This window comes from Ranitomeya imitator, chromosome 4, assembly GCF_032444005.1.
Source record: "Ranitomeya imitator isolate aRanImi1 chromosome 4, aRanImi1.pri, whole genome shotgun sequence".
NCBI lineage: Eukaryota > Metazoa > Chordata > Amphibia > Anura > Dendrobatidae > Ranitomeya > Ranitomeya imitator.
The window spans coordinates 415843552-416996984 of NC_091285.1; the positions used below are offsets into that span (position 1 = coordinate 415843552).

The 1153433-nt window shown below is 45.7% G+C and overlaps 1 protein-coding gene across 1 annotated transcript; it reads right to left on the minus strand.

Moving 5' to 3' along the window:
• Positions 1-10752: 10752 nt before the first annotated feature.
• Positions 10753-12728, minus strand: LOC138674158 (uncharacterized). Its single transcript, XM_069762074.1, has 3 exons — positions 12382-12728; positions 11829-11985; positions 10753-11737 (listed from the first exon to the last, which is right to left on the minus strand). Exons 1-3 carry the CDS (start codon positions 12560-12562, stop codon positions 10753-10755), a joined length of 1323 nt encoding a protein of 440 aa, XP_069618175.1. The 5' UTR covers positions 12563-12728.
• Positions 12729-1153433: the final 1140705 nt, after the last annotated feature.

Here is a 1153433-nt window from a genome sequence, read left to right on the forward strand (position 1 = left end):
TATTCACGTGAGTTCCGCTGTATTTTTGAGAGCCAACGACACAAAACTGAGAGCCTGCAACCCTCAACCGTCAATTTTAGCAAGGCTGGTTATGAAGAATAGAAGGGTCCCTAAGCTGTTTTTTTCAATTATTTAAATAAATAATTTAAAAAACGGTATGGGATCTCCCCATTTTTGACAACAACCCAAGGTAAAATTGCTATTCTCAGGCTGGTAAGGATATTGCCCTCCCCCAGCCTAAAAATAACAGCCTGCAGCAGCCCCAGAAAAGGCTCATATACGGGATCAGTCAGTTCTGGGGCTTTACCCGACTCTTCCCACTTGACATCAAGCCCACGGCTTAGTAAGGAGAGGCGTCTATAAGACGTCTATCTATTACTAAAACACAAAGCTGAAAAAAATCCTTTAATTGAAAGAATGACACAGAATCCTTTATGGTATGTGCACACGTAGAATGGACCTCTGTGGATTTTTCCGCAGCGGATTTTAGAAATCCGCAAGTAAAAGGCACTGCATTTTACCTGCGGATTTACCATGGTTTTTATGCGGATTTTGTGCGGATTTCCCTGCAGTTTTATACCTGCGGATTCCTATTGTGGAGCAGGTGTAAACCGCAGCGGAATCCGCACAAAGAATTGACATGCTGCAGAATGTAAACCACATTTTTTTCCGCAGCATGGGCACAGCGTTTTCTGTTTTCCATAGGTTAACATTGTACTGTAAACTCAAGGGAAACTGCTGCGGACCCACAGCTGCAGATCCGCTGCGGATCCGGAACAAAATCCGCAACGTGGGCACATAGCCTTAATGAATCTAAATTAAGCCATACTCTTGTCAACAGCCATTCCACTGAAGCCATGGTCTCCTGTAATAAAACAAAAATAAAAAACTTCATGCGGTAATCTAAATCACGTCACTGCTAGTCACTGAGCTCTGCTACATCTAAATGGCAGGCTGCATTGTTGCATGATGCAACTATACAGTTTGCCATTCAGAAGAGACGCTGAACAGTGTGCGCTACCGCTGCTCAGCGTCTTTCAGTGAACTCATTTTACTACACTGATATCACCGCTAGCATGAGAAAGTTCACACACTCACAGTGCCGTCATAAAGGTCCTGGGAGTTCACAGCCAATGAACTGAGTTCAACTCACTGACGACAGCACAAGCTCATTTTCTGTGGGGATTGGGCTGATTTCAGTGAGCTGAATTGATTATGAACTCCCATCAGCTGCAGCCTTCTCTTGTTGTTAACGGTTGAATACATCTCTTGACATTGTCCCCTGCTAGCGCTGATCGCAGCGTGAGTAGGGGACAATGATGTGAGCTGTCTTCTTCAACACCGTTTGCAGGGGAACAGTGCGAACAGTACCGCTGATTCACAGACACAGATATGCAGGGATGTAATCTGTGTGTTATCAGTGTTCAGGATGTATTGCAGCCCGTGCTGACCTGAGGAATCATACTGCCAGGCCAGTTTTACCATATAGTGAACATGTAAGATAAAAAAACCCAATAAACAATTGTTGAATTTCACTTTTTTATACATCACTTGGATTTTTTTTTCCATTTTCCAGTGCACTATATGGTAAAAGGAATGGTGCAATTCAAAAGTGCAATTCATTCCACACAAAACAAGCCCTCCTACAGCTACACTGATGAAAATATAAAAAATTATGTATTTTCGAAGAAGGGGGGGGGGATAGAGGGTGAAAAGGGAAAAACAGAAAATGGCCAACGCGTGGTAATTAATACTTCAGAATGTCTTTATAACCTACCATTTATTTCAAAAACAATTTGTTACCTTGCACATAAAAATTTTTGGGATCGTGTCACACAAAAAACAAATGCTAGAATTCTATCAGTCAATTGTATTAGTGATGAGTGAAGAAACTCGGATAAGGTGGTATCAGAGCATGCTCAGGTGCTGAGTAACTCCATCTTGCTCAAAAATATGTTTGAGACAAGTCCCTGCTCCTGCATGTCTCGAAGAGCCGTGGGCCATACAGCTGCAGGGAATCATACATATTTTTCAAGCACGCCAAAATCACTTGGTTAGCACCCCAGCATGCTCTGAAAACACCTTATCTGAGCATGTTCACTCATCACTAACTTTTATCTATCTATCTATCTATCTATCTATCTATCTATCTATCTATCTATCTATCTTACTGTACCATAATTTTACACAGTGACAAAGAAGTTTTTACGCCTTCACAAGTCTGAAGAAAAAAAGCATTTATTTATACCTCGAAACCTGCTTTGTTATTGTTCAATTTTTTCCTGGAATCAATATTTCTGTTAGAGAATATTCTGCTTTGCAAAGTTACCACTCGGGGTCACACACTCGAATTGCACAACAGGTATTGTTGACAATTGAAAGGCTTTGACATGAAAAATATGATTTTTTTTATATGTACAAGGTTATGAGAGTTGAGCAAATCTTCTGAAAATCACCCAATTCATGGGTGTAATTTGATTAGCATCGAATACATTTAAAGCACACTGGAGTAGGAATGGGTTAAAAGAAGAAAAAGCAGCTAGAGTGAGGAAAAAAGTATTTAGTCAGCCACCAATTGTGTATGTTATCCCACTTAAAAAGATGAGAGAGGCCAGTAATTGACATCATAGATAGACCACAACTATGAGAGTCAAAATGAGAAAACAAATCCAGAAAATCACCTTGTCTGATTTGGCAAGATTTATTTTGTAAATTATGGTGGAAAATAAGTATTTGCTCATTAACGAAAGTTCAACTCAATATTTTGTTATATATCCTTTGTTTGCAATGATAGAGGTCAAATGTTTTCTGTAAGTCTTCATAAGGTTGGCACCCACTGTTGGTGGTATGTTGGCCCATTCCTCCATGCAGATCTCCTCTATAGCAGTGGTGTTTTGGGCCTGTCGCTGGGCAACACGAACTTTCAACAACCTCCAAAGGTTTCCTAAGGGGTTGAGATCTGGAGACCACTCCAGGACCTTGATATGCTTCTTATGAAGCCACTCCTTCGTTGCCCTGGCAATATGCTTGGGATCATTGTCATGCTTGAAAGACGCATCCATGTTTCATCTTCATTGCCCTTGCTGATGGAAGGAGGTTTGCACTCAAAATCTCACGACACAAGGCCCCATTCATTCTTTCATGTACACGGATCAGTCCTCCAGGTCCCATTGCAGAGAAACAGCCTCAAAGCATGATGTTGCAGCCCCATGCTTCACAGTAAGTATGGTGTTCTTTGGATGCAATTCAGCATTCTGTCTCCTCCAAACATGACAAATTTTGTTTCTACCAAACAGTTCTACTTTGGTTTCATCAGACCATATTACATTCTCCCAATACTCTTCTGGATAATCCAAAGCCTCTCTAGCATATGTACTGGCTTAAGCAGGGGGACATGTTTGGCACTGCAAGATATGAGTTCCTGGTGGCATAGTGTGTCACTGATGGTAGCCTTTGTTATGGTGGTCTTAGCTTTATGCAAGTCATTCTCTAGGTCCCCCGTGTAATTCTGGGATTTTTGTTCACTGTTCTTGTGATCATTTTGACCCCATGGGTGAGATCTTCCGTGGAGCACCAGATCAAGGGAGATTATCAGTGGTCTTGTATGTCTTCCATTTTCTTTTTATTGCTCCCACAGTTGATTTCATCACACCAAGTTGCTTTTTGCTTGCCTATTGCAGATTCAGTCTTCCCAGCCTGGTGCAGGGCTACAATTTTGTTTCTGGTGTGCTTCGACAGCTCTTTGGTCTTCACCATAGTTTAGTTTGAAGTGTGACTGTTTGAGGTTGTGGACAGGTGTCTTTTATACTGATAACAAGTTCAAACAAATGCCATTACTACAAGCAGTGAGTGAAGGACAGAGGAGACTCTTAAAGAAAAAGTTACAGGTCAGTGAGCGCCAGAAATGGTGCATATTTTTAGGTGACCATATACTTATATTCCACCATAATTTGCAAAATAAATCTTGCCAAATCAGACAAGGTGATTTTTGTGCATTTGTTTTCTCATTTTGTCTCTCATACTTGTGGTCTACCTATGATGTCAATTACAGGCCTCTCTCATCTTTTTAAGTGGGAGAACATGCACAATTGGTGGCTGACTAAATACTTTTTTTCCACCCTGTATATAGTCATCTCTCTTCAGCTATATCTACTATATTCTTTCATTTCCTTCTCACCAGGTCTTTTGTTACTATGCACCATACCTAGTTATGTTAAATGAGATGTATGGAATACATGTGCGTTGTACCACACGTTTTTAAAGAAAATCTAGTGAAGCCAAAGGGAAATAGAAGAGCTGATCAGAGAACAAGTGGCAGTGGGACAGTTATTAGACAGGATGAGAAGATATGACAAAGATTTTTCCCAATCCTTTATAATCCAGTCAAATGATTACCTGACGTATTCATCCTACGCAAATTGCTAAAACAAATTAGATTCTGGTTAATCCAAATTGTTTGTAAAATTCTAGACAAATTTGATTCACTTTGGAGAGATTTAGTTATCTCTACTGGTTAGTGGTTAACTTAAGTTAAAAAACCTTTAACTAAGTTCCAGTTTGCAATCTTCATTGCATCATTGTTAGGGCTGGCGGAACGCACCGAGTAAATAGAGAGATGTTATTTGATTCCTTCGCAGCCCGAGGTCCACCGTGCAGGAGTGAACCTGATGCTGGCAAGTGGCGACCCTATATGGCGGTAGAATCAAACAATGTTACTTCACAGAGTCGCCTAAAAAAAGCACTGTGTCCTGATAACCTCACAGGAGTACACAGCGACAGCCGAGCAGATAGCAGTTGGTGGTTACGCAAACACACAATCTCCTCACCGGAGGTGCCGGTATTATTTCAGCCGGGTCCCTGAACACATACAAACGTAAACACACTGGCGCAAAGCACATAACTTAGATTTGATACTAGCGCATGGCCGTGCGGCCATGCAAACCTTTTACAGCTGCAGCAAGTACAGGACCTTCTTAGAAGGACCAATGAGAAGCTGCCACAGAGCCTGAGGAACTTCAGGACCTTCCTGGAGAACCAATGGGTTTTGCTGCAGTATCTAAGCATGTGACCCTCGATCTCCAATGAGAGATCTTACCCTGGGCATGCTCAGAAGGGAAAAAGCAGGACTTAGTCCCAAAAGCATCTGCTCACCGCTGCCCAGCTCTGGCTTCAATGGCAGAAGCTGGAAAAGCAGCAGTAACTCTTTGCACAGAGTCAGACTGAGCGAGACGCTGGGACCGAAGTCTCCACTGAGCAGGCTCCACTGCGGCAGGAGAAGAATGGGAGACCGCAGCGGAGATGACCCGAGATTCCCCCTGTGCAGAGGTGGAAACTCGACCCCTAACAATCATTCATTCAATTTTAGACCACCTAATATGCACGAACAGTCTGATCCAAGTTTCAAATTTTTCTTTAGTGGAACCTCCTCTCACTGTAAGGCCTCTTTCACATGTCAGTGTCTCCAGTACATGTGGTGAAAGTTTTTACACGTATCCGAGACACTGACACATGTAGACCCATTCAAATGAATGGGTCTGTGCACATATCTGTGTTTTTCCACTGACCGTGTGTCTAAATCAGGGGTCCCCCAACAAGGATTTCCTTAGTCTTGCCCAAGTAATAATTGCATCACCTGTGCAATGCAAAGGAAATCCTGAAAACATGACCTGTTGGTGGGCCTTGAGGACTGGAGTTGGGGACCCCTGGTCTAAATGACCCAAACATTGACATGTCCGTTTTTTACCATCAGCACAGGTGGCAAAACATCCCCCACATGTGCACACGGAGAACACAAATTGAGGTCATCCGTGTGACACGCATTGGCACCGGGGAAGAAGCGCTGCAGTTAGCGCTGTTCCTCGGCGGCAGGTGCTGAAGGCGACTCTCATCATTCTCCCCTGCTCTGCCGCTGCTGAATGAATGAAAAAGATGGCATGGCTTCCCCCTATTTTCTTGAACAAACCAGGCAAAACTCACAGCTGGGGTCTGCAACCCTCAGCTGTCAGCTTCAGCAAAGTTGGTTATCAAAAAAAGAGGCGTCTCCACGCTCTATTCTTGATAACCAACGTTGCTGAAGCTGACAGCTGAGGGTTGCAGTCTCCAGCTGTGAGTTTTGCCTAGTTGGTTCAAGAAAATAGGGGGAACCCATGCCGGGTTTTTCATTCATTTACTTTGTTATATTGCAGGTGGTAGCTAAGGAATACTCAGATCATCCGCTCCTGCTGTCACTATTAGGCCGGCGTCACACTCGGCGTAAGACATTACGGAACGTATTATACGTCCGTAATACGCGCGTAATACGCCAAAATGTCTCCGTAATCTCTTTCCGTAGTTCTTGCGTAGCCTAGGTGTGGTCGCGTATTTTGCGCATGTACTGGTCCGTGTGTAATCCGTATGTGATCCGTATTGCGTTTTTGACACGCACCATCACAAAATGGACATTTAACGGTTTTCAGGCCTGCAAATCATTTAAACCATCATTAACAACCCTATTTAAGCGACAACAGGTGTACCCCTCCCATCTGCCCTATATGTTCTCTAGCATATTTTGGCTGTGTTACTTTGACCTTACAAACATGTCTGACCATGTGTATTTAAGCACAACTCAGCAGGTGTTGCTTCACTGGGTGTTGTCTCGTCGCTTTGGCCAGCCATATCCGGTGAATGTAGATCCGCGAAGGAGGAGACGAAGATTGTGGGTGCATCCTCTATTGACCCAACGCCAGAGTAAAGGACATTTCCAGAGACTATATTCAGCTTTGAGGGCCCATCCAGACAAATTTTACCTGTATACTCGCATGTCCATCAGGACTTTTGACATGTTGATGGAGATGTTACGTCCTGGGCTCACCTATCAGGACACCTGGATGAGAAAATCCATCTCTGCTGAGGAGCGTCTGCTCCTAACCTTACGGTATGTCTTTTGACCTTTTATATTTTTTGTTGTTTGCAAATGTGTTTTGTCCTAATATGTTTCAGGTACTTTACTTAGGCATGAAGCCACAAGCACCGTTCTAAAAATGTGGGTCATATTAGAGTATCGTAATAATGTGAAATGACCCTTTTTGCTTAGTCAATAATGACTGAAGAAAAAACAAGGACAGATGCAGTCACTGAATCCACTAAAAAAATACTTTATTACAAAATAATTATAAAATTACATACAACAAACCAAAAACAATGGTGCAGAAGGGACCAGCAGATGACAAAATACATGCCACAAGCAACATAAAAAACACAGTCACCCAAGGTACGGTGACCCCAACAAAGGTCCAGAACCACCCAGCCAATGAAACAGAGCACACAGCCTCATGCTGGCCACCTCCTAAGCATAAAGTTTACAACAATGCTGCCTAGAGAGGGCTGAATATCAGCATAAGTAATACATAAGAGTATAGTGAGAGGTATGTGGACACAGTGGTCCGCTGTACATATTACCTGCTGTGGCGGGTCCGGACCAGCGTGGGGGACACCGAGACACCCCGACGCGCGTTTCGGTGGATGTACCTTCCTCAGGGGGCGCAAGATGTCATGAGGGCAAGGACCGGTCATTTATAGTGGACCGCAGAGCACAGCGCGCCATGCAGCGTACCCTCCCTCCGCCCCCAGCATCCAGCCAGCACAACCGGAAGTGCGCGGGGCCCCGCGTCAGCCGGAAGTGCATGGCTATAGGCCGGGACGGCAGAAGGAAAGCCGCGCATGCGCGCGTGCATAGAAAGAGAATACGGCGGCCATAGATGGAATGGGCAGCGAAGAGGGCAGGGATATGAAGCGACCAAACGGCCGCAGAAGTAAATAAAACAAAACAAAACGGACACACCGCAGGTCAGGAGGGATCCCAGGTACAAGGTAAAACATTGACTATAACCAAAACGATCTATATCATAATGACCCAATGACCAGCAAATATTAGGAAACCCATACCAGAACCAAAGATGGAGTACATATAATCTGCCAATGGCACTACCCGCAGTAAACCCAGGACAAATAGTAATAAATAAGCACAATATTAGGCATAAGTAAAACACCTGGTGGTGGCAAATAGCACAATGGTCGCCGCGGCAGAAACAAAGACATATATACAGTACAAAATATAAGTGCATATCATATAGGCATACAAGTTGGTAGAGTCCAAAAAGTACATGTTTCTATAGTCTCATGTCCGCTTGTAAAGCCACGCTTCATTCTTCAAACTGCCAGTATAATATAGGCCACCAGTATCCATGACAGCAACGTATAGAGCTACGGATCCTAAATAACAAAGAATAAAAGAGTTAAAAACAAAATACGAAAAAATGATGCGGAGCGGCAGAAAAACACAGCAGTGTGGTGACTACAGATAGGGGGCAAAACTGATATTCTCGTTCAAGCCCAATGGGCACACTGTATTTAATAACCAGATCCAGCGTGTCTCCAGTTGGCCAAGGCGCTTAAATAAATTCCCTCCGCGGATATTGACATTCAAAATGTCAATACCGCGGACCCTAAAGAGCGAACTATTCCCTTGATGTTTAGTCAGGAAATGCCTAGGAATGGTCTTCAGTAAGGTTGTATCATTCTGGGCACCAGCAGCCTCAATCCCCAGGACGTGCTCCCGAATCCTCACCTTCAGCTGCCTGGTGGTCATCCCGACATAGATCAACCCACACGGGCAGGTAGCGTAATAAATTACGTACCTGGACGTGCAGGTGATGCGTTTCCTGATATTATATTCTTTTGACCCATTAGAGCTCAAAAATGTATCGCATCTATCCATATTCGGGCACGCGACACACCGGCCGCAAGGCACAGAACCCCCCGGAGCCGGTATATTGTCCAAGAATGTTCTAGGGCCCTGCCCATCATAGTGGCTTTTAGTTAGCAGGTCTCTCAGGTTTCTCGCTCGCCTAAAGGTGAGGAGAGGTCTCTTAGGAAGGAATTTTGCAATGGTGGAATCAGTTTGCAAAATAGGCCAGGCCTTGGTCAATGCCGATCTTACTTTATCAGCCTGGAGGTTATACGTAGTGATAAACCGAAGTTGATCACCGCCATTAGTTCTATCTTCCCCCTGAGGTTTATATAGTAGACGATTACGCGTAGAATATTTGGCCCTGTGATAGGCTTTTTTAATAATCCGTCTACTGTAACCGCGTTCACTAAATCGGTTGGTCAGTTCCATAGCACGCTTCTCAAAGTCGGAGTCTGTCGAGCAGATCCTCCGTAAACGCAGGAACTGGCCAACCGGTATCGAAGACACCATATGTCTGGGGTGACACGATGATGCGTGCAACACCATATTGGTCGATGTGACCTTCCGAAAGATGTCAGTATAAATATCCCCAGACGCATCCTTAGCAACCACTACATCCAGGAAACTAATACTAGACTTATCCCAGACACACGTGAGTCTGATGTTCAGGTCATTACTGCTGAGGCACTCGATGACTGAGAAAATTAAATAGACACTTGTGCTTATTCCTGTTTTCATATTCCTCATGTTTTGTTTGTGCTTTTTGTTCTTGTTTTGCAGCTTCCTGTCCACAGGCTTGTCCTATGCGGGTCTACACCTGGAGTTTCTCATTGGGCGTTCGACAATTTCAGTCATTGTTAGGACAACCTGTTCCCAAATATGGCTGCAACTTAATGAAGTTGTGATGCCTGAGCCAAAAATGGAGGATTGGCTCAAAATCGCCACTGGTTTCAAAAATAATTGTGAATTTCCCTAACTGCATTGGAGCTGTGGATGGGAAACATATCAGGGTGCGTAAGCCGCCGAACTCTGGTTCCCAATTCTACAATTATAAGCAGTTTTTCTCTGTAGTTCTGTTAGCAGTTGCTGACAGCAACTACAGGTTTATAATTGTAGACATTGGGGCCTATGGGCGAACTGGAGACTCTAGGGTCTTCAATTCGTCCATAATGGGTCGGCGACTACGTGACAACCAGTTGAACCTCCCACCACCACAACAACTCCCAGGCTCCAATGCGGAAGCAGTGCCTTTTGTTTTGGTTGGAGATGAGGCCTTCCAACTGACGAGGCACGTCATGAGGCCTTACCCCAGGCGCAACCTTGACCACCGGCGGAGGGTCTTTAATTTGAGACTTTCCAGGGCACGGAGACTGGTTGAGTGCGCCTTTGGTATTCTTGTAGCCAAATGGCGGGTTCTTCAGTCTGCCATTCAGCTGAGTGAGGCTTCAATCAATGAAGTGATCAAAGCCTGTGTAATTCTACATAATTTTACCAGAATACATGATTGTTCGTCTACAAATTTGGAAGATCACGTCATGACCAATCATAGTAAGCCTACCCCATATGTCCCTCCTCCGCGACGTCCCCTTTCTGGCCTAAAAGTTCGTGATGTGTTCACCAATTATTTTTTGAGTCCTCAGGGTGCCACTCCCTGGCAAGACTATGCAATTTTGCATGTGTAATGTTTTTTTTTTTTTGCGACATTTTTGCATTACCAAATTTGACAATATGTCTCCTGATTTTAATTTGTTCACATATGTTTATGATCATATCATGTGTGTGTGAGTTAATAAGAATGAACAGAGTGCATCCATAGTTTGTTTCTTACTAACGGCAAATTTACTTTTGAAACTTGTTTGTAGATTTAGTTATTTTTTAGCATAACAAATCTGGACAAATTAAGTGCCCCTTTTTTTTTTTAGGAAATAAAACAAACACAAAAATAAACATTACAGCTTGCTTTTTCAGCACAATCAAAACCTAATTTTGGGAAACAAAAAAAAAACCAAATGTAGCCAAACAAATTACAAGTCCTGGTAGGTAGGAAGTGGAGAAGTGGATTGGTCTGGGTCTGCATCAGGTGGCCTTTGTAGGCCCAATTGTCCAGCAGCCTGTGTGGATGTTATAGTGGCCTGAGGGAAATTCTGCCTGCTCTGATGCTGGCCACTTTGATGAGTGGGGCCAGGATTTGGGAGATAACCCAGATGTTGCTGCCCATATGTGCGGGAATCATACCCCAAACCAAAATGACCATATTGTCCAAACCCAGGTTGGGTCCAGCCTCCAGCACTGGGTGTGGACAAGTGGCCATGTTGGGATGGGTGCTGATATCCTGCAATATGGTGCTGAGGTTGCCATTGTTGGTTATTTGTGGGTTGGGGTGGAGGTGTTGGCTGACGTGGAGGGGGTGCTTCAGATCCTTGTTGCGCATGCAGGCCTTGTAATCTCTGAGGCCGCAGAATATTTTCAGGTGACATCTGCCACTGTTCAATCATCTGCATCAGATTGTATGGGTTATTTGGGGGGGTGCATGCGTCAATAAGGATCTGAAAACACCCTCTCAAACGCAGCCTCAACTCCCGCTCTATGGAGCGTAAATACTGTGCAAGGCTCCGTGTGAATCCCTCCTCCCCATCATCCTCTCGAACCCGGGCCAAATAGTTCATGACCCCAGCATCCACGTTTCTCCTGCTTTGGAGAAGCTCTCTCCTGCGTCGTGCACGCTGTGGTCTGACTGCAGCCTGTTGGGATCGGTCAAGGGCAACAGTTGGGCTGCTGCTATTTCCAGGGTCATCCTGGCTAGGTGCTGGTGCTGCTGCTGAAGATGAGAACTGTGGGGCCTCTGTGTTTTCTTCTGCTGCAGCTGGAGCTGGGTGGCCCGATGAGGAACATCCTGGAGGTATTGAGGGAGCAGCAGATGGACCAGCCACCTCTTCACCGTCTCCAACTGGGTCAATGACCTGTTCTGAGTCAGACCCTGTCTCCCTGTCAGTGAGGTTAGACTGAGTTCTGCAAAAGATAAATTTTGACATTTAATATGTTTTTTGGAATCATCTCTCCCCATTAAAAAATTAACCCAGTTTGAGATTTTGTAACTTACGGCCTGAGGTCCATGCTGGGGTTGAGAAACGTTAGGCGGTCAAAATAAATATATTTCTTCTTTTTTGGAGGTGCCCCTGCTCCACTTTTCTCCCGCTGCTGCCTCTCCCTCCTGTATTGGTCACGTATACTCCGCCACCTTGTTGTAACATCATCCACTGAAACAACAAAAATACACACATTGCTTAGACCATTATATGCAGAGTGCTCACACAAGGTGTAATGGAGGACACAGATTTACGGGTAGCATAGAATGAGGCATTTGTGGCTCACATTAAGCAAGAAAATTAACTAAAAAAAAAAAATTATGAAGCAAGGCCACAAGGACAGCTACCCTCTATCCCAGAAAACACAATTACTGGAAAACAATGTTAGTAAGGGCACACCTGGTCAAAACCTTCATGAAATACATTTATCATGTCCAGCACCATGTCTATACTGCTGGGATTTCTAATACTTTCAGGATGAATTAATAAATTAAGGTTTAGCAATTCAAAGTAGTAAGGGCCTGCTGTTTATCAAGAATATTACATTGCAAACATGGGTGTACTTACTTATTTGTCGCTGGGCCGCACGTGGCTGCTGGTCATACTGTGGGAAGAGGGACCCACACACGCTCCTCCATGCTGCTTGTTTGACTGCCCTGTTGGCGTAGTTGGGGTCTCTTTGGTCCCATATTTCTGGCCTCTCCTGTATCAAAATGATCAGCATGTCTACATTAATTATGCGGGCCATGCTGAATCTCTCACTCCGTGGAGGCGTGCAGCAGACTTCCGGGTTCACTGTCTGGCTTTTTCAGCTAATTTGCATGTCTCACCGGCCTGATTCAGGGCTTTGGCCAGTTCAGGACATCTGCCAGTGAGTAGCGTATTTCTCGCAAGACACACGCATGGTCCGTATGCATTCCGTATTATACGCTCTCCCATAGACTTGCATTGGCGCATTTTTTGCGCAATACGCTGACAAACGCTGCATGCTGCGATTTTGTACGGCCGTAGAACGACGTATATTACGGATCCGTAATATACGGCTGATAGGACGAGACCCATTGAGAATCATTGTGCCGTATTTTTTGCGAGTTTTACGGACGTAGTTTCTGCGCTCTTACGTCCGTAAAACTCGCAAGTGTGACGCCGGCCTTAATGGCAGCATGTGTCAGATGATGGGAGTAAGAGTCCCAAAAGCCCCCACCTGATGTTATCGTTCTGACTTTAATATAACTCATCAGTCTCCTCAGCTCGCGCCGATCGCCGGCAGAGCATGCGAGAATGATGAGAGCCGTCTTCAGCAGATGCTGCTGGGGTTCAGCTCTTACTGTAGCGCTTCTTCCCCTGTGGCCATCTGTGTCATATTGATGTGGCACACTGTTATCACACGCGTGTCGCAAGTATTACACACACAGACACGGATATCTCCGGTACCGTTTTTTTCTGGTACCGGAAATATCAGACGTGTGAAACCGGCCTAATATAGGATGCAAGTGCAGTCTATTTGTATCCAGGTTACTGTTGTCTTCACTTTCTTTCCTGTATCATCACACGTCTAATTTTGCAAATATTCACTCTATGTGCTTTCCTTGTCTGCAGCTTCTTTTATTTGTTCTTGAAAGCAGGTGTAACGGTCGGAGGCAGAGTAAGGGTTAACATAGGGATTTAATCTAACAGCGTACTCCACACAGGGAGCGGGTAAATGGAAGATAGGGCAGTAAAACTTTATATGATTAACTTAGGGACAACAGGTGTATAATAAGGCAGGGGAGAGTTCAAAAGTATTAAACTTATTGATCTGGAGTTGATGAGGAGCAGTCTCTGAGATGATAGCGGTGGCATTCCGGCCTGAACGCTTGAAGAATCCGGTGTCGTCCTGGTATAGAAAGGGCCTTGGATTCCAGTGTCGTTGCTGGAAACATATCCATCTGTAGTCTCTGGTAAGCTTCCGCAGGCCACTCTGGCTTGGGCCTACTTTGCCCTGACCATGCAGCGCAGGAAGGCTCGCACTCAGTCCCTGCACACTACAGCTTCCCGCCCACACTGAACTCGTTCCCGCCGACTGTCTCTCTTTTATGTCCTCCATGCCCCCTGGTCTCAAGTTCAAAGGTCTGTCAAACTCCCCCCCCCCCTGCAACTCGGGTGACAGCACCGGTGAATCCGGACTCGTCCCGTACAAGGCACACCGAGGCTGTCTCTCCTCCTTACATTCTCCTGACACAAAATATCTGGATATCTGCGTACAACTACTTCCCTACTGCTAGAGGGGGTTACTGAGAGAGCTGTCAAAATTTGGAGTAATTCTGACAAATTTGTAACATATTTTTGCAAATGCACTTAACAATATAAAGGACTTACAAACTCCTCGCAGTGGCAAAAATTTAGTAAAATATTTAATGAATATTATTTAGAAAATTGCCTAACTTTAAATTTAGGAAGTAAAAATTCTGTGCTAAGGCATACATTCCCTTTAAACTTATTCAACATCTACAATACTTCACCTTGTACATCCAATTAGATGCTATGTTGTAAACAGATATATACCATATATGTCATACATTTACATCTGAACCATATATAGTACTGTGCAAAAGATTTAGGCTGGTTTCACACTTGCCTTTTAAAACGCAGCGTTTTAAACGTAAACCCATTTGGTGCAAAACGCGTTTAAATGCGTTTAAACGCAGCGTTTTTTAAGCATTTAAACGCGTTTTTCCTGCGTTTGCATTTTTGAAACGCATGATGAGAAGTGTGTGACAGCTGCCAATCATCAAAATCAACTAGAAAACCCACTATAAACATAAATACTTAGGGTCAGGGTTAGGGTTATGATCCCTAGTAACCCTAGGGATCCTAACCCTAACCCTAACCCAAACTCTAACCCTAACCCTAACCTTAGGGATCCTAACCCTAACACAAACCCTAACCCTAACCCTAGGGATCCTAACCCTAACCCTAACACAAACCCTAACCCTAACCCTAACCCTAGAGATCCTAACCCTAACACAAACTCTAACCCTAACCCTAACACAAACCCTAACCCTAACCCTAGGGATCCTAACCCTAACACAAACCCTAACCCTAACCCTAGGGATCCTAACCCTAACCCTAACCCTAACACAAACCCTAACCCTAACCCTAGGGATCCTAACCCTAACCCTAACCCTAACACAAACCCTAACCCTAACACAAACTCTAACCCTAACCCAAACTCTAACCCAAACTGTAAAACAAACTCTAACCCAAACTCTAACCCAAACTCTAACCCAAACTCTAGCACAAACCCTAACACAAACCCTAACTCAAACTCTAACCGTAACCCTAACCCTAACCCTAGGGATCCTAACCCTAACACAAACCCTAACCCTAACCCTAGGGATCCTAACCCTAACCCTAACACAAACCCTAACCCTAACCCTAGGGATCCTAACCCTAACCCTAACACAAACTCTAACCCTAACACAAACCCTAACCCTAACCCTAGAGATCCTAACCCTAACCCTAAACCTAACCCTAGGGATCCTAACCCTAAAACAAACCCTAACCCTAACCCTAGGAATCCTAACCCTAACCCTAACACAAACCCTAACCCTAACCCTAACCCTAGGGATCCTAACCCTAACCCTAACTCTAACCCTAACCCTAACACAGACCCTAACCCTAACCCTAGGGATCCTAACCCTAACACCAACCCTGACCCTAACCCTAACCCTAGGGGTCTTAACCCTAACCCTAACACAAACCCTAACCCTAACCCTAACCCTAGGGATCCTAACCCTAACCCTAACACAAACCCTAACCCTAACACAAACTCTAACCCTAATCCTAACTCTAACCCAAACTGTAAAACAAACTCTAACCCAAACTCTAACCCAAACTCTAGCACAAACCCTAACACAAACCCTAACTCAAACTCTAACCGTAACCCTAACCCTAACCCTAGGGATCCTAACCCTAACACCAACCCTGACCCTAACCTTAACCCTAGGGGTCTTAACCCTAACCCTAACACAAACCCTAACCCTAACCCTAACCCTAGGGATCCTAACCCTAACCCTAACACAAACCCTAACCCTAACACAAACTCTAACCCTAACCCTAACTCTAACCCAAACTGTAAAACAAACTCTAACCCAAACTCTAACACAAACTCTAGCACAAACCCTAACACAAACCCTAACCCTAACACAAACCCTAACCCTAACCCTAGGGATCCTAACCCTAACCCTAACCCTAATACAAACTCTAACCCTAACACAAACCCTAACCCTAGGGATCCTAACCCTAACCCTAACACAAACTCTAACCCTAATCCTAACCCTAAACCTAACACAAACCCTAACCCTAACCCTAACCTTAGGGATCCTAACCCTAATCCTAACACAAACCCTAACCCTAACCCTAAAACACAAACTCTAACCCTAGGGATCCTAACCCTAACACAAACCCTAACTCTAACCGTAACCCTAACCCTAACCCTAAGGGATCCTAACCCTAAGGGTTAGGGTTAGGATCCCTAGGGTTAGCGTTAGGGCTAGGGTTAGGGTTAGGGCTAGGGTTAGGGTTACAGTTTGCGTTAGGGTTTGTGTTAGAGTTTGTGTTAGAGTTTGTGTTACAGTTTGTGTTACAGTTTGTGTTAGAGTTTGTGTTTTAGGGTTAGGGTTAGGGTTTGTGTTAGGGTTAGGGTTAGGATCCCTAGTGATAGGGTTAGGTCAAGGGTTAGGGTTACAGTTTGGGTTAGGGTTTGTGTTAGAGTTTGTGTTAGAGTTTGTGTTAGAGTTTGTGTTACAGTATGTGTTACAGTTTGTATTTTAGGGTTAGGGTTAGGATCCCTAGGGTTAGGGCTGGGGTTAGGGTTAGGGTTAGGGCTAGGGCTAGGGTTAGGGTTTGTGTTAGGGTTAGGGTTAGGATCCCTAGGGTTAGGGTTAGGGTTTGTGTTAGAGTTTGTGTTAGAGTTTGTGTTAGAGTTTGTGTTAGAGTTTGTGTTAGAGTTTGTGTTACAGTTTGTGTTACAGTTTGTGTTTTAGGGTTAGGGTTGGGGGATGGCTTATAAGTGTGTATTCTTGTGTTTTTCTAAAAAAATGCATGCAAACGCATGTGCTTAAAAACGCATGCAATTACATAGACATCAATGGGTTTTTTTACCGCGAAAAAACGCCACTAAACGCCGCTAAAATTACTACATGTTGCATTTCTGCAACAAAACGCATGCATAGAAAAAATGCATGCGTTGCAAAAATGCGTCAAAACGCATGCAAAAAACACATGCGTTTTTAATGTTAAGTATAGGGGAAAAAAACACACGCTTTTTTTGCGTTTTTTACCGCAAAAACGCAAAAAAAAAAAACGCCAATGTGAAACCACCCTTAGTGCAGGTGTGGTAAAACTGATGTAAAAATGATTCAAAAATTAGAAATGTGCGGTATATTTTTATTAATTGACAAAATGCAAAGTTAATGAATAAAATAGAAAACTAACTCGAATCAATATTTGGTGGGACTTTTCTTTTGCCTTCAGACAGCATCAATTCTTCTAGGACTAGGTACACTTGTATAAAGTTTTGCAGGATTCTAGTTTGGTATTTGAGTAATACATCACACCGAGCAGGTGATAATGATCAACATTTTCATATGCAGGTTAAAACACATATCCTAATACAGGTACAGCGTGGCTGCAAAACCCCGGGGAATGAAGGTAAAGTAGGTCAATGACCTATCTTTACCTTCATTCGCAGTGAGGCGCCCCCTGCTGGATGTCCTCATATGAACTCGAGCCTGGGAGCTTTCTAGGAAAGTTCCCACGCTCGAGGAAAAACCAGCAGAGGGCGCCTCACATCGAATGAAGGTAAATATAGGTCATTGACCTACTTTACCTTCATTCCCCGGGGTTTTGCAGCCACGAGCACCGCTGCATTAGCAGAGCTCCTGGCTGTAAAATATTTTAACCCCTTCAGATGGATTTACATCGTTTGACGTTACAGATCTTCGGAAGGTATGTATATTGTTGGTTTATTATTTTTTCTTTGTTACAGAGCGAGGGTCTTCAGGTGGATTGAGAGTACAATAAAATATTACAACAACCTTTGTGTTTATTTCATTAAAATACTTTTTAATAATGTGTTTGTGTTTTTTTAACCCTTTACTACTATTAGATTAATAATGGATAGGTGTCATAATTGACGCCTCTCCATTATTAATCTGGCTTAATGTCACCTTACAATAGCAAGGTGACATTAACCCTTCATTACCCCATATCCCACCACTACACGGGAATGGGAAGAGAGTGGCCAAGTGCCAGAATAGGCGCATCTTCCAGATGTGCCTTTTCTGGGGTGGCTGGGGGCAGGTGTTTTTAGCCAGGGGGAAGTTAATAACCATGGACCCTCTCCAGGCAATTAATATCTGCCCTCAGTCACTGGCTTTACTACTCTGGCGGAGAAAATTGCGCAGGAGCCCACGCCAATTTTTTCCGCCATTTAACCCTTTAATTTAATAGCAAGAACGGCCAAATTTTGCACATACACACTACTAACATTAGTAGTGTGGAATATGCAAAAAAAAAGGGGATATGAGATGGTTTACTGTATGTAAACCATGTCTCATATCATGTCGGGTTTAGGAAGAAGATAGCAAAAGCCGGCAATTGAATTACCGGCTTTAAAGCCATCTCACGCTGGATGAAATATTAATATGTATACATATATGTGTCTACTGACATATATATATATATATATATATATATATATATATATATATATATATATATATATATATAGACAGAATATATGTTTGTTTTTTTAACACATGGATCCATTGTAAATCCGTATGTTGGTTTTGCAAGCCTACGAGAAAAACACGCAGTACGGATGCCATACGGATTACATACGGAGGATGCCATGCGCAAAATACGCTGCACACCCTGCCTACGGAGGAGCTACGGACCACTATTTTGGGGACTTTTATGCATATTACGGCCGTAATATATGGACCGTATTGTCTTACGCCGAGTGTGACGCCGGCCTAAGTAAGGTGCACAAGTGCCACAACAAAAAGAGGAGAAGGTGTAGGTGTTCACACTGGCCAAGCATAAATAAAAGGGCCAGTATATATAAATATATATATATATATATATATATATCAGATATATATCAGCGTCAGTGCTCTGCCAAAAACAAGATCAGTGAATAATGTAACTAATAATACAAGCATACAGGATACCTTTAGGGGTTAATGTCCGTGTGCACACGTGCCCCGACGCGCATTTCGGTGAGATTTCCTTCATCAGATTTCCTTTTTGGGAATTTTTCTCATTATATATTGTAAATATTGTAAATTCCTATGTATATGGAGCACCCTCAGACACAGGGCCACGAGTTCTCGGTACCGGGCCTCTCTGGTTCGGTTCTGAGGCTGTCACGGTGGCTAGACCTGGTCCACGACCCTGCTAAGGGGCATCCAATAAAGGTAGTGCAGTCTGTCAGGGGTTCGTGACGCCACCTGTGGTGTTCGGTCAGGCTGACCGACGCTGCTGTAGGGTCCGCTGGGGTGATGGAATGGCAGCTGGATGGTATACCTTCCCACAGGTGAAGTATGTCCCCAGGGCTTCCCAGTAAGGTGGATGGTAATGGTGTAGGGTGCAGTCAATAACGAGGACACAGGGTTGCAGTCTCTTTACTGAAGACTTCAGGACCCTCAATCCAGAGCACGCTTAACAGGGCTATCTGAGACCGGCCGGTCCGATGGGCACATCCAGAGTTTCCTTCGCAGATGGAAATCCTTGCCTACCACTAGTGCCTGTGTGTTGTAGTCCTACCCTGCTGAGCATTCGGAATAGTCCTCACAACTGCTGTTCTCGTTCGTTCTCTACAGCTCTCTCTCTCTTTGGTTCCAGATGTTACTAGTTTCTCGTCCCCCAGGAGTGTTATGGCTAGGACGCACCCGTATAACGGGAAGGCTCGGAGCTCTTCCAGGACCCTAGAGATGCCCCTCTCCACGCGTTGCCCCCTATGTCTTCGTAGGTGTAGTAAGGTAGACAGCCAACCTATAATTAATTGTCCTGCGGGGTTCGAAGTAAGGCCTAGAGTTAGTTACTCCCGCGGTGTTCCGGCCACCGGCTACGTGCCTCAGTAGGATGTTGCCTCGGTCCCACGGCACAACTCCTACTGGTACTCCTTTGTGCTTGATCTCATTTACACTGTTCCACAATATCCTTCCCTTCGTGTCTCTCTCTATACCGCCGCGGGGTGTGCAGGCGCGGTTCCGTTACGTTCTGCTCTGTTCGCTAGGCACCTGCCAGGTTCCCACGCCTGACAGGGACCCCCCCTGTGTCTTCTCCCTGCAACACCCCCTGCCACGGGATGTTGCCTGAATCCAACCCAGTCAGCTTCTGACTTACTTCCTCCCCAACCCCTAGTTTTACCAGTGTGAGGAGTGGCCCAATAAATAAAGCCTTTTTCTCCCCTTAGTGGCCGGAGTGTGAAGTGTAATGTGTTCTGGTGATACGTGGTCAGGAGAACTCCTTTAGTGCCATCAGACGTACCATCACTCCCCTTAGTGGCAGAGCGTCATACTGCAACGACCAGGTCTCTGGGGCGCTGCATATACTATCTATGTTTGTGCACTGACATACTGTTTTTTCTTCCTCTTTCCTCCAGAGCAACTATGTGACCAAGGCCTGGGAGTGCGTCAAAACGTTAAAGTCACGTTTATTGTATAAACTTCTTCTTTGTCTGCCACTTGCACTTGTGTTGAGCAATAAATAAAGAAAATTTGCATTGAAACTTTCAGAAATTTCTCTACTTGATGATCAATGAGTTTGACACTCCCTTCCACTGGCATGAGCCATGTTCATAGCAAGTGAGCATTTCAGCTACACACAGGCGATCTGATCATCGCCTGTGTGTAGCAGAGGCGATCAGACAACTGCAGCTTCTAGTCTGCCATTGATACTATTGAAGCATGCAAAAAGTAAAAAAAATGTTTAAAAATATAAAAAAAAAAAAATATATATAAAACTTCAAATCCCCCCCATTTAAAGTAAAACAATAAAAAAAACAACCATGCACATATTTGGTATCGCCACGTTCAGAATCACCAGATCTTATCAACGCTAAACAATAATTAAATCGCTAAACGGCGCAACAAGAAAAAAAAATTCAAAACGGACGATCAAAAGATCGTATCTACACTAAAATAGTATCAATAAAAACGTTATCTTGACTTGCAAAAAATAAACCCTCAATCAGCCCCAGATCACGAAAAATGGAGACACTAGAGGTCTTGGAAAAAGGCAGAAGTTTTTTTTACCACCTAAATAAAAAACAACCTAGACAAGTTTGGTGTCTATGAACTCGTAATGACCTGGGAAATCATAGTGGCAGGTCAGTTTTAGCAATTAGTGAACGTGGTTAAAATTAAAAAAAAAAAAAAAAACAACAACTGTGAAATTGCACTTTTTTTGCAATTTCACCGCACTTGGAATATTTTTCCCGTTTTCCAGTAAATGATATGTTAAAACCAATGGTGTGCTTCAAAAGTACAACTTGTCCTGCAAAAAACAAACCCTCACATGGCCATATTGACTAAAAAAAAAAAGTTATGGCTCTGGGAAGAAGAGGAGCAAAGAAACAAAAACACAAAAACTGAAATACTTCTGGTCGTTAAGGGGTTAAAGAGAACAGAAATGTTCACATACCACATAACACTGTATGTCTGGGAAATGGAAGCTTACAAAATGTTTAAAAACGTTTTATTAGTTTTTGAGATCACAATTATTTATTCTACACTGCCGAGTAGTGTATGGCTGAGAAAGGTAGCCCAGGAAAATGTTTCAACGATTTTTGGGTGTGTTAGATTACACAAAATAAAGCCTCAAAGCACTTAATACTTGATGGATAAAAATATATTAAATTTTTTCAGTCGTCACAAAAGAAACCCCTGCAGCTACTGTATATATGACTACTCCCTTGTCTACAGACTGGATTCTGCCAGTCTCCCTGTTTCTGCGACTCTCTCTACTTCCCTAGGCGAAATGCTGATTGTATGTGCTGCAAATGATTAACCCTTAGAAGGGGTGTTAAGGTACCGTCACACTAAGCGACGCTGCAGCGATACCGACAACGATCCGGATCGCTGCAGCGTCGCTGTTTGGTCGCTGGAGAGCTGTCACACAGACAGCTCTCCAGCGACCAACGATGCCGGTAACCAGGGTAAAAATCGGGTTACTAAGCGCAGGGCCGCGCTTAGTAACCCGATGTTTACCCTGGTTACCATCGTTAAAGTAAAAAAAACAACCACTACATACTTACCTACCGCTGTCTGTCCCCGGCGCTGTGCTTCTCTGCTCTGGCTGTGAGCGCCGGTCAGCCGGAAAGCAGAGCGGTGACGTCACCGCTCTGCTTTCCGGCCGTTGTGCTTACAGCCAGTACAGGAGGAGTGCAGAGAAGCAGAGCGCCGGGGACAGACAGCGGTAGGTAAGTATGTAGTGGTTGTTTTTTTTACTTTAACGATGGTAACCAGGGTAAACATCGGGTTACTAAGCGCGGCCCTGCACATAGTAACCCGATGTTTACCCTGGTTACCAGCGAAGACATCGCTGAATCGGCGTCACACACGCCGATTCAGCGATGTCAGCGGGAGATCCAGTGACGAAACAAAGTTCTGGACTTTCTTCCCCGACCAGCGACATCACAGCAGGGGTCTGATCGCTGCTGCCTGTCACACTGGATGATATCGCTAGCCAGGACGCTGCAACGTCACAGATCGCTAGCGATATCGTCTAGTGTGACGGTACCTTAAGTATGATGACTTAGCTCCAGCACCAGTATCAACACGACAGACCTCTAATTCATTATACTGTGCACACAGGCCTCGACAACCACTCTCTCCCTCCAATACGAATTGTCACAGAGCAGTGCAATACCGTCAGTATGCCAAGCTGGGGGGTGCCTGTACTTTTATAATCCCTGCTGATGTCAGACGGACAGCCAATCACAGTAATGCCACAACCAAGATGGAAACAAAATTACAGTGACTCACAGCCAATCCCCGCATGCTTATTGGCTGCATTACAAGTGCCAAAGATGCGGAGCAGGGATTTGAGTTTTACATCTAGCACTGCCCGTCATCTACAGTTAGGGCCAGAAATATTTGGACAGTGACACAATTTTCGCGAGTTGGGCTCTGCATGCCACCACATTGGATTTGAAATGAAACCTCTACAACAGAATTCAAGTGCAGATTGTAACGTTTAATTTGAAGGGTTGAACAAAAATATCTGATAGAAAATGTAGGAATTGTACACATTTCTTTACAAACACTCCACATTTTAGGAGGTCAAAAGTAATTGGACAAATAAACATAACCCAAACAAAATATTTTTATTTTCAATATTTTGTTGCAAATCCTTTGGAGGCAATCACTGCCTTAAGTCTGGAACCCATGGACATCACCAAACGCTGGGTTTCCTCCTTCTTAATGCTTTGCCAGGCCTTTACAGCCGCAGCCTTCAGGTCTTGCTTGTTTGTGGGTCTTTCCGTCTTAAGTCTGGATTTAAGCAAGTGAAATGCATGCTCAATTGGGTTTAGATCTGGAGATTGACTTGGCCATTGCAGAATGTTCCACTTTTTGGCACTCATGAACTCCTGAGTAGCTTTGGATGTATGCTTGGGGTCATTGTCCATCTGTACTATGATGTGCCGTCCAATCAACTTTGCAGCATTTGGCTGAATCTGGGCTGATAGTATATCCCGGTACACTTCAGAATTCATCCGGCTACTCTTGTCTGCTCTTATGTCATCAATAAACACAAGTGACCCAGTGCCATTGAAAGCCATGCATGCCCATGCCATCACGTTGCCTCCACCATGTTTTACAGAGGATGTGGTGTGCCTTGGATCATGTGCCGTTCCCTTTCTTCTCCAAACTTTTTTCTTCCCATCATTTTGGTACAGGTTGATCTTTGTCTCATCTGTCCATAGAATACTTTTCCAGAACTGAGCTGGCTTCTTGAGGTGTTTTTCTGCAAATTTAACTCTGGCCTGTCTATTTTTGGTATTGAATGGTTTGCATCTAGATGTGAACCCTTTGTATTTACTGTCATGGAGTCTTCTCTTTACTGTTGACTTAGAGACAGATACACCTACTTCACTGAGAGTGTTCTGGACTTCAGTTGATGTTGTGAACGGGTTCTTCTTCACCAAATTAAGTATGCGGCGATCATCCAGCACTGTTGTCATCCGTGGACGCCCAGGCCTTTTTGAGTTCCCAAGCTCACCAGTCAATTCCTTTTTTCTCAGAATGTACCCAACTGTTGATTTTGCTACTCCAAGCATGTCTGCTATCTCTCTGATGGATTTTTTCTTTTTTTTTCAGCCTCAGGATGTTCTGCTTCACCTCAATTGAGAGTTCCTTTGACCGCATGTTGTCTGCTCACAGCAACAGCTTCCAAATGCAAAACCACACACCTGGAATTCACCCCTGACCTTTTAACTACTTCATTGATTACAGGTTAACGAGGGAGACGCCTTCAGAGTTAATTGCAGCCCTTAGAGTCCATTGTCCAATTACTTTTGGTCCCTTGAAAAAGAGGACGCTATGCATTACAGAGCTATGATTCCTAAACCCTTTCTCCGATTTGGATGTGGAAACTATCATATTGCAGCTGGTAGCGTGCACTTTCAGCCCATATTATATATATAATTGTATTTCTGAACATGTTTTTGTAAACAGCTAAAATAACAAAACTTGTGTCACTGTCAGTGGCGTAACTACCGCGGTCGCAGCGGTCGCCAGTGCGACCGGGCCCGGCAGGCCAGGGGCCCGGGCCCGGCAGGCAGGCTCGGACTGGCAGTGCCTCCCCCCGCTCCAGGGCCCCCCCCCCCGCCGCCGCCGCTGCCGCTGCCGCTGCCTTGAATACTCACCCTGCTCCAGCGATGGTCTCGGCGTCTGCACTGCAGCTCGTTCCTGCTTGAGCGGTCACGTGACACCGCTCATTAAGATCATGAATATGCGCATATTCATGATCTTAATGAACGGTGTCACATGACCGCTCAAGCAGGAAGAAGGTGCTGCGCCGGCGCCGCCGCCTGGAGTCGGGACAGAGCGCGAGGGATGTCGGCACGGCCGTGCAGTGGGAAGACAGGTGAGTATGAGGGACGGGGGGACGGGGGATGAAGGAGGACATAAGCCGGCGCGCCGAGCAGGAGCGGAGAGATAAGCCTGCATACAGGGGGGAATATAAGCCATGCAGGGGGGAATATAAGCCATGCAAGGGGGATATGAGCCATGCAGGGGGGAATATAAGCCATGCAGGGGGGGATATGAGCCATGCAGGGGGGAATATGAGCCATGCAGGGGGGAATATGAGCCATGCAGGGGGGAATACGAGCCATGCAGGGGGGAATATGAGCCATGCAGGGGGGAATATGAGCCATGCAGGGGGGAATATGAGCCATGCAGGGGGGAATATAAGCCATGCAGGGGGGAATATAAGCCATGCATACAGGGGGGGGAATATGAGCCATGCATACAGGGGGGAATATAAGCCATGCATACAGGGGCGGAATATGAGCCATGCATACAGGGGGGGAATATGAGCCATGCATACATGGGGAGATATGAGTCATGCATGCAGGAGGGGTAATATGAGCTATGTATATGGGATAGGAGGGAGATGAGCCATGCATACAGGAGGGGGGTCATTATACAGTATTGAGCATCATGTGTGGCCGTTATACAGTATGGAGCATCATTTGTAGTCATTATACAGTATTGAGCATTATGTGGGATCATTATACAGTATGGAGAACTGTGTGGCCGTTATACACTATGGAGCACTATGTGTGGGTGGTCATTATACAGTATGGAGCACTGTCTGGCCATTATACAGTATGGAGCAATGTGTGGCCATTATACACTATGGAGCATCATGTGTGGCCATTATACAGTATGCAGCATCATGTGTGGCCATTATACAGTATGCAGCATCATGTGTGGTGGCCGTTATACAGTATTGAGCATCATGTTTGGCCATTATTCTATGGGGGTTACATTGAGTTGTATGGCAGGGCTGCAGGGGGGGGGCCCCATTTGGAAGTTCGCACCGGGGCCCCTAACTTTGTAGTTACGCCACTGGTCACTGTCCAAATATTTCTGGCCCTAACTGTATAACTTTAGGCCATTTAGAGATCATTTCATCTTCAACTTGCTTAACTGTTCACAATAACAGTAATTTTGACCAGAGGTGCCAAACTTTTACATGCATCTTTACTGCATATCTCTATCTACCCTACTACTCCATAATAATACTTGCTTTTTAATCATTCATTTAGACTGTGGAAAGACTTAAGGAGATGAAAAGAACAGCTTCAGTACTCTTTGGGTTTCCTGCTGTCTGAACAAGCTGTGTGTGCCTTGAAGTCCCCTTGCCATTACGTCATTTGTACAGGGACATAGACATTTTTAATGGGATTATCTCACAAGTACATTTTATTTAAAGGGAACCTGTCACCTCAAGTTGGCGGGATATTTAAATGAGTTTTTCTGGTCCGATGAGCGTTTCCTCTTCATTTCTCCACTCTGTCCGTCCCTGTTTTCCGCAATATTTTAGTTAATTAGAGTATGTGTACGCCATAGTTGGTGCGTGCGCAATGCAATCTTCGGTGGCGCACGCGCAGTATGCTTTGCCCTACTGCGGGCAAAGCCAAAAAGCATCACTGCGCGTGCGCCGCCAAAGATTGCATTGTGCATGCGCCAACTATGGCGTTCATGTACTCTAATTCACTAACATATTGCGTACAACAGGGACGGAGTGGAGAAGTGAAAAGGAAACGCCGCCCATCGGACCGGTAAAAACTCATTTAAATATGCCGCCAATTTGAGGTGACAGGTTCCCTTTAATAGATCTTGTAATAATGAAAAGATCCACAATTGAATCTGTTAAAAAATGTTCCATAGCTGAGATAATCATTTTATAAGTATGCTCATGATATGTACTATCATTTGCTGTGCCCGAACATGTAAAGCTGCTCCAGTTCATGCTCTGCACATATCGCAGCTCCTGTCCAGGGAAAGGAGCATAAATCACTAATGATAAGAAGGAGGATACAGACAATACAGCAGGGGCTCACAACTGTTGAATTGTGTGAGGTAATACATTTCTATACCCTGGCCTCCTTATGCAGTTGCTGAAGCAACGAAACCCATGTAGCAATGATATAGTTGACTGCCGTAAATATGCCACTGGGTGAGCGCAATAACGTATGTTTCTAATACATTGAATAAGGGGCCATTTACTGTGGGATTAGTGTAATAGTCAATATATTGACATCTGTGAGGCCTTGCTTATATAGGCTGCTATTTATTTTTGGAACTAGTGCAATAATCCATGTATTGTATCTCAGAGCTGCTGTGTTACAAGTGGTTATTTACGTTGGCAATAGTGCAATAGTCAACTCAGTGACATTTGTGAGGCATTGTTTACATAAATTGCCATTTACTTATTCTGGAACCAGTGCAATAATCTATGCATTGATGTAACCAATCTCTGTACCCTATGACAATTACTCGCTGCTTACATGGTTATAGTAATACCCTTTTTATTCCATATATATTAACCATTTTTGTTCCAATATATGGATTTTTAAAAGGATACTCCTGTGTTTTCTTGATTCCTGTAGTGGTAGGGCAATTTTAAGTCAATTTTTGCTCACTGTAATATGTATTTTGGTGTCATTGAAATTGGCATTTTTCTGTATTACCTTTTGGCCTCTGATATTTCTGTATAGATTATACATTTACATACCTGTATGTTTTACCACAGGAGTGAATGTTTCTGCAGGGTCACCATTCCTGTGAGCTCATCATAAATTAAGTCAGTATCAAATAAGCTCAGTGGCTGCTAGAGCTCCTATGCAACTGATATGATTTATGATGAGCTCATAAGGCTAGAGACACTGCTGAAACACTAGCTCCTGTGATATAACAAACAGTAAAATGTGTTAACTGAGAAAGTAGCAACTGTGAGTCCCTGCTGTTTTGTTTGTATACTCGCTTATCATAAGTGATTTATGCTCCCCTTCTGACTTGGAGCATAGTTTTGAGCCAACCATGAACTAGAGCAACTCGGCATGTTTGTACACAGCATTTACACAGAATATAGCATGGGCACATTTATGAGATTATCTCAACATAGGGGAAAAAGATTTAACCCCTTCATGACCTTGGAATTTTCGTTATTTCTGTGTTCGTTTTTCACTCCCCTCCTTCCCAGAGCCATAACTTTTTTATTTTTCCATCAATATGGCCATTAGAGGGCTTATTTTTTGCGGGACGAGTTGTACTTTTGAACGACATCATTGGTTTTAGCATGTCGTGTACTAGAAAACTGGAAAAAAATTCCAAGTGCGTTGAAATTGCAAAAAAAGTGCAATCCCACACTTGTTTTTTGTTTGGCTTTTTTGCTAGGTTCAATAAATGCTAAAACTAACCTGCCATTATGATTTTCCAGGTCATTGTGAGTTCATAGACACCTAACATGACTAGGTTATTTTTTTATCTAAGTGGCGAAAACAAATTCAAAACTTTGCTAAAAAAAAAAATTGCGCCATTGTCTGATACCCGTAGCGTCTCAATTTTTCATGATCTGGGGTTGGTTGAGGGCTTATTTTTTGCATGCTGAGCTGCCATTTTTAATGATACCATTTCGGTATTACATTTTAATGCAATGTCGCGGCGACCAAAAAACTTAATTCTGGCGTTTTGAATTTTTTTCTCGCCACACGGTTTAGCGATCCGGTTAATCCTTTTTTTACTGATAGATTGGGCGATTTTGAATGCGGCGATACCAAATATGTGTAGGTTTGATTTTTTTTTTATTGATTTATTTTGAATGGGGCGAAAGGGGGGGTGATTTAAACTTTTATATTTTTTTAATTTTTTTCACTTTTTTTACTTTTTTTTTACTTTTGCCATGCTTCAATAGCCTCCATGGGAGGCTAGAAGCTGGCACCACTCAATCGCCTCTGCTACATAGCAGCGATCATCAGATCGCTGCTATGCAGCAGAAATGCAGGTGTGCTATGAGCGCCGACCACAGGGTGGCGCTCACAGCAGGCCGGGATCAGTAACAATAGAGGTCTCAAGGACCTCTATGGTTATTATACAGAAGCAACGCTGACCCCCGATCATGTGCTGCCCGGCTGGAAAGCGTCAGCGTTTGACAGCGGCATTTAACTATCGTGATTTCACCCGCCGCTATTGCGGGCACATGTCAGCTGTTCAAAACAGCTGACATGTCCCGGCTTTGATGCGGGCTCACCGCCGGAGCCCTGCATCAAAGCGGGGGATCTGACCTCGGACGTACTATCCCGTCCGAGGTCAGAAAGTGGTTAACCCCTTTCTAACCTCGGACGGGATAGTACGTCCGAGGTCAGAAGTTTTGAACAGCTGACATGTGCCCGTAATAGGCGCGGGCAGAATCGTGATTTTCCCGCGCCTATTTACTAGTTAAATGCCGCTGTCAAATGCAGACAGCGGCATTTAACTACCGCATCCGGCCGGGCGGCCGGAAATGACGTCATCTCCGACCCCCGCCACATGATCGGAGGGCGGCGATGCTTCAGAATGGTAACCATAGAGGTCCTTGAGACCTCTATGGTTACAGATCCCCGGCAGCTGTGAGCCCCACCCTGTGGTCGGCGCTCACAGCACACCTGATTTTCTGCTACATAGCAGCGAACAGCAGATCGCTGCTATGTAGCAGAGCCGATCGTGCTGTGCCAGCTTCTAGCCTCCCATGGAGGCTATTGAAGCATGGCAAAAGTAAAAAAAAAAAAGTGAAAAAAAAGTGAAAAAAATAAAAAAAATATAAAAGTTTAAATCACCCCCCTTTCGCCCCAATCAAAATAAATCAATAAAAAAAAATCAAATCTACACATATTTGGTATCGCCGCGTTCAGAATCGCCCGATCTATCAATTAAAAAAAAAAGCATTAACCTGATCGCTAAACGGCATAGCGAGAAAATTATTCGAAATGCCAGAATTACGGTTTTTTTGTCACCCCGACATTGCATTAAAATGCAATAACGGGCGATCAACAGAACGTATCTGCACCATAATGCTATCATTAAAAATGTCATCTGGGCACGCAAAAAATAAGCCCTCAACCGACCCCAGATCATGAAAAATGGAGACGCTATGAGTATCGGAAAATGGCGCAATTTTTTTTTTTTAGCAAAGTTTGGAATTTTTTTTCACCACTTAGGTAAAAAATAACCTAGTCATGTTAGGTCTCTATGAACTCGTACTGACCTCGAGAATCATAATGTCAGGTCAGTTTTAGCATTTAGTGAACCTAGCAAAAAAGCCAAACAAAAAACAAGTGTGGGATTGCACTTTTTTTGCAATTTCACCGCACTTGGAATTTTTTCCCCATTTTCTGGTACACGACATGCTAAAACCAATGATTTCGTTCAAAAGTACAACTCGTCCCGCAAAAAATTAGCCCTCACATGGCCAAATTGACGGAAAAATAAAAAAGTTATGGCTCTGGGAAGGAGGGGAGTGAAAAACGAACACGGAAAAACGAAAAATCCCAAGGTCATGAAGAGGTTAATGCATCCACTTGTGGAAATAATTTTTTATTTCAAGATCTATTGACTAAAATGGACTTTGTGGGAAAATCAGTATAATTGTTTTGCACAAGTTGGTACTACCAATGAAAAAGTAAAATAGCAACCGTTTCTAATCGGCTTTAATCAGCTTTTAAGCCAAATTCTTTTGACTTCTTTTAGTTAAATGAAATAAATGTCTCATGACCCTGAGATCATTGTAAGGCCGGCGTCACACACAGCGTAAAACAATACGGTCCGTATATTACGGCCGTAATACGCTGAAAAGTCCCGAAAAAAGTGGTCCGTAGCTCCTCCGTAGGCAGGGTGTGTCAGCGTTTTTTGCGCATGGCATCCTCCGTATGTAATCCGTATGGCATCCGTACTGCGTGGTTTTCTCGCAGGCTAGCAAAACCAACATACCGCTATAGAAGTGATCCATGTGTCCCAAAAAGAAAAGAAAATATATATATACTGTCTATATATATATATATATATATATATATATGTGTCAGTAGACACATATATTAGAGAGAATAGCCGGTAATTCAGTGCGGTGTACAGTAAAATCACACTGACAGCTTACAGTAGAATAGGTAGAATAAATGTGTACACATAGAATACAGGTCCTTCTCAAAAAATTAGCATATAGTGTTAAATTTCATTATTTACCATAATGTAATGATTACAATTAAACTTTCATATATTATAGATTCATTATCCTCCAACTGAAATTTGTCACGTCTTTTATTGTTTTAATACTGATGATTTTGGCATACAGCTCCTGATAACCCAAAAAACCTGTCTCAATAAATTAGCATATCAAGAAAAGGTTCTCTAAACGACCTATTACCCTAATCTTCTGAATCAACTAATTAACTCTAAACACATGCAAAAGATACCTGAGGCTTTTATAAACTCCCTGCCTGGTTCATTACTCAAAACCCCCATCATGGGTAAGACTTGCGACCTGACAGATGTCAAGAAGGCCATCATTGACACCCTCAAGCAAGAGGGTAAGACCCAGAAAGAAATTTCTCAACAAATAGGCTGTTCCCAGAGTGCTGTATCAAGGCACCTCAATGGTAAGTCTGTTGGAAGGAAACAATGTGGCAGAAAACGCTGTACAACGAGAAGAGGAGACCGGACCCTGAGGAAGATTGTGGAGAAGGACCGATTCCAGACCTTGGGGAACCTGAGGAAGCAGTGGACTGAGTCTGGTGTGGAAACATCCAGAGCCACCGTGCACAGGCGTGTGCAGGAAATGGGCTACAGGTGCCGAAATGGGCTACAGAGAAGCAGCACTGGACTGTTGCTAAGTGGTCCCAAGTACTTTTTTCTGATGAAAGCAAATTTTGCATGTCATTCGGAAATCAAGGTGCCAGAGTCTGGAGGAAGACTGGGGAGAAGGAAATGCCAAAATGCCTGAAGTCCAGTGTCAAGTACCCACAGTCAGTGATGGTGTGGGGTGCCATGTCAGCTGCTGGTGTTGGTCCACTGTGTTTCATCAAGGGCAGGGTCAATGCAGCTAGCTATCAGGAGATTTTGGAGCACTTCATGCTTCCATCGGCTGAAATGCTTTATGGAGATGAAGATTTCATTTTTCAGCACGACCTGGCACCTGCTCACAGTGCCAAAACCACTGGTAAATGGTTTACTGACCATGGTATTACTGTGCTCAATTGGCCTGCCAACTCTCCTGACCTGAACCCCATAGAGAATCTGTGGGATATTGTGAAGAGAAAGTTGAGAGACGCAAGACCCAACACTCTGGATGAGCTTAAGGCCGCTATTGAAGCATCCTGGGCCTCCATAACATCTCAGCAGTGTCACAGGCTGATTGCCTCCATGCCACGCCGCATTGAAGCAGTCATTTCTGCCAAAGGATTCCCGACCAAGTATTGAGTGCATAACTGAACATTATTATTTGATGGTTTTTTTGTTTATTATTAAAAAACACTTTTATTTGATTGGATGGGTGAAATATGCTAATTTATTGAGACAGGTTTTTTGGGTTATCAGGAGTTGTATGCCAAAATCATCAGTATTAAAACAATAAAAGACGTGACAAATTTCAGTTGGTGGATAATGAATCTATAATATATGAAAGTTTAATTGTAATCATTACATTATGGTAAATAATGAAATTTAACACTATATGCTAATTTTTTGAGAAGGACCTGTAGGTATATATATATATATATGTCAGTGAGACACATATATGTATATATATTAATATTTATTCCAGCGCTATACAGCTTGAAAGCCGGTAATTCAATTACCGGCTTTTTCCTTCTCCTTCCTAAAACCCGACATGATTTGAGACATGGTTTACATACAGTAAACCATGTCTTCTCTCCATTTTTTTTGCAGATTCCACACTACTAATGTCAGTAGTGTGTATCTGCAAAATTTGGCCGTTCTAGCTCTTAAAATAAAGGGTTAAATGGCGGAAAAAATTGGCGTGGGCTCCCGCGCAATTTTCTCCGCCAGAGTAGTAAAGCCAGTGACTGAGGGCAGATATTAATAGCCTGGAGAGGGTCCACGGTTATTGGCCCCCCCCTGGCTAAAAATATCTGCCCCCAGCCACCCCAGAAAAGGCACATCTGGAAGATGCGCCTATTCTGGCACTTGGCCACTCTCTTCCCATTCCCGTGTAGCGGTGGGATATGGGGTAATGAAGGGTTAATGCCACCTTGCTATTGTAAGGTGACATTAAGCCTAATTAATAATGGAGAGGCGTCAATTATGACACCTATCCATTATTAATCCAATACTAGTAAAGGGTTAAATAAAACACAAACACATTTTTTTAAATTATTTTAATGAAATAAAAACAATGGTTGTTGCAGTATTTTATTCAACGCCCAATCCAGTCACTGAAGACCCTCGTTCTGTGAGTAAAAAAACATAATAAACCAACAATATACTTACCCTCCGCAGATCTGTAACGTCCAACGATGTAAATCCTTCTGAAGGGGTTAAAACATTTTGCAGCAAGGAGCTTTGCTAATGCAGGCTGCTCCTCACTGCAAAACCCCAGGGAATGAGGCTAAAAATAGATCAATGATCTATATTTAGCTTCATTTGCGGTGAGGCGCCCTCTGCTGGATGTTTATAGATCGTGGGAACTTGCCTAGAAAGCCTGGGAGCTTTCTAGGTAATTTCCCACGATCTATGAACAGCCAGCAGAGGGCGCCTCACCGCAAATGAAGCTAAATATAGCTCATTGATCTATATTTAGACTCATTCCCCGGGGTTTTGCAGCGAGGAGCAGCCTGCATTAGCAAAGCTCCTTGCTGCAAAATGTTTTAACCCCTTCAGAAGGATTTACATCGTTGGACGTTACAGATCTGCGGAGGGTAAGTATATTGTTGGTTTATTATGTTTTTTTACTCACAGAACGAGGGTCTTCAGTGACTGGATTGGGCGTTGAATAAAATACTGCAACAACCATTGTTTTTATTTCATTAAAATAATTTTAAAAAATGTGTTTGTGTTTTATTTAACCCTTTACTAGTATTGGATTAATAATGGATAGGTGTCATAATTGACGCCTCTCCATTATTAATTAGGCTTAATGTCACCTTACAATAGCAAGGTGGCATTAACCCTTCATTACCCCATATCCCACCGCTACACGGGAATGGGAAGAGAGTGGCCAAGTGCCAGAATAGGCGCATCTTCCAGATGTGCCTTTTCTGGGGTGGCTGGGGGCAGATATTTTTAGCCAGGGGGGGGCCAATAACCGTGGACCCTCTCCAGGCTATTAATATCTGCCCTCAGTCACTGGCTTTACTACTCTGGCGGAGAAAATTGCGCGGGAGCCCACGCCAATTTTTTCCGCCATTTAACCCTTTATTTTAAGAGCTAGAACGGCCAAATTTTGCAGATACACACTACTGACATTAGTAGTGTGGAATCTGCAAAAAAAATGGAGAGAAGACATGGTTTACTGTATGTAAACCATGTCTCAAATCATGTCGGGTTTTAGGAAGGAGAAGGAAAAAGCCGGTAATTGAATTACCGGCTTTCAAGCTGTATAGCGCTGGAATAAATATTAATATATATACATATATGTGTCTCACTGACATATATATATATATATATACCTATTCTATGTGTACACATTTATTCTACCTATTCTACTGTAAGCTGTCAGTGTGATTTTACTGTACACCGCACTGAATTACCGGCTTTTCTCTCTAACAGCGCTGCGTATTTCTCGCAAGTCACACTGCTTGTCCGTGTGTAATCCGTATTTTTCACGCTTCCATAGACTTTCATTGGCGTATTTCTTGCGCAGTACGGTGACAAACGCAGCATGCTGCGATTTTGTACGGCCGTAGAAAGCCGTATAATACTGATCAGTAAAATACGGCAAATAGGAGCAGGGGCATAGAGAATAATTGTGCCGTATTTTTTGCGAGTTTTACGGACGTAGATTCTGCGCTCTTACGTCCGTAAAACTCGCATGTGTGACGGCGGCCTAAATGTTAATATAAATAACCTTTAGCCATTTGAGAATTGCTTAGAGGTGTACAGGTACCGCATATATAATTTTATTAAGAATGCTAAACATGTTAATAAATGTACATTGCAATTAGCATTTTACTGAGTCTTTACTATTGATTTTAGATTTCTCTCAATGGTATGACAGGCAGAGTAGATGGAGGAATGGATTTGACATATATAAACAAGAGTAAAGACTGATAATACTCAAGAGAAGCTGTAATGGGATGGCATAGATAATATATGTCCCAAATAATAAAGTGAGTTTAAAAAGTCAATGACAAACATCAATTAAAAATGAAGAAATAATATTGCGAAACACATGGAATATATTAGAGCCAGCTGTGGTAATGCCAAATCATCATGTTGGACATAATCTCTGCACTCTCTGTTTAATGTAAATGCCACCTTTATTCCGCTAATGGCACTCGGGGGCTGGCAGTGAGGAATTTAACTTTCCTTTAGCTGCTCTGTTCTATTTCCTGAATTGCTCCCACTTCCACAGTAGCATGAATCTATACACATCCATGTGCTATTTGCGTCGGTAATTTTATTTTATAAGTTGTTCTACTCTTGCTCATAAAGGGAACAATTTACTTAATAGAGGTATAAAGGAATTACATATAATGTGAATGGGTTTATAAAGTATGGATGTGTTCTATTGCAGCAATAGTGCAAATGAAGTCACACACTCAAGTCATATTTGAATCTCCTAGCGACTCGTGTTGAGCATTCCGATACTGCAAGTATCGGGAATCGGCCGATATTTGCTGTATCGGAATTCCGATACCGAGTTCCGATATTTTTGTGATATCGGAAATTGGTATCGGAGTGTGCGGTGCGTATGGTTCCAAGGGTCTGGAGGAGAGGAAATTCTTTCAGGCCCTGGGATCCATATTAATGTAAAAAATAAAGAATAAAAATAAAAAATATGGCTATACTCACCCCTCCGAAGAACCCTGGCTGTCACCGCTGCGAGCGTCCGCCTCCATTCCTGAGAATGTAGTGAGTGAAGGACCTTCGATGACGTCGCAGTCAGGTGAGCGGTCACGTGAGCGCAACGTCATTGAAGGTCCTTCACTCTCTGCCATTCTCAGGAACGGAGGTGGACGCTTGCAGCGGCGACAGCTAGGGTCCTTCGGAGGGGTGAGTATAGCCATATTTTTTATTTTTATTCTTTATTTTTTACATTAATATGGATCCCAGGGCCTGAAGGAGAGTTTCCTCTCCTTCAGACCCTGGGAACCATCGAGGATACATTCCGATATTTGTGTCCCATTGACTTGTATTGGTATCGGAACTCGGTATCGGCGAGATCCGATATTTTACCGGTATCGGCCGATACCATCCGATACCTATACTTGCAAATATTGGAAGGTATCGCTCAACACTAGTGTTGAGCATTCCGATACCGCAAGTATCGGGTATCGGCCGATACTTGCGGTATCGGAATTCCGATACCGAGATCCGATACTTTTGTGGTATTGGGTATCGGTATCGGATACATAGAGATGTGTAAAATAAAGAATTAAAATAAAAAATATTGATATATTTACCTCTCAGGCGGCCCCTGGACTCAGCGCGGGTAACCGGCAGGCTTCGTTGTTCAAAATCAGCGCTTTTAGGACCTGAGAATCACGTCCCGGCTTCTGATTGGTCGCAGGCCGCCCATGTGACCGCCACGCGACCAATCACAAGCCGCGACGTCACCGCAAGCTATTAACGCGCTCATTTTTAAAAATGAGCGCGTTAATGACTTTCAAAGACGTAGCGGCTTGTGATTGGTCGCGTGGCCGCGACCAATCACAAGCCGCAACGTCACCGCAAGCTATTAGCACGCTCATTTTTAAAAATGAGCGTGTTAATGACTTTCAAAGACGTAGCGGCTTGTGATTGGTCGCGGCCACGCGACCAATCACAAGCCGCGACGTCACCGCAAGCTATTAACGCGCTCATTTTTAAAAATGAGCGCGTTAATGACTTTCAAAGACGTAGCGGCTTGTGATTGGTCGCGGCCACGCGACCAATCACAAGCCGCGACGTCACCGCAAGCTATTAACGCGCTCATTTTTAAAAATGAGCGCGTTAATGGCTTTCAAAGACGTGGCGGCTTGTGATTGGTCGCGGCCACGCGACCAATCACAAGCCGCTACGTCTTTGAAAGTCATTACCTCGCTCATTTTTAAAAAATGAGCGCGTTAAGGACCTGCGAATGACGTCACGGCTTGTGATTGGTCGCGTGGCGGTCACATGGGCGGCCCGCGACCAATCAGAAGCCGGGACGTGATTCTCAGGTCCTAAAAGCGCTGATTTTGAACAAAGAAGCCTGCCGGTTACCCGCGCTGAGTTCAGGGGCCGCCGGAGAGGTAAATATATCAATATTTTTTATTTTAATTCTTTATTTTACACATCCCTATGGATCCCAGGGCCTGAAGGAGAGTTTCCTCTCCTTCAGACCCTGGGAACCATGAGAATACCTTCCGATACTTGATGTCCCATTGACTTGTATTGGTATCGGTTATCGGTATCGGCGATATCCGATATTTTTCGGGTATCGGCCGATACTATCCGATACCGATACTTTCAAGTATCGGACGGTATCGCTCAACACTACTCAACACTACTAATGACATTTCAGGCTTTGTCATAATTTATTGCAATAGTTGATATTGCATTCACTTTATGTTTGAAACAATTGTAGGATAGCCATTAGATTTGTATATACCTAAGGACAGCCATACACATTAGACAGCTGATAGTTAAACGCTTGTCCATGTTTACAACCATGCATTGCCGCTACATAAACCTGTGCTTTCATTTCCATAACATGCATTAAAAAAATCCAGCAGCTTAGACTTCCCTTACTGCAGATATCGCAGAATTCTCTAGTACACAATATGCAGGGTCGTACTGGCCCTTCGGAGAACCGGAGGATTCTCCGGTGGACCCAGGCACTGACACCTGCTGGCATTCTGGCAGCAGCTGCCTAAGGTCCTCACTGCTCTAGGGGCACCCTGCCAGTGGGAAAGGGCCCCTGAGTCAAGGGGGCCTGCCCTGTGCCAGTGGAGCATCAGCGGGTGACAAGACATCCATGCCTGTCCCCGCTGCTAAAGAGAAATGAATATTCATTCTTCGTCATGCCCCATGGGTGTGGAGAGGAGTGAATACCATTTCCTTTAATAGCGGGCATCGTTAGCCGCCGGCTGCAGCTAACACTGCCATCATGTAAAGCCCCATCACCACCGTACCACTTTTTCTCACTCACACACAAAGCACCACACCACATACACATGCATGCAGACAGACACACAGCACCACTCACCTCTCGAAGCATATCCAGGCATCCTGCTTCCTGCCCAGCACTTCCTGTCTGAGACAGTGCAGCTGGATGACATCATCATTCAGCGAGCAGCTGTTCCAGACAGAAAGCTGCCGGCGAGGAAGAGGCTGCTGGGATGTGCTGCGAGAGGTGAGTGGTGCTGTATGTCTGTTTGCGTGCGTGTGTGTGCGTGTATGTATGTGGTGCGGTGGTGTATGTGTGTGTATGTGGTGTGGTGCTTTGTGTGTGTGTGAGTGAGAGTGAGTGGTGCGGTGCTGTATGTGTGTATTGGAGATGTGTGTATTGGAGATTGGCAAAGATGGGGTGGTGGGGAAGGATGATGGGGGTGGTGGAGAAGGATGCAATGATGGAGGTGGTAAAATGGGCAATGATGGGGTGATGGGGAAGAAGGCAATAATGGTTGTGGTGGAAAGAGCAATGATGGTGATGGGGAGGCAATGATGGAGGTGGTGAAATGGGCAATGCTGGAGTGGTGGGGGAGAAAGCAATTATGGTTGTGGTGTAAAGGACAATGATGGTAGTGGTGGAAAAGACAATGATGGTGGTGGAATGGGCAATGATGGGGGTTGTCGGGAAGAAGGCAATGATGGAGGTGGTGGAAAGGGAAATAATAGGGGTGGTGGAGAGAAGGCAATGATCTGGGTGGAGGGGGAGAACAATGATGGAGGTGGAGAGGGGCTGCATTATACCCTATGAGGAGGGCTGCATTATACTTTATGAGGGGGCTGCATTATATTCTGTGGGGGGACTGCATTATTCTCTCAGGGGACTACATTATATTATTGGGGCTACATCATACTATATGAGGGGGCTACAGTATACTCTATGGGGGGCTACATCATACTCTGTGGTGGGGCTACATTATTCTCTCAGGGTACTACATTAAATTCTGGGGGCTACATCATACTATATGAGGTGGGGCAGCCTTATGCCCTATGAGGAAGCTACAGTATGCTCTATGGGGGGCTGCATTATGCTATATGAGGGGGCTGCATTATATTTTGTGGGGTGCTGCATTATATTCTATGAGGTGGGCTGCATTATATTCTATGAGAGGGGGCTGCATTATATTCTATGAGAGGGTGCCGCATTATATTCTTTGAGAGGGATACATTATGTTCTATGAGGAAAGCTACATTATATTCTATGAGAGGGCTACATTATATTTTATGAGGGGCTACCACAACCCCTGCTACATAATTAAGATGTGTACTACCATATATTATATCCTGATATTAGTGTGTTTTACCACACAATTGGTGGTCTTGTATTTATTTCTATGTAGCTACATAGTAGGCCCCAAGAATGATTTTCTCTGGTGGGACCAAGGTGCTCCAGTCCGACACTGACGATATGCATCATATCATTATCTGATTACACTAAAATTGTCTGAATTTGGCTTAGCTGTATTCTGTCAAATGCTCATAAAGGAAACTTTTTAGCACATATGGACACCATCAAGTAGGGAGTCCACCTCTGTGAGCCAAATTGGAAAACTAACCTGTACATCAGCTTCCTTTTTTGGGGGATTTAAAATAATTACCCCCACAAACTAGGTATACTGTAATCAATAGATCATTGAATAAAAATAAGTTGGACAATTGGATGCGCAAAAATATGTTCCTGAGATGAGATAATCTTATAAATGTGCCCCTGCTGTGTACTGTGTAATGGCTGTCTCTGACCATGCAGGAACATGATCTCACTTGTCTGTACAAGTCCCCTCTATAATTTGTAAAGCGCTGCGGAATATGTTGGCGCTATATAAATAAAAAATTATTATTATTATTATCTCATCACACCACATCTCCTGGGGAGGGGAGGACACAAAAGAGAGTATACAGAAATCACAACACGGGATTTTGGCTGCTGGTTTCTATAAGGAAAAACATTTCCCTGCCTTTTTAAGAACACGTTTTACCTCAAAGAAAAAATCAGCTGCAATTCCCTGCTGTAACGGCATAATCTGAACCATTAAGAGGATTATGCATGCATGGCTTGACATGATATAACCCTCCTACTAAAAGGTTAAGCCTGGCTGGAAAAGTTCTCCCACCAAGCTTTCCTGGTATTTCTAGGGTAAAGGATTGGTTTTTCGGTTTGGTTTCAGAGGACAGAAATGGATTGGCCTCATGGACCAGGTGACTTTGATGTTCAACAAGTCTCCATCTCCAGACGTGATCATCTTTCATCTTGGAGGAAATGACATCGGAAAACTTGGAACTGTCGATTTATTATTTCTGATTAAGCTAATTTTTTACAGTTAAGAAATATGTTTCCCAATGTTATTTTAATATTTTCTGAAATAGTGCCAAGATTGCTTTGGTTGGAATCCAGGGACTTAAAATTTTGTGAAAATTTTGTGTCAAAGATTAAATAGCCCCTTGTGCAAGTTTATGCCATCTATTGGCTGTTTTTCTTTGAGGCACATTGACTTGGAAGGTGGAGTGCCAGGCCTTTTCAGAATGATTGAGTGCATCTTTTGGAGATAGGCACTGACATTTTCACTCTCAACTTACAAGCAATGGTGGAATTGGCCCTTGGTTGGGTGGGACCACTCTTGCCTTCTGTTGGTTAGGCAAGGTGGCAGCTAGGTAAGTCATTCAGGGATCTGAATGGACGTCAGGTTTTTTAAATGGTAAACGGGCTTGAGCTTTGGCTAAGCTGCAGTTTAGTTATTTTTTTAAAAGGTTTGCATGCGAATTTTTAATAAAGGTCTGTTACATATTAATTGAATTATTCTTATTCTCAATTCTATACTGAGCATATTGTTTCTTGCTGACATTACAAAAGCTATTTCTGTGTAGCTCAGTGTATAAGTCAACACCATATATAATGGGAACACGTGGTCTGTGGGACATATAAATAACGTCTCTTAGGAGGGTGAGGGGGCCTTTTCACGTGGGGGTTGTCACCTCCTGCCTTCACCATCATTTTCCATGGACATCAGACAAGTCACACAAGGAAGGAACAGCTGGTAGCCATGATGACTTCAGACTTCACACAAACAGACGGCTTTTACCATTCAGAACTTTGGGAAATATGAGTAACAAGCGCTGATATTTAAAAATAGACAATTTGTTCGTAACTATTTCATCTACTTTTATGTTTGCAATGCGGTTTTTCTGTGGACAATTCAATAAACCACTACATTTTTTATGAAAATATCATGACGTTTTTTCTTTAAGAGTAAAGTCCTAATTAAATAAATGTGCGAAATAAGCATATTTAACAAGGTCATCGCCAAAAAATATTCCAACCAAAGTCAAAGTATTCTGTCTATTGCTTCATTATTCCATGTCTGGTAAGCTGAAGGTCATTTACAGGTATTGGCTGTGCAATGCCATGGCATAACCAGTACCATTAGGAGGGTTATGCATGGCCTTGCAAGGCCATAAGATAACCCTCCTACTAAAGGGTTAGCCAAGCTTTCCCAGTATTTCTAAGATAAAGGATTGGTTAGGGGTCTTAGCCTGTGGCACCTCGCTGGGTGAAGTTTATTTCTTCCCCCAATGATGCCTGTTGATAGGGTATACTGTTTGTAAATAGAAAAGGGCTGGGGGGGATAAGAAGGGGCAGTGCTGCCAGAAGGAAGTGTTGTCCCATTGTGACGCCCAGGAGACCGGGATACCCAGCACCGGACCAATGGAGTCTGTCTCTTGAGGGGGATGTCACGGGTGGCTTGACCCGGTGCTGTGGCCTCAGGCAATGCACAGTGTAAGGGGTATCGTGAGGGGACAGGCACTTACTTGATCAGCAGCAGGTTCTCCCAGCGGTGACGATCCCGATCCTGGATAGATGGCTATTGTCCAAATGAAAGACTGAGGCACTGAAACGTTTAACCAGTTTACTTTAACATAAAAGGATTTACAACCAGTCCTGTCACCGGAGTCTGTATGGGAACTCTGAGTTACTTTGACCCTGCCGGGGTCTTCGCCTCTTATTGTGCGCAATTTCTGTGTGGCCCTGCTGCTGTATGTGAACTGGCTGCCGGCCCAATCTGTCCCCTCCGGGTCCTGGTTCGACGGGCAACCCGAGTCCTTTTATCGGTTTACCCCCTCTGGGAGTACCGCTGAACTCTGTGTCTGTTGCTGCGTCCGGCCCTAGTGAAGCTGATATCACCTCACGTTTTTCCGGTTGCTGTATTATATATAATGAATACAGCCACGGATCCGGTATCCGTCTTTGCGCCTGTTCTGGGTAGTGATTAATGCTACCCGGTTCTCACAATGTCCTTTTTCTCTATCCCTCTTCTCCTCAGGCCGGTGATTTAGGCCTGGTAACAGTCACAGGGCTGTTAGAGATTCAACTGTATGACCTCTCACTTTCAGCTCCTTGGCCCAACTGCCATTTCTTCTCTCAGACCAGAATGGATCAAGGGGAGTCTCTGGAGCTCCCCCTTCTGGCCGGAGGTGGTAGTGCAGTCTTGCTATTTTAGTATTTGTATTTACTGTCAGTAACTATTTTTGTGGCAAATACCCCTAGGGGTGCCACATTCCCCCTTAGTTAAGAACAGTACTCCGGGACTGTGGGACAATAACATTTTGAAATAACAATTAATATGTACAGAGTCTTAAAAATGAAAAGTTACAAAAACCACTCAAGGAAACAAAAATAGAGTTCTGTAAAAAGTCACTTCAAATAGCGTCCATTAATACAGTTCTATCCTTGAAGGTACTCAATATAAAGTCTAAAGAAAGTTCAAAAAGAGCAAAAAGCAAAGTTCAAAAAGCAGTCTTTCCGGAGCTTTGATTTAGTGCCTCCGGGCTGATAACAAGTTCAAGAATATGCAAGAAGCTCATACAGACAAGTCTCTGTAGGTACTGGGCTTAAACGTTGCAGACTGATAACAATGACTATACTACATTTTCTGTTTAACTATATATGGCATAACATATATACAATTCACATTATGAGCTTTATAGTTGGTAATCTGCATACCTGGCCGGTAATTGACCCTGGGTACTACGCTGTGATCTACGTAATAGCGGTGTCTCTTCATGTGGTGTACTACTGTCTACTGCGGATGTAGTATCTGCCCGCTCTGCTAAAGATAATTCCACGACTATGGAGTTGGCAAGTCCACCGTGAATGGGATTACTCTGACCTGGAATCTGTTCTTCCTGGCCTGGAACCTCCTGTAGTACGGGGTCAGCCTCTTCCTGTCTTGGGACTTCTGGTATTGGGTTCGGTGTTGGGTAAAAGGCTACCATGGGAACCACTACTGCACCATGGTATGTTAGTAGGGTTTTGGGAAAGTCTCCTATACAGGTGTGATACATTTCCTCTTCTTTTTCCTTTACTGGTTGAACCTGTATGGGTTGAATAACTTCTGATTCCGGCTGGACAACTTCTGGCTCTTTCAATGCTTCCGGACACAATTTAAGATTGTCTCTTGACACTAATACAGATGTTAAGCCTCCGTTTTTGCTAATGAGACACATTTTAGGATTATCCATTCTTGTTGGTAAAACTGTGTAGGGTACGGCTTCCCACTGATTGTCTAGTTTATTGGTTCGACGGTTTCTCTTGAGCACTTGATCACCCGGTCTTAATGGGGTCGCTAGAGCATTCTGGTTGAAAGTTCGCTCTTGTCTTTCTCTAGTTTGCTGAAGGCTTCTTTCCACAATCTCTTGCACTTGGCGATACTGCTTTTGCCGTATGATATCCCAATTGGAGTCTTGAACTTCTGCGTCTGGTTTCAGAATTCCCATTTCTAGATCGATTGGTAATTGGCCGGGTCTTGCACGCATAAGGTAAGCTGGGGTGCAGTTGGTGGAGCTCACCGGGACATGATTATACAGATCCACCAAGTCAGGCAATTTCTCTGGCCATTGATTCCTTTCTGTCTCAGGTAAAGTCTTTAGTAGGTCTATTACAATATGGTTCATCTTCTCGCATAAGCCGTTTGTTTGTGGATGATAGGCCGTCGTCCGGATCTTTTTGCAACCATACATATTACAGAATTCTCTGAAGATCTCTGATTCAAAGGCTGTACCTTGGTCGGTGAGAACCTGTTCCGGATATCCATGGGGTCTACAAAAGTACGTTTGGAACGCTTTGGCTGCTGTTTTTGCTGTCAGATCTTTTACGGGTACTACTACCAAGAGGCGTAAATAATGGTCCACGATGGTCAAGGCATAGACATAGCCGGACCGGCTTGGTATTAACTTCACGTGGTCTATGGCTACAAGTTCAAGTGGTTGTTTGGTGATTATGGGCTGCAGTGGTGCTCTTTGGTTCTTTTGATCGTTTCTTCTGAGGTTGCACGGGCCACAATTTCTGCACCACTGTTCGATTGATTTTCTCATCCCGACCCAATAAAATCTTTCTCTTAGAAGTACTTCTAACTTTTTCCAACCGAAGTGACCAGCACCATTATGGTAAGCTTCGAGGACCATCTTCACATCTTGTTTAGGCACGATAATCTGCCAAACCAATTCATGTGTTTTCGGATTGGTGTACCTTCTACAGAGCTTCCCTTGATACAGGAACATTTTGCCTCTCTCTTTCCAGAGTTGATGCGTCTCTTCTGGGGCATCCTCATCGGGATATGCACTTTGCTCAGTTAACAGTTCCTTCACCAACTTCACAGCCGGATTGCTGTCTTGAGTGTCAGCACATCTATGGTGTGCTAACGGATTAAAATTCACCTCTTGTTGTTTCTGATAGGTACTTGACTGATGATGTTTTGCCTTGGGATGATGGAAGGCTGGTAGTTCAATTTCTTCAAGCTCCCCCGTTTCTTCTTCTACATCTCTCAAGTGTGGCATCCGGGATAGGGCATCAGCATTTCCATTCTTGAGACCTGCTCGATACTTGATCTTGAAGTTGTAATTAGATAACCGGGCTATCCATCGCTGTTCTAACGCACCTAATTTGGCTGTGTCCAGGTGGGTCAACGGATTGTTGTCAGTATAGACAATAAATTCTGCAGCGGCCAGATAGTGTTTGAAACGTTCAGTGACAGCCCAAACTACTGCCAGTAGTTCCAATTTGAAGGAGCTATAATTTTCTGGATTTCTTTCAGTAGGCCGGAGCTTTCTACTTGCAAAGGCGATGACTTTCTCCCGACCTTCTTGCTTTTGTGACAGCACCGCTCCTAATCCCACATTACTGGCATCGGTGTAGAGGATGAAAGGTTGATGGTAATCTGGGTATGCCAGAACCTCTTCTCCGGTTAGTGCCTTCTTTAGTTGTTCAAAGGAGTCTTCCCTTTCGTCGTTCCACTGGAAAGGAGGGTTTCGGTTTGAAGGTTTCTTCGTCTGCCCTACCAAGGCGTCTTGCAATGGTGCTGCCAACTTGGTAAATCCTTTTATAAATCTGCGATAGTAACCCACCAATCCCAGGAATTGCCTCACTTCTTTTGCGCTGGTAGGTCTCGGCCAATCCCTTATGGCGGTTATTTTCTCGGGATCCGGTGCTACTCCCTCCGAACTCACGATGTGTCCCAGGTACTGTACCTTTGGCTTGAGAAGGTGACATTTGGATGGCTTGATTTTCATGCCATACCTGGATAAGGCTTCGAACACTTCTGCCAAGTCTTTTAAGTGTTGTTCGTAAGTCTTTGAGTAGACGATCACATCATCTAGGTACAGGAGGACGGTCTCGAAGTTCTTGTGTCCGAGGCAGCATTCCATCAGCCGCTGGAAGGTACCGGATGCATTGCAGAGTCCGAACGGCATGCGATTAAATTCACTTAGACCCATTGGTGTGGTGAATGCCGTCTTTTCCTTATCTCTCTCAGCCACAGGGACTTGCCAATACCCCCTTGTTAAGTCTAAGGTGGAAAAATAATTAGCAGATTTCCAAGCAGTCAAGGACTCTTCTATCCTAGGCAAGGGGTAGGCGACATGGGTGATGTTATTAATCTGCCGGTAGTCTACGCACATTCTCATGGTTCCGTCTTTTTTTTTGACAATCACTAGAGGGGCCGCCCAGGGGCTACAGCTGTCTCCTATTACCCTGGCCTGTTTCATCTCCCTCAGCATATCTTTTGCACATTGATAGTGAGCGGGCGGTATGGGTCTATATCTTTCTTTTATTGGGGGATGGTCACCGGTGGGGATTGTGTGTTCTACCCCTTCTATCCGTCCGAAGTCCAATGGGTGTTTACTGAAGACTTGTTCATATTCCATCACTAGCCTATACACCCCTTGTTTTTGATGGGTAGGTGTTGAATTTATGCCCACGTGTAGCTGTTGGCACCAATCCTCCATTTCTCCATCTGAGCCATTGCCTTCCACCTGACAGGTTGGTTCTAAGGGCTCAATGGTTGTGATGGCATTGTTGTCAACAGTATATAGCTTTGCCATTGTAGCATACCTTGGCAAAGTGACCTCTTCCTCTCCACAGTTCAAAAGTCGTACCGGCACTCGACCCCGGTGTACCTCGACTATCCCTCGTGCTGTGAGTATAGTGGGCCTGCTGTCGGTGTACACTGGTTCTATTAAGGCTTGATAATCTCGTCCCTTAGTACCAATGGCTGCTCTACACCATACCAGCATTTCTGTTTTTGGTGGGATTACAATAGACGTTGGATCACTTACCCTCACACTGCCGATTTCTCCACCTGCAACTTCTACCTGTTGCCTTAACATCAATACTTTTATTTCCCTCCGGAGAACTCTCTGCTGGCAGGATTGGGCAGTTTCAGCAATTTGCTGTAAGACAGAAATGACTTCGGAAAAGCAGTTCTCTAACACATTCATTCCTATCAATACAGTTGGTTCACAGTTCCGCCGGTCAACATCAACAACAATTATACCCTGTTTCTTCAATTCTACTTTACCAATCTTTATGGTCATCTCCCTGAATCCTAGTTTCGGTACCAACTTACCATTACTGGCCCATATATCTAGTTCAACATCAGAGGGCCCTTTATCAATATCTGCATCAGCCCAGTACCTCTTATAAAGGATATACGGTATAGATGAAATCTGGGAACCTGTGTCCAGCCAAGCGTTGAGAGGAATTCCGTCCAGCACGATAGGGATAATGGGTCGTCCTCCGATGTACCCGTCGTGCCAGGGTGTTGGGCCTTGAAAGTTCATTCCTGTGAAGCGGCCCGCATTCCCAGGGGATTCCCATTTAAATCACAATCTCGTGCAAAGTGGCCTGGCTGCTGGCAACGGCGGCAAATGGGCTGTCCATCCGGTTGGTAGCGGTCGCGGGGTCGTGCTCTCCATGTCGGGTATCTCCGGGGTCTCATCCATGGAACATCTTCTCTACGGTTTGCCAACTCCATCTTGGGTCCTCTCATCTCCTGCATGGTTTTAGCCATTGAAGCAACAACATCAGTTAAAGAGTCAAGCTTTTGTTGAAGAGCCTCATTAGTACTGGGCCCCAGGGGCTTAGCAATGGCCCCGGACATAGCTGATGTCACTGGTACTCCATGTTGTTGAGGAGCCTCTGCCATGAGTTGCGCAGGCTCCTGATCCCGAGGTGCTTCTGCCAGCTGGAGACGTATAACTCTCTCCTTTAATTGGGCAAATGTCAATTCAGGGTTCTTAAAAACAAGCATGCTCACATGCCCCCGGTGAGAAGGGGTGTAGAGTCCCTCAATAAATTGATCTCTTAGCAGTTTATCCGCTCCGGTGTTAAAAATGGGTTCAGCCAGTGTAAGTAATTTAAGGGCTTCCTGCAGGTTTAAGGCAAAGTCTCTCACGCACTCATTAACTTTTTGTTTGCAATTAAAGAATCGTACTTTAGCTTTGCTGCTGGCAGTGGTTTCAAATGTAGCTTTTAATCCAGCAAATATGCGTTCAACAGTGCCTTTTAGATCAGCTGCCCATGCTGTGACTTCTCGCTTAGCATGGCCACTTAACTGCATCATCAGGAGACTAACAGGCTGGACTTCACCCACAGGGAACATGTCAAAATGGGCCAGCATCTTTTCTCTGAAATCGTCAAGGGTATTAGGCTCACCTTCATACATTGGAAGCCATGGACCACCCGGGGTATATGGCATCAGCACCAGCATGATGGGCGCCACTCCTTGCACCGCTGCGCTACCGGACTCTCTATCGACACTCTGTCTTTCAGCTGCATTAGCGTCGCCGGGTGCTGCGGCGTCTCCATGCTGCGACATACTGTGCCCCCTTAGTTAATCCGGACCCTTCCGGTCCTCCGCTTCCATCGGGATAGTGTAGATTCGTTCCGCTGTGCAGCAGGATCGATTTTCCCCTTGCTCTGACGTCAGAGCGCTCAGCTTGGTGCCGCCCACAATGACACGCCCCCTGCTGCTCCCACCCGCCGCGCGCTCTGTAATGGCGGATTCTGAAGTTTTTCAGTTAGACTGGGGCTCAGGTGATGGCGTAGCTCAATTAACAGTCTCGTGCCTAACGGTTATGAGGTGATTACCTCAGGGGATGGCGGCAATTTTTACTCCATTATAACCAATGGGGAAAAGTCACTTTCAATAGTTTTCAATGGGAAATGGAATTTTCTTTAATAAAGTCAATTTTCAAGATTTTTCATCCAAGTTTTCACAATTTTGGACTCCAATCATGGCACACAATACCCGGTATACGGGCTGGCTGAATCCTGTTCGTGACGCCAATTGTGACGCCCAGTAGACCGGGATACCCAGCACCGGACCAATGGAGTCTGTCTCTTGAGGGGGATGTCACGGGTGGCTTGACCCGGTGCTGTGGCCTCAGACAATGCACAGTGTAAGGGGTATCGTGAGGGGACAGGCACTTACTTGATCAGCAGCAGGTTCTCCCAGCGGTGACGATCCCGATCCTGGATAGATGGCTATTGTCCAAATGAAAGACTGAGGCACTGAAACGTTTAACCAGTTTACTTTAACATAAAAGGATTTACAACCAGTCCTGTCACCGGAGTCTGTATGGGAACTCTGAGTTACTTTGACCCTGCCGGGGTCTTCGCCTCTTATTGTGCGCAATTTCTGTGTGGCCCTGCTGCTGTATGTGAACTGGCTGCCGGCCCAATCTGTCCCCTCCGGGTCCTGGTTCGACGGGCAACCCGAGTCCTTTTATCGGTTTACCCCCTCTGGGAGTACCGCTGAATTCTGTGTCTGTTGCTGCGTCCGGCCCTAGTGAAGCTGATATCACCTCACGTTTTTCTGGTTGCTGTATTATATATAATGAATACAGCCACGGATCCGGTATCCGTCTTTGCGCCTGTTCTGGGTAGTGATTAATGCTACCCGGTTCTCACAATGTCATAGTAACATACATAGTAACATAGTTAGTAAGGCCGAAAAAAGACATTTGTCCATCCAGTTCAGCCTATATTTTCCATCATAATAAATTCCCAGATCTACGTCCTTCTACAGAACCTAATTGTATGATACAATATTGTTCTGCTCCAGGAAGACATCCAGGCCTCTCTTGAACCCCTCGACTGAGTTCGCCATCACCACCTCCTCAGGCAAGCAATTCCAGATTCTCACTACCCTAACAGTAAAGAATCCTCTTCTATGTTGGTGGAAAAACCTTCTCTCCTCCAGACGCAAAGAATGCCCCCTTGTGCCCGTCACCTTCCTTGGTATAAACAGATCCTCAGCGAGATATTTGTATTGTCCCCTTATATACTTATACATGGTTATTAGATCGCCCCTCAGTCGTCTTTTTTCTAGACTAAATAATCCTAATTTCGCTAATCTATCTGGGTATTGTAGTTCTCCCATCCCCTTTATTAATTTTGTTGCCCTCCTTTGTACTCTCTCTAGTTCCATTATATCCTTCCTGAGCACCGGTGCCCAAAACTGGACACAGTACTCCATGTGCGGTCTAACTAGGGATTTGTACAGAGGCAGTATAATGCTCTCATCATGTGTATCCAGACCTCTTTTAATGCACCCCATGATCCTGTTTGCCTTGGCAGCTGCTGCCTGGCACTGGCTGCTCCAGGTAAGTTTATCATTAACTAGGATCCCCAAGTCCTTCTCCCTGTCAGATTTACCCAGTGGTTTCCCATTCAGTGTGTAATGGTGACATTGATTCCTTCTTCCCATGTGTATAACCTTACATTTATCATTGTTAAACCTCATCTGCCACCTTTCAGCCCAAGTTTCCAACTTATCCAGATCCATCTGTAGCAGAATACTATCTTCTCTTGTATTAACTGCTTTACATAGTTTTGTATCATCTGCAAATATCGATATTTTACTGTGTAAACCTTCTACCAGATCATTAATGAATATGTTGAAGAGAACAGGTCCCAATACTGACCCCTGCGGTACCCCACTGGTCACAGTGACCCAGTTAGAGACTATACCATTTATAACCACCCTCTGCTTTCTATCACTAAGCCAGTTACTAACCCATTTACACACAATTTCCCCCAGACCAAGCATTCTCATTTTGTGTACCAACCTCTTGTGCAGCACGGTATCAAACGCTTTGGAAAAATCGAGATATACCACGTCCAATGACTCACCGTGGTCCAGCCTATAGCTTACCTCTTCATAAAAACTGATTAGATTGGTTTGACAGGAGCGATTTCTCATAAACCCATGCTGATATGGAGTTAAACAGTTATTCTCATTGAGATAATCCAGAATAACATCCCTCAGAAACCCTTCAAATATTTTACCAACAATAGAGGTTAGACTTACTGGCCTATAATTTCCAGGTTCACTTTTAGAGCCCTTTTTGAATATTGGCACCACATTTGCTATGCGCCAATCCTGCGGAACAGACCCTGTCGCTATAGAGTCCCTAAAAATAAGAAATAATGGTTTATCTATTACATTACTTAGTTCTCTTAGTACTCGTGGGTGTATGCCATCCGGACCCGGAGATTTATCTATTTTAATCTTATTTAGCCGGTTTCGCACCTCTTCTTGGGTTAGATTGGTGACCCTTAATATAGGGTTTTCATTGTTTCTTGGGATTTCACCTAGCATTTCATTTTCCACCGTGAATACCGTGGAGAAGAAGGTGTTTAATATGTTAGCTTTTTCCTCGTCATCTACAACCATTCTTTCCTCACTATTTTTTAAGGGGCCTACATTTTCAGTTTTTATTCTTTTACTATTGATATAGTTGAAGAACAGTTTGGGATTAGTTTTACTCTCCTTAGCAATGTGCTTCTCTGTTTCCTTTTTGGCAGCTTTAATTAGTTTTTTAGATAAAGTGTTTTTCTCCCTATAGTTTTTTAGAGCTTCAATGGTGCCATCCTGCTTTAGTAGTGCAAATGCTTTCTTTTTACTGTTAATTGCCTGTCTTACTTCTTTGTTTAGCCACATTGGGTTTTTCCTATTTCTAGTCCTTTTATTCCCACAAGGTATAAACCGCTTACACTGCCAATTTAGGATGTTCTTAAACATTTCCCATTTATTATCTGTATTCTTATTTCTGAGGATATTGTCCCAGTCTACCAGATTAAGGGCATCTCTAAGCTGGTCAAACTTTGCCTTCCTAAAGTTCAGTGTTTTTGTGACTCCCTGACAAGTCCCCCTAGTGAAAGACAGGTGAAACTGTACAATATTGTGGTTGCTATTTCCTAGATGCCCGACCACCTGCAGATTTGTTATTCTGTCAGGTCTATTAGATAGTATTAGGTCTAAAAGTGCTGCTCCTCTGGTTGGATTCTGCACCAATTGTGAAAGATAATTTTTCTTGGTTATTAGCAGAAACCTGTTGCCTTTATGGGTTTCACAGGTTTCTGTTTCCCAGTTAATATCCGGGTAGTTAAAGTCCCCCATTACAGGTTTGTAACAGACCCCAATGAGAATTTTGTTACCATTTTTCCCTCCATGAATTTCGACCCATATGGACTCGACATCCTCATTTCCTTCGCTAATATCCTCCCTTAAAGTGGACTTTAGACAAGACTTTACATAGAGACAAACCCCTCCTCCTCTCCGATTTTTACGATCCTTTCTAAACAGACTGTAACCCTGTAAGTTAACTGCCCAGTCATAGCTTTCATCTAACCATGTCTCGGTTATTCCCACTATGTCAAAGTTACCTGTAGATATTTCTGCTTCTAGTTCTTCCATCTTGTTTGTCAGGCTTCTGGCGTTTGCAAGCATGCAGTTTAGAGGATTTTGTTTTGTTCCAATCTCCTCGCTGTGGATTGTTTTAGAAATGTTCTTACCGCCCTTCTGAGTATGTTTTCCTGGATCTTCTTTGTTCAAGTCTAATGTTTTTCTTCCTGTCCCCTCTTCTTCTAGTTTAACGCCCTCCTGATGAGTGTAGCGAGTCTTCTGGCGAATGTGTGTTTCCCAGGTTTGTTGAGGTGTAGTCCGTCTCTGGCGAGGAGTCCATCGTACAAGTAATTCACACCGTGGTCCAGGAATCCGAATCCTTGTTGACTGCACCATCGTCTTAGCCAGTTGTTTGCTTTTTCTCTATCCCTCTTCTCCTCAGGCCGGTGATTTAGGCCTGGTAACAGTCACAGGGCTGTTAGAGATTCAACTGTATGACCTCTCACTTTGAGCTCCTTGGCCCAACTGCCATTTCTTCTCTCAGACCAGAATGGATCAAGGGGAGTCTCTGGAGCTCCCCCTTCTGGCCGGAGGTGGTAGTGCAGTCTTGCTATTTTAGTATTTGTATTTACTGTCAGTAACTATTTTTGTGGCAAATACCCCTAGGGGTGCCACACCTCCCTCCATCTCCTTAATTTTGCTTCATCACGGGCCTGGGGTAAGTCATTCAGGGAACGGATGTCAGGTTTTTTGAAATGGTAAACGGGCTTGAGCTTTGGCTAAGCTGTGGTTTGGTTGTAAGTTTTAAAAGGTTTGTATGTGAATTTTTAATAAAGGCCATGGCCAAATAATATTCCAACCAAAGTCAGTGTTTCCTGTCTATTGCTTTAATAATCCATGTGTGGTAAGCTGAAGGTTATTTACAAGTATTGGCTTTGTAAAGCCAATTCTGTATACTCGCTTTTGCTTCCTCCCCTGCCCAGGAGCTGTGGTATGATCAGACCATGTTCCTGTACGGTCAGACACAGCCATTACACAGTACAGAGCAGGGGCACATTTATAAGATTATCTCAGGACAGGAAACATTTTTTTAAACCAAGCCACTTGTGAAACTGATTTTTCTTCCAAGATCTATTCATTAACATTTCCTTTGTTTGCAGGACAATCACTTTAAACCATCTTTGTATTACATATATGGATGACCATTCATCTGAATGGCTGCAATGTAAGTCTACGTTCACATTAGCGTTTTGCGTGTTTGCGTCGGGCGACGCAGCGGCGACGCGTGCGTCATGCGCCCCTATATTTAACATGGGGGACGCATGGACATGCGTTGTGCTGCGTTGTGCGACGCATGCGTTTTTTTTGCCGTAAGCGTCGGGCGCAGAAAACGCAACAAGTTGCATTTTTCTTGCATCCAAATTTCTGCAAAACAGGACGCATGTGTCGCAAAACGCAGCATTTTTGCGTGCGTTTTGGTGCATTTTTATTTGCATTGTGCGTTGCGTCGCCGACGCAGTGGCGCACAACGCAAATGTGAACGTAGCCTTATACTACCTTTTGAGATGCCTGGCTGGCCACATCTTCCCCAGCAAATTCAACTGTTTGCTGGAACAGGACCCAGGAAAAGGAGATCGTCTTAATACTCCAGAGATCATGTTTTTAATGTTTGTGGCAGGCTTTAAGCAACAGTGAAATGTGTGCCAATATTTAGATGTTACCATTTGTACTTTTAGAAAATCACTCTGTCTTCATTTCTTTGTAAGGGAACTAAGCAATGCATTATTTTTCCAATGTGTTCGTTACTAATAGCTACTGGACATAAAAGTTTCGTATCCAGAAAACATATGGAAAGGAAGTGTCCTTGCCTCTCTTACTTTCACTACTATGAAAGTAGTATGGATGCACCTGGTGTCAATATGATTCTATGGATTTATCTACAATAGATTCTGCAAAGATAAGTATAAAGTTTAATTTCACAGCATATAGATAAAGTACTACTTACTGGGAGCTAGGTAAATTACAATTTGCACTTCAAGTTATAAATATCCTGTTAAATTAGTGGTTTGACTGGCAATGAACATTTTATTAATCCCATAAAATTACTAATAAGGAGAATTATCCAACAGAATGAGCCTATTATCGAGTACTGCAGGGAGCACATATATTTCTAAGCTATTGCTTCTCTAGCGATGACTGCCAATTTCTTGCATCACCTTTTAATACAGTAAAGAACAGTCATACCCTTATTCACAAGCTCCTCGTACCACTGCATATTGGGAAAGCATTAAAGTGAGTTCACTAAGCCGTGTAATGCCTTGTCTAGCATTTTAATGGCTGATCGGTAACTTCAAATCAGCAAGTATAAAAATCTGGAATCATTTGCAGAATTACTGTATCACGGAACTCAATTTCAGCTATTGAATATTTTTTATTTGGTGATATAATTAAATCGGAAAAAAAACCTGTTTCAAATGGCATTATTGTAATAATTTACGGGGTAAATCTCAGAATAAATAGATGTTTTGGGCAGGAAACATACAGAAAACGCAGGGTGGTAGGAGAAGGACATGGAGGGTGAGATGAAGGAGTAGGAGAATGAAGACTGTGAAGCCAAGGACCATTTGACGCGTTATCACAGTTTTGTGCCAAGTATAGATGAAGAACATATAACCCAGATTTTCACATAAACGTGCAGCATAATTGTAAATTCCTGAAAAATCATATGTAGTTTTGCAGCTCAGTTTTCAAACTCATGGCATATTAGCACCCCAAAAGATTCAGCATCTGTACCAAGCATATATTTTTTGTCTAATCTGAGAACTGTTTCTCTATATGAGGATCCCCTGATGTTCAGGTGATTGCTGTCCACAGGAATCACATGTTATCTTATGGTCAGCAACAATGAGGTTGAATTGATTTGAATTAAACACGTTTTGGCGTATAGCCTTAGTCACTAAAACTAATAGTATACCTTGACTAAGGCTAAACACATAAACTTATTGGTTTTTGTAGATCCTATGTGAATTGATGTTTCTTCTACATGGATTTTTTAATTTTCTCCTAATAAACAGAAGATTTTACACATGTGAGTAACCATCGCTGGAGACTTCCTTCTTCGTTTACTGCTGTTTGCAGCTGTGAAGTGGGCGGCTCCGTGAATTGCTTCCTCCAAGATACAGGTATTAATTGGCTGGAGAGCTACCTCCCTTTTCCCTTGTCCCTTGTTTTCCAGGTTTTCATCAAGAACGTACAGTGCAGGAGATTTTTTTTTCAGCTACATAGTTTTTTTTATATTTAGCGCCCTACATTCCATGTACTATGTCTACTGTAGCATATGTTTTTGTAATGCCCTATATTTTGTGCCTCCAGTAAATACTTCCATCCCTGTTTCAGCATTGTCTTGCTCCTTCAGGGTCTAGGATGATCAGAAGAATATGACTTTGATTGGTTGTTAAAGGGAAAATGTTACCAGGTTTGGACGATAAGAGTTACGGCCACCGCCATTCAGGATTTATCTACAGAATTGTAAAATGCTGTACATAAGCTCCAGATCCGACCTCCAAGAGAAGAAAAATATACTCACCTGCAGGGCTGTTCGGTCCGATGGGTGATGCTGGTCTTGGTCTGGCACCTCCCATCTTCTTGTGATGCCACCCTCCTGCTTGCTTCACAGGCTCCCCAGCATCACGCTCCTGCGCAGAAGTACTTATCTGCTCTGTTGAGGGCAGAGCAAATTCTGCAGTGCATAGGCACTGGGCCTCTCTGAAATATCCCAGTGCCTGTGCACTGCGGTACTTTGTTCTGTCCTCAACAGGGCAGATAAGTATGCCTCCGCAGGAGCTTGATGCTGGGGAGCCTGTGAAGCAAGCAGGAGAGCAGCATCACAAGAAGATGGGAGGTGCCAAACCAAGACCAGCGACACCCATCGGACCAGATCGCCTTGCAGGTGAGTATAATAAATGTTATTTTTCTTCACTTACAGGTCGGATTGGGGGCTTATATTCAGCATTATACAATGCTATAGACTGCTATAGTCCTTAAAGGCGGTGGCCGTAACTCAATCTTGCCTTGCGCAGGAGTGTACTACGGAGGACATAGAATGAACTTCAATCCAATATTGCGGACAGCATGCAGCCAGCGGGTAAGGAAAGGGTGAATCAAACACCCGAAAACTCCACCCACATGACCGAAAACCGGTCCCGCCAAATTCAGGTGACAGGTTCCCTTTAACCTTCTCAGATAAGACACTATTTGGCTCTTTCCTTCAACAGTTTTCATAAAAAACAATCTCGGAATCACTGGTATATGATAAAGTGTTCCAAAGTTGTTACCACTTAAAGTGACACTGGTCAGAATTGTAAAATATGGCTTGGTCAGGTCAAAACAGGTTCGGGGGTGAAGGAGTTAAGAATGAATTGAGCCAAAAATGACATTCCATTCAGAGGACTCTTCAAAGCCCAAGCTCTGAAGATCAGTGGGGGTCCCATATTCTGGATAAGAAATAACTTCCAAACTTGTTCAACCTTTTGAATGCCATCATAGTCAAAATCATGATGATAGGCAATTTGTGTTTAAAACTTTTTTCTTAACGTAAAATAAATTCACTACATTTGAAAATAGATACACTTCTGAAAAACAGATGAAAATCTGATCCAACCCCTAATGAAAAAATATTTTTTTTTGCAAACAAGAAAAAACTGCTGAATGAATGAGGACATCACTGTATAGTATATACACAGTGGCATAGTACATGCACATGTGTTGGGGATATTTTAAATATTAATACTAGCGATGAGCGAATCAATTCAATAAGAATAAATTCATGGCAAATTTAAAATAAAATCACAATTAGAAGGCTCATGTGATCTCATGCTTGACCTTGTGGGCTTCCCCATTATGTCTTTCAGCAATTATATCACATTGCATAGTGCTGCCATGAAGGAGAGACTATCAAACACTGTATAAAAGTTGAGGCAGGAAATGCAGCTTCCATTTTAGGGTGATTCTGGATACAAAAAGGACATTACAGCTCGCAGGTCAGTAACAGAGACAGGTGAGAAAGTGCTAAAACATTTGATAAATACACCACACAGTAATGTGTTGTAGAGCTGTAGCACTGAAGAATATGAGTGTAGTAGTTTGAGTACACAGAGATGCAATTGAGAGGTGGGGAGAAAGATAGAGGTGCTAGCAGCAGTTAGAGACTCCGTGTGATTAATCTGTCAGGCTACGTTCACATTTGCGTTGCGTCGGGCGCAACCGTGGCGACGCATGTGCCATGCGCCCCTATATTTAACATGGGGGTGCATGGACATGCGTTTTGTTGCGTTTTGTGACGCATGCTTTTTTGGGGCGCAAGCGTCAGGGCGCAGAGGACACTGCTTGTTGCATTTTTTTTGCGCTATAAAAATGAATGCATGCATCACAAAACGCAGCGTTTTGCTGCGTTTTGCATGCTTTTTTGCGTGCATTGTGCGTTGCGTCGCCGACGCAGCACACAACAACGCAAATGTGAACGTAGCCTTATATGGTGTAGCTGACATCTGGCTGTCTGCATTTAAATTAAAATTGCACTTTTTTTCTTCATTCTTTATACACTAGAGCCACAAGCTAGTGCAGTATTTCTTAACCCTTATCCGGCTGAATAGGTACAATTGTAACTATTCCGTTTTAAAATTGCAATAACTTTTTTTTGAAAAGACGTAGAGGGCTGAAATTTCGTGACATCTCTACATTTTTGGTCCAGAATATATTGGCCAAATTTCAATAAAATATCTACACCCGGTTCCGAGATAAGGGGTCGAGATCTTTTTGCATCCATAACAAGCTGCATAGGTACAAATGTACCTCATATATTTTGAATGAAGATAATGCAAGGGAAAAAGCATAAATTTTTTTTTAATGATAATGCTATTTAACTATTATAAACTGTTAGGGACTGGCGGAACGCACCATGTATAGATGGTAAGAAACTAGGTGCGTTCGCAGTCCGAGGTCCACCGTGCAGGTAAAAGACCCTGCAGCTAGCAAGACGGACAATATGGCGGTACACTAAAGGATACACGCGTGGGTTAAACCTCACCCAGCGTGAAGAAAGCGATCCTGTTAATCCACAGGACCGCAGTACCGCACTAGTGCGCGAGCAAGTGGTCAGCGGACTTAACCCCAGAAGGGATTGGAGCCCGATTAGACCCTTGCTGGCGTAACACCGCAACTGGGTGTGTAGAGAACCTTAAGGAATATAAGTGCACAAGAGTGCGAGCGATGCCGCACTAACGGACGCCACTAACCACCCAGACTCGGGTATGGAAAGCGCAAGACAGGCGCACGGCGCCGTACTGGCAGGCACAGCTACAGGACGCTGAGATGTGTTTTTAGTGCTGTAGGCTAAGTCGGGCGCTAGGTAGCAGCCATACACCTTCCGCGAACAGACATTCAATAGGGAAGGGGATTCCAAGGACGACTTGCACTCACAACATACACACATCAACAATTGTTTGACAATACTAGCGCATGGCCGTGCGGTCATGCGCAGTTTATATAACAGCAGCACAGGAAGTGGCCACAGCACTTTTGCCCTTCTAGGACCTGCCAAGAGGACCAATGGAATGTGCTGCAGAGCCTGAGCACATGACCCTCGATCTCCAACGGGAGACCTTACGCTGGGCATGCTCAGTACATGCAGACAAGGACTTAGTCCCAGAGAAGTCCGCTCGCTGCTGACCAGCACTGACTTTAATGGCAGAGACTGGAGAAGCAGCACTAACTCTCAGAACAGAGTGAGAATGAGCAAGACGCTGGGACCGACGTCCTTGCTGAGCAGGCTCCACTGCGGCTGGACAAGAATGGGAGACCACAGCGGAAGTGGTTCGAGATTCCCCCTGTGCAGAAGCGGGAACTCGACCCCTAACATTACCCCCCCTCCTAGGGCCCCCCCCTCCTTGGGCCTCGCTACGTTCGAAGGCAGCAATGAGCTGCGGAGCCCGAATGTGCTCCACAGGCTCCCAGGTTCTATCCTCTGGACCATGACCCTTCCAATCCACCAAATAAAATTTTTTGCCACGTACCACCTTGCTTCCCACAATAGCATTCACCTCAAACTCATCCGTGGATGAACCCGATGTCCCAGCAGATAACTCAGAAAACCGAGACAAACGAACGGGCTTTAAGAGGGAAACGTGAAAGGTATCGGTGATACCAAGGCGTGGAGGAATGGCCAAACGGTAAACCACAGGGTTGACCTGTTCCAGAACTTTAAACGGGCCAATGTAGCGAGGAGCAAACTTAGTGGACTCAACTCGCAGCCTGATGTTACGGGCGGAGAGCCACACTAAGTCGCCGGGAGCAAAGACCGGAGCGGGACGCCGGTGTGTATCAGCCGAAACCCTCATTCTCTCCTTGGAGGCCCGAATGGCATCCTGTGTGCGGTCCCAGATGTCCCGAGCCTCCACCGCCCAGTCTGCCACCCTAGAATCGGTGGATGACACGGGCATGGGCACAGGAACACGCGGATGCTGGCCGTAATTAAGGAGAAAAGGAGTTTGGCCAGTGGAATCGGCTACGGCGTTGTTCAAGGCAAATTCCGCCCAAGGTAGCAAAGATGCCCAGTCATCCTGCCTAGCGGAGACGAAATGTCGCAAATACGTCACCAGAGTCTGGTTGGTTCTCTCCACCAACCCATTCGTCTCGGGATGATATGCAGAGGAGAGGTTTAACTCTATGCTGAGCAAACGGCAGAGCTCTCTCCAAAACCGAGACGCGAACTGGGGACCCCGATCGCTGACAATCTTATCAGGCATACCATGCAATCGAAAAACATGCTTCATGAATAACACCGCCAAGGCCCGTGCTGAGGGTAACCGAGGAAGCGGTACCAAATGTACCATCTTAGAGAAATGGTCGGTGACTACCCAAATAATGGAGCAGCCACGCGACTTGGGTAAGCCCACCACAAAGTCCATTCCGACCATCTCCCAGGGCCTGTCTGCCACCGGTAGAGGGTAAAGCAACCCAGCAGGCCGTTGCCGAGGAGACCGATTCTGGGCGCAAGAAACGCACGCCTGAATATAGTCCTTGACATCTCGGACCATATGCGGCCACCAATATGTTCTCGCCAAAAGCTCAGATGTCCTCTTGGTCCCAAAATGCCCACCCACTCTGGAGGAGTGAGCCCAAGAGAGAACCTCCGGTTGCAAGTTAGCTGGCACGAAAGTCTTGCCCGGGGGCACAGACTCCAGCGAAACCGGAGCTACAGTTCTCAAGCTCTCAGGCGGGACAATAAGCCGAGGCTCCTCCTCCTCCTCCTCAGATGACACTACGGAGCGGGAGAGAGCGTCGGCACGAACGTTCTTCTCCCCGGAGAGAAAATGGAGGGTAAAATGGAACCGGGAGAAAAACAGGGACCATCTAGCCTGGCGAGAATTTAGCCGCTGGGCCGTCTGTATATACACCAAGTTCTTGTGATCAGTGAAGACTTGGAAAGGAAAGCGAGCTCCCTCCAAGAGGTGTCTCCACTCTGAAAAAGCCAACTTCATGGCTAGCAACTCCCTGTCCCCGATGGAATAATTCCTCTCCGCTGGTGTGAAAGTTTTGGAGAAGAAGAAGCAAGGATGCTTCCGACCTTGAGCATCCTTTTGGAAAAGGACTGCTCCAGCACCAACGGATGAGGCATCCACCTCCAAGATGAATGGTTTATCTACATCGGGGCGATGTAGGATGGGAGCGCTAGCGAAGTGTGACTTAATCGAGAGAAAAGCCTTGGAGACCTCCTCTGACCACAACTTGGGATTTGCTCCCTTCTTGGTGAGGGCGACCAATGGAGCTACCAAAGTTGAGAAGTGTGGAATGAACTGGCGATAGTAATTAATGAACCCCATAAAGCGCTGCACCGCTTTAAGAGAATGGGGTTCCTGCCAGTCCATTACTGCCTGTAGCTTGGCAGGATCCATAGCCAAACCCTGGGCAGAAATGATATAACCAAGGAAAGGCAAGGACTCCTGCTCAAACACACACTTCTCCAACTTAGCGTAGAGGGAGTTTGCCCGTAAGAGGTCGAAGACTTTGCGAACATCTCTCCGATGGGAGTCTATATCTGGAGAGTAGATGAGAATGTCATCCAGATAGACTACGACCGAGGTGGTGAGCATATCCCGAAAGATGTCGTTCACAAAGTCTTGGAAAACGGCTGGGGCATTACAGAGCCCAAAGGGCATCACTAGATATTCATAGTGCCCATCCCTGGTGTTAAAAGCCGTCTTCCATTCATCCCCCTCACGGATGCGAATCAGGTTGTAAGCACCCCGCAGATTTAACTTTGTAAATACCTTTGCTCCCCGTAGCCTATCAAAGAGCTCAGATATCAGGGGTAATGGGTACTTGTTCTTAACGGTAATGGCGTTAAGACCCCTGTAGTCTATGCATGGACGTAAGTCTCCAGTCTTCTTCTGTACGAAGAAGAACCCAGCCCCTGCCGGTGACACTGACTTCCTAATGAATCCTCTTGCCAGATTCTCCTGAATATACTGGGACATTGCCTCCGTCTCCGGGAGAGATAACGGGTAGACTCGACCCCGGGGAGGCTCAGCACCAGGCAAGAGGTCAATAGGACAGTCATAGGGACGGTGAGGCGGAAGAGTCTCCGCAGCTCTTTTGGAGAACACGTCTGCATGGGACCAATAGTGCTTGGGGAGAGAGGAAAGATCTGCGGGTACCTGTGTAGTAGCAACCTGAACGCACTCCCTCTGACATCTACCCTCACAGGATTTACTCCATCCCAAAATTCTCCCAGAGGACCACTCAATATGAGGAGAATGGTAGCGAAGCCATGGCATCCCCAACAGGACCTCATCAATTCCCTCAGGAATGACTAATAGGGAGATTATCTCCTGATGTGATGGAGACACAGACAGCGTGAAAGGAATGGTTTGGTGGGTAATCTGTGAAGGTAGTGTTGACCCATTTACCACTCGAACGGTCACTGGCTGGGCGAGCATCACCAAGGGTATTGCGTGACGCTGGGCAAAGGCGGAAGACATAAAGTTACCCTCTGCCCCAGAATCCAAGCAAAGCTCGACCGTAAGAGTGGATGGGCCTATGGTAATTGTCCCCTTGAAGGACAACTTTGAGGCAAACGTCGCCGTGTCTAGTGTACCTCCTCCAACTGCCACTAGACGCTGACGTTTCCCCGACCGCTGAGGACTCTTGGAGACAAGACGTCCTGACTGCTGGCAAACATGACGGACCTTATGTGCACGAGCGGACTGAGACTTAGATCCCGCTCGTGTCACCTCCAAGGTCTCATGTGACTCAGATGCCTGGACTGGGAATTCCAAAGGTTTGGCGAAGTTAGGAGCCAGCCGAAACCTCTGCCTACACTGGGCTCGTTCCAACCTCCGCTCGTTAAAAAGGAGGTCTATACGAGTAGAAATAGATATTAACTCCTCCAGTGTGGCAGGAATCTCCCTATTGGCCAGAGCGTCCTTAACATGGTCAGCCAGGCCCCTCCAGAATATGGGGATAAGGGCTTTGTCCGACCACTCCAGCTCGGAAGCTAAAGTACGGAATCGGACAGAAAAATGGCTGACCAAGGACTCACCCTGAGTTAATGCCAGTAGTTGGAGCGCTGTATCATGGGTGAGTTGAGGTCCTAGAAAGACCTTTTTCAGCGTGCCCAGAAACAACGGAGCACTCTGCACCACATGATCATCACGCTCCCACAGCGGCGTAGCCCACTCCAACGCCCTGTCCGACAACAGCGAGACAATAAATCCCACCTTAGCCCGCTCTGTAGGAAAACGTGCAGCCAGGAGCTCGAGGTGGATAGAGCACTGACTCACGAATCCCCTACAAGTTTTGCAATCTCCAGAAAATTTTTCTGGCAACGGGAGGCGGGATAATGTCGGAACAGGGGTGGCAGTGGACAAGGTTGCTGCCGCCACGCCAGCAGCCTTTACAGCAACTGCGGTAACATCCACAGCTGAGGTTGAGTTCTCGAGAACCTTCAACCTACCCTCCAACTGCTGGATATACCGCAAAGATTGCTGAATGTCCGCCATACTAGCCAGACCTTGGCGCTAGTATTCTGTTAGGGACTGGCGGAACGCACCATGTATAGATGGTAAGAAACTAGGTGCGTTCGCAGTCCGAGGTCCACCGTGCAGGTAAAAGACCCTGCAGCTAGCAAGACGGACAATATGGCGGTACACTAAAGGATACACGCATGGGTTAAACCTCACCCAGCGTGAAGAAAGCGATCCTGTTAATCCACAGGACCGCAGTACCGCACTAGTGCGCGAGCAAGTGGTCAGCGGACTTAACCCCAGAAGGGATTGGAGCCCGATTAGACCCTTGCTGGCGTAACACCGCAACTGGGTGTGTAGAGAACCTTAAGGAATATAAGTGCACAAGAGTGCGAGCGATGCCGCACTAACGGACGCCACTAACCACCCAGACTCGGGTATGGAAAGCGCAAGACAGGCGCACGGCGCCGTACTGGCAGGCACAGCTACAGGACGCTGAGATGTGTTTTTAGTGCTGTAGGCTAAGTCGGGCGCTAGGTAGCAGCCATACACCTTCCGCGAACAGACATTCAATAGGGAAGGGGATTCCAAGGACGACTTGCACTCACAACATACACACATCAACAATTGTTTGACAATACTAGCGCATGGCCGTGCGGTCATGCGCAGTTTATATAACAGCAGCACAGGAAGTGGCCACAGCACTTTTGCCCTTCTAGGACCTGCCAAGAGGACCAATGGAATGTGCTGCAGAGCCTGAGCACATGACCCTCGATCTCCAACGGGAGACCTTACGCTGGGCATGCTCAGTACATGCAGACAAGGACTTAGTCCCAGAGAAGTCCGCTCGCTGCTGACCAGCACTGACTTTAATGGCAGAGACTGGAGAAGCAGCACTAACTCTCAGAACAGAGTGAGAATGAGCAAGACGCTGGGACCGACGTCCTTGCTGAGCAGGCTCCACTGCGGCTGGACAAGAATGGGAGACCGCAGCGGAAGTGGTTCGAGATTCCCCCTGTGCAGAAGCGGGAACTCGACCCCTAACATAAACAAGTAAAAAACTGTTCATTTACATTATAAAAGAAAATGTAAGAAACCTTTTTTTATTGATTTTCTTTGCAAGTAATGCATGTTGGCTTTGCTACAGAGTGTTCATCGCAAATGGGTTTCACACAAACCACACAAGACTTTCTAGTCTTGCGTTGTTTTCGCCTCAGGTCTCTGCAGACATAGCAACTACCAACAACAGGGGAGGGTCCACGACTACCATGAGGTATTTTGGGGCCAGCTGCTGGCTGCGATGCTACCACAATGCATCGTCCAAGCACCATTTCTACTGCACCTCGAAGAAAATGGTTTCTCATTATCATTTTGTTTGTACTACGATCTTCAATTGCAATCATACACAGCTGATTTGCGAGATCTTTCAGGAACTTTCTTCGTTGATCCTTTGCCCTGAAGCTTGGATTGTGTTCTCTGTAGATGATGTAGGATGCTAACCCACTGACATCAATCATATTGTAGAAAAATGCCAAAGTCCAACGTGATGTTCGTCGTTTCACAGTGTACTCTCCCAACATTTTATCCATAACATCAACGCCACCTTTTGTTATGTTGTAGTATTTTATTATCTCTGGCTTGGCTGCTAGTGTCTCTTCAACTTCTCCCGTCATGTGCATAGATGATAGAAGCACGACTGATTTGTTCTTCTTTGGTACATATGAACAGACTGTTGCATCATGATTGTAGGCAAAATTTGTCGAGTATACAGGCCTTTCTTTGGCAGGCTGCATGTTGTTAGGTAGGAACTTTTTGTTTTTTCTCACTGTACCAACTAGTGTCATGTTCCAGGAGTTCAATACCTTAGCTAGTTCCATGGTTGTAAAGAAGTTATCGGTGGTGACATTTCTTCCAGAGCCTTTATACGAGCTCACTAGGTCCAATACTGTTCGTTCTCCAATGTTTACTTGTCGAGGACCATCAGTTGGTTTCCCAGTGTAGAGCTGACCTTGTAAAGGGTAGGCATTTGATGAGTCACAAGCCCAGAAAATCTTTATGCCATATTTAGCTGGTTTTGAAGGTATATACTGGGTAAATTTAGTATGACCTCTAAATGGAAATAATTGCTCGTCGACGGTGATACAATGATATGGCTTGTAGGCTCTCTCCAGATTACTGTTCAGCATTGTCCAGATGTCCCGTATTGGTGCAGCTTTATCTGTTTGCACACGTTCTGCACGTGTATTTTCGTTGTCAAACCTGATAAATCTGAGTATCATCTTGAAGCGGTCACGAGACATGGCTGCACGTATAAGAGGCAGAGCAGCAACATTCCACATTTCCTCCAGATTCTCTTTGTTGGCTCTGTGCACACCAGCAGCAATCAGTATGCCCAAAAATGCATGAAGTTCAGTTTCAGTAAATTGCTTGAATGTTTTTTGTGGTGGCCGTTTGGAAGAATCAGGAAAACGTTGTACCAGTTCGTTGTTGTAAGCATCACAAACTCTCTTGGCCTTTCGATTCGTTTCCCGTAATATGATGTCACACATGTCGGGAGTCATGATGGACTTGAATAGCTCTTTTGCTGTATATAGGTTGCTGATTGCTGCAGGGCCACCTCTTTGTCGTAGGACATTACGAGATTTTGTTTGTGCATTTGGCAGTGGATTACTGCACCATTGAGTTTCATCCTTAGCAGTCCAAATGTCGCCTGCACTTTGAGGCACAGAATCATCCTCAACACTTTCGTCTGATTCGTATTCATTTTCATGCTCTATGACCATTTCTTGTTCAATGTCTGAATCTTCTTCAGTAACATCCACTTGTGGTACATAGTTTTCATCATCAGATGGAACATATGGTTCATCCTCATGCTCAGAATCAGATTCTTCTAGCATTCGCATTATTTCGTCAGACGTAAATCTGTAAATATGAAAAAATGTAAAATAAATAATTTTCCGAAATACTACATTATTGGCTTTTCACAAAATTATACTAACCTGCAAACACGTTTTCTTGGATTATGGCGGAAACTAGATCCAGCATTACTATCACTCATGATGACTTGCTAGATGAATTTTGGCTTCGTATTTTGTGCTGAATATAAATAAAACATCGTAAAACAATATGTAGATACTAATTATTATCCATTTTTCGTATAAAAATTATACCTATAGTGATAAGTTTCATACAAAATATATGTAAGCCAAGTCCAGGCTGAAAGACAATTTGACTGTTCTGTCCCCACATAATGAGAATAAAGGTATAACTGGCTGTTAGATGCTGTGAGACTTTCCTACCTTCGTTTCCAAGAAATTGAAGACTTCACAAGCCTAGAAATGTGTGCTCACAGCAATGAGATGAACAGCAAAATGGCTAATGAGAGGAGGGAGGCAGGAAGACAAGTAGAAGCCACTCCCAGTTTGAATTAACTTAATTGACAGCAACATAAGTGACCAGTAACAACACTGAACAATAGATATCAGCATAACATTTGTAGCTGAATGAACTTTAGTTTCTGAAACCAAGTAAAGTCTTCCCACAGTGGAGGTATATGTGAAGGTACAATTGTACCTATGCAGCCTGTTAAGGTTGTAAAATTATGCAGCCTGACAAGGGTTAAAGAAAAAAACATCTGAAATCAATGTAAGAGCTGGTGTGCTTGCTTGTAGCAACTAGTGTACTTAGTTTTTGCATTTCTTGTGCAATCCTTATTGTTAAAAGTGAATAATTGTGTTTTTTAAAAACTAAAGAGATTTCCCCAAAATCCAGATGTGCATAGCGCAAGCAATTATTTTTTGGGACTTCTGTGTTCTTAGTAAAATTTTACATACATACACAACACACCAATAATAGCGATCTGTTAAAGGTGATAGCTTTTGGACATGTACTTTCCTAACATTTCTTTTTACATCATTTTTTGGAAATTTAAAAAAGATAAACAAAAACATTTTTGTAAGAAATATGTATGTCAATATTTAAATGAGAAAAAGCAAACAAAAAAGGGAATGGTGCCTCATTGTGTATTATATGGTAGGTAGCCTCTGATACTGCAGTTAGGATCCAGATTCCGTTTGACCATCGGATAAGTTATGAAAAAAAAATTGGATCAGCAAACTGAATTGAAAAAAAATTCTTATTTATTTCATTCTTTTAAAAAAATTTGTCCAGACAGATGACAAAATCATGTAGCATTCTTATGCATTTCTGGCCATAGCCCTTAGTTGTAGAAACTCATCAACTAAGGGCTACGGCCAGAAACATGTAAGAATGCTACATGATTTTATCATCTGTCTGGACTAATTTTTTTAAAAGAATGAAATAAAGAAGATTCTTTTTATTGAAATTCAGTTTGCTGATCCAATTTTTTTCCTAACTTATGTCCATATTTATAATAATATATATGTCCAATTTGACAACCATACATGCCACACCTATTCTGCAGTTGGCTGCCGCATTTTACTTTCTGTACGTGTACAGCGTAAGTTAGTGTCTTTTTCTTCAAGGTTTGGGGGCAGGAAAATGTATGTTAATAGAAAAAGTGTCAATGGCAATGCATGAAGTAATATAAAAGAAAAATACAAACCACACCCCAGCTAAGAATCTCAGGGCTGCTGGCAGTAGCAGAAACATTACGAACACCACTGGCACCAGAAGTTTATGCAGTGGTACTATGAAACATAGGTCGCAATTAGCCTCCTTCGCCTCCAGCACGCATATCAGCATGGGAAAAGAGGAGGGCATTATTGAAGTATATGACACATCATTCATCTCTGTCCCAGCGGAATGATGTTAACTGAGAGCTGTATGATGTAAATGCTTGGAGAAATCATAGTGGCAACTCAGGAGTTAGGCTACCACAGTGGTGCTGCCTTCCTCTCGGGTAGTGCCATGCCTGGAGACAAGTGGGATCCCTTTGGCAGGTAAGCTGTACACACAACACGTTCTAACTCCAAGCCAGAAGGGGAGCTCAAAACCCTGTTTTAGGGAAACTTCCCTGAATTCCATCCTGGTCTGGAGGAGGAGTTAGTCAGTCTGAGACAGGAGACGGGAAATGAGCTCAGAGGATTTATTAGGAGCTTAAGGAGGCTGCGATTGTTCCTCCTGGGAGCCAGAGCACAGAAACCGGGCACCGGGAGCCCTAGATTGTGGATAACTGCAAGGTCCACAGTAGAACCGGAGGGCATAGGACTGTATGTAATTTGCCCACACAACACCTGAGGCACAGCAGCAGTTAGAGCCTGGAGTCACCATGTCAGAGACCCCAAGAGAACAGCTCAAGTTGCCTACCGTGCAGATACTGACCCAGGACAGGAGAGAGAAAGGGGTACCTTGATAGCAAGCTACAGGTTGCAAGGGACCAGAAAACCAGCGCATAGTGAAAGGCTCCCGACCTGACCTGCCAAGGGGATTTCTACTTGTTTTCAGTCTGCCTTGACTCCTTCTGCACCTGTTGCCATTACCCTGGACTGAGGCTGACTACTACTTCAGTAAACCAGGTAAAGACTGCAATCCTGTGTTCTTCATTATTTACCAGCAACCCACCATCCTTGCCATACACCTTGGGAGCCCGGGGTTCACTGCTTCACCTGTGGGAAGTGCCACCATCTTGCTGCAACAGCATCACCCCAGAGGACCCGTTTAAGCAGCATTGGTCCGCTTTGACCAAGAACCACAAGTAGCATCACAAATAGACTTTCCTCCAAAATACCCCTTACAGACCTTTCCCCTTTAATTGAGTGCCCAGGGCCACGGACCAGGTCGCAGCCGAGTACCCCAGGCCCTGGCGGGCTGCTCACATACATCAGTAGGCACAAAATATTCTTCTGCTAGTGATGAGCAAATACATTCGACACTATTCGTTGCTCGCATGAATAGGATGGTATTTCGGCTATTCGCTACTCGGCTAGTAATTAGGTATTCACCTTGGTACATTTCAGTGACCTGCCCAGCATGTTTGATGCATTATTTGCAGCCAATGAACATGCTGAACTGGCTTGCCAATCACAGTAATGCTGGCTCCATCTTTGGTGTGGCAATCCTGTGATTGGCTGGTCTTCCAGCATCATAGAGACTATTTAAAGGCTGCTGGCGCCATATTTCTCACATTGCAGCCTGAAACAGCATAGCAAGAGCGTAGTTTCAGCATAGGGAGAGTGGATGGATCATAGGGAGAGTGGAAGGAGGTTATAGTGAGTGTTATTTATTCCAAATAGCTATTTTAAGAGCTAAAGATTGTGAAGAGATTTCTTGTTTGATAGGTGGGGATTTAAGTAGGGAGAGACTTAATAAGAGGGAGGGTGAAAGGCAGGCACTTGGGTATTCTCATCAATGCTAATACATGCTGCAACTATCTGTTAATTTCCACTTAAAATACCTAATATTTTTTAAGCAGTTGTGCGATTGGCGCAATCTGGGTACAGATAATTTAGCACGGGCAATAATCTTCATTGCTTCACATTTGGAATGTGTCAGAAAGGCAATTGAAAAAAAATCATAATTTTTTATTGGTTTAAAAAATAGCGTATCTCTATCGAGCAGTTGTGGGACTAGCGCAATTTGGATACAGATAATATTCTGTAACAATTTAGCAGGGGCAATAATCTTCATTACTCCGGATTTCGGGTATGTCAGCAAGCCTATTGAAAAAAAATCATAATTTCTTATTGGTTTAGAAAATAGCATATCTTTATCTAGCAGTTGTGCAATAGGCATAATCTGGGTAAAGATAATCTTATGTAACAATTTACCAGGGGCAATAATCTTCATTACTCTGCATTTGGGGAGTGTCAGCAAGACGATCTCCAAAAAAAAAGCCACACATTGCTAGATACAGTGAATTTGTACATAAGACCTTTGTAAGGGTACTTGTGAAAAATAAAGCCAGTATTTTCTTTCATAAGCAAAATGCATTCAAGATGAGAAAGTGTGATGTTAAGGGATGCAGATGTGGTGGTGCCCGCCGAGGCCGTGTGACAGATCCGAAGATAACTGTATCTCGTTCTAGGTTCCTGTCAAAATTTGGTCAGCATGCTACATGACTAACAAACTCAGACAAGTGCGAGGATGTTGTGGGTTGGATAACAGACAAAGGCTCCAGAGTGTTGACAATCAGCACCACAAAGTCTGCAACACAGTCCACTCTCAGTGGCTGGGCCTCTGAATCCTCAACGTGGTTCTTCTTCCTCCCACCATCAAGAGTCCCAGGAGACATATGACCCCTAATGCTGGCCACTCTGAGGAACTGTTTACTTTCCCTTGTAGTGGCCTCTCAATGTGAACCATTAAAGATGGTCATGAGGAGGTGGAGTGCAGTGATGCCCAAACATTTGAGCACCCATGGTCAGAAGAAAAGCACATTGGGGAAAGTCAATTGATGTCTGACGAGGTGGAGGATAATCATGAGGCACAGTTGCCATCAGGTCAGCCTCAAATTGCAGCTCAGAAGGAGGATAAGATTGAGGAATTGGAAGATGACATAGCTGATGATGAGGCCACTGATCCAACCTGGCACGGTGGCATGCCTAGCAAGCACAGCAGTGCAGAAATGAATGGATCCGTAGCAAGAAAACAGTCAAGAGGAGGAATTGGATTGCCAAGAGGTAGAACTCGGTCAACTGTTCCACAAAGTTTCCCATTCAGGTGGATAACAGGTCAAGGATGCATTGTTTCTCTGTATGGCATTTTTTTCTGAAAGTCCTTTAGATAAAGCAACTGTAATTTGCAGCTTATATCAAACACAGCTAAGCAAAGGAAAGAACACTGCCAACCTGAGCACCACAAGCATGCAAAAGCACATGGTAGCCAAACACCCCAGTAGGTGGGCAGAACACCTGGGAACCAAATCTATGTCTGAGGGTCAAACCACTGTCCCTTCCCCTGTGTTACAGCCTTCCCAATCTGCTGATTATGAAGCAAGCGCTGATGCCTCCTGCCGACAACTAGCAGTCGCACACACAAAACAGTCAGAAACCACATCCACTTCCTTGTCTCAGCAGAGCATTCATTTATCCCTGCCCCAGAAATTTACTAGAAGACATAAATGTCCAGCCACCCAGCCACAGGTCCAAACGCTAAACACCCACATTGCCAAATTGCTAGCCCTGGAAATGTTGCAATTTTGACTTTTGGAAACTGGGTTTTTTCATAACCTCTTAGCGGTGGCAGCCCCACAGTACTCGATTCCCAGCCAACACTGTTTTCACGGTTTTCCATTTCACAATATCAGCCGTACTTTGGCCCACGCACTCACATGGAAAGTCCACCTAACCACAGACACATGGACAAGTTCTTGTGCACAGGGTCAATACATTTTCCTGACGGCACACTGGGTTAACCTGGTGGAGTCCGAGAGTAAGAGGCTAGAACATCACACATCTTACCCACACCAAGAATAGCAGGCCCAATTTCCATCAGGGTTTCAGTCTCCTCGCATTCCAGTTTCTGTCTCTTCTCCTCCTCCTCCTCATCCCAGCTGGGAAATCTGCAGCACTGCCTTGGCGAAGTGCACCACCCTCTACTGAAGCTCATCTGTTTAGGTGATAAAGATCACAATGCAGCTGAGCTGTTGAAAAGGATAAATGAACAGACCAATCAGTGGCTCTCCCCGCTGAACCTCCACCCTGGTCTTGTTGTGTGTCGGTATTGGGCGTAACTTAGTGGTGGTTTTTGAAAACATACACTGACTTGAATGACCTACTTGCCAAGGTACGCCGTGTCAGCTTACATTTCCAAAAGTCATCTCAGGCTTTTGCCGGTCTAGCTTCACAGAAGCAGCGCTTTAATTTGCCTCATCACTGACTGATTTGTGACCAGCCCACACCCTGGAATTTGACCTTCCATATGTAGCCATATAAAGCAAATATGACACAGACACATGTTCATAATTATTCGCCACATATTAACCCATTTCATGTGTCCTCCGGATTACCAGACCTATCATCAAATGTCATACAAAAGCAAAACGAAAAAAAGATGATCAAAAGGTCAGATTTCAGAAAGATCCATACAAATTTTATTAACAAAGTATTAAAATTACATAACACCTAATTGGGGAAGAAGGTGAAATAGAGTGACATATTAACGTAGTGTAATACATGGTAAGCGATGCCATCGCCTGGAACAACAGCTTACTTAGGTGATATAAACATAGGGTAATGCCCTTAATAAACCGCTACCAGCTGCAGCTCATATGTCATAATTGGCCATTTGCCACAAAAATATCATCCAGTCACTACTAGCTGGTGCAGGGACAAGCACCATGCCCCTATATATATCTCTCCATACATTAAGTGGCACCATCACAGAATCCTCTAAATGGGATAAAGACCATGCCCAACAGGAACCATGTAATCAGGTCACCAATATTTACCTATCGGTGGCAGAGATACAGGGGCATAGCTGGAGTCAAGGCGAGCACGTCCGCCCCGACGCTCGTTTCGGACCTTTCCTTTTTTAAGGGGCCTGACGAGCCTGCACCTAGCCCATCTTAAATAATGCTGCATAAGCGCTCACAGTGACTCGTGTCACCGGAAGTTGCGCTCCCGCCCCGGAAGTGACGCGTCATGTTGCCGAGGCAGCCGCAACAACAACCAGTGCCGGCGTCACAGGGAGAAGTCACGAGACTAAACCCCCTTGTAAAGACGCCGACCACGGGCAGCCGCAGCGGTGACAAGGCGGCGGGCGCATACAGGGTAGGGATGACAACTTCATCACTATACACAATCAATGCCCAATAGGAATAGAAAAACAATAAACATACAAAAAGAAACACAATATGCAATATATCAGAAAGGAGCTATGGGGAGACAGCTTAGTATGGCATACATGGAATATAAATATGGAATATAAAAATACCCAAGCAGAATTGCGTATATATATACAGATCTGCAAAAATACCATATGCACCACCAATAAACTAATGCAGTACGCATATTTATCTGGCATATAGCAATAGGAGATGCACAATAGTCAAGTTCAAGCACTGTATACATTACATCATACAAGATGATTTAATATAATTAACAATAGTCGGTATATATAACAGAACATATAGAACCGGTGGGCATCAGATGTTATTTGTTCCTCCGTTGTTTCAAAGACCCTCAACGGCAGATCTCCAATTATATAGATATTCAACCAGTCTGCCCATCCATATAGTCATCACCATCTCCACGTATACTTATAGCTAAAACTGAAAAATAAAATAGTTAAAAATGTACTCACAGAGTGAATTATGTCAGTCATCTATAATACAGAGTGATAACTTAGAGGAATGGGGTGAAACTAATATTTTCATTAAGTCCAGATGGATGGACTGTGCCAAGTGTCCATATCCATCTGGACTCTAACTGTGCCAATCTCCTAAATGTCCCTCCACCCCGAATATTCACGTCAAGCGTATCGATTCCTCTTAAGGTACTGTCACACTAGACGATATCGCTAGCGATCCGTGACGTTGCAGCGTCCTCGCTAGCGATATCGTCCAGTGTGACAGGCAGCAGCGATCAGGCCCCTGCTGGGAGATCTCTGGTCGGGGACGAAAGTCCAGAACTTTATTTCATCGCTGGACATCGTAGACATCGTAGACATCGGCGTGTGTGACACCGATTCAGCGATGTCTTCACTGGTAACCAGGGTAAACATCGGGTAACTAAGCGCAGGGCCGCGCTTAGTAACCCGATGTTTACCCTGGTTACCAGCGTAAAAAAACAAACAGTACATACTTACATTCAGCTGTCTGTCCCTTGCCGTCTGGTTCCTGCACTGAGTGCTGGCCGTAAAGTGAAAGCAGAGCACAGCCACAGCGGTGAGTCACCGCTGTGTGACTCACCGCTGTGCTGTGCTTTCACTTTCACTTTACGGCCAGCACTCAGTGCAGGAACCAGACGGCAAGGGACAGACAGCTGAATGTAAGTATGTACTGTTTGTTTTTTTACGCTGGTAACCAGGGTAAACATCGGGTTACTAAGCGCGGCCCTGCGCTTAGTTACCCGATGTTTACCCTGGTTACCGGGGACCTCGGGATCGTTGGTCGCTGGAGAGCGGTCTGTGTGACAGCTCTCCAGCGACCAAACAGCGACGCTGCAGCGATCCGGATCGTTGTCGGTATCGCTGCAGCGTCGCTAAGTGTGACGGTACCTTTACCCTAAGCTGCCTACTATCACAACCATGGAATCTGCTAAAGTGTCGGGGAACAGTTTTCAACATCCTCTGCCATAGCTGCTGCCTCAATCCCCAACATGTGCTCACGCACACATACCTTAAGCTGTCTAGTAGTCATGCCCACGTAAATCATATTACATGGGCAGACAGCATAATATATTATGTTCCTGCTCATACTCGTAATACTTTTCTTGATGTTAAATTCCTTGCACCAGCTAGTAGAGACTGGATGATATTTTTGTCGCAAATGGCCAATTATGGCATATGAGTTGCGGCTGGTAGCGGTTTATTAAGGGGATTACCCTATGTTTATATCACCTAAGTAAGCTGTTGTTCCAGGCGATGGCGTCGCTTACCATGTATTACACCACGTGAATATGTCGCTCTATTTCACCTTCTTCCCCAATTTGGTGTTATGTAATTTTAATACTTTGTTAATAAAACTTGTATGAATCTTTTTGAAATCTGACCTTTTGATCATCTTTTTTTCGTTTTGGTTTTGTCCTTTCTTATGTAGGCAAGGCTTAGTGAGCAGCAGAGGACAGTCTCTGAAATCCAGCTTCTCAATGCCCGTCAGAGTAACACTTGGCTCCCACACATAACAAATGTCAACTGGGTGTGATCGCCGAGCTACAGTGGGGAAAAAGTATTTAGTCAGCCACCAATTGTTCAAGTTCTCCCACTTAAAAAGATGAGAGGCCTGTAATTGATAGCTTAGGTAGAATCACCTTGTCTAATGTGGCAAGATTTATTTTGCATACACTGTATTCCGATTCCAATTTACTGATATTGATCATACAGCTCACACAACTCCTGTATTATATTCACCTTACAGCGGCTTCATCTGCTATGACAGTAGTTCCATTGGCATCCAGTGGCAAAAATGAACTGTGAATCTTAAAAAACGCAGATTTCACAGCACATGGTGAAAATTAAAAGCGAGGGCCGCATAATGACATGGTGGTGGTCATGGTGGTGGTCGTGGGCAAAGCTCAAGCTTCAAATGGGCATGTTTGAAATGGGATCGGGAATATGCATTCCACTATATTGCCAACTATCTGGCATGAGGGAGTGACCTCCCAAATGTAGGAGTGAGAGCTCTACCAAATGTATGATGGAGGGCCACCTGAGAGCCCTTACCAAACTCTGGTTTCATGGCACCTGCTGGCACTCTGCAAATTGTAAGCGAGGGCCACATAATGACATGGCAGTGGACATGGTGGTGGTGGTGGTGGCGGGCAAAGCCCAAAATTCAAATGGGCATGTTTGAAATGGCACTGTAAAGGGATAGGGAATATGTATTCCACCATCTTGCTAACTATTTGGCATGAGGGAGGGATATCCCAAATGTAGGAGTGAGAGCCTTCACAAATGTTAAAGGAAAAACTAAAGCCAAAATGCTCAGTGTGAACATCTGCTAAAGGGGAGGTATCTTCTTTTTTTTTTTAGATTTAGCATTGCATGCACATAATTATGAAGGAAAAAATGTTTTAGCTCTTTTTGGTAGCTATTTTTAAAAATCTGTAAAAGCGGCACATTATTCCTAGATACCATATGCGAGTCAGAAAGGCATGCAGGCATCTTCTCCATGCTGTTTCCATTTAGTTTTAGCTCTTTCCCATCAATTTCAGCCTTTTCACATGCCCCCAGAACTGTTTGTTTGGTCCAGCAGAAAAATATTCGGTTTTCCCATTGACTTGCATTGGATTCGTTATTTTATTACAAATACACAGATTTTAGAAATTATTTGTGCCGATTTTCCAGAATTCGAATATTTCACTATTCGATCATCACTAGCCAGGGCCGGACTGGCCATTGGGCATTTCTGGCAAACGCCAGAGGGGCCGGTGGCAGTCGTGGGATGCTCGCCAGCGCCGACTCCCCCCCAGCGCCTACTCACCCCCCACCAGCGCTGCCGCATTCAACTATACCGGTGTCTATGACGCCGGTACAGTTAAATTCAATGATGGAGGAGAGAGCATCTGCTGTCGCTCCCTCTCCCATCATTCTCTGCTCTGCCTCTGGCACTGCGGGTACACGATGACATCATATCATCGTGCACCTGCTGTGCGTCAGGCGGGCAGACTGCGGCTGCTGAGACCGGAACCGGGAGCAGCGTGGGCACGAGAAGAGGTGAGGAGTTTTTGTTTTTTTTAAATATATCAATGAGTACTAACTGGATTGTGGGGCTATTGGGGGGGCTGTATTACATTCTATGGGGGCTGTGCTGTATTACATTCTATGGGGGCTTTGCTGTATTACATTCTATGGGGGCTGTGCTGCATTACATTCTATGGTGGCTGTGCTGTATTACATTCTATGGGGGCTGTGCTGTATTACATTCTATGGGGGCTTTGCTGTATTACATTCTATGGGGGCTGTGCTGCATTACATTCTATGGGGCTGTGCTGTATTACATTCTATGGGGGCTGTGCTGTATTACATTCTATGGGGCTGTGCTGTATTACATTCTATGGGGGCTGTGCTGTATTACATTCTATGGGGGCTGTGCTGTATTACATTCTATGGGGGCTGTGCTGCATTACATTCTATGGGGGCTGTGCTGTATTACATTCTATGGTGGCTGTGCTGTATTACATTCTATGGGGGCTGTGCTGTATTACATTCTATGGTGGCTGTGCTGTATTACATTCTATGGGGGCTACGCTGCATTACATTCTATGGGGCTGTGCTGTATTACATTCTATGGGGGCTGTGTTGCATTGCATTCTATGAGGGCTGGCTGTATTATATTCTATGGGGGCTGTGCTGTATAACATTATATGGGGGCTGTGCTGTATTACATTCTATGGGGGCTGTGCTTTATTACATTCTATGGGGGGATTTATTACATTCTATGGGGAGAGCTGTATTACATTCTATGGGGAAGTGCTGTATTACATTCTGTAGCGGTGCTGTATTACATTCTATGGGGGGGCTGTATTACATTCTATGGGGGGCTGTATTACATTCTTTGGGGGCTACATTTATTTTCTATGGGGACTGTATTATTGCTGTATTATTTTCTATGGGAAGGTGGGCTGTATTACATTCTATGGGGGTCTGTATTGCATTCTATGGGGTGCTGTATAATATTCTGTGGAGGGGCTACATTGTATTCTATGGGGGCTGCATTATGCTCCATGAGGGGGCAACCATATATTATATATGCAGGGGCTGCATTATACTATATGAGGGGGCTGCATTATATTCTCTGGGGGTTACATTATACTCAGGGGACTACAATATATTCTGTGGTGTGGCAGCATTATACTCTGGGGTGGCATCATTATACCATAATTGGCATTATACTGTATCAAGGACTATGGGGATACATTATACTATATGAAGAACTATGGGATGGATTATACTATGGGAAGTGAATTGTACTACATGGATGACAATGGCGGGGCATTATAGTATATGGAGCACTAAGAGGAATGTATTATACTATTTGGAGGACTGAGGAGTGTATTTTAATATATGGAGGACTATGAGGAGTGTATTATACTATATAGAGGACTAGGGGGAGTGTATTATACTTTATGGAGGACTGAGGAGTGTATTATTCTATATGGAGGACTGAGGAGTGTATTATACTATATGGAGGACTGAGGAGTGTATTATACTATATGGAGGACTGAGGTGCACATTATAATATATGGAGGACTATGGGGTGTATTATACTAAACAAGCAAAATGCTGCCTATTCATCGAGTGATTGGATTGTTTATGTGGGAACAGAAATCCTTGTTCTCAGCAGCACATCGCTGGTGTAAACTGTAGTTGTGCTGCTGATAACATGATACTGTATGGGGACAGATTGATCTAATTGTGATTGTTCTGTTCCCTTCATTCTTTCTTAGTTGGTGTAAAGAGGCCGGGAAACAAGCGAATGACTTCAGTATTGTCGATCACACTTGTTTAGTGGCCTGAGATCAGCGCATGTAAATACAACAGAAATGCTTTGCAGGGAGACCAGGCAAGGATTATAACAGTTGTAGTTAGCACCCGGCGCCTGGGAAAATCGTTAACTCTACTGCTTTTCCCAGCTGTCAGAGCATTTAATTTTGGAATGTGTAATGATTTTCAGGGTTGATGTCAGCTGCGTGTTACCGCTCTTCAGAGTCACCGTGTCTCGTGCTGCGCAGAAGAACCAAAAGTGGCTGTATGCAACGATTACAGAGCATCAGAATGAGGTTCCAGAGCCTTTGGACATCTCAATCCCTTTATTATCTACGAGATCCAGTTAGGTAGGTAAAGTAGCGGCTTTTCTTGGTACTGCACATAAAAGCAATAAATAGGACTGAGCTGTAAGGCTGTAAGGCTGTGTGCACACGTTGCGGTTTTTCGCGATTTTTCCCAATAAAAACGCTATAAAACCGCAAAAAAAAACAGCACACAATAAGCATCCCATCATTTAGAATGAATTCCGCATGTTTTGTGCACATGATGCGTTTTATTCCCGCAAAAAAACACATCGCGGTAAAAACCGCAGCATGTGCATTAATTTTGCGTTTTTTTTCCGGATTTTTCACTACAAAATGCATTGGGAAGTGTCCGGAAAAAACCGCGGCAAAAACGCGTCAAAACCGCGGCAAAAACGCATGCGGTTTTCTTGCGGATTTCTTGCAGAAAATGTCCGTTTTTTCTCAGGAATTTTCTGCGAGAAATCCTGAACGTGTGCACATAGCCTAATGCTGAATACAGCTGTGATTATATGTTATATAGTCGTGTTACACTCCCCTCACTTCTTGTAACCTACAAGTGTACAAAAATATTATACAGTTACCATGTGACAAGCGGGCCTGTGAAACTTCAAATGCCAGGGCTGAATTTTAGTCCAAGTCCGGCCCTGTCAGTAGCTTCTGCATTTTTTTTTTGTCTTATCCAGTTCATGTCACATCAAGAGTTATAAAACTTCTTAATATAAGGTGAAATATATTAAATAAAGTGAGCAAATACATTCTAGTTGACCTCAGCAGCTTCAGCAAAGTGGCGGGTGCTGGTCACCATTATTTGAACCTTAATGTGACATCAAATGGTTAAAAAAAATTAAAAACAATTGTTACACACCTTAGCCTTCATTTCTAAACGAATTACCCAGGAAAAAAAATATGTGACTGTGCATATTAAAATTTTGCCTGATGCTCTCATCAGGCAACTTTCTGGTTTTATAACTTTTGTCACACATAGGAAAACCATGAGAGGGAACTAGCTGAGTTGTATATAGAGGTTCAAAGTCTGGGGTGGTATTCCCCATAGCGTATCATTACAATTTGTTACACAATTAAGCAGCAGATGTGGTGTTGCTACTTTACCATGTACCCAATTGTATTGGTTTGCCCTTGAGGGATTCCACCCTGGACCTTGACTCTCTAAATATACCTTAATTCTCCCTGATGGTTTTCTTATGCCTGATGAAGAGTATAAAATCCAAAACGTTGCTATCTTTTACCATATACTAAGTAATCATATTTAACTTGATGTAGTGTGAACTGGTTTAGCAAAAGAAACAATACAATTAAAGTACACAAGCATACTTTGTGCCTACTGGTGTGCAGTTCCATCTAGCATTTACATAACAGATGTTCAAGAGAGCAAAGTTGTCTGATCCAATGGAATGGGCACCCTGTTTATTCTCTTTAAAGACTGACTGTTGTATCGTCTATCTAGTTTGTTTGAAACTATCTTTGACAACTACACTGTTAGGATGCAGTCAGACAGCCATATAACGCGGACGACGATCGCTTCGCAATGCTCCCACCAGCTGTTGGCTCTCCTAACCCGAGCGTGACAGCATGTATTTCTATGTCCTTGTCACGCTCAGGTCAGGAGAGCCGAAAGCCAGTCGGAGCACTGCGATATGATCTGATGTAGTCGGACTGTGCGCCTGATTTGATTCGGTGATCTGAATGGGTTACTTGATAAGAAATGACTATAAGTTATAAATTCTAAATAAAAAAGTCTAAAAGTCTGTCTCTGCACTGAGATATTAAATGGGCTGTTGGTTAACATTCATTTCTACAGTGAGGTCACATTGACATCACCGAGGCAGTGTGTATTATGTCTTAAAGAACGTATGTCTTGGATACAGTCCTAAGAAACCTCAGAATGTTACAAATGTATTTTTAGGACAATTAAAGACTTTTCAGTTTGTGACTTGTGACAAACCAAATTAGAGAACCTGGCGAATTTTAGTTTCAAAAGATTCCATCATCCCTAATAATTAATACACATTCGCATTAATACTGTTGTAGAAATGAAGGCCCACATATGTTTTAAATAAACATGTATTTATATATATAAATAAAAATGTAAATGTCCTCTTGTTCAAAATCTTAAATCTCCGAAAGTTCTTCATTGATTGCTTTGAAATTTTGACACAACGTTGCATTAGAATACGAGCATGTTTTTACATACCTGTGATATAGATGGCACACCTGTGACAGGTAATAACATGCTTTTTTGAACAGCACCCTCTGTTGGAAGTTAACATAAACAGTTATATAGTGATTACTATAATACTGCTCCTATGTATAACAATGTAAATATTTTAATACTGCCCATATAGGAATATTTTAACTCCATTAAATCGATGAAAACCATTTGTAAGTAAGTGAATAAAGGCAGCGACATGGCCGTTTTTGGCATGCAACCAGAAAGAAGTGATAGGAATGCGGTCATACATATAGATGAAATTGCACAGTATCAGGCTGGAAGATACATAAGCAGCAATGAAGCTGTATGGCACATTCTTTCATTTCCCATACATGCAAATCTGCAAAGCTGCAAATGTGCAATAAATATCTCTGAATCATTCGGCTACAACCTTAACTGCTTTCTTCATGTTATGTCAAAATGACGCGTTTGCGAAAACACTGCTGTATTTGGTAGTGCCTACGCATTACACATGGGATGCAAATAGAAAATCATTTGAACTACGCAAATGAGGAGAGCCAGTCGAAGGACAACCTGGCATATTAGAAAAAACTACGATAGGCAGACTGTGCACCATGCATTCCAATCAAGATAAATGTTTTTTCTTCACAAGCTGTTGGTAAATGTGCCCAGGCCCAATGACTTTATAGCAATTGAGAATTGCAAACATCATTACATATGCCACTTTCCACAGTGCATGTCAAGCTCTGAATTCATTGGAGAATGACCAACACTTGGATATATGCATTAATTTGAAAAACATCCAAATCAAATTCGTGCATTGTTTGCAATCATATTGACTGCCTTCTCTCCTTCATCTCCAACAGAGTTAAGGGAGAAATAGAAATCGTACATGGCTAAAGATATTTTCCTTTGAATACGGAAGAAAAATTCAAATATGAACACGGATTTCCCAGCAGAAATCTACAATGAAGTGCTGATAATGATTGATTATGCCTTGAAATCACAAAGTTCTCAGTCAATTGGGAATACCATCACCGAATCTATCCGTTGCTGCTTTGTTCGATGTAGAATTGTGTTGTGAACAAAATTACAACACGAGTGATCCTTTGTGGTATGTGAAATCAAATATTCCTAAGCTAACGCTTAAGCAAAAAGCCATTTACGATCAAATAATTCAAAATATCAATAATGGGGTTAGAGAAATATCATTAGACGCACCAGTAGGGACTGGTAAAACATTTTTAACTAGATTGATTCTGGCAGCAATTTGATCCCAAAATGACATAGCCTTAGCTCTTGCGTCATCCAGAATAGCTGCTCATTGCTACCAGGTGGAAGACCCTGCAGTGCCAGATGTGTCCCCCTGCTTAAGCCAGTACATGTCCGGGCCTGTCTGAAGTTTGCTAGAGAGCATTTGGATTATCCAGAAGAGTATTGGGAGAATGTCATATGGTCTGATGAAGCCAAAGTAGAACTGTTTGGTAGAAACAAAACTCATCGTGTTTGGAGGAGACAGAATGCTGAGATGCATCCAAAGAACACCATACCTACTGTGAAGCAAGGGGGTGGCAACATCATGCTTTGGGGCTGTTTCTTTGCAAAGAGACCAGGACATATATATATATATATGTATATATATATATATATATATATATATATAGTGTAGGGGTTGTACTCGCTCAGGTGCAGCGGGTGACACCCAAAAGGCACATTCCATTAAAAGTTCACAGGTTTATTACTCCATAAACCACATAGCAACAGGAACAACAGGTAAACAGTCTTACGTCTGACAGTTGAATCCTCAATGTCCATAGTAGAGCTCCGCTCTCTCAGGTCTGTGGGTGCACAGACTGTGCTATGTCCAGCACGCAGGTTCTCCAGCCTACATATGGTCTCTGTGTGCTGTTCAGGACGTCTGTCCCCACTTGGAACTGTCCAACACACAGGACACTCTGCAGTGTCCAACCAGGACACATGGAAGTCTGTCCACACTTGCAGACTCCCAAAAAACACTCTCACCATGTGCAACACACCTCCATTATGTAGCCTGAAACCACACCCATTGGTGAGGTAACGTCACATGATTAGATATGTGGTTATGACATCACCACAGGTCCTGAAACAAACATAGATAGGCATGGTTATGCCCCTTACCCAGGGATGAGGTATATGGGTAGCCCGACCCTCCCATCTCTCATAGCTAACCGTAACTCGGAACCAAACTTACTAAACAATTCCTTATTGCTTTACGTGTATTAAAGAAAACACTCCGGGTTACATCACAGTGACAAGCCTTCTCTGTGATACATACCTCCCGTCGACTATACAACCTTTAGCCACGCTACAATAGCTATAGCCATATATATACATACATCTGATTTATTTTATGCTGCATAAACTGGGTCATGTACAGTTAATTATTTACATTTAATATGGCTTCAACTCAGAGTCACTAAACACGCCGGACTTCTCACTTTGTCCTGTTATCATTGGTTACCGTACGCTAAACAATTCATCAATGCCCATGGAACACAACAAGCACCAACAGTCTGTTCCACTGGCAGATACTTCTCTGCCATTATGAAAGCCCACTTCCCGGGTGTTACCTTTCTGGAGCACCTGCTCCACACGCTGACTTCCCTTCAGTCCACTCTCCTCGGGAGCATCCTTACGAGGATCACTGTCCTTGCGACCAGGGCACTTCCGACAGTCTATACCATACGAAGGTCAGTAGCTCCCCAACGCAGTGCCTTCACAGACTCTTCACATGTGGCCTCTCCTTACGCTATTCAGGACCATCCAACACACAGGCCAACAGGTCCCAAAGCCTCACTATGTGATATTCAGGAAGTTAGCACTCCCAACACATAGGCTTCCAGGACATACAAGACAGACCATTCAGGCCCAAACACTCTCCACTACAGAGACCATGTGACCACACCATGGTCACATTATGTACCGGTAACCACACTCATAGGTGGGAGGTGTGTGTGGTTAGCAAGTCCCCCCAGCTCTTCAGCTAACCCAGCAAGCCTCCCTTTTAACTATACAAATACTTGTGGGACTACAGGTCCCAGAACAACAATACTACAGGCTTACAGCGCAGACTCCCTCTGTGACACATACCAGCCATTTACAATCATGCCGGACACTGTTTCATTATTACCATTACACATATGCCTCCATGCGTATCCTGAGGAGCACATACAGCGCCTCCTAGCTGCAGCATGGATCACTGCATCACATCATATATATATATATATATATATATATATATATATACACACATGTAAAGCGCCATGGAATAAATGGCGCCATAACAAAAAATAATAATAATATATATACAGTTAGGGCCAGAAATATTTGGACAGTGACACAATTTTCGTGAGTTGGGCTCTGCATGCCACCACATTGGATTTGAAATGAAACCTCTACAACAGAATTCAAGTGCAGATTGTAACGTTTAATTTGAAGGGTTGAACAAAAATATCTGATAGAAAATGTAGGAATTGTACACATTTCTTTACAAACACTTCACATTTTAGGAGGTCAAAAGTAATTGGACAAATAAACATAACCCAAACAAAATATTTTTATTTTCAATATTTTGTTGCAAATCCTTTGGAGGCAATCACTGCCTTAAGTCTGGAACCCATGGACATCACCAAACGCTGGGTTTCCTCCTTCTTAATGCTTTGCCAGGCCTTTACAGCCGCAGCCTTCAGGTCTTGCTTGTTTGTGGGTCTTTCCGTCTTAAGTCTGGATTTGAGCAAGTGAAATGCATGCTCAATTGGGTTTAGATCTGGAGATTGACTTGGCCATTGCAGAATGTTCCACTTTTTGGCACTCATGAACTCCTGGGTAGCTTTGGCTGTATGCTTGGGGTCATTGTCCATCTGTACTATGAAGCGCCGTCCAATCAACTTTGCAGCATTTGGCTGAATCTGGGCTGAAAGTATATCCCGGTACACTTCAGAATTCATCCGGCTACTCTTGTCTGCTCTTATGTCATCAATAAACACAAGTGACCCAGTGCCATTGAAAGCCATGCATGCCCATGCCATCACGTTGCCTCCACCATGTTTTACAGAGGATGTGGTGTGCCTTGGATCATGTGCCGTTCCCTTTCTTCTCCAAACTTTTTTCTTCCCATCATTCTGGTACAGGTTGATCTTTGTCTCATCTGTCCATAGAATACTTTTCCAGAACTGAGCTGGCTTCTTGAGGTGTTTTTCTGCAAATTTAACTCTGGCCTGTCTATTTTTGGTATTGACGAATGGTTTGCATCTAGATGTGAACCCTTTGTATTTACTGTCATGGAGTCTTCTCTTTACTGTTGACTTAGAGACAGATACACCTACTTCACTGAGAGTGTTCTGGACTTCAGTTGATGTTGTGAACGGGTTCTTCTTCACCAAATTAAGTATGCGGCGATCATCCACCACTGTTGTCATCCGTGGACGCCCAGGCCTTTTTGAGTTCCCAAGCTCACCAGTCAATTCCCTTTTTCTCAGAATGTACCCAACTGTTGATTTTGCTACTCCAAGCATGTCTGCTATCTCTCTGATGGATTTTTTCTTTTTTTTCAGCCTCAGGATGTTCTGCTTCACCTCAATTGAGAGTTCCTTTGACCGCATGTTGTCTGCTCACAGCAACAGCTTCCAAATGCAAAACCACACACCTGGAATCCACCCCTGACCTTTTAACTACTTCATTGATTACAGGTTAACGAGGGAGACGCCTTCAGAGTTAATTGCAGCCCTTAGAGTCCATTGTCCAATTACTTTTGGTCCCTTGAAAAAGAGGACGCTATGCATTACAGAGCTATGATTCCTAAACCCTTTCTCCGATTTGGATGTGGAAACTATCATATTGCAGCTGGGAGTGTGCACTTTCAGCCCATATTATATATATAATTGTATTTCTGAACATGTTTTTGTAAACAGCTAAAATAACAAAACTTGTGTCACTGTCCAAATGTTTCTGGCCCTAACTGTATATATATATACAGTATATACACACACACACTAAAATACACACCCTCTATATATACTTTGACCTGGTGGATTTACTACGGTGAATGGAGACATAGTCTTGGTTGTCATCTAATTTTTTCTGCATGGAGTAAGGACTCTTACAGTTGCCCGTTGATCTCTGTGCTTTCTATTCTGGCCAGCACACACATATGTCAAATAGTCAGCTGGACACAATCACTTGCCACGGCAGTAAGCAATAGTTTAATGTAAAATTGCTCAGATCAGTTAGATGCTAATATTTAGAGGATAAGTTGTAAATTTCCTTGATGAAAAAAGTGTCATACAATACTTTTACTCTCAAGCTATTCCAACAAAAAATAAATTTTGAGCCATATCTCACACTTTATATTCCCTAAAAAAGCCCACTGGGCCCTGTTTCAGTGTAAAAGCAATATTTATCAAAACAGGCGCTTGTCTTTAACTTCATAAGCTATTTTTATAAAAATTGTTCAAAGGAAGAAAAGTGGTTCTTAATACCTTCCACCCTGTTCTGGTTACACACCAACCGTGAGTGATGTGCCTGCCTTAAAGACAAACAATCGGTATTGCAATTTCTCTCTGGTTTACAGCACAAGAAAATCAAAATCATGTACTTGGAGAAAAGGTATTTTATAGTCTTCCTGTTTTCATATAGTTTTATGAAAAAACTCTATCTCAAGGGCACAATAGATTTTGCAACATCTGCAATGGCTGTTCAGATTAAATTAAATGCCTCTTTGTTTAACCCCAAGGGAAGATAAAACATCTCTTTTAGTCTTCCTATGTTATAATTGATCTGCAGCATTAAGCTAAGCTTTATTTGAGGTTTTTTTTCATAATTGAATGATCAATGGTGATGCCCTAATTGAGAGATGATCTCAAATTTCCAACTACAATTATGACTGTTAAAAAATAATATATAGAAATTTTTTGAGGTCCATGAAATGTATTCTTTATTAGCATCAATACCCCAAAAGCTGTAGCTTCATCTAAAAAACAACCATGACTAGTGTTGAGCGATACCTTCCGATATCGGAAAGTATCGGTATCGGATAGGATCGGCTGATATTCAAAAATTATCGGATATCGCCGATACCGATACCCGATCCCAATGCAAGTCAATGGGACCAAAATATCGGAATTAAAATAAACCCTTTCTTGCCTTGTAGGTTCATTCTACATGAAGGAAAACAACTAAGAACAATGCCGGATGTATTTGGGGAGGTGGCGGAGACATTAAAGTCATAGAGGTTTATCCCAATCAAATAGAATAGCATGTTTTTTGTTTTTTTTTAAGACGTTCGGCGTGACAAAGATATTGACTATGTAAATTTTTTTTTTTATTTTGTCAGATATTGATGTTTCACTATTCCACGCCCTTCCCCTTCTTTTTTTTCTTTTTTTTTTTTCTTTTCCCACACTTTCATCTTCATCATCATCAGCATTTTTGACATCAACTTCTTCTTCACCTTATTCATCTTCTTCTTCATCCTTTACCTTTTTTTTTTTTTTTTGATTACATTCTTCATATTCATTTTATTCAACTATTATTATTCTTCCTATTCTACATATTCTTTTTAATCCACTGTTATTATTCTTCCTATTCTACTTCTTCATCATATTCTCATTTGTGACAGGCATTCCCGTAGTTGTTATCTATAAAAGTTGGAAGATTACACCTTCCGTTCTGCCAGTCACAAAAGTTACATTTGTCCGCGTTCAGTTTGGCCTGCAGCATCAGGCTTTATCCAGGGGTACCACGAGGAGGAACGGACTCACCCCCATACACTGCTTAGTCTTCTTCTGCATATAATTTAGATAATATCTTTTGCTCTGATATTAAGTCTTATGCTTAATGTTCTTCTGCTGTTTGTTCTGCAGCCTCTTGTTCTTCTGCTTCTCGGTCTTCCATGTCGTCGTCTCCAGGGTCGTCGTCTCCAGTGTCGTCATCTCCGCCGTCGTCGTCTCAGCCGTCGTCGTCTCCGCCGTCGTCGTCTCCGCCGTCGTCGTCGTCGTCATCGGGGTGGTCTTCTGGGTCGTCGTCGTCGTCATCGGGGTGGTCTTCCGGGTCGTCGACTTTAGGGTCTTCAACTTGGAAATGTAGCAGAAGGTACAAGAAGGCTGAGAAAATGCCAAGAACCAGCTGATGGAACTGGAACTCGGATGGCTACCCGAAGGTTCAAGAGCCTATGGAACTACCGAGGACCAGCTGACGCTACTGGAACCCGGTTACTAAGCAGGAGGTACCCGTGCTAAAAAGCACTACCAAGGACCGCCTGACGTTGGCGGAACTCGGATACCCAGAAGGAGGCACCTAAGCCAAAGGCTCTGCCCGGAACCAGCTGATGGTACTGGAACCAGGATGGGGAGCAGAAGGTACAAGAGCAAAAGACACTGCCGAGAACCAGCTGACGGTACTGGAACCCGGATGGGTAGCCGAAGGTCCAAGAGCCAATGGAACTACCGAGGACCAGCTGACGTTACTGGAACCCGGTTACTAAGCAGGAGGTACCCGTGCCCGAAAGCACTACCAAGGACCACCTGACGTTGGTGGAACTTGGATACCCAGAAGGAGGCACCTAAGCCAAAGGCTCTGCCCGGAACCAGCTGACGGTACTGGAACCAGGATGGGGAGCAGAAGGTACAAGAGCAAAAGACACTGCCGGGAACCAGCTGACGGTGCTGGAACCAGGTGGTGGACCCGAAGGCCCACAGGAGAGGAGAGAACAGCTAGGCCGCGAGGCAGCCGCAGTTACCGAACCCCAACAGTCCTACAGGGGGAGCTGGGCCTACTGGCACTACAGAACCAGCCTTGACTACCAGTTCACGCAGCCCACATAGGAAGCTCCTAAACTGGAGGCACCCTGGAGTTGGCTAACCCGACCGCACCACGACGGGGCAAGCATAGGCGTCTCAGTGAGCTTGACACAACCCGGAAACAGCTGACGGTGCTGAAACCAGGCTTGGCACGAGGGAGTACCTGTGTCAAGAACACTGCCGAGAACCAGCTGGCGGTGCTTGAACCCAGATGCGTTGCCCCAGTGTGCAAGAGCCAATGGCACGACCGAGGACCAGCTGGCGGTGCTGGAACCCGGTTACTAAGCTGTAGGTGCCCGCGCTTAAAAGCACTACCAAGGACCGCCTGACGTTGGCAGAACTCGGATACCCAGGAGGAGGCACCTAAGCCAAAGGCTCGGCCTGGAACCAGCTGACGGTGCTGGAACCAGGTGGTGGACCCGAAGGCCCACAGGAGAGGAGAGAACAGCTAGGCCGCGAGGCAGCCGCAGTTACCGAACCCCAACAGTCCTACAGGGGGAGCTGGGCCTACTGGCACTACAGAACCAGCCTTGACTACCAGTTCACGCAGCCCACATAGGAAGCTCCTAAACTGGAGGCACCCTGGAGTTGGCTAACCCGACCGCACCACGACGGGGCAAGCATAGGCGTCTCAGTGAGCTTGACACAACCCGGAAACAGCTGACGGTGCTGAAACCAGGCTTGGCACGAGGGAGTACCTGTGTCAAGAACACTGCCGAGAACCAGCTGGCGGTGCTGGAACCCAGATGCGTTGCCCCAGTGTGCAAGAGCCAATGGCACGACCGAGGACCAGCTGGCGGTGCTGGAACCCGGTTACTAAGCTGTAGGTGCCCGCGCTTAAAAGCACTACCAAGGACCGCCTGACGTTGGCGGAACTCGGATACCCAGGAGGAGGCACCTAAGCCAAAGGCTCGGCCTGGAACCAGCTGACGGTGCTGGAACCAGGTGGTGGACCCGAAGGCCCACAGGAGAGGAGAGAACAGCTAGGCCGCGAGGCAGCCGCAGTTACCGAACCCCAACAGTCCTACAGGGGGAGCTGGGCCTACTGGCACTACAGAACCAGCCTCTACCAGTTCACGCAGCCCACATAGGAAGCTCCTAAACTGGAGGCACCCTGGAGTTGGCTAACCCGACCGCACCACGACGGGGCAAGCATAGGCGTCTCAGTGAGCTTGACACAACCCGGAAACAGCTGACGGTGTTGAAACCAGGCTTGGCACGAGGGAGTACCTGTGTCAAGAACACTGCCGAGAACCAGCTGGCGGTGCTGGAACCCAGATGCGTTGCCTATTAAAGATTGTCTTCCTAGAGCCCCAACTAGCGGTGCTGGAGCAAAGGGTAAGCAGGGGGAGCAGAGTGTAGGCCGAAGCCTGCACTGGAGGCAGCTTTGTGTCAGCGTTGCGTTTGCAGGACACTTTGCCGGCTACACAGTGTGGGAACAGCTGGCGTTGCTGAACCCCACTAACACAATGGCGGGTGTTTTTCTCTGTGCAGCTAGCACTTGCGGGCAAAAACTAGCGATGTTAGAGCCCGTGGTGAAGCAGGAGGAGGAGGAGAGGAGCAGAGTGTAGGCCGAAGCCTAGTTGAACCAATTTCAAAGGAAACCTTTAACCCCCCCTCAGGTGTTACAAAGTACAAGAGACACACCTTGTGCAGTATTAATGCTGCACAAGTGAAAGGTTGCTCTATTATTTTGTCTACTTGCACACGCTGAATGAAAGACGTACACAATTTAGCCCATTCTACAGTCAAACTGTAGTGGATGCGTGACTTGGCTTTTTAAGGAGACGCAGCACAGGTGTCCCAAATAACGCCTTGGTGCTTGGCGCAGCTTCCTGAGCGTTGTTATTTGCTGTACAGGAGTCTGCACTCTTGTGTTATCCCTTGGCAATGCCCTGTTAGAGCTGCCCGTCTTATGACCTCATTTCATGTTGGCCGGTGCGGTTAACGATGGCCATAAATCCCAGACCCACAGTGCCTTTTCATAAAGTCACACTGCGGTGCTGGGATTCGTGGCCTTGAGCAGTAAATATTTTGGCTGCTCACACACGTCCTTACACCTGCTTCAGACTGGGCGGCCTCTGCTGATCCCTTCTCGCATGCCGCGGCCATGAGGCTGCATAGTCTGAAGAAGGCGGAAGGAGATGAGTTAAGACAGACGAAGATATGCACTGCTCGTGCCCATCAATCACACCCTCGCAGTCAAAATAAGTAAGACAACGAGGAGCATTGTTTCAGGCAGGGCGGACGCACAGGCGCAACAAGCCAACCAATGATGTCAGAAGACGGGAAGCGCTACCAAGGGGGGTGCTGCGTATCATTAGAAAGGAAAGTCACACCTCAGGGACAGTGGAATGGTCTCAATGAGACACATTTTGTACGTGTTGAGTTCCACGTGGGCAAGGAGAAAAAGTCAGCCACCTTGTACAAATGCAGCAGTACTGCTGTACAAGGTGGCTGTTATACATAGAAACACCTGGGGGGGTGGGGCCAGGTTCCCTTTAATTTCAGTTCATGTGCCTGCGTGGCGTTTGCAGGTCACGTTGCCGGCTACACAGCAGGGGAACAGCTGGCGGTGCTGAACCCCACTAACACATTGGCTGGTGTTTTTCTCTGTGCAGCTAGCACTTCCGGGCAGAAACTGGAGGTATTTGAACCCAGGGTCAGCAGGAGGAGGAGAGGAGCAGAGTGTAGGCCGAAGCCTGCACTGGTGGCAGCTTTTGGTCAGTTGTGCCAGCGTGGCTTGTGCTGGACACGATGCCGGCTACACAGCGGGGGAACAGCTGGCGGTGCTGAACCCCACTGACACAATGGTGGGTGTTTTTCTCTGTGCAGCTAGCATGTCCGGGCAGAAACTGGCGGTGTTTGAGCCCAGGGTCAGCAGGAGGAGGAGAGGAGCAGAGTGTAGGCCGAAGCATGCACTGGTGGCAGCTTTTGGTCGGTTGTGCCAGCGTGGCTTGTCCTGGACACGATGCCGGCTACACAGCAGGGGAACAGCTGGCGGTGCTGAACCCCACTAACACATTGGCTGGTGTTTTTCTCTGTGCAGCTAGCACTTCCAGGCTACAACTGGCGGTGTTATAGCCCAGGGTCAGCAGGAGGAGGAGAGGAGCAGAGTGTAGGCCGAAGCCTGCACTGGTGGCAGCTTTTGGTCAGTTGTGCCAGCGTGGCTTGTGCTGGACACGATGCCGGCTACACAGCGGGGGAACAGCTGGCGGTGCTGAACCCCACTGACACAATGGTGGGTGTTTTTCTCTGTGCAGCTAGCATGTCCGGGCAGAAACTGGCGGTGTTTGAGCCCAGGGTCAGCAGGAGTAGGAGAGGAGCAGAGTGTAGGCCGAAGCCTGCACTGGTGGCAGCTTTTGGTCGGTTGTGCCAGCGTGGCTTGTGCTGGACACGATGCCGGCTACACAGCGGGGGAACAGCTGGCGGTGCTGAACCCCACTAACACATTGGCTGGTGTTTTTCTCTGTGCAGCTAGCACTTCCAGGCTACAACTGGCGGTGTTATAGCCCAGGGTCAGCAGGAGGAGGAGAGGAGCAGAGTGTAGGCCGAAGCCTAGTTGAACCAATTTCAAAGGTAACCTTTAACCCCCCCTCAGGTGTTGCAAGGTACAAGAGCCACACCTTGAACAGCATTAATGATGCACAAGTCAAAGGTTGCTCTCTTAATTTTGCTCCTTGCACACGCTGAATAAAACACGTACACTATTTAGCCCATTATACTGTCAAACAGTAGTGGAGGCGTGACTTGTCTTTTTAAGGAGACGCAGCAAAGGTGTACAAATTTACACCTAGGTGCTGGGCGCAGATTCCTGAGCGTTGTTATTTGCTGTACAGGAGTCTGCGCTATTGTGATCCCTTGGTCATGCGCTGTGAGCGCTTCCTGTCTTCTGACCTCATTTCATGTCGGCCGTTGCGGTTAGCGATGGACATGAATCCCAGACCCACAGTGTGTTTTCAAAAAATCACACTGCGTGGCTGGGATTCGTGGCCTTGTGCAGTAAATATGTTTGACACTCACACATGTCCTTACACCTGCTTCAGACTGGGCGGCCTCATCTGATCCCTTATCGCCTGCCGCGGCCGTGAGGACACCCAGTCTGAAGAAGGCGGAAGGAGATGAGTGAACACAGGCAAACATATGCACTGCACATGCCCATCAATCACACCCTCGCTGTCCAAAAAAGTAAGACACCGAGGGGCGTTGTTTCGAGCAGGGCAGACGCACAGGCGCAGCCAGCTAACCAATGATGTCAAAAGACGGGCAGCGCTAACAAGGGTGGTGCTGCGTATCATTAGAAAGGAAAGTCACACCTCAGGGACAGTGGAATGGTCTCAATGAGACACATTTTGTACGTGTTGAGTTCCACGTGGGCAAGGAGAAAAAGTCAGCCACCTTGTACAAATGCAGCAGTACTGCTGTACAAGGTGGCTGTTATACATAGAAACACCTGGGGGTGGGAGGCAGGCTCCATTCAATTTCAGTTCATGTGCCTGCGTGGCGTTTGCAGGTCAAGTTGCAAGCTACACAGCAGGGGAACAGCTGGCGTTGCTGAACCCCACTGACACATTGACTGGTGTTTTTCTCTGTGCAGCTCGCATGTCCGGGCAAAAACTGGCGGTGTTAGAGCCCAGGGTCAGCAGGAGGAGGAGAGGAGCAATGTGTAGGCCGAAGCCTGCACTGGTGGCAGCTTTTGGTCGGTTGTGCCAGCGTGGCTTGTGCTGGACACGATGCAAGCTACACAGCAGGGGAACAGCTGGCGTTGCTGAACCCCACTGACACATTGACTGGTGTTTTTCTCTGTGCAGATCGCATGTCCGGGCAAAAACTGGCGGTGTTAGAGCCCAGGGTCAGCAGGAGGAGTAGAGGAGCAGAGTGTAAGCCGAAGCCTAGTTGAACCAATTTCAAAGGTTACCTTTAACCCCCCCTCAGGTGTTGCAAGGTACAAGAGCCACACCTTGTGCAGCATTAATGCTGCACAAGTAAAAGGTTGCTCTATTTAGTTTGCTCCTTGCACACGCTGAATAAAACACGTACACTATTTAGCCCATTATACTGTCAAACAGTTGTGGAGGCGTGACTTGTCTTTTTAAGGAGACGCAGCACAGGTGTCAAAATTTGCACCTAGGTACTGGGCGCAGATTCCTGAGCGTTGTTATTTGCTGTACAGGAGTCTGCGCTATTGTGATCCATTGGCCATGCGCTGTGAGCGCTTCCTGTCTTCTGACCTCATTTCATGTCGGCCGTTGCGGTTAGCGATGGACATGAATCCCAGACCCACAGTGTGTTTTCAAAAAATCACACTGCGTGGCTGGGATTCGTGGCCTTGTGCAGTAAATATGTTTGACACTCACACATGTCCTTACACCTGCTTCAGACTGGGCGGCCTCAGCTGATCCCTTATCGCCTACCACGGCCAGGAGGCCGCACAGTCTGAAGAAGGCGGAAGGAGATGAGTTAAGACAGGCGAACATATGCACTGCTCGTGCCCATAAACCACACCCTCGCTGACAAAATAAATATGACAACGAGGGGCGTTGTTTCTAGCAGGGCGGATGCACAGGCGCAGCCAGCTAACCATGATGACAAAAGACGGGAAACGCTACCAAGGGGGGTGCTGCATATCATTAGAAAGGAAAGTCACACCTCAGGGACAGTGGAATGGTCTCAATGAGACACATTTTGTATGTGTTGAGTTCCACGTGGGCAAGGAGAAAAAGTCAGCCACCTTGTACAAATGCAGCAGTACTGCTGTACTAGGTGCCTGTTATACATAGAAACACCTGGGGGGGGTGGGGCCAGGTTCCCTTTAATTTCAGTTCATGTGCCTGCGTGGCGTTTGCAGGTCACGTTGCCGGCTACACAGCAGGGGAACAGCTGGCGTTGCTGAACCCCACTAACACATTGGCTGGTGTTTTTCTCTGTGCAGCTAGCACTTCCGGGCAAAAACTAGCGGTGTTTGAGCCCAGGGTCAGCAGGAGGAGGAGAGGAGCAGAGTGTAGGCCGAAGCCTGCACTGGTGGCAGCTTTTGTTCTGTTGTGCCAGCGTGGCTTGTGCTGGACCTGTTGCCGACTACACAGCAGGGGAACAGCTGGCGGTGCTGAACCCCACTGACACATCACCTAGTGTTTTTTCTGTGTAGACAACACTTCCAGGTGGCAACTGACAGTGTTGAAACCCAGGGAATCAAAGAGGAGCAGAGTGTAGGCCGAAGCCTGCAGTGGAGCAAGTTGAAAGGGAACCTTTAACCCCCCCCCCAGGCATTTGTTGCTGAAAGAGCCATCTTGTACAGCAGTAATACTGCACATGGAAAATGGTGGCTCCGAAAATTATGCTCCTTGCAAACGCTGAAGTACACACTCATATAATGTGTGCCCTCACACCGTCAAACCATCCCGGAAGTGGGACTTTCCTTTGTAATGTGACACAGCACAGCCGTCATTCCAACCCCCTTGGTGCCGGGCGCCACCTCCTCAACGTTGTTTGGTTCTGTCACGGAGCCCGCGCTGTAATGTTATCCCTTGGCCATGCACAGTTAGCGGTGCCCTTCTTCTCCATGTAGGTGTCAGGCTGGCAGTGCCTGTGCGTCCAAGCTGCCCGAGATCCAACCTTGCAGTGTCATCTAATGTAGTCCCACTGCGGGCCAGGGATCCATGTGCATGCGCAGTGCATATCATCGCCTCTCACTCACCTCCTTCCTGCTTCTTCAGACTGTGCGGCGTCACGGCCGTGGCATGCTATTAGGGATCAGCTGACGCCGCCTAGTCTGAAGAAGCGTGAAGAAGGGGAGTGAGAGGCTAGTATATGCACTGCGCATGGCCATGGATACCAGGCCCACTGTGGGATCACATTAGACGACACTGCGAGGTGTGATTTCGGGCAGCGTGGACGCACAGGCGCAGCCAGGACGACAACAAATGATGTCAGAGGACGGGCAGCGCAAACTGTGCATGGCCAAGGGATAACATAACAGCGCAGGGTCCATGACGGAATCAAACAACGCTAAGGAGGCAGCGCACGGTGCCAAGGGGGTAGCAATGACGGCTGTGCTGCGTCACATTACAAAGGAAAGTCCCACCTCCGGGACGGTTGGACGGTGTGAGGGGACACATTACATGAGTGTGTAGTTCAGCGTTTGCAAGGAGCATAATTTCAAGAGCGACCTTTCCCTTGTGCAGTATTAGTGCTGCACATGGTGGCTCTTTCAGTAACAAACGCCTGGGGGGGGGGGGACAGGTCCCCTTACATTTTAGTTGTGCCAGCGTGGCGGTCGCATGACACGTTGCCGGATACACAGCTGGGGATCAGCTGACGTTACTGAACCCCAATAACAGAGGAGCGACTGTTGACAGTGCACACAGCACTTCCAGGCACCAACTGGCGGTGTTAGAGCCCAGGGACAGCAGGAGGAGCAGATTGGAGGTATTGCCGCACACACAGCTGGGGATCAGCTGACGTTACTGAACCCCAATAACAGAGGAGCGACTGTTGACTGTGCACACAGCACTTCCAGGCACCAACTGGCGGTGTTAGAGCCCAGGGACAGCAGGAGGAGCAGATTGGAGGTATTGCCGCACACACAGCTGGGGATCAGCTGACGTTACTGAACCCCAATAACAGAGGAGCGACTGTTGACTGTGCACACAGCACTTCCAGGCACCAACTGGTGGTGTTAGAGCCCAGGGACAGCAGGAGGAGCAGATTGGAGGTATTGCCGCACACACAGCTGGGGATCAGCTGACGTTACTGAACCCCAATAACAGAGGAGCGACTGTTGACTGTGCACACAGCACTTCCAGGCACCAACTGGCGGTGTTAGAGCCCAGGGACAGCAGGAGGAGCAGAGGAACAGAGTGTAGGCCGAAGCCTGATTGGAGCAAGTTGAAAGGGAACCTTTAACCCCCCCCCCAAGACGTTTGTAGCTGAAAGAGCCATCTTGTGCAGCACTAACGATGCAAAAGGAAAAGGTGGTTCTTTTAATTATGCTCCTTGCAAACACCGAAGTAAACACTAAAAATGTGTCCCCTTATACCGTTAAACCGTCCCGGAGGCGCAAATTTCCTTCGTAATGGGACACAGCACAGCTGTCATTCCTATCCCCTTGGTGCCGTGCGCTGCCTCCTCAGCGTTGTTTTAAGCTGTCACGGAGCCTGCGCTGTTCTGTTAGCCCTTGGCCATGCCCAATTAGCGCTGCCTGTCTTCTGACATAATTTGGTGTCAGGCTGTCACTGCCTGTGCGTCCACACTGCTCCAGATCCCACCTCGCAGTCTCGTCCAACGTAATCCCACTGCGGGCCTTGGAACCATGGACATGCACAGTGCATATCCTCGACTTTCACTCCCCTCCTTCCCTCTTCTTCAGACTGTGCGGTGTCACGGCCGTGGCATGCTATTAGGGATCAGCTGACGGCGCACAGTCTAAAGAAGGCGGAGGGAAATGAGCGAGAGCCCGAGGGGAAGATATGCACTGCGCATGCCCATGGATCCCAGGCCCGCAGTGTGACTCAATCAGAAGACACTGCGAGGCGTGATCTCGGGCAGCGCGGCCGCACAGGCGCAGCCAGCCTGACACCAAATTATGTCAGAAGACAGGCAGCGCAAATAGGGCATGCCCAAGGGATAACAGAACAGCACAGGCTCCGTGACAGCTTAAAACAACGCTGAGGAGGCAGCGCATGGCACCAAGGGGGTAGGAATGACGGCTGTGCTGCGTCACATTGCGAAGGAAAGTCCCAGCTCCGGGACAGTATAACGGTATCAGTGAACACATTTTATAAGTGTTAAGTTCTGCGTGTGCAAGGAGCTAAAAAAAAAGAGCTACCTTTTCCTTGTGCAGCATTACTGCTGCACAAGATGGCTCTTTCAGTAACAAACGACGGGGGGGGGGGACAGGTTCCCTTACATTTAGGTTGTTGTGCCAGCGTGGCGGTCGCAGGACACATTGCCGGCTACACAGCTGGGGATCAGCTGACGTTACTGAAACCCAATAACACTGGGTCGTATGTTTTTACTGTGCAGCCTGCACTTCTGAGCCACAACTGGCGGTGTTGGAGCCCAGGAATAGCAGTTCAGGTGGTAGAAAGATGAACACAGCAGGAGACCTGGATGACACCCAATTACTTAATCAGGCAGAGGAGTGGCAAATTCCTGCGAGATCCAGGCCTGGTTCATTTTCAGGAAAGTAAGCCGGTCAACGTTATCGGAGGATAGTCGCATGCGACGGTCTGTTAGTACACCACCTGCGGCACTAAAGACACGTTCCGATAAGACACTAGCCGCAGGGCAAGCCAGCACCTCCAATGCATACTGGCTTAGCTCTGGCCATGTATCCAGCTTAGAGACCCAAAACTTGAACGGGGAAGAGCCGTCTGGGAGTACAGTAAGAGGGCAAGCCATGCAGTCTGTCACCATCTGACGGAACCGTTGCCTCCTGCTGACTGGAGCCGCCGGTGATGGTGTAGACATTTGGGGCGGGCACACAAAAGTGTGCCAGAGTTGTGCCATACTGGGCTTGCCTTGGGCAGAGGCACTGCTTCTGCTCCCTCTTTGGGCAGAGCCTCCCCCACTGCCTCGACGCACTGAGCTGCTTTGTAAAGCACTAGCAGCACTCCTCTCAGTTGGACAGGAGAAGATGATGGAATTCACCAGTGTGTCGTGGTACTCCCGCAATTTACGCTCCCGGGTCAACGCATGGATGAGGTTTTGGACGTTGTCCCGGTAGCGAGGATTGAGGAGGGTGAACACCCAATAATCAGGCATGTTGAGAATGTGGTCGATGCGGCGGTCGTTTCTCAGGCACTGCAGCATGAAATCCACCATGTGCTGCAGAGTGCCAACTGGCCCAGAAACGTTGTCCCCTGCTTGAGACATGATCTCTGCCCGCTCGTCATCACCCCACCCTCGCTGTACACACTGACCACTGGACAATTGTGTCGCTCCCTCCTCTGGACGGAGGTCTTCCTCCTCCATTGACTCCTCCTCATCCTCCTCACAAATTGGCCCCTGCGTACCCCTTTGTGAGGAACCACGTGGCGCTGACTCTCCAGAAGCTGATGGAAAAGGTGACTCCTCATCCTGCGACTTCTTTGCGCCTGATGCAGCTGGTACTCCATAACTGCTTGCTGCTGCTCACACAACCGCTCCAACATATGTAACGTGGAATTCCACCGGGTAGGTAGGTCACATATGATGCGGTGTTCCGGAAGGCGGAATCGGAGCTGCAGAGCAGCAATGCGGGATCTGGCCAAGCTGGAACGCCGCAAGTGAGCACACTCTAGGCGGACCTTGTGCAGCAGTGCATCAAGATCCGGATAGTCCCTCAGAAAACTCTGCACAACCAAATTGAGCACATGTGCCAGACATGGGATGTGAGTGAGGTTGCCAAGGGCCAAAGCTGCCACCAGATTTCGGCCATTGTCACACACTACCATGCCTGGCTGGAGATTCGCTGGCAGTAACCACACATCGCTCTCCTGCTTGATGGCATTCCAGAGCTCCTGCGCTGTGTGGCTTCGATGCCCCAATGAAACTAGTTTCAAGACGGCCTGCTGACGTTTGGCCACGGCTGTGCTCATGTCGGTCATAGGTAAACGTTCACGGGTCCATGTGGAGGTGGACTGTGACGGATCCTGCAGAGAGGAATCTGAGGAACTGGTGTAAGAGGAGGAGTCGATGCGTACAGATTGGATTCCTGCAATCCTTGGAGTGGGCAGGACACGTCCTGCGCCACTCGCACGATCTGTACCTGGCTCAACAACATTAACCCAATGGGCAGTGAGGGAAACATATCGCCCCTGTCCATGCTGACTGGTCCACACATCGGTGGTGAGGTGGACCTTGCTACTGACGGCGTTCAGTAGCGCATGTTTTATGTTTGCCTCAACATGCCTGTGCAGGGCAGGGACAGCCTGCCTGCTGAAGTAAAAGCGGCTGGGCACCTTGTACTGTGGGACTGCCAATGCCATCAAGTCACGGAAGCTGTCAGTCTCCACCAGCCTGAACAAGAGCATTTCCAGGGACAACAGTTTGGCAATGCCTGCATTCAGAGCCTGTGCTCTGGGGTGGTTGGCCGAGAATGCCCGCCTTTTCTCCCATGCCTGTACTACCGATGGCTGTAGAGTAGACTGGGAGTGTGAGGATGACTGGGAAGGTGGTGCTGTGGGTGGAATTACACTAGGTCTCTGGACAACAGTGGAGGAAGAGGCAACACGAGATGAAGAGGTGGTAGCTGCCGCTGTTGGTTGGCCTACGTCTTCACTGTGTTTCTGTAACTCCACCGCGTGCCTGGTCCGCACATGTTTCCACATATTTGTGGTATTGAGGTTGCTGACACTTTTACCTCTTTTTACTTTCTGATGACACAGCTTGCATTTGACAAAACAAATGTCATCTGCAACTGTGTCAAAAAAGGACCAGGCACTGCAAGTCTTGGGAGCGCCCTTTTTGGCTTTGGAAAGAGACAGGCTCCTAACGGGTGCCAAAGTGGAGGCTACAGGCTCCGCAGTCTTCCCCCTCCCTCTCCCTCTTTGGCCCGTAAGGGGAAGCTCTTCCTCAGAGCTGCTCCCACCACCTTCCTGTTCCTCACGCCACGATGGGTCAAGGACCTCATCATCTCCACTACCCTATGCCACCAACTGCTCCTCCTGGGTAGTCTCGGCAGCACAGTACGCATCAGAAAGCGGCACCTGAGTTTCATCATCAGATGCGTACTGCGCTGTGGTCACCGGAGGCACTGGCCCACCTGCCTCTTCAGAGTCAGAGAGAAAAAACTGTTGGGCATCACTGCACACTGCCTCTTCTTCCATTTCTCCAATTCTGCTTGGCTGGCCCCCTGTTTCCAAGCCAAGAGATTCAGAGAACAGAAGTAGAGACGGCTCCTGTCCTGGGCTCTCTGACTGCCTGGCCAATTTGGCAGGTGGTGAAGAGACAGATGGCTGCTCTCCAGTGCTCTGTGCCTGAGAGGATGTGGCACTAACTGAAGTCGATGCCGAGGCGTTAGCTGCCATCCACCCGACAACGGCTTCAATTTGGTCTTCACGCAGCAGCGGTGCACGGCGCTCTCCGACAAAGCTGCGCATGAAGGACTGTTCCCTGCTGAAACTGAGTGACGACGAGTCACCGGCGCCCGCAGCAGGCACAGAATCACCACGTCCTCTCCCTGCTCCTCTCCCTGCTCCGCGCCCACGCCCACGTGCCTTACTCCCTGCCCTCTTCATCTTGGTTGACAGATAAAGATAAGCAGAAAAGTACTAAGGCCTTAGCGTGCTTATTCCTGAAATGCTCCTCCTAACAGGTGTAAGAAACACTAATGTTGTAAAGTGTGGACTAAACTTTATTATTTTTCAAATGTGGCCTACACAAGTGTTAAGTTGTGTTTGGTGAACTTTACTTTTTTTTTTGTGCAGATCGGGCTACAGAGCTAGTTTAAATCACACGGAGACCGTGCAGACAGCCGTAAACGGCGCTGCAAGGCCAAAAAACCCTCCTCTAGGTTATCCTATGTAGTGTTTTTTCACTATTTAGCTGGAGACGGGTGGAAAGACATTAATAGGAATTTTATTTTTTAAATTTTAAACAGGCTGCACTATTTGAAAAAAAGGAAATTGTTTTTCAAGGTATGAGGCAGTAACGCACCCTGAGCTGAATCCAACCGGCTATAGCTGCACACAGACTACAGGGCGAGCTGCGCTCACACAGAGACCGTGCAGACAGCCGTAAACGGCGCTGCAAGGCCAAAAAACCATCCTCTAGGTTATCCTATGTAGTGTTTTTCCACTATTTAGCTGGAGACGGGTGGAAAGACACTAATAGGAATTTTTTTTTAAAATTTTAAACAGGCTGCACTATTTGAAAAAAAGGAAATTGTTTTTCAAGGTATGAGGCAGTAACGCACCCTGAGCTGAATCCAACCGGCTATAGCTGCACACAGACTACAGGGCGAGCTGCGCTCACACAGAGACCGTGCAGACAGCCGTAAACGGCGCTGCAAGGCCCAATAAACCCCCTCTAGGTTATCCTATGTAGTGTTTTTCCACTATTTAGCTGGAGACGGGTGGAAAAACACTAATAGGGAATTTTTTTTTTAATTTTTAAACAGGCTGCACTATTTGAAAAAAAGGAAAATTTTTCTCAAGGTATGAGCCAGTAACGAACCCTGAGCTGAATCCAACCGGCTATGGCTGCACACAGACTACAGGGCGAGCTGGGCTCACACGGAGACCGTGCAGACAGCCGTAAACGGCGCTGCAAGGCCCAAAAACCCCCCTCTAGGTTATCCTATGTAGTGTTTTTCCACAATTTAGCTGGAGACGGGTGGAAAAACACTAATAGGGAATTTTTTTTAAAATTTTTAAACAGGCTGCACTATTTGAAAGAAAGGAAAATTTTTCTCAAGGTATGAGCCAGTAACGAACCCTGAGCTGAATCCAACCGGCTATGGCTGCACACAGACTACAGGGCGAGCTGGGCTCACACGGAGACCGTGCAGACAGCCGTAAACGGCGCTGCAAGGCCCAAAAACCCCCCTCTAGGTTATCCTATGTAGGCCAGATCCCGCATTGCTGCTCTGCAGCGCCGATTCCGCCTTCCGGAACACCGCATCATATGTGACCTACCTACCCGGTGGAATTCCACGTTACATATGTTGGAGCGGTTGTGTGAGCAGCAGCAAGCAGTTATGGAGTACCAGCTGCATCAGGCGCAAAGAAGTCGCAGTCAGCGCCGATCAGACTTCACAACCACAGAGTGGGCCACTATGAAGGACGTCTGCCAGGTTTTGCGTCCTTTTGATTATTCCACGCGGATGGCAAGTGCAGATGATGCACTAGTCAGCATGACTGTCCCCCTTATCTGCCTGCTTCAGCAAACTTTGCAAGGGTTAAGGGATGATGTTGTGGAAGAGGTGGAGGATGAGGAGTCACCTTTTCCATCAGCTTCTGGAGAGTCAGCGCCACGTGGTTCCTCACAAAGGGGTACGCAGGGGCCAATTTGTGAGGAGGATGAGGAGGAGTCAATGGAGGAGGAAGAGCTCCGTCCAGAGGAGGGAGCGACACAATTGTCCAGTGGTCAGTGTGTACAGCGAGGGTGGGGTGATGACGAGCGGGCAGAGATCATGTCTCAAGCAGGGGACAGCGTTTCTGGGCCAGTTGGCACTCTGCAGCACATGGTGGATTTCATGCTGCAGTGCCTGAGAAACGACCGCCGCATCGACCACATTCTCAACATGCCTGATTATTGGGTGTTCACCCTCCTCAATCCTCGCTACCGGGACAACGTCCAAAACCTCATCCCTGCGTTGACCCGGGAGCGTAAATTGCGGGAGTACCACGACACACTGGTGAATTCCATCATCTTCTCCTGTCCAACTGAGAGGAGTGCTGCTAGTGCTTTACAAAGCAGCTCAGTGCGTCGAGGCAGTGGGGGAGGCTCTGCCCAAAGAGGGAGCAGAAGCAGTGCCTCTGCCCATGGCAAGCCCAGTATGGCACAACTCTGGCACACTTTTGTGTGCCCGCCCCAAATGTCTACACCATCACCGGCGGCTCCAGTCAGCAGGAGGCAACGGTTCCGTCAGATGGTGACAGACTACATGGCTTGCCCTCTTACTGTACTCCCAGACGGCTCTTCCCCGTTCAAGTTTTGGGTCTCTAAGCTGGATATATGGCCAGAGCTAAGCCAGTATGCATTGGAGGTGCTGGCTTGCCCTGCGGCTAGTGTCTTATCGGAACGTGTCTTTAGTGCCGCAGGTGGTGTACTAACAGACCGTCGCATGCGACTATCCTCCGATAACGTTGACCGGCTTACTTTCCTGAAAATGAACCAGGCCTGGATCTCGCAGGAATTAGCCACTCCTCTGCCTGATTAAGTAATTGGGTGTCATCCAGGTCTCCTGCTGTGTTCATCTTTCTACCACCTGAACTGCTATTCCTGGGCTCCAACACCGCCAGTTGCGGCTCAGAAGTGCAGGCTGCACAGTAAAAACATACGACCCAGTGTTATTGGGTTTCAGTAACGTCAGCTGATCCCCAGCTGTGTAGCCGGCAATGTGTCCTGCGACCGCCACGCTGGCACAACAACCTAAATGTAAGGGAACCTGTCCCCCCCTCCCCCCGTCGTTTGTTACTGAAAGAGCCATCTTGTGCAGCAGTAATGCTGCACAAGGAAAAGGTAGCTCTTTTTTTTTAGCTCCTTGCACACGCAGAACTTAACACTTATAAAATGTGTTCACTGATGCCGTTATACTGTCCCGGAGCTGGGACTTTCCTTCGCAATGTGATGCAGCACAGCCGTCATTCCTACCCCCTTGGTGCCATGCGCTGCCTCCTCAGCGTTGTTTTAAGCTGTCACGGAGCCTGCGCTGTTCTGTTATCCCTTGGGCATGCCCTATTTGCACTGCCTGTCTTCTGACATAATTTGGTGTCAGGCTGGCTGCGCCTGTGCGGCGGCGCTGCCCGAGATCCCGCCTCGCAGTGTCTTCTGATTGAGTCACACTGCGGGCCTGGGATCCATGGGCATGCGCAGTGCATATCTTCCCCTCGGGCTCTCGCTCATTTCCCTCCGCCTTCTTTAGACTGTGCGCCGTCAGCTGATCCCTAATAGCATGCCACGGCCGTGACACCGCACAGTCTGAAGAAGAGGGAAGGAGGGGAGTGAGAGTCGAGGATATGCACTGTGCATGTCCATGGTTCCAAGGCCCGCAGTGGGATTACGTTGGACGAGACTGCGAGGTGGGATCTGGAGCAGTGTGGACGCACAGGCAGTGACAGCCTGACACCAAATTATGTCAGAAGACAGGCAGCGCTAATTGGGCATGGCCAAGGGCTAACAGAACAGCGCAGGCTCCGTGACAGCTTAAAACAACGCTGAGGAGGCAGCGCACGGCACCAAGGGGATAGGAATGACAGCTGTGCTGTGTCCCATTACGAAGGAAATTCGCACCTCCGGGACGGTTTAACGGTATAAGGGGACACATTTTTAGTGTTTACTTCGGTGTTTGCAAGGAGCATAATTAAAAGAACCACCTTTTCCTTTTGCATCGTTAGTGCTGCACAAGATGGCTCTTTCAGCTACAAACGTCTTGGGGGGGGGGGTTAAAGGTTCCCTTTCAACTTGCTCCAATCAGGCTTCGGCCTACACTCTGTTCCTCTGCTCCTCCTGCTGTCCCTGGGCTCTAACACCGCCAGTTGGTGCCTGGAAGTGCTGTGTGCACAGTCAACGGTCGCTCCTCTGTTATTGGGGTTCAGTAACGTCAGCTGATCCCCAGCTGTGTGTGCGGCAATACCTCCAATCTGCTCCTCCTGCTGTCCCTGGGCTCTAACACCGCCAGTTGGTGCCTGGAAGTGCTGTGTGCACAGTCAACAGTCGCTCCTCTGTTATTGGGGTTCAGTAACGTCAGCTGATCCCCAGCTGTGTGTGCGGCAATACCTCCAATCTGCTCCTCCTGCTGTCCCTGGGCTCTAACACCGCCAGTTGGTGCCTGGAAGTGCTGTGTGCACAGTCAACAGTCGCTCCTCTGTTATTGGGGTTCAGTAACGTCAGCTGATCCCCAGCTGTGTGTGCGGCAATACCTCCAATCTGCTCCTCCTGCTGTCCCTGGGCTCTAACACCGCCAGTTGGTGCCTGGAAGTGCTGTGTGCACAGTCAACAGTCGCTCCTCTGTTATTGGGGTTCAGTAACGTCAGCTGATCCCCAGCTGTGTATCCGGCAACGTGTCATGCGACCGCCACGCTGGCACAACTAAAATGTAAGGGGACCTGTCCCCCCCCCCTAGGCGTTTGTTACTGAAAGAGCCACCATGTGCAGCACTAATACTGCACAAGGGAAAGGTCGCTCTTGAAATTATGCTCCTTGCAAACGCTGAACTACACACTCATGTAATGTGTCCCCTCACACCGTCCAACCGTCCCGGAGGTGGGACTTTCCTTTGTAATGTGACGCAGCACAGCCGTCATTGCTACCCCCTTGGCACCGTGCGCTGCCTCCTTAGCGTTGTTTGATTCCGTCATGGACCCTGCGCTGTTATGTTATCCCTTGGCCATGCACAGTTTGCGCTGCCCGTCCTCTGACATCATTTGTTGTCGTCCTGGCTGCGCCTGTGCGTCCACGCTGCCCGAAATCACACCTCGCAGTGTCGTCTAATGTGATCCCACAGTGGGCCTGGTATCCATGGCCATGCGCAGTGCATATACTAGCCTCTCACTCCCCTTCTTCACGCTTCTTCAGACTAGGCGGCGTCAGCTGATCCCTAATAGCATGCCACGGCCGTGACGCCGCACAGTCTGAAGAAGCAGGAAGGAGGTGAGTGAGAGGCGATGATATGCACTGCGCATGCCCATGGATCCCTGGCCCGCAATGGGACTACATTAGATGACACTGCAAGGTTGGATCTCGGGCAGCTTGGACGCACAGGCACTGCCAGCCTGACACCTACATGATGTCAGAAGACGGGCACCGTGACAGAACCAAACAACGTTGAGGAGGTGGCGCCCGGCACCAAGGGGGTTGGAATGACGGCTGTGCTGTGTCACATTACAAAGGAAAGTCCCACTTCCGGGATGGTTTGACGGTGTGAGGGGACACATTATATGAGTGTGTACTTCAGCGTTTGCAAGGAGCATAATTTTCGGAGCCACCATTTTCCATGTGCAGTATTACTGCTGTACAAGATGGCTCTTTCAGCAGCAAATGCCTGGAGGGGGGGGTTAAAGGTTCCCTTTCAACTTGCTCCACTGCAGGCTTCGGCCTACACTCTGCTCCTCTTTGATTCCCTGGGTTTCAACACTGTCAGTTGCCACCTGGAAGTGTTGTCTACACAGAAAAAACACTAGGTGATGTGTCAGTGGGGTTCAGCACCGCCAGCTGTTCCCCTGCTGTGTAGTCGGCAACGTGTCCAGCACAAGCCACGCTGGCACAACAGAACAAAAGCTGCCACCAGTGCAGGCTTCGGCCTACACTCTGCTCCTCTCCTCCTCCTGCTGACCCTGGGCTCAAACACCGCTAGTTTTTGCCCGGAAGTGCTAGCTGCACAGAGAAAAACACCAGCCAATGTGTTAGTGGGGTTCAGCAACGCCAGCTGTTCCCCTGCTGTGTAGCCGGCAACGTGACCTGCAAACGCCACGCAGGCACATGAACTGAAATTAAAGGGAACCTGGCCCCACCCCCCCCAGGTGTTTCTATGTATAACAGCCACCTAGTACAGCAGTACTGCTGCATTTGTACAAGGTGGCTGACTTTTTCTCCTTGCCCACGTGGAACTCAACACGTACAAAATGTGTCTCATTGAGACCATTCCACTGTCCCTGAGGTGTGACTTTCCTTTCTAATGATACGCAGCACCCCCCTTGGTAGCGTTTCCCGTCTTTTGTCATCATGGTTAGCTGGCTGCGCCTGTGCATCCGCCCTGCTAGAAACAACGCCCCTCATTGTCATATTTATTTTGTCAGCGAGGGTGTGGTTTATGGGCACGAGCAGTGCATATGTTTGCCTGTGTTCACTCATCTCCTTCCGCCTTCTTCAGACTGGGTGTCCTCATGGCCGCGGCAGGCGATAAGGGATCAGATGAGGCCGCCCAGTCTGAAGCAGGTGTAAGGACATGTGTGAGTGTCAAACATATTTACTGCACAAGGCCACGAATCCCAGCCACGCAGTGTGATTTTTTGAAAACACACTGTGGGTCTGTGATTCATGTCCATCGCTAACCGCAACGGCCGACATGAAATGAGGTCAGAAGACAGGAAGCGCTCACAGCGCATGGCCAAGGGATCACAATAGCGCAGACTCCTGTACAGCAAATAACAACGCTCAGGAATCTGCGCCCAGTACCTAGGTGCAAATTTTGACACCTGTGCTGCGTCTCCTTAAAAAGACAAGTCACGCCTCCACAACTGTTTGACAGTATAATGGGCTAAATAGTGTACGTGTTTTATTCAGCGTGTGCAAGGAGCAAACTAAATAGAGCAACCTTTTACTTGTGCAGCATTAATGCTGCACAAGGTGTGGCTCTTGTACCTTGCAACACCTGAGGGGGGTTAAAGGTAACCTTTGAAATTGGTTCAACTAGGCTTCGGCCTACACTCTGCTCCTCTCCTGCTGACCCTGGGCTCAAACACCGCTAGTTTTTGCCCGGAACTGCTAGCTGCACAGAGAAAAACACCAGTCAATGTGTTAGTGGGGTTCAGCACCGCCAGCTGTTCCCCTGCTGTGTAGGTGGCATCGTGTCCAGCACAAGCCACGCTGGCACAACCGACCAAAAGCTGCCACCAGTGCAGGCTTCGGCCTACACTCTGCTCCTCTCCTCCTCCTGCTGACCCTGGGCTCAAACACCGCTAGTTTTTGCCCGGAACTGCTAGCTGCACAGAGAAAAACACCAGTCAATGTGTTAGTGGGGTTCAGCACCGCCAGCTGTTCCCCTGCTGTGTAGTCGGCATCCTGTCCAGCACAAGCCACGCTGGCACAACCGACCAAAAGCTGCCACCAGTGCAGGCTTCGGCCTACACTCTGCTCCTCTCCTCCTCCTGCTGACCCTGGGCTCAAACACCGCCAGTTTCTGCCCGGACATGCTAGCTGCACAGAGAAAAACACCCACCATTGTGTCAGTGGGGTTCAGCACCGCCAGCTGTTCCCCCGCTGTGTAGCCGGCATCGTGTCCAGCACAAGCCACGCTGGCACAACTGACCAAAAGCTGCCACCAGTGCAGGCTTCGGCCTACACTCTGCTCCTCTCCTCCTCCTGCTGACCCTGGGCTATAACACCGCCAGTTGTAGCCTGGAAGTGCTAGCTGCACAGAGAAAAACACCAGCCAATGTGTTAGTGGGGTTCAGCACCGCCAGCTGTTCCCCTGCTGTGTAGCCGGCATCGTGTCCAGCACAAGCCACGCTGGCACAACCGACCAAAAGCTGCCACCAGTGCAGGCTTCGGCCTACACTCTGCTCCTCTCCTCCTCCTGCTGACCCTGGGCTCAAACACCTCCAGTTTCTGCCCGGAAGTGCTAGCTGCACAGAGAAAAACACCAGCCAATGTGTTAGTGGGGTTCAGCACCACCAGCTGTTCCCCTGCTGTGTAGCCGGCAACGTGTCCTGCAAACGCCACGCAGGCACAAGAACTGAAATTGAAGGGAGCCTGCCCCCCACCCCCAGGTGTTTCTATGTATAACAGCCACCTTGTACAGCAGTACTGCTGCATTTGTACAAGGTGGCTGACTTTTTCTCCTTGCCCACGTGGAACTCAACACGTACAAAATGTGTCTCATTAGAGACCATTCCACTGTCCCTGAGGTGTGACTTTCCTTTCTAATGACACGCAGCACCCCCATTGTTAGCGCTGCCCGTCTTTTGACATCATTGGTTGGCTGGCTGTGCCTGTGCGTCCGCCCTGCCCGACACAACGCCCCTCGTTGTCTCATATATTTTGACTGCGAGTGTGTGATTGATGGGCACGAGCAGTGCATATGTTCCCCTGTCTTCACTCCCCTCCTTCCGCCTTCTTCTGACTGTGCGGCCTCATGGCCGCGGCATGCGATAAGGGATCAGCTGAGGCCGCCCAGTCTGAAGCAGGTGTAAGGACATGTGTGAGCGGCGAACATATTTACTGCACAAGGCCACGAATCCCAGCACCGCAGTGTGACTTTAGGAAAAGGCACTGTGGGTCTGGGATTTATGGCCATCGTTAACCGCACCGGCCAACATGAAATGAGGTCATGAGATGGCCTGCACTAACAGGGTATTGCCAAGGGATAACACAAGAGCGCAGTTTCCTGTACTGCAAATAACAACGGTAAGGAATCTGCGCCCAGCACCTAGGTGTAAATTTGTACACCTGTGCTGCGTCTCCTTAAAAAGACAAGTCACGCCTCCACTACTGTTTGACAGTATAATGGGCTAAATAGTGTACGTGTTTTATTCAGCGTGTGCAAGGAGCAAAATTAAGAGAGCAACCTTTGACTTGTGCATCATTAATGCTGTTCAAGGTGTGGCTCTTGTACCTTGCAACACCTGAGGGGGGGTTAAAGGTTACCTTTGAAATTGGTTCAACTAGGCTTCGGCCTACACTCTGCTCCTCTCCTCCTCCTGCTGACCCTGGGCTATAACACCGCCAGTTGTAGCCTGGAAGTGCTAGCTGCACAGAGAAAAACACCAGCCAATGTGTTAGTGGGGTTCAGCACCGCCAGCTGTTCCCCTGCTGTGTAGCCGGCATCGTGTCCAGCACAAGCCACGCTGGCACAACCGACCAAAAGCTGCCACCAGTGCAGGCTTCGGCCTACACTCTGCTCCTCTCCTCCTCCTGCTGACCCTGGGCTTAAACACCGCCAGTTTCGGCCCGGACATGCTAGCTGCACAGAGAAAAACACCCACCATTGTGTCAGTGGGGTTCAGCACCGCCAGCTGTTCCCCCGCTGTGTAGCCGGCATCGTGTCCAGCACAAGCCACGCTGGCACAACTGACCAAAAGCTGCCACCAGTGCAGGCTTCGGCCTACACTCTGCTCCTCTCCTCCTCCTGCTGACCCTGGGCTATAACACCGCCAGTTGTAGCCTGGAAGTGCTAGCTGCACAGAGAAAAACACCAGCCAATGTGTTAGTGGGGTTCAGCACCGCCAGCTGTTCCCCTGCTGTGTAGCCGGCATCGTGTCCAGCACAAGCCACGCTGGCACAACCGACCAAAAGCTGCCACCAGTGCAGGCTTCGGCCTACACTCTGCTCCTCTCCTCCTCCTGCTGACCCTGGGCTCAAACACCTCCAGTTTCTGCCCGGAAGTGCTAGCTGCACAGAGAAAAACACCAGCCAATGTGTTAGTGGGGTTCAGCACCGCCAGCTGTTCCCCTGCTGTGTAGCCGGCAACGTGACCTGCAAACGCCACGCAGGCACATGAACTGAAATTAAAGGGAACCTGGCCCCACCCCCCCAGGTGTTTCTATGTATAACAGCCACCTTGTACAGCAGTACTGCTGCATTTGTACAAGGTGGCTGACTTTTTCTCCTTGCCCACGTGGAACTCAACACGTACAAAATGTGTCTCATTGAGACCATTCCACTGTCCCTGAGGTGTGACTTTCCTTTCTAATGATACGCAGCACCCCCCTTGGTAGCGCTTCCCGTCTTCTGACATCATTGGTTGGCTTGTTGCGCCTGTGCGTCCGCCCTGCCTGAAACAATGCTCCTCGTTGTCTTACTTATTTTGACTGCGAGGGTGTGATTGATGGGCACGAGCAGTGCATATCTTCACCTGTCTTAACTCATCTCCTTCCGCCTTCTTCAGACTGTGCAGCCTCATGGCCGCGGCATGCGAGAAGGGATCAGCAGAGGCCGCCCAGTCTGAAGCAGGTGTAAGGACGTGTGTGAGCGGCCAAAATATTTACTGCTCAAGGCCACGAATCCCAGCACCGCAGTGTGACTTTATGAAAAGGCACTGTGGGTCTGGGATTTATGGCCATCGTTAACCGCACCGGCCAACATGAAATGAGGTCATAAGACGGGCAGCTCTAACAGGGCATTGCCAAGGGATAACACAAGAGTGCAGACTCCTGTACAGCAAATAACAACGCTCAGGAAGCTGCGCCAAGCACCAAGGCGTTATTTGGGACACCTGTGCTGCGTCTCCTTAAAAAGCCAAGTCACGCATCCACTACAGTTTGACTGTAGAATGGGCTAAATTGTGTACGTCTTTCATTCAGCGTGTGCAAGTAGACAAATTAATAGAGCAACCTTTCACTTGTGCAGCATTAATACTGCACAAGGTGTGTCTCTTGTACTTTGTAACACCTGAGGGGGGGGTTAAAGGTTTCCTTTGAAATTGGTTCAAATAGGCTTCGGCCTACACTCTGCTCCTCTCCTCCTCCTCCTGCTTCACCACGGGCTCTAACATCGCTAGTTTTTGCCCGCAAGTGCTAGCTGCACAGAGAAAAACACCCGCCATTGTGTTAGTGGGGTTCAGCAACGCCAGCTGTTCCCACACTGTGTAGCCGGCAAAGTGTCCTGCAAACGCAACGCTGACACAAAGCTGCCTCCAGTGCAGGCTTCGGCCTACACTCTGCTCCCCCTGCTTACCCTTTGCTCCAGCACCGCTAGTTGGGGCTCTAGGAAGACAATCTTTAATAGGCAACGCATCTGGGTTCCAGCACCGCCAGCTGGTTCTCGGCAGTGTTTTTGTCACGGGTACTCCCTCGTGCCAAGCCTGGTTTCAGCACCATCAGCTGTTTCCGGGTTGTGTCAAGCTCACTGAGACGCCTATGCTTGCCCCGTCGTGGTGCGGTCGGGTTAGCCAACTCCAGGGTGCCTCCAGTTTAGGAGCTTCCTATGTGGGCTGCGTGAACTGGTAGTCAAGGCTGGTTCTGTAGTGCCAGTAGGCCCAGCTCCCCCTGTAGGACTGTTGGGGTTCGGTAACTGCGGCTGCCTCGCGGCCTAGCTGTTCTCTCCTCTCCTGTGGGCCTTCGGGTCCACCACCTGGTTCCAGCACCGTCAGCTGGTTCCAGGCCGAGCCTTTGGCTTAGGTGCCTCCTCCTGGGTATCCGACTTCCGCCAACGTCAGGCGGTCCTTGGTAGTGCTTTTCAGTGCGGGCACCTACAGCTTAGTAACCGGGTTCCAGCACCGCCAGCTGGTCCTCGGTCGTGCCATTGGCTCTTGCACACTGGGGCAACGCATCTGGGTTCCAGCACCGCCAGCTGGTTCTCGGCAGTGTTCTTGACACAGGTACTCCCTCGTGCCAAGCCTGGTTTCAGCACCGTCAGCTGTTTCCGGGTTGTGTCAAGCTCACTGAGACGCCTATGCTTGCCCCGTCGTGGTGCGGTCGGGTTAGCCAACTCCAGGGTGCCTCCAGTTTAGGAGCTTCCTATGTGGGCTGCGTGAACTGGTAGTCAAGGCTGGTTCTGTAGTGCCAGTAGGCCCAGCTCCCCCTGTAGGACTGTTGGGGTTCGGTAACTGCGGCTGCCTCGCGGCCTAGCTGTTCTCTCCTCTCCTGTGGGCCTTCGGGTCCACCACCTGGTTCCAGCACCGTCAGCTGGTTCCAGGCCGAGCCTTTGGCTTAGGTGCCTCCTCCTGGGTATCCGAGTTCCGCCAACGTCAGGCGGTCCTTGGTAGTGCTTTTAAGCGCGGGCACCTACAGCTTAGTAACCGGGTTCCAGCACCGCCAGCTGGTCCTCGGTCGTGCCATTGGCTCTTGCACACTGGGGCAACGCATCTGGGTTCCAGCACCGCCAGCTGGTTCTCGGCAGTGTTCTTGACACAGGTACTCCCTCGTGCCAAGCCTGGTTTCAGCACCGTCAGCTGTTTCCGGGTTGTGTCAAGCTCACTGAGACGCCTATGCTTGCCCCGTCCTGGTGCGGTCGGGTTAGCCAACTCCAGGGTGCCTCCAGTTTAGGAGCTTCCTATGTGGGCTGCGTGAACTGGTAGTCAAGGCTGGTTCTGTAGTGCCAGTAGGCCCAGCTCCCCCTGTAGGACTGTTGGGGTTCGGTAACTGCGGCTGCCTCGCGGCCTAGCTGTTCTCTCCTCTCCTGTGGGCCTTCGGGTCCACCACCTGGTTCCAGCACCGTCAGCTGGTTCCGGGCCGAGCCTTTGGCTTAGGTGCCTCCTCCTGGGTATCTGAGTTCCGCCAAAGTCAGGCGGTCCTTGGTAGTGCTTTTAAGCGCGGGCACCTACAGCTTAGTAACCGGGTTCCAGCACCGCCAGCTGGTCCTCGGTCGTGCCATTGGCTCTTGCACACTGGGGCAACGCATCTGGGTTCCAGCACCGCCAGCTGGTTCTCGGCAGTGTTCTTGACACAGGTACTCCCTCGTGCCAAGCCTGGTTTCAGCACCATCAGCTGTTTCCGGGTTGTGTCAAGCTCACTGAGACGCCTATGCTTGCCCCGTCGTGGTGCGGTCGGGTTAGCCAACTCCAGGGTGCCTCCAGTTTAGGAGCTTCCTATGTGGGCTGCGTGAACTGGTAGTCAAGGCTGGTTCTGTAGTGCCAGTAGGCCCAGCTCCCCCTGTAGGACTGTTGGGGTTCGGTAACTGCGGCTGCCTCGCGGCCTAGCTGCTCTCTCCTCTCCTGTGGGCCTTCGGGTCCACCACCTGGTTCCAGCACCGTCAGCTGGTCCCAGGCCGAGCCTTTGGCTTAGGTGCCTCCTCCTGGGTATCTGAGTTCCGCCAAAGTCAGGCGGTCCTTGGTAGTGCTTTTAAGCGCGGGCACCTACAGCTTAGTAACCGGGTTCCAGCACCGCCAGCTGGTCCTCGGTCGTGCCATTGGCTCTTGCACACTGGGGCAACGCATCTGGGTTCCAGCACCGCCAGCTGGTTCTCGGCAGTGTTCTTGACACAGGTACTCCCTCGTGCCAAGCCTGGTTTCAGCACCGTCAGCTGTTTCCGGGTTGTGTCAAGCTCACTGAGACGCCTATGCTTGCCCCGTCGTGGTGCGGTCGGGTTAGCCAACTCCAGGGTGCCTCCAGTTTAGGAGCTTCCTATGTGGGCTGCGTGAACTGGTAGTCAAGGCTGGTTCTGTAGTGCCAGTAGGCCCAGCTCCCCCTGTAGGACTGTTGGGGTTCGGTAACTGCGGCTGCCTCGCGGCCTAGCTGCTCTCTCCTCTCCTGTGGGCCTTCGGGTCCACCACCTGGTTCCAGTACCGTCAGCTGGTTCTCGGCAGTGTCTTTTGCTCTTGTACCTTCTGCTCCCCATCCTGGTTCCAGTACCGTCAGCTGGTTCCGGGCAGAGCCTTTGGCTTAGGTGCCTCCTTCTGGGTATCCAAGTTCCACCAACGTCAGGTGGTCCTTGGTAGTGCTTTCGGGCACGGGTACCTCCTGCTTAGTAACCGGGTTCCAGTAACGTCAGCTGGTCCTCGGTAGTTCCATTGGCTCTTGGACCTTCGGCTACCCATCCGGGTTCCAGTACCGTCAGCTGGTTCTCGGCAGTGTCTTTTGCTCTTGTACCTTCTGCTCCCCATCCTGGTTCCAGTACCGTCAGCTGGTTCCGGGCAGAGCCTTTGGCTTAGGTGCCTCCTTCTGGGTATCCGAGTTCCGCCAACGTCAGGCGGTCCTTGGTAGTGCTTTTTAGCACGGGTACCTCCTGCTTAGTAACCGGGTTCCAGTAACGTCAGCTGGTCCTCGGTAGTTCCATAGGCTCTTGAACCTTCGGGTAGCCATCCGAGTTCCAGTTCCATCAGCTGGTTCTTGGCATTTTCTCAGCCTTCTTGTACCTTCTGCTACATTTCCAAGTTGAAGACCCTAAAGTCGACGACCCGGAAGACCACCCCGATGACGACGACGACGACCCGGAAGACCACCCCGATGACGACGACGACGACGGCGGAGATGACGACGGCGGAGACGACGACGGCTGAGACGACGACGGCGGAGATGACGACACTGGAGACGACGACCCTGGAGACGACGACATGGAAGACTGAGAAGCAGAAGAACAAGAGGCTGCAGAACAAAGAGCAGAAGAACATTAAGCATAAGACTTAATATCAGAGCAAAAGATATTATCTAAATTATATGCAGAAGAAGACTAAGCAGTGAATGGGGGTGAGTCCGTTCCTCCTCGTGGTGCCCCTGGATAAAGCCTGATGCTGCAGGCCAAACTGAACGCGGACAAATGTAACTTTTGTGACTGGCAGAACGGAAGGTGTAATCTTCCAACTTTTATAGATAACAACTACGGGAATGCCTGTCACAAATGAGAATATGATGAAGAAGTAGAATAGGAAGAATAATAACAGTGGAATAAAAAGAATATGTAGAATAGGAAGAATAATAATAGTTGAATAAAATGAATATGAAGAATGTAATCAAAAAAAAAAAAAAAAAGGTAAAGGATGAAGAAGAAGATGAATAAGGTGAAGAAGTTGATGCCAAAGATGCTGATGATGATGAAGATGAAAGTGTGGGAAAAGAAAAAAAAAAAAAGAAAAAAAAGAAGGGGAAGGGCGTGGAATAGTGAAACATCAATATCTGACAAAATAAAAAAAAAAATTTACATAGTCAATATCTTTGTCACTCCGAACGTCTTAAAAAAAAACAAAAAACATGCTATTCTATTTGATTGGGATAAACCTCTATGACTTTAATGTCTCCGCCACCTCCCCAAATACATCCGGCATTATTCTTAGTTGTTTTCCTTCATGTAGAATGAACCTACAAGGCAAGAAAGGGTTTATTTTAATTCCGATATTTTGGTCCCATTGACTTGCATTGGGATCGGGTATCGGTATCGGCGATATCCGATATTTTTTGAATATCGGCCGATCCTATCCGATACCGATACTTTCCGATATCGGAAGGTATCGCTCAACACTAACCATGACCCTATTTAATTAGAAGTTTTAATATGAAACCATACCTTTTATCACAATGTCTGGTCTACAGTGGGTACGGAAAGTATTCATACCCCTTTAAATTTTTCACTCTTTTTTCATTGCAGCCATTTAGTAAAATTAAAAAAGTTCATTTCTTTCTCATTAATGTGTATAAGGGGGTGGTGCTGTTATGGACAGTAGGAACACCCTGCCACTTTAAGAGACAGCACCCCCTTTGGTGTGATGGAATGTTCTGCTCCTCCCTGCAATAGACTGTGTAAAATGAACTGCCCTGGGCTAAGAGGGGGTTGAGCCTTGGGGGAGGGGTGTGAGCTGAAGTTGCTACAGAGAACGTCTGTGCTTGTAGTTGAGGAAGAGTACCCACAGCCTGGGACGGAAAGGACTCGTGAAATTGGACATATTCTTCAGGTGTAGCAAAGGTGGCTGTCCTGTGCTAGTTTGAGAAGCCACTAGGATACCTAGGAAAGGGATTTACAGTTTCCAGGAGCACCTCCAGGACCCAGAAGTAATGAGAAGACCACATTTCAAGGATCTGGCAGAGAGCCATACGCACCAGCGTACTAGTCTGTTGGGGGCCCCCTGAGACTGGATCTGAGTCTCCAACATCACCGTGAGTTTGTTCCTGTTTCTGTTCATGTTAGGACCTAGTGTAGACTTCAATAGACAGAACACGGCAGCCGTGTGGCCTGCTTAGTAGAGGCCAGGTAGACTATATGCAGAGTAGCATCATTATTTGTTTATTGTGTGCATTTGCTTGTGTGACGTATATTGAGTCTGTCATAGTTGGGGCACCGTGCTATTTGATGACCCAGCTAAAGAATAAAACTCTTGTAAATTATCTTTTGCCATTGCATATCCCTGTTTGCACCTTCCTCATCCACTTCATTCCTTGCCTTCGAATAAATTTACCCTTTCTTGTTTGCAACTCATCTTGTGTATGGTAGTCTCCCTGCACCGGAGTGGCTACCCTGCCATCGCTTCAAATGTAAACTCTGCACCCCATATTGACTGGAAAAAAAGAAATGTAGTATTTTTTTTAATTTATTGAAACAGAAAATCTGAAATATCACGTGGTCATAAGTATTCAGACCCTTTGCTCAGTATTGAGTAGAAGCACCCTTTTGAGCTAGTACAGCCATGAGTCTTCTTGGGAATGATGCAACAAGTTTTTCACATCTGGATTTGGGGATTTCTGCCATTATTCCTTGCAGATCCTCTCCACTTCCGTCAGGTTGGATGGTGAACGTTGTTGGACAGCCATTTTCAGGTCTCTCCAGAGATGCTCAATTGGGTTTAGGTCAGGGCTCTGGCTGGGCCAGTCAAGAATGGTCACAGAGTTGTTCTGAATTTACTCCTTTGTCATTTTGGCTGTGTGCTTAGGGTCATTGTCTAGAGAAATGGAGAAATTGCACAAGAAATTTTGAAGTCCATTTTCTCCTGTTACCATTGTGAAAATAAAAGAAATTGGGACTAAATGTACATTTTTGTGGGAAAAATTAGATTTTTTATTTATTTTCACTGCTCTAAGTTATATTATTCTGTGAAGAAATTATGGCACTCACCTCACATCTAGATAAGATTCTTGAGGTGTCTAGTTTAAAAAAAGTCAGTCAGTTATGGGGAGTTTCCACTGCTTGGGCACATTAAGGGCTCTCCAAGCGCAATATGAGAATATTCCCCCACATATGAGACATCATTGCACTCATGAGAAATTGCAAAACAAATATTTAGGGTCTGTTTTCACCTGTAGCTAGAGATGAGTGAACCTTTCAAGGTTCGGTTCAGCAAAAGTCCCAATATTCGCCAAATGTGATCGCAGAACAGTTCGTCGAGCATACTTGAACCCCATTTCAATGGGAGGCAAAACAAAACACAGACAACACCTTTAGGGGTGCCAAAAAGCTACCAAAACAGCTAAAATTAGGGGCAGACACCCATAAAGGTTTCATCAATAGACCCCGAGTACAAACAGTATAATTGCGCAGCATAGATGAACGGAACAGGGCCTAGGACCAGCATTTGTAACTTAAAAAAAACATTGATAAGTAACAGGTGCATAAGTAACAGGTATAAGCCTGATGCTTGGAGAGGCCTGACAAATTTAAACAACATACCTGAAGGAGACCCAGCTTGGAGTCAAAACATTTCCAAAAATTAGGGGCAGACACCGGGAAAAGTGGTATCAATTCACCCACTGTCAAAATTTTAGAATGGCAAAGCAGGAGTCAGCCATGGGCCATGCATAGGGCATTAGGGTCTGGGACAGCATTTAGAGCTTTGAATTTAAGTTTAAATTAAGATGAGGTGGGTGTGGGACCAGTGTAACTCTGCTGTGATGGGAGCCGTGATACCCCATGCAACAGCTCAAACTGTTTTTCTGTTCAGCCACACTCAGGTGGCACAAATATAAGTAGATTAGTATTGTTAGAAACATTTAATAATAGTAGCACAGGTAGTTGACTGAAAGGAAGTGCAGGCCTGCTGGCCTGAGAGCCCTACTGCTACAGGCAACACACATGAAGGAGATCCAACTTGAAGTCCAAATATTTCCAAAAAATAGGGGCAGACATCACTAAAGTGGCATTGACTTCTCCAGAGTAGAAATAGTATAATCGGGGCTCTAATACCCCTTTCACTACTTGGAGTCCCAATATTTAAAAAAATCGCTTGTAAATTCACCAGCAGTAGCACACCACAAAGATGGCACAGACTGCAATAACGCAAAATCAGTACATGACATTAAAAAGTACACCATCACCTAGTATGCCCAGTCTGTGACTGGGGTGCAAAAGTCATTGGAGATACTTGACTTGTTCATCTTGATGTCCCACTTTCAGGGCACAGCAGCATGCGCTTGTGTGGCACCCCAGGAGTTCACTTGCCACAGTGGCATTGCCTCACTCCCAGGGGGTGATGTCATGCCTGGAAGCAAGGAGGGGTCCCTTTACCAGGTAACACCAGCATTGAACACTTTTTCCTTACTCCAGACCAGAAGGGGGAGCTTCTCTGGTTTCAGGGGAGCTTACTTATATGTTCTGGCCTGGAGGCGGAGTTATGGAGTCTGAGAGAATGAGAGGTGAGGAGAGAAGTCGAGGAGAACCTGGGGAGTGGAGCTGTAACCAAGCTCACCCCAGAGCTGAGCACTAGAAACTGGACAGCAGAGTCCGTGGTTGCGAGGGTACTGAAGTCCCGGCAGCAAAATCCAGAGGGCAGGAGACTGCAGGTCTCCTGGCCCATCTAATACCCAGCAGCACAGCAGCATCCCAAAGCCCAGAGTCACCACAAAAGAGCGACACCTGTAATAGGCTCAAGCGACCTGCCATGCTGGTACTGTATTATTTTAACTGCCAGAGAGTGAGAGACACTTGAGCAGAGCTTAAAGAAGCAAGGACATAACAGGACAGCGCAGTAGGAAGACCTGCAAACCCACTTGGCTAGGTGGATCCTAAATTACTTCCAGGCTGCCCGGATCTCCATTACCATCTGTTACCCATGCCCCGGATTGCACCTTCAGCCATCAAGAAAAGGTAAAGAAAGCTACAGCCATTGTGTCCTCCAGTTATTTCTTGCACCCTCAGTCCTGCACTCCAATGTTCACGATTCCTTACAATAGTACCAGTAGCCCTGGGGCCCCGCTCCACCTGTGAGGAGCAGAACCATTCCAGCTGCGCCAACATCGGCCCCAGCGGTCCCCTTATGCAGCGTTGGCCATCCATGGCCAAACACCACATGTGGCGTCACATTAAGTCCCATATAAACTTTCCCTCATTATTTTATTGTGTGCGTAAGGCCACAGACCGGGTCACTGCTGCCGTGACAACCCCTGAAGAACTGCCCAACTTGGACTGAGAACCCAATGGCCCTAGCAGGCATTGCATTTTGGCATCATGAACAGGATGTCGTAGCCCAGTACCACCTTGTCCTGTGTGCCATAAATTTATTGAACTGTGTAGTAATCGTCATTATCACGCCGCGCGGTGGGCGACAAGCAGAAGAGGTGCATTGTCATGGGTGGAACCCAAAAGAGGGCACGAAGAGAGGCCCTGCCCTGCTCTTGGATGTTAGCCGGCGGGAAGCAGGAGGCCCGGACTTGGACACCTTCAGGAGCTCAATCCTCCCCGCCTGTGGAACAGCCGCTTACTACGGTAACGATACCCAGAGCCTGGCTGAGGTTCACAAGGAGGGCGGAAAATGTCCGTCCCGGGTGGAGATCCAGTGGCGGCCGCAGCCACTATGATGCCACTATCAATGCTGTACATACCGGGTGCGGCCTGGTTACCACAGTACTCAGGAAAGTCGCACACCCTGAGAAATTTCAAAGAGTGACTATGTAGATTGTTTGTAGTGTACCCCCTGTCTGAGAGTCAAAAAGTCAGCATTGTTAATTAGTTCACCCCAGAGGGAGGTGAAGTCCTGGCTGGATGCAGATGAAAGAACTGTCAAACAAATCTTGGCCAGACGCAAGGACACCTGTGACACCTGCACTGCAGCAGAGATAAAAATGAGATTCTTTCGGTGTAAACAAAGGGTGCAGGACAGTATACGGGACTATGCCCTTAATCTCCAGGAGGCATTGTGGGCCATAAAGCAGGTTGACCCCGACAGCATGCAAGATGAGGATAGATTGCTGAAAGTTTATTGAGGGACTCCTTTTCAACACCCACAGGACATAGCTGCGCATCTTGGACTTACAAAACCCTGACCTGGACTTTGCGCACTTTAAAGATAGGGCCATCTGAGTGCTGCTGGAACCAAATTCTAGGGGCACGGCGCCACCTAGGCACCCAGCAATTACATACCAACAGGAGGCGGCATCCTTTTCCCAGACCCTCGTTGAGGCCGATGTGCAGACCCTAGATAATAACTCCTCTGCATACCTACGTCTCCAGGTCCAGGAGCTGACCAAAAGTGTGGCTGCACTAGCCAAAACTGTGCTGTCCATGCAAGTGTCCCCGAAGGAGAAGATCAAGCTGGCCTCCAACCCAGATGATGTCTCATCGAGACAGCAGAAGAGAATCCCAAGTCAGAGCGAGAGACAGCGATCGCTACAACAAGGATGGACAGTCCAACTGTCGCTGCTGCAACACGGAGAGGCACATTGCAAGATTCTGCTATTTAAATGAGTAGCCCCTGGGGCAGAGTGCTGACCGCCAGGAGTAAGATGACCAGGCCCGCAAAGCTGGCAAGACAAGTACAATATGTGGGAGGACAGCCGGTCCTGCCCATTGTGATTGATGCTATCCTGATGGATGCTTTATTGGACTCCGGCTCCCAGGTGACAACTATGCCATATATTCTTTACAAACAGTACTTGGCTGACTCTGATATTACCCACAGCACAGATGATGATCTGACAATAGTCGCCAGCAGTGGTCAGCCTTTGCTACAAGTGGGGTATAAAGAGGTGGCCATTAAAGTGGGGCGAGTAGATTTGAAAGCCCAAGGACTGATAATCATACATATTGATCGGCGAGAATGTAACCCAATGATGACCCTAGGTACCAATGTGATAGAAAATTGTCTTGGCGAGGTTATTGTTTTATTGCAACAGGTAGCCGAGACCGCCAGTTCCAGTCAGCAGTGTGTCCTGCAAAAAGAGATCAAAGCCCTGATGAAAAAGCAACAGGTAGAGCTGTCTAGTGGAGAAGTCGGCAGTGTTAGAGTGAGTGATTCAAACCCCACTGCAATACCCGTAAGAATGAAATGTTAATCTGGTGTCGAGCAGCAATAGGCTTCAGGGGTCAAGATTACCAGGTCCTGGTAGAACCCATTTTCTCTAATAGTAGGCACACACCATCCTGACAGCCAGAGGGATAGTCGATGTCCGTAATGGGAGGGTACCAAAATGCATCCTGAATTGTGGGGAAAAAGAGGTCCATTTATCCTGATACACCACCTTTGCTAAGCTGTTCACTGTCAGTAAAAATGCAATACAGGCAGTAGAACCCTTGGTCCCCTCCGACCAGGCGGAGGAGAATGGCTCTGCAAAACAGCTGGAGGATTGGTGCCAGAAGCTGGACATAGGCAATAACTCCACCCCTTTGCACCAAAAGCATGGAGCTTACCGTTTGGTCCAAGAATGTGAGCATGTCTTTATCAAACACCCTCTAGTCTTTGAGCAGGTAAAAGGGGTCCAACACCATATCCCCTCCGGCGATTATCTGCCCATTAAAGAGAGGTACCGGCCTTTACCTCCAGCTCACTATCAATATGCCAAGGGTATGTTACGGGACATGAAGGAAGCTGGGGTGATCAGAGAAAGTTGTAGCCCCTGGGCAGCTCCGTTAGTCCTCGTTAGAAAGAGAGATGGTACAATGAGGATGTGTGTTGACCACAGGCAGAGTAACCGCATTACACATAAGGACGCCTACCCGTTACCCAGAATTGCACTGAAATCGGCTAACTATTTCTCCACCTTAGATCTCACAAGTGGGTTTTGGCAAGTCCCCGTGGCAGGGGTGGATAGAGAGAAGACAGTGTTTACAACACCAATGGGCCTCTGCGAGTTCAACTGCATGCCATTTGGGCTCTGCAATGCACCGGGAATGTTACAACTGTTAATGGAATGCTGCCTAGGACATAAAAACTTAGAAACCGATCTGTTGTACCTAGATGACATCATTGTCTTCTCCAAAACCTATGAAGACCACATGAAGCACCTGGCCAAGGTGTTCGAAGCCCTGTCCAACTTTGGCCTGAAGGTGAAGCCATCCAAGTGCCACCTGGTGAAGCCCAAGGTGCAGTACCTAGGTCACATGGTCAGTGTTGATAGTGTGGCACCGGACCCTGACAAAGTCACAGTTGTCCGAAACTGGCAATCACCCAATATCATTCATGAAGTACGGCAGTTCCTCGGGTTGGTAGGCTACTACCGGAGATTCATCAAGGGTTTCGCCAAGATAGCCGCACCCCTGAAAGACCTTCTAGTGGGCCAAACCAAGAAGGCTAAGAACAAGAGTCCTCCATTCGAATGGAACAACAGGATAGAAGAATCCTTCACTAGGTTGAAATTGGCTCTCATGGGAGATGAAGTCCTGGACTATCCTGACTATGACCAACCATTTATATTTTACACTGATTCCAGCAACATGGGATTGGGAGCTGTGCTGACACAAGTGCAGAAAGGCATAGAGAGAGTGATTGCCTTTGCCAGCAGGAAGCTTCATCCCACTGAAAGGAAACCTGACAACTATAGTTCCTTCAAGTTGGAGCTTCTCGCCATAGTCTGGGTCGTGACCGAGCGATTCATACACTACCTGGCTTCAGTGAAGTTTACCGACTTCACGGACAATAATCCGCTGACTCACTTGGAAACAGCAAAGCTAGGTGCATTGGAACAGCAATGGATGGTCTGTCTGTCCAACTATGAGTTTACCATTAAGTCCCGAGCGGGGCATAAGACTGCTAATGCTGATGCGCTGTCCAGGATGCCCAATTTATCAGACGGGGGGAGAAGATCTGGAAGAGCTAGAAGAAATCGAGTTACCAGCCTTCCACTGCCACAAGGAAGCCCAGTGCTCCTATTGCATGAGGGAAAAGCGCTATGTTGTGCAAGAGGCCACATTTAACCCACTACCCCACCATGGATGGGCAGAGACACAGGATAGCGACCCGGCAGTCTGTCTAGTAAAGTAGTTGCTGACACAAGCTGACTCACACCCTGGCTCAGATGCTCTACAGGAAATGCAACAGTTGTGTAAGGAGAAGGGCAAGCTGTTCATCTATGAGGGTAAGCTGTGTCAAAGGAACATCAACTCACGCACACACGAACAAGTGGCAAGTGGTAGTCCCGAAGCGAGATGCGCCAATGGTCTTAGAGGCGTACCATGATGGAGCAGGACACTTTGGGTGGAAAAGCTCAAGGTCCTTCTTCGTGAGAGATACCTGTGCTATGTAGAATCACCCGCAGCATAGCCAATAGAGAGCGCACTACACCAGTGGTAGCAAGAACAGTGAATCCAGTTAGGTCACTACCAGTACCAGTGCTACGTAGGTCTGCCCGTAGTACCTTAGGTCAGACCCCCATAAGGTTCCGCATGCAAGTAGGTTGTGTAAATAAGAAGTGTAAATATGTAGCATCAAGCATATGAGACCACAGAGACTCTGCAAGATCTTTTGGAGCAATACAATTTTACCTGATTTATTGGACGATTAGGTCTCTGGACTCATTGTGATCAGGACAATTCTTGTATATAGTTACCAACTTGGCTCAGGAATGAACAATGGACAATGACGAATGGACTAATCGTCGCAAGGACTATTGTTGAGCTTTGGTTTTTATAATTTTTATTCTTGAAATCTTGTGAGGTAGTTATGATTGTTCACTTGTTAATTTGTTTCTGTCTCCTCAGTTCGGGAGTACTGAATTTCACTAGGGGGAAGATTGGTTGCCACAGTTGCCACAGTGGCATTGCGTCCATCACAGGAGGTGATGTCAAGCCTGGAAACAAGGAGGAGTCCCCTTACCAGGTAACACCAGCACCCAGCACTTTTTCCTTACTCCGAACCAGAAAGAGGAGCTCTAACACCTGGTTTCAGGGGAGCATACCTATAAGTTCTGGCCTGGAGGTGGAGTTAGGGAGTCTGAGAGAGTGAGAGGAGAGGAGAGAAGTCGAGGAGAACCTGGGGAGTGGAGCTGTAACCAATCTCATCCCAGAACAGAGCGCTAGAAACAAGACACCGGAGTCCATGGTTGCTCGGTTACTGAAGTTCCAGCAGCTAAATCCAGAGTGCAGGAGACTGCAGGTCTCCTGGCCCATCTACTATCCAGCGGTAGAGTAGCATCCCAGAGCCACCACGAAGGAGCGACACCTGTAATAGGCTCAAGTGGCCTGCCATGCAAGTACTGTTTTATTTTAACTGCCAGAAAGTGAAATGAACTTGAGCAGTGCTTAAAGCAGCCTGGACCTAACAGGACAGCACAGTAGGAAGACCTCCAAACCCACTTGGCTAGGTGGATCCTAAATTGCTTCCAAGCTGCCCAGATTTCCATTACTATCTGTTACCCGTGCCCCGGACTGCACCTTCAGCCATCGAGTAAAGGTAAAGAAAGCTACAGCCCTCGTGTCCTCCAGTCATTTCTCGCACCCTCAGTCCTGCACTCCAACGTCCACGATCCCTTACAACTAGGGTTGAGCGAAACGGGTTGGCCAGATTCAGAAGTCGCCGACTTTTCACAAAGTCGGGTTTCATGAAACCCGACCCGACCCCTGTGTGTGGTCGGCCATGAGGTCGGCGATCTTCTGAACTGGAATCGGAATTCCGATACCGATTCCCGATATGTTTAAGATATCGGGAATCGGTATCGGAATTCAGATTTAAGTGTAAAATAAAGAATAAAAATAAAAAATATTGCTATACTCACCCTCGGACGCGCCCTGGTTGTAACCGGGAGCCTTCCTTCCTAAGAATGAGCGCCTGAAGGACCTTTCGATGACGTCGCGGCTTGTGATTGGTCGCGTGAGCGGTCACATGGGCGTCACGCGACCAATCACAAGCCGCGACGTCATCGAAAGGTCCTTCAAGCGCTGATTCTTAGGAAGGAAGGCTGCGGGTTAGAACCAGGGCGTGTCCGAGGGTGAGTATATACCTATTAGGAATATACTCACCCTCGGACGCGCCCTGGTTCTAACCCGTAGCCTTCCTTCCTAAGAATCAGCGCTTGAAGGACCTTTCGATGACGTCGCGGCTTGTGATTGGTCGCGTGACGCCCATGTGACCGCTCACGCGACCAATCACAAGCCGCGACGTCATCGAAAGGTCCTTCAGGCGCTCATTCTTAGGAAGGAAGGCTCCCGGTTACAACCAGGGCGCGTCCGAGGGTGAGTATAGCAATATTTTTTATTTTTATTCTTTATTTTACACATTAATATGGATCGCAGGGCCTGAAGGAGAGTTTCCTCTCCTTCAGACCCTGGGAACCATTAGAAACCCAATGCACTGCATTGGGTTTCGTGTTTCGGCCGACCCCGACCCCGACTTTTCTATAGGATCGGCCGATTTCACTCGACCCGACTTTTGAAAAAGTCGGGTTTCGTGAAACCCGACCCGATCCTATAAAAACAAAAGTCGTTCAACCCTACTTACAACAGTACCAGTGGCCCTGGGGCCCTGCTCCACCTATGGGGAGCAGAACCATTCTAGCTGCGTTACCATCGGCCCCAGTGGTGCCCTTAAGCAGCATCAGCCATCCATTGTCAAACACCACAGGTGGCGTCACGTTAAGTCCCCTATAAACTTTCCCTCATTTTATTGCATGCCCAGGGCCACAGAACACGTCACTGCTGCCGTGATAACTACCTGAAGAACTGCCCGACACAGACTGAGTACCCCACGGCCCTAGCGGGTGTCGCACTTGTCTATCAGGACACCACCAGCAGTGTTGAAGATACGTTCTAAGAGAACGCTGGCTGCTCGGCATGACAAAACCCTCAAGTCGTAACAGTCAGGCTCAGGCCACGCTTCCATTTTTGAAGACCAAAATGCCAAAGGATCCAACCCCCCCATTGGCATTAATATTGAGCATGAGGTACTCCTGCACCATTCTCTACAGTCGTTCACAACCTGTCAGACTTGTACTCTTTTCTGCTGGTGCATGGGATGGTCTAAAAAATGTGTGAAACAGCTCACAGAAATTGCTTATGCCACTTATACTGCTGTTGCTATTTTTTTATGTTGACGACACAATATTCCCAGGGTTGGAATTCTATAACTGCGATGAACACTGTTTACCTCACTGCTGACTTGGAGAAAACCACTCTTAAGATTGTCTGCTAGTATGTTTCGATACTCTAGCATTTAACCCCTTCATGACCCAGCCTATTTTGACCTTAAAGACCTTGCCATTTTTTGCAATTCTGACCAGTGTCCCTTTATGAGGTAATAACTCAGGAACGCTTCAACAGATCCTAGCGATTCTGAGATTGTTTTCTCGTGACATATTGGGCTTCATGTTAGTGGTAAATTTAGGTCAATAAATTCTGTGTTTATTTGTGATAAAAACGGAAATTTGGCAAAAATTTTGATAATTTTGTAATTTTCACATTTTGAATTTTTATTCTGTTAAACCAGAGAGTTATGTGACACAAAATAGCTAATAAATAACATTTCCCACATGTCTAATTTACAACAGTACAATTTTGGAAACAAAATTTTTTTTTGCTAGGAAGTTATAAGGGTTAAAATTTGACCAGCGATTTCTCATTTTTACAACGAAATTTACAAAACCATTTTTTTTAGGGACCACCTCACATTTGAAGTCAGTTTGAGGGGTCTATATGGCTGAAAATACCCAAAACTGACACCATTCTAAAAACTGCACCCCTCAAGGTGCGCAAAACCACATTCCAGAAGTTTATTAACCCTTCAGGTGCTTCACAGCAGCAGAAGCAACATGGAAGGAAAAAATGAACATTTAACTTTTTAGTCACAAAAATGATCTTTCAGCAACAATTTTTTTATTTTCCCAATGGTAAAAGGAGAAACTGAACCACGAAAGTTGTTGTCCAATTTGTCCTGAGTACGCTGATACCTCATATGTGGGGGTAAACCACTGTTTGGGCACACGGCAGGGCTTGGAAGGGAAGGAGCGCCATTTGACTTTTTGAATGAAAAATTGGCTGCACTCTTTAGCGGACACCATGTCACATTTGGAGAGCCCCCGTGTGCCTAAAAAATTGGAGCTCCCCCACAAATGACCCCATTTTGGAAACTAGACACCCCAAGGAACTTATCTAGATGCATAGTGAGCACTTTAAACCCCCGGGTGCTTCACAAATTGATCCGTAAAAATGAAAAAGTACTTTTTTTTCACACAAAATTCTTTTAGCCTCAATTTTTTCATTTTCACATGGGCAACAGGATAAAATGGATCATAAAATTTGTTGGGCAATTTCTCTTGAGTACACCGATACCTCACATGTGGGGGTAAACCACTGCTTGGGCACATGGTAAGGCTCGGGAGGGAAGGCGCGCCTTTTGACTTTTTGAATGGAAAATTAGCTCCAATTGTTAGCGGACACCATGTCACGTTTGGAGAGCCCCTGTGTGCCTATGCATTGGAGCTCCCCACAAGTGACCCCATTTTGGAAACTAGACCCCCCAAGAAACTTATCTAGATACATACTGAGTACTTTAAACCCCCAGGTTCTTCACAGAAGTTTATAACGCAGAGCCATGAAAATAAAAAATAATTTTTCTTTCCTCAAAAATGATTTTTTAGCCTGGAATTTCCTATTTTGCCAACGGTAATAGGAGAAATTGGACCACAAATTTTGTTGTCCAGTTTGTTCTGAGTACGCAGATACCCCATATGTGGGGGTAGACCACTGTTTGGGCGCACGGCAGGGCTCAGAAGGGAAGGCACGCCATTTGGCTTTTTAAATGGAAAATTAGTTCCAAACATTAGCGGACACCATGTCGCGTTTGGAGAGCCCCTGCGTGCCTAAACATTGGAGATCCCCCACAAATGACCCCATTTTGGAAACTAGACCCCCAAAGGAACTAATCTAGACGTGTGGTGAGCACTTTGAACCCTCAAGTGCTTCACAGAAGTTTATAACGCAGAGCCATGAAAATAAAAAAAAAATTCTTTTCTCAAAAATGATTTTTTAGCCCGCAATTTTTTATTTTCCCAAGGGTAAAAGGAGAAATTTGACCCCAAAAGTTGTTGTCCAGTTTCTCCTGAGTACGCTGATACCCCATATGTGGGGGTAAACCACTGTTTGGGCACATGCTGGGGCTCGGAAGTGAAGTAGTGATGTTTTGAAATGCAGACTGTTAGGTCTCGAGTTCCCGCTTCTGCACAGGGGGAATCTCGAGCCATCTCCGCTGCGGTCCCCCATTCCTATCCAGCCGCAGTGGAGCCTGCTCAGCAGGGACGTCGGTCCCAGCGTTTTGCTCGGTCTCACTCTGTTCAGAGAGTTACTGCTGCTTCTTCAGCTCCTGCCATTAAAGTCAGTGCTGGTCAGCAGCGAGTGGACTTCTCTGGGACTAAGTCCTTGTCTGTGCACACTGAGCATGCCCAGGGCAAGATCTCCCGTTGGAGATCGAGGGTCATGTGCTCAGACTCTGCAGCGCATTCTATTGGTCCTCTTGGCAGGTCTTGGAAGGGCAAAGTTTCTGTGGCCACTTCCTGTCTTGCAACTATATAAACTGCGCATGACCGCACGGCCATGCGCTAGTGTACAATTTAATACGTGTGTTTGTTGTGAGTGCAAGTCGTTCATTAAATACCCCTACCCTATTGTATGACTGTTCGCGTATGGTGTATGGCTGCTATCTAGCGCCCGACTAATCACTCAACGTGTCACACATGTATCAGCGTCTATTGCTGTGACCGCCAGTGCGGTGCCACGCGCCAGTGTGCGCTTCCTGACCCACGTCTGGGTGCTTAGTGGTACCTGCCAGCACGGCACAGTTCGCACTTCGGTGCTATAATTATATATTTCCTTACACACCCAGTAGCGGTGTAGTGCCAGCAAGGGTCTAATTGGACTACAATCCCTGTTGGGGTTAAGTTCGCTGACCACTTGCTCGCGCTCTATGTGCGGTACCGCGGTCCTGTGACGCAACAGGATCGCTTTCTTCACGCTGGGTGAGGTTTAACCCATGCATGTATACTTTTGGATACCGCCATATAGTCTGTCAATTCCTAGCAGCAGGTTTCACCTGCACGGTGGACCCCGGACTGCGAACGCATCTATATCATCTCTCTTGGTGCGTTCCGCCAGTCCTAACATTACACTAGCGCCAGGGTCTGGCTAGTGATGACAGACAAACAGCAATCTCTGCGGTATATCCAGCAGCTGGAGGGTAGGTTGGCGGCTCTCGAGAGCGCGACTTCAGCTGTGGATGTTACTGCAGTAGCTGTACATGCTGCCAGCGTGGCTGCAGCTACTATGTCCATTGCCACCCCTGTTCCGACATTATCTCGCCTCCCGCTGCCAGAAAAATTTTCTGGTGATAGCAAGTTTTGTAGGGGATTTGTGAGTCAGTGCTCTATTCACCTCGAGCTCCTGGCTGCACGTTTTCCCACAGAGCGGGCTAAGGTGGGATTTATAGTGTCTCTCTTGTCGGACAGGGCGTTGGAATGGGCTACGCCGCTGTGGGAGCGTGGCGATCATGTGGTGCAGAGTGCTCCGCTGTTTCTGAGCGCTCTGAAACAGGTCTTTTTAGGACCTCAAGTCACCCATGATACTGCGCTCCAATTGCTGGCATTAACTCAGGGTGAGTCCTTGGTCAGTCATTTTGCCGTCCAATTCCGCACCTTAGCTTCTGAGCTGGATTGGTCGGATAAAGCTATTATCCCCATATTTTGGAGGGGCTTGGCTGACCACGTAAAGGACGCTCTGGCCACTAGGGAGATTCCTGCCACACTGGAGGAGTTAATAACTGTCTCCACTCGAATTGACCTCCGTTTTAACGAGCGGAGGTTAGAGCGAGCCCAGTGTAGGCAGAGGTTTCGGCTGGCTCCTACTTTCGCCAAACCTCTGGAATCTCCGGTCCTGGTTCCTGAGCCACATGAGGCCAGGGAAGTGTCACAAGCAGGATCTAAGTCCCGGACCGCTTGTGCACTCAGGGTCTGTCATATTTGCCGGCAGTCAGGACATCTAGCCACCAGATGTCCTCAGCGGTCGAGGAAAAGTCAGCGTCTAGTGGTAGTAGGTGGAGGTACACTAGACACGGCGACGTTTGCCTCTAAGTTGTCCTTTAAGGGGACAATTACTATTGGCTCATTCTCCCACTCGGTAGAGCTCTGCGTGGATTCTGGGGCGGAGGGCAATTTTATGTCTTCTGCCTTCGCCCAACGTCACGCAATACCCCTGGTAATGCTTGCTCAACCAGTAACGGTGCGAGTGGTGAATGGGTCGACATTGCCCTCACAGATAACACACCAGACCATCCCTTTTACTCTGTCCATGTCGCCATCTCATCAGGAGATAATTTCTCTGCTCGTCATTCCGGAAGGAATTGATGAGGTCCTGTTGGGAATACCTTGGCTACGGTACCACTCTCCTCATATCGAGTGGTCCTCAGGCAGAATTCTGGGTTGGGGTGAATCTTGTGGGGGTAGGTGTCAGAGGGAGTGCGTTCAGGTTGCTACTACTGAGGTACCCGCAGATCTATCCTCTCTCCCCAAGCAGTATTGGTCTTATGCAGACGTGTTCTCCAAAAAGGCGGCGGAGGTCCTTCCGCCTCATCGCCCCTATGACTGTCCTATTGATCTCTTGCCTGGTGCTGAGCCTCCCCGGGGTCGAGTTTATCCGCTATCTCTCCCAGAGACGGAGGCAATGTCACAGTACATCCAGGAAAATCTGGCAAGAGGATTCATTAGGAAGTCAGTGTCACCTGCTGGGGCAGGGTTCTTCTTCGTGCAGAAGAAGAATGGGGAATTGCGCCCATGCATAGACTACAGGGGTCTTAACGCCATCACCGTTAAGAATAAGTATCCTTTGCCCTTGATATCTGAGTTATTCGATAGACTTCGGGGAGCAAGGGTATTTACTAAATTAGATCTGCGAGGTGCTTACAACCTGATTCGTATCCGTGAGGGGGACGAATGGAAGACGGCCTTTAACACCAGGGATGGGCACTATGAATATCTGGTGATGCCCTTCGGGCTCTGTAATGCCCCAGCCGTTTTCCAAGACTTTGTGAATGATATCTTCCGGGATATGCTTTCCACCTCGGTCGTAGTCTATCTGGATGATATTCTCATCTACTCTCCAGATATTGACTCCCACCGGAGAGATGTTTGCAAAGTCTTCGACCTCCTATGTGCAAACTCCCTCTATGCCAAGTTGGAGAAGTGTATGTTTGAGCAGGAGTCTTTACCTTTCCTGGGCTACATCATCTCGGCCCAGGGATTGGCTATGGATCCTGCCAAACTACAGGCAGTGATGGACTGGCAGGAACCCCATTCTCTGAAAGCGGTGCAGCGCTTTATGGGGTTCATAAATTACTATCGTCAGTTCATCCCCCACTTCTCAACCCTGGTAGCTCCCTTGGTATCCCTCACCAAGAAGGGAGCGAATCCTAAATTGTGGTCCGAAGAGGTCTCCAAGGCCTTCACTTCTATTAAGTCCCACTTTGCTAGCGCTCCCATCTTACATCGTCCCGATGTGGATAAGCCATTCCTAATGGAGGTGGATGCCTCATCCGTTGGTGCAGGAGCAGTCCTCTATCAAAAGGATGCTCAAGGTCGGAAGCACCCATGCTTCTTCTTCTCAAAGACCTTCTCACCAGCGGAGAGAAATTACTCCATCGGGGATAGGGAGCTGCTGGCAATGAAGTTGGCCTTTTCGGAATGGAGACATCTCTTGGAGGGTGCTCAGTTCCCATTCCAAGTCTTCACGGACCACAAGAATTTGGTCTATTTACAGACAGCCCAGCGGCTGAATTCTCGTCAGGCCAGATGGTCCTTGTTTTTCTCCCGGTTCCACTTCACTCTACATTATCTCGCCGGGGAGAAGAACATTCGTGCTGACGCTCTCTCTCGCTCCCTGGTGTCAACTGTGGAGGAGGAGGACGAGCCTCGGCTCATTGTCCCTTCAGAGAGTCTGAGAACCGTAGCTCCGGTTTCGCTTGAGTCTGTGCCACCGGGCAAGACTTTTGTTCCCATCAATTTGCGTCCGGAGGTTCTCTCGTGGGCTCATTCGTCCAGAGTGGGTGGACACTTTGGGGCAAAGAGGACATCTGAGTTGTTGGCGAGAATGTATTGGTGGCCACATATGGTTCGTGACGTAAGAGACTACGTTCGGGCATGTGTCTCTTGTGCCAAAAATAAGTCTCTCCGTCAACGGCCAGCTGGCTTGTTATACCCTCTGCCGGTGGCAGACAGGCCCTGGGAGATGGTCGGGATGGACTTTGTGGTGGGTTTGCCCAAGTCACGTGGCTGTACTGTCATTTGGGTTATCACCGACCATTTTTCTAAAATGGTGCATTTGGTGCCGCTTCCTCGGCTACCTTCTGCACGGGCCTTGGCAGCATTGTTTGTTAAACACATCTTCCGTCTTCACGGTATGCCAGACAAAATTGTCAGTGACCGGGGTCCCCAGTTTGCGTCTCGGTTCTGGAGAGAGCTTTGTCGCCTTCTCAGTATCGAGTTGAATCTCTCTTCGGCATATCATCCCGAGACGAATGGGTTGGTGGAGAGAGCCAACCAGACCTTGGTCACATATCTGCGACATTTTGTCTCTGCTAAGCAAGATAACTGGGCATCTTTGCTACCGTGGGCGGAGTTTGCTCTTAACAATGCTGTAGCTGACTCCACTGGACAGACTCCATTCCTCCTTAACTATGGTCAGCATCCGCGGGTACCTCTGCCCATGCCCGTGTCTTCCGCCGATTCCAGAGTGGCAGACTGGGCTGTGGAGGCACGGGACATTTGGGATCGCACTCAGGATGCCATTCGGGCTTCCAAGGAGAGAATGAGGTCCTCCGCCGATGTTCATCGGCGCCCCGCTCCGACCTTTGCTCCTGGCGACTTGGTGTGGCTCTCCGCCCGTAACATCAGGCTGCGAGTTGAGTCCACTAAGTTTGCTCCTCGCTACTTGGGTCCCTTCAAGGTTCTCGAACAGGTTAATCCTGTGGTCTACCGCCTGGCTCTTCCTCCACGCTTGGGTATCACCGACACCTTTCATGTGTCCCTCTTGAAACCCGTATACATGTCCCGGTTTTCCGAGTCATCTGCCGGGACATCGGGTTCGTCTACAGACGATTACGAGGTGAACGCTATTTTGGGGTGTAAGGTGGTACGCGGCAAAAAGTTCTATCTGGTGGATTGGAAGGGTTATGGTCCAGAGAACAGGTCATGGGAGCCTGCTGAAAACATTCGGGCCCCACAGCTCATTGCTGCCTTCGAGCGTAGCGAGGCCCAAGGAGGGGGGGGCCCTAGGAGGGGGGGTAATGTTAGGTCTCGAGTTCCCGCTTCTGCACAGGGGGAATCTCGAGCCGTCTCCGCTGTGGTCCCCCATTCCTATCCAGCCGCAGTGGAGCCTGCTCAGCAGGGACGTCGGTCCCAGCGTCTTGCTCGGTCTCACTCTGTTCAGAGAGTTACTGCTGCTTCTTCAGCTCCTGCCATTAAAGTCAGTGCTGGTCAGCAGCGAGTGGACTTCTCTGGGACTAAGTCCTTGTCTGCGCACACTGAGCATGCCCAGGGCAAGATCTCCCGTTGGAGATCGAGGGTCATGTGCTCAGACTCTGCAGCGCATTCTATTGGTCCTCTTGGCAGGTCTTGGAAGGGCAAAGTTTCTGTGGCCACTTCCTGTCTTGCAACTATATAAACTGCGCATGACCGCACGGCCATGCACTAGTGTACAATTTAATACGTGTGTTTGTTGTGAGTGCAAGTCGTTCATTAAATACCCCTACCCTATTGTATGACTGTTCGCGTATGGTGTATGGCTGCTATCTAGCGCCCGACTAATCACTCAACGTGTCACACACGTATCAGCGTCTATTGCTGTGACCGCCAGTGCGATGCCACGCGCCAGTGGGCGCTTCCTGACCCACGTCTGGGTGCTTAGTGGTACCTGCCAGCACGGCACAGTTCGCACTTCGGTGCTATAATTATATATTTCCTTACACACCCAGTAGCGGTGTAGTGCCAGCAAGGGTCTAATCGGACTACAATCCCTGTTGGGGTTAAGTTCGCTGACCACTTGCTCGCGCTCTATGTGCGGTACCGCGGTCCTGTGACGCAACAGGATCGCTTTCTTCACGCTGGGTGAGGTTTAACCCACGCGTGTATACTTTTGGATACCGCCATATAGTCTGTCAATTCCTAGCAGCAGGTTTCACCTGCACGGTGGACCCCGGACTGCGAACGCATCTATATCATCTCTCTTGGTGCGTTCCGCCAGTCCTAACATTGACTTTGATGGAATGCTCTGCGGGCGTCACGTTGCGTTTGCAGAGCCCCTGATGTGGCTGAACAGTAGAAACCCCCCACAAGTGACCCCATTTTGGAAACTAGACCCCGAAAGGAACTTATCTAGATGTGAGGTGAGCACTTTGAACCCCCAAGTGCTTCACAGAAGTTTATAACACAGAGCAGTGAAAATAATAAATAAGTTTTCTTTCCTCAAAAATAATTTTTTAGCCCAGAATTTTTTAATTTTCCCAAGGGTAACAGGACAAATTTGACCCCAATATTTGTTGTCCAGTTTCTTCTGAGTACGATGATACCCCATATGTGGGGGTAAACTACTGTTTGGGCACATGCCGGGGCTCGGAAGTGAAGTAGTGACGTTTTGAAATGCAGACTTTGATGGAATGCTCTACGGGCGTCACGTTGCGTTTCCAGAGTCCCTGATGTGGCTAAACAGTAGAAACCCCCCACAAGTGACCCTATTTTGGTAACTAGACCCCGAAAGGAACTTATCTAGATATGTAGTGGTGAGCACTTTCAACCCCCAAGTGCTTCACAGAAGTTTATAACGCAGAGCCGTGAAAATAATACGTTTTCTTTCCTCATAAATAATATTTTAGCCCAGAATTTTTTATTTTCCCAAGGGTTACAGGAGAAATTGGACCCCAAAAGTTTTTGTCCAGTTTCTCCTGAGTACGCTGATACCCCATGTGTGGGGGTAAACCACTGTTTGGGCACACGTCGGGGCTCAGAAGGGAAGTAGTGACTTTTGAAATGCAGACTTTTATGGAATGGTCTGCGGACATCACGTTGCGTTTGCAGAGCCCCTGGTGTGCCTAAACAGTAGAAACCCCCACAAGTCACCCCATTTTGTAAACTAGACCCCCCAAGGAACTTATCTAGAAATGTGGTGAGCACTTTGAACACCCAAATGCTTCACAGACGTTTACATCGCAGAGCCGTGAAAATAAAAAAATAATTTTTCTTTCCTCAAAAATGATGTTTTAGCAAGCAATTTTTTATTTTCTCAAGGGTAACAGAAGAAATTGGACCCCAGTAATTGTTGCGCAGTTTGTCCTGAGTATGCTGGTACCCCATATGTGGGGGTAAACCACTGTTTGGGCGCACGTCGGGGCTCGGAAGTGAGGGAGCACCATTTGACTTTTTGAATACAAGATTGGCTGGAATCAATGGTGGCGCCATGTTGCGTTTGGAGACCCCTGATGTGCCTAAACAGTGGAAACCCCTCAATTCTACCTCCAACACTAACCTCAACACACCCCTAACCCTAATCCCAACTGTAGCCATAACCCTAACCACAACCCTAACCCCAACACACCCCTAACCCTAACCACAACCCTAATTCCAACCCTAACCCTAAGGGTATGTGCCCACGTTGCGGATTCGTGTGAGATTTTTCAGCACCATTTTTGAAAAATCCGCGGGTAAAAGGCACTGCGTTTTACCTGCGGATTTACCGCGGATTGCCAGTGTTTTTTGTGCGGATTTCACCTGCGGATTCCTATTGAGGATCAGGTGTAAAACGCTGCGGAATCCGCACAAAGAATTGACATGCTGCAGAAAATACAACGCAGCGTTTCCGCGTGGTATTTTCCGCACCATGGGCACAGCGGATTTGGTTTTCCATATGTTTACTTGGTACTGTAAACCTGATGGAACACTGCTGCGGATCCGCAGCGGCCAATCCGCTGCGGATCCGCAGCCAAATCCGCACCGTGTGCACATGGCCTAATTCTAACGGTATGTGCACACGCTGTGGAAAACGCTGCAGATCCGCAGCAGTTTCCCATGAGTTTACAGTTCAATGTAAACCTATGGGAAACAAATATCGCTGTACACATGCTGCAGAAAAACTGCACGGAAACGCAGCGGTTTACATTCCGCAGCATGTCACTTCTTTCTGCGGATTCCGCAGCGGCTTTACAACTGCTCCAATAGAAAATCGCAGTTGTAAAACCGCAGTGAAATGCGCAGAAAAACAGCGGTAAATCCGCGATAAATCCACAGCGGTTTAGTACTGCAGATTTATGAAATCCGCTGTGGAAAAATCCGCAGAGGACCAGAATACGTGTGCACATTCCTAACCCTACCCCTACCCCTAACCCTAGCCCTAATCCTAGCCATAACCCTAACCCTAACCCTAGTTCTAACTCCAACCTTAAGGTACCGTCACACATTAGTGTTTCTAGCCATGGCCGATGATATTGCAGCATCGGCCATGGCTGGATTGTAATATTTCACCAGTTTTTTAGGTGAAATATTACAAATCGCTCTGATTGGCAGTTGTACTTTCAACAGCCAATCAGAGCGATCGTAGCCACGGGGGGGTGAAGCCACCCCCCCTGGGCTCAAGTACAACTCCTCCTGTCCCTGCACGCCGGGTGAAATTACAGTTAACCCTTTCACCCGGCCTGCAGGAACGCGATTCCGCCATGACGCATATGCTGCGTCATGGGTCGGAATGGCACCGACTTTCATGACGCAGCGTATGCGTCAAAGGTCGGGAAGGGGTTAAAGGGCTAGCAGGAAATTGGAGCACAATAGGGTCTTATCTGGATATAGAGAGATAAATTCCAATCAAATTTACTCACCAGATCCAGCCCTTACAAAGGCTTATAGACACTTAAGCTGCTGCAGATTCACTGGTCTCCTCGTGACCACACTAAAGATAAAAAAATGGGATTTAAAGATGGATTCTTCTCTGCATCACTCATAAACTTAGAAGTCCAATTCAGTAATCCAATGAAAAAGTGGCTTTATTTCAACGTGTTTCGGAGCACCACAGCTCCTTCATCATGATAACACATGAAATATACCTTACCACGTGGATCCTGATGAAGGAGCCGTGGTGCTCCGAAACACATTGAAATAAAGCCACTTTGGATTACTGAATTGGACTTCTAGGTTTATGAGCGGCGCGGAGAAGAATCTACCACTATATCCCATTTTTTTTATCTTTGATACTCTAGCATGCACATGTTCCTTTCCTGGAGGCGAAGCATCTGGCAAAGATTTACACTTGTACTGTGAATCTAAACAAGTGGCAACCCAGTAGTCAGCACTATTTGTAACCTGAACAACACAGGCATCATGTTGCAGATAGCGCAGCAAAAAGGCGCTCATGTGTCCGGCACTTCCATGAGGTACAACTCCATGGTGTGTTGGTAGCGGGGAAACACTCAAGCTTGTACTTTGCACTTAGATGACTGGAATAGTGATGCTGATGAAGGTATTGTCAGTTTTAACTATCTTAGTAGCAATTTCTAACCTATGCAGAAGACTGCAGATGTCCGTCATCTGCACCCACTCCACAAGCATGATTTGCACCATGTCCGTACTGCGCTGGCCCAGGCTAAGCAAAAGGCCATATTGCACGGAGCTCATTGCTGGGACTACAGTCTCTGCAACATGTGCAGAGCGGAATTCCATTGTGTCGGCACATCACATATCAAACGGTTAACTGATAGGCCGAAAGACCTCTGTAGCGATGCAATTCGATTACCTGCAGGGCGCGAATGATGTAAGTTAGCACACAGTCACCGTGTTTTCTGTAACAGTGCATCCAGGCTGGGATAGTGGTGGAGAAATTGCTGTACCTCCAGGTTGAGGATGTAAGCTATGCAAGGCACGTGTGTGAGGTTGCTACGGTGTTGGGCAGCCAACAGGTTTGCACATTATCACACATGGCCTTCCCTGGCATCAGGTTCAGTGAAGACAGCCATTACTAAAACTCGGCCTGGATAGCTGTTCACAATTCTTGAGCTGTGTGACTGCGATCGCCAAGGCATATTAATTTAAACACTGCTTGATTGCAGGGAGCTATGGCTGCACAGTACAGAGGTGGGGGGATACACTCTGCACTGTTGGAATGCATGTTTCATTAAGGAAAAGGTTTAGGGCGTAAATAGCAGCCCTACAGGAGGTGGAGGAGGTAGAAGCAGTGGTGGAAGTGTTAGATACAGAGGTTTTGATACAGATGTTTGTCCTGCAAGCCTTGGGGATTCCAACACTTGTGGAGCAGCCCCTTGCCCTCCTTTCTGCAAAGCCACCAGAGTCACCTAGTGCACAGTCAGCAAGATGTAACGCCTCTCGCCATATTTGCTCTTTTAGCTGTCAGTGGTGAAATGCACCTTGGCAGACATAGGTTTTATGAAGGAATGAGTGATGTTGTCTGTGACATGCTAGTGTAGCGCAGGCACAGCTTTCTTAGAGAGTTAATGGCAACTGGACAACTGATACTGGGAGACTGCGGCAGCTATCAGCTTTCAAAAACCATCTGTATCCACCAGACCAAAAGGCAGCATTTCTGTTGTCAAGAGAATGGAGATGGTAGAGTTCAAGCTCAGCTTTAGAACGTGCAGGAAGAAACATTTTTTTACGTGACCTTAACTGTGGGACCAAGGGCTGGCTGCTGTGCTGAGTGAGAGTGGAGTAGATTGAAGAGGACAAACTGCTGGACTGTGACTGAGGTGCAGATGAAGATGTAATGGTGAATTGAGAAAGATGTGGTGTGCTCGGTGAAGCAAATACAGATGGCATCTCCACTTCTGTAACCACTGACTGGCTCTCACTGGCTCTCACTCACCCCAACTGCAAGGAGGTGGAGGTTCTGTGGATGGAAACCTGTGTGAGAACATTTGCCATGGTGACAGAAGGAAGAAGCAGCAAATGCTGTTGATGAAACAGTCGGTGATTTGTGTGGCCCACTAGTCCACATTTTAGTGCAGTGAGATTCTCAGAATAACACATATTGAAGGCACATGTACCAGTTCATGTATATATTAGTAAAATTATTGCAATTTTTGCCTCTACCGAGTCGTTTTTTGCAAATTTGGCAGATAACATGAGTTGGGTCATGCTCTGTGGTCTCAAAAAAAGGTCAGGCTAGGCAACTCTTTTGCCCCTGAGAACTGCAGACCCTCGACAAGTGGTGATCACAACCAGAGATGTGGCTGAGGATGTAATACTTGTCATGGTTGCATCACACCATGTCTGTGCAGCAAACCTCAACATAATCTACTCACCTTCCTACTCCTCCACCTCCTCTGTTGAACTACTCAGATGCATTCTTCTGGGTTCACACAAAATTGGATCTACAAACTCATTGTCATTCTCCATGCTCTCCCACTTCTCATCCTTTGAGTCACCCTCCTCCTCTTCCTGCCCTGGAGCACAGTACAGTCAGCGTGCATCTCAGGTATCTGATTCTCCTCAGGATCCCCTCCACCCCCAGGGAATTAACGTCTGGTGATGAAGGTCTGGATTCTGCTTGGACCCTACTTCTTCCGGCCCCAGATCCAGCTGTAAAAATGTTGGGCAGATGCTTTTCTGCTCTTGATTCTGTGAATCTTTGGAGCAGACCTCTGATGCTGATGGAATAGAATGTGTGAATAGCTCTGCAGATTCGCCCATCTGTCGTACCCCACAGTCGGTTGGATGGTTTTAGAGTTGTGTCTCGGGGTAAGAAGGGTCATTAGGGTGCCACCTCTGAAGATTGTACTGTGTGATGTTAAGGAGGAGAAAGAGGAGAAGAGGCCACTTAATGCGACGCTTACCATCCCCTGGAGCACATGCTCTTTCTGACCCTTATCTGCAAGTCATACCACTGTGCTGCTGCCAAAGAAAGAGAGTTGGGTAGCTCGTCCAGGAACCTGTTGGCAGTTGTCTTTGGATAGGACGAGACGTTGTTTGTTTAGTAGAGCTTTAAGTAACATTACCACCAATTCCACGTACACCTTGAACACCATGCCTATTCCTGTATTTACTGTAAGAGCAGTGAGACTATGGAACTCTCTGCCATATGACGTTGTAATGAGTGATTCATTACTTAAATTTAAGAGGGGACTGGATACCTTTCTGGAAAAGTATAATGTTACAGGGTATATACACTAGATTCCTTGATAGGGCGTTGATCCAAGGAACTAGTCTGATTGCCGTATGTGCAGTCGGGAAGGAATTTTTTTCCCCAATGTGGAGCTTACTCTTTGCCACATGGTTTTTTTTTGCCTTTCTCTGGATCAACATGTTAGGGCATGTTAGGTTAGGCTATGGGTTGAACTAGATGGACTTATAGTCTTCCTTCAACCTTAATAACTATGTAACTATGTATTCCGCCTTTCACCACGACCTCGCTTTTCAGGGCTTCCACTAGAAATTTCGGGGCCCCATACTGGCAAAATTTTCGGGGCCCCCTTGAGACTCCGCCCAGGCTCCACCCCAGCCCCGCCTCTATGCTCCACCCCTCGAACTGTCCACAGTCCCACCGCTCTCTCTTGGAAAAACTCCACTTCTCACCTATCACACATTGACAGTTCCCATCACCAGATAACACATATAGCCGGCAGCTTTTGTTTTGGCCAAAAGATTTTTTTAAGCCGCCACCATAACACGGTAAACACTTTTGGCCGGGCCTTACTCTACTGTAACCTATTAAATATTTGTTAAAATATGCAATACAATTTAGGTATATTTTTATTTATTTTTCAATTTTTAAAATGACCAATAATATCACATACAAGGAACAAATACCGCTACACCATGACCAGATGACATATTACCACCACAGTGATCGAATAATATCACATACAAAGAACAAATACCGCAACACCATGTCCAGACCGCATATTACCACCACAGTGATCGAATAATATCACATACAAGGAACAAATACCCCAACACCATGTCCAGACCACATATTACCACCACATAGTGACTGAATACTACAATTCTGATCAGTAATTTAAAAAAAAGCACCATACTATCACCATAAGTGCCATTATACACAGGAAATCTGTACTTAGTATGCAGTGTCTGTGTACAGATAATACAGTGATCACTAGTGAAATTATACACAGGAGCTCTGTATACAGTGTATAGTGTCAGTGCATAGGTAACACACTGACTCACCAGTGACGTCTCTAGGTGAAGTCCTTCATCTTTCATCCAGCCCAGACCGCCATCACTTCATCCAGCCAGGACTCGTCTCTGCAGGAAATAACACAGTTATCTCGAGCTCTGCTTGTAGAATACATTACTTTATTTTTCCCAACTTCTACATTACACCACATGAAGAAAAAGAGGCAACATAGTGTCACTCTACACAGTAACAGGACCACCCCCCCCCATTTAAAACCGTGTCTTTAAAAAATAAAATAAATACATCACTGCAGTAATAATATCCCTAAATTAGCCCCTGGCGTCAGCCATATGTTCTCCCATCCTGCCCTCATGAGTATCCATTCTGTCCCATATGATCTCCCCATCCTGCCCCATATGATCGCCCCATGTGATCTCTCCATCCTGCCCCATCTGTCTCCAACGTATCCATCCTGCCCCATGATCCTGCACGATCTGTCTCCAATTCTGCCCCCAGTGTCTCCAATCATGCCCCATGTCTCCATTCTGCCCCCTATGTCTCCAACCATGCCCCCATGTCTGAAATCCTGCCACTTGTCTCCAATCATGCCCCATGTCTCCATTCTGCCCCCTATGTCTCCAACCATGCCCCCATGTCCAGCATTCTGCCCCCGGGTCTCACAATATGCCCCTGTGTCCAGCATTCTGCCCCCACTCTGTCCAGCATTCTGCCCCACTGTGTCCAGCATTCTGCCCCCACTGTGTCCAGCATTCTGCCCCCACTGTGTCCAGCATTCTGCCCCCACTGTGTCCAGCTTTCTGCCCTCCCTGTGTCCAGCATTCTGCCCCCACTGTGTCCAGCATTCTGTCCCCACTGTGTCCAGCTTTCTGCCCCCACTGTGTCCAGCTTTCTGCCCACACTGTGTCCAGCTTTCTGCCCCCACTGTGTCCAGCTTTCTGCCCCCACTGTGTCCAACATTCTGCCCCCACTGTGTCCAACATTCTGCCCCCACTGTGTCCAGCATTCTGCCCTCCCTGTGTCCAGCTTTCTGCCCCCACTGTGTCCAGAATTCTGCCCCCACTGTGTCCAGCATTCTGCCCCCACTGTGTCCAGCTTTCTGCCCCCACTGTGTCCAGCATTCTGCCCTCCCTGTGTCCAGCTTTCTGCCCCCACTGTGTCCAGCATTCTGCCCCCACTGTGTCCAGCATTCTTCCCCCACTGTGTCCAGCATTCTACCCCACTGTATCCAAAATTCTGCCCCAACTGTGTCCAGCTTTCTGCCCCCACTGTGTCCAACACTCTGCCCCCACTGTGTCCAGCTTTACTGCCCCCACTCTGTCCAGCATTCTGCCCCCACTCTGTCCAGCATTCTACCCCCACTGTGTCCAGCATTCTGCCCCCACTGTGTCCAGCATTCTGCCCCCACTGTGTCCAGCTTTCTGCCTCCACTGTGTCCAGCTTTCTGCCCCCACTGTGTCCAGCTTTCTGCCCCCACTGTGTCCAGCTTTCTGCCCCCACTGTGTCCAGCTGTCTGCCCCCACTGTGTCAAGCTTTCTGCCCCCACTGTGTCCAGCATTCTGCCCCAAATGTGCCCAGCATTCTGCCCCACTGTGTCCAGCTTTCTGCCCCCACTGTGTCCAGCTTTTTGCCCCCACTATGTCCAGCATTCTGCCCCACTCTGTCCAGCATTCTGCCCCCACTCTGTCCAGCATTCTGCCCCCACTGTGTCCAGCTTTCTGCCCCTGTGTCCAGCTTTCTGCCCCCCTGTGTCCAGCTTTCTGCCCCCACTGTGTCCAGCTTTCTGCCCCCACTGTGTCCAGCTTTCTGCCTCCACTGTGTCCAGCTTTCTGCCCCCACTGTGTCCAGCTTTCTGCCCCCACTCTGTCCAGGATTCTGCCCCACTGTGTCCAGCTTTCTGCCCCCACTGTGTCCAGCTTTCTGCTACCACTGTGTCCAGCTTTTTGCCCCCACTCTGTCCAGCATTCTGCCCCCACTCTGTCCATCATTCTGCCCCCACTCTGTCCAGCATTCTGCCCCCACTGTGTCCAGCTTTCTGCCCCCCTGTGTCCAGCTTTCTGCCCCCCTGTGTCCAGCTTTCTGCCCCCACTGAGTCCAGCTTTCTGCCCCCACTGTGTCCAGCTTTCTGCCCCCACTGTGTCCAGCTTTCTGCCCCCACTGTGTCCAGCATTCTGCCCTCCCTGTGTCCAGCTTTCTGCCCCCACTGTGTCCTGCATTCTGCCCCCACTGTGTCCAGCTTTCTGCCCCAGTGTCCAGCTTTCTGCCCCCACTGTGTCCAGCTTTCTGCCCCCGTGTCCAGCTTTCTGCCCCCCTGTGTCCAGCTTTCTGCCCCCCCTGTGTCCAACATTCTGCCCCCACTGTGCCAGCTTTCTGCCCCCACTGTGTCCAGCATTCTGCCCTCCCTGTGTCCAGCATTCTGCCCCCACTGTGTTCAGCATTCTGCCCCCACTGTGTCCAGCTTTACTGCCCCCACTCTGTCCAGCATTCTGCCCCCACTCTGTCCAGCATTCTACCCCCACTGTGTCCAGCATTCTGCCCCCACTGTGTCCAGCATTCTGCCCCCACTGTGTCCAGCTTTCTGCCTCCACTGTGTCCAGCTTTCTGCCCCCACTGTGTCCAGCTTTCTGCCCCCACTGTGTCCAGCTTTCTGCCCCCACTGTGTCCAGCTGTCTGCCCCCACTGTGTCAAGCTTTCTGCCCCCACTGTGTCCAGCATTCTGCCCCCACTGTGTCCAGCATTCTGCCCCAAATGTGCCCAGCATTCTGCCCCACTGTGTCCAACTTTCTGCCCCCACTGTGTCCAGCTTTTTGCCCCCACTATGTCCAGCATTCTGCCCCACTCTGTCCAGCATTCTGCCCCCACTCTGTCCAGCATTCTGCCCCCACTGTGTCCAGCTTTCTGCCCCTGTGTCCAGCTTTCTGCCCCCCCTGTGTCCAGCTTTCTGCCCCCACTGTGTCCAGCTTTCTGCCCCCACTGTGTCCAGCTTTCTGCCTCCACTGTGTCCAGCTTTCTGCCCCCACTGTGTCCAGCTTTCTGCCCCCACTCTGTCCAGGATTCTGCCCCACTGTGTCCAGCTTTCTGCCCCCACTGTGTCCAGCTTTCTGCTACCACTGTGTCCAGCTTTTTGCCCCCACTCTGTCCAGCATTCTGCCCCCACTCTGTCCATCATTCTGCCCCCACTCTGTCCAGCATTCTGCCCCCACTGTGTCCAGCTTTCTGCCCCCCTGTGTCCAGCTTTCTGCCCCCCTGTGTCCAGCTTTCTGCCCCCACTGAGTCCAGCTTTCTGCCCCCACTGTGTCCAGCTTTCTGCCCCCACTGTGTCCAGCTTTCTGCCCCCACTGTGTCCAGCATTCTGCCCTCCCTGTGTCCAGCTTTCTGCCCCCACTGTGTCCTGCATTCTGCCCCCACTGTGTCCAGCTTTCTGCCCCAGTGTCCAGCTTTCTGCCCCCACTGTGTCCAGCTTTCTGCCCCCGTGTCCAGCTTTCTGCCCCCCTGTGTCCAGCTTTCTGCCCCCCCTGTGTCCAACATTCTGCCCCCACTGTGCCAGCTTTCTGCCCCCACTGTGTCCAGCATTCTGCCCTCCCTGTGTCCAGCATTCTGCCCCCACTGTGTTCAGCATTCTGCCCCCACTGTGTCCAGCTTTCTGCCCCCATTGTGTCCAGCTTTCTGCCCCCACTGTGTCCAGCATTCTGCCCCCACTGTGTCCAGCATTCTGCCCCCACTGTGTCCAGCTTTCTGCCCCCCTGTGTCCAGCTTTCTGCCCCCCTGTGTCCAGCTTTCTGCCCCCACTGTGTTTAGCTTTCTGCCCCCACTGTGTCCAGCATTCTGCCCCCACTGTGTCCAGCTTTCTGCCCCCCTGTGTCCAGCTTTCTGCTCCCGTGTCCAGCTTTCTGCCCCCCCTGTGTCCAGCATTCTGCCCTCCCTGTGTCCAGCATTCTGCCCCCACTGTGTCCAGCATTCTGCCCCCACTGTGTCCAGCTTTCTGCCCCCACTGTGTCCAGCTTTCTGCCCCCCTGTGTCCAGCTTTCTGCCCCCGTGTCCAGCTTTCTGCCCCCCCCTGTGTCCAACATTCCGCCCCCACTGTGTCCAGCTTTCTGCCCCCACTGTGTCCAGCATTCTGCCCTCCCTGTGTCCAGCATTCTGCCCCCACTGTGTCCAGCATTCTGCCCCCACTGTGTCCAGCTTTCTGCCCCCACTGTGTCCATCTTTCTGCCCCCACTGTGTCCAGCTTTCTGCCCCCACTGTGTCCAGCTTTCTGCCCCCACTGTGTCCAGCTTTCTGCCCCCACTGTGTCCAGCATTCTGCCCCCACTGCGTCCAGCATTCTGCCCCCACTGTGTCCAGCTTTCTGCCCCCCTGTGTCCAGCTTTCTGCCCCCCTGTGTCCAGCTTTCTGCCCCCACTGTGTCCAGCTTTCTGCCCCCACTGTGTCCAGCTTTCTGCCCCCCTGTGTCCAGCTTTCTGCCCCCTTGTGTCCAGCTTTCTGCCCCCACTGTGTCCAGCTTTCTGCCCCCACTGTGTCCAGCTTTCTGCCACCACTGTGTCCAGCATTTGGCCCCTGTCACTGTGTCCAGCATTCTGCCCCCACTGTGTCCAGCTTTCTGCCCCCACTGCGTCCAGCATTCTGCCCCCACTGTGTCCATCTTTCTGTCCCCGTGTCCAGCTTTCTGTCCCCCTGTGTCCAGCTTTCTGCCCCCACTGTGTCCAGCTTTCTGCCGCCACTGCATCCAGCATTCTGCCCCCACTGCGTCCAGCATTCTGCCCCCACTGCGTCCAGCTTTCTGCCCCCCTCTGTCCAGCTTTCTGCCCCCCTGTGTCCAGCTTTCTGCCCCCACTGTGTCCAGCTTTCTGCCCCCACTGTGTCCAACAGGACTGGAGTGACAGTTCTCCGTGACTAAGAGCACAGAGCTGCACAACTGCCAGAAAAGGGGGAGGAGGAGATACCTGAGTTACCGCCAGCAGATGCAGCCACCCGAAGCCTCTTCTCACTGGATGTGCAGTCTCCTCACTCCTCCTGCTCTCTGCCTCAGCCCGCCCGACAACAACACACGCCACACGTGACTCCTCCAGAATGAGGAAGTGCTCAGTGTGTAACGTGACGTCGGGACCATGATGCACCAGGGCCCGCAAATTAAAGGTATAGTGCCCATTTCTCTCTGCCGGATACATTAACAACGCTGTAGGTGTAACTTTAAATCACCACAGTGTTGTTATGTATCTGGTCTGCGGCAGCTTTAAACAAAATATCCCAGGGGCCCGATGAGCATTAGCAAAGAGAGGGGGGCCCGCCCAGACTGGGCTGCCAGCGTGTGCGGGCCCCCCTTTTTGCTTCAGCTCATCGGGCCCCATACTGTAGTGATGGCTGTAATGCCCTGATGGCGGCCCTGTCGCTTTTATGCACACATGTTGGATGTATCCTTTCCCACATTTAAGCAGCTGTTTCACAACCCTAGCCCCAGACCTGTCAGTCACATTTCACAAAATTAACAATCAGTATTTATTTTCTGAGATAATGTGTCTGGACCACACTAATAGTAGGATACATTCAAATTCAAAAAGGTGGGCTGGTGTCTGGATCACACTATTAGCAGAAACAATTTGCATTCAGAAATGTGGCATTGTGTCTGATCCAGGCTATTAGCAGAAAAGATTTAGATGCAGAAATGTTCCTGGTGTATGGTCCACACTATTACGGCAAATTATTTAGATTCTGAAATGTCGCCTGCTCTTCGGCCCACATTATTAGTAAAAAAGCATTTACAGTAGATTCTGAAATGTGGCCTGCTCTATGGCCCACATTATTAGCAGAAACATTAAGATTTTGAAATGTGGCCTGGTGTATGGCCCACATTATTAGCACAAACGATTTAGAATCTGAAATGTGGCCTGGTGTATGGCCCACAATATTAGCAGAATCAATTTACATTTAGAAATGTGTCGTGGTGTCTGACCACACTATTTTCCCAAATTATTAAGATTCTGAAATGTGGCCTGGTGTATGACCCACACTATTAACTGAAAGGATTTAGATTTGGAATTGTGGCATGGTGTCTGACCCACAATATTAGCACAAACAATTTAGAATCTGATATGTGGCCTGGTGTCTGGCCAACACTATTAACAGAAAGGATTTAGATTTGGAAATATGGACTCCTTGCTGGACCACACTATCAGCACAAATGACTTAGAATCTGAAATATGGCCTGGTGTATGGCTCACACTATTAGCAGAAAGTATTTAGATTCGGAAATGTGGCCTGGTGTCTGACCCACACTTTTGGCACAAACTATTTAGGTTCTGAATTGTGGCCTAGTTTCTGGCTCACACTATAGGCACAAACAATTTAGATTATGAAATGAGGCCTTTAGTATGGCCCACACTACTAGCAGAAAGGATTTAGATTTGGAAAAGTGGCCTGGTGTATGACCCACACTATTAACAGAAAAGATTCAGATTTGGAAATGTGGCCTCATGTATGGTCCGCACTGTTAGCAGAAAGGAGTTCGATTCTGAAATGTGGACTCATGGCTGGACCCCAATATTAGCACAAATGATTTAGATTCTGAAATGAGGCCTGGTGTAGGGCCCACGCTATTGGCACAAACTACTTAGATTCTGAAATGTGTCCTGGTGTCTGTCTCACACTATTTGCACAAACAATTTCGATTCTGGAATGAGGCCTGGTGTATAGCCCATGCTAATGGCACAAATGTTTTAGATACTGGAAGGTTGAGTAGTCTGAACTATCTGACTACTTGCAACAACAGTAGGAGCAGCCTCTCTGCATTGTTACACTGACAAAATGGTACAAAAACATGTCTGCTTTTTATATGGAGAGGCACATGTGATTTTGGCAGCTAATGACAGAAGCTCTTGTGTCTGGATGCTGTGGCTGGTTTCAGCGCCCTGACTGGTTGCATGAATCCCAACACATTAAGTTAATTAAAAAAATACAATCCCCACAAACTCCCCTCATCAAACATGTCCTCCCTGGTCATCATTCAGCACCAATAACGTAGCCAAAGTCCTATCAAAAGCATTAGTGGAAACGCAAACATTTACCGAAATGTGGCCAAATTTTGCGGAAAATGCTTGGGAATCAGAATATGGATCTGAATCTGCAACATTCATGCTGAATTTGAGATTGGTGAGCGTTTTCTGAACAAGTTAGCTTATTTCTTCCCTTGACTCAAACTGATCCTCATGGGACTATGTAGTTAAAGATGTTTGGGGGCATTTAGCATGCTGACAAGATCAGAAGAGAAAGCATCTTTTATCCTTGTATTGGTGCCTTGTCCTACTTGACCCTGAATTATGCCCTATCTGCCTTACGTGCCTTGGAATTATCAGGAAAGGAAGAAATGTGTGGAGCGCCCCCAGACGCAGGGCCGTGGGTTACTCGATACCGGTCCTCTCTGTCTTGGTTCTGAGGCTGTCACGGTGGCTGGACCCGGTCCGTGATCCTGCTAAGGGGCGTTTAATGAAAGGTGATGAAAGTCGGCCAAGGTTTCGTGACACCACCTGTGGTATTCGGTCAGGGTGACCAACGCTGCTTGGGCTCACTGGGGTGGTGTTATGGCAGCTAGATGGTATACCTTCCCACAGGTGAAGTATATCCCCAGGGCTTCCCAGTGGTGTAGGTGGTGATGATGTGAGGCACAGGTAATAACGAGGACACAGGGTTGCAGTCTCTTTACCTTTTACTGAAGGCTTCGGGATCCGCAATCCAGAGCACTGCTAACAGAGCTGGCTGAGACCGGCCGGTCCGAAGGCACATCCAGAGTTCCCTTTGTAGGTGGAAATCAGTGCCTACCACTAGCGCCTGTGTGTTGTAGTCCTTCCCTGCTGAGCATTCGGGATATTCCTCACAACTTTTGAGTTCGTTCTTTCTCTCTCTCTCTCTCTGTCCCCCAAGTTTATCTGGATAGGATGCACCCATTTGACGGGAAGGCTCGGAGCTATTCTGGGACCCTAGAGACGCCCCTCTCCACGCTTGCCCCCTATGTCTTCTTAGGTGATGTATGGTAGACAGCCAACCTATAATCAACTGTCCTGCCGCTGTTTGAAGTAATACTTGGAGTCAGTTACTTCCTCGGTGTTCCGGCCACCGGCTACGCGCCTCAGTAGGATGTTGCCGTTCTCGGGGCACGACTCCTACTGGCTCTCCTTTGTGCTTTGATCTCATTTCTTACTTCTCCACAATATCCTTCTCTTCGTGTCCTTTCCTAGGATGCCACCGCAAGGTAGTGCAGGCGTGGCTCCGTCACTTTCTACTCTTTCCGCTAGGTACCTGCCAGGAACCCACCCCTGACAGGTCCTCCCTGGAGCTCTCCCAGGCTGCGTTCTGCCCTAACTTCCTATCCGACCCCCAGTTTTACCAGTGTGAGGAGTGGCCTAATGCATAGTGCCTTTTGCTCCCCCTGATGGCCGGAGTGTGAAGTGTAATGTGTGACTGTGATACCTGGTCAGGTGAACTCCTTTAGTGCAATCGGACATAACATCACTCCCCTTAGTGGCAGAGCGACAGTACTGCAACGACCAGGACTCTGGTGCGCTACATGTGGACAAGGTATGAGGAAAAATTTAGAATAATTGCATGGTCTATGAAATAGCATGAAGCAGTATAGTATATGCCTGAGTAACCAAAAACATAGGTTTATGCTAATATAGGCGCACTGCTACTTAAAATCATAGGAGCACCCTGTTTTCTGGAAAATAAAAGGATGCATCTTTGCTTCGCTCTTATAAGGCCACGTGCCTGCTTTAAGTATTTGGTGAGTTTTTTTACCTCAGTATTTCTAAGCCAAATCAGGAGTGGAACGACCAGAGGAAAATATAATAAAAATATGTGCACCACTACTGCACGTATCACCCACTCCTTTGGCTTACAAATACTCAACCTGTGCTCGTGGCCTAACAGTGTAAATAGGTACAAACTAGTTGAGAGGAACAGGTTACTTATAAAACAAAAATCTTGGTAGCTCTTGCTTTGTACTGTCTAATAACAATGGAGTGTTGACTAAAATCAGAGATTTCTTCCTGGTGATGCTGATGTTGGTCACTCAATGAATGGAGCACTGTTATTGGTGCAAAACAAATTTAATATAAGAAAGGAACATGTACTATAAAATCTAATCTTGATATTTTCCAAAGGAGAATCCATTAATCCATTAATCCAAGGGTCATGTCTAATCATCAAAGCTAGAGGCCCATTTATTATAGCAAATGATTATAGGCAATCTGGCACCCTTGTCAAGGTCCAGGAGATATATTAAACAAAAAATAGTTTTCTCCATTCACTGCCGCCCTAGCACTAGGATTTATATAAAGTAATAAAGGTTTGTATATTATTAGGCATGCAAACATTAAATGCGGTTGGAATCTAGGTGTAGATTTCATCACCACAGCCTTTGAAAGTCATAATAAAAGGATTTTCTTACTGAAAAACTTTAGATGGATTGATTTATTTTTTGCTATTTTTATGAGAGGATAATTTACACTGCACACCTGCTTGCTCATACGTATATTTAGTACTTGCACCAATAAAACACAGCACATGACCTTGCAAGAAGCACAAGTGTATAATTTATTGCTTGATATGGCAGTTTTGCATATAGAACAGGTATTCAGTTAGTTACTGAGACTAGCATAGATTTTATGCACAATAAACAGAAAATTGGATGACTACACCAAGTTCACCTCTTTACTATAATAAGCCAAAAAGTATGTATGTATTATTTCATGAGAAATTGATAAAAACAGCACATTTCACTGTTTTATTCACTATATTTCCTATCAACTCTGTGCACAAAATTTCTATCTAATGGGTATTGTTACAGAACCCCCAGCACAAAGAATATGTTATGCTATATATATATTTTGTATAATAGGTTCCATGTGAAATGCATCAGTCCACAGGCTGCATCCCTGGGCAGAGGGGAAAATATATTCTCCTTCTGACCTCCCTCACCTTTGTAATTCCCACAGTAAATTCCAGCAGGCTCTGGCCCCCTGCGGCTATTGTAATGTATGTCTGGCCTGTTTTTTCTATTGGCCTGCCCTGTGTATCTGTGTTATATATTCTGTGTGTTGTAAATAAAGTGTGGTCTTTTAGACTGGAAATTCGTGGAGTAGCAGTCAGCTTTTATATGCTCTCACGTAATCAAGGAATTCCAGCCAGCGTCCTTCATTCAAAATCCAGCAAAAGCAGAGTGGACCTCCTGAAACACGGGGTGGTACTGAAAGAGGTACCCCAGCTTGGTAGACCCCGTTACAGGTATTTCATGACATAATTTTCAATAGAAATGTGTATCAATAGTAGCTAAGAATGGAGCTAGAAAATGGCATTGTCTCTCATCTTTATGCAGAACTATGTCCAATCCACGACAGAATAATAAAGATGACCAGAGTTAGAAACTTGTTGTGATGTGGAACACTTGATAGTTGGCACAGAGATACAATAAGAATTGATCTTTTTTGGTTAATATCCAAAGATTGTTATTGGGTACACCAATCTCAATAAAACCACATGTTCCAGGGCCACAAAGTCCTCTCTACAACCTCAAACACTAAACATGATCACTTGTCTTATTCTACTACAGTAAATTACTCCTAAGTTAAATGAACTGACCCAATAAAGAGCCATTCTGTTTCTTTTTCCTTCCACGTAGAGGACTTTTATGTTCAAGTTTCTTTAACTTTCTTACTACCATATTACACTACAGCAAGACCAGGAAGCGTATACCTACATTTTGCTGTACTAATATTTTCATCCTTAAGTGCTTACAAGAATGATATCAAGGCCCATAAGCTATGACAATTTACTGTAGTTCCCATCAGAACCAACTAAACAGCTTATACATTGCAGATGTGTATATGATTTTGAAGGGTATTCCTTTGAGTACATAGTTGTCTCAGTGTATTCTATGTCTAAAATCATTAATCTTTGCAGATACACTATTTTTTTAAATGCACCATTTCTGACTTCTCATTTTACCACACACCAGATTCCTGCTCTATTTTTACAATTTGCTGCTATTGGACATGTCCTCCAGCAGTTCTTTACACTCATATTGATAATGCTCAATTCCTCTGGCCTTTTCTCCTATACAATGCCTGTATCTTCCTGTCTTCACCACAAAGGAGGAACTTGTACAGAGAGAACACTGTGGAATCAATTTGAGACTGGTATAGTGCACACCAGTTTTAATGAGGTGCTGTCACGAATCGTGACTCACGATCCATTTTTGGATTTGTGGCAGCTCTGTTTCCACTATGTTTTAAATGTAGCTTTTTACCTTTCAGGACCAGTAGGGGTTTATGTCAATTTCCCTTGCTGGCAATCTGTTGCAACTGCAGAGTTGCTTGGTCAGCTGATGTTGGTGGTGACTACTTCCACCATCCTTTAAATGGTCACCTGATTCATCAGCTGACTGTTGGTAATAGAGTTATTCTATGGAGACTGGCCCTGCAGTTGCAGCTTTCTGATGTCATGGTCTTTGGTTTCTTCATGGCATAATGTGATTGTTTATTGAGCGGGCATTCTCGGAGGCAGACATGCTGCTTTGATATTCCCTTCTCTAGCCCCCAGACCTATTTGGGTGTGTGGCCGATTTACTATGTGTTATCTGTAGTGCAATAAGTAGTCCTGCTTCTCTATTATGCGCTGCATCTTGGTTTTCTATTGGTAGTCCATCATATCACTAGTGGATTTGGTATTATGCTGCACGGTACTATTGATATACCTCTTTAGATATATACTTATTGTACTTTCAAGCTACCACAATGTCATTGCATATATGGGCTGTTTTTATATATTACATCCACACTTTGGCCATGCTGTCTATATAGGCACCTTATTGCAGGTTATGTTTCCATTGTACCTCTGTGTCATGTGCAGGCTCTAGCCTTATCAGGGGTTGTTTTGTATAGGGCATAAATATGTTCCCTTTTTAAATGTTTTCAATGTGTGTGTTTTGCCTTGTGTTTGTACATTTCTACATAAATAAAGCTGTGTCTAATTTTTGCTATATCCGAATTTGTGGTGATCACCTTTTCTATGACCTATTCTGTTTCTCTGTGTTCTATTATTACTTTCTGATGTCAGCTACTTCTGGAGTTTGGAGTCCTGTTTCTGTGTCATCTGTGGCGTGGAGCTTGGCAGCAGAGTCTGGAAGCTATGTGTGGTGTTTGTCACTTTCCCCTGTGTTGTTCCATCTGAAGTGATGAGGCTAGTGCCCTTGCCAGCCAGTGCACTAGCCAGGGCACTGTTAGGTCACAGCGAGGGACGAGGTTCCTGATGGCGGTGGTGTCCATCCCTCTTTTCCTATCGGTAGGGCCTTCCTCTACCCTTTACTATCCCATTATGTGTTTGTTGTGCTGTCCACTGACCGACTCCCCATTTGGTGCTGTATTTCTTGACAGGTGCTCACTAGTGATGAGCGAGTATGCTCGCTACTTGGGTTTCTCTGAGCATGCTCAGGTGGTCTCCGAGTACACAGTTGCATGAGTTGCAGCTGCTAGACAGCTTGAATACATGAGGGGGTTGCTTAACAAACAGGCAATCCCCACAGGTATTCAAGCTGTCTAGCAGCCGTAAATCATACAGCTGCATCGACATAAACTAAATCTCCGAGCACGCCAAAATAGTCAGAGACCACCCGAGCATGCTCGGAGAAACCCAAGTAACAAGCATTCTCGCTCATCACTAGTGCTCACTAGTAGAGATAAGTGAACCTTTCAAAGTTTGGTTTGATTTGCCGAACATTTAGACATTCGCCGAACAGTTCAATGAACGTACCAGAACTCAATTAAAATCAATGGGAGGATAAAACCAAACCTATACACAACACTTAAGTGGAGACAAAAAGCTTACCAAACAGCTAAAATTAGGGCCGGACACCAGGAAAAGTGTCATCAATTGACTCACAGTAGAAAATTGCACATGGAACAGCAGCAGTCAACCATGGGCCATGCATGAGGTATCAGGGTCAGGACCAGCATTTACAGGTTAGAACTGAAGTTTAAATGAGGAACTGGTGGTTAAGGGAGAGGTGTAAGCCTTCTTTGCTGGAAGCCCTGATACCTCAAGCAACAGCTCCATTTTTCTTATCCCAGCCACATTCAGATGGCACAAACATCAGTTTCATACAGTACTATTGGTAGAAAAATGTAAGGAAAGTAAAAGAGGTAGTTGACTGAAAGTAAGTGCAGGCCTGCCTGTCTGGAAACCCTAATTACATAGTCAACCCTCCAGATGGAGACCCAACTAGGAGTCTCCACGTTTCAAAAACTTATTGCACACACCACTAAAATGGCATCAATTTCCACAGTATATAACAGTAGAAACAGTAAAATAGGCCTCTGACACACCTTCCACAACAGGCAACCCATCAGATGGAGACCCAACTTCAAGCCTCCATATTTCAAAACATTGTTTTTAACATCGGCAGCAATAGCAAAAGGAGGCACAGAAGCCACGACAAAGGTGGCACCGACTGCAATAATGTTAGATCAAAGCATGACATTAAAAACTCCACCATCGCCTAGTCAGCCCAGTCTGCAACTAAGGTGCAAAAGTCATTGGAGATCCTAACCCTAAAAATATGGGCATCATGTTGAAGATAGTGAAACAAAAAGGTACTTGTTAGGCACCGGGATTCTCTGGTAGCACAGGGTGGATCCCAAGCCTTGCCTGCACCTGCAGTCTCCCATCCGGCTTCGGCCGCTATGGGTGCTGCTGAGCAAAGACTTCAGTTACAGCATCTTGCTCAGGATTTTACGCTGTCTGTCTAGTTACTACTCTTTCATTAGTGGTCGGTCATCAGCTGCTCTGGTGATGTGACAGCTCCGGATTGGCTCACGAGCAAGGTCCTGTCCGACTGGACATGAGCTGAAACATATAAAATGGTCTCAGAGGTCCACGCGGATGCGCTAGTGTCATTATGCCTATGTGTCTGTATGGGACTCTGCACCAGTGTGATCTCTGCATGCATTAGCTCAGGGTTGGCTGTAAGCCGCTATAATTCCAGCATCTCCGGAGAGGAGCTAGTGTGTGTGTGAATTCAGGGCTGGCATTTAAGCCATTAGAATTCCGGCTTCTCTGGAGAGGAGGTGTTGAGTGCATGTGCTCTCCAAGAAATCACTAAGTATCCTCTATCCCGCCAGAGGGCTACGTCTCCCTGTGAGGTTAACAGGGGTCGCATCTAGCGCCATATCTCCTTTGTGGCAGTTAGCTGCACCGTTCTGTGCAGAGGCTGCTTTGTTACTGTGTGCAAGGGACACAGCTCTAGAGCAGAGCATCTGTTCCGCTACTGTGTTCACCTCTCTGAGCAGTTATCAGAGTACGGTAATTAGCACACAGTTCTCATGGAGTGATGATTAACTCCATGTGTTCTTTGAGTTCCCTTGCATGGTACTGCCATTACCTTAGCTGCAGGTTAACATCTCTGCATGGTGGACCCCGGGTTGCGATCACACTATAGTAGTTATTTTTATTTAGTGCCATCCGTTAACCCTAACATCGCTTATGTGTCAGGCGCTTCCATGAGGTCCAAGTCCATGGTGTGTTGGTGGTGGGGTATCATTCAAGATTGCTTCCTCCATCCTCTCCCATGGACAACAGAGAGGGGATCATTATCATCTTAATCTCCTGACTGTTGCGTGTCCATCACCTGTTCCTCCTCGACCTCCTCCATTTGTTTCTTGGCTCCTTCACTAACAGTTTGTCTGGTATCATAAGACCCCCTCGATCACTGTAAACCACCTATCATGGCACCCACCTGTGCAGCGACAGTCCAGAAATTGGAGATATTGTTATCTCTTCTGCATCCTCCTCTGCTTCCACCTCTTCCTCTGTGATCAACACCTCCTCATACAGACTATTCAAAGTGTACTCTAGCATGTATATGACCAGAATAGTGATGCTAATGATAGCATTGTCAGTGCTAAACAACTTAGTAGCCATTTCAAAACTGTGCAGAAGGGTGCAGAGGTACTTCATCTGTGCCCACTTTGCAAGTGTGATTTGCACCATGTCCGTACTGTTTGGCCAAGTCTAGGAAAAAGGACATACTGCACCAGGGCAAATCAAATGGTCAACTAGCAGGCTGAAAGACCCAGTTGCTGACCCAAAACATTTACCTATATCACCCTTTCCCATGTCCATGTCAGAGTGGGATCCTGGAGCAGGGCTGTCCCAAAAGTCCTCCAGGGCGCTTTCAGCTCTGGAATTATGCGGGTTTCCTTGATCTCTCCTGTCATCACCTCTAGGGTAAGCCTGTTGTGTTCACACTCTTTTGCTATCTGGGTGACCCCTACGGCAGGAATCCCTGTCTCAGGATCTTCAGGCTCCACGCCCAGAAAAATATTTACCTTGGGAGGGTTAATTTTATTCTCCGACAGGGACCAGAACAGGAGCAAGCCTCTAACCAGAACAGCCCCATAAGGAAGGGTCACCACTCCCACCTCATGTTTAACCTCTACACATGGCGTAAAAATATGTAGCCTCCACTGTCGGATACTGCAGAGTTCACCATGAATGCATATGTAATTAACCTTTCTCCCAGTGGGTCTAACCCCGAGACGAATGACCCAAGCACAAGTGTCACTATGCTCCCTGAGTTCAGGAGAGCCTCGGCCTAGCGCATTTGGCACAGGTGGGTTCACCTACTGGGATGAAGGCATCTACAGTGAAGACGACCTGGGCATACATTGATACATGGTGAGTAAACCCGCCGTCCATGGGTTCAGCCATCAGATGGCAGTTGATAGTCACATGTCCTGGCCCTTGGCACCACCAACACCTAATAGTTGTGGCACTGCTAGTCCACGAGACCGGTTTAGGGGAAACTGGTCTCCTGCCACCCTCACTCTGGGGTGCCCCTCAATATGGGCTCGGACCTGACTGACGCCAGCAGAGGGTCATGTTTTTTTCCAGTCTCCTGGGCTATCCAGGGTCTGCATGATAACTATACTGAGGCAGAGTCTCATATGAAGTCCTGAGTGGCCATATACCGCTCAATCAGGCTGGATCCACTTGCCCCATACAACACTGTATAGTTGCTTGCAGAGTTCTCAAAAGCCGGTCAACTACTACCCTCTCTACTATCTGGGAAGGAGTCAAGATCTCAGGCTGGATCCATTTTTTTCACTAGCTGCAGCAAGTCATATGCTTGAGACATGGCGGATTGGACCTCCACAAAGGATCACTGAAACACTCGTTGTGCCTGTACATATGTGTTCACCCCCAGTAGGGCAAAGATCTCACCTTTCAGTTTCCTATAGTTCTAAGCATTCACCCAACTGAGGTCAAAGTAGGCTTTCTGAGCATCTCCCATTAGGAATGGGGACACCACTTTAGCCCAGTGGGAATTAGGCAGGCTCTCCAGCTCTGCTCAGTGTTCGAAAACAGCGAGGAAGTCTTCCATGTCATCCTCCAGACTCCAGTTCCTCAACATTGACCGGACTTTGTCCCGATCCTCAGAACGAATCAGGGCTGGTGGTGGGGGTGTCTCTCGCAGTACTGCAATCTGTTGCAGAATCAGGTCATTAGTCTTCTGCTGCTTTTGGTACAGCAGCTGCTGCTGATTGTTCTGATGTTGCTGCTCCTGCTGTTGCCATTGAAGCTGCTGGTCTTGCTGTTGCCACTGAAACTGCAGCTGCTGCTGAGTAACTTCCAACTGATTAATTATTTCCTCCATCTTGTTGGAAGGCTTAAGATGTAGCATTGCAGGTTTGATAACCGACATGCAACTTGCTTTGGGGTATGTGTTATGGACCTGGTGGTTAGGAGCACCTGGAACGACCTGATAGTTAAACAAACACAGAACAAGCTCTGGGAAGTGGGAGCTCTGCTGACCGCAACCCCTAATCCTATCACACACACTAGAAATAGCCGTGGAGCGTACCTAACTCGGCCTAGACGCCTCTTCACAGCCTAAGAGCTAACTAGCCCTAGAGATAGAAAATAAAGCCTACCTTGCCTCAGAGAAATTCCCAAAAAGGAAAAGGCAGCCCCCCACATAGATTGACTGTGAGTTAAGATGAAAGTCACAAACACAGGAATGAAACAAGTTTCAGCAAAGGGAGGCCAGACTAACTAAACAGACTGAGGATAGGAAAGGTATCTTTGCGGTCAGCACAAAAAACTACAAAAGACCACGCAGAGTGTGCAAAAAGTCCTCCGCACCGACTCACGGTGCGGAGGTGCCACTCTGCATCCCAGAGCTTCCAGCTAGCAAGGCAAAATCATGATAGCAAGCTGGACAAGAAAACAAAGAACAAATAATAAACTAGCAGGGACTTAGCTTCTGCTGGAGTAGACAGGTCACCCGAAAGATCCAAGAGCGAACTGAACCAGTACAAGAACATTGACAGCTGGCATGGAGTAACGATCTGAGTGGTGTTAAATAGAGCAGCCAGCCAAAGAATAAACTACGTCACCTGTGGAAGGAACCTCAGAAGCAGCAGCTCCACTCACAGCCACCAGAGGGAGTCCATGGACAGAACTCGCCGAAGTACCATTCATGACCACAGGAGGGAGTTCGATAACAGAATTCAAAACAGGTATGCCTCAGTTTACACTGCCCACATTCTCTACCATATGCAGGCAGTAGTGTTCACTCAGTGTGGCAGATAGGCAGGGACCTAAGAAAGTTCAACATAAAATGTCTTTATTCCAGAAAACTCACAAAAACAGGTAAGCAATATCCTCCAATTTGATGCCGGGTACTCAAAACAGTCTTGGGGTCATCAGATGACTTCAGGATACAATTGGCACCCACGATTATGATTAAGAGTTTTTCTAATCCTCTTTTAACCACTTAGATGTTTCTGTTGTGATTGAAAGCGGTATTTCAAAGGTTAATCATCTCCAATCGGTTCCAAAACCGTTCGGGGCAGATCCTGGAAGGTGTCAGCAATCATGCACACGTCACCCGTGGGAATTTCGGCTGCAGGGAGTTGCTATTTATTCCTGAAGGTTATTTAAAACAGTGGTGAGGAATAAGGCCTCTTAGCGGGTGCCGTTTTAATGGGTATTGGCTGTCATTAAGGGGTCAATTAAATAATACTTGGACTTAGGAAAAACAATTGACAAAAACAGATGGGTTTCACATCCTGCTGTTTTCTTTACTAAAAATGCTGCAAAAACTGATAACAGCATTTCTGACGCATTTTTTTCACTTAGCAATTGTTTTATATGTGTGATAAAAATACTGAAAACATGCTGCAAAAAAGCTGAAGAATTGAATTCCAAATAATTGAAAATGTTTTCCTTGAAGTTTTCTATACGTTCAGGTGTGGACTTTGTAGTCAAATTTCTCATTAAATCAATTACCATTATGTATGAGTGGACTATTTGCCAGAAAAATAACTGTCCAGAGAAATAGCTGTCGGGAGAAATAACTGTCAGCCAAATGAACTTCTGACTTGACAGTTATTTCAAGTGTTTGTCCACCTTTGTAGCAATTCTAAAGTGTAACCACATTCTAACTAGATTCCGACTAGCCCAGGAGGCTCGGTAATAAAAAACAATCCACAGTCCATTTACACTGGAAACTAGGACACCACCATAGATGTACAAAACCACTTTCACAAAGACTGTATATACAAATGGAATAACGAAACAAAGTAGAGTAATAATATATTTATCTACATTCTTTCTACCATAGGAAATCTTACACAAAATGGAGTCTCACAAGAGTATAAAGGAAAAAACAATTATGAAACACCTCTAATTAAAAGACATGTTTTAAGCTGCCTTAAGGAACATTTTTGTCTAAGTTTTTGGGTAAAAAAGATACATTTGAAAAAGCTCACATCTTTATGTGGGGTGAGAACATATACACAATAAGACGTATATAGAACAAAATAAATTTTATTATACAGAAAAAAAGGACAATACACCAAGATAAAAATAGCCACTGGTGTCTGGAAAAAGGCATGCCGCCGAAACGCGCGTAGGGGAAGTGGCACCATTATCTGGGTATTGGTAAGGTATCTTTGTCATTATTATGTAGTATCCTTGATATTTATTGGCAGTATGTGGCGGTCTTATCATCATTAGTCTCCTTATACTGTGATCTTGTTTCTAATATATAGATGTAGCTATGGTGAAAAAAAGTTTTTGTTATATGTATTATTTCAGACTGTCTTGTTTGGAAATATGGGTATTTTTACCTAATATAACATAGTTACTTTCTGCCATTTACTCATTTGTGTAATTTTGTATTTTTGCCCCCTACCCAATGTGGTGCCACTCAGATCTAGCCTGATTTTTTCCAGACACCAGTGGCTATTTTTATTTTGGTGTATTGTCCTTTTTTCTGTATAATAACATTTATTTTGTTCTATATGCGTCTTATTGTGTATATGTTCTCATGCTTATTGACGTAGAACTACTAATTTTGTCCTATTTTTGAACCCCTCTATTTCTGTCTAATTTTTTATAGATTATTGATTTTTGTGCATTTAGTGAGGTTTCTCTTTTGTTATTATCTTTATGTGGGATGTTTAATGGCAGTTTTCTGTGCTTTTTGTTTTCTGTTTCAATAAATATGCTTTAGTACCAGTGGTATTTGTATTACAATACACATGATTCAAAGATCATGTCATTCCAAGATTTCTCAAAACTCTATATGATAAAACCACAAAAGAATTTGTCACATTAAAATATGGGAAGAAAAGGTGAGAAAGAAAAATGTTGTCACAAAGTAGCAGAAAAACGACATACCTAGGTCATCGACAAAAAAATGCCACAATTAAACAAAAGGCAAGTAAAATGAAAACAAATAACAATGTAGTAGTTTTACGACTGATGTCAATCATTTAGTTAGCGAAAATTTAGTCAGATGAGACAAAATGCAGTGGAGCAAACTATAAAATAGATTAGCACATTTTTTGGCGCACCTTTAGATTCTCTTTCCTTTATTATGCCACCTCTTATTATAGAAAATGGGACATATCAGTAATAAATTCACTGACATGATAAAACCATGTTCCCTTTTCTGCACATTTTTACAAATTGTAAAATGTGATACAAATATGTTCTTTACGTAATATTTTATTAATACATGTGTTAAAATGATTTCTGCCACAATTTCACCAGAAATGTGGCACAGCTACAATACTAAATCTGCCATGCTGTATGACCTGTACTTCAGAATTTCCTAATGGCTTGCAGCTAACATACGCCTGCTGTGTTTTAAAGAAAATGGGGACCTGATGGGATGCGGTGATTCCTGCTCATCTAATTCATGACGAGGCCCAGCTTTTACTATCCTACAAATCTTAGTCCAGCATGGACTGAAGTAAGATTTGTGTCAAGGTGCATAAAAAATCTCATGCCACTGCGTGCCTCGCCTGATTCATTGAAAGGTATGTCCCTCTTAATGAATCAAGAGCGTTTGCTTCAACATGCACTATCATCAATACCAAAGAGAAAATCGACAGTCTTAATGCATTGGGTGCCTTTGTCATGTAAGGCTATGTGCACATGCTGCGGATTTTGCTGTGGATCCGCAGCGGATTTGACGCTGCAGATCTGCAGCAGTTTTCCATGAGTTTACAGTACCATGGAAACCTATGGAAAACAAAATCCGCAGTGCACATGCTGTTGAAAAAAACGCGTGGAAACGCATCAGTTTATATTCTGCAGCATGTCAATTCTTTGTGCGGATTCCGCAGTGGTTTACGCCTGCTCCTCAATAGGAATCCGCAGGTGTAAAACCGCAGGTGGAATCTGCACAAAAAATGTGGTAAATCCTCGGTAATTCCGCGGTAAATCCGCAGTGCAGTTTACTTGCGGATTTACCAAAATCAGTGCGGAAAGATCAGCACACCATTCCGTAGAGTGTGCACATACCCTAAACGTGTGTTAGGACTGGCGGAACGCACCAAATAATAATATTATAAAATATGAGGTGCGTTCGCAGTCCGGGGTTCACCGTGCAGAGATGGCACCTGCTTCTGAGTAATAGCGGATGGACGCTTTTTCAAACATGGGTTAGACCTCACCCAGTGTGAATGGAAGCGAACTCTGTTGCTTCACAGAGTCGCCGTAATTACGCTGCACCCTGTTAGCAGTCACAGGGTGCAGCTGAAAGACACTAGTGGGATCTCTATGAATCACCCCCACTAAACTGGTGATTGGACTCGCTCTGACTCTCGGTGGCTTTTGAGCCTGTGCCTGAGGACGCCCTCCAAGCGCTCCAAGTCCAAGCGGGAATTCCCATCTACTCTGACCGGCTGTCAGGAAAGCGCACTGATTGCGCACGGTGCAGTAAAGACAGGCACTGCAAATAGATACTGAATAGTGTGCTTAGAGTGCAGGTAGCACTGTTGGGCACTAGTGTTATGACCTGGTGGTCAGGACAATAATGGACCTGGTGGTTAAGAGCACACGGAATGACCTGATAGTTACTGATAATAAGGATGAGCTCTGGGACGTGGGAACTCTGCTGACCGCAATCCCTAAACCTATCAAACACACTAGAAATAGCCGTGGATTGCGCCTAACACTCCCTATGCAACTCGGCACAGCCTAAGAAACTAGCTAGCCCTGAAGATAGAAAAATAAAGCCTACCTTGCCTCAGAGAAATTCCCCAAAGGAAAAAGCAGCCCCCCACATATAATGACTGTGAGTAAAGATGAAAATACAAACACAGAGATGAAATAGATTTAGCAAAGTGAGGCCCGACTTACTGAACAGACCGAGGATAGAAAAGGTTACTTTGCGGTCAGCACAAAAACCTACAAAAAGACCACGCAGAGGGCGCAAAAAGACCCTCCGCACCGACTCACAGTGCGGAGGCGCTCCCTCTGCGTCCCAGAGCTTCCAGCAAGCAAGACAACAAATAAATAGCAAGCTGGACAGAAAAATAGCAAACCAAAGAAATACAAGCTGGAACTTAGCTTCTGATGGGAAGACAGGTCACAAGAACGATCCAGGAGTGAACAGACCAATACACAACATTGACAGGTGGCATGGAGCAAAGATCTAAGTGGAGTTAAATAGAGCAGCAGCTAACGAATTAACCTCGTCACCTGTGAAACTCAGAAACACCCACCAGAGGAAGTCCATGGACAGAACCAGCCGAAGAACCATTCATGACCACAGGAGGGAGCCCGACAACAGAATACACAACAGTACCCCCCCCCCCCTTGAGGAGGGGTCACCGAACCCTCACCAGAGCCCCCAGGCCGACCAGGATGAGCCAAATGAAAGGCACGAACCAGATCGGCAGCATGAACATCAGAGGCAAAAACCCAGGAATTATCTTCCTGACCATAACCCTTCCACTTGACCAGGTACTGGAGTTTCCGTCTCGAAACACGAGAATCCAAAATCTTCTCCATCACATACTCCAACTCCCCCTCAACTAACACCGGGGCAGGAGGATCAACGGATGGAACCACAGGCGCCACGTATCTCCGCAATAACGACCTATGGAACACATTATGGATGGCAAAAGAAGCAGGAAGGGCCAAACGAAATGACACAGGATTGATAACCTCAGAAATCTTATACGGACCAATGAAACGAGGCTTAAACTTAGGAGAGGAAACCTTCATAGGAACATAACGAGACGACAACCAAACCAAATCCCCAACACGAAGTCGGAGACCCACACAGCGCCGGCGGTTAGCGAAACGTTGAGCCTTCTCCTGGGACAATGTCAAATTGTCCACCACATGAGTCCAAATCTGCTGCAACCTATCCACCACAGTATCTACACCAGGACAGTCCGAAGACTCAACCTGCCCTGAAGAGAAACGAGGATAGAAACCAGAATTGCAGAAAAACGGTGAAACCAAAGTAGCCGAGCTGGCCCGATTATTAAGGGCGAACTCAGCCAACGGCAAAAAGGACACCCAATCATCCTGATCAGCAGAAACAAAGCATCTCAGATATGTTTCCAAAGTTTGATTAGTTTGTTCGGTTTGGCCATTTGTCTGAGGATGGAAAGCTGAGGAAAAAGACAAATCAATGCCCATCCTAGCACAAAAGGATCGCCAAAACCTTGAAACAAACTGGGAACCTCTGTCAGAAACGATGTTCTCCGGGATACCATGTAAACGAACCACATGCTGGAAAAATAATGGCACCAAATCAGAGGAGGAAGGCAATTTAGACAAAGGTACCAAATGGACCATCTTAGAAAAGCGATCACAAACCACCCAAATGACCGACATCTTTTGAGAGACGGGGAGATCCTAAATAAAATCCATAGAAATATGCGTCCAGGGCCTCTTCGGGACCGGCAAGGGCAAAAGCAACCCACTGGCACGAGAACAGCAGGGCTTAGCCTGAGCACAAGTCCCACAGGACTGCACAAAAGAACACACATCCTGCGACAAAGACGGCCACCAGAAGGATCTAGCCACCAAATCTCTGGTACCAAAGATTCCAGGATGGCCAGCCAACACTGAACAATGAATCTCAGAGATAACTCTACTAGTCCATCTATCAGGGACAAACAGTTTCTCCACTGGACAACGGTCAGGTCTATCAGCCTGAAATTTTTGCAGCACCCGCCGCAAATCAGGGGAGATGGCAGACAAAATTACCCCCTCTTTGAGAATACCCGCCGGCTCAGGAACACCCGGAGAGTCAGGCACAAAACTCCTTGACAGGGCATCAGCCTTCACATTCTTAGAGCCCGGAAGGTACGAAACCACAAAATCAAAACGGGAGAAAAATAATGACCATCGAGCCTGTCTCGGATTCAACCGTTTGGCAGACTCAAGATAAGTCAAATTCTTGTGATCTGTCAAGACCACCACGCGATGCTTGGCTCCTTCCAGCCAATGACGCCACTCCTCGAATGCCCACTTCATGGCCAACAATTCACGATTACCAACATCATAGTTACGCTCAGCAGGCGAAAACTTTCTAGAAAAGAAAGCACATGGCTTCATCACCGAGCCCTCAGAACTTCTTTGCGACAAAACAGCCCCTGCTCCAATCTCAGAAGCATCAACCTCAACCTGAAACGGAAGCGAAACATCTGGCTGGCACAACACAGGGGCAGAAGAAAAACGACGCTTCAACTCCTGAAAAGCCTCTACAGCCGCAGAAGACCAATTGACCACATCAGCACCCTTCTTGGTCAAATCAGTCAACGGTTTAGCAACAGTAGAAAAATTAGCGATGAAGCGCCAATAAAAATTAGCAAAGCCCAGGAACTTTTGCAGGCTCTTCACAGATGTCGGCTGAGTCCAATCGTAAATGGCCTGGACTTTAACAGGGTCCATCTCGATAGTAGAAGGGGAAAAAATGAACCCCAAAAATGAGACACTTTGACCCCTTCACAAACAAGGAATTCGCACGAAGGACCTGGAACACCATTCTGACCTGCTGCACATGAGACTCCCAATCATCCGAAAAGACCAAAATATCATCCAAATACACAATCAGGAATTTATCCAGGTACTCTCGGAAGATGTCATGCATAAAGGACTGAAATACTGATGGAGCATTGGAAAGCCCGAATGGCATAACCAGGTACTCAAAATGGCCCTCGGGCGTATTAAATGCTGTTTTCCATTCATCGCCTCGTTTAATACGCACAAGATTATACGCCCCTCGAAGATCTATCTTGGTGAACCAACTAGCCCCTTTAATACGAGCAAACAAATCAGACAGCAACGACAAAGGATACTGAAATTTGACTGTAATTTTATTAAGAAGGCGGTAATCAATACAAGGTCTCAAAGAACCATCCTTCTTGGCCACAAAAAAAGAACCCTGCTCCTAACGGTGATGACGACGGGCGAATATGGCCTTTCTCCAAGGATTCCTTTATATAACTCCGCATAGCGGCGTGTTCTGGCACAGATAAATTGAACAATCGGCCCTTAGGAAACTTACTACCAGGAATCAAGTTAATTGCACAATCGCAATCCCTGTGAGGAGGTAGGGCACTGGCTTTGGGCTCATCAAATACATCCCGATAATCCGACAAAAACTCTGGAACTTCAGAAGGAGTGGAAGACGAAATAGACAAAAATGGAACATCACCATGTACCCCCTGGCAACCCGAGCTGGACACAGACATAGATTTCCAGTCCAATACTGGATTATGAACCTGTAGCCATGGCAACCCCAAAACGACCACAACATGCAGATTATGCAACACCAGAAAGCGGATATCCTCCTGATGTGCAGGAGCCATGCACATGGTCAATTGGGTCCAATACTGAGGCTTATTCTTGGCCAAAGGTGTAGCATCAATTCCTCTCAATGGAATAGGATACTGCAAGGGCTCCAAGAAAAAACCACAGCGCCTAGCATACTCCAAGTCCATCAAATTCAGGGCAGCGCCTGAATCCACAAATGCCATAAACAGAATAGGATGACAAAGAGCAAATCAGAGTAACAGAAAATAGAAATTTAGACTGTACCGTACCAATGGTGGCAGACCTAGCGAACCGCTTAGTGCGCTTAGGACAATCGGAGATAGCATGAGTGGAATCACCACAGTAAAAACATAGCCCATTCCGACGTCTGTGTTCTTGCCATTCAGCTCTGGTCAAAGTCCTATCACATTGCATAGGCTCAGGCCCATGCTCAGATAGTACCGCCAAATGGTGCACAGCTTTACGCTCACGCAAGCGTCGATCGATCTGAATGGCCAAGGACATAGACTCATTCAGACCAGCAGGCATGGGAAACCCCACCATGACATCCTTAAGGGCTTCAGAGAGACCCTTTCTGAAGATTGATGCCAGGGCACATTCATTCCACTGAGTGAGCACAGACCACTTTCTAAACTTCTGACAATATATCTCCGCTTCATCCTGACCCTGACACAGAGCCAGCAAGATTTTCTCTGCCTGATCCACTGAATAAGGTTCGTCATAAAGCAATCCAAGCGCCAGGAAAAACGCATCAACATCACGCAATGCCGGATCTCCTGGCGCAAGGGAAAATGCCCAGTCTTGAGGGTCACCACGTAACAAAGAAATAATGATCTTTACTTGTTGAACAGGGTCACCTGAGGAGCGAGGTTTCAAGGCAAGAAACAATTTACAATTATTTTTGAAATTCAAGAACTTAGATCTATCACCAAAAAACAAATCAGGAATTGGAATAATAGGCTCTGATATCGGATTCTGAACCACAAAATCTTGAATGTTTTGTATCCTTGTAGTGAGATTATCCATCCAAGAGGACAGACCTTGAATGTCCATGTTTACACCAGTGTCCTGAACCACTCAGAGGTAAAGGGGAAAATAGAGACACAGAGATGAAATAGATTTAGCAAAGTGAGGCCCGACTTACTGAACAGACCGAGGATAGGAAAGGTTACTTTGCGGTCAGCACAAAAACCTACAAAAAGACCACGTAGAGGGCGCAAAAATACCCTCCGCACCGACTCACGGTGCGGAGGCGCTCCCTCTGCGTCCCAGAGCTTCCAGCAAGCAAGACAACAAATAAATAGCAAGCTGGACAGAAAAATAGCAAACCAAAGAAATACAAGCTGGAACTTAGCTCCTGATGGGAAGACAGGTCACAAGAACGATCCAGGAGTAAACAGACCAATACTGGAACATTGACAGGTGGCATGGAGCAAAGATCTAAGGGGAGTTAAATAGAGCAGCAGCTAACGAATTAACCTCGTCACTAGAGTTGAGCGACCTTGACCTTTTTAGAGTCGAGCCGGGTTTTGCGAAACCCGACTATGTCCAAAGTCGGGTCGAGTGAAATCGGCCGATTATGACGTAAAGTCGGGATCGACCGAAACACGAAACCCAATGCAAGTCAATGGGGCAGCATAGTCGGCAGTGAGTGGGGGCCAGGAAAACACCTAGAGTGCCCATTTTAATGTCAAAACCATCCATTCTTCTTAATGAAGCTTGTCAAGCGTAATTTACCTTAAAATAATTGGAAGGCATTTGAAATTGGGGGTCATTTGGCTAAAGTTGTGGGGGGTAGGGCTGGTTCAAGTAATTAGTGGGCCCAGTAAATCTGGACCACGTCACGGCAGTGGAGCAGGGAGAGGTAAGTATTTCAACTTTGCAAGTGCTGTGATCCTGAGCAAGCAGGGGGGGCCCACTCGTTGGCATTGGCACTGGCACAGGGCCCCTCAAAGTACAGCGGTGTGTTTGCACGGCGGGGGCGCCTCCCACCGGCAGCAACACTTTTGCGTACTATGAGAGGCCCTGTGCCAGTGACGTCGCCAACTAGTATTCCTCCCCCCACCTGATGAAGGAACCTGCACTTTCATCTGCACCTTCCTCTTTGTCCCCGTGTAAGGTGGTATGGTATGCGGGAAGAGCAACCTGACTTTCAGCAGGGTCACAATGTTGTTGTGTAGCGTGCACGGGGAATGTTGCGTTATGGGTCAATGTACCAGCAGACTCATCTATCACTGGCTGGGCAATGGGCACGATGAAGTGGAAACACAGATATAGGCCCAAAGAATAAAGTGGGCTAAATGCAGTTCAAAATTGGTAACACAGGAATAACCAGGGGGCATTGCAGTGGAGGACAACTGGAATGAGAGGCTGACACAGAGAGTAGGGCCAAATCAGTAAGTAGTCGAAATGCAGTTCAAAATTGGCAACCGTAGTAAACAGGCGGCACAGCTTTGTTCAGTGGAGGAGAACAGCAAGGAGTGGCAGACACCGATAGTAGGCCCCAACCCAACTAGTAGGCCAAATGCAGTCTAACATTAACAACTACTTAACGAGAGGCTGAAAATGGAATTTCAGGACAGGAAACCAGGAGAACAGCAAGGAGTGGCAGACACCGATAGTAGGCCCCAAACCAACTAGTACGCCAAATGCAGTTGTTCCATTTAACCACAATTTAATGAGAGCCTGAAGATAGAAGCTCAGGAAAGGCAACCTGGGGAACACCTTGGAGTGTAACACACCATCTCTCTCCACCCGATACCCATTTTGTAGGCCTAATGCAGTGTAGTTTTCTACAACTACTAAACGAGAGTCGGAAGATCGAAGCAATGGCGAGGAAACCTGGAGAACACCTTGGAGTGTAACACACCATCTCTCTCCACCCCATTCCCCATTTTTTAGGCCTAATGCAGCCTACTTTCCGACACCTACTAAACGAGAGCATGAAGATCGAAGCTCAGGAAAGGCAACCTGGGGAACACCTTGGAGTGTAACAACAACCTCTCTCTACACCACGGAAGGGCTGATTCTTATGAAGGAAGGCTGTTGTAAATAAGCATTGCGCGTCCGAGGGTGATTATATTCTTATTCGGTATCTACTCACCCTCGGACGCGCCATGCTTCTTGATTTGTAATTAATGTTTATTTGCAATGTGCTTTTGACTTACTCAATTATTTTTTTAATTATTGATTTTATTAAATTAATAGTTTAACATCTTATTGGAAATAATTTAAAGGAGACGCGACAGGACAACACTCGGTGGATGCCATATCTGTGTTAACAACTCCAAAAAACTTTCAGTTAACTTCTTGCAGGAGAAAGAAATTGTAGCTGTTGGACCTTTGTAGTACAGTTCCAGATATTTGTTGTGTGTTTGTTTTGATTGTTAAAATGTCTGCATTTGAGATCTCAACACGATCTTATTTTTTATAATCAAATTAATTTTTTAAATATTTTATTAGGTTGGTTCAAGGGGTACACGGGCCGCAGTAGACAGGTCAGTGGAGGCCTAGTGGAAGGAGGGACCGCAGACAGGCATCGAAGGCCTAAAATAATCACACATGGCTGTAGGCAATTTTAAATTGGTTCCAGGGGTACACGGGCAGCAGTGGTGTGGTCAGTGGAGGCCTAGTGGAAGGAGTGACCACAGACAGGCATCGAAGGCCTAAAATATTAACACATGGCTGTAGGCAATTTTAAATTGGTTCCAGGGGTACTTGGGCAGCAGTGCCCTGGTCAGTGTAGTAGTAGTTGAAAGAATGGACCGCAGACAGGCATCGAAGGCCTAAAATAAAAAAATTGGGCTGGCTGTAGGCAATTTTAAATTGGTTCCAGGGTTACACGGGCAGCAGTGGTGTGGTCAGTGGAGGCCTAGTGGAAGGAGTGACCGCAGACAGGCATCGAAGGCCTAAAATAATCACACATGGCTGTAGGCAATTTTAAATTGGTTCCAGGGGTACACGGGCAGCAGTGGTGTGGTCAGTGGAGGCCTAGTGGAAGGAGTGACCACAGACAGGCATCGAAGGCCTAAAATATTAACACATGGCTGTAGGCAATTTTAAATTGGTTCCAGGGGTACTTGGGCAGCAGTGCCCTGGTCAGTGTAGTAGTAGTTGAAAGAATGGACCGCAGACAGGCATCGAAGGCCTAAAATAAAAAAATTGGGCTGGCTGTAGGCAATTTTAAATTGGTTCCAGGGGTACACGGGCAGCAGTGGTGTGGTCAGTGGAGGCCTAGTGGAAGGAGTGACCGCAGACAGGCATCGAAGGCCTAAAATAATAACACATGGCTGTAGGCAATTTTAAATTGGTTCCAGGGTTACACGGGCAGCAGTGGTGTGGTCAGTGGAGGCCTAGTGGAAGGAGTGACCGCAGACAGGCATCGAAGGCCTAAAATAATCACACATGGCTGTAGGCAATTTTAAATTGGTTCCAGGGGTACACGGGCAGCAGTGGTGTGGTCAGTGGAGGCCTAGTGGAAGGAGTGACCACAGACAGGCATCGAAGGCCTAAAATATTAACACATGGCTGTAGGCAATTTTAAATTGGTTCCAGGGGTACTTGGGCAGCAGTGCCCTGGTCAGTGTAGTAGTAGTTGAAAGAATGGACCGCAGACAGGCATCGAAGGCCTAAAATAAAAAAATTGGGCTGGCTGTAGGCAATTTTAAATTGGTTCCAGGGGTACACGGGCAGCAGTGGTGTGGTCAGTGGAGGCCTAGTGGAAGGAGTGACCGCAGACAGGCATCGAAGGCCTAAAATATTAACACATGGCTGTAGGCAATTTTAAATTGGTTCCAGGGTTACACGGGCAGCAGTGGTGTGGTCAGTGGAGGCCTAGTGGAAGGAGTGACCGCAGACAGGCATCGAAGGCCTAAAATAATCACACATGGCTGTAGGCAATTTTAAATTGGTTCCAGGGGTACACGGGCAGCAGTGGTGTGGTCAGTGGAGGCCTAGTGGAAGGAGTGACCGCAGACAGGCATCGAAGGCCTAAAATAATAACACATGGCTGTAGGCAATTTTAAATTGGTTCCAGGGTTACACGGGCAGCAGTGGTGTGGTCAGTGGAGGCCTAGTGGAAGGAGTGACCGCAGACAGGCATCGAAGGCCTAAAATAATCACACATGGCTGTAGGCAATTTTAAATTGGTTCCAGGGGTACACGGGCAGCAGTGGTGTGGTCAGTGGAGGCCTAGTGGAAGGAGTGACCACAGACAGGCATCGAAGGCCTAAAATATTAACACATGGCTGTAGGCAATTTTAAATTGGTTCCAGGGGTACTTGGGCAGCAGTGCCCTGGTCAGTGTAGTAGTAGTTGAAAGAATGGACCGCAGACAGGCATCGAAGGCCTAAAATAAAAAAATTGGGCTGGCTGTAGGCAATTTTAAATTGGTTCCAGGGGTACACGGGCAGCAGTGGTGTGGTCAGTGGAGGCCTAGTGGAAGGAGTGACCGCAGACAGGCATCGAAGGCCTAAAATAATAACACATGGCTGTAGGCAATTTTAAATTGGTTCCAGGGTTACACGGGCAGCAGTGGTGTGGTCAGTGGAGGCCTAGTGGAAGGAGTGACCGCAGACAGGCATCGAAGGCCTAAAATAATCACACATGGCTGTAGGCAATTTTAAATTGGTTCCAGGGGTACACGGGCAGCAGTGGTGTGGTCAGTGGAGGCCTAGTGGAAGGAGTGACCACAGACAGGCATCGAAGGCCTAAAATATTAACACATGGCTGTAGGCAATTTTAAATTGGTTCCAGGGGTACTTGGGCAGCAGTGCCCTGGTCAGTGTAGTAGTAGTTGAAAGAATGGACCGCAGACAGGCATCGAAGGCCTAAAATAAAAAAATTGGGCTGGCTGTAGGCAATTTTAAATTGGTTCCAGGGGTACACGGGCAGCAGTGGTGTGGTCAGTGGAGGCCTAGTGGAAGGAGTGACCACAGACAGGCATCGAAGGCCTAAAATATTAACACATGGCTGTAGGCAATTTTAAATTGGTTCCAGGGGTACATGGGCAGCAGTGGTCTGGTCAGTGGAAGTCTAGTGGAAGGAGTGACCGCAGACAGGCTTCCAAGGCCTAACATAACAAAATTGGGCTGGCTGTAGGCACTTTAAATTGGTTCCAGGGGTACATGGGCAGCAGTGTATGGTCAGTGGAAGTCTAGTGGAAGGAGTGACGGCAGACAGTCTTCGAAGGCCTAACATAACAAAATTGGGCTGGCTGTAGGCACTTTAAATTGGTTCCAGGGGTACATGGGCAGCAGTGTATGGTCAGTGGAAGTCTAGTGGAAGGAGTGACCGCAGACAGGCTTCGAAGGCCTAACATAACAAAAATGTCAAAACAATGGTATTGTCAGTGCCAGGCATTGAAGGATGTCAGCGCCTAGACTACACATTGGTGAAGCTGTGAGAGATAATTTTGCTAGTGGTAGAGCACTGTTTGAGCTGGGGGGGGGGGAACTGGCTTGTGGCCGGCGGTACAGGCACAGGGCCCCTCATATTACAACGGTGAGTCTGACGTTGGGTGCGCACCACCACCGCCAGAGACACTTTATTGTACTATGAGGGACCCAGTGGCAGTGCCGTCGACCAAAAGCGGCCACACCCACCTCTTCAGACAAACAGTACTCTCACGGGTGCTGGCGCCAAGTGGCGATACCACGGCCCCGTGTGGGGACTTTGGCCATTTAGGGAGGTGTTAACATGTCGGATGCTGGACGATCAGGTGCTGCAAATTACGAGATTGGAAAAGTCGTTCAGAATAGTCCACAGGCAAGACCTTTACATAGGAAAGCTAGGTGTCAGCCGGGCAAGGTGGGGCAAAAGATTTCGAAATCCAGTTGTGGTTCATTTTAATGAAGGTTAGATCATCTACATTTTGGGTAGCCAGACGAGTCCTTTTTTCTGTTAGTATTGAACCTGCAGCACTGAATACTCTTTCTGATAGGACACTAGCTGCCGGGCAAGCAAGCTCCTGCAATGCATGTTCTGCCAATTCTGGCCAGGTGTCTAATTTTGATGCCCAGTAATCAAATGGGAATGACAGTTGAGGGAGAACGTCGATAAGGGATGAAAAATAGTTAGTAACCATACTGGACAAATGTTGTCTCCTGTCACTTTGAATTGATGCTGCAGTACCTGTCCTGTCTGCGGTCATAGCAAAATCACTCCACAACCTGGTCAGAAAACCCCTCTGGCCAACGCCACTTCTGATTTCTGCCCCTCTAACACCTCTGGTCTGCTGGCCCCTGCAGCTCGTGTTAGAACGATCACGGGCGCTGTGTGCAGGGAATGCCAGAAGCAAACGGTCAATAAGAGTTGATTGTTTGGTTGCTAATATTAGTTCCAAGTTCTCATGTGGCATAATATTTTGCAATTTGCCTTTATAGCGAGGATCAAGGAGGCAGGCCAACCAGTAATCGTCATCGTTCATCATTTTTGTAATGCGTGTGTCCCTTTTGAGGATACGCAAGGCATAATCCGCCATGTGGGCCAAAGTTCCCATTGTCAAATCTGCGGTTGTGCTTGGTTGAAGGGCAGTTGCAGGCAAATCTACGTCACTTGTGTCCCTCAAAAAACCAGAACCCGGCCTTGCCACGCCACCAATTTCCCGTGCCCCCGGGAAAGCTTCCTCATTAAAAATATACTCATCCCCATCATCCTCCTCATCCTCCACCTCCTCTTCGCCCGGTACCTCGTCATGTACACTGCCCTGACCAGACAATTGCTGACTGTCATCAAGGCTTTCCTCTTCCTCTGGTGCAGACGCCTGATCCTTTATGTGCGTCAAACTTTGCATCAGCAGACGCATTAGGGGGATGCTCATGCTTATTATGGCGTTGTCTGCACTAACCAGCCGTGTGCATTCCTCAAAACACTGAAGGACTTGACACATGTCTTGAATCTTCGACCACTGCACACCTGACAACTCCATGTCTGCCATCCTACTGCCTGCCCGTGTATGTGTATCCTCCCACAAAAACATAACAGCCCGCCTCTGTTCGCACAGTCTCTGAAGCATGTGCAGTGTTGAGTTCCACCTTGTTGCAACGTCTATGATTAGGCGATGCTGGGGAAGGTTCAAAGAACGCTGATAGGTCTGCATACGGCTGGAGTGTACAGGCGAACGGCGGATATGTGCGCAAAGTCCACGCACTTTGAGGAGCAGGTCGGATAACCCCGGATAACTTTTCAGGAAGCACTGCACCACCAGGTTTAAGGTGTGAGCCAGGCAAGGAATGTGTTTCAGTTGGGAAAGGGAGATGGCAGCCATGAAATTCCTTCCGTTATCACTCACTACCTTGCCTGCCTCAAGATCTACAGTGCCCAGCCACGACTGCGTTTCTTGCTGCAAGAACTCGGACAGAACTTCCGCGGTGTGTCTATTGTCGCCCAAACACTTCATAGCCAATACAGCCTGCTGACGTATGCCAGTAGCTGCCCCATAATGGGAGACCTGGTGTGCAACAGTGGCAGGTGCGGATGGAGTGTTTGTGCGACTGCGGTCTGTGGACGAGCTCTTGCTTCTGCAGGAGGACGAGGAGGAGGAGGAGGAGGAGGGGGTGCGAACGGCTACAGACAACTGTTTACTAGACCGTGGGCTAGGCAGAACTGTCCCAAACTTGCTGTCCCCTGTGGACCCTGAATCCACCACATTTACCCAGTGTGCCGTGATGGACACGTAACGTCCCTGGCCATGCCTACTGGTCCATGCATCTGTTGTCAGGTGCACCTTTGTGCTCACAGATTGCCTGAGTGCATGGACGATGCGCTCTTTAACATGCTGGTGGAGGGCTGGGATGGCTTTTCTGGAAAAAAAGTGTCGACTGGGTAGCTCGTAGCGTGGTACAGCGTAGTCCATCAGGTCTTTGAAAGCTTCGCTTTCAACTAACCGGTAGGGCATCATCTCTAACGAGATTAGTCTAGCTATGTGGGCGTTCAAACCCTGTGTACGCGGATGCGAGGCTAAGTACTTCCTTTTTCTAACCATAGTCTCATGTAGGGTGAGCTGGACTGGAGAGATGGAGATCGTGGAACTAGCGGGGGTGCCGGTGGACATGGCAGACTGAGAGACGGTGGGAGATGGTATTGTTGCCGCCGGTGCCCTAGATGCAGTGTTTCCTACTACGAAACTGGTGATTCCCTGACCCTGACTGCTTTGGCCTGGCAAAGATACCTGCACAGATACAGCAGGTGGTGCGCTAAATGGTGGTCCTACACTGCCGGAAGGGATGTTGCGTTGATGACTAGCTTCATTGGCCGAGGGTGCAACAACCTTAAGGGACGTTTGGTAGTTAGTCCAAGCTTTCAAATGCATGGTGGTTAAATGTCTATGCATGCAACTAGTATTGAGACTTTTCAGATTCTGACCTCTGCTTAAGGAAGTAGAACATTTTTGACAGATGACTTTGCGCTGATCAATTGGATGTTGTTTAAAAAAATGCCAGACTGCACTCTTTCTAGCATCGGATACCTTTTCAGGCATTGCAGACTGAGCTTTAACCGGATGGCCACGCTGTCCTCCACCAGGTTTTGGCTTTGCCACGCGTTTTGGGCAAGATACGGGCCCGGCAGATGGAACCTGTGGCGATGTTGATGCCTGCTGCGGCCCCTCCTCCTCCTCTGCTTCAGAACTGCTGCCGCCTGCACCCTGTTCCCCCAATGGCTGCCAATCGGGGTCAAGAACTGGGTCATCTAATAACTCTTCTTGTACCTCCTGCGCAACTTCGTCTGTGTCACCGTGTCGTTCGGTGGTATAGCGTTCGTGATGGGGCAACATAGTCTCATCAGGGTCTGATTCTTGATCAGCACCCTGCGAGGGCAATGTTGTGGTCTGAGTCAAAGGACCAGCATAGTAGTCTGGCTGTGGCTGTGCGTCAGTGCACTCCATGTCAGATTCAATTTGTAATGGGCATGGACTGTTAACTGCTTCACTTTCTAAGCCAGGGACGGTATGTGTAAAGAGCTCCATGGAGTAACCCGTTGTGTCGCCTGCTGCATTCTTCTCTGTTGTTGTTTTTGCTGAAGAGGACAAGGAAGTGACTTGTCCCTGACCGTGAACATCCACTAACGACGCGCTGCTTTTACTTTTACCAGTTTCACGAGAGGAGGCAAAAGAGCTAGAGGCTGAGTCAGCAAGATAAGCCAAAACTTGCTCTTGCTGCTCCGGCTTTAAAAGCGGTTTTCCTAATCCCAGAAAAGGGAGCGTTCGAGGCCTTGTGTAGCCGGACGACGAACCTGGCTCCACAGCTCCAGACTTAGGTGCAATATTTTTTTCCCCACGACCACCTGATGCTCCACCACTACCACTACCCTCATTACCAGCTGACAATGAACGCCCCCGGCCACGACCTCTTCCACTAGACTTCCTCATTGTTTTAAAAACGTAACCAAACTAACGTTATTTGTTGCAGTCACACAACTTACACGGTGAGCTATAACTTCAGTATGATTTAGCTACCCCTTTACAGGTTGGTGAGACCACCGCGAAAATCAGGCACAATGTTACACACTCTTTTTTTGGTGGCTGCAAATTAGAGAGATGCCCCACACGCAGGACTGTCACTGAAGCACAAATGTTAATATTAATGTCACACTATTATTTGTTTTTTATTTTTATTTTTTTCAGGAACACTTTAGAAACCCCCCCAAAAAAAAAAATTGATTTTTGCAGGGAGAATTTAGAAAACAAATGTAACAAACTATATGCTTTCTATGGGCCACTGAGTGAGAGATGACGCACACAGGAATCAGGAGTGGCACACAAGCCCAGAGGCCAATATTTTTCTACCAATGATTGATGGAGTTATTTTCTCTGGTAGATTTTGGAACCCAAATCAAGGAAAAAAAATATAGGCTTTCTATGGACCACAATTGGAGAGAGAGAGAGAGAGAGAGAGAGAGAGAGAGATGGCACACCCAGGAGTCAAGACTGGCACACAAGCAGAAAGGCCAATATTAATCTCCCACTGTTTTTTTTTTTTTTTTTTTTTTTTCAGGGAGACTTTAGAAAAAAAAATAATAAAAAAAATATGATTTTATCAGGAAGAATTTAGAAACCAAATAAAACCAAAAATAGGCGTTCTATGGCCCACTGACTAAGAGAGAGAGAGAGAGATGGAACGCTTAGTACTGGCACACAAGCCCAAAGGGCAATATTAATCTCCCTTTTTTTTCCAGGGAGAATTTCTAAAACCCCCCCCAAAAAAAAAATAGGCTTTCTATGGCCCACTATTTGTGAGAGAGATGGGACGCTCAGGACTGGCACAGATGGCACACTCAGGACTGGCACAGAAGCCCAGAGGCCAATATTAATCTCCCTTTTTTTCTGGGAGAATTTATAAAACCAAAAAAATATTTAAATAGGCTTTCTATGGCCCACTATTTGTGAGAGAGATGGCACGCTCAGGACTGGCACAGATGGCACGCTCACAACTGGCACACAAGCCCAGAGGCCAATATTAATCTCCCTTTTTTCAGGCAAAATTTATAAAACCAAAAAAAAAATTAAATAGGCTTTCTATGGCCCACTATTTGTGAGAGAGATGGCACGCTCAGGACTGGCACAGATGGCACGCTCACAACTGGCACACAAGCCCAGAGGCCAATATTAATCTCCCTTTTTTCAGGGAAAATTTATAAAACCAAAAAAAAAATTAAATAGGCTTTCTATGGCCCACTATTTGTGAGAGAGATGGGACGCTCAGGACTGGCACAGATGGCACGCTCAGGACTGGCACAGAAGCCCAGAGGCCAATATTAATCTCCCTTTTTTTCTGGGAGAATTTATAAAACCAAAAAAATATTTAAATAGGCTTTCTATGGCCCACTATTTGTGAGAGAGATGGCACGCTCAGGACTGGCACAGATGGCACGCTCACAACTGGCACACAAGCCCAGAGGCCAATATTAATCTCCCTTTTTTCAGGGAAAATTTATAAAACCAAAAAAAAATTTAAATAGGCTTTCTATGGCCCACTATTTGTGAGAGAGATGGCACGCTCAGGACTGGCACAGATGGCACGCTCACAACTGGCACACAAGCCCAGAGGCCAATATTAATCTCCCTTTTTTCAGGGAAAATTTATAAAACCAAAAAAAAAATAAAATAGGCTTTCTATGGCCCACTATTTGTGAGAGAGATGGGACGCTCAGGACTGGCACAGATGGCACGCTCAGGACTGGCACAGAAGCCCAGAGGCCAATATTAATCTCCCTTTTTTTCTGGGAGAATTTATAAAACCAAAAAAATATTTAAATAGGCTTTCTATGGCCCACTATTTGTGAGAGAGATGGCACGCTCAGGACTGGCACAGATGGCACGCTCACAACTGGCACACAAGCCCAGAGGCCAATATTAATCTCCCTTTTTTCAGGGAAAATTTATAAAACCAAAAAAAAATTTAAATAGGCTTTCTATGGCCCACTATTTGTGAAAGAGATGGCACGCTCAGGACTGGCACAGATGGCACGCTCACAACTGGCACACAAGCCCAGAGGCCAATATTAATCTCCCTTTTTTCAGGGAAAATTTATAAAACCAAAAAAAAAATTAAATAGGCTTTCTATGGCCCACTATTTGTGAGAGAGATGGCACGCTCAGGACTGGCACAGATGGCACGCTCACAACTGGCACACAAGCCCAGAGGCCAATATTAATCTCCCTTTTTTCAGGGAAAATTTATAAAACCAAAAAAAAATTTAAATAGGCTTTCTATGGCCCACTATTTGTGAGAGAGATGGCACGCTCAGGACTGGCACAGATGGCACGCTCACAACTGGCACACAAGCCCAGAGGCCAATATTAATCTCCCTTTTTTCAGGGAAAATTTATAAAACCAAAAAAAAAATTAAATAGGCTTTCTATGGCCCACTATTTGTGAGAGAGATGGGACGCTCAGGACTGGCACAGATGGCACGCTCAGGACTGGCACAGAAGCCCAGAGGCCAATATTAATCTCCCTTTTTTTCTGGGAGAATTTATAAAACCAAAAAAATATTTAAATAGGCTTTCTATGGCCCACTATTTGTGAGAGAGATGGCACGCTCAGGACTGGCACAGATGGCACGCTCACAACTGGCACACAAGCCCAGAGGCCAATATTAATCTCCCTTTTTTCAGGGAAAATTTATAAAACCAAAAAAAAAATTAAATAGGCTTTCTATGGCCCACTATTTGTGAGAGAGATGGCACGCTCAGGACTGGCACAGATGGCACGCTCACAACTGGCACACAAGCCCAGAGGCCAATATTAATCTCCCTTTTTTCAGGGAAAATTTATAAAACCAAAAAAAAAATTAAATAGGCTTTCTATGGCCCACTATTTGTGAGAGAGATGGGACGCTCAGGACTGGCACAGATGGCACGCTCAGGACTGGCACAGAAGCCCAGAGGCCAATATTAATCTCCCTTTTTTTCAGGGAGAATTTATAAAACCCAAAAAAAAATAAAATAGGCTTTCTATGGCCCACTATTTGTGAGAGAGATGGCACACTCAGGACTGGCACACAAGCCCAAAGGCCAATATTAATCTCCCACTGTATTTTTATCAGGGAGAATTTATACACCCCACAAAAAAAAATACAGAAAAATGAAAAGGCTTTCTATGGCCCACTATGTGAGAGAGATGGCACACACAGGGATGGCACTCTAGCAGAAATGCCAAATTGCCAATCTTAATCTCCCACCAAAAAAAAAAAAAAAAAAAAAACAGGGAATGTCCTACAATTACTATCTCCCTGCCTGCAGTAATCTCAGCCAGGTATGGCAGGCAGCTACTATCTCCCTGCCTGCAGTAATCTCAGCCAGGTATGGCAGGCAGCAATAAGGAGTGGACTGATGCACAAATGAAATAAAAAGTGTGGACAAACAAAAAAGATAGCTGTGCAGAAAGGAAGGAACAAGAGGATTTGTGCTTTGAAAAAAGCAGTTGGTTTGCACAGCGGCGTACACACAGCAATGCAGCTATCAGGGAGCCTTCTAGGGCAGCCCAATGAGCTACAGCGCTGAGGGGAAAAAAAAAAAAAAAAAACTTCCACTGTCCCTGCACACCGAGGGTGGTGTTGGACAGTGCAAATCGCTGCAGCACAAGCGGTTTTGTGGTTAATGGACCCTGCCTAACGCTATCCCTGCTTCTGACAAAGCGGCAGCAACCTCTCCCTAAGCTCAGATCAGCAGCAGTAAGATGGCGGTCGGCGGGAACGCCTCTTTATAGCCCCTGTGACGTTGCACACAGCAAGCCAATCACTGCAATGCCCTTCTCTAAGATGGTGGGGACCAGGACCTATGTCATCACGCTGCCCACACTCTGCGTTTACCTTCATTGGCTGAGAAATGGCGCTTTTCGCGTCATTGAAACGCGACTTTGGCGCGAAAGTCGCGTACCGCATGGCCGACCCCGCACAGGGGTCGGATCGGGTTTCATGAAACCCCGACTTAGCCAAAAGTCGGCGACTTTTGAAAATGTTCGACCCGTTTCGCTCAACCCTACTCGTCACCTGTGAAACTCAGAAACACCCACCAGAGGAAGTCCATGGACAGAACCAGCCGAAGTACCATTCATGACCAGAGGAGGGAGCCCGACAACAGAATTCACAACACACTAGGTAGCTTCCACCATTCGCGAGCAGTCATCAACACAAGGAATGGGAATGATTAAGGAGCTTTCATCCATCGACAGACATTCATCTACACACACATATCAAGTCTATACTAGTGCATGGCCGTACAGTCATGCGAACCTTTTATAGCTGTAGCACTCAAGGCCCTTCCCAGTGGTCCAATAGGAGCTGCTATAGGACCTGAGCGTGTGACTCCTGACCTCCAATGGGACGTCGTCCTGTGGGCATGCCCAGTATGGGAAAAGCAGGACTTAGTCCCTGAAATGCCTACTCACTGCTGATCAGTACTGGCTACAAAGGCAGAGCCTGAAAAGGCAGCAGTAACCAAGCACACAGTATTAGCTTGAGCCAGATGCTGAGACCGACATCTCTGCTGAGCAGGCTCCACTGTGGCTGGAGGAGAATGGGAGACCGCAGCGGACATGGTTCGAGATTCCCCCTGTGCAGCGGTGGGAACTCGACTCCTAAGAACGTGGATCATATTTTGGCAAAAGGGGAATTTTTAAAGGTTTTTTTTACCAAAAGTCAATGTATACCCTCGCTTAGCATAATGTTTAGGAATAAGAAGAAACAATTATGGTTAAATAGGAAAGTATTAAACGATAAGGCAGAAATAAAAGGCTAGGGGTTCAGAAAAAGCATTCCAGGCATAAAAAGACCACATTTGGAAATGTAAAAATGAAATCAAGCAAGTATGACCAACAACATTAAAATATACTCTCAACAATTCATAAATATATAAATGCAAAAAGAAACAATTGGCTTATAAAAGGTGAACAAAGAAAAAAATTGTACAGGACGAAAAGGCTGAAATATTGAACACATACGTTTCATTTGTCCAGCTATACATGGAGGTAGACACAGGAACACTTTCACTTGAAGAACTTCCTTTGGCTTATTATAGGAAGCCTAAAACCAAGATGTTGTAAAACAAACACAGACCTCTGGGCAAAAAGCAGCAAAACAAAACAAATCAAAATGGTAGCCCAAATCACAGTCCTTCTGAGAGCAGGGTTCCTCCCTCTCACCGCTAACAGAACACACGCGGTTCAAGTTGGTTCCAGCACAACCGTTTCTCTGGAGTGTTTCCTCTCCAGACACTGAACGACTACTTCCTCTAGAGGCCAGCTATTTAAGCCCCAGACCACACCCTGGGGTGGAGATAAGATGGACATCCTCCCATCCGCTCTATGGATGTCCACATAAAACTCAGCCCATTATGCAAATTGCCTGTTACCACCTCACCGCAATTAGTGTGGTGGAGGAAAATCTCTGACTTTTATATCGCTGATGCAATTGAGTGCAGTGAAACATATCTGCTCTCCAGCACTTTATCAGTGACTTTGTCACACCAGTTAAAGAATGAATAATGAGTCACTCATCAAATGTTGAAAAAAATGTCTATTGTCCATTAGATCCAAACAGGAACTAACAGGAGAGTAGTGGGGTGTGTGTCATGGATGATGACAGTTTTGTGTCTAATGGTGCTTTCTTGGGCCCCTTGCTGTCCTGTGATCACCTGCTTCTGAAGCTTCAGGACAACGTTAGTGTGTGATACAGTATCATTTCAGCCGCATTACCAACATTCAGATTTACACTTACCTCCACTTACCCAAAATGTTGGTGAGACACAACTTGTCTTTCATGAATCCTAGCTGGTTGTCAGTCAATATATTGTTCTCTGTTACATACTTTTACAGGTCATCCGTGTACATTAAACCATTTTGTAAGCCACTGATGTCCAAAAAGGTACCTCAAAGATGATCTTATTTTGCATAGATACAAGTGCACTCAATACAAAGAATCGGCACATAATTTATTCTTTGCAAAGACCTTATGAAGAACAAGGGGACATTTAAACATCCAAATAGACACATATGCGTGAATTGGGCCTTATGCAGATATATTACATTGGGCTATTTCTCTGAAAGCTTTCTAGCCTTATTGGCATGTACTGTTTAAGAATCGTCTGCTAATGTAGAGCATTTTCAAAACCACAACCAATTGAGTCTTAAACGGGTTGATGGGGCAAAATTACATTTTTTACCAGTGGCTTGGTAAATTCAAAAATAACAAATGAAGCTATTGCCACATACTGGTACTTAACAGGATCCAGTACAGGCTGCCCCCATGATCTGCATTTATACCGACAGGAGATAGTCTCCCATGACACATTGCTCAGGACACCTGATGACGTCAGCCAATTACAGGTCATAGTAGTCCTGCTACCACTTTGAACAGAGGTGACTTCCTGCCAGTATGAACGCACGCCACATGCTGGCACTCAATGGTTCCCGGTAAATGCCAGCAGCTAAGTATAGCTTAGTTTGTTTATTAATCTACCAAAGCATTGGAAAGATTTACATTCTGTCCAAACAATCCCTTTAAGCATGTTGGATTAAAAGTTTAAACTAGTAAAAAGAATGATTTTCATATTATAAAATAAAACTATGTTCATCTTATTTTATCGCTTGGGGAGTTATGACAAAACTTTCACTGCACATTGTAAATTCATAGCATATACTTCTAAATATAAAGTGAGCACACAGTAAACAAATGCAAGAATGCTGATGATAAAACAGTAAAATCCTGTGAGAATAAATTGTTCAGATTGAAGGTTGAGATCTAGTATACTGTGTGATTTAATAATCAAAGAGAATATGCTTGTAACTCAGCAGTGCCGTATAATTATTCTGTTAATTCTATTCTGCTGTATCTAACAAGCTGTACTTGCTTTCAAAATCCGCAAATACCTTTAGTTTTTAAAGGGCTACTGCCTTAAAATATAATTTATTTCAACATAAATGGCATTTTTTAAAATATGCAAATCCTCATTATTCTGTTAATTCTATTCTGGTTTTTCCGACAAGCAGCACATGCTTTTAAAATCAACAACCAGCTTTATGGTTTTAAATGGCTTCTGCCCTAAAGTATAATTTGTTTTTAAATATATAGCATTCAGAACATACGTATCTTCCTACAACTCTCTGATATGGGAAACTCGGCATGTGATCTTTGCCCCTTCCATTTAGGCAGTAGATGCATGCTGCTCACGCTAATGGCAGCATAAATCGGACCCCTAGCTGCGTTATTGCCATAGTTATATTTAATCTGAAACTCTGGTGTTATAGGGAAGACATACTGTGAAAGTATTAGTATTAGTACTAGGCCAGTTCCTTGTGGCCTCTGCTCTCCACTGTTTTCTAGACTGACAGGTCTCTCCTTAGAAGTATGTGTGCATAGGGAGAGATCTCTCAGCTAGGTTCACATTGCGTTCAGCGTCTCCGTTAAACGGACTACGTTACACCATGGCATAACGCGGTGTAACGTAGTCCGTTAATGCTACCATTGAATGCAATGTCGGAAGCATCGCTAGCGCACGCCCACAATGGGCATGCGCTAGCGATGTGCCATCATTGAGTGACGGACCCGAGACGCGGGCTGCAGCATTTCCGGGTCCGTCACTGCTAGCGCAGATGGAGCTAGCAGATGCTCCATCTTCACTAGCGCTGTGCCAAAATCGGCACTTGTGTTAGCACAGTCGGTTTAACGTATGCGTTGAACGGACTGCACTAACGCAATGTGAACCTAGCCTAAGAAGCTAGGCCAGGGACTGAGCTTCAAACAGTTATCTGAGACACATAGTTGCTTTTACAAAATAAGATTTCTCTGAAACATTGGAGCCTTTCAGAGTAGAATGTTTACGATTGCAATAATACAGGCAGTGTCTGATTCATGTTGCCAGTTGTGAATGTACTGTCTGCATCACTCACTTGAGCATATAACACCACCCAGTGCTATCCAATGTTTTGTCAGATTGCACTCAGACCAGTTTTATACTATGGGGCAGTGCAGATCAGTGATTTTTTCTCATGTCGATTCGATGTCGATGCTGATAGTACATCCGATAATCAGATCACTCACACTCATACAAGTCTTTGGGTACGTTGGAAACATCAGACTGTCATCCGAGTGCATTCTTATATCCATGATTAGAAACAATGGTGAAGATGGAGAAATTAACCCCTTCACTAGTACTGCTCATGTCCTATCTCCCCCTTTGATATGGGCTCCGGCGCTGAGCCCACATCAAAGTCAACGACATGTCAGCTGTTTTGTACAGCTGACATGTGCGCGCAATAGCGGCAGGTGGAATCGCGATCCACCTGCCGCTATTAACTAGTTAAATACCTGCATTTAACTACCGCTTCCGGCCATCGGGTCGGAAATCCGCTCATCGCCAACCCCCGTCACATGATCGGAGGTCAACGATGCGTCCGCATGACAACCTGAGGTCTCCTTGAGACCTCTATGGTTGTTCATGCCGGCTTGCTGTGAGCGCCATCCTGTGGTCGGCGCTCATAGCAAGCCTGTAATTCAGCTACATAGGAGCGATCTGATGATCGCTGCTATGTAGTTGAGCCGATCAGGATATGCCAGCTTCTAGCCTCCCATGGAGACTATTATTGAAGCATGGCAAAAGTTTAAAAAAATGTTTTAAAAAATATGAAAAAAATAAAAAAATATAAAAGTTTAAATCACCCCCCTTTCGCCCCATTCAAAATAAAGCAATAAAAAAAATCAAACATACACATATTTGGTATCACTGCGTTCAGAATCACCCAATCTATCAATAAAAAAAGAATTAACCTGATCGCTAAACGGCGTAGCGAGAAAAAAACTCAAAACGCCAGAATTACATTTTTTTGGTCGCCACAATATTGCATTAAAATGTAATAACGGGCGATCGACAGAGCGTATCTGCGCAAAAGAGGTATCATTAAAAACATCAGCTTGGCACGCGAAAAATAGGCCCTCACCTGACCCGAGATCCCGAATAATGGAAACTCTTCGGGTATCGGAAAATAGCGCAATAGCAAAAAAGCCAAAGAAAAAACTATTGTGGGATTGCACTTTTTTTTTGCAATTTCACCACACTTGGAATTTTTTTCCTGTTTTCTAGTACAAGACATGTTAAAACCAATGGCATTGTTCAAAAGTACAACTCATCCCGCGAAAAAATAAGCCCTCACATGGCCATATTGACAGAAAAATAAAAAAGTTATGGCTCTGGGAAGGAGGGGAGCGAAAAATGAAAACGCAAAAACATCTTGAAGGGGTTAATTTCATCATCTTCACCACACCTGTTATGCACTTTTCCATGCAAAAGAATCGCAGCACAGTAAGATGATGCTTGACAGAAACTGTTTCAGAGTTTGAGCTAAGTATCATTAGCATAATCGACCAGATTCTCTCGCATGAGAGCGCTGACGGCCGTGTGACCCCAGCCTTTGTCTTAAACTTTTTTCAGCAGCTTGCATTTTGCTCTCAGACTGAAATATTTAGGATGGCCTGGTTTAGGAAACTTAGTTTTTGTTTGAAACTTTCTCCTCTTGTAGATCATCTTCCGAACAGTAAAATAATAAAGTTTAGTTTGGCAACTTTATAATGTCAATTTCCTGACTCATAAGCATGTACGTAAAACCTTTTTCTACGTACATGGCACAAGTCAGTAGGGGGTGTATGGAGCAATCTGAAATGCTGAGCTTGCCCTATACCTGGCGCTTAAAGGCTGCATGAAACAGCCAGGACCTGCCTCTATCAGCTGTGGGTCAAGCGGTGTTCTGCCCACCACTGTCAAACTAAGGTACCATCATTAACAGCGCATTAGCATGGAGCACATCATATTATGCACCCCTCTGCAGTCCCTTGAAGCAATCATAGGGTGCTGTTGGGTTGCTGTGACAGCCAGGGGTCTGTTGAAGATGTCCATCAAGGAGCTCCACTGAAACCTAGCCTTTGGCCAGACTTCAAAGGAGATTGTGATTTTTACTATATACAGCAAAGTGGTATTGCAGTATATAGAACAAGATATCAGATGATCAAACAATCAGGTCCCCAATGAGGATTAGTAAATACAGTAAATATTTTTTAAAAAGTTAGAAAATTTGAAAAAAAAAAAACAACAGTTAAAATCACCACCTTTCTCCCCATTAAAAATCAAGATAATATCAAAAAATAATAATAGAGAATTTAGTATGTCCGAGTCCAGAAAATTCGGATCTATCAAAATATAACAATAAATATCTCTATCAGTAAACACCACAAAAAGAAGAAAATTCTAAATGGCAAAATTACGCTTTTTTTCGGTCACTGCAAATGCCAAAAAAAATTCTGTAAGAAATCATTAAAATGTCATATCTTTCACAAAATAGTAGTAGCAAAAATGTTGTCTCAGTCTGCAAAAAAATAAAGCTGTCACACAGCTCTATCTTCCGAAAAAGAAAAATGTTACCGCTCTCGTAAAATGGCGACACAATCATACTGATGATGAGAATCATATTGCCAAGTCAGTTTTACAACACAATGTATGGAATGCAAACAATTCCCACAAATCAATGTCAGAATTGTGTTTTTTTTTCATAATTTCGCTATACTTCGAATTTTTACCCCGTTTTCCAGTGTAATATTTGGTCAAATGAATGTTGTCATTCTAAAGTACAACCTGTGCAATGAAAACCAGCCCTCATGTGAACAGAAAAATAAAAAGATTATGGTTTTTGGAAGAAGGGGATGAAAAAATTGAAAATGAAAAAATAGAAATTGGCAGGAGTGTGAAAAGGGTTTAATGACATCACATTTAAATGTACAAATTGTAGGAATGATTGGACGAAAGGAAAAATGAAGAGTAAATTGAAAAAAGGAAGAAAAGCGGGACAGGTATAGGGAAATGTGAGATTGAGATTTTATATTATTTTTTTCTAGCCCCTTTCAGTCTTTCAGAATTCATCAAAATGGCAGTTAGCTGGCCGCCTCTTTGCTGAACTTGTGCAAATCAAATTTCTAAAAATTTGGATTTATTAGAATCTGAATTTTGGGAGTAATTTGCAGTGAATTAGAATTGCTTACAAACGATTCACCCAAGTAGTAGAGAATATCTATTACTCGTCAACCTTAATCTGACAGGTGCGGCACCCCCTATCGAATGGTATCAAATGATCTAGCCCCTCCCCTCCGCAGCGTGTAACCCATCCCCTGTTATACTATGTTGTGTTATTAGTGTATCAATTAAAATTGATAGGTGCATTATCAAATCATTTAATTTTGATAAATTCATTGTTTTGATAATGTTGCTATCATTTAAATAGCATGATGGATAGTCTAGAACTCAAGTCCAACCGATATACAGAACGCTTTTCGCAAGTGTGCTTCCGTGTGATTTGCTGCCTCCAGAGAGTGTGACCCAGAGACCAGTGGCCTATATTGTTAACACGGATACATCTAGTCAGATCGGACAGCATTGGATATTATTAGTGCTCTGCAATGATAAAAAGGACATATTTTTCAACAGTCTCAGCCTCAAGCCAGATAATATTTTATTTCCCCGTGATTTTGTGACATTCTTGAATAGGAACTGTGCGTTGTATTCCTATCAAAATAGACAGTTGCAAGATACATATAGCCTTTTGTGCGGACATTTCTGTGTTTTTTTTCTGTATCATTTTGCCCTGGGCCTGACCTATAACAAGATATTCAGCTTTTTTAATGACTTAACACAGAATTATCAATTTACCGTAAATATCATTCGAAACACTTGTAAAATAACAGTGATACCATATTTTATTAAATTCAACACTGCTGTATGCTGTTGTCACAAAAGAGAATAGTAAAACCAAAAACACTCAGTTTGAAAAAATGTTGCAGTAATCCGCAAGTGCTAGTAAAAGATGTAAAAAACAGGGTATTTGGTTGATACGTTTTTTGCAAAAAATGTATACTAAGCTGCTCTACCAATCTTCACGGTATACCCTTATCAGAGCAGTCCTAACTAATGTATGCAATCCCTATCTGATGTATTTAAAAACCTGATCATCTGTATATAACCTGTGTGAACAGGGTTCAGAGAGGAAAAATCCATGTGTGCATACAGGGTAGAACAGCTTTTGTGCAGATAGCCCAAGAGGAGTGGTGGAACTCCCCAGTCTTGTAGACACAAGAGAACAATTATGGAAACAGGAACACATGGGCTACTTGCACAGTGAACAAGTCTGTATGATCATGTTCACACACCACCAAGAAACCTGAAGACACAAAAGAGAATAGTAAAACCAAAAACACTCAGTTTGAAAAAATGTTGCAGTAATCCGCAAGTGCTAGTAAAAGATGTAAAAAACAGGGTATTTGGTTGATACGTTTTTTGCAAAAAATGTATACTAAGCTGCTCTACCAATCTTCACGGTATACCCTTATCAGAGCAGTCCTAACTAATGTATGCAATCCCTATCTGATGTATTTAAAAACCTGATCATCTGTATATAACCTGTGTGAACAGGGTTCAGAGAGGAAAAATCCATGTGTGCATACAGGGTAGAACAGCTATTGTGCAGATAGCCCAAGAGGAGTGGTGGAACTCCCCAGTCTTGTAGATACAAGAGAACAATTATGGAAACAGGAACACATGGGCTACTTGCACAGTGAACAAGTCTGTATGATCATGTTCACACATCACCAAGAAACCTGAAGACACAAAAGAGAATAGTAAAACCAAAAACACTCAGTTTGAAAAAATGTTGCAGTAATCCGCAAGTGCTAGTAAAAGATGTAAAAAACAGGGTATTTGGTTGATACGTTTTTTGCAAAAAATGTATACTAAGCTGCTCTACCAATCTTCACGGTATACGGTAGAGCAGCTTAGTATACATTTTTTGCAAAAAACGTATCAACCAAATACCCTGTTTTTTACATCTTTTACTAGCACTTGCGGATTACTGCAACATTTTTTCAAACTGAGTGTTTTTGGTTTTACTATTCTCTTTTGTGTCTTCAGGTTTCTTGGTGGTGTGTGAACATGATCATACAGACTTGTTCACTGTGCAAGTAGCCCATGTGTTCCTGTTTCCATAATTGTTCTCTTGTGTCTACAAGACTGGGGAGTTCCACCACTCCTCTTGGGCTATCTGCACAATAGCTGTTCTACCCTGTATGCACACATGGATTTTTCCTCTCTGAACCCTGTTCACACAGGTTATATACAGATGATCAGGTTTTTAAATACATCAGATAGGGATTGCATACATTAGTTAGGACTGCTCTGATAAGGGTATACCGTGAAGATTGGTAGAGCAGCTTAGTATACATTTTTTGCAAAAAACGTATCAACCAAATACCCTGTTTTTTACATCTTTTACTAGCACTTGCGGATTACTGCAACATTTTTTCAAACTGAGTGTTTTTGGTTTTACTATTCTCTTTTGTGTCTTCAGGTTTCTTGGTGGTGTGTGAACATGATCATACAGACTTGTTCACTGTGCAAGTAGCCCATGTGTTCCTGTTTCCATGTATGCTGTTGTGTATCATGCTGTAATCCGGCCGAAATGTGCTGTGTCTGATACATACTATTTTTGGAAAAAAATCTTTAAAACTCATACAATGTCTGTCATTTTTCATAATATTGAGAATTACACTATCATGTAATATTGGGAATTACACTATCACATAATATTGAACATTATACCACCATATAATATTGGGGAAAAACCATTTGATAATGTTTGATAGAAGGCGTGGCACCTGTGAGATTAACCCTCCATCAGGAACAATATCTTCACTAACGAGTTCAGGTACAATGCGCCTGTCAAGCACAGGCTAGAAAAATGCCTATACTCTCTACTTTTCTCAATTTCAATGATCTAAAAGTAATCAGAGACCTTCATAGGGATATAATAAAGAGAGTACACATAATCAGGTACAAAAAAACCCCCATTTACTTACCCTAAAAGTTATAACTCTAAAAGTACACACATTTCACAACTCCCGCCAAATAGCCCCCAGTTTTCAATTGATAACTATTGTTAAAAAGTAAATATAGGGGGAAAAGCTTAATTTTAAGGTACCTACAATGGTATCAGACACATATTGATTCAGAATTAGATGTTAAAGGTTCACCAGAAAAAAAACACATTTGCAGAGCAAAGAGCAAGAATTGCACATCAGTTTTGCATGTGTCAGGCAGATTGCATTATGACATTTGTGACATTCATAATCAGAAAGCCTTCTGTGTCCACTTTCCATGGTGCAGGTGGTGCATTTCCTTCTTTTGGGAGGTGGTAGAGGTGGTGGATTTTCACTATCATCTCTGGGGAAAATCTTTTGAGCTGAACTTGAAGGCTAAAAGGGATACCAATAGTTTTCATATTTCTGTGTAGCTCTCCAAGCTCTAGTTCATGGGCCAATTTTTTCAGATAGGCTCTTCTACAGAGTAGTTCAAACTGTTTTTCAAGGTAAATCACTTGTGAATTTATACCACCCAAATTCAATATAGTGAAAAATATGACCATTGGCCGGCGCCTGGAGTTCCTGCTGACGCTGAAAGTTGAGCACATCTGATCAGCTGTATCCACACCCCCTTTGGTTGCATTATAAAATGTAATTATTTCCATTTTTTTGCCCTTCAGACCCAGGATTGATGGCATCATCATCATGAAGCGTTGAGACAAGAAATACATTTTTCTTTTTGCGCAGAACATAGGATACCAAAACCTTTACATTATTGAATGCAAATATTCTGCTGTACTGTTTTCTCCCTTTCACATTTACAAACTTATTATTTACATATAATATGTTTCTATATCTTCTTCGTCCTCATCACTCTCACCATTTTGCTCTGTTTCATAATCAATTTCACATACTTCCACCTCATCATGAGAATCAATCTCACATTCTTCTCCTAACTCCTCATGCAGTGTGGGGTCATCATCATCGAACAACATCTTCCCTTCATCAACATGATGGCGTTTTGACAAATCAAACATTCTCCTTTCTATTTCAGCAGATAATCTGAAGCAAGATAGAGAATACAGTATGTGTTAGGGAACAATGTGCCTAAGCAGCGCCTCCACAGCCTGCCCCAGAGCACAAGCATATGATTAACTCAAAACTGAAAAAAAAGATTAAACAACAACCACAAGACGGATTTCATCTTCCAAAGTATTATTGTAATCAGTATGACGGCACCAACCTGATAGTGTATGTAGGTTACTATGCACAATCCTGCTGACAGGTTCCCTTTAACTTGTCTGGCTGTTGGTGTGGTCTGGATAGTGTATCAGGTAATAAGTGGTTCAGTTACTAAACTGAAAATGATCCTAAGGCTGGAGCAGAGGCGTAGCTAGAGCTTTTGCCGCCCGGGGCTGTTCCCGAGCTTGGCGCCCCCCCCCCCATCAGCAGGAATAAGACCTCAGATGGAGAAGTTAAATTGTTTCGCCGGTGAATGTTACCATCACATGATCGGGACTGCAAAAAAAAAAACAAGTTCTGCTTACCTGACCGCGCTCCTGCTCTTTCCACGCAGCTGAAACGTGCACTCGCCGGCGACTGACAATGATGTCAGACGCCGGCGACATGCACACTGGGACTGACGTCAGCTGCCAGCCTCAGATTGGCTGGCGGCTGTTAACTATTGACGTGCGGGCGCGGGCCCGCATGTCAATAGCGTTAAACAGCTGCAGCGCCGGCCGCGGCCCGGTGACCCACCCCCAGGGCTGGCTCCAGGTTTTTGAGGGCCCCGGGCAAAAGAGTCTCAGTGGGTTCCCCCTTTAACACATACCACGATTCATGATGCCCAGATACGGCAGAGAAATCTAGGTATAGTCCAATGCCAGATTTCACTTCTAACATGAGTGATAACTATTGCAAATTCTACAGTGTATATATACAGGATAGGAGGAGCGGTACTGTGCGGTGTGTATATACAGGATAGGAGGAGAGGTACTGTGCAGTGTATATATACAGGGGAGTGATGGTACTGTGCAGTGTATATATACAGGATAGGAGGAGAGGTACTGTGCAGTGTATAGATACAGGGGAGTGATGGTACTGTGCAGTGTATATATACAGGGGAGAGGTACTGTGTGGTGTATATATACAGGGGAGAGGTGCTGTGCAGTGTATATATACAGGGGAGAGGTACTGTGCAGTGTATATATACAGGGGAGAGGTACTGTGTGGTGCATATATACAGGGGAGAGGTACTGTGCAGTGTATATATACAGGGGAGAGGTACTGTGCAGTGTATATATACAGGGGAGAGGTACTGTGTGGTGTATATATACAGGGGAGAGGTACTGTGTGGTGTATATATACAGGGGAGAGGTACTGTGCAGTGTATATATACAGGGGAGAGGTACTGTGCAGTGTATATATACAGGGCAGTGGTACTGTGCAGGGTATATATACAGGGCACTGGTCCTGTGCAGTGTATATATACAGGGCAGTGGTCCTGTGCAGTGTATATATACAGGGCAGTGGTCCTGTGCAGTGTATATATACAGGGCAGTGGTACAGTGCAGTGTATATATACAGGGCAGTGGTACTGTGCAGTGTATATATACAGGGGCAGTGGTACTGTGCAATGTATATATACAGGGGAGTGGTCCTGTGCAGTGTATATATACAGGGCAGTGGTACAGTGCAGTGTATATATACAGGGCAGTGGTCCTGTGCAGTGTATATATACAGGGGCAGTGGTACTGTGCAGGGTATATATACAGGGCAGTGGTACTGTGCAGTGTATATATACAGGGCAGTGGTCCTGTGCAGTGTATATATACAGGGAGTGGTACAGTGCAGTGTATATATACAGGGCAGTGGTCCTGTGCAGTGTATATATACAGGGCAGTGGTCCTGTGCAGTGTATATATACAGGGCAGTGGTACAGTGAAGTGTATATATACAGGGCAGTGGTACAGTGCAGTGTATATATTCAGGGCAGTGGTCCTGTGCAGTGTATATATACAGGGCAGTGGTACTGTGCAGTGTATATATACAGGGCAGTGGTACTGTGCAGTGTATATATACAGGGCAGTGGTACTGTGCAGTGTATATATACAGGGCGGTGGTACTGTGCAGTGTACATATACAGGGCAGTGGTACAGTGCAGTGTATATATTCAGGGCAGTGGTCCTGTGCAGTGTATATATACAGGGCAGTGGTACTGTGCAGTGTATATATACAGGGCAGTGGTACTGTGCAGTGTATATATACAGGGCAGTGGTACTGTGCAGTGTATATATACAGGGCGGTGGTACTGTGCAGTGTACATATACAGGGCAGTGGTACTGTGCAGTGTATATATACAGGGCAGTGGTACTGTGCAGTGTATATATACAGGGCAGTGGTACTGTGCAGTGTACATATACAGGGCAGTGGTACTGTGCAGTGTATATATACAGGGCAGTGGTACTGTGCAGTGTATATATACAGGGCAGTGGTACAGTGCAGTGTATATATACAGGGCAGTGGTACAGTGCAGTGTATATATTCAGGGCAGTGGTCCTGTGCAGTGTATATATACAGGGCAGTGGTACTGTGCAGTGTATATATACAGGGCAGTGGTACTGTGCAGTGTATATATACAGGGCAGTGGTACTGTGCAGTGTATATATACAGGGCGGTGGTACTGTGCAGTGTACATATACAGGGCAGTGGTACAGTGCAGTGTATATATTCAGGGCAGTGGTCCTGTGCAGTGTATATATACAGGGCATTGGTACTGTGCAGTATATATATACAGGGCAGTGGTACTGTGCAGTGTATATATACAGGGCAGTGGTACTGTGCAGTGTATATATACAGGGCGGTGGTACTGTGCAGTGTACATATACAGGGCAGTGGTACTGTGCAGTGTATATATACAGGGCAGTGGTACTGTGCAGTGTATATATACAGGGCAGTGGTACTGTGCAGTGTACATATACAGGGCAGTGGTACTGTGCAGTGTATATATACAGGGCAGTGGTACTGTGCAGTGTATATATATACAGGATAGGAGGAGTGGTACTGTGCAGTGTATATATACAGGAGGAGTGGTACTGTGCAGTGTATATATACAGGAGGAGTGGTACTGTGCAGTGTATATATACAGGGCAGTGGTCCTGTGCAGTGTATATATACAGGGCAGTGGTCCTGTGCAGTGCATATATACAGGGCAGTGGTCCTGTGCAGTGTATATATACAGGGCAGTGGTACTGTGCAGTGTATATATACAGGGCAGTGGTACTGTGCAGTGTATATATACAGGGCAGTGGTACTGTGCAGTGTATATATACAGGGCAGTGGTCCTGTGCAGTGTATATGTACAGGGCAGTGGTACTGTGCAGTGTATATATACAGGGCAGTGGTACTGTGCATTGTATATATACAGGAGGAGTGGTACTGTGCATTGTATATATACAGGAGGAGCGGTACTGTGCAGTGTATATATACAGGATAGGAGGAGTGGTACTGTGCAGTGTATATATACAGGAGGAGTGGTACTGTGCATTGTATATATACAGGAGGAGCGGTACTGTGCAGTGTATATATATACAGGATAGGAGGAGTGGTACTGTGCATTGTATATATACAGGAGGAGTGGTACTGTGCAGTGTATATATACAGGAGGAGCGGTACTGTGCAGTGTATATATACAGGAGGAGTGGTACTGTGCAGTGTATATATACAGGGCAGTGGTACTGTGCAGTGTATATATACAGGGCAGTGGTCCTGTGCAGTGTATATATACAGGGCAGTGGTCCTGTGCAGTGTATATATACAGGGCAGTGGTACTGTGCAGTGTATATATATACAGGATAGGAGGAGTGGTACTGTGCAGTGTATATATACAGGAGGAGTGGTACTGTGCAGTGTATATATACAGGAGGAGGGGTACTTCCTACGACACTGGGCTGGAGTCATACTACCATAGAATACGGCAGAGTGCTATGCGAGAAAAAAATTTGCATAGCACTCTGCCCAGTGTTAATCTATGGGGCGGCTCACATCAGTGTTTTTTTCTCAGGCATATTCAACGTGCATGTAAAATTGCAGCTGACTGTGATTGGCAACAAGACTCAGCTGAGACTCGCCAATGCAAGGCTATGGGTGCAAGAAGAAAAAGTGCTGTCTGATTTTTACACACCAATGCCCTTTGAAAAGCTGGAAATTCATCTGTATATAGTAAAATCACAGCTTGACAGGTTAAAATAGAATAGATAGAATAGATATATACACATAGAACAAATAGATAATTAAATGTCAGTGGCACACACATATATATATATATATATATATATATATATATATATATATATATATATATATATATATTACATAGATAAATAGAAGGAAAGGCGGCAATTCAGCAGCCACGTACTATAAAATCACAGCAGGACCCGACAGCATAGAATAGATAGATTACATATAGTATATACACATAGAATAGATAGCTATACAAATGTCAGTAACATATACAATTAGAACAGTGTGTGTGCAGCTTACTGTACATGTATTTAATTAATAAAAGATTATTTTTGTGAAAAAATGTCACGGGCTCCTGCATAAGTTTCTTAATCAGCAGAGGGAAAGCTGACAGCTGGGGGCTGATATTTATAGCCTGGGAAATGGGTAATACTTATGAAGCTTCCCAGGCTATTAATATCAGTTCACAACTGTATAATTAACCCATTAATGGCTATTAAAATGGGGGACCCCCAAAAAATGACATAGGGTCTCACTACAATTTATACCCAGCAAAGGCTATGCAGACTGCCGTAGGCTGATATGCATAGCCTAGGATATCACATTTGTATTGTCAGGTGACATCAAACCCAGAGGTTAGTAATGGAGCCGCTGAACAAGAGCAAACTATAAAGTGTTGTGTTGAGAACTTTCTCACAAAGAACGAGACTCCATACGATTTGATGGGCATTGTCGGACATTTCACTATTGGATTACTGTAGGAACTTCCTGTATTCTTTTTTAATTAATAAATGGGTAAATGAGGGCGTTTGGGGGAGTCTTTATTCAAATAAAGTACCGTATTTTTTGGACTATAAGACGCACCGGACCATAAGACGCACCCCAAATTTGGGGTGAAAATTGCAGAACAAAAAGATTTTTTATAAGATGGGGGTCCGTCGTATTGTCTGAATTTACAGTATCTTACTTGAGGGCTGGCGATGACAGAGCAGGGTCAAAGGAGGCATCGTGTCGGCAGAGATGGGGTGATGCGGTATGGCATGCACCTGAGTAGGGTCCCTTCCTGCTTAGGTGGGCGACACCACAGCCTGGTATCCATGGGGGGGTTGCAGCAGTGGTGTGGCGACGACAGAGCTGCGGGGATGATGAGCGGTATGGCTTGAGAAGGGTCCCTTCCACAGGTGAGGTGACGCACAGGCCCGGTATCCAATGTGAGCAGCAGAGCCGGGTTAATCACCAGTTTCTCGGTGGCGGCAGCCATCTTCTTGAGGCTGCGCGTGCGCAGATGGAGTGCTCTGCTTCCCGGGGCTTCAGGAAAATGGCCGTGGGAGGCCGCCCATGCGCAGATGGAGATCGTGGTGGCCATTTTCCTGAAGCCGATATTTAAATCTGTGAATTCGGCTTCAGGAAAATGGCCACCGCGATCTCCATCTGCACACACGCGGCCTCCTGTGGCCATCTTTGTTGTGGAGTCTGCAGCGGCATGCACAAGCTAAGTTCTGAGTTTTGTTATTTTGTAGTTTGTGCATACACCTTTTGGTATCGTGTTCCCCTCACTCTTATATTGTTTATTCCTGTTTTTTGCTTTGCGGTGCTGTTTACACTGTTCACCCCCTGGGGTGGGGGTTGGGGGTTTAGTACAGGGTTTAACAGGAAACAGGGACAGGTCGGTGACTTGGGCCTCCCTACCTTCAAGGGTACCCCCAAGTTAAGGAAAGACAGGGCTTCCCCTAGCCTGAGGGGTAGTTCCGGGACCCAGATTCCTCATCTCCTGTTTTCCTATTTCTGCCACGTGACATTATAACCAACCGTTCCTTTTTTTTTTCTGGTGAGCCATGGCCCAGATGCAGGCCTTTGCCCAATTGCTACAGATTCTCACCGACAAGTGTAAGGTGCTGCATGGTGAGGTGGTGCAGCAGCTGCAGCAATTGTTGGGGTTTTGGGCCTCGGCTCAGATACAGGCTCAACCTGAACCCAAGATATCTCTCAGACAGGTTCTCTGGAGGGAGAGACACACTTTTGGTTTTTAAGGAGGCCTGCAAGTTGTACTTCAGGCTCCACCCTCGTTCCTCAGGGAGTGAGGAACAATGGGTGGGTATCATCGTTTCCCTTCTTAAGGGTGATCCCCAATCCTGGGCCTTCTCCCTGCCGACCAGTTCACCATCCCTACGGTCGGTGGATGAGTTTTTTACGGCTCTGGCTCTGGTGTATGGTGATCCAGATCGCATCTCCCTGGCGGAATCCCGACTCCGTAAGATCAAGCAAGGGGGTCGGCCGGCTGAGGAGTACTGTTCAGAGTTCAGGAGGTGGGCCACAGACACACAGTGGAATGACCCTGCCCATAGGAGCCATTTTGAGGCTTGGAGCTGCAGCGGTCGGCTAGCATCTTCTTTGGAGTTTGGAGGGTGTTGGTGTTTCTCTCTGGGTGTACTCAAGCTAAGTGTTCCCTTGCTTTGTGCATCATAATAGGGATTGACTAGAGCTGATCCTGTCCTTCACGGTGCATGGCTTATCGCCAGGGTCAGGCAGGGATTAGGTGTCCTGCTTGGCGATAGATGCAGAACCTATACAGGGATGATGGAACAGACAGGATGATGTTAGATCTGTCTAGGGGTCTCCACTCCTCCCTTCCTTAGTGTTTGGTTCCCTTTACCTTATCCCTTTGTGTTGCACTTAGCCTTTCCTACACTGTGGATGACAACAACAGATACAAGAAGCAATGGAACCCGAAAGAGGGAGTAATGTGAGTTGGAGTGTAAACCCAACAATCCTGGAGCCTGTATGGATCACATGGACTGACTTTAAGCTATTTGTTGAGGTTTCTGCAGATGTGGAGGGGTTCATTAAGGACATTGAGCAGCAGTGTTCCATGATGGAGGTGCCCCATTCTGACTTGATGCGTATGTTAGTGGGACTCCTGAATGGAAGCATGGTGGAGGCTTACTGAACCATTGATTCACAGGGAAATTATAAGATTGTAACATGGACTATCCTGGATTACTTTGCTATCACCCCAGACTCATATAGGACCCAGTTCTGAGACCTCCCATGCATCATGGTGGGATCATTTAGGATGTATGCCCATAAGATGTCCCAGGCATGTCAGAGATGGCTGGAAGCGAGAAACGCCTTTACTGTGTGTTATACAGGCGTTCCTTATAGAACAATTTCTTGCCAAGTGCAAATCATAAATATGGGAACTGGTCCAGGAGCGCACACTGTGCACCTTGATAAGAGCTGCAGCCCTGGCTAATAAGGCCCTTATTATCCAACCAAAATGGAGGAGTCTTCTGGGCAATAAAACACAGTCTGTTCCCACACCCCGGACCCGTCTGGTTATATTTGCCCCTCCACCCAGCCTCACAATCGCAGGCTCCAGCATTTCCGACCATGACTTGGGGGAATTACAGAGAGAAGATGTTATGGTTGAAGGGCAACCTCGGCACCAGCAATACAGTTATGCCTCAAGGGCTTGGAGGGAGCCCCATGCACCTCCACCTCATCGGGTGCATCTTGTGCACTCCATCCAGACTTGTGGAAGAGTTATCACCACCCTTACCGAAGTGAACCATCATTTCCTGCACCATAGATATCCCTTCTGGAGAGTACAACCTCCAGCCTTTGTCCCCAACCTACCCAGAGCAAAAGCAGCACCGCCTGCAGAATGTTTTAATCGTGGTGGTGTTTAGAGACATGAGGGAATTCCTGACAATTGTGACCCCAGTGTAGTTTGACCTGAGGTGGTACTTGCAAATATATAGAGCAAGCTTCTGTGCATTTGGATTATAATTATGGGGAAAAACTGTGCTGGATTGAAGTTATAGGAGGACTTCCCACAGATATCCTCCTTAGAAATGACATTGGTGAGTTACTGTGTGATTAACCAAAAAACCAGGGCATAATGTAGTAAGCTCAACCAAAAACAATATAGAAACCCAGAGTGAGATTGGACTCTACAGCTGAATAAAATGCTATAATTTTTTATTAGAACAAAGTTTTTTTCTTTAGAAAGCCATAATAAACGGCAATGATAGATAAATATATAGAAAGACACAATTAAAGGGTGACGGATGAATATCCTAGTACAACGTACAAAAACACAGTATTGCAAAAATGATCACAAAATAGCCACTGTAGTAGTATTGGTAAACCACAAAGAAATCATAGCATTATCAAATCACAATTCCTGTATGGTAGGTGTGGTAAACCTACAAAGAGGATATATATAAGCAAAGAAGGCTCAAATCATCACATCAAATCAATTTACTAAATAAAATCACATTAAAATGCAAAGTGCTAGCATATAATAGTAGGTAACATAGCCCCAATGTATAAACATTTGCTAATGCTAAAGGTAAGTGCCTTAGTGAAAGTATACAGAGGATCATAAATACTCAAATAAAATAGTAGAGCTTATACAGGAGGCATGTGAAAAAAATCCTATAGCACTATAGGTAGTGAAGCTAGGAAAAGATGAAACCCACCTCTGAAAAAAGAGAAGATGAGACATTTTGAACCGACCTGCACCTGGACGTGGAAAGGAGAACCCATGGGGTTTACTGTGCCAGTTTGTGGGAGCCATCACCCGACTACAGCCCATTCAAGCACCACGACATCCGGACTTCACCAGGGAGCAATCACCACAACCCCATCAGAGTTGGCAAGCAATCAGTCCCCTGCTACTACATTGGGAGAGTCTTGGGATAGAGAGGAGTTGAGAAGTGAAACCAAGGGTGACACTACTTTGGCAACCCTCAGGTAAGAAACGGAGCATTTGGGAGATTATGGGGTTAGCTTCACCTAGAAAAGGTATAGCATTATTGTGTAACAAAGGTCAGTGACAAGGGCATCCCTGACGGGGTGACCAGGCAACTCATTGTCCCTCAGAAGTACAGGGCACAGCCACTCCAACTGGCCCATGACATCCACTTGGTTCGGCATCAAGGAAGGAAAAGAACTAAAATCAGACTCTCCCAAAGTTTTTACGGTCCAAGCATCTCGCAGTCGGTAGATCCCTGGAACAAGTTGGTCTCAATTATTGTATACACAAAAGAACAATATTTTCTCTGTAATAAGACCAAGGATTTCTGCTTTCTCCTCAAAGCTGAGGTGGACTACTATCACCAGCCACCAAGTGGTTAACACCTTTGCCCTCAAGGATGGTTTGCATGTTAATTGCAAGGCCAATTTTTACCATTCTGACCACTGTCCCTTTATGCAATTTTTCATGGATCCTGGTGGTTCTTACATTGTTTTCTCATGACATATTGAACTTCATGATAGTGGTAACTAGAGTTGAGCGACCTTGACCTTTTTAGAGTCGAGCCGGGTTTCGCGAAACCCGACTATCTCAAAAGTCGGGTCGAGTGAAATCGGACGATTATGACGTAAAGTCGGGATCGACTGAAACACGAAACCCAATGCAAGTCAATGGGGCAGCATAGTCGGCAGTGAGTGGGGGCCAGGAAAACACCTAGAGTGCCCATTTTAATGTCAAAACCATCCATTCTTCTTAATGAAGCTTGTCAAGCGTAATTTACCTTATAATAATTGGAAGGCATTTGAAATTGGGGGTCATTTGGCTAAAGTTGTGTGGGGTAGGGCTGGTTCAAGTAATTAGTGGGCCCAGGAAATCTGGACCACGTCACGGCAGTGGAGCAGGGAGAGGTAAGTATTTCAACTTTGCAAGTGCTGTGATCCTGAGCAAGCAGGGGGGGCCCACTTGTTGGCATTGGCACTGGCACAGGGCCCCTCAAAGTACAGTGGTGTGTTTGCACGGCGGGGGCGCCTCCCACCGGCAGCAACACTTTTGCGTACTATGAGAGGCCCTGTGCCAGTGACGTCGCCAACTAGTATTCCTCCCCCCACCTGATGAAGGAACCTGCACTTTCATCTGCACCTTCCTCTTTGTCCCCGTGTAAGGTGGTATGGTATGCGGGAAGAGCAACCTGACTTTCAGCAGGGTCACAATGTTGTTGTGTAGCATGCACGGGGAATGTTGCGTTATGGGTCAATGTACCAGCAGACTCATCTATCACTGGCTGGGCAATGGGCACGATGAAGTGGAAACACAGATATAGGCCCAAAGAATAAAGTGGGCTAAATGCAGTTCAAAATTGGTAACACAGGACTAATCAGGGGGCATTGCAGTGGAGGACAACTGGAATGAGAGGCTGACACAGAGAGTAGGGCCAAATTAGTAAGTAGTCGAAATGCAGTTCAAAATTGGCAACCGTAGTAAACAGGCGGCACAGCTTTGTTCAGTGGAGGAGAACAGCAAGGAGTGGCAGACACCGATAGTAGGCCCCAACCCAACTAGTAGGCCAAATGCAGTCTAACATTAACAACTACTTAACGAGAGCCTGAAAATGGAATTTCAGGACAGGAAACCAGGAGAACAGCAAGGAGTGGCAGACACCGATAGTAGGCCCCAAACCAACTAGTACGCCAAATGCAGTTGTTCCATTTAACCACAATTTAATGAGAGCCTGAAGATAGAAGCTCAGGAAAGGCAACCTGGGGAACACCTTGGAGTGTAACACACCATCTCTCTCCACCCCATACCCATTTTGTAGGCCTAATGCAGTGTACTTTTCTACAACTACTAAACGAGAGTCGGAAGACCAAAGCAATGGCAAGGAAACCTGGGGAACACCTTGGAGTGTAACACACCATCTCTCTCCACCCCATACCCAATTTGTAGGCCTAATGCAGTGTAGTTTCCAAGAACTACTAAACGAGAGCCGGAAGATCGAAGCTCAGGAAAGGCAACCTGGGGAACACCTTGGAGTGTAACACACCCTCTCTCTACACCCCATACCCAATTTGAAGGCCTAATGCAGCGTAGTTTCCAACAACTACTAAACGAGAGCCGGAAGATCGAAGCTCAGGAAAGGCAACCTGGGGAACACCTTGGAGTGTAACACACCCTCTCTCTACACCCCATACCCAATTTGAAGGCCTAATGCAGCGTAGTTTCCAACAACTACTAAACGAGAGCCGGAAGATCGAAGCTCAGGAAAGGCAACCTGGGGAACACCTTGGAGTGTAACACACCCTCTCTCTACACCCCATACCCAATTTGAAGGCCTAATGCAGTGTAGTTTCCAAGAACTACTAAACGAGAGCCGGAAGATCGAAGCTCAGGAAAGGCAACCTGGGGAACACCTTGGAGTGGAACACACCATCTCTCTACACCCCATACCCAATTTGAAAGCCTAATGCAGCGTAGTTTCCAACAACTACTAAACGAGAGCCAGAAGATCGAAGCTCAGGAAAGGCAACCTGGGGAACACCTTGGAGTGTAACACAACGTCTCTCTACACCACGGAAGGGCTGATTCTTAGGAAGGAAGGCTGTTGGAAATAAGCATTGCGCGTCCGAGGGTGATTATATTCTTATTAGGTATATACTCACCCTCGGACGCGCCCTGCTTCTTTATTTGGAATGAATGTTTATTTGCAATGTGGTGTTGACTTTCTCTATTATTTTCGTAATTAATGATTTTATTATTTTCATTGTTTTGCATCTTCTCGGCAATAATATAAAGAAGACGCGACAGGACAACACTCGGTGGATGCCATATCTGTGTTTTCAATTTAAAAAACCTTTCAGTTAACTACTTGCAGGAGAAAGTAATTGTAGCTGGTGGCCATTTTTAGTACTGTACCAGATTTTAGTTGTGTGTTTGTTTTTAATGTTAAAATGTCTGCATTTGATATCTCTCCAGTATTTTCTTTTTTATAAGCAAAATACTTATTTTTATATTTTCTGATGTTGGTTCCAGGGGTACACGGGCAGCAGTGGTGTGGTCAGTGGAGGCCTAGTGGAAGGAGTGACCACAGACAGGCATCGAAGGCCTAAAATAATAACACATGGCTGTAGGCAATTTTAAATTGGTTCCAGGGGTACACGGGCAGCAGTGCCCTGGTCAGTGTAGTAGTAGTTGAAAGAATGGACCGCAGACAGGCATCGAAGGCCTAAAATAAAGAAATTGGGCTGGCTGTAGGCAATTTTAAATTGGTTCCAGGGGTACACGGGCAGCAGTGGTGTGGTCAGTGGAGGCCTAGTGGAAGGAGTGACCGCAGACAGGCATCGAAGGCCTAAAATAATAACACATGGCTGTAGGCAATTTTAAATTGGTTCCAGGGGTACACGGGCAGCAGTGCCCTGGTCAGTGTAGTAGTAGTTGAAAGAATGGACTGCAGACAGGCATCGAAGGCCTAAAATAAAAAAATTGGGCTGGCTGTAGGCAATTTTAAATTGGTTCCAGGGGTACACGGGCAGCAGTGGTGTGGTCAGTGGAGGCCTAGTGGAAGGAGTGACCGCAGACAGGCATCGAAGGCCTAAAATAATAACACATGGCTGTAGGCAATTTTAAATTGGTTCCAGGGGTACACGGGCAGCAGTGCCCTGGTCAGTGTAGTAGTAGTTGAAAGAATGGACCGCAGACAGGCATCGAAGGCCTAAAATAAAAAAATTGGGCTGGCTGTAGGCAATTTTAAATTGGTTCCAGGGGTACACGGGCAGCAGTGGTGTGGTCAGTGGAGGCCTAGTGGAAGGAGTGACCACAGACAGGCATCGAAGGCCTAAAATAATAACACATGGCTGTAGGCAATTTTAAATTGGTTCCAGGGGTACACGAGCAGCAGTGCCCTGGTCAGTGTAGTAGTAGTTGAAAGAATGGACCGCAGACAGGCATCTAAGGCCTAAAATAAAAAAATTGGGCTGGCTGTAGGCAATTTTAAATTGGTTCCAGGGGTACACGGGCAGCAGTGGTGTGGTCAGTGGAGGCCTAGTGGAAGGAGTGACCGCAGACAGGCATCGAAGGCCTAAAATAATAACACATGGCTGTAGGCAATTTTAAATTGGTTCCAGGGGTACACGGGCAGCAGTGCCCTGGTCAGTGTAGTAGTAGTTGAAAGAATGGACTGCAGACAGGCATCGAAGGCCTAAAATAAAAAAATTGGGCTGGCTGTAGGCAATTTTAAATTGGTTCCAGGGGTACACGGGCAGCAGTGGTGTGGTCAGTGGAGGCCTAGTGGAAGGAGTGACCGCAGACAGGCATCGAAGGCCTAAAATAATAACACATGGCTGTAGGCAATTTTAAATTGGTTCCAGGGGTACACGGGCAGCAGTGCCCTGGTCAGTGTAGTAGTAGTTGAAAGAATGGACCGCAGACAGGCATCGAAGGCCTAAAATAAAAAAATTGGGCTGGCTGTAGGCAATTTTAAATTGGTTCCAGGGGTACACGGGCAGCAGTGGTGTGGTCAGTGGAGGCCTAGTGGAAGGAGTGACCACAGACAGGCATCGAAGGCCTAAAATAATAACACATGGCTGTAGGCAATTTTAAATTGGTTCCAGGGGTACACGGGCAGCAGTGCCCTGGTCAGTGTAGTAGTAGTTGAAAGAATGGACCGCAGACAGGCATCGAAGGCCTAAAATAAAAAAATTGGGCTGGCTGTAGGCAATTTTAAATTGGTTCCAGGGGTACACGGGCAGCAGTGGTGTGGTCAGTGGAGGCCTAGTGGAAGGAGTGACCGCAGACAGGCATCGAAGGCCTAAAATAATAACACATGGCTGTAGGCAATTTTAAATTGGTTCCAGGGGTACACGGGCAGCAGTGCCCTGGTCAGTGTAGTAGTAGTTGAAAGAATGGACCGCAGACAGGCATCGAAGGCCTAAAATAAAAAAATTGGGCTGGCTGTAGGCAATTTTAAATTGGTTCCAGGGGTACACGGGCAGCAGTGGTGTGGTCAGTGGAGGCCTAGTGGAAGGAGTGACCGCAGACAGGCATCGAAGGCCTAAAATAATAACACATGGCTGTAGGCAATTTTAAATTGGTTCCAGGGGTACACGGGCAGCAGTGCCCTGGTCAGTGTAGTAGTAGTTGAAAGAATGGACCGCAGACAGGCATCGAAGGCCTAAAATAAAAAAATTGGGCTGGCTGTAGGCAATTTTAAATTGGTTCCAGGGGTACACGGGCAGCAGTGGTGTGGTCAGTGGAGGCCTAGTGGAAGGAGTGACCACAGACAGGCATCGAAGGCCTAAAATAATAACACATGGCTGTAGGCAATTTTAAATTGGTTCCAGGGGTACACGGGCAGCAGTGGTGTGGTCAGTGGAGGCCTAGTGGAAGGAGTGACCACAGACAGGCATCGAAGGCCTAACATAACAAAAATGTCAATACAATGGTATTGTCAGTGGCAGGCATTGAAGGATGTCAGCGCATAGACTAAACATTGGTGGAGCTGTGAGATAATTTTGCAAGTGGTAGAGCACTGTTTGAGCTGGGGTGGGGGGAAACTGTCTTGTGGCTGGCGGTACAGGCCCAGGGCCCCTCATATTACAACGGTGTGTCTGACGTTGGGTGCGCACCACCACCGCCAGAGACACTTTATTGTACTAGGAGGGACCCAGTGGCAGTGCCGTCGACCAAAAGCGGGCTCACCCACCTCTTCAGACAAACTGCACTCTCACGGGTGCTGTCGCCAAGTGTCGATACCACGGCCCCGTGTGGGGAGTTTGGCCATTTAGTGAGGTGTAAACATGTCATATGCTGGACAATCAGGTGCTGAAAATTACGAGATTGGAAAAGGCATTCAGAATAGTCCACAGGCAAGACCTTTTCATAGGAAAGCTAGGTGTCAGCCGGGCAAGGTGGGGCAAAAGATTTCGAAATCCAGTTGTGGTTCATTTTAATGAAGGTTAGATCATCTACATTTTGGGTAGCCAGACGAGTCCTTTTTTCTGTTAGTATTGAACCTGCAGCACTGAATACTCTTTCTGATAGGACACTAGCTGCCGGGCAAGCAAGCTCCTGCAATGCATATTCTGCCAATTCTGGCCAGGTGTCTAATTTTGATGCCCAGTAATCAAATGGGAATGACGGTTGAGGGAGAACATCGATAAGGGATGAAAAATAGTTTGTAACCATACTGGACAAATGTTGTCTCCTGTCACTTTGAATTGATGCTGCAGTACCTGTCCTGTCTGCGGTCATAGCAAAATCACTCCACAACCTGGTCAGAAAACCCCTCTGGCCAACGCCACTTCTGATTTCTGCCCCTCTAACTCCTCTGGTCTGCTGGCCCCTGCAGCTCGTGTGAGAACGATCACGGGCGCTGTGTGCAGGGAATGCCAGAAGCAAACGGTCAACAAGAGTTGATTGTTTGGTTGCTAATATTAGTTCCAAGTTCTCATGTGGCATTATATTTTGCAATTTGCCTTTATAGCGAAGATCAAGGAGGCAGGCCAACCAGTAATCGTCATCATTCATCATTTTAGTTATGCGTGTGTCCCTTTTGAGGATACGTAAGGCATAATCCGCCATGTGGGCCAAAGTTCCAGTTCTCAAATCTGCGGTTGTGCTTGGTTGAGGGGCAGTTTCAGGCAAATCCACGTCACTTGTGTCCCTCAAAAAACCAGAACCCGGCCTTGCCGCGCCACCAATTTCCAGTGGCCCCGGAAAAGCTTCCTCATTAAAAATATAATCATCCCCATCATCCTCCTCGTCCTCCTCCTCCTCTTCGCCCGCTACCTCGTCCTGTACACTGCCCTGGCCAGACAATGGCTGACTGTCATCAAGGCTTTCCTCTTCCTCAGCTGCAGACGCCTGATCCTTTATGTGCGTCAAACTTTGCATCAGCAGACGCATTAGGGGGATGCTCATGCTTATTATGGCGTTGTCTGCACTAACCAGCCGTGTGCATTCCTCAAAACACTGAAGGACTTGACACATGTCTTGAATCTTCGACCACTGCACACCTGACAACTCCATGTCTGCCATCCTACTGCCTGCCCGTGTATGTGTATCCTCCCACAAAAACATAACAGCCCGCCTCTGTTCACACAGTCTCTGAAGCATGTGCAGTGTTGAGTTCCACCTTGTTGCAACGTCTATGATTAGGCGATGCTGGGGAAGGTTCAAAGAACGCTGATAGGTCTGCATACGGCTGGAGTGTACGGGCGAACGGCGGATATGTGAGAAAAGTCCACGCACTTTGAGGAGCAGGTCGGATAACCCCGGATAACTTTTCAGGAAGCACTGCACCACCAGGTTTAAGGTGTGAGCCAGGCAAGGAATGTGTTTCAGTTGGGAAAGGGAGATGGCAGCCATGAAATTCCTTCCGTTATCACTCACTACCTTGCCTGCCTCAAGATCTACAGTGCCCAGCCACGACTGCGTTTCTTTCTGCAAGAACTCGGACAGAACTTCCGCGGTGTGTCTGTTGTCGCCCAAACACTTCATAGCCAATACAGCCTGCTGACGTTTGCCAGTAGCTGCCCCATAATGGGAGACCTGGTGTGCAACAGTGGCAGCTGCGGATGGAGTGGTTGTGCGACTGCGGTCTGTGGACGAGCTCTCGCTTCTGCAGGAGGACGAAGAGGAGGAGGAGGGGGTGCGAACGGCTACAGCCAATTGTTTCCTAGACCGTGGGCTAGGCAGAACTGTCCCAAACTTGCTGTCCCCTGTGGACCCTGCATCCACCACATTTACCCAGTGTGCCGTGATGGACACGTAACGTCCCTGGCCATGCCTACTGGTCCATGCATCTGTTGTCAGGTGCACCTTTGTGCTCACAGATTGCCTGAGTGCATGGACGATGCGCTCTTTAACATGCTGGTGGAGGGCTGGGATAGCTTTTCTGGAAAAAAAGTGTCGACTGGGTAGCTCGTAGCGTGGTACAGCGTAGTCCATCAGGGCTTTGAAAGCTTCGCTTTCAACTAACCGGTAGGGCATCATCTCTAACGAGATTAGTCTAGCTATGTGTGCGTTCAAACCCTGTGTACGCGGATGCGAGGCTAAGTACTTCCTTTTTCTAACCATAGTCTCATGTAGGGTGAGCTGGACTGGAGAGCTGGAGATCGTGGAACTAGCGGGGGTGCCAGTGGACATGGCAGACTGAGAGACGGTGGGAGATGGTATTGTTGCCACCGGTGCCCTAGATGCAGTGTTTCCTACTACGAAACTGGTGATTCCCTGACCCTGACGGCTTTGGCCTGGCAAAGAAACCTGCACAGATACTGCAGGTGGTGCGGAAAATGGTGGCCCTACACTGCCGGAAGGGATGTTGCGTTGCTGACTAGCTTCATTGGCCGAGGGTGCTACAACCTTAAGGGACGTTTGGTAGTTAGTCCAGGCTTGCAAATGCATGGTGGTTAAATGTCTATGCATGCAACTTGTATTGAGACTTTTCAGATTCTGTCCTCTGCTTAAGGTAGTTGAACATTTTTGACAGATGACTTTGCGCTGATCAATTGGATGTTGTTTAAAAAAATGCCAGACTGCACTCTTTCTAGCATCTCTAGCACTCTTTCTAGCATGCCAGACTGCACTCTTTCTAGCATCTCTAGCACTCTTTCTACCTTTTCAGGCATTGCAGACTGAGCTTTAACCGGATGGCCACGCTGTCCTCCAACAGGTTTTAGCTTTGCCACGCGTTTTGGGCAAGATACGAGCCCGGCAGATGGAACCTGTTGCGATGTTGATGCCTGCTGCGGCCCCTCCTCCTCCGCTTCAGAACTGCTGCCGCCTGCACCCTGTTCCCCCAATGGCTGCCAATCGGGGTCAAGAACTGGGTCATCTATTACCTCTTCTTGTAGCTCGTGTGCAACTTCGTCTGTGTCACCGTGTCGGTCGGTGGTATAGCGTTCGTGATGGGGCAACATAGTCTCATCAGGGTCTGATTCTTGATCAGCACCCTGCGAGGGCAATGTTGTGGTCTGAGTCAAAGGACCAGCATAGTAGTCTGGCTGTGGCTGTGCATCAGTGCACTCCATGTCAGATTCAACTTGTAATGGGCATGGACTGTTAACTGCTTCACTTTCTAAGCCAGGGACAGTATGTGTAAAGAGCTCCATGGAGTAACCCGTTGTGTCGCCTGCTGCATTCTTCTCTGTTGTTGTTTTTGCTGAAGAGGACAAGGAAGCGACTTGTCCCTGACCGTGAACATCCACTAACGACGCGCTGCTTTGACATTTACCAGTTTCACGAGAGGAGGCAAAAGAGCTAGAGGCTGAGTCAGCAAGATAAGCCAAAACTTGCTCTTGCTGCTCCGGCTTTAAAAGCGGTTTTCCTACTCTCAGAAAAGGGAGCGTTCGAGGCCTTGTGTAGCCAGACGACGAACCTGGCTCCACAGCTCCAAACTTAGGTGCAATATTTTTTTTCCCACGACCAGCTGATGCTCCACCACTACCACTACCCTCATTACCAGCTGACAATGAACGCCCCCGGCCACGACCTCTTCCACCAGACTTCCTCATTGTTTTAAAAACGTTACCAAACGAATGGTATTTGTTGCTGTCACACAACTTACACGGTGAGCTATAACTTCAGTATGATTTAGCTACCCCTTTACAGGTGGGTGAGACCACAACGAAAATCAGCCACAATGTTACACACTCTGTTGTTGTTGGCAACAAATGAGATGGCACACACGCAGGACTGTCACTGAAGCGCAAATGTAAATATTTATCTCCCACTGATTTGTGTTTGTTTTTTTTAAAAGGGAGACTTCAGAAGAAAAAAAAATTAAAAAAAAATTATTTTTTACAGAAGAATTTATAAAACAAATAAAATGAAATGATTGTTTCAGGGAGAATTTAGGAAAAAAAAAAAAAAAAAAAGGCTTTGTAGGGCCCACTGAGTGAGAGAGGACGCACACAGGAGTCAGGAGTGGCACACAAGCCCAGAGGCCAATATTAATCTCCCACCGATTGATTTAGTTTTTTTTTTTGGTAGATTTTGGAACCCAAATCAAGCAAAAAAATTAATAGGCTTTCTATGGCCCACAATTGGGGAGAGAGAGATGGCACACCCAGGAGTCAAGACTGGCACACAAGCAGAAGGGGCAATATGAATCTCCCACAGATTTTTTTTTTTTTTTTTTTTTTCAGGGAGACTTGAGAGAAAAAAAAATACAAAAAAAATGATTTTTTTCAGGAATAATGTAGAAACCAAAGAAAATAAAATGATTGTTTCAGGGAGAATTTAGAAAACAAATAAAACAAAAAATAGGCTTTCTAGGGCCCACTGAGTGACAGATGACGCACACAGGAGTCAGGAGTGGCACACAAGCCCAGAGGCCAATATTAATCTCTCACTGATTGATTTAGTGATTTTTTTTGGTAGATTTTGGAACCCAAATCAAGCAAAAAAATTAATAGGCTTTCTATGGCCCACAATTGGGGAGAGAGAGAGAGATGGCACACCCAGGAGTCAAGACTGGCACACAAGCAGAAGGGGCAATATGAATCTCCCACAGATTTTTTTTTTTTTTTTTTCAGGGAGACTTGAGAGAAAAAAAAATACAAAAAAAATGATTTTTTTCAGGAATAATTTAGAAACCAAAGAAAATAAAATGATTGTTTCAGGGAGAATTTAGAAAACAAATAAAACAAAAAATAGGCTTTCTAGGGCCCACTGAGTGACAGATGACGCACACCGGAGTCAGGAGTGGCACACAAGCCCAGAGGCCAATATTAATCTCCCACTGATTGATTTAGTGATGTTTTTTGGTAGATTTTGGAACCCAAATCAAGCAAAAAAATTAATAGGCTTTCTATGGCCCACAATTGGGGAGAGAGAGAGAGATGGCACACCCAGGAGTCAAGACTGGCACACAAGCAGAAGGGGCAATATGAATCTCCCACAGATTTTTTTTTTTTTTTTTTTTTCAGGGAGACTTGAGAGAAAAAAAAATACAAAAAAAATGATTTTTTTCAGGAATAATTTAGAAACCAAAGAAAATAAAATGATTGTTTCAGGGAGAATTTAGAAAACAAATAAAACAAAAAATAGGCTTTCTAGGGCCCACTGAGTGACAGATGACGCACACAGGAGTCAGGAGTGGCACACAAGCCCAGAGGCCAATATTAATCTCCCACTGATTGATTTAGTGATTTTTTTTGGTAGATTTTGGAACCCAAATCAAGCAAAAAAATTAATAGGCTTTCTATGGCCCACAATTGGGGAGAGAGAGAGATGGCACACCCAGGAGTCAAGACTGGCACACAAGCAGAAGGGGCAATATGAATATCCCACAGATTTTTTTTTTTTTTTTTTTTTTCAGGGAGACCTGAGAGAAAAAAAAATACAAAAAAAATGATTTTTTTCAGGAATAATTTAGAAACCAAAGAAAATAAAATGATTGTTTCAGGGAGAATTTAGAAAACAAATAAAACAAAAAATAGGCTTTCTAGGGCCCACTGAGTGACAGATGACGCACACAGGAGTCAGGAGTGGCACACAAGCCCAGAGGCCAATATTAATCTCCCACTGATTGATTTAGTGATTTTTTTTGGTAGATTTTGGAACCCAAATCAAGCAAAAAAATTAATAGGCTTTCTATGGCCCACTATTTGTGAGAGAGATGGCACGCTCAGGACTGGCACACAAGCCCAGAGGCCAATATTAATCTCCCATTTTTTTTTTCCATGGAAAATTTATAAACCCAATAAAAAAAATAATAATAAATAGGCTTTCTATGGCCCACTATCTGAGAGAGAGAGATGGCACGCTTAGGACTGGCACACAAGCCCAAAGCCCAATATTAATCTCCCACTGATTGATTGATTGATTTTTTCAGGTAGAATTATGAACCCAAATCAACCAAAAAAATAAATAGGCTTTCTATGGCCCACTATTTGTGAGAGAGATGGCACGGTCAGGACTGGCACACAAGCCCAGAGGCCAATATTAATCTCCCACTTTTTTTTTTTTCCAGGGAAAATTTATAAACCCAATAAAATAATAAAATAGGCTTTCTATGGCCCACTATCTGAGAGAGAGAGAGATGGCACGCTTAGGACTGGCACACAAGCCCAAAGGCCAATATTAATCTCCCACTGATTGATTTAATGATTTTTTCAGGTAGAATTTAGAACCCAAATCAAGCAAAAAAATGAATAGGCTTTCTATGGCCCACTGAGTGAGAGATGGCACACACAGGAGTAAGGAGTGGCACACAAACCCTGAGGCCAATATTTTTCTCCCACTGATTGATTGATTGATTTTTTCAGGTAGAATTATGAACCCAAATCAACCAAAAAAATAAATAGGCTTTCTATGGCCCACTATTTGTGAGAGAGATGGCACGCTCAGGACTGGCACACAAGCCCAGAGGCCAATATTAATCTCCCATTTTTTTTTTTTCCAGGGAAAATTTATAAACCCAATAAAAAAAATAATAATAAATAGGCTTTCTATGGCCCACTATCTGAGAGAGAGAGATGGCACGCTTAGGACTGGCACACAAGCCCAAAGGCCAATATTAATCTCCCACTGATTGATTGATTGATTTTTTCAGGTAGAATTATGAACCCAAATCAACCAAAAAAATAAATAGGCTTTCTATGGCCCACTATTTGTGAGAGAGATGGCACGCTCAGGACTGGCACACAAGCCCAGAGGCCAATATTAATCTCCCACTTTTTTTTTTTTCCAGGGAAAATTTATAAACCCAATAAAATAATAAAAAAATAGGCTTTCTATGGCCCAGTATCTGAGAGAGAGAGAGATGGCACGCTTAGGACTGGCACACAAGCCCAAAGGCCAATATTAATCTCCCACTGATTGATTTAATGATTTTTTCAGGTAGAATTTAGAACCCAAATCAAGCAAAAAAATTAATAGGCTTTCTATGGCCCACTGAGTGAGAGATGGCACACACAGGAGTAAGGAGTGGCACACAAACCCTGAGGCCAATATTTTTCTCCCACTGATTGATTGATTGATTTTTTCAGGTAGAATTATGAACCCAAATCAACCAAAAAAATAAATAGGCTTTCTATGGCCCACTATTTGTGAGAGAGATGGCACGCTCAGGACTGGCACACAAGCCCAGAGGCCAATATTAATCTCCCATTTTTTTTTTTTCCAGGGAAAATTTATAAACCCAATAAAAAAAATAATAATAAATAGGCTTTCTATGGCCCACTATCTGAGAGAGAGAGATGGCACGCTTAGGACTGGCACACAAGCCCAAAGGCCAATATTAATCTCCCACTGATTGATTGATTGATTTTTTCAGGTAGAATTATGAACCCAAATCAACCCAAAAAAATAAATAGGCTTTCTATGGCCCACTATTTGTGAGAGAGATGGCACGCTCAGGACTGGCACACAAGCCCAGAGGCCAATATTAATCTCCCACTTTTTTTTTTTTCCAGGGAAAATTTATAAACCCAATAAAATAATAAAAAAATAGGCTTTCTATGGCCCAGTGTCTGAGAGAGAGAGAGATGGCACGCTTAGGACTGGCACACAAGCCCAAAGGCCAATATTAATCTCCCACTGATTGATTTAATGATTTTTTCAGGTAGAATTTAGAACCCAAATCAAGCAAAAAAATTAATAGGCTTTCTATGGCCCACTGAGTGAGAGATGGCACACACAGGAGTAAGGAGTGGCACACAAACCCTGAGGCCAATATTTTTCTCCCACTGATTGATTGATTGATTTTTTCAGGTAGAATTATGAACCCAAATCAACCAAAAAAATAAATAGGCTTTCTATGGCCCACTATTTGTGAGAGAGATGGCACGCTCAGGACTGGCACACAAGCCCAGAGGCCAATATTAATCTCCCATTTTTTTTTTTTCCAGGGAAAATTTATAAACCCAATAAAAAAAATAATAATAAATAGGCTTTCTATGGCCCACTATCTGAGAGAGAGAGATGGCACGCTTAGGACTGGCACACAAGCCCAAAGGCCAATATTAATCTCCCACTGATTGATTGATTGATTTTTTCAGGTAGAATGATGAACCCAAATCAACCAAAAAAATAAATAGGCTTTCTATGGCCCACTATTTGTGAGAGAGATGGCACGCTCAGGACTGGCACACAAGCCCAGAGGCCAATATTAATCTCCCACTTTTTTTTTTTTTCCAGGGAAAATTTATAAACCCAATAAAATAATAAAAAAATAGGCTTTCTATGGCCCACTATCTGAGAGAGAGAGAGAGATGGCACGCTTAGGACTGGCACACAAGCCCAAAGGCCAATATTAATCTCCCACTGATTGATTTATTGATTTTTTCAGGTAGAATTTAGAACCCAAATCAAGCAAAAAAATTAATAGGCTTTCTATGGCCCACTGAGTGAGAGATGGCACACACAGGAGTAAGGAGTGGCACACAAGCCCTGAGGCCAATATTTTTCTCCCACTGATTGATGTTGTGATTTTTTCTGGTAGATTTTGGAACCCAAATCATGCAAAAAAATAAATAGGCTTTCTATGGCCCACTGAGTAAGAGATGACACAGACAGAGATGGCACTCTAGCAGAAATGTCAATCTTAATCTCCCACAAAAAAAAAAAAAAAAAAAAAAAAGGAACTGTCCTTCAATTACTATCTCCCTGCAGTAATCTCAGCCAGGTATGGCAGGCAGCAATAAGGAGTGGACTGATGCACAAATTAAATAAAAAGTGTGGACAAACAAACAAGATAGCTGTGCAGAAAGGAAGGAACAAGAGGATTTGTGCTTTGAAAAAAGCAGTTGGTTTGCACAGCGGCGTACACACAGCAATGCAGCTATCAGGGAGCCTTCTAGGGCAGCCCAATGAGCTACAGCGCTGAGGAAAAAAAAAAAAAAAGGAGCTTCCACTGTCCCTGCACACCGAAGGTGGTGTTGGGCAGTGGAAATCGCTACAGCACAAGCGGTTTTGTGGTTAATGGACCCTGCCTAACGCTATCCCTGCTTCTGACGAAGCGGCAGCAACCTCTCCCTAAGCTCAGATCAGCAGCAGTAACATGGCGGTCGGCGGGAACTCCCCTTTATAGCCCCTGTGATGCCGCAGACAGCAAGCCAATCACTGCAATGCCCTTCTCTAAGATGGTGGGGACCAGGACCTATGTCATCACGCTGCCCACACTCTGCGTTTACCTTCATTGGCTGAGAAATGGCGCTTTTCGCGTCATTGAAACGCGACTTTGGCGCGAAAGTCGCGTACCGCATGGCCGACCACGCACAGGGGTCGGATCGGGTTTCATGAAACTCGACTTCGCCAAAAGTCGGCGACTTTTGAAAATGTTCGACCCGTTTCGCTCAACCCTAGTGGTAACATTTCTTTGATATGACTTGCAGTTATTTGCGGAAAAAAAACCCAGAAATTTGGCAAAAATTTTGTTAATTTCGCACAGATCACACAGATATGTCACACAAAATACTTAATAAGTAACATTTCCCACATGTCTACTTTACATCAGCACAATTTTGGAACCAACCTTTTTTTTTGTTAGCGAGTTATAAAGGTTAAAAGTTGACCAGTGAGTTTTCATTTTTACAACATCATTATTTTAAGGACCACATCACATTTGAAGTCACTTTAAGGGGACTATATGATAGAAGATACCCAAAAGTGACACCATTCTAAAAACTGCACCCCTCAAGGTGCTCAAAACCACATTCAAGAAGTTTGGAGAGCCCCTAATGTGCCTAAACAGTGTAAACTCCCCACAAGTAACACCATTTTGTAAAGTAGACCCCTAAGGAACTTATCTAGATGTGTGGTGAGGACTTTGAACCCCCAAGTGCTTCACAGAAGTTTATAATGTAGAGACGTCAAAATAAAAAATCATATTTTTTTCACAAAAATGACTTTTTGCCCCTCAATTTTTTATTTTCCCAAGGGTAATAGGAGAAACTGGACCCCAAAAGTTGTTGTGCAATTTGTTCTGAGTACTCTGATACCCCATATGTGTTAGGAGTCGAGTTTCCTCTGCTGCACAGGGGGAATCTCGATTCTCCTCCAGCCGCAGTGGAGTCTGCTCAGCAGGGACGTCGATCCCAGCGTCTTGCTCAGTCTGACTCTGTGCGAAGAGTTGCTGCTGCTTCTCCAGTCTCTGCCATTAAAGTCAGTGCTGGTCAGCAGCGAGCGGACTTCTCTGGGACTAAGTCCTTGTCTGCACGTACTGAGCATGCCCAGGGTAAGATCTCCCGTTGGAGATCGAGGGTCATGTGCTCAGGCTCTGCAGCACATTCCATTGGTCCTCTTGGCAGGTCTTGGAAGGGCAAAAGTGCTGTAGCCACTTCCTGTGCTGCAACTATATAAACTGCGCATGACCGCACGGCCATGCGCTAGTATTGTCTTGTAAATATATGTGTGTGTTGTGAGTGAAAGTGGCTCTTTAAATAACCCTCCCTATTGAATGTCTGTTCGCGGAAGGTGCATGTTTGCTAATCTAGCGCCCGACTTATCCAACAGCACGAAACACACATTGCAGCATCCTCTTGCTGTGTCCGCCTGTACGGCGCCGTGCGCTTGCCTTGCGCTTTCCATACCCAAGCCAGTGTGGTTGGTGGCGTCCGTCAGTGCGGCATTGCTCGCACTCCTGTGCATTTATATATTTATTCTTAGTTTCCTTACACACCCAGTTGTGGTGTAGTGCCAGCGAGGGTCTAATCGGACTTCAATCCCAGTTGGGGTTAAGTACGCTGACTACTCGCTCGCGCTTTAGGTGCGGTGCCGCGATCCTGTGACGCAGCAGGATTGTTCCCTTCACGCTGGGTGAGGTTGAACCCACGTGTATATACTTTAGTGTACCGCCATATAGTCTGTATTTACTAGCAGCAGGTTTTCACCTGCACGGTGGACCCCGGACTGCGAACGCATCTATATCACCTTTCTTGGTGCGTTCCGCCAGTCCTAACAGAATACTAGCGCCAGGATCTGGCTAGTAAATGATGGACGATCAGCGTTCACAGCGGTACATCCAGCAGCTGGAGGGAAGGTTGGCGGCTCTTGAGCGTTCAACTTCAGCTGTGGTATCACTGCTGTCGCTGTTCAGGCTGCTAGTGTTGCTGCAGCCACCTTGTCCACTGCCGCTCCTGTCCCGACTCTAACTCGCCTCCCGCTTCCAGAGAAATTCTCTGGTGACATTAAGTCTTGTAGGGGTTTCGTGAGTCAGTGCTCTATCCATCTCGAGCTTCTGGCCTCTCGTTTCCCTACAGAGCGGGCTAAGGTGGGATTTATAGTGTCTCTTCTGTCGGACAGAGCGTTGCAGTGGGCTACGCCGCTATGGGAGCGTAGCGATCATGTGGTGCAGAGTGCTCCGTTGTTTCTGAGCACTCTGAAACAGGTCTTTTTAGGACCTCGTGTCACCCATGATATGGCGCTCCAATTGTTGGCATTGACTCAGGGCTCGTCCTTGGTCAGTCATTTTGCCGTCCACTTCCGCACCTTAGCATCTGAGCTGGAGTGGTCGGATTAAGCCCTCATTCCTATATTTTGGAGGGGGCTGGCTGACCACGTTAAGGACGCCCTGGCCACTAGGGAGATTCCCGCCACACTGGAGGAATTAATTACTCTATCCACTCGTATTGATCTCCGTTTTCACGAGCGGAGGTTAGAGCGAGCCCAGTGTAGGCAGAGGTTTCGGCTGGCTCCAACCTTCGCCAAACCTTTGGAATCTCCAGACCAGGCTCCTGAGCCCCATGAGCCTGTGGTAGAGTCTCGAGCAGGATCTAAGTCCCGGACCGCTCGTGCACTCCAGATTTGTCATCTTTGCCAACAGTCTGGACATCTTGCCTCCAGATGTCTCCAGCGGTCGAGGAAACGTCAGCGTCTAGTGGTAGTTGGTGGAGGTGCACTAGACACGGCGACGTTTGCCTCCAAATTGTCCTTTAAGGGGACAATAACATTGGGCTCATCCTCTCACTCGGTGGAACTCTGCGTGGATTCTGGGGCGGAGGGCAATTTTATGTCTTCAGTAGGGTTGAGCGAAACGGGTCGAACATTTTCAAAAGTCGCCGACTTTTGGCGAAGTCGAGTTTCATGAAACCCGATCCGACCCCTGTGCGTGGTCGGCCATGCGGTACGCGACTTTCGCGCCAAAGTCGCGTTTCAATGACGCGAAAAGCGCCATTTCTCAGCCAATGAAGGTAAACGCAGAGTGTGGGCAGCGTGATGACATAGGTCCTGGTCCCCACCATCTTAGAGAAGGGCATTGCAGTGATTGGCTTGCTGTCTGCGGCGTCACAGGGGCTATAAAGGGGAGTTCCCGCCGACCGCCATGTTACTGCTGCTGATCTGAGCTTAGGGAGAGGTTGCTGCCACTTCGTCAGAAGCAGGGATAGCGTTAGGCAGGGTCCATTAACCACAAAACCGCTTGTGCTGTAGCGATTTCCACTGCCCAACACCACCTTCGGTGTGCAGGGACAGTGGAAGCTCCTTTTTTTTTTTTTTTCCTCAGCGCTGTAGCTCATTGGGCTGCCCTAGAAGGCTCCCTGATAGCTGCATTGCTGTGTGTACGCCGCTGTGCAAACCAACTGCTTTTTTCAAAGCACAAATCCTCTTGTTCCTTCCTTTCTGCACAGCTATCTTGTTTGTTTGTCCACACTTTTTATTTAATTTGTGCATCAGTCCACTCCTTATTGCTGCCTGCCATACCTGGCTGAGATTACTGCAGGGAGATAGTAATTGAAGGACAGTTCCTTTTTTTTTTTTTTTTTTTTTTGTGGGAGATTAAGATTGACATTTCTGCTAGAGTGCCATCTCTGTCTGTGTCATCTCTCACTCAGTGGGCCATAGAAAGCCTATTTATTTTTTTGCTTGATTTGGGTTCCAAAATCTACCAGAAAAAATCACAACATCAATCAGTGGGAGAAAAATATTGGCCTCAGGACTTGTGTGCCACTCCTTACTCCTGTGTGTGCCATCTCTCACTCAGTGGGCCATAGAAAGCCTATTAATTTTTTTGCTTGATTTGGGTTCTAAATTCTACCTGAAAAAATCAATAAATCAATCAGTGGGAGATTAATATTGGCCTTTGGGCTTGTGTGCCAGTCCTAAGCGTGCCATCTCTCTCTCTCTCAGATAGTGGGCCATAGAAAGCCTATTTTTTTATTATTTTATTGGGTTTATAAATTTTCCCTGGAAAAAAAAAAAAGTGGGAGATTAATATTGGCCTCTGGGCTTGTGTGCCAGTCCTGAGCGTGCCATCTCTCTCACAAATAGTGGGCCATAGAAAGCCTATTTATTTTTTTGGTTGATTTGTGTTCATAATTCTACCTGAACAAATCAATCAATCAATCAGTGGGAGATTAATATTGGCCTTTGGGCTTGTGTGCCAGTCCTAAGCGTGCCATCTCTCTCTCTCAGATAGTGGGCCATAGAAAGCCTATTTATTATTATTTTTTTTATTGGGTTTATAAATTTTCCCTGGAAAAAAAAAATGGGAGATTAATATTGGCCTCTGGGCTTGTGTGCCAGTCCTGAGCGTGCCATCTCTCTCACAAATAGTGGGCCATAGAAAGCCTATTTATTTTTTTGGTTGATTTGGGTTCCTAATTCTACCTGAAAAAATCAATCAATCAATCAGTGGGAGAAAAATATTGGCCTCAGGGCTTGTGTGCCACTCCTTACTCCTGTGTGTGCCATCTCTCACTCAGTGGGCCATAGAAAGCCTATTAACTTTTTTGCTTGATTTGGGTTCTAAATTCTACCTGAAAAAATCATTAAATCAATCAGTGGGAGATTAATATTGGCCTCTGGGCTTGTGTGCCACTCCTGACTCCTGTGTGCGTCATCTGTCACTCAGTGGGCCCTAGAAAGCCTATTTTTTGTTTTATTTGTTTTCTAAATTCTCCCTGAAACAATCATTTTATTTTCTTTGGTTTCTAAATTATTCCTGAAAAAAATCATTTTTTTGTATTTTTTTTTCTCTCAAGTCTCCCTGAAAAAAAAAAAAAAATCTGTGGGAGATTCATATTGCCCCTTCTGCTTGTGTGCCAGTCTTGACTCCTGGGTGTGCCATCTCTCTCTCTCTCCCCAATTGTGGGCCATAGAAAGCCTATTAATTTTTTTGCTTGATTTGGGTTCCAAAATCTACCAAAAAAAATCACTAAATCAATCAGTGGGAGATTAATATTGGCCTCTGGGCTTGTGTGCCACTCCTGACTCCTGTGTGCGTCATCCTCACCCACCCCCTGCAGACTGTGAGCCCTCGCGGGCAGGGTCCTCCCTCCTTATGTACTCGTGTGCCTTGTTATCTGCTCATGTTTAATGTATTTGTCTATATTTGCCCCGTATTCACATGTAAAGCGCCATGGAATAAATGGCGCTATAAAAATGTATAATAATAATAATAATAATAATCTGTCACTCAGTGGGCCCTAGAAAGCCTATTTTTTGTTTTATTTGTTTTCTAAATTCTCCTTGAAACAATCATTTTATTTTCTTTGGTTTCTAAATTATTCCTGAAAAAAATCATTTTTTTTGTATTTTTTTTCTCTCAAGTCTCCCTGAAAAAAAAAAAAAAAAAAATCTGTGGGAGATTCATATTGCCCCTTCTGCTTGTGTGCCAGTCTTGACTCCTGGGTGTGCCATCTCTCTCTCTCTCCCCAATTGTGGGCCATAGAAAGCCTATTAATTTTTTTGCTTGATTTGGGTTCCAAAATCTACCAAAAAAATTCACTAAATCAATCAGTGGGAGATTAATATTGGCCTCTGGGCTTGTGTGCCACTCCTGACTCCTGTGTGCGTCATCTGTCACTCAGTGGGCCCTAGAAAGCCTATTTTATGTTTTATTTGTTTTCTAAATTCTCCTTGAAACAATCATTTTATTTTCTTTGGTTTCTAAATTATTCCTGAAAAAAATCATTTTTTTTGTATTTTTTTTCTCTCAAGTCTCCCTGAAAAAAAAAAAAAAAAAAATCCGTGGGAGATTCATATTGCCCCTTCTGCTTGTGTGCCAGTCTTGACTCCTGGGTGTGCCATCTCTCTCTCTCTCCCCAATTGTGGGCCATAGAAAGCCTATTAATTTTTTTGCTTGATTTGGGGTCCAAAATCTACCAAAAAAATTCACTAAATCAATCAGTGGGAGATTAATATTGGCCTCTGGGCTTGTGTGCCACTCCTGACTCCTGTGTGCGTCATCTGTCACTCAGTGGGCCCTAGAAAGCCTATTTTATGTTTTATTTGTTTTCTAAATTCTCCCTGAAACAATCATTTTATTTTCTTTGGTTTCTAAATTATTCCTGAAAAAAATCATTTTTTTTGTATTTTTTTTTCTCTCAAGTCTCCCTGAAAAAAAAAAAAAAAAAAAAAACTGTGGGAGATTCATATTGCCCCTTCTGCTTGTGTGCCAGTCTTGACTCCTGGGTGTGCCATCTCTCTCTCTCTCCCCAATTGTGGGCCATAGAAAGCCTATTAATTTTTTTGCTTGATTTGGGTTCCAAAATCTACCAAAAAAAATCACTAAATCAATCGGTGGGAGATTAATATTGGCCTCTGGGCTTGTGTGCCACTCCTGACTCCTGTGTGCGTCCTCTCTCACTCAGTGGGCCCTACAAAGCCTTTTTTTTTTTTTTTTTCCTAAATTCTCCCTGAAACAATCATTTCATTTTATTTGTTTTATAAATTCTTCTGTAAAAAATAATTTTTTTTTAATTTTTTTTTTTTCTGAAGTCTCCGTTTTAAAAAAAACAAACACAAATCAGTGGGAGATAAATATTTACATTTGCGCTTCAGTGACAGTCCTGCGTGTGTGCCATCTCATTTGTTGCCAACAACAACAACAGAGTGTGTAACATTGTGGCTGATTTTCGTTGTGGTCTCACCCACCTGTAAAGGGGTAGCTAAATCATACTGAAGTTATAGCTCACCGTGTAAGTTGTGTGACAGCAACAAATACCGTTCGTTTGGTAACGTTTTTAAAACAATGAGGAAGTCTGGTGGAAGAGGTCGTGGCCGGGGGCGTTCATTGTCAGCTGGTAATGAGGGTAGTGGTAGTGGTGGAGCATCAGCTGGTCGTGGGAAAAAAATTATTGCACCTAAGTCTGGAGCTGTGGAGCCAGGTTCGTCGTCTGGCTACACAAGGCCTCGAACGCTCCCTTTTCTGGGAGTAGGAAAACCGCTTTTAAAGCCGGAGCAACAAGAGCAAGTTTTGGCTTATCTTGCTCACTCAGCCTCTAGCTCTTTTGCCTCCTCTCGTGAAACTGGTAAATGTCAAAGCAGCGCGTCGTTAGTGGATGTTCACGGTCAGGGACAAGTCGCTTCCTTGTCCTCTTCAGCAAAAACAACAACAGAGAAGAATGCAGCAGGCGACACAACGGGTTACTCCATGGAGCTCTTTACACATACCGTCCCTGGCTTAGAAAGTGAAGCAGTTAACAGTCCATGCCCATTACAAGTTGAATCTGACATGGAGTAGCCAGACTACTATCCTGGTCCTTTGACTCAGACCACAATATTGCCCTCGCAGGGTGCTGATCAAGAATCAGACCCTGATGAGACTATGTTGCCCCATCACGAACGCTATACCACCGACCGACACGGTGACACAGACGAAGTTGCACACGAGCTACAAGAAGAGGTAATAGATGACCCAGTTCTTGACCCCGATTGGCAGCCATTGGGGGAACAGGGTGCAGGCGGCAGCAGTTCTGAAGCGGAGGAGGAGGGGCCGCAGCAGGCATCAACATCGCAACAGGTTCCATCTGCCGGGCCCGTATCTTGCCCAAAACGCGTGGCAAAGCTAAAACCTGTTGGAGGACAGCGTGGCCATCCGGTTAAAGCTCAGTCTGCAATGCCTGAAAAGGTATCCGATGCTAGAAAGAGTGCAGTCTGGCATTTTTTTAAACAACATCCAATTGATCAGCGCAAAGTCATCTGTCAAAAATGTTCAACTACCTTAAGCAGAGGACAGAATCTGAAAAGTCTCAATACAAGTTGCATGCATAGACATTTAACCACCATGCATTTGCAAGCCTGGACTAACTACCAAACGTCCCTTAAGGTTGTAGCACCCTCGGCCAATGAAGCTAGTCAGCAACGCAACATCCCTTCCGGCAGTGTAGGGCCACCATTTTCCGCACCACCTGCAGTATCTGTGCAGGTTTCTTTGCCAGGCCAAAGCCGTCAGGGTCAGGGAATCACCAGTTTCGTAGTAGGAAACACTGCATCTAGGGCACCGGTGGCAACAATACCATCTCCCACCGTCTCTCAGTCTGCCATGTCCACCGGCACCCCCGCTAGTTCCACGATCTCCAGCTCTCCAGTCCAGCTCACCCTACATGAGACTATGGTTAGAAAAAGGAAGTACTTAGCCTCGCAGCCGCGTACACAGGGTTTGAACGCACACATAGCTAGACTAATCTCGTTAGAGATGATGCCCTACCGGTTAGTTGAAAGCGATGCTTTCAAAGCCCTGATGGACTACGCTGTACCACGCTACGAGCTACCCAGTCGACACTTTTTTTCCAGAAAAGCCATCCCAGCCCTCCACCAGCATGTTAAAGAGTGCATCGTCCATGCACTCAGGCAATCTGTGAGCACAAAGGTGCACCTGACAACAGATGCATGGACCAGTAGGCATGGCCAGGGACGTTACGTGTCCATCACGGCACACTGGGTAAATGTGGTGGATGCAGGGTCCACAGGGGACAGCAAGTTTGGGACAGTTCTGCCTAGCCCACGGTCTAGGAAACAATTGGCTGTAGCCGTTCGCACCCCCTCCTCCTCCTCTTCGTCCTCCTGCAGAAGCGAGAGCTCGTCCACAGACCGCAGTCGCACAACCACTCCATCCGCAGCTGCCACTGTTGCACACCAGGTCTCCCATTATGGGGCAGCTACTGGCAAACGTCAGCAGGCTGTATTGGCTATGAAGTGTTTGGGCGACAACAGACACACCGCGGAAGTTCTGTCCGAGTTCTTGCAGAAAGAAACGCAGTCGTGGCTGGGCACTGTAGATCTTGAGGCAGGCAAGGTAGTGAGTGATAACGGAAGGAATTTCATGGCTGCCATCTCCCTTTCCCAACTGAAACACATTCCTTGCCTGGCTCACACCTTAAACCTGGTGGTGCAGTGCTTCCTGAAAAGTTATCCGGGGTTATCCGACCTGCTCCTCAAAGTGCGTGGACTTTGCTCACATATCCGCCGTTCGCCCGTACACTCCAGCCGTATGCAGACCTATCAGCGTTCTTTGAACCTTCCCCAGCATCGCCTAATCATAGACGTTGCAACAAGGTGGAACTCAACACTGCACATGCTTCAGAGACTGTGTGAACAGAGGCGGGCTGTTATGTTTTTGTGGGAGGATACACATACACGGGCAGGCAGTAGGATGGCAGACATGGAGTTGTCAGGTGTGCAGTGGTCGAAGATTCAAGACATGTGTCAAGTCCTTCAGTGTTTTGAGGAATGCACACGGCTGGTTAGTGCAGACAACGCCATAATAAGCATGAGCATCCCCCTAATGCGTCTGCTGATGCAAAGTTTGACGCACATAAAGGATCAGGCGTCTGCAGCTGAGGAAGAGGAAAGCCTTGATGACAGTCAGCCATTGTCTGGCCAGGGCAGTGTACAGGACGAGGTAGCGGGCGAAGAGGAGGAGGAGGACGAGGAGGATGATGGGGATGATTATATTTTTAATGAGGAAGCTTTTCCGAGGCCACTGGAAATTGGTGGCGCGGCAAGGCCGGGTTCTGGTTTTTTGAGGGACACAAGTGACGTGGATTTGCCTGAAACTGCCCCTCAACCAAGCACAACCGCAGATTTGAGAACTGGAACTTTGGCCCACATGGCGGATTATGCTTTACGTATCCTCAAAAGGGACACACGCATAACTAAAATGATGAATGATGACGATTACTGGTTGGCCTGCCTCCTTGATCCTCGCTATAAAGGCAAATTGCAAAATATAATGCCACATGAGAACTTGGAACTAATATTAGCAACCAAACAATCAACTCTTGTTGACCGTTTGCTTCTGGCATTCCCTGCACACAGCGCCCGTGATCGTTCTCACACGAGCTGCAGGGGCCAGCAGACCAGAGGAGTTAGAGGGGTAGAAATCAGAAGTGGCGTTGGCCAGAGGGGTTTTCTGACCAGGTTGTGGAGTGATTTTGCTATGACCGCAGACAGGACAGGTACTGCAGCATCAATTCAAAGTGACAGGAGACAACATTTGTCCAGTATGGTTACAAACTATTTTTCATCCCTTATCGATGTTCTCCCTCAACCGTCATTCCCATTTGATTACTGGGCATCAAAATTAGACACCTGGCCAGAATTGGCAGAATATGCATTGCAGGAGCTTGCTTGCCCGGCAGCTAGTGTCCTATCAGAAAGAGTATTCAGTGCTGCAGGTTCAATACTAACAGAAAAAAGGACTCGTCTGGCTACCCAAAATGTAGATGATCTAACCTTCATTAAAATGAACCACAACTGGATTTCGAAATCTTTTGCCCCACCTTGCCTGGCTGACACCTAGCTTTCCTATGAAAAGGTCTTGCCTGTGGACTATTCTGAATGCCTTTTCCAATCTCGTAATTTTCAGCACCTGATTGTCCAGCATACGACATGTTTACACCTCACTAAATGGCCAAACTCCCCACACGGGGCCGTGGTATCGACACTTGGCGACAGCACCCGTGAGAGTGCAGTTTGTCTGAAGAGGTGGGTGAGCCCGCTTTTGGTCGACGGCACTGCCACTGGGTCCCTCCTAGTACAATAAAGTGTCTCTGGCGGTGGTGGTGCGCACCCAACGTCAGACACACCGTTGTAATATGAGGGGCCCTGGGCCTGTACCGCCGGCCACAAGACAGTTTCCCCCCACCCCAGCTCAAACAGTGCTCTACCACTTGCAAAATTATCTCACAGCTCCACCAATGTTTAGTCTATGCGCTGACATCCTTCAATGCCTGCCACTGACAATACCATTGTATTGACATTTTTGTTATGTTAGGCCTTCGATGCCTGTCTGTGGTCACTCCTTCCACTAGGCCTCCATTGACCACACCACTGCTGCCCGTGTACCCCTGGAACCAATTTAAAATTGCCTACAGCCATGTGTTATTATTTTAGGCCTTCGATGCCTGTCTGCGGTCACTCCTTCCACTAGGCCTCCACTGACCACACCACTGCTGCCCGTGTACCCCTGGAACCAATTTAAAATTGCCTACAGCCATGTGTTATTATTTTAGGCCTTCGATGCCTGTCTGCGGTCCATTCTTTCAACTACTATTACACTGACCAGGGCACTGCTGCCCGTGTACCCCTGGAACCAATTTAAAATTGCCTACAGCCATGTGTTATTATTTTAGGCCTTCGATGCCTGTCTGCGGTCACTCCTTCCACTAGGCCTCCACTGACCACACCACTGCTGCCCGTGTACCCCTGGAACCAATTTAAAATTGCCTACAGCCAGCCCAATTTTTTTATTTTAGGCCTTCGATGCCTGTCTGCGGTCCATTCTTTCAACTACTACTACACTGACCAGGGCACTGCTGCCCGTGTACCCCTGGAACCAATTTAAAATTGCCTACAGCCATGTGTTATTATTTTAGGCCTTCGATGCCTGTCTGCGGTCACTCCTTCCACTAGGCCTCCACTGACCACGACACTGCTGCCCGTGTACCACTGGAACCAATTTAAAATTGCCTACAGCCATGTGTTATTATTTTAGGCCTTCGATGCCTGTCTGCGGTCACTCCTTCCACTAGGCCTCCGCTGACCACACCACTGCTGCCCGTGAACCCCTGGAACCAATTTAAAATTGCCTACAGCCATGTGTTATTATTTTAGGCCTTCGATGCCTGTCTGCGGTCACTCCTTCCACTAGGCCTCCACTGACCACACCACTGCTGCCCGTGTACCCCTGGAACCAATTTAAAATTGCCTACAGCCATGTGTTATTATTTTAGGCCTTCGATGCCTGTCTGCGGTCACTCCTTCAACTAGGCCTCCACTGACCACACCACTGCTGCCCGTGTACCCCTGGAACCAATTTAAAATTGCCTACAGCCAGCCCAATTTTTTTATTTTAGGCCTTCGATGCCTGTCTGCGGTCCATTCTTTCAACTACTACTACACTGACCAGGGCACTGCTGCCCGTATACCCCTGGAACCAATTTAAAATTGCCTACAGCCATGTGTTATTATTTTAGGCCTTCGATGCCTGTCTGCGGTCACTCCTTCCACTAGGCCTCCACTGACCACACCACTGCTGCCCGTGTACCCCTGGAACCAATTTAAAATTGCCTACACCCATGTGTTATTATTTTAGGCCTTCGATGCCTGTCTGCGGTCACTCCTTCCACTAGGCCTCCACTGACCACACCACTGCTGCCCGTGTACCCCTGGAACCAATTTAAAATTGCCTACAGCCAGCCCAATTTTTTTATTTTAGGCCTTCGATGCCTGTCTGCGGTCCATTCTTTCAACTACTACTACACTGACCAGGGCACTGCTGCCCGTGTACCCCTGGAACCAATTTAAAATTGCCTACAGCCATGTGTTATTATTTTAGGCCTTCGATGCCTGTCTGCGGTCACTCCTTCCACTAGGCCTCCACTGACCACACCACTGCTGCCCGTGTACCCCTGGAACCAATTTAAAATTGCCTACACCCATGTGTTATTATTTTAGGCCTTCGATGCCTGTCTGCGGTCACTCCTTCCACTAGGCCTCCACTGACCACACCACTGCTGCCCGTGTACCCCTGGAACCAATTTAAAATTGCCTACAGCCATGTGTTATTATTTTATGCCTTCGATGCCTGTCTGCGGTCACTCCTTCCACTAGGCCTCTACTGACCACACCACTGCTGCCCGTGTACCCCTGGAACCAATTTAAAATTGCCTACAGCCAGCCCAATTTTTTTATTTTAGGCCTTCGATGCCTGTCTGTGGTCCATTCTTTCAACTACTACTACACTGACCAGGGCACTGCTGCCCGTGTACCCCTGGAACCAATTTAAAATTGCCTACAGCCATGTGTTATTATTTTAGGCCTTCGATGCCTGTCTGTGGTCACTCCTTCCACTAGGCCTCCACTGACCACACCACTGCTGCCCGTGTACCCCTGGAACCAATTTAAAATTGCCTACAGCCATGTGTTATTATTTTAGGCCTTCGATGCCTGTCTGTGGTCACTCCTTCCACTAGGCCTCCACTGACCACACCACTGCTGCCCGTGTACCCCTGAAACCAATTTAAAATTGCCTACAGCCAGCCCAATTTTTTTATTTTAGGCCTTCGATGCCTGTCTGCGGTCCATTCTTTCAACTACTACTACACTGACCAGGGCACTGCTGCCCGTGTACCCCTGGAACCAATTTAAAATTGCCTACAGCCATGTGTTATTATTTTAGGCCTTCGATGCCTGTCTGTGGTCACTCCTTCCACTAGGCCTCCACTGACCACACCACTGCTGCCCGTGTACCCCTGGAACCAACATCAGAAAATATAAAAATAAGTATTTTGCTTATAAAAAAGAAAATACTGGAGAGATATCAAATGCAGACATTTTAACATTAAAAACAAACACACAACTAAAATCTGGTACAGTACTAAAAATGGCCACCAGCTACAATTACTTTCTCCTGCAAGTAGTTAACTGAAAGGTTTTTTAAATTGAAAACACAGATATGGCATCCACCGAGTGTTGTCCTGTCGCGTCTTCTTTATATTATTGCCGAGAAGATGCAAAACAATGAAAATAATAAAATCATTAATTACCAAAATAATAGAGAAAGTCAACACCACATTGCAAATAAACATTCATTCCAAATAAAGAAGCAGGGCGCGTCCGAGGGTGAGTATATACCTAATAAGAATATAATCACCCTCGGACGCGCAATGCTTATTTCCAACAGCCTTCCTTCCTAAGAATCAGCCCTTCCGTGGTGTAGAGAGACGTTGTGTTACACTCCAAGGTGTTCCCCAGGTTGCCTTTCCTGAGCTTCGATCTTCCGGCTCTCGTTTAGTAGTTGTTGGAAACTACGCTGCATTAGGCCTTCAAATTGGGTATGGGGTGTAGAGAGAGGGTGTGTTACACTCCAAGGTGTTCCCCAGGTTGCCTTTCCTGAGCTTCGATATTCCGGCTCTCGTTTAGTAGTTGTTGGAAACTACACTGCATTAGGCCTACAAATTTGGTATGGGGGAAACATTGGCGCATCTGCGTCCCTCCTTCCTCTAGGCCTCCAATGACCTGTCTACTGCTGCCCGTGTACCCCTGGAACCAATTTTAAATTGCCTACAGGCAGCCCAATTTATTATGTTAGGGCTTCGAAGCCTGTCTGCGGTCCCTCCTTCCACTAGGCCTCCACTGACCTGTCTACTGCTGCCCGTGTACCCCTTGAACCAACATCATAAAATAAAAAAAAAAGTATTTTGCTTATAAAAAAGAAAATACTGGTGAGATATCAAATGCAGACATTTTAACAATAAAAACAAACACACAACTAAAATCTGGTACAGTACTAAAAATGGCCACCAGCTACAATTACTTTCTCCTGCAAGTAGTTAACTGAAAGGTTTTTTAAATTGAAAACACACATATGGCATCCACCGAGTGTTGTCCTGTCGCGTCTTCTTTATATTATTGCCAAGAAGATGCAAAACAATGAAAATAATAAAATCATTAATTACCAAAATAATAGAGAAAGTCAACACCACATTGCAAATAAACATTCATTCTAAATAAAGAAGCAGGGCGCGTCCGAGGGTGAGTATATACCTAATAAGAATATAATCACCCTCGGACGCACAATGCTTATTTCCAACAGCCTTCCTTTCTAAGAATCAGCCCTTCCGTGGTGTAGAGAGACGTTGTGTTACACTCCAAGGTGTTCCCCAGGTTGCCTTTCCTGAGCTTCGATCTTCCGGCTCTCGTTTAGTAGTTGTTGGAAACTACGCTGCATTAGGCCTTCAAATTGGGTATGGGGTGTAGAGAGATGGTGTGTTCCACTCCAAGGTGTTCCCCAGGTTGCCTTTCCTGAGCTTCGATCTTCCGGCTCTCGTTTAGTAGTTCTTGGAAACTACACTGCATTAGGCCTTCAAATTGGGTATGGGGTGTAGAGAGAGGGTGTGTTACACTCCAAGGTGTTCCCCAGGTTGCCTTTCCTGAGCTTCGATCTTCATGCTCTCGTTTAGTAGTTGTCGGAAACTACGCTGCATTAGGCCTACAAATTGGGTATGGGGTGTAGAGAGAGGGTTTGTTACACTCCAAGGTGTTCCCCAGGTTGCCTTTCCTGAGCTTCGATCTTCCGGCTCTCGTTTAGTAGTTCTTGGAAACTACGCTGCATTAGGCCTTCAAATTGGGTATGGGGTGTAGCGAGAGGGTTTGTTACACTCCAAGGTGTTCCCCAGGTTGCCTTTCCTGAGCTTCGATCTTCCGGCTCTCGTTTAGTAGTTCTTGGAAACTACACTGCATTAGGCCTTCAAATTGGGTATGGGGTGTAGAGAGAGGGTGTGTTATACTCCAAGGTGTTCCCCAGGTTGCCTTTCCTGAGCTTCGATCTTCCGGCTCTCGTTTAGTAGTTCTTGGAAACTACACTGCATTAGGCCTACAAATTGGGTATGGGGTGGAGAGAGATGGTGTGTTACACTCCAAGGTGTTCCCCAGGTTTCCTTGCCATTGCTTCGGTCTTCCGACTCTCGTTTAGTAGTTGTAGAAAAGTACACTGCATTAGGCCTACAAAATGGGTATGGGGTGGAGAGAGATGGTGTGTTACACTCCAAGGTGTTCCCCAGGTTGCCTTTCCTGAGCTTCTGTCTTCAGGCTCTCATTAAATTGTGGTTAAATGGAACAACTGCATTTGGCGTACTAGTTGGTTTGGGGCCTACTATCGGTGTCTGCCACTCCTTGCTGTTCTCCTGGTTTCCTGTCCTGAAATTCCATTTTCAGGCTCTCGTTAAGTAGTTGTTAATGTTAGACTGCATTTGGCCTACTAGTTGGGTTGGGGCCTACTATCGGTGTCTGCCACTCCTTGCTGTTCTCCTCCACTGAACAAAGCTGTGCCGCCTGTTTACTACGGTTGCCAATTTTGAACTGCATTTCGACTACTTACTGATTTGGCCCTACTCTCTGTGTCAGCCTCTCATTCCAGTTGTCCTCCACTGCAATGCCCCCTGGTTATTCCTGTGTTACCAATTTTGAACTGCATTTAGCCCACTTTATTCTTTGGGCCTATATCTGTGTTTCCACTTCATCGTGCCCATTGCCCAGCCAGTGATAGATGAGTCTGCTGGTACATTGACCCATAACGCAACATTCCCCGTGCATGCTACACAACAACATTGTGACCCTGCTGAAAGTCAGGTTGCTCTTCCCGCATACCATACCACCTTACACGGGGACAAAGAGGAAGGTGCAGATGAAATTGCAGGTTCCTTCATCATGTGGGGGGAGGAATACTAGTTGGCGACGTCACTGGCACAGGGCCTCTCATGGTACGCAAAAGTGTTGCTGCCGGTGGGAGGCGCCACCGCCGTGCAAACACACCGCTGTACTTTGAGGGGCCCTGTGCCAGTGCCAATGCCAACAAGTGGGCCCCCCCTGCTTGCTCAGGATCACAGCACTTGCAAAGTTGAAATACTTACCTCTCCCTGCTCCACTGCCGTGACGTGGTCCAGATTTCCTGGGCCCACTAATTACTTGAACCAGCCCTACCCCACACAACTTTAGCCAAATGACCCCCAATTTCAAATGCCTTCCAATTATTATAAGGTAAATTACGCTTGACAAGCTTCATTAAGAAGAATGGATGGTTTTGACATTAAAATGGGCACTCTAGGTGTTTTCCTGGCCCCCACTCACTGCCGACTATGCTGCCCCATTGACTTGCATTGGGTTTCGTGTTTCGGTCGATCCCGACTTTACGTCATAATCGGCCGATTTCACTCGACCCGACTTTTGAGATAGTCGGGTTTCGCGAAACCCGGCTCGACTCTAAAAAGGTCAAGGTCGCTCAACTCTAGTCTTCAGCCTTCGCCCAACGTCACGCAATTCCTCTGGTCATGCTATCTCAACCAGTAACGGTACGAGTGGTGAATGGGTCGACACTGCCCACACAGATTACACATCAAACTATCCCTTTTACTCTGTCCATGTCACCATCTCATCAGGAGATTATATCTCTACTCGTCATTCCTGAGGGAATTGATGAGGTTCTCTTGGGGATAGAAGGAATATAAACCAGCTCACCCATGATTCAGCAACCAAACCTCGGGAGCACGGACCCGCTGTGTCCAGGCGTGCAAGATCCAAAAAAAGAGAAATGTCCAGCTTCACCGAGTCCGTAAAAAGGCGATTTCTTTATTAAACTTTAAACATGGAGGATACAGACTTTAGCACAACCATATGGGTAAGAATCTCAACGCGTTTCTGGAGACTAGGCTCCCTTAATCATGACCAATGATTAAGGGAGCCTAGTCTCCAGAAACGCGTTGAGATTCTTACCCATATGGTTTTGCTGAAGTCTGTATTCTCTTGGGGATACCTTGGTTACGGTACCACTCTCCTCACATCGAGTGGTCCTCAGGCAGAATTCTGGGATGGGGTGAATCTTGTGGGAACAGGTGTCATCGAGAGTGCGTTCAGGTTACTACAACAGAGGTACCCGCATATCTCTCCTCTCTCCCCAAGCAATATTGGTCTTATGCAGACGTATTCTCCAAAAAGGCAGCGGAGACTCTTCCGCCCCATCGCCCCTATGACTGTCCTATTGATCTCTTGCCTGGTGCTGAGCCTCCCCGGGGTCGAGTCTATCCATTATCTCTCCCGGAAACGGAGGCAATGTCTCAGTACATACAAGAGAATCTGGCAAGAGGGTTCATAAGGAAGTCAGTGTCACCTGCTGGGGCAGGGTTCTTTTTCGTGCAGAAGAAGAATGGAGAACTACGTCCATGCATAGACTACAGGGGTCTTAATGCTATCACAGTTAAGAACAAGTACCCTTTGCCGTTGATATCTGAGCTTTTCGATAGGCTTCGGGGAGCTAGAGTGTTTACTAAATTAGATCTGCGGGGTGCTTATAACCTGATTCGCATCCGTGAGGGGGACGAGTGGAAAACGGCATTTAACACCAGAGATGGGCACTATGAGTATCTGGTGATGCCCTTCGGGCTCTGTAATGCACCTGCCGTTTTCCAAGACTTTGTCAACGACATCTTTCGGGATATGCTTTCCACCTCGGTTGTAGTCTATCTGGATGATATTCTCATCTTTTCTCCAGATATTGCCTCCCACCGGAGAGATGTTGGCAGAGTCTTCGACCTCCTACGGGCAAACTCTCTTTATGCAAAGTTGGAGAAGTGTGTGTTTGAGCAGGAGTCCTTACCTTTCCTGGGCTATATCATCTCCGCCCAGGGATTGGCTATGGATCCTGCCAAACTACAGGCGGTGATGGACTGGCAAGAGCCCCATTCTCTTAAAGCGGTGCAGCGCTTTATGGGGTTCATAAACTATTACCGCCAGTTCATTCCCCACTTCTCAACTCTGGTAGCTCCCTTGGTAGCCCTCACCAAGAAGGGAGCGAATCCCAAATTGTGGTCGGAAGAGGTCTCCAAGGCCTTCACTTCTATTAAGTCCCACTTTGCTAGCGCTCCCATCTTACATCGTACCGATGTGGATAAGCCATTCCTACTGGAGGTGGATGCCTCGTCCGTTGGTGTTGGAGCAGTCCTCTACCAAAAGGATGCTCAAGGTCGGAAGCATCCATGCTTCTTCTTCTCCAAGACCTTCACGCCAGCAAAGAGGAACTACTCCATCGGGGACAGGGAGTTGCTAGCAATGAAGTTGGCCTTTTCGGAGTGGAGACACCTTCTGGAAGGTGCGCGGTTTCCCTTCCAAGTTTACACGGACCACAAAAATTTGGTCTATTTGCAGACAGCCCAGCGGCTAAATTCTCGCCAGGCCAGATGGTCCCTGTTCTTCTCCCGGTTCCACTTTTCCCTTCATTATCTCGCCGGGGAGAAGAATATCCGTGCTGACGCTCTCTCTCGCTCCCTTATGTCAACTGAGGAGGAGGAAGAGGAGCCTCGGCTTATTGTCCCTTCCGAGAGCCTGAGAACCGTGGCGCCGGTTTCGCTGGAGTCTGTGCCTCCGGGCAAGACTTTTGTGCCCATTAATTTGCGACCGGAGGTTCTCTCTTGGGCTCATTCGTCCAGGGTGGGTGGACACTTTGGGACAAAGAGGACATCTGAGCTACTGGTGAGGACGTACTGGTGGCCGCATATGGTCCGGGATGTCAGGAATTATGTTCTGGCGTGTGTCTCCTGCGCCAAAAATAAATCTCCGCGTCAAAGGCCAGCTGGTTTGCTCTATCCCTTGCCGGTGGCAGATAGGCCCTGGGAGATGGTCGGGATGGACTTTGTTGTGGGTTTGCCCAAGTCTCGCGGCTGTACCATCATTTGGGTCATCACTGATCATTTCTCAAAAATGGTGCATTTGGTGCTGCTGCCGCGGTTACCTTCTGCACGGGCCTTGGCAGCGTTGTTCATTAGACATATCTTCCGCCTGCATGGTATGCCAGACAAAATTGTCAGTGACCGGGGTCCCCAGTTTGCGTCTCGGTTCTGGAGAGAGCTCTGTCGTCTTCTCAGTATTGAGTTGAATCTCTCTTCCGCTTATCATCCCGAGACGAATGGGTTGGTAGAGAGGGCCAACCAGACCTTGGTCACATACCTGCGACATTTTGTTTCAGCCAGGCAGGATGACTGGGCATCCTTGCTATCATGGGCAGAGTTTGCACTGAACAACGCCGTAGCCAACTCCACTGGACAAACCCCATTCCTCCTCAACTATGGTCAGCATCCACGGGTACCTGTGCCTATGCCCGTGTCTTCCGCCGACTCCAGGGTGGCAGACTGGGCTGTGGAGGCACGGGATATTTGGGACCGCACTCAGGATGCCATTCGGGCCTCTAAGGAGAGAATGAGGTCCTCCGCCGATGCTCATCGGCGCCCCGCTCCGACCTTTGCTCCTGGCGACTTGGTGTGGCTCTCCGCCCGTAACATCAGGCTGCGAGTTGAGTCCACTAAATTTGCTCCTCGCTACTTGGGCCCATTCAAGGTCCTCGAGCAGGTTAATCCTGTGGTCTATCGTTTGGCCCTTCCGCCACGCCTGGGTATCACCGACACCTTTCATGTGTCCCTCTTGAAACCCGTGTATATGTCCCGGTTTTCCGAGTCATCTGCTGGGACATCGGGTTCATCTACGGACGATTATGAGGTGAACGCTATTTTGGGGTGCAAGGTGGTGCGTGGTAAAAAATTTTATTTGGTAGACTGGAAGGGTTATGGTCCCGAGGACAGGTCCTGGGAGCCTGTTGAGCACATTCGGGCTCCGCAGCTCATTGCTGCCTTCGAACGTAGCGAGGCCCATGGAGGGGGGGCCCTAGGAGGGGGGTAATGTTAGGAGTCGAGTTTCCTCTGCTGCACAGGGGGAATCTCGATCCGTCTCCGCTGCGGTCTCCCATTTTCCTCCAGCCGCAGTGGAGTCTGCTCAGCAGGGACGTCGATCCCAGCGTCTCGCTCAGTCTGACTCTGTGCGAAGAGTTGCTGCTGCTTCTCCAGTCTCTGCCATTAAAGTCAGTGCTGGTCAGCAGCGAGCGGACTTCTTTGGGACTAAGTCCTTGTCTGCACGTACTGAGCATGCCCAGGGTAAGATCTCCCGTTGGAGATCGAGGGTCATGTGCTCAGGCTCTGCAGCACATTCCATTGGTCCTCTTGGCAGGTCTTGGAAGGGCAAAAGTGCTGTAGCCACTTCCTGTGCTGCAACTATATAAACTGCTAGTATTGTCTTGTAAATATGTGTGTGTGTTGTGAATGAAAGTCGCTCTTTAAATAACCCTCCCTATTGAATGTCTGTTCGCGGAAGGTGTATGTTTGCTAATCTAGCGCCCGACTTATCCAACAGCACGAAACACACATTGCAGCGTCCTCTTGCTGTGTCCGCCTGTACGGCGCCGTGCGCTTGCCTTGCGCTTTCCATACCCAAGCCAGTGTGGTTGGTGGCGTCCGTCAGTGCGGCATTGCTCGCACTCCTGTGCATTTATATATTTATTCTTAGTTTCCTTACACACCCAGTTGTGGTGTAGTGCCAGCGAGGGTCTAATCGGACTTCAATCCCAGTTGGGGTTAAGTACGCTGACTACTCGCTCGCGCTTTAGGTGCGGTGCCGCGATCCTGTGACGCAGCAGGATTGCTCCTTTCACGCTGGGTGAGGTTGAACCCACGTGTATATACTTTAGTGTACCGCCATATAGTCTGTATTTACTAGCAGCAGGTTTTCACCTGCACGGTGGACCCCGGACTGCGAACGCATCTATATCACCTTTCTTGGTGTGTTCCGCCAGTCCTAACAATATGTGGGGGTAAACCACTGTTTGGCTGCATGGCAGAGCTTGGAAGGGAAGGAGAGCCGGTTGACTTTTTAATACAAAATTGGATGAAATTGACATCAAACACCATGTTGCGCTTGGAGAGCTCCTGATGTGCCAAAACAATGGAAATCCCCACAAATTACACCATTTTGGAAAGTAGACCACCAGAGGAACTTATCTAGATGTGTCGTGAGCACTTTGAACCCCCAATTGCCTCACAGAAGTATATAATGTAGAGCCATGAAAATAAAAAATCATTTTTTTTTTTCACAAAAATGATTTTTTTAGCACCAATTTTGTATTTTCACAATGGTAACAGGAGAAAGTGGACCCCAAAAGTTGTTGTGCAATTTGTCCTGAGTACGCTGATACCCCATATGTGGGAGAAAACTACTGTTTGAGCACATGTCGGGGGCTCGGAAAGGAAGTAGTGACGTTTTGGAATGCAGACTTTGATGGAATGGTCTGTGGGCATCATGATGCGTTTGCAGAGCCACTAATGTGCCTAAACAGTAGAAATCCCCCACAAGTGACATCATTTTGGAAACTAGATCCCTAAGAAACGTATCTAGATGTGTTGTTAGAACTTTAAACCCCCAAGTGTTTCATTAAAGTTTATAACGCAGAGTCGTGAAAATAAAAAAATCATTTCTTTCCCACAAAATTGATTTTAGCCCCCAAATTTTTATTTTCCAAAGGGTAACAGGAAAAATCGGACCACAAAAGTTGTTGTCCAATTTGTCCTGAGTAAACTAATGCCCCATATGTGGGGGTAAACGACTGGGCACACGGCAGAGCACAGAAAGGAAGGAGCACTGTTTAATTTTCTCAACGCAGAATTAGCGGGAATTGAGTTCGGACACCACGTCGCTTTTGGAGAGCCCCCGATGTGCCTAAACATTGGAAGCTCCCAAATTCTAACTCCAACCCTAATCCCAACACACCCCTAGCCCTAATCACAACTCCAACCACCACCCTAAGCCCAACACACTCCTAACCCCAACACCCCCCTAATCATAATCCCAACCATAACCCTAACAACACCCCGAACCCTGACACACCACTAACCCTAATCCCAACCCTAACACTAATCTCAACTGTAAAACATAATCCCAACCCTAATCCAAACAGTAACACTAAATTTAGCCCCAACCCTAACCCTAACTTTAGCCCCAACCCTAACCCTAACGTTAGCTCCAACCCTTAAGCTAACCCTAAGTTTAACCCCAACTCTAACCCTAACTTTAGTCCCAATCCTAACTCTAACTTTAGCCCTATTCCTAACCCTAATGGGAAAATGAAAATGAGTACATTTTTTAAATTTTCTAATTTTTCCCTAACTAAGGGAGTGATAAAGGGGGTTTGACTTATCATTTATAGTGGGCTTTTATATCGAGGTTTTATGTTTGGCAGCTGTCACACGCTAAAGGACGCTTTTTACTACAAAAAATAGTTTTTGCATCACCACATTTTGAGAGCTATATTTTTTCCATATTTTGGCCTACAGAGTCATGTGAGGTCTTGTTTGTGGTGGGACAAGTTGACGTTTTTATTGGCACCATTTCAGGCACATGACATTTTTTGATAGCTTTTTATTACGGTTTTTGGGAGGCAGAATTAACAAAAACCAGCAATTCATGAATTTCTTTTTGGGTGGGGCGTTTATACCATTCAGCGCAGGGTAAAATTGATAAGGCAGTTTTATTTTTTTGTGGCAATATGATCACAGTGATACCTCATTTATAACTTTTTTATGTTTTGGCGCTTTTATACAAAATATAATTGTTTTTGCATCGCTTTATTCTGAGAGCTATAACTTTTTCATTGTTTCGCTGATGACGCTGTATGGCGGCTCGTTTTTTAACGGGACAAAATGACATTTTCAGTGGTACCATGTTTATTTATATCCGTCTTTTTGATCGTGTGTTATTTCACTTTATGTTCGGCGGTATGATGATAAAGCATTGCTTTTTGCCTCGCTTTTTATTACATTTTTTACAGTGTTCACTGAAGGGGTTAACTAGTGGGACAGTTTTAAAGGTAGGGTCGTTACGTTCTTTACATTAAAAAATTTATTTATTGGAACAATAATTTTTTTTCTTCATGAATTTAAAAAAAAATAATTTTACACAGTATATTTTTTTTAACTTTTTTAAATTGTCCCAAGATCTCTGATCTGACACTTTCCACAGCACTGCGTCAGATCAGCGATCTGACAGGCAGTGAAGTAGGCTTCTCAGGTCCTGCTCTCAGCAGGCACTGACAAGCCACCTTCCTGCAAGACCAGGAAGGACCCCACGGCCGTCTTGGATCTGGAGTAGAGTTGAGCGACTTCTACTTTTTTAGGATCGAGTCGGGTTTCGCGAAACCTGACTTTGTCAAAAGTCAGGTCGGGTGAAATCGGACGATTATTTCGAAAAGTCGGTGGCCGACCGAAACACGAAACCCAATGCAAGTCAATGGGGAATCAAAGTCGGCAGTGAGTGGAGGACAACATCAATTGTTATTTCTTAATCTTGTTAATCTAAATTTACTTTATAATAATAGTTAGGCATTGAAAACAGGGGTCATTTGGCTTAAGTTATGGGGGATGTAGGGTTGGCTCAAGATTTTCGTTGGCCCAGAAAACGCGGAATGCGTCACGGCGTTGGACCAGGGAGAGGTAAGTATTTTAACTTTGCAAGTGCTGTGATCCTGAGCAAGCAGGGGGGCCCACTCGTTGGCACTTGGCACTGGCACAGAGCCCCTCATATTACGGCGGTGTGTTTGACGCGGGTGGCGCCTTCCACTGCCAGAGACACATTTGCGTACTATGAGGGACCCTGTGCCAGTGACGTCGCCAACGAGTAAGCCCCCCCACCTGATGAAGGAACCTGCACTTTTATCTGCACCTTCCTATTTGTCCCCGTGTAAGGTGGTATAGTATGCGGGAAGGGGAACCTGACTTTCAGCAGGGTCAGATTCAGGCTGTGTAGAGTGCAAGGGGAATGTAGTGGTCTGGGTCAATGTACTAGCAGACTCATCTAGCAGTGGCTGGGCAATGGGCAGGATGAAGAGGAAACACAGATATAGGCCCAAATAATAAAGTAGGCTAAATGCAGTTCAAAATTGGTAACAGGACTAAACAAGCAGCATAGCTTTTGTGACGCCCAGGAGACCGGGATACCCAGCACCGGACCAATAGGGTATGTCTCTTGAGGGGGATGTCACAGGTGGCTTGACCCGGTGCTGTGGCCTCAGGCAATGCACAGTGTAAGGGGTATCGTGAGGGGACAGGCACTTACTTGATCAGCAGCAGGTTCTCCCAGCGGTGACGATCCCGATCCTGGATAGATGGCTATTGTCCAAATGAAAGACTGAGGCACTGAAACGTTTAACCAGTTTACTTTAACATAAAAGGATTTACAACCAGTCCTGTCACCGGAGTCTGTATGGGAACTCTGAGTTACTTTGACCCTGCCGGGGTCTTCGCCTCTTATTGTGCGCAATTTCTGTGTGGCCCTGCTGCTGTATGTGAACTGGCTGCCGGTCCAATCTGTCCCCTCCGGGTCCTGGTTCGACGGGCAACCCGAGTCCTTTTATCGGCTTACCCCCTCCGGGAGTACCGCTGAACTCTGTGTCTGTTGCTGCGTCCGGCCCTAGTGAAGCTGATATCACCTCACGTTTTTCCGGTTGCTGTATTATATATAATGAATACAGCCACGGATCCGGTATCCGTCTTTGCGCCTGTTCTGGGTAGTGATTAATGCTACCCGGTTCTCACAATGTCCCTTTTCTCTATCCCTCTTCTCCTCAGGCCGGTGATTTGGGCCTGGAAACCGTCATAGGGCTGTTAGAAATTCAGCTGTATGACCTCTCACTATCAGCTCCTTAGCCCAACTGCCATTTCTTCTCTCAGACCAGAATGGATTAAGGGGAGTCTCTGGAGCTCCCCCTTCTGGCCGGAGGTGGTAGTGCAGTTTTGCTATTTTAGTATTTGTGTTTAGTGTCAGTAACTATTTTTGTGGCAAATACCCCTAGGGGTGCCACATTCCCCCTTAGTTAAGAACAGTACTCCGGGACTGTGGGACGATAACATTTTGAAATAACAATTAATATGTACAGAGTCTTAAAAATGAAAAGTTACAAAAACCACTCAAGGAAAGAAAAATAGAGTTCTGTAAAAAGTCACTTCAAATAGCGTCCATTAATACAGTTCTACCCTTGAAGGTACTCAATATAAAGTATAAAGAAAGTTTAAAAAGACCAAAAAGCAAAGTTCAAAAAGCAGTCTTTCCGGAGCTTTGATTTAGTGCCTCCGGGCTGATAAAAAGTTCAAGAATATGCAAGAAGTTCATACAGACAAGTCTCTGTAGGTACTGGGCTTAAACGTTGCAGACTGATAACAATGACTATACTACATTTTCTGTTTAACTATATACGGCATAACATATATAAAATTCACATTATGAGCTTTATAGTTGGTAATCTGCATACCTGGCTGGTAATTGACCCTGGGTACTACGCTGTGATCTACGTAATAGCGGTATCTCTTCATGTGGTGTACTACTGTCTACTGCGGATGTAGTATCTGCCCGTTCTGCTAAAGATAATTCCACGACTATGGAGTTGGCAAGTCCACCGTGAATGGGATTACTCTGATCAGGAATCTGTTCTTCCTGGCCTGGAACCTCCTGTAGTACGGGGTCAGCCTCTTCCTGTATTGGGACTTCTGGTATTGGGTCCGGTGTTGGATAAAAGGCCACCATGGGAACCACTACTGCACAATGGTATGTTAGTAGGGTTTTGGGAAAGTCTCCTATACAGGTGTGATACACTTAGTAACATAGTAACATAGTAACATAGTTAGTAAGGCCGAAAAAAGACATTTGTCCATCCAGTTCAGCCTATATTCCATCATAATAAATACCCAGATCTACGTCCTTCTACAGAACCTAATAATTGTATGATACAATATTGTTCTGCTCCAGGAAGACATCCAGGCCTCTCTTGAACCCCTCGACTGAGTTCGCCATCACCACCTCCTCAGGCAAGCAATTCCAGATTCTCACTGCCCTAACAGTAAAGAATCCTCTTCTATGTTGGTGAAAAAAACCTTCTCTCCTCCAGACGCAAAGAATGCCCCCTTGTGCCCGTCACCTTCCTTGGTATAAACAGATCCTCAGCGAGATATTTGTATTGTCCCCTTATATACTTATACATGGTTATTAGATCGCCCCTCAGTCGTCTTTTTTCTAGACTAAATAATCCTAATTTCGCTAATCTATCTGGGTATTGTAGTTCTCCCATCCCCTTTATTAATTTTGTTGCCCTCCTTTGTACTCTCTCTAGTTCCATTATATCCTTCCTGAGCACCGGTGCCCAAAACTGGACACAGTACTCCATGTGCGGTCTAACTAGGGATTTGTACAGAGGCAGTATAATGCTCTCATCATGTGTATCCAGACCTCTTTTAATGCACCCCATGATCCTGTTTGCCTTGGCAGCTGCTGCCTGGCACTGGCTGCTCCAGGTAAGTTTATCATTAACTAGGATCCCCAAGTCCTTCTCCCTGTCAGATTTACCCAGTGGTTTCCCGTTCAGTGTGTAATGGTGATATTGATTCCCTCTTCCCATGTGTATAACCTTACATTTATCATTGTTAAACCTCATCTGCCACCTTTCAGCCCAAGTTTCCAACTTATCCAGATCCATCTGTAGCAGAATACTATCTTCTCTTGTATTAACTGCTTTACATAGTTTTGTATCTATCCTCTTCCTCTTCTTTTTCCTTTACTGGTTGAACCTGTATAGGTTGAATAACTTCTGGTTCTGGCTGGACAACGTCTTGCTCTTTCAATGCTTCCGGACATAATTTAAGATTGTCTCTTGACACTAGTACAGATGTTAAGCCTCCGTTTTTGCTAATGAGACACATTTTAGGATTATCCACTCTTGTTGGTAAAACTGTGTAGGGTACGGTTTCCCACTGATTGTCTAGTTTATTGGTTCGACGATTTCTCTTGAGCACTTGGTCACCCGGTCTTAATGGGGTCGCTAGAGCATTCTGGTTGAAAGTTCGCTCTTGTCTTTCTCTAGTTTGCTGAAGGCTTCTTTCCACACTCTCTTGCACTTGGCGATACTGCTTTTGCCGTATGATATCCCAATTGGAGTCTTGGACTTCTGCGTCTGGTTTCAGAATTCCCATTTCTAGATCGATTGGTAATTGGCCGGGTCTTGCACGCATAAGGTAAGCTGGGGTGCAATTGGTGGAGCTCACCGGGACATGATTATACAGATCCACCAAGTCAGGCAATTTCTCTGGCCATTGATTCCTTTCTGTCTCAGGTAAAGTCTTTAGTAGTTCTATTACAATATGGTTCATCTTCTCGCATAAGCCGTTTGTTTGTGGATGATAGGCCGTCGTCCGGATCTTTTTGCAACCATACATATTACAGAATTCTCTGAAGATCTCTGATTCAAAGGCTGTATCTTGGTCGGTGAGAACCTGTTCCGGATATCCATGGGGTCTACAAAAGTATGTTTGGAACGCTTTGGCTGCTGTTTTTGCTGTCAGATCTTTTACGGGTACTACTACCAAGAAGCGTGAATAATGGTCCACGATGGTCAAGGCATAGACATAGCCGGACCGGCTTGGTGTCAACTTCACGTGGTCTATGGCTACAAGTTCAAGTGGTTGTTTGGTGATTATGGGCTGCAGTGGTGCTCTTTGGTTCTTTTGATCGTTTCTTCTGAGGTTGCACGGGCCACAATTTCTGCACCACTGTTCGATTGATTTTCTCATCCCGACCCAATAAAATCTTTCTCTTAGAAGTACTTCTAACTTTTTCCAACCAAAGTGACCAGCACCATTATGGTAAGCTTCGAGGACCATCTTGACATCTTGTTTAGGCACGATAATCTGCCAAACCAATTCATGTGTTTTCGGATTGGTGTACCTTCTACAGAGCTTCCCTTGATACAGGAACATTTTGCCTCTCTCTTTCCAGAGTTGATGCGTCTCTTCTGGGGCATCCTCATCGGGATATGCACTTTGCTCAGTTAACAGTTCCTTCACCAACTTCACAGCCGAATTGCTGTCTTGGGTGTCAGCCCATCTATGGTGTGCTAACGAATTAAAATTCACCTCTTGTTGTTTCTGATAGGTACTTGACTGATGATGTTTTGCCTTGGGATGATGGAAGGCTGGTAGTTCAATTTCTTCAAGCTCCCCCGTTTCTTCTTCTACATCTCTCAAGTGTGGCATCCGGGATAGGGCATCGGCATTTCCATTCTTGCGACCTGCTCGATACTTGATCTTGAAGTTGTAATTAGATAACCGGGCTATCCATCGCTGTTCTAACGCACCTCATTTGGCTGTGTCCAGGTGGGTCAACGGATTGTTGTCAGTATAGACAATAAATTCTGCAGCGGCCAGATAGTGTTTGAAACGTTCAGTCACAGCCCAAACTACTGCCAGTAGTTCCAATTTGAAGGAGCTATAATTTTCTGGATTTCTTTCAGTAGGCCGGAGCTTTCTACTTGCAAAGGCGATGACTTTCTCCCAACCTTCTTGCTTTTGTGACAGCACCGCTCCTAGTCCCACATTACTGGCATCGGTGTAGAGGATGAAAGGTTGATGGTAATCTGGGTATGCCAGAACCTCTTCTCCGGTTAGTGCCTTCTTTAGTTGTTCAAAGGAGTCTTCCCTTTCGTCGTTCCACTGAAAAGGAGGGTTTCGGTTTGAAGGTTTCTTCCTCTGCCCTACCAAGGTGTCTTGCAAGGGTGCTGCAAACTTGGTAAATCCTTTTATAAATCTGTGATAGTAACCCACCAATCCCAGGAATTGTCTCACTTCTTTTGCGCTGGTAGGTCTTGGCCAATCCCTTATGGCGCTTATTTTCTCGGGATCTGGTGCTATTCCCTCCGAACTCACGATGTGTCCCAGGTACTGTACCTTTGGCTTGAGAAGGTGACATTTGGATGGCTTGACTTTCATGCCATACCTGGATAAGGCTTCGAACACTTCTGCCAGGTCTATTAAGTGTTGTTCGTAAGTCTTTGAGTAGACGATCACATCATCTAGGTACAGGAGGACGGTCTCGAAGTTCTTGTGTCCGAGGCAGCATTCCATCAGCCGCTGGAAGGTACCGGATGCGTTGCAGAGTCCGAACGGCATGCGATTAAATTCACATAGACCCATTGGTGTGGTGAATGCCGTCTTTTCCTTATCTCTCTCAGCCACAGGGACTTGCCAATACCCGCTTGTTAAGTCTAAGGTGGAAAAATAATTAGCAGATTTCAAAGCAGTTAAGGACTCTTCTATCCTAGGCAAGGGGTAGGCGTCTTTATGGGTGATGTTATTAATCTTCCGGTAGTCTACGCACATTCTCATGGTTCCGTCCTTTTTTTTTGACAATCACTAGAGGGGCCGCCCAGGGGCTAAAGCTGTCTCTTATTACCCCGGCCTGTTTCATCTCCCTCAGCATATCTTTTGCACACTGATAGTGAGCGGGCGGTATGGGTCTATATCTTTCTTTTATTGGGGGATGGTCACCGGTGGGGATTGTGTGTTCTACCCCTTCTATCCGTCCGAAGTCCAATGGGTGTTTACTGAAGACTTGTTCATATTCCGTCACTAGCCTATACACCCCTTGTTTTTGATGGGTAGGTGTTGAATTTATGCCCACGTGTAGCTGTTGGCACCAATCCTCCAATTCTCCGTCTGAGCCATTGCCTTCCACCTGACAGGTTGGTTCTAAGGGCTCAATGGTTGTGATGGCATTGTTGTCAACAGTATATAGCTTTGCCATTGTAGCATACCTTGGCAAAGTGACCTCTTCCTCTCCACAGTTCAAAAGTCGTACCGGCACTCGTCCCCGGTATACCTCGACTATCCCTCGTGCTGTGAGTATAGTGGGCCTGCTGTCGGTGTACACTGGTTCTATTAAGGCTTGATAATCTCGTCCCTTAGTACCAATGGCTGCTCTACACCATACCAGCATTTCTGTTTTTGGTGGGATTACAATAGACGTTGGATCACTTACCCTCACACTGCCGATTTCTCCACCTGCAACTTCTACCTGTTGCCTTAACATCAATACTTTTATTTCCCTCCGGAGAACTCTCTGCTGGCAGGATTGGGCAGTTTCAGCAATCTGCTGTAAGACAGAAATGACTTCGGAAAAGCAGTTCTCTAACACATTCATTCCTATCAATACAGTTGGTTCACAGTTCCGCAGGTCAACATCACCAACAATTATACCACGTTTCTTCAATTCTACTTTACCAATCTTTATGGTCATCTCCCTGAATCCTAGTTTCGGTACCAACTTACCATTACTGGCCCATATATCTAGTTCAACATCAGAGGGCCCTTTATCAATATCTGCATCAGCCCAGTACCTCTTATAAAGGATATACGGTATAGATGAAATCTGGGAACCTGTGTCCAGCAAAGCGTTGAGGGGCATTCCGTCCAGCACGATAGGGATAATGGGTCGTCCTCCGATGTACCTGTCGTGCCAGGGTGTTGGGCCTTGAAAGTTCATTCCTGCGAAGCAGCCCGCATTCCCAGGGGATTCCCGTTTAAATCACAATCTCGTGCAAAGTGGCCTGGCTGCTGGCAACGGCGGCAAATGGGCTGTCCATCCGGTTGGTAGCGGTCGCGGGGTCGTCCTCTCCATGTCGGGTATCTCCGGGGTCTCATCCATGGAACACCTTCTCTACGGTTTGACAACTCCAACTTGGGTCCTCTCATCTCCTGCATGGTTTTAGCCATTGAAGCAACAACATCAGTTAAAGAGTCAAGCTTTTGTTGAAAAGCCTCATTAGTACTGGGCCCCAGGGGCTTAGCAATGGCCCCGGACATAGCTGATGTCACTGGTACTCCATGTTGTTGAGGAGCCTCTGCCATGAGTTGCGCAGGCTCCTGATCCCGAGGTGCCTCTGCCAGCTGGAGACGTATAACGCTCTCCTTTAATTGGGCAAATGTCGATTCAGGGTTCTTAAAAACAAGCATGCTCACATGCCCCCGGTGAGAAGGGGTGTAGAGTCCCTCAATAAATTGATCTCTTAGCAGTTTATCCGCTCCGTTGTTAAAAATGGGTTTAGCCAGTGTAAGTGATTTAAGGGCTTCCTGCAGGTTTAAGGCAAAGTCTCTCACGCCCTCATTAACTTTTTGTTTGCAATTAAAGAATCGTACTTTAGCTTTGCTGCCAGCAGTGGTTTCAAATGTAGCTTTTAATCCAGCAAATATGCGTTCAACAGTGCCTTTTAGATCAGCTGCCCATGCTGTGACTTCTCGCTTAGCATGGCCACTTAACTGCATCATCAGGAGACTAACACGCTGAACTTCACCCATGGGGAACATGTCAAAATGGGCCAGCATCTTTTCTCTGAAATCGTCAAGGGTATTAGGCTCACCTTCATACATTGGAAGCCATGGGCCACCCGGGGTATATGGCATCAGCACCGGCATGATGGGCGCCACTCCTTGCACCGCTGTGCTACCGGACTCTCTATCGACACTCTGTCTTTCAGCTGCATTAGCGTCGCCGGATGCTGCGGCGTCTCCGTGCTGCGACATACTGTGCCCCCTTAATTAATCCGGACCCTTCCGGTCCTCCGCTTCCGTCGGGATAGTGTAGATTCGTTCCGCTGTGCAGCAGGATCGATTTTCCCCTTGCTCTGATGTCAGAGCGCTCAGCTTGGTGCCGCCCACAATGACACGCCCCCTGCTGCTCCTGCCGGCCGCGCGCTCTGTAATGGTGGATTCTGAAGTTTTTCAGTTAGACTGGGGCTCAGGTGATGGCGTAGCTCAATTAACAGTCTCGTGCCTAACGGTTAGGAGGTGATTACCTCAGGGGATGGCGGCCATCTTTACTCCATTATAACCAATGGGGAAAAGTCACTTTCAATAGTTTTCAATGGGGAATGGATTTTTCTTTAATAAAGTCAATTTTCAAGATTTTTCATCCAAGTTTTCACAGTTTTGGGCTCCAATCACGGCACACAATACCCAGTATACGGGCTGGCTAGATCCTGTTCGTGACGCCAATTGTGACGCCCAGGAGACCGGGATACCCAGCACCGGACCAATAGGGTATGTCTCTTGAGGGGGATGTCACAGGTGGCTTGACCCGGTGCTGTGGCCTCAGGCAATGCACAGTGTAAGGGGTATCGTGAGGGGACAGGCACTTACTTGATCAGCAGCAGGTTCTCCCAGCGGTGACGATCCCGATCCTGGATAGATGGCTATTGTCCAAATGAAAGACTGAGGCACTGAAACGTTTAACCAGTTTACTTTAACATAAAAGGATTTACAACCAGTCCTGTCACCGGAGTCTGTATGGGAACTCTGAGTTACTTTGACCCTGCCGGGGTCTTCGCCTCTTATTGTGCGCAATTTCTGTGTGGCCCTGCTGCTGTATGTGAACTGGCTGCCGGCCCAATCTGTCCCCTCCGGGGCCTGGTTCGACGGGCAACCCGAATCCTTTTATCGGCTTACCCCCTCCGGGAGTACCGCTGAACTCTGTGTCTGTTGCTGCGTCCGGCCCTAGTGAAGCTTATATCACCTCACGTTTTTCCGGTTGCTGTATTATATATAATGAATACAGCCACGGATCCGGTATCCGTCTTTGCGCCTGTTCTGGGTAGTGATTAATGCTACCCGGTTCTCACAATGTCCCTTTTCTCTGTCCCTCTTCTCCTCAGGCCAGTGATTTGGGCCTGGAAACCGTCATAGGGCTGTTAGAAATTCAGCTGTATGACCTCTCACTATCAGCTCCTTAGCCCAACTGCCATTTCTTCTCTCAGACCAGAATGGATTAAGGGGAGTCTCTGGAGCTCCCCCTTCTGGCCGGAGGTGGTAGTGCAGTTTTGCTATTTTAGTATTTGTGTTTAGTGTCAGTAACTATTTTTGTGGCAAATACCCCTAGGGGTGCCACACTTTGTTCAGTGGAGGACAACTGTAATGAGTGGTGCAGAGACAGTTAGTAGGCCCAAATACAAAAGTAGGCTAAAAGCAGTTCAAAATTGGTAACAGGACTAAACAGGCGGCATAGCTTTGTTCAGTGGAGGACAACTGTAATGAGTGGCACAGAGACAGTTAGTAGGCCCAAACACAAAAGTAGGCTAAAAGCAGTTCAAAATTGGTAACAGGACTAAACAGGTGGCATTGTTTTGTTCAGTGGAGGACAACTGTAATGAGTGGCGTAGACACAGTTAGTAGGCCCAAAATAAAAAAGTAGGCTAAATGTAGTTCAAAATTGGTAACAGGACTAACCAGGCAGCATTGATTTGTTCAGTGGAGGACAACTGTAATGAGTAGCGCAGACATAGTTTGTAAGCCCACAATAAAAAAGTAGGCTAAATGCAGTTCAAAATTGGTAACAGGACTAAACAGGCGGCATAGCTTTGTTCAGTGGAGGACAACTGTTATGAGTGGCACAAACACAGTTTGTAGGCCCACAATAAAAAAGTAGGCTAAATGCAGTTCAAAATTGGTAACAGGACTAAACAGGTGGCACAGCAAGGTACTGGGGTGGGCTCCTCTGCTGAGTAGCAGACAGTGGTAGTAGGTGCAAAGTATTCACTAGTCAAAATGGAGGCCAGGGCCCCAGTATATTTTAACTATCATCTATCATTTCAACAAATTTGTATTGGCAGTGCCATTGAAGGATATAACAGCACAGACTACACAGTAATGGAGCAGGGAGAGGTAAGTATTGCAAGTGGTAGAGCACTGTTCGAGCTGGGGGGGAACACTCTCTCGTGAACGGCGGTACTGGCACAGGGCCCCTCATATTACGACGGTGTGTCTGACGTTGGATGTGTACCACCACCGTCAGAGGCACTTCATTGTACTATGTGGGACCCTGTGCCAGTGCCATAGCCCAAGAGTGGGCGCACCTACCTGTCCAGGCAAATGGCACTCGCACGGGTGCTTGCACCAGGTGGTGACCACGGCCCTGTGGGGGGAGTCAGCCCATTTAGGGAGGCATAAAAATCGCATATGGTGGACATTCAGCAGCTGCAAATGGCGGAATTGGAGAAGTCAGTAAGGCTGGTTTCACACTTGCGTTTTTGAACGCATGCGTTTTTAAAAAAAAATGCATGGTGCAAAAACGCATGTAAACGCTGTGTTTTTTTGACCCACGCGTTTAGCGCATGCGTCAAAAAACGCAGCGTTTATACGCGTTTACATGCGTTTTTGCATGTGTTTGCGTTTTTTTGAGTAGTTTCCACAAAAAAAAATGCAAAAAAAAAGGTTACCAGACACAACCAATGGGAATACAGAGGGTGTATATGATTGTCTCTCAATATATAGACCCTAGGGGTACAGAAATGTTCAGAGCTTGCTACTGTTTCCGGTGTCAAGATGGATCTTTCAATGGAGAACTTTTATTTCAAACTGGAGTTCAGCTTCAAGATTTTCCTTGCCTGTGTTTTTGCTTGGGAGCAAGACCGAAACCGCCAAAGATGGAGAAGGAGACAGCGTCGGCGTTTTTGGAGGCACCCCATCGTTGAAGTGCGTGAGAGCCGTGGAGCATATCACACGCTCTATGCGGAGCTGAATGGCAACCCGGAGAAATTCCAGGATTACACGAGAATGTCTCAAAATTCTTTCCGGGATTTACTGTCTCGTGTCGAAGGATCCATACGGCGACAGGACACACGGCTCCGTAGAGCGATTCCACCTGAGGAACGTCTGTTAGTGACATTACGGTACGTTCCCAAACTAAACCAATGACCATCAAATTTTTGGTTATGACATGTTTTTTATGTTGTTTTTTTTTTTTTTTTTTTTTTTAAACACACCATTAAAAGAGCCGATTTTAAATGTTTTTTTTTGTTTCTTTTTCTTCTAGATTTCTTGCCACAGGAGAGAGTTTATCTTCCCTCCACTTCCAATATCGCCTTGGAATCTCAACCCTGTCTGGAATTGTTGTGGACACTTGTCGTGCGTTATGGAATGTACTCCATGAGGAGTTTATACCAGTACCCACCGTGGACATGTGGCGGGAAATTTCAGAAATATTTTTTAACGTGTGTGATTTCCCCAACTGTATAGGGGCGGTGGATGGAAAGCACATCCGCATTATAAAACCTGCCAGAACCGGATCTGAGTTTTTTAACTACAAAAAATATTTTTTGGTAGTTCTCATGGCAATAGCGGATGCGGAGTGTCGCTTCATCGCCGTGGACATTGGAGCTTTTGGCCGTGGCAATGATTCCCAGACTTTTAAGAGCTCGGATATGGGCCGTCGTGTGTATGGCAACAATTTTAATTTTCCCCCTCCACAGCCTCTCCCCAACACTCAAGGCCCACCGCTGCCATTTGTTATGGTTGGGGATGAGGCCTTCCAGGTGTGTGAAAATCTCCTGAAGCCATATTCTAGTAGGGACTTGGACCACACTAGAAGAATATTCAACTACAGACTGACAAGGGCCAGAAGAACCGTAGAGTGCGCCTTTGGCATTCTGGTTGCTAAATGGCGCATTCTTGCAACAGCCATCAATCTAAAAGTGGAAACAGTGGACGAGGTGGTCAAAGCGTGTGTGGTTCTACACAATTACCTCATTGCTAAGGAGCGACAACACATTGAACTTGATGAACCAGTTTCACACCCATTGCCTGATTTTCAGCATCACCCGATTCGGTCAACTGCAGCCGTTGGTCTTATGCGGGACAATGTTGTTAAAATGTCCTGTTGTATGTTTATCTTTACAAATTATTAAATACAGATACAAATTTTAAAAATTAATAAACTTGAGTGTTGGTTGTGTTGACCATGTCTCCTATCTTTTTCCTCTATAAACAAAGGTTGACCAAAGATGGGCAGTAGATATGTATATCATATTTTGTAATCCAAAACCAGGAGTGGGTGATAGATGATGAGGTAATTTTTTTTTTTTTCATAATTGACCTCTTGTTGCACTCCCTATTTTGGTTTACAAATAATGATATAAAACACAGGCCGCATACTTATAATAATGGAAAAAAATGTAGATTTATTGGTAATCTTCTTGACATCATTGCGTCAAGACTGTCACACTATCTATACCCATCAAGTCAAGTGTAAGAAATAATGAAGGTGATGGGGGAGGAATACTCAGAGTTTTTTGTTTTTTGTGTGTTTTGGGGGTTTTCTTTTGGGTTTTTTTTGGAGGGGGATGTCTTCTTTGGGTAATTGGCTGTTGAGTGTTGTCGGGAGACACGTCAGGATCCGGCTCCACAATAACACAGTCCGTCTCCATTGTGGAGCGCTCGGCAACATCAGAGTCCAACTGCATCGCAGTGGGGGGGAAAGATAAAGCCCTGCCAGGGTCCTGGTGCCTCGTTGGGGGGGGAACATAAAACCCTCCCAGGGTCCTGGTGCATTGTTTGGGGGGGAACATAAAACCCTCCCAGGGTCCTGGTGCATCGTTGGGGGGGAACATAAGCCCATACCAGGGTCCTGGTGCATCGTTGGGGGGGGACCGAAACCCCTCCCAGGGTCCTGCTGCATTGCTGGTGGGGGGGAACATAATGCCCTGGCAGGGTCCTGCGGCATCGGGGTGGGTCCTGCCCGGAAAGCCATGGCTTGGTCCTGCTGCATCGTGGGGGGGCCGGTGCGATACGCCATACCTGGGTCCTGCTGCATGGGGGTGGGGGCCGTCCTATACGCCTGGCCTGGGTCCTGCTGCATCGGGTGGTGTCCTGCCCGGAAAGCAATGCCTCGGTCCTGCTGCATCGGGGGGGGGGGCGGTCCAATATTTCCATGCCTGGCTCCTGCTGCATCGGGAGGGGTCCGGACCGATAAGCCACGCCAGGGTCCTGCGTCATTGTGGTGTCAGCGGAGGAGGTCCAAGCCGGAGCAGCGGTTGTCACGGTGGTGGCGGAGGGATGTCCAACAGCACTCGTCATCGTGTTGGCGCTGTAGTGGAGTACACCTGTGGAGGGAATAGAGGTGGCCGTGCAGTGGTATGCAGCAGAGGTAGGAATGGTGGTTAATCGTGACAGTGACGGCACAGTTGGATATGCCGCCACATTACGACTCTGACTCTGCTGCATAGCCTGCACAAAAGCAACATTGCAGGCCTGCATCACACTCAGCTGGAGATCAGGGCTAAGGTGTTCCGACATGCCCTGTTGAATTTGATTAAAAAAATGATGAGCTGGCTTCTGGAGGTCGGCTTTAACTTGATCAATGCTTTTGGCGACATCCTGGATGCGGCAATCCAAGAGATTATGGGACACATCCATTCTGTCACCTAAAGCCTTGATTGCTTCGTGTAAAACCGAGCTCAAGTGCAAAAACTCGGGCATGAGGGACCTATCCGAAGCCCTCTGTCGCTGCCGGGATGAGCCCACAAAAATGGGTGCAGTGAAAGAGGACTGCGAAAGGGGAAGACCTGATGGGCCAGCCCCCTGGTCTCCAGTGAGTGTGGAAGACCCACCTGCTGCTGCGCTGCTGGATGGCTGGGACGGGTCCATGGCTGCCGGCTGAAGGACCGCTCCAGAACCTGTTGCGACAGTGGTGCAGTGTGTGCTGTGAAAAAAGAACACAGAAAATTAATACCAAAATATAACAAGACGGTACATCCTGTGGAATTTAAAATTACAGATTATGTCAATGCAAGACAACCAGAAGCATGTAAGAAATACTTATGTTCTCATGAGAAGGACCGGTCTTAAAAAGGCCAGCACACGGTGATATTTGTAGAGCCGGTGCCTTGCTCCGGAACCACTAGCTGCACTCTTCTCTGCACGCAGGTCCTTGTTGAAGCGGTCCTTCATGGAACGCCAACGTGTTCTTATTTTGTCCACTGTGAAATAACAAAAACATATAATGGTCAGAAAAAGTACTTTGGGCCGTGCTCTCTTGACTGTGTGTGATGACAGAAACTCCAAAAAGTTTCTTTCATCACACACAGTCAAGAGAGCCCGGCCAAGGTTTCTGCTGCTTCACACTGCAGTGCAATACTTACCAAATGCATTACGGACCCGTGGCGGGGCATTCTCCCAGCCATCCCACAACGCTTGGGCCACCTCACTCTACAACCGACGTAGCATACTATTGACTGCGTGCTGTGGATCCCAGCCATCCCACAACGGGACTCGCTCCTGGACCGGGGTGATCAGGAGGTCGTTATCGATCCGGTCATCATCCCGTTGTGAAACCTAAAAGTAAAAGAAAATCATATAACTTTGCTCAATCACATTGGGAAACAAGAAAAAAAAAAGATGAGAAAGGGCAGGAATATGAAAGTCAACTTTCAGAAAAGGATCATACAAGAAAAATTAAAAGAAAATCAAGGGTACAGAAAGGAAGATTCAAGAATATTACAATGAGGACAGTCTGCCTTGTATACATACCCGCTGACGTCTTCCCACCAGACCTTGACTCCGCTGCTCCGTCTGTCCCTCATTTGATGTGCTCTATAAAAAAAAAAAATCAAATTGTCTCATGTGTCGATGTGACAGTCAATACTTACCAAGCTGAAGGACAAAAAACTAACCTCACTGACATGATCCACTTCTGACTGACGTGGCTCAAACTCCTCATCAGATGAAGACTCCGCAGAAGACATTCTGATGCATGTTGAAATAAAAAAAAAAATAGAAATTAGGACATGTAGATCCAAAAAATTAAAAAAAAAAGCATTGGCTAGGATATACTCACATTGCTTGTCCACCAATGCGTCCGAGCAGGGTCTTGTCTTCTTTGGAGTCTGATGAGAAGTGACCAAAAACTTCCCCCAACCTTCCTTTTATAACCCTGCTGCTATGGGGGAGGCTTATCAGTGTCTAGACAACCTTATCTACAGTCTATTCAACCTTTGTTAAAAAAAACGCATGCGTCAAAAAAACGCATGCAAACGCATGTACAAAAAACGCATGCGTCCCCATTGACACCAATGCATTTTTGGTCCCAAAAAAAACGCATGGAAACGTATGCGTTTTTTGGGGTCCAAAAAACGCCTCTCAAAAATACTACAAGTTGCATTTTGGAAAATGAACGCATGCAGTAAAAAAACGCATGCGATTGAAAACACGACCAAACGCGTACACAAAAAATGCATGCGTTTTCAATGTTAAGTATAGGAAAAAAACGCATGCGGTTTTTTTGCAAAAAACGCTGCAGACAAAAACGGAAGTGTGAAACCACCCTAAGAGGAGGCCAAAATCAAGACATTTTTCAGGCAAGCTATGTGTCAGCAAGAGAAGGTGGGGCAAAATATTTTGAAATTCATAATTGGTTAATTTTATTGAAGGTTAGATCATCAACATTCTCGGTGCTGCTGGTCAGCATTGAACCAGCAGCACTGAAGTGAAGACTCTTTCTGATAGCACACTAGAAGCAGGGCAAGCGAGCTCCTGTAATGCATATTCTGCCAATTCAGGCCAGGTGTCTATTTTAGATGCCCAGTAATCAAAGGGGAATGACCTGTGAGGGAGAACATCGATAAGGGAGGAAAAGTAGTTTGTAACCATACTGGACAAATGCTGTCTCCTCTCACTTTGTATCGATGCAGCACTACCTGTCGTGTCAGCGGTCATTGCGAAATCACTCCACAACCTGGTCATAAAACCCCTCTGTCCAACGCCACTTCGGATTTGTGCACCTCTAACACCTCTGCCATGTTGCCCCCTACAGCTCATGTCAGAACTATCACCGCCACTGTGTGCTGGGAATGCCCGAACCAAATGGTCTACAAGAGTTGCTTGTTTGGTAGCCAATATTTGCTCAAGGTTCTCATGTGGCATGATAATTTGTAATTTTCCTTTATATCGTGGATCCAGGAGGCAGGCCAACAAGTAGTCGTCATCGGTCATAATTTTGATAATGCAGGGGTCTCTTTTTAGGATACGCAAGGCATACTCAGCCATGTGAGCCAATGTTTCAGGTGTCAATTCACTGCTTGTGCTGTGTTGAGGAGCACTTTCTTGCAAATCAACATCACTTGTGTCCCGCAAAAACCCTGTACCTGACCTTGCAACGCCACCAGTTTCTATTGCACCCTGTGAAGCATCCTCCTCCCATTAATATTCATCCCCATCATCTTCCTCCTCCTCTTCGTCCGCCGCCTCGTCCAGGAGAGTTCCCTGAGCAGACAATGGCTGACTGTCATCAAGGCTTCCCTCCTCCTCGGCTACAGACGCCTGCTCCTTAATGTGCATCAAACTTTGCATCAGCAGACGCATTAGTGGGATGCTCATGCTTATGATGGCGTCGTCTGCACTTACCTGCCGTGTGCATTCTGTTGTGAATTCTGTGGCCAAGCTCCCTCCTGTGGTCGTGAGTGGTACTTCGGCTGGTTCTGTCTATGAGCTTCCTTTGGTGGATGAGAGTGGTACTGCGGCTTCTGAGTTTCCTTCCTCAGGTGATGAGGTTAAGTCGTTAGGTGCTGCTCTATTTAACTCCACCTAGTGCTTTGATCCTGGCCTCCAGTCAATGTTCTAGTATTGGTCTTGCTTTCTCCTGGATCGTTCCTGTTTCCTGTCTATCCTGCATAAGCTAAGTTTTGCTTGTGTTATTTTTGTTTGCTATTTTTTCTGTCCAGCTTGCTATATTGGTTTTTCTTGCTTGCTGGAAGCTCTGGGACGCAGAGGGAGCACCTCCGTACTGTTAGTCGGTGCGGAGGGTCTTTTTGCCCCCTCTGCGTGGTTGTTTGTAGGGTTTTGTGTTGACTGCAAAGCAATCTTTCCTATCTTCGGTCTGTTCAGTAAGTTGGGCCTCACTTTGCTAAATCTATTTCATCTCTGCGTTTGTATTTTCATCTCAACTCACAGTCATTATATGTGGGGGGCTGCCTTTTCCTTTGGGGTATTTCTCTGAGGCAAGTTAGGCTTATTTTTCTTTCTTAGGGCTAGCTAGTTTCTCAGGCTGTGCTCGAGGCGCATAGGACTGGTCAGGAGCGCTCCACGGCTACCTTTAGTGTGGTTGGATAGGATTAGGGATTGCGGTCAGCAGAGTTTCCACGTCTCAGAGCTCGTCCTATGTTTTTGGTAATTGTCAGGTCACTTTGTGTGCTCTGAACTTCAAGTTCCATTGTGATTCTGAATTACCTGTTCATAACAGTACTGGAGGCCCAAAGTACTAATGCTTCTCAATAGAGGGAAAAGAGAAGTTCTGAGACCATTTTTTTTTCTTTGCACTGTGTTCTGTCTTTCTTTTCCCCTTTACATCAGGGTGGTTCAGAACACAGGTGTGGACATGGACATTCAGGGTCTGTTCTCTTTGATGGATAATCTCGCTATAAATGTACAGAATATTCAAGATTCAGTGGTTCAGAATCCTATGTTAGAACCTAAAATTCCTATTCCTGAGTTATTTTCTGGAGATAGAGCTAAGTTTTTGAATTTTAAAAATAATTGTAAACTATTTCTGGCTTTGAAACCCCGCTCCTCTGGTGACCCAGTTCAACAAGTTAAGATCATTATTTCTTTATTACGTGGCGACCCTCAAGACTGGGCATTTTCCCTTGCGCCAGGAGATCCTGCATTATGTAATATTGATGCGTTTTTTCTGGCGCTCGGATTGCTGTACGATGAACCTAATTCAGTGGATCAGGCAGAGAAAAGTTTGCTGGCTCTGTGTCAGGGTCAGGATGAGATAGAGATTTATTGTCAGAAGTTTAGAACGTGGTCCGTGCTCACTCAATGGAATGAATGTGCGCTGGCAGCTATTTTCAGAAAGGGTCTCTCTGAAGCCCTTAAGGATGTCATGGTGGGATTTCCTATGCCTGCTGGTCTGAATGAGTCTATGTCTTTGGCCATTCAGATCGGTCGACGCTTGCGTGAGCGTAAATCTGTGCACCATTTGGCGGTATTATCTGAGCATAAACCTGAGCCTATGCAGTGCGATAGGACTTTGACCAGAGCTGAAAGGCAAGAACACAGACGTCAGAATGGGCTGTTTCTACTGTGGTGATTCCACTCATGCTATCTCCGATTGTCCTACGCGCACTAAGCGGTTCGCTAGGTCTGCCACGATTGATACGGTACAGTCGAAATTTCTTTTGTCCGTTACTTTGATCTGCTCTTTGTCTTCCTATTCTGTCATGGCATTTCTGGATTCAGGCGCTGCCCTGAATTTGATGGACTTGGAGTTTGCTAGGCGCTGTGGGTTTGTCTTGGAGTCCTTGCAGTGTCCTATTCCATTGAGAGGAATTGATGCTACGCCTTTGGCCAAGAATAAACCTCAGTATTGGACTCAGCTGACCATGTGCATGGCTCCTGCGCACCAGGAGGATATTCGCTTTCTGGTGTTGCATAATCTGCATGATATGGTCGTGTTGGGGTTGCCATGGCTACAAGTCCATAACCCAGTATTAGATTGGAAATCAATGTCTGTGTCCAGCTGGGGTTGTCAGGGGGTACATGGTGATGTTCCATTTCTGTCTATCTCATCATCCACCCCTTCTGAGGTCCCAGAGTTCTTGTCTGATTACCGGGATGTATTCGATGAGCCCAAGTCCAATGCCCTACCTCCGCATAGGGATTGTGATTGTGCTATCGATTTGATTCCTGGTAGTAAGTTTCCTAAGGGTCGACTGTTTAATTTATCTGTACCTGAGCACTCCTATGTGGAGTTACGTGAAGGAGTCTTTGGAGAAGGGTCATATTCGCCCGTCATCGTCGCCATTGGGAGCAGGGTTCTTTTTTGTGGCCAAGAAGGATGGTTCGCTGAGACCTTGTATTGATTACCGCCTTCTAAATAAAATTACGGGCAAATTTCAGTACTCCTTGCCGCTGCTGTCTGATTTGTTTGCTCGGATTAAGTGGGCTAGTTGGGTCACCAAGATAGATCTTCGTGGTGCATATAATCTTGTGCGTATTAAACGGGGCGATGAATGGAAAACAGCATTTAATACGCCCGAAGGCCATTTTGAGTACCTGGTTATGCCATTCGGGCTTTCTAATGCTCCATCAGTGTTTCAGTCCTTTATGCATGACATCTTCCGAGAGTACCTGGATAAATTCCTGATTGTATACTTGGATGATATTTTGGTCTTCTCGGATGATTGGGAGTCTCATGTGAAGCAGGTCACAATGGTGTTCCAGGTCCTGCGTGCTAATTCTTTGTTTGTGAAGGGGTCAAAGTGTCTCTTTGGTGTTCAGAAGGTTTCATTTTTGGGGTTCATTTTTTCTCCTTCTACTATCGAGATGGACCCTTTTAAGTTCAGGCCATTTATGATTGGACTCAGCCTACATCTCTGAAGAGTCTGCAGAAGTTCCTGGGCTTTGCTAATTTTTATCATCGCTTCATCAATAATTTTTCTAGTATTGCTAAACCGTTGACTGATTTAACCAAGAAGGGTGCTGATGTGGTCAATTGGTCTTCTGCTGCTGTGGAAGCTTTTCAGGAGTTGAAGCGTCGTTTTTCTTCTGCCCCTGTGTTGTGCCAACCAGATGTTTCGCTTCCGTTCCAGGTCGAGGTTGATGCTTCTGAAATTGGAGCAGGGGCTGTTTTGTCGCAGAGAAGTTCTGATTGCTCGGTGATGAAACCATGCGCCTTCTTTTCCAGGAAATTTTCGCCTGCTGAGTGAAATTGTGATGTTGGCAATCGAGAGTTGCTAGCCATGAAGTGGGCATTCGAGGAGTGGCGTCATTGGATTGAAGGAGCTAAGCATCGCGTGGTGGTCTTGACTGATCACAAGAACTTGACTTATCTCGAGTCTGCCAAACGGTTGAATCCTAGACAGGCTCGTTGGTTGCTATTTTTCTCCCGTTTTGACTTTGTGGTTTCGTACCTTCCGGGCTCTAAAAATGTGAAGGCGGATGCCCTGTCTAGGAGTTTTGTGCCCGATTCTCTGGGTTTGCCTGAGCCGGCGGGTATTCTCAAAGAGGGGGTAATTTTGTCTGCCATCTCCCCTGATTTGCGGCGGGTGCTGCAAAAATTTCAGGCTAATAGACCTGACCGTTGCCCAGTGGAGAAACTGTTTGTCCCTGATAGGTGGACGAATAAAGTTATCTCTGAGGTTCATTGTTCGGTGTTGGCTGGTCATCCTGGAATCTTTGGTAACAGAGATTTGGTGGCTAGATCCTTTTGGTGGCCGTCTCTGTCGCGGGATGTGCGTTCTTTTGTGCAGTCCTGTGGGATTTGTGCTCGGGCTAAGCCCTGCTGTTCTCGTGCCAGTGGGTTGCTTTTGCCCTTGCCGTTCCCGAAGAGGCCTTGGACACATATCTCTATGGATTTTATTTCAGATCTCCCCGTCTCTCAAAGAATGTCGGTCATTTGGGTGGTTTGTGATCGCTTCTCTAAGATGGTCCATTTGGTGCCCTTGTCTAAATTGCCTTCCTCCTCTGATTTGGTGCCATTGTTTTTCCAGCATGTGGTTTCTTTACATGGCATTCCAGAGAACATCGTTTCTGACAGAGGTTCCCAGTTTGTTTCGAGGTTTTGGCGAGCCTTTTGTGCTAGTATGGGCATTAATTTGTCTTTTTCCTCGGCTTTCCATCCTCAGACAAATGGCCAGACTGAACGAACCAATCAGACCTTGGAAACATATCTGAGATGTTTTGTTTCTGCTGATCAGGATGATTGGGTGTCCTTTTTGCCTTTGGCTGAGTTCGCCCTTAATAATCGGGCCAGCTCGGCTACTTTGGTTTCGCCGTTTTTCTGCAATTCTGGGTTCCACCCTAGTTTCTCTTCAGGGCAGGTTGAGTCTTCGGACTGTCCTGGTGTGGATACTGTGGTGGATAGGTTGCAGCAGATTTGGACTCATGTAGTGGACAATTTGGCTTTGTCCCAGGAGAAGGCTCAACGTTTCGCTAACCGCAGACGCTGTGTGGGTCCCCGACTTCGTGTTGGGGATTTGGTTTGGTTGTCATCTCGTTATATTCCTATGAAGGTTTCCTCTCCTAAGTTTAAGCCTCGTTTCATTGGTCCGTATAGGATTTCTGAGGTTCTTAATCCTGTGTCTTTTCGTTTGACTCTTCCAGCTTCTTTTTCCATCCATAACGTGTTCCATGGGTCATTGTTGCGGAGATACGTGGCACCTGTGGTTCCATCTGTTGATCCTCCTGCTCCGGTTTTGGTTGAAGGGGAGTTGGAGTATATAGTGGAGAAGATTTTGGATTCTCGTGTTTCGAGACGGAAACTCCAGTATCTGGTTAAGTGGAAAGGTTATGGTCAGGAAGATAATTCCTGAGTCTTTGCCTCTGATGTCCATGCGGCCGATCTGGTTTGTGCCTTTCATGTGGCTCATCCTGGTCGGCCTGGGGGCTCTGGTGAGGGTTCGGTGACCCCTCCTCAAGGGGGGGTACTGTTGTGAATTCTGTGGCCAAGCTCCCTCCTGTGGTCGTGAGTGGTACTTCGGCTGGTTCTGTCTATGATCTTCCTTTGGTGGATGAGAGTGGTACTGCGGCTTCTGAGTTTCCTTCCTCAGGTGATGAGGTTAAGTTGTTAGGTGCTGCTCTATTTAACTCCACCTAGTGCTTTGATCCTGGCCTCCAGTCAATGTTCTAGTATTGGTCTTGCTTTCTCCTGGATCGTTCCTGTGGCCTGTCTATCCTGCATAAGCTAAGTTTTGCTTGTGTTATTTTTGTTTGCTATTTTTTCTGTCCAGCTTGCTATATTGGTTTTTCTTGCTTGCTGGAAGCTCTGGGGCGCAGAGGGAGCACCTCCGTACCGTTAGTCGGTGTGGAGGGTCTTTTTGCCCCCTCTGCGTGGTTGTTTGTAGGGTTTTGTGTTGACCGCAAAGCAATCTTTCCTATCTTCGGTCTGTTCAGTAAGTTGGGCCTCACTTTGCTAAATCTATTTCATCTCTGCGTTTGTATTTTCATCTCAACTCACAGTCATTATATGTGGGGGGCTGCCTTTTCCTTTGGGGTATTTCTCTGAGGCAAGTTAGGCTTATTTTTCTTTCTTAGGGATAGCTAGTTTCTCAGGCTGTGCTCGAGGTGCATAGGACTGGTCAGGAGCGCTCCACGGCTACCTTTAGTGTGGTTGGATAGGATTAGGGATTGCGGTCAGCAGAGTTTCCACGTCTCAGAGCTCGTCCTATGTTTTTGGTAATTGTCAGGTCACTTTGTGTGCTCTGAACTTCAAGTTCCATTGTGGTTCTGAATTACCTGTTCATAACAGCATTCCTCAAAACACTGAAGGACTTGACAGAGGTCTTGTAGCTTCGACCACTGCACACCAGACAACTCCATGTCTGCCATCCAACTGCCTGCCCGTGTATGTGTATCCTCCCACAAATCAATGACAGCACGCCACTGTTCGCACAGCCTCTGACCCATGTGCAGTGTGGAGTTCCACCTTGTTGCAACGTTGATTATTAGGCAGTGCTGGGGAAGATTCAGCGATCGCTGATGGTTCAGCATACGGCTGGAGTGTACGGGCGACCAGCGGATGTGCGAGCAAAGTCTTCGCACCTTCAGGAGCAGGGCTGGTAACTCCGGATAATTTTTGAGGAAGCACTGCACCATTAGGTTCAAGGTGTGAGCCAGGCAAGGAATGTGTTTCAGTTCTGAAAGGGCTATGGCAGCCATAAAATTCCTTCCGTTATCACTGACTACCTTGCCTGCCTCAAGATGTACACTGCCCAGCCATGACTGAGTTTCTTGCTGCAAGTGCTCGGCCAGTACTTCCGCGGTGTGTCTGTTGTCGCCCAAACACTTCATTTGTATCACAGCTTGCTGACGCTTACCACAAGCTGTTCCATAATGGGACACCTCGTGTGCAACACTGGCAGCTGCGGATGGAGTGGTCGTGCAACTGCGCTCTGTGGACGAGCTTTCACTTCTGGAGGAGGAGGGGTGGCGAACGCCTACAGCAAACTGTTTCCTAGATCGTGGGCTAGGCAGTACTGTTACACTATGGCTGTCCCCAGTGGACCCTGCATCCACCACATTAAACCAGTGCGCCGTGATGGACACGGAGCATCCCTGGCCATGCCTACTGGTCCATGCATCTGTTGTGAGGTGCACCTTTCTACTGACTGATTATCTCAGTGCATCGACAATGCGGTCTTTGACATGCTGGTGGAGGGCTGGGATGACTTTTCTCGCAAAGAAGTGTCGACTGGGTAGGTCATAGCGTGGTACTGCGTAGGCCATCAGGGCTTTGAAAGCTTCGCTTTCAACCAAACGGTAGGGCATCCTCTCTAACGAGATTAGTCTAGCAATGAGGGCATTCAAACCCTGTGTACGTGGATGACAGGGTGAGTACTTTCTTTTCCTAACGAGAGTAGGGTGAGCTGGACTGGAGAGCTGGATATGGTGGAACTAGCAGGGGTGGTGGTGGACATGGCAGATTGAGAGTGGGTTGGTAATGGTATTCTTGATGTTGTCCTACCTACAGTGTTTCCTACCAAGAATCTTGTGATTCCCTGACTGCTTTGGCCTTGCGATGATACCTACACATTTGCTGCTGGTGGTGTCCTAACCGATGGGCTTACTGTGAGGGAAGCAATGTAGCGTTGCTAACTACCTTTATTCTGAGCAGGTGCACCAACGGTACTGGACGTTCGGTAGTTAGTCCAGGCTTGCAAGTGCATGCTGGTTAAATGTCTACGCATGCACGTTGTATTTAAATTTAGGAGATTCTTCCCTCTGCTAAAGGTCTTTGAGTACTTCTTAGGCTACTTTCACACTAGCATTTTTCTCCAGACGTCGAAGTCCGTTGTTTTGTGCAAAAAACGCATCCTGCAAAATCTCCCGACAGATGCGTTTTTTGCACATAGACTTGTATTGGCTAAAAAGCAAAGAAAGGCGGGCACCGCACAAAAGATATGTAAGCTACAGGGATCAGCCACGTGCATATAAAATGTACACACTCAACACAAAAGAAAAGAATATGCACACAGTGGGATCAACCTGATATAATAAATTTTATTTTATTTTAGAATAATACCTCACCACACATAAAGGCAAAACAGGAAGGAACATACATTTAAAAACATCTAAAAACTAGACAGACCTACCCTCAACCCCCCACATATGAAAGCAAGGGTCTATAAATGAAAAAAATACATATGCAAATACCGCAGAGAGCATAACATACAAATTGGCAGATAAGAGACAATACATATATATATAAGTTTAATTTCTGATGTAGCCAATTAGCATACTGCCCCTACACAGACAAATATATTTATAGAACCCTAAACAATAGCCCTACCTCCCAGTCCTGTCACAGGCCTGTGGAAAAAACACAATACCATTAGCCAGGTTAATACCTGGTGTAGCCACAGCCTGTCCTAAGTGTCGCACCCCAAGCCATACGTTACCAAGCTAAATGTGAAGTCTCCTGCCACCAAAGATGATGATGTGTCTAAGTCCAAGAAATGCCTATGGGGCAGGAGCACAACAAGCTGGTGGATGTATATATACCTAAGTGCGGCTGGGGTAGATGAAAGAGTCCAGGACTGGATCCAAGGCAAAGTAGAGGAGAGGGGGGGGAAGGGGGATAAAGGCCCCACGCGTATCGACGCTACTGGAGCGTCTTCGTCAGGGGAAGGTAATCTGTTTTGCCTTTATGTGTGGTGAGGTATTATTCTAAAATAAAATAAAATTTATTATATCAGGTTGATCCCACTGTGTGCATATTCTTTTCTTTTGTGTTGAGTGTAGACTTGTATTGGCGACGCATTTCGACGGATTGCCATACGTCGGTATACGTCGTACGACGGATGTGTCGAAATTAGGCGACACGTCATCTGGAAAAACGTAGATTGTAATGTTTTTTGGCTCCGCATAAAAAACGTGTCGCGGCGCATCCTGCGGCATGCGTCTTTGGCTACAATGGAAGCCTATGAGCGATGGATGCGTCGAGACACGTCGTACGATGCAATGCAGCGCTGCAATACGTTTTTTTGCACTGAGCATGCTCAGAACCAGGATTTTTTATCTAATTGGCCAGACATCCCAAAATCTATATAAACCAGGCCTGGGCCTTCAACCCCACATATGCCAGCAAGAAGCCTACAGAGAAGAAGACACCAGGAAGACTCCAGCCTGCCCAGCAAGACCCAGCCTGCCTGCAAGACCCAACCAGCCTGACAGCGAGACCCCGGCCTGACAGCGAGACTACAGCCACCATAGAGCCAGTGTGAGTATTGCCCTTTTTGTGTGAGTCTGTGTGCATGTGTCTGCATGTCCATGTGTGCGTGTGCATATGATGTACTGACTTCAGCTAGAGCTAAAATCCAAAATACAGCCAGAGGCCTGCCATCGTCCTGCAACAGCCAGCGTCTTACCAGCGTCCAGATCCACCCTGAGGCCTGCCACTGAAGAGATCCATCTCCAGCCGTAGGCCTGCCAGCATCCCTAACAGTGTGATGTGCCTTTTATATGTGTGCGTGTCTCTGTGTGTATTTAGTTTGGGTCTGCCTATGTGCCTGTGTGTTTGCATGAATGTGCGTTTGTGTATGTGCAACCTGTGTGCTGTTATGCATGTGTGTGCGTGTGTTTGAATGCTTGTGCATGCGTCCGTGCAGCATGTGGTTTCATTGTGTGAGCGTATATATTTTTTTTTTTTGTAAAATTTACAATTGCTGGTTTTTTAAATGTTAAATCTGATGCATTTAAAAGTGGTCTGTGCTGCTGCATGTGGTTTCCATGTGTGGGCGTGTGTTGTGTGTGGTTTTTTTTAAAGTTAAAAATGGTTATTTTATTGTCAATCAGATTTAAATTAGTGGTCTGTTCAGCATGTGTTTTCATTGTGTGATTTTTTTTTTTTTTTTTTTTTTTTAGTTTTAAATTGTTGGTTTTGTTGCATTGTAGTGGTCTGTGCTGAATGTGAGCGTGTGTTTGTGTTTTTTTTAAAGTTTAAAATAGTTTTTTTATTGTCAATCAGATGCATTTTAGTGGTCTGTGCAGCATGTGTTTTCATTGTGTGAATTTTTTTATTCAGTTTTAAATTGTTGGGTTTTGTTGCATAGTAGTGGTCTGTGCTGCATGTGAGCGTGTGTTGTGTGTGTGTTTTTTTTAAGTTTAAAATTTTTTTTTATTGTTGAAACCATTTACTGTCGATGTACTTGTATTTAAAATAAAGAGCATTTGAGCTCCTAATTGTGGTTTTATAAAAAAAAAAATAAAAAAAATAAAATGTGTTTTTAAAAAAATGTCTGCTGTATCATTTCAGGTAAAGGTAAATTTAAAAATGGTGTGTGTAAAAATGACCACACAAACAATACAGAGTTGGTTGCTGTTAAAAAAAAAATATATTTTAGAAAAGGGTTTTTTTTTTGCTTTTAGGGGGAATTTTTAAAGGTATAACTGAAAAATCACATCTGTGGATAATACCTTTCTAAATGGTGTGGTGACATTTCAATTACATTTTTATATTTTATTAGTGGTGGGTGTTAATGTTTCGGTGCATGTGGTATTTGTTTTGGGTGTTGGCCTGTATGAACAAAACTCACAAAATTTGAGCAGGGTGGTTATCGTTCATATTACCTAGTTCGTGTGGTGGATCTAACTACAAATTCATTATACCTACAGATCCACCAGGTACCATCATCCTACAGGGACCACCCACACGCCCACATCTTGTTCATTAAGTAAGTAAAAAGACCCTTAGGGTATGTTCACACGTTCAGGATTTCCATCCTTTTTTTTTCAGGACAGTTTTTTTAAAAAACTGCAGCTCTTGGCAGAAAACGCAGGTCCTTTTTTTGTCCTTTTTTGATGCGTTTTTTTATCCTTTTTTTTATGCAGTTTTCTATGCAGAGACTGTGTGTTTCCTAGGAAGCTTTTTAGGGCTAAAATGGCTGAAAATACCCTACCCCTAACCCTACCCCTAACCCTACCCCTAACCCTACCCCTACCCCTATTCTAACCTTAGTGAAAAAAAAAAAAAAATTCTTAATTTTTTTTTATTGTCCCTACCAATGGGGGTGACAAAGTGGGGGGGGTGTCATTTACTATTTTTTTATTTTGATCACTGAGATAGGTTATATCTCAGTGATCAAAATGCACTTTGGAGCGAATCTGCCGGCCGGCAGATTCGGCGGGCGCACTGCGCATGCGCCCGCCATTTTGCAAGATGGCGGCGCCCAGGGAGAAGACGGCCGGACGGACGCCGGGTAAGTATAAGGGGGGGAGATTAGGGCACCGGGGGGGGGGGCATCGGAGCACGGGGGGGCGGGATCGGAGCACGGGGGGGCAGCCACACTCCGCCCACGCACTTCCGCCCGCTCCCCCGCACTTCCTGCTGCAGCGGTTCTGCACATCAAATCGCAGTAAAACCCGCAGATATATTTTTGATCTGCGGGTTTTACTGCGATTTTGACCTCACAATGGAGGTCTATGGGTGCAGAACCGCTGCGGTTCAGGAAAAAGAAGTGACATGCTCCTTCTTTTTTGCCGCAGCTATTCTGCGCGGCTTTTTAAACGAAATTACGGATCATGTGCACAGCAGTGACTGTTTTCCATAGGGTTACATTGTTATGTACCCTGCATGGAAAACAGCTGCGGAACCGCAGCGGCAAAACCGCTGCGGTTCCGCAGTAAAAAACGCACTGTGTGAACATGGCCTTAAAAATCTGCCAAATCAATGTGTATAGCAGATTACAATTGTCTTTTTACTTACAGAGCCAAGAGTTCCAGGGGACCAGGGACCACAGCCACCTCGGCCATCTGCAAGGGACCACCCACACGCCCACATCTTGTTCATTAAGTAAGTAAAAAGACCCTTAAAAATCTGCCAAATCAATGTGTATAGCCAATTACAATTGTCTTTTTACTTACAGAGCCAAGAGTTCCAGGGGACCAGGGACCACAGCCACAATGTCCTCTACTGACCGCTCCCCACCAGAGCAACAGCATGTATCTGTAAGTTACCAAAATTGCAAAAAAAGGATTTTTACACTTTAAATTTCTGTTACAGCACTACATGCATTATGTTTAAACAGGAAACTGAAGCGGCAGAGGAGCTGTCAGAAGGGGGCGAGACGGGTGGAGAGATGCAGATAGCGTAGGAACAGAGTGTAAGTAGTGGTGAAAGTTGCTTCACACATCACAGTGCACCCAACACAGTGCACCCAACACAAAAAATGATCTTCAGACATCACTGTACACATAAACATGTGCCTACATTAAAGATTATTTTCCTTTTTTTTTTGGTTTTTTTTAGGCTGCTGCTGCTGCCGAACCTGAACAGCGTGAAGGTCCTCCCATCCGCTACCAGAGTCGACGTAATCACCGCCGCGGTCGGCCATCGGTGATTTTTTTTTTTTCTTCTATTGGAAGTTTTTTTGTTTCAGTTTACTAATTTTGTTTGTTTAATTTTCAGTCTTCACGGCGTGCTCCCGAAACAGATGAGGAGGAGGGGATCAATGTGGACAGCCTCATTGAGGAGGTCCGCGAGCGGGAGCCGCTGTGGAACATGGCTGACCGTAGGCATGCAGATACCCATGTCACCCGTCGGCTCTGGGAAGAAGTGTCAGAACCTGTTCCCAAGGTGGGAGGACCTTCCTCCAAGGCAGCAGAGCAAAGAATGTAAGTATTCACTTGTCAGTGATGTTTTGAGCTGAATGTAATGTATTGTAATTAACAAATTTTTTTTTTTTATTCATTCTTGTCTTCACAGGTGAAAGGGTTAGGAAGCGGTGGCGGTCACTCAGAGATCGCTACAAGAGGGAGTTTAATGAGGATATGCAGGCCCCGAGTGGCTCAAAAGGGAAGAAAAGGTCTCGTTACAAATATGGCCCTGCCCTGTTCTTCCTCAGGCAAACCATGCTGGAACGAGTGTAAGTATTCAACAGCCCATTAAATAACCATGTTATCCTGTCTAACTTTGTTTGGTTTCAGCCAGGGCTTTTTCCTATCAATATATTAATTGTTTTTGTTTTTTCTTTCACAGCACCTTCAGCAGCCATCGGGCACCTGCATTGACCTCGGCACCCTCTGGAGCGATCTCTGACTCCGCCACCGAGGGCCACGTCGGTAGGCCCCACACCTCTGACCCCTCTGTCCCATCCACTTCCACCGCCCCATCCACTTCCACCAGCACAAACACTGGAGCATCGTTGCAGCCTTCGTTACTTGCATCTGATGATCAACAGTTGGCGTTCCCTTTACCCCACCCCTCTGATCCTGCCACCTCTAGACCACCATTAGGTTCGTGGCGGCAGCGAGAGGGGTCAGGAAAGGAGCTATGCTCCTGAGTTCTTGCATCTAAATGCAGGCTTCCAAAGTTCTTTTAAACTTTTGGGAGAACAAGTGACTGCTGGTTTCAACATGGTGCAATCACGCATCAGTGAAACCCACCATGAAATCAGCAGTCGCTTGGATAGGCTGCATTTAGATGTAAGTCAATCTCCATCCAATCTATTTTTTTCAATCCATGCTCAGGAGCATGGAAAAGCTAACTTTTGATCAGCAGATGCAGGTAATGAATAGCTGCCACAATGCTCTTCTTAAGGCCCTAAATGAACCCCAAACTGCCCATGCACCTCCCCACACAGCCACTGGTACATTGCCACCTCCGACCCCATCTCCACACCACGCTCCATCACAGGCCCGATTTCCACCCCAGTCCCCCAATTACCAAACACAATCCCAATATTCACACCATTCGCAATATCAACCCCAGTCTCCCCATTCTCCATATCCACCCCAGTCCCAATATCCACCCCAGTCACAATATCCACCCCAGTCACAATACCGATCACGTTCCATTAACCAAATGCATTCCCCACTGTTTTCTTCCTTGCCCAGCTTTTATTCCCCAGTCAGTATACCACCAACACCATCCCCCAGTCAGCTTACTTCTTTGCCCCCCTTCCACTGCACCCCAAACAAGCAGGATTTCCTCACCTATCGACGTGGTCCAAACTTCTGACACCCCCGCTGCTACCTCCGCTACTACTATCTCCACCCCCCACTATCAAGACCTATAATTTTTTTTGTGGGTTATACATTTTTTTTTTTTTTTTTTTGTTAGGTTACTCAATTTTTTTTGTTAAATTTTTTACAAAAGTGTCTTTCTAAAAAAAAAAAAAAAAAAAAAATTAAGTGAATTTAATCACATATGCAAAAAAAAAAAAAAAACTAAATAAATTGTTTTTTGATTTCTCAACTATGTGTCTGTGCATTCATTTAGGTAAAGCTACGATAAGCTAAGGTAAAAAAAACAAAACCACACGGTTTAAACTTAGTGGTTTTATTACCAAGAAAACCACACTTTGTAGAAACTGTTTTTTTTTTTTTTTTGGGGGGGGGGGGAAGTTTGTCAACACATTTCAGACACATCCATGAAACATTAACAAAAGAAGTCACACAATTTGGTCTTGCCATGGAACCTGACCAACAGGCGACACGAAATACTCCGCAAACTGGTCCCTCATTCTTGTCACAGAACCAACGGAGCGAACGGAGCTGCTGTGGTAATCCCACAAGGTTGTCTCCAATTCTTCATCCTCATCAACCAACACTGGTTCCTTTGAAAGTATAAAGATATGGAGCACCACACAACCTCGTCAACGGTTTTGGTGTGCAGTTTGATGGCAGTGAGCAGAACTCTCCACTTTGCAGTCAATAATCCAAAGGCACACTCGACCACACGTCTGGCTCGAGTGAGGCGGTAATTAAATACCCTTTTTATTCTGGTTAAGTCTCTGCTACCATATGGTTTAAGGAGGTGTGGCGATAATTGGAAAGCCTCATCACCAACACACAGGTATGGCATGGGTGGTTCTGTTGTTCCTGGGAGTGGTCTGTCTGGCGGGAAATCGTATGCATCTTCATACAAGCAACGTCCCATCGGAGAGTTTTTGAACACTTGGGAGTCGTTGGACCGGCCATAGGCTCCGATGTCGACAGCCAGGAATCTGCAGTTGGCGTCTGCAATAGCCATTAAGACGATAGAGAAGTACTTTTTATAATTGTAGTACTGTGATCCAGATCCTGCCGGTTTTGCAATCCGTATGTGTTTCCCATCAACCGCACCAACACAGTTTAGGAAATGGCAAATTTTCTCGAACAGGTCTGCGCTTGTCAGCCAGATGTTCTGTGTTGTTTGGGGGATATACTCCGGCTGCAAAGTGTCCCAGATCGCCCGACAGGTCTCTTTCACAATTCCTGAAATAGTAGAAATCCCAAGCCGGAATTGGTAGTGGAGTGACGTCAAGGATTCACCCTTAGCAAGGAAGCTGTGAAAAAAAAAAACACATGTTAAAATTGAATTGCACAGACCAACTGTTTTTTTTATTTTTTTTCAGGTTAAGTTTCAATAAAAAATGGCACTGTGGAAAGTGTTGTTCTGCTGGGACACACAATACAAAATGCATTGAACAGAAAACCGTTGTATGGCCAGAAACAATAATAAAAAAAACATGCTGCAGAAAATGCTACGCAATGTTTCTGCGCAGTATTTTCTGCAGCATGTTACAGTACATATAAGCAAGAACATTTAAAAAAAGCAGCAGTGTAATGGCCAGAAACAATATAAAAAAAAAACATGCTGCAAAAAATGCTACGCAATGTTTCTGCGCAGTATTTTCTGCAGCATGTTACATTACATATGAGCAAGAACATTACAAATAGTCTTACCGCAGTGTCACCAAGAGCCGCTCTGCTGGTGTGATGGCAAGCCTCATCCTTGTGTCCTGCTTCATGATGGCATCCCCAAGTAATTCCAGCAAATAGTCGAAATGATCCTTCCTCATCCGAACGTAGTTGTGGAATTTGTCTGGGTTCTGCCGCAACTCCAGATAGAGGGTTGACTGGACGCCCCGGGTCATCCACAGTTCATTAATCAGATGTATCCATAGTCTTCTTCGTCGGCGTTGCTGAAGAAGAATCCTCTGTCTCACTTGTTCCTCCTTCTCCCGCACTATGATATCCAGGCGATTTGTCTCGAAAATAACATCAGTTACCAAACTCGCAATCCTCCCAAGTACACCATCCATCCTTGCCACTAAACTAAAACCCTCAAAGATGGGCTGTCAATACAGTCAATATATAGTTTTCCTTATTTTCCAGTAGCCAATCACATTTGGGAAACTCCCATTTAAAAAAAAAATGGATCCGTCATAAAAACGGATGCAACGGATGGTAAAAACGGATGCAACAGATGCAACGCATACAGCATTTCGACGGAACCGTTTGTCGGATTCGCGACGGATCCGTCGAAATAGTGTATGCGTTGCATCCGTTTTTCACTATTTTTGACGCATCCGTTTTTTGCACAAAATGACGCATTTTGACGTTTCCACAAAAACGCTAGTGTGAAAGTAGCCTTACAGATACCTTTGCACTGATCATTCGGATCTTGGTTAAAAAATTCCCACACTGCACTATTCCTACTATAGATTACCTTTTCAGGCATTGCATGCTGTTAGGGCTAGCGGAACGCACCAAGTAAATACAGATGTTTTTATTATTATTGGTGCATTCGCAGCCCGGGGTCCACCGTGCAGGAGAACCTGCTGCTAGCAAATGGCGGCGCTATATGGCGGTATGGACTAACTCAGTTAATTCACCGAGTAGTCGTGAAAGCAAAGCACTGTGCCCTGTTAGCCTTCACAGAGGCACAGGCTAACTGCCCAAACAGAGAGCAGTCAGTGGTCACGCATGCACACAAAACTCCTCGCCGGAGGTGGCAGCATTCTAGGGGCTTATTTCAGCCAGGTCCCTGAATACATACAAACACAATCTCCAAGCCGGAGGTGCCAGCATTCTCGGGGCTTATTTCAGCTGGGTCTCTGAACACACTCTTATGTGACCACACTGGCGCAAAGCACATAACATAGAACAATACTAGCGCATGGCCGTGCGGCCATGCGAGCCTTAAATAGTTGCTGCACGTACAGGACCTTCCTAGAAGGACCAATGAGAGGCTGCCACAGAGCGTGAGCACCTACAGGACCTTCCGGAAGGACCAATGGCCTTAGCTGCAGTATCTGATCATGTGACCCTCGATCTCCACTGAGAGATCTTACTCTGGGCATGCTCAGAACTAGAAAAGCAGGACTTAGTCCCAGAAGCGTCTGCTCACCGCTGCCCAGCATTGACTCCAATGGCAGAAGCAGGAAAAGCAGCAGTAACTCTTGGTACAGAGTCAGACTGAGTGAGACGCTGGGACCGACGTCTCCGCTGAGCAGGCTCCACTGCGGCAGGAGAATGGGAGACCGCAGCAGAGATGGCCCGTGATTCCCCCTGTGCAGAGGTGGGAACTCGACCCCTAACACACGCTGTGCTACTTTCACCGGATGGCTACGCTGTCTTAAAACTGTTTTTGGTTTTGACAAACATTTTTGGCCAGATACGGGCTTGCTAGATGAAAGCTGTTGCGATGTAGATGGCTGCTGCGGATCACCCTCCTCCACTTCTGAGCTACTGGCAGCGGCACCCTCTTCCCCCAATGGCTGCCAATCTGGGTCAACAACTGGGTCATCTATCACCTCCTCTTCAATGTCATGTGCACCTTCCTCTGTGTCACCGTGTAAGGTGCTATAGCGTTTGTGACGGGCATCACATTCTCATCAGGGTCAGATTCTGGCTCAGTACACTACGAGGGCAATGTAGTGATCTGAGTCAATGTAACAGCATAATAATCTAGCTGTGGCTGTGCATCTGTGCACTCCATGTCCGATTCATCTTGTAATGGGCTTTTAACAATTTCCCTCTCTAACCCAGGCACAGTATGTGTAAAGAGCTCCATGGAGTAACCCGTTGTGTCGCCTGCTGCATCTTTCACTTTTGGTTTGGGTGAAGGACACAAGAAAGCGACTTGTTCCTGACCGGGAGCATCCACTGACGACTCGCTGCTTTTAGATTTCGAACCTTCTGAAGAGAAGGCGAAAGAGCTAGAGGCTGAGTCAGCAAGGAAAGCCACAACTTTTTCCTGCTGCTCCGGCTTTAAAACCTGTTTTCCTACTCCCAGATAAGGGAGCCTTCGAGGCCTTGTGTAGCCAGATTATGACGCTGGCTCAACACCTCGAGCCTTTGGTGCTATTTTGCTTTTCCCACTACCACCAAATGCTCCACCACCACCACCACCATCAGTACCAGCTGGCAACGACCGCTCACGGCCTCTTCCACCAGACTTCCTCATTTTTTGAAAAATCTAACCAAAATAACAACCGTTATATTGTACTGTGAAAAAAGGTAGAAGGTGTATATAAACTTGTGGATAATTTAAATCTCCCTTTTTTGGGGGGGAGACTGCAACAAAACTCAGGCCCAGTGTATTACACTACACAATGTAAGCGGCAGAACGTGGCTGGAAGATGTACGACAAACTAACAGAACTGTGACATAGATCCACTTAGTGCCAACTTAAATCTCCTTTTATTTGGGGGAGACTGCAACAAAACTCAGGCCCAGTGTATTACACTACACAATGTAAGTGGCAGAACGTGGCTGGAAGATGTACGACAAACTAACAGAACTGTGACGTAGATCCACTTAGTGCCAATTTAAATCTCCCTTTTTTTGGGGGGAGACTGCAACAAAACTCAGGCTAAGTGTATTACACTACACAATGTAAGTGGCAGAACGTGGCTGGAAGATATATCAAAAAATTTAAGGGCTGTAGTACAATTTCAATCTCCTTACAATGATCTCAGGACAAGTATGGCAGCAATAAAAAGGACTGCTGCACACAAAAGTGTGGACAAATAAACAAGAGAACTGTGCAGAAAGGAGCAACAGGATTTTTGCTTTTAAAAAAGCAGTTGGTTTGCACAGCGGCGTACAAACAGCAATGCAGCTATCAGGGAGCCTTATAGGGCAGCCTAATAAGCTACAGAGCTGATGCACAAAAATATAAACTCCACTGTCCCTGCAAAGAAAAGGTGGTGTTGGACAGTGAAAATCCCTACAGCACAAGCAGTTTCAGGGTTAATCTTCCCTCCCTAACTATATCCCTTCTTCTGATGAAGCTGCGGCAACCTCTCCCTATGCTAAGATCAGCAGAAGTAAGATGGCGGTCGGCGTGCACGCCCCTTTATAGCCCCTGTGATGCCGCAGAAAGCAAGCCAATCACTGTAATGTCCTTCTCTAAGATGGTGGGGACCGATACCTATGTCATCACGCTGCCCACACTGCGTCCTCCTTCATTGGATGAGAAATGGTGCTGAAAGCATCATACGAAACGCGACTTTGGCGTTAAGCTCGCCGACCTCATGGTCGATCCCACACTAGGATCGGGTCGGGTTTCACGAAACCCAACTTTGCCGAAAGTTGGCGACTTTTGATGTAAAAAGACATAAATCCATGCGACACATTCATTCCTCCACGAAGTCAGTCAAAGGTCGTCAACAGTTTATATTCCCATACTCTACTGTCTCTCTTAGATTTGAAGCTACCTTTTAGCACAAGTAATTTCACGTCCATAATGTTATGATTTGGGAGACAAAAATGTATTGCCACAGCTAGACAGGTGGATTTATGTCTTTTTACATTAACTAAGGAACTTGCCCCTCAGACTATGAGGGGTCATCACAACAGAACCAGACCCCAGTCAGAGGACAATAAAACATTCCTTATCTAAGAACTGGTCCAATATTTATGGACATAACTGTTTATCACTCATGATAATTCTGCTTCATGTCACCTGTCTGATCCATTTTTTTTTCTGTGCTATGTTGTGCATAAATATGTGATTCTTCAGAATTTCTTTCAGTCTTTGCCTGATGAAGAGACTTGTGTAGTCTCAAAAGCTTGCAATTTGTTACCATCTTTTCAGTTAGCCATTAAAAGGTATCAACCACTGAGGACTCTCAATTCTAAATATTTTTCTGTGCAGATATATGCTTTTCTAACATACAATGCAACACCTCCTCCTCGTTTGTCAAGTTTGTTTGTTGCAAATAAGTTGTATCCTTCTAGCCTTGTATGCCAATCATGTGTATCGTCTCACCAAGTTTCAGTGATTCCAATTATTATTATTATCATTATTATTATTATTATTATTTATTTATATAGCACCATTAATTTCATGGTGCTGTACATGAGAAAGGGGTTACATACAGAGTTATAGATATCGTTTAGAGTAAACAAGTTTGCAATGACAGACTTGTACAGAGGGGAGAGGACCCTGTCCTTGCGGACTTACATTCCAATGACATCATATTTCTTTTTCTGTGTAAGTAGTTCCAATTCTCCTTGTTTGTTGCCCATACGTTGTGCATTCGTATAGAAACATTTTAGTTTGTGATTGGTTTCTCTTCCTCCAATTTTTATTATTTAGATTTTTTGTCTTTGTTCTTCCTTTCCACTTCTAATAGCAGAGTTCCAATTAGTATTTTTTGGCCTTTTGCTTCCCCTCCCACATTGTTCTAGTTTAAAGCTCTCCTGATGAGTGTAGCAAGACGACTTCCAAATACATGTATTCCAGTCTTCGTAAGGTGCACCCCAAGTCTAGCAATTAGTTCATCGTATAGGTAATTTACTCCATGATCCAGAAATCCAAATCCTTGCTGACGGCAGCATCAACATAGCCAGTTGTTCACTTGCAGTATCTTATTCCACCTCTTTTTTCCATGGCCATCCACTGGGAGGATGGAAGAGAAGACCACCTCCGCTCCCAGTTCTTTCACTTTCTTACCTAAGTTTTCAAAGTCACCGCAGATGGTTTCCAGGTCTTTCTTGTGGGGTCGTTTGTCCCCACATGTATTTGCAGGTATAGGTAGAAATGTGTAGGTCTGAAGAGTTCTGATATCCTGTCAGACACATCTTTAATTTTTGCCCCTGGAAGACAGTACATTTCTCTTGAGGTTAAATCTGGTCTGCAGATTGTGTCCTCTGTTCCTCTCAACAGGGAATCCCCCATGACCACAACTCTCCATTTCTTCTTCACAACATTTTTCTTTCTCCATCCATTAGGACTCTGAGGGTGTCCAAGGTTGTTCTTTGTGGGCAAAGTCTTATCTTCATGTATTCCTTCGTCATTCTCCTGCGTGAGAGTCTGGTACTGGTTCCTGAGCAGTATGGGTGCTGACTGCCTCTTGATCCTCCTGCTTCTCTGGGTCACATGCTTCCATTCCTCTGCTTCTTCAGGTACACTTCGAATTTCTTCTCTTTCAGTAACATGTGCGCGTGAAGAATGATGGTGCATCCAAGGGGTAGATGGATAACAGCTGTGAGTGGTGGCAAGGTAATTCGCTGTGGTAGCTAGGCAGGGCTTCAGTATTCCCTGCTGAAGGGAGATTCTCTGTGCAATGCCTGGAAGAACCGTGGTGCACGCTGGGATTCACGTGATCGTAGGTCCTTGCGATCGTGTGATGGAAGGTCCTGATCTGCCTATGAGAGCAGCTCCTGCTGCACACCCTCAAGGAGGGAGAATAGCAGTGAATCAAAATTGTGGTCTGGTTAGGAGCACTGAGTTGAAAATTGTGGAAGCATTAAACAAAAAAAAAAAGAAATTTTAAAAGTGCAGACCTTTATTGAAAGGTAATCCAGAACACCTTTCAACGGCGTTCTGCTGTGTTCATCAGGTGAAAAGCTCCTGCCACCTGATGAAGATGACAGAACGCCGTAGAAATGCATTGTGGATTATCTTTCAATAAAGGTCTGCACTTTTTAATTTTTTTTTTTTACTGCTTCCACCATTTTCAACTCAGAGCTCCTCACCAGACAACGATTTTGTTTCCTATGATTGCTGTTTCTCATGCTGTCACACAGAGGACAGCGTGGGAAATGCCGAATGTTCAGGCCATCCATTGACTTCAATAGGGTTCAGGATCAAGTTTGGGTACCATTATGGTCCCGGAAACAAACTTTTTTTTAAATGTTTGGCTGAACCCGACAAACCTGAACATTTGCTCATCTCTAATCACAACCTAAAATTGGTATCTATTGATACAATAGGGTTCAAATAAGAGAGGAGAAACTACAGGAGCTAGAATTCTCTGTTATTTCATGGTTTACATACCCAGTTTACATGGACAATTGCCTAGTTATTATCCCGGTGAAGAAAGTGATGCCATATGAATTTGCATTCCCTTAGTAGCTTTTCATCAAACACATGAGTGTCATATGACAACCCTGAACCTAGAACTTGGCATTACTGGTCTAGAAGCTAGATTATTTCTGGACAAAATTATTTTAAATAGCATCTCATCAGTATTAAAGTGACAATTACACTGCCAGATAAAGTTAATTTACCCTTTAAATAACACATAAAATTTATTTTGATACTTGCAAGTGCTTGAAAAAAAAATCCCAATAGGTAAGCGCCCCAGTGACATTGTATTTTGCAGTGAAAACTTGTGGTTTCCACACTCAGCACATGTAGATAGAATGTACCTAGCCAGGAAAGCTTGTAGAGTGCTTGTTCTAGTGATTTGGGAGACAGTGAATTAGGGGAGCTGTAGATTCAATCAAGGTCAATGGGTTGTGCTAGCCAGTGATTATTGCTGAGCAGTTGCCAGACAGGGCCCACCCTTGCAACTTGATTTGCATAAGACATTAAAACTTTTTTTTTTCTAATTAAACAACTTTATGCAGCCAGAAAGATAATTTTCCACTTCTGGTTTATTACTCTACTCGATGCGGTAATCACTTTTGAGACTAAAGCTGATGACAGGCTTCTTTTCAAAAAAGTATTACTATAAAATGATTGACCTATTAAGCACACAAAGAATTCTAGAAAATGTTAAAATTAGCATTGTGATACTGATTACCCATACATAAAAAAAAATATTTTCACACATACATGGAATTTGTTTTCTTGAACACTAAAAATATTTAAAATAGCTGAATATTATGTCACATTATGCACAGTTTAAATATGTATTCAACAGTCTTAATTATCTAGTTTAGAACTCTTTTCGCAAGTAATTGCACTTTGTTATAAAAAAAGTAGCATTTTCCATCTTGGTCAGGGAAATCAGCTAAGTGGGTGTAAAATGAATTTGCGTGAAGATGTGGCTAGAATCGTTTTTCTAATATGTTGAAATGCAAGAAGAAACTTGCAGAAAGTCCTTGAATTGTATTATTCTGGTAAACGTACAGTGGGTATTAACAATACAAAAATGTAAATGGAATATTAATGGTAACTCACGATACAAAGAGGTGGAATGTATAATATTAGCAACCAGTGCATCCAAATAATCCTAGTGTTATTTTGGCAATTTTGTGATTTCCTATTACAAACAATGCATTTAAGCTGTAAAGAAGCATTTTTCTACAACAAACAGGCACCTTTCCCATAAATGTAAGACATAATTTTCCCTGTAGGGAAAGTCAATTCATTGCATGTTATTCACACCTTTACTACTGAGTTCTAAGGAAAGGCTTTCATGGAGCTGTACTTGCAAGTTAAGGTCAGAGTTTTCCACTAATGCTTAGCTCCGAAAGCCTTATTGTAAAGTTGACAATGGAATTGCTAAAATAGGATAAATTATTTAACTGAGCACAAGTATGAAAAACTAATACAGACAATAGAAAACTGTCAAATTACACTAAAGCAAGTTATAAATATACAGAATATTGGTAACTCTTTAAATCTGTGAGTAGTATAAGTAATTTAAGAAACAATTTTTTCTTATAAGCAGCATGTGGTTCATTGTTAGCACTGTTGCCTTGTAGAACTGGTGCAAGAAAGTTCAACATGGAGTAACATCTTGTTATGGGCTCACCTTGTGAGGTTAATCTCATAATCTTCAGGTCTTGGTGGGCATATGGGTGTCAGTGCAGCAGGCAGGTAAGGCATACAGTAAACCGGTACTTGAACCACTGCAGGTCGCAAACACACAGGACACAGGAAAACAGGTTCTTTAAGCACAGGAGGCTGCAGGCAGAAAGGACACCAGAAAACAGGTACTTGGAGTAAAGGAGGTCACAGTCAGAGAAACAGATACTGAGAAAGTAGAGGTGCCCAGTCAAACTAAGAGTCACAGGTGTGTGTCTTGGTGGACCTTATATAGACCTAGGTAGATGATCAGATGGGAGCACACCGGGTTACTTGCAAAAGTCCAATGTGGAGCACAAAAAAAGTTTAGCAGACAAGAGTGAAAGGGGCATAACCCGGACATGAAACAGTCATGTAACACATCTTCCTGGAGTTTAAAGGATTGTTTATAGGGTTTAACATTATCACACTAGTGCCTGCACCACAGCATTGAAGCACTGCAGAGGCAGCTTAGATAGCAGCCAAAATTAAGTGCTCCATGGAGGATCCGAAGAGTTCCTTGTTGCATATTTTAGTCGCAGAAGAAACTTGTGACAGTAGATTATATGGGGTAATTCAACTGATCTATAACTCAAATTGATCCTCATGTGACTGTGTTGCCAAAGGTGTTTGGGGCATTTAGCATGGTGACTAGAGCAGATGAGAAAGCATATTTTATCCTTGTATTGGCGCCTTGTCCTACTTGACCCTGAATTTGTTGCATAGTTTGGTCTCAGAAGAAACTTGTGAGAGTAGATTATATGGGGTAATTCAACTTTTATCTTCACAAAACATGAGGTACATGCATCAGCTTCTTAATACAGCATAACAGGAAGTCTGAAGGACCTTTTACCAGAAAGTGAGACCAAAGTACAAGTATCTGTATTACATTCAACTAAGCATATAACAACATCGCCATCTACTGTCAGAAAAGTGTAAATTCCTACTGCACACAAATAAGTCTGTATTTGTTGCATATCTGCCAACACCCTTTCTCAACAGTAAAGACTTATTCAGTTAAGCCTAATTTCTTCATCAGTCTTTGATGTCTTTCATTCAATGGCTTTGTGAAAATATCTGCTGTCATATCTTCAGTTGGGCAGTATTCTAAATTTAGGATTCCATGTTCCTCGTGATCTCTCAAGAAGTGAAACTTCATATCAATGTGTTTAGTTCTTGGATTAACTCTTTCCATCTGAGCAAGAACTAGACATCCTTGATAGTCCTCATACATCTTTGTTGGTCCCAATTGTTGCTGTCCTAAGTCTCTTAGCAGTTGTCTTAACCATAGAACTTCTTGACTGACATGTGCTGTGGCGACATATTCTGCTTCTGTCGACTAGGGTTGAGCAAAACGGATCGTTCATTTTCAAAAGTCGCCGACTTTTGGCAAAGTCGGGTTTCATGAAACCCGTCCCGATCCCTGTGTGGGGTCGGCCATGCGGTACGCGACTTTGGCGCCAAAGTCGCGTTTCGTATGACGCGCTTGGCTCCATTTTTTAAGCCAATGAAGGAGCGTGGGCAGAGAGATGACATAGGTCTTAGGGGCGTGGACGCACATCGCTATGTTGTCGCTTTTGCGCTGTAGCGATTTGCAATGTGTAACACTAGCTTTTCAGTTCAGGGACGGAGAGAGAGAGAGAGAGAGAGAGAAAAAAAAAAATCCCATTGACTTTGCATAGGGTTTCGTGTTTCGGTCGATCCTCGACTTTTCGCCACAGTCGGCCGATTTCACTCGACTCGACTTTTGAGATAGTCGGGTTTCGCGAAACCCGACTCGACCCTAAAAAAGTCAAGGTCGCTCAACCCTACTGTCGACGACAGTGTTACAATAGATTGTCTCTTACTAGTCCAACTAATTCGTCTGCCTGAGAGCAGGAAAAGCTAGTTGCTGGTAGATTTCCTGTCAATTGGATCTCCAGCCAAGTCTGCATCAACGTATTAGGTTAAAATGCAGTTCTCACTTGCAGGTAGTTTCAGTTTAACACTGCTAGTCCTTTTCAAATAATGGATTACTTTTTTTACTGCATTCCAATCCATTTTGTTTGGCTTTGACACCTTCATGCCCAAAATTCCAACTGCTGCTACAATGTCTGGTCTTGTAACAGTCGCAAGCTATAATAATTTTCCCATTGCCTTTCTCTATTGAACAGATTCTGTTCACTATTTATTTCCTTCAGATTTGTTGGTTTCCATTGGAGACTTTACTGGTTTTGCATCATTCAATCCAAATGTTTCAATTATGTCTTGAATCATGTGATTTTGATTAAGATGGAAACTCCTGTCTTCTCCTCTTTCTATCTGTATTCCTAGGTACTGTTTCACATTTCCCAGATCTTTGATCTCGAAGTGTTGATCCAAAATTTTCACTATCTCCGCTTCATCCCTTTCTTTTTCAAAACAAATTAAACTATCATCCACATATATCACCCCAAAGTTACACGCACCCCAATAAGCCTTTGAACTGCAGTACTGGATGGCCACATGAAGTTAAAGTTCCCATTATTAATTTGGTACTCTCATATAGAGTTGAGCGACCTTGACCTTTTTAGAGTCGAGCCGGGTTTTGCGAAACCCGACTATGTCCAAAGTCGGGTCGAGTGAAATCGGCCGATTATGACGTAAAGTCGGGATCGACCGAAACACGAAACCCAATGCAAGTCAATGGGGCAGCATAGTCGGCAGTGAGTGGGGGCCAGGAAAACACCTAGAGTGGCCATTTTAATGTCAAAACCATCCATTCTTCTTAATGAAGCTTGTCAAGCGTAATTTACCTTATAATAATTGGAAGGCATTTGAAATTGGGGGTCATTTGGCTAAAGTTGTGGGGGGTAGGGCTGGTTCAAGTAATTAGTGGGCCCAGGAAATCTGGACCACGTCACGGCAGTGGAGCAGGGAGAGGTAAGTATTTCAACTTTGCAAGTGCTGTGAACCTGAGCAAGCAGGGGGGGCCCACTCGTTGGCATTGGCACTGGCACAGGGCCCCTCAAAGTACAGCGGTGTGTTTGCACGGCGGGGGCGCCTCCCACCGGCAGCAACACTTTTGCGTACTATGAGAGGCCCTGTGCCAGTGACGTCGCCAACTAGTATTCCTCCCCCCACCTGATGAAGGAACCTGCACTTTCATCTGCACCTTCCTCTTTGTCCCCGTGTAAGGTGGTATGGTATGCGGGAAGAGCAACCTGACTTTCAGCAGGGTCACAATGTTGTTGTGTAGCGTGCACGGGGAATGTTGCGTTATGGGTCAATGTACCAGCAGACTCATCTATCACTGGCTGGGCAATGGGCACGATGAAGTGGAAACACAGATATAGGCCCAAAGAAGAAAGTGGGCTAAATGCAGTTCAAAATTGGTAACACAGGAATAACCAGGGGGCATTGCAGTGGAGGACAACTGGAATGAGAGGCTGACACAGAGAGTAGGGCCAAATCAGTAAGTAGTCGAAATGCAGTTCAAAATTGGCAACCGTAGTAAACAGGCGGCACAGCTTTGTTCAGTGGAGGAGAACAGCAAGGAGTGGCAGACACCGATAGTAGGCCCCAAACCAACTAGTACGCCAAATGCAGTTGTTCCATTTAACCACAATTTAATGAGAGCCTGAAGATAGAAGCTCAGGAAAGGCAACCTGGGGAACACCTTGGAGTGTAACACACCATCTCTCTCCACCCCATACCCATTTTGTATGGCCTAATGCAGTGTACTTTTCTACAACTACTAAACGAGAGTCGGAAGACCGAAGCAATGGCAAGGAAACCTGGGGAACACCTTAGAGTGTAACACACCCTCTCTCTACACCCCATACCCAATTTGAAGGCCTAATGCAGTGTAGTTTCCAAGAACTACTAAACGAGAGCCGGAAGATCGAAGCTCAGGAAAGGCAACCTGGGGAACACCTTGGAGTGTAACACACCCTCTCGCTACACCCCATACCCAATTTGAAGGCCTAATGCAGCGTAGTTTCCAACAACTACTAAACGAGAGCCGGAAGATCGAAGCTCAGGAAAGGCAACCTGGGGAACACCTTGGAGTGTAACAAACCCTCTCTCTACACCCCATACCCAATTTGTAGGCCTAATGCAGCGTAGTTTCCGACAACTACTAAACGAGAGCATGAAGATCGAAGCTCAGGAAAGGCAACCTGGGGAACACCTTGGAGTGTAACACACCCTCTCTCTACACCCCATACCCAATTTGTAGGCCTAATGCAGCGTAGTTTCCGACAACTACTAAACGAGAGCCGGAATATCGAAGCTCAGGAAAGGCAACCTGGGGAACACCTTGGAGTGTAACACACCCTCTCTCTACGCCCCATACCCAATTTGTAGGCCTAATGCAGCGTAGTTTCCGACAACTACTAAACGAGAGCCGGAATATCGAAGCTCAGGAAAGGCAACCTGGGGAACACCTTGGAGTGTAACACACCCTCTCGCTACACCCCATACCCAATTTGAAGGCCTAATGCAGCGTAGTTTCCAACAACTACTAAACGAGAGCCGGAAGATCGAAGCTCAGGAAAGGCAACCTGGGGAACACCTTGGAGTGGAACACACCATCTCTCTACACCCCATACCCAATTTGAAGGCCTAATGCAGAGTAGTTTCCAAGAACTACTAAACGAGAGCCGGAAGATCGAAGCTCAGGAAAGGCAACCTGGGGAACACCTTGGAGTGTAACACAACGTCTCTCTACACGACGGAAGGGCTGATTCTTAGGAAGGAAGGCTGTTGGAAATAAGCATTGCGCGTCCGAGGGTGATTATATTCTTATTAGGTATATACTCACCCTCGGACGCGCCCTGCTTCTTTATTTGGAATGAATGTTTATTTGCAATGTGGTGTTGACTTTCTCTATTATTTTGGTAATTAATGATTTTATTATTTTCATTATTTTGCATCTTCTCGGCAATAATATAAAGAAGACGCGACAGGACAACACTCGGTGGATGCCATATGTGTGTTTTCAATTTAAAAAAACTTTCAGTTAACTACTTGCAGGAGAAAGTAATTGTAGCTGGTGGCCATTTTTAGTACTGTACCAGATTAGAGTTGTGTGTTTGTTTTTAATGTTAAAATGTCTGCATTTGATATCTCACCAGTATTTTCTTTTTTATAAGCAAAATACTTATTTTTATATTTTCTGATGTTGGTTCCAGGGGTACACGGCCAGCAGTGCCCTGGTCAGTGTAGTAGTAGTTGAAAGAATGGACCGCAGACAGGCATCGAAGGCCTAAAATAATAACACATGGCTGTAGGCAATTTTAAATTGGTTCCAGGGGTACACGGACAGCAGTGGTGTGGTCAGTGGAGGCCTAGTGGAAGGAGTGACCGCAGACAGGCATCGAAGGCCTAAAATAATAACACATGGCTGTAGGCAATTTTAAATTGGTTCCAGGGGTACACGGGCAGCAGTGACCTGGTCAGTGTAGTAGTAGTTGAAAGAATGGACCGCAGACAGGCATCGAAGGCCTAAAATAAAAAAATTGGGCTGGCTGTAGGCAATTTTAAATTGGTTCCAGGGGTACACGGGCAGCAGTGGTGTGGTCAGTGGAGGCCTAGTGGAAGGAGTGACCGCAGACAGGCATCGAAGGCCTAAAATAATAACACATGGCTGTAGGCAATTTTAAATTGGTTCCAGGGGTACACGGACAGCAGTGGTGTGGTCAGTGGAGGCCTAGTGGAAGGAGTGACCGCAGACAGGCATCGAAGGCCTAAAATAATAACACATGGCTGTAGGCAATTTTAAATTGGTTCCAGGGGTACACGGACAGCAGTGACCTGGTCAGTGTAGTAGTAGTTGAAAGAATGGACCGCAGACAGGCATCGAAGGCCTAAAATAAAAAAATTGGGCTGGCTGTAGGCAATTTTAAATTGGTTCCAGGGGTACACGGGCAGCAGTGGTCTGGTCAGTGGAAGTCTAGTGGAAGGAGTGACCGCAGACAGGCTTCCAAGGCCTAACATAACAAACTTGGGCTGGCTGTAGGCACTTTTAAATTGGTTCCAGGGGTACACGGGCAGCAGTGGTCTGGTCAGTGGAAGTCTAGTGGAAGGAGTGACCGCAGACAGGCTTCGAAGGCCTAACATAACAAAATTGGGCTGGCTGTAGGCACTTTAAATTGGTTCCAGGGGTACATGGGCAGCAGTGTATGGTCAGTGGAAGTCTAGTGGAAGGAGTGACGGCAGACAGTCTTCGAAGGCCTAACATAACAAAATTGGGCTGACTGTAGGCACTTTTAAATTGGTTCCAGGGTAACACGGCCAGCAGTGGCCTGGTCAGTGTAGTAGTTGTAGAAAGAAGGGACCGCAGACAGGCTTCGAAGGCCTAACATAACAAAAATGTCAAAACAATGGTATTGTCAGTGCCAGGCATTGAAGGATGTCAGCGGCTAGACTACACATTGGTGAAGCTGTGAGAGATAATTTTGCTAGTGGTAGAGCACTGTTTGAGCTGGGGGGGGGAACTGTCTTGTGGCCGGCGGTACAGGCACAGGGCCCCTCATATTACAACGGTGTGTCTGACGTTGGGTGCGCACCACCACCGCCAGAGACACTTTATTGTACTATGAGGGACCCAGTGGCAGTGCCGTCGACCAAAAGCGGCCACACCCACCTCTTCAGACAAACAGCACTCTCAAGGGTCCAAGCGCAAAGTGGCGATAGCACGGCCCCGTGTGGGGAGTTTGGCCATTTCGTGAGGTGGAAACATGTCGTATGCTGGACAATCAGGTGAAGAAAATTACGAGATTGGAAAAGTCATTCAGAATAGTCCACAGGCAAGACCTTTTCATAGGAAAGCTAGGTGTCAGCCGGGCAGGGTGGGGCAAAAGATTTTGAAATCCAGTTGTGGTTCATTTTAATGAAGGTTAGATCATCTACATTTTGGGTAGCCAGACGAGTCCTTTTTTCTGTTAGTATTGAACCTGCAGCACTGAATACTCTTTCTGATAGGACACTAGCTGCCGGGCAAGCAAGCTCCTGCAATGCATATTCTGCCAATTCTGGCCAGGTGTCTAATTTGGATGCCCAGTAATCAAATGGGAATGACGGTTGAGGGAGAACGTCGATAAGGGATGAAAAATAGTTTGTAACCATACTGGACAAATGTTGTCTCCTGTCACTTTGAATTGATGCTGCAGTACCTGTCCTGTCTGCGGTCATAGAAAAATCACTCCACAACCTGGTCAGAAAACCCCTCTGTCCAACGCCACTTCTGATTTCTGCCCCTCTAACACCTCTGGTCTGCTGGCCCCTGGAGCTCGTGTGAGAACGATCACGGGCGCTGTGTGCAGGGAATGCCAGAAGCAAACGGTCAACAAGAGTTGATTGTTTTGTTGCTAATATTAGTTCCAAGTTCTCATGTGGCATAATATTTTGCAATTTGCCTTTATAGCGAGGATCAAGGAGGCAGGCCAACCAGTAATCGTCATCGTTCATCATTTTTGTAATGCGTGTGTCCCTTTTGAGGATACGCAAGGCATAATCCGCCATGTGGGCCAAAGTTCCCGTTGTCAAATCTGCGGTTGTGCTTGGTTGAGGGGCAGTTGCAGGCAAATCTACGTCACTTGTGTCCCTCAAAAAACCAGAACCCGGCCTTGCCACGCCACCAATTTCCCGTGCCCCCGGGAAAGCTTCCTCATTAAAAATATACTCATCCCCATCATCCTCCTCATCCTCCACCTCCTCTTCGCCCGGTACCTCGTCATGTACACTGCCCTGACCAGACAATCGCTGACTGTCATCAAGGCTTTCCTCTTCCTCTGGTGCAGACGCCTGATCCTTTATGTGCGTCAAACTTTGCATCAGCAGACGCATTAGGGGGATGCTCATGCTTATTATGGCGTTGTCTGCACTAACCAGCCGTGTGCATTCCTCAAAACACTGAAGGACTTGACACATGTCTTGAATCTTCGACCACTGCACACCTGACAACTCCATGTCTGCCATCCTACTGCCTGCCCGTGTATGTGTATCCTCCCACAAAAACATAACAGCCCGCCTCTGTTCGCACAGTCTCTGAAGCATGTGCAGTGTTGAGTTCCACCTTGTTGCAACGTCTATGATTAGGCGATGCTGGGGAAGGTTCAAAGAACGCTGATAGGTCTGCATACGGCTGGAGTGTACAGGCGAACGGCGGATATGTGCGCAAAGTCCACGCACTTTGAGGAGCAGGTCGGATAACCCCGGATAACTTTTCAGGAAGCACTGCACCACCAGGTTTAAGGTGTGAGCCAGGCAAGGAATGTGTTTCAGTTGGGAAAGGGAGATGGCAGCCATGAAATTCCTTCCGTTATCACTCACTACCTTGCCTGCCTCAAGATCTACAGTGCCCAGCCACGACTGCGTTTCTTGCTGCAAGAACTCGGACAGAACTTCCGCGGTGTGTCTATTGTCGCCCAAACACTTCATAGCCAATACAGCCTGCTGACGTATGCCAGTAGCTGCCCCATAATGGGAGACCTGGTGTGCAACAGTGGCAGGTGCGGATGGAGTGTTTGTGCGACTGCGGTCTGTGGACGAGCTCTTGCTTCTGCAGGAGGACGAGGAGGAGGAGGAGGAGGGGGTGCGAACGGCTACAGACAACTGTTTACTAGACCGTGGGCTAGGCAGAACTGTCCCAAACTTGCTGTCCCCTGTGGACCCTGAATCCACCACATTTACCCAGTGTGCCGTGATGGACACGTAACGTCCCTGGCCATGCCTACTGGTCCATGCATCTGTTGTCAGGTGCACCTTTGTGCTCACAGATTGCCTGAGTGCATGGACGATGCGCTCTTTAACATGCTGGTGGAGGGCTGGGATGGCTTTTCTGGAAAAAAAGTGTCGACTGGGTAGCTCGTAGCGTGGTACAGCGTAGTCCATCAGGTCTTTGAAAGCTTCGCTTTCAACTAACCGGTAGGGCATCATCTCTAACGAGATTAGTCTAGCTATGTGGGCGTTCAAACCCTGTGTACGCGGATGCGAGGCTAAGTATTTCCTTTTTCTAACCATAGTCTCATGTAGGGTGAGCTGGACTGGAGAGCTGGAGATCGTGGAACTAGCGGGGGTGCCGGTGGACATGGCAGACTGAGAGACGGTGGGAGATGGTATTGTTGCCGCCGGTGCCCTAGATGCAGTGTTTCCTACTACGAAACTGGTGATTCCCTGACCCTGACAGCTTTGGCCTGGCAAAGATACCTGCACAGATACAGCAGGTGGTGCGCTAAATGGTGGTCCTACACTGCCGGAAGGGATGTTGCGTTGATGACTAGCTTCATTGGCCGAGGGTGCAACAACCTTAAGGGACGTTTGGTAGTTAGTCCAAGCTTTCAAATGCATGGTGGTTAAATGTCTATGCATGCAACTAGTATTGAGACTTTTCAGATTCTGACCTCTGCTTAAGGAAGTAGAACATTTTTGACAGATGACTTTGCGCTGATCAATTGGATGTTGTTTAAAAAAATGCCAGACTGCACTCTTTCTAGCATCGGATACCTTTTCAGGCATTGCAGACTGAGCTTTAACCGGATGGCCACGCTGTCCTCCACCAGGTTTTGGCTTTGCCACGCGTTTTGGGCAAGATACGGGCCCGGCAGATGGAACCTGTGGCGATGTTGATGCCTGCTGCGGCCCCTCCTCCTCCTCTGCTTCAGAACTGCTGCCGCCTGCACCCTGTTCCCCCAATGGCTGCCAATCGGGGTCAAGAACTGGGTCATCTAATAACTCTTCTTGTACCTCCTGCGCAACTTCGTCTGTGTCACCGTGTCGTTCGGTGGTATAGCGTTCGTGATGGGGCAACATAGTCTCATCAGGGTCTGATTCTTGATCAGCACCCTGCGAGGGCAATGTTGTGGTCTGAGTCAAAGGACCAGCATAGTAGTCTGGCTGTGGCTGTGCGTCAGTGCACTCCATGTCAGATTCAATTTGTAATGGGCATGGACTGTTAACTGCTTCACTTTCTAAGCCAGGGACGGTATGTGTAAAGAGCTCCATGGAGTAACCCGTTGTGTCGCCTGCTGCATTCTTCTCTGTTGTTGTTTTTGCTGAAGAGGACAAGGAAGTGACTTGTCCCTGACCGTGAACATCCACTAACGACGCGCTGCTTTTACTTTTACCAGTTTCACGAGATGAGGCAAAAGAGCTAGAGGCTGAGTCAGCAAGATAAGCCAAAACTTGCTCTTGCTGCTCCGGCTTTAAAAGCGGTTTTCCTAATCCCAGAAAAGGGAGCGTTCGAGGCCTTGTGTAGCCGGACGACGAACCTGGCTCCACAGCTCCAGACTTAGGTGCAATATTTTTTCCCCCACGACCACCTGATGCTCCACCACTACCACTACCCTCATTACCAGCTGACAATGAACGCCCCCGGCCACGACCTCTTCCACTAGACTTCCTCATTGTTTTAAAAACGTAACCAAACTAACGTTATTTGTTGCAGTCACACAACTTACACGGTGAGCTATAACTTCAGTATGATTTAGCTACCCCTTTACAGGTTGGTGAGACCACAGCGAAAATCAGGCCCAATGTTACACACTCTTTTTTTGGTGGCTGCAAATTAGAGAGATGCCCCACACGCAGGACTGTCACTGAAGCACAAATGTTAATATTAATGTCACACTATTATTTTTTTTTTATTTTTATTTTTTTCAGGAACACTTTAGAAACCCCCCAAAAAAAAAAAAATAGATTTTTGCAGGGAGAATTTAGAAAACAAATGTAACAAACTATATGCTTTCTATGGGCCACTGAGTGAGAGATGACGCACACAGGAATCAGGAGTGGCACACAAGCCCAGAGGCCAATATTTTTCTACCAATGATTGATGGAGTTATTTTCTCTGGTAGATTTTGGAACCCAAATCAAGGAAAAAAAATGTAGGCTTTCTATGGACCACAATTGGAGAGAGAGAGAGAGAGAGATGGCACACCCAGGAGTCAAGACTGGCACACAAGCAGAAAGGCCAATATTAATCTCCCACTGTTTTTTTTTTTTTTTTTTTTTTTCAGGGAGACTTTAGAAAAAAAAATAATAAAAAAAATATGATTTTATCAGGAAGAATTTAGAAACCAAATAAAATAAAATGATTTTTTCAGGGAGAATTTATAAAACAAATAAAAACAAAAATAGGCGTTCTATGGCCCACTGACTGAGAGATGACGCACACAGGAGTCAGGAGTGGCACACAAACCCAGAGGCCAATATTTTTCTACCAATGATTGATGTAGTTATTTTCTCTGGTAGATTTTAGAACCCAAATCAAGGAAAAAAAATATAGGCTTTCTATGGACCACAATTGGAGAGAGAGAGAGAGAGAGAGAGAGAGAGAGAGAGAGAGAGAGAGAGAGATGGCACACCCAGGAGTCAAGACTGGCACACAAGCAGAAAGGCCAATATTAATCTCCCACTGTTTTTTTTGGTTGTTTTTTTTTTTTTTTTTTTCAGGGAGACTTTAGAAATAAAAATAATAAAAAAAATATGATTTTATCAGGAAGAATTTAGAAACCAAATAAAATAAAATGATTTTTTCAGGGAGAATTTAGAAAACAAATAAAACCAAAAATATGCGTTCTATGGCCCACTGACTGAGAGAGAGAGAGAGATGGAACGCTTAGTACTGGCACACAAGCCCAAAGGGCAATATTAATCTCCCTTTTTTTTTCCAGGGAGAATTTCTGAAACCCAAAAAAAAAATAAAATAGGCTTTCTATGGCCCACTATTTGTGAGAGAGATGGGACGCTCAGGACTGGCACAGATGGCACGCTCAGGACTGGCACAGAAGCCCAGAGGCCAATATTAATCTCCCTTTTTTTCTGGGAGAATTTATAAAACCAAAAAAATATTTAAATAGGCTTTCTATGGCCCACTATTTGTGAGAGAGATGGCACGCTCAGGACTGGCACAGATGGCACGCTCACAACTGGCACACAAGCCCAGAGGCCAATATTAATCTCCCTTTTTTCAGGGAGAATTTCTAAAACCCAAAAAAAAAATAAAATAGGCTTTCTATGGCCCACTATTTGTGAGAGAGATGGGACGCTCAGGACTGGCACAGATGGCACGCTCAGGACTGGCACAGAAGCCCAGAGGCCAATATTAATCTCCCTTTTTTTCTGGGAGAATTTATAAAACCAAAAAAATATTTAAATAGGCTTTCTATGGCCCACTATTTGTGAGAGAGATGGCACGCTCAGGACTGGCACAGATGGCACGCTCACAACTGGCACACAAGCCCAGAGGCCAATATTAATCTCCCTTTTTTCAGGGAAAATTGATAAAACAAAAAAAAAAATTAAATAGGCTTTCTATGGCCCACTATTTGTGAGAGAGATGGCACGCTCAGGGCTGGCTGGCACAGATGGCACGCTCAGGACTGGCACACAAGCCCAGAGGCCAATATTAATCTCCCTTTTTTTCTGGGAGAATTTATAAAACCAAAAAAATATTTAAATAGGCTTTCTATGGCCCACTATTTGTGAGAGACATGGCACGCTCAGGACTGGCACAGATGGCACGCTCACAACTGGCACACAAGCCCAGAGGCCAATATTAATCTCCCTTTTTTCAGGGAAAATTGATAAAACAAAAAAAAAAATTAAATAGGCTTTCTATGGCCCACTATTTGTGAGAGAGATGGCACGCTCAGGGCTGGCTGGCACAGATGGCACGCTCAGGACTGGCACACAAGCCCAGAGGCCAATATTAATCTCCCTTTTTTTCTGGGAGAATTTATAAAACCAAAAAAATATTTAAATAGGCTTTCTATGGCCCACTATTTGTGAGAGAGATGGCACGCTCAGGACTGGCACAGATGGCACGCTCACAACTGGCACACAAGCCCAGAGGCCAATATTAATCTCCCTTTTTTCAGGGAAAATTTATAAAACAAAAAAAAAAATTAAATAGGCTTTCTATGGCCCACTATTTGTGAGAGAGATGGCACGCTCAGGGCTGGCACAGATGGCACGCTCAGGACTGGCACACAAGCCCAGAGGCCAATATTAATCTCCCTTTTTTTCAGGGAGAATTTATAAAACCAAAAAAAAAAATAAATAGGCTTTCTATGGCCCACTATTTGTGAGAGAGATGGCACACTCAGGACTGGCACACAAGCCCAAAGGCCAATATTAATCTCCCACTGTATTTTTATCAGGGAGAATTTATACACCCCACAAAAAAAAATACAGAAAAATGAAAAGGCTTTCTATGGCCCACTATGTGAGAGAGATGGCACACACAGGGATGGCACTCTAGCAGAAATGCCAAATTGCCAATCTTAATCTCCCACCAAAAAAAAAAAAAAAAAACAGGGAATGTCCTACAATTACTATCTCCCTGCCTGCAGTAATCTCAGCCAGGTATGGCAGGCAGCTACTATCTCCCTGCCTGCAGTAATCTCAGCCAGGTATGGCAGGCAGCAATAAGGAGTGGACTGATGCACAAATGAAATAAAAAGTGTGGACAAACAAAAAAGATAGCTGTGCAGAAAGGAAGGAACAAGAGGATTTGTGCTTTGAAAAAAGCAGTTGGTTTGCACAGCGGCGTACACACAGCAATGCAGCTATCAGGGAGCCTTCTAGGGCAGCCCAATGAGCTACAGCGCTGAGGGGAAAAAAAAAAAAAAAAAAACTTCCACTGTCCCTGCACACCGAGGGTGGTGTTGGACAGTGCAAATCGCTGCAGCACAAGCGGTTTTGTGGTTAATGGACCCTGCCTAACGCTATCCCTGCTTCTGACAAAGCGGCAGCAACCTCTCCCTAAGCTCAGATCAGCAGCAGTAAGATGGCGGTCGGCGGGAACGCCTCTTTATAGCCCCTGTGACGTCGCAGACAGCAAGCCAATCACTGCAATGCCCTTCTCTAAGATGGTGGGGACCAGGACCTATGTCATCACGCTGCCCACACTCTGCGTTTACCTTCATTGGCTGAGAAATGGCGCTTTTCGCGTCATTGAAACGCGACTTTGGCGCGAAAGTCGCGTACCGCATGGCCGACCCCGCACAGGGGTCGGATCGGGTTTCATGAAACCCCGACTTAGCCAAAAGTCGGCGACTTTTGAAAATGTTCGACCCGTTTCGCTCAACCCTACTCTCATACTGTTCCCTTATGCATTGAATGCAAGGCCTGCCCTGCACCAAAGTTACATGCACCCCTATAACCTTTTCAACCGATGTCTTGAATGGCCACATGAAAACAAAGTTCCCATTATTAGTCATTTTGTACTCCCATTAAGTTTGCCGATGAAGTGAATGCAAGGACTGCCCCAAATTTGCACGCACTCCAATCCCCCTTGGAATAAATGTGGACGATGGCCTCCGAAAAATGTTTTCCCAGTTTAAAGGAGCAGGTCTCCTATACTTGTAATGCCCATGCAGTAAGTGTATGGGCTGACAAACATTTTCCCCGGGGGGTACACCTCAACATACTGTTTAAATATTTTTTGTACAGGCATCATAAACACCCTTGAAAAAAATAACTTGGCTGTTGCATCACAGAACATGTTCACCCTGATGATCTAGTAGTGGTGTCTGAAGAGATGTGGAGGATGGCCTCTTAAAAATTATTTTCCCAATTTAAAGGAGTGGGTCTCCTATACACTTGTAATGCACATACACTAAGTGTATGGGCTGACAAACATTTGCCCTTGGGAGTGCACCTCAACATACTGTGTAAACATTTTTTGTACCGGCATCAATAACACCCTTTACACAATAATGTGGCTGTTTCATCACAGCCCATGGTCACCATGGTGCTCTAGTGATGGTGACTGATGAGGATGAGGAGAAGGAGGAGGATAACAGCAATTAGGCAAAACCAGGAAGCATATACACGTGTGGATGTGAAGAGCTGCATGGGAATAGACCTCCCAAAAAATGACACTGGATTTGAGGTTATGTTTCGCTGTGAACATTCGGTGGTGTAGAGAAGTCTGGCCCAATCAAGCCCTTGTTCATTTTTATAGGAGTCAGCCTGTCAGCATTTCCAGTTGACAGGCGAATGCGCTTATCTGTTGTAATTCCACCAGCAGCACTAAAAACCCGCTCTGACAATACTCTAGTGGCAGGGTAGGCCAGGACCTACAAGGAGTAGAGAGCCAGGTCATGCCACATGTCCAGCTTGGATACCCAATAATTAAAAGGCATAGAGGAATCATGGAGGACGTTGGTACGGTCAGCAAGGTACTCCCTCAGCATCTTCCAAAACTTTGCACTCCTTGTGAGAGTAACCCATGCTTCAGGGCCAGTGCAATTGGAGGGTCTGAGAAAACACTCCCAGAACTTTGCCAGTGTTCCCCTGCCTCTGCTGGATTGGAGTTGTTTCTCTCTCGCCTGTACTCCTTGGTTGTCCAATGAACATGGAACTCTGCCGCCAGCGTTTTCAGATGGGAATTTTTTTAATAATTCCGTAACAAGAGCCTTCTGGTACTGCCCCATTTTAGTAGACCTGTCTGCCTCTGGAATAAGAGAATTAAAGTTCTCCTTGTAGCTTGGGTCTAAGAGAGTCACCAACCACTAATGAGTGTCACCCAAAATTTTGAGAATGTGAGGGTCACGGGAAAGGCAGCACAACATAAAGTCAGCCACGCATGTGTTCTCACCAAGAGGACAACTGATCATGCTGTCCTATTCCTACTCCTCCCTGTCCTCAGGCCATCCACGCTGAACAGATGATATGACAATTGTGCTTGTAGTACCATCTATAGCGCATGAAACTAACCATGGTTCTTCCTCCTCTTCCTCATTGTCAACCAATCCACATTGGGATGACATCAGGCTGGGCTGTGTGTGTAATCACCTTGTATGGTTCCCTGCTCCATCTCATTTTTCTCCGCCTGCAATGCATCCTCTTTAATTGTGAGCAGAGAGCTTTCAGAATATAGAGAAGCAGGATTATGATGCTAATTATGGAGTCATCATCGCTCCCCATTTTGGTGGACTCCTCAAAGTTTTGTAGGATGGTACATATGTCTGACATCCATGTCAACTCCTGAGGACTTATGTGTGGAGTCTGAACTGAATACTGACGGATTTGTTGATGCTGGTAGTCAACAACTGCCCGTTCTGCTCACAAATTCTTTACAACATATGCAATGTAGAGTTCCAATGCATGGGGACATCACACAACAGTTGGTGAGCCAGAAGCTGCACACACTGCTGAAGCACGGTAAGGGAGCGGAAGCTGTAGCTTACTTTCTAAAATGGGCACACAGGCCGTGTACTCTCCCAAGCAGATCCCGCAGCTCTGTGTCGCTTTTCAGAAACCATTGAACAATAAGGTTAAGCATATGGGCCAGGCATGGTACTTATGTGAGCTCGACTCAGAGCCGCCGCCACCAAGTCCCGGCCATTGTCACACACGACCATGCCTGGCTGTAGGTTCAGCGGTGTCAGCCACAGATCTACCTGGTCTTTCAGAGCTGTCCACAACTCTTCAGCATTGTACGATTTGTCACCTAAACATATTAGCTTCTGCACAGCCGGTGCTGATTGACTGAGGCAGTGCTGCAGTGATTCCAGCTTGCGACTGATGTGGCCATTTCAGAGATGGAGGCTGAAGAGGAGGAGGAGGTGCAGGAGCTGTAGACTGTGAGGGCAACCCTGATTGATGTAGGGCCTACAATCCTTGGCGTTGGGAGGACGTGTTCCATCCCAGGGTCCAACTGGGTCCTGACTTCCGCTATGGTAACCCAGTGTGCCGTCAGCGAGATGTACCATCCCTGCCCAAAAGCATTTTTTCACATTTCCGTGGACTTTCTCAGTAACAGCATTGTTGAAGATATGGGTAATGTTGTTGGACACATGCTTGTTTAATGCTGGGATGGCACACTGGGAGAAATATTGGTGACTGAGGACCCATTACGTCGTGACGGCCGCCGCCATCAGATTGCGGAAAGCTTGTCTTCACGAGCCTGAAAGGCAACATTTTGATCGCCATTAGATAAGAAATGTGTGAATTTAGTACTGTGGAATATGGGGCGTTGGCTGCGTATTTCTGCTTGCATTCCAATGACTGGGGTATGGACAACTGAAGGCTGCGCTGGGACAAGGACATATACACGCTTGATGATGGTGCTAGTTGAGTGTGGGCAACGACGGGTGCAGGGGAGGAGGCATCTTCGCATGCACCGTGGACTGGGTATTGGCTTGCATGCACAACAGTGGAAGAAGCAGTGGTGTCACCCGCAGACACTGTTCCTGGAGCCTGGGGTTCGGCCCACAAAGTCAGGTGCTTTGCTTCCATGTGCCTGATCATGCTGGTGGTGATCAGGTTGGTAGTTTTGCTACCCCTGCTGATGCTGGCATGGCAGGTGGTACAAATGACCTGTTTGGAGTTATCGGCAGAGTCTTTAAAAAACAACTAGACTCGGGAAGACCTAACAGTTGTACTGCCAACTTCCGTCATGTTGGTGTTACGAGGAATGGTTGTCCGCCTTCTGTCTGCAGCCACCACACTGCTTCTTTCTGCCTGTTGGAGTGCTATGCCTCCCTCCCCCTGTGTGCTACTGTCCTCGCTCTGCATGTCCTCCTGCCATCTTTGGCCAGTTACTATAACATCCACCACCTCGTCTTCCATTTCCGCACCCTGGTCCTCCTCCTGACTGTCTGGCAATTGTGTCTCATCATCGTCCACCTCTTGTGACACTTTCCCATCATCGCTTTTGTGTGACCGTGGCTGCTCAAATATTTGAGCCTCGCTACATGCGATCTCATCTTTCCCATCTTAAAGTGGACTGGAGGAGAGGCCCAAATCTATAAATGGAAAAGTGAACAGCTCTTCGGAGTGTTCAAGTGTGGGATCAGTTGTCTCTGGGCACTCAGTACTGTGGGAGGAAGGTGAATCAGGGTGAGGAATATGCGGTCCAGACTCATGGTTACTCAGACTTGACCGTGTGGAAGACAAGGTGGTGGTGGCAAAGTGACAGGAAGCATTATCCACTATCCAACCAACAACCTTTTGACACTTCTCTTGGTTCAATAGTGTTGTTCTGCGGTCCCCTAGTAATTGGGACAGTAAGGTCAGGCAAGAAGATGTGGGTGTTTGCTGTGGCAAAATTTCAGCTTTCCAACGGCCTCGGCCTCTGCATGCACCATCCTGTCCACTTCCCCGTTCTTTGCCACGCGCCTTGCACATTTTAATTGGACTACAACATTATCCATGTTCACTCCAAATGGCTGAATTTAGAACTTATGTGATCCGCGTACGGGAAAACCAAAGTTTAAAATATCTGGCCTGCAGCTAACAATTTTTTTTCAGCAAATTGGTGTCAATAACTAGGCTAAGACACCAGAAAAACAGTTGAATGGAGGCCTCAAATGACACAATTTGTAGGAAACAGATAGAAGAGGCGTTTGACAAAGATAATATGCTGTAAAATACGTGGCCTGTATTTTAATTTTTTACAGCAAAATAGTGCCAATAACTAGAGTAAGGCACAGCAAAAACAGTTCAATGGAGGCCTCAAACGCCACAATTTGGCACCCACAGATAGATGAGGCGTGTAATGGAGAAACCACACTGTAAAATATGTGGCCTGCATTTTTATTTTTTTATAGAAAAATAGTGTCACTATCTAGGCTAGCACACAGCAAAAACAGTTCAATGTAGGCCTGAAATGCCACAATTTTTAGCCCACAGATAGACAGATAGATGAGTCGCGTGATGGAGATACCACACTGTAAAATATGTGGCCCATATTTTTTTTCTCACAGGAAAATAGTTTCAAGAACTAGGGTAACACAGCAAAAAGAGTTGAATGGAGGCCAGAAATGCCACAATTTTTAGCCCACAGATAGATGAAGCGTGTGATGCAGATACTAGACTGTAAAATATGTGGCCTGTATTTTTATTTAATTACAGGAAAATAGTGTCAAGAACTAGGGTAACACACAGCAAAAACAGTTCAGTGGAGGCCTGAAATGCCACAATTTTTAGCCCACAGATAGATGAGGCGTGATGGAGATACCACACTGTAAAATATGTGGCCTGTATTTTTAACTTTTTACAGCAAAATAGTGTTAATAATTGGAGTAACACACAGCAAAAACAGTTGAATGGAGGCCTCAAATGCCACAATTTGTAGCCCACAGAGAGATGAGGCATCTGACAGAGATAGCCCACTTTCAAATATCTGACCTTCATCTTTTGAGGGGGGCCAGCAAAATTGTGCCAGTAAGTGTTAGGTGTCGAGTTCCCACCTCTGTGCAGGAGGAATCTCGAACCATCTCTGCTGCAGTCATCCATTCTTCTCCAGCCACAGTGGAGCCTGCTCATTGGAGACGTCGGTCCCAACGTCTGACTCAGGCTGATACTGGGCGACTGGTTACTGCTGTTCTTCCAGGCTCTGCCTTTGTAGCCAACGCTGATCAGCAGCGAACAGATTTTTCTAGGACTAAGTCCTGCTTTTCCCATACTGGGCATGCCCACAGAATGACCTCCCATTGAAGGTCGGGGTCACATGCGCAGGTCCTGAAGCGGTTCCTGTTAAACCACTAGGAAGGTTCTTGAATGCTAAAACTATAAAAGGTTTGCATGGCCGCACGGCCATGTGCTAGTATCAAACCTATGTTTTGAGCTCAGAGCCAGTGTGGTCATGGTTGTATGTGGTCAAGGTTTGGCTGAAATAAGCCCATAGAATACCAGCACCTCCGGTGAGGAGTTTTTTGTATGTGGATTCAGGGCTGGCGTATAGCCATTAGAATTCCGGCTCCACCTGAGAGGAGTTGCTTGTGTGCTATTCTGACTGCATGACCACTGTTGGCTCTATTAGGTAGCTGTGATCTCCTGTGAGGTTAACAGGGCACGGCATTCTCTTTTCTTAGTGAATCTGTGAAGTAACAGAGTTTGCTTATACCGCCATATAGTACCGCCTGTTACTAGCAGCAGGTTTCTCTCCTGCACGGTGGACCTCGGGTTGCGAACACACCTACTGTCTCATATATATATATTGTAGCGTGGCTAAAGGTTGTATAGTCGACGGGAGATATGTGTCACATAGGTGGCTTGTCGCTGTAACATAACCCTGCCTATCTATGTGTGTTTCAGGACCTGTGGTGATGTCATAACCACATGTCAAATCATGTGATGGGTTCCTGGGTGTGGTTAGTCCTATAAAAGAAAGGCTAATGTTTAACACAGCAGATATATGTGTGGAGGTGAAACCCTCCAGAGTGTGTTAAGGCTCCAGGACTGAGCCTGAAGGACTGGACACTTGTTTTAATTTTCCTGAGCTAAAGGCTATTTGCTTTCTGTTATTTTGTTATGTGGTTTATGGAGCAATAAACCCTGTGAACTTTTAAAGGAACGTGCCTCCTGAGTGTAAGCCGTCGCACCTGAGTGAGTGAAAACCCTACAATTGGTGGAGAACCCGGGCAGCGTTCCCAGCGGAGACGTTAGTCTATTATTGAATGTCCTGGGTCAAGTCTGTTGCAAGTCAGCAAGCATTGCTGGGGAAAATGGAGGACCTTCTGAAACACTTGGTCCAGTCGCAGTCACAGCAGCAAGAGACCAACAGGCTGTTGATGCAGCAGATTTAACAGAGCCAGCAGGAGCAACGGCAGCAGATACAACAGAGCCAGCAGGAGCAATGGCAGCTGATACAACAGAGCCTGCAGGAGCAACGGCAGCAGATGCAGCTTCTGGCAACCGCCATCCAGGGCAAGATGAGCGCCCCAACCTCAGGTCTGGCTGATAACACCCACGTCCAGAAGAAGATAAGATGCGCATTGCAGAAAATGACCCCCGGGGATGATGTTGAGGCCTTCCTGACGGTATTTGAGAGGGTCTCTGAGAGGGAAAAACTTTCGCCAGAGCAGTGGGCAGAGGTACTGGCGCCATTACTGACGGGAGAACCCCAGAAGGCGTACTATGACTTGTCCTTGCAGGATGCCAAGGAGTATCACAAATTGAAAGCCGAGATTCTCGCACGTTTGGGGGTGACACTGACTGTCAGGGCAATGTGAATTCACTCTTGGGCCTATCACCAGCACAAACCACCTCGCTCCCAAATGTTTGATTTGTTGCACCTGGTCCAGAAATGACTGCAGCCAGAGTCATCTACACCTGCACAGGTGGTAGAACGAGTGATGATGGATCGGTTTGTGCATTCCCTCCCGAGGCCCATACAGACTTGGGTTGCCCAGGGTGATCCCCAGAATGCCGACGAGCTGATCGGACTGGTTGAGAGATACCAAGGGTTGGAAGGCTCCTTCGGGAGGCAGCCCATGCCGTACTGGGGGTCCCAAAAAGGGGTGGGGCGTCCAAGGTCACAAAGGGCTGGGGAGGTGGTGCCCAAGGTCCGTACGGGTGATATTATTTGTTGGAGGTGCCACAGCCCAGGACATATAGCTGCCCATTGTTCCCAGACCACTGAGCAGATGGACTGCAGCATGGGACGCCGTAGTTCATACTATGCATATCCAGCCTGCAGTGTGAACTCTCCGCCCAACTAGGGGCCTCAAGCATGTCCCATGAAGGTGAACGGTTGAGCAGTAACGGCGCTGTTAGACTCGGGGAGCTTAGTCACCCTGGTGAGGGCCACTTTTCCTCTCCACCTGCTCCCGGGAAAGAAAGTCGGTGTGCGATGCTTACATGTTGATGCAAAGGACTACCCTATGGCCAGGGTGGACATTGAAATGGCATGTGGCACTGAGTCCCATGTAGTCAGCGTCATTTGGGACTTGTTGCACCCTATAATTATTGGCCGGGATTTCTGTTTGTTTTGGGATTTGTGGGGAAAAGGTTCTGAGCTCCCTAGCAAGAGTAGGGAACCAATGAACCCTAAAAAGGTGTCACCACCCCCAGAGACAGACAGGTTTCTTTTTTGTGTTCTGGTTGGGGATGAGGAGGAAGTGTCCCCTGTATCTGACATTCTGGAGTTAGAGGTAAACGGTGAAAATTTTGGGACTGCCCAACATAGGGACCCCACCCTGAGGGAAGCCTTTAATAATGTCACAGTTATTAATCGGGTTGTACAGGAGCCGGGGGCAGACACAAGATTTCCCTATTTTCTGATGAGTGGTGAGTTGTTGTACCAGGTCACGAAAATAAGGGAGGAGTTGGTAGAGCAGTTGGTAGTGCCGGGTCCATATAGACGGAAGGTGTTGGACATGGCCCATTCACACATCTTGGGTGGACACCTAGGGGTGGAAAAAACGCAGGAACAGGTTGGGCAAAGGTTCTATTGGCCTGGGTGTCACCGGGAAATAGTGAACTATTGCAGGTTCTGCCCTACATGTCAGCTAACTGGTTCCACTCCTCGTTTCCGGAGCCCCCTTGTGCCATTGCCCATTATTGAGGTGCCGTTCGAGAGAATTGCCATGGACATGGTCGGTCCCTTAGTTAAATCAGCCCTGGGCCATCAGTATATATTAGTAGTGTTGAGCATTCCGATACCGCAAGTATCGGGTATCGGCCGATATTTGCGGTATCGGAATTCCGATACCTAGTTCCGATATTTTTGTGATATCGGGAATTGGTATCGGGATTAAGATTAATGTGTAAAATAAAGAATAAAAATAAAAAATATTGCTATACTTACCCTCTGACGCGCCCTGGTTGTCACCGCTGCAACCGCCTTGCTTTCGTTCCTAAGAATGAGCGCGTTAATGACCTTCGATGACGTCGCGGCTTGTGATTGGTCGCGTGAGCGGTCACATGACCGCTCAGCGACCAATCACAAGCCGCGACGTCATCGAAGGCCCTTTAACATCGCGGCTTGTGATTGGTCGCTGAGCGGTCATGTGACCGCTCACGCGACCAATCACAAGCCGCGACGTCATCGAAGGTCATCAACGTGCTCATTCCTAAGAATGAGCGCGTTAATGTCCTTCGATGACGTCGCGGCTTGTGATTGGTCGCGTGAGCGGTCACATGACCGCTCAGCGACCAATCACAAGCCGCGACGTCTTCGAAGGCCCTTTACGCGCTCATTCTTCGGAACGAAAGTAAGGCGGTTGCAGCGGTGACGACCAGGGCGCGTCAGAGGGTAAGTATAGCAATATTTTTTATTTTTATTCTTTATTTTACACATGAATATGGATCCCAGGGCCTGAAGGAGAGTTTCCTCTCCTTCAGACCCTGGGATCCATTACAGGATACCTTCCGATATTTGTGTCCCATTGACTTGTATTGGTATCGGATATCGGTATCGGCGATATCCGATATTTTTCGGATATCGGCCGATACCATCCGATGCCGATACTTTCAAATATTGGACGGTATCGCTCAACACTATATATTAGTCATCCTGGACTATGCCACACGCTATCCTGAGGCAATTCCCTTGAGAAATTCTTCCTCTAAGAGTATAGCCCGCGAGTTGGTCCATGTGTTTTCCCAGACAGGTCTGCCGAAAGAGATCCTGACTGACCAGGGGACACCTTTCATGAGCAAGATGATGAGGGAGTTATGCAAAGTCCTGAAAATTTCCCAGTTGAGGACCTCTGTATACCATACCCAGTCAGATGGCCTTGTTGAGAGATTTAACAAGACACTGAAGAGCATGCTAAGAAAAGCTATAGAGAAAGATGGTAGAAAGATGGTGTGATTTACAATGCATATATTTCTCCAAACTGCATGGAGGAGGGGAAGTTCTAAATAGAGAACAGACGGGGAGAGAGAAGAAAAAAAAAAAAACTTCTTTTTCGATTCTACGCAGTTAAGCGACAGTACGTGACATTAACAGACAAAGAACATTGACATCCAGGAGATTCGACACCCTCTTTATTATTTTGTGACACATGCAAGAAGCGCTGGGTAAACAGACTACTGCCAATCGCACTGGGCACACCTATGCCCGGGCCACCTGAGTGAAAAACACAACAGGTGGGATTTCTACCACCCCGGTCCAAGCTATCTAACTAGATAGTCGGCACTACGGGAATCTGCAGTAGCCCTCTAAGTTACCACTACCACGTGCCTGGAGCCTGGGGCCAACTGCCCCGGGATTAACTATCCCTCCTATGCACGGGAATCCTGCAATAACTTATCGAGCGATTTGACCTCCTGCGGTCTGTTACCCAGCAACCACAAACAGTCACTGTTCCTTTCTTCTCCCGGATGTTACACAAACACAGAACATATACACGGCACACAGCAGACACCTCGACTTATATCCCAGGGTTTAGGTTCAGGCTCGGACTTTTTACACTACCTGGGAATGCGGTGGTGACCACACCTGACCGGCTAAAGGTACAGACCCGGACTGGGCACAGGGGACATTCAGGTAAGATGATAGAATTTTCTTACCTTACTCTGATGGAGCTGCAGTCTCCGTCCCGTGGGCCAAGGCCGTGGCCCGCACCCTCGTCTGTGCGGTCAGCCGGATCCCCTCCTGTGATATCTTCGTCCGAGCCGTTGGGCGCCACTTGATATGGAAATTTGGGTTGGATAAATCTACCCGTGTGTGCTGCGGCCGCTCCCAATTATTATTTCTGAGCCCTTAATGAATGAATGAGTCTGACACGTGATGACAGCTTGACATTCAATCAAAGACTGGACATTTATTTCCTGATACATAGGTTTTATAATAGCATATAGAAAGGTGTGGTTTGGGCGGTTAGTTAATTAACATACAATTCAGTTATTGGTTATCTGATACATATGGAATATTGTGATTAATGCTCATATGACTGCTGATTATGCAACTAAAATGTAGCTCTCGGTATGTAGGGCAAAGTTGAGGCATCTGACCAGGACTCAGTTGAAACAACTCATCAGCACTTAATACATCTGGAGTTCTTCTGCTTTTTGGGTGGAAAACACCGAACAGTCTGTCTGGCTTATATTAGTTTATGTCAGCCATTTTAAGCAATTGATTATAAAGTAGCTGAGTAGATAGATATATATATTTGCTTTGTGTAAGTATATGTGATTTATAGGAATATATATATATATATATATATATGATTTAAAGGCGTATACATGCAAGTGAGATCTACATGATATACATATTTCTATCACACTGGGACTGTCTCTTACCATATCTGATGTTTTCCATTCGTGAAGTTCCACAGGCCTCCACAGGGTTCTCACCGTTTGAGCTTCTATATGGCCGACATCCGCAAGGACTCCTGGATATAGCCAAGGAAACCTGGGAGGCCGAAGTCACGCCCCTCAGAAGCGTCATTGAGAATGTGGCCCTGATGCAGCAGAGGATTGCAAAGGTGATGACTATCGTGAAAGAACAGCTCCTCCTGGCACAAGAAGCTCAGGCCAGGGTCTACAACCGGTCTGCAAGAGTTAGGCAGCTCAATCCGGGACACCGAGTTCTTGTGTTAGTTCCGACAGTGGAGAGCAAGTTCTTGGCCAAATGGCAAGGGCCATATGAGGTCGTCGAGAAGCTTGGTGAGGTAAACTATAAAATTCACCAACCAGGAAGACGGAAACCAATTCAAGTCTACCATGTCAACCTCTTCAAGCCATGGCAAGATAGACAGCCGGCAGTAGCTCCATCTTTGCTAAGCAACCCAGAAGGTGAGGTTGGAGGGGTCATTATAGTGGAGACGCTATCGAAGGCCCAGAAACAGCAGTGTCGGGAGTTACTCCAGAAGAACAGGGACCTGTTTTCAGAGTTGCCAGGATACACGAAGGTCATAGAGCACAAGGTCCTGACAGAGCCACATGTGCGGGTGAACGTAATGCCCTACCGATTCCTGAGGCCGGTCGAGAAGTAATCTCCAAGGAGGTGGAGCGTATGTTGAAGCTTGGAGTCATTGAGGAATCCAAGAGTGGTTGGTCGAGCCCAATTGTCCTGGTCCTAAAACCTGATGGGGAGTGGAGGTTTTGTAACGACTATCGGAAGTTGAATGAGGTCTCCAAGTTTGACGCGTATCCCATGCCCCGCGTTGATGAGCTCATCGAAAGGCTTGGACACGCCAGGCATATAACCACCTTGGATTTGATGAAGGGGTATTGGCAGATCCCCATGGCACAGGAAGCCAAGGAGAAGACAGCATTTTCTACACCAGATGGATGCTTCCAGTATGTCCGGATACCGTTTGGCCTACAGGGAGCTCCGGCGACCTTCCAGAGGGCTATGGATAGAGTCCTTGCACCCCATAAGCCATACGCTGCTGCGTACCTGGATGATATCGTCATCTTTAGCCCGGACTGGGAGAGTCATCTGGAAAAAGTCCAAGCAGTGTTTGATGCTCTAAGAGAGGCAGGGTTTACAATAAACCCGAAGAAGTGTGCCTTGGGCAAGGAAGAAGCTAAGTAAATAAGGGTATATAGTTGGTCGTGGAGAAATAAAACCCCAAATCAGTAAAGTGGAGGCAATTCAAACATGGCCAGAGCCACTCTCCAAGAAGCAAGTTAAAGCCTTTCTGGGGATCGTGGGATATTACAGGAGGTTCATCCCAAACTTCGCCACGGTGGCTGCGCCTCTGACTGATCTGCTAAAGGGGACAAAATCAGTAATGGTTAAATGGTCCGAAGAGACAGAGTCAGCCTTCCAAGAAATGAAAGAGGCTCTGTGTAAGCAACCCGTTCTGAGGGCCCCAAATTTTAAGAGTTTATTCTTCAAACAGATGCCTCAGATGTTGGGGTAGGAGCAGTCCTTTCCCAAGAGCTACATGGAGAGGAGCATCCTGTTCTCTATCTGAGTAGGAAACTGTCCTCGTCTGAAAAGAATTACTCAGTCGTAGAGAAGGAGTGTTTGGCCATAAAGTGGTCGGTGGACATGTTACGGTACTATCTGCTGGGACGTAAATTTAGACAGATATCCGACCATGCCCCACTTAGATGGATGAGGGAAACGAAGGGTAGAAATGCTAGGGTTACCCGTTGGTTCTTAGCCCTGCAGGACTTCAATTTCCATGTGGAACATAGGGCCGGGAAGCTGCACGGTAATGCTGATGCCCTATCAAGAATTTCTTATCTAGTGGTAGAAAGTGCCAAGCCCCACGGCTTTAGGCAGAGGGGGAGGTATGTAGCATGGCTAAAGGTTGTATAGTCGACGGGAGATATGTGTCACATAGGTGGCTTGTCGCTGTAACATAACCCTGCCTATCTATGTGTGTTTCAGGACCTGTGGTGATGTCATAACCACATGTCTAATCATGTGATGGGTTCCTGGGTGTGGTTAGTCCTATAAAAGAAAGGCTAATGTTTAACACAGCAGATATATGTGTGAAGGTTAAACCCTCCAGAGTGTGTTAAAGGGAACCTGTCACCTGAATTTGGCGGGACTGGTTTTGGGTCATATGGGCGGGGTTTTCGGGTGTTTGATTCACCCTTTCCTTACCCGCTGGCTGCATGCTGGCTGCAATATTGGATTGAAGTTCATTCTCTGTCCTTCATAGTACATGCCTGCACAAGGCAAGATTGCTTTGCGCAGGCATGTACTATGGAGGACAGAGAATGAACTTCAATGAACTTCAATCCAATATTGCAGCCAGCATGCAGCCAGCGGGTAAGGAAAGGGTGAATCAAACACCCAAAAACCCCGCCCATATGACCCAAAACCAGTCCCGCCAAATTAAGGTGACAGAGTCCCTTTAACACACTCTGGAGGGTTTAACCTTCACACATATATCTGCTGTGTTAAACATTAGCCTTTCTTTTATAGGACTAACCACACCCAGGAACCCATCACATGATTAGACATGTGGTTATGACATCACCACAGGTCCTGAAACACACATAGATAGGCAGGGTTATGTTACAGCGACAAGCCACCTATGTGACACATATCTCCCGTCGACTATACAACCTTTAGCCATGCTACATACCTCCCCCTCTGCCTAAAGCCGTGGGGCTTGGCACTTTCTACCACTAGATAAGAAATTCTTGATAGGGCATCAGCATTACCGTGCAGCTTCCTGGCCCTATGTTCCACATGGAAATTGAAGTCCTGCAGGGCTAAGAACCAACGGGTAACCCTAGCATTTCTACCCTTCGTTTCCCTCATCCATCTAAGTGGGGCATGGTCGGATATCTGTCTAAATTTACGTCCCTTTAAGGCTCCAGGACTGAGCCTGAAGGACTAGACACTTGTTTTTCTTTTTGCTGAGCTAAAGGCTATTTGCTTTCTGTTATTTTGTTATGTGGTTTATGGAGCAATAAACCCTGTGAACGTTTAAAGGAACGTGCCTCCTGAGTGTCAGCCGTCGCACCTGAGTGAGTGAAACCCCTACAATATATATATATATTCGGTGCGTTCCACCAACCTTAACAGAATACTAGCGCCAGGGTCTGGCTAGTAAATGGTGGACAAACAGCAATCCTTGTGGTACATTCAGCAGCTGGAGGGTGGGTTGGTGGCTCTTGAGCGCACAACCTCAGCTGTGGATGTAGCAACCTTGTCCACTGCCACCCCTGTTCCAACTCTATCTTGCCTCCCGCTGCCAGAAACATTTTCTGGTGATAGTAAATCTTGTAGGGGTTTCGTGAGCCAGTGCTCTATGCACCTCAAGCTCCTGGTCGCATGTTTCCCCACAGAGCGGGCAAAGGTGGCATTTATTATGTCTCTCCTGTCGGACAGGGCGTTGGAATGGGCTACGCCACTGTGGCAGCGTGACAATCATATGGTGCAGAGTGCTCCACTGTTCCTGAGCACTCTTGAGTCACCCATGATATGGTGCTCCAACTGCTGGCATTGACTTAGGGATCGTTCTTGGTCAGCCATTTTGATGTCCACTTCCGCACCCTAGCATCTGAGCTTGAGTGGTCGGATAAAGCCCTTATCCCTATATTTTGGAGGGTGCTGGCTCACCACGTGAAGGACGCACTGGCTTCTAGGGAGATTCCAGCCACACTGGAGGAGTTAATAGCTGTGTCTACTCATATTGACCTCCGTTTTCACGAGCGGAGTTTAGAGCGGGTCCAAAGTAGGCAGAGGTTTCGTCTGGCTCCCACCTTCGCCAAACCTTTGCAATCTCTGGTCCTGGTCCCTGAGTCACATGAGGCCATGGAAGTGTCACGAGCGGGATCTAAGTCCCGGACCGCTCGTGCACTCAAGGTCTGTCATGTTTGCCAGCAGTCAGGACATCTTGTCACCAGATGTCCCCAGCAGTCAAGGAAACGTCAGCATCTAGTGATAGTAGGTGGAGGTACACTAGACACGGCGACGTTTGCCTCCAAATTGTCCTTGAAGGGGACAATTACAATAGGCTCATTCACTCACTTGGTAGAGCTCTGCGTGGATTCTGGGGCGGAGGGCAATTTTATGTCTTCTGCCTTTGTCCAACGTCACTCAATACCCCTGTTAATACTAGCTCAACCAGTAACTGCACAAGTGGTGAATGGGTCGACACTGCCCTCACAAATAACACACCAGACCATCCCTTTCACTCTGTCCATGTCGCTATCTCATCAGGAGATTATATCTCTGCTCGTCATTCCTGAGGAAATTGATGAGGTCCTGTTAGGGATACCTTGGCTACAGTACCACTCTCCTCATATTGAGTGGTCCACAGGCAGAATTTTGGGATGGGGTGAATCTTGTGGGGGTAGATGTCAGTGGGAAAGCATTCAGGTTGCTACTACTGAGGTACCCGCAGATCTATCCTCTCTTCCCAAGCAATATTTGCCCTATGCGGACATGTTCTCCAAAAGGGCTGTGGAGACCCTTCCGCGTCACCTCCCCTATGACTTTCTTATTGACCTCTTGCCTGGTGCTGAGCCTCCCTGGGGTCGAGTCTATCCATTATCTCTCCCAGAGATGGAGGCAATGTCACAGTACATCCAGGAAAATCTGGCAAGAGTATTCATTAGTCAGTGTCACCTGCAGGAGCTGGGTTCTTCTTTGTGCAGAAGAAGAACGGGGAACTACATCCATGCATAGACTACAGGGGTCTTAACGCCATCACCGTTAAGAATAAGTTTCCCCTGCCCCTGATATATGAGCTCTTTGATAGGCTTCAGGGAGCAAGTGTATTTACTAAACTAGATCTGTTGTGGCATTACTGTCATTGGCTGGCTGCATAGTGTTATCGGGTCTATATAAGACCCGTGAAGCTATGTTCGTCAAACTGTACCCTGGAAAAAAGTAGAGCAGGGAGAAAGAGGGACAGAATTGTAGCTCCGTATTAGCCAGGGATTCAACCACATTAACATTTCTTTTAAGTACCACAACAGCCCTTCTTAGGGCTAATAATAATTAGAGATGAGCAAACCTTTCAAGGTTTGGTTTGGTTTGGATTCACTGACTGTACCCCATTAGATTCAATGAAAGACAAAATTTAAAAAAAAAAAAAAAGCTTCTGAAACAGCTAAAATTAGGGGCAAACGCCATGAAATGTGGCATCAATTGACCCACAGTAGAAATTTGCAAATGGCACAGCAGCAGTCAGACATGGCCCATGCATTAGGTATCAGGGCCTGGCCCTGCATTTACAGCTTGGAATTGAAGTTTCAATGAGGAACTGGTGGATAGGGAGTAGTGTAAGCTTCTTAGCTGGGAGACCTCACACCTCATGTAACACACACATATGAAAAATGCAAGAAAAGTAACACAGGTAGTTGACTGAAAGTAAATGCAGGCTTGCCTGTCTTAGAGACCTACTTACACGGGTAACCCACCAAATGGAGAGTGAACTTGGAGTCTCCACATTTCCAAAAAAAATAATTGTCAAACAGCAAAAAAGTGGCATAAATTTCCACAGAGTAGCTATATTATGATAGGCCTCTGACACACCTTGCACCAGAGGCAACCAAGCAGACGGAAATCCAACTTGGAATCTCCACATTTCAAACAAATAATTGTCACACAGCACAAGTGTCATCAATTTCCACATAGTAGAAACATTATAAAAAGCCTCTAACACCTTCTACTACAGGCAGCCCACCAGATGGAGACCCAACTTGGTGTCTCCACATTTAAAAAAAAATAATTGTCACTTAACACAAAAGTGGCATCAATTTCCACAGGCTAGGAAAATTACAATAGGACTCTGACACACCTTCCACTTCAGGCAACCCACCAGATGGAGACCCAACTTGTAGCATCCACATTTCAAACAAATAATTGTCACACAGCACAAAATGGGAACCAGTTTCCACAGAGTAGAAACAGTATAAATGGCCTCTGACACCTTCTACTACAGGCAACCCACCAGATGGAGAGCCAACTTGGAGTCTCCACATTTAAAAAAAATAATTGTCACTCAACACAAAAGTGGCATCAATTTCCAAAGGCTAGGAAAATTACAATAGGACTCTGACACACCTTCCACTACAGGCAACCCACCAGATGGAGACCCAACTTGTAATATCCACATTTCAAACAAAAAATTGTCAAACAGCACAAAATGGGCATCCATTTCCACAGAGTAGAAACAGTATAATAGGCCTCTGACACACCTTCTACTATGGGCAACACACCAAATGGAGACCCAACTTGGAGTAACCACATGTCAAAAAATTGGTTGTAGCATCAGCAACAGAAGGAACAGCAGGTACAGAAGAAATCACAAAGATGGCAAAGACTGAAATAACGCAAGATCAATACATGACACTAAAAACGACACCATCGCCTATTCTTGCCAAATCTGCGACTGGGATGCAAAAGTCATCGGAGATCCATTAATTGTTCATTTTAATGAAAGTTAGGCAGTTTATACTATGAGGGAACAGCTGACTGTGCTTATGCATCAGGACACCACTAGCAGCGCTGAAGACACGTTCTGATAGAAAGATGGCTGTCTGGCATGACAAAATCTACAAGGCGTGACATGCAAGCTCTTGCCACCCTTCCATTTTTGAAGACCAAAATGTAAAAGGGTCCAAACCCCCCGGATGGCATTGATATTGAGCACCAGATACTCCTACACCATCGTCTCCAGTTGTTCACAACATGACAGACTTGTACTCTGTTCTGTTGGTGCATGGGCTGGTCTAAACAATTTGTTAAATGACTGACAGAAATTGCTTATGCTACTTACACTGCGGCTGCTAATGTTTTGGCTATGACGCCTTGGTGTTCCTAGGGTTGGATGTCTACAACTGGGAGGCACACTGTGTAGCTCATTGCTATCTTGGGGAAAACCGCTCTTAAGATTATCTACAAGCGTATTTCGATACTCCAGCATGCACGCATCCCTTTCCAGGGGGGAAGCATCTGGCTAAATTTACTCTTGTACCGTGGAGCTAACAGAGTAGCAACCCAGTAGTTAGCACTATTTCTAACCTAAGAATATGGGCATCATACTGAATGTAGTGCAGCAAGAACCCGCTCATGCGTCGGGTGCTTCCATGAGGTCCAAGTCCATGTTGTGTTGGTGGTGGGGTAACACTCAAGGTTGCATGCTCCGTCCCCTCCCGCCAACCACGGAAAACAGAGATCGTGTCTGTTGTGCGTACATCACCTCATATTCCTCAATTTGTTCCTCGGCTCCGGTATCTTCACTAACAGTTTGACTGGTACCATGAGTTTCCACTTGATTGCTGTAAGCCATACTTCCATGTCACCCGCCTGTGCAACGATAGTCTGGAAATTTGAGATATTATTATCCCTTCCACATCCTCGTCTGCTTCCAAGTCTTCCTCTGGGACCATGACCTTCTCACACAGACTGTTCAAAGTATGCTCCAGCATGTAGATGACTGGAATAGGGATGCTGATGATGGCATCTTCAGTGCTAACCATCTTAGTAGCCATTTTAAAAATGTGCAGAAGGGTGCAGAGGTCTTTCACCTGTGCCCACTCCACATGTGTGATTTGCACCACGTCTGGACTGCGTTGGCCCAGGCTATGCAAAAGAGATATTGCACCATGGCTCATCGCTGCTGCCACAGCCACAGCAACATGTGCAGAGTGGAATTCTACAGTGTTGAAACATTGCTAATCAAACCATTAACCGGTAGGCTGAAAGACCTCTGTAGCAATGCAAGCTGGAGGCAGCTATTGCTCTAACTCGGCCTGGATAAAAGTGCACAACTCTAGAGCTGTGCGACTGTGATCTTCAAGGCATATTAATTTAAAAACTGCCTGATTGCAGTGACCCATGGCTGCACAGCACAGAGGTGGCAGAGATTCTATCTGCACTGTTGGAACTCGTATCTGATTAAGGGAGCAGTTGAGGGCACAGGTGAAGGCCCTAGAATAGGTGAAAGAGGCAGAAGCAGTGGAAAAACTGTTAGATGCAGAGGTTTGTCCTGCAAGCCTTGGGGATTCAAAGATTTGTGGAGCCACCCCTTGATCGCATGCCCCACAACCACTAAAGTCACCCAGTGCCCAGTCAGCGAGATGTAACGCCCATTCCCATGTTTGCTCTTCCAGGTGTCAGTGGTGAAATGCACAATGGCAGGCATAGATTTTTTCCGGGAACGGGTGATGTAGTCAGTGACCAACTGATGTAGCAAAGGCACAGCTTTCTTTGAGAAATAATGGTGACTGGGCAACTGGTACAGGGAGACTGCGATGGCCATCATCTTTCAGAAACCATCTATATCCACCAGGCGGAAAGCTATCATTTCCGTGGCCAACAGATTAGAAATGGTGGAGTTCCAGCTCTTAGCATTGCCTTGTGTAGGAGGAAACATTCTTTTACATGACCACAACTGCAGGACCTAGACCTGGCTGCTGTGCTGAGAGAGGGCGGAGTACAAATAACAGGACAAACTGCTGGACTTTGAGTGAGGTGCAGACGGAGATGTTATGGTGGATTGAGAAAGATGTGTTGTACTAGGTGACACAAAAGCAGTAGTCATATCTAATTCTGTAACAAAAGACCGGTTCTCACTCACCCCGACTGTGATGGGGAAATAATTGTAGTTTCTGCGGCCAGAGACATGTGTTTGAACACTTGAAATGGTGATGGAGGAGGATGAAGCATCAGATGCGACTGATAGGACGGCTTGTGGTTGGCGAGGCACTCTAGTCCACATTTTAGTACAGTGAGATTCGCACACAAGAGCATGTTGATCATGCATTGGCTGATCTTTGGCTCTATTGAGGTTTTTTTGCAAATTTGACAGACAACGTGTGTTGGGTCATCCTTTGCGGTTTCAAAAAATTGCACACTTGTGACCAGTGCTGGCCACAGATAGAGTTGTGGCTGAGGATGCAGTGCTTGTCAGGGGTGCGTCACTTCATGTCTGTGTGGAAAGCCACAACGTAACCTCCTCATCTCCCTCCTCCTCTGACTCCTCTGCTGAGCTACTCAGCTGCATAACTCTGGGTTCACACCAACTGGGATCTTCGACCTCATAGTCATCCTCTCTGTTCTTACATTCCTCACCTGAAAGTCACCCTCCTCCTTTTCCTGCCCTGACACTACAGGTCAGTCCATGTGCGCCTCTGGTATCTTAGTCACATCAGGATCACCCCCATCCTTGGTGGATAATGTCTGGTGATGAGTGTTTGGATTATGCTTGGACCCTACTTTGGATCCAACATGAAAAAATTTTGGTCATCGGTGCAGATGTTTTTTTTCTCTGGATTCTGTGATTCTGTGTATTCTGCTACAGATGGATCTGGATAAGTTGGAAACTTGGGCTGAAAGGTGGCAGATGAGGTTTAACAATGATAAATGTAAGGTTATACACATGGGAAGAAGGAATCAATGTCACCATTACACACTGAATGGGAAACCACTGGGTAAATCTGACAGGGAGAAGGACTTGGGGATCCTAGTTAATGATAAACTTACCTGGAGCAGCCAGTGCCAGGCAGCAGCTGCCAAGGCAAACAGGATCATGGGGTGCATTAAAAGAGGTCTGGATACACATGATGAGAGCATTATACTGCCTCTGTACAAATCCCTAGTTAGACCGCACATGGAGTACTGTGTCCAGTTTTGGGCACCGGTGCTCAGGAAGGATATAATGGAACTAGAGAGAGTACAAAGGAGGGCAACAAAATTAATAAAGGGGATGGGAGAACTACAATACCCAGATAGATTAGCGAAATTAGGATTATTTAGTCTAGAAAAAAGACGACTGAGGGGCGATCTAATAACCATGTATAAGTATATAAGGGGACAATACAAATATCTCGCTGAGGATCTGTTTATACCAAGGAAGGTGACGGGCACAAGGGGGCATTCTTTGCGTCTGGAGGAGAGAAGGTTTTTCCACCAACATAGAAGAGGATTCTTTACTGTTAGGGCAGTGAGAATCTGGAATTGCTTGCCTAAGGAGGTGGTGATGGCGAACTCAGTCGAGGGGTTCAAGAGAGGCCTGGATGTCTTCCTGGAGCAGAACAATATTGTATCATACAATTAGGTTCTGTAGAAGGACGTAGATCTGGGGATTTATTATGATGGAATATAGGCTGAACTGGATGGACAAATGTCTTTTTTCGGCCTTACTAACTATGTTACTATGTTACTATGTTACTTGGAGAAGACCTCTGATGCACATGAAATACAATGCATGAACAGCTCTTCAGAATGGCCCATCTTAGGTTCCCCACAGTAAGTTGGGACTTTGGAAATTTTTGACATGGGGGAAAACATTGGTGATTGGAGTGCCACCTAAGAGGATTGTATTGTGTGTGAGGTTAAGGTGGAGAAAGAGGAGGAGAGGACACAAAGTGCAGCACTTGCCATCTACTTGAGCACATGCTCTTTCTGAGCCTCATCTACAAGACGTACCACTGTGCGGCTGCCAAAGAAAGGGAGTCATGTAGGCAGGCCAGTAACAGATGTTGTCAGTAATCTTTGCATAGGACGAGACAGTGTTTTCTCAGTTGAGATTTCATTCACATTAACACCTAACCCACATACACATCGGGCACAAAGCCTAATCCCCCTTCCACCACGACCTCGCTTTTTCCCCACTCATTTTGTAAGCAGCCCCTCTTGTACCCTACTATTTTATAACCTTAGATCTATAGCTGTCAGGTACCTGTTACTAAATGAACTCTCACTATTTATTTTCTTACATAGTGTGCCTGAACAACACTGTAATACCTAACAATTTTTAAGTGGAAATCTGGCCTTCTGATTTGCCACTGAAACACAGTTTTAGCACAAATGATTAGGATTAGCTAATTGGGCCTTGTTGATGCAACACTACAGAAGCCCTAACAATTTTTAAGTGAAAATTTGGCCTTCTGATTTGCCACTGAAGCACAGTTTTAGCACAAATGATTTGGAGTAGCTAATTGCGCCTATTGGCTGCACCACTCATACCAATTTGTCATGAACTGGGGTTGTTTGATTGCCCCTGGTTCTTTCTGAAGGGGATTTATCTATATCCCACTTCCCAGTTCCGGTTTGGAACTTGCAGCTCTCTGGCGCCTCCTTACCCTCAGGTCAGACCGGGTATGCACCTAGGATAATTAGTTGCCAGAAAAGCTGCCTTACTTTGTACTGGCAAATGGGCACACTGCAGTGAGGGCGATATAACTACTCCCACTCAGGTGGGAACAATAATTATCAATGCCACTGCAAAGCCTCCCAAACGCACAGGACAAATCCACTGCCACCAGCTCCAGCTTCTTATTTATTAACGGGTCCGAAGCCCACCCAAATTAGTAGTGTAATTCACTTCAGAGGACGTGACAATTTGTTATAGAGCAAGGAGAGACAAAGCTTGTAATTTTATATATTTTAGTCCAAAAATGGTTGACAGTGTTTACAGAAGTATAAAAGGTATTATAAATGAAGACAAGTCATATGTACAGTACAATTACAAATAAAATGGAATTAAAGTTGAAAAAACACTTGCATTTCATTCAGATCATTTCATCTCATGGCTGACCATGTGCTCAGGGGACACATCAAGATGATTTACACCCCTGTCTCGCAGCTAGACCCTGGACAAAGACACTGAAGACTGCTGTCCCACTTATCTCCCAGCCTAAAACCAAGGCCGTCCCCCTGTGGTGACCCCCCTCAGAGGCTGAATCCTCCCTTTTCTTAGAGTTATGACAAACCATTTCTATACATAACTTGCTGTAAGAACCTCATATGAGAAAGACACTATGATTAGGATCTTCACCACATCAGGGGAATTCTTTTAAGCATAAACACGGCATAGATACTTGAACCACTTACAGTTAAATCCATTCCTTGCAACTTGTTGGGTTTAGCTCCTAGCGATTTCAGTGAGCTATAGATCTCTTGATGCACATCCGGAATATATAATTCCTTATATATCTAGCCCAGATCGGTGCGAGTATACATAACTTTGAGAGAACAATAGAGTCCCATGCTGTTTCTGTACCAGTTTTGGCTGGTATTAGGCTGGAGGGGGAATGAGGGATTTTAAAGAGAGTGGCTTTCACAGCTTATAGCCATAAAAATTTCTGGCAGCTGGTCTCACATTACACTATATAGCAGGGGGGAGGGAGTTGCCTGCAGGCAAAAAGAGAAGAACTTTCTAGGCAGAGTGAAGAGGGGGGGTCGGAAAAACCCAGAGCGTGTGTCTGAAAAGCCAGAAAAGCCATAGACCTTTTAGGTATATACTCAAAACATGGCATATTCATATTATCTTGACACCTCCCCCTTTTTGACTGTGCTATGGAGGCAGAACATCTTGGTACTCTTCCATGCACATCTCTGCAGGTTCGCCCCAGTGGGACAACCCATCTGCATTGCCATGCTCGCTGCCTATTTTGTGTTTCACAGTAAAGTCATATTGTTGGAGTGCAAGGCTCCAGGGTAGCAATGTTCCGTTGGTTCCACACATGCCTTGTAGCCAGCGCAGTGGGTTGTGGTCAGTCACCACAGTGAAGGTAACATAGTAACATAGTAACATAGTTAGTAAGGCCGAAAAAAGACATTTGTCCATCCAGTTCAGCCTATATTCCATCATAATAAATCCCCAGATCTACGTCCTTCTACAGAATCTAATAATTGTATGATACAATATTGTTCTGCTCCAGGAAGACATCCAGGCCTCTCTTGAACCCCTCGACTGAGTTCGCCATCATCACCTCCTCAGGCAAGCAATTCCAGATTCTCACTGCCCTAACAGTAAAGAATCCTCTTTTATGTTGGTGGAAAAACCTTCTCTCCTCCAGACGCAAAGAATGCCCCCTTGTGCCCGTCACCTTCCTTGGTATAAACAGATCCTCAGCGAGATATTTGTATTGTCCCCTTATATACTTATACATGGTTATTAGATCGCCCCTCAGTCGTCTTTTTTCTAGACTAAATAATCCTAATTTCGCTAATCTATCTGGGTATTGTAGTTCTCCCATCCCCTTTATTAATTTTGTTGCCCTCCTTTGTACTCTCTCTAGTTCCATTATATCCTTCCTGAGCACCGGTGCCCAAAACTGGACACAGTACTCCATGTGCGGTCTAACTAGAGATTTGTACAGAGGCAGTATAATGCTCTCATCATGTGTATCCAGACCTCTTTTAATGCACCCCATGATCCTGTTTGCCTTGGCAGCTGCTGCCTGGCACTGGCTGCACCAGGTAAGTTTATCATTAACTAGGATCCCCAAGTCCTTCTCCCTGTCAGATTTACCCAGTAGTTTCCCATTCAGTGTGTAATGGTGATATTGATTCCTTCTTCCCATGTGTATAACCTTACATTTATCATTGTTAAACCTCATCTGCCACCTTTCAGCCCAAGTTTCCAACTTTTCCAGATCCATCTGTAGCAGAATACTATCTTCTCTTGTATTAACTGCTTTACATAGTTTTGTATCATCTGCAAATATCGATATTTTACTGTGTAAACCTTCTACCAGATCATTAATGAATATGTTGAAGAGAACAGGTCCCAATACTGACCCCTGCGGTACCCCACTGGTCACAGCAACCCAGTTAGAGACTATACCATTTATAACCACCCTCTGCTTTCTATCACTAAGCCAGTTACTAACCCATTTACACACATTTTCCCCCAGACCAAGCATTCTCATTTTGTGTACCAACCTCTTGTGCGGCACGGTATCAAACGCTTTGGAAAAATCGAGATATACCACGTCCAATGACTCACCGTGGTCCAGCCTATAGCTTACCTCTTCATAAAAACTGATTAGATTGGTTTGACAGGAGTGATTTATCATAAACCCATGCTGATATGGAGTTAAACAGTTATTCTCATTGAGATAATCCAGAATAACATCCCTCAGAAACCCTTCAAATATTTTACCAACAATAGAGGTTAGACTTACTGGCCTATAATTTCCAGGTTCACTTTTAGAGCCCTTTTTGAATATTGGCACCACATTTGCTATGCGCCAGTCCTGCGGAACAGACCCTGTCGCTATAGAGTCCCTAAAAATAAGATATAATGGTTTATCTATTACATTACTTAGTTCTCTTAGTACTCGTGGGTGTATGCCATCCAGACCCGGAGATTTATCTATTTTAATCATATTTAGCCGGTTTCGCACCTCTTCTTGGGTTAGATTGGTGACCCTTAATATAGAGTTTTCATTGTTTCTTGGGACAAGGTGCGACCGTACAGGTAGGGCTGCAAACGTTGCAGGGCCCAGACCATGGCCAGGCACTCCTTGTCGATGGTGGAGAAGGCCACTTCCCTCATGTCATCATGACACTATCTATTTCTCTGGCAAGTTCACTTTCAGCAGCACTAGCTCTAGCGCCAGAGTGACTTCTCTGCACTGTGACACTGAGCAAATGGCGCTAGCAAAACAAAATGTCTGCTTTTTATATGGCCATGGAGATGTGACTTCAGCAGCCAATCACAAAAGACCTTGTGAAATGACGTTGTAGATGGTTTCTGCGCCTTGATTGTTTGCCGTAATCAACACACATATAAAGTTAAGAGTAAAAAAAGTGCACTGCTCCTGTAATCTTTTCAGATGCTCCTTTAACCCATCCACACTCCCTCCCCTAATCAGACACATCCGCCCATTTTACCAGCTCATACAGTACAACCATCCTAGCCAAAGTTATAAAAAAGCATTAGTAAAAACGCAATGATTCTTTAAACCGTGATCGACTTTTCCTGACTTGGAGTGGAAAAAAAACTTCTTCATTAAGAGGCTCCTCTGTCCTCTACTCATTATCTGTAGTAATGGCACCTGTTTTAACTTGTTATCAGTATAAAAGACACCTGTGCACAATATCAAACAGTCACACTCCAAACTTCACTATGGTGAAGACCAAAGAGCTGTCGAAGCACACCAGAAACAAAATTGTAGCCCTGCACCAGGCTGGGAAGACTGAATCTGCAATAGGCAAGCAGCTTGGTGTGATGAAATCAACTGTGGGAGCAATAATAAGAAAATGGAAGACATACAAGGCCACTGATAATCTCCCTCGATCTGGGGCTCCATGCAAGATCACACTCCATGAGGTCAAAATGATCTCAAGAGCGGTGAGCAAAAATCCCGGAACCATATGGGGGGACCTAGTGAATGACCTGCACACAGCCCAAAACGTCAATGCTCTAGAGGAGATCTGCATTGAGGAATGGACTAACTCACCACAAACAGTGTGTGCCAACCTTGTGAAGACTTGCAGAAAATGTTTCACCTCTGCCAAAAAAGGATACATAACAAAATATTGAGATGAACTTTTGTTAATGACCAAATACTTGTTTTCCCTTATAATTTGCAAAATAAATCTTGCCAAATCAGACAAGCTGATTTTCTGGATTTGTTTTCTCATTTTGGCTCTCATAGTTGTGGTTATCTATGATGTCAATTACAGGCCTGTCTCATCTTTTTAAGTGGGAGAACTTGCACAATTGGTGGCTGACTAAATACTTTTTCCCCCCACTGCTTTTCTTTTTTAGCGAGGTTTGAGAAAGACCCAGGATGGATCGAAATGTAATCTAATTTGTCACTTTATCCATCATCATCTTTTATAACACTGAACCCTGGGGTGAATGACTATACATGTTAAAATAAAAACAGACAATATTTGAATAATTTCTGAGAGTGCGGCTGATTACCTTTTACTTGATTTATTAGAACTTTCTTGTCTGGGCAGCACCCCCTCAACTGCAGTTATCGATTGCCTAATGCTTACAAGATAAACAGCAAGGATGGTCTTCTCCTAACCAATGAGCTGTAAAGTAAAAATGTGTTAATATCTCATGAACTGATAAAAATTGTAATAAGCAATAAATTGCCAAAAAGCTTAATTTTACAAGCTCTGTACAACAATATCCATCCGATATTGTCTGAATGCAAGATTTCACAGGACACCTTCAGAGATCTAGTTGAGATACCGGATTTAGTGACATGAGGGGAGTCCAATATTAGGTTAGAAATCTAAATATAATTTTTAGTGAAGTTTTGAATTTACAAAATGTTGAAAATCTTACTACATGCTAATCTTATAGGTAACAGAAATTTATATTTAATAAGCATACATGTCTTTTTAAGTAACTTTCGTATATATCATCTATCAAAAGTCTAGTATAAGTAGGAAAATAGTGGTAGCAGACTACAATATATCTAAAGCACATAATCAAGGAAAGAGATGAGTAAATCTTTAAAAAAAAAGTTTTCCATTGATCTAGAAACCTGCAGAACAATCTGATTTGCTGAGGATCTCAAAGCTGGCAGATTGATTCTAACATCACTGTAGATGAGCTCTTCTTTAAAAATTCTCTGCTCTATTGATTCTTCCAAATGAAAACCACTCTAATTCACTCTGAACGTGTAACATGACATATGAGGTCTACTAGCACTAATCAAAAGTTAAAATGGATGAAGTAAGAACAGGTCACAAGAATTTATAGTTACTGAAATGAAAGTAACTACTTTTGTGAATAATGTAATTAAGACATGGATTACTGAAACATCAAGGTTGTTGGAATGAAGTTAATTGGTGGACTCTGTACTTTTCTCAGATGTATTACATTTTGGTCTATGGTTACTTTTCCAGAAGATATATAGATATATCTGAATGTGAAAAGTGCTTATGGCACAGAACCATATGCCAAGAGTTTATATAGTGGCTTTTTCAAGTCTCTTTTGTCAACACTACTAACTACTTGGCAATTTGTTTTCCAATAAACCTGACACTCACCAACCTACTATTTCATCTGATCTCGAAAAAATAAATGCTGCACTGTGATGTAGCTCTGCAGGAAGCCTTTCTCAAAAAAGAAATAGATACCACTGTTATGAACAGGTGATTCAGAACCACAATGGACCTAGTAGTTAAGAGCACACAAAGTGACCTGATAGTTTCCAACATAGAACGAGCTCTGAGACGTGGGAACTCTGCTGACCGCAATCCCTAATCCTATCATACCACACTAGAGGTAGCCGTGGATTGCTCCTAACGCTCCCTATGCAACTTGGCACAGCCTGAGAAGCTAGCTAGCCCTGAAGATAGAAAAATAAGCCTACCTTGCCTCAGAGAAATTCCCCAAAGGAAAAGGCAGCCCCCCACATATAATGACTGTGAGTTAAGATGAAAATACAAACACAAAGATGAAATAGATTTTAGCAAAGTGAGGCCCGACTTACTGAATAGACCGAGGATAGGAAAGATAGCTTTGCGGTCAGCACAAAAACCTACAAACAACCACGCAGAGGGGGCAAAAAGACCCTCCGCACCGACTAACGGTACGGAGGTGCTCCCTCTACGTCTCAGAGCTTCCAGCAAGCAAAAAAACCAATATAGCAAGCTGAACAGAAAATATAGCAAACAAAAGTAACACAAGCAAAACTTAGCTTATGCAGGGCAGACAGGCCACAAGAACGATCCAGGAGAGAGCTAGACCAATACTGGAACATTGACTGGAGGCCAGGAACAAAGAACTAGGTGGAGTTAAATAGAGCAGCACCTAACGACTTAACCTCGTCACCTGAGGAAGGAAACTCAGAAGCCGCAGCCCCACTCACATCCACCAGAGGAAGCTCATAGACAGAACCAGCGGAAGTACCACTCATGACCACAGGAGGGAGCTTGACCACAGAATTCACAACAGTACCCCCCCCCTTGAGGAGGGGTCACCGAACCCTCACCAGAGCCCCCAGGCCGACCAGGATGAGCCAAATGAAAGGCACGAACCAGATCTTCCTGACCATAACCCTTCCACTTAACCAGGTACTGGAGTTTCCGTCTCAAAATATGAGAATCCAAAATCTTCTCCACCATATACTCCAACTCCCCCTCAACCAAAACTGGGGCAGGAGGATCAACGGATGGAACCACAGGTGCCACGTATCTCCGCAACAATGACCTATGGAATACGCTATGGATGGAAAAAGAAGCTGGAAGGGTCAAACGAAAAGACACAGGATTAAGAACCTCAGAAATCCTATACGGACCAATGAAACGGGGCTTAAACTTACGAGAGGAAACTTTCATAGGAATATAACGAGATGACAACCAAACCAAATCCCCAACACGAAGTCGGGGACCCACACAGCGCCTGCGGTTAGCAAAACGTTGAGCCTTCTCCTGAGACAATATCAAATTGTCCACTACATGAGTCCAAATCTGCTGCAACCTATCCACCACAGTATCCACACCAGGACAGTCAGAAGACTCAACCTGCCCTGAAGAGAAACGAGGATGGAAACCAGAATTGCAGAAAAACGGCGAAACCAAAGTAGCCGAGCTGGCCCGATTATTAAGGGCGAACTCAGCCAAAGGCAAAAAGGACACCCAATCATCCTGATCAGCAGAAACAAAACATCTCAGATATGTTTCCAAGGTCTGATTGGTTCGTTCAGTCTGGCCATTTGTCTGAGGATGGAAAGCCGAGGAAAAAGACAAATCAATGCCCATCCTAGCACAAAAGGCTCGCCAAAACCTCGAAACAAACTGGGAACCTCTGTCAGAAACGATGTTCTCCGGAATGCCATGTAAACGAACCACATGCTGGAAGAACAATGGCACCAAATCAGAGGAGGAAGGCAATTTAGACAAGGGTACCAAATGGACCATCTTAGAGAAGCGCTCACAAACCACCCAAATGACCGACATTTTTTGAGAGACGGGGAGATCCGAAATAAAATCCATAGAGATATGTGTCCAGGGCCTCTTCGGGACTGGCAAGGGCAAAAGCAACCCACTGACACGAGAACAGCAGGGCTTACCCCGAGCACAAATCCCACAGGACTGCACAAACGAACGCACATCCCACGACAGAGACGGCCACCAAAAGGATCTAGCCACCAAATCTCTGGTGCCAAAGATTCCAGGATGACCAGCCAACACCGAACAATTAACCTCAGAGATAACGCTACTCGTCCATTTATCAGGAACAAACAGTTTCTCCGCTGGGCAACGGTCAGGTCTATTAGCCTGAAATTTTTGCAGCACCCGCCGCAAATCAGGGGAGATGGCAGACAAAATTACCCCCTCTTTGAGAATACCCGCCGGCTCAGGAACACCCGGAAAGTCGGGCACAAAACTCCTAGACAGGGCATCCGCCTTCACATTTTTAGAGCCCGGAAGGTACGAAACCACAAAGTCAAAACGGGAGAAAAACAGTGACCAATGAGCCTGTCTAGGATTCAACCATTTGGCAGACTCGAGATAAGTCAAGTTCTTGTGATCAGTCAAGACCACCACGCGCTGCTTAGCTCCTTCAAGCCAATGACGCCACTCCTCGAATGCCCACTTCATGGCCAGCAACTCTCGATTGCCAACATCATAATTACGCTCAGCAGGCGAAAACTTCCTGGAAAAGAAGGCGCATGGTTTCATCACCGAGCCATCAGAACTTCTTTGCGACAAAACAGCCCCTGCTCCAATCTCAGAAGCATCAACCTCGACCTGGAACGGGAGCGAAACATCTGGTTGGCACAACACAGGGGCAGAAGAAAAACGACGCTTCAACTCTTGAAAAGCTTCCACAGCAGCAGAAGACCAATTGACCACATCAGCACCCTTCTTGGTTAAATCAGTCAACGGTTTAGCAATACTAGAAAAATTATTGATGAAGCGACGATAAAAATTAGCAAAGCCCGGGAACTTTTGCAGACTCTTCAGAGATGTCGGCTGAGTCCAATCATAAATGGCCTGAACTTTAACAGGGTCCATCTCGATAGTAGAAGGGGAAAAAATGAAACCCAAAAATGAAACCTTCTGAACACCAAAGAGACACTTTGACCCCTTCACAAACAAAGAATTCGCACGCAGGACCTGGAACACCATTCTGACCTGCTTCACGTGAGACTCCCAATCATCCGAGAAGACCAAAATATCATCCAAGTATACAATCAGGAATTTATCCAGGTACTCTCGGAAGATGTCATGCATAAAGGATTGAAACACTGATGGAGCATTAGAAAGCCCGAATGGCATAACCAGGTACTCAAAATGGCCCTCGGGCGTATTAAATGCTGTTTTCCATTCATCGCCCTGTTTAATACGCACAAGATTATACGCACCACGAAGATCTATCTTGGTGAACCAACTAGCCCCCTTAATCCGAGCAAACAAATCAGACAGCAGCGGCAAGGGGTACTGAAATTTGACTGTGATTTTATTTAGAAGGCGGTAATCAATACAAGGTCTCAACGAACCATCCTTCTTGGCCACAAAAAAGAACCCTGCCCCCAATGGCGACGAGGAGGGGCGAATATGACCCTTCTCCAAGGATTCCTTTACGTAACTCCGCATAGCGGCGTGCTCAGGTACAGACAAATTAAACAGTCGACCTTTAGGAAACTTACTACCAGGAATCAAATCGATAGCACAATCGCAATCCCTATGCGGAGGTAGGGCACTGGACTTGGGCTCATCAAATACATCCCGGTAATCTGACAAGAACTCTGGGACCTCAGAAGGGGTGGATGATGAAATAGACAGAAATGGAACATTACCATGTACCCCCTGACAACCCCAGCTGGACACAGACATTGATTTCCAATCCAATACTGGGTTATGGACTTGTAGCCATGGCAACCCCAACACGACCACATCATGCAGATTCTGCAACACCAAAAAGCGAATATCCTCCTGATGCGCAGGAGCCATGCACATGGTCAGTTGGGTCCAATACTGAGGCTTATTCTTGGCCAAAGGCATAGCATCAATTCCTCTCAATGGAATAGGATGCTGCAAGGGCTCCGAGAAAAACCCACAGCGCCTGGCAAACTCCAAGTCCATCAAATTCAGGGCAGCGCCTGAATCCACAAATGCCATGACAGAAAAGGATGACAAAGAGCAGATCAAAGTAACGGACAAAAGAAATTTCGACTGTACCGTACCAATGGTGGCAGACCTAGCGAAACGCTTAATACGCTTAGGACAATCGGACATGGCATGAGTGGAATCACCACAGTAAAAACACAGCCCATTCCGTCGTCTGTGTTCTTGCCGTTCAGCTCTGGTCAAAGTCCTATTACATTGCATAATTAAGTAAAAAGGGCAGCACACTGCAGCGCCAAAACATGCAAACTTGAAAACACGAAATTTGAACTGCATTACTGCACTAGAAATATGAAAAATGAGAGCTTTTAGCGCATAAAAATGGCCATATTTATGTGTACCTCGTAGCCACTTTACGGCATCTCTCTTATACGAGGTCCTACGCTTGACCTACCTCACTGAGAATAAACATCTCCATCTGAATGGGTACATGTGAAACCTCTTCTTGGACTCAAATTCTCTCTTTCTGTGGAGGGGTATTGGACCTACTATAATTAAAACACCTGTGGCTAGGAGGCGGGGAGTGCACGATCAGAAGGCTAAAGAATACATTTCAAAAACCTGACCTGCACATCCAAACATAGACTGAGTGTGAACAGGTGCTGAACCCAGAGTCGCCAACTCGTATATAGTTAAGTAAAAAGGGCAGCACACTGCAGCGCCAAAACATGCAAACTTGAAAACACGAAATTTGAACTGCATTACTGCACTAGAAATATGAAAAATGAGAGCTTTTAGCGCATAAAAATGGCCATATTTATGTGTACCTCGTAGCCACTTTACGGCATCTCTCTTATACGAGAGATCTATGTTTGGATGTGCAGGTCAGGTTTTTGAAATGTATTCTTTAGCCTTCTGATCGTGCACTCCCCGCCTCCTAGCCACAGGTGTTTTAATTATAGTAGGTCCAATACCCCTCCACAGAAAGAGAGAATTTGAGTCCAAGAAGAGGTTTCACATGTACCCATTCAGATGGAGACGTTTATTCTCGGTGAGGTAGGTCAAGCGTAGGACCTCGTATAAGAGAGATGCCGTAAAGTGGCTACGAGGTACACATAAATATGGCCATTTTTATGCGCTAAAAGCTCTCATTTTTCATATTTCTAGTGCAGTAATGCAGTTCAAATTTCGTGTTTTCAAGTTTGCATGTTTTGGCGCTGCAATGTGCTGCCCTTTTTACTTAACTATATACGAGTTGGCGACTCTGGGTTCAGCACCTGTTCACACTCAGTCTATGTTTGGATGTGCAGGTCAGGTTTTTGAAATCTATTACATTGCATAGACTCAGGTTTATGCTCAGGCAATACCGCCAAATGGTGCACAGTTTTACGCTCACGCAAGCGTCGATTGATCTGAATGGCCAAAGACATAGACACATTCAGACCAGCAGGCATAGGAAATCCCACCATGACATCCTTAAGGGCTTCAGAGAGACCCTTTCTGAAAATTGCAGCCAGAGCACATTCATTCCATTGAGTGAGCACAGACCACTTCCTAAATTTCTGACAATATATCTGTTAAGGACAGGCGGAATGCACCAAGTATAGATGATAAGAAACTAGGTGCGTTCGCAGTCCGAGGTCCACCGTGCAGGTAAAAGACCCTGCTGCTAGTAAGACGGACTATATGGCGGTACTAAGTATACACACATGGGTTAACTCCACCCTGCGTGAAGGAAGCGATCCTGTTGTGTCACAGGACCGCAGTACCGCACATAGAGCGTGAGCAAGAAGTCAGCGAACTCAACCCCTACACAGGATTGAAGTCCGATTAGACACTTGCTGGCACAACACCGCAACTGGGTGTGTAAGGAAACTTATTAAATAGAATCTATAGGCACGAGAGTGCGTGCGGTGCTGCACTGACGGACGCCACTAACCACCCAGGCTTGGGTAAGGAAAGCGCAGAGGAAGCGCACGGCGCCGTACTGGCGGACACAGCCACAGGACGCTGTGATGTGTGTTGCGTGCAGATGGCTAGTCGGGCGCTAGATAGCTACCACCATCCGCGAACAGTCAACAACACTAGGGAGGGATACTTAGGAGCTTTCATCCATCGACATACATCCATCTACACACACACATTATATCAAGACAATACTAGCGCATGGCCATGCGGTCATGCGCAGTTTATATAGTTGCAGCACAGGAAGTAGCTACAGAAGTTTTGCCCTTTCAGGACCTGCCAAGAGGACCAATGTGATGTGCTGCAGTGCCTGAGCATGTGACCCTCGATCTCCAACGGGAGATCTTGCCCCGGGCATGCTCAGTGTGTGCAAATAAGGACTTAGTCCCAGAGAAGCCCGCTCGCCGCAGATCAGTGCAGGGTACAACAGGAGAGCCAGAAAAGGCAGCAGTAACCCCCTGCACAGAATCAGTCCCAGCAAGACGCTGGGAGTGACGCCTCCGCTGAGCAGAGCCCACTGCGGCCGAAGCAGAATGGGAGACCGCAGCAGACACGGATCGAGATTCCCCCTGTGCAGCAGAGGAAACTCGACTCCTAACATTACCCCCCCCTCCTAGGGCCCCCCCCTCCTTGAGCCTCACTACGCTCAAAAGCCGCAATAAGCAGCGGAGCCCGAATGTGCTCCACAGGCTCCCAGGTTCTATCCTCTGGGCCGTGACCCTTCCAGTCCACCAGATAAAATTTCTTGCCACGTACCACCTTGCACCCCACAATAGCATTCACCTCAAACTCATCCGTGGATGAACCCGATGTCCCAGCAGATAACTCAGAAAACCGGGACAAATGAACGGGCTTTAAGAGGGAAACGTGAAAAGTATCGGTGATACCAAGGCGTGGAGGAATAGCCAAACGGTAGACCACAGGGTTGACCTGTTCCAGAACCTTAAACGGGCCAATGTAGCGAGGAACAAACTTAGTGGACTCAACTCGCAGCCTGATGTTACGGGCAGAGAGCCACACTAAGTCGCCAGGAGCAAAGACCGGAGCGGGGCGCCGGTGTGTATCAGCCGAAACCCTCATTCTCTCCTTGGAGGCCTGGATGGCATCCTGTGTGCGGTCCCAGATGTCACGTGCCTCCACCGCCCAGTCTGCCACCCTAGAATCGGTGGATGACACGGGCATGGGCATAGGGACACGCGGATGCTGGCCGTAATTAAGGAGAAAGGGAGTTTGACCAGTGGAATCGGCTACAGCGTTGTTCAAGGCAAATTCCGCCCAAGGTAGCAAAGATGCCCAGTCATCCTGCCTAGCAGAGACAAAATGTCGCAAATATGTCACCAGAGTCTGGTTGGTTCTCTCCACCAACCCATTCGTCTCGGGATGGTATGCAGAGGAGAGGTTTAACTCTATGCTGAGTAAACGGCAGAGATCTCTCCAAAACCGAGACGCGAATTGGGGACCCCGATCGCTGACAATCTTATCAGGCATACCATGCAATCGGAAAACGTGCTTAATGAACAACACCGCCAAGGCCCGTGCTGAGGGTAACCGAGGAAGCGGCACCAAATGCACCATCTTAGAGAAATGGTCGGTGACAACCCAAATAATGGAGCAGCCACGCGACTTGGGTAAGCCCACCACAAAGTCCATCCCGACCATCTCCCAGGGCCTGTCTGCCACCGGTAGAGGGTAAAGCAATCCAGCAGGCCATTGCCGAGGAAACCGATTCTGGGCGCAAGAAACGCACGCCTGAATATAGTCCCTGACATCTCGGGCCATATGCGGCCACCAGTATGTTCTCGCCAAAAGCTCAGATGTCCTCTTGGTCCCAAAATGCCCACCCACTCTGGAGGAGTGAGCCCAAGAGAGAACCTCCGGTCGCAAGTTAGCTGGTACGAAAGTCTTGCCTGGGGGCACAGACTCTAGTGAAACCGGAGCTACAGTTCTCAGGCTCTCAGAAGGGACAATAAGCCGAGGCTCCTCCTCCTCCTCCTCCGATGACACCACGGAGCGGGAGAGAGCGTCAGCACGAACGTTCTTCTCCCCGGAGAGGAAATGGAGAGTAAAATGGAACCGGGAGAAGAACAGGGACCATCTAGCCTGGCGAGAATTCAGCCGCTGGGCCGTTTGTAGATATACCAAGTTCTTGTGGTCAGTGAAGACTTGGAAGGGAAAGCGAGCTCCCTCCAAGAGATGTCTCCACTCTGAAAAAGCCAACTTCATGGCTAGCAACTCCCTGTCCCCGATGGAATAATTCCTCTCCGCTGGTGTGAAGGTCTTGGAGAAGAAGAAGCAAGGATGCTTCCGACCTTGAGCATCCTTTTGGAAAAGGACTGCTCCAGCACCAACGGATGAGGCATCCACCTCCAAGATGAATGGTTTATCAACATCGGGGCAATCTAGGATGGGAGCGCTAGCGAAGTGTGACTTGATCGAGAGAAAGGCTTTGGAGACCTCCTCTGACCACAACTTGGGATTTGCTCCCTTCTTGGTGAGGGCAACCAAGGGAGCTACCAAAGTTGAGAAGTGTGGAATGAACTGGCGATAGTAATTAATGAACCCCATAAAGCGCTGCACCGCTTTAAGAGAATGGGGTTCCTGCCAGTCCATTACAGCCTGTAGCTTGGCAGGATCCATAGCCAAACCCTGGGCAGAGATGATATAACCAAGGAAAGGCAAGGACTCCTGCTCAAACACACACTTCTCCAACTTGGCGTAGAGGGAGTTTGCCCGTAAGAGGTCGAAGACTTTGCGAACATCTCTCCAATGGGAGTCAATATCTGGAGAGAAGATGAGAATATCATCCAGATAGACTACGACCGAGGTGGTGAGCATATCCCGGAAGATGTCGTTCACAAAGTCTTGGAAAACGGCTGGGGCATTACAGAGCCCGAAGGGCATCACCAGATATTCATAGTGCCCATCCCTGGTGTTAAAAGCCGTCTTCCATTCATCCCCCTCACGGATGCGAATCAGGTTGTAAGCACCCCGCAGATCTAACTTAGTAAATATCCTCGCTCCCCGTAGCCTATCAAACAGCTCAGATATCAGGGGTAATGGGTACTTGTTCTTAACGGTGATGGCGTTAAGACCCCTGTAGTCTATGCATGGACGTAAGTCTCCAGTCTTCTTCTGTAAGAAGAAGAACCCAGCCCCTGCCCGTGACACTGACTTCCTAATGAATCCTCTTGCCAGATTCTCTTGGATGTACTGAGACATTGCCTCCGTCTCCGGGAGAGATAACGGATAGACTCGACCCCGGGGAGGCTCAGCACCAGGCAAGAGGTCAATAGGACAGTCATAGGGGCGGTGAGGCGGAATGGTCTCCGCAGCTCTTTTGGAGAACACGTCTGCATAGGGCCAATAGTGCTTGGGGAGAGAGGAAAGATCTGCGGGTACCTGTGTAGTAGCAACCTGAATGCACTCCCTTTGACATCTACCCTCGCAGGATTTACTCCATCCCAAAATTCTCCCAGAGGACCACTCAATATGAGGAGAATGGTAGCGAAACCATGGTATCCCCAACAGGACCTCATCAATTCCCTCAGGAATGACTAATAGGGAGATTATCTCCTGATGTGATGGAGACACAGAAAGCGTGAAAGGAATGGTTTGGTGGGTAATCTGTGAGGGTAGTGTTGACCCATTTAACAGTCGAATGGTTACAGGCTTGGCGAGCATCACCAAGGGTATTGCGTGACGCTGGGCAAAAGAGGAAGACATAAAATTACCCTCTGCCCCAGAATCCACGCATAGTTCAACCATAAGAGTGGATGGGCCTATGGTAATTGTCCCCTTGAAGGACAACTTTGAGGCAAACGTCGCCGTGTCTAGTGTACCTCCTCCAACTGCCACTAGACGCTGACGTTTCCCCGACCGCTGAGGACCCTTGGAGGCAAGATATCCTGACTGCTGGCAAACATGACGAACCCTATGTGCACGGGCGGACTGAGATTTGGATCCCGCTCGTGTCACCTCTAAGGCCTCATGTGACTCAGATGCCTGGATTGGAGATTCCAAAGGTTTGGCGAAGGTGGGAGCCAGCCGAAACCTCTGCCTACACTGGGCTCGCTCTAACCTCCGCTCGTTAAAACGGAGGTCAATACGAGTAGAGACAGTTATTAACTCTTCCAGTGTGGCAGGAATCTCCCTAGTGGCCAGAGCGTCCTTAACGTGATCAGCCAATCCCCTCCAAAATATGGGGATAAGGGCTTTATCCGACCACTCCAGCTCAGAAGCTAAAGTACGGAAGCGGACGGAAAAATGGCTGACCAAGGACTCACCCTGAGTTAATGCCAGTAGTTGGAGCGCTGTGTCATGGGTGACTTGAGGTCCTAAAAAGACCTTTTTCAGAGTGCTCAGAAACAACGGAGCACTCTGCACCACATGATCACCACGCTCCCACAGCGGCGTAGCCCACTCCAACGCCCTGTCCGACAAGAGAGAGACAATAAATCCCACCTTAGCCCGCTCTGTAGGAAAACGTGCAGCCAGGAGCTCAAGGTGGATAGAGCACTGACTCACGAATCCCCTACAAGTTTTGCAATCTCCAGAAACTTTTTCTGGCAACGGGAGGCCAGATAATGTCGGAACAGGGGTGGCAGTGGACAAGGTTGCTGCAGCCACGCTAGCAGCCTGTACAGCAACTGCGGTAACATCCACAGCTGAGGTTGAGCTCTCGAGAGCCGCCAACCTACCCTCCAGTTGCTGGATATACTGCAAAGATTGCTGAATGTCCGCCATTTACTAGCCAGACCTTGGCGCTAGTATTATGTTAAGGACTGGCGGAATGCACCAAGTATAGATGATAAGAAACTAGGTGCGTTCGCAGTCCGAGGTCCACCGTGCAGGTAATAGACCCTGCTGCTAGTAAGACGGACTATATGGCGGTACTAAGTATACACACATGGGTTAACTCCACCCTGCATGAAGGAAGCGATCCTGTTGTGTCACAGGACCGCAGTACCGCACATAGAGCGCGAGCAAGAAGTCAGCGAACTCAACCCCTACACAGGATTGAAGTCCGATTAGACACTTGCTGGCACAACACCGCAACTGGGTGTGTAAGGAAACTTATTAAATAGAATCTATAGGCACGAGAGTGCGTGCGGTGCCGCACTGACAGACGCCACTAACCACCCAGGCTTGGGTAAGGAAAGCGCAGAGGAAGCGCACGGTGCCGTACTGGCGGACACAGCCACAGGACGCTGTGATGTGTGTTACATGCAGATGGCTAGTCGGGCGCTAGATAGCTACCATAATCCGCGAACAGTCAACAACACTAGGGGGGGATACTTAGGAGCTTTCATCCATCGACATACATCCATCTACACACACACATTATATCAAGACAATACTAGCGCATGGCCGTGCGGTCATGCGCAGTTTATACAGTTGCAGCACAGGAAGTAGCTACAGAAGTTTTGCCCTTTCAGGACCTGCCAAGAGGACCAATGGGATGTGCTGCAGTGCCTGAGCATGTGACCCTCGATCTCCAACGGGAGATCTTGCCCTGGGCATGCTCAGTGTGTGCAAATAAGGACTTAGTCCCAGAGAAGCCCGCTCGTCGCAGATCAGTGCAGGGTACAACAGGAGAGACAGAAAAGGCAGCAGTAACCCCCTGCACAGAATCAGTCCCAGCAAGACGCTGGGAGCGACGCCTCCGCTGAGCAGAGCCCACTGCGGCCGAAGCAGAATGGGAGACCGCAGCAGACACGGATCGAGATTCCCCCTGTGCAGCAGAGGAAACTCGACTCCTAACAATATCTCTACCTCATCCTGACCCTGACACAGAGCCAGCAAGATTTTCTCTGCCTGATCCACTGAATTAGGTTCATCATAAAGCAACCCGAGCGCCAGAAAAAACGCATCAATATCACATAATGCAGGATCTCCTGGCGCAAGGGAAAATGCCCAGTCTTGAGGGTCGCCACGTAATAAAGAAATAATGATCTTTACTTGTTGAACTGGGTCACCAGAGGAGCAGGGTTTCAAAGCCAGAAATAGTTTACAATTATTTTTGAAATTCAGAAACTTAGCTTTATCTCCAGAAAATAACTCAGGAATAGGAATTTTAGGTTCTAACATAGGATTCTGAACCACTAAATCTTGAATGTTCTGTACACTTATAGCGACATTATCCATCAAAGAGGACAGACCTTGAATGTCCATGTCTACACCTGTGTTCTGAACCACCCTGATGTAAAGGGGAAAAAAAAGACAAATGGTCTCAGAACTTCTCTTTATTGAGAAGCATTAGTACTTCGGGCCTCCAGTACTGTTATGAACAGGTGATTCAGAACCACAATGGACCTAGTGGTTAAGAGCACACAAAGTGACCTGATAGTTACCAACATAGGACGAGCTCTGAGACGTGGGAACTCTGCTGACCGCAATCCCTAATCCTATCATACCACACTAGAGGTAGCCGTGGATTGCTCCTAACGCTCCCTATGCAACTCGGCACAGCCTGAGAAACTAGCTAGCCCTGAAGATAGAAAAATAAGCCTACCTTGCCTCAGAGAAATTCCCCAAAGGAAAAGGCAGCCCCCCACATATAATGACTGTGAGTTAAGATGAAAATACAAACACAGAGATGAAATAGATTTTATCAAAGTGAGGCCCGACTTACTGAATAGACCGAGGATAGGAAAGATAGCTTTGCGGTCAGCACAAAAACCTACAAACAACCACGCAGAGGGGGCAAAAAGACCCTCCGCACCGACTAACGGTACGGAGGTGCTCCCTCTGCGTCTCAGAGCTTCCAGCAAGCAAGAAAAACCAATATAGCAAGCTGAACAGAAAATATAGCAAACAAAAGTAACACAAGCAAAACTTAGCTTATGCAGGGCAGACAGGCCACAAGAACGATCCAGGAGAGAGCTAGACCAATACTGGAACATTGACTGGAGGCCAGGAACAAAGAACTAGGTGGAGTTAAATAGAGCAGCACCTAACGACTTAACCTCGTCACCTGAGGAAGGAAACTCAGAAGCCGCAGCCCCACTCACATCTACCAGAGGAAGCTCATAGACAGAACCAGCCGAAGTACCACTCATGACCACAGGAGGGAGCTTGACCACAGAATTCACAACATACCACCACCCGAACTTGAATTACCCCAGGGTGATGCTCAGAAAAAATGTCATATTATTAAGCAATAGTGATGCTACAACATAAATAGACATATTAGCACCATAGAAAGAGCACCAAAGACTCACTGAGTATAACCCTAAAATAATTTTATTAGAGTTCAATGTAACAAAAGTGATTTTATTAAAACAGGCACAGCTATGCAAACAGAGGGGAGCTTAGAGACTGACTAATTAAAGTGCATAGTGTGACCATATTGACCATACAGTCATGAACAGCAGCAAAACAATATCTACAAGTAAGTACCATACTGGATTCCACCTTATGAATAAAAGGATTCAATCAGCTGTGCACTAACACAGAGTGCCTGACAAATCAGGTGCAATAATGGCGATAAATAAGCTGTCTCAGATGGGTAAAATCATATGCATAAGAGGAACCCCCTTCATGAAAAACAAGTCAGAGACTAGAAGATCTAATAGAATCTGATCCTTTTTACTAGGCACTGCTCCTAATAGCCAGATTCCTACTCCACACTGATGAGGGGCAAAAACCCCGAAACAGCTGTCTGTGGATGGATACCATGCTTGGCATAGGTGGCTTTCCTTCATAGGATGCTGCCCTTCCCGTGGTTGTTCCTTCCCGGGGAAAGACCTGGCTACTCACTGCTTGCGTCGAGAAACACGTTATGGTGTCTCCGCAGCTTCTTTACTTGCATCTGCATATTTCCCATAAGGGATGGGGGCAGTGTTCTGGAATCACTGCATTGAGAAACACGTGATGGTGTCTCCGCGGTGTGGGATGTTTTGGTCTCATTAAGGCCAATCATCTGTGCCTTTATAGCCTTTTTACTAGGCACTGCTCCTAATAGCCAGATTCCTACTCCACACTGATGAGGGGCAAAAACCCCGAAACAGCTGTCTGTGGATGGATACCATGCTTGGCATAGGTGGCTTTCCTTCATAGGATGCTGTCCTTCCCGTGGTTGTTCCTTCCCGGGGAAAGGCCTGGCTATTCACTGCTTGCGTCGAGAAACACGTGATGGTGTCTCCGCAGCTTCTTTACTTGCATCTGCATATTTCCCATAAGGGATGGGGGCAGTGTTCTGGAATCACTGCGTTGAGAAACACGTGATGGTGTCTCCGCGGTGTGGGATGTTTTGGTCTCCCCGAGGCCAATCATCTGTGCCTTTATAGCCTTTTTACTAGGCACTGCTCCTAATAGCCAGATTCCTACTCCACACTGATGAGGGGCAAACACCCCAAAACAGCTGTCTGGAGTTAGGTTTTCTGGAGCAATCCAGACCCTTTTGCAGAGAATTCTGTTTTTTTCTGTGGTCGTTTGTACCGACAGCTTTGAAGATGAGTTATGTGAAGAACACCATCCGAGTGACGTTGGAGCCATCTATCCGGGCAAAGAACAGCGTGGTCTTTATTGTACGTGACCTTGTTGAGGAAAAGGCTGGAGGAAAGCGGGAGAACATCTATAGCATCAATGAGTTCCCTAATCAAGGTAACTACGATGTTACTTTTATGTCGGAGCATTATTGCCTGAATGTCTATGAGTGGTTTCGGAATCATGCCGGAGATCCCTGTTTGAAGGGAGTGAAATGTGAACCACTGTTTGGTCTTCAGGAAAGGCAGGTGACTATCACTGTCTATAACCCCTTTACTGAACCTGCATTGTTGGAGAGCTTCCTCTCACAGTATTGTGACTTTGTTTCAAAGGGAGAGAAGCAAGTGAACTGTTTAGGAATCTTCAATTGTCGATACAAATATCGTGTAAGGTTCAGAAGAGATCCTGGCAGTGTGGGTGGGTTCAGACACCCTCCGGCGAACTTCTCTGTGGCAGGGCATAGGGGTTTCCTCACGTACCCTGGGCAGCCTCTGTTTTGCAGGAGATGTTTCTCTTTTGGACATGTCCAGGCAGACTGCCAGAAGGGGCAGTGTTGCCGAAACTGCAAGAAGGAGGGGCATATGGCTGGTGATTGCCCGATGGCTAAGACCTGTGACGTGTGTGGTAGTAGTGACCACATGTATAAGGATTGTCCGTGGAGGGCGCCTAGACGCTCAGAGAGTGAATGGAGAGAGGAGGAGGAGAGAAGGAGGAGGTTGGCGACTATCAGGAAGGAAACTGAAAGAATGGAGAGAGAGGAAAGGAGGGAGAGGGAGAGGGAAAGACGCTCTGTGACTCCAGATGACATTGTGCTAGCACCCCGTGGTGCTATGAGTGATGCACAGAAGGAAGATAAGGAGTTTTGGTTGGCGGCAAAAAAAGTAGAGAAGGGGTTTAATAAGGAAGATCAGGAAGAAGATGAGGAAGAAGATGATGACTCTACTGTGCCTGAAATGTTTTCTCTTGAGGAAGCAATGGATGCAACGGAGGAAGACGTGCGTATTTCTGAAGCTGAGAGCCCTGTGCACCCCTCAGATCCTCAGAATATTAGAGGGCTTTCTTCAGATCAGGACAGGGGTGCGAATAAGTGTCAGAGGGAGGAGGATGGGGAAAGTGATGAGGCATGCAGTAGTATGCCTAAGAGGAAAATTGGGCCAGCTAAAAAAAATGGAATGAGCACGAAGGGGCTAGTGGTTCAGAGACTTGCTGTTCAGTCCGAATGGCAGAGGAGGACAATGGTGATACTGGGTAAAATGAAAGCTCAGTGGATCTGTTGTTGTTTTTTTTTTTCGCTCCTTTCTGTGAGTCTTGACCTTTGTCAAGGGCTTTTTGTGTAATGTGTGTAGTTTTGTGGTAATTTTTGCATTGTTTTTTGTTTTTATAGTATGGGTTTTTCTATAGTTTCTCAAAATGTGAGAGGTTTTAAGAAAGCGAGGAGGAGAGCAGCAATTCTTGATTTTTTAGCTATGCAGAGTGCATCTATTTTTTGTTTGCAAGAATGTGGGATTGTGGATGGTGTGAAAGGGGATGAGTGGTCTTATGGTGCGTCTGTATGGTCTGGTAGTGCAAATAATAGAAATGATGGTGTGGGTATTTTAGTTAAGGGGCAGGAGGTGGTTTTGAATAATTATTTGGTGGTGGAGGTGGGGAGGTGTATCTTAGCAAATTTTGAATATAAAAATGCTAAGTTTTGTGTTATCAATATTTATGCGCCAGTAGAAAAAAATGAGCGTAAGTTATTATTTGAAAAAGTGAAGCTTTTTGTTCCAGGAAGAGTGCCTGTGGTGATTGTGGGTGATATGAATTGTGATGTGGGGGGAGTGAATGTGGATGTGTCTGGAAAAGTTTTGCTGGAGTTAGTTACTGACTTTGATTTGAGTGATATGCAGCGTGTGTGTAAGGTTAACCCTTTGTTAGATACCTTTTTTTCTGATAGTGGAAGAGCACAGTCCAGGTTGGATTATTGTTTTATTTCTAAAAATATTATTCCTGTTAGATACAAGCAGGATAGGGTCGTTTTTTTGGACCATGTTTGTGTGTTGTGTGAGTTAGATATTAATGTTAGTGGTGTGTTTGGAAAGGGTTTGTGGAAATTAAATGTGAAATTGTTGGAAAATGAAGCTGTGAGGAAGGAGTATGTGAGAAAGTATGAACAGTGGTGTAAAAGTAAGGAAAGTTTTGAGAATGTTTGTGAGTGGTGGGATTGGGTTAAGAGGCAGACAAAAAAGTTTTTTAAAAGTGTGGGGTATGAATTTGCGGCAATTAAGAGGGAAAAGTTTGTTAAGTTGAATGTCCGTTTATGTTTATTGTATAAATTGAGGGAAGGAGGAATGGAGGTGGAGGAGGGGATAAAAAAGGTTAAAAAAGAAATGAATGAGTTTTTGGAGGAGAAAGGGAAGAGTATTATTTTTAGGGCAAAAATTGATAGAATGGAGCAAGATGAAAGGTGTTCAAGGTTTTTCTTCAAAAAGGTTTTTGGGAAAAAGCAGAGTATGGGTGTTTTGAATGCAGAGGATGGAAGAGAGGTAAGTGGGGAGGATATGTGTGAACATGTGGCTAAGTTTTATGAGGAGCTGTATGCAGTGAAGTGGAGGGATGAGGCTTTGGAGGAGGATGTACTAAGTGTATTAGAAAATAAATTGAGTGAGATGGAGAGAGAGAGAGTGATGGGTGAGGTGACAGGTGATGATGTATGGAAGGTAATGAATAGCATGGCGTTAAATAAGACTCCAGGAGAGGATGGACTTCCTATAGAGTTTTATAGGGTGATGTGGCATGTGATTGGTAAGGATTTTGTGGATATGTGTAAGTATATGTGGTCTAGTATGGAGGTGGCTGAGAGTATGCGTGCAGGGATGGTTGTGTTAATACCTAAAAAAGGAGATTTGAAGAGTTTAAAAAATTGGAGACCAATAACGTTGTTGAATTGCGATTATAAGATCTATGCGAAAGTAATGGCGAATAGGATGCGTGATGTGATAGAGAGTGTGATTGGGGATGAACAGTGTTGTGCGGTGCCTGGGAGACGTATACATGAGTGTGTGTGTATGTTGAGAGATTGTTTGTGGGACTGTATGAGTCGGAAGAAGAGTGTATTTGTTTTGAGTTTGGACTTTGAAAAGGCGTATGATCGGTTATCACATAGTTTTTTGTTCCGGGTATTATTGAGAATGGGGTTTCCGCTTGATTTTGTTTGGAGGGTGAGGAGCTTATATAAAGACATTTATAGTTGTGTTTTGATGAATGGTTCTGTGGGTAGAAGAGTGAATGCTTTTTCAGGTGTGCGACAAGGTTGTCCTTTGTCTCCTGTGGTTTTTATTTGTGCGATTGAACCGTTGCTTTGTATGTTGAGGAAAGATAAAGTGATTAGAGGAGTACAAGTGCCAGGAGGTGGAGGGAGGGAATGGAAGGTTAGTGCTTATATGGATGACGTGTGTGTGTTGTGTGATTCAGAGTATTCTGTGAGGCGGGTGAAGTTATTAGCGTCTATTTTTTGTGGTGCGTCAGCATTTAAGGTGAATTGGGAGAAGAGTGAGTGTAAGGTTTTTGGGGGAGGGGTTTTAAGTAAGGATGTAGGAGTGAATAAGGTGACTGGGTCTATTAAGGTTTTGGGTGTGAAATTTTCAGAGAGTTTGGATGGGAAAGAAAGTTGGGATGATGCAAAAGGAAAGGTTGAGCGGAAGTTATGTTTTTGGAAGATGAGAAGTCTTTCGTTTTTTTGGAAAAATCTTAGTTATTAAAAGTGTGATTTTGCCTATTTTCTTATATATTGCAGTGGTCTTTCCGCCGGGGTATATGTGTATGAGAGGGTTAAATAGGATTCTGTTTGTGTTTTTGTGGAATTCTAGAATGGAGAGGGCTAGGAGGGAGGTTTTGGTGAAACGTTTAGAAAAAGGTGGGTTGGGTTTTCCAAACCTTGAGGTGTTTTTTGGTGTAAATATTGTGGTTTTTGTGTTGAGGGTGATTAGGATGGATGGCAAGTTTTCTTGTCTGTGTAGGTTTTTGTTTGGGGCGTATTTATTTCGTTTGAAGTGGCGAGAGAGGGATCTGAGGTATCCGGTTGCTTTTGACGTGCCTAGATGGTATGTGTGGGTTTATAAATTTTTGGTGAAGTATGAGTTATGTGATGTGGATGTTAGGTTGTTGAGTAATAAGAAGGCTGTATATAGGATGATTGAATGTAGAGAGACAGAGTGTGGAATAAACATGGTAAGAGGGAATGATATAGAAAAAGTATGGAAGAAAGTGCGGTTAGACGGTATGACGAATAGGCAGAGTGAGATTGTGTGGCAGTCTTTGCATGGAGTGTTACCAGTTAGAGAATTTCAGAAGAATCGTGGGTTGGGGAGAAATGATATGTGTCCGAGAGGTGGGTGTGGTGGAAGGGAAAGTGTAATACATGTGTTTTGGAATTGTCATTATGCTAGGGAGGTGATTGGAAGAATGGGACCGTTGTGTAAAGAATTGTGTGGTGTGAGCTTGTTATCATTCGAGTTGTTCATGTTTGGCTTGGGAATGTGTGATGGAGTGAAGGAGAGAGTGTTGTGGTTAATAGTTGCATGTATAAAAGAAGTATTATGGGATGTGAGGAATGTGTATGTTTTTAAGAGAAAGGAAATTGTAGTAAAGAATAGTCTAAAAGTGATTTTGGGGAAGATGTATGTGTGTTTTCTATGGGATAAAAGAAGAAGGGGGGAGGTGGATGCCGAAGGGATTTGGAAGGTGAAGAAGTGGAGATACCTTGTAAATATGTCTTGACTTGCTTTTTCTGATGTTGTATTAAACTGAAATTTTCCGATGATGATGGGAACAGCTTTTGTGTTTTGGATTTGACGCAGCTGTTTGGGATTTTTCTTTGGTCTTGGATTTCTGGACCGTGGATTTTCCCATCTGAGGGGAAAAAAAAAAAAAAAAAGAAAAAAGAAACAGCTGTCTGTGGATGGATACCATGCTTGGCATAGGTGGCTTTCCTTCATAGGATGCTGTCCTTCCCGTGGTTGTTCCTTCCCGGGGAAAGGCCTGGCTATTGACTGCTTGCGTCGAGAAACACGTGATGGTGTCTCCGCAGCTTCTTTACTTGCATCTGCATATTTCCCATAAGGGATGGGGGCAGTGTTCTGGAATCACTGCGTTGAGAAACACGTGATGGTGTCTCCGCGGTGTGGGATGTTTTGGTCTCCCCGAGGCCAATCATCTGTGCCTTTATAGCCTTTTTACTAGGCACTGCTCCTAATAGCCAGATTCCTACTCCACACTGATGAGGGGCAAAAACCCCGAAACAGCTGTCTGTGGATGGATACCATGCTTGGCATAGGTGGCTTTCCTTCATAGGATGCTGCCCTTCCCGTGGTTGTTCCTTCCCGGGGAAAGGCCTGGCTATTCACTGCTTGCGTCGAGAAACACGTGATGGTGTCTCCGCAGCTTCTTTACTTGCATCTGCATATTTCCCATAAGGGATGGGGGCAGTGTTCTGGAATCACTGCGTTGAGAAACACGTGATGGTGTCTCCGCGGTGTGGGATGTTTTGGTCTCCCCGAGGCCAATCATCTGTGCCTTTATAGAATCCAATCAGTACTTACAATGAAGTCAGTCTTTATTCTCCCCGTTGCCCCAACGCTCATTTCATCAGAACTTCATTAGGAGTATGTTGTAATTTGAAATATTATATTTCATGATAGTGGTAACATTTGTTCAATCTGACTTACATTTATTTGTGAAAATATTGGAAATTTGGCAAACATTTTGAAAATGTTGCAACTTATCAAACTTTTAATTCTTAAGCCTTTAATCTAGAGAGTTATATAACTCAAAATAATTAATAAATAACATTTACCACAAGTCTACTTTACAGAAGAACAATTTTCTAAATGAAACATGATTTTATTTTGTTAGGAAGTTAGAAGGGTTAAAAGTTGATCAGCAGTTTCACATTTTTCTAACAAAATGCACAAAACCAATTATTGTAGGGATCATATCACATTTGAAGTGACTTTGACGGCCCTATGTGACAGAAATTAAAAAAAAAAATATTTTACAACCTGCCCAACCTCAAACTGTTCAAAACCACATCCAAGAAGATTATTAACCCTTCAAATGCTTTGCAGGAACTAAAAGAAAGTGGAAGGAAAAGATGAAAATGTTATTTTTCACAAAATTTTTAAGTTAGCCCCAAATTTTGCATTTTCACAGGGGTATCAGGAGAAAATGTATGATAAATTTGTTGTGCAATTTCTCCTGAGTACATCAATCTCATACATGTGATGGTAATTGGACTCAGAATGGAAGGAGCACCAAATATGGAGTGCAAAATTGTCTGGAATAGAAAGCGGTCACCATGTTGCATTGGCAGTGTCCCTGATGTGCCCAATCAATGGAAACTGTCACGATAATGTGAATATGCCATGTGTGAGTATCTACCTAACTGTACAAGTCACACACTGTGGGCCATTCCGACCACCCTCTTCTCAGCCTGCCTGCTGTTTGTGTGTGTGTAATTCAAAACCCTCACAAGAATAACTGAAGAAGTTTATGGCTTGACTCCACACATACCAGTCTCCCTACATTGCCCCTCCCTCCTCCCAGGAATGTCTTTGTTTGGTGACTCAAAAATGTAAATAGTAGAAAGAGGAGTGCATGTCATTACTCAGCCCACTCAGTGATGTCACGACGAGAGGGCACATCTTACCCCTGCTGATTTGGGAGTAGTGTTGTTTCAGGAAGTGAGATAACAACAGCCCGGCAAGCTGTCCTCATCTGTCTAGATATATATGGACATCCTTCTCCTCCTCAGCCTACGCCAGTCATTAGATAAAATGACATAATGACATGTAAGTGTTCTTCTCAATTTTAACCCCCATTTATTTGTAATCCCATTGTACATCTATTTTGTCTTCTTTATAATATATTTGTATACTTTGTAAACACTGCCTACCTTTTCATGGAGTAAAATATACAATTACTAGCTTGTCTCTTCATGCTCTATATGAACTGTCACGTCTTCTGAAGTGAATTACGCTACTGATTTGGGTTGGCTCCGGACCTGCTAATCCTTAGGAAATCGGAGCTGGTGGCATCTGTAGCGACCAGCGGCGTTGATAATTATTGTTCCTGCCTGAGTGGGAGTAGTTATATCGCCCTTGCTGCAGCGTGCACAATAGCAAGTACATAGCAGGCAGCCTTGCTGTTGACTAATTACCCTAGGTGCAGTATCTGATCTGACCTGAGGGTAAGGGGGCGCAGAGAGCTGCAAGTTCCAAACCAGATGTCATGCTGTTAGCGGCGATAAAGGGGCAGGACGGCATACTGGGACCCGCACCTGCCCCTGCCACTATAATGGGGCCCTGACTTTCCCTTATCTCAGGGGTACCTATGATGGTTAGGAGGCCTGAGCCATCAGCGTATCCTTGTCTCCTATGCAGGCCCTATCAATGGCCCCATCACCCCCCAAAAGAGGTGGACTGCACCAGTGTATAAATACAACAATAAACAGGGTATACAGACAAGGTAACTAAAAGTCTCAAACTTACCAAATTCTCACACAAACACAGAGGTAACACATAGAAGGAAAGACAAGGAAAAAACTAGGAAGGAAAACAGGTTTAACATGCAACCAAAACAGCAGACACCAATCTCTATAAATAAACCTCCAAGCTCCTAATACACCATGCTCCTTCAACCTCCAAGCCAGGCAGCTGAACTGATCACTGACAATAGCTGAAGTCAAGGCTGGGTCTATATAGAGGAGGAGATTAAAAAAATCACCTTCAGCTGAAAGACCCAACTCACAGCAACTCAGCAACAAGATTAACTCCTGCACTGCTGGCACAAAGCAGCCAGGTCAGAATACAGGAGAAGAGCTTCTGTTCACTGTGTGTGAACGAGGCCCAGAGCGCTGCGCTTCTCTGGAACCTCTGTGTCACGGATGCGCCGAACAGTGGAAACTTGCCACAAAATTCAAAGAATGTATTTAGATGTGTGGTGAAAACTTTGAACAAACAGGTGCTTCACAGAATTTTAAAGTGTAGAGATTGCCATCTCAGTGTGTGGTTCCACCATTACTCCCAAGCAACATGCCCGCTGCCTTGGGGTCATACTTGATTCCGATCTTTCATTCACCACATCCGCTCACTGGCTCGCTCTTCTTATCTGCGCCTCAAAAACATTTCTAGAATTTGCCCTTTTCTTACTTTCGACTCTGCAAAAACTCTTACTGTTTCACTTATTCATTTTCATATGGACTATTATAACTCTCTACTAATCAGCCTCCCACTTACTAAACTCTCCCCACTCCAATCTGTCCTGAATGCTGCAGTCAGGATCATATTCCTCACCAATCGTTATACTGATGCCTCTACCTTGTGCCAGTCATTACACTGGTTACCCATCCACTCCAGAATCCCGTACAAAACTATTACTGGTATCCATAAAGCTCTCCATGGCTCAGCACCACCCTACATCTCCACCCTGGTCTCAGTCTACCACCCTATCCGTGCCCTCCGTTCTGCTAATGACCTGAAGTTAACATCCTCACTAATCAGAACCTCCCACTCCTGTCTCCAAGACTTTTGACGTGCTGCACCAATTCTTTGGAATGCACTACCCATGTTAATACAATTATCCTCAATCCCCACAGCTTTAAGCATGCCATAAAAATGCATTTGTTCTGTCTGGCCTATCGCCTCAACTCATTAACTTAACTATTCCTGTGTGGCCCATTCAAAAAACTTCAACCATAATCAGTTTCCTCCCATCATGTTCTCATACCCTTTTTGCATTTAATAGCCCTCTGTGTCTCTACTGTTACATATTTAAGCTGTTAACTGGTTCATGCAGCTTTATATAAACACCCGATTCTTACACTATGGCTCGTCCGAACCACGAAAGCAATTGTTACCATCCACCTCTCATGTCTTCCCTTTTTACTCATATTTTGTAAGCTGGCGAGCAGTGCCCTGATTCCTCCTGGTATCTGTTTTGATCTGTGTTTATTGTTATGCTGTAATGTATATTATCTGTACAAATCCCCTCTATAATTGTAAAGCACTGCGGAATATGTTGGTGCAATTATAAATAAAAATATTATTATTATTATGATTAGTTTTATTTGCTACTCTATATATCTCTATAGTATGGGTTACTTTTCAGGCTCAATATATATCTAATTTAGGACATCATAGTGATATAAATTGGTTACCCTAAATGATGTGTTTTTATATAAGTAGCCTTTGTATATGAGTACCAAATATATAAAAAATAATAAACAGTGTATGCTGGATTATATAGAGTACATATATGGTTATTTAACCTTTATTAAGAGATGTAAACGGCATAGGACATTTATTCCATTGCAAGTGAAAATATAATTGCGACTGCTGCTATATGTATGTAAGGAATGCCACTTTTTGTGTTCTTCTACTTTGTTTTTGTGATATTTTTCTGCTTTGTGGATTTTAAATTTTGGAAATAAAGAAATGTGGTTTTATATATGGTTCTCTTCTTGCGGCTAATGATATATAAGTCCGCGTTTTGTTTGGTTATTAAGGATCTGAAGTGCCATAGAATTGGATTAAGACGGGACATATAGGTACTTTGAATGTATATTATCTGTACAAATCCCCTCTATAATTGTAAAGCACTGCGGAATATGTTGGTGCAATTATAAATAAAAATATTATTATTATTATGATTAGTTTTGTGCAGAGAAAATGAAAAATCATAATTTTCCCACAAAAATGTTGTTTTAGTGCCAAATTTTGCTTTTTCACAAGAGTAAAAGGAGACAATTCACCATACAAACTGTTGTGGAATTTCACTTGAGTATGGCAATACCTAATTTGTGTTGAAAAATTACAGTTTTAGTGCATGGCAGGACTCAGAAAGGAAGGAGCGCCATTTGACTTTTTGAGCCATAACATTGGCTGGAATCATTGGCAGATGGCCATGTCGCTTTTGGAAACCCACTTATGTGACTAAACAGAGGAAACTCTGCACAAGTTATGCTACTTTGGAAACTAGACACCTCAATAAATGTATAAAGATATGTAGTGAGCACCTTGAACACACAGGTACACACAATTTTTCAACATTGAACTGTAAAAATAAAAATAAAAATTCCTGCAAAAATGTTGGATTTGCCCTCAAATTTTCATTTTCACAAGAGTAACAGGAGCATATATTGTGTTGTGCAATTTCCCCTGAGTACATCAATACCCCAAATGTGGCCAATAACTACTTTTGAGGCACAGTGCAAGGCTCAGAAGGGAAAAAGTGCCATATTGGAGTTTAGATTTTGCTGGCATGGTTTGAGGGTACCATGCCACATTAGCAAAGCCCATGAGGTACCAGAACAGCGTAAACCCCCAATAGGTGATTACATTTTGCAAACTACACTTCTCTATGAATTCATCTAGGTGTGCAATGAGCATGTTGACACAATATGTGCCTTACAGAATGTTTTACAATTGAGCAGTGGAAAAAGAATAATTACATTTATGCCACATATACATATTTTATAAGGCTAATAGAAAAAATGGACATCTCATTTTATTGTGCATTTTTTCCTGTGTGTGCCAGTACTCTTTAATGTAATAGTGAACTACTATTGAGGCACAGTGCAAATCTCAGAAGGGCAGGGGGCCATATTAGAGTGTAGATTTTATTGTTATGGTTTGCGGGTGCCATGATGCACTGGAAAAGCCCTTGACGTGTCAGAACAGCAGAACCCCTCATAAGTAAGCCCATTTTACAAACTATACCTCTCAATAAATCCAGCTAAGGGTTCAGTGATCATATTGACACAGAATTGACAGGGGTCCCAGAAATTTCTACCATAAGGCAGTGAAGAAAAAACTATTACATTTTTCATCACAAAAATGTTGTTTTAGCCCCAGATTTTACATTTTCACACAGGCAAATGTGTAAGAATGCTACCAAAATGTATCACACAATTTCTGCTGAACGTGGAAAGATCCCATATGTGGCTATCTGCATAACTCAGGAAGAATGAAGCTCTTTTTGCCTGCTGGAGCATAGAATCCGAGAATAATTTATATACAGAGCCCCTAAGTGCTAGAAGAGTATAATACACCCCTCAAATGATCGAATTTGGGAAGTTATACCTTTTTGGGAATTTATCTACAGATGAAGTGATGATTTGACTTCATAGGTGTTTTCCAGAAACAAGCAGTAGTGGGTGTTGAGTAAAAACTTCAAATATGCAATTGTAGAACCCGTGCATTGGCGTGCCCATACATATGAATGCCCAGTACATTGTAGTGCCCAGTATATTATGCCCAGCTCTTGTTTCTGGAGGCATAAGGTAAATTAGGTGGGATCTCATTGCTATAGAAATGCCAAATATGTGGATGCTAAATGTGGTTGAAAGGGAACCTGTCAGCAGGATTATGCACAGTAACCAACAGACAGTGTCAGGTTGGCGCCGTTATACTGGTTAAAATAATACCTTGGTTGATGAAATCCATCTTGTGGTTGTTGTTTAATCTTTATTTTCAATTTTGAGTTAATGATATGCCCGTGCTCTGGGGTAGGGCTGTGGGGGGGGGGTCTTCATGTGGTGCTCTGATTAGGTTTTCACCAGCATGGCTTCTGATATAATGAATATTATATCAAAACACATTCTAATATGGTGGGTGCCACAAAAGAAACAAAGTGAAGAGAAGATATGAATAAAACCAATATATTTATTTAAGAAAAATTTCTAAAAGGATTTTTTTAAAATAAAACAATTATGAAGACAGACAATATGGGAACGGAAACCTCCAAATACCAGGGGAGACTTGTAAAGCACAATACCAAACAATGCAGTGAGCTAAAATAATACAGATACAGATTTTAAATGTCATTAATGCCTTATAGCTCAGGAAAGTGTGCCCAATAGTGTTCAGCGCACAGCGCTGTATGTATATAGAAGCAACAGTTAGGTAGTATAGTGTTCTTATCACTTCCCAGGCATCTTTAGCAAGTAACGCTGCACTTGCTACATGTGGTAAATACAGCACTTCTACATACATACAGGCTGATGTCTTCGCGAAAAAGGAGGCAGAGAAATTACCTCCACACAGGTCGTATGATTGTCCCATTGATCTGCTTCCCGGACCGTCACCTCATCGAGGACCGATTTATCCCCTTTCTCAAGCAGAGACTCAGTCCATGCCAGATTACATTCAGGAGAACCTGGATAGAGGATTTATCCAGAAGTCTTCCTCGCCCACTGGAGCTGGATTCTTCTTTGTGAAGAAAAAGGATGGATCTCTACGACCCTGTATCGATTACAGGGGGCTGAACCAGATTACGGTAAAGAACAGGTATCCATTGCCGTTAATTTCAGAATTGTTTGATCGTCTTAGGGGGTCTAAAATTTTCACCAAACTGGATCTCAGAGGGGCTTACAATCTGATACGCATTTGTAAGGGAGACAAATGGAAGACCGCTTTTAACACCCGGGACGGACACTACGAATACCTGGTAAAGCTGTTCGGCCTAAGCAATGCACCTGCAGTTTTTCAGGAATTTATCAATGATATGTTCAGAGATGTGCTTTACTCGTGTGTTGTAGTTTACCTGGATGACATCCTGATCTTCTCTGCAGATTTAGCCTCTCACCGGAGACAAGTACGTCTGGTCCTACAAAGACTCAGAGAGAACAGACTTTATGCTAAATTTGAAAAATGTCTCTTTGAGCAATCATCTCTGCCTTTCCTTGGTTATATTGTCTCATCTACAGGTTTAAAGATGGATCCGGAGAAGGTGTCTGCCATTCTTAAGTGGCCTCGACCATGAGGTCTGAAGGCAATACAATGGCTCGTGGGGTTCGTCAACTATTACCGTTTGTTCATTCCACATTTTTCCACTCGAGTGGCACCCATTTCTGCTTTGACCTGGAAAGGCGCTAATGCCAAGGAATGGACACCAGAGGCAGAGAAGGCTTTTACTTCCCTTAAGCATGCCTTCTCCTCCGCACCCGTTCTTCATCGACCGGACTCCAAAAAACAATTCTTGCTTGAGGTAGACGATTCCTCCATAGGTGCTGGTGCAGTTCTTATCCAGAAGTCATTGTCCGGTCAGATGGTCACCTGTGGATTCTTCTCGAAAGTCTTTCCTGTTTCTGAGAGAAATTACTCTGTGGGAGATCGAGAATTATTGGCAATAAAGTTAGCCCTGCAAGAGTGGCGTCATCTCCTTGAGCGAGCCGCACATTAGGTTATCATTTACACAGATCATAAGAATGTTGCTTATCTTCAATCTGCTCAAAGACTTAATCCTCGTCAAGCCCGGGGGCCTTGTTTTTTGCTCGATTTAATTTTGTGCTTCACCACATTATTGAACCATCCGGATTGGTGCTGTGGCCACGGTTAATCTTGCTCAACTCCCTCCAGGAAAAACCCTAGTATCTACTTCTGATCGGAAATGAGTTTTTCAGTGGGGTCATTCCTCTAAGTTGGCCGGTCATGCCAGACAAAGGAAGACTCTGCAACTCATCTCTTGTTACTACTGGTGGCCTACCATAGGCAAAGATGTTCAAGAATATGTTGCTGCCTGTCCTTCGTGTGCTCGCATCAAGACAGATAAGCATTTGCCTTCTGGGTGGTTATCACCTCTGTTTGTTCCTTCTGCACCCTGACAGCACATCGCAATGGACTTCATTACTGATCTTTCCGTCTCCTCCGGCTGCTCAGTCATCTGAGTCGTGGTGGATTGTTTTTCAAAGATGGCTCATTTTGTTCCGTTACCTTGTCTTCCGTCTGCTTCGGAGCTCGCTGACCATTTCATACAACATATCTTCCATCTTCACGGGTTTCCTCTCCACATTGTGTCCAACAGGAGTGTCCAGTTCACCTCCAAGTTCTGGAGAGCGCTTTGTAAGTCTGTACTAGTGGAGATGGACTTCTCTTCCACACATCACCCTCAATCCAATGGGCAAGTAGAGAGGACCAATCAAATTCTGATGGGATTCTTGCGTCACTTCATCAACGTACATCATGATGACTGGATCAAGTTGCTGCCTTGGGCAGAATTCTCTTACAATAATCAAGTAGGTGAGTCTTCTGGTAAATCTCCCTTTCAGATTGTGTTCGGGCTCCAACCCAGGATTCCGCTTCCCATTTCTGGGTCTTCTGGTGTTCCTGCAGCTGATACCTTTACTGAAGAATTCTCAAAAGTATGGAGCGACACCAAGGTTGCCTTAGAGAAAGCTTCACTATGTATGAGGAAGCATGCGGACAAAAGACATCTGGATGCTTCCTTCTTTTGGCCAGGAGATAAGGTATGGCAATCCTCCAAGTATATCCATCTGAAGATGCCCTCTTACAAACTGGGTCCCCACTTCATCGGTCCATTTGAAGTCCTGAAACAGATTAACATAGTCTCGTACAAATTGAAATTGCCAGCTTCTTTACGTGTGCTTAATTCTTTCCATGTTTCCCTCCTCAAACCCGTATTTTTGAGATCTTTTTTTAAAGACCCTGGTTCCACTCCAGATCGCATCAGTGAGGAGGATGTTTTTGAGGTAGAAAATATCTTGGCCGCTAAAAGGATAAGGGGTAAGATCTATTTTTTGGTGGATTGGAGGGGCTTTGGTCCTAGGAAAGGTCATGGGAGCCTAGAGAGAATATCCGAGCTCCTCTTCTTCTGAAAAAAATTCTACGCTAGCTTGAAAAAGAGGGGGCATAAAGAGGGGGATACTGTTATACCCGGTCCGTTTCCTGTACCTCCAAGGTGTCTCCGTCAGGACTCCCGCTCTGTGTTGGCTCCACGCTGTCTGAATGCAGCCTCTGCCCCTTCTTCCTCTCCTGCTTCCTGGCATGCGGCCAGCAGGTTCCCAGGCAGGGTTCTTAGGTCGTACGCGAGCTCGCTCCTGGTCTCTTAAAGAGACAGTGTGCATTTTCCAAAAGTTGCCTCTAACCAATAGCATGTGGCTGGCTACTATTTCTAGCTCCTCCACCATAGGGAGGGTGCCGGAGCAACAAGTATCCACTGTTGCTAACTTCCGGTTCCTGTTACGTGCACTTCTGTTTCTGAAGTATCTGCCAAGTACTCCACTTACTCTGTCTGTTTCCACAGATCTTCTGCTATCTGTTACCGGGTCATTCTGGACTGCATCTGCACTATCTATGCTGGTCCCATCTAGTCCCACCAGTCTGCCTGCCACTCCTCCAGCCTACGCCAGTACTCCCGGTACCAGCTTCAACGCGAACACCCGGTATCTTCCGGTCAGCTCTGCAGCATCCACTAACCCTGCTGGTCTATCTGTTCCGCTGGGACAGCCACCACGAGTACGGGGTCTAACTGAAGGTAGCACCTGTGTCCTCCGGGCATACCATTCTGTCCCTGATTGAGGGGACTTACTACGGGTGTCTGGGGCTCATGCAGTAACGCCCCCTTCGGCGCCCCCGTACTGTGGTCTAGTGGTTCCACATTTAAATTCAATAAATACGAATGTGAACATCTACATCTGTGCCTCCGTTTCCGTTCGTTACAGTTATCTTCACTTTGGACAGGTGAGGGATATAGTTGTTTATTATTTCTGTTTTTTTTTACAGGGGATAAGAGCTTCGGAGTATTATCTTCACGTCTGAGAGGCGATGGATGTGGTTGTTTATTATTTTGTTTTTTACAGTGAACAAGGGCTGCAATGAGTTAGGAGTAAAGGTGAGTATTACTTTGTTTTTTATTTTTAAATAAATGTATAAAACAGGGTGTTTTGTTTTAATTAGAATAAAGGATTTTATTTTTACTGTGTGTTTAGTTCAATACTTACTATGGAGTTAATTTTGGGGATGTCTTATAGACGCCTCTCCAATACCAAACCTGGAGCTTGATGTCACCTGACAATGTAAAGGTGACATCAACCCCAACCCTATTACCCCACTTGCCACTGCCATAGGGCAGGTAGGAAGAGTGAGGCAGAGTGCCAGATGTGGTGCAGCATATGGATGCGCCATTTCTGTGGAGGTTGAGGAATAATGTTGGCAGCCTGGGAGGGGTAATATCTCTGGCCCCTTACAAGGCTATTAATATCAAAACCACAACTGTCTCTCAACGATTATTTGCTGGGTAGAATTTATAGAGAATCCTATGACTTTTTTTTCTGGGGCCTCTCGTAAATTTACCAGGAAAGGCTTAGCAAACAGTGGAGAGCTGTTATTAATAACCTAAGAAGCTTTTGGGATATTACCCCTTTTTTCCAGATTATTAATATTAGCCCCCAGCCTTGAACTTTCCCTCTGCTGGTTATGAAAATTATGTTGGAGCCCACACCACTTTTTTAAATTTAATTCTTTATTTTACACAGGAGGGACACAGCTGCTACTGAATACAACTCCCATGATTGTCACCTGGTCATGCTGATCTCAGGAATACAAAGCGGCTTTTGATGAGAGCTGCCTTTTGCAGGTGGCGCCTCAGATCAGCGCAAACTGTAATGCTTTTACCATACGCCAGTACGTGTCACACGGACACACAGACTGCACACAGGTTCCGCACGAATGTGAAACATGAACAAGGACAGCAAACCAGCATGAATGTTGCACTGATGATACATACATTGAATACTATAATCTTTTCATAACTCTAACAACAAAGTTTTTTGAGGGCTTGTTTTTTGGGACACAATGCTTTTATTGGTACCATTTTCAGTCACATAACATGTTTATGTTTGCTTTCTATTCTGATATTCAGGAAGCTTAATTAACAAATCATTCATTCTAAATTCTACAATCCATATCAATCACAGGATTAAGGTGGCTAAACTGCCAGGGGAGGTGCAGCCACCACTCCTGGCTGTGAGAGACAGATGTCAGCTACCATGTTAGCAGAAAATCTGGCGACGATCGCGCATGCGTACAGCCTGTATCCAAAAAATCACCAGGACATATTCATAAGTCAAAGTTTGGGAACTCCTTCCATTCCATGACTTATGGATATGTCTGTTAGGGGTGGAGTTCCCGCCTCTGCACAGGGGAAATCTCAAACCCTCTCAGCTGCGGTCTCCTATTCTTCTCCAGCCGCAGTGGAGCCTGCTCAGCAGAGATGTCGGTCCCAGCGTCTGGCTCAGCCTGATACAGTGCGGATTACTGCTGCCTTTCCAGGCTCAGCCATTGTAGCCAGTACTGGGCAGCTGCGAGCAGATGTCTCTGGGTCTAAGTTCTGCTTTTTCCCTTCTGAGCATGCCCAGTGTAACACCTCTCATTGGAGGTCAGGGTCACATGCTCAGGTACTGCAGCAGCTCTCATTGGTCCTCTAGGAAGGTCCTGAAGTTGCTGCAGCTATAAAAGGTTTGCATGGCCGCACGGCCATGCGCTAGTATTAACTTAAGTTATGAGCTCAGCGCCAGTGTAGTCATGCTTGCATGTGGTCAGAGTTCGGCTGAAATAAGCCCCTAGAATACCGGCACCTCCAGTGAGGAGTTTGTGTATGTGGATTCAGGGTTTGGCTGAAATAAGCCCCTAGAATACCGGCGCCTCCGATGAGGAGTTTTGTGTGTGCTATGCTGACTGCATGACCACTGTCAGTTCTATTAGGTAGCTGTTCCCCTTTGAGGTTAACAGGGCACAGCATTCTCTTTCTCAAGCGAATCTGAGAAGTAGCAGAGTTCACTTATACCACCATATAGTACTGTCTTTTACTAGCAGCAGGTTCTCTCCTGCACGGTGGACCCCGGGTTGCGAACGCACCTACTACTCAATATATATATAGTCGGTGCGTTCCGCCAACCCTAACAATGTCTAAGGTCATGATGGGGTGAAATTTCTTTGAAAAAACATAAGAACCCCCACAAAAAAAAATTGGTTGTAATTAATAATCTACTAAACTACCTAATAACTAAATATATATATAGTGATACAGTGACCCCGTTACAGCTAGGGGGCGCTGTACGTGCTCTCCGGGATGCGCATGGAGGCGTAGCTGTGATTATGATGGTGAAACAGTGACCAGCAGGATTGTAAATGGCCAGTATGTGTCGTAGAGGGAGTCTGTTATGGACCTGGTGGTTAAGAGCACCCGGAACGACCTGATGGTTAAACTCACACAGGACAAGCTCTGGGAAGTGGGAGCTCTGCTGACCGCAACCCCTAATCCTATCACACAACTAGAAATAGCCGTGGAGCGTACCTAACACGACCTAGACGCCTCTTCACAGCCTAAGAGCTAACTAGCCCTAAAGATAGAAAATAAAGCCTACCTTGCCTCAGAGAAATTCCCCAAAGGAAAAGGCAGCCCCCACATAGATTGACTGTGAGTTAAGATGAAAGTCACAAACACAGAAATGAAACAGGTTTTATCAAAGGGAGGCCAGACTTACTAAACAGACTGAGGATAGGAAAGGTATCTTTGCGGTCAGCACAAAACCCTACAAAAAGACCACGCAGAGTGTGCAAAAAGACCTCCGCACCGACTCACGGTGCGGAGGTGCCACTCTGCATCCCAGAGCTTCCAGCTAGCAGGGCAAGATCATGATAGCCAGCTGGACAAGGAAACAAAGACCGCTGCTGCCTCATCACTATCGAAGCTACCGCCTCACCAACACCGGAGCTACCGCCTCACCAACACCGGAGCTACCGCCTCACCAACACCGGAGCTTCTGCAACCCTCAACCTACTGTCTCCTTCCCCATAATCCTGTAGAATGTAAGCCCGCAAGGGCAGGGTCCTCGCCCCTCTGTATCAGTCCGTCATTGTTAGTTTGTTTACTGTATGTGATATTTGTAACTTGTATGTAACCCCTTCTCATGTACAGCACCATGGAATCAATGGTGCTATATAAATAAATAATAATAATAATAATAATAATTAACTAGCAGGGACTTAGCTTCTGCTGGAGTAGACAGGTCACCAGAAAGATCCAAGAACGAACTGAACCAGTACAAGAACATTGACAGCTGGCATGGAGTAACGATCTGAGTGGAGTTAAATAGAACAGCCAGCCAAAGAATAAACTACGTCACCTGTGGAAGGAACCTCAGAAGCAGCAGCTCCACTCACAGCCACCAGAGGGAGTCCATGGACAGAACTCGCCGAAGTACCATTCATGACCACAGGAGGTAGTTCGATAACAGAATTCACAACAGTACCCCCCCTTGAGGAGGGGTCACCGAACCCTCACCAGAGCCCCCAGGCCGATCAGGACGAGCCAAATGAAAGGCACGAACTAGATCGGCAGCATGAACATCACAGGCAAAAACCCAGGAATTATCTTCCTGACCATAACCCTTCCACTTGACCAGGTACTGGAGTTTCCATCTCGAAATACGAGAATCCAAAATCTTCTCCACCACATACTCCAACTCCCCTTCGACCAACACCGGGGCAGGAGGATCAACGGAGGGAACCATAGGCGCCACGTATCTCCGCAATAACGACCTATGGAACACATTATGGATGGCAAAAGAAGCTGGAAGAGCCAAACGAAATGACACAGGATTGAGAACTTCAGAAATCTTATACGGACCAATGAAACGAGGCTTAAACTTAGGAGAGGAAACATTCATAGGAACATGCCGAGATGACAACCAAATCAAATCCCCAACACGAAGTCGGGGACCAACACAGCGCAGGCGGTTAGCGAAACGTTGAGCCTTCTCCTGGGACAATGTCAAATTGTCCACCACATGAGTCCAAATCTGCTGCAACCTGTCCACCACCGTATCCACACCAGGACAGTCCGAAGGCTCAACCTGCCCTGAAGAGAAACGAGGATGGAAACCAGAATTACAGAAAAAAGGCGAAACCAAAGTAGCCGAGCTGGCCCGATTATTAAGGGCGAACTCAGCCAAAGGCAAGAAGGACACCCAATCATCCTGATCAGCAGAAACAAAGCATCTCAGATATGTTTCCAAAGTCTGATTAGTTCGTTCGGTTTGGCCATTTGTCTGAGGATGGAAAGCCGAAGAAAAAGACAAATCAATGCCCATCTTAGCACATAAGGACCGCCAAAACCTCGAAACAAACTGGGAACCTCTGTCCGAGACGATGTTCTCCGGAATGCCATGCAAACGAACCACATGCTGGAAAAACAATGGCACCAAATCAGAGGAGGAAGGCAATTTAGACAAGGGTACCAAATGGACCATCTTAGAGAAGCGATCACAAACCACCCAAATGACCGACATCCTTTGAGAGACAGGGAGATCTGAAATAAAATCCATGGAAATATGCGTCCAGGGCCTCTTCGGGACCGGCAAGGGCAAAAGCAACCCACTGGCACGAGAACAGCAGGGCTTAGCCCGAGCACAAGTCCCACAGGACTGCACAAAAGAACGCACATCCCGTGACAAAGAAGGCCACCAAAAGGATCTAGCCACCAAGTCTCTGGTACCAAAGATTCCAGGATGACCCGCCAACACCGAACAATGAACCTCAGAGATAACTCTACTAGTCCATCTATCAGAGACAAACAGTTTCTCCGCTGGACAACGGTCAGGTCTATCAGCCTGAAACTTCTGCCGCACGTGCCGCAAATCAGGGGAGATGGCAGACAAAATTACCCCCTCTTTGAGAATACCCGCCGGCTCAGGAACACCCGGAGAGTCAGGCACAAAACTCCTTGACAGGGCATCAGACTTCACATTCTTAGAGCCCGGAAGGTACGAAACCACAAAATCAAAACAGGAGAAAAACAGCGACCATCGAGCCTGTCTAGGATTCAACCGTTTGGCAGACTCGAGATAAGTCAAATTCTTGTGATCCGTCAAGACCACCACGCGATGCTTGGCTCCTTCAAGCCAATGTCGCCACTCCTCGAATGCCCACTTCATGGCCAACAACTCTCGATTGCCAACATCATAACTGCGCTCAGCAGGCGAGAATTTTCTAGAAAAGAAGGCACATGGTTTCATCACCGAGCCATCAGAACTTCTTTGCGACAAAACAGCCCCTGCTCCAATCTCAGAAGCATCAACCTCGACCTGAAACGGGAGCGAAACATCTGGCTGGCACAACACAGGGGCAGAAGAAAAACGACGCTTAAACTCCTGAAAAGCCTCTACAGCCGCAGAGGACAAATTGACCCCATCAGCACCTTTCTTGGTCAAATCAGTCAACGGTTTAGCAACACTAGAAAAATTAGCGATGAAGCGATGGTAAAAATTAGCAAAGCCCAGGAACTTCTGCAGGCTCTTCACAAATGTCGGCTGAGTCCAATCATAAATGGCCTGAACTTTAACAGGATCCATCTCGATAGTAGAAGGGGAAAAAATGAAACCCAAAAATGAAACCTTCTGAACCCCAAAGAGACATTTCGACCCCTTCACAAACAAGGAATTCGCACGAAGGACCTGGAACACCATTCTGACCTGCTTCACATGAGACTCCCAATCATCCGAAAAGACCAAAATATCATCCAAATATACAATCATGAACCTATCCAGGTACTCTCGGAAGATGTCATGCATAAAGGACTGAAACACAGATGGAGCATTAGAAAGCCCGAATGGCATAACCAGGTACTCAAAATGGCCCTCGGGCGTATTAAATGCTGTTTTCCATTCATCGCCCTGTTTAATTCGCACAAGATTATACGCCCCTCGAAGATCTATCTTGGTGAACCAACTAGCCCCCTTAATCCGAGCAAACAAATCAGACAGCAGCGGCAAAGGGTACTGAAATTTGACTGTGATCTTATTAAGAAGGCGGTAATCAATACAAGGTCTCAAAGAGCCATCCTTCTTGGCCACAAAAAAGAACCCTGCTCCCAACGGTGATGACGACGGGCGAATATGACCTTTCTCCAAGGATTCCTTTATATAACTCCACATAGCGGCATGCTCTGGCACAGATAAATTAACCAGTCGGCCCTTAGGAAACTTACTACCAGGAATCAAATTAATAGCACAATCACAATCCCTATGAGGAGGTAAGGCACCGGATTTGGGCTCCTCAAATACATCCCGGTAATCTGACAAAAACTCAGGGACTTCAGAAGGAGTGGAAGGCGAAATTGACAGCAATGGAACATCACCATGTACCCCCTGACAACCCCAGCAGAACACAGACATAGATTTCCAATCCAATACTGGATTATGGACCTGTAACCATGGCAACCCCAAAACGACCACATCATGCAGATTATGCAACACTAAAAAGCGAATATCCTCCTGATGTGCAGGAGCCATGCACATGGTCAATTGAGTCCAGTACTGAGGCTTATTCTTGGTCAAAGGCGTAGCATCAATTCCTCTCAATGGAATAGGATACTGCAAGGGCTCCAAGAAAAAACCACAGCGCCTGGCAAACTCCAAGTCCATCAAATTCAGGGCAGCGCCTGAATCCACAAATGCCATAACAGAATAGGACGACAGAGAGCAAATCAGAGTAATGGACAAAAGAAATTTAGACTGTACCGTACTAATGGTGGCAGACCTAGCAAACCGCTTAGTGCGCTTAGGACAATCGGAGATAGCATGTGTGGAATCACCACAGTAAAAACACAGCCCTTTCCGACGTCTGTGTTCTTGCCGTTCAGCTCTAGTCAAAGTCCTCTCACACTGCATAGGCTCAGGCCTATGCTCAGAGAATACCGCCAAATGGTGCACAGCTTTGCGCTCACGCAAGCACCGATCGATCTGAATGGCCAAGGACATAGACTCATTCAGACCAGCAGGCGTGGGAAATCCCACCATGACATCCTTAAGGGCTTCAGAAAGACCCTTTCTGAAAATTGCCGCCAGGGCACACTCATTCCACTGAGTAAGCACAGACCACTTTCTAAACTTCTGACAGTACACCTCCGCTTCATCCTGACCGTGACACAAAGCCAGCAAGATTTTCTCTGCCTGATCCACTGAATTTGGTTCATCATAAAGCAATCCAAGCGCCAGAAAAAACGCATCTACATCACGCAATGCAGGATCTCCTGGCACAAGGGAAAATGCCCAGTCTTGAGGGTCACCACGCAACAAAGAAATAATGATTTTTACTTGTTGAACGGGGTCACCAGAGGAGCGGGGTTTCAAAGCTAGAAACAGTTTTCAATTATTTTTGAAATTCAGGAACTTAGATCTATCCCCAGAAAACAAATCAGGAATTGGAATTCTAGGCTGTAACATCGGATTCTGAACCACAAAATCTTGAATGTTTTGTACCCTTGCAGTGAGATGATCCACACAAGAGGACAGACCTTGAATGTCCATATCTACACCTGTGTCCTGAACCACCCAGAGGTTTAGGGGAAAAGAAAGACAAAAAACACTGCAGAGAAAAAAAAATGGTATCAGAACTTCTCTTATCCCTCTATTGAGATGCATTAATACTTTGGGCCAGCTGTACTGTTATGGACCTGGTGGTTAGGAGCACCCGGAACGACCTGATGGTTAAACTCACACAGGACAAGCTCTGGGTAGTGGGAGCTCTGCTGACCGCAACCCCTAATCCTATCACACAACTAGAAATAGCCGTGGAGCGTACCTAACACGACCTAGACGCCTCTTCACAGCCTAAGAGCTAACTAGCCCTAAGATAGAAAATAAAGCCTACCTTGCCTCAGAAAAATTCCCCAAAGGGAAAGGCAGCCCCCCACATATATTGACTGTGAGTTAAGATGGAAGACACAAACACAGAAATGAAACAGGTTTTAGCAATGTGAGGCCAGACTTACTAAACAGACTGAGGATAGGAAAGGTATCTTTGCGGTCAGCACAAAACCCTACAAAAAGACCACGCAGAGTGTGCAAAAAGACCTCCGCACCGACTCACGGTGCGGAGGTGCCACTCTGCATCCCAGAGCTTCCAGCTAGCAGGGCAAGATCATGATAGCCAGCTGGACAAGGAAACAAAGACCGCTGCTGCCTCATCACTATCGAAGCTACCGCCTCACCAACACCGGAGCTACCGCCTCACCAACACCGGAGCTACCGCCTCACCAACACCGGAGCTTCTGCAACCCTCAACCTACTGTCTCCTTCCCCATAATCCTGTAGAATGTAAGCCCGCAAGGGCAGGGTCCTCGCCCCTCTGTATCAGTCCGTCATTGTTAGTTTGTTTACTGTATGTGATATTTGTAACTTGTATGTAACCCCTTCTCATGTACAGCACCATGGAATCAATGGTGCTATATAAATAAATAATAATAATAATAATAATTAACTAGCAGGGACTTAGCTTCTGCTGGAGTAGACAGGTCACCAGAAAGATCCAAGAACGAACTGAACCAGTACAAGAACATTGACAGCTGGCATGGAATAACGATCTGAGTGGAGTTAAATAGAACAGCCAGCCAAAGAATAAACTACGTCACCTGTGGAAGGAACCTCAGAAGCAGCAGCTCCACTCACAGCCACCAGAGGGAGTCCATGGACAGAACTCGCCGAAGTACCATTCATGACCACAGGAGGGAGATCGATAACAGAATTCACAACAGGAGTCTGCGCTGTAAGCCTGAAGTAAGGTTGTTCTGGGACCTGTAGTCCCACAGGTATTTGCTTTTGTTTACTAAAAGGGAGGCTTGCAGGATTAGTCAGAGAGCTGGGTGGGTCTGGCTAACCAGACACACCTCCCACCTATGGGGGGGTTACAGTGACATAATGTGACCATGGTGTGGTCATATGGCCTCTGTAGTGGAGAGTGTTTGGACCTGAATGGTCTATCTTGAAGGTCCTGGAAGTCTATGTGTTGGGAGTGCTAAATTCCTGAATAGCATGTGGTGGGGCTTTGGGACCTGGTGGCCTGTGTGTTGGACGGTCCCAAGTGGGGATGGATGTCCTGAAGAGTGCAGGGAGATGCCTGTGTGTTGGATGGTCCCAGGTGGGGACAGATGTCCTAAAGAGCACACGGAAAGGCCGTATATGCTGCATCTGTGAAGGCACTGTGTTGGGGAGCTACTGACCTTTGTAGGGTCTGGACTGTCGGGAGTGCCCTGATGTTCTCTGGCAAATGACAAGCATCCTGCACTGTGTTGGGCTGTGAGCACAACCCCCATCGGTGGACGTCAGGCACTCAGACCATCCTCATGGAGTCGGTTTCTAACCATTTGTTCAGACACATGCACATTTGTGGCCTGCTGGAGGTCATTTTGCTCTGGCAGTGCTCCTCCTGTTCTTCCTTGCACAATGGCTGAGGTAGCAGTCCTGCTGCTGGGTTGTTGCCCTCCTACGGCCCACTCCACATCTCCTGGTGTACTGGCTTGTCTACTGGAGCACCTCCAGCCTCTGGACACTATGCTGACAGACACAGCAAACATTCTTGACACAGCTCACATTGATCCTGGATGAGCTGCATTACCTGATTTACTTGTGTGGGTTGTAGAGTCTGTCTCATGCTACCATGAGTGTGAAAGCACAACCAACATTCAAAAGTGACTAAAACATCAGCCAGAAAGCATTGGAACTGAGATGTGGTATGTGGTCCCCACCTGCAGAACCACTCCATTATTTAGTGTGTTTTGATAATTGCCAATAATTTCCATCTGTTGTCTATTCCATTTGCACAACAACATGTGAAATTGATTGTCAAACACTGTTGCTTCCTAAGTTTGATTTACTTGGAGTTATATTCTGTTGTTTAAATGTTCCCTTTATTTTTGGAGCAGTGTGTATATGTATATATATATATATATATATATATATATATATATATATATATACACACACACACATACTATATACAGTTAAAACCAGAAGTTTACATACACTATATAAAAAGACACATCCATGTTTTTCTTAATATCTGACATGAAATCAGAATAAACCTTTCCCATTTAAGGTCAATTAGGATTACCATAATTTTTAATATTTAGCAAATGCCAGAATAGTGAGAGAGAGAATGTTTTAAGGCATTTTTATTACTTATTGCAAAGTCAAAAGTTTACATACATTTACTTAGAATCTTCCAAACACATGACATCACCATATGGGCAGTCCCAAATTATTTGAAGGCATAGTTGTCTTAATGTATGTAAACTTTTTACTTCGCAATAGGCAATAAAAATGCCTTAAAACAGTTTCTCTCTCTCTTTCATTATTCTGGCATTTGGCAAATATTAATCAATATGGTAATCCTAATTGACATAAACCGGGAAAGGTTTATGCTAATTTCATGTCAGATATTGAGAAAAACATGCATATGTGTCTTTTTATATAGTGTATGTAAGCTTCTGGTTTTAACTGTACATCTGTCTATATGAAAAGAACGCCAAATGCTAAATGCAGAATAATAAGAGAGAGAAAATGTTTTAAGGCATTTTTATTACTTACTGCAAAGTGTTTTTATATAGTGTATGTAAACTTCAGGTTTCAACTGTATATACTGTATATATACAGTACAGAGCAAAAGTTTGGACACACCTCATTTAAAGATTTTTCTGTATTTTCATGACTATGAAAATTGTAAATTTACACTGAAGGCATCAAAACTATGAATTAACACATGTGGAATTATATACTTAATAAAAAAGTGTTAGACAACTGAAAATATGTCTTACATTCTAGGTTCTTCAAGTAGCCACCCTTTGATTTGATGACTGCTTTGCACACTCTTGGCATTCTCTTGATGAGCTTCAAGAGGTAGACACCGGAAATGGTTTTCCAACAGTCTTGAAGGAGTTCCCAGAGATACTTAGCACTTGGCCCTTTTGCCTTTATTCTGCGGTCCAGCTCACCCCAAACCATCTCGATTGGGTTCAGGTCTGGTGACTGTGGAGGCCAGGTCATCTGGCGTAGCACCCCATCACTCTCCTTCTCGGTCAAATAGAACTTACACAGCCTGGAGGTGTGCTTGGGGTCATTGTCCTGTTGAAAAATAAATGATGGTCCAATTAAATGCAAACCGGATGGAATAGCATGCGCTGCAAGATGCTGTGGAAGCCATGCTGGTTCAATATGTCTTCAATTTTGAATAAATACCTATAGGTGTCACCAGCAAAGCACCCCCACATCGTCACACCTCCTCCTCCATACTTCATGGTGGGAACCAGGCATGTAGAGTCCATCCATTCACCTTTTCTGCGTCGCACAAAGACACGGTGGTTGGAATTAAAGATCTCACATTTGCACTCATCAGACCAAAGCACAGATTTCCAATGGTCTAATCTCCATTCCTTGTGTTCTTTAGCCCAAACAAGTCTCTTCTACTTGTTGCCTGTCCTTAACAGTGGTTTCCTAGCAGCTATTTTACCATGAAGGCCTGCTGCACAAAGTCTCCTCTTAACAGTTGTTGTAGAGATGTGTCTGCTGCTAGAACTCTGTGTGGCATTGACCTGGTGTCTAATCTGAGCTGCTGTTAACCTGAGATTTCTGAGGCTGGTCACTCGGATAAACTTATCCTCAGAAGCAGAGGTGACTCTTGGTCTTCCTTTCCTGGGGCGATCCTCATGTGAGTCAGTTTCTTTGTAGTGCTTGATGGTTTTTGCCTCTTCACTTGGGGACACTTTCTAAGTTTTCCCAATTTTTCAGACTGACTGACTGTTGTGAATTCTGTGGCTGAATTCACTCCTGTGGTCACAAGTGGTACTGCAGCTTCTGAGCTTCCTCCCTCAGGTGTTCTGGTGAGCTCGTTAACTGCTTCATTACTTAACTCCGCCTGATGCTGCTATCCTTGCTCCTTGTCAATGTTTCAGTGTTGGATCTGAGCTTCTCCTGATTGTTCCTGTGACCTGCTGCTCTGTATAGCTAAGTGCTTTTTGCTTTTTTGTTGCTTTTTTTCTGTCCAGCTTGTCTTTTGTTTTGCTGGAAGCTCTGAGACGCAAAGGGTGTACCGCCGTGCCGTTAGTTCGGCACGGTGGGTTTTTTTGCCCCCTTTGCGTGGTTTTGCTTTAGGGTTTTTTGTAGACTGCAAAGTTCGCTTTACTGTCCTCGCTCTGTCCTAGAATATCGGGCCCCACTTTGCTGAATCTATTTCATCCCTACGTTTTGTCTTTTCATCTTACTCACAGTCATTATATGTGGGGGGCTGCCTTTTCCTTTGGGGAATTTCTCTGGGGCAAGTCAGGCCTATTTTTCTATCTTCAGGCTAGCTAGTTTCTTAGGCTGTGCCGAGTTGCCTAGGTAGTTGTTAGGCGCAATCCACAGCCGCTTTTAGTTGTGTTTAGGATAGGATCAGGTGTGCAGTCTACAGAGTTTCCACGTCTCAGAGCTCGTTCTTGTATTTTTGGGTATTTGTTAGATCACTGTGTGCGCTCTGATCGCTAAGCACACTGTGTTTCTGGATTGCCTTCATAACACCTGTCATTAGCAAACATAACAGTACAAGGAGCCTAAACTAATGATTCTCAATAGAGGGAAAGAAAAAGTTCTGACATCATTTTTTTTTTTTTCTGCTCTGTGTTCACTTTTTTTTTTTCCCCTAGACATTTGGGTGATTCTGGACACAGGTGTGGACATGGATATTCAGGGTCTGTGCTCTTCAATGGATAATCTCGTTATAAATGTACAAAAAATTCAAGATACTATTGATCAGAAATCTATGTTAGAACCAAGAATTCCTATTCCTGATTTGTTTTTTGGAGATAGAACTAAGTTTCTAAGTTTCAAAAATAATTGTAAGCTATTTCTGGCCTTGAAACCTCATTCTTCTGGTAATCCTATTCAACATGTTTTGATTATTATTTCTTTTTTACGCGGCGACCCTCAAGACTGGGCATTTTCTCTTGCGCCAGGAGACCCTGCATTGAGTAGTGTCGATGCGTTTTTCCTGGCGCTCGGATTGCTGTACGATGAGCCTAATTCAGTGGATCAGGCTGAGAAAAATTTGCTGGCTTTGTGCCAGGGTCAGGATGATATAGAAGTATATTGTCAGAAATTTAGGAAATGGTCAGTACTAACTCAGTGGAATGAATCTGCGCTGGCAGCTTTGTTCAGAAAGGGTCTCTCTGAGGCTCTTAAGGATGTCATGGTGGGATTTCCTATGCCTGCTGGTTTGAATGAGTCTTTGTCTTTGGCCATTCAGATCGGTCGACGCTTGCGCGAGCATAAATCTGTGCACCATTTGGCGGTACTGCCTGAGGTTAAACCTGAGCCTATGCAGTGCGATAGGACTATGACTAGAGTTGAACGGCAGGAATACAGACGTCTGAATGGTCTGTGTATCTACTGTGGTGATTCCACTCATGCTATTTCTGATTGTCCTAAGCGCACTAAGCGGTCCGCTAGGTCTGCCGTCATTGGTACTGTACAGTCCAAATTCCTTCTGTCCATTACCTTGATATGCTCTTTGTCGTCGTTTTCTGTCATGGCGTTTGTGGATTCGGGCGCTGCCCTGAATCTGATGGATTTGGATTATGCTAAACGTTGTGGGTTTTTCTTGGAGCCTTTGCGGTGTCCTATTCCATTGAGAGGAATTGATGCTACACCTTTGGCCAAGAATAAACCTCAATACTGGGCCCAGCTGACCATGTGCATGGCTCCTGCTCATCAGGAAGTTATTCGCTTTCTGGTGTTGCATAATCTGCATGATGTGGTCGTGTTGGGGTTGCCATGGCTACAAACCCATAATCCAGTGTTGGATTGGAATTCCATGTCGGTATCCAGCTGGGGTTGTCAGGGGGTACATGGTGATGTTCCATTTTTGTCGATTTCGTCATCCACCCCTTCTGAGGTCCCAGAGTTCTTGTCTGATTATCAGGATGTATTTGAAGAGCCCAAGTCCGATGCTCTACCTCCGCATAGGGATTGTGATTGTGCTATCAATTTGATTCCTGGTAGTAAATTCCCTAAAGGTCGATTATTTAATTTATCCGTGCCCGAACACGCCGCTATGCGCAGTTATGTGAAGGAATCCCTGGAGAAGGGACATATTCGCCCATCGTCATCACCACTGGGAGCAGGGTTCTTCTTTGTAGCCAAGAAGGATGGTTCGCTGAGACCGTGTATTGATTACCGCCTTCTTAATAAGATCACTGTTAAATTTCAGTATCCCTTGCCATTGTTATCTGACTTGTTTGCTCGGATTAAGGGGGCTAGTTGGTTCACTAAGATAGATCTTCGTGGTGCGTATAATCTGGTGAGAATCAGGCAAGGAGATGAATGGAAAACTGCATTCAATACGCCCGAGGGTCATTTTGAGTATCTAGTGATGCCGTTCGGACTTGCCAATGCTCCATCTGTGTTTCAGTCTTTTATGCATGACATCTTCCGTGAGTATCTGGATAAATTCCTGATTGTTTACTTGGATGACATTTTGATCTTCTCAGATGATTGGGAGTCTCATGTGAAGCAGGTCAGAATGTTTTTTCAGGTCCTGCGTGCTAACTCTTTGTTTGTGAAGGGATCAAAGTGTCTCTTCGGTGTGCAGAAAGTTTCATTTTTGGGGTTCATCTTTACCCCTTCTACTATCGAGATGGATCCAGTTAAGGTCCAAGCCATCCAGGATTGGATTCAGCCGACATCTCTGAAAAGTCTGCAAAAGTTCCTGGGCTTTGCTAATTTTTATCGTCGCTTCATCTGTAATTTTTCTAGCATTGCCAAACCATTGACCGATTTGACCAAGAAGGGTGCTGATTTGGTTAATTGGTCTTCTGCTGCTGTGGAAGCTTTTCAGGAGTTGAAGGGTCTTCTCCACGGTATTCACGGTGGAAAATGAAATGCTAGGTGAAATCCCAAGAAACAATGAAAACCCTATATTAAGGGTCACCAATCTAACCCAAGAAGAGGTGCGAAACCGGCTAAATAAGATTAAAATAGATAAATCTCCGGGTCCGGATGGCATACACCCACGAGTACTAAGAGAACTAAGTAATGTAATAGATAAACCATTATTTCTTATTTTTAGGGACTCTATAGCGACAGGGTCTGTTCCGCAGGATTGGCGCATAGCAAATGTGGTGCCAATATTCAAAAAGGGCTCTAAAAGTGAACCTGGAAATTATAGGCCAGTAAGTCTAACCTCTATTGTTGGTAAAATATTTGAAGGGTTTCTGAGGGATGTTATTCTGGATAATCTCAATGAGAATAACTGTTTAATTCCATATCAGCATGGGTTTATGAGAAATCGCTCCTGTCAAACCAATCTAATCAGTTTTTATGAAGAGGTAAGCTATAGGCTGGACCACGGTGAGTCATTGGACGTGGTATATCTCGATTTTTCCAAAGCGTTTGATACCGTGCCGCACAAGAGGTTGGTACACAAAATGAGAATGCTTGGTCTGGGGGAAAATGTGTGTAAATGGGTTAGTAACTGGCTTAGTGATAGAAAGCAGAGGGTGGTTATAAATGGTATAGTCTCTAACTGGGTCGCTGTGACCAGTGGGGTACCGCAGGGGTCAGTATTGGGACCTGTTCTCTTCAACATATTCATTAATGATCTGGTAGAAGGTTTACACAGTAAAATATCGATATTTGCAGATGATACAAAACTATGTAAAGCAGTTAATACAAGAGAAGATAGTATTCTGCTACAGATGGATCTGGATAAGTTGGAAACTTGGGCTGAAAGGTGGCAGATGAGGTTTAACAATGATAAATGTAAGGTTATACACATGGGAAGAAGGAATCAATGTCACCATTACACACTGAATGGGAAACCACTGGGTAAATCTGACAGGGAGAAGGACTTGGGGATCCTAGTTAATGATAAACTTACCTGGAGCAGCCAGTGCCAGGCAGCAGCTGCCAAGGCAAACAGGATCATGGGGTGCATTAAAAGAGGTCTGGATACACATGATGAGAGCATTATACTGCCTCTGTACAAATCCCTAGTTAGACCGCACATGGAGTACTGTGTCCAGTTTTGGGCACCGGTGCTCAGGAAGGATATAATGGAACTAGAGAGAGTACAAAGGAGGGCAACAAAATTAATAAAGGGGATGGGAGAACTACAATACCCAGATAGATTAGCGAAATTAGGATTATTTAGTCTAGAAAAAAGACGACTGAGGGGCGATCTAATAACCATGTATAAGTATATAAGGGGACAATACAAATATCTCGCTGAGGATCTGTTTATACCAAGGAAGGTGACGGGCACAAGGGGGCATTCTTTGCGTCTGGAGGAGAGAAGGTTTTTCCACCAACATAGAAGAGGATTCTTTACTGTTAGGGCAGTGAGAATCTGGAATTGCTTGCCTGAGGAGGTGGTGATGGCGAACTCAGTCGAGGGGTTCAAGAGAGGCCTGGATGTCTTCCTGGAGCAGAACAATATTGTATCATGCAATTAGGTTCTGTAGAAGGACGTAGATCTGGGAATTTATTATGATGGAATATAGGCTGAACTGGATGGACAAATGTCTTTTTTCGGCCTTACTAACTATGTTACTATGTTACTAGTTACTATGTTACTATGTTTTTGTTCTGCCCCTGTGTTGTGTCAGCCAGATGTTTCTCTTCCGTTCCAGGTCGAGGTTGATGCTTCTGAGATTGGAGCAGGGGCGGTTTTGTCACAGAGAGGTTCTGATTGCTCAGGGATGAAACCATGTGCTTTCTTTTCCAGGAAGTTTTCGCCCGCTGAGCGTAATTATGATGTGGGCAATCGAGAGTTGCTGGCCATGAAGTGGGCATTCGAGGAGTGGCGTCATTGGCTTGAAGGAGCTAAGCATCGCGTGGTGGTATTGACTGATCATAAGAACTTGACTTATCTCGAGTCTGCCAAGCGCTTGAATCTTAGACAGGCCCGTTGGTCGTTATTTTTTGCCCACTTCGACTTTGTGATTTCGTACCTTCCGGGCTCTAAAAATGTGAAGGCGGATGCTCTGTCTAGGAGTTTTGTGTCCAACTCTCCGGGTTTATCTGAGCCAGCGGGTATCCTCAAGGAAGGAGTCATTGTGTCTGCCATCTCCCCTGATTTGCGGCGGGTGCTGCAAAAATTTCAGGCGAATAAACCTGATCGTTGTCCAGCAGAGAAACTGTTCGTCCCTGATAGGTGGACTAATAAACTTATCTCTGAACTTCATTGTTCGGTGTTGGCTGGTCATCCTGGAATCTTTGGTACCAGAGAGTTAGTGGCTAGATCCTTCTGGTGGCCATCTCTGTCACGGGATGTACGTACTTTTGTGCAGTCCTGTGGGATTTGTGCTAGGGCTAAGCCCTGCTGTTCTCGTGCCAGTGGGTTGCTTTTGCCCTTGCCGGTCCCAAAGAGGCCTTGGACACATATTTCGATGGATTTCATTTCTGACCTTCCCGTTTCTCAAAAGATGTCAGTCATTTGGGTGGTCTGTGATCGCTTTTCTAAAATGGTCCATCTGGTGCCCTTGGCTAAATTGCCTTCCTCCTCTGATTTGGTACCTTTGTTCTTTCAGCATGTGGTTCGGTTGCATGGCATTCCTGAGAATATTGTTTCTGACAGAGGTTCCCAGTTTGTTTCAAGGTTTTGGCGAGCCTTTTGTGGTAGGATGGGCATTGACCTATCCTTTTCCTCGGCTTTCCATCCTCAGACTAATGGCCAGACCGAACGAACCAATCAGACCTTGGAAACATATCTGAGATGTTTTGTTTCTGCAGACCAGGATGATTGGGTGTCCTTTTTGCCGTTGGCTGAGTTCGCCCTTAATAATCGGGCCAGCTCGGCTACCTTGGTTTCCCCATTTTTTTGCAATTCTGGGTTCCATCCTCGTTTCTCTTCAGGACAGGTTGAGTCTTCGGACTGTCCTGGTGTGGATTCTATGGTGGATAGGTTGCAGCAGATCTGGACTCAGGTAGTGGACAATTTGATCTTGTCCCAGGAGAAAGCTCAACTTTTCGCTAATCGCAGACGCCGTGTGGGTCCCCGACTTCGTGTTGGGGATCTGGTTTGGTTATCTTCTCGTCATATTCCTATGAAGGTTTCCTCTCCTAAATTTAAACCTCGTTTTATTGGTCCGTATAGGATTTCTGAGGTTCTCAATCCTGTGTCTTTTCGTTTGACCCTCCCAGACTCCTTTTCCATACATAATGTATTCCATAGGTCGTTGTTGCGGAGATACGTGGCACCTATGGTTCCATCTGTTGAGCCTCCTGCCCCGGTTTTGGTGGAGGGGGAATTGGAGTATATTGTGGAGAAGATTTTGGATTCTCGTGTTTCTAGACGGAAACTCCAGTATCTGGTTAAATGGAAGGGTTATGCTCAGGAAGATAATTCCTGGGTTTTTGCCTCTGATGTTCATGCTTCCGATCTTGTTCGTGCCTTTCATGCGGCTCATCCTGGTCGGCCTGGGGGCTCTGGTGAGGGTTCGGTGACCCCTCCTCAAGGGGGGGTACTGTTGTGAATTCTGTGGCTGAATTCACTCCTGTGGTCACAAGTGGTACTGCAGCTTCTGAGTTTCCTCCCTCAGGTGTTCTGGTGAGCTCGTTAACTGCTTCATTACTTAACTCCGCCTGATGCTGCTATCCTTGCTCCTTGTCAATGTTTCAGTGTTGGATCTGAGCTTCTCCTGATTGTTCCTGTGACCTGCTGCTCTGTATAGCTAAGTGCTTTTTGCTTTTTTGTTGCTTTTTTTCTGTCCAGCTTGTCTTTTGTTTTGCTGGAAGCTCTGAGACGCAAAGGGTGTACCGCCGTGCCGTTAGTTCGGCACGGTGGGTTTTTTTTTGCCCCCTTTGCGTGATTTTGCTTTAGGGTTTTTTGTAGACTGCAAAGTTCGCTTTACTGTCCTCGCTCTGTCCTAGAATATCGGGCCCCACTTTGCTGAATCTATTTCATCCCTACGTTTTGTCTTTTCATCTTACTCACAGTCATTATATGTGGGGGGCTGCCTTTTCCTTTGGGGAATTTCTCTGGGGCAAGTCAGGCCTATTTTTCTATCTTCAGGCTAGCTAGTTTCTTAGGCTGTGCCGAGTTGCCTAGGTAGTTGTTAGGCGCAATCCACAGCCGCTTTTAATTGTGTTTAGGATAGGATCAGGTGTGCAGTCTACAGAGTTTCCACGTCTCAGAGCTCGTTCTTGTATTTTTGGGTATTTGTCAGATCACTGTGTGCGCTCTGATCGCTAAGCACACTGTGTTTCTGGATTGCCTTCATAACACCTGTCATTAGCAAACATAACACTGACCTTCATTTCTTAAAGTAATGATGGCCACTCATTTTTCTTTTCTTAGCTGCTTTTTTCTTGCCATAATACAAATTCTAACAGTCTATTCAGTAGGACTATCAGCTGTGTATCCACCAGACTTCTGCTCAACACAACTGATGGTCCCAACCCCATTTATAAGGCAAAAAATAACACTTATTAAACCTGACAGGGCACACCTTTGAAGTGAAAACCATTTCCAGTGACTACCTCTTGAAGGTCATCAAGAGAATGCCAAGAGTGTGCAAAGCAGTCATCAAAGCAAAAGGTGGCTACTTTGAAGAACCTAGAATATAAGATATATTTTCAATTGTTTCACACTTTTTTTGTTAAGTATATAATTCCACATGTGTTAATTCATAGTTTTGATGCCTTCAGAGTGAATTTACCATTTTCATAGTCATCAAAATACAGAAAAATCTTTAAATGAGAAGGTGTGTCCAAACTTTTGGTCTGTACTGTATATACATACATACACACACTTATACAGCAAAACAGCTAAACTGTTTATATATAAATGGTACTATGAGCAACACATTACAATGATAGAGGTTATGTTTTCATGAAGTGTACATACATATATTAATTTTATAGAATAGATTCCATTGTCTTAGGTTTAGTCAATGCAAGCAGTAATCGTTTATCATTCTTGGATTAGAGGAAGTGATATAATGTGCGCTGCACTTTATCTCGGTCCGGTTGAATGTAATAGTTTCTTGTATGATTTTTTTTCTGTTCGAATCTAATCCAAAGCAATTTCTCTGGATTAGGAGAACGTATGTATGATAAATCTGAGGATTATCAGAGAGATGATTCCCCAAGAGTAGAGTTTTGTTCATGGAAAATATCCTTGATAAAAGATGGCAGAAGCCAAATGATAGAGATAACATACAGTTCAAGTACAGTGTAAGTAACCAGCACTTACAAAGGATAATAATTATGTGACTGCAAGGCTAAAAAAAAAATCATTATTCATCTTTATATCCAGAAGCATCTGACCTCTTCTAGAACCGTTTCTTTTAAACTAGGGAGCCAGTTGTTTATATGCCATGTAGCGGGGTCATGTCAACTATACGATTTTTAAATACAATATACAGTATAATCTTTAAATTTGACATAAGGTGTTGCCAGATTTGTAAACAATGACATATAAGTGGAACTCGTTCTGAAAAAAAAATATGAAAATTGTTTTTTCATGTATCTGACTGTTCAATTATTATGAAGAAGACATATCTATATCTATGACATGATAGATGCATGAGATGATGGATATATTAACTTCATCCACAATTGCATTTAACATCAAAAGATCTTGGCATCATTTTGACAATATCCTTGTACCGTCACTTGGTTCTTCTTGGGTACTCCATGTTTTCATTGTCTGTCAGTAGCTTACATGTCACTTTACATCATGCTTGTCTGTTTTTTTACATTTAGTCATGCCCTCACTAATATAATCTTACAAATGACCCGGTCACTGCTTTCATCAAAATCAGTAGTTGTACAGTATTTTATGGCTAGAAAAAAAAGTAAGGATAAACGTGAGACGGCGGTCAGGTTTTCGAACATTTTCCTAAATAAATGAAGAAAAAAACAAAAGCTATACAGTGGAAATTGCTTTGTGATATAAGATGTTTATCGCATTTATATAGGGTTACCAACTATCCATTTGATCACTTCTTGGATGCAACAGCCTACACCTGATTTATATGGTGAATCAATTATAAGAGGACTCCTGTTACTAAAGATATATATTTTCTATCCATAAAATTAACCTTAGATGAAGCTTACAAGTAATAAGAGAACAAGGTTCCTCTGATTCTTGATAAAGTTAACCTTTTATGGTTGAATTCTATTTTGACCTTCTTGACATAGCCTAATTTTTCAAATATGATACGTGTCACTTTATATGGTAATAAGTTTTGAAATGTTTCTTCGAATGCCAGTAATTCTGAGATTATTTTTATCGTGGCCCTTTCTAAATCATGATAGTAAAAAATGCTGCTGAAGAAAAGAGCGCAATTGGGTCTTATCCGAGATACAATTGATTAGATAGATCAGATTCTACTCACCAATTTGAGCTGAAGGAAAGGCTCATAGATATATCATGCTGCGGCAGATCCACCAGTCCACGTGTGACCAACAGAGGTAAAAAAGGGGGTAAAACGTGGATTTAAACTGCGCTGATGAATGAATAAATCCACGATCTAATGGCTACATATTTGGACCTTGAATCATTCAGCAGTGCAGTTTAAATCCACGTTTTACCCCCTTTTTTAAATCATGATAGTAGTATATTTATCACAATAACATTTGTGTTTCTTTGTCAAAATATTGGAAATTTGGCAAAAATTTTGAACAAATTAACTTTTTAAGCTCTAAATAGTTACTAAACAAAATTTCCCATAGGTCTACTTTATGTCAACATCACTTTTTAAATGTTATTTTATTTATATAAAGTGCTAGAGGGGTTCAAAGTTTCGCCGCAATGTTTCATTTTTTCAACAAAATTCATATAATCTTTTTTTGCAGCCCTATTTAGATTTGAAGTGACTTTGCGAGGCATATAATGTTAGAAAACAAACAAGGCAATATCATTTTACAACTGTATCCCTTGAAATATTCAAAACTTCATTCAGGAAGTATCTTAGCTCTTTAGGTGCTTCACAAGAATTAGTGCAAGTGGAATGAAAGATGCAATTCAACAAAAATATTGTTTTAGCCTAACATTTTTCATTTTCAAAAGCTGTAATGAAAGAAAATGAATCCAAAAATTTGTTTCAAATTTGAAGGTAGAAATTGCTTATGTGGCATTACCCCACATGTCAGAATCTACTGTTAGGGCACACCACAGAGGAAAAGGAGAGCTATTTGAATTTTGGAGTTTTTCTGGAATAGATTGCGGAAGTCATGTCGCTTTTGCAGACCCCAAAGGTGCCAAAACCCTTGAAAAATAACAACATCCCTCAAAAAATTAATGTAGGATTGTGCTCATTATTTTAGACCCAAAGTTTACTTTAACTACTCCTTGTGAAAATTAAAAAAAAATTCTTATAAAGAAAATGAACACAACATTTTATTTCAGAATTTCACTGAACATAGCAATATTCCATATGTGGTCAGAATTTACACAGCATGACACTCTAGGTAACGTGCGCTACTTGATTTTTGGAGATCAAATTTGGCTAAAATAGACTGCTATATATCAAGATCCTGCCATTAATGAGGTCCTAGCGATGCAGTGAGTGATAGATTACCCCCCTTTAGAATGCAGGGGCATACTGGGCTGTCATTATGTGCATGATAGTCCATATGCAAATTGCCTCTTCTGAGAAAAAGAGGACTTAAACTCTATAGCGCCACCTGTTGGAAGTAGCGATCCTAGAAGTCACAATCAACCCTTTAACGAGTCGTGCAATATGGATAAAAGCCAGTCACTCATTCAGTGTCAGGGCCCAGGGTGTGCTGGGCTGTTGGTATTGTCAGTGACTGCCCAGCTGCCCAATCAGTGATAGGGGTGTGTTGGATTGTCAGCATTGTAAATGACAGCCCAACCACCCATTTAGGTCAGGTTTGCTGGGTTTTGTCCAGGTGTTTCCTGTTCTGAATAATTGCCTGGCTATGAAGTTGCCATTTGCAGCTCAAGCTCAGTGGTATGTGGGCTTTGTTACCAATTGCTCTGTTATTCTGATCTTTTGCTGCCTAACCTTTGATCTTGACTCCCCTGACTCATGGCTTGTCCATGAGAAGTAATGTGTACAAGCATCAAATTTGAAAATCTTGTCATGCCTTTTGGCTAAGCTAAGGTGCCAGCAGTTTCTCAAAATTTTACGAATCATATATTTTGAGATTGCATTGGAAGGTTTATTGTGGGGTACCTTGATAACATTCTAATTTTTATACCCAATTTGGATGTTAACCAAGAACATGTCCATTTTGCATTACAAAAGTTGAGAGAGAATTCTTTGCTAAAATTGACATTTCTTGAAAAGAAAAAGTACTTATTTGGGTTCATTGAATTGACAGAAGGTTTTAAAATTGATCCTGGGAAGGTGTAAGCCATAATTCATGACATTCAACCTCATGACCTTCTAGGATTTGCCAATTAGTATAGAAAATTTATCAGAGGTCTTTCTCAGATCGTTAAACTCCTTACCGATCTCACATGTAAGGGAGCGGATCTGAAGGTTTGGTCGTCGGATGCTATTGGGACTTTAAAAAAAAATTGAAAGAGTGTTTAATGTCCACTGCAGAGCTAATCCAAATTTCAGTTCTTCTGTTCCGTGTTAGCTATTTCTCTCACTCTGGTAATGAACCTTCATGTAAAATAAGCTCTGGAGGCAGAATTATCTTCCAGGTAATATCCTCCCTATAGCCTGGAAGTGCTCATTTACATAAAGTGATAAAAGATGATTTCTCAATAACACGGCATCTGATATTAGGCATGCATGGATTAATCTTTTTAGCAGTCTATAAACTGTATGCCCATTGTGACACTAGTCACTACTCACGGGCAGGCTGTGAGGCAGAAGAGTCAGATGTTCTGGGGTCAATACCAAGAGAGTCCGTAGATTACAAAGGGAAAAGACAAAGGTATAAGTCAGGTAACAGTCCAGGGTCAATAACAAGAAATAGCAGACCAAAAGCCGAAGGACAAGACAAAGGGGTATTCAAAACACGGTCCAAGGGTCAGACAGCCGAAGATCAGAGCTCAGAGCAACAGAATCAGGCTAACACTCACCAGCAAGCACAAACTACATCTGGCAGGGATCAGGGGCAGGCAGCTCAGTTAAATAGCTATGCGATTACCAGAATACTGAACACATGCAGAAAGTCCCGCACGCCCCAGTCACAGATTGGACAGCAGAACTGTCAATCAAAGCAGCAAAAACCCAGCAAGCCCATCACAGTATTGGACAACCAAGCTGTCAGTCAAGACACAGACAACTCAGCAAGACAGTTTCCATAGAACAGCATAGAAATCATTCACTGAGCGGATGAGTCATGACACCCATATTAATTGTTTAGATAAATGTGATGCCAGACTCACTTTAAAGTACTGTCAGCACATTTTTTTACCTTAAATTATTGGAGATTCCGGAAGCAGTCAATTTAGTGGTCTTTACATTCTTCCATCTTTTCGCATTCCTAATGCCTCCCACAGATCCCTATTAAAAGTGTTTGTCTCTTCTGTGTGGTCTCCCTCGTCCTGCCTTCTCTGGTTTCTTTTGATGGAAGTTGGGAGTATGAGGTGCAGAGAATCATGGATTCTCAGAAGGTTCAAAATTCTATCCAATATCTTGTTTATTGGATGGTATCCGAGGACAGATCCTGGGTCTTAGCTCGATCCATGAGGGACGATCGCTTGGTACGAGCCGTTCATTCACAATTTTCTGGGAAACCTGGGGGACCGGTGGGCCCGTAAAAAGGAGTACTGTCACAATCCTGCCATTCATGAGGTCTGAGGGATGCAGTGAGTGATAGCTCTGCTGCACTTTAGAATGCAGGGCATGCTGGGCTGTCAGTTCTGTGAATGAAAACCAAGTTGCCCATTCAGCGACGGTTGTGCTGGGCTGTAGGTATTGCAACTGACAGTGCAGCTGCTTATTTAGGTCAGGCATGCTAGGTTTCATTCAGTTCTAAATAATTACCTGGCTATTTAGTTAACTGACAATGGTTAGATCATTGCCAGTAGTATCTTTAGCTCAGTGATGTGTGTGCTTTGTTCTCTGGTGCCCTGTTATTCTGATCTTTGGCTGACAAACTTTCGACCTTGCCTTTGACCATCAATTTGCAAAGCCCCTAAACCTTAGAATTCTGACCTCTGACTGTGACCTGTTTATTCCTTTGTCTTGCCCCTCTTTTTATGACAACTCTCTTGCTATTTGATGCCAGACTTCTTGACATCCCTACTTCACGGTTTGTCCATGAGAAGTAATGTGTACAAGCATTACACTAACGCTATATTAAATTTGCAGAGCCCCAGAAGTGCAGAAACAGCATGAACCCATTAAAAATAACCCCATTTAGGAAACTACACCCCTCAAGTAATTCATCTGGAGATGTAGTGGGCATTGTGAGCCCACAGCTGATTCACAAAAGTTTCTACTTGTTCTTCTCAAATTTTGCATTAGCCCCATATTTTCATACTTAAAAAGAAGCTAATATGAGAAAATATACCTCACATTATGTAAAACAAATTCTCAGGGTAGTGGCAGTAACCAATATTTGGTCAGAAACTACTGTTTTTAATATACTGCAGGAAGAGAATAAATGCCAGTACCAGAACAACAGAAAACCACCAAAGTGACCCAATTTAAAAAATATATATTGTGTTACCATTTAAGCATACTTTTTTTGTTTAGTTTTTACACAAAAACAGTGGTGTTAGTAGTAAAGTATTTTTCCATTATGTTTTCAATTTTTATTTTGTATTTTTTAATACATTTTCATAAATTTTATTGGACTTTTTTTAACTTTTCTCCTTAGTTTCACTATGGTATTTGACTTTTCGCTACTCTGATCACTGGCTAATACTTTGCAATACTTATGTGTTGCAGGGTATTAAATGTACGGTGGATGTCTGGATATGGTAAAATAGCTTTGTATTTGTTTTTTAATCCCTTCAAGACGCAGCCCTTTTTCGTTTTTGCATTTTCGTTTTTCGCTCCCCTCTTTCCCAGAGCCATAACTTTTATTTTTCCATCAATAGGGTCATGTGTGGGCTTATTTTTTGCAGGACGAGTTGTACTATTGAATGGTACCATTGGTTTTACCATGTCTTGTACTAGAAAATGGGAAAAAAACTCCAAGTGTGGTGAAATTGGAAGAAAAGTGCAATCCCACACTTGTTTTGTGTTTGGCTTTTTTGCTAGGTTCAATGAATGCTAAAACTGACCTGCCATTGTGATACTCCAGGTCATCATGAGTTCATAGACACCAAACATGTCTAGGTTATTTTTTATCTAAGTGGTGAAAATAAATTCCAAACTTTGCTAAAAAACATGCGCCATTTTCCAATACCCATATAGTGTCTCAATTTTTTGGTATCTCGGGTCAGGTGAGAGCTTATTATTTGCTTGCCGAGCCGACGTTTTTAATGATACCACTTTTGTGCAGATACATTCTTTTGATTGCCCGTTAGTGCATTTTAATGCAATGTCGCGGCGACCAAAATAACCCATAATTCTGGTGTTTCAAATTTTTTCCTCGCTACGCTGTTTAGCGATCAGGTTATTGCTTTTTTTATTGATAGATCGGGCGAGTCTGAATGTGGCGATACCAAATATGTGTAGGTTTGAATTTTTTTATTGTTTTATTTTGGATGGGGCGAAAGGGGAGTGATTTAAACTTACATATTTTTTTATTTTTTTCATATTTTTTAAAACTTTTTTTTTTAACTTTTGCTATGCTTCAACAGCCTCCATGGGAGGCTAGAAGCTGGCATAGCCTGATCGGCTCTACTACATAGCAGCGATCATTAGATCACTCCTATGTAGCTGAATTGCAGGGTTGCTATGAGCACCGACCACAGGGTGGCGCTTACAGCAAGCCGGCATCAGTAACCATAGAGGTCTCAAGGAGACCTCTGGTTACTATGTCGAAACATCACTGACCCCCGATCATGTGACGGGGTCAGCCATGCGTGCATTTCCGGCCACGCGGCAGGAAGTGGTAGTTAAATGCCACTGTCAGCGTTTGACAGCGGCATTTACCTGGCTAATAGCGGCAGGTCAATCGTGATTCCACCTGCCGCTATTGTGCGCACATGTCAGCTGTACAAAACACCTGACATGTTGTGACCTTGATGTAGGCTCAGCGCCGGAGCCCACATCAAAGAAGGAGACACGACAGGCGCTGTACTATTACGGGGCATGTCGTGAAGGGGTTAAAGGCTTAAAGGGCTTGTCCCATAAACAACATCACGCATCCACAGGATGGATGATATTGATGTCCACTCAATGGAGGTGAAAACATTGAGACCCCCACTAATCCCAAGAAAGGAGAACCCAAAATCCCTTGTGTGAATTTAACATTAGTGATCTTGCATGAGAAAAAGGCAATTTTGAGCTTTTGTTCTTATACTCTTTCTAGGTTATAATTTTTGTTTAAGGTAAAATTTCTCTAATTAAAATTACAATCTCCAAATATACTTTGGCCCACATATCAAAAGTGGCAGAATTACAACCAATGTCCAAACCAAAAACTTAAACATTAACTCTTATATTGGTTTATGTTTGGGAAAATTTATAACTGCATTTGCCCCATTTGAAAAATCTGCAATAACATACAAGTGCTTCTCACAAAATTAGAATATCATCAAAAAGTTAATTTATTTCAGTTCTTCAATACAAAAAGTGAAACTCATATTATATACAGTCATTACAAACAGAGTGATCTATTTCAAGTGTTTATTTCTGTTAATGTTCGTCTTAGGGCTGGCGGAATGCACCGAGTAAATATTGAGATAATGTAGGTGGGTTCGCACCCCGGGGTCCACCGTGCAGGAGTGGAACCTGCTGCTAGTAAATGGCGGCACTATATGGCGGTACAACGCCTGAATAGACCCGGGTTCCGTCACCTGGACTGTATAGGAGAGAACTCTGTTGCTTTACAGAGTCGCAGGGATTAGGATAACACTGTTGCCTGTTAACTTCACAGAGGATCACAGCTCACTAAGGCTACTTTCACACTAGCGTTTTTCTCCCGGCATTGAAAAGCTTTGTTGCGATGCATCGACGGATGCGTCGCAAAGACAGGAAAACGGATACAACGCTTCCATTATTTTGACGGATGCGATTCGCTAGACGGTTCCGTCCAAAAACTGAATCCGTTGCATCCGTTGTTTCCGTTTTTTTCATCCGTTTCATCTGTTTTTATGACGGATCCGTTTTCCACGCCTAAAAGTGGGAGTCTCCTTGTATGTGATCGGCTACTGGAAAATATGGTAAAGTATATACAGACAGTTTTTACAGCCCATCTTTGAAAGGGTTTAGAGAAAGTGGCAGAGATGGAAGGAGTGCTTGGGAAGATTGCGAACGTGGTTACTGATGTGATTTTTGAGACCAATCGCCTGGATATCATGGTTCGGGAGCAGGAGGCGGCAGCAGAAAGACGGTGGAAGCGTCACCCTCAACGACGAAGACTATGGATTCATCCCATTAACGCACTGCGGATGACCCGGAGCATCTATCCTACCCTGTACATTAAGTTACGGCAGAACCCGGAGAAATTCTATAATTATCTTCGGATGAGGCAGGACCACTTTGATGTGTTGCTGGAAAAAGTCGGGGATGTCATCCAAAGGCAGGACACACGCATGAGGTCTTCCATTACACCGGCGGAGCGGCTGATGGTGATCCTGCGGTAAGTTAATTTTTTTTTATCAAATTGCTCATATGTAATGCCATGCCAGCATATTTTAACGAATAGAAAACAACATCAGCAGTGAACATGGTCCCAAAAATACAGAGCTGTATACAGCGTTCCATTTTCTGGACCATGTAAATATTTACCATGTATGGGCCCATGTATGCTGAGGTGTAAAAATGTTGATGTTTAATGTGCACTGCAACATCCTCACCAAAAAAAGTGGCAATTTTAAATTGGTTACAAATAAATAAATTTATTTAAATTGCTTTCAAATGTCATTTAGCTGTCTTTACAATCTTTTGTAACTCTTGTCTTGCTTTTTCACAGCTTCTTGGCTACAGGAGAATCTCTAACATCACTACACTACCAGTTTCGACTTGGAATATCGACCATTTCCGGAATAGTGAAAGTGAGTTGCCAGGCGATATGGGATACCTTGCACACGGAGTACATTCCACAACCAACAAGGGACATCTGGCTGCAGAGTGCAGAACAGTTTGAACAAGTTTGCCATTTCCCTAATTGCTTGGGGGCAGTCGATGGGAAACACATCCGTATAGCAAAATCGGCAGGAACAGGCTCGGAGTACTACAACTACAAGAAGTACTTTTCTATCATACTCATGGCCATAGCAGATGCCAACTGCAAATTTCTGGCTGTGGACATTGGAGCCTATGGATGGTCCAACGACTCTCAAGTGTTCAAAACTTCACCGATGGGCCGTTGTTTGTATGGTGATACATACGACTTTCCACCAGCCAGACCACTCCCGGGAACAACAGGACCACCTATGCCATATGTCTGTGTGGGTGATGAGGCCTTTCAGTTGTCCCCACACCTCCTCAAACCGTACTCAAGCCGAAACTTGACCAGAACGACAAAAGTGTTCAATTATCGCTTAACAAGAGCAAGAAGAGTGGTGGAGTGTGCATTCGGCATTCTCACTGCAATGTGGCGTGTACTGCTCACCGCCACAACTCTGCACATACAAACTGTGGATGAGGTTGTGAAGGCCTGTGTGGTCCTCCATAACTATGTACTTTCCAAGGAGCCCGTTTCCGTGGATGATGAGGATTTGGAGACCACCATGTGGGATTACCACAGCAGCTCTGTACGTTCTGCTGGTTCTGTTACCAGAATGAGGGACAACTTTGCTGAGTATTTTGTTTCACCTGTGGGTATGGTGCCATGGCAAGATAACATTGTGTGAACTTTTATTTCAGTTCTTGGCGATAAATGTTTGTGTATTATGTTTTTTTATTGCCACCAACTTCATAATTAGTTAAATACACTTTGGTATATGTGGTGTAATAAACCCAATGTTTATACGTTCAAACGTGTGGGGTGTTTTTATTTACAATTATTAAAAACATATCAAATGAATCCACCATAAGCAATTATTTTTTCAACCAAAAACATAATTTATTGAAACATTAAATTAATAACAAACATTTGAAAATATGTAATATAGTTTGGTTGACTGGCCAAATAGTGTCAACATTTGTTGTTTTTTTTTGCATTTTTTGTTTTTTAAATTTTTTATGGTACCATGTCAATTACCTTTTTTCCCTTTTTTTTTAATCAACACATTTTTTTTTTTTTTTTTGCTTTTTTTTTTTTTTTGTACACCAAAAAAAAAAAAAATACACAACATAACAGCAAATTAATAAAAAAACAACAACAAAATTACAAATCAATAAAATGTTGGGTGGAGATAGTAGCGGAGGGGCTGGAATGTCGGACCACGTCGATAGGTGGGGAACGCGTTTGTGGTGCAGAGTGATGGGGAGAAAAAGCAGTAGCCCGAGCTGGGGAGGGTGTTGTAGGGATAGGGGTAGGAAGATTAAACAGGGAAGGAAAGCTTGACGAGGAAAACATTGCGGAAGACATTGTGATTTGAGGCCGGGATGGGAATTGGGACTGGGTTTGGTTTTGGGACTGGGGTTGGTATTGGGACTGGGTTTGATATTGGGACTGGGGTTGGTATTGAGATTGGGGTTGGTATTGGGAATGGGGTTGGTATTGGGACTGGGGTTGGTATTTGGACTGGGGTTGGTATTGGGACTGGGGTGGGAAATTTGTAGTGGCAGTGTGGGGAGGTGTGGGAGTATGGCTCATGACCCACAGTAGAGCAGCATGGCAGACGTGCATTACCTGCATCTGCTGGTCAAGAGATAGCTTTTCCATGCTCCTGAGCATTGATTGGAAAAAAAGGTTGGGCGGTGATTGACTTACATCTGAATGCAGCCTATCCAAGTGACTGCTGGTTTCAGTGTAGGTTTCACTGATGCGTGCTTGCACCATGCTGAAACCAGCAGTCACTTGCTCTCCCAAAATCTTGAAAGAGTTTTGAAAGGATGCATTCAGATTCAAGAACTCAGGAGCATAGCTCCTTTCCGGACCCCTCTGTCGCTGCCGCCACGAACCTAACAGTGGTCTAGAGGTGGCAGGATCAAAGGGGTGTGGTAAAGGGAACGCTACGTCTGGACCAGCAGATTCCAGTAACAAGGGCTGCGATGCTGCTCCACCGCTGGTGGCTGTGGATGTGGATGGGGTAGAGGTACTGTAAGGGCCAGATGAGGGGTCAGAGGGATGTGGCCTACCGACGTGGCCCTTGGTGACGGACTCCTGAGAGATCGCTACAGAGGGGTCCGAGGTTGTTGCATGCACCCGGTGGCTGGAGAAGGTGCTGTGAAATAGACAACAAATAACAATTAATGTCTTCAAAGAAGCGGCACGCAGCGCTGGAACGGGACAGACAGGTCAATATAGCAAGTGTCAGGGGCCTGAGCCAGCGGCGACTCTGGCACCTGACCCCAACAGTGCGCCGGTGTCCCCGCCTGCTCAGGCCCCCCAGCACTCGGCGCCCAGCGACGATAGGTGAGTAAGTTATTTTTTTTTTATATATCGCAGCAGCATACGGGGCATATAATGCAATGGAGCATCTTATGGGGCCATCAACCTTTATGGAGCAGCATATGGGGCGTATAGTATGGAGCATCTTATGGGGGCCATCAACCTTTATGGAGCAGCATACGGGGCATATAGTATGGAGCATCTTATGGGGGCCATCAACCTTTATGGAGCAGTGTACGGGGCATATACTATGGAGCATCTTATGGGGGCCATAAACCGTTATGGAGAAGTACTGGGAATATACTATGGAGCATCTTATGGGGGCCATAAACCTTTATGGAGCAGCATATTAGGCATATACTATGGAGCATCTTATGGGGGCCATAAACCTTTATGGAGCAGCATACGGGGCATATACTATGGAGCATCTTATGGGGGCCATCAACCATAATGCAGCAGCATACGGGGAATATACTATGGAGCATCTTATTGGGGCCATCAACCATAATGCAGCAGCATACGGGGCTCCATAAAGGTTGATGGCCCCATAAGATACTACATACTTAGCATCTTATGGGGCCATCAACCTTTATGGAGCAGCGTATGGGGCATATGGATGGGAGCAGCAAATTACAGAACGGTGGCGCAGGATGGGAGCAGCACATGACAGAACGGGGGCGCAGGATGGGAGCAGCACATGACAGAATAGGGCAGCACATGACAGAACGGGGGTGCAGGATGGCAGCAGCACATGACAGAACGAGGGTGCAGGATGGAAGCAGCACATGACAGGATGGGGGCGCAGGGTGGGAGCAGCAAATGACAGAATGGAGGCGCAGGTTGGGTGCAGCACATGTCAGAATGGAGGCGCAGGATGAGTGCAGCATCTGTGAGAATGGGGGCGCAGGATGAGAGCAGCACATGTCAGAATGGGGACGCAGGATGGGAGCAGCACATGACAGGATGGGGGCGCAGGATGGAGCAGCACATGACAGGATGGGGACGCAGGATGGAGCAGCACATGACAGGATGGGGATGCAGGATGGAGCAGCACATACCAGGATGGAGACCATATACCAATATAAATGCTCGCCACCCGGGCGTAGAACGGGTTCAATAGCTAGTGCTGTATAATGGCCACACAGTGCTCCATACTGTATAATGATCCCACATGATGCTCAATACTGTATAATGGCCACAAATGATGCTCCATACTGTATAATGGCCACACATGATGTTTCACACTGTATAATGGCCACACATGATGCTCAATACTGTATAACGGCCACACATGATGTTCCATACAGTATAACGGCCACACATGATGCTTTGTACTGTATAATGGCCACACATGATGCTCAATACTGTATAATGGCCACACACAGTTCTCCATACTGTATAGTGATCCCACATGATGCTCAATACTGTATAATGACCCCCCTCCTGTATGCATGGTGGCTCATATCCCCCTCTCCTGTATGCATGGCTCATATTCCCCCTCCTGTATGCATGGCTCTGGCTCATATTCCCCCCCGAATGCATGGCTCATATTCCCCCCTCCTGAATGCATGGCTCTGGCTCATATCTCCCCCCCATGAATGTGTGGCTCATATTCCCCCCTCCTGTGTGCATGGCTCTGGCTCATATAACCCCCTGAATGCATGGCTCATATTCCCCCTCCTGTATGCATGGCTCTGGCTCATATCCCCCCCAATGCATGGCTCATATTCCCCCCTCCTGAATGCATGGCTCTGGCTCATATCCCCCCCTGAATGCATGGCTCATATTCCCCCCTCCTGAATGCATGGCTCTGGCTCATATCCCTCCCCTGAATGCATGGCTCATATCCCCCCCTGAATGCATGGCTCATATTCCCCCTCCTGAATGCATGGCTCTGGCTCATATTCCCCCCAATGCATGGCTCATATTCCCCCCAATGCATGGCTTATATTCCCCCCTCCTGAATGCATGGCTCTGGCTCATATCCCCCCTGAATGCGTGGCTCATATTCCCCCCTCCTGTATGCATGGCTCTGGCTCATATCCCCCCCGAATGCATGGCTCATATTCCCCCTCCTGTATGCATGGCTCTGGCTCATATCCCCCCCAATGCATGGCTCATATTCCCCCCTCCTGAATGCATGGCTCTGGCTCATATCCCCCCCCCTGAATGCATGGTTCATATTCCCCCTCCTGAATGCATGGCTCTGGCTCATATTCCCCCCCAATGCCTGGCTCATATTCCCCCCCAAAGCATGGCTCATATTCCCCCCTCCTGAGGCGGGTGAGCGCAGGGGGATGGTGGCCCTGGAGCAGTGGGGGCCCTGTGTTAGTGCCTGGGCCCACCGGAGAATCCGGTTCTCCGGTGGGCCAGTCCGAGCCTGAACAGATGTATCCAGGACATGGGCTACAAGTGTTACATTTCTTATGTCAGGCCACTCATGACCAATAGACAATGCCAGAAGCATCTTACCTGGGTCAAAGAGAAAAAGAATTGCACTGTTTCTCTGTGGTCCAAGGGGTTGTTTTCAGATAAAACTAAATTTTGCATTTCATTTGGAAATCAAGGTCCCAAAGTCTGGAAGAAGAGTGGAGAGGCACACAATCCAAGCTGCTTGAGGTCTAGTGTGAAGTTTCCACAATCAGTGACGGTTTTGGGAGCCATATCATCTGCTGGTGTAGGTCAACTATGTTTTATCAAGACCAAAGTCAGCCATATACCAGGAAATTTTAGAGCACTTCATGCCGACAAGCTTTTTGGAGATGGAAATGCCATTCTCCAGCAGGACTTGGCACCTGTCCAAACTGTCAATAGTACCAATACCTGGTTTAAAGACAACAGTATCACTGTGCTTGATTGGCCAGCAAACTTGCTGACCTTAACGAGACCCAACAATGCAGACGAACTGAAGACTGCTAGCAAAGCAACCTGGGCTTCTATAACATCTCAGCAGGGCCACAGGCTGATCGCCTCCATGCCACGCTGCATTGATGCAGTAACTGATGCAAAAGAAGCCTCAACAAAGTTTTGAGTGCATTTACTGAACATACATTTCAGTAGGCCAACATTTTGTATTTTAAAATCATTTTTCAAGCTGGTGTTATAAAGTATTCTAATTTACTGAGGTAATGACTTTTTATTTTTTATTTGGCTGTAAGCCATAATCATCAATATTAACAGAAATAAACACTTGAAATAGATCACTGTGTTTGTAATGACTCTAGCTGAAGACCCCGGCATTGCTCGGGCATAGTAACTAACTGTGGTTAGTTATAACAATTTATAAAGATTATATTGCACATAAAAACATTTTACATCATATATTTAACACTACAGATTTGCAACACAAATTAACTAAATGATTACCTAAATATTGGTAGTATTTTATTTTCAACTCCTTCAAGAGTCTTTTGATAAACAACATTTTTGTTTTTTCCTTCCGGTGCAAAGATGAACAGATTTTTGGCAGTTTCAACTCTTGAACAGGCCATGTATAGTTGACCATGAGAAAAGCATGGAGATTTCAAATCGATCACTACTACTTTCAAGGACTGCCCCTGAGCCTTGTTAATGGACATTCCAAATGCCAGTCAAAGTAGAAACTGGAGGCATTTAAAATCAAAAGGCATATCAGATGGAATGAGAGGAATTGTTGGAATGAAAAGGTCCTCTCCTTTGGCACATCCTGTTGCTGAGCTGTGTATCTAATCCTATCCTGTGTGATATTGTCTGCTGAACTGTGCATCTAATGCTATCCTGTGTGTTACTGCCTGCTGAGCTGTGTATCTAATCCTATCCTTTATGATAGTCTACTGAGACGCGTATCTAATCCTATCCTGTGTGATACTGTTTGCTGAGCAGTGTATCTAATCCTATCCTGTGTGATTTTGTCTGCTGAGCTGTGTATCTAATTCTTTCCTGTGTGACACTGTCTGCTGAGCCGTGTATCTAATCCTATACTGTGTGATACTGGGCTCCCCCCACAGTCTGTGCCAGAGGGTGCTCTGTGTCGGCACAGTAATAAATTGTGTCATTTCCAGCTTTACAGAAGGACAATAACACCATAGAAATCTACTATATTATTGTCTAAAGGTCATTTCCGTCTGTCCTTCTGTCTGTCTGTCATGGATATTCATTGGTCGCGGCCTCAATGTGTCATGGAAATCCAAGTCACTGATTGGTCGTGGCAATGGTCGTGGGCGTTTTGCCACGACCAATCAGCGACGGGAACAGTCTGCCAGCAAAATGGCCACTCCTTCCTCCCCGCATTCAGTGCCTGCTCCATAATCCCCTCCAGTCAGCCCTCACACAGGGTTAATGCCAGCGTTAATGGACCGCAGTGTAATGCACTCCATTAACGCAGCTATTAACCCTGTGTGACCAACTGATCTAATGTTACAAATAATAATAATAAAAAAAACGTTATTCTCACCCTCCGACGTCGTGCCATCTCCTCGGCAGTGCAAGCGGCAGGTTCCGGTGCCAATGATGCTATGCGAGAAGGACCTGCCATGACGTCATGGTCATGTGACCGTGACGTCATCTCCGGTACCTGCGCTCATACCAACCCTGGGATTGGAAGCTGCCGCGTGCACCACACACAGGCGCCAGGACTACATGGGGCCCTCGGAAGGTGAGTATATGTTAATTTTTTATTTTAAGTCTTTTTTAACCTGTTACATACGTGGCTGGGCAATATACCACGTGTGTTATGATCTGGTGGTTTAGGAGCATCATGGGACGAGCTCTAAAGGAAGTGGTACCTGTACTGACCGCAGTCCCTAAGCTCAACACAACACTAGAAGTAGCCGTAGGATGCTCCTAACACTCCCTAGGCACCTTGTCACAGCCTGAGAACTAACTACCCCTGACAAAAACTCAGGGACCTCAGAAGAAGTGGAAGAGGTAATTGACATCAAAGGAACGTCACTATGTACCCCTTGACAACCCCAACTAGTCACAGACATAGTTTTCCAATCCAGCACCGGATTATGTTCCTGTAACCATGGAAAACCCAGTACAACAACATCATGCAGGTTATGCAACACCAGAAAACGGCAATTTTCCTGATGTGCAGGAGCCATGTACATGGTCATCTGCGTCCAGTACTGAGGTTTATCCTTGGCCAATGGAGTAGCATCAATGCCCCTCAAAGGAATAGGGCTCTGCAAAGGCTGCAAGGAAAAACCACAGCGCCTGGCGAATTCTAAGTCCATTAAGTTCAGGGCAGCGCCTGAATCCACAAATGCCATGACAGAAAAGGACGACAATGAGCAAATCAGGGTCACAGATAAAAGAAATGTAGGCTGTACAGTACTAATGGAAACAGACCTAGCGACCCTCCTAGTACGTTTAGGGCAATCAGAAATAACATGAGCAGAATCACCACAGTAAAAACACAGCCTATTCTGACGTCTGAATTCCTGCCGTTCTGTTCTAGTCAAAATCCTATCACATTGCATAGGTTCAGGACTCTGCTCAGAGGACACTGCCATATGGTGCATAGCTTTGCGCTCGCGCAAACGCCGATCAATCTGAATGGCTAGAGACATAGATTCGCTCAAACCAGTAGTCGTAGGGAAGCCCACCATAACATCTTTAAGGGCTTCAGAAAGACCTTTTCTGAAAATAGCAGCCAGAGCATCCTCATTCCATTTAGTGAGCACAGACCATTTCCTAAATTTCTGGCAGTATAATTCTGCCGCTTCCTGACCTTGACACAAGGCCAACAGGGTATTTCCTGCATGATCCACAGAATTAGGTTCGTCATACAATAATCCGAGCGCTTGAAAAAATGCGTCTACATTCAGCAATGCCGGAACCCCTGATTCAAGGGAGAATGCCCAGTCCTGAGGGTCACCACGCAGCAAGGATATGATGATTTTAACTTGCTGAATGGGATCACCAGAAGAACGGGGTTTCGAAGAAAAAAACAATTTGCAGTTATTTTCAAAGTTCAAAAACCTGGATCTGTCTCCAAAAACCAATCAGGAGTAGGAATTCTAGGCTCCAAAGCCAGAGTCTGGACAACATAATCTTGGATACTCTGTACTCTTGCAGCAAGTTGATCTACACGAGAAAACAAACCATGAACATCCATGCCAGAGCATAAACCTGAACCACCCAGAGATCAAGAGTAGTGTTGAGCATTCCGATACCGCAAGTATCGGGTATCGGCCGATATTTGCGGTATCGGAATTCCGATACCGAATTCCGATACTTCCCGCGTATCGGATACCGGAATCGGAAGTTCCCAGAATTCAAACAGAACGCAGCAGCCAATGAGGAATGATTGGAAGTGTGGGCACATCCTGTTTAGCATGGTGGGCATGTAAGTACTGGCAAGGCTGTGATTGGCTGCTGAAATGATGTCACTCTGCACTATAAAAAACGCTGCCGCCATTTTGCGCTCACTCTGCTGTGATTTCAGTTAGGGACAGGACGCTGTGTTCTAACTGAGGGCCAGTTGAGATAGCTAATTGCTTTATTTTGCTTTTCCAAGGCTAATTTAGCAAACGCTGTGTTCACTGTTCAGTTCACCTTGCTTTTGCCTTGCAGCGCTGTTTTAACAGCGTTCTGCAAGGTCTCTGTGTGTGTGTGTGTGTGCAGCTCACTCTGTAGTCTGTGTGCAGCCATATACCCGGTTGTATTCAGCCCAGGGGGAATTCACACTGCCTCACACAGTTGTCCTTTTTTGCTCATAGTGCAGCCTGCTGCACATTTTTTCTCAAATTTCCTATTAGTGTTTTTCCACCCGACTCCAGCTAAATTGTGGAAAAACACTACATAGGATAACCTAGAGGGGGGTTTTGGGGCCTTGCAGCGCCGTTTACGGCTGTCTGCACGGTCTCCGTGTGAGCCCAGCTCGCCCTGTAGTCTGTGTGCAGCCATAGGCGGTTGGATTCAGCTCAGGGTTCGTTACTGGCTCATACTTTGAGAAAAATTTTCCTTTTTTTCAAATAGTGCAGCCTGTTTAAAAATTTAAACAAAAAAATCCCTATTAGTGTTTTTCCACTCGTCTCCAGCTAAATTGTGGAAAAACACTACATAGGATAACCTAGAGGGGGGTTTTTGGGCCTTGCAGCGCCGTTTACGGCTGTCTGCACGGTCTCCGTGTGAGCCCAGCTCGCCCTGTAGTCTGTGTGCAGCCATAGCCGGTTGGATTCAGCTCAGGGTTCGTTACTGGCTCATACTTTGAGAAAAATTTTCCTTTTTTTCAAATAGTGCAGCCTGTTTAAAAATTTAAACAAAAAAATCCCTATTAGTGTTTTTCCACCCGTCTCCAGCTAAATTGTGGAAAAACACTACATAGGATAACCTAGAGGGGGGTTTTTGGGCCTTGCAGCGCCGTTTACGGCTGTCTGCACGGTCTCCGTGTGAGCCCAGCTCGCCCTGTAGTCTGTGTGCAGCCATAGCCGGTTGGATTCAGCTCAGGGTTCGTTACTGGCTCATACCTTGAGAAAAATTTTCCTATTTTTCAAATAGTGCAGCCTGTATAAAAAAAAATTCTCTATTAGTGTTTTTCCACCTGTCTCCAGCTAAATTGTGGAAAAACACTACATAGGATAACCTAGAGGGGGGTTTTTGGGCCTTGCAGCGCCGTTTACGGCTGTCTGCACGGTCTCCGTGTGAGCCCAGCTCGCCCTGTAGTCTGTGTGCAGCCATAGCCGGTTGGATTCAGCTCAGGGTTCGTTACTGGCTCATACCTTGAGAAAAATTTTCCTTTTTTTCAAATAGTGCAGCCTGTTTAAAAATTTTAAAAAAAATTCCCTATTAGTGTTTTTCCACCCGTCTCCAGCTAAATTGTGGAAAAACACTACATAGGATAACCTAGAGGGGGGTTTTTGGGCCTTGCAGCGCCGTTTACGGCTGTCTGCACGGTCTCTGTGTGAGCGCAGCTCGCCCTGTAGTCTGTGTGCAGCTATAGCCGGTTGGATTCAGCTCAGGGTGCGTTACTGCCTCATACTTGAAAAACAATTTCCTTTTTTTCAAATAGTGCAGCCTGTTTAAAATTTAAAAAAAAAAATTCCTATTAGAGTCTTTCCACCCGTCTCCAGCTAAATAGTGGAAAAACACTACATAGGATAACCTAGAGGAGGGTTTTTTGGCCTTGCAGCGCCGTTTACGGCTGTCTGCACGGTCTCCGTGTGATTTAAACTAGCTCTGTAGCCCGATCTGCACAAAAAAAAAAGTAAAGTTCACCAAACACAACTTAACACTTGTGTAGGCCACATTTGAAAAATAATAAAGTTTAGTCCACACTTTACAACATTAGTGTTTCTTACACCTGTTAGGAGGAGCATTTCAGGAATAAGCACACTAAGGCCTTAGTACTTTTCTGCTTATCTTTATCTGTCAACCAAGATGAAGAGGGCAGGGAGTAAGGCACGTGGGCGTGGGCGCGGAGCAGGGAGAGGAGCAGGGAGAGGACGTGGTGATTCTGTGCCTGCTGCGGGCGCCGGTGACTCGTCGTCACTCAGTTTCAGCAGGGAACAGTTCTTCATGCGCAGCTTTGTCAGAGAGCGCCGTGCACCGCTGCTGCGTGAAGACCAAATTGAAGCCGTTGTCGGGTGGATGGCAGCTAACGCCTCGGCATCGACTTCAGTTAGTGCCACATCCTCTCAGGCACAGAGCACTGGAGAGCAGCCATCTGTCTCTTCACCACCTGCCAAATTGGCCAGGCAGTCAGAGAGCCCAGGACAGGAGCCGTCTCTATTTCTGTTCTCTGAATCTCTTGGCTTGGAAACAGGGGGCCAGCCAAGCAGCATTGGAGAAATGGAAGAAGAGGCAGTGTGCAGTGATGCCCAACAGCTTTTTCTCTCTGACTCTGAAGAGGCAGGTGGGCCAGTGCCTCCGGTGACCACAGCGCAGTACGCATCTGATGATGAAACTCAGGTGCCGCTTTCTGGTGCGTACTGTGCTGCCGAGACTACCCAGGAGGAGCAGTTGGTGGCAGAGGGTAGTGGAGATGATGAGGTCCTTGACCCATCGTGGCGTGAGGAACAGGAAGGTGGTGGGAGCAGCTCTGAGGAAGAGCTTCCCCTTACGGGCCAAAGAGGGAGAGGGAGGGGGAAGACTGCGGAGCCTGTAGCCTCCACTTTGGCACCCGTTAGGAGCCTGTCTCTTTCCAAAGCCAAAAAGGGCGCTCCCAAGACTTGCAGTGCCTGGTCCTTTTTTGACACAGTTGCAGATGACATTTGTTTTGTCAAATGCAAGCTGTGTCATCAGAAAGTAAAAAGAGGGAAAAATGTCAGCAACCTCAATACCACAAATATGTGGAAACTAGGGTTGAGCGAAACGGGTCGTTCATTTTCAAAAGTCGCCGACTTTTGGCAAAGTCGGGTTTCATGAAACCCGATCCGACCCCTGTGCGGGGTCGGCCATGCGGTACGCGACTTTCGCGCCAAAGTCGCGTTTCAATGATGCGAAAAGCGCCATTTCTCAGCCAATGAAGGTAAACGCAGAGTGTGGGCAGCGTGATGACATAGGTCCTGGTCCCCACCATCTTAGAGAAGGGCATTGCAGTGATTGGCTTGCTGTCTGCGGCGTCACAGGGGCTATAAAGGGGAGTTCCCGCCGACCGCCATGTTACTGCTGCTGATCTGAGCTTAGGGAGAGGTTGCTGCCACTTCGTCAGAAGCAGGTATGGCGTTAGGCAGGGTCCATTAACCACCAAACCGCTTGTGCTGTAGCGATTTCCACTGCCCAACACCACCTTCGGTGTGCAGGGACAGTGGAAGCTACATTTTTTTTTTTTTCCCCTCAGCGCTGTAGCTCATTGGGCTGCCCTAGAAGGCTCCCTGATAGCTGCATTGCTGTGTGTACGCCGCTGTGCAAACCAACTGCTTTTTTCAAAGCACAAATCCTCTTGTTCCTTCCTTTCTGCACAGCTATCTTTTTGGTTTGTACACACTTTTTATTTAATTTGTGCATCAGTCCACTCCTTATTGCTGCCTGCCATACCTGGCTGAGATTACTGCAGGGAGATAGTAATTGAAAGACACTCCCTGTTTTGTTTTTTGTTTTTGTGGGAGATTAAGATTGACATTTCTGCTAGAGTGCCATCCCTGTCTGTGTCATCTCTCACTCAGTGGGCCATAGAAAGCCTATTTATTTTTTTGCTTGATTTGGGTTATAAAATCTACCTGAAAAAATCACTACATCAATCAGTGGGAGAAAAATATTGGCCTCAGGGCTTGTGTGCCACTCTTGACTCCTGTGTGCATCATCACTCACTCAGTGGGCCATAGAAAGCCTATTTATTTTTTTGCTTGATTTTGGTTCTAAAATCTACCTGAAAAAATCACTACATCAATCAGTGGGAGAAAAATATTGGCCTCAGGGCTTGTGTGCCACTCCTGACTCCTGTGTGCATCATCACTCACTCAGTGGGCCATAGAAAGGCCATTTTTTTTTTTTTTGCTTTATTTGGGTTCTAAATTCTACCTGAAAAAATCAATAAATCAATCAGTGGGAGATTAATATTGGCCTTTGGGCTTGTGTGCCAGTCCTAAGCGTGCCATCTCTCTCTCTCAGATAGTGGGCCATAGAAAGCCTATTTATTTTTATTTATTTTTATTGGGTTTATAAATTTTCCCTGAAAAAAAATAAAAAGTGGGAGATTAATATTGGCCTCTGGGCTTGTGTGCCAGTCCTGAGCGTGCCATCTCTCTCACAAATAGTGGGCCATAGAAAGCCTATTTATTTATTTTTTTTTGGTTTTATAAATTCTCCCTTAAAAAAAAAAGGGAGATTAATATTGGCCTTTGGGCTTGTGTGCCAGTCCTAAGCGTGCCATCTCTCTCTGTCTCTCAGATAGTGGGCCATAGAAAGCCTATTTATTATTTTTTTTATTGGGTTTATAAATTTTCCCTGGAACAAAAAAAAAAAAGTGGGAGATAAATATTGGCCTCTGGGCTTGTGTGCCACTCCTGACTCCTGTGTGCGTCATCTCTCACTCAGTGGGCCATAGAAAGCCTTTTTTTTGTTTTATTTGTATTCTAAATTCTCCCTGAAAAAATCATTTTATTTTATTTGGTTTCTAAATTCTTCCTGAAAAATCATTTTATTCTATTTTTTTTTCCTAAAGTCTCCCTGAAAAAAAAAAAAAAAAACAAATCAGTGGGAGATTAATATTGCCCTTTCTGCTTGTGTGCCAGTCTTGACTCCTGGGTGTGCCATCTCTCTCTCTCTCTCCAATTGTGGGCCATAGAAAGCCTATTATTTTTTTAGCTTGATTTGGGTTCCAAAATATACCTGAAAAAATCACTACATCAATCAGTGGGAAATAAATATTGGCCTCTGGGCTTGTGTGCCACTCCTGACTCCTGTGTGCGTCATCTCTCACTCAGTGGGCCATAGAAAGCCTTTTTTTGTTTTATTTGTTTTCTAAATTCTCCCTGAAAAAATCATTTTATTTTATTTGGTTTCTAAATTCTTCCTGAAAAAATCATTTTATTCTATTTTTTTTTTCCTAAAGTCTCCCTGAAAAAAAAAAAAAAAACAACAAATCAGTGGGAGATTAATAGTGCCCTTTCTGCTTGTGTGCCAGTCTTGACTCCTGGGTGTGCCATCTCTCTCTCTCTCTCCAATTGTGGGCCATAGAAAGCCTATTATTTTTTTTAGCTTGATTTGGGTTCCAAAATCTACCTGAAAAAATCACTACATCAATCAGTGGGAAATAAATATTGGCCTCTGGGCTTGTGTGCCACTCCTGACTCCTGTGTGCGTCATCTCTCACTCAGTGGGCCATAGAAAGCCTTTTTTTGTTTTATTTGTTTTCTAAATTCTCCCTGAAAAAATCATTTTATTTTCTTTGGTTTCTAAATTCTTCCTGAAAAAATCATTTTATTCTATTTTTTTTTTTTCCTAAAGTCTCCCTGAAAAAAAAAAAATCAAATCAGTGGGAGATTAATATTTACATTTGTGCTTCAGTGACAGTCCTGCGTGTCTGGCATCTCTCTCATTTGTTGCCACCAACAACAGAGTGTGTAACATTGTGCCTGATTTTCATTGTGGTCTCACTCACCTGTAAAGGGGTAGCTAAATCATACTGAAGTTATAGCTCACCGTGTAATTTGTGTGACAGCAACAAATACCGTTAGTTTGTTTACGTTTTTAAAACAATGAGAAAGTATGGTGGAAGAGGTCGTGGCCGGGGGCGTTCATTGTCAGCTGGTAATGAGGGTAGTGGTAGTGGTGGAGCATCAGCTGGTCGTGGGAAAAAAAATATTGCACCTAAGTCTGGAGCTGTGGAGCCAGGTTCGTCGTCTGGCTACACAAGGCCTCGAACGCTCCCTTTTCTGGGAGTAGGAAAACCGCTTTTAAAGCCGGAGCAGCAAGAGCAAGTTTTGGCTTATCTTGCTGACTCAGCCTCTAGCTCTTTTGCCTCCTCTCGTGAAACTGGTAAATGTCAAAGCAGCGCGTCGTTAGTGGATGTTCACGGTCAGGGACAAGTCGCTTCCTTGTCCTCTTCAGCAAAAACAACAACAGAGAAGAATGCAGCAGGCGACACAACGGGTTACTCCATGGAGCTCTTTACACATACCGTCCCTGGCTTAGAAAGTGAAGCAGTTAACAGTCCATGCCCATTACAAGTTGAATCTGACATGGAGTGCACTGATGCACAGCCACAGCCAGACTACTATGCTGGTCCTTTGACTCAGACCACAACATTGCCCTCGCAGGGTGCTGATCAAGAATCAGACCCTGATGAGACTATGTTGCCCCATCACGAATGCTATACCACCGACCGACACGGTGACACAGACGAAGTTGCACACGAGCTACAAGAAGAGGTAATAGATGACCCAGTTCTTGACCCCGATTGGCAGCCATTGGGGGAACAGGGTGCAGGCGGCAGCAGTTCTGAAGCGGAGGAGGAGGGGCCGCAGCAGGCATCAACATCGCAACAGGTTCCATCTGCCGGGCCCGTATCTTGCCCAAAACGCGTGGCAAAGCTAAAACCTGTTGGAGGACAGCGTGGCCATCCGGTTAAAGCTCAGTCTGCAATGCCTGAAAAGGTATTTTAAAGGAGAGTAAAAAAAAGGTATTTTAAAAAAGGTATTTTAAAGGAGAGTAAAACTAATCCCAAACTGTTCTTCAACTATATCAATAGTAAAAGAATAAAAACTGAAAATGTAGGCCCCTTAAAAAATAGTGAGGAAAGAATGGTTGTAGATGACGAGGAAAAAGCTAACATATTAAACACCTTCTTCTCCACGGTATTCACGGTGGAAAATGAAATGCTAGGTGAAATCCCAAGAAACAATGAAAACCCTATATTAAGGGTCACCAATCTAACCCAAGAAGAGGTGCGAAACCGGCTAAATAAGATTAAAATAGATAAATCTCCGGGTCCGGATGGCATACACCCACGAGTACTAAGAGAACTAAGTAATGTAATAGATAAACCATTATTTCTTATTTTTAGTGACTCTATAGCGACAGGGTCTGTTCCGCAGGACTGGCGCATAGCAAATGTGGTGCCAATATTCAAAAAGGGCTCTAAAAGTGAACCTGGAAATTATAGGCCAGTAAGTCTAACCTCTATTGTTGGTAAAATATTTGAAGGGTTTCTGAGGGATGTTATTCTGGATTATCTCAATGAGAATAACTGTTTAACTCCATATCAGCATGGGTTTATGAGAAATCGCTCCTGTCAAACCAATCTAATCAGTTTTTATGAAGAGGTAAGCTATAGACTGGACCACGGTGAGTCATTGGACGTGGTATATCTCGATTTTTCCAAAGCGTTTGATACCGTGCCGCACAAGAGGTTGGTACACAAAATGAGAATGCTTGGTCTGGGGGAAAATGTGTGTAAATGGGTTAGTAACTGGCTTAGTGATAGAAAGCAGAGGGTGGTTATAAATGGTATAGTCTCTAACTGGGTCGCTGTGACCAGTGGGGTACCGCAGGGGTCAGTATTGGGACCTGTTCTCTTCAACATATTCATTAATGATCTGGTAGAAGGTTTACACAGTAAAATATCGATATTTGCAGATGATACAAAACTATGTAAAGCAGTTAATACAAGAGAAGATAGTATTCTGCTACAGATGGATCTGGATAAGTTGGAAACTTGGGCTGAAAGGTGGCAGATGAGGTTTAACAATGATAAATGTAAGGTTATACACATGGGAAGAGGGAATCAATATCACCATTACACACTGAACGGGAAACCACTGGGTAAATCTGACAGGGAGAAGGACTTGGGGATCCTAGTTAATGATAAACTTACCTGGAGCAGCCAGTGCCAGGCAGCAGCTGCCAAGGCAAACAGGATCATGGGGTGCATTAAAAGAGGTCTGGATACACATGATGAGAGCATTATACTGCCTCTGTACAAATCCCTAGTTAGACCGCACATGGAGTACTGTGTCCAGTTTTGGGCACCGGTGCTCAGGAAGGATATAATGGAACTAGAGAGAGTACAAAGGAGGGCAACAAAATTAATAAAGGGGATGGGAGAACTACAATACCCAGATAGATTAGCGAAATTAGGATTATTTAGTCTAGAAAAAAGACGACTGAGGGGCGATCTAATAACCATGTATAAGTATATAAGGGGACAATACAAATATCTCGCTGAGGATCTGTTTATACCAAGGAAGGTGACGGGCACAAGGGGGCATTCTTTGCGTCTGGAGGAGAGAAGGTTTTTCCACCAACATAGAAGAGGATTCTTTACTGTTAGGGCAGTGAGAATCTGGAATTGCTTGCCTGAGGAGGTGGTGATGGCGAACTCAGTCGAGGGGTTCAAGAGAGGCCTGGATGTCTTCCTGGAGCAGAACAATATTGTATCATACAATTATTAGGTTCTGTAGAAGGACGTAGATCTGGGTATTTATTATGATGGAATATAGGCTGAACTGGATGGACAAATGTCTTTTTTCGGCCTTACTAACTATGTTACTATGTATGTTACTATGTTACTATGTATCCGATGCTAGAAAGAGTGCAGTCTGGCATTTTTTTAAACAACATCCAATTGATCAGCGCAAAGTCATCTGTCAAAAATGTTCAACTACCTTAAGCAGAGGACAGAATCTGAAAAGTCTCAATACAAGTTGCATGCATAGACATTTAACCACCATGCATTTGCAAGCCTGGACTAACTACCAAACGTCCCTTAAGGTTGTAGCACCCTCGGCCAATGAAGCTAGTCAGCAACGCAACATCCCTTCCGGCAGTGTAGGGCCACCATTTTCCGCACCACCTGCAGTATCTGTGCAGGTTTCTTTGCCAGGCCAAAGCTGTCAGGGTCAGGGAATCACCAGTTTCGTAGTAGGAAACACTGCATCTAGGGCACCGGTGGCAACAATACCATCTCCCACCGTCTCTCAGTCTGCCATGTCCACCGGCACCCCCGCTAGTTCCACGATCTCCAGCTCTCCAGTCCAGCTCACCCTACATGAGACTATGGTTAGAAAAAGGAAGTACTTAGCCTCGCATCCGCGTCCACAGGGTTTGAACGCACACATAGCTAGACTAATCTCGTTAGAGATGATGCCCTACCGGTTAGTTGAAAGCGAAGCTTTCAAAGCCCTGATGGACTACGCTGTACCACGCTACGAGCTACCCAGTCGACACTTTTTTTCCAGAAAAGCCATCCCAGCCCTCCACCAGCATGTTAAAGAGCGCATCGTCTATGCACTCAGGCAATCTGTGAGCACAAAGGTGCACCTGACAACAGATGCATGGACCAGTAGGCATGGCCAGGGACGTTACGTGTCCATCACGGCACACTGGGTAAATGTGGTGGATGCAGGGTCCACAGGGGACAGCAAGTTTGGGACAGTTCTGCCTAGCCCATGGTCTAGGAAACAATTGGCTGTAGCCGTTCGCACCCCCTCCTCCTCCTCTTCGTCCTCCTGCAGAAGCGAGAGCTCGTCCACAGACCGCAGTCGCACAACCACTCCATCCGCAGCTGCCACTGTTGCACACCAGGTCTCCCATTATGGGGCAGCTACTGGCAAACGTCAGCAGGCTGTATTGGCTATGAAGTGTTTGGGCGACAACAGACACACCGCGGAAGTTCTGTCCGAGTTCTTGCAGAAAGAAACGCAGTCGTGGCTGGGCACTGTAGATCTTGAGGCAGGCAAGGTAGTGAGTGATAACGGAAGGAATTTCATGGCTGCCATCTCCCTTTCCCAACTGAAACACATTCCTTGCCTGGCTCACACCTTAAACCTGGTGGTGCAGTGCTTCCTGAAAAGTTATCCGGGGTTATCCGACCTGCTTCTCAAAGTGCGTGGACTTTGCTCACATATCCGCCGTTCGCCCGTACACTCCAGCCGTATGCAGCCCTATCAGCGTTCTTTGAACCTTCCCCAGCATCGCCTAATCATAGACGTTGCAACAAGGTGGAACTCAACACTGCACATGCTTCAGAGACTGTGTGAACAGAGGTGGGCTGTTATGTTTTTGTGGGAGGATACACATACACGGGCAGGCAGTAGGATGGCAGACATGGAGTTGTCAGGTGTGCAGTGGTCGAAGATTCAAGACATGTGTCAAGTCCTTCAGTGTTTTGAGGAATGCACACGGCTGGTTAGTGCAGACAACGCCATAATAAGCATGAGCATCCCCCTAATGCGTCTGCTGATGCAAAGTTTGACGCACATAAAGGATCAGGCGTCTGCAGCTGAGGAAGAGGAAAGCCTTTATGACAGTCAGCCATTGTCTGGCCAGGGCAGTGTACAGGACGAGGTAGCGGGCGAAGAGGAGGAGGAGGACAAGGAGGATGATGGGGATGATTATATTTTTAATGAGGAAGCTTTTCCGGGGCCACTGGAAATTGGTGGCGCGGCAAGGCCGGGTTCTGGTTTTTTGAGGGACACAAGTGACGTGGATTTGCCTGAAACTGCCCCTCAACCAAGCACAACCGCAGATTTGAGAACTGGAACTTTGGCCCACATGGCGGATTATGCCTTACGTATCCTCAAAAGGGACACACGCATAACTAAAATGATGAATGATGACGATTACTGGTTGGCCTGCCTCCTTGATCCTCGCTATAAAGGCAAATTGCAAAATATAATGCCACATGAGAACTTGGAACTAATATTAGCAACCAAACAATCAACTCTTGTTGACCGTTTGCTTCTGGCATTCCCTGCACACAGCGCCCGTGATCGTTCTCACACGAGCTGCAGGGGCCAGCAGACCAGAGGAGTTAGAGGGGCAGAAATCAGAAGTGGCGTTGGCCAGAGGGGTTTTCTGACCAGGTTGAGGAGTGATTTTGCTATGACCGCAGACAGGACAGGTACTGCAGCATCAATTCAAAGTGACAGGAGACAACATTTGTCCAGTATGGTTACAAACTATTTTTCATCCCTTATCGATGTTCTCCCTCAACCGTCATTCCCATTTGATTACTGGGCATCAAAATTAGACACCTGGCCAGAATTGGCAGAGTATGCATTGCAGGAGCTTGCTTGCCCGGCAGCTAGTGTCCTATCAGAAAGAGTATTCAGTGCTGCAGGTTCAATACTAACAGAAAAAAGGACTCGTCTGGCTACCCAAAATGTAGATGATCTAACCTTCATTAAAATGAACCACAACTGGATTTCGAAATCTTTTGCCCCACCTTGCCCGGCTGACACCTAGCTTTCCTATGAAAAGGTCTTGCCTGTGGACTATTCTGAATGCCTTTTACAATATCGTAATTTTCTGCACCTGATTGTCCAGCATACGACATGTTTACACCTCACTAAATGGCCAAACTCCCCACACGGGGCCGTGGTATCGACACTTGGCGACAGCACCTGTGAGAGTGCAGTTTGTCTGAAGAGGTGGGTGAGCCCGCTTTTGGTCGACGGCACTGACACTGGGTCCCTCCTAGTACAATAAAGTGTCTCTGGCGGTGGTGGTGCGCACCCAACGTCAGACACACCGTTGTAATATGAGGGGCCCTGGGCCTGTACCGCCGGCCACAAGACAGTTTCCCCCCACCCCAGCTCAAACAGTGCTCTACCACTTGCAAAATTATCTCACAGCTCCACCAATGTTTAGTCTATGCGCTGACATCCTTCAATGCCTGCCACTGACAATACCATTGTATTGACATTTTTGTTATGTTAGGCCTTCGATGCCTGTCTGTGGTCACTCGTTCCACTAGGCCTCCACTGACCACACCACTGCTGCCCGTGTACCCCTGTAACCAATTTAAAATTGCCTACAGCCATGTGTTATTATTTTAGGCCTTCGATGCCTGTCTGCGGTCACTCCTTCCACTAGGCCTCCACTGACCACACCACTGCTGCCCGTGTACCCCTGGAACCAATTTAAAATTGCCTACAGCCATGTGTTATTATTTTAGGCCTTCGATGCCTGTCTGCGGTCACTCCTTCCACTAGGCCTCCACTGACCACACCACTGCTGCCCGTGTACCCCTGGAACCAATTTAAAATTGCCTACAGCCATGTGTTATTATTTTAGGCCTTCGATGCCTGTCTGTGGTCACTCCTTCCACTAGGCCTCCACTGACCACACCACTGCTGCCCGTGTACCCCTGGAACCAATTTAAAATTGCCTACAGCCATGTGTTATTATTTTAGGCCTTCGATGCCTGTCTGCGGTCACTCCTTCCACTAGGCCTCCACTGACCACACCACTGCTGCCCGTGTACCCCTGGAACCAATTTAAAATTGCCTACAGCCATGTGTTATTATTTTAGGCCTTCGATGCCTGTCTGTGGTCACTCCTTCCACTAGGCCTCCACTGACCACACCACTGCTGCCCGTGTACCCCTGTAACCAATTTAAAATTGCCTACAGCCATGTGTTATTATTTTAGGCCTTCGATGCCTGTCTGCGGTCACTCCTTCCACTAGGCCTCCACTGACCACACCACTGCTGCCCGTGTACCCCTGGAACCAACATCAGAAAATATAAAAATAAGTATTTTGCTTATAAAAAATAAAATACTGGAGAGATATCAAATGCAGACATTTTAACATTAAAAACAAACACATACAACAAAAATCTGGTACAGTACTAAAAATGGCCACCAGCTACAATAACTTTCTCCTGCAAGTAGTTAACTGAAAGGTTTTTTCAATTTTAAACACAGATATGGCATCCACCGAGTGTTGTCCTGTCGCGTCTTCTTTATATTATTGCCAAGAAGATGCAAAACAATGAAAATAATAAAATCATTATTTACCAAAAAAATAGAGTAAGTCAAAACCACATTGCAAATAAACATTCATTACAAATAAAGAAGCAGGGCGCGTCCGAGGGTGAGTATATACCTAATAAGAATATAATCACCCTCGGACGCGCCCTGCTTCTTTCCGACAGCCTTCCTTCCTAAGAATCAGCCCTTCCGTGGTGTAGAGAGAGGGTTTGTTACACTCCAAGGTGTTCCCCAGGTTGCCTTTCCTGAGCTTCGATCTTCCGGCTCTCGTTTAGTAGTTGTTGGAAACTACGCTGCATTGGGCCTACAAATTGGGTATGGGGTGTAGAGAGATGGTGTGTTCCACTCCAAGGTGTTCCCCAGGTTGCCTTTCCTGAGCTTCGATCTTCCGGCTCTCGTTTAGTAGTTGTTGGAAACTACGCTGCATTAGGCCTACAAATTGGGTATGGGGTGTAGAGAGATGGTGTGTTCCACTGTAGAGAGATGGTGTGTTCCACTCCAAGGTGTTCCCCAGGTTTCCTCTCCATTGCTTCGATCTTCCGGCTCTCGTTTAGTAGTTGTTGGAAACTACGCTGCATTAGGCCTACAAATTGGGTATGGGGTGTAGAGAGATGGTGTGTTACACTCCAAGGTGTTCCCCAGGTTTCCTCTCCATTGCTTCGATCTTCCGGCTCTCGTTTAGTAGTTGTTGGAAACTACGCTGCATTAGGCCTACAAATTGGGTATGGGGTGTAGAGAGATGGTGTGTTACACTCCAAGGTGTTCCCCAGGTTTCCTCTCCATTGCTTCGATCTTCCGGCTCTCGTTTAGTAGTTGTTGGAAACTACGCTGCATTGGGCCTACAAATTGGGTATGGGGTGTAGAGAGATGGTGTGTTCCACTCCAAGGTGTTCTCCAGGTTGCCTTTCCTGAGCTTCGATCTTCCGGCTCTCGTTTAGTAGTTGTTGGAAACTACGCTGCATTAGGCCTACAAATTGGGTATGGGGTGTAGAGAGATGGTGTGTTACACTCCAAGGTGTTCCCCAGGTTTCCTCTCCATTGCTTCGATCTTCCGGCTCTCGTTTAGTAGTTGTTGGAAACTACGCTGCATTAGGCCTACAAATTGGGTATGGGGTGTAGAGAGATGGTGTGTTCCACTCCAAGGTGTTCTCCAGGTTGCCTTTCCTGAGCTTCGATCTTCCGGCTCTCGTTTAGTAGTTGTTGGAAACTACGCTGCATTAGGCCTACAAATTGGGTATGGGGTGTAGAGAGATGGTGTGTTACACTCCAAGGTGTTCCCCAGGTTTCCTCTCCATTGCTTCGATCTTCCGGCTCTCGTTTAGTAGTTGTTGGAAACTACGCTGCATTAGGCCTACAAATTGGGTATGGGGTGTAGAGAGATGGTGTGTTCCACTGTAGAGAGATGGTGTGTTCCACTCCAAGGTGTTCCCCAGGTTTCCTCGCCAATGCTTCGATCATCATGCTCTCGTTTAGTAGTTGTTGGAAACTACGCTGCATTAGGCCTACAAATTGGGTATGGGGTGTAGAGAGATGGTATGTTCCACTCCAAGGTGTTCTCCAGGTTGCCTTTCCTGAACTTCTATCTTCAGGCTCTCATTAAATTGTGGTTAAACGGAACAACTGCATTTGGCGTACTAGTTGGTTTGGGGCCTACTATCGGTGTCTGCCGCTCCTTGCTGTTCTCCTGGTTTCCTGTCCTGAAATTCCGTTTTCAGGCGCTCGTTAAGTAGTTGTTAATGTTAGACTGCATTTGGCCTACTAGTTGGGTTGGGGCCTACTATCGGTGTCTGCCACTCCTTGCTGTTCTCCTCCACTGAACAAAGCTGTGCCGCCTGTTTACTACTGTTGCCAATTTTGAACTGCATTTCGACTACTTACTGATTTGGGCCTACTCTCTGTGTCAGCCTCTCATTCCAGTTGTCCTCCACTGCAATGCCCCCTGATTAGTCCTGTGTAACCAATTTTGAACTGCATTTAGCCCACTTTATTCTTTGGGCCTATATCTGTGTTTCCTCCTCATCCTGCCCATTGCCCAGCCAGTGATAGATGAGTCTGCTGGTACATTGACCCATAACGCAACATTTCCCGTGCACGCTACACTGCAAGATTGTGACCCTGCTGAAAGTCAGGTCCCCCTTCCCGCATACCATACCACCTTACACGGGGACAAACAGGAAGGTGCAGATGAAAGTGCAGGTTCCTTCATCAGGTGGGGGGAGGAATACTAGTTGGCGACGTCACTGGCACAGGGCCTCTCATGGTACGCAAAAGTGTTGCTGCCGGTGGGAGGCGCCCCCGCCGTGCAAACACACCGCTGTACTTTGAGGGGCCCTGTGCCAGTGCCAATGCCAACGAGTGGGCCCCCCCTGCTTGCTCAGGTTCACAGCACTTGCAAAGTTGAAATACTTACCTCTCCCTGCTCCACTGCCGTGACGTGGTCCAGATTTCCTGGGCCCACTAATTACTTGAACCAGCCCTACCCACCACAACTTTAGCCAAATGACCCCCAATTTCAAATGCCTTCCAATTATTATAAGGTAAATTACGCTTGACAAGCTTCATTAAGAAGAATGGATGGTTTTGACATTAAAATGGGCACTCTAGGTGTTTTCCTGGCCCCCACTCACTGCCGACTATGCTGCCCCATTGACTTGCATTGGGTTTCGTGTTTCGGTCGATCCCGACTTTACGTCATAATCGGGCGATTTCACTCGACCCGACTTTTGAGATAGTCGGGTTTCGCGAAACCCGGCTCGACTCTAAAAAGGTCAAGGTCGCTCAACTCTAGTGGAAACATGTGCGGACCAGGCACGCGGTGGAGTTACAGAAACAGACTGAAGATGTAGGCCAACCAACAGCGGCAGCTACCACCTATTCAGCTTGTGTTGCCTCTTCCTCCAGCTCACGCACAGCTGGTTTGGCTTCCTCCCAGGATCGCCATGGAAGAACCTCTGGCACTGTTGTCCAGAGACCTTGTGTAATTCCACCCACAGCACCACCTTCCCAGTCATCCTCACACTCCCAGTCTACTCTACAGCCATCGGTAGTACAGGCATGGGAGAAAAGGCGGGCATTCTCGGCCAACCACCCCCGAGCACAGGCTCTGAATGCAGGCATTGCCAAACTGTTGTCCCTGGAAATGCTCTCGTTCAGGCTGGTGGAGACTGACAGCTTCCGTGACTTGATGACATTGGCAGTCCCACAGTACAAGGTGCCCAGCCCCTTTTACTTCAGCAGGCAGGCTGTCCCTGCCCTGCACAGGCATGTTGAGGCAAACATAAAACATGCGCTACTGAACGCCGTCAGTAGCAAGGTCCACCTCACCACCGATGCGTGGACCAGTCAGCATGGACAGGGGCGATATGTTTCCCTCACTGCCCATTGGGTTAATGTTGTTGAGCCAGGTACGGATCGTGCGAGTGGCGCAGGACGTGTCCTGCCCACTCCAAGGATTGCAGGAATCCAGTCTGTACGCATCGACTCCTCCTCTTACACCAGTTCCTCAGATTCCTCTCTGCAGGATCCGTCACAGTCCACCTCCACATGGACCCGTGAACGTTTACCTATGACCGACATGAGCACAGCCGTGGCCAAACGTCAGCAGGCCATCTTGAAACTAGTTTCATTGGGGCATCGAAGCCACACAGCGCAGGAGCTCTGGAATGCCATCAAGCAGGAGAGCGATGTGTGGTTACTGCCAGCGAATCTCCAGCCAGGCATGGTAGTGTGTGACAATGGCCGAAATCTGGTGGCAGCTTTGGCCCTTGGCAACCTCACTCACATCCCATGTCTGGCACATGTGCTCAATTTGGTTGTGCAGAGTTTTCTGAGGGACTATCCGGATCTTGATGCCCTGCTGCACAAGGTCCGCCTAGAGTGTGCTCACTTGCGGCGTTCCAGCTTGGCCAGATCCCGCATTGCTGCTCTGCAGCGCCGATTTCGCCTTCCGGAACACCGCATCATATGTGACCTACCTACCCGGTGGAATTCCACGTTACATATGTTGGAGCGGTTGTGTGAGCAGCAGCAAGCAGTTATGGAGTACCAGCTGCATCAGGCGCAAAGAAGTCGCAGTCAGCGCCGATCAGACTTCACAACCACAGAGTGGGCCACTATGAAGGACGTCTGCCAGGTTTTGCGTCCTTTTGATTATTCCACGCGGATGGCAAGTGCAGATGATGCACTAGTCAGCATGACTGTCCCCCTTATCTGCCTGCTTCAGCAAACTTTGCAAGGGTTAAGGGATGATGTTGTGGAAGAGGTGAAGGATGAGGAGTCACCTTTTCCATCAGCTTCTGGAGAGTCAGCGCCACGTGGTTCCTCACAAAGGGGTACGCAGGGGCCAATTTGTGAGGAGGATGAGGAGGAGTCAATGGAGGAGGAAGAGCTCCGTCCAGAGGAGGGAGCGACACAATTGTCCAGTGGTCAGTGTGTACAGCGAGGGTGGGGTGATGACGAGCGGGCAGAGATCATGTCTCAAGCAGGGGACAGCGTTTCTGGGCCAGTTGGCACTCTGCAGCACATGGTGGATTTCATGCTGCAGTGCCTGAGAAACGACCGCCGCATCGACCACATTCTCAACATGCCTGATTATTGGGTGTTCACCCTCCTCGATCCTCGCTACCGGGACAACGTCCAAAACCTCATCCCTGCGTTGACCCGGGAGCGTAAATTGCGGGAGTACCACGACACACTGGTGAATTCCATCATCTTCTCCTGTCCAACTGAGAGGAGTGCTGCTAGTGCTTTACAAAGCAGCTCAGTGTGTCGAGGCAGTGGGGGAGGCTCTGCCCAAAGAGGGAGCAGAAGCAGTGCCTCTGCCCAAGGCAAGCCCAGTATGGCACAACTCTGGCACACTTTTGTGTGCCCGCCCCAAATGTCTACACCATCACCGGCGGCTCCAGTCAGCAGGAGGCAACGGTTCCGTCAGATGGTGACAGACTACATGGCTTGCCCTCTTACTGTACTCCCAGACGGCTCTTCCCCGTTCAAGTTTTGGGTCTCTAAGCTGGATACATGGCCAGAGCTAAGCCAGTATGCATTGGAGGTGCTGGCTTGCCCTGCGGCTAGTGTCTTATCGGAACGTGTCTTTAGTGCCGCAGGTGGTGTACTAACAGACCGTCGCATGCGACTATCCTCCGATAACGTTGACCGGCTTACTTTCCTGAAAATGAACCAGGCCTGGATCTCGCAGGAATTTGCCACTCCTCTGCCTGATTAAGTAATTGGGTGTCATCCAGGTCTCCTGCTGTGTTCATCTTTCTACCACCTGAACTGCTATTCCTGGGCTCCAACACCGCCAGTTGCGGCTCAGAAGTGCAGGCTGCACAGTAAAAACATACGACCCAGTGTTATTGGGTTTCAGTAACGTCAGCTGATCCCCAGCTATGTAGCCGGCAATGTGTCCTGCGACCGCCACGCTGGCACAACAACCTAAATGTAAGGGAACCTGTCCCCCCCCCGTCGTTTGTTACTGAAAGAGCCATCTTGTGCAGCAGTAATGCTGCACAAGGAAAAGGTAGCTCTTTTTTTTTAGCTCCTTGCACACGCAGAACTTAACACTTATAAAATGTGTTCACTGATACCGTTATACTGTCCCGGAGCTGGGACTTTCCTTCGTAATGTGACGCAGCACAGCCGTCATTCCTACCCCCTTGGTGCCATGCGCTGCCTCCTCAGCGTTGTTTTAAGCTGTCACGGAGCCTGCGCTGTTCTGTTATCCCTTGGGCATGCCCTATTTGCACTGCCTGTCTTCTGACATAATTTGGTGTCAGGCTGGCTGCGCCTGTGCGGCCGCGCTGCCGAGATCCCGCCTCGCAGTGTCTTCTGATTGAGTCACACTGCGGGCCTGGGATCCATGGGCATGCGCAGTGCATATCTTCCCCTCGGGCTCTCGCTCATTTCCCTCCGCCTTCTTTAGACTGTGCGCCGTCAGCTGATCCCTAATAGCATGCCACGGCCGTGACACCGCACAGTCTGAAGAAGAGGGAAGGAGGGGAGTGAGAGTCGAGGATATGCACTGTGCATGCCCATGGTTCCAAGGCCCGCAGTGGGATTACGTTAGACGAGACTGCGAGGTGGGATCTGGAGCAGCGTGGACGCACAGGCACTGACAGCCTGACACCAAATTATATAAAGGCACGGATGATTGACCTCGTGGAGACCAATACATCCAACACCGCGGAGACACCATCACGTGTTTCTCAACGCAGTGATCCAGAACACTGCCCCCAAATATGCAAATGCAAGTAGAGGAGCTGCGGAGACACCATCACATGTTTCTCAACGCAGGCAGTGAATAGCCAGGCCTTTCCCCGGGAAGGAACAACCAAGGGAAGGGCAGCATCCAATAAAGGAAAATATCCAATAAAGGAAAACCACCTATGCCAAGCATGGTATCCATCCACAGACAGCTGTTTCAGGGTTTTTGCCCCTCATCAGTGTGGAGTAGGAAACTGGCTATCAGGAGCAGTGCCTAGTAGAAAGTCTATAAAGGCACGGATGATTGACCTCGTGGAGACCAATACATCCAACACCGCGGAGACACCATCACGTGTTTCTCAACGCAGTGATCCAGAACACTGCCCCCAAATATGCAAATGCAAGTAGAGGAGCTGCGGAGACACCATCACATGTTTCTCAACGCAGGCAGTGAATAGCCAGGCCTTTCCCCGGGAAGGAACAACCAAGGGAAGGGCAGCATCCAATAAAGGAAAATATCCAATAAAGGAAAACCACCTATGCCAAGCATGGTATCCATCCACAGACAGCTGTTTCAGGGTTTTTGCCCCTCATCAGTGTGGAGTAGGAAACTGGCTATCAGGAGCAGTGCCTAGTAGAAAGTCTATAAAGGCACGGATGATTGACCTCGTGGAGACCAATACATCCAACACCGCGGAGACACCATCACGTGTTTCTCAACGCAGTGATCCAGAACACTGCCCCCAAATATGCAAATGCAAGTAGAGGAGCTGCGGAGACACCATCACATGTTTCTCAACGCAGGCAGTGAATAGCCAGGCCTTTCCCCGGGAAGGAACAACCAAGGGAAGGGCAGCATCCAATAAAGGAAAATATCCAATAAAGGAAAACCACCTATGCCAAGCATGGTATCCATCCACAGACAGCTGTTTCAGGGTTTTTGCCCCTCATCAGTGTGGAGTAGGAAACTGGCTATCAGGAGCAGTGCCTAGTAGAAAGTCTATAAAGGCACGGATGATTGACCTCGTGGAGACCAATACATCCAACACCGCGGAGACACCATCACGTGTTTCTCAACGCAGTGATCCAGAACACTGCCCCCAAATATGCAAATGCAAGTAGAGGAGCTGCGGAGACACCATCACATGTTTCTCAACGCAGGCAGTGAATAGCCAGGCCTTTCCCCGGGAAGGAACAACCAAGGGAAGGGCAGCATCCAATAAAGGAAAATATCCAATAAAGGAAAACCACCTATGCCAAGCATGGTATCCATCCACAGACAGCTGTTTCAGGGTTTTTGCCCCTCATCAGTGTGGAGTAGGAAACTGGCTATCAGGAGCAGTGCCTAGTAGAAAGTCTATAAAGGCACGGATGATTGACCTCGTGGAGACCAATACATCCAACACCGCGGAGACACCATCACGTGTTTCTCAACGCAGTGATCCAGAACACTGCCCCCAAATATGCAAATGCAAGTAGAGGAGCTGCGGAGACACCATCACATGTTTCTCAACGCAGGCAGTGAATAGCCAGGCCTTTCCCCGGGAAGGAACAACCAAGGGAAGGGCAGCATCCAATAAAGGAAAATATCCAATAAAGGAAAACCACCTATGCCAATAATGGTATCCATCCACAGACAGCTGTTTCAGGGTTTTTGCCCCTCATCAGTGTGGAGTAGGAAACTGGCTATCAGCAGCAGTGCCTAGTAGAAAGTCTATAAAGGCACGGATGATTGACCTCGTGGAGACCAATACAGCAACACCGCAGAGACACCATCACGTGTTTCTCAACGCAGTGATCCAGAACACTGCCCCCAAATATGCAAATGCAAGTAGAGGAGCTGCGGAGACACCATCACATGTTTCTCAACGCAGGCAGTGAATAGCCAGGCCTTTCCCCGGGAAGGAACAACCAAGGGAAGGGCAGCATCCAATAAAGGAAAATATCCAATAAAGGAAAACCACCTATGCCAAGCATGGTATCCATCCACAGACAGCTGTTTCAGGGTTTTTGCCCCTCATCAGTGTGGAGTAGGAAACTGGCTATCAGGAGCAGTGCCTAGTAGAAAGTCTATAAAGGCACGGATGATTGACCTCGTGGAGACCAATACATCCAACACCGCGGAGACACCATCACGTGTTTCTCAACGCAGTGATCCAGAACACTGCCCCCAAATATGCAAATGCAAGTAGAGGAGCTGCGGAGACACCATCACATGTTTCTCAACGCAGGCAGTGAATAGCCAGGCCTTTCCCCGGGAAGGAACAACCAAGGGAAGGGCAGCATCCAATAAAGGAAAATATCCAATAAAGGAAAACCACCTATGCCAAGCATGGTATCCATCCACAGACAGCTGTTTCAGGGTTTTTGCCCCTCATCAGTGTGGAGTAGGAAACTGGCTATCAGGAGCAGTGCCTAGTAGAAAGTCTATAAAGGCACGGATGATTGACCTCGTGGAGACCAATACATCCAACACCGCGGAGACACCATCACGTGTTTCTCAACGCAGTGATCCAGAACACTGCCCCCAAATATGCAAATGCAAGTAGAGGAGCTGCGGAGACACCATCACATGTTTCTCAACGCAGGCAGTGAATAGCCAGGCCTTTCCCCGGGAAGGAACAACCAAGGGAAGGGCAGCATCCAATAAAGGAAAATATCCAATAAAGGAAAACCACCTATGCCAAGCATGGTATCCATCCACAGACAGCTGTTTCAGGGTTTTTGCCCCTCATCAGTGTGGAGTAGGAAACTGGCTATCAGGAGCAGTGCCTAGTAGAAAGTCTATAAAGGCACGGATGATTGACCTCGTGGAGACCAATACATCCAACACCGCGGAGACACCATCACGTGTTTCTCAACGCAGTGATCCAGAACACTGCCCCCAAATATGCAAATGCAAGTAGAGGAGCTGCGGAGACACCATCACATGTTTCTCAACGCAGGCAGTGAATAGCCAGGCCTTTCCCCGGGAAGGAACAACCAAGGGAAGGGCAGCATCCAATAAAGGAAAATATCCAATAAAGGAAAACCACCTATGCCAATAATGGTATCCATCCACAGACAGCTGTTTCAGGGTTTTTGCCCCTCATCAGTGTGGAGTAGGAAACTGGCTATCAGCAGCAGTGCCTAGTAGAAAGTCTATAAAGGCACGGATGATTGACCTCGTGGAGACCAATACAGCAACACCGCGGAGACACCATCACGTGTTTCTCAACGCAGTGATCCAGAACACTGCCCCCAAATATGCAAATGCAAGTAGAGGAGCTGCGGAGACACCATCACATGTTTCTCAACGCAGGCAGTGAATAGCCAGGCCTTTCCCCGGGAAGGAACAACCAAGGGAAGGGCAGCATCCAATAAAGGAAAATATCCAATAAAGGAAAACCACCTATGCCAAGCATGGTATCCATCCACAGACAGCTGTTTCAGGGTTTTTATAGACTTTCTACTAGGCACTGCTCCTGATAGCCAGTTTCCTACTCCACACTGATGAGGGGCAAAAACCCCGAAACAGCTGTCTGTGGATGGATACCATGCTTGGCATAGGTGGTTTTCCTTTATTGGATATTTTCCTTTATTGGATGCTGCCCTTCCCTTGGTTGTTCCTTCCCGGGGAAAGGCCTGGCTCTTCACTGCCTGCGTTGAGAAACATGTGATGGTGTCTCCGCAGCTCCTCTACTTGCATTTGCATGTTTGGGGGCAGTGTTCTGGATCAATGCGTTGAGAAACACGTGATGGTGTCTCCGCGGTTTTGGATGTATTGGTCTCCACGAGGTCAATCATCCGTGCCTTTATAGACTTTCTACTAGGCACTGCTCCTGATAACCAGTTTCCTACTCCACACTGATGAGGGGCAAAAACCCTGAAACAGCTGTCTGTGGATGGATACCATGCTTGGCATAGGTGGTTTTCCTTTATTGGATATTTTCCTTGATTGGATGCTGCCCTTCCCTTAGTTGTTCCTTCCCGGGGAAAGGCCTGGCTATTCACTGCCTGCGTTGAGAAACATGTGATGGTGTCTCCGCAGCTCCTCTACTTGCATTTGCATATTTGGGGGCAGTATTCTGGATCACTGCGTTGAGAAACACGTGATGGTGTCTCCGCGGTGTTGGATGTATTGGTCTCCACGAGGTCAATCATCCGTGCCTTTATAGACTTTCTACTAGGCACTGCTCCTGATAGCCAGTTTCCTACTCCACACTGATGAGGGGCAAAAACCCTGAAACAGCTGTCTGTGGATGGATACCATGCTTGGCATAGGTGGTTTTCCTTTATTGGATATTTTCCTTTATTGGATGCTGCCCTTCCCTTGGTTGTTCCTTCCTGGGGAAAGGCCTGGCTATTCACTGCCTGTGTTGAGAAACATGTGATGGTGTCTCCGCAGCTCCTCTACTTGCATTTGCATATTTGGGGGCAGTGTTCTGGATCACTGCGTTGAGAAACACGTGATGGTGTCTCCGCGGTGTTGGATGCATTGGTCTCCACGAGGTCAATCATCCGTGCCTTTATAGACTTTCTACTAGGCACTGCTCCTGATAGCCAGTTTCCTACTCCACACTAATGAGGGGCAAAAACCCTGAAACAGCTGTCTGTGGATGGATACCATGCTTGGCATAGGTGGTTTTCCTTTATTGGATATTTTCCTTTATTGGATGCTGCCCTTCCCTTGGTTGTTCCTTCCCGGGGAAAGGCCTGGCTATTCACTGCCTGCGTTGAGAAACATGTGATGGTGTCTCCGCAGCTCCTCTACTTGCATTTGCATATTTGGGGGCAGTGTTCTGGATCACTGCGTTGAGAAACACGTGATGGTGTCTCCGCGGTGTTTGATGTATTGGTCTCCACGAGGTCAATCATCCGTGCCTTTATAGACTTTCTACTAGGCACTGCTCCTGATAGCCAGTTTCCTACTCCACACTGATGAGGGGCAAAAACCCTGAAACAGCTGTCTGTGGATGGATACCATGCTTGGCATAGGTGGTTTTCCTTTATTGGATATTTTCCTTTATTGGATGCTGCCCTTCCCTTGGTTGTTCCTTCCCGGGGAAAGGCCTGGCTATTCACTGCCTGCATTGAGAAACATGTGATGGTGTCTCCGCAGCTCCTCTACTTGCATTTGCATATTTGGGGGCAGTGTTCTGGATCACTGCATTGAGAAACACGTGATGGTGTCTCCGCGGTGTTGGATGTATTGGTCTCCACGAGGTCAATCATCCGTGCCTTTATAGACTTTCTACTAGGCACTGCTCCTGATAGCCAGTTTCCTACTCCACACTGATGAGGGGCAAAAACCCTGAAACAGCTGTCTGTGGATGGATACCATGCTTGGCATAGGTGGTTTTCCTTTATTGGATATTTTCCTTTATTGGATGCTGCCCTTCCCTTGGTTGTTCCTTCCCGGGGAAAGGCCTGGCTATTCACTGCCTGCGTTGAGAAACATGTGATGGTGTCTCCGCAGCTCCTCTACTGACACCAAATTATGTCAGAAGACAAGCAGCGCTAATTGGGCATGGCCAAGGGCTAACAGAACAGCGCAGGCTCCGTGACAGCTTAAAACAACGCTGAGGAGGCAGCGCACGGCACCAAGGGGATAGGAATGACAGCTGTGCTGTGTCCCATTACGAAGGAAATTCGCACCTCCGGGACGGTTTAACGGTATAAGGGGACACATTTTTAGTGTTTACTTCGGTGTTTGCAAGGAGCATAATTAAAAGAACCACCTTTTCCTTTTGCATCCTTAGTGCTGCACAAGATGGCTCTTTCAGCTACAAACATCTTGGGGGGGGGTTAAAGGTTCCCTTTCAACTTGCTCCTATCAGGCTTCGGCCTACACTCTGTTCCTCTGCTCCTCCTGCTGTCCCTGGGCTCTAACACCGCCAGTTGGTGCCTGGAAGTGCTGTGTGCACAGTCAACAGTCGCTCCTCTGTTATTGGGGTTCAGTAACGTCAGCTGATCCCCAGCTGTGTGTGCGGCAATACCTCCAATCTGCTCCTCCTGCTGTCCCTGGGCTCTAACACCGCCAGTTGGTGCCTGGAAGTGCTGTGTGCACAGTCAACAGTCGCTCCTCTGTTATTGGGGTTCAGTAACGTCAGCTGATCCCCAGCTGTGTGTGCGGCAATACCTCCAATCTGCTCCTCCTGCTGTCCCTGGGCTCTAACACCGCCAGTTGGTGCCTGGAAGTGCTGTCTGCACTGTCAACAGTCGCTCCTCTGTTATTGGGGTTCAGTAACGTCAGCTGATCCCCAGCTGTGTATCCGGCAACGTGTCATGCGACCGCCATGCTGGCACAACTAAAATGTAAGGGGACCTGTCCCCCCCCCCCAGGCGTTTGTTACTGAAAGAGCCACCATGTGCAGCACTAATACTGCACAAGGGAAAGGTCGCTCTTGAAATTATGCTCCTTGCAAACGCTGAACTACACACTCATGTAATGTGTCCCCTCACACCGTCCAACCGTCCCGGAGGTGGAACTTTCCTTTGTAATGTGACGCAGCACAGCCGTCATTGCTACCCCCTTGGCACCGTGCGCTGCCTCCTTAGCGTTGTTTGATTCCGTCATGGACCCTGCGCTGTTATGTTATCCCTTGGCCATGCACAGTTTGCGCTGCCCGTCCTCTGACATCATTTGTTGTCGTCCTGGCTGCGCCTGTGCGTCCACGCTGCCCGAAATCACACCTCGCAGTGTCGTCTAATGTGATCCCACAGTGGGCCTGGTATCCATGGCCATGCGCAGTGCATATACTAGCCTCTCACTCCCCTTCTTCACGCTTCTTCAGACTAGGCGGCGTCAGCTGATCCCTAATAGCATGCCACGGCCGTGACGCCGCACAGTCTGAAGAAGCAGGAAGGAGGTGAGTGAGAGGCGATGATATGCACTGCGCATGCCCATGGATCCCTGGCCCGCAGTGGGACTACATTAGATTACACTGCAAGGTTGGATCTCGGGCAGCTTGGACGCACAGGCACTGCCAGCCTGACACCTACATGATGTCAGAAGACGGGCACCGCTAACTGTGCATGGCCAAGGGATAACATTACAGCGCGGGCTCCGTGACAGAACCAAAAAAGTTGAGGAGGTGGCGCCCGGCACCAAGGGGGTTGGAATGACGGCTGTGCTGTGTCACATTACAAAGGAAAGTCCCACTTCCGGGATGGTTTGACGGTGTGAGGGGACACATTATATGAGTGTGTACTTCAGCGTTTGCAAGGAGCATAATTTTCGGAGCCACCATTTTCCATGTGCAGTATTACTGCTGTACAAGATGGCTCTTTCAGCAACAAATGCCTGGGGGGGGGGAGTTAAAGGTTCCCTTTCAACTTGCTCCACTGCAGGCTTCGGCCTACACTCTGCTCCTCTTTGATTCCCTGGGTTTCAACACTGTCAGTTGCCACCTGGAAGTGTTGTCTACACAGAAAAAACACTAGGTGATGTGTCAGTGGGGTTCAGCACCGCCAGCTGTTCCCCTGCTGTGTAGTCGGCAACGTGTCCAGCACAAGCCACGCTGGCACAACAGAACAAAAGCTGCCACCAGTGCAGGCTTCGGCCTACACTCTGCTCCTCTCCTCCTCCTGCTGCCCCTGGGCTCAAACACCGCTAGTTTTTGCCCGGAAGTGCTAGCTGCACAGAGAAAAACACCAGCCAATGTGTTAGTGGGGTTCAGCAACGCCAGCTGTTCCCCAGCTGTGTAGCCGGCAACGTGACCTGCAAACGCCACGCAGGCACATGAACTGAAATTAAAGGGAACCTGGCCCCACCCCCCCAGGTGTTTCTATGTATAACAGCCACCTAGTACAGCAGTACTGCTGCATTTGTACAAGGTGGCTATTTTTTTATCCTTGCCCACGTAGAATTAAACACGTAAAATATGTGTCTCATTACAGACCATTACAATGTCCCTGAGGTGTGACTTTCCTTTTTAATGACACGCACCACCCCCCTTGGTAGCGCTGCCCGTCTTCTGACATCATTGGTTGGCTGCCTGTGCCTGTGCGTCCGCCCTGCCCAACACAACCCCCTCGTTTCATATATTTTGGCTGCGAGGGTGTGATTGATGGGCATGTGCAGTGCATATGGTCGCCTGTCTTAACTCATCTCCTTCCGCCTTCTTCAGACTGTGCGGCCTCCTGGCCGTGGTAGGCGATAAGGGATCAGCTGAGGCCGCCCAGTCTGAAGCAGGTGTAAGGACATGTGTGAGCGGCAAACATATTTACTGCACAAGGCCACGAATCCCAGCCACGCAGTGTGATTTTTTGAAAACACACTGTGGGCCTGGGATTCATATCCATTGCTAACCGCAACGGCCAACATGAAATGAGTTGAGAAGACAGGCATCGCTCACATCGCATGGCCAAGGGATAACAAGAGCGCAGACTCCTGTACAGCTAATACAACGCTCAGGAATCTGCGCCCACCACCTAGGTGTAAATTTTGACACCTGTGCTGCGTCTCCTTAAAAAGACAAGTCACGCCTCCACTACTGTTTGACATGGGCTAAATAGTGTACGTGTTTTATTCAGCGTGTGCAAGGAGCAAACTAAATAGAGCAACCTTTTACTTGTGCAGCATTAATGCTGCACAAGGTGTGGCTCTTGTACCTTGCAACACCTGAGGGGGGGTTAAAGGTTACCTTTGAAATTGGTTCAACTAGGCTTCGGCCTACACTCTGCTCCTCTCCTCCTCCTGCTGACCCTGGGCTCTAACACCGCCAGTTTCTGCCTGGAAGTGCTAGCTGCACAGAGAAAAACACCAGTCAATGTGTTAGTGGGGTTCAACAACGCCAGCTGTTCCCCTGCTGTGTAGCCGGCATCGTGTCCAGCACAAGCCACGCTGGCACAACCGACCAAAAGCTGCCACCAGTGCAGGCTTCGGCCTACACTTTGCTCCTCTCCTCCTCCTGCTGACCCTGGGCTCTAACACCGCCAGTTTTTGCCCGGACATGCGAGCTGCACAGAGAAAAACACCAGTCAATGTGTCAGTGGGGTTCAGCAACGCCAGCTGTTCCCCTGCTGTGTAGCTGGCAACGTGTCCTGCAAACGCCACGCAGGCACATGAACTGAAATTGAAGGAAGCCTGCCCCCCACCCCCAGGTGTTTCTATGTATAACAGCCACCTTGTACAGCAGTACTGCTGCATTTGTACAAGGTGGCAGACTTTTTCTCCTTGCCCACGTTTAATTAAACACGTACTAAATGTGTCTCATTGAGACCATTCCACTGTCCCTGAGGTGTGACTTTCCTTTCTAATGATACGCAGCACCACCCTTGTTAGCGCTGCCCGTCTTTTGGCATCATTGGTTAGCTGGCTGCGCCTGTGCGTCTGCCCTGCTCGAAACAACGCCCCTCGGTGTCTTATTTTTTGGGACAACGAGGATGTGATTGATGGGCATGTGCAGTGCATATGTTTGCCTGTGTTCACTCATCTCCTTCCGCCTTCTTCAGACTGGGTGGCCTCATGACCGCGGCATGCGATAAGGGATCAGATGAGGCCGCCCAGTCTGAAGCAGGTGTAAGGACATGTGTGAGCGGCAAACATATTTACTGCACAAGGCCACGAATCCCAGCCATGCAGTGTGATTTTTCGAAAACACACTGTGGGTCTGGGATTCATGTCCATCGCTAACCGCAATGGCCGACATGAAATGAGGTCAGAAGACAGGAAGCGCTCACAGCGCATGGCCAAGGGATAACAAGAGCGCAGACTCCTGTACAGCAAATAACAACGCTCATGAAGCTGCGCCCATGCACCAAGGTGTTATTTTCGACACCTGTGCTGCTTTTCTTTAAAAAGACAAGTCACGCCTCCACTACTGTTCTACAGTAGAATGGGCTAAATAGTGTACGTGTTTTATTCAGCGTGTGCAAGGAGCAAAATTAAGAGAGCAACCTTTTACTTGTGCAGCATTAATGATGCACAAGGTGTTGCTCTTGTACCTTGCAACACCTGAGGGGGGTTAAAGGTTACCTTTGAAATTGGTTCAACTAGGCTTCGGCCTACACTCTGCTCCTCTCCTCCTCCTGCTGACCCTGGGTTATAACACCGCCAGTTGTAGCCTGGAAGTGCTAGCTGCACAGAGAAAAACACCAGCCAATGTGATAGTGGGGTTCAGCACCGCCAGCTGTTCCCCTTCTGTGTAGCCGGCATCGTGTCCAGCACAAGCCACGCTGGCACAACTGACCAAAAGCTGCCACCAGTGCAGGCTTCGGACTACACTCTGCTCCTCTCCTCCTCCTGCTGACCCTGGGCTCTAACAACGCTAGTTTTTGCCCGGAATTGCTAGCTGCACAGAGAAAAACACCAGCCAATGTGTTAGTGGGGTTCAGCACCGCCAGCTGTTCCCCTGCTGTGTAGCCGGCAACGTGACCTGCAAACGCCACGCAGGCACATGAACTGAAATTGAAGTGAGCCTGCCCCCCACCCCCAGGTGTTTCTATGTATAACAGCCACCTTGTACAGCAGTACTGCTGCATTTGTACAAGGTGGCTGACTTTTTCTCCTTGCCCACGTGGAACTCAACACGTACAAAATGTGTCTCATTAGAGACCATTACAATGTCCCTGAGGTGTGACTTTCCTTTTTAATGACACGCAGCACCCCCATTGTTAGCGCTGCCCGTCTTCAGACATCATTGGTTGGCTGGCTGTGCCTGTGCATCCGCCCTGCCCGACACAACGCCCCTCGTTGTCTCGTATATTTTGACTGCGAGGGTGTGATTGATGGGCACGAGCAGTGCATATGTTCGCCTGTCTTCACTCCCCTCCTTCCGCCTTCTTCAGACTGTGCGGCCTCATGGCCGTGGCAGGCAATAAGGGATCAGCTGAGGCCGCCCAGTCTGAAGCAGGTGTAAGGACATGTGTGAGCGGCTAACATATTTACTGCACAAGGCTACGAATCCCAGCACCGCAGTGTGACTTTATGGAAAGGCACTGTGGGTCTGGGATTTATGGCCATCGTTAACCGCACCGGCCAACATGAAATGAGGTCATAAGACGGCCTGCACTAACAGGGTATTGCCAAGGGATAACACAAGAGCGCACTCTCCTGTACTGCAAATAACAACGGTAAGGAGTCTGCGCCCAGCACCTAGGTGTAAATTTTGACACCTGTGCTGCGTCTTCTTCAAAAGAAAAGTCACGCCTCCACTACTGTTTGACAGTATAATGGGCTAAATAGTGTACGTGTTTTATTCAGCATGTGCAAGGAGCAAAATGAAGAGAGCAACCTTAGACTTGTGCAGCATTAATGCTGTTCAAGGTGTGGCTCTTGTACCTTGAAACACCTGAGGGGGGGTTAAAGGTTTCCTTTGAAATTGGTTCAACTAGGCTTCGGCCTACACTCTGCTACTCTCCTCCTCCTGCTGACCCTGGGCTCTAACACCGCCAGTTTGTGCCCGGACGTGCTAGCTGCACAGAGAAAAACACCAGCCAATGTGTTAGTGGGGTTCAGCACCACCAGCTGTTCCCCAGCTGTGTAGCCGGCAACGTGACCTGCAAACGCCACGCAGGCACAACAGAACAAAAGCTGCCACCAGTGCAGGCTTCGGCCTACACTCTGCTCCTCTCCTCCTCCTGCTGACCCTGGGCTCTAACCCCGCTAGTTTTTGCCCGGAAATGCGAGCTTCACAGAGAAAAACACCAGCCAATGTGTTAGTGGGGTTCAGCAACGCCAGCTGTTCCCCTGCTGTGTAGCCGGCATCGTGTCCAGCACAAGCCACGCTGGCACAACCGACCAAAAGCTGCCACCAGTGCAGGCTTCGGCCTACACTTTGCTCCTCTCCTCCTCCTGCTGACCCTGGGCTCTAACACCGCTAGTTTTTGCCCGGAAATGCGAGCTTCACAGAGAAAAACAACAGCCAATGTGTTAGTGGGGTTCAGCACCGCCAGCTGTTCCCCTGCTGTGTAGCTGGCAACGTGTCCTGCAAACGCCACGCAGGCACATGAACTGAAATTGAAGGAAGCCTGCCCCCCACCCCCAGGTGTTTCTATGTATAACAGCCACCTTGTACAGCAGTACTGCTGCATTTGTACAAGGTGGCTGACTTTGTCTCCTTGCCCACGTGGAACTCAACACGTACAAAATGTGTCTCATTGAGACCATTCAACTGTCCCTGAGGTGTGACTTTCCTTTCTAATGATACGCAGCACCACCCTTGGTAGCGCTGCCCGTCTTCTGACATCATTGGTTGGCTGCCTGTGCCTGTGCGTCCGCCCTGCCCAACACAACGCCCCTCGTTGTCTCATATATTTTGGCAGCGAGGGTGTTATTGATGGGCATGTGCAGTGCATATGTTCGCCTGTCTTAACTCATCTCCTTCCGCCTTCTTCAGACTGTGCGGCCTCATGGCCGCGGCATGCGATAAGGGATCAGATGAGGCCGCCCAGTCTGAAGCAGGTGTAAGGACATGTGTGAGCGGCAAACATATTTACTGCACAAGGCCACGAATCCCAGCCACGCAGTGTGATTTTTCGAAAACACGCTGTGGGTCTGGGATTCATGTCCATCGCTAACCGCAACGGCCGACATGAAATGAGGTCAGAAGACAGGAAGCGCTCACAGCGCATGGCCAAGGGCTAACAAGAGCGCAGATTCCTCTACAGCAAATAACAACGCTCAGGAAGCTGCGCCCATGCACCAAGGTGTTATTTTCGACACCTGTGCTGCTTTTCTTTAAAAAGACAAGTCACGCCTCCACTACTGTTTTACAGTAGAATGGGCTAAATAGTGTACGTGTTTTATTCAGCTTGTGCAAGGAGCAAAATTAAGAGAGCAACCTTTTACTTGTGCAGCATTAATGCTGCACGAGGTGTGGCTCTTGTACCTTGCAACACCTGAGGGGGGTTAAAGGTTACCTTTGAAATTGGTTCAACTAGGCTTCGGCCTACACTCTGCTCCTCTCCTCCTCCTGCTGACCCTGGGCTCTAACACCGCCAGTTTTTGCCCGGACGTGCTAGCTGCACAGAGAAAAACACCAGCCAATGTGTTAGTGGGGTTCAGCACCGCCAGCTGTTTCCCAGCTGTGTAGCCGGCAACGTGACCTGCAAACGCCACGCAGGCACAACAGAACAAAAGCTGCCACCAGTGCAGGCTTCGGCCTACACTCTGCTCCTCTCCTCCTCCTGCTGACCCTGGGCTCTAACACCGCCAGTTTTTGCCCGGACATGCAAGCTGCACAGAGAAAAACACCAGTCAATGTGTTAGTGGGGTTCAACAACGCCAGCTGTTCCCCTGCTGTGTAGCCGGCATCGTGTCCAGCACAAGCCACGCTGGCACAACCGACCAAAAGCTGCCACCAGTGCAGGCTTTGGCCTACACTTTGCTCCTCTCCTCCTCCTGCTGACCCTGGGCTCTAACACCGCCAGTTTTTGCCCGGACATGCGAGCTGCACAGAGAAAAACACCAGTCAATGTGTCAGTGGGGTTCAGCAACGCCAGCTGTTCCCCTGCGATGTAGCTGGCAACGTGTCCTGCAAACGCCACGCAGGCACATGAACTGAAATTGAAGGAAGCCTGCCCCCCACCCCCAGGTGTTTCTATGTATAACAGCCACCTTGTACAGCAGTACTGCTGCATTTGTACAAGGTGGCAGACTTTTTCTCCTTGCCCACGTTTAATTAAACACGTACTAAATGTGTCTCATTGAGACCATTCCACTGTCCCTGAGGTGTGACTTTCCTTTCTAATGATACGCAGCACCACCCTTGTTAGCGCTGCCCATCTTTTGGCATCATTGGTTAGCTGGCTGCGCCTGTGCGTCTGCCCTGCTCGAAACAACGCCCCTCGGTGTCTTATTTTTTTGGACAACGAGGATGTGATTGATGGGCATGTGCAGTGCATATGTTTGCCTGTGTTCACTCATCTCCTTCCGCCTTCTTCAGACTGGGTGGCCTCATGACCGCACCATGCGATAAGGGATCAGATGAGGCCGCCCAGTCTGAAGCAGGTGTAAGGACATGTGTGAGCGGCAAACATATTTACTGCACAAGGCCACGAATCCCAGCCACGCAGTGTGATTTTTCGAAAACACACTGTGGGTCTGGGATTCATGTCCATCGCTAACCGCAACGGCCGACATGAAATGAGGTCAGAAGACAGGAAGCGCTCACAGCGCATGGCCAAGGGATAACAAGAGCGCAGACTCCTGTACAGCAAATAACAACGCTCATGAAGCTGCGCCCATGCACCAAGGTGTTATTTTCGACACCTGTGCTGCTTTTCTTTAAAAAGACAAGTCACGCCTCCACTACTGTTCTACAGTAGAATGGGCTAAATAGTGTACGTGTTTTATTCAGCGTGTGCAAGGAGCAAAATTAAGAGAGCAACCTTTTACTCGTGCAGCATTAATGATGCACAAGGTGTTGCTCTTGTACCTTGCAACACCTGAGGGGGGGTTAAAGGTTACCTTTGAAATTGGTTCAACTAGGCTTCGGCCTACACTCTGCTCCTCTCCTCCTCCTGCTGACCCTGGGTTATAACACCGCCAGTTGTAGCCTGGAAGTGCTAGCTGCACAGAGAAAAACACCAGCCAATGTGATAGTGGGGTTCAGCACCGCCAGCTGTTCCCCTTCTGTGTAGCCGGCATCGTGTCCAGCACAAGCCACGCTGGCACAACTGACCAAAAGCTGCCACCAGTGCAGGCTTCGGACTACACTCTGCTCCTCTCCTCCTCCTGCTGACCCTGGGCTCTAACAACGCTAGTTTTTGCCCGGAATTGCTAGCTGCACAGAGAAAAACACCAGCCAATGTGTTAGTGGGGTTCAGCACCGCCAGCTGTTCCCCTGCTGTGTAGCCGGCAACGTGACCTGCAAACGCCACGCAGGCACATGAACTGAAATTTAAGTGAGCCTGCCCCCCACCCCCAGGTGTTTCTATGTATAACAGCCACCTTGTACAGCAGTACTGCTGCATTTGTACAAGGTGGCTGACTTTTTCTCCTTGCCCACGTGGAACTCAACACGTACAAAATGTGTCTCATTAGAGACCATTACAATGTCCCTGAGGTGTGACTTTCCTTTTTAATGACACGCAGCACCCCCATTGTTAGCGCTGCCCGTCTTCAGACATCATTGGTTGGCTGGCTGTGCCTGTGCGTCCGCCCTGCCCGACACAACGCCCCTCGTTGTCTCGTATATTTTGACTGCGAGGGTGTGATTGATGGGCACGAGCAGCGCATATGTTCGCCTGTCTTCACTCCACCCTTCCTCCTTCTTCAGACTGTGCGGCCTCATGGCCGTGGCAGGCAATAAGGGATCAGCTGAGGCCGCCCAGTCTGAAGCAGGTGTAAGGACATGTGTGAGCGGCTAACATATTTACTGCACAAGGCTACGAATCCCAGCACCGCAGTGTGACTTTATGGAAAGGCACTGTGGGTCTGGGATTTATGGCCATCGTTAACCGCACCGGCCAACATGAAATGAGGTCATAAGACGGCCTGCACTAACAGGGTATTGCCAAGGGATAACACAAGAGCGCACTCTCCTGTACTGCAAATAACAACGGTAAGGAGTCTGCGCCCAGCACCTAGGTGTAAATTTTGACACCTGTGCTGCGTCTTCTTCAAAAGAAAAGTCACGCCTCCACTACTGTTTGACAGTATAATGGGCTAAATAGTGTACGTGTTTTATTCAGCATGTGCAAGGAGCAAAATGAAGAGAGCAACCTTAGACTTGTGCAGCATTAATGCTGTTCAAGGTGTTGCTCTTGTACCTTGAAACACCTGAGGGGGGGTTAAAGGTTTCCTTTGAAATTGGTTCAACTAGGCTTCGGCCTACACTCTGCTACTCTCCTCCTCCTGCTGACCCTGGGCTCTAACACCGCCAGTTTGTGCCCGGACGTGCTAGCTGCACAGAGAAAAACACCAGCCAATGTGTTAGTGGGGTTCAGCACCGCCAGCTGTTCCCCAGCTGTGTAGCCGGCAACGTGACCTGCAAACGCCACGTAGGCACAACAGAACAAAAGCTGCCACCAGTGCAGGCTTCGGCCTACACTCTGCTCCTCTCCTCCTCCTGCTGACCCTGGGCTCTAACCCCGCTAGTTTTTGCCCGGAAATGCGAGCTTCACAGAGAAAAACACCAGCCAATGTGTTAGTGGGGTTCAGCACCGCCAGCTGTTCCCCTGCTGTGTAGCCGGCATCGTGTCCAGCACAAGCCACGCTGGCACAACCGACCAAAAGCTGCCACCAGTGCAGGCTTCGGCCTACACTTTGCTCCTCTCCTCCTCCTGCTGACCCTGGGCTCTAACACCGCTAGTTTTTGCCCGGAAATGCGAGCTTCACAGAGAAAAACAACAGCCAATGTGTTAGTGGGGTTCAGCACCGCCAGCTGTTCCCCTGCTGTGTAGCTGGCAACGTGTCCTGCAAACGCCACGCAGGCACATGAACTGAAATTGAAGGAAGCCTGCCCCCCACCCCCAGGTGTTTCTATGTATAACAGCCACCTTGTACAGCAGTACTGCTGCATTTGTACAAGGTGGCTGACTTTGTCTCCTTGCCCACGTGGAACTCAACACGTACAAAATGTGTCTCATTGAGACCATTCAACTGTCCCTGAGGTGTGACTTTCCTTTCTAATGATACGCAGCACCACCCTTGGTAGCGCTGCCCGTCTTCTGACATCATTGGTTGGCTGCCTGTGCCTGTGCGTCCGCCCTGCCCAACACAACGCCCCTCGTTGTCTCATATATTTTGGCAGCGAGGGTGTTATTGATGGGCATGTGCAGTGCATATGTTCGCCTGTCTTAACTCATCTCCTTCCGCCTTCTTCAGACTGTGCGGCCTCATGGCCGCGGCATGCGATAAGGGATCAGATGAGGCCGCCCAGTCTGAAGCAGGTGTAAGGACATGTGTGAGCGGCAAACATATTAACTGCACAAGGGCACGAATCCCAGCCACGCAGTGTGATTTTTTCCAAACACACTGTGGGTCTGGCATTCATGTCCACCGCTAACCGCATCGGCCAACATGAAATGAGGTCAGAAGACAGGAAGCGCTCACAGCGCATGGCCAAGGGCTAACAAGAGCGCAGATTCCTCTACAGCAAATAACAACGCTCAGGAAGCTGCGCCCATGCACCAAGGTGTTATTTTCGACACCTGTGCTGCTTTTCTTTAAAAAGACAAGTCACGCCTCCACTACTGTTTTACAGTAGAATGGGCTAAATAGTGTACGTGTTTTATTCAGCGTGTGCAAGGAGCAAAATTAAGAGAGCAACCTTTTACTTGTGCAGCATTAATGCTGCATGAGGTGTGGCTCTTGTACCTTGCAACACCTGAGGGGGGTTAAAGGTTACCTTTGAAATTGGTTCAACTAGGCTTCGGCCTACACTCTGCTCCTCTCCTCCTCCTGCTGACCCTGGGCTCTAACACCGCCAGTTTTTGCCCGGACGTGCTAGCTGCACAGAGAAAAACACCAGCCAATGTGTTAGTGGGGTTCAGCACCGCCAGCTGTTCCCCAGCTGTGTAGCCGGCAACGTGACCTGCAAACGCCACGCAGGCACAACAGAACAAAAGCTGCCACCAGTGCAGGCTTCGGCCTACACTCTGCTCCTCTCCTCCTCCTGCTGACCCTGGGCTCTAACACCGCCAGTTTTTGCCCGGACGTGATAGCTGCACAGAGAAAAACACCAGCCAATGTGTTAGTGGGGTTCAGCACCGCCTGCTGTTCCCCCACTGTGTAGCCGGCAAAGTGTCCTGCAAACGCAACGCAGACACAAAGCTGACTCCAGTGCAGGCTTCGGCCTACACTATGCTCCCCCTGCTTACCCTTTGCTCCAACACCGCTAGTTGGGGCTGTAGGAAGACAATGTTTGATAGGCAAAGCATCCGGGTTCCAGCACCGCCAGCTGGTTCTCGGCAGTGTTTTTGTCACAGGTACTCCCTCGTGCCAAACCTGGTTTCAGCACCGTCAGCTGTTTCCAGGTTGTGTCAAACTCGATGAGACGCCTATGCTTGCCCCGTCGTGTTGCAGTCGGGTTAGCCAACTCCAGGGTGCCTCCAGTTTAGGAGCTTCCTATGTGGGCTGCGTGAACTGGTAGTCAAGGCTGGTTCTGTAGTGCCAGTAGGCCCAGCTCCCCCTGTAGGACTGTTGGGGTTCGGTAACTGCGGCTGCCTCGCGGCCTAGCTGTTCTCTCCTCTCCTGTGGGCCTTCAGGTCCACCACCTGGTTCCAGCACCGTCAGCTGGTTCTCGGCAGTGTCTTTTGCTCTTGTACCTTCTGCTCCCCATCCTGGTTCCAGTACCGTCAGCTGGTTCCGGGCAGAGCCTTTGGCTTAGTTGCCTCCTTCTGGGTATCCAAGTTCCACCAACGTCAGGTGGTCCTTGGTAGTGCTTTCAGGCACGGGTACCTCCTGCTTAGTAACCGGGTTCCAGTAATGTCAGCTGGTCCTCGGTAGTTCCATTGGCTCTTGGACCTTCGGCTACCCATCCGGGTTCCAGTACCGTCAGCTGCTTCTCGGCAGTGTCTTTTGCTCTTGTACCTTCTGCTCCCCATCCTGGTTCCAGTAACGTCAGCTGGTTCCGGGCAGAGCCTTTGGCTTAGGTGCCTCCTTCTGGGTATCCGAGTTCCGCCAACGTCAGGCGGTCCTTGGTAGTGCTTATTAGCACGGGTACCTCCTGCTTAGTAACCGGGTTCCAGTATCGTCAGCTGGTCCTCGGTAGTTCCATAGGCTCTTGAACCTTCGGGTAGCCATCCGAGTTCCAGTTCCATCAGCTGGTTCTTGGCATTTTCTCAGCCTTCTTGTACCTTCTGCTACATTTCCAAGTTGAAGACCCTAAAGTCGACGACCCGGAAGACCACCCCGATGACGACGACGACGACCCGGAAGACCACCCCGATGACGACGACGACGGCGGAGACGACGACGGCGGAGACGACGACGGCGGAGACGACGACGGCGGAGACAATGACGGCTGAGACGACGACGGCGGAGATGACGACACTGGAGACGACGACCCTGGAGACGACGACATGGAAGACCGAGAAGCAGAAGAACGAGAGGCTGCAGAACAAAGAGCAGAAGAACATTAAGCATAAGACTTAATAACAGAGCAAAAGATATTATCTAAATTATATGCAGAAGAAGACTAAGCAGTGTATGGGGGTGAGTCCGTTCCTCCTCGTGGTGCCCCTGGATAAAGCCTGATGCTGCAGGCCAAACTGAACGCGGACAAATGTAACTTTTGTGACTGGCAGAATGGAAGGTGTAATCTTCCAACTTTTATAGATAACAACTACGGGAATGCCTGTCACAAATGAGAATATGATGAAGAAGTAGAATAGGAAGAATAATAACAGTGGAATAAAAAGAATATGTAGAATAGGAAGAATAATAATAGTTGAATAAAATGAATATGAAGAATGTAATCAAAAAAAAAAAAAAGGTAAAGGATGAAGAAGAAGATGAATAAGGTGAAGAAGAAGTTGATGTCAAAAATGCTGATGATGATGAAGATGAAAGTGTGGGAAAAGAAAAAAAAAAAAGAAAAAAAAGAAGGGGAAGGGCGTGGAATAGTGAAACATCAATATCTGACAAAATAAAAAAAAAATTTACATAGTCAATATCTTTGTCACTCCGAACGTCTTAAAAAAAAACAAAAAACATGCTATTCTATTTGATTGGGATAAACCTCTATGACTTTAATGTCTCCGCCACCTCCCCAAATACATTCGGCATTATTCTTAGTTGTTTTCCTTCATGTAGAATGAACCTACAAGGCAAGAAAGGGTTTATTTTAATTCCGATATTTTGGTCCCATTGACTTGCATTGGGATCGGGTATCGGTATCGGCGATATCCGATATTTTTTGAATATCGGCCGATCCTATCCGATACCGATACTTTCCGATATCGGAAGGTATCGCTCAACACTAATCAAGAGGAAAAAAAAGACAAAAGAGAGCACAGAAAAAAAAATGGCTCAGAATTTTTTCCTTCTTTTGAGATGCATTTAATTCATTTTTGGCCACTTGTACTGTTATGATCTGGTGGTTTAGGAGCAACATGGCACGAGCTCTAAAGGAAGTGGTACCTGTACTGACCGCAGTCCCTAAGCTCAACACAACACTAGAAGTAGCCGTGGGATGCTCCTAACACTCCCTAGGCACCTCGTCACAGCCTGAGAACTAACTACCCCTAAAGATAGAAACTGGAAAACTATCTTGCCTCAGAGAAAATCCCCAAAGGATAGATAGCCCCCCACAAGTAATGACTGTGAGTGGAGAGGAAAAAGACATACACAGAATGAAACCAGGATGAGCACAGGAGGCCAGTCTAGCTAGATAGATAGGACAGGATGGAATACTGTGTGGTCAGTATAAAACACTACAAAAAATCCACTAAGAGTTTACAAAAATCTCCACACCTGACTAAAGGTGTGGAGGGTAAATCTGCTTCCCAGAGCTTCCAGCATCACTGAATTAATTCATACTGACAAGCTGGACAAACATAGAAAGCACAGAACGGAAAAGTCCACAACCTGTGGACAGAAAAGAGCAAGCAAGGACTTAGCTTTGCTGAACTGGTCAGGATAACAGGGAAATCCAAAGAGATGTGAATCCAACCAGGAACCATTGACAAGTGGCACAAGCTGAAGGAAAAAGCCAGGCTAAATAGCTGAGCAGAATAGACAATCAGTGGAAGCAGCTGCTGACAGCTAAATCCAAGGAGCAGCCATTCCACTTAAAACCACCGGAGGGAGCCCAAGAGCAGAACTCACAAAAGTGCCATGTACAACCACCGGAGGGAGCCCAAGAGCTGAATTCACAACAGTACCCCTACCCCTTGAGGAGGGGTCACCGAACCCTCACCAGAGCCCCCAGGCCGATCAGGACGAGCCAAGTGAAAAGCACGAACCAAATCGGTGGCATGGACATCGAAGGCAACAACCCAAGAATTATCCTCCTGGCCATAACCCTTCCACTTGACAAGATGCTGAAGCCTCCGCCTCGAAAAACGAGAATCCAAAATTTTCTCAACCTCATATACCAACTCTCCCTCAACCAACAACGGGCAGGAGGATCAACTGAGGGAACAACGGGCACCACATATCTCTGCAACAAAGATCTATGGAAAACATTAAGAATGGCAAAAGAGGCTGGAAGAGCCAAACGAAAAGACACCGGATTAATAATTTCAGAAATTTTATAAGGACCAATAAACCAAGGCTTAAACTTGGGGGAAGAAACCTTCATAGGAACATGACGAGAAGACAACCAAACCAAATCCCCCACACGAAGCCGGGGACCAACACACCGACGGCGGTTAGCAAAACGTTGAGCCCTTTCCTGAGACAACGTCAAATTGTCCACCACATGAGTCCAAATCTGCTGCAGCCTGTCCACCACAGAATCCACACCAGGACAATCAGAAGGCTCAACCTGCCCAGAAGAAAAACGAGGATGAAAACCAAAATTACAAAAGAAAGGTGAAACCAAAGTAGCCGAACTAGCCCGATTATTAAGGGCAAACTCGGCCAACGGCAAGAAAGCCACCCAATCATCCTGATCAGCAGACACAAAGCATCTCAAATAGGTCTCCAAGGTCTGATTAGTTTGCTCAGTTTGGCCATTAGTCTGAGGATGAAACGCAGAAGAAAAAGGCAAATCAATGCCCATCTTAGCACAAAAGGCCCGCCAAAACCTAGAGACAAACTGAGAACCTCTGTCAGACACAATATTCCCCGGAATGCCATGCAAACGAACCACATGCTGAAAAAACAATGGAACCAAATCTGAGGAGGAAGGCAACATAGGCAAAGGTACCAGATGGACCATTTTAGAGAACCGGTCACAAACAACCCAGATAACAGACATCTTCTGGGAAACAGGAAGATCCGAAATAAAATCCATGGAAATATGTGTCCAGGGCCTCTCAGGGACCGGCAAAGGCAAAAGCAACCCACTAGCGCGGGAACAGCAAGGCTTGGCTCGGGCGCAAGTCCCACAGGACTGCACAAAAGCACGCACATCGCGCGACAAGGAAGGCCACCAAAAGGACCTAGCAACCAAATCTCTGGTACCAAAAATTCCAGGATGACCAGCCAACACTGAACAATGAACCTCAGAAATCACCTTACTTGTCCATCCATCAGGAACAAACAGCTTCCCCACTGGACAGCGGTCAGACCTATCAGCCTGAAATTCCCGAAGCACCCGCCGCAAATCAGGGGAGATAGCAGAAAGAATCACCCCTACCTTAAGAATGCCAACCGGCTCAAGGACTCCAGGAGAATCAGGCGAAAAATTCCTAGAGAGGGCATCAGCCTTAACATTCTTAGATCCCAGAAGATACGAGACCATAAAATCAAAACGGGAGAAAAACAGGGACCATCGAGCCTGTCTAGGATTCAGCCGCTTGGCCGACTCGAGGTAAATCAGATTCTTATGATCAGTCAAGACCACGGACCACGCGGTGCTTAGCTCCCTCAAGCCAATGTCGCCACTCCTCAAACACCCACTTCATAGCCAACAACTCCCGATTGCCGACATCATAATTGCGTTCCGCAGGCGAAAAACTTTCTGGAATAAAAGCACACGGTTTCATCAAAGAACCATCAGAATCCCTCTGAGACAAAACGGCCCCTGCCCCAATCTCAGAAGCGTCAACCTCAACCTGAAACGGAAGAGAAACATCCGGCTGACGCAACACAGGGGCAGAAGTAAATCGGCGTTAAAGCTCCCGAAAGGCCTCAACAGCCACAGAGGACCAATTCGTCACATCAGCGCCTTTCTTCGTCAAATCAGTAAGGGGCTTAACCACACTGGAAAAGTTGGCAATGAAACGGTGATAGAAATTAGCAAAGCCCAAAAATTTTTGAAGGCTCTTCACAGATGTGGGTTGAATCCAGTCATGAATAGCTTGGACCTTAACAGAATCCATTTCCATAGACGAGGGAGAAAAAATAAAACCCAAAAAAGAGACCTTCTGAACTCCGAATAGGCACTTAGACCCCTTCACAAATTAAGCATTATCACAAAGGATCTGGAACACCATCCTGACCTGCTTCACATGAGACTCCCAATCATCGGAAAAAATCAAAATATCATCCAAATATACAACAATTAATTTATCAAGATAATTGCGGAAAATATCATGCATGAAGGATTGGAACACAGATGGAGCATTAGAGAGCCCGAATGGCATCACAAGGTATTCAAAATGGCCTTCGGGCGTATCAAATGCAGTTTTCCATTCGTCACCCTGTTTAATATGAACAAGATTATATGCCCCTCAGAGGTCAATCTTAGTAAACCAACTAGCCCCCTTAATCTGAGCAAACAAATCAGAAAGCAAAGGCAAGGGGTATTGGAATTTGACCGTGATCTTATTAAGAAGACGATAATCTATACAGGGTCTCAAGGAGCCATCCTTCTTAGCAACAAAAAAGAAACCCGCTCCCAATGGTGACGAAGACGGCCCAATATGCCCATTCTCCAAAGATTCCTTAACATAGCTCCGCATGGCGGCATGCTCTTGCACAGACAGATTGAAAAGTCGGCCCTTAGGGAACTTACAACCAGGAATCAAATTAATAGCACAATCACAGTCCCTATGTGGAGGAAGGGAACTGGACTTGGGCTCATCAAATACATCCTGGAAATCCGACAAAAACTCAGGGACCTCAGAAGAAGGGGAAGAGGAAATTGACATCAAAGGAACGTCACTATGTACCCCTTGACAACCCGATCTAGTCACAGACATAGTTTTCCAATCCAGCACCGGATTATGTTCCTGTAACCATGGAAAACCCAGTACAACAACATCATGCAGGTTATGCAACACCAGAAAACGGCAATTTTCCTGATGTGCAGGAGCCATGTACATGGTCATCTGCATCCAGTACTGAGGTTTATCCTTGGCCAATGGAGTAGCATCAATGCTCCTCGAAGGAATAGGCAATTTAATATGTGTGGGCAATATACTACGTAGCTGGGCAATATACAACGTGGCTGTGGAATATACTACGTAGCTGGGCAATATACTACGTGGCTGGGCAATATACTACGTGACTGGGCAATATACTACGTGACTGGGCAATATACTTTGTGGCTGGGCAATATACTATGTCACTGGGCAATATACTACGTAGCTGGGCAATATAGTACGTGACTGGGCAATATACTACGTCGCTGGGCAATATACTTTGTGGCTGGGCAATATACTACATCACTGGGCAATATACTACATAGTTGGGCAATGTAGTACGTGACTGGGCAATATACAACGTGGCTGTACAATATACTTTGTGGCTGGGCAATATACTACGTGACAGGGCATTATACTACGTGACTGGGCAATATACTACGTGGCTGGGCAATATACTTTGTGGCTGGGCAATATACTACGTCACTGGGCAATATATTACGTAGCTGGGCAATATAGTACGTGACTGGGCAATATACTGCGTTACTTGGTAATATACTATATGGCTGGGCAATATACTGCGTGGTTGGGAAATATACTACGTGGCTGGGCAATATACTACGTGGGCTGTGCAATATACTACGAGGACATGCATATTCTAGAATACCCGATGCGTTCGAATCGGGCCACCATCTAGTGATAAGAATAATAGGCCTCAGTTACTACAAATGTCTACAAGGAAAACTGTTGCTCATAGCAACCAATCGCAGCTCAGCTTCTTATAACCATCTCTGGTGAAATTCAAGATGCTTAGTGATTGGTTGCTATGTTGAGTGTGTGTGGCCGACACACACACACACACATACATACACTCATTTTTATATACATATACAGTGGGGCAAAAAAGTATTTAGTCAGTCAGCAATAGTGCAAGTTCCACCACTTAAAAAGATGAGAGGCGTCTGTAATTTACATCATAGGTAGACCTCAACTATGGGAGACAAACTGAGAAAAAAAAATCCAGAAAATCACATTGTCTGTTTTTTTATCATTTTTTTTGCATATTATGGTGGAAAATAAGTATTTGGTCAGAAACAAACAATCAAGATTTCTGGCTCTCACAGACCTGTAACTTCTTCTTTAAGAGTCTCCTCTTTCCTCCACTCATTACCTGTAGTAATGGCACCTGTTTAAACTTGTTATCAGTATAAAAAGACACCTGTGCACACCCTCAAACAGTCTGACTCCAAACTCCACTATGGTGAAGACCAAAGAGGTGTCAAAGGACACCAGAAACAAAATTGCAGCCCTGCACCAGGCTGGGAAGACTGAATCTGCAATAGCCAACCAGCTTGGAGTGAAGAAATCAACAGTGGGAGCAATAATTAGAAAATGGAAGACATACAAGACCACTGATAATCTCCCTCGATCTGGGGCTCCACGCAAAATCCCACCCCGTGGGGTCAGAATGATCACAAGAACGGTGAGCAAAAATCCGAGAACCTCGCGGGGGGACCTAGTGAATGAACTGCAGAGAGCTGGGGCCAATGTAACAAGGCCTACCATAAGTAACACACTACGCCACCATGGACTCAGATCCTGCAGTGCCAGACGTGTCCCACTGCTTAAGCCAGTACATGTCCGGGCCCGTCTGAAGTTTGCTAGAGAGCATTTGGATGATCCAGAGGAGTTTTGGGAGAATGTCCTATGGTCTGATGAAACCAAACTGGAACTGTTTGGTAGAAACCCAACTTGTCGAGTTTGGAGGAAAAAGAATACTGAGTTGCATCCATCAAACACCATACCTACTGTAAAGCATGGTGGTGGAAACATCATGCTTTGGGGCTGTTTCTCTGCAAAGGGGCCAGGACGACTGATCCGAGTACATGAAAGAATGAATGGGGCCATGTATCGTGAGATTTTGAGTGCAAACCTCCTTCCATCAGCAAGGGCATTGAAGATGAAACGTGGCTGGGTCTTTCAACATGACAATGATCCAAAGCACACCGCCAGGGCAACGAAGGAGTGGCTTCGTAAGAAGCATTTCAAGGTCCTGGAGTGGCCTAGCCAGTCTCTAGATCTCAACCCTATAGAAAACCTTTGGAGGGAGTTGAAAGTCTGCGTTGCCAAGCGAAAAGCCAAGAACATCACTGCTTTAGAGGAGATCTGCATGGAGGAATGGGCCAACATACCAACAACAGTGTGTGGCAACCTTGTGAAGACTTACAGAAAATGTTTGACCTCTGTCATTGCCAACAAAGGATATATTACAAAGTATTGAGATGAAATTTTGTTTCTGACCAAATACTTATTTTCCACCATAATATGCAAATAAAATGTTAAAAAAACAGACAATGTGATTTTCTGGATTTTTTTTTCTCAGTTTGTCTCCCATAGTTGAGGTCTACCTATGATGTAAATTACAGACGCCTCTCATCTTTTTAAGTGGTGGAACTTGCACTATTGCTGACTGACTAAATACTTTTTTGCCCCACTGTATATATACAGGTCCTTCTCAAAAAATTAGCATATAATGTTAAATTTCATTATTTACCATAATGTAATGATTACAATTAAACTTTCATATATTATAGATTCATTATCCACCAACTGAAATTTGTCAGGTCTTTTATTGTTTTAATACTGATGATTTTGGCATACAACTCCTGATAACCCAAAAAACCTGTCTCAATAAATTAGCATATTTCACCCATCCAATCAAATAAAAGTGTTTTTTAATAACAAACAAAAAAACCAACAAATAATAATGTTCAGTTATGCACTCAATACTTGGTCGGGAATCCTTTGGCAGAAATGACTGCTTCAATGCGGCGTGGCATGGAGGCAATCAGTCTGTGACACTGCTGAGATGTTATGGAGGCCCAGGATGCTTCAATAGCGGCCTTAAGCTCATCCAGAGTGTTGGGTCTTGCGTCTCTCAACTTTCTCTTCACAATATCCCACAGATTCTCTATGGGGTTCAGGTCAGGAGAGTTGGCAGGCCAATTGAGCACAGTAATACCATGGTCAGTAAACCATTTACCAGTGGTTTTGGCACTGTGAGCAGGTGCCAGGTCGTGCTGAAAAATGAAATCTTCAACTCCATAAAGCATTTCAGCCGAAGGAAGCATGAAGTGCTCCAAAATCTCCTGATAGCTAGCTGCATTGACCCTGCCCTTGATGAAACACAGTGGACCAACACCAGCAGCTGACATGGCACCCCAGACCATCACTGACTGTGGGTACTTGACACTGGACTTCAGGCATTTTGGCATTTCCTTCTCCCCAGTATTCCTCCAGACTCTGGCACCTTGATTTCCGAATGACATGCAAAATTTGCTTTCATCAGAAAAAAGTACTTGGGACCACTTAGCAACAGTCCAGTGCTGCTTCTCTGTAGCTCAAAAGTGGCTTTACCTGGGGAATGCGGCACCTGTAGCCCATTTCCTGCACACGCCTGTGCACGTTGGCTCTGGATGTTTCCACACCAGACTCAGTCCACTGCTTCCTCAGGTTCCCCAAGGTCTGGAATCGGTCCTTCTCCACAATCTTCCTCAGGGTCCGGTCTCCTCTTCTCGTTGTACAGCGTTTTCTGCCACATTGTTTCCTCTGCCACATTGTGCACTCTGGGAACAGCCTATTTGTTGAGAAATTTCTTTCTGGGTCTTACCCTCTTGCTTGAGGGTGTCAATGATGGCCTTCTTGACATCTGTCAGGTCGCTAGTCTTACCCATGATGGGGGTTTTGAGTAATGAACCAGGCAGGGAGTTTATAAAAGCCTCAGGTATCTTTTGCATGTGTTTAGAGTTAATTAGTTGATTCAGAAGATTAGGGTAATAGGTCGTTTAGAGAAACTTTTCTTGATATGCTAATTTATTGAGACAGGTTTTTTGGGTTATCAGGAGTTGTATGCCAAAATCATCAGTATTAAAACAATAAAAGACCTGACAAATTTCAGTTGGTGGATAATGAATCTATAATATATGAAAGTTTAATTGTAATCATTACATTATGGTAAATAATGAAATTTAACACTATATGCTAATTTTTTGAGAAGGACCTGTATATCTATATATCTATAATATAACGCTGGGAGCGTCACTCTGTCCGAAGCCTTTATAGCCTTTCTAGCCCCCACAGAGTAACGCTCCCGGGAGATCGCGGTATGCGTAAGCACTGAACGCATACCGCGATCTCCACCGGAGAGTCAGGGACCACCAGGAGGGTAAGTATATTCACCTTTCCCCGTTCCAGCGCTGCGTGCGGCTCCGTCTCCCGGCTCCTCTGCTGTGACAGTTCAGAGGGCGCGATGACGCGCTTAATGCACGCCAGCGCCGCCCTCTGACCAGTCACAGGCAGAGGAGCCGGAGTGTGTCTTCAAGAAAATGGCGCCGGAAAGCGCGGACTGCGCAGGCGCCAAATCCAGCAGCAGGAATCGGCGCCTGCGCAGTCCGCGCTTTCTGGCGCCATTTTCTTGAAGACACACTCCGGCTCCACTGCAGGTGTGTCTTCAAGAAAATGGCGCCGGAAAGCGCGGACTGCGCAGGCGCCGATTCCGGCAGCAGGAATCGGCGCCTGCGCAGTCCGCGCTTTCCGGCGCCATTTTCTTGAAGACACTCCGGCTCCACTGCAGGTGTGTCTTCAAGAAAATGGCGCCGGAAAGCGCGGACTGCGCAGGCGCCGATTCCGGCAGCAGGAGGACAAAGAAAATGGGCGGAAAGGAATGGCGTAAGTAACAAATTGCTGTGGCATGAAGCTGTGACACTTCATGCCACAGCAATTTGTTATTTACGCCACCTGATTCCTTTCCGCCGCCATTTTCTTGGTCCTGCTGCCGGAATCGGCGCCTGCGCAGTCCGCGCTTTCCGGCGCCATTTTCTTGAAGACACACTGCCGGCGCCATTTTCTTGAAGACACACTGCAGGTGTGTCTTCAAGAAAATGGCGCCGTAAAGCGCGGACTGCGCAGGCGCCGATTCCGCCAGCAGGAGGACCAAGAAAATGGAGGCGGAAAGGAATCAGGTGGCGCAAGTAACAAATTGCTGTGGCACTTCATGCCACAGCTCTTTGTTACTTACGCCACCTGATATGGGGCATATGCTATGGAGCAGCGTATGGAGCAGCGTATGGGGCATATGGATGGGAGCAGCAAATTAAAGAACGGTGCCGCAGGATGGGAGCAGCACATGACAGAACGGGGGCGCAGGATGGGAGCAGCACATGACAGAACGGGGGTGCAGGATGGCAGCAGCACATGACAGAACGGGGGCGCAGGATGGGAGCAGCACATGACAGGATGGGAGCAGCAAATGACAGAACGGGGGCGCAGGATGGGCGCAGCACATGACAGAACGGGGGGGCAGGATGGGAGCAGCACATGACAGAACGGGGCGCAGGATTGGAGCAGCACATGACAGAACGGGGGCACAGGATGGGAGCAGCACATGACAGGATGGGAGCAGCAAATGACAGAATGGAGGCGCAGGATGGGAGCAGCACATGACAGAAAGGGGGCACAGGATGGGAGCAGCACATGACAGAACGGGGGCGCAGGATTGGAGCAGCACATGACAGAACGGGGGCGCAGGATGGGAGCAGCACATGACAGGATGGGAGCAGCAAATGACAGAACGGGGGCGCAGGATGGGCGCAGCACATGACAGAACGGTGGGGCAGGATGGGAGCAGCACATGACAGAACAGGGCGCAGGATGGGAGCAGCACATGACAGAACGGGGGCACAGGATGGGAGCAGCACATGACAGGATGGGAGCAGCAAATGACAGAATGGAGGCACAGGATGGGAGCAGCACATGACAGAAAGGGGGCACAGGATGGGAGCAGCACATGACAGAACGGGGGCGCAGGATGGGAGCAGCACATGACAGAACGGGGCGCAGGATGGGAGCAGCACATGACAGGATGGGAACAGCAAATGACAGAATGGAGGCGCAGAATGGGAGCAGCATATGACAGAACGGGGGCGCAGGATGGGAGCAGCACATGACAGGATGGGGATGCAGGATGAAGCAGCACATGACAGAATGGGGGCGCAGGATGGAGCAGCACATGACAGAATGGGGACGCAGGATGCAGCTGCACATGACAGGATGGGGACGCAGGATGGAGCAGCACATACCAGGATGGAGACCATATACCAATATAAATGCTCGCCACCCGGGAGTAGAACGGGTTCAATAGCTAGTATATATATATATATATATATATACTAGATGGCAGCCCGATTCTAAAGAATCGGGAGTCTAGAATCCATATATACTTTATTTATTCAAATGTAAGAATAATACAATTAATAAATAATAGTAAGAAAGAACAAAAAATGGCTGCACTCACCAGCTCTTGACAATTCTTGTTATTTAAGGTACAGTTACACAGGATCCATGAACATGCTTATGAGGGGAGGGATGAAAGACATCAGACGACAACTTTGCGTGTTGTGGCAAATGCCACAACAACGGTTCTTTGCTTAAGAACAATAATGTAAATAATAAATAATATGTATCAATAACTATGTATATTGGTATGTTCTATGACATTTTAAAATATTTCATTATTATGTGGAAAGGCTCTTAGTACACATACTGGCGCATACTTGTGTGCCCATCAGGTATTTTCACAGTAATTTTACATCTGATGGGTTGGTATGAAACGTTTTTAATCATCTCTTGGGCTTAGCTAAGCCTTCATTTTAAATAATTCTAATAGGTACAACAGAAATAAAAGCCTTTTTGTGTACCCAAATTTTTTGTGTTTATTTTTACAGAAGTGTAAAATTTAAGAAATCAACGTTCATAGCACACCGATGGGCTAATATAAGCATGCCCATCAACCACATCACGGTAGACTTTGAACTGATGTGTCCTAACTAACGAATCTATGACTGAGGACGTGGAAATATTATGTTTGCAACGTTGAGAGCGTGCAGCAGCAGCTTTATTACTTAATCGATTAGTTTTGTCCTCAAAAGACTCATTAGTAATGCGTTTATTGCAAGCAGCATTAACAGTGTCCAGGCGCCTATGTCTGTCCTCTGTAGTCTCGTTAGCACGCTGTTTGTGCTTACGTGCGGCATCGGCGGCTTTTCGCTCAGCGTCATTGGTATACTTATTATCAGACCTGATGTTACGTGCGCCATCAGCAGCTTTGGGCTCTGTGTCATTAGTATACTTAACAGTGTCCAGGCGCTTGCATCTCTCCTCTGTACTCTTGTTAGCACGCTGTTTGCGCTTACGTGCGGCATCGGCGGCTTTTCGCTCTGCATCATTACCATACTTTATATCAGACCTGATCTTACGTGCGCCATCAGCAGCTTTGGGCTCTGTGTCATTAGTATACTTAACAGTATCCAGGCACTTGCATCTATCCTCTGTACTCTTGTTAACACGCTGTTTGCGCTTACGTCCGGCATCGGCGGCTTTTTGCTCTGCATCATTACCATACTTTATATCAGACCTGATCTTACGTGTGCCATCATAAGCTTTGGACTCTGTGTCATTAGTATACTTAACAGTGTCCATGCGCTTGCATCTATCCTCTGTACTCTTGTTAGCACGCTGTTTGCGCTTACGTGCGGCATCGGCGTCTTTTTGCTCTGCATTATTAGTATACTTTCTATCAGACCTAATCTTACGTGCGCCATCAGCAGCTTTGGGCTCTGTGTCATTAGTATCCTTACTATTAGAGCTCATGTTGGCTAAGCTAAACAGCTTTAAGCGTGGTGGTGGCAAACAACAGGTTAATAAGAGGCAGTGTCAGGTAGTAGGAAAATAGCCAGTTAATAATAGGCAATAGTTCTTTGCAGGAATGCAGATATTAATAAATAGGCAGTTTATATTGCAGAGAAATTGCTGGGCAATAATGGACAATGTCCTTATGTGGCAAATAATAGAGCAATATACCCAATGTGGCAAAGAAGAGGTTAATAAACGGCAGTCTCTCAGTATAACAGTCAGTGAATAATAGGCAGTATATGGAGAAAACACCAAACAAAAGTTCAAAATTGGTGTGAAAATGTCACTGAACCACTTCACAACTAAATGCAGTATATATAGTTTTGGTAAATGGTATTATCATTTTTTTGGCGAAATTCGGCAGGAGCTTGAAGAGCAACGTCACTGGGCCCGCCTCCACGCAGTAGAAACTTGCTGTGAGGTAAAAATTCAAAAATCACACCAAAATGGCGGGCGGAGTGTGTCACAGTACGGCACGTTTCTGATTGGTCGCTCGCAGCAGGCGGCAACCAATCAGACACTGGACACTGTTGACGTCACTTATCTCCGGACATTAGCTCCAGACATTAGCTCCGGACATTAGCTCCGGACATTTGCTCCGGACATTATCTCCGCACATTAGCTCCGGACATTAGCTCCGGACATTAGCTCCGGACAAAGTCACGGAAGTTGGCACAAATTGCAGGAAGTAGTATTCTAGGCAATTAATCTCCGGACATTAGCTCCGGACATTAGCTCCGGACATTAGCTCCGGACAAAGCCACGGAAGTTGGCACAAATTGCAGGAAGTAGTATTCTAGGCAATTATATATTAGACTAGATGGCAGCCCGATTCTAAAGAATCGGGAGTCTAGAATCCATATATACTTTATTTATTCAAATGTAAGAATAATACAATTAATAATAGTAAGAAAGAACAAAAAATGGCTGCACTCACCAGCTCTTGACAATTCTTGTTATTTAAGGTACAGTTACACAGGATCCATGAACATGCTTATGAGGGGAGGGATGAAAGACATCAGACGACAACTTTGCGTGTTGTGGGCAGTGTCAGGTAGTAGGAAAATAGCCAGTTAATAATAGGCAATAGTTCTTTGCAGGAATGCAGATATTAATAAATAGGCAGTTTATATTGCAGAGAAATTGCTGGGCAATAATGGACAATGTCCTTATGTGGCAAATAATAGAGCAATATACCCAATGTGGCAAAGAAGAGGTTAATAAACGGCAGTCTCTCAGTATAACAGTCAGTGAATAATAGGCAGTATATGGAGAAAACACCAAACAAAAGTTCAAAATTGGTGTGAAAATGTCACTGAACCACTTCACAACTAAATATATATAGTTTTGGTAAATGGTATTATCATTTTTTTGACGAAATTCGGCAGGAGCTTGAAGAGCAACGTCACTGGGCCCGCCTCCACGCAGTAGAAACTTGCTGTGAGGTAAAAATTCAAAAATCACACCAAAATGGCGGGCGGAGTGTGTCACAGTACGGCACGTTTCTGATTGGTCGCTCGCAGCAGGCGGCAACCAATCAGACACTGGACACTGTTGACGTCACTTATCTCCGGACATTAGCTCCGGACATTAGCTCCGGACATTAGCTCCGGACAAAGCCACGGAAGTTGGCACAAATTGCAGGAAGTAGTATTCTAGGCAATTATATATTAGATATATATATATATATATATAGATGCGTTTCACTTTTTGTGTTGAAGAACTGAAATAATTAACTTTTGATGCTATTCAAATTTTGTGAGAAACATTTGTAAGTACACGTTTCAAACAGGGTGGAAGTAGTTTTTTTCTAATATTCAAGAGCAAGTGTTGAACAGGTGTGCAGATATTTCTAGCGGATTTGTGACTCATTTACAATAATATGTAATAACTAGCGATGAGCGAATACATTCGGCACTATTCATTACTCGCATGAATAGTACGGTATTCAGGCTATTAGATACTCGGAGAGTAAATACAGTCATGGCCAAAAGTATTTGGCAGTTTGGAGAAGGCACCCTTCAAATATCAGGGACCTGCAGCAGTTTGCCAAAGAAGAATGGTCTAAAATTCCAGCAGAGCATTGTAAGAAACTCATTGATGGTTACTGGAAGCGGTTGGTCGCAGTTATTTTGGCTAAAGGTTGTGCAACCAATTATTAGGCTGAGGGTGCCAATACTTTTGTCTGGCCCATTTTTGGAGTTTTGTGTGAAATGATGAATGTTTTGCTTTTTGCTTCGTTCTCTTTTGTGTTTTTTCATTTAAGACAAATTAAATGAAGATAATAATACCAAATAATTTGTGTTTGCAATCATTTTCAGGAAGAAAATGAGTATTATCTGACAGAATTGCAGGGGTGTTAATACTTTTGGCCATGAATGTAGGTATTGACCTTGGTATATTCGACCCGCCAGCATGTTTGGTGCTTTATTTGCAGCCAGTGAACATGCTGGGCTAGCCAGCCAAACACAGTAATGCCAGCGCCATGTTTGGTGAGGCATTACTCTGATTGACAGGCCTTCCAGCATCATAGGAACTATTTAAACGCTGCTGGCACCATGTTGCGCACATTGCAGCAGGAAACAGCATAGTGAGAGCGTAATGTGAGCATAGGGAGAGTGAAAGAAGCGTAGGGACAGTGATAGAAAGTTATGGTGAGCATTATTTATTCCAAAAAGCTCTTTTAAGAGCTGAATACTGTCAAGATTGTGAGGTCCCGTCTTTATCTGATGGAGACCTCTTGACTGGTCAGCCTGGGCTTATGGTTCCCTCCACTTCTCAGTTTTCCTTGGTGCGGGGGGGAGGAAAGGGTTACAAGGAGCGATTCCTTGCATAGTGGCAGCCTATCGTGTGGGACGACATCACTTCCGGGGGGAAGGGGGGTTTATAGTCATTGCCCAGTGGTAGGTTAGAGAAAGGAGCGTGTGAGGCGAGCTGGCCTCTCTGGTGTGGGTAGTAAGCTGCCCACCCTCCCTCCCATTGTTTTGGTTAATCAGATGGTTATTTGATGGGGATTATGGTTTAATTGGTTAATTGGTTAATTGGTTTAATTGATGAAAGTTGCAACATTGGTGGAAGAACAAAATGGGTAACATGTGCCGGGAGTCCGGTGGCATATCCCCACAACGTCCGGTGGTAATTGAGAGTGAGCTGCGACCTTACCCCTCCAACAAAGAAGGGTTTGATGTGAAGAAGAGAGTTCTTAATGTTGTGACTCTCCAATAAAGTTATAAGTTTAATATATGAGTGTGTCATTATTTGCGTCAAGAAGGACTGGGAAGGGATATTATGGTCCGGGCAGTCTATTTGTTTTTGTTTGTTAGGTGGGGATTTAGTAGTGAGAGATTTAATAGGTGGGAGAGTGGGTGTATGAAAGGGTGGGTGGATGTTCTGATCATTGCATGCTGCCGCTCTCTGCTATTTTCCACTTAAAATACTTTTAATTGTCTAGCAGTTGTGCGACTGGTGCAATCTGCGTAGAGATAATCGTATGTGACAATTTAGCAGGGGCAATACTCTTCATTACTCCACATTTGGAATGTGTCAGCAAGCCGATTGAAAAAAAATCGTGATTTCTATTGTTCTAAAAATATAGCGCATCTTTATCTAGTAGTTATGCGACCAGCACAATCCGGGTACAGATAATCTTACGTGACAATTTAGCAGGGGCAATAATCTTCATTACTCAGCTGTTGGAGTGTGTCAGCAAAGGAATTGATAGGGAGTACAAATTTCACCATTGCACAATGTGGTAAGTTTTCACAAAGTACAAAACATTAGCCACGTGGGGTATACATACATGACCACTAAGCACTTGTTGCAGAAGCAGGAGAAGGAGTAGGAGGTGATTTCATGAACAAAATGGGTTTGGATGGTAAAGGATGGATGTTAAGACAACTTCCCAAACAAAACATTTGGGCTGCTTTTACATTATGTTGCTGTCATCCATATGGCCCTCGCTTGGATACACTGAATTCAGAATTTAATTCTATTGCTTTTGGTGCCTGATAGAATAAAAATTACTGAAATTGATTATACAGCTCTCCCAACTCCTGTATTATATTCACCTTACAGCAGCTTCACCCGCTATGACAGTGGCCCATTGGGATCCGGTGGCAAAAATGAACTATGGACCACAGGTTTCACAGCACCTGGTGGCCCTCAGAAAGTGGGAAGTGAGGGCTGCATAATGACATGGCGGTGGACATGGTGGTGGCGGTGGGCAAAGCCCATAATTCAAATGGGCATGTTAGAAATGGCACTGTCTGTAAAGGGATGGGGAATATGTATTCCACTATCTTGCTAACTATTTGGAATGAGAGAGGGACCTTACAAATGTAAGAGTGAGAGGTTTCCCTAATGTATGATACAGGGCCACCTGAGGGCCCTTACTAAACTCAGGTTTTACAGCACCTGCTGGCCCTCTGAAAATGGGAGGCAAGAGTTGCATAATGACATGGTGGTGGTGGCGGGAGAAGCCCAAAAGTCAAATGGGCATGGTTTAGCTGACATTGTAAATTGATGGGGAATATGTATTCCACTATCTTGCTAACTATTTTGCTTTAGTGAGGGACCTCCTGAACGTAGGAGTGAGAACTCTCCCAAATGTATGATACAGGGTCGCCTGAGGGCCCTTACCAAACTCAAGTTTCACGACACATGCTGGCACTCTGCAAATTGTCAGCGAATGCTGCATAATGACATGGCGGTGGACGTGGTGGTGGTGGCGGGCAAATCCCAAAATTCAAATGGACATGTTTTACCTGGCATTGTAAAGTGATGGAGAATATGTATTCCACTATCTGGTTATTTATTTGGCATGAGGGAGGGTCCTCCCAAATGTAGGAGTGAGGGCCCTCACAAATGTTAAAGTAAAAAAATAAAGCCAAAATGCTCCGTGTGAACATTTGCTAAAGGGGAGTTATATTTTTTTCAAAAAAATGTTTGAATTATAAGCCTGTAATTATAAATAAAATATTGTTTCTTAGCATTTTTCCCTTTAAAAAAATGTTGGTTTGGTAGGTCTTTTTAAAAATATGTAAAACGTGCAATAGTCTGACAACATTTTCCCCAGATACCATATATGAGTCAGAAAGGCATGCAGGCATCTTCTCCATGCTGTTCACATTTAGTTTTAGCTCTTTCCCATCCATTTCAGTTTTACTCTCATGCCCCCAGACCTGTTTTTTTGGGTCCAGCCAAAAAATATTCATCTTTTCCATTGACCGGCATTGGATTCGTGTTTCGGTCCAAAAACACAGATATTAGAAATTATTTGTGGTGATTTTCCTGAATCCAAATATTTCACTACTTGATCATCACTATTAATAACCAAAATGTTTTGAACAATCAAAAACAGGTTTATTTACACGCTACACACACACACACACACACACGCACACACACTGCACACGTGTTGGTTAGAGATCACAAAGGTATCCGTAAACTGTTGATGACAAAGAACACTTACCGGGACATATCTTTTTTCTTAGCACTGTAGGGATTAACTCTTTTTGGTAATCGTTCAAACAGTCAATGCAGTTTTGGTCCAAACAGGTGCCGTTTTTATTGCTTTCCTCATGTTGTACAGAACCAAAAACAAATTTATAAACATAAATTCCTAGCCTTCTCCATGCATTTAGTAAACCGAACATACCTGGCTACTCATACACAACTGAGCAAGCCCCGGCTTGCTAAAAAAATAGCTATTGTTGTTTAGAAACCGCTGTTGCTTGCGGTTCTCTGCATATGGACTGTGCAGATACTTCTCAGAGGGAGATTATTGTCTCTGCTACATCCAGCAAACTGACTGACTCCACAGTCACTCCTTTAAGAGAGAGACCCCAGCACCTCTCTGTCTTAGCTACATCTCACATCTTGGCTGGTCAGCCTCACCAGCACCACACCAAACTCTGCTTCGTCCAGCAGCATGACACTCCCTCAAGAGACTGCTAAGCAATTAATCTGCTTTCTGCTTCTTAGAGCCACACTGCAGGTGCTTCTAATCAAACACTGCAGAGCTGGGATTTAACCCTGTCCTTCCTAGCTATGCTACAGCTCCTTTAAGCTGATTTATGACAACATCAAAGTTGAGCTCAACTTTAATGAAGCAGGAGGTCATTGGAGATGTTCAGTTAAAGACAAATAAAAAAGTCACAAACTCCTCACCAAAACCATCTAACTGACAAATTGTCAGCTAACTCACTCTGCAGTCATCAATGTGCAATAGAACCGAGTCGCAATATTTTCTCCAAAACCCAAATGCAATTATTATAGCCCCCAGAAAATTAAATTGGAATTGTACACCACCTTTTCTTAAAACTGCTTGTTATTGTTTTTCTCTTTTGTGATACCTAAAAATGCATGAAAACCCTGACTACTCAGTGTTAACATTCCCTATCAGCACTCGCTGGACAGTGACATGCTCAGTATAGGGACACACTTCCAATAGATAGCACCCAGTTGTTAATTAATGTTTCCAGGAGGAATAGCAGAGAAACGGCACAATGCAAATTTGCAAAATCATAAAAAACGCCCCTGAATTGTTATTTCTTGGGAATATAAATGTTCTTTGGAATGGAAATGTTTACTGATGAAGAAATGTTGAGAGTGTCAACAGGCTCTCATTAAATATACAGTATAATGCATAATTCTACAAAAAGATACTTTTCATTTTACTTAACACTTGCATAATGTTGCTTTATGCAATATGACATCTTCAGTTGGATGACAGCCAGGGGTGCCGCTATCATGAGGAAAGTTGAGCCCTTTGCTTCAGGCGGCAGTCCTCACTGAAAGACAGGAGGTGGCAGAGCGGCAGTCAGAACACGTGGTGCCGACTCTTCATAATCCCTGACATTTACAGAGTGTCACTAGTGTAGTGCGCGCGCCCCTACTCACAACCCACAACCTATTGGCTGCTCTGTGCGCACAGGACCTGTGATGAGGTCACAGGAGGGGAGGAGTAAGGGGTCACATGATCGCGACCTCCATGGATTGCAGGACTCTGCTGTGCTATGGTAAGCTACCTTATGTGTGGGGTAAGGAGGGGTTTACAGTGTGGATGTAGCAGAGCCGTGTGTGTGTATGAGGTGTTTGGAGCGGAGCTGAATGTGTATGAGGTGTATGGAGTGGAGCTGAATGTGTGCGAGGTGTATGGAGTGGAGCTGAATGTGTATGAGGTGTACGGAGCGGAGCCGTGTGTGTATGAGGTGAGTGGAGCCGCGTGTGTATGAGGTATACGGAGTGGAGCCATGTGTGTATGAGGTGTACAGAGCAGAGCCGGGTGTGTATGAGGTGTATAGAGCGGAGCTGCTTGTGTATGAGGTGCACGGAGCATAGCTGCATGTGTATGAGGTGTACTGAGTGGAACCGCATGTGTACGGAGCAGAGCCGTGTGTGTACGAGGTGTACGGAGCGGAGCCGCATGTGTACGAGGTGTATGGAGCGGAGCCGGGTGTGTATTAGGTGTACGGAGCAGAGCTGGGTGTGTATTAGGTGTACGGAGCGGAGCTACATGTGTATGAGTTGTACGGAGCAGAGCCAGGTGTGTATGAGGTATATGGAGTGGAGCTGCCTGTGTACGGAGCGGAGCCATGTGTGCAAGGTGTACGGAGCGCAGCTGCATGTGTAGGAGTAACTGTGTGGCCATTGTACGGTAGGCAGTATCATGTGCCGCCATTATACAGTATGGAGCACTGTGTGTGGCCATTATACAGTTTGGAGCAGCATGTGTGGCCATTATAGAGTATGGAGCATCATGTCGGGCCATTATACAGTATGGAGCATCATGTGTGGCCATTATACAGTATTGAGCACTGTGTGTGGCCATTATACAGTATGGAGCAGCATGTGTGGCCATTATACAGTATGGAGCATGATGTGGGGCCATTATACAGTATTGTGCATCGTGTGTGGCCATTATACAGTATGGAGCATCATGTGGGGCCATTATACAGTATGGCACATCATGTGGGGCCATTATACAGTAAGGAGCATCATGTGTGGCGATTTTACAGTATGGAGCATCATGTGGGACCATTGTACAGTATGGAGCATTATGTGAGGTCATTATACAGTATGGAATATCATGTGTGGCCATTATACAGTATGTCACATCATGTGGGGCCATTATACAGTATGGAGCATCATGTGTGGCCATTATACAGTATGGAGCATCATGTGGGGCCATTATACAGTATGGAGCATCATGTGGGGCCATTATACAGTATGGAGCATCATGTGGGGCCATTATACAGTATGGAGCATCATGTGGGGCCATTATACAGTATGGGTGCAGCCATTATACAGTATGAATCATCATGTACGACCAATATACATTATGGAGCATCATGTGTGGCCATTATACAGTATGCAGCATCATGTGTGGCCATTATACTGTATGGAGCAATATATGGGGCTCATTATTCTGTATGGAGCACTGTGATGCTCAGAATACTGTCTAGATTACTATACTGTCTGATTTATGACCTAGTGTAGAATGTACAATAGTTATCACTCATGTAATGTATGGGGGAACTGTATATGAGATGGGAGCCCTATAGGGGGCTGTACTGTATATGTGTTTGGGGGGGCGCCATTTTGAAGTTCGCCTCAGGCAGCAGTGTGGCTAGGTTCACCCCTGATGACAGCTTGGGGAAAAATAGAAAGGTAAGCTCATGTTCTGAAGCCTGTGGTAGCTAGGACAAAATGGCAAACCAACAGTACTCTACTGAGAAAGTTAGGAGTCACCATAGGGAACAACTGCTATTCCAATATCATAAAACAAAAATGTTAGTAAATATTTGCACATTTGGTGTCTGATATGAGTTTGAAAGAGAAAATCTGTTTGGAACACAATTTCTACATCTTTTTTTATCTTTATGGAATAAAAACAGAAATCAGGCATGAAATTGAAAAATCATTTAAGATGTAGTTGGTTTACTGACCCTTCAACCACTGTATTTCAGCTACAAGTTGCCACTTAAACTTAAGAGGTTGAGACATGCAAACTCTCAAAAAGCACGTTGCATAAACTAAGTCATCAAAGATTGGTATAGACTAGACAAAGGTGTGAAACTCGTGCACGCTTGGGACCATGAAAGGTTGTATTGATTTTGCAGTTTACATTCCTCTGAGTAGTCTCCATGGATGACATTTGACAGTGTATCTCAAGAGAGAGCATGGTAAGGCAAGCCAAGGTCAGAGTAATAAGCTAGGGAACAAAACTGGTTTCAATATAGGAGTAGAAATAAGTGTAAAATAATCCAGTAATATATGAACTAGAACCTTTGCGTAATACTTGTAACTGAATAGTGCTTAAAACTAGCAAGCCAGATGTGACCATTCTGAAGTTGTAACAATATGTCGGTTATTCCTTTTTTTACAGCCTTCTGTCCGCGTAAGTTATCTTACATTAGTTTTTCTCCATTTTACTAAAGAACCACTGATCATTTGTAATTCAACTACAAGTTATTATTCCAAATCATAGTTATATAGAAAATGTTCAGCACAGCCAAAGGGAGGAGGTGCACGGTCATAGGTTCCCAAGCCTTAATGTGTAAGTTACAAGTGACTGGCACACTCCAGAAGTGTTGTGATGCAAAATGGGGGTTTATTTTACATACAGTAATCACAAACATTTCGGTTGTTACTGGACCTTCATCAGTGTGCTAATTGACCAGTATGTTTTGAGGAGCCCCAAATGGTAGAACTAAGTTGCATCAATAAAAAGGCCTGAAGATGTATGGGTCATGGGTAGTGGAAACAGTCTGCAGAAGGAGGATAGTGTGTCGCAAGTGACACTGTCCGCCCAATGAAGCAGGAGCCACGCGGTATCCACCACAGGTATAGGCTATAAGGTAGTGCGCACTACCTGCACTTGCAGTGGATACCGCGTGTTTCCTGTGCATAGTGGGTGGATAGTGCGCACTACCTTATAGCCCATACCTGCGGTGGATACCGCGTGGCTCCTGCTTCATTGGGCGGACAGTGTCACTTGCGACACACTATCCTCCTTCTGCAGACTGTTTCCACTACCCGTGACCCATACATCTTCAGGCCTTTTTATTGATGCAACTTAGTTTTACCATTTGGGGCTACTCAAAACATACTAGTCAATTAGCACACTGATGAAGGTCCAGTAATGACCGAAATGTTTGTGATTACTGTATGTAAAATAAACCCCCATTTTGCATCACAACACTTCTGGAGTGTGCCAGTCACTTGTAACTTATTATTCTAAATCAATCTCAAGTGTTTTGAATCTATGTCTGCTACATTTTTGTTTAACCTTTAAAGAGAGCATGTCAGCACTATTTTGTAATGTAAAGTAAAGACATGGCCGTAAAGGCGCTGTAATATTGATTATATTGATACTATTGGTAAAGAAGTACACTTTTTGGTTCTTTTTTAACCCCTTATCAACATATTGGTACTTCATATGCCAGCTCTCTGACTTTGATGCTGCTTGCATGCCAAGCCTGCATCTTTCCCAGCAGATGATGGCTGATTTAATCAGCCATCATGTGTCTCTAACATCCACAGGTGAAGTGGACCGGAGGCCACATCTGTTAACCTGTTAAGACACACTGTCCTGCTATGAGTTGCCATGATAACAGCGGGTCTGCTTTACATAGTTACATAGTTATTAAGGTTGAAGGAAGACTATAAGCCCATCTAGTTCAACCCATAGCCTAACCTAACATGCCCTAACATGTTGATCCAGAGGAAGGCAAAAAAAAAACCAATGTGGCAAAGAGTAAGCTCCACCTTGGGGAAAAAAATTCCTTCCCGACTCCACATACGGCAATCAGACTAGTTCCCTGGATCAACGCCCTATCAAGGAATCTAGTGTATATACCCTGCAACATTATACTTTCCCAGAAATACATCCAGTCCCCTCTTAAATTTAAGTAATGAATCACTCATTACAACATAATACGGCAGAGAGTTCCATAGACCGCTGTGCTTGTCATAACAATTCTGCTGTGAAGGTCAGCATTGCTGCTGCTACAATTTGATCACACATTTTTGGCATTTATAGAGAAGTAAGCCACTAGTGTTGTCAGAACAACAAAAAAATCATTTAACTCTGTTACCTCCTCTCACAAAGTTTGCGTGTCACAAACAGTGTTGAATTTTTGCACACCAGTTTATTCAGTCTGGAACCTTCATTTCTAGAGCTTGTTGATATTGTTAATGTTTTATGCATGCACCTAATATTTTTGGTCACTACTTTTTGGGTAGGGAAATTAGTGGTTCAAAAAACAAAAGTTAATTCTAGAGCAGTAAATATTGATTAGTAAAGACAAGATTGACAATGGCAATGGCTTTGTTACTGGAAAAAAAAATGTGGGAGCTGAAGTAGTTATACTACCAAATAAAGGTTACAATTGTTTTTTTTTTACATACCTAGAGACTTGAGTGGGTGAGTCACATCTGATTTCCGGAATAAACTAGTGTATGCTTCGATTTTTTTCGCACGCAGAATCGGCCAGTGAAAAAGAATCGCTCATCTGCACTACCACATTGAATAGCATTGGTCCCAGTGCTGGCTTTTTTTCTACCAAAAATACTTCTCATCCAACTTCTCATCAATTTTAACCATCTTCCCCGTCCCTGTTGAAGAAAAGCAGGCCCAAACCATGATGCGGTCACCACCATGTTTGACAGTGGGGATGATGTGTTCAGGGTGATGAGCTGTGTTGCTTTTACGCCAAACATATCATTTGGCACCTTCTTCCACATGATTGGTGTGTCTCCCAGGTGGCTTGTTGCAAACTTTAAACAACACTTTTTATGGATATCTTTGAGAAATGGTTTTCTTCTTGGAACTCTTCCATAAAGGCCAGACTTGTGCAGTGTACGACCGATTGTTGTCCTATGGACAGACTGTCCCACCTCAGCTGTAGATCTCTGTAGTTCCTCCAGAGTGATCATGGGCCTCTTGGCTGCATCTCTGATCAGTCTCCGTGTTTGAGATGAAAGTTTAGAGTTACGGCCGGATCTTGGTAGATATGCAGTGGTATGATACTCCTTCTTCCATTTCAATATGATCACTTGCACAGTGCTCCTTGGGATGTTTAAAGTTTTGGAAATCATTTTGTATCCAAATCCGGCTTTAAACTTCTCCACAACAGTATCATGGACTTGCCTGTTGTGTTCCTTGGTCTTTATGATGCTCTCTGTGCTTCAAACAGAACCCTGAGACTATCACAGAGCAGGTGCATTTATACGGAGACTTGATTACACACAGGTGGATTATATTTATCCTCATTAGGCATTTAGAACAACATTGGATCATTCAGAGATCCACAATGAACTTCTGGAGTGAGTTTGCTGCACTGAAAGTAAAGGGGCCGAATAATATTGCACGCCCCACTTTTCAGTTTTTGAATTTCCACAAAAATTTTAAATAACCAATAAATTTCGTTCAACTTCACAATTGTGTTCCACTTGTTGTTTATTCTTCATAAAAAAATTACCTTTAGTATCTTTATGTTTGAAGCATGATATGTGGGAAAAGGATGAAAATTTCCAGGGGGCCGAATACTTTTGCAAGGCACAGTATGGTCGTATGAATGAGCTCTAACAAGTATTAGGAATCTATTAATGCAGTGTGTTATTGAACAGGCTTCTTGCTATGACCGGGGACTGGGTTACTGATGGCCATATATGCTGAGGATACAGTCTTCTATTTTACTAAGGCTGCTTTTATGTGAAACAGCTTGTAAGGTGTTGAATAGAGTCCTTGGAGTCCTCTGTTTCTTATATATCTTTTCAAAGCAATGGGAGGCTTTGAAGTATTTTGAATTTACAGCAAATCAATTCAATGAAATCGATTTTCCTGACCAGATTCAAGCGAATCAGCAAATATGACTTTCTGAAGATTCATTCATACCTAGGAGTAAGTTCTTATAGATAAAATTGTATTTACATTACACTCCAGCCTTTCGCAGGAGGTATACTTCCATTTTGTGACATATTTCTAATGAACGTATCTAACATTTTCATCTTGAGACCTTTCTACAGAAAACCACAACAGACTGTATAATTAAAAATGTATATCAACATACAACTAAGGAAACACTGGATCTGGTGTTGATTCAGGCTTGCGAGAGAATCGGGCCAATTATGCTAATGACACTCTGCTCAGATGTTGTCAGAGTGTGAGCCCAGTGTCTTCTGTATGTGATCCAATTCTCTCACATGAACTTAATTTCTTCATCTTCTTTGTAAACATACATCAGACTCTACTCAGATGTCATCCGAATGCAGTCCAATGTTCCACACGCACCCATAGACTTCTATTGGTGCGTGTGATCCTATTTTCGGATGAACTTGCAGCTTGCAGAGATTGTCAATTTTGCATGAGAAAATATCTGCAGGTCTGCACTACCCTATAAAACATTGCATAGGACATGGTCGCGTTGAAAAAGGAATCACAGCAACCCATCAGTGAACCACAATCGTTTCACCGAGGCGCAGATGGATGCATAGAATGACATGTCTACTGCCGGTGAGCTGTAAATTCAATGTCAGAGAATTGTCATAGACAGGTTAACAGTCGTGAACCATCTGTCCGAGACAGATGACTGAATATCACAGCAGATATCTGCCAGCAAAGATGTGGGCTTTGTTCCTGAACTCACATCAAATTCAGGGTGCCATTATATGATATAACAATTAGTGATGAGCGAATATACTCGTTACTTGAGATTTCCCGAGCACTCTCGGGTGACCTCCGACTATTTATTAGTGCTCAGAGTTTTAGTTTTCCTCACCTCAGCTGAATGATTTACATCTGTTAGCCAGCATAAGTACATGTGGGGATTCCCTAGCAACCAGGCAACCCCCACATGTACTTATGCTGGGTATTAGATGTAAATCATTCAGCTGCAGCGATGAAAACTAAATCTCCGAGCACTAAAAAATACTCGGAGGTCACCCAAGCGGGCTCAGGAAATCTCGAGTAACGAGTATATTTGCTCATCACTAGCATATGTTTTTGAATAAGCGGGCACAGTCAACCAATACAAGAATACTGGGAGCACCCAATGCATACAAAACAACAGAGCACAAATCAAAGAAAAAGTGTATGCATAAAAAAGAAGGGGATCACCAAGAGAATTTTTTATGAAGTGTTATATAAGAATGCAATATTTGCTCATCACTAGTAACAATATATCATACGTCAGTAACAGGTTAAAAGTTGTCAACTTCTTTTTAAATATAGATCTTTGTTAAAACAGAAAATTAGTAATCTTGCATTTTCACACTGGTCGCTGGAGCTATTTTGGCAATATTTTATCTCAGCATTTGTAAGCCAAAACCAGGAGTGGAACAATCAGAGATAAAATATAATAGAAACACGTCACCACTTCTGTATGTATCACCCACTTTGGCTTACAAATATTAAGGTAAAAAACTAACCAAATACTCAACGTGTGCAGCACTTGTCCTTAGGCCTCTTTTAGACATCCGTATCTCCGGTACGTGTAGTGACAGTTTTCACACATATCAGAGACACTGACACACGTAGACCCATTCAAATGAATGGGTCTGTCCACATGTCAGTATATTTCCACAGACTGTGTGTCCATGTGCCCCACACATAGACATGTGCGTTTTTTACCGTGAGCACAGACAGCAAAACATCCCGCACACATTGTTAGGGCTGGCGGAATAATTATAAAGATAGTAATAAGGTGCGTTCGCAGCCCAGGGTCCATCGTGCAGAGATGGAACCTGCTGCTAGGTAATGGCGGCACTATATGGTGGTACTACGCCAGAATAAACACGGGTTTCGTCACCCGGTATGAACTGATGCAAATTCTGTTGCTTCACAGAGGCACAGAGAAACTGCCCTGTTAGCAGTCACAGGATGCAGCAGATGGACGCTAGTGGAATCCCTGAAATTCACCCCCACTATGCTGGTGATGGATCTCGCTCTGACCCTCGGTGGCTTTTGAGCCTGTGCCAGAGGATGTCCTGAATCAGATGCTGAGATCAAGCGGGAATTCCCACCCTACACTGACCAGTAGGGTTAATGTAGCTGAGAAGCCATTATTAGGCGTTGACTGCTTGCTCCACTTACCCTAATACCCAGACAATAACCAAAGGGATGGGGATCATTTTTGAGCACTCACCAGTATCAATCTCTCAGCACACACATACATAGTCAAGTCTATACTAGCACATGGCCGAGTGGCCATGCAAACATTATATAATCGCAGCCTTCCAGGATCTTCCTGGTGGTCCAATCAGAGCTGCTACAGGACCTGGGCATGTGACCTCCGACCTCCAATGAGAGGTCGTCCCATGGGCATGCTCAGTAGATGAAAAGCAGGACTTAGTCCCTGGAACATCTGCTCGCTGCTGATCAATGCTGGTTACAAAGGCTGAACTTGCAACAGCAGCTGTAACCAGATGCACAGTATCAGCTTGAGCCAGACGCTGGGACTGACATCTCCGCTGAGCAGACTCCACTGTGGCTGGGGAAGAATGGGACACCGCAGAGGACATGGTGTGAGATTCTCCCTGTGCAGCCGCGGGAACACGACACCTAACATTACCCCCCTCCTAGGGCCTCCCCCCCAATTGGGCCTTGCTACGCTCAAAAGCTGCAATCAGCTTGGACCCGATGTCCAAGTAGGTGAATCAGAAAACTAGGACATGTTGAGGGGCTTTAGCAGGGACACATGAAAGGTATCGGTGATACCAAGGCGTGGAGGAAGGGCCAAGCGATAGACTACAGGGTTGACCTGTTCCAGGACCCTGAAGGGACCTATGTAGCGAGGCGCAAACTTAGTGGACTCAACTCGCAGCCTGATGTTACAGGCGGATAGCCACACTAAGTCATCAGGAGCTTAAGTATGAGCAGGACGCTGGAGTGCATCGGCGGAAACCCTCATTCTCTCCTTGGTGGCCCGGATGGCATCCTGTGTGTGGTCCCAAATGTCACGTGCCTCCACCACCCAGTCTGCCACCCTAGAATCGGTGGACGACATGGGCATGGGCACAGGAACACGTGGATGCTGGCCGCAGTTAAGGAGGAATGGGGTCTGTCCAGTAGAGGTGGCTACAGCGTTGCTTAGTGCAAACTCCACCCACGGTAGCCAGAATGCCCAGTCATACAGCCTGGCTGAAACAAAATGTCGCAGGTATGTGACCAGGGTCTGGTTGGCCCTTCTACCAACCCCTTTGTCTCGGGATGGTAAGCTGAAAAGAGATTCAGCTCAATGCTGAGTAACCGACACAGCTGTCCAGAACTGAGACGCAAACTGGGGACCCCAGTCACTGACAATTTTGTCAGGCATACCATGTAGGTGAAAAACATGCCTAATGAACAACGCCGCCAAGACCCGTGCAGAAGGTAGCCACAGAAGAGGCACAGAGTGCACCATTTTGGAAAAATGGTCTGTGACTACCCAGATAACGGTGCAGCTGCGAGACTTGGGTAAGCCCACCACAAAGTCCACCCCGACCATTTCCCAGGGGCTGTCCACCACCAGCAGGGGGTAAAGTAGCCTAGCAGGCCGTTGCTGAGGAGACAGATTTTTGGCGCAGGAGACACATGCTTGAATATAGTCTCCGACGTCATGGGCCATATGCGGCCACCAGTCCATCCTCGCCAGGAGCTCAGATATTCTCTTGGTCCCAAAATGTCCACCCACCCTGGACGAGTGAGCCCAAGTGAGAAATTAGGTGGAACAAAAGTCTTGCCTGGAGACACAGACTCTAAGGAGATCGGGGCCACAGTTCTCTGGCTCTCTGAGGGGACAATTAGCCAAGGCTCCTCCTCCTTCTCCACTGATGGGAGAGAGCGTCGGCATGGGAGAGAGCATCAGCATAGATGTTCTACTCCCTGGAAACATAATGGAGGGTGAATTAAAAGCGGGAGAAGAACAAGGACCATCTAGCCTGGCAAGAGTTTAGCCGCTGGGCTATCTGTAAATAAACCAAATTTTTGTGGTCGGTGTACACTTGGAAAGGAAAACGAGCCCCCTCCAGGAGGTGTCTCCATCCCGAAAAGGACAACTTCATAGCTAGCAACTCCCTGTCCCCGATGGAATAATTCCTCTCCGCTGGTTTGAAGGTCTTAGAGAAAAAGAAGCAAGGATGCTTTGACCTTGAGCATCCTTTTGGAATAGGACTGCTCTAGCACCGACGGATGAGGCATCCACCGTCATTATAAATGGTTTATCTACATCGGGGAAATGTAGAAAGGGAGCGCTGACAAAGTGGGACTTGATAGAGAGGAAGGCCTTGGAGACCTCCTCCGACCACAATTTGGGATTTGCTCCCATCTTGGTGAGGGCTACCAAGAGAGCTACCAAAGTTGAGAAGTGGGAAATGAACTGATGATAATAGTTAATGAACCCTATATAGCGCTGCATAGCCTTGAGAGAATGGGGTTCCTGCCAGTCCATCAGAGCCTGTAGCTTGGCAGGATCCATAGCCAAACCCTGAGAGGAGATGATATAGCCCAGGAAAGACAAGGACTCCTGCTCAAACACACACTTCTCCAACTTGGCATAGAGGGAGTTTGCCCGTAGGAGGTCGAAACTTTGCAAACATCTCTCCGGTGGGAGTCTTTATCTGGAGAGTAGATGAGAATATCATCCAGATAGACTATGACCGAGGTGGTGAGCATATCCCGGAAGTTATCATTCACAAAGTCTTGGAAAATGGCAGGAGCATTACAGAGCACGAAGGGCATCATCAGGTATTAATAGTGCCCGTCCCTGGTGTTAAATACCATCTTCCATTCGTCCCCCTCACGGATGCGAATCAGGTTTTAAGCACACCGCAGATCAAGCTTAGTAAATACCCTCGCTCCCCGCAACCTATCGAAGAGCTCAGATATCAGAGGCAGAGGGTATTTGTTCTTAACGGTGATGGCGTTAAGACCCCTGTAATCTATGCATGGTCGTAGTTCTCTGTTCTTCTTCTGCGCAAAGAAGAACCCTGCCCCTGCAGGTGACACTGACTTCCTAATGAATCCTCTTGCCAGATTCTCTTGGATGTGTTGAGTCATTGCCTCCATCTCCAGGAGAGACAGGGGATAGACTCGACCCCGGGAAGCCTCTGCACCAGGCAAGAAGTCAATAGGACCGTCATAGGAGCAGTGGGGCGGAAAGGTCTCCACAGCCCTCTTGGAGAACTTATTTGCATAGGGCCAATAGTACTTGGGGATAGAGGAAAGATCTGCGGGTACTTCATTAGTAGCACCCTGAATGCAGACATCTACCCTCACAAGATTCACTCCATCTCAAAATTGTCCCTGAAGACCACTCTTTATGAGGAGAGTGGTAGCATAGCCATGGTATCCCTAACAGGACCTCATCAATTCCCTCGGGAATGACTAACAGTTCGATAATCTCCTGATTGGATGGACACATGGATAAAATAAATGGAATGGTCTGGTGTGTTATCTGTGAGGGCAGTGTCGAACCATTTACCACTCGTACGGTCACAGGTTTGGCGAGCATCACCAGGTGTATTGCGTGCCGTTTGGCAAAGGCAGATGACCTAAAATTGCCCTCCGCCCCGGAATCCACGCAACGCTCTACAGTCAGAGTGGATGGGCTTATGGTAATAGTTTGGTTTGGAGGAAAACGTCGCCATGTCTAGTGTACCTCCTCCTACAACCACTAGATGCTGATGTTTTCCCAAATGCTGGGGACATCTGGAAGCAAGATGTCCTGACTACCGGCAGAAATGACAGACTTTGAGTGCCTGAGCGGTCCAGGACTTAGATCCCGCTCGTGAACGTGATACCTCCATGGCCTCATGTGCTTTGGACGCCTGGACTGGAGATTCTGGCGAAGGTGGGAGCCAGCCAAAGCCTCTGCCTACACTGGGCTCGCTCCGACTTTCGCTCATTAAAACGAAGGTCAATGCGAGTTGATACAGCTATTAGCTCCTCCAGTGTGGTGGGAATCTCCCTGTTGGCCAAAGTGTCCTTCACATGGTCAGTAAGCCCCCTCCAAAATACTGGGATGAGGGCTTTATCCGACCACTCCAGCTCTGATGCTAAAGTCCGGCAGTGGACGGCAAAATGGCTGCCCAAAGACGAGCCCTGTGTCAATGCCAGCAGTTGGAGCACTGTATCATGGGTGACTCGAGGTCCTAAAAAGACCTGTTTTAGAGGGCTCAGAAACCGCGGAGCACTCTGCACCACATGATCGTCGCACTCCCACAGCGGCGTAGCCCACTCCAACGCCCTGTCCGACAGGAGGGATATAATGAATCCCACCTTTGCCCGCTCTGTGGGAAAACTTGCAGCCAGGAGCTCAAGGTGTATTGTGCACTGGCTCACGAATCTCCTACACAGCTTACTGTCAACAGTAAACTTATCTGGCAACGGAAGGGGGGTAAGGTCAGAACAGGAGGGGCAGTGGACAAACTAGCTGTAGACACGCTAGCAGCCTGAACAGCTACTGCGGCAACATCCACAGCTGAGGTTGTGCGCTTGAGAGCCGCCAACCAGCCCTCTAGCTGCTGAATGTACCACTGCAGTCGCAGTTCATCCATCATTACTAGTCAGACCCTGGCGCTAGTATAATGTTAGGGCTGGCAGAATGCACCGAATAATTATAAAGATAGTAATAAGGTGCAGAGATGGAACCTGCTGCTAAGTAATGGCAGCACTATATGGCAGTATTTTGCCAGAATAAACACGAGTTTCATCACCCGTTATGAACTGATGCAAACTCTGTTGCTTCACAGAGACGCAGAGAAACAAAGGAAACGCTGTGCCTTTTTAAAGGGAACCTGTCACCCCCAAAATCAAAGATGAGCTAAGTCCACTGGCATCAAGGGCTTTCCTACAGCATTCTGTAATGCTGTAGATAAGCCCCCGATGTATCCTGAAAGATGAGAAAAAGAGGTTATATTATACTCACCTGGGGGGCGGTCTGGTCCGATGCTGTAGATAAGCCCCTGATGCTGGTGGGCTTAGCTCATCTTCGATTTTGGGGGTGACAGGTTCCCTTTAACAGTTACAGGATGCAGCAGATGGAAGTGGGATCCCTGAAATTCACCCCACTATGCTGGTGATTGATCTCGCTATGATCCTCAATGGCTTTTGAGCCCACGCCTGAGGACACCCTGAGTCAGATGCTGAGATCAAGCGGGAATTCCCACCCTACACTGACCAGTATTGTTAATGTAGCTAAGAAGCCATTATTAGGTGCTGACTGCTTGCTCCACTTACCCTAATACCCAGACAACAACCAAAGGATGGGGATCATTTTTGAGCATTCACCAGTATCAATCTTTCAGAACACACATACATAGAAAAGTCTATACTAGCGCATGGCCGAGCGGCCATGCAAATCTTTTATTGTCGCTGCCTTCCAGGACTGGGCATGTGACCTCCGACCTCCAATGAGATGTCGTCCCACGGGCATGCTCAGTAGATGAAAAACAGGACTTAGTCCCTGGAACGTCTACTCAGGGCAGATCAATGCTAGTTACAAAGGCTGAACCTGGGACGGCAGCTGTAACTAGACGCACAGTATGAGCTTGAGCCAGACGCTGGGACCGACGTCTCCACTGAGCAGACTCCACTGCGGCTGGGGAAGAATGGGAGACTGCAGAGGACATGGTGCGAGATTCCCCCTGTGCAGCGGCAGGAACTAGACACCTAACACACATAGAGAACACAAATTGATGTAATCCACGTGACACGCATCGGCACTTGGAAGAAACGCTACAGTAAGTGCTGTTTCCTGGCGGCAGGTGCTCAAGACCGCTCTCCATTCTACCCTGCCCTGCTGGCAAGCGGCGTGAGAAGAGGAGAATGATGAGAGTTATAATAACCACTTTCTGACATCTGACATACTATTCCATCCATGTGACCTGGGCCAGTTTGACCATGGATGGAATAGTACGTCATTTCTTTACTGCGACCGAAGTCGCGGTTATCGCATTAAAATTCTGGAGCCATTTTACCTGTGGGTAGATGGTGCCATCATCCTGGGGGGTGTCACCGCCCACCCGCACTCACTATCACTGTGATTGGCTGTTCAATTCTGAACAGTCAATAGCCGGCTCTCTCATTGCTTCATGCAATCAGATTGTCTGAAAGAGTGATGTCCAATCCTAGAATTGAGTACCAATGTAATCGATGCTAGGCTGGTGCCTGGCGATGCCAGGCTTCACCGAAAACTGCTCTGGATGGCGTGATCGACAATAACATCGATCGTGCTAATCACAGGCACAGCCGCGGTTTGATCACGCTGTGCCCTACTGGTGACCCGCCTAGGGCAGCACGGTGGTGCAGTGGTTAGCACTGCAGCCTTGCAGTGCTGGAGTCCTGGGTTCAAACCCCACCAAGGACAACATCTACAAAGAGTTTGTATGTTCTCTCCGTGTTTGCATGAGTTTCCTCCGGATACTCCGGTTTTCTCCCACATTCCAAAAGACATACTGATAGGGAATTTATAGATTGTGAGCCCCATCGGGGACAGCGATGATAATGTGTGTAAAGCGCTGCAGAATATGTTAGCGCTATATAAAAATAAAGATTATTATTATTAGGATCGTGCTTTAAGAGCACTGCTCCTAGGCCGGTGCCTAGGAAAGGCCAGACATGGTCTGGAGCTGCTGATTGGCGTGATCAACTATTACAGCCCTCCCAGTTGTAAAATGTAAATGCCCCCAGATATGGATTACTGCGTGGGACTTGACTGTATGGCAGACAGGTATGGAATATTGTTGCTTTTTTATTTTGGAATTATTTACAAGAGAACGAGGGCTTCGCTTGGATTGAGCATGCATAAAGATGTTAAAACCTGAGTGTTTATTTCATTAAAAGACTTTATTCTTAATGTGAGAACTATTGGATTAATAATGGATAGGTGTCTTATTGACACCTCTCCATGATTAACCAGGCTTAAAGTCACCTTACAATAGCAAGGTGACATTAACCCCTTATTATCCCATATGCCAATGCTACAGGGCAATGGGAAGGAGAGGCTAAGTGCCGGAATAGGCGCATCAAAGTGTACGTTCACATTAGCGTTACGCTAATGTGAGTCGCTGTTGCGTCGGCGACGCAGCGGCGACACAGCGGCGATGCGCCCCTATGTTTAACATAGGGGACGCGTGCGTTTTTTTGGTCGCGTTTTTCGACACGTGCGTCGTTTCCGACGCTAGCGTCGGACGCAAGAAAATGCAGCAAGTTGCATTTTTCGTGCGTCCGATTTTCGTCAAAAACGACGCACGCGTCGCAAAACGCAGCATTTTTGCGCGCGTTTTGCACGCGTTTTTTGTGCGTCGTGCGTTGCGTCGCCGACGCACCGGCGCGCAACGCAAATGTGAACGTAGCCTTACAAATGCACCTATTCTGGTGTGGCTGGGGCCAATAGCCATGGTCCCTCTCAAGGCTATTAATATCTGCCCTCAGTCACTGGCTTTCCCTCTCTGGCAGAAAATTGAGCGGGAGCCCACACCAGTTTTTTTCCGTGAATTATTCCTTTAAAACCTACAGCTCCAAATTTTTACACACACACACTACTAGAGTTGAGCGACCTTGACCTTTTTAGAGTCGAGCCGGGTTTCGCGAAACCCGACTATCTCAAAAGTCGGGTCGAGTGAAATCGGCCGATTATGACGTAAAGTCGGGATCGACCGAAACACGAAACCCAATGCAAGTCAATGGGGCAGCATAGTCGGCAGTGAGTGGGGGCCAGGAAAACACCTAGAGTGCCCATTTTAATGTCAAAACCATCCATTCTTCTTAATGAAGCTTGTCAAGCGTAATTTACCTTATAATAATTGGAAGGCATTTGAAATTGGGGGTCATTTGGCTAAAGTTGTGTGGGGTAGGGCTGGTTCAAGTAATTAGTGGGCCCAGGAAATCTGGACCACGTCACGGCAGTGGAGCAGGGAGAGGTAAGTATTTCAACTTTGCAAGTGCTGTGATCCTGAGCAAGCAGGGGGGGCCCACTTGTTGGCATTGGCACTGGCACAGGGCCCCTCAAAGTACAGCGGTGTGTTTGCACGGCGGGGGCGCCTCCCACCGGCAGCAACACTTTTGCGTACTATGAGAGGCCCTGTGCCAGTGACGTCGCCAACTAGTATTCCTCCCCCCACCTGATGAAGGAACCTGCACTTTCATCTGCACCTTCCTCTTTGTCCCCGTGTAAGGTGGTATGGTATGCGGGAAGAGCAACCTGACTTTCAGCAGGGTCACAATGTTGTTGTGTAGCATGCACGGGGAATGTTGCGTTATGGGTCAATGTACCAGCAGACTCATCTATCACTGGCTGGGCAATGGGCACGATGAAGTGGAAACACAGATATAGGCCCAAAGAATAAAGTGGGCTAAATGCAGTTCAAAATTGGTAACACAGGAATAACCAGGGGGCATTGCAGTGGAGGACAACTGGAATGAGAGGCTGACACAGAGAGTAGGGCCAAATCAGTAAGTAGTCGAAATGCAGTTCAAAATTGGCAACCGTAGTAAACAGGCAGCACAGCTTTGTTCAGTGGAGGAGAACAGCAAGGAGTGGCAGACACCGATAGTAGGCCCCAACCCAACTAGTAGGCCAAATGCAGTCTAACATTAACAACTACTTAACGAGAGCCTGAAAATGGAATTTCAGGACAGGAAACCAGGAGAACAGCAAGGAGTGGCAGACACCGATAGTAGGCCCCAAACCAACTAGTACGCCAAATGCAGTTGTTCCATTTAACCACAATTTAATGAGAGCCTGAAGATAGAAGCTCAGGAAAGGCAACCTGGGGAACACCTTGGAGTGTAACACACCATCTCTCTCCACCCCATACCCATTTTGTAGGCCTAATGCAGTGTACTTTTCTACAACTACTAAACGAGAGTCGGAAGACCGAAGCAATGGCAAGGAAACCTGGGGAACACCTTGGAGTGTAACACACCATCTCTCTCCACCCCATACCCAATTTGTAGGCCTAATGCAGTGTAGTTTCCAAGAACTACTAAACGAGAGCCGGAAGATCGAAGCTCAGGAAAGGCAACCTGGGGAACACCTTGGAGTGTAACACACCCTCTCTCTACACCCCATACCCAATTTGAAGGCCTAATGCAGCGTAGTTTCCAACAACTACTAAACGAGAGCCGGAAGATCGAAGCTCAGGAAAGGCAACCTGGGGAACACCTTGGAGTGGAACACACCCTCTCTCTACACCCCATACCCAATTTGAAGGCCTAATGCAGTGTAGTTTCCAAGAACTACTAAACGAGAGCCGGAAGATCGAAGCTCAGGAAAGGCAACCTGGGGAACACCTTGGAGTGTAACACAACGTCTCTCTACACCACGGAAGGGCTGATTCTTAGGAAGGAAGGCTGTTGGAAATAAGCATTGCGCGTCCGAGGGTGATTATATTCTTATTAGGTATATACTCACCCTCGGACGCGCCCTGCTTCTTTATTTGGAATGAATGTTTATTTGCAATGTGGTGTTGACTTTCTCTATTATTTTGGTAATTAATGATTTTATTATTTTCATTGTTTTGCATCTTCTCGGCAATAATATAAAGAAGACGCGACAGGACAACACTCGGTGGATGCCATATGTGTGTTTTCAATTGAAAAAACCTTTCAGTTAACTACTTGCAGGATAAAGTAATTGTAGCTGGTGGCCATTTTTAGTACTGTACCAGATTTTAGTTGTGTGTTTGTTTTTAATGTTAAAATGTCTGCATTTGATATCTCACCAGTATTTTCTTTTTTATAAGCAAAATACTTTTTTTTTTTTTTATGATGTTGGTTCAAGGGGTACACGGGCAGCAGTAGACAGGTCAGTGGAGGCCTAGTGGAAGGAGGGACCGCAGACAGGCTTCGAAGCCCTAACATAATAAATTGGGCTGCCTGTAGGCAATTTAAAATTGGTTCCAGGGGAACACGGGCAGCAGTAGACAGGTCAGTGGAGGCCTAGAGGAAGGAGGGACCGCAGATGCGCCAATGTTTCCCCCATACCAAATTTGTAGGCCTAATGCAGTGTAGTTTCCAACAACTACTAAACGAGAGCCGGAATATCGAAGCTCAGGAAAGGCAACCTGGGGAACACCTTGGAGTGTAACACACCCTCTCTCTACACCCCATACCCAATTTGAAGGCCTAATGCAGTGTAGTTTCCAAGAACTACTAAACGAGAGCCGGAAGATCGAAGCTCAGGAAAGGCAACCTGGGGAACACCTTGGAGTGTAACACACCCTCTCTCTACACCCCATACCCAATTTGAAGGCCTAATGCAGTGTAGTTTCCAAGAACTACTAAACGAGAGCCGGAAGATCGAAGCTCAGGAAAGGCAACCTGGGGAACACCTTGGAGTGTAACACACCCTCTCTCTACACCCCATACCCAATTTGAAGGCCTAATGCAGTGTAGTTTCCAAGAACTACTAAACGAGAGCCGGAAGATCGAAGCTCAGGAAAGGCAACCTGGGGAACACCTTGGAGTGGAACATACCATCTCTCTACACCCCATACCCAATTTGAAGGCCTAATGCAGCGTAGTTTCCAACAACTACTAAACGAGAGCCGGAAGATCGAAGCTCAGGAAAGGCAACCTGGGGAACACCTTGGAGTGGAACACACCATCTCTCTACACCCCATACCCAATTTGAAGCCCTAATGCAGCGTAGTTTCCAACAACTACTAAACGAGAGCCGGAAGATCGAAGCTCAGGAAAGGCAACCTGGGGAACACCTTGGAGTGTAACACACCATCTCTCTCCACCCCATACCCATTTTGTAGGCCTAATGCAGTGTACTTTTCTACAACTACTAAACGAGAGTCGGAAGACCGAAGCAATGGCAAGGAAACCTGGGGAACACCTTGGAGTGTAACACACCATCTCTCTCCACCCCATACCCATTTTGTAGGCCTAATGCAGTGTACTTTTCTACAACTACTAAACGAGAGTCGGAAGACCGAAGCAATGGCAAGGAAACCTGGGGAACACCTTGGAGTGTAACACACCATCTCTCTCCACCCCATACCCAATTTGTAGGCCTAATGCAGTGTAGTTTCCAAGAACTACTAAACGAGAGCCGGAAGATCGAAGCTCAGGAAAGGCAACCTGGGGAACACCTTGGAGTGTAACACACCATCTCTCTCCACCCCATACCCATTTTGTAGGCCTAATGCAGTGTACTTTTCTACAACTACTAAACGAGAGTCGGAAGACCGAAGCAATGGCAAGGAAACCTGGGGAACACCTTGGAGTGTAACACACCATCTCTCTCCACCCCATACCCATTTTGTAGGCCTAATGCAGTGTACTTTTCTACAACTACTAAACGAGAGTCGGAAGACCGAAGCAATGGCAAGGAAACCTGGGGAACACCTTGGAGTGTAACACACCATCTCTCTCCACCCCATACCCATTTTGTAGGCCTAATGCAGTGTACTTTTCTACAACTACTAAACGAGAGTCGGAAGACCGAAGCAATGGCAAGGAAACCTGGGGAACACCTTGGAGTGTAACACACCATCTCTCTCCACCCCATACCCAATTTGTAGGCCTAATGCAGTGTAGTTTCCAAGAACTACTAAACGAGAGCCGGAAGATCGAAGCTCAGGAAAGGCAACCTGGGGAACACCTTGGAGTGTAACACACCCTCTCTCTACACCCCATACCCAATTTGAAGGCCTAATGCAGCGTAGTTTCGAACAACTACTAAACGAGAGCCGGAAGATCGAAGCTCAGGAAAGGCAACCTGGGGAACACCTTGGAGTGGAACACACCCTCTCTCTACACCCCATACCCAATTTGAAGGCCTAATGCAGTGTAGTTTCCAAGAACTACTAAACGAGAGCCGGAAGATCGAAGCTCAGGAAAGGCAACCTGGGGAACACCTTGGAGTGTAACACAACGTCTCTCTACACCACGGAAGGGCTGATTCTTAGGAAGGAAGGCTGTTGGAAATAAGCATTGCGCGTCCGAGGGTGATTATATTCTTATTAGGTATATACTCACCCTCGGACGCGCCCTGCTTCTTTATTTGGAATGAATGTTTATTTGCAATGTGGTGTTGACTTTCTCTATTATTTTGGTAATTAATGATTTTATTATTTTCATTGTTTTGCATCTTCTCGGCAATAATATAAAGAAGACGCGACAGGACAACACTCGGTGGATGCCATATGTGTGTTTTCAATTGAAAAAACCTTTCAGTTAACTACTTGCAGTAGAAAGTAATTGTAGCTGGTGGCCATTTTTAGTACTGTACCAGATTTTAGTTGTGTGTTTGTTTTTAATGTTAAAATGTCTGCATTTGATATCTCTCCAGTATTTTCTTTTTTGTAAGCAAAATACTTATTTTTATATTTTCTGATGTTGGTTCCAGGGGTACACGGGCAGCAGTGCCCTGGTCAGTGTAGTAGTAGTTGAAAGAATGGACCGCAGACAGGCATCGAAGGCCTAAAATAAAAAAATTGGGCTGGCTGTAGGCAATTTTAAATTGGTTACAGGGGTACACGGGCAGCAGTGGTGTGGTCAGTGGAGGCCTAGTGGAAGGAGTGACCGCAGACAGGCATCGAAGGCCTAAAATAATAACACATGGCTGTAGGCAATTTTAAATTGGTTCCAGGGGTACACGGGCAGCAGTGGTGTGGTCAGTGGAGGCCTAGTGGAAGGAGTCACCGCAGACAGGCATCGAAGGCCTAAAATAATAACACATGGCTGTAGGCAATTTTAAATTGGTTACAGGGGTACACGGGCAGCAGTGGTGTGGTCAGTGGAGGCCTAGTGGAAGGAGTGACCGCAGACAGGCATCGAAGGCCTAAAATAATAACACATGGCTGTAGGCAATTTTAAATTGGTTCAAGGGGTACACAGGCAGCAGTGGTGGGGTCAGTGGAGGCCTAGTGGAAGGAGTGACCACAGACAGGCATCGAAGGCCTAACATAACAAAAATGTCAATACAATGGTATTGTCAGTGGCAGGCATTGAAGGATGTCAGCGCATAGACTAAACATTGGTGGAGCTGTGAGATAATTTTGCAAGTGGTAGAGCACTGTTTGAGCTGGGGTGGGGGGAAACTGTCTTGTGGCCGGCGGTACAGGCCCAGGGCCCCTCATATTACAACGGTGTGTCTGACGTTGGGTGCGCACCACCACCGCCAGAGACACTTTATTGTACTAGGAGGGACCCAGTGGCAGTGCCGTCGACCAAAAGCGGGCTCACCCACCTCTTCAGACAAACTGCACTCTCACGGGTGCTGTCGCCAAGTGTCGATACCACGGCCCCGTGTGGGGAGTTTGGCCATTTAGTGAGGTGTAAACATGTCGTATGCTGGACAATCAGGTGCAGAAAATTACGAGATTGGAAAAGGCATTCAGAATAGTCCACAGGCAAGACCTTTTCATAGGAAAGCTAGGTGTCAGCCGGGCAAGGTGGGGCAAAAGATTTCGAAATCCAGTTGTGGTTCATTTTAATGAAGGTTAGATCATCTACATTTTGGGTAGCCAGACGAGTCCTTTTTTCTGTTAGTATTGAACCTGCAGCACTGAATACTCTTTCTGATAGGACACTAGCTGCCGGGCAAGCAAGCTCCTGCAATGCATATTCTGCCAATTCTGGCCAGGTGTCTAATTTTGATGCCCAGTAATCAAATGGGAATGACGGTTGAGGGAGAACATCGATAAGGGATGAAAAATAGTTTGTAACCATACTGGACAAATGTTGTCTCCTGTCACTTTGAATTGATGCTGCAGTACCTGTCCTGTCTGCGGTCATAGCAAAATCACTCCACACAGTCTCTGAAGCATGTGCAGTGTTGAGTTCCACCTTGTTGCAACGTCTATGATTAGGCGATGCTGGGGAAGGTTCAAAGAACGCTGATAGGTCTGCATACGGCTGGAGTGTACGGGCGAACGGCGGATATGTGAGCAAAGTCCACGCACTTTGAGGAGCAGGTCGGATAACCCCGGATAACTTTTCAGGAAGCACTGCACCACCAGGTTTAAGGTGTGAGCCAGGCAAGGAATGTGTTTCAGTTGGGAAAGGGAGATGGCAGCCATGAAATTCCTTCCGTTATCACTCACTACCTTGCCTGCCTCAAGATCTACAGTGCCCAGCCACGACTGCGTTTCTTTCTGCAAGAACTCGGACAGAACTTCCGCGGTGTGTCTGTTGTCGCCCAAACACTTCATAGCCAATACAGCCTGCTGACGTTTGCCAGTAGCTGCCCCATAATGGGAGACCTGGTGTGCAACAGTGGCAGCTGCGGATGGAGTGGTTGTGCGACTGCGGTCTGTGGACGAGCTCTCGCTTCTGCAGGAGGACGAAGAGGAGGAGGAGGGGGTGCGAACGGCTACAGCCAATTGTTTCCTAGACCGTGGGCTAGGCAGAACTGTCCCAAACTTGCTGTCCCCTGTGGACCCTGCATCCACCACATTTAACCAGTGTGCCGTGATGGACACGTAACGTCCCTGGCCATGCCTACTGGTCCATGCATCTGTTGTCAGGTGCACCTTTGTGCTCACAGATTGCCTGAGTGCATGGACGATGCGCTCTTTAACATGCTGGTGGAGGGCTGGGATGGCTTTTCTGGAAAAAAAGTGTCGACTGGGTAGCTCGTAGCGTGGTACAGCGTAGTCCATCAGGGCTTTGAAAGCTTCGCTTTCAACTAACCGGTAGGGCATCATCTCTAACGAGATTAGTCTAGCTATGTGTGCGTTCAAACCCTGTGTACGCGGATGCGAGGCTAAGTACTTCCTTTTTCTAACCATAGTCTCATGTAGGGTGAGCTGGACTGGAGAGCTGCAGATCGTGGAACTAGCGGGGGTGCCGGTGGACATGGCAGACTGAGAGACGGTGGGAGATGGTATTGTTGCCACCGGTGCCCTAGATGCAGTGTTTCCTACTACGAAACTGGTGATTCCCTGACCCTGACGGCTTTGGCCTGGCAAAGAAACCTGCACAGATACTGCAGGTGGTGCGGAAAATGGTGGCCCTACACTGCCGGAAGGGATGTTGCGTTGCTGACTAGCTTCATTGGCCGAGGGTGCTACAACCTTAAGGGACGTTTGGTAGTTAGTCCAGGCTTGCAAATGCATGGTGGTTAAATGTCTATGCATGCAACTTGTATTGAGACTTTTCAGATTCTGTCCTCTGCTTAAGGTAGTTGAACATTTTTGACAGATGACTTTGCGCTGATCAATTGGATGTTGTTTAAAAAAATGCCAGACTGCACTCTTTCTAGCATCGGATACCTTTTCAGGCATTGCAGACTGAGCTTTAACCGGATGGCCACGCTGTCCTCCAACAGGTTTTAGCTTTGCCACACGTTTTGGGCAAGATACGGGCCCGGCAGATGGAACCTGTTGCGATGTTGATGCCTGCTGCGGCCCCTCCTCCTCCGCTTCAGAACTGCTGCCGCCTGCACCCTGTTCCCCCAATGGCTGCCAATCGGGGTCAAGAACTGGGTCATCTATTACCTCTTCTTGTAGCTCGTGTGCAACTTCGTCTGTGTCACCGTGGCGGTCGGTGGTATAGCGTTCGTGATGGGGCAACATAGTCTCATCAGGGTCTGATTCTTGATCAGCACCCTGCGATGGCAATGTTAACTGCTTCACTTTCTAAGCCAGGGACGGTATGTGTAAAGAGCTCCATGGAGTAACCCGTTGTGTCGCCTGCTGCATTCTTCTCTGTTGTTGTTTTTGCTGAAGAGGACAAGGAAGCGACTTGTCCCTGACCGTGAACATCCACTAACGACGCGCTGCTTTGACATTTACCAGTTTCACGAGAGGAGGCAAAAGAGCTAGAGGCTGAGTCAGCAAGATAAGCCAAAACTTGCTCTTGCTGCTCCGGCTTTAAAAGCGGTTTTCCTACTCCCATAAAAGGGAGCGTTCGAGGCCTTGTGTAGCCAGACGACGAACCTGGCTCCACAGCTCCAGACTTAGGTGCAATATTTTTTTTCCCACGACCAGCTGATGCTCCACCACTACCACTACCCTCATTACCAGCTGACAATGAACGCCCCCGGCCACGACCTCTTCCACCAGACTTCCTCATTGTTTTAAAAACGTTATCAAACAAACGGTATTTGTTGCTGTCACACAACTTACACGGTGAGCTATAACTTCAGTATGATTTAGCTACCCCTTTACAGGTGGGTGAGACCACAACGAAAATCAGCCACAATGTTACACACTCTGTTGTTGTTGGCAACAAATGAGATGGCACACACGCAGGACTGTCACTGAAGCGCAAATGTAAATATTTTTCTCCCACTGATTTGTGTTTGTTTTTTTTAAAAGGGAGACTTCAGAAAAAAAAAAATTTAAAAAAAATTATTTTTTACAGAAGAATTTATAAAACAAATAAAATGAAATGATTGTTTCAGGGAGAATTTAGGAAAAAAAAAAAAAGGCTTTGTAGGGCCCACTGAGTGAGAGAGGACGCACACAGGAGTCAGGAGTGGCACACAAGCCCAGAGGCCAATATTAATCTCCCACCGATTGATTTAGTTATTTTTTTTGGTAGATTTTGGAACCCAAATCAAGCAAAAAAATTAATAGGCTTTCTATGGCCCACAATTGGGGAGAGAGAGAGAGATGGCACACCCAGGAGTCAAGACTGGCACACAAGCAGAAGGGGCAATATGAATCTCCCACAGATTTTTTTTTTTTTTTTTCAGGGAGACTTGAGAGAAAAAAAAATACCAAAAAAATGATTTTTTTCAGGAATAATTTAGAAACCAAAGAAAATAAAATGATTGTTTCAGGGAGAATTTAGAAAACAAATAAAACAAAAAATAGGCTTTCTAGGGCCCACTGAGTGACAGATGACGCACACAGGAGTCAGGAGTGGCACACAAGCCCAGAGGCCAATATTAATCTCCCACTGATTGATTTAGTGATTTTTTTCGGTAGATTTTGGAACCCAAATCAAGCAAAAAAATTAATAGGCTTTCTATGGCCCACAATTGGGGAGAGAGAGAGAGATGGCACACCCAGGAGTCAAGACTGGCACAAACGCAGAAGGGGCAATATGAATCTCCCACAGATTTTTTTTTTTTTTTTTTTTTTTTCAGGGAGACTTGAGAGAAAAAAAAATACCAAAAAAATGATTTTTTTTCAGGAATAATTTAGAAACCAAAGAAAATAAAATGATTGTTTCAGGGAGAATTTAGAAAACAAATAAAACAAAAAATAGGCTTTCTAGGGCCCACTGAGTGACAGATGACGCACACAGGAGTCAGGAGTGGCACACAAGCCCAGAGGCCAATATTAATCTCCCACTGATTGATTTAGTGATTTTTTTCAGGTAGATTTTGGAACCCAAATCAAGCAAAAAAATTAAGAGGCTTTCTATGGCCCACAATTGGGGAGAGAGAGAGAGATGGCACACCCAGGAGTCAAGACTGGCACACAAGCAGAAGGGGCAATATGAATCTCCCACAGATTTTTTTTTTTTTATTTTTTTCAGGGAGACTTGAGAGAAAAAAAAATACCAAAAAAATGATTTTTTTCAGGAATAATTTAGAAACCAAAGAAAATAAAATGATTGTTTCAGGGAGAATTTAGAAAACAAATAAAACAAAAAATAGGCTTTCTAGGGCCCACTGAGTGACAGATGACGCACACAGGAGTCAGGAGTGGCACACAAGCCCAGAGGCCAATATTAATCTCCCACTGATTGATTTAGTGATTTTTTTCGGTAGATTTTGGAACCCAAATCAAGCAAAAAAATTAATAGGCTTTCTATGGCCCACAATTGGGGAGAGAGAGAGAGATGGCACACCCAGGAGTCAAGACTGGCACAAACGCAGAAGGGGCAATATGAATCTCCCACAGATTTTTTTTTTTTTTTTTTTTTTTTCAGGGAGACTTGAGAGAAAAAAAAATACCAAAAAAATGATTTTTTTTCAGGAATAATTTAGAAACCAAAGAAAATAAAATGATTGTTTCAGGGAGAATTTAGAAAACAAATAAAACAAAAAATAGGCTTTCTAGGGCCCACTGAGTGACAGATGACGCACACAGGAGTCAGGAGTGGCACACAAGCCCAGAGGCCAATATTAATCTCCCATTTTTTTTTTTTCCAGGGAAAATTTATAAACCCAATAAAAAAAATAATAATAAATAGGCTTTCTATGGCCCACTATCTGAGAGAGAGAGATGGCACGCTTAGGACTGGCACACAAGCCCAAAGCCCAATATTAATCTCCCACTGATTGATTTAATGATTTTTTCAGGTAGAATTTAGAACCCAAATCAAGCAAAAAAATTAATAGGCTTTCTATGGCCCACTGAGTGAGAGATGGTACACACAGGAGTAAGGACTGGCACACAAGCCCTGAGGCCAATATTTTTCTCCCACTGATTGATTGATTGATTTTTTCAGGTAGAATTATGAACCCAAATCAACCCAAAAAATAAATAGGCTTTCTATGGCCCACTATTTGTGAGAGAGATGGCACGCTCAGGACTGGCACACAAGCCCAGAGGCCAATATTAATCTCCCACTTTTTTTTTTTTCCAGGGAAAATTTATAAACCCAATAAAAAAAATAATAATAAATAGGCTTTCTATGGCCCATTATCTGAGAGAGAGAGATGGCACGCTTAGGACTGGCACACAAGCCCAAAGGCCAATACTAATCTCCCACTGATTGATTGATTGATTGATTGATTTTTTAAGGTAGAATTATGAACCCAAATCAACCAAAAAAATAAATAGGCTTTCTATGGCCCACTATTTGTGAGAGAGATGGCACGCTCAGGACTGGCACACAAGCCCAGAGGCCAATATTAATCTCCCACTTTTTTTTTTTTTCCAGGGAAAATTTATAAACCCAATAAAATAATAAAAAAATAGGCTTTCTATGGCCCACTATCTGAGAGAGAGAGATGGCACGCTTAGGACTGGCACACAAGCCCAGAGGCCAATATTAATCTCCCACTGATTGATTTATTGATTTTTTCAGGTAGAATTTAGAACCCAAATCAAGCAAAAAAATTAATAGGCTTTCTATGGCCCACTGAGTGAGAGATGGCACACACAGGAGTAAGGAGTGGCACACAAGCCCTGAGGCCAATATTTTTCTCCCACTGATTGATGTTGTGATTTTTTCTGGTAGATTTTGGAACCCAAATCAAGCAAAAAAATAAATAGGCTTTCTATGGCCCACTGAGTGAGAGATGACACAGACAGAGATGGCACTCTAGCAGAAATGTCAATCTTAATCTCCCACCAAAAAAAAAAAAAAAAAAAAAAAAAGGAACTGTCCTTCAATTACTATCTCCCTGCAGTAATCTCAGCCAGGTATGGCAGGCAGCAATAAGGAGTGGACTGATGCACAAATTAAATAAAAAGTGTGGACAAACAAACAAGATAGCTGTGCAGAAAGGAAGGAACAAGAGGATTTGTGCTTTGAAAAAAGCAGTTGGTTTGCACAGCGGCGTACACACAGCAATGCAGCTATCAGGGAGCCTTCTAGGGCAGCCCAATGAGCTACAGCGCTGAGGAAAAAAAAAAAAAAAAGGAGCTTCCACTGTCCCTGCACACCGAAGGTGGTGTTGGGCAGTGGAAATCGCTACAGCACAAGCGGTTTTGTGGTTAATGGACCCTGCCTAACGCTATCCCTGCTTCTGACGAAGCGGCAGCAACCTCTCCCTAAGCTCAGATCAGCAGCAGTAAGATGGCGGTCGGCGGGAACTCCCCTTTATAGCCCCTGTGACGCCGCAGACAGCAAGCCAATCACTGCAATGCCCTTCTCTAAGATGGTGGGGACCAGGACCTATGTCATCACGCTGCCCACACTCTGCGTTTACCTTCATTGGCTGAGAAATGGCGCTTTTCGCGTCATTGAAACGCGACTTTGGCGCGAAAGTCGCGTACCGCATGGCCGACCACGCACAGGGGTCGGATCGGGTTTCATGAAACTCGACTTCGCCAAAAGTCGGCGACTTTTGAAAATGTTCGACCCGTTTCGCTCAACCCTACACACTACTAACATTATTAGGGAGGGATACATAAAAATCCAACGGATATACAATGGTTTACTTTATGTAAACCATGTCTCTTATCCTATTGGGTTTACAGAACCCGACAATTGAATTATCCGCTATTCTGCTATCTAAGTCTCTATGAAATATAATGATATACATATACAGTATGTGTGTTAATGATATATATATATATATATATATATACCTATGCTATGTGTATACATTTATTTTATCTATTCTATTTTAACCTGTTAGTGTGATTTTAGTGTACACCGCACTGAATTGCCGGCTTTTCTATAGGACATTGGTGCGTATTTCTCGCAAGTCACACTGATGGTCCGTGTGGTGTGCAAGTTTTTCTCGCACCCATAGACTTTCATTGGCGATTTTTGGCCGATATACGGTGCAAATCGCAGCATGCTGCGATTTCTCTCACATGTATAATACGGCCGAGAAAACAATGGATGATAGGAGCTGCCCCATGGATTAACATTGGTCAGAGTGCTATGCGATTATTTTATCGCATAGCACTTTTCCATATTACGGCCTAGTGTGACTCCGGTCTAAAATGTGAACACGGCCTTACAAGACACAAAAAAAAACAGATATCATATAGTAAATCTACATAGAGGTGAGAAAGCTCTGGCTGCTACAACTGTGAATGAATGTGCAAAATATAAATCCACAGGTTCCAACTAGATATGAGCAGAACGTACATACAGTTAGGTCCATATATATTTGGACAGAGACAACATTTTTCTAATTTTGGTTATAGACCTTACCACAATGAATTTTAAACAAAACAATTCAGATGCAGCTGAAGTTCAGACTTTCAGCTTTCATTTGAGGGTATCCACATTAAAATTGGATGAAGGGTTTAGGAGTTTCAGCTCCTTAACATTTGCCATCCTGTTTTTAAAGGGACCAAAAGTAATTGGACAATTGACTCCAAGGCCATTTCATGGACAGGTGTGGGCAATCCCTTCATTATGTCATTCTCAATTAAGCAGATAAAAGGCCTGGAGTTGATTTGAGGTGTGGTGCATGCATTTGGAAGGTTTTGCTGTGAAGTAAACATGCGGTCAAAGGAGCTCTCCATGCAGGTGAAACAAGCCATCCTTAAGCTGCGAAAACAGACAAAACCCATCCGAGAAATTGCTACAATATTAGGAGTGGCAAAATCTACAGTTTGGTGCATACTGAGAAAGAAAGAAAGCACTGGTGAACTCATCAATGCAAAAAGACCTGGGCACCCACGGAAGATAACAGTGGTGGATGATCGCAGAATAATCTCCATGGTGAAGATAAACCCCTTCACAAGAGCCAACCAAGTGAACAACACTCTCCAGGAGGCAGGCGTATCAATATCCAACTCTACCATAAAGAGAAGACTGCATGAAAGTAAATACAGAGGGTTCACTGCACGGTGCAAGCCACTCATAAACATCAAGAATAAAAAGGCTAGACTGGACTTTGCTAAAAAACATCTTAAAAAGCCAGCACAGTTCTGGAAGAACATTCTTTGGACAGATGAAACCAAGATCAACCTCTACCAGAATGATGGAAAGAGAAAAGTATGGCGAAGGCGTGGTACAGCTCATAATCCAAAGCATACCACATCATCTGTAAAACACGGCGGAGGCAGTGTGATGGCTTGGGCATGCATGGCTGCCATTGGCACTGGGTCACTAGTGTTTATTGATGATGGGACACAGGACAGAAGCCACCGAATGAATTCTGAGGTATTCAGAGCCAAACTGTGTGCTCAGATCCAGCCAAATGCAGCCAAACTGATTGGTCGTCGTTTCATACTACAGATGGACAATGACCCAAAACATCAAGACAAAGCAACCCAGGAGTTTATTAAAGCAAAGAAGTGGAATATTCTTGAATGGCCAAGTCAGTTACCTGATCTCAACCCAATTGAGCATGCATTGCACCTGTTAAAGACTAAACTTCAGACAGAAAGGCCCACAAACAAACAGCAACTGAAAACCACCCCAGTGAAGGCCTGGCAGAGCATCAAAAAGGAGGAAACACAGCTTCTGGTGATGTCCATGAGTTCAAGACTTCAGGCAGTCATTGCCAACAAAGGGTTTTCAGCCAAGTGCTAAAAATGAACATTTTATTTAAGATTATTGAATCTGTCCAATTACTTTTGGTTCCTTTAAAAACAGGGTGGCACATGTTAAGGAGTTGAAACTCCTAAACCCTTCATCCAATTTTAATGTGGATACCCTCAAGTGAAAGCTGAAAGTCTGAACTTCGACTGCATCTGAATTGTTTTGTTTAAAATTCATTGTGGTAATGTCTAGAACCAAAATTAGAAAAATGTTGTCTATGTCCAAATATATATGGACCTAACTGTATAACGTTGTTCCAGCCCTGGCTAATCAAAAGCCGCGCCAGGGACTCTGGAAGGTAAGAGATTCTCAGCCTTTTGCCTAGCCACTAGGTACCACTGACCTGCACGCTTGACAAGAGTCCCTTGAATCAATCCACTTACTTCTAGTCACAACTGTCCTGGATACAACGGACAGTCTTAAATTTGGCTCTATGCCCTGCAGTCTCGGGCGTCTTCTGAATGTCTCTTACTGTCATCGCTCCTCTGAAATCTCCTCTTGCCAGGGTAGAAAGAAATGGTAAATGACCGTGGATAGGGGTGTGGCTAGGGGAGAGGCCAAAATTTGCCGGTCAACCCTTAATTTGTCCCTCTTTCTGTTCTTTAAAAGTTCAGAGATACATTTTTAATGCTTATTCACAACAGATTATATTTTCCAGCTCCAGGGAGGATGTTCTGCATGAAGAACCTGGATTACTTGCTGAGAAAATGTTTTAAATTACCCATGAAGGAAATCTTGGCAGTCCAGTTTAGAATTATTCAATTTATCTTTTCAGTGCATATTCACATATTAAATTGAAGTACTACATAAGTATCTGTGTGCCAAATATATCCAAATTGTATGCTTTTGTAATCTGTCTAGGAATAATTTGGGGAATTTAAGACTCTCAATGAAAAATCAAGGTTAATACACAGACATAGTATTTTCTGTCACCAGTTTAGCAGTAAAGATCCCATGATACTTATACCAGCTCTGTATATCACGTAGGAGGTTCATGAGCTGCTTTCCTTTTATTTTCTCTATGACATTTAGTATACCACATAGTGAAGATTATATCAGGAAGATGATAAGTAAAATGAAACTCTGCTCCTCATGAAACAGTAAAATAAAGAATTTAACATGAAAAGAATATACCTATATAAATGAAGTAAAAAGAATAAAATTAAATCCATTACTTATGGAGACAGCTTATGTGTTCTGTCTTTTACATACAAAAAGTGATATGGATTTTTCGTTAGGACTACTATTTATATTGATGACCTATCTGTAGGGGTTTAATACCAACTATAAAGACTGGTCATTATTATAAAAGTAACGGAAAACCTTTTTGAGAAATGTGATTTGCACAGAACTTTTGTTCTTTGTTTTTTTGGAAGCATACATGTATTGCTAAAGATGTTGCACATTATGGTGCATAGTTATGAAATATAATATCCTATGGAATACGGATACACACATCAGAACTCTGAATAGAGCCTAAAATTCTAGCAATATGCAGCTGCTACAAGGGGCTATTGATCATTTAACCACTTTACACCCCAAGCCTGTTTTCACCTTCATGGCCAGCCACATTTTGCAATTCTGATCTCTGTCACTTTATGAGATAATAAGCATCTGTGTCGCTTCAACAGATCCCAGAGATACTGAGATTGTTTTTTCATGGCATATCGGACTTCATAGTCAAATAACTCTGGTGACCTCACTGACATCAGCGCTGTTGAGAAAGTTCTCATGCAGCCAGCACTGACGTCAGTGAGGTCACCAGAGTTTATAAACTAAGAACTCCGCTCTTTTATTGAGGTCATCCCTAGGCACTGCAGCTTAGTTGACAGCCTAAGATCAGTGTATCGGTCCTAGATAGATCATGCCAGCGCTCAGTCATGAAATCCAGATGTAGGAGTGCTGGAGCGCATTGTGGAACAGATATGGATTATCTTCTCGCTGAACAGGTGAGAAATATGATTTTTTTATTTTAACATTTTGCAAATAAATGGGTAAATGACGGTGGGGAGTATTATTTCAAATAAAAGACTTTGCTCTAGATATGTCTAATTCACAAAATTACTATGGAGTTAGAAATGGGTGTGTCTTATAAATGCCTCTCCATTACTAATCTGTGGACTTGATGTCAGCTGACATTACAAAGCTGACATCAACCCCACAACTATTACCCCACTTGTAACAGCACCAGGGCAATTGGAAAGAGAGGAGGCAAAGCGGAAGAATTGGCACATCTTATGACCCATTTCTAGGGTGGCTGAGAGCTGATGCTATTAGTATGGGAGAAGGCCAATATTCATGGCCTTTTCTTAGGCTATTAATACCAGCTCACAGCTGTCTGATTAGTCTTTGATGGTTTTTGAATAAACAGGGGATCGCACATAATTTTTTTTGAGGGGGGATCTCCTTTATAAAACCAGCAAAGGTTAAGCACACAGTTGTGAGCAGATAATAATAGCCTGGGAACCTTTACCAGAATATTAATATCAGCCCCCAGACATCGGCTTTCCCTCAGCTGGTTAAGAAAATTACAGAGGTTCCCACATGATTTTGTTCATTATTTTTTATTAACAAGTTCAGTAAGGTCACCTGAGTTAATAACAGCTGTTTTTCTTTTCTTGCAAGTGTCAGTGCTGGACTGATAAAAGACGGCAAGTCCGTCACTCGACACTCTGGCATTCATCAGTCCGACACTCGAGCTACCATGAGACTCGGTGGCTGTGTAGTCAGGTAACTTTAAAGGCTACCAGAGTTCATAGCCCCTTGGTCTCCCGGCAGCCAAGAGACCTGGAAACCTTATGGGAAACTTTGAGGGACATTTAAGATTACAGGACCTTCCAGCTGTGGGAACATTTAGAGGCTGTGAACCAAGGTTACCTTTGGTTTATATTTTACTGTACTCGTCAATAAATTAAAAAAAAAGAGAAAAACAACGTGGGGTCCCCCGTAACTCTTATAACTAGCAATAGGTAGGCCAAGGGCTGCAGGCTGATATTAATATTCATGGAATAGACCAGTAGCCATAAACATTCCTAGGCTATTAATATCATTATACATTTTTTCAAAGTGTCTTGAAGTTAATCATGGCAGTTAGACAGGGCAGGAGACAGGTAAGACATTTAAAGAAACCTAGATTGCAAAAAATATTCACCATATGCATTTGTATAATATATATCCTGGCTGCTGCATTCACTCACATCCACTGTTCTTGCACTAACTCTTTACACTCCATCTTTATCCGACCCTCTGTCCTCTCCTCTCCAATGTACACCACTCATGCTCTTTTCACAATGCTAAGCTGCAGAGATCCATTCAGTCCCACCATCCAACACAAGAGACGCTCTCACAAATCACTTAACCATCTGCTCAGTCTTTCTATCCTCCTTCTCCCAGATGCAGGAGATATCCCTCCCAAATCTGGCCACTCATGTTATAGTTAGTTGAACCCCTCACCTACTACACTCAGAAACCCCTCAAATGTCATTAAAATTCCCTGCATGCCTTCTGTACTTTTCCATGTGCAATTTAGAATTCTTGCTCAGTATGTAATAAACTCTACTTCATCCTTGTCTTCTTTCTTTCTGATTCTCTTAACCTTCTAGCTCTTATCAAAACCTGGATCCAACAGTCAGACACCACCGCTGCTGCTGCTCTTTCATATGGTGGACTACATTTCTTTCATACCCCAAGATTGGACAACAGACCAGGTGGAGACGTTGGTCTGCTTCTATCACCCAAATGCACCTTTCATGTCATCCCTCATTCAATCTCTGTCAAGAACTGTCATCCCGCTCAGTACACACCCAGTTTCCACACTTATAGAAATATATGTATCTTTAACACCCAGAAATTTATGAAGAATCTGCAGTCATCATTGGCCCCTCATGTCCTTACTCTGCACTGAAACATTATAATGAAGCACTGCAAAGTGCCCTGGATGAAGCTGCACTTCCTATACATAGAAAAACTCGGCACAGAAGGCAAGAACCCTGGCACATGCTGTAAACACATGTTTTTCAGCGGTACTCCAGGTGCTCTGAACGTCTCTGGAGAATATCCAATCTGTCAGAAGATTTAATCCATTATAAGTTTATGCTTTAAATATACAACTCTGTTCTTCACCTCTCCAAACAAACCTATTTTAACATCCTCATCACTTAACTATCCAATTATCCTAAATGTCTCTTTGGCACTTCATTCCCTACTCAACCCAAGATTGCAGGCCCCAACCACAGGAGATTTTCTTCCAATCCCCTCATACCATGCGCTGTCCTCTCTCCCCCACTGCATCTGGCTCACTCTCTGACTTTGAACCAGAAGAAGACATGGTCAGGCTCCTTGTATCTTCGTGCCCTACTACTTGCACCAGTGACCCTATTCCATCACATCTCCTCCAGTCTCTTTCCCCTTCTGTCACCATTCACCTAACAAAAATATTCCACCTCTCTCTCTCCTGGTATATTTCCCTCCTCATTTAAACATGCCATCATACATCCATTACTTAAAAAAATCCCTCAACCAAAAATGTGCTAATAACTATAGGACAAGCAGTAAACTTCCCTTCATCACTAAACGCCTGGAATACTTGGTCCACTCCCATCTAATCCGCTATCTCTCGGATCACTCTTTTCTTGACCCTTTTCAATCCGGTTTCTGCTCTTTATACTCTACTGAAACTGTTCTTTTAAAGTCTCTAATGATCTACTAACAGCTAAATCTAATGGTCACTACTCTATGCTAATTCTCCTGGATCTCTTTGCAGCATTCTACACTGAGGATCATCAGCTCCTCCGCACTATGCTCTGCTCCATCGGCCTCAAGGACACTGATCTCCTGATTCTCCTCCTACTTCTCTGACCGTTCCTTCACTGTTTCTTTTGCTGTCTCCTCCACCTCTCATCTTCCCCTTACTGTTGAGGTTCCTCATCGATCAGCCCTAGCCCCCCCCCTCTTCTCCTCCTTGAATACTGGATACTGGAATACATTGGACAAACAATTAGTTGATTTGGTTTCCAGTACCATCTCTATGCTGATGGCACCCAATTATACACCTCTACTCTTGACATCAAGCCTGCATTATTGCAAAACACTAGTGATTGTTTTTACTGCTGTCTCCAACATCATGTCATCCTTCGTTCTGAAACTGAAGCTGTCAAAAATTGAACTCCTTGTGCTTCCTCTACTAACCTACCTATGCACGACATTGCCATTTCCATGTGTGGTTCCACCCTTATTCCCCAGCAACATGCCCAATGTCTTGGGGGTCATACTTGATTCAGATCTTTCATTCAGCCCCCCACACATCCGATCACTGGCTCGCTCTTTTTTTCTGCACCTCAAAAACAACTCAAGAATTCGACTTTTTCTTACTTTTGACTCTGCAAAAACTCTTACTGTTGCTCTTATTCATTGTCGTATGGACTATTGCAAGTCCCTACCAATCGGTCTCCCTCTTATCAAACTCTCCCCTCTCCAATCTGTCTTGAATGCTGCAGCCAGGATCATATTCCTCACTCATCATTACACCGATGCCTATACCTTGTGCCAGTCAGTCATTGCACTGGTTCTCCATCCACTCCAGAGTTCAATATAAGCTTATCAATCTCACCCACTAAGCAATTCATGGTTCAGCACCACCCTACATCTCCACCCTCGTCCCAATCTACCACCCTACCCATGCCTGCCGTTCTGCCAATGACCCAAGATTAACATCCTCAATAACCAGTACCTCCCACTACTGTCTCCAAGACATGCTTGCTGCCCCAGTTCTTTGGAATGCACTACCCAGGATAATTTGATTAATCAATTATACCCACAGTTTTAAGCGTGCCCTAAAAATGCATTTCTTCAGACTAGCCTACTGCCTCGACACATTTATTTAACTATACCTGTGTTGCCCATTCAAAATTTTCTTCATAACCAGGTTCCTCGTATCATGCTCTCACACCCTTTATGCATTTAATAGCCCTCGGTGTCTGTACTTATACACATTTTGGCTGATAACCGGTTCTTGCAGCATTACATGAACACCCGATTTATTACATTATGGCTGGTCAGAACAATCAATGCCATTGTTACCATTCACCTTTCGTGTCTTCCCTATTTGCTTATAGATTGTAAGCTGGCAAGCAGGGCCCTCATCTTGGTATCTGTTGATTTATGTGATTATTGTTATGCTGTAATGTATTTTATTGTCTGTGCAAGTCCCCTCTAAAAATGTAGAGTCCTGTGGAATATGTTGGCACCATAGAAATAATAATAATAATGATAAATAATAATAATGATAATGATAATAATTATTATTATCTCTAAAAAAAAGACATGGGGTCCCCTCTATAACTAACTATAACTAGCAAGGGCTAAACAGACAGCTGCAGGCTGATATTAATAGCCTAGGAAAGGGCCATGGATATTGGCCCAATCCCAGACTAAAATCATCAGCTCTCAGCTGTCCCAGAAATGGTGTAACCATTAGATGCACCAATTCTGTTGCTAAGCCTTGCTTTTACCACTTGCCCTAGTGTGGTGACAAGTTGAGTAATAGGTGTGGGGTTGATGTCAGCTTTGTAATGTCAGCTGACATCAAGCCTACTGGTTAGTCAAGGAGAAGTGTCTATAAGTCGCCCTCATTACTATCCCCATAGTGTGACTGTAATAAAGACACAGCAAGGATAAAAGTACTTTATTTGAAATAAAAACACCCCAACCTTTTTTACCCATCTATTTAAAAAAAAAAACCACCATATTACTTAACTGTCTGACAAGAAGATAATCCATATCTGTCCAACGACAATCCAGATGGTTTGGAGAGCAGGCACATCAGTGATGCGACCACTCTCCACACCAGATGTGAGAAGCACTGCTTGCCTGTGATCAATGGTGACGTCATTGAGGTTACCGACGGTAACAGGCAGAGCTTCTCACATTCTGCTCAGTGTGTTCCGGGTGGTGTCACTGATGTGATTGCTCTCCATATGGATATACAGTAGATTCATTAAACCTAATAATGCTGATGCACACAATCAACTGAACATCAAGAACATCATCCCACTGGAAAAAGGCAAGGTAACCTCGAGATACAATAATGTTATCCTTAACACCAACTTTTCACTTATTTCATCCACTTTACATTTGTTCTTCTAATCATTTTTTTCCTCAAACACTGTCTTGTCATCCTACTTATTGAGTGCGCTATTTGACTCCTCAATTGAGTCATTAATTATACTTTACATTACATACGCATTGGCATGCGGTCATTCCTAAGTGGTTATAATTTTCTGTTATCCCTTTTACATGAACCAGGTATATTTTCTCTACCTTACATTTGCACAATATTTGCTAATACTCATGTATCTAGTTTTCTTTCAATCTCATTACATATATTATCACTTTGGAAATCTGGTGATTGAGTGACACCTAAGCTGTGTGCATTATTGATGCGTTTTTTCTTCACACTTATTTATAATATGTACATTTTTCTTTTTCAAAGATCTGTTTCTGAGTAGATACTACACTGACTGGTAGATTGGCCAGTGCTGTCTAATTTTGATGTGTCCGTGTGTCCATGCACAATGAGTCATCCATAGCTCAAAAGTGTGTCTGTGTGCAATGAGTCATCCACAGCTGAACAGAACAGTAACTTAGGTATCCATAGGTACTACCACTAGCAGCTAGCTGAGTGGGCGTAACCATGGATACCTGAGGAGAGGATCTCTCCCTGGTGGCGAATTAAGGCATAAGCCTTTTTTGAAAGTTAGCCTGTGAGGCAGCACTGTGAGGCAACATTGTGAGGCAACACTGTGAGGCAACATTGTGAGGCAACACTCAGGCTACACAGAGGCAACAGTGTGAGGCAATATTGCAAAGATGGATCAAATTGAGCGCGCTGCTGAATGTAGAGAAGCGAATCACATACGGATGCGTAACATGTGTCTTAATGAAACAGAAGACGAACAAAATTGTTGAAGAATTGCTGATACAGCCCGACAGAGGGCGGCCAGAACAAGAGAAATGAATGAAATAACTGAATCACGTAGAGCATCTAATGCTGCACGACAACGGGCAATACGCAATGCACAAAGTGATACACATACTGTATTTCACAAAAAAGAGAACCAAGATGGAATACGTGTCCAACATGCCAGAGCCAGTCAATGATGGCAAGTTACATTTGCCACTAGAGGACTTCTCATTCAAATTGATGAGACACGTATTGTTGAGCACTATGCTGGCGAACTGACATTTCGATGTCAGTTCTGCCAATCTAAAAATTTCAAAGACGAAATGGCGCAGGACAAAACATGCCCTTCCTGCTGCAAGAGAGGGCACATCTAATTACATCTGATTAGTTTGGATGATCAATTAGTCAAGTTGATGAAAGGAGAGCATCAGCACTTTAATAACTTTATGGCTAATATAAGGCAATACAAAAGCTTACTTGCTTTGGCATCAATGGGAGCACAAGTAGCGCCACCTCCTGGGCATGGTCCATACTGTTTTCAAATTCATGGACAAATTTACCATAGAACTGCCCCATTGTATCCCGCTGTGGGTAGTACTCCCAAGTTTGCCCAGATTTATATCTTGGATAGTGAAGAAGCATTAAGTACAAGAAGTCAAGCAAATAAAAAGTGCCTCCCAGCACTGCTATCATCTCTTGGAGAGAAAATGAAAGCATTTAACCCATGTATATGTTAAAAAAGAGAATAGCGGGCACCGCATAGAATTGTCGGGGATCAACCAAATATATATATATATAAACAATTTAAGTAGAGCAAAAAAGATATGCATACAACAGGGATCAACCACAAAAAAATATATAATGTTTATTATTGATTCCAATACAAAAGCACAAAGCAAGACATACTACGTTAAAAACATTTAAAAACCAAGAAAGATGGCTGATAGGCCATACATCCCCCCAGGCAGACAGAAAAATACATACAAAAGCACTTTATATTATATTTGCTGTATGCAGCAAAATTACCAAGATGCCATGACAATTGTCCAAAAATTCGGAAAGCCGGATCTTTTTGTTACGATGACCTGTAACCCAAAGTGGAAAGAAATTAGGGAAAACTTAAAACCATGGCAAAGGCCAGATATCAGACCAGATTTGGTTGCACAAGTATTTAAAATCAAACTCCAAGCCGTGCTTAATGAGATTTTGAAAAAACACATTTTTGGCTTTGTAGTTGCCTATGTGCATGTAATAGAATTTCAAAAGCTTGGACTACCACACGCTCACATGCTCTTAATCCTCGGAGAGTAAGATAAACCGAGGGACAAAGAAATAATTGACGAATTAGTCTCTGCTGAAATCCCAAATGAGACAGCAAATCCAAAACTGCATGAGGCAGTGATGAAGCACATGATTCATGGCCCATGTGGCGAATATCAACCTGGTGCTATATGCATGACAGATGGTCAATGCGCAAAAAAATTCCCAAAGGAATTTAATACAGAGACAAACCCCAATGTTGATGGTTACCCACTGTACCGTTGATGCAATACTGGTAAAACCAGATGAGGAACGAGGGAAATCGACAATAGATGGGAAGTTCCATGCAACCCCTATTTATTACTCAAGTACAATTGACATATCAATGTTGAGATATGTTCTTCAATAAAAAGTGTTAAATATCTTTTTAAATATGTATACAAAGGACATGACTGTGCCAATAACAAGTTTGATACATTAAACTGGAATGAACCGGCCATGTACCTAGATTCTCGATATATAAGCACCCCTGAGGGCATGTGGAGAATCAGAAAAAATAAAATGCATGAAGCTTCGCATTCCATTAAAAATCTTTCTGTTCATCTTGAAAACATGCAGCAAGTGTTTTTCGAAGATGGTAATGTGGATATAGTTATTTCGGACTCAAAAGCCTCTACTCTGCAGGCTTATTTGCAGTATTTGTACAGTGAAATCCCTGAACACTATGTCTGGGATAGAAAACCTGTACCAGAAGGATGAAAAAAACAACGGGCTCAATTTGGGAAAACAATTGCCCGAATGTATACAGTCTCTTTAACAGATGGTGAGTTGTATTACCTATGAATCCTTTTACTTCACGTAAGAGGAGCAAAGTCTGATGCTGACTTAAGGACTGTCAATGGAGTTGTATATGACACATATAAAAATGCGTGAATTGATCTTCATCTTTTGGAAGACGATTCCTAATGGGAAGATGGTATAATGGATGCAATCGCTTTCCAAATGCCCTACTAACTTCGTAAATTATTTGCTATAATTTGTGTATATGGGGAACCAGATAAACCATTGGCATTATGTCAAAAATATAAAACCAAATTTATGGAGGATTACACCAGGCAGTATACTCCACAAATTGCTGAGCAACTGGCTCTTTGTGATATTAATGAAGTGCTCTTAAGCAATAAAAAGTCCTGTGTAGACTGCGGATTGCCAGCTCCAGTAAATGTTCCAGATGAAATACTGGACCAACTGAATTATGCTGTAATAAAGCAGAAGGCTGAGCAACTGAAAACTATGCTTAATGAAGCTCAGAAATCAGCTTTTGATGCAATTATGCAAGCAGTCAATGCTGCATCACAGCCAGACAACACTAGCTGTTTTTTTTCTGGACGGCCCAGGATGCAGTGGGAAGACATTTTTGTACAAATGCTTGCACAAGACACTACAAGCAGAAAAGAAGTCTATTTGTTCCGTAACCTCCACTGGATTGGCGGCTACATTACAACAAAATGGTAGCACCTACCATTCCAACTTTGGCCTTGGAATTACAACAAATGAGACCACAGTGTCAAAAATGAAGCCAACCTCACTTCAAGAAAAGGAGCTTAGGGTGTCATTTGGCGTTATCTGGGATGAAGTAGCAATGACTCCCTGTTTTAATGTGAACACTGTGGATAATTTGTTCCAAGGCATATGTGGAAAAAAAAGACCATTTGGTGGAAAAGTTTTCATAAACGGTGGTGACTTTCATCAAACCCTACCGATAGTGGAAGGTGGAAAAAGAGCCCAAAATGTACAGTCCACCATTAAATACTCAAAATCCTGGTATCAGTTCCAGTTACAACAGAATACGAGAACGTCTGAGGACGAAGTTGAGTACAACTCATGGTTACTGAAACTTGGCAATGGAGAGTTGTCAAATGTAAATGGCCTACCAGAACACACAATTGAAATCCCGAATTCTTTCATTGAAGAGGGTGATTTAATTACAGCTATTTTTGGCGATTCAATTGAGATTACCGATGCAACGGTAGAAGCATTTGCCAATAAAGCAATTCTTATGCCATTGAATGATGACATTCACACCATGAACTACAACATTTTTAGTCAAGTTCAAGGTGAACACTCAACATATCGCTCTGTCTACACAATTGTGAAAGAGGAGGGTGTGATTCTCACAGATTACCCTGTAGAACTTCTTAACTCTTTGAATCCCACTGGGATTCCTCCTCATGAACTAAAGCTAAAACCAGGAGCTGTAATTATGCTCCTGCGTAACCTTAACAGAAAGCGTGGCCTTTGTAATGGCACAAGGCTTTATGTCAAAAGAAGGGTTGAGCGACTTTTCCTTTTTTCAGGTCGAGTCGGGTTACACGAAACCCGACTTTCTCAAAAGTCGGGTCGAGTGAAATCGGCCGATCCAATTGAAAAGTCGGGGTCGGGGATCGGCCGAAACTCGAAACCCAAAGCAAGACTAAGTTTTTTTTTTTCTATTTACTTCAGGACGATATAGCAGAAAAGCCAGTAATTCAATTACTGGCTTTTCATTTCTCCTGTCAAAACCCGACATGATATGAGACATGGTTTACATACAGTAAACCATGTCATATCCCCTTTTTTTTGCATATTCCACACTACTAATATTAGTAGTGTATATGCAAAATTTCAGCGCTCTAGCTCTTAAATTTAAGGGTTAAATCGCAGAAAAAATTGGCATGGGCTCCCGCGCAATTTTCTCCACCAGAGTAGTAGAGCCAGTAACTGAGGGCAGATATTAATAGCCTGGAGAGGGTCCACGGTTATTGGCCCCCCCTGGCTAAAAACATCTGCTCCCAGCCACCCCAGAAAAGGCATATCTGTAAGATGCGCCTATTCTGGCACTTGGCCTCTCTCTTCCCATTCCCGTGTAGCGGTGGGATATGGGGTAATGAAGGGTTAATGCCACCTTGCTATTGTAAGGTGACATTAAGCCAGATTAATAATGGAGAGGCGTCAATTATGACACCTGTCCATTATTAATCCAATTGTATGAAAGAGTTAAAAGAAACACACACACATTGTTAAAAAGTATTTTAATGAAATAAACACACCGTTTGTTTTAATATTTTATTATATAGGTAATCCACCTGAAGACCCTCGTTCTGTAACAAATAAAAAATAATAAACCAACAATATACATACCTTCCGTAGATCTGTAACATCCCACGTTGTAAATCCATCTGAAGGGGTTAAAATATATTACAGCCAGGAGCTCTGCTAATGCAGCTGTGCTCGTGGCTGTAAACCACAGCGAATGAAGGTAATGTAGGTCAATGACCTGTAGTTACCTTCATTCACGGTGATGTGCCCCCTGCTGGATGTCCCTGGAGTGTGGGAAAAGTTCCCAGGCTCAAGGTCAAATGAAAAGTGCTGAAAAGTGCCGATCTGTTTCGCTCAACCCTAGTCAAAAGTTTAAAAGAAAATTTTATTCATGCCGTTTCTTTAAATGGAAAAGCAAAGGTTCAGACAGTTTTTATTCCAAGAATTGACCTGATTTCCAAAGATAAAAACTTGCCAGTCCAAATGCGACAGCGTCATTTTCCTGTCATGTTGGCTTTTGCAATGACCATCAATAAATCTCAGGGACAGTCCATGGATATTGTAGGAATTTATTTGCCTCTCCCAGTGTTTTCACACGTGCAGTTATATGTGGCTTTCTCCAGGGGAAGAAAAAGCCAACAAATAAGGGTCAAAATATTTTAGATACAGAAGCAAGGTAAACTTATTCCTAACGTTGACAAATGGTTTACTGTCAATTGTGTGTGTAAAGAAGTCTTTCATTATGCTTTTAACAATTGCAAAAGCCAAAAAATTTTGTAGACAAAAGCGGGACTAACTCCTAGCCATGGTCTACCAAACATTGGGCATGGGCAGGGCCTTGGGGGCAGATGCCAAGTGCGCTCAACCATGTGAAATAGCGAACGCTCAGGAACAGTGAGGAATAGCATTATCAGATAGTTCTACCCTTTCATTTCCTTTAGGAACAGGGCTATGGGATAGCTCTACCCATTCACTTTTTTCATGGATAGCGCTATTGGATAGCTCAACCCGAACAGTATTAACTACAGAGCTTTTTCATACACAAGGTTGGAGTGGCAGGAGAGGTACACCAGGTATTTATGTTTGCTATTAGTCTGCACATACGCCAGTCTGGTGCTTGGTTACACCCCATTGCGTGGTTCATAACCACAGCCTGCGCCTGAAGGGCGCGCAATCATTCGTTCCTACTATTTACTTTTCAATTGATCTTCACCTAGTGTAGGGCCGGTTTTAGACAAAGTGTGGCCTTGGGCAAAAGTTTAAAGTGGGGCCCCAAATGTTGACATATTGCGCCACTACGCAGAAACATTTCGGTCATATTTGCATACGCTGTGTTCAGGCCGTTAAACTAATGTGATTGACGGGGGGCGTGGCCGGGATCCTGAGCCGAGCGGACTTGTCTGGTGCAAGCTCCCCGGACACCCTTAATAAAACTGCTGATTTGGCATCAAAACCCCTTAAAGACCGGAGACCAAAAGACCCCTCACCTTGCACCACCCGAGCGCCGTGCCGGGAGAGGTCTGGAGACAGAGGAACGCGTGACAGCGCCTGCAGCACCCAGGAGGAGAGATGCCGCCGCTGCCCTCCTGTGAAGACCTGAAGGAGGACCAGCTGCCTGCGGCGGCGGACGAGCTCATGGAGCCAACGCCGGGACGTGAGGTAGAGAGGAGCTCGCGCCACAGCACAGGGAAGCACCGGTGAGTGTGGGAGTGCCGGCGGTGCAGGGAGAGGATACGTGCGGTAGCAGCGGCCATCTTGGCTTAGAAGCCGCTGGGAGCCGGCGGGCTCGCAGTGTGGCCCGCGTGTAGTGCAGCCCTGCTGATCACCCACATCGCCCCCTCACGTCCCACACCACTCCATATTGTGCTCACCTTGCCTGTGAAGGGGATGTGGGGCCGCCTGGGGCTGTGGTAGCCTTGCCTCAGATTCCTCCCTCCCCTCTCTTTTTGGCGCCAAACGCAGCGGTCACACAGCAGACTCATAATAACAGCAACACTGCTTCCACAGCTCAGCTCAGAGCCCACAAGACCCCAAGTCATATCCCCAATCAAACTGGATGTCATAACAGGGGAAAGGCACCTGCTGTTGGGGGAACTGGCTGTATAATGTAGACATAATCGCCTCATTGGTCCCCCCACAGCCACATAATAGCCACCAGAACTTGCCGGAGTATATGGACAAATCCCAAAAAAGATCTGATCTACCCCCAGATTCTGAAACCCACTTCGATAATATGGAACGCTTCTTAAATACAAATGGTCAGCATAGGAACACACGATCCAAGTCTTCCAATAAGATCTCGAGCGACAGCTCCTTTATACGTGATTCATCAGCCTCTCAGAGCTCCCCTGATAGAATGACTGATGAGGGGGCAGACAATAATGACCTCTTAGATGATGTGTCTGTGAATGATCTTAGTAAAATTATCAGAACACTCCCCACTAAAAAAGACTTAGAAATTTTTGCATGTCGCATTGAGAACTCCTACAAAAAAGAGCTACATGCCCTAAAATCGGAATTCACGTCCCGAGTAGAGGATGTAGAGAAGTCTCAGGAAGTCATTTTACAGGAACTACAAATACACAGAGAGGTCATAACTAGTCACACTCTGAGTCTGGAGGAGTTAGCAACCGGAATGGAGGACCTAGAAAACCACAATAGACGAAACAACATTAGGATACGTGGTCTTCCTGAGTCTGAAAGCCCACCTGATCTAGATTCCACGGTACAAAAACTGTTCCTTGAATTATTAAACGATGAGGAAGCTGTTGTGAATTCTGTTATCGAACTCCCTCCTGTGGTCATGAATGGCACTTCGGCGAGTTCTGTCCATGGACTCCCTCTGGTGGCTGTGAGTGGAGCTGCTGCTTCTGAGGTTCCTTCCACAGGTGACGTAGGTTATTGTTTGGCTGGCTGCTCTATTTAACTCCACTCAGATCATTACTCCATGCCAGCTGTCAATGTTCTTGTACTGGTTCAGTTCATTCTTGGATCTTTCTGGTGACCTGTCTACTCCAGCAGAAGCTAAGTCCCTGCTAGTTATTTATTTATTAATTGTTTCCTTGTCCAGCTGGTTATCATGATTTTGCCTTGCTAGCTGGTAGCTCTGGGATGCAGAGTGGCACCTCCACACCGTGAGTCGGTGCGGAGGTCTTTTTGCACACTTTGCGTGGTCTTTTTGTAGTTTTTGTGCTGACCGCAAAGATACCTTTCCTATCCTCAGTCTGTTTAGTAAGTCTGGCCTCCCTTTGCTATAACCTGTTTTATTTCTGTGTTTGTGACTTTCATCTTAACTCACAGTCAATATATGTGGGGGGCTGCCTTTTCCTTTGGGGAATTTCTCTGAGGCAAGGTAGGCTTTATTTTCTATCTTTAGGGCTAGTTAGCCCTTAGGCTATGAAGAGGCGTCTAGGTCTTGTTAGGTACGCTCCACGGCTATTTCTAGTTGTGTGATAGGATTAGGGGTTGCGGTCAGCAGAGCTTCCACTTCCCAGAGCTTGTCCTGTGTGAGTTTAACCATCAGGTCTTTCCGGATGCTCCTAACCACCAGGTCCATAACAGTACAGCTGGCCCAAAGTATTAATGCATCTCAATAGAGGGATAAGAGAAGTTCTGAGACCATTTTTTTTTCTCTGCAGTGTTTTTTGTCTTTCTTTTCCCCTTAACCTCTGGGTGGTTCGGAACACAGGTGTAGATATGGACATTCAAGGTCTGTCCTCTTGTGTGGATCATCTCACTGCAAGGGTACAAAACATTCAAGATTTTGTGGTTCGGAATCCGATGTTAGAGCCTAGAATTCCAATTCCTGATTTGTTTTCTGGAGATAGATCTAAGTTCCTGAATTTCAAAAATAATTGTAAACTGTTTCTAGCTTTGAAACCCCGCTCCTCTGGTGACCCCGTTCAACAAGTAAAAACCATTATTTCTTTGTTGCATGGCGACCCTCAAGACTGGGCATTTTCCCTTGCGCCAGGAGATCCTGCATTGCGGAATGTAGATGTGTTTTTTCTGGCGCTTGGATTGCTTTATGATGAACCAAATTCAGTGGATCAGGCAGAGAAAATCTTGCTGGCTTTGTGTCAGGGTCAGGATGAAGCGGAGGTGTACTGTCAGAAGTTTAGAAAGTGGTCTGTGCTTACTCAGTGGAATGAGTGTGCCCTAGCGGCAATTTTTAGAAAGGGTCTTTCTGAAGCCCTTAAGGATGTCATGGTGGGATTTCCCACGCCTGCTGGTCTGAATGAGTCTATGTCCTTGGCCATTCAGATCGATCGGCGCTTGCGTGAGCGCAAAGCTGTGCACCATTTGGCGGTATTCTCTGAGCATAGGCCTGAGCCTATGCAATGTGATAGGACTTTGACCAGAGCTGAACGGCAAGAACACAGACGTCGGAATGGGCTGTGTTTTTACTGTGGTGAATCCACTCATGCTATCTCCGATTGTCCTAAACACACTAAGCGGTTCGCTAGGTCTGCCACCATTGGTACGGTACAGTCTAAATTTCTTTTGTCCGTTACTGATTTGCTCTCTGTCATCCTATTCTGTTATGGCATTTGTGGATTCAGGTGCTGCCCTGAATTTGATGGACTTGGAGTTTGCCAGGCGCTGTGGTTTTTTCTTGGAGCCCTTGCAGTATCCTATTCCATTTTGAGGAATTGATGCTACGCCTTTGGCCAAGAATAAGCCTCAGTACTGGACTCAATTGACCATGTGCATGGCTCCTGCACATCAGGAGGATATTCGCTTTTTGGTGTTGCATAATCTGCATGATGTGGTCGTTTTGGGGGTGCCATAGCTACAGGTCCATAATCCAGTATTGGATTGGAAATCAATGTCTGTGTCCGGCTGGGGTTGTCAGGGGGTACATGGTGATGTTCCATTGCTGTCAATTTCCCCTTCCACTCCTTCTGAAGTCCCTGAGTTTTTGTCAGATTACCGGGATGTATTTGAAGAGCCCAAATCCGGTGCCTTACCTCCTCATAGGGATTGCGATTGTGCTATTAATTTGATTCCTGGTAGTAAGTTTCCTAAGGGCCGACTGTTTAATTTATCTGTGCCAGAGCACGCCGCTATGCGGAGTTATATAAAGGAATCCTTGGAGAAAGGTCATATTCGCCCGTCGTCATCACCGTTGGGAGCAGGGTTCTTTTTTGTGGCCAAGAAGGATGGCTCTTTGAGACCTTGTATAGATTACCGCCTTCTTAATAAGATCACAGTCAAATTTCAGTACCCTTTGCCGCTGCTGTCTGATTTGTTTGCTCGGATTAAGGGGGCTAGTTGGTTCACCAAGATAGATCTTCGAGGGGCGTATAATCTTGTGCGAATTAAACAGGGCGATGAATGGAAAACAGCATTTAATACGCCCGAGGGCCATTTTGAGTACCTGGTTATGCCATTCGGGCTTTCTAATGCTCCATCTGTGTTTCAGTCCTTTATGCATGACATCTTCCGAGAATACCTGGATAGATTCATGATTGTATATTTGGATGATATTTTGGTCTTTTCGGATGATTGGGAGTCTCATGTGAAGCAGGTCAGAATGGTGTTCCAGGTCCTTCGTGCGAATTCCTTGTTTGTGAAGGGGTCGAAATGTCTCTTTGGGGTTCAGAGGGTTTCATTTTTGGGTTTCATTTTTTCCCCTTCTACTATCGAGATGGACCCTGTTAAAGTTCAGGCCATTTATGATTGGACTCAGCCGACATCTGTGAAGAGCCTGCAGAAGTTCCTGGGCTTTGCTAATTTTTACCGTCGCTTCATCGCTAATTTTTCTAGTTTTGCTAAACCGTTGACTGATTTGACCAAGAAAGGTACTGATGTGGTCAATTGGTCCTCTGCGGCTGTAGAGGCTTTTCAGGAGTTGAAGCGTCATTTTTCTTCTGCCCCTGTGTTGTGCCAGCCAGATGTTTCGCTTCCGTTTCAGGTCGAGGTTGATGCTTCTGAGATTGGAGCAGGGGCTGTTTTGTCCCAAAAAAGTTCTGATGGCTCGGTGATGAAACCATGTGCCTTCTTTTCTAGAAAATTCTCGCCTGCTGAGCGCAATTATGATGTTGGCAATCGAGAGTTGTTGGCCATGAAGTGGGCATTCGAGGAGTGGCGACATTGGCTTGAAGGAGCCAAGCATCGCGTAGTGGTCTTGACGGATCACAAGAATTTGACTTATCTCGAGTCTGCCAAACGTTGAATCCTAGACAGGCTCGATGGTCGCTGTTTTTCTCCAGTTTTGATTTTGTGGTTTCGTACCTTCCGGGCTCTAAGAATGTGAAGGCTGATGCCCTGACAAGGAGTTTTGTGCCTGACTCTCCGCGTGTTCCTGAGCTGGCGGGTATTCTCAATGAGGGGGTAATTTTGTCTGCCATCTCCCCTGATTTGCGGCGCGTGCTGCAGAAGTTTCAGGCTGATAGACCTGACCGTTGTCCAGCGGAGAAACTGTTTGTCCCTGATAGATGGACTAGTAGAGTTATCTCTGAGGTTCATTGTTCGGTGTTGGCGGGTCATCCTGGAATCTTTGGTACCAGAGATTTGGTGGCTTGATCCTTTTGGTGGCCTTCTTTGTCACGGGATGTGTGTTCTTTTGTGCAGTCCTGTGGGACTTGTGCTCGGGCTAAGCCCTGCTGTTCTCGTGCCAGTGGGTTGCTTTTGCCCTTGCCGGTCCCGAAGTGGCCCTGGACGCATATTTCCATGGATTTTATTTCAGATCTCCCTGTCTCTCAAAGGATGTCGGTCATTTGGGTGGTTTGTGATCGCTTCTCTAAGATGGTCCATTTGGTACCCTTGTCTAAATTGCCTTCCTCCTCTGATTTGGTGCCATTGTTTTTCCAGCATGTGGTTCGTTTGCATGGCATTCCAGAGAACATCGTCTCGGACAGAGGTTCCCAGTTTGTTTCGAGGTTTTGGCGGTCCTTTTGTGCTAAGATGGGCATTGATTTGTCTTTTTCTTCGGCTTTTCATCCTCAGACAAATGGCCAAACCGAACAAACTAATCAGACTTTGGAAACATATCTGAGATGCTTTGTTTCTGCTGATCAGGATGATTGGGTGTCCTTCTTGCCTTTGGCTGAGTTCGCCCTTAATAATCGGGCCAGCTCGGCTACTTTGGTTTCGCCTTTTTTCTGTAATTCTAATCAGACTTTGGAAGCACATCTGAGATGCTTTGTTTCTGCTGATCAGGATGATTGGGTGTCCTTCTTGCCTTTGGCTGAGTTCGCCCTTAATAATCGGGTCAGCTCGGCTACTTTGGTTTCGCCTTTTTTCTGTAATTCTGGTTTCCATCCTCGTTTCTCCTCAGGGCAGGTTGAGCCTTCGGACTGTCCTGGTGTGGATACGGTGGTGGACAGGTTGCAGCAGATTTGGACTCATGTGGTGGACAATTTGACATTGTCCCAGGAGAAGGCTCAACGTTTCGCTAACCGCCGGCGCTGTGTTGGTCCCCGACTTCGTGTTGGGGATTTGGTTTGGTTGTCATCTCATCATGTTCCTATGAAGGTTTCCTCTCCTAAGTTTAAGCCTCGTTTCATTGGTCTGTATAAGATTTCTGAAGTTCTCAATCCTGTGTCATTTCGTTTTGCCCTTCCAGCTTCTTTTGCCATCCATAATGTGTTCCATAGGTCGTTATTGCGGAGATACGTGGCGCCTATGGTTCCCTCCGTTGATCCTCCTGCCCCGGTGTTGGTCGAGGGGGAGTTGGAGTGTGTGGTGGAGAAGATTTTGGATTCTCGTATTTCGAGACAGAAACTCCAGTACCTGGTCAAGTGGAAGGGTTATGGTCAGGAAGATAATTCCTGGGTTTTTGCCTCTGATGTTCATGCTGCCGATCTAGTTCGTGCCTTTCATTTGGCTCGTCCTGATCGGCCTGGGGGCTCTGGTGAGGGTTCGGTGACCCTTCCTCAAGAGGGGGGTACTGTTGTGAATTCTGTTATCGAACTCCCTCCTGTGGTCATGAATGGTACTTTGGCGAGTTCTGTCCATGGACTCCGTCTGGTGGCTGTGAGTGGAGCTGCTGCTTCTGAGGTTCCTTCCACAGGTGACGTAGGTTATTCTTTGGCTGGCTGCTCTATTTAACTCCACTCAGATCGTTACTCCATGCCAGCTGTCAATGTTCTTGTACTGGTTCAGTTCGCTCTTGGATCTTTCTGGTGACCTGTCTACTCCAGCAGAAGCTCAGTCCCTGCTAGTTATTTATTTGTTCATTGTTTCCTTGTCCAGCTGGTTATCATGATTTTGCCTTGCTAGCTGGTAGCTCTGGGATGCAGAGTGGCACCTCCACACCGTGAGTCGGTGCGGAGGTCTTTCTTCACACTCTGCGTGGTCTTTTTGTAGTTTTTGTGCTGACCGCAAAGATACCTTTCCTATCCTCCGTCTGTTTAGTAAGTCTGGCCTCCCTTTGCTGAAACCTGTTTCATTTCTGTGTTTGTGACTTTCATCTTAACTCACAGTCAATATATGTGGGGGCTGCCTTTTCCTTTGGGGAATTTCTCTGAGGCAAGGTAGGCTTTATTTTCTATCTTTAGGGCTAGTTAGCTCTTAGGCTGTGAAGACACGTCTAGGTCTTGTTAGGTACGCTCAACGCCTATTTCTAGTTGTGTGATAGGATTAGGGGTTGCGGTCAGCAGAGCTTCCGCTTCCCAGAGCTTGTCCTGTGTGAGTTTAACCATCAGGTCTTTCCGGGTGCTCCTAACCACCAGGTCCATAACAGGAAGCAGGGTCTATAGAATTTGACCGTATACACAGATCACTTGGACCAAAACCCTCATCTGAATCTAGACCCAGAGATGTCATTTGCAGAGTACACTACTACAAAGTCAAAGAGGCCATCATGATGGCTGCCAGACAGAGAGGCACTATCAACTACGGTGGAACCCAGATTCCATTGCTTTCGGATTTATCTAGGTGCACCCTGCAGCTTAGGAGAGCACTATGGCCTTTATTATCCCTTCTCAAAGAAAAAAGACATCACGTATAGGTGGGGCTTCCCGTTCCAGTGATAGCCTTTAAAGGGGGAGGATGGCCATTTTCTGTAATTTAGGGGACCTGGCTAACTTTCTGGGTACCTTTGAGTTACCAATGACTGACCTTCCTGAGTGGCCTCACTCTCCCCAACTTCCAGATATCCCTCCTAGATGGCTAAAGGCTCAGCGCAACAAACAACATAAGAAGAACGGCCCTCTCCCGACAGTAACTTGAAAGGGACCTGTTTCTCTTCTGACCTATCTCTGCCTTGCAGCGTGTAATGTTACACATGTACCAATCTAATTATACGGTATAGTGTTTAATGGTGATTAAGGCCCCACACGCCTCTGGCCCGCCTTGTGAAACATTCCTTATTGTTATAAGAATCCGGTACCCATAACCGGGATAACCTTGATGAATAGTTGGTTTGCCTCACTGTTTATATTAAGCCTAAATCTGAATTGAATCCGGACAGGTTCGGTTGTTAGTTAACGAAATTTGGTTTGACTTTTTATTACTTAGGTTGTGGGGGTGGCGAACAGAGGCTGGTTCTCACCTTCGGCTTCTTCCCACCCCAATTGCTGTATTTGGTGGCTCCCACCAGATGACCGCATTATGACTTCTTACCCCAGGTGTCCATTCACCATGCACTTAGTTTCTTTTCACCACTTTCAACTCTCTTATTTCTTTCTTTTCTTTTCTACACCCTTCTTCCCTCAACTCTCTGACCTGCCCCCATCCCAACAATCGCATAGAATCCTCTCCAGGTTCTGGTCCCGGTGTCCACACTGCCAATTCATTGGAATCTACACTAGTCATGACTGGAATTAAATTTTGTTCCCATAATGTCAAAGGGTTGAATTTTCCTGAGAAAAGGAGACAGATTATGTACTCCAATCATAAACAACACGTATCAATTCTGATGTTCCAAGAGACATATTTTAAAACAGGGGTGACTCCCAACTGTACCTCCTACTACTACCCAAAATGGTTCCTTAGTACCAATCCTTGCTCTAAATCTAAAGGAGTGTCTATAGGCTTCCATAAATCCTTCCAACCTGAGATTCTTGACTCATCAATAGATACAGAGGGGCGATATATTTTCTTGAAGGTGGCCTGGGGCACACGCACTCTGGTTTTGGCGAATGTCTACTTCCCCAACCAAGGCCAACAGAAATTTGGCTATATATGTAAACGACTTCTGGAGAAATTCGCAGGTGCACTGCCGATAATCCTTGGAGGTGACTTCAACCTTCCAATGAATTCCCTGGTTGATGTCTCGTCAGGCAGGTCCTCTTACTCTCCATCCTCCATCAAAAAAGTGAAGAAACAGATGTATGACTTACATTTGGTGGATGTGTGGAGGGTCCTACACCCGGGCACGAGGGACTTTAGTTTTTGTTCTTCAGTACATTCCACTTACAGTAGAATCGACTACTTTTTTATATCCCATTGCTTATTAGATTCTGGGAGAGGGCAGATGTGGAATCTGTGCTATGGTCTGACCATGCGCCCTTCTATTTCTCGATTCAATTGGACCCCTCTATGAGATCTGGCTTCTCGTGGCGGTTAAATGACGGCCCACTACAGGACCAGATTTGCTTGGTGGAGGTGAGACGTTCGATTGAAGGCTTTCTGGCGGATCATGCCGGGGACCCAACATCCCCCTCCATACAATGGGAGGCCCTAAAGAGTGTCCTTCGGGGTGTATTTAGCTCACAGGGAGCACGTCTTAAGAAGGAACGCCTGACAGAAATTGATGACCTCTCGTCACAGATTCCCGAGCTTGAAAAGCGACATAAAAAGGACCTCTCCCCACTTAAGTTGTCAAACTTGTCCACAGCTAGACAGAAACTACTTACAATCTTAAACCAGAAATCTCGCTGCTTTCGAGAAAAAAATCAGAAGCCGTTTCTACCGTCTGGGGAACAAAAGTGGCAAATTCCTAGCACGAGCCTTACACCCACGGGGCTCACAAACATTTATCTCACACATCAAAAATGCTAAGAGTAAAGAGGTTCACAGACCTAGGGACATTTTGTCTAGTTTTCATGATTATTACAGATCTCTCTACAACATAAACGGCCAATATAAAGATCTCCCTGCCCACTCCCTACAAGAAAAAATCAAATCCTACATCCAGCAAAACAAACTACCCACAATTTCTGAGGAGATCCTAGCTAACCTAGAAGACGATTTCACCTTGGAGGAGGTCTCTTCTGTGATCCAAAACCTAAAGCTAGGCAAGAGTCCGGGCCCTAACGGTTACACAGCAGGCTTCTATAAGCAGTTCTCGGATCTACTGAGCCCCCCATTTTTATCAACATGTAACTTTGTTTCCTCTGGGGGTTCTTTCCCTCCACAGGCCCTAATTGCCCATATCACAGTCATTCCAAAACCAGGAAAAGATCCGTACCTCTGCAGCAATTACCACCCTATCTCACTTATAAATTTGGATGTAAAAATCTATGCCAAAATGATCTCAAAGAGACCCAATGGTCTCTTGCCCCACTTAGTTAACCAAGATCAGGTGGGTTTTGTACCCGGAAGGGAGGCAAGGGACAACACTATTAGATTCATCTCCTTGATTGATAGTGCAAATAGAAGAGGTGATCCTCTATCTATTTTATCGATTGGTGCAGAAAAAGCATTCGATAGAGTGGGATGAGAATTCATGTACCAAACGCTCGAAGGAATTGGTTTGCGGAGGAGGGCATTGTGGAGTATCAGGGCCCTCTATGGGTTTCCTTCTGCTCAGGTCAAGGTGAACGGCTCGCTGTCAGACCCTTTTCATATACGTAACGGTACAAGACAGGGGTGTCCCTTGTCCCCCCTGCTATACGTACTAACCATGGAGCACTTGGCAACTGCAATTCGTAACAACCCATCTATAGCAGGAGTGAGGATCCAATCGGAAGAACATAAACTGGGACTGTTTGCTGACAACATACTTATGTATGTCACCTCCCCCATTACCAGTTTACCCAATATCCTTTCAGAACTACATAGTTTTGGCTCACTAAGTAATTTCAAAATAAATTCACATAAGTCCGAAATACTAAACATCTCATTACCGCCCTCTCTAGTCTCCCAGTTAAGCTCCTCTTTTCCATTCCGATGGCGATCCGACTCTCTTGACTATTTGGGTATAAAATTAACAGCCAAGCCTCTACAATTATATGATGCCAATTATAAAATAGCTCTGAACAAAGCAGAGCTTGACCTGGAGAAATGGAACAAATTACATCTATCATGGCTAGGAAGAATTAATGCTATTAAAATGGATTTACTTCCGTGCCTCCTTTACTTCTTCCAGACCATCCCTCTGTTCCTACCAGCGTCTTTCTTCTCTAGACTCAAGACAGCAATAACGAGATTTATTTGGTCGGGGAGGCGCCCACGCCTGGCATACCGTCTCCTGAGCAGAACTAAATTAACTGGGGGTTGGGTCTTCCGGACTTTTCAGTTTACAACAACGCATCTCTTGGAACCTGCATCCTAGATTTATTCCATCACAAATCCAATAAGAGATGGGTTGTTTTGTTCATGGTTCCTCCACAAACAAATTAATAGCTATCTCACCAAATTATCCAAACAGACTGACATCTACAGACAACTTACTCCCTTTGAGTCTGCGTGCCTGGGTGGAGACCCTCTGACCCACACAGTATCACTATTATACAAAATGTTTCAAGGGCACCAAATAGCCTCACATAACTCCACTATATTCTTTTCAAAATGGGAGAATGAAATAGGTAAACAACTGTCACCGGAAGATCGCTGCAAAAGTCTTCTCTTCACCTTCAGATCCTCATTATGCTCCGACTATCAAGAAAGAAGCTATAGACTCTTGTCTAGGTGGTACAGATGTCCATCAAGTGTCCATATTATTTACCCCACCACCCCAGATACTTGCTGGAGGTGCTGGAGGGATGAGGGGAGATACTCACATGTCTGGTGGTCCTGTCCACCTATACATAATTTTTGGGTTAACATCTTTGAACTTCACAATAAACTATCCTTCCACAAAACTCAACCTACAATGGAATTAGCCTTATTATCTATTTGTGACCTCTCCATTTCCAAATTCAAGAAAAGCCTACTAAGACACTTTCTAACGGCGGCGCGTAACTTGATTCCCCGCTACTGGAAGCAATCTAAATCTCCTTCGCGCTCTGATTTCATAATGGAACTCAATCACATCTTTAGAATGGAGCAACTGATTGGTCAAGACACTGGAACCTCGGACAAGGTGTTTAGGGTTTGGTCTCCTTGGATTGCCTTTAGGGAAACTGAAGAGCTAAATAACTGGTTACACTAAATAACCAGCCCAGTGCACTAGAAACCCATGTCTACCATTTACCATGGAAATGGGACTAATAATGCACTATCATGAAAAACTACAGACTCTAGTTCACTTGGACCAGAAACCGGATTCTTATTCCTTACCTACCACACCCACATCTTCTCCACCCCCCACTCCCCACCCACCTCTTCCTCCCTCCCCCCCCCCCTTTTTTTTTCTTCTCTCTCTCCCCCTCTTCTTCTTTCTTTCTACTACTCGTCTTCTTCTCTTATCATAATCTAGGTCACTTATAGAATTTCCCTTAGGAGTTTAGTATTATGGAGAACCTAGGCACCACTACTCCCATTTAATAAATAATTAATATCCTCGTAATTTATTAAAGTGGAGTAGCGGGAGCTCGGGAGGTGTACTATCTGCAAACTTATATTACAATCATTAATGAATCTTTAATGTACTAAATGCAGTATGCAGTCCATGTTTACAGGACTAAAACCATAATAATCAGTTTAAAACACCCCGACTCCATTTTTTTTTCTTTATACTCTCTTTGTTGAGACAGTTATACTTTCATTATAATATTGTAAGAGTGACAAATACTGGATATACATAATGATTTAAATAATATGATTATCTTACATCCTTGTATGTGCTTATGAATGCAAATTATTACTTTGATTTTCATGTTTATTCATACACAATTCAATAAACCTGATTTACAAAAAAAAAAACTAATGTGATCGACAATATTGAAGTCATTCAGGGCTTGTTCCCAAGTCTCTTTACAATGGTTGAGGAAGAATGATGGGAATAAATAGTCTTCGATACAGTATAATGCAGGTCCCATATAGTATAATACATGCCCTATGGTCCTTCATAGAGTATACTGAAGCCCCCCTCCTAGAGTATACTGCAGCCCCCTTATAGAGTATATTGCAGCCCCCTCATAGAGAATAATGCAGCCCCCTCATAGAGAATAATGTAATGCCCTCATAGAGCATAATGCAGCCCCCCAGAGAATAATGCAGCCCCCCAGAGTATAATGCAGCCCCCAGAGTATAATGCAGCCCCCACACACAGTAAAATGCAGCCTCTCCCACCCACACATTATAATGCAGCCCCACAGAGTATAACGCAGCCCCCTCAGAGTATAATGCAGCACCTCACACACATAGTTTAATTCAGCCTCCCCAGAGTATAATGCAGCCCCCCACACACAAAGTATAATGCAGCCCAAGAGTATAATACAGCCACCTCAGAGTATAATGCAGTCTGCTCAGAGTATAATTCAGCCCACTACAGTATAATGCAGACCCCACACACACACAGTAAAATGCAGCCCCCCATCACACACACAGTATAATGCAGCCCCCACCACACACACAGTATAATGCAGCCCCACCACACACCCACATAGTACAATGCAGCACCACAAACACAGCATAATGCACCCACACACAGTATAATGCAGCCTCCCACCACACACTATAATGCATACACACATCAATGCACACACACACTTACTACTTACCTCTCTCCATTCCCCGTGCTGCTCCTTGCTCTTCTCTGGCCTCATCGGTCTACTGCTGGCATAGCATGGCGCATGGTGAAGTGACATCATCATGTGCCTGCTGAGTAACAAGCAGAGGGGGAATGATGAGAGAGGGAGCGTTGTCTGGTGCTCTCTCCTCCATCACTGCTTTCAACTGTATTGGCTTCTATGATGTTGATAAGTTGAATGTGGAAAAGGGGTGGTGCAGGGCCGCATAGCAGTCGCATGGTGTGCCCCTATTAACAGCACACCACTGGTTGGGGGCCCCTGCGGGAGCGGGGACTCTAGGCAGCTGAATGGTCTGCCTGCCCCTAACACTGGCCCTGACCAGTGTATAATGAAGTCTTTAGTCACAGCAGCTTTTCAGCCCCCCCCCCCATACCTCATCCCTTCACTATATTCACAATTCACATTTTCTATAGTCCTGCACACTATGATCCTTCCTTATCTATATTTTTATGGTAGACTACGTAATCCTGTATCAATTGCCTCCCATCATCATGCTCCCTTACATATGGATTCCATTCCAACCCATCCAGTCTCAAACCTCACAGAGCGCATGGACTGCTGCGATCCCAAGTATTACTTTGTGGTTTACGGACTTTGTGGAATACATGCACACGTGCAGATGCCCTGGAATCACATTTCCATAATGTCTGTGCATCTCACCATCCAATCACAGGAAGAGAAAATTACTATTTCTCATGTAACAAGCTACCTTGCCATGTGCCACCAATGTGATCATCACCACTCCTCTTTAATTTAATATACACTCCTTACTATGACGATCCTCCCTTGCTAGTGTACGTCATGCAATTGGGTTTTTGGCTATATGGTAGGTCGACTCACTTGGCTTCTTAAAAGAGTAGACACCATGTCTATTTCAAGATCACCTGGTTTATTGCAATCCTCATAAGCCACGTCACCATAAAATGCAAATACAGCCTTTGTCCAAGAAGGTAAAACATAAAGTAACAAGTCCATACAATAGTGCTGTTAGCCCACTTGGCTTAGAATTCAGCTTCCATGTCCTTTAGCAAAGGACGTTCAATCCAGAAGACCTGAAATCTCCATAACTCCAGCTTTCCTTAAAACAAAAGCACATCTCCAGAGCTTTCACCTCCAGACCCACCCACACTGAAATGCTCCAGAAAGCTGGGCATTTATTATTATTATTATTATTATAGCACCATTTATTTACATGTGAGGAGGGATATACATAATAAAAACAAGTACAATAATCTTAAAAAATACAAGTCACGACTGGTACAGTGAGAGAGAGAACCCTACCCGTGAAGGCTCACAATCTACAAGGGATGGGTGAGGATACAATAGGTGAGGGTAGAGCTGGTTGTGCAGCGGTTTGTTCGATCAGCGATTACTGCAGGTTGTAGGCTTGTCGGAAGAGGTGGGTCTAAAGTTTCGATGGTAGGTGAGAGTCTGAAATGTTGTAGAGAGTTCCAGAGTAGGGGTGATTCGCGAGAGAAATCTTGTATGCGATTGTGGAAAGAGGAGATAAGATGGGAGTAAAGAAGGAGATCTTGTGAGGATCAGAGGTTATGTGCAGGTAAGTATCGGGAGTATGGAGGAGAAAGGTTGCGGATGGCTTTGTATGTCATTGTTAGGGTTTTGTACTGGAGTCTCTGGGCAATGGGGAGCCAGTGAAGGGATTGACTGAGGGTAGAGGCCAGAGAATAGAGGGGGACAGGTGGATTAGTCGGGCAGCAGAGTTTAGAATAGATTTGAGGGGTGCGAGAGTGTTTGAGGGGAGGCCACAGAGCAAGAGGTTACAGTAGTCAAGGCGAGAGATGATGAGGGCATGGACTAGGGTTTTTGCAGATTCTTGGTTTAGGAATGTATGGATCCGTGAAATATTTTTGAGTTGAAGGCAGCAAGAAGTGGAAAGGGCTTGGATATGTGGTTTGAAGGAGAGATCAGTGTCAAGGATTACCCCGAGGCAACGAGCTTGTGGGACTGGGGAGAGTGGGTAGCCGTTTACTGTAATGGATAGGTTAATTGGGGAAGTCACGTGAGATGGGGGAAATATGATGAATTCTGTTTTGTCCATGTTAAATTTTAGACATCTAGCAGAGAAGTAGGATGAAATAGTGGACATACATTCTGGTTAGTAGGATGAAGATATCTGGTCCACAGACGTAGATCTGTGTGTCATCAGCATAGAGGTGTTACTGAAAGCCGTGAGATTCTATGAGCTGCCCAAGGCTAAAGGTGTAAATGGAGAAGAGGAGGGGCCCAAGACTGAACCTTGCGGGACTCCATCACATAGGGGGCGAGGTGAGGAGGTAGTGTGTCAGTGGGAGACGCTGACTGTCCGGTATGTTAGGTATGACGAGATCCAGGATAGGGCCAAGTCTGTGATGCCAAGGGAAGAGAATGTGAGAAAGAGGAAATGCTCCAGAAAGCTGGGTATTTAGTCTCTGGACTCCTCCCACTCTACAAATGTTCAATCATCCTAGCACTAAACATGACTGAGCTCCCTTTCCTTTTGTTGTAATTGTAAGTAGATCGATTACTGTTCAAGCTGCCTAATGTTACGATGGGTTACTCCTTTTGAACACAGCGGTAAACATTTTTACTTGACTATAATCCCATATCACTCCCCAGTACCATGACTATATATACTAATATTTTGGATTACTAGAGATACTTACCTTAGTTGTTTCACACTAGCACTTTAAATCTACCTGTACTACCTCTATTTAAACCTTATACTGTATATACTTTACATGTGTGACAGGTTTATTATATAGTTCCCAGTACATTGATTTACAGGTTACCTAATATATTGCCTTTTGCTGCCTCTTGACTATGGTCTTTTGCATATCTGGGTGTGCGGCCCTGTTTTTTAACTTTTTTTTATCATATCCATGTACATTGCTTTGTTTATCAGTTGCTGTCACCTGACATAATTTAATAAACTAATACTTTTTCACCACATGTTGTATATGGACTTTAGGGCAGGCCTCTCTCCCATCCTCTCTTTTTTTTTGTGTATCTTCCTCCGACTATCCATGTGGTATACCTATGTTCTGGCTATTGTTTGTAGGAATTTTAGCTCTACTATACTATGGTATTTATTAAATAAAGTACAAATTCACCCTGCACCAAGAAACATTTCCTTGTTCATCTTTTCATACATCTGTACTGAAGCCAAGTTCAACCACTTTAATTATATGCATAAGATTTATTCTTTAGCTTAAGGTCCTTATGGATTATACCATGCCTGACATTGTGTCTTGAGTAGTTTTGAGCGATACCGTCTGATACTTGAAAGTATCGGTATCGGATAGTATCGGCCGATACCCGAAAAGTATTGGATATCGCCGATACCGATATCCGATACCAATACAAGTCAATGGGACACCAAGTATCGGAAGGTATCCTGATGGTTCCCAGGGTCTGAAGGAGAGGAAACTCTCCTTCAGGCCCTGGGATCCATATTAATATGTAAAATAAAGAATTAAAATAAAAAATATTGATATATTCACCTCTCCGGCGGCCCCTGGACATCACCGCGGGTAACCGGCAGGCTTCTTTGTTTAAAATGAGCGCGTTTAGGACCTGAGGAAGCCGCGACGTCATTCCTCAGGTCCTAAATTCCTAGAATAAGGAGTTTAGTGCCTGAGAATGATGTCGCGGCTTCTGATGGGTCGCGTGGCGGTCACATGGGCGGCACGCGACCAATCAGAAGCCGCGACGTCATTCTCAGGCACTAAACTCCTCATTCTAGGAATTTAGGACCTGAGGAATGACGTCGCGGCTTCTGATTGGTCGTGTGGCGGTCACATGGGCGGCACGCGACCAATCAGAAGCCACGACGTCATTCCTCAGGTCCTAAACGCGCTCATTTTAAACAAAGAAGCCTGCCGGTTACCCGCGGTGATGTCCAGGGGCCGCCGGAGAGGTGAATATATCAATATATTTTATTTTAATTCTTTATTTTACACCTCACTATGGATCCGATACCGATACCCGATACCACAAAAGTATCGGATCTCGGTATCGGAATTCCGATACCGCAAGTATCGGCCGATACCCGATACTTGCGGTATCGGAATGCTCAACACTAGTCTTGAGGTTACCTTGCCTTTTAATTGCGTTTATGGATTTTTTTATATTTTGAATAAACAAATGTTTTTATACTAATTGGAGTATCATTGTGCCTTTTTGTCCTTTTGTGATCTTCCCACGGGATGATTTATTTCTCATGCCAAATTGGCACGAGAAAAAAAATGCAGATCTTCACTGCCCCATAGTATAATAGTGGTCCAAGTGCTATCCGATAAAACATCGGATAGTACTCGCACAAGTTATATACTCATGTGAGCAAGCCCTTTCCCTCAGCATATGGGACAGGAGAAATGGTATTGTGCAGTGTACAGTATATATACAGAATAATACAGATACTGAGAATTGCTCCTAGTATACAAGACAGGAGAAGTGGTATTTTGCAATGTATATACTGTATATAGAATAATACAGGCACCGAGGAATACACCAAGTAGAGACAGGCGGTTGTATTTCACGTACGAAGATCGCATCGCTAACCTTGGACTTACCATTGGCTCTCCTTACCTGAGCATAACAGCTGCATAGAAATACAGTGCCTTGTGAAAGTATTTGGCCCCCTGGAACTTTTCAACATTTTCACACATATCATGCTTCAACATAAAGATAACAAATATAATTTTTTGGTGAAGAATCAACAAGTGGAACACAATTGTGAAGTTGAACAAAACTTATTGGTTATTTTAAATTTTTGTGGAAATTCAAAAACTGAAAAGTGGGGCGTGCAATGTTATTCAGACCCTTTAACTTGATACTTTGTTGCGCCACCTTTTTCTGTGATTACAGCTGCAAGTCGCTTGGGGTATGTCTCTATCAGTTTTGTACATCGAGAGACTGAAATTCTTGCCCATTCTTCCTTGGCAAACAGCTCGAGCTCAGTGAGGTTTGATGGAGATCGTTTGTGAACAGCAGTTTTCAGCTCTTTCCACAGATTCTCAATTGGACTGAGGTCTGGACTTTGACTTGGCCATTCTAACACCTGTATACGTTTATTTGTGAACCATTCCATTGTAGATTTTGCTTTATGTTTGGGATCATTGTCTTGGATGACAAATCTCCGTTCCAGTCTCAGATCTTTTGCAGACTCCAACAGGTTTTCTTCAAGAATGGTCCTGTATTTGGCTCCATCCATATTCCCATCAATTTTAGCCATCTTCCCTGTCCTTGCTGAAGAAAAGCAGGCCCAAACCATGATGCTGCCACCACCATGTTTGACAGTGGGGATGGTGTGTTCAGGGTGATGAGCTGTGTTGCCTTTACGCCAAACATGGTTTGGCATTGTTGCCAAAATGTTCTATTTTGGTTTTATCTGACCATAGCACCTTCTTCCACATGTTTGGTATGTCTCCCAGATGGCTTGTTGCAAACTTTAAATAGCACCTTTTATGGATATCTTTGAAAAATGGGTTTCTTCTTGCCACTCTTCCATAACGGCCAGATTTGTGCAGTGTACGACTGATTGTTGTCCTATAGACAGACTGTCCCACCTCAGCTGTAGATCTTTGCAGTTCATCCACAGTGATCCTGGGCCTCTTGGCTGCATTGCTGATCAGTCTTCTCCTTGTTTGAGATGTTTAGAGGGACGGCCGGGTCTTGGTAGATTTGCAGTGGTATGATACTCCTTCCATTTCAATATGATCGCTTGCACAGTGTTCCTTGGGATGTGTAAAGTTTTGGAAATCATTTTATATCCAAATCCACCTTCTCCACAACAGTATCACGGACCTGCCTGTTGTGTTCCTTGGTCTTCATGATGCTCTCTGTGCTTCAAACTGAACCCTGAGACTATCACATAGCAGGTGCATTTATACGGAGACTTGATTACACACAGGTGGATTATATTTATCATCATTAGGCATTTAGGACAACATTGGATCATTCAAAGATCCACAATGAACTTCTGGAGTGAGTTTGCTGCACTGAAAGTAAAGGGCCGAATAATATTGCACGCCCGACTTTTCAGTTTTTGAATTTCCAGAAAAATTTTAAATAACCAATACATTTCGTTCAACTTCATAAATTGTGCTCCACTTGTTGTTGATTCTTCACCAAAAATTTACATTTGGAATCTTTATGTTTGAAGCATGATATGTGGGAAAAGGTTGAAAAGTTCCAGGGAGCTGAAGACTTTCACAAGGCACTGTACAACTCGCTGTCATGCTCAGGTCAGGAGAGATGGTAGGCCAGTCCATGCACTGCGATGCGATCCTTACGCATGAACTACGGCTGTCTGTCTGCGCCCTAATACAGATACTGAGAATTGCATTCAGTATACAGGACAGGAGAAGTAGTGTGAGTCTGCATCTTTCCCCGCACATAATGGCTGATTTAATCAGCCATTATGTGCCTTTGACAGTCACGGGTGGAGTGGTGCTCCACCCACAGCTGTTAGCATGTTACATCCTGCTGTTAATCTCTCACAGGGACATTTAAAACATAAATCAACAGGGGAAAAGGGGAAGGAATTAACTCAGCGCTCATCAGAGCATCACAGGACCATGGATGCCAGAGGTTCAATGTGGCTGGAATCCACTTGTAAATGCAGGCAAAGAGAAAAAAAAACAGCACCAGGTGATCTCCATAAAAATTCACATTTTGTCTTTTTATTTAACATCCCCCTGCATGCTTGACATGTTTCGGACTTTATGTTCTTATTTATTGGAATCTAGATGCCTATGAGTAAGGAAATAAAGTCTGAAATGCATCAGGCGTGCAGGGGATATTTGCCCCTTAACATTTAATGAAACGTATGTTTTTAACTTTTTACAAGCTATGGATTAAATAAAAAGACAAAATGTTAAAATTTAAAACATGCCAACAGGGGTGTGCATTATTCCACTCTATCATCAGTGCATCTGTGATGTGATCACAGGGCGCAGATAGGTTGTCATTACAGCCAAGGGTCTACTGATGAACCCCGTGCCTGTCATTACAATCCTCCTGTGGTTAGGAGATTGTATTTACTGCTATATATAGCAGTGTTGATACACTGCTATGTAGAGCACAAGCGACTGGGTGATTGCAGCTTCAAATCCCTTGAGACAGGTGCAAGGGACGTCCAGTCTGTGGGCTGTATACAGAACTCGATATCATGTGCTGCAGCCCGCAGCCACTTTGCCTGTTATTGACCATGGGCTCTTTAATTCTGCAGAGGTGCGCATGGATGGCTGCTATATGGCCCGATGGCACCCCATCGCTCATTCAACTTATCGGCATTATAGATGATGATACAGTTGAAAGCAGTGATGGAGGACAGAGCATCAGATGATGCCCCCTCTCCCATCACTCCCCTTCTGCTTGTTATTCAGCGGGCGTACGATAACGTCACTTCATCGTGCGCCATGCTGTACCAGCAGTGGAGGCGATGAGACCGGAGCAGCAGAACCTGGAGCATCGCCGGGATCAAGGAGGAGGGGTGATTATTGTCTGTGTGTGAGAGTGTGGGGGCTGCATTATAGTGTGTGTGAGTGCACTATAATGTCTATTGGAGGAGCTGCGCCTGCACTATACTGTGTGTTGGTAGGGAGCTGCACTGTACTGTGTGTTGAGGGAGCTGCACTATACTTTGTGTTGAGGGAGCTGCAATTAATTTAAATCTTGAATCAATATAGTTTGTTAATTTTTAAGGTAATATTTTTATACGACCCCTGAACTCTATTATAAAATTCCAAATGGCCCTTGAAAGAAAAAAGATTCCCCACCCCTGACCTAAGGGGACTATTTAATACAGTAAAAATTTTAAAAGAAAAGGTTAAGAAAAATATGAAAAAAATACAAAAGTTCAAATCATCCTCAATTGTCCCCATTGGAAAAAAAAAGGAAAAATGCACTTATTTGGTATTGCTACTTTCAGAAATGTCCAATCTAACAAAATATCAAATAAATTAATCAAATTGGTAAATAGTATAACAAGAAGAAAAAACAAAACTCCATAATCACTTTTTTTGACCGCTGTGACATTGCAATAAAATGCAGTAAGCGGCATTTAAAACATCCTATATAGCCCAGAACAGTATCTGCAAAAATGTCAGCCCAGGACACAAAAAATAAGCCCTTACACAGCCACATACCCCCAAAAATTAAATCACTATGAATCTTGAAAGTTGGCGACAAAAGCAAAACAGTTTTTTTACACAAATTTCCTCATTTTTTTCACCACTTAAATTAAGCACAAAACTATACATGTTTGGTATCTTCATATTTGTACTGATCTGTAGAATCTTGTTGCTAAGCATGGTAAATAAAAACCCCCAAAACAATTGTAGTATTTCACTTTTTTTGCAATTTCACTGCACTTGAATTTTTTTTTCTCATTTTTCAGTACACTATATTGTTAAATGAAACTTTTCATTCAAAAGTACAACTTCTCTCACAAAAACAAGCCATCACACTGCTATATTAATGGAAACATAAAAAAATTAAGTCTCTAGGAAGAATCATAGGAAAAAACAAAATGAAAAAACGGAAAGGGGCCCTGGATGAAGGGGTTTATCTGAGAGCATTGTAATATAGAGCAAGAGAGCCTGATTCCAGAGATGTATCACTTATGTGTATGTGTAGACTCAATGCAATCAATGTTTCATCAGCAGGGGATTTTCACTGCAGGACTAGTTCTCATGTGCAGGCCAGTCAGATTAATCTGTGCAACCTAGTCTCAACCACTGATGGACAGCTTGTTGACAATGCTCAGTGTATACAGGAAGCTGTCAATCAGTGGTGTGGGTGGGGTTGTATACATCTCAGCATTCTGACCACTGCAACATCTATAGCAGATAAAACAGCGATTCTATCAAAATTGCTGAAGGCAGGCTCTCAGCCCCTTCTTGTTGAGACACGTGGGGTCTGCAGGTGCCTCAGTCAGCTAGCCAAAACCACATGGACAAGGGATCGTCCCACCAAACTCCCTCTCTCCCTTTAATGTGAGCACAACGCTACTCAGACAACACAGGGTGAGGATAAAACAGTGTGGCAATGCTTTGTTGAACCACAAAACAGGCAGATAACATGTATAACAGTCTCAGCAAAAAACCCCAAGAGGGTGCACATTACAGAGTCTCACCCTTCCGCTGACTCGCTGGGATAATGGCAGCTGTCACTTCAGATCTCCCTGGGTTGGCTACCCCACCTGTGGCATGCACACAGAGAGGAGGTAATGAGAAGGGTAGGGAGACGACAGTCAAATCAGGTACAAGGCTAGTTGAACCAAGGATCACAACCTGGCTTCTTCAAACATCTCCATGGAGACAGGCAACCAGCAGGTCCCAATCTAGGCTTTATCCAAATATATCCATGGTTCAGCGATGGTCAATGGAGCAGATCTGTATTCTTTCAACCAGGACCAAGAATCCCTAGGTTGTTTCCTGTAGAATGATAGATCCGTGTCTCTCGTGATGGTGCCATGATGTATTGGCAGCAGTCCTGTAGGGTCCCCTGAATGTTTGGATGTTTTGGCAGAAAATCTCTAGTTTTCTCTCTCTCACTGTCTCTGAGTCTCTCTCATTCAGGCACGTCACTTCTTTTTTATGATTAACAAGTGTCCTTCAATCTAACATCACAGAAAAGGGGAAGAATGGTCACGACTAAGTCGCATAGTTTGATTATGTAATATATTTGGATAGATTTTCCTCCTTGGTTTTAAAAATCAACAAACTACCTGGCCTTGAGAATGATTAATCACTTAGCATATCAGTTAACATGACTAGTCATCAAGGATAAGCACACAACACAAGTCAATATTACAGGCTTATACAAGCAAAAGTCTGTTTTCTTGACCAACATATAAACTCAAAAGCCAACATACAGGTAACAATCTATTCTTCTTAGTTTGCTAAAAATAGTCATCTGAGCAATTACACCATGTTCCAAATTATTATGCAAATGACATTTTTCTCAGATTTTCCTAAATGTTCGATGCAAATTACAGTAAGTCTAATAAAAGTCATCACCCGTTAGAGTATACATCAAATTTTATTGAAGAAACCTCCCAATGATAACAGTATAATCTCCAAAATTATTAAAAACCCAAAATGCACTGTTCCAAATTATTAGGCACAGTAGAATTTCTAAACATTTGATATGTTTTGAAGAACTGAAAATGCTCATTTGTGTAATTTGCAGCATTGGGAGGTCAAACTCGCTGAACAAAAAAGGTATTTAACTCCGAAACATCCTAACAGACCAAGTAACATGTTAACATAGAAACCCTTCTTTGATATCACCTTCACAATTCTTGCATCCATTGAACTTGTGAGTTTTTGGAGAGTTTCTGCTTGTATTTATTTGCATGAAGTCAGAATAGCCTCCCAGAGCTGCTGTTTTGATGTGAACTGCCTCCCACCCTGATAGATCTTTTTCTTGATGATACTCCAAAGGTTCTCTATAGGGTTGAGGTCAGGGAAGATGGTGGCTGTTATGAAAGGCAATTCAGTATCACAATGGACATGGAGGTCAGAGCACATACAGTGATCTGACAATAACCCAAAATAATAGAACGAGCTCTGAGACGTGGGAACGCTGCTGACCACAATCCCTGATCCTCTCCAAACACAACTAGAGGCCGCCGTGGATTGCGCCTAACGCTACCTATGCAGCTCGGCACAGCCTGAGAAACTAACTAGCCTGAAGATAGAAAAAATAAGCCTACCTTGCCTCAGAGAAATACCCCAAAGGAAAAGGCAGCCCCCCACATATAATGACTGTGAGTAAGATGAAAAGACAAACGTAGGGATGAAATAGATTCAGCAAAGTGAGGCCCGATATTCTAGACAGAACGAGGATAGGAAAGATAACTTTGCGGTCTACACAAAACCCTAAAGAAAACCACGCAAAGGGGCAAAAAAGACCCTCCGTACCGAACTAACGGCACGGAGGTACACCCTTTGCGTCCCAGAGCTTCCAGCAAAACAAATAGACAAGCTGGACAGAAAAAATAGCAACAAATAGCAAAGAAGCACTTAGCTATGCAGAGCAGCAGGCCACAGGAATGATCCAGAGAAACACAAGTCCAACACTGGAACATTGACAGGAAGCATGAATCAAAGCATTAGGTGGGGTTAAGTAGAGAAGCACCTAACGACCTCACCAGATCACCTGAGGGAGGAAACTCAGAAGCAGCAGTACCAGTTTCCTCCACAAACGGAAGCTCCAAGAGAGAATCAGCCGAAGTACCACTTGTGACCACAGGAGGGAGCTCTGCCACAGAATTCACAACAGTACCCCCCCCCTTGAGGAGGGGTCACCGAACCCTCATCAGAGCCCCCAGGCCGACCAGGATGAGCCACATGAAAGGCACGAACAAGATCGGGAGCATGGACATCAGAGGCAAAAACCCATGAATTATCCTCCTGAGCATAACCCTTTCCATTTAACCAGATACTGGAGTTTCCGTCTTGAAACACGAGAATCCAAAATCTTCTCCACAATATACTCCAATTCCCCCTCCACCAAAACCGGGGCAGGAGGGTCAACAGATGGAACCATAGGTGCCACGTATCTCCGCAACAATGACCTATGGAAGACGTTATGTATGAAAAAAGAATCTGGGAGGGTCAGACGAAAAGACACAGGATTAATAACCTCAGAAATCCTATAAGGACCAATGAAACGAGGTTTAAACTTCGGAGAGGAAACCTTCATAGGAATATGACGAGAAGATAACCAAACCTGATCCCCAACACGAAGTCGGGGACCCACCCAGTCATCCTGATCGGCAGAAACAAAGCATCTCAGATAGGTTTCCAATGTCTGATTGGTTCGTTCAGTCTGGCCATTAGTCTGAGGATGAAAAGCCGAGGAAAAAGACAAGTCAATGCCCATCCTACCACAAAAGGCTCGCCAAAACCTCGAAACAAACTGGGAACCTCTGTCAGAAACGATATTCTCTGGAATGCCATGCAAACGAACCACATGCTGGAAGAACAATGGCACCAAATCAGAGGAGGAAGGCAACTTGGACAAGGGTACCAGATGGACCATCTTAGAAAAGCGATCACAGACCACCCAAATGACTGACATCTTTTGAGAGACGGGAAGATCTGAAATAAATTCCATAGAGATATGTGTCCAAGGTCTCTTCGGGACCGGCAAGGGCAAAAGCAACCCACTGGCACGAGAACAGCAGGGCTTAGCCCGAGCACAAATCCCACAGGACTGCACAAAAGAACGCACATCCCGCGACAGAGACGGCCACCAAAAGGATCTAGCCACTAACTCTCTGGTACCAAAGATTCCAGGATGACCAGCCAACACCGAACAATGAACCTCAGAGATCACTTTATTTGTCCACCTATCCGGGACAAACAGTTTCTCCGCTGGACAATGATCAGGTTTATTAGCCTGAAATTTTTGCAGCACCCGCCGCAAATCAGGGGAGATGGCAGACACAATTACTCCTTCCTTGAGGATACCCGCCGGCTCAGATAAACCCGGAGAGTCGGGCACAAAACTCCTAGACAGAGCATCCGCCTTCACATTTTTAGAGCCCGGAAGGTACGAAATCACAAAGTCAAAACGGGCAAAAACAGCGACCAACGAGCCTGTCTAGGATTCAAATGCTTAGCAGACTCGAGATAAGTCAGGTTCTTATGATCAGTCAATACCACCACGCGATGCTTAGCTCCTTCAAGCCAATGACGCCACTCCTCGAATGCCCACTTCATGGCCAGCAACTCTCGGTTGCCCACATCATAATTCCGCTCAGCAGGCAAAAACTTCCTGGAAAAAAAAGCGCATGGTTTCATCACTGAACAATCAGAACCTCTCTGCGACAAAACAGCCCCTGCTCCAATCTCAGAAGCATCAACCTCGACCTGGAACGGAAGAGAAACATCAGGTTGACACAACACAGGGGCAGAAGAAAAACGACGCTTCAACTCTTGAAAAGCTTCCACAGCAGCAGAAGACCAATTGACCAAATCAGCACCCTTCTTGGTCAAATCGGTCAATGGTTTGCAATACTAGAAAAATTGCAGATGAAGCGACGATAAAAATTAGCAAAGCCCAGGAACTTTTGCAGACTTTTCAGAGATGTCGGGTGAGTCCAATCATGGATGGCTTGGACCTTAACAGGATCCATCTCGATAGTAGAAGGGGAAAAGATGAACCCCAAAAATGAAACCTTCTGCACACCAAAGAGACACTTTGATCCCTTCACAAACAAAGAGTTAGCACGCAGGACCTGAAAAACCGTTCTGACCTGTTTCACATGAGACTCCCAATCATCCAAGAAGATCAAAATGTCATCCAAGTACACAATCAGGAATTTATCCAGGTACTCTCGGAAGATGTCATGCATAAAGGACTGAAACACTGATGGAGCATTGGCAAGTCCGAATGGCATCACTAGATACTCAAAATGACCCTCGGGCGTATTAAATGCAGTTTTCCATTCATCGCCTCGCCTGATTCGCACCAGATTATACGCACCACGAAGATCAATCTTGGTGAACCAACTAGCCCCCTTAATCCGAGCAAACAAATCAGATAACAAAGGCAAGGGGTACTGAAATTTAACAGTGATCTTATTAAGAAGGCGATAATCTATACAAGGTCTCAGCGAACCATCCTTTTTGGCTACAAAAAAGAACCCTGCTCCTAATGGCGACGATGACGGGCGAATATGCCCCTTCTCCAGGGATTCCTTCACATAACTGCGCATAGCGGTGTGCTCAGGCACGGATAAATTAAACAGTCGACCTTTTGGGAATTTACCACCAGGAATCAAATTGATAGCACAATCACAATCCCTATGCGGAGGTAGGGCATCGGAGTTGGGCTCATCAAATACATCCCGGTAATCAGACAAGAACTCTGGAACCTCAGAAGGGGTGGATGACGAAATTGACAAAAATGGAACATCACCATGTACCCCCTGACAACCCCAACTGGACACCGACATGGATTTCCAATCCAATACTGGATTATGGGCTTGTAGCCATGGCAACCCCAACACGACCACATCATGCAGATTATGCAACACCAGAAAGCGAATATCCTCCTGATGTGCAGGAGCCATGCACATGGTCAGCTGGGTCCAGTATTGAGGCTTATTCTTGGCCAAAGGCGTAGCATCAATACCTCTCAATGGAATAGGACACTGCAAGGGCTCCAAGAAAAACCCACAACGCTTAGCATATTCCAGGTCCATCAAATTCAGAGCAGCGCCTGAATCCACAAACGCCATGACAGAATATGATGACAAAGAGCAGATCAAGGTAACGGACAGACAAAATTTTGACTGTACCGTACCAATGGTGGCAGACCTAGCGAACCGCTTAGTGCGCTTAGGACAATCAGAGATGGCATGAGTGGAATCACCACAGTAGAAACACAGCCCCTTCAGACGTCTGTGTTCTTGCCGTTCAACGCTGGTCAAAGTCCTATCGCACTGCATAGGCTCAGGTTTAAGCTCAGGTAATACCGCCAAATGGTGCACAGATTTACGCTCACGCAAGCGTCGACCGATCTGAATAGCCAAAGACATAGACTCATTCAAACCAGCAGGCATAGGAAATCCCACCATGACATCCTTAAGGGCTTCAGAGAGACCCTTTCTGAACATAGCTGCCAGCGCAGATTCATTCCATTGAGTGAGCACTGACCATTTTCTAAATTTCTGGCAATATACCTCTATCTCATCCTGACCCTGACAAAGAGCCAGCAAATTCTTTTCTGCCTGATCCACTGAATTAGGCTCATCGTACAGCAATCCGAGTGCCAGGAAAAACGCATTGATATTACTCAATGCAGGATCTCCTGGCGCAAGAGAAAATGCCCAATCCTGAGGGTCGCCGCGCAAAAAAGAAATAATAATCAAAACCTGTTGAACTGGATCACCAGAGGAACGAGGTTTCAAGGCCAGAAATAACTTACAATTATTTTTGAAACTCACAAACTTAGTTCTATCTCCAAAAAACAAATCAGGAATAGGAATTCTTGGTTCTAACATTGATTTCTGATCAATAGTGTCTTGAATCTTTTGTACTCTTGCCGAGAGCTGATCCACAAATGAAGACAGACTTCTAATGTCCATCGCTACACCTGTGTACTGAACCACCCAAATGTCTAGGGGAAAAAAAAGACAAAACACAAAGCCAAGAAAAAAAAATGGTCTCAGAACTTCTCTTTTCCCTCTATTGAGAATCATTAGTACTTTTGGCTTCTTGTACTGTTATGAAAGGCAATTCAGTATCACAATGGACATGGAGGTCAGAGCACATACAGTGATCTGACAATAACCCAAAATAATAGAACGAGCTCTGAGACGTGGGAACTCTGCAGACCGCAATCCCTGATCCTCTCCAAACACAACTAGAGGCAACAGTGGATTGCGCCTAACGCTACCTATGCAACTCGGCACAGCCTGAGAAACTAACTAGCCTGAAGATAGAAAAAATAAGCCTACCTTGCCTCAGAGAAATACCCCAAAGGAAAAGGCAGCCCCCCACATATAATGACTGTGAGTAAGATGAAAAGTCAAACGTAGGGATGAAATAGATTCAGCAAAGTGAGGCCCGATATTCTAGACAGAACGAGGATAGGAAAGATAACTTTGCGGTCTACACAAAACCCTAAAGAAAACCACACAAAGGGGCAAAAAAGACCCTCTGTACCGAACTAACGGCACGGAGGTACACCCTTTGCGTCCCAGAGCTTCCAGCAAAACAAATAGACAAGCTGGACAGAAAAAATAGCAACAAATAGCAAAGAAGCACTTAGCTATGCAGAGCAGCAGGCCACAGGAATGATCCAGAGAAACACAAGTCCAACACTGGAACATTGACAGGAAGCATGAATCAAAGCATTAGGTGGGGTTAAGTAGAGAAGCACCTAACGACCTCACCAGATCACCTGAGGGAGGAAACTCAGAAGCAGCAGTACCAGTTTCCTCCACAAACGGAAGCTCCCAGAGAGAATCAGCCGAAGTACCACTTGTGACCACAGGAGGGAGCACTGCCACAGAATTCACAACAGGTGGCCACACCATGAGTTTATCTCCTTTTATGCCCATAGCAGGCAATAACTCAGAGGTATTTTTTGAGGCATAAGATGGTGCATTGTCATGCATGAAGATGATTTTGCTCCTGAAGGCAAGTTTCTGCTTTTTATACCATGGAAGAAAGTTATCAATCAGAAACTCTATATACTTTTCACACCTTCAGGAACCTTAAAGGGCCCTACCAGCTGTTTCCCCATGATTCCGGCCAAAAACATGACTCCTCCACCTCCTTGCTGACATTGCAGCTTTATTGGGACATGGTGGCCATCCACCAACCATCCACTACTCCATCCATCTGGACCATCCAGGGTTGCTCGACACTCATCAGTAAACAAGACTTTAAAAATTAGTCTTCATGTATGTTAGGAGTCGAGTTTCCTCTGCTGCACAGGGGGAATCTCGATCCGTCTCCGCTGCGGTCTCCCATTCTCCTCCAGCCGCAGTGGAGTCTGCTCAGCAGGGACGTCGATCCCAGCGTCTCGCTCAGTCTGACTCTGTGCGAAGAGTTGCTGCTGCTTTTCCTGCTTCTGCCATTAAGGCCAGTACTGGGCAGCGGCGAGTGGACGTTTCTGGATCTAAGTCCTTGTTTGCACGCACTGAGCATGCCCAGGGTAAGTTCTCCTGTTGGAGATCGAGGGTCACATGCTTAGGTGCTGCAGCACATCCCATTGGTCCTTTTGGCAGGTCTTGGAAGGGCAAAAGTTCTGTAGCCACTTCCTGTGCTGCAACTATATAAACTGCGCATGACCGCACGGCCATGCGCTAGTATTGTCTTGTAAATATGTGTGTGTGTTGTGAGTGAAAGTCGCTCTTTAAATAACCCTCCCTATTGAATGTCTGTTCGCGGAAGGTGTATGTTTGCTAATCTAGCGCCCGACTTATCCAACAGCACGAAACACACATTGCAGCGTCCTCTTGCTGTGTCCGCCTGTACGGCGCCGTGCGCTTGCCTTGCGCTTTCCATACCCAAGCCAGTGTGGTTGGTGGCGTCCGTCAGTGCGGCATTGCTCGCACTCCTGTGCATTCATATATTTATATTTAGTTACCTTACACACCCAGTTGCGGTGTAGTGCCAGCGAGGGTCTAATCGGACTTCAATCTCAGTTGGGGTTAAGTACGCTGACTACTCGCTCGCGCTTTAGGTGCGGTACCGCGATCCTGTGACGCAACAGGATTGCTCCCTTCACGCTGGGTGAGGTTGAACCCACGTGTATATACTTTAGTGTACCGCCATATAGCCTGTATTTACTAGCAGCAGGTTTTCACCTGCACGGTGGACCCCGGACTGCGAACGCATCTATATCACCTTTCTTGGTGCGTTCCGCCAGTCCTAACAATGTATGTCTGGGCCCACTGCAACCGTTTCTGCTTGTGAACACTGTTTAGGGGTGGCTGAATAGTAGGTTTATGAACCAAAGCAAGCCTTTGAAGGATCCTACACCTTGAGGTTCGAGGGACTCCAGATGCACCAGCTGCTTCAAATATCTGTTTACTGGTTTGTAAGGGTTTTTATAGCAGCTGCTATCTTAATCCGATAAACTTGCCTGGCAGGAACCTTCCTCATTATGCCTTTATCAGCTCGAACACGTCTGTGCTCAGATTCAGCCACAAATCTCTTAACAGTACGATGATCATGCTTAAGTTTTCGGGAAATATCTAATGTTTTCATACCTTGAGCAAGGCATTGCACTATTTGATGCTTTTCAGCAGCAGAGAGATCCTTTTTCTTTGCTATGCTACTGGAAACCTGTGGCCTGCTTAATAATGTGGAACATCATTTTTAAGTAGTTTTCCTTTAATTAGAATCAACTAGAAAACTAATTATCACATGTGTTTAAGATTGATTTCAGTGATCCATTGAGCCCCGAGACACAATACCTTCCACGAGATTATTTGAAAAACAAAATTAAATCTTTATGACACTTAAATCCAATTTGCACAATAATTTGGAACACGGTGTAAGATACAATGCTACGTCTCCACAATGTTGGTCTCAGATTACTTATCAACAACCTACTGACAGATTCCCTTTAAGAAGGAGATGTCCAAGTAGTGAACCACCAGTTTAATTAATCAAAGCATTTACTCTATACTTCCAGGATAATATGGATTTCTGTTTTTGGTGTATTGATGATATTATTGCATATATGCATCACAATATGACTGTCTTGAAAATACTTTTGTCTATCAGGTGTAAAAGTAAACACTGCAGCATAAAAGAACTGAAAAATACTTTCCAAACATCCATTTTTATATTTGCAGAGAATGTTATGGTGTCATTCATGCGTTTTACTGGCGTAGCCTCGTCACTATATTGGCGCTTTTTTGACATCTAAAAGGAATACCTCCTTAATGGGAACATACTGATGGTAATAAAAACCTTAGGCACAGCACCGCGTGTATTCCATGTTTAGTATATACTTGCTAGAAATACAGTGTGTCAAATCTCATAGTGGGGTAGCAGTGCAGTAGGTGATATCCCTCCCACTGGGTTTCTGATACTTCTGTTCAAGGCCCGTGGTGCTGAGCTGTAATAGTATATTACTTCACTAGCTTATGGATGTTAAGAAGAAGAAAAAAAAAGCTACTGTTGCTTATTCAAAGCATGCCCGTATCACCGCCAATTTGCCTGGGCAGATAAGGAATACCTGTTTAATATGTGTCCCGTGCACACAAACCATAGCAAAGCTATGACAGGAAAAGAAATTGAATGCGCATCTATGAGAATATTCAGACATTTATACTTATACTGACATTAACAATTTTATTACAAAAAAACCCCACACATTTTACTTGTGTTTTACGCTAAGTAGAAACAAATAAATTTTAACATAAAATTGTAATTAGATAAAACTTCAGAAACATTGGCTGTCATTAGTTTAATAATTAGGGCAGATCCTATAACCTATTTTACATGCTATTACATCTCAGGGATATTTTTCGTACAACGGCTTACGGTTTATTCCGACATCTGTGATTTTTTTTTCAAAGCCAAAGAATTTACCTATTTTCAATAGTTTTTTGGATTAGATTTTCATTGGTGTTTGGTCAGTGTGTCAGTTTTTTCCATCTGAGTTTCATCACTTTTCCTTCTGTGTTAAAAAATGCTGTTTGATAGTAGAAGCTTGAAAAATCTCCATCGGTCAGTGAAAAATGGACAACAGTCAGATGGCATTCGATTGATTTTTCATGGACTCAAAGGGTCTGTGCACATGTTGGGGATTTGGCTACGGATCCACAGCAGTTTTCGATGCGTTGGACAGTAGCATGTAAACCTAGGGAAAACCAAATTCGCAGTGCACATACTGCGGAAAATTCCGCTCGGAAACGCTGCGGTTTATTTCCCGCAGCATGTCAATTCTTTGTGCGGATTATGCAGCGTTTTACACCTGTTCCATAATTGGAATCCCCAGGTGTAAAAACGGAGGTGAAATCCGCACAAAATCTGCGGTAAATCTGCGGTAATTCTGCAGGTAATCCGCAGGTAAAATGCAGGGTGTTTTACCTGAGGATTTTTCAGAATCTGGGGGGAAAATCCGCAATGGAATCCGCAAAGTGTGCACATATAACCAATATAGAATGTTTTTAATGTTTCTCTGTGTTTACACATAGCCTAGATTCATGCACATGTGCTTGTGTGTTCTTTTTTGTCTACACAATGCAGTTTTGCAGCGTGCACATCAGGAGTGCTGGTTGTTTCTCTCTCTCTCTCTCTCTATATATATAGTAGCTGAGATTCTCAGCCAGAAAAGTTGGGAAGGGCATACATTTATTTTCTCACCTAGCATCCATATGCTATGCGAGTGCGCATTTTTTCCTCACCTGGCAGCCATATGACATGCATATGCAATCAGCATGCAATGCATTTTTAACATCAGTTTTTAGAAACAGTACTTCTCTATGTCATTTTAAGCTAGTATATAATAATATATAGTATAGTATAGATATAGTATATAATCAGTGCTTTGCATTTGTAGTTTGTTTTCTGTACTTGTATTTAGCAAATAAATAAATAAAAACATGACATTGGGTCCCCCTTATTTTTATTAACTGCCGAGGGAAAGCAGACAACTGAGAGCTGGTCTTAAAAGTCTTGGAAGGGGACAATAAACATGGAGCTTTTCAGAATATTAATATCAGCTCACAGCGGTCTACATAGCCTTCACTGATTATTAAAAAGGGGGAGAAAAAAAAATATGTAGGGTAGCATCTATTAGCTCCCTCCCAGACTAATAACACCAGCCCTCACCCTCCATTAGATGCACCAATTCTGACTCTGACATCACTAAGATTATCACAGATCATAGCTGATGTTCTGGGGGAAACGTACTGATGCCAGCCCTCGCAGAGTAAGAAAGTTCTCACGCTGCAAGCGGTGACCTCAGTAAGGAACAGCAGTTCATCTGCTATGAACTGCAATAACCTTAGTGAGTTCAGCGCTCATAACAGCAGCCAGATTCACATGCTACTGTCAGTGTGTTCTGGCTGGCATGTTGAGCGGTCATATTACTCATGTCAGCATTCAACACGCTATCTGGATGTAACGGAGTTGGGAATTGTTGTGGGATGTGGGATGAATTAACGGCGGACACCTTTGGATTATTATCATTTTTTTTATGACAACTGTGAGCTGATTTTAATAGACAGGGAAGCTCCATGTTTATTGCCCACTTCCCAGACTATTAACACCAGCTCTCAGCTGTCTCCTTTCCTTAAACAGGTAAATAAAAATAAGGCGGACCTCACGCCATTTTTTCTTTTATTTCTTTATTTATTAGCTAAATACATGATTTTATATACCGATGTGAGCGAACCTCAATGAGGAGACTTACTGTAACCCACCTAAGTAATAATGAAAATTGTTTCTCTCCTAGTTTGTGATGTCACTAGTGATGAGCGAGTGTACTCATTGCTCGGGTGGTCTCCGAGTATTTATGACTGCTCAGACATTAAGTTTTCATTGCCTCAGCAGCATGATTTACAGCTATTAGCCAGCTTGATTACATGTGGGGATTAGCTAGCAACCAGGCAACCCCCACATGTACTCACCCTGGCTAATAGCTGTCCATCATTCAGCTGCTGTGATGAAAACTAAATCTCCGAACACTAACAAATACTCGGAGGTCAAACCCGAGCAACGAGTACCCTGGCTCATCAATAGATATCACCATGCACTACAATCAAGAAGGTATACACTGTACTTGTAGAATGGAGATTCAAAAAAGCAAACAATACCACTAGGGTTGAGCGACTTTTGTTTTTATAGGATCGGGTCGGATTTCGGGTCGAGTGAAATCGGCCGATCCTATAGAAAAGTCGGGGTCGGCCGAAACACGAAACCCAATGCAGTGCATTGGGTTTCTAATGGTTCCCAGGGTCTGAAAGAGAGGAAACTCTCCTTCAGGCCCTGCGATCCATATTAATGTGTAAAATAAAGAATAAAAATAAAAAATATTGCTATACTCACCCTCGGACGCGCCCTGGTTGTAACCGGGAGCCTTCCTTCCTAAGAATGAGCGCCTGAAGGACCTTTCGATGACGTTGCGGCTTGTGATTGGTCGCTTGAGCGGTCACATGGGCGTCACGCGACCAATCACAAGCCGCGACGTCATCGAAAGGTCCTTCAAGCGCTGATTCTTAGGAAGGAAGGCTGCGGGTTAGAACCAGGGCGTGTCTGACGGTGAGTATATACAGTGGGGCAAAAAAGTATTTAGTCAGTCAGCAATAGTGCAAGTTCCACCACTTAAAAAGATGAGAGGCGTCTGTAATTTACATCATAGGTAGACCTCAACTATGGGAGACAAACTGAGAAAAAAAAATCCAGAAAATCACATTGTCTGTTTTTTTAACATTTTATTTGCATATTATGGTGGAAAATAAGTATTTGGTCAGAAACAAACAATCAAGATTTCTGGCTCTCACAGACCTGTAACTTCTTCTTTAAGAGTCTCCTCTTTCCTCCACTCATTACCTGTAGTAATGGCACTTGTTTAAACGTGTTATCAGTATAAAAAGACACCTGTGCACACCCTCAAACAGTCTGACTCCAAACTCCACTATGGTGAAGACCAAAGAGCTGTCAAAGGACACCAGAAACAAAATTGTAGCCCTGCACCAGGCTGGGAAGACTGAATCTGCAATAGCCAACCAGCTTCGAGTGAAGAAATCAACAGTGGGAGCAATAATTAGAAAATGGAAGACATACAAGACCACTGATAATCTCCCTCGATCTGGGGCTCCACGCAAAATCCCACCCCGTGGGGTCAGAATGATCACAAGAACGGTGAGCAAAAATCCCAGAACCACGCGGGGGGACCTAGTGAATGAACTGCAGAGAGCTGGGACCAATGTAACAAGGCCTACCATAAGTAACACACTACGCCACCATGGACTCAGATCCTGCAGTGCCAGACGTGTCCCACTGCTTAAGCCAGTACATGTCCGGGCCCGTCTGAAGTTTGCTAGAGAGCATTTGGATGATCCAGAGGAGTTTTGGGAGAATGTCCTATGGTCTGATGAAACCAAACTGGAACTGTTTGGTAGAAACACAACTTGTCGTGTTTGGAGGAAAAAGAATACTGAGTTGCATCCATCAAACACCATACCTACTGTAAAGCATGGTGGTGGAAACATCATGCTTTGGGGCTGTTTCTCTGCAAAGGGGCCAGGACGACTGATCCGGGTACATGAAAGAATGAATGAGGCCATGTATTGTGAGATTTTGAGTGCAAACCTCCTACCATCAGCAAGGGCATTGAAGATGAAACGTGGCTGGGTCTTTCAACATGACAATGATCCAAAGCACACCGCCAGGGCAACGAAGGAGTGGCTTTGTAAGAAGCATTTCAAGGTCCTGGAGTGGCCTAGCCAGTCTCCAGATCTCAACCCTATAGAAAATCTTTGGAGGGAGTTGAAAGTCCGTGTTGCCAAGCGAAAAGCCAAAAACATCACTGCTCTAGAGGAGATCTGCATGGAGGAATGGGCCAACATACCAACAACAGTGTGTGGCAACCTTGTGAAGACTTACAGAAAACGTTTGACCTCTGTCATTGCCAACAAAGGATATATTACAAAGTATTGAGATGAAATTTTGTTTCTGACCAAATACTTATTTTCCACCATAATATGCAAATAAAATGTTAAAAAAAACAGACAATGTGATTTTCTGGATTTTTTTTTCTCAGTTTGTCTCCCATAGTTGAGGTCTAACTATGATGTAAATTACAGACGCCTCTCATCTTTTTAAGTGGTGGAACTTGCACTATTGCGGACTGACTAAATACTTTTTTGCCCCACTGTACCTATTAGGAATATACTCACCCTCGGACGCGCCCTGGTTCTAACCCGCAGCCTTCCTTCCTAAGAATCAGCGCTTGAAGGACCTTTCGATGACGTCGCGGCTTGTGATTGGTCGCGTGACGCCCATGTGACCGCTCACGCGACCAATCACAAGCCGCGACATCATCGAAAGGTCCTTCAGGTGCTCATTCTTAGGAAGGAAGGCTCCCGGTTACAACCAGGGCGCGTCCGAGGGTGAGTATAGCAATATTTTTTATTTTTATTCTTTATTTTACACTTAAATCTAAATTCCGATACCGATTCCCGATATCTTAAACATATCGGGAATCGGTATCGGAATTCCGATTCCAGTTCAGAAGATCGCCAACCTCATGGCCGACCCCACACAGGGGTCGGGTCGGGTTTCATGAAACCCGACTTTGCCAAAAGTCGGCGACTTCTGAATCTGGCCGACCCGTTTCGCTCAACCCTAAATACCACATGATGAATAGCAGATACTTAGGTGTGAATACAGGAGATAAGAGGGCTGCTGCGATAGGATAACCTGATGTATTACGCTATCATCAAGTGCAGCTTCATCAGGGACACATGCATTTTCACTTAGCTTCACTATTTGCATCTAAGTATCTGAAATTCATCATGTGTTATTGTTTGCTTTTTTGAATCCCCATTTTACATGTACTTTGTATACCTTATACACCGATTTTAGTACATGACGATACTACAAAGTAATAATTTCCTGAAAAAAAAGTCATGGACCGCACATCCAAAAAATCATGTTAATCTAATGCCTCTTGGTAAAAAAATACATAAGTGAAGATGAGGTTCTCAGTTTTACATTTTGATCAAACTGTATGAAGCCCACTGCCATGCAACGATGAACCTCTCAGTGGGTTATAACTTTTTATAGACTTAAAGAAGTGGTGCCGTGTGCTGACCACTATCGCAATGGCAACGCACCAGCAGGACGTTTGGCTGGCTCGGTGCCTCACATCACCCATCCTGAAAGATTGATTCCCCATGATTCCAGGCCACACCACCCCACAAGCACAAAACCACAGCAACAATGGCTGCCACACAGCACAACCTCAAGTGAAAGAAGCCATAAAACTCCAAAAGCTCTCAGACTGTGAAATTAGAGCAAAAACAGCTGGAACTTCTCTTGCAGTCTCCTGCTATAATAATAATTTCCAATATTACATAGTTGGACTGCAGCGAGTCTCCCCATAGGCAGCATGGCGGCTCATTGGTCAGCACTGTTGCCTTGCAGCGCTGGGGCCCTGGGTTCAAATTCCATCAAGGACAACAGCTGCAAAGAGTTTTTTGTGTTCTCCCCGTGTTTGCATTGGTTTCCTCCAACACCCAGAAGACATACAGATAGGGAATTAGATTGTGAGCCCCAATTGGGACAGTGATGTTATCTCTGTAAAGCACTGCAGAAGATGAGTCTGCTATATAAGTTTGTGAAATAAATTATGTGGGGGAATTTTTTTGTCATGGTTTTATATGTAGTGATGACACAGCATTTCTTCTTAATTATGTCAGACATAAATTCAATAGGCCCAGAATCATACTCTTCTTGTAGTATGAATATTTACCTCTACTATCAGCTTCTACATTTTATTGTCTGCTATCTTTGCAAAACAGTAATGCATGGTCACTGAACAATTACTGATTGTTGATATGTTGATTATATATTGTCCAGGACAGCCAGTTTGTTTGCATTCAAAACAGAGGAGGAAAAACTATGCAAAGAGATTAAATACTCAAACAATGCGAGTTAACCTTATTCACATCTTTCTCTTGACTCTGGATGCTGGTTGAAGGTCAGTTATAAACTACATAAAGATACTTTTTCCTATTTCCAAGAAACTCTACAGGAGTTCAGCTTAGGGGACCATGGTTCCAGCTGCAAGAACATAGGACTTTTTCTTTGACCATCACTGAAACCCGAGAGATGTCTTTAAGAATCCAGGTTGGGACAATTGGGGCATCTGGCCACATACCTCACTGCTCTCAGTTAGCTTCCTAAGTTTGTTACTACCTCCTCTCTGTGGGGACCTGCCAAAAGTGGGCAGCCACTGGTGGGGGTAGTTGGCCCTTGAAGCCTTTCTAATCCCGGTGAGTCAAAGGATGGGTGAGACTCTGTAATTTGCACCATATTAGGTATTTGCTGAGACTGTTCTATGTGCTAATGTGTGTTGGTGATTTAATAAATTATTGCCATACTGTTATACCATCACCCTGTGTTGTCTGAGTAGTGCTCAGCCCATGGGAAGAGAGCGCAGACATTCAGTGGTATGAGCCCTGGTCCATGCAGTCTTTTCTAAAGACAGCCAGGCTTGCGGACGAGAGTGCCCTAACCATGTGTCTCTACAAATGTATTTCTATCATTATGAGTTTTTCAATAAATTCATTTTTGCTTAATATAATACTATTGTGTGCAGACACATTAATGTGGCCCTTTTCTTTTCTTATTATGTATTTGTTAATGCTTTCTGTGTGTGCAGACTCCATTCAATGCAATATTTTTATTTTCTTATCATCTACCTTTGCTTTTCTATTATTTGGAACACCCTTTTAGACCCCCCTTAACAAATCCTTGTTTCCCATGTGGTATCGGCCTTTTTCATGGATACCACATCTACCCAGTATAACCTTTGGTGCTGCTCACATGTCCTAGTTTTTACACAAACCGTGTATCCATGCAAACCACACAGAGATATGTCCGTTTTTTTTAGGCATCATGGATGACAAGAGCCAATGCAAGTCTTGGGGTCTGTGAAAAACACATACAGTACATGGATGGCATCAGTGCACCGTTGGTGTACCATCTATGCACTGTATGTGTTTAACACTGCAAAGTATAAGAAAACCTTTGTAATTTAATTTTTGCTTCATCCAAACTGGATACATACACAGAAGAGATACTGATGGCACACTCATAACACACTGATGGAAAACACTGATGACATCAGTACTGGTTTTTACTTACATGTTTTATATGGACGTGTGAAGGAGGCATTATAAGTATCTTGATTATTTGTGTTGCCCATCCTATACTCTACCTTCCAGTTGTACAATTCACACATAAGAGACTTAGTTTTTAACCTCTTCACTCACTAAGTGATTTAATGAACCTGCAAAACGATTCTTCATATCAGCACAATTAATCTGGGTTCAAACAAGCAAATAAAAATCATCAGTTTCATCCAAAAAAAATCAGGCAATTATTCTCTCACTTGCCATGCAAATATGACAAGTGAGAAATTAAATCTTTTCTTTTTACAGCAGCAGCTATTAATCATTTATAAGACAAATAACTATTTCCTATGTTAACGAATTGCAATGTATCTATAAGAAATAGATACTATACAGATGTTCCTTATGAGATCCTTTTTTTTCTGCTCACCTGTGAGGAGATGGTCCAGCTTCCATGTTCCTCCTGAAGAAATCAATGCTACTGTTGTGTAGAATGTGAATAATTTTTTGTTCCTGATATGTTTCCATGTTATAAGAATTGTAATTCCCCTGTGGGCTGCAGTAATAACTAATAGGTCACAAGATGTCACTGTCTAGAATGTAGGTGGAGTTTGCCCAGTAACACAGCAGGCATTGCGTTAGTTGAGGGTTAACAGTCAGCCCAGTCTGGGGAGGGGGAACTGAGTGTTGTATTCAAGTTCAGGAAGTGACAAGTGATTGAGTTGTGAGCAGTAACAAGTAACATGCTCAGAACAGGGGCTGCTAGGGACGGCATGAGACCAGAACTTTGGGGCAGTGTATTTCCAGAGAACCCCTCTATGCAAGTCCCTTTTTTCCGGCCTGGGAACCTTGAGATAGATGTCAGGGCCCAGGGGCACACTCCTTCTGCGGAGCTGCAGGAGAATTTGAACTCAAACTCTAAAGGTACCTTCACACTCAGCAACTTTACAATGAGAACGACAACGATCCGTGACGTTGCAGCGTCCTGGATAGCGATCCCGTTGTGTTTGACACGCAGCAGCGATCAGGATCCCGCTGTGCCATCGCTGGTCGGAGCTAGAACTTTATTTGATCATCAGGTCGGCGTGTATCATCATGTTTGAAAGCAACGATGCCAGCAATGTTTTTACATGGAGCTAACAACCAGCGAGAACGATAAGTGAGTCTCCGTTACGTCACTGGATCGCTCCTGCATCGTTCTGGTGTTGCCGTGTTTGACGTCTCTACAGCGACCTAAACAGCGATGCTGCAGCGATCGGCTCGTTATCTATATCGCTGCAATCTATTGCAGATTCAGTCTTCCCAGCCTGGTGCAGGGCTACAATTTTGTTTCTGGTGTCCTTTGACAGCTCTTTGGTCTTCACCATAGTGGAGTTTGGAGTCAGACTGTTTGAGGGTGTGCACAGGTGTCTTTTTATACTGATAACACGTTTAAACAAGTGCCATTACTACAGGTAATGAGTGGAGGAAAGAGGAGACTCTTAAAGAAGAAGTTACAGGTCTGTGAGAGCCAGAAATCTTGATTGTTTGTTTCTGACCAAATACTTATTTTCCACCATAATATGCAAATAAAATGTTAAAAAAACAGACAATGTGATTTTCTGGATTTTTTTTTCTCAGTTTGTCTCCCATAGTTGAGGTCTAACTATGATGTAAATTACAGACGCCTCTCATCTTTTTAAGTGGTGGAACTTGCACTATTGCGGACTGACTAAATACTTTTTTGCCCCACTGTACCTATTAGGAATATACTCACCCTCGGACGCGCCCTGGTTCTAACCCGCAGCCTTCCTTCCTAAGAATCAGCGCTTGAAGGACCTTTCGATGACGTCGCGGCTTGTGATTGGTCGCGTGACGCCCATGTGACCGCTCACGCGACCAATCACAAGCCGCGACATCATCGAAAGGTCCTTCAGGTGCTCATTCTTAGGAAGGAAGGCTCCCGGTTACAACCAGGGCGCGTCCGAGGGTGAGTATAGCAATATTTTTTATTTTTATTCTTTATTTTACACTTAAATCTAAATTCCGATACCGATTCCCGATATCTTAAACATATCGGGAATCGGTATCGGAATTCCGATTCCAGTTCAGAAGATCGCCAACCTCATGGCCGACCCCACACAGGGGTCGGGTCGGGTTTCATGAAACCCGACTTTGCCAAAAGTCGGCGACTTCTGAATCTGGCCGACCCGTTTCGCTCAACCCTAAATACCACATGATGAATAGCAGATACTTAGGTGTGAATACAGGAGATAAGAGGGCTGCTGCGATAGGATAACCTGATGTATTACGCTATCATCAAGTGCAGCTTCATCAGGGACACATGCATTTTCACTTAGCTTCACTATTTGCATCTAAGTATCTGAAATTCATCATGTGTTATTGTTTGCTTTTTTGAATCCCCATTTTACATGTACTTTGTATACCTTATACACCGATTTTAGTACATGACGATACTACAAAGTAATAATTTCCTGAAAAAAAAGTCATGGACCGCACATCCAAAAAATCATGTTAATCTAATGCCTCTTGGTAAAAAAATACATAAGTGAAGATGAGGTTCTCAGTTTTACATTTTGATCAAACTGTATGAAGCCCACTGCCATGCAACGATGAACCTCTCAGTGGGTTATAACTTTTTATAGACTTAAAGAAGTGGTGCCGTGTGCTGACCACTATCGCAATGGCAACGCACCAGCAGGACGTTTGGCTGGCTCGGTGCCTCACATCACCCATCCTGAAAGATTGATTCCCCATGATTCCAGGCCACACCACCCCACAAGCACAAAACCACAGCAACAATGGCTGCCACACAGCACAACCTCAAGTGAAAGAAGCCATAAAACTCCAAAAGCTCTCAGACTGTGAAATTAGAGCAAAAACAGCTGGAACTTCTCTTGCAGTCTCCTGCTATAATAATAATTTCCAATATTACATAGTTGGACTGCAGCGAGTCTCCCCATAGGCAGCATGGCGGCTCATTGGTCAGCACTGTTGCCTTGCAGCGCTGGGGCCCTGGGTTCAAATTCCATCAAGGACAACAGCTGCAAAGAGTTTTTTGTGTTCTCCCCGTGTTTGCATTGGTTTCCTCCAACACCCAGAAGACATACAGATAGGGAATTAGATTGTGAGCCCCAATTGGGACAGTGATGTTATCTCTGTAAAGCACTGCAGAAGATGAGTCTGCTATATAAGTTTGTGAAATAAATTATGTGGGGGAATTTTTTTGTCATGGTTTTATATGTAGTGATGACACAGCATTTCTTCTTAATTATGTCAGACATAAATTCAATAGGCCCAGAATCATACTCTTCTTGTAGTATGAATATTTACCTCTACTATCAGCTTCTACATTTTATTGTCTGCTATCTTTGCAAAACAGTAATGCATGGTCACTGAACAATTACTGATTGTTGATATGTTGATTATATATTGTCCAGGACAGCCAGTTTGTTTGCATTCAAAACAGAGGAGGAAAAACTATGCAAAGAGATTAAATACTCAAACAATGCGAGTTAACCTTATTCACATCTTTCTCTTGACTCTGGATGCTGGTTGAAGGTCAGTTATAAACTACATAAAGATACTTTTTCCTATTTCCAAGAAACTCTACAGGAGTTCAGCTTAGGGGACCATGGTTCCAGCTGCAAGAACATAGGACTTTTTCTTTGACCATCACTGAAACCCGAGAGATGTCTTTAAGAATCCAGGTTGGGACAATTGGGGCATCTGGCCACATACCTCACTGCTCTCAGTTAGCTTCCTAAGTTTGTTACTACCTCCTCTCTGTGGGGACCTGCCAAAAGTGGGCAGCCACTGGTGGGGGTAGTTGGCCCTTGAAGCCTTTCTAATCCCGGTGAGTCAAAGGATGGGTGAGACTCTGTAATTTGCACCATATTAGGTATTTGCTGAGACTGTTCTATGTGCTAATGTGTGTTGGTGATTTAATAAATTATTGCCATACTGTTATACCATCACCCTGTGTTGTCTGAGTAGTGCTCAGCCCATGGGAAGAGAGCGCAGACATTCAGTGGTATGAGCCCTGGTCCATGCAGTCTTTTCTAAAGACAGCCAGGCTTGCGGACGAGAGTGCCCTAACCATGTGTCTCTACAAATGTATTTCTATCATTATGAGTTTTTCAATAAATTCATTTTTGCTTAATATAATACTATTGTGTGCAGACACATTAATGTGGCCCTTTTCTTTTCTTATTATGTATTTGTTAATGCTTTCTGTGTGTGCAGACTCCATTCAATGCAATATTTTTATTTTCTTATCATCTACCTTTGCTTTTCTATTATTTGGAACACCCTTTTAGACCCCCCTTAACAAATCCTTGTTTCCCATGTGGTATCGGCCTTTTTCATGGATACCACATCTACCCAGTATAACCTTTGGTGCTGCTCACATGTCCTAGTTTTTACACAAACCGTGTATCCATGCAAACCACACAGAGATATGTCCGTTTTTTTTAGGCATCATGGATGACAAGAGCCAATGCAAGTCTTGGGGTCTGTGAAAAACACATACAGTACATGGATGGCATCAGTGCACCGTTGGTGTACCATCTATGCACTGTATGTGTTTAACACTGCAAAGTATAAGAAAACCTTTGTAATTTAATTTTTGCTTCATCCAAACTGGATACATACACAGAAGAGATACTGATGGCACACTCATAACACACTGATGGAAAACACTGATGACATCAGTACTGGTTTTTACTTACATGTTTTATATGGACGTGTGAAGGAGGCATTATAAGTATCTTGATTATTTGTGTTGCCCATCCTATACTCTACCTTCCAGTTGTACAATTCACACATAAGAGACTTAGTTTTTAACCTCTTCACTCACTAAGTGATTTAATGAACCTGCAAAACGATTCTTCATATCAGCACAATTAATCTGGGTTCAAACAAGCAAATAAAAATCATCAGTTTCATCCAAAAAAAATCAGGCAATTATTCTCTCACTTGCCATGCAAATATGACAAGTGAGAAATTAAATCTTTTCTTTTTACAGCAGCAGCTATTAATCATTTATAAGACAAATAACTATTTCCTATGTTAACGAATTGCAATGTATCTATAAGAAATAGATACTATACAGATGTTCCTTATGAGATCCTTTTTTTTCTGCTCACCTGTGAGGAGATGGTCCAGCTTCCATGTTCCTCCTGAAGAAATCAATGCTACTGTTGTGTAGAATGTGAATAATTTTTTGTTCCTGATATGTTTCCATGTTATAAGAATTGTAATTCCCCTGTGGGCTGCAGTAATAACTAATAGGTCACAAGATGTCACTGTCTAGAATGTAGGTGGAGTTTGCCCAGTAACACAGCAGGCATTGCGTTAGTTGAGGGTTAACAGTCAGCCCAGTCTGGGGAGGGGGAACTGAGTGTTGTATTCAAGTTCAGGAAGTGACAAGTGATTGAGTTGTGAGCAGTAACAAGTAACATGCTCAGAACAGGGGCTGCTAGGGACGGCATGAGACCAGAACTTTGGGGCAGTGTATTTCCAGAGAACCCCTCTATGCAAGTCCCTTTTTTCCGGCCTGGGAACCTTGAGATAGATGTCAGGGCCCAGGGGCACACTCCTTCTGCGGAGCTGCAGGAGAATTTGAACTCAAACTCTAAAGGTACCTTCACACTCAGCAACTTTACAATGAGAACGACAACGATCCGTGACGTTGTAGCGTCCTGGATAGCGATCCCGTTGTGTTTGACACGCAGCAGCGATCAGGATCCCGCTGTGCCATCGCTGGTCGGAGCTAGAACTTTATTTGATCATCAGGTCGGCGTGTATCATCATGTTTGAAAGCAACGATGCCAGCAATGTTTTTACATGGAGCTAACAACCAGCAAGAACGATAAGTGAGTCTCCGTTACGTCACTGGATCGCTCCTGCATCGTTCTGGTGTTGCCGTGTTTGACGTCTCTACAGCGACCTAAACAGCGATGCTGCAGCGATCGGCTCGTTATCTATATCGCTGCAGCGTCGCTGTGTGTGACGGTACCTTAAGAGACGAAGTGAGATTGAATCCAGATATACTGCTAGATAATGAGAAGATTCCCTAGAGATAGAGAAGATAGTAGAAGGAATAGTCTAAAAGGTTGTGTCTGGTACTTGTGGAAAAGATGACAACTTCTGTTGGGCCTTATCCTCTACACCTGCTTGTAACTAGTGTAAATACTGCCAATCACCAAGTAAAAGTTTGGTTGCTTTTTATAAACTTCGTGTCTCCTAGGTTGATTTTTGCCCTGGCACCAGAAAAGGGATTCCTGAAGTCAGAAAAGGCCTGCGGCCCTGAAGTGCATATTATGCACCCCACACACAGTAGTACACCGGGACTTGGACACGAGTTGTCTGTAGAATGCCAAACTGAGTGGGAACAGAAGCTTGCCCACGACTCCCTCGCTTGGGCATCTTACATTTGGCGCTACTGGTAGGATGTGAATGCCTCGCATGAAGAAAATGGGGAACAAATGGCTAATGGTAGAGATAGAAGAGTACGGGAAGACATGGGGTTAAAGATGGAGGCCAGAAGCATGGACTCCAGAATGGCAACAGCTGTAGTGAAGAGAAGGACTGCATATCTTAGGTGTGGATGGCCACTCGGCCTCTGAAATCACCAAAATGTGTCCGGCCCCCACAAGTTTTGGTCCGAAGAAGGATGGGTCCAGTAGGCAGAGTTTAGCCTGGAATGGGAAGTGAGTTCTGGATAAGGGTGTGGCTGAAGGTAGAGCCGCTGAGAGTGAAGCGTGAAGCTGTGTTAATGTCAGAAGTTCAGCCTAGGAAGAGGTGGAGACAGATGCGCAGGAAGTGCATCACCAGGAAGCAACTGGCGACATTTTCTCCTCAATACATGAGAACTGAGAAGCAAAGCGGTGAGCCCTGAGCAACAATGATGCAGAGCTGACGGAACACTAGCTAGTTTCCCAAATGCCTTATGGATATTAGTGAGGAAGATATGGAAGCGGACCAAGAAATACCCTCTGCTCAGTGGGAGAAAATTCCCGGCATCATAGTTGCAATGAAGGCCCGAAAAGAAGTGGAATGAGGCTGTGGAGAGGCCATGCAGATGGTGGTCCGTGAGTACCGCATCTACTGCTGGGCTGATTAGAGTGTGCTGGAGAAGTCACAAATGGGAATTGATAAGGCTGGTGAATGGAGCTGTGGTGAGTCGGGGTGGACTCCATCCAGTGAACAGCAGAGCCATGATGGGCCTCAGGAGCCGGAAGAGATGACTCCATTCAAAAATTGTAAGCCACCAGAACACCGGTGTGAAGTAATGGTGACAATTGGCCCATTGTGAGTTGGCAGATGAGAATGCTGGCCAAGAACAAGTGCACAAGCTGCTGCAGATAGCAGAAAAGAACATGAGACCAGACAGCATGCTGGAAAGCCAGAGCCATGGTCGGTGGTCTGGTTTGTGGCCCATGACAGAACCAAGAACTTGGAGACCCCACTGTCCTAGATGCTGGAGGTAAACCCCAACCTGGGGTACATACCTCTTGCCACACAAGCAAAGTTGATTGCGGGGGTGGTCTGGGCTCAACTGAACAGTCCCAATGGGGATAGAGGCCGTGGTCGGCTGTGGGAATTGTTGACCTTCGAGAGATAGGGACTTAAGGACGACCTCATGAAGGAAGTGATTGCTTCCCCTTCCAATGGGATGCTGGTTCCAAGTGAGAAGGCATAATCTCAAGAGATACCTGTTCCTGTCACAAGCCATACCGGTGTCAGGAGAGTTACAGGCCTGCGGTGTGATCTAGTAATGAAGATCATCAGGTCCTCTAGAGGAGAGCCACATCCATGTCTCTGGTACGTGTGGTGACAGTTTTCACACCTACCGGAGACATGTACACAAGTAGACTCATTCAAATGAATGGGTCTATGCAAATGTCAGTGTGTTTTCACAGACCATGTGTCCGTGTAACAAAAATAGCTGCCGAGAAAGAAGTGCTACTGTAAGCGCTGTTACCCGGCGGCTGGTGCTAAAAGCGACTGTCATCATTCTTCATTAATATGCCGGTGAGCAGAGCAGAATGATGAGCATTATATTAAAGTCTGAATGACAGCAGGTGGTGGCTTTTTGGACTGTTACCCCAATCATCCTACACCTGCTGTCGCTAATAACAGTGACAGTAGGTTCGGAGGATGGGGGTATTCCACAGCCGCTGGCTACGATCGTTTGGAAATAAATGAACGAAAAATCCGACGTGGGTTCCCCCCATTTTATGAACCAACCAGACAAAACTCACAGCTAGGGGCTGCAACCCACAGCTGTCAGCTTCTGTAAGGTTGGTTATCAAGAATGGAGGGGTTCCCATGCTGTTTTTTTAATTATTTAAATAAATAATTTAAAAAACTGGTGTGGGGTCCCCCCCGTTTTTGACAACCAGCTTTGCTAAATCTCACAGCTGGGGGCTGCTATTCTCAGATTGGTAAAGGGCCATTGATATAGGCCACCCCCAGCCTAAAAACAGAAGCCCGCAGCTGCCCAGTAAAAGCGCATCTATTAGATGGTGATTTGTCCAGCTCTTCCCACTTGCCCTGTAGCGATGGCAAGTGGGGTAACATTTGTGGGGTTGATGTCACCTTTCAGGTGATATCAAGCCCACGGCTTAGTGATGGAGAGGCATCTGTAAGACACCTATGCATTACTAATCCTATAGTTCTAATGTTAAATAAAGACAGGGCCAGAACAAAATCCTTTATTTGAAAAAAATACACAGACTCATTTAATGTTCTAAATTAAACCATACTTACTGCAACACCTAATTCCCCTACGCCCTTGATCTCCTGTAATAAAAATAAAATAATAAACCAACAATATACGATACCTATCTGTTGTTATGTCCCACGCTGTAATCCATATCTAGGGGCTAAATAGTTTTCAACCAGGACGGTGCCAAGATGCGACCATCCCGGCTGAAAACCACTGGTGAATGAGCCTGCAGAAAGAGCAGCATCACTTACCAGAGTTGACATCATCACGGCCGGGCTGACCTGAGGTGACCTCTGGACTGTGGGAAAAAGCCAGTGATGACACCTCTACATTACTAAGCACTGTCACTGTTATTAGCGACAGCAGGTGTCGGATGATGGGGGTAACACTCCCAAAAGCTCCCATGTGCTGTCAATCGGACTTTAATATATCACTCATCATTCTCCTCTGCTCACTGGCAGAGCAAGGGAGAATGATGACAGGCTTCAGCACCAGCCACCGGGGAAGAGCGCTTACTGTAGCGCTTCGTCCCCGGCAGTTGTCCATGTGGTACTGATGCGGCAGACGGGTGGCACACGGTTGCCACATGTGTGCCACATGTAGTACACACATGGACACATGGACACGGATATCTCCAGTATCTTTTTTTTCCAATACCAGAAATATATGGACGTGTGAAACCAGCCTATCAGATTAAAGCTAAACATGCCTTGATAGTAACCTCAGCATATCAAATTGCAATTCTAACAAACCATGGCTATATATTCCATAGAAAAACAACCTTGGAAGGTTTAGAGTTATAAAAGTTAACTGAAAAATATAGAAAAAATGATTGCACCATGCCCAAAGTACTGTGACTAGTGTTGAGCGATACCTTCTGATATCAGGAAATATCGGATCGGATTGGATCGGACCGATACCCAAAAAATATCGGATATTGCCAATTCCGATACCGGAAACCAATGCCAGTCAATGGGACACAAATATTCGAATGAAAATAAAACCTTTCTTTCCTTGTAGGTTAATTCTACATGAAGGAAAACAACTAAGAATAATGTAGAATGTATTGGGGAGGTGGAGGAGACATTAAAGGCATAGAGGTTTAGCCCAATCAAATGGAATAGCAGGAATTAATTTTTTTTAAGACGTTCGGAGTATCAAAGATATTGACTATGGTAAGCTTTTTTATATTTTGTCAGATATTTATGTTTCACTACTTCCAAGCTCTTCACCTTCTTTTTTACTTCTCCCACACTTTCTCCTTCATCATCCTCAGCAGCATCTTTTTCATCAACTTCTTCTTCTTCACCATATTCATCTTCTTCTTCGTCACCTTCTTCCTACTATTCTTTTTTTTACATTCTTCATATTCTTCTTATTCAACTATTTTTCTTCTTCATATTCTACATATTCATCTTCTACATATTCTTCTTCTTCATCATATTCTTATTTGTGACAGGCATTCCGGTAGTTGTTATCTATAAAAGTTTGAAGATTACACCTTCCTTTCTGCCTGTCACAAAAGATTTACAACAGGATTTGTCCGCATTCAGTTTGGCCTTCAGCAGCAGGTATTTTCCAGGGGCACCACGAGGAGGAATGGGCTCACTCCCATACACTGCTTAGTTTTCTTCTGCTTATAATTTAGATAATATCTTTTGCTAGTCTTATGCTTAATGTTCTTCTGCTTTTTGTTCTGCAGCTTCTTGTTCTTCTGCTTCTTGGTCTTCTGTCTCTTGTTCTTCTGTATCTTGGTGGTTGTCTTCTTGTTCTTTGTCCTCTTGGTCATCTTCTTCAGGGTCATCTTCTTGGTCTTTGGGGTGGTCTTCAGGGTCGTCATCTTCAGTGTCGTCGTCTTCAGGGTCGTCATCTTCTTTGGGGTGGTCTTCGGGGTCGTCGTCTTCAGGGTCATCATCTTCGAGGTCGTCGCCTTCTTCGGGGTGGTCTTCAGGGTTGTTGTCTTTAGGGTCATTGTCAGGGAGATCCAGAGTAATTACCAAAAACCATTTAAAAAAGCTTGAACTTAGAAATGTAGCAGAAGGTACTAGAAGGCTGAGGAACTGCCCAGAACCAGCTGACGATACTGGAACCCGGTTACTAAGCAGGAGAAAGCACTACCAAGGACCAGCAGATGTTGGTGGAACATCCGAGAAGGAGGCACCTAATCCAAAGGCACTGCCTGGAATCAGCTGATGTTACTGGAATCAAGGGGGACATATTCAATATTGACTTCCAATGAACCAGCTAATGGTACTGGAACTCAGATAGGCAGCAGAAGGTTCACATGAAAAAAAAAGTTGCAAGGTCGCAAGCCGGCCGAAGTTACCAAAACCCACATTCCTACAGGGGTTGCTTGTCCTATTGGCACTACGGAACCAGCCTTCATTGCCAGATCCCGCAGCCCACATAGGAAGCACTTAAACTGCAGGCACCATAGAGTCGGCTAACCCGAACGCAACATGACAGGACAATGGATTAGAGGCAAAGTGACGTTGACACTACCCGGAAACAGCTGGCGTGCTGGAACCAGGATGGGCAGAAGGAAGTACCCATGCCAAAGACACTGCCGGGAAACAGCTGGCGGTGCTGGAACCCAGATAGGTAGCAGAAGGTACAAGAGCCAATGGAACAACCGAGGACCAGCTGATGGTACTGGAACCCGGTTACTAAGCAGGAGGTACCTGTGCCGGAAAGCACTACCAAGGACAAGCAGGCGTTGGTGGAACTCGGATATCGAGAAGGAGGCACCTAATCCAAAGGCACTGCCTGGAACCAGCTGATGTTACTGGAACCCAGGGGGACCTATTCAAGATTGACTGCCAAAGAACCAGCTAATGGTACTGGAACTCAGATAGGCAGCAGAAGGTACACATGAAAAGAAAAGTTGCAAGGCCGCGAGCCGGCCAGAGTTACCGAAACCTACAGTCCTACAGGGGGCGCTTGTCCTATTGGCACTACGGAACCAGCCTTCATTGCCAGAACCCGCAGCCCACATAGGAAGCACCTAAACTGCAGGCACCATAGAGTCGGCTAACCCGACTGCAACACAACAGGACAACTTATTGGAGGCAAAGTGACGATGACACTACCCGGAAACAGCTGGCGTGCTAGAACCAGGCTGAGCAGGAGGGAGTACCCATGCCAAAGACACTGCCGGGAAACAGCTGGCGGTGCTGGAGCACAGCGTAGATTCAAGAAACAGTGTGGAGGCAGTGGCCTAATTGGAGCAAGTTTAAAATCAGTAGTTACTAGTGTGAATGTGGACAGAGCAGGAGAAATTGCCGGACACACAGCAGGGGATCAGCTGACGTTACTGAACTCCATTAACACTCGAGCATGTGTTGACTGTGCAGATGGTAGTTCTGAGCAGCAAATGGCGGTGTTGGAGCCCAGGGTAAATACTAGAAACAGAGTGGATGCAGAGGCCTAATTGGAGCAAGTTTAAAATCAGTAGTTACTAGTGTGAATGTGGACAGAGCAGGAGAAATTGCCGGACACATAGCAGGGGATCAGCTGACGTTACTGAAAGCCAATAACACAGGAGCAAGTGTTGACTGTGCAGACGGCACTTCTGAGCAGCAACTAGCGGTGTTGAAGCCCAGGGTAAATACTAGAAACAGAGTGAAGGCAGAGGCCTAATTGGAGCAAGTTTAAAATCAGTAGTTGCTAGAGTGAATGTGGACAGATCAGAAGAAATTGCCGGACACACAGCAGGGGATCAGCTGACGTTACTGAACCCCAATAATACTGGAGCATGTGTTGACTGTGCAGATGGCACTTCTGAGCAGCAACTGGTGGTGTTGGAGCCCAAGGATTACAGTTGAGGTGGTAGAAACATGAACACAACAGGAGACCTGGATACTGTTGCCAACCAATTATTTAATCTGGAAGAGGACTGGCATATTCCTGTGAGATCCAGGCCTTGTTCATTTTCAGAAAAGTAAGCCGGTCAACATTATCGGAGGATAGTCGCATGTGACGGTCTGTTAGTACACCACCTGCGGCACTAAAGACGCGATCCGATAATACACTAGCAGCAGGGCAAGCCAGCACCTCCAATGCATACTGGCTAAGCTATGGCCATGTATCCAGCTTAGAGACCCAAATCTTGAAGGGGGAAGAGCCGTCTGGGAGTACACTGAGAGGGCAAGACATGTAGCCTGTCACCATCTGACGGAAACGTTGCCTCCTGCTGACTTGAGCCATCTGTGATGGTGTAGACATTTGTGGCGGGGACACAATACTTTGCCACATTTGGGCCATACTGGTCTTTCTTTGTGCTGAGGAGCTGCTTCTGCTCCCTCTTTGTGCAGAGCTTCCTCCATTACCTTGATGCACTGAGCTGCTTTGTAAAGCACTAGCAGCACTGCTCTCGGGTGGAATGGAGAAAATGATGGAATGCACCAGTGCATCTTGGTACTCCGGCATTTTACGCTCCGGGTTCAACGGTGTTATGAGTCTTTGTAAGTTGTCCCGTTAGCAAGGATCTAGGAGGTTGGACACCAATAATCAGCTGTGTTGAGAATGTGGGTGATGCGGCGGTCGTTTCTCAGGCACTGCAGCATGATATCAACCATGTGCTGCAGACTGCCAACTGGCCCAGAAATGCTGTCCCCTCCTTGAGGCGTGATCGCTGCCTGCTCTGCATCACCCCACCCTCGCTCTACATACTGACTACTAGAGCATTGTGTACCTCCCTCCGCTGGACAGATGTTTTCCTCCATTGACTCCACCTCATCCTCCTCACAAAGTGTCCCCTGCCTAGGCCTTTGTGAGCAACCACGTTGCACAGACTGTCCAGAAGCTGATGGCATTTGTGACTCCTCATCCTCCACCTCTTCCAAAACCTCCTCCCTTAGTGCTTGCAGTGTTTTTTCAAGCAGGCAGATAAGGGGGATAGTCATGCTGACTAGTGCATCATCTGCACTCGCCATCCGCGTGGAATCATTGAAGGCATGTAAAACGTGGCAGATGTCCTTCATAGAGGCCCAGTCAGTGGTGGTGAAGTGTGAATGGCGTGCAGTGTGACTTGTTTGCGCCTGATGCAGCTGGTACTCCATTACTGCTACCTGCTGCTCACACAATCTCTCCAACATATGTAACGTTGAATTCCACCTGGTGAGTAGGTCACATATGATGCGATGTTCCAGAAGGCAGAATCTGCGCTGCAGAGCTGCAATGCGCGATCTTGCCATGCTGGAACGCTGCAAGTGAGCAAACTCTATGCGGACCTTGTATAGCAGTGCATCAAGATTCGGATAGTCCCTCAAAAAACTGTGCACGACCAAGTTGAGCACATGTGCCAGACATGGGATGTGAGTGAGGTTGCCTAGGCCCAGAGATGTCATCAGATTTTGGCCATTGTCACACACTACCATGCCTGGCTGGAGATTCACTGGCACAAACCACACGTCACTCTGCTGCTTGATGGCATTCCAGAGCTCTTTCGCTGTGTGGCTTAGATTCCCCAAAGAAATTAATTTCAATACGGCCTGTTGACATTTGGCCACGGATGTACTCATATCGGTCCTAACAGGTAAGCATTCACGGATCCATGTGGAGGTAGACCGTGACGGCTCCTGCAGGGCTGATTCAGAGGAACTGGAGTATGAGGAGGAGTCAATGTGTACAGACTGGATTCCTGCAATCCTTGGAGTTGGCAGAACACGAACAGCGCCACTCTCAAGATCTGTACCCGGCTCCACAACATTTACTCAATGGGCAGTGAGGGAAAGGTATCGTCCCTTGTCCATGCTTACTGGTCCACGCATCGGTGGACAGGTGAACCTTGCTACTGACGGCGTTTAGTAGCGCATGTTTAATGTTTCCCTCCACATGCTTTTGCAGGGCAGGGACGGCTTGCCTGCTGAAATAAAAGCAGCTGGGCACGTTGTATTGTGGGACAGCCAATGCCATCAAGTTACGGAAGCTGTCAGTCTCCAACAGCCTGAATGATAGCATTTCAAGGGACAGTAGTTTTGCAATGCCTGCATTCAGAGCCTGTGCTCGGGGTGGTTTTCCGAGTATGGGTGCCTTTTCTCCCATGCCTGTGCTACCGATGGCTGTAGACTGGCCTGGAAGTCTGAGGATGGCAGTGAACGTGGTGCTGTGGGTGGAATGACGCTGTGTCCCCGTAAAAAAGTGCCAGAGGTTCTTCCATGGCGATCCTGTGAGGAAGCTAAACCAGCTGTGTGTGAGCTGGAGGAAGAGGCTACAACGCGAGCTGAAGAGGTGGTAGGTGGCGTTGTAGGTTGGCCTAGGTCTTCAGTGTGTCATTGTAACTGCACCACATGCTTGATCCGCACATGTTTCCACATATTTGTGGTATTGAGGTTGCTGACACTTTCCCTCTTTTCACTTTCTGATTACACAGCTTGCTTTTGACAAAGCAAATGTCATCTGCAACTGTGTCAAAAAAGGACCAGGCACTGCAAGTCTTGGGAGCACCCGTTTTGGGTTTTGGAAGATGCATGCTCCTAATGGGTGCCGAAGTGGAGGCTATAGGCAACCGAGTCTGCCCCCTCCCTCTCCCTCCTTTTTGGGCCGTTCGGGGAATTTCTTGCTCAGGGCTGCTCCCACCACCTCCCTGTACCTCACAACATGATGGGTCAAGGACCTGATCATCTACACTACCCTCTTCAAACAACTGCTTCTGCTGGGTAGTCTTGGCAGCACAGTACGCACCAGAAAGTGGCACCTGAGTCTCATCATCAGATGCATACTGAGGTGTGCTGACCATAGGCACTGGCCCACCCGCCTCTTCAGATTCAGACAAAGCTGTTGCGCATAACTGCATACTACCTCTTCTTCAAATTCTAGAATGCTGCTTGGCTGGCCCCCTCTTTCCAAGCCAAGAGATTCAGAGAACAGAAGTAGAGATGGCTTCTGTCTAGGGCTCTCTGACTGCCTGGGCAATTTGGCAGGTGGTGAAGAGACAGATGGGTGCTCTTCAGTGCTCAGGACTTGAGAGGATCTGGAACTAATTGAAGTCGATGCGTTAGCTGCAATCCATCCGACAACAGCTTCAATTTGGTCCTCCCGCAGCAGTGGGGTACGGCGAGCTCCTACAAAGCTGCACATAAAGGACTGTTGCCTAGTAAATCTGGGGGATGCTGAATCACTGGTGCCCACTGCAGGCACAGAATCCCCATGTCCTCTCCCTGCAGAAACTCCATGTCCATGACCACGTGACTTACTCCCTGTCTTCTTCATCTTGGTAGACTGATAAAGATAGGCAGAAAAGTACTAAGGGCTTAGTGTGCTTATTCCTGAACAGCTGCTAACAGGTATAAGAAACACTAATTTTATAAAGTGTGGACTAGACTTTAATATGAGCTAATGTGGCCTACACAACTGTAAAGTGGAGTGTTTGGTGAACTTTATTTCCTTTTTTTTTTCACAAAAAGACACTGAATGTGCCCAAAGATGTAAAACCGGTAGTATCACAAACTTTTTGTAGCGATTACAATGCAGGAAGGTAACCTACAATGCAATAGATGAGGCTCCAAAAAATATGCTAATACTAATCTGGCTGGGGCTGCAGGGCACAAGCCAGCAGAAAGGCTCCTCTATCTACTCTTATATAGTGTTTGCATGCAATATAGCTCGATATGGATGGAAACACACTAATAGGAGAAATCTGGAAAAATGGGCAGCAGCACTAATGCAAAAAAAGGACAATGTATGAGGCAGTGTCGCACACTGAGCGGACTACAATCGGAGGTGACTGCAGAACACACTACAGCGTGAGCTACACTCACACACACAGACCTCGCAGACAGCCGAGAACAGTGCAGAGAACTGTGCACTAGCGCTGCAAGGCTGCAGAAAAGCTCCACTATCTACTATATAGTGTTTGCAAGCAATCTAGCTGGATACGGATGGAACCACACTAATAGGAGAACTCAGGAAAAATGAGCAGCACTAATGCAAAAAAGGACAATGTATGAGGCAGTGACGCACGCTGAGCGGACTACAACCGAAGGTGGCTGCAGAACACACTACAGCGCGAGCTTCACTCACACAGAGACCTCGCAGACAGCCGTGAACAGTGCTGCAAGGCAAAAGAAAGCTTCTCACACAGCGGTTGCTAAAGTAGCCTGGGTAAAGCACAATAAAGCAAATCGCAGTCTCAAACTGTCCCTCAGAGTCAGTACAGCAGCATCCTGTCCCTGAGTAAATTCACAGCAGAGTGAACCCAAAATGGTGGCGGCGGCTTTTATAGTGCATCATGACATCATCTCAGCAACCAGTCACAGCCATGCCATTAATTAACATGCCTAACATGCCTAACAGGATGTGCTCACATTTCTTAGGATCCTCATTGGCTGAATAAAATCAAACCGGCTCATTGCATTATGGGAACTTCCGTTTCCGGTATTCGATATTCTAAAAGTATCGGAACTCAGTATCGGAACTCCGATACAGCGAATATCAGTCGCTACCCGATATTTCAGTATGGGAATGCTCAACACTAACTGTGACACATCATGTCAAAATAAATGAAAAATGAACTTATCTGATGTTTAAATTTGATTAATCAGCCTCAACACGTTTCCTTCTTATGATAGAAGTTCATCAGGAGACACATGGAAAGATCAGTGTCAAAAGGCTGTTATCTAGCTCTGATGTCATGACCATTTGACACTGATAGTTGTAGCTTATTGCTATTATACGTTGATTTTGTCAGTTAGGCCGGGGTCACACTTGCGAGTGCAATGAGAGAATCTAGTATGAGTCTCTCGCATCAATACCCTGCACTGCCGCCGACACTCGGGACCGGAGCATGCGGCTGCATGCATTTCTATGCAGCTGAAAGCTCTGTTCTCGAGAGCCGGCGGCTGTGCCGGGTATTGATGCGAGACACTCGTGCAAATTTCTCACATTGCACTCACAAATATGACCCCGGCCTTATAGAGAGTGGGTGGAAAAGTGGGTGTCATTAGCTATGAAAATAAGGTACAGGAGTATTAAAGTACAGGAGTGAAAAAAAGTGGAATATTAGCACTAGACAAAAGTGCTATATCTGAAGATGCTCAAAATGTATTATACATTGTACAACACCTTGATAAGTTTAGTGCAAATACCCGCAATCCAGCCTCCAGGTATACTAAAAGCACCATCTTGGTAACTTCCCTTATAGCCACTAGACTACATTGTTCAACTATCTCATTCATCTAAAAGTGAATTGTAGAAGTCTATGCACATGATGCAGAACCTCCACATTTCAGATAAGCTCGGATGTGTTCATAACAGAAATATGTGCTGGAAATTTGAAAATACCCTTAGGCTATGTGCACACAAAGTCTTTTTGCTGAGTTTTCAAGCAGGGACTGAGTGGAATCTTCCAAGTTTTTGAGTGGTTTTGAGATATGGATGAGGATTTGAAAAATTTTCTTTCTGTTTCTGCTCCAAAAACTGCAAGAAAAAGCTGTTTTTGGACAGGCCATTTTAGTACGCTGCATTTATAATACTCTGCCTTAACCCCTTCCCAACATGGTAATTTTTTGTCTTTGCCCTTTCGATTTTCCTCCTGTTGTTTCAAGAGCCAGTTGAAAATTTTCTGTTGGCATACCATATGAGAGCTTGATTTTTGCAGGGCAAGTTCTTGTTTAAATTGGTACCATTCATTTTCCCAAGGAAAATTTAATGGAAATAAAATATCTTGAGTTTTGATTCTATGATATACATTATATGATAAAATTAATCTGGCAATACGATTCTCCAATTTGCACGACTGCAACAATTCCAAAATTGTATAATTTTCTTTTATTTACGTGTGAAAAACAAATTGGAAATTTCTATTTTCGTCATCTATAAATTAACAATTTCCAGCAATGGGTATGTAGTTGGGGTATTTGCTGCTGACGAACTATTAAATCTCCATTATTACCCTTTGTATGAAACATGGAATGCAAAGAGTTATTCTTCCATTTTCCTAGCAGCTGCACTGACTGCTTAGGTTTACTTGTCCTTGGTGTGATTACTGTATTAAATTAGTATTCATATTCAGTGCACCATAAACTCTTTAATTGCTTTTGTAGAACACATCTGCTCAATTTACCTTATGTACAGTATGATCTTTATTGTAAAGCAGTGATTTACAGATGCAGCAGAGCTGAATTTGTCATTGAGCGCTACTACCTTTTGTACTTTGTACTTTCCAGTAATTAAGCAAAGATAATTAAACAGATTTACTCGAAAATGCTTGAAAAATAAAGCACATCTATTTATATCATTGCAAGCCTCTTAAAGGTAATCTTTCAGAAAGAGAAACAATCCTCAAATTTCATATATGGGCATGCAGGTTCTTGTTGAAATGTAAATCAAGGATCTGAATAATTAGCATTTCCATTCATATGCAAATGAGACATGACATGCTCAGGGCATGCTGAAGCACTTAAAGGGGCTACTGCCTCAAGAGCTTGTTGCTCTGCTCAGGACCAGCCCCTGTAGCTTGATTGATAGCTCAAAGTGAGTGTGACATCAAGTGCAGTGAGCTATAATTCAAACTAAAGGCATTAACGCCATGTGGGGAAACAAGAGCTGAAGGCAGAATCTCCTTAAGACTAGTGTTGAGCGATACCATCCGATACTTGAAAGTATCGGTATCGGATAGTATCGGCCGATACCTGAAAAATATCGGATATCGCCGATACCGATATCCGATACCAATACAAGTCAATGGAACACCAAGTATCGGAAGATATGCTGATGGTTCCCAGGGTCTGAAGGAGAGGAAACTCTCCTTCAGGCCCTGGGATCCATATTAATGTGTAAAATAAAGAATTAAAATAAAAAAATATTGATATATTCACCTGTCCGGCGGCCCCTGGACATCACGCTGCTAACCGGCAGGCTTCTTTGTTTAAAATGCGCGCGTTTAGGACCTGCGAATGACGTCCCGGCTTCTGATTGGTCGCGTGCCGCCCATGTGACCGCCACGCGACCAATCAGAAGCCGTGACGTCATTCGCAGGTCCTCAATTCCTAGAATTAGGAGTTTAGTGAATGAGAATGACGTCGCGGCTTCTGATTGGTCGCGTGGCGGTCACATGAGCAGCACGCGACCAATCAGAAGCCGCAACGTCATTCTCATTCACTAAACTCCTAATTCTAGGAATTGAGGACCTGCGAATGACGTCACGGCTTCTGATTGGTCATGTGGCGGTCACATGGGCGGCATGCGACCAATCAGAAGGCCGGGACGTCATTCGCAGGTCCTAAACGCGCGCATTTTAAACAAAGAAGCCTGCCGGTTAGCAGCGTGATGTCCAGGGGCCGCCGGACAGGTGAATATATCAATATTTTTTATTTTAATTCTTTATTTTACACATCCCTATGGATCCGATACCGATACCCGATACCACAAAAATATCGGATCTCGGTATCGGAATTCCGATACCGCAAGTATCGGCCGATACCCGATACTTGCGGTATCGGAATGCTCAACACTACTTAAGACTAGAGATGATCAAATTTGATCGGAAAACCATCCCCAAACATAAATTCAGCACAAATATGGCACATTTGGGGTCGTGAACGGAAACCCGAGCAAAATTTTTTAAAATCGGTAACATTCGGTAAAACTGGGGGAAAATATTTACGTTGCCACAAAAATATTTTCAGCACTTTAACAACGATAATGGTGGTGTATAATGAGCGTTTGGCATGAGTTTGATGAGGGGAGGGGGCTCAGAGGCGCAGCATTCTTGGAAGCACAGCAGTCTTTTTTTTTTCCCCTTTCAGGGCACAGGAAGCACCCACAATATGCTGATACCACGGCTTGTGTCATTGGCTGCTGAAATCACGTCCCTCTCCATATAAATATCTGACATGTTGTTTTAGCGCCATTTGGACACTGATACAGCGCAGAGAGGCTGCTCCTGACTCTGCAACTGTTACTAGCAAGATTTCACCTATTTAGTCAGTCAGATAGTGTCCAGTGTGGCTGTAAAATTTACTTTCCATAATTATGTTTTTTTGTGGCATTACTGAGGTTCTCAGACAAAGCCAGCATTACACATGTCCTACAAGTGTGTTGTGCACTGCTTCTATAGTGCTCCATGCATGAATATAGCATTCTAAATGATATTATTTCAGTAGCTAAATGTGGAAAAGCCTGCTGTATCCTGCGTTTTAGCTAGTAAGATAGGTGGTTTTATATTAGTCAGATACTGTAGGTAGCTAGAGTCCAGTGTGGCTGTTAAATTTAGCTTCCAGCACTTTTTTTTTTCTTTTTTGGCAATACTGAGGTGCACAAACAAATTTAGCAGGGCATGTGTTCTGCACTGCTTCTACTGTGATCAATGCACGAGTATAGTATTCTAATTCACATATAGCTAGTGAAATAATATTAACTTCTCTCTGACCTTAGACGTACTATCCCATCGAGGTGACCTGGGCCTATCTGACCCTCGACGGGAGAGTACGTCATGCCCTTTAATGCGATACCGTGACTTCTTGGTGATCGCATTTAAATTCCGACGCCATCTTACCTTAGGGAGGATGGTGTCAGCATCCAGAGCACTGTCTCCGCCCACCCGGCCTCCCGATCCCTGTGATTAGCTGTTCAATTCTGAACAGCCAATCACACCCATTCTCATTGTTTCAACCAATCGGAGAGGCTGAAACAATGAGGTCCCAGGCTAGGATTGAGTATTTTTTGTTCTTGATCCTAGTCCGGTGCCAGGCAACGCCAGGCACCGGCAAAAACACCCTGGATTGGTGTGATCACTGATTGCGCCAATTGCAGGGCACAGCGTGGTATTACCGTGCTGTGCCCTGCCGGAACCAGCTTGGATCAGTGTTCTATTAGCACCAATCCTATGCCAGGACCTACGACAGGCCTAGCAGGGCCTGCAGGAGCTGATTGGCGCGATCGATGTCATCGATGATGACCTGGCTGTTACCTGCCTAGGATCGGTGCTGTGAGCTCCGATCCTAGGCAGTTGCCAGGGTGACCAGGAAAGCTTTGATTGGTGGGATCAATGTTATGGTCGATCTCACCAATGACAGGTCACAGCAGCTGTATGACCACTCTGTGACCAGTCTGTCACCTGCCTGACCTGTGTATGACCGCTCTGCAGGGATCCTCACTCTAGCTGAGGATTCCTACAGAGCGGTCATACTGCTGGATCTCCCTGCTGGATCTTGTGGCTGGATCTCCCGGCTGTGCTGGGTATTGTGGTGCCACAGCAGCCTGTAGCACCACAATCCCTTCTAAAGAAAGAAGTCAACTAAAACGTAAGTGTTATCCCTGATCCCTGCCTCATCTCACTTCATCCACCCCAATCCCTCTTCATCCACCCCAATCCCCGCATCCACCCCAATCCCCCTTCCCCCTCTTTTTACCCTCCTCCACCCCCATTTGCACCGCCTTCCGTGTGCACATTTAGTAGCCACCGAGCGTTAATTGGTGACGTAGTTCACCAATCAATGCTCGTGCTCACTTTTTCTCCTTAGCGCTCGCTTTTTTCTCACCCCCTTTACTCCAACTCCATACACACATTCCGCAGTCACCAATCTTTGATAAGTGACAGTTCACTTATCAGATCTTGTGCCTTCCATTTTCCTTTTTTTTCCACCCTCTTGCCCCACCCCCATGTGCACATCTAGCAGCCGCCAAACTTTGATAAGTGAAACAGTTCACTGTCAGAGCTGGGCCTGCTGTTTTAGACACTTTTATATTCACCATCTCCGTGCGCACATCCAGTAGCCGCCGAATTTTGATAAGTGACGCAGTTCACTTATCAGAGCTAGGCCCTGCTGTTTTAGACTTTTCTTTTCACAGGTATTTTTTTTCTCCCTATTTACTTTTTTCTTTTAGCTTTTTCTTTTCAGAAAATAGTTTGCACCAATCACTATCCCCCCACACATACACAAACAGTTATCAATAAAGTACACCCAAGCACCATATTCACACAAAAATGTCCCGCTCGTCCCATTTGTCCCAACAGCGCTATTCATTGGAGGAGGCATATTCTTTCCTTGCCTCCGACACTGATAGCGAGGGAGATGATCCCACTTTTCTTTACTTTTCTGATTCCTCATCCTCATCCTCTTCCTCCTCCTCCTCCTCATCTTCCTTCTCTGGACCTGCGGAACCGCCATGTAGACGCCCCAGGACAGAAGATGAGGAAGGGCCCACCATTCCCGAACCTGTGCTCCCCACTGCGGACCCCATATGGACCTTGCCCCCTGAAAATTGCGAGCCACTGATTCCTGATTTTGTGGTAGAATCAGGAATTAAGTTTGACACCACCGGCCTCACAGAAATAGACTTTTTCAAAGTCTTTTTCTCTGAGGATTTTATCAACCTCATGGTGGAGCAAACTAATTTGTATGTTCGTCAATTTTTGGAACAAAACCCCAGTTTATCATTTTCCAACTGGTCTCCTGGAGACGCAGTTGAAATCATACAGTTTTGGGGCCTGGTCCTACACGTGGGGATCGTGTAGAAGCCAGAGATTCGGCAATATTGGAGTGTGGATATTTTGTATAACCCTCCATTGTTCCAAATGGTCATGGTTCAGAAGCGTTTTGAGGCCATCCACAAGTTCCTGCATTACTCCGATAATGCACAGTGTCCCGCACGAGATGATCTCAACTCTGACCATTTGCTCAAAGTTCGGCTGGTCATCGAACACTTCAACAAAAAGTTTTCTGAAGTGTACGTGCCCAAAAGGGACATCTGCGTGGATGAGTCCTTAGTCCATTTTAAGGGATTAAGCAAGAGGACCAGGTACGGAATCAAACTCTACAAACTGTGTGAGTACCTCAGGGTACATCCACAGGTTAAGAGTGTATGAAGCGAAGGACACCAGGATTGAACCCCCTGAGTGTCCTCCTGTCCTGGGAGTGAGTGGGAAGATTGTGTGGGATTTGGTGCACCCACTGCTGGATAAACGTTATCATGTCTATACCGATAACTTTTATACCAGCGTCCTACTCTACAAATCCCTTTCTGCGTGAGGTACCGCAGCATGCGGTACTGTCCGCAAAAATCAGAGAGGCATCCCGAAGATGCTACTTGGGAAGATGCTCAGAAATGTGAGAGCAGAGCCCAATGTAGCGACCACCTGCTGGTGGTCAAGTTCAAGGACAAGAGGGATGTCCTTCTCTTGACCACCATACACGGTGATGGCAGCTGTTATGACCTGGTGGTAAGGACAATAATGGACCTGGTGGTTAAGAGCACACGGAATGACCTGATAGTTATAAATAATATAGACGAGCTCTGAGACGTGGGAACTCTGCTGACCGCAATCCCTAATCCTATCACACACACTAGAAATAGCTAGGAGATTGCTCCTAACGCTCCCTATGCAACTCGGCACAGCCTAAGGAACTAGCTAGCCCTGAAGATAGAAAAATAAAGCCTACCTTGCCTCAGAGAAATTCCCCAAAGGAAAAGGCAGCCCCCCACATATAATGACTGTGAGTAAAGATGAAAATACAAACACAGAGATGAAATAGATTTAGCAAAGTGAGGCCCGACTTACTGAACAGACTGAGGATAGGAAAGGTAACTTTGCGGTCAGCACAAAAAACTACAAAAAGACCACGCAGAGGGCGCAAAAGACCCTCCGCACCGACTCACGGTGCGGAGGCGCTCCCTCTGCGTCCCAGAGCTTCCAGCAAGCAAGACAAAAATCAAAATAGCAAGCTGGACAGAAAAATAGCAAACAAAGAAAAACAAGCAGGAACTTAGCTTCTGTTGGGAAGACAGGTCACAAGAACGATCCAGGAGAGAACTCGACTAATACTGGAACATTGACAGGTGGCATGGAGCAATGATCTAAGTGGAGTTAAATAGAGCAGCCAGCTAACGAATTAACCTCGTCACCTGTGGAAGGAAACTCAGAAGCCGCAACCCCACTCACAACCAACTGAGGAAGCCCATGAACAGAACCAGCCGAAGTACCATTCATGACCACAGGAGGGAGCTTGAAAACAGAATTCACAACAGTACCCCCCCCTTGAGGGTACAACCAAACCAAATCCCCAACACGAAGTCGGGGACCCACACAGCGCCGGCAGTTAGCGAAACGTTGAGCCTTCTCCTGGGACAATGTTAAATAGTCCACCACATGAGTCCAAATCTGCTGCAACCTATCCACCCCAGTATCCACACCAGGACAGTCCGAAGACTCAACCTGCACTGAAGAGAAACGAGGATGGAAACCAGAATTGCAGAAAAACGGCGAAACCAAAGTAGCCGAGCTGGCCCGATTATTAAGGGCGAACTCAGCCAAAGGCCAAAAGGACACCCAATCATCCTGATCAGCAGAAACAAAGCATCTCAGATATGTTTCCAAAGTCTGATTAGTTCGTTCGGTTTGGCCATTTGTCTGAGGATGGAAAGCCGAGGAAAAAGACAAATCAATGCCCATCCTAGCACAAAAGGCACGCCAAAACCTCGAAACAAACTGGGAACCTCTGTCCGAAACGATGTTCTCCGGAATGCCATGTAAACGAACCACATGCTGAAAAAACAATGGCACCAAATCAGAGGAGGAAGGCAATTTAGACAAGGGTACCAAATGGACCATCTTAGAGAAGCGATCACAAACCACCCAAATGACCGACATCTTTTGAGAGACAGGGAGATCCGAAATAAAATCCATAGAGATATGCGTCCAGGGCCTCTTCGGGACCGGCAAGGGCAAAAGCAACCCACTGGCACGAGAACAGCAGAGCTTAGCCCGAGCACAAGTCCCACAGGACTGCACAAAAGAACACACATCCCGTGACAAAGACGGCCACCAAAAGGATCTAGCCACCAAATCTCTGGTACCAAAGATTCCAGGATGACCAGCCAACACCGAACAATGAACCTCAGAGATAACTCTACTAGTCCATTTATCAGGGACAAACAGTTTCTCCGCTGGGCAACGGTCAGGTCTACCAGCCTGAAATTTTTGCAGCACCCGCCGCAAATCAGGGGAGATGGCAGACAAAATTACCCCCTCTTTGAGAATACCCGCCGGCTCAGGAACACCCGGAGAGTCGGGCACAAAACTCCTTGACAGGGCATCAGCCTTCACATTCTTAGAGCCTGGAAGGTACGAAACCACAAAATCAAAGCGGGAGAAAAATAGCGACCAACGAGCCTGTCTAGGATTCAACCGTTTGACAGACTCGAGATAAGTCAAATTCTTGTGATCCGTCAAGACCACCACGCGATGCTTGGCTCCTTCAAGCCAATGACGCCACTCCTCGAATGCCCACTTCATGGCCAACAACTCTCGATTGCCAACATCATAATTGCGCTCAGCAGGCGAAAACTTTCTAGAAAAGAAGGCACATGGTTTCATCACTGAGCCATCAGAACTACTTTGTGACAAAACAGCCCCTGCTCCAATCTCAGAAGCATCAACCTCGACCTGAAACGGGAGCAAAACATCTGGCTGGCACAACACAGGGGCAGAAGAAAAACGACGCTTCAACTCCTGAAAAGCTTCCACAGCCGCAGAAGACCAATTGACCACATCAGCACCTTTCTTGGTCAAATCAGTCAACGGTTTAGCAACACTAGAAAAATTACTGATGAAGCGACGATAAAAATTAGCAAAGCCCAGGAACTTTTGCAGACTCTTCACAGATGTCGGCTGAGTCCAATCATAAATGGCCTGGACTTTAACAGGGTCCATCTCGATAGTAGAAGGGGAAAAAATGAAACCCAAAAATGAAACCTTCTGAACTCCAAAGAGACACTTTGACCCCTTCACAAATAAAGAATTCGCACGAAGGACCTGGAACACCATTCTGACCTGCTTCACATGAGACTCCCAATCATCCGAAACGACCAAAATATCATCCAAATATACAATCAGGAATTTATCCAGGTACTCTCGGAAGATGTCATGCATAAAGGACTGAAATACTGATGGAGCATTGGAAAGCCCGAATGGCATAACCAGGTACTCAAAATGGCCCTCGGGTGTATTAAATGCTGTTTTCCATTCATCGCCCTGTTTAATACGCACAAGATTATACGCACCACGAAGATCTATCTTGGTGAACCAACAAGCCCCCTTAATCCGAGCAAATAAATCAGACAGCAGCGGCAATTAATACTGAAATTTGACTGTGATCTTATTAAGAAGGCGGTAATCAATACAAGGTCTCAAAGAACCATCCTTCTTGGCCACAGAAAAGAACCCTGCTCCCAATGGTGACAACGACGGGCGAATATGACCCTTCTCCAAGGATTCCTTTACATAACTCCGCATAGCGGCGTGCTCTGGCGCAGATAAATTGAACAGTCGGCCCTTAGGAAACTTACTACCAGGAGTCAAATTGATAGCACAATCACAATCCCTATGAGGAGGTAGGGCACTGGATTTGGGCTCATCAAATAAATCGCGGTAATCCGACAAAAACTCAGGGACTTCAGAAGGGGTGGATGACGAAATAGACAAAAATGGAACATCACCATGTACCCCCTGACAACCCCAGCTGGACACAGACATTGATTTCCAATCCAATACTGGATTATGGACCTGTAGCCATGGCAACCCCAAAACGACCACATCATGCAGATTATGCAACACCAAAAAGCGAATATCCTCCTGATGTGCAGGAGCCATGCACATGGTCAATTGGGTCCAGTACTGAGGCTTATTCTTGGCCAAAGGCGTAGCATCAATTCTTCTCAATGGAATAGGATACTGCAAGGGCTCCAAGAAAAAACCACAGCGCCTAGCAAACTCCAAGTCCATCAAATTCAAGGCAGCGTCTGAATCCACAAATGCCATAACAGAATAGGATGACAAAGAGCAAATCAGAGTAACGGACAAAAGAAATTTCGACTGTACCGTACCAATGGTGGCAGACCTAGCGAAACGCTTAGTGCACTTAGGACAATCGGAGATAGCATGAGTGGAATCACCATAGTAAAAACACAGCCCATTCCGACTTCTGTGTTCTTGCCGTTCAGCTCTGGTCAAAGTCCTATCACATTGCATAGGCTCAGGTCTACGCTCAGATAATACCGCCAAATGGTGCACAGCTCTACGCTCACGCAAGCGTCGATCGATCTGAATGGCCAAAGACATAGACTCATTCAGACCAGCAGGCATGGGAAATCCCACCATGACATCCTTAAGGGCTTCAGAGAGACCCTTTCTGAAAATTGCTGCCAGGGCACATTCATTCCACTGAGTGAGTACAGACCACTTCCTAAACTTCTGACAATATATCTCTACCTCATCCTGACCCTGACACAGAGCCAGCAAGATTTTCTCTGCCTGATCCACTGAATTTGGTTCATCATAAAGCAATCCGAGCGCCAGAAAAAACGCATCAACATCACGCAATGCCGGATCTCGTGGCGCAAGGGAAAATGTCCAGTCTTGAGGGTCGCCCCGTAACAAAGAAATAATTGTTAGGACTGGCGGAACGCACCAAGAAAGGTGATATAGATGCGTTCGCAGTCCGGGGTCCACCGTGCAGGTGAAAACCTGCTGCTAGTAAATACAGGCTATATGGCGGTACACTAAAGTATATACACGTGGGTTCAACCTCACCCAGCGTGAAGGGAGCAATCCTGTTGCGTCACAGGATCGCGGTACCGCACCTAAAGCGCGAGCGAGTAGTCAGCGTACTTAACCCCAACTGGGATTGAAGTCCGATTAGACCCTCGCTGGCACTACACCGCAACTGGGTGTGTAAGGTAACTAAATATAAATATATGAATGCACAGGAGTGCGAGCAATGCCGCACTGACGGACGCCACCAACCACACTGGCTTGGGTATGGAAAGCGCAAGGCAAGCGCACGGCGCCGTACAGGCGGACACAGCAAGAGGACGCTGCAATGTGTGTTTCGTGCTGTTGGATAAGTCGGGCGCTAGATTAGCAAACATACACCTTCCGCGAACAGACATTCAATAGGGAGGGTTATTTAAAGAGCGACTTTCACTCACAACACACACACATATTTACAAGACAATACTAGCGCATGGCCGTGCGGTCATGCGCAGTTTATATAGTTGCAGCACAGGAAGTGGCTACAGAACTTTTGCCCTTCCAAGACCTGCCAAAAGGACCAATGGGATGTGCTGCAGCACCTGAGCATGTGACCCTCGATCTCCAACAGGAGAACTTGCCCTGGGCATGCTCAGTGCGTGCAAACAAGGACTTAGATCCAGAAACGTCCACTCGCCGCTGCCCAGCACTGGCCTTAATGGCAGAAGCAGGAAAAGCAGCAGCAACTCTTCGCACAGAGTCAGACTGAGCGAGACGCTGGGATCGACGTCCCTGCTGAGCAGACTCCACTGCGGCTGGAGGAGAATGGGAGACCGCAGCGGAGACGGATCGAGATTCTCCCTGTGCAGCAGAGGAAACTCGACTCCTAACATTACCCCCCTCCTAGGGCCCCCCCCTCCTTGGGCCTCGCTACGTTCGAAGGCAGCAATGAGCTGCGGAGCCCGAATGTGCTCAACAGGCTCCCAGGACCTGTCCTCGGGACCATAACCCTTCCAGTCCACCAAATAAAATTTTTTACCACGCACCACCTTGCACCCCAAAATAGCGTTCACCTCATAATCGTCCGTAGACGAACCCGATGTCCCAGCAGATGACTCGGAGAACCGGGACATATACACGGGTTTCAAGAGGGACACATGAAAGGTGTCGGTGATACCCAGGCGTGGCGGAAGGGCCAAACGATAGACCACAGGATTAACCTGCTCGAGGACCTTGAATGGGCCCAAGTAGCGAGGAGCAAATTTAGTTGATTCAACTCGCAGCCTGATGTTACGGGCGGAGAGCCACACCGAGTCGCCAGGAGCAAAGGTCGGAGCGGGGCGCTGATGAGCATCGGCGGAGGACCTCATTCTCTCCTTAGAGGCCTGAATGGCATCCTGAGTGCGGTCCCAAATATCCCGTGCCTCCACAGCCCAGTCTGCCAACCTGGAGTCGGCGGAAGACACGGGCATAGGCACAGGTACCCGTGGATGCTGACCATAGTTGAGGAGGAATGGGGTTTGTCCAGTGGAGTCGGCTACGGCGTTGTTCAGTGCAAACTCTGCCCATGATAGCAAGGATGCCCAGTCATCCTGCCTGGCTGAAACAAAATGTCGTAGGTATGTGACCAAGGTCTGGTTGGCCCTCTCTACCAACCCATTCGTCTCGGGATGATAAGCGGATGAGAGATTCAACTCAATACTGAGAAGACGACAGAGCTCTCTCCAGAACCGAGACACAAACTGGGGACCCCGGTCACTGACAATTTTGTCTGGCATACCATGCAGGCGGAAGATATGTCTAATGAACAACGCTGCCAAGGCCCGTGCAGAAGGTAACCGTGGTAGCGGCACCAAATGCACCATTTTTGAGAAATGATCGGTGATGACCCAAATGATGGTACAGCCGCGAGACTTGGGCAAACCCACAACAAAGTCCATCCCGACCATCTCCCAGGGCCTATCTGCCACCAGCAGGGAATAGAGCAAACCAGCTGGCCTTTGACGCGGAGATTTATTTTTGGCGCAGGAGACACACGCCAGAACATAATCCCTGACATCCCGGACCATATGCGGCCACCAGTACGTCCTCGCCAGTAGCTCAGATGTCCTCTTTGTCCCAAAGTGTCCACCCACCCTGGACGAATGAGCCCAAGAGAGAACCTCCGGTCGCAAATTAATGGGCACAAAAGTCTTGCCCGGAGGCACAGACTCTAGCGAAACCGGCGCCACGGTTCTCAGGCTCTCGGAAGGGACAATAAGCCGAGGCTCCTCTTCCTCCTCCTCAGTTGACATAAGGGAGCGAGAGAGAGCGTCAGCACGGATATTGTTCTCCCCGGCGAGATAATGAAGAGAAAAGTGGAACCGGGAGAAGAACAGGGACCATCTGACCTGGCGAGAATTTAGCCGCTGGGCTGTCTGCAAATAGACCAAATTTTTGTGGTCCATGTAAACTTGGAAGGGAAACCGCGCACCTTCCAGAAGGTGTCTCCACTCCGAAAAGGCCAACTTCATTGCTAGCAACTCCCTGTCCCCGATGGAGTAGTTCCTCTCCGCTGGCGTGAAGGTCTTAGAGAAGAAGAAGCATGGATGCTTCCGACCTTGAGCATCCTTTTGGTAGAGGACTGCTCCAGCACCAACGGACGAGGCATCCACCTCCATTAGGAAAGGCTTATCCACATCGGGACGATGTAAGATGGGAGCGCTAGCAAAGTGGGACTTAATAGAAGTGAAGGCCTTGGAGACCTCTTCCGACCACAATTTGGGGTTCGCTCCCTTCTTGGTGAGGGTTACCAAGGGAGCTACCAGAGTTGAGAAGTGGGGAATGAACTGGCGGTAATAGTTTATGAACCCCATAAAGCGCTGCACCGCTTTAAGAGAATGGGGCTCTTGCCAGTCCATCACAGCCTGTAGTTTGGCAGGATCCATAGCCAATCCCTGGGCGGAGATGATATAGCCCAGGAAAGGTAAGGACTCCTGCTCAAACACACACTTCTCCAACTTCGCATAAAGAGAGTTTGCCCGTAGGAGGTCGAAGACTTTGCCAACATCTCTCCGGTGGGAGTCAATATCAGGAGAAAAGATGAGAATATCATCCAGATAGACTACCACCGAGGTGGAAAGCATATCCCGGAAGATGTCATTGACAAAGTCTTGGAGAACGGCAGGTGCATTACAGAGCCCGAAGGGCATCACCAGATACTCATAGTGCCCATCTCTGGTGTTAAATGCCGTTTTCCACTCGTCCCCCTCACGGATGCGAATCAGATTATAAGCACCCCGCAGATCTAGTTTAGTAAACACTCTAGCTCCCCGAAGCCTATCGAAAAGCTCAGATATCAACGGCAAAGGGTACTTGTTCTTAACTGTGATAGCATTAAGACCCCTGTAGTCTATGCATGGACGTAGTTCTCCATTCTTCTTCTGCACGAAAAAGGACCCTGCCCCAGCAGGTGACACTGACTTCCTGATGAACCCTCTTGCCAGATTCTCTTGTATGTACTGAGACATTGCCTCCGTTTCCGGGAGAGATAATGGATAGACTCGACCCCGGGGAGGCTCAGCACCAGGCAAGAGATCAATAGGACAGTCATAGGGGCGATGGGGCGGAAGAGTCTCTGCTGCCTTTTTGGAGAACACGTCTGCATAAGACCAATATTGCTTGGGGAGAGAGGAGAGATCTGCGGGTACCTCTGTAGTAGTAACCTGAACGCACTCTCGATGACACCTGTTCCCACAAGATTCACCCCATCCCAGAATTCTGCCTGAGGACCACACGATGTGAGGAGAGTGGTACCATAACCAAGGTATCCCCAAGAGAACCTCATCAATTCCCTCAGGAATGACGAGTAGAGATATAATCTCCTGATGAGATGGTGACATGGACAGAGTGAAAGGGATAGTTTGATGTGTAATCTGTGTGGGCAGTGTCGACCCATTCACCACTCGTACCGTTACTGGTTGAGATAGCATGACCAGAGGAATTGCGTGACGTTGGGCGAAGGCTGAAGACATAAAATTGCCCTCCGCCCCAGAATCCATGCAGAGTTCTACCGAGTGAGAGGATGAGCCCAATGTTATTGTCCCCTTAAAGGACAATTTGGAGGCAAACGTCGCCGTGTCTAGTGCACCTCCACCAACTACCACTAGACGCTGACGTTTCCTCGACCGCTGGAGACATCTGGAGGCAAGATGTCCAGACTGTTGGCAAAGATGACAAATCTGGAGTGCACGAGCGGTCCGGGACTTAGATCCTGCTCGAGACTCTACCACAGGCTCATGGGGCTCAGGAGCCTGGTCTGGAGATTCCAAAGGTTTGGCGAAGGTGGGAGCCAGCCGAAACCTCTGCCTACACTGGGCTCGCTCTAACCTCCGCTCGTGAAAACGGAGATCAATTCGAGTGGATAGAGTTATTAATTCCTCCAGTGTGGCGGGAATCTCCCTAGTGGCCAGGGTGTCCTTAACGTGGTCAGCCAGCCCCCTCCAAAATATTGGAATGAGGGCTTTATCCGACCACTCCAGCTCAGATGCTAAGGTGCGGAAGTGGACGGCAAAATGACTGACCAAGGACGAGCCCTGAGTCAATGTCAACAATTGGAGCGCCGTATCATGGCTGACACGAGGTCCCAAAAAGACCTGTTTCAGAGTGCTCAGAAACAACGGAGCACTCTGCACCACATGATCGCTACGCTCCCATAGCGGCGTAGCCCACTGCAACGCTCTGTCCGACAGAAGAGACACTATAAATCCCACCTTAGCCCGCTCTGTAGGGAAAAGAGAGGCCAAAAGCTCGAGATGGATAGAGCACTGACTCACGAAACCCCTACAAGACTTACTGTCACCAGAGAATTTCTCTGGAAGCGGGAGGCGAGTTAGAGTCGGGACAGGAGCGGCAGTGGACAAGGTGGCTGCAGCAACACTAGCAGCCTATACAGCGACAGCAGTGACATCCACAGCTGAGGTTGAACGCTCAAGAGCCGCCAACCTTCCCTCCAGCTGCTGGATGTACCGCTGTGAACGCTGATCGTCCATCATTTACTAGCCAGACCCTGGCGCTAGTATTATGTTAGGACTGGCGGAACGCACCAAGAAAGGTGATATAGATGCGTTCGCAGTCCGGGGTCCACCGTGCAGGTGAAAACCTGCTGCTAGTAAATACAGGCTATATGGCGGTACACTAAAGTATATACACGTGGGTTCAACCTCACCCAGCGTGAAGGGAGCAATCCTGTTGCGTCACAGGATCGCGGTACCGCACCTAAAGCGCGAGCGAGTAGTCAGCGTACTTAACCCCAACTGGGATTGAAGTCCGATTAGACCCTCGCTGGCACTACACCGCAACTGGGTGTGTAAGGTAACTAAATATAAATATATGAATGCACAGGAGTGTGAGCAATGCCGCACTGACGGACGCCACCAACCACACTGGCTTGGGTATGGAAAGCGCAAGGCAAGCGCACGGCGCCGTACAGGCGGACACAGCAAGAGGACGCTGCAATGTGTGTTTCGTGCTGTTGGATAAGTCGGGCGCTAGATTAGCAAACATACACCTTCCGCGAACAGACATTCAATAGGGAGGGTTATTTAAAGAGCGACTTTCACTCACAACACACACACATATTTACAAGACAATACTAGCGCATGGCCGTGCGGTCATGCGCAGTTTATATAGTTGCAGCACAGGAAGTGGCTACAGAACTTTTGCCCTTCCAAGACCTGCCAAAAGGACCAATGGGATGTGCTGCAGCACCTGAGCATGTAACCCTCGATCTCCAACAGGAGAACTTGCCCTGGGCATGCTCAGTGCGTGCAAACAAGGACTTAGATCCAGAAACGTCCACTCGCCGCTGCCCAGCACTGGCCTTAATGGCAGAAGCAGGAAAAGCAGCAGCAACTCTTTGCACAGAGTCAGACTGAGCGAGATGCTGGGATCGACGTCCCTGCTGAGCAGACTCCACTGCGGCTGGAGGAGAATGGGAGACCGCAGCGGAGACGGATCGAGATTCCCCCTGTGCAGCAGAGGAAACTCGGCTCCTTACAATAATGATTTTCACTTGTTGATCAGGGCCACCTGAGGAGCGAGGTTTCAAAGCAAGAAACAATTTACAATTATATTTGAAATTCAGAAACTTAGATCTATCCCCAAAAAACAAATCAGGAATTGGAATCCTAGGCTCTAACATCGGATTCTGAACCACAAAATCTTGAATGTTTTCTACCCTTGCAGTGAGATTATTCATACAATAGGACAGACCTTGAATGTCCATATCTACACCTGTATCCTGAACCACCCAGAGGTAAAGGGGAAAAGAGAGACAAAACACACTGCAAAGAAAAAAAAAATGGTCTCAGAACTTCTCTTATCCCTCTATTGAGATGCATTAATACTTTTGGCCACCTGTACTGTTATGACCTGGTGGTAAGGACAATAATGGACCTGGTGGTTAAGAGCACACGGAATGACCTGATAGTTACAAATAATATAGGACGAGCTCTGAGACGTGGGAACTCTGCTGACCGCAATCCCTAATCCTATCACACACACTAGAAATAGCCGTGGATTGCTCCTAACGCTCCCTATGCAACTCGGCACAGCCTAAGGAACTAGCTAGCCCTGAAGATAGAAAAATAAAGCCTACCTTGCCTCAGAGAAATTCCCCAAAGGAAAAGGCAGCCCCCCACATATAATGACTGTGAGTAAAGATGAAAATACAAACACAGAGATGAAATAGATTTAGCAAAGTGAGGCCCGACTTACTGAACAGACTGAGGATAGGAAAGGTAACTTTGCGGTCAGCACAAAAAACTACAAAAAGACCACGCAGAAGGCGCAAAAGACCCTCCGCACCGACTCACGGTGCGGAGGCGCTCCCTCTGCATCCCAGAGCTTCCAGCAAGCAAGACAAAAATCAAAATAGCAAGCTGGACAGAAAAATAGCAAACAAAGAAAAACAAGCAGGAACTTAGCTTCTGCTGGGAAGACAGGTCACAAGAACGATCCAGGAGAGAACTAGACCAATACTGGAACATTGACAGGTGGCATGGAGCAATGATCTAAGTGGAGTTAAATAGAGCAGCCAGCTAACGAATTAACCTCGTCACCTGTGGAAGGAAACTCAGAAGCCGCAACCCCACTCACAACCAACAGAGGAAGCCCATGAACAGAACCAGCCGAAGTACCATTCATGACCACAGGAGGGAGCTTGACAACATAATTCACAACAGGCAGCGCCCCCAGCACTATACGGGGTACCTCTACACAGGTCAGCAAACCGTACTTTGTACTGTGGTACAACAAAAACATGGGGGCGTTGATCTCTGTGATCAACTCCTCCAACCGTACAGTGCTTTGAGACAGGCCAAGGTGTGGTACAAAAAGCGGGCCATGCACATTGTACAAATGGCAATGCTCAACGCTTTCCTGCTGTCATGATGTGCATGCCACACCAATATGTCATACCTTCAGTTTCAGGAGGTAGTGGTTAAGGCCCTCATATTTGGCACTCCGGAAGGAGAGGGCCCCAGTACTTCCAGAACTAAAGGTGCTCGTATCATACTAGGACAGCATTTTCCAGGGGGTGGTCCCGCCAACTGGAAGAAAAGGTAAGCTGCAAAAAAAGTGCTGAGTGAGTTACAAAAGGGGAATACGCGAGGACATCATTTATCAATGCGACACCTGCCCCAAAAAACCTGGCCTGTGTATGAAGGACTGCTTCAAATGATACCACACCTTCATGCACTACTAATTTACTTTACAGGAAACAATACATTAGTTCCAAAAAGGGGGCACATCTAGATAAGTTCCTTGGGGGTCTAGGTTCCAATATGATGTCACTTGTGTTTTTTACTGTTTAGGCACATCAGGGGCTCTGCAAATGGAACATGATGACCGCAAACCATTCCATCAAAGTCTGCATTCCAAAATGTTACTACTTCCCTTTCGAGCCCCGACGTGTGCCTAAACAGTTTTTTCCCCACATATGAGGTACCTGCGAAATCAGGAAAATTTGGACAACAATGTCTGACATCCAATTTCTCCTGTTACCCTTAGGAAAATTAAAAATTGGGGACTAAAAGATCATTTTTGTGTGAAAAAATAGCATTTTTTTATTCTCATGCCCGGGCATTATAAACTTTAGTGAAGCACTTGGGGGTTCAAAATTCTCACCACACACCTAGATAAGTTCCTTAGGGGGTCAAGTTTCCAAAATGGGGTCACTTGTGGGGAGTTCCACTGTTTAGGCACATCAGGGGTTCTGCAAACAGAACATGATGCCCACAGACCTTTCCATCAAAGTCTGCATTCCAAAACGTCACTACTTCAATTTTGAGCCCAAACGTGTGCCCAAACAGTAGTTTTCTTCCACATGTGGGGTACCAGCATACTCAGGACAAATTGGACAACAGCATTTGGGGTCCAATTTCTCCTGTTACCCTTGGGAAAATCAAAAATTGGGGACTAAATCATCATTTTTGTGGGAATAATACGATTTTTTATTTTCATGCCCGGGCATTATAAACTTTAGTGAAGCACTTGGGGGTTCAAAATTCTCACCACACAACTAGATAAGTTCCTTAGGGGGTCAAGTTTCCAAAATGGGGTCACTTGTGGGGGGGGTTTACTGTGTAGGCACATCAGGGGCTCACCAAACACGACATGACGTCCGATCTCAATTCCAGCCAAATTTAGCTTGAAAAAGTAAAACGGCGCTCCTTCCCTTCTGAGGCTTTCTGTGTGCCCACACAGTGGTTCTCCCCCACATATGGGGTATCAGCGTACTCAGGACAAATTGGACAACAATGTTTGGGGTCCAATTTCTCCTGCTACCTTTGGAAAAATAAAAAATTGGGGACTAAACCATCATGTTTGTGGAAAAAATATTTTTTATTTTCATGCCCGGGCGTTATAAACTTCTGTGAAGCACTTGGGGGTTCGAAGTGCTCACCACACAGCTTGAAAAAGTCAAACATGTCACGATCAGCTGCAGCCGCAGATGCGGCCCAGCCCATAGGCTCCCCCAAGCCGACCAATCTCAGAAGGCGTGGGGCGCGCATCCCCCAGGGGCGAAATTCGGACCCTTTAAACCGCAGAGGGGGACCTAGCCTACCCAACCTAAGGGATGGCAGCGACCGGGGTTCTGTGGCAGCTGAGCATGTGGACAAGGAAAGAGACACGTAGGACTATATTACACCGCACAACTTCAGGTATAGAGAAAGTAAAGTTTACTAAAGTAATATCACACAGTACATAAATAAAACATGATGATGTCACTCTCCCGATCCCACACCTCAGAAGGGTACCACCCAGTGGACCCCAAGGCCCCAACGGATCACCGAGGCACAGATAGGCGGGACATCAGGGCCAGGAATGACATCAGGGTACACGAGGACATCAGGGTGCGGGCAAGACATCAGGATACAAACAGGACATCAAGACATCTGGACTCAGGAAAGACCTCAGGATATCAGGACACAGGCAGGGCATCATGACACAGGAATATTGGACAGACTATCTGGGACACTGGCGTGGCAGCCCAGGTCATCAGCTGGGACACTGGCATGGCAGCCCATGTAATCAGGTTACATCAGGATATGAGACACAGGGAGGACATCAGGACATCAGGGAACAGACAGGATATCAGTACATTAGGGTCCAAGAGGTCATCAAGACACAGGCAAGACATCAGGGTACAGACAGGACATCAGGACATCTGAACCCAGGGTCACCGACAGACATCAGACAGGTGTTGTTCGGTTCCGGACATCTGACACAACCTACAGGCACCACCAGAGTCATCAGGCTCCAAGCTCCAGACAGCGTTCATCAGGTTCCAGACTGCTGTCACCAGGCTCCGGGCATCGGACCTAGGAAGGAACTCAATCGTGATGGTGCAAACACCCCGTACTGGACATGAGCCAGACGGGGTTAACACCGCATGGTAGTCAGAGCACAGAGTAGTAGATGCTCAGCAGAAACACCGGTTTCAAGAGACTCAAAGTCACAGGGAGTGACATAATCACAACAGACACAGTTCAGACAGGTTCAGGTACAGGACAGGTACAAGATCAAGGATTCGGGCCTGGATATACTGCCTCCAGGACAGGCACCAGAAAAGGACAAACAGGATTCAAGGCAAGGACTTTTGTACCAAAGCATAGACAGGAGAGGTGCAGGAACACAAACACACATAGCGAAGTTCAGGAGCTTTGTGAGTGTCTCAGGCCCTGCCCATAGGGCAGGGGAACTTTATATAGGGGCTGCCCCTCAGCAAATGGCTGGGAAGAGCATTTGAAGTACACACCCTCACCCTGATAAAAGCAGGGAGGTGTGGCCGCGAACGCCATAAGCACAAACAGAAACCATTACAGCACAAACAGTGCAGGATCTGAGGCTCAGAGCACCTGACTGAAACTGCATGAACTGATCCACATGGAAAGTCATGCACCAGCTGCAAACGACCTCACAACCCGCGGATAGCTTCACAGCAGCAACCAGGGACCGAACATGAGGAAGGTATGCAGCAGGGCAAATGCCTAAAAACCCATGTACAACTGTGCAGCAGAGCAGGCAACTAAGAAGGCTCCATCCAAGTAATAGCCAACAGCATCCCAGCTCAAATTAGGGGGAAAAGAGCAAAGAAAAAAGGAATGTAGTCAGCTTACCGGTCTTAGATGAAATCCCCAGACCTACCAACGCCCAGCACGGTTCGGGGTGAGCGCCCACAGCAAATTAAGACAAAAAGAGAAATGATCCAGCTGGAGGTAGAGGCAGTTCAGACTTTGTGAGACTTTATTAGACAACTAAAGCGATAAAAAGTTCTTCAACAAGAAAAATCTTTACATAGCAAACACCTGGCACACCAGTGAGGAGGATCAACGCGTTTCAACTATGAAGTCTTACTCATAGTAAGCAGATCATGAGTAAGACTTCATAGTTGAAACGCATTGATCCTCCTCACTGGTGTGCCAGGTGTTTGCTATGTAAAGATTTTTCTTGTTGAAGAACTTTTTATCGCTTTAGTTGTCTAATAAAGTCTCACAAAGTCTGAACTGCCTCCACCTTCAGCTGGATCATTTCTCTTTTTGTCTCGAAAAGAGCAAAGGGTTAAAACAAGCATATGCATTGTCATGCCAAAAACCAGAAACAGACAGAACGGGATGACAAAACGGCACTCCTTCCCTTCTGAGCCCTGCCATGCGGCCAAACAGTGGTTCCCCCATACATGTGGGGTAACAGCGTACTCAGGACAAATTTGACAGCAACATTTGGGGTCCAATTTCTCCTGCTACCTTTGGGAAAATAAAAAAATAGGGACTAAACTATCATGTTTGTGGAAAAAATATGATTTTTTATTTTGACACCCTGGCGTTATAAACTTCTGTGAAGCCCTTGGGGGTTCAAAGTGCTCAACACACATCTAGATAAGTTCCTTATGGGGTCTAGTTTCCAAAATAGAGTCACTTGTGGGGGATTTCCCCTCTTTAGGCACATCAGGGGCTCAACAAATGCGACATGGCGTCCAATCTCAATTCCAGCCAAATTTTGCTTGAAAAAGTCATACGGCGCTCCTTCCCTTCTGAGCCCTGCCGTGTGCCTAAACATTGGTCCCTCCCTCCACATATGGGGTATCAGCGTACTCAGGACAAATTGGACAACAACTGTTGGGGTCCAATTTTTCCTCTTACCCTTGGAAAAAGAAAAAAATGGGGACTAAACTATCATGTTTGTGGAAAAAATATGATTTTTTATTTTCACGTCCACACATTATAAACTTCCGAGAAGCACTTGGGGGTTCAAAGTGCTCACCACACATCTAGATCAGTTCCTTGGAGGGTCTAGTTTCCAAAATGGGGTCAATTGTGGGGGTTTCTACTGTTTAGGCACATCAGGGGCTCGCCAAACGTGACATGGTGTCTGATCTCAATTCCAGCCAAATTTAGCTTGAAAAAGTCAAATGGCGCTCCTTCCCTTCTGAGCCCTGCTATGCGCCTAAACAGTAGTCCCTCCCTCCACATATGGGGTATCAGCGTACTCAGGACAAATTGGACAACCATTGTTGGGGTCCAATTTCTCCTGCTACCTTGGGGAAAATAAAAAATTGGGGACTAGACTATCATGTTTGTGGAAAAAATATTATTTTTTATTTTCATGCCCGGGGGTTATAAACTTCTGTTATGCACTTGGAGGTTCAAAGTGCTCACCACACATCTAGATAAGTTCCTTAGGGCGTCTAGTTTCCAAAATGGGGTCAATTGTGGGGGGGTTCCATTGTTTAGGCACATCAGAGGCTCGCCAAATGCAACATAGCGTCCGATCTGAATTCCAGCCAAATTTAGCTTGAAAAATTCAAACGGCGCTCTTTCCCTTCTGAGCCCTGCCGTGCACCCAAACAGTGGTTCCCCCCACATATGGGGTATCGGTGGATTCAAGTCAAATTGGACAACAACTATTGAGATCCATTTTCTCGTTTTACCTTTGGAAAATTAAAAAAATTGTTGCTGAAATATAATTTTTGTGACTAAAAAGTAAAATGTTCATTTTTTCCTTCCACATTGCTTCTGCTCCTGTGAAATACTTGAAGGGTTAAATGAACTTCTTGAATGAGGTTTTGAGTACCGTGAGGGGTTCAGTTTTTAGAATGGTGTCACTTTTGTATATTTTCTGCCATATAGACCCCTCAAAATGACTTCAAATGTGAGGTGGTCCCTAAAAAAAAAGGTTTTGTAAATTTTGTTGGAAAAATGAGAAATCACTGGTTAACTTTTAACCTTTATAACTTCCTAACGAAAAAATTTTTTGCTTCTATACTTGTGCGGATATAAAGTAGACATGTGGGAAATGTTATTTCATAAGTACTTTGTGTGACATATTTCTCTGTTTTAAGGGCATAAAAATTCAAAGTTTGAAAATTTCCATTTTTTACACAAATAAACGCAAGTTACATCGAAGAAATTTTACCACTAACATGAAGTACAATATGTCACGAGAAAACAATCTCAGAATCACCAAGATCTGTTGAAGTGTTCTGGAGGTTATTACCTCATAAAAGGACAGTGGTCAGAATTGTAAAAATTGGCCTCGTCATTAACGTGTAAACCATCCTTGGGGATAAAGGGGTTAAACAGCCTGCTGTATCCCACCTTGTAATTTAGTGTTGTGGTGAAATAAAACTGTCTGCAGAACTAAGGCACATTAAAAAAGTTACAATTTTTTCTGTTGCTAAATGTGAAACAGACTGCTGTATCCCACACAGTCATTTTGTGGTGGTGCTATGAACCTGTCTGCAGACCTAAGGCACATTAAAAAAATATATAATTTTTCAGTTGCAAAAAGTTAGACAACCCGCTGTATCATACTTTGTCATTTGTTTGGGTTGAAATTAAGCTGTGAAGGCCTGATCCAGAGGCCACAAACAAATTCTTCTGTTATTAACGTCAGACAGTAGGGGACCTAACTTTAAAAATACTTTGTAGCATCTAGTGTGTTATAGAGGCCTGATCCTTGGTTAAAAAAAAATCTTCTGTTATTAATGTCATACAGTAAGGGACCTACCTTTAAGAATAGTTTGTAGTATTAGTGTGTTATAGAGGCCTGATACATAGGCAATATTATTATTATTATTATTATTATTATTATTATTTATTTAGCACCATTAATTCCATGGTGCTTTACATGAGAAGGGGTTACATCAAAATACAAATATCACTTACACTAAGCAAACTAACAATGTCAGACTGGTACAGAGGGAAGCAGACCCTGCCCTTGCGGGCTTACATTCTACAGGGTTATGGGAAAGGAGACAGTAGGTCAGGGGTTGCAGTAGCACTGATGGTGTTGAGGTGGCCGTGTGGTCATTACAGGTTGTAAGCTTTCTTAAAGAGGTTGGCTTTCAGGTTTCTTTTGAAGGATCCAAATGTGGTGGATAACCGGATGTGTTGGGCACAGAATTCCAGAAGATGGAGGATATTTGAGAGAAGTCTTGGAGGCGATTGCGTGAGGAGCGAATAAGCATGGAGGAGAGAAGGAGGTCTTTTGGAGGACTGGAGATTACATGAGGGAATATATTGAGAGATTAGTTTGGAAATATACAGAGGAGAAAGGTTATGGATGGCTTTGTAGGTCAGTGTTATTAGTTTAAACTGGATATTCTGGGAAATTCGGAGCCAGTGAAGGGATTTGCAAAGAGGGGAAGCAGGAGTGTAGCGAGGAGAGAAATTAATTAGTCGGGCAGCAGAGTTAAGGAAGGACAGAAGGGGTGTGAGAGTGTTAGAAGGTAGGCCACAAAGGAGGATGTTGCAGTAGTCTAGGCGGGAGATGATTAGGGCATGCACAAGAATTTTGGTAGATTGAGGGTTGAGGAAAGGACGGATTCTGGAAATATTTTTGAGCTGGAGGCAACAGCAGGTGGCGAGAGCATTGATGTGCGGTTTGAAAGACAGGGGAGAGTCAAGGGATACTCTGAGGCAGTGGATTTTCGGGACAGGGGAAAGTGTGATTTCATTTATTTTTATAGATAGATCAGGTAGGGAAGATATACGAGATGGAGGAAAGATATGGCTGATAGACACTCTGGGATTCTAGAGAGCAGAGAGGTGACATTTGTGCCAGATAGATAGATCTGAGTGTCATCAGCATATAGATGGTACTGGAAGCCATAGGACCTTATGATTTGTCCCTGGCCAAGTGTATAGATTGAGAAGAGTAAGGGTCCTAGGACAGAGCCTTGAGGGACACCAACAGAGAGGGGTGATATGAAGAGGTAGTATGGGAGTAGGAAACGCTAAATGTGCGGTTGGTGAGGTATGAGAAGATCCAAGATAGGACAAGGTCTTTGACACCAAAGGAAGAGAGGATCTGTAGTTGGAGGCAGTGGTCAACTGTGTCAAAGGCAGAGGACAGGTCTAGAAGGAGGAGTTTAGAGAATTGTCTGTTAGCTTTGGCTGTAAGTCATTAGTAATTTTGGTCAGGGCAGTCTGGGTGGAATGGTGGGGACAGAAGCCAGATTGTAGGATGTCGAACAGAGAGTTAGATGCAAAGTAAGAGGAAAGTTCAGCATGGACGTGCTGCTCAAGGAATTTTGAAGCAAATGGGAGCAAAGATATGGGGCGATAGCTGGATATAGCGCTTGGGTCAAGGGATGGCTTTTTGAGGATGGGTGTGATTGTGGCATGTTTGAAAGTAGAGGGGAAGTTAGTGATAGATTGAATAGATGGGTTAAGGATGGGATTAGTGTGGTGGTGAGGTTGGTGAGAAGGTGGAATGGGATGGGGTCAAGCACACAAGTGGTGAGGTGTGATTTGGAGAGAAGAAGAGCAAGCTTCACTTCAGTGATTTTGAAGAGGGAAGTTATGGGGTTAGGTCATTGGTCTGGTATACAAAGGGGTTGTGGTGGTTTGACAACAAAGACTTGCCTTGTTTGGTCTATCTTATTTTTGAAGTGCGTGGAAAAGTCCTCGGCAACAATTAGGCAACTCGAAGGGGGCAGTGATGGGCGGAGGAGGACGTTAGAAGTGTTGAACAACTGTTTGGGGTTGTGGGATAAATTATATAGGAGGGATGTAAAATAAGCCTGGTTAGCAGAGGTGAGAGCTGATTTGAATGCGAGTGTTGCTTGTTTGAGTGCAGTGAAATCATCTTGCGAATGCGTTTTCTTCCAGCGCCTTTTTGCAATTCTGGATACTTGCCGAAGCTTTTTAGTGATGTTATTGTGCCAGGGTTGTCTATTTATTCATCACACTCTGCTATGCATGACAGGGGTGACCGAGTAGATGGCTGATGCCAGAGTGGCATTGTAGAAACTAGTGGCAGTGTCTGTGTCGTGGAATGAGGATATGGATGCCAGTGGTAGGATAGAGTCAAAGAGCATTTGGGTGTCAAGGTATGCCAGGTTTCTGCAGGGGTGTGCATGTTGCTGGTTATGGGTGATCGGTGAGGAGGACAGGGATGAGAAAGTGAGTAGATGGTGGTCAGATATAGAGAGAGGGGAGGTTGTGAAGTTAGATAGGGTGCAGAGACGGGTGAAGACCAGGTCTAATGTAATGCAACAAACAAATTCTTCTGTTATTAAGGTCATATAGTAAGGGACCTGACTTGAAAAATAGTTTGTAGCATCTAGTGTGTTATAGAGGTCTGATACATAGGTCACAAACAAATTCTTCTGCTATTAACGTCATACATTAAGGGACCTGACTTGAAAACTAGTTTGTAGCTTCTAGTGTGTTATAGAGCCCTGATCCTTAGTTAAAAAAAAAAGCTCCACTTGTTGGGGCGATACACGTGGGTCACCTTTTCCACCCTGCCTGGATCTGGATATGTGATCCTTTGCCCTCTTCATATGCCATACGCCTGGTAATTTAACCCTTTATTACCTTCAGCCCATATGGGGTATATTTCTTCCCCCATATAGATATGCTTGGGATTTTCTATGAGCCACCTTGTGGGACTTATATTCTATATCTCTTACTACATGTGGTCCCGGTTTTTGGACCATGTGGGACAGTTTGGTTCCTCATTCTTTTTCATCTAGGGCTGTTTATATCGCCTCATGAGCCAACAGGTTTAGGGTTTGCATATGTGATTGTTACATTGGGCATTTATCATATATCCTGAGAGGTTGTGATTTAGTGTTTTTTTCTGGTTTTAATTATGTTTTAATATATAGTGGTGTGTTCATGTTAATAATAAAATTTTGTACATAACCTTATTCATATTTGTGTGGTGTGCATAAATTGCAGTAGTGCTTTTTCTTTATTTTTCTCAAGTTTCTATTACTGCTGACATTGCACCCCTATTCTTTTATAATTTATATATACAGTTGTGCGCTGAGTTTCTTGTATATGTTGCAGTTTGCTGAGGTGGTGCAGAGTTTAAAATCTAATTTTTGGTTGTTAATCCTGTGCTCCTACCAGACTATATGAGCAACATGACTGGGAAAAAGCGAGCCCGTGGTGGAAGGGGAATTAGGCTTGGTGTTCAAAGTGTACGTGGGGTAGGTGGTAATATTTGTGAAAGCACTAGTGAAGCAACATCACGTCCTATGGAAAGACAGCTGACAACTTATGTTACTAGACAGGCTATACCACTACCTTTCTTTGGCAGGCGTACAGCGGTGTGCTTTGTCGATGATGCCCAGAAAGAGCATGTACTCGAGTGAATGGCAAGTGCAGCTTCAAGAGGCCTCTCCTCTTCTTCCTCCACCTCAACATCACACCCAGTACAGTCCACAGAGGTGGCACCCAAATTCCCCTTGCTCCCCCCCACATCCCAACAATCCAAATGTTCAACTGACTGTACAGAACCACAGATGGGTGAGTCTGACGAGTTGTCCACACATTCTATGCCATGGTAATCATAAGTGTATGCAAAAGCTTTGCAGAATCAAGAGGAGGAAATCTGTACCAATGCCCACAATTTTTTTAGTTTTGATCTTGGGCAGGAAGAAGTATGGTCTGAACAGTATCCTGACCCTTGTCATCAGACCATAACCCCTGGGGAGGCAGGTGATCCTGATGAGTCTCAGATATCTGAGGCGCACAAGGACTGTACTGTGCTGTCAGGGCAAGAAGAGGAGGAGGGTGACTCCAATGGTGAAGAATGTGATAACAAAGAGGATTGATGATGGGGTGTTAGATCTCAGTTGGCATGAACATAGAGGCACACAGCTGAGTAGGTCATCTGAGGAGGAAGAAAACGAGGTTATGTTGCGCTGTCTGTCGCAGACACGTAGTGATGCAGCCATGATGAGCGATGCATCCTCAACCACAACTGTGCCTCTGAAAAGCATCATCAGCGGGTCTGCAGCTCGCAGGGATGGCAAAGGTTGCCTACCCTGGGCCTTTTTGACACTGCAAAGGATAATCCAACTCACGTAATCTGCCAACTTTGCAAAAAAAACTGAGTCAAGGTAAAAAGTGCAATAATTTGACTACTACATATATGAACCTGCCCATGCGTGATCAAAATGCTTTAATGTGGGTATTCCACTGTGCAAAAATGCAGACCAGAGGACATCAAGCACAATCATCCGCCCCATCAATCGCATCTGCTGCTTCTTCCTCCTTCTCTTTTGTCTTTGACCACTGAACCTCAGGTTTTTTACCCAATCGAGCCACGCTGAATGAGATGCCGCCTTCAGCTTTAACGGAAGTGGACATGGCTGCTGTTTTTGACCGATCTCAGAGAACGATCACACCATATGTTTCTCAATCCACAGTCATGGAAAATATTGTTACCTCCTATACATGACAAAGCAAAGAGGATGAACTCCACCATCTCCAATTTGTTGGCCACGGAAATGCAGCCTTTCTGCCTGGTAGATACTGATGGTTTCCGAAAGCTGATGGCCGTCGCAGTCCCCCAGTACCAATTACCCAGTCACCATAACTTTTCTAAGAAAGCTGTGCCTGCACTAAACCAGCATGTAGCAGACAACATCACTTGTTCTATGACAAAATCTCTCTCTGCCAAGGTGCATTTCACCACAGACACTTGAACGAGTAAGCACGGACAAGGACGTTACATCTCGCTGACAGGGCACTGGGTGACTCTGGTGACTGTGGGAACAGGCTGTTGTGAATTCTGCTCTTGGGTTCCCTCCAGTGGTTGTAGGTGGGAATGCAGTTGTCTCTGAGTCGCAGTCCTGGCCAGGTGTATCTGCTAATTGCAGTTCTGACTGGGATATTTAGGTGTGCAGGATGCATTAGCCCTTGCCAGTTGTTAATGTTTCTTCTGAAGTGTTGGATCACTTTCTGGCTTCTCCTGCTCAGCTGTCAATTCAGCAAAGATAAGTGTCTGGTTTTTGTTTCTGTGGCACACATGCAGTGTGCTTATATTCTGTGCTATTCATTTGTTTTTCTCTTGTCCAGCTTAGACTGTGTCAGTGTTTTCTCGGTCTTGTTGGATTCACTGGAGATGCAGATATACGCTCCACATCTTTAGTTAGATGGTGGAGTTTTTGTATTTTCTGCTGTGGATATTTTTGGAAAGATTTTTAATACTGACCGCTTAGTATCCTGTCCTATCCTTTCCTATTTAGCTAGTGTGTGCCTCATTTGCTAAATCCTGTTTTCTGCCTACGTGTGTCTTTTCCTCTTCTACTCACAGTCAATATTTGTGGGGGGCTGCCTATCCTTTGGGGTTCTGCTCTGAGGCAAGGTAGATATTCCTATTTCCATCTATAGGGGTATTTAGTCCTCCGGCTGTGTCAAGGTGTCTAGGTTTTGTTAGGCACACCCCACGGCTACTTCTAGTAGTGGTGATAAGATCAGGGTTTGCGGTCAGTATAGTTACCATCTACTCCAGTGAAAGTTTTCATGCTGCTCGAAGGTCACCTGATCAAAACAGTACAACTGGCCAATAATGAGTTAAATGCATCTCAGAAGAAGGGAAGAAAGGTCTTGAGCCATTTTTTTTTCTTCAGTCTACTTTGTCTTCTCCTCCCTCTTTATCTCTGGGTGGCTGAAGAGCCTTGTGCTAGCATGAATGTTCAGGAATTAGCTTCTCGTGTAGACCAGCTTGCTGCTCGGGTACAGGGTATTTCTGATTATATTGTTCAGACTCCTGTTTTAGAACTGAAGATTCCTACTCCTGATTTGTTTTTTGGTGACAGGTCCAAATTTTTGAGTTTTAAAAACAACTGTAAACTGTTTTTTGCTTTGAGACCTCGATCCTCTGGTGATTGCATTCAGCGAGTAAAAATTGTCATTTCCCTGCTGCGTGGCGACCCGCAGGATTGGGCATTTTCCCTGGAATCTGGGAATCCGGCTTTGCTTCATGTAGACTCCTTTTTTCAGGCCTTGGGATTGTTATATGATGAACCTAATTCTGTGGATCAAGCTGAAAAGACCTTGTTGGCCCTGTCTCAGAGTCAAGAGGCGGCAGAATTGTATTGTCAGAAATTCAGAAAATGGTCAGTGTTGACTAAATGGAATAATGATGCTTTGGCGGCAATTTTCAGAAAGGGTCTTTCTGAATCCGTTAAAGATGTTATGGTGGGGTTTCCCACGCCTTTCAGTCTGAGTGATTCTATGTCTCTGGCCATTCAGATTGACCGGCGCTTGCGGGAGCGCAGAACTGTGCACGCTGTGGCGTTATCCTCAGAGCAAATTCCTGAGCCAATGCAGTGTGATAGGATTCTGTCTAGAACGGAACGACAAGGTTTCAGACGTCAGAATAGGTTGTGTTATTATTGTGGCGACGCTTCTCATGTCATTTCTGTCTGTCCTAAGCGGACAAAGAGGATCGCCAGTTCAATTACCATCAGTACTGTACAACCTAAATTTTTATTATGTGTCCTTGATCTGCTCATTGTCATCATCTTCTGTCCTGGCGTTTGTGGATTCAGGCGCCGCCTTGAACTTAATGGACTTTGAGTTTGCCAAGCGTTGTGGTTTTCCCTTGCAGCCTTTGCAGAACCCTATTCCTTTAAGGGGCATTGATGCTACACCCTTGTCTAAAAATAAACCCCAGTTTTGGACACAGGTTACCATGTGCATGGCGCCAGTCCATCAGGAAGATTGTCGATTTCTGGTGTTGCATAATTTGCATGATGCTATCGTGCTGGGTTTTCCGTGGTTGCAGGTACATAATCCTGTGTTGGATTGGAAGTCCATGGTTGTGACTAGTTGGGGTTGTCAGGGGGTTCATAAAGATATTCCTTTGATGTCAATCTCCTCTTCTTCCTCTTCTGAAATTCCAGAGTTTTTGTCTGATTTTCAGGATGTATTCGATGAGCCCAAGTCCAGTTTCCTTCCACCGCATAGGGACTGCGATTGTGCTATTGACTTGATTCCAGGCTGTAAGTTTCCTAAGGGTCGACTTTTCAACCTGTCTGCGCCTGAACATACCGCCATACGGAGCTATATTAAGGAGTCTTTGGAGAAAGGGCATATTCGGGCATCTTCTTCACCGTTGGGAGCGGGGTTCTTTTTTGTTGCTAAAAAAGATGGTTCCTTGAGACCCTGTATTGATTATCGCCTCTTGAATAAGATTACAGTCAAGTTTCAATACCCTTTACCTTTGCTTTCCGATTTGTTTGCTAGGATTAGGGGAGCTAGTTGGTTTACTAAGATTGACCTTCGGGGGGCATATAATCTTGTTCGTATTAAGCAGGGTGATGAATGTAAAACTGCGTTTAACACGCCTGAAGGCCATTTTGAATACCTTGTGATGCCATTCGGACTCTCTAATGCTCCATCTGTTTTTCAGTCCTTCATGCATGATATCTTCCGGACTTATCTTGATAAATTCTTGATTGTATATTTGGACGATATTTTGATTTTTTCAGATGATTGGGAGACTCATGTGCTACAGGTCAGGATGGTATTTCAGATTCTTTGTGACAATGCTTTGTTTGTGAAAGGGTCTAAGTGTCTCTTTGGGGTGCAGAAGGTTTCTTTTTTGGGCTTTATTTTTTCTCCCTCGTCTATAGCGATGGATCCGGTTAAGGTTCAGGCCATTCATGATTAGATTCAGCCCACATCCGTGAAGAGCCTTCAGAAATTTTTGGGTTTTGCAAATTTTTATCGCCGTTTCATTGCTAATTTTTCCAGTGTGGTTAAACCCTTGACTGATTTGACGGAGAAAGGCGCTGATGTGGCGAATTGGTCCTCCGCGGCTCTCTCTGCCATTCAGGAGCTTAAACATCGATTTACTTCTGCTCCGGTGTTGCGCCAACCGGATGTTTCTCTTCCATTTCAGGTTGAGGTTGACGCTTCTGAGATTGGGGCAGGGGCCGTTTTGTCTCAGAGGGATCCTGCTGGTTCCTTGATGAAACTGTGTGCCTTCTTTTCCCGTAAGTTTTCGCCTGCTGAACGCAATTATGATGTCGGCAATCGAGAGTTGTTGGCTATGAAATGGGCGTTTGAGGAGTGGCGACATTGGCTTGAGGGAGCTAAGCACCGTATTGTGGTCTTGACCGATCATAAGAATCTTATTTACCTCAAGTCTGCCAAACGGCTGAATCCTAGACAGGCTCGATGGTCCTTGTTTTTTTCCCGTTTTGATTCTGTGGTCTCATACCTTCCGGGTTCTAAGAATATTAAGGCTGATGCCCTCTCTAGGAGTTTTTTGCCTGATTCTCTTAAGGTCTTAGAACCGGTCGGTATTCTGAAAAAAGGGGTGGTCCTTTCTGCCATTTCTCCTGATTTACGACGGGTTCTTCAGGAATTTCAGTCTGACAAACCTGACCGCTGTCCTGTGGGGAAACTGTTTGTTCCTGACAGATGGACTAGTAGAGTCATTTCTGAGGTTCACTGTTCCATGTTGGCTGGTCATCCTGGCATTTTTGGTACCAGAGACTTGGTTGGTAGGTCCTTTTGGTGGCCTTCTTTGTCGCGTGATGTGCGTTTTTTTGTGCAGTCCTGTGGGACTTGTGCGCAGGCCAAGCCTTGTTGTTCCCGTGCTAGTGGGTTGCTTTTGCCATTGCCAGTCCCTGAGAGGCCCTGGATGCATATTTTGATGGATTTTATTTCTGATCTTCCGATCTCCCAGAAAATGTCTGTTATCTGGGTTGTTTGTGACCGGTTCTCTAAGATGGTTCATTTGGTGCCTTTGCCTAAATTGCCTTCCTCTTCGGATTTGGTTCCATTGTTTTTTCAGCATGTGGTTCGTTTGCATGGGATTCCGGAGAATATTGTGTCCGACAGAGGTTCCCAGTTTGTTTCTAGGTTTTGGTGGGCCTTTTGTGCTAGGCTGGGCATTGATTTGTCTTTTTCTTCTGCATTTCATCCTCAGACAAATGGCCAGACCGAGCGAACTAATCAGACTTTGGAAACTTATTTGAGATGCTTTGTGTCTGCTGATCAGGATGATTGGGTGGCTTTCTTGCCATTGGCCGAGTTTGCCCTTAATAATCGGGCTAGTTCGGCTACTTTGGTTTCGCCTTTCTTTTGTAATTTTGGTTTTCATCCTCGTTTTTCTTCTGGGCAGGTTGAGCCTTCTGACTGTCCTTGTGTGGATTCTGTGGTTGACAGATTGCAGCAGATTTGGGCTCATGTGGTGGACAATTTGGTATTGTCTCAGGAGGAGGCTCAACGTTTTGCTAACCATCGCCGGTGTGTTGGTTCCCGGCTTCGGGTTGGGGATCTGGTCTGGTTGTCTTCCCGTCATGTTCCTATGAAGGTTTCTTCCCCTAAGTTTAAGCCTCGGTTTATTGGTCCTTATAAGATTTCTGAGATTATTAATCCGGTGTCTTTTCGTTTGGCGCTTCCGGCCTCTTTAGCTATCCATAATGTCTTCCATATATCTTTATTGCGGAAATATGTGGTGCCCGTTGTTCCCTCTGTTGATCCTCCGGCCCCTGTGTTGGTTGATGGTGAGTTGGAGTATGTGGTTGAGAAGATTTTGGATTCTCGTTTTTCGAGGCGGAGGCTTCAGTACCTTGTCAAATGGAAGGGTTATGGCCAGGAGGATAATTCTTGGGTTTTTGCCTCTGATGTCCATGCTGCTGATTTGGTCCGGGCCTTTCATCTGGCTTATACTGATCGTCCTGGAGTGTTGTGAGTTCCGTTCTGGAGTTCCCTCCTGTGGTTGCTAATGGTATTTTTGCGAGTTCTGCCCTTGGGCTCCCTCTGGTGGTTTCGAGTGGAAGTGCTGCTCTGTTAGGTGGCTGTAGCAGCTGTCTTCACTAATTGCCTTGCCTGGGTTTGTTATTTAAACCTGCTCTGGGCTTTAGTCCATGCCTGCTGTCAATGTTCTTGGTTGGATTTGATTCTTCCCTTGGATTTCTCATATGGCCAGTCCTTGTCTGCAAAAGATAAGTTTTGCTAGTTTTGTTTGTCCATTTGTTTGGACTCTATTGCTTGCATTTTGTCTCTTTTGTCCAGCTTGTCACTATGTCTTATTCAGGCTAGCTGGAAGCTCTGGGAAAGGAGATTTGCCCCTCCACACCGTGAGTCGGTGTGGAGTTCATTTTTGTAAACTCTGCGTGGATTTTGTAGTTTTTAATACTGACCGCACAGTATCCTTTGCTCTCTGTCTATCTAGTTTAGTTTTGGCCTCCCTTTGCTGAATTCTAATTTCATTTCTGAGTTCGTCATTTCCCTCTCCTTTCACAGTCAATATTTGTGGGGGCTATCTTTCCTTTTGGGGGTTTCTCTGAGGCATAATAGCTTTCTATTTCCTTCTTTAGGGGTAGCTATATCTGAGGCTGTGACTAGGTGTCTAGGGAGTGTCAGGAACATCCCACGGCTATTTCTAGTTGTGTTGTTAGGATTAGGGACTGCGGTCAGTAGAGATACCACCTTCTCAGAGCTCGTTCCATGTTGCGTTTTAGCCACCAGGTCATATCAGCGTGGCTTCTTAACCACCAGGTGATAACAGTACAGCAGGCCAAGAATGAATTGAATGCATCTCAAAAAAAGGGAAAAAAAGAGTTCTGAACCATTTTTTTTTCTGTGCTCTGTTCTGTCTTCTTTTTCCTCTTGATATCTGGGTGGTGCTGGATATATGCTCTGGTATGGAGGTTCAGGGTTTGTTTTCTCATGTGGATCAACTTGCTGCAAGAGTCCAGAGTATCCAAGATTATATTGTTCAGACTCCGGCTCTAGAGCCAAGAATTCCTACTCCTGATTTGTTTTTTGGGGACAGATCCAAGTTTTTGACCTTTAAAATAGCTGCAAATTGTTTTTTGCTTTGAAACCCCGTTCTTCTGGTGATCCCATTCAGCAAGTGAAAATCATCATATCCTTACTGCGTGGTGATCCTCAAGACTGGGCATTTGCTCTTGAAACAGGGAATCCAGCATTATTGAATGTAGATGCATTCTTTCTGGCGCTCGGATTGTTGTATGACGAACCTAACTCTGTAGAGCATGTTGAGAAAACACTGTTGGCCCTGTGTCAGGGTCAGGAAGCGGCAGAGTTATATTGCCAGAAATTTAGAAAATGGTCTGTGCTCACTAAATGGAATGAAGAAGCGCTGGCTGCTATTTTCAGAAAAGGTCTTTCTGAAACCCTTAAAGATGTTATGGTGGGCTTTCCTACGCCTACCGGTGTGAGCGAATCTATGTCTCTAGCCATTCAGATTGATCGGCGCTTGCGTGAGCGCAAGGCGGTGCACCATATGGCAGTGTCGTCTGAGCGAAGTCCTGAGCCTATGCAATGTGATAGGATTTTGACTAGAGCAGAACGGCAGGAATTCAGACGTCAGAATGGCCTGTGTTTTTACTGTGGTGATTCAGCTCATGCTATTTCTGATTGCCCTAAGCGTACTAGGAGGGTGCCTAGCTCTGTTACCATTAGTACTGTGCAGCCTAAATTTCTCTTGTCTGTTACCCTGATTTGCTCATTGTCATCCTTTTCTGTTATGGCATTTGTGGATTCTGGCGCTGCCCTGAACTTAATGGACTTAGAATTTGCCAAGCGCTATGGTTTTTCCTTGGAACCTTTACAGAGTCCTATTCCCTTAAGGGGGATTGATGCTACGCCATTGGCCAAGAATAAACCTCAGTACTGGACACAGTTAACCATGTGTGTGGCTCCAGCACATCAGGAAAATATTCGTTTTTTGGTGTTGCATAATTTGCATGATGTTGTTGTGCTGGGTTTTCCATGGTTACAGGTACATAATCCAGTGCTGGATTGGAGATCTATGTCTGTGACTGGTTGGGGTTGTCAGGGGATACATAGTGATATTCCTTTGATGTCCATTTCCTCGTCCCCTTCTTCTGAAGTTCCTGAGTTTTTGTCGGTTTTCCAGGATGAGCTCAAGTCCAGTTCCCTACCTCCTCATAGGGACTGCGATTGTGCCATTAATTTGATTCCTGGCTGTAAGTTCCCTAAGGGCCGACTTTTCAATCTGTCTGTGCCAGAGCATGCCGCTATGCGGAGTTATGTAAAGGAGTCCTTGGAGAAAGGGCATATTCGCCCGTCTTCGTCATCGTTGGGAGCGGGATTACTTTTTTGTTGCCAAGAAGGATGGCTCCTTGAGACCCTGTATAGATTATCGCCTTCTCATTAAGATCACTGTCAAATTCCAGTATCCGTTACCTTTGCTTTCTGATATGTTTGCTCGGATTAAGGGTGCTAGTTGGTTTACTAAAATCGACCTCCGAGGGGCGTATAATCTTGTGCGTATTAAACAAGGTGATGAATGGAAAACAGCATTTAATACGCCTGAAGGCCATTTTGAATATCTTGTAATGCCATTCGGGCTCTCTAATGCTCCATCGGTATTTCAGTCCTTTATGCATGATATCTTCCGGAATTATCTGGATAAATTTATGATTGTGTATTTGGATGATATTTTGGTTTTCTCCGATGATTGGGAGTCTCATGTGAAGCAGGTTAGGATAGTGTTTCAGGTCCTTCGTACTAATGCGTTGTTTGTGAAGGGGTCTAATGGCCTCTTTGGAGTTCAGAGGGTTTCTTTTTTGGGTTTCATTTTTTCTCCCTCGGTTATTGAAATGGACCCTGTTAAAGTCCAGGCCATTCATGATTGGACTCAACCTACATCTGTAAAGAGCCTTCAGAAATTTTTGGGCTTTGCCAATTTTTATCGTCGCTTTATTGCTAATTTTTCTAGTGTTGTGAAGCCTCTGACCGATTTGACGAGGAAGACCGCTGATGTGGTGAATTGGTCCTCTGCGGCTGTTGAGGCCTTTCAGGAGCTTAAACGTCGTTTTACTTCTGCCCCTGTGTTGCGTCAGCCAGATGTTTCTCTCCCTTTTCAGGTTGAGGTTGATGCTTCTGAGATTGAGGCAGGGGCCATTTTGTCTCAGAGAAATTCTGATGGCTCTTTGATGAAACCTTGTGCCTTCTTCTCCAGAAAATTTTCGTCTTCTGAGCGTAATTATGATGTCGGCAATCGGGAGTTGTTGGCTATGAAGTGGGCATTTGAGGAGTGGTGACATTGGCTTGAGGGAGCCAAGCATCGCGTGGTGGTCTTGACTGATCACAAGAATTTGATTTACCTCAAGTCTGCTAAGCGGTTGAATCCTAGACAGGCTCGGTGGTCTTTGTTTTTCTCACATTTTGATTTTGTGGTCTCGTATATTCCTGGATCTAAGAATGTGAAGGCTGATGCCCTTTCTAGGAGTTTTTTGCCTGATTCTCCGGGAGTTCTTGAGCCGACTGGGATCCTCAAGGAGCGGGTGATTCTTTCTGCCATCTCCCCTGATTTGCGGTGGGTACTTCAGGAGTTTCAGGCTGATAAACCTGACCGCTGTCCTGTGGGGAAATTGTTTGTTCCTGATAGATGGACTAGTAGGGTAATTTCTGAGGTTCATTGTTCGGTCTTGGCTGGTCACCCTGGGATTTTCAGTACCAGAGATTTGGTGGCTAGGTCCTTTTGGTGGCCTTCCTTGTCGCGGGATGTGCGTTCGTTTGTGCAGTCCTGTGGGACCTGTGCTCGGGCTAAGCCTTGCTGTTCCCGTGCCAGCGGGTTGCTTTTGCCTATTCCTGAGAGGCCCTGGACGCATATTTCCATGGATTTTATTTCTGATCTTCTTGTTTCTCAGAAGATGTCTGTCATCTGGGTGGTTTGTGACCGGTTTTCTAAGATGGTCCATTTGGTGCCGTTGCCTAAGTTGCCTTCCTCTTCTTATTTGGTTCCATTATTTTTTCAGCATGTGGTTCGTTTGCATGGTATTCCGGAGAATATTGTGTCTGACAGAGGTTCCCAGTTCGTTTCTAGGTTTTGGCGGTCCTTTTGTGCTAGAATGGGCATTCAAAAAGAACCTGAAGACCCACCTCTTCAGACAAGCCTACAACCTGCAGTTACCACCGATCGACCAAACCGCTGCATGACCAGCTCTATCCTCACCTACTGTATTCTCACCCATCCCTTGTAGATTGTGAGCCTTCGCGGGCAGGGTCCTCATTCCTCCTGTACCAGTTATGACTTGTATTGTTTAAGATTATTGTACTTCTTTTCATTATGTATACCCCTCCTCACATGTAAAGCGCCATGGAACAAATGGCGCTATAACAATAAATAATATTAATAATAATAATAATAATAATAATAATAATTGATTTGTCTTTTTCTTCTGCATTCCATCTTCCGACAAATGGCCAAATGGAGCGAACCAATCAGACCTTGGAAACGTATTTGAGATGCATGGTGTCTGCTGATCAGGATGATTGGGTGACCTTTTTGCCGTTGGCCGAGTTTGCCCTTAATAATCGGGCTAGTTCGGCTACCTTGGTTTCGCTTTTTTTGTAACTTTGGTTTTCATCCTCGTTTTTCTTCAGGGCAGCTTGAGCCTACTGACTGTCCTGGTGTGGATTCCGTGGTGGACAGGTTGCAGCAAATTTGGACTCATGTGGTGGACAATTTGACGTTGTCTCAGGAGAAGGCTCAGCGTTTTGCTAACCGTCGTCGGTGTGTTGGTCCCCGGCTTCGTGTTGGGGATTTGGTCTGGTTGTCTTCTCGTCATGTTCCTATGAAGGTTTCTTCCCCTAATTTCAAGCCTCGCTTTATTGGGCCTTATAAGATTTCTGAAATTATCAATCCAGTGTCTTTTCGTTTGGCCCTTCCAGCTTCCTTTTCCATTCATAATGTGTTCCATAGATCCTTGTTGCGGAGATATGTGGTACCTATGGTTCCCTCCGTTGATCCTCCTGCTCCGGTGTTGGTTGAGGGGGAATTGGAATATGTGGTAGAGAAGATTTTGGATTCTCGTTTTTCGAGGCGGAAGCTTCAGTATCTGGTCAAGTGGAAGGGTTATGGCCAGGAGGATAATTCTTGGGTTGTTGCCTCCGATGTTCATGCTCCTGATTTGATTCATGCTTTCTATTTGGCTTGTCCTGATCGGCCTGGGAGCTCTGGTGAGGGTTCGGTGACCCCTCCTCAAGGGGGGGGTACTGTTGTGAGATCCGTTCTGGAGCTCCCTCCTGTGGTTGCTAATGGTATTTTTGCGAGTTCTGCCCTTGGGCTCCCTCTGGTGGTTTCGAGTGGAACTGCTGCTCCGTTAGGTGGCTGTAGCAGCTGCTTTCACTAATCGCCTTGCCTGGGTTTGTTATTTAAACCTGCTCTGGGCTTTAGTCCATGCCTGCTGTCAATGTTCTTGGTTGGATTTGATTCTTCCCTTGGATTTCTCATATGGCCAGTCCTTGTCTGCAAAAGATAAGTTTTGTTAGTTTTGTTTGTCCATTTGTTTGGACTCTATTGCTTGCATTTTGTCTCTTTTGTCCAGCTTGTCACTATGTCTTATTCAGGCTAGCTGGAAGCTCTGGGAAAGCAGATTTGCCCCTCCACACCGTGAGTCGGTGTAGAGTTCATTTTTGTAAACTCTGCGTGGATTTTGTAGTTTTTAATACTGACCGCACAGTATCCTTTGCTCTCTGTCTATCTAGTTTAGTTTTGGCCTCCCTTTGCTGAATTCTAATTTCATTTCTGAGTTCGTCATTTCCCTCTCCTTTCACAGTCAATATTTGTGGGGGGCTATCTTTCCTTTTGGGGGTTTCTCTGAGGCAAGATAGCTTTCTATTTCCTTCTTTAGGGGTAGCTATATCTGAGGCTGTAACGAGGTGTCTAGGGCGTGTCAGGAACATCCCACGGCTATTTCTAGTTGTGTTGTTAGGATTAGGGACTGCGGTCATTAGAGATACCACCTTCTCAGAGCTCTTTCCATGTTGCGTTTTAGCCACCAGATCATATCAGTGTGACCTCTTAACCACCAGGTCATAACACTGAAGGCCCTGGTGAGGGTTCGGTGACCCCTCCTCAAGGGGGGGTACTGTTGTGAGTTCTGCTCTTGGGTTCCCTCCAGTGGTTGTAGGTCGGAATGCAGTTGTCTCTGAGTCGCAGTCCTGGCCAGGTGTATCTGCTAATTGCAGTTCTGACTGGGATATTTAGGTGTGCAAGATTCATTAGCCCTTGCCAGTTGTCAATGTTTCTTCTGAAGTGTTGGATCACTTTCTGGCTTCTCCTGCTCAGCTGTCAATTCAGCAAAGATAAGTGTCTGGTTTTTGTTTCTGTGGCACACATGCAGTGTGCTTATATTCTGTGCTATTCATTTGTTTTTCTCTTGTCCAGCTTAGACTGTGTCAGTGTTTTCTCGGTCTTGTTGGATTCTCTGGAGATGCAGATATACGCTCCACATCTTTAGTTAGATGGTGGAGTTTTTGTATTTTCTGCTGTGGATATTTTTGGAAGGATTTTTAATACTGACCGTTTAGTATCCTGTCCTATCCTTTCCTATTTAGCTAGTGTGTGCCTCATTTGCTAAATCCTGTTTTCTGCCTACGTGTGTCTTCTTCTCTTCTACTCACAGTCAATATTTGTGGGGGGCTGCCTATCCTTTGGGGTTCTGCTCTGAGGCAAGGTAGATATTCCTATTTCCATCTATAGGGGTATTTAGTCCTTCGGCTGTGTCGAAGTGTCTAGGTTTTGTTAGGCACACCCCACGGCTACTTCTAGTTGCGGTGATAAGATCAGGGTTTGCGGTCAGTATAGTTACCACCTACTCCAGTGAAAGTTTTCATGCTGCTCCAAGGTCACCTGATTATAACAACAGGCACTACTCCACAAGTCTTGGAAACCCCAAGGCTTGCTGCCCAAATCTCTACATTTAACACTTCCTCCACTGCTTCTGCCTCCACTATCACCTCTAGGGCCTCCACATGCACCCACCTCCTCTGTACTGCGCAGCCATGGCTCATCGCAATCAGGCAGTCTTAAAATTTATATGCCTTGGAGATCACAGTCATAAAGCTGAAGAGTTGTGGACAGCTCTCCAGGATTAATTTGATCAATGGCTGTTGCAGCTAAACCTGCATCCAGGGAAGGTCACGTCCGATAATGGTGCAAATTTGGTGCCGGTCCTACGGTGAGGCAAGCTCACACAGGTACCTTGCATGGTTCACGTCCTCAACCTGGTTATACAGCATTTTCTTAGCCAATATCCTGGCCTGGGTGACCTGCTCCTGAAAGCACATAAGCTGTGGCTCATTTACACCATTCACATCCCTCTGTGTTGTGAATTCTGTGGTCAAGCTCCCTCCTGTGGTCATGAGTGGTACTTCGGCTGGCTCTGTCCATTGGCTTCCTTTGGTGGATGTGAGTGGGGCTACGGCTTCTGAGTTTCCTTCCTCAGGTGACGAGGTTAAGTCGTTAGGTGCTGCTCTATTTAACTCCACCTAGTTCTTTGCTCCTTGCGTCCAGTCAATGTTCCAGTATTGGTCTTGCTCTCTCCTGGATCGTTCTTGTGGCCTGTCTTCCCTGCATAAGCTAAGTTCTGCTTGTGTTTCTTTGTTTGCTATTTTTTGTCCAGCTTGCTATTTTTGGTTTGTCTTGCTTGCTGGAAGCTCTGGGACGCAGAGGAAGCACCTCCGTACCGTTAGTCGGTGCGGAGAGTCTTTTTGCGCCCTCTGCGTGGTTGTTTGTAGGTTTTTGTGCTGACCGCAAAGCTATCTTTCCTATCCTCGGTCTATTCAGTAAGTCGGGCCTCACTTTGCTAAAATCTATTTCATCTCTGTGTTTGTATTTTCATCTTTACTCACAGTCATTTTATGTGGGGGGGGGCTGCCTTTTCCTTTGGGGAAATTCTCTGAGGCAAGGTAGGCTTATTTTTCTATCTTCAGGGCTAGCTAGTTTCTTAGGCTGTGCCGAGGCGCCTAGGTCTGGTCAGGAGCGCTCCACGGCTACTTCTAGTGTGGTGTGATAGGATTAGGGATTGCGGTCAGCAGAGTTCCCACGTCTCAGAGCTCGTCCTATGTTATTAGTAACTATCAGGTCATTTTCTGTGCTCTTAACCACCAGGTCCATTGTGGTTCTAAATCACCAGTTCATAACAGTACTGGAGGCCCAAAGTACTAACGCTTCTCAATAGAGGGAAAAGAGAAGTTCTGAGACCATTTTTTTTTTCTCTGCACTGTGTTTTGTCTTTCTTTTCCCCTAGACATTTGGGTGGTTCAGGACACAGGTGTAGTGATGGACATTAAAGGTCTGTCTTCTTGTGTGGATCATCTCACTGCAAGAGTACAAAATATTCAAGACTTTGTGGTTCAGAATTCTATGTTAGAACCTAGAATTCCTATTCCTGATTTGTTTTCTGGAGATAGAGCTAAGTTTCTGAGTTTCAAAAATAATTGTAAACTGTTTCTGGCTTTGAAACCCCGCTCCTCTGGTAACCCAGTTCAACAAGTGAAGATCATTATTTCATTATTACGTGGCGACCCTCAAGACTGGGCATTTTCCCTTGCACCAGGAAATCCTGCATTATGTGATATTGATGCGTTTTTTCTGGCGCTCGGATTGCTCTATGATGAACCTAATCCAGTGGATCAGGCAGAGAAAGTCTTGCTGGCTCTGTGTCAGGGTCAGGATGAGGTAGAGATATATTGTCAGAAGTTTAGGAAGTGGTCTGTGCTCACTCAATGGAATGAATGTGCTCTGGCAGCAATTTTCAGAAAGGGTCTCTCTGAAGCCCTTAAGGATGTCATGGTGGGATTTCCTATGCCTGCTGGTCTGAATGAGTCTATGTCTTTGGCCATTCAGATCGATCGACGCTTACGTGAGTGTAAAACTGTGCACCATTTGGCGGTATTGTCTGAGCATAAACCTGAGCCTATGCAATGTAATAGGACTTTGACCAGAGCTGAACGGTAAGAACACAGACGTCAGAATGGGCTATGTTTTTACTGTGGTGATTCCACTCATGCTATCTCCTATTTTCCTACGCGCACCAGGCGTTTCGCTAGGTCTGCCACCATTGGTACGGTACAGTCGAAATTTCTTTTGTCCGTTACTTTGATCTGCTCTTTGTCATCCTATTCTGGCATGGTATTTGTGGATTCAGGCGCTGCCCTGAATTTGATGGACTTGGAGTTTGCTAGGCGCTGTGGGTTCTTCTTGGAGCCCTTGCAGTATCCTATTCCATTGAGAAGAATTGATGCTACGCCTGTTAGGGGTCGAGTTCCCGCTTCTGCACAGGGGGAATCTCAATCCACTTCCGCTGCGGTCTCCCATTCTTGTCCAGCCGCAGTGGAGCCTGCTCAGCAAGGACGTCGGTCCCAGCGTCTTGCTCATTCTCACTCTGTTCTGAGAGTTAGTGCTGCTTCTCCAGTCTCTGCCATTAAAGTCAGTGCTGGTCAGCAGCGAGCGGACTTCTCTGGGACTAAGTCCTTGTCTGCATGTACTGAGCATGCCCAGCGTAAGGTCTCCCGTTGGAGATCGAGGGTCATGTGCTCAGGCTCTGCAGCACATTCTATTGGTCCTCTTGGCAGGTCCTAGAAGGGCAAAAGTGCTGTGGCCACTTCCTGTGCTGCTGCTATATAAACTGCGCATGACCGCACGGCCATGCGCTAGTATTGTCTAACAATTGCTAATGTGTGTATGTTGTGAGTGCAAGTCGTCCTTGGAAACCCCTACCCTAGTGAATGTCTGTTCGCGGAAGGTGTATGGCTGCTACCTAGCGCCCGACTTAGCCTACAGCACTAAACACACATCTCAGCGTCCTGTAGCTGTGCCTGCCAGTACGGCGCCGTGCGCCTGCCTTGCGCTTTCCATACCCGAGTCTGGGTGGTTAGTGGCGTCCGTTAGTGCGGCATCGCTCGCACTCTTGTGCACTTATATTTCTTTAGGTTCTCTATACACCCAGTTGCGGTGTTACGCCAGCAAGGGTCTAATCGGGCTCCAATCCCTTCTGGGGTTAAGTCCGCTGACCACTTGCTCGCGCACTAGTGCGGTACTGCGGTCCTGTGAATTAACAGGATCGCTTTCTTCACGCTGGGTGAGGTTTAACCCACGCGTGTATCCTTTAGTGTACCGCCATATTGTCCGTCTTGCTAGCTGCAGGGTCTTTTACCTGCACGGTGGACCTCGGACTGCGAACGCACCTAGTTTCTTACCATCTATACTTGGTGCGTTCCGCCAGTCCATAACAACGCCTTTGGCCAAGAATAAGCCTCAGTACTGGGCCCAACTGACCATGTGCATGGCTCCTGCGCATCAGGAGGATATTCGCTTTTTGGTGTTGCATAATCTGCACGATGTGGTCGTGTTGGGGTTGCCATGGCTACAGGTCCATAACCCAGTATTGGATTGGAAATCTATGTCTGTGTCCAGCTGGGGTTGTCAGGGGGTACATGGTGATGTTCCATTTCTGTCTATTTCATCATCCAACCCTTCTGAGGTCCCAGAGTTCTTGTCGGATTACCGGGATGTATTTGATGAGCCCAAATCCAGTGCCCTACCTCCGCATAGGGATTGCGATTGTGCTATCAATTTGATTCCTGGTAGTAAATTCCCTAAAGGTCGACTGTTTAATTTGTCTGTGCCTGAGCACGCCGCTATGCGGAGTTATGTAAAGGAATCCTTGGTGAAGGGTCATATTCGCCCGTCGTCGTCGCCATTGGGAGCGGGGTTCTTTTTTGTGGCCAAGAAGGATGGTCCGTTGAGACCTTGTATTGATTACCGCCTTTTAAATAAAATCACAGTCAAATTTCAGTACCCCTTACCGCTGCTGTCTGATTTGTTTGCTCGGATTAAGGGGGCTAGTTGGTTCACCAAGATAGATCTTCGTGGTGCGTATAATCTTGTGCATATTAAACAGGGCAATGAATGGAAAACAGCATTTAATACGCCCGAGGGCCATTTTGAGTACCTGGTTATGCCATTCGGGCTTTCCAATGCTCCATCAGTATTTCAGTCCTTTATGCATGACATCTTCCGAGAGTACCTGGATAAATTCCTGATTGTATACTTGGATGATATTTTGGTCTTCTCGGATGATTGGGAGTCTCACGTGAAGCAGGTTAGAATGGTGTTCCAGTTCTTGCGTGCAAATTCTTTGTTTGTGAAGGGGTCAAAGTGTCTCTTTGGTGTTCAGAAGGTTTCATTTTTGGGTTTCATTTTTTCCCCTTCTACTATCGAGATGGACCCTGTTAAAGTTCAGGCCATTTATGACTGAACTCAGCCGACATCTCTGAAGAGTCTGCAAAAGTTCCTGGGCTTTGCTAATTTTTATCGTCGCTTCATCAATAATTTTTCTAGTATTGCTAAACCGTTGACTGATTTAACCAAGAAGGGTGCTGATGTGGTCAATTGGTCTTCTGCTGCTGTGGAAGCTTTTCAGGAGTTGAAGCGTAGTTTTTCTTCTGCCCCTGTGTTGTGCCAGCCAGATGTTTCGCTCCCGTTCCAGGTCGAGGTTGATGCTTCTGAGATTGGAGCAGGGGCTGTTTTGTCGCAAAGAAGTTCTGATGGCTTGGTGATGAAACCATGTGCCTTCTTTTCCAGGAAGTTTTCGCCTGCTGAGCGTAATTATGATGTTGGCAATCGAGAGTTGCTGGCCATGAAGTGGGCATTCGAGGAGTGGCGTCATTGGATTGAGGGAGCTAAGCATCGCGTGGTGGTCTTGACTGATCACAGGAATTTGACCTATCTTGAGTCTGCCAAACGGTTGAACCCTAGACAGGCTCGTTGGTCGCTGTTTTTCTCCCGTTTTGACTTTGTGGTTTCGTACCTTCCGGGCTCTAAGAATGTGAAGGCGGATGCCCTGTCTAGGAGTTTTGTGCCCGACTCTCCGGGTTTGCCTGAGCCGGTGGGTATTCTCAAAGAGGGGGTAATTTTGTCTGCCATCTCCCCTGATTTGCGGCGGGCGCTGCAAAAATTTCAGACTAATAGACCTGACCGTTGCCCAGTGGAGAAACTGTTTGTTCCTGATAAATGGACGAGTAGAGTTATCTCTGAGGTTCATTGTTCGGTGTTGGCTGGTCATCCTGGAATCTTTGGTACCAGAGATTTGGTGGCTAGATCCTTTTGGTGGCCGTCTCTGTCGCGGGATGTGCGTTCGTTTGTGCAGTCCTGTGGGACTTGTGCTCGGGCTAAGCCCTGCTGTTCTCGTGCCAGTCGGTTGCTTTTGCCCTTGCGGGTCCCGAAGAGGCCCTGGACACATATCTCTATCGATTTTATTTCGGATCTCCCTGTCTCTCAAAAGATATCGGTCATTTGGGTGGTTTGTGATCGCTTCTCTAAGATGGTCCATTTGGTACCCTTGTCTAAATTGCCTTCCTCCTCTGTTTTGGTGCCATTGTTTTTCCAGCATGTGGTTCGTTTACATGGCACTCCGGAGAACATCGTTTCAGACAGAGGTTCCCAGTTTGTTTCGAGGTTTTGGCGAGCCTTTTGTGCTAGGATGGGCATTGATTTGTCTTTTTCCTCGGCTTTCCATCCTCAGACAAATGGCCAAACTGAACGAACCAATCAGACCTTGGAAACATATCTGAGATGCTTTGTTTCTGCTGATCAGGATGATTGGGTGTCCTTTTTGCCTTTGGCTGAGTTCGCCCTTAATAATCGGGCCAGCTCGGCTACTTTGGTTTCGCCGTTTTTCTGCAATTCTGGTTTCCATCCTCGTTTCTCTTCAGGGCAGGTTGAGTCTTCGGACTGTCCTGGTGTGGATACTGTGGTGGATAGGTTGCAGCAGATTTGGACTCATGTAGTGGACAATTTGACATTGTCCCAGGAGAAGGCTCAACGATTCGCTAACCGCAGGCGCTGTGTGGGTCCCCGACTTCGTGTTGGGGATTTGATTTGGTTGTCGACTCGTTATATTCCTATGAAAGTTTCCTCTCTTAAATTTAAGCCTCGTTTCATTGGTCCGTATAGGATTTCAGAGGTTCTTATTCCTGTGTCGTTTCGTTTGACCCTTCCAGCTTCTTTTTCCATCCATAATGTATTCCATAGGTCATTGTTGCGGAGATACGTGGCACCTGTGGTTCCATCCGTTGATCCTCCTGCCCCAGTTTTGGTTGAGGGGGAGTTGGAGTATGTGGTAGAGAAGATTTTGGATTCTCGTATTTCGAGACGGAAACTCCAGTACCTGGTTAAGTGGAAGGGTTATGGTCAGGAAGATAATTCCTGGGTCTTGGCCTCTGATGTTCATGCTGCCGATCTTGTTCGTGCCTTTCATTTGGCCCATCCTGGTCGGCCTGGGGGCTCTGGTGAGGGTTTGGTGACCCCCTCCTCAAGGGAGGGGTACTGTTGTGAATTCTGTGGTCAAGCTCCCTCCTGTGGTTATGAGTGGTACTTCGGCTGGTTCTGTCCATGGGCTTCCTTTGGTGGATGTGAGTGGGGCTGCGGCTTCTGAGTTTCCTTCCTCAGGTGACGAGGTTAAGTCGTTAGGTGCTGCTCTATTTAACTCCACCTAGTTCTTTGCTCCTTGCCTCCAGTCAATGTTCCAGTATTGGTCTTGCTCTCTCCTGGATCGTTCTTGTGGCCTGTCTTCCCTGCATAAGCTAAGTTCTGCTTGTGTTTCTTTGTTTGTTTTTTTTGTCCAGCTTGCTATTTTTGGTTTGTCTTGCTTGCTGGAAGCTCTGGGACGCAGAGGAAGCACCTCCGTACCGTTAGTCGGTGCGGAGGGTCTTTTTGCGCCCTCTGCGTGGTTGTTTGTAGGTTTTTGTGCTGACCGCAAAGCTATCTTTCCTATCCTCGGTCTATTCAGTAAGTCGGGCCTCAGTTTGCTAAAATCTATTTCATCTCTGTGTTTGTATTTTCATCTTTACTCACAGTCATTTTATGTAGGGGGGCTGCCTTTTCTTTTGGGGAATTTCTCTGAGGCAAGGTAGGCTTATTTTTCTATCTTCAGGGCTAGCTAGTTTCTTAGGCTGTGCCGAGGCGCCTAGGTCTGGTCAGGAGCACTCCACGGCTACTTCTAGTGTGGTGTGATAGAATTAGGGATTGCGGTCAGCAGAGTTCCCACGTCTCAGAGCTCGTCCTATGTTATTAGTAACTATCAGGTCATTTTCTGTGCTCTTAACCACCAGGTCCATTGTGGTTCTAAATCACCAGTTCATAACACCTCTGCTCATCGATTTGCATCGATACAGAGGTCTTTGTCCATGCCAGTTAACAGGGTGATATGCGACACAGTGGAATTCCACTCTGCACATGTTGCAGTTACTGTGGCAGCAGCAACGAGCCCTGACACAGTATGTCATGTCGTATAGCCTGGGCCAACACAGTAAGGAGGTGGCACGTATCATGTTTACAGAGGGCACAGATTAAGGACCTCTGCACCCTCTGCACCCTTCTGCACAATTCTGAAATGGCTACTAAGATAGTTAGAGCTGATTATGCCTTCATCAGCATCACTATTTCGGTCATTTACAGTGGGGCAAAAAAGTATTTAGTCAGTCAGCAATAGTGCAAGTTCCACCACTTAAAAAGATGAGAGGCGTCTGTAATTTACATCATAGGTAGACCTCAACTATGGGAGACAAACTGAGAAAAAAAAATCCAGAAAATCACATTGTCTGTTTTTTTATCATTTTTTTTGCATATTATGGTGGAAAATAAGTATTTGGTCAGAAACAAACAATCAAGATTTCTGGCTCTCACAGACCTGTAACTTCTTCTTTAAGAGTCTCCTCTTTCCTCCACTCATTACCTGTAGTAATGGCACCTGTTTAAACTTGTTATCAGTATAAAAAGACACCTGTGCACACCCTCAAACAGTCTGACTCCAAACTCCACTATGGTGAAGACCAAAGAGCTGTCAAAGGACACCAGAAACAAAATTGTAGCCCTGCACCAGGCTGGGAAGACTGAATCTGCAATAGCCAACCAGCTTGGAGTGAAGAAATCAACAGTGGGAGCAATAATTAGAAAATGGAAGACATACAAGACCACTGATAATCTCCCTCGATCTGGGGCTCCACGCAAAATCCCACCCCGTGGGGTCAGAATGATCACAAGAACGGTGAGCAAAAATCCCAGAATCACGCGGGGGGACCTAGTGAATGAACTGCAGAGAGCTGGGACCAATGTAACAAGGCCTACCATAAGTAACACACTACGCCACCATGGACTCAGATCCTGCAGTGCCAGACGTGTCCCACTGCTTAAGCCAGTACATGTCCGGGCCCATCTGAAGTTTGATAGAGAGCATTTGGATGATCCAGAGGAGTTTTGGGAGAATGTCCTATGGTCTGATGAAACCAAACTGGAACTGTTTGGTAGAAACACAACTTGTCGTGTTTGGAGGAAAAAGAATACTGAGTTGCATCCATCAAACACCATACCTACTGTAAAGCATGGTGGTGGAAACATCATGCTTTGGGGCTGTTTCTCTGCAAAGTGGCCAGGATGACTGATCCGGGTACATGAAAGAATGAATGGGGCCATGTATCGTGAGATTTTGAGTGCAAACCTCCTTCCATCAGCAAGGGCATTGAAGATGAAACGTGGCTGGGTCTTTCAACATGACAATGATCCAAAGCACAGCGCCAGGGCAATGAAGGAGTGGCTTCGTAAGAAGCATTTCAAGGTCCTGGAGTGGCCTAGCCAGTCTCCAGATCTCAACCCTATAGAAAACCTTTGGAGGGAGTTGAAAGTCCGTGTTGCCAAGCGAAAAGCCAAAAACATCACTGCTCTAGAGGAGATCTGCATGGAGGAATGGGCCAACATACCAACAACAGTGTGTGGCAACCTTGTGAAGACTTACAGAAAACGTTTGACCTCTGTCATTGCCAACAAAGGATATATTACAAAGTATTGAGATGAAATTTTGTTTCTGACCAAATACTTATTTTCCACCATAATATGCAAATAAAATGTTAAAAAAACAGACAATGTGATTTTCTGGATTTTTTTTTCTCAGTTTGTCTCCCATAGTTGAGGTCTACCTATGATGTAAATTACAGACGCCTCTCATCTTTTTAAGTGGTGGAACTTGCACTATTGCTGACTGACTAAATACTTTTTTGCCCCACTGTATATGCTGGAGCAGACTTTGAATAACCTGCGAGAGCAGATGGTGGTCCCTGAAGAAGAGGAAGAAGCAGAGGAGGCTGCGGAAGGGATAAAATTGTCTCGAAGTTCAAGACTGTCATCACACAGGTGGGTTCTAAGGGAGGGTGGATTACTGCGATCGTGGGGGCTCGTGATGATAACAGACAGACTGCTATCGAAGTTGCAAGATCCGAGGAACAAATGGAGGAGGAAGAGGTGATGGGCGAGCAACTGTCAGATGAAGAGGATAATCCTCCCCTCTCTGTTGTCTGGGGTTGGCAGGAGGGGACATAGCACTACTGGGTTGTCACTTTATTAGATCCACATTATAAAACCAAATTTTGTCAGATGATTTCCACCCTAGAAAGGGACCAGCGAATGTTGCAGTATTGAAAAACGCTTTTATACAACCTTAAGAGAGATTTTCCCCAAGACAGCAGTGAAGCACAGAGTTCGCATCGCAGCTGTAGACTTACAACCTCCAACCCATCAATTTGACAATGCCAAAACATTAGCATCATCAGCAGTAGCAGTGGTGGAAGTGTAAGAAGCTATTTCTATGAGTCATTTGACACTTTTTTTAGACCAACTTATGACAGAGTCCAAGTGTTACATGTGATGAACGAATGGAGAGGATGGTGCAGGAGTATCTAGAAGTAAATATCAATACCATCATGGAGGGTTTGAACCCTTTCACATTTTGGTTTTCCAAAAGAGATGAGTGGACTGAGCTCACCTCACATGCCTTGGAGATTTTATCGTGCCCGGTAGCCAGCGCGTCTTCAGCGCGGTTGGTGGTGTCCTGACGGATAAGCGCATATGGCTGTTATCTGAAAGTGTTGACCGCCTAACTTTCATTAAGGCCAGTTTCACATGTCAGTGGCTCCGGTACGTGAGGTGACAGTTTCCTCACGTACTGGAGCCACTGACACACGTAGACACAGTGAAATCAATGCATCTGTGCCGATGTCATTCATTTTTTGCGGACCGTGTCTCCGTGTGCCAAACACGGAGACATGTCAGTGTTTGTGGGAGCGCACGGATTACACGGACCCATTAAAGTCAATGGGTCTGTGTAAAACATGTACGTTGTCCGTGTGCAGTCCGTGTGCTGTGCAGGAGACAGCGCTACTGTAAGCGCTGTCCCCCCCACTGGTGCTGAAGCCGCGATTCATATCTTCCCTGCAGCAGCGTTTGCTGTAGAGAAGATATGAATAATCATGTTTAAAATAAAGCTCCATGTTTTATTTAAGTGAGGGAAAAAAATCCAAAGTTTGTAAAAAAAAATGCATTATTTTCCAAGACTTGTAGTGTCTCCATCATTTGGTATCTGGGACTAGGTGAGAGCTTATTTTACATTTTACATTTAATTAATACTATTTTGGGATCGATATGATGTTTTGATAACCTGATATTGCATTTTATTACAATTTTGTGGTGACAAAAAAAAACATAATTCTAGTGTTTGCTTTTTTTCTCATTTACCAATCGGATTAATTCTTTTTATATTTTCATAGATCAGACAGTTCTGAACACAGCAAAAATAAATGTATGTTTTTTATTATTATTTTACTTTGAATGGGGTGGAAGGGAAGTTATTTGAGCTTTTATATTTTTAATTTCTGTAATATTTTTAAAACTTTTTTTTAACATTTTTTATTTTCTTCAATAGTCTTCTTTGGAGACTTGAAGTTGCAATTTTCTGATCGCTTGTGCCACACACAGGCCAGTGTCCATAGCAGATCTACAATGACAGGCACCAGGGTCTTCTGCAGACCCCTAGCTGTCATGTCAATCCGTTGGCCCCTCATGATCAAGTGACGGAGCGCCGATGGGCGGGGTTTGTGATGTGCTTCTAGTAAGCACAAGTTAAATGCTGCTATCAGAGATTGACAGCGGCATTTGACATGTTAACAGCTGTGGGTGGATCTTGATTCCACCCGTGGCTGTTAAGGGCACATGACAGCTGTACCTATATGTAATATTTCGCAAAGTGGTTAAAAGGGTACTCCAGGGAGATAAAAAAATGTTTGTACTGTCTATGCACTCATAAACTATAAAGATGAGATGCCCAGTGCACTTTAATTGTCTTTATAACCCTTGTAATTCCATGTGACATGAGCTGCTCCTTCCTCCCATCTGGAACATTACATCACACACCAGTGTGCAGGTCCCAGCTGTGAGGAACAGCCAGCATGGGAAGAGGGGGTGTGACCATGCTCCCTGTTCTCTTTAGAGAATCAGCTATTGTTAGGAGACTGGCTGATAGTAACAGCATCGAGCTGCACATTGCTGTAATGTCCCACATGGAGAGGTGAGCAGTGAAGAGCAGCTCCTGTCACACCAGCCCCCTAATAATGGCTCCCTGTCTGCAGTCCTAGGTGATGTGGTGTGGTGGGGATGTGGCCTGCTCCTGACTTTTTGTAGTAGCAACCAGGTGCATGATAATATCTCCTTCACTGCAGGACTACTAGCAGGGAGCAGGCCACGCCTCCTCCTCTCCTCTGACTACAGACAAGGAGCCATTATCGGAGGGCTGCTGTGACAGGCGCTGCTCTTCACCGCTCACCCCTTCATCTGAGACATTACATTAGGGTATGTGCACACGTCAGGATTTCTTGCAGAAATTTTCCTGACAAAAACCGGACATTTCTGCCAGAAATCCGCATACGGTTTTTTTGCGTTTTTTCATGCGTTTTTGGACACAATTTTGGTGCGTTTTTGTGTGTTTTTCCCAAATGCATAGAATAGCGGGAAAAACACCGAAAATCCGCAAATATAATGAACATGCTGCTTTTTTTTACCGAAACGCGTTTTTTTGGTGAATAAAATGCATCATGTGCACAAAACATGCAGAATGCATTCTAAATGATAGGATACATAATGTATGCGTTTTTAATGAGTTTTCATAGCGTTTTTAACGTGAAAAAATGAAAAAAAAAACGCAAAAAAACCTGAACGTGTGCACATACAGTAGCCTTACTATCAGCCAGTCTCCTGATAATAGCTGTTTCTCTGTACAGGGAGAGCTGAATACTGGTGTGCAACGTAATGTCCCAAACGTGAGGAGGGAGAAGTGAGAAGCAGCTGCTGTCACACAGAATTACAAGTGTTAGGCTGGGGTGGCACTACCGTTGAATACAGATGAGTGCTATGTGATAAAACATCGCACAGCACTCGGATCAGTATTCATCTATGGGCAGCTCACATCACTATGTTTTTTTCTTGGCCATTTTCAGTGTGCGAGTGAAATCGCAGCATTCTACGACTGTCACCGACACTCGGCCTAGACTCAGCTCACTCGCACCCATATAAGCCTCTGGGTGCGAGTGAGACAACGGTAAGCACTTGGATATCATCTGAGTGCGGTGCGATATACTCTGACCCCGGCAATGAAGGCGATGGAGAAATTAATTTCTCCACCTCCTCCGCAACTGTGCTCCGATTCTCTCTGTACAAGAGGCTCAGAGCACAGATGCAGCAGAGCAGGAGCCGAGTGTCATTAGCATATCGCATCCGATGCTCTTGCTTCAGATGCCATACGCTCGTCTGACGCCGGCCTTATAAAGATAACATGTGCTCTGAGCATCCATCTTCAGAGTTTGAGTGTAGGGACAGTACAAAATGTTTCACCTCCCAAGGGAACCCCTTTAAGAGATAAAAGAGCAATAACTTTGCTATTACTATACTGTAATGGCAAACATGTCGATAATTGGACACAAGCCAAAAATAAAACATGATTGGATTTGTCGATGTGAGAAAGTAAAAAAGTTATGGCTGTTGAAATGCTCGATCCTGTAAGCCAAAGATGAATTCACAATATTTTCATGAAAATCTATGGTGGTCCCCCAAAGTCACGTCTGCTGATGGCCATCAGACAACCAGGTATGACCTAAGGCTTGGATGTTATAAGGCTGTGTATATCTGGCTGGTTTATAGCTGAAAATCAATATTTTGTATTTGGTTCCGTATTCACTGGCTTGACAGTGCCCAGATTCCAAACAGCCCCAGTTGCTAGTTACAAGTGCAATGCCTCTCAGCTTCTGAACTCACCCCAATCCACAGTCATAACAGCTTGCACAGTAAGGGTATGTTCACACGTTCCTGATTTCCATCCTTTTTTTTTCAGGACTGAAACCGCAGCTCTTTGCAGAAAACGCAGGTCCTTTTTTTGGTGCTTTTTTGGTGCGTTTTTTGATGCGTTTTTTGATGCGTTTTTTGATGCGTTTTTTTATGCAGTTTTCTATGCAGAATCTGTGTGTTTTCTAGGAAGGTTTTTAGGGTTAAAATGGCTGAAAATACCCTAACCCTACCCCTAACCCTAACCCTAACCCTACCCCTAACCCTACCCCTAACCCTACCCCTAACCCTAACCCTACCCCAAACCCTACCCCTAACCCTACCCCTAACCCTAACCCTACCCCTAACCCTAACCCTACCCCTAACCCTTCCCCTAACCCTACCCCTAACCCTAGCCCTACCCCTAACCCTACCCCTAACCCTAACCCTATTCTAACCTTAGTGGAAAAAAAAAAAATTCTTAATTTTTTTATTGTCCCTATCTATGGGGGTGACAAAGGGGGGGGGGGGTGTCATATTTACTATTTTTTTTTATTTTGATCACTGAGATAGGTTATATCTCAGTGATCAAAATGCACTTTGGAACGAATCTGCCGGCCGGCAGATTCTGCGGGCGCACTGCGCATGCGCCCGCCATTTTGCAAGATGGCGGCGCCCAGGGAGAAGAAGGCCGGACGGACACCGGGAGGCCGGGTAAGTATAAGGGGGGGCATCGGAGCACGGGGGGGCATCGGAGCACGGGTGGGGCATCGGAGCACGGGGGGGGGCATCGGAGCATGGGGGGGTGGGATCGGGGCAGCCACACTCCGCCCACGCACTTCCGCCCGCTTCCCCGCACTTCCTGCTGCAGCGGTTCGGCACCACAAACCGCAATAAAACCCGCAGATATATTTTTGATCTGCGGGTTTTACTGCGGGTTTGACCTCACAATGGAGGTCTATGGGTGCAAAAGAAGTGATATGGTACTTCTTTTTTACCGCGGCTATTCAGCGCGGCTTTTTTTCCCGATTCCCGCATCATGTGCACAGTGGTTCCTGTTTTCCATAGGGTACATTGTACTGTACCCTGCATGGAAAACAGCTGCGGAGCCGCAGCGGCAAAAACGCTGCGGTTCCGCAGAAAAAAACGCACTGTGTGAACATGGCCTAACAGGCAGATCAGTGATGAAGGAGCATGCTGAATTGGGACAGTGCGTGCTAGGGACTACAACACGAAACTGTCCAAGTCCAATGTCCAGTGGTCCCTTTCTGGTCACTAAGGCAAGTATCATATTAACCCTCCCAACAAAAATCCTCAATTGCCTCTGCTACCTCCTCAGCCTGACCAGAGCACGGAAAATTTGGAATTGGAACATCTAATACACAAGTCTGTGTCCTAATATAATTGCTAGATAAGTGTTTCTTAGACTCGCTATACAGTAAAATGCCATTTTTGGAATAGTATAGGTTTCATTGCAACAGTTCTTTTCTTGGATTCCTCCCAGTGTAAGCAATATTATGCTAGCATTAAGAACATTTTAAACACTAGCTTCTTCTCAGCGTGAAATGTGCAATAGCCAAAATGCAATGAACTGTTTGCTTTAATTGAGATGATGACGTTTACATAATTGTAACTAAAAGCCAGTGGAATAGGGATTATGTACACCAACTACTGTGTATAAGCATATGCAGATCTAAATTGTACAATATATTTATTTAAACATGAAAAGATTATTATGGTTTCAGCAAATAAGCGTTATCAGTATGAGATTGCTCCCACTACATGAAATTGTTCAACATCAATTTATACAGAACACACAACTATTTTTATTGCAAACACAAACTTTAATGTCTTTGCACACAGAACAGATTATGAAAAAGGTTGAGTAGGTTATTTAAAGGTGCCAATACCGTGAGATAACTGTCACTCAATCAGGTGATGGCTATATGACTGCTCCACATCTCTATGTGACGAATCCACATTGTCCAGAATTCATATGTCTTTAATGGGAAAAAGAGAGAAAGTTGCTGCCAAACACCTGAGACCCAAATCTTTTTTTTATTTTGCCGATGGAACTGGGTAACAACTAGAGATGAGCGGTGTTCGAGTCGAACTGTTCGCCAATTTCAAATTCAAGCTGTTTTGGGCGGTGTTTGAGTCGTTCGACGAACTCGAACAATTTGCTTAAAATTCGGCTGTTCGAGTTTCTGTTCAGCAGAATAGCCCACATGTGAAACTAACTATACCGCCTGTGCATCTAAATTTTTACTGCATCTAATCCAGTTAATAGTTTTGGGCCTAGGAGCAGTGTCTGCACATCAACAGAGTCGCCCGCCTGTGAAACTAACTATACGCCTGTGTATCTCTATTTTTCCTGCATCTAATCCAGTTAATAGTTTTGGGCCTAGGAGCAGTGTCTGCACGTCAGCAGAGTAGCCTGCCTGTGAAACTAACTACACTGCCTGTGTATCTCTATTTTTACTGCATCTAATCCAGTTAATAGTTTTGGGCCTAGGAGCATTGTCTGCACGTCAGCAGAGTAGCCCGCCTGTGAAACTATCTATAACGCCTGTGTATCTAACTTTTTACTGCATCTAAACCAGTTAATAGTTTTGGGCCTAGGAGCAGTGTCTGCACGTCAGCAGAGTAGCCCACCTGTGAAACTAACTATACCGCCTGTGTATCTAAATTTTTACTGCATCTAATCCAGTTAATAGTTTTGGGCCTAGGAGCAGTGTCTGCACGTCAGCAGAGTAGCCCGCCTGTGAAACTAACTACACCGCCTATGTATCTCAACTTTTACTGCATCTAATCCAGTTAATAGTTTTGGGCCTAGTACCACAGTTTGGCCACTCAGTTCTGCTCGGTTTTCATCAATCGGCTGTTGTGCCAACAACTACAGATACAGAGTTGCCAATTAGTTAAGCACTAAAATGAGTGGCAAAAGGCCTGCTGCTGGTGGAAAGGGGAATAGGTGTGTTTGAAAGGGAAAAAAAGATTGTGTCTGTGGGTTAGTTGGTAAAGGAACAGTAACATCTGCAGAAGAAAGACCATCTTCCAGCCAAAGTAAGATGTCTACTTCTTTTCGTGGACAATCTGATATAATCCCTTTCTTACAACCATCTCTACAAGCATCGCCAAAAATTCCAGATGAGGCACAAAAACAGCAGATGCTTGAACGGATATCAAGTGGTCGTTCAAGTGGGCTCTCCTCCATGTTAAATTCAACATTACAACTACTCCAGTCCTCAGAGTTGTCACCACAATTGCACTTGCTTCCTCACAGCTCTGTTATGATGCGGTGGTCTAGGAGCAACATGGAACGAGCTCTGAAGGAAGTGGTAACTGTACTGACCGCAGTCCCTAAGCTCAACACAACACTAGAAGTAGCCGTGGAATGCTCCTAACTTTCCCTAGGCATCTTGTCACAGCCTAAGAGCTAACTACCCCTAAAGACAGAAGCAGGAAAACTATCTTGCCTCAGAGAAAATCCCCAAAGGATAGATTAGCCCCCCACAAATAATGACTGTGAGTGGAGAGGAAAAATACATGCACAGAATGAAACCAGGATTAGCACAGGAGGCCAGTCTAGCTTGATAGATAGGACAGGAAGGAATACTGTGCGGTCAGTATAAAACACTACAAAAATCCACGCAGAGTTTACAAAAAAATCTCCACACCTGACTAAAGGTGTGGAGGGTAAATCTGCTTCCCAGAGCTTCCAGCAAGACAGAATTAATTCATACTGATAACGCTGGACAAACATAGAAAGCACTTAACGGATGAGTCCACAATCTGTGAACTGCAAAGCGCAAGCAAAAACTTAGCTTTGCTGAACTGGTCAGGATAACAGGGAAATCCAAAGAGATGTGAATCCAACCAGGAACCATTTACAAGTGGCACTGGCTGAAGGAACAGCCAGGCCTAAAAAGCCGAGCAGAAGAGACGATAAGTGGAGGCAGCTGATGACAGCTAACTCCAAGGAGCAGCCATAACACCTGAAACCACAAGAGGGAGCCCAAGAGCAGAACTCACAAAAGTGCCACTTACAACCACCGGAGGGAGCCCAAGAGCGGAATTCACAACAGTACCCCCCCCTTGAGGAGGGGTCACCGAACCCTCACCAGAGCTCCGAGGCCGATCAGGACGAGCCAAATGAAAAGCACGAACCAAATCGGTGGCATGGACATCGGAGGCAACAACCCAAGAATTATCCTCCTGGCCATAACCCTTCCACTTGACAAGATACTGAAGCCTCCGCCTCGAAAAACGAGAATCCAAAATCTTCTCAACCTCATATTCCAACTCTCCCTCAACCAACACCGGGGCAGGAGGGTCAACCGAGGGAACAACGGGCACCACATATCTCCGCAACAAAGATCTATGGAAAACATTATGAATGGCAAAAGAGGCTGGAAGAGCCAAACGAAAAGACACCAGATTAATAATTTCAGAAATTTTATAAGGACCAATAAACCGAGGCTTAAACTTAGGGGAAGAAACCTTCATAGGAACATGACAAGAAGACAACCAAACCAAATCCCCCACACGAAGCCGGGGACCAACACACCGACGGCGGTTAGCAAAACGTTGAGCCCTTTCCTAAGACAACGTCAAATTGTCCACCACATGAGTCCAAATCTGCTGCAGCCTGTCCACCACAGAATCAACACCAGGACAATCAGAAGGCTCAACCTGCGCAGAAGAAAAACGAGGATGAAAACCAAAATTACAAAAGAAAGGTGAAACCATAGTAGCCGAACTAGCCTGATTATTAAGGGCAAACTCGGCCAACGGCAAGAAAGACACCCAATCATCCTGATCAGCAGACACAAAGCACCTCATATAGGTCTCCAAGGTCTGATTAGTTCGCTCTGTTTGGCCATTAGTCTGAGGATCAAAAACGCCGAAGAAAAAGACAAATCAATGCCCATCCTAGCACAAAAGGCCCGCCAAAATCTAGAGACAAACTGAGAACCTCTGTCAGAGACAATATTCTCTGGAATGCCATGCAAACAAACCACATGCTGAAAAAATAATGGAACCAGATCTGAGGAGGAAGGCAACTTAGGCAAAGGTACCAGATGGACCATTTTAGAGAACCGGTCACAAACAACCCAGATAACAGACATCTTCTGGGAAACAGGAAGATCCGAAATAAAATCCATGGAAATATGCGTCCAGGGCCTCTCAGGGACCGGCAAAGGCAAAAGCAACCCACTAGCGCGGGAACAGCAAGGCTTGGCCCGGGCGCAAGTCCCACAGGACTGCACAAAAGCACCCACATCGCGCGACAAGGAAGGCCACCAAAAGGACCTAGCAACCAAATCTCTGGTACCAAAAATCCCAGGATGACCAGCCAACACTGAACAATGAACCTCAGAAATAACCTTACTTGTCCATCTATCAGGAACAAACAGCTTCCCCACTGGACAGCGGTCAGGCCTATCAGCCTGAAATTCCTGAAGCACGCGCCGCAAATCAGGGAAGATAGCAGAAAGAATCACCCCCTCCTTAAAAGTGACAACCGGCTCAAGGACTCCAGGAGAATCAGGCGAAAAACTCCTAGAGAGGGCATCAGCCTTAACATTCTTAGATCCCGGAAGATACGAGACCACAAAATCAAAACGGGAGAAAAACAGGGACCATCGAGCCTGTCTAGGATTCAGCCGCTTGGCCGACTCGCGGTAAATCAGATTCTTATGATCGGTCAGGACCACAACGCGGTGTTTAGCTCCCTCAAGCCAATGTCGCCACTCCTCAAACGCCCACTTCATAGCCAACAACTCACGATTGCCGACATCATAATTGCGTTCCGCAGGCCAAAACTTTCTGGAAAAAAAAGCACACGGTTTCATCAAAGTACCATCAGACTCCCTCTGAGACAAAACGGCCCCTGACCCAATCTCAGAAGCGTCGACCTCAACCTGAAAAGGAAGAGAAACATCCAGCTGACGCAGCACAGGGGCAAAAGTAAATCGGCATTTAAGCTCCTGAAAGGCCTCAACAGCCGCATAGGACCAATTCGTCACATCAGCGCCTTTCTTCGTCAAATCAGTAAGGGGCTTAACCACACTGGAAAAGTTGGCAATGAAACGGCGATAGAAATTAGCAAAGCCCAAAACTTTTTGAAGGCCCTTCACAGATGTGGGTTGGATCCAGTCATGAATAGCTTGGACCTTAACAGGATCCATTTCTATAGACGAGGGAGAAAAAATAAAACCCAAAAAGAGACCTTCTGAACTCCGAATAGGCACTTAGACCCCTTCACAAACAAAGCATTATCACGAAGGATCTGGAACACCATCCTGACCTGCTTCACATGAGACTCCCAATCATCGGAAAAAATCAAAACATCATCCAAATATACGACCATGAATTTATCAAGATAATTGCGGAAAATATCATGCATGAAAGACTGGAACACAGATGGAGCATTAGAGAGCCCAAATGGCATCACAAGATATTCAAATTGGCCTTCGGGCGTATTAAATGCAGTTTTCCATTCGTCATTCGTTTAATACGAACAAGATTATATGCCCCTCGGAGGTCAATCTTAGTAAACCAACTAGCCCCCTTAATCTGAGCAAACAAATCAGTAAGCAAAGGCAAGGGGTATTGGAATTTGACCGTGATCTTATTAAGAAGATGATAATCAATACAGGGTCTCAAGGAGCCATCCTTCTTAGCAACAAAAAAGAAACCCGCTCCCAATGGTGACGAAGAGGGCCGAATATGCCCCTTCTCCAAAGACTCCTTAACATAACTCCGCATGGCGGCATGCTCTAGCACAGACAGATTGAAAAGTCGGCCCTTAGGGAACTTGCAACCAGGAATCAAGTTAATAGCACAATCACAGTCCCTGTACGGAGGAAGGGAACTGGACTTTTGGCTCATCAAATACATCCTGGAAATCCGACAAAAACTCAGGGACCTCAGAAGAGTGGGAAGAGGAAATTGACATCAAAGGAACGTTACTATGTACCCCTTGACAACCCCAACTAGTCACCGACATAGTTTTCCAATCCAGCACCGGATTATGTTCCTGTAACCATGGAAAACCCAGTACAACAACATCATGCAGGTTATGCAACACCAGAAAACGGCAATCTTCCTGATGTGCTGGAGCCATGTACATAGTCATCTGTGTCCAGGACTGAGGTTTATCCTTGGCCAAGGGTATAGCATCAATACCCCTCAAAGGAATAGGGCTCTGCAAAGGCTGCAAGGAAAAACCACAGCGCCTGGCGAATTCTAAGTCCATTAAGTTCAGGGCAGCGCCTGAATCCACAAATGCCATAACAGAAAAGGATGACAATGAGCAAATCAGGGTCACAGATAAGAGAAATTTAGGCTGTATAGTACTAATGGTAACAGACCTAGCGACTCTCTTAGTACGCTTAGGGCAATCAGAGATAACATGAGCAGAATCACCACAGTAAAAACACAGCCTATTCTGACGTCTGAATTCCTGCCGTTCTGTTCTAGTCAAAATCCTATCACATTGCATAGGTTCTGGACTCTGCTCAGAGGATACTGCAATATGGTGCACAGCTTTGCGCTCGCGCAGACGCCGATCGATCTGAATGGCTAGAGACATAGATTCGCTCAAACCGGCAGGTGTAGGAAAGCCCACCATAACATCTTTAAGGGCTTCAGAAAGACCTTTTCTGAAAATAGCAGCCAGAGCCTCTTCATTCCATTTAGTGAGCACAGACCATTTTCTAAATTTCTGGCAGTATAACTCTGCCGCTTCCTGACCTTGACACAAGGCCAACAGAGTTTTTTCTGCATGATCCACAGAATTAGGTTTGTCATACAATAATCCGAGCGCTTTAAAAAATGCATCAACATTCAATAATGCCAGATCCCCTGTTTCAAGAGAAAAAGTCCAGTCTTGAGGGTCACCACGCAGCAAGGATATGATGATTTTTACTTGCTGAATGGGATCACCAGAAGAACGGGGTTTCAAAGCAAAAAACAATCTGCAGTTATTTTTAAAGTTCAAAAACTTGGATCTGTCCCCAAAAAACAAATCAGGAGTAGGAATTCTATGCTCTAAAGCCGGAGTCTGGACAACATAGTCCTGGATACTCTGTACTCTTGCAGCAAGTTGATCCACGCGAGAAAACAAACCCTGAACATCCATGCCAAATCATATATCCTGAACCACCCAGATATCAAGAGGAAAAAAAAGACAAACCAGAGCACAGAAAAAAAAATGATTCAGAACTTTCTTTTCCTTCTTTTGAGATGCATTTAATTCATTTTTGGCCACTTGTACTGTTATGATGCGGTGGTCTAGGAGCAACATGGAACGAGCTCTGAAGGAAGTGGTAACTGTACTGACCGCAGTCCCTAAGCTCAACACAACACTAGAAGTAGCCGTGGAATGCTCCTAACTCTCCCTAGGCATCCCGTCACAGCCTAAGAGCTAACTACCCCTAAAGACAGAAGCAGGAAAACTATCTTGCCTCAGAGAAAATCCCCAAAGGATAGATTAGCCCCCCACAAATAATGACTGTGAGTGGAGAGGAAAAATACATACACAGAATGAAACCAGGATGAGCACAGGAGGCCAGTCTAGTCTGATAGATAGGACAGGATGGAATACTGTGCGGTCAGTATAAAACACTACAAAAATCCATGCAGAGTTTACAAAAAAATCTCCACACCTGACTAAAGGTGTGGAGGGTAAATCTGCTTCCCAGAGCTTCCAGCAAGACAGAATTAATTCATACTGATAACGCTGGACAAACATAGAAAGCACTGAACGGATGAGTCCACAATCTGTGAACTGAAAAGCGCAAGCAAAAACTTAGCTTTGCTGAACTGGTCAGGATAACAGGGAACTCCAAAGAGATGTGAATCCAACCAGGAACCATTTACAAGTGGCACTGGCTGAAGGAACAGCCAGGCCTAAAAAGCCGAGCAGAAGAGACGATAAGTGGAGGCAGCTGATGACAGCTAACTCCAAGGAGAAGCCATACCACTTGAAACCACAAGAGGGAGCCCAAGAGCAGAACTCACAAAAGTGCCACTTACAACCACCGGAGGGAGCCCAAGAGCGGAATTCACAACAGTACCCCCCCCTTGAGGAGGGGTCACCGAACCCTCACCAGAGCCCCCAGGCCGATCAGGATGAGCCAAATGAAAAGCACGAACCAAATCGGTGGCATGGACATCGGAGGCAACAACCCAAGAATTATCCTCCTGGCCATAACCCTTCCACTTGACAAGATACTGAAGCCTCCGCCTCGAAAAACGAGAATCCAAAATCTTCTCAACCTCATATTCCAACTCTCCCTCAACCAACACCGGGGCAGGAGGGTCAACCGAGGGAACAACGGGCACCACGTATCTCCACAACAAAGATCTATGGAAAACATTATGAATGGCAAAAGAGGCTGGAAGAGCCAAACGAAAAGACACCGGATTAATAATTTCAGAAATTTTATAAGGACCAATAAACCGAGGCTTAAACTTAGGGGAAGAAACCTTCATAGGAACATGACGAGAAGACAACCAAACCAAAAACCCCCACACGAAGCCGGAGACCAACACACCGACGGCGGTTAGCAAAACGTTGAGTCCTTTCCTAAGACAACGTCAAATTGTCCACCACATGAGTCCAAATCTGCTGCAGCCTGTCCACCACAGAATCAACACCAGGACAATCAGAAGGCTCAACCTGCCCAGAAGAAAAACGAGGATGAAAACCAAAATTACAAAAGAAAGGTGAAACCATAGTAGCCGAACTAGCCTGATTATTAAGGGCAAACTCGGCCAACGGCAAGAAAGACACCCAATCATCCTGATCAGCAGACACAAAGCATCTCATATAGGTCTGATTAGTTCGCTCAGTTTGGCCATTAGTCTGAGGATGAAACGCCGAAGAAAAAGACAAATCAATGCCCATCCTAGCACAAAAGGCCCGCCAAAATCTAGAGACAAACTGAGAACCTCTGTCAGAGACAATATTCTCTGGAATGCCATGCAAACAAACCACATGCTGAAAAAATAATGGAACCAGATCTGAGGAGGAAGGCAACTTAGGCAAAGGTACCAGATGGACCATTTTAGAGAACCGGTCACAAACAACCCAGATAACAGACATCTTCTGGGAAACAGGAAGATCCGAAATAAAATCCATGGAAATATGCGTCCAGGGCCTCTCAGGGACCGGCAAAGGCAAAAGCAACCCACTAGCGCGGGAACAGCAAGGCTTGGCCCGGGCGCAAGTCCCACAGGACTGCACAAAAGCACCCACATCGCGCGACAAGGAAGGCCACCAAAAGGACCTAGCAACCAAATCTCTGGTACCAAAAATCCCAGGATGACCAGCCAACACTGAACAATGAACCTCAGAAATAACCTTACTTGTCCATTGTCACGATTCCCCTGACCGCTGTCAACACTGGGTCAGGATTCCCACCGTGACCGTCACCCCTACGTCACGGATTGAGGTGACTTCAGGCCAACAGACGGCTATCACATGTGCAGGGGGGCTTATCTTAGTTATCCCTCCACTCCACGATGTGATGAAAAACCACACACAAGGCTATTGGCCTCTTGCTTACAGCAGGGGCTTATTCTAGGTATCCCACTGCTTTCAATATACCACAAACTGCAGGGATTTATGTATATCCTGCTTACAGTTCCACTTAACACTTGCAGCTCTCTGGCGCCCCCTTACTTTCAGGTCAGATTAGGTACTGCACCCTGGGTAATTAGTCGCCAGGAAGGCTGCCTGCTATGTACTGGCTATTGGGCACGCTGCAGTGACGCGGTAAACTACTCCCACTCAGGCAGGAACAATAATTATCAAACCCGCAGTTGCTTCAGCATAATCCAACAGTCAGCGCACTTTCGCTGCCACCAGCTTCGATTAAACGGGTCCGAAGCTAACCCAACACAACAGTAACAGTAGCGTTTTCCCTTCAGAAGACTTAGGGTACGGTTTTTAGAGCATGGAGAAGAACTAACATATAATAGTATATCCCATTAAAAATTAGGCAGTGCGTTATCAAAAATATTTTATAAAAAAAAAGTTACAAATGAGACAATTGCAAATATGTACATGGGTAATTATAACATAAAGGGAATAAATGGGAAAAGCAACACTCACATGTTTAAAGCATGACAGGCATCCAGGCTAGTGGAGTTTTTCCATATGTCCCAGCTCATTTGGACGTGCTGCTGGCTTCAGAAGACAAGCAGTCCAGCAGGAGACATCAGCAGAAGAGAGCGATCTGGGGCTCCTGCCACAAACTTAATACCTTAAGGCTTTGACATCACAGAAGGGCTGGCTTATTCAGACCCTCCTCTCTCTACATTCTGCCTAAACTTTAAACTATTCTCTCTAATTTCTATAACTTCACTACAAAACATGACAGAGTCAGACCAAACCTATCATTCATATCGGATTAACGTGAGCATTCTAATGAGATCAAATATGTCCTATCTGGGATACATATTTACAGAGAAAACCCTACTTCTTTACCAGACGGAGTTAGAAGCCCGAGTTTCATGGGAGGTGTAGATACACCGAGTGAGACTATGAATATATATTTTCATGTTCCTAGCTTAAACATGGTGCATAATATCGTACCAAAACCAAACAAAGGATCTTTCATGAATTTTGGAGCCACTTTACCAGTTCTGACTAGTGAAGGTGGGAGGGGTGAGGGACTTTCCTCTGAGCCTGGAATTTACGACCCCATGGCAACAAAACCCCCTTCTAGCATACAGTCCATAGCCCAGAGAGAAACAAGTAGAGTCAGCTAGAGAAGGGGGGGGGTTTAGCCCACCTCATGAGCTGACGAGCAACTAAACTTATGATATTTCATACCATATCGTGACACCTCCCCCTTTTGGTGTGCGCTAGGGAGGCAGTACCCCACGGTATGCCTCCATGGGCACCTCAGTAGGTTCACCCTGGCGGGAGAGTCCATCTGCATTCCCATGCTCTTTGCCCGTTTTATGTTCAATGGTGAAGTCAAACTGCTGAAGGGCAAGGCTCCAGCGTAGCAACCTGCCGTTGGTTCCACACATGGCATTTAGCCAGCGCAGAGGGTTGTGGTCGGTCACCACAGTGAAAGTGTGACCATACAAGTAGGGCTTCCAACGCTGCAGGGCCCAGACTATGGCCAGGCACTCCTTCTCGATTGTGGAGTAGGCCACTTCCCTCGGCAAAAGTTTCCGGCTCAGGTATAACACGGGGTGCTCTTGGTCCTCTGAGTCAACCTGGCTGAGCACAGCACCAAGGCCAAACTCGCTGGCGTCGGTCTGCACCAAGAACGGTCGACTGCTGTCGACTGCTTTCAACACAGGGGCGTTGCACAGTGCGGTTTTCAACGCCTGGAAGGCCCCCTCACAGCCATCTGTCCAGTTGACGATGTGGGGTAGCTTCTTCCTGGTGAGGTCCGTCAAAGGTTTTGCCAGGCTACTATAGTGCCGTACGAAGCGCCTATAGTACCCTGCAGTGCCCAAGAAGGACATCACCTGTTTCTTGGTCACGGGAGTGGGCCAGTTCACGATCACTCCCACTTTGTCAGGCTCTGGCTTCAGGGTGTTCCCGCCTACCCGGTGCCCCAGGTAGTGAACCTCCCTCATGCCCACCTGACACTTTCCCGGCTTGATAGTCAGTCCTGCTTGGTGAATTCGCCTGAGCACCTCCTCGAGATGCTGCAGGTGTTCCTTCCAGGAGGGACTGAAGATGGCAATGTCATCCAAGTACGCCACGGCGTACGTCTCCAGTCCCTGAAGCAGGAGGTTGACCATCCGCTGGAAAGTGGCAGGGGCATTCTTCATGCCGAAGGGCATGACCGTGGACTCATACAGTCCGAAGGGCGTGATAAAGGCGGACTTCTCCTGCGCCTCGGGGCTCAGGGGAATCTGCCAGTATCCTCTACTCAAATCCATTATTGTCAGGTATTTTGCGCCAGCAAACTTCTCAAGCAGCTCCTCGATGCGCGGCATGGGGTGCGCGTCAGAGGCTGTGATGGCGTTGAGTCCCCTGTAGTCCACGCAGAACCGGGTGGTCCGGTCCTTCTTTGGCACGAGAACTACAGGTGAGGCCCACGCACTCTTTGACCGTCGAATCACCCCCAGCTTTAACATCTCATCAATCTCTTGGCGCATAATCTGCTGCACCTGGTCAGAGATTCGATAGGGTGTTCGCCGTAGTGGGGCGTGATTCCCGGTGTCCACCTCGTGGACTGCTAACTCAGTCCTCCCAGGTCGGTTGGAGAACACGACCCGGAAAGGTTCCAGTGTGGTTTGCAACTGGGGGTTCAGGCCATGGCACGTGCATATCCCAGCAAGAAAGTCCTTCTTCTGCTGGTTGTACCAGGCTTCCCCTTTCGCAGCCATGGTTGCCAAATAAAAGATAGGATAGAAAAACGAAGAGAAAGGGAGGGGATAATTACCAGTACGCAATTGTCTCACAACTAAAAAGCACTGAGTTCGTTCTCCAAACTTATTTGCGCAGAGTCCTCGCAAGAACTTTCTGCAAGTTTTTAGTGAGAGGAATGATTACTCAAACCAAATCACTAATGCTCTAAGATATCCCACCGCCTTGCCACCAATTGTCACGATTCCCCTGACCGCTGTCAACACTGGGTCAGGATTCCCACCGTGACCGTCACTCCTACGTCACGGATTGAGGTGACTTCAGGCCAACAGACGGCTATCACATGTGCAGGGGGGCTTATCTTAGTTATCCCTCCACTCCACGATGTGATGAAAAACCACACACAAGGCTATTGGCCTCTTGCTTACAGCAGGGGCTTATTCTAGGTATCCCACTGCTTTCAATATACCACAAACTGCAGGGATTTATGTATATCCCGCTTACAGTTCCACTTAACACTTGCAGCTCTCTGGCGCCCCCTTACTTTCAGGTCAGATTAGGTACTGCACCCTGGGTAATTAGTCGCCAGGAAGGCTGCCTGCTATGTACTGGCTATTGGGCATGCTGCAGCGACGCGGTAAACTACTCCCACTCAGGCAGGAACAATAATTATCAAACCCGCAGTTGCTTCAGCATAATCCAACAGTCAGCGCACTTTCGCTGCCACCAGCTTCGATTAAACGGGTCCGAAGCTAACCCAACACAACAGTAACAGTAGCGTTTTCCCTTCAGAAGACTTAGGGTACGGTATTTAGAGCATGGAGAAGAACTAATATATAATAGTATATCCCATTAAAAATTAGGCAGTGCGTTATCAAAAATATTTTATAAAAAAAAAGTTACAAATGAGACAATTGCAAATATGTACATGGGTAATTATAACATAAAGGGAATAAATGGGAAAAGCAACACTCACATGTTTAAAGCATGACAGGCATCCAGGCTGGTGGAGTTTTTCCATATGTCCCAGCTCATTTGGACGTGCTGCTGGCTTCAGAAGACAAGCAGTCCAGCAGGAGACATCAGCAGAAGAGAGCGAGCTGGGGCTCCTGCCACAAACTTAATACCTTAAGGCTTTGACATCACAGAAGGGCTGGCTTATTCAGACCCTCCTCTCTCTACATTCTGCCTAAACTTTAAACTATTCTCTCTAATTTCTATAACTTCACTACAAAACATGACAGAGTCAGACCAAACCTATCATTCATATCGGATTAACGTGAGCATTCTAATGAGATCAAATATGTCCTATCTGGGATACATATTTACAGAGAAAACCCTACTTCTTTACCAGACGGAGTTAGAAGCCCGAGTTTCATGGGAGGTGTAGATACACCAAGTGAGACTATGAATATATATTTTCATGTTCCTAGCTTAAACATGGTGCATAATATCATACTAAAACCAAACAAAGGATCTTTCATGAATTTTGGAGCCACTTTACCAGTTCTGACTAGTGAAGGTGGGAGGGGTGAGGGACTTTCCCTGAGCCTGGAATTTACGACCCCAGGGCAATAAAACCCCCTTCTAGCATACAGTCCGTAGCCCAGAGAGAAACAAGTAGAGTCAGCTAGAGAAGGGGGGGGTTTAGCCCACCTCATGAGCTGACGAGCAACTAAACTTATGATATTTCATACCGTATCGTGACATCCATCTATCAGGAACAAACAGCTTCCCAACTGGACAGCGGTCAGGCCTATCAACCTGAAATTCCTGAAGCACCTGCCGCAAATCAGGGGAGATAGCAGAAAGAATCACCCCCTCCTTAAGAATGCCAACCGGCTCAAGGACTCCAGGAGAATCAGGCGAAAAACTCCTAGAGAGGGCATCAGCCTTAACATTCTTAGATCCCGGAAGATATGAGACCACAAAATCAAAACGGGAGAAAAACAGGGACCATCGAGCCTGTCTAGGATTCAGCCGCTTGGCCGACTCGCGGTAAATCAGATTCTTATGATCGGTCAGGACCACAACGCGGTGTTTAGCTCCCTCAAGCCAATGTCGCCACTCCTCAAATGCCCACTTCATAGCCAACAACTCATGATTGCCGACATCATAATTGCGTTCCGCAGGCCAAAACTTTCTGGGAAAAAAGCACACGGTTTCATCAAAGTACCATCAGACTCCCTCTGAGACAAAACGGCCCCTGACCCAATCTCAGAAGCGTCGACCTCAACCTGAAAAGGAAGAGAAACATCCGGCTGACGCAACACAGGGGCAGAAGTAAATCGGCGTTTAAGCTCCTGAAAGGCCTCAACAGCCACAGAGGACCAATTCTTCACATCAGCGCCTTTCTTCGTCAAATCAGTAAGGGGCTTAACCACACTGGAAAAGTTGGCAGTGAAATGGCGATAGAAATTAGCAAAGCCCAAAAATTTTTGAAGGCCCTTCACAGATGTGGGTTGGATCCAGTCATGAATAGCTTGGACCTTAACAGGATCCATTTCTATAGACGAGGGAGAAAAATAAAACCCAAAAATAGACCTTCTGAACTCCGAATAGGCACTTAGACCTCTTCACAAACAAAGCATTATCACGAAGGATCTGGAACACCATCCTGACCTGCTTCACATGAGACTCCCAATCATCGGAAAAAATCAAATAATCATCCAAATATACAACCATGAATTTATCAAGATAATTGCGGAAAATATCATGCATGAAAGACTGGAACACAGATGGAGCATTAGAGAGCCCAAATGGCATCACAAGATATTCAAAATGGCCTTTGGGCGTATTAAATGCAGTTTTCCATTCGTCACCCTGTTTAATACGAACAAGATTATATGCCCCTCGGAGGTCAATCTTAGTAAACCAACTAGCCCCCTTAATCTGAGCAAACAAATCAGTAAGCAAAGGCAAGGGGTATTGAAATTTGACCGTGATCTTATTAAGAAGACGATAATCAATACAGCGTCTCAAGGAGCCATCCTTCTTAGCAACAAAAAAGAAACCCGCTCCCAATGGTGACGAAGAGGGCCGAATATGCCCCTTCTCCAAAGACTCCTTAACATAACTCCGCATGGCGGCATGCTCTGGCACAGACAGATTGAAAAGTCGGCCCTTAGGGAACTTGCAACCAGGAATCAAGTTAATAGCACAATCACAGTCCCTGTGCGGAGGAAGGGAACTGGACTTGGGCTCATCAAATACATCCTGGAAATCCGACAAAAACTCAGGGACCTCAGAAGAGGGGGAAGAGGAAATTGACATCAAAGGAACGTCACTATGTAACCCTTGACAACCCCAACTAATCACCGACATAGTTTTCCAATCCAGCACCGGATTATGTTCCTGTAACCATGGAAAACCCAGTACAACATCATGCAGGTTATGCAACACCAGAAAAAGGCAATCTTCCTGATGTGCTGGAGCCATGTACATAGTCATCTGTGTCCAGTACTGAGGTTTATCCTTGGCCAAGGGTGTAGCATCAATACCCCTCAAAGGAATAGGGCTCTGCAAAGGCTGCAAGGAAAAACCACAGCGCCTGGCGAATTCTAAGTCCATTAAGTTCAGGGCAGCGCCTGAATCCACAAATGCCATAACAGAAAAGGACGACAATGAGCAAATCAGGGTCACAGATAAGAGAAATTTAGGCTGTATAGTACTAATGGTAACAGACCTAGCGACTCTCTTAATACACTTAGGGCAATCAGAGATAACATGAGCAGAATCACCACAGTAAAAACACAGCCTATTCTGACGTCTGAATTCCTGCCGTTCTGTTCTAGTCAAAATCCTATCACATTGCATAGGTTCTGGACTCTGCTCGTAGGATACTGCCACATGGTGCACAGCTTTGCGGTCACGCAGACGCCGATCGATCTGAATGGCTAGAGACATAGATTCGCTCAAACCAGCAGGCGTAGGAAAGCGCACCATAACATCTTTAAGGGCTTCAGAAAGACCTTTTCTGAAAATAGCAGCCAGAGCCTCTTCATTCCATTTAGTGAGCACAGACCATTTTCTAAATTTCTGGCAGTATAACTCTGCCGCTTCCTGATATTGACACAAGGCCAACAGGGTTTTTTCTGCATGATCCACAGAATTAGGTTCGTCATACAATAATCCGAGCGCTTGAAAAAATGCATCAACATTCAATAATGCTGGATCCCCTGTTTCAAGAGAAAAAGCCCAGTCTTGAGGGTCACCACGCAGCAAGGATATGATGATTTTTACTTGCTGAATGGGATCACCAGAAGAACGGGGTTTCAAAGCAAAAAACAATCTGCAGTTATTTTTAAAGTTCAAAAACTTGGATCTGTCCCCAAAAAACAAATCAGGAGTAGGAATTCTAGGCTCTAAAGCCGGAGTCTGGACAACATAGTCCTGAATACTCTGTACTCTTGCAGCAAGTTTATCCACACGAGAAAACAAACCCTGAACATCCATGCCAAAGCATATATCCTGAACCACCCAGATATCAAGAGGAAAAAAAAGACAAACCAGAGCACAGAAAAAAAAATGGTTCAGAACTTTCTTTTCCTTCTTTTGAGATGCATTTAATTCATTTCTGGCCACTTGTACTGTTATGATGCGGTGGTCTAGGAGCAACATGGAACGAGCTCTGAAGGAAGTGGTAACTGTACTGACCGCAGTCCCTAAGCTCAACACAACACTAGAAGTAGCCTTGGAATGCTCCTAACTCTCCCTAGGCATCTCGTCACAGCCTAAGAGCTAACTACCCCTAAAGATAGAAGCAGGAAAGCTATCTTGCCTCAGAGAAAATCCCCAAAGGATAGATTAGCCCCCCACAAATAATGACTGTGAGTGGAGAGGGAAAAGACATACACAGAATGAAACCAGGATGAGCACAGGAGGCCAGTCTAGTTTGATAGATAGGACAGGATGGAATACTGTGCGGTCAGTATAAAACACTACAAAAATCCACGCAGAGTTTACAAAAAAATATCCACACCTGACTAAAGGTGTGGAGGGCAAATCTGCCTCCCAGAGCTCACAGCAAGACAGAATTAATTCACACTGGTATGCTGGACAAACATAGAAAGCACAGAATGGATAAGTCCACAATCTATGGACAGAAAAGGGCAAGCAAAAACTTAGCTTAGCTGAACTGGTCAGGATAACAGGGAACTCCAAAGAGATGTGAATCCAACCAGGAACCATTTACAAGTGGCACTGGCTGAAGATAGAGCCAAACCTAAATAGCCGAGCAGAAGAGACGATAAGTGGAGGCAGCTGATGACAGCCAACTCCAAGGAGCAGCCACACCACTAGAAACCACAAGAGGGAGCCCAAGAGCAGAACTCACAAAAGTGCCACTTACAACCACCGGAGGGAGCCCAAGAGCGGAATTCACAACAGGAGCCCAAGAGCAGAACTCACAAAAGTGCCACTTACAACCACCGGAGGGAGCCCAAGAGCGGAATTTACAACACAGCTCCCAAGTCACCAGCCGCCCATCTGAGCATGGGGTAACACACATGGTTGAGTCTGTAGAGCTGTTTACGCATACTATAGCCTGGGAATCAGAGGTCTGCTCCAGAGCTTCTGTGAATCCAGATGAGGAAATGATCTGCACTGATGCCTAGAATCTTTGTGAGTCTGATTCAGGCCCAGATGAAGAAGGTTCTGAGCATAATGTAGACCCCCGTTCCCAAACTGTAACTCCTGTTGGTGGAGACAATGAGGAAGATGATGATGAGACTGAGATACCTGATTGGAACGAAAACTTGACTTTTCGGTCAGGGCAGGTAGAGGTTGGCTCTGAGGACAACGGGTGTGAGAACACACAGGATGATGATGACGAGGTTGTAGACCCCACTTACTGTCAACCCCTAGTCCGCCAGTCCATGAGGTCAGCAGAGGAGGTGGAGGATGATGCTAGAGACGAGTCCGACGACAAGGTTATGTTGCGCCTTCCTGGACAGAGACGGAGTACTGGAAGCACGTCAACAACTGCATCCTCAACCCCAACTGTGCCTCAGACCAGAAGTCGTGGTGGCTCTTCAGGTCGCACGGGCACTAAGCCTTGCATAGCCTGGGCATTTTTTGACATTGCAAAGGATGACCCAACTCATGTTGTCTGAAAGATTTGTCAACAAAATCTCAGTAGAGGACAAAAAATGACTAGCTTGAGTACTTCATGTATGAACCGTCACATGGATATGAGGCATAAGTTGCAGTGGGAAGCTCACTGTGCTACAATGCGGCCTAGTGGTGTGGCTCAACCACTGTCTGCCCCATCAAGTGCATCCGTGTCCTCTTCATCATCTGTGACTGTGGGGACAGCAGTCGCACATGGTTTTGGATGCAGACCTTACACCTTTTTACCCGCAACAGCCAGTTTGATTGGCAGGTCGTCAGGACATTTGCAAGTGGAAACACCTGCTGTTGCTGAGCGCTCTCCGACATCGACACCACATTTTGATCAAGGCAACATAACATCTCTGCCTGCTCCTTCCTCACAGACCAGCAGTTTGCCGGGGACACCGTACTCAACTCCATCTAAGCACGGCAGCCAGCCCTCAGTCCCTCAGATGTGGACAAGTAAAAGACCATTTCCTCCTAGCCATGATAAAGCTAAGAAGTTGAATTTCTCCATCTGCAAACTGTTGGCTACAGAAATGCTGCCTTTCCGCCTGGTGGACACAGAGGATTTTCGAGACCTTATGTCTGCCGCAGTGCCACACTACCAGATGCCCAGTCACCACTACTTCTCAAAGAAAGCTGTGCCTGCGCTACACCAGCATGTCGCTCACAACATCACCGCTTCCTTGAGAAACTCTGTGTGTGACAGGGTGCATTTCACCACAGACACTTGGACGAGTAGACATGGACAGGGGCGTTACATGTCGGTGACTGGGCACTGGGTAACTACGGCGACATCAGGAGAAGGGGCTGCTGTCCAAGTCTTGCCGTCCCCACGAGTTGCTCATCGATCCTCGTGTATCTAGAAGTTCCTCCACTGCTTCTGCCTCCTCAACCTCCTCTCGGTCCTCCACCTGCACACAAAGCCTGTCTGGTAATGCCATTCACATTGTACCTGCGCAGAAGGAATCCTGCACACCTCCTCACTATGCTGTCACCAGGGCTCAATGGCATCAGGCAGTGATTACATTGACATGTCTGGGAAATGTGAGTCACACAGCTGAGGAGTTGTGGTCAGCTCTGGAGACCGATTTCCATCAATGGTTGTCTCCACTCAACCTGTAGCCAGGGAAGGCTGTGTGTGACAATGCTGCAAACCTGGGTGCGGCCCATCGCCAGGGCAATATCACACACGTGCCTTGTATGGCTCACGTTTTGAACCTGGTTGTCCAGCAATTTTTATCCCACTATCCCGGACTAGATGGGCTTCTGCAGAGGGCACAGTCGCTGTGTGCTCACTTCCGCCGTTCACATTCCGCAGCTCATCGACTTACATCTCTTCAGAAGTCATTGGGCCTGCCAGTTCACCGGCTGAAATGCGATGTGCCCACACGGTGGAATTCAATTCTGCACATGTTGCAGTGACTGTGGCAGCAACAATGAGCCCTCGTGCTATACATTATGACATATAGCCTGGGCCAACAAGATCAAGAGGTGGGGTAAATCACGCTACAGGAGTGGTCTCAGATCAGGGACCTATGCACCCTTCTGCACAGTTTTGAAATAGCAACGAAGATGTCATTATCAGCATGACCATTCCGGTGATGTACATGCTTGAGCACACCTTAAACAGTGTTCGCAGTCCGGTGGTGGAACAAGGAGTGGAGGAGGAGGAAGAGGAGGAGTCGTATGCGGAAGGGATAATATCTCCAAAATCAAGAAGGTTGGCAGCACGAAGGCGGCTGGCATTGGAGGCTGGGGGAGAGGGATTACCGAGGGCACATGGTAGCAGCTAAACTGTTGAGGAAGGTGCAGGAGGCGAGGAAGAAGTGGAGGACGAACTGGCGCTGGGCATGGAAGACTCATCAGATGAGGAAAACCTTGATCAAATTTCTGTTGTGCGAGGTTGGGGGGAGAGGGCAGACGAAGGAAGCATGATTCTCACTCCACCACCACCAAGACAACAAGGACTTGGTCCTCCTGGATGTGCAAGACACATGAGTGCCTTCTTGCTGCACTACCTGCAACATGACCCTCGGATTGTCAGAATCCGAAGTAATGCCGACTACTTGGTTGCCACACTCTTAGATCCCCGGTACAAAAGTAAATTTGGCGAAATAATTACTGCCATAGAAAGGGATTCACGCATGCAGGAGTATCAGCAGAGACTATTACAGAATCTAACATCTGCTTTTCCACCAAACACCAGTGGTGCACATAGTGAATCTCTGAGTTCTAACTTGCCAAACGTGGGACTATCGAGTCATCACTCAAACCGTAACAGTAAGATCATATCTGGTGGTAACAGCAATTTTTTCCAATCGTTTCAAGATTTTTTTAGACCATCCTTTGCAAGGCCACTGGAGACAAGAAGTCTGACGCACAGCCAACGCCTAGAGAGGATGGTACAAGAGTATCTCCAAGTTAACATCGATGCCATGACTGTGGAACTGGACCCTTGCTCATTTTGGGCTTCCATTCTTGAAAAATGGCCTGAGGTCGCCACTCATGCCTTGTAGATCTTGTCGTGGCCTGCAGCCAGCGTTCTCTCTGAACGTGTGTTCAGCGCTGCTGGTGGTGTGCTGACAGATAAGCGCACGCGGCTGTCCAGTGACAATGTAGACAGACTAACGTTCATCAACATGAAGAAAGCCTGGATCCTCAAGGACTTTTCTACCCCTGTGTCATCTTGGGGAGACAAAAAGCTTGATGATTTTTGAAAATCACCTCACCAACCGTTTTAAAAAACTCTGGCGAAATTGATACCACTTAAGTGGTGTCTGTGGCCGAATATTTGGAGAAAATGGAGACTGTTTCATTTAGTCCACTTGCTGAGTTTTATGTGACATTGCCATCGTCAATTCCAGGTGGGTGGGGTCGTCTGCAGATTTGTTTACTCATACTATGGCCTGGGATTCAGAGGTCTGCTCCAATGCTTCAGTGTTTGCTAGTCAGCAGAGTAGCACAGCCACCCACCGCCTGTCTACCTAAGTACTATTTTTAATGGCATCTGGCCCAGGAAATACTTTTGGGCCTAGTAGAATTTGGTGCTACTCAGCAGCATACCCCACCCATGAAGCAAGCTACACCGCCTGTTTACCTAAATACTATTTTGTAACGGCATCTAGCCCAGGAAATCCTTTTGGGCCTAGTAGAATTTGGTGCTACTCAGCAGCGTACCCCACCCATGAAGCAAGCTACACCGCCTGTTTACCTAAATACTATTTTGTAACGGCATCTAGCCCAGGAAATCCTTTTGGGTCTAGTAGAATTTGGTGATACTCAGCAGCGTACCCCACCAATGAAGCAAGCTACACCACCCGTTTACCTAAATACTATTTTGAAACGGCATCTAGCCCAGGAAATCCTTTTGGATCTAGTAGAATTTGGTGCTACTCAGCAGCGTACCTCACCCATGAAGCAAGCTACACCGCTTGTTTACCTAAGTACTATTTTGTAACGGCATCTAGCCCAGGAAATCCTTTTGGGCCTAGTAGAATTTGGTGCTACTCAGAAGCGTACCCCACCCATGAAGCAAGCTACACCGCCTGTTTACCTAACTACTATTTTGTAACGGCATCTAGCCCAGGAAATCCTTTTGGGCCTAATAGAATTTGGTGCTACTCAGCAGCGTACTTCACCCATGAAGCAAGCTACACCGCCTGTTTACCTAAGAACTATTTTTAACGGCATCTAGCCCAGGAAATCATTTTGGGCCTAGTAGAATTTGGTGCAACTCAGCAGTGTACCCCACCCATGAAGCAAGCCACACCGCCTTTTTACCTAAGTACTATTTTTTAACGGCATTTGGCCCAGGAAATCCATTTGGGCCTAGTAGCAATTTCTGCTACTCAGCAGAGTACCCCACCCATGAAGCAAGCTACACCGCCTTCTTTCTTTCTCAATCTAACCCCTCGGCTCTGGGGTGTCCACTCTCCCTCCAGCTCTCTCCTTCTCACAGGTGGACTACCGCATGTTTTCACACTGTGGCGAATCTTTTGGGCCCAGGCATAAGAAGTCGTCGAGGTAATGGATAATTTGTGGCGCATTACAAATGTCCATGATGACACATTCGAGGAAGCAACTAAATGCCTCAAATAGTGAGCAGGATATGGAGCACCCCATGGGCAAACAGCGATCTATGTAGTATGCTCCTTCACAGAAGCAGCCCAATGGGAGGACACTATTCGGAGGCAAAGGTGGTAACTGGAACGCCCCCTCAATGTCTGTTTTGGCCATTAGGGTGCCCCTTACCAACTTCTTGATCTGCCTGATTGCCTCATCAAAGGAGGTACAGTACATAGTACTGTACTTGGTTCCGCGTCGATGTTGTCATTTACTGACCTGCTCCTTGGATATGACAAATGGTGGATTAGTCTGAATGTATTGGGTTCATTTTTGGGCACAACTCCCAACGGGGGTACCACTACGTCTTCTAAGGAAAGTGTTCTGAATGGACCTGCTGCCATTCTACCTAAAGATATTTCTTTTTTTCTTTTTTTGGTCAAGACGTCTGGGTGTTGGTAGAGTGCTTTTAGATTTTTACTTCAGCCTTTCTTGATTTTAGAAGGGCATGACATGCCTATATCTATGTCTCCTCCTCCTTTTACTCCTCCACCTCTTTTCTTTTCGCATGACTATATGTAGTTGTGACTTTTCCATGTGATTGTTGTGTCTTCTGAGCAGTTTATCTGCTTTTGGACACCTTTTAAGGTGTTTTCTATGTGTTCTCTATGTGTTTGTATGTGTTTGTGTTTGCCTGCCATTGGTTTCAATGGGGTTCGACGGTGTTCGTCAAATGTTCGACGAACATTCGTCGAACACGTCCCTGTTCGATGAACCAAACCAAACCCGAACACTAGGGAGATGGCTCAACACTGGTAACAACTTGTTTTTTTGTGCCCTGAGCTGATGTTTTTATTGATATCATTTTGGGATATACATTACACTTTCATAGCTTTTTATTGTATTTTATGGAAGAAAGTGTGACAACCAAAAAATTAGCAATTCTGGTGTTTCAATTTATTTCTACTTTACAGCATTTAAAGTATAGAGAAAGAAGATTATGTAACCTAACTTTTAATATATATGGTTAAAATAGCTCCAAAGGCTTATTTACAAACAAATATATCATAGCAATAATAAAGTGCTCATTACTGCCAGTGCCCCAACGTCAAATGGGCCCCCCTCTTTCGTCCAGGACCTTGGCACTTGCCCAGGTGGTGACGCAGGGCATGTTATAATCTGTTAGGTCTCGAGTTCCCGCTTCTGCACAGGGGGAATCTCGAGCCATCTCCGCTGCGGTCTCCCATTCTTATCCAGCCGCAGTGGAGTCTGCTCAGCAGGGACATCGGTCCCAGCGTCTTGCTCAGTCTCACTCTGTACAGAGAGTTAATGCTGCTTCTTCAGCTTCTGCCATTAGAGCCAGTGCTGGTCAGCAGCGAGCGGACTTCTCTGGGACTAAGTCCTTGTCTGCACACACTGTGCATGCCCAGGGCAAGATCTCCCGTTGGAGATCGAGGGTCATGTGCTCAGGCTCTGCAGCACATTCCATTGGTCCTCTTGGCAGGTCTTGGAAGGGCAAAGTTTCTGTGGCCACTTCCTGTGCTGCAACTATATAAACTGCGCATGACCGCACGGCCATGCGCTAGTGTACAATTGTTAATGTGTGTATGTTGTGAGTGAAAGTCGCTCTTTAAATAACCCTCCCTATGGAATGTCTGTTCGCGGAAGGTGTATGTTTGCTGTCTAGCGCCCGACTTATCCTACAGCACTAATCACACATTACAGCGTCCAGTTGCTGTGACCGCCAGTACGGCGCCGTGCACTTCCTCTGTGCTTTCCTTACCCAAGCCTGGGTGGTTAGTGGCGTTCATCAGTGCGGCACCGCATGCACTCTTGTGCTTTAATATTATTATTTAGTTTCCTTACACACCCAGTTGCGGTGTTGTGCCAGCAAGTGTCTAATCGGACTTCAATCCTAGTTGGGGTTGAGTTCGCTGACTACTTGCTCGCACTCTATGTGCGGTACCGCGGTCCTGTGACGCAACAGGATCGCTTCCTTCACGCTGGGTGAAGTTTAACCCACGTGTGTATACTTATGAGTACCGCCATATAGTCCGTCATTACTTGGCAGCAGGTTCCATCTCTGCACGGTGGACCCCGGGCTGCGAACGCACCATACTCTATCTGTCTTATTATTTGGTGCGTTCCGCTAGCCCTAACATTACACTAGTGCCAGGGTCTGGCTAGTAATGACGGACAAACAGCAATCCTTGCGGTATATCCAGCAGCTGGAGGGTAGGTTGGCGGCTCTTGAGAGCGCAACCTCAGCTGTGGATGTTACCGCAGTTGCTGCACAGGCTGCTAGCGTGGCTGCAGCAACCCTGTCCATTGCCACCCCTGCTCCGACATTTTCTCGCCTCCCGCTGCCGGAAACATTTTCTGGTGATAGCAAATTTTGTAGGGGATTTGTGAGTCAGTGCTCTATTCACCTCGAGCTCCTGGCTGCACGTTTTCCCACAGAGCGGGCTGAGGTGGGATTTATAGTGTCTCTCTTGTCGGACAGGGCGTTGGAATGGGCTACGCCGCTGTGGGAGCGTGGCGATCATGTGGTGCAGAGTGCTCCGCTGTTTCTGAGCACTCTGAAACAGGTCTTTTTAGGACCTCAAGTCACCCATGATACTGCGCTCCAACTGCTGGCATTAACTCAGGGTGAGTCCTTGGTCAGTCATTTTGCCGTCCAATTCCGCACTTTAGCCTCTGAGCTGTACTGGTCGGATAAAGCTCTTATCCCCATATTTTGGAGGGGCCTGACCACGTTAAGGACGCTCTGGCCACTAGGGAGATTCCTGCCACACTGGAGGAGTTAATAACTGTCTCCACTCGAATTGACCTCCGTTTTAACGAGCGGAGGTTAGAGCGAGCCCAGTGTAGGCAGAGGTTTCGGCTGGCTCCTACCTTCGCCAAACCTCTGGAATCTCCGGTCCTGGTTCCTGAGTCACATGAGGCCAGGGAAGTGTCACAAGCGGGATCTAAGTCCCGGACCGCTTGTGCACTCAAGGTCTGTCATGTTTGCCAGCAGTCAGGACATCTAGCCACCAGATGTTCTCAGCGGTCGAGGAAACGTCAGCGTCTAGTGGTAGTAGGTGGAGGTACACTAGACACGGCGACGTTTGCCTCTAAATTGTCCTTTAAGGGGACAATTACTATAGGCTCATTCTCCCACTCGGTAGAGCTCTGCGTGGATTCTGGGGCGGAGGGCAATTTTATGTCTTCTGCCTTCGCCCAACGTCACGCAATACCCCTGGTTATGCTAGCTCAACCAGTAACGGTACGAGTGATGAATGGGTCGACACTGCCCTCACAGATAACACACCAGACCATCCCTTTTACTCTGTCCATGTCGCCATCTCATCAGGAGATTATATCTCTGCTCGTCATTCCTGAGGGAATTGATGAGGTCCTGTTGGGAATACCTTGGCTACGGTACCACTCTCCTCATATCGGGTGGTCGTCTGGCAGAATCCTGGGATGGGGCGAATCTTGTGGGGGTAGGTGTCAGAGGGAGTGCGTTCAGGTTGCTACTACAGAGGTACCCGCAGATCTTTCCTCTCTCCCCAAGCAGTATTGGTCTTATGCAGACGTGTTCTCCAAAAAGGCGGCAGAGATCCTTCCGCCCCATCGCCCCTATGACTGTCCTATTGATCTCTTGCCTGGTGCTGAGCCTCCCCGGGGTCGAGTCTATCCGCTATCTCTCCCGGAGACAGAGGCAATGTCACAGTACATCCAGGAAAATCTGGCAAGAGGATTCATTAGGAAGTCAGTGTCACCTGCTGGGGCAGGGTTCTTCTTTGTGCAGAAGAAGAATGGGGAGTTGCGTCCATGCATAGACTACAGGGGTCTTAATGCCATCACCGTTAAGAATAAGTATCCTTTGCCCTTGATATCTGAGCTCTTCGATAGGCTTCAGGGAGCAAGGGTATTTACTAAACTAGATCTGCGGGGTGCTTACAACCTGATTCGCATCCGTGAGGGGGACGAATGGAAGACGGCTTTTAACACCAGGGATGGGCACTATGAATATCTGGTGATGCCCTTCGGGCTCTGTAATGCCCCAGCCGTTTTCCAAGACTTTGTGAACGATATCTTCTGGGATATGCTTTCCACCTCGGTCGTAGTCTATCTGGATGATATTCTCATCTACTCTCCAGATATTGACTCCCACCGGAGAGATGTTTGCAAAGTCTTCGACCTCCTACGGGCAAACTCCCTCTATGCCAAGTTGGAGAAGTGTATGTTTTAGCAGGAGTCCTTACCTTTCCTAGGATACATCATCTCTGCCCAGGGATTGGCTATGGATCCTGCCAAACTACAGGCTGTGATGGACTGGCAGGAACCCCATTCTCTTAAAGCGGTGCAGCGCTTTATGGGGTTCATTAATTATTATCGCCAGTTCATTCCGCACTTCTCAACTTTGGTAGCTCCCTTGGTTGCCCTCACCAAGAAGGGGGCGAATCCCAAATTGTGGTCTGAGGAGGTCTCCAAGGCCTTTAACTCTATAAAGTCACACTTCGCTAGCACTCCCATCCTACATCGCCCCGATGTTGATAAGCCATTTATCATGGAGGTGGATGCCTCTTCTGTTGGTGCTGGAGCAGTCCTCTTCCAAAAGGATGCTCAAGGTCGGAAGCATCCTTGCTTCCTTTTCTCCAAGACCTTCTCACCAGCAGAGAGGAATTATTCCATCGGGGACAGGGAGTTGCTAGCCATGAAGTTGGCTTTCTCGGAGTTGAGACATCTCTTGGAGGGAGCACGTTTTCCCTTCCAAGTCTTCACAGACCATAAAAATTTGGTGTACCTGCAGACAGCCCAGCGGTTGAATTCTCGCCAGGCCAGATGGTCCTTATTCCTCTCCCGGTTTCATTTCACCCTCCATTTTCTTTCTGGGGAGAAGAACATTCGGGCCGACGCTCTCTCTCGCTCCGTTGTGTCATCTGCGGAGGAGGAGGAGGAGCCTCGGCTTATTGTCCCCACCGAGAGCTTGAGAACTGTGGCCCGGTTTCGCTAGAGTCTGTGCCCCCGGGCAAGACTTTTGTTCCATCCAGTTTGCGACCGGAGGTTCTCTCTTGGGCACACTCGTCCAGGGTGGGTGGACATTTTGGTACCAAAAGGACTTTTGAGTTACTGGCGAGGACATACTGGTGGCCGCATATGGCTCGTGATGTCGCAGAGTATGTTCTGGCGTGTGTCTCTTGCGCCAAGAACAAGACTCCTCGGCAACGGCCAGCTGGTTTGCTTTATCCTCTGCCGGTGGCGGACAGGCCCTGGGAGATGGTCGGGATGGACTTTGTGGTGGGCTTACCCAAGTCTCGTAACTGCACCATTATCTGGGTTATCACCGACCATTTTTCCAAAATGGTGCACTTGGTGCCTCTTCCACGGCTACCTTCTGCACGGGCGTTGGCTGTCTTGTTCGTCAAGCATATCTTTCGCCTACACGGTATGCCAGACAAAATTGTTAGTGACCGGGGTCCCCAGTTTGCGTCTCGATTCTGGAGAGAGCTTTGTCGTCTACTCAGTATTGAGTTGAATCTCTCTTCGGCATATCATCCCGAGACGAATGGGTTGGTAGAGAGGGCCAACCAGACCTTGGTCACATATTTACGACATTTTGTTTCTGCCAGGCAGGATGACTGGGCATCCTTGCTACCGTGGGCAGAGTTTGCACTTAACAATGCCGTAGCCGACTCCACCGGTCAGACTCCATTCCTCCTAAATTACGGCCAGCATCCGCGTGTTCCTGTGCCCATGCCTGTGTCTTCTGCTGACTCCAGGGTGGCAGACTGGGCTGTGGAGGCACGGGACATTTGGGACCGCACGCAGGATGCCATTCGGGCCTCCAAGGAGAGAATGAGGTCCTCCGCCGATGTTCATCGGCGCCCCGCTCCGACCTTTGCTCCTGGCGACTTGGTGTGGCTCTCCGCCCGTAACATCAGGCTGCGAGTTGAGTCCACTAAGTTTGCTCCTCGCTACTTGGGTCCCTTCAAGGTTCTCGAACAGGTTAATCCTGTGGTCTACCGTTAGGCTCTTCCTCCACGCTTGGGTATCACCGACACCTGTCATGTGTCCCTCTTGAAACCCGTATACATGTCCCGGTTTTCCGAGTCATCTGCCGGAACATCGGGTTCGTCTATGGACGATTACGAGGTGAAAGCTATTTTGGGGTGCAAGGTGGTACGCGGCAAAAAGTTCTATCTGGTGGATTGGAAGGGTTATGGCCCAGAGGACAGGTCATGGGAGCCTGCTGAAAACATTCGGGCCCCACAGCTCATTGCTGCCTTCGAGCGTAGCGAGGCCCAAGGAGGGGGGGGCCCTAGGAGGGGGGGGTAGTGTTAAGTCTCGAGTTCCCACTTCTGCACAGGGGGAATCTCAAGCCATCTCCGCTGCGGTCTCCCATTCTTATCCAGCCGCAGTGGAGTCTGCTCAGCAGGGACGTCGGTCCCAGCGTCTTGCTCAGTCTCACTCTGTACAGAGAGTTACTGCTGCTTCTTCAGCTTCTGCCATTAAATCCAGTGCTGGTCAGCAGCGAGCGGACTTCTCTGGGACTAAGTCCTTGTCTGCACACACTGAGCATGCCCAGGGCAAGATCTCCCGTTGGAGATCGAGGGTCATGTGCTCAGGCTCTGCAGCACATTCCATTGGTCCTCTTGGCAGGTCTTGGAAGGGCAAAGTTTCTGTGGCCACTTCCTGTGCTGCAACTATATAAACTGCGCATGACCGCACGGCCATGCGCTAGTGTACAATTGTTAATGTGTGTATGTTGTGAGTGAAAGTCGCTCTTTAAATAACCCTCCCTATTGAATGTCTGTTCGCGGAAGGTGTATGTTTGCTGTCTAGCGCCCGACTTATCCTACAGCACTAATCACACATTACAGCGTCCAGTTGCTGTGACCGCCAGTACGGCGCCGTGCACTTCCTCTGTGCTTTCCTTACCCAAGCCTGGGTGGTTAGTGGCGTTCGTCAGTGCGGCACCGCATGCACTCTTGTGCTTTAATATTATTATTTAGTTTCCTTACACACCCAGTTGCGGTGTTGTGCCAGCAAGTGTCTAATCAGACTTCAATCCTAGTTGGGTTTGAGTTCGCTGACCACTTGCTCGCGCTCTATGTGCGGTACCGCGGTCCTGTGACGCAACAGGATCGCTTCCGTCACGCTGGGTGAAGTTTAACCCACGTGTGTATACTTATGAGTACCGCCATATAGTCCGTCATTACTTGGCAGCAGGTTCCATCTCTGCACGGTGGACCCCGGGCTGCGAACGCACCATACTCTATCTGTCTTTTTATTTGGTGCGTTCCGCTAGCCCTAACATAATCCAACAATTATGTAATTATCAGGTGTTTTCAAACTCATGTCATTCCAATCATAATAAAACATATCACATGGTCAGTGTTTTCATTCTATAAAACAACAGAAGAGAGAAACTGGAGTGGAGCTGTGAGTGGGCTCCCTCCAGGATTAAGCGCATGAAACTGGAGGCCGGAAGTCCGAGGTTGTGGGGATAACTGTATGCCCCACAGCAGAAACCAGCAGGCAGGAGATTCCAAGTCTCATGGCCACAATTACACCAGAATGCACAGCAGCAGATTAGAGCCGGAGTCACCACGAGAATGGACACCTGTAAAAAGGTTCGAGTTGCCTGCCATGCAGGTAGTGTCCACCTAAAGGGACAGAGTGAGAGAAGAATTTGTGTGAAGCCTCAGGCAGCAAGGGACTGAGAATACAGTGCAGAAAGGAAGGATTCCAACCCCATCTGGCTAGAGGATTCAGAATCACTTGCAGGCTGCCCGGATTCCAAAGATCACCTGTAACCTGTAGCTGAACTTCACCAGTAAAAGGTAAATAGACTGCAACCCTTTGTCCTCCAATTCTTTCCTGCACTTCACCATCTTTCATTCTTACCAACTGCACCGGGAGCCCTGGGGACTAAGCTCTGCCTGTGGAGAGCTATACCACCTCTGCTGCAATACCATCATCCCCAGTGGACCCCTTAAGCAGTGTCGGCTATACCTGGCCGAGTACCACAGGTGGCATCAAGAACACTACTGTATTAGACTTTATTCCCATTTCCATTAATCCCCTTTTACTGGATGCCCAGGGCCATGGACCGGGTCATTGCTGCAGTGACACATCCCTTTAAGAACTGGCACGGTTCCGAGTACCCCACAGTCCTAGTTGGCGCTCTACATGTACATGTGTGTTATCTGTCATACCTAGTAAAAAAGGCCTCGTGTCAACTTTTTGGGGAACTTCCTGTAGGAACATCATTATTGCATGCAAATGACCCAAAAATTATTCTTCAGTAACCATCTATGAGGAGGGTTTTAGCAAGAATATAACTCATAATTAATGCGCATACATGCTACCATTCAATTCAAACATTCATTGCTTACTTCAAGTGGACCAGAGTAAACAAAGAAGTTCCTATATAATGACCTCAAGCAGAGTTCTTGAAAACTATGACGATAAATGCAGAAAGTATTTAGCAAAATTTTGTATTTTTTAAAATATCCTTTATTTGCTAAAATCACAAAACTCAATTAAGTTTTCGCAATAAGTGAAGGTACATGTGAATATTTTTTACATGAACCTTATACAGTTTAGCCTCCTTTGTGCATTTAAGCTATTTTATTCTCAACTTCTTTGAGAATTTATATATGTGAACTCATAAACTTTTCTTTAAAGTGCCACATTTCTCCTGATCCTCCAGATCTACAGCTTCAGATCATCTACACTTTCGATTTTCATAAAATATGCTTTCTTCTCATCCTTTGTCAAATCACCTAATGCATTTGAAGGCTTATACCATATTCCTCCGCTTTCCTCTCTCCTTTAAACTGTACATATAAATCGGCCTTTTGGATTTACAGGCTTTACGATGTACTATGAGCGCCATTGTTACAGACCATTTTTGCAGTATCTTGAATAAGTTATGTCATGTACGAACACCGTCAAGTTTACGGTTTCCTGGGAATGTGATGGACAAAATTCTGCAGAAAAACATCCCCACAAATTTGACATATCTAGGCCTAATCTGCAGTGTTAATGCAAAAATGATTGTACTCTTCTCAAGTGTGTGCATATGCTATATCCAGGAATGGTAGTTCTGCTATAGCCTTTGCATTGTGTTGAATAGTCTTAAATGGTATTAAAACACAGAATCGCTATAGGTTGCCCCATCGAAAAAGCAATGTTGCTAGTGAACTGCTGTGCCTACTTCTTCTGTCCTACATGTCTTGAATACTTGAAATGAAAGACATTATTTTGTGTTGCTAATCACCAACGCTGTCACCAAGTAGCACAGTCTGTAGCATAATACCCATCTAAAAAAAATTGGCCAACCTTTGAAATAATGTGTTCTTTATCTTATATGCCCATCTTCAAAGACCTTCATACCCTGTGTATGACAAGGAGTGACTTCCTATGCCATGGGGTTAATTGGCTTTCAGTCCTGAGATGACACAGGTCAAATAAGCCACATCTCATCTTTATCGGTTTGCAAAGACCAGCCCTTGGCTGCTTTGCATTCATCTGTGGTCATGTCTTCTAACGTTGCATACTCTGTAACCTTGGAAATGCCATGTCCGCCTATCTCTCTCACACACCAACCTTGTTAATAGGATGAATTATTTAGCTATCCAGAATTATGTGAATGTTAATCGTGTTAAACTTTATTTATAGAGACGCCTTTCGAGAATTCCTTTCCCAGCTCTTATCAATTAGCATAAATACCAGCGTCAGTATAAACACACACAGCTGTCAGAGTGCAGTCTGACAAACACAGCTTCATCATTGTCTGCTGCATGAAATGCTGGATTTGTCTCTCCGCCCTTCATAGAGCACAGCCGAGAAAATTACATCGGCATCTTCAAACAACAGTGGAAGTTAACATAACAATACAAATATTATTATTCAGATTACTATTTTATAAGCTGCGCTACAATGCAAGATGCACATAGGTCATTTCAAATACAGACGCAGCCAATATATAAAAGACGAGCCAGCTTCAGAATATAAAATGAGTCGTGCTAGTGTTTTTCTTATTCTACAACTTTCCCTTCTAGTTATTTTTTACCTATGCTGCATGAATTTTAACTGTGGTCCCAAAGTTTGCTGTAGTATTTCACGCATTGAGAGTGCACAGAAGGATGACCATGTATGTGTCTTTACAAATGATGTGCGGAAACAGAAAAATCTGACAAGTGTCAGATGATATACCAACTGTTAGGGCTGGTGGAACGCACCGAGTAAATATGAAGATAATATTGGTGCGTTCGCAGCCCGGGGTGTACCGTGCAGGAGTGGAACATGCTGCTAGTAATTGGTGGCACTATATGGCGGTATTACACCTGAACAGACACGGGTTCCGTCACCCGGTCTGTATAGGAGCGAACTCTGTTGATTCACAGAGTCACCAGGATAAAAGATAATGCTGTGCCCTGTAAACCTCACAGAGGATCACAGCTCTCTAACGGAGCTGGCAGCGTATAGTGGTCTGTTGTGAATTCAGCTTTTGGGCTCCCTCCGGTGGTTGTAGAGGGTAATGCAGTTGTGCCTGGACTGCAGGATTGGACAGGTGTATCTACTAATTGCAAAACTGACTAGGGTATATAGCTTTGCAGGACTCTTTAGTCCCTGCCAGTTGTCCATCGTTTTTGGAGGATTCACTACCCTTCTGGTCTCTCCTGTTCGCTGTGCTTTTCTTCAAAGATAAGTCCTGGCTTTGTTTTTGCTGTCCACCTGCTGTGGACCTTATAGTTCTGTGCATTTTCATGTTTTGTCTTGTCCAGCTTTGTCTGTGAAGTAGTTTTTGCAGCCTTGCTGTTTCTCTGGAGATGCAGATATACCCTCCATGTCTTTAGTCAGATGTGGTGTTTTGTATTTTCTGTGGTGGATATTTTCTAGTGTTTTGTACTGATCGCATAGTACTCTGTTCTATTCTTTCTATTTAGCTACTATGGCCTCCTATGCTAAATCCTGATTTCATGTCTGCGTATGTTTTTTCCCTCTCCTCTCACAGTCAATATTTGTGGGGGGCCATCTGTCCTTTGGGGATTTTCTCTGAGGCAAGATAGGTTTCCTCTTTCTGTCTTTAGGGGTAGTTAGTTTCTTAGGCTGTGTCGAGGGGTCTAGGGAGTGTTAGGTACCCCCCACGGCTACTTCTAGTTGCGCTGCTAGGTTCAGGGTTTGCGGTCAGTACAGGGGCCACCTTCTCCAGAGTACGTCTCATGCTGCTCCAAGGCCACCAAATCATAACAGTACAACTGGCCAACAATAACATAGTAACATAGTTAGTAAGGCCGAAAAAAGACATTTGTCCATCCAGTTCAGCCTATATTCCATCATAATAAATCCCCAGATCTACGTCCTTCTACAGAACCTAATAATTGTATGATACAATATTGTTCTGCTCCAGGAAGACATCCAGGCCTCTCTTGAACCCCTCGACTGAGTTCGCCATCACCACCTCCAATGAGTTAATTGCATCTCAGAAGAAGGGAGGGAAGGTTTTGAACCATTTTTTTTCCTTAGCCTGTTAATCCCTCTTAATTTCTGGGTGGCTGCGGAACCTAGTAATAACATGAATGTTCAGGAGTTAGTTTCTCGTGTGGATCAGCTTGCTGCTAGGGTACAAGGTATTTCAGATTATATTGTTCAGACTCCTGCCTTAGACCCTAGGATTCCCACTCCTGATTTATTCTTTGGTGACAGATCCAAATTTTTGAGTTTCAAAAATAACTGTAAACTGTTTTTTGCATTGAGACCCCGGTCTTCTGGTGATCCCATTCAGCAGGTTAAAATTATCATATCCCTGCTGCGTTGTGACCCACAGGATTGGGCATTTTCCCTGGAAACTGGCAATCCTGCTTTGCTTAATGTTGATTCTTTCTTTCAAGCATTGGGGTTATTGTATGATGAGCCTAATTCTGTGGATCAAGCTGAGAAGATCTTGTTGGCCCTGTGTCAGGGTCAAGAAGCGGCAGAATCGTATTGCCAGAAATTTAGAAAATGGTCTGTACTGACTAAATGGAATGAGGATGCCTTGGTGGCAATTTTCAGAAAGGGTCTTTCTGAATCCGTTAAAGATGTAATGGTGGGGTTCCCCACGCCTGCTGGTCTGAGTGATTCTATGTCTCTGGCCATTCAGATTGATTGGCGCTTGCGCGAGCGCAGAGTTGTGCACACTGTGGCGTTGTCCTCCGAGCAGAGCCCGGAGCCTATGCAGTGTGATAGGATTTTGTCGAGAGCTGAACGTCTAAGATTCAGGCGCCAGAATAGCTTGTGTTTTTACTGCGGCGATTCTGCTCATGCTATTTCTGATTGCCCTAAGCGTACAAAGAGAATCGCTAGTTCTGTTACTATCAGTACTGCGCAACCTAAATTTCTGTTATCTGTGACCTTAATCTGCTCATTATCATCATTTTCTGTCATGGCATTTGTGGATTCAGGCGCTGCTCTGAACTTAATGGACTTAAAATTTGCCAGACGTTGTGGTTTCCCCTTGCAGCCTTTGCAGAACCCTATTCCTTTAAGGGGCATTGATGCTACACCATTGGCTAAAAATAAACCTCAGTTTTGGACACAGCTGACCATGCGCATGGCGCCAACACATCAGGAAGATTGTCATTTTCTGGTGTTGCATAATTTGCATGATGATATTGTGCTGGGTTTCCCATGGTTACAGGAACATAATCCGGTGTTAGATTGGAGATCTATGTCTGTGACTAGTTGGGGTTGTCAGTGGGTTCATGGTCACGTTCCTTTGATGTCAATTTCCTCTTCCCCCTCTTCTGAAATTCCTGAGTTTTTGTCAGATTTCCAGGATGTATTCGATGAGCCCAAATCCAGGTCCCTTCCACCGCATAGGGACTGTGATTGTGCTATTGACTTGATTCCAGGTTGTAAGTTCCCTAAGGGTCGACTTTTCAACCTGTCTGTGCCAGAACATGCCGCCATGCGGAGCTATATTAAGGAGTCTTTGGAGAAGGGGCATATTCGGCCATCTTCTTCACCATTGGGAGCAGGTTTTTTTTTTGTTGCCAAGAAGGATGGCTCCTTGAGACCCTGTATTGATTATCGCCTCTTGAATAAGATCACAGTCAAATTTCAATACCCTTTGCCTTTGCTTACTGATTTGTTTGCTAGGATTAACCCCTTTCTGCCATTAGACGTACTATTGCGTCCATGTGGGGTGGGCTTTACTTCCCAAGGACGCAATAGTACGTCATATGCGATCGGCAGCGCTCACGGGGGGAGCGCCGCCGATCGCGGCCGGGTGTCAGCTGCCTATCGCAGCTGACATCCGGCACTATGTGCCAGGAGCGGTCAAAGACCGCCCCCGGCACATTAACCCCCGGCACACCGCGATCAAAGATGATCGCGATGTGCCGGCGGTGCAGGGAAGCACCGCGCAGGGAGGGGGCTCCCTGCGGGCTTCCCTGAGCCCCCCGCAGCAACGCGATGTGATCGCGTTGCTGCGAGGGTCTTACCTCCCTCCCTCCCTGCTCCAGGCCCGGATCCAAGATGGTCGCGGATCCGGGTCCTGCAGGGAGGGAGGTGGCTTCACAGAGCCTGCTCAGAGCAGGCACTGTGAAGCAGCCTGCACTCCTATCAGATCGGTGATCTGACAGAGTGCTGTGCAAACTGTCAGATCACCGATCTGTGATGTCCCCCCCTGGGACAAAGTAAAAAAGTAAAAAAAAATTTTTTCAAATGTGTAAAAAAAAATTAAAAAAAATATTCCAAAATAATGAAAAAAAAAAATAATATTATTCCCATAAATACATTTCTTTATCTAAATAAAAAAAAACAAAACAATAAAAGTACACATATTTAGTATCGCCGCATCCGTAACGGCCCGACCTATAAAACTGGCCCACTAGTTAACCCCTTCAGTAAACACCGTAAGAAAAAAAAAAAAAAACTAGGCAAAAAACAACGCTTTATTATCATACCGCCGAACAAAAAGTGGAATAACACGCGATCAAAAAGATGGATATAAATAACCATGGTACCGCTGAAAGCGTCATCTTGTCCCGCAAAAAACGAGCTGCCATACAGCATCATCAGCAAAAACATAAAAAAGTTATAGTCCTGAGAATAAAGCGATGCAAAAATAATTATTTTTTCCGTAAAATAGTTTTTATCGTATAAAAGCGCCAAAACATTAAAAAATGATATAAATGAGGTGTCGCTGTAATCGTACTGACCCGAAGAATAAAACTGCTTTATCAATTTTACCAAATGCGGAACGGTATAAACGCCTCCCCCAAAAGAAATTCATGAATAGCTGTTTTTTGGTCATTCTTCCTCACAAAAATCGGAATAAAAAGCGATCAAAAAATGTCACGTGCCTGAAAATGTTACCAATAAAATCGTCAACTCGTCCCGCAAAAAACATGACCTCACATGACTCTGTGGACCAAAATATGGAAAAATTATAGCTCTCAAAATGTGGTAACGCAAAAAATATTTTTTGCAATAAAAAGCGTCTTTCAGTGTGTGACGGCTTCCAATCATAAAAATCCGCTAAAAAACCCGCTATAAAAGTAAATCAAACCCCCCTTCATCACCCCCTTAGTTAGGGAAAAATTAAAAAAATGTATTTATATCCATTTTCCCGTTAGGGCTAGGGTTAGGGCTAGGGTTAGGGCTATGGTTAGGGCTAGGGTTAGGGTTAGGGTTGGGGCTAGGGTTAGGGCTAGGGTTAGGGTTAGGGTTAGGGCTAGGGTTAGGGTTAGGGTTGGGGCTACAGTTAGGGTTGGGGCTAAAGTTAGGGTTAGGGTTTAGATTACATTTACAGTTGGGAATAGGGTTGGGATTAGGGGTGTGTCAGGGTTAGGGGTGTGGTTAGGGTTACCGTTGGAATTAGGGTTAGGGGTGTGTTTGGATTAGGGCTTCAGTTATAATTAGAGGGTTTCCACTGTTTAGGCACATCAGGGGCTCTCCAAACATGACATGGCGTCCGATCTCAATTCCAGCCAATTCTGCATTGAAAAAGTAAAACAGTGCTCCTTCCCTTCCGAGCTCTCCCGTGTGCCCAAACAGGGGTTTGCCCCAACATATGGGGTATCAGCGTACTCAGGACAAATAGGACAACAACTTTTGGGGTCCAATTTCTCCTGTTACCCTTGGGAAAAAACAAACTAGGGGCTAAAAAATAATTTTTGTGGGAAAAAAAAAAGATTTTTTATTTTCACGGCTCTGCGTTATAAACTGTAGTGAAACACTTGGGGGTTCAAAGTTCTCCCAACACATGTAGATGAGTTCCCTGGGGGGTCTAGTTTCCAATATGGGGTCACTTGTGGGGGGTTTCTACTGTTTAGGTACATTAGGGGCTCTGCAAACGCAATGTGACGCCTGCAGACTATTCCATCTAAGTCTGCATTCCAAATGGCACTCCTTCCCTTATGAGCCCTCCCATGCGCCCAAACGGTGGTTCCCTCCACATATGGGGTATCAGCGTACTCAGGACAAATTGGACAACAACTTTTGGGGTCGAATTTCTCCTCTTACCCTCGGGAAAATACAAAACTGGGGGCTAAAAAATAATTTTTGTGGGAAAAAATTTTTGTTTTATTTTTACGGCTCTGCATTATAAACTTCTGTGAAGCCCTTGGTGGGTCAAAGCGCTCACCACACATCTAGATAAGTTCCTTAGGGGGTCTACTTTCCAAAATGGTGTCACTTGTGGGGGGTTTCTACTGTTTAGGTACATTAGGGGCTCTGCAAACGCAATGTGACACCTGCAGACCATTCCATCTAAGTCTGCATTCCAAATGGAGCTCCTTCCCTTCCGAGCCCTCCCATGCGCCCAAACAGTGGTTCCCCCCCACTTATGGGGTATCAGCGCACTCACGACAAATTGGACAACAAATTTTGGGGTCCAATTTCTCCTGTTACCCTCGGGAAAATACAAAACTGGGGGCTAAAAAATAATTTTTGTGGGAAAAAATGTTTGTTTTATTTTTACGGCTCTGCATTATAAACTTCTGTGAAGCCCTTGGTGGGTCAAAGCGCTCACCACACATCTAGATAAGTTCCTTAAGGGGTCTACTTTCCAAAATGGTGTCACTTGTGGGGGGTTTCAATGTTTAGGCACATCAGTGGCTCTCCAAACGCAACATGGCGTCCCATCTCAATTCCTGTCAATTTTGCATTGAAAAGTCAAACGGCGCTCCTTCCCTGCCGAGCTCTCCCATGCGCCCAAACAGTGGTTTACCCCCACATATGGGGTATCAGCGTACTCAGGACAAATTGTACAACAACTTTTGGGGTCCAATTTCTTCTCTTACCCTTGGGAAAATAAAAAATTGGGGCCGAAAAGATAATTTTTGTGGAAAAATATGATTTTTTATTTTTTCGGTTCTCCATTATAAACTTCTGTGAAGCACTTGGTGGGTCAAAGTGCTCACCACACCTCTAGATAAGTTCCTTAGGGGGTCTACTTTCCAAAATGGTGTCACTTGTGGTGGGTTTCAATGTTTAGGCACATCAGTGGCTCTCCAAACGCAACATGGCGTCCCATCTCAATTCCTGTCAATTTTGCATTGAAAAGTCAAACGGCGCTCCTTCCCTTCCGAGCTCTCCCATGCGCCCAAACAGTGGTTTACCCCCACATATGGGGTATCAGCGTACTCAGGACAAATTGTACAACAACTTTTGGGGTCCAATTTCTTCTCTTACCCTTGGGAAAATAAAAAATTGGGGGCGAAAAGATAATTTTTGTGAAAAAATATGATTTTTTATTTTTACAGTTCTGCATTATAAAGTTCTGTGAAGCACTTGGTGGGTCAAAGTGCTCACCACACCTCTAGATAAGTTCCTTAGGGGGTCTACTTTCCAAAATGTTGTCACTTGTGGGGGGTTTCAATGTTTAGGCACATCAGGGGCTCTCCAAACGCAACATGGTGTCCCATCTCGATTCCAGTCAATTTTGCATTGAAAAGTCAAATGGCGCTCCTTCGCTTCCGAGCTCTGTCATGCGCCCAAACAGTGGTTTACCCCCACATATGGGGTATCGGTGTACTCAGGACAAATTGTACAACAACTTTTGCGGTCCATTTTCTCCTGTTACCCTTGGTAAAATAAAACAAATTGGAGCTGAATTAAATTTTTTGTGAAAAAAAGTTAAATGTTCATTTTTATTTAAACATTCCAAAAATTCCTGTGAAGCACCAGAAGGGTTAATAAACTTCTTGAATATGGTTTTAAGCACCATGAGAGGTGCAGTTTTTAAAATAGTGTCACACTTTGGTATTTTCTATCATATAGACCCCTCAAAATGACTTCAAATGAGATGTGGTCCCTAAAAAAAAATGGTGTTGTAAAAATGAGAAATTGCTGGTCAACTTTTAACCCTTATAACTCCCTAACAAAAAAAATTTTGGTTCCAAAATTGTGCTGATGTAAAGTAAACATGTGGGAAATGTTACTTATTAAGTATTTTGTGGGACATATATCTGTGATTTAATTGCATAAAAATTCAAAGTTGGAAAATTGCGAAATTTTCATAATTTTCGCCAAATTTCCGTTTTTTTCACAAATAAACGCAAGTACTATCAAAGAATTTTTACCATTGTCATGAAGTACAATATGTCACGAGAAAACAATGTCAGAATCACTGGAATCCATTGAAGCGTTCCAGAGTTATAACCTCATAAAAGGACAGTGGTCAGAATTGTAAAAATTGGCCCGGTCATTAACGTGCAAACCACCCTTGGGGGTAAAGGGGTTAACCCCTTCCCGACCCATGACGCCACGTAGGCGTCATGAAAGTCGGTGCCATTCCGACCCATGACGCCTATGCGGCGTCATGGAAAGATCGCGTCCCTGCAGATCGGGTGAAAGGGTTAACTCCCATTTCACCCGATCTGCAGGGACAGGGGGAGTGGTAGTTTAGCCCAGGGGGGGTGGCTTCACCCCCTCGTGGCTACGATCGCTCTGATTGGCTGTTGAAAGTGAAACTGCCAATCAGAGCGATTTGTAATATTTCACCCATTATAACGGGTGAAATATTACAATCCAGCCATGGCCGATGCTGAAATATCATCGGCCATGGCTGGAAATACTAGTGTGCCACCACCCCACCCCTCCGATCGCCCCCCCACCCCCCCGATCTGGCCGGTACACTGCTCCGGCTCCCCTCCGTCCAGTGCTCCGCTCCCCCCCGTGCTCGTGCCCGCTCCCCCCGTGCTCCAATCACCCCCCCGTGCTCCAATCACCCCCCCTGCACTCCGATCCACCCCCCCCCCGTGCTCCGTTCCACCCCCCCGTGCTCCATTCCAGTCCCCCCGTGCTCCGTTCCACGCCCCCCGCGCTCCGTTCCACCCCTCCCGCGCTCCGATTCCTCCCCCCGTGCTCCGATCCCCCCCCCCGTGGTCCCCCCCCACCCTATCATACTTACCGATCCAGCCGTGGTCCCGTCCGTCTTCTCCCGGGCGCCGCCATCTTCCAAAATGGCGGGCGCATGCGCAGTGCGCCCGCCGAATCTGCCGGCCGGCAGATTCGTTCCAAAGTGCATTTTGATCACTGAGATATAATCTATCTCAGTGATCAAAATAAAAAAAATAATAAATTACCCCCCCCCCTTTGTCACCCCCATAGGTAGGGACAATAAAAAAATAAAGAATTTTTTTTTTTTCCACTGTTAGAATAGGGTTAGGGTTAGGGGTAGGGTTAGGGGTAGGGGTAGGGTTAGGGGTAGGGTTAGGGGTAGGGTTAGGGGTAGGGTTAGGGGTAGGGCTAGGGGTAGGGTTAGGGGTAGGGTTAGGGGTAGGGTTAGGGTTAGGGTTAGGGCTAGGGTTAGGGTTAGGAATGTGCACACGTATTCTGGTCCTCTGCGGATTTTTCCGCTGCGGATTTGATAAATCCGCAGTGCTAAACCGCTGCGGATTTATGGCGGATTTACCGCGTTTTTTTCTGCGCATTTCACTGCGGTTTTACAATTGCGATTTTCTATTGGAGCAGTTGTAAAACCGCTGCGGAATCCGCACAAAGAAGTGACATGCTGCGGAATGTAAACCGCTGCGTTTCCGTGCAGTTTTTCCGCAGCATGGGCACAGCGATTTTTGTTTCCCATAGGTTTACATTGAACTGTACACTCATGGGAAACTGCTGCGGATCCGCAGCGTTTTCCGCAGCGTGTGCACATACCTTTAGAATTAGGCTATGTGCACACGGTGCTGATTTGGCTGCGGATTGGCCGCTGCGGATTCGCAGCAGTGTTCCATCAGGTTTACAGTACCATGTAAACATATGAAAAACCAAATCCGCTGTGCCCATGGTGCGGAAAATACCACGCGGGAACGCTGCGTTGTATTTTCCGCAGCATGTCAATTCTTTGTGCGGATTCCGCAGCGTTTTACACCTGTTCCTCAATAGGAATCCGCAGGTGAAATCCGCACAAAAAACACTGGAAATCCGCGGAAAATCCGCAGGTAAAACACAGTGCCTTTTACCCGCAGATTTTTCAAAAATGGTGCGGAAATATCTCACACGAATCCGCAACGTGGGCACATAGCCTTAGGGTTAGGGTTGGAATTAGGGTTGTGGTTAGGGTTAGGGGTGTGTTGGGGTTAGTGTTGTGGTTAGGGGTGTGTTGGGGTTAGGGTTGTGATTAGGATTATGGCTACAGTTGGGATTAGGGTTAGGGGTGTGTTGGGGTTAGTGTTGGAGGTAGAATTGAGGGGTTACCACTGTTTAGGCACATCAGGGGTCTCCAAACGCAACATGGCGCCACCATTGATTCCAGCCAATCTCGTATTCAAAAAGTCAAATGGTGCTCCCTCACTTCCGAGCCCTGACGTGTGCCCAAACAGTGGTTTACCCCCACATATGGGGTACCAGCATACTCAGGACAAACTGCGCAACAATTACTGGGGTCCAATTTCTCCTGTTACCCTTGTGAATCTAAAAAAATGCTTGCTAAAACATAATTTTTGAGGAAAGAAAAATGATTTTTTATTTTCACGGCTCTGCGTTGTAAACGTCTGTGAAGCACTTGGGGGTTCAAAGTGCTCACCACATATCTAGATAAGTTCCTTGGGGGGTCTAGTTTCTAAAATGGGGTCACTTGTGGGGGGTTTCTACTGTTTAGGCACACCAGGGGCTCTGCAAACGCAACGTGACACCCGCAGACCATTCCATCAAAGTCTGCATTTCAAAAGTCACTACTTCCCTTCTGAGCCCCGACGTGTGCCCAAACAGTGGTTTACCCCCACATATGGGGTATCAGCGTACTCAGGAGAAACTGGACAACAACTTTTGGGGTCCAATTTCTCCTGTAACCCTTGGGAAAATAAAAAATTCTGGGCTAAATAATTATTTTTGAGGAAAGAAAACGTATTTATTATTTTCACGGCTCTGCATTATAAACTTCTATGAAGCACTTGGGGGTTCAAAGTGCTCACCACACATCTAGATAAGTTCCTTTCAGGGTCTAGTTTCCAAAATGGGGTCACTTGTGGGGGGTTTCTACTGTTTAGGCACATCAGGGGCTCTGCAAACGCAACGTGACGCCCGCAGAGCATTCCATCAAAGTCTGCATTTCAAAACGTCACTACTTCAATTCCAAGCCCCGGCATGTGCCCAAACAGTAGTTTACCCCCACATATGGGGTATCACCGTACTCAGGAGAAACTGGACAACAAATATTGGGGTCAAATTTCTCCTGTTACCCTTGGGAAAATTAAAAAATTCTGGGCTAAATAATTATTTTTGAGGAAAGAAAACGTATTTATTATTTTCACGGCTCTGCATTATAAACTTCTATGAAGCACTTGGGGGTTCAAAGTGCTCACCACACATCTAGATAAGTTCCTTTGGGGGTCTAGTTTCCAAAATGGGGTCACTTGTGGGGGGTTTCTACTGTTAAGCCACATCAGGGGCTCTGCAAACGCAACGTGACGCCCACAGAGCATTCCATCAAAGTCTGCATTTCAAAACGTCACTACTTCACTTCCGAGCCCCGGCATGTGCCCAAACAGTGATTTACCCCCACATATGGGGTATCAGCGTACTCAGGAGAAACTGGACAACAACTTTTGGGGTCAATTTCTCCTGTTACCCTTGGGAAAATAAAAAATTGCAGGCTAAAAGATCATTTTTGAGAAAATAATTTTTTTTTTTATTTTCATGGCTCTGCGTTATAAACTTCTGTGAAGCACTTGGGGGTTCAAAGTCCTCACCACACATCTAGATTAGTTCCTTTGGGGGTCTAGTTTCTAAAATGGTGTCATTTCTGGGGGATCTCCAATGTTTAGGCACACAGGGGCTCTCCAAACGTGACATGGTGTCCGCTAATGATTGGAGCTAATTTTCCATTTAAAAAGCCAAATAGCGTGCCATCCCTTCCGAGCCCTGCCGTGCGCCCAAACAGTGGTTTACCCCCACATATGGGGTATCAGCGTACTCAGGACAAACTGGACAACAATATTTGGGGTCCAATTTCTCCTATTATCCTTGGCAAAATAGGAAATTCCAGGCTAAAAAATCATTTTTGAGGAAAGAAAAATTATTTTTTATTTTCATGGCTCTGCGTTATAAACTTCTGTGAAGCACCTGGGGGTTTAAAGTGCTCAATATGCATCTAGATAAGTTCCTTGGGGGGTCTAGTTTCCAAAATGGGGTCACTTGTGGGGGAGCTCCAATGTTTAGGCACACAGGGGCTCTCCAAACGCGACATGGTGTCCGCTAACAATTGGAGCTAATTTTCCATTCAAAAAGTCAAATGGCACGCCTTCTCTTCCGAGCCCTGCCGAGTGCCCAAACAGTGGTTTACCCCCACATATGAGGTATCGGCGTACTCGGGAGAAATTGCCCAACAAATTTTATGATCCATTTTATCCTACTGCCCATGTGAAAATGAGAAAATTGAGGCGAAAAGAATTTTTTTGTGAAAAAAAATTACTTTTTCATTTTTACAGATCAATTTGTGAAGCACCTGAGGGTTTAAAGTGCTCACTAGGCATCTAAATTAGTTCCTTGGGGGGTCTAGTTTCCAAAATGGGGTCACTTGTGGGGGAGCGCCAATGTTTAGGCACACAGGAGCTATCCAAACGCGACATGGTGTCCGCTAACGATGGAAATAATTTTTCATTCAAAAAGTCAAATGGCGCTCCTTCCCTTCCGAGCCTTACCATGTGCCCAAACAGTGGTTTACCCCCACATATGAGGTATTGGTGTACTCAGGAGAAATTGCCCAACACATTTTAGGATCCATTTTATCCTGTTGCCCATGTGAAAATGAAAAAATTGAGGCTAAAAGAATTTTTTTGTGAAAAAAAAGTACTTTTTCATTTTTACGGATCAATTTGTGAAGCACCTGGGGGTTCAAAGTGCTCACTATGCATCTAGATAAGTTCCTTGGGGCGTCTAGTTTCCAAAATGGGGTCACTTGTGGGGGAGCTCCAATTTTTAGGCACACGGGGGCTCTCCAAACGTGACATGGTGTCCGCTAAAGAGTGGAGCCAATTTTTGATTCAAAAAGTCAAATGGCGCTCCTTCCCTTCCAAGCCCTGCCGTGCGCCAAAACAGTGGTTTACCCCCACATATGAGGTATCAGCGTACTCAGGACAAATTGGACAACAACGTTCGTGGTTCAGTTTCTCCTTTTACCATTGGGAAAATAAAAAAATTGTTGCTAAAAGATAATTTTTGTGACTAAAAAGTTAAATGTTCATTTTTTCCTTCCATGTTGCTTCTGCTGCTGTGAAGCACCTGAAGGGTTAATAAACTTCTTGAATGTGGTTTTGAGTACCTTGAGGGGTGCAGTTTTTAGAATGGTGTCACTTTTGGGTATTTTCAGCCATATAGACCCCTCAAACTGACTTCAAATGTGAGGTGGTCCCTAAAAAAAATGGTTTTGTAAATTTCGTTGTAAAAATGACAAATCGCTGGTCGAATTTTAACCCTTATAACTTCCTAACAAAAAAAAATTTTGTTTCCAAAATTGTGCTGATGTAAAGTAAACATGTGGGAAATGTTATTTATTAACTATTTTGTGTCACATATCTCTCTGGTTTAACAGAATAAAAATTCAAAATGTGAAAATTGCGAAATTTTCAAAATTTTCGCCAAATTTCCGTGTTTATCACAAATAAATGCAGAATTTATTGACCTAAATTTACCACTAACATGAAGCCCAATATGTCACGAAAAAACAATCTCAGAACCGCTAGGATCCGTTGAAGCGTTCCTGAGTTATTACCTCATAAAGGGACACTGGTCAGAATTGCAAAAAACGGCAAGGTCTTTAAGGTCAAAATAGGCTGGGTCTTGAAGGGGTTAAAGGGAAGGTGCCATCAAAAAAATTTTTTTTTTCAGAAATTGTAAAAATGTAAAGAATTAATGATTACATTTTTTTAAAAAATATTATCATTTGTTTATAATTTAGTAAAATATGAAAAATAATTTGAAAAGTTTTGGAATTTCCACTTTTCAACACTAGGGGGAGCAGCTGCTGAAATTTCAGAAAAACCTAGTGTACAACTAGCTCACATTACAGCACTGCAGTAATTATGGGCGGAGTCTGCTGACATGTGTGATGTCACTCCTCTCCTCCCCTTCTGGGTGTTTGCTAAGGGATTAGAGAGGATGATATTCAGGAACCCAGTGAGCAGCCATTTTGTTGGTGACTGCAGAGTATGGCTGCCGTCACACTATCAGTATTTGGTCAGTATTTTACCTCAGTATTTGTAAGCCAAAACCAGGAGAGGAACAATTAGAGGAAAAGTATAATAGAAACACGTCACCACTTCTGTATTTATCACCCACTCCTGGTTTTGGCTTACAAATACTGAGGTAAAATACTGACCAAATACTGATAGTGGACGGCAGCCTTAGGCTACTTTCACACTAGCGTTGTTGGCTGTACATTGCAATGAGTCATTCAGGAGAAAAAACGCATCCTGCAAAGTTGTCTGCAGGATGCGTTTTTTCCCCATAGACTAACATTACCGACGCATTGCGACGTATTGCCACACGTCGTAACTGCCATGCGACGGTTGCGTCATGTTTTGGTGGACCGCCACCACAAAAAAAGTTACATGTAACGTTTGTGCGTCGAGTCCGCCATTTTCAACCGCACATGCACGGCAGAAACTCCGCCCCATCCTCCCCGGACCTTACAATGGGGCAGCGGAAGCGTCGTAAGACTGCTTCCGCTGCCCACGTCGGACATTTCTTTCACAGCATGCGTCGGTACGACGCACTGCGAAAGGCCCGTACCGATGCTAGTGTGAAAGCAGCCTTATACTGACAAGTCTACGGTCACCGAGGATGGCAGGCAGCATGGATTCTGGGAGATATGTGGTGGAGGGAGCAGGGTGACAGCAGCACAGAGTATTTCAGGAGAGCAGTGTGCTGGTCTATGGGGACCCCCTGTTCGGTGTGCGGAGCAGCCAGGGATTGTACATAGAGCGTTGTCTTTTATACACATGGATGGACCGTCTGCTTGTTTGCTCCACAGAAATCCAGGAAACATTTCTGCGGATTGATGGCCTGTTCTGATCCAGACTTTGCATGCCGACCCCATTCCCCTCCTCAGATCCTGTCTTCCCCATCCTGTCCTGGCAATATGTGAAAGCGAGGCGACAGGCGCAGTCTGGGGTGATGCTGGGAAGGAAATGTAGCCATATAGTAACAATAAAAATGAGACGCCTCTCTTCAGCTGCCTCACCAGCCCTGACTGCACCTAACTGGAGGTCATGCCGCCCCCTCTATTACCCCAGACCCGCGTGCAGGTGCTCAGCCAGAACCACCATAGAATGGGTCCGCTTTCTGAAGATAATACTGCCATAGTGTTCTCACATAATGCCGCCATATAGATCACACACAATACTATCAAATAGATCACACAATACTGTCATACAGTTCTCACATAATACCACCATATAGATCACACATAATACCGCCAGTGTTCTCACATACCGCCTTATAGATCACACATAATACCGCCAGTGTTCTCACATACCGCCATATAGATCACACATAATACCGCCAGTGTTCTCACATACCGCCATATAGATCACACATAATACTGCCATAGTTGTTGTGAATTTTGTGGCAGAGCTTCCTCCTGTGGTCACAAGAGGTACTTCGGCTGGTTCTCTCTGTGAGCTTCCGTTGGTGGAGGAAAGTGGTACTGCGGCTTCTGAGTTTCCTTCCTCAGGTGATGTGGTGAAGTCGTTAGGTGCTTCTCTATTTAACTCCACCTAGTGCTTTGATCCTGGCTTCCAGTCAGTGTTCTAGTATTGTACCTGTTTCCTCCTGGATCGTTCCTGTGGCCTGTTGCTCTGCATAGCTAAGTTCCTCTTTGCTATTTGTTTGCTGTTTTTTTCTGTCCAGCTTGTCAATTTGTTTTTTTCTGCTTGCTGGAAGCTCTGGGACGCAGAGGGTGTACCTCCGTGCCGTTAGTTCGGTACGGAGGGTCTTTTTGCCCCCTTTGCGTGGTTTTTGTAGGGTTTTGTGTTGACCGCAAAGTTACCTTTCCTATCCTCGCTCTGTTCAGAAAGTTGGGCCTCACTTTGCTAAATCTATTTCATCTCTACGTTTGTCTTTTCATCTTAACTCACAGTCATTATATATGGGGGCTGCCTTTTCCTTTGGGGTATTTCTCTGAGGCAAGGTAGGCTTATTTTCTATCTTCAGGCTAGCTAGTTTCTCAGGCCGTGCCGAGTTGCATAGGCAGCATTAGGCGCAATCCACGGCTGCCTTTAGTGTGGTTGGAGAGGATTAGGGATTGCGGTCAACAGAGTTCCCACGTCTCAGGGCTCGTTCTTGTTTTTTGGGTTATTGCCAGGTCACTGTATGTGCGCTGACCTCTATGTCCATTGTGGTACTGAATTACCTTTCATAACAGTACTGGAAGCCAAAGTACTAATGATTCTCAATAGAGGGAAAAAAGAAGTTCTGAGACCATTTTTTTTTCTTTGCACTGTGTTTTGCCTTTTTTTCCCCTAGACATTTGGGTCGTTCAGGACTCAGGTGTAGCAATGGACATTAAAGGTCTGTCTTCATGTGTGGATCAGCTCACGGCAAGAGTGCAAAGTATTCAAGACTTTGTGGTTCAGAATTCTATGTTAGAACCGAGAATCCCTATTCCTGATTTGTTTTTTGGAGATAGAACTAAATTTCTGAGTTTCAAAAATAATTGTAAACTATTTCTGGCTTTGAAACCTCGCTCCTCTGGTGACCCAGTTCAACAAGTTAGGATCGTTATTTCTTTTTTGCGTGGCGATCCTCAGGACTGGGCATTTTCCCTTGCGCCAGGGGATCCTGCATTAAGTAATATCGATGCATTTTTCCTGGCGCTCGGATTGCTGTACGATGAGCCTAATTCTGTGGATCAGGCAGAGAAGAATTTGCTGGCTCTGTGTCAGGGTCAGGATGAAATAGAGGTATATTGTCAGAAATTTAGAAAGTGGTCCGTACTCACTCAGTGGAATGAAGGTGCGCTCGCAGCTATTTTCAGAAAAGGTCTCTCTGAAGCCCTTAAAGATGTCATGGTGGGATTTCCTATGCCTGCTGGTCTGAATGAGTCTATGTCTTTGGCCATTCAGATCGGTCGACGCTTGCGCGAGCGTAAATCTGTGCACCATTTGGCGGTATTACCTGAGCTTAAACCTGAGCTTATGCAGTGCGATAGGACTTTGACCAGAGTTGAACGGCAAGAACACAGACGTCAAAATTTCTTCTGTCCGTTACCTTGATCTGCTCTTTGTCATCGTATTCTGTTATGGCATTTGTGGAGTCAGGCGCTGCTCTGAATTTGATGGACTTGGAGTATGCTAGGCGTTGTGGGTTTTTCTTGGAGTCCTCGCAGTGTCCTATTCCATTGAGAGGAATTGATGCTACGCCTTTGGCCAAGAATAAGCCTCAGTACTGGACCCAGCTGACCATGTGCATGGCTCCTGCACATCAGGAGGTTATTCGCTTTCTGGTGTTGCATAATCTGCATGATGTGGTCGTGTTGAGGTTGCCATGGCTACAAGTCCATAATCCAGTTTTAGATTGGAAATCCATGTCTGTGTCCAGCTGGGGTTGTCAGGGGGTACATGGTGATGTCCCATTTCTGTCTATTTCGTCATCCACCCCTTCTGAGGTTTCTGAGTTCTTGTCTGATTACCGGGATTTATTTGATGAGCCCAAGTCCGATACCCTACCTCTGCATAGGGATTGTGATTGTGCTATCGATTTGATTCCTGGTAGTAAATTCCCAAAAGGTCGACTGTTTAATTTATCTGTGCCTGAGCACGCCGCTATGCGGAGTTATGTGAAGGAGTCTTTGGAGAAGGGGCATATTCGCCCGTCATCGTCGCCATTGGGAGCAGGGTTCTTTTTTGTAACGAAGAAGGATGGTTCACTGAGACCTTGTATAGATTACCGCCTTCTAAATAAGATCACGGTTAAATTTCAGTACCCCTTGCCATTGTTATCTGATTTGTTTGCTCGGATTAAGGGGGCTAGTTGGTTCACCAAGATAGATCTTCGTGGTGCGTATAATCTTGTGCGTATTAAGCGAGGCGATGAGTGGAAAACTGCATTTAATACGCCCGAGGGCCATTTTGAGTATCTAGTAATGCCATTCGGACTTGCCAATGCTCCATAAGTGTTTCAGTCCTTTATGCATGACATCTTCCGAGAGTACCTGGATAAATTCCTGATTGTGTACTTGGATGACATTTTGATCTTCTCGGATGATTGGGAGTCTCATGTGAAGCAGGTCAGAACGGTGTTTCAGGTCCTGCGTGCTAATTCTTTGTTTGTGAAGGGATCAAAGTGTCTCTTTGGTGTTCAGAAGGTTTCATTTTTGGGGTTCATCTTTTCCCCTTCTAATATCGAGATGGATCCTGTTAAGGTCCAAGCCATCCACAATTGGACTCAGCCGACATCTCTGAAAAGTCTGCAAAAGTTCCTGGGCTTTGCTAATTTTTATCGTCGCTTCATCTGCAATTTTTCTAGTATTGCTAAACCATTGACCGATTTGACCAAGAAAGGTGCTGATTTGGTCAATTGGTCTTCTGCTGCGGTGGAAGCTTTTCAAGAGTTGAAGCATCGTTTTTTTTCTGCCCCTGTGTTGTGTCAACCAGATGTTTCGCTTCCGTTCCAGGTCGAGGTTGATGCTTCTGAGATTGGAGCAGGGGCTGTTTTGTCGCAGAGAAGTTCTGATTGCTCGGTGATGAAACCATGCGCCTTTTTTTCCAGGAAGTTTTCGCCTGCTGAGCGAAATTATGATGTTGGCAATCGAGAGTTGCTGGCCATGAAGTGGGCATTCGAGGAGTGGCGTCATTGGCTTGAAGGAGCTAAGCATCGCGTGGTGGTCTTGACTGATCATAAGAACTTGACTTATCTCGAGTCCGCCAAGCGGTTGAATCCTAGACAAGCTCGTTGGTCGTTGTTTTTTGCCCGTTTTGACTTTGTGATTTCATACCTTCCGGGCTCTAAAAATGTGAAGGCGGATGCTCTGTCTAGGAGATTTGTGCCTGACTCTCCGGGTGTATCTGAGCCGGCGGGTATCCCCAAAGAGGGAGTAATTGTGTCTGCCATCTCCCCTGATTTGCGGCGGGTGCTGCAAAAATTTCAGGCTAATAAACCTGATCGTTGCCCAGCGGAGAAACTGTTTGTCCCTTATAGGTGGACGAATAAAGTGATCTCTGAGGTTCATTGTTCGGTGTTGGCTGGTCATCCTGGAATCTTTGGTACCAGAGAGTTGGTGGCTAGATCCTTTTGGTGGCCATCTCTGTCGCGGGATGTGCGTACTTTTGTGCAGTCCTGTGGGATTTGTGCTCGGGCTAAGCCCTGCTGTTCTCGTGCCAGTGGGTTGCTTTTGCCCTTGCCTGTCCCGAAGAGGCCTTGGACACATATCTCTATGGATTTTATTTCAGATCTTCCCGTCTCTCAAAAGATGTCAGTCATTTGGGTGGTCTGTGATCGCTTCTCTAAGATGGTCCATTTGGTACCCTTGTCTAAATTGCCTTCCTCCTCTGATTTGGTGCCATTGTTTTTCCAGCATGTGGTTCGTTTGCATGGCATTCCGGAGAATATCGTTTCTGACAGAGGTTCCCAGTTTGTTTCGAGGTTTTGGCGAGCCTTTTGTGGTAGGATGGGCATTGACTTGTCTTTTTCCTCGGCTTTCCATCCTCAGACTAATGGCCAGACCGAACGAACCAATCAGACCTTGGAAACATATCTGAGATGCTTTGTTTCTGCTGATCAGGATGACTGGGTGTCCTTTTTGCCTTTGGCTGAGTTCGCCCTTAATAATCGGGCCAGCTCGGCTACCTTGGTTTCACCGTTTTTCTGCAACTCTGGGTTCCATCCTCGTTTCTCTTTAGGACAGGTTGAGTCTTCGGACTGTCCTGGTGTGGATACTGTGGTGGACAGGTTGCAGCAGATTTGGACTCATGTGGTGGACAATTTGACTTTGTCCCAGGAGAAGGCTCAACGTTTCGCTAATCGCAGACGCTGTGTGGGTCCCCGACTTCGGGTTGGGGACTTGGTTTGGTTATCTTCTCGTCATATTCCTATGAAGGTTTCCTCTCCTAAGTTTAAACCTCGTTTTATTGGTCCGTATAGGATTTCTGAGGTTCTTAATCCTGTGTCTTTTCGTCTGACCCTTCCAGATTCATTTTCCATACATAACGTATTCCATAGGTCATTGTTGCGGAGATACGTGGCACCTATGGTTCCATCTGTTGATCCTCCTGCCCCGGTTTTGGTGGAGGGGGAGTTGGAGTATATTGTGGAGAAGATTTTGGATTCTCGTGTTTCAAGGCGGAAACTCCAGTATCTGGTTAAGTGGAAGGGTTATGCTCAGGAAGATAATTCCTGGGTCTTTGCCTCTGATGTCCATGCTCCTGATCTTGTTCGTGCCTTTCATATGGCTCATCCTGGTCGTCCTGGGAGCTCTGGTGAGGGTTCGGTGACCCCTCCTCAAGGGGGGGGTACTGTTGTGAATTCTGTGGCAGAGCTCCCTCCTGTGGTCACAAGAGGTACTTCGGCTGGTTCTCTCTGTGAGCTTCCGTTGGTGGAGGAAAGTGGTACTGCGGCTTCTGAGTTTCCTTCCTCAGGTGATGTGGTGAAGTCGTTAGGTGCTTCTCTATTTAACTCCACCTAGTGCTTTGATCCTGGCTTCCAGTCAATGTTCTAGTATTGTACCTGTTTCCTCCTGGATCGTTCCTGTGGCCTGTTGCTCTGCATAGCTAAGTTCCTCTTTGCTATTTGTTTGCTGTTTTTTTCTGTCCAGCTTGTCAATTTGTTTTTTTCTGCTTGCTGGAAGCTCTGGGACGCAGAGGGTGTACCTCCGTACCGTTAGTTCGGTACGGAGGGTCTTTTTGCCCCCTTTGCGTGGTTTTTGTAGGGTTTTGTGTTGACCGCAAAGTTACCTTTCCTATCCTCGCTCTGTTCAGAAAGTTGGGCCTCACTTTGTTAATCTATTTCATCTCTACGTTTGTCTTTTCATCTTAACTCACAGTCATTATATGTGGGGGCTGCCTTTTCCTTTGGGGTATTTCTCTGAGGCAAGGTAGGCTTATTTTCTATCTTCAGGCTAGCTAGTTTCTCAGGCCATGCCGAGTTGCATAGGCAGCGTTAGGCGCAATCCACGGCTGCCTTTAGTGTGGTTGGAGAGGATTAGGGATTGCGGTCAACAGAGTTCCCACGTCTCAGAGCTCATTCTTGTTTTTTGGGTTATTGCCAGGTCACTGTATGTGCGCTGACCTCTATGTCCATTGTGGTACTGAATTACCTTTACACATAATACCGCCAGTGTTCTCACATACCACCATATAGATCACACATAATACCGCCAGTGTTCTCACATACCACCATATAGATCACACATAATACTGCCATAGTGTTCTCACATACCGCCATATAGATCACACATAATACTGCCATAGTGTTCTCACATAATACCGCCATATAGATCACACATAATACTGCCATAGTGTTCACATAATACCGCCATATAGATCACAAAATACTGCCATAGTGTTCTCACATACCGCCATATAGATCACACATAATACTGCCATAGTGTTCTCACATAATACCGCCATATAGATCACACACAATGCTGCCAGTGTTCTCACATAATACCGCCATATAGATCACACACAATACCACCATATAATTCTCACAATACTGATCAACCATAATACCACCATACAGATCACATAATACTGTCATAGATCTCACATAATGCCATAATACAGCATGACGCCCGCAGCTCCTGTTATCGCACGCATTGAGTTGTGTGTGCAATGGGGAAAGATATGCAGGGGGAGAGGAGTGCATAGAAGTGGATTAGATACACGGTTCACCAGACAGTATCACACAAGAGAGGATTAGATACACGGTTCACCAGACAGTATCACACAGGAGAAGATTAGATACACGGCTCAGCATAATATCACACAGTATAGGATTAGATGCATGGCTCAGCATAATATCACACAGTATAGGATTAGATGCACGGCTCAGCAGACAGTATCACACAGGAGAGGATTAGATACACGGCTCACCAGACAGTATCACACAGGAGAGGATTAGATACACGGCTCACCAGACAGTATCACACAGGAGAGGATTAGATAAACGCCTCAGCAGTCAGTATTCCACAGGAGGATTAGATACACAGGTCAGCACAGGAGAGGATTAGATACACGGCTCACCAGACAGTACCACACAGGAGAGGATTAGATACACGGCTCAGCAGACGCTATCACACAGGAGAGGATTAGATACATGGCTCAGCAGTCAGTATTCCACAGGATTAGATACACAGGTCAGCACAGGATAGGATTAGATACACGGCTCAGCAGACAGTATCACACAGGAGAGGATTAGATACATGGCTCAGCACAGTATAGTGATAGATGCAGGGTCTGATGTCCTGTGAGGAGCTGCAGTGAGAGGTCGAGCAGCACAGAGAGTCTCCCCATCCCCCTCTGTTACCTCTCTGCAGCTCCTGATAAGAGAACATCAGACCACAGCACTTCAGACTCTCTAGTGATTCTAGAGATTCAGCCACACACCAGGCAGCAGAGGACAGGGAACGGCCGCTGACAGTGTGAGGGGAGACAGATGGAGCTGCCCCTCCAACAGCGCAGCTCTCAGTCACAGTGGAGCTCACAGGTACACTCCACTGTAGGCTGAAGCAAGATGGCGCCGATCTCCTGCCTCTGCTGTGATGTGGAGATAGCCCAGGGGGCATGGCCACATCAGAGCAGAGAGCAGCTGAGCTTATAATGGTAGCTATGGGGTCGCCTTCCGACTGCAGCTGTCTATGTCCAGGGCAGCCGTATGTGAAGACTGTAAGTGTCGTGCAGCTACACTTACAGTCCTGCAAATGAAAATGGCGGCGCCCAGTGGCAGAAAAAAAAATGAATAAAAAAAACAATAGATACTATGCACTTGAAAATAACATAAAAATAAGCAATTAAAGAGGTTTTTTTTTTTTTTTACAATATTAAAACGCGGCACCTTCCCTTTAAGGGGGCTAGCTGGTTTACCAAGATAGACCTTCGAGGGGCATATAATCTTATTCGTATTAAGCAGGGTGAAGAATGGAAAACTGCTTTTAATACACCCGAAGGCCATTTTGAATACCTTGTGATGCCATTCGGACTCTCTAATGCCCCATCTGTGTTCCAATCCTTCATGCATGATATCTTTCGGAGTTATCTTGATAAATTCATGGCTGTATATTTGGATGATATTTTGATTTTTTCCGATGATTGGGAGTCTCATGTGACACAGGTCAGGATGGTATTTCAGATCCTCCGTAGTAATGCTTTATTTGTGAAGGGGTCGAAGTGCCTCTTTGGAGTGCAGAAGGTTTCTTTTTTGGGCTTCATTTTTTCTCACTCATCTATAGAAATGGATCCGGTTAAGGTTCAGGCCATTCATGATTGGATTCAGCCCACATCTGTGAAGAGCCTTCAGAAATTCTTGGGCTTTGCTAATTTTTATCGTCGTTTCATTGCCAACTTCTCCAGTGTGGTTAAACCTCTGACCGATTTGACAAAGAAAGGCGCTGATGTGACGAATTGGTCCTCCGCGGCTGTTTCTGCCTTTCAGGAGCTTAAACGCCGATTTACTTCTGCCCCTGTGTTGCGTCAGCCAGATGTTTCTCTTCCATTTCAGGTTGAGGTTGACGCGTCTGAGATGGGGGCAGGGGCCGTTTTGTCTCAGAGGAATTCTGATGGTTCCTTGATGAAACCGTGTGCCTTCTTTTCTCGGAAGTTTTCGCCTGTGGAACGCAATTATGATGTCGGCAATCGGGAGTTGTTGGCTATGAAGTGGGCATTTGAGGAGTGGCGACATTGGCTTGAGGGGGCCAAGCACCGTATTGTGGTCCTGACCGATCATAAGAATCTGATTTACCTCGAGTCTGCCAAACGGCTGAATCCTAAGACAGGCTCGATGGTCCCTGTTTTTCTCCTGTTTTGATTTTGTCGTCTCGTACATTCCTGGTACTAAGAATGTTAAGGCGGATGCCCTTTCTAGGAGTTTTTTTCCTGATTCCCCTGGGGTTCTTGAGCCGGTCGGCATTCTGAAGGAAGGGGTGGTCCTTTCTGCAATTTCCCCTTATTTACGACGGATTCTTCAGGAATTTCAGGCTGATAAACCTGACCGCTGTCCAGTGGGGAAACTGTTTGTTCCTGATAGATGGACTAGTAAAGTGATTTCTGAGGTTCATTGTTCTGTGTTGGCTGGCCATCCTGGGATTTTTGGTACCAGTGATTTGGTTGGTAGGTCCTTTTGGTGGCCTTCGTTGTCGCGGGATGTGCGTTCTTTTGTGCAGTCCTGTGGGATTTGTGCGCGGGCTAAGCCTTGCTGTTCCCGCGCTAGCGGGTTGCTTTTGCTATTACCGGTCCCCAAGAGGCCCTGGACGCATATTTCTATGGATTTTATTTCCGATCTTCCTGTTTCCCAAAGGATGTCGGTTATCTGGGTTGTCTGTGACCGATTTTCTAAGATGGTTCATTTGGTGCCTTTGCCTAAATTGCCTTCTTCTTCTGATTTGGTTCCGTTGTTTTTTCAGCATGTGGTACGTTTGCATGGTATTCCGGAGAATATTGTGTCCGACAGAGGTTTCCAGTTTGTTTCTAGGTTTTGGCGGGCCTTTTGTGCCAAGCTGGGCATTGATTTGTCTTTTTCTTCTGCATTTCATCCTCAGACAAATGGCCAGACTGAGCGAACTAATCAGACCTTGGAGACCTATCTGAGATGCTTTGTGTCTGCTGATCAGGATGATTGGGTGGCTTTTTTGCCATTGGCCAAGTTTGCCCTTAATTATCGGGCTAGTTCGGCTACTTTGGTTTCGCCTTTTTTTTGTAATTTTGGTTTTCATCCTTGTTTTTCTTCTGGGCAGGTTGAGCCTTCTGACCTTCCTGGTGTGGATTCTGTGGTCGACAGGTTGCAGCAGATTTGGGCTCATGTGGTGGACAATTTGGTGCTGTCTCAGGAGGAGGCTTAACGTTTTGCTAACCGTCGTCGGTGTGTTGGTTCCCGGCTTCGGGTTGGGGATCTGGTTTGGTTATCTTCCCGTCATGTTCCTATGAAGGTTTCTTCCCCTAAGTTTAAGCCTCGATTTATCGGTCCTTATAAGATTTCTGAGATTATTAATCCGGTGTCCTTTCGCCTGGCGCTTCCGGCCTCTTTTGCTATTCATAATGTCTTCCATAGATCTTTGTTGCGGAAATTTGTGGAGCCCGTTGTTCCCTCTGTTGATCCTCCGGCCCCTGTGTTGGTCGATGGGGAGTTGGAATACGTTGTTGAGAAGATTTTGGATTCTCGTTTTTCGAGGCGGAAGCTTCAGTACCTTGTCAAATGGAAGGGTTATGGCCAGGAGGATAATTCTTGGGTTTCTACCTCTGATGTCCATGCCGTTGATTTGGTTCATACCTTTCATCGGGCTCATCCTGATTGGCCTGGGGGCTCTGGTGAAGGTTTGGTGACCCCTCCTCAAGGGGGGTACTGTTGTGAATTCAGCTTTTGGGCTCCCTCCGGTGGTTGTAGAGGGTAATGCAGTTGTGCCTGGACTGCAGGATTGGACAGGTGTTTCTAGTAATTGCAAAACTGACTGGGGTATATAGCTTTGCAGGACTCTTTAGTCCCTGCCAGTTGTCCATTATTTTTGGAGGATTCACTTCCCTTCTGGTCTCTCCTGTTCGCTGTGCTTTTCTTCAAAGATAAGTCCTGGCTTTGTTTTTGCTGTCCACCTGCTGTGGACCTTATAGTTCTGTGCATTTTCATGTTTTGTCTTGTCCAGCTTTGTCTGTGAAGTATTTTTTGCAGCCTTGCTGTTTCTCTGGAGATGCAGATATACCCTCCATGTCTTTAGTCTGATGTGGTGTTTTGTATTTTCTGTGGTGGATATTTTCTAGTGTTTTATACTGACCGCATAGTACTCTGTTCTATTCTTTCTATTTAGCTAGTATGGCCTCCTATGCTAAATCCTGATTTCATGTCTGCGTATGTTTTTCCCTCTCCTCTCACAGTCAATATTTGTGGGGGGCTATCTGTCCTTTGGGGATTTTCTCTGAGGCAAGATAGGTTTCCTGTTTCTGTCTTTAGGGGTCGTTAGTTTCTTAGGCTGTGTCGAGGGGTCTAGGGAGTGTTAGGTACCCCCACGGCTACTTCTAGTTGTGCTGCTAAGTTCAGGGTTTGCGGTCAGTACAGGGGCCACCTTCTCCAGAGTACGTCTCATGCTGCTCCAAGGCCCCCAGATCATAACAGTCGTCATACAGTCGGCAACAGCACTCAAACAACTACTCTCTGGAGGTGCCGGCATTCTAGTGGCTATACGCCAGCCCTGAATTCATACACACAAACTCCTCTCCCGAGGTGCCAGAATTCTGATGGCTTACAGCCGACCCTGAGCACATGCTGACACAGACCACAAAGAAGCTAAGCTCATACACACATGAAGTTAAGTTGATACTAGTGCAGGCCGTGCGTGCATGCAAACCTTTTATAGAGGATGCTCTCCAGGACCTTCCTAGTGGTCCAATAGGAACTGCTTCGGGACCTGAGCATGTGACCCCTGACCTCCAATGAGAGGTCGTCCCTTGGGCATGCCCAGTAGAGGAAAAGTCCCAGGAGTATCTGCTCGCCGCAGAACAGTGCTGGTTACAATGGCTGAGTCTGGACGATCAGCAGTAACGAAGCGCAGAGTATCTGCCTGAGCCAGATGCTGGGACCAACGTCTCCACTGAGCAGGCTCCACTGCGGCCAGAGAATGGGAGACCGCAGCAGAGGTGGTTCAAGATCCCCCCTGTGCAGTGGCGGGAACTTGACACCTAACATTACCCCCCTTCTAGGGCCCCTCCTTGGAGCTCGCTACGTTTGAAGGCAGCAATGAGCTGCGGACCCCAAATGTGCTCAGCAGGCTCCCCGGACCTGTCCTCTGGGCCATAACCCTTCCAATCCACCAAATAAAATTTTTTGCCCCATACCACCTTACACCCCAAGATAGCGTTCACCTAATAATTATCTGTAGATAAACCCTATGTCCTGGCAGATGACTCAGAAAAATGTGCTTTAGAAGGGACACATGAAAGGTGTCGGTGATACCTAGGCATGGAGGAAGGGCAAGACGATAGACCACAGGGTTAACCTGTTCCAGGACCTTGAAGGGACCCAAGTAGCGAGGTGCAAACTTAGTGGACTCAACTCACAGCCTCATATTACGGGCGGAGGGCCACACTAAGTCGCTAGGAGCAATGGTCAGAGCGGGGCGCCAATGTGCATCGGTGGAGACTCTCATTCTTTCCTTAGAGGCCCGGATAGCATCCTGTGTGCAGTCCCAAATGTCATGTGCCTCCACAGCCCAGTCTGCCACCCTGGAGTCGGCAGAAGACACAGGCATAGGCACAGGAACCCGCGAATGCTGGCCGTAGTTAAGGAGGAATGGGGTCTGCCCAGTGGAGTTGGCTACGGCATTGTACTGTGCAAACTCCGCCCATGGTAGCAAGGATGCTCAGTAATCTTGCCTGGCTGAAACAAAATGTCACAGATATGTGACCAGAGTCTGGTTGGCCCTCTCTACCAACCAATTCGTCTTGGGATGGTATGCTGAAAAGAGATTCAGCTCGATGCTGAGTAGATGGCAAATCTCTCTCCAGAACCGAGAGGCAAACTGGGGACCCCAGTCACTGACAATTTTGTCCAGCATACCGTGTAGACTGAAAATGTGTTTGATAAATAACGCTGCCAAGACCCGTGCAGAAGGTAGCTGTGGAAGGGGCACCAAGTGCACCATTTTTCCCGTGATTACCCAAATAATGGTGCAGCCACGGGACTTGGTTAAGCCCACCACAAAGTCCATCCTGACCATCTCCCAGGGCCTGTCCACCATCGGCAAGGTGTAAAGTAACTGAGCTGGACATTGTCGAGGAGACATTCTTGGCACAGGAGAAACATGCCAGAATATAGTCTCCAACGTCATGGGCCATATGCGGCCTCCAGTACGTCCTCACCAGAAGCTCAGATGTCCTTTTGGTCCCAAAGTGTCCACCCACCCTGGACGAGTGAGCCCAAGAGAGAACCTCTGGTCGCAAATTTGATGGCACAAAAGTCTTGCCCGGGGCATAGACCCTAGCGAAACCGGAGCTATGGTCCTCATGCTCTCCGAAGAAACAATTAACCAAGGCTCCTCCTCCTCCACTGATGATACTATGGAGCGGGAGAGAGTGTCGGCACGGATTTTCTTCTCCCTGGACAGATAATGGAGAGTGAAGTGGAAACAGGAGAAGAACAAGGACCATCTAGCCTGGCGAGAATTTAGCCGCTTGGCAGTTTGCAAGTAAACCAAATTTTTGTGGTCGGTATTGACTTGGAAGGGAAAACGAGCCCCCTCCAGGAGGTGTCTCCACGCCGAGAAGGCCAACTTCATAGCTTGCAACTCCCTGTCCACGATGGAATAATTCCTCTCCGCAGATGTGAAGGTCTTAGAGAAAAAGAAGCAAGGATGCTTTCAACCTTGAGCATCCTTTTGGAATAGGACTGCTCCAACACCGACAGATTAGGCATCCACCTCCATTATGAAATGTTTATCTACATCGCGGCATTGTAGAATGGGAGCGCTAGCAAAATGGGACTTAAAAGAGACGAATGCCTTGGAGACCTCCCCTGACCACAATTTGGGATTTGCTCCCTTTTTGGTGAGGGCAACCAAGGGAAATACCAAAGTTGAGAAGTACGGGGAATGAAATGGCAAAAGTAATTAATGAACCCCATAAAGCGAGGCATCGCTTTGAGAGAATGGAGTTCCTGCCAGTCCATCACAGTCTGTAGCTTGGCAGGATCCATAGCCAATCCCTGGGCGGAGATGATATAGCCAAGGAAAGGCAAGGACTCCAGCTCAAACACAAATTTTTCCAACTTGGTGTAGAGGGAGTTTGCCCGTAGGAGGTCGAAGACTTTGCAAACATCTTGTGACGGGGTGTACGGCAGAGCAAGAAGGGACAACAGGCCGAGGGATGATTCAACAGATTTATTATCAAGAACGCTGGAACAACACATGCAGGTAGATCTACAGAGTCCACAATTAGTCCAAGGGATCCCAAAACAATCTCACGGACGACGAGATATGTCCTCAGCTCAAGTCTCGCCCCGTTCGCTTCCACAGTCCTAGATGGGCGTGGGGTCTTGCCTCAGCTAAGAAACCCCACTCCTTCTCCTTCAAGGATCAACTCACATCTGATCTCAAAATAAGAATGGATTGTCTGAGCTCCTGGGATCCGCCCATGAAGGGGTAGGGGTTACACCTTCTATTCAATGGTTGGGTCCACCAGAAGATTCTAGACTGGTGGGCTCCAGGCAGTCTAGGTAGTATTTACATTTGACTAGCCACCTGCTGTGAGGAAGAATGGCTATTCTTTCCCTAGTGGTGTGGACAAAGCTTAATTACATTATAGCTCAGGGCTGCAAGTATTGGGGGAAGGAGACAGGTTAGTTACATACACCCCATGACATTGCAAAATGTACAGTAAATACAACGAAAGAGAAGTCGCATCACATCATGACATATTATACAAAATACAGGACAGGGAAAAAAGTACAGATCATGACAATCCCTTCCCTTCCCAATTTGTGTACGTACTAGGGACCTCTACAGGTCGCTGGTTAAGTACACACAGGTAGAGCGTAACTTACATGTGGCTTCATGCAGCCATGAATTGGCATCGTAGCTCTCCCACATCATTGCCCAGGAGAACATCTGCAGGCAGACCACCCATCACCCCAACCACACATCGCCTGACCCCAAAACCAAAGTTCAGATCCACAGTGGCTGTGGGAATAGTCCTCCATTGTCCACCAGCCAGTTCAATGACAATCCCAGGTCCTCGATGGATTGCCTCAGGCCAAACCACTCGGGGATCAGCCAGTGTGAGGAAAGCCCCTGAGTCACAAAATCCAATAAGTCTCTGTCCATCCAGCACGACCTTCTGCAAGTGCTTACCTCAATGAGCAGAAGTCGTCATAGCTGCAGGTCGCACACCATAAACTCCTAGTGGTGCAACATGGGTGGGTGAGGCACTAGGCCAGTCCTCACGTAGTGGTGACACGTCGTCCTCCATGGCACTTGGCTGTACATAATTAATAGTATGACTGGGTACAGGATCAATCCTCATTTGAACAGCTGGGCAGGAGGCTTGCAGATGCCCCGGCTGTCCACATCGATAGCATCTGTGCTGGGTCTCACTCCATCCAAGGCGTCCTCTTGGGCGAGGGGTAAGGGAACCTGGAGGCCGGCTCCCACCTGAAGGTGCTGTAGGGGTTTGAGGACGACTTCTCCATGAGCTGGCTGGGCATGAGGCCTGCAGATGCCCCAGATGCCCACAACCATAACACCTGCGCTCTGCTACTTCCTCTCCTCGTCGTATTCCAGAAAATGCAGTAGAAGCAACTGGAGGCACTTTTGCACGGGTATCAGCATGAGGTGGTGGCTTAGAGGAACGGGGAACAATGGGGACAGAAGAACAGGGGGCCACCGGTGTTGTGGAGCTGGTAGGCCTCTCTCCATCCTCCAACAGAACCCTCCACTGAGGCTTGATGGTGAGAGCCTCATCAGCTAGAGCTGCAGCTTCCTCCACAATGGCTGGTCTCCTCTCACGCACCCATTCCCGGATCTCAGCAGGGCACTTGAAGTAAAACTGCTCTTTTAGGATAACCTGGAGGAAGGTCTCCCAGGTTAAGGCCTCCTCTGCCTCCAGCCAGCGATTACATATTTGTTTGAGTCTGTGGGCCTACATCTTGAAAGACACTTCCTCATCGCAGGCTAAAGTACGGAACTGAGTCCTGTAGGTGTCTGGGGTAACAGCATAATGTTCTAGTATAGTCTGTTTAATCTCCGCATACTCACAGTTTCCCCGAGGGTCCATAGCTCTATAGGCTGCGGCAGCTCCACCCTCTAAGAGCCCCACCAGATGTCGGACTCGCTCCCTTTCCAGGACTTCCATTAATCGACACTGATGCTCAAAGTCCTGGAAGAAGCCCTCAATGTCGCCTGCAGCCTCATTAAAAGGCTTGAAGTCTTTGCGGGACACTCTGGGGAGTTCCCTCATGGTGGGTGCTGGGGTTAGAGTCTGTCTGGAGCTTCTAGCTGCTTCCAAAGCGATCTGCCTCTCCAGCAATGCCATCTCCTGAGCTCTGTGAATGGCCTCCCTCTCCCTCTCCTGAGCTCTGTGAATGGCTTCCCTCTTATCGTCCATGGTGGCCTCTTCTCCCAGCAATGCCAACTCCTCCTCGTACCACACAACCCACTGACTCCTTTGGGCATTTACCTCCGGCTGCAGTCTTTCCTCCATTTGCTGTGAGGATCCTTCCTCAGCGTCATCTTGCAGGCGAACTCCTTCCAAAGCCTCAATGAGCTGCTCCTTGGAGAGTCCCTTGTAGCTAACTCCCAGTTCACGGACCTTTGTTTGTAGGTTCACCGCAGTCCAGTTCTTGTACTCTGCGGTGCTGGTTCCCGATGTTGATGGGCCTTTGTCCTCCATTCCTTCTGCTCTGATCCCACTGCTTGCTACCAGTTTGTGACGGGGTGTACGGCAGAGCAAGAAGGGACAACAGGCCGAGGGATGATTCAGCAGATTTATTATCAAGAACACTGGAACAACACATGCAGGTAGATCTACAGAGTCCACAATTAGTCCAAGGGATCCCAAAACAATCTCACGGACGACGAGATATGTCCTCAGCTCAAGTCTCGCCCCGTTCGCTTCCACAGTCCTAGATGGGCGTGGGGTCTTGCCTCAGCTAAGAAACCGCACTCCTTCTCCTTCAAGGATCAACTCACATCTGATCTCAAAATAAGAATGGATTGTCTGAGCTCCTGGGATCCGCCCATGAAGGGGTAGGGGTTACACCTTCTATTCAATGGTTGGGTCCACCAGAAGATTCTAGACTGGTGGGCTCCAGGCAGTCTAGGTAGTATTTACATTTGACTAGCCACCTGCTGTGAGGAAGAATGGCTATTCTTTCCCTAGTGGTGTGGACAAAGCTTAATTACATTATAGCTCAGGGCTGCAAGTATTGGGGGAAGGAGACAGGTTAGTTACATACACCCCATGACATTGCAAAATGTACAGTAAATACAACGAAAGAGAAGTCGCATCACATCATGACATATTATACAACATACAGGACAGGGAAAAAAGTACAGATCATGACACATCTCTCCGGTGAGAGTCTATATCTGGAGAGTAGATGAAAATATCATCCAGATAGACTACCACCGAGGTGGAAAGCATATCCCGGAAGATATCATTCACAAAGTCTTGGAAAATAGCAGGAGCATTACAGAGCCCGAAGGGCATCACCTGGTATTCATAGTGCCCGTCCCTGATGTTAAATGCCGTCTTATATTCGTCTCCCTCACAGATGGAAATAAGGTTGAAAGCACCCCGCAGATCAAGTTTAGTAAATACTCTCACTCCCTGCAACCTATCGAATAGCTCTGATATTAGAGGCAGAGGATATTTGTTCTTAACGGTGATGGCGTTAACACCCCTGTAATCAATGTATGGATGTAGTTCTTTGTTCTTCTTCTGTACGAAGAACAACCCAGCCCCTGCAGGTGACACTGACTTCCTAATGAATCTTCTTGCCAGATTCTCCTGGATGTATTGGGACATCGCCTCCGTCTCTGGGAGAGACAGGGGATAGACTCGACCCCGGGGAGGCTCTGCAGCAGTGCAAGAGGTCAATAGGACATTCATAGGGGCGGTGGGGTGGCAGGGTCTCCACAGCCCTCTTGGAGAATACATCCGCATAGGGCCAATAGTGTTTGGGGAGCGAGGAAAGATCTGTGGGTACTTCAGTAGTAGCAGCCTGAATGCACTCCCTCAGACATCTGCCCTCACAAGATTCACTCCATCCCAAAATTCTCCCTGAGGACAACTCTATATGAGCGGAGTAGTAACGTAACCATGGTATCTCTAACAGAATCTCGTCTATTCCATTCTCGGCAATGACAAGAAGGAAAATAATCTCCTGATGTGATGGAGACATAGATAATGAAAATGGGATGGTCTGGTGTGTTATTTGTGAGTGCAGTGTCGAACAATTCACCACGCGTACAGTCATCGGCTTGGCGAGCATCACCAGGGGAATTGCGTGGTGTTGGGGGAAGGCAGAGGACATAAAATTCCCCTCTGCCCCAGAATCCACACAAAGCTCGACTGTTAGAGTGGATAAGCCCATGGTAATTGTCCCCTTAAAGGACAGTTTGGAGGAAACCGTCGTTGTGTCTAGTGTATCTCCTCCTACAACCACTAGATGCTGATGTTTTCCCGACTGCTGGGAACATCTGGAGGCAAGATGTCTTGACTGCCGGCAAACATGACAGACCTTGAGCGCACGAGCGATCCGGGACTTAGATCCCACTCGTGACACCTCCATGGCCTCATGTGACTCGGACGCCCTGACCGGAGCTTCCAAATGTTTGGCGAAGGTGGGAGACAGCTGTAACCTCTGCCTACACTGGCCTCGCTCTAAGGCTACGTTCACACTAGCGTTGTGCGCCGCTGCGTCGGTGACGCGATGCACAACGCACCGAAAAACGCGTGCAAACGCTGCGTTTTTCGACGCGTGCGTCGGTTTTTGACGAAAATCGGACGCAAGAAAAATGCAACTTGTTGCGTTTTCTTGGTCCGACGCTAGTGTCAAAAAAGACGCACGTGTCGGAAAACGCAACAAGCAAAAACGCATGCGTCCCCCATGTTAAACATAGGGGCGCATGACGCGTGCGTCGCCGCTGCGTCGCCCGACGCTAGCGCGACGCACACTAGCCGAACGCTAGTGTGAACGTAGCCTAACCTCCACTCATTAAAACAGAGGTCAATGCGAGTTGATACAGTTATTAGCTCCTCCAGTGAGGCAGGAATCTCCCTGGTGGCCAAAACGTCCTTCACATGGTCAGCCAGCCCCCTCCAAAATATAGGGATGAGGGCTTTATCCAGCCACTCCAGCTCACATGCTAAAGTCCGAAAGTGGACAGCAAAATGGCTGACCATGAATGAGCCCTGGGTCAATGCCAGCAGTTGAAGCTCCATATTATGGGTGACTCGAGGTCCTACAAAGACCTGTTTCAGAGTGCTCAGAAACAACGGAGCACTCTGCACCACATGATCGTTGTGCTCCCACAACGACGTAGCCAACTCCAACGCCCTGTCTGACAGCAGGGATATAATGAATCCCACCTTTGCCCGCTCTGTGGGAAAACATACTGCCTGGAGCTTGAGGTGTATTGCACACTGGCTCACAAATCCCCTACATGACTTGCAATCACCAGAGTATTTATCAGGCAGCGGAAGTCAGGATAAGGTTGGAACAGGGGTGGCAGTGGAAAACTTGCTGCAGCCACGCTAGCAGCCTGGACAGCTAGTGCTGTAACATCCACAGCTGAGGTTGCACGCTTGAGAGCCGCCAAACTGCCCTCCAGCTGCTGGATTAACCGCTGCAGTCGCTGTTCGTACGCCATTACTAGCCAGACCCTGGCGCTAGTATACTGTTAGGGCTGGCGGAACACACCAAGTAAATATGGAGATAATATTGGTGCATTCACAGCCCGGGGTCCACCGTGCAGGAGTGGAACCTGCTGCTAGTAAATAGCTGCACTATATGACGGTGTGAACAGACACGGGTTCCGTCAAATGGTCTGCATAGGAGCGGTCCAATGAGAGGTCGTCTCTTGGGCATGCCCAGTAGAGAAAAAGCAGGACTTAGTCCCAGGAGCATCTGCTCGCCACAGAACAGTGCTGGTTACAATGGCTGATACTGGAAGATCAGCAGTAACTAAGCGCAGAGTATTTGCCTGAGCCAGACGCTGGGACCGATGTCTCCGCTGAGCAGGCTCCACTACGATCAGAGAAGAATGGGAGACCGCAGCGGAGGTGGTTTGAGATGCCCCCTGTGCAGCAGCGGGAACTCAACACCTAATACCAACCTCCACCATCTTTGCTGAAGGTGTGAAAAAAAGGTAGGTCCCTCATATGTGTGGTCACATCATTATGGATAGCTGGATAGGAAGAAGGAGATGTAGAGAGAGCAACCATAAAGCAGTCAATATGTCATCACATTTACCCACTATCCTCAGAGGCGTTTGGACGTAAGACCTGTTGGCCCAGTGGATTCCCAAAAGCCCTCTCCAGCCCTGAAAACATCTTCTATTATAATATACTTCAGTCAGTAGGATCCACTTCATCCAACAGGCTCTTCATCACCATGAATACATTACATAGTAGTAACATACATAGTTAGTAAGGCCGAAAAAAGACATTTGTCCATCCAGTTCAGCCTATATTCCATCATAATAAATACCCAGATCTACGTCCTTCTACAGAACCTAATAATTGTATGATACAATATTGTTCTGCTCCAGGAAGACATCCAGGCCTCTCTTGAACCCCTCGACTGAGTTCGCCATCACCACCTCCTCAGGCAAGCAATTCCAGATTCTCACTGCCCTAACAGTAAAGAATCCTCTTCTATGTTGGTGGAAAAACCTTCTCTCCTCCAGACGCAAAGAATGCCCCCTTGTGTCCGTCACCTTCCTTGGTATAAACAGATCCTCAGCGAGATATTTGTATTGTCCCCTTATATACTTATACATGGTTATTAGATCGCCCCTCAGTCGTCTTTTTTCTAGACTAAATAATCCTAATTTCGCTAATCTATCTGGGTATTGTAGTTCTCCCATCCCCTTTATTAATTTTGTTGCCCTCCTTTGTACTCTCTCTAGTTCCATTATATCCTTCCTGAGCACCGGTGCCCAAAACTGGACACAGTACTCCATGTGCGGTCTAACTAGGGATTTGTACAGAGGCAGTATAATGCTCTCATCATGTGTATCCAGACCTCTTTTAATGCACCCCATGATCCTGTTTGCCTTGGCAGCTGCTGCCTGGCACTGGCTGCTCCAGGTAAGTTTATCATTAACTAGGATCCCCAAGTCCTTCTCCCTGTCAGATTTACCCAGTGGTTTCCCGTTCAGTGTGTAATGGTGATATTGATTCCCTCTTCCCATGTGTATAACCTTACATTTATCATTGTTAAACCTCATCTGCCACCTTTCAGCCCAAGTTTCCAACTTATCCAGATCCATCTGTAGCAGAATACTATCTTCTCTTGTATTAACTGCTTTACATAGTTTTGTATCATCTGCAAATATCGATATTTTACTGTGTAAACCTTCTACCAGATCATTAATGAATATGTTGAAGAGAACAGGTCCCAATACTGACCCCTGCGGTACCCCACTGGTCATAGCGACCCAGTTAGAGACTATACCATTTATAACCACCCTCTGCTTTCTATCACTAAGCCAGTTACTAACCCATTTACACACATTTTCCCCCAGACCAAGCATTCTCATTTTGTGTACCAACCTCTTGTGCGGCACGGTATCAAACGCTTTGGAAAAATCGAGATATACCACATCCAATGACTCACCGTGGTCCAGTCTATAGCTTACCTCTTCATAAAAACTGATTAGATTGGTTTGACAGGAGCGATTTCTCATAAACCCATGCTGATATTGAGTTAAACAGTTATTCTCATTGAGATAATCCAGAATAACATCCCTCAGAAACCCTTCAAATATTTTACCAACAATAGAGGTTAGACTTACTGGCCTATAATTTCCAGGTTCACTTTTAGAGCCCTTTTTGAATATTGGCACCACATTTGCTATGCGCCAGTCCTGCGGAACAGACCCTGTCGCTATAGAGTCACTAAAAATAAGAAATAATGGTTTATCTATTACATTACTTAGTTCTCTTAGTACTCGTGGGTGTATGCCATCCGGACCCGGAGATTTATCTATTTTAATCTTATTTAGCCGGTTTCGCACCTCTTCTTGGGTTAGATTGGTGACCCTTAATATAGGGTTTTCATTGTTTCTTGGGATTTCACCTAGCATTTCATTTTCCACCGTGAATACCGTGGAGAAGAAGGTGTTTAATATGTTAGCTTTTTCCTCGTCATCTACAACCATTCTTTCCTCACTATTTTTTAAGGGGCCTACATTTTCAGTTTTTATTCTTTTACTATTGATATAGTTGAAGAACAGTTTGGGATTAGTTTTACTCTCCTTAGCAATGTGCTTCTCTGTTTCCTTTTTGGCAGCTTTAATTAGTTTTTTAGATAAAGTATTTTTCTCCCTATAGTTTTTTAGAGCTTCAATGGTGTCATCCTGCTTTAGTAGTGCAAATGCTTTCTTTTTACTGTTAATTGCCTGTCTTACTTCTTTGTTTAGCCACATTGGGTTTTTCCTATTTCTAGTCCTTTTATTCCCACAAGGTATAAACCGCTTACACTGCCTATTTATGATGTTCTTAAACATTTCCCATTTATTATCTGTATTCTCATTTCTGAGGATATTGTCCCAGTCTACCAGATTAAGGGCATCTCAAAGCTGTTCAAACTTTGCCTTCCTAAAGTTCAATGTTTTTGTGACTCCCTGACAAGTCCCCCTAGTGAAAGACAGGTGAAACTGCACAATATTGTGGTCGCTATTTCCTAAATGCCCAACCACCTGCAGATTTGTTATTCTGTCAGGTCTATTAGATAGTATTAGGTCTAAAAGTGCTGCTCCTCTGGTTGGATTCTGCACCAATTGTGAAAGATAATTTTTCTTGGTTATTAGCAGAAACCTGTTGCCTTTATGGGTTTCACAGGTTTCTGTTTCCCAGTTAATATCTGGGTAGTTAAAGTCCCCCATAACCAGGACCTCATTATGGGTTGCAGCTTCATCTATCTGCTTTAGAAGTAGACTTTCCATGGTTTCTGTTATATTTGGGGGTTTGTAACAGACCCCAATGAGAATTTTGTTACCATTTTTCCCTCCATGAATTTCGACCCATATGGACTCGACATCCTCATTCCCTTCGCTAATATACATTCTTGTTATAACATATGCATAAGACACAACGTATGTAGAAAATAAAGCAAAGCCTCTATAATAGCCCTTCCCAATGTCCAACTGATGGTTATTAAGCTGCAAATCATAAATTATGATAGTGGAGCTCCCGGCCAGGACTGTAGGGATACTCGGTACAGGCCCGTTCTAAAGGGGATGTGTCATGGCAGCAGTGGCCCAGTCCGTGGCCCCGAGCGTCCAATAAAAGAGTCAATGAAATTAAAGGGGAATAATAATGTTTATAGGAAAAAGGGTAATTGTTCGTGATGCCACCCGTGGTGTTTGGTCAATATGGTCAACGCTGCAGTTCAGATCCACTGGGGAAGTTGGTGACGCAGCAAAGATTTTTCAGCTCTCCACAGGCAGAGCTAGCCCCCAGGGCAGAGATAGGTGTTAATTGTGATGATGGTAGTTGTGGTAGTTGTAATGCAGGGCAAGTGGCGCAGGAATAATTAAGAGGACACAGCTGGGTGCAGTTTTCAATGCTTTTCTCACAGTCCTGCAGTTTACTGTCTCCAGCCGTGTGCTGTGTCCTTTGGGTTTGTGGTCCAGCCAACCCTCAGATGATTTGGGGAACACTTTCCAGGACTCTACTCTTATCTTCCTTTCCTGGCCGTCTCACTGCGCTAGTTCCCACCACTCCTGCCCTGCGCCTTCATACGCAGTGTCCTGTGCCAGCAGCCGCGGACCTTGTCGGGCGACCTCCTCTGAGTCCCCTTGCTCCTATATTTCTGCCTTTCTACCTAGCGAATGTGTATGAATGTGACACCTACAGATACCACAGCCTCTGGCTTCCTAGCTGAGTCTTATAGTTCTCCACTAATCTTCTCTCACTACCTGTGCCCCTAGGACCTCTTCTTGCTCTGGAGCTTCTCTCTTCAGCCTTATCTCTCTCTAGCTCCCTCTGACAGGGAGCTCCTTCTCAGCAGGTCTGCTTCTTTTGCTTCTCCTTCCTTCTGCTCACTTTCCCTCCTAATCAGCTCCTCTTATAAGTATTGGCTCCACCCACACCCTCTACTTAGTTATCCTCTCCAGACTGGGATGAGGCCCTCCTCCCTTAGGGTGCTCCCAGGTGTCCTGTCAGGAGTGATGAGTAGTGTTGAGCATTCCGATACTGCAAATATCGGGTATCGGCTGATAATAACGGTATCGGAATTCCGATACTGAGTTCCGATGCTTTTGCAATATCAGATACCGGAATCGGTAGTTCCCATAATGCAATGAGCCAGTTTGATTTAATTCAGCCAATGAGGAACCATTAGAAGTGTAAGCACATCCTGTTCTGCATGTTAGGCATGTAACTACTGGCATTGCTGTGATTGGCTGCTGAAATGATGTCATGATGCACTATAAAAGCCGCCGCCATTTTGGGTTCACTCTGCTGTGTATTCAGTTAGGGACAGGACACTGTTGTTCTGACTGAGGGATAGCTTGAGATAGCGATTTGCTTCATTGTGCTTTACCCAGGCTAATTTAGCAATCGCTGTTTGAGAACCTTGTTTTTACCTTGCAGCGCTGTTCACGGCTGTCTGCAAGGTCTCTGTGTGAGTGCAGCTTCTCTGTAGTCTGTTCTGCAGCCACAGTTGGTTGTAGTCAGCTCAGTGTGCGTCACTGCCTCATACTGTTCCATTGTCCTTCTTTCAATTAGTGCTGCCTGCTGCACATTTTTCCAGATTTATCCTATTAGTGGGTTTCCATCCGTATCCTGCTAGATTGTGGAAAAACACTATATAAGTATATAGGAGTACATAGAGGAGCCTTTTTTGGTCTTGCAGCACTGTTCACGGGTGTCTGCAAGGTCTTTGTGTGAGTTCAGCTCATGCTGTAGTCTGTTCTGCAGCCACAGCTAGTTGTAGTCAGCTCAGCGTGCGTCACTGCCTCATACTGTTCCATTGTCCTTTTTTCAATTAGTGCTGCCTGCAGCACATTTTTCCAGATTTATCCTATTAGTGGGTTCCATCTATATCCTGCTAGATTGCAGAAAAACACTATATAGGAGTACGTAGAGGAGCCTTTCTGCAGCCTTGTGCCCTGCTGCCCCAGCCAAATTAGTATTAGCCTATTTCCAGTGTCTTTTTGTGAAAAAAAAAACAAAAAGTTAATAAAGTTCACCAAACACTCCACTTTACAGTTGTGTAGGCCACATTAGCTCATAATAAAGTCTAGTCCACACTTTATAAAATTAGTGTTTCTTATACCTGTTAGCAGCTGTTCAGGAATAAGCACACAAAGCCCTTAGTACTTTTTTGCCTATCTTTATCAGTCTACCAAGATGAAGAAGGCAGGTAGTAAGGCACGTGGTCGTGGGCGTGGAGTTTCCGCAGGGAGAGGACATGGGGATTCTGTGCCTGCTGCGGGCACCGGTGACTCCATTACTGACTGCCACATTTTTTGTTCTTGATTTCTTTAAGTGTTTCTTAAAGCTAGAAAGTTGCCATTTGAAATGACTTTAGTTTTGTGCCATGTCTGTGATCTGCTTTTTTTCTACAAAATAAACAACTGAATGAACATCCCCTAAGGCCGGTGATTCTACAATTTTTGTCAGGGGTTGTATAATTTGAATTATAATAAGAACAATCTGGGGTGTCTTTTTTGGTGTGTGTGTGTGTGAGTGTGGAATGAAGGGAGTTAAGAGCACAAAGAGGGACACAGCTCAATATTGGGCAAAGAAAACAAGGAGCGACAGAGCACAATGAGGAGAAAACACAATGGGAGGAATAGAACAAAGAGGGGAGAACATAGCAGTAGGAACACAATGAATGATAGCACAAAGAGGGGGTGCATTACAATGCAGGAGAGCACAAAGGGGAGGTCACAATGGAGGAAATGAAGAACACAAAAAGAGGGAAAGCAAAATGGAAGAGAGCACCAAAAGGGGAGCAGCACAATGGAGGAGAGCACAAAGAGGAGGTGCAGCATAATGTAGAAGAACAAAATGAGAGGAGTAGAGCATAATGGAGTAGAACACAAAGTCGCGGAGCAGCACACAGTATGACAGCACAAAGAAATGGAGATAGCACAATGGAAGAGAGTGCAAAAAGGTAGAGGCACATTGGAGGAGAGCACAAAGAGTTCAAGAGCACAAAGAGAGGTAATACCACAGAAAGATGTAAAGCACAAAAAGATGGTGAGTGAACATTAGAGGAGAGCATAAAGGAAGGCTGAGAGCACAATGGAGGAAAGTACAAAAGGGCGGAGAGCACATTGGAGGGGACACAGAAAGAGGGGGGACAATGGAGGAAAGCGTAAAGAAGGGGAGAGCTGAAAAAGTTGTAGAGCACAATAAATGAGAGAACAAAGAAATGGAAAGCACAATGGAAGGGAGCACAAGCAATTGAGAGCTCAAAAGAAGAGATGATTAAGAAAACTGAGAAGCACACATACTGCCAGCATAAAGAGAGGCTTACATCACAAATAGGAAAAATGCACAATGAAGCAGTCCACAAAGAGAAAGGTAGAAAACAAGACACAAGAGGAGAGAACAAAGAGAGGAAAGAGAAGAATGGAGAGGCATATGATGCAAGACAATACAAACATGCAGGTAAAGGTTAGGAGATAACACAGTGAAGAGAAGCATAATTGGAGACTCAAAATGTGGGGGAGAGCACAGTAGGGGAAAGGCAAAATGACAAGACAGCACAGTGGGGAAAAAGCAAAATGAGGAGAGAGTGCAGTGAAGGAAAGCAAAATGAGAGGGCACAATGTTGGAAGGAAAATAGGAGCAGAATTGTGGGAGAGCACAGAACACTGTAAATAATATAGAATTTGGGGGAGAAAGGACACAGAAATATGGCTAATGATATATAGTGAAGAGAGGTCCAGTGGCTTATTGATTTATTTTTTGGCTGGTGGGTTAATTTATTATTTCATCATTTCAATTGAGAGTCAGAGTTTGCTAATAATATGCTATTGGTTTATTGCATATTTATATTCTGGGATGCAGTGACACTTTTTTTTTTCACGGGAGCTGACTGGAAGATTTTGAAATTAATGTCTGACCAGATGGAGAAGTGATAAAAGAAAACCACTCATATGACACATTGTCGGTAAGCCACTGGATATAAATATTAAACAAAAATTATAGAATCATTACTAGCTAGGGGCTTAAATTCAGGATGGGATATTTTTGGTTTTATTCAAATAACTGAGGATAGTCCTCATATAGGCTGTGTATCTCACAACTGATCACATATTAGTGCAGCCACACTTCTAATATTGTGTATAAGAAGGACATAGCTGAACTAGAGCAGGTCAGAAATGAGTGACCAAGGGTATTAAGGATATACCAAGACAACATATCAAACTTATGGTTATCCAGTTTGGAAAAACAATGTTAGGGGTGATCTTATTTCAATGTGCAAATATATCATGGCACGGTACAGAGATTTTTCTGATGATCTTTTTGCACCTATGCCTGCAATCTGGGCCAGCTCCAGGTTTTTGTGGGTCCCTAGTAAAACAGTCTTGATGGGCCCCTTTAACACATACCCCAATTCATCATGCACAGATGTGTCAGAGAAATACAGGTATAGTACAATGCCAACAATTTCACTTACTTCTTACAATACATATGAGATATTAATAGCTCAGAAACCAAACAGTATAGTCATCCATACAGTATTATGGTCACCACATAGCGCTCTATACAAAATAATGTTTCCCATATATTGCTTCATACAGAATAATGGACCCCATATAGTGTTCCATACAATAGAATGGACCCCATATAATGCTCCATACTTAGTAAGCCCCATATAAGGCTCCATACATAATGAGCCCCATAAAATTCTCCATACAGTATATGATGGGCTCCACATATTGCTCCATACATAATGAGCCCTGTATATTGCTCCATAGAGAATCATTGGCCCCATATAATGCTCCAGACATAATGAGCCACATATAATGCTCCATACAGTATATGCTGAGCCCCATATGATGCTCCAGTATACGACTGGCCCCATAAGATGCTCCACATATAATGGGCCCCATATGATGTTCCAGTATATGATGTGCCCCATATAATGCTCCACATAGAGAATGGCGTCCGTACTGAACACCTACTGTTTGGGCACGGACACTGAACACCGACTTCATCAGGATGTCCGTGTTACTGTTTGTGTTCAGCTGCCCAAACACCGGGTGTTTGTTGCGCAGTTATGTGCATGACATCACAGCAAACACTGCTTCTTGGTGAAGCTGACAGTTGGTTTTGCACCCCCAGCTGTGAGTTTTGCCTGGCTGGTTATCAAAAACACAGGCGAACCCATGCCATGTTTTTTTTTTATTATTTATTTACAGTGCAGGAGCTGGCTAATAAAAACTCTAATCCACAGCTCCTGCTCTCTATGTTATCAGCAGCAGCAAGTATTGGAAGATGGGAGCTGTAGTCCAATCAGCTGACACCATTAACCGGAGGTAAACTAAATACCTCTGATCACAGTTGAGCGCTCACACTGTCCTTTGACAGATTGGGAACAGCAGCTCTCTGACCGGCAGGGATGCACATGACAGCATAGCAAGCACTGGATGTTAGAGCCCCCCATTCAAGTGGGGTTCAGGTTCAGGTTCTGGTACACGAGCCCGAACTTGTTGTAACTGTTCGGCTGAACCCGCCGGACCCGAACATCCAGGTGTCCGCCCATCTCTATCCATATATGATGGGTCCCATATGATGCTCCAGTATATGATGGGCCCCATATAATGCTTTAAACATTAAAAAATGAAATACTCACCTCTCCTCGATGGCTGCTGCAGTGCCCAGACACCTCAGCGTCGCCATATTCCGGCTCTCTGCACTGACTGTTAAGGCAGAGGGGACACAGACGTGACATCATCATGCCCTCTGACCTGAAATATCAAAGTCAAAAGATGCGGAAGATGCCATAGTTCAGAGGTATCACAAGTAGCGGAGCCCTGAGCAAATGGATGGAGAGGACCCACTCATGGACACTGGCTCTGGGCTCCCATAGAGCACCAGTGTTCCCTGACGGCGAATAGGCCTCCCTACCTGCTCAGGGCCCCAGAACTTGCCCGGGTGCTGACAGCGGCCCTGCCTGCATTGCTGAAAAGTTCAAAGTGAGCATGGATGTCATTCTTAAAAAAATATAATATTACTAGTACTAGATTCTGTGATGGGACATTGATCCAGAGAAGTATTATGAATGTTGTATGTGGAGTCGGGAAGGAATTTTTCTGCTACTATGGGGCAATTGGGTTCTGCATAGGGTTTTTACCTTTCTCTGGATCAACACATTAAGTTACAATGGGGGAAATAAGTATTTGATCCCTTGCTGATTTGGTAAGTTTGTCCACTGACAAAGACATGAACAGTCTATAATTTTAAGGGTAGGTTAATTTTAACATTGAGAGATCGAATATCAAAAATAAAATGCAGTAAATCACATTGCTAAAATTGTATACATTTATTTGCATTTTTCCGTGAGAAATAAGTATTTGAGCCCCTAACAGCCATTACAGTTCTGGCCCCTACAGACCAGTTAAACGCTCCTAATCAACTCGTTACCTGCATTAAAGACAGCTGTCTTACATAGTCACCATTATAAAAGACTCCTGTCCACAGACTCAATTAATCATTCAGACTCTAACATCTACAACATGGGCAAGACCAAACAGCTTTATAAGGATGTCAGGGACAAGATCATAGACCTGCACAAAGCTGGAATGGGCTACAAACCATAAGTAAGACGCTGGGTGAAAAGGAGACAACTGTTGGTGCAATAGTACGAAAATGGAAGATATACAAAATTACTGTCAATCGACATCAATCTGGGGCACCATGCAAAATCATACCTCATGGGGTATCCTTGATCATGAGGAAGGTGAGAGATCAGCCTAAAACTACACAGGGGGAACTTGTCAATGATCTCAAGGCAGCTGGGACCACAATCACCAAGAAAACCATTGGTAACACATTACGTCGTAAAGGCTTAAAATCCCGCAAGGTCCCCCTGCTCAAGGAGGCACATGTGCAGGCCCGTCTGAAGTTTGCCAATGAACACCTGGGTGATTCTGTGAATGATTGGGAGGGAAAAGGTGCTGTGGTCAGATGAGACAAAAATTTAGGTCTTTGGCATTAACTCAACTTGTTATGTTTGGAGGTAGAGAAATGCTGCCTATGAGCCACAGAATACCGTCCCCACTGTCAAGCATGGAGGTGGAAAAATTAAGTTTTGGGGGTGTTTCTCTGCTAAGGCACAGGACTACTTCACTTCATCAATAGGAAAATGGATGGAGCCATGTTCAGTTAAATCCTCAGTGATAACCTCCTTCCCTCTGCTAGGACATTAAATTTAGGTCATGACTGGGTCTTCCAGCAAGACAATGACCCAAAACATGCAACCAAGGCAACAAAGGAGTGCCTCAAAAAGAAGCACATTAAGACTAAGGATCACTGCAGGTTGTAGACTTGTTGGAAGAGGTGGGTCTTCAGGTTCTTTTTGAAGGTTTCCGTGGTAGGCGAGAGTCTGATGTGTTGGGGTAGAGAGTTCCAGAGTATGGGGGAAGCACAGGAGAAGTCTTTTATGAGGAAGAAGAGGTAAGAGGGAAGTACAGAAGGCAATCTTGAGAGGATCAAAGGTTGTGTGTAGGTAAGTATTGGGAGACCATGTCACAGATGTATGGAGTAGACAGGTTGTGGATGGCTTTGTATGTCATAGTTAGGGTTTTGAATTGGAGCCTCTGAACAATAAGAAGCCAGTGAAGGGCTTGGCAGGGAGGAGAGGCTGGGGAATAACGGTGAGATAGGTGGATTAGTCAGGCAGCAGAGTGTAGTATGGTTTGAAGTGGAGCCAGAGTGCTAAAGGGAAGGCCAGAGAGTATGAGGTTGTAGTAGTCGAGGCGGGAGATGATTAGGTCGTGCACTAGTATTTTTGTGGTTTCATGGTCAAGGTGGGAAATATTTTGAGTTTGAGTCAGCAGGAGGAGGCAAGGGCTTGGATATGTGGGGTGAAAAAGAGGGCAGAGTTGAGGATCACCCCTGAGGCACCGAGCATGTGGGACTGGGGAAAGTGAGCAGCCATTCACATTGATGGATAGGTCTGGTGTAGGGGTAGAGTGAGATGAGGAAAGATGATGAATTCTGTTTTGTCCATGTTCAGTTTTTGAAAGCAAGCAAAAAAGAAAACTGAAATAGCAGACAGACATTGTGGAATTTTGGTCAGTAAGGAGGTGAGGTCAGGTCCAGATAGGTACATCTGCATGCCATCAGCGTAGAGATCATACTGCAACCGTAGGATTCTGTGAGCTGTCCCTGGCCAAAGGCAGAGATGGAAAAGAGTAGGGGTCCTAGAACTGAGCCTTGGGGAACACCAACAGACAGTGGGTGAGGTGAGGAGGTCGTGTGGGAGAGGGAGACACTGAATGTTCGGTCTGTTGGATATGACGAGATCCAGGATAGGGCCAAGTCTGTGATGCCAAGAGATGAGAGAATCTGTAGCTGGAGTGAATGGTCCACAGTGTCGAAGGCAAAAGACATGTCCAGGAGGAGGAGGACAGAGAAGTGTCGCTTGCTCTTGGCAGTTAGTAGGTCGTTGGTGACTTTAGTTAGGGCAGTTTCATTTGAGTGATGCAGTCGGAAGCCAGATTATAGCCAGTCAAAGAGGGAGAAGGAGGAGAGATGGGAGCACAGTACAAGATGGACATGCTGTTCCAGTAGTTTTGAGGCATAAGGGAGAAGAGATATCGGGCGATAGCTAGACACAGAGGATGGGTCGAGAAAGGGCTTTTTGAGGATGGGTATGATCTTGGCATGCTAGAAGGATGAGGGGAAGACACCATTTGTAAGTGAGTTTTTTCACTCTTTGATTCCTTGCAACCATTTGGTAAATTAAAAAAAAGTTCATTTTTTTCTCATTAATGTACACTCTCCACCCCATCTTGACTGAAAAAAACAGAAATATAGAAATGTTTACACATTTAAAAAAAAAAGAAAATCTGAAATATCACATGGTCAAAGTATTCAGACCCTTTGCTCAGTATTGAGAAGAAGCACCCTTTTGAGCTAGTACAGCCATGAGTCTTCTTGGGAATAATGCAAAAAGTTTTTCACACCTGGATTTGGGGATCCTTTGCCATTCTTCCGTGCAGATCTTGTCCAGTTCTGTCAGGTTGAATGGTGAATATTGATAGACAGCCATTTTCCGATCTCTCCAGAGATGCTCATTTGGGTTTAGGTCAGGGATCTGGCTGGGCCAGTCAAGAATGGTTACAGAGTTGTTCTGAAGCCACTGCTTTGTTATTTTAGCTGTGTGCTTAGGGTCATTGCCTTTTTGGAAGGTGAACCATTGGCCAAGTTTGAGATCCAGAACACTCTGGAAGAGGTTTTCATCCAGGATATCTCTATACTTGGCCGCAATCATGCTTCCCTCAATGACAACCAGTCATCCTGTCCCTGCAGCTAAAAAACACCCCCATAGCATGATGCTGCCACCACCATGTATCACTGTTGAGATTGTATTGAGCAGTTGATGAGCAGTGCCTGATTTCTCCACACATACCGCTTAGAATTATCATCAACAAGCTCTATCTTCCACTCCTCAGACAAGAGAATCTTACTTCACATAGTCAAGGAGTCCTTCATGTGCTTTTTAGCAAACTCTATATGGGCTTTCATATGTTTTGCGCTGATTAGAGGCTTCCGTCGGGTCACTCTGCCATAAAGGCCCGACTGGTCGAGAGCTGCAGTGATAGTTGACTTTGTGGAGCTTTCTCCCATCTCCCTACTGCATCTCTGGAGCTCAGCCACAGTGATCTTACATAGTAACATAGTTAGTAAGGCCGAAAAAAGACATTTGTCCATCCAGTTCAGCCTATATTCCATCATAATAAATACCCAGATCTACGTCCTTCTACAGAACCTAATAATTGTATGATACAATATTGTTCTGCTCCAGGAAGACATCCAGGCCTCTCTTGAACCCCTCGACTGAGTTCGCCATCACCACCTCCTCAGGCAAGCAATTCCAGATTCTCACTGCCCTAACAGTAAAGAATCCTCTTCTATGTTGGTGGAAAAACCTTCTCTCCTCCAGACGCAAAGAATGCCCCCTTGTGCCCGTCACCTTCCTTGGTATAAACAGATCCTCAGCGAGATATTTGTATTGTCCCCTTATATACTTATACATGGTTATTAGATCGCCCCTCAGTCGTCTTTTTTCTAGACTAAATAATCCTAATTTCGCTAATCTATCTGGGTATTGTAGTTCTCCCATCCCCTTTATTAATTTTGTTGCCCTCCTTTGTACTCTCTCTAGTTCCATTATATCCTTCCTGAGCACCGGTGCCCAAAACTGGACACAGTACTCCATGTGCGGTCTAACTAGGGATTTGTACAGAGGCAGTATAATGCTCTCATCATGTGTATCCAGACCTCTTTTAATGCACCCCATGATCCTGTTTGCCTTGGCAGCTGCTGCCTGGCACTGGCTGCTCCAGGTAAGTTTATCATTAACTAGGATCCCCAAGTCCTTCTCCCTGTCAGATTTACCCAGTGGTTTCCCGTTCAGTGTGTAATGGTGATATTGATTCCCTCTTCCCATGTGTATAACCTTACATTTATCATTGTTAAACCTCATCTGCCACCTTTCAGCCCAAGTTTCCAACTTATCCAGATCCATCTGTAGCAGAATACTATCTTCTCTTGTATTAACTGCTTTACATAGTTTTGTATCATCTGCAAATATCGATATTTTACTGTGTAAACCTTCTACCAGATCATTAATGAATATGTTGAAGAGAACAGGTCCCAATACTGACCCCTGCGGTACCCCACTGGTCACAGCGACCCAGTTAGAGACTATACCATTTATAACCACCCTCTGCTTTCTATCACTAAGCCAGTTACTAACCCATTTACACACATTTTCCCCCAGACCAAGCATTCTCATTTTGTGTACCAACCTCTTGTGCGGCACGGTATCAAACGCTTTGGAAAAATCGAGATATACCACGTCCAATGACTCACCGTGGTCCAGTCTATAGCTTACCTCTTCATAAAAACTGATTAGATTGGTTTGACAGGAGCGATTTCTCATAAACCCATGCTGATATGGAGTTAAACAGTTATTCTCATTGAGATAATCCAGAATAACATCCCTCAGAAACCCTTCAAATATTTTACCAACAATAGAGGTTAGACTTACTGGCCTATAATTTCCAGGTTCACTTTTAGAGCCCTTTTTGAATATTGGCACCACATTTGCTATGCGCCAATCCTGCGGAACAGACCCTGTCTCTATAGAGTCCCTAAAAATAAGAAATAATGGTTTATCTATTACATTACTTAGTTCTCTTAGTACTCGTGGGTGTATGCCATCCGGACCCGGAGATTTATCTATTTTAATCTTATTTAGCCGGTTTCGCACCTCTTCTTGGGTTAGATTGGTGACCCTTAATATAGGGTTTTCATTGTTTCTTGGGATTTCACCTAGCATTTCATTTTCCACCGTGAATACCGTGGAGAAGAAGGTGTTTAATATGTTAGCTTTTTCCTCGTCATCTACAACCATTCTTTCCTCACTATTTTTTAAGGGGCCTACATTTTCAGTTTTTATTCTTTTACTATTGATATAGTTGAAGAACAGTTTGGGATTAGTTTTACTCTCCTTAGCAATGTGCTTCTCTGTTTCCTTTTTGGCAGCTTTAATTAGTTTTTTAGATAAAGTATTTTTCTCCCTATAGTTTTTTAGAGCTTCAATTGTGCCATCCTGCTTTAATAGTGCAAATGCTTTCTTTTTACTGTTAATTGCCTGTCTTACTTCTTTGTTTAGCCACATTGGGTTTTTCCTATTTCTAGTCCTTTTATTCCCACAAGGTATAAACCGCTTACACTGCCTATTTAGGATGTTCTTAAACATTTCCCATTTATTATCTGTATTCTCATTTCTGAGGATATTGTCCCAGTCTACCAGATTAAGGGCATCTCTAAGCTGTTCAAACTTTGCCTTCCTAAAGTTCAATGTTTTTGTGACTCCCTGAGAAGTCCTCCTAGTGAAAGACAGGTGAAACTGCACAATATTGTGGTCGCTATTTCCTAAATGCCCAACCACCTGCAGATTTGTTATTCTGTCAGGTCTATTAGATAGTATTAGGTCTAAAAGTGCTGCTCCTCTGGTTGGATTCTGCACCAATTGTGAAAGATAATTTTTCTTGGTTATTAGCAGAAACCTGTTGCCTTTATGGGTTTCACAGGTTTCTGTTTCCCAGTTAATATCCGGGTAGTTAAAGTCCCCCATAACCAGGACCTCATTATGGGTTGCAGCTTCATCTATCTGCTTTAGAAGTAGACTTTCCATGCTTTCTGTTATATTTGGGGGTTTGTAACAGACCCCAATGAGAATTTTGTTACCATTTTTCCCTCCATGAATTTCAACCCATATGGACTCGACATCCTCATTCCCTTCGCTAATATCCTCCCTTAAAGTGGACTTTAGACAAGACTTTACATAGAGACAAACCCCTCCTCCTCTCCGATTTTTACGATCCTTTCTAAACAGACTGTAACCCTGTAAGTTAACTGCCCAGTCATAGCTTTCATCTAACCATGTCTCGGTTATTCCCACTATGTCAAAGTTACCTGTAGATATTTCTGCTTCTAGTTCTTCCATCTTGTTTGTCAGGCTTCTGGCGTTTGCGAGCATGCAGTTTAGAGGATTTTGTTTTGTTCCAATCTCCTCACTGTGGATTGTTTTAGAAATGTTCTTACCTCCCTTCTGAGTATGTTTTCCTGGGTCGTCTTTGTTCGAGTCTAATGTTTTTCTTCCCGTCCCCTCTTCTTCTAGTTTAACGCCCTCCTGATGAGTGTAGCGAGTCTTCTGGCGAATGTGTGTTTCCCAGGTTTGTTGAGGTGTAGTCCGTCTCTGGCGAGGAGTCCATCATACCAGTAATTCACACCGTGGTCCAGGAATCCAAATCCTTGTTGTCTGCACCATCGTCTTAGCCAGTTGTTTGCATCAAGGATCCTGTTCCATCTCCTGGTGCCATGCCCGTCTACTGGAAGGATAGAAGAAAAAACTACCTGTGCATCCAGTTCCTTTACTTTCTTCCCCAACTCTTCAAAGTCCTTGCAGATTGTCGGTAGGTCCTTCCTTGCCGTGTCATTGGTGCCAACATGTATCAGAAGAAATGGGTGGACGTCCTTGGAGCTGAAGAGCTTTGGTATCCTATCGGTCACATCCTTGATCATCGCACCTGGAAGGCAGCATACTTCTCTTGCAGTTATGTCCGGTCTGCAGATGGCTGCTTCGGTGCCTCTCAGTAGTGAGTCTCCCACCACCACCACTCTTCGTTGCTTCTTGGCTGTACTTTTTGCTGTCACTTGTTGCTGTGTGCCCTTTTCTTTTTTGCTTGCTGGTATTGCTTCATTCTTAGGTGTGCCATCTTCATCCTCTACAAAGATTTGATATCGGTTCTTCAGTTGTGTGGTTGGTGATTTCTCCATGGTCTTCTTGCTTCTTTTGGTCACATGCTTCCACTCATCTCCTTTTGGAGGTTCTCTGACACTTTTTGCACCTTCTGTGACCAGTAGAGATGCTTCTGTTCTGTCTAGAAAGTCTTCATTCTCTTTGATGAGTTTCAAAGTTGCTATTCTTTCTTCCAGACCCCACACCTTTTCTTCTAAAAGGGCCACTAGTCTACACTTCTGACAGGTGAAATTTAATTCTTCTTCTGGTCGATCTGTGAACATGTAGCACATGCTGCAGCTCACCATGTAGGTTGTCACATCTGCCATGTTGCTCCTAGATCCTGCTGACTTGCTGTGTGTTTTCCTTCTTGTGTAATCTACTCAGCCAAGCTCTCTTGCAATAATGTCCTACAGGCAAAAATTCGCGCGCTGTACCCAACGATCTTCTAGCTTAGGGAGACTTCGCTTCTCCCAGAAGGCACCTGGAATATGCAAATTAGCCTCCTGAAGCTTGAATCCCTGGTTTGGTGATGCTTTCGAAGCAGCTGGTCCCGGCTGTACCCAACGATCTTCTAGCTTAGGGAGACTTCGCTTCTCCCAGAAGGCACCTGGAATATGCAAATAAGCCTCCTGAAGCTTGAATCCCTGGTTTGGTGATGCTTTCGAAGCAGCTGGTCCCGGCTGTACCCAACGATCTTCTAGCTTAGGGAGACTTCGCTTCTCCCAGAAGGCACCTGGAATATGCAAATTAGCCTCCTGAAGCTTGAATCCCTGGTTTGGTGATGCTTTCGAAGCAGCTGGTCCCGGCTGTACCCAACGATCTTCTAGCTTAGGGAGACTTCGCTTCTCCCAGAAGGCACCTGGAATATGCAAATTAGCCTCCTGAAGCTTGAATCCCTGGTTTGGTGATGCTTTCGAAGCAGCTGGTCCCGGCTGTACCCAACGATCTTCTAGCTTAGGGAGACTTCGCTTCTCCCAGAAGGCACCTGGAATATGCAAATTAGCCTCCTGAAGCTTGAATCCCTGGTTTGGTGATGCTTTCGAAGCAGCTGGTCCCGGCTGTACCCAACGATCTTCTAGCTTAGGGAGACTTCGCTTCTCCCAGAAGGCACCTGGAATATGCAAATAAGCCTCCTGAAGCTTGAATCCCTGGTTTGGTGATGCTTTCGAAGCAGCTGGTCCCGGCTGTACCCAACGATCTTCTAGCTTAGGGAGACTTCGCTTCTCCCAGAAGGCACCTGGAATATGCAAATTAGCCTCCTGAAGCTTGAATCCCTGGTTTGGTGATGCTTTCGAAGCAGCTGGTCCCGGCTGTACCCAACGATCTTCTAGCTTAGGGAGACTTCGCTTCTCCCAGAAGGCACCTGGAATATGCAAATTAGCCTCCTGAAGCTTGAATCCCTGGTTTGGTGATGCTTTCGAAGCAGCTGGTCCCGGCTGTACCCAACGATCTTCTAGCTTAGGGAGACTTCGCTTCTCCCAGAAGGCACCTGGAATATGCAAATTAGCCTCCTGAAGCTTGAATCCCTGGTTTGGTGATGCTTTCGAAGCAGCTGGTCCCGGCTGTACCCAACGATCTTCTAGCTTAGGGAGACTTCACTTCTCCCAGAAGGCACCTGGAATATGCAAATTAGCCTCCTGAAGCTTGAATCCCTGGTTTGGTGATGCTTTCGAAGCAGCTGGTCCCGGCTGTACCCAACGATCTTCTAGCTTAGGGAGACTTCGCTTCTCCCAGAAGGCACCTGGAATATGCAAATAAGCCTCCTGAAGCTTGAATCCCTGGTTTGGTGATGCTTTCGAAGCAGCTGGTCCCGGCTGTACCCAACGATCTTCTAGCTTAGGGAGACTTCGCTTCTCCCAGAAGGCACCTGGAATATGCAAATTAGCCTCCTGAAGCTTGAATCCCTGGTTTGGTGATGCTTTCGAAGCAGCTGGTCCCGGCTGTACCCAACGATCTTCTAGCTTAGGGAGACTTCGCTTCTCCCAGAAGGCACCTGGAATATGCAAATTAGCCTCCTGAAGCTTGAATCCCTGGTTTGGTGATGCTTTCGAAGCAGCTGGTCCCGGCTGTACCCAACGATCTTCTAGCTTAGGGAGACTTCGCTTCTCCCAGAAGGCACCTGGAATATGCAAATTAGCCTCCTGAAGCTTGAATCCCTGGTTTGGTGATGCTTTCGAAGCAGCTGGTCCCGGCTGTACCCAACGATCTTCTAGCTTAGGGAGACTTCGCTTCTCCCAGAAGGCACCTGGAATATGCAAATAAGCCTCCTGAAGCTTGAATCCCTGGTTTGGTGATGCTTTCGAAGCAGCTGGTCCCGGCTGTACCCAACGATCTTCTAGCTTAGGGAGACTTCGCTTCTCCCAGAAGGCACCTGGAATATGCAAATTAGCCTCCTGAAGTTTGAATCCCTGGTTTGGTGATGCTTTCGAAGCAGCTGGTCCCGGCTGTACCCAACGATCTTCTAGCTTAGGGAGACTTCGCTTCTCCCAGAAGGCACCTGGAATATGCAAATTAGCCTCCTGAAGCTTGAATCCCTGGTTTGGTGATGCTTTCGAAGCAGCTGGTCCCGGCTGTACCCAACGATCTTCTAGCTTAGGGAGACTTCGCTTCTCCCAGAAGGCACCTGGAATATGCAAATTAGCCTCCTGAAGCTTGAATCCCTGGTTTGGTGATGCTTTCGAAGCAGCTGGTCCCGGCTGTACCCAACGATCTTCTAGCTTAGGGAGACTTCACTTCTCCCAGAAGGCACCTGGAATATGCAAATTAGCCTCCTGAAGCTTGAATCCCTGGTTTGGTGATGCTTTCGAAGCAGCTGGTCCCGGCTGTACCCAACGATCTTCTAGCTTAGGGAGACTTCGCTTCTCCCAGAAGGCACCTGGAATATGCAAATTAGCCTCCTGAAGCTTGAATCCCTGGTTTGGTGATGCTTTCGAAGCAGCTGGTCCCGGCTGTACCCAACGATCTTCTAGCTTAGGGAGACTTCACTTCTCCCAGAAGGCACCTGGAATATGCAAATTAGCCTCCTGAAGCTTGAATCCCTGGTTTGGTGATGCTTTCGAAGCAGCTGGTCCCGGCTGTACCCAACGATCTTCTAGCTTAGGGAGACTTCGCTTCTCCCAGAAGGCACCTGGAATATGCAAATTAGCCTCCTGAAGCTTGAATCCCTGGTTTGGTGATGCTTTCGAAGCAGCTGGTCCCGGCTGTACCCAACGATCTTCTAGCTTAGGGAGACTTCGCTTCTCCCAGAAGGCACCTGGAATATGCAAATTAGCCTCCTGAAGCTTGAATCCCTGGTTTTCCTTGAATCCCTGGTTCCCTTGAATCTTGCGGTTCTTATTTACTTCTCTCACCAAGGCTCTTCTCCCACAATTGCTAATTTTTGCTGGATGGCCAGGTCTAGGAAGACTTCTTGTAGTCCCAAACTTCTTCCATTTAAGGATTATGGAGGACACTCTTAGGAACCTTGAGTACTGAAGAAATTCTTGACTCGTGTATATGCCAAGGGGGGCATTTTCAGCACAAAAAAAATGTGCTGAAAAACTCAGCTTATACACGAGTGTTAGAAGTCGAGTTCCCGCCGCTGCACAGGGGGAATCTTGAACCATGTCTGCTGCGGTCTCTCATTCTGCATCAGCTGCAGTGGAGCCTGCTCAGCGGAGACGTCGGTCCCAGCATCTTGCTCAGTCTGATTCTGTGCAAAGGGTTACTGCTGCCTTTCCAGGCTCTGCCATTATAGCCTGTACTGATCAGCGAGCAGCGAGCAGACGTCTCTGGGACTAAGTCCCATTTTTTCCCTTCTGAGCATGCCCAAAGAAAGTTCTCTCAGTGGAGGTCTGGAGTCACATGCTCAGGTACTGCAGCAGCTCCTATTGGTCCCCTAGGAAGGTCCTGAAGTTGCTCAGTTACTGTAACAGTTCTCATTGGTCCTCCAGGAAGGTCCTGAACTTGCTGAAGCTATAAAAGGTTTGCATGACTGCGCAGCCATGCGCTAGTATACACTCGTTTACGTGTGTGTGCTGTGAGTGAAAGTCGCTCTTTAATCATCCCCTCCCTTGTGTTTGAATGCTCGCGTAAGGAGGATGATTGTAATCTAGCACCCGACTTGTTGCCAACACAAGTACACAAACAGCATCTATTGCTGTAACCGCCAGTGCAGCGCCGTGCGCTTTCACAGCGCTTTCCAAACTCAAGTCTGCGTGGTTAGTGGCGTCCGCCAGAGCGGCACCGCATGTACTCTCATGCTACTTTATTATTTCTGTTACGTGCGGTACTGCAGCCCTGTGACGCAACAGGGTTCACTTCTTTCACACAGGGTGAAGCTAACCCATGTGTGCATCCTCATTATACCGCCATATAGTCCATCATTGCTTAGCAGCAGGTTCCATCTCTGCACGGTGGACCCTGGGCTGCGAACGCACCTTATTCCTTTTCTCTAATTATTTGGTGCATTCAGCTAGCCCTAACAATGAGTATATAAGGTAAACACAGCTGGGCTCCAATGAATTAAATATGAGTGTCTGATATTAATTTATTGTTCATTAAATGTTGGTAAATTAGTTTCTTATTGCAAAGGCCCTGCAAGTTACAAACAAAGTTTACTATATGTAACACATAGAAGAGTGGTGGTGGTGGGAGACTCACTACTGAGAGGCACAGAAGCAGCCATCTGCAGACCGGACATAACTGCAAGAGAAGTATGCTACCTTCCAGGTGCGATGATCAAGGATGTGACCGATAGGATACCAAAGCTCTTCAGCTCCAAGGACGTCCACCCATTTCTTCTGATACATGTTGGCACCAATGACAAGGCAAGGAAAGACCTACCGACAATCTGCAAAGACTTTGAAGAGTTGGGGAAGAAAGTAAAGGAACTGGATGCACAGGTAGTTTTTTCTTCTATCCTTCCAGTAGACGGGCATGGCACCAGGAGATGGAACAGGATCCTTGATGCAAACAACTGGCTAAGACGATGGTGCAGACAACAAGGATTCGGATTCCTGGACCACGGTGTGAATTACTTGTACGATGGACTCCTCGCCAGAGACGGACTACACCTCAACAAACCTGGGAAACACACATTCGCCAGAAGACTCGCTACACTCATCAGGAGGGCGTTAAACTAGAAGAAGAGGGGACGGGAAGAAAAACATTAGACTTGAACAAAGAAGATCCAGGAAAACAAACTCAGAAGGGAGGTAAGAACATTTCTAAAACAATCCACAGCGAGGAGATTGGAACAAAACAAAATCCTCTAAACTGCATGCTTGCAAACGCCAGAAGCCTGACAAACAAGATGGAAGAACTAGAAGCAGAAATATCTACAGGTAACTTTGACATAGTGGGAATAACCGAGACATGGTTAGATGAAAGCTATGACTGGGCAGTTAACTTACAGGGTTACAGTCTGTTTAGAAAGGATCGTAAAAATCGGAGAGGAGGAGGGGTTTGTCTCTATGTAAAGTCTTGTCTAAAGTCCACTTTAAGGGAGGATATTAGCGAAGGAAATGAGGATGTCGAGTCCATATGGGTCGAAATTCATGGAGGGAAAAATGGTAACAAAATTCTCATTGGGGTCTGTTACAAACCCCCAAATATAACAGAAACCATGGAAAGTCTACTTCTAAAGCAGATAGATGAAGCTGCAACCCATAATGAGGTCCTGGTTATGGGGGACTTTAACTACCCGGATATTAACTGGGAAACAGAAACCTGTGAAACCCATAAAGGCAACAGGTTTCTGCTAATAACCAAGAAAAATTATCTTTCACAATTGGTGCAGAATCCAACCAGAGGAGCAGCACTTTTAGACCTAATACTATCTAATAGACCTGACAGAATAACAAATCTGCAGGTGGTCGGGCATCTAGGAAATAGCGACCACAATATTGTACAGTTTCACCTGTCTTTCACTAGGGGGACTTGTCAGGGAGTCACAAAAACACTGAACTTTAGGAAGGCAAAGTTTGACCAGCTTAGAGATGCCCTTAATCTGGTAGACTGGGACAATATCCTCAGAAATAAGAATACAGATAATAAATGGAAAATGTTTAAGAACATCCTAAATAGGCACTGTAAGCGGTTTATACCTTGTGGGAATAAAAGGACTAGAAATAGGAAAAACCCAATGTGGCTAAACAAAGAAGTAAGACAGGCAATTAACAGTAAAAAGAAAGCATTTGCACTACTAAAGCAGGATGGCACCATTGAAGCTCTAAAAAACTATAGGGAGAAAAATACTTTATCTAAAAAACTAATTAAAGCTGCCAAAAAGGAAACAGAGAAGCACATTGCTAAGGAGAGTAAAACTAATCCCAAACTGTTCTTCAACTATATCAATAGTAAAAGAATAAAAACTGAAAATGTAGGCCCCTTAAAAAATAGTGAGGAAAGAATGGTTGTAGATGACGAGGAAAAAGCTAACATATTAAACACCTTCTTCTCCACGGTATTCACGGTGGAAAATGAAATGCTAGGTGAAATCCCAAGAAACAATGAAAACCCTATATTAAGGGTCACCAATCTAACCCAAGAAGAGGTGCGAAACTGGCTAAATAAGATTAAAATAGATAAATATCCGGGTCCGGATGGCATACACCCACGAGTACTAAGAGAACTAAGTAATGTAATAGATAAACCATTATTTCTTATTTTTAGGGACTCTATAGCGACAGGGTCTGTTCCGCAGGATTGGCGCATAGCAAATGTGGTGCCAATATTCAAAAAGGGCTCTAAAAGTGAACCTGGAAATTATAGGCCAGTAAGTCTAACCTCTATTGTTGGTAAAATATTTGAAGGGTTTCTGAGGGATGTTATTCTGGATTATCTCAATGAGAATAACTGTTTAACTCCATATCAGCATGGGTTTATGAGAAATCGCTCCTGTCAAACCAATCTAATCAGTTTTTATGAAGAGGTAAGCTATAGGCTGGACCACGGTGAGTCATTGGACGTGGTATATCTCGATTTTTCCAAAGCGTTTGATACCGTGCCGCACAAGAGGTTGGTACACAAAATGAGAATGCTTGGTCTGGGGGAAAATGTGTGTAAATGGGTTAGTAACTGGCTTAGTGATAGAAAGCAGAGGGTGGTTATAAATGGTATAGTCTCTAACTGGGTCGCTGTGACCAGTGGGGTACCGCAGGGGTCGGTATTGGGACCTGTTCTCTTCAACATATTCATTAATGATCTGGTAGAAGGTTTACACAGTAAAATATCGATATTTGCAGATGATACAAAACTATGTAAAGCAGTTAATACAAGAGAAGATAGTATTATGCTACAGATGGATCTGGATAAGTTGGAAACTTGGGCTGAAAGGTGGCAGATGAGGTTTAACAATGATAAATGTAAGGTTATACACATGGGAAGAAGGAATCAATGTCACCATTACACACTGAATGGGAAACCACTGGGTAAATCTGACAGGGAGAAGGACTTGGGGATCCTAGTTAATGATAAACTTACCTGGAGCAGCCAGTGCCAGGCAGCAGCTGCCAAGGCAAACAGGATCATGGGGTGCATTAAAAGAGGTCTGGATACACATGATGAGAGCATTATACTGCCTCTGTACAAATCCCTAGTTAGACCGCACATGGAGTACTGTGTCCAGTTTTGGGCACTGGTGCTCAGGAAGGATATAATGGAACTAGAGAGAGTACAAAGAAGGGCAACAAAATTAATAAAGGGGATGGGAGAACTACAATACCCAGATAGATTAGCGAAATTAGGATTATTTAGTCTAGAAAAAAGACGACTGAGGGGCGATCTAATAACCATGTATAAGTATATAAGGGGACAATACAAATATCTCGCTGAGGATCTGTTTATACCAAGGAAGGTGACGGGCACAAGGGGGCATTCTTTGCGTCTGGAGGAGAGAAGGTTTTTCCACCAACATAGAAGAGGATTCTTTACTGTTAGGGCAGTGAGAATCTGGAATTGCTTGCCTGAGGAGGTGGTGATGGCGAACTCAGTCGGGGGGGTTCAAGAGAGGCCTGGATGTCTTCCTGGAGCAGAACAATATTGTATCATACAATTAGGTTCTGTAGAAGGACGTAGATCTGGGGATTTATTATGATGGAATATAGGCTGAACTGGATGGACAAATGTCTTTTTTCGGCCTTACTAACTATGTTACTATGTTACTATGTTACATGGACTAGATTCTGTTATATTTTTCATATTATGTACTTCTTGTTTTCTATTTTATTTCTTTTATCTATAGCTATTATGTAAGTAAGTTACATATTTTCTGATATTGAATCTAGTTTCATATGGATATAAATATGTGGACAAAATAGTTGCTAATCTTGAATCTGACAAAGTAATTTTCAATTTAAATTGACTAAATATCAACTGATGAAAATCAGACATTGCTTTTGAATTGTTGTTCAACAGAAAATAAAAAAAAACAAGCAAACAAACTAATGTATATGACCTGGACAAAAATGATGGAACCCTTAACTTAATATTTTGCTGCACAACCTTTTGAGGCAATGACTGCAAACAAGCAATTTTTGAAACTCTCAATTAGACTTGTGCACATGTAAACATGTATTTTGGCTCACTCCTTATTAGCAAATTACTCTAACGGTCAATGGTGTGAACGGTACGTTCTCCAAACTACATGTTTCAGCTAATTCCACAGATGTTCAATAGAATGTAGATCAGGGCTCGCACAAGCCACTTCAGACTAGACTGATGCTTTGCTCTTAGCCATTCTTGATATTTTTAGCTGTGTTTTTGGGGTCATTATCCTGTTGAAAGATCCATGACCTTTGATTTAGACCAAGATTTCTGACACTAGGCAGCACATTTTGCTCCAGAATGCATTGATAGTCTTTTGATTTCATTGTACAGTGCACAGATTCAAAACACTTTGTGCCAGATGCAGCAAAGCAGCCCCAAAACACAACCTATCCTTCTCCATTTTTCGCAGTAGATACAATATTCTTTTCTTTGTATGCTTCATTTTTTGTGACTGGGAATATAAAACTGATGAGACTTGCCAAAAAGTCCCAGTTTTGGCACATCTGTCCAAAGTACATTAGTCCAGAAGCTACGTGGCTTGTTGATATGGATTTTGGCAAATTCTATTCTCGCTTTTTTTATGATTTGCTTTCAACAGTGGTTTCCTCCACAATTGTCTTCCATGAAGTCTACTTTGGGTAAGATAATGACAGATGATGTGATATAACACTGAGGTATTTTGATCTTTGAGTTCTCCTTTAAGCTCTTTGGATGTTGTTTTCTTCTTTTTGGTTACTGTTTATATTATCCGCAACTTAAAATTGTCATCAATTTTCCTCTTGTGGCCAAATCCAGGGAGTTTGGCTACAGTCCAATAGACCTTACAGTTCTGAATAATATGTTCTATTGTAGTAACAGGGACATCAAATTAGTTGAAGAAGGTCTTATAGAATTTTCCTTTAATATGTTTGTCTTTAAGTTTCTTTCTCCTGAGACAACTCTCTTCGTAGCTTTGTTTGGTCCATGTTCAGTGTGATACATACTATGACACCAAACAGCACAGTTACTACATTACACTCTTTAAATGAGCAGACTGACTGATTTCAAATTTGTAGACACATGAGATGCTACTTACAGGGCACACCATAGTTTAACCCCTTCATGACCTTGGGATTTTTCGTTTTTTCCGTGTTCGTTTTTCGCTCCCCTCCTTCCCAGAGCCATAACTTTTTTATTTTTCCGTCAATTTGGCCATGTGAGGGCTTATTTTTTGCGGGACGAGTTGTACTTTTGAACGATTTAATTGGTTTTAGCATGTCGTGTACTAGAAAACGGGAATAAAATTCCAAGTGCTGTGAAATTGCAAAAAAAGTGCAGTCCCACACTTGTTTTTTGTTTGGATTTTTTGCTAGGTTCACTAAATGCTAAAAATGACCTGACATTATGATTCTCCAGGTCAGTACGAGTTCATAGACACCAAACATGACTAGGTTATTTTTTATCTAAGTGGTGAAAACAAATTCCAAACTTTGCTAAAAAAAAAAAAAAAAAAAAAAGTGCCATATTCCGATACCCGTGGCGTCTCCATTTTTCATGATCTGGGGTCGGTTGAGGGCTTATTTTTTGCATGCCGAGATGATGTTTTTAATGATAGCATTTCAGTGCAGATATGTTCTTTTGATCGCCCGTTATTGCATTTTAATTCAATGTTGCGGCGACCAAAAAAACGTAATTCTGGCGTTTTCGAATTTTTTTCCCGGTACGCTGTTTAACGATCAGGTTAATGCTTTTTTTTATTTGATAGATCGGGCGATTCTGAGCGCGGCGAAACCAAATATGCGTAGATTTTATATTTTTTTATTGATTTATTTTGATTGGGGCGAAAGGGGGGTGATTTAAACTTTTATGTTTTTTTTTATTTTTTTAACATTTTTTTCAACCTTTTTTTTTTTACTTTTGCCATGCTTCAATAGCCTCCATGGGAGGCTAGAAGTAGGCACAACTCGATCGCCTCTGCTACATAGCAGCGATCTGCTGATCGCTGCTATGTAGCAGAAATGGAGGTGTGCTGTGAGCGCCGACCACAGGGTGGCGCTCACAGCCACCGGCGATCAGAAACCATAGAGGTATCAAGGACCTCTATGGTTACAATGGAGATGCATCGCCGACCCCCGATCATGTGACGGGGTCGGCGATGACGTCATTTTCGGCCGCCCGGCCGGAAGCGGTAATTAAATGCCGCTGTCTGCTTTTGACAGCGGCATTTAACTAGTTAATAGGTGCGGGCAGATTGCGATTCTGCCCGCGCCTATTACGGGCACATGTCTGCTGTTCAAAACAGCTGACATGTCCCGGCTTTGATGCGGGCTCACCGCGGAGCCCTGCATCAAAGCAGGGGAGCTGACCTCAGACGGGATTCGGATGTACTATCCCGTCCGAGGTCAGAAAGAGGTTAATATGTCATTCCTAATGATGCCTGTTTGTTAGGGAATCCCCACATGTATCCAAGTTGTCTAGGATCTGCAAATCATGCAGCTGCGTCGACATAAACTAAATCTCCGAGCATGCTGAAGTACTTGTAGACCAACGAGCATGCGTGGAGAAACCCGAGCACACTCGCTCATCACTAGTCCTTATGGTCAAATTATTTTCAATTTTTTTTTAGGCCTTCCAGCAGGCTATTTTTACTAGTTTTATTTATTTTTTTAATTTTCTGTTGAACCACAATTCAAAAGCTAAGTCTGATTTTCATTAGTAAATATTTAGTAAATTTAAATTGAAATTACCTTTTATCCATTTCAAGTTATTTCAAGAGACCGATGTGAATTTCTCTTACTTTAACAGAAGGGTACAGTAGTATAGCATACCCATCATTCGTCAAACTCAATCTGACAGGTGCCCCGCCCCTATCAAAGTGTATCAAAGTGTGTAACCCCTCCCCTCCTCCTGTCAGCCAGCTGTCCCTGAGTCTGGCTGACCTCCCCTTTTGATATAGTTTGATATAGTTTGATATTATTCCCGTATTTGTTTTATATTAGATTTTATACGTAGCTCGAGCTTGATTCTGTAAGCTGTGTTTTATTCACAGTGTACACATATAGTGCAGAACTTTGTTTTATAACACACCCAGCTGTTTATTTGTGTCTCTACTGACCGTTAACTAAATGATGGTCACCTTATTTACACAAACAGAAAAGACAGATTTTCTCTTTGGGCCTGAAGCTGTTATCTGAGGGTCATTTGCCGGGCAGTGTGTTTTATTTATGTTTTTATAACGCACCATGTTTGATATTGTTAATTTGATTCTGGGATAACACATGTTTATAATTATATCCTAGTCGTGTATTTATTTTACACGTGGTTTATAACACCGTTATCATTATATGGGCACATTATGTATGTGGCCATATTACAACACACGCAAGTAAGAAGCGTTGTGTTTTATACGAATATAAAACCAAAGACACGATATTGTAAAAATTTAAAAAGATTTTATTGTTGCAAAATAAATACATCTCAAAGACATTTCAATACTATAAAAATTCTTACAGAATATAAAAAGTAAAAACATTAATACATTTCAAAGACATTTCAATACTATAAAAATTCTTACAGAGACATTTCAATCATTTCATTTCACTCATGTTCCCACAGCAGTCTTACTGTGTACCCGCAGCACTGTAAGTAACGCTTTTTAGCTAAAAAGGTGTAATATAAATGGCCATAGGACGTACTTGTGACCTTATTCGTGTCATTTTCATTATAGCACACGGGACATCCGTGGTAAAAACACCCCTGAAATTCAAAGGCTATGTGCTGGCCGCTAACATAGGCATAACCATCTAGAAAATACTTCCCGACCTGTTTTTCACCGCCTCTCAAAGCGTGCTGTATGACAATGTACTGGTTTAAATTTCTTCCAAAAAAGACAATCGCCATTTTACCTGGTGATAATTATCACAAGGCAAAAAAGCGCTACTCGACACCCGCTATACAGTGGCTCATGTATGTAGCCCACTCTGAGAACATCGACATACAGCACGCTTTGAGAGGCGGTGAAAAACAGGTCGGGAAGTATTTTCTAGATGGTTATGCCTATGTTAGCGGCCAGCACATAGCCTTTGAATTTCAGGGGTGTTTTTACCACGGATGTCCCGTATGCTATAATGAAAATGACACGAATAAGGTCACAAGTACGTCCTATGGCCAGTTATATTACACCTTTTTAGCTAAAAAGCGTTACTTACAGTGCTGCGGGTACACAGTAAGACTGCTGTGGGAACATGAGTGGAATGAAATGATTGAAAATGATTCTAACCTTCAAGCATTTTTCCGCCAGATGGAATTCCCCGTTCCTTTAGACCCCCGTGATGCGCTTTATGGCGGGCGAACTAATGCCATTAAGCTCTATCACCATCTGGAAGAAGGGGAGACTTTACGTTACTACGATTTCACCAGTCTGTACCCCTTTGTAAACAAAACTAAAACATACCCTGTAGGCCACCCAGACATCATCTACGACAATTTTGGATTCATTAAAAAATACTTTGGCATTGCTAGAGTCAAGGTCTACCCGCCGAGAGATTTATTTTTTCCAGTTCTACCGGTAAAACTCAACAAAAAATTAATGTTTCCCCTTTGCTACATATGCGCTGCAAATTCCCAGGCAGATATTTGTGCCCACAGTGATGAAGAACGGGCGCTGACAGGCACCTGGTGCACTATAGAGCTCGAGATGGCTATAGAAAAAGGGTATCGGATCGCGCACATCTATGAAATATGGCATTTTCCTAAAACCACTGATGATCTGTTTGCGCCTTACATTAAATTACATCTTAGGGATAAGCAGGAAGCCTCTGGTTATCCTAGCTGGTGTACTGATGACGCCAAGAAACGGCAGTACATTGACTCTTTTCTTGAAAAAGAAGGTGTTCAATTACGGCCTGAAAATATAGCTGTCAATCCTGCTAAGCGACAGATCTCCAAGCTTTTCTTAAATTCTTTATGGGGAAAGTTTGCTCAGAGATCTAATCTATCATGTACCAGCATTGTTAGGGATCCAGATGAACTTTTTAAGTATTTGTTCCTGACTTACTATGACATTTCGATGTTACATTTCCTTGATGATGACACTGCAACCGTTAACTGGAAATATGCAAAAGGCCACCACACACTCAACAAAAACACAAACATTTTTATAGCGTGTTTTACAACAGCGTATGCTCGGTTAGAGCTCTATACGCTGCTGGACCGGCTGCAGGAGAGGTGCCTTTATCACGACACAGATTCAGTTATTTTTGTACAGAGAGATGGTGAGTGGCAACTGCCTTTAGGAGATTACCTGGGGGAGCTGACCAGTGAAGTACCCGATGGTACACACATCACAGAATTTGTATCCGCGGGCCCCAAAACTTACGGCTACAAACTCAACACCGGTAAAACTGTCTTAAAAGTTAAGGGGATAACACTAAATGTTGGTAACTCTCAATCTATTAATTCCAACAGTCTGAAAGATCTAGTTCTGGACTACCCACGCAATTCTGCCGCAGAAACTCAGAAACGTATTGTCGTACAGCAGGCGTCCATTGTGAGAAATAAAAAGTACTGGGATATTGAAACAAGGCCATTACGCAAAACACAAAAGTGCGTTTATACAAAGCGGCGACTATTAGACGATTTCACAACATTACCTTTTGGATATTAGTCGAGTATTGTGATGGATACGCGTCTGCAGCACCCATTCTCTTGCATTCTAGCAGGCCCGTCTAATTCTGGAAAGAGCTATTTTGTAAAACAGCTGCTATATAATATTGAAGCTAATTTTTCTCAGAAACCTGATAATATTGTATGGTTTTATTCGTGTTGGCAAAAACTATATGATGAAATCTCTCTCTCTTTTCCCCACGCCAGATTTGTGGAGGGTCTGCCGAATACATTCGTAGATGACGAATTATTCCCACCGGAGAAGGTGAATTTGGCGATTGTTGATGATCTCATGGAGAGTGCTAGTGAGAATTGTGAGATAGAAAAAGCCTTTACCAAGTATGTGCACCACAGAAATCTCAGCATTTTCTACCTGGTGCAAAACATATTTTGTCAGGGCAAGAAAAGCCGTACGATAAATTTAAACACAAAGTACATGGTGCTTTTTAATAACCCCCGAGATAAATTACAAATTTTTACTCTAGCGCGTCAGATGTATCCCGGAAAAACACGTTTTTTCCTAGAAGCTTTTGAGGATGCCACGCGGGAGCCTTACGGGTATTTGCTTGTAGATTTGATAGCTAATACCCCTGAGGATCTGCGCTTAAGAACTGGGTTGTTTCCACCCGCGTTGCCCGCTGTCTATGTTCAAAAGAAAAACACTTCTAAAAACTGAATTTTACCTGGTATCAGACATTCTACGCTGTGTGCGTTGTGCTGTAAAGATGTCTGAGAGGCTCCGGCGTAACTGGGCTCTCTTAAAAACCCTAGTGAAAGCAACACCCGCTGTCAGAAAGTCTATTTTGCGCGATGCAAGCAATGATTTAATTACAGCCATAGGCGAGATTGCTTTAAATATCTTAAAAGGCAGGATTCCACTGAAAGAGCGCCAAAAAGGTATATTAAAGAAGTGGCGTAAAGCTATAAGAACCCTGAGCGACAGATCTCAGCCCATAAAGAAAAAGAAGCGACTACTAAAACAGGCCGGCGGGTTTATCGGCCCTCTTTTAGCTTTTGCAATTCCAATAATAACAAGCCTGATCGCCGGAAGATAATGGAACATGCAGCGAAAATGTATCTAGTCCCCAAACAGGAGCTAGACAAACTAAGACCCGGTACTACAGATAACATACGCGACAGTGTTATTCGCCGCCTTGATGGTGAAATTAGCGACATTTTACAGCGTTGTGACATTTTACAGCGTCGTGACATTCCCGATGATGTGAAAATTAAAATGTATAGCTCTGTGCTACAATGCTACTTGGTACATACAGAACACAGCTCAAAAGAAGTAACGGCTTTAAATCTCGTTAGCACTCCTGATCCTGGTCAGCAACAATTGCCAAATACCGACTCTGATAAAAATCATGAGATCGCTGAAATTGTCGGCCATATAAACCAAAGATATAAAAAGAATGCTGAATTTTTACTAAACAGGCTGCTGCAGAATAAAAATGTTACAGCATGGAATAATAATGCTGAATTTATTTTCAAAGGATCCGTAATACCAGGGTCTAACTTACTGGATTTGGTACGTAGTACAACGCAGAGCCATGCTCTGAACAGTAGAAATTTACCGCCGGGTTGGGATTCATTTATGCAGGCTATGGCCGAGCTAAATATGCCGTCTACAGTTGTGGGCAACCCCGCTACTAGGAAGCTTTTAGATGAATTAAAAATTACCAACAGTGAGACACGCTCTGTATCTACACCTCTGAAGTTAGCTACGGCGCCCCGTACAATTCAATCTTTACATTCCACGTCATTAGGTACCACACGCGGAACTCTGCTACCTAAAAAAAGGTCTCTACCGATGCTACAAACCATGTGGCTCACGATGTAAAGAATGTGCTGGATAAATGCTGTACACGCCTTGTAACGCTATATTAATTATTTTGTAAGAAGTGTAATGATGTATGTTCATTGTACTATTTAATGTTTTTACTTTTTATATTCTGCAAGAATTTTTATAGTATTGAAATGTCTCTAAGAATTTTTATAGTATTGAAATGTCTTTGAAATGTATTAATGTTTTTACTTTTTATATTCTGTAAGAATTTTTATAGTATTGAAATGTCTTTGAGATGTATTTATTTTGCAACAATAAAATCTTTTTAAATTTTTACAATATCGTGTCTTTGGTTTTATATTCGTATAAAACACACCGCTTCTTACTTGCGTGTGTTGTAATATGGCCACATACATAATGTGCCCATATAATGATAACGGTGTTATAAACCACGTGTAAAATAAATACACGACTAGGATATAATTATAAACATGTGTTATCCCAGAATCAAATTAACAATATCAAACATGGTGCGTTATAAAAACATAAATAAAACACACTGCCCGGCAAATGACCCTTAGATAACAGCTACAGGCCCAAAGAGAAAATCTGTCTTTTCTGTTTGTGTAAATAAGGTGACCATCATTTAGTTAATGGTCAGTAGAGACACAAATAAACAGCTGGGTGTGTTATAAAACAAAGTTCTGCACTATATGTGTACACTGTGAATAAAACACAGCTTACAGAATCAAGCTCGAGCTACGTATAAAATCTAATATAAAACAAATACGGGAATAATATCAAACTATATCAAACTATATCAAAAGGGGAGGTCAGCCAGACTCAGGGACAGCTGGCTGACAGGAGGAGGGGAGGGGTTACACACTTTGATACACTTTGATAGGGGCGGGGCACCTGTCAGATTGAGTTTGACGAATGATGGGTATGCTACACTACTGGGTACCAACAATTTTGTCCACATGTAATATCATTATTCCTAGTTCTTAATAAAATAGTTCACACATTTTACACATTTTAACACTTTGAGAATCAGCATTTTTTCACTGTGATTATTTAAAATATTCATTCTATATTTATATTTGTTTGGTGTGCAGAGAGATGATAGGAGTAACAATATCATTTGTAAATCAACCTTTCTGATTACATACTGGGCCGTTGGCTCGACTATGAAGTTTGGTCAAGTGACCTCTGGTCAGATTCCCTCTCTTTTGTACCACAGCCTTTGTTGTCCCTGTCCAACTAATGGTAAAGCTTTAGTCTTTCTTTTGCTCTTTTTAGTCTTGCTCTGTTGTTTTGCTTCTGTGCAGGTGTTTTCAATTTCTCCTTTTGTTATCCCTCCTAAGAGATGATAGGACAATTTATACTCTCCTGGCACATGTAGTTCTTGTTGGCAATATTCCAAGTTAAATGGATGTTTGGAGTCCCATCTCCCCAGTTAAGGATTATCTTGATGATACTGTTGTTGGTTTTGGTTACATTCTGCGTATAGTTCAGGGTGCAGTGAAGGATACTCATGGTCAGTTGATATTGAGTGGGGTCACCATCGCACAATTTTGCAGTGCCAACCTTCACAGTAAGGAAAGACAAATTAGGGTCAAGTTAGGGATTTGCCTAGTCTGTAAAGGAACCTGTGGTGTGCAGATTGAAAATCTCCCCCCAGTTTGTTAATCGCCATGCAAGTGTAAAGGCTCAGTCATAACAATAGTGTTGTCTCTTGTTATGTATTGCGCCATCCCTTATTACATAGTGACATTTCTTGCTATAGTGATGTCTCTTGTTCCTTATTACAAAGTGTTCTCCCTTATTATGCATAGTCCTGTCCCCTATTACATAGTGTCCTTTATTGTTCTGTACAGCACCATCCCTTGTTATTTAGTGTTCTCCCTTAAGAATAACACTGTCTACCAGGGAAATAATATATAATGTTGTTTTTCAAAATATATACCAGAGCAGATGTGGGTTATTTACATAACCTGTCACGTGACGTGCTTTACATCCGCCATGTGACTTGTCATTTGACATGCCTACCCTGGGGGTCCACCCAGTCTTATCTGCCAAGGGCAATAGCTATCCTTAACCTGCTCCTAACTGTAATTGACATGCAATGTTACATGCTGAAAAAGAGTTTCATTGTATAATAGTCATAAGGTCCATGAAATTGTCATATCACTATAGCTAACCATTATTGCTTTCTTTAGGACATTTCACTTTATCAATGCAGAGGGAATTGACTAATTGGGCTTTAAATTACGTAATTTGCTTTGCAGTTTGCTTTATTAGCTTTAGAACATCTGCTCTTGTATCTTGGCTATAATAAATTGTCAGTGTGAATGGTAAGGAATGGATCCTTAACAATGTCTTGTCTTCTAGTGACACAAGTCGTCATTACAGCATTATTGGAGTTAGGTCATTGTGACCATCTAATGTATTCACTATGGCTTGGTCTCCAAGAGAGAAGAAAGATGTGTTAAGGTTTTAGCCCCTTATTTGTGATAAATTGCTTTTCTGAGATGACACAGGTGAGATTGAATACATCACATTACTTTGCAAAGACCTGACTGCATCTGCTTTGTATTTACCTCTAGTCATGTCTTGTTTTCTCATCAATTTTAACCCACCATACAGTGGGTGAAATAAATATTGAACATGTAACAAATTTTCTAAGTAAATATATTTCTAAAAGTGTTATTGACATGAAATTCTCACACAGATGTCTATAAATTAAGTTATGTGTAATAATTAGTGATGATGAGCGAATACGTTCAGCACTATTCGTTACTCTCACGAATAGTACGGAATTCGGGCCATTTGTTACTCGGCGAGTAATAAGGTATTTGCCTCAGTATATTCGAGTGACCTGCCCAGCATGTTTGGTGCTTTATTTGCAGCCAATGAATATGCTGGGCTGGCTTGCCAATCAGAGTAATGCTAGAGCCATCTTTGGTGTGGCATTACTGTGATTGGCTGGCCTTCCAGCATCATAGATACTATTTAAAGGCTGCAGGTGCCATCTTGCTGCTTTATCTATTTGATCAATCTAGTACAGTGGCGTGCTGAAGCTGTCAGTACTTTGATTGACAGCATGACCGTCAAGACTGGTTCTGGTGTGTGCTGAGCTGTCGGTGTGCTTATTGACAGCTCAACCAGCCAATCTGTGTTTGGGGGCATTGGCTGTCTCATGTGTTCACTATCTGGCGTAATGGTCATGCCTACTTAACTGAGCAGCTTCTCCCAGACCACTGCCAGACGTACATTCATCTTGTGAGGTTTGTGCTTTTTGCTCCCTGTGCCTTGACTTCTATATGCTTGATCTGTTATAAAGCCTATACATACAAGGCCAATATCCACATGAAAACACAATTAATGTGGAGGAAGTCAGGATAGGATTCAGTGCCAAAATAGACAAAACTCAGATAGAGAGCACGCACCACCAGAAATCAATGAGTAAAAATATACAACTTTATTAAGAATAAATACATAAAATGACAAGGGATGTGACAGGGGTTAGCCAAAACATAGATGGGAATACACAGAGGGACCAGGCAGCAGAAGGTGTATATAGATATTAACCCCTTCATGACCTTGGGATTTTTCATTTTTCCGTGTTCGTTTTTCACTCCCCTCCTTCCCAGAGCCATAACTTTTTTATTTTTCTGTCAATTCGGCCATGTGAGGGCTTATTTCTTGCGGGACGAGTTGTACTTTTGAACAACATCATTTGATTTAGCATGTCGTGTACTAGAAAACGGGAAAAAAATTCCAAGTGCGGTGAAATTGCAAAAAAAGTGCAGTCCCACACTTGTTTTTTGCTTGGCTTTTTTGCTAGGTTCACTAAATGCCAAAACTGACGTGAAATTATGATTTTCCAGGTCAGTACGAGTTCATAGACACCAAACATGACTAGGTTATTTTTTACCTAAGTGGTGAAAAAAAATTCCAAACTCTGCTAAAAAAAAAAATAAAAAAAAAAATTGCGCCATTTTTCGATACCCGTAGCGTCTCCATTTTTCATGATCTGGGGTCGCTTGAGGGCTTATATTTTGCGTGCCGAGATGACGTTTTTAATGATAGCATTTTGGTGCAGATACGTTCTCTTGATCGCCCGTTATTGCATTTCAATGCAATGTTGCGGCGACCAAAAAAACGTAATTCTGGCGTTTTGAATTTTTTTCTCGCTACGCTGTTTAGCGATCAGGTTAATGCTTTTTTTTTTAATTGATAGATCGGGCGATTCTGAACGCGGCGATACCAAATATGTGTAGATTTGATATTTTTTTTATTGATTTATTTTGATTGGGGCGAAAGGGGTGTGATTTAAACTTTTATATTTTTTTATTTTTTTCACATTTTTTTAACTTTTTTTTTTTTTACTTTTGCCATGCTTCAATAGCCTCCATGGGAGGCTAGAAGCAGGCACAGCACGATAGGCTCTGCTACATAGCAGCTATCTGCTGTTCGCTGCTATGTAGCAGAAAATCAGGTGTCCTGTGAGCGCTGACCACAGGGTGGCACTCACAGCTGCCGGGGATCAGTAACCATAGAGGTCTCAAGGACCTCTATGGTTACAATACTGAAGCATCGCCGACCTCCGATCATGTGACGGGGGTCGGCGATGCCGTCATTTCCGGCCGCCCGGCCGGATTCAGTAGTTAAATGCCGCTGTCTGCGTTTGACAGCGGCATTTAACTAGTTAATAGGTGCGGGCAGATGGCGATTCTGCCCGCGCCTATTACGGGCACATGTCAGCTGTTCAAAACAGCTGACATGTCCCGACTTTGATGCAGGCTCACCGCTGGAGCCCGCATCAAAGCGGGGCTTCTGACCTCGGACGTACTATCCCGTCCGAGGTCAGAAAGGGGTTAAAGATTATTAAAATTGCTCCATAGTGTGCCAATTATTTGTATAGATATAAGGACCAAGGTATAGGTGCACACCTCAGAACAAACAAACTTCAGAGAGGCTGTGTACCAAATCTGAAATCTTTACAAAGGAGAGTACAAAGCTTGATCAAATGATCATAGTGCTGTTTACCTGAATATGCCTGGAGTGGTCGGTCTGACAGGGCTCCAGGCATATTCAGGTAAACACTATGATCGTTTGATCAAGCTTTGTACTCTCCTTTGTAAAGATTTCAGATTTGGTACACAGCCTGTCTGATGTTTGTTTGTTCTGAGGTGTGCACCTATACCTTGGTCCTTATATCTATACTAATAATTGGCCCACTATGGAGCAATTTTAATAATCTTTAATATCTATATACACCTGCTGCTGCCTGGTCCCTCTGTGTATTCCCATCTATGTTTTGGCTAACCCCGTCACATCCCTTGTACTTTTATGTTTTTATTCTTAATAAAGTTGTATATTTTTACTCATTGATTTCTGGTGGTGCGTGCTCTCTATCTGAGTTTTATGCTTGATCTGTTGCCTGACTTTGGACTTTGTTCTGACCATCCGTCTATTTAACCCCTTCAGTTCTGATCCATTATACTCCCGTTACTCTGACCTTGGAAGGTTACCTGACAATGCTTTTGTCTCTTCCTTCTGTTTATGATGTACCCTCCTGGCTTCTGACCTTGGACTCCCTGACCACTCACAGCTTAGCTGTGAGAAGTGACTAGCGTCACAATAGGTGACTATAGAGAACATACCTACAACTGTGAATATTTGATTTTCTTTTTATTGTGAGGCAAACCACAAACAGGACAAAAAAACAGAAAACTTCAGTGTGTATAACTATTCACTCCTTCTAAAGTCAATACTTTATAGAGCTTCTTTTTGCGGCAAATAAAGCTGCAAGTTGGATTGGATAAATGTCAATGAGCTTTCCACATCTTTCCACTGGGATTAATGCCCATTCCTCAAGGCAAAACTTCTCCAAATCATTCAAGTTAGATGGTTTCCTCTGGTGAACAGCAATTTTCAAGCCTGACCCCAAATTCTCAATTGGATTAAGGTCTGGGCATTGACTGGGCAGCTCCAAAGCATTTACCTATTTCCCCTTAAAACACTTGAGTGTTTATTTTAGTGGTATGCTGTGGGTCATTGTCTTGTTGGAAGGAAAACCTCTGTTCCCGTCTCAACTCACAGACAGACTGAAACAGGTTTTGCTTAAGGGTATGCTTGTATTTCACACCATCCATCTTCCCCTCAACTCAGACCATTTTCCCTGTCCATGCTGCAGAAAAACATCTGCACAGCATGATACTGCCACGACCATGTTTCACTGTTGGGATGGTGTTCTTCAGGTAATTAGCAGTGTTGGTTTGGTGCCAGACATAGTGTTTATCTTAGTGTCCAAAAAGTTTAATTTTGGTCTCATCTGACCAACACCATTTTGGAAGTCTCTCAAATGTCTTTTGGCAAACTCAAAATGAGCCTTATGATGATATTAAATACTAGCTATTGAACCCGTTATACGCCCGGGTGGCGAGCATTTATATTGGTATATTGTCTCCATCCTGATATGTGCTGCTCCATTCTGCGTCCCCATCCTGTCATGCGCTGCTCCATCCTGCGTCCCCATCCTGTCATGTGCTGCTCCATCCTGCGTCCCCATCCTGTCATGCGCTGCTCCATCCTGCGTCCCCATCCTGTCATGTGCTGCTCCATCCTGCGTTCCCCTTCCTGTCATGCGCTGCTCCCATCCTGCGTCCCCATCCTGTCATGCGCTGCTCCCATCCTGCGTCCCCATCCTGTGATGCGCTGCTCCCATCCTGTGATGCGCTGCTCCCATCCTGCGTCCCCATCCTGTCATGTGCTGCTCTGTCATGATTCCAATGGCAGGGAATCACAAAAGGACAAGCACCAACGAGCTCTAGGGTGATGGAACCTGAGCTGACCGTGACCCTAAACCTGAACACACAAATAACAGTAGCCGGGGAACGTGCCTACGTTGATCCTAGACGTCTTGCACCAGCCGAAGATCTAACTTCCCCTATTAGAAGAAACACAGACCTCTCTTGCCTCCAGAGAAATACCCCACAGAAATAGCAGCCCCCCACATATAATGACGGTGAAATGAGAGGAAGGCACATACACAGTATGAAAACAGATTCAGCAAAATGAGGCCCGCTAAAACTAGATAGCAGAGGATACAAAAGTAAACTGCGCGGTCAGCAAAAAACCCTTCAAAAAACCATCCTGTAATTACTTGAACTCATGTTCCAACTCATGGAACATGAGGAGCAATTACAGCCCACTAGAGCAACCAGCAGCAAAGAAACAATTATATGCAAGCTGGACAAGACAAAAATAAAGCAAAACGTGGAACAAGAAAATCAAAAACTTAGCTTGTCCTGAAGATTACTGAAGCCAGAAGCTGAGGTAACAAAACACTCTGATAACCTTGATAGCCGGCGGGGAAATGACAAGAAAGCCCGGTTAAATAGGAAACTCCCAAATCCTAATAGAACAGGTGGACACCAGAGACAGCAGAACACAAATCACCCAGTACCATCAGTAACCACCAGAGGGAGCCCAAAAACAGAACTCACAACAGTACCCCCCTTGAGGAGGGGTCACCGAACCCTCACGAGAACCACCAGGGCGACCAGGATGAGCCCTATGAAAAGCGCGGACCAAATCATCAGCATGAACATCAGAGGCAACCACCCAAGAATTATCCTCCTGACCATAACCCTTCCACTTGACCAAATATTGGAGTTTCCGTCTGGAAACACGAGAATCCAAGATCTTCTCTACAACATACTCCAATTCTCCCTCCACCAGCACCGGAGCAGGAGGCTCAAGCGAAGGAACAACAGGTACCTCATATCTCCGCAACAACGACCGATGGAACACATTATGAATAGCAAACGATGCCGGGAGATCCAAACGAAACGACACAGGGTTAAGAATTTCCAAGATCCTATAAGGACCGATGAACCGAGGCTTGAACTTAGGAGAAGAGACCTTCATAGGAACAAAACGAGAAGACAACCACACCAAGTCCCCAACACGAAGTCGAGGACCCACGCGGCGACGGCGATTAGCAAACTGCTGAGCCTTCTCCTGGGACAACTTCAAATTGTCCACCACATGACTCCAAATCTGATGCAACCCATCCACCACCATGTCCACTCCAGGACAATCAGAAGGCTCCACCTGACCAGAGGAAAAACGAGGATGAAACCCCGAATTACAAAAGAAAGGAGAAACCAAGGTAGCAGAACTAGCCCGATTATTAAGGGCAAACTCGGCCAGCGGCAAAAAGGTAACCCAGTCATCCTGATCAGCAGAAACAAAACACCTCAAATAAGTTTCCAAGGTCTGATTAGTTCGCTCCATCTGGCCATTCGTCTGAGGATGGAATGCAGACGAAAAGGACAAATCAATGCCCATCTTAGCACAGAACGTCCGCCAAAATCTAGACACAAACTGGGATCCCCTGTCAGAAACGATGTTCTCCGGAATCCCATGCAAACGAACCACGTTCTGGAAAAACAGAGGGACCAACTCAGAGGAGGAAGGCAACTTAGGCAAGGGTACAAGATGAACCATTTTAGAAAAGCGGTCACACACAACCCAGATGACAGACATTTTTTGAGAGACAGGGAGATCCGAAATAAAGTCCATGGAAATGTGCGTCCAAGGCCTCTTCGGGATAGGCAAAGGTGACAACAATCCACTGGCTCGAGAACAGCAAGGCTTAGCCCGAGCACAAACCTCACAAGACTGCACAAAAGAACGCACATCCCTCGACAAGGAAGGCCACCAAAAAGACCTGGTCACCAAGTCTCTAGTACCAAATATTCCAGGATGACCTGCCAACGCAGAAGAATGGACCTCGGAGATGACTCTACTGGTCCAACTATCCGGAACAAACAGTCTCTCAGGCGGACAACGATCAGGTTTACCCGCCTGAAACTCCTGCAAAGCACGTCGCAAGTCTGGGAAGACGGCCGACAAAATCACCCCATCCCTAAGGATACCAGTGGGCTCAGAATTTCCAGGGAGTCAGGCACAAAACTCCTAGAAAGAGCATCCGCCTTCACATTCTTTGAACCTGGCAGGTATGAAACCACAAAATTGAAACGAGAGAAAAACAGTGACCAACGAGCCTGTCTAGGATTCAGACGCCTGGCAGACTCAAGGTAAATCAGATTTTTGTGATCAGTCAAGACCACCACACGATGTCTAGCACCCTCCAGCCAATGACGCCACTCCTCAAATGCCCACTTCATGGCCAAAAGTTCCCGATTACCCACATCATAATTCCGCTCAGCGGGCGAAAATTTTCTAGAAAAGAACGCACATGGCTTCATCACCGAGCAATCGGAGCTTCTCTGTGACAAAACCGCCCCCGCTCCAATCTCGGAAGCATCAACCTCAACTTGGAAAGGAAGCGAAACATCAGGCTGACGCAACACAGGAGCAGAAGAAAACCGGCGTTTAAGTTCCTGAAAGGCCTCCACAGCCGCAGGAGACCAATCAGCAACATCAGCACCCTTCTTAGTCAAATCCGTCAAAGGCTTAACAACACTAGAAACATTAGTTATAAAACGACGATAGAAATTAGCAAAGCCCAAGAACTTCTGCAGACTCTTAAGAGATGCAGGCTGCGTCCAGTCACAAATAGCCCGAACCTTGACGGGATCCATCTCAATAGTAGAAGGGGAAAAAATATACCCCAAGAAAGAAATCTTCTGGACTCCAAAGAGACACTTTGAGCCCTTTACAAACAAGGAATTAGCCCGCAGGACCTGAAACACCTTCCTGACCTGCTGAACATGAGACTCCCAGTCATCAGAAAAAAACAAAATATCATCCAAATACACAATCATAAATTTATCTAGATATTCACGGAAAATATCGTGCATAAAGGACTGGAAGACTGAAGGAGCATTAGAAAGTCCGAAAGGCATTACCAAATACTCAAAATGGCCCTCAGGCGTATTAAATGCGGTTTTCCACTCATCACCTTGCTTTATTCGTATAAGATTATACGCACCCCGAAGATCAATCTTAGTGAACCATTTAGCCCCCTTAATGCGAGCAAACAAATCAGTCAACAAAGGCAAAGGATACTGATATTTTACGGTAATCTTATTCAAAAGACGATAATCTATACAAGGCCTCAAGGACCCATCTTTTTTGGCCACGAAAAAAAAACCTGCTCCCAAAGGGGACGAAGATGAACGGATATGTCCCATTTCCAAGGACTCCTTAACATAATCCCGCATAGCAGTATGCTCTGGCACTGACAGATTGAACAAACGACCTTTAGGAAATTTACTACCAGGAATTAAATCTATAGCACAATCCCAATCCCTGTGAGGAGGAAGCGAACTGAGCTTAGGCTCCTCAAAAACATCCCGATAATCAGACAAAAATACAGGAACCTCAGAAGGAGTAGATGAAGCGATAGAAATCGGAGGTGCATCATCATGAACCCCCTGACATCCCCAGCTTAACACAGACATTGTTTTCCAGTCAAGGACTGGATTATGAGTTTGTAACCATGGCAGACCAAGTACTAGAACATCATGTAAATTATACAATACCAGGAAGCGAATCACCTCCTGATGAACGGGAGTCATACGCATGGTCACTTGTGTCCAGTACTGAGGTTTATTCATAGCTAAAGGTGTAGAGTCAATTCCCTTCAAAGGAATAGGGACTTCCAGAGGCTCAAGACTAAACCCACATCGCTTGGCAAATGACCAATCCATAAGACTCAGGGCAGCGCCTGAATCTACATAGGCATCGACGGAAATGGATGATAATGAGCAAATCAGAGTCACAGACAGAATGAACTTAGACTGTAACGTACTAATGGCAACAGACTTATCAACCTTTTTTGTGCGTTTAGAGCATGCTGATATAACATGAGCTGAATCACCACAATAAAAGCACAACCCATTTTTCCGCCTATAGTTTTGCCGTTCACTTCTAGACTGAACTCTATCACATTGCATTGTCTCAAGTGCCTGTTCAGAAGACACCGCCAAATGGTGCACAGGTTTGCGCTCCCGTAAACGCCGATCAATCTGAATAGCCATAGTCATAGACTCATTCAGACCCGTAGGCGCAGGGAACCCCACCATAACATCTTTAATGGCCTCAGAAAGGCCATCTCTGAACTTTGCAGCCAGGGCGCACTCATTCCACTGAGTAAGCACTGACCATTTCCGAAATTTTTGACAATATATTTCTGCTTCATCTTGCCCCTGAGAGAGAGCTAATAAAGCTTTTTCAGCCTGAATCTCCTGGTTAGGTTCCTCATAGAGCAAACCCAATGCCAGAAAAAACGCATCCACATTAAGCAACGCAGGATCCCCTGGTGCCAATGCAAATTCCCAATTTTGAGGGTCACCCCGCAGGAAAGATATAATAATCTTAACCTGCTGAGCAGGGTCTCCAGAAGAGCGAGATTTCAAAGAAAGGAACAGCTTGCAATTGTTCCTAAAATTCAGAAAACTAGATCTATCTCCAGCAAAGAACTCTGGAATAGGAATTCTAGGTTCAGACATAGGAGCATGTACAACAAAATCTTGTATATTTTGAACCTTAGCAGCAAGATTATTCAAGCTGGAAGCTAAACTCTGGACGTCCATGATAAACAGCTAAGGTCAGAGCCATTCAAGGATTAAGAGGAGAAAAAAAAAAAAAAATCAGCCAGGCTGCAATTAAGGCTAGGCAGCAACCTCAGAGGAGAGAAAAAAAAAACTTCCTCAGACTACTTTTCCTCCTACTTCAGCCCAAACATTTTGGCCGGCTATACTGTCATGATTCCAATGGCAGGGAATCACAAAAGGACAAGCACCAACGAGCTCTAGGGTGATGGAACCTGAGCTGACCGCGACCCTAAACCTGAACACACAAATAACAATAGCCGGGGAACGTGCCTACGTTGATCCTAGACGTCTCGCACCAGCCGAAGATCTAACTTCCCCTATTAGAAGAAACACAGACCTCTCTTGCCTCCAGAGAAATACCCCACAGAAATAGCAGCCCCCCACATATAATGACGGTGAAATGAGAGGAAGGCACATACACAGTATGAAAACAGATTCAGCAAAATGAGGCCCGCTAAAACTAGATAGCAGAGGATACAAAAGTAAACTGCGCGGTCAGCAAAAAACCCTTCAAAAAACCATCCTGTAATTACTTGAACTCATGTTCCAACTCATGGAACATGAGGAGCAATTACAGCCCACTAGAGCAACCAGCAGCAAAGAAACAATTATATGCAAGCTGGACAAGACAAAAATAAAGCAAAACGTGGAACAAGAAAATCAAAAACTTAGCTTGTCCTGAAGATTACTGAAGCCAGAAGCTGAGGTAACAAAACACTCTGATAACCTTGATAGCCGGCGGGGAAATGACAAGAAAGCCCGGTTAAATAGGAAACTCCCAAATCCTAATAGAACAGGTGGACACCAGAGACAGCAGAACACAAATCACCCAGTACCATCAGTAACCACCAGAGGGAGCCCAAAAACAGAACTCACAACACTGCTCCATCCTGCGTCCCCATCCTGTCATGCGCTGCTCCATCATGCGTCCCCATCCTGTCATGCGCTGCTCCATCCTGCGTCCCCATCCTTATGTGCTGCTGCATCCTGCGTCCCCATCCTTATGTGCTGCTGCATCCTGCGCCCCCATCCTTATGTGCTGCTCCATCCTGCGTCCCCATCCTTATGTGCTGCTCCATCCTGCGTCCCCATCCTTATGTGCTGCTGCATCCTGCGTCCCCATCCTTATGTGCTGCTCCATCCTGCGTCCCCATCCTTATGTGCTGCTGCATCCTGCGTCCCCATCCTTATGTGCTGCTGCATCCTGCGTCCCCATCCTTATGTTCATGCTGCATCCTGCGTCTTCATCCTTATGTTCATGCTGCATCCTGCGTCCCCATCCTTATGTTCATGCTGCATCCTGCGTCCCCATCCTTATGTGCTGCTCCATCCTGCGTCCCCATCCTTATGTGCTGCTCCATCCTGCGTCCCCATCCTTATGTGCTGCTGCATCCTGCGTCCCCATCCTTATGTGCTGCTCCCATCCTGCGTCCCCATCCTTATGTTCATGCTGCATCCTGCGTCCACATCCTTATGTGCTGCTGCATCCTGCGTCCCCATCCTTATGTGCTGCTCCCATCCTGCGTCCCCATCCTTATGTTCATGCTGCATCCTGCGTCCCCATCCTTATGTGCTGCTGCATCCTGCGTCCCCATCCTTATGTTCATGCTGCATCCTGCGTCCCCATCCTTATGTGCTGCTCCATCCTGCGTCCCCATCCTTATGTGCTGCTCCATCCTGCGTCCCCATCCTTATGTGCTGCTCCCATCCTGCGTCCCCATCCTTATGTGCTGCTCCATCCTGCGTCCCCATCCTGTTATGTGCTGCTCCATCCTGCGTCCCCATCCTTATGTGCTGCTCCCATCCTGCGTCCCCATCCTTATGTACTGCTCCATCCTGCGTCCCCATCCTGTTATGTGCTGCTCCATCCTGCGTCCCCATCCTTATGTGCTGCTCCATCCTGCGTCCCCATCCTTATGTGCTGCTCCATCCTGCGTCCCCATCCTTATGTGCTGCTCCATCCTGCGTCCCCATCCTTATGTGCTGCTCCATCCTGCGTCCCCATCCTTATGTGCTGCCCCATCCTGCGTCCCCATCCTTATGTGCGGCTCCATCCTGCGTCCCCATCCTTATGTGCTGCTCCATCCTGCGTCCCCATCCTTATGTGCTGCTCCATCCTGCGTCCCCATACTGTTATGTGCTGCTCCATCCTGCGTCCCCATCCTTATGTGCTGCTCCATCCTGCGTCCTCATACTGCCTCTGACTCGCTCGGCGCTGAGTGCTGGGGAACCTGAGCAGGCGGGGACACCGGCGCGCTGTGGGGGTCAGGTGCCGGTATCGCCGCCAGCTCAGGCCCCCCCCAGCACTTACTATACTCACCTACAACAACATGGCAGATGTGACAACCTACATGGTGAGCTGCAGCATGTGCTACATGTTCACAGACCGACCAGAAGAAGAATCAAATTTCACCTGTCAGAAGTGTAGACTAGTGGCCCTTTTAGAAGAAAAGGTGCGGGGTCTGGAAGAAAGAATAGCAACTTTGAAATTCATCAAAGAGAATGAAGACTTTCTAGACAGAACAGAAGCATCTCTACTGGTCACAGAAGGTGAAAAAAGTGTCAGAGAACCTCCAAAAGCAGATGAGTGGAAGCATGTGACCAAAAGAAGCAAGAAGACCATGGAGAAATCACCAACCACACAACTGAAGAACCGATATCAAATCTTTGTAGAGGATGAAGATGGCACACCTAAGGATGAAGCAATACCAGCAAGCAAAAAAGAAAAGGGCACACAGCAACAAGTGACAGCAAAAAGTACAGCCAAGAAGCAACGAAGAGTGGTGGTGGTGGGAGATTCACTACTGAGAGGCACAGAAGCAGCCATCTGCAGACCGGACATAACTGCAAGAGAAGTATGCTGCCTTCCAGGTGCGATGATCAAGGATGTGACCGATAGGATACCAAAGCTCTTCAGCTCCAAGGACGTCCACCCATTTCTTCTGATACATGTTGGCACCAATGACACGGCAAGGAAAGACCTACCGACAATCTGCAAACACTTTGAAGAGTTGGGGAAGAAAGTAAAGGAACTGGATGCACAGGTAGTTTTTTCTTCTATCCTTCCAGTAGACGGGCATGGCACCAGGAGATGGAACATGATCCTTGATGCAAACAACTGGCTAAGACGATGGTGCAGACAACAAGGATTCGGATTCCTGGACCACGGTGTGAATTACTGGTACGATGGACTCCTCGCCAGAGATGGACTACACCTCAACAAACCTGGGAAACACACATTTGCCAGAAGACTCGCTACACTCATCAGGAGGGCGTTAAACTAGAAGAAGAGGGGACGGGAAGAAAAACATTAGACTTGAACAAAGAAGACCCAGGAAAACATACTCAGATGGGAGGTAAGAACATTTCTAAAGCAATCCACAGCGAGGAGATTGGAACAAAACAAAATCCTCTAAACTGCATGCTCGCAAACGCCAGAAGCCTGACAAACAAGATGGAAGAACTAGAAGCAGAAATATCTACAGGTAACTTTGACATAGTGGGAATAACCGAGACATGGTTAGATGAAAGCTATGACTGGGCAGTTAACTTACAGGGTTACAGTCTGTTTAGAAAGGATCGTAAAAACCGGAGAGGAGGAGGGGTTTGTCTCTATGTAAAGTCTTGTCTAAAGTCCACTTTAAGGGAGGATATTAGCGAAGGAAATGAGGATGTCGAGTCCATATGGGTCGAAATTCATGGAGGGAAAAATGGTAACAAAATTCTCATTGGGGTCTGTTACAAACCCCCAAATATAACAGAAACCATGGAAAGTCTACTTCTAAAGCAGATAGATGAAGCTGCAACCCATAATGAGGTCCTGGTTATGGGGGACTTTAACTACCCGGATATTAACTGGGAAAGTGAAACCTGTGAAACCCATAAAGGCAACAGGTTTCTGCTAATAACCAAGAAAAATTATCTTTCACAATTGGTGCAGAATCCAACCAGAGGAGCAGCACTTTTAGACCTAATACTATCTAATAGACCTGACAGAATAACAAATTTGCAGGTGGTTGGGCATCTAGGAAATAGCGACCACAATATTGTACAGTTTCACCTGTCTTTCACTAGGGGGACTTGTCAGGGAGTCACAAAAACACTGAACTTTAGGAAGGCAAAGTTTGACCAGCTTAGAGATGCCCTTAATCTGGTAGACTGGGACAATATCCTCAGAAATAAGAATACAGATAATAAATGGAAAATGTTTAAGAACATCCTAAATAGGCACTGTAAGCGGTTTATACCTTGTGGGAATAAAAGGACTAGAAATAGGAAAAACCCAATGTGGCTAAACAAAGAAGTAAGACGGGCAATTAACAGTAAAAAGAAAGCATTTGCACTACTAAAGCAGGATGGCACCATTGAAGCTCTAAAAAACTATAGGGAGAAAAATACTTTATCTAAAAAACTAATTAATGCTGCCAAAAAGGAAACAGAGAAGCACATTGCTAAGGAGAGTAAAACTTATCCCAAACTGTTCTTCAACTATATCAATAGTAAAAGAATAAAAACTGAAAATGTAGGCCCCTTAAAAAATAGTGAGGAAAGAATGGTTGTAGATGACGAGGAAAAAGCTAACATATTAAACACCTTCTTCTCCACGGTATTCACGGTGGAAAATGAAATGCTAGGTGAAATCCCAAGAAACAATGAAAACCCTATATTAAGGGTCACCAATCTAACCCAAGAAGAGGTGCGAAACCGGCTAAATAAGATTAAAATAGATAAATCTCCGGGTCCGGATGGCATACACCCACGAGTACTAAGGGAACTAAGTAATGTAATAGATAAACCATTATTTCTTATTTTTAGGGACTCTATAGCGACAGGATCTGTTCCGCAGGACTGGCGCATAGCAAATGTGGTGCCAATATTCAAAAAGGGCTCTAAAAGTGAACCTGGAAATTATAGGCCAGTAAGACTAACCTCTATTGTTGGTAAAATATTTGAAGGGTTTCTGAGGGATGTTATTCTGGATTATCTCAATGAGAATAACTGTTTAACTCCATATCAGCATGGGTTTATGAGAAATCGCTCCTGTCAAACCAATCTAATCAGTTTTTATGAAGAGGTAAGCTATAGGCTGGACCACGGTGAGTCATTGGACGTGGTATATCCCGATTTTTCCAAAGCGTTTGATACCGTGCCGCACAAGAGGTTGGTACACAAAATGAGAATGCTTGGTCTGGGGGAAAATGTGTGTAAATGGGTTAGTAACTGGCTTAGTGATAGAAAGCAGAGGGTGGTTATAAATGGTATAGTCTCTAACTGGGTCGCTGTGACCAGTGGGGTACCGCAGGGGTCAGTATTGGAACCTGTTCTCTTCAACATATTCATTAATGATCTGGTAGAAGGTTTACACAGTAAAATATCGATATTTGCAGATGATACAAAACTATGTAAAGCAGTTAATACAAGAGAAGATAGTATTCTGCTACAGATGGATCTGGATAAGTTGGAAACTTGGGCTGAAAGGTGGCAGATGAGGTTTAACAATGATAAATGTAAGGTTATACACATGGGAAGAAGGAATCAATATCACCATTACACACTGAATGGGAAACCACTGGGTAAATCTGACAGGGAGAAGGACTTGGGGATCCTAGTTAATGATAAACTTACCTGGGGCAGCCAGTGCCAGGCAGCAGCTGCCAAGGCAAACAGGATCATGGGGTGCATTAAAAGAGGTCTGGATACACATGATGAGAGCATTATACTGCCTCTGTACAAATCCCTAGTTAGACCGCACATGGAGTACTGTGTCCAGTTTTGGGCACCGGTGCTCAGGAAGGATAAAATGGAACTAGAGAGAGTACAAAGGAGGGCAACAAAATTAATAAAGGGGATGGGAGAACTACAATACCCAGATGGATTAGCGAAATTAGGATTATTTAGTCTAGAAAAAAGACGACTGAGGGGCGATCTAATAACCATGTATAAGTATATAAGGGGACAATACAAATATCTCGCTGAGGATCTGTTTATACCAAGGAAGGTGACGGGCACAAGGGGGCATTCTTTGCGTCTGGAGGAGAGAAGTTTTTTCCACCAACATAGAAGAGGATTCTTTACTGTTAGGAGAGTGAGAATCTGGAATTGCTTGCCTGAGGAGGTGGTGATGGCGAACTCAGTCGAGGGGTTCAAGAGAGGCCTGGATGTCTTCCTGGAGCAGAACAATATTGTATCATACAATTATTAGGTTCTGTAGAAGGACGTAGATCTGGGGATTTATTATGATGGAATATAGGCTGAACTGGATGGACAAATGTCTTTTTTCGGCCTTACTAACTATGTTACTATGTTACCTGTCCGGCGTTCCATCGCTGAGCGCCGCCATCTTCCCGGTCTCCTGGCTGTGACTGTTCAGTCAGAGGGCGGCGCCGGCGCGCATTAAGCGCGTCATCGCGCCCTCTGAACTGAAGGTCACAGGCCGAAGACCGGGAAGATGGCGCCGCTCAGCGATGGAACGGGGACAGGTGAATATAGGCCGATACTCACCCTCCTGGCGGTCCCTGCTTCTGCGGTGGAGATCGCGGTGTGCGTTCAGTGTGAACGCACACCGCGATCTCCCGGGAGCGTCGCTCTGTGAGGCCCAGACTGCGCCGGCACTTGCGCTTGCGCAGTCTATAGAGGCTTCGGACAGAGTGACGCTCCCAGCGTTATATTATAGATGATGCTATGGGTGATCATCAGAGATTGTGGTATTTTTATAACCCAACCCTGACTTGTACTTCTGAACACTTTATCCCTGACTTGTTTGGAGATCTCCTTGGTCTTCCTGGTGTTGTTTTGTTATTTGTACCTTTTACTTAATGGTGTTGCAGCCTCTGTGGCCTTTCAGAAAAGGGATGCATATACTAATAGATCATTTGACACTTAGATTGCACACAGATGGGCTTACTTTTGCTAACCATGTGACTTATGAAGGTAATTGCTTGCGCCAGAAATGTTTAGGGGCTTCATCGCAAAGAGGGGGATACGTATGCACATGACAATTTTTACTTATTTGATCCCATAAATTTAATTTATGTCTATATTTATCTCATTTTACGAGTACATCACCAACTTCAAATATTTTGTGCTGATACATCATACACAAGCTAAATTACAAAAATATTTAAACATAGGATGTAATGCTCCAAAGTAGGTACAAGTGTGTGCGAAAACATTTCTTGGCTGCTGTATTTTTAACGATTATTAAGTGGTAAGTTTCAATGGATTTTCGTGCTTAACATCGCTAAAGTGTTTCACATAAATATATATCCGGGTGCAATGGTGTAGTCAGGTTCTTATTCATGCTGCCTATTGTTTGGGCAGCATGAAACAGCAGACAAGTACCTTTTATAAATATGATATACGAGTAAAGATATGCTCACACCATTGTTATTCTCTATATCAGACTTGCACGTTTTTCTTTTGAGGAAAATAAAATTTTACATTGCCAGAAACTGGTGTCAGGCTATGCATCAATTTTGAAACAGGTCATAAAAGCCAAAGGGTGATCCACAAAGAACAAAAGACTCTTGTCATGATGGGGTTGTATCATATCTCCCAACTTTTGATGCACAGAAAGATGGCTAAATTATGCAGCGTTCTATGCACACCACAGAAAATTATGACCAGGTACCTAGCCACACCTCAAGCCACACCTATTTACCATTTATTTTCATCATGGCAGGAGAAGGTTTCAGAGTGGTGGCAGTGATGGACATTCAGCAAACACCCGGGACTGCAAAGCGTAGACCTAAATTCGAGACTATCCCGCTGAATGCGGAACAGTTGAGGCTAGAGATGAGCTGACCGATTTACGAAACTCTGGGCCAGCGTCCAGATCAATGATACCTGGTGCCTAAACAGGACAGCCACCCGCAAATCTCTCACCTCTGACATCCACGACGCGTCTTTTGATTGGTCAGGGCTTGCACAATGTTATCTGTGCGTTCTGCTCACCTCTAGTTGGGATAAATGGATTTACTTTTTGCTCATTCATTCACAGTTGTAGCAGCCAGAACATTCTCATCCTTATGTAAGCTTCGCTACATGATATCTGTCTTTTTGGTGCCTGTAAGATCGTTTTCACAAGTTGCCTAAATCCTGTGTTTTTTTGTTTTCTGCAGGTGTCTTCACCAAACTATGCAATAGCAATATTCTCTGATTATAAATTGTTGTGGCATTTTTTATGTCTTTTGCACTTATTTGATGAGTTTGTATTGTAGATGTGAAGCCACGTAAAATGTAACTGTTTTTTACATGCATTTTTTTGAAGCTCTACATAGAAACTTGTAGAGAAAAAAACGCACACAGTTCAGCCACGTCTTTAGACTCACAGGGGTTGCAGATTTCATGAAATCATATCCACTTTTCTTGGACCACAACATTTATGTGAAGAAAAGGCAACTGAACAACTGCAGCATTTATAGTATATGTGAATAAGGCTAACATATCCAAGCAAAGTGAATATGATTTCATGAAATCTCCACTCTCAGTGTGTCCAAAGACGCTGTTTATCTGTGTGGTTTAGGTGCATTTTTTGTAAATAAGCCTTTATGGGGAAGCTGAAAGAATAAGCTTATTAAAACAAAACACCTTTGCATTTTTAAGAGCAGTATGAAAGCTTTTCTGTAGTATTAAAAATGCTTTAAAAATGTGGATATCATGGTAGTGTAGCAACTCAGGAAAATAGGAAACACACTAAAAAAACTGTAACTGACTCTGCGAAAAAAGAGATAAAACATAGCTGTTCTTATATTGAATGGTTTAACCTACAGCACTATGGCTGGAACATCCAAATGAGAATATCACCAGCAGGAAATACCAACATGGGGAAAGTATATAAAACTGCATCCGAAAGGTGATAGGGCAGAAAAATGACTAAATTAAAACACCTGTTACCCTAAAAAGGCTGAAGCAAGGATAACAGAAACTAAACATCTGGAGAAAAGGTGTATCATCTGTTGCTCAGCACACAGAGAGAACAACCACAAAGCACAAACTGAAGGATTTGAACCATGGTGCATAACAGTGGACTCATATCTGCCTCAAAAAGTGTCAAATAAGAGGTGAAATGCATAAAAGAAATGCTGCAATCACTAGAGAAGACTGATATTGCATTGCGTGTTGCGAACACCTTCAGAAAATAAGCAATAGAAAAAAACGTAGCATTTACACTATGTGAGGGCTGATTTGTGATGTTTTATTTTTTACAAAAGCACATTAAAATTGACATTATTTTAATTGTTTTTCATAATTTTATAGCAATTTTAGAGGAAGAAAAAAATCTTACGTTTATTCTCCCTCTAGATTACAGGGACATAAAAATACACAGCCATGGAAAGATGTATCTCTATGTACCTGTATAATCTGCCTGTTGATTTGGCAGCTGCAATCCAGCTTTGCAATTGTTTTTCTTTATTTTTTAGTAGTTTTAGAAGAACAAAAACATCTGACATTTTCTTCACCTCTAGAATACAGGGACATATAAATACACTGCTATGTACAGATGTATCTCTATGCACCTGTACAATCTGCTATGCTGTTCACTGCTTGCGATGCAGCTCAAGATTTTCAAATTCTCTCTTCTTCAATGTGGGCTGTGGCTCTTAGCTAGAGCTGCTTCCTTTGAACATGTAGGTTGCGAGTTTGATTCTCAGTCAAGAGAAGATAATTGATTATTAAAATTTATGAAAGTGTGATCAGAAATGTGGCCCCATATTCAGAGAAGGAGGAGCTATGGAGCCACTGAAGAGACTGATGGTAAGTGGGGACAAAGTCCTGATGTGGTGAGACTTGAGCACTGAAATCGGGACAGTCCCACTGAATCAGGGATGGTTGGGAGCTACAGTTGTATGATTTTGAAACAGCAGTATTCAGTAAAAGTGGAATTTTATGTTGAATATGGAAAAAACACTTGTTTAAATACTTCAACAGAACTAATTTAATTATTTTTGATTAATTGTAGAGATGAGTGGAACTTTTGAAATTCTAATTCACAATAAAATTTGATTTGTGAATAAAATTGCTCAAATCTTATTACTATCACACAAGCTTGTAATATAAGTTTTACAGCTTCATAGTTTTAAGGTTGAAGGTAGACTCAAAGGGGTATTCCCATCTCGAAGATCATATCCCAATATGTAGTAGGTGTAATAATAATAATATTAGCAAATAACTCCAAGTGGAAATGTTCAGGCAAGACCATAGGTATCCATGGTTGTGACCACTAGCAACAAGCTAACTAATTGTCACTATATCTGTGGTTCTAACCATGGATACCTAAGGTCCTTTAATGCCTGCGCATGAGGAAAGAGACATAGCTAATCAGAAAATCTATACTGCATTTCTAATTGGATGTATTTGCTAATATTTTTGCTCCTACTTTATATTGGAATAGCATCTTGGAGATAGAAATACCCCTTTAAGTCCATTGAGTTCTCCCTATAGCCAATCGGGAAGAGAAGTGAGAGAAAAAAAACGTACAACCCATAAGAGCTTATACTTTACAGGCGAAAGAAAGAGGAACCCACTGACCATAAAAGCTGTCACGCTTCATGGGAAAGATTGAAAACCCTGCTAATCATAAGATCTTACAGGCTACAGGAGAGAGAGAAACCCTCTGACCAAAAGAGCTTGCATTACACATTACAGGAGAGCCTTAGGGTACCGTTACACTATACGATTTACCAACGATCACGACCAGCGATACGACCTGGCCGTGATCGTTGGTAAGTCGTTGTGTGGTCGCTGGAGAGCTGTCACACAGACAGCTCTCCAGCGACCAACGATGCCGAAGTCCCCGGGTAACCAGGGTAAACATCGGGTTACTAAGCGCAGGGCCACGCTTAGTAACCCAATGTTTACCCTGGTTACCAGCTTAAAAAAAACAAACAGTACATACTTACCTTCCGGTGTCTGTCCCTTGCCGTCTGCTTCGCTTCCCGCACTGACTGACTGCCGGCCGGCCGTAAAGTGAAAGCACAGCACAGCACGCTGTGCTCTGCTTTCACTTTACGGCTGGCAGTCAGTCAGTGCGGGAAGCAGACGGCAAGGGACCTGACGGACACCGGAATGTAAGTATGTACTGTTTTTTTTTTTTACATTTACGATGGTAACCAGGATAAACATCGGGTTACTAAGCGCGGCCCTGCGCTTAGTAACCTGATGTTTACCCTGGTTACAAGCGAACGCATCGCTGGATCGGTGTCACACACACCGATCCAGCAATGACAGCGGGAGATCCAGCGACGAAAGAATGTTCCAAACGATCTGCTATGATGTACGATTCTCAGCAGGGTCCCTGATCGCTGCTGCGTGTCAGACACAGCGATATCGTATGGATATCGCTGGAACGTCACGAATCGTACCGTCGTAGCGATCAAAATGGCACTGTGTGACGGTACCCTTACCCAATTAATGTAGAGTTGGAAAACAACTCTGCCATATAAACTGTGCTCTACAGGGAACCACTGTTCTGTGAAGGCCCATACACTGACCACCACTGTACAAGGTATCATAATCCTGAAGATGTCATAGCTGTAAGCCATTATAAGGAGATCTGCACGGAGATGCAAAATAATGTTAGCCCGATCTCTGATCTATTCAGCAATGGGAAATGGTGTCAGCAAAGGTTTTTTTTTGTAAACCAAATTTCAAAATGTTTAAATTCGCTTTAAACTGTGAATTTCAGAAAATTCAACTTGGCTTGATCCTCTGCAGATCAATCTGCTGATCTCTATTTCATTGATTTATTGCAAACGGCAGAAAGTTTGTGAATGTTGTTAATAAACCTGAATTGCATAGGAGGGTTGAATTGCATTTGTGTCTACATATACACTGACATATTATATGCATTAAATGTAGGCTAACAGACTCTTAGCTTAACAGCAACCATTTTTTTCCAGCACATACCCAGGACAATAATACAAGATGGCGTAAATTTCAGTCTTCCCTTACTTTAAGATTACCTGTTTTCATGCTTAAATGTTTGTTTGTTTTTTAAGGAGATTACGGTACCACTTTACTGTCTATGTAAATTTGAATTCATTGTTTGTTTCTTGAAAAAAAAAGCTGAAAGAAAAATAAATTGGTGTAACTTTTTGACACCACTCAATTGTCAGCATAGTGTACCTGAAGCAAGGCATCAGCTTCTAGCACTGACCTGTTCAGTGCCTGTCAGGCATGCAATAAATCACTCTATTTCTTGTCACATCTTTTTTGGCAGTGTAATTGTTAAAGCTTCTCTTTTAAATCTATCAATGGTACTAGGAGCAATTCTGTCAAACAGATCACCAATCTTTAAACCAAAGCTGAAAGATTAATGGCTTAAAAACAGCGATCTCCCCAGGTACCTTCATAAAAAGCTCTCCTCAATTGCTTTCCAACCTGCTTATAACTAATGAAACATAAACAATAACAACAACAAAAAAACCTAAGGACAAGCTATTGTTACCGTGTAATAAATGTGTCAACATAAGCGCTGATATATGGTTATAGGACCCTTCTAAGATATGGGAGCACATTGTATTTTACTAATGAATATGGCCAGGTGCCTGCAAAATTGTGTTCAGCTATAAATTAATCAGCATCATAAATGCTTCTTCTCGCTGACTCTGCATGGATAGCAGAACTCCATGTGTCTGGATCCAGGTTTTGTCTGAAATTCATATAAATCTTCCAGTATAATTAAGTTACCTCAGTGATAACGCTAATGACTGATGGCCATATGCGGGAGGTGGAAGAGTCACAATGGTTTTCCTACAAGAATATCAATCAGAAAGGCAAGGTCCAGCTTCTGTAGACCGTAGCAAAGACACAATCTCCTTGCAGCTCTGGTTCCTCAGCCTGTCTGTCTATGAGTTATCACTCTCATTTGGCAAAGAAGAAATTCCTCCGTGGCTAATGCTACTTCCAAATGATGGATTAAATAGATAGACGGACAGGTAGATATGTGTGGGAAATGCAGCACGCAGAAAGGTAAAGTTTAATAAAACAATGTGGCCGAGAGCTAAACATATTCTAGATAAAGATGAGTGATGACTATTGGTGAAATTCTAAAGGCACCCCTATCGCCCCCTTTTCTTACATAACAGGGATATGTCATCACTTTCTGATCAGTAAGGATTCCCCAAGACACTTAGAATGAAGATACCCTTCACAGTCTTTCCCATAGCAGCGCTCATGGCTATCTATAGAGTGAGGATCTGCAGTAAGGTGCCATAAAATACTGATACTCACCTCCAGTGCCAGCGCCCATGCAGCAGTGTTGGCACTGGCTCTCCCAGGGATTGCATGACATTATGTTACACAACCTCTTCAGCCAATCAGTGCTGGCTTCATTCTCCTATACTAAGGACGGAATTGATATCCGGACGAAGCGAGAGTGTCAGCTTTCTCACTTCCACCTTGTGTCCTGATTTGATCAGAAGGAGGGGAGAATGAAGCCACTGATGGGCTGCAGAGATTGTGTGACATAACAATGTGCTGCTATCCGCGAGAGAACCAGTGCTGACACCAGAATTAGTATAAATGTTATGATTTTACTGGGGGAGGGGGGACATAGGGATTCAGAAAGAAGTTGTCCGAGTAGCAACCCTTTAAAGCACCACACCTGCAGCCATAGTATTAGTTTGTAGTTAAGGGAACCTGTCACCAGGCTTTTCCCATATTAGGTAAGGCCAGCATCTATATGCCTTTATATACAGCATTCTAGAATGCTGTATATATGTCCCCAATGTACTCTGCATAAAATAAAAAATAGCTTTAATTATACTCGCCTACGGTGTTGTCTGGTCCAATGGACATCACTATGTGAAGAAAAGCACAGCACATCTGGATACAAAGGTGCACAAGTAAGATCCTAATCTGTTAATGATATTGATATAGAAGGGTTAATAGTTTGCCTGTAAGTGCCTTTTGCCTTTAATTGCTATAATTACTAGAATCTGTTGACACAGTAGTCTGATGGTCTCCTCTTCAAGGAGAATACACTTCTTATCATGTATGTTCTCAATAGTCAGCCACAACATGTTCTGAAATGTGAGAAATAAAGGTCAGTATGACCCCGAGGTAACGGGGGGAGGGCTACATGAATTACATTGAAAGTTACATTTGTTGTAAATGGTGTAAAATACTGCATCTTGCTGCATTAGATCAGATAAAAATGACTTGCTCACAGAACATGTGTGCGGTGTACTTTGTCTTGTAAATGACGGGCGTAACCTCCTGATTTGGCCTCACTGGTGATCTGGCATGTCTGACATTGGGTCAGAACGCAAACAGCTATAACAGTTTTGGCGCCGTGGTAACCAGCCTATTCGGAATCTGTATGTGGGAGCTTCCTAGGAGATTGGACATGCAAAACACCAGCTGCAGCAAGGTGAGAAATTATATTCTTACACTGTGTTTTGCACTTGCAATCTCTTTTGGATCTCTCCATATCTCTGGATAAAGGCTGCGAACACGGTTCAAAGAACCTACATCACCAGTGAGTTTTGTATTTTGTCTGTTTATGTCCGTATGAGAGTTGAATAATAGAGTAATAAGATAATAATTGTCATCTGTAATATTTGTCAATATACTAATCGGATGTGTATTTGTGTAAGTGTGAAGTACAGTGCTAGGATAGACTCTGTGCAGTGTTGTTGTTTTGATCATTTTGGATTGGCAGTACATTATATGAAGCTGTATTTTGTATAGGGACATGGTTTTTGTTGTTTGGCCTTAAAGTGCTTTCAGAGTGTCAATTGACACTGCTGCAGTTTTTTCTATAAGTTGTGTTAATTCCAAAATAGGCAGGTGTTAGGATTGGCGGAACACACCAAGAAAGATGTAATAGATGCGTTCGCAGTCCGGGGTCCACCGTGCAGGTGAAAACCTGCTGCTAGTAAATGGCAGCGTAATATGGCGGTGGAAGCGAACCCGGTAAAGCCACAGGTCCGCACTACCGCACTAAAGAGTGCAAGCAAGGAGTCAGCGGACACAACCCCAAGACTCAGGATTGAAGTCCGATTAGACCACTTGCTGACACAACACCGCAACTGGGTGTGTTAGGTAACTATTATTATTAGAGCACCGAAGTGCGAACTGTGCCGTGCTGGCAAACACCACTAAGCACCCAGACGTGGGTCAGGAAGCGCACTACTGGCGTGTGGCACCGCACTGGCGGACACAGCAATAGACGCTGATACGTGTGTGACACGTTGAGTGGTTAGTCGGGCGCTAGATAGCAGCCATACACCATACGCGAACAGTCATACAATAGGGTAGGGGTATTTATTGAACGACTTGCACTCACAACAAACACACGTATACAATTGTACACTAGCGCATGGCCGTGCGGTCATGCGCAGTTTATATAGTTGCAGCACAGGAAGTAGCTACAGAAGTTTTGCCCTTTCAGGACCTGCCAAGAGGACCAATGGGATGTGCTGCAGTGCCTGAGCATGTGACCCTCGATCTCCAACGGGAGATCTTGCCCTGGGCATGCTCAGTGTGTGCAAATAAGGACTTAGTCCCAGAGAAGCCCGCTCGCTGCTGCCCAGCACTGGCTTTAATGGCAAAAGCTGGAGAAGCAACAGCAAGCCTAAGCACCGAGTGAGACTGAGCCAGACGCAAGGACCGTCGTCTCTGCTGAGCAGGTTTACCTGCGGCAGGAGAGGAATGGGAGACCGCAGCAGAAGCGGCCCGAGATTCCCCCTGTGCAGAAGCGGGAACTCGACCCCTAACAGCAGGCTGTGTGAACCTTGTATGTACAGTATGTCTATGAGAACCTCTGAATGAAATATGAGGTGCATAAATGAGTATAAGGGATAAATAAATAAATCCCTTCCTGATTGATGAGGGGTTCCGTTAGGTGTGGTCCTCTGTATGTGACAGAAGACATTATTCAACTCAATTTGAGCTGAATTAGGTGGAGTGATTGAGATAAGGGATTTTCTTCTTGTAAAAATCAACTGAAAAGTGAAAGGGAAAAGAAAAAAAACAATCCCTGAAGGAGCACATATGAATGAATGACCACATAAGTATCATTAATTATCTAACTGTTGTTGAGGGTCCAGGATGGATGAGTTGTGGATATTTTTAATGTACACTTAATTTATATCTGAGATTTAGTGAAACCTGTGTTATATATGGTTTGACATTGGATAGGTTTCTATATGTGTTTTGGCCGGACGCGGTCAGAATCAGCCTATTCAAGTTGTGCAGTGATCTGCCTGTATAGAGAAACTGTTTTTAATTCTGAGAGGATGAATGCTTTGTAGAGATTAAGAACTGAGAACTGCTGCATTCTGTTTCTGTGTGAAAAACACTAAGCTCTTATCTGTGCTGAATACCTGATGGGAGGGGTGAATCAAACCCCTGCCCAATTTGTTTCTGTTTTTCTCCTCTCTGTCCTTACCTTCACTGGGTGCCAGAGGAAGGGGGGCATGGAGCTGCGTTCAAGACTCTCTGAATATTATGTCCTTGGTGTAGTATGCGCTGGAAGATTTGTGTTTAAAACAATAGTACTGTATGGAAGTTGAAAGTCAAATATGGTGCCTATTTTAGAGCAAATATGTGAAAGATTGTTTGGTTATGAGTGTGATTGAATGATTGGTATAATGATTTACCTGCTTCAAGTTGAGTGATTGATACAGCAAATTGAGGATCAACGGAGGAGGTAGCCAACTGCACTGCTGATGTAGTAGGTGAGAGGCCTAACACATCTGGGCCTTCTTGCTACAGTCAGCTGTTTTATGTTGCAGGTGAGAGGAAGAAAAAGCCTTCCCGTCCATGGAGCTGAGCTGGAGGGTTAGAGGCCTAACACATCTAGGCCTTCCTTTTCTAGCCAGCTGATCTAACGGGTGAGAGGGGGTTTTAGCCTTCCTGTTACATCCTTTAGGTCTACTGGGTGAGAGGCAAGCCTTCCCGCTAAATCTTGACACTCGCTCTGACTTGTCATGTGTGGCCGCCCGTAGATGGCAAGGCACACTAAAAAAGGGCATTTACAGAATAAAGGTGAGTTGTCTGAAGAATAAGTTGAAGCCATGGGCAACTTGTTCTGTGTGTAGTCAGGGCCCCAATGGGATCCAGAACCGCTATAAAGATTGAAAAAAGAAGCAGTGAAAGATGGGGGACCAATATTGAAAAAGGCAAAAATGCCAGTGTGTGGATGTTTGGATGTACAAAAAGGCACAGACAAGGGAGGAAAATAGCAAGTGAATAAATGGTGTCTGAGAGAGTGCAGCAGGACGGAAGTAAGGTGTATTATGAATGTTTTGATGCTCAAAAGTCCGACTATGACCAACACGTTACTGCTGCGGTCATATCTTTGTATAACCAGAGACCCAGACAAGACAGATGGACTTGTAAACACTGTGGTCAGACAAACCCAGACTGGAGAAATACTTGTATGATCTGTGCTGCAACCCGACCTAAGTGAATTACACTGAATCCTGTCCTGACAAGATCACATGTAGTGACATAAGAAGCTGACACAGGATCGTGGTTAGTGGGTAGTGGGGACATTGACTTTTTGGGAGTAAGCTGACCGTAATCCTTTTGGGAAGGAGCTGTAGACCAGCATGTCATGTCACCCCCAACCAGTCATTTAGTCTCCCCCACCACCAGAGAACCAACCACATCAGGTAGGGTAAGACAGATACAGGAGTATTATCCCTGGAGGCCCTCTGACTAGCTAGCTACGTTAAAATAATTGGCTGACCCTGAGAACCAACCTTTCCCATTTTACAGACAAATAAAGACAGTATGATGGACGTATAATTGCAGACCTAGAGAGTTTGGTGAGCACAAATGCAGGTGACATACTAGGACGCAAATTAAGACTTTTACAGATGTGACAAAAGGAGAGAGTGTAGAGATGTACTTTGGACGGTTACAGCTGAAATGGGCAGACATGGGGTACAGTCCCATGAACCCACTCGATGTTAAAATATTGGTAAATACATTCATTGACGGTATGACCAAAGGCTTACGAGATGCAGTACAGACAGCCAGACCTGAATGGAGAAATGTAGATCCAAATGACCTCCTGAAGGTTGCTAAAAAGGAGTTGAACAAACTAGGACAATAAGACGAAGTGTCATGTATGCTGGAGTACAAGGAAAACAGTAAAGACATAGTAAGGGACCTAAGGATTCAGAAACAGTGAAGTGCTGGAATTGTGGAGAAAATGACACTCAGACCAATCTTCCACCTCCTTCACCTTCAGACTAGGAAACTGACATCCCAGTGACAAATGTGTGCCCTGCTCTTGTCCCCTCTGGACCTGGTCCTGACTTGATAAACACCATACCAATGCCGGGAGGGAAAGAGACAGAATTCTTGATTGACACTGGGGCAGCCGGGACTGTGGTACACAAAGACTTGATAATGCCAGACATGATTACTGACGAGACTGTAGAATGCATGAGGGTAGAGGGACAAGCGACTGAAGCCCCTATGACTAAACAAATAAGACTAGAATCATGAGACAGCCAAGAGGTGCTTACAAACTTATTGCTATTGACAATACCCATATGAATTTGCTGGGAGCAGAGTTGAGTGCTGTCTAGGCCACTATTCAGTACTCTCCTGAGGGTAATACAGTCACAAGTCCCCTTTCATTTAAACACTTGGGGCAGAGGGACGCCAAGGTCTTCCACGTGCACATTATTCCACAGGTAAATCATGCCCAATTATAGTTACACTTAATTCCATTCATTTACCAGTTTAGTAGTTTCCTTGCACAAGATGGTATAGTTACTGTGTATTTCTAGGTTGTCTTCATATGATATATAGTTTTTTTTAGCCATTCATTATATTGGCTCAAACCATAGTCACTGTTTATTTGTCTTTTCCACTTCTTATACCTTATCGCAAGCAACTGGTATTGATATTTGGTATTTTTCAAATCTATTCTTTTTGTATTTGGAACTATTAGTTATGGATTTATATAGGGTTGCTACTTGGTGACAGCATTGGCCGGTAAGAAAAAAAAAAAGAGTACTCTGGTACGTTGACATGACGCACGAACATGACTGCATAGGAACTGATGAGTCAGTGGGTTTTACATATGTTCATGAAAAAAAAAACTGTTCCTAATGCATATTTTGAGGTTTTTATTTTTGTAGATGGCTCCAGATACCACCAGGATGGGCGGTTCTACACTGGATATGCAGTAGTATCCTCACATGAGGTAATCCGAGCTGAACCACTCCCTCCTCACATGTCGGTGCAGGAGGCAAAGTTGAAGGCACTCACTGAGGCGTGTAGAGCTGCTGCAGGTAAAGTCGCTAATATTTACACAGATTCGAATTGTGCATGGGGAATATCCCATGATTATTGCCCTATCTGGAGAAGCAGAACGTTTCTTACATCAGCCGGTAAGCCAATTAAAAATGCAGAGCTGGTTGGCATCGTCAAGGTATAAGCACACATGAACGGTGACTCTGTGGAGGTAGAGGGCAACAGAAGGGCAGACGAGGCTGCTAAATTAGCAGCAAGGCGGCCTAGGGAGCAATGAACGGTGACGGGGAGTCAGCGTATTCCAGCCACACTGAGCCTAGATGTCCTGAAATCCCTTTATCTGCCCAAACAGAGAAGGAACACTGTGGAAGAATGGGAGCTGAGCTAAACTCAGAAGGAGTATGGGAGAATAAGGATAAATTGTATATACCATTCCTAATTATGGCACAAGCAACACATGGCCCTACTCATACCTCAAAATGTCACATGTCCATTGCAGATGCCTTCTGGATCGCTCCTGGTTTCCGTTATGCAGCGCAAAGCTCGTACAGTCATACCTCATCGGTGCCCAGCGCAACCCATGAAAAACAGTAAAAATCCCTAAGAAAGCAACACCCAGGCCTCTCTACCCGTTTCAGAGACCGCAGACTGGCTACATACAGCTATCCAATGTAGGAGTGTGTGAAAAATGTCCTAGTATGTGTAGATCTCTTCTCTTGTTGGCTGGAAGCCTATCTGGTAAAATGTGCAAATGCTAAAGCAACTGCAGACAAACTGATGAAAGAACTGATCTGCAGGTATGGTGTCCCAGAAACCATAGAGAGCTATAGGGGTACACACTTCACGGGAGCAATAATGAGGGAAGTCAGGCAGGCCCTGGTAGTACAACAAGCATATCATGCACCATATAGACCACAAAGTAGTGGGAAAGTGGAGAGACTAAATGGGACACTTAAACTGAAAATTCAAAGGCCATGCCAGAGACAGGAAAGAGCGGGGTAGAGTGCCTGCCTCTTGCACTCTTTTCAGTCAGACACACTCCAAATAGAAAGACAGGCTTGTCTCCTTTTGAAGTCCTTTTTGTCAGTTTGCTAAAGGCTGGTTTGTACTTCCCACAGGTGCTACAAATGCAACACCGCGCTATGACAGCCCATGTGTAGGCCTTGCAGAAAAGAGTTAATGTGGTGCATAAACATGCGTTTTCATCCATTCCAGATCCTAATGCCAGTGCAGACGTACATCTGCTGAATCCAGGTGATTGGGTGGTCATACACACAGACACGTGAGAAGGAGCCTAGACCCACGGTTTGACGGCCCATTTTAAAGTCCAGCTGACCACATTCACCTCAGTGAAACTTGAGGGAAAGCCCACCTGGATCCATGCCAGTCGCTGCAAAAAGACCTTTTCACTAGCAGAATGACTGTTCTCCTAACCACCTTGCTGGCAGTCATTGGATTTTTGCACCTTACAGAGACACTGGATAAACTTTTAAATGTTGACAAGGACAACAACTTATTCAACATCTTGCTTTTCTTATAAAAGACGCAGAAGGACAAAAACTGTTGAACTGTTGGATCTGTACACACAGCCTAGTATCTGCAAGGACTATGCTGTACTTAGCCTTTACCCCTGGAGCCAAGGAAGGTATTAACACCACACTGCACAGGCAATGAGACTTGAACTCAGATTTTCTAGGTTCCTTAAGGCTCTTAATGAGAGTGATACAATATAGAGACTCCTTTTTTTAAAATCCAGTCAATTGGCTTAGCGGCCTAGCGGGATGGATTATTTTTGGCATTATACAGACTTGTATGCAAATTTTGTTACTTTGCTTATTGTTTTATGTAGCTGAAAAAGCGCTAATATATGCATTACATAAGTTATTGAAGAGTGTATGTATAAGGAAGGAATCTAAGGCTGTGCCATCCATAGTGTATCATAGACCCGGGGATAACCACTGCTGACTGAGGAAGTGATGGTCCACACTGAGGGTGGATGGGCGAAGCAGGTAGAAAGCCCCCTTATGGGTACTAGACCCATGAGACAGCAGCTCCTTTGTTGACATTAGCTGACCCGATGGCAGAGGTTACACCATTTACAAAAGGGGGAAATTGATATAGAAGGGTTAATAGTTTGCCTTTAAGTGCCTTTTGCCTTTAATTACTAGAATTACTAGAATCTGTTGACGCAGTAGTCTGATGGTCTCCTCTTCAAGGAGATTATACTTCTTATCATGTATGTTCTCAAAAGTCAGCCACAACATGTTCTAGGTACGTGAGAAATAAAGGTCAGTATGACCCCGGGGTAACGGGGGGAGGGCTACATGAATTACATTGAGAGTTGCATTTGTTATAAATGGTAGAAAATACTGCATCTTGCTGCATTAGATCAGATAAAAGTTACTTGCTCACAGAACATGTGTGCGGTGTCCTTTGTCTCCAAGCGCGCTTGTAAATGACAGGCATAACCTCCTGATTTGGCCTCACTGGTGATCTGGCATGTCTGACATTGGGTCAGAACGCAAACAGCTACAACAATATGAAAGAGATATTTGGCACTCACAAATTGTGTTCAACAGGACTATTTTATTAAACATGGAATATCCAGTAAAGAATAAGATGTTTCGGTCAACAATAAAATCATCAGTCCTCTGGATAATGGGAGACTGCATGCAACAACGCTGTGAGAATGTCTGTGGCATCCACCGATTAGACATGAAGTTTCATGTATAAGGCCGGTTTCACATTTGCGGTTGTGTGTATGCGCGTTTCTGATGCATACATCCGCATGCATCTTGATTTCATATTTTTTACATTGCGGACTTAGTATATTGAGAGGCAGTAAGGGATAAAATATACAAATGTCATAATGTTTCCCCCAGCATGTGCATAGAAACATGCTGAACCCCGTTGGAGAACCACAGGTGTGGTTACAATGCAAAGTAAAAGAGAGTATGGACTTGGTCAAGCTTTTTGACTAAGTCAGATTTAGGAAAACTTGACATGGGCTTTTATTTTTGGAGAGATTCGTTGGAAGGTAGTGGGACCAATCCCTCCCTCCACTCCAGGTCTTGAGAGTGACCCATGTCCACGATTCCCATTCAAACTTTGTTAAGGGTTTGGTGTGTTTGCATTTGCTTTTTGCAAGCAACAGAGTAAGAGCTCTGTGTATGTCAGGTCTGTGTGTTACTGAACACAGGTCAGAGCCAGAGAGAGCAAAGCCATTGCAGTCACCCACAACAACGGATTCAATCAAACAGAAGTATGTTTCAATCATCGATTTTCAACTTTAAGTCTTATTCATGATCTCAATCAGGTATGGACTGGGACTGAAATTCAGCCCTGGCATTTGAAATTGCACAGGCCCATGCTGTCACTGTCCCCAAGCACCAGATGGGATATATTACTAAAATTGCTCCAGATGGAGGAAAGCAAGATTTACTACAAGACCAATATACTGTATCTAATGAAACCCATGGCCTGCTGAGGTGAGTGACGGAGTCAGCAAGTTTGTGCTTCGTCGCAACTCTTAACAGTATGGGTATCTTAAGAACACTGATTCTGTTAACAACGTAGCAAACAAGTCATCCCACAACCAGTCCGGCCCTGATCTCAATGATCATGAATAAGACTTAAAGCTGATCGTCCATGGCTTCTGCTAGTGTGTTATAGTGCTGGATTCCATATGTCGGACTATTTTTATCTATGTGGATTAAAAGTTAAATTTCATACCTTCACTGCTCATTGAACATACTTCTGTTTCATTGGATTCTGCTGTGGTTGCTTTACCCTGGTCAGCATGCAAGAAGGAGGTCAAGATAGTGTTAGGGGTCGAGTTCCCGCTTCTGCACAGGGGGAATCTCGGGCCGTTTCTGCTGCAGTCTCCCATTCTCCTCCTGCCGCAGTGGAACCTGCTCAGCGGAGACGTTGGTCCTTGCGTCTGGCTCAGTCTCACTCTGTGCTTAGGCTTGCTGTTGCTTTTCCAGCTTTTGCCATTAAAGCCAGTGCTGGGCAGCGGCGAGTGGACGCTTTTGGGACTAAGTCCTGCTTTTTCCCTTCTGAGCATGCCCAGGGTGAGATCTCCCATTGGAGATCGAGGGTCACATGCTCAGATGCTGCAGCGGTTCCCAAGGGTCCTGAAGGGGCTAAACTTCTGTGGCAGCTTCCCATTGGTCCTTTTTAGGAAGGTCCTATACGTACTGCAGCTATATAAGCTTCGCATGACCGCACGGCCATGCGCTAGTGTATAATTGTATATGTGTGTATGTTGATGAGTGCAAATCTTCCTTTAAATAACCCACCCTATTGAATGACTGCTCGCGTAAGGTGTATGGCTGCTATCTAGCGCCCGACTATCCTCACAACGTGTTACACGTGAATCAGCGTCCATTGCTGTGACCGCCAGTGCGGCGCCACGTGCCAGTAGTGCACTTCGTAACCCACGTCTGGGTGCTTGGTGGTATCTGCCAGCACAGCACAGTTCGCACTTCGGTGCTCTAAAACTATTTCTATTAGTTACCTAATACACCCAGTTGCGGTGTTGTGCACAATTAGTCTGAACGGACTTCAACCCCGAGTCTTGGGACTGAGTTCGGTGACTCTTAGCTTGCACTCTTTAGTGTGGTATTGCGGTCCTGTGGCTTAACAGGGTTCGCTTCCACCGCCATATAGCGCTGCCATTTACTAGCAGCAGGTTTTCACCTGCACGGTGGACCCCGGACTGCAAACACACCTAATATTATTTCACCTTATACTTGGTGCGTTCCGCCAGTCCTAACAGATAGGACGTATTGGTGAGCTGAATTGTTTGTGCTATTACAACAATGGATTGTTACGGATGACCCGGCTGCAAACCAGAGGATAGCATTTGAGTTTATTTTCGTAAGTTGCCAAAATAAAGACATTTGAGTTGAACTATCTTGGGTCACTGCCTCATTGCCGCACTGTAGCGAAAGCCACTAACTTACAATATATAATACATACATACATGTATTCTGAGGATATACTGTACATAAAAAATTGCATATAATGGTTAAGTACAAAAGTTTGCGAAGCGACCATGACAACATGACACATGAAATATCATTATGTACAAATTGAATTACTCTCTATTGTTGAACTGCAAAACAGAACATAATAAAAAGATCTTGTACAACTATATAATACAGGTAGTGAAGCCTAAAAGCCTAGCACACTGAATTAAGGGACCTTTACACAGCTGAAATCATGAGTATTCTCTAGTTCATTAAATTGTCATGCACTTTGCTTACAGTATATGAGTCAGAGAAATAGCTATTAAACTATAGTCTATGGAGAGTGAACAACCTCCTGATATTTAAGAATACATATGCTTTTTCCTGGAAAAACAAAATCAAATAAACTGGAGTAAAAAATCATGACCATGATATATAATGCATGTTATTGAACAGAAGAATAGGTCATAATGTACTAGCATATAATCCACTAATATTGTTTTCTTTGGTATGATTTCTAAAGAATGGAAAAATATACAGATGCTTCTCAAAAAATTAGAATATCATCAAAAAGTTAATTTATTTCAGTTCTTCAATACAAAAAGTGAAACTCATATATTATTTAGAGTTATTTCAAACAGAGTGATCTATTTCAAGTGTTTATTTCTGTTAATGTTGATGATTATCGCTTACAGGTAGAGTTGAGCGACTTTTACTTTTTTAGGATCGAGTCGGGTTTCGCGAAACCAGTCAGGTCGGGTGAAATCCACCGATTATTTCGAAAAGTCGGGGGCCGACCAAAACACGAAACCCAATGCAAGTCAATAAGGAATCAAAGTCGGCAGTGAGTGGAGGACAGGAAAACACCTCCAGTGCCCATTTTAATGCCAAAAACATCAATTCTTATTTCTTAAGCTTGTCAATCTTAATTTGCTTTATAATAATAGTTAGGCATTAAAAACAGGGGGTCATTTGGCTAAAGTTGTGGGGGAGTAGGGCTGACTCAAGATTTTCGTGGGTCCAGGAAATGCGGAATACGTCATGGCGGTGGAGCATGGAGAGGTAAGTATTTCAACTTTGCAAGTGCTGTGATCCTGAGCAAGCAGGGGGGCCCACTCGTTAGCACTTGGCACTGGCACAGGGCCCCTCTTAGTATGGCGGTGTGTGCGGGTGGCGCCTCCCACTGCCAGACACTTTTGGGTACTATGAGGGGCCCTCTGCCAGTGATGTCGCCAACGAGTATGCCCCCCCACCTGATGAAGGGACCTGCACTTTCATCTGCACCTTCCTCTTTGTCCCCGTGTAAGGCGGTATAGTATGCGGGAAGGGGAACCTGACTTTCAGCAGGGTCAGATTCAGGCTGTGTAGAGTGCAAGGGGAATGTAGTGGTCTGGGTCAATGTACCAGCAGACTCATCTAGCAGTGGCTGGGCAAGGGGCAGGATGAGGAGGAAACACAGATATGGGCCCAAATAATAAAGTAGGCTAAATGCAGTTCAAAATTGGTAACAGGACTAAACAGGCGGCATAGCTTTGTTCAGTGGAAGACAACTGTAATGAGTGGCGCAGACACAGTTAGTAGGCCCAAAATAAAAAAGTAGGCTAAAAGCAGTTCAAAATTGGTAACAGGACTAAACAGGCGGCATAGCTTTGTTCAGTGAAGGACAACTGTAATGAGTGGCATAGACACAGTTAGTAGGCCCAAATACAAAAGTAGGCTAAATGCAGTTTAAAATAGGTAACAGGACTAAAGAGGCGGCATAGCTTTGTTCAGTGGAGGACAATTGTAATGAGTGGCGCAGACACAGTTATTAGGCCCACAATAAAAAAGTAGCCTAAATGCAGTTCAAAATTGATAACAGGACTAAACAGGCGGCATTGCTTTGTTCAGTGGAGGACAACTGTAATGAGTGGCGCAGACACAGTTTGTAGGCCCACAATAAAAAAGTAGGCTAACTGCAGTTCAAAATTGGTAACAGGACTAAACAGGCGGCCTAGCTTTGTTCAGTGGGGGACAACTGTAATGAGTGGCGCAGACATGGTTAGTAGGCCCAAATATAAAAGTAGGCTAAAAGCAGTTCAAAATTGGTAACAGGACTAAACAGGCGGCATAGCTAGGTACTGGGGTGGGCTCCTCTGCTGAGTAGCAGACAGTGGTAGTAGGTGCAAAGTATTAACTGGTCTAAATGGAGGCCAGGGCCCCTGTATATTTTAACTATCATCTATCATTTCAACAAATTTGTATTGGCAGTGCCATTGAAGGATTTAACAGCACAGACTACACAGTGGTGGAGCAGGGAGAGGTAAGTATTGCAAGGTTTAGAGCACTGTTCGAGCTGGGGGGACACTCTCTCGTGGGCGGCGGTACTGGCACAGGGCCCCTCATATTACGACGGTGTGTCTGATGTTGCTTGTGCACCACCACCATCAGAGACACTTCATTGTACTTTGAGGGACCCTGTGCCAGTGCTGTCGCCCAAGAGTGGGCGCACCCACCTGTCCAGGCAAACGGCACTCGTGCTTGCACCTGGTGGTGACTACAGCCCTGTGGGGGGAGTCAGCCCATTTAGGGAGGTATAAAAATGGCCTATGTGGACATTCAGCAGCTGCAAATGGCGAAATTGGAGAAGTCAGTAAGAGGAGGCCAAAAGCAAGACATTTTTCAGGCAAGCTACGTGTCAGCAGGAGAAGGTGGAGCAAAATAATTTGAAATCCATGATTGCTTCATTTTAATGAAGGTTAGATCATCAACATTCTGGGTAGGCAGACATGTCGGTTAGTATTGAACCAGCAGCATTGAAGACTAGGGTTGAACTAAACGGATCGGACAAATTCAAAAATAGCTGACATTTGGCAAAGTCGGGTTTTATGAAACCCTACCCGATCCTAGTGTGGGATCGGCCATGAGGTCGGCACTCTTCGAGCCAAAGTCGCGCTTCGTATGACGCGTTCAGTTCCATTTTTCAGCCAATGAAGGAGGACGCAGAGTGTGGGCAGCGTGATGACATAGGTCTCGGTCCCCACCATCTTAGAGAAGGGCATGACAGTGATTGGCTTGCTTTATGCGGCATCACAGGGGCTATAAAGGGGCGTGCACGCCGACCGCCATCTTACTTCTGCCGATCGTAGCATAGGGAGAGGTTGCCGCAGCTTCATCAGAAGAAGAGATATAGTTAGGGACGGAAGATTAAGCCCCGAAACTGCTTGTGCTGTAGCGATTTCCACTGTCCAACACCACCATTTGTTTGCAGGGACAGTGGAGGCTATGTTTTTGGGCATCAGCTCTGTAGCTTATTAGGCTGCCTTATAAGGCTCCCTGATAGCTGCATTGCTGTTTGGACGCTGCTGTGCAAACCAACTGCTTTTTTAAAAGCAAAAATCCTGTTGCTCCTTTCTGCACAGTTATCTTGTTTATTTGTCCACACTTTTGTGTGCAGCAGTCCTTTTTATTGCTGCCATACTTTTCCTGAGATCAATGTAGGGAGATTGAAATTGGCCACTTTCTGCCACTTAGATTGCATTGTTATATACACAGGGCCTAAGTTGTGGTTCAGTCTCCTAAAAAAAAGGGGAGATTCAAATTGTCACAAAGTGGATATACTTCTGTCCTGTTAGTTTGTCGTATATCAGCCAGCCACTTTCTGCCACTTAGATTGCATTGTTATATACACTGGGCCTAAGTTGTGGTTCAGTCTCCCAAAAAAAAGGGGAGATTCAAATTGTCACAAAGTGAATATACTTCTGTCCTGTTAGTTTGTCGTATATCAGCCAGCCACTTTCTGCCACTTAGATTGCGTTGTTATATACACTGGGCCTAAGTTGTGGTTCAGTCTCCCAAAAAAAAGGGGATATTCAAATTGTCACGAAGTGGATATACTTCTGTCCTGTTAGTTTGTCGTATATCAGCCAGCCACTTTCTGCCACTTAGATTGCGTTGTTATATCCACTGGGCCTAAGTTGTGGTTCAGTCTCCCAAAAAAAAGGGGAGATTCAAATTGTCACAAAGTGAATATACTTCTGTCCTGTTAGTTTGTCGTATATCAGCCAGCCACTTTCTGCCACTTAGATTGCGTTGTTATATACACTGGGCCTAAGTTGTGGTTCAGTCTCCCAAAAAAAGGGGATATTCAAATTGTCACGAAGTGGATATACTTCTGTCCTGTTAGTTTGGTGTATGTCAGCCAGCCACTTTCTGCCACTTAGATTGCGTTGTTATATACACTGGGCCTAAGTTGTGGTTCAGTCTCCCACAAAAAAGGGGAGATTCAAATTGTCACAAAGTTGATATACTTCTGTCCTGTTAGTTTGTCGTATATCAGCCAGCCACTTAGATTGTGTTGTTATATACACTGGGCCTAAGTTGTGGTTCAGTCTCCCAAAAAAAGGGGAGATTCTTCAAATTGTCACAAAGTGGATATACTTCTGTCCTGTTAGTTTGTCGTATATCAGCCAGCCACTTTCTGCCACTTAGATTGCGTTGTTATATACACTGGGCCTAAGTTGTGGTTCAGTCTCCCCAAAAAAAGGGGAGATTCAAATTGTCACAAAGTGGATATACTTCTGTCCTGTTAGTTTGTCGTATATCAGCCAGCCACTTTCTGCCACTTAGATTGCATTGTTATATACACTGGGCCTAAGTTGTGGTTCAGTCTCCCACAAAAAAGGGGGGATTCAATTTGTCATAAAGTGGTTATATTTCTGTCCTGTTAGTTTGTCGTATATCAGCCAGCCACTATCTGCCACTTAGATTGCATTGCTATAGACACTGGGCCTAAGTTGTGGTTCAGTCTCGCCCAAAAAAGGGGAGATTCAAATTGTCACAAAGTTGATATACTTCTGTCCTGTTAGTTTGTCGTATATCAGCCAGACACTTAGATTGCGTTGTTATATACACTGGGCCTAAGTTGTGGTTCAGTCTCCTAAAAAAAAGGGGAGATTCAAATTGTCACAAAGTGGATATACTTATGTCCTGTTAGTTTGTCGTATATCCGCCAGCCACTTTCTGCCACTTTGATTGCGTTGTTATATACACTGGGCCTAAGTTGTTGTACAGTCTCCAATAAAAAGGGGAGATTCAAATTGTCACAAAGTGGATATACTTCTGTCCTGTTAGTTTGTCGTATATCAGCCAGCCACTTTCAGCCACTTAGATTGCGTTGTTATATACACTGGCCTATGTTGTGGTTCCGCCTCCCAAAAAAAGAGGAGATTCAAATTGTCACAAAGTGGATATACTTCTGTCCTGTTAGTTTGTCGTATATCAGCCAGCCACTTTCAGCCACGTACATTGTGTTGTTTTTTGCACAGGGCCTGATTTTTTGTTCAGTCTCCCCCCCAAAAAAGGGAGATTTAAAATCTCAACACGTTTGTATACACCTTCTACCTTGTTTTACAGTACCATATAATGGTTGTTATTTTGGTTCGATTCTCCAAAAAATGAGGAAGTCAGGTGGAAGAGGCCGTGGGCGGTGGTTGCCTGCTGGTACTGATGGTGGTGGTGGTGCATCTGGTGATAGTGGCAAAAGCACAATAGCACCTAAGGCTGGAGGTGTTGAGCCAGCATCATCGTCTGGCTACACAAGGCCTCGAAGGCTCCCTTATCTGGGAGTAGGAAAACGGCTTTTACAGCCGGAGCAGCAGGAAAAAGTTTTGGCTTTCCTTGCTGACTCAGCCTCTAGCTCTTTCACCTCCTCTTCAGAAGGTTCCAAATATAAAAGCAGCGAGTCGTCAGTGGATGCTCCTTGTCAAGAACAAGACGTTTCCTTGTGTCCTTCACCCAAACCAAAAGTGAAGGATGCGTCAGGCGACACTACAGGTTACTCCTTGGAGCTCTTTACACATACCATGCCTGGGTTAGAACGAGAAATTCTTAACTGCCCATTACAAGATGAATCGGACATGGAGTGCACTGATGCACAACAACAGCTAGATAATAATGCTGTTCCATTGAATCAGATCACTACATTGCCCTCGCAGTGTACTGAGCCAGAATCTGACCCTGATGAGACTATGGTGCCCCGTCCCGAACGCTATAGCATCTTACACGGTGACACAGAGGAAGATGCACATGACATTGAAGAGGAGGTGATAGATGACCCAGTTGTTGACCCAGATTGGCAGCCATTGGGGGAAGAGGATGCCGCTGCCAGTAGCTCAGAAGCGGAGGAGGATGATCCACAGCAGCCATCTACATCGCAACAGCTGTCATCTGGCAGGCCCATATCAGGCCAAAATTTTGTCAAAAACAAAAACAATTTTAGGACAGCGTGGCCATCCGTTGAAAGTAGCACAGCGTGCAGTGCCTGAAAAGGTATTCCATAGTAGGAAGAGTGCAGTGTGGCAATTTTTTAACCAAGATCCGAATGATCAGTCAAAAGTTATCTGTAAGAAATGCTCAAAGACCTTTAGCAGAGGGAAGAATCTTCAAAATTTAAATACAACATGCATGCTTAGACATTTAAACAGCATGCACTTGTAAGCCTGGACTAACTACCAAACATCCCGTACCATTGGTGCACCTGCTCAGAATGAAGGTAGTCAGCAACGCTACATTGCTTCCCTCACTGTAAGCCCACCGGTTAGGACACCACCAGCAGCAAATGTGGAGGTATAGTCGCAAGGCCAAAGCAGTCAGGGAATTACAAGGTTCTTGGTAAGAAACACTGTATGTAGGCCAACATCGAGAATACCATCACCAACCCTCTCTCAATCCACCATGTCTACCACCACCACCTCTGCTAGTTCCACCATATGCACCTCTCCAGTCCAGCTCACCTTACATGAGACTCTCGTTAGGAAAAAAAAGTACTCATCCTCTCATCCACATACACAGGGTTTGAACGCCTACATTGCTAGACTAATCTCGTTAGAGTTGATGCCCTACCGGTTGGTTGAAAGCTTCGCTTTGAAAGCCCTGATGGCCTACGCAGTACCACGCTATGACCTACCCAGTCAACACTTCTTTGCGAGAAAAGCCATCCCAGCCCTCCACCAGCATGTCAAAGACCGCATTGTCCATGCACCGAGGCAATCAGTCAGTAGAAAGGTGCACCTCACAACAGATGCATGGACAAGTAGGCATGGCCAGGGATGTTATGTGTCCATCAGGGCACACTGGGTTAATATTAACATAGTAACATAGTAACATAGTTAGTAAGGCCGAAAAAAGACATTTGTCCATCCAGTTCAGCCTATATTCCATCATAATAAATCCCCAGATCTACGTCCTTCTACAGAACCTAATTGTATGATACAATATTGTTCTGCTCCAGGAAGACATCCAGGCCTCTCTTGAACCCCTCGACTGAGTTCGCCATCACCACCTCCTCAGGCAAGCAATTCCAGATTCTCACTGCCCTAACAGTAAAGAATCCTCTTCTATGTTGGTGGAAAAACCTTCTCTCCTCCAGACGCAAAGAATGCCCCCTTGTGCCCGTCACCTTCCTTGGTATAAACAGATCCTCAGCGAGATATTTGTATTGTCCCCTTATATACTTATACATGGTTATTAGATCGCCCCTCAGTCGTCTTTTTTCTAGACTAAATAATCCTAATTTCGCTAATCTATCTGGGTATTGTAGTTCTCCCATCCTCTTTATTAATTTTGTTGCCCTCCTTTGTACTCTCTCTAGTTCCATTATATCCTTCCTGAGCACCGGTGCCCAAAACTGGACACAGTACTCCATGTGCGGTCTAACTAGGGATTTGTACAGAGGCAGTATAATGCTCTCATCATGTGTATCCAGACCTCTTTTAATGCACCCCATGATCCTGTTTGCCTTGGCAGCTGCTGCCTGGCACTGGCTGCTCCAGGTAAGTTTATCATTAACTAGGATCCCCAAGTCCTTCTCCCTGTCAGATTTACCCAGTGGTTTCCCATTCAGTGTGTAATGGTGACATTGATTCCTTCTTCCCATGTGTATAACCTTACATTTATCATTGTTAAACCTCATCTGCCACCTTTCAGCCCAAGTTTCCAACTTATCCAGATCCATCTGTAGCAGAATACTATCTTCTCTTGTATTAACTGCTTTACATAGTTTTGTATCATCTGCAAATATCGATATTTTACTGTGTAAACCTTCTACCAGATCATTAATGAATATGTTGAAGAGAACAGGTCCCAATACTGACCCCTGTGGTACCCCACTGGTCACAGCGACCCAGTTAGAGACTATACCATTTATAACCACCCTCTGCTTTCTATCACTAAGCCAGTTACTAACCCATTTACACACATTTTCCCCCAGACCAAGCATTCTCATTTTGTGTACCAACCTCTTGTGCGGCACGGTATCAAACGCTTTGGAAAAATCGAGATATACCACGTCCAATGACTCACCGTGGTCCAGCCTATAGCTTACCTCTTCATAAAAACTGATTAGATTGGTTTGACAGGAGTGGGATAGAGGGTCCACAGGGCACAGCCATATTGGGACAGTTCGTACTATCCCATGGTCTAGGAAACAGTTTGCTGTAGGCGTTCGCCACCCCTCCTCCTCCTCCAGAAGCAAAAGCTCGTCCACAGAGCGCAGTCGCATGACCACTCCATCCGCAGCTGCCAGTGTTGCACACGAGGTGTCCCATTATCGAGCAGCTAGTGGTAAGCATCAGCAGGCTGTGTTAGAAATGAAGTGTTTGGGCGACAACAGACACACCGCAGAAGTACTGGCCGAGAACTTGCAGCAACAAACTCAGTCATGGCTGGGCAGTGTACATCTTGAGGCAGGCAAGGTAGTCAGTGATAACGGAAGGAATTTTATGGCTGCCATAACCCTTTCAGAACTTAAAGACATACCTTGCCGATCTCACACCTTGATCCTGGTGGTGCAGTGCGTCCTCAAAAATTATCCGGAGTTACCAGCACTGCTCCTGAAGGTGCGAAGACTTTGCTCGCACATCCGCCGGTCGCCAGTACACTCCAGCCGTATGCTGAACCATCAGCGATCGCTGAATCTTCCCCAGCACCGCAACAAAGTGGAACTCCACACTGCACATGGTTCAGAGGCTGTGCGAACAGAGGCGTGCTGTATTTAATTTGTGGGAGGATTCACATATACGGGCAGGCAGTTGGATGGCAGACATGGATTTGTCTGGTGTGCAGTGGTCGAAGCTCCAAGACCTCTGTCAAGTCCTTCAGTGTTTTGAGGAATGCACATGGCTGGAAAGTACAGATGACGCCATCATAAGCATGAGCATCCCAGTAATGCGTCTGCTGATGCAATGTTTGACGCACATTAAGGAGCTGGCGTCTGCAGCCGAGGAGGAGGGAAACCTTGATGACAGTCAGCCATTGTCTGCTCAGGGAACTCTCCTGGACGAGATGGCGGATGAAGAGGAGGAGGATGATGGGAATGAATATTTATGGGAGGAGGATGCTTCTCAGGGGGCAATAGAAACTGGTGGCGTTGCAAGGTCAGGTGCAGGGTTTTTGCGGGACACAAGTGATGTTGATTTTCAAGAAAGTGCTCCTCAACCCAGCACAAACAGTGAATTGACACCTGGAACATTGGCCCACATGGCTGAGTATGCCTTGCGTATCCTAAAAAGGGACCCCCACATTATCAAAATGATGACCGATGACGATTATTGCTTCTCCTCCTGGATCTACGATATAAAGGAAAATTACAAAATATCATGCCACATGAGAACCTTGAGCAAATATTGGCTACCAAACAAGCAACTCTTGTAGACTGTTTGGTTCAGGCATTCCCAGCACACAACGGCGGTGATGGTTCTCACACGAGCCGTAGGGGGCAACATGGCAGAGGTGTTATAGGTGCACAAATCCGAAGTGGCATTAGACAGAGGGGTTTTATGACCAGGTTGTGGAGTGATTTCGCAATGACCGCTGACACGACAGGTAGTGCTGCATCGATTCAAAGTGACAGGAGACAGAATTTATCCAGTATTTTTACGAATTACTTTTCCTCCCTTATCGATGTTCTCCCTCACAGGTCATTCCCCATTGATTACTAAGCATCTAAAATTGACACCTGGCCTGAATTGGCAGAATATGCATTATAGGAGCTTGCTTGCCCTGCTTCTAGTGTGCTATCAGAAAGAGTCTTCAATGCTGCTGGTTCATTACTAACCGAAAAAAGGACACGTCTGGCTGCCCAGAATGTTGATGATCTAACCTTCATTAAAATGAACCAATCATGGATTTCAAATTATTTTACCCCACCATCTCCTGCTGACACGTAGCTTGCCTGAAATATGTCTTGCTTTTGGCCTCTTCTTACTGACTTCTCCAATTCCGCCATTTGCAGCTGCTCAATGTCCACCATAGGTGATTTTTATACCTCCCTAAATGGGCTGACTTCCCCCAAAGGGCCATGGTCACCACCTGGCGCAAGCACCCGTGCAAGTGCCGTTTGCCTGGACAGGTGGGTGCGCCCCCTCTTGGGCGGCGGCACTTGCACAGGGTCCCTCATAATACAATGAAGTGTCTCTGATGGTGGTGCACAACCAACGTCAGACACACCGTCGTAATATGAGGGGCCCTGTGTCAGTACCACCGCCCACGAGAGAGTGTTCCCCCAAGCTCGAACAGTGCTCTACCACTTGCAATACTTACCTCTCCCTGCTCCACCACTGTGTAATCTGTGCTGTTAAATCCTTCAATGGCACTGCCAATACAAATTTGTTGAAATGATAGATGATAGTTAAAATATACAGGGGCCCTGGCCTCCATTTAGACCAGTTAATACTTTGCGCCTACTACCACTGTCTGGTACTCAGCAGAGGAGCCCACCCCAGTACCTAGCTATGCCGCCTGTTTAGTCCTGTTACCAATTTTGAAATGCATTTAGCCTACTTTATTATTTGGGCCTACTAACTGTGTCTGCTCCACTCATTACAGTTGTCCTCCACTGAACAAAGCTATGCCGCCTGTTTAGTCCTGTTACCAATTTTGAACTGCATTTAGCCTATTTTTTTATTGTGGGCCTACAAACTGTGTCTGCGCCACTCATTACAGTTGTCCTCCACTGAACAAAGCAATGCCGTCTGTTTAGTCCTGTTACCAATTTTGAACTGCATTTAGCCTACTTCTTTATTTTGGGCCTACTAACTGTGTCTGCGCCACTCATTACAATTGTCCTCCACAGAATAAAGCTATGCCGCCTGTTTAGTCCTGTTACCAATTTTGAACTGCATTTAGCCTACTTTTTTATTTTGGGCCTACTAACTGTGTCTGCACCACTCATTACAATTGTCCTCCACAGAACAAAGCTATGCTGCCTGTTTAGTCCTGTTACCAATTTTGAACTGCATTTAGCCTACTTCTTTATTTTGGGCCTACTAACTGTGTCTGCGCCACTCATTACAATTGTCCTCCACAGAACAAAGCTATGCCACCTGTTTAGTCCAGTTACCAATTTTGAACTGCATTTAGCCTACTTTTTTATTTTGGGCCTACTAACTGTGTCTGCGTCACTCATTACAATTGTCCTCCACTGAACAAAGCTGTGCCTCTTGTTTAGTCCTGTTACCATTTTTGAACTGCATTTAGCCTACTGTTTTATTTTGGGCCTACTAACTGTTGTGAATTCGGTTGTCGGGCTCCCTCCTGTGGTCATGAATGGTACTTCGGCTGGTTCTGTCCATGGACTTCCTCTGGTGGGTGTTTCTGAGTTTCACAGGTGACGAGGTTAATTCGTTAGCTGCTGCTCTATTTAACTCCACTTAGATCTTTGCTCCATGCCACCTGTCAGTGTTCCAGTATTGGTCTAGTTCACTCCTGGATCGTTCTTGTGACCTGTCTTCCCATCAGAAGCTAAGTTCCAGCTTGTATTTCTTTGGTTTGCTATTTTTCTGTCCAGCTTGCTGTTTAATTTGTTGTCTTGCTTGCTGGAAGCTCTGGGACGCAGAAGGAGCGCCTCCGCACCGTGAGTCGGTGCGGAGGGTCTTTTTGCGCCCTCTGCGTGGTCTTTTTGTAGGTTTTTGTGCTGACCGCAAAGTCACCTTTCCTATCCTCGGTCTGTTCAGTAAGTCGGGCCTCAGTTTGCTAAATCTATTTCATCTCTGTGTTTGTATTTTCATCTTTACTCACAGTCATTATATGTGGAGGGCTGCCTTTTCCTTTGGGGAATTTCTCTGAGGCAAGGTAGGCTTTATTTTTCTATCTTCAGGGCTAACTAGTTCCTTAGGCTGTGTCGAGTTGCATAGGGAGCGTTAGGAGCAATCCACGGCTATTTCTAGTGTGTGTGATAGGATTAGGGATTGCGGTCAGCAGAGTTCCCACGTCTCAGAGCTCGTCCTATATTATTTGTAACTATCAGGTCATTCCGTGTGCTCTTAACCACCAGGTCCATTATTGTCCTTACCACCAGGTCATAACTGTACAGGTGGCACAAAGTATTAATGCATCTCAATAGAGGGATAAGAGAAGTTCTGAGACCATTTTTTTTTCTTTGCAGTGTGTTTTGTCTCTCTTTTCCCCTTTACCTCTGCGTGGTTCAGGATACAGGTGTAGATATGGACATTCAAGGTCTGTCCTCTTGTATGAATAATCTCACTGCAAGGGTACAAAACATTCAAGATTTTGTGGTTCAGAATCCGATGTTAGAGCCTAGGATTCCAATTCCTGATTTGTTTTTTGGGGATAGATCTAAGTTTCTGAATTTCATAATTGTAAATTGTTTCTTGCTTTGAAACCTCGCTCCTCAGGTGACCCTGTTCAACAAGTGAAAATCATTATTTCTTTGTTACGTGGCGACCCTCAAGACTGGGCATTTTCCCTTGAGCCAGGAGATCCAGCATTGCGTGATGTGGATGCGTTTTTTCTGGCGCTCGGATTGCTTTATGATGAACCAAATTCAGTGGATCAGGCAGAGAAAATCTTGCTGGCTCTGTGTCAGGGTCAGGATGAGGTAGAGATATATTGTCAGAAGTTTAGGAAGTGGTCTGTACTCACTCAGTGGAATGAATGTGCCCTGGCAGTAATTTTCAGAAAGGGTCTCTCTGAAGCCCTTAAGGATGTCATGGTGGGATTTCCGATGCCTGCTGGTCTGAATGAGTCTATGTCTTTGGCCATTCAGATCGATCGACGCTTGCGTGAGCGTAAAGCTGTGCACCATTTGGCGGTATTATCTGAGCATAGACCTGAGCTTATGCAATGTGATAGGACTTTGACCAGAGCTGAACGGCAAGAACACAGACGTCGGAATGGGCTGTGTTTTTACTGTGGTGATTCCACTCATGCTATCTCCGATTGTCCTAAGCGCACTAAGCGTTTCGCTAGGTCTGCCACCATTGGTACGGTACAGTCGAAATTTCTTTTGTCCGTTACTCTGATTTGCTCTTTGTCATCCTATTCTGTTATGGCATTTGTGGATTCAGGCGCTGCCCTGAATTTGATGGACTTGGAGTTTGCTAGGCGCTGTGGTTTTTTCTTGGAGCCCTTGCAGTATCCTATTCCATTGAGAGGAATTGATGCTACGCCTTTGGCCAAGAATAAGCCTCAGTACTGGACCCAGCTGACCATGTGCATGGCTCCTGCACATCAGGAGGATATTCGCTTTTTGGTGTTGCATAGTCTGCATGATGTGGTCGTTTTGGGGTTGCCATGGCTACAGGTCCATAATCCAGTATTGGATTGGAAATCAATGTCTGTGTCCAGCTGGGGTTGTCAAGGGGTACATGGTGATGTTCCATTTTTGTCTATTTCGTCATCCACCCCTTCTGAAGTCCCGGAGTTTTTGTCGGATTACCGGGATGTATTTGATGAGCCCAAATCCAGTGCCCTACCTCCTCATAGGGATTGTGATTGTGCTATCAATTTGATTCCTGGTAGTAAGTTTCCTAAGGGCCGACTGTTCAATTTATCTGTGCCAGAGCACGCTGCTATGCGGAGTTATGTAAAGGAATCCTTGGAGAAGGGTCATATTCACTCGCCGAAGTACCATTCATGACCACAGGAGGGCGTTCGATAACAGAATTCACAACAGAAATCGTTGCCTACCACTAGCGCCTGTGTGTTGTAGTCCTATCCTGCTGAGCATTCGGAATAGTCCTCACAACTGCTGTTCTCGTTCGTTCTCTACAGCTCTCTCTCGTTCTTTGGTTCCAGATGTTACTAGTTTCTAACGTCCCCCAGGTATGTTATGGCGAGGACGCCACCCGTATGACGGGAAGGCTTGGAGGTCTTCCGGGACCCTAGAGATGCCCCTCTCCCAATGTTTCCCCCTATGTCTTCGTAGGTGTAGAAGGTAGACAGCCAACCTATGACTGACTGTCTAGTGGAGTTTGAAGTAAGGCCTGAAGTCAGTTACTCCTACGGTGTTCTGGCCACCGACTACGCGCTTCAGTAAGATGTTGCCTTTCTCTCTCTTGGCACAACTCTTACTGGCTCTCCTTTGTGCTTGATCTCGTTTACACGGTTCCACAATATCCTTCCCTTCATGTCTCTTTCTTAGGATACCGCCGCAGGGTGTGCAGGCGCGGTTCTGTTCTGTTCGCTAGGCACCTGCCAGGTTCCCATGCCTGACAGGGACCCCCCTGTGCCTTCTCCCTGCAACACCCCCTGCCACAGGATGTTGCCTGGTTCCAACCCAGTCAGCTTCTAACTTCCTCCCCAGCCCCTAGTTTTATCAGTGTGAGGAGTGGCCCAATAAATAAAGCCTTTTTTCTCCCCCTAGTGGCCGGAGTGTGAAGTGTAATGTGTTCTGGTGATACCTGGTCAGGAGAACTCTTTAGTGCCATCAGACGTACCGCCACTCTCCTTAGCGGCAGAGTGCCATACTGCAACGACCAGGTCTTTGGGGCGCTGCATAATACAGTGGGCCTGATTTTTTCCTGCATTCTCCCACACATGGAAAAGGGAGATTTATATTGCCACTGAGTGCATCTGCATCAGTCCTGTTTGTGGCATATCTGTCAGCCACTTTCTGCCACTCAAACTGTGTAGTGTAATACAGTGGGCCTGATTTTTTCCTGCATTCTCCCACGCATAAAAAAGGGAGATTTATATTGCCACTGAGTGCATCTTCGTCAGTCCTGTTTGTGGCATATCTGTCAGCCACTTTCTGCCACTCAAACTGTGTAGTGTAATACAGTGGGCCTGATTTTTTCCTGCATTCTCCCACACATAAAAAAGGGAGATTTATATTGCCACTGAGTCAATCTGCATCAGTCCTGTTTGTGGCATATCTGTCAGCCACTTTCTGCCACTCAAACTGTGTAGTGCAATACAGTGGGTCTGATTTTTTTCTGCATTCTCCCACACGTAAAAAAGGGAGATTTACATTGCCACTGGGTGCATCTGCGTCAGTCCTGTTTGTGGCATATCTGTCAGCCACTTTCTGACACTAAAACTGTGTAGTGTAATGCAGTGGGCCTGATTTTTCTGCTGTCTCCCACACATAAAAAAGGGAGATTTATATTGCCACTGAGTGCATCTGCATCAGTCCTGTCCTGTTTGTGGCATATCTGTCAGCCACTTTCTGCCACTCAAACTGTGTAGTGTAATACAGTGTGCCTGATTTTTTCCTGCATTCTCCCACACATAAAAAAGGGAGATTTACATTGTCACTGAGTGCATCTGCGTCAGTCCTGTTTGTGGCATATCTTTCAGCCACTTTCTGACACTGAAACTGTGTAGTGTAATACAATGGGCCTGATTTTTCCTGCATTCTTCCACACATAAAAAAGGGAGATTTATATTGCCACTAAGTGCATCTGCGTCAGTCCTATTTGTGGCATATCTGTCAGCCACTTTCTGACACAGAAACTGTGTAGTGTAATACAGTGGGCCTGATTTTCCCAGCAGTCTCACACACCTATAAAGGGAGATTTAAACTCACAACAAGTTTATGTACACCTTCTAACTGGTTTTACGGTACCATATAACGTTTGTTAGTTTGGTTACATTTTTCCAAGAATGAGGAAGTCTGGTGGAAGAGGTCGTGGTCGTGGGCGGTCATTGCCAGCTGGTAATGATGGTAGTGGTGGTGGAGCATCAGGTTGTTGTGGGAGCAGCAATATAGCACCTAAGTCTCGAGTTGTTGAGCCAGCACCATCGTCTGGCTACACAAGGCCTCGAACGCTCCCTTTTCTGGGAGTATGAAAACCGCTTTTAAAGCCAGAGCAGCAGGAACAAGTTTTGGCTTTCCTTGCTGACTCTGCCTCTAGCTCTTTCGCCTCCTCTTCAGAAAGTGCAAAATTTAAAAGCAGCGCGTCGTCAGTGGATGCTCCCGGTCAGGAACAAGTCGCTTCCTTGTGTCCTTCACCCAGAACAACAGGGAAGGATGCGTCAGGTGACACAACAAGTTACTCCATGGAGCTCTTTACACATACCGTGCCTGGGTTAGAAAGGGAAATTGTTAACAGGCCATGCCCATTAAAAGATGAATCGGACATGGAGTGCACAGATGCACAGCCACAGCTAGATTATTATGCTGTTCCATTGACTCAGATCACAACATTGCCCTCGCAGTGTACTGAGCCAGAATCTGACACTGATGAGACTATGGTGCCCCGTTCTGAACGCTATAGCACTGGCTTACACAGTGACACAGAGGAAGGTGCACAGGACGTAGAAGAGGAGGTGATAGATGACCCAGTTGTTGACCCTGATTGGCAGCCATTGGGGGAACAGGGTGCCGCCGGCAGTAGCTCTGAAGCGGAGGAGGAGGAGCCGCAGTAGGCATCAACATCGCAACAGCTTTCATCTGGCAGGCCCGTATCTGGCCAAAAACGTGTGTCAAAACCAAAAACAGTTGTAGGACAGCGTGGCCATCCAGTTAAAGTAGCTCAGTGTGCAATGCCTGAAAAAGTATTCGATAGTAGGAAGAGTGAAGTCTGGCAATTTTTTAACCAAGATCCGACTGATCGGTGCAAAGTGATCTGTAAGAAATGTTCAAGGACCTTTAGCAGAGGTCAGAATATCAAAAATTTAAATACAAGTTGCATGCGTAGACATTTAGCCACCATGCACTTGCAAGCCTGGACTAACTACCGAACGTCCCGTAAAGTTTTTGCACCCGCTCACAATGAAGCTAGTCAGCAACGCTACATTCCTTCCCTCACTGTAAGCCCACCGTTTACGACACCACCTGCAGCAAATGTGGAGGTATCGTCGCAAGGCCAAAGCAGTCAGGGAATCACCAGGTTCTTGGTAGGAAACACTGCATGGAGGCCAACAGCAAGAATACCATCACCAACCCTCTCTCAGTCTGCCATGTCCATCACCACCCCCGCTATTTCCACCATATGCAGCTCTCCAGTCCAAACCCTACAAGAGACTCTCCTTAGGAAAAGGATGTACTCTGTTGTGAATTCAGCTTTTGGGCTCCCTCCGGTGGTTGTAGAGGGTAATGCAGTTGTGCCTGGACTGCAGGAGTGGACAGGTGTATCTACTAATTGCAAAACTGACTGGGGTATATAGCTTTGCTGGATCCTTTAGTCAGTGCCAGTTGTCCATTGTTCTTGAAGGATTCACTTCCCTGCTGGTCTCTCCAGTTTGCTGTGTTTTTCTACAAAGATAAGTCCTGGCTTTGTTTTTGCTGTCCACCTGCAGTGGACCTTATAGTTCTGTGCATTTTCATGTTTTTGTCTTGTCCAGCTTGGTCTGTGAAGGATTTTTTGCAGCCTAGCTATTTCTCTGGAGATGCAGATATACCCCCCATGTCTTTAGTCAGATGTGGTGATCCGTATTTTCTGCGGTGGATATTTTCTAGTGTTTTTATACTGACCGCATAGTACTCTGTTCTATTCTTTCTTTTTAGCTGGTATGGCCTCCTATGCTAAAATCTGATTTCATATCTGCGTATGTTATTTCCCTCTCCTCTCACAGTCAATATTTGTGGGGGCTATCTATCCTTTGGGGATTTTCTCTGAGGCAAGATAGGTTTCCTGTTTCTGTCTTTAGGGGTAGTTAGATCTTAGGCTGTGCCGAGGGGTCTAGGGAGTGTTAGGTACCCCCCACGGCTACTTCTAGTTGCGCTGTTAGGTTCAGGGTTTGCGGTCAGTACAGGGACCACCTTCTCCAGAGTACGTCTCATGCGGCTCCATGCGGCCACCAGATCATAACAGTACTCATCCTCTCATCCGCGTACACAGGGTTTGAACGCTCACATTGCTAGACTAATCTCGTTAGAGATGTTGCCCTACCAGTTGGTTGAAAGCGAAGCTTTCAAAGCCCTGACGGCCTACGCAGTACCACGCTATGACCTACCCAGTCGACATTTCTTTGCGAGAAAAGCCATCCCAGCCCTCCACCAGCATGTCAAAGACCGCATTGTCCATGCACTCAGGCAATCAGTCAGTAGAAAGGTGCTCCTCACAACAGATGCATGGACCAGTAGGCATGGCCAGGGACGTTACGTGTCTATCATGGCGCACTGGGTTAATGTGGTGGATGCAGGGTAGACATGGGACAGCCATAGTGGCACAGTTCTGCCTAGCCCACGGTCTAGGAAACAGTTGGCTGTAGGCATTTGCCCCTCCTCCTCCTCCAGAAGCGAAAGCTCGTCCACAGAGCGCAGTCGCATGACCACTCCATCCGCAGCTGACAGTGTTGCAACCGTGGTGTCCCATTTTAGAACAGCTTGTGGGAAGCGTCAGCAGGCTGTGTTGGAAATGAAGTGTTTGGGCGACAACAGACACACCGCGGAAGTTCTGTCCGACTTCTTGCAGCAAGAAACTAATTCATGGCTGGGCAGTGTACATCTTGAAGCAGGCAAGGTAGTCAGTGATAACGGAAGGAATATTATGGCTGCCATGGCCCTTTCACAACTGAAACACATTCCTTGCCTGGCTCACACCTTGAACCTGGTGGTGCAGTGCTTCCTGAAAAGTTATCCAGGATTACCCGCCCAGCTCCTGAAGGTGCGAAGACTTTGCTCGCACATCCGCCATTCGCCCGTACACTCCAGCCGTATGTAGAACCATCAGCGATCTTTGAAGCTTCCCCAGCACCACCTAATAATCGACGTTGCAACAAGGTGGAACTCCACACTGCACATGCTTCGGAGGCTGTGCGAACAGAGGCGTGCTGTTATGTTTTTTTTTGGAGGATACACATACACGGGCAGGCAGTTGGATGGCAGACATGGAGTTGTCAAGTGTGCAGTGGTCGAAGCTACAAGATCTGTGTCAAGTCCTTCAGTGTATTGAGGAATGCACATGCCTGCTTAGTGCAGACGACGCCATCATAAGCATGAGCATCCCCCTAATGCGTCTGCTGATACAAAGTTTGACGCTCATAAAGGAACAGACTTCTGCAGCTGAGGACGAGGGTAGCCTTGATGACAGTCAGCCACGGTCTGCTCAGGGAAGTCTCCTGGACGAGGTGGCGGGCGAAGAGGAGGAGGACGAGGAGGATGATGGGGATGAATATTTATGGGAGGAGGAAGATTCTGAGGGGGCAATAGAAACTGGTGGCGTTGCAAGTTCAGGTACAGGGTTTTTGAGGGAGACAAGTGATGTAGATTTGCCAGAAAGTGCTCCTCAACCCAGCACAAGCAGTGAATTGACACCTGGAACATTGGCCCACATGTCGGTTTATGTCTTGCGTATCCTAAAAAGGGGACCCACGCATTATCAAAATGATGACCGATGACGATTACTGGTTGGCCTGCCTCCTGGATCCACGCTATAAAGGGAAATTGCAAAATATCATGCCACATGAGAACCTTGAGCAAATACTGGCTACCAAACAAGCAACTCTTGTAGACTGTTTGGTTCAGGCATTCCCAGCACACAGCGGCGGTGATGGTTCTCACACGAGCTGCAGGGGGCAACATGGCAGAGGTGTTAGAGGTGCACAAATCAGAAGTGGCGTTGGACAGAGGGGTTTTATGACCAGGTTGTGGAGTGATTTCTCAATGACCGCAGACACGACAGGCACTGCAGCATCAATTCAAAGTGACAAGAGACAACATTTGTCCACTATGGTTACTAACTATTTTTCCTCCCTTATCGATGTTCTCCCTCACAAGTCATTCCCATTTGATTACTGGGCATCCAAAATAGACACCTGGCCTGAATTGGCAGAATATGCATTGCAGGAGCTTGCTTGCCCAGCAGCTAGTGTGCTATCAGAAACAGTATTCAGCGCTGCTGGTTCAATACTAACCGAAAAAAGGAGTCGTCTGGCTACCCAAAATGTTGATGATCTAACCTTCATTAAAATGAACCAATCAGGGATTTCTAATTTTTTTGCCCCACCTTTCCCTGCTGAGACCTAGCTTTCCTGTAAAAACGTCTTGCTTTTGGACTGGTCTTACTGACTGCTCCAATTTCTCCATTTGCAGCTGCTGTATGTCCAGCATATGCCATTTTTACCCCTCCCTAAATGGGCTGACTCCCCCCATGGGGCCGTGGTCACCACTTGGCGCAAGCACCCGTGGGATTGCCGTTTGGCTGAAGAGGTGGGTGTGCCCACTTTTGGGTGACGGCACTGGCACAGGGTCCATCATAGTACAATGAAGTGTCTCTGGCGGTGGTGGTGTGCACCCAAAGTCAGACACACCGTCGTAACATGAGTTGCCCTGGGCCAGTACCACTGCCCACGAGAGAGTGTTCCCCCAGCTCAAACAGGGCTCTACCACTTGCAAATTATCTTTCACTGCTCCACCACTGTTTAGTCTGTGCGGTTAAATCCTTCAATGGCACTGCCAATACCAATTTGTTGACATGTATGATGCTAGTAAAAATATTCAGGGACCCTGTCCTACATTTACAACAGTTAATACTTTGCGCCAAATACCACTGTCTGCAAGTCAGCAGAGGAGCCCACCCTGTACCTATGTATGCCACCTGTTTATTTGTTAATTTATTTAACATCAATTTATTATTTTGGCCTACTAACTGTGTCAGACACTCCTTCCAATTGTCCTCCGCTGACCACACCAATGCTGCCTGTGTACCCCTGTAACCTATTTAAACCTGCATCTAGCCTTTTTTAATTTTAGGCCTACTAAGTCTGTCTGCAGTCCCTCCTTGCAATTGTCCTCCGCTGACCACACCAATGCTGCCTGTGTACCCCTGTAACCTATTTAAACATGCACCGAGCCTACTTTTTATTTTAGGCCTACTAAGTCTGTCTGCGGTCCCTCTTTGCAATCATCCTCCGCTGACCACACCAATGCTGCCTGTGTACCCCTGTAACCTATTTAAACCTGAATCAAGCCTACTTTTTTATTTTAGGCCTACTAAGTCTGTCTGCGGTCTGTCTTGCAATCGTCCTCCGCTGACCACACCAATGCTGCCTGTGTACCCCTGTAATCTATTTAAACCTGCTTCGAGCATATTTTTTTATTTTAGGCCTACTAAGTCTGTCTGCGGTCCCTCCTTGCAATCGTCCTCCGCTGACCAATGCCGCCCGTGTACCCCTGTAACCTTTTTTAAACTGCATTGACCCAACTTTTTAGTTTAAGGCTTACTACCTGTGTCTGTCTGCGCCATTCAATACAGCTGATATTTTTAATCTGAAACTGCATTTGGGCTACTAGTTTGGTTGGAGCCTACTAGTGTTGTCTGCCGCTCCTAAGTGTTCTCCTGGTTTAATTTCCTGAGCTTCTATCTTCAGGCTTTCGGCCTATATTTTTAACCCCTTCCCGACCTGTGACACAGCGTGTTATGATAAGGTAATTCAGTACCACAATGTCCATAGAGGTCAGAGCACATACAGTGACCTGACAATAACCCAAAAACATAGAACGAGCTCTGAGACGTGGGAACGCTGCTGACCGCAATCCCTAATCCTCTCCAACCACACTAGAGGCAGCCGTGGATTGCGTCTAACGCTCCCTATGCAACTCGGCACAGCCTGAGAAACTAGCTAGCCTGAAGATAGAAAATAAGCCTACCTTGCCTCAGAGAAATACCCCAAAGGAAAAGGCAGCCCCCACATATAATGACTGTGAGTTAAGATGAAAAGACAAACGTAGAGATGAAATAGATTTAGCAAAGTGAGGCCCGACTTTCTGAACAGAGCAAGGATAGGAAAGGTAACTTTGCGGTCAACACAAAACCCTACAAAAACCACGCAAAGGGGGCAAAAAGACCCTCCGTACCGAACTAACGGCACGGAGGTACACCCTCTGCGTCCCAGAGCTTCCAGCAAGCAGGAAAAAACAAATAGACAAGCTGGACAGAAAAAAACAGCAAACAAAATAGCAAAGCAGAACTTAGCTATGCAGAGCAGCAGGCCACAGGAATGATCCAGGAGGACCAATACTAGAACATTGACTGGAGGCCAGGATCAAAGCACTAGGTGGAGTTAAATAGAGCAGTACCTAACGACTTCACCACATCACCTGAGGAAGGAAACTCAGAAGCCGCAGTACCACTTTCCTCCACCAACGGAAGCTCACAGAGAGAATCAGCCGAAGTACCACTTGTGACCACAGGAGGGAGCTCTGCCACAGAATTCACAACAGTACCCCCCCCTTGAGGAGGGGTCACCGAACCCTCACCAGAGCCCCCAGGACGACCAGGATGAGCCATATGAAAGGCACGAACAAGATCGGGAGCATGGACATCAGAGGCAAAGACCCAGGAATTATCTTCCTGAGCATAACCCTTCCACTTAACCAGATACTGGAGTTTCCGTCTTGAAACACGAGAATCCAAAATCTTCCAGGACAGTCCGAAGACTCAACCTGCCCTGAAGAGAAACGAGCATGGAACCCAGAGTTGCAGAAAAACGGCGAAACCAAGGTAGCCGAGCTGGCCTGATTATTAAGGGCGAACTCAGCCAAAGGCAAAAAGCACACCCAGTCATCCTGATCAGCAGAAACAAAGCATCTCAGATATGTTTCCAAGGTCTGATTGGTTCGTTCGGTCTGGCCATTAGTCTGAGGATGGAAAGCCGAGGAAAAAGACAAGTCAATGCCCATCCTACCACAAAAGGCTCGCCAAAACCTCGAAACAAACTGGGAACCTCTGTCAGAAACGATATTCTCTGGAATGCCATGTAAACGAACTACATGCTGGAAGAACAATGGCACCAAATCAGAGGAGGAAGGTAATTTAGACAAGGGTACCAAATGGACCATCTTAGAGAAGCGATCACAGACCACCCAAATGACTGACATCTTTTGAGAGACGGGAAGATCTGAAATAAAATCCATACAGATATGTGTCCAAGGCCTCTTCGGGACCGGCAAGGGCAAAAGCAACCCACTGGCACGAGAACAGCAGGGCTTAGCCCGAGCACAAATCCCACAGGACTGCACAAAAGAACGCACATCCCGCGACAGAGATGGCCACCAAAAGGATCTAGCCACTAACTCTCTGGTACCAAATATTCCAGGATGACCAGCCAACACCGAACAATGAACCTCAGAGATAACTTTATTCGTCCACCTATCAGGGACAAACAGTTTCTCCGCTGGGCAACGATCAGGTTTATTAGCCTGAAATTTTTGCAGCACCCGCCGCAAATCAGGGGAGATGGCAGACACAATTACTCCCTCTTTGAGGATACCCGCCGGCTCAGATAAACCTGGAGAGTCGGGCACAAAACTCCTAGACAGAGCATCCGCCTTCACATTTTTAGAGCCCGGAAGGTACGAAATCACAAAGTCAAAACGGGCAAAAAACAGCGACCAACGAGCCTGTCTAGGATTCAACCGCTTGCCAGACTCGAGATAAGTCAAGTTCTTATGATCAGTCAAGACCACCACGCGATGCTTAGCTCCTTCAAGCCAATGACGCCACTCCTCGAATGCCCACTTCATGGCCAGCAACTCTCGATTGCCCACATCATAATTTCGCTCAGCAGGCGAAAACTTCCTGGAAAAGAAGGCGCATGGTTTCATCACCGAGCAATCAGAACTTCTCTGCGACAAAACAGCCCCTGCTCCAATCTCAGAAGCATCAACCTCGACCTGGAATGGAAGCGAAACATCTGGTTGACACAACACAGGGGCAGAAGAAAAACGACGCTTCAACTCTTGAAAAGCTTCCACAGCAGCAGAAGACCAATTGACCACATCAGCACCCTTCTTGGTCAAATCGGTCAATGGTTTAGCAATACTAGAAAAATTGCAGATGAAGCGACGATAAAAATTAGCAAAGCCCAGGAACTTTTGCAGACTTTTCAGAGATGTTGGCTGAGTCCAATCATGGATGGCTTGGACCTTAACAGGGTCCATCTCGAAAGTAGAAGGGGAAAAGATGAACCCCAAAAATGAAACCTTCTGAACACCAAAGAGACACTTTGATCCCTTCACAAACAAAGAATTAGCACGCAGGACCTGAAACACCGTTCTGACCTGCTTCACATGAGACTCCCAATCATCCGAGAAGATCAAAATGTCATCCAAGTACACAATCGGGAATTTATCCAGGTACTCTCGGAAGATGTCATGCATAAAGGACTGAAACACTGATGGAGCATTGGCAAGTCCGAATGGCATTACAAGATACTCAAAATGGCCCTCGGGCGTATTAAATGCAGTTTTCCATTCATCGCCTCGCTTAATACGCACAAGATTATACGCACCACGAAGATCTATCTTGGTGAACCAACTAGCCCCCTTAATCCGAGCAAACAAATCAGATAACAATGGCAAGGGGTACTGAAATTTAACCGTGATCTTATTTAGAAGGCGGTAATCTATACAAGGTCTCAGCGAACCATCCTTCTTGGCTACAAGAAAGAACCCTGCTCCTAATGGCGACGATGACGGGCGAATATGCCCCTTCTCCAAGGACTCCTTCACATAACTCCGCATAGCGGCGTGCTCAGGCACAGATAAATTAAACAGTCGACCTTTTGGGAATTTACTACCAGGAATCAAATCGATAGCACAATCACAATCCCTATGCGGAGGTAGGGTATCGGACTTGGGCTCATCAAAAACATCCCGGTAATCAGACAAGAACTCTGGAACCTCAGAAGGGGTGGATGACGAAATAGTCAGAAATGGGACATCACCATGTACCCCCTGACAACCCCAGCTAGACACAGACATGGATTTCCAATCTAATACTGGATTATGGACTTGTAGCCATGGCAACCCCAACACGACCACATCATGCAGATTATGCAACACCAGAAAGCGAATAACCTCCTGATGTGCAGGAGCCATGCACATGGTCAGCTGGGTCCAGTACTGAGGCTTATTCTTGGCCAAAGGCGTAGCATCAATTCCTCTCAATGGAATAGGACACTGCAAGGGCTCCAAGAAAAACTCACAACGCCTAGCATACTCCAAGTCCATCAAATTCAGGGCAACGCCTGAATCCACAAATGCCATGACAGAATACGATGACAAAGAGCAGATCAAGGTAACGGACAGAAGAAATTTTGACTGTACCGTACCAATGGTGGCAGACCTAGCGAACCGCTTATTGCGCTTAGGACAATCAGAGATAGCATGAGTGGAATCACCACAGTAGAAACACAGCCCATTCCGACGTCTGTGTTCTTGCCGTTCAACTCTGGTCAAAGTCCTATCGCACTGCATAGGCTCAGGTTTAAGCTCAGGTAATACCGCCAAATGGTGCACAGATTTACGCTCACGCAAGTGTCGACCGATCTGAATGGCCAAAGACATAGACTCATTCAGACCAGCAGGCATAGGAAATCCCACCATGACATCCTTAAGGGCTTCAGAGAGACCCTTTCTGAAAATAGCTGCGAGCGCACCTTCATTCCATTGAGTGAGTACGGACCACTTTCTAAATTTCTGACAATATACCTCTATCTCATCCTGACTCTGACACAGAGCCAGGAAATTTTTCTCTGCCTGATCCACTGAATTAGGTTCATCGTACAGCAATCCGAGCGCCAGGAAAAACGCATCGATATTACTTAATGCAGGATCTCCTGACGCAAGAGAAAATGCCCAGTCCTGAGGGTCGCCACGTAAAAAAGAAATAATGATCCTAACTTGTTGAACTGGGTCACCAGAGGAGCGAGGTTTCAAAGCCAGAAATAATTTACAATTATGTTTGAAACTCAGAAATTTAGTTCTATCTCTAAAAAACAAATCAGGAATAGGAATTCTCGGTTCTAACATAGAATTCTGAACCACAAAGTCTTGAATATTTTGTACTCTTGCCGTGAGCTGATCCACACATGAAGACAGACCTTTAAAGTCCATCGCAACACCTGTGTCCTGAACCACCCAAATGTCTAGGGGAAAAAAAAAGGCAAAACACAGTGCAGAAAAAAAAAATGGTCTCAGAACTTCTTTTTTCCCTCTATTGAGAATCATTAGTACTTTGGGCCTCCAGTACTGTTATGATAAGGTAATTCAGTACCACAATGGACATAGAGGTCAGAGCACATACAGTGACCTGACAATAACCCAAAAACATAGAACGAGCTCTGAGACGTGGGAACTCTGCTGACCGCAATCCCTAATCCTCTCCAACCACACTAGAGGCAGCCGTGGATTGCGCCTAACGCTCCCTATGCAACTCGGCACAGCCTGAGAAACTAGCTAGCCTGAAGATAGAAAATAAGCCTACCTTGCCTCAGAGAAATACCCCAAAGGAAAAGGCAGCCCCCACATATAATGACTGTGAGTTAAGATGAAAAGACAAACGTAGAGATGAAATAGATTTAGCAAAGTGAGGCCCGACTTTCTGAACAGAGCGAGGATAGGAAAGGTAACTTTGCGGTCAACACAAAACCCTACAAAAACCACGCAAAGGGGGCAAAAAGACCCTCCGTACCGAACTAACGGCACGGAGGTACACCCTCTGCGTCCCAGAGCTTCCAGCAAGCAGGAAAAAACAAATAGACAAGCTGGACAGAAAAAAACAGCAAACAAAATAGCAAAGCAGAACTTAGCTATGCAGAGCAGCAGGCCACAGGAACGATCCAGGAGGAAACAGGTCCAATACTAGAACATTGACTGGAGGCCAGGATCAAAGCACTAGGTGGAGTTAAATAGAGCAGCACCTAACGACTTCACCACATCACCTGAGGAAGTAAACTCAGAAGCCGCAGTACCACTTTCCTCCACCAACGGAAGCTCACAGAGAGAATCAGCCGAAGTACCACTTGTGACCACAGGAGGGAGCTCTGCCACAGAATTCACAACAACAGCGTATGCGTCATGAAAGTCGTTGCCAATCCGACCTGTGACACATATGCTGTGTCACAGAAAGATCGCGTCCCTGCAGATCGGGTGAAAGGGTTAACTTCCATTTCACCCGATCTGCAGGGACAGGGGTAGTGGTAGTTTAGCCCAGGGGGGGTGGCTTCACCCCCCCCCCGTGGCTACGATCGCTCTGATTGGCTGTTGAAAGTGAAACTGCCAATCAAAGCGATTTGTAATATTTCACCTAAAAAACTGGTGAAATATTACAATCCAGCCATGGCCGATGCTGCAATATCATTGGCCATGGCTGGAAACACTAATGTGCCCCCACCCCACCGATCGCCCCCCCAAACCACCGATCTGTGGTCCGCTCCCCTCCGTCCTGAGCTCTGCTCCCCGTCCTCCTGTCCGCTCCCCCGTGCTCCAATCACAACCCCCGTGCTCCAATCCAACCCCCCCGCACTCCGATCCCCCCCGCACAGCGATCCCCCCCAAGCTCCGATCCACCCCCCCGCACAGCGATCCCCCACCCCATGCTCCAATCCACCCCCCCATGCTCCGATCCACCCCCCCGTGCTCCGACGCCCCCCCGTGCCCTGATCTCCCCCCCTTATACTTACCTAGCCTCCCGGGGTCCGTCCGTCTTCTTTCCTTGGCGCCGCCATCTTCCAAAATGGCGGGCACATGTGCAGTGCGCCCGCCGAATCTGCCGGCCGGCAGATTCGTTCCAGAGTGAATTTTGATCACTGAGATATAACCTATCTCAGTGATCAAAATAAAAAAAATAGTAAATGACCCCCCCCCCCTCTTTTGTCACCCCCATAGGTAGGGACAATAAAAAAAAAAAAAAATTTTTTCCCACTAAGGTTGGGGTAAGAACTAGGGTTAGGGGTAGGGTTAGGGGTAGGGGTAGGGTTAGGGGTAGGGTTAGGGTTCGGGATGTGCACACGTATTCTGGTCCTCTGCGGATTTTTCCGCAGAGGATTTGATAAATCCGCAGTGCTAAACCGCTGTGGATTTACCACGGTTTTTCTGCACATTTCACTGCGGTTTTACAACTGCGATTTTCTATTGGAGCAGTTGTAAAACCGCTGCGGAATCCGCAGAAAGAAGTGACATGCTGCGGAATGTAAACCGCTGCGTTTCCGTGCAGTTTTTCTGCAGCATGTGTACAGCGATTTTTGTTTCCCATAGGTTTACATTGAACTGTAAACTCATGGGAAACTGCTGCGGATCCGCAGCGTTTTCCGCAGCGTGTGCACATACCTTTAGAATTAGGCTATGTGCACATGGTGCGGATTTGGCTGCGGATCCGCAGCGGATTGGCCGCTGCGGATTCGCAGCAGTGCTCCATCAGGATTACAGTACCATGTAAACATATGGAAAACCAAATCCGCTGTGCCCATGGTGCTGAAAATACCACGCGGAAACGCTGCGTTGTATTTTCCGCAGCATGTCAATTCTTTGTGCGGATTCCGCAGCGTTTTACACCTGTTCCTCAATAGGAATCCACAGGTGAAATCCGCACAAAAAACACTGGCAATCCGCAGGTAAAACGCAGTGCCTTTTACCCGCGGATTTTTAAAAAATGGTGCTGAAAAATCTCATACGAATCCGCAACGTTGGCACATAGCCTTAGGGTTAGGGTTGGGTTGGAATTAGGGTTGTGGTTAGGGTTAGGGGTGTGTTGGGGTTAGGGTTGTGGTTAGAGGTGTGTTGGGGTTAGGGTGTAATTAGGGTTACGGCTACAGTTGGGATAAGGGTTAGGGGTGTGTTGGGGTTAGGGTTGTAATTAGGGTTATGGCTACAGTTGGGATTAGGGTTAGGGGTGTGTCGGGGTTAGTGTTGGAGTTAGAATTGAGGGGTTTCCACTGTTTAGGCACATCAGGGGGTCTCCAAACGCAACATGGCGCCACCATTGATTCCAGCCAATCTTGTATTCAAAAAGTCAAATGGTGCTCCCTCACTTCCGAGCCCCGACGTGTGCCCAAACAGTGGTTTACCCTCACATATGGGGTACCAGCATACTCAGGACAAACTGCGCAACAATTACTGGGGTCCAATTTCTCCTGTTACCCTTGAGAAAATAAAAAATTGCTTGCTAAAACATCATTTTTGAGGAAAGAAAAATGATTTTTTATTTTCACGGCTCTGCGTTGTAAACGTCTGTGAAGCACTTGGGGGTTCAAAGTGCTCACCACATATCTAGATAAGTTCCGTGGGGGGTCTAGTTTCCAAAATGGGGTCACTTGTGGGGGGTTTCTACTGTTTAGGCACACCAGGGGCTCTGCAAACGCAACGTGACGTCCGCAGAGCATTCCATCAAAGTCTGCATTTCAAAAGTCACTACTTCCCTTCTGAGCCCCGACGTGTGCCCAAACAGTGGTTTACCCCCACATATGGGGTATCAGCATACTCAGGAGAAACTGGACAACAACTTTTGTGGTCCAATTTCTCCTGTAACCCTTGGGAAAATAAAAATATCTGGGCTAAAAAATTATTTTTGAGGAAAGAAAACGTATTTATTATTTTCACGGCTCTGCGTTATAAACTTCTGTAAAGCACTTGGGGGTTGAAAGTGCTCACCACATATCTAGATAAGTTCCTTTGGGGGTCTAATTTCCAAAATGGGGTCACTTGTGGGGGGTTTATACTGTTTAGGCACACCAGGGGCTCTGCAAACACAACGTGACGTCCGCAGACCATTCCATCAAATTCTGCATTTCAAAAGTCACTACTTCCCTTCTGAGCCCCGACGTGTGCCCAAACAGTGGTTTACCCCCACACATGGGGTATCAGCGTGCTCAGGAGAAACTGGACAACAACTTTTGTGGTCCAATTTCTCCTGTAACCCTTGGGAAAATAAAAAATTCTGGGCTAAAAATTATTTTTGAGGAAAGAAAACGTATTTATTATTTTCACGGCTCTGCATTATAAACTTCTGTGAAGCACTTGGGGGTTGAAAGTGCTCACCACATATCTAGATAATTTCATTTCGGGGTCTAGTTTTCGAAATGGGGTCACTTGTGGGGGGTTTTTACTGTTTAGTCACATCAGGGGCTCTGCAAACGCAACGTGACGCCCGTAGAGAATTCCATCAAAGTCTGTATTTCAAAACGTCACTACTTCACTTCCGAGCCCTGGCAAGTGCCCAAATAGTAGTTTACCCCCACATATGGGGTATCACCGTACTCAGGAGAAACTGGACAACAAATATTGGGGTCAAATTTCTCCTGTTACCCTTGGGAAAATTAAAAAATTCTGGGCTAAAAAATTATTTTTGAGGAAAGAAAACATATTTATTATTTTCACTGCTCTGTGTTATGAACTTCTGTGAAGCACTTGGGGGTTCAAAGTGCTCACCTCACATCTAGATAAGTTCCTTTCGGGGTCTAGTTTCCCAAATAGGGTCACTTGTGGGGGGTTTCTACTTTTTAGCCACATCAGGGGCTCTGCAAACGCAACGTGACGCCCGCAGAGCATTCCATCAAAGTCTGCATTTCAAAACGTCACTACTTCACTTCCGAGCCCCAGCATGTGCCTAAACAGTGGTTTACCCCCACATATGGGGTATCAGCGTACTCAGGAGAAACTGGACAACAACTTTTGGGGTCAAATTTCTCCTGTTACCCTTGGGAAAATTAAAAATTGTGGGCTAAAAAATCATTTTTGAGAAAAGACTTTTTTTTTTATTTTCATGGCTCTGCGTTATAAACTTCTGTGAAGCACTTGAGGGTTCAAAGTGCTCACCACACATCTAGATTAGTTCCTTTGGGGGTCTAGTTTCCAAAATTGGGTCATTTGTGGGGGATCTCCAATGTTTAGGCACACAGGGGCTCTCCAAACGCGACATGGTGTCCGCTAATGATTGGAGCTAATTTTCCATTAAAAAAGTCAAATGGCGTGCCTTCCCTTCTGAGCCCTGCCGTGCGCCCAAACAGTGGTTTACCCCCACATATGGGGAATCTGCGTACTCAGGACAAACTGGACAACAACATTTGTGGTCCAATTTCTCCAATTACCACTGGCAAAATAGGAAATTCCAGGCTAAAAAATCATTTTTGAGAAAAGAAAAATTATTTTTTATTTTCATGGCTCTGCATTATAAACTTCTGTGAAGCACCTGGGGGATTAAAGTGCTCAGTATGCATCTAGATAAGTTCCTTGGGGGGTCTAGTTTCCAAAATGGGGTCACTTGTGGGGGAGCTCCAATGCATAGGCACACAGGGGCTCTCCAAACGCGACATGGTGTCCGCTAACAATTGGAGCTAATTTTCCATTCAAAAAGTCAAAAGGCGCGCCTTCCCTTCCGAGCCCTGCCGTGTGCCCAAACAGTGGTTTACCCCCACATATGAGGTATCGGCGTACTCGGGAGAAATTGCTCAACAAATTTTAAGATCCATTTTATCCTATTGCCCATGTGAAAATGAAAAAATTGAGGCGAAAAGAAATTTTTTGTGAAAAAAAAGTACTTTTTCATTTTTACGGATCAATTTGTGAAGCACCTGAGGGTTTAAAGTGCTCACTAGGCATCTAGATAAGTTCCTTGGGGGGTACAGTTTCCAAAATGGGTTCACTTGTTGGGGAGCTCCAATGTTTAGGCACACAGGGTCTCTCCAAACGCGACATGGTGTCCGCTAACGATGGAGATAATTTTTCATTCAAAAAGTCAAATGGCGCTCCTTCCCTTCCGAGCCTTACCATGTGCCCAAACAGTGGTTTAACCCCACATGTGAGGTATCGGCGTACTCAGGAGAAATTGCCCAACAAATTTTAGGATCCATATTATCCTGTTGTCCATGTGAAAATGAAAAAATTGAGGCTAAAAAAATTTTTTTGTGAAAAAAAAGTGCTTTTTCATTTTTACGGATCAATTTGTGAAGCACCTGGGGGTTTAAAGGGCTCACTATGCATCTAGATAAGTTCCTTGGGGCGTCTAGTTTCCAAAATGGAGTCACTTGTGGGGGAGCTCCAATTTTTAGGCACACGGGGGTTCTCCAAACGTGACATGGTGTCCGCTAAAGAGTGCAGCCAATTTTTCATTCAAAAAGTCAAATGGCGCTCCTTCCCTTCCAAGCCCTGCCGTGCGCCCAAACAGTGGTTTACCCCCACATATGAGGTATCAGCGTACTCAGGACAAATTGCACAACAACGTTCGTTGTTCAGTTTCTCCTTTTACCATTGGGAAAATAAAAAAATTGTTGCTGAAAAATCATTTTTGTGACTAAAAAGTTAAATGTTCATTTTTTCCTTCCATCTTGCTTCTGCTGCTGTGAAGCACCTGAAGGGTTATTAAACTTCTTGAATGTGGTTTTGTGCACCTTGAGGGGTGCAGTTTTTAGAATGGTGTAACTTTTGGGTATTTTAAGCCATATAGACCCCTCAAACTGACTTCAAATGTGAGGTGGTCCTTAAAAAAAATGGTTTTGTAAATTTCGTTGTAAAAATGAGAAATCGCTGGTCAAATTTTAACCCTTATAACTTCCTAGCAAAAAAAAATTTTGTTTCCAAAATTGTGCTGATGTAAAGTAGACGTGTGGGAAATGTTATTTATTAACTATTTTGTGTCACATAACTCTCTGGTTTAACAGAATAAAAATTCAAAATGTGAAAATTGCAAAATTTTCTAAATTTTCGCCAAATTTCCGTTTTTATCACAAATAAACACAGAATTTATTGACCTAAATTTACCACTATCATGAAGCCCAATATGTCACGAAAAAACAATCTCAGAACCGCTAGGATCCATTGAAGCGTTCCTGAGTTATTACCTCATAAAGGGACACTGGTCAGAATTGCAAAAAACGGCAAGGTCTTTAAGGTCAAAATAGGCTGGGTCATGAAGGGGTTAATATTAAACTGCATTTGGCCTACGAGTTTGGTTGAGGCCTACTAACGGTGTCTGCCGCTCATAGGGGTTCTCCTGGTTTAATTTCCTGAGCTTCTATCTTCAGGCTTTCGGCTTATTTTTTTAAAATTAAAACTGCATTTGGCATACTAGTTTGGTTGGGGCCTACTAACAGTGTCTGCCGCTCCTAGGTGTTCTCCTGGTTTAATTTCCTGAGCTTCTATCTTCAGGTTTTCGGCCTATATTTTTAATATTAAACGGCATTTGGCCTACTAGTTTGGTTGGGGCCTACTAACGGTGTCTGCCGCACCTAGGTGTTCTCCTGGTTTACTTTCCTGAGCTTCTATCTTCAGGCTTTCAGCCTATATTTTTAATATTAAACTGCATTTGGCCTACTAGTTTGGTTGGGGCCTACTAACGGTGTCTGCTGCTCCTAGGTGTTCTCCTGGTTTAATTTCCTGAGCTTCTATCTTCAGGCTTTCTGCCTATATTTGTAATATTAAACTGCATTTGGCCTACTAGTTTGGTTGGGGCCTACTAACGGTGTCTGCCGCTCCTTGGTGTTCTCCTGGTTTGTTTTCCTGAGCTTCGATCTTCAGGCTTTCGGCCTATATTTTTAATATTAAACGGCTTTTGGCCTACTAGTTTGGTTGGGGCCTACTAACGGTGTCTGCCGCTCCTAGGTATTCTCCTGGTTTAATTTCCTGAGCTTCTATCTTCAGGCTTTCGGCTTATATTTTTAATATTATAGTGCATTTGGCCTACTAGTTTGGTTGGGGCCTACTAACAGTGTCTGCCGCTCATAGGTGTTCTCCTGTTTTAATTTCCTGAGCTTCTATCTTCAGGCTTTCGGCCTATATTTTCAATATTAAACTGCATTTGGCCTACTAGTTTGGTTGGGGCCTACTAATGGTTTCTGCGGCTCCTAGATGTTCTCCTGGTTTACTTTCCTGAGCTTCAATCTTCAGGCTTTCGGCCTATTTTTTTAATATTAAACTGCATTTGGCCTACTAGTTTGGTTGGGGTCTATTACCGGTGTCTGCCGCTTCTAGGTGTTCTCCTGGTTTAATTTCCTGAGCTTCTATCTTCAGGCTTTCGGCCTATATTTTTAATATTAAACTGCATTTGGCCTTCTAGTTTGGTTGGGGCCTACTAACGGTGTCTGCCGCTCCTAGGTGTTCTCCTGGTTTACTTTCCTGAGCTTCAATCTTCAGGCTTTCGGCCTATATTTTTAATATTAAACTGCATTTGGCTTACTAGTTTGGATGGGGCCTACTAACGGTGTCTGCCGCTCCTTGGTGTTCTCCTGGTTTGTTTTCCTGAGCTTCGATCTTCAGGCTTTCGGCCTATATTTACAAATTGTTAACTGCATTTGGCCTACTAGTTTGGTTGGGCCTACTAACGGTGTCTGCCACTCCTTGCTATTCTCCTCCACTGAACAAAGCAGTGCCGCCTGTTTACTACTGTTACCGATTTTGAACTGCATTTAGCCTACTTACAGATTTGGGCCTACTCACTGTGTCAGCCTCTCTTTACAGCTGTCCTCCACTGAACAAAGCAATGTCGCCTGGTTAGTCCTGTTAACAATTTTGAACTGCATTTAGCCCACTTTATTATTTGGGCCTAGATCTGTGTTTCCTCCTCATCCTGCCTATTGCCCAGCCAGTGCTAGATGAGTCTGCTGGTACATTGACCCAGACCACTACATTCCCCTTGCACGCTACACAGCCAGAATCTGACCCTGCTGAAAGTGAGGTTCCCCTTCCCGCATACTATACCACCTTACACGGGGACAAAAAGGAAGGTGCAGATGAAAGTGCAGGTTCTTTCATCAGGTGTGGGGGGGCATACTCGTTGGCAATGTCACTGGCACAGGGCCCTCCATAGTACGCAAAAGTGTCACTGCCGGTGGGAGGCGCCCCCACCGTGCAAACACACTGCCGTACTTTGAGGGGCCCTGTGCCAGTGCCAATGCGAACGAGTGGGCCCCCCTGCTTGCTCAGGATCACAGCACTTGCAAAGTTGAAATACTTACCTTTCCCTGCTCCACCGCCGTGACGTAGTCCACGTTTCCTGGGCCCACTAAAAACTTGAACCAGCCCTACACCACACAACTTTAGCCAAATGACCCCCAATTTCCAAGCCTAACTTTTATTATAAGGTAAATTAAGATTGACAAGCTTCAGTAACAAGAATGGATGTTTTTGCCATTAAAATGGGCACTGTAGGTGTTTTCCTGGCCTCCACTAACTGCCGACTATGCTTCCCCATTGGCTTGCATTGGGTTTCGTGTTTCGGACGATCCCTGACTTTTCGCGATAATCGGCCGATTTCACTCGACCCGACTTTTGAGAAATTCGGGTTCCGCGAAACCCAACTCGATCCTAAAACAGTAAAAGTCGCTCAACCCTAGTACCGCGAGTTATATAACGAGTAAGCAAATATGCATAGATTTATGGAATATCAATCAACAAATCTTATGTGCATAACAACATAAAAAAGGGGGAAAAAATATCCTCTATAACAGGTCAAAATGACCTAAAGATGAAAATCTGTAGCAGTTTAGTCCAATAATATATTAAGCCTTAATAGGAATAAAGGACGCGTATAAACAAAGTGCTGGGCTGTCCGTGATAGTAAGGTGTCTAAATGCAAGTGCAGTCTAATTGAAAGAAGGGACTAAGCCAAACAGAGTATACTGAGACAGCTATAATTAACCCAGTAGTTTTAACGCGGGTATCGGTTGCCAGGGGTAGCCGAGACCCCAGAGAACATGATTCGGGTCTGTTTTTACCACAAAAGAAAAAATAAAAGCGCGATTTCCCATTTAATTTCTCTGTCCTCCGATGTGATGTGGGTTCCTCGATCGCCCGCCGATACTCACCCGTCTCCCCCGATGCTCCTCGTGGCTACTGGTGGGCGCTGCCATCTTTTTCCGGGGAAAAAATGGCGGACGCCTGCACTGTGCGCCCGACGGCCAGCACCCGGCAGATCTTTGGGGTCATGGCTGTCGGGGCTAGCCGAGACCCCAAAGAACATGTTTTTACTAACCCCTGTTTTGCGATCGCTGGTAATTAACTGGCGACCGCAAAAAAAAAAGCGGTGTGTCATTCTCTGTCCTCTGATGTGATCGCACATCAGAAGACAGAGAAATAGGGGGATCGGGGACCCTATTATACTTACTGATGTCCCTGGATCCTCCTGCGTCCCCTCCTGGCCGCTGGATTCTTCCTCCGGGAAGAAAATGGTGGGCGCATGCGCAGTGCGCCCGCTGGGATTTGCCAGCCGGCAGAGGAAGATTCTTCCACTTGTTTTATTTTGGTCACTGTGAGATCCTATCACAGTGAACAAAATAAAAAAAAATAGTAAATAACACCCCCTTTATGTTATGGCTGGCAATCAGGCAACACAGCGTGCAGTAATCAGCGCACATACAGAGATCTGGCAATAACCAAAAACAATAGGACGAGCTCTGAGACGTGGAATCTCTGTAGACTGCAGTACCTGATCTATCCTCACACAACTATAAGCAGCAGTGGATTGCGCCTATCACTACCTATGCAACTCGGCACTGCCTGAGGAGCTGACTAGCCTGAAGATAGAAATACAAGCCTGACTTACCTCAGAGAAATACCCCAAAGGAATAGGCAGCCCCCCACATATAATGACTGTTAGCAAGATGAAAAGACAAACGTAGGAATGAAATAGATTCAGCAAAGTGAGGCCCGATATTCTAGACAGAGCGAGGATAGCAAAGAGAACTATGCAGTCTACAAAAAACCCTAAAACGAAAACCACGCAAAGGGGCAAAAAGACCCACCGTGCCGAACTAACAGCACGGCGGTGCACTCCTTTGCTTCTCAGAGCTTCCAGCAAAAGTTAATAGCAAGCTGGACAGAAAAAACAGAAAACAAACTAGAAGCACTTATCTAGCAGAGCAGCAGGCCCAAGGAAAGATGCAGTAGCTCAGATCCAACACTGGAACATTGACAAGGAGCAAGGAAGACAGACTCAGGTGGAGCTAAATAGCAAGGCAGCCAACGAGCTCACCAAAACACCTGAGGGAGGAAGCCCAGAGACTGCAATACCACTTGTGACCACAGAAGTGAACTCAGCCACAGAATTCACAACAGTACCCCCCCCTTGAGGAGGGGTCACCGAACCCTCACCAGAACCCCCAGACCGACCAGGATGAGCCACATGAAAGGCACAAACAAGATCTGGGGCATGGACATCAGAGGCAAAAACCCAGGAATTATCTTCCTGAGCATAACCCTTCCATTTGACCAGATACTGGAGTTTCCGTCTAGAGACACGAGAATCCAAAATCTTCTCCACAATATACTCCAATTCCCCCTCCACCAAAACAGGGGCAGGAGGCTCCACAGATGGAACCATAGGTGCCACGTATCTCCTCAACAACGACCTATGGAATACATTATGTATGGAAAAGGAGTCTGGGAGGATCAGACGAAAAGACACCGGATTGAGAATCTCAGAAATCCTATACGGACCAATAAAACGAGGTTTAAATTTAGGAGAGGAAACCTTCATAGGAATATGACGAGAAGATAACCAAACCAGATCCCCAACACGAAGTCGGGGTCCCACACGGCGTCTGCGATTAGCGAAAAGCTGAGCCTTCTCCTGGGACAAGGTCAAATTGTCCACTACCTGAGTCCAGATCTGCTGCAACCTGTCCACCACAGAATCCACACCAGGACAGTCCGAAGACTCAACCTGTCCTGAAGAGAAACGAGGATGGAACCCAGAATTGCAGAAAAATGGAGAGACCAAGGTAGCCGAGCTGGCCCGATTATTAAGGGCGAACTCAGCCAACGGCAAAAATGACACCCAATCATCCTGGTCAGCGGAAACAAAACATCTCAGATATGTTTCCAAGGTCTGATTGGTTCGTTCGGTCTGGCCATTAGTCTGAGGATGGAAGGCCGAGGAGAAAGATAGGTCAATGCCCATCCTACCACAAAAGGCTCGCCAAAACCTCGAGACAAACTGGGAACCTCTGTCAGAAACAATATTCTCAGGAATGCCATGTAAACGAACCACATGCTGGAAGAACAAAGGCACCAAATCAGAGGAGGAAGGCAATTTAACCAAGGGCACCAGATGGACCATTTTAGAAAAGCGATCACAGACCACCCAAATGACCGACATTTTTTGAGAAACGGGAAGGTCAGAAATGAAATCCATCGAAATATGTGTCCAAGGCCTCTTCGGGACCGGCAAGGGCAAAAGCAACCCACTGGCACGTGAACAGCAGGGCTTAGCCCTAGCACAAATTCCACAGGACTGCACAAAAGCACGCACATCCCGTGACAGAGATGGCCACCAGAAGGATCTAGCAACCAACTCCCTGGTACCAAAGATTCCTGGATGACCGGCCAGCACCGAACAATGAAGTTCAGAGATAACTTTACTAGTCCACCTATCAGGGACGAACAGTTTCTCGGCCGGACAACGATCAGGTTTATTAGCCTGAAATTTCTGCAACACTCTCCGCAAATCAGGGGAGATGGCAGACACAATGACTCCCTCCTTGAGGATACTCGCCGGCTCAGATAACCCCGGAGAGTCGGGCACAAAACTCCTAGACAGAGCATCCGCCTTCACATTTTTAGAGCCCGGAAGGTATGAAATCACAAAATCAAAACGAGCAAAAAATAACGACCAACGGGCCTGTCTAGGATTCAAGCGCTTGGCAGACTCAAGATAAGTAAGGTTCTTATGATCAGTCAAAACCACCACGCGATGCTTAGCACCCTCAAGCCAATGACGCCACTCCTCGAATGCCCACTTCATGGCCAGCAACTCTCGGTTGCCCACATCATAATTACGCTCAGCAGCAGAAAATTTCCTGGAAAAGAAAGCACATGGTTTGAACACTGAGCAACCAGAACCTCTCTGTGACAAAACCGCCCCTGCACCAATCTCAGAAGCATCAACCTCGACCTGGAACGGAAGAGAAACATCAGGTTGACACAACACAGGGGCACAGCAAAAACGACGCTTCAACTCCTGAAAAGCTTCCACGGCAGCAGAAGACCAATTAACCAAATCAGCACCCTTCTTGGTCAAATCGGTCAATGGTCTGGCAATGCTAGAAAAATTACAGATGAAGCGACGATAAAAATTAGCAAAACCCAGGAATTTCTGCAGACTTTTTAGAGATGTCGGCTGAGTCCAATCCTGGATGGCTTGAACCTTAACCGGATCCATCTCGATAGTAGAAGGGGAAAAGATGAACCCCAAAAATGAAACTTTCTGCACACCGAAGAGACACTTTGATCCCTTCACGAACAAGGAATTAGCACGCAGTACCTGGAAAACCATTCTGACTTGCTTCACATGAGACTCCCAATCATCTGAGAAGATCAAAATGTCATCCAAGTAAACAATCAAGAATTTATCCAGATACTCACGGAAAATGTCATGCATAAAAGACTGAAAAACAGATGGAGCATTGGCAAGTCCGAACGGCATCACCAGATACTCAAAATGACCCTCGGGCGTATTAAATGCCGTTTTCCATTCATCTCCCTGCCTGATTCTCACCAGATTATACGCACCACGAAGATCAATCTTAGTAAACCAACTAGCCCCCTTAATCCGAGCAAACAAGTCAGAAATCAATGGCAAGGGATACTGAAACTTAACAGTGATCTTATTAAGAAGGCGGTAATCAATACACGGTCTTAGCGAACCATCCTTCTTGGCTACAAAAAAGAACCCTGCTCCCAATGGTGACGACGATGGGCGAATATGTCCCTTCTCCAGGGACTCCTTCACATAACTGCGCATAGCGGTGTGTTCAGGTACGGACAAATTAAATAAACGACCCTTAGGGAATTTACTACCAGGAATCAAATCGATAGCACAATCACAATTCCTATGCGGAGGTAGGGCATCAGACTTGGACTCTTCAAATACATCCTGAAAGTCCGACAAGAACTCTGGGATGTCAGAAGGAATAGATGACGAAATAGACAAAAATGGAACATCACCATGTACTCCCTGACAACCCCAGCTGGTTACCGACATAGAGTTCCAATCCAATACTGGATTATGGGTTTGTAGCCATGGCAACCCCAACACGACCACATCATGCAAATTATGCAGTACCAGAAAGCGAATAACTTCCTGATGTGCAGGAGCAATGCACATGGTCAGCTGGGCCCAGTACTGAGGCATATTCTTGGCCAAAGGTGTAGCATCAATTCCTCTCAACGGAATAGGACACCGCAAAGGCTCCAAGAAAAATCCACAACGTTTAGCATAATCCAAATCCATCAGATTCAGGGCAGCGCCTGAATCCACAAACGCCATGACAGAATACGATGACAAAGAGCACATTAAGGTAATGGACAAAAGGAATTTGGACTGTACAGTACCAATAACGGCAGAGCTATTGAACCGCCTAGTGCGTTTAGGACAATTAGAAATAGCATGAGTAGAATCACCACAATAGAAACACAGTCTGTTCAGACGTCTGTGTTCTTGCCGTTCTACTTTAGTCATAGTCCTGTCGCACTGCATAGGCTCAGGTTTACTCTCAGACAATACCGCCAGATGGTGCACAGATTTACGCTCGCGCAAGCGACGACCGATCTGAATGGCCAAGGACATAGACTCATTCAAACCAGCAGGCATAGGAAATCCCACCATTACATCCTTAAGAGCTTCAGAGAGACCCTTTCTGAACAAAGCCGCTAGTGCAGATTCATTCCACAATGTGAGTACTGACCACTTCCTAAATTTCTGACAATATACTTCTACATCATCCTGACCCTGGCATAAAGCCAGCAGATTTTTCTCAGCCTGATCCACTGAATTAGGCTCATCGTAAAGCAATCCCAGCGCCTGGAAAAATGCATCAACATTACTCAATGCAGAATCTCCTGGTGCAAGAGAAAACGCCCAGTCCTGTGGGTCGCCGCGCAAAAAAGAAATAATAATCAAAACCTGTTGAATAGGATTACCAGAAGAATGAGGTTTCAAGGCCAAAAATAGCTTACAATTATTTCTGAAGCTCAGGAACTTAGTTCTGTCACCAAAAAACAAATCAGGAATCGGAATTCTTGGTTCTAGCATCGATTTCTGATCAATAGTATCTTGAATCTTTTGTACATTTACAACGAGATTATCCATTGAGGAGCACAGAGCCTGAATATCCATGTCCACAGCTGTGTCCTGAAGCACTCTAATGTCTAGGGGAAAAAAAAGACTGAAGACAGAGCTAAGAAAAAAAAATGATGTCAGGATTTCTTTTTTCCCTCTATTGGGAATCATTGGTGTGGCTCCTTGTACTGTTATGGCTGGCAATCAGGCAACACAGCGTGCAGTAATCAGCGCACATACAGAGATCTGGCAATAACCAAAAACAATAGGACGAGCTCTGAGACGTGGAATCTCTGTAGACTGCAGTACCTGATCTATCCTCACACAACTATAAGCAGCAGTGGATTGCGCCTATCACTACCTATGCAACTCGGCACTGCCTGAGGAGCTGACTAGCCTGAAGATAGAAATACAAGCCTGACTTACCTCAGAGAAATACCCCAAAGGAATAGGCAGCCCCCCACATATAATGACTGTTAGCAAGATGAAAAGACAAACGTAGGAATGAAATAGATTCAGCAAAGTGAGGCCCGATATTCTAGACAGAGCGAGGATAGCAAAGAGAACTATGCAGTCTACAAAAAACCCTAAAACGAAAACCACGCAAAGGGGCAAAAAGACCCACCGTGCCGAACTAACAGCACGGCGGTGCACTCCTTTGCTTCTCAGAGCTTCCAGCAAAAGTTAATAGCAAGCTGGACAGAAAAAACAGAAAACAAACTAGAAGCACTTATCTAGCAGAGCAGCAGGCCCAAGGAAAGATGCAGTAGCTCAGATCCAACACTGGAACATTGACAAGGAGCAAGGAAGACAGACTCAGGTGGAGCTAAATAGCAAGGCAGCCAACGAGCTCACCAAAACACCTGAGGGAGGAAGCCCAGAGACTGCAATACCACTTGTGACCACAGAAGTGAACTCAGCCACAGAATTCACAACACTTTATCACCCCTTAGTTAGGAAATAATAAAATAAAAAAAGTATGTATTTCTATTTTCCAATTAGTGCTAGGGTTGGGGTTAGGGTTGGGGCTAAAGTTAGGGTTAGGGCTAGGGTTAGGGTTGGTGCTAAAGTTAGGGTCGGGGTTGGTGCTAAAGTTAGGGTTAGGTTTAGGGTTGGGTGTTATGAAAGGCAATTCAGAATCACAATGGACATGGAGGTCAGAGCACATACAGTGAACTGACAATAACCCAAAATAATAGAACGAGCTCTGAGACGTGGGAACTCTGCAGACCGCAATCCCTAAGCCTATCAAACCACACTAAAGGTAGCCATGGAGCGCTCCTGACCAGAACCTAGGCACCTCGTCACAGCCTGAGAAACTAGCTAATCCTGAAGATAGAAAAATAAGCCTACCTTGCCTCAGAGAAATTCCCCAAAGGAAAAGGCAGCCCCCCACATATAATGACTGTGAGTAAGATGAAAACACAAACATAGAGATGAAACAGATTTAGCAAAGTGAGGCCCGACTAGCTGAACAGAACGAGGATAGGGAAGATAACTTTGCGGTCAGCACAAAAACCTATAAAAAACCACGCAGAGGGGACAAAAAGACCCTCCGCACCGACTAACGGTACGGAGGTGGTCCCTCTGCGTCTCAGAGCTTCCAGCAGGCGAGAGAAACCAATAAAGCAAGCTGGACAGAAAAATAGCAACAAAATAACATAAGCAAAACTTAGCTTTGCAGAGCAGCAGGCCACAGGAATGATCCAGGGAAAAAACAAGTCCCACACTGAAACATTGACAGGAAGCATAGATCAAAGCATCAGGTGGAGTTAAGTAGAGAAGAAGCTAACGAGCTCACCAGATCACCTGAGGGAGGAAACTCAGAAGCTGCAGTACCACTTTCCTCCACAAACGGAAGATCCCAGAGAGAATCAGCCGAAGTACCACTTGTGACCACAGGAGTGAACTCTGCCACAGAATTCACAACAGTACCCCCCCCTTGAGGAGGGGTCACCGAACCCTCACCAGAGCCCCCAGGACGACCAGGATGAGCCACATGAAAGGCACGAACAAGATCGGGAGCATGGACATCAGAGGCAAAAACCCAGGAATTATCCTCCTGAGCATAGCCCTTCCATTTAACCAGATACTGGAGTTTCCGTCTTGAAACACGAGAATCCAAAATCTTCTCCACAATATACTCCAATTCCCCCTCCACCAAAACCGGGGCAAGAGGCTCAACAGATGAAACCATAGGTGCCACGTATCTCCGCAACAATGACCTATGGAATACGTTATGTATGAAAAAAGAATCTGGAAGGGTCAGACGAAAAGACACAGGATTAAGAACCTCAGAAATCCTATACGGACCAATAAAACGAGGTTTAAACTTAGGAGAGGAAACCTTCATAGGAATATGACGAGAAGATAACCAAACCAGATCCCCAACACGAAGTCGGGGACCCACACGGCGTCTGCGATTAGCGAAAAGTTGAGCCTTCTCCTGGGACAAGGTCAAATTGTCCACTACCTGAGTCCAAATCTGCTGCAACCTGTCCACCACAGTATCCACACCAGGACAGTCCGAAGACTCAACCTGTCCAGAAGAGAAACGAGGATGGAACCCAGAATTGCAGAAAAACGGTGAAACCAAGGTAGCCGAGCTGGCCCGATTATTAAGGGCGAACTCAGCCAAAGGCAAAAAGGACACCCAGTCATCCTGATCAGCAGAAACAAAGCACCTCAGATATGTTTCCAAGGTCTGATTGGTTCGCTCGGTCTGGCCATTAGTCTGAGGATGGAAAGCCGAGGAAAAAGACAAGTCAATGCCCATCCTACCACAAAAGGCTCGCCAAAACCTCGAAACAAACTGGGATCCTCTGTCAGAAACAATATTCTCTGGAATGCCATGCAAACGAACCACATGCTGGAAGAACAAAGGCACCAAATCAGAGGAGGAAGGCAATTTAGACAAGGGTACCAGATGGACCATCTTAGAAAAGCGATCACAGACCACCCAAATGACAGACATCTTTTGAGAAACGGGAAGGTCAGAAATAAAATCCATAGAGATATGTGTCCAAGGCCTCTTCGGGATCGGCAAGGGCAAAAGCAACCCACTGGCACGAGAACAGCAGGGCTTAGCCCGAGCACAAATCCCACAGGACTGCACAAAAGCACGCACATCCCGCGACAGAGAGGGCCACCAAAAGGATCTAGCCACTAACTCTCTGGTACCAAAGATTCCAGGATGACCAGCCAACACCGAACAATGAAGTTCAGAGATAACTCTATTCGTCCACCTATCAGGGACAAACAGTTTCTCCGCTGGGCAACGATCAGGTTTATTAGCCTGAAATTTTTGCAGCACCCGCCGCAAATCAGGGGAGATGGCAGACACAATTACTCCTTCCTTGAGGATACCCGCCGGCTCAGATAAACCCGGAGAGTCGGGTACAAAACACCTAGACAGAGCATCCGCCTTCACATTTTTAGAGCCCGGAAGGTACGAAATCACAAAGTCAAAACGGGCAAAAAACAACGACCAACGAGCTTGTCTAGGATTCAAGCGCTTGGCAGACTCGAGATAAGTCAAGTTCTTATGATCAGTCAATACCACCACGCGATGCTTAGCTCCTTCAAGCCAATGACGCCACTCCTCGAATGCCCACTTCATGGCCAGCAACTCTCGGTTGCCCACATCATAATTACGCTCAGCAGGCGAAAACTTCCTGGAAAAGAAAGCGCATGGTTTCATCACTGAGCAACCAGAACCTCTCTGCGACAAAACAGCCCCTGCTCCAATCTCAGAAGCATCAACCTCGACCTGGAACGGAAGGGAAACATCTGGTTGACACAACACAGGGGCAGAAGAAAAACGACGCTTCAACTCTTGAAAAGCTTCCACAGCAGCAGAAGACCAATTGACCACATCAGCACCCTTCTTGGTCAAATCGGTCAATGGTTTAGCAATACTAGAAAAATTGCAGATGAAGCGACGATAAAAATTAGCAAAGCCCAGGAACTTTTGCAGACTTTTCAGAGATGTCGGCTGAGTCCAATCATGGATGGCTTGGACCTTAACAGGATCCATCTCGATAGTAGAAGGGGAAAAGATGAACCCCAAAAATGAAACCTTCTGCACACCAAAGAGACACTTTGATCCCTTCACAAACAAAGAATTAGCACGCAGGACCTGAAAAACCGTTCTGACCTGCTTCACATGAGACTCCCAATCATCCGAGAAGATCAAAATGTCATCCAAGTACACAATCAGGAATTTATCCAGGTACTCTCGGAAGATGTCATGCATAAAGGACTGAAACACTGATGGAGCATTGGCAAGTCCGAACGGCATCACGAGATACTCAAAATGACCCTCGGGCGTATTAAATGCAGTTTTCCATTCATCACCTTGCTTAATTCGCACCAGATTATACGCACCACGAAGATCTATCTTTGTGAACCAACTAGCCCCCTTAATCCGAGCAAACAGATCAGATAACAATGGCCAGGGGTACTGAAATTTAACCGTGATCTTATTAAGAAGGCGGTAATCTATACAAGGTCTCAGCGAACCATCCTTCTTGGCTACAAAAAAGAACCCTGCTCCTAATGGCGACGATGACGGGCGAATATGCCCCTTCTCCAGGGATTCCTTCACATAACTGCGCATAGCGGTGTGCTCAGGCACGGACAAATTAAACAATCGACCTTTTGGGAATTTACTACCAGGAATCAAATTGATAGCACAATCACAATCCCTATGCGGAGGTAGGGTACTGGACTTGGGCTCATCAAATACATCCCGGTAATCAGACAAGAACTCTGTGACCTCAGAAGGAGTGGATGACGAAATTGACAGAAATGGAACATCACCATGTACCCCCTGACAACCCCAGCTGGACACCGACATGGATTTCCAATCTAATACTGGATTATGGGCTTGTAGCCATGGCAACCCCAACACGACCACATCATGCAGATTATGCAACACCAGAAAGCGAATAACCTCCTGATGTGCAGGAGCCATGCACATGGTCAGCTGGGTCCAGTATTGAGGCTTATTCTTGGCCAAAGGCGTAGCATCAATTCCTCTCAATGGAATAGGACACTGCAAGGGCTCCAAGAAAAACCCACATCGCTTAGCATATTCCAAGTCCATCAAATTCAGGGCAGCGCCTGAATCCACAAATGCCATGACAGAATATGATGACAAAGAGCAGATCAAGTTAACGGACAGAAGAAATTTTGACTGTACAGTACCAATGGTGGCAGACCTAGCGAACCGCTTAGTGCGCTTAGGACAATCAGAGATAGCATGAGTGGAATCACCACAGTAGAAACACAGACCATTCAGACGTCTATGTTCTTGCAGTTCAACTCTGGTCAAGGTCCTATCACACTGCATAGGCTCAGGTTTAAGCTCAGGTAATACCGCCAAATGGTGCATAGGTTTACGCTCACGCAAGCGTCGACCGATCTGAATGGCCAAAGACATCGACTCATTCAAACCAGCAGGCATAGGAAATCCCACCATGACATCCTTAAGGGCTTCAGAGAGACCCTTTCTGAATATTGCTGCCAGCGCAGATTCATTCCATTGAGTGAGCACTGACCACTTTCTAAATTTCTGACAATATACCTCTATCCCATCCTGAGCCTGACAAAGAGCCAGCAAATTTTTTTCTGCCTGATCCACTGAATTAGGCTCATCGTACAGCAACCCAAGCGCCAGGAAAAACGCATCGATATTACTCAATGCAGGATCTCCTGACGCAAGAGAAAACGCCCAGTACTGAGGGTCGCCGCGCAAAAAAGAAATGACGATCCTAACCTGTTGAATTGGGTCACCAGAAGAGCGAGGTTTCAAAGCCAGAAATAGTTTACAATTATTTTTGAAACTCAGAAATTTAGTTCTATCTCCAAAAAACAAATCTGGAATAGGAATTCTCGGTTCAAGCAAAGAATTCTGGACCACAAAATCTTGAATATTTTGAACTCTTGCCGTGAGCTGATCCACACATGAAGACAGACCTTTAATGTCCATTGCTACACCTGTGTCCTGAACCACCCAAATGTCTAGGGGAAAAAAAAGACAAAACACAGTGCAAAGAAAAAAAAAATGGTCTCAGAACTTCTTTTTTCCCTCTATTGAGAATCATTAGCACTTTTGGCTTCCTGTACTGTTATGAAAGGCAATTCAGAATCACAATGGACATGGAGGTCAGAGCACATACAGTGAACTGACAATAACCCAAAATAATAGAACGAGCTCTGAGACGTGGGAACTCTGCAGACCGCAATCCCTAAGCCTATCAAACCACACTAAAGGTAGCCGTGGAGCGCTCCTGACCAGAACCTAGGCGCCTCGTCACAGCCTGAGAAACTAGCTAATCCTGAAGATAGAAAAATAAGCCTACCTTGCCTCAGAGAAATTCCCCAAAGGAAAAGGCAGCCCCCCACATATAATGACTGTGAGTAAGATGAAAACACAAACATAGAGATGAAACAGATTTAGCAAAGTGAGGCCCGACTAGCTGAACAGAACGAGGATAGGGAAGATAACTTTGCGGTCAGCACAAAAACCTATAAAAAACCACGCAGAGGGGACAAAAAGACCCTCCGCACCGACTAACGGTACGGAGGTGGTCCCTCTGCGTCTCAGAGCTTCCAGCAGGCGAGAAAAACCAATAAAGCAAGCTGGACAGAAAAATAGCAACAAAATATAATAAGCAAAACTTAGCTTTGCAGAGCAGCAGGCCACAGGAATGATCCAGGGAAAAAACAAGTCCCACACTGAAACATTGACAGGAAGCATAGATCAAAGCATCAGGTGGAGTTAAGTAGAGAAGAAGCTAACGAGCTCACCAGATCACCTGAGGGAGGAAACTCAGAAGCTGCAGTACCACTTTCCTCCACAAACGGAAGATCCCAGAGAGAATCAGCCGAAGTACCACTTGTGACCACAGGAGTGAACTCTGCCACAGAATTCACAACAGTTGGGGCTAAAGTTAGGGTTAGGGCTAGGGTTAGTGTTGGTGCTAAAGTTAGGGTTAGGGTTAGAGTTGGGGCTAAAGTTAGGGTTAAGGTTAGGGTTGGTGCTAAAGTTAGGGTTAGGGTTGGGGCTAAAGTTAGGGTTAGGGTTGGGGCTAATGTTAGGGTTAGAGTTTGGATTAGGGTTAGGTTTGAGGTTAGGGTTGAGATTATGATTAGGGGTGTGTTGGGCTTAGGGATTTGATTAGGGTTAGGGTTGGGATTAGGGTTAGGGGTGTTTTGGCATTAAGGTTGTGATTAGGGTTATGGTTAGGGTTGGCATTAGGGTTATGGCTTTTTTGGGGTTAGCGTATTGATTAGGGTTATGGTTAGGGTTGGGATTAGGGTTAGGGGTGTTTTGGGGTTAGGGTTTTGAATAGGGTTATGGATTGGGTTGGGATTAGCATTAGGGGTGTGTTGGGGTTATGGTTGGCGTTAGAATTGGGGGTTTCCCCTTTTTAGGTACATCAGGGGGTCTCCAAACGTGACAGCCAATTTTGCACTCAAAAAGTCAAATGGTGCTCCCTCCCTTCTGAGCTCTGCCGTGCGCCCAAACAGTGGTATACCCCCACATATGGGGTATCAACGTACTCAGGACTAATTGGACAACTTTTGGGGTCCAGTTTCTCCTGTTACCCTTGCGAAAATAAAAAAAGGAGGCTAAAAAATCATTTTTGTGATTTTTTATTTTCATTACTCTGCATCAAACTTCTGTGAAGCACTTGGGCGTTCAAAATGCTCACCACATATTTAGATAAGTTCCTTGGGGGGTCTAGTTTCCAAAATGGGGTAACTTGTGGGAGGTTTCTACTGTTTACATACATCAGGAGCTCTGCAAATGCAACATGACGCACTCAGACCATTCCATCAAAGTCTGCATTTTAAAATGTCAATACTTCCCTTCCGAGCCCCGATGTGTGCTCAGTGGTCTCCCCCCACATATGTGGTATCAGCATACTCAGGACAAACTGGACAACAAATTTTGTGGTCCAATTTCTCTTGTTATTCTTGAGAAAATAAAAAATTGTGAGCTAAAAAATCATTTTTGAGGAAAAAAAGGATTTTTTTATTTTCACGGCTCCACGTTATACATTTTTGTGAAGCACTTGGGGGTTCAAAATGTTCACCACACATCAAGATAAGTTCCATAATGGGTCTAGTTTCCAAAATGGGGTCACTTGTGGGGAGTTTCCACTGTTTAGGTACACCAGGGGCTCTCCAAACGCGACATGGCGTCCGATCTCAATTCCAACCAATTCCGCATTGAAAAAGTCAAATGGAACTCCTTCTCTTCCAAGCTCTGCCATGCGCCCAAACTGTAGTTTACTCCCACATATGGGGTATCGGCATACTCAGGACAAATTGCACAACAAATTTCCGGGTCTAATTTTTTCTGTTACCCTTGTGAAAATAAAAGTTTGGGGGCGAAATGATCATTTTTGTAGAAAAAATGTGATTTTTTATTTTCACGGCTCTACTTTATAAACTTCTGTGAAGCACCTGGGGGTTTAAAGTGCTCACCACACATCTAGATTAGTTCCTTAAAGGGTCTAGTTTCCAAAATGGTGTCATTTCTACTGTTTAGGCATATCAGGGGCTCTCCAATTGCGACATAGCGTCCAATCTCAATTCCAGCCAATTCTGCATTGAAAAAGTCAAACGGTGCTCCTTCTATTCGTAGCTCTGCCGTGCGCCCAATAAACGGTTTACCCCCACATATTGGGTATCGACGTACTCAGGAGAAATTGCACAACAACGTTGGTGGTCTAATTTCTCCTGTTACCCTTGATAAAATAAGAATTTGTGGGCGAAAAGATCACTTTTGTGTAAAAAATGCGATTTTTTTATTTTCATGGCTCTACTTTATAAACTTTTGTGACGCACTTGGGGTTCAAAGAGCTCACCATACATCTAGATAAATTCCTTAAGGAGTCTAGTTTCCAAAATGATGTCACTTGTGGGGGGTTTCCACTGTTTAGGCACATCAGGGGCTCTCCAAACGCGACATGGCGTCTGTTCTCAATTCCAGCCAATTCTGCATTGAAAAAGTCAAATGGTGCTCCTTCTCTTCCAAGCCCTGCCATGCGCCCAAATAGTGGTTAACCCTCACATATGGGGTATCGTTGTATTCTGGAGAAATTGCACAACAAATTTTGTGGTTCATTTACTCTTTTTACACGTGAAAATAAAAAAAATTGGTTCTGAATTAAAATGTTTGCAAAAATAGTTAAATGTTCATTTTTTCCTTCCACATTGTTTCAGTTGTTGTGAAGCACATCAAGGGTTAATAAACTTTTTGAATGTGGTATTGAGCACCTTGAGGGGTGCAGTTTTTAGAATGGTGTCAATTTTTGCTATTTTCTATCATATAGACCCCTCAAAGTGACTTAAAATGTGATGTGGTCCCTAAAAATATGGTGTTGTAAAAATGAGAAATCGCTGGTCAAATTTTAACCCTTATAACTCCCTAACAAAAAAAAATTTTGGTTCCAAAATTGTGCTGATGTAAAGTAGACATGTGGAAAATGTTACTTATTAAGTATTTTGTGTGACATATCTCTGTGATTTAAGGGCATGAAAATTCAAAGTTGGAAAATTGCGAAATTTTCAAAATTGTCACCAAATTTCCATTTTTTTCATAAATAAACACAAGTAATATCAAAGTAATTTTACCACTGTCATGAAGTACAAAATGTCATGAGAAAACAGTGTCAGAATCACCGGCCCCCGTTGAAGCATTCCCGAGTTATAACCTCATAAAGGGACACTGGTCAGAATTGTAAAAATTGTCCCGGTCATTAACATGCAAACCACCCTTGGGGTTAAAGATGAAAAAAGCATCAAAAAACGCTGCCTGTAAACATAGCCCAAGTGGTGGAGGAACATTTTCGTCTGAGCTTAATTGTTTTGCCTTATATACAAGTCATTACTCTGAAAAGGATGTACTTTAACATATTTCCCAGCAAAATCCAATTTGGTTTAGTTTTTGTATGTTTTTTGGTGCACCTATAAAAATGGCATGAAACTCTGACAACAGTGCTTACAGCTGTGACCTTGGAGTCAAAAATGCTTCCAGGGGCGATCCCCATGATGTTACTGTGTCATATGAGCAGTGTTTCCATAATTTTCAGACATTTTAGACCTTAAAAGTTCCCCCGGGAGGAATCATGGTAGAAATTCTCTGGTTTCCCATAGACTTACATTGGGCTCATTGCTCGGGTCGAGTACCCGAGTATTCCAATTTGCTTGACCAGAGCAGCAAGCACCCGAGCATTTTAGTGCTTGTCCAACATTATTTAACACCTTACCACATTCAAGAAGTTTATTAACCCTTCACAGTGCTTCACGAGAACTAAAGCAATGTGGAAGGAAAAAATTAACATTTTACTTTTTTCACAAAAAAATTAGTTTGGAACCAAATTTTTTTATTTTCACAAGGGTATCAGGAGAAAATTGACCACAAAATTTATTGTGCAATTTCTCATGAGTATGCCAATACCCTGTATTTGGGGAAAAGCCACTGTTTGAGCACATGACAGGGCTCAGAAGGGAGGGAGAACCGTTTGACTTTTTGAATGCAAAATTTGCTGGAATCAATGGTGGGCACCATATCGAATTTGGAGACTCCTTGATGTACCTAAGCAGTGGAAACCCCCCAATTCTAACTCCAACCTTAACACGGCCCTAACCCCAACACACCCTTAATCCTAATCCCAACCTTAACCATAACCCTAACCACAATCCTAACCCCAACACCAACCTAACCCCAGCACCACATCCCTAACCCCAACACAACCCTAGCCCCAAACCTAACCCTAGCCCAACCCTAGCTCAACCCTAACCCTAGCTAAAATCCAAACCCTAGCCCAACCTTAACCCAACCCTAACTCTAACACTAGCCCCAACTCTAACGTTAGCTCTATCCCCAACCCTAACCCTAGCCCCAACCATAATCCTAGCCCAAACCCTAACCCTAGCTCTAACCCCAACCCTAGCTCCAACCCTAACCCTAATGGATACATTGAAAAAAAATATATTTCTTTTATTTTATTAATTTTGCCTAACTAGGGGGGTGATAAATGGGAGGTTGATTTGCTATTTTTTTATTTTGATCACTGTGATAGGGTCTGTCACTGTGATAAAAATGAACCAATAGCAAAAATCTCCTATCGTTGCTGGGTTGCGGCCAGCAGATCTTGGTGGACGCACTGCACATGTGCCCGCCATTTTCTTCCTATAAAAAGATGCGGAGGGCCAGGAGACACAGCCAGAGGGACCGGTGGAAGATGCAGGTACCGGGGGAGTTCGGGAGACCCCATTTGCTCTCTTCTGGTATGCTAGATCATATCAGAGGAAAGATAAATAAATGGGAAATCTGACCTTTTTTGCAGTCGCACGATCGCAACACTGGAGACAGCAAAACTGACCAAAATCATGTTCTCCGGGGTCTCGGCTACCCATGGTAGGTGAGACCTTGGACAATTTCCAATGCTGGGCTGGTGCTATAACCTTATTTCTTAGCACAATTATAAAGCAGCGCTGAAGAATAAGTACCCTTAACTGCTGCCGTTGAAAGGCGTTTCGGCGGTCGTTAAGGGGTTAACATCTATCCTTTACCACCCAAACCCATTTTGTTCATGAAGTCACCTCCTCCTCCTCCTGCTTCTACAACAAATACTTAGTGGTCTTGTATGCATACCACAACTGCTAGATAAATATACACTATTTTTTAAAACAATAGAAAATTATGATTTTTTTCAATTCACTTTCTGACACTCTCCAAATGCGGAGTAATGAAGATGTTTGCCCCTGCTAAATTGTCACATAAGGTTATCTGTACCCGGACTGCGCCAGTCACACAACTGCTAGATAAAGATACCCTATTTTGCAAAACAATAGAAAATTATGATTTTTTTTCAATCGGCTTGCGGAGACACTTCAAGTGTGGAGTAATGAAGATTATTGCCTCTGCTAAATTATCACGCAAAATTATCTGTACCCGGACTACGCCATTCGCAGAACTGCTAGATAAAGATTACCGTATGTGTTAGGGGTCGAGTTCCCGCTTCTGCACAGGGGGAATCTCGAGCCGCCTCCGCTGCGGTCTCCCATTCTTGTCCAGCCGCAGTGGAGTCTGCTCAGCAAAGACGTCGGTCCCAGCGTCTTGCTCATCCTCACTCTGTTCTGAGAGTTACTGCTGCTTCTCCAGTCTCTGCCATTAAAGTCAATGCTGGTCAGCAGCGAGCGGACTTCCCTGGGACTAAGTCCTTGTCTGCCCGTACTGAGCATGCCCAGCATAAGGTCTCCCGTTGGAGATCGAGGGTCATGTGCTCAGGCTCTGCAGCACATTCCATTGGTCCTCTTTGCAGGCCCTGGAAGGGCAAAGGTGCTGTGGCCTCTTCCTGTGCTGCTGCTATATAAACTGCGCATGACCGCACGGCCATGCGCTAGTATTATCTGACAATTGCTTATGTGTGTATGTTGTGAGTGCAAGTCGTCCTTGGAAACCCCTACCCTATTGAATGTCTGTTCGCGGAAGGTGTATGGCTGCTATCTAGCGCCCGACTTAGCCTACAGCACTAAACACACATCTCAGCGTCCTGTAGCTGTGCCTGCCAGTACGGCGCCGTGCGCCTGCCTTGCGCTTTCCATACCCGAGTCTGGGTGGTTAGTGGCGTCCGTTAGTGCGGCATCGCTTGCACTCTTGTGCACTTATATTTCTTAAGGTTCTCTACACACCCAGTTGCGGTGTTACGCCAGCAAGGGTCTAATCGGGCTTCAATCCCTTCTGGGGTTAAGTCCGCTGACCACTTGCTCGCGCACTAGTGCGGTACTGCGGTCCTGTGAATTAACAGGATCGCTTTCTTCACGCTGGGTGAGGTTTAACCCACGCGTGTATACTTTAGTGTACCGCCATATTGTCTGCAAATTGCTAGCAGCAGGTTCTCACCTGCACGGTGGACCCCGGACTGCGAACGCACCTTTATCATCTGTCTAGGTGCGTTCCGCCAGTCCTAACAGAATACTAGCGCCAGGGTCTGGCTAGTAAAAATGGCGGACGACCAGCGTTTACAGCGGTACATCCAGCAGCTGGAGGGAAGGTTGGCGGCTCTTGAGCGTACAACCTCAGCTGTGGATGTCACTGCTGTAGCTGTGCAGGCTGCAAGTGTAGCCGCAGCCAGTTTGTCCACTGCCACCCCTGCTCCGACTTTATCCCGTCTCCCACTACCTGACAAGTTTGCTGGCGACAGCAAACATTGTCGTGGATTCGTGAGTCAGTGCTCTATACATCTTGAGCTCCTGGCGTCACGTTTTCCTACGGAGCGGGCGAGAGTGGGATTTATCCTATCTCTCTTGTCGGGCAGGGCGTTGGAGTGGGCAACGCCACTCTGGGAGCGAGATGATCGTGTGGTACAGAGTGCTCCTCTCTTCTTGGACACTCTGAAGCAGGTCTTTTTAGGGCCTCGGGTTACCCACGACACCGCACTCCAATTGTTGTCCATTACACAGGGTACCTCCGTGGTCAGCCAGTTTGCCATTCAGTTCCGGACTCTAGCTTCAGAGTTAGAGTGGCCAGACAAAGTTCTTATTCCGGTGTTCTGGAGGGGACTGGCAGACCACGTGAAAGACGCCTTGGCCACTAGAGAGATACCGGCCACACTGGAGGAACTTATTTCCGTGTCTACCCGCATCGACCTCCGTTTTCACGAGCGGAGGTTGGAGCGGACCCAGTGTAGGCAGAGGTTTCGGCTGGCTCCAACTTTCGCCAGACCTCTGGAATCTCCTGTCTTGGCGTCAGATTCTCATGAGGCCATGGAGGTTTCTCGAGCGGGACCTAAATCTCTAGCCGCTCGAGTACCCGTAGTTTGTAATAACTGTCGACAACATGGACATTACGCCAATAAATGTCCGCGGCGGTCGGGAAACGATCGCGTCTAGTGGCCATTGGGGGAGGTTCACTAGACACAGCAGCATTCTCCTCCAAACTGTCCTTTAAAGGGACAATCCTGTTAGGCTCCACCACTCTTACAGTCGACCTTTGTGTGGATTCAGGAGCAGAGGGAAGTTTCATGTCCTCTGCTTTTGCTACACGTCATGCTATACCACTGGTCATGCTCGCCAAACCAATAACGGTTAGAGTTGTGAATGGGGCAACACTCCCACTGCAAATCACGCACCAGACAGTCCCGTTATCGCTGTCCATGTCTCCTTCCCACCAGGAGATTATTTCCCTTCTTGTCCTTCCTGAGGGAATGGATGAGATTTTGCTGGGAATACCCTGGCTCCGTTTCCACTCGCCACATATTGAGTGGTCCTCAGGGAAAATATTGGGCTGGAGTAAGTCATGTTTGGGCAGATGTGTGAGTGAGTGTGTACAGGTCTCTACTACCCAGGTACCCGCAGATCTCTCGTCGCTTCCCAGGTATTATTGGTGTTATGCAGACGTGTTCTCTAAAAAGGCTGCTGAGACTCTACCGCCCCATCGCCCTTACGACTGTCCTATCGACCTCTTGCCGGGAGCTGAACCTCCTAGGGGAAGGGTATATCCCCTCTCTCTCCCTGAGACGGAGGCTATGTCTCAATACATTCAGGAGAATTTAGCAAGAGGATTTATAAGGAAGTCAGTGTCTCCGGCAGGGGCGGGATTCTTCTTCGTGCAGAAGAAGAACGGAGAGTTACGTCCTTGCATCGATTACAGGGGTCTCAATGCTATCACCATTAAGAATAAATACCCGTTGCCCCTGATATCGGAGCTCTTTGACAGGTTAAGGGGAGCTAAAATATTCACCAAGTTAGATCTGCGGGGTGCCTACAATCTGATTCGTATCCGTGAGGGGGACGAGTGGAAGACGGCTTTCAATACCAGGGATGGGCACTATGAGTACCTGGTGATGCCTTTCGGGCTCTGTAATGCCCCAGCCGTTTTTCAGGACTTCGTCAACGATATCTTCCGGGATATGCTTTCTACCTCGGTCGTAGTCTATCTGGATGATATTCTCATCTTTTCTCCAGATATTGACTCCCACCGGAGAGATGTTGGCAGAGTCTTCGAACTCTTACGGGCAAATTCCTTGTATGCAAAGTTGGAGAAGTGTGTGTTTGAACAGGAGTCCTTGCCTTTCCTGGGCTATATTGTCTCGGCCCAGGGATTGGCTATGGATCCTGCCAAACTACAAGCAGTGATGGACTGGCAGGAACCCCATTCTCTTAAAGCGGTGCAGCGCTTTATGGGGTTCATAAATTACTATCGCCAGTTCATTCCCCACTTTTCAACTTTGGTAGCTCCCTTGGTATCCCTCACCAAGAAGGGAGCGAATCCCAAATTGTGGTCCGAAGGGGTCTCCAAGGCCTTCTCTTCTATAAAGACCCATTTTGCCAGCGCTCCTATCTTACATCGTCCCGATGTGGGTAAGCCATTCCTTTTGGAAGTGGATGCCTCATCCGTTGGTGCTGGAGCAGTCCTCTATCAAAAGGATGCTCAGGGTCGGAAGCATCCATGCTTCTTTTTCTCTAAGACCTTCACACCAGCGGAGAGAAATTACTCCATCGGGGATAGAGAGTTGTTGGCAATGAAGTTGGCCTTTTCTGAGTGGAGACATCTCTTGGAGGGTGCCCGATTCCCATTCCAGGTTTTCACGGATCACAAGAATTTGGTCTATTTACAAACAGCCCAGCGGCTGAATTCTCGTCAGGCCAGATGGTCCTTGTTTTTCTCCCGGTTCCACTTTACCCTACATTATCTCGCCGGGGAGAAGAACATTCGTGCCGACGCTCTCTCTCGCTCCTTCGTGTCAGCTGAGGAGGAGGAGGACGAGCCTCGGCTCATTGTCCCTTCGGAGAGTCTGAGAACTGTAGCTCCGGTTTCGCTGGAGTCTGTGCCCCCGGGCAAGACTTTTGTTCCCATCAATTTGCGTCCGGAGGTTCTCTCTTGGGCTCATTCGTCCAGAGTGGGTGGACACTTTGGGGCTAAAAGGACCTCTGAGCTACTGGCGAGGACGTACTGGTGGCCACATATGGTTCGTGACGTCGGAGACTACGTTCGGGCATGTGTCTCTTGTGCCAAGAATAAGTCTTCCCGACAACGGCCAGCTGGTTTGTTATACCCTCTGCCGGTGGCAGACAGGCCCTGGGAAATGGTCGGGATGGATTTTGTTGTGGGTTTGCCCAAGTCTCGTGGCTGTACCATTATTTGGGTAATCACCGACCATTTTTCTAAAATGGTGCATTTGGTGCCACTTCCCCGGTTACCTTCTGCACGGGCCTTGGCAGCGTTGTTTGTCAAACACATCTTTCGTCTTCACGGTATGCCAGACAAAATTGTCAGTGACCGAGGTCCCCAGTTTGCGTCTCGGTTCTGGAGAGAGCTTTGTCGTCTTCTCAGTATCGAGTTGAATCTCTCTTCGGCTTATCATCCCGAGACGAATGGGTTGGTAGAGAGAGCCAACCAGACCTTGGTCACATATCTGCGACATTTTGTTTCTGCTAAGCAGGATGACTGGGCATCTTTGCTACCGTGGGCGGAGTTTGCTCTTAACAATGCTGTCGCTGATTCCACTGGACAGACTCCATTCCTCCTTAACTATGGTCAGCATCCGAGGGTACCTGTGCCCATGCCCGTGTCTTCCGCCGATTCCAGGGTGGCAGACTGGGCTGTGGAGGCACGGGACATTTGGGATCGCACTCAGGATGCTATTCAGGCTTCCAAGGAGAGAATGAGGTCCTCCGCCGATGCACATCGGCGCCCCGCTCCAACCTTTGCTCCTGGCGACTTAGTGTGGCTCTCCGCCCGTAACATCAGGCTGCGAGTTGAGTCCACCAAGTTTGCACCTCGCTACTTAGGTCCTTTTAAGGTCCTCGAACAGGTTAATCCTGTGGTTTACCGTCTGGCCCTTCCTCCACGCCTGGGTATCACCGACACCTTTCACGTGTCCCTCCTTAAGCCCGTCTACATGTCCCGGTTTTCTGAGTCATCTACTGAGACGTCGGGTTCGTCTACGGACGATTACGAGGTGAACGCGATCTTGGGGTACAAGGTGGTTCGTGGCAAAAAATTTTATTTAGTGGACTGGAGGGGTTACGGCCCTGAGGATAGATCCTGGGAGCCTGCTGAGCACATTCGGGCTCCGCAGCTCATTGCTGCCTTCGAACGTAGCGAGGCCCAAGGAGGGGGGGGCCCTAGGAGGGGGGGTAATGTTAGGGGTCGAGTTCCCGCTTCTGCACAGGGGGAATCTCGAGCCGCCTCCGCTGCGGTCTCCCATTCTTGTCCAGCCGCAGTGGAGTCTGCTCAGCAAAGACGTCGGTCCCAGCGTCTTGCTCATCCTCACTCTGTTCTGAGAGTTACTGCTGCTTCTCCAGTCTCTGCCATTAAAGTCAATGCTGGTCAGCAGCGAGCGGACTTCCCTGGGACTAAGTCCTTGTCTGCCCGTACTGAGCATGCCCAGCATAAGGTCTCCCGTTGGAGATCGAGGGTCATGTGCTCAGGCTCTGCAGCACATTCCATTGGTCCTCTTTGCAGGCCCTGGAAGGGCAAAGGTGCTGTGGCCTCTTCCTGTGCTGCTGCTATATAAACTGCGCATGACCGCACGGCCATGCGCTAGTATTATCTGACAATTGCTTATGTGTGTATGTTGTGAGTGCAAGTCGTCCTTGGAAACCCCTACCCTATTGAATGTCTGTTCGCGGAAGGTGTATGGCTGCTATCTAGCGCCCGACTTAGCCTACAGCACTAAACACACATCTCAGCGTCCTGTAGCTGTGCCTGCCAGTACGGCGCCGTGCGCCTTCCTTGCGCTTTCCATACCCGAGTCTGGGTGGTTAGTGGCGTCCGTTAGTGCGGCATCGCTTGCACTCTTGTGCACTTATATTTCTTAAGGTTCTCTACACACCCAGTTGCGGTGTTACGCCAGCAAGGGTCTAATCGGGCTTCAATCCCTTCTGGGGTTAAGTCCGCTGACCACTTGCTCGCGCACTAGTGCGGTACTGCGGTCCTGTGAATTAACAGGATCGCTTTCTTCACGCTGGGTGAGGTTTAACCCACGCGTGTATACTTTAGTGTACCGCCATATTGTCTGCAAATTGCTAGCAGCAGGTTCTCACCTGCACGGTGGACCCCGGACTGCGAACGCACCTTTATCATCTGTCTAGGTGCGTTCCGCCAGTCCTAACAGTATGTTAGGAGTCGAGTTTCCCTGCTGCACAGGGGGAATCTCGATCCGTGTCTGCTGCGGTCTCCCATTCGGTATCGGCCGCAGTGGGCTCTGCTCAGCGGAGACGTCGCTCCCAGCGTCTCGCTGGGGCTGATTCGGTGCATAGGGTCACTACTGCCTTTTCTGGCTTTCCTATGGTACCCTGCACTGATCTGCGGCGAGCGAGCCTCTCTGGGACTAAGTTCTTGTTTAGTCACACTGACCATGCCCAGGGCAGGGTCTCCCATTGGAGGTCGAGGGCCACATGTTCGGTCACATGCTCAGGTGCTGCAGTACATTCCATTGGTCCTTCTGGAAGGTCCTGAAAGGGCAAAACATGCTCAGGTACTGCAGCACTTTCCATTGGTCCTTCTGGAAGGTCCTGAAAGGGCAAAAACTTCAGTAGCAGCTTCCTGTGCTGCAACTATATAGACTGCGCATGACCGCACGGCCATGTGCTAGTATTGTCTTATGTTATGTGCTTTGCGTCAGTGTGGTCACATGTATGTGTGTTCAGGGACCCGGCTGAAATAAGCCCCTAGAATGCTGGCTCCTCCGGCGAGGAGATTGAGTCTGAGTGTATTCAGGGACCCGGCTGAAATAAGCCCCTAGAATGCTGGCTCCTCCGGCGAGGAGTTTTGTGTGTTTGTGTGACCACTGACTGCTCTCTGTTTGGGCAGTTAGCCTGTGCCTCTGTGGAGTCTAACAGGGCACAGTGCTTTCCTTTCACGGCTACTCAGTGAATTAACTGAGTTAGTCTATACCGCCGTTTGCTAGCAGCAGGTACTCCTGCACGGTGGACCCCGGGCTGCGAACGCACCAATATCAATAAACATCTCTATTTACTCGGTGCGTTCCGCTAGCCCTAACACCGAATATACTCGAGTGTAAGCCGAGATTTTCAGCCCAAATTTTTGGGCTGAAAGTTCCCCTCTCGGCTTATACTCGAGTCACGGTCGGCGGTGGGGTCGGCGGGTGAGGGGGAGAGGGCGCTGAGGCATACTCACCTAGTCCCAGCGATCCTGGCGCTCCCCCTGCCGTCCCACGGTCTTCGGTGCTGCAGTTCTTCCTCTATCAGCGGTCACGTATGACCGCTCATTAGAGAAATGAATAGGCGGCTCCACCTCCCATAGGGGTGGAGCCGCCTATTCATTTCTCTAATCAGCGGTAACGGTGACCGCTGATAGAGGAAGAAGCTGCGGCACCGAAGACAGCTGTCCGGGAGAAGGAGCCGGACGCCAGGACCAGGTAAGTATGTAATATTCACCTGTCCGCGTTCCAGCCGCCGGGTGCCGCTCCATCTTCCCGGCGTCTCTGCGCTCTGACTGTTCAGGTCAGAGGGCGCGATGACACATATAGTGTGCGCGGCGCCCTCTGCCTGATCAGTCAGTGCGCAGAGACGCCGGGACGGGACGCCGGAACGAGACGCCGGGAGCTGCAAGCAAAAGAGGTGAGTATGTGTTTTTTTTTTTTTACTGCAGCAGCAGCAGCAGCGACAATGGCAGAGCTTTCTATGGGGCAATATGAACTGTGCAAGAGCACTATATGGGGCAGAGCTTTCTATGGGGCAATATGAACGGTGCAAGAGCACTATATGGGGCAGAGCTATAGGGCAATAATGAACGGCGCAGAGCACTATATGGGGCACAGCTATAGGGCAATAATGAACGGTGCAGAGCACTATATGGGGCAGAGCTATAGGGCAATAATGAACGGTGCAGAGCACTATATGGGGCACAGCTATAGGGCAATAATGAACGGTGCAGAGCACTATATGGGGCACAGCTATAGGGCAATAATGAACGGTGCAGAGCACTATATGGGGCAGAGCTATAGGGCAATAATGAACGGTGCAGAGCACTATATGGGACACAGCTATAGGGCAATAATGAACGGTGCAGAGCACTATATGGGGCACAGCTATAGGGCAATAATGAACGGTGCAGAGCACTATATGGGGCACAGCTATAGGGCAATAATGAACGGCGCAGAGCACTATATGGGGCACAGCTATAGGGCAATAATGAACGGTGCAGAGCACTATATGGGGCACAGCTATAGGGCAATAATGAACGGTGCAGAGCACTATATGGGGCACAGCTATAGGGCAATAATGAACGGTGCAGAGCACTATATGGGGCACAGCTATAGGGCAATAATGAACGGCGCAGAGCACTATATGGGGCAGAGCTATAGGGCAATAATGAACGGCGCAGAGCACTATATGGCACAGCTATGGGGAAATAATGATCTATTTTTATTATTGAAATTCACCTGTAGCTGCTGCATTTCCACCCTAGGCTTATACTCGGGTCAATAAGTTTTCCCAGTTTTTTGTGGCAAAATTAGGGGGGTCGGCTTATACTCGGGTCGGCTTATACTCGAGTATATACGGTAGCTATTTTTTAAACCAATAGGAAATTAGGATATTTTGTCAATCGGCTTGTTGACACTCTCCAAATGCACAGTAATGAAGATTAGTGCCTCTTCTAAATTGTCACGTAAGATTATCTGTACCCGCATTGCACCATTCACACAACTGCTAGATAAAGATAAGCTGTTTTTTAAACCAATAGGAAATTAGGATTTTTTTTCAATTGGCTTGCGGACACACCCCATATGCAGAGAAAAGAACATTATTACCCTTGCTAAATTGTCACGTAAGATTATCACTACCCGGATTACGGCATTCGCACAACTGCTAGACAAATATTCGGTATTTTAAGTGGAAAATAGCAGAGATCTGCAGCATGTACTTGCAATGATGAGAACATCGAGGTGCCTGCCTTTCACCCACCCTCCCTCCTTTTAAATCTCTCCCCACTAAATCCCCACCTAACAAACAATTAATCTTGACAATCTTCTGCTCTTAAAAGAGCTTTTTGGAATAAATAATGCTCACTATAACTTATTATCACTGTCCCTACACTCCTTTCACTGTCCTTATGCTCACACTATGCTCTTCCTATGCTGTTTCCGGCTGCAAAGTGCACAAGATGGCACCGGCAGCCTTTAAATAGTCCCTATGACACTTCAAGGCCAGCCAATCACATGCCACACTAAAGATGGCAGCAGCCTTTCTGTGATTGGCAAGCCAGACCAGCATGTTCATTGGCTGCACTTAAAGTGTCAAACATTTTGGACGGGTCACTCAAATATACTGAGGCGAATACTTAATTATTTGCCGAGTAACGAATTGCCCGAATACCATACTATTTGTGACAATAATGAATAGTGCCAAAGGTATTGGATCATCACTACTATACAGTGTTACTCGGTGTGTTGTCACTGATAAAAGGACCAGGGGCATACAATACTTATCTTAAGATGTACGTAATTGCAATGACATTCAAGTTCCAGATGGCACTCATTCAACAAGTAGTTACTTCAAGTGTTTTGGTGCATGTACATGTTTCTAATGTTGTCTCAAACATTGAAGCAATATAGAAGCCTGTGATTGCTTAAAATACGGGTGTGCAAATGTTTGTTGAAGTAAAAACGGGAATGTGCAATAGCTCATATTTAAAACTTGATGAGCAATCTAACACACAGAAATATGTATATATGCAAAATTCTAAATGCTAAAATGGTGGTAAAAATAATAATGACGCTATGTTTGCCATTAAACCAAAATAACAGGAATACAGTATAACTCTAAGTAAGGATGCTGGTAAGCATAATAGTGTACGTGAGCTATTCATTAGAACTACTCATAGGGCTAGTAACTTGCAAAAGTATTCACCATCCTCCCCCTCTCCTTGGCATTTTTTGTGTTTTGCTACCTCCCAGCCTGCAATTTTACTCTTTCTTTTGAGGGTTTGCATCAGTTTGTATTCAGTTTAAGAACATGTCTAAAACTGTAAATATTTTGTTTTCTTTTTATTGTGAAGCAAATAACAAATATTACAAAATAATTATTGAAAACTGTGCATAACTATTCATTCCCCTAAAGTCAGTACTTTGTAGAGCCTCCTTTTGTGGCAATTACAGCTTAAAGTCGCTTTGGATAAGTATCTATGAGTAGGGTTGAGCGACTTTTACTTTTTTAGGGTCGAGTCGGGTTTCGCGAAACCCGACTATCTCAAAAGTCGAGTCGAGTGAAATCGGCCGATTATGGCGAAAAGTCGGGGATCGACCGAAACACGAAACCCAATGCAAAGTCAATGGGAAATCTATCTTTTTTTCTCTCTCTCTCTCTTTCTCTTTCTCTCTTTTTTTTTCTCTCTCTCTTTCTCTCTCTCTCTCTCCCCTCCGTCCCTGAACAGAAAAGCTGGTGTTACACATTGCAAATCGCTACAGCACACAAGCGACAAGATGGAGATAGGCATCCACGCCCCTAAGACCTATGTCATCACTCTGCCCACGCTCCTTCATTGGCTGAAAAAATGGTACCAAACGCGTCATACTATCTATGAGTAGGCTTGAGCGAAACGGATCGGACAAATTCAAAAGTCGCCGACTTTTGGCAAAGTTGGGTTTCATGAAACCCGACCCGATCCTAGTGTGGGATCGGCCATGCGGTCGGCGATCTTCGCGCCAAAGTCGCGTTTCGTATGACGCGTTTGGCACCATTTTTTCAGCCAATGCAGGAGCGTGGGCAGAGTGATGACATAGGTCTTAGGGGCGTGGACGCCTATCGCCATCTTGTCGCTTGTGCGCTGTAGCGATTTGCAATGTGTAACACCAGCTTTTCTGTTCAGGGATGGAGGAGAGAAAGAGAGAGAGAGAGAGAAAAAAAAAGATAGATTTCCCATTGACTTTGCATTGGGTTTCGTGTTTCGGTCGATCCTCGACTTTTTGCTATAATCGGTCCATTTCACTCGACTCGACTTTTGAGATAGTTGGGTTTCGCGAAACCCGACTCGACCCTAAAAAAGAAAAAGTCGCTCAACCCTGTCTATGAGCTTTCCACATCTTGCCACTGGAATTTTTGCCCATTCCTCAAGTCAAAACTCCTCCAGCTCATTCAAGTTATATGGTTTCCTCTGCTAAACAGCAATCTTCAAGTCTGACCACAGATTCTCAATTTCTATTAAGGTCTGGGCTTTGGCTGGGTCAATCCAAAACACTAAGGCTATGTGCACACGTTCAGGATTTCTTGCAGAAATTTCCTGAGCAAAACCGGACATTTTCTGCAAGAAATCCGCATGCGTTTTTCTTGCATTTTTACCGCGTTTTTGGTGCGTTTTTTTGGCGGATTTTTCCGGAGGTTCCCAGTGCAATAATATAGTGGGAAATCCACTAAAAAATCCGCTAAAATTAATGAACATGCTGTGTTTTTTACCGCGATGCGTTTTTTTGGTGGAAAAAAACGCATCATGTGCACAAAAATTGCGGAATGCATTCTAAATGATGGGATACATATTTATGCATATTTTTTGTGTTTTTATACCATTTTTATAGCGAAAAAACGTGAAACATCTGCAACGTGTGCACACAGCCTTACACATTTCCCCTTAAACCACTCTAGTGTTGTCACTGTACAGTAAATAGCAGGGGCACATTTATGAGATTATCTCAGCACAATATCATTTTTAACATCCAATTGTGGAACTTTTTATTATTCTAAGATCTATTGATTAGTGTGCTTTTTTCATGAGGCAGCCCCTTTAAGTCTTAATTTCTGTTAAATAGAATTCCTTATACAGCTGTATCAGGTGAAATTAGTGAGCAAAACAATATTACATTGGAACAGTGTGAATTCTCAATTTGTATAAAGAATAATTTCACTAAGAGGATCATTACAGAACACTGAATGGGAGTTAGTCTTTACAGGAAAAAGAAGAAAATTGAATGTCTTCACAATGCGGTTAGAAAATCACTTATCTATATAAATCCTCAGGAAACAAACAGTGAAAACAAATCAAAACAAATGTTGTTAAATGAAAAGCTAAGCAAAGAAGTGGAAAAGAAAGATGGTGGCAGTTAGATTATTTAAGTCAGAAGGGAGAGAAACGTATTTGAGAAACCACAAAATCTGCAAAAAAAAGCAATCTTGTTAGCTAAAATGGAATCTAAAAAACTGATTGTAAGAGAATAAACAAACACAAAAGCATGCTGCAGTATACACATTATGGACCAGATAAAGGTTAGATGCAGTATTGATTGGTAAGAATAAAGTAGACAGAACATTGCAGAAAAAGAGTTTATTTTTTAGGTTCGTGAAGTTGTTCAGTGCATTACACTAACACATAGAAACATGATATAGGATACTGATTTGGTAGTTAAAAAAAAGTAACATCGATTACAGATTTTAGATTATCAAAATATAATTGACTGATGCCACTCAGTGAGCTAATGGATCTTAGTAATGAGGTTCCAAAGTTTTGGATATTAGTTAAAGACACAGACAGCATTTTCAAACACTTCATATAGTAACTATACTTTAAAGCAGACATTATCTTGATGTACAAATCTGTAACTTGACACTTAAAATAGAAGGAACCACTGAACATTCAAGTTAGATGTTAAGTTACAGTTTTTTCCATCAAGATATCCTGCTTGGCATTTTCCGTGTTTTTCTACCTCACAACCTGGAATATCACTATTTTTCTTTTGAGTGTTTGCATCAGTTGATGTAATGAACATGCCTACAACTGGTTTTCTTTTTATTGTGAAGCAAGTAGGGCAAATTAACTGAAAATTTGAGTGTACATAACTATTCACCCCTAAAATCATTATTTTGTAGAGCCTCCTTTTGTGGCAATTACAGCTGCCAGTCACTTTGAATAAGTCTCTATGAGCTTTCCACATCCCTCCACTTGGATTTTTGCCTATTTCTCAAGGCAAAACTGCTTCTGCTCCTTCAAGTTATATGGTTTCCTCTGATGAACAGCAATCTTCAGGTCTGACCACTGATTCTCAATTGGATTATTGTTTGGGTGTTGACTAGGCCACTCCAAAACATTTACATGTTTCCCCTTGAACCACTTGAGTGTTGCTTATGCAGTATGCTTTGGGTCACTGTCTGGTTGGACGGTGAATCTCCATCCCAGTCTCAAATCACTGTCATACTGAAACAGGTTTTGCTGAAGAATATTCCTGTATTTTCCATCATCCATCTTCCCCTTGACTTCAACCATTTTCCCTGTACCTGCTGCGGAAAAACATCCCCACAACATGATGGTGTTTTTGAAGTGATGAGCTATCTTGGTTTGATGCCAGATGTAGAGTTTACTTGATGGACAAAAAGTTCAATTTTTGTCTTATCTGATCACAGCACTTTCCTCCATACATTTGGGGAGTATCCCACTTGTCTTTTGACAAACTCAAAACTAGCTTTACAATTATTGTGTGTAAGTAAAGGCTATTTTCTGCCCCCTCTTCCACAAAGGCCACCTCTATGGAGTGTTTGGCTTATTGTGGGAACTCTGCAGTGCCTTCAATGTTACCTTTGGTCTCTGTAATGTTTCTTTGATTAATGCCCTCCTTGCCCGGACTAAGAGTTTTGGCGGACCCTCTCTTGGTAGGTTTGTTGTGGTACCATGTTCTTTCCATTTGATGATAATGGATTTGATGGGGTTTTTTTATAACCCAATTCTGATTTGGACTTCTTAACAACTTAGTCCCTGATTTGTTTGGAGATCTCCTTGGTCTTCATGGTGTTGTTTGATTAGTGAAGCCTCTTGCTCAATTGTGTTGCTACCTCTGTGGCCTTTCATAAAAGGTCACCATTACCATAGTCCTAAATAAGGTCTGGTTCACATTAGCGTATGTGTGTGCAGCGCATACCTGCATACCGATCCGCATGCTTCTTGCATACATATATTTAACATTGTGTAAGCAAGTACATACGTTAGCAGATGCATATGCAAGCGTCGTTTCACGATGTGTGGCGAATGCAACATGTTGCATTTTTGAGGCGTCAATTTAGCGCAGATATACGCATGTGGATGAGTGTGTCAAAACAACGCATTACTATCTATGGGAAAGCATTGGTACCAAGGACCTGCATACGCATGCTTTCGATATGCATGCGTTCTTCATGTCCAGGAAATGATTTCACTACCTGCAAAATCCCTGCTGTATAAAAGGGGGTCTGGAGACAGGAAGTCCATTACTCTCAAGACTCAGGATGCGAGCACAAAACTCTGAATGTAGGTATAGAAGCTTTGAAAATGTATGTCTGTCTCTCACTGCATTCTGTACTCTCTACTTATGTTTTGTTTTCTGTTCCTTCTAATGTGGCACCCCTAGGGGTATTTGCCACAAAAATAGTTATTGACACTAAATACAAGTACTAAGATAGCAAAACTGCACTACCACCTCCGGCCAGAAGGGGGAGCTCCAGAGACTCCCCTTGATCCATTCTGATCTGAGAGAAGAACTGGCAGTTGGGCTAAGGAGCTGAAAGTGAGAGGTCATACAGCTGAATTTCTAACAGCCCTGTGACTGTTTCCAGGCCTAAATCACCGGCCTGAGGAGAAGAGGGACAGAGAAAAAGGGCATTGTGAGAACCGGGTAGCATTAATCACTACCCAGAACAGGCGCAAAGACGGATACCGGATCCGTGGCTGTATTCATTATATATAATACAGCAACCGGAAAAACGTGAGGTGATATCAGCTTCACTAGGGCCGGACAAAGCAACAGACACAGAGTTCAGCGGTACTCCCGGAGGGGGTAAGCCGATAAAAGGACTTGGGTTGCCCGTCGAACCAGGACCCGGAGGGGACAGATTGGGCCGGCAGCCAGTTCACATACAGCAGCAGGGCCACACAGAAATTGCGTACAATAAGAGGCGAAGACCCCGGCAGGGTCAAAGTATTTCAGAGTTCCCATACAGACTCCGGTGACAGGACTGGTTGTAAATCCCTTTATGTTAAAGTAAACTGGTTAAACGTTTCAATGCCTCAGTCTTTCATTTGGACAATAGCCATCTATCCAGGATCGGGATCGTCACTGCTGCGAGAACCTGCTGTTGATCAAGTAAGTGCCTGTCCCCTCACGATACCCCTTACACTGTGCATTGCCTGAGGTCACAGCAACGGGTCAAGCCACCCGTGACATCCCGCTTAAGAGACAAACCCCATTGGTCCGGTGCTGGGTATCCCGGTCTCTTGGGCATCACAATTGACGTCACGAACAGGATTCAGCCAGCCCGTATACCGGGTATTGTGTGCCGTGATTGGAGCCCAAAACTGTGAAAACTTGGATGAAAAATCTTGAAAATTGACTTTATTAAAGAAAATTCCATTTCCCATTAAAAACTATTGAAAGTAACTTTTCCCCATTGGTTATAATGGAGTAAAGATGGCCGCCATCCCCTGAGGTAATCACCTCATAACCGTTAGGCACGAGACTGTTAATTGAGCTACGCCATTACCTGAGCCCCAGTCTGAATGAAAAACTTCAGAATCCGCCATTACAGAGCGCGCGGCGGGCGGGAGCAGCAGGGGGCGTGTCATTGTGGGCGGCACCAAGCTGAGCGCTCTGATGTCAGAGCAAGGGGAAATCCAATCATGCTGCACAGCGGAATGAATCTACACTATCCCGACGGAAGCGGAGGACCGGAAGGGTCCGGATTAACTAAGGGGGCACAGTATGTCGCAGCACGGAGACGCCGCAGCACCCGGCGACGCTAATGCAGCTGAAAGACAGAGTGTCGATAGAGAGTCCGGTAGCGCAGCAGTGCAAGGAGTGGCGCCCATCATGCCGGTGCTGATGCCATATACCCCGGGTGGCCCGTGGCTTCCAATGTATGAAGGTGAGCCTAATACCCTTGACGATTTCAGAGAAAAGATGCTGGCCCATTTTAACATGTTCCTCATGGGTGAAGTTCAGCGTGTTAGTCTCCTGATGATGCAGTTAAGTGGCCATGCTAAGCGAGAAGTCACAGCATGGGCAGCTGATCTAAAAGGCACTGTTGAACGCATATTTGCTGGATTAAAAACTACATTTGAAACCACTGCCAGCAGCAAAGCTAAAGTACGATTCTTTAATTGCAAACAAAAAGTTAATGAGGGCGTGAGAGACTTTGCCTTAAACCTGCAGGAAGCCCTTAAATCACTTACACTGGCTGAATCCATTTTTAACACCGGAGCGGATAAACTGCTAAGAGATCAATTTATTGACTGACTCTACACCCCTTCTCACCGGGGGCATGTGAGCATGCTTGTTTTTAAGAACCCTGAATTGACATTTGCCCAATTAAAGGAGAGCGCTATACGTCTCCAGCTGGCAGAGGCACCTCGGGATCAGGAGCCTGCGCAACCCATGGCAGAGGCTCCTCAACAACAGGGAGTGCCAGTGACATCAGCTATGTCCGGGGCCATTGCTAAGCCCCTGGGGCCCAGTACTAATGAGGCTCTTCAACAAAAGCTTGACTCTTTAACTGATGTTGTTGCTTCATTGGCTAAAACCATGCAGGAGATGAGAGGACCCAAGATGGAGTTGGCAAACCGTAGAGAAGATGTTCCATGGAAGAGACCCCGGAGATACCCGACATGGAGAGGACGACCCCACGACCGCTACCAACCGGAGGGACAGTCCATTTGCCGCCGTTGCCAGCAGCCAGGCCACTTTGCACGAGATTGTGATTTAAACGGGAATCCCCTGGGAATGCGGGCCGCTTCGCAGGAATGAACTTTCAAGGCCCAAAACCCTGGCACGACAGGTACATCGGAGGACGACCCATTATCCCTATCGTGCTGGACGGAATTCCCCTCAACGCTTTGCTGGACACAGGTTCCCAGATTTCATCTATACCGTATATCCTTTATAAGAGGTACTGGGCTGATGCAGATATTGATAAAGGGCCCTCTGATGTTGAACTAGATATATGGGCCAGTAATGGTAAGTTGGTACCGAAACTAGGATTCAGGGAGATGACCATAAAGATTGGTAAAGTAGAATTGAAGAAACAGGGTATAATTGTTGTTGATGTTGACCGGCGGAACTGTGAACCAACTGTATTGATAGGAATGAATGTGTTAGAGAACTGCTTTTCCGAAGTTATTTCTGTCTTACAGCAAATTGCTGAAACTGCCCAATCCTGCCAACAGAGAGTTCTCCGGAGGGAAATAAAAGTATTGATGTTAAGGCAACAGGTAGAAGTTGCAGGTGGAGAAATCGGCAGTGTGAGGGTAAGTGATCCAACGTCTATTGTAATCCCACCAAAAACAGAAATGCTGGTATGGTGTAGAGCAGCCATTGGTACTAAGGGACGAGATTATCAAGCCTTAATAGAACCAGTGTACACCGACAGCAGGCCCACTATACTCACAGCGCGAGGGGTAGTCGAGGTACACCGGGGACGAGTGCCGGTACGACTTTTGAACTGTGGAGAGGAAGAGGTCACTTTGCCAAGGTATGCTACAGTGGCAAAGCTATATACTGTTGACAACAATGCCATCACAACCATTGAGCCCTTAGAACCAACCTGTCAGGTGGAAGTCAACGGCTCAGATGGAGAATTGGAGGATTGGTGCCAACAGCTACACGTGGGCATAAATTCAACACCTACCCATCAAAAACAAGGGGTGTATAGGCTAGTGACGGAATATGAACAAGTCTTCAGTAAATACCCATTGGACTTCGGACAGATAGAAGGGGTAGAACACACAATCCCCACCGGTGACCATCCCCCAATAAAAGAAAGATATAGACCCATACCGCCCGTTCACTATCAATGTGCAAAAGATATGCTGAGGGAGATGAAACAGGCCGGGGTAATAAGAGACAGCTGTAGCCCCTGGGCGGCCCCTCTAGTGATTGTCAAAAAAAAAAGGCGGAACCATGAGAATGTGCGTAGACTACCGGCAGATTAATAACATCACCCATAAAGACGCCTACCCCTTGCCTAGGATAGAAGAGTCCTTGACCGCTTTGAAATCTGCTAATTATTTTTCCACCTTAGACTTAACAAGCGGGTATTGGCAAGTCCCTGTGGCTGAGAGAGATAAGGAAAAGACGGCATTCACCACACCAATGGGTCTAAGTGAATTTAATCGCATGCCGTTCGGACTCTGCAATGCATCCGGTACCTTCCAGCGGCTGATGGAATGCTGCCTCGGACACAAGAACTTCGAGACCGTCCTCCTGTACCTAGATGATGTGATCGTCTACTCAAAGACTTACGAACAACACCTAAAAGACCTGGCAGAAGTGTTCGAAGCCTTATCCAGGTATGGCATGAAAATCAAGCCATCCAAATGTCACCTTCTCAAGCCAAAGGTACAGTACCTGGGACACATCGTGAGTTCGGAGGGAGTAGCACCGGATCCCGAGAAAATAACCGCCATAAGGGATTGGCCGAGACCTACCAGTGCAAAAGAAGTGAGGCAATTCCTGGGATTGGTGGGTTACTATCGCAGATTTATAAAAGGATTTCCCAAGTTGGCAGCACCCTTGCAAGACGCATTTGTAAGGCAGACGAAGAAACCTTCAAACCGAAACCCTCCTTTCCAGTGGAACGACGAAAGGGAAGACTCCTTTGAACAACTAAAGAAGGCACTAACCGGTGAAGAGGTTCTGGCATACCTAGATTACCATCAACCTTTCATCCTCTACACCGATGCCAGTAATGTGGGACTAGGAGCGGTGCTGTCACAAAAGCAAGAAGGTCGGGAGAAAGTCATCGCCTTTGCAAGTAGAAAGCTCCGGCCTACTGAAAGAAATCCAGAAAATTATAGCTCCTTCAAATTGGAACTACTGGCAGTAGTTTGGGCTGTGACTGAACGTTTCAAACACTATCTGGCCGCTGCAGAATTTATTGTCTACTGACAACAATCCGTTGACCCACCTGGACACAGCCAAATTAGGTGCGTTAGAACAGCGATGGATAGCCCGGTTATCTAATTACAACTTCAAGATCAAGTATCGAGCAGGTCGCAAGAATGGAAATGCCGATGCCCTATCCCGGATGCCACACTTGAGAGATGTAGAAGAAGAAACGGGGGAGCTTGAAGAAATTGAACTACCAGCCTTCCATCATCCCAAGGCAAAACATCATCAGTCAAGTACCTATCAGAAACAACAAGAGGTGAATTTTAATCCGTTAGCACACCATAGATGGGCTGACACCCAAGACAGCAATCCGGCTGTGAAGTTGGTGAAGGAACTGTTAACTGAGCAAAGTGCATATCCCGATGAGGATGCCCCAGAAGAGACGCATCAACTCTGGAAAGAGAGAGGCAAAATGTTCCTGTATCAAGGGAAGCTCTGTAGAAGGTACACCAATCCGAAAACACATGAATTGGTTTGGCAGATTATCGTGCCTAAACAAGATGTCAAGATGGTCCTCGAAGCTTACCATAATGGTGCTGGTCACTTCGGTTGGAAAAAGTTAGAAGTACTTCTAAGAGAAAGATTTTATTGGGTTGGGATGAGAAAATCAATCGAACAGTGGTGCAGAAATTGTGGCCCGTGCAACCTCAGAAGAAACGATCAAAAGAACCAAAGAGCACCGCTGCAGCCCATAATCACCAAACAACCACTTGAACTTGTAGCCATGGACCACGTGAAGTTGACACCAAGCCGGTCCGGCTATGTCTATGCCTTGACCATCGTGGACCATTATTCACGCTTCTTGGTAGTAGTACCCGTAAAAGATCTGACAGCAAAAACAGTAGCCAAAGCGTTCCAAACGTACTTTTGTAGACCCCATGGATATCCGGAACAGGTTCTCACCAACCAAGGTACAGCCTTTGAATCAGAGATCTTCAGAGAATTCTGTAATATGTATGGTTGCAAAAAGATCCGGACGACGGCCTATCATCCACAAACAAACGGCTTATGCGAGAAGATGAACCATATTGTAATAGACCTACTAAAGACTTTACCTGAGACAGAAAGGAATCAATGGCCAGAGAAATTGCCTGACTTGGTGGATCTGTATAATCATGTCCCGGTGAGCTCCACCAACTGCACCCCAGCTTACCTTATGCGTGCAAGACCCGGCCAATTACCAATCGATCTAGAAATGGGAATTCTGAAACCAGACGCAGAAGTTCAAGACTCCAATTGGGATATCATACGGCAAAAGCAGTATCGCCAAGTGGAAGAGAGTGTGGAAAGAAGCCTTCAGAAAACTAGAGAAAGACAAGAGCGAACTTTCAACCAGAATGCTCTAGCGACCCCATTAAGACCGGGTGACCAAGTGCTCAAGAGAAACCGTCGAACCAATAAACTAGACAATCAGTGGGAAGCCGTACCCTACACAGTTTTACCAACAAGAATGGATAATCCTAAAATGTGTCTCATTAGCAAAAACGGAGGCTTAACATCTGTATTAGTGTCAAGGGACAATCTTAAATTGTGTCCGGAAGCATTGAAAGAGCCAGAAGTTGTCCAGCCAGAACCAGAAGTTATTCAACCCATACAGGTTCAACCAGTAAAGGAAAAAGAAGAGGAAATGTATCACACCTGTATAGGAGACTTTCCCAAAACCCTACTAACATACCATGGTGCAGTAGTGGTTCCCATGGTGGCCTTTTACCCAACACCGAACCCAATACCAGAAGTCCCAAGACAGGAAGAGGCTGACCCCGTACTACAGGAGGTTCCAGGCCAGGAAGAACAGATTCCTGATCAGAGTAATCCCATTCATGGTGGACTTGCCAACTCCATAGTCATGGAATTATCGTTAGCAGAGTGGGCAGATACTACATCCGCAGTAGACAGTAGTACACCACATGGAGAGATAACGCTATTACGTAGATCACAGTGTAGTACCCAGGGTCAATTACCGGCCAGGTATGCAGATTACCAACTATAAAACTATAGTCATTGTTATTAGGGTTGAGCGAAACGGGTCGAACATTTTCAAAAGTCGCCGACTTTTGGCTAAGTCGGGGTTTCATGAAACCCGATCCGACCCCTGTGCGGGGTCGGCCATGCGGTACGCGACTTTCGCGCCAAAGTCGCGTTTCAATGACGCGAAAAGCGCCATTTCTCAGCCAATGAAGGTAAACGCAGAGTGTGGGCAGCGTGATGACATAGGTCCTGGTCCCCACCATCTTAGAGAAGGGCATTGCAGTGATTGGCTTGCTGTCTGCGACGTCACAGGGGCTATAAAGAGGCGTTCCCGCCGACCGCCATCTTACTGCTGCTGATCTGAGCTTAGGGAGAGGTTGCTGCCGCTTTGTCAGAAGCAGGGATAGCGTTAGGCAGGGTCCATTAACCACAAAACCGCTTGTGCTGCAGCGATTTGCACTGTCCAACACCACCCTCGGTGTGCAGGGACAGTGGAAGTTTTTTTTTTTTTTTTTTTCCCCTCAGCGCTGTAGCTCATTGGGCTGCCCTAGAAGGCTCCCTGATAGCTGCATTGCTGTGTGTACGCCGCTGTGCAAACCAACTGCTTTTTTCAAAGCACAAATCCTCTTGTTCCTTCCTTTCTGCACAGCTATCTTTTTTGTTTGTCCACACTTTTTATTTCATTTGTGCATCAGTCCACTCCTTATTGCTGCCTGCCATACCTGGCTGAGATTACTGCAGGCAGGGAGATAGTAGCTGCCTGCCATACCTGGCTGAGATTACTGCAGGCAGGGAGATAGTAATTGTAGGACATTCCCTGTTTTTTTTTTTTTTGGTGGGAGATTAAGATTGGCAATTTGGCATTTCTGCTAGAGTGCCATCCCTGTGTGTGCCATCTCTCTCACATAGTGGGCCATAGAAAGCCTTTTCATTTTTCTGTATTTTTTTTTGTGGGGTGTATAAATTCTCCCTGATAAAAATACAGTGGGAGATTAATATTGGCCTTTGGGCTTGTGTGCCAGTCCTGAGTGTGCCATCTCTCTCACAAATAGTGGGCCATAGAAAGCCTATTTTATTTTTTTTTGGGTTTTATAAATTCTCCCTGAAAAAAAGGGAGATTAATATTGGCCTCTGGGCTTGTGTGCCAGTCCTGAGCGTGCCATCTGTGCCAGCCCTGAGCGTGCCATCTCTCTCACAAATAGTGGGCCATAGAAAGCCTATTTATTTTTTTTTTTGGTTTTATAAATTCTCCCTGAAAAAAAGGGAGATTAATATTGGCCTCTGGGCTTGTGTGCCAGTCCTGAGCGTGCCATCTGTGCCAGCCCTGAGCGTGCCATCTCTCTCACAAATAGTGGGCCATAGAAAGCCTATTTAATTTTTTTTTTTGTTTTATAAATTTTCCCTGAAAAAAGGGAGATTAATATTGGCCTCTGGGCTTGTGTGCCAGTTGTGAGCGTGCCATCTGTGCCAGTCCTGAGCGTGCCATCTCTCTCACAAATAGTGGGCCATAGAAAGCCTATTTAATTTTTTTTTTGGTTTTATAAATTTTCCCTGAAAAAAGGGAGATTAATATTGGCCTCTGGGCTTGTGTGCCAGTTGTGAGCGTGCCATCTGTGCCAGTCCTGAGCGTGCCATCTCTCTCACAAATAGTGGGCCATAGAAAGCCTATTTAAATATTTTTTTGGTTTTATAAATTCTCCCAGAAAAAAAGGGAGATTAATATTGGCCTCTGGGCTTCTGTGCCAGTCCTGAGCGTGCCATCTGTGCCAGTCCTGAGCGTCCCATCTCTCTCACAAATAGTGGGCCATAGAAAGCCTATTTTTTTTTTTTTTTGGGTTTTAGAAATTCTCCCTGGAAAAAAAAAGGGAGATTAATATTGCCCTTTGGGCTTGTGTGCCAGTACTAAGCGTTCCATCTCTCTCTCTCTCTCAGTCAGTGGGCCATAGAACGCCTATTTTTGGTTTTATTTGTTTTCTAAATTCTCCCTGAAAAAATCATTTTATTTTATTTGGTTTCTAAATTCTTCCTGATAAAATCATATTTTTTTTATTATTTTTTTTTCTAAAGTCTCCCTGAAAAAAAAAAAAAAAAACAGTGGGAGATTAATATTGGCCTTTCTGCTTGTGTGCCAGTCTTGACTCCTGGGTGCGTCATCTCTCAGTCAGTGGGCCATAGAACGCCTATTTTTGGTTTTATTTGTTTTCTAAATTCTCCCTGAAAAAATCATTTTATTTTATTTGGTTTCTAAATTCTTCCTGATAAAATCATATTTTTTTTATTATTTTTTTTTCTAAAGTCTCCCTGAAAAAAAAAAAAAAAAAACAACCAAAAAAAACAGTGGGAGATTAATATTGGCCTTTCTGCTTGTGTGCCAGTCTTGACTCCTGGGTGTGCCATCTCTCTCTCTCTCTCTCTCTCTCTCTCTCTCTCCAATTGTGGTCCATAGAAAGCCTATATTTTTTTTCCTTGATTTGGGTTCTAAAATCTACCAGAGAAAATAACTACATCAATCATTGGTAGAAAAATATTGGCCTCTGGGTTTGTGTGCCACTCCTGACTCCTGTGTGCGTCATCTCTCAGTCAGTGGGCCATAGAACGCCTATTTTTGTTTTTATTTGTTTTATAAATTCTCCCTGAAAAAATCATTTTATTTTATTTGGTTTCTAAATTCTTCCTGATAAAATCATATTTTTTTTATTATTTTTTTTTCTAAAGTCTCCCTGAAAAAAAAAAAAAAAAAACAACCAAAAAAAACAGTGGGAGATTAATATTGGCCTTTCTGCTTGTGTGCCAGTCTTGACTCCTGGGTGTGCCATCTCTCTCTCTCTCTCTCTCTCTCTCTCTCTCCAATTGTGGTCCATAGAAAGCCTATATTTTTTTTCCTTGATTTGGGTTCTAAAATCTACCAGAGAAAATAACTACATCAATCATTGGTAGAAAAATATTGGCCTCTGGGTTTGTGTGCCACTCCTGACTCCTGTGTGCGTCATCTCTCAGTCAGTGGGCCATAGAACGCCTATTTTTGTTTTTATTTGTTTTATAAATTCTCCCTGAAAAAATCATTTTATTTTATTTGGTTTCTAAATTCTTCCTGATAAAATCATATTTTTTTTATTATTTTTTTTTCTAAAGTCTCCCTGAAAAAAAAAAAAAAAAAACAACCAAAAAAAACAGTGGGAGATTAATATTGGCCTTTCTGCTTGTGTGCCAGTCTTGACTCCTGGGTGTGCCATCTCTCTCTCTCTCTCTCTCTCTCTCTCTCTCTCCAATTGTGGTCCATAGAAAGCCTATATTTTTTTTCCTTGATTTGGGTTCTAAAATCTACCAGAGAAAATAACTACATCAATCATTGGTAGAAAAATATTGGCCTCTGGGTTTGTGTGCCACTCCTGACTCCTGTGTGCGTCATCTCTCAGTCAGTGGGCCATAGAACGCCTATTTTTGTTTTTATTTGTTTTATAAATTCTCCCTGAAAAAATCATTTTATTTTATTTGGTTTCTAAATTCTTCCTGATAAAATCATATTTTTTTTATTATTTTTTTTTCTAAAGTCTCCCTGAAAAAAAAAAAAAAAAAACAACCAAAAAAAACAGTGGGAGATTAATATTGGCCTTTCTGCTTGTGTGCCAGTCTTGACTCCTGGGTGTGCCATCTCTCTCTCTCTCTCTCTCTCTCTCTCTCCAATTGTGGTCCATAGAAAGCCTATATTTTTTTTCCTTGATTTGGGTTCCAAAATCTACCAGAGAAAATAACTACATCAATCATTGGTAGAAAAATATTGGCCTCTGGGCTTGTGTGCCACTCCTGACTCCTGTGTGCGTCATCTCTCAGTCAGTGGGCCATAGAACGCCTATTTTTGTTTTTATTTGTTTTATAAATTCTCCCTGAAAAAATCATTTTATTTTATTTGGTTTCTAAATTCTTCCTGATAAAATCATATTTTTTTTATTATTTTTTTTTCTAAAGTCTCCCTGAAAAACAAAAAAAACAAAAAAAAAAAACAAAACCCCCCAAAAAATGGGAGATTAATATTGGCCTTTCTGCTTGTGTGCCAGTCTTGACTCCTGGGTGTGCCATCTCTCTCTCTCTCTCTCTCTCTCTCCAATTGTGGTCCATAGAAAGCCTACATTTTTTTTCCTTGATTTGGGTTCCAAAATCTACCAGAGAAAATAACTCCATCAATCATTGGTAGAAAAATATTGGCCTCTGGGCTTGTGTGCCACTCCTGATTCCTGTGTGCGTCATCTCTCACTCAGTGGCCCATAGAAAGCATATAGTTTGTTACATTTGTTTTCTAAATTCTCCCTGCAAAAATCTATTTTTTTTTTTTTGGGGGGTTTCTAAAGTGTTCCTGAAAAAAATAAAAATAAAAAAAAAATAATAGTAGTGTGACATTAATATTAACATTTGTGCTTCAGTGACAGTCCTGCGTGTGGGGCATCTCTCTAATTTGCAGCCACCAAAAAAAGAGTGTGTAACATTGGGCCTGATTTTCGCTGTGGTCTCACCAACCTGTAAAGGGGTAGCTAAATCATACTGAAGTTATAGCTCACCGTGTAAGTTGTGTGACTGCAACAAATAACGTTAGTTTGGTTACGTTTTTAAAACAATGAGGAAGTCTAGTGGAAGAGGTCGTGGCCGGGGGCGTTCATTGTCAGCTGGTAATGAGGGTAGTGGTAGTGGTGGAGCATCAGGTGGTCGTGGGGAAAAAAATATTGCACCTAAGTCTGGAGCTGTGGAGCCAGGTTCGTCGTCCGGCTACACAAGGCCTCGAACGCTCCCTTTTCTGGGATTAGGAAAACCGCTTTTAAAGCCGGAGCAGCAAGAGCAAGTTTTGGCTTATCTTGCTGACTCAGCCTCTAGCTCTTTTGCCTCATCTCGTGAAACTGGTAAAAGTAAAAGCAGCGCGTCGTTAGTGGATGTTCACGGTCAGGGACAAGTCACTTCCTTGTCCTCTTCAGCAAAAACAACAACAGAGAAGAATGCAGCAGGCGACACAACGGGTTACTCCATGGAGCTCTTTACACATACCGTCCCTGGCTTAGAAAGTGAAGCAGTTAACAGTCCATGCCCATTACAAATTGAATCTGACATGGAGTGCACTGACGCACAGCCACAGCCAGACTACTATGCTGGTCCTTTGACTCAGACCACAACATTGCCCTCGCAGGGTGCTGATCAAGAATCAGACCCTGATGAGACTATGTTGCCCCATCACGAACGCTATACCACCGAACGACACGGTGACACAGACGAAGTTGCGCAGGAGGTACAAGAAGAGTTATTAGATGACCCAGTTCTTGACCCCGATTGGCAGCCATTGGGGGAACAGGGTGCAGGCGGCAGCAGTTCTGAAGCAGAGGAGGAGGAGGGGCCGCAGCAGGCATCAACATCGCCACAGGTTCCATCTGCCGGGCCCGTATCTTGCCCAAAACGCGTGGCAAAGCCAAAACCTGGTGGAGGACAGCGTGGCCATCCGGTTAAAGCTCAGTCTGCAATGCCTGAAAAGGTATCCGATGCTAGAAAGAGTGCAGTCTGGCATTTTTTTAAACAACATCCAATTGATCAGCGCAAAGTCATCTGTCAAAAATGTTCTACTTCCTTAAGCAGAGGTCAGAATCTGAAAAGTCTCAATACTAGTTGCATGCATAGACATTTAACCACCATGCATTTGAAAGCTTGGACTAACTACCAAACGTCCCTTAAGGTTGTTGCACCCTCGGCCAATGAAGCTAGTCATCAACGCAACATCCCTTCCGGCAGTGTAGGACCACCATTTAGCGCACCACCTGCTGTATCTGTGCAGGTATCTTTGCCAGGCCAAAGCAGTCAGGGTCAGGGAATCACCAGTTTCGTAGTAGGAAACACTGCATCTAGGGCACCGGCGGCAACAATACCATCTCCCACCGTCTCTCAGTCTGCCATGTCCACCGGCACCCCCGCTAGTTCCACGATCTCCAGCTCTCCAGTCCAGCTCACCCTACATGAGACTTTGGTTAGAAAAAGGAAATACTTAGCCTCGCATCCGCGTACACAGGGTTTGAACGCCCACATAGCTAGACTAATCTCGTTAGAGATGATGCCCTACCGGTTAGTTGAAAGCGAAGCTTTCAAAGACCTGATGGACTACGCTGTACCACGCTACGAGCTACCCAGTCGACACTTTTTTTCCAGAAAAGCCATCCCAGCCCTCCACCAGCATGTTAAAGAGCGCATCGTCCATGCACTCAGGCAATCTGTGAGCACAAAGGTGCACCTGACAACAGATGCATGGACCAGTAGGCATGGCCAGGGACGTTACGTGTCCATCACGGCACACTGGGTAAATGTGGTGGATTCAGGGTCCACAGGGGACAGCAAGTTTGGGACAGTTCTGCCTAGCCCACGGTCTAGTAAACAGTTGTCTGTAGCCGTTCGCACCCCCTCCTCCTCCTCCTCCTCCTCCTCGTCCTCCTGCAGAAGCAAGAGCTCGTCCACAGACCGCAGTCGCACAAACACTCCATCCGCACCTGCCACTGTTGCACACCAGGTCTCCCATTATGGGGCAGCTACTGGCATACGTCAGCAGGCTGTATTGGCTATGAAGTGTTTGGGCGACAATAGACACACCGCGGAAGTTCTGTCCGAGTTCTTGCAGCAAGAAACGCAGTCGTGGCTGGGCACTCTAGATCTTGAGGCAGGCAAGGTAGTGAGTGATAACGGAAGGAATTTCATGGCTGCCATCTCCCTTTCCCAACTGAAACACATTCCTTGCCTGGCTCACACCTTAAACCTGGTGGTGCAGTGCTTCCTGAAAAGTTATCCGGGGTTATCCGACCTGCTCCTCAAAGTGCGTGGACTTTGCGCACATATCCGCCGTTCGCCTGTACACTCCAGCCGTATGCAGACCTATCAGCGTTCTTTGAACCTTCCCCAGCATCGCCTAATCATAGACGTTGCAACAAGGTGGAACTCAACACTGCACATGCTTCAGAGACTGTGCGAACAGAGGCGGGCTGTTATGTTTTTGTGGGAGGATACACATACACGGGCAGGCAGTAGGATGGCAGACATGGAGTTGTCAGGTGTGCAGTGGTCGAAGATTCAAGACATGTGTCAAGTCCTTCAGTGTTTTGAGGAATGCACACGGCTGGTTAGTGCAGACAACGCCATAATAAGCATGAGCATCCCCCTAATGCGTCTGCTGATGCAAAGTTTGACGCACATAAAGGATCAGGCGTCTGCACCAGAGGAAGAGGAAAGCCTTGATGACAGTCAGCGATTGTCTGGTCAGGGCAGTGTACATGACGAGGTACCGGGCGAAGAGGAGGTGGAGGATGAGGAGGATGATGGGGATGAGTATATTTTTAATGAGGAAGCTTTCCCGGGGGCACGGGAAATTGGTGGCGTGGCAAGGCCGGGTTCTGGTTTTTTGAGGGACACAAGTGACGTAGATTTGCCTGCAACTGCCCCTCAACCAAGCACAACCGCAGATTTGACAACGGGAACTTTGGCCCACATGGCGGATTATGCCTTGCGTATCCTCAAAAGGGACACACGCATTACAAAAATGATGAACGATGACGATTACTGGTTGGCCTGCCTCCTTGATCCTCGCTATAAAGGCAAATTGCAAAATATTATGCCACATGAGAACTTGGAACTAATATTAGCAACAAAACAATCAACTCTTGTTGACCGTTTGCTTCTGGCATTCCCTGCACACAGCGCCCGTGATCGTTCTCACACGAGCTCCAGGGGCCAGCAGACCAGAGGTGTTAGAGGGGCAGAAATCAGAAGTGGCGTTGGCCAGAGGGGTTTTCTGACCAGGTTGTGGAGTGATTTTTCTATGACCGCAGACAGGACAGGTACTGCAGCATCAATTCAAAGTGACAGGAGACAACATTTGTCCAGTATGGTTACAAACTATTTTTCATCCCTTATCGACGTTCTCCCTCAACCGTCATTCCCATTTGATTACTGGGCATCCAAATTAGACACCTGGCCAGAATTGGCAGAATATGCATTGCAGGAGCTTGCTTGCCCGGCAGCTAGTGTCCTATCAGAAAGAGTATTCAGTGCTGCAGGTTCAATACTAACAGAAAAAAGGACTCGTCTGGCTACCCAAAATGTAGATGATCTAACCTTCATTAAAATGAACCACAACTGGATTTCAAAATTGCGCTTGGACCCTTGAGAGTGCTGTTTGTCTGAAGAGGTGGGTGTGGCCGCTTTTGGTCGACGGCACTGCCACTGGGTCCCTCATAGTACAATAAAGTGTCTCTGGCGGTGGTGGTGCGCACCCAACGTCAGACACACCGTTGTAATATGAGGGGCCCTGTGCCTGTACCGCCGGCCACAAGACAGTTCCCCCCCCCAGCTCAAACAGTGCTCTACCACTAGCAAAATTATCTCTCACAGCTTCACCAATGTGTAGTCTAGGCGCTGACATCCTTCAATGCCTGGCACTGACAATACCATTGTTTTGACATTTTTGTTATGTTAGGCCTTCGAAGCCTGTCTGCGGTCCCTTCTTTCTACAACTACTACACTGACCAGGCCACTGCTGGCCGTGTTACCCTGGAACCAATTTAAAAGTGCCTACAGTCAGCCCAATTTTGTTATGTTAGGCCTTCGAAGCCTGTCTGCGGTCACTCCTTCCACTAGACTTCCACTGACCAGACCACTGCTGCCCGTGTACCCCTGCAACCAATTTAAAAGTGCCTACAGCCAGCCCAAGTTTGTTATGTTAGGCCTTGGAAGCCTGTCTGCGGTCACTCCTTCCACTAGACTTCCACTGACCAGACCACTGCTGCCCGTGTACCCCTGGAACCAATTTAAAAGTGCCTACAGCCAGCCCAAGTTTGTTATGTTAGGCCTTGGAAGCCTGTCTGCGGTCACTCCTTCCACTAGACTTCCACTGACCAGACCACTGCTGCCCGTGTACCCCTGGAACCAATTTAAAAGTGCCTACAGCCAGCCCAAGTTTGTTATGTTAGGCCTTCGAAGCCTGTCTGCGGTCACTCCTTCCACTAGACTTCCACAGACCAGACCACTGCTGCCCGTGTACCCCTGGAACCAATTTAAAAGTGCCTACAGCCAGCCCAAGTTTGTTATGTTAGGCCTTGGAAGCCTGTCTGCGGTCACTCCTTCCACTAGACTTCCACTGACCAGACCACTGCTGCCCGTGTACCCCTGGAACCAATTTAAAAGTGCCTACAGCCAGCCCAAGTTTGTTATGTTAGGCCTTCGAAGCCTGTCTGCGGTCACTCTTCCACTAGACTTCCACTGACCAGACCACTGCTGCCCGTGTACCCCTGCAACCAATTTAAAAGTGCCTACAGCCAGCCCAAGTTTGTTATGTTAGGCCTTGGAAGCCTGTCTGCGGTCACTCCTTCCACTAGACTTCCACTGACCAGACCACTGCTGCCCGTGTACCCCTGGAACCAATTTAAAAGTGCCTACAGCCAGCCCAAGTTTGTTATGTTAGGCCTTCGAAGCCTGTCTGCGGTCACTCCTTCCACTAGACTTCCACTGACCAGACCACTGCTGCCCGTGTACCCCTGGAACCAATTTAAAAGTGCCTACAGCCAGCCCAAGTTTGTTATGTTAGGCCTTCGAAGCCTGTCTGCGGTCACTCCTTCCACTAGACTTCCACAGACCAGACCACTGCTGCCCGTGTACCCCTGGAACCAATTTAAAAGTGCCTACAGCCAGCCCAAGTTTGTTATGTTAGGCCTTGGAAGCCTGTCTGCGGTCACTCCTTCCACTAGACTTCCACTGACCAGACCACTGCTGCCCGTGTACCCCTGGAACCAATTTAAAAGTGCCTACAGCCAGCCCAAGTTTGTTATGTTAGGCCTTGGAAGCCTGTCTGCGGTCACTCCTTCCACTAGACTTCCACTGACCATACACTGCTGCCCATGTACCCCTGGAACAAATTTAAAAGTGCCTACAGCCAGCCCAAGTTTGTTATGTTAGGCCTTCGAAGCCTGTCTGCGTCCCGTTCTTTCAACTACAACTACACTGACCAGGCCACTGATGGCCGTGTTCCCCTGGAACCAATTTTAACTTGCCTACAGCCAGCCCAATGTTAGGCCTTTGATGCCTGTCTGCCGTCACTCCTTCCACTAGGCCTCCACTGACCTGTCTATTGCTGCCCGTGTACCCCTTGAACCAACATCATTAAATATAAAAAAAATTAATTTGATTATAAAAAATAAGATCGTGTTGAGATCTCAAATGCAGACATTTTAACAATCAAAACAAACACACAACAAATATCTGGAACTGTACTACAAAGGTCCAACAGCTACAATTTCTTTCTCCTGCAAGAAGTTAACTGAAAGTTTTTTGGAGTTGTTAACACAGATATGGCATCCACCGAGTGTTGTCCTGTCGCGTCTCCTTTAAATTATTTCCAATAAGATGTTAAACTATTAATTTAATAAAATCAATAATTAAAAAAATAATTGAGTAAGTCAAAAGCACATTGCAAATAAACATTAATTACAAATCAAGAAGCATGGCGCGTCCGAGGGTGAGTAGATACCGAATAAGAATATAATCACCCTCGGACGCGCAATGCTTATTTACAACAGCCTTCCTTCCTAAGAATCAGCCCTTCCGTGGTGTAGAGAGAGGTTGTGTTACACTCCAAGGTGTTCCCCAGGTTGCCTTTCCTGAGCTTCGATCTTCCGGCTCTCGTTTAGTAGCTGTTGGAAACTACGCTGCATTAGGCCTACTAATTGTGTATGGGGTGGAGAGAGATGGTGTGTTACACTCCAAGGTGTTCCCCAGGTTGCCTTTCATGAGCTTCGATCTTCCGGCTCTCGTTTAGTAGTTGGTGGAAAAGTACACAGCATTAGGCCTACAAAATGGGTATGGGGTGGAGAGAGATGGTGTGTTACACTCCAAGGTGTTCCCCAGGTTGCCTTTCCTGAGCTTCGATCTTCATGCTCTCGTTTAGTAGGTGTCGGAAAGTAGGCTGCATTAGGCCTACAAATTGGGTATGGGGTGGAGAGAGATGGTGTGTTACACTCCAAGGTGTTCCCCAGGTTTCCTTGCCATTGCTTCGGTCTTCCGACTCTCGTTTAGTAGTTGTAGAAAAGTACACAGCATTAGGCCTACAAAATGGGTATGGGGTGGAGAGAGATGGTGTGTTACACTCCAAGGTGTTCCCCAGGTTGCCTTTCCTGAGCTTCGATCTTCATGCTCTCGTTTAGTAGGTGTCGGAAAGTAGGCTGCATTAGGCCTAAAAAATGGGGAATGGGGTGGAGAGAGATGGTGTGTTACACTCCAAGGTGTTCCCCAGGTTTCCTTGCCATTGCTTCGGTCTTCCGACTCTCGTTTAGTAGTTGTAGAAAAGTACACTGCATTAGGCCTAAAAAATGGGTATGGGGTGGAGAGAGATGGTGTGTTACACTCCAAGGTGTTCCCCAGGTTGCCTTTCCTGAGCTTCTATCTTCAGGCTCTCATTAAATTGTGGTTAAATGGAACAACTGCATTTGGCGTACTAGTTGGTTTGGGGCCTACTATCGGTGTCTGCCACTCCTTGCTGTTCTCCTGGTTTCCTGTCCTGAAATACCATTTTCAGCCTCTCGTTAAGTAGTTGTTAATGTTAGACTGCATTTGGCCTACTAGTTGGGTTGGGGCCTACTATCGGTGTCTGCCACTCCTTGCTGTTCTCCTCCACTGAACAAAGCTGTGCCGCCTGTTTACTACGGTTGCCAATTTTGAACTGCATTTCGACTACTTACTGATTTGGCCCTACTCTCTGTGTCAGCCTCTCATTCCAGTTGTCCTCCACTGCAATGCCCCCTGGTTATTCCTGTGTTACCAATTTTGAACTGCATTTAGCCCACTTTCTTCTTTGGGCCTATATCTGTGTTTCCACTTCATCGTGCCCATTGCCCAGCCAGTGATAGATGAGTCTGCTGGTACATTGACCCATAACGCAACATTCCCCGTGCACGCTACACAACAACATTGTGACCCTGCTGAAAGTCAGGTTGCTCTTCCCGCATACCATACCACCTTACACGGGGACAAAGAGGAAGGTGCAGATGAAAGTGCAGGTTCCTTCATCAGGTGGGGGGAGGAATACTAGTTGGCGACGTCACTGGCACAGGGCCTCTCATAGTACGCAAAAGTGTTGCTGCCGGTGGGAGGCGCCCCCGCCGTGCAAACACACCGCTGTACTTTGAGGGGCCCTGTGCCAGTGCCAACGAGTGGGCCCCCCCTGCTTGCTCAGGTTCACAGCACTTGCAAAGTTGAAATACTTACCTCTCCCTGCTCCACTGCCGTGACGTGGTCCAGATTTCCTGGGCCCACTAATTACTTGAACCAGCCCTACCCACCACAACTTTAGCCAAATGACCACCAATTTCAAATGCCTTCCAATTATTATAAGGTAAATTACGCTTGACAAGCTTCATTAAGAAGAATGGATGGTTTTGACATTAAAATGGGCACTCTAGGTGTTTTCCTGGCCCCCACTCACTGCCGACTATGCTGCCCCATTGACTTGCATTGGGTTTCGTGTTTCGGTCGATCCCGACTTTACGTCATAATCGGCCGATTTCACTCGACCCGACTTTGGACATAGTCGGGTTTCGCAAAACCCGGCTCGACTCTAAAAAGGTCAAGGTCGCTCAACTCTAATTGTTATCATTCTGCAATGTTTCAGCCCAGTGCCTACAGAGACTTGTCTGTATGAACTTCTTGCATATTCTTGAACTTGTTATCAACCCGGAGGCACTAAATCAAAGCTCAGGAAAGACTGCTTTTTGAACTTTGCTTTTTGCTCTTTTTGAACTTTCTTTAGACTTTATATTGACAACTCTGTTGGAAAAATGGAACTAAATTCCTAGACACAAAGTGCAGTGCCTTTCCTAGTACCTTCAAGGATAGAACTGTATTAATGGACGCTATTTGAAGTGACTTTTTACAGAACTCTATTTTTGTTTCCTTGAGTGGTTTTTGTAACTTTTCATTTTTAAGACTCTGTACATATTAATTGTTATTTCAAAATGTTATCGTCCCACAGTCCCGGAGTACTGTTCTTAACTAAGGGGGAATGGTATTTGCCACATTAATAGTTACTGACACTAAATACAAGTACTAAGATAGCAAGACTGCACTACCACCTCCGGCCAGAAGGGGGAGCTCCAGAGACTCCCCTTGATCCATTCTGGTCTGAGAGAAGAACTGGCAGTTGGGCTAAGGAGCTGAAAGTGAGAGGTCATACAGCTGAATTTCTAACAGCCCTGTGACTGTTTCCAGGCCTAAATCACCGGCCTGAGGAGAAGAGGGGCAGAGAAAAAGGGCATTGTGAGAACCGGGTAGCATTAATCACTAACCAGAACAGGCGCAAAGATGGATACCGGATCCGTGGCTGTATTCATTATATATAATACAGCAACCGGAAAAACGTGAGGTGATATCAGCTTCACTAGGGCCGGACGCAGCAACAGACACAGAGTTCAGCGGTACTCCCGGAGGGGGTAAGCCGATAAAAGGACTCGGGTTGCCCGTCGAACCAGGACCCGGAGGGGACAGATTGGGCCGGCAGCCAGTTCACATACAGCAGCAGGGCCACACAGAAATTGCGTACAATAAGAGGCGAAGACCCCGGCAGGGTCAAAGTAATTCAGAGTTCCCATACAGACTCCGGTGACAGGACTGGTTGTAAATCCCTTTATGTTAAAGTAAACTGGTTAAACGTTTCAATGCCTCAGTCTTTCATTTGGACAATAGCCATCTATCCAGGATCGGGATCATCACCGCTGGGAGAACCTGCTGTTGATCAAGTAAGTGCCTGTCCCCTCACGATACCCCTTACACTGTGCATTGCCTGAGGCCACAGCACCGGGTCAAGACACCCGTGACATCCCGCTTAAGAGACAAACCCCATTGGTCCGGTGCTGGGTATCCAGGTCTCTTGGGCGTCACACTAGATTGTGACATATTCCTGTCCTGGACTCCTTGCCTGGATTGCTCCTTCCTGTCCCGGATTACCTGTTGTGGATTGCTCCTGTGGCCCTGTGTAAGTATGAGTTTGTGTACTTTTCAAATACTATGTTGCTCTGCCCAGTCTCACACTCTGCCCAGTTTCACACCCTTGGTCACATTGTGTCTTGACTGTATGACTTATATTTTTTTTTATATAGGTTCGAAGAAGGTCAACATGTCATTGACAATGACCTACTGATTATACTGGTTCAACAGCAATGAAGCATTGTGGGACCACCGTGATCGATTCCGACTCAGTATTGATTCGATGACTCTGGAAAGAAGTGGCCAGATCACTGTTGGGTGATTGGAACCATGCAAGGCCACAAGTCTGAAAGGATTTTCATAAGTATTGCAATGTGGACTTACACTTCTGTTTTGCTGTAAATGTCGGTGTCTTTTTTTACAATTCATTTTTTTCCCCTTCACATGAAGAGAGTAAAAGTTTGTTGGCAATCGATTAAGGATCGCTTCAGTAAGGATATCAGACAGGAAATTCGGGTTAAAGTGGTGCTGCTCCAAAGCTCTCAAAATATAAATACAATCATATGCTTTCTTTTCTGAGGCCTGCCGTTGCTCAGCTAACTTGAGTATCTTTTCTGTTGTCTTTTACTATTATATCAGCTATAAAAAGTTAGTAATGCTTTTCTTTACTTTTCCACACAGAACATGGAGCAGCACTATCTATACAACCTGGATCTTCTTCTTTTGGAGTGGCCCCTCATCGACCAGGCAAACTCCAGCAGCAGAGGGTCTGGGAGAGGTCAGTCATGCCAGAGTTTCTTCACTTAAGCTCGGTCTTCCTGGATGGGATGAAGGTGGTTGGAGATAGACTGGACAGTGGGTTCACTCAGGTGAACACACTTTTCCAGGATATCCACAGATGCCTTTACAGCCTGGAAGCGACCTTCAGAGACCGACGAGACCTTTTTTTCAGCAATAGAGCTTGGCGTTTCAGAAAACCTTATGCCAGAACTCCAGCTGAACATCATGCAGGCCTGCCAGGCTGCTTGCAGCCAGGCATTACAGCAGCAGTCCTGAAGCTGTCAGCCGCAGGCTGGATTTTACCAGCATCAACAAGAACAGCTTCACTGGTCTGTTCCCCCAGTTCACAGCTACACCATGCTCCAGAGTGCAGAACCCCTGCACCAAGTAGCATCCACCATGTTCCAGAGTGCAGCACCCCTGCAGCAAGCAGCATCCATCATGCTCCAGAGTGCAGCACCCCTGCAGCAAGCAGCATCCACCATGCTCCAGAGTGCAGCACCCCTGCTTCAAGCAGCATCCACCACACTCCAGAGTGCAGCATCCCTGCAGCAAGCAGCATTCACCAAGCTCCAGAATGCAGCACCCATGCAGCAAGCAGCATCCACCATGCTTCAGATTGCAGCACCATGCCAGCACACTGATACCTAGGCCAAAATTACCACTCATCCAACAAATGACTCCCACAAGTGACTTGGTGCTGTACCGAAAAATGAAGACCCGGAGCAAGAAATGTTCCCCAAAAAAGGTCCTACTACCTCCATCCTCACCTCCCAATTTGTATGTTGTTTTATATGTCACTACCTTCCCTTGGTTCTGTCCCTTCCAATTTGTCTATCTCATCCCACAGTTCAACTCCTAATGTGTTGTCTACTCCCAATGTGTCCAGTCCCATCCAGGAGTCAATCTTTCAATTTATTACCCCTTCTCCTGTAACACCTTCATCATCGAATGTTACCCAATCATCACAGCCCCACACCCCCAAGGTCCACAGTATTTCAGCAATACAGACCCAGAACAAAAAACTAATTGTTGTTTAATGTCAAACAATCAGATTGTTATGGTTGTTTTTAAATAAAATGTTTATTTTGTTTTCACAGTGCCTGTGCATTCTTTGTCTCTTTGTGTGAGCTTGTGGGACTGAGGAGAGTGGGCAGTCATTTAATTTAATGGATAGGTCTGTTGGAAGAGTCAAGTGAGATGGGGCAAAGATGATGAATTCTGATTTGTCCATATTAAGTTTTAGAAATCTAGCGGAGAAGAAGGATGATATAGCAGAGAGACATTGTGGGGATCTGATTAGTAGGGTGGTGATATCTGTGTGTCGTCCGCATAGAGATGATACTGAAAACCATGGGACTCTATAAGCTGTCCCAGGCCAAAGGTATAGATGGAGAAGAGCAGAGGCCCTAGGACTGAACCTTGCGGGACTTTGACAGATAGGGGGTGAGGTGAGGAGGTGGTGTGCGAGTGGGAGACACTGAATGTCCGGTCTGTTAGGTATGACAAAATCAAAGCTAGGGCCAAGTCAGTGATGCCAAGAGATGAGAGGGTTTGTAATAGTAGGAAATGGTCCACTGTGTCAAAGGCAGAGCACAGGTCTAGGAGGAGGAAGACAGAGTAGTGCCGCTTGGCTTTGGCAGTTAATAGGTCATTGGTGACTTTAGTTAGGGTAGTTTCAGTGGAGTGATGTGGCCAGAAGCCAGATTGAAAGCAGTCAAAGAGGGAGCAGGAATAGAGGTGGGAGGACAGTTCAAGATGGATGTGTTGTTCCCGTAGTTTTGAGGCATAGGGGAGAAGGGATATGAGGTGATAGCTAGGTGCAGAGGATGAGTCAAGACAGGGCTTTTTGAGGATAGGTGTGATTGAGACTTGTTTAAAGCTTGAGGGGAAAACACCAGTTGTTAGTGATAGGTTGAAAAGATGGGTTAGGGTTGGAATGAAGACTGTGGTGGGGGTTGGGATGAAGTGGGATGGGATAGGGTCAAGTGCACAGGCGGTGAGATGTGATTTTGTAGAGTGGAGAGTCAATCTTCTGTAATGGTGGAGAAGTTTGTTTTGGAGGAGGAGGGCTGGGCAGTTAGGAGGAAGGGCTCTGGGTGTTGTCGACCAAAACTGTCTCTGATATTATCAATCTTCTGCTTGAAAATGAGGAAAGTTTTCCACTGAGATGAATGGAGAGGGAGGGGGTGCTGGGAGACAGAGCAGAGAATTGAAAGTGTTGAATAACAGTTTAGGGGCAGCACGGTGGCGCAGTGGATAGCACAGCAGCCTTGCTGCGCTGGAGTCCTGGGTTCAAGCCCCACTAAGGACAACATCTGCAAAGAGTTTGTATGTCCTCTCCGTGTTTGCGTTGGTTTCCTCCAGGTACTCCGGTTTCCTCCCACATTCCAAAGACTTACTGATAGGGAATTTAGATTGTGAGCCCCAACGGGGACAGCAACGATAATGTGTGCAACCTGTAAAGCGCTGCGGAATATGTTAGTGCTATATAAAAAATAAGGATGACTGTTTAGGTTTGTGAGACAGGGAGGATTTGAGAGATGAGAAGTAGGTTTATTTTGCTGCAGCGAATGTGGCCTTGAAAGCAGTGAGGAACCGTTTGAATGCAATGAAGTGCTCATTGGAGTTGAAAATGTTCCATCTCCGCTCAACAATCCTGGTAGCCCGTCTCAGTTCTTGGGTCAGACTGGTGTGCCAGGGCTGTCTGTTGATTTTGTGAGCTTTGGTATATGTGAGAGGGGCGACTGATCCCATAGCAACAGCTATTTTACTGTTATATAGAGCGGTAGCGGTATCCACATTGTGTAGGGAACTTACGACTGTAAGAGGGAGAAGGGATTCAGACAGTGAGTGTAAATTGAGGTGCATAAGATTTCTGTGAGAGTATGCAAGTTTGTCAGGTGGGTATTGTGGACAAGGAGTGGAGAGGGAAGAGAATGTGAGTATGTTGTGGTCAGAAAGAGGGAGAAGTGAGTTATAGAGGTTAGATAGAGAGCAGAGGCCTGTGAAGATGAGTTATAATGTGTGGCCATCTTTGTGAGTGGCTGCAGAAGACCATTGAGCGAGGCTGAAGGAGGAAGTGAGAGATAGAAGTTTAGTGGCAGCTGAGAGGGAAGTGTCAATGGGGATGTTGAAGTCGCCCATGATGACAGTGGGGATGTCCACGGAAAGGAAATGAAGTAGCCAGGTGGTGAAGTGGTAGAGAAAAGTGGCAACTGTTACTGGGGGGCAGTAAATGACAGACAATTGGAGTTTGGAGGGGGAATAGATGCGCACAGAGGGCACCTCAAAGAAAAGGAGGGTAACAGAGGGTGGCAGTGAGATTGGGGTGAAAGAGCAGTTATCTGACAGGAGAAAACCAACTTCTCCACTATGCTTGCTGCTGGGGCGTGGGGTTTGGGAAAGGTGGAATCCACCATACAAGAGTACAGGAGGAAAAACTGTGTCAGAAGGGGTGAGCCAGGTTTTGGTGATGGCAGGGAAGGAAAGGAAAGTTTATAAGTAATGAAAAGATCATGGAAACAGGAAAGTTTGTTGCAGACAGAGTGAGAGCTCCATAGTGCTCCTGTTAGTATAAGGTTAGAGAGGTTATGTAAAGTTATTATAGAGCGTGGATGGAAGGTAGAAATGACTGTGGGAATGTGGTGAGGAGGACCAGGATTTGTAGCAATATCACCGGCAGTGAGGAGGAGCAGAGAAAGTGTTAGCAGGTGGGAGCAGGAGAGAGCATGAAGAGACTATGTTTAGAGACAGAGGATTGTATGTTGAGAAACAGTTCAGAGGAGGAGGTAAGATGGATGGGGACGATTGAAGAAGAGATTACCAGTTCCTTACTAGGTGTAGGGATTAGGGGGGTTAATAGAATGTGAAGGGTTACAAGGGTGAAAATGAAAACAAACAGAATCATTGCTTACAGTGACTGGATCGAGTTACCTTCAGTTCCCTTCTAGTTCAATTCTTAAAGTGTATTAAACCATATCGTCTTGCAATGCAAGACTTCCAATATCCGAAACAAAGTAAGCAGCTAACTTATCCCTCATCTGGGCAACTTCTACTGTAGTCCTCAGAGAGTGATCAAGGTAATCCTGCAAAGTGCTAGCAACCAGTTCGTCAATTTCTAATTATTGGCTCTTTTGCCAGGATGTAACTGTGCATAGCAACATACACTTTGATCAGATCATCAATTATCTCAGTTTTTAGATTGATTGGTGTTCCCAAAATGCACCATTTAGATGCCAGCAAATCAAAGGCACACTCCACAGTTCGTCATTTCCTTGTCAGCCGGTAGTTGACAATTCTTTTGGTGTGATTCAAGTCCCGACTCCAGTACAGTTTTATGAGTTTGGCACACATTTGAAATGCCTCTTCCCCAAGCACAACAAATGGCATTGCTGGTCTTTCAGTGTTCGGAAGAGGTTGTAGCGGTGGAAAATTAAAATTATTACCATACAAATTTTGGTTAGAGTTTTTGAAAGTCTGTGAGTCATTTCCTCATCCAAATGAGCCAACGTCAACAGCGACAAATCGACACTCAGCATCTGCAATCACCATGAGAACAATCAAAATGTACATTTTGTAATTGAAATACTCGGATCCTGTTCCAGCAGAATTCAGAATCCGAATGTGTTTGCCGTCCACAGCCCCCACACTGTTTGGAAAATTACAAATTTCATTGAATTTTGCTGCATTTTTCAGCCAGAGTTCAGTTTTGGGTTGGGGAGGAATTCTGCATGTAGAACGACATATAAAGCACAGCAGATGTCTTCAACAATCCCAAAAAGGGTGGACATTCCAATCCGTAATTGAAAATGTAAGGGCTTAATGTCTCTCCGGTAGCCAGGAATCTGCTAATTAGAAAATGGAAAAAAAATCTGCACATGGCTGTTATTACAATAATACAAACAACATGTGTTTATTTTTAAAAATTATATACCTCAGAGTCACCCACAGACGTTCCTCGGCAGGAATTGCTCGACGTAGTTGTATGTCCTGCCTGGTGATGGATCCTCGGACATACCTCAGTAATTTATCGAAGCTCTGTTCAGACATCCTCGTGTATTCAAAAAACTTGTGCATGTTTTCACGCAGCTCGGTGTACAATGAGTGGTAGGCTCCACAGCTCTCTCGGACTTCAACGATGGGGTGTTGCTAGTAGCGATGACGACGTCTTCTCCATCTTGCTCTTCTTCTTTCTTCTACACAAGCCACAGCAAAGGCAAACGCCATTTTCAATTCCAAATTCAGATTATGATAGAAGCTTTCCATGCCAAGATCCATCTTGCAGCTGGATGCAGCAGAAAAGATGAGTATTTCATCTGTGTAGGGTCTATATATACAGATTCCCCATGAGACACGCCCATTGGGTGTGGCTTTTGTCAATGAAATTCTCCTGGAACAGCATTTGCCACATAACAAGATTCTTTGAAAATTCGAACACATGTTCTGAAAAAACCCAAACGCATGCAAAAACACAAACAAACGCATGCACACGCATCTTTTTTTGACGTCATGCATAAGCTGATGCGGATACAAAATGCAGGAAAATAGCTAAGGCATATAATGGAATAAGCCGTGTCTATATCCTCAGGATTAGTGTTGAGCGATACCTTCCGATATCGGAAAGTATCGGTATCGGTTTGGATCGGCCGATATTCAAAAAATATCGGATATCGCCGATACCGATACCCGATCCCAATGCAAGTCAATGGGACCAAAATATCGGAATTAAAATAAACCCTTTCTTTCCTTGTAGGTTCATTCTACATGAAGGAAAACAACTAAGAATAATGTAGGATGTATGGGGGAGGTGGCGGAGACATTAAAGGCAATGAGGATTAGTCCAATCAAATAGAATAGCATGTTTTGTTTTTTTTTTTAAAGACGTTCGGATTGAAAAAGATATTGACTATGTAAATTTTTTTTATTTTGTCAGATATTGATGTTTCACTATTCCACGCCCTTCCCCTTCTTTTTTTTCTTTTTTTTTTTTTCTTTTCCCACACTTTCATCTTCATCATCATCAGCATCTTTGACATCAACTTCTTCACCTTATTCATCTTCTTCTTCATCTTCTACCTATTTTTTTTTTTTTATTACATTCTTCATATTCATTTTCTTCAACTATTATTATTCTTCCTATTCTACATATTCTTTTTATTCCACTGTTATTATTCTTCCTATTCTACTTCTTCATCATATTCTCATTTGTGACAGGCATTCCCGTAGTTGTTATCTATAAAAGTTGGAAGATTACACCTTCCGTTCTGCCAGTCACAAAAGTTACATTTGTCCGCGTTCAGTTTGGCCTGCAGCATCAGGCTTTATCCAGGGGCACCACGAGGAGGAACGGACTCACCCCCATACACTGCTTAGTCTTCTTCTGCATATAATTTAGATAATATCTTTTGCTCTGATATTAAGTCTTATGCTTAATGTTCTTCTGCTCTTTGTTCTGCAGCCTCTTGTTCTTCTGCTTCTCGGTCTTCCATGTTGTCGTCTCCAGGGTCGTCGTCTCCAGTGTCGTCATCTCCGCCGTCGTCGTCTCAGCCGTCGTCGTCTCCGCCGTCGTCATCTCCGCCGTCGTCGTCGTCGTCATCGGGGTGGTCTTCCGGGTCGTCGTCATCGGGGTGGTCTTCCGGGTTGTCGACGTTAGGGTCTTCAACTTGGAAATGTAGCAGAAGGTACAAGAAGGCTGAGAAAATGCCAAGAACCAGCTGATGGAACTGGAACTCGGATGGCTACCCGAAGGTTCAAGAGCCTATGGAACTACCGAGGACCAGCTGACGTTACTGGAACCCGGTTACTAAGCAGGAGGTACCCGTGCTAAAAAGCACTACCAAGGACCGCCTGACGTTGGCGGAACTCGGATACCCAGAAGGAGGCACCTAAGCCAAAGGCTCTGCCCGGAACCAGCTGACGTTACTGGAACCAGGATGGGGAGCAGAAGGTACAAGAGCAAAAGACACTGCCGAGAACCAGCTGACGGTACTGGAACCCGGATGGGTAGCCGAATGTCCAAGAGCCAATGGAACTACCAAGGACCAGCTGACGTTACTGGAACCCGGTTACTAAGCAGGAGGTACCCGTGCCTGAAAGCACTACCAAGGACCACCTGACATTGGTGGAACTTGGATACCCAGAAGGAGGCACCTAAGCCAAAGGCTCTGCCCGGAACCAGCTGACGGTACTGGAACCAGGATGGGGAGCAGAAGGTACAAGAGCAAAAGACACTGCCGAGAACCAGCTGACGGTGCTGGAACCAGGTGGTGGACCCGAAGGCCCACAGGAGAGGAGAGAACAGCTAGGCCGCGAGGCAGCCGCAGTTACCGAACCCCAACAGTCCTACAGGGGGAGCTGGGCCTACTGGCACTACAGAACCAGCCTTGACTACCAGTTCACGCAGCCCACATAGGAAGCTCCTAAACTGGAGGCACCCTGGAGTTGGCTAACTCGACCGCACCACGACGGGGCAAGCATAAGCGTCTCAGTGAAGTTGACACAACCCGGAAACAGCTGACGGTGCTGAAACCAGGCTTGGCACGAGGGAGTACCTGTGACAAGAACACTGCCGAGAACCAGCTGGCGGTGCTGGAACCCGGATGCGTTGCCCCAGTGTGCAAGAGCCAATGGCACGACCGAGGACCAGCTGACGGTGCTGGAACCCGGTTACTAAGCTGTAGGTGCCCGCGCTTAAAAGCACTACCAAGGACCGCCTGGCGTTGGCGGAACTCGGATACCCAGGAGGAGGCACCTAAGCCAAAGGCTCGGCCCGGAACCAGCTGACGGTGCTGGAACCAGGTGGTGGACCCGAAGGCCCACAGGAGAGGAGAGAACAGCTAGGCCGCGAGGCAGCCGCAGTTACCGAACCCCAACAGTCCTACAGGGGGAGCTGGGCCTACTGGCACTACAGAACCAGCCTTGACTACCAGTTCACGCAGCCCACATAGGAAGCTCCTAAACTGGAGGCACCCTGGAGTTGGCTAACTCGACCGCACCACGACGGGGCAAGCATAGGCGTCTCAGTGAAGTTGACACAACCCGGAAACAGCTGACGGTGCTGAAACCAGGCTTGGCACGAGGGAGTACCTGTGACAAGAACACTGCCGAGAACCAGCTGGCGGTGCTGGAACCCGGATGCGTTGCCCCAGTGTGCAAGAGCCAATGGCACGACCGAGGACCAGCTGACGGTGCTGGAACCCGGTTACTAAGCTGTAGGTGCCCGCGCTTAAAAGCACTACCAAGGACCGCCTGGCGTTGGCGGAACTCGGATACCCAGGAGGAGGCACCTAAGCCAAAGGCTCGGCCCGGAACCAGCTGACGGTGCTGGAACCAGGTGGTGGACCCGAAGGCCCACAGGAGAGGAGAGAACAGCTAGGCCGCGAGGCAGCCGCAGTTACCGAACCCCAACAGTCCTACAGGGGGAGCTGGGCCTACTGGCACTACAGAACCAGCCTTGACTACCAGTTCACGCAGCCCACATAGGAAGCTCCTAAACTGGAGGCACCCTGGAGTTGGCTAACTCGACCGCACCACGACGGGGCAAGCATAGGCGTCTCAGTGAAGTTGACACAACCCGGAAACAGCTGACGGTGCTGAAACCAGGCTTGGCACGAGGGAGTACCTGTGACAAGAACACTGCCGAGAACCAGCTGGCGGTGCTGGAACCCGGATGCGTTGCCCCAGTGTGCAAGAGCCAATGGCACGACCGAGGACCAGCTGACGGTGCTGGAACCCGGTTACTAAGCTGTAGGTGCCCGCGCTTAAATGCACTACCAAGGACCGCCTGGCGTTGGTGGAACTCGGATACCCAGGAGGAGGCACCTAAGCCAAAGGCTCGGCCCGGAACCAGCTGACGGTGCTGGAACCAGGTGGTGGACCCGAAGGCCCACAGGAGAGGAGAGAACAGCTAGGCCGCGAGGCAGCCGCAGTTACCGAACCCCAACAGTCCTACAGGGGGAGCTGGGCCTACTGGCACTACAGAACCAGCCTTGACTACCAGTTCACGCAGCCCACATAGGAAGCTCCTAAACTGGAGGCACCCTGGAGTTGGCTAACTCGACCGCACCACGACGGGGCAAGCATAGGCGTCTCAGTGAAGTTGACACAACCCGGAAACAGCTGACGGTGCTGAAACCAGGCTTGGCACGAGGGAGTACCTGTGACAAGAACACTGCCGAGAACCAGCTGGCGGTGCTGGAACCCGGATGCGTTGCCCCAGTGTGCAAGAGCCAATGGCACGACCGAGGACCAGCTGACGGTGCTGGAACCCGGTTACTAAGCTGTAGGTGCCCGCGCTTAAAAGCACTACCAAGGACCGCCTGGCGTTGGCGGAACTCGGATACCCAGGAGGAGGCACCTAAGCCAAAGGCTCGGCCCGGAACCAGCTGACGGTGCTGGAACCAGGTGGTGGACCCGAAGGCCCACAGGAGAGGAGAGAACAGCTAGGCCGCGAGGCAGCCGCAGTTACCGAACCCCAACAGTCCTACAGGGGGAGCTGGGCCTACTGGCACTACAGAACCAGCCTTGACTACCAGTTCACGCAGCCCACATAGGAAGCTCCTAAACTGGAGGCACCCTGGAGTTGGCTAACTCGACCGCACCACGACGGGGCAAGCATAGGCGTCTCAGTGAAGTTGACACAACCCGGAAACAGCTGACGGTGCTGAAACCAGGCTTGGCACGAGGGAGTACCTGTGACAAGAACACTGCCGAGAACCAGCTGGCGGTGCTGGAACCCGGATGCGTTGCCCCAGTGTGCAAGAGCCAATGGCACGACCGAGGACTAGCTGACGGTGCTGGAACCCGGTTACTAAGCTGTAGGTGCCCGCGCTTAAAAGCACTACCAAGGACCGCCTGGCGTTGGCGGAACTCGGATACCCAGGAGGAGGCACCTAAGCCAAAGGCTCGGCCCGGAACCAGCTGACGGTGCTGGAACCAGGTGGTGGACCCGAAGGCCCACAGGAGAGGAGAGAACAGCTAGGCCGCGAGGCAGCCGCAGTTACCGAACCCCAACAGTCCTACAGGGGGAGCTGGGCCTACTGGCACTACAGAACCAGCCTTGACTACCAGTTCACGCAGCCCACATAGGAAGCTCCTAAACTGGAGGCACCCTGGAGTTGGCTAACTCGACCGCACCACAACGGGGCAAGCATAGGCGTCTCAGTGAAGTTGACACAACCCGGAAACAGCTGACGGTGCTGAAACCAGGCTTGGCACGAGGGAGTACCTGTGACAAGAACACTGCCGAGAACCAGCTGGCGGTGCTGGAACCCGGATGCGTTGCCCCAGTGTGCAAGAGCCAATGGCACGACCGAGGACCAGCTGACGGTGCTGGAACCCGGTTACTAAGCTGTAGGTGCCCGCGCTTAAAAGCACTACCAAGGACCGCCGCCTGGCGTTGGCGGAACTCGGATACCCAGGAGGAGGCACCTAAGCCAAAGGCTCGGCCCGGAACCAGCTGACGGTGCTGGAACCAGGTGGTGGACCCGAAGGCCCACAGGAGAGGAGAGAACAGCTAGGCCGCGAGGCAGCCGCAGTTACCGAACCCCAACAGTCCTACAGGGGGAGCTGGGCCTACTGGCACTACAGAACCAGCCTTGACTACCAGTTCACGCAGCCCACATAGGAAGCTCCTAAACTGGAGGCACCCTGGAGTTGGCTAACTCGACCGCACCACGACGGGGCAAGCATAGGCGTCTCAGTGAAGTTGACACAACCCGGAAACAGCTGACGGTGCTGAAACCAGGCTTGGCACGAGGGAGTACCTGTGACAAGAACACTGCCGAGAACCAGCTGGCGGTGCTGGAACCCGGATGCGTTGCCCCAGTGTGCAAGAGCCAATGGCACGACCGAGGACTAGCTGACGGTGCTGGAACCCGGTTACTAAGCTGTAGGTGCCCGCGCTTAAAAGCACTACCAAGGACCGCCTGGCGTTGGCGGAACTCGGATACCCAGGAGGAGGCACCTAAGCCAAAGGCTCGGCCCGGAACCAGCTGACGGTGCTGGAACCAGGTGGTGGACCCGAAGGCCCACAGGAGAGGAGAGAACAGCTAGGCCGCGAGGCAGCCGCAGTTACCGAACCCCAACAGTCCTACAGGGGGAGCTGGGCCTACTGGCACTACAGAACCAGCCTTGACTACCAGTTCACGCAGCCCACATAGGAAGCTCCTAAACTGGAGGCACCCTGGAGTTGGCTAACTCGACCGCACCACGACGGGGCAAGCATAGGCGTCTCAGTGAAGTTGACACAACCCGGAAACAGCTGACGGTGCTGAAACCAGGCTTGGCACGAGGGAGTACCTGTGACAAGAACACTGCCGAGAACCAGCTGGCGGTGCTGGAACCCGGATGCGTTGCCCCAGTGTGCAAGAGCCAATGGCACGACCGAGGACCAGCTGACGGTGCTGGAACCCGGTTACTAAGCTGTAGGTGCCCGCGCTTAAAAGCACTACCAAGGACCGCCTGGCGTTGGCGGAACTCGGATACCCAGGAGGAGGCACCTAAGCCAAAGGCTCGGCCCGGAACCAGCTAACGGTGCTGGAACCAGGTGGTGGACCCGAAGGCCCACAGGAGAGGAGAGAACAGCTAGGCCGCGAGGCAGCCGCAGTTACCGAACCCCAACAGTCCTACAGGGGGAGCTGGGCCTACTGGCACTACAGAACCAGCCTTGACTACCAGTTCACGCAGCCCACATAGGAAGCTCCTAAACTGGAGGCACCCTGGAGTTGGCTAACTCGACCGCACCACGACGGGGCAAGCATAGGCGTCTCAGTGAAGTTGACACAACCCGGAAACAGCTGACGGTGCTGAAACCAGGCTTGGCACGAGGGAGTACCTGTGACAAGAACACTGCCGAGAACCAGCTGGCGGTGCTGGAACCCAGATGCGTTGCCTTGCCTATTAAAGATTGTCTTCCTAGAGCCCCAACTAGCGGTGTTGGAGCAAAGGGTAAGCAGGGGGAGATGAGTGTAGGCCGAAGCCTGCACTGGAGGCAGCTTTGTGTCTGCGTTGCGTTTGCAGGACACTTTGCCGGCTACACACTGGGGGAACAGCTGGCGTTGCTGAACCCCACTAACACAATGGCGTGTGTTTTTCTCTGTGCAGCTAGCACTTGCGGGCAAAAACTAGCGGTGTTAGAGCCCGTGTTGAAGCAGGAGGAGGAGGAGAGGAGCAGAGTGTAGGCCGAAGCCTAGTTGAACCAATTTCAAAGGAAACCTTTAACCCCCCCCTCAGGTGTTACAAAGTACAAGAGACACACCTTGTGCAGTATTAATGCTGCACAAGTGAAAGGTTGCTCTATTAATTTGTCTACTTGCACACGCTGAATGAAAGACATACACAATTTACCCCATTCTACAGTCAAACTGTAGTGGATGCGTGACTTGGTTTTTTGATGAGACGCAGCACAGGTGTCCAAAATAACGCCTTGGTGCTTGGCGCAGCTTCCTGAGCGTTGTTATTTGCTGTACAGGAGTCTGCGCTCTTGAGTTATCCCTTGGCAATGCCCTGTTAGCGCTGCCCATCTTATGACATCATTTCATGTTGGCCGGTGCGGTTAACGATGGCCATAAATCCCAGACCCACAGTGTCTTTTCATAAAGCCACACTGCGGTGCTGGGATTCGTGGCCTTGAGCAGTAAATATTTTGGCCGCTCACACACGTCCTTACACCTGCTTCAGACTGGGCGGCCTCTGCTGATCCCTTCTCGCATGCCGCGGCCATGAGGCTGCACAGTCTGAAGAAGGCGGAAGGAGATGAGTTAAGACAGGCGAAGATATGCACTGCTCGTGCCCATCAATCACACCCTCGCAGTCAAAATAATTAAGACAACGAGGAGCATTTTATTCAGGCAGGGCGGACGAACAGGCGCAAGTAGCCAACCAATGATGTCAGAAGACGGGAAGCGCTACCAAGGGGGGTGCTGCGTATCATTAGAAAGGAAAGTCACACCTCAGGGACAGTGGAATGGTCTCAAAGAGACACATTTTGTACGTGTTGAGTTCCACGTGGGCAAGGAGAAAACATCAGCCACCTTGTACAAATGCAGCAGTACTGCTGTACAAGGTGGCTGTTATACATATAAACACCTGGGGGTGGGGGCCAGGCTCCCTTCAATTTCAGTTCATGTGCCTGCGTGGCGTTTGCAGGTCACGTTGCAAGCTGCACAGCAGGGGAACAGCTGGCGGTGCTGAACCCCACTAACACATTGGCTGGTGTTTTTCTCTGTGCAGCTAGCATGTCCGGGCAGAAACTGGCGTTGTTTGAGCCCAGGGTCAGCAGGAGGAGGAGAGGAGCAAAGTGTAGGCCGAAGCCTGCACTGGTGGCAGCTTTTGTTCTCTTGTGCCAGCGTGGCTTGTGCTGGACACGTTGCCGACTACACAGCAGGGGAACAGCTGGCGTTGCTGAACCCCACTAACACATTGGCTGGTGTTTTTCTCTGTGCAGCTAGCATTTCCGGGCAAAAACTAGCGGTGTTTGAGCCCAGGGTCAGCAGGAGGAGGAGAGGAGCAAAGTGTAGGCCGAAGCCTGCACTGGTGGCAGCTTTTGTTCTGTTGTGCCAGCGTGGCTTGTGCTGGACACGTTGCCGACTACACAGCAGGGGAACAGCTGGCGGTGCTGAACCCCACTAACACATTGGCTGGTGTTTTTCTCTGTGCAGCTAGCATTTCCGGGCAAAAACTAGCGGTGTTTGAGCCCAGGGTCAGCAGGAGGAGTAGAGGAGCAGAGTGTTGGCCAAAGCCTAGTTGAACCAATTTCAAAGGTTACCTTTAACCCCCCCCTCAGGTGTTGCAAGGTACAAGAGCCACACCTTGAACAGCATTATTGATGCACAAGTCAAAGGTTGCTCTATTTAATTTTGCTCCTTGCACACACTGAATTAAACACGTACACTATTTAGCCCATTATACTGTCAAACAGTAGTGGAGGCGTGACTACTAGTCTTTTTAAGGAGACGCAGCACAGGTGTACAAATTTACACCTAGGTGCTGTGCGCTGATTCCTTACCGTTGTTATTTGCAGTACAGGAAACTGCGCTCTTGTGTTATCCCTTGGCAATACCCTGTTAGTGCAGGCCGTCTCATGACCTCATTTCATGTTGGCCGGTGCGGTTAACGATGGCCATAAATCCCAGACCCACAGTGGCTTTTCCTAAAGTCACACTGCGGTGCTGGGATTCGTGGCCTTGTGCAGTAAATATGTTCGCCGCTCACACATGTCCTTACACCTGCTTCAGACTGGGCGGCCTCAGCCGGTCCCTTATCGCATGCCGCGGCCATGAGGCCGCACAGTCAGAAGAAGGCGGAAGGAGGGGAGTGAAAACAGGGGAACATATGCACTGCTCGTGCCCATCAATCACACCCTCGCAGTCAAAATATATGAGACAACGGGGGGCGTTGTGTCGGGCAGGGGGGACGCACAGGCACAGCCAGCCAACCAATGATGTCAGGAGACGGGCAGCGCTAACAATGGGGGTGCTGCGTGTCATTAAAAAGGAAAGTCACACCTCAGGGACATTGTAATGGTCTGTAATGAGACACATTTTGTACTTGTTGAGTTCCACGTGTGCAAGGAGAAAAAGTCAGCCACCTTGTACAAATGCAGCAGTACTGCTGTACAAGGTGGCTGTTATACATAGAAACACCTGGGGGGGTGGGGGGCAGGCTCCCTTCAATTTCAGTTCATGTTCCTGCGTGGCGTTTGCAGGAAACGTTGCAAGCTACACAGCAGGGGAACAGCTGGCGGTGCTGAACCCCACTAACACATTGGCTGGTGTTTTTCTCTGTGCAGCTAGCATGTCCGGGCAGAAACTGGCGTTGTTTTAGCCCAGGGTCAGCAGGAGGAGGAGAGGAGCAAAGTGTAGGCCGAAGCCTGCACTGGTGGCAGCTTTTGGTCAGTTGTGCCAGCGTGGCTTGTGCTGGACACGATGCCGACTACACAGCAGAGGAACAGCTGGCGGGGCTGAACCCCACTAACACATTGGCTGGTGTTTTTCTCTGTGCAGCTAGCATGTCCGGGCAGAAACTGGCGTTGTTTTAGCCCAGGGTCAGCAGGAGGAGGAGAGGAGCAAAGTGTAGGCCGAAGCCTGCACTGGTGGCAGCTTTTGGTCGGTTGTGCCAGCGTGGCTTGTGCTGGACACGATGCCGGCTACACAGCGGGGGAACAGCTGGCGGTGCTGAACACCACTAACACATTGGCTGGTGTTTTTCTCTGTGCAGCTAGCATTTCCGGGCAAAAACTAGCGGTGTTTGAGCCCAGGGTCAGCAGGAGGAGTAGAGGAGCAGAGTGTTGGCCAAAGCCTAGTTGAACCAATTTCAAAGGTTACCTTTAACCCCCCCTCAGGTGTTGCAAGGTACAAGAGCCACACCTTGAACAGCATTATTGATGCACAAGTCAAAGGTTGCTCTATTTAATTTTGCTCCTTGCACACGCTGAATTAAACACGTACACTATTTAGCCCATTATACTGTCAAACAGTAGTGGAGGCGTGACTACTAGTCTTTTTAAGGAGACGCAGCACAGGTGTACAAATTTACACCTAGGTGCTGTGCGCTGATTCCTTACCGTTGTTATTTGCAGTACAGGAAACTGCGCTCTTGTGTTATCCCTTGGCAATACCCTGTTAGTGCAGGCCGTCTCATGACCTCATTTCATGTTGGCCGGTGCGGTTAACGATGGCCATAAATCCCAGACCCACAGTGGCTTTTCCTAAAGTCACACTGCGGTGCTGGGATTCGTGGCCTTGTGCAGTAAATATGTTCGCCGCTCACACATGTCCTTACACCTGCTTCAGACTGGGCGGCCTCAGCTGATCCCTTATCGCATGCCGCGGCCATGAGGCCGCACAGTCAGAAGAAGGCGGAAGGAGGGGAGTGAAAACAGGGGAACATATGCACTGCTCGTGCCCATCAATCACACCCTCGCAGTCAAAATATATGAGACAACGGGGGGCGTTGTGTCGGGCAGGGGGGACGCACAGGCACAGCCAGCCAACCAATGATGTCAGGAGACGGGCAGCGCTAACAATGGGGGTGCTGCGTGTCATTAAAAAGGAAAGTCACACCTCAGGGACATTGTAATGGTCTGTAATGAGACACATTTTGTACTTGTTGAGTTCCACGTGTGCAAGGAGAAAAAGTCAGCCACCTTGTACAAATGCAGCAGTACTGCTGTACAAGGTGGCTGTTATACATAGAAACACCTGGGGGGGTGGGGGGCAGGCTCCCTTCAATTTCAGTTCATGTTCCTGCGTGGCGTTTGCAGGAAACGTTGCAAGCTACACAGCAGGGGAACAGCTGGCGGTGCTGAACCCCACTAACACATTGGCTGGTGTTTTTCTCTGTGCAGCTAGCATGTCCGGGCAGAAACTGGCGTTGTTTTAGCCCAGGGTCAGCAGGAGGAGGAGAGGAGCAAAGTGTAGGCCGAAGCCTGCACTGGTGGCAGCTTTTGGTCAGTTGTGCCAGCGTGGCTTGTGCTGGACACGATGCCGACTACACAGCAGAGGAACAGCTGGCGGTGCTGAACCCCACTAACACATTGGCTGGTGTTTTTCTCTGTGCAGCTAGCATGTCCGGGCAGAAACTGGCGTTGTTTTAGCCCAGGGTCAGCAGGAGGAGGAGAGGAGCAAAGTGTAGGCCGAAGCCTGCACTGGTGGCAGCTTTTGGTCGGTTGTGCCAGCGTGGCTTGTGCTGGACACGATGCCGGCTACACAGCGGGGGAACAGCTGGCGGTGCTGAACCCCACTAACACATTGGCTGGTGTTTTTCTCTGTGCAGCTAGCATGTCCGGGCAGAAACTGGCGTTGTTTTAGCCCAGGGTCAGCAGGAGGAGGAGAGGAGCAAAGTGTAGGCCGAAGCCTGCACTGGTGGCAGCTTTTGGTCAGTTGTGCCAGCGTGGCTTGTGCTGGACACGATGCCGACTACACAGCAGAGGAACAGCTGGCGGTGCTGAACCCCACTAACACATTGGCTGGTGTTTTTCTCTGTGCAGCTAGCATGTCCGGGCAGAAACTGGCATTGTTTTAGCCCAGGGTCAGCAGGAGGAGGAGAGGAGCAAAGTGTAGGCCGAAGCCTGCACTGGTGGCAGCTTTTGGTCGGTTGTGCCAGCGTGGCTTGTGCTGGACACGATGCCGGCTACACAGCGGGGGAACAGCTGGCGGTGCTGAACACCACTAACACATTGGCTGGTGTTTTTCTCTGTGCAGCTAGCATTTCCGGGCAAAAACTAGCGGTGTTTGAGCCCAGGGTCAGCAGGAGGAGTAGAGGAGCAGAGTGTTGGCCAAAGCCTAGTTGAACCAATTTCAAAGGTTACCTTTAACCCCCCCTCAGGTGTTACAAAGTACAAGAGCCACTCCTTCTGCAGCATTAATGCTGCACAAGTAAAAGGTTGCTCTATTAATTTTTCTACTTGCACAAGCTGAATGCAACACGTAGACTATTTAGCCCATTATACTGTTAATCAGTAGTGGAGGCGTGACTTGTCTTTTTAAAGAAAAGCAGCACAGGTGTCGAAAACAACACCTTTTTGCATGGGCGCAGCTTCCTGAGCGTTGTTAGTTGCTGTACAGGAGTCTGCGCTCTTGTGATCCTTTGGCCATGCGCTGTGAGCGCTTCCTGTCTTATGACCTCATTTCATGTTGGCCGTTGCGGTTAGCGATGGACATGAATCCCAGACCCACAGTGTGTTTTTAAAAAATCACACTGCGGTGCTGGGATTCGTGCCCTGGTGCACTAAATATGTTTGCCGCTCACACATGTCCTTACACCTGCTTCAGACTGGGCGGCCTCATCTGATCCCTTATCGCCTGCCGCGGCCATGAGGACACCCAGTCTGAAGAAGGCGGAAGGAGATGAGTGAACACAGGCAAACATATGCACTGCACATGCCCATCAATCACACCCTCGCTGTCCAAAAAAATAAGACACCGAGGGCCGTTGTTTCGAGCAGGGGAGATGCACAGGCGCAGCCAGCTAACCAATGATGTCAAAAGACGGGCAGCGCTAACAAGGGTGGTGCTGCGTGTCATTACAAAGGAAAGTCACACCTCAGGGACATTGTAATGGTCTCTAATGAGACACATTTTGTACGTGTTGAGTTCCACGTGGGCAAGGAGAAAAAGTCAGCCACCTTGTACAAATGCAGCAGTACTGCTGTACAAGGTGGCTGATATACATAGAAACACCTGTGGGTGGGGGGCAGGCTCCCTTCAATTTCAGTTCATGTGCCTGCGTGGCGTTTGCAGGTCACGTTGCAAGCTACACAGCAGGGGAACAGCTGGCGTTGCTGAACCCCACTGACACATTGACTGGTGTTTTTCTCTGTGCAGATTGCATGTCCGGGCAAAAACTAGCGGTGTTAGAGCCCAGGGTCAGCAGGAGGAGGAGGAGAGGAGCAAAGTGTAGGCCGAAGCCTGCACTGGTGGCAGCTTTTGGTCGGTTGTGCCAGCGTGGCTTGTGCTGGACACGATGCCGGCTACACAGCGGGGGAACAGCTGGCGGTGCTGAACCCCACTAACACATTGGCTGGTGTTTTTCTCTGTGCAGCTAGCATTTCCGGGCAAAAACTAGCGGTGTTTGAGCCCAGGGTCAGCAGGAGGAGTAGAGGAGCAGAGTGTAGGCCGAAGCCTAGTTGAACCAATTTCAAAGGTTACCTATAACCCCCCCTCAGGTGTTGCAAGGTACAAGAGCCACACCTTGTGCAGCATTAATGCTGCACAAGTAAAAGGTTGCTCTATTTGTTTTGCTCCTTGCACACGCTGACTAAAACAAGTACACTATTTAGCCCATTATACTGTCAAACAGTTGTGGAGGCGTGACTTGTCTTTTTAACGAGACGCAGCACAGGTGTCAAAATTTGCACCTAGGTACTGGGCGCAGATTCCTGAGCGTTGTTATTTGCTGTACAGGAGTCTGCGCTATTGTGATCCCTTGGCCATGCGCTGTGAGCGCTTCCTGTCTTCTGACCTCATTTCATGTCGGCCGTTGCGGTTAGCGATGGACATGAATCCCAGACCCACAGTGTGTTTTCAAAAAATCACACTGCGTGGCTGGGATTCGTGGCCTTGTGCAGTAAATAGGTTTGCCGCTTACACATGTCCTTACACCTGCTCCAGACTGGGCGGCCTCAGCTGATCCCTTATCGCCTACCACGGCCAGGAGGCCGCACAGTCTGAAGAAGGCGGAAGGAGATGAGTTAAGACAGGCGAACATATGCACTGCTCGTGCCCATAAACCACACCCTCGCTGACAAAATAAATATGACAACGAGGGGCGTTGTTTCTAGCAGGGCGGATGCACAGGCGCAGCCAGCTAACCATGATGACAAAAGACGGGAAACGCTACCAAGGGGGGTGCTGCGTATCATTACAAAGGAAAGTCACACCTCAGGGACAGTGGAATGGTCTCAATGAGACACATTTTGTACGTGTTGAGTTCCACGTGGGCAAGGAGAAAAAGTCAGCCACCTTGTACAAATGCAGCAGTACTGCTGTACTAGGTGGCTGTTATACATAGAAACACCTGGGGGGGTGGGGCCAGGTTCCCTTTTAATTTCAGTTCCTGTGCCTGCATGGCGTTTGCAGGTCACGTTGCCGGCTACACAGCAGGGGAACAGCTGGCGTTGCTGAACCCCACTAACACATTGGCTGGTGTTTTTCTCTGTGCAGCTAGCACTTCCGGGCAAAAACTAGCGGTGTTTGAGCCCAGGGTCAGCAGGAGGAGGAGAGGAGCAGAGTGTAGGCCGAAGCCTGCACTGGTGGCAGCTTTTGTTCTGTTGTGCCAGCGTGGCTTGTGCTGGACACGTTGCCGACTACACAGCAGGGGAACAGCTGGCGGTGCTGAACCCCACTGACACATCACCTAGTGTTTTTTCTGTGTAGACAACACTTCCAGGTGGCAACTGACAGTGTTGAAACCCAGGGAATCAAAGAGGAGCAGAGTGTAGGCCGAAGCCTGCAGTGGAGCAAGTTGAAAGGGAACCTTTCACCCCCCCCCAGGCATTTGTTGCTGAAAGAGCCATCTTGTACAGCAGTAATACTGCACATGGAAAATGGTGGCTCCGAAAATTATGCTCCTTGCAAACGCTGAAGTACACACTCATATAATGTGTCCCCTCACACCGTCAAACCATCCCGGAAGTGGGACTTTCCTTTGTAATGTGACACAGCACAGCCGTCATTCCAACCCCCTTGGTGCCGGGCACCACCTCCTCAACGTTGTTTGGTTCTGTCACGGAGCCCGCACTGTAATGTTATCCCTTGGCCATGCACAGTTAGCGGTGCCCGTCTTCTGACATCATGTAGGTGTCAGGCTGGCAGTGCCTGTGCGTCCAAGCTGCCCGAGATCCAACCTTGCAGTGTCATCTAATGTAGTCCCACTGCGGGCCAGGGATCCATGGTCATGCGCAGTGCATATCATCGCCTCTCACTCACCTCCTTCCTGCTTCTTCAGACTGTGCGGCGTCACGGCCGTGGCATGCTATTAGGGATCAGCTGACGCCGCCTAGTCTGAAGAAGCGTGAAGAAGGGGAGTGAGAGGCTAGTATATGCACTGCGCATGGCCATGGATACCAGGCCCACTGTGGGATCACATTAGACGACACTGCGAGGTGTGATTTCGGGCAGCGTGGACGCACAGGCGCAGCCAGGACGACAACAAATGATGTCAGAGGACGGGCAGCGCAAACTGTGCATGGCCAAGGGATAACATAACAGCGCAGGGTCCATGACGGAATCAAACAACGCTAAGGAGGCAGCGCACGGTGCCAAGGGGGTAGCAATGACGGCTGTGCTGCGTCACATTACAAAGGAAAGTCCCACCTCCGGGACGGTTTGACGGTGTGAGGGGACACATTACATGAGTGTGTAGTTCAGCGTTTGCAAGGAGCATAATTTCAAGAGCGACCTTTCCCTTGTGCAGTATTAGTGCTGCACATGGTGGCTCTTTCAGTAACAAACGCCTAGGGGGGGGGGGGACAGGTCCCCTTACATTTTAGTTGTGCCAGCGTGGCGGTCGCATGACACGTTGCCGGATACACAGCTGGGGATCAGCTGACGTTACTGAACCCCAATAACAGAGGAGCGACTGTTGACTGTGCACACAGCACTTCCAGGCACCAACTGGCGGTGTTAGAGCCCAGGGACAGCAGGAGGAGCAGATTGGAGGTATTGCCGCACACACAGCTGGGGATCAGCTGACGTTACTGAACCCCAATAACAGAGGAGCGACTGTTGACTGTGCACACAGCACTTCCAGGCACCAACTGGCGGTGTTAGAGCCCAGGGACAGCAGGAGGAGCAGATTGGAGGTATTGCCGCACACACAGCTGGGGATCAGCTGACGTTACTGAACCCCAATAACAGAGGAGCGACTGTTGACTGTGCACACAGCACTTCCAGGCACCAACTGGCGGTGTTAGAGCCCAGGGACAGCAGGAGGAGCAGAGGAACAGAGTGTAGGCCGAAGCCTGATTGGAGCAAGTTGAAAGGAAACCTTTAACCCCCCCCCCCCAAGACGTTTGTAGCTGAAAGAGCCATGTTGTGCAGCACTAAGGATGCAAAAGGAAAAGGTTGCTCTTTTAATTATGCTCCTTGCAAACACCGAAGTAAACACTAAAAATGTGTCCCTTTATACCGTTAAACCGTTCCGGAGGTGCGAATTTCCTTCGTAATGGGACACAGCACAGCTGTCATTCCTATCCCCTTGATGCCGTGCGCTGCCTCCTCAGCGTTGTTTTAAGCTGTCACGGAGCCTGCGCTGTTCTGTTAGCCCTTGGCCATGCCCAATTAGCGCTGCCTGTCTTCTGACATAATTTGGTGTCAGGCTGTCAGTGCCTGTGCGTCCACGCTGCTCCAGATCCCACCTCGCAGTCTCATCTAACGTAATCCCACTGCGGGCCTTGGAACCATGGGCATGCACAGTGCATAACCTTGACTCTCACTCCCCTCCTTCCCTCTTCTTCAGACTGTGCGGTGTCACGGCCGTGGCATGCTAGGGATCAGCTGACGGCGCACAGTCTAAAGAAGGCGGAGGGAAATGAGCGAGAGCCCGAGGGGAAGATATGCACTGCGCATGCCCATGGATCCCAGGCCCGCAGTGTGACTCAATCAGAAGACACTGCGAGGCGGGATCTCGGGCACCGCGGCCGCACAGGCGCAGCCAGCCTGACACCAAATTATGTCAGAAGACAGGCAGCGCAAATAGGGCATGCCCAAGGGATAACAGAACAGCGCAGGCTCCGTGACAGCTTAAAACAACGCTGAGGAGGCAGCGCATGGCACCAAGGGGGTAGGAATGACGGCTGTGCTGCGTCACATTACGAAGGAAAGTCCCAGCTCCGGGACGGTATAACGGTATCAGTGAACACATTTTATAAGTGTTAAGTTCTGCGTGTGCAAAGAGCTAAAAAAAAAGAGCTACCTTTTCCTTGTGCAGCATTACTGCTGCACAAGATGGCTCTTTCAGTAACAAACGACGGGGGGGGGGGGACAGGTTCCCTTACATTTAGGTTGTTGTGCCAGCGTGGCGGTCGCAGGACACATTGCCGGCTACACAGCTGGGGATCAGCTGACGTTACTGAAACCCAATAACACTGGGTCGTATGTTTTTACTGTGCAGCCTGCACTTCTGAGCCGCAACTGGCGGTGTTGGAGCCCAGGAATAGCAGTTCAGGTGGTAGAAAGATGAACACAGCAGGAGACCTGGATGACACCCAATTACTTAATCAGGCAGAGGAGTGGCAAATTCCTGCGAGATCCAGGCCTGGTTCATTTTCAGGAAAGTAAGCCGGTCAACGTTATCGGAGGATAGTCGCATGCGACGGTCTGTTAGTACACCACCTGCGGCACTAAAGACACGTTCCGATAAGACACTAGCCGCAGGGCAAGCCAGCACCTCCAATGCATACTGGCTTAGCTCTGGCCATGTATCCAGCTTAGAGACCCAAAACTTGAACGGGGAAGAGCCGTCTGGGAGTACAGTAAGAGGGCAAGCCATGTAGTCTGTCACCATCTGACGGAACCGTTGCCTCCTGCTGACTGGAGCCGCCGGTGATGGTGTAGACATTTGGGGCGGGCACACAAAAGTGTGCCAGAGTTGTGCCATACTGGGCTTGCCTTGGGCAGAGGCACTGCTTCTGCTCCCTCTTTGGGCAGAGCCTCCCCCACTGCCTCGACGCACTGAGCTGCTTTGTAAAGCACTAGCAGCACTCCTCTCAGTTGGACAGGAGAAGATGATGGAATTCACCAGTGTGTCGTGGTACTCCCGCAATTTACGCTCCCGGGTCAACGCAGGGATGAGGTTTTGGACGTTGTCCCGGTAGCGAGGATCGAGGAGGGTGAACACCCAATAATCAGGCATGTTGAGAATGTGGTCGATGCGGCGGTCGTTTCTCAGGCACTGCAGCATGAAATCCACCATGTGCTGCAGAGTGCCAACCGGCCCAGAAACGCTGTCCCCTGCTTGAGACATGATCTCTGCCCGCTCGTCATCACCCCACCCTCGCTGTACACACTGACCACTGGACAATTGTGTCGCTCCCTCCTCTGGACGGAGCTCTTCCTCCTCCATTGACTCCTCCTCATCCTCCTCACAAATTGGCCCCTGCGTACCCCTTTGTGAGGAACCACGTGGCGCTGACTCTCCAGAAGCTGATGGAAAAGGTGACTCCTCATCCTCCACCTCTTCCACCACATCATCCCTTAACCCTTGCAAAGTTTGCTGAAGCAGGCAGATAAGGGGGACAGTCATGCTGACTAGTGCATCATCTGCACTTGCCATCCGCGTGGAATAATCAAAAGGACGCAAAACCTGGCAGACGTCCTTCATAGTGGCCCACTCTGTGGTTGTGAAGTCTGATCGGCGCTGACTGCGACTTCTTTGCGCCTGATGCAGCTGGTACTCCATAACTGCTTGCTGCTGCTCACACAACCGCTCCAACATATGTAACGTGGAATTCCACCGGGTAGGTAGGTCACATATGATGCGTTGTTCCGGAAGGCGGAATCGGCGCTGCAGAGCAGCAATGCGGGATCTGGCCAAGCTGGAACGCCGCAAGTGAGCACACTCTAGGCGGACCTTGTGCAGCAGGGCATCAAGATCCGGATAGTCCCTCAGAAAACTCTGCAAACCAAATTGAGCACATGTGCCAGACATGGGATGTGAGTGAGGTTGCCAAGGGCCAAAGCTGCCACCAGATTTCGGCCATTGTCACACACTACCATGCCTGGCTGGAGATTCGCTGGCAGTAACCACACATCGCTCTCCTGCTTTATGGCATTCCAGAGCTCCTGCGCTGTGTGGCTTCGATGCCCCAATGAAACTAGTTTCAAGACGGCCTGCTGACGTTTGGCCACGGCTGTGCTCATGTCGGTCATAGGTAAACGTTCACGGGTCCATGTGGGGGTGGACTGTGACGGATCCTGCAGAGAGGAATCAGAGGAACTGGTGTAAGAGGAGGAGTCGATGCGTACAGACTGGATTCCTGCAATCCTTGGAGTGGGCAGGACACGTCCTGCGCCACTCGCACGATCTGTACCTGGCTCAACAACATTAACCCAATGGGCAGTGAGGGAAACATATCGCCCCTGTCCATGCTGACTGGTCCACGCATCGGTGGTGAGGTGGACCTTGCTACTGACGGCGTTCAGTAGCGCATGTTTTATGTTTGCCTCAACATGCCTGTGCAGGGCAGGGACAGCCTGCCTGCTGAAGTAAAAGCGGCTGGGCACCTTGTACTGTGGGACTGCCAATGCCATCAAGTCACGGAAGCTGTCAGTCTCCACCAGCCTGAACGAGAGCATTTCCAGGGACAACAGTTTGGCAATGCCTGCATTCAGAGCCTGTGCTCGGGGGTGGTTGGCCGAGAATGCCCGCCTTTTCTCCCATGCCTGTACTACCGATGGCTGTAGAGTAGACTGGGAGTGTGAGGATGACTGGGAAGGTGGTGCTGTGGGTGGAATTACACAAGGTCTCTGGGAGGAAGCCAAACCAGCTGTGCGTGAGCTGGAGGAAGAGGCAACACGAGCTGAAGAGGTGGTAGCTGCCGCTGTTGGTTGGCCTACATCTTCAGTGTGTTTCTGTAACTCCACCGCGTGCCTGGTCCGCACATGTTTCCACATATTTGTGGTATTGAGGTTGCTGACATTTTTCCCTCTTTTTACTTTATGATGACACAGCTTGCATTTGACAAAACAAATGTCATCTGCAACTGTGTCAAAAAAGGACCAGGCACTGCAAGTCTTGGGAGCGCCCTTTTTGGCTTTGGAAAGAGACAGGCTCCTAACGGGTGCCAAAGTGGAGGCTACAGGCTCCGCAGTCTTCCCCCTCCCTCTCCCTCTTTGGCCCGTAAGAGGAAGCTCTTCCTCTGAGCTGCTCCCACCACCTTCCTGTTCCTCACGCCACGATGGGTCAAGGACCTCATCATCTCCACTACCCTCTGCCACCAACTGCTCCTCCTGGGTAGTCTCAGCAGCACAGTACGCACGAGAAAGCGGCACCTGAGTTTCATCATCAGATGCGTACTGCGCTGTGGTCACCGGAGGCACTGGCCCACCTGCCTCTTCAGAGTCAGAGAGAAAAAGGTGTTGGGCATCACTGCACACTGCCTCTTCTTCCATTTCTCCAATGCTGCTTGGCTGGCCCCCTGTTTCCAAGCCAAGAGATTCAGAGAACAGAAGTAGAGACGGCTCCTGTCCTGGGCTCTCTGACTGCCTGGCCAATTTGGCAGGTGGTGAAGAGACAGATGGCTGCTCTCCAGTGCTCTGTGCCTGAGAGGATGTGGCACTAACTGAAGTCGATGCCGAGGCGTTAGCTGCCATCCACCCGACAACGGCTTCAATTTGGTCTTCACGCAGCAGCGGTGCACGGCGCTCTCCGACAAAGCTGCGCATGAAGGACTGTTCCCTGCTGAAACTGAGTGACGACGAGTCACCGGCGCCCGCAGCAGGCACAGAATCACCACGTCCTCTCCCTGCTCCTCTCCCTGCTCCGCGCCCACGCCCACGTGCCTTACTCCCTGCCCTCTTCATCTTGGTTGACAGATAAAGATAAGCAGAAAAGTACTAAGGCCTTAGTGTGCTTATTCCTGTAATGCTCCTCCTAACAGGTGTAAGAAACACTAATGTTGTAAATTGTGGACTAAACTTTATTATTTTTCAAATGTGGCCTACACAAGTGTTAAGTTGTGTTTGGTGAACTTAACCTTTTTTTTGGTGCAGATCGGGCTACAGAGCTAGTTTAAATCACACGGAGACCGTGCAGACAGCCGTAAACGGCGCTGCAAGGCCAAAAAACCCTCCTCTAGGTTATCCTATATAGTGTTTTTCCACTATTTAGCTGGATACAAGTGGAAAGACACTAATAGGAATTTTTTTTTTCAAATTTTAAACTGGCTGCACTATTTGAAAAAAAGGAAATTGTTTTTCAAGGTATGAGGCAGTAACGCACCCTGAGCTGAATCCAACCGGCTATGGCTGCACACAGACTACAGGGCGAGCTGCGCTCACACAGAGACCGTGCAGACAGCCGTAAACGGCGCTGCAAGGCCCCAAAAAAACCCTCTAGGTTATCCTATGTAGTGTTTTTCCACAATTGAGCTGGAGACTGGTGGAAAGACACTAATAGGAATTTTTTTTTTCTCAAATTTTAAACAGGCTGCACTATTTCAAAAAAAGGAAAATTTTTCTCAAGGTATGAGCCAGTAACGAACCTTGAGCTGAATCCAACCGGCTATGGCTGCACACAGACTACAGGGCGAGCTGGGCTCACACGGAGACCGTGCAGACAGCCGTAAACGGCGCTGCAAGGCCAAAAAACCCTCCTCTAGGTTATCCTATATAGTGTTTTTCCACTATTTAGCTGGATACGAGTGGAAAGACACTAATAGGAATTTTTTTTTTCAAATTTTAAACAGGCTGCACTATTTGAAAAAAAGGAAAATTTTTCTCAAGGTATGAGCCAGTAACGAACCCTGAGCTGAATCCAACCGGCTATGGCTGCACACAGACTACAGGGCGAGCTGGGCTCACACGGAGACCGTGCAGACAGCCGTAAACGGCGCTGCAAGGCCCAAAAACCCCCCTCTAGGTTATCCTATGTAGTGTTTTTCCACAATAGAGCTGGAGACTGGTGGAAAAACACTAATAGGAAATTTGAGAAAAAATGTGCAGCAGGCTGCACTAAGAGCAAAAAAGAACAACTGTGTGAGGCAGTGTGAACCCCCCCTGAGCTGAATACAACCGGGTATATGGCTGCACACAGACTACAGAGTGAGCTGCACACACACACACACACAGAGACCTTGCAGAACGCTGTTAAAACAGCGCTGCAAGGCAAGAGCAAGGTGAACAGTGAAGAACACACAGCGTTTTGCTAAATTAGCCTTTGGAAAGGAAAATAAAGCAATTAGCAAGCTCAACTGGCCCTCAGTTAGAACACAGCGTCCTGTCCCTAACTGAAATCACAGCAGAGTGAGCGCAAAATGGCGGCAGCGCTTTTTTATAGTGCAGAGTGACATCATTTCAGCAGCCAATCCAAGCCTTGCCAGTACTTACATGCCCACCATGCTAAACAGGATGTGCCCACACTTTCATTCATTCCTCATTGGCTGCTGCGTTCAATTTGAATTCTGGGAACTTCCGATTCCGGTATCCGATACGCGGGAAGTATCGGAATTCAGTATCGGAATTCCGATACCGCAAATATCGGCCGATACCCGATACTTGCGGTATCGGAATGCTCAACACTACTCAGGATCAATGTAATATGGAGAGGGACTAGAGATGAGTTTGGTCAATTTATTATGTCTTTAAACAGCACTGATGTGGGTCTCAAATTCACATTTGACATATAAGAGTCCCAGTTACCTTTCCTGGATGTATTGATACGCAAATCACAGGACGGGGACTGCTTGGAGACCACTATATACCGAAAAACCACCGCAACTAACTCGCTGCTAAGATAGGATAGCAACCATCCCTACTCTTTAAAGAAAGGCATCCCAGAAGGCCAATATTTAAGACTTGCGATGCAATTGTTCTAACCAGAGGGACTACAAAGTTATGGCCGATGACCTTAGGCGGAGATTTTTGGCCAGGGGTTACCCGGATCGTATTCTGCGGGAGGCATTTCGACATGCTAACAAACAAGAAATGGAAAGCTTCCTAACACCCCGTAGGGAAGAGACTGAACCCTCTAAGGTGACAAGAATAATTTGTACACATGACAATGGTGCATCATCTGTTAAAAATATCATATGAAGATATTGGGATATCCTAAAGATGGATGAGGATTTGAGGGACACCCTGGGAAGGGAACCAGATATTACCTATCGCAGGGCTAAGACACTAGGCGATAGACTTGTACACAGTCATTTTAGTACACCCAAGGAAACAACCTGGCTCCCACAGAGACCAGTGGGATTTTTTAGATGTGGTGGGTGCATAGCGTGTGAATCAATATGCACTGGAAAAGAATTCTTTAACGAGAATACACAACAGACTTTCAAATTAAAGAGATTTGTGAACTGTAGAAGTACAGGTGTCATATATAGAGCTTTATGCCAATGTGGCATTACCTATGTCGGGAAGACAATAAGAGAGCTGAGGAGAAGAGTGGGAGAGCATCTAGGTGATATACGAAATCAAAGGGACACCCCAATTGCCAAACATGTTAACAGCATGCATGGGGGAGATCTTAGAGCTATACGATTCATGGGGATTGATAGAATTGACATGCCAGCTAGAGGTGGTGACCTTGATAGACTGTTGCTCCAGAGAGAGGCCAGCTGGATATTTATGCTGGATACCTGCCACCCTCGAGGCCTGAATGATCAGATTAATTTTGGATGTTTCCTTTTAAAACATTCCCCCTCTACCTATTCACCCTCCCTTCTTTTCCTCCCTCTCCCCTCCACTCTCCCCTCTTCCCACCTCCCAAACCCCCCTCCTTTTTCCTTTTTCAATACCCTTCCCATTTCTTTTGTCACCTTATAACATACCTCTCCATTTTCATAGGGGTTGTCAGTTTTTATGTTATAATTATGTTGTCACTCCGGGTTTATCATATATCTGATAAGCCTTTATCCATATATTTGTCTCATTTTGTAATCCGAGCTCTGTTAGAGGTTTGAAGCTGAGAGAACAGCCAAAGAAAACTAAATAAGTCATATTTGTAGTTCATTGTATAGTAATGGAGCCACTGTTCCTTTCTATAGTGACTTTCAGTGGCAACATCTAATGGGGATCCCAGCAGGGATATCCTACCCATTTTGAGCCTTGAAAGGTCTTTTTTCTCTTGGGACCTAACATAGTAACATAGTAACATAGTTAGTAAGGCCGAAAAAAGACATTTGTCCATCCAGTTCAGCCTATATTCCATCATAATAAATACCCAGATCTACGTCCTTCTACAGAACCTAATAATTGTATGATACAATATTGTTCTGCTCCAGGAAGACATCCAGGCCTCTCTTGAACCCCTCGACTGAGTTCGCCATCACCACCTCCTCAGGCAAGCAATTCCAGATTCTCACTGCCCTAACAGTAAAGAATCCTCTTCTATGTTGGTGGAAAAACCTTCTCTCCTCCAGACGCAAAGAATGCCCCCTTGTGCCCGTCACCTTCCTTGGTATAAACAGATCCTCAGCGAGATATTTGTATTGTCCCCTTATATACTTATACATGGTTATTAGATCGCCCCTCAGTCGTCTTTTTTCTAGACTAAATAATCCTAATTTCGCTAATCTATCTGGGTATTGTAGTTCTCCCATCCCCTTTATTAATTTTGTTGCCCTCCTTTGTACTCTCTCTAGTTCCATTATATCCTTCCTGAGCACCGGTGCCCAAAACTGGACACAGTACTCCATGTGCGGTCTAACTAGGGATTTGTACAGAGGCAGTATAATGCTCTCATAATGTGTATCCAGACCTCTTTTAATGCACCCCATGATCCTGTTTGCCTTGGCAGCTGCTGCCTGGCACTGGCTGCTCCAGGTAAGTTTATCATTAACTAGGATCCCCAAGTCCTTCTCCCTGTCAGATTTACCCAGTGGTTTCCCGTTCAGTGTGTAATGGTGATATTGATTCCCTCTTCCCATGTGTATAACCTTACATTTATCATTGTTAAACCTCATCTGCCACCTTTCAGCCCAAGTTTCCAACTTATCCAGATCCATCTGTAGCAGAATACTATCTTCTCTTGTATTAACTGCTTTACATAGTTTTGTATCATCTGCAAATATCGATATTTTACTGTGTAAACCTTCTACCAGATCATTAATGAATATGTTGAAGAGAACAGGTCCCAATACTGACCCCTGCGGTACCCCACTGGTCACAGCGACCCAGTTAGAGACTATACCATTTATAACGTTTATGTCACTTAGTATGCCCTCCATACTGGCCCTCTCCTTTTTGTCTGGTTCGTGTTTGAATATTTGACTACTCAACCTCTAGGCTCTGGACATATCATTCTTACTGAGGAATGCATTTGGCTCCTATTTTGCATTTAAGGCTATAGAGGATATCTTTTCTTTTTTTTCTCCTCCCTACCCCCCATTTTTTTTTTAGATGTATATAAGGGTGCCCCGATGATAGATGGCCATGGTACACATAAAATGGCCCTGCTGTACCGCATTATTGCTATTCCTCACATAGGGTGTTCGCCCTCAATTTATACGTTATACACATAAATTGTGCAATTGCCCAAGTTTTATTAAGACCAGGCTTAGGTTTAATTGTGGATGGAAAGCATGCATCCACATTAGCCCCTAGTGAGTTCTATGGGTACGCTGAGCTTCAGCAATATGACGGACATAAATGACATTTTTAGTAGTGGCATGGGGGTATTTCAGTAGTTGGTCACTGTGGCGCACACAAAATGGTGCGTTGGTACTCCGTACAATAGGTATTTGCTGCTTACAGATAGGGCACACACAAAATGGCGCATATCTTTACCCCTTCCGGTGTTAATGTTGGGCGGTGACCTTTAACCCCTTCCAGACCTGTGACACAGCGTATGCATCATGAAAGTCAGTGCCAATCCGACCTGTGACGCATATGCTGTGTCACAGAATGATCGCGTCCCTGCAGATCTGGTGAAAGGGTTAACTCCCATTTCACCCGATCTGCAGGGACAGGGGGAGTGGTAGTTTAGCCCAGGGGGGGTGGCTTCACCCCCCGTGGCTACGATCGTTCTGATTGGCTGTTAAAAGTGAAACTGCCAATCAGAGTGATTTGTAATATTTCACCTAAAAAACTGGTGAAATATTACAATCCAGCCATGGCCGATGCTGCAATATCATCGGCCATGGCTGGAAACACTTTTGTGCCCCCACCCCACCCCACCGATTGCCCCCCCAGCCCTCCGATCTGTGGTCCGCTCCTCTCCGTCCTGTGCTCCGCTCCCCCGTCCTCCTGTCCATACCCCCCGTGCTCCAATCCCACCCCCCGTGCTCCAATCCACCACCCCTGCACACCGATCCACCCCCCCGCACACCGATCCACCCGCCCACACACCGATCCACCCCCCCGCACACCGATCCACCCGCCCGCACACCGATCCACCCCCCCATGCTCCGATTTAACTCCCCCCCGTGCCCTGATCTTCCCCCCCCCTTATACTTACCTTGCCTCCCGGGGTCCGTCCGTCTTCTTTCCTGGGCGCCTCCATGTTCCAAAATGGCGGGCGCATGCGCAGTGCGCCCGCCGAATCTGCCGGCCGGCAGATTCGTTCCAATGTGAATTTTGATCAATGTGATAAAACCTATCGCAGTGATCAAAATAAAAAAAACAGTAAATGACCCCCCCCCCCCCTTTGTCCCCCATAGGTAGGGACAATAATAAAATAAAGAATTTTTTTTTTTCACTAAGGTTGGAGTTAGAACTAGGGTTAGGGTTAGGGGTAGGGTTAGGGGTAGGGTTAGGGGTAGGGTTAGGGGTAGGGTTAGGGTTAGGGGTAGGGTTAGGGGTAGGGTTAGGGTACGGTATGTGCACACGTATTCTGGTCCTCTGCGGATTTTTCCGCAGCGGATTTGATAAATCCGCAGTGCTAAACCACTGTGGATTTATCGCGGATTTTCCGCGGTTTTTCTGCGCATTTCACTGCGGTTTTACAACTGCAATTTTCTATTGGAGCAGTTGTAAAACCGCTGCAGAATCCGCAGAAAGAAGTGACATGCTGTGGAATGTAAACCGCTGCGTTTCCGTGCAGTTTTTCCGCAGCAAGTGTACAGCGATTTTTGTTTCCCATAGGTTTAAATTGAAATGTAAACTCATGGGAAACTGCTGCGGATCCGCAGCGTTTTCCGCAGCGTGTGCACATACCTTTAGAATTAGGCTATGTGCACACGGTGCGGATATGGCTGCGGATCCGCAGCGGATTGGCCGCTGCAGATTCGCAGCAATGTTCCATCAGGTTTACAGTACCATGTAAACATATGGAAAACCAAATCCGCTGTGCCCATGGTGCGGAAAATACCGCGTGGAAACGCTGTGTTGTATTTTCCGCAGCATGTCAATTCTTTGTGCGGATTCCGCAGCGTTTTACACCTGATCCTCAATAGGAATCTGCAGGTGAAATCCGCACAAAAAACGCTGGAAATCCGCGGTAAATCCGCACACGAATCCGCAACGTGGGCACATAGCCTTAGGGTTGGGTTGGAATTAGGGTTGTGGTTGGGGTTAGGGGTGTGTTGGGGTTAGGGTTGTGGTTAGGGTTACGGCTACAGTTGGGATAAGGGTTAGGGGTGTGTTGGCGTTAGAATTGAGGGGTTTCCACTGTTTAGGCACATCAGGGGGTCTCCAAACGCAACATGGCGCCACCATTGATTCCAGCCAATCTTTTATTCAAAATGTCAAATGGTGCTCCCTCCCTTCCGAGCCCCGACGTGTGCCCAAACAGTGGTTTACCCCCACATATGGGGTACCAGCATAGTCAGGACAAACTGCGCAACAATTACTGGGGTCCAATTTCTCCTGTTACCCTTGAGAAAATAAAAAATTGCTTGCTAAAACATCATTTTTGAGGAAAGAAAAATGATTTTTTATTTTCACGCCTCTGCATTGTAAACGTCTGTGAAGCACTTGGGGGTTCAAAGTGCTCACCACATATCTAGATAAGTTCCTTGGGGGGTCTAGTTTCCAAAATGGGGTCACTTGTGGGGGGTTTCTACTGTTTAGGCACACCAGAGGCTCTGCAAACGCAACGTGAAGCCCGCAGACCATTCCATCACTGCTTCCCTTCTGAGCCCCGACGTGTGCCCAAACAGTGGTTTACCCCCACAAATGGGGTATCAGCGTACTCAGGAGAAACTGGACAACAACTTTTGGGGTCCAATTTCTCCTGTAACCCTTGGGAAAATAAAAAATTCTGGGCTAAAAAATTATTTTTGAGGAAAGAAAACGTATTTATTATTTTCACGGCTCTGCGTTATAAACTTCTGTGAAGCACTTGGGGGTTGAAAGTGCTCACCACATATCTAGATTAGTTCCTTTTGGGGTCCAGTTTCCAAAATGGGGTCAGTTGTGGGGGGTTTCTACTGTTTAGCCACATCAGGGGCTCTGCAAACGCAACGTGACGCCCGTAGAGCATTCCATCAAAGTCTGCATTTCAAAACTTCACTACTTCACTTCCGAGCCCCGACGTGTGCCCAAACAGTAGTTTACCCCCACATATGGGGTATCACCGTACTCAGGAGAAACTGGACAACAAATATTGGGGTCAAATTTCTCATGTTACCCTTGGGAAAATTAAAAAATTCTGGGCTAAAAAATTATTTTTGAGGAAAGAAAACATGTTTATTATTTTCACTGCTCTGTGTTATAAACTTCTGTGAAGCACTTGGGGGTTCAAAGTGCTCACCTCACATCTAGATAAGTTCCTTTCGGGGTCTAGTTTCCAAAATGTGGTCACTTGTGGGGGGTTTCTACTGTTTAGCCACATCAGGGGCTCTGCAAACGCAACGTAACGTCCGTAGAGCATTCTATCAAAGTCTGCATTTCAAAACTTCACTACTTCACTTCCGAGCCCCGGCATGTGCCCAAACAGTAGTTTACCCCCACATATGGGGTATCATCGTACTCAGGAGAAACTGGACAACAAATATTGGGGTCAAATTTCTCCTGTTACCCTTGTGAAAATAAAAAATTGCGGGCCAAAAAATCATTTTTGAGAAAATAAATTTTTTTTTTAATTTTCATGGCTCTGCGTTATAAACATCTGTGAAGCACTTGAGGGTTCAAAGTGCTCACCACACATCTAGATTAGTTCCTTTGGGGGTCTAGTTTCCAAAATGGGGTCATTTGTGGGGATCTCCAATGTTTAGGCACACAGGGGCTCTCCAAACGCGACATGGTGTCCACTAATGATTGGAGCTAATTTTCCATTTAAAAAGCCAAATGGCGTGCCTTCCCTTCCGAGCCCTGCCGTGCGCCCAAACAGTGGTTTACCCCCACATATGGGGTATTTGCGTACTCAAGACAAACTGGACAAAAACATTTATGGTCCAATTTCTCCTATTACCGTTGGCAAAATAGGAAATTCCAGGCTAAAAAATCATTTTTGAGGAAAGAAAAAATATTTTTTATTTTCATGGCCCTGCGTTATAAACTTCTGTGAAGCACCTGGGAGTTTAAAGTGCTCATTATGCATCTGGATAAGTTCCTTGGGGGGTCTAGTTTCCAAAATGGGGTCAATTGTGGGGGAGCTCCAATGCATAGGCACACAGGGGCTCTCCAAACGCGACATGGTGTCCGCTAACAATTGGAGCTAATTTTCCATTCAAAAAGTCAAAAGGAGCGCCTTCCCTTCCGAGCCCTGCCGTGTGCCCAAACAGTGGTTCACCCCCACATATGAGGTATCGGTGTACTCGGGAGATATTGCCCAACAAATTTTAGGATCCATTTTATCCTATTGTCCATGTAAAAATGAAAAAATTGAGGCGAAAATAATTTTTTTGTGAAAAAAAAGTACTTTTTCATTTTTATGGATCAATTTGTGAAGCACCTGAGGGTTTAAAGTGCTCACTAGGCATCTAGATAAGTTCCTTCGGGGGTCCAGTTTCCAAAATGGGGTCATTTGTGGGGAGCTCAAATGTTTAGGCACACATGGTCTCTCCAAACACGACATGGTGTCCACTAAAGAGTGCAGCCAATTTTTCATTCAAAAAGTCAAATGGCGCTCCTTCCCTTCCGAGCCTTACCATGTGCCCAAACAGTGGTTTACCCCCACATGTGAGGTATCGGTGTACTCAGGAGAAATTGCCCAACAAATTTTAGGATCCATTTTATCCTGTTGCCCATGTAAAAATGAAAAAATTGAGGCTAAAAGAATTTTTTTGTGAAAAAAAAGTACTTTTTCATTTTTATGGATCAATTTGTGAAGCACCTGGGGGTTTAAAGTGCTCACTATGCATCTAGATAAGTTCCTTGGGGCGTCTAGTTTCCAAAATGTGGTCACTTGTGGGGGAGCTCCAATTTTTAGGCACATAGGGGCTCTCCAAATGGGACATGGTGTCCGCTAAAGAGTGCAGCCAATTTTTCATTCAAAAAGTCAAATGGCGCTCCTTCCCTTCCAAGCCCTGCCGTGCGCCCAAACAGTGGTTTACCCCCACATATGAGGTATCAGCGTACTCAGGACAAATTGGACAACAACTTTCGTGGTTCAGTTTCTCCTTTTACCATTGGGAAAATAAAAAAATTGTTGCTGAAAGATCATTTTTGTGACTAAAAAGTTAAATGTTCATTTTTTCCTTCCATGTTGCTTCTGCTGCTGTGAAGCACCTGAAGGGTTAATAAACTTCTTGAATGTGGTTTTGTGCACCTTGAGGGGTGCAGTTTTTAGAATGGTGTCACTTTTGGGTATTTTCAGCCATATAGACCCCTCAATCTGACTTCAAATGTGAGGTGGTCCCTAAAAAAAATGGTTTTGTAAATTTCGTTGTAAAAATGAGAAATCGCTGGTCAAATTTTAACCCTTTTAACTTCCTAGCAAAAAAAATTTTGTTTCCAAAATTGTGCTGATGTAAAGTATACATGTGGGAAATGTTATTTATTAACTATTTTGTGTCACATAACTCTCTGGTTTAACAGAATTAAAATTCAAAATGTGAAAATTGCGAAATTTTTGAAATTTTCGCCAAATTTCCTTTTTTATCACAAATAAACACAGAATTTATTGACCTAAATTTACCACTAACATGAAGCCCAATATGTCACGAAAAAACAATCTCAGAACCGCTAGGATCCATTGAAGCGTTCCTGAGTTATTACCTCATAAAGGGACACTGGTCAGAATTGCAAAAAACGGCCAGGTCTTTAAGGTCAAAATAGGCTGGGTCATGAAGGGGTTAATGGTGCACGATATTTACGCGTCCATAGCGGTACTTAGACATCAGTGCACCCACATCCTGTATTCAGGTTTACCGTTGATATTAATACTGATGAGTATGGACATGTTGCGGAGGTTTTCCTCTGATCAGTGGGGGCACCGGGCTCCGACAATATGATGGAAGTGACGATTCCAATATGGCGCCGGCACTTCTAGTAATGAGCGTCTCAGTTGCCGGAACCACTTTACCGCCCGGCAGTTACAATGGAGGCAGCCAGGACCCAGTATGCAACGCCAGTTTACTCATAATTGGGGGGTATTTTTAACAGCTGGTAAATTTAGGGCTACAAAAGGAGGGCACTTTGGTCAGTTTGCTGGGACTCATTCTAAGCTGCAGACACAGCTGATATTTGTGGACTATTGTTGGGACTCCTAGCCACTGGGGGACCCAATTTGTACGGACTCATATGGACCTGTATGGATTTTAATGGACTGTTTTTCCTGGACTACTAAAGAGATCCATTGGTCTCTTTCTGCACTTTATATAACTCCCCTGATGATTCTCCTCCATCGGAGTTGAAATGCGTTGGGAGAAGAGAGACATTTAGGTCATTATTTGGTTGGTGGGTGTCCATAGCAGGGCTTACTTGGGGCCTGTCCTTGTCAAGACAGGAGCTCTTGAAGGGTTTACAGGGAAGACAGTGGTGGTATATTATTTCCCTACCTTTGGCCTGATGGTTACTTTGGAACCACCTCCCTTACAGAATTTGAGGGATTTCTTCTATATGTCCATCTAAATTGGTAATACTGTTCCAATTTTTTATCTTGAGCACTGATTCACCTGAGCATGTTGTTTAGCGTCTATGTATGTGTTTTGTTAGGATCCGAGTATTTTAATTACATCTATTAAAGGTTAAATTTTAATTCAGTGGATACAAAATGCAGCATAACCATGTGTTTGAAAGCATTTTGGAATGTGTTTGCGTATGCTGATGATAAGCTGTGCGCAGAGACGCTAATGTGAACTTAGTCAAAGGGCCTTTAGACAATTCAACAATCATGAATCAACATAATCTATTATGCATGGGTACCATAAACACAAGAAGTGATTTCTAGCTGAATTAAAATAAATATCTTTATTAAATAACATTAGCTTATAAAAATTAAAAAAAAAACATTTAAAATACAGGGAAATAATCCCTCCAATAAAGAAGAGTGTGAGCAGCAATTTTTGGTAAACTAAAGGTGGATTTGGGAGGAAAAAAGAAAGATAGATTAGAGTATCACCAACACTGCTGAAAATGTGATTTAGTGTCAGAACCCCTAGTGGGAATACGTATTCCAAACTGGGGTTGCAAAGATTGTTGAAATAATTATTTCAAGCAATGTGGTTGATAGCATCAGTAGTTGCTCAGAGACAGTGGAGGTTGGTTCATAGAAATTAGAGAGAGTACAATCCAATTTGGAAATAAATTTCCCCGTTGCACCTAAAAAAAACCATTTACAGTATATAACCACTGCATGTGGCGGCATAATTACACATATATTAACACATATCAGAGGTAATATTATGTACCTGTGGAAAACTGATGCCGAGATCAGTGCAAATGTGAGGCTGCTGTCATCCCCTCATGCCCAATGAGCGCTGTTTCGCAAAGTGCTCCTTCCAGGGATGTATTTTCAGCAGTGTTAGTGATACTATAATCTAATTGTCTCTGTTTTTTCCTCTTACATCCAACTTTAATTTACCAAAAAATGATGCTCTCTCCCTTCTTTATTGGAGGGTTTATTTCCCTGTCTTTTTAAAAAAAAATTGTAAACTAGTGTTATTTAATAAATATATTTATTTGAATTCAATAAAAGGTTTTCAAAAAAGGTGTGTATATACTGACAGACCATGTGACTCTTAGATTGCACTGTGGTGGACTTCCTTTCACTAAGCATGTGACTTATCAAGGTAATATCTTGCATCTGAATTTTCTAGAGGCTTCATAGCAAAAGGGGTAAATACATACGCACATGCCAATTTTTAGTTATTTTATTTCCTAAATTTAATTTATGTCTATATTTTTTTCACTTCACCAACTTAGACTATATAGTGCTGATGTATCACACACACTTCAAATTACAAAAATATTTAAACACAGGTTGTTATGTAACAAAATGTAGGTGCTTCTCACAAAATTTGAATATCATCATAAAGTTTATTTATTTCAGTTTGTCAATACAAAAACTGAAACTTGTATATTATATAGAGTCTTAAAAAAACAGAGTGATCTATTTCAAATATTTATGTTAATATTGATGATTATGGCTAACAGCCAATGAAAAGCCAACAGTCATTATCTCAGTAAATTAGAATAATTAACAAAAAACACTTACTTTGCAAGTGTTAAAAAGGTCCCTCAGTCTGTTTCAGTAAGCTCCACAATCATGGGGACTACTGCTAAGTTGACAGACGTCCAGAAGGCAGTCATTGACACACTCCATAAGGAAGGTAAGCCACAAAAGGTCATTGCTAAAGAAGCTGGCTGTACACAGACTGCTGTATATTTAAGAAAATTAATGGAAAATTGAGTGGAAGGAAAAAGTGTTGAAGAAAAAGATGCTCAAGCAACTGGGTTAACCGCAACCTTGAAAGGATTGTTAAGAAAAGGCCATTCAAAAGTTGGAGAGAATCACAAGCAGTTAACTGCTGCTGGAGTCAATGCTTTAAGAGCCACCACACAGAGACATATCCAGGACATTGGCTTTTTCATTTCATTTGGAAATCAAGGTTTTTCTGGTTTGGATGCAGAGTGGAGAGGCACATAATCCAAGCTGCTTGAGGTCTAGTGTGAAATCTCCAGAATCAGTGATGATGTTGGGAGCCATGTCAACTGCTGGTGTAGGTCCACTTTGTTTTATCAAGACCAAATTCATCGCAGCCATCTACCAGGAAATTTTAGAGCACATTGTGCTTCTCTCTGCTGACAAACTCACCCTCTGAGCGAACTCACCTGACCTTAACCCCATAGAGAATCTATGGTGTATTTTCAAGAGGAAGATGAGAGACACCAAACCCAACAATGCAGACGAGCTGAGGGCTGCTATCAAAGCAACCTGGGGTTCCATAACACCTCAGCAGTGTCACATGCTGAATGCCTCCATGCCATGCCACATTGATGCTGTAATTGATGCAAAAGGAGCCCCAACCAAGTATAGAGGGCATTTACTGAACATACATTTCAGTAGGCAATATTTTGGATTTTAAAATCATTTTTCAACTTGTGTTATAAAGTATTCAAATTTACTGAGATAATGACTTTTGGGTTTTCATTGGCTGTAAGCCATAATCATCCACAATACCAGGAATAAACACATGAAATAGATCACTCTGTTTGTAATGACTCTAATATATGAGCTTCACTTTTTGTATTGAAGAACAGAGATAAATTAACTTTTTGATCATATTATAATTTTGTGAGAAGCACCTGTAGGTAAAAAGCCAAGTGGGTGAATATTTTCAAAAGTCATTGTATGTATGTCCAGTTAGATAATGTTACATCTGTACTTATATTAATGTCTGCAGTTTCATTTGTGCTTCTTGGTTATTGATTGTATTATTTGTCTATTTTTACCATTTGAAATGGCATTGGATATAGCACTCTGTGCCCTGAGGGAATACCCACAACTGTGGGATTAATTAGATAATTTCAAAGAAAGACACTTTATAAGCACAGAGACACTTTATTCTTCTACACTACATCAATTTCAGTGTCTTCATGCTGGTGCCTCCCAATAGGAAGTACACTCCCCTGATGATTTCTCCTAACAGAGAAAGAAACATGTTGGGAAGAAATCTCTTTGTGGAATAATATCTTAATAACTTCACTTGGGTACTCTCCTTGTTAGGGCAGGAGTGACGGCAGAGGGCACGACAAGGTAGAGTGAGGGATGCTTCTACCCATATGGATGTGACCCGGAGAACAGTCTGCACTTCATTTGGGTGAGATCCACGATGTTTCTTTCACTTTATTGCGCTACGATGACACTTTACTCATTTAGTCATAGTAACACTAGTGAGATACTTTAGTTAGCATTCTTACAATAGGATGATCATTTTCTTAGATTTGTATTATTTTGATGGTGGGTTTTAGGTTTGGATTTTGGGCTCTTGCTGCTCTGTTGAATTTTTTAAGCTATGATTTAATTAAAAATAAATTTTTAATAGTATCCTCTAGGCTGGATGTGTTAATAATACTGAGGAAATAAGGGCATTTATTGCTTAATATTGTCATCAGATATAGCACAAAAATATAAGAACTAAGAAAATGCTTAAAAGGCTAGTCCACTGTAGGCAGTTATTTCTCACATGTAAGATTTGCAAAGTCGATTTATATGGTATGTAAAGTTTCCCTGCAGCTATGCCTAAACTATATGTTTACCCTTGAAAGAAAAAAAGCTTTTTAACTTTTTAAATCACTTAAATAGATATAGATGTAAATCATAATAAATTTAGTCTGTAGACACCACTAGACGAAGCTCTAGATGTGAGCTCCAATTCTCCCTCTAATGGTGGTTGAAGGCAGCCAGAGAGATATCATTTAAGTCTAGGAATGGGAAATTTAGAGCTTTATAAATAAAAAAAAACATGTCTCCGACCACTATAAAAATATATTAATAAAATGGAGAAAAGAAAAAAATGAATATTGGTCCCATCTGATCTATACATGAAAACACAAGTGCCGTATATACTCGAGTATAAGCTGAGAATTTCAGCCCTTTTTTAGGCTGAAATTGCCCCTTTCGGCGAATACTCGAGTCATTCCCAGGGGTCAGCAGGGGAGGGGAAGCCGCAGCTGTCTAATAATACTCACCTGCTCCTGGCGCGGTCCCTGCACGCCCCTGGTTCTCCGGACACTGACAGCTTTTTCCTGTATTGAGCCGTCACATGATACCGCTCATTACAGTAATGAATATGGACCCGACTCCACTCCCATAGGGGTGGAGCCGCATATTCATTACTGTAATGAGCAGTACCAGTAACCGCTCAATACAGGAAGAAGCTGCCGGCACCCGGAGAACCAGGGACGTGCAGGGACCACTCCGGGAGCATGTGAGTATGACGGGGCAGTGCGCGATATTCACCTGTCCCCATTCCACCGTCGGCGACGCTGTGTCTTCTGCATCCTCTGCATTGACGCTCAGGTCAGAGGGTGCGATGACGCGATAAGTGTGCGTGCCGCCCTCTGTCTGAACAGTCAGTGCAGAGGACGCATAAGACACAGTGGCGCCGACAGTGGAATGCGGACAGGTGAATATAGCAATTGCCGGGGGCCTGAGGGACGAGAGTTGAGTATGGGATTTTTTATTTTTTAATCGCAGCAGCAGCATATGGGGCATAATAGTCTATGGAGCATCTTATGGGGCCATAATCAGCATTTGTGCAGCATTGTATGGCCTAAATATTTCTATGGAGCATCTTATGAGGCCATGTGCAGCATTATATGGGGCAAATATCTCTATGGAGCATCTTATGGGGCCATAATCAGCATTTGTGGAGCATTATATGAGGCAAATGTGACTATGGAGCATCTTATGGGGCCATAATCAGCATTTGTGCAGCATTATATGGGGCAAATGTCTGTATGGAGCATCTTATGGGGCCCATCATGAACTGTATGGAGCATTATATGGGGCTCCTAGATCAATATGGATATTCAAAAACACTTAACCTACTGATGTCTCAATTAATTTTACTTTTATTGGTATCTATTTTTATTTTTGACATTTACCGGTAGCTGCTGCATTTTCCACCCTAGGTTTATACTCGAGTCATTAAGTTTTCCCAGTTTTTTGTGGCAAAAAAAGGGGTCTCGACTTATACTTGGGTCGGCTTATACTCGGGTATATACGGCATATTAAAATTGTCTTGTCAGGTTGAAGGGTAATCAAAACATAGGCCGAGGTTAAAAAACCCCCCCAAAAAAACAAGAATCAAACAGACAAAACAAGAGCAAAAAAACAGAACTGAACCTGAGTTAATGAATACTGTAACTCACACCTCCCAGCAGTGTGTTGGAAGTTAAAGTACGGTGTGGTGCTAACCTGGAGTTCACAGCAGGAAGGTGTTCTGTCCTAACAGTAAATTTGTTGTCTAAAGTTTAGTCATTTTGTGCCTCACATATATTGCAGTTATATTTTACTGTATACATATTAATCTGTCCTATATTTTTATATAAGGTAACAGCATCATCTTCTGGTGATTTGGTGTAGTCATTCTAGCGCAGTTTGCAATGTATTTTGGGAAGTTCCTAGGCCATTGTGGGATTGTTCCTGTTGCATTGTGGTCTTAATATGACACTGTGAAAGGAACAGCGGCCATTGTTCCTGTATGCTCCTGAGGAGAAACCACATCACTCGTTTTTCTGTCATGCTCCTTGGAAACAGCCTGCTCTAAGCATAGTTGGTAAGCCATTATCTGTGTTAGGCTACTTTCACACTAGCGTCGGATTCGGCCAGTCGCAATGCGTCGGGCCAAGATTCCGACGCTAGCGTTTGATGCGCTGCACAACGGAGGCAGCGGATGCATTTCTCTGGCACATCCGCTGCCCAATTGTGAGGTGCGGGGAGGTGGGGGTGGAGTTCGGCCGCGCATGCGCAGCCGGAAAAAGCGGTCCGTCGGCAGCAAAAAACGTTACATTTAACGTTGTTTGCTCCCGGCAGTCTGCCAAAACACGGCGCAACCGTCACACAACGGTTGTGACGTGTGTCAATACGTCGCAATGCATCGGTAATGTTACTCTATGAGGCAAAAACGCATCCTGCAAACGACTTTGCAGGATGCGATTTTTCCCCTAAATGACGCATTGCGACATATTGAAAACAACGCTAGTGGGAAAGTAGCCTTACAATCTTGTGTTTATCAGTATATTTGCTGTATTAAATAGGTAATTATCAACTTGCATATTACCTCATGCTACTGTGTATTGCATACTATCTGTATTTTATGCACTGTACAGTTATATATTCTTAAATGCTCCTGTTATTGCATCTTAAAGTTTCACCCTTTCCTGTCACATCTACAATCAATAAAATAAGGTTACAACTTTACAGTTTATTTTTCTTAAAGAAGACAGAGGGTTTAGCTACATGTCTCTTTCCACACCGTGCTACTGTGTATGAGGACAGCATAAGGAAACCACTGCTAATAACAAGCTCAGAAGATCTGATGATAAGGAGCCCACCATTATGAAAGCGTAAGGTTATTGCATACGGATATTGCAGCAACCTCCTAACGGTTGCACTGAATGATCGGACCATACAGAGCCTGATACAGGGATTTTGCAGCAGTCTCCTAACTGTTGAATCATGTCTCAAGAATGAGCATCTTCTGTCAAGATGAGATCATGAGTTGGTTCCTCCAAAACATCATCCGTGAGCAATGCCACCGCTATTGCCCATGCAAAACCTAAAGCTGCAAAAGCACAAAGCACCTTTGCTGAGCAAGAGATACAATTAAAACTACAAGAAATAGCCCTAGATGCAGAAAACGCATGCCAGCAAACATCCATTGAAATGGAACAAGCATCACTGGATGCTGAAAAAGCATGCCTACGAGCATCCCTGGATGTGAAAAAGTAAGCCAACAAGCATGCCTGGAAGAAGAGAAGGCGCACCGTGAAGCGACATTACAGAAGCTTGCTATCAAAAAAGAAACAGCAGCTGCCATAGCGGAAGCAGAAATTTTATGTCACGGTGTGATCCGACCCAATGGGTAGTCGGTCAATGGAAGGCACAACTCACAAACAATGGGATGGAAAAGGTGAGAGAAAGGCCCTACCCGTAGGGAATTGTCACCACCTGAGCTCAAACCTGAGCCTATCCCTGTGCTCCCCTAACAACCTATGCGCTGCCGCCATCAGGATTCCTCGACCCAAGTAGTCACCTATTACTGCCCTTGCTAGTGCACTGGCTGGCAAGGAGCACTAGCCTCACATCTGCAGATAATACACACAGTGGAAATTGACAAACACCAAAAGGAACAAGGTAACAAAAACACCACACTTAGCTTTTGAACACTGCCGCTAAACAACAGCAACTGGACTTCAATAACCAGATGTGGCTGAAACCTCATAGCTGCTCTTGCTAGGCTGGTCTCCAGAAAGAAACTGTATCACCAACAGTCAGCTGGTGCATCAGGTGACCTTTTAAAGGATGGTGGGAGTGGTCACCACCTGCATTAGCACTAATGCTGCACAAGGAAAAGGTGGCTCTTTTAGTTATGCTCCTTGCACATGCTGAACTTAACACTTTTAAAATGTGCCCCCTCATACCGTGAAACCGTCCCGGAGGTGGGACTTTCCTTCGTAATGAGACGCGGCACAGCCATCATTCATACCCCTTTGGCGCCAGGCTCCGCCTCCTCAGCGTTGTTTGAATCTGTCCTGGAGCCTGCGCTGTTATGTCAAACCTTGGGCATGCGCAGTTACGCTGCCCATCTTCTGACATCATTTGGTGTCAGGCTGACTGCGCCTGTGCGGCCGCACTGCTCGAGATCCCGCCTCGCAGTGTATTCTGATTTATTCACACTGCAGGGCTGGGATTCATGGGCATGCACAGTGCATATCTTTGCTTCAGGCTCTCACTCATCTCCCTCCGCCTTCTTCAGACTGTGCGCCATCAGCTGATCCCTAATCGCATGCCACGGCCATGACGCCGCACAGTCTAAAGAAGGCGGAAGGAGATGAGCGAGAGGCGAAAATATGCACTGTGCATGCCCATGAATCCCAGCCCCGCAGGGTGAATAAATCAGAAGACTCTTCAGGGAGGGATCTCGGGCAGCGCGGCCGCACAGGCACAGTCAGCCTGACACCAAATGATGTCAGAAGATGAGCAGCGCTAACTGCGCATGCCCAAGGTTTAACATAACAGCGCAGTCTCCGGGACAGATTCAAACAACCCTGAGGAGGTGGCGCCCGGTGCCAAAGGGGTATGAATGACAGCTGTGCTGTGTCTCATTACGAAGGAAAGTCCCACCTCTGGGATGGTTTCACGGTATGAGTGGACACATTTTATAAGTGTTTAGTTCAGCGTGTGCAAGGAGCATAACTAAAAGAGCCACCTTTTCCTTGTGCAGCATTATTGCTTCACAAGGTGGCTCTTTCAGTTACAAATGCCTGGGGGGGGGTTAAAGGTTTCCTTTCAACTTGCTCCAATTAGACCTCAGCCTACACTCTGTTTCTCCTGTAATCCTTGGGCTCCAACACCGCCATTTGCTGCCTGGAAGTGCTGTCTGCACAGTCAACAACTGTTCCAGTGTTATTGGGGTTCAGTAATGCCAGCTGCTCCCCTGCTGTGTGTGCGGCAATGTCTCCTGCTCCCTCCACACTAAGAATAGAGCCAATATTAAACTAGCTCAAATTATGCCTCGGTCTACACTCAGTTTCTAGCATTGACCCTGGGCTCCAACACCGCCAGTTGCTGCCCGGAAGTGCGCTCTGCACAGTCAACAGTTGCTCCTCTGTTATTGGGGTTCAGTAATGCCAGCTGCTCCCCTGCTGTGTGTGCGGCAAGTTCTCCAATCAGTTTCTAGCATTGACCCTGGGATCCAACACCGCCATTTGCTGCCCGTAAGTGCTGTCTGCACAGTGAACAGTTGCTCCTCTGTTATTGGGTTTCAGTAAGGTCAGCTGATCCTCTGCTGTGTGTGCGGCAATGCCTCCACTCTGCTTCTCCTGCATTCCCTGGGCTCCAACATCGCCAGTTGCTGCTCGGAAGTGCCGTCTGCACAGTCAACAGTTGCTCCTCTGTCATTGGGTTTCAGTATCGTCAGCTGATCCCCTGCTGTGTGTGCGGCAATGCCTCCACTCTGCTTCTCCTGCATTCCCTTGGCTCCAACACCGCCAGTTGCTGCTCGGAAGTGCCGTCTGCACAGTCAACACTTGCTGCCGTGTTATTGGGTTTCAGTAACGTCAGTTGATCCCCAGCTGTGTATCCGGTAATGTCTCCTGCTCCCTCCACACTCACACTACTACAGAAATTAAAGGGAACCTGTCCCCCCCAGGCGTTTGTAACTGAAAGAGCCATCTTGTGCAGCACTAATGCTGCATTTGGACAAGGTGGCACTTTCAGTTATTCCCCTTGCACACGCTGAACTAAACACTTATAAAATGTGCCCCCTCATACCGTGAAAGTCCCAGAGGTGGGACTTTGCTTTCTAATCAGACATGGCACAGCCGTCATTCATACCCCCTTGGCGCTGTGCGCCGCCTCCTGAGCGTTGCTTGAATCTGTCCCAGAGCCTGCGCTGTTATGTTATCCCTTGGCCATGTGCAATTAGCACTGCCCATCTTCTGACATCTTTTGATGTCAGGCTGACTGCACCTGTGCGGTCGCACTGCCCGAGATCCCGCCCCGCTGTAGCTTCTGATTTATTCACACTGCGGGGCTGGGATTCATGAGCATGCGCAGTGCATATCTTCGCCTCTCACTCATCTCCTTCCGTCTTCTTCAGACTGTACCGCGTCACGGCCGTGGCATGCGATTAGGGATCAGCTGATCTTGCACAGTCTGAAGAAGGCGGAAGGAGATGAGTGAGAGGCGAAGATATGCACTGCGCATGCCCATGAACCCCAGCCCCGCAGTGTGAATAAATCAGAAGACACTGCAGGCGGGATCTCGGGCAGAGCGGCCGCACAGGTGCAGCCAGCCTGACAACAAATGTTGTCAGAAGACAGGCAGCACTAACTGCGCATGGCCAAGGGATAACATAACAGCGCAGGCTCAGGGACAGATTCAAGCAACGCAGAGGAGGCGGCGCCTGGCGACAAGGGGGTATGAATGATGGCTGTGCTGCATCTCATTAAGAAGGAAAGTCCCGCCTCCAGGAAAGTTTCATGGTATGAGGGGACACATTTTATAAGTGTTAACTTCAGCGTGTGCAAGGAACATAATTAAAAGAGCCACCTTTTTCTTGTGCAGCATTAGTGCTCCCCTGCTGTGTGTGCGGCAAGTTCTCCAATCAGTTTCTAGCATTGACCCTGGTATCCAACACCGCCAGTTGCTGCCCGGAAGTGCTGTCTGCACAGTCAACAGTTGCTCCTCTGTTATTGGGTTTCAGTAATGTCAGCTGATCCTCTGCTGTGTGTGCGGCAATGCCTCCACTCTGCTTCTCCTGCATTCCCTGGGCTCCAACACCGCCAGTTGCTGCTCGGAAGTGCCGTCTGCACAGTCAACAGTTGCTCCTCTGTCATTGGGTTTCAGTAAGGTCAGCTGATCCCCTGCTGTGTGTGCGGCAATGCCTCCACTCTGCTTCTCCTGCATTCCCTTGGCTCCAACACCGCCAGTTGCTGCTCGGAAGTGCCATCTGCACATTCAACACTTGCTGCCGTGTTATTGGGTTTCAGTAACATCAGCTGATCCCCAGCTGTGTATCCGGCAATGTCTCCTGCTCCCTCCACACTCACACTACTACAGAAATTAAAGGGAACCTGTCCCCCCCAGGCGTTTGTAACTGAAAGAGCCATCTTGTGCTGCACTAATGCTGCATTTGGACAAGGTGGCACTTTCAGTTATTCCCCTTGCACACGCTGAGCTAAACATTTATAAAATGTGCCCCCTCATACCGTGAAAGTCCCAGAGGTGGGACTTTGCTTTCTAATCAGACATGGCACAGCCGTCATTCATACCCCCTTGGCGCTGTGCGCCGCCTCCTGAGCGTTGCTTGAATCTGTCCCAGAGCCTGCGCTGTTATGTTATCCCTTGGCCATGTGCAATTAGCACTGCCCATCTTCTGACATCATTTGATGTCAGGCTGACTGCGCCTGTGCAGTCGCACTGCACGAGATCCCGCCCCGCTGTAGCTTCTGATTTATTCACACTGCGGGGCTGGGATTCATGGGCATGCACAGTGCATATCTTCACCTCTCACTCATCTCCTTCCGTCTTCTTCAGACTGTACCGCGTCACGGCCGTGGCATGCTATTAGAGATCAGCTGATGCCGCACAGTCTGAAGAAGGCGGAAGGAGATGAGTGAGAGGCGAAGATATGCACTGCGCATGCCCTTGAACCGTAGCCCCACAGTGTGAATAAATCAGAAGACACTGCGGGCGGGATCTCGGGCAGAGCGGCCGCACAGGTGCAGCCAGCCTGACAACAAATGTTGTCAGAAGACAGGCAGCACTAACTGCACATGGCCAAGGGATAACATAACAGCGCAGGCTCAGGGACAGATTCAAACAACGCAGAGGAGGCGGCGCCTGGCGACAAGGGGGTATGAATGATGGCTGTGCTGGATCTCATTAAGAAGGAAAGTCCCGCCTCCGGAACGGTTTCATGGTATGAGGGGACACATTTTATAAGTGTTAACTTCACCGTGTGCAAGGAACATAATTAAAAGAGCCACCTTTTCCTTGTGCAGCATTAGTGCTCCCCTGCTGTGTGTGCGGCAAGTTCTCCAATCAGTTTCTAGCATTGACCCTGGTATCCAACACCGCCAGTTGCTGCCCGGAAGTGCTGTCTGCACAGTCAACAGTTGCTCCTCTATTAACTACGGCCGGCTCACGGCCTAGCAATTTTTTTTTCCTGTGGACCTTCTGCTGCCTATTTGAGTTCCAGCACCATTAGCTGGTTCTTAGGAAGACAAGCTTGAATAGGTCCCCCTGGTTCCAGTACCGTCAGCTGGTTCCAGGCAGAGCCTTTGGCTTAGGTGCCTCCTTCTGGGTATCCGAGTTCCACCAACATCTGGTGGTCCTTGGTAGGCTGGTTTCACACTTGCGTTTCAAAACGCATGCGTTTAAAAAAAAAACGCATGGTGAAAAAACGCATGCAAACGCGTGCAAACGCTACGTTTTTATTACGCATGCGTTTTTGCATGTGGTGAAAAAAACGCGGCGTTTTGATGCATTTACATGCGTTTTTTCATGCGTTTGGGTTTTTTAAACGCATGCTGAGAAATGTGTGACAGCTGCCAATCATCAAAATAAAGTAAAAAACCCACTATAAACAGAAATAGTTAGGGTTAGGGTCAGGGGTAGGGTTAGGGGTAGGGATCATAACCCTATCCCTAACCCTAAAGGGATCCTAAACCTAAACCTAACCCTACCCCTAACCTTAAGCCAAAAGGGACCCTAACCCTAAAGGGATTAGGGTTAGGGTTAGGGGTAGGGTTAGGGTTAGGATCCCTTTAGGGTTAGGGTTAGGGGTAGGGGTAGGGTTAGGGTTAGGATCCGGTTAGGGTTAGGGTTAGGGGTAGGGTTAGGGTTAGGGGTAGGGTTAGGGATAGGGTTAGGATCCCTTTAGGGTTAGGGTTAGGATCCCTTTATCACCTTTATGGTGGGGGGTGGCATATCAGTGTTTTTTTTTTTTATAAAAATGCATGCGTTTTTAACGCAAACAAACGCATGTGCTTAAAAATGCATGCGTTTACATAGACATCAATAGGTTTTTTTGACGCGAAAAAAAGCATGCGTTTTTTTGCGGCAAAAAAAACGCCGCAAAAATTACTACATGTTGCATTTCTGCAAATGAACGCAAATGCATGCGTTCATAAAAGCAACCAAATGCGTATACAAAAAAACGCATGCGTTTTTAATGTTAAAGATAGGGAAAAAACGCATGCGTTTTTTGCGGTAAAAACGCTGCAGATGAAAACACAAGTGTGAAACCAGCCGTATTGCTTTCTGGCATGGGTACCTCCTGCTTAGTAACCTGGTTCCAGTACCGTCAGCTGGTTCTCGGTAGTTCCATTGGCTCTTGTACCTTCGGCTACCCATCCGGGTTCCAGTACCGTCAACTGGTTCTCGGCAGTGTCTTTTGCTCTTGTACCTTCTGCTTCCCATCCTGTTTCCAAAGCCATCACCTGGTTCCAGGCAGAGCCTTTGGCTTAGGTGCCTCCTTCTGGGTATCTGAATTCCACCAGCGTCTGGTGGTCCTTGGTAGTGCTTTCTGGCATGGGTTCCTCCTGCTTAGTAACCAGGTTCCAGTACCATCAGCTGGTCCTCGGTAGTTCAATTGGCTCGTGTACCTTCGGCAACCCATCCGGGTTCCAGTACCATCAACTGGTTCTCGGCAGTGCCTTTTGCTCTTGTACCTTCTGCTCCCCATCCTGGTTCCAGTACTGTCAGCTGGTTCCAGGCAGAGCCTTTGGCTTAGGTGCCTCCTTCTGGGTATCCGAGTTCCACCAACATCTGGTTGTCCTTGGTTGTGCTTTCTGGCACGGGTACCTCCTGCTTAGTAACCAGGTTCCAGTACCATCAGCCAGTTTCTCAGTAGTTCCATTGGCTCTTGTACCTTCGGCTACCCATCCGGGTTCCAGTACCGTCAACTGGTTCTCGGCAGTGTCTTTTGCTCTTGTACCTTCTGCTTCCCATCCTGTTTCCAAAGCCATCACCTGGTTCCAGGCAGAGCCTTTGGCTTAGGTGCCTCCTTCTGGGTATCTGAGTTCCACCAACGTCTGGTGGTCCTTGGTAGTGCTTTCTGGCATGGGTACCTCCTGCTTATTAACCAGGTTCCAGTACCATCAGCTGGTCCTCGGTAGTTCCATTGGCTCTTGTACCTTCGGCTACCTATCCGGGTTCCAGTACTGTCAACTGGTTCTACGCAGTGCTTTTGCTCTTGTACCTTCTGCTCCCCATCCTGGTTCTAATACTGTCAGCTGGTTCCAGGCAGAGCCTTTGGCTTAGGTGCCTCCTTCTGGGTATCCGAGTTCCACCAACATCTGGTGGTCCTTGGTAGTGCTTTCTGGCACGGGTACCTCCAGCTTAGTAACCTGGTTCCAGTACCGTCAGCTGGTCCTCGGTAGTTCCATTGGCTCTTGTACCTTCGCCTACCCATCTGGGTTCCAGTATCGTCAACTGGTTCTCTTCAGTGTCTTTTGCTTTTGTACCTTCTGCTCCCCATCCTGTTTCCAAAGCCATCACCTGGTTCCAGGCCGAGCCTTTGGCTTAGGTGCCTCCTTCTGGGTATCCGAGTTCCACCAACATCTGGTTGTCCTTGGTAGTGCTTTCTGGCACGGGTACCTCCTGCTTAGTAACCAGGTTCCAGTACCATCAGCCAGTTTCTCAGTAGTTCCATTGGCTCTTGTACCTTCGGCTACCCATCCGGGTTCCAGTACCGTCAACTGGTTCTCGGCAGTGTCTTTTGCTCTTGTACCTTCTGCTCCCCATCCTGTTTCCAAAGCCATCACCTGGTTCCAGGCAGAGCCTTTGGCTTAGGTGCCTCCTTCTGGGTATCTGAGTTCCACCAACGTCTGGTGGTCCTTGGTAGTGCTTTCTGGCATGGGTACCTCCTGCTTATTAACCAGGTTCCAGTACCATCAGCTGGTCCTCGGTAGTTCCATTGGCTCTTGTACCTTCGGCTACCTATCCGGGTTCCAGTACTGTCAACTGGTTTTACGCAGTGCTTTTGCTCTTGTACCTTCTGCTCCCCATCCTGGTTCCAATACTGTCAGCTGGTTCCAGGCAGAGCCTTTGGCTTAGGTGCCTCCTTCTGGGTATCCGAGTTCCACCAACATCTGGTGGTCCTTGGTAGTGCTTTCTGGCACGGGTACCTCCAGCTTAGTAACCTGGTTCCAGTACCGTCAGCTGGTCCTCGGTAGTTCCATTGGCTCTTGTACCTTCGCCTACCCATCTGGGTTCCAGTATCGTCAACTGGTTCTCTTCAGTGTCTTTTGCTTTTGTACCTTCTGCTCCCCATCCTGTTTCCAAAGCCATCACCTGGTTCCAGGCCGAGCCTTTGGCTTAGGTGCCTCCTTCTGGGTATCTGAGTTCCACCAACGTCTGGTGGTCCTTGGTAGTGCTTTCTGGCACGGGTACCTCCTGCTTAGTAACCAGGTTCCAGTACCATCAGCCGGTTTCTCAGTAGTTCCATTGGCTCTTGTACCTTCGGCTACCCATCCGGGTTCCAGTACCATCAACTGGTTCTCGGCAGTGTCTTTTGCTCTTGTACCTTCTGCTCCCCATCCTGGTTCCAGTACTGCCAGCTGGTTCCAGGCAGAGCCTTTGGCTTAGGTGCCTCCTTCTGGGTATCTGAGTTCCACCAACGTCTGGTGGTCCTTGGTAGTGCTTCCTGGCACAGGTACCTCCTGCTTAGTAACCGGGTTCCAGTACCATCATGCTCACATGGGAGGGAGCATTTAAATGCAATAGCAATATTTACAAAGTGCTATGTTGCATGTTGTACCAATACGCAAGTACAGAAAAGCATAAAAAATTCAGAGCAAGCCTGAACATAGAAAAAAATTATCATGCTCAGGGTATTCATGCATAGGATACCTTAATCCATGCAGAAGATTACTTTTTTCTATGCCCAAGTTTACTCTGAATTTTGATTTCTAACTACACTCCAATTTACTATTTCCCAATTTTCCTGATTTTTTGTTGCTACTCTTAATTGATACATTTTTAAAATTGTTTAAATCAATAAACTGAATAATTTTGTTGAAATATACTCTCTGACATTTTTTCAGTGTTTCTACACTCAGTGTGGGTTTTTTTGTTATTTGATGAATGCTATGGCTCTTTAGAGGTTATATAAAATGCTGTTTTTAAAAGAATAGAAGACTTTCCTAGAATAGCGAACAAGGACTATTCAACGCTTAGAGAGTTAACTGACTTATTAGTGGAGTTGTATGTAGCAAAAGCAGAAGGAGATCTTGTGGGATTGACATACCTTGACACTGCTAGAGGTGTGAACCCCATAGTTCAAAAGCTCCCATACAACCTGCAAGACAATTGTGTTACACATGGTTCTAGGTATAAACAGACTTACAATGTACCATTTCCTCCATTCAATAGGTTTGTAGATTTTGACTCAGAACTAGTGTTGAGTGATACCGTCCGATATTTGAAAGTATCGTATCGGATGGTATCGGCCGATATCCGAAAAATATCGGATATCGCCGATACCGATATCCGATACCAATACAAGTCAATGGGACACAAATATCGGAAGGTATCCGTAATGGTTCCCTGGGTCTGAAGGAGAGGAAACTCTCCTTCAGGCCCTGGGATCCATATTAATGTGTAAAATAAAGAATAAAAATAAAAAATATTGATATACTTACCCTCGGACGGGCCCTGGTTGTCACCGCTGCAATCGCCATGCTTTTCTTCCTAAGAATGAGCGCTTTAATGACCTTAGATGACGTCGCGGCTTGTGATTGGTCGCTGAGCGGTCATGTGACCGCTCACGCGACCAATCACAAGCCGCGATGTCATCGAAGGTCCTTAACGCGCTCAATCTTAGGAATGAGCGCGTTAATAACCTTCGATGACGTTGTGGCTTGTGATTGGTCACGTGAACGGTCACATGACCGCTCAGCGACCAATCACAAGCCGCGACGTCATCGAAGGTACTTAACAAGCTCATTCATAGGAAAGAAAACATGGTAATTGCAGCGGTGACCACCAGGGCCCGTCCGAGGGTAAGTATATCAATATTTTTTATTTTTATTCTTTATTTTACACATTAATATAAATCCCGATACCGATTCCCGATATCACAAAAATATCGGAACTCGATATCGGAATTCCGATACCGCAAATATCGGTCGATACCCGATACTTGCGGTATCGGAATGCTCAATACTACTCAGAACAAGCAAAAATTACAAATGATCCAAGCTTTTATTTCACGCTTTCATGTTACAATACCTCTGTTAATAAATCTCGTAGAACAACTGTAGAAGTCCACAAAACTAACTTTTTCTCCACAGGTTCAGTTCTCAAAGAGTTCAGCTCCCGTCAAGGAGAAGACCAATCAAAGATCCCAAGCAGTGTCCCTAAAGGCCCCGTCACACATAGCGAGATCGCTAGCGAGATCGCTGCTGAGTCACAAGTTTTGTGACGCAACAGCGATCTCAGTAGCCATCTCGCTATGTGTGACACGTAGCAGCGATCAGGCCCCTGCTGTGAGATCGCTGGTCGTGTCGGAATGGCCTGGGCCATTTTTTGATCGTTGAGGTCCCGATGACATAGCTGAATCGGCGTGTGTGACGCCGATTCAGCGATGTCTTCGCTGGTAACCAGGGTAAACATCGGGTTACTAAGCGCAGGGCCGCGCTTAGTAACCCGATGTTTACCCTGGTTACCATCGTTAAAGTAAAAAAAACAAACGCTACATACTTACCTACCGCTGTCTGTCCCCGGCGCTGGGCTTCTCTGCTCTGGCTGTGAGCGGCGGGCAGCCGGAAAGCAGAGCACAGCGGTGATGTCACCGCTCTGCTTTCCGGCCGCTGTGCTCACAGCCAGAGCAGAGAAGCCCAGCGCCGGGGACAGACAGCGGTAGGTAAGTATGTAGCGTTTGTTTTTTTTACTTTAACGATGGTAACCAGGGTAAACATCGGGTTACTAAGCGCGGCCCTGCGCTTAGTAACCCGATGTTTACCCTGGTTACCCGGGGACTTCGGCATCGTTGAAGACAGTTTCAACGATGCCAAAGTCTTTCCCCTGATCGTTGGTCGCTGGAGAGCTGTCTGTGTGACAGCTCTCCAGCGACCAAACAGCGACGCTGCAGCGATCCGGATCGTTGTCGGTATCGCTGCAGCGTCGCTAAAGTGTGACGGTACCCTTACACAAGAAGCCACATTCCTTACTTAAGAGCAGAGTTTTCAGAGAAAAGTCATTGAAAGAACGGAAGGCCTTCCTTAAGGAGAACCACACCTGCTACAAATGCTGCTCTTCAACATTCCACTTTGCCAGGGACTGTGAGGTTAGTGCAATGTGGGCCGAATGTGACGGCACCGAACACAACTCAGCTCTACACCCTGGATCACCATCGAAGACTCTTCCCCAAGTCCAAGAACATAGCGGGGAGCTGAAGGACTCAAATACTGACACCTGACACTCCAGCAATTACTTCTCAGTAGTGTTGAGCGATACTGTCCGATACTTGAAAGTATCGGTATCGGATAGTATCGGCTGATACCTGAAAAGTATCGGATATCGCCGATACCGATACCCGATACCAATACAAGTCAATGGGACACCAAGTATCGGAAGGTATCCTGATGGTTCCCAGGGTCTGAAGGAGAGGAAACTCTCCTTCAGGCCCTGGGATCCATATTAATGTGTAAAATAAAGAAATAAAATAAAAAATATTGATATACTTACCTCTCCGGAGGCCCCTGGACATCACCGCTGGTAAACGGCAGCCTTCTTTGCTTAAAATGAGCGCGTTTAGGGCCTTCCATGATGTCACGGCTTCTGATTGGTCGCCTGCCGCTCATGTGACCGCCACGCGACCAATCACAAGCCGTGACGTCATTCTCAGGTCCTAAATTCCTAGAATGAGGAGTTTAGGGCCTGAGAATGACGTCGCGGCTTGTGATTGGTTGCGTGGCGTGTTATGAAAGGCAATTCAGTACTACAATGGACATAGCGGTCAGAGCACATACAGTGATCTGACAATAACCCAAAATCATAGAACGAGCTCTGAGACATGGGAACTCTGCAGACCGCAATCCCTAATCCTCTCCAAACAACACTAGAGGCAGCCGTGGATTGCGCCTAACTCTGCCTAGGCAACTCGGCACAGCCTGAGAAACTAACTAGCCTGAAGATAGAAAATAAGCCTACCTTGCCTCAGAGAAATACCCCAAAGGAAAAGGCAGCCCCCCACATATAATGACTGTGAGTTAAGATGAAAAGACAAACGTAGAGATGAAATAGATTCAGCAAAGTGAGGCCCGACTTTCTTAACAGATCGAGGATAGAAAAGGTAACTTTGCGGTCTACACAAAACCCAAAAGAAAACCACGCAAAGGGGGCAAAAAGACCCTCCGTACCGAACTAACGGCACGGAGGTACACCCTTTGCATCCCAGAGCTTCCAGCAACAAATTAGACAAGCTGGACAGAAAAAATAGCAAACAAATAGCAAAGAAGAACTTAGCTATGCAGAGCAGCAGGCCACAGGAATGATCCAGGGAAAAGCAAGTCCAACACTGGAACATTGACAGGAAGCCAGGATCAAAGCATTAGGTGGAGTTAAGTAGAGAAGCACCTAACGACCTCACTGGATCACCTGAGGAAGGAAACTCAGAAGCCGCAGTACCACTTCCCTCCACCAACAGAAGCTCACAGAGAGAATCAGCCGAAGTACCACTTGTGACCACAGGAGGGAGCTCTGCCACAGAATTCACAACAGTACCCCCCTCTTGAGGAGGGGTCACCGAACCCTCACCAGAGCCCCCAGGCCGACCAGGATGAGCCACATGAAAGACACGAACAAGATCGGGAGCAGGGACATCAGAGGCAAAAACCCAGGAATTATCTTCCTGAGCATAACCCTTCCATTTAACCAGATACTGGAGTTTCCGTCTAGAAACACGAGAATCCAAAATCTTCTCCACAATATACTCCAATTCCCCCTCCACCAACACCGGGGCAGGAGGATCAACAGATGGAACCATAGGTGCCACGTATCTACGCAACAATGACCTATGGAATACGTTATGTATGGAAAAAGAATCTGGAAGGGTCAGACGAAAAGACACAGGATTAAGAACCTCAGAAATCCTATACGGACCAATGAAACGAGGTTTAAACTTAGGAGAGGAAACCTTCATAGGAATATGACGAGAAGATAACCAAACCAGATCCCCAACACGAAGTCGGGGACCCACACGGCGTCTGCGATTAGCGAAACGTTGAGCCTTCTCCTGGGACAAGGTCAAATTGTCCACTACATGAGTCCAAATCTGCTGCAACCTGTCCACCATAGTATCCACACCAGGACAGTCCGAAGACTCAACCTGTCCTGAAGAGAAACGAGGATGGAACCCAGAATTGCAGAAAAATGGCGAAACCAAGGTAGCCAAGCTGGCCCGATTATTAAGGGCGAACTCAGCCAAAGGCAAAAAGGACACCCAGTCATCCTGATCGGCAGAAACAAAGCATCTCAGATATGTTTCCAAGGTCTGATTGGTTAGTTCGGTCTGGCCATTAGTCTGAGGATGGAAAGCCGAAGAAAAAGACAAGTCAATGCCCATCCTACCACAAAAGGCTCGCCAAAACCTTGAAACAAACTGGGAACCTCTGTCAGAAACGATATTCTCTGGAATGCCATGTAAACGAACCACATGCTGGAAGAACAATGACACCAAATCAGAGGAGGAAGGCAATTTAGACAAGGGTACCAGATGGACCATCTTAGAAAAGCGATCACAGACCACCCAAATGACTGACATCTTTTGAGAAACGGGAAGATCAGAAATAAAATCCATAGAGATATGTGTCCAAGGCCTCTTCGGGACCGGCAAGGGCAAAAGCAACCCACTGGCACGAGAACAGCAGGGCTTAGCCCGAGCACAAATCCCACAGGACTGCACAAAAACACGCACATCCCGCGACAGAGACGGCCACCAAAAGGATCTAGCCACCAACTCTCTGGTACCAAAGATTCCAGGATGACCAGCCAACACCGAACAATGAACCTCAGAGATAACTTTATTGGTCCACCTATCAGGGACAAACAGTCTCTCCGCTGGACAACGATCAGGTTTATTAGCCTGAAATTTTTGCAGCACCCGCCGCAAATCAGGGGAGATGGCAGACACAATTACTCCTTCCTTGAGGATACCCGCCGGCTCAGACAAACCCGGAGAGTCGGGCACAAAACTCCTAGACAGAGCATCCGCCTTCACATTTTTAGAGCCCGGAAGGTACGAAATCACAAAGTCAAAATGGGCAAAAAACAGCGACCAACGAGCCTGTCTAGGATTCAACCGCTTAGCAGACTCAAGATAAGTCAAGTTCTTATGATCAGTCAATACCACCACGCGATGCTTAGCTCCTTCAAGCCAATGACGCCATTCCTCGAATGCCCACTTCATGGCCAGCAACTCTCGGTTGCCCACATCATAATTTCGCTCAGCAGGCGAAAACTTCCTGGAAAAAAAAGCGCATGGTTTCATCACTGAGCAATCAGAACCTCTCTGCGACAAAACAGCCCCTGCTCCAATCTCAGAAGCATCAACCTCGACCTGGAACGGAAGAGAAACATCTGGTTGACACAACACAGGGGCAGAAGAAAAACGAAGCTTCAAGTCTTGAAAAGCTTCCACAGCAGCAGAAGACCAATTGACCAAATCAGCACCCTTCTTAGTCAAATCGGTCAATGATTTGGCAATACTAGAAAAATTGCAGATGAAGCGACGATAAAAATTAGCAAAGCCCAGGAACTTTTGCAGACTTTTCAGAGATGTCGGCTGAGTCCAATCATGGATGGCTTGGACCTTAACAGGATCCATCTCGATAGTAGAAGGGGAAAAGATGAAACCCAAAAATGAAACCTTCTGCACACCAAAGAGACACTTTGATCCCTTCACAAACAAAGAATTAGCACGCAGGACCTGAAAAACTGTTCTGACCTGCTTCACATGAGACTCCCAATCATCCGAGAAGATCAAAATGTCATCCAAGTACACAATCAGGAATTTATCCAGGTACTCTCGGAAGATGTCATGCATAAAGCACTGAAACACTGATGGAGCATTGGCAAGTCCGAATGGCATCACTAGATACTCAAAATGACCCTCGGGCGTATTAAATGCAGTTTTCCATTCACCTCCTCGCCTGATTCGCACCAGATTATACGCACCACGAAGATCTATCTTGGTGAACCAACTAGCCCCCTTAATCCGAGCAAACAAATCAGATAACAATGGCAAGGGGTACGGAAATTTAACCGTCTCTTATTTAGAAGGCGGTAATCTATACAAAGTCTCAGCGAACCATCCTTCTTGGCTACAAAAAAGAACCCTGCTCCTAATGGTGACGATGACGGGCGAATATGCCCCTTCTCCAGGGATTCCTTCACATAACTGCGCATAGCGGCGTGCTCAGGCACGGATAAATTAAACAGTCGACCTTTTGGGAATTTACTACCAGGAATCAAATTGATAGCACAATCACAATCCCTATGCGGAGGTAGGGCATCGGACTTGGGCTCATCAAATACATCCCGGTAATCAGACAAGAACTCTGGAACCTCAGAAGGGGTGGATGATGAAATTGACAGAAATGGAACATCACCATGTACCACCTGACAACCCCAGCTGGACACCGACATGGATTTCCAATCTAATACTGGATTATGGGCTTGTAGCCATGGCTACCCCAACACGACCACATCATGCAGATTATGCAACACCAGAAAGCGAATAACCTCCTGATGTGCAGGAGCCATGCACATGGTCAGCTGGGTCCAGTATTGAGGCTTATTCTTGGCCAAAGGCGTGGCATCAATTCCTCTCAATGGAATAGGACACTGCAAGGACTCTAAGAGCAACCCACAACGCTTAGCATACTCCAAGTCCATCAAATTCAGGGCAGCGCCTGAATCCACAAATGCCATGACAGAATACGATGACAAAGAGCAGATCAAGGTAACGGACAGAAGAAATTTTGACTGTACCGTACCAATGGTGGCAGACCTAGCGCTTAGTGCGCTTAGGACAATCAGAGATAGCATGAGTGGAATCACCACAGTAGAAACACAGCCCATTCAGACGTCTGTGTTCTTGCCGTTTAACTCTGGTCAAAGTCCTATCGCACTGCATAGGCTCAGGTTTAAGCTCAGGTAATACCGCCAAATGGTGCACAGATTTACGCTCATGCAAGCGTCGACCGATCTGAGTGGCCAAAGACATAGACTCATTCAAACCAGCAGGCATAGGAAATCCCACCATGACATCCTTAAGGGCTTCAGAGAGACCCTTTCTGAACATAGCTGGCAGCGCAGATTCATTCCATTGAGTGAGCACGGACCACTTTCTAAATTTCTGACAATATACCTCTATCTCATCCTGACCCTGACAAAGAGCCAGCAAATTTTTCTCTGCCTGATCCACTGAATTAGGTTCATCATACAGCAATCCGAGCGCCAGGAAAAACGCATCGATATTACTCAATGCAGGATCTCCTGGCGCAAGAGAAAATGCCCAGTCCTGAGGGTCACCGCGCAAAAAAGAAATAACAATCAAAACCTGTTGAACTGGATCACCAGAGGAGCGAGGTTTCAAGGCCAGAAATAATTTACAATTATTTTTGAAACTCAGAAACTTAGTTCTATCTCCAAAAAACAAATCAGAAATAGGAATTCTTGGTTCCAACATAGCTTTCTGATCAATAGTGTCTTGAATCTTTTGTACTCTTGCCGAGAGCTGATCCACAAATGAAGACAGACTTCTAATGTCCATCGCTACACCTGTGTACTGAACCACCCAAATGTCTAGGGGAAAAAAAAGGCAAAACACAGTGCAAAGAAAAAAAAATGGTCTCAGAACTTCTTTTTTCCCTCTATTGAGAATCATTAGTACTTTTGGCTTCCTGTACTGTTATGAAAGGCAATTCAGTACTACAATGGACATAGCGGTCAGAGCACATACAGTGATCTGACAATAACCCAAAATCATAGAACGAGCTCTGAGACGTGGGAACTCTGCAGACCGCAATCCCTAATCCTCTCCAAACAACACTAGAGGCAGCCGTGGATTGCGCCTAACTCTGCCTAGGCAACTCGGCACAGCCTGAGAAACTAACTAGCCTGAAGATAGAAAATAAGCCTACCTTGCCTCAGAGAAATACCCCAAAGGAAAAGGCAGCCCCCCACATATAATGACTGTGAGTTAAGATGAAAAGACAAACGTAGAGATGAAATAGATTCAGCAAAGTGAGGCCCGACTTTCTTAACAGATCGAGGATAGAAAAGGTAACTTTGCGGTCTACACAAAACCCTAAAGAAAACCACGCAAAGGGGGCAAAAAGACCCTCCGTACCGAACTAACGGCACTGAGGTACACCCTTTGCGTCCCAGAGCTTCCAGCAACAAATTAGACAAGCTGGACAGAAAAAATAGCAAACAAATAGCAAAGAAGAACTTAGCTATGCAGAGCAGCAGGCCACAGGAATGATCCAGGGAAAAGCAAGTCCAACACTGGAACATTGACAGGAAGCCGGATCAAAGCATTAGGTGGAGTTAAGTAGAGAAGCACCTAACGACCTCACCAGATCACCTGAGGAAGGACATTCAGAAGCCGCAGTACCACTTCCCTCCACCAACAGAAGCTCACAGAGAGAATCAGCCGAAGTACCACTTGTGACCACAGGAGGGAGCTCTGCCACAGAATTCACAACAGTGGCGGTCACATGAGCGGCACGCGACCAATCAGAAGCCGTGACATCATGGAAGGCCCTAAACGCGCTCATTTTAAACAAAGAAGGCTGCCGGTTACCAGCGGTGATGTCCAGGGGCCTCCGGAGAGGTGAGCATATCAATATTTTTTATTTTAATTCTTTATTTTACACATTAATATGGATCCGATACTGATTCCTGATACCACAAAAGTATCGGAACTCGGTATCGGAATTCCGATACCGCAAGTATCGGCCGATACTTGCGGTATCGGAATGCTCAACACTACTTCTCAGTGTACAGAAGTTTAGGGAAACCTCATAGGAGGCAAGTCCTGCTCTAAAATTTAACTAGTGAGAATCTACCCAACAGGCAAAAAGGACAAAGCCATCAAGGTATTAGGTCTTAGATGATCAGATTAACAAGTCATTAGCCAAGTCTGCCTATTTTGATAGCTTAACGTCAGAGGACTCAGTTCCCCTTACTCTTTAAAAACTTGTGCCAGTATTGTAGAAACAGCTGGTATGAGAGCAACAGACTTCGTAGTCGAGTTTATAGATTGCCAAATGTGTCTGCCATTACCAACCATATTGGAATGTAACCAGATTCCTGACAACAGGTCAGAGATACCTGCACCTGAAGTGGCATCCGCCTCATCTGAAACGTATAAAATACCTGATTCCCAGCTTTGACCCAGAGGCTCAAACAGTCTTGCTCCTTGGGAGAGATATTCTACATGTCCAGAAGGTTAGACAACAGATCAATGGCTCACACAGTGCTCCATATGTAGGAGAAGTCTGTTTAGGAGGTGTTAAGTGTCGAGTTCCCACTGCTGCACAGGGGGAATCTCGAACCATCTCCACTGCGGTCTCCCATTCTCCTCCAGCTGCAGTGGAGCTTGCTCAGCAGAGACGTCGGTCCCAGCGTCTGGCTCAAGCTGATACTGCGTGGCTGGTTACTGCTGTCCTTCCAGGCTCAGCCATTGTAACCAGTACTGATCGGCGAGCAGGCGTCCCTGGGACTAAGTCATGCTTTTTTTCTTCTGAGCATGCCTAAGGAACGACCTCTCATTGGAGGTTGGGGGTAACATGCTCAGGTCCTGTAGCAGTTCCTATTGGACCACTAGGAAGGTCCTGGAGAACTTCTGCTATAAAAGGTTTGCATGGCTGCATGGCCATGCGCTAGTATAAACTTATTATTGTGTGTGGATGTATGTCTGCTCATTCCCCACTTCTCAACTTTGGTAGCTCCCTTGGTAGCCCTCACCAAGAAGGGAGCAAATCCCAAATTGTGGTCAGAGGAGGTCTCCAAGGCCTTCCTTTCTATTAAGTCTCAGTTTGCTAGCACTCCCATCCTACATTGCCCCGATGTAGATAAACCATTTATAATGGAGGTGGATGCCTCATCCGTTGGTGCTGGAGCGGTCCTCTTCCAAAAGGATGCTCAAGGTTGGAAGCATCCTGGCTTCTTTTTCTCCAAGACCTTCACACCAGAGGAGAGGAATTATTCCATTGGCCTTCTCAGAGTGGAGACACCTCCTGGAGGGGGCTCATTTTCCCTTCCAAGTGTATACTGACCACAAAAATTTGCTTTACTTACAGACTGCCCAGCAGCTAAACTCTTGCCAGGCTAGATGGTCCTTGTTCTTTTCCTGCTTCCACTTCACCCTCCATAATCTTTCCGGGGAGAAGAACATCTGTGCCGATGCTCTCTCCGGCTCCGTAGTGTCATTAGTGGAGGAGGAGGAGCCTCGGTTAATTGTCCCTTCGGAGAACCTGAGGACCGTGGCCCCGGTTTCGCTATAGTCTCTGCCCCAGGACAAGACCTTTGTGCCCTCTAATTTGCAATTGGAGGTTCTCTCTTGGGCTCATTCGTTCAGGGTGGGTGGACATTTTGGGACCAAGAGGACATCTGAGCTTCTGGTGAGTACGTACTGGTGGCCACATATGGCCCATGACGTCAGAGACTATATTCAGGCGTGTGTCTCCTGCGCCAAGAATAAGTCTCCTCGACAACGGCCTGCTGGGCTACATTACCCCCTGCCGGTGGCGGATAGGCCCTGGGAAATGGTAGGGATGGACTTTGTGGTGAACTTACCCAAGTCCCATAGCTGCACCATTATTTGGGTAGTCACCGACCATTTTTCCAAAATGGTGCACTTGGTGCCTCTTCCACAACTACCTTCTACACGAGCCTTGGCGGCGTTGTTTATTAAGCACATTTTCTGTCTACACAGTATGCCAGACAAAATTGTCAGTGACCGGGGTCCCCAGTTTGCGTCTCTGTTCTAGAGACATCTTTGTCGTCTTCTCAACATCAAGCTGAATCTTTCTTCAGCATACCATCCCGAGACTAATGGGTTTGTAGAGAGGGCCAACCAGACACCAGTCACATACCTGTTGTGAATTCTGCTCTTGGGCTCCCTCCGGTGGTTGTAAGTGGCACTTTTGTGAGTTCTGCTCTTGGGCTCCCTCCGGTGGTTTTAAGTGGAATGGCTGCTCCTTGGATTTAGCTGTCTGCAGCTGCTTGTCTGCTTGTTGAAGACTGATTGTCTTTCTGCTCGGCTATTTATGCCTGGCTCTTCCCTTCAGCCAGCGCCACTTGTCAATGGTTCCTGGTTGGATTCACATCTCTCTTGGATTTCCCTGATATCCTGACCAGTTCAGCAAAGATAAGTCCTTGCTTTGCTCGTTTCTGTCCACATGTTGTGGACTTATTCGTTCTGTGCATTCTATGTTTTGTCCAGCTTGTCAGTGTGGATTAATTCAGTTAAGCTGGAAGCTCTGGGAAGCAGATTTACCCTCCACACCTTTAGTCAGGTGTGGAGATTTTTGTAAACTCTGTGTGGATTTTTGTACTTTTTAATACTGACCGCACAGTATTCTATCCTGTCCTATCTAGCTAGCTAGACTGGCCTCCTGTGCTACATCCTGGTTTCATTCTGTGTATGTCTTTTCCCTCTACACTCACAGTCATTACTTGTGGGGGGCTATCTATCCTTTGGGGATTTTCTCTGAGGCAAGATAGTTTTCCTGTTTCTATCTTTAGGGGTAGTTAGTTCTCAGGCTGTGATGAGGTGCCTAGGGAGTGACAGGAGCATCCCACAGCTACTTCTAGTGTTGTGTTAAGCTTAGGGACTGCGGTCAGTACAGTTACCACCTCCTTCAGAGCTCGTCCCATGTTGCTCCTAAACCACCAGTTCATAACACATACCTGCAACATTTTGTCTCAGCCAGGCAAGATGACTGGGCATCCTTTCTACCATGGGCGCAGTTTGTGCTAAACAACGCCGTAGCCAACTCCACTGAGCAGACCCCTTCCTCCTTATTACGGCCAGCATCCGCGGGTTCCTGTACCCATGCCCGTGTCTTCCGCCGGCTCCAGGGTGGCAGACTGGGTTGTGGAGGCACGTGACATTAGGGACATTACACAGGATGCTCTCCGGGCCTCCAAGGAGAGAATGAGGGTCTCCGCCGATGCACATCGGTGCCCCGCTCTGACCTTTGCTCCTGGCGATTTAGTGTGGCTGCCCATAACATCAGGCTGCGAGTTGAGTCCACTAAGTTTGCTCCTCACTACCTAGGTACCTTCAAGGTCCTGGAACAGTTTAATCATGTGGCCTACCAACTGGCCCTTCCTCCACAACCTATGCATCACCGACACCTTTCATCTGTCCCTCCTAAAGCCTGTCCACATGTCCTGGTATTCCGAATCATCTGCCGGGACATTGGGCTTGTCCACGGATGACTACGAGGTGAATTGTTATGACCTGGTGGTAAGGACAATAATGGGCCTGGTGGTTAAGAGCACACAGAATGACCTGATAGTTACTAATAATATAGGACGAGCTCTGAGACGTGGGAACTCTGCTGACCGCAATCCCTAATCCTATCACACACACTAGAAATAGCCGTGGATTGCTCCTAACGCTCCCTATGCAACTCGACACAGCCTAAGAAACTAGCTAGCCCTAGAGATAGAAAAATAAAGCCTACCTTGCCTCAGAGAAATTCCCCAAAGGAAAAGGCAGCCCCCCACATATAATGACTGTGAGTAAAGATGAAAATTACAAACACAGAGATGAAATAGATTTAGCAAAGTGAGGCCCGACTTACTGACCAGACAGAGGATAGGAAAGGTAACTTTGCGGTCAGCACAAAAAACTACAAAAAGACCACGCAGAGTGCGCAAAAAGACCCTCCGCACCGACTCACGGTGCGGAGGCGCTCCCTCTGCGTCTCAGAGCTTCCAGCAAGCAAGACAAAAAATCAAAATAGCAAGCTGGACAGAAAAATAGCAAACCAGAGAAAAACAAGCAGGAACTTAGCTTCTGCTGGGAAGACAGGTCACAAGAACGATCCAGGAGAGAACTAGACCAATACTGGAACATTGACAGGTGGCATGGAGCAAAGATCTAAGTGGAGTTAAATAGAACAGCCAGCTAACGAATGAACCTCGTCACCTGTGGAATTAAACTCAGAAGCCGCAGCTCCACTCACAACCACCAGAGGAAGCCCATGGACAGAACCAGCCGAAGTACCATTCATGACCACAGGAGGGAGCTTGCCAACAGAATTCACAACAGTACCCCAACCTTGAGGAGGGGTCACCGAACCCTCACCAGAGCCCCCAGGCCGATTAGGACGAGCCAAATGAAAGGCACGAACCAGATCGGCAGCATGAACATCGGAGGCAAAGACCCAGGAATTATCTTCCTGACCATAACCCTTCCACTTGACCAGGTACTGGAGTTTCTGTCTCGAAATACGAGAATCCAAAATCTTCTCCACCACATACTCCAACTCCCCCTCAACCAACACCGGGGCAGGAGGATCAGCGGATGGAACCACAGGCGCCACGTATCTCCGCAACAATGACCTATGGAATACATTATGGATGGCAAAAGAAGCTGGAAGGGTCAAACAAAACGACAAGGATTGAGAACCTCAGAAATCTTATACGGACCAATGAAACGAGGCTTAAACTTAGGAGAGGAAACCTTCATAGGAACATAACGAGACGACAACCAAACCAAATCCCCAACACGAAGTCGGGGACCCACACAGCGCCGGCGGTTAGTGAAACGTTGAGCCTTCTCCTGGGACAATGTCAAATTGTCCTCCACATGAGTCCAAATCTGCTGCAACCTATCCACCACAGTATCTACACCAGGACAGTCCGAAGACTCAACCTGCCCTGAAGAGAAACGAGGATGGAAACCAGAATTGCAGAAAAACGGCGAAACCAAAGTAGCCGAGCTGGCCCGATTATTAAGGGCGAACTCAGCCATAGGCAAAAAGGACACCCAATCATCCTGATCAGCAGAAACAAAGCATCTCAGATATGTTTCCAAAGTCAGATTAGTTCGTTCGGTTTGACCATTTGTCTGAGGATGGAAAGCCGAGGAAAAAGACAAATCAATGCCCATCCTAGCACAAAAGGCTCGCCAAAACCTCGAAACAAACTGGGAACCTCTGTCCGAAACGATGTTCTCTGGAATGCCATGTAAACGAACCACATGCTGGAAAAACAATGGCACCAAATCAGAGGAGGAAGGCAATTTAGACAAGGGTACCAAATGGACCATCTTAGAGAAGCGATCACAAACCACCCAAATGACCGACATCTTTTGAGAGACAGGGATATCCGAAATAAAATCCATAGAGATATGCGTCCAGGGCCTCTTCGGGACCGGCAAGGGCAAAAGCAACCCACTGGCACGAGAACAGCAGTGCTTAGCCCGAGCACAAGTCCCACAGGACTGCACAAAAGAACGCACATCCCACGACAAAAACGGCCACCAAAAGGATCTAGCCACCAAATCTCTGGTACCAAAGATTCCAGGATGACCAGCCAACACCGAACAATGAACCTCAGAGATAACTCTTCTAGTCCATTTATCAGGGACAAACAGTTTCTCCGCTGGGCAACGGTCAGGTCTATCAGCCTGAAATTTTTGCAGCACCCGCCGCAAATCAGGGGAGATGGCAGACAAAATTACCCCCTCTTTGAGAATACCCGCCGGCTCAGGAACACCCGGAGAGGCGGGCACAAAACTCCTTGACAGGGCATCAGCCTTCACATTCTTAGAGCCTGGAAGGTACGAAACCACAAAATCAAAATGGGAGAAAAATAGCGACCAACGAGCCTGTCTAGGATTCAACTGTTTGGCAGACTCGAGATAAGTCAAATTCTTGTGATCCGTCAAGACCACCATGCGATGCTTGGCTCCTTCAAGCCAATGACGCCACTCCTCGAATGCCCACTTCATGGTCAACAACTCTCGATTGCCAACATCACAATTGCGCTCAGCAGGCGAAAACTTCTAGAAAAGAAGGCACATGGTTTCATCACCGAGCCATCAGAACTTCTTTGCGACAAAACAGCCCCTGCTCCAATCTCAGAAGCATCAACCTCGACCTGAAACGGAAGCGAAACATCTGGCTGGCACAACACAGGGGCAGAAGCAAAACGACACTTCAACTCTTGAAAAGCTTCCACAGCCGCAGAAGACCAATTGACCACATCAGCACCCTTCTTGGTCAAATCAGTCAGGGTCCATCTCGATAGTAGAAGGGGAAAAAATGAAACCCAAAAATGAAACCTTCTGAACTCCAAAGAGACACTTTGACCCCTTCACAAACAAAGAATTCGCACGAAGGACCTGGAACACCATTCTGACCTGCTTCACGTGAGACTCCCAATCATCCGAGAAGACCAAAATATCATCCAAATAAACAATCAGGAATATATCCAGGTAGGGTTGAGCGAAACGGGTCGAAATTGTTCAAAAGTCGCCGACTTTTGGCAAGGTCGGGTTTCATGAAACCCGACCCGACCCCAGTGGGGGGTCGGCCATGAAGTCGGCGATCTTTTGAATCTGGAATCGGAATTCCGATCCCGATTCCCGATATGTTTAAGATATCGGGAATTGGTATCGGAATTCAGATTAAAGTGTAAAATATAGAATTAAAATAAAAAATATTGCAATACTTACCCTCTGACGCGCCCTGGTACTAACCGGCAGCCTTCCTCCTTCGAATCCGCGCTTCTAGGACCTTGCCGTGACGTCGCGGTGACGTTGCGGCTTGTGATTGGCCGCGCGGCCGCCCATGTGACCGCTCGCGCGGCCAATCACAAGCCGCGACGTCACCCGCGACGTCACCGAAGGTCCTGGAAGGGCTGATTCTTAGGAAGGAAGGCTGTCGGAAGGAAGCAGGGCGCTTCCGAGGGTGAGTATATACCTAATAGGAATATACTCACCCTCGGAAGCGCCCTGCTTCCTTCCGACAGCCTTCCTTCCTAAGAATCAGCCCTTCCAGGACCTTCGGTGACGTCGCGGGTGACGTCGCGGCTTGTGATTGGCCGCGCGAGCGGTCACATGGGCGGCCGCGCGGCCAATCACAAGCCGCGACGTCACCCGCGACGTCACCGAAGGTCCTGGAAGGCTGATTCTAAGGAAGGAAGGTTCCCGGTTAGTACCAGGGCGCGTCAGAGGGTAAGTATAAGGATATTTTTTATTTTAATTCTATATTTTACACTTAAATATGGATCCCAGGGCCTGAAGGAGAGTTTCCGCTCCTTCAGACCCTGGGAACCATGGAAACCCAATGCACTGCATTGGGTTTCGAGTTTCGGCCGACCCCGACCCCGACTTTTTTATAGGATCGGCCGATTTCACTCGACCCGACTTTTCCAAAAGTCGGGTTTCGTGAAACCCGACCCGATCCTATAAAAGTGAAGGTCGCTCAACCCTATATCCAGGTACTCTCGGAAGATGTCATGCATAAAGGACTGAAATACTGATGGAGCATTGGAAAGCCCGAATGGCATAACCAGGTACTCAAAATGGCCCTCGGGCGTATTAAATGCTGTTTTCCAATCATCACCCTGCTTAATACGCACAAGATTATACGCACCACGAAGATCTATCTTGGTGAACCAACTAGCCCCCTTAATCCGAGCAAATAAATCCGACAGCAGCGGCAAAGGGTACTGAAATTTGACTGTGATCTTATTAAGAAGGCGGTAATCAATACAAGGTCTCAAAGAACCATCCTTCTTGGCCACAAAAAAGAACCCTGCTCCCAATGGTGACGACGACGGGCGAATATGACCCTTCTCCAAGGATTCCTTTACATAACTTCGCATAGCGGCGTGCTCTGGCACAGATAAATTGAACAGTCGGCCCTTAGGAAACTTACTACCAGGAATCAAATTGATAGCACAATCACAATCCCTATGAAGAGGTAGGGCACTGGATTTGGGCTCATCAAATACATCCCGGTAATCCGACAAAAACTCCGGGACTTCAGAAGGGGTGGATGACGAAATAGACAGAAATGGAACATCACCATGTACCCCCTGACAACCCCAGCTGGACACAGACATAGATTTCCAATCCAATACTGGATTATGGGCCTGTAGCCATGGCAACCCCAAAATGATAACATCATGCAGATTATGCAACACCAAAAAGCGAATATCCTCCTGATGTGCAGGAGCCATGCACATGGTCAATTGGGTCCAGTACTGAGGCTTATTCTTGGCCAAAGGCGTAGCATCAATTCCTCTCAATGGAATAGGATACTGCAAGGTCTCCAAGAAAAAACCACAGCGCCTAGCAAACTCCAAGTCCATCAAATTCAGGGCAGCGCCTGAATCCACAAATGCCATAACAGAATAGGATGACAAAGAGCAAATCAGAGTAATGGACAAAAGAAATTTCGACTGTACCGTACCAATGGTAGCAGACCTAGCGAAACGCTTAGTGCGCTTAGGACAATCGGAGACAGCATGAGTGGAATCACCACAGTAAAAACACAGCCCATTCCGACGTCTGTGTTCTTGCCGTTCAGCTCTGGTCAAAGTCCTATCACATTGCATAGGCTCAGGTCTATGCTCAGATAATACCGCCAAATGGTGCACAGCTTTATGCTCATGCAAGCGTCGATTGATCTGAATGGCCAAAGACAGACTCATTCAGACCAGCAGGCATGGGATATCCCACCATGACATCCTTAAGGGCTTCAGAGAGACCCTTTCTGAAAATTGCTGCCAGGGCACTTTCATTCCACTGAGTGAGTACAGACCACTTCCTAAACTTCTGACAATATATTTCTACCTCATCCTGACCCTGACACAGAGCCAGCAAGATTTTCTCTGCCTGATCCACTGAATTAGGTTCATCATAAAGCAATTCGAGCGCCAGAAAAAACGCATCAACATCACGCAATGCCGGATCTCCTGGCGCAAGGGAAAATGCCCAGTCTTGAAGGTCGCCACCTAACAAAGAAATAATGATATTCACTTGTTGAACTGGGTCACCTGAGGAGCGAGGTTTGAAAGCAAGAAACAATTTACAATTATTTTTGAAATTCAGAAACTTAGATCTATCCCCAAAAAACAAATCAGGATTTGGAATCCTAGGCTCTAACATCGGATTCTGAACCACAAAATCTTGAATGTTTTGTACCCTTGCAGTGAGATTATCCATCCAAGAGGACAGACCTTGAATGTCCATATCTACACCTGTATCCTGAACCACCCAGAGGTAAAGGGGAAAAGAGAGACAAAACACACTGCAAAGAAAAAAAAATGGTCTCAGAACTTCTCTTATCCCTCTATTGAGATGCATTAATACTTTGGGCCACCTGTACTGTTATGACCTGGTGGTGAGGACAATAATGGACCTGGTGGTTAAGAGCACACAGAATGACCTGATAGTTACTAATAATATAGGACGAGCTCTGAGACGTGGGAACTCTGCTGACCGCAATCCCTAATCCTATCACACACACTAGAAATAGCCGTGGATTGCTCCTAACGCTCCCTATGCAACTCGACACAGCCTAAGAAACTAGCTAGCCCTAGAGATAGAAAAATAAAGCCTACCTTGCCTCAGCGAAATTCCCCAAAGGAAAAGGCAGCCCCCCACATATAATGACTGTGAGTAAAGATGAAAATTACAAACACAGAGATGAAATAGATTTAGCAAAGTGAGGCCCGACTTACTGAACAGACAGAGGATAGGAAAGGTAACTTTGCGGTCAGCACAAAAAACTACAAAAAGACCACGCAGAGTGCGCAAAAAGACCCTCCGCACCGACTCACGGTGCGGAGGCGCTCCCTCTGCGTCCCAGAGCTTCCAGCAAGCAAGACAAAAAATCAAAATAGCAAGCTGGACAGAAAAATAGCAAACCAGAGAAAAACAAGCAGGAACTTAGCTTCTGCTGGAAAGACAGGTCACAAGAACGATCCAGGAGAGAACTAGACCAATACTGGAACATTGACAGGTGGCATGGAGCAATGATCTAAGTGGAGTTAAATAGAGCAGCCAGCTAACTAATTAACCTCGTCACCTGTGGAAGGAAACTCAGAAGCCGCAGCTCCACTCACAACCACCAGAGGAAGCCCATGGACAGAACCAGCCGAAGTACCATTCATGACCACAGGAGGGAGCTTGCCAACAGAATTCACAACAGTGAATGCCATCATGGGGTGTAAGGTGGTATTTGGCAAAAAATTCTATTTGGTGGTTTGGAAGGGTCATGGCCCAGAGGACAGGTCCTGGGAGCCTGTTGAGAACATTCCCAAGGAGGGGGGCCCTAGGAGGGGGGGTAATGTTAGGTGTCGAGTTCCCGCCACTGCACAGGGGGATCTCAAACCATCTCCACTGCTGTCTCCCATTCTCCTCCAGAAGCAGTGGAGCCTGCTCAGCAGAGACGTCGGTCCCTGTGTCTGGCTTAAGCTGATACTGTGCAGCTGGTTACTGCTGTCCTTCCAGGCTCAGCCATTTTAACCAGTACTGATCAGGGTCGAGCAGGCGTCCCTGGGACTAAGCCCTGCTTTTCTTCTTCTGAGCATGCCCAAGGGTCGACCTCCCATTGGAGGTCGGGGTCACATGCTCAAGTCCTGTAGAAGCTCCTATTGGACCACTAGGAAGGTCCTGGAGAGCTTCCGCTATAAAAGGTTTGCATGGCCGCATGGCCATGCACTAGTATAAACTTATTATTGTGTGTGTGTGGATGTATGCCTGTCAATGGATGAAAGCTCCGAATCATTCCCATCCCTAGTGTTGTTGACTGTTCGGGAATGTGAAAGCTACCTAGCACCTGAAAGTGCTATCTCGCACAACTAGCATACGATACAGCGTGTGATAGCAGTGACCGCCAGTGCGGGGCCGTGCGCTGATAGAGCACTTACCTGACCCAAGTCTGGGTGGTTAGTGGCGTTCGCCAGAGCGGCACTGCACGCACTCTTGTGCAGAAAATTATTAGTTCTGTTAATCTCTGACACCCCAGTAGCAGTGTCGAGCGCAAGAGGTCTAGAGGAACTGTTTTGCTGTGCCTTGGGATAGAGTTCTGTGACTCCTTGCCTGCGCTCTTTGTGCGGTACCGCGGCCATGTGACGCAACAGGTTTTGCTTCCTTCATACCAGGTGAAGCTAACCCATGTGTTTATCCACATTATACCACCAAATATTCCGTCATTACTCAGCAGCAGGTTCCATCTCTGCACGGTGGACCCGGGCTGCGAACGCACCTTATACCATCCTTATAATTATTTGGTGTGTTCCGCTAGCCCTAACAAGAGGTACACACAAACGGACAATGGTTAACAACATCCTTACCAGTACGCTCAAGAATGGACGTCCGCCTCTCCTTCAACCATGTGAAAACCAGGGATTCAACCTTCAGGAGGCTAATTTGCATATTCCAGGTGCCTTCTGGGAGAAGCGAAGTCTCCCTAAGCTAGAAGATCGTTGGGTACAGCCGGGACCAGCTGCTTCGAAAGCATCACCAAACCAGGGATTCAAGCTTCAGGAGGCTAATTTGCATATTCCAGGTGCCTTCTGGGAGAAGCGAAGTCTCCCTAAGCTAGAAGATCGTTGGGTACAGCCGGGACCAGCTGCTTCGAAAGCATCACCAAACCAGGGATTCAAGCTTCAGGAGGCTAATTTGCATATTCCAGGTGCCTTCTGGGAGAAGCGAAGTCTCCCTAAGCTAGAAGATCGTTGGGTACAGCCGGGACCAGCTGCTTCGAAAGCATCACCAAACCAGGGATTCAAGCTTCAGCAGGCTAATTTGCATATTCCAGGTGCCTTCTGGGAGAAGCGAAGTCTCCCTAAGCTAGAAGATCGTTGGGTACAGCCGGGACCAGCTGCTTCGAAAGCATCACCAAACCAGGGATTCAAGCTTCAGCAGGCTAATTTGCATATTCCAGGTGCCTTCTGGGAGAAGCGAAGTCTCCCTAAGCTAGAAGATCGTTGGGTACAGCCGGGACCAGCTGCTTCGAAAGCATCACCAAACCAGGGATTCAAGCTTCAGCAGGCTAATTTGCATATTCCAGGTGCCTTCTGGGAGAAGCGAAGTCTCCCTAAGCTAGAAGATCGTTGGGTACAGCCGGGACCAGCTGCTTCGAAAGCATCACCAAACCAGGGATTCAAGCTTCAGCAGGCTAATTTGCATATTCCAGGTGCCTTCTGGGAGAAGCGAAGTCTCCCTAAGCTAGAAGATCGTTGGGTACAGCCGGGACCAGCTGCTTCGAAAGCATCACCAAACCAGGGATTCAAGCTTCAGCAGGCTAATTTGCATATTCCAGGTGCCTTCTGGGAGAAGCGAAGTCTCCCTAAGCTAGAAGATCGTTGGGTACAGCCGGGACCAGCTGCTTCGAAAGCATCACCAAACCAGGGATTCAAGCTTCAGCAGGCTAATTTGCATATTCCAGGTGCCTTCTGGGAGAAGCGAAGTCTCCCTAAGCTAGAAGATCGTTGGGTACAGCCGGGACCAGCTGCTTCGAAAGCATCACCAAACCAGGGATTCAAGCTTCAGCAGGCTAATTTGCATATTCCAGGTGCCTTCTGGGAGAAGCGAAGTCTCCCTAAGCTAGAAGATCGTTGGGTACAGCCGGGACCAGCTGCTTCGAAAGCATCACCAAACCAGGGATTCAAGCTTCAGCAGGCTAATTTGCATATTCCAGGTGCCTTCTGGGAGAAGCGAAGTCTCCCTAAGCTAGAAGATCGTTGGGTACAGCCGGGACCAGCTGCTTCGAAAGCATCACCAAACCAGGGATTCAAGCTTCAGCAGGCTAATTTGCATATTCCAGGTGCCTTCTGGGAGAAGCGAAGTCTCCCTAAGCTAGAAGATCGTTGGGTACAGCCGGGACCAGCTGCTTCGAAAGCATCACCAAACCAGGGATTCAAGCTTCAGCAGGCTAATGTGCATATTCCAGGTGCCTTCTGGGAGAAGCGAAGTCTCCCTAAGCTAGAAGATCGTTGGGTACAGCCGGGACCAGCTGCTTCGAAAGCATCACCAAACCAGGGATTCAAGCTTCAGCAGGCTAATGTGCATATTCCAGGTGCCTTCTGGGAGAAGCGAAGTCTCCCTAAGCTAGAAGATCGTTGGGTACAGCCGGGACCAGCTGCTTCGAAAGCATCACCAAACCAGGGATTCAAGCTTCAGGAGGCTAATGTGCATATTCCAGGTGCCTTCTGGGAGAAGCGAAGTCTCCCTAAGCTAGAAGATCGTTGGGTACAGCCGGGACCAGCTGCTTCGAAAGCATCACCAAACCAGGGATTCAAGCTTCAGGAGGCTAATGTGCATATTCCAGGTGCCTTCTGGGAGAAGCGAAGTCTCCCTAAGCTAGAAGATCGTTGGGTACAGCCGGGACCAGCTGCTTCGAAAGCATCACCAAACCAGGGATTCAAGCTTCAGGAGGCTAATGTGCATATTCCAGGTGCCTTCTGGGAGAAGCGAAGTCTCCCTAAGCTAGAAGATCGTTGGGTACAGCCGGGACCAGCTGCTTCGAAAGCATCACCAAACCAGGGATTCAAGCTTCAGCAGGCTAATTTGCATATTCCAGGTGCCTTCTGGGAGAAGCGAAGTCTCCCTAAGCTAGAAGATCGTTGGGTACAGCCGGGACCAGCTGCTTCGAAAGCATCACCAAACCAGGGATTCAAGCTTCAGGAGGCTAATGTGCATATTCCAGGTGCCTTCTGGGAGAAGCGAAGTCTCCCTAAGCTAGAAGATCGTTGGGTACAGCCGGGACCAGCTGCTTCGAAAGCATCACCAAACCAGGGATTCAAGCTTCAGGAGGCTAATGTGCATATTCCAGGTGCCTTCTGGGAGAAGCGAAGTCTCCCTAAGCTAGAAGATCGTTGGGTACAGCCGGGACCAGCTGCTTCGAAAGCATCACCAAACCAGGGATTCAAGCTTCAGGAGGCTAATGTGCATATTCCAGGTGCCTTCTGGGAGAAGCGAAGTCTCCCTAAGCTAGAAGATCGTTGGGTACAGCCGGGACCAGCTGCTTCGAAAGCATCACCAAACCAGGGATTCAAGCTTCAGGAGGCTAATGTGCATATTCCAGGTGCCTTCTGGGAGAAGCGAAGTCTCCCTAAGCTAGAAGATCGTTGGGTACAGCCGGGACCAGCTGCTTCGAAAGCATCACCAAACCAGGGATTCAAGCTTCAGCAGGCTAATGTGCATATTCCAGGTGCCTTCTGGGAGAAGCGAAGTCTCCCTAAGCTAGAAGATCGTTGGGTACAGCCGGGACCAGCTGCTTCGAAAGCATCACCAAACCAGGGATTCAAGCTTCAGCAGGCTAATGTGCATATTCCAGGTGCCTTCTGGGAGAAGCGAAGTCTCCCTAAGCTAGAAGATCGTTGGGTACAGCCGGGACCAGCTGCTTCGAAAGCATCACCAAACCAGGGATTCAAGCTTCAGCAGGCTAATGTGCATATTCCAGGTGCCTTCTGGGAGAAGCGAAGTCTCCCTAAGCTAGAAGATCGTTGGGTACAGCCGGGACCAGCTGCTTCGAAAGCATCACCAAACCAGGGATTCAAGCTTCAGCAGGCTAATTTGCATATTCCAGGTGCCTTCTGGGAGAAGCGAAGTCTCCCTAAGCTAGAAGATCGTTGGGTACAGCCGGGACCAGCTGCTTCGAAAGCATCACCAAACCAGGGATTCAAGCTTCAGCAGGCTAATTTGCATATTCCAGGTGCCTTCTGGGAGAAGCGAAGTCTCCCTAAGCTAGAAGATCGTTGGGTACAGCCGGGACCAGCTGCTTCGAAAGCATCACCAAACCAGGGATTCAAGCTTCAGCAGGCTAATTTGCATATTCCAGGTGCCTTCTGGGAGAAGCGAAGTCTCCCTAAGCTAGAAGATCGTTGGGTACAGCCGGGACCAGCTGCTTCGAAAGCATCACCAAACCAGGGATTCAAGCTTCAGCAGGCTAATTTGCATATTCCAGGTGCCTTCTGGGAGAAGCGAAGTCTCCCTAAGCTAGAAGATCGTTGGGTACAGCCGGGACCAGCTGCTTCGAAAGCATCACCAAACCAGGGATTCAAGCTTCAGCAGGCTAATTTGCATATTCCAGGTGCCTTCTGGGAGAAGCGAAGTCTCCCTAAGCTAGAAGATCGTTGGGTACAGCCGGGACCAGCTGCTTCGAAAGCATCACCAAACCAGGGATTCAAGCTTCAGCAGGCTAATTTGCATATTCCAGGTGCCTTCTGGGAGAAGCGAAGTCTCCCTAAGCTAGAAGATCGTTGGGTACAGCCGGGACCAGCTGCTTCGAAAGCATCACCAAACCAGGGATTCAAGCTTCAGCAGGCTAATTTGCATATTCCAGGTGCCTTCTGGGAGAAGCGAAGTCTCCCTAAGCTAGAAGATCGTTGGGTACAGCCGGGACCAGCTGCTTCGAAAGCATCACCAAACCAGGGATTCAAGCTTCAGCAGGCTAATTTGCATATTCCAGGTGCCTTCTGGGAGAAGCGAAGTCTCCCTAAGCTGGAAGATCGTTGGGTACAGCCGGGACCAGCTGCTTCGAAAGCATCACCAAACCAGGGATTCAAGCTTCAGCAGGCTAATTTGCATATTCCAGGTGCCTTCTGGGAGAAGCGAAGTCTCCCTAAGCTGGAAGATCGTTGGGTACAGCCGGGACCAGCTGCTTCGAAAGCATCACCAAACCAGGGATTCAAGCTTCAGCAGGCTAATTTGCATATTCCAGGTGCCTTCTGGGAGAAGCGAAGTCTCCCTAAGCTGGAAGATCGTTGGGTACAGCCGGGACCAGCTGCTTCGAAAGCATCACCAAACCAGGGATTCAAGCTTCAGCAGGCTAATTTGCATATTCCAGGTGCCTTCTGGGAGAAGCGAAGTCTCCCTAAGCTGGAAGATCGTTGGGTACAGCCGGGACCAGCTGCTTCGAAAGCATCACCAAACCAGGGATTCAAGCTTCAGCAGGCTAATTTGCATATTCCAGGTGCCTTCTGGGAGAAGCGAAGTCTCCCTAAGCTGGAAGATCGTTGGGTACAGCCGGGACCAGCTGCTTCGAAAGCATCACCAAACCAGGGATTCAAGCTTCAGCAGGCTAATTTGCATATTCCAGGTGCCTTCTGGGAGAAGCGAAGTCTCCCTAAGCTAGAAGATCGTTGGGTACAGCCGGGACCAGCTGCTTCGAAAGCATCACCAAACCAGGGATTCAAGCTTCAGCAGGCTAATTTGCATATTCCAGGTGCCTTCTGGGAGAAGCGAAGTCTCCCTAAGCTAGAAGATCGTTGGGTACAGCCGGGACCAGCTGCTTCGAAAGCATCACCAAACCAGGGATTCAAGCTTCAGCAGGCTAATTTGCATATTCCAGGTGCCTTCTGGGAGAAGCGAAGTCTCCCTAAGCTAGAAGATCGTTGGGTACAGCCGGGACCAGCTGCTTCGAAAGCATCACCAAACCAGGGATTCAAGCTTCAGGAGGCTAATTTGCATATTCCAGGTGCCTTCTGGGAGAAGCGAAGTCTCCCTAAGCTAGAAGATCGTTGGGTACAGCCGGGACCAGCTGCTTCGAAAGCATCACCAAACCAGGGATTCAAGCTTCAGGAGGCTAATTTGCATATTCCAGGTGCCTTCTGGGAGAAGCGAAGTCTCCCTAAGCTAGAAGATCGTTGGGTACAGCCGGGACCAGCTGCTTCGAAAGCATCACCAAACCAGGGATTCAAGCTTCAGGAGGCTAATTTGCATATTCCAGGTGCCTTCTGGGAGAAGCGAAGTCTCCCTAAGCTAGAAGATCGTTGGGTACAGCCGGGACCAGCTGCTTCGAAAGCATCACCAAACCAGGGATTCAAGCTTCAGGAGGCTAATTTGCATATTCCAGGTGCCTTCTGGGAGAAGCGAAGTCTCCCTAAGCTAGAAGATCGTTGGGTACAGCCGGGACCAGCTGCTTCGAAAGCATCACCAAACCAGGGATTCAAGCTTCAGGAGGCTAATTTGCATATTCCAGGTGCCTTCTGGGAGAAGCGAAGTCTCCCTAAGCTAGAAGATCGTTGGGTACAGCCGGGACCAGCTGCTTCGAAAGCATCACCAAACCAGGGATTCAAGCTTCAGGAGGCTAATTTGCATATTCCAGGTGCCTTCTGGGAGAAGCGAAGTCTCCCTAAGCTAGAAGATCGTTGGGTACAGCCGGGACCAGCTGCTTCGAAAGCATCACCAAACCAGGGATTCAAGCTTCAGGAGGCTAATTTGCATATTCCAGGTGCCTTCTGGGAGAAGCGAAGTCTCCCTAAGCTAGAAGATCGTTGGGTACAGCCGGGACCAGCTGCTTCGAAAGCATCACCAAACCAGGGATTCAAGCTTCAGGAGGCTAATTTGCATATTCCAGGTGCCTTCTGGGAGAAGCGAAGTCTCCCTAAGCTAGAAGATCGTTGGGTACAGCCGGGACCAGCTGCTTCGAAAGCATCACCAAACCAGGGATTCAAGCTTCAGGAGGCTAATTTGCATATTCCAGGTGCCTTCTGGGAGAAGCGAAGTCTCCCTAAGCTAGAAGATCGTTGGGTACAGCCGGGACCAGCTGCTTCGAAAGCATCACCAAACCAGGGATTCAAGCTTCAGGAGGCTAATTTGCATATTCCAGGTGCCTTCTGGGAGAAGCGAAGTCTCCCTAAGCTAGAAGATCGTTGGGTACAGCCGGGACCAGCTGCTTCGAAAGCATCACCAAACCAGGGATTCAAGCTTCAGGAGGCTAATTTGCATATTCCAGGTGCCTTCTGGAGAAGCGAAGTCTCCCTAAGCTAGAAGATCGTTGGGTACAGCCGGGACCAGCTGCTTCGAAAGCATCACCAAACCAGGGATTCAAGCTTCAGGAGGCTAATTTGCATATTCCAGGTGCCTTCTGGGAGAAGCGAAGTCTCCCTAAGCTAGAAGATCGTTGGGTACAGCCGGGACCAGCTGCTTCGAAAGCATCACCAAACCAGGGATTCAAGCTTCAGGAGGCTAATTTGCATATTCCAGGTGCCTTCTGGGAGAAGCGAAGTCTCCCTAAGCTAGAAGATCGTTGGGTACAGCCGGGACCAGCTGCTTCGAAAGCATCACCAAACCAGGGATTCAAGCTTCAGGAGGCTAATTTGCATATTCCAGGTGCCTTCTGGGAGAAGCGAAGTCTCCCTAAGCTAGAAGATCGTTGGGTACAGCCGGGACCAGCTGCTTCGAAAGCATCACCAAACCAGGGATTCAAGCTTCAGCAGGCTAATTTGCATATTCCAGGTGCCTTCTGGGAGAAGCGAAGTCTCCCTAAGCTAGAAGATCGTTGGGTACAGCCGGGACCAGCTGCTTCGAAAGCATCACCAAACCAGGGATTCAAGCTTCAGCAGGCTAATTTGCATATTCCTGGTGCCTTCTGGGAGAAGCGAAGTCTCCCTAAGCTAGAAGATCGTTGGGTACAGCCGGGACCAGCTGCTTCGAAAGCATCACCAAACCAGGGATTCAAGCTTCAGCAGGCTAATTTGCATATTCCAGGTGCCTTCTGGGAGAAGCGAAGTCTCCCTAAGCTAGAAGATCGTTGGGTACAGCCGGGACCAGCTGCTTCGAAAGCATCACCAAACCAGGGATTCAAGCTTCAGCAGGCTAATTTGCATGTTCCAGGTGCCTTCTGGGAGAAGCGAAGTCTCCCTAAGCTAGAAGATCGTTGGGTACAGCCGGGACCAGCTGCTTCGAAAGCATCACCAAACCAGGGATTCAAGCTTCAGCAGGCTAATTTGCATGTTCCAGGTGCCTTCTGGGAGAAGCGAAGTCTCCCTAAGCTAGAAGATCGTTGGGTACAGCCGGGACCAGCTGCTTCGAAAGCATCACCAAACCAGGGATTCAAGCTTCAGCAGGCTTAATTTGCATGTTCCAGGTGCCTTCTGGGAGAAGCGAAGTCTCCCTAAGCTAGAAGATCGTTGGGTACAGCCGGGACCAGCTGCTTCGAAAGCATCACCAAACCAGGGATTCAAGCTTCAGCAGGCTAATTTGCATGTTCCAGGTGCCTTCTGGGAGAAGCGAAGTCTCCCTAAGCTAGAAGATCGTTGGGTACAGCCGGGACCAGCTGCTTCGAAAGCATCACCAAACCAGGGATTCAAGCTTCAGCAGGCTAATTTGCATGTTCCAGGTGCCTTCTGGGAGAAGCGAAGTCTCCCTAAGCTAGAAGATCGTTGGGTACAGCCGGGACCAGCTGCTTCGAAAGCATCACCAAACCAGGGATTCAAGCTTCAGCAGGCTAATTTGCATGTTCCAGGTGCCTTCTGGGAGAAGCGAAGTCTCCCTAAGCTAGAAGATCGTTGGGTACAGCCGGGACCAGCTGCTTCGAAAGCATCACCAAACCAGGGATTCAAGCTTCAGCAGGCTAATTTGCATGTTCCAGGTGCCTTCTGGGAGAAGCGAAGTCTCCCTAAGCTAGAAGATCGTTGGGTACAGCCGGGACCAGCTGCTTCGAAAGCATCACCAAACCAGGGATTCAAGCTTCAGCAGGCTAATTTGCATGTTCCAGGTGCCTTCTGGGAGAAGCGAAGTCTCCCTAAGCTAGAAGATCGTTGGGTACAGCCGGGACCAGCTGCTTCGAAAGCATCACCAAACCAGGGATTCAAGCTTCAGCAGGCTAATTTGCATGTTCCAGGTGCCTTCTGGGAGAAGCGAAGTCTCCCTAAGCTAGAAGATCGTTGGGTACAGCCGGGACCAGCTGCTTCGAAAGCATCACCAAACCAGGGATTCAAGCTTCAGCAGGCTAATTTGCATGTTCCAGGTGCCTTCTGGGAGAAGCGAAGTCTCCCTAAGCTAGAAGATCGTTGGGTACAGCCGGGACCAGCTGCTTCGAAAGCATCACCAAACCAGGGATTCAAGCTTCAGCAGGCTAATTTGCATGTTCCAGGTGCCTTCTGGGAGAAGCGAAGTCTCCCTAAGCTAGAAGATCGTTGGGTACAGCCGGGACCAGCTGCTTCGAAAGCATCACCAAACCAGGGATTCAAGCTTCAGCAGGCTAATTTGCATGTTCCAGGTGCCTTCTGGGAGAAGCGAAGTCTCCCTAAGCTAGAAGATCGTTGGGTACAGCCGGGACCAGCTGCTTCGAAAGCATCACCAAACCAGGGATTCAAGCTTCAGCAGGCTAATTTGCATGTTCCAGGTGCCTTCTGGGAGAAGCGAAGTCTCCCTAAGCTAGAAGATCGTTGGGTACAGCCGGGACCAGCTGCTTCGAAAGCATCACCAAACCAGGGATTCAAGCTTCAGCAGGCTAATTTGCATGTTCCAGGTGCCTTCTGGGAGAAGCGAAGTCTCCCTAAGCTAGAAGATCGTTGGGTACAGCCGGGACCAGCTGCTTCGAAAGCATCACCAAACCAGGGATTCAAGCTTCAGCAGGCTAATTTGCATGTTCCAGGTGCCTTCTGGGAGAAGCGAAGTCTCCCTAAGCTAGAAGATCGTTGGGTACAGCCGGGACCAGCTGCTTCGAAAGCATCACCAAACCAGGGATTCAAGCTTCAGCAGGCTAATTTGCATGTTCCAGGTGCCTTCTGGGAGAAGCGAAGTCTCCCTAAGCTAGAAGATCGTTGGGTACAGCCGGGACCAGCTGCTTCGAAAGCATCACCAAACCAGGGATTCAAGCTTCAGCAGGCTAATTTGCATGTTCCAGGTGCCTTCTGGGAGAAGCGAAGTCTCCCTAAGCTAGAAGATCGTTGGGTACAGCCGGGACCAGCTGCTTCGAAAGCATCACCAAACCAGGGATTCAAGCTTCAGCAGGCTAATTTGCATGTTCCAGGTGCCTTCTGGGAGAAGCGAAGTCTCCCTAAGCTAGAAGATCGTTGGGTACAGCCGGGACCAGCTGCTTCGAAAGCATCACCAAACCAGGGATTCAAGCTTCAGCAGGCTAATTTGCATGTTCCAGGTGCCTTCTGGGAGAAGCGAAGTCTCCCTAAGCTAGAAGATCGTTGGGTACAGCCGGGACCAGCTGCTTCGAAAGCATCACCAAACCAGGGATTCAAGCTTCAGCAGGCTAATTTGCATGTTCCAGGTGCCTTCTGGGAGAAGCGAAGTCTCCCTAAGCTAGAAGATCGTTGGGTACAGCCGGGACCAGCTGCTTCGAAAGCATCACCAAACCAGGGATTCAAGCTTCAGCAGGCTAATTTGCATGTTCCAGGTGCCTTCTGGGAGAAGCGAAGTCTCCCTAAGCTAGAAGATCGTTGGGTACAGCCGGGACCAGCTGCTTCGAAAGCATCACCAAACCAGGGATTCAAGCTTCAGCAGGCTAATTTGCATGTTCCAGGTGCCTTCTGGGAGAAGCGAAGTCTCCCTAAGCTAGAAGATCGTTGGGTACAGCCGGGACCAGCTGCTTCGAAAGCATCACCAAACCAGGGATTCAAGCTTCAGCAGGCTAATTTGCATGTTCCAGGTGCCTTCTGGGAGAAGCGAAGTCTCCCTAAGCTAGAAGATCGTTGGGTACAGCCGGGACCAGCTGCTTCGAAAGCATCACCAAACCAGGGATTCAAGCTTCAGCAGGCTAATTTGCATGTTCCAGGTGCCTTCTGGGAGAAGCGAAGTCTCCCTAAGCTAGAAGATCGTTGGGTACAGCCGGGACCAGCTGCTTCGAAAGCATCACCAAACCAGGGATTCAAGCTTCAGCAGGCTAATTTGCATGTTCCAGGTGCCTTCTGGGAGAAGCGAAGTCTCCCTAAGCTAGAAGATCGTTGGGTACAGCCGGGACCAGCTGCTTCGAAAGCATCACCAAACCAGGGATTCAAGCTTCAGCAGGCTAATTTGCATGTTCCAGGTGCCTTCTGGGAGAAGCGAAGTCTCCCTAAGCTAGAAGATCGTTGGGTACAGCCGGGACCAGCTGCTTCGAAAGCATCACCAAACCAGGGATTCAAGCTTCAGCAGGCTAATTTGCATGTTCCAGGTGCCTTCTGGGAGAAGCGAAGTCTCCCTAAGCTAGAAGATCGTTGGGTACAGCCGGGACCAGCTGCTTCGAAAGCATCACCAAACCAGGGATTCAAGCTTCAGCAGGCTAATTTGCATGTTCCAGGTGCCTTCTGGGAGAAGCGAAGTCTCCCTAAGCTAGAAGATCGTTGGGTACAGCCGGGACCAGCTGCTTCGAAAGCATCACCAAACCAGGGATTCAAGCTTCAGCAGGCTAATTTGCATGTTCCAGGTGCCTTCTGGGAGAAGCGAAGTCTCCCTAAGCTAGAAGATCGTTGGGTACAGCCGGGACCAGCTGCTTCGAAAGCATCACCAAACCAGGGATTCAAGCTTCAGCAGGCTAATTTGCATGTTCCAGGTGCCTTCTGGGAGAAGCGAAGTCTCCCTAAGCTAGAAGATCGTTGGGTACAGCCGGGACCAGCTGCTTCGAAAGCATCACCAAACCAGGGATTCAAGCTTCAGCAGGCTAATTTGCATGTTCCAGGTGCCTTCTGGGAGAAGCGAAGTCTCCCTAAGCTAGAAGATCGTTGGGTACAGCCGGGACCAGCTGCTTCGAAAGCATCACCAAACCAGGGATTCAAGCTTCAGCAGGCTAATTTGCATGTTCCAGGTGCCTTCTGGGAGAAGCGAAGTCTCCCTAAGCTAGAAGATCGTTGGGTACAGCCGGGACCAGCTGCTTCGAAAGCATCACCAAACCAGGGATTCAAGCTTCAGCAGGCTAATTTGCATGTTCCAGGTGCCTTCTGGGAGAAGCGAAGTCTCCCTAAGCTAGAAGATCGTTGGGTACAGCCGGGACCAGCTGCTTCGAAAGCATCACCAAACCAGGGATTCAAGCTTCAGCAGGCTAATTTGCATGTTCCAGGTGCCTTCTGGGAGAAGCGAAGTCTCCCTAAGCTAGAAGATCGTTGGGTACAGCCGGGACCAGCTGCTTCGAAAGCATCACCAAACCAGGGATTCAAGCTTCAGCAGGCTAATTTGCATGTTCCAGGTGCCTTCTGGGAGAAGCGAAGTCTCCCTAAGCTAGAAGATCGTTGGGTACAGCCGGGACCAGCTGCTTCGAAAGCATCACCAAACCAGGGATTCAAGCTTCAGGAGGCTAATTTGCATGTTCCAGGTGCCTTCTGGGAGAAGCGAAGTCTCCCTAAGCTAGAAGATCGTTGGGTACAGCCGGGACCAGCTGCTTCGAAAGCATCACCAAACCAGGGATTCAAGCTTCAGGAGGCTAATTTGCATGTTCCAGGTGCCTTCTGGGAGAAGCGAAGTCTCCCTAAGCTAGAAGATCGTTGGGTACAGCCGGGACCAGCTGCTTCGAAAGCATCACCAAACCAGGGATTCAAGCTTCAGGAGGCTAATTTGCATGTTCCAGGTGCCTTCTGGGAGAAGCGAAGTCTCCCTAAGCTAGAAGATCGTTGGGTACAGCCGGGACCAGCTGCTTCGAAAGCATCACCAAACCAGGGATTCAAGCTTCAGGAGGCTAATTTGCATGTTCCAGGTGCCTTCTGGGAGAAGCGAAGTCTCCCTAAGCTAGAAGATCGTTGGGTACAGCCGGGACCAGCTGCTTCGAAAGCATCACCAAACCAGGGATTCAAGCTTCAGGAGGCTAATTTGCATGTTCCAGGTGCCTTCTGGGAGAAGCGAAGTCTCCCTAAGCTAGAAGATCGTTGGGTACAGCCGGGACCAGCTGCTTCGAAAGCATCACCAAACCAGGGATTCAAGCTTCAGGAGGCTAATTTGCATGTTCCAGGTGCCTTCTGGGAGAAGCGAAGTCTCCCTAAGCTAGAAGATCGTTGGGTACAGCCGGGACCAGCTGCTTCGAAAGCATCACCAAACCAGGGATTCAAGCTTCAGGAGGCTAATTTGCATGTTCCAGGTGCCTTCTGGGAGAAGCGAAGTCTCCCTAAGCTAGAAGATCGTTGGGTACAGCCGGGACCAGCTGCTTCGAAAGCATCACCAAACCAGGGATTCAAGCTTCAGGAGGCTAATTTGCATGTTCCAGGTGCCTTCTGGGAGAAGCGAAGTCTCCCTAAGCTAGAAGATCGTTGGGTACAGCCGGGACCAGCTGCTTCGAAAGCATCACCAAACCAGGGATTCAAGCTTCAGGAGGCTAATTTGCATGTTCCAGGTGCCTTCTGGGAGAAGCGAAGTCTCCCTAAGCTAGAAGATCGTTGGGTACAGCCGGGACCAGCTGCTTCGAAAGCATCACCAAACCAGGGATTCAAGCTTCAGGAGGCTAATTTGCATGTTCCAGGTGCCTTCTGGGAGAAGCGAAGTCTCCCTAAGCTAGAAGATCGTTGGGTACAGCCGGGACCAGCTGCTTCGAAAGCATCACCAAACCAGGGATTCAAGCTTCAGGAGGCTAATTTGCATGTTCCAGGTGCCTTCTGGGAGAAGCGAAGTCTCCCTAAGCTAGAAGATCGTTGGGTACAGCCGGGACCAGCTGCTTCGAAAGCATCACCAAACCAGGGATTCAAGCTTCAGGAGGCTAATTTGCATGTTCCAGGTGCCTTCTGGGAGAAGCGAAGTCTCCCTAAGCTAGAAGATCGTTGGGTACAGCCGGGACCAGCTGCTTCGAAAGCATCACCAAACCAGGGATTCAAGCTTCAGGAGGCTAATTTGCATGTTCCGGGTGCCTTCTGGGAGAAGCGAAGTCTCCCTAAGCTAGAAGATCGTTGGGTACAGCCGGGACCAGCTGCTTCGAAAGCATCACCAAACCAGGGATTCAAGCTTCAGGAGGCTAATTTGCATATTCCAGGTGCCTTCTGGGAGAAGCGAAGTCTCCCTAAGCTAGAAGATCGTTGGGTACAGCCGGGACCAGCTGCTTCGAAAGCATCACCAAACCAGGGATTCAAGCTTCAGGAGGCTAATTTGCATATTCCAGGTGCCTTCTGGGAGAAGCGAAGTCTCCCTAAGCTAGAAGATCGTTGGGTACAGCCGGGACCAGCTGCTTCGAAAGCATCACCAAACCAGGGATTCAAGCTTCAGGAGGCTAATTTGCTAAGTTTTGTCTGTAGGACATTATTGCAAGAGAGCTTGGCTGAGTAGATTACACAAGAAGGAAAACACACAGCAAGTCAGCAGGATCTAGGAGCAACATGGCAGATGTGACAACCTACATGGTGAGCTACAGCATGTGCTACATGTTCACAGATCGACCAGAAGAAGAATCCAATTTCACCTGTCAGAAGTGTAGACTAGTGGCCCTTTTAGAAGAAAAGGTGCGGGGTCTGGAAGAAAGAATAGCAACTTTGAAACTCATCAAAGAGAATGAAGACTTTCTAGACAGAACAGAAGCATCTCTACTGGTCACAGAAGGTGCAAAAAGTGTCAGAGAACCTCCAAAAGCAGATGAGTGGAAGCATGTGACCAAAAGAAGCAAGAAGACCATGGAGAAATCACCAACCACACAACTGAAGAACCGATATCAAATCTTTGTAGAGGATGAAGATGGCACACCTAAGAATGATGCAATACCAGCAAGCAAAAAAGAAAAGGGCACACAGCAACAAGTGACAGCAAAAAGTACAGCCAAGAAGCAACGAAGAGTGGTGGTGGTGGGAGACTCACTACTGAGAGGCACAGAAGCAGCCATCTGCAGACCGGACATAACTGCAAGAGAAGTATGCTGCCTTCCAGGTGCGATGATCAAGGATGTGACCGATAGGATACCAAAGCTCTTCAGCTCCAAGGACGTCCACCCATTTCTTCTGATACATGTTGGCACCAATGACACGGCAAGGAAGGACCTACCGACAATCTGCAAGGACTTTGAAGAGTTGGGGAAGAAAGTAAAGGAACTGGATGCACAGGTAGTTTTTTCTTCTATCCTTCCAGTAGACGGGCATGGCACCAGGAGATGGAACAGGATCCTTGATGCAAACAACTGGCTAAGACGATGGTGCAGACAACAAGGATTTGGATTCCTGGACCACGGTGTGAATTACTGGTATGATGGACTCCTCGCCAGAGACGGACTACACCTCAACAAACCTGGGAAACACACATTCGCCAGAAGACTCGCTACACTCATCAGGAGGGCGTTAAACTAGAAGAAGAGGGGACGGGAAGAAAAACATTAGACTCGAACAAAGACGACCCAGGAAAACATACTCAGAAGGGAGGTAAGAACATTTCTAAAACAATCCACAGTGAGGAGATTGGAACAAAACAAAATCCTCTAAACTGCATGCTCGCAAACGCCAGAAGCCTGACAAACAAGATGGAAGAACTAGAAGCAGAAATATCTACAGGTAACTTTGACATAGTGGGAATAACCGAGACATGGTTAGATGAAAGCTATGACTGGGCAGTTAACTTACAGGGTTACAGTCTGTTTAGAAAGGATCGTAAAAATCGGAGAGGAGGAGGGGTTTGTCTCTATGTAAAGTCTTGTCTAAAGTCCACTTTAAGGGAGGATATTAGCGAAGGGAATGAGGATGTCGAGTCCATATGGGTTGAAATTCATGGAGGGAAAAATGGTAACAAAATTCTCATTGGGGTCTGTTACAAACCCCCAAATATAACAGAAAGCATGGAAAGTCTACTTCTAAAGCAGATAGATGAAGCTGCAACGCATAATGAGGTCCTGGTTATGGGGGACTTTAACTACCCGGATATTAACTGGGAAACAGAAACCTGTGAAACCCATAAAGGCAACAGGTTTCTGCTAATAACCAAGAAAAATTATCTTTCACAATTGGTGCAGAATCCAACCAGAGGAGCAGCACTTTTAGACCTAATACTATCTAATAGACCTGACAGAATAACAAATCTGCAGGTGGTTGGGCATTTAGGAAATAGCGACCACAATATTGTGCAGTTTCACCTGTCTTTCACTAGGGGGACTTGTCAGGGAGTCACAAAAACATTGAACTTTAGGAAGGCAAAGTTTGAACAGCTTAGAGATGCCCTTAATCTGGTAGACTGGGACAATATCCTCAGAAATAAGAATACAGATAATAAATGGGAAATGTTTAAGAACATCCTAAATAGGCAGTGTAAGCGGTTTATACCTTGTGGGAATAAAAGGACTAGAAATAGGAAAAACCCAATGTAGCTAAACAAAGAAGTAAGACAGGCAATTAACAGTAAAAAGAAAGCATTTGCACTACTAAAGCAGGATGGCACCATTGAAGCTCTAAAAAACTATAGGGAGAAAAATACTTTATCTAAAAAACTAATTAAAGCTGCCAAAAAGGAAACAGAGAAGCACATTGCTAAGGAGAGTAAAACTAATCCCAAACTGTTTTTCAACTATATCAATAGTAAAAGAATAAAAACTGAAAATGTAGGCCCCTTAAAAAATAGTGAGGAAAGAATGGTTGTAGATGACGAGGAAAAAGCTAACATATTAAACACCTTCTTCTCCACGGTATTCACGGTGGAAAATGAAATGCTAGGTGAAATCCCAAGAAACAATGAAAACCCTATATTAAGGGTCACCAATCTAACCCAAGAAGAGGTGCGAAACCGGCTAAATAAGATTAAAATAGATAAATCTCCGGGTCCGGATGGCATACACCCACGAGTACTAAGAGAACTAAGTAATGTAATAGATAAACCATTATTTCTTATTTTTAGTGACTCTATAGAGACAGGGTCTGTTCCGCAGGACTGGCGCATAGCAAATGTGGTGCCAATATTCAAAAAGGGCTCTAAAAGTGAACCTGGAAATTATAGGCCAGTAAGTCTAACCTCTATTGTTGGTAAAATATTTGAAGGGTTTCTGAGGGATGTTATTCTGGATTATCTCAATGAGAATAACTGTTTAACTCCATATCAGCATGGGTTTATGAGAAATCGCTCCTGTCAAACCAATCTAATCAGTTTTTATGAAGAGGTAAGCTATAGGCTGGACCACGGTGAGTCATTGGACGTGGTATATCTCGATTTTTCCAAAGCGTTTGATACCGTGCCGCACAAGAGGTTGGTACACAAAATGAGAATGCTTGGTCTGGGGGAAAATGTGTGTAAATGGGTTAGTAACTGGCTTAGTGATAGAAAGCAGAGGGTGGTTATAAATGGTATAGTCTCTAACTGGGTCGCTGTGAGCAGTGGGGTACCGCAGGGGTCAGTATTGGGACCTGTTCTCTTCAACATATTCATTAATGATCTGGTAGAAGGTTTACACAGTAAAATATCGATATTTGCAGATGATACAAAACTATGTAAAGCAGTTAATACAAGAGAAGATAGTATTCTGCTACAGATGGATCTGGATAAGTTGGAAACTTGGGCTGAAAGGTGGCAGATGAGGTTTAACAATGATAAATGTAAGGTTATACACATGGGAAGAGGGAATCAATATCACCATTACACACTGAACGGGAAACCACTGGGTAAATCTGACAGGGAGAAGGACTTGGGGATCCTAGTTAATGATAAACTTACCTGGAGCAGCCAGTGCCAGGCAGCAGCTGCCAAGGCAAACAGGATCATGGGGTGCATTAAAAGAGGTCTGGATACACATGATGAGAGCATTATACTGCCTCTGTACAAATCCCTAGTTAGACCGCACATGGAGTACTGTGTCCAGTTTTGGGCACCGGTGCTCAGGAAGGATATAATGGAACTAGAGAGAGTACAAAGGAGGGCAACAAAATTAATAAAGGGGATGGGAGAACTACAATACCCAGATAGATTAGCGAAATTAGGATTATTTAGTCTAGAAAAAAGACGACTGAGGGGCGATCTAATAACTATGTATAAGTATATAAGGGGACAATACAAATATCTCGCTGAGGATCTGTTTATACCAAGGAAGGTGACGGGCACAAGGGGGCATTCTTTGCGTCTGGAGGAGAGAAGGTTTTTCCACCAACATAGAAGAGGATTCTTTACTGTTAGGGCAGTGAGAATCTGGAATTGCTTGCCTGAGGAGGTGGTGATGGCGAACTCAGTCGAGGGGTTCAAGAGAGGCCTGGATGTCTTCCTGGAGCAGAACAATATTGTATCATACAATTATTAGGTTCTGTAGAAGGACGTAGATCTGGGTATTTATTATGATGGAATATAGGCTGAACTGGATGGACAAATGTCTTTTTTCGGCCTTACTAACTATGTTACTATGTTACTATGTTAAAATCACTACTCCATAAAAGAAGTGCCACACAGCACTTCAACACCACATATCTTTGCGAGACATACCTACGATGATTGCATTTTGGATAGCCACCAAGATCACCTTGGATGTATGGTCTGTCGCAAGATGAAAGAAGACAATCATACAGCAATGTAATTTGAAGATGGACTGTTACTACAGTTGATGGAGCAAGGAATGGTGCAGAATGAAACTAAGAGCTGGATTGCAGCTCTACCCTTTAAGCCTCCAAGACAATGCTTGCCTAACAACAGAGAACAAGTTTACAAATGATTTGTCTCCATCAGGCACAGTTTCCATAGTAAAGCAGAGATGATAGATCATGTCTTTACCTTCATTGAATTTTTTTTTTTAAAAGGGCATGCAGAGATAGCACCTACACTTCAAGATTCTGAAGAGCACTGATACCTGCCTGTGTTGAGTAGTATTTTATTCAAGTACCAAATATGAAGGTGTTTCATTGAATGATGTCTTGTTATCAAGCCCAGATCTGAACAACAAACTCTTAGGAGTGCTTCTCTGTTTTCATAGAGACTCTGTTGAATTCACAGTAGAAATTCCATTACTTCTTTGTTAATGAAGAGCACAGAAATTTCTTGAGATTCCAGTGGTTCAAAGATAACAATCCTTCCAAAGAGGTTACAGAGTATTATATGAAGGTACATATTTTCGGTAATAGTCCTTCCCCTGCAGTAGCCATCTACGGGCTCAAGAGGTTGAAGCAGAGTATGGAACAGATGCCTGACTCTTTGTAGAGAAGAATTTCTATGTGAATGACTCTTTGAAATCAATGCGCACAAATGAGACCGTGATTATTCTTCTTAAAAGAGCCCAAGACATGCTCGCTGTATCTAACCTGAGGTTGCACAAGATTGCTTCTAACAGCAAAGAATTGATGGAAGCCTTCCTTCCTGAGGATCACTCAATTGACTTGAAAAATTTAGATCTAGGCATAAACTCCCCACCAATGCAGAGGTGCCTCGGCAAACTATGGAAATAAAAGCTGATACCTTCACCTTCCAGGTTGGCAGAGGAGATAAACCCTTTTCTTCCAGAGGAGTGCTATCAACCTTAAGCATTTTATATGACCCACTGGGGGTTGCAATTCCTGTAGTCATTAAGGGCAAGGCTATAGATGCTTCACCAGGGAGGAGTCAAACTGGGATACTCCTCACAAAAGAGAAAACCAAGTGGCTGGCCTGGAGAAATTCCCACACAGCCTTATCATGTGTTCACATAACACGCTTATATGTGTTTATACCTACTACAGAGATATCAAAGCGATTGCTGCGATAGTTTATTTGAAGACGAAAGACACCAGTGGACAATGCCATGTAGGGTTTGTCATGAGTAGTGATGAGCGAACGTGCTTGCCACTACTCGTTACTTGCCCGAGTATTGCTATGCTCCGCGCACTCGGCGAGCAGCGAGCAGCGAGCATTGCCAGTATTATTCGGCGGTAACTGCAGTCTCCACCCAGCAGTTTTGGCGGACTTTAGAGACCCAATCACGGTGCAGGGATTGTGTGCCAGGCCATGAAAGCCGCAGCCATCTTTGTTGTGGTCGTGCAGTGATTGGCTAAGCCGTACAGTATCATCCCAAGTATAAGGGACCAGGCGCCGCCCTGCTTGTCACATTCTGTTCCTGTTTCAGCAAGAGTAGGGAGAGCTGCTGCCGAGATAGGGCCAGAATCGAGGTTTTAGAGTTAGTGTAGGTCTGCAACTCTTACATCCACAACTCCTCAGAAACTAAAAGTCATTTTAGGGCTAATCTATGGGTCCCGACATTGCAGCGCTAGGTTGGCACAGAATATCCACATCAGTGCAAGGCTTACAGGCACTGTATGTGCATCCATTGGTCCCACTGCATCCTTCCCAAAGCTCCAGAACTGCCTGCTGCTGCTGCAGCTTATTTACTGTCTATATACCTATTTTTTTCCAAAATTCCCCCCACCAAAAAAAATACAGTCTGTTCTGTCAGACTGAGCCCTGTTGAAGAGTTATAGTTTGTCAGGCCTTGTACCCCCCTTTTTTTATTGGTGTTTTAAACTCACCGAAAAAGGCCTCATATATCTGCATGCTCCAAGTTTGGTCATTGGAAGCCAGTGTACTTATTTTTTGGCTGTGTGATACTCAAATTCTATACAGCACTATTTTGCATCAAAAACAATTCAAAGGCCTCAAATTTGCCAGTGTCGTGTTTCTGTTACAGCTGTCATATATCTCTGTGCTCCAAGTTTGGGCATTGGAGGCCGGTGTACTTATTTTTTGGCTGTGTGATACTCAAATTCTATACAGCGCTATTTAGCATAAAAAAAATTGAAAGGCCACAGATTTGCCAGTGTGTCATTTCCGTTACAGCTGTCATATATCTCTGTGCTCCAAGTTTGGGCATTGGAGGCCGGTGTACTTATTTTTTGGCTGCGTGATACTCAAATTCTATACACACTATTTTGCATAAATTAACTTAAAAAAAAATTGATTACAGTCTGTTAGGTCAGCCTGAGGCCTGCCTGGTGTTTGGGTTTGAAAAATCATAGATTTGCAGGCATACTGATCACATATTATTTCGCTACTAATAAAGACATTTGTGTTGAGCATTTGAAATAGTGCAGTAGTCCATTTAAAATGGTTGAGGTAAGGGGCAAGGGAAGGGGAAGTGGACGTGATGCTGATGGTGCATCCAGAGGACGAGGCGAAAGTGGGCAACAACAGAGACCCACATCTTCTCGCTCGACGTTCCTGTCCCAGTTTCTAGGGGACCGCAGCACACCACTATTGAAACCAGAGCAGTGTGAAACGGTTGTTGGTTTGATAGCGGATAATGCTTCCAGTCACTTAGCCACCACCACCACCTTGTCTTCCACACAGTCAAGTCTGAGTAGCCGTGAGTGTGACCAGGATATTCCTCACCCTGATCCTCCTTCCTCCCACCATGCTGAGTGCCCTGAGACAACTGATCCCACACTTGGACACTCTGAAGAGCTGTTCAGTTTTCCATTTCAAGATTCAGAAATCTCTGCCGGTCAACTTGAAGTGGGGAAAGATGAGATTGCATGTAGAGCTGCCCAAAGCTTTGACCAGCCCCGGTCAAATGAAGGTGATGGTGGGAAAGTGTCACAAGAGGTTGACGATGATGAAACACAATTGCCAGAAACTTAAAAGGAGGAGCAGGGTGCAGACATGGAAGACGAGGTGGTGGATGACATAGTAACTGACCCAACCTGGCAGGAGGACATGCATAGTGAGGACAGCAGCACAAAAGAGAAAGGAGGTATATCCCCCCAACAGGCAGTAAGAAGGTGGCCACAGACAGAAGGCGTGCATCCGTTCCCCGTAACACCAACATGAGTGAACTTGCCATTCCACCTGTGAGATCTTCCTGAGTCTGGCTATTTTTTAAAGACTCTGCTGACAATCCCAAATAGGCCATTTGAGGCACCTGCCATGCCCGCGTCAGCAGGGGTAGCAAACCAACCAGCCTGACCACCACCAGCATGATCAGGCACATGCAAGCAAAGCATCCAACTTGGTGAGCTGAACCCCAGACTCCAGGACCACTGCCTGCTGGTCACACCACTGCTTCTTCCACTGTTTTGCATAGAAGACAATCCCCTGTACACTGTGCATATGAAGATGCCTCTAGCCCTGCACCTATTGTGGCCCACAGTCAAGCAGCACCATCAGCAAGCCCGTCCACGTCCTTGTCCCAGCACAGTGTTTAGTTGTCTATAACCCAGTCTTTGAATTCTAATATTTATCTAATGCTTGCGCTAGAAATGCTGCCTTTTAACTTTGTTCAGACGGAAGCTTTCCACAACCTGATGGCGGTGGCCGTCCCAAGGTACTCGGTCCCCAGTCGCCAATATTTCTCCCAGTGTGCTGTACCGGCATTACACCAGCATGTGTCCCACAACATTACCCGTGCCCTCAACAATGCTGTTACTGGGAAGGTCCACCTAACCACAGACACATGGACAAGTGCTTGTGGGCAGGGACGGTATATCTCAATGACGGCACACTGGGTTAACATAGTGGATGCCGGGACCCAGTCAGACCTTGGGATGGAAGACATCCTCCCCACGCCGAGGATTGCTGGCACTATGTCAATCAGGGTTGCCCCCACAGTGTACAGCTCCTGCACCTCCTTCTTCTCCTCCTCCTCCTCTTCATCCTAAATCTCTGAAATCAACACATCAGTCAGAAGTTGGAAGCACTGCTGCACTGCCTCAGCCAAGCGGCAACAGGCTGTGCTGAAGCTATCTGTATAGGTGACAAACCGCACAATGCAGAAGAGTTGTGGACAGCACTGAAAGAGCAGTCAGATATTTGGATGACTCTGCTGAACCTACAGCCAGGCATGGTCGTGTGTGACAATGGCTGTAACCTGGTGGAGGCTCTGAGGCAAGGTGAGCTCACACACGTACCTTGCTTGGCCAATGTGCATAACCTCGTTTTTTTCTGAAAAGCTACCCGGAACTGCCATATCTGCTACTGAAAGTACACCATCTGTCTGCCCATTTTAGAAAGCCAGCTACAGCTGCAGCCGCCCATACCACGCTTCAGCAGCGTTTTCAGCTTCCAGCTCACCGACGGTTGTGTGATGTCCCCACATGCTGGAACTCTACGCTGTATATGTTGGAAAGGATTTGTGAGCAGAAGAGGGCTGTTGTTGACTACCAACATCAACAAGGCCATCGAATTTCAAGTCAGACTCCACACATAAAACTTCAGGAGTGGACATGGATGTCAGACATAAGTAACATCCTCCAAAACTTTGAGGACTGTACCAAGATGGTAAGCGTTGATGATGCCATAATTAGCATCACCATCCCACTTCTTAGCATTCTGAAAAACTTTCTGCTCATAATCAAAGAGGATGCATTGCAGGCGGAGCACGAGGACATTGAGCAAGGAAACATACAGGGGGATTACACTCAGCACAGCCTCATGTATTCTCAACGTGGATTGGTAGGCAAAGAGGAGGAGGAGGAGGAGGAACAGGAGCTATTTTCATGGGCTATAGACAGTACTACAAACACATCTGTATTAGCTTCTGTTCAGTGGGGATGGCCTGAGAACAGGGAGGAGGAGGATGAGGATGAGGAGGACAGCATGGTCAGTCATCCTGTTGGTGAGGACACGGAAGTCTTGCTTGTTAGCAGTCTGGCATGCATGGCTGACTTTATGTTGCGCTGCATTTCACGTGACCCTCGGATTATCAAAATTTTGGGTGACACTCATTACTGGTTGGTTACACTTCTAGACCCATGCTACAAGGAAAACTTTCAATCTCTTCTGTCTGAGGCACAGAGGTGTACTAAAATGTTGCAGTACCACAGATCCCTTGTAGCGGTATTACTTAGAAAATTCCCATGTGAGAACTCTGGCAGCAGACGTCAGAGTTTGTTGTACAACCAAAGACTCCAAGCGAGAGAGACAGAAGTACAATGCAGCTCAGGCAGGGGAACAATGGCCAAGTTCTGGGACAGTTTTCAAAGACCCTCCCATCGTGACGGCAAAGAGGCAAGGGGTGCTGTCACAAGAAGTGCAATGTTTGGGAAGATGGTGAGGGAGTACCTTGCTGATCGTACAAACATCCTCCTTGATTCCTCTGTGCCTTTTATTTATTGCGTATCCAAGCTGGACACGTGGCATGAACTGACTCTCTACGCCTTGGAGGTCCTGACCTGCCCTGCTGCTAGCGTTCTGTCAGGGAGGGTATTTAGTGCCGCTGGTGGAATTATAACAGATAAGCACATCCGCTTGTCAATCGAAAATGCTGACAGACTGACTCTTATGAAAAAGGAACAAAGCCGTCACGGTCAGGTGACCGGTCACCTGAACGCTCACGTGACCGCGACGTCATCGAAGGTCCTTCACTCACTGCATTCTTAGGAACGGAGGCTGCCGGTTGCACCGCTGAGAGCCAGGGTTCGTCGGAGGAGTGAGTAAATCCATATTTTTTATTTCAATTCTTTATTTTTTACATGAATATGGATCCCAGGGCCTGAAGGAGAGTTTCCTCTCCTTCAGACCCTGGGAACCATACGCACCGCACACGCCGAAGATGACTGGGAACACTTCCGATTCCGATTTCCGATATCGCAAAAATATCGGAAATCGGTATCGGAATGCTGAACACTAGGCACAACATTATATTGGGCCTACTTCTTAACTTGGATTCCTGCAATCTGTCCTGTACCTGCCAGTAGATCACCAGGGTGAACGTGCTCTGTACTGTGCATTTTGGACAAGGGGGCTCTAATGGCGCTCTTTAATTTTTTTAAAAAAGGATCCCACATTGGGGAATTGGGCATGACATTATATTGGGCCTACTTCTTAACTCGGTCTCCTGCAATCTGTCCTGTACCTGCCAGTAGATCACCAGGGTGAACGTGCTCTATACGGTGTATGTTGGCCAAGAGGGCTGTGATCGCACTCTTATTTTTTTTAAAAAAGGACAACACATTGGGGAATTGGGCATGACATTACATTGGGCCTACTTCTTAACTCGGTCTCCGGCAATCTGTCCTGTACCTGCCAGTACATCACCAGGGTGAATGCGCTCTGTACTGTTATAGGCCAGTGACTTTTGGGCAAGGGGGCTGTGATGGCACTATTTTTTATGTCTAAAAATGACAACACATTGGGGAATTGAGCATGACATTACATGACACTACATTGAAGTCTGTCCTGTACCTGCTAGTAGATCACCAGGGTAAACGTGCTCTGTACGTTGCATTTTGGGCTAGGGATCTGTGATGGCACTCTTTTATTTTTTTTAAAAAAGATCCCACATTGGGGAATTGGGCATGACATTACATTTTTCCTACTTCTTAACTCGGTCTCCTGCAATCTGTCCTGTACCTGCCAGTAGATCACCTGGGTAAACGTGCCCTGTACGAGGAATTTTGGACAAGGAGGCTGTGATGGCACTATTTTATTTTTGTAAAAATGGATCCCGCATTGGGTAACTGGGCATGACATTACATTGGGCCTACTTCTTCATTCTGTCTCCTTTGACTGCCTCCTTTAACTGTCTCCTTTAACTGCCACTAGATCACCAGGGTTAACAGCTCTGTACAGTGCATTTTGGGCAAGGGGGCTGTGATGGCACTCTTTTATTTCTTTAAAAATGGACCCCACATTGGGGAATTGTGCATGCCATTCCATTGGGCCAACTTCTTAACTCGTTCTCCGGCAATATAAAATGTACCTGCCAGTAGATCACCAGGGTGAACGTGCTCATTACTGTTATAGGCTGTTGAATTTTGGGCTAGGAGCATGCGATGGCACTAGTGTATTTTTAAAAAGTTACCCCCATTGGGGAATTGTTTGGCAGATTATGCACTGCATTACAAGTCTCAAAAACCCACACCACTATATTGGCCCTAATTCTTAACTTTGTCTCCTGCAATGTCTCTTCCTTATCTCCGACGACATGACCTGGGTTTTGTATTATTATAGGGCCATGAAGTTTGGGCAAGGGGGGCTGTTATGGCAATAGTATATTTTTAAAAATGGTACACCCCATTGGTGAAACCACATCCTTGATGGCAAACACTTCACATTTGTGTACCTTAAAGAGCTCTCTTTAAAAGCTCCTTTTTTTGTTGCCTGGTTGCTCAAATTGGACATAATTCACTTCATATAAAATTGATAAAGCAATGCTATTAGTTTGGCTCAGTAGTTCATTAAAAATATAGCTTTGTCCACTATATTAGTTTCTCTCCTTGAGAGCCATAACTTTGGCTGCCTCAAATGTACAAATGGCGAATATACAAATGGCGATTTGTAAACAAGATTGAAATACTGTACACCGAATGTATTCAGACAATCAAATAGCTGCATGTCTTGTAAAACATTTATAGATGTGACAGACAATGCTCATAGTGACACAATCTTGATAAATGTTTGTTTACTCACTTCACAAACAGTTCTAAGCCTCCTTATGTTTGCTGTTTGTCAATGTAAAGCATTAAGGTTTACTGAAACTCTGCCTGTGGTGGTTTGATCTAAATCCTTGTAGCTTTTATATTCTAGGGGTTTATGGCCCATCGTCTGATGACTCCATGATATCTCAGTTTCATACAATGTTGAAAGCTGGCCATTTGAAGGTCTGGGTGAAGCTAGAGTTACTAAATAGTGTAAATCACTATATAAAACCAGAGAAACATGACTAAGACAGATGCCAAAACTGGGGTACCTGTACATGTACAGTGTGCTGATACCTGCATAATTGGGGACGCCCATGCAGTTTAGATAATCTCCCAGGGGTTCTCTGTCTTGGTGTTGCTTCTCGGATATTTCAGACAGATGATATTTAAAAGCCTCTTGGTGATGATCTAAGTAGACTATATGAAGTTAATCTTCATATATACGTAATCAGTATATTTATGTAATCCTTATATGTATATGTATGTATATGTATGTATATCGGTGGGGGCGGCCATCTTCCTGAGGCCGCGCGTGCGCAGATGGAGTGCTCTGCTGCACGGGGCTTCAGGAAAATGGCCGCGGGATGCCGCGCATGCGCAGATGGAGATCGCGGCGGCCATGTTTCCAAAGCCGAGTTTGCATCTCGGCTTCAGGAAGATGGCCGCCCCCACCGATGACAAGGGTAATAGCGCAGATCGCACGCTTTTTCTTCACCTGCGCGCAGTGGATTCGGCACTTGGACATGCGCACACCACTACGCCACCAACGGAAAGCGGGGGAAGAAACAGCGATGTCACCACGCCTATCTGACCTGACCAGCCTGATTGACAGGCGAAAACGGCGACTTTGGTAATGTATTTCGCAGCATAGGTGGGGAATCAGGGTACACTACATACACTACTGTAACGCACAGCGCAGGCCCTATTTAACAGTATTTTTATCTCAATCTGAAAAAACAGGGTGACAGGTTCCCTTTAAAATAGCCTCTGTGATTTTAAGAGTCCCTCCTTCGTAAGTGAAACAAGATGGGTCTGGTTATGTGTCACACACCATATGGCCAGCTAGTGGTTGAAAAATAAAATATGGCCTATGGTGGACATTCAGCAGCTGCAAATGGGGGAATTGGAGAAGTCAGTAAGAGGAGGCCAAAAGCAAGACATTTTTCCGCCAACCTACGTGTCAGCAGGGGAAGGTGGGGGGAAACAATTTGAAATCCATGATTGGTTAACTTTAATGAAGGTTAGATCATCAACATTCTGGGTAGCCAGACGTATATCCTTTTTTCGGTCAGTATTGAATCAGCAGCACTGAAGACTCTTTCTGATAGCACACTAGCAGCAGGGCAAGCTAGCTCCTGTAATGCAACGCAGTCTAAGTGGCAGAAAGTGGCTGGCTGACATACGACAAACTAACAGGACTGCAGTATATCCACTTTGTGAGAATTTGAATCTCACTTTTTTGGGGGGAGACTGAACCAAAACTCAGGCCCAGTACATAAAACAACACAATGTAAGTGGCAGAAAGTGGCTGGAATATATATGAAAAAATACAAGGACCGTAGTATAATTTCAATCTCCCTATATGATCTCAGGAAAAGTATGGCGGCAATAAAAAGGACTGCTGCACACAAAAGTGTGGACAAATAAACAAAATAACTATGTAGAAAGGAGCAACAGGATTTTTGCTTTTAAAAAAGCAGTTGGTTTGCACAGCAGCGTGCAAACAGCAATGCAGCTATCAGGGAGCCTTATAAGGCAGCCTAATAAGCTACAGAGCTGATGCACAAAAATATAGCCTCCACTGTCCCTACAAAAAAATGGTAGTGTTGGACAGTGGAAATCACTACAGCACAAGCGGTTTGGGGGTTAATCTTCCTTCCGTAACTATATACCTTCTTCTGATGAAGCTGCAGCAACCTCTCTCTATGCTAAGATTGGCAGAAGTAAGATGCACGCCCCTTTATAGCTCCTGTGATGCTGCAGAAAGCAAGCCAATCACTGTCATGCCCTTCTCTAAGATGGTGGGGACCGAGACCTATGTCATCACGCTGCCCACACTCTGCGTCCTCCTTCATTGGCTGAAAAATGGCATTGAAAGCATCATACAAAACGCGACTTTTGCACGCAGATCGCCGACCTCATGGCCGATCCCACACTAGGATCGGGTCGGGTTTCATGAAACCCGACTTTGCCGTAAGTCGGCGATTTTTGAATTTGTCCGATCCGTTTCGCTCAACCCTAGTCCTGACTATTGATGAGTGAATATACTCGTTGCTCAGGTTTTCCCGAGCATGCTCAGGTGGTCTCCAAGTATTTGTGAGTTCTCGGAGATTTAGTTTTTGTCGATGCAGCTGCATGATTTGCAGCTGCTACCCAGCCTGAATGTGTGTGAGGGTTGCCTGTTTGTTAAGGAATCCTCACACTTATTCAGGCTGTCTAGCAGCCACAAATCATGCAGCTGCGTCAACAGAAACTAAATCTCCGAGCACTCACAAATACTCGGAGACCACCAAAGCATACTCGGGAAAACCTGAGCAATGAGTATACTCCCTCATCACTAGTCCTGATGTTTCCTCAATCACAAGTGCTGCCCCAAGAATTAATACAATGGCACCTGCTGACAGAAGCAGACGTCGTAGGATCAGGTCCAGGTGGAGATGTGACACATCATAATTCATATACAGGGTGGGCCATGTATATAGATACACCTAAATAAAATGGGAATGGTTGGCGATATCAACTTCCTGTTTGTGGCACATTAGTATATGGGAGGGGGAAAAGTTTCAAGATGGGTGGTGACCATGACTGCCATTTTGAAGTCAGCCATTTTGGATCCAATTTTTTCCCAATGGAAAAAGGGTCAAGTGACACATCATCCTTATTGAGTATTTGACAAGAAAAACAATGGTGTGCTTGGCTTTAATGTAAGTTTATTATTTCATGAGTTATTTGCAAGTTTCTCTTTGTTTACAGCCATTGACATGTCGCAGAGGTTAACACGTGTGGAGCGGATAGAAAATATGTTGATGTCTGGTGAACGCAGTAACCGGGTCACTGCAGCAGATTTCAATAAGTTTGATGTGTCACATGACTCTCTTCCCATTGGAAAATGATAAAGTTGGATCCAAAATGTCCAACTTCAAAATGGCCACCATGGCCATCACCCATCTTGAAAAGTTTTCCCCCTCCTATATACTAATGTGCCACAAAAAGGAAGTTGATATCACCAACCATTCCCATTTTATTTAGGTGTATCCATATACATGGCCTACCCTGTACTTACGATGTTATGATCTCAAATAGAAGTGAAAATATTATTGTTAGATCAACATGTATTTTTCTCAGCTTTTTGGACAATTACAGCCCTTCATTTGAGCAATGCCTATGGACAGGTAATGACTTAATCATATTTGACTCTACTTGGCAAACAGCACACAGTAGGTGAACACATTAGAGACTTTTAAATACCTCTCAATGAATAAATGTAATATGAACGCTCTGTACTTTCCATTAAATGTATATTTCCTTTAGTTCTTCACTTGCAAATTAATCTATTGTAGTGGTTGTAGTAATTTTATAAAGCAAAGTTTGTGCACTTTTAAGGACAAATAGCTGAGATGTTTTTCAGCATACTTTTAGATAGAATGTCCAAACTGCAATGCCATTGCTCTGTAGGGAGTGATACCATATTAATAAATACAAGAGTACAAATGAAACAGACACAATGCATAAAAAAGAAAACATGTACAGCCTAAATGGAAAACAGATTGAAAAGTTGAAAACTGTACATGCAGTCAAGTACAGAGGAGGAAAAAATAATATATTTAAAGCATTTCAAAGTTTTTTAAACTCTTTCCTTAAAAGTATACTTCTTCATTTCAGTTTACACTGAACTAAACATGCACTTACCAATCTCCAATGTAACACATACAGTATAGCCCTAATGACAGTAAATATGGTATATGCCATACAGCTGAATATATATGACTTTGGATTTTAATTTGAGACTTTTGGAATTATTATTTTTAAAGAATTGCTAGATACAATGTGATCGATTTTATTACTAACAATCTCCTATTGCCTCAACCCTCTGTAATCAGTTTTTCCAAACTCAGTGTGTTAACTACCCCTTAGACCTCTTGAACAATAAATGAACATCTGACTTTGACATATAAAAGGTAAAATAGTAGTTTGTGTCTACTGTTGGGCATAAACAATCATAAGGTGCATGTGCATGTAAATGTTTGGGCACCCCTAGTCAAAATTAATGTTATTGTGAACAGTTAAGGACATTGAAGGGGAAATTATCTCTAAAAGTCCTAACTTTAAATATGACACATTTCCTTTGTGTTCTAGGAATAAAAATATTTATATAATTTCATTTTTTTAATTTTAAAAATTACAAAAGGGAAAATGGACACCCTTGAAGATTTGTGTGTTCAGATGACTTTGATTAAGGCTTCAGACCATAATTAGCCTGTTAGGGTTATGGCTTGTTCACTATCATCATTATGAAAGGCTAGTAAATTTAAATTTCCCATCCTTATAAAACCCCGGCCTCCTCTATCCTTGTGCCAAAAAACAGCAGCCATGAGTTTATCTAAGCAGCTAATTAGCACTCTGAAAATTTAAATGGTGGAGACCTACAAAGCAAGAAAGGGCTATAAGAAGTTAGCATAGCTTTTCAAGTTGCCCTTTCCTCAATTCAAAATGAAGTTAAGAAATGGCAGCTTACAAGAACAGTGGTGATCAAGATAAGGTCTGGAGGACCAAGCAAAATTTCAGTGAGAGCTGCTCGTAAGATTACTAGAGAGGCAAATCAGAACCCCCACTTGACTGCAAAAGACCTTCAGAAAGATTCAGCTGACTCTGGTGCTGTGGTACATTATTCCACTGTTCAGAGACACCTGCACAAATATGGCCTTCATAGAAGAGTCATTAGAAGAAAACCTCTCCTGCATCTTCACGCTAAAATTCAGCATCAGAACTTTGCAAAAGAACATCTAAACAAGCCTGATGCATTTTGAAAACAAGTACTGTAGACAGATGAGGTTAAAATAGAACTCTTTGGCCACAATGGTCAAAGGTATATGTGGAGAAAAAAGGGCACAGAATTTCAGGAAAAGAACATCTCGCCAATGATTAAGCATGTTGGTAGATCAATCACGCTTTGTGGTTGTGTTGCAGCCAATGGAATTGGGAACACTTCAAAAAAGCGGATCCACGCCAAACAATAAGCACCACAGGGAAAAAATTACTTATGAAGAGAAAAGCCTTCAGCATGTGTGAAATCTTGCTGATAATAATTACATTTTATTGAACCAATCAATATGAGACAGAATTCATACCAAAGTTTTGGACCTCAGGCCTTTATCAAGGTTATCTGTATAGAATACAAAAAAAATATTGAAATTTAATACAAAAACATAAGAAAAAGAAAATTCATGGATATGTCTCAGAACATGACAAAATCAGTGAAATATTGCATAACAAAACAGAATAATAGACGCTACATCTTGTTAATAGAGAATTTAAATGACATAGGAATTTCCATTTCCAAGTAAATATTCAAGATAGTATAAAAAAAGGAACATCTAGTGATATTGGGTATAATGATATTTATAATATAAAGAGTGTGAATACACAGTTGTGCTCAAAAGTTTACATATCCCGGCACAATTCTTTGCTTTCTTGGCCTTTTTTCAGAGAATATGAATGATAACACCAAAACTTTTTCTCCACTCATGGTTAGTGTTTGGGTGAAGCCATTTATTATCAAACTGCTGTGTTTTCTCTTTTTAACTCATAATGACAACCCAATCCATCCAAATGACCCTGATCAAAAGTTCACATACCCCATTTCCGTGTATTGCCCCCTGTAACATCAATAACAGCTTGAATTCATTTGTGGTAGTTGTGGATGAGGTTTTTAATTTGCTCAGTTGGTAAAGCTGCCCACTCTTCTTGGCAAATAGCCTCCAGTTCCTGTAAATTCCTGGGCTGTGCAGCATGAACTGCACGTTTGAGATTTCCCCAGAGTGGCTCAATGATATTGAGGTCAGGAGACTGAGATGGCCACTCCAGAACCTTCACTTTGCTCTGCTGTAGCCAATGACAGTTCGACTTGGCCTTGTGTTTTGGATTGTTGTCATGTTGGAAATTTGCCTCCAGTGTTTGCTGATAATGTCCTGCATTACTCTTTCCTTCAACTTTGATCAAGTTTCCTGTGCCTTTGTAGTTCGCAAATCCCCAAAACATCCACCTCAGTGCTTTACAGTAGGAATGGTGTTCCTTTCATCATAGGCCTTATTGACCTCTCTCCAAATGTCACGTTTATGTAAAGTTCAGTTTTGGTCTCATCACAAAAAATTACCTTGTTCGAGAAGTTGTGAGCCTTGTCTCTGTGCAGTTTTGCATATAATAGGTGAGATACTTTGTGGAATTTGTGCAGTAATGGCTTTCTTTTGTCAACTCTACCATGCAGCCCATTTTTATTCAAGTGCCTCCTTATTGTTAATCTTGAAACAGCCACACCACTAGTTTTCAGAGAGTCCAATTTTTCAGCTGATGCTATTTGTGGGTTTTTCTTTGCATCCCGAACAATTTTCCTGGCATTTGTGGATGACATTTTTGTTGGTCTACCTGACCTGGTTTTGTTTTTACAGAACCCCTGATTTTCCATTTGTTAATCACAGTTTAAACACTGCTGACTGGCATTATCAATTCCTTGGCTATCTTTTTGTATCCCTTTCCTGTTTTATACAGTTCAACGACCTTGTCTCACAGATCCATTGACAATTCTTTTGCTTTCCCCATGACTCACAATCCAGAAACGTCAGTGGTTGCATGAAAGATGCAAGAGTCGTCTGTCTGGATCCCAAAAACCCACTTAGCTTTTATGCACATGCACTGTTTACAAGCAAACAGGCCACAGATGAGGATGTTTAGTAGCCATTCAAACCCATTTGTGTCACCTTCTGTGTGTCAACTTTTGATCAGAGTCATTTGGATGTTTTGGGTTGTCAGTATGATTAAAAAGAGAAAACGGTAGATTGACAATAAATGGCTTCACCCAACTACTAACCATGAGTGTAGAAAAAGTTTTGGTGTTATCATTCATATTCTCTGAAAAAAGGCCAAGAAAGCAAAAATTGTGCCAGGGTATATAAACTTGTGAGTACAACTGTTGATAGGGTAAGGCTGACCACAGGTATCTGAAGAAACACAGTGTCAGAAATGAGACATAGCATAAGGTAAAACACTATGTGAAGAGATATCTAACAAAAGAGATATGTATATTAGACCCTATAAAAAGCTATGACACAGCCATAAGAAATCGAAGTAACAGACAGCGTTAATATTACATGTCAAGAGTGCTCGTCTGTGGGTAATTTGTGATGATGTATATGGTCAAAATGAGTGTGCAATAGAATAGTGCAGTAAATGAACAGTCAAAAAGAGGAATTAAATTACCTGTATTAGGCTATGTGCACACGATCAGGATTTTTAGTGGTTTTTTAGCGTTTTTTCAGCCATTTTCCACTGAAAAAATGCTAAAAAAAAGCTTGCAAAATCATCCCATCATTTTTAATGCATTCCGCATTTTTTGTGCACATGCTGCATTTATTGGAACGGTGGAATCGCATTCCGGAAAAAGACGCAGCATGTTCATTCTTTGTGTGGAATAGCGGATCATGTGCGGTTAGTACTCAGGGTGGAGGAGAGGAGACTCTCCTCCAGGCCCTGGGAACCATATACCTGTAAAAAAAAAGAATTAAAATGAAAAATCATGATATTCTCACCTTCCGGTGGCCCCCACAGCCTTCCCGATCCTCGCGATGCTCCCTTTCCCAGTAATGCCTTGTGACAATGACCTGTGATGACGTAGCAGTCTCGCGAGACCGCCACTTCATCTGGGGTCATTGCCGCGAGGCATTACTGGGAACGGGAGCTGCCGGGAGCATTGCTAGGAACGGGAAGGCTGCGGGGACCATCGGAAGGTGAGACTATCATTATCATTATCATATTTTTTATTTTTTTAATTATTTTTAACGTTACATATTTTTACTATTGATGCTACAAAGGCAGAATCAATAGTAAAAAGTTGGTCACACTTGGCAACCTGTCAATCAGTTTTCCAAGCAATGCTACAGATCGCTTGGAAAACGTTAGCATTCTGCAAGCTAATTATGCTTGCAAAATGCTAGTATTTAGTGCGAATATGCATGGCAATTCTGCATGCGTATTTCTTGTGGCAGGGAGTTGCAGAAATGTCGCGGAAATGCAATACCTCCAATTTATTTTCCAGCCACACTGGAATATATAGCACAAACATCAGTTTCATACAGTACTATTGGCAGAAAAATGTAAGAAAAGTAACACAGGTAGTTGACTGATCAATTGACCCAAAGTAGAACCTTTTATTGTGACACATAAGCAGTCAGCCATGGGCCATGAATGAAAGACAATAAACATGGAAGAGCGCAGCATGAGAAGCACCAGGTGGTTTAATTGGGATGTTTCAATGAAAGGTGGGGGATTAGCCTCTCACCTGGAAGGGTTGTGCACCCCTGCACAACTCCGGTAGCAGACGTCTCCGTGCACTCCTGCTCTGTTGCTCTGGGACTGCTCCTGTGCTGTGCTTCCTGGTCTGGTCACTTGATGCCACTTCACAGGATGAAATGTCACTTCAGGTCCTGTAGACTGGAAATGAACTCTATCCAAGCTGCTCCAGCCACAATCCCTCAAGGGGAATATCAACATTTTTGGAAAAAAAATGTATTTTGTCAATTTAAGGAGCGCTATGGCTTTAGAGCACACTGCAATGGATTAGTGGTAAGCAAACCTTTTATTAAACTACTATGCATTTCGGCATCGGATCGCTACCTTCCTCAGGTTGCTTTTTATAGACAGTGTAGGAAGTAACACATTAAATAGGGGTAGTGGCCAATAGGATGGAAGCATTCAATGATGTTGATTAGTCCTTTGCATAAAAGCGGTCAGCTGTCATGAATGCAGCAATTAAAAACAACAAAAAACATTAAAAAAAACTAAAATAAAAAAAATCCAAAAATCAACAAATAGTCAAAAAAAGATTAAAAAGTGATATAAATATAAAATGTACAATATATAAATGTAAAAATATGAAAATTATAACAATATCATGATAAGATAAAATATAATATTTAACCTAAAAATAATATATTACAAAGTGATTCAACCACCTAATCACCTAAAAAACATTTTTCACAAAATATTTATCATACACAATCTAAAAATACTAATAACAGATTATACAGTAACATATTAAATTCTTATTTAAAAACTATAAAAACAGAAAGGAAATATAAATTGATCCCATTTATCTTTTGTTTCTTTATTAATATCATAACTAGGGATGAGCGAAACGGATCGGACAAATTCAAAAATCGCAGACTTTGGGCAAAGTCGGGTTTCATGAAACCCGACCCGATGCTAGTGTGGGATCGGCCATAAGGTTGGCAATCTTCGCGCCAAAGTCGCGTTTCGTATGATGCTTTCAGCGCCATTTTCCAGCCAATGAAGGAGGACGCAAAGTGTGGGCAGCGTGATGACATAGGTCTCGTTCCCCACCATCTTAGAGAAGGGCATGACAGTGATTGGCTTGCTTTCTGCGGCGTCACAGGGTCTATAAAGGGGCATGTATGCCGACCGCCATCTTACTTCTGCCGATGGTAGCATAGGGAGAGGTTGCCGCAGCTTCATCAGAAGAAGGGATATAGTTAGGGAGGGAAGATTAACCCCCAAACCGCTTGTGCTATAGCGATTTCCACTGTCCAACACCACCATTTGTTTGCAGGGACAGTGGAGGCTAGATTTTTGTGCATCAGCTCTGTAGCTTATTAGGCTGCCTTATAAGGCTCCCTGATAGCTGCATTGCTGATTGCACGCTGCTGTGCAAACCAACTGCTTTTTTAAAAGCAAAAATTCTGTTGCTCCTTTCTACACAGTTATCTTGTTTATTTGTCCACACTTTTGTGTGCAGCAGTCCTTTTTATTGCTGCCATACTTTTCCTGAGATCATTGTAGGAAGATTGAAATTATACTACAGTTCTTGTATTTTTTCATATATCTTCCAGCCACTTTCTGCCACTTACATTGTGTTGTTTTATGCACTGGGCCTGAGTTTTGGTTCAGTCTCCCCCCAAAAAAGTGAGATTTAAATTCTCACAAAGTGGATATACTGCAGTCCTGTTAGTTTGTCGTATGTCAGCCAGCCACTTTCTGCCACTTAGATTGCGTTGCACTACAGGAGCTCGCTTGCCCTGCTGCTAGTGTGCTATCAGAAAGAGTCTTCAGTGCTGCTGGTTTAATACTGACTGAAAAAAAGATACGTCTGGCTACCCAGAATGTTGATGATCTAACTTTCATTAAAATTAACCAATCATGGATTTCAAAATATTTTGCCCCACCTTCCCCTGCTGACACGTAGCTTGGCAGAAAAATGTTTTGCTTTTGGCCTCCTCTTACTGACTTCTCCAATTCCGCCATTTGCAGCTGCTGAATGTCCACCATAGGCCATTTTTATACCTCCCTAAATGGGCTGCTGACTCCCCCCCACAGGGCTGTGGTCACCACCTGGCGCAAGCACCCGTGCGAGTGCCGTTTGCCTGGAGAGATGGGTGCGCCCACTCTTGGGCGACGGCACTGGCAAAGGGTCCCTCATAGTACAATGAAGTGTCTCTGATGGTGGTGGTGCACAACCAACATCACACACACCATCGTAATATGAGGGGCCCTGTGCCAGTACCGCCGCCCACGAAAGAGTGTTCCCCCCAGCTCGAACAGTGCTCTACCACTTGCAATACTTACCTCTCCCTGCTCCACCACTGTGTAGTCTGAGCTGTTAAATCCTTCAATGGCACTGCCAATACAAATTTGTTGAAATAATAGATGATAGTTAAATATACAGGGGCCCTGGCCTCCATTTAGACCAGTTAATACATTGCGCTTACTACCACTGTCTGCTACTCTGCAGAAGAGCCCACCCCAGTACCTAGCTATGCCGCCTGTTTAGTCCTGTTACCAATTTTGAACTGCTTTTAGCCTACAATTTATTTTGGGCCTACTAACTGTGTCTGCGCCACTCATTACAGTTGTCCTCCACTGAACAAAGCTATGCCGCCTGTTTAGTCCTGTTACCAATTTTGAACTGCTTTTAGCCTACTTTATTATTTGGGCCTATATCTGTGTTTCCTCCTCATCCTGCCCATTGCCCAGCCACTGCTAGATGAGTCTGCTGGTACATTGACACAGACCACTGCATTCCCCTTGCACTCTACACAGCCTGAATCTGACCCTGCTGAAAGTCACGTTCCCTTTCCCACATATTATACCACCTTACACGGGGACAAAGAGGAAGGTGCAGATGAAAGTGCAGGTTCCTTCATCAGGTGTGGGGGGCATACTCATTGGCGATGTCACTGGCACAGGGCCCCTCATAGTACGCAAAAGTGTCTCTGGCAGTGGGAGGCGCCACCCGCCGTCAAACACACCGCCGTACTATGAGGGGCCCTGTGCCAGTGCCAAGTGCCATCGAGTGGGCCCCCCTGCTTGCTCAGTATCACAGCACTTGCAAAGTTGAAATACTTACCTCTCCCTGCTCCACCACCGTGACGTATTCCGCGTTTCCTGGGCCCACAAAAATCTTGAGCCAGCCCTACCCCCCACTACTTTAGCCAAATTACCTCCTGTTTTCAATGCCTGACTATTATTATAAAGTAAATTAAGATTGACAACCTTAAGAAATAAGAATTGATGTTTTTGGCATTATAGTGGGCACTGGAGGTGTTTTCGTGTCCTCCACTCACTGCCGACTTTGATTCCCCATTGACTTGCATTGGGTTTCGTGTTTCGGTCGGCCCCCGACTTTTCAAAATAATTGGTCGATTTCACCCGACCCAACTTTGGACAAAGTCGGGTTTCACAAAACCCGACTCAATCCTAAAAAAGTAAAAGTCGCTCAACTCTAGTCATAAGTATTCAGAATCTTTGCTCAGACACTCATATTTACATCCCATGCTGTCCATTTCCTTGTGATCCTCCTTGAGATGGTTCTACTCCTTCCTTTGGGTCCAACTGTGTTTAACTAAACTGATAGGACTTGATTTGGAAAGGCACACACAGCTGTCTATTTAAGACCTCACAGCTCACAGTGCATGTCAGATCAAGTGAGAATCATGAGGTCAAAGGAACTGGCCAAGGAGCTCAGAGACAATTGTGGCAAGGCACAGATATGGCCAGATTACAATAGAATGTCTGCAGTACTCAAGGTTCCTAAGAGCAAAGTGGCCTCCATAATCCTTAAATGGAAGAATTTTGGGACCACCAGATCTCTTCCTAGAACTGGCCGTCCAGCCAAACTGAACAATCATGGGAGAAGAGCCTTGGTGAGAGAAGTAAAGAAAAACCCCAAGATCACTGTGACTGATCTCCAGAGATGCAGTAGGGAGAAGGGAGAAAGTTCCACAAAGTCAACAATCACTGCAGCCCTCTACCGGGGCTGCAGCATCTCAATGAGGATGACCCAAACCAGAGGGCTGAATTTGCAGAATGGGCAAAACAAAAATTGGAACAGGACTCTCAGTTTACAGAGAACATTATGTTCAGTGATGAGGCAAACTTTTCTGGGTGGTCCATTTCTACGGATACACCTAAATAACATGGGAATGGGGACAGTTTTCTTGCGTAGGGTGTCTTGCATGGAAATCTGCTGCAATGACCCAGGTACTGCGGTTCACCAGACATCAATACAATTTTTATCTGCTCCTCACCTGTTAACCTCTGCGACATGTCAAAGGCTGTAAATAAAGAGAAACTTGTAAATAACTCATGAAAGAATAAAGTTACGTTAAAACCAAGCACACCATTGCTTTTCTTGTGAAATTCTCAATAAGTTTGATGTGTCACATGACCCTTTTCACATTGGAAAAAATAAAGTTGGATCCAAAATGGCCAACTTCAAAATGGTCGTCATGGTCACCACCCATCTTGAAAAGTTTTCTCCCTCCCATACACTAATGTGCCACAAACTGGAAATTGACATCACAAACCATTCCCATTTTATTTAGGTGTATCCATATACATGGCCCACCCTGCATATTTGGTCTTTTGTTATGCATAGCTGTGATCTTTATTAAATACAGTCCTATCTTGGTATGTATAACACTGTATCTTATTAAACAGCATCCCCACTTGTTAAACATAGTGCTGCTCCTTTACAAAGCTTCCTCTCTTATTAAGTATATCACTGTCACTTATTGCATAATATCCTCCATTATTATCTATTGCGCTCTCACTTATTACATAGCATGCCGTCTTGTTATATATACAGCTGTCTCTTATTACATAGCATCCTCTGTTGTTATATATAACAATGTCCCTTATTACACAGCATTCCCTCTTGCAATGTGTAGAGCTGTCTTTTGTTACATAGCATACCTCTTGTTAAAGGGACTCTGTCACCTGAATTTGGAGGAAGCAATTTTCAGCCATAGGGGCGGGGTTTTCGGGTGTTTGATTCACCCTTTCCTTACCCGCTGGCTGCATGCTGGCTGCAATATTGGATTGAAATTCATTCTCTGTCCTCCATAGTGCACGCCTGCGCCAGGCAAGATTGGCTTGTGCAGGCATGTACTACGGAGGACAGAGAATGAACTTCAATCCAATATTGCAGCCAGCATGCAGCCAGCGGGTAAGGAAAGGGTGAATCAAACACCCGAAAACCCCGCCTCCATGGCTGAAGATTGTTCCCTCCAAATTCAGGTGACAGAGTCCCTTTAAGTAGGCATCATCCTTTATTATATTGCATCATCCCTCATTACAAAATATCCACCATTGTTTTGCATAATGCTGTCCTTTATTACATAACTTTCCCTTTTGTTATGTACAGTGCTGTCCCTTACTAACCCCTTAATGACCGCCGATACTCCTTTTAATGGCAGCAGTTAACAGACTTTATTCCTTAGCTTTTTAACTGCTCTGAGAAATAAAGGTATAGCGCCCCCCAGCGTAGAAAAAAATTCTGAGGTCTCGGCAACTGGGGGGACATAATACGGGTTGTTTTTTTACTGTCCCCAGTCTCGTGATTGCCATTATTCCCAAAAAAAAGTCTGATTTCCCATTCATTTCTCTCTCCTAAGATATAATCTAGCATACCAGTGGAGAGAGAAATGGAGTCTCACGAGCCCCCTCGGTATCTCCACCATCCCCAGACCCTCCTGCTCCATTTACCCGCCCTCTGTGTCTTCTTCCTGGAAGAAAATGGCGGGCGCATGCCAGTACCCGGAAACAATAGGAAACAGAGGCTCTAGGCTTTGTTGAAGAGATGAGTTTTCAAGTTTTGTTTGAAGGCTCTGAGTGTGAGGCCATGTGCACACGTTCGCGTTTTTTCACGCTAAAAACGCTATAAAAACTCATTAAAAATGCATACATTATGCATTCTATCATTTAGAATGCATTCTGCATATTTTGTGCACATGGATGCGTTTTTTTTTCGCGAAAAAAACGCATCGCGGTAAAAAATGAGCATGTTCATTATTTTTGCGGATTTTCTGCATTTTTCCCGCAATTCTATGTATTTGGAGAAAAACGCACAAAAAACGCACAAAAAACGCGTCAAAAACGCGTCAAAATTGCTGTAAAATCGCGGTAAAAACGCATGCGGATTTCTGGCAGAAATGTCCGTTTTTTGTCAGGAAAATTTCTGCAAGATATCCTTACGTGTGCACATACCCTGGGAGACAATCAGATGTGTTTACGCACCGTATTACAGAGGATGGGGATGCTCTGGAGACATCTTGGAGGAAATTGGATGACGAACATATCGGAGTGAAGATCTTTTTAGGATTAGTGATGAGTGAATAGCGAAATATTCGTATTCGGGAAAATCGGCACAAATAATTTCTAATATCCATGTATTCGTACCAAATAACAAATTCAATGCAAGTCAATGGGAAAGCCGAATAATGTTCTGCTGGACCCAACAAGCAGATCTGGGGGCATGGGGGTATCTGGGAATAATGTTGTCAGACTATGTTGCCGGTTTTACAGAATTTTAAAAACACCCAGCAAACCAAATCTAATTTTTTTAAAGAGAAAAATGCTAAGAAAATTCATTTCTTTCATAATTACATGTATATAACGCTAAATAAAAAAAGATTAAAAAAATGATACCTCCCATTTAGCATGTGTTCACACGGAGAGTTTTGGCTTTAGTTTTTCCTTCAACATTTGTGAGAACTCTCACTCCTACATTTGGGAGGTCCCTTACTCATGCCAAATAGTTAGCCAGATAGTAGAATACATATTCCCCATCCCTTTACAGTGCCATTTCAAACATGCCCATTTGAATTTTGGATATCGCATAATGTCCACCACCATGTCATTATCTGGCCCTTTCTGACAATTTGCAGAGTGCCAGGAGGTTCAATGAAACCTGAGTTTGGTAATGGCCATCTTTTGGCCCTGCTTCATACATTTGCGAGAGCTGGCACCCCTACATTTGGGAGGTCCCTCCCTCAAGCCAAATAGTTAGCAAGATAGTGGAATAGATATTCCCCATCCCTTTACAATGCCATTTGAAACATGGCCATTTGAATTCTAGGCTTCGCCCGCCACCACCGCCACCACGTCCGCAGCTATGTCACTATGTAGCCCTCACTTTTAATTTTAAGAGGACCAGCGGGTGCTGTGAAACCTGTGTTTTGTAAGGACCACAGTTCATTTTTGGCCCCGGATCCCAATGGAACAACTCTCATAGTGTGTGAAGGCGCTGTAAGGTGAATATAATACAGGAGTTGGGGGAGCTGTATTGATCAATGTTTATAAATTGGATTCTACCAGACACCAAAACCATTGGAACTCAATTCAGAATACAGTGTATGCAAACGAGGGCCTGTATTGTGCTCAGTCTGTCAGGCCTGAAACCCATGTCAGGAATATGTACAAGTCTCCTTTTACTTGGAAGCAGTCTCCTCAAGGGAAAGAGACAGGAGTGCCATTGACCAATCTGCACAAGCCTACGCAGTTCTGCTGAAAACTACCAAACTAAGTAGAATGTATCTTTTGCATGGTTTTGAGCAACACAGGAGTAATCACAGGATATGTCCCAGAGAGTGTCGAGGTCTGTGGTGTGTATTGGTCAGGTGACAGGCAGTGCTACAGGGCTCAGGTAAAGGCCTTAATGTGGCAATGACCATCTTCCAATATGTGTAAGGCTGCGGTTTGAATAGGTCTGTGGAGCGTATTAACCCAGTCTCTCAGACATGCTTAAAATGTACATAAACTGGCCAGTACCCCACCACCATTTTTTGTAAGGACCCAAATTTAGAAAATGTAAGGGAAGTGACAGTTTAATAAAGAAACAGAAGTTTAACTTAGGAGCTTGGTAAAGTCAGCAATGGTCTTTGTCCAGCACTGGGCAATGTAAAGTGCTAACAAATACGTATGTCCTATCTTACTAACAATTTGTGAACCGACAGCAGATTGTGATGGGCATAACATATAGGAAGAGCCAGTGGTTTCACCGATAGACAAAGATTTTGTACCCAGGCATTCTGCCCACTTACTGGGGTGCTGCGTAAATGGGCAATATATGGCATATACTAACAGAGGTATTATGTCGAATTTTCCTTTATAAAGGGATGTGTGGGTAAAATTTTTGAACTAACAGCATATACAGCTCTGCCTAAAATTAAGAGACCACCACATCAAAACCCTGTCATGGGCAGCCCAATCTCCAGACCTGAACCCCATTAAAAACCTCTGGAATGTAATCAAGAGGATAATGGATAGTCACAAGCCATCAAACAAAGAAGAACTGCATTGCGCCAGAAGCAGTGCGAATGACTGGTGGAAATAATGCCAAGACGCATTAAAGCTGTAATTAAAAATCATGGTTATTCCACAAAATATTGATTTCTGAACTATTCCTGAGTTAAAACATTAGTATTGTTGTTTCCAAATGATTATAAACTTGTTTTCTTTGCATTATTTTAGGTCTGAAAGCACTGTTTTTTTTTTAAATTTTGACCATTTTTCTTTGTCAGGAAAAAATACAAAAATTATTGTTTGGATATTTGGAGACATGTTGTCAGAAGTTTATAGAATGAAAGAACAATTTACATTTTACTCAAAAATATACCTAAAAAAGAAAAATCAGACAAACTGTACATTTTGCAGTGGTCTCTTAATTTTTGCCAGAGCTGTATATAGAGCATGTTTTATTACTCATATTACTGTATTATTCTGTGTAAGTCTGAAACCTGAAGAATTGTGTGGAGCATATTAATGCATTCATGTTCCAAAATGTCCAAGTGCAGAACCAAAAATCAGCAAAAGACTACCAGATACACACTAAGGCCGGGGTCACACTAACGATGAATACGGATGAGTGCTATGCGATAAAACATCGCATTTCACTCGGACCAGTATTCATCTATGGGGCAGCTCACATTAGCGATTTTTTTCTCTGCTGTTTTCAACGTGCAAATGAAATCGCAGCCTGCTGCGATTGTCACTGACACTCGGCCGAGTCTTGGCTCACGCGCACCCATATAAGCCTATGGGTGCGAGTGAGACAACGCACATCACTCGGATATCATCCAAGTGATGTGCGATATGCGCTGACCCCAGCAATGGAGGAGATGGAGAAATTAATTTCTCCGCCTCCTCCGCAGCTGTGCTCCGATCCTCTCTATGCGAGAAGCTCGGAGCACAGACGCATGACACTCGGCTCCTGTATGCAGTAGAGCAGGAGCTGAGGGTCAGTAGCATATCACATCCGATGCTCTCACATCAGATGCCATACGCTAGTCTTTCCCCTGACTTAAAGAGACCATGAGAAGGGCAACACAGTATAGAAATAGAATATATAGAGATTAAGCGAAGAAATTTGACATTTGCGCAATGTACAGAGGTTTCCAAAAAATACTTTAATAGGTCTGTAGAGAGGTAGAGATATAGAGTAAGTTTCACCATTGCACAATGTGCAAATGTTTCAAAAAGTGCAAAACATTATCCCTGTAGTGTATGCATGGATAAACACTAAGTACTTATTGCAGTAGCAGGAGGAGGAGGAAGAGGAGGAAGCGATTTCCTGAACAAAATGGGTTTGAATGGTATAGGGTGGACATTAAGATAACTCCCCCCCAAAAAAATAAATTTGTCTGCATTTACATTATGTTGTGTTATCCATAGGACTTACAAAGTCAGAGGAAATCTAGCCCTTGTTCAATTTTAGAGGTGTGAACCTGTGTGCATTATGATTGCACCAGCTGAGCTAAAAACCCGCTCAGGCAACACACTTACAGCAGGGCATGGCAGCACCTCCAAGGCATACAAGGAGAGGTCGGGCCAAGTGTGTAGTTTGGACGACCAATGGTTAAAGGGCATTGAAAAATCGGGAAGGATGTTGGTATGGTAATTTATGTAGTCCTTCACCATCTTGGATGACTTCTCCCTCCTCGTCATGGTTACACCCACAAATAGCCCTTGCTGATGTGGTGGTTTCATGAAAATGGCCCAGTTGGTGGACATTTTTCCACCCCCTGAGTTGCACCTGGTGTGCATAGCCCTCTCCCATAATCCTTGTGGGTGAAAAGAGCTGGTACCTCTGCCAGCAGCATTGTCTGAGGGTATACTTTTTAGCAAATCTTCCATAACAGCCCTCTGTCATGCATGCACTGAAAATGGCAAATCTGCCTCCGACATAAGAGAGCAAAATTTCTCCTTGTACCATGGGTCAAGACAGGTGCACTGTTGTGAATTCTGTGGCAGAGCTCCCTCCTGTGGTCACAAGTGGTACTTCGGCTGATTCTCTCTGTGAGCTTCTGTTGGTGGAGGAAAGTGGTACTGCGGCTTCTGAGTTTCCTTCCTCAGGTGATGTGGTGAAGTCGTTAGGTGCTGCTCTATTTGACTCCACCTGGTGCTTTGATCCTGGCCTCCAGTCAATGTTCTAGTATTGGACCTGTTTCCTCCTGGATCGTTCCTGTGGCCTGCTGCTCTGCATAGCTAAGTTTCTCTTTGCTATTTGTTTGCTGTTTTTTTCTGTCCAGCTTGTCTATTTGTTTTTTTCTGCTTGCTGGAAGCTCTGGGACGCAGAGGGTGTACCTCCGTGCCGTTAGTTCGGTACGGAGGGTCTTTTTGCCCCCTTTGCGTGGTTTTTGTAGGGTTTTGTGTTGACCGCAAAGTTACCTTTCCTATCCTCGCTCTGTTCAGAAAGTTGGGCCTCACTTTGCTAAATCTATTTCATCTCTACGTTTGTCTTTTCATCTTAACTCACAGTCATTATATGTGGGGGCTGCCTTTTCCTTTGGGGTATTTCTCTGAGGCAAGGCAGGCTTATTTTCTATCTTCAGGCTAGCTAGTTTCTCAGGCCGTGCCGAGTTGCATAGGGAGCGTTAGGTGCAATCCACGGCTGCCTTTAGTGTGGTTGGTGAGGATTAGGGATTGCGGTCAGCAGAGTTTCCACGTCTCAGAGCTCGTTCTTGTTTTTTGGGTTATTGCCAGTTCACTGTATGTGCGCTGACCTCTATGTCCATTGTGGTACTGAATTTCCTTTCATAACAGTACTGGAGGCCCTAAGTATTAATGATTCTCAATAGAGGGAAAAAAGAAGTTCTGAGACCATTTTTTTTTCTTTGCACTGTGTTTTGCCTTTTTTTTCCCCTAGACATTTGGGTGGTTCAGGACTCAGGTGTAGCGATGGACATTAAAGGTCTGTCTTCATGTGTGGATCAGCTCACGGCAAGAGTACAAAGTATTCAAGACTTTGTGGTTCAGAATTCTATGTTAGAACCGAGAATTCCTATTCCTGATTTGTTTTTTGGAGATAGGACTAAATTTCTGAGTTTCAAAAATAATTGTAAACTATTTCTGGCTTTGAAACCTCGCTCCTCTGGTGACCCAGTTCAACAAGTTAGGATCGTTATTTCTTTTTTGCGTGGCGACCCTCAGGACTGGGCATTTTCTCTTGCGTCAGGAGATCCTGCATTAAGTAATATCGATGCATTTCTCCTGGCGCTCGGATTGCTGTACGATGAGCCTAATTCTGTGGATCAGGCAGAGAAGAATTTGCTGGCTCTGTGTCAGGGTCAGGATGAAATAGAGGTATATTGTCAGAAATTTAGAAAGTGGTCCGTACTCACTCAGTGGAATGAAGGTGCGCTCGCAGCTATTTTCAGAAAAGGTCTCTCTGAAGCCCTTAAGGATGTCATGGTGGGATTTCCTATGCCTGCTGGTCTGAATGAGTCTATGTCTTTGGCCATTCAGATCGGTCGACGCTTGCGCGAGCGTAAATCTGTGCACCATTTGGCGGTATTACCTAAGCTTAAACCTGAGCCTATGCAGTGCGATAGGACTTTGACCAGAGTTGAACGGCAAGAACACAGACGTCTGAATGGGCTGTGTTTCTACTGTGGTGATTCCACTCATGCTATCTCTGATTGTCCTAAGCGCACTAAACGGTTCGCTAGGTCTGCCACCATTGGTACGGTACAGTCAAAATTTCTTCTGTCCATTACCTTGATCTGCTCTTTGTCATCATATTCTGTCATGGCATTTGTGGACTCAGGCGCTGCTCTGAATTTGATGGACTTGGAGTATGCTAGGCGTTGTGGGTTTTTCTTGGAGCCCTTGCAGTGTCCTATTCCATTGAGAGGAATTGATGCTACGCCTTTGGCCAAGAATAAGCCTCAGTACTGGACCCAGCTGACCATGTGCATGGCTCCTGCACATCAGGAGGTTATTCGCTTTCTGGTGTTGCATAATCTGCATGATGTGGTCGTGTTGGGGTTGCCATGGCTACAAGTCCATAATCCAGTATTAGATTGGAAATCCATGTCTGTGTCCAGCTGGGGTTGTCAGGGGGTACATGGTGATGTCCCATTTCTGACTATTTCGTCATCCACCCCTTCTGAGGTTCCTGAGTTCTTGTCTGATTACCGGGATTTATTTGATGAGCCCAAGTCCGATACCCTACCTCCACATAGGGATTGTGATTGTGCTATCGATTTGATTCCTGGTAGTAAATTCCTAAAAGGTCGACTGTTTAATTTGTCTGTGCCTGAGCACGCCGCTATGCGGAGTTATGTGAAGGAGTCTTTGGAGAAGGGGCATATTCGCCCGTCATCGTCGCCATTAGGAGCAGGGTTCTTTTTTGTAGCCAAGAAGGATGGTTCACTGAGACCTTGTATAGATTACCGCCTTCTAAATAAGATCACGGTTAAATTTCAGTACCCCTTGCCATTGTTATCTGATTTGTTTGCTCGGATTAAGGGGGCTAGTTGGTTCACCAAGATAGATCTTCGTGGTGCGTATAATCTTGTGCGTATTAAGCGAGGCGATGAGTGGAAAACTGCATTTAATACGCCCGAGGGCCATTTTGAGTATCTAGTAATGCCATTCGGACTTGCCAATGCTCCATCAGTGTTTCAGTCCTTTATGCATGACATCTTCCGAGAGTACCTGGATAAATTCCTGATTGTGTACTTGGATGACATTTTGATCTTCTCGGATGATTGGGAGTCTCATGTGAAGCAGGTCAGAACAGTGTTTCAGGTCCTGCGTGCTAATTCTTTGTTTGTGAAGGGATCAAAGTGTCTCTTTGGTGTTCAGAAGGTTTCATTTTTGGGGTTCATCTTTTCCCCTTCTACTATCGAGATGGACCCTGTTAAGGTCCAAGCCATCCATAATTGGACTCAGCCGACATCTCTGAAAAGTCTGCAAAAGTTCCTGGGCTTTGCTAATTTTTATCGTCGCTTCATCTGCAATTTTTCTAGTATTGCTAAACCATTGACCGATTTGACCAAGAAAGGTGCTGATGTGGTCAATTGGTCTTCTGCTCCTGTGGAAGCTTTTCAAGAGTTGAAGCGTCGTTTTTCTTCTGCCCCTGTGTTGTGTCAACCAGATGTTTCGCTTCCGTTCCAGATCGAGGTTGATGCTTCTGAGATTGTAGCAGGGGCTGTTTTGTCGCAGAGAAGTTCTGATTGCTCGGTGATGAAACCATGCGCCTTCTTTTCCAGGAAGTTTTCGCCTGCTGAGCGAAATTATGATGTGGGCAATCGAGAGTTGCTGGCCATGAAGTGGGCATTCGAGGAGTGGCGTCATTGGCTTGAAGGAGCTAAGCATCGCGTGGAGGTCTTGACTGATCATAAGAACTTGACTTATCTCAAGTCCGCCAAGCGGTTGAATCCTAGACAAGCTCGTTGGTCGTTGTTTTTTGCCCGTTTTGACTTTGTGATTTCATACCTTCCGGGCTCTAAAAATGTGAAGGCGGATGCTAAGTCTAGGAGTTTTGTGCCCGACTCTCCGGGTGTATCTGAGCCGGCGGGTATCCTCAAAGAGGGAGTAATTGTGTCTGCCATCTCCCCTGATTTGCGGCGGGTGCTGCAAAAATTTCAGGCTAATAAACCTGATCGTTGCCCAGCGGAGAAACTGTTTGTCCCTGATAGGTGGACGAATAAAGTTATCTCTGAGGTTCATTGTTCGGTGTTGGCTGGTCATCCTGGAATCTTTGGTACCAGAGATTTGGTGGCTAGATCCTTTTGGTGGCCATCTCTGTCGCGGGATGTGCGTACTTTTGTGCAGTCCTGTGGGATTTGTGCTCGGGCTAAGCCCTGCTGTTCTCATGCCAGTGGGTTGCTTTTGCTCTTGCCGGTCCCGAAGAGGCCTTGGACACATATCTCTATGGATTTTATTTCAGATCTTCCCGTCTCTCAAAAGATGTCAGTCATTTGGGTGGTCTGTGATCGCTTCTCTAAGATGGTCCATTTGGTACCCTTGTCTAAATTGCCTTCCTCCTCTGATTTGGTGCCATTGTTTTTCCAGCATGTGGTTCGTTTACATGGCATTCCAGAGAATATCGTTTCTGACAGAGGTTCCCAGTTTGTTTCGAGGTTTTGGCGAGCCTTTTGTGGTAGGATGGGCATTGACTTGTCTTTTTCCTCGGCTTTCCATCCTCAGACTAATGGCCAGACCGAACGAACCAATCAGACCTTAGAAACATATCTGAGATGCTTTGTTTCTGCTGATCAGGATGACTGGGTGTCCTTTTTGCCTTTGGCTGAGTTCGCCCTTAATAATCGGGCCAGCTCGGCTACCTTGGTTTCACCGTTTTTCTGCAATTCTGGGTTCCATCCTCGTTTCTCTTCAGGGCAGGTTGAGTCTTCGGACTGTCCTGGTGTGGATACTGTGGTGGACAGGTTGCAGCAGATTTGGACTCATGTAGTGGACAATTTGACTCTGTCCCAGGAGAAGGCTCAACGTTTCGCTAATCGCAGACGCTGTGTGGGTCCCCGACTTCGGGTTGGGGACTTGGTTTGGTTATCTTCTCGTCATATTCCTATGAAGGTTTCCTCTCCTAAGTTTAAACCTCGTTTTATTGGTCCGTATAGGATTTCTGAGGTTCTTAATCCTGTGTCTTTTCATCTGACCCTTCCAGATTCTTTTTCCATACATAACGTATTCCATAGGTCATTGTTGCGGAGATACGTGGCACCTATGGTTCCATCTGTTGATCCTCCTGCCCCGGTTTTGGTGGAGGGGGAGTTGGAGTATATTGTGGAGAAGATTTTGGATTCTCGTGTTTCAAGGGGAAAACTATAGTATCTGGTTAAGTGGAAGGTTTATGCTCAGGAAGATAATTCCTGGGTCTTTGCCTCTGATGTCCATGCTCCCGATCTTGTTCGTGCCTTTCATATGGCTCATCCTGGTCGTCCCGGGAGCTCTGGTGAGGGTTCGGTGACCCCTCCTCAAGGGGGGGGTACTGTTGTGAATTCTGTGGCAGAGCTCCCTCTTGTGGTCACAAGTGGTACTTCGGCTGATTCTCTCTGTGAGCTTCCGTTGGTGGAGGAAAGTGGTACTGCGGCTTCTGAGTTTCCTTCCTCAGGTGATGTGGTGAAGTCGTTAGGTGCTGCTCTATTTGACTCCACCTGGTGCTTTGATCCTGGCCTCCAGTCAATGTTCTAGTATTGGACCTGTTTCCTCCTGGATCGTTCCTGTGGCCTGCTGCTCTGCATAGCTAAGTTTCTCTTTGCTATTTGTTTGCTGTTTTTTTCTGTCCAGCTTGTCTATTTGTTTTTTTCTGCTTGCTGGAAGCTCTGGGACGCAGAGGGTGTACCTCCGTGCCGTTAGTTCGGTACGGAGGGTCTTTTTGCCCCCTTTGCGTGGTTTTTGTAGGGTTTTGTGTTGACCGCAAAGTTACCTTTCCTATCCTCGCTCTGTTCAGAAAGTTGGGCCTCACTTTGCTAAATCTATTTCATCTCTACGTTTGTCTTTTCATCTTAACTCACAGTCATTATATGTGGGGGCTGCCTTTTCCTTTGGGGTATTTCTCTGAGGCAAGGTAGGCTTATTTTCTATCTTCAGGCTAGCTAGTTTCTCAGGCCGTGCCGAGTTGCATAGGGAGCGTTAGGCGCAATCCACGGCTGCCTTTAGTGTGGTTGGTGAGGATTAGGGATTGCGGTCAGCAGAGTTTCCACGTCTCAGAGCTCGTTCTTGTTTTTTGGGTTATTGCCAGGTCACTGTATGTGCGCTGACCTCTATGTCCATTGTGGTACTGAATTACCTTTCATAACAGTGCACAGCCAGTATTTGGACAAAATGTGTTTCACGCAAGGGTCTTGGGAAAGGCATCTGGACATGAACTATGCCATGTATGGCAGACTACAAAGAGTTAAACGTTCAGCGTACTCACCAGGAAGAGCACTAACCATCCTCTCCTAATCACGACACAGCCTCCTTCTTCTCCTCCTCCTCTTCAGGTCATCCATGCTGGGCAGACATTAAGCTGGGATTGGGAGTTCCTTCTGTAACGCAGAACTAAAAATTCATGTTCCTCCTCCTGTTTCTCATCATCACCCAATGTGGCTTGAGAATATTGTGTGAGGCTGGGCTGTGTGGTATCAGCTACTGATAAATCTTGCTCCATAGCCACCTGCTCTGCATTTAAAGCTTCCTCTTTGAGATTATGCAGTGAACGTTTTAATAGACAGAGTAGCGGGATTTTTATGCTGATAATAGCATCATCAGAGCTCACCATCTTGGTGAAGTGCTCAAAGTTTTCAAGAACCTCACGTACAGGTGTGATCAAAAGTTTACATACCCTGGCAGAATTTTTGCTTTCTTGGTCTGTTTTCAGAGAATATGAATTACTTGTACGATGGACTCCTCGCCAGAGACGGACTACACCTCAACAAACCTGGGAAACACACATTCGCCAGAAGTCTCGCTACACTCATCAGGAGGGCGTTAAACTAGAAGAAGAGGGGACGGGAAGAAAAACATTAGACTCGAACAAAGAAACAGGAAAACATACTCAGAAGGGAGGTAAGAACATTTCTAAAACAATCCACAGCAAGGAGATTGGAACAAAACAAAATCCTCTAAACTGCATTCTCGCAAACGCCAGAAGCCTGACAAACAAGATGGAAGAACTAGAAGCAGAAATATCTACAGGTAACTTTGACATAGTGGGAATAACCGAGACATGGTTAGATGAAAGCTATGACTGGGCAGTTAACTTACAGGGTTACAGTCTGTTTAGAAAGGATCGTAAAAATCGGAGAGGAGGAGGGGTTTGTCTCTATGTAAAGTCTTGTCTAAAGTCCATTTTAAGGGAGGATATTAGCCAAGGGAATGAGGATGTCGAGTCCATATGGGTCGAAATTCATGGAGGGAAAAATGGTAACAAAATTCTCATTGGGGTCTGTTACAAACCCCCAAATATAACAGAAATCATGGAAAGTCTACTTCTAAAGCAGATAGATGAAGCTGCAACCCATAATGAGGTCCTGGTTATGGGGGACTTTAACTACCCGGATATTAACTGGGAAACAGAAACCTGTGAAACCCATAAAGGCAACAGGTTTCTGCTAATAACCAAGAAAAATTATCTTTCACAATTGGTGCAGAATCCAACCAGAGGAGTAGCACTTTTAGACCTAATACTATCTAATAGACCTGACAGAATAACAAATCTGCAGGTGGTCGGGCATCTAGGAAATAGCGACCACAATATTGTACAGTTTCACCTGTCTTTCACTAGGGGGACTTGTCAGGGAGTCACAAAAACACTGAACTTTAAGAAGGCAAAGTTTGACCAGCTTAGAGATGCCCTTAATCTGGTAGACTGGGACAATATCCTCAGAAATAAGAATACAGATAATAAATGGAAAATGTTTAAGAACATCCTAAATAGGCACTGTAAGCGGTTTATACCTTGCGGGAATAAAAGGACTAGAAATAGGAAAAACCCAATGTAGCTAAACAAAGAAGTAAGACAGGCAATTAACAGTAAAAAGAAAGCATTTGCACTACTAAAGCAGGATGGCACCATTGAAGCTCTAAAAAACTATAGGGAGAAAAATACTTTATCAAAAAAACTAATTAAAGCTGCCAAAAAGGAAATAGAGAAGCACATTGCTAAAGAGAGTAAAACTAATCCCAAACTGTTCTTCAACTATATCAATAGTAAAAGAATAAAAACTGAAAATGTAGGCCCCTTAAAAAATAGTGTGGAAAGAATGGTTGTAGATGACGAGGAAAAAGCTAACATATTAAACACCTTCTTCTCCACGGTATTCACGGTGGAAAATGAAATGCTAGGTGAAATCCCAAGAAACAATGAAAACCCTGTATTAAGGGTCACAAATCTAGCCCAAGAAGAGGTGCGAAACTGGCTAAATAAGATTAAAATAGATAAATCTCCGGGTCCGGATGGCATACACTCACGAGTACTAAGAGAACTAAGTAATGCAATAGATAAACCATTATTTCTTATTTTTAGGGACTCTATAGCGACGGGGTCAGTTCCTCAGGACTGGCGCATAGCAAATGTGGTGCCAATATTCAAAAAGGGCTCTAAAAGTGAACCTGGAAATTATAGGCCAGTAAGTCTAACCTCTATTGTTGGTAAAATATTTGAAGGGTTTCTGAGGGATGTTATTCTGGATTATCTCAATGAGAATAACTGTTTAACTCCATATCAGCATGGGTTTATGAGAAATCGCTCCTGTCAAACCAATCTAATCAGTTTTTATGAAGAGGTAAGCTATAGGCTGGACCACGGTGAGTCATTGGACGTGGTATATCTCGATTTTTCCAAAGCGTTTGATACCGTGCCGCACAAGAGGTTGGTACACAAAATGAGAATGCTTGGTCTGGGGGAAAATGTGTGTAAATGGGTTAGTAACTGGCTTAGTGATAGAAAGCAGAGGGTGGTTATAAATGGTATAGTCTCTAATTGGGTCGCTGTGACCAGTGGGGTACCGCAGGGGTCGGTATTGGGACCTGTTCTCTTCAACATATTCATTAATGATCTGGTAGAAGGTTTACACAGTAAAATATCGATATTTGCAGATGATACAAAACTATGTAAAGCAGTTAATACAAGAGAAGATAGTATTCTGCTACAGATGGATCTGGATAAGTTGGAAACTTGGGCTGAAAGGTGGCAGATGAGGTTTAACAATGATAAATGTAAGGTTATACACATGGGAAGAAGGAATCAATATCACCATTACACACTGAATGGGAAACCACTGGGTAAATCTGACAGGGAGAAGGACTTGGGGATCCTAGTTAATGATAAACTTACCTGGAGCAGCCAGTGCCAGGCAGCAGCTGCCAAGGCAAACAGGATCATGGGGTGCATTAAGAGAGGTCTGGATACACATGATGAGAGCATTATACTGCCTCTGTACAAATCCCTAGTTAGACCGCACATGGAGTACTGTGTCCAGTTTTGGACACCGGTGCTCAGGAAGGATATAATGGAACTAGAGAGAGTACAAAGGAGGGCAACAAAATTAATAAAGGGGATGGGAGAACTACAATACCCAGATAGATTAGCGAAATTAGGATTATTTAGTCTAGAAAAAAGACGACTGAGGGGCGATCTAATAACCATGTATAAGTATATAAGGGGACAATACAAATATCTCGCTGAGGATCTGTTTATACCAAGGAAGGTGACGGGCACAAGAGGGCATTCTTTGCGTCTGGAGGAGAGAAGGTTTTTCCACCAACATAGAAGAGGATTCTTTACTGTTAGGGCAGTGAGAATCTGGAATTGCTTGCCTGAGGAGGTGGTGATGGCGAACCCAGTCGAGGGGTTCAAGAGAGGCCTGGATGTCTTCCTGGAGCAGAACAATATTGTATCATACAATTATTAGGTTCTGTAGAAGGACGTAGATCTGGGGATTTATTATGATGGAATATAGGCTGAACTGGATGGACAAATGTCTTTTTTCGGCCTTACTAACTATGTTACTATGTTACTATGTTACTATGAATGATAACACCAAAACTTTTTCTCCACTCATGGTTAGTGGTTGGGTGAAGCCATTAATTGTCAAATTACTGTGATTTCTTTTTAATTCATAATGACAACTCAAAACAAACAGATGACCCTGATCAAAAGTTCACATACCCCATATCTTAATACCGTGTATTGCCCCCTGTATCATCAATGACAGCTGGAAGTATTTTGTGATAGTTGCTTATGAGTTTTTTACTTTCTCGGATGGTAAAGCTGCCCACTCTTCTTGGCCAAAAGCCTCCAGTTCCTGTAAATTCCTGGACTGTCTAACATGAACTGCACACTTGAGATCTCCCCAGAGTGGCTCAATGACAGGTCAACTTGGCCTTGTGTTTTGGATCGTTGATATTTTGAAACGTCCAAGTACGTCCCATGCGCAGCTTCCGGGCTGATGAGTGCAAATTTGCCTCCAGTATTTGCTGATAATGTGCTGCATTCATCTTTCCTTCAACTGTGATCAAGTTTCCTGTGCCTTTGTAGCTCACACATCCCCAAAATATAAACGATCCTCCTCTGTGCTTTACAGTAGGAATGGTGTTACTTTCATCATAGATCTTGTTGACCTCTCTCCAAATGTAACGTTTATGGTTGTGGCCAAAAAGTTCAATTTTGGTCTCATCACTCCAAATTACCTTGATCCAGAAGTTTTGAGGCTTGTCTCTGCTGTTTTGCATATTTTAGACAAGATACGTTGTGGAATTTGCAAAGTAATGGCTTTCTTACTTGCGACTTGACCATGCAGCCCATTTTTCTTCAAGTGCCTCCTTTTTGTGCATCTTGAAACAGCCACACCACTAGTTTTCTGAGAGTACTGTATTTCAGCTGATGTTATTTGTAGGTTTTTCTTTGCATCCCAAACAATTTTCCTGGCAGTTATGGATGACATTTTTGTTGGTCTACCTGATCGTGGTTTTGTTTTTAAAAAGTCCCTGATTTTCCATTTGTTAATCATGGTTTTAATGCTGCTGCTCACTGGCATTATCAATTCCTTGGATATATTTTTGTATCCCTTTCCTGTTTTATACAGTTCAACTGGCATTTCATGTAGATTTGTTGACAATTCTTTTGCTTTCCCCATGATTCACAATCCAGATATGTCAGTGGCTGGATGAAGGATGCAAAAGTCTGTCTGGATCCCAGAAACTCACTCAGCTTTTAGGCACACACAGACTAATTACAAGCAAAAAGGTGACAGGTGAGGATGTTACCTTTAGTAAACATTCAAACCGATTTGTGTCAACTTCTGCGCATGCTATCGGACCAACATCACTAATGTATGTGAACTTTTGATCAGGGTCATTTGGATGTTGGGTTGTCATTATGATTTCAAAAGAGAAAACACAGTAGTTTGACAATAAATGTCTTCACCCAACCACCATGAGTGGAGAAAAAGTATTGGTGTTATCATTCAAATTGTCTGAAAAAAAGGCCAAGAAAGCAAAAATTTTGCAGGGGCATGTAAACTTTTGGGCATAACTGTATATATATATATATATATATATATATATATACACTGTATAATTGTCTAAGGGTCACTTCCGTCTTTCTGTCTGTGCTTCTGTCTGTATGTCTGTAACGGAAATCCCAAGTCACTGATTGGTCACGGCAAAACAGCCACGACCAATCAGCGACGGGCACAGTCCGGTGGAAAAATGGCCGCTCCTTCCTCCCCGCAGTCAGTGCCCGCTCCATACTCCCCTCCAGTCAGCGCTCACACAGGGTTAATGGAAGCGTTATCGGACCGCATTATGCCGTGGTGTAATACACTTCGTTAACGATGCTAATAACCCTGTGTAACCAACTTTTTACTATTGATGATGCCTATGCGGCATCAATAGTAAAAAGATATAATGTTAAAAATAATAATAATAAAAAAAAAATCATTATATACTCACCTTTCTGATCCAGCCCAGGCCTTTCCCGCTCCTCGCGACGCTCCGGTGACCGGTCCATGCAGTCCGGTCTCACGAGATGATGAAGTAGCGGCCCAGCGAGACCGCAAGTCAACATCTCGCGAGACTGCAATGCACTCTTGGGAGCGACGAGCACAGTCCGGCCGCACCCTACTCCCCTGCAGTCAGTGCCCCCTCTATTATACCCCCAGACATTGGCACGGGATTTAAATCCCGCTTTGCTCATTGGTCGCGCCTAGCCGGCATGACCAATCAGTGACATTGGCGCGGGATTTAAATCCCACTTTGCTAATTGGTCGTGCCCAGCTGGCGTGACCAATCAGCGACATTAGCGTTGGATTTAAATCCCGTGTGACCAATCAGTGACATTGGCGTGGGATTTAAATCCCGCTTTGCTAATTGGTCGCGCCCAGCCAGCATGACCAATCAGCGCCATTTGCACAGAATTTAAATCCCGCTTCGCTGATTGGTCGAGCTCAGTCGGCACCCGCGACCAATCAGCGCCATTGGCGCAGGATTTAAATCCCGCTTCGCTGATTGCTTGCGACCAATGAGCAACATTGACGTGGGATTTAAATCCCGCTTCGCTGATTGCTCGCGCCCAGCTGGCGCAACCAATCAGCGACATTGGCGCGGGATTTAAATCATGTTTTGCTGATTGGTCACGACCAATCAGCGACATTGTCGTGGGATTTAAAACCCGCATTGCTGATTGCTCGCACCCAGCCTGTGCGACCAATCAGCGACATTGGCGTGGGATTTAATGTTAAAAATAATAAAAAATCATTATATGCTCACCTTCCGGATCTAGCCTAGGCCTTTCCCGCTCCTCGCGATACTCCGGTGGCCGGTCCATGCATTGCGGTCTTGCAAGATGATGACGTAGCGGTCTCGCGAGACTGCGGCATCATCATCTCGCGAGACCGTCAAGTCATCATCTCGCGCGACCGCAATGCACTCTTGAGACTGGATCGTGCGAGGAGCATCGGTAAACATTTCATTTGGATCCGGGGGGCGACGGAAGGTGAGTAGATAACTATTTTTTATTTTGATTCTTTTTTTTTAAACAGGGATATGATGCCCACATTGCTATATACTGCGTGGGTTGTGCAATATACTATGTGGGCTGTGCTATACACTACGTGGGCTGTGCTATACACTACATGGGTTGTGCAATACACTACATTGGCTGTGCAATATACTACGTGAGCTGTGCTATATACTGTGTGGGCTGTGCTATACACTACATGGGTTGTGCTATACACTATGTAGGCTGTGCTTTACACTACGTGGGCTGTGCAATATACTACGTGGGCTGTGCAATATACTATGCAATATGCTATTCCCCGGCCTCTCCCCTCTGTCAATCCCTGCACTGGCTCCCCATCACCCAGAGACTCCAGTACAAAAGCCTAACCATGACATGCAAAGCCATCCACAACCTGTCTCCTCCATACATCTGTGACCTCGTCTCCCAGTACTCTCCTGCACGCAACCTCCGATCCTCACAAGATCTCCTTCTCTACTCCCCTCTTATCTCCTCTTCCCACAATCGCATACAAGATTTCTCTCGTGCATCCCCCCTACTCTGGAACTCTCTACCACAACATATCCGACTCTCGCCTACCATCGTAACCTTCAAAAAGAACCTGAAGACCTACCTCTTCCGACAAGCCTACAACCTGCAGTAACCACCGATTGACAAAACTGCTGCACGACCAGCTCTACCCTCACCTACTGTATCCTCACCCATCCCTTGTAGATTGTGAGCCCTCGCGGGCAGGGTCCTCTCTCCTCCTGTACCAGTTGTGACTTGCATTGTTCAAGATTATTGTACTTGTTTTATTATGTATACCCCTCCTCACATGTAAAGCGCCATGGAATAAATGGCGCTATAATAATAAATAATAAAAATAATACTACGTGGGCTGTGCAATATACTGTGTGGGCTCTGCTATATACTACGTGGGCTGTGCAATATACTATGTGGGCTGTGCTATATACTATGTGGGCGATGCAATATACTACGTGGGCTGTGCAGTGAACTACTTGGGGTGTGCAATGTACTACGCGTAGGGCTGTGCAATGTACTACGTGGGCTGTGCAATATACTGTGTGGGCTGTGCAAAATACTGCGTAGGCTGTGCAATATACTACGTGGCTGTGCTATATACTTTGTGGGCTGTGCTATACACTACATGGCCTGTGTTATACACTACATGGCCTGTGTTATACACTATGTGGCCTGTATTATAAACTGCGTGGCCTGTGTTATATACTGCGTGCATGAGCTGTTATATACTACATGAGCTGTGTTATGTGCTACGTTGGCTGTTATAAACTACATGGCTGTGTTATATGCTATGTGGGCTGTTATACACTCCATGGGCTGTGCTATATACTACGTGGCTGTGCTATATACTCCGTGGGCTGTGTTATATACTACATGGCTGTGCTATATGCTATGTTTGCTGTGCAATATATTACGTGGCTGTGCTATTTACTACGTGGGCTGTTATATACTACGTGGCTGTGCTATATACTACGTGGCCGGCCGCGAACAATCAGTGACAGGTGCAGTCCGGATTTGAACCACGCTTTGCTAATTGGTGGCGGCCGGCCGAATCCTGTGTATTCAATCTATTATTCTAAAATCTTCATAAATAAACTACATGCATATTCTAGAATACCTGATGGCGTGGTGACTTTTCGGATACAATCCTGAGAAAGGATTGTATCCGAAATGTCGCCACTCCATTTGGGCAATAAACATCACTTTTTTTCTGGAAGTCTGCTGTGCTGTTTCCCCCTTTTATCTCAATGTTGTAAGGAGTCTTCTGAGATTGCTGGCTGGGGATGCTTGCACTCTGTAGAGGTACTGTGTTTGGTGCTGTTCCAATTTTTTTTTCTCTATATATACAGTATATACATATGTATACAGTACAGACCAAAAGTTGGACACACCTCATTTAAAGATTTTTCTGTATTTTCATGACTATGAAAATTGTACATTCACACTGAAGGCATCAAAACTATGAATTAACACATGTGGAATTATATACTTAGCAAAAAAGTGTGAAACAACTGAAAATATGTCTTATATAATATGTCTTATATTCTAGGTTCTTCAAAGTAGCCACGTTTTGCTTTGATGACTGCTTTGCACACTCTTGGCATTCTCTTGATGAGCTTCAAGAGGTAGTCACCGGGAATGGTCTTCCAACAATCTTGAAGGAGTTCCCAGAGATGCTTAGCACTTGTTGGCCCTTTTGCCTTCAATCAGCGGTCCAGCTCACCCCAAACCATCTCGATTGGGTTCCGGTCTGGTGACTGTGGAGGCAAGGTCTTCTGGCGTAGCACCCCATCACTCTTCTTCTTGGTCAAATAGCCCTTACACAGCCTGGGGGTGTGTTTGGGGTCATTTTCCTGTTGAAAAATAAATGATGGTCCAACTGAACGCAAACCGGATGGAATAGCATGCCGCTGCAAGATGCTGTGGTAGCCATGCTGGTTCAGTATGCCTTCAATTTTGAATACATCCCCAACAGTGTCACCAGCAAAGCACCCCCACAGCATCATACCTCCTCCATGCTTCATTGTGGGAACCAGGCATGTAGAGTCTATCCATTCACCTTTTCTGCGTCGCACAAAGACACGGTGGTTGAAACCAAAGATGTCAAATTTGGACTCATCAGACCAAAGCACAGATTTCCACTGGACTAATGTCCATTTCTTGTGTTCTTTGGCCCAAACAAGTCTCTTCTGCTTGTTGCCTGTCCTTAGCAGTGGTTTCCTATCAGCTATTTTACCATGAAGGCCTGCCGCACAAAGTCTCCTCTTAACTGTTGTTGTAGAGATGTGTCTGCTGCTAGAACTTGTGTGGCATTGACCTGGTCTCTAATCTGAGCTGCTGTTAACCTGCGATTTCTGAGGCTGGTGACTCGGATAAACTTATCCTCAGAAGCAGAGGTGACTCTTGGTCTTCCTTTCCTGGGGCGGTTCTCATGTGAGCCAGTTTCTTTGTAGCACTTCATGGTTTTTGACTCTGCAATTGGGGACACTTTCAAAGTTTTCACAATTTTTCAGACTGACTGACCTTCATTTCTTAAAGTAATGATGGCCACTCGTTTTTCTTTACTTAGAATTTGTATTATGGCAAGAAAAAAGCAGCTGACAGTCTATTCAGTAGGACTATCAGCTGTGTATCCACCAGACTTCAGCACAACACAACTGATGGTCCAACCCCATTTATAAGGCAAGAAATCCCACTTATTAAACCTGACAGGGCACACCTGTGAAGTGAAAACTATTCCCGGTGACTACCTCTTGAAGCTCATCAAGAGAATGCCAAGAGTGTGCAAAGCAGTCATCAAAGCAAAAGGTGGCTATTTTGAAGAACCTAATAATAAGACATATTTTCAGTTGTTTCACACTTTTTTGTTAATTATATATATGCGTGAATTCATAGTTTTGATGCCTTCAGTGTGAATGTACAATTTTCATAGTCATGAAAACACAGAAAAATCTTTAAATGAGAAGGTGTGTCCAAACTTTTGGTCTGTACTGTATGTATATATATATAACATACAGTATATATATATATATATATTCAAATCACCCCCCATTCACCTAATTCAAAATAAAACATAAAAAAATCAAATATACACATATTTGGTATAGCCACATTCAGAATCACCTGATCTATCAATATAAAAAAAGTAAGAGAAAAAAATTCAAAACGCCAGAATTACGTTTTTTTTATTGCTGCTATATTGCAATAAAATGCAATAACTAGTGATCAAAACATTGTATCTAGACCAAAATTGTGTCAAGAAAAATGTCAACTCGGCACACAAAATATAAGCTCTCACCCAGCACCAGATCACAAAAATGGAGATGCTACATGTCTCGGAAATTGGTGCCTTTTTTTAAACAGATTTTGGATTTTTTTTCACCACTTAAATAAAAAATAACCTATACATTAATTTAATTAATTAATTTTTTTAGTTCTTTGTACTTGATGCTGAGACACATTAATGGTGCCTGCCACCTCTGCAGTGGATCTGGTCTTCAGCCTCTTGATAATCCAGGCTTTGGTCGAAGGGTGAATTTTTGGCATGTTGTCAGAGCTCAAGTTGCAGTTCAAGTGAAGGTCTGGGGTGCTGGGTTTCTTTTTATATACACACACTAATTAACCAATCATTTACTGAGCACAGGTGAGGATGCAAACTAGAATTGGGTGCATTATATGACCAGCTGACAAAACTTTTGTCTTGCCAAAATCTGACCATTCTGTGTCCATTAACTGATCAATATTTCTGCATTGATGCCAATTTATTTTCTTAACCTAAACCACATTTCGGAGGGTTTCAGCTTTCAAAAGAATAATTTATACAACCAATGGGTAAATTTAACGTCAGGTTATAAGCTTTTATTTACATAACATGGATAAGCGACATAACTTCTGTCAGAGTGTATTATACTGTCATATAAAATGAACAACAATCCTTGCTTAACCTTGGAAAACACATATGTAAAAAGGTGTACACTAATTTATTAAAATATGTATGTATAGATAATCAATTTCCATTTCATTACATGTTTTCATACAGAGAGCTATGATGTTAACGACATTGTAATGTCTAGATAGCGTGATTTATTTACTGATGTGAAATCTCCTTATGCTCTTTTCATGGATTACTACTTTATTTTCTTGTAAAATCCACAGGACTAACAATGTGCACATACTTATATCTTATTGCATGTAATTACTTTATTCCATTCTCACTTGCCATTTCTTCCATTGTATTGGGCACACTGATTCTGACACTTTTGTAATGCAATAGCATTTGTATTTGTTTTTCCAGATAAAACAGACTAGAAAATTGACAACTATGTTAATGCTTACTTGTTTTTCTCAATATATTTTAAAAAATACAAACAATGTACTAAACAGAATATTTGAGAACATAGAATAACAGTCTGTGTAATTCATCTTAAGCATTTTACCATGTATACTATGTCATGGGAAATGTATGTAAAGTGGTGTAGAAGGACATTTCTTTATTTCTGGGTTCTCTGTAGTGAGCGCAGCGAGCCAGTTGATATTCGGGTCCGGCGGGTTCGGCAAAACATCTAAAAAAGTTTAGGTATCCAAACACTATCTGAACCCGAACCCGGACCCCATTTGGATGAACGGGGGTCCGAACACCCGTTGTTTGCCACGCTATTATCTTATTGCCGATCAGAGCACGTGTTTGCCGTGCTGTCATGCAGATGATAGCATGGCAAACAGTTGATGTTCCGGAATGGGCACTGTTCTGTTACCTGAACTAAATATTTTTTTGAGATGTTCGGCCACACCCGACGGATCCGAACATCCACTGGTTCGCCTATTACTAATAAGTGTCCCTAAAATAAAATGATATGAACAAATTATCAGAAATATATAAGAACTCTAAAATTATAATCACAATCATATTTATCTGAACAACAAGATTACCCAGGTTCAAAATATTTATGGATGCATCATTTTTTTCCTGACAATGAAAATTTATGCCCTACTTTTTCTGAATGTATATACAGTTCACCATCACTATCAGTGTCATAAACTTTGAATAGAGCAGAATGGTGCATGTATGACCACCACTGCATTCAAAAGCCACTGAAACTGTGATCCCAGAAACAAATTCCACTGATTTTGGGGATCTATGTGATAAAGCGTTGACCAATCATATATTTAAATCTATCTTGTGGATACATTTTTTTTTAAATCTATTGTTTTAAAATCTACATATGACACCAAATAAACAAAGAATCATTCCCATCAAAGTTTTTATCCAAATAATATATTGCAATCATTATATAGCACTGTGTGCTCACAATTGCTCATTTTGCTTTTCTACCTTGTTAATTCTTCTGTTTTCTATTAGGTCTATAACATCACATGATTAAAAACGGAATCCTTCTATACTCTGTGTAGAAACAACAGGTCAATTTTCATAAGTCACTGCAAAAGTCCCTGGCAGAGAGAGAAGGGAACAGTTGGGTTAGGAGTTGAAGAGGGTAATAATGTATGCAGGGAAAGTAGTTTTCCTGTTCTACAGTCATGGACAAAAATTTTGAGAATGAGACAAATATAAATTTTTCAAAAGTCTACTGTTTCATTTTTTCTAATGGCAATTTGCATATACTCCTGAATGTCAGAGTGATCAGCTTAACAAAAATTACTGTACTTACAAAGTCAATATTTGCCCAGAAAATGAACTTTAACCCCCAAAACACATTTCAACATCATTGCAGTCCATTGCAGCTAACATCGTTTTAGTGATTGATCCATTAACACAGGTGTGGGTGTTGATGAGGACAGGGCTGGTGATCAATCAGTCATGATTAAGTAAGAATGACATCACTGGACACTTTAAAAGGAGGCTGGTGCTTGGTATCATTGTTTCTCTTCAGTTAATCATGGTTATCTCTAAAGAAACACGTGCAGCCATCATTGCACTGCACAAAAATGGCCTAACAGGGAAGAGTATCGCAGCTACAAAGATTGCACCTCAGTCAACAATCTATCGCATCATCAAGAACTTCAAGGAGAGAGCTTCCATTGTTGTCAAAATGGCTCAAGAAAGGCCGCGACCAATCACAACCCGCTACGTCTTTGAAAGCCATTAACGCGCTCATTTTTAAAAATGAGCGCGTTAATAGCTTGCGGTGACGTCGCGGCTTGTGATTGGTCGCGGCCCCGCGACCAATCACAAGCCGCTACGTCTTTGAAAGCCATTAACGCGCTCATTTTTAAAAATGAGCGCGTTAATAGCTTGCGGTGACGTCGCGGCTTGTGATTGGTCGCGGCCCCGCGACCAATCACAAGCCGCTACGTCTTTGAAAGCCATTAACGCGCTCATTTTTAAAAATGAGCGCGTTAATAGCTTGCGGTGACGTCGCGGCTTGTGATTGGTCGCGGCCCCGCGACCAATCACAAGCCGCTACGTCTTTGAAAGCCATTAACGCGCTCATTTTTAAAAATGAGCGCGTTAATAGCTTGCGGTGACGTCGCGGCTTGTGATTGGTCGCGTGGCCGCGACCAATCACAAGCCGCTACGTCTTTGAAAGTCATTAACGCGCTCATTTTTCAAAAATGAGCGCGCTAATAGCTTGCGGTGACGTCGCGGCTTGTGATTGGTCGCGTGGCGGTCACATGGACGGCCCGCGACCAATCAGAAGCCGGGACGTGATTCTCAGGTCCTAAAAGCGCTGATTTTGAACAAGGAAGCCTGCCGGTTACCCGCGCTGAGTCCAGGGGCCGCCGGAGAGGTAAATATATCAATATTTTTTATTTTAATTCTTTATTTTACACAGCTCTATGTATCCGATACCGATACCCGATACCACAAAAGTATCGGATCTCGGTATCGGAATTCCGATACCGCAAGTATCGGCCGATACCCAATACTTGCGGTATCGGAATGCTCAACACTAATTAAGAGCATACAAATTTTGATGGAAGGAGGACTACTTCTTTAATATGGAGTGAAAATACTTCAACGAGGAAACTGCTGATTAAGTCTTAAGTTCAGATGAGCTTACAATGTTATTGTCATAATAGTCGTAGTCAGGGATGTAACTACAACAACTGCAGGGGTTGCAATCGCCTATAGAAAAAGACTATTGCTATTAAAGTTTTAAAATATTTGGGGGCACCGTTGGAGCTTTTGCATCAGGGCCCATGAGTTTCAAGTTATGCCACTGGTAGTAGTACATAAGGTAGTGTTAAGTGTCTTCTATGGAAAACCCAAAGTACAGTTTGACATGTGTCTAGGTCTAGGTCCTTAAATGGTTGGTGTAAAATTCAAATTATTTTTAATCCTAAATGTTTATTTGATGTCATAATGTAATCTTTTTTTCTAATACAATATAGTTAAAAATTCTCTACTGTTCTCTCACCACTCAACTGTTTTTTTCTACATTCTCTTTGATGACATTTCAATTGAGATTCCAAGTCACAACTGCAGTCTCTGACCCCCCCCTGAAACAGTGTCATCATTAGTGACCTTTGTTTCAAGGGCCGGGTTAGTCCCTTCTCTACTGAGCATGCATCAGTTGTCAATTCCGATGTATGCTCAGCAGATTCTTGACACTGTGCATTATGCACAGTGACGCTGCGTATTTTCACTGGCTCTGATCAGAATTAACGAGTCAGCAGGAGAGCACACTGTTTGCACGTTTTAAGAAAACCCAGGGTGCAGAGACCAGCACCACGCTGCAAGTGACAGACTGAAAATTCCAGAGATTCATGTTACTCTTTTAGCATCAGGTGTCATTTAGTACAAACATAATAACTGATTTTAATAATTGAAAAATGTCCATGCATCAATAAATGTAATGATTTGCATACACAATTGTCTTAATTACAAAGAATATTGCACAAAAAAGTGCCAAGCAAGTATATATATATATATATATATATATATATATATACATATATATATATATATATATATATACCAGCTATTGAAAGCGTTCTACGCCCGGGTCTTGAGCATCTATATTGGTATATGGTTTCCATCTTGGTATGTGCTGCTCCATCCTGCGTCCCCATCCTGTCATGTGCTGCACCCATCCTGCACCCCCATCCTGTCATGTGCTGCTCCATCCTGCGCCCCATCCTGTCATGTGCTGCACCCATCCTGCGTCCCCATCCTGTCATGTGTTGCACCCATCTTGCGCCCCCATTCTGTCATGTGTTGCACCCATCCTGTGCCCCCATTCTGTCATGTGCTGCTCCCATCCTACATACATAGTAACATAGTTAGTAAGGCCGAAAAAAGACATTTGTCCATCCAGTTCAGCCTATATTCCATCATAAATCCCCAGATCTACGTCCTTCTACAGAACCTAATAATTGTATGATACAATATTGTTCTGCTCCAGGAAGACATCCAGGCCTCTCTTGAACCCCTCGACTGAGTTCGCCATCACCACCTCCTCAGGCAAGCAATTCCAGATTCTCACTGCCCTAACAGTAAAGAATCCTCTTCTATGTTGGTGGAAAAACCTTCTCTCCTCCAGACGCAAAGAATGCCCCCTTGTGCCCGTCACCTTCCTTGGTATAAACAGATCCTCAGCGAGATATTTGTATTGTCCCCTTATATACTTATACATGGTTATTAGATCGCCCCTCAGTCGTCTTTTTTCTAGACTAAATAATCCTAATTTCGCTAATCTATCTGGGTATTGTAGTTCTCCCATCCCCTTTATTAATTTTGTTGCCCTCCTTTGTACTCTCTCTAGTTCCATTATATCCTTCCTGAGCACCGGTGCCCAAAACTGGGCACAGCACTCCATGTGCGGTCTAACTAGTGATTTGTACAGAGGCAGTATAATGCTCTCATCATGTGTATCCAGACCTCTTTTAATGCACCCCATGATCCTGTTTGCCTTGGCAGCTGCTGCCTGGCACTGGCTGCTCCAGGTAAGTTTATCATTAACTAGGATCCCCAAGTCCTTCTCCCTGTCAGATTTACCCAGTGGTTTCCCGTTCAGTGTGTAATGGTGATATTGATTCCTTCTTCCCATGTGTATAACCTTACATTTATCATTGTTAAACCTCATCTGCCACCTTTCAGCCCAAGTTTCCAACTTATCCAGATCCATCTGTAGCAGAATACTATCTTCTCTTGTATTAACTGCTTTACATAGTTTTGTATCATCTGCAAATATCGATATTTTACTGTGTAAACCTTCTACCAGATCATTAATGAATATGTTGAAGAGAACAGGTCCCAATACTGACCCCTGCGGTACCCCACTGGTCACAGCGACCCAGTTAGAGACTATACCATTTATAACCACCCTCTGCTTTCTATCACTAAGCCAGTTACTAACCCATTTACACACATTTTCCCCCAGACCAAGCATTCTCATTTTGTGTACCAACCTCTTGTGCGGCACGGTATCAAACGCTTTGGAAAAATCGAGATATACCATGTCCAATGACTCACCGTGATCCAGCCTATAGCTTACCTCTTCATAAAAACTGATTAGATTGGTTTGACAGGAGCGATTTCTCATAAACCCATGCTGATATGGAGTTAAACAGGTATTCTCATTGAGATAATCCAGAATAACATCCCTCAGAAACCCTTCAAATATTTTACCAACAATAGAGGTTAGACTTACTGGCCTATAATTTCCAGGTTCACTTTTAGAGCCCTTTTTGAATATTGGCACCACATTTGCTATGCGCCAGTCCTGCGGAACAGACCCCGTCACTATAGAGTCCCTAAAAATAAGAAATAATGGTTTATCTATTACATTACTTAGTTCTCTTAGTACTCGTGGGTAGAGTTGAGCGACCTTGACCTTTTTAGAGTCGAGCCGGGTTTCGCGAAACCCGACTATCTCAAAAGTCGGGTCGAGTGAAATCGGCCGATTATGACGTAAAGTCGGGATCGACCGAAACACGAAACCCAATGCAAGTCAATGGGGCAGCATAGTCGGCAGTGAGTGGGGGCCAGGAAAACACCTAGAGTGCCCATTTTAATGTCAAAACCATCCATTCTTCTTAATGAAGCTTGTCAAGCGTAATTTACCTTATAATAATTGTAAGGCATTTGAAATTGGGGGTCATTTGGCTAAAGTTGTGGTGGGTAGGGCTGGTTCAAGTAATTAGTGGGCCCAGGAAATCTGGACCACGTCACGGCAGTGGAGCAGGGAGAGATAAGTATTTCAACTTTGCAAGTGCTGTGAACCTGAGCAAGCAGGGGGGGCCCACTCGTTGGGATTGGCACTGGCACAGGGCCCCTCAAAGTACAGCGGTGTGTTTGCACGGCGGGGGCGCCTCCCACCGGCAGCAACACTTTTGCGTACTATGAGAGGCCCTGTGCCAGTGACGTCGCCAACTAGTATTCCTCCCCCCACCTGATGAAGGAAACTGCACTTTCATCTGCACCTTCCTCTTTGTCCCCGTGTAAGGTGGTATGGTATGCGGGAAGAGCAACCTGACTTTCAGCAGGGTCACAATGTTGTTGTGTAGCGTGCATGGGGAATGTTGCGTTATGGGTCAATGTACCAGCAGACTCATCTATCACTGGCTGGGCAATGGGCAGGATGAGGAGGAAACACAGATATAGGCCCAAAGAATAAAGTTGGCTAAATGCAGTTCAAAATTGGTAACACAGGAATAACCAGGGGGCATTGCAGTGGAGGACAACTGGAATGAGAGGCTGACACAGAGAGTAGGCCCAAATCAGTAAGTAGTCGAAATGCAGTTCAAAATTGGCAACCGTAGTAAACAGGCGGCACAGCTTTGTTCAGTGGAGGAGAACAGCAAGGAGTGGCAGACACCGATAGTAGGCCCCAACCCAACTAGTAGGCCAAATGCAGTCTAACATTAACAACTACTTAACGAGCGCCTGAAAATGGAATTTCAGGACAGGAAACCAGGAGAACAGCAAGGAGCGGCAGACACTGTTAGTAGGCCCCAAACCAACTAGTACGCCAAATGCAGTTGTTCCATTTAACCACAATTTAACGAGAGCCTGAAGATAGAAGCTCAGGAAAGGCAACCTGGAGAACACCTTGGAGTGGAACACACCATCTCTCTCCACCCCATACCCATTTTGTAGGCCTAATGCAGTGTAGTTTTCTACAACTACTAAACGAGAGTCGGAAGACCGAAGCAATGGCAAGGAAACCTGGGGAACACCTTGGAGTGTAACACACCATCTCTCTCCACCCGATACCCATTTTGTAGGCCTAATGCAGTGTAGTTTTCTACAACTACTAAACGAGAGTCGGAAGACCGAAGCAATGGCAAGGAAACCTGGGGAACACCTTGGAGTGTAACACACCATCTCTCTCCACCCGATACCCATTTTGTAGGCCTAATGCAGTGTAGTTTTCTACAACTACTAAACGAGAGTCGGAAGACCGAAGCAATGGCAAGGAAACCTGGGGAACACCTTGGAGTGTAACACACCATCTCTCTCCACCCGATACCCATTTTGTAGGCCTAATGCAATGTAGTTTTCTACAACTACTAAACGAGAGTCGGAAGACCGAAGCAATGGCAAGGAAACCTGGGGAACACCTTGGAGTGTAACACACCATCTCTCTCCACCCGATACCCATTTTGTAGGCCTAATGCAGTGTAGTTTTCTACAACTACTAAACGAGAGTCGGAAGACTGAAGCAATGGCAAGGAAACCTGGGGAACACCTTGGAGTGTAACACACCATCTCTCTCCACCCGATACCCATTTTGTAGGCCTAATGCAGTGTAGTTTTCTACAACTACTAAACGAGAGTCGGAAGACCGAAGCAATGGCAAGGAAACCTGGGGAACACCTTGGAGTGTAACACACCATCTCTCTCCACCTGATACCCATTTTGTAGGCCTAATGCAGTGTAGTTTTCTACAACTACTAAACGAGAGTCGGAAGACCGAAGCAATGGCAAGGAAACCTGGGGAACACCTTGGAGTGTAACACACCATCTCTCTCCACCCCATACCCAATTTGTAGGCCTAATGCAGCCTACTTTCCGACAACTACTAAATGAGAGCATGAAGATCGAAGCTCAGGAAAGGCAACCTGGGGAACACCTTGGAGTGTAACAAACCCTCTCTCTACACCACGGAAGGACTGATTCTTAGGAAGGAAGGCTGTCGGAAAGAAGCAGGGCGCGTCCGAGGGTGATTATATTCTTATTAGGTATATACTCACCCTCGGACGCGCCCTGCTTCTTTATTTGTAATGAATGTTTATTTGCAATGTGGTTTTGACTTACTATACAAACAACAGAGAAAGGCGGGCACCGCACATAATATGACGGCGATCAGCCACGTGCATATAAACAGTATCAGAAAAAAGCACAAGAGAAGGATATGCACAAACTGGGATCAACCGTATATAATAAATTTTATTTTAACAAATCTTTACAACAAAAAGGCAATAAACAGGACACACAATTAAAAACATTTAAAAACAAAGCAGACCAACCCTCCTCCTCCAGGACTAAACAATATAAATGAACATGCAAATGTTACACGGGGCATGAGATCAGGATAACAGATTCATATAGTCCAAAATGGTCACACTAGAAATCATCAAGGCCCCGTACTGAAATCCGTCTAGACCCCTACTATAGCAGTTATTAAATAAAGTCTATAGCCCCTAGTGAGGGAGCAGTAATGCGAAAAGAGTGCACCGAATATCACCACAACCAATAAGGTGCTGCACCCTATATCCGCACACCTGCTACACACCTAAATATTGACAACCCATATCATACATCACCTAGTATGGAGTCAAATCCAGATCGATACAGAAATGGTCCCTAGGTGGCCAGGGTACTGGGCAAAAAAAGGGGGGGTTGCCAGGGAGGCAGGTACACAAAATCCGTGTGTCCCTACAAAGGGCTGAATAGTGCGAGGGGGTAGCTGACAGAGAAAAGTCCAAGAGGGGGATGACGGCCCCACGCGTATCGACGCTACTAAGGCGTCTTCGTCAGGGGAAGGTTGTAGAGGATATGTCCCACATACGCTTTTTACATATACACCATAATAAAGAGATAAATTTCACCTGTGAGGCTGCAGCGGCGTGGTAATGGGTTACCGGCGTGTGACAGAAGAGCACTTCCGGTCATGCGCATACGAGCCAAAAGGTTAACACCGCTCAATGGTAAGAGACTGCGCAAGCGCTGCGTTCTCCAAGGAAACACTCACCAACATACAGAGAGAAGTAAATGCGCAGGCGCCGAAGTGGTAACCACAAAGGCGACCCAGGCATGCGCACTGCCTGTTCCCCTTCCATTCCATAATGCAGAGAGTCAAATAGAGTGAGACCCGTCCGGGTCTAATACAAATATGTGGACGCAAGAGTTGTTAAACGGCGCAATCTTTATGAGTGCTACTAATGGGGTGCACACTGGTATAAATCATTAACCATGTGCCACCCCATATGCGTTATACTGCTGGATGAAGATGGACATTGCAGAGTCCATGATGTAAGACACAGATTCATGCGCAAGCGCAATTAAATACCAGGAAGATAATACCTAAACAGTGTGCACACTAAAAAATTGTATGAGTAGGTCAAAGACCAAGATTAGGGCAAAGCCATGTCCAAATACGAGTACATAACCTCTTAGACAGTACAGTAACGCTAAGCGCTATTGGTAGGGTATACACTATTATCAATCATCAACTATGTTGCACCCCACAAACATACTAAAAATGAACGTTTACAGGATACATGATGTAGTGCAACAGACCCCGCGCAAGCGCCATTGTAACCAAGAAGATGACACTTAAAGAGTGCACAACGAGTATTGAGATTATATACAGTAATACCAGTTATTCAAAGACCAAGATTAGGACGCATGCGTATTAAATGTGAGAACACATGACTTATTGAACGATACAATATAGCCAGATGATAAAAGTAAGGTGTAAACTGGTATGGAACAACAACTTAGTACCATCCCCCATGCCGTCATATCAAATAAAAAGATCGTCGCAAGGTCCATGACATAAGACAAAGATGTGTATACAAGCACCACAATATGCGTGCTAGAGTTTAAAGTTTGCGCACCTACGTATCTAAGCTGACTATAGAGACACATAAATTATTGAGCGGCACAGTAATCCCAGCCGCTGTTAGTGAGGTATAAACAGATGTGGAACTTCACCCTTATACCACCCCACATGCGCTCTGTTATTACATAAAGTAAAACGATCGTCGCAGGGTCCATGATATAAGGCAAGGGTTTGTACGCTCACGCCATGATAGTAGAGGGAAAGACCAAAATATGCACACCGAAGATTTAGATTTGTGCACAGCAAAAAAAAAAAAAAAAAAAAAAAGGAGTCACGATGTCCTCTGGTTGATGACAATGTATCCCTGAGGGGAAAAGAAAAATACCACATTGCTAGGCACTCAGTCTGTGAAAGTAAATAAACTCAATTGGCTTATGATAGACGGCGATGCTAAAAAGGGGTGAATGCCTAGATCTGCTTATAAAAGCCAGTAAATAAAAGTTCTTCATTCATCCCCCCTGGGGCCCGACTATTCAAGTTGTAGATCCACTTGGACTCCCTCCTAAGGAGGTCTAACGTAATATTACCACCTCTTATGTCAGGCTTAACCCCTTCCAAACCCATAACCCTAAGACTACTTGCGGAGCCACCATGCACCTGCAAAAAGTGGCCCGCTACTGACGAGAGTTTCTTTCCCCTCTCTACGTCTTTCTTGGCCGTATTGATATTAGAAAGGTGCTGTTGCACCCGACGCCTCAGCTCCTGTGTTGTATACCCCACATATAGTTTGGGACAGCCACATACCAAAGCATATACCAAGTACCTGGTACGGCAATTGAAGTATGCAGAAGGCTCAATTCTCTTGGGAATGTGTGGTAGAGTTAAGCCTGTATCAGAGATCATCAGGCCACAGATACTGCACCCTCCACATGGATAAGAACCAAGGATCTGGCCACATGTACCGCTTTTAATAGTAGTCCGTTTGAAATGACTAGATACCAAATCGTCCTTTAAATTACGTGACCTCCTGGCCACCATCCTCGGAGTGGGGGCTAGCCAGGGGTGAAGTTTGGGTTCTGTCAATAGAATGTTCCAGTTTTTCTTCAAAATCTCATGAACATCCCTCCACTGATTGTGGTATACTGTAATCAAGTTGATGGTTTGTGCAGTCTTTTTCTCTCTCGGTTTAAGGATGTCCTCACGTGTGCAGCGTTGGGAATGTTGGAATGCCTGTGCAACAATTCTGTGTGGGTACCCCCTGTCCCGAAATCTTCCTGTAAGCTTCCTGGATTCTGCCAAAAAGTCCTCCTTGGCAGAGCAATTCCTCTTAACCCTTAGGAATTGTCCCTTGGGTATACTGTTCCGAAGATGGACCGGATGTGCACTGTCATAATGAAGTAGGCTGTTAGTCGCCGTTTCCTTCCTATGAAGACTCGTGACAATATGGTTATCTCTCAAGATTATATTGAGATCCAGGAAATCCACCCTTGTGGAAGACACCTTTGATGTAAGTTTAATGTTCCAGGGATTCCTGTTGAGAGAATCAATGAAATTGTTACACTCATCCAAGGTACCTGTCCAAAAAAGTAGAACATCGTCGATAAACCTGTGCCACTCTAGCACACATCTTTGGAACATATGTAACTTATATACATGGGTCTCCTCCCACCACCCCATGTATAGGTTAGCATACGAGGGTGCGCATCTGGCACCCATGACAGTGCCAGATGCCTGTCTGTAGAAAGTACGATCGAATATAAAGTAATTCTTTTCCAGAACCATTTTTAGCAGATCAAGAATAAAACAATCATGGTCTCTGTCCCTACTTGATTTTTTGTCCAAGAAGTAGGTGATTGCCTCAAGTCCCAATTTATGGTCAATACTCGTGTAGAGAGACTCCACATCGAGTGTAATAATAAGGGTATCCCTTGGCACCTCAAGTTTACCAATTCTCTCAATCAAATGCATGGAGTCCCGTATATAGGACTCTAAGGAAAATACCAGGGGCTGTAAAAAATAGTCCAGATACACACACGGCCTTTCAAATAACCCCCCGATCCCCGATAATATGGGCCTACCTGGGGGGTTATCCAAGCTCTTGTGCACCTTTGGGAGCATGTAGAACGTTGGAATCCTTGGTGTTTCGATGGTCAAGAAGTCTTTTTCCCTTTTATTAATAATCCCCAGGCCAATGGCGGTCAAGACCAATCCATCAAGATATTTCTTGAAGACATCCGTAGGGTCCGAGGGCAAGACCTGATAATGAGAGGTATTAAGCAGCTGTCTCTTAGCTTCAACCACTATAAATCCTTAGGCCAGAGAACGATGTTGCCCCCTTTGTCGGCCTCTTTGATCACAAAAGAGTCCTGTTTTTTGAGATGCTTCAAACAGCGGGCCTCCTCCCTGGTCAGATTACCAAAACCCTTATTGTTAATTTTTAAATTGGCAATATCTCTACTCACGGTCTCAAAAAATATCTGTATGACCGGAAAGAGTGAGAAAGATGGAGAGGCTTGGGACAGAATACGTCCTGTAAATCTGCCGGACTTACCGTTATTTCCTTCGTTCTCATCTAGGAGCTCCAGAAGATCCCGGAACACCCGTCTATCCTCCTCTGGCATGGTATCAATTACAGATGGCTTATGGTACAATAATTTAAACGTGAGCTGCCTGCAAAATAGGTACAGATCTTTAGTCAATTCAAATTTATTGAGCTGATTAGTGGGGGAAAAAGAAAGCCCTTTAGAGAGCAAGGAGACCTCTCCTGCCGACAAGGAGTATGATGATAAATTCACAATCTGTAGCTTACCGGGTCCATCCCCCCCTGGGTCATTATGTGTTAGAATTTCCTGTGATTCCTCCTCGTAGTCCTCTTGCGACCCAACGTCCAGTCCTGGAGGGGTCCGCCCCTTGGTCTCAGATTGATGGCGTTTGCGCCTCCCCCTCCTGCATCGCCTTCTTGGTCGCTCGTATCCGTTGATAAAAAATCACTGGAGACAGGTTCAATTTTTTCAGCTTGTGTTTTATCCCCTTGTGTCGTCGGCATGCCTCTCCTACCGTTACCACGGTGTGACCATCTATAGGCCCTTAAGCTGTCAAAATCCAGTTTGTCCCGCTGGAACTTGTGTTTCTTACCCCTAATTACCTCTTTTTCAAAAGTATCAATAGAGGTCTTTAGCCGCTGTCTGAAGGGAGTAACCTGTCCCTGTAAATCAAAAGCTTGAAGTTTCCCCTCCTTTGATTTAATATCCTCCTTAAGTTTGGACAGGAGGGCGTAATCGTGTTCCAGCAGCATGTCAATCAATATTGTTGAGCACCTGGACAGGCCATTCTCCCAAGTAGCCTTAAATGTGGAGTCGACCTCCCAGGCTGGGAAGATTTGTACCCGCAGCCCCCTGGGAATGAGTCCCAGCCTCTTATATTCTTCTAAACTCTTAGTATTCCACCAGACTTTGGTCAATGATTTATGCAAGTACATGATGTCACTGCATAATTTGGAAAAACCTTCATCACGCTCCACCGTGGCGACCACAATGTCGCCCCCAACACCGAACACACCTGAGACCTGATCCTGCCAAGCAGCCTCCCGGGCCTCCAAATCCATTATAATAATAAGTGGCGTGCCACCGCCAAGAAAACCTGGCAAAACCAGTACACCAGGAATGCAACAATCTATACAAACAACAGAGAAAGGCGGGCACCGCACATAATATGACGGCGATCAGCCACGTGCATATAAACAGTATCAGAAAAAAGCACAAGAGAAGGATATGCACAAACTGGGATCAACCGTATATAATAAATTTTATTTTAACAAATCTTTACAACAAAAAGGCAATAAACAGGACACACAATTAAAAACATTTAAAAACAAAGCAGACCAACCCTCCTCCTCCAGGAGTCGGACTTAACAATATAAATGAACATGCAAATGTTACACGGGGCATGAGATCAGGATAACAGATTCATATAGTCCAAAATGGTCACACTAGAAATCATCAAGGCCCCGTACTGAAATCCGTCTAGACCCCTACTATAGCAGTTATTAAATAAAGTCTATAGCCCCTAGTGAGGGAGCAGTAATGCGAAAAGAGTGCACCGAATATCACCACAACCAATTAGGTGCTGCACCCTATATCCGCACACCTGCTACACACCTAAATATTGACAACCCATATCATACATCACCTAGTATGGAATCAAATCCAGATCGATACAGAAATGGTCCCTAGGTGGCCAGGGTACTGGGCAAAAAAGGGGGGGTTGCCAGGGAGGCAGGTACACAAAATCCGTGTGTCCCTACAAAGGGCTGAATAGTGCGAGGGGGTAGCTGACAGAGAAAAGTCCAAGAGGGGGATGACGGCCCCACGCGTATCGACGCTACTAAGGCGTCTTCGTCAGGGGAAGGTTGTAGAGGATATGTCCCACATACGCCTTTTACATATACACCATAATAAAGAGATAAATTTCACCTGTGAGGCTGCAGCGGCGTGGTAATGGGTTACCGGCGTGTGACAGAAGAGCACTTCCGGTCATGCGCATACGAGCCCAAAGGTTAACACCGCTCAATGGTAAGAGACTGCGCAAGCGCTGCGTTCTCCAAGGAAACACTCACCAACATACAGAGAGAAGTAAATGCGCAGGCGCCGAAGTGGTAACCACAAAGGCGACCCAGGCATGCGCACTGCCTGTTCCCCTTCCATTCCATAATGCAGAGAGTCAAATAGAGTGAGACCCGTCCGGGTCTAATACAAATATGTGGACGCAAGAGTTGTTAAACGGCGCAATCTTTATGAGTGCTACTAATGGGGTGCACACTGGTATAAATCATTAACCATGTGCCACCCCATATGCGTTATACTGCTGGATGAAGATGGACATTGCAGAGTCCATGATGTAAGACACAGATTCATGCGCAAGCGCAATTAAATACCAGGAAGATAATACCTAAACAGTGTGCACACTAAAAAATTGTATGAGTAGGTCAAAGACCAAGATTAGGGCAAAGCCATGTCCAAATACGAGTACATAACCTCTTAGACAGTACAGTAACGCTAAGCGCTATTGGTAGGGTATACACTATTATCAATCATCAACTATGTTGCACCCCACAAACATACTAAAAATGAACGTTTACAGGATACATGATGTAGTGCAACAGACCCCGCGCAAGCGCCATTGTAACCAAGAAGATGACACTTAAAGAGTGCACAACGAGTATTGAGATTATATACAGTAATACCAGTTATTCAAAGACCAAGATTAGGACGCATGCGTATTAAATGTGAGAACACATGACTTATTGAACGATACAATATAGCCAGATGATAAAAGTAAGGTGTAAACTGGTATGGAACAACAACTTAGTACCATCCCCCATGCCGTCATATCAAATAAAAAGATCGTCGCAAGGTCCATGACATAAGACAAAGATGTGTATACAAGCACCACAATATGCGTGCTAGAGTTTAAAGTTTGCGCACCTACGTATCTAAGCTGACTATAGAGACACATAAATTATTGAGCGGCACAGTAATCCCAGCCGCTGTTAGTGAGGTATAAACAGATGTGGAACTGCACCCTTATACCACCCCACATGCGCTCTGTTATTACATAAAGTAAAACGATCGTCGCAGGGTCCATGATATAAGGCAAGGGTTTGTACGCTCACGCCATGATAGTAGAGGGAAAGACCAAAATATGCACACCGAAGATTTAGATTTGTGCACCGCAAAAAAAAAAAAAAAAAAAAAAAGGAGTCACGATGTCCTCTGGTTGATGACAATGTATCCCTGAGGGGAAAAGAAAAATACCACATTGCTAGGCACTCAGTCTGTGAAAGTAAATAAACTCAATTGGCTTATCAACGGATACGAGCGACCAAGAAGGCGGTGCAGGAGGGGGAGGCGTAAACGCCATCAATCTGAGACCAAGGGGCGGACCCCTCCAGGACTGGACGTTGGGTCGCAAGAGGACTACGAGGAGGAATCACAGGAAATTCTAACACATAATGACCCAGGGGGGGATGGACCCGGTAAGCTACAGATTGTGAATTTATCATCATACTCCTTGTCGGCAGGAGAGGTCTCCTTGCTCTCTAAAGGGCTTTCTTTTTCCCCCACTAATCAGCTCAATAAATTTGAATTGACTAAAGATCTGTACCTATTTTGCAGGCAGCTCACGTTTAAATTATTGTACCATAAGCCATCTGTAATTGATATCATGCCAGAGGAGGATAGACGGGTGTTCCGGGATCTTCTGGAGCTCCTAGATGAGAACGAAGGAAATAACGGTAAGTCAGGCAGATTTACAGGACGTATTCCGTCCCAAGCCTCTCCATCTTTCTCACTCTTTCCGGTCATACAGATATTTTTTGAGACCGTGAGTAGAGATATTGCCAATTTAAAAATTAACAATAAGGGTTTTGGTAATCTGACCAGGGAGGAGGCCCGCTGTTTAAAGCATCTCAAAAAACAGGACTCTTTTGTGATCAAAGAGGCCGACAAAGGGGGCAACATCGTTCTCTGGCCTAAGGATTTATATGTGGTTGAAGCTAAGAGACAGCTGCTTAATACCTCTCATTATCAGGTCTTGCCCTCGGACCCTACGGATGTCTTCAAGAAATATCTTGATGGATTGGTCTTGACCGCCATTGGCCTGGGGATTATTAATAAAAGGGAAAAAGACTTCTTGACCATCGAAACACCAAGGATTCCCACGTTCTACATGCTCCCAAAGGTGCACAAGAGCTTGGATAACCCCCCAGGTAGGCCCATAATATCGGGGATCGGGGGGTTATTTGAAAGGCCGTGTGTGTATCTGGACTATTTTTTACAGCCCCTGGTATTTTCCTTAGAGTCCTATATACGGGACTCCATGCATTTGATTGAGAGAATTGGTAAACTTGAGGTGCCAAGGGATACCCTTATTATTACACTCGATGTGGAGTCTCTCTACACGAGTATTGACCATAAATTGGGACTTGAGGCAATCACCTACTTCTTGGACAAAAAATCAAGTAGGGTCAGAGACCATGATTGTTTTATTCTTGATCTGCTAAAAATGGTTCTGGAAAAGAATTACTTTATATTCGATCGTACTTTCTACAGACAGGCATCTGGCACTGCCATGGGTGCCAGATGCGCACCCTCGTATGCTAACCTATACATGGGGTGGTGGGAGGAGACCCATGTATATAAGTTACATATGTTCCAAAGATGTGTGCTAGAGTGGCACAGGTTTATCGACGATGTTCTACTTTTTTGGACAGGTACCTTGGATGAGTGTAACAATTTCATTGATTCTCTCAACAGGAATCCCTGGAACATTAAACTTACATCAAAGGTGTCTTCCACAAGGGTGGATTTCCTGGATCTCAATATAATCTTGAGAGATAACCATATTGTCACGAGTCTTCATAGGAAGGAAACGGCGACTAACAGCCTACTTCATTATGACAGTGCACATCCGGTCCATCTTCGGAACAGTATACCCAAGGGACAATTCCTAATGGTTAAGAGGAATTGCTCTGCCAAGGAGGACTTTTTGGCAGAATCCAGGAAGCTTACAGGAAGATTTCGGGACAGGGGGTACCCACACAGAATTGTTGCACAGGCATTCCAACATTCCCAACGCTGCACACGTGAGGACATCCTTAAACCTAGAGAGAAAAAGACTGCACAAACCATCAACTTGATTACAGTATACCACAATCAGTGGAGGGATGTTCATGAGATTTTGAAGAAAAACTGGAACATTCTATTGACAGAACCCAAACTTCACCCCTGGCTAGCCCCCACTCCGAGGATGGTGGCCAGGAGGTCACGTAATTTAAAGGACGATTTGGTATCTAGTCATTTCAAACGGACTACTATTAAAAGCGGTACATGTGGCCAGATCCTTGGTTCTTATCCATGTGGAGGGTGCAGTATCTGTGGCCTGATGATCTCTGATACAGGCTTAACTCTACCACACATTCCCAAGAGAATTGAGCCTTCTGCATACTTCAATTGCCGTACCAGGTACTTGGTATATGCTTTGGTATGTGGCTGTCCCAAACTATATGTGGGGTATACAACACAGGAGCTGAGGCGTCGGGTGCAACAGCACCTTTCTAATATCAATACGGCCAAGAAAGACGTAGAGAGGGGAAAGAAACTCTCGTCAGTAGCGGGCCACTTTTTGCAGGTGCATGGTGGCTCCGCAAGTAGCCTTAGGGTTATGGGTTTGGAAGGGGTTAAGCCTGACATAAGAGGTGGTAACATTACGTTAGACCTCCTTAGGAGGGAGCCCAAGTGGATCTACAACTTGAATAGTCGGGCCCCAGGGGGGATGAATGAAGAACTTTTATTTACTGGCTTTTATAAGCAGATCTAGGCATTCACCCCTTTCTAGCATCGCCGTCTATCATAAGCCAATTGAGTTTATTTACTTTCACAGACTGAGTGCCTAGCAATGTGGTATTTTTCTTTTCCCCTCAGGGATACATTGTCATCAACCAGAGGACATCGTGACTCCTTTTTTTTTTTTTTTGCGGTGCACAAATCTAAATCTTCGGTGTGCATATTTTGGTCTTTCCCTCTACTATCATGGCGTGAGCGTACAAACCCTTGCCTTATATCATGGACCCTGCGACGATCGTTTTACTTTATGTAATAACAGAGCGCATGTGGGGTGGTATAAGGGTGAAGTTCCACATCTGTTTATACCTCACTAACAGCGGCTGGGATTACTGTGCCGCTCAATAATTTATGTGTCTCTATAGTCAGCTTAGATACGTAGGTGCGCAAACTTTAAACTCTAGCACGCATATTGTGGTGCTTGTATACACATCTTTGTCTTATGTCATGGACCTTGCGACGATCTTTTTATTTGATATGACGGCATGGGGGATGGTACTAAGTTGTTGTTCCATACCAGTTTACACCTTACTTTTATCATCTGGCTATATTGTATCGTTCAATAAGTCATGTGTTCTCACATTTAATACGCATGCGTCCTAATCTTGGTCTTTGAATAACTGGTATTACTGTATATAATCTCAATACTCGTTGTGCACTCTTTAAGTGTCATCTTCTTGGTTACAATGGCGCTTGCGCGGGGTCTGTTGCACTACATCATGTATCCTGTAAACGTTCATTTTTAGTATGTTTGTGGGGTGCAACATAGTTGATGATTGATAATAGTGTATACCCTACCAATAGCGCTTAGCGTTACTGTACTGTCTAAGAGGTTATGTACTCGTATTTGGACATGGCTTTGCCCTAATCTTGGTCTTTGACCTACTCATACAATTTTTTAGTGTGCACACTGTTTAGGTATTATCTTCCTGGTATTTAATTGCGCTTGCGCATGAATCTGTGTCTTACATCATGGACTCTGCAATGTCCATCTTCATCCAGCAGTATAACGCATATGGGGTGGCACATGGTTAATGATTTATACCAGTGTGCACCCCATTAGTAGCACTCATAAAGATTGCGCCGTTTAACAACTCTTGCGTCCACATATTTGTATTAGACCCGGACGGGTCTCACTCTAATTGACTCTCTGCATTATGGAATGGAAGGTGAACAGGCAGTGCGCATGCCTGGGTCGCCTTTGTGGTTACCACTTCGGCGCCTGCGCATTTACTTCCCTCTGTATGTTGGTGAGTGTTTCCTTGGAGAACGCAGCGCTTGCGCAGTCTCTTACCATTGAGCGGTGTTAACCTTTGGGCTCGTATGCGCATGACCGGAAGTGCTCTTCTGTCACACGCCGGTAACCCATTACCACGCCGCTGCAGCCTCACAGGTGAAATTTATCTCTTTATTATGGTGTATATGTAAAAGGCGTATGTGGGACATATCCTCTACAACCTTCCCCTGACGAAGACGCCTTAGTAGCGTCGATACGCGTGGGGCCGTCATCCCCCTCTTGGACTTTTCTCTGTCAGCTACCCCCTCGCACTATTCAGCCCTTTGTAGGGACACACGGATTTTGTGTACCTGCCTCCCTGGCAACCCCCCCTTTTTTTGCCCAGTACCCTGGCCACCTAGGGACCATTTCTGTATCGATCTGGATTTGATTCCATACTAGGTGATGTATGATATGGGTTGTCAATATTTAGGTGTGTAGCAGGTGTGCGGATATAGGGTGCAGCACCGTATTGGTTGTGGTGATATTCGGTGCACTCTTTTCGCATTACTGCTCCCTCACTAGGGGCTATAGACTTTATTTAATAACTGCTATAGTAGGGGTCTAGACGGATTTCAGTACGGGGCCTTGATGATTTCTAGTGTGACCATTTTGGACTATATGAATCTGTTATCCTGATCTCATGCCCCGTGTAACATTTGCATGTTCATTTATATTGTTTAGTCCTGGAGGAGGAGGGTTGGTCTGCTTTGTTTTTAAATGTTTTTAACCCTCCGTCACATACAACTGATCTGACAGGCGCTTCTCTTTTACTTTCATTTCTCCTTCCTCACCAGATTGTGAGGAAACCCCCTCCCTCCAGGTAGTCTCCTGTCTCTTGAAGGTCTGTGAAACCTGATATCACAGTTGGATTTCAGAGCTTCAGGGGAGAGGATATAGCTGCACAGATCTCTCAGGCTCATTGTATGTGAATACGTCACATTCAGTAAGGTTGGTATTTTATGTTTTTATTCATCACAATAGTTTATTTAGCTTGTTTTATGAATGTATAGCACAAAATGTGAGGATATTTCATAGAAATAAGGGAGATTTTATAAAAGAAAGTGTGCTGCTCAGGCATATACAGTAGTTCCCTAACATATTCCTTCTCTTGCTTCAGATTATCTGCTGAAATGGAGAGGAAAATGTACAATTTATCCAAACAACTTGATGTTGAGGAAGTAACAAACATGCTGTTAGATGATAGAGACCTCACACTGAATGAGGATTTAGGAGAGGAAAGTGAGATTGATTCTCATGATGAGGTGGAAGAATGTGTCCTGGATTCTGAAACAGAGCAAGATGGTGACAGTGGTGAGGATGAAGAAGTTGGATCATATTATATTAGAAAAAATAAAAATACTAAATAGAACAAGAAGCCATTCCAGAAAAAACGTAGGGAACCTTTAATGCAAAAACTGCAGTTGAATGCTGGAACAGTATATTTACAGATGACATTCTGGACTCTATTGTCACATATACCAACCAATATATTGACATTATAAAGGACAAGTACATCTGCAACAGAACCATCAAGCCCACAGATGAAATAGAACTGCGTGCTTTTTTTGGATAACTGTACCTTGCAGGAGCTTATAGGGCAAATAGACAAAGTTTGGAGGAACTTTGGGGTAAAGATGGAGATGGAGTTGAAAAATTTAGCCTTGTTATGTCCATAAACAGATTCAAGATTCTAATTCGTTGCCTTCGGTTTGACGACAGAACTACCCGAACCGAACGCAAAACACATGACCGACTTGCTCCAATTCGTGATATATTTCAAAGATTTGTTGTAAACTGTAAACAAAGTTATTACCCTGGAGAGAATCTCACTATTGACGAAATGCTCCCTGGTTTTCGTGGTAGATGTGCCTTTCGTCAATATATTCCATCAAAGCCAAACAAATATGGAATAAAAATGTATGCCCTTGTTGATGCCAGTAAGACCTACACTTACAACCTGGAAGTTTATGCAGGAAAACAACCAGAAGGTCCTTACTGTGTGAGCAACAAACCCATTGATGTTGTAAAAAGACTGGCTGAACCCTTATTTGGATCGGGTCGCAATATTACAGCTGACAATTGGTTTACAAGTTGTGATCTGATTGATTATCTGAAAATTCAGAAGCTGTCATATGTGGGAACTGTAAGAAAAAACAAAAGGGAATTGCCGCCACAGTTTGTAAGTGTGAAAGAGAGACAACAGTACAGCAGTATGTTTGCATTCCATAATGGAAAGGCTTTAGTTTCCTATGTACCACATGCCAAAAAAATCGTACTTCTTCTATCAACACTTCATGATGATGCTGCCATCGATCCTGGGACTGGGGCAGAAAAAAAACCGGAGATAATTACATTTTACAATGCCACCAAAGGGGGTGTGGATACAGCAGATCAGATGTGCTCCACTTTCAACGTCAGCAGAAACATCAAACGCTGGCCAATGGTCATATTTTTTGCTATGTTGAATTTGGGTGGTATAAATTCACAAGTAATTTATCTTGAAAACAAGCTTGAACCACTCTGTAGACGATTGTATCTGAAAAAATTGGCCCATGAACTAGTACTTGGAGAGCTACGCAGGAGAAGCGTGAAAACAATCGGTATCCCCTCTCGCCTTCAAGTTCAGCTCAAAAGGTTCCGCCCAGAAGATGATGGTGAAAAGTCACCATCTGCACCACCTCACAAAAGAAGGAGATGCACCACCTGCCAAACGGAAAGCGGAACCAGAAGGCTTTCAAATTATGAATGTCTCAAATGTCATAAAGCAATTTGCCTGACACATGCAAAAATGGTGTGTAATTCTTGCTATTTGGTCTGCAAGTGTGACTTTTCTGGGGAAACCTCAGCACTACTACTACTCTACTTCTGATTGAATATGTTTTTAATAGTACTTAAGGTACCTTAAAATTAAGTTTGTGTTCAAAAATTTTCTTTGTACATTTTTTTGAGAGAGTCGAACTGGGGACTATTTGGCGGGAGTTTTGAAAAGTTTGTATTTCATAGTTATTAGTTTTATGTTAAGTAAATGTTTTTTTTTTTAAAACTGATTATGTGTAGTCTCTTTTATTACATCCCTATAAAGGTCACTGATCACTTTTAGAGCACTGAAATTGCAAACATTAGATATTATAGGTATTTTTCCAGCAGGCGCCTGACAGGCACATTGTATGTGAACTCGTTAGTCCGAATATTGTATGTGACGGAGGGTTAATTGTGTGTCCTGTTTATTGCCATTTTGTTGTAAAGATTTGTTAAAATAAAATTTATTATATACGGTTGATCCCAGTTTGTGCATATCCTTCTCTTGTGCTTTTTTTTGTGGTTTTGACTTACTCTATTTTTTTGGTAAATAATGATTTTATTATTTTCATTGTTTTGCATCTTCTTGGCAATAATATAAAGAAGATGCGACAGGACAACACTCGGTGGATGCCATATCTGTGTTTTAAATTGAAAAAACTTTCAGTTAGCTACTTGCAGGAGAAAGTTATTGTAGCTGGTGGCCATTTTTACTGTACCAGATTTTTGTTGTATGTGTTTGTTTTTAATGTTAAAATGTCTGCATTTGATATCTCTCCAGTATTTTCTTTTTTATAAGCAAAATACTTATTTTTATATTTTCTGATATTGGTTCAAGGGGTACACGGGCAGCAGTAGACAGGTCAGTGGAGGCCTAGTGGAAGGAGGGACCGCAGACAGGCTTCGAAGCCCTAACATAACAAATTGGGCTGGCTGTAGGCAATTTAAAATTGGTTCCAGGGGAACACGGGCAGCAGTAGACAGGTCAGTGGAGGCCTAGTGGAAGGAGGGACCGCAGACAGGCTTCGAAGCCCTAACATAATAAATTGGGCTGGCTGTAGGCAATTTAAAATTGGTTCCAGGGGAACACGGGCGGCAGTAGACAGGTCAGTGGAGGCCTAGTGGAAGGAGGGACCGCAGACAGGCTTCGAAGCCCTAACATAATAAATTGGGCTGGCTGTAGGCAATTTAAAATTGGTTCCAGGGGAACACGGGCGGCAGTAGACAGGTCAGTGGAGGCCTAGTGGAAGGAGGGACCGCAGACAGGCTTGAAGCCCTAACATAATAAATTGGGCTGGCTGTAGGCAATTTAAAATTGGTTCCAGGGGAACACGGGCAGCAGTAGACAGGTCAGTGGAGGCCTAGTGGAAGGAGGGACCGCAGACAGGCTTCGAAGCCCTAACATAATAAATTGGGCTGGCTGTAGGCAATTTAAAATTGGTTCCAGGGGAACACGGGCGGCAGTAGCCAGGTCAGTGTAGTAGTAGTGGAAAGAACGGGCCGCAGACAGGCTTCGAAGGCCTAACATAACAAAAATCGGGCTGTAGGCAATTTAAAATTGGTTCCAGGGGAACACGGTCGGCAGTAGACAGGTCAGTGGAGGCCTAGTGGAAGGAGGGACCGCAGACAGGCTTCGAAGCCCTAACATAATAAATTGGGCTGGCTGTAGGCAATTTAAAATTGGTTCCAGGGGAACACGGGCGGCAGTAGAAAGGTCAGTGGAGGCCTAGTGGAAGGAGGGACCGCAGACAGGCTTCGAAGCCCTAACATAATAAATTGGGCTGGCTGTAGGCAATTTAAAATTGGTTCCAGGGGAACACGGGCAGCAGTAGACAGGTCAGTGGAGGCCTAGTGGAAGGAGGGACCGCAGACAGGCTTCGAAGCCCTAACATAATAAATTGGGCTGGCTGTAGGCAATTTAAAATTGGTTCCAGGGGAACACGGGCAGCAGTAGACAGGTCAGTGGAGGCCTAGTGGAAGGAGGGACCGCAGACAGGCTTCGAAGCCCTAACATAATAAATTGGGCTGGCTGTAGGCAATTTAAAATTGGTTCCAGGGGAACACAGGCAGCAGTAGACAGGTCAGTGGAGGCCTAGTGGAAGGAGGGACCGCAGACAGGCTTCGAAGGCCTAACATAAGAAAAATTTCAATACAATGGTATTGACAGTGCCAGGCATTGAAGGATGTCAGCGCATAGACTAAACATTGGTGGAGCTGTGAGAGAAAATTTTGCAAGTCGTAGAGCACTGTTTGACCTGGGGGGACTGTCTTGTGGCCGGCGGTACAGGCCCAGGGCCCCTCATATTACAACGGTGTGTCTGACGTTGGGTGCGCACCACCACCGCCAGACACTTTATTGTACTATGAGGGACCTAGTGGCAGTGCCGTCGACCAAAAGCGGGCACACCCACCTCTTCAGACAAACAGTACTCTCACGGGTGCTGGCGCCAAGTGGCGATACCACGGCCCCGTGTGGGGACTTTGGCCATTTAGGGAGGTGTTAACATGTCGGATGCTGGACGATCAGGTGCTGCAAATTACGAGATTGGAAAAGTCGTTCAGAATAGTCCACAGGCAAGACCTTTACATAGGAAAGCTAGGTGTCAGCCGGGCAAGGTGGGGCAAAAGATTTCGAAATCCAGTTGTGGTTCATTTTAATGAAGGTTAGATCATCTACATTTTGGGTAGCCAGACGAGTCCTTTTTTCTGGTAGTATTGAACCTGCAGCACTGAATACTCTTTCTGATAGGACACTAGCTGCCGGGCAAGCAAGCTCCTGCAATGCATATTCTGCCAATTCTGGCCAGGTGTCTAATTTTGATGCCCAGTAATCAAATGGGAATGACGGTTGAGGGAGAACGTCGATAAGGGATGAAAAATAGTTAGTAACCATACTGGACAAATGTTGTCTCCTGTCACTTTGAATTGATGCTGCAGTACCTGTCCTGTCTGCGGTCATAGCAAAATCACTCCACAACCTGGTCAGAAAACCCCTCTGGCCAACGCCACTTCTGATTTCTGCCCCTCTAACACCTCTGGTCTGCTGGCCCCTGCAGCTCGTGTTAGAACGATCACGGGCGCTGTGTGCAGGGAATGCCAGAAGCAAACGGTCAATAAGAGTTGATTGTTTGGTTGCTAATATTAGTTCCAAGTTCTCATGTGGCATTATATTTTGCAATTTGCCTTTATAGCTAGGATCAAGGAGGCAGGCCAACCAGTAATCGTCATCGTTCATCATTTTTGTTATGCGTGTGTCCCTTTTGAGGATACGTAAGGCATTATCCGCCATGTGGCCCAAAGTTCCAGTTCTCAAATCTGTGGTTGTGCTTGGTTGAGGGGCAGTTTCAGGCAAATCCACGTCACTTGTGTCCCTCCAAAAACCAGAACCCGGCCTTGCTGCGCCAACAATTTCCACTGGCCCCGGAAAAGCTTCCTCATTAAAAATATAATCATCCCCATCATCCTCCTCGTCCTCCTCCTCCTGTTCGCCCGCTACCTTGTCCTGTACACTGCCCTGGCCAGACAATGGCTGACTGTCATCAAGGCTTTCCTCTTCCTCAGCTGCAGACGCCTGATCCTTTATGTGCGTCAAACTTTGCATCAGCAGACGCATTAGGGGGATGCTCATGCTTATTATGGCGTTGTCTGCACTAACCAGCCGTGTGCATTCCTCAAAACACTGAAGGACTTGACACATGTCTTGAATCTTCGACCACTGCACACCTGACAACTCCATGTCTGCCATCCTACTGCCTGCCCGTGTATGTGTATCCTCCCACAAAAACATAACAGCCCGCCTCTGTTCACACAGTCTCTGAAGCATGTGCAGTGTTGAGTTCCACCTTGTTGCAACGTCTATGATTAGGCGATGCTGGGGAAGGTTCAAAGAACGCTGATAGGTCTGCATACGGCTGGAGTGTACGGGCGAACGGTGGATATGTGAGCAAAGTCCACGCACTTTGAGGAGCAGGTCGGATAACCCCGGATAACTTTTCAGGAAGCACTGCACCACCAGGTTTAAGGTGTGAGCCAGGCAAGGAATGTGTTTCAGTTGGGAAAGGGAGATGGCAGCCATGAAATTCCTTCCGTTATCACTCACTACCTTGCCTGCCTCAAGATCTACAGTGCCCAGCCACGACTGCGTTTCTTTCTGCAAGAACTCGGACAGAACTTCCGCGGTGTGTCTGTTGTCGCCCAAACACTTCATAGCCAATACAGCCTGCTGACGTTTGCCAGTAGCTGCCCCATAATGGGAGACCTGGTGTGCAACAGTGGCAGCTGCGGATGGAGTGGTTGTGCGACTGCGGTCTGTGGACGAGGTCTCGCTTCTGCAGGAGGACGAGGAGGAGGAGGAGGGGGTGCGAACAGCTACAGCCAACTGTTTCCTAGACCGTGGGCTAGGCAGAACTGTCCCAAACTTGCTGTCCCCTGTGGACCCTGCATCCACCACATTTACCCAGTGTGCTGTGATGGACACGTAACGTCCCTGGCCATGCCTACTGGTCCATGCATCTGTTGTCAGGTGCACCTTTGTGCTCACAGATTGCCTGAGTGCATGGACGATGCGCTCTTTAACATGCTGGTGGAGGGCTGGGATGGCTTTTCTGGAAAAAAGTGTCGACTGGGTAGCTCGTAGCGTGGTACAGCGTAGTCCATCAGGGCTTTGAAAGCTTCGCTTTCAACTAACCGGTAGGGCATCATCTCTAACGAGATTAGTCTAGCTATGTGGGCGTTCAAACCCTGTGTACGCGGATGCGAGGCTAAGTACTTCCTTTTTCTAACCATAGTCTCATGTAGGGTGAGCTGGACTGGAGAGCTGGAGATCGTGGAACTAGCGGGGGTGCCGGTGGACATGGCAGACTGAGAGACGGTGGGAGATGGTATTGTTGCCGCCGGTGCCCTAGATGCAGTGTTTCCTACTACGAAACTGGTGATTCCCTGACCCTGACTGCTTTGGCCTGGCAAAGAAACCTGCACAGATACTGCAGGTGGTGCAGAAAATGGTGGCCCTACACTGCCGGAAGGGATGTTGCGTTGATGACTAGCTTCATTGGCCGAGGGTGCTACAACCTTAAGGGACGTTTGGTAGTTAGTCCAAGCTTGCAAATGCATGGTGGTTAAATGTCTATGCATGCAACTTGTATTGAGACTTTTCAGATTCTGCCCTCTGCTTAAGGTAGTTGAACATTTTTGACAGATGACTTTGCGCTGATCAATTGGATGTTGTTTAAAAAAATGCCAGACTGCACTCTTTCTAGCATCGGATACCTTTTCAGGCATTGCAGACTGAGCTTTAACCGGATGGCCACGCTGTCCTCCAACAGGTTTTGACTTTGCCACGCGTTTTGGGCAAGATACGGGCCCGGCAGATGGAACCTGTTGCGATGTTGATGCCTGCTGCGGCCCCTCCTCCTCCGCTTCAGAACTGCTGCCGCCTGCACCCTGTTCCCCCAATGGCTGCCAATCGGGGTCAAGAACTGGGTCATCTATTACCTCTTCTTGTAGCTCGTGTGCAACTTCGTCTGTGTCACCGTGTCGGTCGGTGGTATAGCGTTCGTGATGGGGCAACATAGTCTCATCAGGGTCTGATTCTTGATCAGCACCCTGCGAGGGCAATGTTGTGGTCTGAGTCAAAGGACCAGCATAGTAGTCTGGCTGTGGCTGTGCATCAGTGCACTCCATGTCAGATTCAACTTGTAATGGGCATGGACTGTTAACTGCTTCACTTTCTAAGCCAGGGACGGTATGTGTAAAGAGCTCCATGGAGTAACCCGTTGTGTCGCCTGCTGCATTCTTCTCTGTTGTTGTTTTTGCTGAAGAGGACAAGGAAGCGACTTGTCCCTGACCGTGAACATCCACTAACGACGCGCTGCTTTTACTTTTACCAGTTTCACGAGAGGAGGCAAAAGAGCTAGAGGCTGAGTCAGCAAGATAAGCCAAAACTTGCTCTTGCTGCTCCGGCTTTAAAAGCGGTTTTCCTACTCCCAGAAAAGGGAGCGTTCGAGGCCTTGTGTAGCCAGACGACGAACCTGGCTCCACAGCTCCAGACTTAGGTGCAATATTTTTTTTCCCACGACCACCTGATGCTCCACCACTACCACTACCCTCATTACCAGCTGACAATGAACGCCCCCGGCCACGACCTCTTCCACCAGACTTCCTCATTGTTTTAAAAACGTTACCAAACTAACGGTATTTGTTGCTGTCACACAACTTACACGGTGAGCTATAACTTCAGTATTATTTAGCTACCCCTTTACAGGTGGGTGAGACCACAACGAAAATCAGGCACAATGTTACACACTCTGTTGTTGGTGGCAACAAATGAGAGAGATGCCACACACGCAGGACTGTCACTGAAGCGCAAATGTAAATATTAATCTCCCACTGATTTGTTTGTTTTTTTTTAAAAGGGAGACTTTAGAAAAAAAAAAATTAAAAAAAATGATTTTTTAAGGAAGAATTTATAAACCAAATAAAATGAAATGATTGTTTCAGGGAGAATTTAGAAAACAAATTAAAAAAAAATAGGCTTTCTATGGCCCACTGAGTGAGAGGGGACGCACACAGGAGTCAGGAGTGGCACACAAGCCCAGAGGCCAATATTTATCTCCCACTGATTGATTTAGTGATTTTTTCAGGTAGATTTTGGAACCCAAATCAAGCAAAAAAATTAATAGGCTTTCTATGGCCCACAATTGGAGAGAGAGAGAGATGGCACACCCAGGAGTCAAGACTGGCACACAAGCAGAAAGGGCAATATTAATCTCCCACTGATTTGATTTTTTTTTTTTTTTTTCAGGGAGACGTTAGAAAAAAAAAATACAAAAAAATGAATTTTTCAGGAAGAATTTAGAAACAAAATAAAATAAAATGATTTTTTCAGGGAGAATTTAGAAAACAAATAAAACAAAAAATAGGCTTTCTAGGGCCCACTGAGTGAGAGATGACGCACACAGGAGTCAGGAGTGGCACACAAGCCCAGAGGCCAATATTTATCTCCCACTGATTGATTTATTGATTTTTTCAGGTAGAATTTAGAACCCAAATCAACCCAAAAAATAAATAGGCTTTCTATGGCCCACTATTTGTGAGAGAGATGGCACACTCAGGACTGGCACACAAGCCCAGAGGCCAATATTAATCTCCCACTTTTTTTTTTTTTTCCAGGGAAAATTTATAAACCCAATAAAAAAAATAATAAATAGGCTTTCTATGGCCCACTATCTGAGAGAGAGAGATGGCACGCTTAGGACTGGCACACAAGCCCAAAGGCCAATATTAATCTCCCACTGATTGATTTATTGATTTTTTCAGGTAGAATTTAGAACCCAAATCAACCAAAAAAATAAATAGGCTTTCTATGGCCCACTATTTGTGAGAGAGATGGCACGCTCAGGACTGGCACACAAGCCCAGAGGCCAATATTAATCTCCCACTTTTTTTTTTTTTTTCCAGGGAAAATTTATAAACCCAATAAAAAAAATAATAAATAGGCTTTCTATGGCCCACTATCTGAGAGAGAGAGAGATGGCACGCTTAGGACTGGCACACAAGCCCAAAGGCCAATATTAATCTCCCACTGATTGATTTATTGATTTTTTCAGGTGGAATTTAGAACCCAAATCAAGCAAAAAAATTAATAGGCTTTCTATGGCCCACTATTTGTGAGAGAGATGGCACGCTCAGGACTGGCACACAAGCCCAGAGGCCAATATTAATCTCCCACTTTTTTTTTTTTTTTTCCAGGGAAAATTTATAAACCCAATAAAAAAAATAATAAATAGGCTTTCTATGGCCCACTATCTGAGAGAGAGAGATGGCACGCTTAGGACTGGCACACAAGCCCAAAGGCCAATATTAATCTCCCACTGATTGATTTATTGATTTTTTCAGGTAGAATTTAGAACCCAAATCAACCAAAAAAATAAATAGGCTTTCTATGGCCCACTATTTGTGAGAGAGATGGCACGCTCAGGACTGGCACACAAGCCCAGAGGCCAATATTAATCTCCCACTTTTTTTTTTTTTTCCAGGGAAAATTTATAAACCCAATAAAAAAAATAATAAATAGGCTTTCTATGGCCCACTATCTGAGAGAGAGAGAGATGGCACGCTTAGGACTGGCACACAAGCCCAAAGGCCAATATTAATCTCCCACTGATTGATTTATTGATTTTTTCAGGTAGAATTTAGAACCCAAATCAAGCAAAAAAATTCATAGGCTTTCTATGGCCCACTGAGTGAGAGATGGCACACACAGGAGTCAGGAGTGGCACACAAGCCCTGAGGCCAATATTTTTCTCCCACTGATTGATGTTGTGATTTTTTCAGGTAGATTTTGGAACCCAAATCAAGCAAAAAAATAAATAGGCTTTCTATGGCCCACTGAGTGAGAGATGGCACACACAGGAGTAAGGAGTGGCACACAAGCCCTGAGGCCAATATTTTTCTCCCACTGATTGATTTATTGATTTTTTCAGGTAGATTTTGGAACCCAAATCAAGCAAAAAAATAAATAGGCATTCTATGGCCCACTGAGTGAGAGATGACACAGACAGGGATGGCACTCTAGCAGAAATGCCAATCTTAATCTCCCACAAAAAAAAAAAAAAGGAACTGTCCTTCAATTACTATCTCCCTGCAGTAATCTCAGCCAGGTATGGCAGGCAGCAATAAGGAGTGGACTGATGCACAAATTAAATAAAAAGTGTGGACAAACAAACAAGATAGCTGTGCAGAAAGGAAGGAACAAGAGGATTTGTGTTTTGAAAAAAGCAGTTGGTTTGCACAGCGGCGTACACACAGCAATGCAGCTATCAGGGAGCCTTCTAGGGCAGCCCAATGAGCTACAGTGCTGAGGAAAAAAAAAAAATGTAGCTTCCACTGTCCCTGCACACCGAAAGTGGTGTTGGGCTGTGGAAATCGCTACAGCACAAGCGGTTTGGTGGTTAATGGACCCTACCTAACGCTATCCCTGCTTCTGACGAAGCGGCAGCAACCTCTCCCTAAGCTCAGATCAGCAGCAGTAACATGGCGGTCGGCGGGAACGCCCCTTTATAGCCCCTGTGACGCCGCGGACAGCAAGCCAATCACTGCAATGCCCTTCTCTAAGATGGTGGGGACCAGGACCTATGTCATCACGCTGCCCACACTCTGCGTTTACCTTCATTGGCTGAGAAATGGCGCTTTTCGCGTCATTGAAACGCGACTTTGGCGCGAAAGTCGCGTACCGCATGGCCGACCCCGCACAGGGGTCGGATCGGGTTTCATGAAACCCGACTTTGCCAAAAGTCGGCGACTTTTGAAAATGAACGACCCGTTTCGCTCAACCCTACTCGTGCGTGTATGCCATCCGGACCCGGAGATTTATCTATTTTAATCTTATTTAGCCGGTTTCGCACCTCTTCTTGGGTTAGATTGGTGACCCTTAATATAGGGTTTTCATTGTTTCTTGGGATTTCACCTAGCATTTCATTTTCCACCGTGAATACCGTGGAGAAGAAGGTGTTTAATATGTTAGCTTTTTCCTCGTCATCTACAACCATTCTTTCCTCACTATTTTTAAAGGGGCCTAAATTTTCAGTTTTTATTCTTTTACTATTGATAAAGTTGAAGAACAGTTTGGGATTAGTTTTACTCTCCTTAGTAGGGTTGAGCGAAACGGGTCGAACATTTTCAAAAGTCGCCGACTTTTGGCGAAGTCGAGTTTCATGAAACCCGATCCGACCCCTGTGCGTGGTCGGCCATGCGGTACGCGACTTTTGCGCCAAAGTCGCGTTTCAATGACGCGAAAAGCGCCATTTCTCAGCCAATGAAGGTAAACGCAGAGTGTGGGCAGCGTGATGACATAGGTCCTGGTCCCCACCATCTTAGAGAAGGGCATTGCAGTGATTGGCTTGCTGTCTGCGGCATCACAGGGGCTATAAAGGGGAGTTCCCGCCGACCGCCATGTTACTGCTGCTGATCTGAGCTTAGGGAGAGGTTGCTGCCGCTTCGTCAGAAGCAGGGATAGCGTTAGGCAGGGTCCATTAACCACAAAACCGCTTGTGCTGTAGCGATTTCCACTGCCCAACACCACCTTCGGTGTGCAGGGACAGTGGAAGCTCCTTTTTTTTTTTTTTTTTTCCTCAGCGCTGTAGCTCATTGGGCTGCCCTAGAAGGCTCCCTGATAGCTGCATTGCTGTGTGTACGCCGCTGTGCAAAGCAACTGCTTTTTTCAAAGCACAAATCCTCTTATTCCTTCCTTTCTGCACAGCTATCTTGTTTGTTTGTCCACACTTTTTATTTAATTTGTGCATCAGTCCACTCCTTATTGCTGCCTGCCATACCTGGCTGAGATTACTGCAGGGAGATAGTAATTGAAGGACAGTTCCTTTTTTTTTTTTTTTTTTTTTTTTTTTGTGGGAGATTAAGATTGACATTTCTGCTAGAGTGCCATCTCTGTCTGTGTCATCTCTCACTCAGTGGGCCATAGAAAGCCTATTTATTTTTTTGCTTGATTTGGGTTCCAAAATCTACCAGAAAAAATCACAACATCAATCAGTGGGAGAAAAATATTGGCCTCAGGGCTTGTGTGCCACTCCTTACTCCTGTGTGGGCCATCTCTCACTCAGTGGGCCATAGAAAGCCTATTAATTTTTTTGCTTGATTTGGGTTCTAAATTCTACCTGAAAAAATCAATAAATCAATCAGTGGGAGATTGATATTGGCCTTTGGGCTTGTGTGCCAGTCCTAAGCGTGCCATCTCTCTCTCTCTCAGATAGTGGGCCATAGAAAGCCTATTTTTTTTATTATTTTATTGGGTTTATAAATTTTCCCTGGAAAAAAAAAAAAGTGGGAGATTAATATTGGCCTCTGGGCTTGTGTGCCAGTCCTGAGCGTGCCATCTCTCTCACAAATAGTGGGCCATAGAAAGCCTATTTATTTTTTTGGTTGATTTGGGTTCCTAATTCTACCTGAAAAAATCAATCAATCAATCAGTGGGAGAAAAATATTGGCCTCAGGGCTTGTGTGCCACTCCTTACTCCTGTGTGTGCCATCTCTCACTCAGTGGGCCATAGAAAGCCTATTAATTTTTTTGCTTGATTTGGGTTCCAAAATCTACCTGAAAAAAATCACTAAATCAATCAGTGGGAGATTAATATTGGCCTCTGGGCTTGTGTGCCACTCCTGACTCCTGTGTGCGTCATCTGTCACTCAGTGGGCCCTAGAAAGCCTATTTTTTGTTTTATTTGTTTTCTAAATTCTCCCTGAAACAATCATTTTATTTTCTTTGGTTTCTAAATTATTCCTGAAAAAAAATCATTTTTTGGTATTTTTTTTTCTCTCAAGTCTCCCTGAAAAAAAAAAAAAAAAAAAAAATCTGTGGGAGATTCATATTGCCCCTTCTGCTTGTGTGCCAGTCTTGACTCCTGGGTGTGCCATCTCTCTCTCTCTCCCCAATTGTGGGCCATAGAAAGCCTATTAATTTTTTTGCTTGATTTGGGTTCCAAAATCTACCTGAAAAAGATCACTAAATCAATCAGTGGGAGATTAATATTGGCCTCTGGGCTTGTGTGCCACTCCTGACTCCTGTGTGCGTCATCTGTCACTCAGTGGGCCCTAGAAAGCCTATTTTTTGTTTTATTTGTTTTCTAAATTCTCCCTGAAACAATCATTTTATTTTCTTTGGTTTCTAAATTATTCCTGAAAAAAATCATTTTTTTGGTTTTTTTTTTTCTCTCAAGTCTCCCTGAAAAAAAAAAAAAAAAAAAAAATCTGTGGGAGATTCATATTGCCCCTTCTGCTTGTGTGCCAGTCTTGACTCCTGGGTGTGCCATCTCTCTCTCTCTCCCCAATTGTGGGCCATAGAAAGCCTATTAATTTTTTTGCTTGATTTGGGTTCCAAAATCTACCTGAAAAAAATCACTAAATCAATCAGTGGGAGATTAATATTGGCCTCTTGGCTTGTGTGCCACTCCTGACTCCTGTGTGCGTCATCTGTCACTCAGTGGGCCCTAGAAAGCCTATTTTTTGTTTTATTTGTTTTCTAAATTCTCCCTGAAACAATCATTTTATTTTCTTTGGTTTCTAAATTATTCCTGAAAAAAAATCATTTTTTTTGTATTTTTTTTTCTCTCAAGTCTCCCTGAAAAAAAAAAAAAAAAAAAAATCTGTGGGAGATTCATATTGCCCCTTCTGCTTGTGTGCCAGTCTTGACTCCTGGGTGTGCCATCTCTCTCTCTCTCCCCAATTGTGGGCCATAGAAAGCCTATTAATTTTTTTGCTTGATTTGGGTTCCAAAATCTACCAAAAAAAATCACTAAATCAATCGGTGGGAGATTAATATTGGCCTCTGGGCTTGTGTGCCACTCCTGACTCCTGTGTGCGTCCTCTCTCACTCAGTGGGCCCTACAAAGCCTTTTTTTTTTTTTTTTTCCTAAATTCTCCCTGAAACAATCATTTCATTTTATTTGTTTTATAAATTCTTCTGTAAAAAATAATTTTTTTTTAATTTTTTTTTTTCTGAAGTCTCCCTTTTAAAAAAAACAAACACAAATCAGTGGGAGATAAATATTTACATTTGCGCTTCAGTGACAGTCCTGCGTGTGTGCCATCTCATTTGTTGCCAACAACAACAGAGTGTGTAACATTGTGGCTGATTTTCGTTGTGGTCTCACCCACCTGTAAAGGGGTAGCTAAATCATACTGAAGTTATAGCTCACCGTGTAAGTTGTGTGACAGCAACAAATACCGTTCGTTTGTTAACGTTTTTAAAACAATAAGGAAGTCTGGTGGAAGAGGTCGTGGCCGGGGGCGTTCATTGTCAGCTGGTAATGAGGGTAGTGGTAGTGGTGGAGCATCAGCTGGTCGTGGGAAAAAAAATATTGCACCTAAGTCTGGAGCTGTGGAGCCAGGTTCGTCGTCTGGCTACACAAAGCCTCGAACGCTCCCTTTTCTGGGAGTAGGAAAACCGCTTTTAAAGCCGGAGCAGCAAGAGCAAGTTTTGGCTTATCTTGCTGACTCAGCCTCTAGCTCTTTTGCCTCCTCTCGTGAAACTGGTAAATGTCAAAGCAGCGCGTCGTTAGTGGATGTTCACGGTCAGGGACAAGTCGCTTCCTTGTCCTCTTCAGCAAAAACAACAACAGAGAAGAATGCAGCAGGCGACACAACGGGTTACTCCATGGAGCTCTTTACACATACCGTCCCTGGCTTAGAAAGTGAAGCAGTTAACAGTCCATGCCCATTACAAGTTGAATCTGACATGGAGTGCACTGATGCACAGCCACAGCCAGACTACTATCCTGGTCCTTTGACTCAGACCACAACATTGCCATCGCAGGGTGCTGATCAAGAATCAGACCCCGATGAGACTATGTTGCCCCATCACGAACGCTATACCACCGACCGCCACGGTGACACAGACGAAGTTGCACACGAGCTACAAGAAGAGGTAATAGATGACCCAGTTCTTGACCCCGATTGGCAGCCATTGGGGGAACAGGGTGCAGGCGGCAGCAGTTCTGAAGCGGAGGAGGAGGGGCCGCAGCAGGCATCAACATCGCAACAGGTTCCATCTGCCGGGCCCGTATCTTGCCCAAAACGCGTGGCAAAGCTAAAACCTGTTGGAGGACAGCGTGGCCATCCGGTTAAAGCTCAGTCTGCAATGCCTGAAAAGGTATCCGATGCTAGAAAGAGTGCAGTCTGGCATTTTTTTAAACAACATCCAATTGATCAGCGCAAAGTCATCTGTCAAAAATGTTCAACTACCTTAAGCAGAGGACAGAATCTGAAAAGTCTCAAAACAAGTTGCATGCATAGACATTTAACCACCATGCATTTGCAAGCCTGGACTAACTACCAAACGTCCCTTAAGGTTGTAGCACCCTCGGCCAATGAAGCTAGTCAGCAACGCAACATCCCTTCCGGCAGTGTAGGGCCACCATTTTCCGCACCACCTGCAGTATCTGTGCAGGTTTCTTTGCCAGGCCAAAGCAGTCAGGGTCAGGGAATCACCAGTTTCGTAGTAGGAAACACTGCATCTAGGGCACCGGTGGCAACAATACCATCTCCCACCGTCTCTCAGTCTGCCATGTCCACCGGCACCCCCGCTAGTTCCACGATCTCCAGCTCTCCAGTCCAGCTCACCCTACATGAGACTATGGTTAGAAAAAGGAAGTACTTAGCCTCGCATCCGCGTACACAGGGTTTGAACGCACACATAGCTAGACTAATCTCGTTAGAGATGATGCCCTACCGGTTAGTTGAAAGCGAAGCTTTCAAAGCCCTGATGGACTACGCTGTACCACGCTACGAGCTACCCAGTCGACACTTTTTTTCCAGAAAAGCCATCCCAGCCCTCCACCAGCATGTTAAAGAGCGCATCGTCCATGCACTCAGGCAATCTGTGAGCACAAAGGTGCACCTGACAACAGATGCATGGACCAGTAGGCATGGCCAGGGACGTTACGTGTCCATCACGGCACACTGGTTAAATGTGGTGGATGCAGGGTCCACAGGGGACAGCAAGTTTGGGACAGTTCTGCCTAGCCCACGGTCTAGGAAACAATTGGCTGTAGCCGTTCGCACCCCCTCCTCCTCCTCTTCGTCCTCCTGCAGAAGCGAGAGCTCGTCCACAGACCGCAGTCGCACAACCACTCCATCCGCAGCTGCCACTGTTGCACACCAGGTCTCCCATTATGGGGCAGCTACTGGCAAACGTCAGCAGGCTGTATTGGCTATGAAGTGTTTGGGCGACAACAGACACACCGCGGAAGTTCTGTCCGAGTTCTTGCAGAAAGAAACGCAGTCGTGGCTGGGCACTGTAGATCTTGAGGCAGGCAAGGTAGTGAGTGATAATGGAAGGAATTTCATGGCTGCCATCTCCCTTTCCCAACTGAAACACATTCCTTGCCTGGCTCACACCTTAAACCTGGTGGTGCAGTGCTTAATGAAAAGTTATCCGGGGTTATCCGACCTGCTCCTCAAAGTGCGTGGACATTGCTCACATATCCGCCGTTCGCCCGTACACTCCAGCCGTATGCAGACCTATCAGCGTTCTTTGAACCTTCCCCAGCATCGCCTAATCATAGACGTTGCAACAAGGTGGAACTCAACACTGCACATGCTTCAGAGACTGTGTGAACAGAGGCGGGCTGTTATGTTTTTGTGGGAGGATACACATACACGGGCAGGCAGTAGGATGGCAGACATGGAGTTGTCAGGTGTGCAGTGGTCGAAGATTCAAGACATGTGTCAAGTCCTTCAGTGTTTTGAGGAATGCACACGGCTGGTTAGTGCAGACAACGCCATAATAAGCATGAGCATCCCCCTAATGCGTCTGCTGATGCAAAGTTTGACGCACATAAAGGATCAGGCGTCTGCAGCTGAGGAAGAGGAAAGCCTTGATGACAGTCAGCCATTGTCTGGCCAGGGCAGTGTACAGGACGAGGTAGCGGGCGAAGAGGAGGAGGAGGACGAGGAGGATGATGGGGATGATTATATTTTTAATGAGGAAGCTTTTCCGGGGCCACTGGAAATTGGTGGCGCGGCAAGGCCGGGTTCTGGTTTTTTGAGGGACACAAGTGACGTGGATTTGCCTGAAACTGCCCCTCAACCAAGCACAACCGCAGATTTGAGAACTGGAACTTTGGCCCACATGGCGGATTATGCCTTACGTATCCTCAAAAGGGACACACGCATAACTAAAATGATGAATGATGACGATTACTGGTTGGCCTGCCTCCTTGATCCTCGCTATAAAGGCAAATTGCAAAATATAATGCCACATGAGAACTTGGAACTAATATTAGCAACCAAACAATCAACTCTTGTTGACCGTTTGCTTCTGGCATTCCCTGCACACAGCGCCCGTGATCGTTCTCACACAAGCTGCAGGGGCCAGCAGACCAGAGGAGTTAGAGGGGCAGAAATCAGAAGTGGCGTTGGCCAGAGGGGTTTTCTGACCAGGTTGTGGAGTGATTTTGCTATGACCGCAGACAGGACAGGTACTGCAGCATCAATTCAAAGTGACAGGAGACAACATTTGTCCAGTATGGTTACAAACTATTTTTCATCCCTTATCGATGTTCTCCCTCAACCGTCATTCCCATTTGATTACTGGGCATCAAAATTAGACACCTGGCCAGAATTGGCAGAATATGCATTGCAGGAGCTTGCTTGCCCGGCAGCTAGTGTCCTATCAGAAAGAGTATTCAGTGCTGCAGGTTCAATTCTAACAGAAAAAAGGACTCGTCTGGCTACCCAAAATGTAGATGATCTAACCTTCATTAAAATGAACCACAACTGGATTTCGAAATCTTTTGCCCCACCTTGCCCGGCTGACACCTAGCTTTCCTATGAAAAGGTCTTGCCTGTGGACTATTCTGAATGCCTTTTCGAATCTTGTAATTTTCAGGACCTGATTGTCCAGCATACGACATGTTTACACCTCACTAAATGGCCAAACTCCCCACACGGGGCCGTGGTATCGACACTTGGCGACAGCACCCGTGAGAGTGCAGTTTGTCTGAAGAGGTGGGTGAGCCCGCTTTTGGTCGACGGCACTGCCACTGGGTCCTCCTAGTACAATAAAGTGTCTCTGGCGGTGGTGGTGCACACCCAACGTCAGACACACCGTTGTAATATGAGGGGCCCTGGCCTGTACCGCCGGCCACAAGACAGTTTCCCCCCACCCCAGCTCAAACAGTGCTCTACCACTTGCAAAATTATCTCACAGCTCCACCAATGTTTAGTCTATGCGCTGACATCCTTCAATGCCTGCCACTGACAATACCATTGTATTGACATTTTTGTTATGTTAGGCCTTCGATGCCTGTCTGTGGTCACTCCTTCCACTAGGCCTCCACTGACCACACCACTGCTGCCCGTGTACCCCTGGAACCAATTTAAAATTGCCTACAGCCATGTGTTATTATTTTAGGCCTTCGATGCCTGTCTGCGGTCACTCCTTCCACTAGGCCTCCACTGACCACACCACTGCTGCCCGTGTACCCCTGGAACCAATTTAAAATTGCCTACAGCCATGTGTTATTATTTTAGGCCTTCGATGCCTGTCTGCGGTCACTCCTTCCACTAGGCCTCCACTGACCACACCACTGCTGCCCGTGTACCCCTGGAACCAATTTAAAATTGCCTACAGCCAGGCCAATTTTTTTATTTTAGGCCTTCGATGCCTGTCTGCGGTCCATTCTTTCAACTACTACTACACTGACCAGGTCACTGCTGCCCGTGTACCCCTGGAACCAATTTAAAATTGCCTACAGCCATGTGTTATTATTTTAGGCCTTCGATGCCTGTCTGCGGTCACTCCTTCCACTAGGCCTCCACTGACCACACCACTGCTGCCCGTGTACCCCTGGAACCAATTTAAAATTGCCTACAGCCATGTGTTATTATTTTAGGCCTTCGATGCCTGTCTGCGGTCACTCCTTCCACTAGGCCTCCACTGACCACACCACTGCTGCCCGTGTACCCCTGGAACCAATTTAAAATTGCCTACAGCCAGCCCAATTTTTTTATTTTAGGCCTTCGATGCCTGTCTGCGGTCCATTCTTTCAACTACTACTACACTGACCAGGGCACTGCTGCCCGTGCACCCCTGGAACCAACATCAGAAAATATAAAAATAAGTATTTTGCTTACAAAAAAGAAAATACTGGAGAGATATCAAATGCAGACATTTTAACATTAAAAACAAACACACAACTAAAATCTGGTACAGTACTAAAAATGGCCACCAGCTACAATTACTTTCTCCTGCAAGTAGTTAACTGAAAGGTTTTTTAAATTGAAAACACACATATGGCATCCACCGAGTGTTGTCCTGTCGCGTCTTCTTTATATTATTGCCGAGAAGATGCAAAACAATGAAAATAATAAAATCATTAATTACCAAAATAATAGAGAAAGTCAACACCACATTGCAAATAAACATTCATTCCACATAAAGAAGCAGGGCGCGTCCGAGGGTGAGTATATACCTAATAAGAATATAATCACCCTCGGACGCGCAATGCTTATTTCCAACAGCCTTCCTTCCTAAGAATCAGCCCTTCCGTGGTGTAGAGAGACGTTGTGTTACACTCCAAGGTGTTCCCCAGGTTGCCTTTCCTGAGCTTCGATCTTCCGGCTCTCGTTTAGTAGTTGTTGGAAACTACACTGCATTAGGCCTTCAAATTGGGTATGGGGTGTAGAGAGATGGTGTGTTCCACTCCAAGGTGTTCCCCAGGTTGCCTTTCCTGAGCTTCGATCTTCCGGCTCTCGTTTAGTAGTTCTTGGAAACTACACTGCATTAGGCCTTCAAATTGGGTATGGGGTGTAGAGAGAGGGTGTGTTACACTCCAAGGTGTTCCCCAGGTTGCCTTTCCTGAGCTTCGATCTTCATGCTCTCGTTTAGTAGTTGTCGGAAACTACGCTGCATTAGGCCTACAAATTGGGTATGGGGTGTAGAGAGAGGGTTTGTTACACTCCAAGGTGTTCCCCAGGTTGCCTTTCCTGAGCTTCGATCTTCCGGCTCTCGTTTAGTAGTTGTTGGAAACTACGCTGCATTAGGCCTTCAAATTGGGTATGGGGTGTAGAGAGATGGTGTGTTCCACTCCAAGGTGTTCCCCAGGTTGCCTTTCCTGAGCTTCGATCTTCCGGCTCTCGTTTAGTAGTTCTTGGAAATTACACTGCATTAGGCCTTCAAATTGGGTATGGGGTGTAGAGAGAGGGTGTGTTACACTCCAAGGTGTTCCCCAGGTTGCCTTTCCTGAGCTTCGATCTTCATGCTCTCGTTTAGTAGTTGTCGGAAACTACGCTGCATTAGGCCTACAAATTGGGTATGGGGTGTAGAGAGAGGGTTTGTTACACTCCAAGGTGTTCCCCAGGTTGCCTTTCCTGAGCTTCGATCTTCCGGCTCTCGTTTAGTAGTTGTTGGAAACTACGCTGCATTAGGCCTTCAAATTGGGTATGGGGTGTAGAGAGAGGGTGTGTTAAACTCCAAGGTGTTCCCCAGGTTGCCTTTCCTGAGCTTCGATCTTCCGGCTCTCGTTTAGTAGTTCTTGGAAACTACACTGCATTAGGCCTTCAAATTGCGTATGGGGTGTAGAGAGAGGGTGTGTTACACTCCAAGGTGTTCCCCAGGTTGCCTTTCCTGAGCTTCGATATTCCGGCTCTCGTTTAGTAGTTGTTGGAAACTACACTGCATTAGGCCTACAAATTTGGTATGGGGGAAACATTGGCGCATCTGCGGTCCCTCCTTCCTCTAGGCCTCCACTGACCTGTCTACTGCTGCCCGTGTTCCCCTGGAACCAATTTTAAATTGCCTACAGGCAGCCCAATTTATTATGTTAGGGCTTCGAAGCCTGTCTGCGGTCCCTCCTTCCACTAGGCCTCCACTGACCTGTCTACTGCTGCCCGTGTACCCTTTGAACCAACATCATAAAATAAAAAAAAAAGTATTTTGCTTATAAAAAAGAAAATACTGGTGAGATATCAAATGCAGACATTTTAACATTAAAAACAAACACACAACTAAACTCTGGTACAGTACTAAAAATGGCCACCAGCTACAATTACTTTCTCCTGCAAGTAGTTAACTGAAAGGTTTTTTAAATTGAAAACACACATATGGCATACAACGAGTGTTGTCCTGTCGCGTCTTCTTTATATTATTGCCGAGAAGATGCAAAACAATGAAAATAATAAAATCATTAATTACCAAAATAATAGAGAAAGTCAACACCACATTGCAAATAAACATTCATTCCAAATAAAGAAGCAGGGCGCGCCCGAGGGTGAGTATATACCTAATAAGAATATAATCACCCTCGGACGCGCAATGCTTATTTCCAACAGCCTTCCTTCCTAAGAATCAGCCCTTCCGTGGTGTAGAGAGACGTTGTGTTACACTCCAAGGTGTTCCCCAGGTTGCCTTTCCTGAGCTTCGATCTTCCGGCTCTCGTTTAGTAGTTGTTGGAAACTACGCTGCATTGGGCCTTCAAATTGGGTATGGGGTGTAGAGAGATGGTGTGTTCCACTCCAAGGTGTTCCCCAGGTTGCCTTTCCTGAGCTTCGATCTTCATGCTCTCGTTTAGTAGTTGTCGGAAACTACGCTGCATTAGGCCTACAAATTGGGTATGGGGTGTAGAGAGAGGGTTTGTTACACTCCAAGGTGTTCCCCAGGTTGCCTTTCCTGAGCTTCGATCTTCCGGCTCTCGTTTAGTAGTTGTTGGAAACTACGCTGTATTAGGCCTTCAAATTGGGTATGGGGTGTCGAGAGAGGGTGTGTTACACTCCAAGGTGTTCCCCAGGTTGCCTTTCCTGAGCTTCGATCTTCCGGCTCTCGTTTAGTAGTTCTTGGAAACTACACTGCATTAGGCCTTCAAATTGGGTATGGGGTGTAGAGAGAGGGTGTGTTACACTCCAAGGTGTTCCCCAGGTTGCCTTTCCTGAGCTTCGATCTTCCGGCTCTCGTTTAGTAGTTCTTGGAAACTACACTGCATTAGGCCTACAAATTGGGTATGGGGTGGAGAGAGATGGTGTGTTACACTCCAAGGTATTCCCCAGGTTTCCTTGCCATTGCTTCGGTCTTCCGACTCTCGTTTAGTAGTTGTAGAAAAGTACACTGCATTAGGCCTACAAAATGGGTATGGGGTGGAGAGAGATGGTGTGTTACACTCCAAGGTGTTCCCCAGGTTGCCTTTCCTGAGCTTCTATCTTCAGGCTCTCATTAAATTGTGGTTAAATGGAACAACTGCATTTGGCGTACTAGTTGGTTTGGGGCCTACTATCGGTGTCTGCCACTCCTTGCTGTTCTCCTGGTTTCCTGTCCTGAAATTCCATTTTCAGGCTCTCGTTAAGTAGTTGTTAATGTTAGACTGCATTTGGCCTACTAGTTGGGTTGGGGCCTACTATCGGTGTCTGCCACTCCTTGCTGTTCTCCTCCACTGAACAAAGCTGTGCCGCCTGTTTACTACGATTGCCAATTTTGAACTGCATTTCGACTACTTACTGATTTGGCCCTACTCTCTGTGTCAGCCTCTCATTCCAGTTGTCCTCCACTGCAATGCCCCCTGGTTATTCTTGTGTTACCAATTTTGAACTGCATTTAGCCCACTTTATTCTTTGGGCCTATATCTGTGTTTCCACTTCATCGTGCCCATTGCCCAGCCAGTGATAGATGAGTCTGCTGGTACATTGACCCATAACGCAACATTCCCCGTGCATGCTACACAACAACATTGTGACCCTGCTGAAAGTCAGGTTGCTCTTCCCGCATACCATACCACCTTACACGGGGACAAAGAGGAAGGTGCAGATGAAAGTGCAGGTTCCTTCATCAGGTGGGGGGAGGAATACTAGTTGGCGACGTCACTGGCACAGGGCCTCTCATAGTACGCAAAAGTGTTGCTGCCGGTGGGAGGCGCCCCCGCCGTGCAAACACACCGCTGTACTTTGAGGGGCCCTGTGCCAGTGCCAATGCCAACAAGTGGGCCCCCCCTGCTTGCTCAGGATCACAGCACTTGCAAAGTTGAAATACTTACCTCTCCCTGCTCCACTGCCGTGACGTGGTCCAGATTTCCTGGGCCCACTAATTACTTGAACCAGCCCTACCCCACACAACTTTAGCCAAATGACCCCCAATTTCAAATGCCTTCCAATTATTATAAGGTAAATTACGCTTGACAAGCTTCATTAAGAAGAATGGATGGTTTTGACATTAAAATGGGCACTCTAGGTGTTTTCCTGGCCCCCACTCACTGCCGACTATGCTGCCCCATTGACTTGCATTGGGTTTCGTGTTTCGGTCGATCCCGACTTTACGTCATAATCGGCCAATTTCACTCGACCCGACTTTTGAGATAGTCGGGTTTCGCGAAACCCGGCTCGACTCTAAAAAGGTCAAGGTCGCTCAACTCTACTCCTTAGGAATGTGCTTCTCTGTTTCTTTTTTGGCAGCTTTAATTAGTTTTTTAGATAAAGTATTTTTCTCCCTATAGTTTTTTAGAGCTTCAATGGTGCCATCCTGCTTTAGTAGTGCAAATGCTTTCTTTTTACTGTTAATTGCCTGTCTTACTTCTTTATTTAGCCACATTGGGTTTTTCCTATTTCTAGTCCTTTTATTCCCGCAAGGTATAAACCGCTTACACTGCCTATTTAGGATGTTCTTAAACATGTTCCATTTATTATCTGTATTCTTATTTCTGAGGATATTGTCCCAGTCTACCAGATTAAGGGCATCTCTAAGCTGGTCAAACTTTGCCTTCCTAAAGTTCAGTGTTTTTGTGACTCCCTGACAAGTCCCCCTAGTGAAAGACAGGTGAAACTGTACAATATTGTGGTCGCTATTTCCTAGATGCCCGACCACCTGCAGATTTGTTATTCTGTCAGGTCTATTAGATAGTATTAGGTCTAAAAGTGCTGCTCCTCTGGTTGGATTCTGCACCAATTGTGAAAGATAATTTTTCTTGGTTATTAGCAGAAACCTGTTGCCTTTATGGGATCACAGGTTTCTGTTTCCCAGTTAATATCCGGGTAGTTAAAGTCCCCCATAACCAGGACCTCATTATGGGTTGCAGCTTCATCTATCTGCTTTAGAAGTAGACTTTCCATGGTTTCTGTTATATTTCGGGGTTTGTAACAGACCCCAATGAGAATTTTGTTACCATTTTTCCCTCCATGAATTTCGACCCATATGGACTCGACATCCTCATTTCCTTCGCTAATATCCTCCCTTAAAGTGGAGGCCCCCATTGTGACATGTGCTGCTCCCATCCTGCGCCCCCATTCTGACATGTGCTGCTCCAATCCTGCACCCCCATTCTGACATGTGCTGCTCCATCCTGCGTCCCCATCCTGTCATGTGCTGCACCCATCCTGCGCCCCCATCCTGCCATGTGTTGCACCCATCTTGCGCCCCCATTCTGTCATGTGTTGCACCCATCCTGTGCCCCCATTCTGTCATGTGCTGCTCCCATCCTGCGCCCCCATTGTGACATGTGCTGCTCCCATCCTGCGCCCCCATTCTGTCATGTGCTGCTCCCATCCTGTGCCCCCGTTCTGTCATGTGCTGCTCCCATCCTGTGCCCCTGTTCTGTCATGTGCTGCTCCCATCCTGCGCCCGTTCTGTCATGTGCTGCTTCCATCCTGCACCCCCGTTCTGTCATGTGCTGCCCTATTTTGTCATGTGCTGCTCCCATCCTGTGCCCCTGTTCTATCATGTGCTGCTCCCATCCTGCGCCCATTCTGTCGTGTGCTGCTCCCATCCTACGCCCCCGTTCTGTCATGTGCTGCTCCCATCCTGCGCCACCATTCTTTAATTTGCTTCTCCCATCCATATGCCCCATATGCTGCTCCATTATGGTTGATGGCCCCCATAAGATGCTCCATAGTATATGCCCCCCGTACACTGCTCCATAAAGGTTTATGGCCCCCATAAGACGCTCCAGTGTGTATGCCCCCGTACACTGCTCCATAAAGGTTTATGGCCCCCATAAGACGCTCCAGTGTGTATGCCCCCGTACACTGCTCCATAAAGGTTTATGGCCCCCATAAGATGCTCCAGTGTGTATGCCCCCGTACACTACTCCATAAAGGTTTATGGCCCCCATAAGATGCTCCATAATATATGCCCCCGTACACTGCTCCATTATGGTTGATGGCCCCATAAGATGCTCCATTGTATTATGTGCCCCCCATAAGATGCTCCATTGTATTATATGCCCCCATAAGATGCTCCATAGTGTATGCCCCATATGCTGCTGCCTTATATATATAAAAAAAAAATACCATACTCACCTATGGTCGCTGGGCGCCGAGTGCTGGGGGCCTGAGCAGGCGGGGACAGCGGCGCGCTGTGGGGGTCAGGTGCCGGTATCACCGCTAGCTCAGGCCCCCAGCACTTGCTACACTCACCTTTCTGTCCCGTTCCACCGCTGTGCGCCGCCATCTTTCGGCTCCTCTGGCTGTGACTGTTCAGTCAGAGGGCGCGTCATCGCACCCTCTGAACTGTGAGTGTCACAGCAGGGGACCCAGGAGACGGAGCCGCACGCAGCGCTGGAACGGGGAACAGGTGAATATACTCAACCTCTTGGCGGTCCCTGCTATCCGTTGGAGATCGCGGTGTACGTTCAGTGTTTACGCATACCGCGATCTCCTGGGAGCGTCACTCTGTGGGGGCCAGACTGCGCCGGCGCTTGCGCTTGCGCAGTCTATAAAGGCTTCGGACAGAGTGACGCTCCCAGTGTTATATTATAGATATATATATATACTAGACTGTGGCCCGATTCTAACGCATCGGGTATTCTAGAATATGCATGTCCCCGTAGTATATGGACAATGATGATTCCAGAATTCGCGGCAGACTGTGCCCGTCGCTGATTGGTCGAGGCAACCTTTATGACATCATCGTCGCCATGTCAACCATTATGACATCATCGTCGCTGTGCCCGTCGCTGATTGGTCGAGGCCTGGCGGCCTCGACCAATCAGAGAGGCGGGATTTCCAGGACAGACAGACAGACAGAAAGACAGACAGACAGACAGAGACAGACAGAAAGACAGACAGACGGAAAAACCCTTAGACAATTATATATATAGATGTGGAAATAGTTCAGAGTTGCTTGATACATAATAGCTAATGACTAATCATGGTTCAAAGTCGCTTATTGCACAGAAAAGTTACATCATAAGTGGGGGCCCTGCAAGGCTTCTTTAACATGATTTCTGTACAAGAAAAAACAGTACTGGTGAGATTCGTGTCTGTGTGCCTTCCATATACATGTGTGTGACATCAGTGTGTCCGTTTGCTGTCCGTGTTTCACATTCATGTGCCGTCTGTGTGACAAGTACCAGCAACTGGGAACAAGCAGTATAGTTTGTGCTGTTCCCAGGTGGCAGCCAGCTGCTGAAGGCAGCTCCCATCATTGTCTCCTGCTCGCACTGAGATCAGCATGACAAGGAGACAATGATGGGAGTTGTATTCAGCAGCAGCTGTGTAACTTCTATGTAAAATAAAGCATTAAATAAAGAAAATGTTGTTGGCCCCTGCACAATTTTCATAACCAGCAGAGGGGAAACCCACGGCTGGGGGCTGATGTTTATAACCTGGAACAATATCCTATAAGGTTTCCAGGCTATTAATAGCAACTCACAACTTTTTGCTTAGCCTTACCTGGTGAATTTACAGGGAACCCTAAAAAAAAAATGTAGCATCTCCCTATAAATTCAAACCAGGAAAGGCTAAATAATCAGCTGTGGGTTGATATTAATAGCCTGGGAAGGGGTCAGAGATATTGCCCTCCAAGCCACCAACATAAGCCCTCAGCCGCTCCAGAAATGGTGCACCCATAAGCCAAATCGGGAACTCTGCCTCACCCCACTTGCCCTGTGGCAGTGACAACTGTGGTAATAGCTTTAGGGTTGATGTCACCATTGTATCATCGTGTGACATCAAGCCCAGTGGTCAGTAATGGAGAGGCATCTATAATTACTAACCCCATAGTAAATATTAAAATAAACACACAGCAAGAATAAAATCCTTTATTTCATCTGTGTGTCATTAAGTGTGCACATGCGCACTGCAGTACTTGGCTCTGCCCTCAACAGAGCAGATCAGTATGCCACCTCAGGAGCCACGACAAGAAGCAAGGAAGGTGACAACATCTCATGAAGTTGGGAGGTGGCGGACCCAGACCTTTAAAGATTCAGGTGCATGTGAAAAATGGTGTGTGCCTTGCTACAAAACAAACTCCAGTCACTAACTAAATTAAGATTTATGGCATAAGGCATTCCGCAGTTTGTCATAAATAAGTCAAGTGGGCGTCATGCACACTCATTTTGGTATATTGCAGACAAATAACTACTGTACTGGAACAAAGGCCTGGCAGCTGGGAGACAGGCATTGGTAGGTTTCATTTGACAAGGATTGCCAAATAGTCAGGGCGACAATTTCAGGGCGACAGGAACCCAAGTGAAAACCACCCTGAGAACAAATGATAGGTGGTCAAAGATCTGGTGGGATGGTCAGGAGATGCTAACGGAGTCAGAAGGCTTGAGTCCCCTTTAAGTTGTGCTCTCACAATAAGTTTTTGGTGATTTTTTTAAATATATGTTTTTATCATGTTTTTGCCTCTGCGCTTTTTGTCTTTTTTTGCTATCTCATGCTTTCTACAGATCTGATCCTGAAAATATGCATTGTGAAAAATTCACCAAATTGTGGAAACTTAACTTTACAGCTAGAGATTTGCAAACTGAGAGAGAGAGTTTGGGTCCTCTTTGACTTTTTAGGATTTCGGGTTCAAGTTTGGGTACAATTCTGGAATCCAAACCGAACTGATGAAACATGATGAATCCGAATATGCATGGGTCCGCTCATCCTTACATGCAGACCCTGAAACCATTCTTGCATTGGGACTCATGAGCTTCAAAATTAAGTTTTGTAGACTAAAATGCTTCATTAATGAAAATGTCATAAGGGAAGTGCCAGAAGTGGTTCAAGCTAACAGGAATCTTAAAACACATTCACATTAAGCGACGCTGCAGTGATATAGACAACGATCCGATCACTGCAGCTTCGCTGTTTAGGTCGCTAGGAGACGTCAAACACGGCAACAGCAGAACGATGCAGGAGCGATCCAGTGACGTACTTATCGTTCTCACTGGTTGTTCGCTCCATGAAAAAACATAGCAGGTATCGTTGCTTTTGCTGTCAAACATGAAGAATCACGCCGACCTGACGACCAAATAAAGTTCCAGACTTCTAGCTCCGGCCAGCGATGGCACAGCGGGATCCTGATCGCTGCTGCGTGTCAAACACAACGAGATCGCTATCCAGGACGCTGCAACGTCACAGATCGCTGTCGTTCTCATTGGAAAGTTGCTCAGTGTGAAGGTACCTTAACTCACATAGTGAAGATAATTTTGATATATTCCTTCATCATTATAAGGTGGGTGAATTAGTCAAATTTGAATCAGGAAGCTATGCCACCTGGAAAAGAGATTGGTATTCAATGATTTGTTAAAGATTAGATAATCTCTATTCATGATGTTGTTACATTCCATGGTTATAACTCATCTGTACACAAAATTAAACAAATTAAGAGTATTTCTGTGAAGTCAAAGGAGAAGATTTACTTGGCTATAGCCTTGACTAACATAGAAAGGTAATTGATGGTTAGTGATGAGCGAGCACTAAAATGCTCGGGTGCTTGTTGCTCTGGTCAAGCAGAACAACGAGCCCAATGTAAGTCTATGGGAAAACCAACAATGTTTACCGCGATCCGCTGGGGGTGCCTTTATGGTCTAAAAACATCTGAAAATGATGGAAACACTGCTCAAATGACATGGGAACATCATGGAAAATGCACCTGGAACCATTTCTGACTCCTAGGTCACAGCTGTAAACAATGTTGTCAGAGTTTCACGCCATTTTTACAGGTGTACCAAAAAACATACAAAATCAAAACCAAAATGGATTTTGCTGGGAAATATGTTAAGGAACATCCTTTCCAGGGCAATGACTCATATATAAGGCAAAATAATCAACCCCAAACAAAAATGTTCCTCCACCACCTGGGCTATGTTCACAAGCAGCGTTTTTGATGCGCTTTTCAACTTTAGCATCGCTTTCAACCAATACAAATGAATTTACTGGGAAATATCATTGTAACATTTAACAACCCTAGCTGGCCATGTGGTGTGTGACCCATACTGTTTGCTTAAGCATTGAATGCAAGGCCTGCCCTGCACCAAAGTAACAGGCAACCCAATACCCCTTGGAACAGACGTCCTGGATGGCCTCATGAAGCCAGATTTTCCAATTTTTTAAATTTGTTGCTGCCATACTGTTAGGTAATGCATTGAATTTAAAGGCCACCTTGACCAAAATTTGCATACACCCCAATCCCCCCCACCCCCTCGGAAGAAACGTCGAGGAAGGCCTCATAAAAAACTGGCCCATTACAAAGGAGTGGGTCTCCTACACTTGGAATGCCTAGGGGCTAATAAACCTTTCCCCCTGGGGGTACACATCAACATAGTGTGTACACTTTTTTTTTACGGGCATCATAAACATCCTTGTAAACAATAATGTGGTTTCCTACACAGTTGCTGCTGGGAAGGTGCTTGCTTTTTTCGCAAAAATATGGCAGAAGAGTCATTGGATGAAGTGATCGGGAAAATGGGCATGGGGACGGCATGAATGGTAACGTACAGGATTAATAACAGCGATGGCTATGGGAGGTATGAGATCCAGGATCCAGTCTACAATGATTAGTTGTTTACCCACCACCAATTACCAGAATGCGTTTCATGGTTGTTAGGGGTCGAGTTCCCGCCTCTGCACGGGGGGAATCTCGGGCCATCTCCACTGTGGTCCCCCATTCTTCTTCTGCCATGGTGGAGCCTGCTCGGCGGAGAAGTCGGTCCCGGCGTCTTGCTGGGTCTGACTCTGTACAAAGAGTTACTGCTGCTTTTCCTGCTTCTGCCATTGAAGTCAGTGCTGGGCAGCAGCGAGTAGATGCTTCTAGGACTAAGTCCTGCTTTTCTCATTCTGAGCATGCCCAGAGTAAGATCTCTCAGTGGAGATCGAGGGTCACATGTTTAGATACGGCAGTTAAATCCATTGGTCCTTCTAGGAAGGTCCAGTAGGTGCTCAGGCTCTGCAGCAGCTTCTCATTGGCCTTTCTAGGAAGGTCCTGTATGTGCTGCAACTATTTAAGACTCACATGGCCGCACGGCCATGCACTAGTATCTTTCAAGTTATGTGCTTTGTGCCTGTGTGGTCATGTAAGACTGTGTTAAGGGACCCGGCTGAAATAAGCCCCAGAATGCTGGCACCTCTGGCGAGGAGATTGTGTTTGTATGTATTCAGGGACCAGGCTGAAATAAGCCCCTAGAATGCTGGCACCTCCGGCGAGGAGTTTTGTGTGCATGCATGACCACTGACTGCTCTCATTTGGGTAGTTCGCCTATGCCTCTGTGAAGTCTAACAGGGCACAGTGCTTTGCTTTCATGGCTACTCTGTGAAGTAACAGAGCTAGTTCATACCGCCATATAGTGCCGCCGTTTGCTAGCAGCAGGTTCTCCTGCACGGTGGACCCCGGGCTGCGAACGCATACACTACAGTAAACATCTATATTTATTCGGTGCATTCCGCTAGCCCTAACAATGGTCATCAGAAGATCGGTGTAACTGAGATGCATCTGAAGTGCGGCAATAAAAGATGGGTGCAAGAAATAGGTTGCCAAAGACGCACATGTCCGTATAAATGGCAAAGTGCGACATGCTAGTGAGATGCTGAATTCTAGAAAGCAGATCAGTGTGTGAGGAAAAACAAACAAAGTGTTGGATGGTCGGAAAAAATATGTTTAAATAGGAGTGCACTGACCGTCACTATCAAGACATCCGGGGCACAAGGTTCTTCATCTTCTTCACCCATACATATTACCCAGAATATCCAAATGTCACAGCCGAAAACTATTGGTTGCGTTGTAACAAACACTGTTATAGGAATGCCAATAAAGTTAGTTAACCATGAACTTGGGAAACAACATATTTCTTCTTATAAGATATGGACAATGATGACATTGATGTTGACTTGGAACTTTACCACATCCACACCAAGAAAATGAAGATCACAGCTACCAACTGTTAGGAGTCGAGTTTCCTCTGCTGCACAGGGGGAATCTCGATCCGTGTCTGCTGCTGTCTCCCATTCGGTATCGGCCGCAGTGGGCTCTGCTCAGCGGAGACGTCGCTCCCAGCGTCTCGCTGGGGCTGATTCGGTGCATAGGGTCACTACTGCCTTTTCTGGCTTTCCTATGGTACCCTGCACTGATCTGCGGCGAGCGAGCCTCTCTGGGACTAAGTCCTTGTTTACTCACACTGAGCATGCCCAGGGCAGGGTCTCCCATTGGAGGTCGAGGGCCACATGTTCGGTCACATGCTCAGGTGCTGCAGTACATTCCATTGGTCCTTCTGGAAGGTCCTGAAAGGGCAAAACATGCTCAGGTACTGCAGCACTTTCCATTGGTCCTTCTGGAAGGTCCTGAAAGGGCAAAAACTTCAGTAGCAGCTTCCTGTGCTGCAACTATATAAACTGCGCATGACCGCACGGCCATGCGCTAGTATCGTCTTTTGCTATATGCTTTGCGCCAATGTGGTCATGTGTTTGTATGTGTTCAGGGACCCGGCTGAAATAAGCCCCTAGAATGCTGGCACCTCCGGCGAGGAGATTGTGTATAAGTGTGTTCAGGGACCCAGCTGAAATAAGCCCCTAGAATGCTGGCTCCTCCGGCGAGGAGATTGAGTATGCATGCATGACCACTCACTGCTCACATCTGGGTAGTTGGCCTGTGCCTCTGTGAAAGTCTAACAGGGCACAGAGCTCACCTCTCGCGGTTACTCTGTGAGGCTAACAGAGTTAGTATATACCGCCATATAGAGCCGCCATTATTTAGCAGCAGGTACTTTCCTGCACGGTGGATCCCGGGTTGCGAACGCACCAATTCCTTTTAATAAACAATACAGTTAGGGCCAGAAATATTTGGACAGTGACACAAGTTTTGTTATTTTAGCTGTTTACAAAAACATGTTCAGAAATACAATTATATATATAATATGGGCTGAAAGTGCACACTCCCAGCTGCAATATGATAGTTTCCACATCCAAATCGGAGAAAGGGTTTAGGAATCATAGCTCTGTAATGCATAGCGTCCTCTTTTTCAAGGGACCAAAAGTAATTGGACAATGGACTCTAAGGGCTGCAATTAACTCTGAAGGCGTCTCCCTCGTTAACCTGTAATCAATGAAGTAGTTAAAAGGTCAGGGGTGGATTCCAGGTGTGTGGTTTTGCATTTGGAAGCTGTTGCTGTGATCAGACAACATGCGGTCAAAGGAACTCTCAATTGAGGTGAAGCAGAACATCCTGAGGCTGACAAAAAAGAAAAAATCCATCAGAGAGATAGCAGACATGCTTGGAGTAGCAAAATCAACAGTTGGGTACATTCTGAGAAAAAAGGAATTGACTGGTGAGCTTGGGAACTCAAAAAGGCCTGGGCGTCCACGGATGACAACAGTGGTGGATGATCGCCGCATACTTAATTTGGTGAAGAAGAACCCGTTCACAACATCAACTGAAGTCCAGAACACTCTCAGTGAAGTAGGTGTATCTGTCTCTAAGTCAACAGTAAAGAGAAGACTCCATGACAGTAAATACAAAGGGTTCACATCTAGATGCAAACCATTCATCAATACCAAAAATAGACAGGCCAGAGTTAAATTTGCAGAAAAACACCTCAAGAAGCCAGCTCAGTTCTGGAAAAGTATTCTATGAACAGATGAGACAAAGATCAACCTGTACCAGAATGATGGGAAGAAAAAAGTTTGGAGAAGAAAGGGAACGGCACATGATCCAAGGCACACCACATCCCCTGTAAAACATGGTGGAGGCAACGTGATGGCATGGGCATGCATGGCTTTCAATGGCACTGGGTCACTTGTGTTTATTGATGACATAAGAGCAGACAAGAGTAGCCGGATGAATTCTGAAGTGTACCGGGATATACTTTCAGCCCAGATTCAGCCAAATGCTGCAAAGTTGATTGGACGGCGCTTCATAGTACAGATGGACAATGACCCCAAGCATACAGCCAAAGCTACCCAGGAGTTCATGAGTGCCAAAAAGTGGAACATTCTGCAATGGCCAAGTCAATCTCCAGATCTAAACCCAATTGAGCATGCATTTCACTTGCTCAAATCCAGACTTAAGACGGAAAGACCCACAAACAAGCAAGACCTGAAGGCTGCGGCTGTAAAGGCCTGGCAAAGCATTAAGAAGGAGGAAACCCAGCGTTTGGTGATGTCCATGGGTTCCAGAATTAAGGCAGTGATTGCCTCCAAAGGATTTGCAACAAAATATTGAAAATAAAAATATTTTGTTTGGGTTATGTTTATTTGTCCAATTACTTTTGACCTCCTAAAATGTGGAGTGTTTGTAAAGAAATGTGTACAATTCCTACATTTTCTATCAGATATTTTTGTTCAACCCTTCAAATTAAACGTTACAATCTGCACTTGAATTCTGTTGTAGAGGTTTCATTTCAAATCCAATGTGGTGGCATGCAGAGCCCAAATCGCGAAAATTGTGTCACTGTCCAAATATTTCTGGCCCTAACTGTATATTTGGTGCGTTCCGCCAACCCTAACACCAACAATGTGCCAAAAAGGCTGTGAATGTCTGTAAATTAATTTTCTCTTGGGCAAACTTTCCCTCTTACTAAAGTGGTACCGAATGATGCATACACGGCTCTCATGTCTACTCAGCATGAGATGGTTGAAAGATGATGTATTACATTTTTCCATGTCCACTTTTTGAAAGCGAGTAGAAAAGATGTATGAAAAAGCAGGCAGACATGTGATTTTGGTCAGTAAGGAGGTGATGTCAGGTACAGATAGGTAGATCTGCGTGTCATCGGCATACTGATGATAATGCAAATAGTGCCATTACATGAGCTGTCCCAGGCCGAAGGTATAGATGGAGTAGGGGTCCTAGAACTGAGCCTTGGGGAACACCGAAAGACAGGGGTCGAGGTGAGGAGGTGGTGTGGGAGAGGGCAGGGCACTATTTGCCACTAGGCACTTGAGGGCACATGCTTAGGGTGGCAGGATGCGGGGGGCGGCACCTGAGCAAGGCAAGGTGTTTATTTATTTATTTATTTATTTTATAGTCCGGGTCCGCCCGCCCACCTCCCGCCATTCTGTGTGTGCATACACATGTCCCTGCCCTGTAATAGTGTCCCCGGTCCAGTAATAGCGGTCTCATGTCTTGTAAACAGGATCACAGGAGGCTGAGTCCCTTCCTCTGGAAGTCTGCAGTGGCAGAAGTGGGATAATGCAGCGGGCCCTGAATGTGAGGAGGGGGTGTCACAGCGGTGCAATGCTGCGGGCCCGATGTTGGCGGTAAGGCTGCCGTCACACTAGCAGTATTTGGTCAGTATTTTACATCAGTATTTGTAAGCCAAAACCAGGAGTGGGTGATAAATCCAGAAGTGGTGCATATGTTTCTATTATACTTTTCCTCTATTTGTTCCACTCGTGGTTTTGGCTTACAGATACTGATGTAAAATACTGACCAAATACTGCTAGTGTGACGGCAGCCTAATTGCTAAGTGGAGTGCATTGCTTTCCTGACAGCCATATTTCTGAAGCTGTGGGCCACTGAAGGCGGAGATTGGGATTTTGGTCCAGATGCAATCTCAGTCTGCATATGCGCCGCCTGTGGCGGCCGTCTTCCTGAATTGCTCCACAGGGAAAACAATGCACTTACGCCGTAGCCTGGGGCCCTCATTATCGTAGGAATATGTCAGGTAATAAATTGTTTTTCTAAGCTTTGCAGTGTAGTTTTAGGTCATTGAGGGATGGTTAGGGATGAGCTAGCAAGGTGCAGGGACAGGTAGTGATGGCTACTTGTGGACATGTGCAGCACTTGCGGTTTTGCACTTGCGGTGAGACAAAAAAAACACTGCTAGAAACTTTTTTTTCCATTGTTGCAAGTACCGCTTTTTCCAGATCGCGGCAAAACCGCAAGTGCTGCACATGTCCGCAAGTCCCATAGGGAATGAATGAGGCCGAACGCAGTGTTGCCGTAAGTGATCTGCTACGTGGCAGATGCAGAAAAACTGCTGGATCTTCCGCAAATGGCAAAAATCTCTGATGTGAAAGTAGCCTAAGTCACTGCTCACAGGGTCTGCATTAGTTATACTCACCAATGAGGGAGGCAGCATGAAAAGTGCCTAGGGCAGCAAAAACTCTATATACGGCCCTGGGAGAGGGAGACACTGAGTGTCCCCGTAACAGTCTTGTTGTTTTTTAAAGACTCTGCCGATAACCTCAAAAAGGCCATTTGCACCACCGGCCATGCCCGCATCAGCAGGGGTAGCAAAACTACCAGCCTGACTACCACCAGCATGATCAGGCACATGGTAGCAAGGCACATGACTTTTTGGGCTGAACAACAGGCTCCAGGAACAGTGTCTGTGGGTGATACCACTGCATCTTCCGCTGTTTTGAATCCCCAGTCCACAGTGCATGCGAAGATCCCTCCTGCCCTGCATCTGTCTTCGCACACAAACTCAACTACCACCATCAAGAAGCACATTAAACATTAAGGATCTTGCAAAGGTATGCAGGTCCTTAATGACAGTAAACGTATCAAAATTAGCATCTGGACAAAAAGAGAGGCCTTTGTGAAGAAACTCAAGGTCTGTTTTTGATAGGGAATGATTACGCAAATTAATTACCTTAAGGTAATTTTGACAGCTTGCAGTGCCCTCAGACAGAGAGTAGCAGTTCACAGGCAGACACTGAGCAAACGGTGCTTAGTGTCTACTGGATGACAGGCATCGCATCATGTGACCATGTGGCCTGCCATCTAGATATAGCTGAGCTGGACCCATTGTGACACAAATATAATTGACTAAAATAATAATTGACTAATAACTGATTAATATCAGCCCACAGCTGTCTGCACAGCCTTTGCTGGTTATTAATTATAGGGGGACCCTACGTCATTTTTTATGGTACCCCATTTCTATAGCCAGTAAAGGCTAACTATACAGCTGTGAGATGATATTAATAGCTTGGGACGCTCCATGGGTACTACCACCTTCCCAGGCTATAAACATTGACACCCAGCCATCGGCTTTCCCTCTGCTGATTACAAAAATTGTACAGGAGCCCACACCATTTTTATTCTAAAAAATAATCTTTTATTAATTAAATATATATCCAGTATTTTGCAACAGGAAATATATATAACTTGGTACCGTGTTAGCCAGTGGACAGAACAAAAAAATTTGGAATTGAGAGTAATTTGCACACACACTGTACTAATTGTATTTGTCACTGACATCTATACTGCTCAAACAATAAAGGGAACATGTAAACAACAGAAAATAAATCCAAGTAAATCAAACTTCTCTGAAATCAAACTGTCCAGTTAGGAAGCAACACTATTTGACAATCAATTTCACATGCTGTTGTGCAAATGGAATGGACAGCAGATGGAAATTAGACACATTCAATAAAGTAGTGGCTCTGCAGGTGGGGACCACAGACCACATCTCAGTGCCAATGCTTTCTGGCTTATGCTTTGGTGACTTGAATGTTGGCTGTCCTTTCACACTCGTGGTATCATGAGATGGACTCCACAACCCACACAAGTGGCTCAGGTAGGGCAGCTCATCCATGATGGCACATCAATGCGAGCTGTGGCAAGAAGGTTTGCTTTGTATGTCAGCGTAGTGTCCAGAGGATGGAGGCGCTACTAGGAGACAGTCCAGTACACTGGGAGACGTGAAGGGGGCCGTAGGAGGGCCACAACCCAGCAGCATGACTGCTACCTCAGCCTTTTTGCAAGGAGAAACAGGAAGAGCACTGCCAAATCCCTGCAAAATGACCTGCAGCAGGCCACAAATGTGCATGTGTCTGTACAAACAGTTAGAAACCAACTCCATGAGGATGGTCTGAGTGCCCAACGTCCACAGATGGAAGTTGTGCTCACTGCCCAACACCATGCAGAATGCCTGGAATTTGCCACAGAATACCAGGATTGGCAAATTCACCACTGGTCCCTGTGCTCTTCACAGATGAAAGCAGGTTCACACTGAGCACATGTGACAGATGTGAGTCTGGTGACACCGTGGAGAGCGATCTGTTGCCTGCAACATCCTTCAGCATAACCGGTTTGGCAGTGGGTCAGTAATGGTGTGGGGTGGCATTTCTTTGGAGGGCCGCACAGCCCTCCATGTGCTCACCAGAGGTAGTCTGACTGCCATTAGGTACAGAGATGAGATCATCAGACCCTTGTGAGACCATATGCTGGTTCAGTTGGCCCTGGGTTCCTCCTAATGCAGGACAATGCCAGACCTCATGTGGCTGGAGTGTGTCTGTAGGCATTGAAGCTATGGACTGGTCCGCTCATTCCCCAGACCTGAATCCGATTGAACACATCCGGGATATCATGTCTCGCACCATCCACCAGTGCCACGTTGCACCACAGACTGTCCAGGAGTTGGCGGATGCTTTAGTCCAGGTCTGGGAGGGGATCCCTCAGGAGACCATTTGTCGCCTCATCAGGAGCATGCCCAGGCGTTGTAGGGAGGTCATACAGGCACGTGGAGGCCACACACACTACTGAGCATCATTTCCTTGTCTTGAGGCATTTCCAATGAAGTTGGATCTTCCTGTAACTTCATTTTCATCTTTGATTTTGAGCATCGTTAAAACTTCAGACCTCTGGAGGATATTAGTTGTGATTTATGCTGATCATTTTTAGGATTTATTGTTCTCAACACATTCCACTATGTAATTAACAAAGATTTACAGGTGGAATATTTCAGTGATATCTAGGATGTGGGATTTGAGTGTTCCCTTTATTTTTTTGAGCAGCATTTGTTTGACCCGTTTTTGCAATGGTATACTCCCAGTAATTATTTTCCACTCATGCTGCAAAGACATACAGATATTAGATTTAGATTGTGAGTTCCAATGGTGACAGTGCCACTCTGTAAATTTCTGTAAAGCAAATGTTGAATTATTGGCGCTATATAAGTGATAAACCCCCCCCAAAAAAAAAAAATTGAAAGTGATGCTCAGTCACACTCAGGTGGCACATGTATCAGTTTCATAGATTACTATTGTCATAAAAATTTAAGTATAGTAACACGTGTAGTTGACTCAAAGACAGTGGAGGACTGCGGGTATCAGAGGCCTACTGCTACAGGAAACACACATGAAGAGGACTCAACGCGGATTCAACACATATACAAAAATTTATTTGCACCTCCAAAAGAGTTACATCAATTCCACCACAGTAGAATTAGTCTAATAGAGACCGACAGGTCTTCCACTACACCCAACCCAGCAGATAGACACCCAACCAAGAGTGTTCACATTTAAAAAAATTAGTAGCAGACACCAACAAAGTGGCATCAATTTTACTACAGTAGAAATATTATAATAGGCATTGACAGGTGTTCCACTACAACAACCAAGCAGATGGACACTCAAGCAGGACTGTTCACATTTCCACAAATTAGTGTTAACTAGGGTTGAGCGAAACGGGTCGTTCATTTTCAAAAGTCGCCGACTTTTGGCAAAGTCGGGTTTCATGAAACCCGATCCGACCCCTGTGCGTGGTCGGCCATGCGGTACGCGACTTTCGCACCAAAGTCGCGTTTCAATGACGCGAAAAGCGCCATTTCTCAGCCAATGAAGGTGAACGCAGAGTGTGGGCAGCGTGATGACATAGGTCCTGGTCCCCACCATCTTAGAGAAGGGCATTGCAGTGATTGGCTTGCTGTCTGCAGCGGCGTCACAGGGGCTATAAAGGGGCGTTCCCGCCGACCGCCATGTTACTGCTGCTCATCTGAGCTTAGGGAGAGGTTGCTGCCGCTTCGTCAGAAGCAGGGATAGCGTTAGGCAGGGTCCATTAACCCCCAAACCGCTTGTGCTGTAGCGATTTCCACTGTCCAACACCACCTTCGGTGTGCAGGGATAGTGGAAGCTACATTTTTTTTTTTTCTCAGCGCTGTAGCTCATTGGGCTGCCCTAGAAGGCTCCCTGATAGCTGCATTGCTGTGTGTACACCGCTGTGCAAACCAACTGCTTTTTTCAAAGCACAAATCCTCTTGTTCCTTCCTTTCTGCACAGCTATCTTTTTTGTTTGTCCACACTTTTTATTTAATTTGTGCATCAGTCCACTCCTTATTGCTGCCTGCCATACCTGGCTGAGATTACTGCAGGGAGATAGTAATTGTAGGACAGTCCCTGTTTTTTTTTTTTTTTTTGTGGGAGATTAAGATTGGCATTTCTGCTAGAGTGCCATCCCTGTGTGTGCCATCTCTCACTCAGTGGGCCATAGAAAGCCTATTTATTTTTTGCTTGATTTGGGTTCTAAATTCTACCTGAAAAAATCACTAAATCAATCAGTGGGAGATAAATATTGGCCTCTGGGCTTGTGTGCCACTCCTGACTCCTGTGTGAGCCATCTCTCACTCAGTGGGCCATAGAAAGCCTATTTATTTTTTTGCTTGATTTGGGTTCTAAATTCTACCTGAAAAAATCACCAAATCAATCAGTGGGAGATAAATATTGGCCTCTGGGCTTGTGTGCCACTCCTGACTCCTGTGTGTGCCATCTCTCACTCAGTGGGCCATAGAAAGCCTATTTATTTTTTTGCTTGATTTGGGTTATAAATTCTCCCTGAAAAAAATCACTAAATCAATCAGTGGGAGATAAATATTGGCCTCTGGGCTTGTGTGCCACTCCTGACTCCTGTGTGTGCCATCTCTCACTCAGTGGGCCATAGAAAGCCTATTTATATTTTTGCTTGATTTGGGTTCTAAATTCTACCTGAAAAAATCAATATATCAATCAGTGGGAGAAAAATATTGGCCTCTGGGCTTGTGTGCCACTCCTGACTCCTGTGTGTGCCATCTCTCACTCAGTGGGCCATAGAAAGCCTATTTATTTTTTTGCTTGATTTGGGTTCTAAATTCTACCTGAAAAAATCACTAAATCAATCAGTGGGAGATAAATATTGGCCTCTGGACTTGTGTGCCATTCCTGACTCCTGTGTGTGCCATCTCTCACTCAGTGGGCCATAGAAAGCCTATTTATTTTTTTGCTTGATTTGGGTTATAAATTCTACCTGAAAAAATCAATACATCAATCAGTGGGAGAAAAATATTGGCCTCTGGGCTTGTGTGCCACTCCTGACTCCTGTGTGTGCCATCTCTCACTCAGTGGGCCATAGAAAGCCTATTTATTATTTTGCTTGATTTGGGTTCTAAATTCTACCTGAAAAAATCAATAAATCAATCAGTGGGAGAAAAATATTGGCCTCTGGGCTTGTGTGCCACTCCTGACTCCTGTGTGTGCCATCTCTCACTCAGTGGGCCATAGAAAGCCTATTTATTTTTTTTATTTGGTTTCTAAATTCTCCCTGAAAAAAATCATTTTATTTTATTTGGTTTCTAAATTCTTCCTGAAAAAATCATTTTATTTTATTTTGTTTCTAAAGTCTCCCTGAAAAAAAAAATCATTGGGAGATTAATATTGCCCTTTCTGCTTGTGTGCCAGTCTTGACTCCTGGGTGTGCCATCTCTCTCTCTCTCTCTCAAATAGTGGGCCATAGAAAGCCTATTTATTTTTTTGCTTGATTTGGGTTCTAAATTCTACCTGAAAAAATCAATAAATCAATCAGTGGGAGATAAATATTGGCTTCTGGGCTTGTGTGCCACTCCTGACTCCTGTGTGTGCCATCTCTCACTCAGTGGGCCATAGAAAGCCTATTTATTTTTTTGGTTGATTTGGTTTCTAAATTCTACCTGTAAAAATCAATAAATCAATCAGTGGGAGATAAATATTGGCCTCTGGGCTTGTGTGCCACTCCTGACTCCTGTGTGTGCCATCTCTCACTCAGTGGGCCATAGAAAGCCTATTTATTTTTTTGTTTGATTTGGGTTCTAAATTCTACCTGAAAAAATCAATAAATCAATCAGTGGGAGATAAATATTGGCCTCTGGGCTTGTGTGCCACTCTTGACTCCTGTGGGCCATAGAAAGCCTATTTATTTTTTTTATTTGGTTTCTAAATTCTCCCTGAAAAAAATCATTTTATTTTATTTGGTTTCTAAATTCTTCCTGAAAAAATCATTTTATTTTATTTTGTTTCTAAAGTCTCCCTGAAAAAAAAAAACAATGGGAGATTAATATTGACATTTGTGCTTGAGTGACAGTCCTGCGTGTGTGGCATCTCTGTGATTTGGTGCCACGGAAAACAGAGTGTGTAACATTGTGCCTGATTTTCCTTGCGGTCTCACCAAACTGTAAAGGGATATCGAAATCATACTGAAGTTATAGCTCACCGTGTAAGTTGTTTGACAGCAACAAATAAAGTTACTTTGGTTAAGTTTTTAAAACAATGAGGAAGTCTGGTGCAAGAGGTCGTGGCCGTGGGCGTTCATTGTCAGCTGGTAATGATAGTAGTGGTAGTGGAGCATCAGGTGGTCGTGGGAAAAAAATATTCCACCTAAGTCTGGAGCTGTGGAGCCAGGTTCGCCGTCTGGCTACACAAGGCCTCGAACGCTCTCTTTTCTGGGAGTAGGAAAACCGCTTTTAAAGCCGGAGCAGCAACAGCAAGTTTTGGCTTACCTTGCAGACTCCTCTTCTGAAACTGGTAAATGTAAAAGCAGCGCCTTGTTAGTGGATGTTCACAGTCAGGGACAAGTCGCTTCCTTGTCCTCTTCAGCAAAAACAACAACAAGAGAGAAGGTTACAGCAGGCGACACAACGGGTTACTCCATGGAGCTCTTTACACATACCGTCCCTGGCTTAGAAAGTGAAACAGTTAACAGGCCATGCCCATTACAAGTAGATTCTGACATGGAGTGCACTGATGCACAGCCACAGCCAGACTACTATGCTGGTCCTTTGACTCAGACCACAACATTGCCCTCTCAGGGTACTGATCCACAATCAGACCCTGATGAGACTATGTTGCCCCGTCACGAACGCTATACCACCGACCGACACGGTGACACAGACGAAGTTGCACACGAGCTAGAAGAGGAGGTAATAGATGACCCAGTTAGTTGTTGACCCCGATTGGCAGCCATTGGGGGAACAGGGTGCAGGCGGCAGTAGTTCTGAAGTGGAGGTGGAGGAGGGGCCGCAGCAGGCATCAACATCGCAACAGGTTCCATCTGCTGGGCCCGTATCTGGCCCAAAACGCGTGGCAAAGCCAAAACCTGTTGGAGGACAGCGTGGCCATCCGGTTAAAGCTCAGTCTGCAATCCCTGAAAAGGGATCCGATGCTAGGAAGAGTGCAGTCTGGCATTTCTTTAAACAACATCCAATTGATCAGCGCAAAGTCATCTGTCAAAAATGTTCAACTAGCTTAAGCAGAGGTCAGAATTTGAAAAGTCTCAATACAAGTTGCATGCATAGACATTTAACCACCATGCATTTTCAAGCCTGGACTAACTACCAAACGTCCCTTAAGGTTGTAGCACCCTCGGCCAATAAAGCTAGTCAGCAACGCAACATCCCTTCCGTCACTGTAAGGCCACCATTTTCCGCACCACCGGCAGTATCTGTGCAGGTTTCTTTGCCAGCCAAAAGCAGTCAGGGTCAGGGAATCACCAGTTTTGTAGGAGGAAATATTGCATCTAGGGCACCGGCGGAAACAATACCGTCTCCATCCGTCTCAGTCTGCCATGTCCACCGGCACACCCGCTAGTTCCACGATCTCCAGCTCTCCAGTCCAGCTCACCCTACATGAGACTCTGGTTAGAAAAAGGAAGTACTTATCCTCGTATCCGCGTACACAGGGTTTTAACGCCCACATAGCTAGACTAATCTCGTTAGAGATGATGCCCTACCAGTTAGTTGAATGCGAAGCTTTCAAAGCCCTGATGGAGTACGCTGAACCACGCTACGAGCTACCCAGTCGACACTTTTTTTCCAGAAAAGCCATCCCAGCCCTGCACCAGCATGTTAAACAGCGCATCGTCCATGCACTCAGGCAATCTGTGAGTACAAAGGTGCACCTGACTACAGATGCATGGACCAGTAGGCATGGCCAGGGACGTTACGTGTCCATCATGGCACACTGGGTGAATGTGGTGGATGCAGGGTCCACAGGGGACATCAATTTCGGGACAGTTGTGCCTAGCCCACGGTCTAGGAAACAGTTGGCTGTAGGCGTTCGCACCCCCTCCTACTCCTCCTCGTTCTCCTGCAGAAGCAACAGCTCTTCCACAGACCGCAGTCGGCCAACCACTCCATCGGCAGCTGACACTGTTGCACACCAGTTGTCCCATTATGGGCCAGCTACTGGCAAGCGTCAGCAGGCTGTATTGGCTATGAAGTTTTTGGGCGACAACAGACACACCGCGGAAGTTCTGTCCGAGTTCTTGAAGCAAGAAACGCAGTCGTGGCTGGGCACAGTAGATCTTGAGGCAGGCAAGGTAGTGAGTGATAACGGTAGGAATTTCATGGCTGCCATCTCCCTTTCCCAGCTGAAACACATTCCTTGCCTGGCTCACACCTTAAACCTGGTGGTGCAGTGCTTATTGAAAACTTATCCTGGGTTCTCCGACCTGCTCCTCAAATTGCGTGGACTTTGCTCACATATCCGCCGTTCGCCTGTACACTCCAGCCGTATGCAGACCTATCAGCGGCCTTTGAACCTTACCCAGCATCGCCTAATCATAGACGTTGCAACAAGGTGGAACTCAACACTGCACATGCTTCAGAGATTGTGCCAACAGAGGCGGGCTGTTATGTTTTTGTGGGAGGATACACATACACGGGCAGGCAGTAGGATGGCAGATATGGAGTTGTCAGGTGTGCAGTGGTCGAAGATACAAGACATGTGTCAAGTCCTTCAGTGTTTTGAGGAATGCACACGGCTGGTTAGTGCAGACAACGCCATAATAAGCATGAGCATCCCCCTAATGTGTCTGCTGATGCAAAGTTTGACGCACATAAAGGATCAGGCGTCTGCACCAGAGGAAGAGGAAAGCCTTGATGACAGTCAGCCATTGTCTGGTCAGGGCAGTGTACAGGACGAGGAAGCGGGCGAAGAGGAGGTGGAGGACGAGGAGGATGATGGGGATGAGTATATTTTTAATGAGGAAGCTTTCCCGGGGGCACTGGAAATTGGTTGCGTGGCAAGGCCGGGTTCTGGTTTTTTGAGGGACACAAGTGACGTAGATTTGCCTGAAACTGCCCCTCAACCAATCACAACCGCAGATTTGACAACTGGAACTTTGGCCCACATGGCGGATTATGTCTTACGTATCTTCAAAAGGGACACACGCATTACTAAAATGATGAACGATGACGATTACTGGTTGGCCTGCCTCCTTGATCCTCGCTATAAAGGCAAATTGCAAAATATTATGCCACATGAGAACTTGGAACTAATATTAGCAACCAAACAATCAACTCTTGTTGACCGTTTGCTTCAGGCATTCCCAGCACACAGCGCCTGTGATCGTTCTCACACGAGCTCCAGGGGGCAGCAGACCAGGAGTGTTAGGGGTGCACACATCAGAAGTGGCGTTGGACAGAGGGGTTTTCTGACCAGGTTGTGGAGTGATTTTGCTATGACCGCAGACAGGACAGGTACTGCTGCATCAATTGAAAGTGACAGGAGACAACATTTGTCCAGTATGGTTACAAACTATTTTTCATCCCTTATCGATGTTCTCCCTCAGCCGTCATTCCCATTTGATTACTGGGCATCAAAATTAGACACCTGGCCAGAATTGGCAGAATATGCATTGCAGGAGCTTGCTTGGCCGGCAGCTAGTGTCCTATCAGAAAGAGTATTCAGTGCTGCAGGTTCAATATTAACCGAAAAAAGGACTCGTCTGGCTACCCAAAATGTTGATGATCTAACATTCATTAAAATGAACCACAACTGGATTTCGAATTCTTTTGCCCCACCTTGCCAGGCCGACACCTAGCTTTCCTATGAAAAGCTCTTGCCTGTGGACTACTGTGAATTACTTTTCTAATGTCTAATTTGCTGCAGCTGATTGTCCAGCATACGACATGTTTACACCTCCCTAAATGGCCAAACTCCCCACACGGGACCGTGGTATCGCGACTTGGCGCAAGCACCCGTGAGAGTGCTGTTTGTCTGAAGAGGTGGGTGTGCCCGCTTTTGGTCGACAGCACTGCCACTGGGTCCCTCATAGTACAATAAAGTGTCTCTGGCGGTGGTGGTGCGCACCCAACGTCAGACACACTGTTGTAACATGAGGGGCCCTGGGCCTGTACCGCCGGTCACAAGAGAGTTCACCCACCCCCAGGTCAAACATTGCTCTACCACTTCCACAGTTATCTCTCACACTTCCACCAATGTTTAGTCTATGCGCTGACATCCTTCCATTCCTGCCACTGACAATACCATTGTGTTGACATGTATGATGGTACTTAACATAGTCAGGGGCAGTGTCCTCTATTTACCACAGTAAATACTTCACGCTAAATTAGTAGGTCTGAAACTACGCAGAGGATCCCTCCCCTGTACCTAATGATTGCACCCTTTAGTGTTTTCGTTTTGTTTTAATGCGAGACATTCACATTTATTTATTGTTTTGGACTACTAACTGGCAGACACTCATTACAATCGGCCTCCGCTGACCAGACCACTGCTGCCTGTGTACCCCTGGAACCAATTTTAAATTGCCTACAGCCAGCCCAATTTATTATGTTAGGCCTTCGAAGCCTGTCTGCGGTCCCTCCTTCCACTAGGCCTCCACTGACCTGTCTACTGCTGCCCGTGTACTACTGGAACCAATTATAAAGTGCCTACAGCCTGTCCAATTTTATTATGTTAGGCCTTCGAAGCCTGTCTGCGGCCCGTTCTTTCAACTACTACTACACTGACCTGTCTACTGCTGCCCGTGTACCCCTGGAACCAATTATAAAGTGCCTACAGCCTGACCAATTTTATTATGTTAGGCCTTCGAAGCCTGTCTGCGATCCCTCCTTCCACTAGGCCTCCACTGACCTGTGTACTGCTGCCTGTGTACCCCTGGAACCAATTTTAAATTGCCTACAGCCTGCCCAATTTATTATGTTAGGCCTTCGAAGCCTGTCTGCGGTCCCTCCTTCCACTAGGCCTCCACTGACCTGTCTACTGCTGCCCGTGTACTCGTGGAACCAATTATAAAGTGCCTACAGCCTGTCCAATTGTATTATGCTAGGCCTTCGAAGCCTGTCTGCGGTCCCTCCTTCCACTAGGCCTCCACTGACCTGTCTACTGCTGCCCGTGTACTCCAGGAACCAATTATAAAGTGCCTACAGCCTGTCCAATTTTATTATGTTAGGCCTTCGAAGCCTGTCTGCAGTCCCTCCTTCCACTAGGCCTCCACTGACCTGTGTACTGCTGCCCGTATACCCCTGGAACCAATTTTAAATTGCCTACAGCCTGCCCAATTTATTATGTTAGGCCTTCGAAGCCTGTCTGCGGTCCCTCCTTCCACTAGGCCTCCACTGACCTGTCTACTGCTGCCCGTGTACTCCTGGAACCAATTATAAAGTGCCTACAGCCTGTCCAATTTTATTATGCTAGGCCTTCGAAGCCTGTCTGCGGTCCCTCCTTCCACTAGGCCTCCACTGACCTGTCTACTGCTGCCCGTGTACTCCTGGAACCAATTATAAAGTGCCTACAGCCTGTCCAATTTTATTATATTAGGCCTTCGAAGCCTATCTGCGGCCTGTTCTTTCAACTACTACTACACTGACCAGACCACTGCTGCCCGTGTACCCCTGGAACCTATTTTTAATTGCATAGAGAATCCTTTTTTTAATAGTAGGCGTACATGGTCTGTCTGCGGTCCACTATTGAAATTGTCCTCCACTGCCCAGAGCAATGCTGCCTGTGTACCCCTGTAACCTTTTTTAAGCTGCAGTGAGCCACATTTTTGGTTTAAGGCCTACTACCTGTGTCTGTCTGCGCCACTCAATACAGCTGTGTTCCTTTGAAAAAAGCTGAGCGTCAATAGTCTTGTTTTCAGCCTCTAGGAATTTTAAAACTGCATTGGGGCTACAACTTTGGTAGGGCCTACTAACGGTGTCTGCCGCCCCAAGGTGTGCCCCAGGTTTCATCCACATTGCTTCGATCAGACTACTCTCGTTTAGTAGTTGTTGCAAACTACACTGCATTAGGCCTACAAATTGGGTATGGGGTGTAGAGAGACGGTGTGTTCCACTCCAAGGTGTTCCCCAGGTTTCCTCTCCATTGCTTCAATCTTAATGCTCTCGTTTAGTAGTTGTTGGAAACTACACTGCATTAGGCCTACAAATTGGGTATGGGGTGTAGAGAGACGGTGTGTTCCACTCTAAGGTGTTCCCCAGGTTTCCTCTCCATTGCTTCAAACTTAATGCTCTCGTTTAGTAGTTGTTGGAAACTACACTGCATTAGGCCTACAAATTGGGCATGGGGTGTAGAGAGACGGTGTGTTACACTCCAAGGTGTTCCCCAGGTTTCGTCCACATTGCTTTGAACTTCCTACTCTCGCTTAGTAGTTGTTGGAAACTATACTGCATTAGGCCTACAATTTGGGTATGGGGTGTAGAGAGACGGTGTGTTCCACTCCAAGGTGTTCCCCAGGTTTCCTCTCCATTGCTTCAATCCTAATGCTCTCGTTTAGTAGTTGTTGGAAACTATACTGCATTAGGCCTACAAATTGGGTATGGGGTGTAGAGAGACGGTGTGTTACACTCCAAGGTGTTCCCCAGGTTTCGTCCACATTGCTTCGATCTTCCTACTCTCGTTTAGTAGTTGTTGCAAACTACACTGCATTAGGCCTACAAATTGGGTATGGGGTGTAGAGAGACGGTGTGTTCCACTCAAAGGTGTTCCCCAGGTTTCCTCTCCATTGCTTCAATCTTAATGCTCTCGTTTAGTAGTTGTTGGAAACTATACTGCATTAGGCCTACAAATTGGGTATGGGGTGTAGAGAGACGGTGTGCTACACTCCAAGGTGTTCCCCAGGTTTCGTCCACATTGCTTCGATCTTCCTACTCTCGTTTAGTAGTTGTTGCAAACTACACTGAATTAGGCCTACAAATTGGGTATGGGGTGTAGAGAGACGGTGTGTTCCACTCCAAGGTGTTCCCCAGGTTTCCTCTCCATTGCTTCAATCTTAATGCTCTCGTTTAGTAGTTGTTGGAAACTACACTGCATTAGGCCTACAAATTGGGTATGGGGTGTAGAGAGACGGTGTGTTCCACTCCAAGGTGTTCCCCAGGTTTCCTCTCCATTGCTTCAATCTTAATGCTCTCGTTTAGTAGTTGTTGGAAACTATACTGCATTAGGCCTACAAATTGGGTATGGTGTGTAGAGAGACGGTGTGTTCCACTCCAAGGTGTTCCCCAGGTTTCCTCTCCATTGCTTCAATCTTAATGCTCTCGTTTAGTAGTTGTTGGAAACTACACTGCATTAGGCCTACAAATTGCGTATGGGGTGTAGAGAGACGGTGTGTTCCACTCCAAGGTGTTCCCCAGGTTTCCTCTCCATTGCTTCAATCTTAATGCTCTCGTTTAGTAGTTGTTGGAAACTACACTGCATTAGGCCTACAAATTGGGTATGGGGTGTAGAGAGACGGTGTGTTCCACTCCAAGGTGTTCCCCAGGTTTCCTCCCCATTGCTTCAATCTTAATGCTCTCGTTTTGTAGTTGTTGGAACCTACACTGCATTAGGCCTACAAATTGGGTATGGGGTGTAGAGAGACGGTGTGTTCCACTTCAAGGTGTTCCCCAGGTTTCGTCCACATTGCTTCGATCTTCCTACTCTCGTTTAGTAGTTGTTGCAAACTACACTGCATTAGGCCTACAAATTGGGTATGGGGTTTAGAGACGGTGTGTTCCACTCCAAGGTGTTCCCCAGGTTTCCTCTCCATTGCTTCAATCTTAATGCTCTCGTTTTGTAGTTGTTGGAAACTACACTGCATTAGGCCTACAAATTGGGTATGGGGTGTAGAGAGACGGTGTGTTACACTCCAAGGTGTTCCCCAGGTTTCATCCACATTGCTTCGATCTTCCTACTCTCGTTTAGTAGTTGTTGCAAACTACACTGCATTAAGCCTACAAATTGGGTATGGGGTGTAGAGAGACGGTGTGTTTCACTCCAAGGAGTTCCCCAGGTTTCCTCTCCATTTCTTCAATCTTAATGCTCTCGTTTAGTAGTTGTTGGAAACTACACTGCATTAGGCCTACAAATTGGGTATGGGGTGTAGAGAGACGGTGTGTTCCACTCCAAGGTGTTCCCCAGGTTTCCTCTCCATTGCTTCAAACTTAATGCTCTCGTTTAGTAGTTGTTGGAAACTACACTGCATTAGGCCTACAAATTGGGTATGGGGTGTAGAGAGACGGTGTGTTACACTCCAAGGTGTTCCCCAGGTTTCGTCCACATTGCTTTGAACTTCCTACTCTCGCTTAGTAGTTGTTGGAAACTATACTGCATTAGGCCTACAATTTGGGTATGGGGTGTAGAGAGACGGTGTGTTCCACTCCAAGGTGTTCCCCAGGTTTCCTCTCCATTGCTTCAATCCTAATGCTCTCGTTTAGTAGTTGTTGGAAACTATACTGCATTAGGCCTACAAATTGGGTATGGGGTGTAGAGAGACGGTGTGTTACACTCCAAGGTGTTCCCCAGGTTTCGTCCACATTGCTTCGATCTTCCTACTCTCGTTTAGTAGTTGTTGCAAACTACACTGCATTAGGCCTACAAATTGGGTATGGGGTGTAGAGAGACGGTGTGTTCCACTCAAAGGTGTTCCCCAGGTTTCCTCTCCATTGCTTCAATCTTAATGCTCTCGTTTAGTAGTTGTTGGAAACTATACTGCATTAGGCCTACAAATTGGGTATGGGGTGTAGAGAGACGGTGTGCTACACTCCAAGGTGTTCCCCAGGTTTCGTCCACATTGCTTCGATCTTCCTACTCTCGTTTAGTAGTTGTTGCAAACTACACTGCATTAGGCCTACAAATTGGGTATGGGGTGTAGAGAGACGGTGTGTTCCACTCCAAGGTGTTCCCCAGGTTTCCTCTCCATTGCTTCAATCTTAATGCTCTCGTTTAGTAGTTGTTGGAAACTACACTGCATTAGGCCTACAAATTGGGTATGGGGTGTAGAGAGACGGTGTGTTCCACTCCAAGGTGTTCCCCAGGTTTCCTCTCCATTGCTTCAATCTTAATGCTCTCGTTTAGTAGTTGTTGGAAACTATACTGCATTAGGCCTACAAATTGGGTATGGTGTGTAGAGAGACGGTGTGTTCCACTCCAAGGTGTTCCCCAGGTTTCCTCTCCATTGCTTCAATCTTAATGCTCTCGTTTAGTAGTTGTTGGAAACTACACTGCATTAGGCCTACAAATTGCGTATGGGGTGTAGAGAGACGGTGTGTTCCACTCCAAGGTGTTCCCCAGGTTTCCTCTCCATTGCTTCAATCTTAATGCTCTCATTTAGTAGTTGTTGGAAACTACACTGCATTAGGCCTACAAATTGGGTATGGGGTGTAGAGAGACGGTGTGTTCCACTCCAAGGTGTTCCCCAGGTTTCCTCCCCATTGCTTCAATCTTAATGCTCTCGTTTTGTAGTTGTTGGAAGCTACACTGCATTAGGCCTACAAATTGGGTATGGGGTGTAGAGAGACGGTGTGTTCCACTTCAAGGTGTTCCCCAGGTTTCGTCCACATTGCTTCGATCTTCCTACTCTCGTTTAGTAGTTGTTGCAAACTACACTGCATTAGGCCTACAAATTGGGTATGGGGTTTAGAGACGGTGTGTTCCACTCCAAGGTGTTCCCCAGGTTTCCTCTCCATTGCTTCAATCTTAATGCTCTCGTTTTGTAGTTGTTGGAAACTACACTGCATTAGGCCTACAAATTGGGTATGGGGTGTAGAGAGACGGTGTGTTACACTCCAAGGTGTTCCCCAGGTTTCATCCACATTGCTTCGATCTTCCTACTCTCGTTTAGTAGTTGTTGCAAACTACACTGCATTAAGCCTACAAATTGGGTATGGGGTGTAGAGAGACGGTGTGTTTCACTCCAAGGAGTTCCCCAGGTTTCCTCTCCATTTCTTCAATCTTAATGCTCTCGTTTAGTAGTTGTTGGAAACTACACTGCATTAGGCCTACAAATTGGGTATGGGGTGTAGAGAGACGGTGTGTTCCACTCCAAGGTGTTCCCCAGGTTTCCTCTCCATTGCTTCAATCTTAATGCTCTCGTTTAGTAGTTGTTGGAAACTATACTGCATTAGGCCTACAAATTGGGTATGGGGTGTAGAGAGACGGTGTTTTCCACTCCAAGGTGTTCCCCAGGTTTCCTCTCCATTGCTTCAATCTTAATGCTCTCGTTTAGTAGTTGTTGGAAACTACACTGCATTAGGCCTACAAATTGGGTATGGGGTGTAGAGAGACGGTGTGTTCCACTCCAAGGTGTTCCCCAGGTTTCCTCCCCATTGCTTCAATCTTAATGCTCTCGTTTTGTAGTTGTTGGAAGCTACACTGCATTAGGCCTACAAATTGGGTATGGGGTGTAGAGAGACGGTGTGTTCCACTTCAAGGTGTTCCCCAGGTTTCCTCTCCATTGCTTCAATCTTAATGCTCTCGTTTAGTAGTTGTTGGAAACTACACTGCATTAGGCCTACAAATTGGGTATGGGGTGTAGAGAGACGGTGTGTTCCACTCCAAGGTGTTCCCCAGGTTTCCTCTCCATTGCTTCAATCTTAATGCTCTCGTTTAGTAGTTGTTGGAAACTATACTGCATTAGGCCTACAAATTGGGTATGGGGTGTAGAGAGACGGTGTTTTCCACTCCAAGGTGTTCCCCAGGTTTCCTCTCCATTGCTTCAATCTTAATGCTCTCGTTTAGTAGTTGTTGGAAACTACACTGCATTAGGCCTACAAATTGGGTATGGGGTGTAGAGAGACGGTGTGTTCCACTCCAAGGTGTTCCCCAGGTTTCCTCCCCATTGCTTCAATCTTAATGCTCTCGTTTTGTAGTTGTTGGAAGCTACACTGCATTAGGCCTACAAATTGGATATGGGGTGTAGAGAGACGGTGTGTTCCACTTCAAGGTGTTCCCCAGGTTTCGTCCACATTGCTTCGATCTTCCTACTCTCGTTTAGTAGTTGTTGCAAACTACACTGCATTAGGCCTACAAATTGGGTATGGAGTTTAGAGACGGTGTGTTCCACTCCAAGGTGTTCCCCAGGTTTCCTCTCCATTGCTTCAATCTTAATGCTCTCGTTTTGTAGTTGTTGGAAACTACACTGCATTAGGCCTACAAATTGGGTATGGGGTGTAGAGAGACGGTGTGTTACACTCCAAGGTGTTCCCCAGGTTTCATCCACATTGCTTCGATCTTCCTACTCTCGTTTAGTAGTTGTTGCAAACTACACTGCATTAAGCCTACAAATTGGGTATGGGGTGTAGAGAGACGGTGTGTTTCACTCCAAGGAGTTCCCCAGGTTTCCTCTCCATTTCTTCAATCTTAATGCTCTCGTTTAATAGTTGTTGGAAACTACACTGCATTAGGCCTACAAATTGGGTATGGGGTGTAGAGAGACGGTGTGTTCCACTCCAAGGTGTTCCCCAGGTTTCCTCTCCATTGCTTCAATCTTAATGCTCTCGTTTAGTAGTTGTTGGAAACTATACTGCATTAGGCCTACAAATTGGGTATGGGGTGTAGAGAGACGGTGTTTTCCACTCCAAGGTGTTCCCCAGGTTTCCTCTCCATTGCTTCAATCTTAATGCTCTCGTTTAGTAGTTGTTGCAAACTACACTGCATTAGGCCTACAAATTTGGTATGGGGTGTAGAGACGGTGTGTTCCACTCCAAGGTGTTCCCCAGGTTTCCTCTCCATTGCTTCAATCTTAATGCTCTCGTTTAGTAGTTGTTGGAAACTACACTGCATTAGGCCTACAAATTGGGTATGGGGTGTGGAGACGGTGTCTTCCACTCCAAGGTGTTCTCCAGGTTGCCTTTCCTGAGCTTCTATCTTCAGGCTCTTGTTAAATAGTGGTTAAATGCAAACTGCATTTGGCGTACTAGTTGGTTTGGGGCCTACTAACAGTGTCTGCCGCTCCTTGCTGTTCTCCTTGTTTCCTGTCCTGAAATTCCATTTTCAGGCTCTCGTTAAGTAGTTGTTAATGTTAGACTGCATTTGGCCTACTAGTTGGGTTGGGGCCTACTATCGGTGTCTGCCACTCCTTGCTGTTCTCCTCCACTGAACAAAGCTGTGCCGCCTGTTTACTACGGTTGCCAATTTTGAACTGCATTTCGACTACTTACTGATTTGGGCCTACTCTCTGTGTCAGCCTCTCATTCCAGTTGTCCTCCACTGCAATGCCCCCTGGTTAGTCCTGTGTTACCAATTTTGAACTGCATTTAGCCAACTTTATTCTTTGGGCCTATATCTGTGTTTCCTCCTCATCCTGCCCATTGCCCAGCCAGTGATAGATGAGTCTGCTGGTACATTGACCCATAACGCAACATTCCCCGTGCACGCTACACAACAAGATTGTGACCCTGCTGAAAGTCAGGTTCCTCTTCCCGCATACCATACCACCTTACACGGGGACAAAGAGGAAGGTGCAGATGAAAGTGCAGGTTCCTTCATCAGGTGGGGGGAGGAATACTAGTTGGCGACATCACTGGCACAGGGCCTTTCATAGTACGTGTAGGTGTTTTCCTGGCCTCCACTCACTGCCGACTATGCTCCCCCATTGACTTGCATTGGGTTTTGTGTTTCGGTCGATACCCGACTTTTCGCGATAATCGGCCGATTCCACTCGACTCGACTTCTAAGATAGTCGGGTTTCGCGAAACACGGCTCGACTTTAAAAAGGTCAAGGTCGCTCAACCCGAGTGTTAACATCTCCAGCAGCAGCAACAACAGCAGGCACATAAACCTTACTAAAGATATCATAGACTGCAATTACACGAGAACAATACAGCACACTAAAAACTACAACATCCAGTAACAGAAGTTGTTAGTTGTCATCAGGACATCACTTTGTTGGTTCAATAGTGCTTTCAGAAACCTTAACACCTACCACACATAGGAGCAAACTATTAGCAACTAAAAATTAGATTTTTTTTACTCTGCACAACCTCTGCACACAGCTGAATTTCAGCGTCACAAAATTAGAAGGTGAAATATGGTGTGATGAATCACGTTACTCACAGAAGAAATAATTGTTTCAGTGTGGATGAGACCTATATGATAAAGAAGATTTGCTCCAAAAAATTTCAATGTGAGATGTCCCCTACTGTATTTTGTTAGTAATAGAAGAAATTTTTTGGCCTGTCGATGAGGCCTTCATATCAGCACCACAGAATGACAATGTAGGATACAGAGGGCAGTATCACATTTTGCAACAGAAAAATTATAATTTTTTTGGAATGTGCGTTAGGTCTGCAGACAGCTTTATATGTCCCGTTTTGCAACAGAAAAAATTATAATTTTGCTTTTTTAATGTGCGCTATGTCTACAGACAGCTTTATATCATTGCCACAAAATTACACGTGGGATATGGCAGGCTGTATCACATTTAGCAACAGAAAAAATGTATATAAAAAAGAAGGGTTATTCCAGGCACCAAGTCACTTTTTTTCTGTGTGTTTTTTTAACCTAAATCCTCAGAAATAGCCTCGTTGGATCTCTTCCGGGTGGTACATGTATAAAGACATGTATTATATCAGAAAAAGTAACAAGAAAAACAGCACTCACCCGATCTTTTTTTCAAGATGTGGTTTTAATTCACAAAATTGGTTGTGCAGCGCCCCAGGGTCCTGGTCGTTGCAGTAATGTCAATCTTCCACTGGGGAAGTGATGTTACGTCTGAAGGCAATAAAGGAGATCACCCTACCAGGTATCACAAACCACACAACACACTTCACACTCCAGGCCGCTAGGGGGAGCCATGCTTCTATCTATTAGGGCACTCCTCACAACTAGGTAAAACTGGTAGTCTGGATAGGAGGAAAGAGAAGCTGGCTAGAGAGAGAGGGAGCCAGATGCAGACTGAGGTCTGCGGAGGACGAGGGTCTACGGAGCTGCGCCTGCCCCACGTGCGGCAGCATCCTAAGAAAGAGACATCAGAAGGGAATTGTCTTGTAGTGAGTGAGAAACAAAGTCATAGCAAAAGGAGAGGAAACCAGAAGGAGTTCTGCCCTGTAAAAGGCTGCCTCCTTTCTGAGGCGCAGAAGCCGGTGGCCAGAACACCGAGGAAGTAAGGATCTCTATGCTTTACTTCAGAGACTGGCAGGACAGTTAATTCCACGTTGGCTGCCCAAACTTATACCCAGGAGGCACAATGGCAACTTGTGGGGGCTGGGACATGATAGGGTCCTGTAAAAAGCCTCAGGCCATCAGTCATACGGGTTTGTCCTATGCTATCCATCAGGGGGACAGAGAGAAAGAGACTTAACATCTACAATAGTTGTGAGAACCTCACCGAGAAGCTCAGCAGGGAGGGACTACAACACTCAGGTGCTAGAGGAAGGCTACTGATTTCCACCTGGATAAGTGAACTCTGGATTTGCCTTCGGACCGGCCGGACTCTGCCTACCCTGTGATCCGGTGCTCTGGACTGTGGACACTGAAGCCTCCAGTAAAGGTAAAGAGACTGCAACCTTGTGTCCTTGCTCTTTACTGCGCCTCTCACCATCCACCATCTGTACACTGGGAAGCCCTGGGGACATACTTCACCCTGGGGGAAGGTATACCATCTAGCTGCCATAACATCACCCCAGCGGACCACTAAGCAGCATCGGTCACCATGACCGAATACCACAGGTGGCATCAAGAACATTATCCCTTTAAAGACCTTTCCCCCCATTTATTAACGGACGTCCCCTAGGGCAACGGACTGGGTCAGCCACCGTGACATCCCCCTTGAGAACCGAAGGGCCCGGCTCCGAGTACCCCACTGCCCTAAGGGGGGGTGCTCCAACTTTGGCATCAGGAACAGGATCTACTTAAGCCTGAAAAATCAGGTCATGTGTGCCTAAGAACTGTGCCAGAATCGTATTTGAACTGTTTGTGCTGAAAGACTGTGAATTGCCATTTACCCGCCAAAACTGTCGCCATTATCGCTCTACAAGGAGCACAGGAGAAGAAGGGCATGGCGTTGTGGGCATAAACAAACTGACAAGCGGAAAGATAATGACCGCCCAGTCTAAATATCTCTGTACCTTGAGGACGTGTCCGTCAGCAGCCGAGATGCGCCTCCTGATCCTCAATGGCGGGCAGAGACCAAGAACAAAAAACCGCCCACGGAGGAGAGAGTAGGAAAAGGACAAGGAAGTGAGCCACGCGGAGGACGCCATGGCCGGCCGCCTGGAGCTGGAGCGTGGGGTCGGAGCAGAGGGCTCCCCCGTTTACCCAGAAAGGTACCGCAACCAGGCCTCCACCGCTGACGCTGATTCCCTGCAGATTGGGATGGAAGAGCTGATTGACCAACTTCTGCAGCTGCGGGTGAAGACCAAGGCCCCATACCGGACACCGCCTGCGGAGGACCCACTGGCATCGCCACCAACACCGCTCCAGGAGCCGCTGTCAGAATCACCATGGACAATGCCGCCAGCAGAACCAGCCAACATCGGGGACACCGCTGTGGCAGGTAAGCACGCTGACCCTGCCCCGGTTGCAGAAGACCTGCTGGTAGGCCCCGTAGCAGTGCCACCTCCCCGCGGTACTCACTGCCTCAAGCCTTGGGATCAGGCCACGGGGATAAAGCGGTTCCTGAAGGCCCCAATTGCGCCCACCCCCTGCCAGGTGAGGTATATGCAGAGCGGACTGTGTACCGCGGGGTGAATCCTGGACCAGATTTTATGGGGTTCCCTGGGGCAGAACAACAGAAAGGAGAGACTGTGGAAATTTTGAGTCGGGAGGGCTATCAGGCCCAGCTTGCCCGCAAGTGGGAGGAAACTGAGGAGAGACACCAGGCCCAACATAGAGCCTTTGACAAAAGGAACTTGCAAGTCAAAGCCCAGGCCCGCAAGGACTGCACCACAAACCAGGCCCGGCGTAAGCAGGGCACAGTCATAGCTTTCAAGCTCCGAGTAGGTTGGGGCTTTATTAAAGAGTCAGGACTATATGCTGAGGTTTTTGTTAACCACAGGAATGTGGAATCGCACCTCTGGGAGGGACACCTCGACAGAGACTTATACCCAGGAGACATTGTTACCTACACCAGACATTTCGGCGAAAAAGGCTGGTTTGCCCTAAACGTTCATAAGATGCATCATGCTAAAGCGCCACCATGCATCAAGACTACTGCTACAACTACCACTACCACTGTTACCCCAACATGCACTGTTACTAGGACCACCACCTGCACTGTCACCACTATTGAAGCTGTCGTGGCTATTGAGCCAACCTCTATGGTAACCTGTGCTAAGGTTACTTCTGAACGGAACACTGTGGGTTCTCAGACCCCCATCTGGAGTGAGGGAGCCCCCTATGTAGCACCTGGTAGCCACCAGTATCCAGCCGGGCTACCTCCACCCGTTCTACCTCCAGAACTGCAGTAAACCTCGAAAAACCCGACAAATGTAAATAGTTCTTTTAAAGACTTTGCCTTTCCTTTCCTGCCCTTTGAATCCATCCAGGGTTATTCCTTAAAGGGGTCCTCAGTTATAGGAGGATTCCAAGTTCTGCATCTGTTTTGCACAAGTTTTATTTTTTCCTCTAAAGACTGTAGGATCATGGATGGTGAATGATTCCTGAACTACCTGTAAATAGTTTGCACCTTCTTAAAGGTGCTTCCTGCTGGTTTTACAAAAGGAGGCTTTTACAGAGACTGCCTCTTAACAGAAACTGCTGTTAAATCTTGCTGTAATAATTGCTTTACTCTACAGACCTGAAGAAAAACCCGTTGGTGTGGCAGAGTTCCGGGTCAGGATACACGTCTTGTAGCCCACCCAAGACCAACGTTGGGGGTTCGTCACGGGTCCCTCGCATCACGTCGCCATTAAATAGACTTGAATACTAATGATGTGATTAATGTGTTTGCACTACCTCAGGAAAAAGACTTACATAGTAACATAGTAACATAGTTAGTAAGGCCGAAAAAAGACATTTGTCCATCCAGTTCAGCCTATATTCCATCATAATAAATACCCAGATCTACGTCCTTCTACAGAACCTAATAATTGTATGATACAATATTGTTCTGCTCCAGGAAGACATCCAGGCCTCTCTTGAACCCCTCGACTGAGTTCGCCATCACCACCTCCTCAGGCAAGCAATTCCAGATTCTCACTGCCCTAACAGTAAAGAATCCTCTTCTATGTTGGTGGAAAAACCTTCTCTCCTCCAGACGCAAAGAATGCCCCCTTGAGCATTCCTCTTAAAGGGATTGTTTAATTGTTGCACTTTGATAAAGAGTTAATATATTATAGAGTTAGTATAGCAGATAGTGAGTTAATGTAATAAAGAAAATTGCTAATAATGTTTACATAGCTGATAGTATGTAGTCAAAAGTTTAGATTGCAGTTAAATTAAATGATAGGTTGGATAAAAATTAAAGGGAAATGCAGTAGGCCCGTGGGGGTAGACAGATAGTCCTGCATGTGTAGAAGAATAAAGAAAATGTTGATTTTCACTTTGAGGTTTTATGGTATACCCTTAGAGGGTACTTGCACTAAGTAGATAGTATACCTGTATGGGTAATTGTGTTTCATAGATAGATAGTAATTGTTTTCAACTTGTCTAAAAAAAAAAAGTCACGCGCGCAATGTAAATATGTTATTGTTTGTATCGTTCAAGTATCCTCACCTACCATAAAGGGAAGCACAGTTATATTAACTTGTTTATAGCATTCAAAAATTTTGCATGTATTTTGCTAATGTATTGTTGTTTTCTTTTCCTAGTCCGGGAGTACTGGATTTAACGGGGGGGGGGGGGAACAGCCCCCCAGGGTCCTGGCCATTGCAGTAATGTCTCATTCTTCCACCAGGGGAAGTGATGTTACGTCTGAAGGCAATAAAGGAGATCACCCTACGAGGTATCACAAACCACACAACACACTTCACACTCCAGGCCGCCAGGGGGAGCCATGCTTTTATCTATTAGGGCACTCCAGACAACTAGGTAAAACTGGTAGTCTGGATAAGAGGAAAGAGAAGCTGGCTTGGAGAGAGAGGGAGCTAGATGCAGACTGAGGTCTGCGGAGGACGAGGGTCCACGGAGCTGCGCCTGCCCCACGTGCGGCAGCATCCTAAGAAAGAGACATCAGAAGGGAATTGTCTTATAGTGAGTGATAAATGAAGTCATAGCAAAAGGAGAGGAAACCAGAAGGAGTTCTGCCCTCTAAAAGGCTGCCTCCTTTCTGAGGCGCACAAGCCGGTGGCCAGAACACGGAGGGAGTAAGGATCTCTATGCTTTACTTCAGAGACTGGCAGGACAGTTAATTCCACGTTGGCTGCACGACCTTATACCCAGGAGGCACGATGGCAACTTGTGGGGGCTGGGGCGTGATAGGGTCCCTGTAAAAAGCCTTAGGCCATCAGTCATACGGGTTTGTTCTATCCTATCCATCAGGGGGACAGAGAGAAAGAGACTTAACACCTACAATAGTTGTGAGAACCTCACCGAGAAGCTCAGCAGGGAGGGACTACAACACTCAGGTGCTAGAGGAAGGCTACTGATTTCCACCTGGATAAGTGAACTCTGGATTTGCATTCTGACAGGCCGGACTCTCATCCGATGCTCTGGACTGTGGACACTGAAGCCTCCAGTAAAGGTAAAGAGACTGCAACCTTGTGTCCTCGTTCTTTACTGCGCCTCTCTCCATCCACCATGTATACACTGGGAAGCCCTGGGGACATACTTCACCTGTGGGAAGGTATACCATCTAGCTGCCATAACATAACCCCAGCGGACCCCTAAGCAGCATCGGTCACCCTGACCGAATACCACAGGTGGTGTCACGAACATTATCCCTTTCAAGACCTTTCCCCATTTATTAACAGACGTCCCCTAGGGCCACGGACCAGGTCAGTCACCGTGACATCCCCCTTGAGAACCGAAGGGCCCGGCTCCGAGTACCCCACTGCCCTAAGGGGGGGAGGGGGGCGCTTCAACTTCATTAATATTTGCAGAGGTGCAGGTGTCAGGGGAATTTTTTCATGAATAGTGAGACCTGCCAGACTACGGCCATCTCAAGCCTTGCTGGCACTTATACGGGTCCATAAAGGTTATTGTCATTACAACACTTCCTTTTGTGCAGAGTGAAGCAAGGGATGTGATTAAACAAGTGACAACAATTAACATACAATTAAAAAATATGACAAACTAAACAACATGTTATAGTAATACAGACATTTAGCAACAGAAAAAAATTATATATATTTTTTCAATGTGCATGAGCTATGCACACTGTTGAATTTCACCTCCACTAAATAACAAGGTGAGATATGGCATTGTGAATCACGCTACCAACTGCCCTCAAAAAATATTTCTTCATGCACAACAGCTCAAATCACAGAACAATGTCACCACAGCACTAAATGACAAAGTGGGATATTGCTGCTATTTCACATTTAGCTAGTAAAAAATAAGTTTTATAATTCTAAACTCATGCATGGAGCACAATAGAAGCAGGGCACAACACACTTGTAGGACATGTGCCCTGCTGGCATTGTCTGTGGACCTCAGTAAAGGGCAAAAAAAATTCTAGAAGGTAAATTTTACAGCCACACTAGACACTAGCTAGCTACACTATCTGAATGATATACAACTGCCTAGCTAATTAACCCCTTCATGACCCAGCGTATTTTGACCTTAAAGACCTTGCCGTTTTTTGCAATTCTGACCAGTGTCCCTTTATGAGGTAATAACTCAGGAACGCTTCAATGGATCCTAGCGGTTCTGAGATTGTTTTTTCGTGACATATTGGGCTTCATGTTAGTCGTAAATTTAGGTCAATAAATTCTGTGTTTATTTGTGATAAAAACGGAAATTTGGCGAAAATTTTGAAAATTTCGCAATTTTCACATTTTGAGTTTTTATTCTGTTAAACCAGAGAGTTATGTGACACAAAATAGTTAATAAATAACATTTCCCACACGTCTACTTTACATCAGCACAATTTTGGAAACAACATTTTTTTTTGCTAGGAAGTTATAAGGGTTAAAATTTGACCAGCGATTTCTCATTTTTACAACGAAATTTACAAAACCATTTTTTTTAGGGACCACCTCACATTTGAAGTCTGTTTGAGGGGTCTATATGGCTGAAAATACTCAAAAGTGACACCATTCTAAAAACTGCACCCCTCAAGGTACACAAAACCACATTCCAGAAGTTTATTAACCCTTCAGGTGCTTCACAGCAGCAGAAGCAACATGGAAGGAAAAAATGAACTTTTAACTTTTTAGTCACAAAAACGATATTTTAGCAACAATTTTTTTATTTTCCCAATGGTAAAAGGAGAAACTGAACCATGAAAGTTGTTGTGCAATTTTTCCTGAGTACGCTGATACCTCATATGTGGGGGTAAACCACTGTTTGGGCGCACGGCAGGGCTTGGAACGGAAGGAGCGCCATTTGACTTTTTGAATGAAAAATTGGCTGCACTCTTTAGCGGACACCATGTCACATTTGGAGAGCCCCCGTGTGCCTAAAAATTGGAGCTCCCCCACAAGTGACCCCATTTTCGAAACTAGACGCCCCAAGGAACTTATCTGGATGCATAGTGAGCCCTTTAAACCCCCAGGTGCTTCACAAATTGATCGGTAAAAATGAAAAAGTACTTTTTTTTCACAAAAAATTCTTTTAGCCTCAATTTTTTCATTTTCACATGGGCAACAGGATAAAATGGATCTTAAAATTTGTTGGGCAATTTCTCTTGAGTACACTGATACCTCACATGTGGGGGTAAACCACTGTTTGGGCACATGGTAAGGCTCGGAATGGAAGGAGCGCCATTTGACTTTTTGAATGAAAAATTATCTCCATCGTTAGCGGACACCATGTCTCGTTTGGAGAGACCCTGTGTGCCTAAACATTGGAGCTCCCCCACAAGTGACCCCATTTTTGAAACTGGACCCCCCAAGGAACTTATCTAGATGCCTAGTGAGCACTTTAAACCCTCAGGTGCTTCACAAATTGATCCGTAAAAATGAAAAAGTACTTTTTTTTCACAAACAATTTCTTTTCGTCTCAATTTTTTCATTTTCACATGGGCAATAGGATAAAATGGATCCTAAAATTTGTTGAGCAATTTCTCCCGATTACGCTGATACCTCATGTGTGGGGGTAAACCACTGTTTGGGCACACGGCAGGGCTCGGAAGAGAAGGCGCGCCTTTTGACTTTTTGAATGGAAAATTAGCTCCAATTGTTAGCGGACACCATGTCGCGTTTGGAGAACCCCTGTGTGCCTATGCATTGGAGCTCCCCCACAAGTAACCCCATTTTGGAAACTAGACCCCCCAAGTAACTTATCTAGATGCATACTGAGCACTTCAAACCCCCAGGTGCTTCACAGAAGTTTATAACGCAGAGCCATGAAAATAAAAAATAATTTTTCTTTCCTCAAAAATGATTTTTTAGCCTGGAATTTCCTATTTTGCCAATGGTAATAGGAGAAATTGGACCACAAATGTTGTTGTCCAGTTTGTCCAGAGTACGCAGATATCCCATATGTGGGGGTAAACCACTGTTTGGGCGCACGGCAGGGCTCAGAAAGGAAGGCACGCCATTTGGCTTTTTAGATGGAAAATTAGCTCCAATCATTAGCGGACACCATGTCGAGTTTGGAGAGCCCCTGTGTGCCTAAACATTAGAGATCCCCCACAAATGACCCCATTTTGGAAACTAGACCCCCTTTTGAACTAATCTAGATGTGTGGTGAGCACTTTGAACCCTCAAGTGCTTCACAGAAGTTTATAACGCAGAGCCATAAAAATAAAAAATAAAAATTCTTTTCTCAAAAATGATTTTTTAGCCCGCAATTTTTTATTTTCCCAAGGGTAACAGGAGAAATTTGACCCCAATATTTGTTGTCCAGTTTCTCCTGAGTACGGTGATTCCCCATATGTTGGGGTAAACTACTGCCTGGGCACATGCCGGGGCTCAGAAGTGAAGTAGTGACGTTTTGAAATGCAGACTTTGATGGAATGCTCTACGGGCATCACGTTCCGTTTGCAGAGCCCCTGATGTGGCTAAACAGTAGAAACCCCCCACAAGTGACCCCATTTTGGAAACTAGACCCCGAAATGAACTTATCTAGATATGTGGTGAGCACTTTCAACCCCCAAGTGCTTCACAGAAGTTTATAACGCAGAGCCGTGAAAATAATAAATACGTTTTCTTTCCCCAAAAATAATTTTTTAGCCCAGAATTTTTTATTTTCCTAAGGGTTACAAGAGAAATTTGACCACAAATGTTGTTGTCCAGTTTCTCCTGAGTAAGCTGATACCCCATGTGTGGGGGTAAACTACTGTTTGGGCACACGTCGGGGCTCAGAAGGGAAGTAGTGACTTTTGAAATGCAGACTTTGATGGAATGGTCTGCGGATGTCACGTTGCGTTTGCAGAGCCCCTGGTGTGCCTAAACAGTAGAAACCCCCCACAAGTGACCCCATTTTGGAAACTAGACCCCCCAAGGAACTTATCTAGATATGTGGTGAGCACTTTGAACCCCCAAGTGCTTCACAGACGTTTACAACGCAGAGCCGTGAAAATAAAAAATCATTTTCTTTCCTCAAAAATGATGTTTTAGCAAGCAATTTTTTATTTTCTGAAGGGTAACAGGAGAAATTGGACCCCAGTAATTGTTGCACAGTATGTACTGAGTATGCTGGTACCCCATATGTGGGGGTAAACCACTGTTTGGGCACACGTCGGGGCTCGGAAGTGAGGGAGCACCATTTGACTTTTTGAATACAAGATTGGCTGGAATCAATGGTGGCGCCATGTTGCGTTTGGAGACCCCCTGATGTGCCTAAACAGTGGAAACCCCTCAATTCTAACTCCAACACACCCCTAACCCTTATCCCAACTGTAGCCGTAACCCTAATCACAACCCTAACCCCAACACACCCCTAACCACAACCCTAACCCCAACACACCCCTAACCCTAACCACAACCCTAATTCCAACGTTGCGGATTCGTATGAGTTTTTTCAGCACCATTTTTGAAAAATCCGCGGGTAAAAGGCACTGCGTTTTACCTGCGGATTTACCGCGGATTGCCAGTGTTTTTTGTGCGGATTTCACCTGCGGATTCCTATTGAGGAACAGGTGTAAAACGCTGCGGAATCCGCACAAAGAATTGACATGCTGCGGAAAATACAACGCAGCGTTTCCGCGTGGTATTTTCCGCACCATGGGCACAGCGGATTTGGCTTTTCATATGTTTACATGGTACTGTAAACCTGATGGAACACTGCTGCGGATCCGCAGCCAAATCCGCACCGTGTGCACATAGCCTAATTCTAAAGGTATGTGCACACGCTGCGGAAAACGCTGCGGATCCGCAGCAGTTTCCCATGAGTTTACAGTTCAATGTAAACCTATGGGAAACAAAAATCGCTGTACACATGCTGCAGAAAAACTGCACAGAAACGCAGCGGTTTACATTCCGCAGCATGTCACTTCTTTCTGCAGATTCCGCAGCGGTTTTACAACTGCTCCAATAGAAAATCGCAGTTGTAAAACCGCAGTGAAATGCGCAGAAAAACCGCGGTAAATCCACGATAAATTCACAGCGGTTTAGCACTGCGGATTTATCAAATCCGCTGCGGAAAAATCCGCAGAGGACCAGAATACGTGTGCACATACCGAAACCCTAACCCTACCCCTAACCCTACCCCTATCCCTAACCCTACCCCTAACCCTAACCCTACCCCTAACCCTAGTTCTTACCCCAACCTTAGTGGGAAAAAAAAACCCTACCCCTAACCCTAACCCTACCCCTAACCCTAACCCTACCCCTACCCCTAACCCTACCCCTAACTCTAACCCTAACCCTACCCCTAACCCTAACCCTACCCCTAACCCTAACCCTAACCCTACCCCTAACCCTAGTTCTTACCCCAACCTTAGTGGAAAAAAAAAATTCTTTATTTTATTATTGTCCCTACCTAAGGCCGGCAGATTCGGCGGGCGCACTGCGCATGCGCCCGCCATTTTGGAAGATGGCGGCGCCCAGGAAAGAAGACGGACGGACCCCGGGAGGCTAGGTAAGTATAAGGGGGGGAGATCAGGGCACGGGGGGCATCGGAGCACGGGGGGTGGATCGGAGCATGGGGGGGTTGATCGGAACACGGGGACGTGGATTGGAGCACGGGGTGGGAGAACGCTGTTGTGCGGGGGGGTGGATCGGAGCACGGGGTGGGGGATCGCTGTCCGGGGGGGGATCGGAGTGCGGGGGGGGTTGGATTGGAGCACGGGGGGTGGGATTGGAGCACGGGGGGAGCGGACAGGAGGACGGAGGAGCGGAGCACAGGACGGAGGGGAGCAGACCACAGATCGGAGGGCTGGGGGGGAGATCGGTGGGGTGGGGGCACATAAGTGTTTCCAGCCATGGCCAATGATATTGCAGCATCGGCCATGGCTGGATTGTAATATTTCACCATTTTTTTAGGTGAAATATTACAAATCGCTCTGATTGGCAGTTTCACTTTCAACAGCCAATCAGAGCGATCATAGCCACAGGGGGGTGAAGCCACCCCCCCTGGGCTAAACTACCACTCCCCCTGTCCCTGCAGATCGGTTGAAATTGGAGTTAACCCTTTCACCCGATCTGCAGAGACGCGATCTTTCTGTGACACAGCATATGCGTCACAGGTCGGATTGGCACCGACTTTCATGACGCATACGCTGTGTCACAGGTCGGGAAGGGGTTAAAATCTTGCTGCTAACAGTGCCAGCATCAGGAGCAGCCTCTCAGCATTGTTACTTTGTCAAAATGGCACTAAAACCAGGTGTCCAATCTTTACATGGAGACGGATGTGATTTCAGCAGCCAATGACACAAGCTGTTGTGTCAGGACATTGTGGATGTTTCCTGCGCCCAGTTTGGCTAGCCACAATGTGCACACATAAAGTTAGGAAAAAAAATTAGTGTTTACAGGAACGTCGCACCACCTCTGAGCTCTGCAAAACCACTCCCCTCATCAAACCTGTGCCAATCACGACTGTGAATGTGCCATATCCTTGCTAAATTTATTTCTGGCGATCATTTTCCGAACAAATTCGCTCATCACTAGTGAGGATACCATTAAATAAAGAGTATTCCACAGGCACCATAACAATTATGTAGCCACAATATCTTGACACGATATTTTTTTATTAAATTTACTGAAAAATCCTTTTTTGCCTTATATAACAGAGTATATAAACCCCTTCCCGACCTGTTACACAACGTATGCATCGTGAAAGTCGGTGCCAATCCGACCTGTGATGCACATGCTGCGTCACAGAATGATTGTGCTCCTGCAGGTTAGGTGAAAGGGTTAACTCAAATTTCACCCAACCTGCAGGGACAGGGGGAGTGGTACTTGAGCCCAGGGGGGTGGCTTCGCCCCCCGTGGCTATGATCACTCTGATTGGCTGTTGAAAGTGACTGTTTCACTTTCATTTACAATCAGAGCAATTGTAATATTTCACCAATAAAAATTGGTGAAATATTACAATCCAGCCATGGCCAATGCTGCAATATCATCGGCCATGGCTGGAGACCGCGATCTGCCCCCGCCACCGCCACCGATCTCCTCCCCTCCAATCTCTGTCCTGTTCTCTGCTGTCCTCTGCTCCCCTCCGATCTCACCCAACCATGGTCCGATCTCACCACCACTTACCTATCGAGCTCCGGTGTCCCTACTGGTGTCCCTCCGTCTTCTCCATGGGCGCCGCCTTTTTCCAAAATGGCGGGCACATGCGCCCGCTGAATTTGCCGGCAGGCAGATTCATTCCAGGTACATTTTGATCACTGTGATAGAACCTATCACAGTGATCAAAATCAAAAAATTGTAAATAAACCCCCCTTTATCACCCCCATAGGTAATAATGAAATAAAGAAAATATATTATACTTTTATATTTCCATGAGGGTTAGGGTTAGAATTAGGGTTAGGGTTGCAATTAGGGCTAGGGTTGCAATTAGGGTTAAGGTTAGGGTTGCGAATAGGGTTAGAATTAGGGTTAGGGTTGCAATTAGGGTTAGGGTTAGAATTAGGGTAAGGCCAGGATCACACTAGACCATAATACGGCCGAGTGCAATGCGATAAAAAATCGCATTGCACTCGGACCAATGTTAGCATATGGTGCCTGTTGTGAATTCCGCTCTTAGGCTCCCTCCGGTGGTTGTAAGTGGCACTTTTGTGAGTTCTGCTCTTGGGCTCCCTCTTGTGGTTTCAAGTGGTATGGCTGCTCCTTGGAGTTAGCTGTCTGCAGCTGCTTCCACTGATCGTCTTTTCTGCTCGGCTATTTATGCCTGGCTCTGTCCTTCAGCCAGTGCCACTTGTAAATGGTTCCTGGTTGGATTCACATCTCTTTGGATTTCCCTGTTATCCTGACCAGTTCAGCAAAGCTAAGTTCTTGCTTGCTCTTTTCTGTTCACAGATTGTGGACTTGTCCGTTCTGTGCTTTCTATGTTTGTCCAGCGTTATCAGTATGAATTAATTCTGTCCTGCTGAAAGCTCTGGAAAGCAGATTTGCCCTCCACACCTTTAGTCAGGTGTGGAGATTTTTTGTTAACTCTGCGTGGATTTTTGTAGTGTTTTATACTGACCGCACAGTATTCTATCCTGTCCTATCTATCAAGCTAGACTGGCCTCCTGTGCTCATCCTGGTTTCATTCTGTGTATGTCTTTTCTCTCTCCACTCACAGTCATTATTTGTGGGGGGCTAATCTATCCTTTGGGGATTTTCTCTGAGGCAAGATAGTTTTCCTGCTTCTATCTTTAGGGGTAGTTAGCTCTTAGGCGGTGTCGAGGTGCCTAGGGAGAGTTAGGAGCATCCCACGGCTACTTTTAGTGTTGTGTTGAGCTTAGGGACTGCGGTCAGTACAGTTACCACTTCCTTCAGAGCTCGTTCCATGTTGCTCCTAAACCACCACATCATAACAGGTGCCACTCCCAGCAGCCGACTTTTTGTCGGCCGTTTTCCTCGGTCCGAGACACTCGCAGCATGCTGCGATTGTCATGGACCGAGGAAAACTCTCGGCTCACTCGCACCCATATAAGCCTATGGGTGCGAGTGAGACAGCGCACACCACTTGGATATCATCCGAGTGATGTGCGCTATAAGCGGACCCCAGCAATGGAGGAGATGGAGAAATTCATTTCTCCGCCTCCTCCGCAGCTGTGCTCCGATCCTCCCTGTGCGAGAGAATCGGAGCACAGACGCATGACACTCGGCTCCTGCTCTGCTGCGAGCAGGAGCCGAGTGTCATTAGCATATCGCATCCGATGTTCTCGCATCGGATGCAATACGCTAGTGTGACCCCGGCCTTAGGGTTAGAATTAGGCTATGTGCACATGGTGCGGATTTGGCTGCGGATCTACAGCGGATTGGCCACTGCGGATTCGTAACAGTTTTCCATCACGTTTACAGTACCATGTACACCTATGGAAAACCAAATCCGTGGTGCGTTGTATTTTCCGCAGCATGTCAATTCTTTGTGCGGATTCTGCAGCGTTTTACACCTGTTCCTCAAGAGGAATCAGCAGATGAAATCGGCACAAAAAACACTGGAAATCCAAGCTACATCCGCAGGTAAAACAAAGTGCGAAAAAATCCTCACACGAATCCACAGCGTGGGCACATAGCCTTAGGGTTAGGGTTGGAATTAGAGTTAGGGTTGGAATTAGGGTTAGGGTTGGAAATAGGGTTAAGATTATGGTTAGGGGTGTTTTGGGGTTAGGGTTAGGGTTGTGGTTATGGTTAGGGTTGGAATTAGGGTTAGGGGTGCGTTGGGGTTAGTGTTGGAGTTAGAATTGAGGGGTTTCCACTGTTTAGGCACATCAGGGGTCTCCAAATACGACATGGCACCACCATTGATTCCAGCCAATCTTGCGTTCAAAAAGTCAAATGGTGCTCCCTTCCGTGCCCCGACGTGAGCCTAAACAGTGGTTTACCCCCACATATAGGGTATCTGCGTACTCAGGACAAACTGGACAACAACTTTTGGGGTCCAATTTCTCCTGTTACACTTGTGAAAATAAAAAATTGCTTGCTAAAAAATAATTTTTGAGGAAAGAAAAATAATTTTTTATTTTCACGGCCCTGTGTTATAAACTTCTGTGAAGTACTTTGGGGTTCAAAGTGCTCACTACACATCTGGATAAGTTCCTTGGGGGGTCTAGTTTCCAAAATGTGGTCACTTGTGGGTGGTTTCTACTGTTTAGGCACATCAGGGGCCCTGCAAATGTAACATGATGCCAGCAGACCATTCCATCAAAGTCTGCATTCCAAAACGTCACTACTTCCCTTTCGAGCCCTGTCGTGCGCCCAAACAGTGGTTCCCCCACATATGATGTATCATTCTACTCAGGACAAACTGGACAACAACTTTTATTAAAAAGAAAAGTAGATAAGGACAAGGGAAAAAATAAGACTTTATACATTGCACTAAGTAGACTTGATTATATGCGAGATATCATGATGACAATTTGCTTATGTTTCCCAATAGAACAGTTTTGTTAAGAGTATTTAAGGTTACTGTATATGATGAACATATTGAGTTAGGAAATTAACTTCCTGCAACATGTATCTTATTAGTTCTGCATTTTATATGCTGCACATAAATAAAATGTTGCCATTTAAAATAGAGGCAATACCAAGCAAGATAACGTGCACAGGTGTCATTTTATGATATAGAACTATCAACCAGTTTGCATGTCAATGAAATACTACAATCAGACAAGTGTGAGAGGTAGGTAGAAAGATTGAGACCTTTTCCACCTGAGACTCATTCCAGTACAGAAATACACATGCCCTGGAGTGTGTTGAGTCTGTTAGAAAATGATTGGTGTCGTGTTAATAATTTGATTGCAATGTATGTCCAGTCAGGCATAAAGAGAAAACATTAGCCCAACATTCTGCGAATGACTTTACATTGATTTAAAGAGGCACCACAATACTCATAGTCAATTTAGATCTCTTCAACTGCTAAAAGATCAATTGGCTTTTGATTATAGGGGGCAGTGTCTATCCACCCTCTGTGTCACATTTCTGGATGAAAAAAAATGATGTTCTTTTTAGAAAGTAAAATGATGGGTTGTACAGAAGGATCAATTCTGTTGCAATATCTCTGTTACAAAGTGCTTTTAACTGAAAGGTTAGTTTTATACAATACAAGGAGGTACTTTTCTCCACATTTTGGCTGTTGTTGAGAAATACTAATTTCATGTCTATCATTTTTAAATGTCATATTTGTTTGTACAGATACTGTCCTTTAAACTTTTCCTATTTGGCTCTATATAAAGATGTTGATTTCTTAAGCTCCACATTGCAGGGGGTTACAGTGACATGACATTTCTCCCATGTGTTTTTGACTCATGAAATTATATTAGTTTGCAACAATTTGTCAACCTATTTTTGGAATCTGATTTATTTGTGCTTTGCAATATTTCTAAAACTATCTTCAGACAGATAAAGATAAATCTGACCAAGTACTATGCTGACTCCCAGATTTCTGGCACAGAATGTGCTGCGAAATTGCAGGTCACAGCTGAAGATCAATTTGAAGATTAGGTTTAGGCCAGTTTAACACATCCACTTGTTTCTGGTATCGGACATATCCGTGTCCGTGTGTTCGTGTGTCCGTGTGTGTAATACTTGAGGCACATGTTTGGCAACCGTGTGCCGCATCAGTACCACACAGACGGCAGACGGGAAAGAAGCGCTACAGTGAGCGCTGTTCCCCGGCGGCTGGTTCTGAAGCCGGCTCTCATCATTCTCCCCGCTCTGCCGGCAGAGCAGAGGGGAGAATGATGAAAGTTATAATAAAGTCTGAGCGATGACAGCAGGTGGGGTTTTTTGGGACACTTACTCCCATCATCCGACACCTGGTGCCGCTAATAACATTGACAGCAGGAGCGGATGATTGGGGTATCTCTGAGCCTACGCCTGCAATCTAATGAAATAAATGAATGATAAACCTGACATGAGTATTTTTCCTTGCTCACTGCTATACTCTATCAACACCAATGTACATTGACAGACAAGTGTGGTTGAGTTTGAAAAGGTTATATTGATTGACTAAAGATCATATATGGTAATTAATCACCAATGTGGCTTCTAATCTGATGCAAAATTGAGGCATTACAAAGGCAAATCATCGAGGTACATCATGAAATCCTTTTGATGATTAATATATTCTCTTGTTTGTCATTACATTTTATCAACACTAGTGTACGTTGAACTAACAACCAACGTAATACACCATGGAACAAAGTATACAAAGATTAAACCAAGGCATGGGATATGGAAAAATATGGCTTTATTAATAGGGTGCCTATGATTACATATCAATCAAATTTTGTATATTAAAATATATAAAAATACAAACAAGCAAAAATTAAATTAATCAATAATAGAATGCGTACACTGACAGAATATATATAAAAAAGGCTATATGTGTATCTCTTTATAGCAATAAAACCTACCAACAGGATATAATATATGTCTCCAAAGATGAAATAAATATTTTATATAGCTGCACCAAATGTTTAAAAGGAGAAAAAATAGAAGAAAAAAATAGACAAAGTATTATATATAGTACTAAAAATCTGTGGGGGGGGGGTTTATAATTATATGCACAAAGTTGTGATTTGTAAAAATGCTGAATAAAGTGACTGGTGCAACAGGGAGAGGTAGAGGAAGAGCACTCAATCAGATTTTCTGGCTTGCATCAATCACACTATTGTCTATTGGTCTGTGAACAAAGACGTTGTTTATATATACAACTAAATTAATGTGCAAAAATGCTAAATAAGGTGACCGGTGCAAAAGGAGTTTTGGATAGGAGAGGAGAAATTAATCAAATTACTGGCTAGTATCAATCTCGCTATAATGCCCCACAGACTATATAAAACAGTATTGGAGTGAACGAAAGTGTAAAAAAAATAAAATTCAAAATTATATGAAACACGGATTCAATACATGTGCCACACAATCCAATGTGCAAATGTGCCAACTAAAGTGACCAAGTGCAAAGCGAAAAAGAGGGGGCCAAAATGAAAAATATAATTAAATCACGCCACTCCTACTATAGTAAATCCGTATCAATTCCAGGAGCTATGAATAAACTATAAAAGAAAATTATGTAGGTGGAAAAGACTCCAAGCGGAGTAATTATGGTAGTGACTAACGATACTAGTATAGATAAAGTGCACCTGTGCAGTCTAATCATTATTTGCACAGGTGCACTTTATCTATACTAGTATCGTTAGTCACTACCATAATTACTCCGCTTGGAGTCTTTTCCACCTACATAATTTTCTTTTATAGTTTATTCATAGCTCCTGGAATTGATACGGATTTACTATAGTAGGAGTGGCGTGATTTAATTATATTTTTCATTTTGGCCCCCTCTTTTTCGCTTTGCACTTGGTCACTTTAGTTGGCACATTTGCACATTGGATTGTGTGGCACATGTATTGAATCCGTGTTTCATATAATTTTGAATTTTATTTTTTTTACACTTTCGTTCACTCCAATACTGTTTTATATAGTCTGTGGGGCATTATAGCGAGATTGATACTAGCCAGTAATTTGATTAATTTCTCCTCTCCTATCCAAAACTCCTTTTGCACCGGTCACCTTATTTAGCATTTTTGCACATTAATTTAGTTGTATATATAAACAACGTCTTTGTTCACAGACCAATAGACAATAGTGTGATTGATGCAAGCCAGAAAATCTGATTGAGTGCTCTTCCTCTACCTCTCCCTGTTGCACCAGTCACTTTATTCAGCATTTTTACAAATCACAACTCAGTTGTGCATATAATTATAAACCCCCCCCACAGATTTTTAGTACTATATATAATACTTTGTCTATTTTTTTCTTCTATTTTTTCTCCTTTTAAACATTTGGTGCAGCTATATAAAATATTTATTTCATCTTTGGAGACATATATTATATCCTGTTGGTAGGTTTTATTGCTATAAAGAGATACACATATAGCCTTTTTTATATATATTCTGTCAGTGTACGCATTCTATTATTGATTAATTTAATTTTTGCTTGTTTGTATTTTTATATATTTTAATATACAAAATTTGATTGATATGTAATCATAGGCACCCTATTAATAAAGCCATATTTTTCCATATCCCATGCCTTGGTTTAATCTTTGTATACTTTGTTCCATGGTGTATTACGTTGGTTGTTAGTTCTCCTTCACAGTGGTTCTTTCACTGTACTCTTTCACAGCGCACCCTGGTGGTTTTGGTTACCGCTTTATTTTAGATTATAATAATTTATTATTTTTACTATTTTTGGGTGTACTGTGTTTTATAACTAGTGTACGTTGGTAGATTTAATGCTATACCTGTTGTTTTTTTGCTAAATTGGCTTTCTATATAATGCGATATCAAGTTGACATTAAGGTATATTTTTCCTGCTATTCCTGTAGCTACCCGTAGGGAATCTAAGGGATAGTCGACGTGGAGTGGGGGCTTCATATGCGCTGTACTGTAGGGTGCCAACCCCCACAGCAAGGCAGGAATTGGTATAATAGGGAACAGTGTAGCAAGGCTATTCTTTGTTCACTTTAGCACTTTTATTTTGCACTGTTTTGCACTTTGTATGTCTGTGTCTCTCACCCTATCAATAATTAGGCCTTGTGCTTGGCAAAACAATAGCCAATATTGGCTTTAGTTTATCTCTATCCAATTATTTCCTGTTGAGCATCTGGGAGCCCAAGTGTGACACCTGTCTAGGGCAGTAACAAGAGAGCTAGGGTCAGCTGACGTCGAGTGGGGGTGCCAATCTCGATTTTGTGTAGGGTGCCAACCTCCGCTGATAGGTAGTGATTATTAAGGGTCCCTTGATAGGGTATATCTAGAGAGCACGGTTGTTTGTTTTTGTTATGCTTGTGGTTGTGTTCATGGTTTTAATCATTATGTAATAAATATATATTTTAATATATATAGAAGGATTATAGGTTATTTGCTTATACTTTAAATTCCTTTGACCTATAGATAGTATAGTGTTTGGTTTCTGACGTGAGTTTCCCCCTATTTTCTTGAACCAACCAGGCAAAACTCACAGCTGGGGGCTAAATCCCCCAGCTGTCGGCTTCAGCAAGGTTGGTTATCAAGTATATTGGGGTCCCCATGCTGTTTTAATAATTATTTAAATAAAGAATTTAAAAAGTGGCATAAGGTCCCCCCATTTGTGACAACCAGCCTTGTTAAAGCTCACAACTGGGGGCTGGTACTCTCAGGCTGGTAAGGGGCCATAGATATTGCCCCCCCCCCAGCCTAAAAACAGCAGCCCGCAGCTGCCCGGAAAAGGCGCATCAACCAGGGCATATGGCTTCCATCCTCACTTTAGTTCCGTTAATAGTAATCGCCATTTTGGATTACCGGAGGAAGAACGATATTCGTCTTCCATTTCTACCATATCTTTCTACCATACGGCAGAGAGTTACAAATAAGTTACAAGATGGGATCCAAATATAAGAATGAGGCTGACCAGAGATGTTTGGTGGCTCCAGGCCTGTGTTTTGGTGACTTGGTGTGGCTATTCTCCAGGAACATTAAGCTGAAGGTTCCGTCTTGGAAACTGGGTCCCAGGTTTATCGGTCTTTCTAAGATCAATTCCATAGCATTCCGCTTTGCTTTTCTATCCACCTTTAGGATTCATTTGTGTCAACTTCTGTGCATGCTATTATCAGGCCAAAATCACCAGAGTATGTAAACTTTTGATCAGGGTCATTTGGATGTTTTGGCCGTCATGATTTAAAAAGAGAAAACACAGTAGTTTGACAATAAATTGCTTCACCCAACCACTATCCTGAGTGGAGAAAAAGTTTTGGTGTTATCATTCATATTCTCTGAAAAAAGGTCAAGAAATCAAAAATTCTCCTGGGCTGTGTGTAAACTTTTGAGCACAACTGTATGTCTGATTTACTGCTGAAGGTGCATGCAGCGTGTGTGTGCTTTCGGCATTCGCACCTGGCTTGCCTGTCAGCGCTGCAGTCAGTTCTGCCTTCCAGCTCACCACCTCATATGTGACATACCAAAAAGATGGAAATTCATCTTGCATATGCGGACGAGACTATGTGAGCAGCAGCAGGCAATAGTGCAGTTTCAGCTTCAGCATGCAAGCATGAGTTGCTCGGGTGAATACCACTTAATCACCAATGAGTTGGCCTCCATGCAGAACATTTGTGTAATTTTGGCTTGGCTTTCAATTTTCCACTAACACAGCGAGCGCTGATGACGCCACTATTCCACTTTCATGTGTGCTTGAAAAATCCCTTCAGGCGATGATGAATGAGATGGTGGCTGTAGAAGAAGGGAAATGCCCCAAAATGTATATCTCTATATAGAGATGTGTTTAGTGCATGTTTTATGTATATACACATTTATATTTACATGTATGCCACATGGAGTAAAGCCCCCCTTCCAGCCTGCTGAAAAACAAAGCTGCCATGAGCTAGAAAAACAAGTTTCATTTAGGACTGAGGGGATGTATCTTAGTGGACAATAGACCGTGACCTCATCCCCCACACCTGGGGCAAGACACACATTTTTTAGTTGGTCACATATAAGGGATAAGACCAGGTGGTTTGCTCTCTCTTGCCTTGCTGGATTCCTGGGACAAGGATGGACTTACACACATGGCTGAGTATACTAGGCCTCAGGGATAGCTGAGACATAGGTGGGAGGGCTGTTATTGTATGTGTGATTTGGGTGATTTAGACAGGTAATTCAGGGTGGGTTTTTACTGTGTGATATTGTTATATTATTGTATACTGTAGGAAGATTACTGTATTAGAGTTGTACATCTGTATATATATATATATATATATATATATATATATATATATATATATAGTCGCCAGCTTTGGTATAAATATATATGTATGTTATAGACTGCAGACTTGTGTGTGCATGTAATAAATACCCTTTATTGATACACGGTTTTGTCTCGGTTAGTATATAGTATAAGGAATAGATAACAGTTAGTGTATAGTATAAGGTAAAGCTAACGTGGTATTAAGGGGATGTTATTTATTAGTATTCAGTTTGGGCGTTAATAGTTGATATCAGACCTCATTAGAGCTGTAGGGAGAAATCCTCCTTTGATAACCATAAGTTTATTATTAGTGGGAAATTCTACCCTTTAGCAGTGGCACATGAGGAATAGGAGCAAGAGGACGAGGCAACATTCACACCTTTATGAGGCCTGTCATCCATACATGGCTCGGAGAGTGTGTTCCTGTACCCACAGTGGCCTGGTAAGCAAGGGTCCAGCCAAGGGACAGTTTTAGAGAATGAGGATGAGAATATTGCGGTATCCTGTTTACAGCAGAGTGGGGCTCCAAGCTGCTCATGGGTATCACTCGAGTGTGGCTGGGAGGAAAGAGGACCCAGACCATACATCTCCCAGCGAGGATAGCTTTTCGTTGACTCACGGCAGCCAGGCACACATGAGCCAATACATGCCCCTGTGCCTTTTCAATGACCGCCGTGCTGCCCGTATTACTACCAGTTGTAATTACTGGATTGTCGCCCTGCTGAATCCTCGGAAAATGCATGAATGCATGCACATGCTGGTAGAGAAACTACTGATGGCTTTCTCACCTGATAGCAGGGGCTCACTGAAAGAACAAGGCAGAGCAGTATGTCATCAACACTGATGGGGCACTGCCAGCACTTCAGAAGGCAGGGATAGCATGGCCAAGTGTACTGTTGGAACGTGTGTTTAGGATGGAAGGTGGTGTTATCACAGACAGGCGCATTCGCCTGTCCACAGCCAACGTGGGCAAGCTCACATTCATTAAAATGAACCAGGCATGAATCACAAAAGACTTGTCTGCACCATTGGCTGGCTAGACAACTATACCAGCCGCACCCAACAGTTGTTAGACTCTATTAGCCATTCGTTTAATTTTGGGGTCTCCCCCCACCAAAAAAAATAGAAAAAAAATTAAAAGGTGTTGGCTATGTCCTCTTCACCTCTGCCTTGTCCACCTCCACTTCCTCTTCATCATCCACTTGTACGTCAACCTCCTGGTTGAAGATTATACTTTGTTCTTTTATTTAATTTCTGTATTTTCATTATTTCCCTTTAAAAATAATAATACAAAAATTATAATATATATATATATATATATATATATATACAGTGAGGCAAAAAAGTATTTAGTCAGTCAGCAATAGTGCAAGTTCCACCACTTAAAAAGATGAGAGGCGTCTGTAATTTACATCATAGGTAGACCTCAACTATGGGAGACAAACTGAGGAAAAAAAAATCCAGAAAATCACATTGTCTGTTTTTTTAACAATTTATTTGCATATTATGGTGGAAAATAAGTATTTGGTCAGAAACAAACAATCAAGATTTCTGGCTCTCACAGACCTGTAACTTCTTCTTTAAGAGTCTCCTCTTTCCTCCACTCATTACCTGTAGTAATGGCACCTGTTTAAACTTATCAGTATAAAAAGACACCTGTGCACACCCTCAAACAGTCTGACTCCAAACTCCACTATGGTGAAGACCAAAGAGCTGTCAAAGGACACCAGAAACAAAATTGTAGCCCTGCACCAGGCTGGGAAGACTGAATCTGCAATAGCCAACCAGCTTGGAGTGGAGAAATCAACAGTGGGAGCAATAATTAGAAAATGGAAGACATACAAGACCACTGATAATCTCCCTCGATCTGGGGCTCCACGCAAAATCCCACTCCGTGGGGTCAGAATGATCACAAGAACGGTGAGCAAAAATCCGAGAACCACGCGGGGGGACCTAGTGAATGAACTGCAGAGAGCTGGGACCAATGTAACAAGGCCTACCATAAGTAACACACTACGCCACCATGGACTCAGATCCTGCAGTGCCAGACGTGTCCCACTGCTTAAGCCAGTACATGTCCGGGCCCGTCTGAAGTTTGCTAGAGAGCATTTGGATGATCCAGAGGAGTTTTGGGAGAATGTCCTATGGTCTGATGAAACCAAATTGGAACTGTTTGGTAGAAACACAACTTGTCGTGTTTGGAGGAAAAAGAATACTGAGTTGCATCCATCAAACACCATACCTACTGTAAAGCATGGTGGTGGAAACATCATGCTTTGGGGCTGTTTCTCTACAAAGGGGCCAGGACGACTGATCCGGGTACATGAAAGAATGAATGGGGCCATGTATCGTGAGATTTTGAGTGCAAACCTCCTTCCATCAGCAAGGGCATTGAAGATGAAACGTGGCTGGGTCTTTCAACATGACAATGATCCAAAGCTCACCGCCAGGGCAACGAAGGAGTGGCTTCGTAAGAAGCATTTCAAGGTCTTGGAGTGGCCTAGCCAGTCTCCAGATCTCAACCCTATAGAAAACCTTTGGAGGGAGTTGAAAGTCCGTGTTGCCAAGCGAAAAGCCAAAAACATCACTGCTCTAGAGGAGATCTGCATGGAGGAATGGGCCAACATACCAACAACAGTGTGTGGCAACCTTGTGAAGACTTACAGAAAATGTTTGACCTCTGTCATTGCCAACAAAGGATATATTACAAAGTATTGAGATGAAATTTTGTTTCTGACCAAATACTTATTTTCCACCATAATATGCAAATAAAATGTTAAAAAAACAGACAATGTGATTTTCTGGATTTTTTTTTCTCAGTTTGTCTCCCATAGTTGAGGTCTACCTATGATGTAAATTACAGACGCCTCTCATCTTTTTAAGTGGTGGAACTTGCACTATTGCTGACTGACTAAATACTTTTTTGCCCCACTGTATATATATATATTCACAAAATGGAGGCATCACACCATTCAAGGTGAAAAAATAGAGGTGCTTCTGTTTAATAGCCCATCACGGCAATAGCTAGGGACATGTATCGCTTGTTCCAGAAAGTGGGAGTCATTACTGGGATCCCATGCGGTTGCTCCTGTCACGGAGCCTAATGTCTGGTATAGGGACTTCTGGACATATTGTGTCCTATAAAACACAGGAGAAGTTCAATGGGGAACCGCATAGATAGAAGGTGATGGCCAGTCTTGGGTGCACTGCCGAGGTGGATGAGAAATGCCTGAGATTGAAAAAGTCAGGGGGCTTGGTGATAGTCCTTGACGAGCTAGTGACAGGACAGGAGGAGTTGTGCTGAGAAGGAAGAAAATGTGAATTGCTGTGCCCTATCCCAGCTGATGAACTTGGATTGTTTAGTAAAAGTTCAACTGTTACAAAGAACTTGGTGTCTCATGCATTATGTGCTGCAGCTCCTGAGGTTGGAAACTTGGAGACCTGTGACCTACAAATGAGTGGGATACAACCCACACCTTACAGCATACTGGGACTGGGACAAACCTTGTCTATAAAGTGATAGAATGAAACTGGACAGCAGCTCTGTCACAATTATTGCTCTCGGCCACTTTACATTAGGCAAAGTTGTCAGGAATGATGCATACATCAAGAACAGTTGACAAATGTGAGGAAAGATCCATCGAAAACAAAACTGGCACTGAACACCGATGACAAGATGGTGGTGAGTAGCGTGAAATGGCAAAACGTACCCGCCCATCATGGATGTATCAGAGGAGAAACTGTTTGAAAATCCATCTGGCTAAAGAAGAGACTGGTCCAGGGAGGCCGGCCTATGGTAAACAAAACCCGCCGCAATGGGCGTTACGAAAGAAGAAATCACACCCGTTACAACAGATCAACAGACAACAGAATGGGCAGAGATCACCAGAAAATGGGCAGGAAAGCTGGAAGTAGCCCCACCCAAAGTAGGGCGGGATTCTGGAAAAGTACATCCTGAAAAAAACAGACCTCTGGCATTGTAGGTGAGAGAGTGAAGAGATGAGCAAGGTGATATGAAGAGGTTCTACAATGCTGTGCTTTGTGGTGGGCTCAGACAGGCTGAATTGCAGCAATAGATGCAGAAGCAGATGATGCGGCCTGGAGGACTGCGGCCACTGATGGCCCTGGAGGAGTCTGTTAAAAACCCTCCAGCACTCGGGACCGAAACTCAATGCAGAAGATTCCTAGCCGGTCCCTAAACCCAAGCCTGACCTCCTGGAAGAAGCCGCGGTGATTGTAATCCATCCAGAAGAGGGCGACCCCCGGAGAATGCAAATGGAAAATGTGAGCCCCCAAGCGGTCGATCAGCTGCGACTCATAGAGCTCGCAAACCAGGGCTCCAACGCCTTTTGGTCCCTCACATTTTTCGGCACTACCCAGACCCAAAAGAACAGTGGTAAATCAGGGTCCAGCAGCATGTCCTCCTCCACTCGTACCAGGAGTCCGGATCTAACTGAGGTGGCCTGTGCTCTTGCCACCGGTGATTGCCTCTCACAGCTCCCACTAAACTACTGTTAGGACTGGCGGAACGCACCAAGACAGAAGATATAGATGCGTTCGCAGTCCGGGGTCCACCGTGCAGGTGAAAACCTGCTGCTAGCAATTTGCAGACTATATGGCGGTACACTAAAGTATACACGCGTGGGTTAACCGCACCCAGCGTGAAAGAAGCAATCCTGTTGAGTCACAGGACCGCGGTACCGCACCTAAAGCGCGAGCAAGTAGTCAGCGAACTCAACCCCAACTAGGATTGAAGTCCGATTAGACCCTTGCTGTCACAACACCGCAACTGGGTGTGTAAGGAAACTGAACGACAATATTAAGGCACAAGAGTGTATGAGGTGCCGCACTGATGAACGCCACTAACCACCCAGGCTTGGGTAAGGAAAGCACAGAGGAAGTGCACGGCGCCGTACTGGCGGTCACAGCAACTGGACGCTGTAATGTGTGATTAGTGCTGTAGGATAAGTTGGGCGCTAGATAGCAACCATACACCTTCCGCGAACAGACATTCAATAGGGTAGGGGTATCCAAGGACGACTTGCACTCACAACATACACACATTAACAATTGTAAGACAATACTAGCGCATGGCCGTGCGGTCATGCGCAGTTTATATAGCTGCAGCACAGGAAGTGGCCACAGCACCTTTGCCCTTCCAAGACCTGCCAAGAGGACCAATGGAATGTGCTGCAGAGCCTGAGCACATGACCCTCGATCTCCAACGGGAGATCTTACCCTGGGCATGCTCAGTACGTGCAGACAAGGACTTAGTCCCAGAGAAGTCCGCTCGCTGCTGACCAGCACTGACTTTAATGGCAGAGGCTGAAGAAGCAGCAGTAACTCTCAGAACAGAGTGAGAATGAGCAAGCCGCTGGGACCGATGTCTTTGCTGAGCAGACTCCACTGCGGCTGGACAAGAATGGGAGACCGCAGCGGAGGTGGCTCGAGATTCCCCCTGTGCAAAAGCGGGAACTCGACCCCTAACATTACCCCCCCCTCCTAGGGCCCCCCCCTCCTTGGGCCTCGCTACGTTCGAAGGCAGCAATGAGCTGCGGAGCCCGAATGTGCTCAGCAGGCTCCCAGGATCTATCCTCAGGACCGTAACCTCTCCAGTCCACCAAATAACATGTTTTGCCACGAACCACCTTGTACCCCAAGATAGCGTTCACCTCGTAATCGTCCGTAGATGAACCCGACGTCCCAGTAGATGACTCAGAAAACCGGGACATGTAGACGAGCTTAATGAGGGACACATGAAAGGTCTCGGTGATACCTAGGCGTGGAGGAAGGGCCAGACGGTAAACCACAGGATTAACCTGTTCGAGGACCTTAAAAGGACCTAAGTAGCGAGGTGCAAACTTGGTAGACTCAACTCGCAGCCTGATGTTACGGGCGGAGAGCCACACTAAGTCGCCAGGAGCAAAGGTTGGAGCGGGGCACCGATGTGCGTCGGCGGAGGACCTCATTCTCTCCTTGGAAGCCTGAATGGCATCCTGAGTGCGATCCCAAATGTCCCGTGCCTCCACAGCCCAGTCTGCCACCCTGGAATCGGCGGAAGACATGGGCATGGGCACAGGTTCCCCCGGATGCTGACCATAGTTAAGGAGGAATGGAGTCTGTCCAGTGGAATCAGCGACAGCATTGTTAAGAGCAAACTCCGCCCACGGTAGCAAAGATGCCCAGTCATCCTGCTTAGCAGAAACAAAATGTCGCAGATATGTGACCAAGGTCTGGTTGGCTCTCTCTACCAACCCATTCGTCTCGGGATGATAAGCCGAAGAGAGATTCAACTCGATACTGAGAAGACGACTTAGCTCTCTCCAGAACCGAGATGCAAACTGGGGACCTCGGTCACTGACAATTTTGTCTGGCATACCGTGAAGACGAAAGATGTGTTTGACAAACAACGCTGCCAAGGCCCGTGCAGAAGGTAACCGGGGAAGCGGCACCAAATGCACCATTTTAGAAAAATGGTCGGTGATTACCCAAATAATGGTACAGCCACGAGACTTCGGCAGACCCACAACAAAATCCATCCCGACCATCTCCCAGGGCCTGTCTGCCACCGGCAGAGGGTATAACAAACCAGCTGGCCGTTGTCGGGAAGACTTATTCTTGGCACAAGAGACACATGCCTGAACGTAGTCTCCGACGTCACGAACCATATGTGGCCACCAGTACATTCTCGCCAGTAACTCAGATGTCCTTTTTGCCCCAAAGTGTCCACCCACTCTGGACGAATGAGCCCAAGAGAGAACCTCCGGACGCAAATTGATGGGAACAAAAGTCTTGCCCGGGGGCACAGACTCTAGCGAAACCGGAGCTACAGTTCTCAGACTCTCCGAAGGGACAATGAGCCGAGGCTCGTCCTCCTCCTCCTCAGCTGACACGAAGGAGCGAGAGAGAGCGTCAGCACGAATGTTCTTCTCCCCGGCGAGATAATGTAGGGTAAAGTGGAACCGGGAGAAAAACAAGGACCATCTGGCCTGACGAGAATTCAGCCGCTGGGCTGTTTGTAAATAGACCAAATTCTTGTGATCCGTGAAAACTTGGAATGGGAACCGAGCACCCTCCAAGAGATGTCTCCACTCCGAAAAGGCCAACTTCATTGCCAGCAACTCTCTATCCCCGATGGAGTAATTTCTCTCCGCTGGTGTGAAGGTCTTTGAGAAAAAGAAGCATGGGTGCTTCCGACCCTGAGCATCCTTTTGATAGAGGACTGCTCCAGCACCAACGGATGAGGCATCCACTTCCAAAAGGAATGGCTTACCCACATCGGGACGATGTAAGATGGGAGCGCTAGCAAAATGGGACTTTATAGAAGTGAAGGCCTTGGAGACCCCTTCGGACCACGATTTGGGATTCGCTCCCTTCTTGGTGAGGGATACCAAGGGAGCTACCAAAGTTGAGAAGTGGGGAATGAACTGGCGATAGTAATTTATGAACCCCATAAAGCGCTGCACCGCTTTAAGAGAATGGGGTTCCTGCCAGTCCATCACTGCTTGTAGTTTGGCAGGATCCATAGCCAATCCCTGGGCCGAGATGATATAGCCCAGGAAAGGCAAGGACTCCTGTTCAAACACACACTTCTCCAACTTTGCATATAAGGAATTCGCCCGTAAGAGTTCGAAGACTCTGCCAACATCTCTCCAGTGGGAGTCAATATCTGGAGAGAAGATGAGAATATCATCCAGATAGACTACGACCGAGGTAGAAAGCATATCCCGGAAGATATCGTTGACAAAGTCCTGAAAAACGGCTGGGGCATTACAGAGCCCGAAAGGCATCACCAGGTACTCATAGTGCCCATCCCTGGTATTGAAAGCCGTTTTCCACTCGTCCCCCTCACGGATGCGAATCAGATTGTAGGCACCCCGCAGATCTAATTTGGTGAATATTTTAGCTCCCCTTAATCTGTCAAAGAGCTCCGATATCAGGGGCAATGGGTATTTGTTCTTAATAGTGATAGCATTGAGACCCCTGTAGTCGATGCAAGGACGTAACTCCCCGTTCTTTTTTTGCACGAAGAAGAATCCCGCCCCTGCCGGAGACACTGACTTCCTTATAAACCCTCTTGCCAAATTCTCCTGAATGTATTGAGACATAGCCTCCGTCTCAGGGAGAGAGAGGGGATATACCCTTCCCCGAGGAGGTTCAGCTCCCGGCAAGAGGTCAATAGGACAGTCGTAAGGGAGATGGGGCGGTAGAGTCTCAGCAGCCTTTTTAGAGAACACGTCTGCATAACACCAATAATACCTGGGAAGTGATGAAAGATCTGCGGGTACCTCAGTAGTAGAGACCTGTACACACTCACTCACACACCTGCCCAAACAAGACTTACTCCAACCCAATATTCTCCCTGAGGACCACTCAATATGTGGGGAGTGGAAACGGAGCCAGGATATTCCCAGCAAAATCTCATCCATTCCCTCAGGAAGGACAAGAAGGGAAATAATCTCCTGGTGGGAAGGAGATATGGACAGCGAGAACGGAACTGTCTGGTGTGTGATTTGCAGTGGGAGTGTCGCCCCATTCACAACTCTAACCGTTATTGGTTTGGCGAGCATGACTAGTGGTATAGCATGACGTGTAGCAAAAGCAGAGGACATGAAGTTTCCCTCTGCTCCTGAATCCACATAAAGCTCGACTGTTAGAGTGGAGGAGCCTAACAGGATTGTCCCTTTAAAGGACAGTTTGGAGGAGAATGCTGCTGTGTCTAGTGAACCTCCCCCAATGGTTACTAGACGCGATCGTTTCCCGACCGCCGCGGACATTTATTGGCGGAATGTCCATGTTGTTGACAGTTATTACAAACCACGGGTACTCGAGCGGCTAGAGATTTAGGTCCCGCTCGAGAAACCTCCATGGCCTCATGGGAATCTGACGCCAGGACAGGGGATTCCAGAGGTCTGGCTAAAGTTGGAGCCAGCCGAAACCTCTGCCTACACTGGGTCCGCTCCAACATCCGCTCGTGAAAACGGAGGTCGATGCGGGTAGACACAGAAATAAGTTCCTCCAGTGTGGCCGGTATCTCCCTAGTGGCCAAGGCGTCCTTCACATGGTCTGCCAGTCCCCTCCAGAACACCGGAATAAGAACTTTGTCTGGCCACTCTAACTCTGAAACTAGAGTCCGGAACTGGATGGCAAACTGGCTGACCACGGACGTACCCTGTGTAATAGACAACAATTGGAGTGCGGTGTCGTGGGTAACCCGAGGCCCTAAAAAGACCTGCTTCAGAGTGTCCAAGAAGAGAGGAGCACTCTGTACCACACGATCATCTCGCTCCCAGAGTGGCGTTGCCCACTCCAACGCCCTGCCCGACAAGAGAGATAGGATAAATCCCACTCTCGCCCGCTCCGTAGGAAAACGTGACGCCAGGAGCTCAAGATGTATAGAGCACTGGCTCACGAATCCGCGACAATGTTTACTGTCGCCAGCAAACTTGTCAGGAAGCGGGAGACGGGATAAAGTCGGAGCAGGGGTGGCAGCGGACAAACTGGCTGCGGCTACACTTGCAGCCTGCACAGCTACAGCAGTGACATCCACAGCTAAGGTTGTACGCTCAAGAGCCACCAACCTTCCCTCCAGCTGCTGGATGTACCGCGGTAAACACTGGTCGTCCGCCATTTTACTAGCCAGACCCTGGCGCTAGTATTCTGTTAGGACTGGCGGAACGCACCAAGACAGAAGATATAGATGCGTTCGCAGTCCGGGGTCCACCGTGCAGGTGAAAACCTGCTGCTAGCAATTTGCAGACTATATGGCGGTACACTAAAGTATACACGCGTGGGTTAACCTCACCCAGCGTGAAAGAAGCAATCCTGTTGAGTCACAGGACCGCGGTACCGCACCTAAAGCGCGAGCAAGTAGTCAGCGAACTCAACCCCAACTAGGATTGAAGTCCGATTAGACCCTTGCTGGCACAACACCGCAACTGGGTGTGTAAGGAAACTGAACAACAATATTAAGGCACAAGAGTGCATGCGGTGCCGCACTGACGAACGCCACTAACCACCCAGGCTTGGGTAAGGAAAGCACAGAGGAAGTGCACGGCGCCGTACTGGCGGTCACAGCAACTGGACGCTGTAATGTGTAATTAGTGCTGTAGGATAAGTCGGGTGCTAGATAGCAACCATACACCTTCCGCGAACAGACATTCAATAGGGTAGGGGTATCCAAGGACGACTTGCACTCACAACATATACACATTAACAATTGTAAGACAATACTAGCGCATGGCCGTGCGGTCATGCGCAGTTTATATAGCTGCAGCACAGGAAGTGGCCACAGCACCTTTGCCCTTCCAAGACCTGCCAAGAGGACCAATGGAATGTGCTGCAGAGCCTGAGCACATGACCCTCGATCTCCAACGGGAGATCTTACCCTGGGCATGCTCAGTACGTGCAGACAAGGACTTAGTCCCAGAGAAGTCCGCTCGCTGCTGACCAGCACAGACTTTAATAGCAGAGACTGGAGAAGCAGCAGTAACTCTCAGAACAGAGTGAGAATGAGCAAGACGCTGGGACCGATGTCTTTGCTGAGCAGACTCCACTGCGGCTGGACAAGAATGGGAGACCGCAGCGGAGGTGGCTTGAGATTCCCCCTGTGCAGAAGCGGGAACTTGACCCCTAACAACTACATACAGGTCCTTCTCAAAAAATTAGCATATAGTGTTAAATTTCATTATTTACCATAATGTAATGATTACAATTAAACTTTCATATATTATAGATTCATTATCCACCAACTGAAATTTGTCAGGTCTTTTATTGTTTTAATACTGATGATTTTGGCATACAACTCCTGATATCCCAAAAAAACCTGTCTCAATAAATTAGCATATCAAGAAAAGGTTCTCTAAACGACCTATTACCCTAATCTTCTGAATCAACTAATTAACTCTAAACACATGCAAAAGATACCCGAGGCTTTTATAAACTCCCTGCCTGGTTCATTACTCAAAACCCCCATCATGGGTAAGACTAGCGACCTGACAGATGTCAAGAAGGCTATCATTGACACCCTCAAGCAAGAGGGTAAGACCCAGAAAGAAATTTCTCAACAAATAGGCTGTTCCCAGAGTGCTGTATCAAGGCACCTCAATGGTAAGTCTGTTGGAAGGAAACAATGTGGCAGAAAACGCTGTACAACGAGAAGAGGAGACCGGACCCTGAGGAAGATTGTGGAGAATGACCGATTCCAGACCTTGGGGAACCTGAGGAAGCAGTGGACTGAGTCTGGTGTGGAAACATCCAGAGCCACCGTGCACAGGCGTGTGCAGGAAATGGGCTACAGGTGCCGCATTCCCCAGGTAAAGCCACTTTTGAACCATAAACAGCGGCAGAGGCGCCTGACCTGGGCTACAGAGAAGCAGCACTGGACTGTTTCTAAGTGGTCCCAAGTACTTTTTTCTGATGAAAGCAAATTTTGCATGTCATTCGGAAATCAAGGTGCCAGAGTCTGGAGGAAGACTGGGGAGAAGGAAATGCCAAAATGCCTGAAGTCCAGTGTCAAGTACCCACAGTCAGTGATGGTGTGGGGTGCCATGTCAGCTGCTGGTGTTGGTCCACTGTGTTTCATCAAGGGCAGGGTCAATGCAGCTAGCTATCAGGAGATTTTGGAGCACTTCATGCTTCCATCGGCTGAAATGCTTTATGGAGATGAAGATTTCATTTTTCAGCACGACCTGGCACCTGCTCACAGTGCCAAAACCACTGGTAAATGGTTTACTGACCATGGTATTACTGTGCTCAATTGGCCTGCCAACTCTCCTGACCTGAACCCCATAGAGAATCTGTGGGATATTGTGAAGAGAAAGTTGAGAGACGCAAGACCCAACACTCTGGATGAACTTAAGGCCGCTATTGAAGCATCCTGGGCCTCCATAACATCTCAACAGTGTCACAGGCTGATTGCCTCCATGCCACGCCGCATTGAAGCAGTCATTTCTGCCAAAGGATTCCCGACCAAGTATTGAGTGCATAACTGAACATTATTATTTGTTGGTTTTTTTGTTTGTTATTAAAAAACACTTTTATTTGATTGGATGGGTGAAATATGCTAATTTATTGAGACAGGTTTTTTGGGTTATCAGGAGTTGTATGCCAAAATCATCAGTATTAAAACAATAAAAGACCTGACAAATTTCAGTTGGTGGATAATGAATCTATAATATATGAAAGTTTAATTGTAATCATTACATTATGGTAAATAATGAAATTTAACACTATATGCTAATTTTTTGAGAAGGACCTGTATGTGATTCCAAACACTCATACAGTGATTGGCTGTTAGTGGCCGTAAGCATGGATACCTAAGTTACTGCAATGTCCTGCACATGGAGTCAGCGACGTAGATAATATTTGCTAATATCGTTATCATTACTACTACATCTGCTATATATTGGGATGGCATGTAAGAGATGGGAAAACCCCTTCAAAGCAATCTATCCAAGGTTTATGCTACCTTATCTATAGTGACAGAGACCATGCAGCATATATTGGGTTATAGCTTCCCTTTAAACTTCTGAAAGGTAAGCTATTAGTAGAAAATTACCCATGGTTTATATCTGTTTTTTGTGTTATGCTTATTTAAAAAAAATGTTACCAATGTTTTAATTTCATATCACAATGGGAAAGAAAATCAAAAGTCATACTCTTGCAATCCTCACACTGTCCACTGGGGCTTTTTTAGACTCATAGTTCCCGTGTTCATGACCAATAGTGTATTATTACATCATCAGCCGTATCCCTGTCTTTAGCAGCATGTGGGCCCACATCTTTCACTGCACTTGATGGCTGATTTAATTAGCCATCGAGTGCCTCTAACAGCTGTGGGCGGCTTTTAGCCAGTTAAATATCACTGTCAATCACTGACAAAGACATTTACCAAGCATAGACAAGAAAGGCATCTTTGATCGCGCCCATCAGCACCCCGTCACAAGGTCGCGGGGCGCCGGTGGGTTGTCATGACAGCCCCATTAAAAGTAAAACAAAAAAAGTTTATACATATTTGGTATCTATGTGTCAGAAAATCCGATCTATCAAAATAAAAATTAAATGAATCCGATCGGTAACCGGCATAGCAAGAAAAAAATCTAAACCCCAGAATTACGAATTTTTGGTCACCGTAACATTGCAATGAAAGGAGATCACAATATCACATCAACCCCAAAATTTAAAAAAGTCAGCTCTGGCCACACAAAAAGCCCTCTGCCAGCCCCAGATCGTGACAAATTAGAATGGTATGGGTCTCAGAAAGTGGTGGCAAAAGCAAATAAAATTATTTTACCAAATTTCTGAACTTGTTTCACCACTTGAATAAAAAAAATATACATACATGTTTGGTGTCTGTGAAATCATGTTGCCTTGTCAGTTTACCATATGTTGAGCATGCTAAATAAAAAACAATAAAACATTGTGGAATTGCATTTTTTTTGTACTTTCGCTGCACTTTTTTTTCCCATTACCAGTACACTATATGGCAGAATGAATGGTGTTATTCAAAAGTACAACTCTTCCCTCAAAAAACAAGCACTCAAACTGCACTATATGGCTGGAATAGTAAAAAAAACTTATGGATCTTGGAAGAAGTGGGAGGAAAAACAAAAATGAAAAACGGAAAATCGCCTGGGGGTGAAGGGTTTAAGGAAGTTTTAACTAAGACTTCTTATCGTCAAAGACAGGTAATACACAACTGGTAACACAGGTACCATCGATCACAATAGGTAATTTAACGCTTAATTCTGCCCAACATCCTTCATAATGAAATACAGTTGTGCTCAAAAATGTACATGCAGAATTTTTGCTTTCTTGGCCTTTTTTCAGAGAATATGAATGATAACACCAAAACTTTTTCTTCACTCATGGTTAGTTGTTGGGAGAAGCCATGTATTGTCAAACTGCTGTGTTTTCTCTTTGTAAATCATAATGACAACCCAAAACATCCAAATGACTCTGATTAAAAGTTCACAAAACCTGGTGATTTTGGCCTGATAGCATGCACAATACACAAATGGGTTTGAATGTCTACTAAAGGTAACATCCTCACCTGTGACCTGTTTGCTTGTTATCAGTATGTGTGCATAAAAGCTGAGTGAGTTTCTGGGATCCAGACAGACTCTTGCATCTTTCATCCAGCCACTGATATTTCTGGATTGTGAGTCAGGGAGAAAGCAAAAGAATTGTCAACAGATCTAAGGGAAAAGGTAGTTGAACTGTATTGAACAGGAAAGGGATACAAAAAGGAACTTTCCTGGCCAAGGTTTACTTGGGAAGCTTTAATCACCATTTTGATCCCCAGGTGTGTGCACTAAAGTTCTCTACCATAAGGCCACATTCACATGTTGAGTATTTGGTCAGTATTTTACATCAGTATTTGTAAGGCAAAACCAGTAGATGGTGAGAAATGCAAAGTGGTCACGTGTTTCTAGTCTACTTTTCCTTTGATTGGTCCACTCCTGATTTTGGCTTACAAATACTGATGTAAAATACTGACCAAATACTCAACATGTGACCTTGGCCTAAATGTCACTCTCAAGGTGGACTCTCCCGTGTCATGGTGGAGCTGAGGGGCCTTCACATTCTTGTAGAATAAGCCAGGCAGTTTTAGAAAATAAACTCTTCTTTACTAAGTGTTGGAACTATGTACACAACTATGTACACATAGTAGCAGATACATTTTCTTCTGTCTTGTAGGATAGATGCACATATATGGTGGTTATACACAGCAGCATAAAACTTGTGGCAAATGTTGCTGGTTTACAGCAGGCTATGCTGGAGATTTGCACCTTCCCAGTTCAGGGCCACTTGGGTCAATGTGTTTCGCTGTGACGACTGCACCCACACTGCACTCTGTGTGAACGGTGTAAGGTAGCTCTTTAAAGATACCACCTTCCTAACATGGTCCAGCCTGGCTGACCCATTATTCCTTCACTGCAGATCTCCAGGTCTGGCTAACACTTCAACTGCACCCTGAGACTCTTCTATTAGGTTCCCCAACTTGACTTGCTTAGAAGTGACTTTGCTTGCCTGTTGTAAGGCTTGCCACTTCTTGCCATACTGGGTATCCTCAGCACGTATCCATATACAGTTCTAAGAGTCCTATCTCTTCTCTAGTTGACTACTAACAAACTACAAACCAGGAACTGACAAACTAGTCCCTAGCACTCCTCTGCACTAAGGGCCGTGGTCTTCAGAGTAGTGTTACGCCATCTGATCCACCGTTACACAGTCACAACTTTAATGTCCTGTATGTCCTGATTTCAGCAAAGAAGTTTAAAAGCTGTAAATGAAATCCACAAAATGCACGCCATTTCAGTGGCGGATTGTCCAGCTGCTTGGTTGCTAGGCTACCTACCTCTAGTGACACTTTAATGACTGAAGACTTGCAACCAATCATAAAATGCAAATGATAAAAATATAATTACCATTATGACTAAAAGCTGGGAGTCAATTAATACAGAAGAATAAAGTACTTATTTAATCCGAACAGTTTTTTTCCCTGTCATACAATGCAAAAATAAACAGAAATGTGACATTTCAATGTCCAAACTATAGATTTGTAACTACGCACATGTTTAGTTATTTAGATGATTTCAATTATATTTTCAGCTATCCTACTGCAAATGATTGTTGTTTAATTTTTAATTTTTAAAGGGAACCTGTCAGATTCTTTAAACTTCCAAATCATTATTATGATTGTGAAGTCTTTTAAAAGATAAGCCAATAGATCTCTTTATGTTCCCCAAGCACTGCTTCAGCAGCATGAAATAACATTTTTAACTTGTGTCTTGAAGTGCATTGGGGCATGACGACGCACTTCTAGCTTCTCAGTCTCAAGCCTCATTCACACGTACATGGAAACAAGTACATGAAAAAAGGATACTGGTGTCATCCGTGTTTAAAATAAGTGTGTCATCAGTATGTCATCCATGTGTCCATTTTTACCATCACTGTTTCATCCATGTGTCCATTTTTAACATCACTGTGTCATCCATGTGTCCATTTTTAACATCACTGTGTCATCCATGTGTCCATTTTTACCATCACTGTGTCATCCATGTGTGTATTTTTACCATCACTGTGTCATTCATGTGTCCATTTTTACCATCACTGTGTCATTCTTATGTCCATTTTTACCATCACTGTTTCATCTGTGTGTCCATTTTTCCATCAGTGTGTCATCCATGTGTCCATTTTTACCATCACTGTGTCATCGGTGGGCCCATATTTACCATCACCGTGTTATTCTTTTGTCCATTTTTACCATCACTGTGTCATACATGTGTCCATTTATGCCATCACAGTGTCATCTATGTGTCCATTTTTACCATCACTGTGTCATTGATGTGTCCATTTTTGCCATCACTCTGTCATCCTTGTCATCATTTTTACCACCAATGTGTCATCCGTGTTTCCATTGTTACCTTCACTGTGTCATTGATGTGTCCATTTTTACCATCACTGTGTCATCCGTGTGTCCATTTTTACCATTACTGTGTCATTCATGTGTCCATTTTTACCATCACTGTCATTGGTGTGTCCATTTTTACCATCACTGTGTCATTCATGTGTCCATTTTTACCATTACTGTGTCATTCATGTGTCCATTTTTACCATCACTGTCATTGATGTGTCCATTTTTACCATCACTGTGTCATTCATGTGTCCATTTTTACCATCACTGTGTCATTCATGTGTCCATTTTTACCATCACTCTGTCATTCATGTGTCCATTTTTACCATCACTGTCATTGATGTGTCCATTTTTACCATCACTGTGTCATTCATGTGTCCATTTTTACCATCACTCTGTCATTCATGTGTCCATTTTTACCATCACTGTCATTGATGTGTCCATTTTTACCATCACTGTGTCATTCATGTGTCCATTTTTACCATCACTCTGTCATTCATGTGTCCATTTTTACCATCACTGTCATTGATGTGTCCATTTTTACCATCACTGTGTCATTCATGTGTCCATTTTTACCATCACTGTCATTGATGTGTCCATTTTTACCATCACTGTCATTGATGTGTCCATTTTTACCATCACTGTGTCATTCATGTGTCCATTTTTACCATCACTGTCATTGATGTGTCCATTTTTACCATCACTCTGTCATTCATGTGTCCATTTTTACCATCACTGTCATTGATGTGTCCATTTTTACCATCACTCTGTCATTCATGTGTCCATTTTTACCATCACTGTCATTCATGTGTCCATTTTTACCATTACTGTGTCATTCATGTGTCCATTTTTACCATCACTCTGTCATTCATGTGTCCATTTTTACCATCACTGTCATTGATGTGTCCATTTTTACCATCACTCTGTCATTCATGTGTCCATTTTTACCATCACTGTCATTCATGTGTCCATTTTTACCATTACTGTGTCATTCATGTGTCCATTTTTACCATCACTGTCATTGATGTGTCCATTTTTACCATCACTGTGTCATTCATGTGTCCATTTTTACCATCACTGTGTCATTCATGTGTCCATTTTTACCATCACTCTGTCATTCATGTGTCCATTTTTACCATCACTGTCATTGATGTGTCCATTTTTACCATCACTGTCATTGATGTGTCCATTTTTACCATCACTGTCATTGATGTGTCCATTTTTACCATCACTCTGTCATTCATGTGTCCATTTTTACCATCACTGTCATTCATGTGTCCATTTTTACCATTACTGTGTCATTCATGTGTCCATTTTTACCATCACTGTCATTGATGTGTCCATTTTTACCATCACTGTGTCATTCATGTGTCCATTTTTACCATCACTGTGTCATTCATGTGTCCATTTTTACCATCACTCTGTCATTCATGTGTCCATTTTTACCATCACTGTCATTGATGTGTCCATTTTTACCATCACTGTGTCATTCATGTGTCCATTTTTACCATCACTCTGTCATCCATGTGTCCATTTTTACCATCACTGTAAAGTCATGCAAAGAAAGTACAGCTGACCGCACCACCAGGACGCCAGAAAGGTAACTAACTGCACTCCGCCAGCATAAACTTCAGCCGGTCACCGGACTTCGGGTGCTGTTGCCAAAGAAATTCAACAATTACGCACAGTAGGGGCAATTATTAAGCCCAAATTGCGTGCTTTCCTAAAAACGAGCCGTTGGCGTTCAGATAGTTTGTCCCCTATTATTTTGTCCTCTTTCAAAAGGTCCCAGTGTTTGTTTACAATCTTTCTCAATATTTTTGTGTTTGAATTATATTGAGTGATAATAGGTATCAATATCTGGGATTGCTGATTAAAGGGATCCTGTTCCTCCTTATTACTATCCGCCAGGAGTTTTGTTCGAGGGATTTCCTTTACCGTGTTTTTTGTTAAGGTCAAAGATTTTTCATCGTAACCTTTATTTATGAATTTATTAATGAGCATATCTGCCTCCCTATCAAAGTCGGATGTATTTGTACAGTTACGATTAGATCGAATGAATTGGCTACAGGGAACATTCAACAACCGCCGTGGTAGTGCACCATGATTGGCTTAACGGGGATTTCATAAGACAGATGTCCCGTGAGGAAACCAAATACATTTTCGAGATGGATACTTTGAGACCTAAGGGCCTTAATAATGAGGTGGAATTATTTGCATTTGACTAACCCTATGGGAGACAAACCGCAGGTCTATAAGAGCCATCCAGCGCAGGGGGAGCCAACCCTGATGAAGGAATCCGCGCTATTCCGAAACGCGTTAGTTTTTTGGCTCCCACTGCGATCCGTAGTATCTTCAGGGGCACCATGTGACTCATGATCATGTGACCCGAACGTCACCGCAGGTCCTGCACAGCACCGCATTAGGATTTTCAAGCATAGGCCGCGCGAGCGCCTGTCACTGGCCGGGACGGCGCTCGCACAAGCCGCCTGGAAGATATCAGCAATACCTGCATAAAAAGCTAAGTAACCCGCAACATTAACTCTAATGAACTATGGACAACCATTAAAGCACCCATCTATATTACAGGTATCTTAGACTGCACACGCAGTCAGAACTTCAGCACCTATATATACTTACCTGTTGATATAACATTGGGCCTTGTTTTGGGTAGCCCACGGGTGTTTTATTAGTCGAGACTAACCACAGGATTGTATTACTATACATCTTTTTACACATTTTAGATATTTTTATTAACGAGGAGCACCAAGGCACTCCCTGTAGTATAAGGAAGTGTCGCAATAGTATCTTGGCTATTTTTTAAAGAAAGCATTAATTAAGACCACTTTTTCTTCTCTCTTTTAACCATAGCTTCTAATTCCATTTGTTTCGGTCCGAGTAGTGCACACACCTCCCATCGAGCAATTTGAATACGTCTCTCACCTAACAGGTAAACACACACTGCGATTGTTTGAATAATGCATCTATAGCAGATAGTGCAGGTAAAACATTCTATATATCACTCTAGTATTATTCATTCCTGCGTGTGGTACGGAATATTACCTGCAGCTGCTCACATCCATCTGCACCAGCGCCGCTACCTCATTTTATTTTTTATTTTTTACTTCATCTATTTAAGATCAGTCTAACCAAAGCCATATGTAGTATGATAAGGTCACTTGAATATTACTAAAGCTGTGTTTGCATTAAAGAGCTTGACAGGGGTTTAGTACAGTCCTAAGAGAGCTCAAAGTGTTAAAATAGTATTCACTGCAAATCCAAGTTTTGGGAAAAATTTAATGAAGCTTTTGAATTTGAATTTCAAAAGCGTTGCTCATCTATGCAATTACCCAATTTGCCCTATCATAGTAAAGGCCCAAAAAATTAATATACACTTGTCAACATTAAATTTGCAACAAGAAGGAATAGTTATGGATTTATGAAAAATACAGGATTGATAGACATGGTGGCTCAGTGGTTAGCACTGTTGCTTTGCAGCGTTTGGGTCCTCGGTTCAGATCCCACCAAGGACATCAACTGCAAGGAGTTTGTATATTCTCCCTGTGTTTGCGTGGGTTTCTTCTGGGTTCTCCACTTTCCTCCCACATTCCAAAGACATACTGATAGGGAATCTACATTGTGAGACCCAATGGTAACAGTGATGATGTATGTAAGGGACTGTGGAATATAATGGTGCTATACCGTATAAGCAATGCATATAAATAAAAAATAACTTGCTTCCCCTAAAGCATATCTAGGATGTCATTGACTGGCAGTGCAAAAGGAGCTGCCAGCAGCAGATATTAAAGATTTGCATACATTCATTATGGCAGAATATTCATAAGTAGAGAAGGGCGGACCCCTGGATGTTCGAGTTTGGCCTAACAGTTACAAAAAGTTTGGGTACCATAGCAGTACCTCAACCCAAACCCAGACCCCATTTACTTGAATGGGGGGCTCGAACATCAAGTGTTTGCCATGCTGTCATGTGCATGACAGCACGGAAAACACTGCTTCTGATCGGTGGTAAAATCATTACCACTAGTAAGAAAGCAGTGGTTCCCACGCTGTCGAACAACAGTGTGAGCCCGCAGCTGTGATCGGAGGTAAACAGTTTACCTCTGTCACGGGCGTTGGTTGATGATACTATTGCTCCCATCAGACTACGCTTCCCACCGCTAATAACAGTGAGGGCAGGCGGTGGCTGATGGGAGTATTCATCAGCCGGCACCTGCGCTGTAAATAAATAATTTAAAAAAAACTGCATGGGTTCTCCTGTATTTTTGATAACCAGCCAGGCAGAACTCACAGCTGGAGGTCAAACCCCAACAGTAACACGGACTTCCTGGTGAAGTCCGTGTTCGGTGTCCGTGCCTGAACAGTAGGTGTTCGGTATGGACGCCGAACTTTACTGTTCGGGTTCGCCCATTTCTATTCAGAAGGCAACTATTAATAACTTCATTATATCATGCAAAGGCATAGAAGTGTGTGTATTTCTGCAAGAGATGCTCATACTCGATACTGACTAATTTGAGATGTTTTGAAAATGCTTTCTCCATTTTATAATTATTTGCATATCAATAATATGTCTATCAATCCTGTGACTGCCATGATTGCATGACTTTTTCATCTTGGTGTTGCAATTTCAATGTAAAAAGTTAAATTTATTTTTCCAGCATTTCAGGCTCTGTTTCCATTTGCATAGGGTCATTCACTGTTCAGCTCAGATTTCTCACATGGCAGACAGTAATGTTACTCTGCTTGACTTTGTGACAGGACAAAATCAATGCTGTTCTTCTTAGCAGGGCCTGTATGGAGCAATATATAGGGCCTATTATTCTGTATGGAGCATTATATGCAGCCATTATACTGTATGGAGCATTATATGGGGCCTATTATACTTTATGGAGCATTATATGGGGTCCATTATATTGTATTGAGCAATGTATGGGGCCATTACATACTGTATAGAGCATTATATAGGGCCCATTATACTGTATGGAGCATTATATGGGGCCAATTATTCTGTATGGAGCAATATAGAAGAAGGAAGCATGGGAAGAAGGAATCAATATCACCATTACACACTGAATGGGAAACCACTGGGTAAATCTGACAGGGAGAAGGACTTGGGGATCCTAGTTAATGATAAACTTACCTGGAGCAGCCAGTGCCAGGCAGCAGCTGCCAAGGCAAACAGGATCATGGGGTGCATTAAAAGAGGTCTGGATACACATGATGAGAGCATTATACTGCCTCTGTACAAATCCCTAGTTAGACCGCACATGGAGTACTGTGTCCAGTTTTGGGCACCGGTGCTCAGGAAGGATATAATGGAACTAGAGAGAGTACAAAGGAGGGCAACAAAATTAATAAAGGGGATGGGAGAACTACAATACCCAGATAGATTAGCGAAATTAGGATTATTTAGTCTAGAAAAAAGACGACTGAGGGGCGATCTAATAACCATGTATAAGTATATAAGGGGACAATACAAATATCTCGCTGAGGATCTGTTTATACCAAGGAAGGTGACGGGCACAAGGGGGCATTCTTTGCGTCTGGAGGAGAGAAGGTTTTTCCACCAACATAGAAGAGGATTCTTTACTGTTAGGGCAGTGAGAATCTGGAATTGCCTGCCTGAGGAGGTGGTGATGGCGAACTCAGTCGAGGGGTTCAAGAGAGGCCTGGATGTCTTCCTGGAGCAGAACAATATTGTATCATACAATTATTAGGTTCTGTAGAAGGACGTAGATCTGGGGATTTATTATGATGGAATATAGGCTGAACAGGATGGACAAATGTCTTTTTTCGGCCTTACTAACTATGTTACTATGTTACTATGTTAATATATGGGGCACATTTTTCCTGTATGGAGAATTATATTGGGCCAATATAATGAATTGAGCATTATATGAGGCCAAACATACTGTATGGTGCATTATGCGGGGCCCATTGTACTGTATAGATCAATATGTACGGCCTATTATTATGTATGGAGCAATATATGAGGCCCATAATACTCTATAGAGCAATATATGGGGCCCATAATACTGCCCATATTATACTGAATGGAGCACTATGTGGTGCACATTATACTATATGAAGCATTATACCCATTATACTGTATGGAACAATATATGGGCCCATTATATTGTATGGCGGACTGTGTGGTGCCCATAATACTGTAAGGAGGACTATCTGGTTCCCATGATACTGTATGTAGGTTTATGTGGTCCCACAATACTGTATTAAGGACACATTGTATGGAGCATTATATGGTGCCCATTATTCTGTAAGGAGTTATATATAGAGTCCATTTTTCCATATGGAGCATTATATTGGGACAATATAATGTATTGAGCATTATTTAAGTGGAACATTATATGGGGCCCATTGTGCTGCCTAGAACAATATGTAGGGCCTATTATTTTGTATGGAGCATTATATGGGGCCCGTGAAATTGCATGGAGCATTATGTTGTGCCCATTATACTGTATTAAGGACTATGTGGTGCCCATTACATTGTATTGAGCAATATATGGAACCCATAATACTGTATGGAGGACTATACTTTCCAATCTAGAATGAAAAGTCTGCAGGCACTCTGTGTGACTGCAGACTTTTAAATCCCCGAGTGCACGCACTGCACGCTGTGAGGATTTGCAAGTTTCTGAGCTTTTGTGAAATTGACAATATATGTCAATGTAATACAGGAAGTAAGTGACATCTTTGGCATTATAATATAGCTATATTTCTTATCTGTGCATCATAAATTGAGGTATGTGTTAAAGGGGCCCACTGAGACTCTTTAACCCAGAGCCCATGAAAAACTGGAGCCTGCCCTGCTGCTCAGATCCTTGACACGATGAATACTTAGGCTATGTGCACACGCTGCGGATTCGTGTGCGGATTTTTCCGCACCAATTTTGAAAAATCCGCAGGTAAAATGCACTGTGTTTTACCTGTGGATTAGCGTAGATTTACTGCGGATTTCCAGCGTTTTTTGTGCGGATTTCACCTGCATTTTACCACCTGCAGACTCCTATACGGGAACAGGTGTAAAGTGCTGCTGAAAATATAACGTAGCGTTTCCGTGCGTTTTTTTCTGCACCATGTGCACTTCAGATTTGGTTTCCATAGATTTACGTGGTACTGTAAACCGCATGGAAAACTGCTGAGAATCCGCAGCGGCCAATCCACTGCGGATCCGCAATGTGTGCACATACCCTGAAACACCGCACAGTGGATCCCTCAGACTATAATTATGTTTTTTGGGATAACCATAAAAAATTTACCTAGGAGTCCCTAACTAAAAATAAACCGGCTATAAAGACCCTTCCATGGATAGGTAGGGACACATTGAGATGTCAATCAGGGACAATTAGACCCTAACCTAGTTTTAGTGTATTCCTTCGTTCAGTTCAGCCCCCCTATTTTTATCTCTTTGATAAACATTTATTTACATAAATATCTATAGGAAAGTATTTTCATATGGCTTACTATTACCGTAGTTTTTTTGGTTTATGAGACAAAAGATTTTAGTGTAATTTTTGAATGATTCTTCAACAGAGATCCGAGTGTAGCTGTGAATATTACCCTGTCAACGTTCTTTTTAATTACAGTTTTGCAAGTGCTATCCTAGGGCAGTCACATCAACATTTTCGTCATAGTAACATACATTGTAACATAGTTGAATAGGTTGAAAAAAAGACATAGGTCCACCAAGTCCAAATTTTCTGGTCATGTCAACAATAGTAATGGTTGTAGTTTAAAATAAAACTACTTGCCGTTATAGTTGAGCGACTTTTACTTTTTTCGGATCGAGTCGGGTTTCACGAAAAGGTGAAATCGGCCGATTATTGTGAAAAGTTGGCGGCCGATCGAAACACGAAACCCAATGCCAGATGATGGGGAATCAAAGTCGGCAGTGAGTGGAGGACAGGAAAACACCTACAGTGCCCATTTTAATGCCAAAAACATCAATTCTTATTACTTAACCCTTTCATGGCATGCGCCGTACTATTACTGCGCATGCCGTGTCACCCCCTTTGATGTGGGCTCCGGCGGTGAGCCCACATCAAAGTCGCAACATGTCAGCTGTTTTGTACAGCTGACATGTGCGCGCAATAGTGGCGGGTGAAATCGCTATTCACCCGCCGCTATTAACCTGTTAAATGCCACTGTCAAATGCAGACAGTGGCATTTAACCGGCGCTTCCGGCCGGGCGGCTGGAAATGATGTAATCGCCGACCCCGTCACAAGATCGGGGGTCGGCGATGCATCATGATGGTAACCATAGAGGTCCTTGAGACCTCTATGGTCACTGATGCCGGCCTGCTGTGAGCACTCCCCTGTGGTCGGCGCTCACAGCACACCTGCAATTCAGCTACATAGCAGCTATCTGATGATCGCTGCTATGTAGCAGAGCCGATCAGGCTATGCCAGCTTCCAGCCTCCCATGGAGGCTATTGAAGCAAGGCACAAGTAAAAAAAAAATGTTTTTAAAAATATGAAAAAAAATATAAAAAATATAAAAGTTTAAATCACCCCCCTTTTGCCCCATCCTAAATAAAACAATTTAAAAAAAAACAAACCTACACGTATTTGGTATCGCCGCGTTCAGAGTCGCCCGATCTATCAATAAAAAAAGCATTAACCTGATTGCTAAACAGCGTAGCGAGAAAAAAATCCAAAACGCCAGAATTACATTTTTTTGGCCGCCGCGACATTGCATTAAAATGCAATAACGGGCGATCAAAAGAACGTATCTGCACCGATATGGTATCATTAAAAACGTCAGCTCGGCACGCAAAAAATAAGCCCTCACCTGACTCCAGATCACGAAAAATGGAGACGCTTCGGGTATCGGAAAATGGCACTTCTTTTTTTTTTAAGCAAAGTTTAGAATTTTTTTTCACCACTGGGATAAAAAATAACCTAGACATGTTAGGTGTCCATGAACTCGTAATGACCTAAAGAATCACAATGGCAGGTTAGTTTTAGCATTTAATGAACCTAGCAAAAAAGCCAAACAAAGTGTGGGATTGCACTTTTATTGCACTTTCACCGCATTTGGAATTTTTTTCCTGTTTTCTAGTAAAAGACATGGTAAAACCAATGGTGTCATTCAAAAGTACAACTCGTCCTGCAAAAAATAAGCCCTCAAATGACCATATTGACAGAAAAATAAAAAGTTATGGCTCTGGGAAAGAGGGAAGTGAAAAACGAAAACTCAAAAAAGAAAAAGGGCCGCGACTTGAAGGGGTTAAGCTTGTCAATCTTAAATTACTTTATAATAATAGTTAGGCATTGAAAACTGGGGGTAATTTGGCTAAAGTTGTGGGGGGTAGGGCTGGCTCAAGATTTTCGTGGGCCCAGGAAACGCAGAATACGTCACGGCGGTGGAGCAGGGAGAGGTAAGTATTTCAACTTTGCAAGTGCTGTGATCCTGAGCAAGCAGGGGGAGCCCACTCGTTGGCACTGGCACAGGGCCCCTCATAGTACGGTGGTGTGTTTGACGGTGGGTGGCGCCTCCCACTGGCAGAGACACTTTTGCATACTATGAGGGGTCCTGTGCCAGTGACGTCGCCAATGAGTATGCCCCTCACCTGATGAAGGAACCTGCACTTTCATCTGCACCTTCCTCTTTGCCCCCATGTAAGGTGGTATAGTATGCGGGAAGGGGAACCTGACTTTCAGCAAGCTCAGATTCTGGCTGTGTAGAGTGCAAGGGGAATATAGTGGTCTGGGTCAATGTACCAGCAGACTCATCTAGCAGTGGCTGGGCAATGGGCAGGATGAGGAGGAAACACAGATATAGGCCCAAATAATAAAGTAGGCTAAATGCAGTTCAATATTGGTAACAGGACTAAACAGGCGGCATGGCTTTGTTCAGTGGAGGAAAACTGTAATGAGTGGCAGACACAGTAGGCCCAAATAATAAAGTGGGCTAAATGTCTGCCAAAAAATTGTTCATAAATAAACAGGTGGCATAGCTAGGTACAGGGGTGGGCTCCTCTGCTGAGTAGCAGACAGTGGTATTAGGCGCAAAGTATTAACTGGTCTAAATGGAGGCCAGGGCCCCTGTATATTTTAACTATCATCTATCATTTCAACAAATTTGTATTGGCAGTGCCATTGAAGGATTTAACAGCACAGACTACACAGTGGTGGAGCAGGGAGAGGTAAGTATTGCAAGTGGTAGAGCACTGTTCGAGCTGGGGGGAACACTCTATCGTGGGCGGCGGTACTGGCACAGGGCCCCTCATATTATGACAGTGTGTCTGACGTTGGATGTGCACCTCCACCGTCAGAGACACTTCATTGTACTATGAGGGACCCTGTGCCAGTGCCGTCGCCCAAGGGTGGACGGGTGGTCCCACCCACCTGTCAAGGCAAACGGCACTCGCACGGGTGCTTGCGCCAGGTGGTGACCACGGCCCTGTCGGGGGAGTCAGCCCATTTAGGGAGGTATAAAAATGGCCTATGGTGGACATTTAGCAGCTGCAAATGGAGGAATTGGAGAAGTCAGTAAGAGGAGGCCAAAAGCAAGACATTTTTCAGGCAAGCTACGGGTCAGCAGGGGAAGGTGGGGCAAAATAATTTGAAATCCATGATTGGTTCATTTTAATGAAGGTTAGATCAGCCGGCTTTAAAAGCTGTTTTCCTACTCCCAGATAAGGGAGCCTTCGAGGCCTTGTGTAGCCAGACGATGACGCTGGCTCAACACCTCCAGCCATAGGTGCTATTGTGCTTTTGCCACTACCACCAGATGCACCACCACCACCATCAGTACCAGCTGGCAACCACCACCCACAAGCTCTTCCACCAGACTTCCTCATTTTTGGAAAATCTATCCAAAATAACAACCATTATATGGTGCTGTAAAACAAGATAGAAGGTGTATATAAACTTGATGAGAATTTAAATCTCCCTTTTTTTTTGGGAGACTGAACCAAAACTTAGGCCCTGTGCTTAAAACAACACAATGTAAGTGGCAGAAAGTGGCTGGCTGATATACGACAATCTAACAGGACAGAAGCATATTCACTTTGTGAGAATTTGAATGTCACTTTTTTGGGGGGAGACTGAACCAAAGCTCAAGCCCAGTGTATAAAACAACACTATGTAAGTGTCAGAAAGTGGCTGGAAGATATATGAAAAAATACATGAACTGTAGTACAATTTCAATCTCCCTACAATGATCTCAGGAAAAGTATGGCAGCAATAAAAAGGACTGCTGCACACAAAAGTGTGGACAAATAAACAAGATAACTGTGCAGAAAGGAGCAACAGGATTTTTGCTTTTAAAAAAGCAGTTGGTTTGCACAGCAGCGTGCAAACAGCAATGCAGCTATCAGGGAGCCTTATAAGGCAGCCTAATAAGCTACAGAGCTGATGCACAAAAATATAGTCTCCACTGTCCCTGCAAAAAAATGGTGGTGTTGGACAGTGGAAATTGCTACAGCACAAGCAGTTTGGGGGTTACTCTTCCCTCCCTAACTATATCCCTTCTTCTGATGAAGCCGCGGCAATCTCTTCCTATGCTAAGATCGGCAGAAGTAAGATGGCAGTTCGGCGTGCACGACACTTTATAGCCCCTGTGACGCCGCAGAAAGCAAGCCAATGGTGGGGACTGAGACCTATGTCATCACGCTGCCCACACTCTGTGTCCTCCTTCATTGGCTGAAAAATGGCGCTGAAAGCGTCATATGAAACGCGACTTTTACGCACAGATTGGCGACCTCATGGCCGATCGCACACTAGGATCGGGTCGGGTTTCATGAAACCCGACTTTGCGGAAAGTCGGCGATTTTTGAATTTGTCCGATCTGTTTCGCTCAACCCTACTTGCCGTAACTAGACATCTAAACTAATTATTGGATTATGTCCCTTTTTTATGGTCGAGAAAGGTACAATATCCTGTTAAACAGCGTGTCAAAAGGAATATTAGCATGACAGAAAAATTATTCTCATTAAAAATGTTATCATGACAGCTCAATGCATCAGACAAAAAAAAGACACACATTTCTGGGCCATTATGGCAATAATGAAGATGTCCTTCGCAATCGTTCTCTGATAAAGATTCTACAGTGCTTAATAGACAGAAGTATTTCCCATTAGTATTATGTCATTTGGTACAGAATTTCATGCTCCTGAAGACAGAGCTTGAAAGGTGACATATCTTTTTAGAGATACATGAGATATTCTACGATTTTTTTTATATCTACATATTCAAAAATATAATTCAGATCATTTAATTAATATGATGTTTTGGCTACAAATATTTCATTATATTTTTTTTACTATTTCAAACATTGGATTAGAAACTCGTATTTAATTTATTGGAACTGCCAAACTGTTAATTGTTCTAAATGTTCACAAATGTTAGTAAATGAAATTAAACATTGGTCTGTGATAGCTGTCCATTGCCATGTTATGAATCGAATCTATGAGACTAGAGTGAACAGATCCCAATCCCTTATGTTAGGAATCACCGGAAAACAGATGGTAGGCACATACTAGGAGGAGTTAGTAGTGTTAGTTATCTTCAGGGTGGGCCATTGATATGGATACACCTGGGTAGGCCATTTATAAAGTTGCATTAAAAAATGGCCAACTTCAAAATGGCCACCATGGTCACCACCCATCTTGAAAAGTTTTCCCCCTCCCATACACTAATGTGCCATAAACAGGAAGCTGATATCACCAACAATTCTAATTTTATTTAGGTGTATCCATATACATGGCCTACCCAGGTGTATCCATATAAATGGCCCATTCTGTACTTAATACATGAAGTGCAATATTCTAATAATAATTTATGTAAAATTATGCATTTTGACTAATATCAGTTATATTTGTGACCATAAGGGGAGTGAGCTGCTCCCACTTCTAATTAAGGGTGATGACACATGGGAGTGATTAAGGCTGATTTCACACTAGCGTTGCTGTGCGCTGAGGATGGCAGTGTGCTTCCTCCTTTCTTCCTCCGTGTAGCTCCGCCCAGGCTCCGCCTAATGCTGCCTGCATCCTGCGTTTCCCTGCGTACCTATCTTTAATGCTTGGTACGCGGGGACATGTGTTTTATGCGGATGCGTCCGCATGTGGCGATTTCAGGTGTGCGACAACCGCACGGAAACGCTAAATTTTGGGGCCCAGAACAAATGTTGTCAAGTAGTGGGCAAGTGTATACACTTTAAAGGGTTATTATTATATGATATACTTATTGCATAGCCGTGGTATAATATGCCATAAACGTCTAAGAAAAGTGATTTGATTGCATGCTGTTAGGAATGGTGAGATGGCTATGCAACGCTCTCCTTTCACTTCGAAACAAGAGTGCCTGGCAACTTTTTTTTAACAAGAATGAATGGAGATAACAAAGCATGTGCAGTCATTGCTCCACTGACAGCAGCATACTATAGGACTCCACTATGTACATACTGTAGCTTAGAGAGAAGAGCCTGTCAGACATTTATGGCAAATCCTACAGCTTTGTTATAAATGTCTCGGATGGGACAACTCCTTTACTGTCTAGAATAAGTCAAATCATGACTTGATTGTTGAACTTGAAAACAACTATACAATACTATCTACTATATAATTGTCTAAGGGTCACTCCGTCTTTCTGTCCTTCTGTCTGTCTGTCACAGTTTTTCATTGGTCGCGGCCTCTGTCTGTCAAGGAATTCCAAGTCGCTGATTGGTAGCGAAAAAAAAGCCACGACCAATCAGCGATGGGCACTGTCCGGAAGAAAATGGCGGCACTCCGCTACCGCCGCTATTAACCCTGTGTGTCCTCAACTTTTTACTATTGATGCTGCCTATGTGGCATCAATAGTAAAAAATCTAATGTTAAAAATAATAAAAAAACAAAAAACCTGCTATACCAAAAAATATAGACTGACCTCACCATGGTACTATATTTAAAAACAATATTTTATTGAAATAATCTTCATAAAAACAACATATAATCTTATAACAGACAAGGGTACTGGAACCACAAGAAAAGGGACAACTCTGCCACAGGTTAATCTTAAACAATGGACTGACATCAGAATATATACATATCGTGTATCAAGAAGATATAATAAAATCCATGCAACATAATAAGCCAAGGGTGCACATGCCTGCCTGACTATTTTAACATTACCATAACTGGGTAGCTAAACGCTAATCCTCCTGATATACCGGTAAGCCGTGCACCCTCATGAATGAGCGTAAATATACATATGTTAGAGAGTATACCTTTTAGTCAGCCACATGGGGATAAATTTCAGCGTCCCTCTGCCCCGATGCGCGTTTCACACCGCTTCTTCTTCTACTCTCTAACATATGTATATTTACGCTCATTCATGAGGGTGCACGGCTTACCGGTATATCAGGAGGATTAGCGTTTAGCTACCCAGTTATGGTAATGTTAAAATAGTCAGGCAGGCATGTGCACCCTTGGCTTATTATGTTGCATGGATTTTATTATATCTTCTTGATACACGATATGTATATATTCTGATGAGTCAGTCCATTGTTTAAGGTTAACCAATGGCAGAGTTGTCCCTTTTCTTGTGGTTCCAGTACCCTTGTCTGTTATAAGATTATATGTTTTTTTTATGAAGATTATTTCAATAAAATATTGTTTTTAAATATAGTACCATGGTGAGGTCAGTCTATATTTTTGGTCACACCTTTAGTGATATATGTCACTGGGCAATATATTACGTCGCTGTGCAATATACTACGTGGCTGGGCAATATACTATGTGGCTGTGCAATATACTACGTGGCTCTGTGCTGTATACTACGTCGCTGTGCAATATACTACGTCGCTGTGCAATATACTACGTAGCTGGGCAATATACTATGTGGCTGGGCAATATACTACGTCACTGGGCAATATACTACGTCACTGGGCAATATACTATGTGACTGGGCAATATACTACGTGGCTGTGCAATATACTACGTGGCTCTGTGCTGTATACTACGTCGCTGTGCAATATACTATGTCGCTGTGCAATATACTACGTAGCTGGGCAATATACTATGTGGCTGGGCAATATACTACGTCACTGGGCAATATACTATGTGACTGGGCAATATACTACGTGGCTCTGTGCTGTATACTAGGTCGCTGTGCAATATACTACGTGGCTGGGCAATATACTACGTGGCTGGCCAATATACTATGTCACTGGGCAATATACTACGTGGCTGGGCAATATACTACGTCACTGGGCAATATACTACGTGGCTGGGCAAAATACTAAGTGGCTGGCCAATATACTATGTCACTGGGCAATATACTACGTCACTGGGCAATATACTACGTAGCTGGGTAATATACTACGTGGCTGGCCAATATACTACATCACTGGGCAATATACTATGTCACTGGGCAATATAATACGTGGCTGGGCAATATACTACATGGCTCTGTGCTGTATACTATGTCGCTGTTCAATATACTACGTCACTGGGCAATATACTACGTAGCTGGGCAATATACTATGTGGCTGGCCAATATACTACGTGGCTGGGCAATATACTACGTGGCTGGGCAATATACTGCGTGGCTGGGCAATATACTATGTGGCTGGGCAATATACTTCGTGGCTGGGCAATATACTACGTGGACATGCATATTCTAGAATCTAGTATAATTAGATAAATAGTAATGTAAAATCCAACAGCCGAAGTTCAAGATGAGTGAGTGACCAACAAGTAGCCAATTCTTAAAGTAGTAGGGGAAAGGTGATGAGATAAGTAGAAATAAAAATGAGGATCTGATAATCTACTAGTTATTATGGGAACATTTTCAGTCATACTGTATAGCGGGGAATTCTAAGAATGTAAATAGTTTATGGGGATCCCATTGGTATCTATGCTGCATGTTCGTAGTGTCCTTATTATGATGCTGTTAAGACTGTTAATGTTTGTGTGTTTCAGACATGCATTCTGCTTACAAATTTGATTTTAATTACTTCAAATACTGTTTATGTTGTAGAAGCTTTTTTGTGTCCTATTTTATTTGGAAAAGGTGAATCCGAACCAGCAAAAAGACAGCCTAAACAAAAGTGAAACAGGCAACATAAACCAAAACCAAAGTTGAGAGTGGAAGCTTTGTTTGCCCATTTTTGTAACTAACATGATGGCATACTATAGGGAATCTGCTTTTTATCTCTTGCCTCTTTTTGTAATTAGAAAGATAAATACAATTTTAGGCATTGCTTTTCATGAAAGAATTGCAAGTAGCTCTCTTCCAAAAATGAAGGTATGTGCCCTAAGGATAGATTGTATTCCATTGAGGTTCCTCATAGTACCGAACCAGATTCGTACTTTGTAATTACAGGGACAAGTAGATCTCTTTCCACATGGATTGTTTTGGTTATTTTATACCTGCTATGTGCATCAAGATTTCATACCAGTTCAGGAGTAACAAAAGGAGAGTGGAGTGCTGTTTGCATATTTTTAAATTAGTGAATACAATTTTTGAGTGTTTCTAAATAAAAGTAATCATGCCCTGCCCCCCTCTCCCCAACCAGATTGTGCCACTTGATGTGGTTGACAGTGGAATTTAAGTAGTTAAACAGCCATTGGGGGTTTACCATTTTCTTGCCACAGAACAGGCACCTATCGTTTCTGGAGAGGGCTCAGCTTTTAAAGCTATTTCATAAATTTGCAGTTAAAATGTGGAGAAGGTGTCAAAAAAATTGAAACACTACTGTGGAGACAGTCCGCTGGCCTTGCAGTCTTAAAAAAAAAACCGCTTGGGCCAGGGCTCATCCATGCTCCTTTCCTGTGGGCAGAATTCTATTCAGTCAACAGAGGGTGAGGGTAACATGCTGCAGTAATACTATATTGGATCACCAACAGTCAACTACATATAGTACATTCCCAGCAAGTACACAAGATGGTGAAAATGACATAGTCTCACCCTTACGCTGGCCCAGCAGGGATTAGAACTTTTGTGACTTCAGGGAATCCAGGAGCAACTACCCCAACTAATAGCACCCCGCTTTTGGCAGGCACCCACAGAGAAGAGGTAATGGCAAGCTTAGTGTCACGGGGTTACCCCGACAAAGAGGAGCCAGAAGAATGCAGCGTCTGATTGCTCCTACTCCTGTGCTGAAAAGAATCACTTCACTTTATTTTTAAACAGTGTAAATTTCTTTTAGCAGTACATGAGTTAATGTGCCATGTTGAGAGCTCTGGGAGCTAGGGCTCTCATCTGAGCATGGTTTGTCACTGCTATTCCCTATATAATCTGGGTCCTGACTGACACACATCATCAGTTAGCTTATGCTGCACAACTGGGAGGATAGTAGTTGGTGGTTATATGAGAAGGCGTTTGGTGGATTTATCTGTGACTGTTGCTTGTAAGTGTAATAATTCCCTTTGCATTCCTCTATTATATGCGAGTGAACATTTGTATGCCTGGTATTTTCCATGTCCCCTATGTTAGGTCTCGAGTTCCCGCTTCTGCACAGGGGGAATCTCGAGCCATCTCCGCTGCGGTCTCCCATTCTTATCCAGCCGCAGTGGAGTCTGCTCAGCAGGGACGTCGGTCCCAGCGTCTTGCTCAGTCTCACTCTGTACAGAGAGTTACTGCTGCTTCTTCAGCTTCTGCCATTAAAGCCAGTGCTGGTCAGCAGCGAGCGGACTTCTCTGGGACTAAGTCCTTGTCTGCACACACTGAGCATGCCCAGGGCAAGATCTCCCGTTGGAGATCGAGGGTCATGTGCTCAGGCCCTGCAGCACATTCCATTGGTCCTCTTGGCAGGCCCTGGAAGGGCAAAGTTTCTGTGGCCACTTCCTGTGCTGCAACTATATAAACTGCGCATGACCTCAAGGCCATGCACTAGTGTACATTTGCTTACGTGTGTTTGTTGTGAGTGCAAGTCATCCTTGGATACCCCTTCCCTATTGAATGTCTGTTCGCGGAAGGTGTATGGTTGCTATCTAGCGCCCGACTTATCCTACAGCACTAATCTCACATTACAGCGTCCAGTTGCTGTGACCGCCAGTACGGCGCCGTGCACTTCCTCTGTGCTTTCCTTACCCAAGCCTGGGTGGTTAGTGGCGTTCGTCAGTGTGGCACCGCATGCACTCTTGTGCCCTAATATTGTTATTGAGCTTCCTTACACACCCAGTTGCGGTGTTGTGCCAGCAAGGGTCTAATCGGACTTCAATCCTAGTTGGGGTTGAGTTCGCTGACTACTTGCTCGCCCTCTATGTGCGGTACCGCGATCCTGTGACGCAACAGGATCGCTTCCTTCACGCTGGGTGAAGTTTAACCCACGTGTGTATACTTATGAGTACCGCCATATAGTCCGTCATTACTTGGCAGCAGGTTCCATCTCTGCACGGTGGACCCCGGGCTGCGAACGCACCATACTCTATCTGTCTTATTATTTGGTGCGTTCCGCTAGCCCTAACACCCTATTCGTGTTACTTTGTTTGTCAGGTTGATGTACTACAGTGCACAACTACTCCCCTCTTCCCTGGGTGGGAGAAAGGTACAGATGGAGGGTGGATTCAGGAGATAAGGCAAGGTACGTGCCCTGTCAACTTCATCTTCAGAAGTAACCCAGGGAACAGAGCGAGTTAGGGCACCCCTAGGGTTAAGGACAGGGAAGGAGCCCCTGGTCAGGGGTCACCAGACAACAGAGTTGTGACACTTAGGAAGCTGACTGAGCACAGTGAGGCATGTGGCCAGGTGTCCCGATTACCCTAACCTGGGTTCTCCAAACCTCTTTGTGGGTTCAGTGATGGACAGTGGAACTGATCTGTATTCCACCAGCTGGAGTCGTGGTTCCTTGGGCTGATGTCCCTGAATCTCTGAAGACATAGACAGGTCCCTTTTATACCCACAGCTCTCATTCAGGGCATTCTCCCACAGGATTGGGGGGAGGTAATCCCACATTGTTTGATTGATCAATTATCCTGCATATTTGTCCTCCAAGGTGTGTAGACTAGAAAACAGCAAGGTGCTGATACAATATGTAAAGGCATTTGACAGATTAACATACAAGAGTAAATGTACAGGCTCCTGTGAAACAATGGCTCATGCCCCGTGACCTACTGAACAAAGGAACCATACGTCTGACATAATTAAGAATAACTCACCCCCACACTAGTGGCCAGGGTGATATTGTGTGGTCATATTAATCCCTCTACTTAATAAGATCCGGAGACTGTGGATTCTGTCATTGGTCAATGTTGACGGTGCTGCTAGACGTGAAGAATTTTGACCATCTTTCTCCACTTGTCGGGGAAAGTTCGTCAGCATTTCTTTCAGTACATATATGAAACACTGGAGCAACTGGCAGGTCACAAACTGCAGAAGATGGACTGGAATGAAAGCACCACTACAGTAGTGAAATGTGGACTCCTGCTGTCCTGACAACTCACAGGCTCTGGGAATGTAACACAGAACAAGAAAACCAGGAAAATCTGCACTCTGATATGGCATGCCATTTCTTCTGAGCTTTGCATTGTGCATAAAAAATAGCTTTTGACCAAATATGGGGTATTGCTGTCCTCAGGAGACATTGATCAACAAATGTTGTGGTACATTTTTATTTTTTTGAAAATTAAAAACTTGTGGCAAAAACAACATTTTAGTGAAAAAAATGTAACTTTTCATTTTCCCAGCACAATGGTATACAATTCTGTGAAATACCTGTTGGTCTAAAATGCTTAGTACTTCTCTAGAGCAATTCTCTGCACAATTTAGTTTCCAAATTGGGATCACTTTGGGGGTTTACTGCCGTTTTGGAACCTTGGAGGCTCTTCAAATGCAAAATAGTGTCCACAATCTATTCCAGACAATTTTGTGTTCTTTTCCTTCCAAGCCCTGCTGTATGCCCAATCAAAAGTTTTTGACCCCATATGGTGTATCCCTGTAGTCAGGAGAAATTTCTCAACAAATTATATGACCCATTTTCTCTTGCTACTCTTGCGAAAATTAAAAAAAATTTGCGCTAAAACATTTTTGGGTGAAAACGTAATTTTTTTATTTCCACGGTCCAGTATTTTAAAATTTCGTAAAGCACCTGTGTGTTCAAGATGCTCACCACACTGCTAGATAAATTCCATGATGGGTGTAGTTTCTAAAAATGGAGTCACTCGTGGGGGTTTACACTGATTAGGCACATCAGGGGCTATGCAAACATGTCATAGCGTCTGCTATCTATTCCAGCCAATTTTGCACTCCAAAAGTCAAATGTTGCTCCATCACTCCCCTTCCAAGCTGTGAAAATGAAAAATTTGGAGCTAATGCAACATTTTTATGAGAAAAATTTATTTTTAAATTTTCATGGCTCAACATAAGAAAATTCTTTGAAGCGCCTGTAAGTTTAAGGTTTACATCTCACCTCTAGATAATTTCCTTGAGGGTGTAGTTTCCAAAATTGGGTCATTTGTGATGGGTTTACATTGTTTAGGCACTTCAGGGGCTCTGCATGGCATATTTCAGGCAATTTTGGACTCTAAAAGTCAAACGGTGCTCCTTCCCTTCCAAGCCTTGTCATGCACCCAATGGTTTTCACATATGGGGTATCATTGTACTCAGGAGAAATTTGACAACAAATTGTATAGTTCTGTTACCATTTTTAAAATGAAAAATTTGGAGCTAAAGCAACATTTTTATGGAGAAAAATAAAACTTTAATTTTTCCTTCCACATTTTTTTAATTCCTATGATGCATCTAAAGGGTTAAAATACTTGAATATGGTTTTGAGCTCCCTGAGGGGTGCAGTTTTTTAAATGGTGTCATTTTGGGGTATTTTCTGTCACATAGCACCTCAAAGTCACACTGAAAATGGCTTGTGGTCCCTAAAAAATAAGTTTTGGAATTTTTTTTGGATAAATGAAAAATTGCTCATAGAGAGTTAGAAGAGTTAAAACTTAAAAACAAAAAATCATGTTTCAAAAATGATGTTGATGTAAAGTAGTCTTGTGGTAATTGGTAAATGTTATTTATAAACTACTTTGTGTAGTATAACTATCTGATTTAAGGCAAAAGAATTCAAAGTTTGAAACTTGCAGTATTTTCTAACTTTTGTCAAAATTTTCGATATTTTAATAAAAAAATTACAATCATTTTGACCAAAATTTACCACTAACCTGAAATACAACATGTCACAAAAAACTTTCTCAAAATCACTGGGATATCTTAAAGTGTTCCAGAGGTATTACCTCATAAAGTGGCATATGTCAAATTTTAAAAATGTAGCTCGGTCATTAACGTACAAATTGACTCAGTTCTTAACTGGTTAAAATGGCTGTTAGTTGTTACAATCACCTTGGATTTAATGTCAGAACTGAATTTTGATTTCTACCTTTTCAGTTCTGAAATCGTTATTCCCTTACATTGCCATTTCCCTTCATTAGCAAAATAGAGTAAGCATCAGTTTGTACCATCAAGGCTGCCACCAGGAATTTCAGGGCCTCATACTGGCAAAATTTTGGGGACCCCTTGAGATTCCGCTTAAGCTCCACCCCAGCTCCATCTCTACCTCACGAACCTTCCACAGTCCCACCTCCCACTCTTGGAAAAACTTCACTTCTGCATCACATCCTCATCAATCACACATTAGCAGTTCCCATTGAACACCATATCACATACATAGCCGTCAGCATTTGCCCTGCCAAAAGAAATTTTGGCAGGACCCTACTCTACTCTAACCTATTTATTATTTGTTAAAATATCCAATACTCTTTTTAGGTATATTTTTAATGTATTTTTGTTTAAGGGAATGTGTCATATACATTTTTTAAATTACTAATAATACTCGTACATAATGCCCAGACCACATATTTTCACCACATAGTGACCGAATAATACCATATGCAGGGACAAAAAAACCACCAGTGACTCACTAGTGATATTATCCACAGGCGTTTGGCATATCGTATATCGTGTCACTGTACAGGTAATGCAGTGATCACTGGTGACATTACACACAGTAGCTCTGTATATAGAATATAGGCAACACACTGACTTACCAGTGACTTCTCTAGTTGCTTTGCTTCTTCATGCAGTGCAGACTGCGATCACTTCTTCCAGCCAGGACTCTTCTCTGCAGCACCCACCTGCACTGAAAACAGTATCCTCAAAATAAAATACACCACAGCAGTAATAATATCCCTTAATTAGCCCCTGGAGTAATAATGTCCTACATCCTGGCACATTCCTGTAATAACATTTCCCATCCTAGCCCCCATGTGTCTCATTTCTGGCCTCATGTGTCTCCATCCTGCCCCCTTACTGTATGTCCTCCCATCCTGGCCACATAGATCTGCATCCTGGCCCCTCCCCATATGTCTCCATCCTGCCCCCATATGTTCTCTCATCCTGCCCCCCAAATGTTTTCTCATCCTGCCCCATAAATCTCTATCCTGTCCCCTCCTATATTGTCATATCCTGCTCCCCATATGTCTCCATTCTGCCCCCCATTTATGTCCTCTCATTCTTGTCTTATATGTCTCCATCCTGCCACCCATATGTCTCATCCTTCCCCCATATGTCTCTATCCTGCTATACCCACATTTCTATCCTGTCCTACCCCACATATATCCATCCTGTCCCTCACATGGGCCCATCGTGCCCCCATGTCTCAATCGTGCCCCCATTTGTCTCCATCCTGCCCCCTTATATGCTCTCTCACCCTGATCCCATATGCTATCTCATCCTGCCCCCTCATATGTCTCTGTCCTGCCCCCTCATAGGTCTCCATCCTGCCTCCTCATAGGTCTCCATCCTACCCCCATATCTGTTCTTTCATCCTTGCCCATATGTCTCCATCCTGGCCCCATATGTTCTACCATCATGTCCCCCCATATATTCTCCCATCTTGTCCACAATATGTCTCAATCCTGCCTCCTCATATGTCTCCATCCTGCCCCCTCATATGTCTCCATCCTGACCCCATATATGTCCTTTCATCCTTGCCTTATATGTCTCCATCCTGGCCCCATATATTCTCCCATCATGCCCCCCCATATATTCTCTCATTCGGCCCCCATATGTCTCCATACTGCCCCCCATATGTCTCCATCCTTCCCCCTCATAAGTCTCCATCCTGCCCCTTCATATGCCTCCATCCTGCCCCCTCATATGCCTCCATCCTGCCCCCCATATGTCTCCATACTGACACACCATTTTTGTCCTCTCATCCTGGCCCCAAATGTCTCTATCCTCTGCCCCGTCATATGTTTCCCATCCTGCCCCTACATGTCTCCATCCTGACCCCATATATGTCCTCTCATCCTTGCCTTATATGTCTCCATCCTGGCCCCATATATTCTCCCATCATGCCCCCCCATATATTCTCTCATTCGGCCCCCATATGTCTCCATCCTGCCCCCCATATGTCTCCATCCTTCCCCCTCATAAGTCTCCATCCTGCCCCTTCATATGCCTCCATCCTGCCCCCTCATATGCCTCCATCCTGCCCCCCATATGTCTCCATACTGACACACCATTTTTGTCCTCTCATCCTGGCCCCAAATGTCTCTATCCTCTGCCCCGTCATATGTTTCCCATCCTGCCCCTACATGTCTCCATCCTGACCCCATATATGTCCTCTCATCCTTGCCTTATATGTCTCCATCCTGGCCCCATATATTCTCCCATCATGCCCCCCCATATATTCTCTCATTCGGCCCCCATATGTCTCCATCCTGCCCCCCATATGTCTCCATCCTTCCCCCTCATAAGTCTCCATCCTGCCCCTTCATATGCCTCCATCCTGCCCCCTCATATGCCTCCATCCTGCCCCCCATATGTCTCCATACTGACACACCATTTTTGTCCTCTCATCCTGGCCCCAAATGTCTCTATCCTCTGCCCCGTCATATGTTTCCCATCCTGCCCCTACATGTCTCCATCCTGACCCCATATATGTCCTCTCATCCTTGCCTTATATGTCTCCATCCTGGCCCCATATATTCTCCCATCATGCCCCCCCATATATTCTCTCATTCGGCCCCCATATGTCTCCATCCTGCCCCCCATATGTCTCCATCCTTCCCCCTCATAAGTCTCCATCCTGCCCCTTCATATGCCTCCATCCTGCCCCCTCATATGCCTCCATCCTGCCCCCCATATGTCTCCATACTGACACACCATTTTTGTCCTCTCATCCTGGCCCCAAATGTCTCTATCCTCTGCCCCGTCATATGTTTCCCATCCTGCCCCTACATGTCTCCATCCTGACCCCATATATGTCCTCTCATCCTTGCCTTATATGTCTCCATCCTGGCCCCATATATTCTCCCATCATGCCCCCCCATATATTCTCTCATTCGGCCCCCATATGTCTCCATCCTGCCCCCCATATGTCTCCATCCTTCCCCCTCATAAGTCTCCATCCTGCCCCTTCATATGCCTCCATCCTGCCCCCTCATATGCCTCCATCCTGCCCCCCATATGTCTCCATACTGACACACCATTTTTGTCCTCTCATCCTGGCCCCAAATGTCTCTATCCTCTGCCCCGTCATATGTTTCCCATCCTGCCCCTACATGTCTCCATCCTGTCCCCTCATATGTCTCCATCATGCCTTGCAAATCATGACACATGCCAGCGATGTACACACCGTGTCAGCTGCAGGCCTTTGAATTGCTGGAGGTTTCTACTGCAGAGTTGGAAGCAGATCCTGCACGGCTATAGATTGCAACTGCATGTGCGTCCGAGATGTTCTGCTATTGAGCAAACAGCAAAATCCTGTCCCCAGGACTCAGTGAGGAGGGGGCCTGGACTGGGCCCTCCTCCTCATAGGGCCCCATACCCCAGTAACGGCAGTTATGCCCTCATGGCTCATGGTGGCCCTGTGTATAATACTGCACCAGTTTCTACTCACCTACTCCATTGTGATACTGGTACAAAAAAGAGGCCCCGTGGAATACTGTCAAGCTTGCAGAGTGTTCAGGATTACTGTCCAGACAAAAAAAGCCACATTAATATTTTCTAATGCGTAATATGGTATAAAGCTTGTGCAGACGCTACAGGATAATTACTAGTGATGAGCGAATATACTCGTTACTCCAGATTTCTTGAGCACGCTCGGGTGACCTCCGAGTATTTTTTAGTGCTCAGAGTTTTAGTTTTTAGCGCTGCAGCTGAATGATTTACATCTGTTAGCCAGCATAATTACATGTGGGGATTCCCTAGCAACCAGGCAACCCCCACATGTACTGATGCTGGCTAATAGATGTAAATCATTTAGCTGCGGCGCTAAAAACTAAAACTCTGAGCACTAAAAAATACTCGGACACCCGAGCGTGCTTGGGAAATCTCGAGTAACGAGTATATTCGCTCATCACTAATAATTACCAGAAAAATATACTGTTTACCATTTCTAAACAATTGTATTCAGTCACAGTTCATTGATCATTAAATTTTAATCTTCAAGGACCACTTCCACAGCTGGATGAAATTTTAGCATTATTGAGATGGCATTACTGCTTTTACTGCCATATTTCCTATAAAGGAAATGATATTTCACTATTCTACCCTCCCACCCACCACCAAAAAAATATATAGGAGAGGATTTTATATTTGACCAGTCTTTAAAAAGACATCAGGAAGACCATTTAACTAGAGATGAGAGAACTCGAACTTAAAAGTGAATGTCCATTACTAAATGCTGAACATTGACTTCCCCATGAAGTCTGTACCAATGTTCTGAATTTCAGGGATGTCCATTGCAGAGAGAGAGAGAGAGAAAGAGAGAGATTTTCTAGCTCCATGGTCTGTGTCCCTATTGCTTTCAATGGGGTTTGGGTTGTGGTTCAAGTTCGAGTACAGTTCTGCTACCCGAACCATGCTTTGGCATAAAGTTCAGGTCGAGTTCCAGAACCTGAACTTCCACGGGTCTGCTCATCCCTACATACAGTATAACTATATGCACCATATGAAAATGCTAAGTATAAAATAAAGTAGTAATAAATACAACTTTATTAAATCTTAGTATTAAATACTAAGATTTAATACACTTTGTTATATCCCCACCATTTCTGTGCAGTTATGAATATTTTTATACTTAGTGCCCCCATCAAAATGCTAATTATAGTGCTCTAATAATTAGAGGTAAGCAAATGTTTAGCTTTGGCGAACAGTTAGAAAAAAGTTTGGTTCAGGTACCAGAACAGTACCCGAGCCTAAATCCGGATCCCATTCACTTGAATGGGGGGCCATAACATCCAGTGTTTGCCACGATGTGCATGACAGCGTGGCAAACACTGCCTCTGATCAGAAGTAAAATCATTACTGCCGGCTAGATAGTTGTGGTTCCCTCTGGTGTCAGCTGATGGGACTACTATCGCTGCTGCAACTAATAAAAGCGAGAGTAGGAGAGGCTAATAAGAGTACTTATCCGCTGGCGCCTGCGCTCCTAATAAATAATTAACCAAAAAAATAGTATTTTTAATAACCAGTCAGGCAAACCTAACAGCTGTGGGCTACAACCCTCAGCTGTCAGTTTTAGCAAGGCTGGTTATGAAGAATAGAGGAGTCCACATGCAGTTTTTTTATTATTTAAATAAATGACTTAATAAAACGGCATAGGGTTCCCCCCATTTTTTATTACCAGCCAAGCTGAAGGAGACATCTGAGGGCTGTTATTCTCAAGCTGTTATTCTCAGGCTGGTAAGGGGCCATGGATATTGGCAACCCAGCCTAAAAATAGCAGTCCACAACCGCCCAGAAAAGACACCAATTCTGGTGCTTTGCCAGGCTGTTCTCTCTTGCCCTGTGGTGGTGACAGGTGGGGTTCATATTTGTGTCTTTCATCTCACCTTTTTATTGTCAGGTGATATCAAGCCCACGGATTAGTAATGGAAAGGCGTCTATAAGACGCCTATCCATTACTAATCCTACAGTTGTATTGTAAATAAACAAACATTGAGGGCATGCGCTAGCGATACGTCCGACATTGCAGTCTATGGCGGCATTAACGGACTGCGTTACACCGCGATATAACGAAGTCTGTTAAACGTAGAGCCATAACGCAATGTGAACCCAGCCTTAGTGGAAATCCGATCATTTACTGAATTTTACGGAAAATGCTCGGGAATCCAAACATGAATCCGAATGTGCAATGTTCGTGCCGACTTTGAGAATGGCAAACGTATTCCTAACAAGTTCGCTCATGTCTACTGATAATAATAATATTTTACTCACAGCGCTTTACAGACAATATCATCACTGTCCCCATTGGGGCTCAGTATGTCTTTGGAATGTGGGAGAAAACCAAAGAGCCCGGAGGAAACCCATGCAAACATGGGGAGAACATACATACTTCTTGCATTTGATGTCCTTGGTGGGATCTGAACAGAGGACCCAAGCGCTGCAAAGCAACAGTGCTAACCGCTGAGCCACCATGTCTATGAATCCTGTGTTTTTCATAAATCCATGACTTTTCCTCCTTGTTACTGATTTAATGCTGACAAGTGTATATTTATTTTTGGGGCTTTTATTATAATAGGGCAAATTGGGTAATTGTACATACAGACGGCATACGGCATACAGACTCCTTGCAGATGTTGTCCTTGGTGGGATTTGAACCCAGGACCCCACTGCTGCAAAGTTAACCTCTGAGCCACCGGGCTGCCCCTAGAATTTCAAGCTATAAAGAATAATGAAATCCGTGACATGTATTTAATCCTTCTTATGGGGCTAAGAACTTACAAGCTGGTAGTTGCTAACTACTTGCCTGTTCTGCTCTGCAATGTTAGCAGTGGCCATGGACTGGTCCTAACACCAATTCTGCTGCTTCTTGCTGGTCTGCTTTGTCGACGGGGTGTCCGTGGCAATGTGATGCAACTACCTGTCTGTAAGTTCTTAGCCCTATGAGAAAAATAATACAAATGTCCCAGATTAGGGTTGAGCGACTTTTACTTTTTTAAGGTCGAGTTGGGTTTCGCGAAACCCGACTTTCTCAAAAGTCGAGTCGAGTGAAATTGGACGATTATCGCGAAAAGTCGGAGTCGGGGATTGACCGAAACACGAAACCCAATGCAAGTCAATGGGAAATATGTAATCCGTATGGCATCCGTACCTGCAGGCTTGCAAAACCGACATACGGACATACAATAGATCCATGTGTTCAAAAAATCATAAGAACATATGTACTGTCTATATATATATATATATATATATATATATATATATATATATATACAGTTAGGTCCATATATATTTGGACAGAGACAACATTTTTCTCATTTTGGTTACAGACATTACCACAATGAATTTTAAACAAAACAATTCAGATGCAGTTGAAGTTCAGACTTTCAGCTTTCATTTGAGGGTATCCACATTAAAATTGGATGAAGGGTTTAGGAGTGTAAGCTCCTTAACATGTGCCACCCTATTTTTACTTTGTTACAGGTCGAGGGTCTTCAGGTGGATTGAGAGTGGAATAAAATATTACAACAACCTGTGTGTTTATTTCATTAAAATACTTTGCAATATTGTGTGTGTGTTTTTTTAACCATTTCATACTATTGGATTAATAATGGATAGGTGTCATAATTGACGCCTCTCCATTATTAATCTGGCTTAATGTCACCTTACAATAGCAAGGTGACATTAACCCTTCATTACCCCATATCCCACCGCTACACGGGAGTGGGAAGAGAGTGGCCAAGTGCCAGAATAGGCGCATCTTCCAGAGCCTTTTCTGGGGTGGCTCGTGACAGATGTTTTTTTTAGACAGGGGGGGCCAATAACCATGGACCCTCTCTAGGCTATTAATATCTGCCCTCAGTCACTGGCTTTACCACTCTGGTGGAGAAAATTGCGCGGGAGCCCACGCCAATTTTTTCTGCGATTTAACCCTTAAATTTAATAGCTACAGCGCCCAAATTTTGCACATACACACTACTAACATCAGTAGTGTGTAATATGCAAAAAAATGGGAATATGACATGGTTTACTGTATGTAAACAATGTCTCATATCATGTCAGGTTTAGGAAGAAGAAATGAAAAGCCGGCAATTGAATTACCGGCTTTTCTGCTATATTGCGCTGAAGTAAATATAAATATATATATATATGTGTCTCAATGACATATATATATATATAAAAATGGTGCTGAATGTGTCATATGAAACCCGACTTTGGTGCGAAGATCGCCGACCGCATGGCCGATCCCACAATAGGATCGTGTCGGTTTTCATGAAACCCAACTTTGCCAAAAGTCGGCGACTTTTGAAATTGTCCGATCCGTTTTGCTCAACCCTATCCCAGATTACCCTTTTTATTTTAATAATTATTGTGCAAATAGTCCCATATCATATTGCACAAAAAGCAGATGATACCACAGTAGCCATCCATGTCCTTTCTTTCTCATGTTCTGGGGGAATTCTTAACTATTTCTTTGTTCTCACCTAAGATAAGCCACTAACAAAGTTGGGTGTTTGGCAGCAGTTTTTTCTTATTCTCACTGTGCTAGCGGCGATCTCACTGAAATCACCACAGTTCAGGGGCCCAGCTGGGAACAGAGCGTCAGTGCGGTAACCTTGATGACATCATCGCTAGCCACTGAGGCAGAGCTCGCAGCAGCTCATTCCTTATTGGTTCTCAGCATGGATGGTTGCATCATGGCACTGTCTAGGTTCAAAACTGTTTAACACAGACATGGTTTACATCAATGGACATGTGAGGGATATAGTTGTTTTTGTATTTATTTTTTTTTTACAGGAGACATTGGCTTCAGTGAAATGGGTGTCAGGTGAGTATAATTGTGTTTTTTAATTTTAACTAAAAAACTAGAAGTGTGTTTTTTTTTCAAATAAAGGACTTTATTCTTGCTTTGTGTTTATTAACAATACAACTATAGGATTAGTAATGTATAGGCATCTTATATCAATAACATTTTGTCAAAACAAAATACCAAGGATTATCAACTACAAAGCATCTTAGTTTTAGTTTTGAAAATGACAAACTAAAGATTGAAAACGCATGTAAAAAAAACACACTCAGAAATGCAGTGAAAATCTTTAAGATCAAAAATGACACAGTAATTTTGCGTTAAAACAAGTATGTGACTTGAATTGAAAAGCTTATCTGTAAAATTGTCTTACATTTAAGATCCAAACAATTAATAATCACTTGACCAACTTAGATATCAGGACGGGAAGGGTGTATGTTAATCCTTTAGCCTGAAAGTTCATGACAATTAACTAAAAAGAATAAAAAATAGCCAAGAGCAATGTAAAAGTGTACAGTATCATGTGAATAATTTATGAAAACAAAGAAAAAACAAGGACTCTAAGGAGCTACAAATTAGTTTGGACCAATAATTCTAGCAAACAGACACGCACAGGTCTGCAGCACCACTTCTGGAAATTAAAAAAATGTATTGCTATCATTACTATATACTGATTGCTTAGGCTGTCAAGCTTTTAGACTTCCATTTTGTGCTCATTAGGCAAAGGTAGCTTCTAGCTGATTATTATGCTTAATTCCTATAGCATTTTATGTCCTGGAGACATTAATGGAGCTTTTATATATTTAAGAAAAATAATTTTTAAAGGGAACCAGTCATTGGAATCATGCTGTCCAATCAATGTGCAGCAAGAACCAGAGCTTCACTGCATAAGTTAGGTTTTACTTCAAAATGATGTACTATTTCAGAAAAAAATGTAGTTTGAAAAGTTAGCCCCATGTTCCTGTTGATTGACAGGTCTCCCTTATGTGTACACTGTGTTCCAAATTATTATACAAATTGGATTTGAGTGTCATAAAGATTTAATTGTTTTGTTTTTCAAATAAACTTATGGATGGTATTGTGTCTCAGGGCTCAATGGATCACTGAAATCAGTCTTAAACACATGTGATAATTAGTTTTCCAGGTGATTCTAATTAAAGGAAAACTACTTAAAAATTATGTTCCACATTATTAAGCAGGCCACAGGTTTCAAGTAATATGGGATCTAAAACGGAAAAGCATTAAATAGTGCAATGCCTTTGACAAGGTATGAAAACATTAGATATTCCACAAAAACTTAAGAGTGTCATCATACTGTGAAGAGATTTGTGACTGAAACAGAGCACAGACAGAGTTCATGCAGATAAAGGCATGAGGAAGATTTCTGCCAGACAAATTCATGGGATTAAGAGAGCAGCTGCCAAAATACCATTACAAAGCAGCAAACAGTTATTTGAAGCTGCTGGTGCCTCTGGAGTCCCTCGAACCTCAAGGTGTAGGATCCTTCAAAGGCTTGCTGTGGTGCATAAACCTAATATTCATCCACCCTTAAACAGTGTTCAGAAGCAGAAATGTTTAAAGTGGGCCCAGACATACATGAACACTAATTTCAAAATAGTCTTGTTTACTGATGAGTGTCAAGCAACCCTGGATGGTCCAGATGGATGGAGTAGTGGATGGTTGGTGGATTGCCACCATGTCCCAACAAGGCTGCGACATCAGCAAGGAGGTGGAGGAGTCACATTTTGGGCCAGAATCATGGGGAAACAGCTGGTAGGACGCTTTAATGTTCCTGAAGGTGTGAAAATGACCTCTGCAAAGTATTTAGAGTTTCTGACTGACAACTTTCTTCCATGGTCTAAAAAGCAGAAACGTGCCTTGAGGAACAAAATCATCTTCATGCATGACAACGCACCATCTGATGCTGCAAAGAATACCTCTGAGTCATTGGCTGCTATGAGCATAAAAGGAGATAAATTCATGGCGTGGCCACCATCTTTCCCTGACCCCAACCGTACAGAGAACCTTTGGAGTATCATCAAGCAAAAGATCTATGAGGGTGGGAGTGTTAGGTGTCGAGTTCCCGCCTCTGCACAGGGGGAATTTCGAACCATCTCTGCTGCGGTCTCCCATTTTTCTCCAGCCACAGTGGAGTCTGCTCAGCGTAGACGTCGGTCCCAGCGTCTTGCTCAGTCTCACTCTGTGCATAGGGTTACTGCTGCTTTTCCTGCTTCTGCCATTGAAGCCAGTGCTGGGCAGCGGCGAGCAGACGCTTTTGGGACTAAGTCCTGCTTTTTCCCTTCTGAGCATGCGCAGGGTGAGATCTCCCGTTGGAGATCGAGGGTCACATGCTCAGATGCTGCAGCGGTTCCCATTGGTCCTCCAGGAAGGTCCTGAAGGTGCTAAACTTCTGTGGCAGCTTCCCATTGGTCCTTTATTGGAAGGTCCTATACTTGCTGCAGCTATATAAGCTTCGCATGACCGCACGGCCATGCGCTAGTGTACAATTGTAATCGTGTGTGAGTTGATGAGTGCAAGTCGTTCCTTAAAAAACCCATCCCTTGTGTATGACTGTCCGCGTAAGGTGTATGGCTGCAATCTAGCGCCCGGCTGAACTCACAACATAAACTCACGAAACAGCGCCTACTGCTGTGACCGCAAGTATGGTGCCACACGCCATTAGAGGGCTTCTTTAACCCAAGTCAGGGTGGTTAGTGGCGTCCGCCAGTACGGCACAGTTCGCACTCGTGCTATTTAATTATTAGTTTTGTTACGTGCGGTACTGCGGCCCTGTGACGTAACAGGGTCCGCTTCCTTCACACAGGGTGAAGTTAACCCGTGTGTGTATTCACATTGTACCGCCATATAGTCCGTCATTACTTGGCAGCAGGTTCCATCTCTGCCCGGCGGACCCCGGGCTGCGAACGCACCTTATTCCATCTTATTATTTGATGCATTCCGCTAGCCGTAACAGGGAGGCAGTTCACATCAAAACAGCGGCTCTGGGAGGCTATTCTGACTTCATGCAAAGAAATACAAGAAGAAACTCTCCAAAAACTCACAAGTTCAATGGATGCAAGAATTGTGAAGGTGATATCAAAGAAGGGGTCCTCTGTTAACATGTAACTTGGCCTGTTAGGAGGTTTTGGAGTTAAATAGCTGTTTTGTTCAGTTAATGTGACCTCCTAATGCTACAAATTCAACAAATGAGCTGTGGAGAAATGGGGTCAGTGGGTGCTCTCTTCCGCTGGCCTGGCTATCTTTAGCAAGACTGCATGGACCACGGCTTATACCACTGAACGCCCGCTCTATCTCCCAGTGCGCAATACACTACACAGACAACACAGGGTTAAGGTAAAACAGTGTGGCAATACTTTATTGAACCACAACACACAATAGCAAACAGAACAATCCCACCATGGCTGGGATTGCTTGGTTACATGGGTGCATATAAAAGATCACTGCGTCTCCACGTATTTCCAGTATGAGATGATGTCAGAGCTCCCAGGGTCGCTATTCCACCTGTGATACACACACAGAGAAGAGGTAACGACAAGCATAGGGAGATGTCCAAGAACTGTCCATAGAGTCCATACAAGATCCAAAGCCACATGGGCGCATATAAAAGATCACTGCGTCTCCACGTATTTCCAGTATGACATGATGTCAGAGCTTCCAGGGTCGCTATTCCACCTTTGATACCCACACAGAGAAGAGGTAACGACAAGCATAGGGAGATGACCAAGAACTGTCCATAGAGTCCATACAAGGTCCAAAGCCAGTTGACACGAGAGTCACCACCTGGCTTATCTGACCATCTCCATGGAACCAGGTGACCAGCAGGTCCCAAACCTGGCTTTTTCCAAATATATCTATGGTTCAGAGATGGTCACTAGATCAGATCTGTGTCCTTCCAACCGGAGCCGAAAATCCCTAGGTTGTTTGCTATAGAATCATAGATCAGTGTCCCTCGTGATGGTGCCATGATGAATTGGCTGCAGTCCTTTCTCTTGTCTGTTGGGTGGTTTGCAGAATGTCTGGCTGGTAGCTCTGTGTTACTTACATCTACCAGGATGTGATCCCTGAGTCGTTTTATACCCAAGGCATGTAAGCTATTTTTAGAATTACCCAGGGTCCTTCAGTCCAACATCAAGATAAGGTAAACAATGGTGATGGGATTAAGTAGCATTATTAGCATATAAGCACACATCAATAAACAAAGCTTAAAGGTACCGTCACACTAGACGATATCGCTAGCGATCCGTGACGTTGCAGCGTCCTCGCTAGCAATATCGTCCAGTGTGACAGGCAGCAGCGATCAGGCCCCTGCTGTGCTGTCGCTGGTCGGGGAAGAAAGTCCAGAACTTTATTTGGTCACTGGACTCCCCGTAGACATCACTGAATCGGCGTGTGTGACACCGATTCAGCGATGTCTTCGCTGGTAACCAGGGTAAACATCGGGTAACTAAGCGCAGGGCCGCGCTTAGTAACCCGATGTTTACCCTGGTTACCATCGTTAAAGTAAAAAAAACAAACACTACATACTTACCTACCGCTGTCTGTCCCCGGCGCTCTGCTTCTCTGGTCTGGCTGTGAGCACAGCGGCCGGAAAGCAGAGCGGTGACATCACCGCTCTGCTTTCCGGCTGCCCGGCGCTCACAGCCAGACCAGAGAAGCAGAGCGCCGAGGACAGACAGCGGTAGGTAAGTATGTAGCGTTTGTTTTTTTACTTTTTAGGATGGTAACCAGGGTAAACATCGGGTTACTAAGCGCGGCCCTGCGCTTAGTAACCCGATGTTTACCCTGGTTACCGGGGACCTCGGGATCGTTGGTCGCTGGAGAGCTGTCTGTGTGACAGATCTCCAGCGACCAAACAGCGACGCTGCAGCGATCCGGATCGTTGTCGGTATCGCTGCAGCATCGCTTAGTGTGACGGTACCTTAACACACCCTATGTACAGTCACTATTACAGACTTACACAGTATGTTAGATAGTATATCAGTTGGCATTCAAGTCTGTCTTCTTGACCCACCAGACATAAACACTTAAATTCACAAGCCAATATACAGATAACAAGCCAGTTCTTTTGGTTTGCAAAAACATGGTTGTCTGGGAAATTAAGATACAATCTGGTTTCTTCACATGAGCATTTTCAGTTCTTTAAAACATGTATAGAAATTCTACTGTGCCTAATAATTTGGAACAGTGCATTTTGAGTTTTTATTTATTTTGGAGATTATACTGTTATCATTGGGAGGTTTCTTCAATAAAATTCGATGCATAATCTAATGGGTGATGACTTTCATTAGACTGACTGTCATTTGCACCGACAATTTAGGAAAATCCGAGAAAAATATCATTTGCATAATAATTTGGAACACAGTGTATACGTAAACTAGAGTGAGCCAGGTAGAAGCCGGCCAGGGGCTATATTGAACCAGCCAGTTCTCTCTCTATTGTCCCTTACCAGCTTTCACCTGTTTTCCCTGAAACGATACAGGCTCTGATTCTTGCTGCTAGTGGTTCAGGCAGCATAAATCTAACAAGAAGTTCACTTTAATAACCATTTGTAATGGGTGTGGGGGATTTTGAGCTCACCGCGCTACGTCATCCGATGTTGAGAGTTGAGATCTGTGTGTCAGGTGCCAGTCCTGCTCGTGAAGTTCAGCCAAAGATTCAAGGATAAGAGGAAATGAGCGGCAAATCCATCCAATAATAAGTATACATTTTTTCATACTTTATTGCTTAAACCATTCAAACATCCTCCATTTGACCATGGTAATTGCAGGGAAAACACCTGAGAGATCACCCAAATCCCACTGCTGCCACTAATTTGTCAGAGGATGCAGCTCTAATTGTCAGAACAATTACTAAATTGACTGATGAGCAATGGATGAGGCAGCAGCTGTTTCCACTACTATGACAGTTATTGGAGAACTGATAGTGAGCATATGATAATTCGTTGGAGTCCAGCTGTGTTTAATTAAACTGCTAGGACTTGATTTTGAAAAGCACACACCTGTCTATATAAAACCTCACAGCTCACAGTGCATGTCAGACCAAACGAGAATCATGAGGTCAAAGGAACTGGCCAAAGAGCTCAGAGACAGAATTGAGGCAAGGCACAGATCTGGCCAAGGTTACAACAGAATGTCTGCAGTTGTTAAGTGTTGAGTTCCCACCGCTGCACAGGGGGGATCTTGTACCATCTCCACTGTGGTCTCCCATTCTCTTCCAGCTGCAGTGGTGCCTGCTCAGCAGAGACGTCGGTCCCAGCGCCTGGCTCAAGCTGATACTGTGCGGATGATTACTGCTGTCCTTCCAGGCTCAGCCATTGTAACCAGTACTGATCAGCGGCGTGCAGGCGTTCCTGGGACTAAGTCCTGCTTTTCTTCTTCTGAGCATGCTCAAGGGACGACTTCTCAGGTCAGGGGTCACATGCTCAGGTCCTGTAGCAGCTCCTATTGGACCACTAGGAAGGTCCTGAAGAGCTTCCGCTATAAAAAGTGTTATGAATAGGTAATTCAGAACCACAATGGACCTTGAAGTTCAGAGCACACAAGTGACCTGACAAAAACCACAAAACATAGGACGAGCTCTGAGACGTGGAAACTCTGCTGACCGCAATCCCTAAACCTATCAAACCACACTAGAGGTAGCCGTGGATTGCGCCTAACGCTCCCTATGCAACTCGGCACAGCCTGAGAAACTAGCTAGTCCTGAAGATAGAAAAATATGCCTACCTTGCCTCAGAGAAATTCCCCAAAGGAAAAGGCAGCCCCCCACATATAATGACTGTGAGTTAAGATGAAAATACAAACACAGAGATGATATAGATTTAGCAAAGTGAGGCCCGACTTACTGAATAGACCGAGGATAGGAAAGATAGCTTTGCGGTCAACACAAAAACCTACAAACAACCACGCAGAGGGGCAAAAAGACCCTCCGCACCGACTAACGGTACGGAGGTGCTCCCTCTGCGTCTCAGAGCTTCCAGCAAGCAAGCGGAACCAAAAAAGCAAGCTGGACAGAAAATATAGCAACAAAAGAACACAAGCAGAACTTAGCTTATGCTGAGCAGACAGGCCACAGGAACGATCCAGGAGGAAGCAAGACCAATACTAGAACATTGACTGGAGGCCAGGATCAAAGCACTGGGTGGAGTTAAATAGAGCAGCACCTAACAACTTAACCTCATCACCTGAGGAAGGAAACTCAGAAGCCGCAGTACCACTCGTGACCACAGGAGGGAGCTTGATCACAGAATTCACAACAGTACCCCCCCCTTGAGGAGGGGTCACCGAACCCTCACCAGAGCCCCCAGGCCGACCAGGATGAGCCATATGAAAGGCACGAACAAGATCGGCAGCATGGACATCAGAGACAAAGACCCAGGAATTATCTTCCTGACCATAACCCTTCCACTTAACCAGATACTGGAGTTTCCGTCTCGAAACACGAGAATCCAAAATCTTCTCCACTATATACTCCAACTCCACCTCCACCAAAACCGGGGCATGAGGATCAACAGATGGAATCTCCGCAACAATGACCTATGGAATACGTTATGGATGGAAAAAGAATCTGGAAGGGTCAAACGAAAAGACACAGGATTAAGAACCTCAGAAATCCTATACGGACCAATGAAACGAGGCTTAAACTTAGGAGAGGAAACCTTCGTAGGAATATAACGAGATGACAACCAAACCAAATCCCCAACACGAAGTCGGGTACCCACACAGCGCCGGCGGTTAGCGAAACGTTGAGCCTTCTCCTGGGACAAGGTCAAATTGTCCACTACATGAGTCCAAATCCGCTGCAACCTGTCCACCACAGTATCCACACCAGGACAGTCCGAAGACTCAACCTGCCCTGAAGAGAAACGAGGATGGAACCCAGAATTGCAGAAAAACGGTGAAACCAAGGTAGCCGAGCTGGCCCGATTATTAAGAGCGAACTCAGCCAACGGCAAAAAGGACACCCAATTATCCTGATCAGCAGAAACAAAACATCTCAGATATGTTTCCAAGGTCTGATTGGTTCTTTCAGTCTGGCCATTTGTCTGAGGATGGAAAGCCGAGGAAAAAGACAAATCAATGCCCATCCTAGCACAAAAGGCTCGCCAAAACCTCGAAACAAACTGGGAACCTCTGTCAGAAACGATGTTCTCTGGAATACCATGTAAACGAACCACATGCTGGAAGAACAATGGCACCAAATCAGAGGAGGAAGGTAATTTAGACAAGGGTACCAAATGGATCATCTTAGAGAAGCGATCACAAACTACCCAAATGACCGACATTTTTTGAGAGACGGGGAGATCCGAAATAAAATCCATAGAGATATGTGTCCAAGGCCTCTTCGGGATCGGCAAGGGCAAAAGCAACCCACTGGCACGAGAACAGCAGGGCTTAGCCCGAGCACAAATCCCACAGGACTGCACAAAAGAACACACATCCCGCGACAGAGACGGCCACCAAAAGGATCTAGCCACCAAATCTCTGGTACCAAAGATTCCAGGATGACCAGCCAACACCGAACAATGAACCTCAGAGATAACTTTATTCGTCCACCTATCAGGGACAAACAGTTTCTCTGCTGGGCAATGATCAGGTTTATTAGCCTGAAATTTTTGCAGCACCCGCCGCAAATCAGGGGAGATGGCAGACACAATTACTCCCTCTTTGAGAATACCCGCCGGCTCAGGCAAACCCGGAGAGTCGGGGACAAAACTCCTAGACAGGGCATCCGCCTTCACATTTTTAGAGCCCGGAAGGTACGAAACCACAAAGTCAAAAGGGGAGAAAAACAGCGACCAACGAGCCTGTCTAGGATTCAACCGTTTGGCAGACTCAAGATAAGTCAAGTTCTTGTGATCAGTCAAGACCACCACGCGATGCTTAGCTCCTTCAAGCCAATGACGCCACTCCTCGAATGCCCACTTCATGGCCAGCAACTCTCGATTGCCAACATCATAATTTCGCTCAGCAGGCGAAAACTTCCTGGAAAAGAAGGCGCATGGCTTCATCACCGAGCAATCAGCACCTCTTTGCGACAAAACAGCCCCCGCTCCAATTTCAGAAGCATCAACCTCAACCTGGAACGGAAGCGAAACATCTGGTTGACACAACACAGGGGCAGAAGAAAAACGATGCTTTAACTCTTGAAAAGCTTCCACAGCAGCAGAAGACCAATTGACCACATCAGCACCCTTCTTGGTCAAATCGGTCAATGGTTTAGCAATACTAGAAAAATTACAGATGAAGCAACGATAAAAATTAGCAAAGCCAAGGAACTTTTGCAGACTCTTCAGAGATGTCGGCTGAGTCCAATCATAAATGGCCTGGACCTTAACAGGGTCCATCTCGATGGTAGAAGGGGAAAAAATGAACCCCAAAAATGAAACCTTCTGAACACCAAAGAGACACTTTGATCCCTTCACAAACAAAGAATTATCACGCAGGACCTGGAACACCATTCTGACCTGCTTCACATGAGACTCCCAATCATCCGAGAAGACCAAAATATCATCCAAGTATACAATCAGGAATTTATCCAGGTACTCTCGGAAGATGTCATGCATAAAGGACTGAAATACTGATGGAGCATTGGCAAGTCCGAATGGCATAACTAGGTACTCAAAATGGCCCTCGGGCGTATTAAATGCAGTTTTCCATTCATCGCCCCGTTTAATACACACAAGATTATATGCACCACGAAGATCTATCTTGGTGAACCAACTAGCCCCCTTAATCCGAGCAAACAAATCAGATAGCAGCGGCAAGGGGTACTGAAATTTGACCGTGATTTTATTTAGAAGGCGGTAATCAATACAAGGTCTCAGCGAACCATCCTTCTTGACCACAAAAAAGAACCCTGCTCCCAATGGCGACGACGACGGCCGAATATGACCCTTCTCCAAGGATTCTTTTACGTAACTCCGCATAGCGGCGTGCTCCGGTACAGATAAATTAAACAGTCGACCCTTAGAAAACTTACTACCAGGAATCAACTCGATAGCACAATCACAATCCCTATGCGGAGGTAGGGCATTGGACTTGGGCTCATCGAATACATCCTGGTAATCAGACAAGAACTCTGGGACCTCCAGAAGGGGTGGATGATGAGATAGACAGAAATGGAACATCACCATGTACCCCCTGACAACCCCAGCTGGACACAGACATTGATTTCCAATCTAATACTGGGTTATGGACTTGTAGCCATGGCAACCCCAACACGACCACATCATGCAGATTTTGCAACACCAGAAAGCGAATATCCTCCTGGTGTGCAGGATCCATGCACATGGTCAGCTGGGTCCAATACTGAGGCTTATTCTTGGCCAAAGGCATAGCATCAATTCCTCTCAATGGAATAAGACACTGCAAGGGCTCCAAGACAAACCCACAGCGCCTAGCAAACTCCAAGTCCATCAAATTCAGGGCAGCGCCTGAATCCACAAATGCCATGACAGAATAGGAAGACAAAGAGCAGATCAAAGTAACGGACAAAAGAAATTTTGACTGTACCGTACCAATGATGGCAGACTTAGCGAACCGCTTAGTGCGCTTAGGACAATCGGAGATAGCATGAGTGGAATCACCACAGTAGAAACACAGCCCATTCTGACGTCTGTGTTCTTGCCTTTCAGCTCTGGTCAAAGTCCTATCGCACTGCATAGGCTCAGGTTTATGCTCAGATAATACCGCCAAATTGTGCATAGATTTACGCTCACGCAAGCGTCGACCGATCTGAATGGCCAAAGACATAGACTCATTCAGACCAGCAGGCATCGGAAATCCCACCATGACATCCTTAAGGGCTTCAGAGAGACCCTTTCTGAAGATTGCTGCCAAAGCACATTCATTCCACTGAGTGAGCACAGACCACTTTCTAAACTTCTGACAATAAATCTCTATCTCATCCTGACCCTGACACAGAGCCAGCAAATTTTTCTCTGCCTGATCCACTGAATTAGGTTCATCGTACAGTAATCCGAGCGCCAGAAAAAACGCATCAATATTACATAATGCAGGATCTCCTGGCGCAAGGGAAAATGCCCAGTCTTGAGGGTCACCACGTAATAAAGAAATAATAATCTTAACTTGTTGAACTGGGTCACCAGAGGAGCGAGGTTTCAACGCCAGAAACAGTTTGCAATTATTTTTGAAACTCAGAAATTTAGCTCTATCTCCAGAAAACAAATCAGGAATAGGAATTCTTAGTTCTAACATAGAATTCTGAGCCACAAAGTCTTGAATTTTTTGTACTCTTGCAGTGAGAAGCTCCACACATGAAGACAGACCTTTAATGTCCATCACCACACCTGTGTCCTGAACCACCCAAATCTCTAGGGGAAAAAAAAGGCAAAACACAGTGCAAAGAAAAAAAAATGGTCTCAGAACTTCTTTTTTCCCTCTATTGAGAAGCATAGTACTTTGGGCCTCCAGTACTGTTATGAATAGGTAATTCAGAACCACAATGGACCTTGAAGTTCAGAGCACACAAGTGACCTGACAAAAACCACAAAACATAGGATGAGCTCCGAGACGTGGAATCTCTGCTGACCGCAATCCCTAAACCTATCAAACCACACTAGAGGTAGCCGTGGATTGCGCCTAACGCTCCCTATGAAACTCGGCACAGCCTGAGAAACTAGCTAGTCCTGAAGATAGAAAAATAAGCCTACCTTGCCTCAGAGAAATTCCCCAAAGGAAAAGGCAGCCCCCCACATATAATGACTGTGAGTTAAGATGAAAATACAAACACAGAGATGAAATAGATTTAGCAAAGTGAGGCCCGACTTACTGAATAGACCGAGGATAGGAAAGATAGCTTTCCAGTCAACACAAAAACCTACAAACAACCACGCAGAGGGGCAAAAAGACCCTCCACACCGACTAACGATACGGAGGTGCTCCCTCTGCGTCTCAGAGCTTCCAGCAAGCAAGCGGAACCAAAAAAGCAAGCTGGACAGAAAATATAGCAACAAAAGAACACAAGCAGAACTTAGCTTATGCTGAGCAGACAGGCCACAGGAACGATCCAGGAGGAAGCAAGACCAATACTAGAACATTGACTGGAGGCCAGGATCAAAGCACTGGGTGGAGTAAAATAGAGCAGCACCTAACGACTTAACCTCGTCACCTGAGGAAGGAAACTCAGAAGCCGCAGTACCACTCGTGACCACAGGAGGGAGCTTGATCACAGAATTCACAACAAAAAAGTTTGCATGGCCGCACGGCCATGCGCTAGTATAAACTTATTATTGTGTGTGTGGATGTATACCTGTCGATGTATGAAAGCTCCGAATCATTCCCATCCTTAGTGTTGTTGACTGTTCGCAAATGGTGGAAGCTACCTAGTGCCTGACAGTACTATCCCGCACAGCTAGCACACAATACAGCGTCTGATAGCAGTGACCGCCAGTGCAGCGCCGTGCACTAATAGAGCTCTTTCCTGACCCAAGTCTGGGTGGTAAGTGGCGTCCGCCAGAGCGGCACTGCATGCACTCTTGTGCAATAAATTAGTAGTCCTGTTAATCTCTGACACCCCAGTAGCAGTGTTAAGGGCAAGAGGTCTAGAGGAACTCTTTCCCTGAGTCTTGGGTCAGAGTTCTGTGACTCTTTGCTTGCGCTCTTTGTGCGGTACCGAGGCTCTGTGTTGCAACAGGGTTCGCTTTCTTCATTCCGGGCGAAGCTAACCCATGTGTGTATCCACATTATACCACCATATAGTCCGTCATTACTCAGCATCAGGTTCCATCTCTGCACGGTAGACCCCGGGCTGCGAATGCACCTTATACCATCCTTATAATTATTTGGTGCATTCAGCTAGCCATAACATTATACTAGCGCCAGGGTCTGGCTAGTAATGGCGGACGAACAGCGACTGAAGCGGTACATCCACCACCTGGAGGGCAGGTTGGCGGCCTTCGAGCGCACAACCTCGGCTGTGGATGTTACCTCAATAGCTGTTCAGGCTGCTAGCATGGCTGAAGCTAGTTTGTGCACTGCCACCCCTGTTCCGACCTTATCCCGCCTGCCGCTGCCAGATAAGTACTCTGGCAATAGCAGGTCGTGCACGGGATTTGTGAACCAGTGTGTGATACATGTTGAGCTTCTGGTTGCACGTTTCCCCTCAGAGTGGGCTAAAGTTGGATTCATAATATCTCTCTTGTCGGACAGGGCATTGGAGTGGGCTACACCGCTGTGGGGTGTGATGATCATGTGGTGCAGGGTGCTCTGCGGTTCCTGAGCACTCTGAAACAGGTCTTTTTGGGACCTCAAGTCACCCATGATACGGCACTCCAGCTGCTGGCACTGACACAGGGCTCATCCTTGGTCAGCCATTTTTCCGTCCACTTTTTTTTTTTTTTTCGGGACTTTAGCATTTGAGCTGGAGTGGCTGGATAAAGCCCTCATACCTGTATTTTGGAGGGGGCTGGCTGACCATGTGAAGGACGCTTTGGCCACTAGGGAGATTCACACCACACTGGAGGAGATAATAGCTGTATCAACTCGCATCAACCTTCGTTTTAATGAGCGAAGGTTGGAGCGAGCCCAGTGTAGGCAGAGGTTTCGGCTGGCTCCCACCTTCACCATACCTCTGGAATCTCCGGTCCAGGCATCTGAGCCACATGAGGCCATGGAGGTGTCATGAGTGGGATCTAAGTCTCGGATCGCTCGTGCACTAAAGGTCTTTCATGTCAGCCGGCAGTCAGGACATCTTGCCTCCAGATGTTCCCAGCGATTGGGAAATTGTCAGTGTCTAGTGGATGTAGGAGGAGGTACACTAGACACGGTGACGTTTTCCTCCAAACTGTCCTTCTAAGGGACAATCACCTTTGGCCTGTCCACTCTTACAGTCGAGTTGTGTGAGGAGTCCAGTGCGGAGGGGAATGTTATGTCCTCTGCCTTCGCCCAACTCTATGCAATACCCCAGTTGATGCTCACCAAGCCGGTGACTTTACGAGTGATGAATGGGTCGACTCTGCCCTCACAAATAACTCACCAGACCATCCCATTTACTTTATCCATGTCTCCATCCCATCAGGAGATTATCTCCCTGCTAGTCATTCCCGAGGGAATTGATGAGGTTCTGTAAGGGATACCATGGCTACGCTACCACTCTCCTCATATAGAGTTGTCCTCTGGGAGATTTCTGGGATGGCGTGAGTCTTGTGAGGGTAGATGTCTGAGGTAGTGTGTTTAGGTTGCTACTACTGAAGTACCCGCATATCTTTCTTCTCTCCCCAAGCACTATTGGCCCTATGCGGACGTGTTTTCCAAGAGGGCTGCGGAGACCCTTCCACCCCACCGCCCTTATGACTGTCCTACTGACCTCTTTCCTGGTGCAGAGCCTCCCTGGGTTCAAGTCTATCCCCTATCTCTCCAGGAGACAGAGGCGATGACCCAATACAGTCAGGAGAATCTTGCAAGAGGATTCATTAGGAAGTCAGTGTCACCTGCAGGGTGGAGCTCTTCTTCATGCAGAAGAAGAACGGAGAACTACGTCCATGCATAGATTACAGGAGTCTTAGCGCAATCACCGTTAAGAACAAATACCCTCTGCCTCTGATATCTGAGCTATTCGATACCTGGTGATGCCTTTCGGGCTCTGTAATGCTCCTGCCGTTTTCAAAGACTTTGTGAATGATATCTTCCAGGATATGCTCACCACCTCGGTCGTAGTCTATCTGGATGATATTCTCATCTACTCTCCAGATATAGACTCCCACTGGAGAGATGTTTGCAATGTCTTCCACCTCCTACGGGCAAACTCCCTCTATGCCAAGTTGGAGAAGTGTGTGTTTGAGCAGGAGTCCTTGCCTTTCCTTGGCTATATCATCTCAACCCAGGGATTGGCTATGGATCCTGCTAAGCTAAAGGCTGTGATGGACTGGCAGGAACCCCATTCTCTTAAAGCGGTGCAGCGCTTTATTGGGTTCATTAACTATTATCGCCAGTTCATTCCCCACTTCTCAACTTTGGTAGCTCCCTTGGTAGCCCTCACCAAGAAGGGAGCAAATCCCAAATTGTGGTCGGAGGAGGTCTCCAAGACCTTCCTCTCTATTAAGTCTCATTTTGCTAGCGCTCCCATCCTACATCACCCCGATGTGGATAAACCATTTATAATGGAGGTGGATGCCTCATCTGTCGGTGATGGAACAGTCCTTTTCCAAAAGGATGCTCAAGGTCGGAAGCATCCTTGCTTCTTTTTCTCCAAGACCTTCACACCAGCGGAGAGGAATTATTTCATCGGTGACAGGGAGTTGCTAGCTATGAAGTTGTCTTTCTCAGAGTGGAGACACCTCCTGGAGGGGGATCATTTTCCCTTTCAAGTGTATACTGACCATAAAAATTTGCTTTATTTATAGACAGCCCAGCGGCTAAACTATTGCCAGGCTAGATGGTCCTTGTTCATCTCCCGCTTCCACTTCACCCTCCATCATCTTTCCTGGGAGAAGAACATCTGTGCCGATGCTCTCTCCAGCTCCATAGTGTCATCAGTAGAGGAGGAGGAGCCTCGGTTAATGGTCCCATCGGAGAGTCTGAGGACCGTGGCCCCAGTTTCACTAGAGTCTCTACCCCCGGGCAAGACCTTTGTGCCATCTAATTTGCAACCAGAGGTTCTCTCTTGGGCTCCCTCGTCCAGGGTGGGTTGACATTTTGGGACCAAGAGGAAATCTGAGCTTCTAGTGAGGATGTACTAGTGGCCGTATATGGCCCGTGACGTCGGAGACTATATTCGGGCATGTGTCTCCTGAGCCAAGAATAAGTCTCCTCGACAATGGCCTGCTGGGCTACTTTACCCCCTGCCGTTAGCGGACAGGCCCTGGGAAATTGTGAGGATGGACTTTGTGGTGGGCTTGCCCAAGTCCCGCAGCTGCACCATTATTTGGGTAGTCACCGACCATTTTTTCAAAATGGTGCACTTGGTGCCTCTTCCACGACTGCCTTCTGCACAGGCCTTGGCGGCATTGTTTATTAAGCACGTTTTCCACCTACACTGTATGCCAGACAAAATTGTCAGTGACCAGGGTAACCAGTTTGTGTCTCGGTTCTGGAGAGAGCTTTGTCATCTTCTCAGCATCGAGCTGAATTTCTCTTCAGCATACCATCCCAAGACAAATGGGTTGGTAGAGAGGGATAACCAGACCCTGGTCACAAATCTGCAATATTTTGTCTCAGCCAGGCAGGATGACTGGGCATCTTTGCTACCATGGGTGGAGTTTGCGCTGAACAATGCTGTAGCCGACTGCACTGAGCAGACCCCATTCCTCCTTAATTACGGCCAGCAACCGTGGGTTCCTGCACCCATGCCCGTGTCTTCCGCCGACTCCAGGGTAGCAGACTGGGCTGTGGAGGCACGTGACATTTGGGACTGCACGCAGGATGCTATTCGGGCCTCTAAGGAGAGAATGAGGGTCTCTGCCGATGCACATCTGCGCCCCACTCTGACCTTTGCTCCTGGCAATTTAGTGTGGCTCTCCACCCGTAACATCAGGCTGCGAGTTGAGTCTACTAAATTTGCGCCTCACTACCTAGGTCTCTTCAAAGTCCTGGAACAGGATAATCCTGTGGTCTACCATCTGGCTCTTCCTCCACGACTAGGCATCACCGACATCTTTCATGTGTCCCTCCTAAAACCTGTCCACATGTCCCGGATTTCCGAGTCATCTGCCGAGAAATCACGCTCATCCATGGATGAATATGAGGTGAGTGCCATCATGAGGTGTAAGGTGGTACATGGCAAAAGATTCTATTTGGTGGATTGGAAGGGTGATGGCCCAGAGGACAGGTCTTGGGAGCCTGTTGAGTACATTCGGGCTCCGCAGCTCATTGCTGCCTTTCAGCATAGCGAGGCCCAAGGAGAGGGGACCCTAGGAGGGGGATAATGTTAGGTGTCGAGTTCCCACCGCTGCACAGTTGGAATCTTGAGCCATCTCTGCTGCGGTCTCCTATTCTCCTCCAGCCACAGTGGAGCATGCTCTGCAGAGACGTCGGTCCCAGCATCTGGCTCAAGCCGACACTGTTCGGCTGGTTACTGCTGTCCTTCCAGGCTCAGCCATTGTAACCAATACTGATCAGTGGTGAGCAGGCATCCCTGGGACTAAGTCCTGCTTTTCTTCTTCTGAGCATGCCCAAGGGACAACATCTCATTGGAGGTCGGGGTCACATGCTCAGGTCCTGTAGCAACTCCTATTGGACCACTAGGAAGATCCTGGAGAGCTTCCGCCATAAAAGGTTCGCATGGCCGCACGGCCATGCGCTAGTATAAACTTATTATTCTGTGTGTGTGAATGTATGCCTGTCGATGGATGAAAGCTCTGAATCATTCCCATCCCTAGTGTTGTTGTCTGTTTGTGAATGGTGGAAGCTACCTAGCGCCTGTCAGTGCTATCCCACACAGCTAGCACATGATACAGCGTCTGATAGCAGTGACCGCCATTGCGACGGCGTGAGCTAATAGAGCGCTTTCCTGACCCAAGTCTGGGTGGTTAGTGGCGTCTGCCAGAGCGGCACTGCATGCACTCTTGTGCAATAAATAAGTAGTTCTGTTTATATCTGACACCCCAGTAGCGGTGTCGAACGCAAGAGGTCTAGAAGAACTCTTTCCCTGATTCTTGGGACAGACTTCTGTGACTCTTTGCTTGCGCTCTTTGTGTGGTACTGAGGCCCTGTGATGCAACAGGGTTAGTTTCCTTCATACCGGGTGAAGCTAACCCGTGTGTGTATCCACATTATACTGCCATATAGTCTGTCGTTACTCAATAGCAGGTTCCATCTCTGCACGGTGGACCCCGGGCTGCGAACGCACCTTATACCATCCTTTTAAGTTTTTGGTGCGTTCCTCTAGGCCTAACAGCAGTACTCAAGGTTCGTAAGAGCACAGTGGCTTCCATAATCCTTAAATGGAAGAAGTTTAGGACCACCAGAAGTCTTCCTAGACCTGGCCGTCCAGCTAAACTGAGCAATTGTGGTAGAAGAGCCTTGATGAGGAGAGGTAAATAAGAACCCTAAGATCACTGTGGCTAAGCTCCATAGATGCAGTAGGAAGATTGAAGAAGGTTCAACAAACTCAACTATCAATGCAGCCCTCCACCAGTTGGGCCTCTATGGCAGATTGGCCCAATGGAAGCCTCTCCTTAGTGCATGACATATGAAAGCCTGTATAGAATTTGCTAAAAAGGACCCACAGACTATGAGAAATAAGATTGTCTGGTCTGATGAGATGAAGATAGACCTTTTTAGTGATAATTCTGAATGGTATGTGTGGAGAAAACCAGGCACTGCTCATCACCTGCCCAATACAATCCCAACAGTGAAACATGGTGGTGGCAGCATCATGCTATGGGGTGTTTTTCAGCTGCAGGGACAGGAAGACTGGTTGCCATTGAAGAAAACATGAATGCGGCCAAGTACAGAGATATCCTAGATAAAACCTTTTCCAGAGGTTCAACTTCGTCGATGGTTCAACTTCCAACAAGACAATCACCCTAAGTAAACAGCTAAAGTAACAAAGGAGTGGCTTCAGAACAACTCTGTCACGATTCTTGACTGGCCCAGACAGAGCCCTGACCTAAACCCAATTGACCATCTCTGGAGAGACCTGAAAATGGCTGTCCATCAATGTTCGCCCTCCATCCTGACAGAAGTGGAGAGAATCTGCAAGGAAGAATGGCAGAGGATCCCCAATTACAGGTGTGAAAAACTGGTTTCATCGTTCCCAAGAAGACCCATGGCTGTACTAGCTCTAAAGGGTGCTTCTACTTGTTACTGAGCAAAGAGTCTGAATACTTATGACCATGTGATATTTCAGTTTTTCTTTTATAATAAATTTGTAAAAATTACTACATTTCAGTTTTTTTTCAGTCAAGATGTGGTTCAGGGTGTACATTAAAGAGAAAAAAATTAACTTTTTTGAATTTACCAAATGGCTGCAATGAAACAAGGAGTGAAAAATTTAAAGGAATTTGAATACTTTCTGTACCCACCATACCTCTGATTCCAACTCATGGAATATATTCGCTGCTTAAAAAAATAAAGGGAAGACTAAAATCCCACATCCTAGGTATCACTGAATGAAATATTCCAGATGTAGCTCTTTATTCATTACATAGTGGAATGTGTTGGGAACAATAAAACCTAAAAATTATCAATATAAATCACAATTAATATCCCACGGAGGTCTGGAGTTGGAATGATGCTCAAAATCAAAGTGGAAAATGAAGTTACAGGCTGATCCAACTTCAGTGGAAATGCCTCAAGACAAGAAAATGATGCTCAGTAGTGTGTGTGGCCTCCATATGCCTGTATGACCTCCCTACAATTTCTGGGCATGCTCCTGATGAGGCGGCAGATGGCCTTCTGAGGGATCTCCTCCCAGACCTGGACTAAAGCATCCGCCAACTCCTGGACAGGCTGTGGTGCAACGTGATGCTGGTGGATGTTGCGAGACATGATGTCCCAGAGGTGTTTAATCGGATTCAGGACTGGGGAACAAGCGGGCCAGTCCATAGCTTCAATGCCTTCATCTTGCAGGAACTGTTTACACACTCCAGCCACATGAGGTCTGGCATTATCCTGCATTAGGAGGAACCCAGGGCCAACCGCACCAGCATATGGTCTCACAAAGGGTCTGAGGATCTCATCTCGGTACCTAATGGCAATCAGGCTACCTCTGGCAAGCACATGGAGGGCTGTACGGCCCTCCAAAGAAATGCCATGCCACACCACTACTGACCCACTGCCAAACCGGTCATGGTGAAGGATGTTGTAGGAAGCATATCGCTCTCCACGGCATCTCCAGACTCTCTCACATCTGTTACATGTACTCACTGTGAACCTGCTTTCATTTGTGAAGAGCACAGGGCACCAGTGGCAAATTTGCCAATCCTGGTGTTCTGTGGCAAATGCCAAGCATCCTGCATGGTGGTTAGCTGTGAGCACCACCCCCATCTGTGGACATAGGGCACTCAGACCATCCTGATGGAGTCAGTTTCTAACCGTTTGTGCAGACACATGCACATTTGTGGCCTGCTGGAGGTCATTTTGCAGTGCTCTGGCAGTGCTCCTCCTGTTCCTTCTGCCACAGAGGCTGAGGTGGTGGTCCTGCTGCTGGGTTGTTGCCCTTCTACGGCCCCCTCCACATCTCATGGTGTACTGTTCTGTCTCCTGGTAGCACCTCTAGCCTCTGGACACTACAGTGACAGACACAGCAAACCTACTTGCCACAGCTCACATTCATGTGCCATCCTGTATGAGCTGCACTACCTGAGACACTTGTGTGGGTTGTAGAGTCTGTCTCATGCTAGGACGAGTGTGAAAGCACAACCAACATTCAAAAGTGACCAAAACATCAGCCAGCAAGCATTGGTACTGAGATGTGGTCTGTGGTTCCCACCCTCAGAACCACTCCTTTATTGAGTGTATCTTGATAATTGCCAATAATTTCCATTTGTTGTCTATTCCATTTGCACAACAGCATGTGAAATTGATTGTCAAACAGTGTTGCTTCCTAAGTGGACAGTTTGATTTCACAGAAGTTTGATTTAATTGGAGTTATATTCTGTTGTTTACGTGTTCCCTTTATTTTTTTGAACAGTGTATATACATCCTAATACATCCTAATCACTGCCAACTCTACAATAGCTAAAGGAACTACTTGCTGCCACCACAATCGTTGATACAGGCCAATTGGACACTTGCTAGCGTATGGCTTCAGGCGTCCAATTTATAGAGTAAGAGGAACATAGTTTTAAATTTTATATATTCAATCCAGAAAGGCTGTGATTATAATAAATATACAAAGATATTATAAAATGGGACCAAAACAATATGGTATACAAAATCACATGAAATAATAAAAGGGAAGTAAAGGAAAATGACTGCGATGACGTAACCCCGAGAACCAGACTGTAGAGGTTACTCGTGGTCATTTCTCACTGGCGCAACATCATCACCCAAGAGAAATTACCTCAAATAACCTCTGCCATCTTGCGCGCAATGCACTTCAACAGGTCCAGGTCCATACCTAGACCCGTTGAAGCACATTGCGCGCGTCCGGTTTACTCCCTGCACCCTCTCGTTTTACCTGCAGCCCGAAAGGCATGTCCTTACTCCGATATATGGAAGAATAAAGGATTTTTAATACATTGCATGGTGAGTGCCACCTTTTCTTTTTCTTTTTCTTTGGATGTTCAATACGAATTACTGTTTGGTAGAGCACCACAGTGCGATTGTATTCCACCGTTGGTCCGATTGCCATGAGAGACTTTGAGCGCTGCAGTAAATTGCTCACTTGAAGGCAATCTAAAACCATGTATCCTGGTGCCATCATGCTTTCTTCTTTTCATATGAATTATTTATTATTTAAATAGAGAATATTAAAAACAGATTGGGATGCCCCACATTTTTAATAACTAACAAAGCTAAAGCAGACAGCTGGGGGCTGATATTCTCAGGCTCAGAATGGTCATGGATATTTGGGCTCCCCAGACTAAAAATAGCAGCTTACAGCCACCCCAGAAAAGGTGCATCCATTAGGTGGGTTAATTCTGGTGCTTTCCCCGCCTCTTCCAACTTGCCCTGATCCATTGGCAAGTGGGATAATATTATTGAGGTTATGTCAGCTGTGTAATGTGTGCTGACATCAAACCCAAGGGTTAGTAATGGAGAGGCATCGATCAGACACCCCATTACTAACCCAGTAAGTAAAAAGAGAAAAAAACACACAGAGAAAAACTCCCCAACAATTTCCCTCTGTTCCTCATTTATTTAAAAAATAAAAATAAAAAATAAATAAAATAAACACCTGTCACCTGTAGTCCAAATGAGGTCCCACGACTACCCCAGTCTACTTCATCCTGTCTATGGAGCTCCATTCAGAGAAGGTGGTTCCATAAACAGAAGCAGCAGCCACCACCACACCCAGCTTCTGTGAACTGAGGTGACGTCAGTAAGGTTACCCCAGTTAACAGGAGCTGGTTCTCACGAGGGCATGACATGTGCACGGATGCTTTCCCTTGGCTGTTATTAAAAATAGGGGGGCTTCACATTGTTTTTATATCATTTATTTGTAATAAATAAATGAAAAAAGCAACGTGGGGTCCCCCTAATTTTAATAATCAGCCTAGGGAAAACAGACAACTGGGGGCCCTCATGTGTTTGCATTTTCTTAGCTGGTTGTTAAAAATAGGGAGGACCCCAAGTTGTTTTTTTTTTCAATTTATTTAAATAAATTTAAAAAACTGGCATGGGGTCCTCCCTATTTTTAATAAACAACCAAAAGAAAGCAGACAGCGGGGGGCTGCAGCTGTCTGCTTTTCCTTGGCTGGTTATTAAAAATAAGGAGGACCTCACATGGTGTTTTTCATTTATTAATTACAAGTAAATGAAAAAAATGATATGGAGTAACCCCTATTTTTAATTACCAGCCAAGGGAAATCAGTCCGGCACTCCTGCTGCCTTTGTGAGAAATTTCTCACACTGTGAGCAGTGACCTCAGTAAGGTTCTCAGTTCACAGCTGCACTGCCCTTGTGAGAACCATCCACTGTCATCTGAGATAACCTCAATTCACAGCAGCCGTGTGTCACAGAGCACAGCACCTGGCAGTTGCTGCTGCTCCAGTGTATGGAGCAGCATTCTTTGAACAACTATTACCCCGCTTGCCAACACACCAGGGCAAGCGGGAAGAGCCGAGGCTAAGCGCCAGAATCGGAGCATCTAATGCATGCACTATTCTTTGAGTGGCTGAGGGTTGGTGTTATTAGTATGGGAGGGGGTCAATATCAATGTCCCCTTTCCAGTCTAATAATATCAGCCTGCTGCTGTCTACTTAACCTTTGCTGGTTATTAAAAATAGGAGTGACCCCACATAATTTAAGAAACAGTAAAGGCTAAGCAGAAAACTGTGATCTGACATTAATAGCCTGGGAAACTCCATGGAGATTGGCCCCTTCCCAGAATAATAACACCTTCCCCTAGCTGTGTGCTTTTCTTTAGCTGGGAATTAAAAATAAGAGGAACCCCAAGCCATTTTTTCTTTTATTTATTATCAATAGAGAGGGGTATCTAGATAGAGGTAGCACCTCTGGTGGAGTGCTTGCCGTGTCCTCTTTGGACAGCTCTTCCATCTTTGGTCCTCATCTGATGCTCAACTCTCACCTGTACCTCCAAGTAGCTGCTAGCATGCGGCAGCAGGTACACCCCGGAACACCGCCTCGGCAGGCGGGCCAAACCAGGTGAGGGTAGCTGTTGGGTTTCTTTGAGACCTACAGTGATTTTCAAGGGTTTGCCTACCCTTGCATGTGAAGACTGGATATGGCAGACTGTGCGGAAGAAACCAAGGTTCAATGGACAGACAAGCGATTTCCAGCACAGTGTTGTGGAGCGCTGAGAGGGCGCAGCAAGGCACATATAGGACACTGCTGGCCATCCACTGCACCCTGACCTATCTCCAGTTGTCTCGCTTAGCTCTTGCCACTGGGGCTCGATAGGTATGGGCGAGAGAGTGAGGTTGACGACTGCGCAACTCCTCCTCACTTTAATCTAAGTCAAGCGCAAGTCATGACTTCAACCACTGCGTAACAAAAAGTCCTGTGGCGATGGGAGAGTGGCAAAGCAGCAGGTGTGGAGTCACTGGAAGCTGTTGTCACAAACCTGCACACAGGCGGCCCAGGCCATATGGTCGCTCTCTACTGGACCGAAGCAGCAGTGGAGTTCGGCAGCCTCCTGGGTGTCTGAGCAGTCCTGTTCAGGATCACTCTGCTCACCTCAATCGAGGAAGGGGCTAGAAAAGGTGCCTCAAACATAGTCTGCTTCATTTCACCTGGCCAGCTTACCACAGCTGGCGGTTTTCCCATACAGCGGTCGACACACAATAAAGAAAAAGAAAATGATGGTACTCAACCTTGGCACATGGAATGTGAGAACTCTGCTGGATAATACCAAGGCAGACAGACCAGATAGAAGAACGGCATTGGTTGCTCGGGAGCTAGCTCGTTACAAGGTTGATATAGCAGCTCTGAGCGAAACACGCCTGGCAGACAAGGGTCAATTGACAGAGCATAGTGGTGGATATACATTCTTCTGGAGTGGTCGAGGCAGCACTGAAAAACGAGAAGCAGGCGTGGGATTTGCTATCAAAACTCATCTTGCTCGTAAACTTACCTGGCTTCCGGAGGGCATCAACGACCGTCTGATGACATTTCAGCTCTCACTTACAAACAAGAAACGCGCGACTCTGATCAGTGCCTATGCTCCCACGATGACTAATCCGGATGACATTACAGATAAGTTCTATGATGAACTTGACACACTTATTTCAGCAATCCCACAGGCAGACAAGCTCATTATACTTGGAGACTTTAATGCCAGAGTGGGAACAGACCATCAAAACTGGGAAGGGGTCATTGGGAGACACGGCACTGGCAAGTGTAACAGTAATGGCCTACTGCTCCTCAAGATGTGTGCCACACATGACCTTGTCATCACCAACACTTTATTCCGCTTACCCACCCGCAAGAAGACATCATGGATGCACCCACGCTCGAGGCATTGGCATCTCATTGGTTACATCATTGCCAGGAAAAGGGATGAGATGGACTTTAGAGTGACGAAGGCCATGTGTGGTGCAGACTGCAGGACTGACCATCGCCTCATTGTATCTAAGTGCAGGCTCCGCATCCTGCCTGCGAGGAGACCCCAAGGGCAGAAAACGACAAAAAGGCTGAATATCTATAAGCTGCAAAATAAAAGAATTGCAAGGGAATTTGCCAATGACCTTGATGGCAGACTGTTAAATATACTACAGGCAGAGGAGATTGGCGTTGAGGAACAGTGGACAATTCTGAGAGATGCTGTTTATAATACTGCTCTGGAGCATCTTGGATCAGCAACCAGAAATAATCAAGACTGGTTCGATGAAAACGATGAGGAAATAAAGACACTCCTAGAAGAGAAACATCAGCGGTATAAGATGTACCAAAATGACCCCACGTCGTTAGCTAAGAAAGGTGCCTTTACCAACATAAAAAGAAAGGTACAAATCAAGCTACGCGAGGTGCAGGATAAGTCGTTAGGTGCTGCTCTATTTAACTCCACCTAGTTCTTTGTTCCTGGCCTCCAGTCAATGTTCCAGTATTGGTCTGGCTCTCTCCTGGATCGTTCTTGTGGCCTGTCTGCCCTGCATAAGCTAAGTTCTGCTTGTGTTACTTTTGTTTGCTTTATTTTCTGTCCAGCTTGCTATATTGGTTTTTCTTGCTTGCTGGAAGCTCTGAGATGCAGACGGAGCACCTCCGTACCGTTAGTCGGTGCGGAGGGTCTTTTTGCCCCTCTGCGTGGTTGTTTGTAGGTTTTTGTGCTAACCGCAAAGCTATCTTTCCTATCCTCGGTCTATTCAGTAAGTCGGGCCTCACTTTGCTAAATCTATTTCATCTCTGTGTTTGTATTTTCATCTTATCTCACAGTCATTATATGTGGGGGGCTGCCTTTTCCTTTGGGGAATTTCTCTGAGGCAAGGTAGGCTTATTTTTCTATCTTCAGGGCTAGTTAGTTTCTCAGGCTGTGCCGAGTTGCATAGGGAGCGTTAGGTGCAATCCACGGCTACCTCTAGTGTGGTATGATAGGATTAGGGATTGCGGTCAGCAGAGTTCCCACGTCTCAGAGCTCGTCCTATGTTAGTAACTATCAGGTCACTTTGTGTGCTCTTAAACACTAGGTCCATTGTGGTTCTGAATCACCTGTTCATAACACCTGCCCCAGGTAGAAATCAACAAGGAGCTTGATGTTCTTCCAAGTGGAGATGAAGTCAGGAAAGCAGTAAAACAACTTTCTTGTGGAAAAGCACCCGGAAATGATGCTATACCTGCTGAGGTATATAAATCTGGCGGCCCTGTTCTGATGCAAACGGTGACCAAACTATTCCAATATATGTGGACAAAGGAACAGGTTCCACAACAGATGAAAGATGCCAGCATAATCCACATATACAAGAGGAAAGGTAATCGCCAATCTTGTGACAACCATCGAGGCATCTCCCTTCTGTCCACTGCAGGCAAGATATTGGCTTGTGTCTTGCTCAACCGCCTTTTATATCACCTTGAGCAAGGACTATTACCCGAAAGCCAGTGTGGTTTCCGTGCTAAACGTAGAACAGTAGATAAGGTCTTTTCAGCACGTCAACTTCATGAAAAGTGCCAGGAGCAACACCGTGACCTTTATGTAACTTTTGTTGATTTGACCAAGGCTTTTGACACAGTCAGTAGAGATGGCCTGTGGAAGATCATGGCAAAATTTGGCTGCCCAAGCAAGTTCATCTCAGTCATCCGGCAGTTCCATGATGGCATGATGGTGAAGGTTCTGAACGATGGAGACGTTTCTGAGGCTTTGCCAGTAACAAATGGCGTAAAACAAGGATGTGTGCTGGCTCCAACCCTGTTCAGTATGCTGTTCTCTGCAATGTTAAGTGATGCCTTTAACAACTGTGAAGATGGAATCGAGGTTAGGTACAGGACTGATGGCAAGCTATTCAACCCAAAATGCCTGAAGGCGGTTACGAAAGTGCATGAGACTGTTATCCGTGAATTACTATTTGCTGATGACTGTGCACTTAACGCTAGCACGGAACAGCAGATGCAGCATGAAATGGACAGCTTTTCGCAAGCTTGCGACAGTTTTGGTCTCGAGATCAACATTAGAAAAACCGAAGTTATGTATCAACCGGCTCCAGGAAAACTGTACAAGGAGCCACGTATCACGGTGAAGGAGCAAAACCTCAAAGCAGTCGATAACTTCACCTACTTAGGCAGCACACTTTCCCGTGAAGTAACCATAGACGCTGAGGTTAACAACAGAATCGCCAAAGCCAGTGCCGCCTTCGGGAGACTGCGTAAGAACGTCTGGGAACGAAGGGGACTCAGCCTTACCACCAAGCTGAAGGTCTACTGCGCGGTGGTCCTCACCACACTTCTCTATGCTAGCGAGACCTGGACAGTGTACAGCCGGCATGCTAAACAGCTTAATCATTTCCACATGAGTTGCCTCCGCAGACTCCTCCATATCAGGTGGCAAGACAATGTCCCAGACACGGCAATTCTGGAACAAACTGGGCTCTGCAGCGTTTACACTCTCCTGCTGAAAGTCCAAGCCAGGTGGGCTGGACACGTGGTCCAAATGCCGGACAGCCGACTACCGAAACAACTGCTGTACGGAGAACTGTGCCAAGGAAAGCGAGCAGTTGGGGGGGCAGAAGAAGCGCTTTAAAGACTGCCTTAAGGTGTCTCTCAAAAACCTGGAAGTCAACACCAATGAATGGGAAGAGCTTGCCCTGGATCGTCCATGTTGGCGGGGCAGGATCACCTCAGGAGCATGTGCAGCTGAAGATAGGAAAATCTGTGACGCAAAAAGAAAGCGTGCTGTACGCAAGGCACAAGCAGAATCTGGTGTACTGACCACATCTGCTTTCGTATGTCAAGTACGTGGGCGAACCTTCAGGGCCCGGATTGGACTCATCAGCCACCTCCGGACCCATAACTATTAATTCTCTTCTAACCCTGAAGTCATGGTCATCTTCGAAAACGAAGGACGAACATCATCATCAATAGAGAACAGAGGAGTAGAATCAAAAATATATAAAAATAGAAAATATTTTTTTTACTTAAAAAAATAATATGCAATATAGCAAAAAATGTAATAAATAAGATTACATAATTTTGGAGCACAAAAAATAGAAAGCTAAAAAGCAGGTATAGACCCCTGGGAAGGGGAACAGACATATCATGTATATATCATATACTAATTGATCGCAGCCAGCCAAATCCTTTGTATAAATTGCATTATTCTGAAAACTTCATAAATAAATTACATGTATATTCTAGAATACCCGATGCGTTAGAATCGGGCCGCCATCTAGTATTGCTATAAGAGCTATAAAATTGTAAGGAAACACAATGTAGCCATTATTATTATAGGGAAGGATAATAATAATAATTATTATTATTATTATTCATTTTTATTGTGCCATTTATTCCATGGCGCAGAAGTAAATTTGAGGGGGCACCATGGTCAGTGGGATCACACCAAGACCAATAAATAGACCAATGATTGAGAACAAAAGAAACAGACCAGGTCTTATAAACGGGGATCACCACATATTAGGATAAGGCACAAATTGAGACAAAACTTTATTTTATAAACACCATTAAGTAGCAAAACACAAACAATTTAAAAACATTTAAAAACATCATTATACAAAAAGCCCAAAATAAGGCTAAAACCCACACAGGACTCAGAGAAATATATATTGAAGAAGGTGGCTAATACCACCGTGCCTACATAGACAGCTTTGCCACAGTGGCGTAGGAAGGGGTGTGCGGGGGGGCGGGCCGCCCCGGGCGGCACAATGCGGGGGCGGGTCACCGGGCCGCGGCCGGCGCTGCAGGAGGAGGAAGAAAAAAAAAGAGACGCGGGCCCTTTAAATCTGCGGGCGGCGCCATCTGCTGCCACGACCAGGGCCCCCCCACCCCAGTGCCAGCGCTGGCATCGGGCCCCTGGTGCCCCCGTTCTACAATACTCACATCTCCCGGTTCCTGTGGCAGCTGCAGCGTCTTCAGCTCCCTCTGACTCTGTGACGTCTCAGGGCAGAGGGTGCGATGACATCATCACTGCGCGCTCAGCCTCTCTATCCTGAGCATTGCAGAGCCGGAGAGACGCTGAGTGCACCGTACCTGCGCTGGGAACGGGAGAGGTGAGGATTTTACTTTTTTTTTTCTTTATGTCTGACTCTGTTTGTCTGGGGGCAATGCTGGACACACTGGGGCAGATTTCTGGACACACTGGGGCAATGCTGGAGACCCTGGGGCAGATTTCTGGACACACTGGGGCAGATTTCTGGACATACTGGGGCAGATTTCTGGACATACTAGGGAAATGCTGGAGACTCTGGGGCAGATTTCTGGACACTGGGGCAATGCTGGAGACTGGGGCAGATTGCTGGACATGCTGGGGCAATGCTGGACACTGGGGCAGATTGCTGGACACACTGGGGGCAATGCTGGACACACTGGGGCAATGCTGGGCACACTGGGGCAGATTGCTGGGCACACTGGGGCAGATTGCTGGACACATTGGGGCAATGCTGGACACACTGGTGCAATGCTGGAGACCCTGGGGCAGATTTCTGGACACACTGGGGCAATGCTGAACACTGGGGCAGATTGCTGGACACACTGGGGCAATGCTGGACACTGGGGCAGATTGCTGGACACACTGGGGGCAATACTGGACACACTGGGGCAATGCTGGAGACCCTGGGGCAGATTTCTGGACACACTGGGGCAATGCTGGATACTGGGGCAGATTGCTGGACACACTGGGGCAATGCTGGAGACCCTGGGGCAGATTGCTGGACACACTGGGGCAATGCTGGACACTGGGACAGATTGCTGGACACACTGTGGGCAATGCTGGACAATTGGACATACTGGGGCAGATTGCTGGACACACTGGGGGCAGTGCTGGACATACTGGGACATATTGCTGGACACACTGGGGTAATATGCTGGACACACTGGGGCAGATTGCTGGACACACTGGGGGTAATATGCTGGACACACTGGGGCAATGCTGGACACAGGGGCAGATTGCTGGACACACTGGGGGTAATATGCTGGACACACTGGGGCAGATTGCTGGACACACTGGGGGCAATGCTGGACACACTGGGGCAATGCTGGACACTGGGGCAGATTGCTGGACACACTGGGGGCAGTGCTGGACATACTGGGGCAGATTGCTGGACACACTGGGGGTAATAAGCTGGACACACTGGGGCAGATTGCTGGACACACTGGGGGTAATATGCTGGACACACTGGTGGTAATATGCTGGACACACTGGGGCAGATTGCTGGACACACTGTCCAGGGGCAATACTGGACACACTGGGGCAATATGCTTGACATACTGGGGCAGATTGCTGGACACACTGTCTGGGGGCAATGCTGGACACACTGGGGCAGATTGCTGGACACTGGGGCAATATGCTGGACATACTGGGGCAGGTTGCTGGACACACTGGGGGTAATATGCTGGACACACTAGGGGTAATATGCTGGACACACTGGGGCAGATTGCTGGACACACTGGGGGCAGGACTTGAGGCATGGGCAGAATCTAGATACGGGGCATGATTGGAGACATGGGGCAGAATGAAAGACATGGGGCAGGATTGGATCATGGGGCAGGATTGGATCATGGGGCAGGATGGATACAATGGAGACTGATGGGGCAGGATGGGGAGATCATATGGGGTAGAATGGATACTCATGAGGGCAGGATGCGAGAACATATGGCTGGAGCCAGGAATGAGATAAACGGGGCCAGGGTGGGGAATAGTATTACCATAGGGGCTAATTAAGGAATATTATTACTGCTGTGATGTATTTATTTTATTTTTTGAGTATACTGTGTTAAATGGGGGGTGGTCCTGTTACTGTGCAGAGTGACACTATATCACCTTTTTTTCTTTATGTGGTGTAATGTAGAAGTTGTGAAAAATTAAGTAATGTGTTCTGCAAGCGGAGCTCGAGATAACTGTGTTAATTCCTGCAGAAATGAGTCCTGGCTGGAAGAAATGATGGCGGTCTGTGATGGATGAAAGATGAAGGACTTCGCCTAGAGACGTCACTGGTGAGTCAGTGTTACCTATACACTGACACTATACACTGTATACTATATACAGCGGTCCTGTGTACAATGTCACCAGTGATCACAGTATTACCTATACATTATATACAGAGCTCCTGCGTATAATACCACCAGTGATCTCTGTATTACCTCTACACAGACACTGCATACTAAGTACAGATCTCCTGTGAATACTGGCACTTATGGTGATAGTATTGTGTTTTTTTTTATTACTGATCAGTATTGTAGTATTCAGTCACTATGTGGTGGTAATATGTGGTCTGGAAATGGTGTTGTGGTATTTGTCCCTTGTATGTGCTATTTGGTCACCAAATGGTGGTAATATGTGGTCTTGACATGGTGCGGTGGTATTTGTCCCTTGTATGAAGTATTATTCGGTCACTATGTGGTCTGGTCATGGTGTGGTGGTATTTCTTCCTGTATGTGATATTATTGGTCTTGGTATAGTGGATTGTGTTGTGTATGGCGGTCATTTGTTCTCTCTGATATTAATTAGGAGAAGATTCTTTATTTCCATTAGAGTTTTAATGCTTTGCACACAGCGGCGGAGATGCACTTACAGGGGGTTTCCTGTGGAAAAAAGTAATCACCTCTCCACAGGATAAGTGATAACGTATTGATTGGTGGGGGTCTGACTGCTTGGACCCATTCAGCAAAATGTGGAACTTTTTATCCCCATTAGACTGGAGTGGCATGTCCGACTAGATCACTGATCCATTCATTCCCTCAGTGGCTGCACTTTTTTTTTCTGGAAGCCCCAAAGAGAATGAAATCCCACCTGCCGCTGCATTTTAAAATAGTGATAAAAGTGTCCTGTCAGGGATAAAACTTCCCCATTCTTCCGATCGGTGCAGTTTCTAATGGTCGGATCTAAGCGATCACCTATCCTGTGGAGCCCATGGATCGGTGATAACTTGTTTTAACCAAGAACCCCATTAATGTAAACTACCGTAATTATACATCCAAGTTATTGGGGCACACGGTAGATGTGCAGCAGCTGCCGGTGTTTTACAGTCGACGCTCCACTATAATGACAGATATTTGCATATAGCTGAAGGGTGGGCCCCTAGATTCCATTCCTCTGGTGGGCCCCAGACACCCCAGTCTGACCCTGGCTGCAGCTGTTTAACGCTATTGACGTGCGGGCCCACATGTCAATAGTTAACAGCCGCCAGCCAATCTGAGGCTGGCAGCTGACATCAGTCCCAGCGTGCATGTCGCCGGTGTCTGACGTCATTGTCAGTCGCTGGCGAGTGCACGCTTCAGCTGCGTGGAGAGAGCAGGAGCGCGGTCAGGTAAGCACTGAGTGAAAATTTGCATTACAATTGGGGATTTACCCCCCTGGCACCTATACATTTAGAGTATTGTGCATAGCATATGCACAGCACACAGGTGGCATAAGCGCAAAAGGCGACCCCCCCATCACCAGTCATTCAACCTGTCAGATGCTGCAACATACATGGTCCGCTGTACCTAAGCAGTTAGACCGATGGAGTGCACCTGTGATGTTATGACACAGTGATGATTATGGGCAACCATATCATTCATTGTCATTAAGAAAAGTCACAGGTTTGGCATGTGGGGGTGAAACCATTAGGCCCAGTTTAAGTTCTACAAAACAGGAAAACCATTTTTGGTAACCTTTGTGTGTATTGAGCCGGGGGAGGGGGGTCGCCAAACTCGGGAACAGCCCTGGGCGGCAAAAGCCCTAGCTACGCCTCTGCTTTGCCACACTATAATAAGTGAGACCCTAATACACAGATGGTTACCAAATAGTCTGTAAAGTATTCAGGGTTCCAAAAATCTTAGCTGTTACTCAAATAGTCCTCATATAAATGGCAGTACTAAGCGGAACCGCGCATTCCATCACTCAAAATATATACACAGGCACACCTTGCAATAAGTAAGGGAACTGACCATTAGGCTATATTGCCTGCACTAGGACTCTGTTTGTATGCACACCTTGCTTTGGCACTATTGGCTATTGCACTGTTGGTACACTTGGTCTATTAGGCTTACGTGTGGCCTTAGTATTTACTTCACAGTGCTTAGATGTTGTTGGGGTACTTTGGGTCTCATACTCTATATTGCTTTACAGCCTAATGGTCAGTTCCCTTACTTATTGCAAGCTGTGCCTGTGTATATATTTTGAGTGATGGAATGCTCGGTGCCGCTTAGTATTTTGCCATCCTCATTGATTTTTTCCCCTTGCATTAAATCCACTTGCTGTGAAAAGATTCACAGTGAATGGATTCAATACAAGGCAAAAGTACTCGCAAGCGTCTATTTGCCCTTAAACTATGTGCATAAAAATCTGAGGTCTATATTCACAGTATTGAACTTTTTGCAAGCAAACACAGCCTTTGTAATATCAAAGTGACCTAAAAAATATGGGTATAGATAAATGGATGGTACTTGTTTTTCCCTCCTTTCATGTCAACCACTATATTTAGTTTATTCAATATTTTAAAGCCTTTTCTTCTTATCTGAATTGTTAAGCTTTGAGCTGTGACATTTTTCCATTATCAATAAATCTCAAAATTGTAAAATGGTTGCTGTATTCCCTGCCTCAAGTTTCATACAGACTATGATAATCTCTCCTTGTTGGGAATGCTATACAATGTAATGTGATATTTGCAAGAAATTAAGGGGAGGGCTGTACCTGAGGCCATGTTAACGTTCTCTGGTTGATGCAATCTTCTGCTTTGTGCAAAATATTGGTGGGCATTTTTTTGTTGATTCCTACAAATCAAATAGTAAATTGTTTGAATTCAGGTCCAACAAATTTTCTGAAATTTGACACAAATTGGATTCCTATTAACCCCTTCAAAACCTTGCCCTTTTCCGTTTTTGCGTTCTCGTTTTTCGCTCCCCTCCTTCCCAGAGCCATAACTTTTTTATTTTTCCATCAACATGGCCATGTGAGGGCTTGATTTTTTGCGGGATAAGTTGCACTTTTGAATGACATCATTGGTTTTAGCATGTCGTGTACTAGAAAATGGGAAAAAAATTCCAAATGCGGTGAAATTGCAAAAAAAAGTGCAATCCCACACCTCTTTTTTGTTTGGCTATTTTGCTAGGTTCACTAAATGCTAAACCTGACCTGCCATTTTGATTCTCTGGGTCATTTCGAGTTCATAGACACCAAACATGTCTAGGTTACATTTTATCTAAGTGGTAAAAAAAATTCCAAACTTTGTTAAAAAAAAAAATTGCGCAATTTTCCAATACCCGTAGCGACCCATAGCGACGTCAGATCGCTGCTATGTAGCTGAATTGCAGGCTTGCCATGAGCGCCAACAACAGGGTGGCTCTCACAGCAGGCCGCAATCAGTAACCATAGAGGTCTCAAGAACCTCTATGGTTACTATCCTGATGCATCGCTGACCCCCGATCATGTGACGGAGGTTGGCGATGCGTGCCGGAAGCGCCGATTAAATGCCGCTGTCAGCATTTGACAGCAGCATTTAACTAGTTAATAGTGTCGGGTGAATCACGATTTCACCAGCCGCTATTGCGGGCACATGTCAGCTGTTCAAAACAGCTGACATGTCCCGACTTTGATGTGGGCTCACCGCCGGAGCCCACATCAAAGCAGGGGACCCGACCTCCGCAGTAATAGTACGGCGGAGGTCGGAAAGGGGTTAAGCCGATGTGTTTATATGTATTGGATAGTGAAGTGATTAGATTGGTTAATTACTGTATATATTCTGGTTTCTCTTTAGAACGTAAAATGACACTCCAGAAGCATGTCTGTTTTTTATCATGTAAATGCAAATATGATGTTCTTGTTTTAATAATTCGTATGGATATGTAAAGCAACAACAGAAAATAATATAGAAATAAAATTACAAACGAGTCATATAAACCAAAGGGAATGGGGGGTTATGAAAGCCAATTTAAAGAGTTATTATTTACAACAAGAAAATAAATGAACTTAAAATGGTCAAGTCATTATTATCTATATAAGTCTATCAAGTAATTGAAAGGAGAATTGTAGGGGGACTAAGTTGACTGTGAATAAGAAAGCGTGTAGTTAAGAGGGGATGGATAATAGAATTTTGGTGGTGGATGATGGAAAAGGGGGCAAGGTGGCATGTGGTTGTGGATTATGCCAATTCAGCATCAATATCAATTTCAAGATACATGGAGACAAAGTCTTTTGGGATGATAAACGCCAGAGAAGGAGCTGTTTTACTGAAGGTTAGGAATAAAGTGTTAGAATTGCATCAATAAATGCAGTTGAAAAATCGAACCTTTCTAAAGTGTTTACTGTGAAACGCCTTTTCTGCGTCGGTTGCGAGTAGGGTCAGGAGAGTCTTTGTTTGATGTTCTAGTTTTAATGGAATAAAAAAAAGATTATATTATTCAAGGATTTTGGATGTTCTGTCTCTTTCTTTGCACAAAGTGTAGGAGGGCTTTTGAGACACTTTTGAGTGTCTTATTATAATGTTTCCAAGCTAAATCAGGACACAAAAGAAATAAGGTTGGGGACAATGATGACTGTAAATATAGGGCTTTAAGTTTTTGTCTATCAATGTTGTGAAGATTTCTTTGTGGGATATGGAGGTGTTTTTTTGAGAGAGGCAACAAATCATACCGGTGAAGGAAAAAAGTTTATGGTCAGAGAGGAGATTTAGTAAGGTCACATACTAATCAGAGCCATAAGAAAAGAAAACCAAGTCCAGTGTATTCCTGTCTTCATGTTTTGGAGAGTAAGTAAGCTGTGAAAGGTGCAGAGATAGGAGAATTGGATTATCAGTGGGTATATTAAAGTATCCCATGATGAGAGTGGTTATGTCACTAGATAGAAAGGGAGGAATCCAGGTTGCTAAGTGATCCAGGAACCTGAGGAGTTGGCCCAGAGTACAGTAATCAACCATCACTTGAAGAGAGACAAGGTAGAAGAATCTGATTATGTGGCATTGAACAGAGCAACAATTGAGTGAGGATGCTGAGGGAGATGACCTGAAAAGTGTTTTGAAAAAAAGATTAAACCAACTCCTCCACCTTGTCTGTTTTCAGTTTGGGGTATAAGAAAATTATTGCCCACCATTTTAGAGCACATCACTGAAGGTGGTCTCCAAATGTTGAATACAGCTCTCTGTGAGAGCAAGTAGGTTAAGAGAATTGGTTGGAAGAAGTTGTGAATGTAGGGGAGTTTGTTACACACTAAGAGTAGTTCAAGAGTCCTCAATTAAGAAAGGGACAACATTCAATATATCTTGCTAAGATTAGCAGGGTTCCTGTGTTTGACAGACAAGGAGTTAAATTTAGCAGACAAAGTGGGACAGAATTGAGAGGGATTATCCCTGCAACTAGGAGCAGGAGAATAGGGAGACTGCAGATGGTTCTGGGATTTGTGTTTCCTATGTTCTACTGTGGGAGAGGATGTTGTTGAGCTTTGCTGATTGGTGGTACAAAGATCACACAATGGGATTCACAATCTATTTTTGAGAATTGTGGCTAACTTTGGTTTTATGATTGATATTAACCCCTTAATCCCATATGACGTACTATCCCGTCCAGGTGACCTGGGACTTAATTCCCAGGGACGGGATAGTACGTCATATGCGATCGGCCGTGCTCACGGGGGGAGTGCGGCCGATCGCGGCCGGGTGTCAGCTGCCTATCGCAGCTGACATCCGGCACTATGTGCCAGGAGCGGTCACGGACCGCTCCCGGCACATTAACCCCCGGCACACCGCGATCAAAGATGATCGCGGTGTGCCGGCGGTGCAGGGAAGCATCGCGCAGGGAGGGGGCTCCCTGCGGGCTTCCCTGAGACGATCGGTACACGGTGATGTACTCACCGTGTACCGAGCGTCTTCTCCCTGCAGTCCCCGGATCCAAAATGGCCGCCGGGCTGCATCCGGGTCCTACAGGGAGCACTTCCGGGTCAGGATCAGGCTGCAGCTGCAGCTCTAATCCTGCCCGGCTGTATGTCAGATCACCGATCTAACAGAGTGCTGTGCACACTGTCAGATCGGTGATCTGTATTGTCCCCCCCCCGGGACAAAGTGAAAAAGTAAAAAAAAAAATTTCCACACTTGTAAAAAAAAAAAAAAAAAAATTCCTAAATAAAGCAGAAAAAAAAATATTATTCCCATAAATACATTTCTTTACATAAAAAAAAAACAAAAAAACAATAAAAGTACACTCATTTAGTATCGCCGCGTCCGTAACGACCCGACCTATAAAACTGGCCCACTAGTTAACCCCTTCAGTGAACACCGTAAGGAAAAAAAAAAAACGAGCCAAAAAACAACGCTTTATTATCATAACGCTGAACAAAAAGTGGAATAACACGCGATCAAAAAGACGGATATAAATAACCATGGTACCTCTGAAAACGTCATCTTGTCCCGCAAAAAATGAGCTGCCATATAGCATCATAACCAAAAAAATAAAAAAGTTATAGTCCGCAGAATAAAGCGATGCCAAAATAATTATTTTTTCTATAAAATAGCTTTTATCGTATAAAAGCGCCAAAACATAAAAAAAATGATATAAATGAGGTATCGCTGTAATCGTACTGACCCGAAGAATAAAACTGCTTCATCAATTTTACCAAATGCGGAACGGTATAAACGCCTCCCCCAAAAGAAATAAATGAATAGCTGGTTTTTGGTCATTCTGCCTCACAAAATATCGGAATAAAAAGCGATCAAAAACTGTCACATGTCCGAAAATGTAACCGATAAAAACGTCAACTCGTCCCGCAAAAAACAAGACCTCACATGACTCTGTGGACCAAAATATGGAAAAATTATAGGTCTCAAAATGTGGAGACGCAAAAACTTTTTTGCTATAAAAAGCGTCTTTTAGTGTGTGACGGCTGCCAATCATAAAAATCCGATATAAAAAACGCTATAAAAGTAAATCAAACCCCCCTTCATCACCCCCTTAGTTAGGCTAGGTTCACAGTGCGTTAATGGGTTAACGCTAACGGACAGCGTTGCACGGCGAAAATGTCACAATTAACGCCGTGCAACGGGTCCGTTAGCACAACCATTGACAGCAATGTGATTTTCTGGTGTAGCGCATCGCTAGAGCGTGCCATTTTCGGCTCGCGCTAGCAAGGTGCCATTCTTTTGTGGCGCGCCTCAGACGCTGCTTGCAGCGTCCGCGGCGCGCCCGAGGTCCGATCCACGATCTTCCAGACCGGGGACGTTAACGCGACCACTAAACACGACACCTAAAAAGACATTGCGTTAGCGCAATCCGCTAGTGCTAAACGGATTTCCCTAACGCAATGTGAACCTAGCCTTAGGGAAAAATAATAAAATTAAAAAAAATGTATTTATTTCCATTTTCCCATTAGGGTTAGGGTTAGGGCTAGGGTTAGGGCTAGGGTTAGGGTTTGGATTACATTTACGGTTGGGATTACGGTTGGGATTAGAATTAGGGGTGTGTCAGGGTTAGGTGTGTGGTTAGGGTTACAGTTGGGATTAGGGTTAGGGGTGCGTTTGGATTAGGGTTTCATTTAAAATTGGGGGGTTTCCACTGTTTAGACACATCAGGGGCTCTCCAAACGCGACATGGCGTCCGATCTCAATTCCAGCCAATTCTGCATTGAAAAAGTAAAACAGTGCTCCTTCACTTCCGAGCTCTCCTGTGCGCCCAAACAGGGGTTTACCCCAACATATGTTGTATCATCGTACTCGAGACAAATTGGACAACAACTTCTTGGGTCCAAGTTCTCTTGTTATCCTTGGGAAAATAAAAATTTGGGGGGCTAAATATCATTTTTGTGGGAAAAAAAAGGATTTTTTATTTTCACGGCTCTGCGTTGTAAACTGTAGTGAAACACTTGGGGGTTCAAAGTTTTCACAACACATCTAGATAAGTTCCGTGGGAGGTCTAGTTTCCAATATGAGGTCACTTGTGGGTGGTTTCTACTGTTTGGGTACATCAGGGGCTCTGCAAATGCAACGTGACGCCTGCAGACCAATCCATCTAAGTCTGCATTCCAAATGGCGCTCCTTCCCTTCCGAGCTCTGCCATGTGCCCAAACAGTGGTTCCCCCCCACATATGGGGTATCAGCGTACTCAGGACAAATTGAACAACAACTTTTTGGGTCCAATTTATTCTGTTACCCTTGTAAAAATACAAAGCTGGGGGCTAAAAAATCATTTTTGTGAAAAAAAAAAGAATTTTTATTTTCACGGCTCTGCGTTATAAACTGTATTGAAACACTTAGGGGTTCAAAGTTCTCACAACACATCTAGATAAGTTCCTTGGGAGGTCTAGTTTCTAATATGGGGTCACTTGTGGGGGGTTTGTACTGTTTGGGTACATCAGGGGCTCTGCAAATGCAACGTGACTCCTGCAGACCAATCCATCTAAGTCTGCATTCCAAATGGCGCTCCTTCCCTTCCGAGCTCTGCCATGCGCCCAAACAGTGGTTCCCCCCCACATATGGGGTATCAGCGTACTCAGGACAAATTGGACAACAACTTTTGGGGTCCAATTTATTATGTTACCCTTGTGAAAATACAAAACTGGGGGCTAAAAAATAATTTTTGCGAAAAAAAAAAAATTATTTTAACGGCTCTGCGTTATAAACTGTAGTGAAACACTTGGGGGTTCAAAGCTCTCAAAACACATCTAGATAAGTTCCTTAGGGGGTCTAGTTTCCAAAATGGTGTCACTTGTGGGGGGTTTTAATGTTTAGGCACATCAGGGGCTCTCCAAACCAACATGGCGTCCCATCTTAATTCCAGTCAATTTTGCATTGAAAAGTCAAATGGCACTCCTTCCCTTCCGAGCTCTGCTATGCACCCAAAAAGTGGTTTACCCCCACATATGGGGTATCATCGTACTCAGGACAAATAGCACAACAACTTTTGTGGTCTAATTTCTTCTCTTACCCTTGGGAAAATAAAAAATTGGGGGCGAAAAGATCATTTTTGTGAAAAAATAAGATTTTTTATTTTTACGGCTCTGCATTATAAACTTCTGTGAAGCACTTGTTGGGTCAAAGTGCTCACCACACCTCTAGATAAGTTCCTTAAGGGGTCTACTTTCCAAAATGGTGTCACTTGTGGGGATTTCAATGTTTAGGCACATCAGGGGCTCTCCAAACGCAACATGGCATCCCATCTCAATTCCAGTCAATTTTGCATTGAAAAGTAAAATGGCGCTCCTTCCCTTCCGAGCTCTGCCATACGCCCAAACAATGGTTTACACCCATATATGGGGTATCAGCGTACTCAGGACAAATTGGCTAACAATTTTTGAGGTCCAATTTCTTCTCTTACTCTTGGGAAAATAAAAAATTGGGGGTGAAAAGATCATTTTTGTGAAAAAATATGATTTTTTATTTTTACGGCTCTGCATTATAAACTTCTGTGAAGCAATTGGTGGGTCAAAGTGGTCACCACACATCTAGATAAGTTCCTTAGGGTGTCTACTTTCCAAAATGGTGTCACTTGTGGGGGGTTTCAATGTTTAGGCACATGAGGGGCTCTCCAAACGCAACATGGCGTCCCATCTCAATTCCTGTCAATTTTGCATTTAAAAGTCAAATGGCGCTCCTTTCCTTCCGAGCTCTGCCATGCACCCAAACAGTGGTTTACCCCCACATATGGGGTATCAGCGTACTCAGTACAGATTGTACAACAATGTTTGGCATCCATTTTATCCTGTTACCCTTGGTAAAATAAAACAAATTGGAGCTGAAATAAATTTTGTGTGAAAAAAAGTAAAATATTCATTTTTATTTAAACATTCCAAAAATTCCTGTGAAACCCCTGAAGGGTTAATAAACTTCTTGAATGTGGTTTTGAGCACCTTGAGGGGTGCAGTTTTTAGAATGGTGTCACACTTGGGTATTTTCTATCATATAGACCCCTCAAAATGACATCAAATGAGATGTGGTCCCTAAAAAAAAATGGTGTTGTAAAAATGAGAAATTGCTGGTCAACTTTTAACCCTTATAACTCCCTAACAAAAAAAAATGTTGGTTCCAAAATTGTGCTGATGTAAAGTAGACATGTGGGAAATGTTACTTATTAAGTATTTTGCGTGACATATCTCTGTGATTTAAGGGCATAAAAATTTAAAGTTGGAAAATTGCGAAATTTTCTAAATTTTCGCCAAATTTCCGTTTTTTTCACAAATAAATGCAAGTTATATCGAATAAATGTTACTACTAAAATGAAGTACAATATGTCACGAGAAAACAATGTCAGAATTGCCAAGATCCGTTGAAGCGTTCCAGAGTTATAACCTCATAAAGGGACAGTGGTCAGAATTGTAAAAATTGGCCCGGTCATTAACGTGCAAACCACCCTCGGGGCTTAAGGGGTTAAAGAGTGGTCAATGCTTTTTGGATTTGTTTCATTAATAAATCAATAGGACGAATGAGACTAAGAATCTTTGTAATAGATATATCTGCTTCATTTTCCTGCATGACTCATCTTTTAGTCTCAGTTTTCTAAATTCAAAAGCAAAATATGTCTTTCCCTTTAATGAGATAAATGAGAGTTGGTGCTCATAAATTCCTGAAGAGAGGGAGAGGAAGGACAAAGAAACAGCTATAGACCGATACAGACATTCTGCTGCAAGTTCTGCTGAAATGAGAGAAGCTCTCTAAAGCAGTTGTCCTATTAAATACATTTATCACAAATCTATAGCATATTCTCAGGCAAGCTGACTCAGCAGTTTCAGTAATTTCCATAGACTTAACTAGAGCCCATATGTTGTCATTCATGTATGGACATGCTAAGCTACCTTGAATGTGCAGGCCCAGAGTTTCCTTCCTGGCCCGATTGAGATTTAGAGAACCCCTGTTCTGCTTGTAGGTCAGGTTTAGAAGTCATCAGACATTCATGGCAAACTTCATCGATATGCCTCAATTTGTTTTTTAAATTTATATTAGTATCCGCAATGCCTGTAGTATAAAATATGAATTTGTTTAGTAAGAAAAGTCATCAAGGATCAGAAATCCTCTTTTGCAATCTTGTCATATCATCTGGCTCTTATTAAGAAAGCTACTTTTGTATAAGGGTGTCTACTGTACTGTTGCATGCCTACCCCTGAAGACACCAATTGCGTCATATGAATCATGTCAAGCATTTTTACATATATAGTGTCATGTGAAGTGTGAACTATGTCCTGCGGTTTTGAGATGCATTAGGGAGTCATGTGATATAATGTGAATTGCCATGTAGGGTAATATGGTAATGTATAAGTAATGTAAAGGTTATGCATAATGTGAGTAGTAGGACTCCAAATAAATGATGATCAGAAGGCAATAATACTTGTACAAAAACATAATTTTATTGAACAAATACATTAAAAACCATACTGCCAACATTAGGGAAATGGAACACCCGACAATTCTCACATCATCACTTAGTGTTGACGCACCGCCACGGTGTCACACAGCACACAGCTGACGGGGCTCTATTTAGAGTCTGTGGTATCGATATGCTGGATACTGGCATTCGGGGCGGTAATTTGACTAGAAGGTTGGCTCAACTTGAGTCCAGGTGGATATGGACCTTGGGTACCATGTATCCATCTGGACTCAATGAAAATATTAGTTATGCCCCATTCCTATAGGTTTATCCCATTGTTCTTTGACTGCTAGTGACTCTTCTCTCATTATTTCTTGTGTTTTTAATACTGTTTTAATTGTCTTTTTCTTTTAGAGTATCGTATATATAATTTGTATATCACACTATGTGTCAGCCTGATGAAAATTTCCATGGCAGAATAGGAATCAATTAAGTGGCTGGAAAGAAAGAAATGGATTCTAACTAGGAATCATGATGTAACCGGAATAACAATTATATAATTGTATGCAAATTTGTGTTGTGGTATTTGTGATAATATTTACTGGACCATCTGATACCACCTTGTTTTAATCTGTGCCACATATTTTTAGGGCTAGCGGAACACACCAAATAATAAGATAGATTAAGGTGCGTTCGCAGCCCGGGGTCCACCGTGCAGAGATGGAACCTGCTGCCAAGTAATGACGGACTATATGGCGGTACAATGTGAATACACACATGGGTTAACTTCACCCTGTGTGAAGGAAGTGAACCTTTTAAGTCACAGGGCCGTGGTACCGCACAAAAGAGCGCAAGCAAGGAGTCACCAAGCTCAGTCCCAAGACTTGGGATCCGAGTCCGACTAGACTACTTGCGCTCGATACTGCTAATGGGGTGTCAGCGTAACCAAAGTAATAATAAAAGATGCACGAGTGTGCATGCAGTGCCGCACTGGTGGACGCCACTAAACACCCAGGCTTGGGTCAGGAAAGCGCTGTGAACGCACGGCGCCGCACTGGCGGTCACAGCAATTAGACGCTGTATTAGTGTGTAACGTGCTGGTAGCTAAGTCGGGCGCTAGATAGCAATCATCCACCTTCCGCGAACAGTCATCCAATAGGGAGGGGATTTTAATTAACGACTTTCACTCACAACACACACACATTTACAAATGTACACTAGCGCATGGCTGTGCGGTCATGCGCAGCTTATATAGCTGCGACACGTTCAGGACCTTCCAATAAAGGACCAATGGGAACCGCTGCAGCATCTGAGCATGTGACCCTTGATCTCCAATGGGAGATCTCACCCTGGGCATGCTCAGAAGGGAAAAAGCAGGACTTAGATCCCAAAAGCGTCTGCTCGCTGCTGCCCAGCACTGGCTTCAATGGCAGAAGCAGGCAAAGCAGCAGTAATCCTATGCACAGAGTGAGACTGAGCAAGACGCTGGGAATGATGTCTCCGCTGAGCAGACTCCACTGCGGCTGGAGAAGAATGGGAGAATGCAGCAGAGATGGTTCGAGATTCCCCCTGTGCAGAGGCGGGAACTCGACACCTAACACATATGTTCACTCTTTGTAATGTCAGCTGCGCCTGGCAAAAGGTATCTAATTATATAGGTCACAGTCACTTATTAGGTTGTAGAAAGTGTGCGTTATGGATGCTGAGTCCAATGCTTTCTTCCCCTGCACGCGCATGGTGTTCGCTCCTAGCTGCGCCTGCTTGTTCTCGGCATCTGGTAAATTGGAGGGGGCCCTTTCAGCTACACCCACGCTATGACGCCGGCGTCGTTGGTGACCGAGCAACAGTGCGCATCACATCCGGGGAGGATACTTCACATCCAGTTTTGCAACGTACCACGCTGCATCCCGGGGCTATATAATGACGGGGACTTCAGCACACATTAGGCCCCTTGAAAAAGGGGTCCGAAACGCGCGTCGGGGCAGACGCACTCAGCCCGGTGACAGCTACAGTTTGGTCCCCACTGGTAATTATACCGCCCTATACTTTATTGGCCTAATGAGGTCTGGATGGGGTATTACAATATGGAGAGTTGGTCCTGACTGATTTATAGTGGTGGTATAGAGGGTGAAATATTGTGTATGTATATCCGCATTTGGTTTTATTTATTTATTGTAATCAATACCCCTCTGTACTAATACTCAATGTGGGAGTAAGCTGTGTGCTGTGTGACAACGTGGCGGTGCGTCAACACTAAGTGATGGTGTGAGAATTGTCGGGTGTTCCATTTCCCTAATGTTGGCAGTATGGTTTTTAATGTATTTGTTCAATAAAATTATGTTTTTGTACAAGTATTATTGCCTTCTGATCATCGTTTATTTGGAGTCCTATGTAGTAGTTGATGATAGGTTACAATAATCCTATCAAGAGCATGGTTACAAATTATGAGTAATTTCTATTATACCATGTTTTATTGTCATTTATATGTATGGATAATCTTTGCTGTGTTTTGCACAGGCTCTATATCTGACATGGATTTTCAAGCCATGGAGAAAAATTGGCTGTCACATATTGTGTTATGGTATTTGTGATAATGTTTATTAGACCATCTGATACCACCTTGTGTTAATCCGTGCCACATATGTTCATTCTCTGTAATGTCAGCTGCGCCTGGCAAAAGGTATCTAATTATATGGGTCACAGTCACTTATTAGGTTGTAGAGAGTGTGCGTTATGGATGCTGAGTCCAATGCTTCCTTCCCCTGCACGCGCATGGTGTTTGCTCCTAGCTGCGCCTGCTTGTTCTCGGCGTCTGGTGATGTGTAGGGGGCCCGTTCGGCTCTGCCCACGCTATGACACCGATGCTGGCCGGCGTCGTTGGTGACTGAGCAACAGTGCGCATCACATCCGGGGGAGGATACTTCACATCCGGTTTTGCGGCGTACCACGCTGCATCCCGGGCTATATAATGACGGGGACTTCAGCACACATTAGGCCCCTTGAAAAAGGAGTCCGAAACGCGCGTCGGGGCAGACGCACTCAGCCCGGTGACAGCTACAGTTTGATCTCCACTGACTTAAGGTAATTATAACGCCCTATACTTTATTGGCCTAATGAGGTCTGGATGGGGTATTGCACTTTGGAAAGTTGGTCCTAACTGATTTATAGTGGTGGTATAGAGGGTGAAATATTGTGTATGCATATCCGCATTTGGTTTTATTTATTTATTGTAATCAATACCCCTCTGTACTAATACTCAATGTGGGAGTAAGCTGTGTGACACCGTGGCGGTGCGTCAACACTAAGTGATGGTGTGAGAATTGTCGGGTGTTCCATTTCCCTAATGTTGGCAGTATGGTTTTAATGTATTTGTTCAATAAAATTATGTTTTTGTACAAGTATTATTGCCTTCTGATCATCGTTTATTTGGAGTCCTATGTAGTAGTTGATGATAGGTTACAATAATCCTATCAAGAGCATGGTTACAAATTATGAGTAATTTCTATTATACCATGTTTTATTGTCATTTATATGTATGGATAATCTTTGCTGTGTTTTGCACAGGCTCTATATCTGACATGGATTTTCAAGCCAGGGAGAAAAATTGGCTGTCGCATATTGACCAAGTATTTGGGGGTGATGGATCAAATGTGTAGTCGACGAGCGATGGGAAATGGGAAAGTTTAACCCCAACATTACAACAAATGGTTATCAAGCGGACTAAACTGTGGTGGAACCGCACGTTTCTTGAAAAATTTATGAGTAGGAAAATGATACCCAGGGGGCTGAGGGTGAGGGTCATCCCTACGTTCCCGGTGGAGGATAGTGGATTTGTGTTCCGGTGGGAGGACGCCTGCAGCGGCTGCTTGCAGACGTTAATGCAGCTCTTGATTGAGCATAATAACAGCATGATCCTACAATTGGATGGGCATATTATGAAAATGGAGGAGGAGATGTAAAATTATTGGTACAGCGGAAAAGCTGGATATGTTTCATGGTCAGCTTGACAAAACATTGGAAACTGTAGTAAAGAAAATACAGTCCACACAGTTGAATAAATTGAATCGTGATCTACGTGATTATGAGAATGAGACAGTCTATCTTTGGCGTAAACCGAATTCTCAGAATCGCCAATTGGGACGAGTCCCATCTGAAACATCGATTACATCTGTGAGTGACATATTGGAGACTTCGGGTGCATCCATGATTACTCGATCTGGATTGGGGAGACAAGATCAGAGGGAATATTCGTACCATCCCTATAGACGAAAAAATCAGTCTCCAGTATCCACTAGGCATACTAATAAGGTAATCAATTTAAGCAAGAATGTCTTCACCAATACTGATTTGGCTATCCTTGAGAAGGGCCTGTCTTTCTCTCCTGCAGCACTGTTTGATGCATTCTTGGCTATCAAGGATTTGCATTTGTTTGCCTGCAACCTCTCTGAACTCTTTCCAACAGAGGAAGAACAAATTGCCTTGCGTGCCTTGGAGGAATTATCCATCGAGCAGATTACCCGGAGGGAGGTAAAGTACCACCTTCAATACGCTCAAAATCTAGAAAATTCCCCCCACTGTCAACGTGTGCTAATATTGATTTATTCATACAAATTGTATCTAAGGAATTTAGGGAGATCCCACGATATATGTATAGAGACAATCTTACTAGGGAGGAAAGGGGGCGTCTGCGCGTCCTACAGAATTTGACTGATGTAGTATACAAACCGGCTGATAAGGGGGGTAATGTGGTTGTCTGGCCTAAAAATCTATATGAGAAAGAGGCTTTTCGCCAACTGAACAATCACATCTGTTACAAAAGGCTTACATTCAACCCATTATCCTCCTTTACCACACAACTTCCCCTGATTATTAATCAGGCTATGGAAGCAGGAGTTATAACCAAGGAGTTGGCAACAGCTCTAATTGTATTGGAACCTACTATTCCAACTTTCTACTTGCTACCAAAAATTCATAAGGATACGCAGACTCCCCCTGGACTCCCGATTATCTCCGGAAGGGGGAATTATCTAGAACACGTGAACCGGTGGATCGATTCCAAATTACAGCCAATAGTCGAGGGGTTGCCATCATTCTTAAAAGATACTGGAGACTTGTTGAAACGGGTTGATGGCCTACAGTTGGAGGAGGACATGATGCTCATGACGGGGGACGTAGAGTCCCTCTACACAAGCATCAGACATGAAGATGGCATCCTTGCCACTAAGATATTTTTAACTATGTCAAGCTTACCTATGGACATTCAGGAATTAGTCGTTGAACTTCTCAGATTTACATTAACCCACAACTTTTTCATCTTTAAGGGGTCTTTCTTCCTGCAGCTCCAGGGAACAGCTATGGGGGCTTCTTTTGCCCCTACCTATGCTAACCTGTTCTTGTGGCTGTGGGAGAGAGAACACTCCCTGCCAGATCAATTGTCGCCGATGTGCCGTGTCCTTTCATGGACGCGGTACATCGACGACATTTTGTTGATCTGGCAGGGGTCGCAGGATGATCTTGAGGCTTTCATGGCATTCTTAAACCATAATGATTTGAACATATACATCACGTATAAATACAATCCAAGTACTATTGAGTTCTTGGATGTATTGATACGTAAGGACGAAGGGGGAGAAGTGCAAACGAGTATTCTCCGCAAACCAACCTCCACGAACATGCTGCTGCATGCGGCCTCGTCCCATCCGGGACATATGATCCAATCTGTCCCCACTGGGCAATTCCTACGTCTCCGTAGATTGTGCTCTGTAGATGAGGAGTTTCTCATTCAGGCGGAAGATTTAAAATTACGACTACGGGAGAGGGGTTATAGTAACCGTATGATTAAGAAAGCCTTCAATAGGGCCAAACATGCGTCAAGGAATTCCCTACTTTAAGGCCCCAAACAATTCAAAAAAGACCAGAATATAGTAAGATTCGTGACGGATTTCCATTCACAGTTTACCCGCATGAGGGACATTATGGATAAATCGTGGCACATCTTAAGGGCGTATCCAGTGCTTGCTAAATTTTTGCCAGCAAAGGCTGCAATAGGAGCCAGGAGATCTAGGAATCTACGCGATCATTTGGTGTATAGCCACTATTCTGGTGAGTCCCAGAATACATTC

What these genes read in the sequence shown, in the direction of transcription:
- LOC138674158 (XM_069762074.1), bottom strand. Translation starts at nt 12,562, where the DNA reads ATGGCCCGCATAATTAATGTAGACATGCTGATCATTTTGATACAGGAG. An exon ending in TGCGGCCCAGCGACAAATAA is followed by an intron (nt 11,986 to 12,381) that starts GTAAGTACACCC and finishes TTGTTGTTTCAG; the next exon opens with TGGATGATGTTACAACAAGG. An exon ending in CCCAGCATGGACCTCAGGCC is followed by an intron (nt 11,738 to 11,828) that starts GTAAGTTACAAA and finishes TATCTTTTGCAG; the next exon opens with AACTCAGTCTAACCTCACTG.